General features: G+C 45.2%; 2 protein-coding genes and 2 pseudogenes across 4 annotated transcripts; all 4 read left to right on the top strand.

The window, feature by feature from the left end:
- Positions 1–91539: 91539 nt before the first annotated feature.
- On the top strand, positions 91540–673484 carry CARMIL1 (capping protein regulator and myosin 1 linker 1). Of its 3 annotated transcripts, XM_063923281.1 has the most exons (38): positions 91540–91816; positions 123214–123311; positions 296424–296474; positions 327087–327146; positions 342037–342158; positions 380917–381014; positions 381148–381218; positions 382066–382139; positions 394752–394827; positions 395401–395489; positions 397294–397388; positions 401818–401904; positions 406210–406313; positions 409305–409382; positions 415643–415719; positions 416119–416223; positions 432450–432519; positions 447243–447324; positions 451785–451884; positions 451976–452030; positions 500191–500363; positions 505457–505525; positions 519419–519512; positions 527658–527756; positions 532321–532449; positions 532579–532707; positions 570923–571098; positions 574327–574414; positions 575745–575894; positions 584329–584346; positions 590319–590385; positions 598357–598553; positions 602280–602389; positions 609003–609459; positions 662869–662935; positions 665243–665449; positions 668616–668753; positions 672438–673484. In XM_063923281.1, the coding sequence occupies exons 1-38, from the start codon at positions 91777–91779 to the stop codon at positions 672599–672601; spliced, it is 4164 nt and encodes a 1387-aa protein (XP_063779351.1). In that variant the 5' UTR covers positions 91540–91776; the 3' UTR covers positions 672602–673484. The 3 variants fall into 3 exon arrangements, with proteins under 3 accessions (XP_063779351.1, XP_063779353.1, XP_063779354.1); XM_063923283.1 differs by lacking the exon at positions 584329–584346; XM_063923284.1 differs by lacking the exons at positions 91540–91816; positions 123214–123311 and adding an exon at positions 279249–279444.
- A 64874-nt stretch (positions 673485–738358) lies between these two features.
- On the top strand, positions 738359–939041 carry SCGN (secretagogin, EF-hand calcium binding protein). The gene is made up of 11 exons (XM_063924967.1): positions 738359–738518; positions 739288–739355; positions 822374–822466; positions 844603–844692; positions 845430–845486; positions 877435–877512; positions 877818–877873; positions 883396–883441; positions 918772–918831; positions 919673–919741; positions 938527–939041. The coding sequence occupies exons 1-11, from the start codon at positions 738449–738451 to the stop codon at positions 938653–938655; spliced, it is 816 nt and encodes a 271-aa protein (XP_063781037.1). The 5' UTR covers positions 738359–738448; the 3' UTR covers positions 938656–939041.
- A 91696-nt stretch (positions 939042–1030737) lies between these two features.
- Positions 1030738–1030856, top strand: LOC134929960 (5S ribosomal RNA; annotated as a pseudogene).
- Positions 1030857–1036129: 5273 nt separating this feature from the next.
- On the top strand, positions 1036130–1036248 carry LOC134929961 (5S ribosomal RNA; annotated as a pseudogene).
- Positions 1036249–1153433: the final 117185 nt, after the last annotated feature.

The raw sequence follows: 1153433 nt of genomic DNA on the forward strand, positions 1-1153433 counted from the left end.
GCTTCGGTTATGAAATTCCCGGCTGCTCCGGAATCAAGGAGGGCAATGACGTTCCTGTAACGTTGAGCAATTTGGAGCGAGACTGGGAGATTACAATCATGAGGAGATGGAGAGGAGATCATTACTCCTAGCCGGCCCTCTCCTTGGTGAGCTAGGATTTGGAGTTTCCCGGACGTTTGGGACAGGCATTCATAATGTGAGACGGAGCTGCACAATAGAGACAGAGAGACTCAGAGAGACGTCTTCGGCGCTCAGCGGGAGATAGACGGGAACGGCCAATTTGCATGGGCTCATCCTTGGATGGAGACGGTTGACGAAGAGGAGGAGCAGAAGATTTTGGAGCAGACGATCTTCCTCGCTCGGTTGCTCTCTCTCTGAAACGTAGATCAACCTTCGTGCAAAGAGAAATTAGCTCATCCAACTTAGAGGGCAAGTCTCTGGTAGCTAACTCATCCTTGATGCGTTCTGATAAGCCATGCCAGAATGCAGCATACAGGGCCTCGTCGTTCCATGCCAGTTCGGATGCCAGGATTTTGAACTGTATGAGATACTGTCCCACAGTACGTGTTCCCTGGCGTAAACGGAGAATCTCAGATGAAGCAGAGGTTACCCGGCCTGGCTCGTCGAAGATGCGCCTGAATGTTGCCACAAAGTCCGTATAGGAGGACAGCAGGGGATCAGACTTCTCCCATAAAGGTGATGCCCAGTCAAGGGCTGAGCCGCTGAGAAGGGAAATGATATAGGCAATTTTAGTACGGTCGCTGGGGAAATTGCCAGGCTGAAGCTCAAAGTGGATTTCGCATTGGTTAAGAAATCCCCTGCAGAACCTTGAAGATCCATCAAATTTTGCTGGCGTTGGGAGATGAAGACGTGGAATGGAAATGGGTAAGGTGGGTGGGGTTACAGCTGGTGTCACTGTTGTGGACGCACTGGACGTGCCAGGTCCACGGAGGGTCGTTTGAATCCCGTCCAGCCGCGTAGAGAGATCCTGGAGACAGCAGATGATGTGGCCTTGTGCAGCCTCCTGATGTTCAAGTCGGGCTGCCAGTTCTTGCATCGGCCTGGCCGCTTGATCCTGGTCTCCGGCTGGATTCATATGGTCAGTGCTTACTGTCACAACTGAGGGTTTTGGCTGACAGGAGAAAGCCTCAGTTGTAGGGGCTGAGAGGAACTTAAACCGGGGAGGTTTAATCAGACCCCTGGACATGTAAGTATTAAAAGGAAACCCGAAGGTGTGACAATGACAACCAGGTAAAAGTCAAAATAAAAGTTTATTAACAGACTCCGTGTAAACAAACAGCATTCAAGGTAAATAATGGCAATAATAAATAATATGAATCCTGGAGCACTCTGACCATGAAATGGTTACACAGGACACTGGTAGGTAAGAACAGCTGTTACAGTCCTTAGATGGAATAACCTTACGAGGCCTGGCTGTAGTAGTGAAGATATCCAAGGAACATGCCAGTAGATGGAACAGATGAAGTTGGTAACTTGAATCAGCTGTTGTAATTGCTGGATGGAACCAGCCAGGTGGTAAGACACGGAGTGGATGCGGAATGGAATCAGCCAGATGATAAAGTCACTGAATGAATGCTGGGTGGAACCAGCCAGGTGATGAAACACGGAGTGAATATAGTAAGATGCTAGGGAGCGTGGAAACAGAGGAATTGAAGGATGATTACCAGTGGTAATGGATACTGCTGGAAGCAGATGAAATAGCTGGAAGCTGGAAACTGGATCAGCCACGGAGGACTGCAGAGTCAGGCTGCACCGCAGGATGGTAGGCAGGTGCGGGTCTCTTTGGTGGATGCTGGAGACAGGAGCTGGAACCTGGAAACACAACCACAGGAGAGAGACTGGAACTAGGTATGACAAACAAAACACTAACGATTTCCTGGCCCAGGCACAGGATACTTATACCTGCAGCAATGCAGGCATTGGCTGGGCAATTATGCAGATTTCCAGAGGCAGTGGATTGGAGGAACTGAGACATGTGATTAGATCCAACATGGCTGCGCCCATGTTAGAACTTGGAGGGAAACCTGACTTGGGAAACCATGTGGAAACATAACTGTAATGGCGGCGCCGGCCACAGAGGACAGGAGACGCCAGACTGACAAATGTATGCTGAGACTCGTGGATGACAACGGAGGCCGCGGAAGACATAGAACACCACACTGACAACCTGCACCTATAACACAGGAGCGGCGGCGGAGGCCGCGGAGAACGGGAGACGCCATGCAGGATTCAAACATGGCGCCGCTGTGACAGCATCTCAGCGTGACAGGAGGAATGTGCAGTATGTGGACACAGATGAGATCCGGCCTTGGAACGCTGAGCGAGCCTCAGGAGACATCTGAAAGGCAGATAAAGACGTCCAGATACCCGGATCGTGACAAAAGGCAGCTGACTTTGAGGCCAAATATAAGGAAAATTTGGATGCAGACACGACAGTGGACTGGACTACTAAACTTAATGATCAATTACAGTTGCACAAACGTGAGCTCATCAAATTTAAAGCATTTAAACGGCAGAAAGTTGATGTTGATTACGAACAACATAACGTTTATAAATGGGTGGATGGGCCTGATAAGCGTGACTTCAGGAAACCATTTTTCCGGCGCAGGATGCATAGAACACGGGATCTGGAGTCATCTCGTGAACATACATCCACAACCAGTGATTCAGACTCCACGGTATCCACAACCCGCCAGAACCGCCCTTTAGCAGTGGCCACCAGGGACAAGCTCCCTGGTGTAAGAGACAACGCCGCCATACAAGACGTGGGTATCAATGGCAGAGGAAGGGGCAGAGTAGGCCGACCCCCCAAGAACGCAAAGACAAAGAAAATTTAGTCATTAATCTATCCAGCTATGAGCTTAATGACACAGAACTTTCTGCCCTCTCCAAAGGGTTGTCTTTCATACCCTCTTGTTCACAAGATCAGCTACAATGGAAGGCCGATAAATATCGGTTGCACCGTCAACTTATACTTCGTGAGCATTTCTGTAAAAACCCTACCCCGTCTGCTGTAGCTTCTGACATTCCACCTAAATTAAAGAAGATCTTACCCAAATCTACCTTTGAACCTCAGACGCAAAATGCGTCCATTCGGACATTTATGCGATTATTGGAATCTGAGACAGATCAACAGATCGCCACACTGCCTCAGAGTAGAAATAACCTTACAAAAGCGGAGAGACTAGCCTTGGATCGGTTGTCAGCATGTTCTGACGTCATCTTTAGACCTGCCGACAAGGGGGGTGCTCTTGTATTACAAGATCTGGCTGACTACCGGGCAGAAATTGATAGCCAACTTGCAGATCTGTCCACATATAGTCTACTACAGTCTGATCCTACTTCATTATTTAAAAAAGAATTGTGTGACAGATTGGATGTGGCGGTTGCAGCAGGGATTATTTCTGTAGAATTGCGGAACGCCTTAGTACCTAAATTCCCGGTCATTCCACTACTCTACACCTCTCCTAAAATTCATAAGTGTCTGTCCAAACCACCGGGCAGGCCTATTATTTCTGCTCAAAAATCCCTGTTTCAACCGTCCGCGCTGTTTCTTGACTCTATCTTTCAGCCATGTATTCAATCCCACCCTAGGTTTTTGCTCGATACCAATACTCTTCTGCGTAAATTAGAGAGGTTGGACAGGTTTGATGTTGAAATTACTCTGTGCAGCATTGATGTACAGAGTTTATACACTGTTATCCCTCATGCCTATGGCATGGAGGCGGTGCGTAGTTTTCTTAATGGTCATCCTAATTTTAAAGGCCCAGATTTGCAATTCTGTCTAGACCTACTATATATGACTCTAACAAAAAAAAAAAATTCTTTTGATGGCAAAATCTACCTCCAGCAAACTGGTTGTGCGATGGGTGCCCGGTGGCCCCATCGTACTCGAACATCTTCATGTTCAAAGTTGAACAAGAGGTGTTTTTTGATGATCCTTCTATAGCTGCCGATATCATCACCTACTATCGGTATATAGATGATCTTCTTGTTGTATGGAAGGGCAGTCAGGAACGACTCAAACAAATTATTGACACACATAACAGCCAGAACCATCCTGTGAAATTAACATACTCTATAAGTAATGTATTAGTGAATTACCTAGATGTTAATAAATCCATCCATGATGGACGTATTCATACATCGTTGTTCAGTAAACCTACTGATAGGATTAATATTCTTAATTTCTCTAGTTTCCATCCACCTTCACTAAAACAAGGCTTGCCATTTTCTCAACTATTAAGAATTCGTCGAATTACATCAGATCCAGAAGTGGCAGAGGTACAAATGGAGGCCATGATTAGAAAGTTTATACTTAGAGGTTACCCTGAGCAATTACTTGCACAAGCCAAGGCTAAAGTACTGGCATTGGATCGTGCACAGATCTTACATCAGGCCACTCCAGCTAATGATGGCAGTGATATGATTCCCTGGGTAGGTCAGTTTAGTCCTGCCAGTAGTGTGATAAATCGCACATCTAAAAAACTCTGGAATATTATTTATTATTATTTATTAGCAGTTTCTTGTATAGCGCAGTATATTCCGTTGCGCTTTACAATTAGAACAACAATTATAGAACAAAACTGGGCAAAGACAGACAGGCAGAGGTAGGAAGGCCTTGCTCGCAAGCTTACAATCTATAAAACATATAGTACAATCAGACCAGGATTTAGATCTCCAACGGACCCGCCTTATGTCATGTTACACTAGGCGGTGCAACATTAGAGACAGGTTGATTAAAGCTGATATTTCTCCCAATCCACATCTATTGTTACATAGCAATCCACGTGGTTGCATTAGATGCACCTGCACTACCTGTCAATTTATGATTAGTGGTAGGATTTTCCAGCATCCCCTCACGGGACGGTCTATGACCATTAACTTTACATTAACCTGTTAGTCTAAATTTGTTGTGTACCAGCTGCTGTGCCCAGAGCTGGCCCTAACCGATATGATGCCCTAGGCAAGATTTTGGCTGGTGCCCCCTAGCACCGCCGCTAGTTCTGCAGGAGATGCCTGGTATGAGTCAGCTGGCAGCTCTGCTAACGTCGGGCACCTTTTGTTTATGAAAATGCATCTTATTTGCATTACTATGTGGCTAGGATGCACAAGCAGCTTCTGCTGATTAAAATGATATGCAGTATGCCTATATTCTGTGTGCGACTGCGGCTGTATCTGCATAAGAAATGCTACATTACAGTGATTTCCAGGAATACACTGCAATGTAGCATTTCATATGCAGCTACAGTCGCAGTCACACACAGAATATAGGCATGCCGCATATCATTTTAATCAGCAGAAGCTGCTGGTGCCCCCAGGGCATACCAAATGTCCTAGGCATTTGCCTAGTTTGCCTATGCCTAAGGCCGGCTCTGGAGCCAGGTGCAGTGCAAAGAGGAGCAGCCGTAGCCAGAAGACACAGGAGAAGGTAAGTGTATGCAGGCTGCAGGGGGCTGGATCAGGAGAGACAGAAGGGGGGCTGGCTGGTAAAACAGAAAGAGGGGCTGGCTGGTGAGACAAAATGGGGGGTCCTGCCTATTTTGTCAATTCTGTGTCCCACAATTTCTGATGGTGGTACTGCCCTGCACTGTAAGCCCTGTGTTAGCTCTTCAACAGTGTTGTAATGAGGGTGGGGCAACTGGGGCATGTGCCCTGGGTGCCTGCACGGAGTAAAAGGTCTTCCATTCAGGGATGGACTGGACCTGGTGTGTCTGTAATACATATTATACATGGGCTGACTACCACCTGCCATTGTCCGGTGCACCTCATCTGGCGCTAATCACTGTTTTCTCACAATTATAGTAGAACTTGCTGCACAGTCAGCAGCTGCTTTATTCTGGCTCCCCAGGCAGCAGCGCCCATATGATGTCAGTCAGAGGAGTAGGCAAAAAATATAATGAATAAAGAGGCCCACCTGATCAAGATGCAGCGATTGCAGAAAAAAAATGCAGAATCTACCTATTGGGCACACCAACCACTCCTACATCATCACCCTGCTGCACAAGAAAGCATTTTGCCTGCCCATCGGGAGTGCTATAATTGTAGTAGGAGGGCAATGGGCACGTGCATACTGCAACCGTAAGCAGATCTGCTTGTGATCTGTAAATCCCCTTCCCCTGGTTGCCTGGTATAACCACTAATATTCCCTATCTCATCCACAGGCTCCCGTGCTCCCTCTCTCTCCATCTCCCCATCTTTCTCTCCCTGACACTCTTTCTTGTTTCTCTATCCCTCTCTCTCTCTTTATTCCCCTTCCCCCTCTGTATGCATCACCCACTACTGCCATTACCTATGACAGTTTATCCACGTTGTACTTATTATGGAGCTAATTCAGGTTGGATCGCAGTGTGAGATCCAACCGCAAAAAATTATAAAAATATGTGGGAGCATGGGCATTGCGTGCGCCCGCTAAACTGCGCCAGCAAGAGGCATCCTTAATTTGCAATCGCAATTTCTGCTTATTGAAGTGGGGGGAGGCGGCGGTCAGCATGCTGGGCGGCCTTGCCCTGTGATGGGCTAACTAGCAGAATTTGCACTCCTTACTGAATTAGCCCCTATATTTTTATATCAGCAGTTAATAAAGTAAAAATAATCCACCATCATTTTAAACTGTAGTTTTCAAGGAGCATGAGCCTTAAATCTGCCCTGGGCGCCATTACCCTAGTCATGCCTCTGCTCTTCAGTAATGTCATCTCAGGACTGTCCGCCTATAAGGCCCTAATTGCTGCCCACTACTGTGCTGCTAGTAGAGGGGATGGGAAGTATAGAGGGTGGTATAGGCAGTAAATCAGGCTTTGATACTAGCCAGTGCCTTTCCAGCCATTGACCTCATTGCATGTCACTGCTGTCCAAAGGGGTGTCGTATGTCCAGAGCTAGAGGTACAAATCAACATTATTCAAGCATCTCCAGACCTCAGAGAGGAGGATTTACATCTGGAGCAAGAGTAGCCACACATTCAGGCTGGAACTGATTTAACAGAGGTTGCAACTAGTGATGTGCACCGGACATTTTTCGGGTTTTGTGTTTTGGTTTTGGATTCGGTTCCGCGGCCGTGTTTTGGATTCGGACGCGTTTTGGCAAAACCTCCCCGAAATTTTTTTGTCGGATTCGGGTGTGTTTTGGATTCGGGTGTTTTTTTCAAAAAACCCTAAAAAACAGCTTAAATCATAGAATTTGGGGGTCATTTTGATCCCATAGTATTATTAACCTCAATTACCATAATTTCCACTCATTTCCAGTCTATTCTGAACACCTCACACCTCACAATATTATTTTTAGTCCTACAATTTGCACCGAGGTCGCTGGATGGCTAAGCTAAGCGACACAAGTGGCCGACACAAACACCTGGCCCATCTAGGAGTGGCACTGCAGTGTCAATCAAGACAGGATGGCACTTCCAAAAAATTGTCCCCAAACAGCACATGATGCAAAGAAAAAAAGAGGCGCACCAAGGTGGCTGTTTGACTAAGCTAAGCGACACAAGTGGCCGACACAAACACCTGGCCCATCTAGGAGTGGCACTGCAGTGTCAGGCAGGATGGCACTTCCAAAAAATTGTCCCCAAACAGCACATGATGCAAAGAAAAAAAGAGGCACACCAAGGTGGCTGTTTGACTAAGCTAAGCGACACAAGTGGCCGACACAAACACCTGGCCCATCTAGGAGTGGCACTGCAGTGTCAGGCAGGATGGCACTTCCAAAAAATTGTCCCCAAACAGCACATGATGCAAAGAAAAAAAGAGGCGCACCAAGGTCGCTGTGTGACTAAGCTAAGCGACACAAGTGGCCGACACAAACACCTGGCCCATCTAGGTGTAGCACTGCAGTGTCAATCAAGACAGGATGGCACTTCCAAAAAATTGTCCCCAAACAGCACATGATGCAAAGAAAAAAAGAGGCGCACCAAGGTGGCTGTTTGACTAAGCTAAGCGACACAAGTGGCCGACACAAACACCTGGCCCATCTAGGAGTGGCACTGCAGTGTCAGGCAGGATGGCACTTCCAAAAAATTGTCCCCAAACAGCACATGATGCAAAGAAAAAAAGAGGCGCACCAAGGTCGCTGTGTGACTAAGCTAAGCGACACAAGTGGCCGACACAAACACCTGCCCCATCTAGGAGTGGCACTGCAGTGTCAATCAAGACAGGATGGCACTTCCAAAAAATTGTCCCCAAACAGCACATGATGCAAAGAAAAAAAGTGGCGCACCAAGGTGGCTGTTTGACTAAGCTAAGCGACACAAGTGGCCGACACAAACACCTGGCCCATCTAGGAGTGGCACTGCAGTGTCAGGCAGGATAGCACTTCAAAAAAATTGTCCCCAAACAGCACATGATGCATAGAAAAAAAGAGGCGCACCAAGGTGGCTGTGTGACTAAGCTAAGCGACACAAGCGGCCGACACAAACTCCTGGCCCATCTAGGAGTGGCACTGCAGTGTCAGGCAGAATGGCACTTCAAAAAAATTGTCCCCAAACAGCACATGATGCAAAGAAAAAAAGAGGCGCACCAAGGTGGCTGTGTGACTAAGCTAAGCGACACAAGTGGCCGACACAAACACCTGGCCCATCTAGGAGTGGCACTGCAGTGTCAATCAAGACAGGATGGCACTTCCAAAATATTGTCCCCAAACAGCACATGATGCAAAGAAAAAAAGAGGCGCACCAAGGTGGCTGGATGGCTAAGCTAAGCGACACAAGTGGCCGACACAAACACCTGGCCCATCTAGGAGTGGCACTGCAGTGTCAATCAAGACAGGATGGCACTTCCAAAAAATTGTCCCCAAACAGCACATGATGCAAAGAAAAATGAAAGAAAAAAGAGGTGCAAGATGGAATTGTCCTTGGGCCCTCCCACCCACCCTTATGTTGTATAAACAGGACATGCACACTTTAACGAACCCATCATTTCAGCGACAGGGTCTGCCACACGACACTGACTGAAATGACTGGTTGGTTTGTGCCCCCACCAAAAAAGAAGCAATCAATCTCTCCTTGCACAAACTGGCTCTACAGAGGCAAGATGTCCACCTCATCATCATCCTCCGATTCCTCACCCCTTTCACTGTGTACATCCCCCTCCTCACAGATTATTAATTCGTCCCCACTGGAATCCACCATCTCAGGTCCCCGTGTACTTTCTGGAGGCAATTGCTGCTGGTGAATGTCTCCACGGAGGAATTGATTATAATTCATTTTGATGAACATCATCTTCTCCACATTTTCTGTAAGTAACCTCGTACGCCGATTGCTGACAAGGTGAGCGGCTGCACTAAACACTCTTTCGGAGTACACACTGGAGGGAGGGCAACTTAGGTAGAATAAAGCCAGTTTGTGCAAGGGCCTCCAAATTGCCTCTTTTTCCTGCCAGTATACGTACGAACTGTCTGGCGTGCCTACTTGGATGCGGTCACTCATATAATCCTCTACCATTCTTTCCATGGTGAGAGAATCATATGCAGTGACAGTAGACGACATGTCAGTAATCATTGGCAGGTCCTTCAGTCCGGACCAGATGTCAGCACTCGCTCCAGACTGCCCTGCATCACCGCCAGCGGGTGGGCTAGGAATTCTTAGCCTTTTCCTCGCACCCCCAGTTGCGGGAGAATGTGAAGGAGGAGATGTTGACGGGTCACGTTCCGCTTGACTTGACAATTTTCTCACCAGCAGGTCTTTGAACCTCTGCAGACTTGTGTCTGCCGGAAAGAGAGATACAACGTAGGTTTTAAATCTAGGATTGAGCACGGTGGCCAAAATGTAGTGCTCTGATTTCAACAGATTGACCACCCGTGAATCCTGGTTAAGCGAATTAAGGGCTCCATCCACAAGTCCCACATGCCTAGCTGAATCGCTCTGTTTTAGCTCCTCCTTCAATGTCTCCAGCTTCTTCGCAAAAGCCTGATGAGGGGAACCTTGCACAACGTTGAAATCATTCTCCACTGTGCTTGAGTCAGGTGCATTCCCCCTCCTTTGCCTATATCGTGGGCAGATGTATAGGCTTTAATGGCCTTTTGCTGCTCCTCCATCCTCTGAAGCATATAGAGGGTTGAATTCCACCTCGTTACCACCTCTTGCTTCAGATGATGGCAGGGCAGGTTCAGGAATGTTTGGTGGTGCTCCAGTCTTCTGTACGCGGTGCCTGAATGCCGAAAGTGGCCCGCAATTCTTCGGGCCACCGACAGCATCTCTTGCACGCCCCTGTTGTTTTTTAAATAATTCTGCACCACCAAATTCAATGTATGTGCAAAACATGGGACGTGCTGGAATTTGCCCAGATGTAATGCACGCACAATATTGCTGGCGTTGTCCGATGTCACAAATCCCCAGGAGAGTCCAATTGGGGTAAGCCATTCTGCGATGATCTTCCTCAGTTCCCGTAAGAGGTTGTCAGCTGTGCGCCTCTTATGGAAAGCGGTGATACAAAGCGTAGCCTGCCTAGGAACGACTTGGCGTTTGCGAGATGCTGCTACTGGTGCCGCCGCTGCTGTTCTTGCTGCGGGAGGCAATACATCTACCCAGTGGGCTGTCACAGTCATATAGTCCTGAGTCTGCCCTGCTCCACTTGTCCACATGTCCGTGGTTAAGTGGACATTGGGTACAACTGCATTTTTTAGGACACTGGTGACTCTTTTTCTGAGGTCTGTGTACATTTTCGGTATCGCCTGCCTAGAGAAATGGAACCTAGATGGTATTTGGTACCAGGGACACAGTACCTCAATCAAGTCTATAGTTGCCTCTGAATTAACGATGGATACCGGAACCACGTTTCTCACCGGCCAGTCTGCCAAGGCCTGAGTTATCTGCTTTGCAGCAGGATGACTGCTGTGATATTTCATCTTCCTCGCAAAGGACTGTTGGACAGTCAATTGCTTACTGGAAGTAGTACAAGTGGTCTTCCGACTTCCCCTCTTGGATGACGATCGACTCCCAGCAGCAACAACAGCAGCACCAGCAGCAGTAGGCGTTACACTCAAGGATGCATCGGAGGAATCCCAGGCAGGAGAGGACTCGTCAGACTTGACAGTGACATGGCCTGCAGGACTATTGGCTTTCCTGGGTAAGGAGGAAATTGACACTGAGGGAGTTGGTGGTGTGGTTTGCAGGAGCTAGGTTACAAGAGGAAGGGATTTAGTGGTCAGTGGACTGCTTCCGCTGTCACCCAAAGTTTTTTAACTTGTCACTGACTTATGATGAATGCGCTGCAGGTGACGTATAAGGGAGGATGTTCCGAGGTGGTTAACGTCCTTACCCCTACTTATTACAGCTTGACAAAGGCAACACACGGCTTGACACCTGTTGTCCGCATTTGTGTTGAAATAATTCCACACCGAAGAGCTGATTTTTTTTGTATTTTGACCAGGCATGTCAATGGCCATATTCCTCCCACGGACAACAGGTGTCTCCCTGGGTGCCTGACTTAAACAAACCACCTCACCATCAGAATCCTCCTTGTCAATTTCCTCCCCAGCGCCAGCAACACCCATATCCTCATCCTGGTGTACTTCAACAGTGACATCTTCAATTTGACTATCAGGAACTAAACTGCGGGTGCTCCTTCCAGCACTTGCAGGGGGCGTGCAAATGGTGGAAGGCGCAAGCTCTTCCCGTCCAGTGTTGGGAAGGTCAGGCATCGCAACCGACACAATTGGACTCTCCTTGGGGATTTGTGATTTAGAAGAACGCACAGTTCTTTGCTGTGCTTTTGCCAGCTTAAGTCTTTTCTTTTTTCTAGCGAGAGGATGAGTGCTTCCATCCTCATGTGATGCTGAACCACTAGCCATGAACATAGGCCAGGGCCTCAGCCGTTCCTTGCCACTCCGTGTCGTAAATGGCATATTGGCAAGTTTACGCTTCTCCTCAGACGCTTTTAATTTTGATTTTTGGGTCATTTTACTGAACTTTTGTGTTTTGGATTTTACATACTCTCTACTATGACACTGGGCATCGGCCTTGGCAGACGACGTTGATGGCATTTCATCGTCTCGGCCATGACTAGTGGCAGCAGCTTCAGCACGAGGTGGAAGTGGATCTTGATCTTTCCCTATTTTAACCTCCACATTTTTGTTCTCCATTTTTTAATGTGTGGAATTATATGCCAGTATCAATAGCAATGGCCTACTACTATATTTACTGCGCACAACTGAAATGCACCACAGGTATGGATGGATAGTATACTTGACGACACAGAGGTAGGTACAGCAGTGGCCTACCGTACTGCTATATATAGTATACTGGTGGACACTGTGTCAGCAAACTGCAAAACTAAATTGCACCACAGGTATAGAATGTAGATGGATAGTATACTTAATGGATGACGACACAGAGGTAGGTACAGCAGTGGCCTATCGTACTGCTATATATAGTATACTGGTGGACACTGTGTCAGCAAACTGCAAAACTAAAATGCACCACAGGTATAGAATGTAGATGGATAGTATACTTAATGGATGACGACACAGAGGTAGGTACAGCAGTGGCCTACCGTACTGCTATATATAGTATACTGGTGGTCACTGTGTCAGCAAACTGCAAAACTAAAATGCACCACAGGTATAGAATGTAGATGGATAGTATACTTAATGGATGATGACACAGAGGTAGGTACAGCAGTGGCCTACCGTACTGCTATATATAGTATACTGGTGGACACTGTGTCAGCAAACTGCAAAACTAAAATGCACCACAGGTATAGAATGTAGATGGATAGTATACTTAATGGATGACGACACAGAGGTAGGTACAGCAGTGGCCTACCGTACTGCTATATATAGTATACTGGTGGACACTGTGTCAGCAAACTGCAAAACTAAAATGCACCACAGGTATAGAATGTAGATGGATAGTATACTTAATGGATGACGACACAGAGGTAGGTACAGCAGTGGCCTACCGTACTGCTATATATAGTATACTGGTGGTCACTGTGTCAGCAAACTGCAAAACTAAAATGCACCACAGGTATAGAATGTAGATGGATAGTATACTTAATGGATGACGACACAGAGGTAGGTACAGCAGTGGCCTACCGTACTGCTATATATAGTATACTGGTGGTCACTGTGTCAGCAAACTGCAAAACTAAAATGCACCACAGGTATAGAATGTAGATGATAGTATACTTAATGGATGATGACACAGAGGTAGGTACAGCAGTGGCCTACCGTACTGCTATATATAGTATACTGGTGGACACTGTGTCAGCAAACTGCAAAACTAAAATGCACCACAGGTATAGAATGTAGATGGATAGTATACTTAATGGATGACGACACAGAGGTAGGTACAGCAGTGGCCTACCGTACTGCTATATATAGTATACTGGTGGACACTGTGTCAGCAAACTGCAAAACTAAAATGCACCACAGGTAAAGAATGTAGATGGATAGTATACTTAATGGATGACGACACAGAGGTAGGTACAGCAGTGGCCTACCGTACTGCTATATATAGTATACTGGTGGTCACTGTGTCAGCAAACTGCAAAACTAAAATGCACCACAGGTATAGAATGTAGATGGATAGTATACTTAATGGATGACGACACAGAGGTAGGTACAGCAGTGCACTCTGCACTGTACTCCTCCTATATAATATAAATTATACTGGTGGTCCCCAGTCCCCACAATAAAGCAGCACACTGAGCACAGATATGGAGTGTTTTTCAGGCAGACAACGTATACTGGTGGTCACTGTCAGCAAAACTCTGCACTGTACTCCTGCTATATAATACAGCTGCTCCCCAGTCCCCACAATTAAGCAGTGTGAGCACTCAGCACAGATATATTGTGCAGCACACTGAGCACAGATATGGTATGGAGCGTTTTTTTCAGGCAGAGAACGGATAAAAACTGGTGGTCACTTATCAGCAAAACTCTGCACTGTACTCCTCCTAACAGCTGCTCCCCAGTCCTCCCCACAATTAAGCAATAAACCAATCAACTTCAACAATAAACGGAGAGGACGCCAGCCACGTCCTCTCCCTATCATCTCCAATGCACGAGTGAAAATGGCGGTGACGCATGGCTGCTTATATAGAATCCGAATCTCGCGAGAATCCGACAGCGGGATGATGACGTTCGGGCGCGCTCGGGTTAGCCGAGCAAGGCGGGAAGGTTCGAACCTGCCTCGGACCCGTGTAAAAAGGGTGAAGTTTGGGGGGGTTCGGTTTCCGAGAAACCGAACCCGCTCATCTCTAGTTGCAACCCAGGTAACTGTCTCATACCCATACCTCCCAACATGACCCTCTCCAGGAGGGACAAAATGCTCTGCTACTGAACTTTTCTCTTAATATAGGATTGCTGGCACCTGTGTTGAACAGGATAATGGATAAGAAAGTTGTTTCAGCACAGGTGATGGCGATCATAAATTAAGAGGGAAGTCCAGAAGCAGAGCATTCTGTCCCTCCTGGAGAGGGTCATGTTGGGAGGTATGCACACCCACTGATAAGTCTCTCAACCTTTAGAGAGAGGTCATTTCAGACATTCTTGGCCAAAAATGAGTACCATTTAAAGATTGCAGCCGCAGGTTAGACAATAATTTAAACGTGCAAAACTCTGGCAGTCACATACCTGTACTTCCCATAAGGAAATAAGATGGTTTCTTCGGGATTCGGTCTGAAGATCGACACTGTCTAGGTCGACAATGTTTAGGTCGACCACTATAGGTCAACAGTCACTAAGTCGACAGGGATGGAAGGTCGACAGGGTTTCTAGGTTGACGTGTACTAAGTCGACAGGTCAAAAGGTCGACATGAGGTTTTTCACATTTTTTTTCTTTTTTTTGAGCTTTATCAATCTTAATGATCCACGTGGACTGCGATTGGAACAGTAATCAGTGCCGAGCGAAGCGGTAGCGGAGCAGTCACTAGGTCGACCTTCCATCCCTGTCGACCTAGTGACTGTCGACCTATAGTGGTCGACCTAAACATTGTCGACCTAGATACTGTCGATTTGATGATCCACACCCGGTTTCTTCAGACCTGTGTTAAATGTAAAAGACAGAGGGTCTGATTCAGAGGCTGATATAGAAGCTCACGCAGTGGCAAACACAGTTATATACTCTGAAACTTTATGCAGATGCCTCTACATATTCTTTCCCTGCTGTACACCAGTATGGCCGAATGTGGAAGGACTGAGACACCCACTTTCAGCATCCCTGCATGCAATAATACTAATTGGTGCATCCTTATACTGCAACTACAGGTTAAATATTTGACTACTGCATTTGTTATCCAAGCCTGACCAGCATCATTTCACCCCTGCTATGCTATTCTAACAGAGACTATAGCTACCATTAGCTAATTTGTTTATTTTTTGTGCTATGCTGCCACCGTGGGGTAAACTTCTGCCACTGCATCCTCTTTTTCAATTCAATTGCTACTGTATAAACACAAGCATCTAACCTGCACCTTAGCAGGAATTCGCTGTAGTTGTTTTTCACAATGTGATTATACATTATCTTCTTTAGTGGTGACCACTCTATTTGTTTAAATGCAACTTTACCTTTTTCCATGCTGTGACATCCTTTCCAGTTGAAAACATTTCTGCTTCCATTTTCCATTACACCTACTGGTACCGCAGCAGCATCTACTGTATATGGAAATCCACTGAACCACATACTACAAACAAGACACCTGTCATATGTCTAAAGACTGTGCATCCTTTCTCCGTGGATGGGTAATACCAGCTGCTTGTTTATAATAAAATACATATATACAATATGTATATTCAGGTGCTTGTTAATTTGTGGTTTCTCCTAGCAGCTGCAATATGTGAGGGGTAGTCAATCCCTCTGAGGGGGTTATAAGAAAAATAAAATTATATACAGCGCTTTTTGACACATTTGTAATTTGGCACATAAAATTTAATGTTACACAGTTAAGAATTATACAGTTAAAAGTGAATTCATAGGTACATAGAATAAAACAAATAAAGCAAGTATCATCAATAAAGCAGACCCATCGTGGAAATCAGTGCAATATTCCGATTAATGGATATCACCATTAACTGGTTGGTACATGGACAGCCAATATACACTTGAATCAAGTACTCTTTGTTGATTATCCAGCTAAATATATTTTACCAGTTCTGTATTCCAATGTATAGCGGCTCGTATGGCAACAGCAACCAACGTTAATGGAATCCTGGTTCACAGGTGGAGAGCTGGAGAGCTTTTTAAAGGCAAATGTCCTTCCAGTAGTTGGTATGGGGAATCTGATACTGGTTAGTTATGTACACTGGCTTGGTCTGAAGCATCAGACCCAGCCAGTGGACATCATTTACCAGTGCCGGATTCACCAGATTCTCCACCTGTGAATCAGGATTCCGTTAACATTGGTTGCTGTTGCCATACAAGCCGCAATACCATCCATTGGTACTTTGCAGGTTAATATTGGCAAGTCTAAAGCTCTGTCTGTGTTTTGACAGGCATGATCAGGTTGGTGGGACACCTTCTCTGGTCAATGAGTGCATAACTCTACTCAGTGCTTAAAGTGGTCCTAGAGAGGTGGTTGAACTCACCTCCCCCCCTTCACCCTGGCGCCCATGAAATATAGATATTGCGCGCGCCATATGTGCGTGCCCCCCCAAAAAAGGGGCTTGGTCACACAATAGTAACAGTGCCCATAGTAGTAGCACCCCTAATACACATAATGCCGACAGTAGTAGCACCCAGTAATACACATAATGCCCACAGCAGTAGCGCCCCTTATACAATGCCCACAGTAGTAGTGCTCCTTATGCAATGTCCACTGTACTGGTAGTGCCCACAGTGGTAATGCCCCTTATATAGAGCCCATAGTAGTGATGCCCCTTATGCAATGCCCCCCAGTAGTAGTGCCACTTATGTCCCCAGGAGTGATGCCCCTTATGAAGTACCCCCTTTACAATGCCCTCATTAGTAGTGCCACCATTAGTAATGCCCTTAATGGTAATTCCCCTGTGTAGTATTGTCCCAAGTAGTAATATCGCCTGTAGTAATGACCCCAGTCATTTAGCCCCACTAGTTATGCCCCTGTAAATATGCCCCCAGTAGTTTAGCCTCCAGTGGTAATGCCCCTGCAGTTATTACCCCAGTAGTTTAACCCCCCCCCCCTTTAGTTTATCCTCCCAGTGGTAATGCCTCCAGTAGTTTAGCCCTCATGCAGTTTAGCCCCCCTGTAGTTTAGCCCCCAGTGGTAATGCCCCATGTAGTTTAGCCCTTGCAGTTATGACCCCAGTAGTTTAGCCCCCCAGTAGTAATGCCCCCAGTAGTTTTGGCCCTGTAGTTTAGCCCCCAGTAGTTAGCCCCTGTTAGTAATGCCCCCAGTAGTTTAGCCCCCAAGTAGTAATGCCCCAGTAGTTATGCCCCTGTAGTTATGCCCCCCGTAGTTTAGCCCTTGTAGTTATGCCCTTGCAGTTTATCCCCCTTGTAGTTTAGCCCCCAGTAGTAATGCCCCCATTAGTAATGCCCCTGTAGTTTGCCCCTTTGTAGTTTGCACCCAAGTAGTAATGCCCCCAGTAGTTTAACCCCTGTAATTATGCCCCCAGTAGTTTAGCCCCCTTGTAGTAATACCCCCAGTAGTAATGCACCCCTGTAGTTTTCCCCATGTAGTTTAGCCCCCCTGTAGTTTAGCTCCTAAGTAGTAATGCCCCCAGTAGTTTAGCCAATGTAGTTATGCCCCCAGCTGTTTAGTTCCCCTGTACTTTGCCCCCAGTAGTAATGCCCCTGTAGTTAGGCCCCCAAAACATGGCGGCGGTGCAGCTGTCTTCACAGTTAGGTTGTGCAGATGGGGGGCTACCTTTGTTTTGCGTGGTCATCAATGCGATCGCAATTGAATGCTGAATAAGGTCAAATGATGCTGCTCAATGCATTCCCTATTGGCATGCACGTGCTTTCGCGGGCACTAAATTCATGATCACTTTGTCACAATAAAGCTGAAGCTGCCTACATCTGTATGACTAATGCTTAACTTTAACTTGTTATTCTTATTTTTTATTTCATCTATCTCTGAGTGTACTTTGTATGTTTTAATATGTTTAGTCTATCTACATATTTTCAGATGTAATAGGAATGATGAGCAGTAAAAATTGTATTTATTGAAAGATGTAAAATAAATCATATTAAAGCCTAATAATTTTGTATTATTAATGTTAGAAAGCAGTAAAACATGGTTGATCAAGGTTTCTATTACATAGCAGTGTTTCACAGTATTAATACTGTATAATAAACAGGATTCATGTTTGTTGTTTTTTTAATGAAATCATTAATGCAGAAAAAAATGTGGTTAAATCAAATAAAAACTGTGTTTTTATATTTTTTTTAAAAAGACTGCTTTTTTCCCAGGTGTGGCAGAGACAGCACAGATATGACATGGATTTAGAATTGTAGCATTGTGGCTAATGAGAATCCAGGTCAGGTGTTACTGTTGTTTATGGCTGAGAAGCAGTTGATTACAGGCACCTGTAAAGGCCCATATAGGCGGGAGAGATGTGTGCTGAGCGATGCGGAGGAGGACGGGTGAAATGAGCGGCGTGCTAGATTGAGCCTGCATGCAGGCCAATCTAGTACCGGCGATAGCGATGTGCGGGGCCACGCATCGCTATCGCTGAGAGGGGTACACACGAGTGATCTTTGCTTAAAATCTAAGCAATCTAGTCAGGTTGCTTCGATTTTAAGCATGGATCTGTCCGTGAGTACCCCCCTTAAGAGTGTGTTTAAAGGGTTCCACGCACAAGGGAACAATGCTTGCGAAAATTACTAGCATCCAGAAGGGGGTTTGGGGATGTTAGGGCCACTTGACATGTACAACGGTGAACTTGTACTGCTATGAACTTGTACTGATGTGATCCTGTACTGCCATGCACCTGAACTGATGTAAACCTGCACTGCTATGCTGAATGATCCCTGTGCTGTCCTGCCTAACAAAGAACTAAAGAAACTGGTTAAGTTTATATGGTCTATGTTATTCCTGTCACACAAACCTGCCATCAAACAATACAAAAAGGATTTGTGAACATGAGACAATATAGAAAGCATTACTTTGACTACCATACAATATTGACAGCATTTTAGTGACATTACTGAGAGCATTTTCTGACTACCAGGCATTATGGAGAGCATTTTTGTGACCCTCAAACATATCATCATTATATAACCTTCCTAAAAAATCATTAATTTCATCAGCAACAACCCCATTCAACATAATTCGCCAACAATAATCACTAACTCCCTCATATCCACCATACCCCTACATTATTAATTACATTAACGCAGCTCTATCTGCTCAATGTAATCTAAAGATCCAATTCATAACTTCAATAAAAATATTAAGCCAACCATACACAATTAATCCCTTACCCTATAATAAAACACACATAACTTACCCCTTATGCTTATTAACAGCCACAATATCTCCTCCTGCGTCGCTCAGCCAACCATCTACCCATCTTCCCCATACATTTCTCAGTCACACCACCTCCCCCTGTGTCTCTCAGCCACACCATCTCCCCCGTGTGTCTAAGTCACACCATTTCCCCACTGTGTCTCTCAGCCACACCATCATCTCACCCTGAGTCTCTCAGCCACATCATCTCCCCCGTGCGTCTCTCATCCACACCATCTCCCCCTGTATCTCTCAGCAGAACCATCATCTCCCCTCTGTGTCTCTCAGCTTTCTCCTCATTATGCACTACTGTTCAGCTTCCCACTTACTCAGCATCTCTCAGCCTTTGCCTCACTCTGCATCTCTCAGCCTTCCCCTCACTCTGAGTCTTTCAGCCTCCCACTCACTCTGTCTCTCAGCCTCCCACTCACTCCGCGTCTCTCAGCCTCCCCCTCCCACTATGTCTCTCAGTCTCCCCCTCACTCTCTTTGTCTCTTATTCTCCTCCTAACTCTCTGTGTCTCTCAGCCTCCCCCTTACTCTGTGTATCTCAGCCCCCCCCCTCCCACTGTGTCTCTCAGCATGCATGCATGTAACCCAGGGAGCACAATAACATACATAGAACACACCTGTTGCACACATAGTAACATAGTAACTAAGGTTGAAAAAAGACAATTGTCCATCGAGTTCAACCTATTTGTGGTCTCCTATGCAGTCTTATTATAGGACTAGTTATATTTATGTTAGGACTAGTTATATTAACTATAATGCGTGCCTACGCATCATTACCCTGAATATCTTTATCCAATAGGAATTTATCTAACCCATTCTTAAAGGTGTTCACTGAGTCCGCAGTTACTACTTTCTCAGGCAGGGAATTCCAAACACGTATTGTCCTTACTGTGAAAAAACCTTTTCGCCTCAATGTGCGGAAACTCCTCTCCTCTAACCTAAGCGAGTGACCACGTGTCCTCTGTGCTGATCTTATAGAAAACAGGTCCCTCCCAAGTTCTGTGTATTGACCCCTTATATATTTGTAGATGTTGATCATGTCCCCTCTTTGTCTCCTCTTTTCCAATGTAAACATGCCTAGCCTTCCAAGCCTTTCCTCGTATTCCAGCGTCTCCATGCCCTTCATTAGTTTGGTCGCCCGCCTCTGAACCTTTTCTAGCTCCAGGATATCCTTTTTGTAATATGGTGCCCAAAATTGCACACAGTATTCAAGATGAGGCCTCACTAGTGATTTATATAATGGGAGTATAATACTCTCGTCCCTTGCATCAATTCCCCATTTTATGCATGCTAATATCTTATTAGCCTTCTTTGCTGCACTCCTACTTTGGGTACTGCTGCTTAATTTGTTATCTATGTGAACCCCTAAATCTTTTTCCAGTACAGAATACCCTAATATTACCCCATTTAGTATGTAGGTGTTGTTTTTGGTCTTGCCCCCACAGTGCATTACCTTACACTTGTCTGTGTTGAATCTCATTCTCCATTTTGCTACCCATGTTTCCAATTTAGTTAAGTCATTCTGAAGAGACTCAGCATCCCCCTCCGTATTTATAACCTTACACAATTTGGTATCGTCTGCGAAAATTGATACCATGCTCTCTAGACCTACTGTTAGGTCATTGATGAAAATGTTGAACAAAAGTGGTCCAAGTACAGACCCTTGTGGCACCCCACTTAGTACTTTAGTCCAATTTGAAAATGATCCATTGACCACAACGTGCTGTTCCCTATTATCTAACCAATTACTGACCCAAGTGCATATTGTGCTCCCTAGCCCTATTTCTTGTAGCTTGTAGATAAGACACATGTGTGGTACAGTGTCAAAAGCTTTGGCAAAGTCTAAAAAGATTATATCCACCTCCTTACCCTGATCCAGGTTCGCACTTACTGTTTCATAAAAACCAAGTAAGTTAGTCTGACATGAACTGTCCTTCACAAATCCATGTTGGTTCCTTTTAATGACCTTATTTGCTTCAAGGAACTTTTGAATACTGTCCCTTAGAATACCTTCCAATACTTTCCCCACTATAGATGTAAGACTAACTGGTCTATAATTACCTGGTTCAGCTTTGCTCCCCTTTTTAAATATCGGCACTACCTCCTCTATATGCCAGTCTTTGGGAACCATACCTGATTTAACCGAATCCATGAAGATCAAAAATAGAGGTCTTGCTAGTTCAGCGTGCAGCTCCATAAGAACCCTCGGGTGAATTCCATCGGGACCAGGAGACTTATTAATCTTTAACTTTTTTAATCGGTCACAGACTACCTCCTCACATAAATAAGCATTTAGCAGTGGGACATTATCTTTGTTGAGATTTTGTGACTCCCTGACGAAGACCCACAAGGGTCGATACGCGTAGGAAAACATTATCAAGCAGTCAGTGTGTAATTCATTACCACTTGACAACTCAACAAAACAATCTGACACTCAGCCCAGCTCAAGTGTTGGCGTGCAGCGGCTCTGGAGGGGAGGAGGAATGAGGACCGGAGTCACGTGACCACATGTTCCTCAACCAGGAAGAAGGTTTGAACCAGAAGCTGTAGGATGGAAAGTGAAGCCGAGTGGAGACGGACGCCGGGAAACAACACAGGAGATGCAGGTAAACAGCTCTGTATAGGGGGAAGGACGCAGGGTCTCGAAGTGATTGTCATTTTCCCCACAGAGATAGGACCGCTTCCCATCGATCTCGTCGGCGGACAGTGTCTGTGGACACAGGCGCTTTCCGTTTCTCCAGACGGAGGGAACAAGCGGCCAGTCCGGAGCAAGTAGATACCGATCTCTCTGTAATTTTTCCCCCGTACATCCACCAGGGGTACCCCGTTCACTGCAACACACTGCTGGTATCAATGATCCCCTGAAGGATACCATCACTGCATTAACTTCTCACAACAGACTTTTGAATCAAAGCATTTCTTTTTTCATCAAGCTTGGAGTTGTATGCAAGTCTGGGACTTTGTTGTCAGTTACAGGACTAGACACAGTACTACAAAATTAGTGCAAATTAGGAGGTGGGACGCCACGCTCCATTGCACCAGACTTTTGACTTTCCTGTACACTTTTATCTTTTTCTTTTTCCCTTCTTTTCCCTCATCAATTTGATTTTTCTTTTCCGTTTAATTTCATTTACTTGTATTGTATTCAATATATTTCTCTATACTCCCCAGTGTTTCCACACTCCCCAGTTTTTTGTGTATGCATTTATGCCTAATTAGCAAAATATCCCAAGGCAACTTGGTGATATAATAAATATTCATATTTTACTCCACACGGTCATTTGACATATACTTTCAGACGCAGTTCCAAGAACCCATTTTGTATTGATTGTAATATTTTGAGGTTCGTGGGTTTAGCCTCTTGCAATTTGCTGCCACAGCCTATACCTTTAGGAGTAGAGCGCAGGATACAACAGTTTTTCCATTACAGGTTTTAGAAATGGCTTTACGTAAAGACATACCCCTCCACCCAATTTATTTAGTCTGTCTCTCCTGTACAGCGTGTAACCCTCTAGACTGACTGTCCAATCGTGAGATTCGTCCCACCAAGTTTCAGTAATGCCTATAATATCATATTCCCTGCTTGCTGTGAGGATTTCTAGTTCACCCTTTTTACCTGTAAGGCATCTAGCATTTACATACATACAACTGACATATGTATTTCCCCTTATGGTAGGGACATCATAATTCTTTTGCTGTAAAGATGACCCGTTATCGTTGTTGGATACTGTTATTCTAAAACCCTTTTTAGTTCCCATATTACTACCCTTGCCGTCTGCTCTATTCCTCCTCCCTACTCCTCCTTCATTTTGTTCACTAACGCCACCCCTGCTATTCTTACTGAATGGCCCGTAATTTCTTGCTAAACCCTCCCCCAGGCACATAATTTGTAACTAATGGTGACAGCAAGGTGATTGGTTGGTATGGCATACCAACCATACTGCTATACTTTCACCACTGTTTTTTTGTTGTTAGGAGGACCCCATGGCACCCCCTAGGAGCTGGTGCCCCTAGGTAGCTCCCTAGAGCTGCTTAATGGTAGCGCCGACCCTGAATATGCCATACTGTACCAACTCAATGTTTTTCCTCTTTTTGGTTATTAAGAATTTCAAAACGCAGAGGCTTTTTACTAATTTTCCCTCTAGCAATATCCCATCATCACTAATCTTCACTTGGCCCTTCCCATAAGTCACCTACCTATGCCAATGTCGTAGATATATGTTGTATTCTTACACAGTATTGGCCACACATTATCTAAAGGAGGTGCTATCCAAACTACATCTGCCTGATTTAACTAATACCCTAAGTACCCTTGTTGATAGTGTAACCACTAAACAACCCCCCCCCCCCCCCTTCCCTTCCTGCCCTGGTGAGGTGTAACACCAAATACTTGAATTATAGGAACATTTTAATAATACACCCTCCTATAGGTAGTCTATGGTGAATACACAAGGGTGCAAATGTAAGAACGGTGTGCGTATAAACCACTGGCGCCAAACAATCAAAAATGAAAACTAAAAGGTGGCGCCTACACCTAAACTACCTCCACCCCCTCGGCCTAAGCCAAACCTGCCTGCTATATTTACCGTCAGGTTGCCAACAGTTGGGAGTCTGTCGCAGGTCTCCTGGCCTTTTTGGGTTTCCAACGTCAGCAATTTGATGGCTGTTGGGATTCCGACATTGGTATTCCAACAGCAGGGATCCTGACAGCTGGCATCTAAACCGCATCCCATGTGTAAGTCTAGGTGTAGCTACAGGTATTATGGCGTTCCAGTTGCATTATAGTTCAATATAATTCATGTAGTGTACCAATTGACTATTGCAGAAATGAAAGTTTGTAAAACAGTGCTCCTGTACTGATCTCTGTTTGTTAATGTTCTGCGGCAAAATTGTCCTGTTGTTTGAGACCACAGGGTGTCCAGGTAGATATGAGGGTAGCAGTCCTCTACTGTAGGTGGGTCCCTGTTATCTTACTGGGGTTTGAATGAACAACATTTCCTTTCTGCACTGGGTGACTCTTATAAGGGTAAACTGCTACCAAGCCTTTCTAGCATGTAATTGCTACTTTTACCCAGTAGATGATGCTATAAAACTTGGTAATCAACTTCTATGGCCAGCAACCAGATTATTGTATTAATACAGTAGCCAATATAAATGATCTATTCTATAATCTTTGCTTTCATAAGAGATGTCTGTGAGAGAGATAGACAGACAGACAGACAGATAGATAGATAGATAGATAGATAGATAGATAGATAGATAGATAGATAGATAGATAGATAGATAGATAGATAGATAGATATCATATTTCAGTTATCGGCACTTTAAGCTAAAAAGCTTACTATGCATACTTCCTTCCTAATTGGACAGTACTGTAGATCGAGCATACAATGATAATTTGATTACAAGAAAGACAAAGAATTGTTTATTAACAACACACCCTATTAGACCACTTATGTACACCATACCAAAGATACATAAACATCCAACTAGACCACCAGGGAATCCTATTATATCTGCCAGAGGGTCGATTTTTCACCCCATTTATGTCTACTTGGATGGGTATTTACAAGCTTGTGTGCAGTCTAGACCAACTTTTTAAAAATTCTCTACTAAAGGCTATGTCTGTGTTACCCAGTTTATCATCCGATTGTTTACTTTGCACAGTTGGTGTGTGCAATTTATACACGTGCATACCACACACAATGGGATTGCATGAAGCTTAGTTGTTAATAACCAATAACCTACACTATGAGGGTCCTGACCTAAATGGTGTTAGATTTAGTCCTGACCAGGAATTACTTTTATTGTGAGGGGTCTTATTATTTACAGACATAAGGTTGTGCAATGGGGGCCAATGTGGCCCCACCTTATGCTAACACTTTTATGCTCATGATTGAACATGATATCTTCTTCATTGACAAAAATGTGTATAATAAAATTATGGCATATTAGAGATATATAGATGACCTACTAATTCTGTGGTCAGGAACACAAGATGAATTTAGTACTCTGATTGAGATACATAACAGGACCATTAGTCCAGATAAGTTCACATACCGGGAGGATCAAACTACAGTCAATTTTTTTTAATTAAATAATCACCAAAGTTGATGACAAACTGCACATGTCATTTTATACTAAGCCAATGGACAGAAACAATATGATGTTGGCAGGGAGTGACCATCCAAAATCACTGAAATCTGTGTTACCTTACAGCCAATATGGGTCACTAGTGATATCATGTATCAAAAATTCTTAGTTAGGGGCTATTGTCCAAAAAATTTAAAGAAGCAAAAAGAGAGGGCTTTAGCAATCCCCCCTAACAATTTATTACATTTTACTACCAAGAGAACTAAATGTAAGAAGTTGACGTGGGTGAATTCGTTCACACACCTGTGTCCTTCCATTACTAACAGGGCGAAACAAAATGTGGCCAATCATCAGCACGGACCCTGAGCTTAGAGTGTTAAAACAACCTACATCGTTGCCATGTTATTGCAGGGACCGTAGCTTAAAATATCAACTTGTCCTAACTGATATTACCAACATGGGAGCAATTCCTAAGCAAACCATTTTGGGACAAACTAAACTTGGTTGTTTTAGGTGTCCCAGTTGTGTTCCGTGCTGCTTTATGCAGGTAGGCAGGGCCGAAACTAGGATCACCTGGGGCAAGGCAAGTCATTTAGCGTCCTCCCCACCCCCCAAAGAAATAAAAATAAAATAAACAATTAGTTTGGACACAAATACAAGATCTAGTTTAAATACTGTTCTAACATACTGTGTGTGTGTGTGTGTGTGTGTGTGTGTGTGTGTGTGTGTGTGTGTGTGTGTGTGTGTGTGTGTGTGTGTGTGTGTAGATAGAAATATAGGTATGCACACAAATATATATATATATATATATATATGTTTGTGTGTATATGTAATACCCTGAAGCTATTGCACCATGGAGATCCCCTTGTGATTTTTTGTTTGTTTACATTGTGGAACTACAAGTCCCAGAGTAGATTGTGGGCTGAACTTTATGTGACCCTGTCAGATTGGGACAGGGATTTTGCCGCCAATTCTCTGGTCCTGTCACTTCTTACCCAGCAACATAAAAAGTCTGGGAAACATGTACCCAGCTGATTGGGTCCCCTGGGTTGTAGGGCAGAGTGACCAGGGGGTAGTCTGTTGCTGGGGCCCCGGGAGCCAGTCATCAAAGAGGAGAGGGGAGGTGGAGGAGCACCAGGACCCTTAAAAGAAGCCTCACAGCACAGGAGAGAGAGACCTGGAGGAATGTGAATATGTACCTGGGGAAGTGGAGCCATGTAGTGTCCAGAGCCTGAAGACTGGAGTATGCAGCGCTGGGAGGATCGCTGCCAGAGGAGCCCTGGAGGAATGGGAAGATTACCTGGGGAAGCTGTCGCCATGTAGCCCCAGGAGCCGTCTGCCAGTGTGTGAGGACCGTCTGCGCAGAGAAGAAGCCGAGGGGAGAACCAGCGACCGGAGCACCAGTGCCAGGAGAATGCCGGAGACCCTGCCTGAGGAGAAGAGCTGGCCGCGTCAGTGCCAGCGGGGATGGAGTGCGGAGAAGAGCCGCCGCTGCTGAGAGACTGGAGCGCTGGGCCGGAGGAACCGCAGCCCGTCCAGCAGAGCAGTGATGACATCCGTCCCCTGGATTCCAAGGAGCGGCAGATGAGAAGCGCGCAGGCACCGCGAAGGACGTCCCCGGGAAGAAGACCCCAGCGAGGACCCCTGGCGGCTGGAGTACGGCGAGGACCCGAGAAGACCCCAGCGTAGAGATGACGGCGCGGACCGGAGTCTGCTGCACAAGAGGAGTGAAGACCCGGAGACGGCGCGGCGGCAGCTGAAGAGGAGAAGACCGGAACGGAGACTGAGGAGGGAGACTCCAGACAGCCACGCTGAAGATGCGGAGGATCGGAGGTGGCAGAAGCGCCGCAGCGATGGGTGAGAACTTGCAAACAACCTTTCCGCTGCCAGAAACTCTGCCCCTGTTGAGCCCTTCCGCTGCTTGAACTCTGCCAAAGGGGGGGACATAATATTGTAAAAAGGGGGGGTAGACACCCTTGACTTCCCTGTGCCCCTATCAAAAGCCCTTCCGCTGCATGAACTCTGCATTTGGGGAACATATTTACTAAGTGGGTAGGTTGCCCTTCATGAGTGCCCCGGTGAGACAATTAATAATAAAAGGGGTGGGCTCCCCTCATCACAGTACCCCCGCAAGTTTAGATAATTAAGAGTTGCGCTCCCCTCATTTGTATGTGCCCGGCTTAACCCCTTCTGCTGCAAAGACTCTGTAATCTGGGGGCAATATATTGTATTCCAGGGGAAGAGGCTCCCCACTAGTGCTGTGCCCCGCATATTTGTTTTGGAATGTTGTAAAAGGGGGTAGACTGCCCTTATATATTTGTGAATGTATTTATCTGCTATTAAGGAATGCTGGTACTGATAGTTCTTTTTATGCAAGTTCCGCCCAGCAGTGTGAAAGCTAATGTTAATGCATTTATCTGCTATTAAGGAATGCTGGTACTGATAGTTCTTTTTATGCAAGCTCCGCCCAGCAGTGTGAAAGCTAATGTTAATGCATTTATCTGCTATTAAGGAATGCTGGTACTGATAGTTCTTTTTATGCAAGCTCCGCCCAGCAGTGTGAAAGCTAATGTTAATGCATTTATCTGCTATTAAGGAATGCTGGTACTGATAGTTCTTTTTATGCAAGCTCCGCCCAGCAGTGTGAAAGCTAATGTTAATGCATTTGTCTGCTATTAAGGAATGCTGGTACTGATAGTTCTTTTTATGCAAGCTCCGCCCAGCAGTGTGAAAGCTAATGTTAATGCATTTGTCTGCTATTAAGGAATGCTGGTACTGATAGTTCTTTTTATGCAAGCTCCGCCCAGCAGTGTGAAAGCTAATGTTAATGCATTTATCTGCTATTAAGGAATGCTGGTACTGATAGTTCTTTTTTATTGCAAGTTCCGCCCAGCAGTGTGAAAGCTAATGTTAATGCATTTATCTGCTATTAAGGAATGCTGGTACTGATAGTTCTTTTTATGCAAGCTCCGCCCAGCAGTGTGAAAGCTAATGTTAATGCATTTATCTGCTATTAAGGAATGCTGGTACTGATAGTTCTTTTTATGCAAGCTCCGCCCAGCAGTGTGAAAGCTAATGTTAATGCATTTATCTGCTATTAAGGAATGCTGGTACTGATAGTTCTTTTTATGCAAGCTCCGCCCAGCAGTGTGAAAGCTAATGTTAATGCATTTATCCGCTACTAAGGAACGCTGGTTACCTGAGACTGTTGTTAACAAGCCATAACCAGCCTGCTTTAATTGTGCACAAGTTCCTGCTTACCTACTACCTGTATTGCTGACGCTGGTTACCTGAGACTATTATTTAGAAGCCATAACCAGCCTGCTTTAATTGTGCACAAGTTACCTGCTTACCTGCTACCTGTATTGCTAACGCTGGTTACCTGAGACTGTTATTTAGAAGCCATAACCAGCCTGCTTTAATTGTGCACAAGTTACCTGCTTACCTGCTACCTGTATTGCTAACGCTGGTTACCTGAGACTATTATTTAGTAGCCATAACCAGCCTGCTTCAATTGTGCAACAGTTACCTGTTTACCTGCCACCTGCATTGCCAACGCTGGTTACCTGAGACTATTATTTAGAAGCCATAACCAGCCTGCTTTAATTGTGCACAAGTTACCTGCTACTTGTATTGCTAACGCTGGTTACCTGAGACTGTCGTTTAATAGCCATAACCAGCCTGCTTTAATCGTGCACAAGTTCCTGCTTACCTGCTACCTGTATTGCTGACGCTGGTTACCTGAGACTGTTGTTTAGTAGCCATAACCAGCCTGCTTTAATTGTGCACAAGTTACCTGCTTACCTGCTACTTGTATTGATAACGCTGGTTACCTGAGACTGTCATTTTATAGCCATAACCAGCCTGCTTTAATCGTGCACAAGTTCCTGCTTACCTGCTACCTGTATTGCTGACGCTGGTTACCTGAGACTGTCGTTTAATAGCCATAACCAGCCTGCTTTAATCGTGCACAAGTTCCTGCTTACCTGCTACCTGTATTGCTAACGCTGGTTACCTGAGACTGTCGTTTAATAGCCATAACCAGCCTGCTTTAATCGTGCACAAGTTCCTGCTTACCTGCTACCTGTATTGCTGACGCTGGTTACCTGAGACTGTTGTTTAGTAGCCATAACCAGCCTGCTTTAATTGTGCACAAGTTACCTGCTTACCTGCTATTTGTATTGCTAACGCTGGTTACCTGAGACTGTCGTTTAATAGCCATAACCAGCCTGCTTTAATCGTGCACAAGTTCCTGCTTACCTGCTACCTGTATTGCTGACGCTGGTTACCTGAGACTATTATTTAGAAGCCATAACCAGCCTGCTTCAATTGTGCACCAGTTACTTGCTTACCTGCTACCTGTATTGCTAACGCTGGTTACCTGAGACTGTTATTTAGAAGCCATAACCAGCCTGCTTCAATTGTGCGCCAGTTCCCTATTTACCTGCCTCTTGTAAATTTTGTTAGGATAATAAAATGGAGTTGGATACTATATTATGTTTGTGTTGTCATTGTGTCTGAGAGGTAAAGCAGGTCTGCCGCTCTGATCACCCGAACCTGATTCACACTAGCACCCCACAATTTAGTTTAAGTTTTCGGCACCGTAAATGTTATGTGTTTGTGGGCGTTACATCTCTATATATATATATATATATATATATATATATATATATATATATATGGAAAATAAAAAGTGAGAATAGGCGCCTCCTAGTGTAATATTAAATGTATGATATGACCATCACCCTTAGTCTCACCCTGTAAAGTGGAACTATACCGTATATAGTGGAATTCCAACCACTTTTGAAATAGCATAGGGTCACAATCTGAGCGACGTCATCAGTGGTGTTCTATTGGTGTTCCTTCTTGTTGTTAAGCTCTAGGCGGCAGAGAGACTCCAGGTGATCAGCGCTAACAGGGGGATCAGCGAGTCTGCTTTTATGCTATTTCAAAAGTGGTTGGAATTCCACTATATACGGTATAGTTCCACTTTACAGGGTGAGACTAAGGGTGATGGTCATATCATACATTTAATATTACACTAGGAGGCGCCTATTCTCACTTTTTATTTTCCAGACCTACAATCGGTTGGCTTGAACAGCTAACCACTGGAGAAAAGGGCTGCCACCCCATGAAATAGAATATTGGGGGAGTGTATTCTAGAACACAGAAATTTACCATTACGGAAAGGATAGGTCGTTATAAGAAGGACTCAGCGCCATTTACCACCACCACTACCAATATATATATATATATATATATTTATTTTATTGTTATTTATTTATTTATTTATTTATTTATATATATTTTTCAAATGTCAAAAAGCACAACAATATATTTAGTGGGAAAGTGGAATTATTAATTACCCTCCATCTGGCAGTAATGTGCCTATATATATATATATATATATATATATATACTGTATATACACACATATATACATAAAGCACACTGATGCCAGATGCCGGGTAATTAATAATTCCACCTTCCCACCAGATACATGCCTGCATTTGGATTGTGAGTGCGCAGTCTAATTGAACTTGTACCTGGATGGAGCATCTTTGGAGGCCAATGCTACAACAACTGGGACATGGGCGCACCAGTGCCTCCACTCAGGCCTTCAGGAAAGTCCCAGGGGAAGATCCTGATTGTGGTCAGACAGTGATGACCACTGGCTGCGCTCCCTTTTGACCTGAAGCAGCTCATCTGCTGCTTGGTAGCCCCCAGTGTGAGGGCTGCCTCCTGCCACAGTGTTGCTGCCTTGTCGTTGTGTGCCTGCGGCCAGGGACTGGCGGCCGGGCCTGGCAGAAGGTGACTGGCGGAAGCAGACTGGTGGCTTGGGACTGGCGGAAGCCGACTGACGGCCGGTACAGGTGCAAAATTAGATCGGCGACAGGAGACTGGCTGCCACGGACTGACTGAGACGGTTGTGGCTGCAGCAGCGCAGTCACGCATATCAAGCGCAATGGTCAGGCTATCCCTGTTCTCTAGCGCCCCCTCATTCCGGCGCCCAGGGCGCATGCCCCCTTAGCCCTCCCCTATTTACGGCCATGAGGTAGGCAACATATCTTGCCATCCGTTTATAGGAAAGAAACTTTCAGTCAAACATCATTTAACATGTACCAACAAAGGTATTGTTTATGTTATCACTTGTACATGTTTACTACAGTATATAAGTAAAACTGAACGTCAGTTCAAACAGTGCATGACTCTTCACATATCTATTAAAAACGCAGTTTCAAAAGCTTCTAGTGATTAGCCCCTTGCGCGTCATTTTGCTACAGTTAAACACAGTATCACCTCTATTAAGTATAGAATAATTGATCATGTACCCCCGTTAAAGAGAGGGTGGGACAGGGGCAAAACATTTAAGCAGCTTGAAACCAAGTGGACAGGCTAGGCATTTTGTCACCAAGAGGATTAAATGACACACTGGGGGCTGTGTTCAATAACTGTCAGAAGCTGCCGTCTTGTCGGAAAGACGGCAGCTTCCGACAGAAATAGGTCGGACGGGGTTCCGACCTATTCAATAGGGGCTGATTTTTTCCGACAAGTTGGGAATTCCCGACTTGACGGAAAATGCGTGGATCGGCGGAATAGCCGCCGATCCACGTGCTTCTGTCGGAAATGGGGCCAAATCCGACAGGTTTTGTCCCCCTTTCCGACAAACTCAATCCGACTTGAAAACCAGTCGGATTGAGGTGAGGAGACAAGCGGTGCTGCGGGCCCCGGAGGAGCAGAGATCGGCGGGCGGCGGGGGGAGCTGGCTACAGGGGACATGTCTGCGGTGGCGGGGGGAGGCGTTGCAGGATGAGACCTCTCTCGCCTCACCTCACCGCCGCAGACATGTCCCCCCGCAGCCAGCTCCCCACGCCGGCTGCCGATCTCCGCTGCCCAGCTAACCCCCGCCGCCGTCCTGCTCACGCCCGCCGCCATCTGCACTCCTGGCCGCTGCTGTCGGTGCAGCCGCTGACAGCAGTGGCAGGACAGGACTCTGTGTACTCTGTGTACAGCCAAATCCGGCAGTTGGATTTGGCCGTCCACTGAATAGGGGTTGTCGGATCCATTCCGACAATTGCATGTCGGAATGGATCTGACTCTTAGCGTTACTAATAGAGGCTGACATCCACTGTCTTGTTTTTATGGTGACGGTGCTGTATTGTTGATTTTGTTTCCTAGTTACGGCCCGACCGGAAGTGGCGCTGCAGAGCGCACGTCGCACTCACGCGACGTCACCAGAAGGCGCCGCAGTCAGCACCCACGCTGTTTGCTTCACTTGGTGTATACAAGGTATAAAGGTATGTACAGTTATTAAACTGAAACGTTATGCATGAGGCAAGACACGCCCATATTATCTCAGAGGAATTGTGCAACAGCCTCATACAGGACTTTCCGATAGCTCCAATCCTTTATACAATTCCCAAAATCCACAAAAGCATCACCCACCCTCCTGGCAGGCCCATTATTGCTGCCAGGGATTCTCCGTACTACAAAATCTCACAGTACCTGGACATTTACCTACAACCCATAGTGCAGCAGCAGGAGATGTACCTTAGAGACACAACTATGTTTCTGAATAAAATTCAAGAGTTCTCCGAACTACCTGAGGGGTGCATTCTCTGCACTATGGATGTAGTGTCCTTATATACAAACATCCAGCACGAAGAAGGACTCAATGCTGTTAGGGAATTAATTTCCAGTAGTGACAACTATACGGGTCCAGATGTGGATTTCTTTATGTATTTACTTGAGTTAACTCTCAAGCTAAATTACTTCTTGTTTGATGGCAAATGGTATTTGCAACAAAGGGGCTGTGCGATGGGGTCCTGTGTGGCCCCGGCGTTCGCCAACTCCTTTATGTTCACCAAAAAGCGACATCTGTTGTTTTCCAATCAAGCTTTCTCAGAGGGTATCATCTGGATAACCAGATACATAGATGACCTCTTCCTCATTTGGAGAGGTCAGGAATCACTGCTGATTGATGCCATCAACAGTATTAACAACGTGGATGAGCACATCAAATTCACCTACAATGTCAGTCATGAGTGTGTCAACTTCTTAGACGTCTCAGTTTCCCTGAAAGATTGCCAACTGCATACAGATGTTTACCGCAAAGTAACCGATCGGAATACTTACCTTCATGCGTCCAGCCAGCATCCTCCAGCCTGTGTGAATAGTCTACCACTGTCTCAATTTATTCGGGTATGTCGCATTTCAGATACAGCGGTTAAAGCCTCATGTCACGATCCGGGTATCTGGACGCCATTTCTTACCCATCAGATGCCTCCTAAGGCTGGCTCAGCGCTCCAGGACCGGATCCCATCTGTTATCCTGATGTGTACATTCCTGTATCCTCTCCTGTCACTCTGGGATGCTGTCACAGTAAACGCCATATTACACCTGGCATGGCGTCTCCCGCGGCCTCCGCCGCCGTCCCTGAACTTCTGCATGCAGAGTGTCTGAGTGGCGATTACGTCAGCCGCGGCCTCCGCTGTGTCCGCGTGGTTGGATGTGCATCTGTCAGCCTGGCGCCTCCTGTCTCCGGTGGCCGGCGCCGCCATTACTGTTTTCATTACCACATGGATTACAAACCAAACTTCCCTCCAAGTGTCTGCATGGGCGCAGCCATCTTGGATTCTGTCAGCTGATCATTTCCACCAATCTGTTCTCAGTATTGATAATCTGCATAATTGCCTAGCCAATCCCTTCCTTGCTGCAGGTATAAATACACTGTGCCTGAGCAAGGAAGGCGTCAGTGCTTTGGTTGTCAAACCTAGTTCCTGTTTGTCTCTCTCCTGTGATTGTCTTCCAGGTTCCAGCTCCTGTCTCAAGACTTCCACCATAGAGACCCGTACCAGCATTCCACCTGCGGTGTAGCCTGACTCTCCAATCCATTGTGGATTCATCTGTTTCCAGCTACAACATTACCTGCTTCCAGCTCAGCTTCCAGCAGAGTACAGCTTCCCTTAAAGGGCCGGTGTCCTTTCTACACTTTACCACTCTCCACCGGTATTATTATTTCTCCGCTCTCAAGTTCTACATTTCAGTTCATATTTCATCGCTCCCAAGTTCATTTATTATTTAACTGGTTCCAGCCAGTATCCACAGCAGCTGTTTTATCTTCAGCAACCCAGCTTTTCCTGGAACACCAGCTGGCACAATCCTGGGTTATCTCCATTGCTACAGTCAGGCCTGGTAAGGACTTTCCATCTAGAAGATCATAAGAACTATCTCACACTACCAGTGCCCTGTGGCTCCTGCCATCCTGTAGTACCCAGGAACTGTATTTATTCTTTGCTGACTTTTACGTTTTCTTTTACTGCTGCTGTGTTGCGGAGTTGTCATAATAAACATCATTGACTTTTATCCAAGTTGTCGTGGTCACGCCTTCGGGCAGTTATTATTCATGTTACTTACATGTCCAGGGGTCTGATACAACCTCCCAGGTTCCGGTACATCTCAGCCCCTACAACTGAGGCTGCCTCCCGTCAGCTCAGCCTCTCAGTTGTGACAGTAAGCACTGACCTAATGAATCCAGCCGGAGACCAGGATCAAGCGGCCAGGCCGATGCAAGAACTGGCAGCCCGACTAGAACATCAGGAGGCTGCACAGGGCCACATCATCCGCTGTCTCCAGGATCTCTCTACTCGGCTGGATGGGATTCAGACAACTCTCCGTGGATCAGGCGCGTCTGGTGCGTCAACCACAGTGACTCCAGCTATAACCCCACCCTCCTTACCCATTTCTGCTCCACGTCTTCATCTTCCAACGCCAGCAAAATTTGACGGATCTCCAAGATTCTGCAGGGGATTTCTCAACCAGTGTGAGATTCAGTTTGAGCTACAACCTGGCAATTTTCCCAGTGACCGTACAAAAATTGCCTACATTATTTCTCTTCTCAGTGGCTCAGCCCTTGATTGGGCATCACCGTTATGGGAGAGGTCCGACACCCTGCTATCTTCCTACACTGCCTTCGTGTCAACATTCAGGCGCATCTTCGACGAGCCAGGCCGGGTAACCTCAGCTTCATCCGAGATTCTCCGTTTACGCCAGGGGTCACGTACTGTAGGACAATATCTGATACAGTTCCAGATCCTGGCATCCGAACTGGCATGGAACGACGAGGCCCTGTATGCTGCATTCTGGCATGGCTTATCTGAGCGTATTAAAGATGAGTTAGCTACCAGAGACTTACCTTCTAAGTTAGATGAGCTAATCTCACTCTGCACGAAAGTTGATTTACGTTTCAGAGAGAGAGCAACTGAGCGTGGAAGATCATCTGCTCCAAAATCTTCTGCTCCTCCTCCTCGTCAACTGTCACCATCTAAAGATGAGCCCATGCAACTTGGCCGTTCCCGTTTAACTCCTGCTGAGCGCCGAAGACGTCTCTCCGAGTTTCTCTGTCTCTATTGTGCAGCTCCGTCTCACACCATTAATGCCTGTCCCAAACGTCCGGGAAACTCCAAATCCTAGCTCGCCAAGGAGAGGGCCGGCTAGGAGTAATGATCTCCTCTCCATCTCCTCAAGATTGTAATCTCCCAGTCTCGCTTCAAGTTGCTCAACGTTATCGGAACGTCATTGCCCTCCTTGATTCCGGAGCAGCTGGGAACTTTATTACCGAAGCCTATGTTAAACGGTGGTCCCTACCCACCGAGAGACTTCCTTCGTCCATTTCTTTAACTGCCGTGGATGGCAGCAAAATTTTTGATGCAGTTATTTCTTTAAGGACTCTACCAGTTCGTCTGAGAGTGGGAGTTCTTCATTCCGAACTTATTTCTTTTTTAGTGATTCCAAGAGCCACACATCCTGTGGTCCTGGGCCTTCCATGGCTCCGTCTTCACAATCCTACAATTGATTGGACGACTACGCAAATCCTGGCATGGGGTTCCTCCTGTGCTGAGACATGTTTGTTTAAAGTATTGCCTGTCTGTTCTTCCTCCCCCAGGTCGTCTGATGTTCCACCTCCTCCATATCAAGATTTCACGGATGTGTTCAGTAAAGCTTCTGCTGATATCCTTCCTCCTCATAGAGAATGGGACTGTCCGATTGATCTCGTTCCAGGGAAGGTTCCACCTCGAGGCCGAACTTATCCGTTGTCTCTGCCTGAGACGCATTCTATGGAGGAATATATTAAAGAGAACCTAGCAAAGGGGTTCATTCGACCTTCTTCTTCTCCAGCCGGCGCAGGCTTCTTTTTTGTAAAAAAGAAAGATGGTGGTCTGCGGCCGTGCATCGACTACAGAGGTTTGAACGACATTACCATCAAGAACCGTTATCCTTTACCCCTGATTACTGAGCTCTTTGACAGAGTTAGCGGAGCTACCATCTTTACAAAGCTGGACTTGCGAGGTGCATACAATCTCATCCGGATCCGTGAGGGTGACGAGTGGAAGACCGCCTTTAACACCCGTGACGGACATTATGAGTACCTCGTCATGCCCTTCGGATTGAGCAATGCTCCAGCTGTCTTCCAGCATTTTGTCAATGAGATCTTCAGAGACATTCTATACCGTCATGTCGTGGTCTATCTAGACGATATCCTCATTTTTGCCAACGATTTAGAGGAACATCGTTTTTGGGTTAAAGAGGTTCTGTCCCGTCTCCGTGTCAATCATCTCTATTGCAAATTAGAAAAATGCGTCTTTGAAGTCAAGTCCATTCCGTTTCTAGGGTACATTGTGTCCGGTTCCGGACTAGAGATGGATCCTGAGAAACTACAAGCAATCCAAAATTGGCCGGTACCCTTAACCCTCAAAGGGGTCCAGAGGTTCTTAGGGTTCGCCAACTATTACCGAAAGTTTATACGAGACTTTTCCACCATTGTGGCGCCTATTACTGCTTTCACTAAGAAGGGTGCTAACCCGTCCAAGTGGTCTGAAGAAGCCATGCAAGCATTTCATCTTTTAAAACAAAGGTTCATCTCTGCGCCTGTTCTGAAACAGCCTGACATCGACTCTCCTTTCATCTTAGAGGTGGATGCCTCCTCCGTTGGAGTAGGAGCGGTGTTATCTCAGAGGGCTAAAGATGGCCATTTACACCCTTGCAGTTTCTTCTCCCGGAAGTTCTCCCCAGCTGAGCGCAACTATGCCATTGGCGACCAGGAGTTGCTAGCCATCAAGCTCGCTCTAGAAGAGTGGAGGTATCTGTTGGAGGGAGCTTCTCATTCAATCACCATACTTACAGACCACAAGAACCTTTTATACCTGAAGGGCGCACAATGTCTCAACCCTCGTCAGGCCAGATGGGCACTTTTCTTTTCCAGGTTCGACTTTAAACTCCAGTTCTGTCCGGGCTCTCAGAATCGCAAGGCCGATGCCCTTTCCCGCTCATGGGAGCAAGAAAATGAGTCAGAGTCTTCAGACAAGCATCCTATTATAAATCCGTTGGCATTCTCCACGGTAGGGATGGACTCTACGCCCCCATCAGGGAAAAGTTTTGTGAAGCCGATGCTAAGGAAGAAGCTCATGCATTGGGCCCATGCTTCCCGTTTTGCCGGACATACAGGTATCCAAAAAACCCTGGAGTTTATCTCTAGGTCCTATTGGTGGCCAACTCTGAAAAACGACGTCTTGGAGTTTATTGCATCTTGCCCAAAGTGTGCCCAACATAAAGTATCCCGCCAGTCGCCTGCGGGGCAACTGGTTCCACTATCCGTTCCCCGTCGACCATGGACCCACTTGTCGATGGATTTCATTACAGACTTACCCATGTGCAACAAGTTCAATACCATCTGGGTGGTAGTTGACCGGTTCACCAAGATGGCACACTTCATTCCTCTCACCGGTCTTCCGTCAGCTTCCAAGTTGGCTCAAGTATTCATACAAGAGATCTTCCGACTCCACGGTCTTCCTGAAGAAATTATCTCAGATCGAGGAGTTCAATTCACAGCCAAATTCTGGCGAAGTTTATGTCAAGTCCTCCAAGTCAAGCTAAAGTTTTCCACGGCTTACCATCCTCAGACCAATGGTCAAACCGAGAGGGTGAATCAGGACTTGGAGGCCTTCCTCCGCATCTATGTGTCCTCCTCTCAAGATGACTGGGTTCAATTACTTCCCTGGGCCGAGTTCTGTCATAACAACCAGTATCATTCTTCATCTGCTTCAACACCATTCTTCACTAACTTTGGATTCCACCCTAAAGTCCCTGAGTTCCAACCACTTCCAGCAACTTCTGTTCCCGCAGTGGATATCACCTTGCATCAGTTTGCCAATATCTGGAAGAGCGTACGATCAGCTCTGCTCAAGGCATCGTTCAGGTACAAGAAGTTTGCGGATAAGAAGCGTCGAGCAGTTCCTGCTCTCAAGGTGGGTGATCGGGTATGGTTATCCACGAAGAATTTGAGGTTAAGAGTTCCCAGTATGAAGTTTGCACCTCGCTATATCGGTCCTTTCAAGATTGAACAAGTCATCAATCCTGTTGCTTACAGACTCCAGTTGCCTCCCTTCTTAAAAATACCCAGGACATTCCATGTTTCCCTGTTGAAACCGCTGATCTTGAATCGGTTTCATTCCTCACTTCCTCCAACTCCGAAAGTCCAAACTCAACGAGGCGTTGAGTATGAAGTGGCCAAGATCCTGGACTCACGTCACCGTTACGGTCAACTACAATATCTTATTGACTGGAAGGGTTATGGTCCTGAGGAACGTTCATGGACCAATGCTTCTGATGTCCATGCTCCTGCCTTGGTCCGGAGATTCCATTCCAAGTTTCCTCAAAAGCCAAAGAAGTGTCCTGGGGCCACTCCTAAAGGGGGGGGTGCTGTCACGATCCGGGTATCTGGACGCCATTTCTTACCCATCAGATGCCTCCTAAGGCTGGCTCAGCGCTCCAGGACCGGATCCCATCTGTTATCCTGATGTGTACATTCCTGTATCCTCTCCTGTCACTCTGGGACGCTGTCACAGTAAACGCCATATTACACCTGGCATGGCGTCTCCCGCGGCCTCCGCCGCCCTCCCTGAACTTCTGCATGCAGAGTGTCTGAGTGGCGATTACGTCAGCCGCGGCCTCCGCTGTGTCCGCGTGGTTGGATGTGCATCTGTCAGCCTGGCGCCTCCTGTCTCCAGTGGCCGGCGCCGCCATTACTGTTTTCATTACCACATGGATTACAAACCAAACTTCCCTCCAAGTGTCTGCATGGGCGCAGCCATCTTGGATTCTGTCAGCTGATCATTTCCACCAATCTGTTCTCAGTATTGATAATCTGCATAATTGCCTAGCCAATCCCTTCCTTGCTGCAGGTATAAATACACTGTGCCTGAGCAAGGAAGGCGTCAGTGCTTTGGTTGTCAAACCTAGTTCCTGTTTGTCTCTCTCCTGTGATTGTCTTCCAGGTTCCAGCTCCTGTCTCAAGACTTCCACCATAGAGACCCGCACCAGCATTCCACCTGCGGTGTAGCCTGACTCTCCAATCCTTTGTGGATTCATCTGTTTCCAGCTACAACATTACCTGCTTCCAGCTCAGCTTCCAGCAGAGTACAGCTTCCCTTAAAGGGCCGGTGTCCTTTCTACACTTTACCACTCTCCACCGGTATTATTATTTCTCCGCTCTCAAGTTCTACATTTCAGTTCATATTTCATCGCTCCCAAGTTCATTTATTATTTAACTGGTTCCAGCCAGTATCCACAGCAGCTGTTTTATCTTCAGCAACCCAGCTTTTCCTGGAACACCAGCTGGCACAATCCTGGGTTATCTCCATTGCTACAGTCGGGCCTGGTAAGGACTTTCCATCTAGAAGATCATAAGAACTATCTCACACTACCAGTGCCCTGTGGCTCCTGCCATCCTGTAGTACCCAGGAACTGTATTTATTCTTTGCTGACTTTTACGTTTTCTTTTACTGCTGCTGTGTTGCGGAGTTGTCATAATAAACATCATTGACTTTTATCCAAGTTGTCGTGGTCACGCCTTCGGGCAGTTATTATTCATGTTACTTACATGTCCAGGGGTCTGATACAACCTCCCAGGTTCCGGTACATCTCAGCCCCTACAACTGAGGCTGCCTCCCGTCAGCTCAGCCCCTCAGTTGTGACACCTCATTGGCAATTGATGACCTTATATCACGATTCCTGACTAAGGGTTATCATCATAAAGATCTGATGAAGGCAAAATGTAAGGCTCTAGCAATACCCAGAGAGAAATTGCTGACTCCTGTACCAAAGAAACCCATCAAGGATAAAATGGTGTTTGTTCAACAATACCATTCTAATAGCTCATTCAATGTGAGGAGATCAAAAGAATTATGGCCCATCATCACTAATGACACTGATCTCAGTGGCTTCAGAAATATGTCCATACTACCTAGTTACAAACGAGGACGAAACTTAAAAGATCTATTGGTGGTGAATGATGTTGGAAGATTACTCCCTGCTCCGACTACTACTTTCCTCACACGCAAGCCAGGCTGCTATAAGTGCACAGGCTGCACTACGTGTAGATATATGGAGGCAGGATCTTCTTTTTCTCACCCGCACACAGGAAAACGACTTTCCATCAAGCATGTTCTTACCTGCTCTAGCAAATTTGTTGTTTATTTCATCCGTTGCCCATGCGGGCTCCTTTATGTGGGTAAGACCACTTGTAGCTTCAAAGAAAGGATGGCCACCCACAGGATGTCTATTAGACATGTGCTTGATGGATCGGACTCTGAGCAACCGGTTGCCAGATATTTCAAAATGATGCAACACAGTCTGGCTACCCTTAAATATAAAATCATTGATCAGGTACCCGTGAACATTAGAGGGGGTGACAGATCAAGGAGACTTCTCCAGCTGGAGGCGCGGTGGATTCACTCCCTGGATACTCTGGTACCCAGGGGACTGAATGAACAATTAAATTGGAACTGTTTCCTCTAGTATAACTTATTGGATTTATTAGTTATAGCTAGTGCGGTATTTATCATGTATGCTTTATGGTAGATCATAGTTTGGCAGCTGAGTACTGTCTTGCATAGCATTAATTTGCATGGGTATGTCTATTGCGTTTTTGGATATCCATACAATTAGCGTTACTAATAGAGGCTGACATCCGCTGTCTTGTTGTTATGGTGACGGTGCTGTATTGTTGATTTTGTTTCCTAGTTACGGCCCGACCGGAAGTGGCGCTGCAGAGCGCACGTCGCACTCACGCTACGTCACCGGAAGACGCCGCAGTCAGCACCCATGCTGTTTGCTTCACTTGGTGTATACAAGGTGTAAAGGTATGTACAGTTTACTGATTCTATGTTCTGAAGAAAGTTAATATATTAAACTGAAACGTTAACCTCTGCCAGGCGTCACTCCGCCGTTGATTTACTCTTTTCATACCAAAGACCCGTTGAGTGCCGCTTCTATTGGATTTCTATATTGTCTGCTGCAACACAGATTATTGAAGGCACCAGGGCAAATACAGCACAGTATCCGGAGTGCCAGCTTTGTTTCCTTTTATATATATATATATATATATATACATATATATATATACACACATATATACATAAAGTACACTGATGCCAGATGCCGGGTAATTAATAATTCCACCTTCCCACCAGATACATGCCTGCATTTGGATTGTGAGTGCGCAGTCTAATTGAACTTGTACCTGGATGGAGCATCTTTGGAGGCCAATGCTACAACAACCGGGACATGAGCGCACCAGTGCCTCCACTCAGGCCTTCAGGAAAGTCCCAGGGGAAGATCCTGATTGTGGTCAGACAGTGATGACCACTGGCTGTGCTCCCTTTTGACCTGAAGCAGCTCATCTGCTGCTTGGTAGCCCCCAGTGTGAGGGCTGCCTCCTGCCACAGTGTTGCTGCCTTGTCGTTGTGTGCCTGCGGCCAGGGACTGGCGGCCGGGCCTGGCGGAAGGTGACTGGTGGAAGCAGACTGGTGGCTTGGGACTGGCGGAAGCCGACTGGCGGCCGGGACTGGTGCAAAATTAGATCGGCGACAGGTGACTGGCTGCCGCGGACTGACTGAGACGGTTTTGGCTGCAGCAGCGCAGTCACGCATATCAAGCGCAATGGTTAGGCTATCCCTGTTCTCTAGTGCCCCCTCATTCCGGCGCCCAGGGCGCATGCCCCCTTAGCCCCCCCCTATTTACGGCCATGAGGTAGGCAACATATTTTGCCATCCGTTTACAGGAAAGAAACTTTCAGTCAAACATCATTTAACATGCACCAACAAAGGTATTGTTTATGTTATCACTTGTACATGTTTCCTACAGTATGTAAGTAAAACTGAACGTCAGTTCAAACAGTGCATGACTTTTCACAGATCTATTAAAAATGCAGTTTCAAAAGCTTCTAGTGATTAGCCCCTTGCGCCTCATTTTGCTACAGTTAAACACAGTATCACCTCTATTAAGTATAGAATAATTGATCATATACCCCCGTTAAAGAGAGGGTGGGACAGGGGCAAAACATTTAAGCAGCTTGAAACCAATTGGACAGGCTAGGCATTTTGTCACCAAGAGGATTAAATGACACACTGGGGGCTGTATTCAATAACTGTCAGAAGCTGCCGTCTTGTCGGAAAGACGGCAGCTTCCGACAGAAATAGGTCGGACGGGGGTTCCGACCTATTCAATAGGGGCTGATTTTTTCCGACAAGTTGGGAATTCCCGACTTGACGGAAAACGCGTGGATCGGCGGAATAGCCACCGATCCACGTGCTTCTGTCGGAAATGGGGCCAAATCCGACAGGTTTTGTCCCCCTTTCCGACAAACTCAATCCGACTTGAAAACCAGTCGGATTGAGGTGAGGAGACAAGCGGTGCTGCGGGTCCCGGAGGAGCAGAGATCGGCGGCCGGCGGGGGGAGCTGGCTACAGGGGGACATGTCTGCTGTGGCGGGGGGAGGCGCTGCAGGATGAGACCTCTCTCGCCTCACCTCGCCGCCGCAGACATGTCCCCCCGCAGCCATCTCCCCCAGCCAGCCGCCGATCTCCGCTCCCCCCGCTGCCCAGCTTACCCCCGCCGCCGTCCTGCTCACGCCCGCCGCCATCTGCACTCCTGGCCGCTGCTGTCGGTGCAGCCGCTGACAGCAGTGGCAGGACAGGACTCTGTGTACAGCCAAATCCGACAGTTGGATTTGGCCGTCCACTGAATAGGGGTTGTCGGATCCATTCCGACAATTGCATGTCGGAATGGATCTGACTCTTATTGAATATACCCCCTGGTCTCTATTGGTATTTATGAGACTGAGACTTCTGTCCTGTTAGCAACAGCTAGATCAACCTAGAGCTACAAGTGTTTGATACAGTGCAACATTGTTATAATCCTGTTAAATTGCTATAATAGCACTGAGTGATCAATTTGTTAATTTAACTGTTACATTATATCTTTTCTTCACCTTTTATTATACAGTAGGTACTTGTTTTGCACTGAGTAATCTACACAATATAGTATTTTTACATGTTTGTTATTGTTAATGGGTTTCTTAGGCAACAGTGTTGGGGGGGGGGGAGCAGAACGCCGATGTCACTTCCAGGCGACGACTGGACAGCAGCAGGGTAGGAAGTGACACTGTGCAACAGAATCAAGATGGGGCGTTTAAGCATGAGTGCTGTTATTGTTCTTGTTGTCAGTACACTAATCTTGACAAAAGGCACATTACAGCACTGAAATGTTGATAACCTAACATGTTGCTGTGAATTTATATGTGTGTGTGTGTGTGTGTGTGTGTGTGTGTGTGTGTGTGTGTGTGTGTGTGTGTGTGTGTGTGTGTGTGTGTGAAAACAAGTGAAAACAGGCGCCTCCTAGTGCAATATTATAATACTGGGTAACCTCCACCAATATAAAAAACACCCCAAGAATTGGAAGTGTACCGTTGTAGGTGGTATTCAGACCACCTCAAAGCAGATATTTTCATCCAAAGCACCACGATTCTGGAATTAACTTCTGGAATGTTCAAAACACTCGGATCTCCTTAACCATGACTCGCACAATCACCAGAATGTAAAAGATGAAAGGGCCATAGTGTAGTAAATTTTATACATTTATTAGACATAAAACAGTAAGTAAAAATTTGCCCGTACCATTTAAAAAAAAATTAACAGCTTATCTGAAATACGTAGTAACAATAAAAAGAATATTTAGCGCAAAATGGTCATAGATGAGATGAGATGATCAATAAGCAATCATATTTAATGCATATAAAATCTAAAAACATCCATGGAATTTACACAAGAAAAAAGGTAAAATATAATATACTAAGCAGTAACTGTGTACATATAAATCGTACGATGATGTTGTTCCCTATAAAGGGTATATTGCACAACTCCCAGACTCATTCAGCTGCACTTGTAAATATAAGATAGGACCTGTTCCTATGTAAATAGTCCCCTTCTGTATCCAATAATAGTGATAGGATAGTCCGTTGTTAATAGTTACCACAGGTGATCAAGGATAATTAAGCGGTACAGCACTCCGCAGTATTGCAGTTCCTTGGTGCAGTGGATAAACTGTGAAATTCCTCAATTGAAGAGGTTTTACCTCCAAGCAGAGGTCCAAGAGGTTCCGTGGGGGACTTGGTTCAGGTCCTGTATCTCCAGATTTCCATAGGTCCAGGGAGTTTAGCAGGAGAGCAGCTCACACCAACGCGTTTCGTTGTGATCACACAACTTTTTCAAGGTGCCAAGCTGCAGTGTTGAACCTCCCCTAATCTAGCGCCTTGAGAAAATCACCCTAGGGTGTTTTTTCCTCTATCTGAAATACGTGACTCAGGCCCACGATTTTCCACTCTGGTTAAGGAGAATCCGAGTGTTTTGAACATTCCAGAAGTTAATTCCAGAATCGTGGTGCTTTGGATGAAAATATCTGCTTTGAGGTGGTCTGAATACCACCTACAACGGTACACTTCCAATTCTTAGGGTGTTTTTTATATTGGTGGAGGTTACCCAGTATTATAATATTGCACTAGGAGGCGCCTGTTTTCACTTGTTTTTACAGATTTTATGAAGATCTGTCGGAACAACAGATCGTCTGGAAAAGAGGGCAGCCACCCCGGAAAAAACGCAGGGGGAGTGTTTTTGAACATATTAACGATTCCATATACTCTATACATGAATCAGTGAAGGAAGGTTAATTGCGCCTAATATCACCCTTTATCACTATATATATATATATATATATATATATATATATAATAATTAGGCAGATACATATAGGCAACATCCCTTATAGCTAGTAGGGGTTCTAGTCTCTCTAATACTACTACATGTGAGGTGTACATGCAAATAGACTCTCACCCAGTGATAGGAGCTAGTTCACAGGTCGGCGGTCCGGGATCTGGACGAGGTGAGCACTTAGGAGGGGGAACAGTAGTCTGACTTGAAGATGTCACTGGGAAGATGGAGCTGTGGAGGAGAAGGGACCTGCTTCCCAAATCAAGGGAAGTATACTCAGGGGGTGGATTTGGGGCCTCTGCCAGGCCCCTCCAGCAAACCAGGGCTTCAGTAATTAGTACAGAAAGAGCCGGCCCTCGGCATAGGCAAACTAGGCAAATGCCTAGGGCATTTGGAATGCCATGGGGAACAAGCAGATTCTGCTGATTAAAATGATATGCTGCATGCTTACATTCTGTGTGTGACTGTATCTGCATATGAAATGCTACATTACAATGTATTCTTGGAAATCACTGTAACATAGCATTTTGTATGCAGATACAGTCATAGTGGCACACAGAATATAGGCATGCTACATATCATTTTAATCAGTAGAAGCTGCTTGTACGCTCTAGTCACATAGCAATGAAAATTAGATGCATTTTCTGCAAAAAAAAGGCGCCCAACGTTAGCAGAGCTGGACGGGAGCTGCATGGCATATTGAGGCAAGATGTATGAGGACACATCCGTATCCAAGCAGAGGAAGAGGTCACAGTGTTAGCAGCCATGTGAGTGCTGTGTGTGGGTACAATAGTGTTCGGCATATGTGTAAGAGGCATTATGCATGTCGTGTATAAATGCATTAATAATGTGCAACATATGTATAAGGGGCATTATGTGTGTCGTGTATAAGGACATTAATAAAGGTTGGCATAATGTGTAAGGCGTATTATGTTTATAAGGGCATTAAAAATGTGTGTCATATGTGTAAGGGGCATTACTGTGTGGTATTATGTGTATAAAGGCATTACTAATGTGTGGCATTATGTGTATAAGGTGCTCTACTGTGTGGCGTAATGTATAGAAAAGGCACTACTGTGTGGTCTAATGTGAATAAAGAGCAGTATGGTGTGGCGTAATTTGAATTGTGGGCACTAATGTGTGGCCATGCCCCTTCCCAAAAGAACACGCCCCTATTTAAAATACAGCGGGTAGGGGCACCAAAATGAGGACTGCTATGACTGAGGGGTGATGGAAAAGGGTGTGCAGGGCCAAAGGCGGGACTAGCAGCGGTGCTAGGGGGCACCAGCCAAGCTCTTGCCTTGGGCATCATATTGATTAGGGCCGGCTCTGAGTACAGACTCCCCCACCCTCTCTGTGCCACTGCTTGCTACGATTTTATCAACCTTTCCACTTACTGTTACCATCTAGTATCTACAAGGAGAAAATGTTGGTGTACAAAATAATACATTAAAGCTGTTTCATTCCTTAAAAACGATGCCTGATTGGCTTCTCTCAACACTGTAAATGTCTGAAATGCAAGGCTGCGGAAGCACAAGTATTATATTGTTTTTGTGATTGCCACATATATAAGACACTTTTAGGAAACTCTTGTCCCCTTTGTTAACAACATTCTAAACATTATCTTTTTTTTTTGTACTGCTGAATGGCCAGTTTACTGGCTACATCTGTATTTATTATACACATTTTGGCAAAAATCACCTGAAAAATTGGGATACCCTTAAAATGTAAGTATCCCCTGAAATTATTACAGGGGTTCTGCGCTGTACCCATCTTTTTCCATCTGTGTCATCAGGTAGGTGGTGACATTTAGCAATCTAGGGGTACCAAAATGAAATTATATCTTGCCCCCCCAACCAAAAAGGTTGTGGTGCCCCTGGCTGGGAATTATATATTTACACCCTCCCTTACACCCCTAAGCAGGCTCTTAAACATTGCTTCTAATATATAGTGCAACATGGTACTCCTATCAATTATTAGCTGATCACATCTCTGTTGCTGTTTGATAGTTGTCCCCTTCCCTCCCTACTTTTCCACACTACTAGTCAACCCTTTTCTCTCCCTTTATTTTTTGCTCCTTTTTTGGCCTATGGATCGTCGACCATTGGACTTGGGTAAGTGCTGTTACTTATAATTTTGTTATTGAAGTTTTTTGGCTTGATAATATATTATATTATATTTTACAGTATGTTTCTATAATATCTTGCTCTCTTAGCAAGGCTTTATTAAAAGTGAAAATTGTAAGCCTTTGACACAGTCCTTTGGCCTCATATTGGGGTCTATTCACGAAGCAGTGAAAAGAGTTGAGAAGTGAGCTAGTGGAGAAGTTGCCCATGGCAACCAATCAGCTGCTACATATAATTTTATAGAATACACTTGATAAATGTTACTTCAATGCTCTCTTATTATGCTCCAAAAAGATATTCAGTATGCAAATGATCTTTTCCGTAAATTTAGCTGGCATGGCAAACGACCCAGAATCAGTTTATTGAAACTACAGCATCCTATTGGAGGTAGAAACTTCCCTAATCTTAGCCTCTGTTCTTACGCTCTAATATTGTGATAGACTGCACAGCCAAGACATGTATATTAATGTTTCCTTATAAAGGGAGTTCTTGGATGGAGGCCCTCATCAGCTTCCTGCACTTGCAAGATCAGGCCGTCCCGTCACATCTGAGGGACAATCCGCTAGACTGGAATAGTGTACCAGAAAGATTTGGCTTGTACTTCATCGCAAACATGGGCTTCATGTACATCAGTTCTTGAGGGAGATGTACTAAGCAGTGAAAAGAGTGGAGAAGTGAGCCAGTGTAGAAGTTGCCAATGGCAACCAATCAGAATTGAAGTAACATTTAAACTTAGCATATTATAAAATTATACAGAGCAGCAGATTGGTTGCCATGGGAAACTTCTCCACAGTTTCACTTCTCCACTCTTTTCATTGCTTAGTACATCTACAGTACTCCTATATTTCATCCGTTTATTGCTAACCTTGATTGTTTCTCGAATTGGTCAGGCTGCTTTTCTCTTTATTAACAATAAGTGGATGATCAATGGAATACTTGCCATAGGTAATTTAGTGCATGACATCCTAAAGAGGCCGCTCACATTCCAGGAGGCTTTGGCCAAATATAGAGTTTTAGAGGCTTAACCTATGGCGTACCTTCAAGCCCAACACTATATCAGTACTACTGTCCGGACATTCTAAGAAGTAGATTGGCAAAATCCACTAGACAGTTACAGCACTCACATCTGACTGGAAAGGCAATCTTAATATACTATAGAACAGGTTCTCAAACTCGGTCCTCAGGACCCCATACAGTGCACATTTTGCAGATAACCCAGCAGGTGCACAGGTGTAATCATTACTCACTGACACATTTTAAAAGGTCCACAGGTGGAGTTAATTATTTCACTTGTGATTCTGTGAGGAGACCTGCAAAACATGCACTGTGTGGAGTTCCGAGGACCGAGTTTGAGAACCCTATAGTCATCTTCGAGATGAGCTAGGTTATGCCCTGTCATTGGAGGGATTATACTGCTGGCTTCCAAATTTTCCACATTTATCTCGAAACCAGTTGCTTAAAGCCCATGTTCATACCTGCAAATTGTTACCTTCTATAATGTACACCGAAATGACTTTAAATATCCTACAAAGAACTTTATTATCGCCTCACAGGGGCTTTGTCATTGGTTAATATACTTTGCATACTTATTATAAATGTGCTGAACCAATGGCTGACCTATATCCTTGTCTTTGGCAATGCCACTTGATTCGTAGTTTTTTGTTGCATTTAAGTAATTTGCAGAGGCCTCCTTGGTCAATGTCTTACTGCTCACACAGGGCCGTCTTAACAGCAGTGTGGGCCCCAGGGCACAGCAATGCACTGGGACCCCTACCCATCCTCCAGGGGGATGCTATCAGCAGCAGCTTTGATGTCCTGCAGGCGGTAGGGTGTGTACTATCGTCTGCCCAGCATATAGGACCTGGAGCAGTAATTTCTGCTAATTACTCCTTTACTGCACAGATGGGGTGGAAGGGAGAACACTAAACTGTAGAAGGTGGCATTGGCTGAATGAATGGGCCCCAGTACATGACTTCCAGGGTGGTATGGGGTGTTTAATATGTAAGGGATGGGTCGATAGTGGAGTGGGCTTAATATTCATCATTTTCTGGTGAGAGAGCAGCTTGCATGACTGCAGATATCTCAAGTTCCTGGAAAAAGATTTCTTAGCTTTGAATGAGATAAACAATTAGAGTGTCTCACCTGTCAGGAGGTACTGGGGACTTAGGGATCAGAGTTCAGGAGCCTGAGCAATCCACCAACGAATATATAAAACTGCATATTAGGTGTGTGGAGCTTGAGCAGGGACCAGCTGCTTGAAGGCTGATATATCTGGTTTTGGGCATAGTAGAGACAAGCTGCCAGTGTCCACCGAAAATGGAGAGTCCCAGATTTTAAAATGTACCCTCAGAACAACTCTAAGTCATGCAGAGCCCGAGATATCTGGCTGGGAAGAGCAATTAACAGGCCTGGATGGGGACCACTGCTTTGATGTCGGATATCTCTGGTTCACTATGGCCGATTTTCAAAAGTCTGGTACCTCTGGAAAGAGGGGCCCCTTAGCTATCAGCCTAGGGTCCTTATTCTCCTGGGGCACTTGGTCAAGAGCCCATTGAGCCCATACGAAAAGAGAACCCCGCGCTCACACTGTAATGGGCTATATGTGGGATTATTCCTGCTCATCCCTGCATCGTCCCTGGTGGTAGACTATTGCTGAAGGCAAATGGAGCAGCAGCTCTTAAGGCCGTCCTTCAGTTATGGAAACACCCAACTGCACCTACCCTGTCACTATTTAAGGCCAATTTTTTTTTATAGAATAGTTACATCTCTACCATTTATTGTGTCTGGCCTGCTGCCAGAGATCCTGCTGTTTTGTCTGGCCTGCAGTACCTCTGTGCTATCAGAGATGCTGCTTTCATGTTTCTGGGCTCTAGTATCTCTGTGCTACCAGAGGTGCTGCTATCAGAGCAGTATTGTTTCTTTTTTGTATCTCAGCTGCAGTATATTACTTCCTTGGGTCCTGTGTATGCGTGCAGCATGTCAGCTGCAATATATTCTGTAATCAAGGGAGCTGGGTTGCCTGGCTTGTTGCCACTGGTCCGTACTCTTGATAAGAGGCAACCAGCACTACACAAACCTACCGGTTATATTACTTTCTACCTGTACTACCTATATGGCCTGTTTCCTTAGTCTAAGCTCTGGTTCAGGCTGGAAGCCTGGTTTGCCAGTCCTTGTCCTTCTGCAGCTCCAGTCTTTACCCTGGAAACAGAGCGTTGCCTGCCTCTGCCCCCACCTCCACCCACCCCGCAACCGCCTCCACCTGATTGACAGGCAGAGGCGATCGCATTTTCTGCGGCCCCCCGCAGAAAGTGCAGGTGATTTGCGATCCAACCTGAATTAGCCCCTAAATCTGCTGTTCACGTTGCAAAATTCTATCAAGATTTATAACCTGGACATGGACGCTACAGTTTAATAAAGTCACTGTGAATTTCATCATTTCTGTAGATGGTCATTACTCCTAGCAGAAGATACTGAGTTTTACTTCCGTGCTGCATCCAAGCAGGGCCAGTGCTAGGGTGTTCGGCGCCCCCCTGCAAACTATAAATTTGCGCTATCCCATACTTTACAAAGGGACAGCGCACATTGAAAAATGGATGTGGTCTCACAAGGAAGGGGCATGGCCATACAATTGTACCCCCATTTAAAACACCTCCAGTAGTGGCGCTGCTTACACATAACACCGCAGTTGTAGCACAGCCTACCCATAACGCCCCAGTAGTAGTGCCGCTTACACATAACGCCACAGTAGTAGCGTCGCTTACACATAACAACCCTAGTAGTAGCGCCGCTTACACATAACGCCCCAGTAGTTGCGCCGCTTAAACATAACAACCCCAGTAGTAGCGCCGCTTACACATAATGACCCCAGTAGTAGCGCCGCTTACACATAATGACCCCTGTAGTAGCGCCGCTCACACATAGTAAACCCAGTAATAGCGCAGCTTACACGTAACACCCCAGTAGTAGCGCAGCTTACACATAATGCCCCAGTAGTAGCGTAGCTTTCACGTAACGCGCCAGTACTAGCGCAGCTTACACGTAACTCCCCAGTAGTAGCGCAGCTTACACATAACGCCCCAGTTGTAATGCAGCTTACACATAACGCTCCAGTAGTAGCGCAGCTTACACATGATGCCCCAGTAGTAGCACCGCTTACACATAATGACCCCAGTAGTAGCGCCGCTTACACATAATAAACCCAGTAGTAGCACAGCTTTAACGTAACACCCCAGTAGTAGCGCAGCTTACACATAACGCACCAGTACTAGCGTAGCTTACACATAATGCCCCAGTAGTAGCGCAGCTTACACATAACGCCCCAGTATTAGCGCAGCTTTCATGTAACGCCCCATTAGTAGAGCAGCTTACACGTAACGCCCCAGTAGTAGCGCCGCTTAAACATAACGACCGCAGTAGTAGCGCCGCTTACACATAATGACACCAGTAGTAGTGCCGCTTACACATAATGACCCCAGTAGTAGCACCGCTTACACATAATAAACCCAGTAGTAGCGCAGGTTACACGTAACTCCCCAGTAGTAGCACAGCTTTCATGTAACGCCCCAGTAGTAACGCCCCAGTAGTAGAGCAGCTTACACGTAACGCCCCAGTAGTATCGCAGCTTACACGTAACGCCCCAGTAGTAGCACCGCTTACACGTAATGACCCCAGTAGTAGCGCTGCTTACACATAATAAAACCAGTAGTAGCTCAGCTTATACGTAACTCCCCAGTACTAGCACAGCTTTCATGTAACGCCCCAGTACTAACGCCCCAGTAGTAGAGCAGCTTACTTGTAACGCCCCAGTAGTAGCGCAGCTTACATGTAACGACCCAGTAGTAACGCTCCAGTAGGAGCGCAGCGTACACGTAACACCCCAGTATTAGCGCAACTTGCACGTAACACCCCAGTAGTAGCGCAGCTTACACATAACACCCCAGTAGTAGCACAGCTTTCATATAACGCCCCAGTAGTAACGCCCCAGTAGTAGAGCAGTTTACATGTAATGCCCCAGTAGTAGCGCAGCTTACATGTAACGCCCCAGTAGTAACACCCCAGTAGTAGCGCAGCTTACATGTAACGCCCCAGTAGTAGTGCAGCTTACACGTAATGCTCCAGTAGTAGCGCAGCTTACACGTAATGCCCCAATAGTAGCGCAGCTTACATGTAACGCCCCAGTAGTAGCGCAGCTTACAAGTAACGTCCCAGTAGTAGCGCAGCTTACACGTAACGCCCCAGTAGTAGCGCAGCTTTCATATAACACCCCAATGGTAACGCCCCAGTAGTAGAGCAGCTTACATGTAATGCCCCAGTAGTAGCGCAGCTTACATGTAACGCCCCAGTAGTAGCGCAGCTTACACGTAACGCCCCAGTAGTAGTGCAGCTTACACATAATTCCCCAGTAGTAGCGCAGCTTACACGTAACGCCCCAGTAGTAGCGCAGCTTACACGTAATGCCCCAGTAGTAGCGCAGCTTTCATGTAACGCCCCAGTAGTAGAGCAGTTTACATGTAATGCCCCAATAGTAGCGCAGCTTACATGTAACGCCCCAGTAGTAGCGCAGCTTACACGTAACGTCCCAGTAGTAGCGCAGCTTAAACGTAACGCCCCAGTAGTAGCGCAGCTTTCATATAACACCCCAATGGTAACGCCCCAGTAGTAGAGCAGCTTACATGTAATGCCCCTGTAGTAGCGCAGCTTACATGTAACGCCCCAGTAGTAGTGCAGCTTACACGTAACACCCCAGTAGTAGCGCAGCTTACACGTAATGCCCCAGTAGTAGAGCAGCTTGCACGTAACGCCCCAGTAGTAGCGCAGCTTACACGTAATGCCACAGTAGTAACGCCCCAGTAGTAGAGCAGCTTGCATGTAACGCCCCAATAGTAGTGCAGCTTGCATGTAACGCCCCAGTAGTAGCGCAGCTTACACGTAACGCCCCTGTAGTAGCGCAGCTTACACGTAACACCCCAGTACTAGCGCAGCTTACACGTAACGCCCCAGTAGTAATGCAGCTTACACGTAACGCCCCAGTAGTAGCGCAGCTTACACGTAACGCCCCAGTAGTGATGCAGCTTACATGTAACGCCCCAGTAGTAACGCCCTAGTAGTAATACAGCTTACATGTAACGCCCCAGTAGTAGCGCAGGTTGCACGTAACGCCCCAGTAGTAACGTCCCAGTAGTAATGCAGCTTACATGTAACGTCCCAGTATTAATGCCCCAGTAGTAGAGCAGCTTACATGTAACGCCCCAGTAGTAGCACAGCTTACACGTAACGTCCCAGTAGTAGCGCAGCTTACATGTAACGCCCACAGAAGTGCAGTTTATTCACACACACACACACACACACACACACACACACACACACACACACACACACACACACACACACACACACACACACACTTTCTCACTCTCCCTGGCTGGCAGGATCTGGAGCAGCATGTCCTCCTCTGTGGCACTGCAGTCTGATGGTCCCGTGTAGCCCTGCCCCCTCCGCCCATTTAGCTCCGCACCTCCGTCCATGTAGCTCAGCCCCCTCCATCCGATCTGTCACAGGAGGGGAGGGGGAGAGGAGGCTTTCAGCTGCCACACCGCTGCCTATCATGCAGTGACAGGCACAGCGGCCGGCAGCAGCAGGGGGCCCAGGTGCAGCAGCGGGGATGCAGAGCAGGTACAGTGCCTCTCCTGCCTGGTGCCTACCTGCTCTGCATCCATTTGCTGAGAGGGTAGCGCCGGGATGGCATCCAAGCTCTAGGTACTCTAGGTCTGGGTACTCATTACTTAGCTGCATTCCCCTGTGTTTAAGTATTGTGCTGCACTATTGAACTCTCATTGCTTTTTTGGTATATCTTCACATTGAAAGTCTACACACCATAACTCTGATTCCAGCTACTCCGTGTTCCAGAGTTCTGCACACATCCGGGGGTAATTCAGAGTTGATCGCAGTAGCAAATTTGTTAGCATTTGGGCAAAACCATGGGGGTAATTCTGAGTTGATCGCAGCAGGAACTTTGTTAGCAATTGAGCAAAACCATGTGCACTGCAGGGGAGGCAGATATAACATGTGCAGAGAGTTAGATTTGGCTGGGTTATTTTATTTCTGTGCAGGGTAAATACTGGCTGCTTTATTTTTATACTGCAATTTAGATTTCAGTTTGAACACACCACACCCAAATCTAACTCTCTGCCCCCCCCCCCCCCCCTGCAGTGCACCTGATCGCATGCTAGCTATTTGTTGCAGCGCTGCAATCAGGTCAAAACTCAGCAAAACTGCGCATGCATATGCACCGCATTGCGCAGGCGCGTCGTACGGGTGCAAAGCAGATCAGTGCTGGGTGATGGATTTTACGAATAATCCATTTGCACAGCCAATTGCAAGAAGATTGACAGGAAGAAGGCATTTATGGGTGTCAACTGACCGTTTTCAGGGAGTGGTTGGAAAAACACAGGCGTGTCCAAGCGTTTCCAGGGTGGGTGTCTGACGTCAATTCCGGGAACGGACAGGCTGAAGTGAACGCAGCGGCTGAGTAAGTTCAGACCTACTCAGAAACTGCACAACACTTTTTTGTACCGCTCGGCTGCACAAGCGATTGCACACTTGCAAAGTGAAAATACACTCCCCTATAGATGACGACTATCTGATCACTGCGCTGCAAAAAATAGCTAGCGAGCGATCAACTCGGAATGACCCCCTAGGTTTTGCTCAACTGCTAACAAATTTGCTGCTGCGATCAATTCTGAATTACCCCCCCCCCCCCCCCCAGTATTCTGTGATTACTCTGGTTAACTACTTCCTTGCTAAATTGTCTAACCTGCAGCTACTTCTCCAGATAATAATCCTGTGATCACCTGTCTTATAATAGGCAGGTGAATCGTAACAAGAATAAACTGAGTAGAGGTGGTACTTGCTAACAGGGTCGACAACAGAAATCTTGGGGCCCGGTAAAGTGATATCTCTGGAGTCCCCTTAGATTTTATATACTAGGTACACAGTATAAATAAACAAGTTTCAACAGCAGCACTCAGGAATAAAACACACAACGACAGCCACTTTCAGCCAACATTTTAATGCTACAGCATTTTCGTCAGGGCATACGAAGAAAACAGATGTGAGTTATAAACCGGGGAGAAGCACCACCAGGATTACTGTGATGAAAAGTATCCCTACTATACACTGAAATACGTGGTATTTTGCGATTCAGTTAGGTGGTTGGAATTCCACCATCCAAGGTACACCTTGAATTCACTGGGGTGTTACTAAAGGTGGAGGTCACAATTTATGTGAGATAATGCACTAGGAGGCGCCTATTCTAATTTTTTGTCTTTTTTTTTATATATATATATATATATATATATACTGAATTCTAAATTTGCTGCGTATAAATATGTATATCTTTGCTTCCTCCCCAACACACACCAGTCTGTCTCCCTCTCTCCTTCTTCCCACACACCCCAAAGTCTGTCTCTCTCAATTACTCCATGCTGCATTCACAACTTCCCCACCCCATCCCAAAGCCCTGTATCCCCTCACCAAGCCACACCTACGCTGCACTCTCCAGTATCCAGATTCTCACACCGCATAGCAGGTACCATACGACACTCACACTTCTCCAGAAGAGGCCGGCACAGGGCACAGAAGTCCTGTCAGTGGAGCTTCTGCCATGTCCCGTAAATGCCTGCAACAAAGCTGGACTCGGAAGAGTGGATGCACACTTGTGCCGCACAGTCACTGTGTGTGAGAGGCTCCTGTCACTCTGAGACCGCACCCACATTGCCTACAGCTCGCTGCCTTACTTGGACAAGATGGCTTACATCTCTTCCGAGCACTAAGCTGTGTATTCTTGAGGCCCCTCTGATCCTTGGGGCCCGGTACAGGTGTCCCCTTTGACCCCTTGTCTCCGGCCCTGCTTGCTAAAGAATCTAAGACAGAAAGTTTGTTTGGCACGTGGGAAAGTTAAATAGATATCCTAACACCCAAAAGGAAAAACGAAATTCATAAAGTTTAAGCTATACAGTACCTCTTGGTTTTTGACTTTCGAGGTGGGCGGTTATCCTATTTCATTTTGAACTGGAGATATGACTTAAGCCCCATACACATGGGGCGAGAACACTGGATGATATGATCAATAACTATCTCTTTTGAAATATCTATCAATCATATCGTCCAGTGTGTATGCCTGAACGATGTGCGCACCCACGGGTCATTCACGTTCATCTATAGTCTATCGAACATGCAGCTCAATTTTCACTATATTGCTGAGCTGCATGTTCAGTGAATGCGGGGGATGACGTCACTAAATGATATCATTTATTGATACTGTTCAGTGTGTATGCTCTATACTGTTGACTGATATATCGTTTACCGATATAGCACTCATCGCAAATTAAGCATAGTCGCCCATTGTTTATGAGGCTTCACTGCAAGCACTGGGGGGGGCTCCCCTAACGGGTGATGCAGGAGGGGGGGGACGAGAGATTTTCTTTTTTGTTTGTTTGAATCTAGCTGTATTTATGTATGTTATGATTGTATTTATGTATGTTATGATTGTATTACATAGAGACGTTTTCCTTTTTTACTGTCGGTGAATACTTCCTGCCAGAGTATTCTGTTATATGCACGAATGTCATCGCACTATCTATTGTGTTATTCTTGGACACTCAGGGTTATTCAGAGTTGTTAGTAAACCAAAAAAATTTAGCAGTTGGGCAAAACTCATGTTGCACTGCAGGTAGGGCAGATGTAACATGTACAGAGAGATTTAGATTCATATTGTTTATGTGCAGCATAAATACTAGCTGCCTTATTTTTACACTGCAATTTAGATTTCAGTTTCAACAGACTTCACTTAAATCTAACTCTCTGTGCACATGTTACATCTGCTCCACCTGCAGTGCAACATGGTTTTGCCCATAAGTGTGCTTTTTTGGTTTGCTAACAACTCTGAATAACCCCCACTGTCTCTTATTTATTATATAATATGTAGTACATGTGATGCTTCAATAAAAAATAATAAAAAAAAGTAGAGATGTGCGGGTTCGGTTTTACTCGGATTTACTCGGGGCTCGAAACGGCATCTTATTGGAACACGGATGTCATGCGTTTTGGATAGCCAATAAGCAAAACCCGAAAAACCCGAGTAAAACCGAACCCGCACATCTCTAAAGAAAAGTGACAATTGTTGGCTTTCTTACCAGTCTTGAGACTTCTTATTTGTTTTCGAACAACCATTTCCTTTTGTACTCTTGAGCTTCTCTGTGTGATTATTGTCATGTTATTTTAAGCTGCAATAAAAATATTTTGTTACAAAAAAAGCTTTAAATCCATTTCTAAAACCCCAAAAGTTACCCATGGAAGGCTTGCAACAAGTACTATTTCTACCTCTGCAGAATAGATCTACGATGCCTTCCATTCTATATCAATTTTCCCGGACAAGGGGGGTCATTCTGAGTTGTTCACTCGTTGCCGATTTTCGCAACAGAACGATTAAGGCGAAAAATAAGATTTTACTCACCGGTAAATCTATTTCTCGTAGTCCGTAGTGGATGCTGGGGACTCCGTAAGGACCATGGGGAATAGCGGCTCCGCAGGAGACTGGGCACAGCTAAGAAAGATTTAGGACTACCTGGTGTGCACTGGCTCCTCCCACTATGACCCTCCTCCAGACTTCAGTAAGGATACTGTGCCCGGAAGAGCTGACACAATAAGGAAGGATTTTGAATCCCGGGTAAGACTCATACCAGCCACACCAATCACACCGTATAACTCGTGATAATATACCCAGTTAACAGTATGAACACAACAGAGCCTCTCAAAGGATGGCTCAACAATAACCCTTGTAGTTAACAATAACTATATACAAGTATTGCAGAAAGTCCGCACTTGGGACGGGCGCCCAGCATCCACTACGGACTACGAGAAATAGATTTACCGGTGAGTAAAATCTTATTTTCTCTGACGTCCTAGTGGATGCTGGGGACTCCGTAAGGACCATGGGGATTATACCAAAGCTCCCAAACGGGCGGGAGAGTGCGGATGACTCTGCAGCACCGAATGAGAGAACTCAAGGTCCTCCTCAGCCAGGGTATCAAATTTGTAGAATTTTGCAAACGTGTTTGCCCCTGACCAAGTAGCAGCTCGGCAAAGTTGTAAAGCCGAGACCCCTCGGGTAGCCGCCCAAGAAGAGCCCACTTTCCTCGTGGAATGGGCTTTTACAGATTTAGGCTGCGGCAGGCCAGCCACCGAATGCGCAAGCTGAATTGTGCTACAAATCCAGCGAGCAATAGTCTGCTTTGAAGCAGGAGCACCCATCTTGTTTGGTGCATACAGGATAAATAGCGAGTCAGTCTTCCTGACTCCAGCCGTCCTGGAAACATACATTTTCAAGGCCCTGACTGCGTCCAGTAACTTGGAGTCCTCCAAGTCCCTAGTAGCCACAGGCACCACGATAGGTTGGTTCAAGTGAAAAGCTGATACCACCTTAGGAAGAAACTGGGGAGGAGTCCTCAATTCTGCCCTATCCATATGGAAAATCAAATAGGGGCTTTTACATGACAAAGCCGCCAATTCTGACACACGCCTTGCCGAAGCCAAGGCCAAAAGCATGCCCACTTTCCACGTGAGATATTTTAAATCCACGGTTTTGAGTGGCTCAAACCAATGTGACTTTAGGAAACCCAACACCACGTTGAGGTCCCACGGTGCCACTGGAGGCACAAAAGGAGGCTGAATATGCAGCACTCCCTTGACAAATGTCTGAACTTCAGGCAGTGAAGCCAGTTCTTTTTGGAAGAAAATCGACAGAGCCGAAATCTGGACCTTAATGGAACCCAGTTTTAGGCCCATAGTCACCCCTGACTGTAGGAAGTGCAGAAATCGACCTAGCTGGAATTCCTCCGTTGGGGCCTTCCTGGCCTCACACCACGCAACATATTTTCGCCATATGCGGTGATAATGTTGTGCGGTTACATCTTTTCTAGCTTTAATAAGCGTAGGAATGACTTCCTCCGGAATACCCTTTTCTTTTAGGATCCGGTGTTCAACCGCCATGCCGTTAAACGCAGCCGCGGTAAGTCTTGGAACAGACAGGGCCCCTGCAGCAGCAGGTCCTGTCTGAGCGGCAGAGGCCATGGGTCCTCTGAGATTAATTCTTGAAGTTCCGGGTACCAAGACCTTCTTGGCCAATCTGGAACAATGAGAATAACCGGCTGGGGCTTTGCTTGACTTAGGGCATTGTAAATGGCCCTCAGTTCCAGAACATTTATGTGTAGGGAAGTCTCCTGACTTGACCAAAGTCCTTGGAAGTTTCTTCCCCGTGTGACTGCACCCCAGCCCCCAAGGCTGACATCCGTGGTCACCAGGACCCAGTCCTGTATGCCGAATCTGCGGCCCTCTCTGAGATGAGCACTCTGCAGCCACCACAGCGAGACACCCTGGTCCTTGGAGACAGGGTTATCAACCGATGCATTTGAAGATGCGATCCGGACCATTGGTCCAACAGGTCCCACTGAAAGGTTCTGGCATGGAACCTGCCGAATGGAATCGCTTCGTAGGAAGCTACCATCTTTCCCAGGACTCGCGTGCAATGATGCACCGACACCTGTTTTGGTTTCAGGAGGCCTCTCACTAGAGATGACAGCTCCTTGGCTTTCTCCTCTGGGAGAAACACTTTTTTCTGGACTGTGTCCAGAATCATCCCCAGGAACAGTAGACGTGTCGCCGGAACCAGCTGAGACTTTGGAATATTCAGAATCCAACCGTGCTGGTGTAGCACCTCCAGAGATAATGCTACGCCGACCAACAACTGCTCTCTGGACCTCGCCCTTATCAGGAGATCGTCCAAGTATGGGATAATTAAAACTCCCTTTTTCCGAAGGAGTATCATCATTTCGGCCATTACCTTGGTAAATACCCTCGGTGCCGTGGACAGGCCGAACGGCAACGTCTGGAATTGGTAATGACAATCCTGTACCACAAATCTGAGGTACTCCTGGTGAGGATGGTAAATGGGGAAATGCAGGTAAGCATCCTTGATGTCCAGAGATACCATGTAATCTCCCTCTTCCAGGCTTGCAATAACCGCCCTGAGCGATTCCATCTTGAACTTGAATTTTCTTAAATATGTGTTCAAGGATTTCAAATTTAAAATGGGTCTCACCGAACCGTCCGGTTTCGGTACCACAAACATTGTGGAATAGTAACCCCGTCCTTGTTGAAGTAGGGGCACCTTGACTATCACCTGCTGGGAATACAGCTTGTGAATTGCCTCTAACACAGCCTCCCTTTCTGAAGGAGTCGTTGGTAAGGCAGATTTGAGGAAACGGCGGGGGGGGGGGATGTCTCGAATTCCAGCCTGTACCCCTGAGATACCACTTGAAGGATCCAGGGATCTACCTGTGAGCGAGCCCACTGATTGCTGAAGTTTTTGAGACGGCCCCCCACCGTACCTGGCTCCGCCTGCTGAGCCCCAGCGTCATGCGGCGGACTTAGCAGAAGAAGCGGGGGAGGACTTTTGTTCCTGGGAAGTGGCTGTATGCTGCAGCTTTTTTCCCCTACCTCTGCCTCTGGGCAGAAAGGACGCGCCTCTACCCCGTCTGCTCTTTTGGGGGCGAAAGGACTGCACCTGATAATACGGTGCTCTCTTTGGTTGTGAGGGGACATGTGGCAAAAATGCTGACTTCCCAGCTGTTGCTGTGGACACTAAGTCTGAAAGACCATCCCCAAACAACTCCTCACCCTTATAAGGCAAAACTTTTATGTGCCTTTTAGAATCTGCATCACCTGTCCACTGCCGGGTCCATAACCCTCTCCTGGCACAAATGGACAGTGCACTTATTTTTGATGCCAGCCGGCAAATATCCCTCTGTGCATCTCTTATGTAAAAGACAGCGTCTTTAATATGCTCTACGTTTAGCAATATAGTGTCCCTGTCTAGGGTGTCAATGTTTTCTGACAGGGAGTCTGACCATGCAGCTGCAGCACTGCACATCCATGCTGAGGCAATAGATGGTCTCAGTATAATACCAGTGTGTGTATATATAGCTTTCTGGAGAGCCTCCTGCTTTCTGTCAGCAGGTTCCTTTAGGGCCGCCGTATCCTGGGACGGCAGTGCCACCTTTTTTGATAAGCGCGATAGTGCTTTATCCACCCTAGGGGGTGTTTCCCAACGTGACCTATCCTCTGGCGGGAAAGGGTACGCCATTAGTAATTTTTTTGAAATTACCAATTTTTTATCGGGGGAAGCCCACGCTAGTTCACACACTTCATTTAATTCTTCAGAAGGGGGAAAAACTACTGGTAGTTTTTTCCTCCCCAAACATAATACCCTTTTTTGTGGTACCTGGGGTCACCTCAGAAATGTGTAAAACATTTTTCATTGCCTCAATCATATAACGAGTGGCCCTATTGGACATTACATTAGTCTCTTCGTCGTCGACACTGGTATCAGTATCCGTGTCAACATCTGTGTCTGCCATCTGAGGTAGCGGGCGTTTTAGAGCCCCTGATAACTTTTGAGACGTCTGGGCAGGCACGGGCTGAGAAGCCGGCTGCCCCGCATTTGGCATGTCGTCAAATTTTTTATGTAAGGAGTCGACACTTTCGCGTAATTCCTTCCACAAGTCCATCCACTCCGGTGTCTGCCCCGCAGGAGGTGACAACACATTTATAGGCACCTGCTCCTCCTCCACATAAGTCTCCTCATCAAACATGTCGACACAGCCGTACCGACACACCGCACACACACAGCGAATGCTCTGACAGAAGACAGGACCCCACAAAGCCCTTTGGGGAGATAGAGAGAGAGAGTATGCCAGCACACACCAGAGCGCTATATAAATCAGGGATTAACTAAATTATATCCCCTTATAGCTGCTATATGTATATTGCGCCTAAATTTAGTGCCCCCCCTCTCTTTTTTACCCTTTTCTGTAGTGTAGACTGCAGGGGAGAGCCAGGGAGCTTCCTTCCAGCGGAGCTGTGAGGGAGAAATGGCGCCAGTGTGCTGAGGGAGATAGCTCCGCCCCTTTTTCGGCTGACTTTTCTCCCGCTTTTTTATGGATTCTGGCAGGGGTATTTATCACATATATAGCCTCTGGGGCTATATATTGTGATATATTTGCCAGCCAAGGTGTATTTATTGCTTCTCAGGGCGCCCCCCCCAGCGCCCTGCACCCTCAGTGACCGGAGTGTGAAGTGTGTATGAGGAGCAATGGCGCACAGCTGCAGTGCTGTGCGCTACCTTGGTGAAGACTGATGTCTTCTGCCGCCGATTTTCCGGATTCTTCTTGCTTCTGGCTCTGTAAGGGGGCCGGCGGCGCGGCTCCGGGACCGAACACCAATGGCCGGTTCCATGCGGTCGATCCCTCTGGAGCTAATGGTGTCCAGTAGCCTAAGAAGCCCAAGCTACCACCAGTTAGGTAGGTTTGCTTCTTCTCCCCTTAGTCCCTCGCTGCAGTGAGTCTGTTCCCAGCAGATCTCACTGTAAAATAAAAAACCTAAAATATACTTTCTCTCTAGGAGCTCAGGAGAGCCCCTAGTGTGCATCCAGCTCAGCCGGGCACAGGATTCTAACTGAAGTCTGGAGGAGGGTCATAGTGGGAGGAGCCAGTGCACACCAGGTAGTCCTAAATCTTTCTTAGCTGTGCCCAGTCTCCTGCGGAGCCGCTACTCCCCATGGTCCTTACGGAGTCCCCAGCATCCACTAGGACGTCAGAGAAATGCGCATGCGCATGGTACGCAGTGCGCATGCGCTAAGTATTTTAGCACAAAACTTAGTAGATTTATTCACGTCCGAATGAAGAATTTCCATCGTTGAAGTGATCGGAGTGTGATTGACAGGAAGTGGGTGTTTCTGGGCGGAAACTGACCGTTTTCTGGGAGTGTGCGGAAAAACGCAGGCGTGCCAGGATAGAACGCGGGAGTGTCTGGAGAAACGGGGGGAATGGCTGGCCGAACGCAGGGCGTGTTTGTGACGTCAAACCAGGAACAAAACGGGCTGAGCTGATCGCAGTGTAGGAGTAAGTCTCGAGCTACTCAGAAACTGCTAAGAATTTTCTATTCGCAATTCTGCTAATCTTTCGTTCGCAATTCTGCTAAGCTAAGTTACACTCCCAGAGGGCGGGTGCCTAGCGTGTGCAATGCTGCTAAAATCTGCTAGCGAGCGAACAACTCGGAATGAGGGCCAAGGTTTGGATGGAAAGGTCATCTGTATCAGTGGACAGTAATGGTATTTGACCTCTTCAATGCTGCTTATACCTTCGCAAGGGTAATGAAAGTGGTACTGTCTTATAGCCGTCAAAAACATATTCAGTGTATTGCTTACCTGGATGATTTGCTTTTGACACAAATATCTGCTAAGAGACCTACTCCATGCTCATCTTACATGGTCAGACCACAGCAACAGAACATTCCTGACACTTCAAGAAATGTTATTTTGGAGCATCACGTCCATTCTGTCTCCCAGATTCTCCCCTAGAGATCACAATAACCTCACATGCATGACTCCAAGGCTGGGGAGCTTTCTCACAACAACACAAAACAATATGAGGACTTTGGCCTCATTCAGAAATGTAAGCAACCTGAGAGTTTGCATACATCTATGATTGTTAGAGATTGCCGCACATGAAGGATCTGTACTATGCATGTGCAGGTCTCCTTCTGCAAGATAGCTTGTGTCAGCTCCATTTTGTAGGCATGCTGAGACCAGAGTCTGCATCCAGACAACCTGGGCAGTTCCACAGGTCAATCTGAGTAAGCTGAATGGTCGTGATAATGATCCAATGTGTCAGCATCCGGAGTCTTACCTCCAGTTCTGGTCCCTGCGGCTTTCCTGTTAGGTTAAAAGAACAATTAGATATAGCCAAGCGCTCGATACACACCAATCTATGTGCTGCCGGCAAAATAAGGCTACTCAACCTTATCAGAAGAAAAAATCAGATATAAAACAAAAGTATTGCAGCGCATATAGATTGGGCAAAGATTTATTACTTCATTCCAAAAAATAACAATAACATTTAATAAATCAAACATCCATAACCACCGGCCGGTAATTTAAACACATCAATATATTATTTTAAAATATTATTTTAAAAACATAAAATATGCTCTTTTCTGTCTGGACACTGTTATAAACTATTCCGGAAAAACACTCCCATTTAGTATAGACAGACAAAATAGGCAAAAGCTCATTCAACAATTACCCTCTACAGTGTATGTTAACTGCTATACTAATTTAAACACTCCATTTAACAATGTAGCAGTCCATTCAAATATTTAGAGACACTGTATCACTGTAAAGATTGTGTGGCAGCGTGACACACTGCACGCTGATTAATCCAGCCAACGAGAGTCACTAATAACTGCAATTGTATGTTTCAGTGGCAACAACGTAACAGACCTCCAGAGATGACTGCCCTTAAAGGTTAAAAGCACCAGCAGCCGGGAGGAGTTCACTGTGATCTTAATGCTGGAAGGTAGCGGTGAGCATATATATTCTGTCTGGCCAGACGTTCTAAAGAATTAATTCCTTCAGCTTCAACGGATCCTAATTGCTGAATGGACTATCTGTTACGTTGTTGCGACTGAAACATACAATTGCAGTTATTAGTGACTCTCGTTGGCCACATTTCCTGTTAGGTGGCTGGTGTGGCTGCGGCGGTTAGGAGCTTCGGCAGCAAGGCCCTCCGGTACGGCTGCCAGGCATCTGGAGGCCGGGGTCGGGTCCTGGGGAGCGGAGCATGGCAGCTGGAGGTGTCTGTTTCCAAGTATCCTGTTGCTGGAGTGCAGCGTCTGGGAGGCTGAGGCCTGAGGTAGTGGCTGTGTGCTGGTCCACATGTGTCCTCTGTGCAGGGAGCCGCCATGTTGTAGACCAAGCCAAGCCAATAGGTATCCCAGTTCGCATCCAGCCAATCCGGTGCAGTCTTCCCTTATAAAAAGGGGATGATGCTTAATCATGGTGCCAGTGCTTCAAGTTACTTGCTGCTGTAAGATGCTCAAGCTCTGTGCTCCCAGATTAACCCCTGGTATCCTGGTTCTGTTGGGACTGCCCAGTGGTTAGTTCTGTTATTGTAGTCCTTTGCTACCAGTCCACTTGCTCTTGCAGTTTAACCGCTGGATCCTCTATCTTAGGGGTGGGCAAAATACGTCCCGCGGGCCGGATGCGGCCCGCAAACCGATCCTACCCGGCCCACTGCTTCCCCCCAGTGCGCAATGACAAGCGGCCCGACAGGCTGAGCTGCTTGTCATTGCTCTGCAGTACCTACAAGCCGCCGGCGCCTGTCTCCCCTGCTGCTGCTGCACGGCGCCTGCCACACTGTCTTCTTGCCTTGTAGCCTCCCCTCCCGCCTCCAGTGACAACGGCAGTGTTCATTGTCAGCCAAAAAAGGGGGCGGAGCTATGCGCTGACGAGGGGGCGGGGCTACACGGACCTCAGGGGGCGGAGCTACACGGGACAAGAGCAACTGCTACAGATCCATCCTTCCTGCCACAGCCAGCCAGATAAGTTAATGGAAAAAGTAAGAGAAAGAAAGTGTATTTGTGTGTGTGTATATATATGTGAGAGTGTGTGTGTGTGTGTGTGTGTGTGTGTGTGTGTATATGTTTGTGTGTGCAGGCAGTGGCGTCAGACTGTTTTTAGGTTAGGGGGGAGATCTTTAACGCTCGATGTACCACCCCTACCCCCCCGTGTTCTGTCACTGACTCAACCCCACATGTTCTGTCACCGTGTCACCCCCGTGTTCTGTCACTCTGTCACACCCCGCATGTTCTGTCACCGTGTCACCCCCCGTGTTCTGTCACTGACTCAACCCCACATGTTCTGTCACCGTGTCACCCCAGGGTTCTGTCACCATGTCACACCCCGCGTGTTCTGTCACTGTGTCACACCCCGCGTTCTGTCACTGTGTCACCCCCGCGTTCTGTCACTGACTCAACCCCACATGTTCTGTCACCGTGTCACCCCCGTGTTCTGTCACTGTGTCACACCCCCCGTGTTCTGTCACTGTGTCACCCCCCCGTGTTCTGTCACTGTGTCACACCCCGCGTGTTCTGTCACTGTGTCACCCCCACGTTCTGTCACTGACTCAACTCCACATGTTCTGTCACCGTGTCACCCCAGTGTTCTGTCACTGACTTAACCCCACATGTTCTGTCACCGTGTCACCCCCGTGTTCTGTCACTGTGTCACACCCCCCGTGTTCTGTCACTGTGTCACACCCCGCATGTTCTGTCACCGTGTCACCCCCCGTGTTCTGTCACTGACTCAACCCCACATGTTCTGTCACCGTGTCACCCCTGTGTTCTGTCACCATGTCACACCCCCCGTGTTCTGTCACTGTGTCACACCCCGTGTGTTCTGCCACTGTGTCACCCCCGCGTTCTGTCACTGACTCAACCCCACATGTTCTGTCACCGTGTCACCCCGTGTTCTGTCACCATGTCACCCCCCCCCCCCCCCGTGTTCTGTCACTGTGTCACACCCCGCGTGTTCTGTCATTGTGTCACCCCCGCGTTCTGTCACTGACTCAACTCCACATGTTCTGTCACCGTGTCACCCCCCCGTGTTCTGTCACCGCGTCACACCACCCGTGTTCTGTCACTGTGTCACACCTTTCCCCAGGGGCCATGAGACACTGGATAATTTGCTTGCTGTGCAATGATTATCCCAAATAAAATGTTAATGTGTAAAAGGGGGCTCTACCTTCCGTACTGTGTAAAAAGGGTACTCTATCTTCCATACTGTGTAAAAGAGAGCTCTACCTGCCGTAATGTGTAAAAGGGGACTTTACCTGGCGTAATGTGTGACAGGGGCTCTACCTGGCGTAATGTGTAAAAGGGGACTTTACCTGGCGTAATGTGTGACAGGATCTCTACCTGGTGTAATGTGTGTAAGTGGCGCTACTGTGTGGCATAATTTGAATAATGGAGACTATTGTGCAGCCTAATATGTATCTATATTATTTTTTGGCCACACCCCTTCCCTATGAAGCCACGTCCCTATATTTTTGGCACGTGGGGGAGCTGCTATTTTGTGTGCGGCCCTTGGATACTGACAGGAAAGTGTCAAGTGGCCCTTCAGCTGAAATGATTGCCCACCCCTGCTCTATCTGGTAGAGGGTCTCCAATGCATTTGCTGATGGTCAGTGCCGTTTCTAGCGGCGGGCGAGCCGTGCAATCGCACGGGGCGCCCGCCGTGGCACTTTGTGTGTCCTTATCTCCTCTCCTCCCTCTTCCCGAGCGCTCCTGCTCGGGGGGCAGAGTTTCGCAAAATGACGCGTTTGCGTCGTGACGTCACGACGCAAACGCGTCATTCCGCGAAACCCCGCCCCCCGAGCAGGAGCGCTGGGGAAGAGAGTAGATAAGCCTGGAAGGAGGAGGCGGCCGGCGCGAGGGACATGAGGGTTTTCAAATTTAACTTTCCTTTTCTCATATTTATTTTAATATATATATATATATATATACTGTATATATATATATATATATATATATATATGGTCTTATAGTCAATTGACTATCAAGTGGACTAATGTAACAGTAATTTAACAAAAAAAAGTCCATGGTAAACAATTTCTATAACCTGGAAAAGAGCAATACTCCTAATTAGTGTAGATAGGTGAGTGGGCGAATTCACTTCATCACTCCACAAAGGGTCATAACTTGAGCAGGGGCAATAAAAATATTTTTAGTTATTAGCATTTTATGTTTTAATATTTTGTTAAAATCCAACTGATGCCCCTTTTGTATAAGCTCTGCCCTCCAAGGTCCAGGTTTTTTTTTTTATGTGAGGAATTTTGTTTTATCTGGGATCCAGGTTCGAGATCCACACCCTGCGACTCAACTCGGGGGCCACCCTGTCAGAGGTGTGCTAGGACTTACCACTCTTACCAACTCTTTGTAGTTGTGTGATTTGTCGCACAACTAAAACCCATGCAGAATTAGGCCCATAGATCGGTTCATGTCCTTTTCTCTCATCCATACCTTCCAGCTCAGATATTGTGGCTATTTCATGAAAAATAGCCCCCCACTTAGCGCTAACATTTGCTTCAAGAGGGTTAGAGCTCACCTTAATTGATATTTCTCTTACATCATTCCTTAATGGAATTTGATGCCATCAAAGATGATGAGGAACAAGGTGTGCTGCAGCCACCAAAGTAGCGTCTAAAGGGTTACCACTACAGACTAGCATGCACGCTGGTTATCAGCATACATCTTTACAAGGTGCTACTGGAGACCTAGGAATCAAGACAATATCAGGTTTTCAGAGTAACCATCAGATATGTGGTACTGTATTCTGCCCACTAGCTGTTGCTAGTTGGCAAGTCTCTTAAAGAACAGACTGTAGTTTGCAGTTATCTTTGACCTGCAAACGGTTTGCCTCATTCAGTAGCATTAGTTACTGAGATCTGCTCGCATCTGGGCGATTTTTAGGCAAGTGCATACATGCAGGCCCCGCTGAGCGACACATGGTTGCAGTGCGTCTGCCTCTGCAGCTAGGCTGCACAGGCAGGGGTCTACCCTTGTTTTGCGTGGCCAGCGATGCGATTGCAATTGAATTGCGATCACATCGCTGATGGCCATTTGCATGCTGGGCAGCCTTGTCCTGTGCTGAGCGGCCCCAGCATGCGACTGCTAGCAATTGCAGTTTTGCTAACTGATGCTGAATAGGGTCCTGTATTTATTGTAAGTATTAGGATTTCCACCTAGCTAAAGTGCCCATCCGTCTGACCCTATAGCTATTTTCTTTGTTTTCTGTTAGTGACACTTCGAACCTTGTACTAACTAAATATTTAAATCTTTACATTTATCAGAGATACATTTAGAGGAAGAGTACTCTAATCAATAACTAGTGCCCTCAGGGAGATGGAATAGCTGCTCCCAATCCATGTTTTCCAGATCATGTATGTTTCTAAACTGCCTTGTGTTCCTGCCATAAGGTTTTCCATATGGCATATCCTATCAATTTAATGGAGGTTAAAGGTTCAACACAAGTTCAGATGGATTCAATAAAATTTGTACAACTGTAATTCACATTTTCATACAAACTCTTATCGTAACTATGATGTAATTACAATGGGCCTAATTCACACCTGGTTACTGCAGCAGCGGTGTACACAGGCTGAAGCCCAGTGAAGTGTATGCACGTGCAGCAGACGCACTGTGCGTGCGCACACAGTGAGATGTGATGGCATCATACTTGTGCGATCGTCTCTGCCTGATTGACAGGCAGAGGTGGTCGCGGGGCGTGTCAGCAGCATTTGGGGATGCGGTCTGGACACGCAGGCGTGTCCGGACCATTTGCGAGGCAGGCCGCGGGGCTGCGTGATGTCACACGTAGCCGCTTCGACCCTAAACATGGCAGGTAGCTTCCAGCCTTCACAGTTAGGCTGCGTAGACAGAGAGCTACTTGTCAGGTGCAAAAGCATCGCCGACGTGCAATGCTTTCACATGTCTGCAGGTGGGGGCAGGACCCGGCATGCGGGGCGGACTTGCCCAGTGCTGGGCGTCCCCCCGTATGCCAAAGATTTTGATCGTATGATCAGGTCTGAATTAGGCCCAATATTTTCACTTTAGAGTGCAAAGACAAATAGACGTTATGGTAAGAACTTACCATTGATAACGGAATTTCTCTTATGTCCACAGGTATCCACAGGATAACATTGGGATATGCCGGAGCGACAGCGGAAATGGCACCAACACGGTCACGAGCTTTCTGGCCTCCCAGGATGCATCGGGGCTTCACCATATAATCCCGCCCACTGACTCAGTCAAATCAGTTCTTTCCGCAGTGATTTGGGCAGGAGCATCAGGTAGAAACCTATTTAGGCGATAAGAACACACATGCACACCCTTCCATACAAGAGGGAAGAGGTTTAGTGATTGTCAAGCTTCTCAAATCAGGTCCGTCAAGGTGGGACCCCTGTGGATACCTGTGGACATAAGAGAAATTATGTTATCAACGGTAAGTTCTTACCATAACGTCTATTTCTCTGGCTGGGTCCACAGGATTATCCACAGGATAACATTGGGATTCCCAAAGCCAGTTTTAGTGGTGGGGATGCGCCTAATTACACAGGAGGACCTATAGCCCGAAGTCTGCGTCATGAGAGGCAAAAGTATTCAAGGCATAATGTCTAATGAATGTGTTTATGGAAGACCATGTGGCTGCCTTACAAATCTGTTCTGCTGAAGCACCCTGTTGTGCTGCCCATGAAGGACCTACCTTACGTGTAGAGTGAGCAGAGACATTAGCCGGAGTAGGGAGATCTGCACGAAAATAAGCTTCTGATATTACCATTCGGAGCCATCTTGCGAGCGTCTGTTTACTAGCAGGCCATCCTCTTCTATGAAATCCGTAGAGGATGAAGAGAGAATCTGTTTTCCTGATGGCACTAGTACGATCTATGTAGATTCTTAAAGCTCGGACTACGTCCAGCGACGCTTCTCCCGCAGATAGTCCCGATACCTGAAAAGCTGGGACTACAATCTCTTCATTAAGGTGAAACTTTGAAACCACCTTCGGAAGATAACCATATCTAGTTCTGAGAACTACTCTGTCTGGAAAAAAACGTAGGAAAGGAGACTTACACGATAACGCTACTAAATCTGACACTCTTCTGGCTGACGCCATTGCCAGTAGAAAAAATACTTTAGCCGTTAACCATTTAAGATCTGCTCTCTTAAGTGGTTCGAACGGAGGCGCCTGAAGGAATCTAAGACCTAGATTCAAATCCCAGGGAGCTGCAGGAGGAACAAATGGAGGTTGAATATGTACAACTCCCTGAAAGAAATTACGTACATCCTGTAAATCAGCAATCTTTCGCTGAAACCATACAGTTAACACCGATACTTGAACTCTCAAGGAAGCTACTTTCAAACCTTTATCCAATCCTGCTTAAAGGAAATCCCAAATCCTGTATACTTTAAAAGATCTTGGATTCAAACTTTTTTCAGTACACCAATGAATATAGGCTCTCCATATTCTATGATACACACGAGCTGAAGAAGGCTTTCTTGCTCTGAGCATAGTTTGGATTACTTGTTTTGAAAATCCTCTAGCTTCTAAGATAGAGGTTTCAACAGCCACGCCGTCAAAGACAGACGATCCAGATGACTGTGACAACAAGGACCCTGCATTAGCAGATCTGGACATTGAGGGAGCAGTATCGGTGCTTCCACGGACATTCTCAGTAGATCTGTGTACCAATGCCTTCTTGGCCAAGCTGGAGCTATTAGAATTATTGCTCCCTTTCCTTGCTTTATTTTTCTCACTACTCTGGGTAACAGAGATATCGGAGGGAACAGATACGCCAGATGAAATTTCCATTCTACTGACAGTGCGTCTACAAGGACCGCTCCTGGATCCTTTGTTCTCGATCCGTACCTCGGAACTTTGTTGTTTAGACGAGACGCCATGAGGTCTATCTCTGGTAGACCCCATCTGTTCACTATAGTCTGAAACACTTCTGGGTGTAATGCCCATTTGGTTTCCTGAATGGTATGTCGACTGAGAAAATCCGCTTCCCGGTTCAGTACACCTGGGACAAACACTGCTGACAATGCTGGGAGATGGAGTTCTGCCCATCTTAGAATGGGAGTTACTTCCTCCAACAAACTTTTGCTGCGAGTTCCTCCTTGATGATTGAGGTATGCTACTGCTGTCGCATTGTCTAAGCGAATCTGGACCGGTCTTCCTTGCAGACTGTCCTTTGCCTGAACTAGAGCCATATAAATGGCCCTTATCTCCAACAGATTTATTGGCAGACGACTTTCCCTTACGGTCCATTTTCCCTGGAACCAAAGGCTTCCGAGTACCGAACCCCAGCATTGCAGACTGGCATCTGTTGTCAGGACTTGCCATTCTTTTATCCAAAAGGGTCTCCCCTTGTTTAAATGGTCTGTCTGTAGCCACCACGCTAGAGACCTTTTTACGTTTACTGGAAACTTTTATCATTTGCTTTTTTATCGTCTGATAATTTCCATTCCATTTGGTCAGAATAAGGTGCTGTAGTGGTCTGGAGTGGAATTGCGCATATTCCACCATGTCGAAGGTTGATACCATCAGACCCAACAGTCGCATTGCTGCATGGACTGACATTGTCTGGGCGTGCAACGCTTCCTGCGTCATGACCTGCACCTTGACCATCTTTTTCTCTGGTAAGAGAACTCTCTGTAGGTCTGAATCCAATATGGCCCCCAAATGAACCATCCGCTGTGACGGATTCAGAGACGACTTTTCCTAATTTATGAGCACCCGTGTCTCTGTAAACAAACTATTGTCTGTTGAAGATGGCTCAAAAGTAACTCCTGTGAATGTGCAAGGATTAACAGGTCGTTGAGGTATGGGAATATTCTTATTCCTTGCTTGCGGAGATAAGATGCCATAACCACAATAATCTTGGTAAACACCCTGGGTGCTGTTGCTAGCCCGAAGAGCAAGGCCTGGAACTGAAAATGTTCCTGGAGGATGGCAAACCTGAGGTAGTACTGATGAGATCGTGCTATAGGCACATGTAGGTAAGCATCCTGTACATCCAGAGATACCATGTAATCTCCCGATTCCATAGCCAACATTATGGAGCGTAATGTCTCCATGTGGAACCTTGGGATCCAAATGTATTTGTTTAACATTTTCAGATTAAGAATTGGTCAAAATACCCATTCAGCTTCTGGATCAGAAATAGATTGGAGTAAAACCCCTGTCCCCTTTGTGATGGAGGTACTGGGACAATCACACCTGACTGCAGTAATTTTTGGACTGCTTCTTGCAGGGCATTGGCCTTCGACTCTATACGAGATGGGCTGGTGCAAAATAATCTTTGAGGAGGCTGCCTCCTGAATGGGAATCCATACCCCTGAGATACCACCTTCTGCACCCAAGCATCTGTTGTCGACTGTTGCCATATGTGTGCAAAATGAAGGAGTCGGCCCCCAACCCTGGAATCCTCTAGGCGGAGGCCCGTCTCTTTAGGCTGATGGTTTCTGTTCAGGCTTGGAAGCTGGCTTTCTACTAGCCCACTGCTTCCTACCCCTGGCCGATCTATTGGACTGGGGCTGCTTAGACTCCTCTTTAGCTTTCGCTTTGCCATCTAAATGCGCGAAACTTTGAACCCTTTGACTTAGGGTTATAAGTAGCCAGAAATATGACCTTCTTTGATTCAGCCTCTGATTCTAGGATATCAGATAATCGTTTTCCAAACAATATATTACCAATGAAAGGCAATGCTTCCAATTCTTTCTTGGTTTCCGCATCAACTTTCCAGGTACGTAGCCAAACTGCTCTACGAGCGGCTACTGTCAAGGCTGAAGCTTTAGAAGCAACTGTACCCGTATCAATTGCTGCTTCTTCCAAGTATTGGGCAGATTGTCTTAAACGGCTTAAAAGATACTCTTGCTCCCTATTAGGAGAAGCGAGGCCATTCTCTAGTTCATCTATCCATTCGCCCATTGCCTTTGCTATCCAGGCCGAAGCCATAGCAGGTCTTACCACTGCTCCTACAAGAGAAAATACATTTTTCAAGAAGCTATCTACCCTTCTGTCTGTGACATCATTTAGTGAGGTAGATGACAGTGGTAAAGCAGACTTATGCACAAGTCGCAGTACATGTGCATCTACTTTTGGAGGAACTTCTCTTTTCGACCAATCCGCAGCTGGAAATGGATAATAAGAATCCCATCTTTTCGGAATCTTATACTTTTTACTGGGCGTTGCCCAAGACTCATCCATCATTTCCGTCAGCTCATCTGACGCTGGGAATTCAGTTTTCACTGACTTTGTTCGTTTAAACACAGGTGCTTGAGACTTTAACACTGTCTTGGCTGGCTGTTCCAAAGAGAGAACAGCCTTCACAGCGTAAATAAGTTCAGCTACATCCTCTGAACTAAAACTCTGCGACTGATCATCATACGGAGTATTTGAATATACTGTATCATCATCTGTTGTATCATCTTGTGTAGTCTGCCACATAGACACATCTGTCTTATTCTTACCTGTCCCTTGGTTACTTGTAGAGGCTACTGGAACCAAGCCGTAGGAAGGGAGCTGCATGTATCGGTTAAAAGTGTAACATTACCCTTAAGGTGGTGCTACCGGAGCTAACCTGTCCGCTATTGAAGACAAAATCTTTGCGAACATATTCCATGGTGGCTCTGTTGGTGGTTGAACCAAATCCTGTTTTTTATTTTGCTGCAAAGCAAAATAGTTCGCACACAACCCCTCATAAGTGACCAACTGGTCCATACCAATTAACCCTGTCTTACAAGATAAGCATGTTAGGGATGTAGGAGTGCCTGATAAATTCTCTTCATCACTTTTGCCACTCACAGACATGGTAATATTCTGTTAATGACTACACAATTTGTGACTGATAATCACCTATATATGGATATATAGAAGTGAGATAAATCTGACCACAACCGTGCACCTGATTTGATGGTCAGAACAGGACTGACAACATAAAAAAGTCAGCACGCATACTAGCAGTCAGTCACATGTTAAGGCATTAAACATTGTCATACGAGAATACAACCCCCATAACAACTTACAAGTAAGTAGGAAAATTGTACTTCTGTTATTAACTGGTTCTTTTCAAACATAACATGCAGAAACAACAATTTTTTGTACTGTATACCCTTCCTCCGTAGAGCGGGATACAGGGAGACTCACCATACTTCCATATCCAAACAAATACGCTCGCAAGACGCTGAGTGGATTCAGACGCAACTGGTGTACACTGCCTTTCTGATAACTGATGCAAGACACGGACGCTCACTGACGGACACGGATGCTTAGTGACTTACACGTGTATGCAGACGCTAAGGCCTGCGACTCGGTCTAGGCGGGATCTCTAGTGTACACAAGCGCAGCGTCTAAGCTGCGACCGAGTAACTAATGGTAGCGTCTGAGACGGAAGTGAGGTCATCCAGTTCATGTACGGGAGACGCGCGGAAACTGGTCATGAACTTGGAGGAGGGACGGCCAGGAGAGCGTCTGATTCCCCCCGTTGACTTAAACTTTAAGGATCGCGGCCCCAGCCTAGTCCTGGCGCCTATGATCCCTAGAGCGTAGTGCTGTCGCACTCGAGGTGTTCGGCGCATCAACACACTGTTTGTAGTCTCCAACAATACAGTGTAGCTGTGTCCAGACCCACCTAGTAAGAGGAAATCCATAGACTTACCTTCCCCCCATGCTCCGGCCACAGCCTGGTTACGTCTGCTGGACCTGCTAGAACATCCGACACAGACGCGCGTCGAGACAGTACTGTACCGCGAAGGTAAGCGTTGTTGCGACCCGGTGGGGAGTTGTTGGAGCGACTCTTTCCCGTATGCGTTTAAGATGCTGTTAAAAAAAGTCGCTCAAAAAACATAGTAAGTCTATAAAAATAACATAATAAAAGCTTCAGGCTGCTTTATTCACAGCAGCCCTGTGACCATGGTCCGGCTCCTACCGCACCAAACAAAAAACTGATTTAACAGAGTCAGTGGGCGGGATTATATGGTGAAGCCCCGATGCATCCTGGGAGGCCAGAAAGCTCGTGATCGTTTTGGTGCCATTTCCGCTGTCGCTCCGGCATATCCCAATGTTATCCTGTGGATAATCCTGTGGACCCAGCCAGAGAAAGGGGTCTATTCATGAAGCAGAGAAAAGTCTGGAGAAGCAAGCCAGTGGAGAAGTTGCCCATGGCAACCAATCAGCTGCTACGTATAATTTTATAGAATGCCCTTTATAAATGTTACCACACTAAATGGCTGCCGTGGGCAACTTCTCCACTGGCTCACTTCATCTCTCTTATCACTGCTTAATGAATAGACCCCATAGAATGAACCTGAATCAGCAACAGTTGTGTCACAACAGAAAGATCAAGTACTATGTATAGAAAGGCAAATTAACCACTTCTGATATCGGTGATCTTAATAGTTAATTTGGTGTCTTATATCTTGATGCCACCTCTTTGCTCATGATACACAAATGTACCTCTACTCTCCTGATCGCTCTCCCTTTGTCCTCTCCCATGTCACCTCTTGTCTCTCAGCCATATGCTCATGGATTGCACATCTCTCCTGTTTCTCAAGTCCAATGTCTGGGTATCGCCCATTCTTTTTCCCTAAACATTGAGTCCCTCTCTCAATTCTGCCATTTCCACCTCCACAATATTTCCAGAACATGTCCATTATTCCTTACCCTGGTACCTACTAAAACGCTTATCCACATTTTCACCATTTCTCACTTATATTACTGTCATCTATTCCTCTCTGGCCTTCCAAATTTGCTTTTCCCCACTTCAGTCTATCTTAAACTCTGATGCCCACATCATTTTCCTCTCTACTCACTCTACTTCTGCCTCCCCCCTTTGCCAGTCATTATAGTTGATCCCTCTCCCCTCAAAATCAAATTAAACTTCTCTTCTCCATCTACGAAGCTCTTAATGAAACCAATCATCCATAAATCTCCAGCCATGTTTCCTCACATATTACCTCACTGATGCTCCCCTCCTCCCCGATCACTACTTCCCACTCTAATATTCAGGATTTTTCTAGGATGCTCCTATCCTCTGTAATGCCCATCCACCCATTATACTGTCTTCCAACCTCCCAACCTTCAAACGTGATCTTAAAACTAATTTTAATTCACACTGCTGTAGCATACCTTCCCTCCTCCTGCCTCAGCAGTATCTGACCACTTCTACTCTGCCCCTTCCCGCTATTGTGCCCATTCAGATTCCTTATGGATTGTAATTTTGTGAGAACATTAACCTCCCCCCCTTATCCTATATAATAGCCAACTCTGCTCCTCACCTCTGTTAGCGCAAACTGAAACTGCAGGGAGATGTTACAGCCTTCTAACCTACTGCTGGTAATAGTAATAATACTGATCTGACTGTTTCACACAGTAGGGGCAGATAGGGACTGGGGGATGGAGAGAGGGGTAGGGGCAGATAGGGACTGGGAGAGAAAGAAAGAGGGCAGGAGGCTTGGATCAGATAGGCACTGGGGAGAGAGTGGAGTGGTAGGGGCAGATAGGGACAGTGGAGAAATGCAGATTTTTTCAATATTGTCACCTCTGTGGGACACACACACTCTATGTACAATGCATACTCTTCCATATTCTGCACCCCCCACAATATACTGTCCCTATATACACACTGCACCCGCATACCCCTCCATATTGTGCTCTCTATATACATGGCACCTCCTCCTTCACATACTGCTCCCGCCATATACAGTATACTCTGCACCCCCTCCTCCATATTCTATGCTGCAACCCCAGGTTACTTGCCATCCTGGGACTCTGCAACAAGTAACAGCAGTGACCAGGAAACGGATGCAGGAACCACAGAGCGGAAGCACCGAGGACACGTGTGGACACTTACTGGCAGGGGGAAAAGGTGAATAAGTCTGGCAGGAAGAGGTGAGATCCTATGTGGGGTGAGCAGTGCAGCAACCGGGAGGAGGAGGGGTTGGTGCTGGGACTGCAGATGTTGCGGGTGAGTAGGAGGCACGATAACCGGCTCAGCTGCTTTATATATACTGCGCACCAACGGAGGGGATGGGTTCTGTGCTCACCCCTCCCACACCCTGGACAACCCATGCCCAGACCCCTCCAGACAGCTGCTGGTGGCTACTGGTTTCTTTTACACCTTCCCCCCAGACTTGCCGGGAACTGTGCGGGACTGGTGAGCATACACATGCCAGTACTGGTGTATATAGTGCAGCATCATTAAGCTCCCAGCAACAGGACTTCCTTAAACCCGGCAGCTCCTGTATGAGTAGCGCCTACCCTCCTAATATAATCCAGCCCTGGTGTTCGTCATTTTGACGGGCTTGTAACTAGTTTCTTCATAATTATGCTAATTGTACACTTTATGTATTTATGTGAAATGATCTAGTTTGTATAAGGCCAGGTATACACTGGGAGATATATCAGCCTTTCGAGTAAATGGACTATACATCGCTAGCGGGTTGATGGGAGTATACACCTGATATGTCTGGGAAAATTCAAAATCCCTGCCCAGATGTGACTTGTGGACCAATGTATCAAGTGGCCAAACTGTAAGTGTATTGATAATGTCGATATTATCTTAAACCATAAAGCTATACCTCTAAATACACTTTTACCATGGAGCCGCTGCGGCCGCTAGACTTAATACACACGCTACGCACTTTGTACACTATTTGCGTACAGAGTCCCGTACCTTGTACGGACTTAGCGTACAAACGCTGCGCTGGGGGTACAAAGTACACACAGCGCGCACACACTCTAGATATACTTTAAACCTTATTAGTAATGCAATGCAATGATATTATTACACTCTAAACTGTATGCAGCAAAGCACTGCAATGATGTTACACCTAAAACCTTATGCAGCGCTGACGGTATAAAGTACCCGCAGTGCGTACACACCTTATCAATACACTCTTAAACCTTATACAGTTAGGTAATGTAATACGCTTTAAACCCTAGCAGGGAAAAGAGGACACAACACCGATTTGTAGTTAAACACTGGGCTCCGAAACCTCAGCGTATATATCTGGAAGGGGATAACAATACACTTTATACACTACAAAATACAACAGAGTAAAATAGCTACAGTCAATGTACATACATGAGAATATTCGCTTGCGCAACCTGGTCCAGTCCTCCGCTCATCAGGTAGATAGCGTTAAGAGTCTTCTGACCGGCCAGGCAGCAACAGGCTTTTTATACACTACTTCCATAAACAATACAATGGATACTGTAATCCCTTTGTCCATTGGACACAGAGATGCAGCTTTACATTACAGGAGAGGTCATAGGTTGATTTGAAAAGGTGGGCGATGTCTTTCTCAACTGCTCTTGTGGGTGGTCTCCTCTGGATTCCCGCCGCATACATAATATACAGTAAATACAGTTTATATCTATATTCTCCTTCTGCACATAACTATACGCAGGAACATACGATCTTCCTCTAACCAACACCGGAATGTTACCCTTAAAATACCCTACAGCTGGATACTAGACATCACCTTATAACCTTAGTCTGTCCCTTCCTATCATGCAAAGGCGAATCCCCTTGTCCTGGAATCATTTAAACTGTTGATACTTGCTGATGTGATGCAGGGGAGCTATGTGTACAATGTGCACTATTTGGATTAAATATGTAATGTTTTGATAACCCACTATGTGCTCACAAACTCTGACGTAAATACCCATACCACGCGCAGGACCGCGGGAGCGATCATACGCAAATTGCATATATGTGCACGCACGGCGGAACAAGTGCACGCGCAGCGGGCATGTGTGTGTGGTTAGTACGTGCTGTGTGTACTACAATATTTTTTGACTTTGACAGTCCACCCTTTGGCAGTCAACAATAACTGCCACTATCTAAACATTAAACAGAAAAATATACAATACAATATCTACAGATGATTGGATGGTAGGAGGAGAGGTGTAGGTGAGAAATGTATGACCTAGTGGGATAGTAAAAGCATGTATGTATGAATCCATGTCTGAGGGGCATGTATCATCGTGCCGTATATGTTCTAGACAAGCTTCGAGGTATTGCGAAGTATACATTAAATCCTTCTTATCCCGTATTAAGGGTCTGTAAGTGGGCCAACAAACACTACCGAGCTCTTTTCGGCTTCTTGTTCCAACAAATGGGGTGCACATTTACTTGATGATACATGGAGGGGGAACATATGTGAGTGCTAATATATGTGGATATCACCTGTCGACTATGTGTGTCACTAACTGAAGGTTGTAGAGATGAAGATAAGACACATGTCATACATTCACATAACATTTTCGTAATCATTCTTGGGTGTAGTCGATGTCTTTTCCGGATCGGTGTATCTGGGCAAAGGGGGAGACAAAGGAAAAACGGGTGAAAGAAACGGCCATGGAATTCATTTGCAATCCTTATCATAACATTGTCTCTATGGATGGGTCGTAAATTAAATCTGCTGCTGTAACAATGCCCCCACTCCTTAAACTCATCAAATTTGTGCCGTGCTTGCGCCGCATTAGAATTCGAACACACCTAAATATCAAGCCAATAATTATGACGACTCCCAGGATACAAAGGAGAAACTTTCCTACACTCATAATAACATTTTGAGCCCATTCTCCTAAACCTGAGAACCAATTGCGTGGGTTCAACCATGAGACCCAGCCGGTCAGTTCATTACTCACAGCAGTCATGGTAAGGTTGTGTCTCCTTCGGAACTCCCACTTCAACTGCAAGATATCGTCCACCTTTGATCGATGATCTCGGTTGGGTCATCAGTGCTGTTTGTAATATACGTGCAGCACTTCACACCATATTGAGTTGCCAAAGTGACACAGTACCCACCCGTCACCGCTGTGATATAATTAAGGACCATCCTGTGCTGGATCAGTTCCGTTTTGTAAGCTTGCAACTCCCTACCCGTATATCTGAAGGTGTCGTCATACATCTCAGTGATATTATCTATCAAGTTCGCTAGCGCATGGATGTACCTATAATTTATAATTCCTCTGGCAGTACGGGTGATGTCTAATGCGAGAAGGAATTGAATCCCGGTGGATTCGTGGATCAAATCAGAGGCTACGTGCTCTGTCCTATCTATGATGTGTCTCTTAACGATGTGTTCATAATGAGTATGAGTATAAGGAGCCTGAGCACTGCGGTGAACGTCTTTCATCTTATCATGGGTTATGGTCATGACCTCTGGCAACACTCTTCCAATGTAACACAATCCCTCTGAGTTTGGGGCAAGCCACTTATACGCCTTCCTCCCACGTATGAAATAGGCATCATCGGGGAGAACATATGGGACAGAATATGACATTACCATATTACAAACTTTCCAAGTGAAAAACCCAATCCCTAGTTCTCTCATCTGTTCAGTACAAGTATCAGGCTGTATGATATGAGCACAGTACACTGGTGCTTCCTTGAGTATACCTATACCGAAAATACCTTCCACTGTTGGCTATTTGGCGTACAAGTTCAGTGTCTATGGGTATCCTATCAGCTCTATGCGAAAATGCCATGGTTTGATTATTCCATCTCACCTCCCAATTTCCTGGTTTTCGGGAATTGGAAATGTTGAAACATAACAAAGATCTATCTACATGATACTGGTGGAGCTTCAAACTAGGGGGCCTAGAAATATTAAATTTCTTGTCCACCGGTCTCCCACCCCGTAATTCGAGTACCTCATCTATTGCTAAAGGGTACGGTACTAATCCTGACTTGCTCTGACCTTGAGGTACTTGTGAGCACACCCAGCATTCTGTCTGGTTTAAGACCTTACCCAGTAGTGAGTGGTAATCACTCAATGGATGACGGTCCATGTTGATAATAAGGCTGGACTGACATCTCTGGATGCACCCATCCTCAACTATGTTCTCACAATTTTTACAAATGCAATTTTCCTCAGCCAATAACCCTTCACAGTGCCTCCTAGTTCCCTGACTACCAGATCGTTTTCTGATCCTCGCCTTTGCTCGAGTGATGTGTTGGTCTTAGAATTCTACAAATCCGTCCTCGCCATCAGAACCCATTCCAGATCCTTTCTCGACCTCTCTGGGACCCTCACCGAAACAGACTGTTCTGGTCAACATCAGGGTTAACAGGAAAACCCGGAATGCAGTCTCTTGGGGTAAGTCCATCTTGTTAAGGGGAGAGAAAGGAAACAAGAAGGGGGAGGAAAAGGGAAGGAGAGAAGGAGGGTAGTGGGAGATGGAGAAACTAATAAAAAAGAAAAACTGGTACGACAACCGCCTCTTGGTCTTGTTGTTCTCCGCGCTCAGGTGCCGTGACAACAGTCCTGCCTCTCAACCTTCCCGGAACAGACACTCCAGTGATACGATGTTCTCTCCGGGTCAGCGACCTTTCTGTAGGAAACATAAATCTGTTTAACTGTTGTGTATTATCAGTTGTGTGATCTTTGGGAAGTGAGAAGAGAGGGGAAATAATAAAAATAAAATTTGTCAGATTTGCGTTCACCATCAGGCTGTCACACCATCATGTATATCGGTATCTATGCACAGTCTATCTTTACCAGTATTCCCATTCTCCACCCTTTGTGCATGACCAGGCACACGGATACTGGTGTCCCTATGCTAGTGAGATATACTGGATTTAGGCAGAGCTCTGACAGACCGAGTAGGCCATGTGACGTTTGAACTGTAATCCTGTCAGTGAACGTAACAGGATGAAGAGGAAACTTTGAAGACAAATCACAGAGTTTAGTAATAGATAAGTTTGTAAAAGCAAAGAAGATTTTTACAAAGTTTGACATCTGGATTGGGCACTACGGGGAATGATTATCTAATCAGTCTGTTTCCTTAGAAAAAAAATTCTATGTGTGTTATATCTCTACTGGGACTATCCCAGCCCTCAAGCCAGTGTCGTCCATTCTAAGTTCATAGGGAACCCGGTATTTTTGAGATCATTTCCTCTACCTGTGATGGACATGCTTCTAAAACAGTGAAATGCAACATTAGTCTTCATGGGTATCTTAACATATTTTTGTGCTTCCTGGGTGGGAGCACTCTATATGTATACAATCTCTAACAACACTCCTGTTAAATTACTTAGAGGTCACTTCTGCTAGAGAGAGAGAAGCAGAAGTTTAGAAGCCTCCTCCTAATCTCCGTAAATTCTGTCACAAGGGTAAAGTTGCATTTATTCTGTTCTTCCCATTAACCGAATCTGTGTTTTTCTATACTGTATCGTGATTCCTTACTATATGTCCCTTGATCCCGTCTATGTGTTTAATAACGTGGCTTGTTTTCTTGTCTAGGGGGTCTGAATTTCCGTGTGCTGTTACAATTGCTGGCATAATGCCCTTCCCTTTTACACAGATAACATATTCTCGGTCTTTTGTTACTACTAGGGTTTTGGGGTTTGGGCTGATGAGACTTTGGTGTAAGAGCCTGTATACTTTCAATCCTCAGCCTCTCCTCTTGCAGTTTTCTACGCCTAGCAATACTCCTATGGTGTTCAATTGCGCACTCTCTAAGGCAAGCTACTGTGACCCCTCTCCAATTAGGCAAAGATGTTTGTACTCTGTCCCTCACTGTCTGATCGAGTCCGTCCATTAGCACAGACACAGCCACTTCTCTGTAATTTTTATCGTTCCCTGCATCTAATACCCCCATGTATCTATCCATTTCCTGCAGTGCTCGGTGGAAATATTCAGATGTCATTTCATTTTCCCTCTGTTTTATGGAGAAAATTCTTCTCCACTCAGTGGGGAAACACAACTCTAGTTGCGTATTAATTCGTTCTATATTTTCATGATTGTTTCTGTCAGTCATAGGACTATCCGACTCTAGCCTACAATCAGTGGTAAATTTTTGGGTGTCAATATTAGGGGGTAGGCATGCTCTCAAAAATGTCGGCCAATGTTGGTTTGTCGGTTCATACGCATTACCCAGATCTCTGATAAACTTTTGACATTTGGCTAAATGCTTCCGAGGGTCGGGGAATTCTGAAATGATTGATCGCAGCTCATCTCTGGGCCACGGGCAATACATTGCATTATTCTTGGTGAGGACTACTTCCTGACTATCGGTTCCCCTATTGGGAGTTACTATTTCCAAGACAGGGTGTAATCCTACCATTCCGTTCCTAATCTGTTTACTGTGTGGTGTTGTTGTTTCTGTGCAATGAACTGTCTCATACTTACGGGTAGCTATGACCTCACCAGTTCTTTCATTGGGGAATACTGTTACTGCTCTATCTGGTTGGACAGGTCCCACCGGAGTTTCCTGCAACATGACTGCTTGGAGGAGAGCTGCGATTTGGCTGAATCCTTCATCTCCCTGTGACCTAAAACCTTGGAGAGACTTCAAAACAGGATACATTTTGCAAAAGTTAGGGTTAATACATTGCTCTTTCATATTATATATTGACTGTAGCCTCCTGTTCCCCTTCGACCTGTGTCGACAATGGTGTGTTTGTGTTCTCATTCCCGCTAGGTTTGGAACCTGTTGCATATGTTAATTTCCCTTGCATATCGCCCTCTTGCTGCCATAAGTTTAAACAATCTGTATGTCTAATCCTTTGTTTTCTGGATTTTATTAGACATATCCTACTCCTTAAATTCTGCAATACCTCTGGTTCAAAACTGCCTACCATAGGGAATAGTTCCCTATCTTCCGCAGTCATACGTTCCCATTCATTGCACAAAATTTCTGCGTGTGGTCCATGCTTCTCACACATTATGTACCTCGCCGGCCCCCTGGGCCGCGGAATGTCAACCTGAACCCTGGTTGGACGTCCCTTACTTGAGCAACTGGCCCCCATATTTTGCAGGTATTGCCGTCCCGGCTAATCCTACAAAAAACCAAAATACTCAATATAAGGCAACAGTGAAAGTACTCCGAGTGCTTTCACCCACTCACCGCCACGTTGGCCAATACAACCAAACACTGTCGTTAGCGAAGGTACGTACCCAACCTAGGGCCCCTACGTAACCTCTATTAACTGGAAGTATCTGGGAGTGACTTACCCTTTCCAGTAAATATTGGTTGTTGGATATTTCCTGAGAGAGACCAGCGAAACCTCCCTTAACCTTTATTATACACAAATCACGCTTGCGTATGCTATATCCAGCGCTAATGATCCCGCGATTTTACGCAAAGCTCGTAAAAAGGGTATCACGTTGCGCTAAGTATTGCACCCACGAACGCGCGGTCCAATCGCACAGCGTATAGGTAACTATTACTTATACTGCGAAAACCTCAGCTGGAGCGTATCAATCAAAAACTAAATGGGTATCTTCGCTAACCCCCTGGGCTGCGGTACTCTAAACAAAAACCTCGCTGACCTTTAGTCTGCGGTACTCTAAACCTTCGCTGACCTTCTGGCCTGCGGTACTCTGCTACCTTGCTCCTTTTGTACTTCAATTTATATTAACGTGAGCTCGCTATTCTCACGCCACCAAGTCTCCACTCACCTGGTGTGGTCTCCTACGGGATCCCGAATTCACTGGGTCCACAAAACCTTTATTATGTTTGCACACTCACGCTCGTTCATTCAAATACACTTTGGTTTTTCTGTACAGAAAATTAACTTTCATTCAGATAAACAGCCTTAGTACCAGAGGTAATACAGTAAAAAAGGTTTTATTTAAACTAAATCTTGGAAACTGAGCAATTTGTGCTATTGTCGCGTGGCTACTGTCCCGCGCCTAAACTAAACAATGCTATTGTGTAATTTGTACTTAGCGGCCGTACCCTTACGCACGTTGCGTAAACACGCGACCGTGCGTATGTCTTTACGTTGCGTACACAGTCCCTTACTTTGTCCGAGACAAGTGTACAAAGACCGTACGTCCGCAGTAGTACAAATCCCACGCTTCTATAAATGTAAGCGATATTACCTATAATCGTTTACTTAACATAAAAACAGTATCTCTCTGTATAAACCTGTTTAACTAGGCCAGACTGTATTTGTGTTTTACGTTTACTTCCTTAATATTTAGTCTATGTTTTAACTAAATAGCAACAATTTCTCAGTACAGGTCAAAATGAATATAATAATCAATACTTATGGCAACAATACGAGCAGGTATACAAAGTACAGGTGTATGCTTGTGTTGTGTACGCATTTGGCGCCAAAATACAAATTCACAGACTTTTAAAATAGCTTTGTATATTTACCTTACGGATCCCACCAGCATCCCTACAAACCATGCAGAGCAGACGCCATCTTACCAGCAATGAGATAGGGTTTACCAGTGTATCCACCAACCAGGAGAAGGCTTACGTGGGATACCTGTCCGCCCTTTGCTGACAGATAAAGTCTGCTTTAGGCTGCGGGGATGAGGAAAAACCGGACAATGTCCCCAATTGATAATGTCGATATTATCTTAAACCATAAAGCTATACCTCTAAATACACTTTTACCATGGAGCCGCTGCGGCCGCTAGACTTAATACACACGCTACGCACTTTGTACGCTATTTGCGTACAGAGTCCCGTACCTTGTACGGACTTAGCGTACAAACGCCGCGCTGGGGGTACAAAGTACACACAGCGCGCACACACTCTAGATATACTTTAAACCTTATTCATAATGCAATGCAATGATATTATTACACTCTAAACCGTATGCAGCAACGCACTGCAATGAGGTTACACCTTAAACCTTATGCAGCGCTGACGGTATAAAGTACCCGCAGTGCGTACACACCTTATCAATACACTCTTAAACCTTTTACAGTTAGGTAATGTAATACGCTTTAAACCCTAGCAGGGAAAAGAGGACACAACACCGATTTGTAGTTAAACACTGGGCTCCGAAACCTCAGCGTATATATCTGGAAGGGGATAACAATACACTTTATACACTACAAAATACAACAGAGTAAAATGGCTACAGTCAATGTACATACGTGAGAATATTCGCTTGCGCAACCTGGTCCAGTCCTCCACTCATCAGGTAGATAGCGTTAAGAGTCTTCTGACCGGCCAGGCAGCAACAGGCTTTTTATACACTACTTCCATAAACAATACAATGGATACTGTAATCCCTTTGTCCATTGGACACAGAGATGCATCTTTACATTACAGGAGAGGTCATAGGTTGATTTGAAAAGGTGGGCGATGTCTTTCTCAACTGCTCTTGTGGGTGGTCTCCTCTGGATTCCTGCCGCATACATAATAAACAGTAAATACAGTTTATATCTATATTCTACTTCTGCACATAACTATACGCAGGAACATACGATCTTCCTCTAACCAACACCGGAATGTTACCCTTAAAATACCCTACAGCTGGATACTAGACATCACCTTATAACCTTAGTCTGTCCCTTCCTATCATGCAAAGGCGAATCCCCTTGTCCTGGAATCATTTAAACTGTTGATACTTGCTGATGTGGTGCAGGGGGGCTATGTGTACAATGTGCACTATTTGAATTAAATATGTAATGTTTTGATAACCCTCTATGCGCTCACAAACTCCACCGTAAATACCCATACCACGCGCAGGACCGCGGGAGCGATCATACGCAAATTGCGGATATGTGCACGCACGGCGGAACAAGTGCACGCGCAGCGGGCATGTGTGTGTGGTTAGTACGTGCTGTGTGTACTACAATATTTTTCAACTTTGACAGTATATACTTAATTGAAACGGATGCTCTGTCAGCACGACGGGCAGTCGAAGTCACGTTGCTGTGGTGTGTACTCAGCTTTAGTATATACTTATGTAACGTATTGTCAGAATAAGTTGTATTCCCCTTTTTCGGCACTACAGAACCCTTCTGCAGCCTTATAAATAATAATAATAATAATATTATATATATATATATATATATATAAGAGCTCTCAAGGAACATCAATAATATTTATAGTTAAAATTATAAATGCTACAAATTTCACATTTCTTACTTGCAGTCTAGTTTCTCTGCTCCTCACATAACACATTTACATAATTAAGCATCATACATACTCAATTTTCAGATTTATGATTTTAATTTAATTGCGATTCAAAGACATGGCTCAGTCTCAAACATGGTTTGCAAATAAGACTGTTAACTGGAAAACAAGCTACTGTATACGGTTTTATTTGTTGCATGCACTGTGAATGAGCTTCCATCTGCTGTCTCCCCCACACGTAGAAGCTGAGATATAAACAAACCCATGCAGAGGATGAGATGAGTTCTTGTTGTACCAGCAGATGGCTCCCAGTGACTGCCAGAAAACTGCTATCATGCAACATTGATTTGTACAACTGCAAATGGTATTACAGAACAACCAATAGTTACAGTAGAATATACAGTAAGTATCTGCCAGGTGGCTTATTGTTACTTATCAGTATTAGCAGCCAATTTTCAGGAAGTAGGCTACCAACATCAGTTGGGTACTAAAAATAAAAAAAATAAAAAAAATTCTATCATTTGGACAATCCTAAAATGTCAATGTATTATTTTCATCTCCATTCTCACAATAAATAATTCTACAACCATTTACAAAAATAGCAGCTTCAATAAAGTGTCCATGTTGATGCTCTCTCATTATTTATTTTTAATAAGTGTAATATTGCGAGTTTAGAGGGTGCCAACGTATGCATAGATGACGACTGCTTTCTTTATGCTTGTTCCTGGGCTCTAGAGAATGCTGCATGTGCATTGGCTCTGGAGAGCTCCTGCTTCCACCTAGCATATTTGAGCCCCTGCTTAAGCCTGGGCACTGGCAAGTTCCTGCCTATGCCTGGGAGGGCCTCTGTTTGTGCCTGGGTCCTGGTGATTCAATGCTTGTGCCAGGGCCCTGGACAGCCCCTGCTTGTGCTTGGGCCCTTTCTGCCCTTGGTCCTGGTGAGCCCCTGATGTGCTTGGGGAGCTCTGGCTTGGGTCTTGGACCTCGAAAACCCTTACTTGTGCCTGGGTACTAGATAGTCTCTGCTTGTGACCGAGTCTAGATGGGCAACTGCTCTTCAGCTAGCTTTTGTAGGTCCTCTGCTTTACCTGCGCCTGGAGTTACTGCTTTTGATTGGTTACTGGCAATATCCGGCAGAGTTCCTGCTTATGCCTGGGTCTTGGAGAGCCTCTGCTTGTGCATTGGTCCTAGAGAGTCCCAGGATAGGTCTACATCTTTGGGTCTCAAAACTTGACCTGTGTCCTCTGTTCCCCAAATCCAATGTCTCGGTGTCACTTTGACTCTGTCTTTTCCTTATCCCTCCACATTCAGAGGCAGATGTATTAAGCCTGGAGAAGTGATAAAGCAGTGATAAGTGCAATGTAATAACACACCATCCAATCAGCTCCAATATGTAAATTGACACTTAGGAGCTGATTGGCTGGTGCGTTATCACCTTCCACTTATCATTGCTTTATCACTTCTTTATCCCTTCTCCAGGCTTAATACATCTGCCCCATTGTCCCTCTTCCAATCCTGCCAATTCCACCTCCACAATATTTCCAGAATGATGTACTTCTTGTCATCTATTCTTCTCTGGCCTTCCTAACTCCCCTTGCTCCACTTCAGCTTATCCTAAACTCTGATGGCCACCTCATTTTCCTCTCTACTCGCTCACGCGCCCCCCTCTGCTTCTCACACCACTGGATCCTTACAGCCCTCAAAATCAAATTAAATTTCTCTTCTATAAAGCTCTCCTTCCTACATCTACAGACTAAGGGGGTCATTCCGACCCGTTCGCACGCTATGGTGCGAACGGGTCGTATAATGCACATGTGCGTCGTTGCCCGGCGACGGCTCGAACGGGTCGTATAATGCACATGTGCGTCGTTGCCCATCGACAGCCGTCGCCGGGCAACGACCAGAAGAAAGTGATCGCTAGCGCGATCGCAAGAAGATTGACAGCGGGGAGGCGTTCAAGGGCGGATACTCACCGTTTTTCGGGCATGGAGATCCGAACGCAGGCGTGTCCAGGTGTTTGGAGGGCGGTTGTCTGACGTCAATTCCGGGACCTTCATCGCTGGATCCATCACACAGGGTAAGTAACTGCAGGGCTAGTCTTGTTCTGCACAAAACTTTTTTAGCATAGCAGGGCTGCACAAGCGATCGCAGCCTTGCTATGCTAAAATACACTCCCCCATAGGCGGCGTCTAGTTGATCGCACGAGCAGCAAAAAGTTGCTACGTGCGATCAACTCAGAATGACCCCCTAATTTCCTTATATACTCCTTCACACTTTGCTAATGCCATCTGCTTGTGCTTGGGTCCTGGAGACTCCCTGCTTGTGCCTGAGCAATGGAGAGCCCCTGCATGTGCCTCGGTCCTGGAGAGCCCCTGTTTGTGCCTGAGCAATGGAGAGCCCCTGCATGTGCCTGGGTCCTGGAGAGCCCCTGCTTGTGCCTGAGCAATGGAGAGCCCCTGCATGTGCCTGGGTCCTGAAGAGACCCTGCTTGTTCCTTGGTCCTGGAGAGCTACCTGCTTGTACCTGGGTCCTATAGACACACCTGCTTGTGCCTGGGCAATGGATAGCCCCTGCTTGTGCCTTGGTCCTGGAGAGCTATCTGCTTGTATCTGGGTCTTGTAGAGCCAGCTGCTTGTGCCTGGGCAATAGAGAGCCATCTGCTTGTACCTGAGTCCTGGAGACCCATCTGCTTGTACCGGAGTCCTGGAGACCCACCTGCTTGTGCCTAGGCATTGGAGAGCCCCTGCTTGTGCCTGGGTCCTGTAGAGCCCTTGCTTGTTCCTTGGTCCTGGAGAGCTATCTGCTTGTGCCTGGGCAATGGATAGCTCCTGCTTGTGCCTGGGACCTGGAGAGCCACCTGCTTGTGCCTGGGCAATGAAGAGTCCCTGCTTGTGCCTGGGCAATGGAGAGCCCCTGCTTGTGCCTGGGTCCTGGAGAGCCCCTGCTTGTGCCTGGGTATTGGGGTGCCACTTGTCACTGAACCATGAGTGCTACCTCTTGTACCTTGTGGGAGATGTATCAAGCCTTGCAGAGAGATAAAGTGGAGAAGTTGGCCAAAGCAACCAATCAGCGTCTGTCATTAATCTAGCACAGTTTATCTCTCTCCAAGGCTTGATATATCTCCCCTCCTGTGTTCTGAGGTGCCTCTCCTCAAGCCCTGGCACCCATAAGGCACTAAGTTTAAAGCTTCTTGCCACACTTGATGCCTGTGCCCAAGGTAGACCACACTTGCGCCTGTGTCCTGTGGATCAGTCGTGTGGTACCTGTACCCTGGTGTGCCACTTCTTGTGGCTACTTCTCGCCTCATACTGTATGCCTGCCAGAGCAGAGGGAGGAGGCCGAGGAGGTGAATGTGTTCAGGAAGAGAAAAAGCCTCTGAAATAAAGCTAGAGGGAAAAAGACAGAGAGCTGCTGTTATCAGCCTCCCCTCCTCCTATCTCTCACACTCCCCACCCCCTCCCCCCTGTCTCATTAAGCCTCTCCCCCTTACTAGTCAGTGCTAGGGATTTCTCAGCCGGGATACATTTATTTCCTGTTGTATCGGAGTAACCTGGAGATCTGGGGCATGGAGGGTTGCAGCAGTGGCCATGTACAGTAGCACTGAGCAGGTCGCGCAGTTGGAGTGACAGCAGCACGTTGTTGTGGACATTGTGTGGCTGATTTGTGTGCAGCTCACTGCCTGGTACCATCACAGACAAGAGGGGAAAATGACAGAAGAGATCTCGGAGGTCCCCAAAGAATTACTGGGTGAGAGTTGAAATAATGTGTCCTGTATGGATGGTTGGTGGTGTGGGCGACCGCTGTGTGTGAGCGCCGTGCCCGGGTGTATGTGGCTTGCAGGTGACACAGCGGCGCTTCTGCTGCTACTGCTGGGAGGTATCAGCGTTACACGGGTTAATGGAGTGGGCGTGGCCGTGCATAGTACGCTGGAAGCCTGGATGCTGGGTCTGCTGCTGTGGGCTGGGGCTGCTGCATGTATGGCTGTGTGCACTGACAGCAGTGTACTCTCACAGGCCAGGGGAGGGCACAGAGTTTATTTGGGATCAGGATGGATTTAAATACTCGCTTTACATCCAGCCTCGATAGAGATAACAGGCGATGTGCCCCTAAACAGGGTCATGCTGCAGCTGTATATTACACTAAATATCTGACACCTGCACAGACCTCTATGGGAAAGTTATGTTTGTTTACAACTAATATTAATTCCATAGTGCCTTCTAAAGCCATATTCATATATAAATAGTAATATGCTAAGTCCCTTAAAAATAAATGTCATTTATTTATTGGTGTCAGGGGCATTTCTAGAGGGTGAAGGGGGTATGGCTAGCACTTCGTACAGTGCAGTGTATGTACTATTTAAGACATATACAGGACCAGTGATGACGTAAGCCTTTAGGTGCAACAGTGGGGCAAGCAGGTCAGAGCTGAATGTGGGCACTATTCCACAATCCAAGATCCCTGCTCTGTGATGGGTTTCCGGGTAACTGGATTCTCCCACCCACGACACACACCCTTGCATTTGCCTATGGGTGTATAGATTACGTTATGGTTAGCATGAATCCGGGTTCAGTATGGTATGCCGGCGACCAGCATACCGGCGCCGGGAGCCCGACCGCCGGCTTACCGACAGTGTGGCGAGCGCAAAGGAGCCCCTTGCGGGTTCGCTGCGCTCGCCACGCTATGGGCACGGTGGCGCACCACGCTATTTTATTCTCCCTCCAGGGGGGTCGTGGACCCCCACGAGGGAGAATAAGTGTCGGTATGCCGGCTGTCGGGATTCCGGCGCCGGTATACTGTGCGCCGGGATCCCGTCACTCGGCATACTGAAGACCACCCCATGAATCCTAACTGTGATGACCCCAGGCTTGTTTTTTTTTTTGGAGAGAGATAAAGTGGACGGAGATAAACTGCCAGCCAATCAGCTCCTAACTGTCATGTTACAGGCTGTGAACAGGAGCTGGTTTTCTGGTACTTTATCTCCGTCCGCTTTATCTCTCACCAAGTCTCAGTACATAGACACCAGTGACATGCTGTGAGGTGCGGCACGTGAGAAGATCTATTATAAATACATTCTTTGCATTCTTATTATTTTCATAGTCGGAAGTCTGGAGTAAAAAATATATGGCAGGTGAGGCACCTATCTTTTCCTCACATCTCTGATCAAAGCTCGCCAAATTTCCAGCAGTATACACTGCTGCACCTTTGTATAATGTCCACATGAACCCTTGGGCTTATATAATTGTATGTAAATCTGGCTCTGGTACAGGACACCTCAGTGGAGTCAGGATTCCTGTGTCGGTCACATGACCGTCAGGATGCTGACGGTCATGTGACTGATGCCAGAATCCCGACACCACTCAGGAAACTGGTGCTGGGACACCGACACCCAAAATCCCGGAGGCAAGTATTGGCAGATCATGTTAGGGTCTGGGGAGTGGATTAGGGTAAGGATCTGGGGGGGTAGCAGTATCCGACCACTGGAGGGGTAAGCCCTAGCTGCCCCCCACCCGGAGTGCTAGGGAAGGGTAAAATTGGCCCCCTCCGATGTCTGGATCCTCAGTGTCGGCATGCCGCTGTCGATCATGTGGCTGCCGCTATCCCGACCATTTACATGTCTTAAATGCCGGAACGTGCATCATCATTTTGATTTCATTTATACAGCCTTCAATTTGGGTGTGGTATGGTATGCCGGCGGTCGGGCTCTTGGCGACCAGCATACCGGCGCCGGGAGCCCGACCGCCGGCTTACCGACAGTGTGGCGAGCGCAAATGTGCCCCATGCGGGCTCGCTGCGCTCGCCACGCTGCGGGCACGGTGGTGCGCTACGCGCGCCACGCTATTTTATTCTCCCTCCAGGGGGTCGTGGACCTCCACGAGGGAGAATAAGTGTTGGTATGCCGGCTGTCGGGATTCCGGTCCCGGTATACTGTGCGCCGGGATCCTGACAGCCGGTATACTGAAGACTACCCTTCAATTTATGTGTGTTGCCAGCTAGCCTATAGATATCTAATTTTGTGACCGATGTTGGCTACTGATTGTACAAATAGGATTGTATTTTTTTTAATTTTTTTTACATATCCTTTGGAGAATTCTAAAAACTACTGTTTACTACAAGTAGACGATTTTATCTGATTAACAAAGTCTGTCATTCTATTATTATATTATGCTGTTGTTTTTCAACACATATAGTAATTGGAAACTGGAATTGAGCTGTTGCTTATGTAATCAGTAATGTAATGTGAAAACAGGCCCTTGGTAGATATAAATGGTTGCAGTATTTCCCAAATATACTGCAGACCTGTTAGTAGCTAGATGGAAAATGTTCATGTTGGGCATAAGTCATCCATAGAATGATACAATAATAATACAATGAACTGATAACTATTTAAATAAACAGCACACACTACAAATGTAATATAGAGTGAAGTTGACAACTGTGGTCATTTGCCTGCGTTGTCTTCTAAAGCTACATGTGGCTAAGGCTCATATTTACTTTTTCTTGTTAATTTACAGTGTAGAATTCTTTGCTTTTGTTCAGTTGTGTGGCCTATAAATTATTGTCTTTCATTTTGACTTTTGTGTATATAATCCAGGGAAGAATGGCATATTCTGTATATAGGCCTTATGGCACTGGGTGCCTGAAGGTGTCTTGTGAGAGCTAGGACGCTGTTTATTGCAGTTTGTATAGGGATAAAGATCACAGATTAATATCTGTTTAGGAATGGTGTGATAGATCATCCTGTCGTATGGGATGCTGTCGGTCACATGATGGACCACGGCATCCCGAATCTGAGAATGCCGATGGTTTTGGGAGTTAAGGGGTCTATTTACTAAGCCTTGGATAGTGATAAAGTGGATGGAGAAAAAACACCAGCCAATCACTGTCTAACTGCCATGTCACAGGCTGGGTTTGAAAAATGACAGTTAGGAGCTGATTGGCTGGTACTTTATCTCCATCCACGGCTTAGTAAATAGACCCCTTGTACCCTAACCCTCCTCGGTGGTGCTAGGGCTGAATCTAGGGGGATGGCGGCTAGGGCTAAATTTCGGCTAAGGCGCTACTTCCCTAGTGCCTAACCCTAACCCCCCCCCCCCCCTCCCCGTAGTGCCTAACCTTAACCCTACTTCCCCCCCCCCCCCCCCCCCCCCGCCAACCCTACTACCCACCTCTATACTTGCTGTCGGTGTCCTGGCGCCAGTATACTGACAAGTGTCGGGATTCCGGCATCAGTCACATGACCGATGGCATCCCGACTGTAGGGATGCCAAACACATCCCTTTAGAATCTGTCAGGTGTCAGCTAAAACTGATGATAAATATGGTGGGATAGTGACTGCATCTGATCATGCTCATTAGATTTGTCAGACCCATTTAGTCCACATGTGCATGCACTTGTATGACCAAATCTGACAAACCTTATAGGAGTGTTACAGTATGCCTGCTGTCAATTCACTGACCACCTATTTTGGAAATTTAGGAACCAGCTATCTTCTTCTTTAACGTTAAACTCCTGAAGATATTGCTATGTAATGTCTGTATTTGTTAATCATTTACTTTATCCATTACAACTTTCCATCCTTTTTCAAACCCTTAATGAAACTGTGTACATGAATGCCTCTTTTAAAGTGCCCAAATAACCCAGGTTAATGCAGGGTCAAACCGGGTAGCGAGCAGGTTTGGACCCATGTAACAGGGCAGTATATTCAGGTCCGATGTGCAGCAGGAGGAGATTGGATATCTTGGCGCTTGGAGATGACATCATGGGTGCAGTGTGAATGGCACTGAACTGGGATTAACTCGGGTCTGTGCCGCAGTGTGAAAGGGGTCTGTCCCGGGTCTAACTTGGTTTGGAACAGTGTTCCAAATCACGGGTCAGACCTGGGACTTTGGTTTGACTAATGACTTGTACAAAAGTTATTACTTGTATTTGTTAGTATGCTTGTATACTTTTGCAAGCTATGCCCAGCCATTACCATATCATTATCAATTCTCTAGGCCAGTGATTTTCAACCTTTTTTTACTCGCGGCACACCGAACAATAGGGGTAATTCCAAGTTGATCGCAGCAGGAAATTTTTTAGCAGTTGGGCAAAACCATGTGCACTGCAGGGGGGCAGATCAGATATAACGGGTGGTCTTCTGTATGCCGAATGTCGGGATCCCGGCGCACAGTATACCGCCGCCGGAATCCCGACACCCGGCATACCGACAACTATTCTCCCTTGTGGGGGTCCACGACCCCCCTGGAGGGAGAATAAAATAGTGTGGCGCGCGTAGCGCGCCACCGTGCCCGCAGCGTGGCGAGCGCAGCGAGCCCGCAAGGGGCTCCTTTACGCTCGCCACGCTGTCGGTATGCCGGCGGTCGGGCTCCTGGCGCCGGTATGCTGGTCGCCGGGAGCCCGAGCGCCAGCATACCGTACGACACCCGATATAACATGTGCAGAGAGAGATAGATTTGGGTGTGGTGAGTTCAATCTGCAATATAACTTGCAGTGTAAAAATAAAGCAGCCAGTATTTACCCTGCACAGAAACAAAATAACCCACCCAAATCTAACTCTCTCTGCAAATGTTATATCTGCCCCCCCTGCAGTGCACATGGTTTTGCCCAACTGCTAAAAAATTTCCTGCTGCGATCAACTTGGAATTACCCCCAATATTTTAAAATTCCCAAGGCACACCATCAGTTCCCCACAGAAAAAAACTAAACACACACATTGGCCCTCATAGTAAAAAAATAATAATTCACACATACATTGGCCTACACAGAAAAAATGATCACATTGCTCCCCACATAAATCATATTGCTCCCTACATAAATCCTATTGCTACACATATAAATCAATCACATTTCTCTCCACATAAATCCTATTGCACACCACATGAATTATTCACATTGTTCCCCCCATAAATCCATAAATTCTTATTCTACCCACATAAATCCTATTTTTCCCCATAGGAGAAATAAAATAAAAAATATTATCATCAGTGGCGGGGATTGTTCATAGTGGAGTTCTGCGAATACTGAGCAGCGGGCGGGCCGGCAAGTGTGGATGTGGGTGGGCAAGTAAAGCTGTGTATGCAGGCGGGAACTGGAAGATGTGTATGCAGGCGGGTGGGCTGGCTGGGTGGTGAGACGCGGCGGCCGTGACCTATGATATCACACCGTTTTCAAGGCATAGGTCACGTCCGGAGCACGACTGATCCTCTAAGAAGAGCCTGGGCCAACAGTTCACTCTGAAGGTGCAGGAAGCTGCTCTGGTTGAAAAAGCCTGCTCTAGGCCTATCTACAATATCCTTTTTAGGGTTTCTTTCTATTTCAGATTACACAGTTCACATCTTTTATAATGGTGTATCCACCTCTCCCACTTTTATTAATGGTTTCTTAAGGTTTTATCTAAGGCACCTTTATATTTGATATATCCTACATAGCGCCATAACAGGATGGCAGTGCACCCTACTCCGCACCTGAACCCTAACACTACGCATCACAGCCTGGTCCCCTGATAAATCCATTCAGCTTCCAGCACCACCACTATGCTGTTGACAATAAAATATATCTATTCACTCCTCAGTACATTTCTACCATACTGGCTCTCGTTTAGTATTATTTGTTCCCTTATTTCTATTTAAATGTCCAGTTGCTACCTAAACCTTCTGTCCAAACAGACTTGGTATGATTTCCTCCGTTTAAAAGATTTTTCTGTCCAAAACCCCAAAATGTTATATTAGGTGACCTAAAATAAAATACAAAGCTTTACTTATTTAGTCTAGGTGGATATGGTGATTTGGTGGGTGGCTTGAGGCATCCTAGTGGACCATTCAGAAGGCTGGCCCTTCAGCAGCAGACTTGCAGAATTGTGTCAGTTCCTCCTCTTTGGACTTCTCAGTCATATGAATAGAACGTTCATGGGGGTGGGACTTTAACAGCCCAGCTAAGGCCCACCAAAGCAGTAGAGAGGATCTTCTGGTTTGACTGTTAGACACAAGACATTGCTAGTTCCATAGAGTTAAGCTAGGAACACACTGGAGCGACAGACATTTGTTCTGATATCGGAAAGAATGCCCTTGAGCTCAGATTCTATGTACACACTGGAACGGGCTTTATGAAGGATGGAATGATCATGTCCCGCCCTTCATGAGCATAAACAAGGTCACTAGTGTGTAAATGCTGATTTACTTACAGGACTAAAAGCAATACTTAAAACCACACTTAATACACTTTATTATCGAGCCGCTGCGGCCGCTATATGCAATCCTTAGACTACGTACTTATTACTCAGTTTGCGTACAAAGTCCCGTACCGTGTACGCACTTTGCGTACTAACGCCGTGACGGGCGTACAAAGTACACGCGGTGCATACACACACCACGACACGCCGTGAGCACTATGCAGCTTCACGTGTGTCTGTAATACACTTACAAATCTAGCAGAGAAAGAAACATGACACCAATTGTATTTAGGAAGTTAGAATCCGACCCGCCAATATATAATTGATAAAAGGGGGGTTACAACAAAGATACAATTACAATAACAGAAAAGAGGCTACAGTCAATGGTACATACGTTTGGTTTCGCCTGCGCTTCCCGGTCCGGTCCTCACTCATCAAGGTAGATGACCTTCAGAGATTGAGAGAGTGACCTGATCTGCAGCTGGCTTTTTATACATTTGTCCAAAACCTAACTCAATGGGAACTGTAATCTCTTTGTCCATTGGACACTGGGATGGTCGTTTACAGTACAGGAGAGGTCATAGGTCAGTTTGAATAGGTGGGCGATGTCTGTTCCAGGTGCACTTGCAGATGTTCTCCTCTGGGTTCCCGCCGCATATCAAGAGCACAGTAAATACAGTTAATATTTATATTCTGCTCCTGCGCATAACTATTCGCAGGAACGTGTGATCTTCTGCAAACCAACACCGGAATATTGCTCTTAAAATACCCTACAGCTGGATACCAAACACCACCTTATAATCTAGTTATGTCCCCTCCTATCCTGTAAAGGTGAATCCCTTTGTTCTTTTACCATTTTAACAAGTGTAACTCGCTAGTGTGGTGCAGGGAGACTATGTGTACATTGTGCACTATTTGGATTAAATATGTAATGTGTTTTTATGGCTTATCCATGCGATTACAAACACTACCGTAATTACTCATATCACGCGCTAATACGCAGGACCACGGGAGCGACTATACGCAAATTGCAAATATGCGCACGCACGGCAGAACAACTACGCGCACGGAGGCCATCTATGTGCAGTTTGTACGTGATGTGTGTACTGAAATATTTTCGACTTCGACAGTCCACCCTTTGGCAGTCATCAATAACTGCCACACTCTACTACTAAACAGAAAATATTATCTACACAATATATACAAGTTTGGATGATCGGGGGAGAGCAGTAGGTGGGAAATGTGTAACCTAGTGGGATAGTAAAAAGCATGTATGTATTAATGTCTGAGGGGCATGTATCATTGTGCCGTATATGTTCTAAATAAGCTTTGAGGTATTGTGAGGTATACATTAAATCAGGCATGTCCAAACTGCGGCCCTCCAGCTGTTGTGAAACTACATATCCCAGCATGCTCTGACACAGTTTTACTGTCAGAGGATGCTAAAGCTGTGTCAGGGCATGCTGGGATGTGTAGTTTCTCAACAGCTGGAGGGCCACAGTTTGGACATGCCTGCATTAAATCCTTCTCATCCCGTATTAAGGGTCTGTAAATGGGCAAACAAACACTACCGAGCTGTTTTCTGCTTCTTAGTCCAACAAATGGGGTGCACATTTAGTTGATGATACATGGAGGGAGAACATATGTGAGTGCTAGTATATGTGGCTATCACCTGTCGACTATGTGTACCATTAACTGGAGGTTGCAGAGATGAAGACCAGACACATATATAAAAATACATTCACATAAACATTTTGGGTAGGGTTGACGTCTTTTCCGGTTGGATGTATCTGGGCAGAGGGGGAGACAGAGAAAAACGGGTAAAAGAAACAGGCCATGAAATTCATTTTTACAATCCTTATCATATCACAGTTTCTATTGAGGGGTCATAAATTAAATCTGCTGCTGTAACAGCGCTCTCGCTCCTGTTCTGTGCTTGTGCCGCGTTAGAATTCGAACACACCTGAATATCAGACTAATAATTATGGTGACTCCCAGGATACAAAGGAGAAACTTCCCCACACTCATAATGACATTTTGAGCCCACTCTCCTAACCCTGAGAACCATTTGCGTGGGTTCAACCAAGAGACCCTGCCGGTCAGTTCATTACCCACAGTCGCTAAGGTAAGGTTGTGCTTCCTCCTGAACTCCCACTTCAACTGTAAGATCTCATCCATCTTGTGATCGATGATCTCCGTGGGGTCGTCAGTGCTATTCGTGATATACATACAACACTTCACGCCATATTGAGTTGCTAGGGTAACACAGTACCAACCTGTCACGGCTGTGACGTAATTAAGGACCATCCTGTGCTGGATCAGTTCCTTCTTGTAGGCTTGTAACTCCCTTCCCATATACCTGAAGGTGTTATCATATATCTCGGTGATATTGTCTATCAAGTTCGCTAGCGCATGGATGTACCTATAATTTATAGTTCCTCTGGCAGTACGGGTGATATCTAATGCGAGAAGGAACTGAATCCTGGTGGATTCATGAATCAAATCAGAGGCTGCGTGCTCTGTCCTATCTTTGAGGTGTCTCTTGATGATGTGTTCGTAGTGGGTATGAGTATAAGGAGTCTGAGCACTGTGGTGAACGTCTTTGATTTTGTCGTGGGTTTTGGTCATGACCTCTGGTAGTACCCTTCCAATGTAACACAATCCCTCAGAGCTTGGAGTAAGCCACTTGTACGCTTTCCTCCCACATTTGAAATAGGCATCATCTGGGAGAACAAACTTTCCAGGTAAAGAAACCAATCCCTAGTTCTCTCATTTGTTCAGTACAAGTATCGGGCTGTATGATATGGGCACAATACCCTGACGATACTTTTCCAACCCACATGGTCTTGCTTCCACGTGTATACCTATACCGAAAATGCCTCCCACTGTTGGCTATCTTGCGTACAAGTTCAGAGTCGATAGGAATCCTATCAGCTCTGTGTGAAAAAGTAATTGTCTGGTTATTCCAAGTCACTTCCCAATTTCCTGGTTTTCGGAAAATGGAAATATCAAAACACAACAGGGACCTATCTACGTTGTACTGGTGGAGCTTCAAACTAGGGGGCCTAGATATATTGAATTTCTTGTCCACCGGTTTCCCACCCCGTAATTCCAGTACCTCATCTATTGCTAAAGGGTATGGTACTAATCCTGACTTACTCTGTCCTTGAGGTACCTGTGAGCACACCCAGCATTCTATCTGGTTTAAGACCTTACCCACTAATGAGTGGTAATTACTCAACGGATGTCTGTCCATGTCGATATTAATGTTGGACTGACATCTCTGGATGCACCGTCTTTGACTATGTTCTCACAATTCTTACAAATACAATATTCATCAGACAATAACCCTTCACATTGCCTCCGAGCTCCATGACTACCAGAGCGCTTACTGATACCAGCCTTTACTCGAGTGATGTGCTGCTCCTGAAATCCTACAAATTCGTACTCGCCATCAGAACCCATTCCAGATCCTTGCTCGACCTCTCTGGGACCCTCACCAAAGCAAATTGTCCTGATCAAAAACAATATTACTAGCAGAACCCGAAACGCAGTCTCTTGTGATAGATCCATTTCATTAGGGGAAAGAAGGAAAATAAGGAGGAGAAAAGAAAGGAAAATGCAGGGGGGGTGGTGAAAAAAGAAAATGGTGCGACAACCGTCCTTGATCTTGTTGCTCTCCGCGCTCAGGTGCCGTTCAACAGTCCTGCCTCTCAGCTTTCCCGGAATAGACTCTCTAGTGATATGAGGTTCTCTTCACCTTGCTCTTTGTCACGAGTTTTCTCCAGGTCAGCGACCTTCTTGCAGTGGGACGAGTAGACCCAAGTCTCTCTTTCGGCAACCTTTAATGCTGTAGTGCTGGTTAACAAGACTTGGTATGGTCCTTCCCACCTGTCAATGAGGCAACCTGAGCGTAGAAAATTTTGTATCATCACATAATCCCCAGGCTCAATGTTATGACAATTACTGTTCGGTAGGTCAGCAGTGATCGCGCTGAGCCAAAAAAAAAGTGGGTCCCAGGGACCCCTCACTTTTAAAAATTGGGGTCCTACCAGTCTTTTTCTGGGTCCCATCGAAATGAAGGTTCTTTTTAAACTTTATCTTGTTTGGACACTACAAAAGTGTTGCAAGGTGGGGGGATGGGGTGACAATGCTGCTGGGCTGTGTAGCATGCAGGACACCCTGCACCAGAGGTGTAACTAGACATTTTGGTGCCCTTAGGCAGAAAGTGAATTGGTGTCCCACCTCCCAGACCGCAAAGTATAGGCAATGAGCGCCGAAGGCGCTCCACAAAATTTTAGGGGCATGGCTTCATGGGGAAGGGGCGTGACCACATAATAGTGCCAATTCACATTACACCACACAGTAGTGCCTCTTATACACATTGCACCAGGTAGAACCTCCTATGCACACTGCACCAGGTAGAGCACTTTATACATATTGCGCCAGGTACAGCACGTTATACACTTTGCTCCAGGTACAGCACGTTATACACTTTGCTCCAGGTACAGCACGTTATACACTTTGCTCCAGGTACAGCACGTTATACACTTTGCTCCAGGTACAGCACGTTATACACTTTGCACCAGGTACAGCACGTTATACACTTTGCACCAGGTACAGCACGTTATACACTTTGCTCCAGGTACAGCACGTTATACACTTTGCACCAGGTACAGCACGTTATACACTTTGCACCAGGTACAGCACGTTATACACTTTGCACCAGGTACAGCACGTTATACACTTTGCACCAGGTACAGCACGTTATACACTTTGCACCAGGTACAGCACGTTATACACTTTGCACCAGGTACAGCACGTTATACACTTTGCACCAGGTACAGCACGTTATACAATTTGCACCAGGTACAGCACGTTATACACTTTGCACCAGGTTGAGGACTTATACAAATTTCGCCAGTTAGAGCACGTTATACACATTTCGCCAGTTAGAGCACGTTATACACATTTTGCCAGTTAGAGCGCGTTATACACACTGCGCCAGTTAGAGCGCGTTATACACACTGCGCCAGTTAGAGCGCGTTATACACACTGCGCCAGTTAGAGCGCGTTATACACACTGCGCCAGTTAGAGCGCGTTATACACACTGCGCCAGTTAGAGCGCGTTATACACACTGCGCCAGTTAGAGCGCGTTATACACACTGCGCCCGGTAGAGCAAGTTATACACAATGCGCCCGGTAGAGCAAGTTATACACAATGCGCCCGGTAGAGTACGTTATACACAATGCGCTCGGTAGAGCACTGAGGCACATTGCACCAGGTAAGAGCACTGAGGCACATTGCACCAGGTAAGAGCACTGAGGCACACTGCACCAGGTAAGAGCACTGAGGCACACTACACCAGGTAAGAGCACTGAGGCACACTACACCAGGTAAGAGCACTGAGGCACACTACACCAGGTAAGAGCACTGAGGCACACTGCAGTAATCACCTTGTCCGTCGTCCTCCAGGTCTTAAAAAATGGGTAAAAAACGCGCCATAGCGCGTTTTTGCGATCACTGCACATACATATTTCATTATTAAAGTTTCTGGCTGGCTATCAGGGGGAGATCAGTTGTGGTGTGAATGGATGGGCCCCAAGTGGCTGCTTGAAGCTAAAAAAAAAAAAAAAATTTTTTTTCCCCTGTCTCTATTTTAAAGAGAGGGGGGGGCATGGAGCTGCAGTTCCATCAGCCCCATTGTTAATCCGGCCCTGCCCACTCCGTGTCCCCTCCTCTTACCACTGGCTTGCAGGCTGCAGCTGACGGCGGCTCGGGGAGCGGAGAGCAGACTGCTAGACAAGTCACTCGTTCGAGGTGCGTGACATCACTGATGTGGCGCGTGCACCTATTCTCAGCTAGGCAGCGCGGGCCTCTTCTTGCGATAGTGGCCGCGGTAGTACTAGCTGTAAAAGGGAGAGGGAGGGGCCACCGATGACAGGTGGCCCCACACACTAGTCAGCCCCCCCGGGGAACTCCCCGGTAACTGTAATGGCCAATCCGGCCCTGCACAGGATCCCCGCCACCAGAATGCCGGCTAACAGGGGCTATTCCCACTCGTGGGTGTCCACGACACCCATAGAGTGGGAATAGAACTCGTGGTGAGCTCAGCAAGCCCACAAGGGGCGAAGAAAACAAAGAATTATGCCAAAAGCATTTGGTTGTTATTTAAATATTCTTTTTTTTTAGTTTACAACTAAAATTTAACTTGAACATTTAGGCAATGACCAAAACGACATAACACTGCTACTGCACTGTGTTATATAGCTATTTAGCATAAACAAATTTCAGCAACAAATAAATACATATATGTTAACAGGGCACTTGCAGTAATTGCAGCTGATGGAGGTTAGTGCAGATTAGCTATCCTATCTGTATTTTCTAGTGTGATGGGTAAGCTGTATTAATATAGATGTTGAAGTGACAGTTATTATACAGACCTCTATGCATATTTACTTGCTCTGTTCAACTCACCACTGAATGAACGGCTGCCTGCTTCTGAGATACTCCCTAGGCTCCTCCCCTACTCCGTGCTGATTGGTCAATGGTGAAAGCTCTCCCTGCCCGGCCAGCCTCTGTATGTCATCTGGATCATCTGCCCCATGCATGCACTATGCCGTTTACACTGATGTTCTGCAGGTAGATCCAGCGCTCTCTGTCTTCACCTTACATCAAACACCTCTCTCTCCTCCCCCCTCCCCCCATCCCTCCCTGCCAGTTAAGTTGTGGGTGGCCAGAGCGATAATTGTAAACTTCTTTGTTAGGCACCACAGACCCCTTTATATGCCCCTGGACCTTGGAGTGTCTCTATACCCGCCCTGCTGCTGTGCCTTCTTACCATGCAAGGGGCACAGTCTATAGGTGAGACATGCCGACCAGGACAGTGCAAGGGCACAGAGTATCATGCTGTCTCTGAGCATGGACACAGCACAGCATGGAGCAGTGACTGACTCGAGCGGCACTCACCGTTGCATAGGAGGAGGGCGCTGGTGACACTGCTGGGTGAGCGGGGCCAGTCTCTGCCAGTGCTGCGGCACAGATACATACCAGGTACGTGCTGGCAGCGGAGCCTAGGATCAGCGCGCAGCGGGAGGAGGATTCAAGGGGCCAGTCTCTGCCAGTGCTGCGGCACAGATACATACCAGGTACGTGCTGGCAGCGGAGCCTAGGATCAGCGCGCAGCGGGAGGAGGATTCAAAGCCGCAGCGTGCCGGACTGGCGGCCAATGAGAGGGAGACACAGCAGGCTATGATTCGCTGGAGACTACAGGAGGTGACTGGTTGGGGAAGCAGCCAGTCACCTCTTGTGTGCCGCTGATTGGTTAGGGCGCTGACACACAGATCTAGAATGAGCGCGTCCTGTGGGACCCGCTCATCTTCTAAAAGTGGGTCCCAGGTGACAGTTTCAGGGTAAAATACGCGCTATAACGCGTTTTTGCGATCACTGGGTCAGGAATCACCAGCTTTAGATTTCTTTGTTGATTTCTCAGCTGCTGGCTCATCCTAACCAAATATTTCACAGTTATTTCATTATTGCATTTCAAATCATCCTGGGGGTCTATCATTACATGAGGTTGTCGACCAAAAAGAATTTCAAAGGGTGATAAGTTAAGCGGTGACCTGGGAGTGGTTCTGATGCTGTACAACACTAGTGGCAAAGCTTCTGGCCACAGCAATCCAGTTTCAGCCATCACTTTGCTCAGCTTGTTCTTAATAGTGCTGTTCACTCTCTCTACCTTCGCACTCGCCTGTGGTCGGTACGGAGTATGCAGCTTGCTACTAATTCCCATCAGTCTGCACATGACCTGAAAGACTTCACCTGTAAAATGGGTACCCCTATCACTTTTAATCACTCTAGGGATACCATATCTACACACAAACTCCTGCACAATTTTCTTTGCAGTGAACGTAGCAGTATTTGTGGCAGCAGGGAACGCTCCTACCCAGTTGGAAAACACATCGATACATACTAACACATATTTAAAATTCCTACAGGGTGGTAACTGTATGAAGTCGATTTGTATTACCTGAAAAGGTCCGTCTGTAGGAGGGATATGGGATGGCTCTGTTGGTATTGTCTTACCAATATTCTTCCTCAAGCAAGTAAAACATGTCATCGCTCTCTTACCTACATGAGAAGAGAATCCTGGCGCACACCAGTAGGCTCTTACCAGCTTGCACATACCCTCTTTGCCCAGATGAGTCAGACCGTGTGCCGCCTCAGCTTGACTTGGAAGATATGCTCTGGGGGCCACTGGCTTACCGTGTCCACCTGTCCAAAGTCCTGAGGACTCCTGACCATACCCCTTCGACTTCCAGACCGCCTTTTCCTGTAGGGAACACAAATTTTGCATTTTAATTAGCTATTGTGTGTTGACCGTGCTAAATGTCATCAGTGATGTGATGTTCGTCTGTATGGGGGTGCTTGCTGCTGATTTAGCAGCTTCATCTGCCCGGCTGTTACCAAGTGAGATTGGGTCTTGGTTGTAAGTGTGTGCTTTGCACTTGATAACAGCCACTCTGTCTGGTTCCTGTATTGCTGTCAGAAGCCTTTTGATGTGGGACGCATGTGGTACAGGTGTGCCAGCTGCCGTCATGAAATTTCTGAGGCGCCACAGGGCCCCAAAATCATGCACCACTCCAAAAGCATACCTAGAGTCTGTGTATATATTAGCTGACTTACCTTTGGCCAATTCACATGCTCTGGTTAGGGCGACCAGCTCAGCAACTTGTGCTGAGTGCGGTGGGCCAAGGGGTTCAGCTTCTATGATACCTTTGTCATCTACAACTGCATATCCGGTGCACAAAACTCCCTATTCCGTCTGTCTGTGGCAACTACCGTCAGTGTAGAAGGTAAAGTCTACTCCTTCCAGTGGGTTGTCACTGATGTCAGGTCTCGCAGTGAAAGTTTGGTTCAGGTATTCCATACAATCATGCGTATCAGTGTCTGCACTAAATCCTCCTTCACCATCATTCTCATCCTCCACCCTTTGTGCCTGTCCAGGCACACTTGGCAAGTAGGTTGCAGGATTTAGTGAGCTGCATCTCTTAATGGTGATGTTTACAGGGGCCATCAGTGATAATTCCCACTTTGTAAACCGAACAGATTAGACATGTCTGGTTTATGCGGAGTTCAGCAAGGCTGATACTGCATGAGGTGTATGGATGGTCAAGTCATGTCCTAACACTACGTCCTCGCTTTTACTCACCAGCAAAGCTATCGCTGCAACACTTCGCAAGCAAGTGTGGAGAGACTGCTACAGTGTCCAACTGTTCACTGTAGTAGGCTACCGGTCTGCTGGCATCACCATGTCTCTGTGTTAAGACTCCTGCCGCGCACCCAGCACTTTCAGTACCATACAATTCGAAGGGCTTCTCGTAATCTGGCATACCTAATGCAGGTGCTTGTGATAGACACTGTTTGAGTCTCTCAAATGCCAGTTCGGACTCATCTGTGTGAGAGATCCGTTCCGGTTTGTTCAAATAGACCATTTCTTGCAGAGGTAAAGCCAGTATAGAGAACCCTGGAATCCAGTTTCGACAGTACCCACACATTCCAAGGAAAGTGTGGATCTGTTGCTGAGTTTGTGGCAGAGTCATGTCACGAATCACCTGTATTCTATCAGCGGTGAGGTGTCTAAGTCCTTGTGTCAAGCAGTGTCCCAAGTATTTGACCCTGGTCCGGCACAACTGCAACTTATCCTTTGAAACCTTGTGTCCTGTCTGGGAAAGATGAAACAGAAGCTGTTTCGTATCTTTCAAGGACGATTCGAGTGAGTCAGAACACAACAACAAGTCATCGACATACTGTATTAGCACTGATCCACTGTCAGGTTGAAAGGATTGTAAACAGTCATGCAAGGCCTGGGAGAAAATACTCGGGCTGTCAATGAAACCTTGGGGGAGACGGGTCCAGGTGTACTGTACTCCCCTGTACGTAAAGGCAAAGAGGTATTGGCTGTCAGGGTGAAGAGGGACAGAAAAGACAGCAGAACAGAGGTTAATGACAGTGAAGAATTTTGCAGTAGAGGGAATTTGCATGAGGATGACAGCTGGATTGGGCACTACGGGGAATTGGATCTCAACTATTTTGTTTATCCCCCTTAGATCCTGCACTAGCCTGTAACCCCTCCCCCCACTCTTTTTCACAGGGAAGGTGGGACTATTGGCTGTTCTGGACGTCCTGACTAGGATGCCCTGCTGTAGCAGCCGCTCTATGACGGGGTACACTCCTAATTCTACCTCTGGCTTCAGAGGATATTGAGGGATTTTTGGAGCTATCCTGCCATCTTTTACTTGTACTGCTACTGGAGCTACATTCGCCATCAATCCAGTGTCCTGTCCATCTTTGGTCCAAAGGGAACCCGGTATTTGTGAGATCATTTCCTGTACCTTTGATGGACACGTGCCAATAACAGTAGAATGCGACATTAGCCTATCTAGTATATCTTGCACTTCTTGAGCGTGGTTCTCAGGTATATCCAAGAAGACACCCTCAAGAGTACAGTATATGACACACCGCATTTTACACTATAAGTCTCTGCCGAGTAGATTAGTCGGAGCTGATGCAGCCAACAGAAAAGAATGCTTGGTTTGCAAGGGCCCTATCGTAATCTCTGCAGGTCTACTCAAAGGGTATTGTTGCACCGTTCCTGTTACTCCCATTGCCGAAATCGTTTTACCCGTGGTTTTTATACCTGATGTGGAATTCAACACTGATCTGGCCGCCCCTGTATCTACAAGGAAAGGTAATGGTACACCAGCTACATCAACCATGACCTCAGGTTCACTACCAAGGATAGCAATCAACTTCACTAGCTGCAGACTACAGGTGTGGCCCAACCCCTATTGTGTAGTGGGACCCTCCTGCAGCGCATTGGCAGCTACAATATGTGAGGGGGGTAGCTGTGAGTTTTCGGAGGCCTGCCAGTCCCTCCTTGGTGGGTACCTCCTTGTTTCCCCTCTATGTGGCTCATAATCTCTTCTATATGGTCCTTGATCCCAATTATGTGAATTGTAGTATGGCTCGTATTCAGGTCTAGGGGGTCTGTATACGTTATGTGTCCCTTTATTCCTACAGTCCCTTGCAAAATGTCCTTCCTTATTACAATAGAAGCATACTATTGACCGTGACTTACCATCAGGGGTCTGGGGTTTTGGCTTATGTGGCTTTGCTGTAAGAGCCTGTATACTCACCGTCATCAGTTTATCCCCTTGCGACTCCCTGTGCTTACTGATGTTCCGATCTTGCTCGACAGCGGACTCTCTCAATGCAGCCACCGAGATACCTCTCCAATTAGGTAGAGAGGTTTGCACCCTTGTCCTCAGTGCCTTCTTTAACCCGTCCATTAATACAGAAACAACTACCTCCTTGTGATGTGCATTATCCTTAATATCCTCGATCCCAGTGTATCTAGCTATTTCCTGCAGTGCTCGATGGAAATATTCTGATGCCATTTCACCTTTTTGTCTTATGGAGAACATTTTATTCCATTTAACAACAGTAGGGAAATACACTCCTAATTGCAGGTTGATTTGCCGTACATTCTCCTGATTGTATTCATCAGTGAGAGGTACTTCTGCGTCTAACTTACAATCGGTTATGAATTTCGAGGGTAGACCCACTCGTAGCACTGTTCGCCAATCTTTATTTGTGGGCTTGTGGGCGTTACCTAACTCTTTAATGAACCTCTGGCATCCGACTAGATCTTTTCTGGGATCGGGGAATTCTGACATAATTGACCTTAACTCTGCCCGGGACCAGGGACAATGCATGGCAATGTTCCTGATGGGAGTTACTCCCTGAGTGTCAGTTCTCCCGTTGGGAACTGCAATCACCCGGACAGGATTTAATTCAACTACATCATTCTGGCTTGACTCTATAATGCGGGAAGCTATTGTCTCTGCATAGTGTATGGTGCCGTACTTACCTGTGGACACGACCTCACTTATCCCTCCGCTAGGGGGCCTTGCTACAACTCTTGGTGGTTGGGCCGTGCCCACCTGGGTGTCCTGTATGGTGGCTGTTAGAGAGAGTGCCGATATCGTGCTGGGCTCATCTTCCTGCTCAAAAACCTGAGGAAAATTTAAGATGGGATACAACTGGCAAGGGTTGGGGTTAACACATTTATCTATGACTTTCCTATCTTTTATTGATGCACCATTGCTTGTAGCCAATTTCTCCCCATCAATATATGGTGGTGGTGGTGTGCTCTCTATCGCTTTCCCGCTAGATTTGGAACTTGCAGTGCAAGCCAGTTCCTTCTGCTTCTCCCCCTCTTGCAGCCACAGGTTTAAACAATTTGTATGTCTGACCCTTTGTTTACTGGATTTAATCAGACATACTTTAATCCTTATGTTATGTAACACCTCTGATTCAAAGCTACCCATCTTTGGGAATGGGGCCCTATCTTCCGCAGTCATACGTACCCACTCATTGCAAAAAGCCTCCGTGTGTGAACCATATTTTTCACACCTAATAAACCTTGCTGACCCTCTCGGCCGCAATTCTGACCTTCTCGTTCCCAACTCTTCTGCCTGAACCCTAGCTACCAAACGCCCACTGCTTGTGCAATTGGATCCCATCGCAGACTTTTTGCCTATAAATGCAATCCCCAAATGCACAATACAATAGACTGTGAAAGACACCTAACGCTTTCACTCGCTCCTTCTCCGCTGACGTACCACGACTCACTCCAATAGTGACCACCGCGTACCCAGTGAGGCCCTAACTGGCTTCTATTCACTGGAAGTTTTAGGAATAACTTACTTTTTCCAGTGAATATCCGCCGTTGAAGATTTTCCTGAGATAGACCAGCAAAAACTTCCCTTTTTGACGTACACAAATCACGCTTGCGTATACTCTACACAGCGCTAATGATACTGCGATTTTACGCAAAAGCTCGTAAAGGGGTATCAAGTTGCGCTGTGTATCGCACCCACAAACATGCGGCCCAATCGCACAGCGTATAGGTACTTGTTATCTATCCGCCCTACGACCACTGGAATCGAATACACAAGCTGCGATACCTCAGCCGGAGCGTAATACAAAACCTTTAAACTTCAATTCACAATGCACAATTCTATATCACGCTCCTCTACAAATCACCTCACGATTTGATTATTATCTTAACCTTTATTAACGCGAGTCAGCTTCCTCACGCCACCAAGTCTCCACTCACTTGGTGTACCTCCGGGACCCGAATTTCCGGGGTTCAAATCCTCTCACTCCACTTTCACTCACTCAAATACACCTTGTTTTTCTTTTCTGTACAGAAAATGTTTACTCCCTTTAGGTCGGCCGCTTTACCCCAGAGGTACTTACAGTTTTTAAACTAAATTTTTAAGGTAACCTGTTTTTGAAATCGGATAGTTATGTGCTATTGTATTAAATGTATACTATCCCGCCTTTAATTGAACAAATATTGTGTAATTTGTACTTAGCGCCCGTATTCCTATGCAACCTTGCGTAAACACGCGACCAGCGTGCCTTTTTACGCCACGAGCGCTCTCCTGTACACGTGTACAAATGTGCGTCCGCAATAAAACAAATCACACAATCTCTATAAATGTGAGCAATACAAACTATAATTGCCCACAAACACAACCCACACTTGTTCGGTTTAACCCTTTTACGACTGGGCCAGAAGTGCGTTTTGTGTTTTTATAATTACTCCCTTAAATACATTTATTTCAAATTTATCTATATAGCAAACAAATGTATCCGATTTCACACAGGTTTTGAAATGACTAATAACCTATAGCAACACTATGTGGGGGGAGTATGCAAAATATTGGTACGCTTTATTACGCTTTTGGCGCCAAAAAAAATTACACAGATTTTTAAATAGCATTTTTCCTGTTTACCTACGGGTTTTATCAGCACCTCTGCAGACCAGACAGAGCAGACGCAATCTAACAGCACACAAATAGGGTTTTTAAAACATCCAGCAACCAGGAAAAGGTTTAACGTAGATATCTTTCCACCCTTTGCTGATAGATTAAAGTCTGCTATGACCCGCTAGCCTGTGAGCATGTGAAAACCGGATCGAGCCCCCAATTGTAAATGCTGATTTACTTACAGAACTAAAATCAATACTTAAGTGTGGTTTTAATACACTTTATTATCGAGCCGCTGTGGTCGCTATATGCAATCCTTAGCCTACGTACTTATTACTCAGCTTGCGTACAAAGTCCCGTACCGTGTACGCACTTTGCGTACTAACGTCATGACGGGCGTACAAAGTACACGCAGTGCATACACACACCACGACACGCCGTGAGCACTATGCAGCTTCACGTGTGTCTGTAATACACTTACAAATCTAGCAGAGAAAGAGACATGACACAAATTGTATTTAGGAAGTTGGGATCCGACCCGCCAACATATAATTGATAAAAGGGAAGTTACAACAAAGATACAATTACAATAACAGAAAAGAGGCTACAGTCAATTGTACATATGTTTGGTTTCGCCTGCGCTTCCCGGTCCTGTCCTCAGTCATCAAGGTAGATGACCTTCAGAGATTTAGAGAGTGACCTGGCCTGCAGCTGGCTTTTTATACATTTGTCCAAAACCTAACACAATGGGAACTGTAATCTCTTTGTCCATTGGACACTGGGATGGTCGTTTACAGTACAGGAGAGGTCATAGGTCAGTTTGAATAGGTGGGCGATGTCTGTTCCAGGTGCACTTGCAGATGTTCTCCTCTGGGTTCCCGCTGCAGATCAAGAGCACAGTAATTACAGTTAATATTTATATTCTGCTCCTGCGCATAACTATTCGCAGGAGCGTGTGATCTTCTGCAACCAACACCGGAATATTGCTCTTAAAATACCCTACAGCTGGATACCAAACACCACCTTATAACGTAGTTCTGTCCCCTCCTATCCTGTAAAGGTGAATCCCTTTTGTTCTTATACCATTTAAACAAGTGTAACTCGCTGGTGTGGTGCAGGGAGACTATGTGTACATTGTGCACTATTTGGATTAAATATGTAATGTGTTTTTATGGCTTATCCATGCGCTTACAAACACTACCGTAATTACTCATATCACGCGCTAATACGCAGGACCGCGGGAGCGACCATACGCAAATTGCGAATATGCGCACGTACGGCAGAACAAGTACGCGCACGGAGGCCATCTGTGTGTAGTTTGGACGTGATGTGTGTACTGAAATATTTTCGACTTTGACAAGTGATATTGCCAGATTTGATGTACAGATTGGCCCGACATCACTTCAGTGTGTACCCAGCTTTAGCGCTAGTAAGTAAAACATTTAGTATTTTAGTTTGTTATCCAGTTCCACCCAAGGCAAAAGGTTACATCTTGCAGTGTCAGCCTCTAATTATCTTTTTTTTTTTTTTCTTCCAAATCTGTTTATTACAATTTTTTAGTAAACAGAACAATGAAAAGCAATGGAAAATGTGATTGTAACATAAAAAAACACTAGTTTGCAGGAATCTATGACCTGCAAACTGGATTTGTTCAAGGGAACAGGATTGCCACCTAGCAACAGCAGGTGGGCAAGGCAGCAAGCCTCCCGAAAATGCTGATGGAGAGGAGAGTGAAAGAATTTTCACTCCCTCCCACATCTCCAGGGGCTGGCCGAAGCGTCACGGTCACGTGGGTGCGCGTCCCAGCCTCTGATTAGATTTTTTCGGAAGCTCACTGGTGACAAACCTGTCCCTAAAACATAGGTTATATTACGTAGCTCCAGTGCTTTACTAGCTGTGTATGGATTATTGTGCAAAAAAAGTCACTCTAAGAGTATTGAATACCAAAGTTAGTTTATTTAACATTCAAGTAATAACGTTCCCCTAAATGAAGTGGGGAACGGTAACTGTCTAAACTGTCCACTAGGTTTAGTAGCGGTGAAGAATAATTTGAAACTGGTAGAAATGTCATAACTTTCAGGTGAAAATGTCCAAGGCGGAAAACAGTACTTTTGTTCCTTATTGGCAGCTGCTTGCGGCTTCTTTTGGTCTCTCAGCGCGCCTAAGGAAGCACGAGAGGGCAGAAATTTATCATCTGAATAGTTCTTTAGAGGAAACAACAGCCCTAGCAACATTGAGGGTGGGTTGGGTGGGAGCTGTTGCTAGGTGGCAATCCTGTTCCCTAGAACAAATCCAGTTTGCAGGTCATAGATGCCTGCAAACTAGTGTTTTGTTCTTCGGGAGGCTTGCCACCTAGCAACAGCAGGTGGGCAGACTACCACATACCTGGTGGTTGCTCTGAGGAACTCGATTTTTTGCGAGTCTGTTGGTCTCCAGTAGTGCTTCGCAAAAGTTCTAGCGGAGGACCATCTTGCAGCTAGCATGATGGACTGTAAAGGAATGCCTTTGGCAGCCGCTCTAGTTGCGGCGGCTCTCCGTAGGGAGTGGCTTTTGAAATGATTTGTATCGATACCTGCTTCTTTCATAGAAGCCACTATCCACCCCCTAGTTGTTGAGGGTCTAGCTGGTCGATATGGTTTTCTGCAGGTGATAAAGAGTTGTGTTATGTTATTTCTGAATTGTTCTGTCTGGGATAGATAGGTTGATTAGCAGGAGGCTACGCACAGAGTTGGGTCTTGAGGATCTTGGATAATGTCGAATTCCACTATCGGGCTTTTAAAGGAAGAGGTTTTAGTGTGACCTTTGAGTATGATATGGTATCCCGTGGGTGTGAGTGAAAGCCATGGATCTGAGATGTGTATGAGGGTGAGTTCGGCCCCTCTTGCAGCTATAGCTAAAGCTAGCAACGATGCTAGTTTGCGAGATAATAGGCTGATATTAGTGTCTGTGCTCCAAGAGGACAGAAAAGAGAGAAAAGGCTCTATGTCCCAGGTGTTTGAGTACTTTGGTAGTACGGGTCTAGAGAGGAAAATTCCTCTGAGCAGGCGTAGGTACAATTTGTTGATTGTTAAGTTTGGGATTATGATGGCTAGGGCCGAGCCGTATGACCTTATAGTGGCCGATGCTAGTCCCATTTGGTATTTAGATGCTAGAAAGTCTAGAGCTAAGTGGATTAGTGAGTTTTGGGCGGGAGTTATCTGTTGGGATCGCCATGTTTCAAATTCCTTAATTATTGCGCAATATCTGGCCTTTGTACGAGGTCTTAAGGACGCGTTAATTAGGGCTCTTGTTGGAGAGGCTAATGAGAGGTCGGTTAGCAACCTAGTAATATTGCCATCCACATGCACTGGGGTAGAGTCTCTAGTGTGTCCTGAGTTCCGTGGAAACACTCCTTGGATAATCCCAGGGGAATTTTGGGGCCTTTGCGTAGTTGGCTGATCAAAGGGAACCAAACCTTGGATGACCAGACTGGGTATACTAGTACTATGTGGGGTACCCGGTGTTCCCTGATTTTCTGAAGTACTTTCAGGAGGAGTGCCGGGGGAGGGAAGGCGTATGGGTGAGGTATATTTGTCCACGGAAAGGACATCGCATCCATTCTCCATACTCCTGTTGTCCATATTCTGGACACAAATTGGGGGATCTGAGCGTTTGTGGGACTGGCAAATAGGTCTATTTCTAAGTTCCCGAATGTCTGTATTATTGTTTTGAAAACTTTGTTCTTCAGGGCTACAGAATCTAGAGAGTTTTTCTCTGGACAAGGAGTCTGCTAGCTCGTTTAACTGTCCCGGGACGTAGGACGCAAGGAGGAGTATATTCCTTTGAGTAGCCCAGTTCCAAATTTCCAGAGCTTCTCTGCATAGCGATATTGACTTGGTACCCCCCATTCTGTTTATGTATGACACTGCGGTCATGTTGTCTAAGCATAGGTGAATGGAGGAGTCTTTTATGTGGGCGGGAACTAACGCTTTCAGGGCTAGTTTCGCTCCACGTAGCTCTAGTATGTTGATGTGCAGCTGGGATTCTTCGGTTGACCAAGTGCCCCTGACTGCGTTTTCTCGAGAGAATCCCCCCCAACCTGTCAAAGACGCGTCTGTGGTTATCGTCATGAAGGGTGGGGGGTCTAGGAGAGGGCGAGGAGGATGAAGAGAGAGACTGTTCCAATAAGATATCTCTGTCTTTGCCCTTCTGGAAAGAAAAATTGTGTTTTTCCAGGTATAGTGAGCGTGAATTAGTGTTCTCAAAAGGCCTTGCATTTCCTTGCATAGTAGGGGTACATGCCGAAAACCTAGGGACATTGCAATTACCGTATATACTCGAGTATAAGCCGACTTTTTCAGCACTTTTTTTTGTGCTGAAAAAGCCACCTCGGCTTATACTCGAGTCAGCGTTAGGAGGGACACGGAGAGCACAGCGCGCGGCTCTCCTGTGTCCCTCCTGCATCTCTGGCGGCAGCGGCGTGTGTGTTTTAAAGGAAGTGCACGAACCGGCACTTCCTTTAACACACACCGCTGCCGCCGGAGACGCAGGAGGGACACAGGAGAGCCGCACGCTGCACTCTCCGTGCTCCCTCCTTCAGAAGACAGCGCGGGAGCGACGGATGGTAAGTATCTAGCACTGTGGGGCATATCTGGCACACCTGGCACTGTGGGGCATATCTGGCATATCTGGCACTGTGGGGCATATCTGGCACACCTGGCACTGTGGGGCATATCTGGCACATCTGGCACTGTGGGGCATATCTGGCACATCTGGCACTGTGGGGCATATCTGGCACATCTGGCACTGTGGGGCATATCTGGCACTGTGGGGCATATCTGGCACTGTGGGGCATATCTGGCACTGTGGGGCATATCTGGCACATCTGGCACTGTGGGGCATATCTGGCACTGTGGGGCATATCTGGCACATCTGGCACTGTGGGACATATCTGGCACTGTGGGGCATATCTGGCACTGTGGGGCATATCTGGCACTATAAGGTCTGTGTACGGGTAGAGCTGCATTTCCCACCCTAGGCTTATACTCGAGTCAATAAGTTTTCCTAGGTTTTTGTGGTAAAATTAGGTGCCTCGGCTTATATTCGGGTCGACTTATACTCGAGTATATACGGTATTTTCCCTATGATAGTTGCTAAGTCGCGTAGGGATAATCTGCGTTTTGTGGACGTTTTTTGTATATACGTCTTTGTGTCTAACCATTTCTCCGGCGGCACTGCTAGGGAGAAAGAATGGGTATCCAGGTTCAAACCTAGAAACGTAAGTGTTTTGGTTGGGGTAAGTACCGATTTTTATGTGTTTATAGTGAAACCCAAGTTTCCTAATAAGGAGAGAGTTATTTCTCTGTGTTTGGTAAGTGTGTCTAGGTCTGGGTGTACGAGTAGTATGTCGTCTAGATACACAATGCACAGGATGCTCTGCTGGCGTAGGTGGGCAACGACTGCTTTCATAGCCCGTGTGAATGTATAGGGTGCGCATGATAGGCCAAATACCATGACAATCCACTGGTATAATTTTTGTTTCCAGGAGAATCTGAGGAAACGCCTGTGGTTGGGGTGAACCGATATAGAATGGAAAGCTTCTTTTAGGTCTATTTTTATGCAGAAGCAGTCCTTTGTGAGAATGTATGGAATGTCTGAAATACCCTCCATGCGAAACTTCTTTGCTTTTAAGTATTTGTTTAGCCCTTTGACGTTTAACACTGGTCTTATTGAGCCGTCTTGTTTTAATATTGGGAATAGATGGCTTACCCAGCCCTTTACTGCTGGATCTGCCGGTTCTATCTTTCCCTGTAGTAGTACTTCGTCTAGCTGGGGACTGCAGTTCCTTGAACAAGGAATATAATTTATCTGTTGTGGGAAGCGAATCAGGGGAAGGTTTAGCCCAGCCCGAATTATTTTTAATAACCAATTGTCTGTAGTAATCTTTTGCCATTCTGCGAAAGATTCCTTGAGTGTTTTGTGTGTTATCGGAATGCTTACCGTAATTGCGACCTCTTTTGGAGTTGTTCCAGGCGTTGGAGGTAGACGCTCTGGCAGTGTCGTTGGATCTGTTACCGAAGCCTCCTGTCTTGGCTCTTCTGGTGCCTCGAAATTCTCGGGTCGGACCTGCGGCTCTTGAAGTCCGCCCCCTCTGCGGAAAGGGCCTCTTGAACTGTTCGTTCCCTTTCTTGATGTCAGAGAAGGATTTTTGGGCCTTATGTCTGATTTTAACTTCTTCGATAAACTGGAGCCCAAATGAGTCTGCATTGTCTAAATTGGGGAATTCTAGTGATTTCTGGGCTAGGGCTGCTAGTCCTGCACTAGATAACCATCTGGACCTGCGGGTATTAGTGATGTGATTAAAAGTCTGGCCTATGGTGAGTGGTGCTCTGCTAATAGCCTTAAGGAGAGCAAGCTTAGAAGCCACTAGTGAATCTAGAGAGACGCTGGATTCATCTTCTCTTTCCGCTTTATCCAGTACGTATAGGAGAGGGCCAGCTGCATCTGCTATCTTATACTGTATTTTCTTAAGAGTATGATCAGTGGTGTCGTTATATCTCTTTTCACCCACTATGGAAGTAAGGGCAGGGTCTATGCTAGGAGCAAATAGTGCTGGCACATCTGGCAACCCTGTGTAAGAGCGTAACACTAATTCATCCTCTTTAATGAGTGCTGCTCTAAATGCCAACTGGGCAAATTTCTGCAACTGTGAATCTTGTTTTAGTGCCCAGTGTGAGGTGTAAAGTTTAGGTGGAGGTGTTTTGCCCGCTAAAGCTACTCTAGCCATTTGGATATCACTAAATTCCCTGCGTTGGGAGGAGGCAGAGGATCTTGTCACTTCCTCGGATTCCCAATCCACTGCAGGAGAGTGACTTTTTTCCTCATGGGCAGAGTGTGGCTTTTTTGCTGGTGACCCCATATACTGTGAACGGGTCCCTTCATGTTGCCTGCTCCGGGCAGATATATTATGCCAGCTACGGGCGAGAGATGTGTGCTTGCTTCGAGCACTATTAGGGTGTCTGCTACGGACAATGCCAGGAAATAGGGGAGTATCACTTGAACAGGTCCCCTTTTTATAAGACTTATTTTTATCTGTCTTTTTAAGTTTTTTTCTTGTGTGCAGGGCTCCCTGTGTTAGGAGATAACCCTGTGTTTTGTTGAGGTGATTTGCTTACCTCAATATCAGAAGAGTCAGAGGACAGGAAGTTTCTGACTGAAAAAGTCCTCTTTTTCTTTATATTAATATCCTCTGAGGAGTCAGAGGATGAAGTAGAAGAGTTACTTGCCCTTTTCTGGGCTCTCTTCCCTGTAAAACCGCCAGCCATGGAGGACAGTGAAAGTGTGTCTGTTGCTGAGACAGAGACACAGTCCTCCATGTCAGCGCTGACAGAAAAAATCTAATTAGAGGCTGGGGCGCGCGCCCACGTGACCGTGCGCACGCACGTGACGTAACGTGCGCGCGCCGGCCAGCCCCTGGAGATGTGGGAGGGAGTTAAAATTCTTTCACTCTCCTCTCCATCAGCGTTTTCGGGAGGCTTGTTGCCTTGCCCACCTGCTGTTCTTAGGTGGCAAGCATCTCGAAGAACAAAAGTACAAGTTATTCAGTCATGACCTAATACTAATTAGTATACAGGAACACGAAAATAAAACATGTACATATTATAAGAAGAAAGGAAGAACATTGTCTAATGAAACGAAAATGATAGGAGTACCTCTGCAAAAAGAACAGCTTCATATGTAATTATCAAAAACACGTGGAGTGGGGAGGGATTCGATCTAACAGATCTGAATAGACAAAGAGAAAATGGTACACATCAACTTGAATAGAAGAAACAGGAGCATGACCAGAAGGGAAGAACATGAGGAGGAGAGAGTGGTATAGGTAGGGGAGATTTGGGGAGATGTATGAATTAGTGAAAAGAGTAAAGAAGTGAGGTATTGGAAAAGTTACCCATGGCAACCAATCAGCTGCTATGTATAATTTTATAGAATACACTTGATAAATGTTACCTCATAGCTGATTGGTTGCCATGGGCAACTTCTCCACTGGCTCACGTCTCCACTCTTTCACTACTTCATACATCTCCCCCATTATAATTCAAGAGGCATTTAATACTGTCATACATACCTCTCTAATATCCCTTTTCCACTAGCTTTAAAAACACGGGTAAATGCGCGGGGCGCCCATTTCCCCGTGTTTTTCTCCTAGTGGAAACACCCCCCCTTCCCCCCCCCCCTGCAAACTCCGGGGTATCTTGCCGGGTTGAACACGTGTTCAACCCGGTAAGCTGTGTAGTGTGAACGGAAGCCGCGTCGATGCGACACGGCTCCCGTTCAGAGTGAATGGAAGGACGGTGCTGGGAGATCATGTGATCTCCCAGCGCCGCCCCTGCTGCGTCACTAGCAGCGTCACCAACCCGGCAATATGCCGGGTTGGTGAGCGCTGTGGGAAAGGGAGCTGTAGCACGGGTCACAGCCGTGTTAGGCTCCCAGCTGCGACCTGTGCTACAGGTGAAAAAGGGGTATTAATAGGTCTGCTGCACATCACCAAATGCTTCCCAGTTTTTCAGTAGGTGTTACTGATAAGTTTTAGTCTCCAAGATTACATTCTCCCCTTTATTTTCCTGCCCAGTAATGACTTTCCCTTAGCATATTTTTAACCTAGCAAGTCCCTGCTCCATCCGCCACCATGAAGCACATCTCAATTTAGCACTCTATTGCGTCACTTCATCCTTGGTCATTTTTGCCCCTATCTTTCAGGTCCTTCCTTTAACTGTATATTCTCCAAACTCCCCTCTGAAGTTTCTTTATTACTCCATAGCTCCAGAGACACATTCCCTGGTTTCCCTACCTTTGTTCCGGCTCATCTTTCTATTTCTTTCGTCATGATCTGCTATTATATTTTGGTTCCTGTATTGGGGAACATCCTATGCCAATGCAAATTCTTTGATTTTGTAGTAGGTCGCTAGTCAGGGAATTAATTTGCCCCTTTAACATTTCCGTTATTGAGGCTTATTCAAGTAATATACCATTTCTATGTGGTTAAATCTCCTGGTAGTCTGGGTCCCTGCTTAATTAGCTAACAGCCTAATATTAGTTCATTGGTAAGTCTGCCTTTTTAAGTATTAACTTTCTATTAGCTTTTGTTTTGTTTTTTTAAGTACTGTTATCTGGAAGTATACTGAACCAGTAGTATTAGAAGTTGTGCTAGTCTGCTTGGCTTCTTCTCTAGGTCAAGACACACCAGATTGTAAAAGTAATGTTTTGTTTTTCCTTTTTGTCTTTAACATATCTTTAAGGGACCGATGTACCAAGTCTGACAAGAGATCAAGTACCAGCCAATCAGCTCTTAACTGCCACAGTTAGGAGCTGATTGGTTGGTAGTTTATGGGGTATATTCAATTCAAGTGGAATTTACAGATTTTGTCGGATTAACGGGAGTTTCCGACAATTTAAGGTCGAATCCAGATTTGACCTATTCAATCAAGCTCCCGTTAATCCGACAAGTCAGAAAATTCGACTTGTCGGAAAGCAAGTGGATCGGCGGAATAGCTATGGATTCACATGCTTTTGTCGGAAACGCGGCCAAATCCGACAGGTTTTGGCCCCGTTGTGGACGGGAGAGGAGATGGAGCGGGGACGACTGAGAGGAGGAGACGGGTTGTGACTGAGCAGGTCATCGCAGCGGGGGAGAGCAGGAACTCTGCAGGTGCAGCAGCGTATCAGGAGGATGGGCGGCAGCGTCGGATTGGCATTATTGAATATTGCATTGTCGGATCCTTTCCGACAATGTTTGTCGGAAAGGATGCGACTTGAATTGAATATACCCCTATGTCTTTCCACTTTATCACTATCTAAAGCTTAGTACATCTGCCCCTTAGTTACCAAAGGCATACATTTGCTGGTCTTTTATGGAGTTTATCAATATCTAACTGCTGGAAAAGAAGTGTATTAGTATAAGTTTAGAAAAGTAAATACCCTCCATTTCCTAACTATAAATCTACTGTAATTTTTTGATACTCCAAAAAATAGATGGATTCGGTTATATTTCTACTTTTGCACACCTGTGAACTCCTTGTAACATTTTGTTAATTGATTCATAAAAGACATTGTCTAGGTATCGGGTATTAAGAGCAGATAAATGGCATCTTAAATAAGTTAGCGTTTGAGAGCTGCTAAGGTTTGTTCTCTGTACTAAACTTGCAGCACACTCACTGCAAGCATTCATGGGATGTGTTTACACTCCGTACAGTAGGTCACCATTGATGTGGTGGTCAGCTGGTGCTATGTAGTGAGCTCTCCTTGCAAAGTGGATACTGCTGATAATGCATTTATGGTCCTTGTACAAAAACATAAACAAGCACTGACAGTATAATAAAAACGTATGACTTTCCTAAGAATCTAATAAAGAAGTATATAAAGTACAAAACTAAACTAAACCTGAATGAACCTGTGTGGAATTCATCTTAGCAATGATTGAGAGGGAAACATATTTTTTAACCTAGTGTCACGAGTCAAGATGCACCTATAACTCCGGTTAGATGGCAGTAGATTAAATAGGCTATGGGGGGTTTGCAATTAGCTCTGTTTTTTTTGCCTTGGCGAAAAAACGGAACTTTTCGCTCTTTTTAGGACGAATGGGGATTCACCCTATGCAATAGCATGGCCGGATTTTTGCCTAGGCAAAAAATGCGCCAGTGGCGGAAAACACGTGGAGTGGCGAATCCACATGTTTTCCGTTGAAAACGTGCCATTTTCGCCGGTTTTGAGGCATTTTTAGCCAATGCCTTTTCACTTTAAAAAAAAAAGTGAAAAGTCATTGGCGAAAATGCCTTCAAAGCGGACAAAAAAACGGCACTAATTAAATACTCAGTGGGCCAAATTCATTAGCTCCAAAATGATCAGAGCTAATTGCATACCCCACTATGCCTAGAATGACTACAGTCATTGACAATACTTGCCTTCTTTACACTCTGTTTATCATATATGTCCTGGATAAGAGGTTACTACTGACCACTCTGTGCAATCATTTACAACCCGCTACTGTACTTTTCCTATACCACACAGTTGGTTAAAGTACTCTCTACAACAAATCAATTGAAATTCACGTATTATTTTAAATTATTTGACCTGATCTTGAATTTTTATTTCAGAGAGCATCCGAGATGTTATTGGAAGAAAAATAAAGATTGCAGTGCGAAAGAAGGTGAAACTTGAGATCAAGGGAGACAAGGTTGAAAATAAAGTGCTGGTATGTAATGTGTAAACACTGATGATTTTTATTAGCCTTTTTAAAAGCGTTCTGAAGTACACAAAAGAAACATTTTGAAATATAGTTTGCATAAGTGAATTTTAAGTATCAATCTCCTAAACTATGTTATTTATGAATAATTATTATTATTTATTATTATTATTATTATTATTATTATGGTTTGAGTTATTATTACCCATTAGGTTATTTTCTGTAGAGAACCAACTTGTTCAGGAATGATAAGCCTCATGTTAGGCTTGTTGCACTAGAACAGTACATTTTTTTTGTTCAGTTAGTAATGTTCTGGTTTGTTGGCATAACAAGATGACTGGGGTATACAGCCTTCCACAAGCATGGTGTTACATGTACAGTATGTTTGCACATTTTTTATTTTTTTTGCAAGGCTGAAATTTATTCCCCCGTATTTAGATTGCATTATACTTAATCTGGGTACACACGAGACGATCTGCTCCACGAGCTATATCACCTGTGTTTGCCCTTGAACTCCCGGGCAAATGACCTAGTGCATACGCACTATACGATATCGCTAACGATATCATTCAGTGACGTCATTCTGCACAAAACCTGAACATGCAGTTTCTGACGATGGGGGTCTTTCAGATCTGATCGTAAATGTGGTAAATTTAGCACATCTACGATCATTTACGCTGACATACAGGGGGACGCCAAGGTTATGCCCTGTTGTGACTGGAGTGGGCATGGCAGCATTTCCTCTGTAAATGGGCACCCAATACTTTGTGCCCATCCCCTCAGTGCTCTTGTGAGCAGCAGTTCATATGCAATGACTAGCTGTTACACTAAGGTATACAGTGGGTATAACTTCCCCATGCAGCAACTGATACATGGCTATCTGCAGTAAAAGTACTAAAATCTGAATGCACCAGTCGTGATACTTTGACAGCAGTTCAACATCTCTGTTATTCTTTCCTGGAGTGTAGGAGTTGTAGCACTGATTTGTCTATAATTCTGCAACAGTTTACTGACGTTTCTTAGAGCATGAAGTACTGTAGTAACGCTTCTGCATTTATCTGCATTCATTTTGAATTAATCATTACCTGTATAATGTGGCACAATGACTGCCCTCAGGAAGTCTTAGTCACTGTTCATAAATGTTGTCATTTCTTTTCTTTGCTTTACTGTCTACATTGATATCTTTTTGTTGACTTGTTTAGAGCTATTGATTGATGAAGTCACCTGTAATTACATGAGCATTACTGCTGCAGAGAAGTAGCCACTTTGCTTTATCCCATAATGGTTTTAGTCCTCAGTGCCTCACTAGTATTTGGTTTCTAGATCATTGTAGATCACAGGCAACATGGTGGCTTGTGGTTAGCATTATTGTGTGGAATTTGTATGTTCTCCCTGTATTTGAGTGAGTTTCCGTATACACAGCAATGCGGACTTGTGATGTTTCATCCTTGTCTGGTCAAACTACTGTGCACACATGGAATGACTTTTTGCCGGCAGTGCTAGACTGCCAGTGAAGTAGAGAAAACCCTTGTAGAGATGTGGGGTATTTTTTTTGGGTGTAGTACTGCTGACCGGCGGTCAGGAGACCGCCGGTCAGCTTACCGACGCCGGGTTCCTGGCAGCATACCGGCGCCGGGATCCCGGCGGGGAGGCTTGCGGGCTTGCTGCGCTCGCCACGCTGCGCTCGCCATGCTGCAGGCACGGTGGCGACCTGCGGTCGCCACGGGTTCTATTCCCACTCTATGGGTGTCGTGGACACCCACGAGTGGAAATAGTCCCTGTTGGTCGGCATGCCGACCATCGGGATAGTGAGCCGTCGGGCTGGTGGAGGAGGTCATGTGACTGTCGGTCAGCTGACCGGCGGTCACATGAATACCACCCATTTTTTTGCTGGGTTGCAAAAAGAGCCCTGGATTGGTAATTTAACAGCACTAATAAGATATGTATTGCCGTGATATGCAACAATATATATTTGTAGTTTGCGCACAGAATTAATAAATAGGCCGCTTAAAGTACAAGCTGTGGGCTCCAAAGACAGGGACTGATTTGAAAGACTTATGTTCTCAGCAACGCTCTGCATAATATGTAGGTGCTAGATTAAACAAAGTTTAAAATAAAAAGTTTGGTGTAAAATATTCACATCAAAAGAAAAGTGTTTAAAAATAAGCACACTTAGGTTTTAATATAATCATTATACTTAAACCATAACAGTTTGCTATTTCTTTAAAATCCTATAGGTCAGTTGGAGATCTAACAAAATGGAAGAAGAAAAATATTTCCCAAAAAAAAAAAAAAAAAAAATCTAATTGAAAATGTGTATTATACAAAACTATGTACTACCACTATGCCTATAACTAATGCTTGTAGATAAATAACAAAAGTAGGTGTATATTTATTATTATTATTATTATTATTATTATTATTATTGTTAAGGGGGTCTAAATTTAGCACATCTACGATCATTTACTCTGACATGCGGGGGGCGCCCAGCACAGGGCTAGTCCGCCCCGCATGTCAGGCCCTATCCCTCCACACAGGTACAAAAGCATTGCATGGCGGCAATGCTTTTGTACCTGGCGAGTAGCGGCCTGCCAGCGCAGCTCCTGCACGCTGGCAGGCCGCTACTCGCTGCGTTCCAGGTTTGCATCGGCTGCGTGTGACGTCTCGTAGCCGCCGCGGCTCGCCCACCCCATTGATCCGGACATGCCTCCGTTGCTCGGACCGCGCCCCGCCAACGTCGTTTTAACACCGTTGGCACGCCCCCTCTATGCCCCTCCTACCAGACTCAGTTTAGAAAATGTGCCCTGTCACGTCGCTGGAAGCTCCTGAAGAGTTTTCTGCATTTATTATGTATGTTTTCAGGCAGGTCTGGATGGCACCAGCCAGCCTGCTTCGTCGGACTTGGGGGGGGGGATGGGAAACGGCCCAACGCAGATTTGTCTCCATATCTACAGTGAGCCCCGTCCCCTCGCGGACTTACACTCGCGAATCGCGGCACTATGGGGAAGGGGCGGTGCCTATCACCGGGAAGTGCCCGCCTCCATCAGTGAGCTGATTCTACTGCAGCCTAGGGATGGCCATCGGTAGGTTATCCATCGATGGTCACCATCAATGGTACCATTGATGGATAATCTCAATGGTGTATAACCATTTGTAAAGGAACCCATCGATTACTGCTTTACTGTTAACTACATTGTGGGCCAATCGGAGCCCGGTGGCATAGCTTCGCGGGTGTCAGGGGGTGAGGCTAAGCTCCGTGCCCTGTCACTATGAGAAAAAAAAATTCGGTAGCACTAAACCATTGATGGTGGAAACAGGAGCGGATCTAGGCACGGGCAAGCTAGGCGGGTGCCCGGGGGGCTGCGGGCTCAGCCGCAGTCTGCCCGCAAGCACCCGCATCCTGCACTCCGCCTGCAGCAGGCGCCGTGGGCTGTGTGGGCGCCTGCTGCAGCTGGCGCCATTGTCAGACGCTAGAGGTCCTAATTGACCTCTAGTGTCTGTGCGGCGCTATGATGTCTCTCCCATAGATCCGAGGAGCGGGCGGCCAGAGACTGAGGGCAGCAGCCGTCGGGCAGCAGGAGTGGGGCTGGTGAGTATTGTTTTTGTGTGTGTTTGTAAGCGGCGCTACTAAGGGGCACAATAACATAGGGCAAATCTACAGGGTGCATAACTACTGGGGACAAATCTACAGGGGGCACAGCTACCTTGGGCATAACTGTGGCCACGCCCCTATTATTTTTTTTAGGCACGCTGTTTTACCTGTCCGGAGGGGGGCGCCAAAGGAAACTTTTACCATGGGCGCCACAAGGTCTAAAACCGGACCTGGGTGGGAAACCATCTGTTTCTCCCCCATCGATGGTAAAAGTATTCGACATCTGTCATAGGGGGTCATTCCGACCCGATCGCTCGCTGCAGTTTGTCGCAGCTCAGCGATCGGGTCGGAACTGCGCATGGCAGTCATCGTTGGCTAGCGATCGCCTCTAAGACAGAGGGGCTCGCTGGGCGGGAGGGGGCTGGACGGCGGCGTTAAACCGCCGTTTAGGGGGATCCGTCTGGCCAACGCAGGCGTGGCCGGACCGTTGGGGGGGGGCGGGCAGCGGCGGCTGCGTGACGTCTCACGCAGCCGATGCGGCCAGCGGCAGCGACGAACAGCTCCTGGCCAGCCGCAGGAGCTGCGCTGCCCGGGAGTTACTCCAGAAATACAAAAGCATCGCCACTGTGCGATGCTTTTGTATTTGTGCGGGGGGGGGGGGCGGACTGACATGCGGGGCGTACTAGCCCTGATCTGGGCGTCCCCCCGCATGTCAGGGAAGATTATCGTAGCTGTGCTGAATTTAGCACAGCTACGATCAACTCGGAATGACCCCCATAGACCATTGATGATTTTGATTCATCGATGGTCGATGGCCATCCCTACTGCAGCCCAGCAGGTAGCGTTTCTCCTGCTCTATTCCTCCTTCTTTCTCTCCTTGACGCCCCCTTTCCATCCCTCTCTCTCTTGCACCCCCTCTCGCTGTCTCTCACTCCCTCCCTGACACCCTCTCCTTGCACCCTCTCTCATATTCTCTCTCTCTCTCTCTCTCTCTCTCTCTCTCTCTCTCTCTCCCTCACACCCTCTTTCTCTCGCTTCCCACTTTCTCTCATTCCTCACTTTGTCTCTCCCTTAGTTCTCTCCCTGGCACACTCCCTCTTGCACCCTTCTCTCTCTGTTTCTCTCCCTCCCTGACACACACACACACACACACACACACACACACACACACACACACACACACACACACACACACACACACACTCTCTCTCTCTCTCTCTCTCTCTCTCTCTCTCTCTCTCTCTCTCTCTCTCTCTCTCTCTCTCTCTCTCTCTCTCTCTCTCTCTCTCTCTCTCTCTCTCTCTCTCTCTCTCTCTCTCTCTCCTGTTCACTCTGATTAACATACTGGTGCAGAAAATGTTATTGGTGGGGGCCCCCACACCTTTGTTGCCTGGGGCCCCCACTAGCCTTAATCCGGCCATGCATCTACTCCAATGGAATCAGGATCTACTCCAATACAGATACAAAAATAGCACTTCTGTCACCTGCTTCCAACGCGTTTCATGATAGGTTCCCTTCCTCAAGGCAGTCTATTATTGCTCCATGGTCTAGCTCTGACACTCACCTGTCCATTGAAGGCACTTACAGCAGTGGACACGGGTCAGCTTGGGCACTGTGAATGGTCTGCGGTTGTGCAGCACCAAATGCAGCAAGCTGCAATGCACTGTGTGTACTGACATCTTTCTATAATAGCCAGCATTAACTTTTTTCATCAATTTAGCTACAGTAGCTCTTCTGCGGGTTTGGACCAACCGGGCTAGCCTTAGCTCCCTACACGCATCAATGAGCCTCCGGGGCATCCATAACCCTGTCGTTGGTTCTCCGGTTTTCTTTCCTTGGACCACTTTTGGTAGGTACTAACCACTGCATTCTGGGAACACCCCATAAGACTGGCCTTTGGTTGTTTAACCACCACTATTTGCTCCTTGTAAAAGTCGCTCAGATCCTTACGCTTGTCCATTTTCTATGCTTCCAACACATCATCTTCAAGAACAGACTGTTCAGTTGTTGTCTAATTATCCCTTTCTTCGACAGGTGTCATTGTAATTAATATTATTTATTTATTGCCAGTTATTTATATATCGCACACATATTCCGCAGCACTTTACAGGGAATATTTGGCCATTCACATCAGTCCCTGCCCCAGTGGAGCTTACACTCTATATTCCCTTTCACATGTACATGCACACACATTCATGCTAGGGTTAATTTTATTGGAAGCCAATAAGCCCTGGATTGTGGGAGGAAACCGGAGTACCCGGAGGAAACCCACGCAAGTATGGGGAGAATATACAAACTCCACACAGTTAGGACCATGGTGGGAATTGAACCCATGACCTCAGTGCTGTGATGCTTACCGTTACACCATTTGTACTGCTCCATAATGAGGTAATCCATGTATTATTTTGTGCCCTCAAATCATAAACTAGGTGAAATAATTGTAAGAGAACAAAATATGAACCATAACATTATAGACGTCTGTTGCAGGGATACAATTTGATAACACAGTGTCTGCATCGGTTTCATGAAAGATTGGTCATGCTTAAGAAACCTAATTCATTCTTAAGAGGTGTTGAGTTTCAAACTGGATTTTGGTTGAGCAATTATTTCCATGTATTTTGCAAAAGCTTTCTATACTGTTCAGCATAGCAGTCTGGTACAAAAGTTCTAGCTCTAGAGTATTTTATTGTAGATGGTGTGTAGACTGTAAGGTATTCTTATTTGATGATTACACTAATCAGAAATCTGAGAAGCAGCACTCTTTGCCAGGCAGCGGCTACAAAGGCAGAGAATATCCGGAGATGTATGAAAAGGAGGATAAAAGCATATACGGAAAACCATTGTACAATAAGGAAATTGCTGAGTAAAATAAATGCATATATGGAAACATAATATTAGCATTGTACGACAAGGAAATTGACAAGGAAAATTATAAAGTGATGTTACAAAGAGCAGTTTTGACTATTCAAGGGGTCATCGGCTGCTAATAAAGGAAAGATGTATTTAACCAAGAATGGGTAAGCTGTAGAGTGCTTTGCCGCATGAGCTTGTAAAGGTTAATTCACTAATAGAATGTAAAACATGCATTGGATGCCTTTTAAAAAAAAATAGTGTGTGTGGCTATATTTACAGCAAGTAATTGGAAAGGTGTGACCCCTCTCCAAATCTCCTTCTCTCCCTCTGCCACACTCTCTCTCCCCTTCACCATCTTTCCACACATACAAAGCTATATTAGCAACTATCACACTTGGGGTTTTGTGTTTATAGTCATCTGGATAAACACTGTTTGAGTTTATGAAGGGTTAAAGTCAATCGACAGCTGTCTGTTCAAGTCTTTGTAAGAACCGTTACGGGTATGGGTCATTAGGACGACCACACTTAGGTCGACAGTCATTAAGTCGACCGCTATTGGTCGACACAGTCATTAGGTCGACATGGAAAAGGGTCGACATGAGGTTTTTGGGGTTTTTTTTTTACTTTTTTTTTTGGTGTCGTTTTCTTCGTAAATTGATGGGCAACCCCAATTAGTGCACAGTGTCCCCTCGCATGGCTCTCTTCGCTCACCATGCTTCGGGCAAGGTGCCTCGCTGGGCTCGGCACAGGTTACTATTCCCAATCGTAGTCCACGTGGATCGTAAAGTATGAAAAAGTAAAAAAAATTAAGAAAAAAAAAAATGTGAAAAGCACATGTCAAACTAGCACATGAAACAGTGCCTCTTTTTTATATAGAAAATGCTTCTTTACTAATGGTAAAATAAATAGTAGTAGTAGTAGTGGAATACATAATATTTACTGGCGTGTGGGATGCCGGCTGTCAGTATCCCGACAGCGGCATCCTGCAGCCAGACTGCCGGCAGTGGGGCAAGCGCTAAAGCTGCATTCACACTAGATGACATCGGTTTTTGAGCTGTGAGCGAACTCGTGTAGTGTTGCCCAGTCGGTCGGCAACCGGCCATACATACTGAGCGATATCATCGTTCTTATCGCTCGGTGACGCCACGCCATGTCCGCGCCGTGCATGCAGCTCCTGGACGACAATCCAGATTGGGCATGTACAGTGGGGATCGAAAGTTTGGGCACCCCAGGCAAAAATTCATTTTAATGTGCAAAAAGAAGGCAAGGAAAGATGGAAAAATCTCCAAAAGGCATCAAATTACAGATTAGACATTCTTATAACATGTCAAAAAAAGTTTGATTTTATTTCCATCATTTACACTATCAAAAGAACAGTAAACAAAAAATGGCGTCTGCAAAACTTTGGCCACCCTGCAGAGTTAATACCTTGTACTGCCCCCTTTGGACAGCTGAGACCTGGCAGTGTCATGGATTGTTCTCACTCATCGTCTGGAAAGACCAGGTGATGTCAATCTCAAAGGTTTAAAAGCCCAGACTCATCTGACCTTGCTCCAACAATCAGCACCATGGGTTCCTCTAAGCAGTTGTGTAGAACACTGAAACTGAGAATAGTGGATGCTCACAAAGCAGGAGAAGGCTATAAGAAGATAGCAAAGCGTTATCAGATGCCCATATCCTCTGTTTGGAATGTAATTAAGAAATGGCAGTCATCAGGAACAGTGGAAGTTAAAGCAAGATCTGGAAGACCAAGAAAAATATCAGACAGAACAGCTCGCAGGATTGTGAGAAAAGCAAGTCAAAATCCACATTTGACTGCACGATCCCTCCAGGAAGATCTTGCAGACACTGGAGTTGTGGTACACTATTCCACTATAAAGAGATACTTGTACAAATATGGTCTTCATGGAAGAGTCATCAGAAGAAAACCTCTTCTACGTCCTCACCACAAAAATCTACGTTTGAAGTTTGCAAATGAACATATAGACAAGCCTGATGCATTTTGGAATAAAGTTCTGTGGACTGATGAGGTTAAAATAGAACTTTTTGGCCGGAATGAGCAAAGGTACGTTTGGAGAAGGAAGGGCACAGAATTGAATGAAAAGAACCCCTGTCCAACTGTTAAGCATGGGGGTGGATCAATCATGCTTTGGGGTTGTATTGCAGCCAGTGGCACAGGGAACATTTCACGAGTAGAAGGAAAAATGGATTCAGTAAGATTCCAGCAAATTTTGGACGCTAACTTGATGCCATCTGTGAAAAAGCTGAAGTTAAAGAGAGGCTGGCTTCTACAAATGGATAATGATCCTAAACACACCTCAAAATCCACGGTGGATTACATCAAGAGGCGTAAACTGAAGGTTTTGCCATGGCCTTCACAATCTCCTGACCTCAACATAATTGAAAATCTATGGATAGACCTTTAAAGAGCAGTGCGCCACAGACAGCCCAGGAATCTCAAAGAACTGGAAGACTTTTGTAAGGAAGAATGGGCGAAGATACCTCAAACAAGAATTGAAAGACTCTTGGCTGGCTACAAAAAGCGTTTACAAGCTGTGAAACTTGCCAAAGGGGTATACTTGCCAAAGGTATACTTGCCAAAGGTATTAACTCTGCAGGGTGGCCAAACTTTTGCAGACGCCATATTTTGTTTTCTGTTCTTTTGATAGTGTAAATGATGGAAATAAAATCAAACTTTTTTTTGACATGTTATAAGAATGTCTTAATCTGTAATTTGATGCCTTTTGGAGATTTTTCCATCTTTCCTTGCCTTCTTTTTGCATATTAAAATGAATTTTTGCCTGGGGTGCCCAAACTTTTGATCCCCACTGTATGCATCGCCGACACCGAGGGTCGTTTAACGACCCGCGGTGCCGCGCATCGGTCGTTGTCACCAGCATACACACTTTCCGAGAAAGTGAACGACGTCGCTCAGGAAGGGAGAAAATGAGTGACGTCGTTCATTTTATCAGTAAGTGTGTATGCACCTTAAGAGTCCCCTTGCTGGCTCGCCACGCTGCAGGCACGGTGGCTCGCTGCGCTCACCACAGGATCTATTATCACTTTATGGGTATCGTGGACGCCCACGAGTGGGATTAGCCCCTGTGCGCCGGGTTTAAGGCTGTTGGCTATTGGGATTCTGGAGTTGGTATCCTGACCGCTGGGATCCCGACAGCCGGAAAATTTATTGCATCTTGTAGTAGTCTATAGCCATTTAATGAGCAAGTATCTAAGGGCTTTCTAGATTAGATATTTTAGAGCAATTTAACAGCAATTACATATGCCCCGATCAGTAGGGGATGGAAATGTGAGAAAAGCTCTGTTAAAGATTTATCTACTCTATGTGGTATATTCAATTGAAGTCGAAAGCTGCCGTCTGTCGAAAAGACGGTAGTTTACGACTTTTTAAGGTCGAATCGTGATTCTACCTATTCAATATAACTCAAAATTTTTCGACAAGTCGATGAATTCGACTTGTCGAAAAGCACGTGGATCGGCGGAATAGCTGCTGATCCACGTGCTTGTGTCGAAAACGGGGCGTTTTGGCCCCCTTTTCAACCATCTCAGTCCGACATAAAAAAATGTCGGACTGAGATGTGGGACCCAGAGGAGGAGAGGAGGGAGAGCCTCAGGGAGTCGGGGGGGACAACCGCAGGCATGTTGGGGAGATCAGCGCTACAGTAGCACTGCAGGAGGATGTCACACAGCCGCGCCACTCACGGCAGCTTCCACCCGGCTACAGCAGGTGAGGTCCCGCTTGCTGGAGCCGGGTGGACACTGCCGTGAGGTCGGGCGGCTGTGTGACATCCTCCTGCAGTGCTACTGTAGCGCTGATCTCATCCGTCTGCCGGCGGCTCTCCCCACGATTCCCCCCCCCCCCCCACTCCTTTCTCCTCCCCTGGGTCCCTCATCTCAATTCGGCTTGAAAAAGTCGAATTGAGATGAGATTTGAATAGGGGTTGTCTGATCCATTTGGATCCGACGCTAATTGAATATACTCCTAAATATGCCTAAATTTATGTTTCTCTTAAAAACTCTGATCACAAAACCCGCAGTTGCATGTATAAGCCATAGACACATTTAGCATGGTCATCGATGATCGCTAAGGACCGGTTACCGTGTGCTCTGCTTAATACATGTCTGTAGGGCTTGCAGATCACTGAGCATTCTGTAGCTCAGTATTCATGGCTTCTTATTTAAACAATTTCCCAGCTATTTTTACTTATGGTTGCTACAAGCAACGGTCAGGAAATGAATGTTTGCCTGAAGAGCTTCTACAAAAACTTTTTTATGGTTTGCAGCATTCATTTCCCTCACTAAGATATGCAATGCATACAGTATGTAGTGAAATCCAGCAGGTTTTGCCATAATATTTAGGGATCACTGCCTAGACTAGATGAATAGACACATTGTGCCGTAGGGCCAAATACAGATATTGTGCATGTAAAGATATTGTCATTGTGTTTTCTCCCAACTATTATAAATTATTATTACAGGTAACTATTATATTAGGTTTTATTTCTATGTCTGCATTATACGGTTGTATGATATGTAAAACTCTGAGGATATAGCCTAAGGCAAACACAGCATGTGACTTAAGCCTTTGAGTAAACCATGCATTCAAGTCTCAACAGATTGTAAATTCCACTAGGCTCTTGTAGAGTGGGAAAGGAAGAAGTAAGTCGCTGGCTGCTGGAGTTGGAATGTACAGCTGCGGCCCAACATTTATTGTACAAGCGACCATAACAAATATGTAACCTTTCTTAGCCATTGTTATGCAGTGCTAAAGGGGCTGATTCTGAGTCACACACATTGGGGTAAATTTACTAAGGTGGGAGTTTTTTAGAACTGGTGATGTTGCCTATAACAACCAATCAGATTCTATCTATTATCTTCTAGAAGCAGCTAGATAAGTGTTAAGTAGAATCTAATTGTTTGCTATTAGCAACATCACCAGTTCTAAAAAACTCCCACCTTAGTAAATTTACCCCAAAGTGTCTGTAGTAGCGGGCATCCGTGGAAGCCTCATTCCTACCTTAGGCTAAAGCAAGTACTGTTATTATTACTATTTATCCTTTGTAATTGGTGAACCCTTGTGGCACCATATAAATAGAGTACATAAATAATGAAAACCGGAAAACAGCGACTTAAGGTCCATACACACTTGCTGATAAAATGAGCGACGTCGCTCATTTTCCCCCTCCCTGAGCGACGTCGCTCATTTTATCGGCAAGTGTGTATGCCGCCAGCGACGACTGATGCGCGGCCCCGCGGGTCGGCAACGATCGTCGCTGTCGGTAGGGCATGCATGAAGGATCTGGACTGTCGTCCACGACCTGCATGCAGGGCTGGCGGAGGCGTGACATCACTAAGCGATATGAGCGGTCATATCGCTCAGTGTGTACAGTCGGCCGACGATCGGCCGGCCCGGGAGGGGGAAACATTAGACGACATCGCTCACAGAGCGACATCGTCTAATGTGTATGGACCTTTACAGTTGAAGACAATATAGGACAAGTATTTATTTATTTTATTCATTAACCGTTTCTTATACTGTATAGTGCAGCATATTCCGTTGCGCTTGACAAGTATAGGGTAAATAAACGGGATGTAGTCAGGATCCCGGCGGTCAGAATACCAACACCAGGATCACGACCACCAGAATGCCGGCAGTGCAGCCACACCTATTCCCACTCCTGGGTATCCACGACACGCATGGAGTAGGAATAGATCCTGTGGTGAGCGCAATGAGCTACCGAGTATGTATCGCGGTGAGCGCAGCATATCTGCAAGGAGCTTCATTGCGCTCACCCCCCTTTACCGGTATTCTGGCGATTGGGATCCCGGCGTCTGTATTTTGACCACTGCCCGTACCCAGAGCCGGCCCTAGGCAAACACAAACTAGGAAATGCCTAGGGAATTTGGAATGCCATGGGGCACAAGCAGATACTGCTGATTAAAATGATATGCGGCATGCCTATATTCTGTGTGTAACTGTATCTGCATATGAAATGCTACATTACAGCGTATTCCTGGAAATCACTGTAACGTAGCATTTTGTATGCAGATACAGCCACAGTGGCGAACAGAATATAAGCATGCTACGTATAATTTTAATCAGTAGAAGCTGTTTGTATGTTCTAGTCACTTAGCAATGAAAATTAGATGCATTTTCTGCAAAAAAAAAGGTGCCCAACTTTAGCAGAGCTGGACGCGAGCTGCATGGCATATTGAGGCAAGATGTATGAGGACACATCTGTATCTAAGCAGAGAAAGAGGTCACAGTGTTAGCGGCCATGTGAGTGCTGTGTGTTTGTAGGTTCGTAGGCAGAAAACCGTGGGATTTGGTGCAGTCAGATTATTATAGTAAAAAAAGGATAAGCACATGAGAGAAGAGGGTCCTACTTGTTAGAGTTTACATTCTAAACGGGAGGGGCAGTCAGACAGGGGTGACACAGATGGGGTAGACAGAGCGTGGAACAGAGGGTTAAGATGAGATATGGCTGGGTTTGGTGAAGCGGTGGGTCTTGAGAGTCCGTTTGAAGTTTTGTAGAGAGGTGGAGAGGTAGAGAATTCCAGAGAAAGGGAGCAGCACGTGAAAAATCTTGGAGGTGGGAGGAAGTAATCAGTAGGCAGGAGAGTCTGCGTACATTAGCAGAGCGAAGAGGATGGGAGGTAGTGTAAAGGGAGATAAGGTCAGAGATGTAAATGGGAGAGGAGTTGGTGAGGGCTTTGCAGGCGAGTGTGAGAAGCTTGAATTTGATTCTGAAAGGGAAGGGAAGCCAGTGAAGGGCTTGTAGGAGAGGGGAGGTGGACATAGTGCGTTTTGGTGGGGAAAATGAGCCGGGCTGCAGCATTGAGGATAGATTGGAGTGGAGAGAGGCATTTGTCAGAGATGCCAGTCAGGAGGAGATTACAGTAGTCTAGTCTGGAGATGACCAGTGAGTGGGTAAGGTTCTTAGTAGCATCCTGGAATAGAAAGGGACTGATCCTGGAAATATTTTTTAGATGAAAACGTCATGTTTGTGAGAGGTGCTGAATGTGTGGTTTGAAGGAGATGGCTTCCTCGAAGACAGCGCACTTGGGGGCTAGAGGAGATAGTTGTGCCATCAATAGATACCTAAATTGTGGAGGTGAGGTTGTGTGGGAGGGTGGGAAGATGTTCAGCTCAGTCTTGGACATATTAAGTTTAAGATAACGCTGGGACATCCAAGAAGAGATAGCAGAGAGACAGTTGGAGATATGAGTCTGGAGTGCGAGAGAGAGGTCTGGGGAGGAATGGTAGATTTGTGTTCATCAGCATAGAGATAATGGAAGTCAGAAGAACTAATGAGTTCACCTAAAGAGGATGTATATAGAGAGAAAAGTAGAGGACCAAGAACAGAACTTTGGGGGACACGTACAGTTAGTGGAAGTGGGGGGGGGGGGGGTGGAGACATGAGAGGAGACAGAGAAGGAATGGATAGAGAGGTAGGAAGACAGCCAAGAGAGGGCAGTATCATGCAGACCAATGGAGTGAAGGATTTGCAGAAGGAGAGGGTGGTCCACAGTGTAAAAAACAGCAGAGAGGCCAAGAAGAATAAGTAGAGATTAGTGGCCCTTAGATTTGGCTGCATGGAGGTCATTGCAGACTTTTGTGAGGGCAGTTTCAGTGGAGTGGAGATGACGGAAGCCAGACTGGAATGGGTCAAGTGAGTGTGAGGGAAGAAAGGAACTAAGGCGGTTGTATACAATATGCTCAAGTCGTTTGGAGGCAAAAGGAAGAGAGAGATTGGTCAGTAGTTGGAGAAAGTATTTGGATCAAGGGTAGGTTTTTTTAAGAATAGGAGAGATGAGTACATGCTTGAAGGCAGAGGGGACAGTGCCTGATGAGAGAGACGAGAAGGTGGGCAAGATGGGAACAGGCAGAAGGAGAGAGGTAGCAGAGGAGGCTGGAGGGAATAGGGTCAAGTCGGGAGGTGGTGGGGAACAGATGAGGGCCATGACTTCCTCACCAGATACATGGGAGAAAGATGTCAGAGTTGGTGAGAACGATGGGAGGGGTGGCAAGGGATAGGAGGTGGCTGGTTGCTAATGGTTTGGTGTGATTTGATGTCCTGACGTATGGAGTCAATTTTGAATGTGAAGTAAGTGGCAAAGTCAAGAGCAGAGAGTGAGGAGGGGAGATAAGGTGGAGGTGGGTAGAGGAGTGAGTTGAGAGTGGCAAAGGGCACGGGGGGTTGGAAGAGTGGGAGATGAAGTTCTTGAAGTATGACTGTTTAGCGAGGGAAAGGGCAGCACTGAAGGACGAGAACATAAGTTTGAAATGGAGGAAGTCTGCCTTAGAGCCTGATTTCCTACAGTGTCGCTCAGCAGAACAAAAGCCACACAACCTAGAGAATACATACAAACTTCACAAAGGTAGGGCCTTGGTCAGTAGTCTCTTAACCATAGTTGATTGCCATGTGAAAGATTCTAGACTAATCCTAACCCAATAAATTATAATCAAATTATTTATTTCCATTAAAATTATTTGCAAATTTCAGTACCTATAGATTGCAAACTTGCGTGCATGGGCCTGTTAGCTCTTTATCGGTTAATACCCTGTCTTGTTTTACTACTGCATTCCCAATTGTACAGCGCAACGGAGTATGCTCTTGCTATGTAAATTCTAATAAATGTATTTAATTATATACTGCCTTTTAGAGATTGCAGATGAGTGTTTTCAATAAATCATAAACTTTTCACCTTTTTTCAATTAAAAAAAAAAAGTTCCTAGTGGCACATGGGCCCTCATTCGGGTCTGGTCGTTGCTGCGGCGCATGCCACAAAGTACAGATGTTCCGTTCTGCACATCCAAATGGGTCCTGCGATGTAGGCAGCAGACCGGCGCCAGACTGTCAGTGATTGAAAGTCTGATGCCATTTTGGGGGCAGGTAGAGGGCGGCTACGGCCTTCGTCTGTTAAAACAGAGGTGTGCCGCCGCTGTTTCGGGGAATGGAAGAGGCTAGGTATCCCTGTCGATGGGCGACTTGCCCATCGCCATGGGTGCTGCAAGCCACCTGATGGTTAGTCAGGACACAGGTTGGATCACTACTGCAGCAGAAGACGTCTATATGTAATAGACTCTTCCTGCTACTATACCATACAGAGCTATTGCTACTGCTTCCAAGGAAGCAGTTGCGATATCCACTCTGGCCACATCTGAATCAGGCCCATGATTAGGTATGTTTTGTAAAATTCCCTGGAATAATGAGATTTCAAATGTTACCTCCTATTTATCTTGTAACAGTTATTTTCAAGGTTGGCCATAAAGGGAAGTGCACCCATTTAAGGAAGCTTTATATTATCTTTAACCTTTTTGAAACCTTCAGTAAATCATATCTGCACAAGTTATTATGCAACCTATTTTCCTATATACAGGTTGAGTATCCCTTATCCAAAATGCTTGGGACCAAAGGTATTTTGGATATGGGATTTTTCCGTACTTTGGAATAATTGCATACCATAACGAGATATCATGGTGATGGGACCCAAGTCTAAGCACAGAATGTATTTATGTTTCATATACACCTTATACACACAGACTGAATGTCATTTTAGCCAATATTTTTTATAACTTTGTGCATTAAACAAAGTGTGTGTACATTCACACAATTCATTTATGTTTCTTATACACCTTATGCACACAGCCTGAAGGTCATTTAATACAATATTTTTAATAACTTTGTGTATTAAACAAGGTTTGTGTACATTGAGCCATCAAAAAACAAAAGTTTCACTATCTCACTCTCACTCAAAAAAGTCCGTATTTCGGAATATTCCGTATTTCGGATATTTGGATATGGGATACTCAACCTGTATTATTATTTTTGTCATGCAATGTTGCTGGTTCGATCAAAGTAAGCGATACATCATCCATCATTTGGAACAATCCAGTGTGCTCTTACTGGATACAAATAGAATTGAATGTGACATAATAATGTATTTTAATAAACCGCCTTGCAGATGTGGGAATACCCTAAATATGTTAAATATGTCTCTCTCTCTCTCTCTCTCTCTCTCTCTCTCTCTCTCTCTCTCTCTCTCTCTCTCTCATTTAGTTACACACAACTAATGACTCATTAACTCAAGTTTCATACCGGAAGTGAAAGATTTGTAATAAATAGAGCCATTTGGAACCTTTATATGTTAGGAATTTTATACTGTTTGCGAACTTGAGATTTTAATTCACGTTAATCCTGTGTGTCTAAATTATGTTTCCTGGCCTAATAACACTTCTGTATAATGATTTGTATAATTCTAAATAAATGATAATTGTACCAAGATCCTGGCCTCGTCCTTTCCCCGCAATGGCGGCGACACGCCTCCGTTTTGAGAAACAGAGGCCGTCGCTGCTCCTTCTTCGCTCCCAAACAGTATCAGACTGCCAATCACTGACAGCCTGATGTCAATCTGCACACGTTGTCGTACATGCGCAGAACGGGTCCTGCTCATGCGCAAAGTACCAATAATATGGTATACTTTATACCATTAAGGGACCAATATGGGGTTTATTTACTAAAGGTCGATATTAGTCGACTTTTATTAATTGAAAATCTATCTAAATCAGTGTTGGGTTCCAGGGGTTATAACACACATTTACTAACAGATTTCTTTTTTTTTACATATTACTTTTTACATTTTAGAAAATGTGCGTCTAAAGGGCCCCATACACTAGAACGATAATGCCCGACTTAATCCAATTTCGGGCAATCGGGCCGATATATCGGGTGAAATCGGGCATTTTGGAGGTGTATCGGCTCTCCTAGATCGTTAGTGCTGCACTAGTGATATGTCGGTTCTCGCAGGCATGGCTGGGATCGCATACGTTATATTGCTTGCAAAATGTACCAAAATCGTATGGAAGCTCCCGTGAGAGTTCAAGGGAAATCGCCTCCGACTTCAGCCTCAGGACATATTGTTGTAGTGTATGGGGCCCTTTAGCCCCTGAAAGCCAACATCGATTTACAATAGATTGATTTTCATTGATTTGAAATAGATAAAAATTTTGGAAGCAACCTTTAGTAAATAGACCCCAGTGTTTTGTTTTTTTTCTATATTTTAGATTTATATTTTGTAATTAAGTTACTTTTTATGTCCATCTAGAATACTAATTTCCTCTCCACTATCCGTAACTACCAGCGTTAATGTATCAGTGAGATACAGACATTTTTTAGGAGGAGTACCACGCAAATGTCCCACCAATCTCTTTCAGTTAAGTAAACTTTTGGGTCTGTCTCCCAAAACACTGCTCAGTTCAGCCTTATTTATGTCTTTCATTAATCATAATGGTGAGGGGACATGTGTGATGTGTATGAGAAGCTTTTCATTACATTGCTCACAGTGAGTCTAGAAATTAACTTCTCTGCCATCCTATATTAATGGAACCATTTGCAGGTGCAGTGACTGTAACATAATACATGTCACACTCAGAATTGCTGCATGTAATAAATCAATAAGCATTCGTGTACACTGTACTGTATAATATAAAGGTAAGAGCGTTCAAATGTGGGCAGTGTTTCCTCATTCCAAATCCTCAACTATTGTCTAACTTCCGATATAGCAAGAAGACCATGAGTATGAGGCCCCGTGACATACAATGCAGGCTGATCACTGAAGGGCTAGCTTCCTTTTTTTTTTGACAGGATAGGGGTGGATGACTACCTTACCAGAAGCTATTAGTACCTTGCTGTACTCCATTCCCTTGACTGTACGAGCCGGTGTAATAACAACTTTGATGTTCCAGTATAATGAACATGCTCCTGGCCATTATACCAAGAGGCATGACCATGGCTGCCTTGCGTAATCTCAGACACTGTTCACATTTTGGATTGCCAGGTTCTTTGGGTCCCACTGGGTGTGTGACTGCACTAACTTCTCCCCAGATTGTATGCTTTGGCAAATAAGCATTGGTGGTATTACCATACATTCCAATAAAAATAATGTGTTTATGATGGTGTAAGGGATGGGATCCGGTCTGAAGATCGACAGTATCTAGGTCGACAATGTTTAGGTCGACCACTATAGGTCGACAGTCACTAGGTCGACATGACTGGAAGGTCAACAGGGTTTCTATGTCGACATGTGCTAGGTCGACAGGTCTAAAGGTCGACATGAGTTTTTCACATTTTTCTTTTTTTGAATTTTTTCATACTTAACGATCCATGTGGACTACGATTGGAACGGTAATCCGTGCCGAGCGAAGCGGTAGAGGAGCGAAGGCACCATGCCTGAAGCATGGCGAGCGGGATCCCGGTCACTCTACGTAGAAAACAACGCCAAAAAAACAACAACCTCATGTCGACCTTTAGACCTGTCGACCTAGCACATGTCGACCTAGAAACCCTGTCGACCTTCCATCCATGTCGACCTAGTGACTGTCGACCTATAGTGGTCGACCTAAACATTGTCGACCTAGATACTATCGATTTGATGAACCACACCCGTAAGGGATGGGGCCAAAGCCAGTGCTTGCTCAACCCCTTACCCTCGGAAAATGGATCAATTGGTTTTTTTTACTATTCAGATTATAAAAGATTTTGATTTAATAAAGTAAAATAATAAGCAATGGTTTGGGGGATTATTTTATTTTATTTTAAGGTGTTGTGTGTGTGTTTTTTTTAAATTTGTATTCTTTATTCTTGTCTTTTAATATGCAGTGTTCTTTGGCATCCATTTGCTTTACACTGGGTTACCTTGTTAATTAGTTTTGTCCCACATGTCTGTGGGAGGGGCAGGAACCTCGGGCTGGATTCTAGCATAGCAGAGGGACTCCACACTAATCCCTGTTTATAGTGGAGACTTGCTCTGGGTATATGACACTGAAGACGGTTGAGGACTTATGTATGTTCATGCACATTTACAGAATTCTTTTATTCTAAATAGTGCATTATGCATGGGAACTGTTTTGTCTCATTAAAAGTAAAGGACAAACCCCAATTTACTAGCTTTGAGCTTATACAGAATTCAAGTACTCTTTCTAAGTGGGAATGGCTGAGCATGGCAAGGAATGCCTAATAAAAAGCACCCTCTTTTTCCCATTATCTCATTGCAGCACCAATTGACGCACTTACTCCGTACTTTGGCCTAATTCAGTAAGCATTGCATTTGTGAAGCTCACGCACTAAAAATGCAAATGCAGTAGGAGGTGTTAAACACTTCCTTGCAGCATTTGTGATCAAGTGCTGCGACCACGTCACAGCCTGGGATCAATATCGCAACCCATGGTCGCAATGTTCCTCGCAGACTGCCAGCTGAATAGGCCTCAGCTTACTCTGGCTGGCTGTTGCAGGGGCCCTTGTGAGGCCAAGAAATCTGAAATCTGCGTCTGAGACACAGACATTGGCCTCGCCACTCCCGGAAAACAGGGGCGACAAACCCCTATTTCCGAAAATGGCGGCAGTCTCAACCTGGCGTGGTTTGCGTGACCGGTGGTCAGGAGACAACTGGCCAGCATACCGATGTAATGTTGGCGGGGGATGGCGAGCGCAACAAGCCTGTGATCGCCACGGGTTCTATTCCCACTCTATGGGTGTCGTGGAGACCCACGCGTGGAATAGTCCCTGTTAGTCGGCATGCCGACCGTCGGGATTGTGAGGGAGCGGTATGTTGGTGGAGGTATTGTGACCGGTGGTCTCCTGACCGCCGGTCACATAACTACATCCCTCTCCACACCCCGAACGCCTCTGCCTGTCAATCAGGCAGAGGCTATTGGAAATATGTGAGTTACATGCAGGACCCACTCTAAACATGCGCTGAACGGGGCCTGCGCAGGTTCCTGATAATGAAAATACTGCGTAGGGGATCGCACAAGAGATCCATACTGAATTAGCCCCTTTGCTGGGAATATCATCACTAGGCTTGCCTCCTCCCTTTTCAGCAATGCAGACAAGCCTATATTGTACCACAATACAATACACATGCCACAATTTTTCTTTGACTATTCCCCCTGTTTTACTGTAGAGACTCCCGCTATAGGAAGGTATGAGTACACATATATATGCATCTAGGTGCTTTCGCATAAATCAAGGTGCACGACATTAAACTGTAGAGCCGCCATTTTGCACTTCATAAATAACTTCCAAAGTGATGGTGTTCCCCATAGCAACCAGATTCCAGCTGTCATTTCTCTATTGTATCCTACAAACTGAGACAGACTCGTTCCTATGGGTAACACCACCACTATTTATTTTTGGAAGCTTTAGTAAATCTGTCACCCAGTGTTTTACCTCAAATCAAAGCACCAATATAATAAAACAATATTTAGGTCTATATAATATACTAAATATTATGGTTCAATTATGGTGACCGTTCTCATTTAGGGAGTGGCGTAATTCTGACGTTAGGGGACTCGCTGTCTGTTAAAAAAAAGTCACCTTAGCTCTTTTGAGCAGGAGTTCCCTTTTACAATAACAGGTGTAAATATGCAATGTCAACTGCATTTCCTTTTCTTTTTTTTTCTTTTTTTACATAATAATGCTATTCTAGGAAAAAGTAAGGTTTACTATTTTGTTGTTGTTGTTGAAAACACTATTTTTAAAGAGGATTTACTGTATTGCAATCCCTTTTGCTCGTCTCTTTGCAGCTTGGTCATACTTGTATTCTTGAAAGATTTCTGCTATTCATCGTGAATACCTGGTATTGCTGACCTTTTCTCTTCTCATTTGTGTCTATAGAATGGTAATGCCTTTAAGCCAGTTCTGTTGCTGTGCTAAATAACAGGATGTAAATGACCTTGTTATTTTGTGCTCCTCTCTATTTAACATGTATTTTATGGAGGTTGTATAAAAGTAATATTTTTTTGTATTGTTGAGCATTTCGACTATAATTGTCAGCAGAGGCGAAAAAATAATGTAGACTATAGCAGTCTGTTGGTTAAGTCCTAGGAGCCAACAGTGTAATTGAACAAGCCAGTGAATCTGTGTATACAATGCCACCAATAGAATGACTCCCAGACATCGGGAGTAGGGCACATACCCTGGGTGCCAGGACAGAGGGGGCACCAGGGCCAGGACATGGGACTAGTATAATTGTCCCAGAGCCGGGAGTGAATAGGAGCCCGTTTACCAAAGGGAGGACGCGGTAAAACTAATTGTTATTACCAGCATGGCCATGCTCAACAGAGATTGCTAATTATAATCCCGCAATACAGTTTAAACAATGCATGCATAGTAATTTCATCTGCTTGGCAAATTAGCATCTAGCCACTGGAACACTTGCTATATATTTGGAGATAATCTCTTGAACTTGTAACCATCTGTGCCACAGGAACTAATATTGCAACAGTGATTACTTTATTGCTAAGTGATACATCTAGAATCTTGTGGTATTGAGTGTATCAATATTATTGCATAAATTTGTAAACATATTTTCTCTGCTAAAAAGTACATTATACTAGTGTTGCTAGTGAGGAGAAATTGTTTGCCTATAAAAATATTACAAGGATTTATTAGAACCATTTAGTGCTGTGTTTCAATAAAAGGTTTAGGGACAGTCTTTTATGTATTTTCTATATTTTAATAAAATTAGTTGAATTTTAGTATTGTTCAGTTTGTCAGCGCTTTTCTAGCTTTTTTCTTTTTGTATTGTCTATCTATGGAGGGCATGGGTGTCCCTCTAATTTAGGAGAGCTGCAGACAGATTGTTATTTAAAATACTGAGCATTTAAATTGGCGCCAGGAGGTACTGTGTACCATTCCCTTTTTTCTAAGTATAATTAGTAATGCTCCTGTTAGGCTTGGTCATGCCCTGCTCTTAATTTGGTAACCATGCTGAGCCTGAATGAGATCCTCCAAGGTCACTGTCTTATGACATTATTAAGATGGACGGTGGGGCTTGGCTTGATCTCATGGTAACTGCTTCCATCTGTTCGACTGGCAACTTCAAAACTAACTGCCCATCTTAATGCGTGGCCAGGCCCCAGGCTGGCTTGCCAACCACTTATCATGGGACAAAATAATGTGCATCCTTCCCACAGTGGTAGAAACACCCCTTACCTAAACCTGTCAGGGTTTAGCTGATATCACACGTGGCTCCTGTATATGTGGACACCCTACGGAACAAGCATCCTTCTCTCTACCAGAGCCCACCTGGTTGTTGACCTCTAGTCTGGACTGATTACCATTCTGGTGGATCTGTATTCCTCAAACACAGTTGGCTCTTCTGTAGCCTCACTTGGCCGAACTTCCCACACACTGAGAGTCGCAGCACAGGCTGCAAGATCAGCTGTCTCTTCTCTGCTGAGTTTTCATTCCAACTGAGAGTACCCCACTGGTGTTTTTCAGCCAGCAGAGGCATCCTCACAACCCTCAGGAAACTGTTGCAGACACCTGCATATTTATATGCACAAAGTGGTTAGCATTACTGCCTCACAGCACTGAGGTTGTGAGTTCGATTCCGACCATAGCCCCAACTGTGTGGAGTTTGTATATTCTCCCTGTACTCTTGTGGGTTTCCTCCGTGTACTCCGCCTTCCTTCCACAATCCAAAAAATATACTGGTAGGTTAATTGGGTTCTGACAAAAATTTACCCTAGTGTGTGTACGTGTACAATATGGTAGGGAATATAGATTGTAAACTCCACTTGGGCAGGGACTGATATGAATGGACAAATATTCTCTGTAAAGCGCTACGGAATATGTGTGCGCTATATAAATAACTGGTAATAAATAAATAAATATTGTCCATGTTATCTATTTTGGATGTCACTCCACTCCACAGCTATTGTTTAAATAAAAGTTGTTGCCTGGCTCCCACTTCAAGATTGGGTACCAGGAGTTAGTCAACCTGCCGACCCTGTTGGACTTCTGCCAGATCCACAACCCTGCTGGCGCCAGGTGTGCTGTGTAGTCACTGCGTTTGCTGGTTTTATGTACCTGGCTAGCTGTGGTGATTATTCACTGTTGTATATTGTGCAGGCTTTCGGGGTGTACTGCTGATTAAATTATCACTTTAGCCCCCTGTAGAGCTGAGGCTCAGTCTGGCCCTGAAGTCATAGATTAAATTTTACCGAAGGTGCAGCTGTCCTCCCAGATATAGCTGGAGACCGATTCCTCATTTTATAGGGTGAGCAGCATACAAATCCATCAGGGCATATAGGAGCTACCTGCCAGCAGATTTCCCCATGTCAGAGATTCTTACCCCCACCCCCTTAGGTTCAGTATCGTAGCCCTTTAAAAGAGACTTTCTTAACTGCCTGGAACTTTGTCACTGCAGTTTCCCATCAGTCCTCTGTCTCCCATATCCGTCCAGAGCTGAGTGCTCCTGAGTTTTGTTTGGAGATTCTCTCTGTGCCAGCCATTCTGCGCTGACTTATCTGCCCTTCTCCTCCCTGCACCAGCTTCTATGCCCTTGTCTATGCACCAGCTCCTCTGCCCTTCTCTTGTCTGTGTCAGCCTCTCCGCCAGGGCTGGACTGCCCATCTGGAACATGCCAGAAGGGCTGATGGGCTGGCTGGTGGGCCGTTCCGGTCACACAGAGGCTCTCTGTTTGTCGCCCCCCCCCCCCCCCCTCCACGAGGTGCTGGTTGCTAAGAAATACGGGCACACACCCTTTCAGGGCACGCATGCCCCTTTCACATGCATGCGCGTGTCAGGCCCGCTTTTTGTCCCCAATCCGACCATGCTTGCTGCCAGGGGCTGATTGGGAACAAAAAGCGGCCCTGGAAAAATTTGTACTAGTGGCCCCACACGGGCAGCACCAGAGGCGTACGGTCTAGCCATGGGCCATGGCAGCAGCACCCTCCCCCTAAGACTTTCCAGATAGTGGGCTTGTCCAGCATCAAGGGGGAAGTTAAAAGGAAATAAAATTAAATATTATGAGCACATTATATGATACACCTTCAGAATTTAGGAAACTATATAATTTTTTAGAAAGATATATATTTTCTTTCTTATTACACCAACCATATCCCAATCACTATTCACTCAGTCTTATATGTCAGCCAAGCAGGCAGACAGAGCATACACTAGCTCATCTGCAATCACAGGCTAAGTGGCAAAGTAATTTTCATATACTGTATGCAAATTACTTTGCATCTTATTCATTATGTCTATAAAAAGGACCATATGTCCTCAAACAAAACAGGCCCCATGGGTGCGTCGGCCCACCGGGAATCATCCCTGTAAACCCTATGGCCAATCCGCCTCTGCTCGCTGCCCATCTCCTGTCTGTGCCAACCTCTCTGTCCTTCTTTTGTCTGCATCAACTTCCATGCCCTTCTTCTGTCTGGGCCAATGTCTCTGCCCTTATCTCTACATCAGTCTTTTTTCTTTTCTACCCCTGCCGCAGTATGGTTTTCCCAAGGTGCACAGTTACTTATACCACGTTCACAGTGCCTTGAAAAATCCGGGTTGTTGCACGTGAAAGCGAAGTAATCCGGGTTTATGTGCAGTGTGAACGGGGGTCCTGACAAATTCCCGGGTCGTCTGACCCGGTATTTCAACCCGGGAATAAAGAAGGGTTATTCCTGGGTCAATACCGGGTCAGGCGCAAGTGTGAACGGTGTTAAGTGTTCCCGGGTCGATGCGATCCGGGACACTTCAACACTATTGGCGGTGCTTGTAGATCATCTGATCTTCAAGCGCCGCCCCCGCATGTGACCCGGTGACGTCATCGACATGGCAATATGCCGTGTCGGGGTCGCCAGTCTGAACGGGGTCTCAAGCGGGTTGCACCTGGGAAGGTCTCGTGCACGAGTCCCGGGTGCAACCCGCTAAAGGTCAGTGTGAACATGGTATTACTCTTTTTTTGCTTTACTCCGACCTCAGAATCAGGCCCAATGTTAATACTCCGGGATCTGTGAGCAGTTTACACACGTATTAGGATGTTCATCAGACATAGTACTGAAAACTCAGATAATAACATATGTACACTAAACCCCCAAATATTACATTTTCAGATATCAACTATGAAGGTTTAGCTTTAACTTGCCAGGTTAAATGGCATGATTTTGTGAAATACCAACCTTAGGGATAGGGACATACCTCCTCAACAGCAGCTTTGCAAAATTAGCTGCAACCTGTGACCTAAACTGCAACCTGTAACTAAAGCCGCAGTGGATGCTTACCTGCACCACTGATCATTGACATTAGGACCATGTTGATGTTCTCATGTCTACAGGATGAATGTCAACATTCTAACCATCGACAAATTTACCAAACCCAAACATTGCAATATAATTTTGTACAAGGTATGAATATTTGGTTGTCTATGTATAGTGTTCCTTTGTTAGGAAACAGACTAGTACTAATAATATAATTGTGTGATTTGTTATAACTTTTAATGTTTCTCAAGTATTCAAAGGAGCTATTTAAGTTTGGAAACTACAATACATTTATAAATGTGAGAGTTTCAAAAATGTATTAAGCAGGTAGGCAGCTTGCTAAATGATGGGCTGTCTCAGAAATTAGGGCGACGCCGCGACAGCATTCATTCTCCTGTTAAAGATTACCATTATTGAAAAAGATATGTAGGTACACTATATAGAATGATAAAGACACAGGTACAAATGGTTTAATTACATTCCTGCAATAGATTATCTTCACATCCTCATCATTAATGCAGCATAATAAGATATTTGTTAAAAAAAAAAAATGTAACTTCTATTTTATTGTTTAAGGAAGGAACATTTTACAAATTAATCTCCTAAAATCAACTACTCTCTAATTAAAATCCAGATTAAAGGGTATATTCAATTGCGGTCAAATTTCGGCGTGAATTCGGCCGTTTTTGGATTCGACACAATTCGACAGTCGAAACCCTCCAGCCGGGACCCGAATTCGACATATTCAATAAATAACGTATTCGACAGTCCCGCTGTCGAAAAACTGACTAATTGACGAATAGTGGGCGGCCTGGATTCGACTTCATGGACAGGACAAAAGTGTTAAATAAATCATAAAATTGCGTGGGGTCCCCCCTCCTAAGCATAACCAGCCTCGGGCTCTTTGAACCGATCCTGGTTGTAAAAATACGGGGGGGGGGAATGACAGGGGTTCCCCCGTATTTTAACAACCAGCACCGGGCTCTGCGCCTGGTCCTGGTGCAAAAAATATGGGGGGACAAAAGACGTAGGGGTCCCCCGTATTTTCCACACCAGCACCGGGCTCCATTAGCCAGAGAGATAATGCCACAGCCGGGGGACACTTTTATACCGGTCCCTGTGGCCGTGGCATTAAATCCCCAACTAGTCACCCCTGGCCGGGGTACCCTGGAGGAGTGGGGACCCCTTGAATCAAGGGGTCCCCCCATCCAGCCTCCCAAGGGCCAGGGGTGAACCCGAGGCTGCCCCCCCCCCATCCAAGGGCGACGGATGGGGGGCTGATAGCCTTTTGTGACAAAAAAATAAGATTTTACTTACCGATAAATCTATTTCTCGTAGTCCGTAGTGGATGCTGGGGACTCCGTCAGGACCATGGGGATATAGCGGCTCCGCAGGAGACAGGGCACAATAATAAAAGCTTTAGGATCAGGTGGTGTGCACTGGCTCCTCCCCCTATGACCCTCCTCCAAGCCTCAGTTAGGATACTGTGCCCGGACGAGCGTGCATAATAAGGAAGGATATTGAATCCCGGGTAAGACTCATACCAGCCACACCAATCACACCGTACAACCTGTGATCTGAACCCAGTTAACAGTATGATAACAACGAAGGAGCCTCTGAAAAGATGGCTCACAACAAGAATAACCCGATTTTTGTAACAATAACTATGTACAAGTATTGCAGACAATCCGCACTTGGGATGGGCGCCCAGCATCCACTACGGACTACGAGAAATAGATTTATCGGTAAGTAAAATCTTATTTTCTCTGACGTCCTAGTGGATGCTGGGGACTCCGTCAGGACCATGGGGATTATACCAAAGCTCCCAAACGGGCGGGAGAGTGCGGATGACTCTGCAGCACCGAATGAGAGAACTCCATGTCCTCCTCAGCCAGGGTATCAAATTTGTAGAATTTAGCAAACGTGTTTTCCCCTGACCAAGTAACTGCTCGGCAAAGTTGTAAAGCCGAGACCCCTCGGGCAGTCGCCCAAGATGAGCCCCCTTCCTTTTGGAATGGGCTTTTACCGATTTTGGCTGTGGCAGGCCTGCCACAGAATGTGTAAACTGAATTGTATTACAAATCCAGCGAGCAATCGTCTGCTTAGAAGCAGGAGCACCCATCTTGTTGGGTGCATACAGGCTAAACAGCGAGTCAGATTTTCTGACTCCAGCCTTCCTGGAAACATATTTTTCAGGGCCCTGACAACGTCAAGTAACTTGGAGTCCTCCAAGTCCCTAGTACCCGCAGGTACCACAATAGGTTGGTTCATGTGAAAAACAGAAAACACCTTAAGGAGAAATTGAGGACGAGTCCTCAATTCTGCCCTGTCAGAATGAAAAATTAAGTAAGGGCTTTATATATGATAAAGCCGCCAATTCTGACACACGCCTGGCTGAAGCCAGGGGTAATAGCATCGTCACCTTCCATGTGAGATATTTTAAGTCCACAGTGGTGAGTGGTTCAAACCAATGTGACTTTAGGAAACTCAAAACAACATTGAGATCCCAAGGTGCCACTGGGGCACAAAAGGAGGCTGTATATGCAGTACCCCTTTTACAAACATCTGAACGTCAGGCACTAAAGCCAGTTCTTTCTGGAAGAAATTCGACAGGGCCGAAATTTGAACCTTAATGGACCCTAATTTTAGGCCCATAGACAGTCCTGTTTTCAGGAAATGTAGGAAACGACCCAGTTGGAATTCCTCTGTAGGGGCCTTCTTGGCCTCACACCACGCAACATATCTTCGCCAAATGCGGTGAAAATGTTTTGCGGTTACATCCTTCCTGTCTTCGACCAGGGTAGGGATGACTTCATCTGGAATGCCCTTTCAGGATCCGGCGTTCAACCGCCATGCCGTCAAACGCGGCCGCGGTAAGTCTTGGAACAGACAAGGCCCCTGCTGGAGCAGGTCCTTTCTTAAAGGTAGAGGCCACGGGTCTTCCGTGAACATCTCTTGAAGTTTCGGGTACCAAGTCCTTCTTGGCCAATCCGGAACCACGAGTATCATTCTTACTCATCTCCCTCTTATGATTCTCAGTACTTTTTGTATGAGAGGCATAGGAGGGAACACATACTCTGACTGGTACATCCACAGTGTTACCAGAGCGTCCACCGCTATTGCCTGAGGGTCCCTTGACCTGGCGCAATATCTAGTTTTTTGTTCAGGCGGGACGCCATCATGTCCACCTTTGGTTTTTCACAACGGTTTACAATCATGTGGAAGACTTCCCGATGAAGTCCCCACTCTCCCGGGTGGAGGTCATGCCTGCTGAGGAAGTCTGCTTCCCAGTTTTCCACTCCCGGAATGAACACTGCTGAGAGTGTTATCACATGATTTTTCGCCCAGCGAAGAATCCTTGCAGTTTCTGCCATTTCCATCCTGCTTCTTGTGCCGCCCTGTCTGTTTACGTGGGCGACTGCCGTGATGTTGTCCCACTGGATCAATACCGGCTGACCTTGAAGCAGAGGTCTTGCTAAGCTTAGAGCATTGTAAATTGCCCTTAGCTCCAGTATATTTATGTGGAGAGAAGTCTCCAGACTCGATCACACTCTCTGGAAATTTTTTCCTTGTGTGACTGCTCCCCAGCCACTCAGGCTGGCATCCGTGGTCACCAGGACCCAGTCCTGAATGCCGAATCTGCGGCCCTTTCATAGATGAGCACTCTGCAGCCACCGCAGAAGAAACACCCTTGTCCTTGGAGACAGGGTTATCCGCTGATGCATCTGAAGATGCGATCCGGACCATTTTTCCAGCAGATCCCACGTAAAGGTTCTTGCGTGAAATCTACCGAATGGGATCGCTTTGTAAGAAACCACCATTTTTCACAGGATCCTTGTGCAATGATGCACTGATACTTTTCCTGGTTTTAGGAGGTTCCTGACTAGCTCGGATAACTCCCTGGCTTTCTTCTCCGGGAGAAAACATCCTTTTCTGGACTGTGTCCAGAATCATCCCTAGGAACAGTAGACGTATCGTCGGAAAAAACTGCGATTTTGGAATATTTAGAATCCACTTGTGCTGTCGTAGAACTACTTAAGATAGTGCTACTCCGACCTCCAACTGTTCTCTGGACCTTGCCCTTATCAGGAAAGCGTCCATATTTCTTTTAAGAAGAATCATCATTTCGGCCATTACCTTGGTAAAGACCCGGGGTGCCGTGGACAATCCAAACGGCAGCGTCTGAACTGATAGTGACAGTTCTGTACCACGAACCTGAGGTACCCTTGGTGAGAAGGGCAAATTTGGACATGTAGGTAAGCGTCCCTGATATCCAGTGACACCATATCGTCCCCTTCTTCCTGGTTCGCTATCACTGCTCTGAGTGACTCCATCTTGATTTGAACGCTTGTATGTAAGTGTTCAAATATTTCAGATCTCACCTAGCCGTCTGGCTTCAGTACCACAATATAGTGTGGAATAATACCCCTTCCCTTGTTGTAGAAGGGGTACTTTGATTATCACCTGCTGGGAATACAGCCTGTGAATTGTTCCCAATACTGCCTCCCTGTCGGAGGGAGACGTTGGTAAAGCAGACTTCAGGAACTTGTGAGGGGGAGACGTCTCGAATTTCCAATGTACACCTGGGATACTACGTGTAGGATCCAGGAGTCCACTTGTGAGTGAGCCTCATGCTGCGGACTTGGCAGAAGCTGTGGAGGGCTTCTGTTCCTGGGAATGGGCTGCCTGCTGCAGTCTTCTTCCCTTTCCTCTACCCCTGGGCAGATATGACTGGCCCTTTTGCCCGCCTGCCCTTATGGGGACGAAAGGACTGAGACTGAAAAGACTGTGTCCTTTTCTGCTGAGATGTGACTTGGGGTAACAAAAGGTGGATTTTTCAGCTGTTGCCATGGCCACCAGGTCCGATGGACCGCCCCTTTATACGGCAATACTTCCATGTGCCGTCTGGAATCTGCATCACCTGACCACTGTCGTCTGGCAGATATGGACATCACATTTACTCTTGATGCCAGAATGCAAATATCCCTCTGCGCATCTCGCATATATAGAAATGCATCCTTAAAATGCTCTATAGTCAATAAAATCTTGTCCCTGTCAAGGGTATCAATATTTTCAGTCAGGAAATCCGACCAAGCCCCCTCAGCGCTGCACATCCAGGCTGAGGCGATTGCTGGTCGTAGTATAACACCAGTATATGTGTATATACTTTTAGGATATTTTTTCAGCTTCCTATCAGCTGGCTCCTTGAGGGCTGCCGTATCTGGAGACGGTAACGCCACTTGTTTTTATAAGCGTGTGAGCGCCTTATTCACCCTAAGGTGTGTTTCCCAACTCGCCCTAACTTCTGGCGGGAAAGGGTATACCGCCAATAATTTTCTATCGGAGGAAACCCACGTATCATCACACACTTCATTTAATTTATCTGATTCAGGAAAAACTATAAGTAGTTTATTCACACCCTACATAATACCCTTATTTGTGGTACTTGTAGTATCAGAAATATGTAACACCTCCTTCATTGCCCTTAACATGAAACGTGTGGCCCTAAAGGAAAATACGTTTGTTTCTTCACCGTCGACACTGGAGTCAGTGTCCGTGTCTGTGTCGACCGACTGAGGTAAATGGGCGTTTTTACAAGCCCCTGACGGTGTCTGAGACGCCTGGACAGGTACTAATTTGTTTGCCGGCCGTCTCATGTCGTCAACCGACCTTACAGCGTGTTGACATTATCACGTAATTCCTAAATAAGCCATCCATTCCAGTGTCGACTCCCTAGAGAGTGACATCACCAATACAGGCAATTTGCTCCGCCTCCTCACCAACATCGTCCTCCTACATGTCGACACACACGTACCGACACACAGCACACACACAGGGAATGCTCTGACAGAGGACAGGACCCCACTAGCCCTTTGGGGAGACAGAGGGAGAGTTTGCCAGCACACACCAAAAACGCTATAATTATACAGGGACAACCCCTTATACAAGTGTTTTCCCTTATAGCATTTTTATATATGTAATCATATCGCCAAATAAGTGCCCCCCCTCTCTGTTTTAACCCTGTTTCTGTAGTGCAGTGCAGGGGAGAGCCTGGGAGCCTTCCTCACAGCAGAGCTGAGCAGGAAAATGGCGCCGTGTGCTGAGGAGAATAGGCCCCGCCCCCTTTTCGGCGGGCTCTTCTCCCGGAGTTTGTGAGATCTGGCAGGGGTTAAATACATCCATATAGCCTCAAGGGCTATATGTGATGTATTTTAGCCATAAAAAGGTATTATACATTGCTGCCCAGGGCGCCCCCCCCAGCGCCCTGCACCCTCAGTGACAGTTGGTGACTGTTGGTGAAGTGTGCTGACAACAATGGCGCACAGCTGCAGTGCTGTGCGCTACCTTATGAAGACTGAAAGTCTTCTGCCGCCTGTTTCTGGACCTCTTCAACTTCGGCATCTGCAAGGGGGGTCGGCGGCACGGCTCCGGGACGAACCCCAGGGTGAGACCTGTGTTCCGACTCCCTCTGGAGCTAATGGTGTCCAGTAGCCTAAGAAGCAAATCCATCCTGCACGCAGGTGAGTTTTCTTCTCTCCCCTAAGTCCCTCGTAGCAGTGAGCCTGTTGCCAGCAGGACTCACTGAAAATAAAAAACCTAACTTAAACTTTTATTCTAAGCAGCTCAGGAGAGCCACCTAGATTGCACCCTTCTCGTCGGGCACAAAAATCTAACTGAGGCTTGGAGGAGGGTCATAGGGGGAGGAGCCAGTGCACACCACCTGATCCTAAAGCTTTTATTATTGTGCCCTGTCTCCTGCGGAGCCGCTATATCCCCATGGTCCTGACGGAGTCCCCAGCATCCACTAGGACGTCAGAGAAAAAGAATATTGGTTTTTGTAGTAGAACTACAAGTCCCAGCAAGCCTCCCCCGCAAGCTGGTACTTGGAGAACCACAAGTACCAGCATGCGGGGGAAAAACTGGTCCGCTAGTACCTGTAGTTCTACCACAAAAAAAATACCCCCAAAAAAAACACAAAGCACATACCGTGACAGTATAACTTTATTACATACATGCACACTTACATTCATACATACTTACCTATGTTGACATGAAGAGTCGGTCCACTTCTCCACGTAGAATCCACGGGGTATCTGTAAATAAAATTATACTCACAACAATCCTGTGTAGATCGGTCCTCTTCTTTGTTTGTAATCCATGTACTTGGTAAAAAAACAAAAAACGAAGAACCCGAATCCACGCACTGTTTACACATGGGACCCCTTTCCCCAGTCGGGGAGTGCCACGTCATGGCACTCTCCTGATTGGCTGTGCGCGTCTGAACTGTCAGTCAGGCGGCGCACTCGAGATACAATGTAGCGCATAGGCGCTCCATTGTATCCAATGGTGGGAACTTTGCGGTCTGCGGTAGACCGCGAGGTTTAGTGGGGGCAACCACAAGAGTGACCAATTTTTTTTAATGATTTTTAACCATTTCACACCCCTTCCAACTGAAAAACATGCACTGATCTCTCCATATTATTGTAGTCAGTAAAAAAAAAAAATTTTTTTTTAAAAATCTATTAAATAATACTTGTGGCTCATAAATAGACAAACCAAGTAGATAATCCCTTCATATATAAATAGATATGCTATTAGCAATCAAAAAAGCACCAAAAAAAACATGTTTTAAATTTTTTTTATTAGATCACGACAGAAAAATGAGGTGGAATGAAATTGACGAAATGACTCGAAAAGCACTGTTGTCGAATCGACATTCTTCAATTGAATATACTTTTGTCGAAAAGCCACATTTTTAACATTGCAGACATGTCGAATTGAAAAAAGTCGAAAATGAAACGGCAGGTTTTTTGTCGAAAAGTACTGTATTGAATTGTAAAATCCGATTCGACAGGTTTTTTGTGTTGAAAATGACCCGTTTTTCGACAATTGCGGCAATTCGACTGCAATTGAATATACCTATAAAAGTGTGTTGCTGGAAACTCAGCCACGTAGCCTTGTTCTGCTCATTATCAGACTGTTAGCTGAATGGCTCTGTGTTGGTACATGTGCCCCTATTACTTGTGTTATTGATTTATGTCCGTTTGTTACAACCTGACTTAACTATTAGTCTCTTGAAAAACATCAGCATTGTATGAGAGTTGGATTGAGAGCTCTCATGAATGAAGCATCACCCATCCAATTTACACCCTGCACTCCTTTCATATGTACTGCCTAGAAATTATGACTAGAATAACTCCACTTTAAGTACATTGGTATTCTAGTTCAAGTGAAGTAATTACTGGCTTTTTCACTAGAAGTAAAGGGCCCCATACACTACTGCGACATGTCAGTCTGACATGTCGCAGGCGATCACCCTTGGCAGCCTCCCAGGCGACAGGATGGCACAAGATACATTGTATGCTGTCCTTTGGCATACGATATATCTTGGGCGATCCCAGCCATGCCTGCGGGGTCCGACATATCATGAGTGCAGCACGTTCAATCTGGAGGATCCGATTCGATGCTCACGGGAACGCGCATCGGATCGGATCAGAAACACCTCCACAATGCCCAATTTCACCCAATATATCAGGCCGAATGCATGAAATAGGGCATTATCGCTCTAGTGCATGAGACCCTTAACATGCAAAGTCCATACCCAATTTGACTAATATATTCAATTTATGAATTCAAGTGGATTTTAAAGAAAACATCTATTTTAGATTTTTATGTATATTAAAAATGTGCTAAATAAAAGCTGCTTCAGTAAAAAAAAACACAAAACACATAGGGCCCTACTTAGAGCAGAACGCAAGGTGGCTGAATACAGGTGGAAGTCTGCAGCCATTTCCACACAACGCATTGCATACGGGAAAATGGCTGTGGACTTCCACCTGTATTCACAGTCTCCTGCACCTTTGTGGATGCTGGGCCACCTGTACATCCGCTTGTGATAGCAGCCGCCATCACTATCAGACCTATCCTGGGTGAACGAGATACGTCATAAACTGACGCATCTTTGCGTATGCCCACCTCTCAGTGGCTCGTAATTCTCTCTGCTTGCCCACCACACATTTGTGATCATTGAAAATGCCCCTTTACTCCTCGGTTACACCCACTAAGGCACAAGTAGAGATCCAGATGACAACTGTGCAGCTCTGTCTAGCCACATAGTTCCGTAAAGCGGTGAATGTTCATTTTGCCGGCCTCTGATGTGTGCGTAGTGTGAAACATTGCAGATGAGGATGCCCTGCTTGCAGCTGTGAGTGAGACTTGTAGTCTGTCTTTGGCTGTCATTGTGGGTTGGGGTCATGGTGGGTACTCTTGTATATATTTACATCTAGTATTGTTTACTGATATGTGTTTTCTACACTTATTTTTAATTTTCAAATTGGCTTTTTCACGGTTTTTTATTGTCTATTAAATTGGGAAGATGTTAAAAATGTTTAAGTATTGCAGCAGTAAGATTTTGTTTTTAACTAATGCAAATTGGATACCACATGTGTAATTATAGGCAGGTGAACATGGAACCAAAGAATTATTTTCTGGGAAAACATTTGTAGAAATATAGCCTATAGCATACTTGCCTACTTTCCCTCAAGTTGCAGGAGACTCCCAAATTTTTGTGCACTCCCCTGACCCCACAAATTGTCCGAATCGCCTGCATCCTGTGGACAGGGTGAGGAGATTATACCTGGGATTCACGGCTCCGTATAGAGGAGTGGGGCTAAATGACGCAAAGTTGCATAATTTAGCCCTGTCCCCTCCCTGCGGTCCCGCAAATTGCAGCATTTTGTAGCTACGTGGACAGGGCTTAGTGACAATACAGCCCAGTTCTACCTGCCGAAGTGTCCTGCAGCGTCTTCTTTCCGGGCATCTCCCAGTGACCATAAAAGTAGGTAAATATGGCCTATAGCTTACAAGGACTAACGTGATGTAAAGATGGCGTTGACTACCGGGGCAAACTTTCAAAAGCTAAACTTTTAAAGCTTGGTAAATTGCCCATTTTCACAGTCCACATAGAAAACTATGAGCACTGCTGCTGTGATTGGAAATCACCACAGGTATGTCTGATATCTGCTGATGTACTCCCTTGCAGATAGCCCCCATACCACGAACATCTCTGAAACAAAAGTGTTGGCTGATATATAATTTGATTGTAATGTTTTCTTGATTTTCTCATGTTGATACATGGTGACTGGTTCATCTTTGCACATAATTGTACTGTTCCTGCTGTCTTTACCCTTTAATTTACAGGTTTGCCAATATGCTTTGTTTACATCATTTAATGATATCCAAACATGGTTTCAAGCACTGCTGTATCGCAATTACTATACATAAATTTCAAATTGCTTTGAGTAAAAAATAATAAAAAAAACACATTATGCATCATTCTAACCTCAGAGGTTGTTTCAAGCGAGAAATGGAACAAGAAACATTGATTTAACAATTCAGGCATACAGATACTATTCTAATAATTTGGTTATTAAATCCTATATTTTGTACTTGTACACTATCGACATCTTGACTTTTATATTTCTGTACTAGTCTAAAATACAGCGAGCAGACCACTTGTGTGCTGTCCAAGATAGATCATTTAATAGATGCACTAAGAGTAAAGTATACATTTCCCAACTAAAAAATATTCATTATCGTTATTAATATACATTTAATTACTAAAACTTAAGACATGCATGAAGTCCACTAACTGACACGACCCCTAATGTAAGTACAGGGCAGGGTGTATCTTGTGGAGAGTGGAACGTAAACTCTGTCATATAAAAAAGTGGAAAAATGCCTGTATGGAGAGTATTCACTTAAACCCAGGTGAGTGATGTTAGCGGACTTCATTTCTGAAACACATACTTCACTTATTCTATTACTGTGAGACAGTGTGGCATTGCTCACTTGCTGTTCAATTCTCGGCTGCACACAGCATAAAGCAGCGTTTCTACTTTGAACACACAATGATGCCTTTTCTCTGACTTAAATTTTCTTATCTTCCCCACTATGAAGCTTATAGATCGCCATTAAAGGAACTCTCTTTGTATACCATATCCGTTGTCTAAACCTGTGCTGATGTCATCAAGGTTCAGCCAGATAGGGGTCCAACAGCAGATACTATGGTGGCCAATCCCGGGATCGGGATCGGCAGGATCCCGGGATTTAGGGCCAAAATTGGCTGAGCTTGGAGCTTCCAATCGCGGGGATTTCGGGATTAGCCAGCCCCCCCCCCTTTTTTTTTTTTTTTCAGTGCTGGGCAGTGTTAAGCCTCTTCAGCAGGCTCAGACGCTGCCCGGCTACCGCTGCCCCAGCTGTGCGCACTGTGCAGCATGACGTGATGTTAGAAGTCACTCTGCACAGCCTGACGCCTGCCCACAGCAGGTGGACCCTCCCTCCCACCCATCCAGGGATGGTAAATTGGCTGGGCGAGGGGGACATTGAAAAATTTAAATTTAAATACAACAAACCAATCCCAGGAATACCGGGATTAATCATTTTTCAATCCTGATTCCTGGGATTGAAAAAAGGTCCAGGCTTGGCCTCCCTAGCAGATACCTCCACTCCTTCTCACCTCTAAGATGAAGGTAGGGCACTCGCACTCACTGTTCACTGCAGTTAGCACACAGTAATTCAGAGATGTATGGTATTGCACAGCTGCAGGGAAGCGGTTGTGCAGAACTGTACAACTCATATGCTAATGATAAAGAAGGTGTCTAGGAAAAAGAGGCCCACTGCATGCATTGCAGATCCGAGTGCTGCGTCCAAAGACTCTGCATTGGATCACCATTGCAACCATCTGTCACGATGTTCGCAGCCCTCGCCCATATCAGTAAGTCAAAGCTTACTCAATCTGGCCATCGGAAACTCCAAAGACGCAGAGAACCTGGTCTCGGTACACCTACAAAACAGGGGCAACATGCCTATGTGCATGCGCAGACTCGCAAACATTGGAGATGTGCATAAACCACCAGGTTTCAATACATCTCTGAATCAGGCCCTCTGTACGGAAGTTGCACACCTGACATACTATAAAGGTGTCCATACACTAGAGCGATTTTGCCCAATTTCATCTGATCTCGACATTTCGGGCCGATGAATCTGAAGAAAACAGACAAATAGCATGTGCTTTACCTCCGATCTGAACCGATGCGCGGTCCCGTGAGCATCGGATCGGAGCCCCTAGTACGGAAGTACTGCACTATAGATATGTCGGATCCCACAGGCATGGCTGGGATCGCATGTGATACATTGTATGCAAAAGGACTGCATACCCAGGAAGCTGCTGGGCGGTTCAAGGGAAATCTTATGCGACTTTTCCCTCTGAGAAGTCGCATAAGTGTACGGGCACCTTAAGAGGCTCTCATTCTCTATCCCACTTTTATCATACCGTGATTGGAGTTTCCTGAGAGCTACAAACCTACTGTTGTATTTTTCATGCATCTACCAATTGATACAGTAGGCATCTACCAATTGTTTCGCTGGAGCATGTGAAACTGATATTATTCTATCTTTGTTTATTCTTCCAGGCACAATATATGATATATCCTAATGGGACATGAGAATTGTCAGTTATATAATCAGTTGCTCTAGAAACCTCATGATACTAATCTTGTTTGAATGAACTATATACAGCTAACTTGTGAATACTCTTCTCTAATTTTTCCATCCAACTTAAATGCACTTTGCACTTTGATGGAATAAGTGGTACTATTTGTTTTATAGCATTTTACCTTCATCATGCACTAATTTTTAATGGCAAAAATACTGCAACTACCATTGGGTTAGGGTGTTGGATTTATTGTGGGGATAATTTTATCTTATATTATACCATATGATGCTTTAGTCATCATTTTTTAAAGTGGCAATAATTTAAAAGGCAAATCAACTTGGTTTTTCATTTTAAATTATTGCTGCTTTGAAACTGATACAGGTTGATACAAGATCTATGGTAGTTTCCATACTTTGAACAAGTCTTCAGATGTTTATTTTATTTCTGAAAATATTTCACTGATTTTATCTCATACCTGAAAGCAGTTGTAAAAATCACAAATTCTGATGGTACTGTTGAGAACGATCGGAAAAAAAGCAATGTAGTGATCACAATAATTTATGTCACTAACGTTACAAAGGGTAACATACTGGATGACATCCAAATTTGGTGACATCCCAACTCACAACGTAATGGTTCTTATCACCAAAGTCATCAGAATGTGTAAATCATTTTTGGTAATACCTATTGTCTATCCTTAGTCCATCTATAGTGTATGTTTTCAGGGCAACAAATACATTTTCATCTACATAATTCAAACTATTAAATGTCATTTAAAAAGATGACACTGTTGTAGTTCATCTGCTGTGTTTCTTTGCAGACTTGTACTGTCCTGATCTAGCATGTTCTTGTACTATAGTAGTTTATGAGTAGTGTGGTTTTGTGGTCATGAATAGGCTCATTGGCAGATATTCAAAAGACTAGTTAAACATTGTTTTCTGAATGACAAGATATACTCTTTCTTTTCCTATTGACGTTTTGGTTTATTACAGTTTTCAAAATGTTCCACAGTACAGTACATTTTCATTCATTATCTATAATTAGTGGCCATTCATGTTCTTGTATCTGCAGTTTATTTTGCTTCGTTAAAATGTTTTGCACCTTTTTAATAACAGTGATTTATTTGCTTGTTTCTATCTTGTTCTATCTCCTTTTCCTCCATTTCTGCATGTGCAGGCAAAACTGGCTTTTTTTTTTTGTGATGTTATGCAAGGACACTGCGTAGTACTGACACCTTTTTTCTATGGGAAGGAAATGCTGCACAATAGTACTTAAGTACAGCTACTATGGGGTCTATTCAATTCCGTGCAATGTGGACAGCGCTGGGAAGGAGGTTTCAGAGCTATTTAATTCAGCGTGCTGTTATGTCAGTGAATGCTGGTACTTGTGCTTTAAACAAGTCGTGAGCACAGGTATTCTCCAACTTAAGTTCCCCACCGCTATGCCGTCTGCGCCGCACTGAGGTACATAACAGCATCGTGACACTAGTTTTCTCAGATTTCTGCTTGCACCTCAGGAGGGATGCGAGCATAAATCCTGTAGTCGGACTTAATAGCACACTGAATTGAATAGCTCCAGGAACTCCTTCCCGCACTATTAACAGTGCGCTGGACTATTAACAGTGCGCTGGATTGAATCAACCCCTTTGTATCCTTCCCAAACAGTACTGAATCTTACAGTGCAGCTGCTTCATTTTGGTGCCTCTGTTCTGTAATCCAATGAACGTTCAGTATACGCTACCCTCTGACTTCTAGCACACCGTCTCCCCTATATACTGGAATCTACTTAATTTCTGCCTAGCAGCTGTGCAGTGAGAGCTAAGGGGGGTCCTGCCCACAGTCTCCTCCCACAACTCTCACTGAATGCCTGACTCCTGGACACACCACCTTTCTTCCTGAGGCTGCTTCAATAGTCCATTTTAGTTGAAGGAAGGATACATTTCATACATCTTACATGTAATTAATTGACGGAATGCCCCAATTAATGAAGTGAAAAGTGCAAATTATTATGTTTGTTGGGTCTTGTAATTCACTTCCATTTTTAAGTTATTGAAAAGTATAAAACATTTTACATACATGCTAGGTAGTTCGTGACATTTAATATCTTAATATACTAAAAATAATAAAAATTAATTCTTGAAATGTACGTAGTATGATATACAGTGTATGTAGCATGATCTTGTATATTCTACACGTTCTTGCATGGGTTTTTCCGGGTACTCTGGTTTGCTCTTACACTCCAAATATATACTGGCAGGTTAATTGGCTACTGACAAAAATTAACCCGTGTGTGTGTGTGTGTGTGTGTGTGTGTGTGTGTGTGTGTGTACATGTGGTAGGGAATATAGATTGTAAACTCCAATGGGTCAGGGACTGATGTGAAGGCCAAATATTCCCTGTAAAGCGCTGCAGAATATGTGTGCTATGTAAATAGCTGTTAATAATAAATAATGCTCTTTTCATCCTTAGCTGACATTTTCATTTGTCAGGTTACAATGGGGTGGTGAATAGAGGAGACACAGTGTGTGGAATGAATGGTCAGATATCTGTAGGAAGATCTGTGCTGAAAGAAGTACTGTTTTTTTCTGGCACATAGGATATGTGAAGTTCAAGGTCATGGGAACAAAAGTATATAGTCTGGTTTACACACTTCCTTATGAAAATTATCTCTAGACAGGTCATGCAAACACTTTATCGAGAAGGGGAACCTGTCGCAAAATGGCCACATAGTTTTAATCTGCCATTTTTTTGTGTGATGGTGGGTACACACTATGCAATATGCTCTATGGGCCTAATTCAGAGTTGATCGCAGCAGCAAATTTGCTAGCAGTTGGGCAAAACCATGTGCACTGCAGGGGGGGGGGGGGGTGAGCAGATATAACATGTGCAGAGAGAGTAAGATTTGGGTGGGGTGTGTTCAAACGGAAAATCTAAATTGCAGTGTAAAAATAAAGCAGCCAGTATTTACCCTGCACAGAAGCAAAATAACCCACCCATATCTAACTCTCTCTGCAAATGGTATATCTGCCACACCTGCAGTGCACATGGTTCTGCCCAACTGCTAACAAATTTGCTGCTGCGATCAACTCTGAATTACCCCCTATGAGCGATTTCACATGGGTTTTCCCCTTCTGGGCCAGGATGCTGACATAGTGCATACACAGAAGGGTAAAAATTAGCGATATTGTTTACAAAATCGCCTAGTGTGTACCCACTAGGGAGGCCAATCCCGGCCTGTTTTTTCAATCCCGGGATTCGGGATTGAAAAATGCTCAATCCGGGATTCCCGGGATCCCAGGATTGAACTGTACTTTAATCTACAGCCCCATTGCAAATTCAGGGGGAAAAAAAAGAACATACTCACTATAGTAAGTAAAAGGTTGAGAGGCAGGCAGCAGCAGCGGCACCGTGACAGCAATGCTGCAGAGCCGTTCACCACATACCATTCACAGTTCACCAGCTTTGTATTGATGGCGGGTAGACTCACTGGCGGGCAGGCACGCTGAAGCGCAGATGCGGCGGGCACAGCTGGAGCTGCGCAGTGTGACCTTGCTGACGTCACGCTGCGCACAGCAAGGCAGCCGGGGTCGGCAGCGTCTGAGGCTTAGCCAAGCGCTAGAGCTCAGCGGCGCTGCCCGGCCAAAAAACAGTAATGCGCACCTTAATCCCGGGATTGGAGCCTCCAATCCCGGGATACAAATCCTGGCATTTTTGGCCTCAAATCCTGGGATCCCGACGATTTCAGGATTGGCCTCCCTAGTACCCATCATAAGGATTCACCTTACTGCACATATGTTCAAACAAGATTGTGCTTGCAGAGCTTCTGGTCTGGCAAGATGATTAGCAAAATTCAGTGTAAGAAATCTAATATTACTAATGGATAATGTGCAATAAATTATATTTCACTCCTCACACTTTGGAGGGGTTTCGTGTACTTCCACATTTCACGCACAGATTTAGTTGCTGTTTCACAATATAATATATATTATTATTTTTTTCATGTGTTTCATGTGTTGAGCTTGACTTTATTCAATTCATACACTTCAAACGTTCTTAAACAAGGAAATCAAAGACCTATAAACTATTACAGTAGCTCATCACATCCCAGTGTTGAACGCATGAAAATCAAGTTGCTGCTGCAAGAACAGTCTAAGTGCATGTGCACTGAAATATGTTTCTGAGTAGTCTTAGGAAAGTATTTTATGACCCCGACAGACCTGATGTTTTTACTGTGCCGAACTAACACTGCAGATGTATTGACCTGGAGACGGCATAAGGAAGTGATAAACCAGTGATATGTGCAAGGTGATAAAGGCACAAGCCAATCAGCTCCAATATGCAAATTAACAGTTAGGATCTGATTGGCTGGTGCCCTTATCACCTTGCACATATCACTGGTTTATCACTGCCTTCTCCAGGTTATTACATCTGCCCCATAATACTGATGATTTTGTGTCAGCATTGGGATTTCTCCAGTCAACAGCAACTACTAAATCAGGAGATTAATGGGTAATTTATAGATAATTGTCAAACTTTCACAGAGGCTTCTATGGTAACCTCCATGGTGTATATTATAATCGGCAACGGTTTTGGATGCCGGGAGTCAGTATACAAACAGTGGCATCCCAGCCACCAGTATGTCAGCAGCGGGGCGAGTGCTAGAAAGCCCCTTGCGGGCTCACCACGCTGCGGGCACGGTGGCTCGCTGCGCTCGCCACGTTATATTCTTCCTCTATGGGTGTCATGGACACCGCCAAAGGTAGAATAGCCTGTGGAACCAGTATTCCGGTGGCGGGCTTTCACCGCAGTTAGGATTCCGATGTCGGCATTGTGACCACCGGGATCCCGGCTAGCTGTATTTTAACCGCTTCCCTCTGCAACCATCACAAGTTCATCATGAATTTGGTAGCTGTATTACAGATTAAGTCTCCCATATCTGAAATGCTTGGGACCAGAAATATTTTTTATTTTGGATTTTTCTGTATTTTGGGTTATATAATAATAATAATAATAATAATAAGACATTTATTTATATAGCACTCTTTCTCCAATAGTCCTCAAGGCACTTGCATACCATAATGACATATCCTGGGGATGGGACCCAAGTCAAAACACAAAATGCATTTATGTTTCATAGACACATAGCCATAAGGTAATAAAAGCTGCCACAGATGTATATTCCACTTTATGTACATTTTCTGGGGAATTCAAATCATACATCACGCCCAATTTTCTTTCTAACGCGTTCCCTGTTATCGCACATATAGCGCCCTTAGTAATCAGGTTTAGCTACGTAACAGGTTGGGTGCCCTCGCTACCATGAGGGTAGCGAGCTGAATTGATTATACCACGCCCGTCAGCAGAAACAGAACGGGTGTGGAAGAGGGTGAAAAGAATTGAATACCGGCCATTAAGTCCTTAATCTTTTATTGCGCCCCCTCCCTCTAAAAAAAAATGCATCTCTGCCAAGTGACAGACGAGTGTGAGCTGCAGCATATAAGAGGAAAGTGACGGTTAAGTGGCCATTTTGAGAGTGGTACCAGAGCAGAAGTGATAAAATCCAAGCTCCCAGACCGTTGGAAGAGTCATGAGGGGATCGCAGCAGAGCGGGCTGCGCTGGCCGGGTCTCCTGCCATGTATGACAGATTGGAGATGGCCTTTTAAAGAGACAGTCTGCGCTGTGTGAGCAGAGCCCTGTGTATTCTTGCAGCAGAGGCTGGGCACGCCGTGAGGCGGAACTGCATCCTATAAGGTGGTCCGTGGGCATAAGCATGGGGGACAGACCCACAGAGGGGAGCACTTATAGCAAGAAGGAGCAGCCTCCCTACAGGCGCTGAGGGTATTGTCGGTATCTGGAGAGGTGTTACAGCTCTGCACCTATACGCCACACTAAGACAACCCTTATAGTTTTAATAGAGACTGCCTGTAACCAGTGCACATTCGCTTTCTTCAGCTTCTTAGTTCATCCAGTGATGTCTACGTAGGAACAGACTACATTGTCATGCACTCTCTGCTAAGTAATGCCACGATTATAGAGGATCTGCTACAATTAGAGCCTGGCGCTTTCTGTTACTCCAAGTTTAAAGCAGTCACTGCAGGTACCTTAACCTGAGAGATGGATTGCAATTAAGAGCTCAGTTACAGAAGAAAAGCAATTCTTTACATTTGTTCAATCTCGGGCAACAATCCACAAACTAATAATAATCATCAGCTTCTTATTACTGCTCGCTAGGCTGGACATCAGCTTACCTCAATATAAGTGCACCACCTGTGAAGAATCAGTTGAACTGAACTGAGTATTATTTATTGTATCCATAATAGAAAGTTATATAGATAACAGTTGTATTGATATTTGCAACTACTATTGCACTGTTTCTGTTCTAGTATAGCTATATATGTACTTATATTTTGTATTTTACTTGCATGTTTTGCTTGAGTATATTTATGTTAAAATATTGTGCACAATCTCTGCGTTTGGACCATATTTCTTACCTCTCTGTGGGAGTTAGAAAAACCAATGTTTAATGAGCAAGCAACTAAAACCAGTAAAGGTGTTTAAACAGTGCACCACACCAAACCATCCATTATTACCTTGGTATCACATATTTTCCATAATTGTGTGCTTGAAACAAAGTTTGTGTACATTGAACCCTCGGAAAGCAAAGGTGTCACTATTTCAGTCGCATTCCCCCAAAAATTGGATTTCAACCATGGGAGACTTGGCCTGTGTTATGATGCCCAAATCAGTGTTTCTAAATTGTTATATGTAATAAATAATAAAAATAAATATTGTGGGCAGATGTGATTGCAACATTAGTAGAATCTTCAAGTTCACCCGTTCACTATTTCACCACCGCCATCAGAATTTGTTTCAGCTACTGCAGCCAGGATAGCTCTATCTATTATTGTGAGTTAATGCAGTTATTTATCATGATGACTCTCATATTATTGGATTTTTCCTCTTCCACTACCCAAAACAGACTAGACAGATATACTGTAGATGTATACTTATTTTATACCAGTTCTCCTAGACTGTGCAACGCTCTCATGTGTCCTGACAAGGATAGATAAAATTGAGATTTAATTGTGTAACACCAACTTCTGTCATTACCACATTTGTTTTCTGTGACAAAAAGATTAATCATCAGCAGTCCTCTATTGATTTCAGTGGTGCTGAAAGCTGCTATGGCTTCTGGGAAATTCTCTGTGACAGAATAGTACTTATGCACACCTTGCAGCTTTGATTTTAGTGAGAGAGTAATGACATTTGGGAGCATTATCCATAGACTATAAATGTGATTTTAGAAATACAATGTGGAATGCCATAGTCCAGAATGATGAAACAAAAGGATAACCCAAAGATGGCATTGTGAGAACCCTTCCCCTCTGATAATGACATGTCCCACTGCAAACTTGACTTAATTGTGGTAGTATGGGTTCACACAAGACACAGCCCAATTGTCACTGGTAAATTTTCACTGATTATTTAAATTTACAATACTAGGTGATTCATCGCGCCCTACGGGCGTGCTATATTTTTATTATATGGAGTATTACCTCCAATTATAATTGTGTGAGTGGTTAAATATTGCACGGACAAAGGGTGTGCAATGATTAAGGGGTCGTAGCCGCTTGCAACGGCGTGAACAGCGCACGCAGGGCCTAATGAATCACCTAGTAGGTGCTGTGGTTCGGGGAGTGGCAGGTGCGGGGGAGACGCAGATGGGGGAGGGGGTCCAGGGGTGGCACGGGTGGGGGAGGGGCGGTTGTGGGGGTGCCGCGGGTGGGAGAGGGGCAGGTGGGTGGGTGCAGCGGGTGGGGGAGGGGGTACGGAGCAACCGTGGGTGGGGGAGGAGCGGTTGTGGGGCCTGCGGGTGCGGGAGGGGTGGGTGTGGTGGTGCTGCGGGTGGGGGAGGGGATTCGGAGCCTCTGGGGGTGGTGGAGGGGGACTGGGGGGTGCCGCGGATGGGACCCGGAGGTACTGCGAGTGGGGGAGGGGTGGGTAATGCTTGTCCTGCTACTTCTCCTGGAAGCAGCTAAGCTGCTGTCCTCCCTTTGGCAGTGGCTCTGCCGGAGACTCGCACAGCAGCCACGCAGCCAGTCACTATTGTTAGCTCCGGTGTCCCAACGTGCTGCAGTACAGGGTGGAAAATGCACTTAACAAACTACAGCTCCCAGCAGCCCTTAGCGCCGGAATGCTTCAGCGCTAAGGGCTGCTGGGAGCTGTAGTTTATTTAGTGCGTCTACTTCCCTAAAATGCGGCGCGTTGGGACACCGGCGCTAACAATAGTGACTGGCTGGCAGAACTGACTGACTCGCTGAATCAATGTAAAAGGTGAGAGTGCTGTCACCTTTTACATTGATTCAGCGTCCAGACATTATCCTCCGCGATATCACACACTCTATCCATTACATTAGCCATCTCGGGGCTTGCAGGCCAGCAGCCCAGGTGCTGTGTTGCGGAGTCAGGGCCTCTGGGGATCTGGGCGCGGCTGTGACGTGGAGGCACACACGCAGAGGAGGCTCCGTGGCTCAGAGAGTATGCGGCGCAGGGAGGGCTATGAAAGCCTTCCTCTGCACCACTTTCATACACATCTATGCCGGTGGCCGCGGCTAGGGAGTGGGGATTGTTGATGCCGGAGGGGGCAGGCAGACTGGCAGCAGAACATAGGACGCTGCAGTAAAAAGATTTTTTTCCCCCCTATCTACAGTGCAGAGACTTGCTTCATTCCCTCCAACTGTACCTTCTTGGCAGGTACAGTACCTTTTTTTTATGGTCTGTACCAATTTTTGGCTCTCCAAACTTCCATTGAAAGTATAGGAAAAGGGGCGTGGCCATGGCCCTTTACCGTGGCTACGCCCCCTTTACGAATTTGTACCAATTTTTATTTGTAAATTGTTGGAGGGTATGTTGCTGCAGATGCAGTGGGCTTAGTTTGGGTTGTGGGCCTGGAGCTCCATCAGCCCCATTGTTAATCCTGCTCTGGAAACACACAGCAGCCAAAGGGCAGAGCCTCCCATTGGATGTAACCTTTGTGAACTCGGCAGATGTATTAACCTGGAGAAGGCATAAGGAAGTGGAAAAGAGCAAATGTAGTTCCACTGCACAAAAGTGGAAGCAAGGAAGAAGCAAGTAACTACAGACCAGTAAGCCTTACATCAGTAGTAGGGAAAGTAATGGAAAAACTATTAAAAGAAAGAGTTGTGGAATATCTTAAATCAAACAACTTACAGGATCCAAAACAGCATGGATTTACTGGTGGGAGAGCTTATTGACTTTTTTGACTCTGTGACGAAAATAATAGATCAAGGGGGAGCTGTAGATGTAGCATATCTAGACTTTAGTAAGACATTTGACACTGTCCCACATCGCAGACTGCTAAATAAACTTGAAAGCGTCGGGGTGGATTATAAAACAGTTAAATGGATAAGAACCTGGTTGCAGGATAGGAAACAGACAGTTGTAGTTAATGGAGTGCAATCTATGGAGGGAAATGTTACCAGTGGAGTACCCCAGAGATCTGTACTTGGTCCAGTTCTCTTTAATATCTTTGTTGGTGACATTGCTAATTGTATTGAAGGGAAGGTATGCCTTTTTGCAGATGATACAAAGATATGCAACAGGGGTAGACACACCGGGAGGGGTAAAACAAATGATTGATGACCTAGCTAGGCTTGAGAAATGATCAAGAACGTGGCAACTACAGTTTAATGCTAAAAAATGCAAAATCATGCACTTGGGTTTAAAAAACCAGCCAATCAGCTCCAATATGCAAATTGACAGTTAGGAGCTGACTGGCTGGTGTGTTTATCACCTTGCACTTATCACTGATTTATCACTTCCTTATGCCTTTTCCAGATTAATACATCTGCCCCTGGGTGTGATAGACCTGACGCTAACCCAATGAGAGCTCCTAGCCACGCCCAGCATTATATAATACACACAGTCACAGAGGGGCAGATGTATTAAGCCTGGAGAAGCGATAAAGCAGTGATAAGTGGAAGGTGATAACGCACCAGCCAGTCAGCTCCTAACTGTAAATTTACACATTGGAGCTGATTGGCTGGTGCGTTATCACCTTGCACTTGTCACTGCTTTATCACTTCTCCAGGCTTAATACATCTGCCCCAGAGTCACAGATCTGGGCTATTATATAGGAGATTTGGAGCGAATTTTTAGAGCTCAGTAATATTACACAGTGTTTTCATTAATATTTCTCTGACGTCCTAAGTGGATGCTGGGGACTCCGTCAGGACCATGGGGATTAGCGGCTCCGCAGGAGACAGGGCACAAAAGTAAAAGCTTTAGGACTAGGTGGTGTGCACTGGCTCCTCCCCCTATGACCCTCCTCCAAGCCTCAGTTAGGTTTTTGTGCCCGGCCGAGAAGGGTGCAATCTAGGTAGCTCTCCTGAGCTGCTTAGAATAAAAGTATAGACTTAGGTTTTTTTTATTTTCAGTGAGTCCTGCTGGCAACAGGCTCACTGCATTGAGGGACTAAGGGGAGAAGAAGCGAACTCACCTGCGTGCAGAGTGGATTGGGCTTCTTGGCTACTGGACATTAGCTCCAGAGGGACGATCACAGGCCCAGCCATGGATGGGTCCCGGAGCCGCGCCGCCGGCCCCCTTACAGAGCCAGAAGAGTGAAGAGGTCCAGAAATCGGCGGCAGAAGGCATCTTGTCTTCAAGAAAGGTAGCGCACAGCACTGCAGCTGTGCGCCATTGCTCTCAGCACACTTCACACTCCGGTCACTGAGGGTGCAGGGCGCTGGGCGCCCTGAGACGCAATGAAAACACTATTTATGGTAAAAAATACATCACATATAGCTCCTGGGCTATATGGATGTATTTAACCCCTGCCATTTTACCTCATAAAAAGCGGGAGAAAGGCCGCCGTGAAGGGGGCGGAGCCTATCTCCTCAGCACACAAGCGCCATTTTCCCTCACAGCTCCGCTGAAAGGACGTCTCCCTGACTCTCCCCTGCAGTCCTGCACTACAGAAACAGGGTAAAAAAGAGAGGGGGGGCACTAATTTGGCATATAAAAACATATATAGCAGCTATAAGGGAGAAACACTTATTTATAAGGTTGTCCCTATACATATATAGCGCTCTGGTGTGTGCTGGCAAACTCTCCCTCTGTCTCCCCAAAGGGCTAGTGGGGTCCTGTCCTCTATCAGAGCATTCCCTGTGTGTGTGCTGTGTGTCGGTACGCGTGTGTCGACATGTATGAGGAGGAAAATGGTGTGGAGGTGGAGCAATTGCCTGTATTAGTGATGTCACCCCCTAGGGAGTCGACACCTGACTGGATGGTCTTATTTAAGGAATTACGTGATAGTGTCAGCACTTTACAAAAAACTGTTGACGACATGAGACAGCCGGCAAGTCAGTTAGTGCCTGTCCAGGCGTCTCAAACACCGTCAGGGGCTCTAAAGCGCCCATTACCTCAGTCGGTCGACACAGACACAGACACGGACACTGACTCCAGTGTCGACGGTGAAGAAACAAACGTATTTTCCAGTAGGGCCACACGTTACATGATCACGGCAATGAAGGAGGCTTTGCATATTTCTGATACTACAAGTACCACAAAAAAGGGTATTATGTGGGGTGTGAAAAAACTACCCGTAGTTTTTCCTGAATCAGAAGAATTAAATGAAGTGTGTGATGATGCGTGGGTCTCCCCCGATAAAAAATTGCTGATATCTAAGAAATTATTGGCATTATACCCTTTCCCGCCAGAAGTTAGGGCGCGTTGGGAAACACCCCCTAGGGTGGATAAGGCACTCACACGCTTATCAAAACAAGTGGCGTTACCGTCTCCTGATACGGCCGCCCTCAAGGAGCCAGTTGATAGGAAGCTGGAAAATGTCCTAAAAAGTATATACACACATACTGGTGTTATACTGCGACCAGCGATTGCCTCAGCCTGGATGTGCAGCGCTGGGGTGGCGTGGTCGGAGTCCCTGACTGAAAATATTGATACCCTGGACAGGGACAGTATTTTATTGACTATAGAGCGTTTAAAAGATGCGTTTCTATATATGCGTGATGCACAGAGGGATATTTGCACCCTGGCATCAAGAGTAAGTGCGATGTCCATTTCTGCCAGAAGATGTTTATGGACACGACAGTGGTCAGGTGATGCGGATTCCAAACGGCATATGGAAGTATTGCCGTATAAAGGGGAGGAGTTATTTGGGGTCGGTCTTTCGGACCTGGTGGCCACGGCAACAGCTGGAAAATCCACCTTTTTACCCCAACTCACCTCTCAGCAGAAAAAGACACCGTCTTTTCAGCCTCAGTCCTTTCGTCCCCATAAGGGCAAGCGGGCAAAAGGCCAGTCATATCTGCCCCGGGGTAGAGGAAAGGGAAAAAGACTGCAGCAGACAGCCTCTTCCCAGGAACAGAAGCCCTCCACCGCTTCTGCCAAGTCCTCAGCATGACGCTGGGGCCTTACAAGCGGACTCAGGTGCGGTGGGGGGTCGTCTCAAGAGTTTCAGCGCGCAGTGGGCTCACTCGCAAGTGGACCCCTGGATCCTACAGGTAGTATCCCAGGGGTACAGATTGGAATTCGAGACGTCTCCCCCTCGCAGGTTCCTGAAGTCTGCTTTACCAACGTCTCCCTCCGACAGGGAGGCAGTATTGGAAGCAATTCACAAGCTGTATTCCCAGCAGGTGATAATCAAAGTACCCCTCCTACAACAGGGAAAGGGGTATTATTCCACACTATTTGTGGTACCGAAGCCAGACGGCTCGGTGAGACCTATTCTAAATCTGAAATCTTTGAACACTTACATACAAAGGTTCAAATTCAAGATGGAGTCACTCAGAGCAGTGATAGCGAACCTGGAAGAAGGGGACTATATGGTGTCCCTGGACATCAAGGATGCTTACCTTCATGTCCCAATTTGCCCTTCTCACCAAGGGTACCTCAGGTTCGTAGTACAGAACTGTCATTATCAGTTTCAGACGCTGCCGTTTGGATTGTCCACGGCACCCCGGGTCTTTACCAAGGTAATGGCCGAAATGATGATTCTTCTTCGAAGAAAAGGCGTCTTAATTATCCCTTACTTGGACGATCTCCTGATAAGGGCAAAGTCCAGGGAACAGTTGGAGGTCGGAGTAGCACTATCTCGGGTACTGCTACAACAGCACGGGTGGATTCTAAATATTCCAAAATCGCAGCTGATCCCGACGACACGTCTGCTGTTCCTAGGGATGATTCTGGACACAGTCCAGAAAAAGGTGTTTCTCCCGGAGGAGAAAGCCAGGGAGTTATCCGAGCTAGTCAGGAACCTCCTAAAACCAGGAAAAGTGTCAGTGCATCATTGCACAAGGGTCCTGGGAAAAATGGTGGCTTCTTACGAAGCGATTCCATTCGGCAGATTTCACGCAAGAACTTTTCAGTGGGATCTGCTGGACAAATGGTCCGGATCGCATCTTCAGATGCATCAGCGGATAACCCTGTCTCCGAGGACAAGGGTGTCTCTTCTGTGGTGGCTGCAGAGTGCTCATCTACTAGAGGGCCGCAGATTCGGCATTCAGGATTGGATCCTGGTGACCACGGATGCCAGCCTGAGAGGCTGGGGAGCAGTCACACAGGGAAGAAATTTCCAGGGAACGTGGTCAAGTCTAGAGACTTCTCTCCACATAAATATACTGGAGCTAAGGGCAATTTACAATGCTCTATGCCTAGCAAGACCTCTGCTTCAAGGTCAGCCGGTGCTGATCCAGTCGGACAACATCACGGCAGTCGCCCACGTAAACAGACAGGGCGGCACAAGAAGCAGGAGGGCAATGGCAGAAGCTGCAAGGATTCTTCGCTGGGCGGAAAATCATGTGATAGCACTGTCAGCAGTGTTCATTCCGGGAGTGGACAACTGGGAAGCAGACTTCCTCAGCAGGCACGACCTCCACCCGGGAGAGTGGGGACTTCACACGGAAGTCTTCCACATGATTGTGAACCATTGGGAAAAACCAAAGGTGGACATGATGGCGTCCCGCCTCAACAAAAAACTGGACAGGTATTGCGCCAGGTCAAGGGACCCTCAGGCAATAGCTGTGGACGCTCTGGTAACACCGTGGGTGTACCAGTCAGTGTATGTGTTCCCTCCTCTTCCTCTCATACCCAAGGTACTGAGAATTATAAGACGGAGAGGAGTAAGAACTATACTCGTGGCTCCGGATTGGCCAAGGAGGACTTGGTACCCGGAACTTCAAGAGATGCTCACAGAGGACCCATGGCCTCTGCCGTTAAGAAGGGACTTGCTTCAGCAAGGACCCTGTCTGTTCCAAGACTTACCGCGGCTGCGTTTGACGGCATGGCGGTTGAACGCCGGATCCTAAGGGAAAAAGGCATTCCGGAAGAGGTCATACCTACCCTGGTCAAAGCCAGGAAGGAGGTGACCGCACAACATTATCACCGCATTTGGCGAAAATATGTTGCGTGGTGTGAGGCCAGGAAGGCCCCCACGGAGGAATTTCAACTCGGTCGATTCCTGCATTTCCTGCAAACAGGAGTGTCTATGGGCCTCAAATTGGGGTCCATTAAGGTTCAAATTTCGGCCCTGTCGATTTTCTTCCAGAAAGAATTGGCTTCAGTTCCTGAAGTCCAGACATTCGTCAAGGGAGTACTGCATATACAACCCCCTTTTGTGCCTCCAGTGGCACCGTGGGATCTCAACGTAGTTCTGGGATTCCTCAAATCACATTGGTTTGAACCGCTCAAATCTGTGGATTTGAAATATCTCACATGGAAAGTGACCATGCTGTTGGCCCTGGCCTCGGCCAGGCGAGTGTCAGAATTGGCGGCTTTGTCTCACAAAAGCCCATATCTGATTTTCCATTCGGACAGGGCAGAACTGCGGACTCGTCCCCAGTTTCTCCCTAAGGTGGTGTCAGCGTTTCACCTGAACCAACCTATTGTGGTGCCTGCGGCTACTAGGGACTTGGAGGACTCCAAGTTGCTAGACGTTGTCAGGGCCCTGAAAATATATATTTCCAGGACGGCTGGAGTCAGGAAAACTGACTCGCTGTTTATCCTGTATGCACCCAACAAGCTGGGTGCTCCTGCTTCTAAGCAGACGATTGCTCGTTGGATTTGTAGTACAATTCAGCTTGCACATTCTGTGGCAGGCCTGCCACAGCCAAAATCTGTAAATGCCCATTCCACAAGGAAGGTGGGCTCATCTTGGGCGGCTGCCCGAGGGGTCTCGGCTTTACAACTTTGCCGAGCTGCTACTTGGTCAGGGGCAAACACGTTTGCAAAATTCTACAAATTTGATAACCTGGCTGAGGAGGACCTGGAGTTCTCTCATTCGGTGCTGCAGAGTCATCCGCACTCTCCCGCCCGTTTGGGAGCTTTGGTATAATCCCCATGGTCCTTACGGAGTTCCCAGCATCCACTAGGACGTCAGAGAAAATAAGAATTTACTTACCGATAATTCTATTTCTCGTAGTCCGTAGTGGATGCTGGGCGCCCATCCCAAGTGCGGATTGTCTGCAATACTTGTACATAGTTATTGTTACAAAAATCGGGTTATTATTGTTGTGAGCCATCTTTTCAGAGGCTCCTCTGTTATCATGCTGTTAACTGGGTTCAGATCACAAGTTGTACGGTGTGATTGGTGTGGCTGGTATGAGTCTTACCTGGGATTCAAAATCCTTCCTTATTGTGTACGCTCGTCCGGGCACTGTATCCTAACTGAGGCTTGGAGGAGGGTCATAGGGGGAGGAGCCAGTGCACACCACCTAGTCCTAAAGCTTTTACTTTTGTGCCCTGTCTCCTGCGGAGCCGCTAATCCCCATGGTCCTGACGGAGTCCCCAGCATCCACTACGGACTACGAGAAATAGAATTATCGGTAAGTAAATTCTTATTTTATGTTAGTGGTGAATGTGTGTAGAACTGTTGACCAGAGATTTAACACTATGTCACATCGACATGCCTGAGTTCTTGTGTGTTTGCATAATGCCTGAAATAATGATACTATAATAATAATAATAATAATAATAATAATAATAATGTGTGGTACAGTTCTGCTTAATGGGAAGAGAGATATTTAGCAACGTGGAAGCTGGTTAAGATATTAAGATGCTCTTGTTATACAGCAGTAGAACAGTAAGGTGAGGTAGTGTCAACCTCATTTATAACAAAATAATACATGTTAATATCAAAGAGGCTAAACTGCAAGGAAACGTTCTTGCTGCAAAAGTCTAAAGCTGGGTGCACATTAGATGTTGTGGGTTTTTTTTTTTTTTACAAATTGCCTGATTCCGACAGATAGGAATGACAAATTGTTAAAATCGCCCAGTGTGTACCCACTGTGTCGCTGACAATGAGCGCTCCCGCATGTCGTCAGCGACATTGCCTGTCAGACATGAATGCAGCTCACTCTGGCAACATCACCGGCAAGAGCCGAATGCAGCATGGCCCCCGCTCCACCCCACTTGCCGATGCTGGTACCTCTGCCAGGTCCTATTGCCCGCCATGTTGTGCTGGGTACACGTCGTCTAATGTGTACCCGACTAAAGTTAATGTTTCTGCTTTGTTGGTACTGTATATGTAATGTTGGATATAACCCTGGCAATATCTGTCTGCAATTTATAATAGATAATGCATTAATGCAGCCAGAAAGATTGGGTAATTCACCAGTGGGTTACCACCTCCGACAGCAGTATGGGCAGGCGCAGCTGATGGTGAGTTCAGTATATATCTTATACATTCACAATGTTTACATTCATTATGTAAACAAGAGAATGTCAATATGGTGGTAATGTTGACATTATAGACATGCTCCATGTCGACATTGACTACAGTATGTGTACATTCCACATGTCGACACAGATACTGTATATCGACATTTTTACAATGTCAACATACTGTTGTTATTCTGTTCTTAACCGTTATGCTAACCCTAAGCCTTATGGAAATGTTGACATTCTGATAATATCAACATTTCCGATGTTGACATTTTGCAGCTGTCGACATGTTGAATCTGATATAGCGACTGTCTACCCTGATAATAAAATATAGTAAGATTTAATTTTTCCCTAATTGTTTATCACTGCATAGTGCGTCTCAGTTGTTGGTACAGTATGCATCACTATCTGTCTTGATAATTTACCCCAGAATTCTACTCCATTTTTTCTAATTTTGCTTCTATTGGATAGTAACATTATGAGTACTTTTCCTTCAGAAAGCTGCTGCTATTAAGCTTTCGGTATGTAGTTGAGATACTGGTGTATGGGATCCTGGCGGTCACTAGACCGGCGCCGGAATCCCGACAGCTGTCAGAATGCCAATGCCCGAATCCCGACAGCCGGAATTCCGAAATTATGTATGCTTGTATTCAAGTGTTTTGCGCTCCAGCGGTCACTAGATGGCGCCCACCAGAACTATTTAAGTGTTGCTCCTTTCCGGCCCGCACAGCTGCTGGTACTGTCATTGCTGTTATGCTGTTCCATAATTTTGACGGACTGGTAGCTACTAGTTAATGATAAACAGCAAATAAGGAATTAACTAAAATTGTGAAAACCTTAAGGGGGGTACTCACGGAGCGATCGCTGCTTAAAATCTAAGCAATCTGACTAGATTGCTTAGATTTTAAGCAGCGATCACTCCGTGTGTACCCCTCACAGCGATAGCGATGTACCCCTCACACCCCTCACAGCGATAGCGATGCGCAGCCCCACGCATCGCTATCGCTGGTGCTGGATTGGCCTGCATGCAGGCCAATCTAGCAGGTCGCTCACTTCACCCGCTGGGTGAAATGAGCTGCCCCCCTGTTTCCCCCCGCACGCTCAGCACACATCGCGCTGTGCTGAGCGGGGGGAGAGATGTGTGCTTAGCGGTTCGCTCAGCACACATCTCTCCCCACATCTGCCGGTGAGTACTGGCCTTTAACGTCTCAAATGTACTGGGAGATCTGTTTACCTTCCTACATTTTTTACCTAAGGAAATCAGGAAGAAATTATCCATGTATCTTATTTTTGTTCTGCGCTACAGATTGATCCAAGATACTCCTACGGTTTTCCGTGGCTATTCCCCAGTCTAGTACATTATGCTATGTAGCCTGAGGAAACTAGGTCTGTCCATTAGAACTTGGGAGTAATGGGGGAGGAATTGTGGTTGTTACTACTGTAACTGAAAAAGGTTTAGACTGCCCAATCTACTTATAGTGAACTATTGACTTTTATTTTAAGTGATCTTTTCAGGCTTAAGCTGTACTACCTTAGTTCATAAGCCTGCGTCCTTCTGATTATGCACGCAGTGTAACATTGGCTTCTTTGATTAAAAAAATTATTCTGGGAATCTACCATGTTATGGAGTTTGAAAATGTCTTAGGTATTTCCTATCCACACCCATGCAAGCCTTTCCACACAGCCGCTCATTCATGGCATACTAGTTCTTTCTTAGTAGTTGTCTTTAGGAAAGTTTGATGTTATGTTTAGCGTTACACTATGCATACCTCGCGTACTCCTATTTAGTATTCCACAAACCGTGCTTTCATGCAGCCAGTGATGGATAGCCTGTGCTGGAGTACTGTATTTTACCAAAGAATATGTGTGATTCATGATTCCTGTTATGCATTTTGTAAGGATCCGGATGTCAACATGAACATAAGGTCGATACCCTAAAAAGTTGACATTCAGAAATTTTGACATGGTTAAAATGTCACCATGTTCATATTGTTGACATTTAACATTTTGACACCAGAATGTCAACAGTACATTTTTGTGTTAACTTTAGGGTTACAGCTTTATGCATATTTTAGCCTAACCGTATGTCGATATTCTGGTGTTGATGTATTAAATGTCACCATTGGGCCTGATTCAGAGGCGGATGCAGTAGCACAACTGCAGTGTCTTTGTATGCAATGGCTGTGCCAAAATATGTTTATGCTGCTGGGGCCACAGCATGTCAACCATGGCCAGAAGGCACTGCAACCATCGTCACAGAAACTGGTCTGGACGTGCGTTATATATGTCCTGCGTATGCGCAGATCTGAAACATTGACGATTTATACAAAGAATTGGGTTTGCATACATCTCTGAATCTGTCCCATTATGAATGTCAACATGTTGACATTTATGAATGTCCTGATATTGCTTGTCTACCCAATGTTAATGTCAACATTCTGGTGTCGATTTTTGTGTACTAAGATTTACAGTGAGGAAGTGGCACTTTTATTATTGTAAGTACTTAAATACTCTGTATTAATCCATTATCCAAGATGAGTCTTTTTATGGTTAAAATGTAAACATTACGGAAGCATGTGTTTCCACATTAGTAAAAGAATAACCAGTCTTCCCTGGTGAAAATATGAAGAGGGAGGTCCCAGGGCCGGCCCTAATAAATATGATGCCCTAGGCAAGATTTTGGCTGGTGCCCCGTAGCACCGCTGCTAGTTATGCCTCTGACCCTGCACCCCTTTCCCATCACCCCTCAGTCATAGCAGTCCTAATTTTGGTGCTCCTACCCCCTATATTTTAAATAGGAACAGTGCACACATTCAGCACGCAGGACAACAATGGGCTTGTTCTTTTGGAAAGGGGCATGGTCACACGATAGTGCCCCCAATTCAAATTACCCCACACCATTGCTCTTTATTCACATTAGACCACACAGTAGTGCCTTTTCTATACATTACGCCACACAGTAGAGCACCTTATACACATAATTCCACACATTAGTAATGCCTTTCTACACATAATACCACACAGTAATGCCCCTTACACATGGCACACATTATTAATGTCCTTATAAACATAATACGCCTTACACATTATGTCAACCTTTATTAATGTCCTTCTACACATAATGACACATATAATGCCCCTTACACATATGTCGCACATTATTAATGCATTTATACACATGACACACATAATGCCCCTTACACATATGTCGCACACTATTAATGCATTTATACACATGACACACATAATGCCCCTTACACATATGTCGCACACTATTAATGCATTTATACACATGACACACATAATGCCTCTTACACATATGCCGAACACTATTGCAAAACGAACCTACCCACACACAGCACTCACATGGCCGCTAACACTGTGACCTCTTCCTCTGCTTGGATACAGATGTGTCCTGATACATCTTGCCTCAATATGCCATGCAGCTCCTGTCCAGCTCTGCTAACGTTGGACACCTTTTTTTGCAGAAAACGCATCTAATTTTCATTGCTATGTGACTAGAACGTACAAGCAGCTTCTACTGATTAAAATGATATGTAGCATGCCTATATTCTGTGTGCCACTGTGGCTGTATCTGCATATGAAATGCTACGTTACAGTGATTTCCAGGAATACACTGTAAAGTAGCATTTCATATGCGGCTACAGCCACAGTCACACACAGAATATAGGCATGCCGCATATAATTTTACTCAGCAGAATCTGCTTTTGCCTAGTTTGCCTATGCCTAGGGCCGGCTCTGGCAGAGCCCATGTATAAATCAGTATGCCAGCTGCTGCCCTTTTGGCAGTCAAAAAGTGACCCTAGGGTTTATATAGTTTTATTGGTCTCCAGACTTTAGCAGCGCCCCATAATGTTATGGGGTGTTGCTAAATGTTATGTGGGTTAATGCCCTGTAATACTTCACCTTTGGTCACAGGTTCGAACCCCACTAGGGTTTTAAAATTACATTTTCCTTTTCTCATATTTATTTTAATTAATATATTTATTGCTTTATACCCGAATGGTCTTATAGTCATTTGACTATCAAGTGGACTAATTTAACATTTATTTAACAAACAAAGTCCATGACAAACAATTTCTGTAACCTGGAAAAGAGCAATACTCCTAATTAGTGCAGATAGGTGAGTGGGCGAATTCACTTCGTAACTCCACAAAGGGTCATAACTTGAGCAGGGGCAATAAAAATATTTTAAGTTATTAGCATTTCATGTTTTAATATTTTGTCAAAAGCCAACTGATGTCCCTTTTGTACAAGCTCTGCCCTCCAAGGTCCAGGTTTTTTTGTATGTCAGGAAAAAATATGTATCTGGGATCCAGGTTCGAGATCCACGCCCTGCGACTCAACTCGGGGGACACCCTGTCAGAGGTGTGCTAGGACTTACCACTCTTCCCGGTGTGAGGCATGCTAATGCTTACCACACTCGCAGGTAGGCGTGCCAGGTCTTATCACACTCCTGGGTAGCATTCCGGGCAAAGTGATCGGGGTGGGTCTCTAACCCACAATGCCGGCTTCCCAGACACTGACGCAGACACTACACCACAGTGCCTGCCACTAACTGAGAGTAGTTCTAGGACCCATGAAGCTTAGTTACTATGACACAGTGGCGTCACAAGGCGGGTGCGGGGGGTGCGGCCCGCACCCGGGTGTGACGCCTGGAGGAGGGTGACACCAAATGTCAGCTCCTCTGCACTGACAGGAACCAGGTGCTGCAGTGAGACAGTCTCCTACAGCATCCGGCTCCTGTCACAGAAGAGGAGTCGACAGCGGACGGAGACTGGCTCTGGGGGAAGCCCAGCATCTCCGGAGATGCTGGGCATGCCCCCAGAGCGACGATTCCGGGATCCAGTGAAGCCACGCCCCCTAAGTACAAGGCCACGCCCCCTTTTGCCGTGATCGTGGCAGGAGATCAGGGGCGCGCACCGGGTGTCACCACACCCGGTGACGCCTCTGCTATGACATCATGCTTCTAGGCACTGTGCAACAGCACCACCAGGGCAGGAGAGTCTGTTATAACTGTGACCCTTTTATGTTTCATATCAAAATATATTTGCTGTTTTGCAATAAATTGTTTAGGATTATATAGATTTAAAAAAATAAAATATGAATTTATTATTAATCATTACAATTTAGTAATGTAATAACAGTTTAATTTAAAATATTTATATAGTAGGGAAAAGTGACTATGGACTAAAGGACTCACTGGGAAATATTGAGTGGACACTAATGGTCACCTGAACATTGGGGATGGAGAACTTTCCAGTGGCCTTCGTGCTTATGCTGGTGCCCTGTTAATGCATGCAGGGCAGATGGGAAGGGTGACGTGCACAAGTCTTGACGTTTCTTGGTGATGGGCATTGAACTTTCTAGAGAGCGTTGCTGAGAACTGGGTACATTGGCCAGGGTAATCTCAGTATCCAGGGAAAAAAGCAGCTGTGTCTGTGAGCGCAGGATCTCTGGTTACTCAGAGAGCGGAGCAGCAGTGACAGCCGCTGATACCTGAGCTCTGCCCGCTGCTCGCCTAGCAGACAGCCCATATTGCCTGCCAATCCAAACTGACACACCCCCGCAACTCACACCCGCCGCTGGTTACCGCAGAAAGGGACAGATGTACTAAGCCTCGCAGAGTGATAAGGTGGAGAGAAACTACCAACCAGTCATCTCCTAACTGTCATTTTTCGAATACACAGCCGGTAACATGTCAGTTAAAAGCTGATTGGCTGGCTCTTTATCTCTCTCCACTTTATCACTCTCCAAGGCTTAGTACATCTCCCCCACAGTCTGGGCCCTCTACACAGCCGAATGTCAGTCACTGTAGCTGTCCACCCTTCTTACTGTACCCCTCTCCACCAGCACCTGCAGACAGAACGGGCCTCTTCCCAGCCAGTTGTCAATCACCATCAGCTACCACTCATCAGACTGGACACCATATCTGCTGATGTTTGAAAGCAAGAGCCCTAATAGCCACCAAAAGCCAGGACAGTGCCCAGGGCCAGACAAACAATGAGGTGAATGGAGCTCCAGGCCTCCACATAAAATTAGGCCCATTATCATGACAGTATGATGAAAACAAGCCACCTAGCTGTCCACACGGTTGGCCATAAATCATAAGTCTTACAATTGTATTTCTAGTTTCTCACAAAATTCTGCAATTTTTCTTTTTTTATGTATTTTGTGAGACGGTGCGTCTCATAGTGTAGGGGTGTACACACCCACACAGCACTGACCACACCTACAGAGTACTGACCATACCCACATGGCACTGACCACACCCACACAGAGTCGGGGGAGTGTACAAGGAGCAATAGGCAGATTATTGGTGGAGGATTGCTGAGGTCTGTAAACACTCTCATGCACTGTAGCCGCACACAGACAGAGCAGCAGGAATCATCCACAGCAGTGAGCATAATTCCCATAGACATTGCTGTATAATAGTTCAGAGACACGGAACACCAGTCACCAGATTACACTTCAGGAAGTATAAAGTGTAGACACTGGCACTGGCTAGGTGACCTGTGTGGGGAGTAGGAAGGGTATTCTGTATCTCTCTGGATAATCTGTGATACATGTGAGCAGTCCACGCTTCCAGCAACGTTAGGGTACACTAGGGCATCTAGTGTATCTCATTTATTATAGGAAAGTGTGGTGAAGCAGGGTAATAATAGAGGTGTAGAACTGCCGCTTCCTTCCCCCTCTTGTCAGTCACCAGAGCACATAACTGTGCTAGGCAGCTGCAGCAAAGCCCACATTGTCACGGAGAGTAACTAACCGCTTACCTCAAAGCCCCCTAATAAAATATCCAAACCCATACTATTCACTGGTGTCATACATCCAGGTTGGGCTATGGTTAATCCCATTCCCATAGCTTCTTCCACCTTCCATGATAAGAGCACTGTGCCCTCAGGTTGCAGAGCCCAGAGCTGGCCCTAATCAATATGAGGCCCTAGGCAAGATTTTGGCTGGTGCCCCCCAGCATCGCTGCTAGTTCCGCCTCTGACCTACACCCCTTTCCCATTACCATCACCCCTCAGTCATAGCAGTCCTCATTTTGGTGCTCCCACCCCCTATATTTTAAATAGGAACAGTGCGCACATTCAGCGCACAGCCCAAAAGGCGCGTGTTCTTTTGGGAAGGGGCATGTACACACAATAGTGCCCCCAATTCAAATTCCGCCACACCATATTGCTCTTTATTCACATTAGACCACACAGTAGTGCCTTTTCTATATTTCTCTAACGTCCTAGTGGATGCCTGGGACTCCGTAAGGACCATGGGGAATAGACGGGCTCCGCAGGAGACATGGGCACTTTAAGAAAGAATTTAGATTCTGGTGTGCTCTGGCTCCTCCCTCTATGTCCCTCCTCCAGACCTCAGTTTGAATCTGTGCCCGGACGAGCTGGGTGCTGTTCAATGAGCTCTACTGAGCTTGCTGTAAGAAAGTATTTTGTTAGGTTTTTTATTTTCAGGGAGCTCTGCTGGCAACAGACTCCCTGCATCGTGGGACAGAGGGGAGAGAAGCAGCCCTACTCTCTGAAGATAGGTCCTGCTTCTTAGGCTACTGGACACCATTAGCTCCAGAGGTATCGTACACAGGATCTCACCCTCGTCGTCCGATTCCAGAGCGCTGGGGTGTGTGCTGGCATACTCTCTCTCTGTCTCTCCAAAGGGCCTTGTGGGGGAATTGTCTTCAGATGAGCATTCCCTGAGTGTGTGGTGTGTCGGTACGTGTGTCTCGACATGTCTGAGGTAAAAGGCTCCCCTAAGGAGGAGATGGAGCAAATATGTGTGTGAGGGGTGTCTCCGTCGACAACGCCGACACCTGTTTGGATATGTGTAATTAAGTGCTAAGGTGAATTTATTGCACAAAAGATTAGAGAACAGACAGGGAATCTACCCATGTCTGTCCCTATGTCGCAGAGTCCTTCAGAGTCTCTCAATGCTCACTATCCAAAATAATAAACACTTATATCGACACGGAGTCTGACTCCAGTGTCGACTACGATAATGCAAAGTTACAGCCAAAATCGCAGGAAAGTATTCAATATATGATTATTGTAATAAAAGATGATTTGCATATCACTGATGACTCATCTGTCCCTGACACAAGGGTACACATGTTTAAGGGGAAGAAAGCGGAGGTAAATTTCCCTCCTCTCATGATGAAAAAGAGCAGTCCAGACAAGAGACTGCAGTTTCCCACAAAGAATTCTCAGGGAGTATCCTTCCCCTACTAGGGCCAGGATACGATGGGAATCTTCCCCTAGGGTGTCACGTTTGCCCAAAAGGTAGCCCTGACTTAACAGCTATCCTCAGGGATCCTGCAGATAGCGTGCACATTCTGGTACACTACTCAGACCGGCGATTGTGTCGGCATGGGTTTATAGCGCTGTAGCAGCGTGGACAGGTACCTTATCAGCAGAGATTGAGACCCTAGTATGTATGTGTGTATATATATATATATATATATATATATATATATAGAAGTCATTCGCGGCGGCACTCAGGACTGCATATCCAAATAAAATCACAGACGCATAAGGTAGCTTATCATTATTATTATTGCATTGTATGTATATAGATATATATATTAAAGATGCTGTCTTGAGATATATATATGTAAAACATGCCCAAAAAGGCATTAGTCTACTGGGTTCTAGAGTCAACGCTATGTCGATTTCTGCTTGACGTGTCCTGTAGATATGCAATGGACAGGTGATGCCGACTTAAGAGGCATATGGAAGGCTGAGGATTGTGTGGAGAAGGGCTCTCGGACCTGATCTCCACAGCTATGGCTGGTAATTCTGATCTTTTGCCTTATATTCCTGCACAGCCTAGGAAAGCACGACATTATCAAATGCAGCTTTTCGATCACAAAGAAACAAGAATGTCCGAGGTACGTCCTTTCTTGCCAGAGGCAGGGGCAGAGGAAAGAAGCTGCACAACACAGCTAGTTCCCAGGAACAGAAGTCCTCCCCGGCCTCTGCAAAATCCACCGCATGTCGCTGGGGCTCCACAGGCGGAGCTAGGCCCGGTGGGGGCACGTCTTCGTAATTTCAGCCACAAGTGGGTTCACTCCCTGTTGGATTCCTGGGCAATATTGTGTCTCAGGGATACAAGCTGGACTTTGAGGAGATGCCCCCTCACCGACGGCCCTGCCGGCTTACCCCCACGAGAGGGAAATAGTGTTAACTGCAATTCACAAATTGTATTATTATTATTATTATTATTATTATCCTTTATTTATATGGCGCCACAAGGGTTCCGCAGCGCCCAATTACAGAGTACATGAATAATCAAACAGGAAAACAGCAACTTACAGTTGATGACAGTATAGGACAAGTACAGGGTAAATAAACATAGTTACATCAGCAGATGACACTGGAATAAGTATCAGGTGGCAGAAGACTGCTGGAGTTGATCTTCAAGAGGTGGTGGTCAAGGTTCCACTCCTTCAACAAGGAGGGGGTTATTATTCGACCATGTTGTAGTCCCGAAACCGGACGGTTCGGTCAGACCCATATTGAATTTAAAATCCCTGAACATATACCTGAAAGGGTTCAAGTTCAAGATGGAATCGCTAAGAGCGGTCATAGCAAGCCTGAAAGGGAGAGATTTTATGGTGTCTCTGGACATAAAGGATGCATACCTTCATGTCCCCGTCTATCCACCTCATCAGGCGTACCTCAGATTTGCGGTACAGGATTGTCATTACCAATTTCAGACGTTGCCGTTTGGTCTCTCCACGGCCCAGAGAATCTTCACCAAGGTAATGGCGGAAATGATGGTGCTCCTGCGGAAGCAAGGTGTCACAATTATCCCGTACTGGGACGATCTCCTCATAAAAGCGAGATCAAGAGAGCAGTTGCTGAACAGCGTATCACTTTCTCTGGAAGTGTAACGGCAACACGGCTGGATTCTAAATATTCCAAAGTCGCAGTTGGTTCCTACGGCTCATCTGCCTTTCCTAGGCATGATTCTAGACAAAAGGGTTTATCTCCCGATAGAGAGAGCTCAGGAGCTCATGACACTGGTCAGGAACCTATTAAAACCAAAACAGGTATCAGTGCATCACTGCACTCGAGTCCTGGGAAGGATGGTGGCATCATACGAGGCCATTCCCTTCGGCAGGTTCCATGCAAGGACCTTTCAATGGGACTTACTGGACAAGTGGTCCGGATCACATCTTCAGATGCATCGGTTAATCACCCTATCCCCCAGGACCAGGGTGTCTCTCCTGTGGTGGCTGCAGAGTGCTCATCTTCTCGAGGGCCGCAGATTCGGCATTCAAGACTGGATCCTGGTGACCATGGATGCAAGCCTCCGAGGGTGGGGAGCAGTCACACAGGAAAAAAAAAAAAAGTTCCAAGCTCTGTGGGTAAGTCAGGAGACTTGCCTTCACATCAACATCCTGGAACTAAGGGCCGTATACAACGCCCTACGTCAAGCGGAGACCCTGCTTTGCGACCAACCGGTTCTGATTCAGTCAGAAGCCACCAGAATTCTTCGCTGGGCGGAGAATCACGTAAGCGCACTGTCAGCAGTGTTCATCCCGGGAGTGGACAACTGGGAAGCAGACTTCCTCAGCAGGCACGACCTCCACCCGGGAGAGTGGGGACTTCATCAAGAAGTCTTCACGCAGATTGCAAGTCGGTGGGAACTGCCACAGGTGGATATGATGGCATCCCGCCTCAACAAAAAGCTACAGAGGTATTGCGCCAGGTCATGAGACCCTCAGGCGATAGCTATGGACGCACTGGTGACACCGTGGGTGTTCCAGTCGGTCTATTTATTTCCTCCTCTTCCTCTCATACCCAAGGTGCTGAGGATAATAAGAAAAAGAGGAGTGAGAACAATCCTCATTGTTCCAGATTGGCCACGAAGGACCTGGTATCCAGATCTGCAAGAAATGCTCACAGAGGACCGGTGGCCTCTTCCTCTAAGACAGGACCTGTTGCAACAGGGGCCCTGTCTGTTCCAAGACTTACCGCGGCTGCGTTTGACGGCATGGCGGTTGAACGCCGGATCCTAGCAGAAAAGGGCATTCCGGACGAGGTCATTCCCACGCGGATAAAGGCTAGGTAGGACGTGACAGCTAAACATTATCACCGTATATGGCGAAAATATGTTTCTTGGTATGAGGTCAGGAATGCTCCTACAGAGGAATTCCAGCTGGGCCGTTTCCTTCACTTCCTACAGTCAGGAGTGAATTTGGGCCTAAAATTGGGTTCCATTAAGGTCCAGATTTCGGCCCTATCCATTTTCTTTCGAAAAGAGTTGGCTTCTCTACCAGAAGTTCAGACGTTTGTAAGGGAGTGCTGCATATTCAGCCTCCTTTTCTACCTCCAGTGGCACCTTGGGATCTTAACGTGGTGTTAAGTTTCCTGAAATCACACTGGTTTGAACCACTTAAAATGGTGGAGTTAAAATATCTCACGTGGAAAGTGGTCATGCTATTAGCCTTGGCTTCGGCTAGGCGTGTGTCAGAATTAGCGGCTTTGTCACATAAAAGCCCCTATCTGGTTTTCCATATTGATAGAGCAGAATTGCGGACCCGTCCACAATTTCTGTCAAAAGTGGTGTCATCTTTTCACATGAACCAACCTATTGTGGTGCCTGTGGCTACTCATGACTTGGAGGATTCCGAGTTACTGGATGTGGTCAGGGCTTTGAAGGTTTATGTAGCCAGAATGGCTAGAGTCAGGAAAACGGAGTCACTGTTTATCCTGTATGCATCCAACAAGCTGGGTGCTCCTGCTTCAAAGCAAACTATTGCTCGCTGGATCTGTAACACGATTCAGCAGGCTCATTCTGCGGCTGGATTGCCGCTTCCAAAATCAGTTAAAGCCCATTCCACTAGGAAGGTGGGCTCTTCTTGGGCGGCTGCCCGAGGGGTCTCGGCATTACAACTATGCCGAGCTGCTACTTGGTCAGGTTCAAACACTTTTGCAAAGTTCTACAAGTTTGATACCCTGGCTGAGGAGGACCTATTGTTTGCTCAATCGGTGCTGCAGAGTCATCCGCACTCTCCCGCCCGTTTAGGAGCTTTGGTATAATCCCCATGGTCCTTACGGAGTCCCCAGCATCCACTAGGACGTTAGAGAAAATAAGATTTTACTTACCGGTAAATCTATTTCTCGTAGTCCGTAGTGGAAGCTGGGCGCCCGTCCCAAGTGCGGACTTTTTCTGCAATACTTGTGTATAGTTATTGCTGCAATAAGGGCTATGTTATTGTTGCATCAGGGTTGAACTGATGCTCTGTTGTTGTTCATACTGTTGACTGGGTAAGTTTATCACAAGTTATACGGTGTGATTGGTATGGCTGGTATGAGTCTTGCCCTGGATTTCCAAAATCCTTTCCTTGTACTGTCAGCTCTTCCGGGCACAGTTTCTCTAACTGAGGTCTGGAGGAGGGACATAGAGGGAGGAGCCAGAGCACACCAGAATCTAAATTCTTTCTTAAAGTGCCCATGTCTCCTGCGGAGCCCGTCTATTCCCCATGGTCCTTACGGAGTCCCCAGCATCCACTACGGACTACGAGAAATAGATTTACCGGTAAGTAAAATCGTATTATTACGCCACACTGTAGAGCACTTTATACACGTAATGCCACACATTAGTAATGCTTTTCTACTCATAATACCACACAGTAATGCCCCTTACACATATGACACACATTATTAATGTCCTTATAAACATAATACGCCTTACACATTATGTCAACTTTTATTAATGTCCTTATACATATAATGACATACATAATGCCCCTTACACATTTGTCACACAGTATTAATGCATTTATACACGACACACATAATGCCTCTTACACATATGCCAAACACTGTTGCACAATGAATCTACCCACACACAGCACTAACATGGCCGCTAACACTGCGACCTCTTCCTCTGCTTGGATACAGATGTGTCCTCATACATCTTGCCTCAATATGCCATGCAGCTCCCGTCCAGCTCTGCTAATGTTGGGCGACTATTTTTGCAGAAAATGCATCTAATTTTCATTTCTATGTGACTAGAACTTACAAGCAGCTTCTACTGATTAAAATGATATGTATCATTGCCTATTTTCTGTGTGCCATTGTGGCTGTATCTGCATACAAAATGCTACGTTACGGTGATTTCCAGGAATACGCTGTAATGTAGCATTTCATATGCAGATACAGCCACAGTCACACACAGAATATAGGCATGCCATATATCATTTTAATCAGCAGAATCTGCTTGTGCCCCATGGCATTCCACATGCCCTTGGTATTTGCCTAGTTTGCCTATGCCTAGGGCCGGTTCTGGTCCCAGGGGCCACTGCTTTTCCTGGCACCATGATTTGAGTAATCACAGCCCCGCCCCAACTGCAAAATGTACATCAGGCCCGATATGCCATTTTGTAATGACATATCGCCTACATCGCTCATTGTGAACGCATTATTGCGCTCTCCCGCTGGTCACTAGCAACTGTTGCACTGTCCATGCTGCACATCAAACCTAGCGATATTGCTAGCAATTTTGTGGCTATTGTGTGTGCGCCAAACCAGACGACAAACGATGTGTCGGACTGACTCCCTAGAACGGAGTAGCTTGAAGGTTGTTCTAGTGTGTGCAGAAGCAACGATAAATCGCTAGCGACCAAGTCATGCGATATATCGTTTGGTTGTTAGCAAGGTATGTATGCTCAGTATCGCTCATTCTGGGCTTATGGGAAATCATCAGTGAAGTCAGAACGATTAGTGGACGCTCCAGTGTGTACCCAGCATTTGTGGAAATGCAAAAAAAGAGACAATGTAAGAAAATAGCCAGAATGAATGTTTCACATTTCTGGTATCTGCAAGCCCTTTGTCTATAATTTGTATGACCATAGCCTTTAATAACAAGGAGAACCCTACAACTACTCTGTATGCTGTGTCTAGTTTGTATGAGCCAAATTAAATGTCTCCCCAGTGTGGCTTGTACTGACCTCTGTGCGTCAAACAGCTCTTGCACAAGGACAGTGATACTCAACCATAACGTGAAATATGAACACGCTCAGATTTGTTTTCCTGGTTTATTTTGGCATTCTTCCAAGATGACTAGTGCAGGTGTCTAAATAAGAATTACAAAGGTACTAGCAAGTTGATTTAGCCACCCCCCAAAATTCACCCAGTGTTTTTTTTAATTTAACGATTGTTAGGGTAAACTCTCCTATTATTCTGTTGTGACTTTACCTTCAACATATTGGGACTTATAGGCCCTACACACTCGGCGATGTGCCGCCGAGCTGCCCGACCGCCGATACGGGCGACCCGGCGGCGGGGGGGCAGTGACGGGGGGAGTGAAGTTTCTTCACTCCCCCCGTCACCCGGCTCCGTAGACTTGCAGGCAAATATGGACGATCTCGTCCATATTGGCCTGCATGCACAGCCGACATGGCCCCAGCGATGAACGAGCGCGGGGCCGCGCATAGTTCATCGCTGGAGCCTCCACACTGCACGATATGAACGTTATCTCGTTCATTAATGAACGAGATCGTTCATATCGTGCAGTGATATCGGCCAGTGTGTAGGGCCCATTATGTGGAGCTGAATGGGTTTCAACAACTAGGCTCTTAAACCCTGAACACATATCTACCATATTTCTGCGCATTTACTGAGTCAGAGGCATCTTACAGTGCCGCTATCTCTGCACTAGTAACATATTTGTCAGGTTTACTTAAGTTGTTACACCCAGATTCCCTTACACCCAACCACATCATAAGCACAAGAACAGTATTTTAACATTTGTTATAATACTTAAAAGCTCTTTGAAAAACAAAAAACAAACTCCAAACCCCTCTGTAATAAAATAATCTCCTATCTCCTATGAGAATGAAAGAAGCATAAATTGTATTTGTATCATGTAATGTATGCACAATCAATTAAGGAAACACTATCATTTTCAGAGGCGAGTCCACAATCTACCAATCAGATGGGCAGATTCAGACCTGATCGTTTCTGTGCATTTTCGCTCAGTGGACAGTCAGATAATAACTGTGTATGCGTATGCACCGCATTGCACTCTTGGGTCGGCAAACAACAACAGGCATCGCCGGTCAGCGACAGGCTGGTGCGAAAGTTCTAATCACACAGCTATTCGCATGCTGATTGACAGGAGGAGGCCTTTGTGGGTGTTAATCGACCGTTTTCTGGGACGTCAGGGAAAACTCAGACGTTCCCAAGCGTTTTCAGGGAGGGTGGGTGACGTCAGCTCTGGCCCTGATCAGCCCGTTCTGATTGCGCCGTAGGAGTAAGTCCTGGGCTGTGCAGACTGCACACACAGGGCAATTTATTCACTGGTGAGTAAGCTGTGAACGGATTTGCAGCTGTCCGCTGACTGAGTTTTTTTTTTTTTAGCAGCTCACATGCGTACACATGCGATCGCACACTTACACGGCGAATATACACTCCCCTTGTGCGGCGACTATCTGATCGCAGGACTACAATTTTAGCAGCCCAGCGATCAGGTCTGAATCACCCCCAGAAGCAACTAATTTTTGCTGGTGACTATCCTCATCTGTGTATTTGTACCAGCTCTTGGACACACACAATTGATGTGGCTGCTGATTGGCATACCCACGCCTATATAAGGGTCTGCCTCCGTTCACACTTGCACAGATATGCTGTCAAATACAGCCTTTACTTGTACCTGCATAATGTGTGACAAAGCGGGCGACCAAACTAATCAAGGGCATGGAGACGCTGGAATACGAGGAAAGGCTTGCAAAGCTAGACATGTTTACATTGGAAAAGAGGAGACTAAGAGGGGACATGATCAACATCTATAAATATATGAGGTCAATACACAGAGCTTAGGAGGGACCTGTTTTCTATAAGATCAGCACAGAGGACACGTTGTCACTCGCTTAGGTTAGAGGAGAGGAGTTTCCACACATTGAGGCGAAAAGGTTTTTTCACAGTAATGACAATACGTGTTTGGAATTCGCTGCCTGAGATTGTAGTAACTGCGCACTCAGTCAACACCTTTAAGAATGGATTAGATAAATTCCTGTTGGATAAAGATATTCAGGGTTATGGTGCGTAGGCACGCATTATAGTTAATATAACTAGTCCTAACATAAAAATAACTAGTCATATCATAAGACGGGTGGTCTTCTGTATGCCGAATGTCGGGATCCCGGCGCACAGTATACCGGCGCCGGAATCCCGACAACTATTCTCCCTCGTGGGGGTCCACGACCCCCCTGGAGGGAGAATAAAATAGTGTGGCCACCGTGCCCGCAGCGTGGCGAGCGCAGCGAGCCCGCAAGGGGCACCTTTGCGCTCGCGACGCTGTTGGTATGCCGGCGGTCGGCCTCCCAGCGCCAGTATGCTGGGCGCCGGGAGCCCGATTGCCGGCAGACCGTACGACACCCCATAAGACTGCATAGGAGACCACAAATAGGTTGAACTCGATGGACAATTGTCTTTTTTCAACCTTAGTTACTATGTTACTATGTTACCACAAAACTATCTTGCACATTTCTTTGTTCAAAGCTGCCATCACCAAGATTTGATTTACTTGCTGACTCTTGCAGGAAGTGTTGGATACTACATAATGTTTTTTTTTTCTACAATACAACTAGACTAGAGGTATCGCAAACCAAACAATCCCTTGTATTTAAGTTTATGTAACATTGGCCCGGTCATCCCAACAGTGAATGTATTTCTTAAACTGCAGTAGGTTTTTTTATTTTTTATTGCATGTGATTTAGGGATTGTAATCACTATCCATCATTTGTAATTTATAATTTAAGCATAGTAAATCCAGTGGTTAGAAGGACAAAATCACTGGTGATCTGCAGTGACTATAAACTTGCTGGGTATCAAAATGCACTTTATTAAAATCCCCCTTTGGTCTGTTTAAGTGAAAAAAGTGTTTCATGACAGTGGCCACAGCAAGTTATATGGGTAAAGGGGTTATGTCATTAGGTCGACCACTATTGGTCAACATGCATTAGGTCGACATGATCATTAGGTCGACATGGAAAAGGTCGACATGCATTTTTTTTATTAAAAAAATATTCATTTTTTGAACTTATTCATACTTTACAATCTACGTGGACTAAAATTGGGAACGGTAACCTGTGTTCGATCTTGCGAGGGCACACTGTGCTCTAATTGTGGTTCCCCATCACCTTACAAAGAAAATGACACCCAAAACAGTAAAAAAAAACCTCATGTCGACCTTTTTCAATGTCAGCCTATTGACCATGTCGACCAATAGTGGCCGACCTACTGACTGTTGACCTAAGTGTGGTCGACCTAATGACCCATACCCAGGTAAAGCAGATTACACTGTGAGCATATTTAAAATTAGTAAGGGGACCTGGGTAACCTAACCTGCGTCCCTGTTTTGTCCTGTCCCTCCCCCTCTCTATACACTGCTCCTTCCCCTATCTCTGCTGTACTGTAGGCTCCACACCCGCACTGTCTCGCCCTTGTACCCCTCCTTCGTCCCTTCTTGCCTCCCCATACTCCTTATCAGTCCCATACTTTTCCCATTCCCATATGTTGGGGGAACACTGCACTGCATTACGCTTTGATCCATTCTGTCCATCATAGTTATGGCACTAATTATTACAACATTGCTAATGATCACTGTTACTAGTATTTTGTACTCATCATTCTCGGGGGTGAAAATGTGAAACGCATAAGAAAGTTTAGTGTGTGTCCAACGAATGGCGGCTGTGTACATTGCAAGTCATTGCGCTCCATGGACTCCACCAGCCGGGAATAATGGGTCTAAATAGGGGTTTGTGGGCAAATTATTGGTTGTTAGTGGGGAAGTTAATTGAGTGGCATTGCACAAGTGGGGGACAGCATTCAGCAATATCATTTATTGGTATTGCAGATTGTTAAGAATGTAAGAATATAATTGTTACCTCTCCGTCCTTACTACAATTTGTCTTAACACAACCCATAACCTCCAGAATCAAATTCTCGCTTGCTGATCTTCCAAGAGCTCTCTCAAAAGTCACCTCTAAATGAATGCCCATTTTACCACCACCTGATGTTTTGTCCTGGTACTACTAACGGGTGTGGTATGAGTTGCCGGCGGCCGGGTCCAGCATACCAGCGCCGGGATCCTGACCTCCAGTTTGCCGACAGCGGGGCGAGCGCAAATGAGCCACGCTATCTATTCTCCCTCCAGGGGGGTCATGGACCCTTAAGAGGGAGAAAAGGTGTCGGTATGCCGGTTGTCGGGATTCTGGCGCCGGTATACTGTGCGTCGGGATCCCAACAACCGGTATACTGAATACCACCCCTACTAACTACTGTTCCAGTTTACTGTTCCATCATTTCCATCTCGGCTGTAAACATATCTAGCTTATGTATCATGTCTGCATCTTCTCCATTAACCTTTTTGATGATGATGATGTACTGTAATTAATGTCTTCAGTATTCTTGTGTCTTTCTTAAAAACACGTTAAGGACTGATTTGTCATACAAAATGATGAATGCTTCTGCCTATTTTAACTGCCACATGATCAATCTCATGATGTTTTTTTTATGCTGCTAGTCCCTTAATAATTTCTACTTGCCTGTATGTGGTATCATTTGATCAGTGGTGGCAGTATTTTTATTGCTTGTATTCCATTAGCACTGGAATATGTTCATAGTATATAAATTGACAAAATAGTTGCTTTTGCCTTTCTATTAAGAAATCCCAAATACCCCAAATGTGCAATGATTAAATTAATGATCTGGTCATGCACTGTATATTTCTCTGACGTCCTAAGTGGATGCTGGGGACTCCGTCAGGACCATGGGGAATAGCGGCTCCGCAGGAGACAGGGCACAAAAGTAAAAGCTTTAGGATCAGGTGGTGTGCACTGGCTCCTCCCCCTATGACCCTCCTCCAAGCCTCAGTTAGGTTTTTGTGCCCGGCCGAGAAGGGTGCAATCTAGGTGGCTCTCCTAAAGAGCTGCTTAGAGTAAAAGTTTTGTTAGGTTTTTTATTTTCAGTGAGTCCTGCTGGCAACAGGCTCACTGCAACGAGGGACTTAGGGGAGAAGAAGTGAACTCACCTGCGTGCAGGATGGATTGGCTTCTTAGGCTACTGGACACTAGCTCCAGAGGGACGATCACAGGTACAGCCTGGATGGGTCACCGGAGCCGCGCCGCCGACCCCCTTGCAGATGCTGAAGAGAGAAGAGGTCCAGAAATCGGCGGCTGAAGACTTCTCAGTCTTCATGAGGTAGCGCACAGCACTGCAGCTGTGCGCCATTGCTCTCAGCACACTTCACACCAACGGTCACTGAGGGTGCAGGGCGCTTGGGGGGGCGCCCTGGGCAGCAATGAAAGTACCTATGCTGGCTAAAAATACATCACATATAGCCCCTGGGGCTATATGGATGTATTTAACCCCTGCCAGGTTGTCAGAAAAACGGGAGAAGAAGCCCGCCGAAAAGGGGGCGGGGCCTATTCTCCTCAGCACACAGCGCCATTTTCCTACACAGCTCCGCTGCTAGGAAGGCTCCCAGGCTCTCCCCTGCACTGCACTACAGAAACAGGGTTAAAACAGAGAGGGGGGGCACTTATTTGGCGATATTATTATATATTAAGATGCTATAAGGGAAAACACTTATATAAGGTTGTCCCTGTATAATATAGCGTTTTGGTGTGTGCTGGCAAACTCTCCCTCTGTCTCCCCAAAGGGCTAGTGGGGTCCTGTCCTCTATCAGAGCATTCCCTGTGTGTGTGCTGTGTGTCGGTACGTGTGTGTCGACATGTATGAGGACGATGTTGGTGAGGAGGCGGAGCAATTGCCTGTAATGGTGATGTCACTCTCTAGGGAGTCGACACCGGAATGGATGGCTTATTTAGGGAATTATGTGATAATGTCAACACGCTGCAAGGTCGGTTGACGACATGAGACGGCCGGCAAACCAATTAGTACCTGTCCAGGCGTCTCAAACACCGTCAGGGGCTTTAAAACGCCCATTTACCTCAGTCGGTCGACACAGACACAGACACGGACACTGACTCCAGTGTCGACGGTGAAGAAACAAACGTATTTTCCATTTGGGCCACACGTTACATGTTAAGGGCAATGAAGGAGGTGTTACATATTTCTGATACTACAAGTACCACAAAAGAGGGTATTATGTGGGGTGTGAAAAAACTACCTGTAGTTTTTCCTGAATCAGATAAATTAAATGAAGTGTGTGATGATGCGTGGGTTTCCCCCGATAGAAAATTATTGGCGTTATACCCTTTCCCGCCAGAAGTTAGGGCGCGTTGGGAAACACCCCTTAGGGTGGATAAGGCGCTCACACGCTTATCAAAACAAGTGGCGTTACCGTCTCCAGATACGGCCGCCCTCAAGGAGCCAGCTGATAGGAGGCTGGAAAATATCCTAAAAAGTATATACACACATACTAGTGTTATACTGCGACCAGCGATCGCCTCAGCCTGGATGTGCAGCGCTGGGGTGGCTAGGTCGGATTCCCTGACTGAAAATATTGATACCCTTGACAGGGACAGTATTTTATTGACTATAGAGCATTTAAAGGATGCATTTCTATATATGCGAGATGCACAGAGGGATATTTGCACTCTGGCATCAAGAGTAAGTGCGATGTCCATATCTGCCAGAAGATGTTTATGGACACGACAGTGGTCAGGTGATGCAGATTCCAAACGGCACATGGAAGTATTGCTGTATAAAGGGGAGGAGTTATTTGGGGTCGGTCCATCGGACCTGGTGGCCACGGCAACAGCTGGAAAATCCACTTTTTTTTACCCCAAGTCACATCTCAGCAGAAAAAGACACCATCTTTTCAGCCTCAGTCCTTTCGTCCCCATAAGGGCAAGCAGGCAAAAGGCCAGTCATATCTGCCCAGGGATAGAGGAAAGGGAAGAAGACTGCAGCAGGCAGCCCATTCCCAGGAACAGAAGCCCTCCACCGCTTTTGCCAAGTCCTCAGCATAACGCTGGGGCCGTACAAGCGGACTCAGGTGCGGTGGGGGGTCGTCTCAAGAGTTTCAGCGCGCAGTGGGCCACTCGCAAGTGGACCCCTGGATCCTACAAGTAGTATCCCAGGGGTACAGATTGGAAATTCGAGACGTCTCCCCCTCGCAGGTTCCTGAAGTCTGCTTTACCAACGTCTCCCTCCGACAGGGAGGCAGTATTGGAAACAATTCACAAGCTGTATTCCCAGCAGGTGATAATCAAAGTACCCCTCCTACAACAAGGAAAGGGGTATTATTCCACACTATATTGTGGTACTGAAGCCAGACGGCTCGGTGAGACCTATTCTAAATCTGAAATATTTGAACACTTACATACAAAGGTTCAAATCAAGATGGAGTCACTCAGAGCAGTGATAGCGAACCAGGAAGAAGGGGACTATATGGTGTCCCTGGACATCAAGGATGCTTACCTCCATGTCCCAAATTGCCCTTCTCACCAAGGGTACCTCAGGTTCGTGGTACAAAACTGTCACTATCAGTTTCAGACGCTGCCGTTTGGATTGTCCACGGCACCCCGGGTCTTTACCAAGGTAATGGCCGAAATGATGATTCTTCTTCAAAGAAAAGGCGTCTTAATTATCCCTTACTTGGACGATCTCCTGATAAGGGCAAGGTCCAGAGAACAGTTGGAGGTCGGAGTAGCACTATCTCAAGTAGTTCTACGACAGCACGGGTGGATTCTAAATATTCCAAAATCGCAGCTGTCTCCGACGACACGTCTGCTGTTCCTAGGGATGATTCTGGACACAGTCCAGAAAAAGGTGTTTCTCCCGGAGGAGAAAGCCAGGGAGTTATCCGAGCTAGTCAGGAACCTCCTAAAACCAGGAAAAGTGTCAGTGCATCATTGCACAAGGGTCCTGGGAAAAATGGTGGCTTCTTACGAAGCGATTCCATTCGGCAGATTTCACGCAAGAACTTTTCAGTGGGATCTGCTGGAAAAATGGTCCGGATCGCATCTTCAGATGCATCAGCGGATAACCCTGTCTCCAAGGACAAGGGTGTCTCTTCTGTGGTGGCTGCAGAGTGCTCATCTACTAAAGGGCCACAGATTCGGCATTCAGGACTGGGTCCTGGTGACCACGGATGCCAGCCTGAAAGGCTGGGGAGCAGTCACACAAGGAAAAAATTTCCAGGGAGTGTGATCAAGTCTGGAGACTTCTCTCCACATAAATATACTGGAGCTAAGAGCAATTTACAATGCTCTAAGCTTAGCAAGACCTCTGCTTCAAGGTCAGCCGGTATTGATCCAGTGGGACAACATCACGGCAGTCGCCCACGTAAACAGACAGGGCGGCACAAGAAGCAGGAGGGCAATGGCAGAAACTGCAAGGATTCTTCGCTGGGCGGAAAATCATGTGATAGCACTGTCAGCAGTGTTCATTCCGGGAGTGGACAACTGGGAAGCAGACTTCCTCAGCACGACCTCCACCCGGGAGAGTGGGGACTTCATCGGGAAGTCTTCCACATGATTGTGAACCGTTGGGAAAGACCAAAGGTAGACATGATGGCGTCCCGCCTGAACAAAAAACTGGACAGGTATTGCGCCAGGTCAAGAGACCCTCAGGCAATAGCTGTGGACGTTCTGGTAACACCGTGGGTGTACCAGTCGGTGTATGTGTTCCCTCCTCTGCTTCTCATACCTAAGGTACTGAGAATTACAAGACGTAGAGGAGTAAGAACTATACTCGTGGCTCCGGATTGGCCAAGAAGGACTTGGTACCCGGAACTTCAAGAGATGCTCACAGAGGACTCATGGCCTCTGCCGCTAAGAAGGGACTTGCTTCAGCAAGTACCATGTCTGTTCCAAGACTTACCGCGGCTGCGTTTGACGGCATGGCGGTTGAACGCCGGATCCTAAGGGAAAAAGGCATTCCGGAAGAGGTCATTCCTACCCTGGTCAAAGCCAGGAAGGAGGTGACCGCACAACATTATCACCACATGTGGCGAAAATATGTTGCGTGGTGTGAGGCCAGGAAGGCCCCACGAAGAAATTTCAACTCGGTCGATTCCTGCATTTCCTGCAAACAGGAGTGTCTATGGGCCTCAAATTGGGGTCCATTAAGGTTCAAATTTCGGCCCTGTCGATTTTCTTCCAGAAAGAATTGGCTTCAGTTCCTGAAGTCCAGAAGTTTGTCAAGGGAGTACTGCATATACAACCCCCTTTTGTGCCTCCAGTGGCACTGTGGGATCTCAACGTAGTTCTGGGATTCCTCAAATCACATTGGTTTAAACCGCTCAAATCTGTGGATTTGAAATATCTCACATGGAAAGTGACCATGATGTTGGCCCTGGCCTCGGCCAGGCGAGTGTCAGAATTGGCGGCTTTGTCTCACAAAAGCCCATATCTGATTGTCCATTCGGACAGGGCAGAGCTGCGGACTCGTCCCCAGTTTCTCCCTAAGGTGGTGTCAGCGTTTCACCTGAACCAGCTTATTGTGGTACCTGTGGCTACTAGGGACTTGGAGGACTCCAAGTTGCTAGATGTTGTCAGGGCCCTGAAAATATAGGTTTCCAGGACGGCTGGAGTCAGGAAAACTGACTTGCTGTTATCCTGTATGCACCCAACAAACTGGGTGCTCTTGCTTCTAAGCAGACGATTGCTAGTTGGATGTGTAGTACAATTCAGCTTGCACATTCTGTGGCAGGCCTGCCACAGCCAAAATATGTAAATGCCCATTCCACAAGGAAGGTGGGCTCATCTTGGGCGGCTGCCCGAGGGGTCTCGGCTTTACAACTTTGCCGAGCTGCTACTTGGTCAGGGGCACACCCTGGCTGAGGAGGACCTGGAGTTCTCTCACTCGGTGCTGCAGAGTCATCCGCACTCTACCGCCCGTTTGGGAGCTTTGGTATAATCCCCATGGTCCTGACGGAGTCCCCAGCATCCACTTAGGACGTCAGAGAAAATAAGAATTTACTTACCGATAATTCTATTTCTCGTAGTCCGTAGTGGATGCTGGGCGCCCATCCCAAGTGCGGATTGTCTGCAATACTTAGTACATAGTTATTGTTACAAAAATCGGGTTATTATTGTTGTGAGCCATCTTTTCAGAGGCTCCGCTGTTATCATGCTGTTAACTGGGTTCAGATCACAGGTTGTACAGTGTGATTGGTGTGGCTGGTATGAGTCTTACCCGGGATTCAAAATCCTTCCTTATTGTGTACGCTCGTCCGGGCACCGTATCCTAACTGAGGCTTGGAGGAGGGTCATAGGGGGAGGAGCCAGTGCACACCACCTGATCCTAAAGCTTTTACTTTTGTGCCCTGTCTCCTGCGGAGCCGCTATTCCCCATGGTCCTGACGGAGTCCCCAGCATCCACTACGGACTACGAGAAATAGAATTATCGGTAAGTAAATTCTTATTTTTTTTCAGACGTTCGACAGTTTGATAGTCTTGGCAATTGAATCGGTTTTGAAGTGCCTCCATACAATGAATGATTTCTATAGGTCTGTTGGGGTTTCTACTATGTTTGTATATCATTTGGGAGTGATTCTTGCCCTTCCTTGCAGTTTTGCTTCAGGTTGTACTTGGTGGTTGGATGATACATGTGGTCTGCTCTTCTCAAATAGATTCTCAACATTCCCCTTTTTGTTTTTACATCATCGTCGGTGTTCTGCTGGCCTTGTGCTTGTAATCATTGTTCAGCTGGAAGGTGAACTTTCTCCCTAGTTTAGTGTTCTAGAAGGCAAAAGCAAGTTGTCTTGCAGTAAATCCCTATTTTTATTTATTTATTTATTTTACTTCAAGAATTTTTATTGAGGAAAAACATCAATTTTTATGGGGTACAGAAAAAAGAAAAGGGGAAGAGTAGTACATCATATAACATAGTATATAGGCATACAGTAAAACCGAAATAAAAAGGAGGGGTACAGGAGGGGGGGGGGTGGTAGGGAGCGTCCAGTGAATGTAGAGAGCATGTACTCGGGCTAGAGAGGAAACAGAAGAAACTTCTCAAGAAATAGTGGGACAGAATACACCCTTCAGGCACCGATGGAATAGCATAGATCATAAAACTGTGGTACGCGGAGGGAGAGAGCACCAATAGAGACACATAGGTAAACATAAATTCCAGCACAGAGAAGGGAGGCAGTTAAAGAGAGAGAAAGAGGAGGAAAGTATGGAGGAATGCACAGAGGGCCCATCGATTCCCTAATATGAGAAGGAAGCAGTGTCGGTCTAAAATAATTTGAGGAGTCTCAGTGGGCAGGCACAGCACCTCTTTACACACTGTCCGGTTGTTCTATTAAGTTAGCTTGAGGGGGGTCGCTGGGGGAGGGGTTGCGAAAGTAATGGGAGCCCTCGTCACCTGTAACAAACTGTTGCCACAGAGACCAATTTTTCCTAGGAGAGGGTGTGCTATCGAGGGGAGGGATATATTCAGTTTCCATACGGAAGTGGTGGTTTGTTTTGTGGATTACTTTTAGTAAGGTAGGGGGCGCAGGTTGTTTCCAGAGTTGGGCCAGGTTAGAGTGAGCGGCAATTAAAATGTGTCCTAATACATATCTGCTAGAGGGGGGGGGGACAGAGGAGGGAACAATGTGTAATAACGCGAGGGCAGGGACCGGGGTTAGGTGAGTATCGAGAACTCTATTAATCAGGTCAAAAACTGCAGACCAATATTCAAGAAGGTGTGGACAGGACCAAAATATGTGGAAGATGTGTCCCACAGAGCCGCACAGCCTCCAACATTTATTACTGCAGGAGGGCCAAAATCTGTGCAGTCGGTCGGGGGTCAAATATATTCTGTGTATTAGTTTTATGTGCATCTCGGTGTGGTTCAAGCAACGGGACATGGAGTGGGAGGCTAAGAAGACTTTTCGCCAATCAGTCGGAGATAACGTTCTGCCCAAATCCAATTCCCATTTCAATTGTGCGTTAGATTTGGAGGGGTAAATAGGAGTAATCAGCAGTTTATACCAGAACGTGATATCACCTCTAGATTTATTTAAGGAGAGACGGGAGAAAATCAGTTGTGAGGTCGTGTCCGATGACAACGCGGTATTGGGAATCGATCTCCACCAATGTGCAATTTGCAAGTAGTGGAACAGTTCCGAAGCGGGTAAGGAGAACTTAAGTTGGAGAGCAGGAAAGGACAACAGAGAAAGTCCATCAAGTAGAGCACCTAAACATGAAATACCTGCGTGTTTCCATTTAGAGAGGTTCAGATGTGGTATCATCTTTGTAAGTGTAGTGACAGAGATCTGAGTGAAACAGAAGGTAGGGTTCCGTTGAGTGGCAGGTAGCCTGTCCCAGGACGTTAGCGCAGCTTGTGTGGATGGAAGCAGGTGTGGGAAGGAGGGTCGGAGCGTTTTGGATATGCGGAATAGATCTGCAAGAGGGAGCGGATGGGCTCGAGTCTGCTCAAGGTCCACCCAACCTAAGTGGGTGTTAACATTGAAATAGTGTTTAAGAGAAGCCAGGAGGCAGGCTTCTTGATATAGGGAGATGTTAGGAAAATATAGACCTCCTAGTGCTTTAGGTAGAGCTATTTTAGAATGTGCCAGGGAAGGCGGCTTCGAGGACCAAACATATCTAAGCATTAGAGAGGAGCAGATCCGGAGGGCCTTCTTAGGAAAGTTATATGGGATTGTGCGGAACAAGTACATTAGTTTGGGGAGAAGAGACATTTTAAATGCAGCCATACGGCCTAGCCAGGAGACCTCATAGGAGACCCAGGATTTCGCCAGGGCCTCAAGCGTCTCTATTAGAGGGGAAAGATTGGCAGTGAAAACATCGGGAGTATGGGTCGGGATGTTAATACCAAGGTATTTAATCATATGATTCTGCCAATTATATGGGAAGGATGATTGGAGGGCTGGCAAGGAGTGGGAAAGGTTGATGGGTAAGGAGTCCGTCTTAGTGGTATTGAGCTTATAGTAAGAAGCCTGGCTGTATGCATCTAACGTAGAGTGTAAGAGAGGGAGGGTGTTGACAGGATCAGAAATAAAGAGGAGAACATCATCCGCGAAGAGGCTTAATTTGTGTTGGGAAGATCCAAATTGCAATGCTGGAAAATGGGGATTATTCCGGATTGAGATGGCTAGAGGTTCAATTGATAAGACAAAAATTAGGGGAGAAAGAGGACACCCTTGTCTGCTACCGTTGGTGATTGGAAAGGAGTCGGAAAGGAATCCATTGCTGAGCACCCGGGCCGTGGGGGAACTATATAGCGCCAAAACAGAGGACAAGATACGATCTCAAAAGCCAAAACGAAGAAGAACCTCACGCATATATGTCCAATTCAATCTATCGAAGGCCTTCTCAGCGTCCAGGGACAGCAAGAGAAGGCCCTGGCCATTTGAGAGTGAGTCGATCAAGTTAAAGACTCTGCGCGTATTATCTGACGCTTGTCTCCCAGGTACAAAACCTGTTTGGTCCGGGTGCACCAGCAATGGTCGCAATCAACTTGGCATACAGTTTAATGTCGCAATTGAGCAGTGCTATAGGTCGATAGTTGTGTACGTAGGCCGGATCCTTGCCAGGCTTGGGAATGGTAACTATACGTGCTTCTAAGAGTTCTGGCGGGAGGGTGCCCAGACCCGAGAACGCGTTGAATAGGGCAGTCAAGTGGGGGGTAAGGATGTCCTGTAATGCAATATAAAAGTCAGCAATAAACCCGTCCGGGCCAGGGGCCTTGTTTCGGGGAGAGGTTTTAATAGCATCAGAGATTTCAGCAGGGGACCATGGGGCATTAAGTGCGGACACCTGCTCTTGAGTGAGAGTGGGAAAGGGAAGATCATCCAGGAAAGAAGAGATAGAGAGAGGAGTGGGTTGGGGGGTTGAGGAGTCAGCCAGCAAGTTATAAAGTTTGGCATAGTATTGTGCAAACAGGTTTGTTATATCCTTAGGGTTCAAGACCTTTTTTTGAGGGGGAGTAGAGGAATTTGATTTTGTTTCTAGCCTGCTGGGCTCGTAGTTTGCGGGCTAGCAGTCTACCAGATCTATTCCCAAGGAGATAAAATTTTTGCCTCATCCTATTCAATGCCACTTGGGTACGAGCAAGCAGTAGTTGTTGGAGACGACTACGTACATTAGATATTTCCTTTTTTAAGAAGTCTAGAAGGATTAGCTATATTCTCTGCTTCAAGATCAATCAGTTCACTTTCTAGTTTCGACTGCAATTGGAGGGCTTGTTTTTTGAGGGTGACACCAGCTTGAATAGCCGCGCCACGAGTAACCGCTTTAAAGGCACACCAATGGTTCACAGTAGAGGTGTCTAGAGGGGAATTAGTAGCTAAATAAGAGTGTATGGAGTCAAGGATAAGTTTCTTAGACAGGGGGTTGTTAAGGAGGTAAGGATAAAGGCGCCACTGTTGCAAAGGGTGCTGGGTGTCATGAAGGTTCCATTTCCAGAGGACGGGGGCGTGATCGGACCAGGTGATTGGAAGGATATCTATATCCCTAGTCCTCTGTAGCGACCATTTATCACACAGAATCAGATCTATTCCGGAATAGGAGTTGTGAACTGAGGAATGGAATGTATATTCCCGACCCGTGGGATTACGGGTCCTCCATATATCGTATAGATCAAATTCTGTGAGCAAATTGCGGAAGGCCAGGGAGGGGCCAGATTGAGCAGATGGGATGGGGTGGGAGGGAAAACGAGATTTATCTAATTTCGGGTCTAAAACTAAATTATGATCCCCCAGTATGACCAGAGAACCTTTAAGCGTTTTACGAATTGTGAGGAACAGTTTGCACAAAAATGGTACTTGGTTAGAGTTGGGGGCATATAGGCAAACCAGCGTAGCAGGTTTGTCGTCAAGTAGGCCTTTTAAAATCAGGTATCGGCCACTTTTGTCAGAGATCTGAGAGTGGAGGACAAAGGAAACATGTTTACTAAACAGGATAGCCACCCCATTACGTTTGAACGGGCCGTTTGCAAAGTATCCTACGGGAAAGTTGCCGTTTTTAAAAGGGGGAGGGTTAGCAGAGGTAAAATGAGTTTCTTGTAGCGCAACGACATCAGCTTTTTGTTGTTGGAAGAAAGAGAGTGCTAATCTGCGCTTGTTAGGTGTTATGCACACCAGTGCCTGCAGGAATGTACTGGTGTCTGAACGGAGAGGGATGCAAAACAAATGAACTCACAGACAGACTGGGGAATATGACATTACGTACACAGAGGGTGATAGGGTAACAAAATCAACACAAAGTGAACAGAGAAGCCCAGAGGCTAAGAAACTGGGTGTCTCCCTAGTATTAGGAATGCTCAGATGGAAAGAAGCGAGATGTTGTGTTTTAATACGTAGAGAACCCGAAATGCTGTTGCTAAGGGCAACAGCAAAACCCTAAAGGGTTACCAACGGGTGTGTCAGTAAACTCCTTGGTCAGAGATGGAATAATAGACACAAGGAGAGTCTCAAAAATCCTAGTCCTCTCTTGCAGTGCACTGGTTCAGCTTACTGCCACTAAACTGACACCTGAACACCTTGCACAGTGAGAAAGGATTTTGGCAGGCAAGTCGGAGAATACAGCCGCAAACTTGCTAAGTTCACAGAGTAGCAAAAGAACCCCAGCAAGTTAAACGACTGACTCCAGTCTTACTGCTAGGTCTGGATTGGCAGAGTGTAGTACCAAATCCCAAGGCCTATTTGCAGTAAGCAACAAACAAATACAAAGCTACACAACTTTCAGGAACTGACTAACCAACAAAGATTCAGCAGCATCTGCTTAACCTGAGAAGAGGGTTTATATAGCAGGTGCTGTCCACGCCCCACTCAGACCTCACAGACTGTGAGCACAAAAACCAGCACCGGATCCCCTGCCGTGCACAAAGCCTGTAACCACTGCACAGCAAAAGACCCGAACCGGAGTATCAGCTGCGCTCAGGTTACTCCGCTAGCACTTGTCTCCCAGTTGCCATGACGACGTGGCAGCACAGGGCAGGAGACCCTAACATTAGGTGAGTTCAGTCCCTTAACATTAAGTGAGAGGAGATTGAACATTGGAAATACATGTCAGAAATGAAAAAAGGAAATCTATACAAAGCCTTATAGGAGGAAGTTTGCAAAAAATCGGAGTACCATAGTAAATGATGAGCAGTGAGGAGTCTGGAGCTTGGGAGGGAGAAGGGCAAATGTCTAAACCAGGGATTAGGGAAATAAAAACAAAAAAAGAAAAGAAAAGAGGTCCGGTATATTGGACCTGCATGACTACTGCAGGGGAGGGAGAACAAAAATGTGGGAACTTGCAGTAGTATGGAAAAAGTTGGAGGCGGGCTGTCGGAGCAGACACCGCCACTTCATCAGAACAACTGGAAAAAATTCAAACATGTATAATAAATCATGTGGAAAAACATGCATAATAGCGTAGGGGGCGAGAGCACGAGGCCATCTGGAAACATTACTAAGACATAGTAGCGCCCCTAAGCAAATAAAGCAAATCTGAGTAACAACTAGTACGCCCTTATCTTACACAAGACACTGCAAAAACTCTAATCCATGCACTCATCATCTCCCGCATTGATTATTGTAATAGTCTCCTTACTGGTCTTCCCAAACATAGGCTATCACCACTTCAATCCATTTTAAATGCAGCTGCGAGGCTAATCTTCCTCGCCAGACGTTCTTCATCTGCTGATCCGCTCTGTCAGTCCCTCCATTGGTTACCGGTATTCTACCGTGTCAAATATAAAATACTTTTACTTACATACAAGGCTATTAACCAAACTGCACCATCATACATCTCCTCAGTCATCTCAAAATATCTCCCTACCAGACCTCTCCGCTCTGGACAAGATCTGCGTCTCTCATCCACGTGTATTACCTGTTCCCACTCAAAATTACAGGACTTTATCCGGGCTTCACCCACTCTGTGGAATGCACTCCCACGCACAATAAGACTCTCCTCTAGTCTCCAAACCTTTAAACGTTCTCTGAAAACTCATCTCTTCAGACAAGCCTACCAAATTTCAGACCCACACACATAACCTTCACAGCTTCCCTATCAAGTTACATCCCCTCTGTACAGTCCACATAAACTCACATTTTGTCTTCCAACATTGCTGGGTGATCATATCATATACAACCCATTAAGAACCTAGCAACCTGGGGAACCATTATGTGACAGGTAGCATCTATCCTTGTGTATCAATGCCTATTTCCCTATAGATTGTAAGCTTGCGAGCAGGGCCTTCCTACCTCTGTCTGTCTGTCTTTGCCCAGTTTTGTTCTATAATTGTTGTTCTAATTGTAAAGCGCAACGGAATATGCTGCGCTATATAAGAAACTGCTAATAAATAAAATAAATAAACTAGTAGCATTATAGAATAACCAATGAAAAACAAGAAAGAAAAAAAGAAAAGTGAACCTGTAACACAGAAACCTGGATAAAAAAAGACAAATGAAGTGAGCTGCATCATCAAAGGGCTTCCCATCTCAGTAGAGGGGAAGGGGTCTAAAGCCTCAGAGGGCCAGAGAGCAATTGGAAGAACACAACTATTACATAGCTCAGGTATTAGACCAGTCGTGACGAACAGCAGTAGCACGAGGCGGAGCAGCCGACTTCTGAACGGTAATGTCCTAGTCCGACAACAGTTTAACTCCCGCATCTAGGGAGGATACGATGTAGGTGGAATCTTTGTAGGTGATGATCAATTTAACAGGGAATCCCCAGCGGTACACGATGTCTTGTGATCTGAGGGCGAGAGTGATGGGTGCAAAGGCACGCCTCTTTGCAATGGTGGCAGCAGAGAAGTCCTGAAAAATTTGAAGACCCCCTAAGGTATCTGAATTTTTGGATTCTCTAGCGGCTCTCATAATAACGTACCTTAACGGGAAAGTAATGGACACGGAGGAGGGTATCTTTGGGGAGGTCAGAAGAAACGGTGCATGGTCTGGGAAGGCGGTGGATGCGGTCAATCAGGAGCTCTGCAGAGTCCGCAGCGGGGAGGAGTTTTTTTAATAGAGCTGTGGCATAGGGTTCTAGCTCAGAGTTGGTGACCGAGTCTGGTATGCCCCTGATCTTAATGTTATTTCTTCGCGATCTATCCTCCATATCCGCCAGCTTTGACTTAAACTGGTCCAGCTCCCGTTGCTGAAGATCATGGGAGGAGATTAGGTCATTATGGGATGTGACAAGTTCTTCAACCTTGCGTTCCAGATGGTCGGTTCTGTTCCCTAATGCTACCAGCTCGGTCTTAACCTCACGTACAGCAGAGGTCAGGTCTTTAGAGAGTTCCGACTTGAAAGCAGCCAAAATTTGGTAGAGGGATTTCACTGTCAAGGGAGCATCAGATTCGCAGTCAACTCCTGAAACTGTGAGATTAGGGAGCAGGAGATTCGACATCCCAGGGTCTGGTATGGTAGAAGGAGAGAGGGAGCTTTGTAAGGGGGAAATTTGGAGGGGTTTCTGGGGGGGGGAAGGAAATTTTGGGAGGCACCTGGTCCTTGTTCTTTTTTGTAGGCATTCCTCAACGTCGGGGAGGTATCCAGATATTGAGAAGAGGCGTATCAACAGAACTGGGACCGAACAGAAGATATGTGTGAAACAGGAGCACTCCGTCACATTGGCAGGTAATACATGTTAATTAGGTAATCAGAAGTGGCGGTGGAGGGAGTGTGCCGCACTCACATTATGGAGGGTTTCCCCTTCAGGAGCCCACAAGGTCGCAGGGTGGTTAGCTTGAAAATGTGGTCAAAGACGTAGGTGATTTAGGCCACTTTCCCGTACTGAGCTCTCCGAGGGGCGGCAGGTAATATACAAACTCCGGCTTCCAGTAGAAAGAAGGGCCGTAAGAGGTAGGGGGAAGTATATGGAAATCCTGCGGGAGGTAGAAGTGCAGGCTCTTGCAGCGCTGTGGTGAGCTGTGAAATTCAGCGGGCCCGCTTCCCACCAGGTGCAAGCGGCAGTAGGTAGAGGCAGAGAGTCCCCAATCCCCCGCGCCGGCTATAGGTCTCCGGCGGGTAGGAGCTATAATCGGAGGACGCAGCACTGGAGCTTTGGGAGGCCGCAGGGCAGTTAGGTCGCAGGTTCTGGTCACAACTGCGCAGGGCCTCAGGGGGGAAGTTATGTAGGCACACTGGAGGGGGGAGGTAAGGCAATTGAAGGAGAGGGGGGGGGGGGGGCCGGGCCGTGAGTCAGGGTCTGGTACAGTGGAGATCTCCTATACTCACAGACCAGGGTGTACCAAGATGGCCGCCGCCGGGAGCACAGGCAGGGGATTTCACTCAGCAACTGCGGCCACAGCAAACAGAGAGGGCGCTTCCCCACTTCCAAAGGTACCTGAGGGTCTTATGTAGGCAGGAGACTCTGTGTGGGTGAGTTCAGGCAGGAGGGGGAGCAGCTGCGGGTCCCGATTCGGCCGCGATCCGGTCCCGGAGCGCGTTTCCGGGTAGGATCTAAACTCGAGGCCCCGGCTTCACAGCATGAAGTAGGCCTCAGGCAGAGAACAGCTGGAAAAAGCACCCGGCGGCAGCCCCGAGCACAGGGCAACGTCCACAGCAGTGGGTAAGGCTGGGCTGGTAGATATAGCCACAGGGGCAGGCAGCAATGGGTGATATTAACCCCGTAGTAGACAGAGCTCTGTGTCAGCACATCCACTCAGAGCAGCGTCCAGGCCACGCCCCCCTATCCCTATTTATTTTAATAATGTCCCCAGTCCCTGCCCAGAAAAAGCATCCCCACAACGTGATGACCCTACCCCCATTAGGTATTGGTATTAGACCCTTTAATACCAGTGGAGCATTGTTTAAATGCCACAGTCTACTTGAGTATTTCTCATACTTCCTAGAGGATGCTGGGGTCACATCAAGAAGGATGGGGTATAGACGGGTTCCGCAGGAGACATGGGCACTTTAAGACTTTCAAAGGGGTGTGAACTGGCTCCTCCCTCTATGCCCCTCCTCCAGACTCCAGTTTAGAATCTGTGCCCAGGCAGACTGGATGCACTCTGAGGAGCTTTACTGAGTTTCTCTGAAAAGACTTTATGTTAGGTTTTTATTTTCAGGGAGACTGCTGGCAACAGTTTGATCACTAGGTACGCCTAGGGGCTCATTCCCAGAGCCGGCCGTCACCCCCCTTGCAGAGCCAGAAGTCAGAAGACAGGTGAGTAGTAGAAGAAAAGAAGACTTCAGTGACGGCTTTGAGGTACCGGACAGCGATCGCACGCTGCGCGCCATGCTCCCACTACACAGCGGCACTATAGGGTGCAGGGCGCGGGGGGTAGGCCGCCCTGGGCAGCATATCTAACCTCTATAACTAACTGGCAAGAGCGGACATAGTGCCAGGGCACTGTCCGGACCCCCGCCAGTATAAAAATGTATTTAAAAAGAGCGGGTCTGAAGCGCGCCATTATGGGGGCGGAGCTTAGCCCTCACAGCACACAGCCCGGCGCCATTTCTCTACACATGGCTGCTGAGACGCTGGTCCTTCCTCACACTGCTACATTGGGTGCACGTGTGTCGGCATGTCTGAGGCGGAGGGCTCTTCCCAGGAGGGGACTATGTTAGGGACACAAACGGCTGCGGGAGTGACCCTGTTGGCACCGCCGACATTTGATTGGGTGAATGTTTTGAGTGCTCTGAATGCTAATGTCGCTTTGATAAATAAGAGATTGGATAAATCTGAGTCTCAGAACCAGGCTTGGAAGAAATCCGTAGAGGATGTGTTGTTACAAGTCCAGACCCCCTCGGGCTCACAAAAACGTTCATTTGCCTAGCTGGCAGACACGGATACCGACACGGACACTGACTCAAGTGTCGACTATAGTGATGCCAGATTAGATCCAAAACTGGCAAAGAGCATTCAGTACATGATTGTGGCTATAAAAGACGTATTACATATCACTGAGGACCCTACTGTTCCTGATACTAGGGTCTGTATGTATAAAGGAAAGAAACCTGAGGTAACGTTTCTTCCCTCTCATGAACTGAACACGCTTTGTGAAAAGGTTTGGGAAAATCCTGACAAAAAGTTTCAAATTCCCAAAAGGATTCCAGTGGCGTATCTGTTTCCCTCTGGGGTTAGGGAAAAATGAGAGTCACCCCCCATTGTGGACAAAGCTCTATCACGGCTGTCCAAAAAGGTGGCTCTTCCGTCCCTTGACACGGCATCCCTAAAGGATCGTTCGGATCGTAGGCAGGAAAATACATTGAAATCCATTTATGTCACCACGGGTACGCTACTCAGACCAGCCATTGCATCTGCGTGGGTGAGTAGTGTTATCGAAAATTGGGCAGATAACTTGTCATCTGAAATAGATACCCTGGATAGGGATAGCATTCCTTTGACACTAGGTTATATCAGGGACGCTGCAGTCTACCTAAATGAAGCTGCGAGGGATATTGGCCTCTTGGGATCAAGGGCCAATGCCATGGCGGTCTCAGCTAGGAGAGCATTGTGGATTCATCAATGGAATGCGGATGCTGACTCTAAGAAAGCTATGGAGTCTCTACCGTATAAAGGTGGTGTATTGTTTGGTGACGGCCTCGCTGATTTGGTATCTACGGCTACCGTGGGTAAGTCATCATTTTTACCTTATGTGCCTGCACCACAAAAGAAAGCACACCACTATCAGATGCAGTCCTTTCGGCCCAATAAATACAGAAAAGGCTGAGGGTCTTCCTTCCTTGCTACTAGAGGAAAAGGTAAAGGTAAACGATCACCGGCCGTGGCCGGTTCCCAGGAGCAGAAGACCACCCCGGCTTCAGCCAAATCCACCTCATGACGCTGGGGCTCCTCTGCGGGAGTCCGCACCGGTGGGGGCACGTCTCAAGCTCTTCAGTCAGTTCTGGGCTCGTTCGCCCCTGGACCCATGGGTTTTAGAAATAGTGTCCCAGGGGTACAAACTTGAGTTTCAAGACATTCCCCCTCACCAATTTTTCAAATCGGCCTTACCAGCTTCTCTTCCGGACAGAGAGGTCGTATGCGCCGCAGTACAAAAATTGTGTCACAATCAAGTCATTGTCAGGGTTCCCCCGTCGCAACAGGGAGAAGGCTTTTATTCGAGCCTGTTCGTGGTCCCGAAGCCAGACGGCTCAGTCAGACCAATCCTGAACCTCAAATCCCTCAATTTCTACCTGAAAAAAATTCAAATTCAAGATGGAATCTCTCCGGGCAGTGATCTCCAGTCTGGAGCAGGGGGATTTTATGGTGTCGGTAGACATAAAGGATGCCTACTTACATGTTCCCATTTATCCTCCACATCAGGCTTACCTGAGGTTTGCAGTTCAGGATGGTCATTACCAATTTCAGACGTTGCCGTTTGGTCTGTCCACGGCTATGAGGATTTTCACTAAAGTAATGGCCGAAATGATGGTTCTCCTGCGCAACCAAGGAGTCACAATAATCCCGTACTTGAACGATCTCCTGATAAAGGCGATATCAAGGGAACAATTACTGCAGAACATTATGCTCTCCCTGACAATTCTGCAGCAACATGGTTGGCTCCTAAATTTGCCAAAATCCCAGTTGGTTCTGACGAGACGGCTGTCGTTTTTGGGAAGGATTCTGGACACAGAATTACAGAGAGTTTTTCTTCCAGTGGAAAAGGCTCTGGAAATTCAGAACCTGGTCAAACAAATTCTGAAACCAGCAAGAGTATCGATCCATCAATGCACTCGGTTGCTGGGGAAGATCGTGGCGGCCTACGAGGCCATTCAGTTTGTCAGATTCCATGCCAGAATGTTTCAGTGGGACCTGTTGGACAAGTGGTCTGGGTCCCATCTACACATGCACCGAAGGATAACCCTGTCTTCCGGGACCAGAATCTCACTCCACAGCTCTCACCTCCCAGAGGGACGCAGCTTCGGGATCCAGGAATCGATCTTAGTGACCACGGATGCGAGTCTCCGAGGCTGGGGAGCAGTCACACAGGAGGAAAGCTTCCAGGGAAGATGGTCAAGCCAGGAAATGTGTCTACACATAAATGTTCTGGAGTTAAGGGCCATTCCCAACGGCCTTCTGCATCGGAACATCTTCTTCACAATCGGTCCGTCTTGATTCAGTCGGACAACATAACAGCAGTAGCGTACATAAACCGCCAGGGCGGAACAAAGAGCAGAGCAGCAATGGCAGAGGCCACAAAGGTTCTCCGTTGGACGGAAAGGCATACAAGCGCTCTGTCAGCGATCTTCATTCCAGGAGTGGACAACTGGGAAGTAGACTTCCTCAGCAGACACGATCTCCATCCAGAGTGGGGTCTTCATCAAGAGGTCTTTACAGAAGTGACAAGTCTTTGGGGAATTCCTCAAATAGATATGATGGTGTCTCGCCTCAAGAATAAACTTCAGAGATATTGTTCCAGGTCGAGAGACCCTCAAGCAATAGCATTGGACGCCCTAGTGACACCGTTGGTGTTTCAGTCGGTGTACGTGTTTCCTCCGCTTCCACTCGTTCCAAAAGTGATAAAGATCATAAGAAGAACATAGGTTCAAGCGATCCTCATTGTTCCATACTGGCCAAGGAGGGCTTGGTATCCAGAGCTTCAGGAATTACTCATAGGAGATCCCTGGCCTCTCCCTCTGAGGGAGGATCTGTTACAGCAGGGGACGTGCGTTTCCAAGACTTATCGCGACTACGTTTGATGGCTTGGAGGTTGAACGCCGGATGCTAGCCCGAAAGGGTATTCCCAAGAAAGTCATCCCCACTCTTATTCAGGCCAGGATAGGAGTAACGTCTAAACATTACCACCGTATTTGGAGGAAATACGTGTCTTGGCGTGAATCCAAGAAGGCTCCTACGGAAGAATTTCAGTTAGGACGTTTTCTCCATTTTCTACAAGCCGGTGTGGACGCGGGCCTAAAGTTGGGCTCAATTAAAGTACAAATTTCAGCTTTATCGGTTTTCTTCCAAAGACAATTGGCCTCCCTTCCAGAAGTTCAGACTTTCGTGAAAGGCATGTTGCACATCCAACCTCCCTTTGTGCCCCCTGTGGCACCGTGGGATCTTAACGTGGTGTTGCAATTCCTTTAATCTCATTGGTTTGAACCTTTACAGAAGGTAGAGTTGAAATTCTTCACTCGGAAAGTGGTCATGCTGTTGGCCTTGGTATCCGCAAGGCGGGTGTCTGAATTAGCGGCCTTGTCTCACAAGAGCCCTTATTTGATCTTCCATGAAGATAGAGCAGAGTTGAGGACTCGTCAGCAGTTTCTGCCGAAAGTGGTTTCGTCGTTCCACTTGAACCAACCTATTGTGGTGCCAGTGGCTACTGACGCCTTTCTGGAATCGAAGTTTCTCGATGTAGTAAGAGCTTTGAAAATTTATATCGCCAGAACGGCTCAGTTTAGGAAAACGGAGGCTCTGTTTGTCCTGTATGCTCACAACAAAATTGGGGCTCCTGCTTTCAAGCAGACTATTGGGCGCTGGATCTGTAATACGATTCAGCATGCTCATTCTACAGCTGGATTGCCGTTACCGAAAATGGTGAAGGCCCATTCTACCAGAAAGGTGGGCTTGTCCTGGGCGGCTGCCCGGGGGGTCTCGGCATTACAACTTTGCTGAGCGGCTACTTGGTCGGGTTCAAACACCTTTGCAAAGTTCTACAAGTTTGATACCCTGGCTGATGAGGACCCCATGTTTGGTCAGTCGGTGCTGCAGAGTCGTCCGCACTCTCCCGCCCATTCTAGAGCTTTGGTATAACCCCATGGTTCTTGATGTGACCCCAGCATCCTCTAGGATGTATGAGAAAATAGGATTTCTCTAACGTCCTAGTGGATGCTGGGGACTCCGTAAGGACCATTGGGAATAGACGGGCTCCGCAGGAGACAGGGCACTTTAAGAAAGAATTAGGAATACTGGTGTGCACTGGCTCCTCCCTCTATGTCCCTCCTCCAGACCTCAGTTAGAATCTGTGCCCGGACAGAGCTGGGTGCACTTTAGTGAGCTCTCCTGAGCTTGCTAATAAGAAAGTATTTTGTTAGGTTTTTTATTTTCAGAGAGATCTGCTGGCAACAGACTCTCTGCTACGTGGGACTGAGGGGAGAGGAGCAAACCTACTAACTGCGGATAGGTCGTGCTTCTTAGGCTACTGGACACCATTAGCTCCAAAGGGATCAAACACAGGAACTCACCCTTGGTCGTCCGATCCCGGAGCCGCGCCGCCGTCCCCCTCGCAGAGCCAGAAGGCAAAAACCGGCGAGAGAAGCAAGAAGACTTCAAAATCGGCGGCAGAAGACTCCTGTCTTCATATGAGGTAGCGCACAGCACTGCAGCTGTGCGCCATTGCTCCCACATTACACCCACACACTCCGGTCACTGTAGGGTGCAGGGCGCAGGGGGGGGCGCCCTGGGCAGCAATTAGAGACCTCTTGGCAAAGTGGGCATATATACAGTTGGGCACTGTATATATGCATGAGCCCCCGCCATTATTTTACACAAAATCGCGGGACAGAAGCCCGCCGCTGAGGGGGCGGGGCTTCTTCCTCAGCACTCACCAGCGCCATTTTCTCTCCACAGCTCCGCTGAGAGGAAGCTCCCCAGGCTCTCCCCTGCAGAAGCATGATAGAAAAGGGTGAAAAAGAGAGGGGGGGGGACGACATAAATTTGGCGTAAAAACAATATACAGCAGCTACTGGGTTAACACTACGTTACTGTGTGATTCCTGGGTCATATAGCGCTGGGGTGTGTGCTGGCATACTCTCTCTCTGTCTCTCCAAAGGGCCTTGTGGGGGAACTGTCTTCAAATAGAGCATCCCATGTGTGTGTGGTGTGTCGGTACGTGTGTGTCGACATGTCTGAGGTAAAAGGCTCCCCTAAGGAGGAGATGGAGCTAATATGTGTGTGAGAGGGTGTCTCCGTCGACAACGCCGACACCTGTTTGGATATGTGTAAGTGCTAAGGTGAATTTATTGCACAAAAGATTAGAGAACAGACAGGAAATCTACCCGGGTCTGTCCCTATGGCGCAGAGACCTTCAGAGTCTCACAATCCAAAATAATAGACACTGATATCGACACGGAGTTTGACTCCAGTGTCGACTACGATAATGCAAAGTTACAGCCAAAATGGCAGAAAAGTATTCAATATATGATTATTGTAATAAAGATGATTTGCATATCACTGATGACTCATCTGTCCCTGACACAAGGGTACACATTTTAAGGGGAAGAAAGCTGAGGTAAATTTCCCTCCTCTCATGAGGAAAAAGAGCGGGAATCTCCAGACAAGAGACTGCAGCTTCCCACAAAGAATTCTCAGGCAGTATCCTTTCCCCACTAGGGCCAGGATGTGATGGGAATCTTCCCCCAGGGTGTCACGTTTGCCCAAAAGGTAGCCCTGATTTGACAGCTATCCTCAGGGATCCTGCAGATAGCGTGCACATTTTGGTACACTACTCAGACCGGCGATTGTGTCGGCATGGGTTTATAGCGCTGTGGCAGCGTGGACAGGTACCTTATCAGCAGAAATTGAGACCCTAGTATGTGTGTGTATATATATATATATATATATATATATATATATAATGTATATGTAGAGATATATTTATAGATATATTAAAGATATATATCATAAAACATGCCCAAAGAGACATGAGTATACTGGGTCCTAGAGGCAAAGCTATGTCGATTTCTGCTTGACGTATCCTGTAGAATATGCAATGGACAGATGATGCCAACTTAAGTGGCATATGGAAGGCTGAGGATTGTGTGGAGAAGGGTTCTCGGACCTGGTCTCCACAGCTATAGCTGGTAATTCTGATATTTTGCCTTATATTCCTGCACAGCCTAGGAAAGCACGTCATTATCAACTGCAGCCTTTCGAACAAAGAAACAAGAAAGTCCGAGGTGCGTCCTTTCTTGCCAGAGGCGGGGGCAGAGGAAACCAGCTGCACAACACAGCTAGTTCCCAGGAACAGAAGTCCTCCCCGGCCTCTACGAAAATCCAGGCGGAGCTAGGCCCGGTGGGGGCACGCCTTCGTAAGTTCAACCACAAGTGGGTTCACTCCCTGTTAGATCCCTGGGCAATAGATATTGTGTCTCAGGGATACAAGCTGGACTTTGAGAAGATGCCCCCTCACTGAAGGCCCTGCCGGCTCCCCCCCCCCCCATCCCCCCGAGAGGGAAACAGGGTTAACTGCAATTCACAAATTGTATCTTCCACAGGTGGTGGTCAAGGTTCCCCTCCTTTAACAAGGAGGGGGTTATTATTCAACCATGTTGTAGTCCCGAAACCAGATGGTTCGGTCAGACCCATATTGAATTTAAAATCCCTGAACATATACTTGAAAAGTTCAAGTTCAAGATGGAATCGCTCAGAGCGGTCATCGCAAGGGAGGGGGATTTTATGGTGTCTCTGGACATAAAGGATGCTTACCTTCATGTCCCCGTTTATCCACCTCATCAGGAGTACCTCAGATTTGTGGTACAGGATTGTCATTACCAATTCCAGACGTTGCCGTTTGGTCTGTCCACGGCACCGAGAATATTTACCAAGGTAATGGCAGTAATGATGGTGCTCCTGCGAAAGCAAGGAGTCACAATTATCCCATACTTGGACGATCTCCTCATAAAGGCGAGGTCCAGAGAGCAGTTGCTGATTAGTGTAGCACGCTCTCGGGAAGTGTTACAACACCATGGCTGGATTCTGAATATTCCAAAGTCGCAGCTGATTCCTACGACACGTCTGCCCTTCCTGGGCATGATTCTGGACACAGACCAGAAGAAGGTTTTTCTCCCAACGGAGAAGGCTCAGGAACTCATGACACTGGTCAGAGACCTCTTAAAACCAAAATAGGTGTCGGTGCATCACTGCACGAGAGTCCTGGGAAAGATGGTGGCGTCATACGAGGCCATTCCCTTCGGCAGGTTCCATGCGAGGACCTTTTCAATGGGATCTGTTGGACAAGTGGTCCGGATCGCATCTACAGATGCTTCGGCTGATCACCCTATCCCCCAGGGCCAGGGTGTCTCTTCTGTGGTGGCTGCAGAGTACTCAACTTCTCGAGGGCCGCAGGTTCGGCATTCAGGACTGGGTCCTGGTGACCACGGATGCAAGCCTCCGAGGATGGGGGGCAGTCACTCAGGGAAGAAGTTTCCAAGGGCTATGGTCAAGTCAGGAGACTTGCCTTCACATCAATATCCTGGAACTAAGGGCCATATACAACGCCCTAAGTCAAGCGGAGACCCTGCTTCGCAACCAATCGATGCTGATTCAGTCAGACAATATCACCGCTGTGGCTCATGTAAACCACCAAGGCGGCACAAGGAGCAGGGTGGCGATGGCGGAAGCAACCAGAATTCTTCGATGGGCGGAGAATCACGTATGAGCACTGTCAGCAGTGTTCATTCCGGGAGTGGACAACTGGGAAGCAGACTTCCTCAGCAGGCACGACCTCCACCCGGGAGAGTGGGGACTTCATCAAGAAGTCTTCGCGCAGATTGTAGGTCGGTGGGAACTGCCACAGGTGGACATGATGGCATCCCGCCTCAACAAAAAGCTACAGAGGTATTGCGCCAGGTCAAGAGACCCTCAGGCGATAACTGTAGACGCACTGGTGACACCGTGGATGTTCCAGTCGGTTTATGTGTTTCCTCCTCTTCCTCTCATACCCAAGGTGCTGAGAATCGTAAGGAAAAGAGGAGTGAGAACAATACTCATTGTTCCGGATTAGCCTAGAGGGACTTGGTATCCAGAGCTGCAAGAAATGCTCGCTGAGGACCCATGGCCTCTGCCTCTAAGGCAGGATCTGTTGCAGCAGGGACCTTGTCTGTTCCAAGACTTACCGCGGCTGCGTTTGACGGCAGGGCGGTTGAACGCCGGATCCTAGTAGAAAAAGGGATTCCGGATGAGGTTATTCCTACGCTAATAAAGGCTAGGAAGGACGTGACGGCTAAACATTATCACCGTATACGGCGAAAATATGTTGCTTGGTGTGAGGCCAGGAATGCCCCTACAGAGGAATTCCAGCTGGGCCGTTTCCTTCACTTCCTACAGTCGGGAGTGACTTTGGGCCTGAAATTGGGGTCCATTAAGGTCCGGATTTCGGCTCTATTCATTTTCTTTCAAAAAGAACTAGCTTCTCTACCTGAAGTTCAGACGTCTGTAAAGGGAGTGCTGCATATTCAGCCCCCGTTTGTGCCCCCAGTGGCACCTTGGGATCTTTACGTGGTGTTGAATTTCCTGAAATCACACTGGTTTGAGCCACTTAAAACCGTGGAGTTAAAATATCTCACGTGGAAGGTGGTCATGCTATTAGCCTTGGCTTCGGCTAGGTGTGTGTCAGAATTGGCGGCTTTTTCACATAAAAGCCCCTATTTGGTTTTCCATATGGACAGGGCCAAATTGCAGACTCGTCCGCAATTTCTGCCAAATGTGGTGTCATCTTTTCATATGAACCAACCTATTGTGGTGCCTGTGGCTACTCGTGACTTGGAGGATTCCGAGTTACTGGATGTAGTCAGGGCTTTGAAGGTTTATGTAGCCAGAACGGCTAGAGTCAGGAAAACTGAGTCGCTGTTTATCCTGTATGCATCCAACAAGCTGGGTGCTCCTGCTTCAAAGCAAACTATTGCTCGCTGGATCTGTAACACGATCCAGCAGGCTCATTCTGCGGCTGGATTGCCATTTCCAAAATCGGTAAAAGCCCACTCCACAAGGAGGGTGGGCTCTTCTTGGGCGGCTGCCCGAGGGGTCTCTGCATTACAGCTTTGCCGAGCGGCTACTTGGTCAGGCTCAAACACCTTTGCAAAGTGCTACAAGTTTGATACCCTGGCTGAGGAGGACCTTGTGTTTGCTCATTCGGTGCTGCAGAGTCATCCACACTCTCCCGCCCGTTTGGGAGCTTTGGTATAATCCCCATGGTCCTTACGGAGTCCCCAGCATCCACTAGGACGTTAGAGAAAATAAGATTTTACTTACCGGTAAATCTATTTCTCGTAGTCCGTAGTGGATGCTGGGCGCCCGTCCCAAGTGCGGACTTCTTCTGCAATACTTGTATATAGTTATTGCTTACATAAGGGTTATGTTATGGTTGTATCAGGTTTGTCTGATGCTCTGTTGTTGTTCATACTGTTAACTGGGTAAGTTTATCACGAGTTATACGGTGTGATTGGTGTGGCTGGTACGAGTCTTACCCTGGATTCCAAAATCCTTTCCTTGTACTGTCAGCTCTTCCGGGCACAGTTTCCTTAACTGAGGTCTGGAGGAGGGACATAGAGGGATGAGCCAGTGCACACCAGTATTCCTAATTCTTTCTTAAAATGCCCCGTCTCCTGCGGAGCCCGTCTATTCCCCATGGTCCTTACGGAGTCCCCAGCATCCACTACGGACTACGAGAAATAGATTTACCGGTAAGTAAAATCTTATTTTTAATACCTACCGGTAAATCCTTTTCTCGTAGTCCGTAGAGGATGCTGGGCGCCCGTCCCAGTGCGTACTGTATCTGCAGTTGTTGCGTTTTTAACACAGGTTGTGTTACGTTTAGTCAGCCTGTTGCTGACGTTGTTCATGTCGTTGATTTGCGTTATGTTAAATGCCATGTTGTACGGCGTGCTTGAGGTGTGAGCTGGTATGTATCTCACCTTAGTTTAACAATAAATCCTTTTCCCCGAAATGTCCGTCTCCCTGGGCACAGTTCCTATAACTGGAGTCTGGAGGAGGGGCATAGAGGGAGGAGCCAGTTCACACCCCTTTGAAAGTCTTAAAGTGCCCATGTCTCCTGCGGATCCCGTCTATACCCCATGGTTCTTGATGTGACCCCAGCATCCTCTACGGACTAAGAGAAAAGGATTTACCGGTAGGTATTAAAATCCTATTTTCTCATCCTTTGTTGGTCACAGTCTGTCCTTCTTCCCCTTGCCACCTACAGCAGCAGGATAACATGCCATGTCACACAGCACTTGTCATCTCAAGCTGGTTCCATGGATATTGACAATGAGCTCAGTATACTCCAGTGACCTCCATAGTCCCCAGACCTCGCGCACCTTTGGGATTTTGTGGAAAAGAAAATTCACGGCATGAATGTGCAGCAGAGAAAGCTACGTGATCAGAGCCGGATTAAGGGGGGGGGTCCCGGGGATACGTACCCGGGGCCCCCCTTTCTAAAAGGGGCCCCCAGCCAGTGGCATATCAATGAGTCACACTGACTCATTTACATGCCGCTGCCAGCGCTGTGCCGCCCACCACCAGTACCCCACACTTGGTAATGCTGCGCTGCTATCCATGACATGTCAGCAGCGCAGCGCAGCAGTACGGCCCCGCTGGAGGGGAGGAGGAGACGCTCTCCCTTCTCCTCTTAGCTCCTCCCCTTATCTGCATTTCCCCGGTCCCAGTTTCCTCTCTGTTTCTGGGTCCGACGGGAGAGGGGCAGAGAAGGAAGTAGGAGGAGGGGTGATGCTATTATGCTGTGCCCGCGCTGGCCCTTCTCGTCTGTTCCTGACACCGCGGCCACCGGTTAAAGCTGCAGCCTGCGGCTCAGTCATTGGCTGGGCGCGCAGGCTGCAGGGAGGAGGAAGGAAGACGGATCCCTGGCAGCATGTGGAGCCAGCAGAGGCTGCCTGGAGCAAGTAAGGCTGGCTATATTGCATTTATATATATATATATATATATATATATATATTTATTTCATCTACCTCTTTAGCAAGGGCCCCACAGTCTGAAGTGCCCCGGGCCCCCCATAGCCTTAATCCGGCTCTGTACGTGATGCTATCCTGTCAGCATGGACCAGAATCTTTAAGAAACATTTCCAGCACCTTGCTGAATCCATGCCACAAAGAATTCAGACTGTTGTGGGGATAGAGGTAGTCCTACCCTGTAATTAATGTGTGGTATGGTTACTTATTTACACATTTTTACAGTCTTTCAAATATTTAAAAATCACTGCTCTCAAAATATTATCAACAATGAAAAAGAATTTGCTGTTTCCTCACCTATTTGCATTGTATACCCATTTTCGTCAAACTTGCTTTGAAAAAGAAGACAACCAATGTCTGCCTATTAACAACAAACTTCAATAAAAATCATTGTGTATTCCAGTGCTGTGCCCATGGGGATTATAGTTTGGAACCTTGCTAAGGCACTCTCAGATCCTGTGTGAATCCACCCATTGAGTACAACTTTCAAAACAAGTTTTATTCTGGCCAAGTAGCAAAATAGACATTTCCTGCACATACACAGTGTTTTAGAGAACCAACATGATGAAACCCTGTGTATATTGCCTATTCACAGCTGACTAAACAGCTCTTTTCTCTTGAGTGATGAGATCATGACTTTTTGTTATTTCCAATAACTGTCTTGTTTAGATCAGATATATTCTACTCTTTGTTCCTGCATGTAAAAACCATTCCACATGACAGTGTGCTCAATATAACTCTTCATCTCAATTTTTAGTACAAAAGCACTTACTGTATGTGGTTATACAAGTTTTAAAGAAATATGCCAGTGTTTCTCAGTCAAGGAGACGGGATTACTTGGGTTGAGGTGCCTCCTCCCTTTCCCCATACATACCCAATATTCCTGCATACTATCCCTGCACACTGTCCCCCACAGATCTTGTATTATTATATAGGGAGATTTTTGTTTTTATCATGTTTGATGTTCCTACAAGTAAGAAAAGTTGAGAACCCTTGATCTATATATATTCTTTAATCTAATTCTGGGTATTAAATCGGTATCCGGATGATAGATAGACAGTGTCTAGTTAGACAGTCAATAGATAGACACCATCTGTTAGACAGACATTAGGTCGACAGGGTCAAAAGGTCAACATGAAAATGGTCGACATAAAAAAGGTAGACACAGGGTTTTTTAAATTTTACATGTATTTTGACTTTTTTATTCCTTCTCTATTCATGTCGGCATAGAGTTGATTATTCCAAAATACGTAAAAATCCGATATCCAAAATACTTCTGGTCCCAAGCCTTATGGATATGGGATACTCAACCTGTAATATGTGCCACCTAATTTTTAGCATAATGATTTGTGTAGTTTTATTTACCATATTGGGGGTCATTCCAAGTTGACTGCACGCTGCAACTTTCTGCAGCCCGTGCGATCAACTAGACACCGCCTATGGGGGAGTGTTTTATTGCATAGCAAGGCTGCGATCGCTTGTGCTGTGAAGCCCGGAGAGGAGATGCAAGTAGCCACTCTGGGGGCTGGACCAGGCTCTTCTCATTATTAAGCCTCATCCCCATAGCAGCAAAATGATGTAACTCACAGCCCCCTCTTTATGGACCCATGGTTCCTGGTATTCTCTACCCATCCTGCCTACTTCAGTAGGTAGTGGTCCTGCACCTTCCAGGTGACTAGGTAAGTATGTATCAAATTTAATAAATTAATAATCATTTTAGACCAGATGAAGAAAATATTACTATATATTGTTTTCATAATTGAGGTCCTTAACATGTCTACTTGACTAATTTTAGGTAAGTAATTCAGAGTACTATGGATCTGATGCAGGGTTAGTGTCAAAATTCATACAATAATTTGCTCTAAAAAAAGCCACAATTTAAATTAGCATATTTGGGGCCTGGTTCATACTTGTACGCAATCCTGAAGTTTTTGCAGTTGAGCAGTTATTGGTGGTCTGTGTGTGTGTGTCTGAGTCGCAATGTGTACTGCGCACGGCGGTACAGAGAGGATTTATTTGCTAAGTGATTAACAGTCAGGGACTGTTTGGGGAAGGTAACGGGGGGTGGGGACACACACACACACATGCAGGTGTGTCATGACCGTGTTTGTGGCTTGTCTCAGCCTACATTTGTTAACCCATACTCCATAACAGTAGCTCCAGCATCTCACTTCCTGTGGCCATGCTGCGCAAATCAGAAGCCGATAATAGACTGATCTGCGAGCGACATTGTGTCTTAGTACACAGCCGCTGTGACTGTGCAAAATCATGCATCTGCAATAATTGTTAGTCAGGGAGTGAGGTTCAAACGGTGAAGTTTATAAAGCAGTGATTTGGATAAGAGTTACATGTCTCTGACTATCTCCTATATAATAGCCCAGATCTGTGACTTTGTGCCTGTGTGTACAACGATGGGTGTGGCTAGGAGCTCTCATTGGGTTAGCAGCAGGTCTATCACACCCAGTCCACAGCTGATTGGTTGAGAAACGCCCTCCCACACAGATTACATCCAATGGGAGGCTCTGCCCTTTGGTTGCTGTGTGTTCCCAGAGCAGGATTAACAATGGGGTTGATGGAGCTGCAGCTCCAGGTCCACTGCATCTGCAGCAACATACCCTCCAACAATTTACACACAAAAAGCGGTACAAATGCGAAAAGGGGGCGTGGTCACGGGTAAAGTGACGTGGCCACGCCCCTTTCCTAAACTTTTAATGGAAGTTTGGAGAGCCAAAAATCGGTACAGACCATTAAAAAAAGGTACTGTACCTGCCAAATAGGTACAGCTGGAGGGTATGCCACTGCAGCAAGTCTCTGTGCTGTAGATAGGGGGAAAAAAATCCTTTTACTGCAGCGTCCTATGTCCTGCTGCCAGTCCGCCTGCCCCCTCCGGCATCAACAATCCTCACTCTCTCGCACATGCGGGAAAAAAATAGTATACAATGTGTAGTATTGTTTACGGATAAGACATATGCAAAGTAAATATTTTGTGACTAGTAGTGAGTTGATTGCAGCTCGCGTACCCCACTCACACAATAAAAGGTGAAAATGTGCACGTAAAGGTTTCTTTTAAACTACGTGGAAGCTTCACATAGCTTTCAAACAGACAGACGTAAGATCATAACCGGCTGTTGTAGACAAGCGTACCCGAAACTCACACAGATTGTGTTTAGAACACTCCTATAATGGTATCTTTAATATATGGTCCATATGAACAGGGCGTACCCCAACTCACACTGGAACTGCAGGATCAACTCCTATCAAGGTATCTTTATATTGTTCCGGATATACTGCTGTGAATCTCCTGCAATGCCTTGGTGGTTCACCCGTTCGATAAGTGACTATGGGATTAGCATCTACCGTGATTCCACAGACACTGCAGTAAATATGCAAATGCTCCAAATATGTCAAATGGAGGAGATAACATCCGTAAAAGTAATTTATTCCATCCAAAAACAGGTTCGTAGAAATACAAAAATTTTAAAAGATATAAAAAATATAAAAATACAAAGGTATAACAACAAAGTCTTTTGGTGTATTTTCCTTTCGACAAAAAGTAGAACAGAACAAAATATGGCTACTCACAGTCCAGATAATGTCTTCGCCGCTGCGAAGAAAGCGGTCGCAGCGGTGACCGCAAGAAGTTTGACAGGAGGAAGGCGTTCCGGGGCATCAACTGATGGTTTTCTGGGAGTGGTGCGGCGAACGCATGCATGTCCAGGCGTTTGGAGGGCGGATGTCTGACGTCCATTCTGGGACCTGCATCGCTGGATTCATCGCACAGGGTAAGTAACTCACACCCTGGTCTTGTTCTGCACAAAACTTTTTTGCATAGCAGGGCAGCACAAGCGATTGCAGCCTTGCTTATGCAATAAAACACTCCCCCATAGGCGGTGTCTAGTTGATCGCACGGGCTGCAAAAAGTTGCAGCGTGCACTCAACTTGGAATGACCCCCAATATGGTAAATAAAACTACACAAATCTTTATGCTAAAAATTAGGTGGCACATATTACAGGTTGAGTATCCCATATACAAAATGCTTGGGACCAGAAGTATTTTGGATATCGGATTTTTACGTATTTTGGAATAATTGCATACCATAATGAGATATCATGGCGATGGTACCAAGTCTAAGCACAGAATGCATTTATGTTTCATATACCCCTTATACACACAGCCTGAAGGTCATTGAATACAATATTTGTAATAACTTTGTGTATTAAACAAAGTTCATGTACATTGAGCCATCAGAAAACAAAGGTTTCACTATCGCAGTCTCACTCAAAAAATTCCATATTTCGGAATATTTGGATATGGGATACTCAACCTGTATTAATAAATGAAAAGTGAACAGCGATATTATTAATACATATTGTATGAGTGGGACACAGTTAACAGAGTGTGGGCCTGTGAGGATAGTGTGGAATTGCCTGGCCCATCAAAAAAAGATGGAGAGGTGGGGGCGTTGGGATCAGGACCAGCACCCTGTGTAAGAATTTTTGGAGCTCAACCCCTCCAATCACATACCCCCACAGTAGCACAAAACTCACACTGAGCATGGAATAGAGAACTAAATATAACCTTAGTGAGGAGCAGTGGTTCGAGGCATTTCAATATACCCATGCCAGCTCTTGTTCAATACCTGTGCTGGAAACACAGTACAAAATGTTGTCAATACGATACGCTAGCGATGTAGTGGGTACACAGTATGACGATTTAAACGATTTATGCTAACAACTCATCGTTATCGGGCAAATCGTTCAAATTGCCGGCTAAAGTCTAACCAGCCTAAGAAAGAGCACGTATAGTAACTGTGGGGCAGATGTATTAACCTGGAGAAGGCATAAGGAAGTGATAAACCAGTGATATGTGCAAGGTGATAAAGGCACCAGCCAATCATTTCTAATATGTAAATTAACAGTTCAGATCTGATTGGCTGGTGCCTTTATCACCTTGCAATCTGCCCCTGTGTACCTTGGCCAACAATGTTGCAATGCAAGGGGGGCCAATTCAGATACATTTTTGCATGCATGGTAAACACTGGCTGCTTTTGCATGTAGCCCACACATGGTGGAAAGCTTTATTTCTCCGCCACAATTTAGATCTCAGTTTGTACATACCGCTCTCAAATCAAAATCTCTCTGCACATTTTAAAGCTGCTCCACCTGCAGTGTAACATGGTTTTGCCCAGGTACACAGTTATACTCCTTTTACACCAAGCTGAAAACCCAGGTTATTGCTGGGTCGACCTGGGTCAGCCGTTAGTGTAAATGGTTCCCAAAAAAATAACCCAGGTTGATTTACCTGACCTCCTACCTAAGTTGAATGGGGAACTTGGGTTATCCAACCTGGGACCCGTTTACAGCAATGAGAGAGCCCATACCTCCCAGCCACAGCATCCTGTGGGTGTTTGGGATGTTGGGTGACCGGGCACATGCAGTCTCCTCTGCTGTCTGCGCTGCTATGCAGACAGCAGCGGTGCCGGGGTGAAGGTGAATTTATGCCGTGCTCACGAGTGTGGCGTCCATTCACCGCACAGACGTAGGCTGGGGGCAGTCCAGAGTGTTGGGCTTGCCCCCAGCGTGACGTACAGACGCCCAGGGGTCTAGTATTTCCTTGGTGCTTGGAGATTGCCATCTCCATGCGCCGGCCTTAAAGTGTGCCTTGCAGTGTGAACGGTGCCAACCCGAGTTGGCACTGCATTGTAAACAGTAGAAATCTTGGGTCCGACCCGTATTGGAACCATTTTCCAAACTTTGGGTCGGATCTGGGATCTTGGTGTAAAAAGGGTATTAATGTACTTGCTCTTTCCTACTTTATTCACAAATCAGGATCATGCCCACAGTGTTTGGAGAGTCTGGATGCATCCTAGTATCAGGTATGGTTTAATAGACTGATAAGTTGGGTGCAGTTTTGAGTCATCTTTGTCTTAGCCTTTCACATCTGGTGACCTCATTTTCGCTCACAAAATAAGGAAAAAAACCCTTTTGCTTTACCAGAGTAGTTTTCTGTATTATACATCGCCCATGTAAGCATTTGTATGCATTTTGCTAGTATAAATGATTATGCCCAGACTGGTAAACTCATTGGTACTGAGTAATAGAGTATACTGTGTGCTACAGAAGGTCATGTGTGCTGTTGAGGAGTGTCTCACATGACTTGTGAGTAGATTCAGATAAGGCTGTCAACGCATATAATAAAAATTAAAAAAACCTTTGCATTTCTAAGTACAACTGCCTACCACGCAGCAAATCTACATCTGAGGCTGTTTGTCATGACTATGATTGGCCCAGTAATAAAGTATAAACTCCTGTACCAACTGCTCATAAATATTTGTTTTAGGACCCAGCCAGTACAAATGCTTTTCCTCTCTATAGACACATTGTACTGCTGAAGGAAGTTGCCTTTGCTTGCAGCAGACTGAGTTCTGTCCCTCCTACACAGGAATGTGTGAGTGATCAGCAAATAACTGTGGAAATGTCATACTGCTCTCTTCATTCATTACAGCTACAGATACTTTAAGTGTGCCACTTAGTGCCAGAGTGATGTGTTACTATAATTGAGAACTCATTAATACTGGAATGCAGTGTCCGAAGATCATTTAGAATCTTATTAGTTTATGAATTGCTAGGAGTGCTTTCTATGCATAACAAATTATTATCGTTTGTTGCAATACCTGACGTTTAAACAAAAAAAAATTGTTTTTTTAATTTTAGTTCCAGGGTGTGTTTTTTAAGAGCTTGTAATGGAATACTGTAGTGTATTTGGAGGAAAATAGAAAAATAAGGAAAGGAACATGTCCTTGGCACTTTCCGCACACTCCTCAGTGCTGCAGTTAGCGAGACGCATTACTGTTACTTTGGGTCTGATCCTTTTTGCTGTGAGAGACTTGTTCCTTTTTCCATCCGTTGCACAAGGTGTACAGTGACAGGAAAAATAAATGGCTTGTAAAGTGAAGGATTCTGGGAAGAGATTACCACCAGAATGCAGATTTAGTCCTGATTATGTGCACATCATATACTTGTTTCTACAGCCTGCAGGGCTCATAAATTATATCCATGAAAAAAAGACTGCTTTAAAGCAGAGACAATTCCTTAGAGATGGGTATATGCTGCCTCAGAAATAGTGGGATTTCAGCACTGAGGAAATCAAATCTTGTACTGTATTTCTGAGGGATGTGCACATTGATACAAGTTCTTGTCTAGTCTTGTTATTCTGTATAATCATTTACAAATTGTGTCGTCATGCTAGGAGGGATAATATTGAAATGGACAGGATAAGCACATATATATTAAGGCATAAATAATTTTGTTATACAATAGTAATATAAAACCGTACCACCTGACAAAACACAATTACATATGGGTTTCTTCAGTGACCTAGGGGGACATTTACTAAGCAGTGATAAAAGCGGAGAAGTGAGCCAGTGGAGAAGTTGCCTCATCAACCAATCAGCAGCTCTGTATCATTTTATAGTATGCAAATTATAGATGTTACTTCAGTGCTGATTGTTTGCCATGGGCACTTCTCCACTGGCTCACTTCACCGCTCTTATCACTGCTAAGTGAATGTCCCCCCTAATATTTCTCTTTCAGAGATAAGTGAAATACATACAGATGTCCTCATACACTTAGCCTCAGTGTGCCATGCGGTGCGAGTTAGCTGCACTGAGAGCTGTTGATGTGAATTGCATCTTATTCGCACTGCAATAACAGCGAAACACCACTGTACCAGTTGCAGATGAAACACAACGGATATTGGGGGTCATTCCGACCCGATCGCTCACTGCAGTTTATCGCAGCGATCGGGTCGGAACTGCGCATGTGCCGACGCCGCAGTGCGCCGGCACATTCCGGACAGGCGAAGGCCGTTGTTCCCTAGCGATTGTCTTTGCCTGATTGACAGGCAGAGGAGGTCGCCGGGCGGGAGGGGGCGGCACGGCAGGCATTTGGCTGCTGTTATGTGGGCACGGTCCGGCCAACGCAGCAACGATCCACTCCCGGCCAGCCGCAGGGAGCTGCACTGGCCGGGAGTTACTGCGCGGGGGGGGATGGACAGACATACGGGGTGGACTAGCCCTGTACTGGGTGTACCCCCGCAAGTCTGAGAACATGATCGCAGCTGTGCTAAATTTAGCACACCTACGATCAACTCGGAATGACCCCCATTGTTGTGATAAAAAGCTTCAGCCACTGCACCACAGCACTTTGTGTGTATAGTTTAAGATTCAGTCGCACACAGATGTACAAATGTCGCATTTCAAATTAGTGCAGTCTCATGTAGAGGTTTTGTTGCATCCCATTACTACTAATATGCGCATTTGAGTAGAAAAAGACGCAAAAAGATTCTCTGTGCCAGCTGAGTCACAGGGATCTTGTGTCCAGAGAAGGGCTGTTTGGCGCAACTGCGGCAATCGTATATAAGGCCATATCTGTACTAGGTAATTTATTAATAATACTCTCTGAAACATCCAGAAGGGCAGGCATCAGTGAGAGTTGCTTGCGTCATCGCAACCCCATCTCCTGCTGCTCAATGCCACGATTTGTAACAACCGCAGGCGATGCGACCACAATGAGCCAGTTCCCCTCGAGTCATGTCATAAAGCCCTGGATCGCCCACTTCATTCTCCTGGGAGTATGTGAGAGCTCCCTGAATTTCAGGGGTCTTTCAAACATTCTGGGAGAGAAAGCAACTATGGAGAAATGCTATAAATGTTAAACACTACTGGGCTCATTCATTGTTAATCCTTAATAAAATATAGAAGGTGCAGTTTTGCAAAACCACGTTGTGCTGCAGGGATAGTGGGATTTAGTGGGCAGAGCTGGGAGGGAGCGTGTAATAGCTCACTTCCCAACTGCAGTGTAACAATAAAGCTGCCTCAGTATTTGGGTGTTCCATGCAAAAACATCCAGTATTTTCCCACCACGCATAAAGAAGGAAAATGTGTTTTGCCCCTTGTATCGCAACATGGTTTATCCAGGTGTATATTTGCATCCATTCTCTTGATTTTCCTGTAGCTCTTTGAGGCCCCATATCTCTCATCATTTTTTCTGTGTTTTCTAAAAGGAATAAACAAGACGTCTACAGATTCCTTTCATTCTTCATTAGCCGGCAGTGAGCTTAGCAAGCTGGGACTTGCACTGCAACTGCAGACATGGGGAATTCTGCAAATAAGATATGTCCAGCAATAATAAATGTAATTTGACCTGATGCTTTGCGGTTATTCGTGACTTTAATTAGAGCTGTAGTGTTAGGTAAAAGAGCTGACATAATAGGTAAAATGTAATTAGGACTTGTTTAAATTTCTTTTTCTTTTTAGAAGTAGTCCATTCATTTTGTCTGAAAGGAAAAGCCAAGTGAGCTCCAGTAATTTATATGTTGCTCTTATATTCTGTTTAATTGAAGGGAAATTCATTCCCATTATATATAAACTATTGGAAGCACCATTTTCTCTGCAGATGTTAAGGACTACTTTAGTTTTGTCAGATTCACATAGATTGTATGATATAAAAGTGTTGGAAACCAGTGCATTGCCCTCAGTGGATGAAGTTGCTGGCTTACTGCTGATTCTCCAGGCATACGTGTTATTATAGTCATGGAAAGCAAACATCAGTGGGGTGTTAAATAATGTACCTTTCAGAGGCAAACCGCAGTGATAGGAATGCACTAAGGGTCTGATTCATGTTTGAAAGCAAAGCAAAAAGCAAACAACTGGGCAAAACCATGGTGCACTGCAGGTGGGGCAGATGTAACATATGCTGAGAGATTTAGAGTTGGGTGGGGTGTGTTCACACTTAAATTGCAGTGTAAAAATAAAGCAGCCAGTATTTACCCTGCACAGAAACAATATAACCCACCCAAATCTTACTCTCTCTGCACATGTTATATCTGCCCCACCTGCAGTGCACATGGTTTTGCCGAGTTGTATGCTTTCTTGCTTTGCTAACAAACATGAATCAGGCCCTAAATCCATATATTAGTATGTAGTCCAAGGGCGTCCAGACTTTTTTCTTGTAGTGCTAGATTAAGAAAATAACTTTGGACAGAGTTCCACAAAGTATTTTCTAACAGTTAGCCTCCCAGCAATTAGGTAATAATTAAATATATACAAAACTAATAAAAAATTTAAATATATTGGAATAAATGTATTTTAAATGATTTTAGATTTTCATTGTGCACACTGCGATGTGATGCATGATATGCCACACAGTAATGCTCCCAATTTATATGTCACACAGTAGTCCCATTATTTGATAATATGCCGCATAGCAGTGTTTACCCAATTGATAATATGCCACACATTAATTGCCCCAATTGACAATTTGCCATGTCATAATGTCCACAATTGATAATATGCAACACCGTAATGCACCCATTTACTACACCACACAATAATGCCGCTAACTGGTAATAGTCCCAGCTTCTGAGCCCCCTTTAGTTATGCCGCTGTCCTCTCAGCCCTCTCTTGTCCTTATAAAGTCATGAGGGGAGCTCTGGGCTGGAATATACAGGTGAAACTCAGAAAATTAGAATATTGTGCAAAAGTTCATTGATTTCAGTAATTCAACTTAAAAGGTGAAACTAATATATTATATAGACTCATTACATGCAAAGTGAGATATTTCAAGCCTTTGGGCTATATGCATCATCGCTTAGAGAGTGATAAAATGGAGAGTGAAAAAGTGCCAGCCAATCGGCTCCTAACTTCCATGTCACAGACTGTGTTTGAAAAAATGGCAGTTAGGAGCTGATTGGCTGTTACTTTTTCACTCTCCATTTGTTATAATTTTGATTGTGGCTTAATTCACCTGCATGTGAGCCCAGGACTCCCCCTGCTATACTTTATATGTATATACTTTATATACTTTATATGCCAGCCTAGAGCAACCTTTATGCCAGGCATTCCCAACCGCGGTCCTCAAGGCACACCAACAGTGCAGGTTTTATTGATATCCTGGCTTCAGCACAGATGGTTAAATCACAATAACTGAGGTACTAATTAAGTCACCTGTGCTCAAGCCGGGATATCACTAAAACCAGGACTGTTAGTGTGCCTTGAGGACCGAGGTTGGGAAAGACTGCTTCATGCCCTTATATGCCAGCTAAAAGTCCCCAACATGACCTTATAATCAAGCCCAGAGCCAAACCTGTTGCTTACCTCACTGAAAGCATCCTCCTGCTAGCTGTCTCTGCCTGACTCTAGTAATGCTTGTGGGACTCCAGCCATGCCGCAGATTATGGAAGGGCATGGTGAACTAGAGTTGGAGCTGCAGAGAGGGCCGGCTCGGCATTGACGTTACCGTGCCGCACCTCACAGTGCCAAGCATGTGCATCATCCATAACTGAGCTGTACAGAGGAATCCTGGGGGACATAGTATGGCTGCCCGTGATTTTGTTTAATGCTACATTTCAATTCAACAAAAAATTCTAAAATCACAGATTCAAGGCAAATTCTTGAAGCTAGCTAAACACACTCTAATGCTGATCGTCTAAAAAAATAATAAGAATTCATTTTAAATATTCATTAAGGACTTTGTACAGTATGCTTCAAGGAAGCTTTAAGAAAACAATTTTACATTTTGAAAAATACAAGACTTTGTCAATGCTTTTAGCAGGAGGCGCTCTTTATACAGTGTATATGCCCTAAATGCAGGTAAATTAAAGTTATGTTTTTTTTTTTGTATTGTGGCAACACTGTCAGCAGATGACTTACTGTACTTGTTTACCGTTCATTATAAACATACTGTAGGAATAGAACGCTTGTCGCCATGAACAACCCTGCAGCCATCCTCTATCATAATGGAACATTCCAGTGAGAGTGACTTTGTATCACTCCATAGGATATATTTCACATTGTACTCAACATTTATATCTTTTATGGTGCTTTCAGCCTAATTTCCCTTTAAGATGACACTGGATATACAGCACACTTCCTCTCTGCGGTTATCGCTCATCTCCCAAGTGCTTGCTGTTTTTATTGTATTGTGAAAATGTGATAAGGAAACCAGTGTTAAAAGGACAACATCTCGAAATCTGGACCATCAACACTATAAGGGAGGAAACCTTTTAACCATCACCTTTTTGGTGCCTTTTTTTTTCTAAATTCATAAACATACATGTTACATTGTATGTTACAATTGGGAAGAAAACAATAAAGGAGCGAAAATAAATAACATCATACAAAGATGGAAGCTAGCCCTGCATCTATAGGAAATATATAGGAATTGAGGAATATGATACATGAGTATAATAAGTGCTACATGTTGCAGATTGGTCTAGCCAGATTATAGAGGTTCTTGTATGCTCCTGCTACTGTACACAGCAATGTTGGACTGGAGGCAGCGGTTTATGTGAGTGTACAATATGAACATATATAAAATTGTATGTGGATTATATGGGGGCTATTGAGAGTTGTGTCGCAGATTTTGCTCTTGCAGCGAACACATTGAATGGAGGTCAACCCTTGCCTTTGCAGCCTGGCTGAGTAGGCATGGGCACCACCGCCAAGTTTCCATACGCAGGAAACACAGGCGGCGTCATCGGTCAGCACTGAAAACAGCCATGGCACGCCTGTGTTTCCCACTCTTCCCCCCCCCCCCCCCCCCACCTCATATGCCGAGACGCCCTTCTGGGATGCGATCTCAAGGTGAAGGATTGCGCACATGCACTATGGCCGCTGGATGCGGCTGTGTCCATCTCTGAATAAGGCCCTATAAGGAGGGAAGTCAACCAGATGAAATAGCTTATGGAGGTTATATGGGTGGTTATAAGCTTGCCATATATATATATAGTGTGTGTCTGTGTGTATGTATGTATGTGTGTGTGTATATATATATATATATATATATATATATATGCATGTGTGTGTGTGTATATATATATATATATATATATATATATATGCATGTGTGTGTGTGTGTGTATATATATATATATATATATATATACTATATATATATATATATATAAACTTGTTCATGGACCGGCACTCCTCTCATCCGTGGAAAAATGGCTCCGGTGCCTCCAGAAGAAACGTGTTAATAAACGTGGTAAAAAAGACCTGCGGCACTCAGAGACTTAAGCAGTGAAACCGTGTATTCACATCAGCAAATGAACCAACGTTTCGGGGCTCGCACGCCCCTTTGTCAAGGCTGATCACCTTGACAAAGGGGCGTGCGAGCCCCGAAACGTTGGTTCATTTGCTGATGTGAATACACGGTTTCACTGCTTAAGTCTCTGAGTGCCGCAGGTCTTTTTTACCACGTGTATATATATATATATATATATATACACATGTGATCATGTGTATATATATATATATATATATATATATATATATAATATATATATATATATATATATATATATATATATATATATATACACATACATATATAAGAACAGTAGTTACGCTGATGCGCTCCTTCCTTTATTTATCTATGATGATTGTTCGTAAGGGTAGTTCACTCAGCAATAGCTCAGATAGTGATTTCAACACTTAAACCACAGATTACTTTATGGGTGGCAGCTCAGTTCCTTATATACCACTTGGTATGTGGTTGTTTGGGTAGTCTGTGAAGACAGTGGGGGAGGAAACAAGTGCCTAATAGTGTATTAACTTTGGGTACAATGACAACACACATGTACAATATATATGGCACCCGTACCAGATTCTCCTAATTTCATAAGCCTGTAGTCAGATCATTGATAAAGCAGCTCCCAAGACATGTATCCACTCTCAAAAAGAGAGATAAAAACATAGAATTAAGGCCAGTACTCACCAGCCGATGCGGGAGAGACGTGTGCTGAGCGAACCGCTCAGCACACATCTCTCCCCTCGTTCAGCACAGCGCGATGTGTGCTGCGCTTGCGGAGGAAGACGGGGGGGGACGCTCATTTCACCCAGCGGGTGAAGTGAGCGACCTGCTAGATTGGTCTGCATGCAGGCCAATCTAGCAGCAGCGATAGCGATGCGCGGGGCTGCGCATCGCTATCGCTGTGAGGGGTACACACGGAGCGATCATGCTTAAAATCTAAGCTAGTCAGATTGCTTAGATTTTAAGCAGTGATCGCTCCGTGAGTACCCCCTTTAGTGTAATACAGACGCGGTGAAATGACCAGTAGAGAAAGTGCTTATCTGTGTACCTTAAAACGATTGTAATCTTGAGTATAACAAAATGCAGCCTTATTATTGTGTAGTTCTCTTATATGATGATAATCCCAGCAATGATTCTGGATCTCAAAACAAAGAAGAATTCTGCATAGTGTAATACTGTTGTCCCAAAAGGCACACCACAAAGACCAATTATGCCTGTACCTTTTTATATATATATATATATAGAACAACCTCATATATGAATATTCCTTCAGTTAGTATAGCCTCGGCATGGGTTTTTGCTCTCAAAATAAAAGAGAATACTGCATAATGTAACACCGTCGTCACCAAGGTTATGCCACACAAATAGTTATATGCGTACCTTCAAATATTAAAAAAAAACCGCATATAGGGGTATCTCCTCAAATGATGTACTTTGCAGTCCTTTTTATATCTCAATTCGACCCAGATGGTAACAGGAAGGCAGACTTCATATAAGGTAAAGGATAACCAGAACACCACCTTGTTTTTTTATATAAATAATAGTAGTCCATTTATTCAACATTAAACAAATTAAAATATATATATATATTTTTTTTTAAAGTACTTAGCTTAAAAGAAGAATTTTAAATGTAAGAACTCAACGCGTTTCACCAGTAAATGGCTTCCTTAGGAGTAAAGTTTGTGTGCACAATGCGTCTTTTTATACCCACTAGTATCATGGTAAATTGGTAAAGTAATTATGTAATTACTACTTCCTGTCTGCGCTTAACGCTGGAACTGGAAGTATGATGCTCCGGAAGTCCGCTCCTCCCACTACACACTGCCACCGCCGTACACCCAACTGGAATCTCATAAACTTCATTATGGCCATGAGGGGCCATGGTACCTAATGTAAAAATCCAGAACATTTCTCTTTGGAACAGTCTTTCTCTAACTTCCTAGAGGATGCTGGGACTCTGTAAGGACCATGGGGATAGGCGGGCTCCGCAGGAGACATGGGCACTTTAAGAAAGACTTTGGATCTGGGTGTGCACTGGCTCCTCCCTCTATGCCCCTCCTCCAGACCTCAGTATGATACTGTGCCCAGAGGAGATGGGTGCACTTCAGGGAGCTTTCCTGAGCTTCCTGACAGAAAGTATATTTGTTAGTTTTTTTATTTTCAGGGAGCCTGCTGGCAACAGACTCCCTGCATCGAGGGACTGAGGGGAGAGAAGCAGACCTACTTCTGTGAGTTTTAAGGCTCTGCTTCTTAGGCTACTGGACACCATTAGCTCCAGAGGGAGTCAGAACACAGGTCTCACCCTGGAGTTCGTCCCGGAGCCGCGCCGCCGTCCTCCTCACAGAGCCGGAAGATAGAAGCCGGGTGAGTATGAGAAGAAAAAGAAGACTTCAGAGGCGGCAGAAGACTTCATGATCTTCACTGAGGTAATGCACAGCAGTGCAGCTGTGCGCCATTGCTCCCACACACCTCACACACGGCAGTCACTGTAAGGGTGCAGGGCGCAGGGGGGGCGCCCTGGGCAGCAATATAAACCTCATTTCTGGCAAAAGAGATATATATACAGCTAGGCACTGTATATATAAAGAGCTCCCGCCAGTTTTTATTATATTTAAGCGGGACAGAAGCCCGCCGCCGAGGGGGCGGGGCTTCTCCCTCAGCACTGACCAGCGCCATTTTCTCCACAGCACAGCTGAGAGGTAGCTCCCCGGACTCTCCCCTGCTTATCCACGGTGAAAGGGAGTTTCAGAGAAGAGGGGGGGGGGGGGGGGCACATAATTGGCAGCAAATAATAGTATTACAGCGCTACTGGGTAAACACATTGTGTGATTTTCCTGGGGTATTAGCGCTGGGTGTGTGCTGGCATACTCTCTCTCTGTCTCTCCAAAGGGCCTTGTGGGGGAACTGTCTTCAGATAAGAGGATTCCCTGAGTGTGTGGTGTGTCGGTACGTGTGTGTCGACATGTCTGAGGTAAATGGCTCTTCTAAGGTGGAGATGGAGCAAATGTGTGTGTGTGGTGTCTCCGTCGACAACGCCGACACCTGACTGGATATGTGGAATTAAGTGTTGAGGTAAATTTATTGCACAAAAGATTAGAGAACAGACAGGGAATCTACCCATGTCTGTCCCTATGTCGCAGGGACCTGCAGAGTCTCCATACGCCCACTATCCAAAATAATAGACACTGATACCGACACGGAGTCTGACTCCAGTGTTGACTACGATGATGCAAAGTTACAGCCAAAACTGGCAGAAAAGTATTCAATATGTGATTATTGTAATAAAAGATGTTTTGCATATCACTGATGACCCATCTGTCCCTGACACGAGTGTACACATGTTTAAGGGGAAGAAAGCTGAGATAACATTTCCCCCCTCTCATGAACCAAATGAATTGTGTGAAAAAGAGCGGGAATCTCCAGACAAGAAACTGCAGTTTCCCTAAAGAATTCTCATGGTGTATCCTTTCCCTGCTAGGGCCAGGATACGATGGGAATCCTCCCCTAAGGTGGAAAAGGCGTTGACACGTTTACCCAAAAGGTAGCGCTGACATACCAAGATACAGCTACCCTCAGGGATCCTGCAGATAGCATGCAGAAAAGTACTTTGAAGTCCATTTACACACATTCTGGTACACTACTCAGACCGGCGATTGTGTCGGCAGGGGTTTATAGCGCTGTAGCAGCGTGGACAGATACCTTATCAGCGGAGATTGAAACCCTAGATAAGGATACCATGTTATTGACCCTAGGATATATAAAAGATGCTGTCTTATATATAAGACATGCTCAAGGAGACATTGGTCTACTGGGTTCTAGAGTCAACGCTATGTCGATTTCTGCTAGACGTGTCCTGTGGAACATGCAATGGACAGGTGATGCCGACTAAAAGAGGCATATGGAGGTTTTACCTTACAAGGGTGAGGAATTGTGTGGAGAAGGGCTCTCGGACCTGGTCTCCACAGCTATAGCTGGTAAATCTGATCTTTTGCCTTATATTACCTCACAGCCTAAGAAAGCACGACATTATCAAATGCAGTCCTTTTGGTCGCAGAAAAACAAGAAAGTACGAGGAGCGTCCTTTCTTACCAGAGGACAGGGCACAGCTAGTTCCCAGGAACAGAAGTCCTCCCCGGCCTCTACTAAATCCACCGCATGACGCTGGGGCTCCGCTAAGGGAGTACGTCCCAGTGGGAGCACGTCTTCGACTCTTCAGCCACATCTGAGTTCACTCACAGGTGAATCCCTGGGCAATAGAAATTGTTTCTCAGGGTTACAAGCTGGAATTCGAAGAGGTGCCTCCTTGCCGGTTTTCCTTATTGGCCCTACCGGCTTCTCCCCCAGAAAGGGAGATAATATTAAATACAATTCACACATTGTATCTCCAACAGGTGGTGCTCAAGGTTCCCCTCCTTCAACAAGGAAGGGGATATTACTCAACCTTGGCTGTAGTCCCGAAACCTGACGGTTCGGTCAGACCTATTTTAAAATTAAAATCTCTGAACCTATACTTGAAAAGGTTCAAATTCAAGGTGGAATCGCTCAGAGCGATCATCGCCAGCCTGGTAGGGGGGATTTTATGGGGTATCTAGACATAAAGGCTGCATACCTTTATGTTCCCATTTATCCACCCCATCAGGCGTACCTGAGAATTACGGTACAGTATTGTCATTACCAATTTCAGGGTAATTGGCGGAAATGATGGTGCTCCTACGCAAGCAAGGAGTCACAATTATCCCATACTTGCACGATCTCCTAATAAGGGCGAGATCAAAAGAGCAGTTGTTGAACAGCGTGTCACTTTCACTGAAGGTGTTACAGAAACACGGCTGGATTCTCAATATCCCGAAGTCACAGTTGGTTCCTACGACTCGTCTGACCTTCTTGGGCATGATTCTGGATACAGACCTGGAAAGGGTTTTTCTTCCAATAGAAAAAGCTCAGGAACTCATGACTCTAGTCAAGAACCTGTTGCAGCCAAAACAAGTGTCAGTGCATCATTGCACTCAAGTCCTGGGAAAAATGGTGGCGACGTACGAAGCCATTCCCTTCGGCAGGTTCCATGCAAGGACTTTCCACTGGGACCTATTGGACAAATGGTCCGGGTCACATCTGCAAATGCATCAGCGGATCACCCTGTCCCCCAGGGCCAGGGTATCTCTCCTGTGGTGGCTGCAGAGTGCTCACCTTCTAGAGGGCCGCAGGTTCGGCATTCAGGATCGGATCCTGGTGACCACGGACGAGAGCCTCCGAGGTTGGGGAGCAGTCACACAGGGAAGAAATTTCCAAGGCCTTTGGTCAAGTTAAGAGACTTGTCTTCACATCAACATCCTGGAACTAAGGGCCATATACAACGCCCTACGTCAAGCGGAGACCTTACTTCGCGACCGACCAGTTCTGATCCAGTCAGACAACGTCACCGCAGTAGCTCATGTAAACCGCCAGGGCGGCACAAGGAGCTGAGTGGCGATGGCGGAAGCCACCAGAATTCTTCGCTGGACGGAGAATCATGTAAGCGCACTGTCAGCAGTGTTCATTCCGGGAGTGGACAACTGGGAAGCAGACTTCCTCAGCAGACACGACCTGCATCCGGGAGAGTGGGGACTTCATCAGGAAGTCTTCGCACAGATTGGAAGTCGGTGGGGACTGCCCCAAATAAACATGATGGTGTCCCGTCTCAACAAAAAGCTACAAAGGTATTGCGCCAGGTCAAGAGATCCTCAGGCGGTAGCTGTGGACGCCCTAGTGACACCGTGGGTGTTCCAGTCGGTCTATGTATTCCCTCCTCTTCCTCTCATGCCCAAGGTGTTGAGAATAATAAGAAAAAGAGGAGTGAGAACAATAATCATTGTTCCGGATTGGCCACGAAGGGCCTGGTATCCGGATTTGCAGGAAATGCTCACAGAAGATCCGTGGCCTCTTCTTCTAAGACAGGACCTGTTGCAACAGGGTCCCTGTCTGTTCCAAGACTTACCGCGGCTGCGTTTGATGGCATGGAGGTTGAACGCCGGATCCTAGCGGAAAAAGGTATTCCGGATGAGGTCATTCCTACGCTAATAATGGCTAGGAAGGACGTAACATCTAAACATTATCACCGAATATGGCGAAAATATGTTTCTTGGTGTGAGGCCAGGAATGCTCCTACGGAAGAATTCCATCTAGGCCGTTTTTCTGCACTTCATACAAACTGGAGTGAATTTGGGCCTAAAATTAGGCTCCATTAAAGTTCAGATTTCGGCCTTATCCATTTTCTTTCAAAAGGAATTGGCCTCTCTACCTGAAGTACAGACTTTTGTGAAGGGAGTACTGCATATTCAGCCTCCTTTTGTACCTCCGGTGGCGCTATTGGGACCTTAACGTGGTGTTAAGTTTCCTTAAGTCACATTGGTTTGAACCACTTACAACAGTGGAGTTGAAATATCTCACTTGGAAGGTGGTCATGTTGTTAGCCTTGGCTTCGGCTAGGCGAGTTTCGGAATTGGCGGCTTTATCACATAAAAGCCCCTATCTTGTTTTCCATATGGATAGAGCGGAATTGCGGACCTGTCCTCAATTCCTACCTAAGGTGGTCTCATCCTTTCATATGAACCAACCTATTATCGTGCCTGTGGCTACACGTGACTTGGAGGATTCTGAGTCCCTTGATGTGGTCAGGGCTTTGAAAATTGACGTAGCCAGAACGGCTAGGATCAGGAAAACAGAAGCACTGTTTGTCCTGTATGCAGCCAACAAGGTCGGCGGCCCTGCTTCAAAGCAGACTATTGCTTGCTGGATCTGTAACACGATTCAGCAGATGCATTCTACGGTAGGATTGCCGTTGCCAAAATCGGTTAAAGCCCATTCCACTAGGAAGGTGGGCTCATCTTGGGCGGCTGCCCGAGGGGTCTCGGCACTACAGCTGTGCCGAGCTGCTACTTGGTCGGGGTCAAACACCTTTGCAAAGTTCTATAAGTTTGATACCCTGGCTGAGGAGGACCTCCTGTTTGCTCAATTGGTGCTGCAGAGTCATCCGCACTCTCCCGCCCGTTTGGGAGCTTTGGTATAATCCCCATGGTCCTTACGGAGTCCCAGCATTCTCTAGGACGTTAGAGAAAATAAGATTTTAAACCTACCGGTAAATCTTTTTCTCGTAGTCCGTAGAGGATGCTGGGCGCCCGTCCCAAGTGCGGACTTCTTCTGCAAGACTTGTATATAGTTTTGCTTATATAAGGGTTATGTTATAGCTTTCATCAGTCTTGGACTGATGCTATGTTGTTTTCATACTGTTAACTGGTTAGTATATCACAAGTTATACGGTGTGATTGGTGTGGCTGGTATAAATCTTGCCCTTGGATTAACAAAAATCCTTTCCTCGTACTGTCCATCTCCTCTGGGCACAGTTTCTCTAACTGAGGTCTGGAGGAGGGGCATAGAGGGAGGAGCCAGTGCACACCCAGATCCAAAGTCTTTCTTAAAGTGCCCATGTCTCCTGCGGAGCCCGTCTATCCCCATGGTCCTTACGGAGTCCCAGCATCCTCTATGGACTACGAGAAAAAGATTTACCAGTAGGTTTAAAATCTTTTTTTTTTTTTGTAGGTCCCCTACCCTGGGGCCCATGGTGACTATAGCTGTTCAATAGCTCTGAATGAAAAGGACTCAACCTCGGAGTTGTGGCAAATAGAAAAGTACGTGACGTGTGTACTGCAATATTTCTCTAACGTCCTAGTGGATGCTGGGGACTCCGTATGGACCATGGGGAATAGACGGGCTCCGCAGGAGACATGGGCACTTTAAGAAAGAATTTAGATTCTGGTGTGCTCTGGCTCCTCCCTCTATGTTCCTCCTCCAGACCTCAGTTTGAATCTGTGCCCGGACGAGCTGGGTGCTTTTCAGTGAGCACTCCTGAGCTTGCTGTGAGAAAGTATTTTGTTAGGTTTTTTATTTTCAGGGAGCTCTGCTGGCAACAGACTCCCTGCATCGTGGGACAGAGGGGAGAGAAGCAGCCCTACTCTCTGAAGCTAGGTCCTGCTTCTTAGGCTACTGGACACCATTAGCTCCAGAGGGATCGTACACAGGATCTCACCCTCGTCGTCCGATCCCAGAGCCGCGCCACCGCCCCCCTCGCAGAACCGGAAGACAGAAGCCGGGTGAGTATGAGAAGCAAGAAGACTTCGAAATCGGCGGCAGAAGACTCCGGTCTTCACTGAGGTAACGCACAGCACTGCAGCTGTGCGCCATTGCTCCCACACACCTCACATACTCCGGTCACTGTAAGGGTTCCGGGGCGCCCTGGGCAGCATTTGGACCTCTTTTTGGCAAAAGTGAACATATATACAGTTGGGCACTGTATATATGTATGAGCCCCCGCCAAGAAAATACATATTTAAGCGGGACAGAAGCCCATCGTCGAGGGGGCGGGGCTTCTTCCTCAGCACTCACCAGCGCCATTTGTTCTCCACAGCTCCGCTGAGAGGAAGCTCCCCAGGCTCTCCCCTGCAGATACACGGTAGAAGAGGATAAAAAGAGAGGGGAGGCACATAATTAGGCGCAAAAATCAATATAACAGCAGCTACTGGGTTAACATTAAGTTACTGTTTTATTCCTGGGTTTATAGCGCTGGGGTGTGTGCTGGCATACTCTCTCTCCAAAGGGCCTTGTGGGGGAACTGTCTTCAAAAAGGGCATTCCCTGTGTGTGTGGTGTGTCGGTACGCTTGTGTCGACATGTTTGATGAGGAAGGCTATGTGGAAGCAGAGCGGGAGCAAATGAATGTGGTGTCTCCGCCGAAGGCGCCGACACCTAATTGGATGGATATGTGGAAGGTTTTAAATGATAATGTTAATTCCTTGCATAAAAGGTTGGAAAAAGCTGAAGCCTCAGGACAGTCAGGGTCTCAGCCCGTGCCTGATCCTATGTCGCAGAGGCCGTCAGGGTCTCAGAAGCGCCCACTATCCCAAATTGTTGACACAGATACCGACATGGATTCTGATTCCAGTCTCGATTACAATGATGCAAAGTTACAGCCAAAATTGGCTAAATCCATCCGTTATATGATTATAGCAATTAAGGATGTGTTGCACATCACAGAGGAAACCCCAGTCCCTGACAAGAGGGTTCATATGTATGGGGAAAAGAGGCAGGTGGTGACCTTTCCCCCCTCACACGAGCTAAATGAGTTATGTGAAAAGGCTTGGGAATCTCCAGATAAAAAACTGCAGATTTCCAAACGGATTCTTATGGCGTATCCTTTCCCGCCAACGGACAGGTTACGCTGGGAATCCTCCCCTAGGGTGGACAAAGCTTTAACACGCTTATCCAAGAAGGTAGCCCTGCCGTCACAGGATACGGCTACCCTCAAAGATGCTGCGGATAGAAAGCAGGAGGGTACCCTGAAGTCCATTTATACACATTCAGGTACCTTACTGAGGCCGGCGATCGCGTCGGCCTGGGGGTGTAGTGCTGTAGCAGCATGGACGGATACCCTGTCTGAGGAACTTGATACCTTAGACAAGGATACTATATTATTGACCCTGGGGCATATAAAAGACGCTGTCCTATATATGAGAGATGCTCAAAGAGACATTAGTCTACTGGGTTCTAGAATAAATGCTATGTCGATTTCTGCCAGAAGGGTCCTGTGGACTCGGCAATGGACAGGTGATGCCGACTCAGAAAGGCACATGGAGGTTTTACCTTACAAGGGTGAGGAATTGTTTGGGGAGGGTCTCTCGGACCTGGTCTCCACAGCTACTGCTGGAAAGTAACATTTTTTGCCATATGTTTCCTCACAGCCTAAGAAAGCACCGTATTACCAAATGCAGTCCTTTCGATCACAGAAAAGCAAGAAAGTCCGAGGTGCGTCCTTTCTTGCCAGGGGCAGGGGCAGAGGAAGGAAGCTGCACAACACAGCTAGTTCCCAGGAACAGAAGTCCTCCCCGGCTTCCACAAAATCCACCGCATGACGCTGGGGCTCCACAGGCGGAGCTAGGCCCGGTGGGGGCGCCTCTCTGAAATTTCAGCCACAAGTGGGTTCACTCCCAGTTGGATCCCTGGGCAATAGATATTGTGTCTCAGGGATACAAGCTGGAATTCGAAGAGATGCCCCCTCACCGATACCTCAAATCGGCCCTGCCAGCTTCCCCCCTCGAGAGGGAAATAGTGTTAACTGCAATTCACAAATTGTATCTTCAACAGGTGGTGGTCAAGGTTCCCCTCCTTCAACAAGGAAGGGGTTATTATTCGACCATGTTTGTAGTACCGAAACCGGACGGTTCGGTCAGACCCATATTGAATTTAAAATCCCTGAACATGTACCTGAAAAGGTTCCGGTTCAAGATGGAATCGCTGAGAGCGGTCATCGCAAGCCTGGAAGGGGGGGATTTTATGGTGTCTCTGGACATAAAGGATGCATATCTTCATGTCCCCATTTATCCACCTCATCAGGCGTACCTCAGATTTGTGGTACAGGATTGTCATTACCAATTTCAGATGTTGCCGTTTGGTCTCTCCACGGCTCCGAGAATATTTACCAAGGTAATGGCGGAAATGATGGTACTCCTGCGGAAGCAAGGGGTCACAATTATCCCATACTTGGACGATCTCCTCATAAAAGCGAGGTCAAGAGAGCAGTTGCTGCTCAGCGTAGCACGTTCTTTGGAAGTGTTAAGGCAACACGGCTGGATTCTAAATATTCCAAAGTCGCAGTTGATTCCTACGACTCGTCTGCCTTTCCTGGGCATGATTCTGGACACAGACCAGAAAAGGGTTTATCTCCCGATAGAGAAAGCTCAGGAACTCATGACACTGGTCAGAAACCTATTAAAACCAAAACAGGTGTCGGTGCATCACTGCACTCGAGTCCTGGGAAAGATGGTGGCATTATACGAGGCCATTCCCTTCGGCAGGTTCCATGCGAGGACCTTTCAATGGGACTTACTGGACAAATGGTCCGGATCACATATTCAGATGCATCGGTTAATCACCCTATCCGCCAGGGTGTCTCTCCTGTGGTGGCTGCAGAGTGCTCACCTTCTCGAGGGCCGCAGATTCGGCATTCAGGACTGGGTCCTGGTGACCACGGATGCAAGCCTCCGAGGGTGGGGAGCAGTCACACAGGGAAGAAATTTCCAAGGTCTGTGGTCAAGTCAGGAGACTTGCCTTCACATCAACATCCTGGAACTAAGGGCCATATACAACGCCCTACGTCAAGCAGAGACCCTGCTTCGCGACCAACCGGTTCTGATTCAGTCAGACAACATCACCGCTGCGGCTCATGTAAACCGACAAGGCGGCACAAGGAGCAGGGTGGCAATGGCGGAAGCCACCAGAATTCTTCGCTGGGCGGAGAATCACGTAAGCGCACTGTCAGCAGTGTTCATCCCGGGAGTGGACAACTGGGAAGCAGACTTCCTCAGCAGGCACGACCTCCACCCGGGAGAGTGGGGACTTCATCAAGAAGTCTTCACGCAGATTGCAAGTCGGTGGGAATTGCCACAGGTGGACATGATGGCATCCCGCCTCAACAAAAAGCTACAGAGGTATTGCGCCAGGTCAAGAGACCCTCAGGCGATGGCTGTGGACGCACTGGTGACACCGTGGGTGTTCCAGTCGGTCTATGTATTTCCTCCTCTTCCTCTCATACCCAAGGTGCTGAAAATCATAAGAAAAAGAGGAGTGAAAACAATACATTGTTCCAGATTGGCCAAGAAGGACTTGGTATCCAGATCTGCAAGAAATGCTCACAGAGGACCCTCTAAAACAGGACTTGTTGCAACAGGGGCCCTGTCTGTTCCAAGAGAAAATAAGATTTTACTTACCGGTAAATCTATTTCTCGTAGTCCGTAGTGGATACTGGGCGCCCGTCCTAAGTGCGGACTTCTTCTGCAATACTTGTATATAGTTATTGCTGCAATAAGGGTTATGTTATAGTTGCATCAGGGTTGAACTGATGCTCTGTTGTTGTTCATACTGTTGACTGGGTAAGTTTATCACAAGTTATACGGTGTGATTGGTGTGGCTGGTATGTGTCTTGCCCTGGATTACCAAAATCCTTTCCTTGTACTGTCAGCTCTTCCGGGCACAGTTTCTCTAACTGAGGTCTGGAGGAGGGACATAGAGGGAGGAGCCAGAGCACACCAGAATCTAAATTCTTTCTTAAAGTGCCCATGTCTCCTGCGGAGCCCGTCTATTCTCCATGGTCCTTACAGAGTCCCCAGCATCCACTACGGACTACGAGAAATAGATTTACCGGTAAGTAAAATCTTATTTTTTCGATTTCGACAGTCCACCCTTTGGCAATCATCAATAACTGCCACTAACTAATCAATAAACAGAAAAATATTACCTATACAATATATACAGAAGCTTGGATGATCAAGGGAGAGTTGTAGGTGGGAAAAGTATAACCTAGTGGTTTAGTAAAAAGCATGTATGTATGAATCCATGTCTGAGGGGCATGTATCATTGTGCCGTATATAAATAAGCTTCGAGGTATTGCGAAGTATACATTATATCCTTCTCATCCCGTATTAAGGGTCTGTAAATGGGCAAACAAACACTACCGAGCTCTTTTCGGCTTCTTATTCCAACAAATGGGGAGCACATTTAGTTGATGATACATGGAGGAGGGAACATATGTGAATGCTACTATATGTGTATAACACCTGTCGACTATGTGTGCCATTAACTGGAGGTTGCAGAGATGAATAGAAGACACATATATAAAAATACATTCACATAAACATTTTGCGTAGGGTTGACGTCTTTTCCGGTTGGATGTATCTGGGCAGAGGGGGAAACAGAGAAAAACGGGTGAAAGAAACAGGCCATGAAATTCATTTTTACAATCCTTATCATATCACAGTTTCTATTGCGGGGTCATATGTTAAATCTGCTGCTGTAACAGCGCCCTCGCTCCTTAGACTCATCAAATTTGTGCTATGCTTGCGCCGTGTTAGAATTCGAACACACCTAAATATCAGACCTATAATTATGATGACTCCCAGGATACAAAGGAGAAACTTCCCCACACTCATAATGACATTTTGAGCCCACTCTCCTAACCCTGAGAACCATTTGCGTGGGTTCAACCATGAGACCCAGCCGGTCAGTTCATTACCTACAGTCGCTAAGGTAAGGTTGTGCTTCCTCCTGAACTCCCACTTCAACTGTAAGATCTCGTCCATCTTCTGACCGATGATCTCCGTGGGGTCGTCAGTGTTGTTTGTAATTTATGTACAACACTTCACACCATATTGAGTTGACAGAGTAACACAGTACCCACCTGTCACGGCTGTGACGTAATTAAGGACCATCCTGTGCTGGATCAGTTCCTTCTTGTAGGCTTGTAACTCCCTTCCTGTATACCTGAAGGTGTCATCATACATCTCGGTGATATTGTCTATCAAGTTCGCTAGCACATGGATGTACCTATAATTTATAGTTCCTCTGGCAGTACGGGTGATATCTAATGCGAGAAGGAACTTAATCCCGGTGGATTCATGGATCAAATCAGAGGCTGCGTGCTCTGCCCTATCTATGAGGTGTCTCTTGATGATGTGTTCATAGTGGGTATGAGTATAAGGAGTCTGAGCACTGCGGTGAACGTCTTTCATTTTGTCGTGGGTTATGGTCATGACCTCTGGTAGTACTCTCCCAATATAACACAATCCCTGAGAGCTCGGAGTAAGCCACTTGTAAGCTTTCCTCCCACATATGAAATAGGCATCATCTGGGAGAACATAGGGGACAAAATGTAACATAACCATATTGCAAACTTTCCAGGTAAAGAAACCAATCCCTAGTTCTCTCGTTTGCTCAGTACAAGTATCAGGCTGGATGATATGGGCACAATACCCTGACGATACTTTTCCAACCCACATGGTCTTGCTTCCACATGTATACCTATACCGAAAATACTTCCCACTGTTGGCTGTCTTGCCTACAATTTCAGAGTTGATAGGAATCCTATCAGCTCTGTGTGAAAAAGTCATTGTGTGGTTATTCCAAGTCACTTCCCAATTTCCTGGTTTTCGGAAATTGGAAATATTAAAACACAACAGGGACCTATCTACGTTGTACTGGTGGAGCTTCAAGCTAGGGGGCCTAGAGATATTGAATTTCTTGTCCACCGGTCTCCCACCCCGTAATTCGTGTACCTCATCTATTGCTAAAGGGTATGGTACTAATCCTGACTTACTCTGTCCTTGAGGTACTTGCGAGCACACCCAACATCTGTCTGGTTTAAGACCTTACCCACTAATGAGTGGTAATCACTCAACAGATGTCGGTCCATGTCGATATTAATGTTGGACTGACATCTCTGGATGCACCCGTCTTCGACTATGTTCTCACAATTCCTACAAATACAATATTCATCAGACAATAACCCTTCACATTGCCTCCGAGCTCCATGACTACCAGAGCGCTTACTGATACCAGCCTTTACTCGAGTGATGTGCTGTTCCTGAGATCCTACAAATTCGTACTCGCCATCAGAACCCATTCCAGATCCTTGCTCGACCTCTCTGGGACCCTCACCAAAGCAAATTGTCCTGATCAAAAACAGAATTACTAGCAGAACCCGAAACGCAGTCTCTTGTGATAGATCCATTTCGTTAGGGGAAAAAAGGAAAAACGAGGAGGAGAAAAGAAAGGAAAATGTAGGGGGGGGGAGGAAAGAAAGTGGTGCGACAACCATCCTTGATCTTGTTGCTCTCCGCGCTCAGGTGCCGTTCAACAGTCCTGCCTCTCAACTTTACCGGAACAAACACTCTAGTGATACGAGGTTCTCTTTGCCTTGCTCTTTGAACACACAGTTCACTTGGAACACACAGTTACCATACTACTTTGTCACGAGTTCTCTCCGGGTCAGCGACCTTCTTGCAGTGGAACGAGTGGACCCAAGTCTCTCTTTCGGCGACCTTTAGTGCTGTCGTGCTGGTTAACAAGACTTGGTACGGTCCTTCCCACCTGTCAATGAGGCAACCTGAGCGTAGAAAATTTTGTATCATCACATAATCCCCAGGCTCAGTGTCATGACAATTACTGTTCGGTAGGTCAGGAATCACCAGCTTTAGATTTCTTTGTTGATTTCTCAGCTGCCGGCTCATCCTAACCAAATATTTCACAGTTATTTCATTATTGCATTTCAAATCATCCTGGGGGTCTATCATTACATGAGGTTGTCGACCAAAAAGAATTTCAAAGGGTGATAAGTTAAGCGGTGACCTGGGAGTGGTTCCGATGCTGTACAACACTAGTGGCAAAGCTTCTGGCCACAGCAATCCAGTTTCAGCCATCACTTTGCTCAGCTTGTTCTTAATAGTGCTGTTCACTCTCTCTACCTTCGCACTCGCCTGTGGTCGGTACGGAGTATGTAGCTTGCTATTAATTCCCATCAGTTTGCACATGACCTGAATGACTTCACCTGTAAAATGGGTACCCCTATCACTTTCAATCACTCTAGGGATACCATATCTACACACAAATTCCTGCACAATTTTTTTTGCAGTGAACGTAGCAGTATTTGTGGCAGCAGGGAACGCTTCTACCCAGTTGGAAAACACATCGATACATACTAACACATATTTCAAATTCCTACAGGGTGGTAACTGTATGAAGTCGATTTGTATTACCTGAAAAGGTCCGTCTGTAGGAGGGATATGGGATGGCTCTGTTGGTATTGTCTTACCAATATTCTTCCTCAAGCAAGTAAAACATGTCATTGCTCTCTTACCTGCATGAGAAGAGAATCCTGGCGCACACCAGTAGGCTCTTACCAGCTTGCACATACCCTCTTTGCCCAGATGAGTCAGACCGTGTGCCGCCTCAGCTAGACTTGGAAGATATGCTCTGGGGGCCACTGGCTTACCGTGTCCACCTGTCCAAAGTCCTGAGGACTCCTGACTGTACCCCTTCGACTTCCAGACTTCCTTTTCCTGTAGGGAACACAAATTTAGCATTTCAAATTTACTGTCGTGTGTTATCAGTTGTGTGAAGTAAACCGTCTCTGGATGAGAGAAGAGATGGGAATAATAGTAAAAAAAAAAAAAGAAAATGTCTGGTTTGGCATTCACCAACAGGCTGTCACACCATCATGCATGTCAGTGTCTGTACACAGTCTCCCTTCACCAGTATTCTCATTCTCCACCCTTTGTGCATGACCAGACACACTGCATTAATACTGGTGTCATCATGCTGGTGAGATATACTGGATTTGGGCAAAACTCTGACGGACCGAGTAGGCATGTGGCGTTTGAACTGTAATCGGGTCCATGTATTGTATCCTCCTGTCTGTGAACATAAGATGGAGAGGAAACTTGTGAAGAAAGAAAAATCACATAGAGGTTAGTAACAGATAAGTTTGTAGAGGCAAAGAGGATTTTATAAAATTTTGACAACTGGATTGGGCACTATGGGGAATGACCTTTTCTACTAGGTCTACACCCCTAAAAAAAAATTCTGTGTGTGTCGTATCTCTATTGGGACTATCCCAGCCATCAATCCAGTGTCCTGTCCATCCTAAGTTCATAGGGAACCCGGTATCTGTGAGATAATTTCCTCTACCTGTGATAGACATGAATTTAGAACAGTGAAATGCAACATTAGTCTTTGTGGGTGACTAACATACTTTGTACTTCCTGAGCGGGAGCACATTATATGTATTCCATATCTAACAAAGCTCCTGTTAAGTTAATCAGGGGCCATTTCTGCTAGAGAAAGAAGCAAAAGTTTAGAGGCCCCGTCTTAACCCCAGCAAGTTTTGTCAAAGGGTAAAGTTGCATTTATTCCGTTCTTCCCATTAACCGAATCTGTGTTTTCTATATGGCTCGTGATTCCTTACTATATGTCCCTTGATCCCGTCTATGTGTTTAATAATGTGGCTTGTTTTCTCTGTCTGGGGGTCTATATTAACTATGTGTCCTACTATAACTACAATCTCTGGCAAAAGGTCCTTCCTTTTTACAGTAGAAACATACTATTACATGTTGCTTACCATCAGGGGTCTGGGGTTTGGGCTGATGGGGTTTTCTTGTATGTGCTTGTATACTTACCGTCCTCAACCTCTCCTCCTGTTGTTCTTTGCGCCTAACAATGTTCTTGTGCTGCTCAATGACGCACTCTCTAAGATAAGCTACATTGACCCCTCTCCAATTAGGCAAAGATGTTTGCACCCTGTCCCTTAATGCCTTATTGAGCCCGTCCATTAGCACAGAGACAGCCACCTCCCTGTAATTCGCATCGTTCCCTATATCCGATACCCCAATGTATCTATCCATTATTTGCAGATCCCGATGGAAATATTCAGATGCCATTTCATTTTCTCTCTGTTTTATGGAGAACATTTTTCTCCACTTAACAGTAGTGGGGAAATACAACTCTAGTTGCATGTTAATTCGTTCCACGTTCTCCTGATTGTGTTCGTCAGTCATAGGACCATCTGACTCTAATTTACAATCAGTAATAAATTTTTGGGTGTCAATATTAGGGGGTAGGCACGCTTTCAAAAGTATCCGCCAATCTTTGTTTGCCGGTTCATATGCATTACACAAATCCTTTACATACTTCTGACATCTGGCTAAATGCTTCTGGGGATCGGGGAATTCTGAAATGATTGACTGAAGTTCTGATCTAAACCACGGGCAATACATTGCATTATTCATGGTGAGGATTTCTCCCTGACTATCGGTTTCCCCATTAGGAGTTACTATTTCCAAGACAGGATGTAATCCTCCCATTCTATTCCTAAACTGCTCACTGTGAGGTGTTAATGCCTCTGTGTAATGAACAGTCTCACACTTACCGATGTCTGTGATCACACCAGTCCTTTCAGTGGGGGGTACTGCTACTGCTCTTACTGGTTGTACAGGGCCCACCTGAATTTTCTGTAAGGCAATTGCCTGGAGGAGGGCTGAGAGTGGGATGGATGCATCATTTTCCTCTGACCTGACCTTGGAGAGAGTTCAAAACAGAATACAACTTGCAAGGGTTAAGGTTAACATATTGATTCTGCATTTTTCTATCATTTACAGATATACCATTGACTGTAGACATCTTTTCCCCTTCGACCTGTGTCGGTAATGGTGTGTTCGTGCCCCCATTTCTGCTAGGTTTGGGACTTGCTTTGCAAGTTTGTTTCCTTTGCACCTCCCCCTCTTGTTGCCACAAGTTTAAACAATCTGTATGTCTAATCCTTTGTTTTCTGGATTTTTTCAGACATATCCTAATCCTTATGTTCTGTAATACCTCTGGTTCAAAGCTGCCCACCCTCGGGAATGATACCCTATCTTTGTCAGTCATACGTACCCATTCTTCACAATAAATTTCAGCGTGTGGACCATATTTCCCACACAATATAAAGCTCGCTGACCCCTTGGGCCGCGGCTCTCCAGCCTGAACCCTGGCTACCATACGTCTCTCACTTGAGCAACTGGCTCCCATAATTGTGGGCCTTTTCCCACAAACCCCAAAATACTCAATGCAAGCAGACGTTGAAAGTTCTCTGAGCGCTCTTCACCCGCTCTTGCCCACGTTGGCCAGTACTACGATACACTGTCGATAGTGGATCGCGATGTACCCAACCTAGGGCCCCTAACTGGCTTCTATTTACTGGAAGTTTTTAGGAGTGACTTACCTTTTCCAGTAAATATCTACCGTTGGAGATTTTCCTGAGAGAGACCAGCGAAAACTCCTATGCACTTATACACAAATCACGCTTGCGTATGCGCTACACAGCGCTGATGATACCGCGATTTTACATAAAAGCTCGTAAAGGGGTATCAAGTTGCGCTATGTATCGCACCCACAAACATGCGGTCCAATCGCACAGCGTACAGGTACTTGTTACTTATCCACTCTACGACCACTGGAATCGAATCACAAGCTGCGAAACCTCAGCCAGAGCGTATAAAAAAATACATGGGTCACAATTCACAATTCCCTACCACGCTCCTGTGCAAGTCTCCTCACGACTTGCGTACTTTACTATCTATACTAACGTGAGTCAGCCGCCTCACGCCACCAAGCCTCCACTCACTTGGTGTACCAACGACGGGATCCCGAATTCCCGGGTTCAAATCCTCTCACTCCACTTTCAGCTCACACAAATACACAGCGTTTTTCTGTACAGAAAATTTCCACTCTTTCTGATCTGCAGCTTTTACCCCAGAGGCAGTAATGTTTAAACAAAAGTCTTATACTAATCTGCTTTTGAAACCGATAGTTATGTGCTATTGTATTTAAAGTATACTACCCCACCTTTTAATTGAATGAACTATCGTGAAATTTGTACTTCACGTCCGCACTCTTACGCACTTTGCATAAACACGCGACCGTGCCTTTTACGCTGCATGCGCGGTCCTGTACTTTGTCCAAGCCACGTGTACAAAACGTGCATCCGCAATAAAACAAATCACACAGTCTCTATAAATGTGAGCAATTCTAACTATAATCGCTCACTTAACACAACCCACACTCGTTCCGTTTAACCCTTTTACGACTGGGACAGAACTGCGTTTTGTGTTTATCATTACTCCTTTAAATATATTTACTTCAAATTTATCTATATAGCAAACAAATATATCCGATTTCACACAGATCTATAATGACTGCAATAATCTATAATTTAAACGATATGATTCAGATTGGATAGCTGTCTTGCAGAACATACACTGGTATGAATATACACATAATTATAATAATATTATATATATGTACCATTCACTGGGCTTCTAATGAGACACCTTACCTCTTCACTGCCTCTAATTTGCATATCAAAGATATTTGCTGTTCACTACTAAAAAAAGTTAGTTACACAGGTTAATTTGCATTTCAATGGCTATACTCCCTAATAAGCAGACTCTACAAGTCTTGGAAGAAAAGAAAGAAAAAAAAAACCAACCCAAAACTTTTTTTTTTTTTCACAGACAAGAAGGAGAAAAAAAAATTCACTTATTTCACCATTTTCTCTCACTAGGCCCAATTGAAACTATTTGTAATTGACTATGGCATGGGTTAAATAAATTCATTGGTAACTCATAAATGGTGCTGGATGTGACAAAGGAAACTGATTGTTCTGAGCACACTGAAAATCAGCTATTTAGAAAGTGACCTTCCTAAAATGGCCACTGCTCCTCCCCCTTCCACATCCATGAGGTTTACACAAGATGGTGGACAGGCCATGTGGTTAGTCCAAAATGGAGGACGGACCATGCGGCTTCCTTGTCACAAAGAAATCACACTCCGCACTGGCACCAATGTTACTTTAGGCCTGAGTTTAAAAAAGTATACAAAATTTCTCAACATGCTAACACAGCCATATCATGGATATGCAGCAACTTTTAAATGTACTTTTAAATCTACTTAACAGATAAACAATCCAATCTGAATCAAACACAATATGACTTATTTGAACTTTGTTTTGCAACAATATGTGAAAAGGTATGCAAAGTATAGGAACGCCCTGTGTACATTTTTTTTTTCGTCAAGAAAAATTAGACAGATTTTTTAAAATAGCTTTTTTCCTGTTTACCTACGGGTTCTATCAGCACCTCTGCAGACCAGACAGAGCAGACGCAATCTAACAGCACACAAATAGGATTTTTAGAACATCCACCAACCAGGAAAAGGTTTAACGTAGATATCTTTCCACCCTTTGCTGATAGATAAAAGTCTGCTATGACCTGCTAGCCTGTGAGCATGTGAAAACCGGATCGAGCTCCCAATTGTAAATGTTGATTTACTTACAGGACTAAAAGCAATACTTTAAACACACTTAATACACTTTAAAATCGAGCCGCTGCGGCCGCTGTATTTAACCTTTTACCCTTATATTGGTTACACACCTTACATACACATATTCGTACCGTGTACGCACTCTGCGTACGTACGCCTAAAGGGCGTAGGGACTACACAGTTTGCGTACACAGGCCTACACGCTGTTAGCACAATGCAGCAGCCCGAGTGGCTGTAAATACACTTTAAACCTTAGCAAGGAAATGGGACACGACACCAATTGTAATTCAAAAACTATGTTGAGGTCCAACCCACAACGGTTACAGTGGGGTTTGAAAGTTTGGGCACCCCATGCAAAAATTCATTTTAATGTGCAAAAAGAAGCCAAGGAAAGATGGAAAAATCTCCAAAAGGCATCAAATTACAGATTAGACATTCTTATAACATGTCAAAAAAAAGTTTGATTTTATTTCCATTATTTACACTTTCAAAACAACAGAAAACAAAAAATGGCATCTGCAAAAGTTTGGGCACCCTGCAGAGTTAATACCTTGTACTGCCCCCTTTGGCAAGTATCACAGCTTGTAAATGCTTTTTGTAGCCAGCCAAGAGTCTTTAAATTCTTGTTTGAAGTATCTTCGCCCATTCTTCCTGACAAAAGTCTTCCAGTTCTTTGAGATTCCTGGGCTGTCTGTGACGCACTGCTCTTTTAAGGTCTATCCATAGATTTTCAATTATGTTGAGGTCAGGAGATTGTGAAGGCCATGGCGAAACCTTTAGTTTACGCCTCTTGATGTAATTCACCGTGGATTTTGAGGTGTGTTTAGGATCATTATCCATTTGTAGAAGCCAGCCTCTCTTTAACTTCAGCTTTTTCACAGATGGCATCAAGTTAGCGTCCAAAATTTGCTGGAATCTTATTGAATCCATTTTTCCTTCTACTCGTGAAATGTTCCCTGTGCCACTGGCTGCAATACAACCCCAAAGCATGATTGATCCACCCCCATGCTTAACAGTTGGACAGAGGTTCTTTTCATTAAATTCTGTGCCCTTCCTTCTCCAAACGTACCTTTGCTCATTCCGGCCAAAAAGTTCTATTTTAACCTCATCAGTCCACAGAACTTTATTCCAAAATGCATCAGGCTTGTCTATATGTTCATTTGCAAACTTCAAATGCTGATTTTTGTGGTGAGGATGTAGAGGAGGTTTTCTTCTGATGACTCTTCCATGAAGACCATATTTGTACAAGTATCTCTTTATAGTGGAATAGTGTACCACAACTCCAGTGTCTGCCAGATCTTCCTGGAGGGATCGTGCAGTCAAACGTGGATTTTGACTTGCTTTTCTCACAATCCTGCGAGCTGTTCTGTCTGATATTTTTCTTGGTCTTCCAGATCTTGCTTTAACTTCCACTGTTCCTGATGACTGCCATTTCTAAATTACATTCCGAACAGAGGATATGGGCATCTGATAACGCTTTGCTATCTTCTTATAGCCTTCTCCTGCTTTGTGAGCGTCAACTATTCTCAGTTTCAGTGTTCTACACAACTGCTTAGTGGAACCCATGGTGCTGATTGTTGGAGCAAGGTCAGATGAGTCTGGGCTTTTAAAATCTTTGAGATTGACATCATCTGGTCTTTCCAGACGATGATTGAGAACAATCCATGACACTGCCAGGTCTCAGCTGTCTAAAGGGGGCAGTACAAGGTATTAACTCTGCAGGGTGCCCAAACTTTTGCAGACGCCATTTTTGGTTTTCTGGTCTTTTGATAGTGTAAATGATGGAAATAAAATCAAACTTTTTTTGACATGTTATAAAAATGTCTTAATCTGTAATTTGATGCCTTTTGGAGATTTTTCCATCTTTCCTTGGCTTCTTTTTGCACATTAAAATGAATTTTTGGCTGGGGTGCCCAAACTTTCAAGGTAGATGACCTTCAGAGTCTGTGAGAGTGACCTGGCCTGCAGCTGGCTATTTATACATTTGTCCAAAACCTAACACAATGGAAACTGTAATCTCTTTGTCCATTGGACACAGGGATGGTCATTTACAGTACAGGAGAGGTCATAGGTCAGTTTGAATAGGTGTGCGATGTCTGTTCCGGGTGCAGTTGCAGATGTTCTCCTCTAGGTTCCCGCCGCATATCAAGTGTACAGTAAATACAGTTAATATTTATATTCTGTTCCTGCGCATAACTATTCTCAGGAGCGTCCGATCTTCTGCAAACTAACACCGGAATATTGCTCTTAAAATACCCTACAGCTGGATACCAAACACCACCTTATTACCTAGTTCTGTCCCCTCCTATCCTGTAAAGGTGAATCCCTTTGTTCTTATACCATTTAAACAAGTGTAACTCGCTGGTGTGGTGCAGGGAGACTATGTGTACATTGTGCACTATTTGGATTAAATGTGTAATATGTTTTTATGGCTTTTCCATGCGATTACTAGTGATGTGCACCGGACATTTTTCGGGTTTTGTGTTTTGGTTTTGAATTCGGTTCCGCGGCCGTGTTTTGGATTCAGACGCGTTTTGGCAAAACCTCCCTGAAAATTTTTTGTCGGATTCGCGTGTGTTTTGGATTCGGTTTTTTGTTTTTTTACAAAAAACCCTCAAAAACAGCTTAAATCATAGAATTTGGGGGTCATTTTGATCCCATAGTATTATTAACATCAATAACCATAATTTCCACTCATTTCCAGTCTATTCTGAACACCTAACACCTCACAATATTATTTTTAGTCCTAAAATTTGCACCGAGGTCGCTGGATGACTAAGCTAAGCGACCCAAGTGGCCGACACAAACACCTGGCCCATCTAGGAGTGGCACTGCAGTGTCAGATAGGATGGCACTTAAAAAAAATAGTCCCCAAACAGCACATGATGCAAAGAAAAAAAGAAGCGCAATGAGGTAGCTGTGTGACTAAGCTAAGCGACCCAAGTGGCCGACACAAACACCTGGCCCATCTAGGAGTGGCACTGCAGTTTTCTAGCGAGAGGATGAGTGCTTCCATCCTCATGTGAAGCTGAACCACTAGCCATGAACATAGGCCAGGGCCTCAGCCGTTCCTTGCCACTCCGTGTCGTAAATGGCATATTGGCAAGTTAACGCTTCTCCTCAGACGCTTTTAATTTTGATTTTTGGGTCATTTTACTGAACTTTTGTGTTTTGGATTTTACATGCTCTCTACTATGACATTGGGCATCGGCCTTGGCAGACGACGTTGATGGCATTTCATCGTCTCGGCCATGACTAGTGGCAGCAGCTTCAGCACGAGGTGGAAGTGGATCTTGATCTTTCCCTATTTTACCCTCCACATTTTTGTTCTCCATTTTTTAATGTGTGGACTTATATGCCAGTATCAATAGCAATGGCCTACTACTAGATATACTGCGCACAACTGAAATGCACCACAGGTATGGATGGATAGTATACTTGACGACACAGAGGTAGGTAGAGCAGTGGCCTACTGTACCGTAATGCTATATATTATATACTGGTGGTCAGCAAACTGTGCAAAACTTAAATGCACCACAGGTATGGATGGATAGTATACTTGACGACACAGAGGTAGGTAGAGCAGTGGCCTACTGTACCGTACTGCTATATATTATATACTGGTGGTCAGCAAACTGTGCAAAACTTAAATGCACCACAGGTATGGATGGATAGTATACTTGACGACACAGAGGTAGGTAGAGCAGTGGCCTACTGTACCGTACTGCTATATATTATATACTGGTGGTCAGCAAACTGTGCAAAACTGAAATGCACCACAGGTATGGATGGATAGTATACTTGACGACACAGAGGTAGGTAGAGCAGTGGCCTTCTGTACCGTACTCCTATATATTATATACTGGTGGTCAGTAAAATTATGCACTGTACTCCTACTATATACTACAATGCAGCATAGATATGGAGCGTTTTTCAGGCAGAGAACGTATTATACTGGTGGTCACTGGTCAGCAAAACTCTGCACTGTACTCCTCCTATATAATATACTGGTGGTCCCCAGTCCCCACAATAAAGCAGTGTGAGCACAGATATATGCAGCACACTGAGCACAGATATGAAGCGTTTTTCAGGCAGACAACGTATAATACTGGTGGTCACTGGTCAGCAAAACTCTGCACTGTACTCCTCCTATATAATATACTGGTGGTCCCCAGTACCCACAATAAAGCAGTGTGAGCACAGATATATGCAGCACACTGAGCACAGATATGGAGCGTTTTTCAGGCAGACAACGTATACTGGTGGTCACTGGTCAGCAAAACTCTGCACTTTACTCCTCCTATATAATATACTGGTGGTCCCCAGTACCCACAATAAAGCAGTGTGAGCACAGATATATGCAGCACACTGAGCACAGATTTGGAGCGTTTTTCAGGCAGACAACGTATACTGGTGGTCACTGGTCAGCAAAACTCTGCACTGTACTCCTCCTATATAATACTGCTGGTCCCCAGTCCCCACAATAAAGCAGTGTAAGCACAGATATATGCAGCACACTGAGCACAGATATGGAGCGTTTTTCAGGCAGACAACGTATAATACTGGTGGTCACTGGTCAGCAAAACTCTGCACTGTACTCCACCTATAATACTGCTGGTCCCCAGAATAAAGATATGCAGCCCCCTGAAACAAAGTGAGAGGACGCCAGCCACGTCCTCTCACTATCATTTCCAATGCACGAGAGAAAAATGGCGGCGACGCGCGGCTCCTTATATAGAATCCGAATCTCGCGAGATTCCGACAGCGGGATGATGACGTTCGGGCGCGCTCGGGTTAACCGAGCCATACGGGAGAATCCGAGTATGCCTCGGACCCGTGTAAAATGGGTGAAGTTCGGTGGGGTTTGGTTTCCGAGGAACCGAACCCGCTCATCTCTAGCGATTACAAACATTACAGTAATTACTCATACCACGCGTTAATACGCAGGACCGCGGGAGCGACCATACGCAAATTGCGAATATGCGCATGCACGCCAGAACAAGTACGCGCACGGAGGCCATCTGTGTGTAGTTTGTACATGACGTGTGTACTGCAATATTTTTCGACTTCGACAGCAAGAACCCATGCCGAGAATATACTAACTGAAGGAATATTCATACATGCGGTTGTTTATACATATAAAGGTACAGGCATAATTGGTCTTTGTGGTGTGCCTTTTGGAACAACAGTATTACACTATGCAGTATTCTTTGTTTCTCTATCGTCCTAAGTGGATGCTGGGGTTCCTGAAAGGACCATGGGGAATAGCGGCTCCGCAGGAGACAGGGCACAAAAAAGTAAAGCTTTACTAGGTCAGGTGGTGTGCACTGGCTCCTCCCCCTATGACCCTCCTCCAGACTCCAGTTAGATTTTGTGCCCGAACGAGAAGGGTGCAATCTAGGTGGCTCTCCTAAAGAGCTGCTTAGAGAAAGTTTAGTTTAGGTTTTTTTTTTCTTTACAGTGAGTCCTGCTGGCAACAGGATCACTGCAACGTGGGACTTAGGGGGAAAGTAGTAAACTCACCTGCATGCAGAGTGGATTTGCTGCTTGGCTACTGGACACCATTAGCTCCAGAGGGATCGAACACAGGCCCAGCCGTGGAGTCCGGTCCCGGAGCCGCGCCGCCGACCCCCTTGCAGATGCTGAAGCGTGAAGAGGTCCGGAAACCGGCGGCTGAAGACTCCTCAGTCTTCATAAGGTAGCGCACAGCACTGCAGCTGTGCGCCATTTTCCTCTCAGCACACTTCACTGGGCAGTCACTGAGGGTGCAGAGCGCTGGGGGGGGGCGCTCTGAGAGGCAAATATAAACCTTATACAAGGCTAAAAATACCTCACATATAGCCCATAGGGGCTATATGGAGATATTTAACCCCTGCCTGACTGGAAAAATAGCGGGAGAAGAACCCGCCGAAAAAGGGGCGGGGCCTATCTCCTCAGCACACGGCGCCATTTTCTGTCACAGCTCCGCTGGTCAGAACGGCTCCCAGGTCTCTCCCCTGCACTGCACTACAGAAACAGGGTAAAACAGAGAGGGGGGGCACATTAATGGCTATATATATATATATTAAAGCAGCTATAAGGGAGCACTTAATATAAGGATATCCCTTGTATATATAGCGCTTTGTGGTGTGTGCTGGCAGACTCTCCCTCTGTCTCCCCAAAAGGGCTAGTGGGTCCTGTCTTCATTAGAGCATTCCCTGTGAGTTTGCGGTGTGTGTCGGTACGTGGTGTCGACATGTATGAGGACGATATTGGTGTGGAGGCGGAGCAATTGCCAAATATGCAGATGTCACCCCCCAGGGGGTCGACACCAGAATGGATGCCTTTATTTGTGGAATTACGTGATGGTTTATCTTCCCTTAAACAGTCAGTTGAGGACATGAGGCGGCCGGACAATCAATTAATGCCTGTCCAGGCGCCTCAAACACCGTCAGGGGCTGTAAAACGCCCTTTGCCTCAGTCGGTCGACACAGACCCAGACACGGGCACTGATTCCAGTGACGACGGTAGAAATTCAAACGTATTTTCCAGTAGGGCCACACGTTATATGATTTTGGCAATGAAGGAGACGTTACATTTAGCTGATACTACAGATACCGTAAAACAGGGTATTATGTATGGTGTGAAAAAACTACAAACAGTTTTTCCTGAATCAGAAGAATTAAATGACGTGTGTGATGAAGCGTGGGTTGCTCCTGATAAAAAGTTGATAATTTCAAAAAAGTTATTGGCATTATACCCTTTCCCGCCAGAGGTTAGGGCGCGCTGGGAAACACCCCCTAAGGTGGACAAGGCGCTCACACGCTTATCCAAACAAGTGGCGTTACCCTCTCCTGAGACGGCCGCACTTAAGGATCCATCAGATAGAAAGATGGAAGTTATTCAAAAGAATATATACACACATGCAGGTGTTATACTACGACCAGCTATAGCAACTGCCTGGATGTGCAGTGCTGGAGTAGTTTGGTCAGAATCCCTGATTGAAAATATTGATACCCTAGATAGGGACAATGTTTTACTGTCGTTAGAACAAATAAAGGATGCATTTATCTATATGCGTGATGCACAGAGGGATATTTGCACACTGGCATCTCGGGTGAGTGCTATGTCCATTTCAGCCAGAAGAGCCTTATGGACACGACAGTGGACAGGCGATGCGGATTCAAAACGTCACATGGAGGTTTTGCCGTATAAAGGGGAGGAGTTATTTGGAGTTGGTCTATCAGACTTGGTGGCCACGGCTACTGCCGGGAAATCCACTTTTTTACCTCAAGTCACTCCCCAACAGAGAAAGGCACCGACCTTTCAACCGCAGCCTTTTCGCTCCTACAAAAATAAGAGAGCAAAGGGCTTGTCGTACCTGCCACGAGGCAGAGGAAGAGGGAAGAGACACCAACAGGCAGCTCCTTCCCAGGAACAGAAGCCCTCCCCGGCTCCTGCAAAAACCTCAGCATGACGCTGGGGCCTCTCAAGCGGACTCGGGGACAGTGGGGGGCCGTCTCAAAAATTACAGCGCGCAGTGGGCTCACTCGCAGGTAGACCCCTGGATCCTGCAGATAATATCTCAGGGGTACAGGTTGGAATTAGAGACGGATCCTCCTCATCGTTTCCTGAAGTCTGCCTTACCAACCGTCTCTTCCGAAAGGGAGAGGGTGTTGGAAGCCATTCACAAGCTGTACGCTCAGCAGGTGATAGTCAAAGTACCCCTATTACAACAAGGAAAGGGGTATTATTCCACTCTATTTGTGGTACCGAAGCCGGATGGCTCGGTAAGGCCTATTCTAAATCTGAAGTCCTTGAACCTCTACATAAAAAAGTTCAAGTTCAAGATGGAGTCACTCAGAGCAGTGATAGCGAACCTGGAAGAAGGGGACTTTATGGTATCCTTGGACATCAAGGATGCGTATCTACACGTTCCGATTTACCCCGCACACCAGGGGTACCTCAGGTTCATTGTTCAAAACTGTCACTATCAGTTTCAGACGCTGCCGTTCGGATTGTCCACGGCGCCTCGGGTCTTTACCAAGGTAATGGCCGAGATGATGATTCTTCTTCGAAGAAAAGGCGTATTAGTTATCCCATACTTGGACGATCTCCTAATAAGGGCAAGGTCCAGAGAACAGCTGGAGACAGCTTTAGCACTATCTCAAGAGGTGCTAAGACAACACGGGTGGATTCTGAATATTCCAAAATCCCATTTAATCCCGACAACTCGTCTGCTGTTCCTAGGAATGATTCTGGACACGGTTCAGAAAAAGGTTTTCCTTCCAGAGGAAAAAGCCAAGGAGTTATCCGATCTGGTCAGGAACCTCCTAAAACCAGGAAAAGTGTCAGTACATCAATGCACAAGAGTCCTGGGAAAAATGGTGGCTTCTTACGAAGCAATTCCATTCGGCAGATTCCATGCAAGAATATTCCAAAGGGATCTGTTGGACAAATGGTCAGGGTCGCATCTGCAGATGCACCTGCGAATAACCCTGTCACCAAAGACAAGGGTGTCACTTCTGTGGTGGTTGCAGAAGGCTCACCTATTAGAAGGCCGCAGATTCGGCATTCAGGATTGGATCCTGGTGACCACGGACGCCAGCCTGAGAGGCTGGGGAGCAGTCACACAAGGAAGAAACTTCCAGGGAGTATGGACGAGTCTGGAAAAGTCTCTTCACATAAACATTCTGGAACTAAGAGCAATCTACAATGCTCTAAGCCAGGCGGAACTTCTCCTGCAAGGAAAGCCGGTGTTGATTCAGTCGGACAACATCACGGCGGTCGCCCATGTAAACAGGCAGGGCGGCACAAGAAGCAGGAGTGCAATGGCAGAAGCTGCCAAGATTCTTCGCTGGGCGGAGAATCACGTGATAGCACTGTCAGCAGTGTTCATCCCGGGCGTGGACAACTGGGAAGCAGACTTCCTCAGCAGACACGATCTTCATCCGGGAGAGTGGGGTCTACATCCAGAAGTCTTCAACATGTTAATAGACCGTTGGGAAAGACCAATTGTAGACATGATGGCGTCTCGCCTCAACAAGAAACTGGACAAATATTGCGCCAGGTCAAGAGATCCACAGGCAATAGCTGTGGACGCACTGGTAACTCCTTGGGTGTACCAGTCAGTGTATGTGTTTCCTCCTCTGCCGCTCATACCAAAGGTATTGAAGATCATACGGCAAAGAAGAGTAAGAACAATACTAGTGGTTCCGGATTGGCCGAGAAGGACTTGGTATCCGGAACTTCAAGAGATGCTCACGGACGAACCGTGGCCTCTACCTCTGAGAAGGGACCTGCTACAGCAGGGTCCCTGTCTTTTTCAAGACTTACCGCGGCTGCGTTTGACGGCATGGCGGTTGAACGCCAGATCCTAAAAGGGAAAGGCATTCCAGAAGAAGTCATTCCTACCTTGATTAAGGCACGGAAGGAAGTCACCGTGAAACATTATCACCGCATTTGGCGAAAATATGTAGCGTGGTGCGAGGATCGGAGGGTTCCGACGGAGGAATTCCAACTGGGTCGTTTCCTACATTTCCTGCAATCAGGATTATCTATGGGTCTCAAATTGGGATCCATTAAGGTTCAAATTTCGGCCCTGTCAATATTCTTCCAAAAAGAATTGGCCTCTGTCCCTGAGGTCCAGACTTTTGTCAAGGGAGTACTGCATATACAGCCTCCTGTGGTGCCTCCGGTGGCACCGTGGGATCTAAATGTAGTTTTAGATTTCCTCAAATCCCATTGGTTTGAACCATTGAAAAAGGTGGATTTGAAATATCTCACATTGAAAGTGACTATGTTACTAGCCCTGGCCTCTGCCAGGAGAGTATCTGAATTGGCGGCTTTATCTTATAAAAGTCCTTATCTAATCTTCCATTCGGATAGGGCAGAACTGCGGACTCGTCCGCATTTTCTCCCTAAAGTGGTATCAGCATTTCATCTGAACCAACCTATTGTGGTGCCTGCGGCCACTAGCGACTTGGAGGACTCCAAGTTGTTGGACGTTGTCAGAGCCTTAAAAATATACATTGCAAGGACGGCTGGAGTCAGAAAATCTGACTCGCTGTTTATATTGTATGCACCCAACAAGTTGGGCGCACCTGCTTCTAAGCAGTCGATTGCTCGTTGGATTTGTAACACAATTCAACTTGCACATTCTGTGGCAGGCCTGCCACAGCCTAAAACTGTAAAAGCCCACTCCACAAGGAAGGTGGGCTCATCTTGGGCGGCTGCCCGAGGGGTCTCGGCATTACAACTCTGCCGAGCAGCTACGTGGTCGGGGGAGAACACGTTTGTAAAATTTTACAAATTTGATACCCTGGCAAAGGAGGACCTGGAGTTCTCTCATTCGGTGCTGCAGAGTCATCCGCACTCTCCCGCCCGTTTGGGAGCTTTGGTATAATCCCCATGGTCCTTTCAGGAACCCCAGCATCCACTTAGGACGATAGAGAAAATAAGAATTTACTTACCGATAATTCTATTTCTCGGAGTCCGTAGTGGATGCTGGGCGCCCATCCCAAGTGCGGATTATCTGCAATACTTGTACATAGTTATTGTTAACTAATTCGGGTTATTGTTAAGGAGCCATCTTTAAGAGGCCCTTTCTGTTGTCATACTGTGAACTGGGTTTAGATCACAAGTTGTACGGTGTGATTGGTGTGGCTGGTATGAGTCTTACCCGGGATTCAAAATGCCTCCCTTATTGTGTATGCTCGTCCGGGCACAGTACCTAACTGGAGTCTGGAGGAGGGTCATAGGGGGAGGAGCCAGTGCACACCACCTGACCTAGTAAAGCTTTACTTTTTTGTGCCCTGTCTCCTGCGGAGCCGCTATTCCCCATGGTCCTTTCAGGAACCCCAGCATCCACTACGGACTCCGAGAAATAGAATTATCGGTAAGTAAATTCTTATTTTTGAGACCCAGAATCATTGCTGGGATTATCATCATATAAGAGAACTACACCATAATAAGGCCCCATTTTGTTATACGCAAGATTACAATCGTTTTAAGGTACACAGATAAGCACTTTCTCTACTGCCCATTTTATCGCGACTGTATTACACTATTTCTATGTTTTTGTCTCTTTTTGAGAGTGGATACATGTCTAGGGAGCTGCTTCATCAATGATCTGACTACAGACTTATGAAATTAGGAGAATCGGGTACGAGTACCATCTATATTGTACATGTGTGTTGTCATTGTACCCAAAGTTAATACACTATTAGACGCTTGTTCCCTCCCCCACTGTCTTCATACATGCTATATATATATATATATAACCAGTTCCATGCTCCGGCACTGGGCATTGCCCCGACAATGGGGCTGGCTTGCTCAGGTGCCCTCCTCCAGGTATGAAAACCAGATAGATACCAACAAGGACAAATGAGGCGGCACTCAGAGTCTTCAAACAAACTTAGAAATTGTAATGGTGCATATCAACGTTTCGGGGTCTCCCCCTTCATCAGGATTGAATCCTGATGAAGGGGGAGACCCCGAAACGTTGATATGCACCATTACAATTTCTAAGTTTGTTTGAAGACTCTGAGTGCCGCCTCATTTGTCCTTGTTGGTATATATATATATATATCTATATATATATAAAATGTATGTGTGTATATATATATATATATATATATAAAGTATGTTCAGTATAATATAGGGGCATATGCATCAGGAGTAAATCATCTGGATATTTAGGGGTGCTACAGTTCGTAATTCTCTCGCATCGGCATCTGGTAATCGGTCTGTAGGTGTATGGCCCACATTACACTCATTATGCCCACATACGGAGGAACAACATTGATATAAACCTCTTAGATATTGTGGAATTATTCCTACTATGCACAGTTTATCACTGAACTAAAAAGGTAGTATGTGTTTTTTGCAGCTTGTGTTAGATCTAACAACTGCAGAAAGCCTGTGATATAGGGCTCTACAGTACATTAAACCTGTTGCTAAATCACATCTGCAACAAACTTAATGTGGGGGATGGGATCTGTAATATCCCCTTCCATTCACTTTGATTAAGAGACTATGGGGTATATGCATTTGCGGTCGAATTCCCGAAAATGTCGAAAAACGGGGCATTTTCGACACACAAAAAAAATCGACAATGCAATACAGTACTTTTCGACAAAAAAAAAATGACTTTTCAGATTCTACTTTTTGCAATTCGACATTTTGAAAATTCGACATGTCTGCAGTGGTAAAAATGCGGCAATTCGACAAAAGTATATTCAATTGAAGAATATCGATTCGACTTTAGTGCTTTTTGACAGTAATATCGTCAATTTCCTTCCGCCTCACTTTGCTGGCGGAATCTAATAAAAAAAATTTAAAACATGTTTTTTTTTTGTGTTCTTTTTTTATTGCTAATAGCATATCTATTTATATTAGAAGGGATTATGTACTTGGTTTGTCTATTAGAGGGACACAAGTATTATTTATATATTTTTTTAAAAGAATATATATATTTTTTTTTAACTGACTAAAATAGAGAGAGCATGGTTTTTAGTGGGAAGGGGTGGGAGTGGGTTAAAATCAAGAGAAAAAATATATGCGTGGGGTCCCCCTTCCTAAGCATAACCAGCCTCGGGCTCTTCGAGCCGGTCCTTGGTGTAAAAATACGGGGGGAAAACGGACAGGGGATCCCCCTGTATTTTTAGAACCAGCACCGGGCTCTGCGTCCGGTCCTGGTACAAAAAATACGGGGGACTGACCGCGGGTGACCTCACCGCTGACCGCAAAGTACCCACCATTGAATATAATGGAGGGGCTGTGCGATGCGCTGTCTGCCAGCTCAGACGCGCATAGGCAATCAGGAGAGTGCCACGACGTGGCGCTCCCTGATTGCCTGAAGGGACCCTCAGTGACGGGAGTCACGGGGGTCACAGCATTCGGAAATTCGGGGAAAGGGGTCCCATGTGTAAACATGGGACCCCTTTCAGTCCGTGTGGTTCGGGTATGCGTTTTTTTTGTTTTTTTGCCAAGTACGAGGATTACAAATAATAACAGGACACTGGATTGAGGTGAGTATCATTTTATTTTCAGGTACCCCGGATTCTACTTGAACAAGTGGACAGAGGACGGTGTGTGAACATAGGTAAGTATGTGTGTGTCTGCATGTGTGTAATAAAGTTGTACTTGTCAAGGTGTGCTGTCCTGTTTTTATTTGGGTATTTTTTTTGCATAAGAACTACAGGTACCAGCGGGCCCGTTTCCCCCCGGCATGCTGGTACTTGTGGTTCTCCAAGTACCAGCTTGCGGGGAGGCTTGCTGGGACTTGTAGTTCTTCTGCAAAAACAATATTCTTTCATTTTACTCAAGGCTATCAGCCCCCCATCCGCAGCCCTTGGATGGGGGGGACAGCCTCGGGCTTCACCCCTGGCCCTTGGGTGGCTGGAGGGGGGGACCCCTTGATTTAAGGGGTCCCCACTCCTCCAGGGTACCCCGGCCAGGGGTGACTAGTTGGGGTTTTAATGCCACGGCCGCAGGGACCGGTATAAAAGTGTCCCCAGGCTGTGGCATTATCTCCCCAGCTAGTGGAGCCCGGTGCTGGTACAAAAAATACGGGGGACCCCTATGCTTTTTGTCCCCCGTATTTTTTGCACCAGGACCGGATGCAGAGCCCGGTGCTGGTTATAAAAATACGGGGGATCCCCTGTCCGTTTTCCCCCCGTATTTTTACAACCAGGACCGGCTCGAAGAGCCCGAGGCTGGTTATGCTGTGGAGGGGGGACCGCACGCAATTTTTTTCTGTGTTTTGTAACCATTTTTGCGCCGTCGGAAAAGTCGAATCCAGGACGCACACTATCCGTCAATTTGTCCGTTTTTCGACAGCGGGACTGTCAAATCCGTTTTTTATTGAATATGTCGAATTCCGGCACCCGTCGGCCGGAATTCGACGGTCGAATTGTGTCGAATTTTAAAACTGGCAAAAAAAAGCCACAATTCGCTCGGAATTGCATATACCCCAATAAACCTTGTTCAATTGAAATAAAATGGCTACCCATGGAACATTGGTGCCATGACAATTAGCTCAAGTACATATTAGAATTTCTAACAAGCCATTTGGCTGAATATTGATTACTTAATATATCAGTAGAGCTGCTTTAATATTTACACAGTAGGATATATAAGAGAGTACAGTCAGTGGGATGTTTTTATTAGAATTCCTAAACAATGTGGGCCATACATCTGTGCCACTATTATCCCTGTTCTGACAATCCGATTCGACGATCAACGAAATTTGATGTTCAGAGACACATTAGGCAATCTGGGAAATTCAACATGTTAAAATCCGTAATCACCGATTCCGATCATTTAATGGTTTGAATCAGGAAAACCAAGTTTGTCCAACATGTTGGATTTCGCAAATACCCGACCCTGACGTTGGCAGAACAGGCTCCTTAAGTTTCTATAACCAACAAAGAAATTGGAGGTATAATATTTCCGGCCTAATAGCGAGGCAATAAACCTCATTTTGCTGAAATACAAACATTTATAGTAACATTTGTGCTGTCAAGGTGAGATCAAGTACATCACTAAATTGTAGCACACCCACAAATTTGGGTAACAATAGTTGTCCTATTTGAATTTATGGTGCAACCATGTGTAAAGAATGATATTCAAGAGACATTAACCGGTAGAGTATACATTAACAGGTCCCTCTGTATACAGAACTAAATTACGTCACTTTCATTTTTGAAACACGTAAAAGAACCAAAGTACTAACTGATGATTATGCAAAATTAGTATAGAATTGCCAAAATATTGTTATCTCAAATAGATAAATAAAGCTGGAACACAATCATCACGCTACTTTACAAATTATAATACGGTGTGTTTGCCTAATTAAGATCATTATACTAAGCCCTAGCCTATCTGATTGCCCACAACAAATGATTGACTCGAGATAAGTAATATATTACTGAATAATTTGAGTCCACACTAGAGAGGGATTTTGCGTTGAGCACAGGAATCCTTTCTTCCTTTATCTGTCTTGTTTTTATATGCTGGATTTGAAATGTAAACTACCAATGTGGTTGTTTTTTAAATCTAATCAATAAAAGTTACTTTTTACTTATAAATTAACTAGGCTACTGTGCCCTCAACTAAATTACCTTTTGCTTTCTTGATACTAGGGGAGATCAAGCAAATAGACTATTGCAATAATCGATTCACGGGATAATGAGGGCATGAATTAAGGTTTTTGCATGTTCTTGTTTGATATTTGTTCATATTCTGGATGCCTTTCTTAGAAGTATATTATATGATTTGGATACTGATTGAATCTGGGAAGCAAAGGACAGTTCAGAGTCAAGGTCACACGTAGGCAGCAGGCTTGATGGGTATGTTTTATTGCTCTGTTGACAGAAACAAATTGAGTTTGAGATGGCATCCAAGATGAAATGGCAAAAAGAAATAATGCGGTGAGAGATTTAGAGAAGATAGGTTTATTTGGGTTCATCTGCATACAGTTGCAAGAAAACGTATGTGAACCCATTGGAATTTCCTGGATTTGTGCATAAATTGGTCATAAAATGTGTTCTGATCTTCATGCAAGTCACAACAATAGACAAACAGTCTGCGGAAACTAATACCACACAAACAATTATATGTTCTCATGTTTTTATTGAACACACCATGTAAACATTCACAGTGCAGGGTGGACAAAGTATGTGAAGCCCTAGGCTAATGACTTCTCTAAGAGCTAATTTGAGTCAGGAGTAAGCCAACCTGGAGTCCAATCAATGAGATGAGATTGGAGGTGTTGGTTAAAGCTGCCCTGCCCTGTAAAAAACACAACCAGTTTTGAGTTTGCAATTCTCAAGAAGCATTGCCTGATGTGAACCATGCCTCTCAGAAAAGAGCTCTCAGAAGACCTACGATGAAGAATTGTTGCCTTGCATAAAGCTGGAAAGGGTTACAAAAGTATCTCTAAAAGTCTTGATGTTCATCAGTCCACGGTAAAAAAATTGTCTCTAAATGGAGAAAGTTCAGCACTGTTGCTACTCCCTAGGAGTGGGCATCCTGTAAAGATGACTGCAAGAGCACAGTGCAGAATGCTCAATGAGGTGAAGAAGAATCCTAGAGTGTCAGCTAAAGACTTACAGAAATCTCTGGCACATGCTAACATCTCTGTTGACGAATCTACCATACGTAAAACACTGAACAAGAATGGAGTTTATAGGAGGATACGACTGAGGAAGCCACTGCTGTCCCCCAAAAAAAAACATTACTGCATGTTTGAAGTTTGCAAAAGAGCACCTGAATGTTCCACAGCACTACTGGCAAAATATTCTTTGGACTGATGAAACCAAAGTTGAGTTGTTTGGAAGGAACACACAACACTATGTGTGAAGAAAAAAAGGCACAGCACACCAACATCAAAACCTCATCCCAACTGTGAAGTATGGTGGAGGGGGCATCATGGTTCGGGGCTGCTTTGCTGCCTCAGGGCCTGGACAGATTGCTATCATCGATGGAAAAATGAATTCCCAAGTTTATCAAGACATTTTGCAGGAGATCTTAAGGCCATCTGTCCACCATTTGAAGCTCAACAGAAGATGGGCAATGCAATAGGACAACGACCCAAAGCACAGAAGTAGATCAACAACAGAATGGCTTCAACAGAAGAAAATACGCCTTCTGGAGTGGCCCAGTCAGAGTCCTGACCTCAACCTGATTGAGATGCTGTGGCATGACCTCAAGAGAGGGATTCACACCAGACAACCCAAGAATATTGCTGAACTGAAACAGTTTTGTAAAGAGGAATGGTTCAAAATTCCCCCTGACCGTTGTGCAGGTCTGATATTCAACTATAGGAAACGTTTGGTTAAGGTTATTGCTGCCAAAGGAGGGTCAACCAGTTATTAAATCCAAGGGTTCATATACTTTGTACACCCTGCACTGTGAATGTTTACACGTGTGTTCAATAAATACATGAGAACATATAATTGTTTGTGTGGTATTAGTTTCAGCAGACTGTTTGTCTATTGTTGTGACTTAGATGAAGATCAGAACACATTTTATGACCAATTTATGCACAAATACTGGAAATTCCAAAGGGTTCACATACTTTTTCTTGCAACTGTATATAGTTTTCCAAATAACATGATATACATAGAGAAAAGCAGAGGACCTAGGATTGATCCTTGTAGTATTCACTCTGATAAAAAAAAAAGTGGAGAGGAATTGTAACCAGAAAAACAAGCACTGTAATAGATTTGATACGATGAGAACCAGGAATAGCACAGTGTCCTGAAGAACTAGGTATTATAGCGTTTATATGAGAAGAGAGTGGTCCACAGTGTCAAATGCAGCTGAGAGATCCTGGAGAATTAGAAGTGAGTAATGACCTTTATACTTCAGTGATCAAATCTTTGACCAACTTAGTACAGTCTCTGTGTAGTGCTGGGAGAGCCAGACTGAAGTGGGTATAGGCAGCACCCATCCCCCAGTATTGTAGAGCGGCGATGCTTTTGTACTTGTGGAGTAACTTCCGGCCAGCGCAGCACCTGCGGCTGGCTGGGAGTTGATCGTCCCTACCCCTGGTCGCAGCGGCTGCGTGTGACGTCACGCAGCCGCTGCGGCCCGCCCCCGCATGGTCCGGCCACGCCTGCGTTGGCTGGATCGCGCCCCCATAACGGCGGCCAAACGCCGCCGTGCCGCCCCCTCCCGCCCAGCGACCGCCTCTGCCTGTCAATCAGTTCCGACCCGATCGCTGCGCTGCGATAAACTGCAGCAAGCGATCGGGTTGGAATGACCATCAATACCCCATAATGACAACATGAAAAAAGTGTTTTTGAGATTTTTGCTAATTTATTAAAAATAAAAAAACTAAGAAACGTTTCAGGGCGGTGGTGCCACTTTGTCAAGGTGATACAAAAGTGAAAACATAACACACATACCTTAAATAAGAAGATCCGCCATCGGGAAGTGTCACGGAGTCCGGGGGTGGGAACAGCTTCTGTCCCTGCTCCGGTTGCTTGAGTCATGCCGCAGGCACCGCCGTTAGTCTTAGCAACCAGACGACCCTGGCAACCAGACGCCAGGTGGCGAGTCTGACAAGGTGACCTGTGTGAACAGTGCCTATTAATGAGATGCGTAATATAAACAAAAAAATACATGTGAATAAACATAATTAATCAATCCAGTATACCTGAATCTATGTGTGAAAAGTGCTAAAACCCCTGCTAGATGTTTGTCATGCTATTAACTTTGTGATTTGCATGAATAAAAATAGTGATTGCTTCAAAGGCAGATATCCGCTTCATATACCAAATAAAAAAACCCTGTTTAAGTAGAAAAGCTAATAGTGCAGGCAAGTTGGCACGTGTGGGCATCTAAATGTATTGATATATACTGATAAATATAGTTATACAAGTTTAAATTTAAATGTCAAGTGGAACAATGTGAAACATGCCCAGGATTGCTGAAAAAGTGGCAGTCACAGCAGCTATGTACTATTATTACTACAAAACATAAGGCAGGGGTAATATCTACTGTCCAGGGCCACCTGAGCTCATGATACCAACAGGTCACTCACTCTCTCTCTGTGTGAGTGTGTGTGTGTGTGTGTGTGTGTTAGTGTATATACAGGTTGAGTATCCCTTATCCAAAATGCTTGGGACCAAAGGTATTTTGGATATCGGATTTTTCCGTATTTTGGAATAATTGCATACCATAATGAGATATCATGGTGATGGGACCCAAGTCTAAGCACAGAATGCATTTATGTTACATATACACCTTATACACACAGCCTGAAGGTAGTTTTAGACAATATTTTTTATAACTTTGTGCATTAAACAAAGTGTGTGTACATTCACACAATTCATTTATGTTTCACATACACCTTATACACACAGCCTGAAGGTCATTTAATACAATATTTTTAATAGCTGTGTGTATTAAACAAAGTTTGTGTACATTGTGACATCAGAAAACAAAGATTTCACTATGTCACTCTCACTCAAAAAAGTCCGTATTTCGGAATATTCCGTATTTCGGAATATTTGGATATGGGATACTCAACCTGTGTATATATATATATATATATATAGTATCTGCAAACGGATCGGCACTCACCTAGCTGGTATTACTGTGCTCCGGTGCCATCTGGACATTCATTGTTATCAACCCCTGCATTCCATACAGCGGCACTCGGAGTCTTGAAATAGATGTGTAAAAAGTGCTTTTGAATGTATCATAACATCAATTTGCATCCCAACGTTTCGGGGCATACGCCGCCCCTTTTTCAAACACTTCTTGTTTGCTCACCTTGAAAAAGGGGCGGCGTATGCCCCGAAACGTTGGGATGCAAATTGATGTTATGATACATTAAAAGCACTTTTTACACATCTATTTCAAGACTCCGAGTGCCGCTGTATGGAATGCAGGGGTTGATATATATATATATATATATATATATATATATACACAGACAGCGGCACTCACGGCTCCCCAGCAGGGAATGAACGAGACACAGTCAATGTGCGGTCAACGTTTCAATGTTATTCAAATAAACATTTTCATCAGGACATAAAACAAAGACAAATACAGCACATACCTTTTTACCTGTCCAGGGTCGCCCATGCGCGCCCGCCGTCCAGCAAACTTATGATGGGCTGAGTACCCGTTCTTTGTTAAAGTCCTGAGAGTGCCGCTCAATTCTATTTGTTTATACAGTGGATAACTCTGCAAGAGAAGGCACCAGGTATTATATTCATTTAATCAGGAGTGCCGACCACTTGGACATCTATATATATATATATATATATATATATATATATATATATATATATATATATATATATATAGATTATATATATATATATATTATATATATATACATATATAAATATATATGTATATAGATATACATTAGAGATATATATATATATATATATATATATATCTCTAATGTATCTAATATCTCATACTTGCCTACCTGACCCTCTCCATGAGGATGAGGGAGAAAATGCTCTGTTCCTGGACTTTCCTAGTGATGTATGATTGCCATCACCTGTGGTGAATCACCTTTCTTATCAATTAACTAGCTCACCACAGGTGATGGCAATCTTAAGGGCCCTACACACTGACAGCTGCCTGACGACGGATATGGCCGATGGGCGACCCGGCGGCGGGGGGGGGGGGGGGGGGCAGTGACGGGGGGAGTGAAGTTTCTTTACTTGCCCCGTCACCCAGCTCCATAGCACAGCAGGCAAATATGGACGAGATTGTCCATATTGGCCTGCATGTACAGGCAACGGGGCAGCAGCGATGAACGAGCGCGGGGCCGCGCATCGTTTATCGCTGGTGCCTCCACACTGAAAGATATGAACGGTATCTCGTTCATTAATGAACAAGATCGTTCATATCTATCACTTATGTCGCCCAGTGTGTAGGGCCCAATACATTACCAGGAAAGTCCAGGAACAGAGCATTTTTTTATAAACTATATATATATATATATATATATATATATATATATATATATATATATATATATATATAATATATATATATATGTATATATATATATATATATAATGTTAGTATTCCTTTTTTCCTGTGAATAGAGGTAAATAAAGTATAAGGAGAAAGCAAAATAATATTTGAAAACTTATATGTAACTCCATTATGTTTTTAAACTTGCTATATATATTTCAGTGAAGGTGGCTCATGGTCATTTCATGCTGCTTCTCCTATATGTTTTATTAATGCTGAAACATAAGTCCATACCATATTTTATTTTCTCAAACTCTGCCCTCAGGACCCCACACAGTTCGCATTTTCCAGATCACCCAGCAGGTGCACATGTGTATTCATTACTCACTGATACATTTTAAAAGATCCACAGGTGAAGCCGATTATTTCACTCGCAATTCTGTGAAGAGACCTGGAAAGCGTGAACTGTTCGGAGGACCAAGTTTGAGAACCTGTGTTCTAGAGCAGGCATTCCCAACCTCGGTCCTCAAGGCACACTAACAGTCCAGGTTTTAGTGATATCCATGCCTGAGCATAGGTGGCTTAATTACTACATCAGTGCTTTTGATTTCACCATCTGTGCTGAAGCCTGGATATCACTAAAACCTGGACTGCTAGACTGTGTACACATAAGAACGATGCGATGGGGCCCCAACATCGGCAAGTGCATACACACATGCCGATGTTGGCTGTGGCGGGGGGGGGGGGGGAGGAGCCCCGTAAGCAATATTGCATGTCTGATCTGCATGCAGGAGTGTGCATCGTATCCTGTATGAAGCGTACACACTACAATATCGCAACAAACCGGCCAATATCAGCCATATCGCATGCGATATCGCATAATGTGTGCACAGCCTAAGTGTGCCTTGAGGTCCGAGGTTGGGAATGCCTGTCCTAGAGATTGTGTCACACTAGTATACACTAACTGTCACGTCTGAGGATTCTTGTGGATCTGGATTTGGGGAAGATGATTCTGGTGCACTTGGATCTCTGAATAACAAACGAGCGGGACGGATGAAGGTCTTGCGCCTTTATCACTTGGAGTAGTTTAACAGGGTTCGCCAAGGACAGTTGAATAGAGATACGACTGTAGGTTAGCGGGTGGCTGAGGATACCGGAACCGTGACCCAGTACTTTAAAGGAGGAATTCCGAAGGCTGGTTACTGCGGCGTCCGGAACAGGTAGCTAGGTAGGACACGGGAACAGAGTCGGTAGTCTGCATAAGGCTATATCAGGAGGCTTCGGCAATTTGCTGTAACAAGAACCTGACGCTGCGGGAGCACAGAGAACTAGCTTCACAGATACTGTGAAAGACGTTGCACTGGCAAATTCCCTCCTCCAGGCCTTCTTGTTTTATAGCAGCTGCTCAGAGCTAATTGGCCACAGGTAAGTGATAAATTGGTGAAGTGTGGACAAGACAGGCTTTTTGCCCACATCCAAGATGGCTGCTGGAACACAGCCCAGCCTGAACACAGAAACCCTGGCTCCACAGCAGCACCACTAACCCCTGCCGGAGGGACATGCTGCCAGTCTGCAGAACCGCCAACCAGTGCCTCTGCCTGTCCTCCTAGCGCACCCTGCCTGGCACCAGCAGCCCGCACCTCCGCCAGCTGGACCTCTCCAAAGGGAGCGGACAGGTAAGAGCCGGCTCCCCTGCACAGTCTCCCGCCGTGACACTAACTGAGAGGATCCCAAACTTTGTCCTCAAGACACCCTAATGGTCCAGGTTTTAAGTATGTCCATGTTTTGCCACAGGTGACTTAATTAGTACAGTATCTCTGTCAATTTGATTTAAACATGGATATCTTTAAAACTTGAACTGTAAAGCCCCATACACACTATGTGATTTATTAAAAGATATCGCTCATTTCCCCCTTTTGAGTGATATCGTTAATATCGCCTAGATTGTACAAGGCAGGTCCTCACGGGTCGTTAACGAGGTGGTCTGTTGTCTGTTCATGCAGGTCAGTTTTGACTATGTCATTTGACGATTACATGTTCGGGGCTGGGCCGGGTGACGTCACTGACGATACTGTAGTAAGAAATGTGTACTTTGTTGTTCAGTGGCTCAAATGTACATTATAAGCTAAATCAATTATTTCCCTTAAAACAAAATACAGATTAATGGCACTTTTAAAATTGACATCAAGTGGACATATCACAGTAAACCACAGAAATTGAATCATTGGCACAAACCCCACGTTCCCCTATATTCCCAGGCAAAAGCAACCCCGTATGTATTTTAGTATTCTGCTTTTACTTACAAAGATCTCTCTAGACACCAATTAGTATTGTTGTTAGCAGGCTGATTTTTCTAAGGACAAGAGATTGAAACAAAAGCCTGACTGCATGAATAAGTAATGCCAGTTTACAATGGAGGGTTTGAAATGCAGCCTCACACATTGGTATGGGACGAGTGATTTTGTGATTTGAAACATACAGGGGCAGATGTATTAACCTGGAGAAGGCATAAGGAAGTGATAAACCAGTGATATCATGTGCAAGGTGATACACGCACCAGCCAATCAGCTCCTAACTGTTAATTTACATATTGGAGCTGATTGGCTAGTTCATTTATCACCTTGCACATATCACTGGTTTATCACTTCCTTATGCCTACTCCAGGTTAATACATCTGCCCCACAGTTTTCTATTACATAGTTTTAAAGGCCAGCAAGGTCAATAACCTAAGGCTAGGGCCACACATAGCGGCCAAGCGGATCCAGCTGAACGGGTTCAGTGACACACGGGATTTCATAGAACACAGCACGGCACACTGAAATCCCATCGTCCTGCGGTTGGATCTGACTGTGGCGGGACTGCCGCACATGTGTGGGCGCCTGCATAGTGCAGTCTCCTTCCAGCCAAGCAGGTCCCGCTTGGCCGCTATGTGTGGCCCTTCCCTAAGGAATATGACTGCATTTTTTCTTCAAGGAAATCTCATGAGCAGATTGGTAAGAAATACAGATGTTCTAAATGACAACTATCACTTATGTGGCTTTTTTATTATGAGATTTGGGGTCTATTTACTAAGCCTTGGATGGAGATAAAGTACCAGCCAATTAGTGTCTAACTGCCATGTCACAGGCTGGGTTTGAAAAATAACAGGAGCTGATTGGCTGGTAATTTATCTCTATCCATGGCTTAGTAAATAGGTCGCTTAGTTTGTCTTCTGTTAGAAAATATAAAGGCAATGGGCAAGTTGTACTCGGTTCTCAGCTTCATTAGATATATTTTACTATAGTATTTCTTTATTTTCCGATGATCTGGAACAGTCCACATAAGACACAATGCCACGTGCTTGTCATATGAAAACTATATAACAAAATAAAACAAACATTACTATCCTCACAACCAATGGTGAGGGTGGCCCTAGGCACAGCAGTAATGCCCCCCCCCCTCCCCCTCCATGCCTAATTTTATTATTTGAATTGATTGTTTATACACTCTCATTGTGATGATAGCTAATTTAATAGAAAAATAAAAAAAGCCACTGACATATTTTTTTCATTTTTAATTCATTTATGTATACATATTTAGTAAGTAGGACAGCTTACATATGTATGTGCATGTCCTACCCATTTACACTCCATTCAAGATGGCACATGGTATAGTACAGTGGAAATATTTTGCAGTTACTGGTACATTTCAGGCTAACAGTACAAACACACGCATCCAAGTGTCGTCCCCCAACAAGTGCCGCCCCTAGGCACGTGCCTAATAGAAAATTCACCACTGCTCACAACAACATTACCATGCATATTTAAACCCCATTTTTCTACATCGTTCATACAAGTGAAACCCCTTTTACATTGCACAAATGACCTGGTATCGACCCGGGTCAGTGTGCGGTGTGAAAGGGCCATGTCCGAATTCCCGGGTCGCCTGACCCGGTAATTCAACCTGGGTAATAAGAAGGGTTATTCCCGGTGTGAATACCGGGTCAGGCGCAGTGTGAATGGGCTGCCGGGTCGATGCGACCCGGTACCCATTCACAGCATAGGGAGAGGCGGCGTGGAGATGAGCTTATCTCCCAGTACCGCTTCTGCCCCTGCAGACGTCTCCGCCCCCCCCCCCCCCCCCGCCCCCGCCGCTATAGCAACCGATCCGGAAAATTGCCGGGTCGGGAAGACTGCAAGCAGCCTCCGATGCCGGATCCCACCCGGGAAAGACCCGTTTTCAATTCCCGGGTGGGATCCGGCTTTGGAGATGTGAAAGCGGTATAAGAGAGGTATTTCCTTTATTCATTGTATATGAGTGAGTGTGGTATAATAAATCTACAATGTCTAGGTAGACAGTCATAGGTCGACTACATATGGTCGACATGCATTAGGTCAACAGGTACAAGAGGTCGACAGGTACAAAACATCAACAGGGTGAAAAGGTCAACGTGACACATGGTTTTTGGGTTTTTTTTAGGCCAAATTTTGTATATTCTTATGTGATCATCATGAGTACAAACGTGTACCCTCGCGGGCTTGCTTCACTCGCCACGCATCGGGCAAGGTGGCTTCCTCCGCTTGTCACAGGTTACTATTCTCAATAGATGTCCACTTGGATAGTAAATCAAGCAATTGTTGGGAGTCAGCCTCTCCTCATCTTGGTGTCCTGCCTCTCGATGTAGGGAGTCACAAGGCCCAGCAACTCCTGGAAGGTATCGTCATCCATTTGCAGGTAGTTGCGATAATTTTCAGGGTTATTATCCCTAATCTTGGTCAGGAGCGACATGTGAGAGAGAGTCCCCCTCTTCAGCAGCCACTCCTTGCTCCAAACAGACCTCACCCTCTTCCGTTTCAGGTCCCTGTCACATTTCAGCTTCATATAGCCATAGGCTAACAGAAGTTGATACCTGTAGGAATCCATCACAGGATAGGGTATAGCACTTTGTTGAAACAAAGCAAAGCCCAGTAGCAATGTGGAACGCTCAGAAGGTATAAATAAGCCTCACTATTCACAGAGCAGCAGTGTGCACATGTCTAAAATGGCTGCTGCTATTTATATGCCTATTTGGGCCAGTCCCCCCCCTAGCACCAGGGACATGTAGTCAATGGAGGTAGTGTCTCCCCTGTCATAACGATTGAAGTAATACAAAGAAGATATTTATAACATATGTTCTGTGTCATACTTATCTATTTGCATTTTTCTAATCATATTTGCTGCAGCCAACTATGGGTGGGAGGCAGCTGAGAGCGCTGCCTCCCACTAACAATGATAAAGTGTCTGAGCGGGGGGGCGGGCAGGGGGCGGAGCCAGATTGAGGGCAGGAAAAGCCCATTGAAAACACATGCAGTAGAGGCACCAGCAGATCTGCCTCAGTGACAGGGGTGTGTCTGCATCCCACTTCAGAGCCCGCCCCTGTCAGTGAGGCAGAAATGATTGGTCAGCGGCTCCAGCACTGAGCAGTGACTGTTTCCTGCTGTCAGTGCAGAGTCCGTCTCTCTTCCTCCCTCCCTACTGTGAGAGTGGCGGTGCGGTGTAGTGCCTGCTGCCATGCAGATGTAGACTCACTACTTATCAGGCACCGCACCCTCTCACCTTCAGGTCGTGGAAACTCCGACAGACCTGGAACTCCAAATGGATCCGGACATGACGATCTAGGGGGAAGGAGATGGTTGAATGCCGTTCCTCCTAACTGCGGACCGAAACACCCTCCGAAACTAAGGGAAATAGGGCTTTCGGGCTAGGTGAAAGTCATCCTTGGCACTCTGCCTCAGAACTCGAACTTCACCTATTTGTACTCTTGCACCAGGTGTAAATTCAACCTTGCACCAGCGTGCAAGGTTCACCGTTTGCCCAGAAGAAAGGAGGATAGGTAGGGAACAGACAGACACCGATAGAGACACACAGACAGAGATGTTTCTCACAGTCACAAATCTTGCATGCTGAACTTCTCCTTCCTCACTTACAGGTCCCTGTAAGGCGATAAAATCCACACTACCCTGCAGGGCCTAGCCTAGTGTACACCACTACACTAACTGCAACATCAGAGCCCTCCAACTAACTCTGTGTGTGTGGTGCAACAAACTCTAAACACAACTAGAACGAGCTCCGCCCTGCACGTCACCAACATTCATTAATATATCACAGCACAAGAATATACAACGGTGCTGTCCCTTTAAATGCCCATCTACTAACTGTTATGACTATGTGTGTGGAGCTGGACCGCACCTCCACACAGGGGAAAATAGTATTTTAAATTACTGGGGAGTGGGCGCCGAACAGCCTGCCCACCTCCCCACACTCTTACTTGGGCCTACTGCCCCCCTAAATGCACACAGGCTGAAAGCCTGACTTTACCCATGGGCCTAGCTCCTGCATGGAGTGACCTGGGCCTCGTGCCCAGATCACTCTTATACAATGAGGCTCAGGCTTACAAGCCTTCCTACTGTGGGCTTATTCTTGGTGACCTGGGCCATAACTCCTACTGGGACACACTTCAACTAGGGCCTAATGTCCTCTACTGTGCGACAGGCCTGATGCCTTGGATTAACCACGGGCCTATTGCCCGCCTACCTTGCGCCACAGGCCTGTGGCCTGACTATAGCCACGGGCCTAATACCCGATCCCTGATGGTCTAGAGAGGAGAGGGGGGCGGGGGGTGACAGGCGCTATCACCAAGGGCCTACTTGTCCCGGTGGGAGATGCACCATGGGGGAGCTTCGTTAGCTCTTTTGCTTCCCACCCCTGGTGACCTCTCCGGCACTCCTCTTCACTCTTCTGCCGCTGGCCTATCCTCGCCAGCGGCCCCGCCGCCGCTCTTCTGCGTCCAGCCACCGCTGGACATCTTCTCTGCCGGCTCCCGCATCTTCAGGCCTCTTTCGCGGCCTCAGGAACAGCTTCCGTGGCGTCTTCTGGCACCGCCCGGCTCTTCTGCGCTCTTCCACGCGGCCCCCTTTATCTTCGGCTCCCGCCCGGAGTCTGACGTCGCTCTCCGGGACGGGGCCTATGATGTGGCGAGTGCCGATTGGCTCGCCGCGCCTGCTTCCCATTGGCCGGTGCCCCGTGAGCCGTGATTGGCTCACGGACAGCACCGGATTCAAAATCCTGCCGTCTGCTCTTCCAATTGGCTACCAAAACGGCGCCAAGCTGCTGCTGCACTGCCTGTTGCCGCTTCAGGTCCGGCACCTGCCACTGCTGCTCAACCAACGCTTGCGACAGACAAGCTGCCCCAGCACTGTCTACACTCTGGAACTGCAGGGGACACAACTCTGCTTGGAGCCTGGCGCTGGGAGCGGACACACCGTCCCAGTGCCTGCGCACATCTCCACATTACCTCCCTCTCCAGGTGCTGGTCACATTACAGATGGTGAGGTAAGTAGATGAGGGTGCACAATCCCACACATCTATACCAGCTGCAGGGGTAGCAGTGTTATCAGGGGGCTCTGGTTCCCAACACCTGGCTGTTACAGCCATGTAGAGTCAGGCTGCTGCTGACAGGGTCAGGGCTATGGCAGGAGCAGGCTGCTTGTCAGTGTCTGCTACAGCCTTTAGTTTCGCATCCCTCAGCTACTGCCTGTGCTGATAAGCAGTTACCCGAGTAGGGGGGTCATTCCGAGTTGATCGTAGCTGTGCTAAATTTAGCACAGCTACGATCATGTTTCCAGACATGCGGGGGGATGCCCAGCACAGGGCTAGTCCACCCCGCATGCCAGTGCCGCCCCATCCCCCCCGCACAAGTACAAAAGCATCGCACAGCGGCGATGCTTTTGTACTTGTGGAGTAACTCCCGGCCTGTGGCTGGCAGGGAGTTGATCATCGCTGCCCCTAGTCGCAGCGGCTCCATGTGACGTCACGCAGCTGCTGCGGCCCGCCCCCCGCATGGGGCCGGCCATGCCTGTGTTGCCCCATAACGGCGGCCTGCCGGCCCCATAACGGCGCCACTGAACCGCCCCCTCCTGCCCAGCGACCGCCTCTCAATCAGGCAGAGGCGATCATTAGGAAACGACGGCCTTCGTCCGTCCGGCATGCACCGGCGCACTGCGTCGCCGGTGCATGCGCAGTTCCGACCCGATCGCTGCGATAAACTGCAGCGAGCGATCGGGTCGGAATGACCCCCTATGTCCCTCTCTCACACTCATGCTGCAGCAGCAGCACAACCCTGGCAGGGAGTGGGAGGAAGATGGAGGCTGGGGCTCTTCACTAACTTTGCATTGATTTGTTAGTGTCTGGTTGTTCTGTAGTGCCAGGGATGCTGAGTGATGACACTGAGGTCAGGTCAGGCTCCCTCACTGGGCTTTCACATGCCAGGTTTCTGAGAGGCAGGGGAGGATAGTCACTATGGTATTGCCCTCGGTATTCTCCCAAAATATACTGTACGCCAAAGGAATGCTGGTATCCTTCCTCAGTGATAAACTGAAAGGCCCTACGGACTGGGCGACCCGCCGCCGAGCTGCACGACCGCAGATACGGCAGACGGGCGACCCGGCGGCGGGGGGGGAAGTGAAGTTTCTTCACTCCCCCCGTCACCCGGCTCCATAGCAATGCATGCTAATATGGACAATCTCGTCCATACTGGCCTGCATGCATAAGCGACGGGGCACCAACGATTAACGAGGGTTAGGCACTACCCCCAGAGGGTTAGGTTTAGGCTCCGGGGAGGGAGGGTTAGGGGGCCATGGGGGAAAGGTAAGGTAGGTATATATACTCTCTATATAAATGATCAAGCTGCTGCTGCAGGGACAGGGAGGCGGGAGAGGAGCACTGGAGCCCCCAGGAGGTCACATCTGTTCAGCTGCCATCACATCATACACAGTTTAGATCTGCTCTGGGCTGGCTGCATCAGTGTCCGTGCTGTGAGTTAACCCCCAGCGGCCGCAGACATGGACGACACTGCACTGAAGCTGGATGCGCTGAAGTTCACAAAGCTGTGTTCCACTACAAGGTATGATCCCAGCCCCCGTTGCCTTACCATGTGTAACTGCAGCCAGTGGCGGTTCTTGCCACGGGCAAGCAGTACTTTTGCCCGGGTTGCCGCCTTCCGGAGGGCGCCGCACCAGGGCAAGATCCGCCACTGTGCCCCCCGCAGTGCCCTGCTGTGCCTCCCCCCCCCCCCCCCCCCCCCGCTTTGAAGGGAACCAGACGCGTAGCGTCTAGTTTCCCTTCATTGAGAGGACCTTAGTTGTGCGGTGCGCGATGACGTCATCGCGCACCGCACAGCAAAGGTCCTCTCCATGAAGGGAAACTAGACGCTACGGTCTAGTTTCCCTTCGTGTAGAGGACCTTTGCTGTGCGATGCGCGATGACGTCATCGCGCACCGCACAGCATAGTGGCACAGACACTAGGGGTCATAATTGACCTCTAGTGTCTATGCTGTTCTATGGGAGAGACGTAATAACGTCTCTCCCATAGATAGAAGAGAGGAGAGGAGAAGAGCGGTGCCGCCGGCGGAGGGGGTCTGGATCAGGAACGGGGATGGTAAGGATACTTTTTATTTTTATTTTTTCTTTCAGCGCGTTGACCACGCCCCCAATTGAAGCCACGCCCCCCATATTTTGCCCGGGGCGCCACAAGTCATAGAACCGGCCCTGACTGCAGCGTACACCTGCATTGTGGCAAGTTGCATTACATCACTTACCCATATTGCTGTACACTGTATATAGATCATGGTTGTTGTGTGACCGTAAGCACCTGTCCCCATTCCAACTCCTCTGCACAGTGGAGAAAGTAACTATTTACTCTTCTAGAACAAAGTTGTCATTTTATACAATCCCGGCCCTAATGAGCATAATGTGTAAGGGCCACTGCAACTGCTCTTTTCCCATGAGCGCCAAAGTATATCATCGCTTACCAAAAAATATGCTTCGGGCCAGCCCTGCATGTATCTTAATACTTTACTGCTTGCATAACATCTTTAAATTGAGACTGGTACAACTTTTGGATACAATAGATACTGCTGAACCTTTTGTATAATGCCCACAGAACCACTAGGTTCATACACTGTACGCTGGTGTAAATCCAGTTCTGTTATAAGCCAGTGCCTCCCCAGTCATTGACCTCACCGCACGTCACTGCTTAGCACCCTAATCCAGACCATCAGATATATTTTTTATATTATTATATAATTATGAGAAATGGTCGATTCCCATCCACAGGTAATATAGCAATGTTGTCTTCTAGTTACTGTGTTAGTATCAGTCCTTCTAGCCAAAAGCTTTTGGCCAGAAGGAATCCACCATTTATATATATAAATATATATATATATATATATATATATATATATACATATATATACACACACACACACACACACACACACACGTTACATATAAGGGATGTGCCGGTGGTCAGGTGACTCATGCCGAAATCCCGACATCACTCAAAATCCTGGCGCCGGAATCCCGACTGCTGACATCTCGACGGTAAGTATTGGGATGCCGGATAGGTTTAGGGCCCCTAACCCTACAATGTGATCCATTCCGCACATGCCCATCAGGAAACTATCCAACCTGAATTAGGCCCATTGTGCATTAAACATACCATTAAATCTTTTTCAATAGTATTAAAACTGTCTTTTGTGTTACTTTATTGTAACCTATAAAATAAAAGACAATACCCCATAATATTTCAAATTTTTTTGAAAAATAAGCTAGCTGAATAATCATATCTGTTTTCTGACTGAATAGACCATGAAACAGTAGAATTATGATGTTGTTCTGACCTGATATGCGAAGGCACACTAGCAAGAGAGACAAAGTGGAGGTAATGAAGTTGCCAAACTGAGCTTTATTAGAAGAGACGGGTTACTGATAGAGAACGTATTGTTTCTGCAGCCTAGCTACATTCTGGATTTTGCAGTAGTTTATGAGTTTTGGCTGAAGAGATGATTTTGTGGATTAACTGTGTAATAATAAAGAGTTAAACACATTATTTGGTGAGAAAAATATATACCAGCAGAAATTATTACTTCCAATTATAGGATTTGTTTTATCTTGAGTAGTTACTGTGTACACCAAAGGGTTAAATATGCTGGAATTTCTGTGTGCAATCTATTTATTGCTTGTGAATGTGACCTGCCACATAATGGGTTGTGTACACGTCAATATGACATGATCTTATGAGATGAGCATGATACCTAAATGTTATTTCACCCTTCGGCATTTTACAACTTCAGAAGGACTATGGGGTATATTTACTAAAATTCGTATTTTTCAGAATGAGGTTAAAGTTCAAACACGAATGACATCGAAAGTGTAAATTTGCAACTTTTTGAATTTATTACGACTAATGTACTAAGCGGTCGTATTCTGCATTTTCATGTTTTCCGATGTCGATGTCATTCGTATTTTTTGACAGTGTTTTACGGGAGTGAATAGTAAAACACTGCCGACATTAACACAATGAATCTCGGCCGGATCTGTGAGATCCGTGCAGGGCTTCATTGTGCACCTTTCGTAAAAAAAAAAAAAACATTGTTACAAATCTAAAAAAAAAATGCGTGGGGTCCCCCCCCCTAAGCAAAAACGGAAACCCGACCCCGACTGCCAGGACCCCCCCTGACTCCTGTCAAAGAGGGTCCCTTCAGCCAATCAGGGAGCGCCACGTCGTGGCACTCTCCTGATTGGCTGTGTGCTCCTGTAGTGTCTGTCAGGCAGCACACGGCAGAGATACAATGTAGCGCCTATGCGCTCCATTGTATCCAATGGTGGGAACTTTGCGGTCAGCGGTTGACCGAAAGTAACCTCACCGCTGACCGCAAAGGCTATTAGCCCCCCATCCGCCGCCCTTGGATGGGGGGGGACAGCCTCGGGCTTCACCCCTGGCCCTTGGGTGGCTGGAGGGGGGACCCCTTGATTTAAGGGGTTCCCACTCCTCCAGGGTACACCAGCCAGGGGTGACTAGTTGGGTATGTAATGCCAGGGCCGCCGGGACCAGTATAAAAGTGTCCCCCGGCTTTGGCATTATGTACCTGGCTAGTGGAGCCCGGTGCTGGTTTCAAAAATACGGGGGACCCCTACGCTTTTTGTCCCCCGTATTTTTGGAACCAGGACCAGGCGCAGAGCCCGGTGCTGGTTTATGAAATATGGGGGGACCCCTGTCATTTTTTTCCCCCAGGTCTATTTTAAAACTGCTTTTTTTTTTACGATTTGTATTTATTCACGGCAGTGTTTGGCTATTGCCGGCAGTGTTTGTGAAATACAAATTTTAGTAAATGACCGAGTTCTATCAAATAACAGGCGTATTTGACCGATGGTGTATTCATTCGTATTTTTTTTCTTGGACTTCAAAAAAAAATACGAATGCCCTCATCACTGCCGAGATTTGTGCTTCGTAAATTCCCGAGATGACACTTTGAAGAAAAAACTCAAAATCGGTCAAAATCGGGACCTTAGTAAATATACCCCTATGTCTGTGTGAGAGTAACTTGCATGTCATAATATATTTATATAGGGAAACTCAAATATATCAAAATAATAATTATGTTTTGGGGAATCTTTGTGACAGTCTAGGCCAGTAAACCGTGATCAGTCCATCTAGCTCCATCAAATGTTAGAAGCTCACAGAGCAGGCCTTTTGAGTATATAAAGAAATAATTTCATGTTTCTTATGCAAAGCCTTTTGTAATTACTTCACAGGGACAAGGAATGGGGAGTGTGATCAGAAAAATTATGGGGCAGATGTATTAACCTGGAGAAGGTATAAGGAAGTGATAAACCAGTGATATGTGCAAGGTGATAAATGCACCAGCCAATCGGCTCCTACCTGTTAGTTTACATATTGCAGCTGATTGGCTGGTGTGTTTATCACTTTGCACATATCACTGGTTTATCACTTCCTTATGCCTTCTCCAGGTTAATACATCTGCCCCTGTGTTAGATATCTGATTCTTTCACGGTCGCACTCGGGAATGTGTACACGGGTGCTTCCCGGGTGCGATGCGGCTTGAGACCCCTTAAGACTTGCGGCCCGACCCAACGCTACCAGAGGCTGTGCTTGGAGATAATCCTCTCCAAACACCGCCGCCTCCTATGCAGAGAACGGGTGCCGGGTCGCCTTGACCCGGCATACCCGTTCACACTGCGCTCATCCCGGGACAATCCCGGATTCAACCCTGGTCGAGACCTGGGATGAAATGCTGGGACGCTCGTCCCGGGATATTCTTTCAGTACCCTTTCACACTGAGCAAATTCCCGGGTTGATGCACGTTCATGTGCAATAACCCGGGAAACTTTTGTCAGTCTGAAAGGGGTATGACACACAAGGCCTAGCGCTAATGGCCTAATTATGTAGCAGCTGGACTGCACACAGAAGACATAGGAGCCAGGCTGCAATTACACAGACCCACCAGAGGTGGCTTGTAACAGTTACACGCTTCATACCTCAGTACAGGGAATTGCTTGATGTGCCATACCTATGATCAATTTAAGTGTAGATTGAAACCTTTGACATATACATTTCACTCATGTTCAGCTGTGACAGCTGTTAATTTTGTGAAACGAAGTTCAATGGTTAAAGCTGTTGAGCCTGTAATAATGACTTGCCGGAGACCCAGATTTTTATCCTAGTGGCTGATTCTTGTGGCCATGGACAAGTTAATTTGTCACCAGGGGGCTGATCCTGAGTTGCACGCATTTTTACGTAGTTGACGTTGTGAATACTGAGATGCCCACTTACAGCATCTTGCGGGGGTACAAATCCATCTCCGTGCATCTTAAAATGCACCATTAGACTCACCAACCCTATGGCAGATACAGTTTCTGCATCTAAACATGTACTCCTGTGTAAGCTGTCGGGTATCTTTAGATGCAACAAGGGGAGACTGCTACCCCTGGCCTGTAGCGCCGAAAAAAGATTGCAGAGAGGAGCCAGCCAGCACATATAGACCTACATGTAAATGTGTATATAATATATGTGCTGGCTGCCTTACCCAGGCAGCTAGCACATATATGCGATACCAGCCAATGGGAGAATGTGGGCAGGCTTATTGAAGATAGACAGGCTGACCACTATGTGCCTGTGTCCCATGCGTGCTGCTGATCCTCGGGTAAGGAAGCCAGTACATATGTTACATACAACTTTACATGTATTTTTATAGTTGCTGGCCAGCTTCCCCCTGCAGTCTTAGGTTGGCACAGCAGCCCAGGGGCAGTAGCCGCCGCTAAATATAGCTGCTTACAGTGGCACACCTACATCTACTTAGCTGCTCTCCTGTTACCTCTCAGGAGGGTTGGCATATCCGATCCTGAGTACACATTACAACCATGTATGTCCTTCATTTACCTAGAAATAGATCGCTAGCATCATCACAAGGTTGGCCATGCAGCAGGGCTGACGGGGCGACGTCGCTAGCGACAGCAGGCTCACGCATATTGCGCATATCGCCCTGTATGTCCTTTCCGGACGAATCGGATTGAATATCTGCCCAATATTGCTCCAGTGTGTACACTGGTCCTCTCAAGCTCTCCCAGCTGCTTGTAGAATAGATGATATTAGTCCCATGATGAAATTGCTTTCAGTCACTGATAGGCTGGGGGTGCACTGCGTGGTGACATCATCTCTGTGCAGAGAGGTCCCCGCTGATCATTGACTGAGACCAGCTGCATCACAGATCATAAAAACATAGAAATAGAAAATTTGCCGGCAGATAAGAACCACTTGGCCCATCTAGTCTGCCGTAAACACATTTGCAAATAGGGAGAGTCTGATGGGTACAGAAACAACCTACACTGGTGTCCCTAGGGGGCCTCATGGTGGTAGTTATAGTAGAGGTCGACGTAGCTCAGAGCCTGATTGAGATATATACATTAATTCTATGTTAACACACATCTCCAATGTTTTAAGATCTGCACATGTGCAGAAGCCACACTGTGTATGTGCAGATCTGGGTCTGCTATGTCATTCACAGTGCTCCAGAAGCCACAGCATAATTAATATGCAGATAGCTTTTGGGAACAGTGAAGAGCATTGCTCTAGAAAATGGAGCGGTGTTGGCCCCGTTTTCTGGGTGTGCCGAAGCCAGTGGCTGTATCCTCAGACACGGCTTTACCATACCTCCCAACCTGATTTTCGCGGGACAGTCCCGTTTTTTGGGGTCTGTCCCGCTATCCCACCCGCGGGCCGCAGGGTCCTGCGGTGGGGGGGAGGGGCAGTTGGGAGGCTCCTGCACTCGCTGCTCTGCTTAGAACAGCAGCGGTGAATAGACACTGTGCGTAAATGCACAGCGTCTATTCAGTGGAGACAGAAGGAGAAGGGGCATGCCAGCAGCTCACAGAGTGCTGGGCATGCCCCTTCAGTGACGAAAACGGGGCGAAGCTCACGATCGCAGGCCCTCCAGCAAAGCCACGCCACCTTTTCCATAGGCTATGCCCCTTTTCAGGTGGGCGCGCGCTGGTGTCCCTACTTTTCTGACCTAAAGTTGGGTGGTATGGCTTTACTGGCTCCACAGCGCAAATTCACATGACATCCTGAGTAACTTCAGTAATACTCAGATGACCGGTATTCACGCAGATGATCCGATGCTGCATCGTCGAACGTCGTCTTTTACCTAAGATATCTCCTGCGGTTTTTGTACAAAGATGCGGCGTCTTTGTGAATAGCATCCACCTCCGAATCAGCCACTCTGTACTCATCTGCCCATCTGTGGTCACACTGGAGCTGGATTATGAGCAAGCCAATAGCTTCCTTTTGGCCGGCACATTTACACGTCATTTAGGCCGTGGGTAAACTGTCGGCTTTTCTGAAGCCTATAAGCGCAGCTTGCGGGGAGGGCCCAAGATACAGACTCACCAGGGCCCAAGATTCTTTTCAGTGCCTCAGCCTTGAATAGAGAATGATTGCCTTACTGCCATGATTTCTTCTGCAGTGAGTGAAACGTGTTCTTTAAAAATGTAAATAGAATAGGTAATAGCCTTTATGGTCAGATTTTAATGTCTCAGCCATATCACTTTCTTACTGTCTGCTATTGTGTTCGTTAATGTATTTTCTTCGAGGAAGAATCCTGCAAATTAGCAGCAATTACTGAGTGCATATTTTTTAAACATTTGGTCACGTTTCATGGTTTAACCTCAGAGGTGAAATGCCTGGAGAGTGCTTTCTGAGGTGAGGCTGAGTGTCACCTGATGTTCAATGCAAGCCTCAGTATTTGCAGAAAGCAATTTATTCAGCTGCAGCAGCCACCCTGAGTGAAGTGTAAAGCCAGTGATAAATTGAATTGCCCTTTTAGTATGCGTAAGCCTTTCAATTTGACTGAACCTGATTTTTCATTCTGTTGACTTTTTTTTTTCTCCCTACGGGGCAAAAAATATAATTTTAAGTAAGACATTCAAGATAAGGATGTTGCCTGTCATTACAATACTGATATGTGTCATGGTAAATTTTCCACATTACTGATTGGCTTTGGTTTACTAACAATTACAAATTGGGATTCCTTTGCTTTCTAAAACTGTGTGGTGGAAAAAATGATGCCCATTTTATATCATAGAGGTTACACTGTTTTATTAAACGATGCCCTGTTTATTGTTAGATTTAATCCATTAGTTTTGGAAGGAATACGCTGAAAATAGCCCTTCAAAGCTCTTTCCCAATACAGCAGTCTGCATTATACCAGTAACGTGGGTTCTTTTCAAACTGCTGTCATCGTTATTAAAACCACCCACCCATTAGCATCCCCCATTCAATTAAATAGTAAGCTCATTTCATTTCACACATTCTTTGTAAATGTGATGTAACATGTCCCTGAAAGCACTAAAGTATACCTGCTGTCTAAATACTGTGGAAGTTATTTTCCCCCTTCTGAGCGATATTGACTAAAATGTCGCACAGTGTGTATGCTGCAAACGGCAGCCGATGTGCGCTCCTGGGGGTAGTTTACGACCCCCTCTGTCGCCTGTGCTTGCAGCTCAGTTTTGGCTATGTCGGCCAAAATTGCATGTTAGGGCTGGCAGCAGAGTGACGTCATTGGGCCTAATTCAGAGTTGATCGCAGCAACACTGAGCCATACCGCAAACGATATCGCTCAATGGGGGTAATTCAGAGTTGATCGCAGCAGCAAATTTGTTAGCAGTTGGGCAAAACCATGTGCACTACAGGTGTGGCAGATATAACATGTGCAGAGAGAGTTAGATGTGGGTGGGGTGTGTTCAAATTGAAATCTAAATTGTAGTGTAAAAATAAAGCAGCCAGTATTTACCCTGCACAGAAAAAAATAACCCACCCAAATCTAACAAATTGCCTAATGGTGCGTGAGTTCTCCCATCAACTTTTTAAAATATCTCTCCCTTGCAAATGCATCATCACACCGTTTTGCACCATCTATTTTTATTCTGCTAAAAAGGAAAAAGAGGAAGCGCTGTCCATGAAAGTATCATGCAATTCAGTTTATTATAAATATTTTGCATATATTCTCATATTCACACTATCATATTTAAAAAAAACAAAAAAACAATAAAATATACACTAATATAAAACAATATAAAATGAAACTCTCTAAAGAGCCTCTGAACGGTCTGCAGACCCAGCACTGAGAATTAATCAATTGTATCCTTTAACTGGAGAAGGAACACATTGGGGAGATTCAAATGTTTGAAAAGTCAGTTGGGAGTCTGTTTTTTCCTATCTAATAGACAGGGAAAAAACAGACACCCAACCGACTTTTCAAACATTTGAATCTCCCCCATTATATCCAAATATTGATACTCTCTTTGTTAATTTGTAACAATACTTTGTACAGCATTTTTTTCAGATGCTGTAATTCCACAGGTAGCTGAAATGTATGCAAAGTCTGTTGACTAATAGCTTAATTTGGATTGCTTGTCAGCTGTTTCCCATTGAATTAATAATATGCTCTGTCAGTTAAAAAACATGGCATGCTCCATTATAAATCACCGGTGGGTAACACACCAATATTATTGAGGCTGTAATGGGGTGGCTTAGTGCAAAGCACAATCGTGGTATAAGCTTGAAAATCTTGCTTTCGTCCACTGGCAATCAACAGTCTGTGGATGAGTAGCGCTTACCCCAGCCTCAGTTGTGAGCGGACCGTGCGGTCTTCCCTCCTGACGCCGGATGCCGGCTACCCGGACAGTTCAGAGCGGTGGGTCAGAGCTAACGGGGGATGAGCTGACAGCAGCTTGTAGCCATACCTCCCAACACGACCCTCTCCAGGAGGGACAGAATGCTCTGCTCCTGGACTTCTCTCTTAATGCATGCTTGCCATCACCTGTGGTGAAACACCTTTCTCATCCATTACCTGTTCGCCACAGGTGTCAGCAATCATACACTGAGAGGGAAGTCCAGGAGCAGAGCATTGTGTCCCTCCTGGAGAGGGTCATGTTGGGAGGTATGGCTTATAGCGGCTAAGACTGTGGATGTGTCTGCAGGGCTCAACAAACAGCGATGGTTGGCGGTGCTTGACGCGTTTCTGAGCCGCTGGTATGGGGCTGTTTTCTTTATTCTGCTAACCTATGTCCATCAAGTGGAGGCTTTTGTATTGCACCTACTAACTTTTTCACATTGTAAAAACAATTGCTCATCCTGTGGGTAAGAAATCATATATGTTTGGTCAGCCTTACAACAAGGCTGACCAAACATATATACTAAATCCTATGACTAAAAAGAACATAGAACATTCCTCAAAAGTTTTCTGTTATATATAATGTCTTTGTCATTTATATTTTGCAGGTGCTAGCATCATGTCGAGCCTTTATACTAACAGCAAGAGTCCCAACCAAGGTAGGTTCTACTTTCCTATTTCTGATTCTGCTGTTCCTGATCCCAGTACTATATTTTTTATCCCTCCAGTGACAAGGTAATGCTACTATCCTGTCAAAATGGGTGGCACTCCATATACCGGCTGTTGGGACCCGGGCGCTCAGCATACCGGCGCCGGGATCCCGGCCCTACAGTATACTGACAACTATTCCCCCATTCGTAGTATACCCTGTAAAAATGCCTGCAGGGTTCAGCCAGGCTGCTTAACAGTGTACATTTGTGATCATTTTAAAGGAGTGATATTTTATTTGAAAACCCAAGTTGCAATCATTTTCTGGACTTCATAATAATTACCAATTGGATATAAATCCCATTATTAGAGGTTTCAAACTGTAATCTAGATGGATGCATGTGCATCAAACGATAGGCTCTACAAACCCTCATGTAAATTAGCATATTTACCACCATATGCTGAGTCGGAAACATCTCAAAATGCATTCAGCTCTGCATACAGGTATATGCTTTATGTTTACGTCATTTTGTAGTTACTCTCAGAAACGCATGTTCTCATCCAGGTTTTGATAGGAAAAATACAATTGCTGTCAGGTTTGATTTCTTATAAAATACCCTATACTGTAATACTGTATAGCAGGTATAGTGTTATGTCTCCTGTTCAAATGCAAGTAACAAAAAATGCATTAAAAATACATCAGCAATGGGCGTGGCCACGGCGGCAAGCGGGTAGGAAGCAGGACACAGGAGCTCCCCGGATTATTAATCCTTTTCAACTCCTTGGGCTCCCCTAAACCTGCTTTCTACGGCTCCTAGGCGGCGGGCATTGCTGTGAAACTCCTGCCTGTGTCTCCGGCCGGCGCCGGCCGCCGCCTGGTTCTCAGGCCTAGGCCGCCAGCACATCCCCGGCCTCGATTTGCGGGACACTGCCGCGGGCGCGCACGGACGCGGACCCGCGGCGAAGATTGCCGCTGCCGGCGACGTGGGGTGAGCGGCGCCCTCCCCTTGCACCACCTGAATCCCATACCTGGCTGCTACTGTCCCCTGGAGCCCGAGATCCGTGTGAGGGAGGTGAGGGAGGTGAGGCAGTGGGCCCGGCGGCCATTTTGGAAGTTCCTCCCTGCTTTACCCTTTCTGCACTGCACTGCTCTGGGAACTTGCAGGAGCTGCAGGGCTGGATAGAGGGACACAGGACACGCTGCCCTGTTCTTCTCTCAGCACCCAGCCTATATTATATTATAACACCTCCTCTTGGGTCCCCCTGGTCCCCATCCCCCCTCTGCTCCACTACAAGACGCCTGGGGCTCTGGTGCATTGCTGACACTGCAATCACTGTTCTTTGCTAAACCTCCTGACACTGAATACCTGGGCTTTGCGTGCTGCTTGAACATTGATATTATGGTGAGGGGTGGTCAAAGCGCGGCGGCGGCTAAATTGGAGAGGTTCGCCCGTCAGCCTCCCACCCAGCCGACGCAATCCTCTCCTACCCGACCCGTTCCCCCGGCCGGGGCCGATACGGGTGTGGACATGCAGCCGTCTGCTCCTTCCATTCAACAACTCCTGGAGGCCATAGCGGCCAGCGAACAACGCCTGTCGGATAAAATGGAGAAGGTGCAGTGCGATTTATCACTGTTACGCCAGGATGTCCAGCGCATCCGAGAGAGAGTGGGCAAAACCGAGATGCGGGTCTCCAACCTAGAGGACCTCACTGGCCCCTTGCAGCGGTCTGTGTCGGCTGTCTCCCAGCAAGTTTCGACTATGCAAACTAAACTCCTGGATATGGAGGGACGCCTTCGCAGAAACAACGTGAGATTCGTGGGCTTGCCTGAAAAGGAGGAGGGGGCACATCCCGAGGATTTCCTGGAGTCCTGGCTGAAAGAGGCGTATGGTGCTGAATCCTTTACGCCTCAATTCGTGGTGGAACGGGCGCACCGGGTGCCATTCCGGCCTCTGCCCCCGGGTGCACCTCCGCGAACATTTATTGCCAAGTTTCTGCACTACAAAGACCGGGACTCCGTCCTGCGCCTGGGCCGCGTGAAGGGCCCCCTGCTTCGAAATGGTGTTCGGGTGTCAGCATTTCCAGATTTCGCAGCGGATGTACAGAAGGATCGAGCCCAGTTTCTGCCCATCAAGTGGCGTCTTCGGGACCTGAATCTTCCCTATTCGATGCTGTTCCCCTCCAGGCTGCTCGTGGTGGCGGACGGGGAAACTAAGTACTTCAGTTCTCCGAGGGAGGCGGCGGCCTGGCTGCCTGCCAGATGGCTCCGGACTGACATCCAGTGTCCATTCTATATGGGCCTACAATATGCAAGTATAAGTCCGGGGAGCTTCCTTCTGTACTAGTTGTTCTGGACTTTGCTGGGTAGTGACTCTTACGCATTGGGTTTCGCATTGGGGGGTTTTGTTTGAATCTGTATGCTACGCATAGCACTGCCGTAGGCTTTCAGACCACCAAGGTTAGAGTTCTGTTTAAGATATGTGTATGCCACAGTTCGGGGAGGTATACGGGGAGGGGGGATGTTGTTGGGATGATGTTTGTTTTTCTGTTGTTTTCCTATTTCTTTTTTTTTCAGTTTTTTGTTTTTCATATGACCATTTATCAAACTGCGAGGTGATGTTGTGCTATTTAGAGGGGTTTGGCTCGGGGCCCGGGGCCTGCGGGCGATATGGTCCCAGGGATGGTACTGTGTACGGGCAGATGGAAAATTGGATAATGGTGATGGGGGGGCTCCTTTCTCACTCTGTAGGGTCTCTACACGCTGTGTCTCAGATGGTACAACGGACGACATGTCTGCCTTAAAGATTCTGGCATGGAATGTCCGGGGCATTAATAATAAAGTAAAGCGATCCTTAGTATTTCAAATGATTAAGAAATATAGCCCGGATATTATCTGTCTGAGTGAAACTCATTTGGAGGGGAATAGACTATTGTCGCTCCGCAGGCCTTGGGTTGGCTTGGCGTATCATTCCTATTCCTCTCACTCCTCTTCCAGGGGGGTGTCAGTCATGATAAAGAGAACTGTACAGTTTGAATTAATCACGGTAAACACGGATCCATATGGTAGGTTTGTGTTTCTGGAATGCAAGCTGAACTACCGTAATTTCTTTATTTTGTCTGTTTATGTTCCTCCCCCATTCTCGTATGATGTCCTGCAGAAGGCGGCCTCATTTATTGCTGCCTCTCCACATACTCCTGTTATTTGTATAGGGGATTTTAACAACGTGCTGGATACCTCTCTGGATAGATGGAGGTCTTCTCGTGATTCGGGGGCGGGGGGTGGCCAGTCTATACCACAATCTAAGTTTGCGGATTTTATAGATAGCATGCAGTGGGTGGATGTCTGGAGGGCTCGCTACCCTACGCTTAGGCAGTACTCATGTTTCTCTGGTACACATGGCTCTTTCTCCAGAATCGACCTGGCCCTGGTCTCACCCATGCTCCTACCTAACATAACGGATGTTCATTATGAGGCACGGGGGGTGTCCGACCATTCGCCCCTGTTACTGTCTCTCGATGTGGAGTGCCGGAGGGGACAGTCTTATTGGAAGTTACACCCGTCCTGTCTGACTCAGCTGGGAGAGTGCCCGGATTTACCGCCTAGGTGGGAGGGCTTCTTTGCGGATAATGTGGGCTCGGCCCCGACACCGGTTATATGGGATGCATTCAAAGCTTATTTACGTGGTACGCTGATAGGCAAAATAGCTGCCTGCAAGATAGAGTACAGAGCGACGGAGAGAAGGCTTGAATCAGAATATAGGGATCTAGAGACCCACTACTTGGCTCAGGGAACCTCTGCGCTAAAGGCAAGTTGGCTACTAGCTCAGGAGGCCTGGCTAGCTCACCTCTCTGATAGAAATGCGCGCTCCCTTTTGTTCAGGGCCACCAATATATATATGCAGGCGGACAGGCCGGGTAGTTTATTGGCCCATCTGGTGCACTATGACCGTCCTGGGTCCACGATAGTGCAGATGTCTGACCCTGACGGCTCCATAGTAGATAATACCCCCGACATAGCGCAGATGTTTTTTTCATACTTTAAAGAGGTCTATGATTCTCAGTCGACGTGCTCCACAGAGGACCTAGACCTGTACCTGTCCAACATACCCCTTCCCAAGCTTTCCCCCGAGGCCAGGGATATTCTAGACGCGCCCTTAACTTTGGAGGAGGTGACTGCGGCGGTGGGTATGTCTCCCAGTGGCAAGTCTCCCGGAAGCGATGACATCCCCACTGAGCTGTATAAACAATACATACAGTTCTTTGGTCCCAAGCTGCATGAGATGTATACAGACATATTTACCACTAATCAACTTCCTCCCTCAATGTCCGAGGCTGTAATTGTAGTACTGCCAAAGCCTGGAAAGGACCCCAAACTAGTGGAGTCCTATAGGCCGATCTCCCTTGTCCCTACCGATGCCAAGATCCTGGCAAAAATCCTTGCACTCTGGCTCAACTTGGTCATTACATCTATAATACACCAGGATCAATCTGGCTTCATGCCAGGGAAATCCACGTCCATTAATTTGCGCAGGCTATACACTATTTTGCAGGCTCCCCATGACTTCCCCTCGGACGCGGTTGTGGTTTCCTTAGATGCGGCTAAGGCATTTGACAGTGTTGAATGGCCATATCTGTGGGTGGTCATGACATGTATGGGCTTCGGCCCTAAATTTATACGTTGGATCAAATTGCTATATCAAAGCCCACGCGCCAGGATCTTGGTTAATGGCTATGTTTCTTCCTCCTTTACTCTGACTCGGGGCACCAGACAGGGATGCCCCCTCTCCCCAGCCTTATTTGCCATAGCCATCGAACCCTTGGCCTGTTTGGTCAGATCGCACCCGGACATTGGGGGAGTTGACACGGGCCCATGTACCGACAAAATAGCCCTTTATGCAGACGACCTATTACTCTTTTTACACGACTACAGTGTGGATTCACCTGTAGTGTTGCAGGTCATAGAGACCTTTAGCGGCTTCTCTGGTCTCCGCATCAACTGGTCGAAGTCATTTATAATGCCCATTCTGGGCTCTCCTCCCCGGGTCCCAAAGATTTCCCTACCGCTGAGCTGGACAGGCCAGTTTAAATATCTTGGGATCCAGGTTACTAATGACCCCCTCGGATTTTATACCCTTGAACCTTGACCCACTTGTACAGCTGATTGTACGCAAGTCGGGGGCTTGGAGTAAACTCCCGCTGACAATGACAGGTAGGGTTGGCCTTATTAAGATGATAGTTTTGCCCAAACTACTGTATGTTCTTTCGCAATCCCCTGTATACATATTCCCGGCCTTCTTTAAGAAATTAGATAGTATATTTTCATCTCTGATATGGGCCAATAAAAGGCCTAGAATAAAGTTAAATACCCTCACTAGACAAAAAGTTGATGGCGGCTTGGCCTTGCCTCACTTCCAATTATACTACTATGCGGCCCAGCTGGCACACATCGGTATCTGGTTGCGGGGAGGAGAGGAGGCCGGTCTGTGCTGGGCGTTTCTCCAATGTTACTACCCGGACCTTTCTCCGACACAGATTCTAGTGGGGGGGGAGCGCCTCTCGGCTGTCCCCTCCTATTGTTTTTCAAGCCATGAAGATCTGGATGGCTTTGATACGTATGCTCGGGTATGATAGTATGGACCCGGATACTCCCCTTTGGCACTCTGCATCACTCCATGAACTGGGGTCTCTGGAGGGGGGTGCGGTGTGGGCCCCGTACTCAGCAACTTCCACATTCCAGTTGTACAACAATGGTACAATGAAGTCCTTTCAGCAACTAAAGGAAGAGTTTGGTCTCCCGAACTCTTACTTTTATAGATTTTTACAGCTCAGGCACGCTTTACAATCACAGTTCGGGGATTCCCCCCCGGTGCTTCTCCCCTTCCCTATAAAGACCTTTCTATGCTCATTGGGTCGGGTCAGGGTGATCTCCTACACTTACTCGTACCTTCTAAAAACAATTCACGCTGACCCGCTCTTAAACCTTCGGGAACGCTGGGAGCGTGACGTGGGCCCCATGGATGTGGAGGACTGGGAGATGGCACTGGGGAACCCGAGCCAAGTCACCAAATCACTACGGTTCCAACAAATCCAACTTTTTATATTGCATAGGTCATATATGACTCCGAACAGGCTGGCCAGATTTGGGGCCGGCGGCGCCGCCGCCTGTCCTAAGTGCGGGACCGCTGACGGATCATTCTGGCACCTGGTGTGGGAGTGTCCACCCTTGCAGGCGTTCTGGGCTGGGGTCGGGTCGATTCTGGAACACACGGGGATACCGAGAGGCATGCTGACTCCAGGATTTTGCATTCTGGGAGTAGGGGGAACTGACCCTGGGACTAAGTGGGGGGACTTGTATGCTCGCAGCATATGCGCCCTCGCCAAGGTGTGAATTGCGCGGACATGGATGGCTTCACACTCTCCTAAGATGTCCGCATTTAGAGCCCTTATGAATGACACCGTATTTAAGGATCGGTACATCTATATGAAAAATAATGCCCTTTCTAAACACGAGAAGATATGGTCCTCCTGGATTAACTCTACATACTCCTCCCCTGCCCTTAGAATTTAAAGATTTATAACTTAACTTAAATTGTCGTATGCCTTTTACGGCGGCCCGGCTACTCGGGACCCGCGGGGACGAGCCAGGCTCTTCTCCCGTATTCTACACTGTAGGGATAATGCACCTCATCTCGCACGACTGCAGGAATCTAGGCTTGCTGGTGTTGTTTTGGTCTGTTTTATTTATGGGTCTTGCTTTCCATATTATTTTTTTCTCTGACGTCCTAGTGGATGCTGGGGACTCCGTAAGGACCATGGGGAATAGACGGCTCCGCAGGAGACTGGGCACATCTAAAGAAAGATTTAGGACTATCTGGTGTGCACTGGCTCCTCCCCCTATGACCCTCCTCCAAGCCTCAGTTAGATTTCTGTGCCCGGCTGAGCTGGATGCACACTAGGGGCTCTCCTGAGCTCCTAGGAAGAAAGTGTTTGTTAGGTTTTTTATTTTCAGTGAGACCTGCTGGCAACAGGCTCACTGCATCGAGGGACTAAGGGGAGAAGAAGCGAACCTACCTAAGTGGTGGTAGCTTGGGCTTCTTAGGCTACTGGACACCATTAGCTCCAGAGGGATCGAACACAGGACCCGACCTCGTCGTCCGTTCCCGGAGCCGCGCCGGCGTCCCCCTTACAGAGCCAGAAGCAAGAAGGTGGTCCGGAAAATCGGGGGCTGAAGACTTCGGTCTTCTCCAAGGTAGCGCACAGCACTGCAGCTGTGCGCCATTGCTCCTCATGCACACCTCACACTCCGGTCACTGATGGGTGCAGGGCGCTGGGGGAGGGGCGCCCTGAGCAGCAATACTGACACCTTGGCTGGCAAACTGGCACCATATATAGCCCCAGAGGCTATATAGGTGCTTTTTAACCCCTGCCAGAATCCATAAAAATGCGGGAGAAAGTCCACAAAAAAGGGGCGGAGCTATGTCCTTCAGCACACTGGCGCCATTTTTCCCTCACAGCTCCGTTGGAGGGAAGCTCCCTGGCTCTCCCCTGCAGTCAATACACTACAGAAAGGGTTAAAAAGAGAGGGGGGGCACAATTTAGGCGCAGTATACAATATATATAGGCAGCTATAAGGGAAAACACTCTTTATATGTGATATCCCTGTGATATATAGCGCCCTGGTGTGTGCTGGCATACTCTCCCTCTGTCTCCCCAAAGGGCTTTGTGGGGTCCTGTCCTATGTCAGAGCATTCCCTGTGTGTATGCTGTGTGTCGGTACGGCTGTGTCGACATGTATGAGGAGGATAATGATGTGGAGGCGGAGCGAATGCCTGTAAAATGTGATGTCACCCCCTGCGGGATCGACACCGGTGTGGTTGGACTTATGGAAGGATTACGTGAAAGTGTCAACTCCTTACACAAAAGGTCGACGACACAGAACAGCCGGCTACTCAGCTTGTGCCTGTTCCAGCGTCTCAAATGTCATGGGGGGCTCTAAAAACGCCCGCTACCTCAGATGGCAGAAACAGATGTCGACACGGATACCGACTCCAGTGTCGACGACGATGAGACTAGTGTACCCTCCAAATAGGTCCACCCGTTACATGATTGAGGCAATGAAAAATGTATTACACATTTATGATAATACCCCAGGTACCACATAAAAGGGTATTATGTTTAGTGACAGAAAACTACCAGTAGTTTTTCCTGCATCTGAGAAATTAAATGAGGTGTGTGAGGAAGCGTGGTCTTCCCCCGGTAAGAAATTGATAATTTCGAAACGGTTATTGGCAGCGTACCCTTTCCCGCCAGAGGATAGGTCACGTTGGGAAACACCCCATAGGGTAGATACAGCGCTTACACGCTTATCAGAAAAGGTGGCACTACCGTCTCCGGATACGGCCGCCCTGAAGGAACCTGCTGATAAAAAGCAGGGGGTTACCCTGAGAGATATAGTCACACACTCGGGCATTATATTGCGACCAGCCATTGCTTCGGCATGGATGTGCAGTGCTCCCGCTGCGTGGTCAGATTCCCTGTCGGAAAATAACTATGGATAGGGACAATATTTTGCTGACAATAGAGCATATAAAAGACGTGGTCTTATACATGCGTGATGCACAGAGGGATATTTGCCGGCTGGCATCAAAAATAAGCGCTAGGTCCATTGCCGCCAGACGGGGGTTATGGACTCGGCAATGGTCAGGCGATGCCGACTCGAATCGGCACATGGAAGTTTTGCCCTATAAGGGGGTAAAACTGTTTGGGGATGGTCTTTCAGACCTCGTTTCCACAGCTACTGCTGGGAAATCGACTTTTTTGCCACAGGCTACCCCACAACAAAAGAAAGCACCGTATCATCAAGTACAGTCCTTTCGGCCCCAGAAAAGCATGAGGGCTAGAGGCTCATCCTTTCTGCCGAGAGGCAAAGGTAGAGGAAAAAGCTGCAGCGCACAGCTAGTTCCCAAGAGCAGAAGTCTTTACTGCATCCGGTAAGTCCACAGCATGACGCTGGGGCTGCTCAGGCGAACCCTGGTACGGTGGGGGCCCGTCTCAGAGATTTCAGCGCCCAGTGGGCTCTCTCACATGGATCCCTGGGTCCTTCAAGTAGTATCTCAGGGGTACAGGCTGGAGTTCGAGACGTTCTTCCCCCCGCCGTTTCCTAAAATCTGCCTTACCGGCACCTCCCTCTGCCAGGGAGGCGGTGTTGGTGGCTATTCAACACTATAATCACAACAAGTGATTGTCAAGGTGCCCCTCCTTCAGCAAGGAAGGGGTTACTATTCCACAATGGTTGTGGTACCGAAACAGAACGGTTCGGTGAGACCCATCTTAAAATTAAAATACTTGAACTTTTATATCAGAAGATTCAAGTTCGAGATGGAATCGCTCAGGGTGGTTATTACGAGCCTGGACGAGGGGGATTACAGGGTCTCCCTGGACATCAAGGATGCGTACCTGCATGTCCCCATTTACCCTCCTCACCAGGAGTACCTCAGATGTGTGGTACAGGACTGTCACTATCAGTTCCAGACGCTGCCGTTGGAGTTGTCCACGGCACCGAAGGTCTTTACCAAGGTAACGGCCGAAATGATGATACTCCTTCGCAAGAAGGACGTTTTTATTATCCGTACTTGGACGATCTCCTGATAAAGGCGAGGTCCAAAGAACAGTTGGTAGTAGGGGTAGCACTCTCTCGGGAAGTGCTTCAACAGCACGACTGGATTCTCAATATTCCAAAGTCACAGCTGGTCCCGACGACACGTCTTCTGTTCCTGGGAATGATTCTGGACACAGACCAGAAAAGAGTGTTTCTTCCAGTGGAAGCACACAAGTCCTGGAAAAAATGGTAGCTTCGTATGAAGCATAATTCCATTCAGAAGGTTCCACGCAAGGACGTTCCAGTGGGACCTGTGGGACAAATGGTCCGGGTCCCATCTACAGATACAACAGCGGATAACCCTGTCGGCAAGAAACAGGGTGTCGCTGCTGTGGTGGCTGCAGAGGGCTCATCTACTAGAGGGCCGCAGATTCGGAATACAGGACTGGGTCCTGGTGACCACGGAGGCCAGCCTTCGGGGCTGGGGTGCAGTCACACAGGGAAGAAATTTCCAAGGAGATTTCGCTTCACATAATTATTCTGGAGCTAAGGTCCATTTACAATGCCCTAAGCCAAGCAAGGCCCTGCTTCAGAACCAGCCGGTGCTGATCCATTCAGACAACATCACGGCGGTCGCCCATGTAAACAGACAGGGCGGCACAAGAAGCAGGATGGCGATGGCAGAAGCCACAAGGATTCTCCGATGGGCGACCTACACCTGGGAGAATGGGGACTTCTTCCAGAAGTTTTCCAATTGCGGGTAAACCGTTGGGAATGACCACGGGTGGACATGATGGCGTCCCGCCTCAACAAAAAGTTGAAAAGATATTGCGCCAGGTCAAGGGACCCTCAGGCGATCGCTGTGGACGCTCTAGTGACACCGTGGGTGTACCAGTCGGTTTATGTGTTTCCTCCTCTACCTCTCATACCCAGGGTGCTGAGAATAATAAGACTGAGAGGAGTGAAAACCATACTCATGGTTCCGGATTGGCCAAGAAGAGCTTGGTACCCGGAACTTCAAGAGATGCTGGCAGAGGACCCTTGGCCTCTGCCGCTCAGACAAGACCTGCTGCAGCAGGGACCCTGTCTGTTCCAAGACTTACCGCGGCTGCGTTTGACGGCATGGCGGTTGAACACCGGATCCTAAAGGAAAAGGGTATTCCGGAGGAAGTCATCCCTACCCTGATCAAAGCCAGGAAGGATGTCACCGCAAGACATTATTACCACATTTGGCGGAAATATGTTGCTTGGTGTGAGGCCATGAAGGCCCCGAAGGAGGAATTTCAACTGGGTCGATTCCTACACTTTCTGCAAGCAGGGGTGACGTTGGGCCTCAAATTGGGGTCCATCAAGGTCCAGATTTCGGCTCTGTCGATTTTCTTCCAGAAAGAACTGGCTTCACTGTCTGAAGTTCAGACTTTTGTCAAAGGAGTTCTGCATATTCAGCCTCCTTTTGTGCCCCCAGTGGCACCTTGGGATCTCAATGTGGTTTTGGCATTCCTGAAATCACATTGGTTCGAACCACTTAAGACTGTGGAATTAAAATATCTCACGTGGAAAGTGGTCATACTGTTGGCCCTGGCTTCGGCCAGGCGGGTTTCAGATTTGGCGGCTTTGTCTTGAAAAAGCCCTTATCTGATTTTCCAGATGGATAGGGCAGAATTGAGGACTCGTCCTCAGTTTCTCCCGAAGGTGGTCTCAGCTTTTCACTTGAACCAACCTATTGTGGTGCCTGCGGCTACTAGGGACTTGGAGGATTCCAAGTTGCTGGACGTAGTCAGGGCCCTGAAAATTTATGTTCCAGGACGGCTGGAGTCAGAACAACTGACTCGCTGTTTATCCTGTATGCACCCAACAAGCTGGGTGCTCCTGCTTCTAAGCAGTAGAGATGAGCGGGTTCGGTTTCTTTGAATCCGAACCCGCACGAACTTCACTTTTTTTTTCACGGGTCCGAGCGACTCGGATCTTCCCGCCTTGCTCGGTTAACCCGAGCGCGCCCGAACGTCATCATGACGCTGTCGGATTCTCGCGAGACTCGGATTCTATATAAGGAGCCGCGCGTCGCCGCCATTTTCACACGTGCATTGAGATTGATAGGGAGAGGACGTGGCTGGCGTCCTCTCCATTTAGATTAGATTTAGAAGAGAGAGAGAGAGAGAGATTGCTGTGATACTGTAGATTAGAAGAGAGTGCAGACAGAGTTTAGTGACTGACGACCACAGTGACCAGTGACCACCAGAGACAGTGCAGTTGTTTGTTTTATTTAATATATCCGTTCTCTGCCTGAAAAAAACGATACACAGTCACACAGTGACTCAGTCTGTGTGCACTGCTCAGCCCAGTGTGCTGCACATCAATGTATTGTATATAAAGCTTATAATTGTGGGGGAGACTGGGGAGCACTGCAGGTTGTTATAGCAGGAGCCAGGAGTACATGATAAATAATATTATATTAAAATTAAACAGTGCACACTTTTGCTGCAGGAGTGCCACTGCCAGTGTGACTAGTGGTGACCAGTGCCTGACCACCAGTATATTAGTAGTATTGTATACTATCTCTTTATCAACCAGTCTATATTAGCAGCAGACACAGTACAGTGCGGTAGTTCACGGCTGTGGCTACCTCTGTGTCGGCACTCGGCAGGCAGTCCGTCCATCCATAATTGTATTATAATATATACCACCTAACCGTGGTTTTTTTTTCATTCTTTATACCGTCGTCATACTAGTTGTTGTTACGAGTATACTACTATCTCTTTATCAACCAGTGTACAGTGCGGTAGTTCACGGCTGTGGCTACCTCTGTGTCGGCACTCGGCAGGCAGTCCGTCCAACCATAATTGTATTATATACCACCTAACCGTGGTTTTTTTTTTCATTCTTTATACCGTCGTCATACTAGTTGTTACGAGTATACTACTATCTCTTTATCAACCAGTGTACAGTGCGGTAGTTCACGGCTGTGGCTACCTCTGTGTCGGCACTCGGCAGGCAGTCCGTCCATCCATAATTGTATTATAATATATACCACCTAACCGTGGTTTTTTTTTCATTCTTTATACCGTCGTCATACTAGTTGTTACGAGTATACTACTATCTCTTTATCAACCAGTGTACAGTGCGGTAGTTCACGGCTGTGGCTACCTCTGTGTCGGCACTCGGCAGGCAGTCCGTCCAACCATAATTGTATTATAATATATACCACCTAACCGTGGTTTTTTTTTCATTCTTTATACCGTCGTCATACTAGTTGTTACGAGTATACTACTATCTCTTTATCAACCAGTGTACAGTGCGGTAGTTCACGGCTGTGGCTACCTCTGTGTCGGCACTCGGCAGGCAGTCCGTCCAACCATAATTGTATTATAATATATACCACCTAACCGTGGTTTTTTTTTCATTCTTTATACCGTCGTCATACTAGTTGTTACGAGTATACTACTATCTCTTTATCAACCAGTGTACAGTGCGGTAGTTCACGGCTGTGGCTACCTCTGTGTCGGCACTCGGCAGGCAGTCCGTCCATCCATAATTGTATTATATACCACCTAACCGTGGTTTTTTTATACCACCTAACCGTGGCAGTCCGTCCATAATTGTATACTAGTATCCAATCCATCCATCTCCATTGTTTACCTGAGGTGCCTTTTAGTTCTGCCTATAAAATATGGAGAACAAAAATGTTGAGGTTCCAAAATTAGGGAAAGATCAAGATCCACTTCCACCTCGTGCTGAAGCTGCTGCCACTAGTCATGGCCGAGACGATGAAATGCCAGCAACGTCGTCTGCCAAGGCCGATGCCCAATGTCATAGTACAGAGCATGTCAAATCCAAAACACCAAATATCAGAAAAAAAAAGGACTCCAAAACCTAAAATAAAATTGTCGGAGGAGAAGCGTAAACTTGCCAATATGCCATTTACCACACGGAGTGGCAAGGAACGGCTGAGGCCCTGGCCTATGTTCATGGCTAGTGGTTCAGCTTCACATGAGGATGGAAGCACTCAGCCTCTCGCTAGAAAACTGAAAAGACTCAAGCTGGCAAAAGCACCGCAAAGAACTGTGCGTTCTTTGAAATCCCAAATCCACAAGGAGAGTCCAATTGTGTCGGTTGCGATGCCTGACCTTCCCAACACTGGACGTGAAGAGCATGCGCCTTCCACTATTTGCATGCCCCCTGCAAGTGCTGGAAGGAGCACCCGCAGTCCAGTTCCTGATAGTCAGATTGAAGATGTCAGTGTTGAAGTACACCAGGATGAGGAGGATATGGGTGTTGCTGGCGCTGGGGAGGAAATTGACCAGGAGGATTCTGATGGTGAGGTGGTTTGTTTAAGTCAGGCACCCGGGGAGACACCTGTTGTCCGTGGGAGGAATATGGCCGTTGACATGCCAGGTGAAAATACCAAAAAAATCAGCTCTTCGGTGTGGAGGTATTTCACCAGAAATGCGGACAACAGGTGTCAAGCCGTGTGTTCCCTTTGTCAAGCTGTAATAAGTAGGGGTAAGGACGTTAACCACCTCGGAACATCCTCCCTTATACGTCACCTGCAGCGCATTCATAATAAGTCAGTGACAAGTTCAAAAACTTTGGGTGACAGCGGAAGCAGTCCACTGACCAGTAAATCCCTTCCTCTTGTAACCAAGCTCACGCAAACCACCCCACCAACTCCCTCAGTGTCAATTTCCTCCTTCCCCAGGAATGCCAATAGTCCTGCAGGCCATGTCACTGGCAAGTCTGACGAGTCCTCTCCTGCCTGGGATTCCTCCGATGCATCCTTGCGTGTAACGCCTACTGCTGCTGGCGCTGCTGTTGTTGCCGCTGGGAGTCGATGGTCATCCCAGAGGGGAAGTCGTAAGCCCACTTGTACTACTTCCAGTAAGCAATTGACTGTTCAACAGTCCTTTGCGAGGAAGATGAAATATCACAGCAGTCATCCTACTGCAAAGCGGATAACTGAGTCCTTGACAACTATTTTGGTGTTAGACGTGCGTCCGGTATCCGCCGTTAGTTCACAGGGAACTAGACAATTTATTGAGGCAGTGTGCCCCCGTTACCAAATACCATCTAGGTTCCACTTCTCTAGGCAGGCGATACCGAGAATGTACACGGACGTCAGAAAAAGACTCACCAGTGTCCTAAAAAATGCAGTTGTACCCAATGTCCACTTAACCACGGACATGTGGACAAGTGGAGCAGGGCAGGGTCAGGACTATATGACTGTGACAGCCCACTGGGTAGATGTATGGACTCCCGCCGCAAGAACAGCAGCGGCGGCACCAGTAGCAGCATCTTGCAAACGCCAACTCTTTCCTAGGCAGGCTACGCTTTGTATCACCGCTTTCCAGAATACGCACACAGCTGAAAACCTCTTACGGCAACTGAGGAAGATCATCGCGGAATGGCTTACCCCAATTGGACTCTCCTGTGGATTTGTGGCATCGGACAACGCCAGCAATATTGTGTGTGCATTAAATATGGGCAAATTCCAGCACGTCCCATGTTTTGCACATACCTTGAATTTGGTGGTGCAGAATTTTTTAAAAAACGACAGGGGCGTGCAAGAGATGCTGTCGGTGGCCAGAAAAATTGCGGGACACTTTCGGCGTACAGGCACCACGTACAGAAGACTGGAGCACCACCAAAAACGACTGAACCTGCCCTGCCATCATCTGAAGCAAGAAGTGGTAACGAGGTGGAATTCAACCCTCTATATGCTTCAGAGGTTGGAGGAGCAGCAAAAGGCCATTCAAGCCTATACAATTGAGCACGATATAGGAGATGGAATGCACCTGTCTCAAGTGCAGTGGAGAATGATTTCAACGTTGTGCAAGGTTCTGATGCCCTTTGAACTTGCCACACGTGAAGTCAGTTCAGACACTGCCAGCCTGAGTCAGGTCATTCCCCTCATCAGGCTTTTGCAGAAGAAGCTGGAGGCATTGAAGAAGGAGCTAACACGGAGCGATTCCGCTAGGCATGTGGGACTTGTGGATGCAGCCCTTAATTCGCTTAACAAGGATTCACGGGTGGTCAATCTGTTGAAATCAGAGCACTACATTTTGGCCACCGTGCTCGATCCTAGATTTAAAGCCTACCTTGGATCTCTCTTTCCGGCAGACACAGGTCTGCTGGGGTTGAAAGACCTGCTGGTGACAAAATTGTCAAGTCAAGCGGAACGCGACCTGTCAACATCTCCTCCTTCACATTCTCCCGCAACTGGGGGTGCGAGGAAAAGGCTCAGAATTCCGAGCCCACCCGCTGGCGGTGATGCAGGGCAGTCTGGAGCGACTGCTGATGCTGACATCTGGTCCGGACTGAAGGACCTGACAACGATTACGGACATGTCGTCTACTGTCACTGCATATGATTCTCTCAACATTGATAGAATGGTGGAGGATTATATGAGTGACCGCATCCAAGTAGGCACGTCACACAGTCCGTACTTATACTGGCAGGAAAAAGAGGCAATTTGGAGGCCCTTGCACAAACTGGCTTTATTCTACCTAAGTTGCCCTCCCACAAGTGTGTACTCCGAAAGAGTGTTTAGTGCCGCCGCTCACCTTGTCAGCAATCGGCGTACGAGGTTACATCCAGAAAATGTGGAGAAGATGATGTTCATTAAAATGAATTATAATCAATTCCTCCGCGGAGACATTGACCAGCAGCAATTGCCTCCACAAAGTACACAGGGAGCTGAGATGGTGGATTCCAGTGGGGACGAATTGATAATCTGTGAGGAGGGGGATGTACACGGTGATATATCGGAGGGTGAAGATGAGGTGGACATCTTGCCTCTGTAGAGCCAGTTTGTGCAAGGAGAGATTAATTGCTTCTTTTTTGGGGGGGGTCCAAACCAACCCGTCATATCAGTCACAGTCGTGTGGCAGACCCTGTCACTGAAATGATGGGTTGGTTAAAGTGTGCATGTCCTGTTTTGTTTATACAACATAAGGGTGGGTGGGAGGGCCCAAGGATAATTCCATCTTGCACCTCTTTTTTCTTTTCTTTTTCTTTGCATCATGTGCTGATTGGGGAGGGTTTTTTGGAAGGGACATCCTGCGTGACACTGCAGTGCCACTCCTAGATGGGCCCGGTGTTTGTGTCGGCCACTAGGGTCGCTAATCTTACTCACACAGCTACCTCATTGCGCCTCTTTTTTTCTTTGCGTCATGTGCTGTTTGGGGAGGGTTTTTTGGAAGGGACATCCTGCGTGACACTGCAGTGCCACTCCTAGATGTGCCCGGTGTTTGTGTCGGCCACTAGGGTCGCTAATCTTACTCACACAGCTACCTCATTGCGCCTCTTTTTTTCTTTGCGTCATGTGCTGTTTGGGGAGGGTTTTTTGGAAGGGACATCCTGCGTGACACTGCAGTGCCACTCCTAGATGTGCCCGGTGTTTGTGTCGGCCACTAGGGTCGCTAATCTTACTCACACAGTCAGCTACCTCATTGCGCCTCTTTTTTTCTTTGCGTCATGTGCTGTTTGGGGAGGGTTTTTTGGAAGGGCCATCCTGCGTGACACTGCAGTGCCACTCCTAGATGGGCCCGGTGTTTGTGTCGGCCACTAGGGTCGCTAATCTTACTCACACAGCTACCTCATTGCGCCTCTTTTTTTCTTTGCGTCATGTGCTGTTTGGGGAGGGTTTTTTGGAAGGGACATCCTGCGTGACACTGCAGTGCCACTCCTAGATGTGCCCGGTGTTTGTGTCGGCCACTAGGGTCGCTAATCTTACTCACACAGCTACCTCATTGCGCCTCTTTTTTTCTTTGCGTCATGTGCTGTTTGGGGAGAGTTTTTTGGAAGGGACATCCTGCGTGACACTGCAGTGCCACTCCTAGATGTGCCCGGTGTTTGTGTCGGCCACTAGGGTCGCTAATCTTACTCACACAGTCAGCTACCTCATTGCGCCTCTTTTTTTCTTTGCGTCATGTGCTGTTTGGGGAGGGTTTTTTGGAAGGGCCATCCTGCGTGACACTGCAGTGCCACTCCTAGATGGGCCCGGTGTTTGTGTCGGCCACTAGGGTCGCTAATCTTACTCACACAGCTACCTCATTGCGCCTCTTTTTTTCTTTTTGTCATGTGCTGTTTGGGGAGGGTTTTTTGGAAGGGACATCCTGCGTGACACTGCAGTGCCACTCCTAGATGGGCCCGGTGTTTGTGTCGGCCACTAGGGTCGCTTATCTTACTCACACAGCGACCTCGGTGCAAATTTTAGGACTAAAAATAATATTGTGAGGTGTGAGGTATTCAGAATAGACTGAAAATGAGTGTAAATTATGGTTTTTGAGGTTAATAATACTTTGGGATCAAAATGACCCCCAAATTCTATGATTTAAGCTGTTTTTTAGTGTTTTTGGAAAAAAACACCCGAATCCAAAACACACCCGAATCCGACAAAAATAATTCGGTGAGGTTTTGCCAAAACGCGTTCGAACCCAAAACACGGCCGCGGAACCGAACCCAAAACCAAAACACAAAACCCGAAAAATTTCAGGCGCTCATCTCTACTAAGCAGTCTATTGCGCGCTGGATTTGTAGCACTATTCAGCTGGCGCATTCTGCGGTAGGATTACCGCAGCCTAAATCAATAAAAGCCCATTCCACAAGGAAGGTGGGCTCATCTTGGGCGGCTGCCCGAGGGGTCTCGGCTTTACAACTTTGCCGAGCAGCTACTTGGTCAGGGGCAAACACGTTTGCTAAATTCTACAAATTTGATTCCCTGGCTGAGGAGGACCGGGAGTTCTCTCATTCGGTGCTGCAGAGTCATCCGCACTCTCCCGCCCGTTTGGGAGCTTTGGTATAATCCCCATGGTCCTTACGGAGTCCCCAGCATCCACTAGGACGTCAGAAAAAATACGATTTTACTCACCGGTAAATCTATTTCTCGTAGTCCGTAGTGGATGCTGGGCGCCCATCCCAAGTGCGGATTATCTGCAATACTTGTACATAGTTATTGTTACAAAAATCGGGTTTTGTTGTGAGCCATCTCTTCAGAGGCTCCAATTGTTATCATACTGTTAACCGGGGTTCCTATCTCGTATTATATGGTGTGATTGGTGTGGCTGGTATGAGTCTTACCCGGGATTCAAAATCCTTCCTTATTGTGTCAGCTCTTCCGGGCACAGTTCCTAACTGAGGCTTGGAGGAGGGTCATAGGGGGAGGAGCCAGTGCACACCAGATAGTCCTAAATCTTTCTTTAGATGTGCCCAGTCTCCTGCGGAGCCGTCTATTCCCCATGGTCCTTACGGAGTCCCCAGCATCCACTACGGACTACGAGAAATAGATTTACCGGTGAGTAAAATCTTATTTTTTCTTTTTTCGGGCAGGCTTTATTAGGCCCCATAGTTGGGGGGCTCCAAAAGAGAAAATAAAGGCGCCTCTAAGAGCCTAGGCTGATATGCTGCTCGCTGCTCTCAAAAGTATAGGTATTAGCAAACCTACAAAGACAACAAAAAAAACAAGGGAGTAGAGAGCGCAAGCAGACTGAATTAGCAATATTTAATTAAAACTGCACAAGGAATACAATATATTATATATATATATGTAATTGATAAAACATAAAATTATGAACAAATGGGATCCTCCAGCTTACAGTCCATTTAATGCAATAATGGATTCCAAATTAGACAGTCAAACGCTCCTTCTATTTAGAGCAATGAGTTCATCAATTTGTGTTTAAATAACTTTTTTTGCAAATTATTCACTTCTAAAAAGTTATTTAATCCGGAAAATCACTTATATTGGATTATCAGATAACAGATGTGCTGCTTGTTCCAGCACTTTATATTCCAAAAGGATAGCAGCTTTGTATATAAAAATCCATCTTCCAGTGTGCTTTACAGCGGCTCCGTCTACCGCTCTCCCTAAAGCACACTTATGGAATCTTTCAATAAATAGCCGCTTACCGCATCCGGATGCGTTCAGCTTCACGGCACTGAAAATCACCATGCACCAGACGGCTGTACCGCAAACTCCCGAGTGGAATGGATGACGGCCACGGTCCCCGTTTAGCAAGGCGGACCACTGCAGGTGGCTATGGTGAAAGCGGATCCACTGGTGCGGTGCAGAAATTGTGATGAATATCCAAAGCACAAATGGAGAGTGCCGGGATCCCAAGTCCGAATAAACCCTGACGCGTTTCTCGACCTACATACACTGGTCGTTTCCTCAGAGGGAGAAAGTATCCCTCCCTCTGAGGAAACGACCAGTGTATGTAGGTCGAGAAACGCGTCAGAGTTTATTCGGACTTGGGATCCCGGCACTCTCCATTTGTGCTTTGGATATTCATCACAATTTCTGCACCGCACCAGTGGATCCGCTTTCACCATAGCCACCTGCAGTGGTCCGCCTTGCTAAACGGGGACCGTGGCCGTCATCCATTCCACTCGGGAGTTTGCGGTACAGCCGTCTGGTGCATGGTGATTTTCAGTGCCGTGAAGCTGAACGCATCCGGATGCGGTAAGCGGCTATTTATTGAAAGATTCCATAAGTGTGCTTTAGGGAGAGCGGTAGACGGAGCCGCTGTAAAGCACACTGGAAGATGGATTTTTATATACAAAGCTGCTATCCTTTTGGAATATAAAGTGCTGGAACAAGCAGCACATCTGTTATCTGATAATCCAATATAAGTGATTTTCCGGATTAAATAACTTTTTAGAAGTGAATAATTTGCAAAAAAAGTTATTTAAACACAAATTGATGAACTCATTGCTCTAAATAGAAGGAGCGTTTGACTGTCTAATTTGGAATCCATTATTGCATTAAATGGACTGTAAGCTGGAGGATCCCATTTGTTCATAATTTTATGTTTTATCAATTACACATATATATATATATAATATATTGTATTCCTTGTGCAGTTTTAATTAAATATTGCTAATTCAGTCTGCTTGCGCTCTCTACTCCCTTGTTTTTTTTTCCATAGTTGGGGGGGTTTACCTAAGTATTTTGGGGAGAAAACAAAAAATGCTAGTATGTGTTTTAACCTCGCTTGCAGACTTCAGAGAAGCTGGTATCTGTGGGTAGACATCATATGGATCCGCGACCACTTGTTATACCACGCATATGCACATATTGTTTCAGTAGGATCTATGCATGACTATATTGTATAACAACAATTGAAGTTCCCAGTGTAAACTGAAATGTCTGTATTGAGTTCATTCTTGTTGAATAAAAATACTCTATTCAAAAAAAAAAAATACATCAGTAATATCGATTAATATATGTTTAATCAATGAGAGAGGAATCTAAACAAGCAGAAGTTGTAGATTGTGACTCGGAAGTAGGTAGCTTGTGCTGGCCACAATCTTCATCCGTGTGTATTTGCAGCAGCTTCATGTACCTGCACAGGTCTGCCTTAATTCACTATGACACAAACACAATGTTACTGTGCTTGGTCTGCATTCTCCGCTGTTATGCCTCTCCAATTATAAAGTGGTGCAATTATCAAATCTGCATACGGATGTAGGCGTCTGCCCAGAGCCGGCCCTAATAAATATGATGCCCTAGGCAAGATTTTGGCTGGTGCCCCATAGCACCGCTGCTAGTTTCGCCTCTGATCCTGCACCCCTTTCCCATCACCCCTCAGTCATAGCAGTCCTCATTTTGGTGCTCCTACCCCCTATATTTTAAATAGGAACAGTGCGCACATTCAGCGCTAAGAATGGCAAATTGATTTCTCACAAATATTTAAAATGCCCGCTCTAATATATATTGTAAATGCCTGCATCTCTTATTACCATATCCCATGAATGTGCGCTATACATCGCAAAACACTGCATCCCATAAGAGAAAACAATACACCCACACATTATCTGAGTTCCAAAGCTCATTGATGTATATATTTGTTATTAAAAGGATATGGATTCAATATATATTACAAAGTACAGTATGCCTATAGTTACATGGTTACATTCACACAGTAAGCAGTTAAAACATACAATTACATAGTTACATACAGTTACATACAGTTTCAGTTACAGGCCAGCGATACAATACCATTATCCTTAAGTTATATAAATTCATCTTTCCATATCACTCTCTCTCTCTGTAAAGTAATGCTGGGACTCCATCTTCCTCTGAGACCTTACAGCAACTCTGAGACCAAAACAGGAACTACCTTCCTGTGTGATCAGCAAAATGTGTTAACTAGTTTCTGCGGGAGGGGACTCTCTCTCATTCATGATGAGTCACTAGTTTCTTTGTATATGCTGAACAGGTTCAGCCTTGGGGACGTCCAAAGGGGCTGGCCTGAGTTTCCTGTCCACCACCTGTTTGGAATATCTATTGTTCTAATAAAAGTGATTTTAGCTTTTATACATTTAATCATAATTATCCGCTGCAATGTCCCACAACTTCACAACAAGCATCAAATGAATCTACACATCAATCTGGTTGCTTCAATAGTAAACATGACAGCTCTATCTGGTTCCGTTCAAATAATACACATACATGACACCACTCCATCATATACAATTCTAAATCATCATGATGTCTGGCGCTTGATATTATTATAATTATGTACTGTATGAAATAAGTGTCGAATCCATCTCTGTGGCATGTCCGTGTAAATGCGTGTGTTACCATATATTGCTGTGCTCGCTGCGCGTATTTGCAAGTATAGTGACTTATATGTGTGTAGTTTGTATGTTCTCTTTATGTAATATTTTTTTTGACTTCGACAGCGCGCAGCCCAAAAAGGGGCGTGTTCTTTTGGGAAGGGGCATGGCCCCACAATAGTGTCCCCAATTCAAATTACGCCACACCATATTGCTCTTCATTCATATTAGACCACACAGTAGTGCCTTTTCTATACATTACGCCACCCAGTAGAGCATCTTATACACATAATGCCACACATTAGTAATGCCTTTCTACACATACCACACAGTAATACTCCTTACACATATAACACACACAGTATTAATGTTCTTAAAAACATAATATGCCTTACACATTATGCCAACCTTTATTAATGTCCTTATACACATAATGACACACATAATGCCCCTTACACATATGTTGCACATTATTAATGCATTTATACACATGACACACATAATGCCTCTTACACATATGCCGAACACTATTGCACAACGAACCTACCCACACACAGCACTCACATGGCCGCTAACACTGTGACCTCTTCCTCTGCTTAGATACAGATGTGTCCTCATACATCTTGCCTCAATATGCCATGCAGCTCCCGTCCAGCTCTGCTAATGTTGGGTGCCTTATTTTGCAGAAAATGCTTCTAATTTTCATTGCTATGTGACTAGAACGTACAAGCAGCTTCTACTGATTAAAATGATATGTAGCATGCCTATATTCTGTGTGCCAGTGTGACTGTATCTGCATACGAAATGTTATGTTACAGTGATTTCCAGGAATACACTGTAATGTAGCATTTCATAGGCAGATACAGCCAGTCACATACACAATATAGGCATGCCACATATCATTTTAATCAGCAGAATCCGCTTGTGCCCCATGGCATTCCAAATGCCCTATGCATTTGCCTAGTTTGCCTATGCCTAGGGCCGGCTCTGGCAGAGCCCATGTATAAATCAGTATGCCAGCTGCTGTCCTTTTGGCAGTCGAATAGTGACCCTAGGGTTTATATTGTTTTATTGGTCTCCAGATTTTAGCAGCGCCCCATAATGTTATGGGGCGCTGCTAAATGTTATGTGGGTTAGTGCACTGTAATACTTCACCTTTGGTCACAGGTTCAAACCCTACTAGGGTTTTAAAGTTACATTTTCCCTTTCTCATATTTATTTTAATTACGGTAATATATTTCTCTTACGTCCTAGAGGATGCTAGGAACTCCGTAAGGACATGGGGTATAGACGGGCTCCGCAGGAGACATGGGCACTCTAAAGACTTTAGAATGGGTGTGCACTGGCTCCTCCCTCTATGCCCCTCCTCCAGACCTCAGTTAGATCCAGTGCCCAGAGGAGACTGGATGCCCTGCAGGGGATCTCTTCTGAGTTTCTATGAAAATACTTTTTTGTTAGGTTTTTTATTTTCAGGGAGCACTGCTGGCAACAGGCTCCCTGCATCGTGGGACTGAGGGGAGAGAAGCAGACCTACTTAACTGATAGGCTCTGCTTCTTAGGCTACTGGACACAATTAGCTTCAGAGGGTCGGAAGACAGGTGTCGTCCTCGCTGTTCGTCCCGGAGCTGCGCCGCCGTCCTCCTCACAGAGCCGGAAGATAGAAGCCGGGTGAGTATAAGAAGAAAGAAGACTTCACAGGCGGCAGAAGACTTCAGATCTTCACTGAGGTACCGTGCAGCAGCAACGCTGTGCGCCATTGCTCCCACACATACACACACAGAAGGCACTGTACAGGTGCAGGGCGCAGGGGGGGGGGCTCCCTGGGCAGCAATATTAACCTTAAGGGACACTGGCTAATATATTAGATACTGCGGAGGCAGTATATTGAAAACCCCCCACCAGTATAAAGAATTTGAGCGTCGCGTTGAGGGGGCGGAGCTTGATCCTCCAGCACTAACCAGCACCATTTTTCTCCACAGCAAGCTGCAGAGAAGCTGCTCCCCGGACTCTCCCCTGCGGAGCAAGTACAGAGGGCAAAAAAGAAGGGGGGGGCACATTAATTGGTGCAGTGAGTGTATTACTTATTCTATAAAAGAGCGCTGTACAGTCTGGGATTTTATTCCAGTGTCCAGTGGCGCTGGGTGTGTGCTGGCATACTCTCTCTCTGTCTCTCCAAAGGGCCTTATTGGGGGGCTGTCCCCATAATTGTATATCCCAGTGTGTGTGGGAGTGTCAGTTCGTGTGTGTCGACATGTCTGAAGCGGAAGGCTCATCTAAGGAGGAGGTAGAGCAGATGATTGTGGTGTCTCCGTCGGCGATGCAGACACCTGATTGGTTGGATATGTGGAATGTTTTAAATGCAAATGTGTCTTTATTACATAAAAGATTGGACAAAGTAGAGTCCAGAGAAAAAGCAGGGAGTCAATCCATGGCTTTGACTGTGTCACAAGGCCCTTCGGGCTCATAAACGTCCCCTGTCCCAGGTAGCAGACACTGATACCGACACGGATTCTGACTTCAGTGTCAACTACGATGATGCGAAGTTACACCCAAGGGTGGCCAAAAGTATTCATTATATGATTATTGCAATAAAAGATGTTTTGCATATCACATAGGACCCCTCGGTGCCTGACACGAGGGTATGCATGTTTAAGGAGAAGAAACCTGAGGTAACCTTTCTCCCATCTCATGAGCTGAACGCTTTATTTGAAAAAGCTTGGGAAACTCCGGACAAGAAACTGCAGATTCCCAAGAGAATTCTTATGGCGTATCCTTTTCCCGCACAGGACAGGTTACGGTGGGAATCCTCGCCCAGGATGGACAAGGCTTTGACGCGCTTGTCCAAAAAGGTGGCGCTACCGTCTCCAAACACGGCAGCCCTCAAGGATCCTGCTGATCGCAGACAGGAGACTACCTTAAAATCAATTTATACACATACGGGTGCCTTGCTCAGACCGGCAGTAGGGTCGGCATGGGTATGTAGCGCAATAGCAGCATGGGCAGATAACTTGTCATCTGACATTGACACCCTAGATAAGGATAGCATTTTATTGACCTTGGGTCATATTAAAGACGCAGCGTTATATATAAGAGATGCTGCGAGAGACGTTGGGCTATTGGGTTCAAGAGCCAATGCCATGGCAATTTCTGCTAGGCGAGCCCTGTGGACCCGCCTATGGATGGGTGATGCTGACTCAAAGAGACATATGGAAACTTTGCCTTACAAGGGTGAGGTTTTATTTGGGGAGTGCCTCGCGGACTTGGTTTCCACAGCTACCACGGGTAAATCTTCTTTTTTCCTTATGTTCCCCCACAGCAAAAGAAAACACCTCAATATCAGATGCAGTCCTTTCGGTCGCATAAGTCCAGAAGAGGTCGGGGCTCGTCCTTCCTCGCCAGAGGTAAGGGTAGAGGGAAAAGAATGCCTGCTACGGCTAGTTCCCGGGAACAGAAGTCCTCCCCGGCTTCTACAAAATCCACCGCATGACGCTGGGGCTCCACTGCGGGAGTCCGCGCCGGTGGGGGCACGCCTTCGACTCTTCAGCCAGGTCTGGGTTCTGTCAGATTTGGATCCTTGGGCGATAGAAATTGTATCCCAAGGCTACAAACTGGAATTCGAAGTAGTGCCACCTCGCCGATTTTTCAAGTCGGCTTTGCCAGCTTCTCCCCCAGAGAGGGAAATAGTTTTAGCTGCAATACAAAAGCTGTGTCGACAGCAGGTGATTATCAAGGTTCCCCTAATACAACAGGGGAAAGGGTACTATTCAACCCTATTTGTGGTCCCGAAACCGGATGGCTCGGTCAGACCCATTCTGAATCTAAAATCCCTAAACCTGTGTCTAAAGAGGTTCAAATTCAAGATGGAATCTCTCCGGGCAGTGATCTCCAGCCTGGAAGGGGGGGGGGGGGATTTTATGGTATCACTAGACTTAAAGGATGCATACCTTCATGTCCCCATTTATCCTCCTCATCAGGCGTACCTGCGATACGCTGTACAGGACTGTCATTACCAGTTTCAGACGTTGCCGTTAGGGGCTGTCCACGGCCCCGAGGATTTTCACCAAGGTAATGGCAGAAATGATGGTGCTCCTACGCAGGCAAGGAGTCACAATTATCCCATACTTGGACGATCTCCTGATAAAAGCGAGATCGAGAGATCAGTTGCTGAAAAGCGTGTCACTCTCCCTGAGAGTGCTGCAGCAACACGGCTGGATCCTAAATCTGCCAAAGTCGCAGTTGATTCGAACAACTCGGCTATCATTTTTAGGCATAATTCTGGACACGGAAAAGAAGAAGGTTTTTCTTCCAACGGAAAAAGCCCAGGAACTCCAGAGCATGGTCAGAGACCTGTTAAAGCCAAAAAGAGTGTCAGTTCATCAATGCACTCGAGTACTGGGAAAGATGGTGGCGGCCTACGAGGCCATCCCCTTCGGCAGGTTCCATTCGAGGACATTTCAGTGGGACCTTCTGGACAAGTGGTCGGGGTCCCATCTACAAATACATCAGAAAATAAGCCTGTCCCCCAGGGCCAGGGTGTCTCTCCTGTGGTAGCTGCAGAGTGCTCACCTTCTAGAGGGTCGCAGGTTCGGCATTCAAGACTGGGTTCTGGTAACCACGGACGCGAGCCTCCGAGGATGGGGAGCAGTCACACAAGGAAGACATTTTCAGGGACTGTGGTCAAGCCAGGAGGCTTGTCTACACATCAACGTGCTGGAATTAAGGGCCATATACAACGGCCTACGACAAGCGGAGACTCTTCTTCGCGACCTACCTGTTCTGATTCAATCGGACAACGATACAGCAGTGGCTCATGTAAACCTCCAAGGCGGGACAAGGAGTAGAGTGGCAATGGCGGAAGCCACCAGGATTCTTCGCTGGGTGGAAAATCACGTAAGCGCGCTGTCAGCAGTCTTCATTCCGGGAGTGGACAACTGGGAAGCAGACTTCCTCAGCAGACACGATCTTCATCCAGGAGAGTGGGGTCTGCATCAAGAAGTTTTTGCAGAGATAACAAGTCGTTGGGGGCTTCCTCAAATAGACATGATGGCGTCACGCCTCAACAAGAAACTTCAGAGGTATTGTTCCAGGTCAAGGGACCCTCAGGCTGTAGCGGTAGACGCCCTGGTGACACCGTGGGTGTTTCCGTCGGTCTATGTCTTCCCTCCTCTTCCACTCATCTCAAAAATACTGAGAATCATAAGACGAAAAAGAGTCCAGACAATACTCATTGTTCCGGATTGGCCTCGAAGGGCCTGGTATTCAGATCTTCAGGAGATGCTCACAGAAGATCCGTGGCCTCTTCCTCCCAGGGAGGACCTGTTGCAGCAGGGGCCCTGCGTGTTCCAAGACTTACCGCGGTTACATTTCACGGCATGGCGGTTGAATGCCAAATCCTAGCTAGGAAAGGTATTCCGGGGGAAGTCATCCCTACTCAGATAAAGCTAGGAAGGAGGTGACGGCAAAACATTCTCACCGTATCTGGAGGAAATGTGTATCTTGGTGTGAAGCCAAGAATGCTCCTACGGAAGATTTCCACCTGGGCCATTTTCTCCACTTTCTGCAGACAGGAGTGGATATGGGCCTAAAGTTAGGCTCCATTAAGGTGCAGATTTCGGCCCTGTCAATTTTCTTTCAGAAGGAATTGGTTTCTCTCCCAGAAGTCCAGACTTTTGTAAAGGGAGTGCTGCACATCCAGCCTCCTTTTGTGCCCCCAGTGGCGCCATGGGACCTTAACGTGGTGTTACAGTTCCTTAAGTCACACTGGTTTGAACCTCTTCAAACAGTTGAGTTAAAATTTCTCACTTGGAAAGTGGTCATGTTGTTAGCCTTGGCATCTGCGAGGCGGGTGTCCGAATTGGCGGCTTTGTCTCACAAAAGCCCCTATCTGATTTTCCATGTGGATAGAGCAGAGTTGAGGACTCGTCCTCAATTTCTGCCTAAGGTGGTTTTATCGTTTCATATGAACCAACCTATTGTGGTGCCTGTGGCTACGGGTGACTTGGAGGATTCCAAGTCTCTTGATGTAGTCAGGGCCTTAAAAGTTTATGTAGCCAGGACGGATCGGGTTAGGAAAACAGAGGCACTGTTTGTCCTGTATGCAGCCAACAAGGTTGGCGTTCCTGCTTCTAAGCAGACTATTGCCCGCTGGATCTGTAACACTGTTCAGCAGGCTCATTCTACGGCTGGATTGCTGTTACCAAATTCGGTTAAGGCCCATTCCACTAGGAAGATGGGCTCTTCTTGGGCGGCTGCCCGAGGCGTCTCGGCATTACAACTTTGCCGAGCGGCGACTTGGTCGGGTTCAAACACTTTTGCCAAATTCTACAAGTTTGATACCCTGGCTGATGAGGACCTCATGTTTGCTCAATCAGTGCTGCAGAGTCATCCGCACTCTCCCGCCCGGTCTGAAGCTTTGGTATAAACCCCATGGTCCTTACGGAGTCCCCAGCATCCTCTAGGATGTAAGAGAAAATAAGATTTTAAACCTACCGGTAAATCTTTTTCTCCTAGTCCGTAGAGGATGCTGGGCGCCCGTTCCAGTGCGGACTATCTTCTGCAAGACTTGTATATAGTTTTTGCTTACATAAGGGTTATGTTACAGTTTTGATCAGTCTCGGGCTGATGTTGTTTTGTTTCATACTGTTAACTGGTTCATATATTCCATGTTATACAGTGTGGATGGTGTGGGCTGGTATGAATCTTGCCCTTAGATTAACAAAAATCCTTTCCTCGTACTGTCCGTCTCCTCTGGACACAGTTTCTCTAACTGAGGTCTGGAGGAGGGGCATTAAGGGAGGAGCCAGTGCACACCCATTCTAAAGTTCTTTATAGTGCCCATGTCTCCTGCGGAGCCCTTCTATCCCCATGGGCCTTACGGAGTCCCCAGCATCCTCTACGGACTAGGAGAAAAAGATTTACCGGTAGGTTTAAAATCTTATTTTTTGGCAGATCCTCAATTTAGTAGCTTTTCAAGCGGTTTAGTTCCATTATTATTTGGTTGATCAAAATTGCATTTCTCTTTTGCTTTTTCCCTCCTTTATAGGTTTACAGGATGATAGGTTTGGAATTTGGGTGATTGGTCACTCATACATTTTTTGGTCGGCTAAGTTTATGGCCTCGGACGAGGCTCCGTGGTTTCCATGGTCAGCAGATGTGAGATGGATGGGATTGAAGGGTATGCTATGGCAGGAGCTGAAGGCCAAACTTCTGGAGCAAGCTAGACTTTTTGGTTTGCCTAGGATTTTGGTCATCCACTTAGGTGAGAATTATTTGGGTAAAAGGAAGGCAGTGGATCTGCGTTTGGCTATGCTGAGGGTTTGGCCGTCTTGTAGAGTGGTGTGGTCTTGTATGGTGCCCCGTTTATGTTGGCAAGGAGTGATCGATTATAGAGCAATTGAAGTGGCTAGGAGGAAAGTCAATTCAGTTTTTGGGTTGTGTGTGTATCATACGCGTGTATGTATACATGTGTATATATACATATACACTGTATATGAGTACATATATATGTGTATACTGTATGTGTTTGTGTGTGTTGTGTGTATATAATATGCAGAAGAAGGTCGGCACTCCAATTACTGTCCCCAATACAACTTGCCCAGGTGCCCTCCTCGAATCCAAATGGAATCCATAATATACAAACAGTGGCTAGGCGGCACCCTCTATGGGTGGAATCCAAGTGTTTTGTGCATCGGTGGGCAATATATGACACCAAACAAAGCAATTAAAGTTCTGCTCCATTCGGTGCGCACGGCCGCCGGCGCTTATGTTGTTCCATCATTTTGACGGGCTGGTAATTAGTATATATAGAAAAATATCTCAAAGTAAAGGGTTTTGTTTCTTTTACTTGGATAGATCAGTTTTTGTCTCCCTGAAATTGTTGATTTTTTTAAATAATTATCTAATTATGTTAATAAGGGCTTGCTAACCCTTATTCTGTATGATTGTACCTGTATTAACAAATCTGCATATTTGTTAATACAATGATACTGAATTGGCTTTAAATAGCTATTATTTTCACTATTTTATAATAAAAAAAATTAGGCTCATTTAGGACATTTTTAGAAAAACTATTAGCCAGTTAAGTGGTTAAAAAATATTCACTGTTTTTGATTGTTGTTCTTTATTCTAAAAAATATGGTTTATGTTGGACGGTGGGTTTTTTAACCGTTTGTCCTTTTTCTCATTGTATTGCTTTATCAGTCTGTTCAACCATACAAAAATAAAGAATAAAAAAAAAAAATACTCACTGAAAATAAATGGCTTCTGACATATTCTGCCGTATTTACAGTAAGTAGGTGTTTGCTCTACACACAGCAGGAAACAATAATAAATATTAGCTATGAAATGTAATTGTGCACCCTTCATTAACAAGGGAAATGTTTTCATTACTGTAGTTTATTTTTAATGTAATATGAGTGTGTATTTCCTGCCTTAAAGAAAGTCTATCTCTCTCTTTATTTTTATTTTCTAGCTCGAACTCACTTTCAGTTATTTGGAAATTCAAGGCATGATTTGCAACAAACCAGGTCATGTAAGTATCTCAAATATATAATGATCAATATAAAAAATATTCTTTCAGAACTAAACACAAATATTGAATGAGTATTGCATAAAGATGTAAATGTGTTTTGAACTGGCAGAGCACTGTGCATGATAAATATAGACTGTTCTACTGTATGTAATTGGAGTGGTATATAAGCAGAGCTTCCTGTAAGGACAGGCAGCACCCACACCAGTGTAGTATACATTAGTGTCTCCCTGACAGGAAGTATGTTGAGAAGCTGAGAACATCTGTGGCAGAATGCCATATTATCTCCTTTACCTGTCAAAGCTAAAGTAGTTTCCTGCTTCTGTGCATCTCTTATATGCCACTATTCTCGGATGCTACATGCTCTGGGTAAAAAATATATTATTGAATTATGACAGTATCTAATTAATGTAAATAATAAAAATATTTGACAATAGAGTATGTCAGTGTCAGTCACTTTGTTCTGTCTAACCTTATATCCATCTATTTATGTATATATAGCTGTGACATTTGGGGTTCTGAAAGTGTAATCTCATTTGAATCAGTTTGCAAAGCAAATCCGCTATAATAACTCTGAAACAGGAGACGTGATATTTATACTTCTTCCTAAAAATAAGTATGACTAGAAATCCCACTGCATTTTTTGTTCGGTTACCTGGCAAGCTAAGGAATGGCAATTTTGACATTAGCTTGAAATAATCTAGTATGCTGTAGAGTTCTTTCTGTGACATGTCACTGTTTACAAGAGGGCCTGCTAGCTGCTGCTGACTTTCAATCATACAAAACCTTTGTAGAAACCTTACTTTGCTGCTGTCAAGTGCCCTGCAGTCTTATTGGTGTCTTTAACACCACGCAATGGCCAGGAGTCACTTCACAGTAGGTTTTACAATAGAGCTCAAAGCCAGTGGAAAGCACAGCTGCAGACGCAGTAATATGTTTCCATTCATTGGCTCCGTACCTCACTGAACAAACGTTACTATGGATATGCTGCACAGGTATAAGCACCAGATAAAAATAAGCAGATAAACATAAGGGGCTAGCTGTAATAGCCTGTGAGCTATCGAAAGTGTGGGACTTTGTGCGAGACTGCCTGTATTTTTAAAGCGGCAATCATTTTCAAGGCAAAACCAACCTGGTTTTGCCGTGCAAACGATTGCCGCTTTAAAAATACAGGCAGACTCACACAAAGTGCTGCAGCTCACAGGCTATCACATTTAGCACAAGACCTTTATTGCATGCATATATTTTATTGCCGCTTTATTAAACAGCTGGATGCTTTATCGTTTTTGTTGCAGACATTCTAAACAGAGATGCATTTCCGGCCCCCCATAGCCACGGTAGTCTCCCACTGTGCCACTTCTGGGCATGCCATCCAGCATCTACACCCACTGCCTGGGCCATCTTAACAGCAGTGTAGGCCCCTGGGCAAAGCAATGCACTGGGCCCCTACCCATCCTCCAGCGGTAGGAGCGTCGGGTGCTATCAGCGGCAGCTTTGATGTCCCACGGGTGGTAGAGGGTGTTCTATCTTCCGCTCAGCATGTAGGACCTGGAGCAGTAATTTCTGCTAATTACTCCTTTACATTGGACTGAATGAAGGGGCCCTTGTACATGACTTCCAGGGTGGTAGGGGGTGTTTAATACGTAGGGGAGGGGTAGATAGTGGAGTGTGCTTAATATTTATAATTTTCTGCCCTCCGCAGCTTGCTTAACTGCAGATATCTCCAGTTCCTGGAAATAGATTTCTTAGCAAATAATGGGGTAAAACACTAGAGAGTCTCACCTTTTAGGCGGTACTGAGGACTTTGGGATCAGAGTTCAGGAGCCAGAGCAATCCACCAATGAAAATATGAAACTGCGTATTAGGTGTGTGGAGCTGGAGCAGGGACCAGCTGCTGGAAGACTGATATCTCTGGTTCTGGGCAAAGTACAGACAAGCTGTCAGTGTCCACTGTACAGGGGAGAGTCTCAGAGTTTTTCTGAAAGTATATTCCAAAAGCTAAGTCAGACAGAACCCAAGATATCTGGCTGGGAAGATAAATTAACAGGCCGGATGGGGACCACTGCTTTGAAGTCAGATATCTCTGGTTCCTCAGGGACGATTTTCAAAAACCCGGTACCCCTGGAAAGAGGAGACCCTCAGCTATCAGCCTAGGGGCCCTTATACTCCTGGGGCGCTTGGGCAAGAGCCCATTGAGCCCATACGAAAAGACGGCCCTGCCCACTGCACGTCTGCTGCTCTTATCAGAGCATTGCCTATGAGAGTGCTCATCCTCTGCACCCACACTAGTTCTGCCACTAATACCAGCTCTCGTGGGTTGCACTGTAGGTTGGGCTAGCTCTAGCCATGACCCTTTTTGTAATATAATGTAAAAAATCTTTGAAAAGAAGAATGAGCGAGAGCTCCTGTTTCCTTATTCTGCTATTATACTCAAATTAATATATGTATAAACTCTTGTAAATAATATATGTTTGGTCATTTTGGTTTATTGGTAATTGAATTGTAATGTATCATCAGTTTTTTTTGTTTAATATGAACGTAAAAACCATTAATGAAAACCGAGATCCATAGCAATATGCAATTTAAAAATAATCTACACCAACAGAGAGATATCATCAGTGATGGAGGTAATGGTCCACTCTGGAACATAATGCTAATTGTAAATGAAATGAGCATGAAATCTTTCCCTACAAATACAGAGACAAGGGTTTGACTGCAAGTAATACATGCTACAGTCATCTATTGCATCGTTTTGTGCCTTCAAAATAAGTATACCGGCAGAAAGTAAATATGTGTATGAATTATTATAGTCTAAACACAATGACATTGGAGCTGTGCCTAAAACATATTGTTTAGTGAAAACAAACAATTTTTTAATTAACACACTTACTTACACTGTCCATAACACAAGCTGTCTACTGCAAATGCTGTAAATACTGATGATGATAAATAAGAACCCCACACACTACCAGTCTATTAAGCCCAGTAGTATCCCTGCTGGGAAATCCAGATAGAGATGCTGAAACTTGGTTCAAATGTTTAAGAACCTCAAATGTGAACTAGGAACTGAAATGTGAGTGGTTATCTTCAAAGCATAACATTGAAATGGCTTAAATGTATTCTTATACCTTGTGCCAGCTAAATGTGATTGCATTTTAAACCAAATTGAATTTATCAAATATCTCTGATACCAGCATCCATGCAGGGCCGGCAGCAGGGGGGTGGGGGGTCGAAGGGGACACCTGTACCGGGCCCCAAGACAAAGTGGGGCCCCAAGTATACGACACTTAGTGGCTGGCAGTGATGCGAGCTGTAGGCAGAATTACAGGAGCCTCTCACACACAGTGGCTGTGCGGCGCAAGTGTGCACCCGCCCTTCTGGGTCCAGCTCAGCTACGGGACAGGGTAGCTCCCCTGGCCAGGATTCCCGTGCCCTGCGCCGGCCTCTTCTGGTGGGGTTTTGAGGGCTGCATGGTACCTGCTGTGCGGTATTTGGGTCTAGGTACTGGGGAGTGTAGCGCAGGCGAGTCTTTCACCATGTTAAGAGAGGCTACACCAACAGAGAGACGACATTAGTCTGAGGGGGCCCCAGAGATATTACTGTACCGTGCCCCTAGATTTCTGTTGCCGGCCCTGCATCCATGTGATATCATGTGATAGACTTGTTGGGGTTCTCTAATGACAGGAAGTTACATTACATGAATGCTTGCGCTTTCCCTGTGTATAATTTATACCCCTTTCAGACATAGGACCCGGGAATTTCCCTGCTTCAGACCTGGGATTTTCACCTCTGAAAAATCCCGGGTTTTTGCTGGGACCCCCTTTCACACTTAACCTGAGACCTGGGAAATTCCCGGGTCGCCCCCATTCAGACATAAGCCTGAATTGCCCTGACAGACAGGGCAGAGCCGGCTACTCTCATGTCACACACACACACAGACGTCACACTCGTACATGTTACACACACACACACACACACACACACACACACACACACACACACACACACACACACACACACACACACATACACATGTCGCACTCAAACACACACATACATGTGATATACACACACACATGCCAAATTCATACACACACACATACACACACACACACACACACACACTCTCACCACAACAGGCGCCTCTGTTAGCTGCGCCGGCTGCTTAACTACACTGCAGCGCGGACAACAGCAGCCGGCGCACGCCTCTCCAGACAGCTCCGGCGCTTCCAGTCTAGCGCCAATCAGAGGTGTGTAGGTGCAAGCCGGGAGCAAATTCCCTGGTTGCACCTTTCAGATCTAAGCCGGGTTGTCTTCCCGGGACTGAAGTCCCGGGAAAAACCCTGGTCAATTGCAGGGTCAGCAACCCGGGACTTGTTCCCGGGTTGGGACCTTTCACACATGCCAAATTCCCGGGATGATGCGCGTTCATGTGAAAAATCCCGGGAATTTGGAGCACGTCTGAAAGGGGTATTAGAAGTAACATATGTGGTGTATATTAAAAATGGCATATCTTTCTTATCCTTCAGATCAGGTTGTTGTATGTTACAAAATAGGTTGAAAGACCTTTTCACAGTTTGGGCCTAATTCAGAACTGATCGCAGCAGCAAAATTGTTCTCTAATGGGCAAAACCATGTGCAGTGCAGGTGGGGCAGATATAACATGTCCAGAGAGAGTTAGATTTGGGTGGGGTGTGTTCAAATTGAAATCTAAATTGCAGTGTAAAAATAAAGCAGCCAGTATTTACCCTGCACAGAAACAATATAACCCACCCAAATCTAACTCTCTGCACATGTTATATTTGCCCCACCTGCAGTGCACATGGGTTTGCCCATCAGAGAACAGTTATGCTGCTGCGATCAGGTCTGAATTAGGACCTTTGAACATTCCCTAAAATTACACAGATTTTCTCACATTTATTGTGAAACTCAGCAGCATAGCTTCTTCAATCAATGAGCTGGTACAGATGTGTCTTCAAACATCTTTGCTGCAGACGTATCAAACAGCTCTTCTTTGCACGCCTGATCCCGTGAGTCTACTAGTGTCGGGCTCTTTTTTGGGAGGGTCGAAAATGCGTCTTAGACGCAATGAGATGCATCTAGAACGCACAAGTAGACTGCTTATTAATTAGATTTGTGACGCATATATCTGTGTGCGACTGAGTCTGTGAATCTGCATATGAAGTACTGTGTTGCAGCAACCATGGCTTTTTTCTATGTCGAGTCCCTTTGTGCTTCTTATATAGACTCAGTCGCACACAATTTACAAGTGCTTCATATCAAATCAGCATAGTCTCCTAATATATATGTCCTAGATGCACGGTGTGGCGTATTTTTGGTAAAAAAAAAAAAAGATGCCAGAGTTGCAAGGTACTTGTGAGCTCACTCATTCCATGCATATACCCGCTGTGTGGCGCATTGAGGCAAGATGGATGAGGACTCATCTTTAGTTCAGTACGGGAAAGCAAATCCTCAATGAGATATCCGGCTACTTTTATGGCAATGCCTGTAGAGCGATGATGAGAACCTTATTACTGTCTCGTGAAGCCTTCACCTGTAATAAGCCACCTTTCCCTAAGTCTAGACAAGCTTATCAATACTCTGATACTCCCATGTAATAGTAACTCCAAGTATTAGAGGTTACATATCACAAGGTATTGTCAAGGTTTTAGGATGGACCACACACAGGATGTCCAAATGTCCAAATTCTGACACAGAGGTCATATTGTGGTAGACAGATGCTAGTGGAGAACAGGAATGACAGCAGATTACTATATAAATAATAGTATACTGGATCAGTGCTGGGCAGACACAAAATAAATAATAGGCAATGCTGGGTCAGAGCTGGCGGCAGGCATGCAACAACATAATGCTGGATCAGGGCTGGTGGCAGAAAGGCAGAATCTGTTAGATAGGGATGGGTCAGGGCTGGCGGCAGTCAACTCCCAATACAGGAAGAGGCAAGAGAAGAATCCAAAAGGCAAATTGTATGAGCAGAAGGTAACAAGACGCAGAACAGCAGTTTCAGCTAATGCATTGGAGTGTCTGGGAGGGGGTGGGGGGTCTTTGGGGGGATGCCCTGAAGTGGTTGCATACACAGCCATTCACATACTGAGATGGAAGATCTGCACCTACCAGAGGGCTGGTGCATTATTTGAAAGAGTGACTGATGGTGGCATCTGCACCAAGCGGTATTACAGCTTGCAGCATTTTAAGGCACTCCAATCGGTATTACTACAGTATCTGAAGACGCTCAAGGTGTGCATCTCAGGCCATGCATATATTCATGCGTATATCTCAGTGGAAGGGCATATACTAGCATATAGTTGCAGTCATGTCTATGACTAAGGACGTTTATGTTTTTTTTGTTAGGATGACCACAAACCAGTATCCATCATACAGGTAGTGTTCATACAAATCACTGACAAAGGTCCTCTCAAAAGCGACTAAACAGCCCTAACACTAATAAAGACCTTCTCCCTAGTCATTGCCCAGCTTTTCCAGCATCGGCCATTAAGACAAAGCCCCCAGACGGTCTTTTTATACCTTAGTCTCTTCCTCCCCTTCCCAGATGACAGGTAAAGGGCACTGCCACCTTGCCTTCAAATGGGAGCTCCTCATGGTTGCCCTGTTTGATCAGTCACATACCTTCCGCTACACCAAATTGCAGGGGAGAAATATGCTGAAGTTAATCAAGCAGATGAGACACACGTTTCCTATCTTCCAAAATCGTGGTTTCCCTGGGCTTAACAGCTAAACGTCCCTGGTTCCTTTGTAGCACATTGCCCCTATTGCCACAATATAGACTCCTTTTTTTCAGTTAACACACTTTTAAGAAAACCTATATCTGTTTAAATTAAACACACATTTGAACTAAATGGTAGCCTATAAGACAGTTATAAACCATTCTAGTAAAATAATTATATGCAATTACACAGCCAAAATTGTTTGCCGTTTTGTGATTACTTTCTTTTTAATATAGTAAAATTTTTGTGCATTAAATACGTTTTTTTTAAAGCACTGTACTTCAGAACCTTATACGTTACATACATGTCACACTGCTGTTTGCTGGCAGACCCTCTTGGAAGTCAGAGTAGAAACTTGTCATGTACTGTAGAGGAAAAAGGAGGCTGGCTGTGGCACATGTGGTCTATGGGAATATATGTATAATGAAAATACCTTCAAATAAACTGACATTCTTGACAGCATTATAGCCTAAAAGAAAGGTACATCCCCTATACATTATTCTTTCATTACATCTCTGGGGATGTTCTGTGTGATACATGAGCCAGATTTGAAGTGCTGAGCTCTCCAGAGATGGTCTTTCTCAGTGATCTATGTACTGTATGTCTAATATGTTTTAAAACACTTTGCTATAATGCACAGGATATGTACATCACTAACAGGACAGAAATTGCACTCCCCCGAGAATTACGTGGGAACATCTATTTTATTTATTTTATGTTTTGGCTTTTTATATTTCTCTTACGTCCTAGTGGATACTGGGATGACATTAGTACCATGGGGTATAGATCAGGTCCATTGGAGCCTGGCACTTTAAGAAATCATTAGTGTGTGCTGGCTCCTCACCTCTATGCCCCTCCTACCAGACTCCGTTTACAAAAATGAGCCCAAGGAGCCGGGTGCATTCCTCTGGAGCTCCAGAGAGTTTTCTTCAAATCTTTTATTTAGTTTGTTATTTTCAGGCAGCACTGGTTGGCAACCAGTCTGCCTGCGTTGTGGGACTTAGGGGGGCAACCGAACCAAGTTCCTATAGAGTTAATGGTTTGTATTTCCGCTGACAGGACACTGAGCTCCTGAGGCGCTGTTTCTCATGCTGCCACCCCTAACAGATGCCGAAGAGGCGGTGCAGTGAGTAGAGACACCGGGGTCCCAGTTAGCGGGTCCCCCGTGAAACATGGTGGCACAAGGGTGCGGCTATCACCTGGCTACGAGCTGCGATGCCCTCTGCAGACCCCAGACTGACCCTGAGGTAAAGGGGGTTATTAAACTCCTTATTTTACACAAATTTCATATATACAGCCAGTATAAACTGTGAGGGACTGCGCACCATTGAAGGGGCGGAGCTTCCCAGAGAGCGGGACCAGAGACTGAAAGGCGCCATTTCCTGCTGCTGCTGACCTTCCAGGCTGCATGCAAGCGCTGCACCTCCACAGACCCTGCTAAGTCACCAGTTGTACTGATACAGGGGGTTTTATAGTAAGGGGGGAGCATATAGGTTAAAATACCATAATCTGCCTTACTAAGGCTCTGATTTATACCCAGGAGAGCACTGCCTTGACTTGGTATTGTGTGCTGGCCTCATTCCTCTCTGTCACTCCATTCAGACTGGGGTTTCCGGAGTTATTTCACTGCACTGTGTGTATTTCTGTTGAAACAGAATATCTGGCAATAAAGGCTGTGTGTACCTGATACAACACAATGTTTTCCCCTTCACAGGGGGGATCACTCCTATATATTCAGTGTTCTCTACCTTTACAGGGTAGTAGTGTACAAGTGCCAGAAGTGGTTAGAATCATTTCATGGAATTATTACAAATATTAATACAGAGCTGGTTACTACCAGACAAGTAAGGCAGCCTTCTAGAAAATCTGTGGATGATCTTTTAATCAGGGCTGCTGATCGCAGGCAGGCTTCTCAGCCCCCCCTGGTTGTCTCTCATAAACACACTCTTTAATATTGTGGCCCTCATTCCGAGTTGTTCGCTCGGTATTTTTCATCGCATCGCAGTGAAAATCCGCTTAGTACGCATGCGCAATGTTAGCACTGCGACTGCGCCAAGTAACTTTACTATGAAGAAAGTATTTTTACTCACGGCTTTTTCTTCGCTCCGGCGATCGTAATGTGATTGACAGGAAATGGGTGTTACTGGGCGGAAACACGGCGTTTCAGGGGCGTGTGGCTGAAAACGCTACCGTTTCCGGAAAAAACGCAGGAGTGGCCGGAGAAACGGTGGGAGTGCCTGGGCGAACGCTGGGTGTGTTTGTGACGTCAACCAGGAACGACAAGCACTGAAATGATCGCACAGGCAGAGTAAGTCTGGAGCTACTCTGAAACTGCTAAGTAGTTAGTAATCGCATTATTGCGAATACATCGGTCGCAATTTTAAGAAGCTAAGATACACTCCCAGTAGGCGGCGGCTTAGCGTGTGTAACTCTGCTAAATTCGCCTTGCGACCGATCAACTCTGAATGAGGGCCTGTATGTACTCCAATCTAACTGTGATAATGACATGCCAGATTGGGATGAAGGTGCGGTTGACATGGAGGGGGACAATACTCTGTCTCAAGGTGCGGAGGCCCTAATTTATTCTGTTAGGGAAGTCCTCAGCATACCGGATAAGGAAACAGAGCATGAGGAAGAATTGTTTTTATCGTAAAATCAGAATCTTCTACCACCTTCCCTGTCTCCAAGGAATTAAACTCACTCTTTACAAAGGCGTGGGTAAATAAAAAAAATGAATAAAAAAAAAGAATTTCAAACCCCTAAATGGTTGCTAAATTCTTTCCATTTCCCATTTGAGGATGGAACGGGTTGGGTGACCCCCCATGGGTGGATACCTCAGTGTCCAGGCTGTAACATAAGATTGTGCTACATGTACCTGGTGCTATCTCTCCCAAAGACCCAGTAAACTTGAGACTACACTCAAATCAATTCATACCGCAGTAGACGTAGCACAGAGGCCCACCATGGCTTACGGTTGGATTACATGGGCCATGGTTAAATGGTCTGATAATATAATACAGGGGTTTGACACTCTACCTCAGGTTGAGATCCTGACTCTACTGCATCATGTCCAGGATGCTTCAAGTTTCATGAGAGAGGCGATCACGGGAATAGGCCTCATTAATGCCCGTGCCCCAGCGGTCTCGGCTCGCAGTCCTCTGTGGCTGCGACAATGGTCAGTGGATACTGATTCCAAGTACGGCGTAGAGAATCTTCCTTTTACAGGAGAGGTCTTGTTTGGGGTAGAACTGAACAAGTGGGTTTTCTAGTGTTGGCGGGTAAGTCTACCTATCTGCCGTCTGCTGCGCCTCCTGCTATACGTCCCTATCCTGGGCCCTCTCTGCAGTTTTCGTGTGACCAGATTTAGAGGCAGAGCCAGAGGTGCCTCAAGTGCTGCCAGAGGAAATCGAGGTGAGTCCCGTAAACCAGCGGCTGCTGGATCTCTGGACCAGGTCTCCGGATCTCCCTCCAGTATGCCCTCCGCGTGACGTTTGGCCCCAGTAGCAAGGCGACTTTCAGATAGGTGCTCACCTTCAACACTTCACGGCAAAGTCCTGCAGGGTTCCTTGGGTGAGGGACCTCATATCCCAAGAGGCCCTGTTGGAATTTCAAGCACTGCCTCCTCTCAGGTACTCAAGTCAGGCTTACCTGCTTCACTTGTGGCAAGGGTTACCTTGCATGACGCAAATCGCAAACTGCTTCTAACGGGAGTTATTGTTCCAGTATCTCCTCCACTGCACAACAAGGGATTTTATTCAAGTTTATTTGTTGTTCTGAGGCCGGACGGCTCGGTACGGCCAATCTTGAACCTCAAATCTCTGAACCCGTATCTACATGTGTTAAATTTCAAGATGGAATCTCTAAGGACTGTCATCTCCGGTCTGGAGAAGGGGGAGTTCCTGGTATCCCTGGATATCAAGGACGCATATCTCCATCCCAATATGGCCTCCTCATCAGGCTTACCTCTGGTTCGCTATACTGGACCACCACTACCAGTTTCAGGCCTTACCCTTTGGTCTCTCCACAACTCCAAGGGTGTTCACGATGGTCATGGCGGCAATGACGCTGCAATTACGCATGTTGGGAGTCACCATTGTTCCCTATTTGGATGATCTCCTGATAGAGGTGGTGTTCAGGGAGCGTCTGCCACACAGCATTGACTTAGCTACTCGCCTTCTTATGGAACATGGGTGGATCCTAAAGTTCCAGAAGTCTCACCTGGTCCCGTCACAGAGGATTCAGTTGCTAGGGAAGATACTGGACACCGTGGCTCAGAAGATATTCCTTCCAATGGACAAGGCCTTCACTATCTAGGCTATGGTCCGCTCGTTGCTCAAGCCCTGCAAAATCTCAATTCATCTTTGCATTCGCTTACTGGGCAAGATTGTAGCCTCCTACGAGGCAATCCAGTACGGTAGGTTTCATGCCCGTCTGTTCCAGCTGGATCTGCTGGATAAGTGGTCCGTGTCTCACCTGCACATGCACCAAAGTAAAACTCTGTTGCCAAAAGCATGGATTTCCCTGTTATTGTGGCTACAGGTCTCTCACCTTGTGGAGGGATGGAGTTTCAGTACCCAGTCATGGATCCTACTGACGACAGCTGCCAGCCTCCGAGGTTGGGGTGCTGTGACCCAGGGGGCCCAGTTCCAGGGAAGGTGGTCGAGTCAGGATTCTGCAGTCCTGATAAATGTACTGGAACTCAGGGCAATTTACAATGCTCTTCTGCAGGCCTCCTATCTTCTCCGGAATCAAGCTATCCAGGTACAGTTGGACAATGCCACGGCGGTGGCATACATAAACCGACAGGGAGAAACAAGAAGCAGGGCCGCAATGCGTGAGGTGTCAAGGATACTCCTCTGGGTGGAGGCCAACACAAGGGCCATCTCGGCCATATTCATTCCAGGCGTGGACGATTGGGAAGTGAACTTCCTCAGCAGGCACGACCTCCATCCGGGGGAATGGGGCCTTCACCCTCAGGTGTTTCAACAACTGGTTCACCAGTGGGGATGTCCGCAGATAGACCTGATGGCTTCTCATCTCAACAAGAAGCTTCATCGTTACTGTTCCAGAATGAGAAATCCGCAGGCGGCAGCAGTGGACGCTCTGACGGCACCATGGATTTACCAGTTTGTATACCTGTTTCCTCCAATCCCTCTCATTCCCAGAGTTATAAAAAGACTCTTCACATTCAACCACCATTCATACCTTCCACAGCTCCGTGGGATCTCAATGTGGTCTTGACTTTTGCCCAGTCTGACTGGTTTGAATCCTTGCAAAGGGTGGAATTTAAATATCTAACTTGGAGGACTGTCATGTTGATGGCGTTAGCCTCTGTAAGACGTGTTTCAGAATTTGGGGGCCTTATCCTGTAAGAGCCCATATTTGATATTTCATGAGGATAGGGCGGAGCTCAGGACTCGCCCGCAGTTTTTGCCGAAAGTAGTGTCGGCTTTTCATGTAAATCAACCTATAGTGGTGCCAGTGATGGCTGACACACCCATTGCTCTAAAGTTCTTGGACGTGGTGAGGGCTTTGAAAATTTATGTCAAGAGGACTGCTCGTCACAGAAAATCTGACTTGCCTTTTGTCCTTTATGAAGCGACCAAATTTGGTCGTCCTGCTTCTAAGCAGTCCATCGATCGTTGGCTCAGGTTGACCATTTAACAAGCCTATTCTGCGGCAACATTGCCGCTGCCGAGTTCTATCCAGGCCCACTCCACAAGATCGGTGGGTTCGTCCTGGTCATCTTGGCCTTACAGTTGTGCCGTGCAGCTACTTGGTCTGGTTTGAACACGTTCGTAAAGTTCTACAGGTTCGACATCTTGGCCAGAGACGACCTTCATTTTGGTCAGGCGGTTTTTTAGGGGTCTCGGCACTCTCCCACCTGTTCGAGCTTTGGGACTTCCCCATGGTACTAATGTCATCCCAATATCCACTAGGACGTTAGAGAAAATAGGAATTTCATACCTACCGGTAATTCCTTTTCTCGTAGTCCGTAGTGGATACAGGGTGCCTGCCTCAGTGCTTCGTGGTCCTGCTTACCTGGTTGTAAGTGTTCTGGTTTGGGTCTGCTGTTGCTCTCCCTGTTCCTGTTGGTTAGCGTTGCTTTCCTCTGTTCTGGTTAGCACTGCTATCTTATTATTGTGGTGTGTTGGTTCGTTGCCTCACCACTTCAGTGTTATTCCTTCTCTTAAGATATGTCTGTCTCCTCAAGCACAGTTTTCCTAGACTGAGTCTGCTAGGAAGGGCATAGAGGGGAGGAGCCAGCACACACTAATGATTTCTTAAAGTGCCAGGCTCCAGTGCACCCGATCTATACCCCATGGTACTAATGTCATCCCAGTATCCACTACGGACTACGAGAAAAGGAATTACCGGTAGGTATTAAAATCCTAATTTTTCTAGTGTTTTATTGTGGTAACTCAATGGAAAAAAAAACAACTTCAATTAAACAATAAGTTTGTAGAACTTTCATTAGTGAAATGTTTTAAAAATGTATTCTGCAAAAACAGTAATTCCTGTGTACAAAAGTGGATTGTAGATTTATTTTTTTTGCCAGTTAATAAACTTGTCTCCTTAACCTGTTCATATCACTCCAGTATACTAGTTCTTTGGAGGACCAACCATTTATGCTTTCTTGTTATGTTATACTGTATCAGTAAGCTAGGTACACACTAGATGATCATGGATTGTGGCTGACTGCACAACTGACAGGAAGATATGTCAGTCGACAGTACAAATTGAACAATATATTGTGTGACTGGCCGTGCAATAAATCATCAGCAGATGAGAAGATGCGATAAACGACGCACAGGAGCACACAATAGTGCATACACACTAGGCGATGTGGACGCTTTATTGTTCCAATTCGGGTCAAAACGACAAATCGCCCAATATATCGTCTAACGTGTACCCAGCTTAAGGCCGCAATAAGTAACTTTGTACATTAGATATACGGACGTGGAGGTACTCTATAACTGAGGCTCTCAGTGACCGTATAACGCTCAGTGGTCGTGGCTATATTGGATCAGAGTATAATAAAGGGTTTGCATATTGGAGCATTAATTACATAAATAAGTATCACAGAAATCAGGGTGGTCTGATCTTTCTGACACTAAACGATGTGTATAATCCTCGCTAGCGACGGGATTCATCGGGGTGCCGACATACACACCTGCCGATGTCACCAGCGACACAGCTGCTCCGGGCAGCATGACATCGCTAGCGGCATCCGCGGTTTGAACTGCATGTACAGCTGACTAGGGATGTCGATAGCGACCAGGGGGAGCTCGCATCTCTAACCATCTAGAGGGTACACACTGAATGATCAAACAAATTTGTCATAAAGATTGGTCGTTATCGGTAAATTAGTTTGAAATGCCGTCGAGTGGGTACCCAGCTTTAGGACATACAGTAACCCCCACACCACCACCACATCACCCAACACACGGCACACTGTGTGGGCTCATCATAAGTGATTATATGCTGGACAGTGCCCCAGGCAATATGCTGTTCTTACACTCACTATAATGTTGGCATAGACCGACACTTTGCACTTATTGAACTGCCATTGTTAGATTTAACTTTGTCAATGAATCAGTGGCAAAGCCTATCATAATAAATATTTTTCAGATCTTTTCTAGATAGTTAGATTGACTCAGTGGTGTCACTTGACAAGTAAAAATCAATTCAACCGTTTTACTTTGTTGTATCATTAAAATCAACTGTGACAGTGTTAAGAAATCATTTTTAAACTGAATTATAGTTACATCTATGTGTGAGGTCTATCATTGAGAAATAAGATTGACAAGATAATTTGGTAGGGAGACTGGGACAATAACCATGGCAATCTGTATATTATCAGCTGCACTGCAGCAAAACAATCTAATTATACATTCATCTGTTAAGATTTACTGTACGCAAATACAGAGCGAAAATGCCTGGGTCAATTAAAAAGGAAATTGGAAACTTCTGGAAATGTTTTCTTATTATGTAACAGAAACCTGTAATTTGCTGGGCAGATAGTTAGACCGCTTCTACAACCACTTTCACATGTTTTCTAAAAGTAATATATTGCTTAAGTTTTATCATTGACATTTGTTTACTTATTGCTTTTCCTTATGCATGCTGCTGAATATGTCTTCCAGATGGTAGTTGAAACTGAAAAATGCAACATATCCATGAAGATGGTTTCTTCAGAAGATGTCAATGAGGTGATGGCACATATTGGCACATGTCTCCGAAAGATATTCCCAGGATTGTCTCCTGTGTAGGTACCATGAATTATATGTGTACAAATTGCTGACCACACATTTCTGCAGAATAGTTTTAGTTTATTACATTGCAGAATGGATGCATCATTTGTATAGGTTATTTTTCACATTGACAAACACCTAAAAATGTTATTTCTCTTATGTCCTAGAGGATACTGGGGTCCATTTAGTACCATGGGGTATAGACTGGTCCACTAGGAGCCATGGGCACTTTAAGAATTTGATAGTGTGTGCTAGCTCCTCCCTCTGTGCCCCTCCTACCAGACTCAGTTTAGAAAATGTGCCCAGAGGAGCCGGTCATGCTAAAGGAAGCTCCTGAAGAGTTTTCTACATTTATTTTATATGTTTGTTATTTTCAGGCAGGGCTGGTGGAATGGCCCAACCTCTTGAAGGGTTAATGGTCCCGTTCCCCGCTGACAGGACACTAAGCTGCTGAGGGTCCTATTAGCAAGGCCATCACGGCGAGCGTCTCGCAGCACGCCGCCACCCCTAACAGAGCCAGAAGAATGAAGAGTGGTGAATACTGAGACGACGTCCCGGCTAGCGGGGCGCCGGCCATTATGACGGCTTGAGGGTATGGAGACGCACTTAACGGGGCGGAATGCGTCTCCGGACATAGGGGGTAATTCCAAGTTGATCGCAGCAGGAATTCTGTTAGCAATTGGGCAAAACCATGTGCACTGCATGGTAGGCAGATATAATATGTGCAGAGAGAGTTAGATTTGGGTGTGGTGTGTTCAATCTGCAATCTAATTTTCAGTGTAAAAATAAAGCAGCCAGTATTTACCCAGCACAGAAATAAAATAACCCACCCAAATCTAACTCTCTCTGCAAATGTTATATCTGCTACACCTGCAGTGCACATGGTTTTGCCCAACTGCTAAAAAATTTCCTGCTGCGATCAACTTGGAATTACCCCCCCCAGTACACAACTGTGTCCCCGTACACTGTACACCAGGGCTGGCCAAACCGGTCCTCGAGATCTACCAACAGTTCATGTTTTCCAGGCCTCCTAGAGACCTGTAGAATTGTCAGTTAGGAGTGAATGCAGCACATCTTAATTAGTAATGCCTACACCTGTGCACCAGCTAGGAGGTCTGGAAAATGTGACCTGTTGGTAGATCTCGAGGACTGGTTTGGCCAGCCCTGCTGTACACAGTACCCATACTGACACAACAGCCTTAAAACGGTTCTCTCCATTTTAAGCACCAGATTCCTCAGCCAGTATAAAAAAAGCGGGAAGACCGCGCCCCATTGAAGGGGCGAGGCTTCACTAAGAAAGGATCCAGCAGCTCACCAGCGCCATTTTCCCTCTGACGTGGACACAGACAGGGAAGCGCAGCTCCGTCAGTGTGACTCCAAACTACCTCAGCGGTACCAGGGGGTCATAGCACGGGGGGAGCAATTACTAGTGTACTAAGTCCCCTATCAAGGTGCTTAGTCTGCGACCCGGCTATGCTTGGTATTAGTGATAAGGGCACGGTGGGGGCTGGCTCCAAACATCTCTGTGTCTCCCCGAAGGGCTCTTTGTGGGTTAATTGTGCTTAACCTTTCCTCTGTGTGCGTGTGCTGTCACATTACATTATGTATTCCTCTTCTCCAGGGGGCTCACTACTGGGTACTCAGGGTTCACAGACTGGCGGGGGGATCCAGAATGGGTTAATTCTCTAAAGGGAATGATCTCAACACTTTCTACAAAATTGTCCCGTAATGAGAAAGAGACGCAATACTTAAAACAGACTGTGGATGAGTTTATGAACAGAGACTCTGTCCCCAAGACAGCGTCTCAATCCCCTCCCATTTGTCCGCAAAAGCGATCTCTGGCCCATATCCTGCTGTCTGACGCTGACAGGTCAGGCATGGAGGAGGGGGCGGTGGACTCAGAGGGGGGATGCAGCTCTGTCACAGGGAATAGAGGCTATCAGAGATGTTCTGCATATTCCTGATAAGGTGTCAGAGAAGTGTGAGGAATCTTATTTTAATGTAAAAAAGAAGTCCTCAGTCACTTTTCCTGCGTCAAAGGAATTGAATACCTTGTTTAATGAACCTTGGGTTAATCCTGATAAGAAGTTTCAAATCTCTAAAATGTTGCTCTCATCTTTTCCTTTTCTTCTCGAGGATAGGAAAAAATGGGAAAATCCACCGATAGTGGACGCATCAGTCTCTAGGCTGTCACGTAAAATTGTATTGCTTGTTCCTGGTGCAGCCTACCTGAAAAACACGGTTGATCGTAAAATTGAGACTACACTCAAATCATTGTACACAGCAGCTGGGGTGGCCAAAAGACCCACTATTGCATGTGCATGGATCACTAAAGCGATTGCAAAATGGCAAGTAACCTAATTGAGGGGTTAGATATGGAAGCCATAAAGGAAATAGAAGTGCTTAACGCATGCACCACCGCTATGGCAGTGTCGGCACGCAGAGGCTTGTGGGTACGCCAGTGGACTGCTGACGTGGATTCCAGGAAAGGCGTAGTAGGCCTACCATTCACAGGAGAGGCCTTGTTCAGACAGATGGATCTCCACAGCTACTGCGAGTAAGTCTATGTATCTTCCTTCCGCAGCCCCCCCCCCCCCCCCCCAACCAAGAAGACTTATTCAGCTTCTAAGTTACAGTCCTTTCGGACGGCCAAGTTCAAGGGCAAATCCAGAGGTGCTTCTACGTCCTACAGCGGTGCAAGAGGTAAACCACGCAAACCAGCAACTGCTGGTGCTCAGGAACAGAGCTCAGGCTCTGCTTCCTCAAAGACTTCTGCATGATGGTGGACCGCAATGCTTGGAAGGTTGTCAGGTGGAAGCTCGCCTACAGTTCTTCAGTCAAATCTGGTCAATGTCGTGCCAGGATCCCTGGGTCATAAATCTTGTTTCCCAGGGCTACAGACTGGAGTTCCAAGAGCTCCCACCTCACAGAGTCTTCAAATCAGGCTTGCCAGTTTCACAAGAGGCAAGTATAACTTTACAACATGCCACCCACAAACTGGTACAGACTCATGTCATTGTTCCAGTTCCACCTCATCAGCAAAACAAGGGGTACTATTCCAACTTGTTTGTAGTACCAAAACCGGACGGTACAGTAAGACGAATTTTGAACCTCAAATCGTTGAACCCGTACTTGCGAGTGTTCAAATTCAAGATGGAGTCTCTGAGAGTGGTGATCTCAGGTCTGGAGGAGAGGGAATTCCTAGTATCTCTGGATATCAAGGATGCGTACCTTCACATTCCGATCTGGCCGACTCATCAGGCTTATCTATGGTTTGCACTGCAGGACTGTCACTACCAGTTCCAGGCCCTGCCATTTTTCCTCTCCACGGCACCGAGGGTGTTCACCAAGGTGATGGCAGAGATGATGTTTCTACTCCGCAAACAGGGAGTAAACATAATTCCGTACCTGGACGATCTTCTGATAAAAGCACCGTCCAGGGAAAGGTTGCTGGACAGCATTGCTCTCTCAACCAAACTTCTCCAGGATCATGGGTGGATTCTGAATCTTCAAAAATCTCACCTAGAGCCAACACAGAGGCTCCCATTCCTGTGAATGATACTGGATACGGAGTCGCAGAAGGTGCTCCCTCCGTTGGAAAAGGCATCAATAATCCAGTCGATGGTTCGGAATGTCTTGAAGCCAACCCGGATATTGGTACATCTATGCATTCGCCTTCTGGGGGAAATGGTGGCCTCTTAAGAGTCTCTTCAATACGGAAGGTTTCACGCAAGACCCTTCCAGCTCAATCTGTTGGACAAATGGTCCGGATCGCATCTTCAAATGCACCAGAGGATCGTTCTGTCGCCAAAATCCAGGATCTCCCTCCTGTGGTGGCTACAGACTACTCACCTCGTCGAGGGTCGACGGTTCGGAATTCAGATCTGGACTCTGCTAACCACAGACGCAAGCCTCGAAGGTTGGGGACCAGTTACTCAGGGGGTGCAGTTTCAAGGCAGATGGTCAAGTCAGGAAGTCATTCTTCCAATCAATATTCTGGAGCTCAGGGCCATGTACAATGCCCTTCTGCAGGCCTCACATCTTCTTCAAGATCGGGCCATTCAGGTCCAGTCGGACAATGTGACGGCAGTGACATACATAAACCGACAGGGTGGAATGAAAAGCATTTCATGTAGCATTTCATATGCAGATACAGCCACAGTCACACACACACTATAGGCATGCAGCATATCATCTTAATCAGCAGAATCTGCTTGTGCCCCATGGCATTCCAAATGCCCAAGGCATTTGCCTAGTTTGCCTATGTCTAGGACCGGCTCTGGCAGAGCCCATGTATAAATCAGTATGCCAGCTGCTGCCCTTTTGGCAGTCGAAAATTGACCCTGGGGTTTTTATAGTTTAATTGGTCTCCAGATTTTAGCAGCGCCCCATAATGTTATGGGGCACTGCTAAATGTTATGTGGGTCAATGCACTGTAATACATACCCAATAGAAAATTTTGCTTTTCTCATATTTATTTGAATTAATATATTTATTGCTTTATACCCGAATGGTCTTATAGTCAATTGACTATCAAGTGGACTAATGTAACAGTAATTTAACAAACAGAAGTCCATAATAAATAATTTCTATAACCTAGAAAAGAGCAATACTCCTAATTAGCGCAGATAGATGAGTGGGCGAATTCACTTCATAACTCCACAAAGGGTCATAACTTGAGCAGGGGCAATAAAAATATTTTTAGTTATTAGCATTTCATGTTTTACTATTTTGTCAAAATCCAACTGATGCCCCTTTTGTATAAGCTCTGCCCTCCAAGGTCCAGGTTTTTTTTTTATGTCAGGAAAAAAAATGTATCTGGGATCCAAGTTCGAGATCCACGCCCTGCGACTCAACTTGGGGGCCACCCTTTCAGAGGTGTGCTAAGACTTACCACTCTTCTTGGTCTGAGGCATGCTAATGCTTACCACACACCCGAGTAGGCGTGCCAGGTCTTATCACACTCCCGGGTAGCATTCCGGGCGAAGTGGTTGGGGTGGGTCTCGAACCCACAATGCCGGCTTCCCAGACACTGACGCAGACACTATAGGGGTCATTCCGAGTTGATCGCTAGCTGCCGTTGTTCGCAGCGCACCGATCAGGCTAAAAATCGGCACTTCTGCGCATGCGTATGGTACGCAATGCGCACGCGCGGCGTACTTTCACAACAAACAATGCAGTTTCACACAAGGTCTAGCAACGCTTTTCAGTCGTACTGCTGGCCACAGAGTGATTGACAGGAAGTGGGTGTTTCTGTGTGGTAACTGACCGTTTTCGGGGAGTGTGCTGAAAAACGCAGGCGTTTCAGATACAAACGCAGGCGTGCCTGGGAAAACGCGGGCGTGGCTGGCCGAACGCAGGGCATGTTTGTGACGTCAAAACAGGAACTAAATAGTCTGAAGTGATCGGAAGCTAGGAGTAGGTCTGGAGCTACTCAGAAACTGCTCGAAATTTTTTTGCAGCAAAGCTGCAATCCTTCCGTTCGCACTTCTGCTAAGCTAAGATACACTCCCAGAGGGCGGCGGCTTAGCATTTGCACGGCTGCTAAAAGCGGCTAGCGAGCGATCAACTCGGTATGAGGGCCTATGCCACAGTGCCTGCCAGTAGCTGAGAGTAGTTCTAGGACCCATGAAGCTTAGTTACTATGACATCACGCTTCTATGCACTGTGCAGCAGCACCACCAGGGCAGGAGAGTCTGTTATAACTGTGACTCTTTTATGTTTCATATCAAAATATTTTTGCTGTTTTGTAATAAATTGTTTAGGATTATATAGTTTTGAAAAAATAAAATATGAATTTTTAGTAATTAATGTAATAATAGTTTAATTTAAAGTATATAGTAGGGAAATGTGACTATGGACTAAAGGACTCACTGGGAAATATTGAGAGGACACTAATGGTCACCTGAACATTGGGGGATGGAGAACTTTCCAGTGACCCTCGTGCTTATGCTGGTGCCCTGTTAATGCATTCAGGGCGGATGGCAAGGGTGACGTGCACAAGTCTTGAAGTTTCTTGGTGACGGGCGTTGAAGTTTACAGAGAGCGTTGCTGAGAACTGGGTACATTGGCCAGGAGAATCTGAGTATCCGCGGGAAAAAGAAGCTGTGTCTGTGAGCGCAGGATCTCTGGTTACTCAGAGAGCGGAGCAGCAGTTACAGCCGCTGATACCTGAGCTCTGCCCGCTGCTCGCTCAACGGACAGCCCATATTGCCTGCCAATCCAAACTGACGCCCCTGCAACTCTTACCCGCCGCTGGTTACCATGGAAAGGGACAGATGTACTAAGCCTTGCAGAGTGATAAGGTGGAGAGAAACTACCATCTAGTCAGCTCCTGTCATTTCTCTTACGTCCTAGAGGATACTGGGGTCCACATTAGTACCATGGGGTATAGACGGGTTCACTAGGAGCCTATAAGAAATCAATAGTGTGCACTGGCTCCTCCCTCTATGCCCCTCCTACCAGACTCAGTTTAGAAAATGTGCCCGGAGGAGCCGGTCATGCTTTGGAGAGCTCCTGAACAGGTTTCTGCTTTTATTTTTAATGTTTGTTATTTTCAGTCAGGGCTGTTTAGGCAACAGCCTGACTGCTTCGTGGGACTTAGAGGGGAGAACGACCCAACTTCCTTAGAGTTAATGGTCCCGTTTCTCTGCTGGCATGACACTGAGCTCCTGAGGGAGCTATTCGCAAGCCACACCATGGTGCAGCGTACCCTCCCGCAGCATGCCGCCACCCCCTAACAGAGCCTGAAGTCTGAAGAGTGGTGAGTACAGCGCCGGCGATCCGGTTACCGGGTCACCGGCGGGAATGGCGGCACTGGCGTAGGTGCGCAGCTCTGCATGCAGGCTGCGCTCCAGGGAGGCTCAAACGAACACACGCTGTGGCGAGTCCCGCAGTGAGGGGCACGCTAGGCCACCAAAGATACCCACACTGGCCAACTCATATTAACAAGCGTTTCTACACTGTGTTAAGTAAAAATTACCTCAGGGCCAGTATAAAATAAATGCGGGAAGCCGCACGCCATTTTAGGGGGTGGAGCTTCCCACTGAGCGGATCCAGCGGCTCTCCGGCGCCATTTCCCTCTGCAACTTAGACAAGCACTACACAGGAACGTGCAGCTCCTCTATCTGGACCTCAAGTCTACTCAGCGGTACCAGGGGGTCTTAGGGGGGGGGGAGGCAGTGTACATATTACAAGCACTATTCCGGAGTTTGTTTATTGTGACCCAGCTTAGTTTTGCTATTGCTACAGGGGCGCTGTGTGGCTTGTTCTGAATTCTGTGTCTCTCCAAGACCTTGCCTACATATACTGTGTTTTTGCCTATTGTGTGTGTGTGTGTAGGGTTCCCTTTACAATCATGTCCAGGGACTGTGTTTCTTGTACAGATGAATGTCTCTCATCTCCTGGGGGCTCACTACCCTGTACTCAGGATAGTATTCACTCCCAGTCCAGTGGGGCTGAGCCCCCGTGGTTGGCTTCCATTAAAGGGATGATTTCAAATATTTCTACTAAGTTGTCTAATACAGAAAAAGAGACACAATTCTTGCGGCAGTCTATGGATGACCTGATAAATAAAGATTCAGCTCCCATGCCTGCACCCCAAGCTCTCGCCATTTGCCCACAAAAACGTACTCTGGCACAAATCATGCAGGGTGATACGGATCCTGATACGTCGGATCCAGAGGAGGGTGAAGTGGATGTGAGTGAGGGGGATGCTCTCTTATCACAAGGCATACAGGCCCTGATAGAGGCTATCAGAAATGAACTGCACATTCTGGACAAGACAGCAGAGGTGGATGAGGAATCCTTTTTTTAATGTTAAAAAGTCCTCGGCTACTTTTCCTGCATCAAAGGAATTGAATGCCCTGTTTGAAGAAACTTGGGCTAACCCTGACGACAAAAAAATTTCAGATCCCTGAAAGATTGATTACATCCTTTCCCTTTCCCCTGGAAGGTATAGTGAAATGGGAAAATCCGCTGATTGCTGATGCATCGGTATCCAGGTAGTCACGTAAGATTGTCTTACCTGTGCCCGGGGCTGCGTCCTTAAAGGACACGGCGGACCGGAAAATTGAGAGTACTCTCAAATCACTATACATGTTGGACGTGAGTGGCCCAGAGGACCACTATTGCTTGCGCATGGATCACTAGAGCCACCGCAAAATGGTCAGTTAACCTAATTTTACAATTTGGATTCCTTACCCAGAGGGGAGATAGTTTTACTCCTGTAGCATATCCAGGATCTTCAAACTTTATGGTGGAGGCCTTAAAGGAAATTGGTTTGCTCAACGCACGCACCACTACCATGGCGGTGTCAGTACTTAGGGGTTTGTGGATATGCCAGTGGACTGAAGATGCGATCTCCAGGAAAGGAATGGAAAATCTACCTTACACAGGGGACGTCCTGTTTGGGGATGAATTGGATAAGTTGATATCCAAGGCTACGGCGGGTAAGTCTACATACACATACCTTCCTTCCGCAACACCTCCAGCTAGGAAATCCTACTCTGCTCTAACTCTGCAGTCCTGTCGGACAGCAAAGTTCAAGGACAAATCCAAGGGTTCTTCTACAACCTTCAAAGGTAATAGAGGTAAAACCAGAAAACTAGCAGCTGCAGGTTCTCAGGAACAGGCATCCTGGTCTGCTTCCTCGAAGCCTTCAGCATGACGGTGGTCCGCACTGCCTGGAGGACAGGCAGGTGGGAGCTTGGTTACGTTATTTCAGTCACGTTTGGACATCATCTTGCCAGGATCCCTGGGTCATAGACCTTATCACCCAGGGATACAGACTGGAGTTTCAAGAACTCCCACCTCACAGATTCTTCAAATCAGGCTTACCAGCTTCTCCGGAAAGCAAGTACGACGTTACAGGCAGCAATTAAAAAACTGGTACAGACTCAGGTCATTGTCCCAGTTCCACGTCACCTACAAAACAAAGGTTATTACTCCAACCTGTTTGTGGTACCGAAACCAGACGGTTCGGTAAGACCATTTTAAACCTCAAGTCACTGAACCCGTACTTACGGGTGTTCAAGTTCAAGATGGAGTCTCTGAGAGCGGTGATCTCAGGTGTGGAGGAAGGGGAGTTCCTGGTGTCTCCGGACATCAAGGATGCGTACCTTCACATTCCGATTTGGCCGCCTCATCAGGCTTATCTAAGGTTTGCACTGCAGGACTGTCGCTACCAGTTTCAGGCCCTGACAGCCATTTGGCCTCTCCACGGCACCGAGGGTATTCACCAAGGTGATGGCAGAGATGATGTTTCTCCTCCGCAAGAATGGAGTGAACATAATACCGTATGTGGATGACCTGCTGATAAAAGCGCCTTCCAGGAAGAGGTTGGGAAGTACAAAAGAAATGAAAAACTCGGCGCAAATACCATGAACACAGGACTCACTATATCTGGAAACACATAAGGACATTTCATGTAAGGCTTCATATTGGTATTTGCACCGACTTTTCAATTTCTTTTGTACTTCCCATTTCTTGTGGAATTTTTGTAAGGTTCCTTTATTGTGAAGTTGGCTGCAGTATACCTAGCAGCGCATTTATTCATTTCCCATTTTCTATTCCAGGGAGAGGTTGTTGGACAGCATTGCCCTCTCAACACGATTGCTTCAGGATCACGGATGGATTCTGAACCTACCAAAATTCCACTTGGAACCAACACGGAGGCTTCCATTCCTGGTGATGATACTGGATACGGAGGAACAGAAGGTGTTGTTTCCGTTGGAAAAGGTATTTGTAATCCAGTCGATGGTGCGGGATGTTCTGAAACCAGCCTGGATATCGGTGCATCTATGCATTCGCCTTCTGGGGAAGATGGTCGCCTCCTACGAGGTTCTGCAATACAGAAGGTTTCATGCGAGGCCCTTCCAGCTGGATCTGCTGGACAATTGGTCCGGATCGCATCTTCGCATGCACCAAAGGATACGTCTGTCGCCAAAAGCCAGGATCTTTCTTCTGTGATGACTTCAGGCTTCTCACCTGACCGAAGGTCGGCGGTTCGGGATTCAACGTTTGATTCTGCTAACCACGGAGGCAATCCTCAGAAGTTGGGGAGCAGTCACCCGAGGGGAACAGTTCCAAGGAAAATGGTCAAGTCAGGAAGCCATTCTTCCAATCAACATTCTAGAACTAAGGGCCATATACAACGCCCTTCTACAGGCATTGCATCTTCTTCAAGATCAAGCCATCCAGGTTCAGTCGGACAATGTGACGGCAGTAATATACATAAACCAACAGGGCAGAACGAAGAGCAGAGCAGCAATGTCAGAGGTAACAAAGATTCTCCTCTGGGCAGAGAGATACGCAGTGGCGCTGTCGGCAATCTTCATTCTGGAAATAGACAACTGGGAAGCGGACTTCCTCAGCAGACACGACCTCCACCCAGGAGAGTGGGGCCTTCACCCGCAGGTGTTCGAGTCCTTGACACGTCAGTGGGGAACTCCACAAATAGACATGATGGCCTCTCGGCTCAACAAGAAGCTCAAGAGGTATTGTTCCAGGTCGCGGGACCCGCAAGCAGTGGCGGTGGATGCTCTGGTGATTCCATGGGTCTAAAAGATGGTTTACGTGTTTCCACCTCTTCCGCTGATCCCAAAAATTCTCAATAGAATAAAAAGGGAAAAGGTGCAAGCAATTCTCATTGCTCTAGATTGGCCAAGGAGGGCCTGGTACGCGGATCTACTGGAGATGCTCCCAGAGGACCCGTGGCCTCTACCTCTTCGAGAGGATCTTCTACAACAGGAGCCGTTTGTCTATCAAGACTTACCACGGCTACGTTTGACGGCATGAAAGTTGAGCATCAAATTTTAGCTCAAAAAGGCATTCCGGACAAGATTATTCCAACCCTGATCCAGGCCAGGAAAGGGGTAACATCTAAACATTACCACCGTATTTGGAAAAAATATGTCTCATGGTGTGAAAATAGGAAATTTCCTGCAATAGAATTTCAGCTAGGACGTTTTCTCCTTTTTCTGCAGTCAGGTGTGGATGTGGGCCTCCATCTGGGCTCCTTGAAGGTCCAGATTTCGGCCTTATCCATTTTCTTCTAGAAACAATTGGCTTCCCTCCCTGAGGTTCAGACGTTCTTGAAGGGGGTTCTGCACATCCAACCACCCTTTGTGCCTCCCACGCACCTTGGGATCTTAACATGGTGTTGCAGTTCCTACGATCGGATTGGTTTGAGCCTTTACAAGAGGTTGATGTAAAGTTTCTTACATGGAAGACCGTTACACTGTTGGCCTTGGCTTCTGCAAGGCGTGTGTCGGAACTGGGGGTGTTGTCTCACAAGAACCCCTATTTGATTTTTCATGAAGATAGAGCTGAACTCATAACGCGTCAGTAATTTCTTCCTAAGGTGGTGTCTGCGTTTCATATCAACCAACCTATTGTGGTTCCGGTGTTTACAGACACCTCTGCTACCTCATAATCCTTGGATGTTGTGAGGGCTTTGAAGATCTATGTAAAATGGACAGCCCGTCACAGGAAATCTGACTCGCTGTTTGTTCACTGTGATCACCCAAAAAATTGTGTTTCCTGCTTCCAAGCAGTCTATTGCTCGCTGGATCAGGTGTTCTATCCACCAGGCTTATTCTACGGCAGGATTGCCGGTTCCTAAAGTACAGGCCCAATCAACTAGATCGGTGGATTCTTCCTGGGCGGCTGCCTGGGGTGTCTCGGCTTTACAGCTCTGTCAAGCAGCTGCTTGGTCAGATTCGAACACGTTTGTTAAGTTCTACAAGTTCAATACTTTGGCCTCTGAGGACCTTCAGTTTGGTCAATCAGTTCTGCAGGAACCTCCGCACTATCCCACACGGTTTGGGACATTTGGTACATCCCCATGGTACTAATGTGGACCCCAATATCCTCTAGGGCGTAAGAGAAAAAAGGATTTTAATTACCTACTGGTAAATCCTTTTCTCGTAGTCCGTTTCCTGCACTGTTACTTAGTTAAGTAATGTTGTTGGTTCGGAAGAACTTTTTTGGAATGGGACACCTTTCCCTTTGCGCTCAAAATTAAAAATTAAAAAGAGAGAAAGAGGTCAACTTAACTTAAAAGGATGAGTCCTCTATTTCTGTGTGTAAATCTTCACAGCAGGATACCTTGCATGTGTTATACGTAAAGAACATCCAAGGTACATATATCTAGGAGAGAGAGGAGAAAAACAATCTAGTGCAATATGTTCATCACAATGTACGTCATATGCATGAAAACTGTTTATCACCCAAATAAAATTCAATATATGAATTTAAAAACAAATTGCATTTAATGACAGAAGTTAAAAGTGAAAATGTTCCATTATTTCCACAAATGGATATTTGACATTCAATGATGTTACAATCCAGGATTTTATGAAGGTGGCTTCCTACCAGAAATCGGACAATAGAAGTGCTCTTAAAAAAGCTGTATAGATGTTCCAAATCCCCGGGGAAGAATCAGCTCCTGTAATGGGCACCCCGTCCTTGTCTACGTCTGGTCAGTCTGCCGGTGTTGTTTCCTTCTTGGGCTTCTATTGTCCGATTTCTGGTAGGAAGCCACCTTCATAAAATCCTGGATTGTAACATCATTGAATGTCAAATATCCATTTGTGGAAATAATGGAACATTTTCACTTTTAACTTCTGTCATTAAATGCAATTTGTTTTTAAATTCATATATTGAATTTTATTTGGGTGATAAACAGTTTTCATGCATATGACGTACATTGTGATGAACATATTGCACTAGATTGTTTTTCTCCTCTCTCTCCTAGATATATGTACCTTGGATGTTCTTTACGTATAACACATGCAAGGTATCCTGCTGTGAAGATTTACACACAGAAATAGAGGACTCATCCTTTTAAGTTAAGTTGACCTCTTTCTCTCTTTTTAATTTTTAATTTTGAGCGCAAAGGGAAAGGTGCCCCATACCAAAAAAGTTATTCCGAGTTTATTTGAGGGTGAGGGAACACCCTTTTTTGGGACACCATTCCATTCTTTGCAGCTTGAGTGCGCAATTTGAGATAAGTGCAAAATTTTGTTTTAGTAATGTTGTTGGTTCAGCTGTTGCTGTTCCTGTTCAAGTTTGGTTAGCATGGCTTTCCGCTTTTTTGTGTGTGCTGGTTTGAATCTCTGCTCTGTTACATCCTTCCTCAGGATATGTCTGTCTCCTTGGGCACAGTTTCCAGACTGAGTCTGGTTAGGAGGGGCATAGAGGGAGGATCCAGTGCACACTATTGGTTTCTTAAAGTGCCCAAGGCTCCTAGTGGACCCGTCTATACCCCATGGTGCTAATGTGGACCTCAGTATCCTCTACGGACTACGAGAAAAGGATTTACCGGTAGGTAATTAAAATCCTATTTTTTCAAACACAGCTGGTAACATGTCAGTTAAAAGCTGATTGGCTGCCACTTTATCACTCTTCAAGGCTTAGTAAATCTCCCCCACAGTCCGGGCCCTCTACACAGCCAGATGTCAGTCACTATAGCTTTCCACCCTTCTTACTGTACCCCTCTCCACCAGCACCTGCAGACAGAACAAGCCTCTTTCCAGCTAGCTGTCAATCACCATCAGCTGCCACTTATCAGACTGGACACCATATCTGCTGATGTTTGAAAGCAAGAGCCCTAATAGCCACCAAAAGCCAGGACAGTGCCCAGGGCCAGACAAACAATGGGGTGAATGGAGCTCCAGCTCCAGGCCTCCACATAAAAGCCCATCATCATGACAGTATGATGAAAACAAGCCACCTAGCTGTCCACACGGTCGGCCATAAGTCTTACAATTGTATTTCTAGTTTTCTCACAAAATTCTGCAATTTTTCTTTTTTATGTATTTTGTGAGACAGTGCGTGTGATAGTGTAGCGGTGTACACACCCACACAGCACTGACCACACCTACAGAGCACTGACCACACCTGCACAGCACTGACCACACCCACATGGCACTACCACACCCACACAGAGTCGGGGGAGTGTACAAGGAGCAATAGGCAGATTATTGGTGGAGGATTGCTGAGGTCTGTAAACACTCTCATGCACTGTAGCCGCACACAGACACAGCAGCAGGAATCATCCACAGCAGTGAGCATAATTCCCATAGACATTGCTGTATAATAGTTCAGAGACACGGAACACCAGTCACCAGATTACACTTCAGGAAGTATAAAGTGTAGACACTGGCACTGGCTAGGTGACCTGTGTGGGGAGTAGGAAGGGTATTCTGTATCTCTCTGGATAATCTGTGATACATGTGAGCAGTCCAAGCTTCCAGCAACGTTAGGGTACACTAGGGCTTCTAGTGTATCTCATTTATTATAGGAAAGTGTGGTGAAGCAGGGTAATAATAGAGGTGTAGAACTGCAGCTTCCTTCCCCCTCTTGCCAGTCACCAGAGCACATAACTGTGCTAGGCAGCTGCAGCAAAGCCCACATTGTCACGGAGAGTAACTAACCGCTAACCTCAAAGCCCCCTAATAAAATATCCAAACCCAAACTATTCACTGGTGTCAGAAATCCAGGTTGACCTATGGGTAAATCCCATTCACATACCTTCTTCCACCTTCCATGATAAAAGAACTGTGCCCTCAGGTTGCAGAGCCCAGAGCCGGCCCTAATCAATATGATGCCATAGACGAGATTTTGGCTGGTGCCCCCTAGCACCGCTGCTAGTTCCGCCTCTGACTCTGCACCCCTTTCCCATCACCCCTCAGTCATAGCAGTCCTCATGTTGGTGCTCCCACCCCCTATATTTTAAATAGGAACAGTGCGCACTGACAATGCTAAATTCCTTTGTCGTATAAACAATCCTTTATGAAGTCTAAGAACACTGTACGCTGTTTATTTAAGAAGTACCGTACGGGTACGCTGGTTGCGTAACGATCGCTCCGCCGTAGGCGAGACGCTCAAGCGTCACGTTCGCTCACGGCCCAGCGATCACAGGACAGCACGTTAAGGGCTATGACTAGAGTAATGATTCGCTATGGCGTAGCGGACGCTCGAGACCACGAGGAGATCACCAGCGGCGCTGACGCTCACAACGCTATACCTTTATGTCTAAACCTTATACCAATGAAATACACAGAATACCTTAATGTGAATACAGGGTGTAAGTGCAACCTTGTGTAACCTGACTAACTACAAAGCTGCTTGAGCGTCACCGACGCTCAAGTGAACACTTAACACTATAGGAAATACACAGATACTGGTTTAGGGTCCAAAGCCTATTAACTGTATTATATCTAATATACTTGTAAAAGGGGATAACAGTACAAATGATACACTACAATATAACAGAGACTTCCTAACCAAAATACAATACTATCTAATACAATTCAATACTAGTCTAGGGGAGATGCGAGAGAAAAGAGAAAGGAGAGAGAGAAATGGAGAGAGATGAGAGAAATTGGCTCACAGTAAGACAATGATTACGGAGAGAAACTTACGCACAAAGGGTATGATCGCATGCGCCTCGATATCCAGCTCCCGGTTATCAGCAGAAAACCGTTGATGAGAGAGTGCAGTTGGATATGGTCGGCCTGCCTATTTATGCCCCTCACACAATGCAATCTCATAGTCCCTACAATCCCATTGTCCATTGGACGTCGGAATTCGGCCCTGTATCATAACAAAAGGTCATAGGTTGATTCATACAGGTGGGCTGTGACGATTTCAAACAGCTCAGGTGGGTGGGAAACTAGGTTTCCCGCCGCATACCTGAGTATGAGTAAATAATAGAAATGGACATAAACTTCTTATGTCCATAACTATTCGCACGAGCGATTAATACGCTCCAAACCAACACCGGAATATTGCTAATTAAATACTCTTCCGATGGGTACCAAACACTGCTGCATGACTCTTGTTAGACCCTTCCCACAATACAAAGAGGGATTCCTCAGCTCAGGGACATTCTATATTAACTAAACTTTCAGAAACTATCAAAGGGACCATGATCTACAAACTACATTAATTGTGAAAATATGTAACGATTGGGTCGCACGCTACGACTACATACTCTTTACCGTAAATACGCATACCGATGCGAGCGGGTGCACGCATCAGCGGGTATGCGCTATCACGGGAAAGCGCACGCATGCGCAGCACGGACCAGCATGAGGTGCAAATATGGCAGCGTGTATAGGGATATTTTTCTGACTTTGACAGTCCACCCTTTGGCAGTCAGTAATAACTGCCACCTTCTAAAACATTTCAAAAGGAGAAAAATATATGTCAGGGGTTAATTCATTTCCATGGTTGGGTGAGGGAGGAGAGAGGAGTAGGTGTGAAGAGGGTATGACCTAGTGTGATAGCAGAAGCATGTGTGTATGAGTCCATGTTTGGAGGGTCATGTATCATCGTGCCGTACGTGTTGTAAATCAAGCTTCGAGGTATTGCGAAGTATACATTTGAATTCCTTCTTATCCCGTGGTACGGGTCTGTGGATGGGCTGTCAAACTTTACCGAGCTCATTTCGGCTTTCAGTTGTAACAAAATGGGGATGCACATTTTAGTTGATGATACATGAATGGGGGAGGTATGTGGTTGCTGATATCTGTGCCTGTATTCCCTATCGTCTATGTGTGTCATTACCTGAGGGTTGTAGAGATGAAGATAAAGAACACTTATGGAAAATGCAATGATATTCTATGTCAGGGAAATGTACATCTGTCGTTGAAGTTGTGTTCGGTATCTGTTGAGAGTCGTCTTCTTTGCGCTGTATTGCTCCTTGGGCATGAGCAAATAGCTTTGTCAGTGCCATCAGATTTACAAAAAATGTTGGGCTAGCGTGAGTTTAAAAATACTAGGGAAACTGGGGATCCATGGCAAAGTTCATCAAGTGTCCATATCATAGGTTGTCAAAACTTCATCTTTGGTGCTTGTCTGTTGTCTGTATAGCGTCTCGTCAACTTCCTCGTCCAAGGGGGTCTTTGTATCTTGGAGAAAAGCAGAAAAACAGGTGAAAGAAACGGACCGTATAATCGCATTTTCATCACATTCTGGTTTCTATCATTGGGTCATAAATCAAATCCAGGTTAATTACAGTTTCCTCACTCCTCAAGCTCATCACTTTTGTACTTTGTTTGCACCTCATTAAAGCCTGCCCGCATCTAAATATCAATCCAATCGATATAACGACACCCAAGATACATAGTAGAAACTTTCCAACATCCATTATGACTCCTTGAGCCCAGTCTCCCAAACCGGAGAACCAATTTCGCGGGTTCAACCATGACACCCAACCAGTCAGCTCATTACCTACAGCAGCAAGGGTGAGATTGTGTTTTCGACGAAATTCCCACTTCAATTGGAGAATATCGTCCATCTTTTGGTCTATGACCTCTACCGGATCCTCGGTGCTATTTGTGATATACGTGCAACACTTTATGCCGTACTGTGTTGCCAATGTAACACAATATCCGCCTGTTACTGCTGTAAGATAATTAAGAACCATCCTATGCTGAACTAGTTCTGTTTTATAAGCTTGAAGTTCTCTTCCAGTGTATCTAAACGTGTCATCATACATTTCAGTGATATTATCTAACAAATTGGCGAGTGCGGAAATGTATTTATAGTTCATCACTCCTCGAGCGGTGCGAGTGAAATCTAACGCTACCAGAACCTGAATCCCGGTGGATTCATGGATAAGATCAGAGGCCGGATGCTCTAACCTTTCTGACAGTTGTCTTTTAACTCGGTGCTCGTAATGAGTGTGAGTATAAGGAGCTTGGGCACCACGGTGTATGTCCTTCATTTTGTCATGTGTAACAGTCATCACTTCAGGCAATACTTTTCCAATATAACACAATCCTTCAGAGTTTGGGGCAAGCCACTTGTACGCCTTTCTCCCGCATATGAAATATGCATCATCGGGGAGAACATATGGGACGGAGAAGGACATTACCATGTTACAAACCTTCCAGGTGAAATCTCCTGACCCTAATTCTTCCATCTGCTTAATGCACGTATCAGTTTGTACGATATGTGCACAGTATCCTGGTGATACCTCTCCAACTCTAGTAATCCTATTTCCTAAGGTATATCGATACCGGAAAGATTTTCCTCTACTGGCTATGTGGCGTACAAGCTCTGTATCTGTAGGCATTCTATCTGCTCTGTGTGAAAAGGTCATGGTTAAATTGCTCCACGACACTTCCCAATTTCCCGGTTTTCTGGGATTGGAGATGTTGAAACATAAGAGGGACCTATCCACATGGTATTGGTGGAGCTTCAAACTAGGAGGGCTGGAGATATTAAACCTCCGGTCCACCGGTCTCCCACCACTTAGCTCAAGTACCTCCCCTAACGTTAAAGGAAATGGTACTAGCCCTGATTTGCTATGACCCTGAGGTACTTGAGAGCATACCCAACAATCTGTTTGGTTTAATACGTTACCCACTAAGGAGTGATAGTCACTCAATGGATGCCGGTCTATATGGATATTAAAACTGGATTGGCATTTCTTTATGCATCCATCTTCAACCAGATTATCACAGAGCCTACAGATACAGTTTTCTTCAGCTAACAATCCGTCACAATTTCTTCTATGATCAATGCTATCGGATCGTTTTCTGATACTCGCCTTTGCTTGTTGGTTTGGTTGATCTTGGAAAACTACGCCTCCATCATCATAATCGGAACCCATTCCAGAACCTCTCTCAACCTCTATGGTACTCTCGCCGGAACAGACTGCTCTGGTCAACATCATGGTCAACATCATAATCCGGATCACAGTCTCTTGGGGCAAGTCCATCTTTGAGGAGGAAATGGAGAAGAATGAGAAGGGGGAAAAGAAATTTTAAGGGAGAGGGGATGGGAAGTGGAGAAAAACAATAAAAGGGAGAGGGGGGTCGACAACTGCTTTCGGTCTTCAAGGCTCAGGTGCCGCCTCAGTCCTCCTGGAACAGACACTCCAGTGATACAACCTCTACCGTCTGTTCCTTATCACGGGACTTCTCTGGATCAGCAACCTTTTTGCAGTGGGATGAATGGACCCAAGTCTCTCTCTCAGCAACCTTCAATGCTGTGGTGCTAGTCAATAAGACCTGGTATGGTCCTTCCCATCTATCAATAAGACAACCTGAGCGTAGAAAATTTCGTATCATTACATAATCCCCAGGTTCAATGTCATGACAATTACTATCTGGTAAATCAGGAATCACCAACTTCAGATTATCATTTTGATTCCTTAACTGTTTACTCATGTTAATTAAGTACTTTACAGTTACTTCATTGTTACATTTCAAATCATCCTGAGGGTTAATCATGACATGCGGTTGTCGACCAAACAAGATTTCAAAAGGAGACAGATTAAGAGGGGACCTGGGAGTGGTTCTGATGCTATACAAAACGATGGGTAAAGCTTCTGGCCACGTCAGTCCTGTCTCTGCCATTACTTTACTCAATTTATTTTTAATAGTGCTGTTCACTCTTTCGACCTTCGCACTCGCCTGTGGACGGTACGGAGTGTGCAGCTTGCTATCAATACCCATTAATTTACACATTCCTTGAAAGACATCACCTGTAAAATGGGTACCCCTATCACTTTCAATGATTCTAGGGATACCATATCTACATACAAATTCCTGCACAATTTTCTTAGCTGTAAACATAGCGGTATTTGTAGCTGCTGGAAATGCTTCGACCCAATTCGAGAAAACATCTATACAAACAAGTACATATTTCAAATTTCGACATGGGGGTAATTGAATGAAGTCAATTTGTATTACCTGGAAAGGGCCGCCGGCAGGTGGGATATGGGATGGTTCTGTAGGTATTGCCTTTCCAATATTCTTTCTCAGACAGGTAAGGCATGACATTGCTCTTTTACTCGCATGAGAGGAGAATCCTGGGGCGCACCAGTATGCTCTTACCAATTTGCACATTCCCTCCTTGCCTAGATGAGTCAGCCCGTGAGCTGCTTCAGCCAGACATGGAAGATATGCTCTGGGGGCCACTGGTTTAGCATGTCCATCCGTCCAGAGCCCTGAGGACTCCTGGCCATATCCCTTTGCCTTCCAGATTGCTCTTTCCTGTGTGGAACACAAATTCTGCATCTCACACAACTTTTGTGTGTTGATGGTATGAAATACCATCAGTTGTGTGGTGTCTGTCTGTATGGGGGTAGCAGCTGCAAGCTTTGCGGCTTCGTCTGCTCGGCTGTTACCAAGTGACACTGGGTCTTGACTATATGTATGTGCTTTACATTTGATAACAGCCACTCTGTCGGGTTCCTGTATCGCTGTTAGAAGCCTTTTTATGTGAGCTGCATGCGCTATCGGTGTACCAGCTGCCGTCATGAAATTTCTGAGGCGCCATAGGGCTCCGAAATCATGTACTACCCCGAAGGCGTATCTAGAATCGGTGTAGATATTGGCTGACTTGCCCTTAGCCAATTCACATGCTCTGGTTAGGGCGACCAGTTCAGCAACCTGGGCTGAGTGAGGTGGGCCTAGCGGTTCCGCTTCTATGGTGTCTTGGTCATCTACGACTGCGTATCCAGTACACAAGTCTCCCGAGTCTGACTGTCTATGACAACTACCGTCAGTGTAGAACGTGAGTTCTGCATCTTCCAGTGGATTGTCACTGATGTCAGGCCTTGCGGTAAAATTTTGGGTCAAATATTCCATACAATCATGTGTATCTTCCTTTGCATTAAATCCTCCTTCCCCATCACTCTCACCTTCCACCCTTTGTGTCTGACCAGGCACACCTGGTAGAAATGTTGCAGGATTTAATGCGCTGCATCTCCTTATGGTGATGTTTACTGGGGCCATTAATGCCAATTCCCATCTTGTAAACCTTGCTGATGAGACGTGTCTGGTTTGGGCAGAATTCAATAAGGCAGATACCGCATGTGGTGTATGGATTGTGAGGTTGTGGCCTAGCACGACATCTTCGCTTTTTGTCACTAGCAATGCTATCGCCGCAACGCTACGCAAGCATGTGGGGAGAGATCGCGCTACCGTGTCTAGCTGGGCGCTGTAGTATGCGACTGGCCTGCTGGCGTCACCGTGTTTTTGGGTTAGTACACCTGCTGCGCACCCAGCACTTTCTGTTCCGTATAGTTCAAAGGGTTTCCCATAGTCTGGCATACCTAGTGCTGGTGCCTGCGTTAGGCATTGCTTAAGTCTCTCAAATGCTGCTTCGGATTCGTCTGTATGCGAAATCCGATCAGGTTTGTTTGAAGAGACCATTTCCTGCAAAGGTAGCGCCAATATGGAAAACCCTGGGATCCAATTACGGCAATACCCACACATTCCTAAAAACGTCCTGATCTGTTGCTGGGTTTGTGGCAGTGTCATGTCTCTAATGGCTTGGATTCTATCAGCGGTCAGGTGTCTCAGTCCTTGTGTTAGACAGTGTCCCAAATATTTTACCTTAGTCTGGCATAATTGTAACTTGTCTTTGGAAACCTTGTGACCTGTGTCTGAAAGATGAAACAGGAGCTGTTTCGTATCCTTCAGAGAGGCTTCCAGTGAATCTGAACACAGCAGTAAATCGTCCACGTACTGTATCAATACTGATCCACTCTCCGGTTGGAAAGACTGTAAACAATCATGCAAAGCCTGAGAAAATATACTTGGACTATCTATGAAACCTTGGGGTAACCGAGTCCACGTGTATTGGACTCCTCTGTATGTAAAAGCAAACAAATATTGGCTGTCAGGGTGCAGAGGTACCGAAAAGAATGCGGAGCAGAGGTCAATAACAGTGAAAAATTTGGCAGTGGGAGGAATTTGCATTAGGATGACAGCTGGATTAGGCACTACGGGGAACTGACTCTCAACTATTTTGTTAATCCCCCTTAGATCCTGCACTAGCCTGTAACCCCTCCCCCCACTCTTTTTAACAGGGAAGATGGGACTATTTGCTGTGCTGGACGTTCTTACTAGAATGCCCTGTTGCAGCAAGCGTTCTATTACTGGGAAAACTCCTAACTCCACCTCTGGCTTCAGAGGATACTGTGGGATTTTTGGAGCTATCCTACCATCTTTTACTTGTACAACTACTGGAGCTACGTTTGCCATTAATCCAGTGTCCTGTCCATCTTTTGTCCAAAGTGACTCTGGTATCTGAGATGTCATCTCTTCTACTTGGGATGGATTCCTATTTGTCATAATGGAATGTGACATTAATTTTGATGGGGAGTCTAACATGTCTCGTACCTCCTGAGCGTGATTCTCAGGAATGTCCAAGAATACACCTTCAGGAGTACAATAAATGACGCAACCCATTTTACATAGTAAGTCTCTACCCAGGAGATTAGTTGGTGCCGATGCAGCCAGCAAAAAGGAATGCTTGGTATGCAAAGGCCCTATTGTAATCTCGGCTGGTTTGCTAACAGGGTAGTGCTGGACTACTCCTGTTACTCCCATGGCTGGAATTGTCCTACCAGTGGTTCTCATGCCCACTGTCGAATTTATCACTGACTTGGCCGCCCCTGTGTCTACAAGAAAGTTTAAAGTTTTACCAGCTACATTGATTGCAATCTCTGGTTCGCTTCCAAGACTGGCAATCAACTTAACTGGCTGCAGATTACAGGTATGGCCACACCCCTATTGGGTATGGTGACCTGCCTGTACCCCGCTGGCAGCGACTACTTGTGAGGGAGTTAGCTGGGAACTACCAGAGGCATGCCAGTCTCTGTTCGGGGGATATCTTTTTGTTTCCCCTGTATGTGGCTCAAAACTCCGCCTCTGTGGACCCTGCTCCCAATGTCGTGTGTCGTGTCGTTGTCTAGGGGGTTGAAAAGATCTTTGTTCACTCTTTGTTCTACATTCTCGTGCATAGTGTCCTGGTCTGTTACAGGAATAACAAGTTATTACAGTTGATTTACTTACAGGATTCGATGGTACATACGCAGGCTGCCTTGTGGTCAGCGCCTGTATACTTACTGACATTAACTTATCACTTTGCGACTCCCTGTGTCTAGTGATGTTTCTGTCGTGATCAATAGCAGCCTCTCTCAAAGTGGACACCGACAGACCTCGCCAACATGGTTGCGTGGTCTGTACCCTAGTCTTTAATGTTTCCTTTAAACCATCCATCAGTACAGATACTGCTACGTCTTGATGGTTTGGGTTGGTCTTAATGTCTTCTATTCCAGTGTACTTTGCCATTTCTAATAGTGCCCGGTGAAAATATTCTGATGCCGTCTCGGACTCTTTTTGTCTAATGGAGAATATCTTGTTCCATTTAACAACGGCTGGGAAATACTCCTTTAGCTGTAAATTTATCCTTTTTACATTATCCTTGTTGTACACGTCTGTAAGCGGTACATCTTTATCCAATGCACAGTCAGCTAAAAATTGAGTTGCGTCGACATTGGAAGGTAAACAAGCTCTTAGCAGTATCTGCCAATCCTTGTTGTTGGGTTCTACAGTGTTGCCTAGATCCCTGATGTATTTTTGGCTAGCAACTAAGTCCTTCCTGGGGTCAGGAAATTCGGACACTATTGTTCTTAATTCCATTCGGGAAAATGGAGTGTACATGGCAATGTTCCTTATGGGAGTGGCTCCAGACACATCTGTTTTTCCATTGGGAACTGCTATTACCCTTACAGGAGCAAGTCTAACAACCTCATTCTGTGTAGATTCTACAACTTGTGGTGAAATTGTTTCAGTGTAGTGCATGGTGCCGTACTTACCCGTTGACACGACCTCACCTATCCCTCCGCTAGGGGCTTTCGCTAATCTCGTGGGTGTTGTTGTGCCTACTGTGGTCTCTGCTATGGTGGCCGCGAGAGAGAGAGCTGAAATTGTTGTTGAATCGTCTTCTTGATCACACTCCTGAGGAAGGTTCAAAACAGGGTACATCTTGCACGGGTTAATAATTGCATGAGTTACTTGGTTAACATCATTAACATTTACAGGGTTACTAAGAGTTTGTGTTTTACAACCCAGTGCGTTTCTCTCCGCAATCAACTTCTCTCCTGCAATGTATGGTGGAGGAGGGGCTGTGGCTATCAGCTTCCTGACTGCCCCAGATCCTGCCGCCAGAGCCAAACCTCTCTGTATCTCACCTTCCTGGTGCCATAACTGTAAATAATCATGATGCTGAATTCGTCTCTTTGTTGATTTTAGGAGACATATCCTCCTCCTTAAATTTTGTAACACTTCTGGACTGAAGCTACCTATTCTTGGGAATTTGTCCCTGTCTTGTACAGTCATTCTCTCCCATTCATCACATAAAGATTCTGTGTGACTTCCGTATTTTTCACACATGATGTACCTTGCCGACCCGACGGGTCGGTTCTCTGAATCAACCCGAACCAAGGTTGATCGCCCCCTACCTGAACAATTGGCCCCCATAATCTGCAGGTGTTGCTTACTACTCCTGTGATCTTTATATCACGGTCTTCAGCGAACCCTTACAGCAAACCAAATTGTCCAAAAATAGGCCGGCGGTGGCGGTTTACCGAGTACCCCACTCACTCGCCCACCTCGACCAATACGACCTGATCACACCGATATGGTGCTGGCGTACTCGATACAGGGCCCCTATGGAACCTTCTGTTTACTGGAACATATGAGGGTTACCCGCAGGACACTTACTCTTTCCAGTAAAGGTGGGGTTGTTAGATAGTTCCTGAGTGACCAGCGAACTTCCCTTCCAAAAATAAAAAATTACACAAATCACGTCAGAATGTACAAATAGCGTTTGTGACCACTTTACTCTAATGGTATTAGGTCAGATTACTAACTACTGCACACAATTTACGTGCGGTACAATCGTTCAGTACATAAGCACTACTTGTCATGTACTGAAAGATCAATGGAATCGATGTTTCCGGCCGCGATTCCTTCAGCAAGAGCTTGTATGGCCTATATGGGTTCTGCACCAACACCCCAGGCGTTGTGCCTCTTGTACCTTTATAGCGGACCTCTTTGTCTATTTAACCTGTTACCTTATGACCTCCTGGTCTGTTACCTTATGACCTCCTGGTCTGTTACCTTATGGTCCGCTATACTCTAATGCTCAAATATTATTTAACCAGGGATGCCTCCCTAGCCACCGTATATGTCACTTACACGTATGTCCTTTGACGAGTACCCGACTTTCCTTTTGGTTCAACCTCTAAGTTATATAAACTTATGTGATAAAAACACACTCACTCAACACATGTACACTTTGTTTCTATATCTATTTCTGCGCAGAAATTTTCTTCAGCCCAGCTGTGTTACCAATTAGGAGCAGGATCTGTTAAACTAAATTTCAGATTTTTCCAAAAATAGATTTGCGTTATTTACCGCGTCGCGTTATCTACCGCTGTGCGTTACTTATCGCCTTTGCGTTAATTATCGCTTTGCGCTAATTATCGCTTTGCGCTAAAATCCAACTTTTCGTGACTTGAGCTACGTGGGCGTAACCGGACGCTACGTTGCGTAATGAACGCTGCGTGCGTCTGCCTTTGGATTGCGTACGCTAGTCTTTGTTAGTGACACGTGTACGCAAAACAAAGATCCACCGTAACACAATTTCTACTTTTATCAATGTAGATGATCCCTGATCATCTACCGCACACCACACTGACTGCCTTATCTCCCAGACAAGCCGTGTGTTGGTCTATACTTTAACTATTACCTCTACTATGAAATAACAGCAAATCTCTTTTAGCACTTTCTATCAACTATAAAAATTGGCAAACAGGAATAGTGATATACGAAATTTGAAAAAAAGAAATGCAGATATATATGTATGCGTGCGTGTATATGCAAGACAGAAGAGAAATAAACAGTTTTAAAAGACACAAGCGTTTTGTTCTTACTTCCGGTTCCCGGATTCCTTCAGCACTCTTTGTCTAAGCGAAGCAGACGCTTATCCCGTCAGCACAGCACTGCGAGACAACCTCCCACCCTTTGCTGGGGGGATAATGTCTGCTGATCTACCTAGTGCAGATATGAGAAGGATAGGACGAGTCCCCAATTGACAATGCTAAATTCCTTTGTCGTATAAACAATCCTTTATGAAGTCTAAGAACACTGTACGCTGTTTATTTAAGAAGTACCGTACGGGTACGCTGGTTGCGTAACGATCGCTCCGCCGTAGGCGAGACGCTCAAGCGTCACGTTCGCTCACGGCCCAGCGATCACAGGACAGCACGTTAAGGGCTATGACTAGAGTAATGAGTCGCTATGGCGTAGCGGACGCTCGAGACCACGAGGAGATCACCAGCGGCGCTGACGCTCACAACGCTATACCTTTATGTCTAAACCTTATACCAATGAAATACACAGAATACCTTAATGTGAATACAGGGTGTAAGTGCAACCTTGTGTAACCTGACTAACTACAAAGCTGCTTGAGCGTCACCGACGCTCAAGTGAACACTTAACACTATAGGAAATACACAGATACTGGTTTAGGGTCCAAAGCCTATTAACTGTATTATATCTAATATACTTGTAAAAGGGGATAACAGTACAAATGATACACTACAATATAACAGAGACTTCCTAACCAAAATACAATACTATCTAATACAATTCAATACTAGTCTAGGGGAGATGCGAGAGAAAAGAGAAAGGAGAGAGAGAGAGAGAAATGGAGAGAGATGAGAGAAATTGGCTCACAGTAAGACAATGATTACGGAGAGAAACTTACGCACAAAGGGTATGATCGCATGCGCCTCGATATCCAGCTCCCGGTTATCAGCAGAAAACCGTTGATGAGAGAGTGCAGTTGGATATGGTCGGCCTGCCTATTTATGCCCCTCACACAATGCAATCTCATAGTCCCTACAATCCCATTGTCCATTGGACGTCGGAATTCGGCCCTGTATCATAACAAAAGGTCATAGGTTGATTCATACAGGTGGGCTGTGACGATTTCAAACAGCTCAGGTGGGTGGGAAACTAGGTTTCCCGCCGCATACCTGAGTATGAGTAAATAATAGAAATGGACATAAACTTCTTATGTCCATAACTATTCGCACGAGCGATTAATACGCTCCAAACCAACACCGGAATATTGCTAATTAAATACTCTTCCGATGGGTACCAAACACTGCTGCATGACTCTTGTTAGACCCTTCCCACAATACAAAGAGGGATTCCTCAGCTCAGGGACATTCTATATTAACTAAACTTTCAGAAACTATCAAAGGGACCATGATCTACAAACTACATTAATTGTGAAAATATGTAACGATTGGGTCGCACGCTACGACTACATACTCTTTACCGTAAATACGCATACCGATGCGAGCGGGTGCACGCATCAGCGGGTATGCGCTATCACGGGAAAGCGCACGCATGCGCAGCACGGACCAGCATGAGGTGCAAATATGGCAGCGTGTATAGGGATATTTTTCTGACTTTGACAGCACATTCAGAGCGCAACCCAAAAAGGGCATGTTGTTTTGGGAAGGGGCATGGCCACACAGTAGTGCCCCCAATTCAAGTTACACCACACCATATTGCTCTTTATTCACATTAGACCACACAGTAGTGCCTTTTTTATACATTGCGCCACACAGTAGAGCACCTTATACACATAATTCCACACATTATTAATGCCTTTCTACACATAATACCACACAGTAATGCCCCTTACACATATGACACACATTATTAATGTCCTTACAAACATAATACGTCTTACACATTATGCCAACCTTTATTAATGTCCTTCTACACATAATGACACATATAATGCCCCTTACACATATGTCGCACATTATTAATGCATTTATACACATGACACACATAATGCCCCTTACACATATGTCGCACATTATTAATGCATTTATACACATGACACACATAATGCACCTTACACATATGTCGCACATTATTAATGCACATGACACACATAATGCCTCTTACACATATGCCGAACACTATTGCACAACGAACCTACCCACACACAGCACTCACATGGCCGCTAACACTGCGACCTCTTCCTCTGCTTGGATACAGATGTGTCCTCATACATCTTGCCTCAGTATGCCATGCAGCTCCCATCCAGTTCTGCTAATGTTGGGTTTTTGTAGAAAATGCATCTAATTTTCATTGCTACTGTATGTGACTAGAACGTAAAAGCAGCTTCTACTGATTAAAATGATATGTAGCATGCCTATATTCTGTGTGCCACTGTGGCTGTATCTGCATACGAAATGCTACGTTACAGTGATTTCCAGGAATACACTGTAATGTAGCATTTCATATGCAGACCTAGCCACAGTCACACACAGAATATAGGCATGCCGCATATCATTTTAATCAGCAGAATCTGCGTGTGCTCCATGGCATTCCAAATGCCCTGGGCATTTGCCTATGTCTTGGGCTGGCTCTGCGTCTAGCTGTATGTATTTTCTTTTTTTTTACCCAATCTGTGCTAATTAGAGTGTGTATGCAAATGTGCAGATCACATTGTTTAATGCAAGCAAGCACAGGGTAGTCATCTCCTTTAAACTGAATACATATATCTCGGGGGAAAAGGAAATATGCATTGTCTTGCTATGCGCTGTTCATGCTTTTGAATTGTTAAGGTGGGTACTCATGGAGCGATCACTGTTTAAAATCTAAGCAATCTGACTAGCAGTGATCTCTCCGTGTGTACCCCCACAGCGATAGCAATGCGCGTCCCCGTGCGTCGCTACCGCTGGTGCTAGATTGGCCTGCATGCAGGCTTAATCTAGCAGGTCGCTCATTTCACCCGCTGGGTGAAATGAGCGGCCCCCCAGTCTTCCCCCGCACGCTCAACACACATCGCGCTGTGCTGAGCGGGGGGAGAGATGTGTGCTGAGCGGTTCGCTCAGCACACATCTCTCCCCAAATCGGGCAGTGAATACGGCCCTTCCATTTGACCAGTTCCCTCCCACCCACCATGATTTTAGATGTCAGAACGAGATAGACTCAGCATGTGAGCAAAACGAGCAGTACTAAAAATGTGCCTGTTTCAAAACAATGATATCGATTTGCAAAATAACATTTTGTGTTTCCAAATATTTTATTCATTACGTCCTAAAATTAGGATATTTTTTTAGAGGGGTGGAGGGGGGGTACTTCTAATCTTGGGGTATAGAGGGCACAATGCAGGATTTCACAGTTAGACAGCTACAAATCATTTGTAATGTAGCTCCTTCCCTATACAACCCCCTCCTTAGTTCTTACTTAACAAACTGCTTAGGATAGGACAAATAGTGTAGTGTACCCCAAATGGGTTTAGTGAAAAAGATTATACTGTGTGTACAAAATTCCTCATCTCTCTTCCATCCTCTTTGGAGGACACTACTAACCTCGGGGATGCACCAAAGCTTTGCCTAGGGTAGGATATATTCAGCAAAGTTCTGTGAGACTAAAAAACATTAACCATTGCTAACTACTTCATACATAGACCACCATACAATGTAAAATTTTAGAAGAAGGAATCTGCACACCTGAGGCTCTCTGCTCTATGGGCCTAATTCAGACCTGATCGCTAGGATGCGTTTTTTGCATCCCTGCGATCAGGATGTAGCCGCCTACAGGGGGAGAGGGAAATCGCTGTGCAGGGGTGCGATCGCATGTGCAGGAGAGCTGCACAAACAGAAGTTTATACAGTCTCTGCACAGCCCAGGACATACTCTTTCAGTGCGATGATCGGGGCCGGAGCTGACGTCAGAAACCTTCCCTTCCAACGCCTGGTCCCTCTTGCGTTTCTCTGGACACTCCTTAAAAACGGTCAGTTGCTACCCGAAATGGCTTCTTTCTGTCAGTCACCTTGCGATCGCCCATGCTATCGCTTTTCTCACACCATCCCGTCGCTGCCCGCCAATTACCGTCGCTGAGGACAGACACGCCTGTGCATTGCGGTCCATACGCATGCGCAGTTCAGACCTGATCGCTGGCTGTACGAAAACGCAACCTACCGATCAGGTCTGAATTAGGCCCTATCTCCAGGAATGTCTCGTCAACCTGGAAGATCTGGTCATGGGGCTTTTAAAATGAACAAATATTTAATTATTCAAACACAACCCAAATCTCCCAAGCTATGTTTGAGCAGACTGCAGCAGCCTAATTTGTGGCCATCTTAAGGAACCAGAAGAACAATGACAACAGAAAATAAAAGTCTAACCTGTGGCTCAAATTAGGAGGAGTGTTATACAATGCCGCTTTGCCAGTTGGATCAGAACTAGAAAAATGACAGCCAACTGTTCTGCACCTATTCTGCTAATGCACTCAGAAAAAACTAAGGTGATACTGTACCTCAAAGTTGGTGCCCCCACAGTGGATGTAAGCGGAACATACTTTTTTTTATTGATACAAGGTCTCAAACTGAACTATCTTTTCTAATATAAAGACACATTTTACAAGGTTTTCAGAATGTTTGTTTTAGCTGTCAAGTTTTATGGTTATGCACCTTTACTACCATCTTATGAAAATAATATAGCTTTAAGAGCCACTGCTTAAATACATTTGCTCTCAGTAACCCAATTAGCATACATTGTTTATTTATACTCAGTGTAGACAATACAATAATAATATAATAAGGGTTCAGTTAAACATTCTTATAGGTTTTTAATTACCATCTACAGTTAGGGCTTAAAAAATAGTTTTATTGAAGCATAGATTCATTAAAGAGAGAGAACACCATAGTTTATTAATAAAACATGATATGTCAATCAACATACAGGTATTACACTATATATTCTCTCTCTTTTTTGTATCATTTGTGGATACACAGTTGAGAAGAAAGTAATACCGCATTCAGATCGCAAATGCCGGATCCCACCCGGTAAAAGAAACGTGTCCTTACCGGGTGGGATCCGGCATTTGCTCCCCTCTGCTGGCTTTCCGACCCGGCAATATACCGGGTCGCTTGCCATAGCAGCGGGGGGGGCGCAGCAGCAGCAGGGGCGGGGGTGGAGGCGGCGCTGGGAGATGAGCTCATCTCCTGCGCCGCCTCTCCCTATGCTGTGAATGGGAACCGTGTCGCATCGACGCGGCTCCCATTCACACTGCACCTGACCCGGTATTCAACCCGGGTATAATCCTTCTTTTATACCGGGTTGAATTACCGGGTCAGGCGACCCGCTAATTCCGGCAGAGTGCTTTCACATCGCACACTGACCCGTGTCGACACGGCAATATGCCGTGTCGATACCGGGTTATTTGTGCGATGTGAAAGGGGTATAATAGTATCTTGGATAGATGTTGAAGCCTCATCAAGGAGTTACATTGTGCCACATTATACCTTTATGGACTCATTTAAAAAAAAATAGTTTTGGGGATTTTTGGACAGAGCTTTACGTTGAAGTTCCATTATCTATAACTTTTAGTTGCAATGTATTAGATTTTTTGTTGTTTTGTCTAGTTTCAAAGTGTATGGGTGTTAGTTCTTAAGCTCAGATATGTCTAAAGGTATCAAGATGATAGTTAAAAGTTCAACAAGCAATAGGTCGACACCAAATGATCGACATGTCTATGGTCAAAAGGTCGACAGGTTCAAATGGTTGACATGACAATGGTCTACACGGCATATGGTCGCCATGACTTTTTGGGATTTTTTTTTTTTTTTATAGGACTTTTTCATACTTTACCACCCACGTGGACTACTATTCAGAATGGTAACGAGGCATGTAAAGCAAAGTGAGCCATGCAAGGGGACGCGGTGAACTATTTGGGAATTTTTACACCAAAATATCATTAAAAATGTTTGTCGACTTTTTCATGCATCAGCCATTTACGTCAACCTTTTTTAAACCATGTTGACATTGTGCATGGTGACCATTTGGTGTCAACCTTCTGATTGTCTACCCTTTTAATCAGGGCCTGTTCTAGGGCTTTTTGCGCCCCGGGAAATAGGGGCGTGGTTTCATATAGGGGGCGTGGTTAGTTACGCCCCCTGTACAGTAGTAGCGCCACTGAAATGCTGTGCGGTGCGTGATGACGTCATCGCGCACGGCACAGTAAAGGTCCTCACCACGAAGGGAAACTAGACGCTACGCGTCTAGTTCCCTTCGCAGCGGCAGCGGGACACAGCGGGCAGCGGGGGGCACAGCAGTAGCAGATCTTGCCATGGTGCGGCGCCCTCCGGCGGGCGGCACCCCGGGCAAAAGTCCTGCTTGCCCGTGGCAAGATCCGCTACTGCTTTTAATCCATAACCATGTCTAACAATATATGTGCCCTAACAAATGTAATATTTAAAGTTATGTTTAAACAAGGTATATATTTTTACAGAACTGAAATACAAATAAATACAATAGGATATTGCATAATAGAAATAATTGGTGAGTGAGCAATAAATGACCCCATTATTAAACTCCAAAATTATTATATTGTGACCCATAAAACCAGAGCTATTCAGCAATATTTGTGTCATTGGTTCTCAATCCAGCAAGAACAAAGCCCTACATTCTTCACAAATTTTCATAAATCTCTTATGGGGACAGCTGCTTCCTAGTTTACTGCATTGCATCCAAAAATGTATTGAAATTTAGGTTACTGTTATAGTTGTGTTTTTTTACCTGTTTTTATATTAAGGGCAGTATCCTATTAGCAGCGATACTTTACGGGGCGAGTCTATTAGCCTTGATGCCGGCATTGTTTTTTCCCAGTGCTGGCACTTATCGTGGATTATGCATCTGATGCTGGAGCTGCGATAACACATAGGATTGGGGACTTATCCCTGAACCCGTGTGTTTTCGCGGATCCAATTTCGTCTGATCAAAACGGTCTGTAATTGGATACCACGATAATGACCATCGTTTTGATCAGCTAAAGCGGCATCCGGGCTAATAGGATAGTGCCCTAAGAGTCTGTAGTAACATTGGTGAGTTACTGTCTTTGTTCTGTATCACTATATGTTGCAGCGATACAGCACACAGTGTAACAGCAGTTATTTTTTTCCAGGGCTCCAACTGGAGCTCCGGATTAATAGTCTCCCCCTTACCAGCATCATATCGCTGCCACCGTTTCATTGGTCAAACATGTGCATTGAGATCTGACACAGGGAATCTAGCAAAACTGGTTCCCCATTCCCAAGTATATGTAACACCATGTCAAGATGAAGATACCTTGTGTCATAAAGTTTTTCGCTACGTGATACATTGACTTCCTTCGTAGGCTATGCGGATGGCAGTGAAATGAGAAAAGAGGATGCTGGAGAAATTGGTATTTTCTCTGTGGTTTCCCTCATATTCTGTAGGGAGAAGAGATCACCTCTTTCTCAGTAAAAGGGTTATCACTGCTAGATAAATAGAGCCCATATTGTTGTCATCTTTTCTGTCCTCTAATCTCCTGTTTTCTGTGTCCATAATTTAAATAAGTTACTTGTGCTCATTAACTGGAGTGTTATCTTTCTCTAACATCCTAGTGGATGCTGGGGACTCCGTAAGGACCATGGGGAATAGACGGGCTCCACAGGAGACATGGGCACTTTAAGAAAGAATTTAGATTCTGGTGTTCTCTGGCTCCTCCCTCTATGTCCCTCCTCCAGACCTCAGTTTGAATCTGTGCCCGGACGAGCTGGGTGCTGTTCAGTGAGCTCTCCTGAGCTTGCTGTAAGAAAGTATTTTGTTAGGTTTTTTATTTTCAGGGAGCTCTGCTGGCAACAGACTCCCTGCATCGTGGGACTGAGGGGAGAGAAGCAGCCCTACTCTCTGAAGATATGTCCTGCTTCTTAGGCTACTGGACACCATTAGCTCCAGAGGGATCGTACACAGGATCTCACCCTCGTCGTCCGATCCCAGAGCCGCGCCGCCGTCCCCCTCGCAGAGCCGGAAGACAGAAGCCGGGTGAGCATAAGAAGCAGGAAGACTTCGAAATCGGCGGCAGAAGACTCCAGTCTTCACTGAGGTAGCGCACAGCACTGCAGCTGTGCGCCATTGCTCCCACACACACCTCACATACTGCGGTCACTGTGAGTGTGTGGTGTGTCTGTACGTGTGTGTCGACATGTCTGAGGTAAAAGGCTACCCTAAGGAGGAGATGGAGCAAATGTGTGTGTGAGGAGTGTCTCCGTCGACAACGCCGACACCTGTTTGGATATGTGTAATTAAGTGCTAAGGTGAATTTATTGCACAAAAGATTAGAGAACAGACAGGGAATCTACCCATGTCTGTCCCTATGTCGCAGAGACCTTCAGAGTCTCTCAATGCTCACTATCCAAAATAATAGACACTGATATCGACACAGGGTCTGACTCCAGTGTCGACTACGATAATGCAAAGTTACAGCCAAAAGGGCAGGAAAGTATTCAATACATGATTATTGTAATAAAAGATAATTTGCATATCACTGATGACTCATCTGTTCCTGACACAAGGGTACACATGTTTAAGGGGAAGAAAGCTGAGGTAAATTTCCCACCTCTCATGATGAAAAAGAGCGGGAATCTCCAGACAAGAGACTGCAGTTTCCCACAAAGAATTCTCAGGGAGTATCCTTTCCCTACTAGGGCCAGAATAGCATGGGAATCTTCCCCTAGGGTGTCACGTCTGCCCAAAAGGTAGCCCTGACTTAACAGCTATCCTCAGGGATCCTGCAGATAGCGTGCACATTCTGGTACACTACTCAGACCGGCGATTGTGTCGGCATGGGTTTATAGCGCTGTAGCAGCATGGACAGGTACCTTATCAGCAGAGATTGAGACCCTAGTATGTATATATATATATATATATATATATATGTATATATATATATATATATAGATATATATATTAAAGATGCTGTCTTAAGAGATATATATATATATATATATATATATATATTAAACATGCCCAAAGAGACATTAGTCTACTGGGTTCTAGAGTCAACGCTATGTCGATTTCTGCTTGACGTGTCCTGTAGAATATGCAATGGACAGGTGATGCCGACTTAAGAGGCATATGGAAGTATGAGGATTGTGTGGAGAAGGGATCTCGGACCTGGTCTCCACAGCTATAGCTGGTAATTCTGACCTTTTGCCTTATATTCCTGCACAGCCTAGGAAAGCACGACATTATCAAATGCAGCCTTTCGAACACAAAGAAACAAGAAAGTCCGAGGTGCGTCCTTTCTTGCCAGAGGCAGGGGCAGAGGAAAGAAGCTGCACAACACAGCTAGTTCCCAGAAACAGAAGTCCGCCCCGGCCTCTACAAAATCCACCGCATGTCGCTGGGGCTCCACAGGCGGAGCTAGGCCCGGTGGGGGCACGTCTTCGTAATTTCAGCCACAAGTGGGTTCACTCCCTGTTGGATCCCTGGGCAACAGATATTGTGTCTCAAGGATACAAGCTGGACTTTGAGGAGATGCCCCCTCACCGACGGCCCTGCCGGCTTCCCCCCACGAGAGGGAAATAGTGTTAACTGCAATTCACAAATTGTATCTTCAACAGGTGGTGGTCAAGATTCCCCTCCTTCAACAAGGAGGGGGTTATTTTTCGACCATGTTGTAGTCCCGAAACCGGACGGTTCGGTCAGACCCATATTGAAATTAAAATCCCTGAACATATACCTGAAAAGGTTCAAGTTCAAGATGGAATCGCTAAGAGCAGTCATCGCAGGCCTGAAAGGGGGAGATTTTATGGTGTCTCTGGACATAAAGGATGCATGCCTTCATGTCCCCATTTATCCACCTCATCAGGCGTACCTCAGATTTGCAGTACAGGATTGTCATTACCAATTTCAGACGTTGCCGTTTGGTCTCCCCACAGCCCCGAGAATCTTCACCAAGGTAATGGCGGAAATGATGGTGCTCCTGCGGAAGCAAGGTGTCACAATTATCCCGTACTTGGACGATTTCCTCATAAAAGCGAGATCAAGAGAGCAGTTGCTGAACAGCGTATCACTTTCTCTGGAAGTATAACGGCAACACGGCTGGATTCTATATATTCCAAAGTCGCAGTTGGTTCCTACGGCTCATCTGCCTTTCCTAGGCATGATCCTAGACACAGACCAGAAAAGGGTTTATCTCCCGATAGAGAGAGCTCAGGAGCTCATGACACTGGTCAGGAATCTATTAAAACCAAAACAGGTGTCAGTGCATCACTGCACTCGAGTCCTGGGAAGGATGGTGGCATCATACGAGGCCATTCCCTTCGGCAGGTTCCATGCGAGGACCTTCCAATGGGACTTACTGGACAAGTGGTCCGGATCACATTTCAGATGCATCGGTTAATCACCCTGTCCCCCAGGGCCAGGGTGTCACTCCTGTAGTGGCTGCAGAGTTTTCACCTTCTAGAGGGACGCAGATTCGGAATTCAGGACTGGGTCCTGGTGACCACGGACGCTAGCCTCCGAGGGTGGGGAGCAGTCACACAGGGAAGAAATTTCCAAGGTCTGTGGTCAAGTCAAGAGACTTGCCTTCACATCAACATCCTGGAACTAAGGGCCGTATACAACGCCCTACGTCAAGCGGAGCACTTGCTTCGCGACCAACCGGTTCTGATTCAGTCAGATAACATCACCGCAGTGGCTCAGGTGAACCGCCAAGGCGGCACAAGGAGCAGAGTGGCGATGGCAGAAGCCACCAGAATTCTTCGCTGGGCGGAGAATCACATAAGCGCTCTGTCAGCAGTGTTCATCCCGGGAGTAGACAACTGGGAAGCAGACTTCCTCAGCAGACACGACCTCCACCCGGGAGAGCGGAGACTTCATCAGGAAGTCTTCATACAGATCACATATCGGTGGGAACTGCCACAGGTGGACATGATGGCATCCCGCCTCAACAAAAAACTACAGAGGTATTACGCCAGGTCAAGAGACCCTCAAGCAATAGCGGTAGACGCCCTGGTGACACCGTGGGTGTTCCAGTCGGTCTATGTATTCCCTCCTCTTCCTCTCATTCCCAAGGTGCTGAGGATAATAAGAAAAGGAGGAGTGAGAACAATCCTCATTGTTCCAGATTGGCCACGAAGGACCTGGTGTCCAGATCTGCAAGAAATGCTCACAGAGGACCCGTGGCCTCTTCCTCTAAGACAGGACCTGTTGCAACAGGGGCCCTGTCTGTTCCAAGTCTTACCGCGGCTGCGTTTGACGGCATGGCGGTTGAACGCCGGATCCTAGCAGAAAAGGGCATTCCGGACGAGGTCATTCCTACGCTGATAAAGGCTAGGAAGGACGTGACAGCTAAACATTATCACCGTATATGGCGAAAATATGTTTCTTGGTGTGAGGCCAGGAATGCTCCTACAAAGGAATTCCAGCTGGGCCGTTTCCTTCACTTTCTACAGTCAGGAGTGAATTTGGGCTTAAAATTGGGCTCCATTAAGGTCCAGATTTCGGCCCTATCCATTTTCTTTCAAAAAAGAGTTGGCGTCTCTACCAGAAGTTCAGACGTTTGTAAAGGGAGTGCTGCATATTCAGCCTCCTTTTGTGCCTCCAGTGGCACCTTGGGATCTTAACGTGGTGTTAAGTTTCCTGAAATCACACTGGTTTGAACCACTTAAAACGGTGGAGTTAAAATATCTCACGTGGAAGGTGGTCATGCTATTAGCTTTGGCTTCGGCTAGGCGTGTGTCAGAATTAACGGCCTTGTCACATAAAAGCCCCTATCTGGTTTTCCATATGGATAGAGCAGAATTGCGGACCCGTCCACAATTTCTGCCAAAAGTGGTGTCATCTTTTCATATGAACCAACCTATTGTGGTGCCTGTGGCTACTCGTGACTTGGAGGATTCCGAGTTACTGGATGTGGTCAGGGCTTTGAAGGTTTATGTAGCCAGAATGGCTAGAGTCAAGAAAACGGAGTCGCTGTTTATCCTGTATGCATCCAACAAGCTGGGTGCTCCTGCTTCAAAGCAAACTATTGCTCGCTGGATCTGTAACACGATTCAGCAGGCTCATTCTGCGGCTGGATTGCCGCTGCCAAAATCAGTTAAAGCCCATTCCACTAGGAAGGTGGGCTCTTCTTGGGCGGCTGCCCGAGGGGTCTCGGCATTACAACTTTGCCGAGCTGCTACTTGGTCAGGTTCAAACACTTTTGCAAAGTTCTACAAGTTTGATACCCTGGCTGATGAGGACCTATTGTTTGCTCAATCGGTGCTGCAGAGTCATCCGCACTCTCCCGCCCGTTTGGAAGCTTTGGTATAATCCCCATGGTCCTTACAAAGTCCCCAGCATCCACTAGGACGTTAGAGAAAATAAGATTTTACTTACCGGTAAATCTATTTCTCGTAGTCCGTAGTGGATGCTGGGCGCCCGTCCCAAGTGCGGACTTCTTCTGCAATACTTGTATATAGTTATTACTGCAATAAGGGCTATGTTATTGTTGCATCAGGGTTGAACTGATGCTCTGTTGTTGTTCATACTGTTGACTGGGTAAGTTTATCACAAGTTATACGGTGTGATTGGTGTGGCTGGTATGAGTCTTGCCCTGGATTTCCAAAATCCTTTCCTTGTACTGTCAGCTCTTCCGGGCACAGTTTCTCTAACTGAGGTCTGGAGGAGGGACATAGAGGGAGGAGCCAGAGCACACCAGAATCTAAATTCTTTCTTAAAGTGCCCATGTCTCCTGCGGAGCCCGTCTATTCCCCATGGTCCTTACGGAGTCCCCAGCATCCACTACGGACTACGAGAAATAGATTTACCGGTAAGTAAAATCTTATTTTTGCTCACCTTCTAAAGAGCGGAGAAGTTGCCTATAGTAACCAATCCGCTTCTAACTTATTAATCAAATACATTCTGTGAAATGATAGGTGTAAAAGTAGACCATAGCAACCAAGCATCTGCTAGCTCTCATCTTTAGAAGATTTGCTCTATCTCCCTTAATAATGTATGAGATTGTATACTTTGCTGTTATGGTTTGTGGTGTTTGCACTGTTTGAAAAGTTTATGTTGAGCCTAAAAATATAGCTTATATATTTCTGCAATTCTTTGCACAGAAAAATTATGAAGAAAGTAACCATGGAGCCATCGGACAGACTGGCAAATCTGCAAGCTCTGTGGGATAGCCAGACGGTGACCGAAGTAGGCCCCTGTGGTATGCAACAAGTTCTTACTAAATCACTTACACATTTATGACTTAAACTGACTTAAATAATAATTGATAAATGGGACATCGGTCTTGGCTGTAACAGCATCCTGACTCCTTCATACTGTTATTATTTTTTCAGGTGGGTTTTCTCAGATGTACGCCTGTGTTTGCGACTGGCTTGGAATGCCGTACAGAGAGGATGTACAGTGGGTAGGTATCTGAAGTAGGGGTATATGTAATAGGGTGCACATCCGTGATATGTCAGAAAAGCCCACCCGCTGCCAATCACAGAGAGACCTTCTTGCACCTCTGTACCCACCACTCTGCCCCAAATTTGTCCCGATCACTGCTGGCCACAGTGACCAGGAAGCACTGCACCACCCCTGCCTGGCACTGCACAGAAGCTATGGTGCCGTCCCCAGAAGTAGTTTTGTTTTACATATATATATATATATATATATATATATATATATATATATATATCTATCCTAGTCTGTGTAGCTGACACTCTGTTATTATGGTGTTGTTAAGGTGTTTGTGTGTGTGTAAATTTATTATAGCTAATACCTGTATACAAATACGCAATTTTGGTACCATTTCTTTGAAGAATATTTGCCGATTAAGTGGTTAGTTGCCGAGATCTTGTTCCTGGAGCTCACACCCTATTACAGTTACACGTAAGAATATGCATCCATGAAAAGCACCTATGGTCCTTTGTTTTTCAATGTAAAGTAAGCATTGATTGCAGCTCAGTGCATTGTCATTCATGCAAATGCTGGATGTACTGCTGACAAGGCAGGTACTTTTTTCTTCTTTATTATTGCCATACAAACATTCACACTATGCCAATGGACATCAAGAACACTTGTAGGCATTGTAAGTGATTACGGAGATTAATGATTACTATTCGCTCTTGCTTTTCAATGGAGTGCCGTTGAAATGAACAGACAATGGGTGCATCAGCCTTGTTTATGAGCCCTATTTATAATTAGTTTATTTCACCAGAATATTGGTCATTGTAATTGGGGAAAAATCTTGTTTCTCTTGATCTCTATAGGATGTAGATACAATATACTTAACGCAAGATACAAAGGAGCTGAACTTGCAAGACTTCAGCCACCTGGATCACAGGTAATCAAATGTAACAAATGCCCTCTCATCAGCTTTCTAAAAATGGATAATAACATACAACAATAGTTTGCACACTTCTAAATACATAGCAAGTTTACATATTGTGTGAAATCTATTGCATTTTGTTATGAAACGTAAATATTTGTTTGTGAATGTGAGGAGTTGTCTTTATTTTGTATCTATGTGCTTGTTACACTTATTGGGCCTTTAGATGTTGTCATACAGGGATCTGAGGATTGTAGACATTAATGATAATTTAGACTGTTGTTCTTTGTCTGTTGATGAATTAGCCATCGAGTAGGGAGATCTGAAATGTCATCACTTGCTATATTCCTAGTTGTTGAAGAGAATTGGCCTGACAGAATCTCACACATTGTCTGTGTGTTTCATGTCTTGGTGACAGTAATATCCACATCTCCCATTTCCCTTTGCTGGTTGCCATGAACCGATGACTGATGGCACACACAGTTAGGCACTGCTGAGCGGATGCTGGTCCTGTGTTTTGGCAGAAAATACTGTGCTGGCTGATCGCCAATTTGCAAATCAACCATTGTGCTTATGCTCCAAAGAGTGGGATATTGGCCAATCTAATCCTAGTTTGTTATGCCAGCTAGCTTTCTGTGTTATTAGTTTCCATTGAATTTGGGGTATGCGTGTCCATAAATCTTGATCATTTCAGCATGTTGACAATATTTATGTTTGCAGAGCTCATTGTGAACACTTTTTTGTTCTCTATCAAGCACATAGATTTTCTCCTTTTCATTAACATTTATAAATCAGTGTATACATAAGTACGTTTTCTAGTTATAGACCTACTCTTTAAAGGAGTGGTATTTAGTATGCCGGCTGTTGGGATCCAGGCGCTCAGTATACCGGCGCCGGAATCCCGACACCCGGCATACTGACAGCTATTCTCCCTCTTGTGGGTCCACAACCCCCCTGGAGGGAGAATAAATAGCGTGGACCGCATAGCGTGCCACCGTACCCGCAGCGAGGCCGCAAGGGGATCATTTGCGCTCGCCCAGCTGTCGGTATGCCGGCGGTCGGGATTCCGACGCCGGTATACTGAGCGCCGGGATCCCAACAGCCGGCATACCATACTACACCCCTTTAAAGGTAAGGAATAACTTTGAGGGAATTCGGCCAAGTTTTTCACGGTATGCAGTTGTTAGCTCGACCACACTTAGGTCGACAGTCATTATGTCGAAACAGTTCCAAGATTAGTATTGACAGAAGGTCAGTTTAGGAAAAGTTCGATATGAAGTTTTCAAACTTCACAATCCATGTGGGCTACAATTGGGAATAGTAACCTTGCCCGAAGCACGGCGAGCAAAGCGAATTGGTGCAATAATTGGGGTTCCCGTTGATGTTACGTAGTAGACGTCCTGAAAAAATCTGATGCCGACCTATTTTCTGTGTCAGCCTTTTTCATGTTGACCTTCAGTCCATGTTGACCAAAAGTGGTCGACCTACTGACTGTCACCATTACTGGGGTTATGTATTCGATTATTTCAGCAAGTTTGCTGCTAAATTTAAAAGCGGTAATCCGTTTTAAGGTTTTAAATTTAGCGGTCAACTCAATGAAATCACCCTGGTTCCATAATCTTGGAACATATAACATACTGTAACCCCCATAGTCCTAGTAAGGTGACATACAAGTTTCATCAATGTGCTGATATTGTTTTGTTGCTTTCATTTATATATTGTCATTTCTCCAAACCTAATGTTAATGTTAAACAACAAACCAGTGCCGTACTAGGACAGTTCACCAGGGTAGCAACCACACCATCCCTTCAACCTTGCACCCTGGGTAGCAGCAGCTGAGATTGTATCATCCTCAGTATGGTCCTGCGGAAAAACTTTGATAAATAACACTTACAACACAATGGACTAGATCATGCCTTGAAAAAAATAAATATTTTGGATATTGTTACATTAAACGTCATCCCCAAGCTAGTGAGTGCAATGCTGGTGACTCTATAACAATAACTGTGAGGATGAACAAAATGGAATCCAACAGAAATTTGCATTGCTCGCAATGTTGGGAAATTGCATAATAAGTAGATTTATAATTGTTTATAGCTGTTTATTTAATTGATTAAAATGCCACTAATTCAGTTACAGCATCAATTGCATTTCAGTTTGTGTAACTAAAAACAAATTATTTTCATAATGCTAAAATAGTGAACAATGCTTAATTGCTTATCAGCGACCTTTTAGTTTAAATGAGCATAACATGCAATTAGCAAAAGTACTGTAAACTACGGTACCTGCCCTGCTAGTTTCTCAGAATTACCATTAATAAATATTGTTTTCTAAAGACCAGCATTTAGCTTTAATCTGTCTAATTGGGATACGTTCACCATCCCAATGGATGGGATGCCGGGGTCATATGACCAACACTGGAATCATGACAACACTCGGTAGACTTATTCAGTAATGGTCATCTTAATATCCTTCGTGAAAGGCTGAAAGTTACCTTCAGTCTCAATATACAGTATAAATAGTTAGCCACAGTAAAATACCGCGGATTGGATATCATCCTAATGTGAAAGAAAAAAATATTAAAGGGAGAGTGCACTATTTAGTTCTGCTGAGATATTTTTATAATAATCCATGTACAAATTGCATTATATAGTTACATTGTATTCTATAAGCAGTGTTAAAAAATAGCTAGAATCAGTGTTGCAGGCTTTTGCACAGTAAGGCAATGAGCTGCTTAGTCAGTGCAGTAAGCCTATGTATTGCCGGCTATTTGTGATGGATTAGCCATATATTTATATTATAACCTAATTAGGGTAAACACTCATTTTTCCCCACTTCCTCTGATCCTTGGCTGATGTGTTATACTCTCTTTCTGGAGGATATTGTTATGCGAATGCTGTGCGTGTTCTGATACAGATACTCACACACTGCCACAGCTGATCTATCTGGTGTGAACACATTTAGGATTAGGAGACTCTGCAGGAAATGTTTCAGGTTTTTTTTAATGCGTATTAAATACAAGTCTTGTCTGCCTGAATATTCAATGGCCACATTATGTAATTTATAGCTTTATCACACCCAGGAACTTGGTGATGCCTGAAAGCAATGAGAAACAGATATGCTTTTTTTTCTCAACCTGGCACATTTGTGTTTGAATGTGAAATGTGACTAATTATCTGCAGATTAAAATGCTAAGTATATATTGCTTATCTAATATATTTTCTTACATTATTTAAAATATATATATACATGTAAGTAGAATGCGAGAAAGGGGTGTAAAAATTGTAAAAGTTAGTTTAGAATCCTATGCAAAAGCTGCATTTCTGCGAAAACACATGTAAATATCTGTACTTACGTGTACCATTATACAGTAGCTGTGTTCCCAATATATTCATGGGCAGCATGCTCTGAGCTCATTTGTGACAAATTGGCTTACAGCGACATTTGGCTGTTCACTACCACTCTCCATGCATCTTAGAACTATACTTGCGGGCAGGGCCGAATTAAGCCATGGGGGTGCCCTGGGCACTTAAGACAGTGGAGCCCCGATGGAAGGTGGGGGATGTATATTAAATTGTGCATACTTCCCAACATGTCCTATTCCAGGATGGACAAAATGCGCTGTACCTGGACATCCCACTTCATATAGGATTGGCGTCACTGTGATAAGAAAGGTATTTATTTTCAACACCGGTGATTCTAATCATAAATGAAGAAAGAATTCAGGGTTGAGAGCATTTTGTCCCTCCTGGAATAGGTCATGGTGGGAGATATAGATTGTGTATATTAAATTTAAACCAATGGTGTATATTAGTTTTAACTAATAGTTTAATAATGCCTGGATACTGTTTATAGCTCCACCTAATTAAAAGCCAACTATTTTATAACTTTTTCTTGTAGTGGAACAAAGACAACTTAACCCTAAAATACACATAGAAAAATAAAATCATTTATCTTGTCACATGCAAGAATAGCAGCAGCCTTATGTATTACTTACACACTGGGACAGGACTCAGGAGGACCCTGTGTGTGTTTCTAACTCTAGACCCAAATGTTTTTGTTGCATAACAGTTTAAACTGGACTCAGACACCCAGGCGGGGAGGAGGAGAAGCTGGGATTCCTGTGTCACTTAAGGGGGGTACTCCCGGAGAGATCCATGCTTAAAATCTAAGCAATCTGACTAGATTGCTTAGATTTTAAGCACAGATCACTCGTGTGTAGCCCCCTCAGCGATAGCGATGCGCGGCCCCGCACATCGCTATCGCCGCTGCTAGATTGAGCCTGCATGCAGGCCAATCTAGTGGGTCGCTCACTTCACCCGCTGGGTGAAGTGAGCGGCCCCCGTCCTCCTCCCGCATCGCTCAGCACACATCGCGCTGTGCTGAGCGGCGGGAGAGATGTGTGCTGAGCGGTTCGCTCAGCACACATCTCTCCCGTGTATACCCCCCTTTACATCTCCCGTGTATACCCCCCTATCTCTCCTCTGGTCAAATAGCTCGGTCGGTAGCTCATGAAACATGATATTCCTGTTTCTCTGCCTGCACTGCATACTGTCCTGCTTGCATTCTGGCTGCTGGTTCTGCTGCTGCTTAAGACGGAAAGCTAGTGTTAGTGTGCTCTGGCTGGGGGAGCCACTGACATAGGGGCGCCTGGGGTACAGTATGCCTGCATCCCCCCTTAATCTGGCTATGTTTACGGGTTGATTATTATTTATTAATAGGTCTTTATATAGTGCACACATATTACCCACCACATTACAGAGAATATTTAGTCATTCACATCTGTCTTGAATGGTTTAGTTATTGATTTGGTCATTGTCAAGGCCGACATGAGTTATTCAAATCAGTTGGCTTGGGTATTTAAATATTAGAAATAAATACCCCTTACCTTGGTGCTCAGTATAAATAATGTAGTGATCAGACTTCCTGAGAGATTTTTTTATGTTTGTTTGCTTAAAGTAATTCAGAACTGATTAACATACTCACTGTCATCTTTGTTGCATTGTCAATATACTGTAAGTCTGTGAACATAAGTAAATGTAACTTTTAGCTACAAAATACCTTTTCATTCAGTTGGATCAATCTTGTCATGAATCATATAACCGCTGTAATAATCTAAAAATAATCGTTTTACATGTAACAGAGTTACCACAGAGATTGTTGTAAGACTTAGTATTGTATCTTTCAGCTTGCTCAACTTATTTGTTGGTTACATTTGATTCAGACGTACTCTGTACTGTAAATATGGCTTAAGTGTGTTATATATACTTTGTATATTTAGTTTATTTGTAAGGGTATACGGTTAACATACCACCCGTCGGGATCCCGGCTGTCGCAATAACGACGCCAGGATCCAGACTGGGGTACTATACCGCCACCAGAATATCGGCGAGGTAGGTGATTCCCCCTCTGTGGGTGTCCACGACACCCATAGAGGGAGAATAGAACCTATGGTGAGCGAAGCTTACATCCCGAGCCCACAGGATGGCGAGCGCAGCGAGCCCGCAAGAGGATTCGGTGCGCTCGCCCCCCTGCCGCATACTGGCGCACGGGATACCGATATCGGTATCCTGACATTCAGCATCCTGTGCGGCGGTATCACATACCGATTCCTTTGTAAGTGTAAGTGTATGATTTTGGGTTGACGTTTTTAATGTATAGGAGTTTTAAATAATACATTTCTTTATGTAATACACAAAATAAAAGCAAAAGAAACATTTTAGATATATTTATAAAGTATTTGTAGAGAGGGGTGAAAGACTTTTCTCTCACTTAGCTTTATACTGAGATATTTGTTCCACTTTATGGTTAGCTAAAATGATTTGTGGTTTCTTATATCTAAGTGAGGGGACACCTTGAAAATAGTGATTACCAATTAGAAACTGCTTCCTTGAAGGTCACCTGGGTTATATTTACATAGAAGATGGTATTGCAGTGGTAACTAACCATTTGTACCGCTGCTCACATGCTAATCTTTTCTACGATAACTGTGAAAGGTTAGGCTTTCTCCGGTTAGTAAATTGCCCACACACTGCGATCCCTACTGTATCTTTGTACAAGGACGCGGTAAACTGTGCAGCTGATGGGATCGCAAAGAAATCATTGTTTTCTCTGCAGAACCCCATTTTGTAAATTGACTAGTGTAAGGGGCTATTCCTGCTTTGTAAATATACCCCTAAACTTTTTGTAATGGAACTCAACTAATTATGAAGTTATAAGAACGAAATGTAATCGGCTCAGGGAAGCATTGAACTCCTACAGTACACAGGGAAAATGCACTGCAATAAAAGCACAGAGACCATATGGGGCATTTCAATTAATATTTTAACTAATCGTATGACAACAATATCTCTATGAATGCAAGGCGGCCAGTGCTGATGGATAAGAAAGTATTGACAATGATACAAGGTGTAAATACAAGACCCTTCTTGTCAAGGCTTACAGTGTGTCCCTATGATAGATGGTAAGTGTTGAGGAAACAGAGTTGGTGGCGGTCATGGATGATGATTATGTAGTGCAGAGATTGACATCCAAAGCAGCTTTCATAGTGACACTGTTGTTTTAAATTAAATGCCATTGGGTGTGAGTTTCCATCAACATCATTACATCTACATAATGCAGTGATTGCATTTAAGGTCAGGACAAGCCCGTTGTTAGTGTAAACATGTCAAAGACCTTTGTGAAGAAGCCCAAACGTGGTTTATATTAATTAGCTTGCATGACAGCATAATTACGTGTGTCTTTACTAGTGTCATTACAAACTGGTTTATAAATTAACGCAATGCCTAAAAGGGAATTAACATTGTTTTTCCAAATAAATCATTGAGTGGATAGAGGATCTGCCAGATTATGTTCTGCTGCTCCTTATGTATAATATGTTCCAACCACGAATTTCAATAATAAAGTATTGCACTTTACTGTATAAAAGTAATTCCTGCTGTGAACATGAACTGTAATGGTCCATACACACGGAGCGATATAGCTGAGAGATTTTGACTATATAGTGAAAATCGCTCAGAAAGTTAGTGCATATCGCTCTGTGTATACACAGCCAGCGATAGCGATGCGCGTCCCCGCCAGGTCGCTATCGCTGCTAAAAATAGACTATGCAGGCAAGGCAATTTTGGCTAGGTCGCTGGAAAAGAAAAAGCATCCCCTTGCTTGAATAAGTTAGCCAAAATCGCCCATAGTCAAAATCGCTTGCACACTTAAGTTAAGTTCTGATCAATGTATATTGTTTGTGTGACCCGTGTGAACAACAAGTGGTTGTGTAGTGCCGTATAACTGTACTATCACTTTGCCAGTGACTGTAGTGCTAAACATGTGGTTGAAATGCAGTGATTTACTTATACTGTATTTCATTGTAACTATCTTGAAATAATGAAATATAGACACTAGAACACTTTAGTTAGAGAAATTGTAAATAGCACCCTCTAATACAATTTTTGGACTATATTGCACTGTAATATCTTGTATATATAAAAATGTGTCCTCATTCACCTAGCCTCAATACACCATGCGGCACAAGACACCTGGCGCGAGTGAGCATTGAGCGTCTTTTTCGGAGACTGCACTGATTTATTTGATATGTGACGCTTCTATATCTGTGTGCGTCTGAGTCTGTATATGAAGCACAACAGAACTTGGTGTAGATAAGAACGCCACAGCTGTTGCATCGTAACACTTTGTATACAGCTTCAGATTCAGTAGAACACATACTGTATATACAAGTGTCGCATATCAAATGACTGTAATCCGTGCAGTTTCCTGGTGCTTCATAACAGGGCCATCTTAACAGCAGTGTAGACCCCTGGGCAAAGCAATGCACTGGGGCCCCTACCCACCCTCCAGCAGTTGGGGTGAGGGGTGCTATCAGTGGCAGCTTCGATGTCTCGTGGGTGGTAGGGGTGTTCTATCTTCCGCTCAGCATGTAGGACCTGGAGCAGTAATTTCTGCTAATTACTACTTTACTGCACAGATGGTGGGGGTTGGGAAGGCGAACACTAAACTGTAAAAGGGGGCATTGGGATGAATGAAGGGGCCCCGGTACATAACTTCCAGGTTGGTAGGAGGTGTTTAATACGCAGGGGAGGGGAGTCTTGATATTCATAATTTTCTGGTGGGATTGCAGCTTGCTTGACAACAGATATCTCCAGTTCCAGGAAACAGATTTCTTAGCTTTTAATGGAATAAAAACCTAGAGAGTCCCACCTTTCTGGAGATACTGGATACTTGGGGATCAGAGTTCAGGAGCCAGAGCAATCCACCGACGAAAGTATAAAACTGCGTACCAGACGTGTGGAGCTGGAGCAGGGGCCAGCTACTGGAATGGGCATAGGGGAGACAAGCTGCCAGTGTTCACCGAAAGGGAAGAGTCCCAGCTTTTGGGGTATACCCTCAGAAACACTCAGATATCTAGCTTGGAAGAGCAATTAACAGGCTTGGATGGGGACCACTGCTTTGAAGTCGGATATCTCCGGTTCCCCAGGGCCAATTTTCAAAAATCTGGTACCCCTGGAAAAAGGGGCCTTATACTTCTGGGTCCATTTGAAAAGACGGCCCTGCTTCCATAGGCGTGTGCAGCACATTTTATTAGGGGGTGCACAACTGGAGTGGCGTGCCTAGCACCGCCCAATGGGTTGCCTAGCACCACCCATTGGGTGTGCCTGGCACCGCCTACTGGGTATGCCTAGCACCGCCTACTGGGCATGCCTAGCACCATATATTAGCAAGATGAGGTGGACAAGTATATAACCTGCATACAGATTACAAGACCTGTGAGTGCCGCAGCCTTTCACTGACAAACATATACATATATAAATATAAAAAACTGTAGGTCTGCTCATGCTGTGATCTATCACCAATGGAAGGCCTTTTCTCTACCACGTTGTCCCCCTTACTCAGCCACACAGCTTTTTCTGCTAAGCTCTCTTTTTCTGCTTGCCTCTATCTTTTCTTGCATGTGCTTTTTTTTTTCATTCCTTCATTCCCTTTTCTATTCTCTACTGTACCTTTTCCAGCTTTTTATTTGCTTGACTCCCCTCACCCCATAACTGTTCTTTCCCCCACCCTTAGTCATTTCTGTTTTCCTCTTTAGTCATTCTTCTATCCATCTTCTGCCACAGCTAATTCCCTGCGCTGTCCTCCATTACTGTCTCTCTTCTCCCCTCATCTGATTTTATATCTCCTGCTGCCAGCTAACTGCACAGCAGCAGCAGCTATGATTGGCCCAAACAGCGGTGGTTAGTTCCTGTTCCTACATAAACCAGTGTGCTTATGTAGAAAGTAGATAGAAACATAGAAGTAAAGAACTTGACGGCAGATAGGAACCACTTGGCCCATCTAGTCTGCCCATATAAATATTGTACAGTTCTCTTCAATAGCAAAAGTATATTCTATAGCAGTGACAGGCAGTACATACATCATACACCTGAGTATAAGATGAAATAGGCAGATACAGCAGATGTGGTCTATATATGAGTGTCTGCTGCTGAGGATATGTTATGAAACTGGGGACAGGCAACTACTGTACCACACTACAATCAAGTGATAGCCCCACTACTATCCATTTCATTTCTGTTTCTAAAATACGTGATTGTATATGATGACACATGTACATTATATAGACAACCAAACCAGTATGGTAACAAGTACCATGCACATCAGCCTGGCACACACCGTGATAGCTATAGTGAAAGAAGCCCAGACATCTCATCACAGCCAGACCTTCTCCCTAACTGACGTGTTCATGGATAGAGGATAAGGTATACACCTGACAGTGGAACAATGGTACATGTACAGTACTTACTGCATAGCACAGCCTCCTAACATAGACCAGCGAGTTTCCCAACATTGCTGCGCTGGTCTCAGTCCCAGGAGATACCGGTTATACTGTACTCTGCTAACACCCCCACAGCCTGCTCTCTTCACAGACCGCATCCACATTATGGCAATCATCCGACAGGCGCACTTCCTTACAGTGAAGTGGCTTGAAAGTAGTGTCCACCGCTTCCTATATGATAAGCCGGAGGGGGAGTAGCTCACACTCACAGACACCCCGGGAGTGGGTATCGGCACCCAGGGATATCGGTAGCGGCAGTCACTCAGGCTACTGCATCCATGCATAGACATGAGCCTGTGCCCTGGAGCAAAGTGGGAGTGCGGGGCTGGATAATTTGAGATAGTGACTGCGCTGACTGCATTTTAAATGTTGTGCCGGACCGCGAGCCAACAGGGGCTCGCGGACCGTCAGTCAATCAGGAGCTCCTCCTGCTGCAGCCACTCCTGATTGGCTGACAGTCCACGAGCTCAGCTGTGAGTCTGACCGGCGGAGCAACAGGAAGGGATGACTGTAACAGCCTGGGCTGCGATGCAGGAGGTGATCCAATCATTGCTATCAGTGTACTGCTGTAGTAGCACTGCTACAACAGCAGCACACAGACAGCGATGATTGGATCGCAGACATGACGTGCGGGGGGTTACCGGACATTAGGGGGTGCCTGTGCGCACCAGGCACCCCCTGTGCTCACGCCTATGCCTGCTTCATAGTCTCATTGCGTTGCGACTAACGCACCTTCCTATCACAAAAGATAAGAAAAAGATTGTTGCCATGCTTTGAGAAAAACTGTTTGGCATGACTGCAGCCATAGTGTATGAGGACACATCTATACCACACTGAGCACCTTAATTGACTTCATCCTCTATTGCACTCGTTTTACATTATGTCAGGATAAGTCTCCCACATGTATTTCCTTTAAAAAAAATTTAATCTCTCAAAATTCCTACTGAATCTGGTCTCTCATTGACCAGAATTGCAGGCTAGAATATTTTTTCCATCTTTCATGTTTTTGCTTTCTAAAATGTCAAATTAATCCCAACAACACCAGATACTTATGATGCATTTCTGGCATTATGTAATCCCTTGGTAACCAAACAGTGATTCAGGTCTATTTGTAACTGTGCTGCAGATGTATAAAATCTTATTTATATCCACTTAAGGCTCTCAGTAAGGTTATTTACTAATAATATAATCACCATAAAGATTAGTCTTAATTCTCTAACTAACGTAACAATCGGGCATTTTAAGAGATGAGATGTCCCACCTGCAGCCACCGTTGTGGGCCCCCTCCTCTCTGGCAGTGAGTAGACTTTGGCCACGGCGCCTATTTTTCAAGTGATTTGTGTCTGCAGTGCTGGGTCCCCGTCGCGGGACTCTGGAAGGAGTAAGTATAATATATGGGTGTGCGGTGTGGACCCCCCTGGACCAGGGACCCATGTGCTCCGCACACCTTGCACCCATTATAGAAATGCCTATGGTAACTATAAACCAAAACCACTGCAATTTGGTGAATAATTATATGCTTTTTAATTGATTAGCAGGTGAAGAACGTAACTGTACTTACAGATGTTTCCTCATACATCTAGATTCAGTACGCCATGCAGTGAGAGATGTCTGGTGTGAGTGAGCCATAGTTGCCTACCCTCCCTCATTATCCAGGAGACTCCCTGAACTGGTATCAATCTCCCCCACTCCCTGAATAGGGACCAACAATCTCCCTGATTGCACCTTATCCCCATTATGCAGCTGTTACATTCTTGGGAAGGGAAAAAGAAATCAGAGATACATACATTAATATGGTCTCATCAGTGCCATTTCCCTGCATTGTTATAAGGCACAATGATCCCTATGGCTACATACATTTGAAATAAGGTTTCTCATGGCCACTTACAGTATATGGAACCTCTTGTAAACCACAATACACAAACAAATCCTGAAAAATATCAGTGTTTTTTCTTCAATGTTTTTTCTTCAACAAGTAGATCTAACTAACGCTGGGGCTCATTTACATTTGGATGTAAGTCATGTTACTTTCACACTCTCCCTGAAATGCTTTTTGAAAAGAAGGCAAGAATGGAGTGAGCCACTACTGTAACTTCAGGGTTCTTATTTTGAAGAAAATGCATCTTACTCGCAACCCAAGCGACTAGGACGCACAAGGAGACTGTGCTGATTAATGTGATATGAGACACTTGTATATTATGTGTGATTGGGGTGTGATTGAGTTAGCAAAAAAGTTAGCAATTGGGTAAAACCAAGTTGCATTGCAGGTGGGATCGATGTAACATGTGCAGAGAGATTTAGATCTGCAGCAAAGATGTATGAGGACATATCTGTATGCACTTATCTGTGCTTATATGTTAAACTCCTTAGATTATTTTTTCTATGGTATGTGGGAGTCAGGCAATCATTTTAGATGACACCTATTATAAATAAATCTTCTGGCTCCATCAACTAAAATATAATTGCCTAGGAAATATATATATTAATTTATATATATATATATATATATATATATATATATATATATATATATTTGTGCCTGTATTTATTTTGTAATTCCACATTCATATATTCAAATGTTGTTTCCATTTAAATGAATAAACGTACATTGATGAATGAATGTAGACCGCTATATCTCGCTAATCTTTTATCGATTTTCTTTTTTCTGCACTTTCATTTCCAGTGCCTCATTTCCATTGTATTTGTTTCTTTATTATGCTGTGGAGAGCTCACTGTACAATTTTCTTTTGTTTGCTGAAGTACTGTTTCTGCACTTTGTGTTACAGAGATTTGATACCTATTGTAGCAGCACTAGAGTACAATCAATGGTTTACCAAGTTATCATCAAAGGATCTGAAGTTGGTAAGTACTACGTATATAAAGTTCTTTTCTCATTTCAAGAACTCAACTTTTTCATGTTCAGTAATACCCCTTTTACACTGATAAATATTTCCCGGGTTATTGCACATGAATGCGCGTCAACCCGGGAATTTCCTCAGTGTGAAAGGGTCCTGTAAGAATATCCCGGGTTGAGCGTCCCGGAAATTTCATCCCAGGTCTCGACCTGGGTTGAATCCGGAATCGACCCGGGATACGGTGCAGTGTGAACGGGTAAGCCGGGTCAAGGTGACCCGGCACCCGTTCTCTGCATAGGAGGAGGTGGTGCTTGGAGATGATTATCCCCAAGCACCGCCTGCGGTAGCGTCAGCGGTGACATCACCAACCCGGCAATATGCCGGGTTGGGCCGCAAGTCTGAAGGGGTCTCAAGCCAGGTTGCACCTGGGAAGCACCCGTGTACACATTCCCGGGTGCGACCCGGCTATTGTCAATCCAAAAGGGGTATAAATAAGTCACTTAATTTTAGCTTTGGGAGAAGCTCCGTTTTCAGTGTTTTTATCATCTGACAATTGTATGTACTTTCTTTTTCACTTCAGTCCACTGATGTCTGTGATCAAATCCTGCGTGTGGTGAGCAGATCCAGTCGCTTGGAAGAACTGGTTTTAGAAAATGCTGGACTTAGACTGTAAGTGTGGGTGAGAAAATATAAAATTTCCGATGTAATAGGGCAAGAGTTGTTAATGGTGATATCTATACATATAATAAAACTGTAGGGTTGTGTCTGTACATAGCAATTTTTTTTTTAGAAATATACTTGGAGGGACTGTTTATGAACTAAGGAGATGAACACAAAAATTCTTAATTTTTGTTTGTTCATTCTGGCATCACGCAAAAACTGCAGGATGAATCTTGATCTCGTTTTAACTATGGGATAGCTTAGTGACCTAGAAAGAAACTGAGGTATGTATGATCTCGATGTGACATCAGGGAGAGGAGCAATAAAGGAAAAATGAGTTGCTTGACACTCGGCGCACTAAAAATTGGTTTTCCGATCATGCTTCTGCGGAACTTGACTACACCCAAGTTATGCAACAGAACCCGACTTAAAGTGACTCCCCTGCAAGGAAACTAATTGAGGCAGAGTTATAACGGGATGTAGCGCAGGTGATACAGTGTATATTCCCCTTATCCCCAACAATTTGCCTTTTCAATTCAAGTGCCTGCAGTTTCCTGTAAGTGTCTGCTTTACTATGACGATCAACAAGTCACAGGGGCAGGGCTGCAGGCGTAGATCTCAGGACCAGCTGCTCTGCCCATGGGCAACTTTGCGTAGTTTGCTCACGAGTTAGTAGCCCCAAGCATTTTTTTGTGTGAATTCATGAAGAAAAAAAGCAAATATTGTTTACAAAGAAATGTTGTGATTAATGTGTACAATATAAAATATACATCAATATATTAGATGGCACTACTGTCTTTGTAAAATTAGTTCTGCTGAGCAACAACAGACCTCCACGCAAGGCGAAGCCGCACGCATTCGCTAGTCTTTAAATAAATCTGCTAAGTAAGTCTGGCCTTTTTATTCTCATTGACTAAAAATAACTGTTTGAAAAACTGGAAAACGTGTTGTAAAGAGCAAATGTTGTTGACATTGCTGTATAATATATGAACGGAACCTGCATTTCCCCCCCAAGAAAAATTGGTATGTGATTGTATTTTGAGTATTTTTCACAGCTCAATTGAACAAAAATGACAGAAAATCTTAATCTGCTGTACAACATATGCAGTTTTTCTATTACGAAGATCTAAAAGTAATTTATGGAGGGCAAAGCATCCAATGTCTAGAATGTCATGCATGGGTAAAGGAGGATGACATACTTTGCAGAAGAGAAGACAATTGCAGGAGTTTGGTGTTGGGAGGAGGGATGGTTTCTAGCAAAGCAGTAGTTTTGTGCAGCAGTACAAAAGCAACATTTCTCTTTGCTGAGTGCATTTATTGAAAGTAGATAGAGAGAAGAGAAGGCACGTTTTCATGGCGTTTCTTGATGTGTAGAGCAGAACATAGCTGTTTCCACTAAGCAAAAGGACTTGACGATTGAATCAGCTCGGAGACAGATAAAGTGAAAAAGTTGCCAAAAAATGACAGAATCTCATGGGTGCTTTGGGCATCTTCACTTAATCTCTCTCCTAGGCTTGATACATCTCCCCTCTAGAAGTATTCATTGTTCAACCCATTATTGTAATTGGACACATTATGCACTTTGACAAACAAACCTATTACCAATTTACTGTAATAAAGAGCTTTACACACAAAAATAGTTATCAGTGATATTAAAACTGACCCCATGTTCTTTTACTCTCCGATTAATGCCCTTTGCCCGTTCAGCAGGAATATTTAGAGAATGCAGGAAATTAAAGAAGAATGAGGAACTAACGTTACGTTTAACATGCAAGCCAGTTCCATCATGTTTCTTGTTTTTGTGTCTTTACAGAGATTTTGCACAGAAGTTGTCCAATGCCCTTGCACACAATCCAAACTCAGGACTACATACTATAAACCTTGCAAACAACCCTCTTGAAGACAGAGGTAAAGTAACTGTATTTTTTTATTTTTTTTTCACTTTTGCCATACATGATAAAGGGATTTGTGCTCATTCCCTTGGCTTTTTCCTCTGTAACAAGGTATCCTACTTTAATTATATTGTAAATATATTGTTCACACGTGAGTGATAATTCTCTTTCAATTCACTGTGAGCTCTCCTTATAATTTTCTAGACACTGTAACTTAGAATTAGTTTTCAGTGAGAAGAACGGCTGCCTTTTCATACGGACCTAGTATGGCAGATAGCAAATCCTTGTAAAGAACCTAGGAAGCCATCTTATCCTCTCTGTAAGGCAGTCTGTAGACTAATTTACAGCTGTTTCATATTCATAATTTTTTCATTTGCAGTTAAATTAACTTGATCTTTAGCAATCATATTATATATAAAATTATAGTAACTGGCATGTAATACATCTTAATGTGACTCTTGGAAACTGAAATATGTTGAAAATAAACCTTTATAATGGTCAAAGTGTAATATTGTTACAGACTTGAGGGTCAGATCCAAGTCAGAACACATGGACTGGACTAAGAAGTGATAATGGAATCGTGGTGAGTGTATCACCAGCCCAGGAATTGACCTAGTGCCAGGACCCATGGACTGGACTGAGAAGTGATAATGGAATCGGAGTGAGTGTATCACCAGCACAGGAAGTGACCTAGTGTCGGGATCCATGGACTGGACTCAGAAGTTATAATGGAATTGAGTGAGTGTATCTCCAGCCCAGGAAGTGACCTAGTGTCAGGACCCATGGACTGGACTGAGAAGTGATAATGGAATTGAGTGAGTGTATCACCAGCGCAGGAAAATAAATAAACCTTTATAATGGTCAAAGTGTAATATTGTCACGGACTTGATGGTCAGATCCAAGTCAGAACACATGGACTGGACTGAGAAGTGATAATGGAATTGAGTGAGTGTATCACCAGCCCAGGAAGTGACCTAGTGTCAGAACACATGGACTGGACTAAGAAGTAATAATGGAATTGAGTGAGTGTATCACCAGCCCAGGAATTGACCTAGTGCCAGGACCCATGGACTGGACTGAGAAGTGATAATGGAATCGGAGTGAGTGTATCACCAGCACAGGAAGTGACCTAGTGTCGGGATCCATGGACTGGACTCAGAAGTTATAATGGAATTGAGTGAGTGTATCTCCAGCCCAGGAAGTGACCTAGTGTCAGGACCCATGGACTGGACTGAGAAGTGATAATGGAATTGAGTGAGTGTATCACCAGCGCAGGAAAATAAATAAACCTTTATAATGGTCAAAGTGTAATATTGTCACGGACTTGATGGTCAGATCCAAGTCAGAACACATGGACTGGACTGAGAAGTGATAATGGAATTGAGTGAGTGTATCACTAGCCCAGGAAGTGTCAGGACTCATGGACTGGAATGAGAGTGTATAACCAGGAAGTGACCTAATGTCATCAGAGAGGATGGCAACCACTGAAACCACCAGCTCAATCCTCAATCCTGGGATTGAGGGGATCTCAACCCCAGGCCTAAACCTCAGGACCATAGGGTTGATATCTCAGGAGCAGGGAGTAAAACATTTATTCACTGACCCACCTGGAATCCACTACAAATGGCAAAACCTCGATACCAGAGCTGTGTGCCTGGAGCCTAAACCCTCAGAGAGGGACATAGATGCAGTACCCAGTCCCCAGCACCCAGAGTCAACCACACTAATGGAGACCTTAATGAAAAGGCCCTCAAGACACAACCACTATCTATTGTCGCACTGATGGTTTTGTGAGCAGAGAGTCCCAGAGATAGTCTTGGAGCTGTTATGCTGAGAGAGGTAGTGAAGCAATATATAATTCACTGAGCTGATATACAGACAAAAGTATTGTTTAACAAAAACAGTCCACTTGAACCCTTAAAATAGAAGGCTTGCTTGAAGTCACTTATTGGAAGTAGACTGAAGACTTGGCACTTGGAAGCACTGTAACAGTCGGTGATAAAACAGAATATCTCAGAATACTACAGCAGTGCCTCGCGCTAGAACTGTACTGGAACTGATATATAGGTAGCAGGCTGAACATGACTGAACTCAGAATGGCGTACATTCAGAATACCAAGGGAGCCATTGTGTGTGGGGCTTTGGAGTAACTTAAATCATACCCGAGGATGCCAAGATAAATCGTGACATCTGAAATTGTATTGAAAAATATTTAAGTATATAAGGTAGAACAAAGATTGGTAGAGTTTGAAAAAGGTAAAGGATGATGAAATGTTGTTGTTTTTTTTGTTTTGTTTTACTGGAGAGTGGCTACCAACTTCTTGTAATTTATGAAATGGACAGATCAACCTGCCAATCGGTGACTGCATCTACGAGAAATCCCGACCAATATGATTTCATCACCGGGACAAAACATAGCATATCTAGGATCAACTCTTCAGATGGGAGTGTTCTTGAAAAAGTCCACTAGTATGGCTGAAATGTGTTGAGAAGAACCCACAGCTCCACACATAGAACTCATCTGTTCAAGGAGATATACTGTATAACTATCCCACATGTGTTAGTAGTACTTGTGTGGTGCAGAGTGCTCCGAGTGTTACTTCTGATTCTACACTGCAGCGCGAGGGCGGCGGACCCGGTGCTTCAGTTCAGTCCCAGGTAACCCTTCTGTCACAGGAGTGGGAAGCAGATACAGGTCCCTTGAGTATCCTCGCAGCAAACACTGCAGTGAGTGTCTAGTAAGTCAGGACCCGCGTGCCATTCATTTCCTCTACGCTGTGCAATTACCGCACAGGTCTATTTACTAAACCTTGGATGGAGATAAAAAAAGTACCAGTCAAACCAACTGTCATTTTTCAATCCCAGCCTGTGATGTGGCAGTTAGGAGCTGATTGGCTCGTACTTTATCTCTGTCCACTCTATCTCAATCCAAGGCTTAGTACATCTGCCCCAATGATTATTATGAGTTAAACAGTCTGGAATACCTCTTGAGTTTATCTGAGCTACATCCTGGCTACATGTACCACAGAGCTACCCCCTAGCTACATGTACCACAGCTTGAGAGCCTAGAACAGCATTACCATTAAGATATTACTTTCAATTAGTTGGTAGTGCACAATAGTTTGAAAAAATAATCATAGATTATTAGACAGGAGACTTTTTTTAGGAGTTTTCAGTGTTGATCGTGCTGTATACTCTATGTATATGAAAGACAAAGGTGAATTAATAGCTGTTATTACAGTAAAATGTAAAAATACAGTACAGTGGTACTTCCTGTCCTGCAATTATGTTGTTATGTATGTGACGTGTACCTTTTATCTTCCTGTAAAATTTCTGTAACTATAGTCATTGTGTACTGCACATTCTGCCTCTTTCTTTTCAAGCCTCTTATCCTAGAAAATATATGAATGGGTGAGACAGGGTGTTATTAGCTCCACAATTACAAAAGTTTGGCATTTGCCAGAGGTTTTATTGAGATTTAATTCTTTCCAGTAACTGAATTCAAGAAAAATTTTCATATCAATTTATGTTTATTAAGGTATGGAAGCATTTGCCTATGGCATTGCAGAATAATGCTCCTTAGGGTGTTCAAGATCTGTTCTTCCAAAATACAGTAGTTTTTTGTTTATAATTCAGTGTAGGCTAGTTTTTGTTCTCTCATTTTTGTGCATCCCTAAACTTTGTGATCTGTAGAGTGTGACATAGGCCCTCATTCCGAGTTGTTCGCTCGGTAAAAATCTTCGCATCGCAGCGATTTTCCGCTTAATGCGCATGCGCAATGTCTGCACTGCGACTGCGCCAAGTAAATTTGCTATGCAGTTAGGAATTTTACTCATGGCTTTTTCATCGTTCTGTCGATCGTAATGTGATTGACAGGAAATGGGTGTTACTGGGTGGAAACAGGCCGTTTTATGGGCGTGTGGGAAAAAACGCTACCGTTTCCGGAAAAAACGCAGGAGTGGCCGGAGAAACGGAGGAGTGTCTGGGCGAACGCTGGGTGTGTTTGTGACGTCAAACCAGGAACGACAAGCAGTGAAATGATCGCAGATGCCGAGTAAGTCTGGAGCTACTCAGAAACTGCTACGAGGTGTGTAATCGCAATATTGCGAATACATCGTTCGCAATTTTAAGATGCTAAGATTCACTCCCAGTAGGCGGCGGCTTAGCATGAGCAAATCTGCTAAAATCCGCTTGCGAGCGAACAACTCGGAATGACCTCCATAGTTTTATGTGAACCTAATGTACATTTCAGTCTTTTACAACTCTGAATAATTAATTCTTACTAAAGCAGAATTAATACTGTTCTTGTTTTACAATTATGTTTACTCCTGCCAAGTAATTGTATCCACATTGGTTAATGTAGTCTATTGATTTAAGCATTGATATACTTAAATATCTGCAGAAAAAAAAAATCTATCTTTAAAACTTGACTTATGTTTTTACAGGTGTGTCTTTTTTGAGTATACATTTTGCCAAGCTCCCTAAGGGATTGATGCACTTAAATTTGTCAAAAACCTCAATATCATCAAAAGGTAACCCTCCTATTATGTTGTTCTTTGTGATATTTGCTTTGCAGTTAATTTTTATATTGAATGCCTTACTCTAAGAATCCAAAGCAGAACAAAAACATATTTCAGTAACAACTTTTAGCACATTACAGCGTCAATGGTGTAAAGATTTGTGAAGACTCTGGAACACAAACATTTTTGCATATTGTAGGCACACAGTCTATACCAGTGGTTCCCAATCCTTCTTGAATCACGGCGCTCTAGAGTATCAGCATTTTTTTCATTGCATCACTAGAATAAAACTTTTTTTATTGATACATTTGGGGAAAAAAATATTAAATGAAGTAAATTGTGCGTACTATCACTTTATATCTGTCCTCTGACACCTTGTCCTCTTCCCTATCGCTTTGTATCTGTTCCCATTGAACCTCTGCTCTGCTTAAATTAGGAGTACATAAAAATGGTAATTGTATATATTTGGGTCAGTTTAAGAGGTTCATTATGATATACTGGCGGCCGGGGTGCTGGCCGTCAGTATACTGACAATGGCATCCCAGCCGACAGTATGCCGGCAGCATGGCGAGCGCAAAGAGTCCCCTTGCGGGAACACTGTGCTCACCACTCTGCCGGCTCGGTGGCTCACTGCGCTTGCCACCGCTTCTGTTCCCACTCTACGGATGTCGTGGACACCCACAAGTGGGAATAGCCCCTGTTAGCCGGGATTTCAGCTGGCAGCATTGTCAGGGGTCGGGATTCCGGTGTTGGTATCCTGACCACCGGGATCCCGACTGCTGGAAGTATATCTACATCACAGTTTAAGCCACTTTGAAAAAAATTGCAATAAAAAATTTCAATGATTCCCATCTGCAAGCCTAAAAATACCTGTCCCATTCATAAATCAACCCCATATACTTGGCCCATACCAATTTCCTGCATTTTCCATTTTTTCACCTATAAAACGACATGGCATTATTGGCCAAATAAAAAGAAATAAAACCGTCTAAGTGCCTAATTAGTCATTAAGGGGGGTGTCCCAGTGGTCTGAACCAACTCCCGACATTTTTATCTTCAAATAGGGATTTTCCCCAACTTTACTCCTGCTCAGGACAGCTTTCCTTCTCTCCAAGACCCTTGTCTCCTGTCCAGGAATTCTGTTTCCTGACAGTTTCCCTTCTCTCCAAGACCCTTGTCTCCTGTCCCGGGATTCTGTATCGTGACAACATCCCTTCTCTCCTAGGCCCTTGTGTCCTGTATTGTGATTTTGTATTGTTACACCCTCCCTTATCTCCTATACCCTTGTGTCCTGTCCAGGGATTCTGCATCCTGACACCTTCCCTTCTCTCCTAGACCCTTGTCTCCAGTCCTGGGATTCTGTAACCTGACACTCTCCCTTCTTTCTTAGAACCTTGTCTCCTGTCCTGGGATTCTGTATCCTGACAACCTCCCTTCTCTCCTAGACCCTTGTCTCCTGTTCTGGGATTCTGTAACCTAACACTTTCCCTTCTCTCCTAGATCCTTGTCTTCTGTCCTGGGATTTTATATCCTGACACCTTCCCATCTCTCCAAGACCCTTGTCTCCTGTCCTGGGATTATGTATCCTGACACCTTCCTATCTCTCCAAAACCCACGTCTCCTGTCCTGGGTTCTGTATCCTGACAACCTCCCTTGTCTCTTAGACCCTTGTCTCCTGTCCTGGGATTCTGTATCCTGACACCTTCCCTTGTCTCCTAGACCCTTGTCTCCTGTCCCTGTATTCTGTATTCTGGCAGCTTCCCTTCTCTCTCCAAGACCCTTGTCTCCTGTCCCGGGATTCTGTATCCTAACAGTCTCCCTTCTCTCGTAGACCCTTGTCTTCAGTCTTGTGTCTTGTCCTGGAATTCTGCATCCTGACACCTTCCCTTGTCTCCTGTCCTGGGATTCTGTATCCTGACAACTTCTCTCCTAGACCCTTGTCTTCTGTCTCGGGATTCTGTGTCCTGACACCTTCCCTTCTCTCCTAGACCGTTGTCTTCAGTCCTGGTATTCTGTAACCTGACACCTTCCTAGCTCTCCAAGACCCACATCTCCTGTCCTGGGTTCTGTATCCTGACAACCTCCCTTTTCTCTTAGACCCTTGTCTCCTGTCCTGGAATTCTGTAACTTAACACTTTCCCTTCTCTCCTAGACGCTTGTCTCCTTTCCTGGGATTCTGTATCCTGACACCTTCCCATCTCTCCAAGACCCTTGTCTCCTGTCCCGGGATTCTGTACCCTGACAGCCTCCCGTCTCTCTCCTGGACATTTGTCTCCTGCCTTGTGATTTTGTATGCTTACACCCTCCCTTATCTCCTAGACCCTTGTCATGTCCTGGAATTCTGTATCCTGACACCTTTCTTTGTCTCCTGTCCTGGGATTCTGTATCCTGACAATTTCCCTTCTCTCCAAGACCCTTGTCTCCTGTCCCGGGATTCTGTATCGTGACAACATCCCTTCTCTCCTAGGCCCTTGTGTCCTGTATTGTGATTTTGTATTGTTACACCCTCCCTTATCTCCTATACCCTTGTGTCCTGTCCTGTGATTCTGCATCCTGACACCTTCCCTTCTCTCCTAGACCCTTGTCTCCAGTCCTGGGATTCTGTAACCTGACACTCTCCCTTCTTTCTTAGAACCTTGTCTCCTGTCCTGGGATTCTGTATCCTGACAACCTCCCTTCTCTCCTTGACCCTTGTCTCCTGTTCTGGAATTCTGTAACCTAACACTTTCCCTTCTCTCCTAGATCCTTGTCTTCTGTCCTAGGATTTTATATCCTGACACCTTCCCATCTCTCCAAGACCCTTGTCTCCTGTCCTGGGATTATGTATCCTGACACCTTCCTATCTCTCCAAGACCCACGTCTCCTGTCCTGGGTTCTGTATCCTGACAACCTCCCTTGTCTCTTAGACCCTTGTCTCCTGTCCTGGAATTCTGTAACTTAACACTTTCCCTTCTCTCCTAGACGCTTGTCTCCTTTCCTGGGATTCTGTATCCTGACACCTTCCCATCTCTCCAAGACCCTTGTCTCCTGTCCCGGGATTCTGTACCCTGACAGCCTCCCGTCTCTCTCCTGGACATTTGTCTCCTGCCTTGTGATTTTGTATGCTTACACCCTCCCTTATCTCCTAGACCCTTGTGTCATGTCCTGGAATTCTGTATCCTGACACCTTCCCTTGTCTCCTGTCCTGGGATTCTGTATCCTGACAACTTCCCTTCTCTCCTAGACCCTTGTCTTCTGTCTCGGGATTCTGTGTCCTGACACCTTCTCTTCTATCCTAGACCCTTGTTTCCTGTCCTGGGATTCTGTATCCTGACAACCTCCCGTCTCTCCTGGACCCTTGTCTCCTGCCTTGTGATTTTGTATGCTTACACCCTCCCTTATCTCCTAGACCCTTGTGTCATGTCCTGAAATTCTGTATCCTGACACCTTTCTTTGTCTCCTGTCCTGGGATTCTGTATCCTGACAACTTCCCTTCTCTCCTAGACCCTTGTCTTCTGTCTCGGGATTCTGTGTCCTGACACCTTCCCTTCTATCCTAGACCCTTGTTTCCTGTCCTGGGATTCTGTATCCTGACAACCTCCCATCTCTCCTGGACCCTTGTCTCCTGCCTTGTGATTTTGTATGCTTACACCCTCCCTTATCTCCTAGACCCTTGTGTCATGTCCTGAAATTCTGTATCCTGACACCTTTCTTTGTCTCCTGTCCTGGGATTCTGTATCCTGACAACTTCCCTTCTCTCCTAGACCCTTGTCTTCTGTCTCGGGATTCTGTGTCCTGACACCTTCCCTTCTATCCTAGACCCTTGTTTCCTGTCCTGGGATTCTGTATCCTGACAACCTCCCATCTCTCCTGGACCCTTGTCTCCTGCCTTGTGATTTTGTATGCTTACACCCTCCCTTATCTCCTAGACCCTTGTGTCATGTCCTAGAATTCTGTATCCTGACACCTTCCCTTGTCTCCTGTCCTGGGATTCTGTATCCTGACAACTTCTCTTCTCTCCTAGACCCTTGTCTTCTGTCTCTGGATTCTGTGTCCTGACACCTTCCCTTCTATCCTAGACCCTTGTTTCCTGTCCTGGGATTCTGTATGCTGACACCTTCCCTTCTCTCCTGGAACCATGTCTCCTGTCCCGGCATTCTGTATCCTGACACCAATGTCTTTTTTATTTTTGTTTATGTTAATTAACACTAAATAAACAGTTCTGTCTTTGTGTGAAAAAAGCAGGATTAATAAATACAGAATTTTCCCAAAACAAGCAATGGGAACTGTAATGTGTATCAAATGTGTTTCAGTAATTTATTTTGTTTATGTCCACAGGAGTAAATAGCCTGTCCCAATCGCTGAGTGCAAACCCGTTGATAGCCAGCACCCTTATTCACTTTGACCTCTCAGGGAATATACTCCGTGGTGATGATGTTTCTGTATGTACCTTACTTTTAGCTTACGTTTTGCCTATAAACTGCAAGTGAATAAGTAGTGATGTTATATACATTATATCATAACTATATACATGATCTGCTTAGCCTTTCATGGTCAACAAAACTGATGTTGCTTACAACTTACCTTTTAATTATTAGTGAATGTAACAAGACAAATCACTGACCTTAGGATATTCTATACATAAAATCAGATCTACTGATCTGTTTCACTTGGATAAACCAGTGAAGGCCTAGTTGTCTGTGTAATCTCAAACGGTTGTTCCAGTGAATGTCAGTCATGCACAGTAAGCCTTGCTGCACTGGAAAGAGATGGCAGATAAAATAGATGTATTTATTTTTCTGTATACTGTAAATGTGCTTTTAGTGCGCGGAATTTATCTGTATCCATCTCTGGGTATAAACTACTAAATGTAACCATCTTTAATTATCAGGGATAGAGAGAGAAATTTGTCCCTGGAAATGTCCTTATATTTTGGTAATGACCAACTGCATAATATAATCCGTATTTGGTATATTGTATTGTATACAGTGCTCACTATCTATTCTTACTATGTAGGATTTGCAATTTAATATTTATGAAATAGGATAATTTAAAGATAAAAAGAAAAAGGAGGAGCACAATAGTGAAGCATGTTTAAAATTCCAAATCTTCATCATTATTATTATTATTATTATTATTATTATTATCCTTTTCTCAAAACAATTAGGAACCACTCACATTAAAATTAGTAACTTATACAAATATCGCAAACCGTGCATGGAATGAACAGATCCTTGGTCATCACACAGAAGCCGTCACCAGTGGACCGACGAGGCCACCATGTCTCCATCACCATTAGCCACGCCCAGACGTGTGTCATCCTGATGGACTTTCTCAATGGGTGTCTAACACTAGCCAAGCCAATACTTATATAGCCCATGATTCCATTATACATATATATTATCAACCAATCACGGTGAGTCACATGACTCATTAACACAGTGTTGTACCAAACACAAGAGGGGCAAAATTGAGTTTTTCAGTGTTACAATGGCACCCGTAAGTGTAAAAGATTTTAGTCCTTACATAGTGAACAACAACCAATAGTAAGTCTATTTATTTAGGAGATAGGGCAATTTATATAAAAAATATGTACTTTTTTCTAACATGAAGTGTAAAGCTAATAAGTATTGGTATTGTTATAATCATACTGTGGGGTAAATGTAATAGGGTGCAGGAGTTTGTGTGAGAATGCCCGTATTTATAAAGTGGAAATCATTTACATGGCAAAACAATCACCTTATTACATTTACCCCCATATATTTGTTATGAGGCTAGTCTTTAAAAAAAAATGGCGGCAGCATTACAAATAGATTAGATCGTTAGAATACCTAATATTGCCCCTCTTGTGTTTGGTATAACATATGTATGTTAATGAGTAATGTGACTCGCAGTGATTGGTTTATAAGGTATGTGTACAGTATAATTAAATCATGGGCTATATAAGTATTGGCTTGGTTGATGTTAGACCCACAACTGATGAAGTCCATTTGGACGAAACACGCTATGGCTAGTGGTGACTTTGTTGGTCCAGGGAGTGATTGTGGATTACAGATGGATGCTAAGGAGACAACTTCTTTGTGATGACCAGAGACCTGTTCATTCCATGCGCTGTTTGTAATATTTGTAAATATCACTATAGGGTTCTTGCCAGCATTAAAGCAGGGCAGGGTGCTGTGGTGTCGAAGGGCCTACGCGCACGTGATTGAAAGGGGGTAGCGGCCCTGTCGGAGTCACTCTTGGGGGCGTGCCCAGCACTTACGGACATGCTGGACTGCACCCAAACCTTAGCCTCACTGTTAATAGATGCCGCACTCAGCAGTGATCGGCAACCGCAACCTTTCCCACTTGCGGGACACTGCGGCCCGCAAGCGGGGAAGTTACAGGACAGGCTGTTTTAGCAGGACACTGCCAAAAGGGCAAGGCAGATTTGCAGTTTTTAAATCTGACAGGGCACAGTGGCCTTCTAAAACAGACAGGCGTGAAAACTACTTTTAGTGTTAGTGGCTCTTAATCTTTTGAGAAAAGATTTGGGATTTTAAACGTACTTCACTTTTGTACGTCTCCTTTCTTTTCATCTATACTTAGAAACACTGACCTTTGGGAAGGGGTCTCCTTGGAGTGCTGCACCACAAAGAATGGACAATACCTGGACTTTTATATTATACGTATATAATTTATTGCGGAAAATAGGAAAAGTTTACTTGAATCTATAGCATAATTTAAAATTTGCATTATATTTAGGTTTAGTTGATGCTTGCTTTTTTGAGAATGTAGTGTACCAAGTAGCATGATTTCCTGAATAATAGTGAACCAAAGTAGTCTGATGCGCCGGATAGCAGTGTACCAAGTACTATGATGCACTGGACAACAGTGTACCAAGTAATACAATGCACTGGTCAGTAGTGTACCATGTTGTATGATGCACTGGATAACAGTGTACCAAGTAATACAATGCACTGGTCAGTAGTGTACCATGTAGTATGATGCACTGGATTGTAGAATACCATGATATCAGCATACACATGTAGAATGATGCACTAGATCAGTGATGGCTAACCTTGACACTCCAGCTGTTGTTGAACTACACATCCCAGCATGCCTGCATCAGTTTTAGCATGGCCAAATAGTAAAACTGATGCAGGGCATGCTGGGAATTGTAGTTCAACAACAGCTGGAGTGTCAAGGTTAGCCATCACTGAACTAGATAAAAGTGTACCAAGTAGTGTGATGCACTGGATAATAGAGTACAATGGTATTAGTGGCCCAAGTAATGTAATGCACTAGATAGTAGAGTGCCAAGGTAATAGTATACCCAAGTGGTGTGATGCTCTAAATATCAGTGAATTTTATTTAAAATGCTTGCAATTCTGAAATACTTACTCATTGTTACAGGCTGTTTAGTAATTGTTTCTTATTTTTTCCCCCTCTAGTACTTGTATAATTTTTTGGCCCAGCCAAATGCCATTAAGTATCTGGATTTATCAAACACAGAGTGTTCTGCTGATATGGTAATTCCTTATTTTCTTGATATCCTGACAGTTATTTAAAGAACGGTCTGTGGGTCAAATATAATAACGTGAAGGTTGTGGAAAGTACAGATATTTTGTCAATTTAGCCATGAGATTTAAAGTGGATATACACTGGGTGCGCAATAAGTTTCTGGATGCACAAAAAGTATTATTTTTAGCTTCCAGTGAATCAAAACGAATCCCACGCATCTTGCGCTTGATTTGTGGAACACGAAGAAGCTGCAGGGGACCATGTCTGGACTATACAGCGGGTGACCATGCTCCTGAATGGTATGGTAGCTGCATGACCAGTCTTAGCCATAAAACAGCCACTATCTGCTTGGCCATGATGCATTGACCTCAGAACTTCTGTGGTGGCACAACTGGGGTCCACTGGGCCGACTGTTGTTTAGTCTCGGGGTTAAAACTGGAGATACAAAATTCGTCATCACTGATGATCTCCCCAACAGAGTTTGAATTACCGCTATAAAACTTGACCAGCATGTTGCTGCACTAAGTCACCCGAGCTGCCTCCTGGTCTTGAGTCAGCTGATGGGTCACCCAGCACGCAGACACCTTACTCAGGCCGAGATTCTCGTGGAGTATTAAGCGATGGATTTGGAGGAGATGCCTATCTCTTTCTATAACTGGACCACGGTCACCCTGGCGTCCATCTCAACTATGGCCCGCAGGGCAACATTGTCCTCTGTGATTTTGGACACAGGTTGGCTGCACCTCTCCTGTCTCCCGCAGACCACTCAAACACAGTGGTTTGGGAAGGTGCTTCCTCCCCAAAAGCAGCTCACAGGCTGTCAAAACTCTCCTGCTGTTGCAGACCACTCTTGTAGTCGTAGAAGATCATGGTTCTTCACTGGCCTCTGTTGAGCTCCATAATGAGTTTGTGAAGGAAGGGAACATGCTGACTTCTTCCGTGTGCAGTGATGCTTCTAAATTGCTGTTGTGTTCCTTGACATTTCACAAGAACTTCAGTCAGAGATTACAGTTCACAACAAGACAGTCAGATTGTGTCTACTCTACCTATGCACTGTACATCCGGAAACTTATTGCACACCCCTTGTTTGCATATATTAGTCTAGATGCAGAGCTGTATGCATCTGTGACCCACTGCCGCTACTCATATGCTTTCTTTCATAGCTGTCCTCATAATCCCTTGCACAGCCCTGTACTTTGTGCAAAATATACAGTATGTCTGAAAACAGGTGTATATAAGTGTATGGCCAAATCTGCATAGCCTGCAGTTCCATTGATATGTCCTCCCTGAACTTCCCTACATGCAGATGAACTGTTCCAGCCCAGTTATACATACTCAGGGCCTAATTCAGAGATGTACACAAACTGATGGTGTACCTACATCTCCAATGTTTTATGTACTGTGCATGTGCAGGACCCAGTCTATCCGTTTTGGGAAGAGTTTCCTAAAACAGATGCGTGTCATCTCCATTTTGTTTGAGTGCCGAGGCCAGTGTCTTCCAGTTTTCCTGACCTGAAGTTTACACAGATGTCCGATGTTCTAGTAAATGATTCGATACTGCATCACACAAGCAAGATCACACAAACCTGCAGGGGGCGTCAATTAGCGCAAGACAGCTCTTGCAACATTATTTCACACAGCAGCTGCATCGAAAGACGCAGCTGCTGTGTTTACCCTGTCCATCTCTCAATCAGGCCCTCAGCCCCAAGTAGATATGCGCCTGAGTTGCAACACTGCATCACTTGTAGTTGTGTACGCATGGAGCATGCGCTGTGGGAAAACACACAAGGTACGCTCTGTAAACGAACTTGTGTTGAACTCTATAAGCCCTTGCTTTTCCAACCTTCATATGAGCTTACTCTAAGCCACCTTAAAATCAGCAATTGTTATATTTAGCTTAACTTTATAATTGTCTGTATTCATGATGTCATTAGAGTTCATAAAATGATAGTGGAGGGTTGTGGGAGCTTGTTCATAGTAGCTTATTCTTTGAGGTTCAAAGTAGTAACAGCTTTTATACTGTGATAACTCCTCAAGGGGTTTTACAGCCCCATAATCCCCAGACTGCACCGCTTTCCTCCCCCTTCTTGTAAACTTATTAGTGGTTGCCGAGCATGTTGAAAACTATGGCTCTGTTCATTGGATAAAATCACAGGCTGATCCTGGTTGAATGACCCTGGCACTGATTCCAATTACTGGCCTTCTTTTATTTAGACCAATGAATTGCTAAAGGCTCTGCAGCTGCAATTATTGTACATGTAAGTTCAAGGAATATGTGCTCGCATAACATCTGAGGTCAGAGCTGCACTTAACCCTCCTCATTCCCGGGGAGACTGCTAACCACTGTTCTCCTTGTCACACAGAAGCTACAGGCTGCCACTAAATACTAAGGAGTAAGACGTTGTTACCACAGCTGTGATATCTGGTTCAGGATTTAATAAACAGAGTTAAGAAAACAATTGCTGCCAAAGAGCAAGGGGAAATCTGTACAGCTGATATCACTATGGTTATTCTGCGGTGCACCTCAATGGTCTACCCAAATTATGCACATTAAACTGCATGCTTCTCTTCTAGAGCCAGAAAAAGGTTAAGGCGTTGTGTTGTCCAAAGGAGTAAACGTTGTACACAAGTACAACCTTTCACCTTCTGTTAAACCCTATGTATATTTTTTCTAAAATACCAGCCAGTTTAGCTTTACTTATGGATAAAATAAATTATGAGAGTGAGAGGACAGTAGTGCTTTGGCTACTCAATGTTTTATCTTTGTGTTTGTGTGAAGCTTTTATTCCGGGAGAAGGTCGTTAGGTCGACAGTCATTAGGTCGACCTCTATTGGTCGACATGCAGTAGGTCGACGGGGTTGCTGGGTCGACGTGGTCTATAGGTCAACATGAAAAAAGGTTGACATGAGTTTTTCACAATTTCTTTCATTTTTTCAACTTTTTCATACTTTACGATCCACGTGGACTACAACTGGGAACTGTAACATGTGCTGAGCTCAGTGGTAGCAGAGCGAGGCACCTTGCTCGAAGCATGAAGAACGAAGCGGTGCCTAATTGGGGCTCCCGGTCACTCTACGAAGAAAACAACAAAAAATGAAGAAGAAAAAATCTTGTCTACCTTTTTCATGTCGACCTGTCACATGTCGACCTGTAGACCATGTTGACCTAGCAACCTGTCGACCTACTGCATGTCGACCAATAGTGGTCGACCTAATGACTATGACCTAAGTGTGGTCGACCCAACGACCCATTCCCTTTATTCCATTGCTTGGATTACTTCTCAGCCAATGGATGGCGGGGTTTGGGTGTCATCCTATATTCTTAATAGACCCTGTTCAGTAGAGAAGTACAGTTGCTCACTACGAGTAATGGAATACATCTCACAGAGAAAACTACCTCATGTAATCTAGATGCCATGCACAGTACACTGTTTTAGAAGTAGTGTAATAAAATAATAGACCGGCAGGGAAAGCCATGCTCCGTATACCACGCCATTTCAAAATAACATTAAAGTAGTTAAACCTTCATTCACCACTTTTTTAATTACAGGAAACAATTATTTTCTCCTTTTCTTGATAATTTTTAGACCGAATAAAAAGAAATCCAGGATCATTTCCCATAACCCCCCCCCAAAAAAAAACAAAAAAAACAACAACCCTGCCCACTACCTCTGACCAATACAAACAATGACCATAGCGGAGTCTCCTAGTGGCTCCCCAAAATGTTGCATGAACGCCTATTTGTAATTGGGCAGACTATGAAGAGGGGCTCTGGGCATTGTCTCTGTATTTTGTATGTATTTGCTTTGTGGTTCATGGCACACGTTTTACACTTGCATTTAGTTACGCCTCAAGTGCTAGCTGTATGGCATAGTAGTATAGTTCCAGAGTAGAAACCCTCTGCTGCCTCGAATACAGACAAAGGCCCTATAGGTCTAGTGGGGGAGGACTTGGGGTGACATGGGGACAGCAACCACTGCTCAGCCGCTGTGGACAGCTCTGAAGTAAAAGTGCAGAGTAGTTTTTCAGAGCTGACTGCTGGTAAAACAATCAGAAAGATCAGTTCCATATCCAGAACTTATATTTCAGTCTCATTTTCTGAAAGGATGCTCCAAGATCCATCACGGCTTCATAATGACATGCTGAAGGATCATATCTGCTGCCGTCACTGATGTGTCAGCTATGCTACATTTGTGGGGTATGCTTACTTCACATACAGGAAATTGTTGCTGGATCCTTTCCAAGCCTGTGCTACCTTTTGTAGCACCACACTAGTGCAGTGCAGCGCATTGAAAAATGTGTTTATTCGTTTCCAGTTTTATATATATATATATATATATATACAGGTTGAGTATCCCATATCCAAATATTCGAAATACGGAATATTCCAAAATACGGACTTTTTTGAGTGAGAGTGAGATAGTGAAACTTTTGCTTTCTGATGGCTCAATGTACACAAACTTTGTTTAATACACACAGTTATTAAAAATATTGTATTAAATGACCTTCAGGCTGTGTGTATAAGGTGTATATGAAACATAAATGAATTGTGTGAATGTACACACAGTTTGTTTAATACACAGTTATTACAAATATTGTATTAAATGACCTTCAGGCTGTGTGTATAAAGTGTATATGAAACATAAATGAATTGTGTGAATGTACACACACATTGTTTAATGCAAAAAGTTATAAAAAATATTGGCTAAAATTACCTTCAAGCTGTGTGTATAAGGTGTATATGAAACATAAATGCATTCTGTGCTTAGATTTAGGTCTCATCACCATGATATCTCATTACACTATGCAATTATTCCAAAATACGGAAAAATCCCATATCCAAAATACCTCTGGTCCCAAGCATTTTGGATAAGGGATACTCAACCTGTGTATATATATATATATATATATATATATATATATATATATATAGCACACACATATTCAGCAGCGCTTTACAGAGAATATTTGCCCATTAACATCAGTCCCTGCCCCCAGGGGCAGTTTACAATCTGTATTCCCAACCACATGTACACGTACACACATTCACATTAGTGGATTGGGGGAGAAAAACCGGAGTACCAGGAGAAAACCCACCCAAGCTCGGGGAGAATATACTAACTCCGCACAGTTAGGGCCATGGTGAGAATCAATCCATGACCTCAGTGCTGTGAGGCAGTAATGCTAACCATTACACTGTGAAAGATCATCTCCATATACAGGACTTATCTTGTAGCATATAATAGGAACTATATGCTGTCACTCAGAGCACCTCGTCAGTGATGCAAACTGAAAGGTAATTCCAGATGTGGAACTGATATTTTACAACTTTATACTGGTGGAGTGCTGCAGGTGACATAACATGGAATCAGGGCCAAGGGAAGAGGAGTAGGTAGAGGGCAGTACAACACACCTGGCGCACGGATCGCATTAGTGTGAATTCCTGGCAGCATACTTGACTGATTTATAAAGTTCCAAATGAAGAAAACCCTTAGTGGGGTATCCAGTTAACCGCTGTACTTTACCGCAGCTAATGATCTCCCCTGGGACTATCCTATTAGCCCTTGAACGCCGGCACTTATCAGGGGTTTTGTTCCGCCAAACATCAGACAGGCGAAACCAAATACCTTATAAGTGTTCTTCAAAGATACTTTGCGTGGAACGTATGTGTTTCCTGTGCGTTATAGGATAATTAACCTCACAGTAAAAATGGACTATAATTGGATAGCCGATAATGATCATCGGGCAAACGTCATGTTAAAGCTCATTTTTGCCATGCAGTTAAATTACCATGGATAATAGGATACTTGCCTTAGACGAAAATAAGTTTTGTAATGTTGAGGCCTTAAATATGTTTCACTAAAAATATATGAAGCTTAAGACTTCTGCACAAGCCACTAAAATGTTCACTTTTAGATCTCCGCTATCAAAGAGTGATGGTAACATTGACATAGATTTATCAAAGCTTGGAGAGGTAAAGTGGAGAGAGATAATGTACCAACCAATCAGCTCCTGTTATTTTTCAAGCAGTCTGTAAAATGACAGATGATTGGTTAGTACTTTATCTCTCTCCAAACGTTGATAAATCTACCCCAATGTACCATATTTAGTTTTGGGTAATGGCTTATATATTTAAAAAGTACATACTAATGACTCTTGAACCTGATGTAAAGTTTACCCAATGTCAGCTTGGAATGTATAATGTTTATGTAACTTACCTTTTATGTAGCTACGTCCTACAGTAAGAGTGACTATATTCACATTTCAGGTGTGTGGTGCGCTCTTTCGTGGTGGCCTACAGAACCTTTCTACACTCAACCTGTCCAGGACGTTCTTTACCCACAGGTATAACTCATGATGCTTAATTGTTCTGAATTATAGTGGGAAAGTTTTTGACAAATATCCATTGCAAGTAGACACTTTGTTTAGCTAAATGTTTATGTTCGCTTTCTTTATTTCTAGACTTTTTAGCCGTATTCTCATCAGAGTGTCATTGCAAGTCAATGCACTTATTTATTTTGTGTATTGGTTAGCATTCACATATCAAGATACTTATATGGCCATTCGTCTATACAAAATGAGCACTCACTTTGTTCCTTTTATATCTTTTTATTATTTGCAGGTGTAGTTAACGCCTTATCTTATATTCAGGCTGTGCAACAGATTGTACTGACCTTCATGAGTTATTGCCACTAAGGATAGTAATAGTAGTAGTAGTAATAATGCTTCTCTTTTGATTAACAGGAAAGGAAAAGAAGTCCCGCCGTCTTTTAAACAGTTTTTCAGTAGCTCTTTTGCTCTAACCCACATCAGTCTTTCTGGAACCAAGCTTGCCCCTGAACCCCTGAAGTAAGTTGGTCATCAAATTCAGCCATTAATCACAATTATGGGACTCAATGACTTTTCTGAACATTGCATTGTGAAGCACTATACCTGTTTAACGAAACAAAAGTTTAATAAAAGTTCAATGCGTAAAAAACAAAGTGAAGTTAAACAAAAGAATATAACAATAAATAAGTTTGCCATTCAAGATACTCACATAACCACCTTTCAAATCCATGGGGCAGATGTATTAACCTGGAAAAGGCATAAGGAAGTGATAAAGCAGTGATAAACGCAAGGTGATAAACGCACCAGCCAATCAGCTCCAATATGCAAATTGTCAGGAGCTGACTGGCTGGTGTGTTACCACCTTGCATTTATCACTGCTTTATCACTTCCTTATGCCTTCTCCAGGTTAATACATCTGCCCCCATGTTTGTCACCTTCTAGTTTTCCTTATCCTCCTGACTATGGTACTAGTCTTGAATATGTGATATCTGTCAAGTAATAAATGTTTATAGCTACTGTCCCTACTCATGCAGTGCTGGAACACTTGCTTTTACAGCAAGCTTACATGGTATATAGCGGAAAATAATGCAGTTACAGCTGCCAGCCCAATCCCTCTGTAACCATTTCATTGTGTAGTCTGGTAAACCTCCTTTCTGCACTATTAGGCAGGATGCAGAGCAGTCTCTAACAATCAAATAATAGGACGCTGAACATAACTGGTTTCAGCAAATGTACTTTTCATTTATTACTACCAATATAGTAAAACCTCAGAAACAAATAGTTAGCCAGCAGTGGGGAGAAGAAATATCCTTTTCTGGCCCAACTGTGTATGTGGGGCTAGGGAATACATTTCGTACGATCTAAACATCCTGTAATTGGATACAGCGATAATGTTCATTGAAAAAGGGGGTGTGCTCTCTCTACACATGATAATGATAATGTTCTTTAGTCGCAATAATCGTACGTTTTGATCGGCTGAAATCACATCAGGGCTAATCGGATACCGCCCTTAGGGGGTAATTCAGAGTTTATCGCAGCAGCAAATTTGTTAGCAGTTAGGCAAAACCATGTGCACTGCAGGGGGGGCAGATATAACATGTGTAGAGAGAGTTAGATTTGGGTTGGGTGTGTTCAAACTGAAATCTAAATTGCAGTGTAAAAATAAAGCAGCCAGTATTTACCCTGCACAGAAAGAAAATAACCCACCCAAATCTAACTCTCTCTGCACATGTTATATCTTCCACACCTGCAGTGCACATGGTTTTGCCTAACTGCTAACAAACTTGCTGCTGCGATCAACTCTGAATTACCCCCTTAGTCTCCTGCGAGATTAAGGGGTCTATGTACTAAGCTTTGAAGAGAGATTAAGTGGACGGAGATAACCTGCCAATCAGCTCCTGTCATTTTTCAAACCCAGTCAGCTCGCCAGTCATTTTGATGAGTTTGTTGGCTGAACTATCTAATAATAGACATTTCAAACGTTAGTAAATTGTTGCTTTAAACTTTTAATTGTTAGGTTGCTTTGGAAACATTCAAGTTTCTGCTGCTCAGATTGTATATATTAAAATCAAACTTTAATTGCTTACAGCTAAAGTAAACCAAAATCGCTAACAAGTTCAGAATTGATTAAATGGGTTTCCACTTTAAATAACCCCTGTACTACGGGGGTCATTCCGAGTTGATCGCTAGCTGCATTTGTTCGCAGCGCAGCGATCAGGCTAAAAAACGGCAATTCTGCGCATGCGACGTACGGGCACAACGAACGATGCAGTTTTGCACAGGGTCTAGCAATACATTTCAGTCGCACTGGTTGCCGCAGAGTGATTGACATGAAGTGGGTGTTTCTGGGTGGCAACTGACCGTTTTCAGGGAGTGTTTGGAAAAACGCAGGCATGCCAGGGAAAACGCAGGTGTGGCTGGGCGGGTGTGTGACGTCAAATCCGGAACTGAATAGTCTGAAGTGATTGCAAGCGCTGAGTAGGTTTTGAGCTACTCTGAAACTGCACAGCATTTTTTTGCAGGCACTCTGCGATACAACTGTTCGCACTTCTGCTAAGCTAAAACACACTCCCAGTGGGCGGCGGCATAGCGTTTGCACAGCTGCTAAAAACTGCTAGCGAGCGATCAACTCGGAATGACCCCCTACATCTCTTCCTTTCCCAGATATAGTTATTTAGTGTAATACCCTCTACTGTGATACCCACTGTTTGCTGTTTGAAAGTGTCCTGCCAGTTATTTATAGCAAGCAAAAAATATATAGAAAATTAAGGCGCTCTTAAAACAAACCACTGTTAAAAGGATGTAATGCTGCTCTCAATACAGGAGTATTAGCAAACCCCTAACTATAGATCCAAAAAAAGAAATAGTGGAGAGTGCAAAACAACCTTATTGTTTATAAAAAAAAACAGAATTTATTAAAATTGACCTGGTATACATCTGTTTCAATTCATTACTAAACCAAAACACCATTTACAATGGAACAACCAGCAATGTAGCTTTGTGGTGTAACAATATGTTACATTCACAGTGAGATATTAAACTCAGCACTGGAAAGCCTATTATTGCATAAATCTAAACTAATAATAATTATGTGCTGTTCCTGCTGTATTTAAAAATAAGATGTTTACAAATGCTGGCCAGCATTATAAAACTCCCTTAATAGGGAGATACCATATACATCTCTCAGTGCTTTTAATGGTGCCGCCTATATAGCTGTAGTGTGGCTCTGTCTGTCCTCCGAGTGGTTAGTCACTGTTTAACACAGATGTTCCGTAGAGCCGCTACCTCCGTTAAACGGAAGTCAGGGTAAACGGCTCAGAAAGGATTTTAAAGTTGTATCCAAATTCGTCACTGTCAATGATTAGTGAAGCCGCAGTCTCCGTATAGCAGGAAAGCCAGTGCAGGCGGCTCAGGTGGAGGAGCTGTGAACGCTTCCCGGTATTTTGTGTGACTAAAGTACCGTAGTCTCCGTCTTATATGGCCGGTGCGAGCTGCTCCGGATGGCAGTATGGCCAAGGCAAGTGGCTCGGGTAGACGCGCTGTGACTGCTTTGTGGTGATGGATAATCCTACAGTACAATAGTCTCCATCTTATACGGCCGGTATGGGCGGCTCTAGGATGGATTTAATCAAACCACTCGGTGGTAGCAGGTAGAGCCAAAGAGTGTGGTGACTGAAGGGGGAATTGCGTCCCTGTATCCTGATGCATCTCTCAACCACAAAGCCCGGTCGTTTCTTCAGAGGCATGATACTTTATAGCAAGTGGCCTCTGTCGGTCACCTTTGCACCTTGGTCGCACCTTTTTTTTTTTTAAAGCACCATTCTGCATATCCCATTAGTTGTAAGTGTGTTGATATAAAGACAACCCAAATAGTGTGTGCTAACCTGTCTTAGGTTTCAGTTCTTCTCATCCTGGATGGTCCCTACATGTTTTTCTTTACTTTATTAATTCGATAGCTTGCAATGTATAATCAATTACCAGTCTTGGAAAATGAAGCAGTTACCGTCTCTTTAAGTGTCCCATTCATTTGTCCTTCTGTACTGACTTGCTTTAGGCCTATTATACTGTTGGCATCACAGGATGTGATTTTACTTGATTATAACACTAGTAAAACCATGTAAATGTCAATGAGAATGGAACCCATTGGTTCCAATGGCACTATAACCACAAGCATTTGCACTTGTCGCCCAGTGCGTTTGCAGTGTGGCACTGTGTGCTTATTGTTTTTGTTCCCTTCTGCCACTGACCGGCAGTGCTTATTACCAATGTATGTCAATCATGATGGTATCTGACATAAAGCATCACTGGTGGGTAACGTAACATCAGCTGGTGTTCAGCCTTAGGCAGACCTGTACAAGCTTTCACTGTAGCAGGGGGAAGCTTTAGAGAATGAGAATATACCAGTGAAAAGAGAAAATGAAACGGTATAACTTGTCTATATGTGCATACAGTAGTTACAAGCAGGTCTTATTAGCTACTGGGTATAATAGAAGCAGTAGGTGGGCGTGAATATCTTTTTAATGACATACAGTAGACAGCCTTCCCTATAAAAACATGTTAGAACCATTGAGTAATTTGTGTAAGATTTACAGGAAACTCACCTTGCTATAAGGTTACACTGTCAATCATAAGATTGCTGGAACAGCATTGCCAGCAGGTTTGTGCAGAGAGCGTGGAGATTCCATGATAAATGCAAGGTGTGTGAAGTAAAAACAGGCCCAGCAAGCAGTAGCTGGCAGTTCCCCAGAGCTCAGGCTCCCTGCTTTATTTGCTGTGTGGCTTCAAGGAATGTACGGATATATCAAAGGATTCTCTGGCTCTTCTAATACACTGAGAGCTGCTGAAGGTTAGGCTGGGCAGACCTCAAAAAGGCCTCCAGTATGAAAATGTGCCTTTTAAAACCACTTTGTAACCTCTGTTTCATCATCTTGATTTGTGCACGGGGTACTTTGCAGCTGCATCGATCCCCATTGATAACAGAAATAGAAGTTGTCAGCTTCAGCTGTAGCCTTTGATGTTTATAATATACACTACTGTATTTTCATTATGTACTGTACCATGACAATTTATTTCCAATTTCTATATTCCCACAGAGTAACATTCTGCTCTAAAAAATGTTTTCTATTCAGTTATTTCAGTATACGGGAGCTTAGTTTCTAAGCAGAAGTGAATTTATTTTCTGGCACAACACTCACACTGTACTATGCAAACCATTTACATGCGCACATCACTGCACCAATTAATAAATTAACTTAAGGAAAACAGATGCTGACAAATGCATATGGTTTACAGAGAGCACCTGTTTGATGGGCTACTGAAACAGCCGATGAATGAGGATTGGGTTGCACGTGACAGGGACAGTGAGGGGGAAATTAGAGACGCATAGTAAGTCGCAGACTGTGAATATGATAGTGGAAAGAACTGGTTCTCCTACAGCACAAAGTAGGGCAATGAGCGTATGCAAATTTACTAATTTCACTTACATCTCTACAGAGAAGACATAGCTGAGCTGTAACATGGCGTTCTCACATAGGCAAAGATTAGTGAGCGTGTTGACGGAACCGTGGTTATGCAGTCAGAAATAAGTGTAAATGGTCTTGTTTCCAGGCGTATCATATGCTCCAAATATAGGCTGGTGCAAGTTTAAGGGGCAGAAGCAACTCATCAATGAATATATCTCTGCATATGAGTGAATGCATGGATTTATATGCATGCACACAGTGTGTGGGCATCTACGTTTTTGTTGCGTTAAGCTCCACACCTTGTACTTTATGTGCCAAAGCAAAAAAAAAAAAAAGGTGTTACCTCCCACAAAAGGATTCGTTTCTAAATGTCCTTAAAAAATGTTCATGAGAATGACTGAGCTCTAGACCTGTTTTTGACATTAGACTCCAGTGCATGTTGTATGCATAAAATCTGCCCACATAAATTAAATTGGTGCCTGTGATTTTATAGAACAGTTCTGAAAACTGGACTGTGAGCATGCATCTAAAGTACTTATATGCTAGGTATAATATAATATATAATATAATAGTTGTTTTGCAGACAATGAAATGTGCTGGGTTTCCAGTTCTTACTTGTTTCCCATTGTGTTAATATTATAGCATGACCCAACTGTTGAAACCACATGAAATTGTCTTGCAGAGAAGTTAACAAAAAAAAGCAACTAAGGATTTTCCATCTAGAGAGAAAAACATCTTATTATTTCTTACACAGCCATAATATTGTAGAGACATCTGTTTACTTACTATTTTCAGCTATGCAAAAGAAAGAACAGATGGATTAAGACTATATTTGAAAATCTGGGAAGTCACAAAGTGTTAGTAGACTGTTACACTGAATGTATTGTGGTAAAAAAGGAATACATTGAATTAAGGCACATTGCAGAACCATGGGTTTGTAGAACGTTGCTGAAATCTGTATATTTTGTATATAATACGCTATTTATTACAGTGATTATGTTGATACTTTGTATATTTGGGGGGCATTTACTATAGTTTTGATATACTTGAGGTTTTTTTTTTTGTCCTTTTAGCCAAACTCATTATAACTTCACTTTAAGAGGCATACATAGATTTTTGTCTTCAAATAACCATATGGCACATCTATTCTGCACATTTTTATTCCCAATAAACTAGTCCAAGAATTTCTACCTCTGCCGGGTGGCAGTGTTTTAGTTTTGAAAGAGTCTTTAATGTGTATGAGCCGCACCTGTTCCAGAGCTGATGGTCACATACACTGCTCAACCAACAAAGACATTTTGAGCAGACCGCTATATATTTTACAGACTTTAACCTTTCTTGGTTAGATGTAAACCATGAATGATTGTAGTAGCCTTGTCAGCACAATCTCTAATATATTTGTGTCCATCTTGGGTCATGGTGCCCAATGCAATGTTGGAATTCATCCGGCATACATTGCTTAAAAGAAGCATTCATAGCAAAAATACATCTTTTCACCCATTTCATTCTCTTGTAAATATACTTTCCCTCTCTGTGATCTGTCTTACCTTTCCTCCCATTGTTTTTCTCCACTCACCTTATGTCTAAAAAAAGATGTCTTTGTGTTTTATGACTGTACCATTGTCTCTTCTACCTATGCCTCTCTCTACCTATCCAGTTATGCTACTTTATCTTCATTCTTCTCAGTCTGCTTATATTATCGAAATATATTGCTTCCTACCTCCTTTGAGTGCCGCTTCAGCTTTATTTTCTATGTATTGTTTCTAACCAGCCTAACGTAATGTTCTCATTGTCCTATACTCCATTTGTAGGCTTCAATTTTACCAAAGAATCACCTGAAATCCAACACTTGTGTTTCTGTATGGCATGCGTCATCCCCTGTGTTTAGAAATCACACTGATTGATGGTCACTGGAACCCAGTTCCTTGAGTGAAGCTTTCCGCAAGCAGAATAAAATCTCCCAGAATTATCACCTTTCCTTTCATTGGCATTCTGGCGATGTCCTCCATTAGAACTCTATACAAATTCTCTTTCTGTCCATCAGATCTGTAGGTCACTCCAGCTTGGAAAACTGCATTTCCCTCTGTTCCTAAGGTTACAAATAGTGTCTCTGTTTTCAAGTTTTCTCTCACCAATAACCCACAGTAAAGTACGTTTAACGTTGTTTATGTAAAGAGCCACTGTACCACTTCATCTTTCTAATCTGTCCTACACCAGTGGTTCCCAAACACTGTCCACAAGGCATACCACCAGTCCAGGTTTAAGGTACAGTATATCCATGCTTAAGCACATGTGACTTAATTAGTACCTAAGTCAATTTGGTTATAGCACCTGTGCTTATGCATGGATATACTGTACCTAAAACGTGCACTGTTGTGGTGCCTTGAGAACCGCGTTTGGGAAGCCCTACACTAGTACCAATACATTAGTTCTGGAATGTTATATCCTAAGCTACAAGCATTTATAGAAATAGCTTGAATATTTGACATTAGTGCTAATCATGATACAGATGTGTCCTCTTTTATTGTTGCCAGAGTCATCTTAAACAGGTCTTCTAGCTGTGCCTAGTTGTGAGTGTGTTTAATAAAGCCTGGCATCTTGTTGTGCATTTTTTCCACAAAAATGTGTCTTATTTGCATCACTATGCAAATTAGATTCACAAGCAGACTGTTGATTTAAAATTATATGCTGCATGCCTGCTGTATATTCTGTGTGCAACCATGGCTGTATTTGCATACAAAATGCTACATTACAGTGTTTTTCTGGAAAACACTGTAGCGTAGCATTTCATATGCAGATGCAGTAGCACGGAGAAAATAGGCATGCTACATATCACTTTAATCAAAAGTCTACTTGTGCGTCTTTATTTGCATAGCAATGCGAATAAGTTGCATTTTCGGAACATAAAGACGCCCAACGTTAGCAGAGTTGGGAACTGCCGGCTAATTCACACCAGGCTTCTTGCGTGTATGGCATATTGAGGCTAGATGTATGACGACACACCTGTACTTTATTTATTCCTCTTTTGTCTGTTATTGACCATATTTGTGTTTGCATTCTTCCCTGTTTCCCGGATGTTTTCCCTGCTGTAGAGTCCTATTTGCAGGCTCGGACTGGCCCACAGGGTTACCAGGGAAACCACCGGTAGGCCCCACTGCCTGAGGGCCCACTCCTTCCTCTAGGGATCAGGTTCCAGACTGTGCACTTGTATTATACATGGTAGATATGTTGCATTACACTGCACTGAACTATTGTGTATTTCATGCCTCTGCGGAGGCTGGCCACACCCCCTTTGTAGGCTGGCCACACCCCTAACTATGGTCCCCTATAACTACATTCTCCCGGTGGGCCCTTCATGCCCCAGTCCGACACTGCCTATTTGTAACTTTCTTCGTACCTCATTTTACTGCTTTCCTCACCTAGTTTAAATGCTGCACTTACTAATAAAGCCCTTGAGCTGCTGTTCTAATAAGTTGGCTCCACTCCAAGCTGGTTGCAAGCAGTCTCTTCTGTACAGATCCATAACCTAACCACTATTATATCCTACAAGCTCAAACACTTATTTCTAGAGATGAGAGTTCTGGATCTGGTCAGGATCTAGGCGTTCTTGATCCCGGCAGTCGGAATGCAGACACAAGAATGTCAACACTGCTCAGAATACCGATGCTGGGATCCCGAATGGTGAAATCCCGAACGACCGTCTGCCGGCACTGAACACTGGTAAACCGTATAGGGCGGGTAATTTTAGTTTAGTCTGCGGGGGAGGTTATAGGGGGGAAGGGTTACGGTTAGGCTGCGAGAGGGGAGAATTAGGTTTAGGCTGTGGGGAGGGGGGGTTAGGGTAAGGCTGTTGTGGGGGTTAGGGTCAGGCTGTGGAAAAGGAGGGTTAGAGTTAGGCAGGTTACGTATTAGGACTAGTATACTTACCAAATAAGTGACAGGATCCTGAGCGTCGGGATGCCGCTTTTGGTATTCTGACTGCCGGCATCCCAAGCACCGGAATCCCGATACCATCCCGACCACGCATACGTCTGCACTTTGTAAGTCATCAGAACACCATCGGAAAGCTTGTAGCAGTGGCACATTGCCTCCACAGTGTCGCTCACTTTCTTTTGCAGTCCATAACGGTGCGCAGTGCACAGGAAAATGAGCAGCGTTGCTCTACCGTAATTCCAAATGATGTACAAAGCCACACTTGGGATTGAATCAGCCCCGATAGGTCTGATGCCTGTAACATAAAGTTTTATATATCTCTTTTTTATATCTGCCTTTTCATAAATTTCAATAAGAGCTACATTGAAGTAATTCATGTCAGCTATTTTAAGAGAGCAAGCTCATGCAACAGGACATCTGAGCTTCCTGTGTGCTATTAGGAAGAAATATTCAATGTTGTTACTGAGAATGGGCCTGAGGAGGTCATTTCCTTTCATTGCATTTCTTTCATTATTACTGTATATTAAACGTAAGATTGGAATATTTCTGTGAGAACACCACCAGTACAAATTATAGATGCAAATTTGTACAGTAATTCAGTTTAGCCTGTGATTTTAATACTTGTTATTTATCGCGTGAGCATACATAAGCAGCAATAGCTATGACTTTTGTAGAGATAGCAATACTATCCATATTTAATTCTTGAATTAACATAGGTAATTGTTGCTGCAAAATGCAATAATCTAATAAACTATTTTTCCTGTTGGTTCTAAGCCTAGTAACATAGTGCTAGAAAAACCAATTAGGTACATAGATATTTATAACCTAGTCCAGTGTTAACACATAATTAAATTTGTAGCGGTCTTATTTGCATAGGCATTCTGTCCCAGTGTTAATTACACAGCAAAATTCCCATTTAAATTATGGCGCAGGTAACCTTTAGTGCCCTCAAGAATTTACTTTTACATTTTGTCAAAAGCAGCAGTACCGCTAGACATGGTTCTCTGTAACATCTACCTGGTGTGACCAGCAGGTTCTCTCATATCTTAAGTTTAGTACTATTTGCTTTCTCTATGTTGACGACTACGGCTATCTACTCTTTAGTCCAGCACTCAAATAATTTATTAATTTGTGTATTTAATTACCATAGCTTTCAGCCAGGTCCTACCATAACTATGGGCCTAATTCAGACCTGATCGCTGTTGTGCGAAATCGCACAGCGGACGATTATTGAAAGACTGCGTATGCGTTCGGATCGTAATGCGCAGGCGCGAGGCCAAACTACAAAAAAATCCAGCCTTTTTTAAAACTAGTCAAACGCAGGCTGATTGACAGGATGAAGACGTTTGGGAGTGGTAACTGGCCGTTTTCTGGGAGTGTCTGGAAAAATGCAGGCATTCCAAAACGTTTTCAGAGAGGGTGTGTGATGTCCGTTCTTGGGCTACGCACAGACTGGAAAAATCATTCGATGTTGAGTGAGTTGCGAACAGATTTGCAGATGTCCACTGTCTGGCGAAGTTTTTGCACAAAACTAGGTAAAAACAGATAGACATAGCAGTAGGAAGGCCTTGCTCTCAAGCTTACAATCTATAGGGAAATAGGCATTGATACACAGGGATAGATGCTACCTGTTGCATAATGTTCCACCAGTTTGCAAAGGTCCTTAATGGGCTGTGGGCCCGATTCAGACCTGATTGCTGTTGTGCAAATTTGCAAGGTGGACGATTATCGATCGACTGCACATGCGTATGGATCATAGGCCCTCATTCCGAGTTGATCGGTCGCAAGGCGAATTTAGCAGAGTTACACACGCTAAGCCGCCGCCTACTGGGAGTGAATCTTAGCTTCTTAAAATTGCGACCGATGTATTCGCAATATTGCGATTACTAACTACTTAGCAGTTTCTGAGTAGCTCCAGACTTACTCTGCCTGTGCGATCATTTCAGTGCTTGTCGTTCCTGGTTGACGTCACAAACACACCCAGCGTTCGCCCAGGCACTCCCACCGTTTCTCCGGCCACTCCTGCGTTTTTTCCGGAAACGGTAGCGTTTTCAGCCACACGCCCCTGAAACGCCGTGTTTCCGCCCAGTAACACCCATTTCCTGTCAATCACATTACGATCGCCGGAGCGAAGAAAAAGCCGTGAGTAAAATTACTTTCTTCATAGTAAAGTTACTTGGCGCAGTCGCAGTGCGAACATTGCGCATGCGTACTAAGCGGATTTTCACTGCAATGCGATGAAAAATACCGAGCGAACAACTCGGAATGAGGGCCATAGTGCGCATGTGTGAGGCCAAACTGCAAAAAAAATCTAGTGTCTTTTTGATTGCTAGGTGTATGCAAGTTGATTGACAGAAAGTGGACATTTGGAGGTGGTAACTGGATGTTTTCGACTGAAACCTGTAGCTGTAGCCATGGATCATGCACAAGACGCAACTGCACAATCAGTGAGGTCGTACAAGTGTGGAAGAAGCTGTTATGGGCCCTACACACTGGCTGATTACACTGAAAGATATGAACGATCTCGTTAATTAATGAATGAGAGATCATTCATATCTTTCAGTGTGTAGGCACCAACGATGAAGGATGTGCGGCCCCGCGCTCATTCATCGTTGGTGCCGGCTCGTTTAAACATGCAAGCCAATATGGACAATGTCATCCATATTAGCATGCAGGGCTATGTTGCTGGGTTCTTCACCCTTCCCGTCACCCCTCCCTCCCCCCGTATTGGCCGCCGGGCACTCCAGCAAGTGTGTAGGGCCCTTTACATGATCTTGAAGAGATTGGACACCACATTATTGTAATAATGATGGCAAAGGCAAGAGCTAAAATTACACTCACGGATGCCCACTTCCTGGCTAATCTACTTGATCCTAAGTACAGAGGAAAAAAGCTTAGTCCTGCTGAAATTGAGACTGCTATAGAGTTTGCTCATGTCAATAATCGTCAAATTATGCCGGTCTTCATCAACTTTCGTGCATCCATGAAACCATTTGCACCATACATGTTTGAAGTGGACACTTTACGCCAAGTATCTCCTCTAGCCTGGTGGATGTCCTATGTGGCTAGACTCATCTGTAGTAAATCTTCTGAAGCAGATGTTCACCATAATTTCATCAAGTGCAGGAATTGAAAGGATTTTTTCAACGTACAGTTTTGTACAATCCAAAACACGCAACAGATTGGGAAATGAAAAAGCAGCTAAGCTGGTTGCATGCTACAGAGCCTTTTCTGTTGAGGACAAATGTGAGGACAAAGACATGACATGTTTGACTCAGACTCAAACAACTGATTGAGTTAAAATCAGAGCCTAATTGTACTTCTTGATGCAACTGTTTAGTGTGTATTTGTTCTATTACTGTGTTCATTTTGTTACTGTTCCCACTTACAAACTGTTAATGTATTTTTAAAACAAGGTATAAACATCTAAAATTAAACAGTTTACTTAAAAAAATTAAATAAAAAAATCCTCTTTAAATCTCAAAAATCTGATTTAAATAAGTAAAAACTGATTTAAATCAAATAAATCAGATTATTTTATTTAAATCAGATTTTTATGCAACCCTGGTCAGGAGGATGTGAAAGTGAAGAAAGACAAAATATGTGACGTACCAACCAACTTAACTGCCATTTTTCAAACTCAGCCTGTAAATAACAGCTGATTAATACTTTATCTCTACCTTTAATAAATTTCCCTCTATGGGGGCAATTAAATTACCAGCAATCCATTTTTCGCTAAACAAAATCATGGTGTGTTCCTGTTTTACAGCAATTGTGTTTTGTTGTGGTAATCCAGTAACCACCTGGTTTTATAGCATCCATTATATATGTGATGTAAATTCATTCACCCAGGTCTCCTATGGCACCAACAGATCCCAGCAGAGTATGACTACCATTCTGTGAGTGTGGGGAATGAGAGTTGGTAATGTAAAGACCTGCACAGTAGCTCTGTGTAGGGGGTCCAGGTTCCTTGTGCTGGACATGGCACAAGACCCAGGGAATGAGTCCTGGAAGTTGGTTTGGAATTAAATTCTATTGACTTAATCTCACAGCCTAGATTTATGTAGGAGGCTGAGGCCCAAACTTATCAAGTTTTGGAGAGTGATAAATTAGATGGTGATAAAGTACCAACGAATCAGCTCCTAACTGTCATTTTTCAAACACAGCCTGTAACTTGGCAGTTAGGCTGGTGCTTTATCACAGTGCAATTTATCACTCTCCAAGGCTTGATAAATCTGGGTGTGAGTACCTCCCTGACAGTATTTGGACACATACTCTAGCCACTGAATACAGTGGTAAAAGGAACTGATCCTCTTGACAACCAAGAAATTTAAGGGTCTATTTACTAAGCCTTGGATGGAGATAAAGTGCATGGAGATAAAGTACCAGCCAATGAGCTCCTAACTGTCATTTTTCAAACACAGCCTGTAACGTGGTAGTTAGGAGCTGATTGGCTGGTACTTTATCTCCATGCACTTTATCTCCATCCAAGGCTTAGTAAGTAGACCCCATAGAAACATAGAATTTGACAGCAGATAAGAACCACTTGGCCCCTCTAGTCTTCCCCTTTTTTGTTACCATGGCCCTCATTCCGAGTTGTTCGCTCGGTATTTTTCATCGCATCGCAATGAAAATCCGCTTAGTACGCATGCGCAATGTTCGCACTGCGACTGCGCCAAGTAACTTTGCTATGTAGAAAGTAATTTTACTCACGGCTTTTTCATCGCTCCGGCGATCGTAATGTGATTGACAGGAAATGGGTGTTACTGGGCGGAAACACGGCGTTTCAGGGGCGTGTGGCTGAAAACGCTACCGTTTCCGGAAAAAACGCAGGAGTGGCCGGAGAAACGGTGGGAGTGCCTGGGCGAACGCTGGGTGTGTTTGTGACGTCAACCAGGAACGACAAGCACTGAACTGATCGCACAGGCAGAGTAAGTCTGAAGCTACTCTGAAACTGCTAAGTAGTTAGTAATCGCAATATTGCGAATACATCGGTCGCAATTTTAAGAAGCTAAGATTCACTCCCAGTAGGCGGCGGCTTAGCGTGTGTAACTCTGCTAAATTCGCCTTGCGACCGATCAACTCGGAATGAGGGCCCATATTTTTATCTCAAACCTTTTTTGATCCTTATTTCTTTGTAAGGATATCCTTATGTCTATCGCATGCATGTTTAAATTGCTCTACAGTCTTAGCCTCTACCACCTCTGATGGGAGGCTATTCCACTTGTCCACTACTCTATCTGTGGAGTAATTTTTCCTCAAATTTCCCCTGCACTTACTTCCTCCCTCCAGTCTCAGTGCGTGTCCTGTTTAGGGAGGCCAATCCCGGGCCGTTTTTTCAATCCCGGGATTGCAGTAGGGATCAGTGAAAGTTTAGGGAGCAGCGCTGGAGGGAGGGTGTAGGTAGCGGTGCGAGAGGTAGGGAGTGTGTAGGTAGCGGTGCGGGAGGTAGGGAGGGTGTAGGTAGCGGTGCGGGAGGAAGGAAGAGTGTAGGTAGCGGTGCGGGACTCAGGAGGGAGGGTGTAGGTTGCGGCAGGGAGGGTTGGTAGCGGCGTGGGAGAGAGGAAGGCTGTAGGGAGCACCACTGACTGCACGGAGGGAGAGAGGGTGGGTGTAAGTAACAACTTACTATTAGGCGAGCGGCAACCATGGACACACTGAACGCAGCGGTATTTCAAATGAAGCGCCGGCCGCCAGCCAACCAGAACTGGCGGACCGGCAGCCAATCAGGGAAGCGGCCGCAGCAGTCGCTCCTGATTGGCTGCCGCTGCTTCGGCAGCTTCCCTGATTGGCTGCCGGTCCGCCAGCTCTGATTGGCTGGCGGCCGGCGCTACATTTGAAGTGCCGCCGCGTTCAACTTGTTCATGGCTGCCGCCCGCCTAATATTAGTAAGTAATATTACTTATGGCCACCCTACCGCACATGCGCAGTATAATCCCGTGAATCCCGGGATTGGATGCTCCAATCCCGGGATTCAAATCCTGGCATTTTTGGGCCCAAATCCCGGGATCCCGCCGATCCCGATCCTGGGATTGGCCTCCCTAGTCCTGTTGCTTCTCTTCATTTGAAGAATGTTTCCTTCCTGGACTTTGTTAAAACCTTTGATATATTTGAAAGTTTCTATCATGTTCCCCCTTTCCCTTCTCTGCTCTAAACTATACATACTGTATTGAGATTTATTAGTCTTTCTGGGTATGTTTTGTGATGTAGGCCATGCACCATTTTAGTTGCCTTTCTTTGTATAGTCTCTAATGTATTAATATCCTTTTTAAATATGGCCTTTAGAATTGAAGACAGTATTCTAGAAGAGGCCGTACCAATGACCTATGCAGTGGCATTATTACTTCTTTCTTTTTGCTGCTGATTCCTCTCCCAATGCAGACAAGCATATGACTAGCCTTCCTCATTGCTTACCTGTCTTTAAGTCACCTGAAATAGTGACTCCTTGATCCCTTTCCTCCTCAGTAGTTTCCAGTATAGGAAACTACTGAGGAGAAAAAGGTTCTAGGAGTCACTATTTCAGGTGACTTAAAGGCAGGTAAGCAGTGTAACAAAGCAATGAGGAAGGCTAGTTCATTTGGTATAGGTAAAAGAAGGTATGACTGCCTTACTCCCCTTACAGAATGTTATTGTAAAATAGTATAAAAAGGTGTTAAAACTCTAGAAAAAAATTGTAGTACCATTATATTCAAGTCTTGTCGTTTGTGTAACATGTAGCTGCCTGCTCTCCCGGAATTTGTGGGAATCTCCCAGATTAGAGCTAGAGATTTTATTTCATTTAGATGTAAATAATAATAGTAATAATAATAATAATAATAATAATAATAATAAAAAAATATTCTAGAAAATAAATTTTCATTTTTATTACTTAATTTTACAATGTTACTGTAAGTGCTTGTTAGCTTATTATGCATTTATTGTATAGAGACATACATATTATAAGTAATCACAAAATGCTCATAAAAGGAATCCAGAAATGATGTCTTCATGTTATCTGAAAGTCTGTGTAAAATGTTACATATGGTTTAGTGACATAATGATTTCACAGTTTTAATGCCAGCTTAAATCCACACTAAATAAACAACATATGCTAACACATAGATGTGAGTGCAACCCAGCGTTAGTCTGCGGTCTCTTGCCTGCACAGAATGCAGCACAGTCAGTACTGCACACATCACTATGATACAACGGCATGCGTTTAGCATCCCGATAGACAGGATGTCGGCGGTCATGTGACCTAAGCCGACGCAACATGCTTTTCATTAACTGTTAGGATCTTATCATTGAAATGATATTAAATGTTGATCTCTTCTATTGTTTATATAATCAAAGTTACATTTTATATTTTAGAGCTCTACTACTTGGTTTGGCGTGTAATCCTAACCTAAAGGAGGTGTCCCTAGATCTCAGTAACTGCGAGGTAAGAGGAAATAGGTGTCTGCAGACACACAACCATATGCACTAAATCCATTCACCATTCACATTCAGACTGCATTATAGCGATAATAATTATTGCTATAATTGCCAGTGTTCTCTTCAGTCTTGTGAACCATAAATGTATATTAGGATTCATCAGAACTACTACATGCCACCAGTTGAGTTTTATGTTGCCTGCTAGATAAGCAACGAGTCCCTAATTACCAAATAAAATAAAAAAACAAAATGAATTGTGTTTCTTTTCTTTGAAGAATTAATTTTATCCTGACTATACAATTTTGTGTGCCCCAAGGAATGCATCATGTAATTGCTTACCATGTAATAGTGTGAAATATATTATGTAATTCTGGACTTTCAGCGTACTGTACAGCAAAATATATAATGCTTATCGCAATTACATAAATCACAGTTAGTACTGTATAGCATTTTAATGTATATCCACAGTGTCTTGAAAAGGTATTCAACCCCCTAAAATGTCAACAGCTTTGTCTGATTTACACTTACCCGGATTGTTTCAGACAGCAATTTTATTGGCCACAAGTAGATTTTGTTCTATAAGGAAAAACTGAAAAATGTTACTTGAATAATATTCGACCCTTGCAGACTGGAACAGATGTTGCCTCGTACACCTAGGGGTATACTAAAGTCGATTTTGATCTGTTTGAAACAGTTCCAAAGGCCTGATTCACTACCGTTTGCAAATGTGAGATTGCACGCATTGAGCGATTATCGTCAGACTGCACTTCCGATGCAAGTGTATTGCACGTGCGCGTAGGCCAAAACGCGATCGCTTTGCGTATGCAGCTTAATTGTAAAGAGTATGCATTTTGATTGACAGGAAGTGACCGTTCGTAGGTGGTAACCTGGCATTTGTGGGGAGTGGTTGGGAAAACGCAGACGTGTCATGGCCGTTTTCGGGGAGTGTATCTGACCTTATCTGCGAACGCTGCATTCAAAAACGTGACGCCCGGCGCGACTGTATTCTCATTGAATGCTAAATCAGTGTTATGTTTTAGGAGCTAAAAAGGACATTTGCTGACAGACAATTTTTCTTTTATATAATTTTTTAGATGTTAGTGACTGTGCGTTTTGGCCCCAGAAATACAATTATTTAGATAAATTTTAATTGCTGAAAATTGACCTTGGTAAACAGTGCTCATTCAGTTATCCAAGCACTTTGATATTATTTCATAGTATTTTCCTATCTTGTGTATGTATCTAACATTATCTTTAAGTTTCTTAGAAAAATATTCTTTGATCTTTATTTTCTCAGCTTTTCTTCAGATTCACAGTATGACCAATACTATTTGAAATAGAGTATGTTTTATTCACAGAAGCTGAGCTTTTTTTTTTTTAATGATTTACAGGTAGAGGCTAACTGAAAGCCAATGTTCAGGGCAATATCTTTCATCTATGTATACTTGGAGCTTTGATACCACAGGGGTTGAATACTTATGCAAACGTAATTTTCTCTTTATTTTAAAAAAGAATCTGCAGACAAATAATAAATGATGAGTTTGAAATATGATTTTAAGTGCCTAGTGGTTTACAATAAAAATACGGCCTGGAACCATCTGTGCAAGTGCTGTTTGTAATTCAGACAAATCTGTCGACTTTAGATAGTCATTGAATATTACATAGATACAATGTATAGTACATTTTTATTTTAAAACCAATTCAATTGAAAGGGTTTATAGAAAGGTTATATATACAGAGGGTGGCAATTTATTCCTGAAATATTATCATCGGAATAATACGATTTAACTAATAGAATTTAATGTTATTCTATTCTAGGAAATTGCCTTAATGTTATCTGATTATTATTATTATTATTGTTATTAACAATAATAATAAATAATAATAATATTAATATGTTAAAACTACGCACACAATAAAAACCTGTTAAAACTTCATCAGGAAAACATCTCTTTAATACACTGAAAGTGGTAAATGGGTATATATGCTGTATTATACTGTATATACTGTAGGAGAGCAAGGAGTTGTCAGAGGCAATTGTAATGCTTTTCTTTCATTGTATTTTCAAAAAAGTTACAACTAGAATGTCAGTGACATGGGGTGGTGGGGGCAGAAATCCAGTGGCAAACACATAAGTAATTTGCTAGTGAACAAAGCTCCCATCCAAATATAGGTACTGTAAGACCAATGCTTTAGCCTTTAAAATAGTATTTACTATCTGTGTTATTGTAGAGAAACAATTGGATTTAAAAGCTCAATGTAAACTGCAACGTGTCACGTCTTCTGTTTGGTTAATGGAAATCCACATGTTGGGTACTCCAGTGAGCTGGTCATCATATAAATCTGTATTTCTCTAACGTCCTAGTGGATGCTGGGGACTCCGTAAGTACCATGGGGAATAGACGGGCTCCGCAGGAGACTGGGCACTCTAAAGAAAGATTCAGTACTATCTGGTGTGCACTGGCTCCTCCCTCTATGCCCCTCCTCCAGACCTCAGTTAGAATCTGTGCCCGGCCAGAGCTGGGTGCTCCTAGTGGGCTCTCCTGAGCTTGCTAGAAAAGAAAGTATTTTGTCAGGTTTTTTATTTTCAGAGAGCTTCTGCTGGCAACAGACTCTCTGCTACGTGGGACTGAGGGGAGAGAAGCAAACCTACTCACTGCAGCTAAGTTGCGCTTCTTAGGCTACTGGATACCATTAGCTCGAGAGGGATCGAACACAGGTACCTAACCTTGATCGTCCGTTCCCGGAGCCGCGCCGCCGCCCCCCTCGCAGAGCCAGAAGTACAGAAGCAGCAGAAGCAAGAAGACATCGAAATCGGCGGCAGAAGACTCCTGTCTTCACTTAAGGTAGCGCACAGCACTGCAGCTGTGCGTCATTGCTCCCGCAGCACACCCACACACTCCGGTCACTGTAGGGTGCAGGGCGCAGGGGGTGGGGCGCCCTGGGCAGCAATTAAGATACCTGATGGCAAAAGTATACATATATACAGTCAGGCACTGTATATATGTGCGAGCCCCCGCCATTTTTACACATGAGAAGCGGAACAGAAGCCCGCCGCTGAGGGGGCGGGGCCTTCTTCCTCAGCACACCAGCGCCATTTTCTCTTCACAGCTCCGCTGGAAGGACGCTCCCCAAGCTCTCCCCTGCAGTATACAGGTGCAATAGAGGTAAAAAGAGGGGGGGCACATAAATTTAGGCGCAGAGATATATATATATATATATATAAATATCCCAAATAGGACTGGCACTCTCCTGTCAGGCGTCAAGTACCCCGGTGCCTTCTGTAGTGAAGATGCCTGCCTGGCCACTCATTGCACGACCACATCGGATCACCCATCCATTCTCTGCTTGCCACCCACACGAGCGCATACGTTCCCGGTGGGAACGCGGCGGATGTAGGTTCCATTTAGCTGGAGACACGGCCCACTTACACAGCTGTCTCTGCGGTGCCAGTCTCATATGCAGTCACACCACAGACGCAGCGGGCACAGTCATCAACATTCACTCCCAGGCGAGCCACACCTGTTTTAGTGCCAGTGTGGCACGATCAGTAGCCACCATTCACCGTCGGACCCATTTGTCGATATCCCTCATCAGGTTTCTGGACCTCCCACATCGAATAGACAAGGGGAGTCCAGCATCCACCGGGTTCTGCCACTTCCCACGTAACATCCCGTCCCCCCGCACCCGGGTCACATTATGCCCCACGGAGGTGTTAGTTTCCCCAGGTGCCAAGGTTTCCAGCAACTTGCACTCACACTTTACATTCACCTGACACTGTCACCAGTTAGGTCACCGCTACAGTCAACGGCATTTGGCGTCCCAGTCACTATAGCAACGGGCGCACTCTCCATGACGTCACTCGGTTACGACCGGAAGTTCGGCGGCTGCATCGCGTCTCCGGCCACACACCTGCACACTGATGGACTCCACGGGGATATAAGGTAAGCACATACACCCACACACTGTTATACACCTTGACAAAGGGGCATGTGAGCCCCGAAACGTCGGCTTCTTGTAACTTCTTTTGAATACATTTTGCATTTTTCACTAAACCCTCGAGTGCCGCTGTTTCTTTCTGGAACTCTATATATATATATATATATATATATATATATATATATATATATATATATATATATATATATAAAAACAGCAGCTACTGGGTAAACACTAAGGTACAGTGTAATCCCTGGGTTATATAGCGCTGGGGTGTGTGCTGGCATACTCTCTCTCTGTCTCCCCAAAAGCTTTTGTGGGGTCCTGTCCTCAGTCAGAGCGTTCCCTGTATGTGTGCGGTGTGTCGGTACGCCTGTGTCGACATGTTTGATGAGGAAGGATACGTGGAGGCAGAACAAGTGCAAATAGATGTGGTGTCGCCCCCGACGGGGCCGACACCTGATTGGATGGATATGTGGAAGGTGTTAAATGATAATGTAAGCTCCTTACATAACAGATTGGATAAAGCTGTAGCCTTGGGACAGTCGGGGTCTCAACCCATGCCTGCTCCCACAGCGCAGAGGCCGTCAGGGTCTCACAAGCGCCCAATATCCCAGTTAGTTGACACAGACGTCGACACGGAATCTGATTCCAGTGTCGATGACGATGATGCAAAGTTGCAGCCTAAAATGACTAAAGCCATCCGCTACATGATTGTGGCAATGAAGATGTGTTGCACATTTCTGAGGAAAATCCTGTCCCTGACAAGAGGATTTATATGTGTGGGGAGAAAAAGCAAGAAGTGGCTTTTCCCCTGTCACATGAATTGAATGAATTATGTGAAAAAGCATGGGATTCCCCTGATAGGAAGGTAGTAATTTACAAGAGATTGCTGATGGCGTATCCTTTCCCGCCAACGGACAGGTTACGCTGGGAATCCTCCCCCAGGGTAGACAAGGCGTTGACACGCTTATCTAAGAAGGTGGCCCTGCCGTCTCAGGATACGGCCGCCCTAAAGGATCCTGCGGATAGGAAGCAGGAAGCTATCCTGAAGTCTGTTTACACACATTCTGGTACGCTGCTGAGGCCAGCAATTGCTTCGGCCTGGATGTGTAGTGCGGTAGCTGCATGGACGGATACTCTGTCTGAGGAGTTAGATACCCTGGACAGGGACTCTGTTCTAATGACCCTGGCACATATCAAGGACGCGGTCCTATATATGCGGGATGCCCAGAGGGACATTTGCCTGCTGGGCTCTAGAGTAAACGCAATGTCCATTTCTGCCAGAAGGGTCTTATGGACTCGGCAATGGACAGGGGATACCGACTCTAAAAAACACATGGAGGTTTTACCTTATAAGGGTGAGGAATTGTTTGGGGACGGTCTCTCAGACCTAGTTTCCACAGCTACGGCTGGGAAGTCAAATTTCTTGCCTTATGTCCTGCCACAGCCTAAGAAAGCACCGTATTACCAAATGCAGTCCTTTCGTTCGCAAAAGAGCAAGAAAGTCAGAGGTGCATCCTTTCTTGCCAGAGCCAGGGGTAAGGGAAAGAGGCTGCACCACGCAACTAGTTCCCAGGAACAAAAGTCCTCCCCGGCTTCCACTAAATCCACCGCATGACGCTGGAGCTCCACAGGCGGAGCCAGGAGCCGTGGGGGCGCGTCTCCGATATTTCAGCCACCAGTGGGTTCGCTCACGGGTGGATCCTTGTGCTATACAAGTTGTGTCTCAGGGATACAAACTGGAATTCGAGGTGACGCCCCCTCACCGTTACCTAAAATCGGCCTTGCCAGCTTCCCCCATGGAAAGGGAGGGTAGTGCTGGCAGCAATTCACAAGTTATACCTCCAGCAGGTGGTTGTAAAGGTTCCTCTCCTTCAACAGGGAAGGGGTTACTATTCCACTATGTTTGTAGTACCGAAACCGGACGGTTCGGTCAGACCCATCTTGAATTTAAAATCCCTGAACATTTATCTGAAGAAATTCAAGTTCAAAATGGAATCGCTCAGAGCGGTCATTGCAAGCCTGGAAGAGGGGGATTTTATGGTGTCTCTGGACATCAAGGATGCTTACTTGCATGTCCCCATTTATCCACCTCATCAGGAGTACCTCAGATTTGTGGTACAGGACTGTCATTACCAATTCCAGATGTTGCCGTTTGGGCTCTCCACGGCACCGAGAATATTTACCAAGGTTATGGCGGAAATGATGGTGCTCCTGAGGAAGCAAGGAGTCACAATTATCCCATACTTGGACGATCTCCTCATAAAGGCGAGGTCCAGAGAGCAGTTGCTGATCAGCATAGCACACTCTCAGGAAGTGTTGCAACAGCACGGCTGGATTCTGAATATCCCAAAATCGCAGCTGATTCCTACGACGCGTCTGCCCTTTCTGGGCATGATTCTGGACACAGACCAGAAGAAGGTGTTTCTCCCGGAGGAGAAGGCTCAGGAGCTCGTGACTCTAGTCAGAGACCTCTTAAAACCAAAACAGGTGTCGGTGCATCACTGCACGCGAGTCCTGGGAAAGATGGTGGCATCATACGAAGCCATTCCCTTCGGCAGGTTCCATGCGAGGATCTTTCAGTGGGATCTGTTGGACAAGTGGTCCGGATCGCATCTTAAGATGCATCGGCTGATCACCCTGTCCCCCAGGGCCAGGGTGTCTCTTCTGTGGTGGCTGCAGAGTGCTCACCTTCTCGAGGGCCGCAGGTTCGGCATACAGGACTGGGTCCTGGTGACCACGGATGCGAGCCTCCGAGGATGGGGGGCAGTCACTCAGGGAAGAAACTTCCAAGGGTTGTGGTCAAGTCAGGAGGCTTGTCTGCACATAAATATCCTGGAACTAAGGGCCATATACAACGCCCTGAGTCAAGCGGAGCCTCTGCTTCGCAACCAACCGGTGCTGCTTCAGTCAGACAACATCACCGCAGTGGCTCATGTAAACTGCCAGGGCGGCACAAGAAGCAGAGTGGCGATGGCGGAAGCCACCAGGATTCTTCGTTGGGCGGAGAATCACGTGCATGCACTGTCAGCAGTGTTCATTCCGGGAGTGGACAACTGGGAAGCAGACTTCCTCAGCAGGCACGACCTCCACCCGGGAGAGTGGGGACTTCATCAAGAAGTCTTCACGCAGATTGCAAGTCGGTGGGAACTGCCACAGGTGGATATGATGGCGTCCCGCCTCAACAAAAAGCTAAAAAGGTATTGCGCCAGGTCAAGGGACCCTCAGGCGATAGCTGTGGACGCACTGGTAACACCGTGGGTGTTCCAGTCGGTCTGTGTTTCCTCCTCTTCCTCTCATACCCAAGGTACTGAGAATCGTAAGGAAAAGAAGAGTGAAAACAATACTCATTGTTCCGGACTGGCCAAGAAGGACTTGGTACCCGGAACTGCAAGAAATGCTCACAGAGGAACCATGGCCTCTGCCTCTCAGACAGGACCTGTTGCAACAGGGGCCCTGTCTGTTCCAAGACTTACCGCGGCTGCGTTTGACGGCATGGCGGTTGAACGCCGAATCCTAGCAGAAAAGGGCATTCCGGATGAAGTTATTCCTACGCTGATAAAGGCTAGGAAGGACGTGACAGCAAAGCATTATCACCGTATATGGCGAAAATATGTTGCTTGGTGTGAGGCCAGGAAGGCCCCTACAGAGGAATTCCAGCTGGGTCGATTCCTGCACTTCCTACAGTCAGGTGTGACTATGGGCCTAAAATTAGGGTCCATAAAGGTCCAGATTTCGGCCCTATCCATCTTCTTTCAAAAAGAACTGGCTTCACTGCCTGAGGTTCAGACGTTTGTTAAGGGAGTGCTGCATATTCAGCCCCCTTTTGTGCCACCAGTGGCACCTTGGGATCTTAACGTGGTGTTGGATTTCCTGAAATCCCACTGGTTTGAGCCACTTAAGACCGTGGAACTAAAGTATCTCACGTGGAAAGTGGTTATGCTGTTGGCTTTAGCTTCAGCTAGGCGTGTGTCAGAATTGGCGGCTTTGTCATGTAAAAGCCCCTATCTGGTTTTCCATATGGACAGGGCAGAATTGCGGACTCGTCCGCAGTTTCTGCCAAAGGTGGTGTTATCTTTTCATTTGAACCAACCTATTGTGGTGCCTGCGGCTACTCGTGACTTGGAGGACTCCAAGTTGCTGGACGTAGTCCGGGCTTTGAAGATTTATGTAACCAGAACGGCTGGAGTCAGGAAGACTGACTCGCTGTTTATCCTGTATGCATCCAACAAGCTGGGTGCTCCTGCTTCAAAGCAAACTATTGCTCGCTGGATCTGTAACACGATTCAGCAGGCTCATTCTGCGGCGGGATTGCCGCAGCCGAAATCAGTGAAAGCCCATTCCACAAGGAAAGTGGGCTCTTCTTGGGCGGCTGCCCGAGGGGTCTCGGCATTACAGCTTTGCCGAGCTGCTACTTGGTCGGGTTCAAACACTTTTGCAAAATTCTACAGGTTTGATACCCTGGCTGAGGAGGACCTTGTGTTTGCCCATACGGTGCTGCAGAGTCATCCGCACTCTCCCGCCCGTTTGGGAGCTTTGGTATAATCCCCATGGTCCTTACGGAGTCCCCAGCATCCACTAGGACGTTAGAGAAAATAAGAATTTACTCACCGGTAATTCTATTTCTCGTAGTCCGTAGTGGATGCTGGGCGCCCGTCCCAAGTGCGGACTTTCTGCAATACGTGTATATAGTTATTGCTTAACAAAGGGTTATGGTTATGTAGCATCGGTTGAGTGATGCTCAGTTGTTGTTCATACTGTTAACTGGGTAAGTTTATCACAAGTTGTTCAGTGTGATTGGTGTGGCTGGTATGAGTCTTACCCTGGATTCCAAAATCCTTTCCTTGTAATGTCAGCTCTTCCGGGCACAGTTTCCTTAACTGAGGTCTGGAGGAGGGGCATAGAGGAAGGAGCCAGTGCACTCCAGATAGTACTGAATCTTTCTTTAGAGTGCCCAGTCTCCTGCGGAGCCTGTCTATTCCCCATGGTCCTTACGGAGTCCCCAGCATCCACTACGAGAAATAGAATTACCGGTGAGTAAATTCTTATTTTCCCTTTCATTATTATGCCAGTTATACCCCTTTCACACTGCGCCTCTGCCCCAGGATATTGCTAGTGTGACCCGCTGTGTGAAAGGCTTGATCTGAGTTGTGTGTCCCGGGTCCGCAAACCGAGTCACGACCAGGGTTATTCCAGGGATCAACCCTGGTAGGCTGCAGTGTGAAAGGTGCGATCCGGGTTATTCGACCAAGGTTGCGCTAAAAGGAGCTAGTTGGCTGATTGGAGTTGCTCGCAGATTGCTGTCACCACCCACTTTTTATGAACTAATTTTTGTGTGCAAAAAAAAAAAATCCACTTCTAATGACTGACACATTTAGCTGGGCAGACATGGGTTCAGTGTAAAAGGGGTCGACGTGGGAATAACCCAGGTCCAAGAGCTGTGTGACGGGTTGAAGTAGGTGGACGGTGCAGTAGGTGCAGTATCTCGGGTTGGAACCAGGGTTCCAATGTGAAAGGGGTAGAAGTATAATAGACAAAGGGGGTCATTCCAACCCAATTGCACGCTGCAGTTTATCGCAGCGGTGCGATCGGGTCAGAACTGTGCCGGCGTTTGCCCGGCGTTTCGTGGGCGTGGTCCGCCCAATGCAGGCGTGGCCGGACCGTATGGGGGGCAGCCCGCAGTGGCTGCGTGACTTCACACACAGCCGCTGCGGGCCGGGGAGCGACGAGTAGCTACCGGCCAGCATGCTAAAGCTGCACTGGCCGGGAGCTACTCCTAAAGTGCAAAAGCATCGCCGCTGTGTGATGCTTTTGCACTTCTGCGGGGGATGCCGGCACTGACATGCGGGACGGGATAGCATGTCTATGGTCATGATCGTAGCTCTGCTAAATTTTGCAGGGCTACGATCAACTCAGAATCACCCTTAAAATACGTACTGCCGACATTGGATTGCATTATGTACTGCCTGCAGATGGTTCTCAATAAGCAAACCATAACAGAAAATGAGACGGAAACTCTTTCTGTAGACTTTTCAGCTGAAACTGACAATACAGTAGCTTGTTTTAGCAACAGATGTGAAGTTGAAGTTACAGTACATTGAGGGTATCTCAATTGCTGCATTGTATACATATACTGCAGAGGATTTCTTTTTCTTTTTATTTGTTTTAAGAACTGCTGACCAATATATAAGCAGAGGATTGGAGCATTATTTTGCATCCTTCCAGGTAAAATGACTAATTATAAATAATAATGAACAAAAGAAATACATTAAAGTCAAAATACTGTATGACCTGCTTAGCTGGACCTGGGCAATAAAATCCTGATTGTGCTATGATGTAACCACATAGAATATCCAAATTAGAGATCAGGACATTGTGTTCTTCAAATCTGAACAGCTTCTTTTTCATTAATTTAATTAGTTCATTTTTGAATTAAGATCAAAGACTAATTGCTCACAGGTGCATCTGCAGACTACATAGAATCACAGATGCCCTTTGATTGACACTTTCCATTTGTTTTTATATGTTGATTTGGATTCTATGCACATCACGCATGGTGTGGTCACATAGAACTACACAGCAGCATTGGCTGTAAAATCTGCAGACTCTCAATGCTTTTGTATGTGTGCAAGGCGCAGTTTCGTGGTGCACCCCACTTCTTGGACTCATGCTCCTGTAAAACCAATCTGGGTCTAGTTTTGCAACTCTCTAAAGTCAAGGCAGTAATAAGTGTCCTATCTTAATCCACCCTGCTAACCTTTAGGCCATCCACACAGTTTAAGTCTTCTTCATATCTTACATTATTTATGAGATTAGGAGACATTGGGTCTGTCAGTATTGTATGGGTGACTTGTGTGTGTTTGAAGCTTTTTATTACATTGGTTGTAGTAATAGTAATGTGATTTTCTGCAAAAGTGCATTCAGAGGTTGCAAAGTGTGTTCATTTATAAGTATACAGATCCATTTTCTGGGGATTTATAGTGGTGATTAATTTAGGTCCTTTTGCAGGGATTAAAAAAGGGTACGTGCTCTCCCACTTATGCTGCTTTCACATCGCAAAACCTGCTTTTGAAACGGTTCTTTAAACGGTTCTTAAAACGGGTCTGAGCAGTTAAACCCCCTTCACATCGCATGTTGTAACCAGTATATTACCATTTCATTACTGTTTTGGTACCTTTCACACTGAACCCGTTTCACCCATACAAAACAGTGGTTGTCACAGGAAATGTTTATTTCCTGCTTCTGCCTGGTGAGATCACACATGGAGACAGCCTATCACCTTCTGGGGCTTGCAAATACCGTTTCAGACCCTTTCACACTGCACAATTAAACGGGTCTGAAACGGGTAGGACCCTGCTTTTTTACCGTTTCAAAATACCGGTATTTTGTAAACGGTAAATTGAAGGTGACCCTTTCACATCGCAGCTCGAACCGTTTAGGAAGCCAGTAAAAACGGCAAATTACCGGGTACAAGCTGCGGTGTGAAAGGGGTACAGTAATCCTATAAATCTGTCCACCCCGTTCCCTGCTTGTCTCTCATTACTCCCGTAGTTGCTAATTTACAGTTACCACCAACATTCCACCTCTATCCACCCTGCACCTAGCATAATACAGTTCAAACTTTAGCAACTGCCATTGTGACCCACAAATCATGTACCTCAAGTAAAATAAAGTGCACTTGTTCTAAGTAGGATCTGTTGGTGTCCTGTATCTTACTGATCTGTTTCTCTTTCTTCACTTTGCCAACAATGGCCTAAATTTGCCAAATTTCCCACAATGTTTGGTGCAGATATTTGTGGCGCTGCATATGATACCATCTTGACCTGAAACTCTGTTTTCTTCCCAATAAGGATAGGTGCACAAAAGTAGACCTGTAATGTAAGAAAAGAACATTTTTGCTGTAGGTTTGCAATTTTGCAGTTCATAATGACCTTCATACTAACTACGAAGTGAAATGACAGGGCTTCCACAGCTCCATTGACACGCCATTGTGCAGTGCCATCTCTAGGTCTGACCTGTCTCTCCTTGCTTGGAAACAAAGCCACAACTTCACTTAGCAGTCAGTAGGTGAGGGTAGCATCCTCTGCTCCTTATTGGAAGTGAAGTACTTGGCTGTGACATCATTGCCATGTGCCATACTCCGAGCCTATCACAGACATGGAAGTGCAGCTAGCAGTTTCACAGATAACAAGCTGCTGATTAGTTCTCCTCCAAATCAGCAGCTGTCATTGTACATTGGAAAAGTGACATCCTCTTTCACTCTAGGGAATCCTCTAGGTTCACCATGCGCCAAGCCCCCATTGCATGACATGATGCCCTGGTGCCAAGTCCAATGTAATAGAGAGAGCGCAAACAAGGTTTGTTCATTGTGCAAGTCATCAACGTTTCAGACACAAATGGCCCTTTCTCAAGCTATAGATATATGACAGCACATTCTGCCCTTTCCCTCCAGTAGCTGCATATTCTCCTATCTCCCCATGATGAAGCACATGCACTTTTCTCCAGCAGCACAGTCTCCTCTTTACCTCTGTGACAGCGCATTTTCCACAATGTAGAAGCACATTTTCCCCCTTCCCTCATGTAGCAGCACATCCCCCCCCCCTCATGTAGCAGCACATTTTTCCCTATGTAGCAGCACATTTTCCCCCTCCCTCATGTAGCAACACATTTTCCTATATAGCAACACAGGTTCCCCCTCCCTCATGTAGCAGTACATTTTCCCCCTACCTCATGTAGCAGCACATTTTCCTATGTAGCAGCACATTTTTCCCTATGTAGCAGCACATTTCCCCCCTTCCTCATGTAGCAGCACATTTTCCTATGTAGCAGCACATTTCCCCCCTCCCTCATGTAGCAACACATTTTCCTATGTAGCAGCACATTTTCCCCCTCCCTCATGTAGCAGCACATTTTCCCCATCCCTTATGTAGCAGCACATTTTCCCCCTCCCTCCTGTAGTAGCACATTTTTTCCCCTTCCCTCATGTAGCAGCACATCCCCCCCCCCCCTCATGTAGCAGCACATTTTTCCCTATGTAGCAGCACATTTTCCCCCTCCCTCATGTAACAACACATTTTCCTATATAGCAGCACAGGTTCCCCCTCCTTCATGTAGCAGTACATTTTCCCCCTACCTCATGTAGCAGCACATTTTCCTATGTAGCAGCACATTTTCCCTATGTAGCAGCACATTTTCCCCCTTCCTCATGTAGCAATACATTTTCCTATGTAGCAGCACATTTCACATTTCCCCCCTCCCTCATGTAGCAACACATTTTCCTATGTAGCAGCACATTTTCCCCCTCCCTCATGTAGCAGCATATTTTCCCCATCCCTTCTGTAGCAGCACATTTTCCCCCTCCCACATGTAGCAGCACATTTTTTCCCATCCCTCATGTAGCAGCACATTTTCCCCACACCTTATGTAGCAGCACATTTTTCTCTAACCTCTCCACTCACCCAATAGCAAGACATTCCTCTGTGAATTACTTACCTGTCCTCCCAGGAAGTGAGACTTGGGGGTAAATTTACTAAGGTGGGAGTTTTTTAGAACTGGTGATGTTGCCCATAGCAACCAATCAGATTCTACTTAACATTTGTCTAGCTGCTTACGGAAGATAATAGATACAATCTGATTGGTTGCTATGGGCAACATCACCAGTTGTAAAAATCTCCCACCTTAGTAAATTTACCCCCTGGTTTCTATCAGGCTCAGGAGATCTGTAGGGAGTGAGACTTGGTTTCTCTCAGGTTCAGGAGATCTGTAGGGACAAGTCTGTCAGTATGTCAGTAAATCAGATTGAACTGAAGCTCATTCATTCCGCATACCTGTCGGTATATTATGTGACACAAAATTAGTATCTGGTAGCAGAAAGTTTATGAAATTAGCAGAATGTTTTTTTTCCTATTTATTTCTTTTGTGTTCTCATCTCTCTGCTTTTCCTGTTATGCTTCCTAAGCTTGGTCACTGTGTAAGTACCATCTGTCTTATCTTATCAGTACTATGCATTACTATGTATTTGTCTAGCCCCTCTTACCATCTTCTTACATTACCAATATAATTGTTCTTTATTGTATCATGTTCCACTGCCATTTATTTACTTGCGCAAAACATTTGCATACCACCCAACAATGTTTGTGTGACTGTACCGATTTGAGTGGACGGTTCCACTTTACAGTAATCTGGATATGTATCCTGATGGGGGAAGGGGGCAAATAATTTTTCTGCAATTTCCTTTTTTTTTGCTAAAAACAAAACAAAAACAGCAATAAACAAACCATATCACGGGAGTGGCCATGCCTCTATAACCCAGCTACCCCTCCCCCTGCCCCCACAACCACAACCTCCACCACTCCACCCCATCAGTGTGCTGCGTCCATACTTTAACTCCTGAATTTTGGCAGACCTGCTTTTGTAGCATCATTTATTGTGGCCTTGCTTCTGAGTCTGCCATTGTAGTTCTTTCTTTTTGAAGCTGATCATTGTTTATTATACTTACCACTGCATGGATATTCCCCTCAGAAGTACATGATTTATAAAGCATCTCATATATGTGCTGTATATTATGCATGTGTTAAATTATGGACTATAACATACACCAGGTATAATGCACAATATAAATTTCATTGTTTAAATAAAACACAACACATTTTCCAGTTCAACTTTGAAATAAGATAATTCAATGAAATATTTAGATTTGTTTATCTCTTGCACAGTCTGTCACATACACTGAATATACCATAGTACTGTACTGTCTGAACATTTATTTTTCTTGTCCTTTATGCTTAGTTAAGATCAGGCGGAGCTCAAGTGCTAGAAGGCTGCATAGCCGAGATTCATAATATCACAAGCCTGGATATCTCTGATAATGGTGAGTGTTACTGTGCATATTGCATTCAAGTAGTCTAGAATGTCATGACTGGTTATCACATCAGTTTCTATAATATGACTCCATGTGTCAAATAACATAACGCTGGCCTACTTCAGTGGCTGTAAGTTGTCACTGGAAATCTTCAAGCGGTATGATATGAGGAAATGAGGTAGTGCCGGACTGTTGTGATGTTTGTTTTTTTCAAGTATTCTGAAAATGTGTTTTCTGGTTTTTTTTTGTATGTTTTAAGCATTATATACTCAGTAGTTCTGAATGATTATTTATTTTAAGTAAGTGTTCCCTGAGTTTAAAATGTCAAATTGTAAATACAGATGTGTCTTCCTACATCCTTGCGTTAAACAGCCCTTCAAGTCGCACCTAATTGTAAGCACGTTAACTAACACCGGGCGTCTTTTCGAGCATTTTTTTCACAGGAAAATGTTTTATTCTCATCACTGTGCAAATAAGACACATAAGCAGACTCTGCTGATTAAAATGACATGTGGCATTCCTATATTCTATGTGCGACTGCGGCTGTATGTGCATACAAAAGGTATTTTAGTGGAAAACACTGCAACATAGCATTTCATAGGGATATTCCTAAAACCTGGACTGTTGTGGTTCCTTGAGGACCGAGTTTGGGAACCACTAGACTAAAGTGCTGCAGACAGGGCAACCATCAGGGGGGGACTGTGGGGGACTGGTGTCCCGGGCCCATACAGTGAGGGGGATCCACCCCTGGCTCCTTCCGCCAATACCTGTAGAGCTGCACCAGTCTGTGAATCAACAGCAGGTTGATGTGCAGGGAGGACTTCTTTACACAAGTCTTATCAGTGCATCAGCTCTCTGTGAACAGTTACTGTAGGTCTACAAGACTCCACCTATATGTAACGTCACAATTAGGGAGGCCAATCCCGGGATCGGGATCGGCGGGATCCCGGGATTTGGGCCCAAAAATGCCAGGATTTGAATCCCGGGATTGGAGCATCCAATCCCGGGATTCACGGGATTACACTGCGCATGTGCAGGAGGGTGGGTGTGTAAGTAATACTACTTACAATTAGGCGGGCGGCAGCCATAGATAAACTCTGAACGCGGCAGCACTTCAAATGTGGCGCCGGCCGCCAGCCAATCAGAGCTGGCGGACCGGCAGCCAATCAGGGAAGCTGCCGCAGCAGCGGCAGTCAATCAGGAGCGACTGCTGCGGCCGCTTCCCTGATTGGCTGCCGGTTCGCCAGCTCTGGTTGGCTGGCGGCCGGCGCTTCATTTGAAATGCCGCTGCATTCAGTGTGTCCACCTAATAGTAGGTGGTATTACTTACACCCACCCTCCCTCCGTGCAGTGCTAACAGCCTCTTACACCGCTACCTACATCCTCCCGCCCAGCTACCTACACCCTACCGCACTGCTACCTACATCCTCCCGCCTAGCTACCTACACCCTACCGCACCGCTACCTACATCCTCCCGCCTAGCTACCTACACCCTCCCACACCGCTTCCTACATCCTCCCGCCCAGCTACCTACACCCTCCCGCACCGCTACCTACCCTCCAGCGCTGCTTCCCAAACACCCTTCTTCACTGGTCCCTACTGCAATCCCGGGAATCCCGGGATTGTGCGTTTTTCAATCCCGAATCCCGGGATTGAAAAAACGGCCCGGGATTGGCCTTCCTAGTCACAATGTATGACATTACATAGGGGTGGAGCAGTGCGGCAGAATTTTTTTCTTGGGAGGGAGGGGCCCTGTCTATTTTGTCAGTCCTGAACCCCACAGTTTCTGATGGCAGCCTGGTTGCAGGGAGAAACAAGTACCGGTATTTAGTTTTTGCTTTTACTGCCCATATCATTCTTGATGGCAAATTACAGGCATGCCTCAGACAATCAATGGATCAAAAAACACTTAAAAAAATGCAACATGATTGACATGTGGTTAGCAAAGACTCGATAAATGTCCTAAAGCTGGTAAAGCATTTTTTAATATGGTTTAAAGAGCAGATAACACCACTATTTTAAATTTAATATATGTTAAAAGCTGTATATTATGGAGAGTAATAATTTCAACAAAATAACTAGAGTATTTATTCTAAACTAAGTGCGTTCATAATGCTCTTTCGCTTCTCTACAGTAGATTGATATGTTAGTGTTGATTGACCTCATTCAGGGCCGGTCGCTTCTGCATCTCATGCAGCAAAGTACTGATTATTGGTACTTTGTGTATGCACAGGTCCCATTCTGCGCATGCATAAGCAGGTCCTGCGACAGACGACGCAGAGCGGCAGCAGACTGCCAGCAATAGCCTCCGTTTGTGATAACGGAGATGTGTCACCACCGTTTAGAGGGAGGGAAGAGACATCTGCGACGAGCAGCTTGCACAGCACCATGGGTGCCACAAACCACCACCCGATGGTGGGAGAGAGATACGATGCTATCACTACTGCATCACCATACAGCGCTAACACTGCTGTTTCCAATGAAGCAACAGTGATAGAAACTCCAACCACATCTGAATAATCCCAGATATGGGACTCTGATTGAACAGGCTGGATGTCTTGCAGCTTTGTAGACTTTCTTTTGAGTTGCATCAAATCTCATTAGGAGACTGTCCTAAAGATACTGTATGCAATGAGCTTCATCTGTCTGTAATAGAGTGAGGTGATAATACCTCGGTTTGACAGCGTTACCAGGGTGACAGGATAGTACTGTGCGTTTATGGGTTTTTTGCTCTCATGATTCATATCCAAAAATGCAATTGTCCTTTAATGCATAGAAGCAAAGCAGGTGTTCAGAGCTATCACTTCCTACATTATTGAAGTAGATATGGGGGAAAAAAAGCTTAATATGACAGCAAAACGTATGGCATTCTCTTGTATAGTGCAGTCAAAATAAATTGTATAATCAAAATTAATAAATTATAAATCACCACTGTTGGCCCGTGTGTGCATCCAACAGTTTTTTTCCAATTGGTTCAGATCTGTTAATTATGACCTACCATGTGCAAAATTGGAAAGGATTCTGTTGTGGTCCACAAAATATTTGGTTTCAACTAAAAATGGCTACACAAAACAGGTTTTCTGTGTTTGACCATGGCAAAGATACACCAGTGAGGAGTATATATGCTGTATATGTTAATAGCAGCAAGTAAGAATACAGAACCTTTTTTGTTACTGTAGTCCATCAAATTAGTGGAGGTCAGTCAGCAACTAACTCTAGTCACTGCCTACTGCCCACACATGAATGCCAAGTTAGGATAACAAAGGCAGTGTAGCATCTGTGCTGTCTACTACTTATACACATATACTGTAGTTCCCCACTGTAAGGATTACAGTGAGGAGTACATTTTATATTGTTAGACCTGCCTATTTAGTCAGAAATTCAGGGTAGGGTGATGTGTGAACAATATTCAGTGTGCTTTATCCTATGAATAATAAGCAGGTACAGGAGATTGTTTTGTTATTTTGTGGTGGAGAGATACCACAGGTGTCCAGCAAAGGGGGGGACTGAAGCTGGGTACAAACTGGCCAATATATCAGGGTTCAGCTGAATGGTCGATATATCATGGATGCATCAATAGGTGTGTACCAGCGATATGTCTATAACCAACGTTGTTCAGAGACATATCACGTTGGCTGTGCAGCACGGCCGATATATATCTGCAGATATTTTGGCACATCGTGCTGTGTATATGGGCAGTCAGCAGACTGCCCGTACACTTGCTGCAGAGACTGCCGGTGACTGACATTACAACTGGGCGGGCACATGTAAATGGCAGCCCAATTGTTACACCAGGCAGTACACATTGGTCTGGCGATATGTTAATGTATATGCACTTAACAATCATCAGATGGGTCAGTGGATTAGCCGGACGGCCAATCCATCGCCCCACTGTGTACCCAGCATTAGAATTTCCTTGCAGACCTGTCTTATTGAAGTGGTAGTATTAGATATTGTATTGTTAGTGACCCTGTCCCCTATAAAGGTATCTTATAACTACGTGTGTTTTCCCCTAATAGCATACCAGAAACATTGTTCTCTGACAAATTTCATTTTATTACTGATATATGAAGACTTTTTGAGTATTTACTGTTGGACTACGTCCTATATAGATAATTAAGTTTTAGATTTGTAGTTTACATTAAGACTAAATAATCATTTTGACATTTGCTCTAAACAGATTGTCAATGTAATGATTGTATTCTCAAGGCTTAGACCATGGTTTTCTGTGTAGTAAGCAGGGGTACAGCAGCTTACTATCTCAGTATAGTTATTCACAATAGCTGATAAGTGGATATGCAATTTTCATCAATAAAACTCATTTCACATAAGTGGAAGACTTCTCAGTGGATTCAGCTGGTTGAAAAGCATATTGAAAATAATACAGTTCTATCCAACTGAAATATGGGGACAATTTTATACCTCTCGTACTTGCTGTAATGAACGTCTGTGTTTTTTATTTATTACAGGTTTAGAGTCTGACCTCTCAACTCTTGTAGTCTGGCTCAGTAAAAACAGATCAATAAGACACCTGGCATTGGGGAAGAATTTCAATAACATGAAATCCAAGTAAGGTTTTCTCTTTTTATCCTACCCACAGTACTATTGCATCACATCATTATGTGCCTGAAATGCAGTGTGTCTTTATTTGCCTCTGTAGAAATCTAACCCCTGTCATGGATAACTTGGTACATATGATACAAGATGAAGAATCGGTGAGTAATGTCTCTCATTGACCCTACAGGCCCATAGGCATCAATTCGGCCCACTCATTCAGTGACTAACAGATTGTTCTGTTATGTGTGAAACACTGTAATCTCTGCAGGGAGGCACATTACAGCCACTCTCACCGGGCACCTCCATGCTGAGTGGCAGCACTGACAGATGAAGAATCGTAGCATAGACATTGATTCTGCACATCATGACCAGCTCTTTCAGAAAGTCCTTTCTAAGCAGCCTGATAGATTGTGTTTCTAGACAAATAATACCTGAAGGCCAAGGAGATGCACAGCCAATTTGAAATAGATGGCTAACTTTGTTGTGTACCCAGGGGCTGGCAGGCAGGTTTTAGCCTGGAGGGCAAAACACAACTCTGGCACTTGAGCAGCATCCTTCACTTTAAAAAACTGTTTTAAGTATAAAACATGGGGATTCATTTATGAAAGGGCAAAAAGCCTGGAGAAAACAGCAGTTTGTGCTGACTAAAGGGGGATGCAGTTCATTTGTCGGCAGTCGGGAACCCGGCGATCTGGATACCTACGCCGGAATCCCGAGTGCTGACAATACCGACAGCTGGAATCCCGGCTCACAGGGGCTATTCCCACTTGTGGTTGTCCATAGCAGCCGTAGGGGTATATTCAATTGAAGTCGAAAACTGCCGTCTGTCGAAAAGACGTCAGTTTTCGACTTTTTAAGGTCGAATCCTGATTCGACCTATTCAATATATCCTTAAATTTTTTCGACAAGTCGATGAATTTGACTTGTCGAAAAGCACGTGGATCGGAGGAATAGCTGCCGATCCACGTGCTTGTGTTGAAAACGGAGCCAAAACCGACAGGTTTTGGCCCCCTTTTCAACCACCTCAGTCCGACATCAAAAGATGTCGGACTGAGATGCGGACCCAGAGGAGGAGAGGGGGGAGAGCCGCAGGGAGACGGGTGGACAGCCGGCGGGCATACAGGGGAGATCAGCGCTACAGCACAGCGCTGCAGCAGGATGACACACAGACGCGCCGCTCACGGCAGCGTCCATCCGGCTCCAGCCAGCTTGCTGGAGCCGAGTGGACACTGCCGTGCGGTCGGGCTGCTGTGTGACATCCATCTGTAGCGCTACTGTAGCGCTGATCTCCTCTGGCTGCCGGCGGCAGTCCCCCGCTGGTTTCCCTGCGGCTCTCCCCCCTCTCCTCCTCTGCGTCCCTCATCTCAATTCGACTTGAAAAAGTCGAATTAAGATGAGATTTGAATAGGGGTTGTCGGATCCATTCCGACAAATACATGTCGGAATGGATCCGACTTTAATTGAATATACCCCATAGAGTGGGAATAGAACCTGTGGCGAGCGCAGCCAGCAACTTTGCCCGCAGCGTGGCAAGCACAGTGAGCCCGCAAGGAGACTCTTTGCGCTTGCCCCGCTGCCGGCATACAGACGGCTGTATGCTGATGGCCTGCATCCCGACCTATATTGAACCCGCTAAAGGGGCTTGTTTCACTTTGCCCTACCATAAGGGTATAATGGATGTAGTGAATAATAGGAGCTACGGTCTGCAGCATTAGGGTCTTTTGTCATTTCCTCACAATTTTAAGGAGACATGTGGCTTATAAATAGGGCCCTATATGCAGACATTACAAAAGTGTATCCTTTGCCATATTACAGTACACTATGGGTTTACAGTATGTATCCTCCCTCAGTTCTTGCTGCATGCGTACCCCAATTTTTAAAGACCACTTTTGGATGGATAAAAAATGTGACATTGCAAATATATTTACAATACACCAACATCTGCAGATCCACTAATTGTTAGGATGTTCTAGTATCTGGCTTAATTTCCAACATTAAATATATAGGCTATAATGTGGAATTACAGTATAGCCCAGTGATGGCTAACCTTGACACTCCAGCTGTTGTTGAACTACACATCCCAGCATGCCCTGCATCAGTTTTAGCATGGCCAAATAGCAAAACTGTAGCAGGGCATGCTGGGATGTGTAGTTCAACAACAGCTGGAGTGTCAAGGTTAGCCATCACTGGTATAGCCAATACATTTAAATACAGTATACTACTGTATATTGCTATCAAAAATGTTTTTCCATGTAGATGCTATAGAACCCCTGCCAAACTCCCCCCCCCCCCCCCTCCCCAGCCAAAAATGTAAATAAAATCTGCATAGATCTGATTTTCCTCAGCTGCTAGCACTGTTCACTGTAGTAGACACTGAATCAGGGACTGCTGTTCAATCCCGGAGAGGCTCTCCTCCAAGCTTCTTGACACTCTATGATGTCTCAGTTGTTGCCACCAGGGAGATTGCAAGCTCCTGAGATCCACACCTGGGACCAGACATATGTTCAGAATAAAAGTCAGTGAGCAGAACCAGATAGGCACCAATTGTCCAGCAGGGGGGTTGCTCCTCCATCACTCTTCCCTGTGTACGTCACTAGTGGAGATGTTGGAGGAAGGGGATTTGTCACTGCAGAAGCAACTTCTGTCCTCATCCGCCTCCTGTTCTCCTGCAACAAAGCATTCAGTGAGAGTCCCAGCTCAACCGGTGCCGCTGTCACACTAACGTCAATTGCAACATACCGCCTTCTCAGGTTGGAGCGCCACACAGACTCTCATAACAAAGGGGCGGTTCTTTTGCCGCATTGGAGCCGCCTAGAAAAAAAATTCCTCTCTGATGCTCCTCCGGCCCAGCCCTGCTGGGTGTATGATTGTGGTTCTGCAATAGACTAATAGACTTAGTTATAGGTACAGATGGAGCCACGCTAATCATGGCTCCGTCTGTGCTGCGGCGTGCCCACCGAGGCGCGCCTATTGTAGGGACTGGGACGCGCGTGCGTGTGAGACGCGCATGTGCCCCATTCACTGCAATGGGAGTGTCTCTGGGGCACTCCCGTAGCGTGACTAGGCACCGGAGGGGGTTCAACAATCGCCAGTTACGATCATAGGGGGTAATTCTGAGTTGATCGCAGCAGCAAGTTTGTTAGCAATTGGGCAAAACCATGTGCACTGCAGGGGGGGCAGATATAACATTTGCAGAGAGCGTTAGATTTGGGAGGGTTATTTAGTTTCTGTGTAGGGTAAATACTGGCTGCTTTATTTTTACACTGCAATTAAGATTTCAGTTTGAACACACCCCACCCAAATCTAACGCTCTCTGCACATGTTATATCTATCCCCCCTGCAGTGCACATGGTTTTGCCCAACTGCTAACAAATAAATTTGATGCTGCGATCAACTCAAAATTAGGCCCATAAAGTGATTGATGAATTGGGTTATCCAATATGCTGTATTTCATCAACCAATCGAGGCTGTAGATTGCTACTGTATGGTAACCGTTACTAGTGTTGGGTTGGGTTTGTGTGACTGGTCACATAACCGCATCCCCTAGTATTTTACTAGTAAAATGGTAACTGTCCTAATTTGTAGATCTGCTGCCTTGTAAGTGATTGCCCCTTTAAAGAAATGTCCGAGTTCAGCCAGCATCCCACACCTTCATCCCGCAATTGATCTTTAGATGAAAAATGATCTGCAAATCACTGTAAGTGCATGGAAAGATATTGGTGGATTGGAGAATTGTTATATTGGGGAATTAGTGATTGGTGATTTATGAGCCTCATAAGCCAAAGAGTGACTAAGCAACAGCTTTGCAGATTTTCTATACCCAAATGTACTGTGTAGATTGAATAATGTATTCACAACAGCAGCTCAACAGCTTTCTCAGCTTCTTTACCTGCATCAAATTCCTTCAGGACATGTGATGGGCCAAACATATCTTTAATGGGGTTGGCAGGTAATGTGTTAGATTTTTACTGAATTACGTACTTTACTATTTTAATAATTTAAGATCTGAATTAGTATTGAGTAAAACATACTTAGTACAATTTGCATAGAATGTTTTTTAAGCATTTGAAATTATAACAGTCTGCTTGGTAGTCATTGTACACATTTGTAATACACTTGGAACATGTTTTAGGGGGCATTTGGTAGAAATTGATATACAATAAAGGGATACTTGGTAATGGGTAAAACAATTGTAGAGATCTTTGGCCCCCCTTTTCTAATTTGTTTTTAATTTTACCAATGAACGATCTGGAAACTGTAATTTGAATCTGATGTCAATGGTTTATGTACTTTAACTTGGTTAGGTACATTAAATAAATACAGTATTTTCGCTTTAGAGTCTTCAATGTAAAGTTTTTGTTTCTTTGAGTTGATTCATTTTTTCTATCTTCTGGAAACAATTTAAGAAATCTTGATTGTATTTTTCTTTTAAGATCAAATCTGTATTATTTTGATCCATTGTTTTGGGGCCCATAGGTCGGTACCTACTCTGCCTATTTGGTAATCTGGCACTGGTTCATATCATTGCTACTACACCACCGCTCCATGCACACGTACGCACAAAAGTGATAAAGAGCTAACACTCATGGCCTGGGCAGATGCTGACAAGTAAAATATAGTGGGGTCTGCCTGCAGAAGCCGTACCAGACAGTAAGTCTGTGCCATTCATGCTATAGCAAGTCCAGACTGTTCATCCTCTCTAATGCCCACGCCTTGTTCATGAGGACATCTTCAATGCGCATGCACAAATCACTTGGAAATGGCCTACAGTATGTCTAGAGTGCAGGGCCGCTGCTGTGGAACTCCAGAAGGGTAAGTATAATATATGGGTGCCGGGTGTGCGGTTTGGGACTCCCTGGACCCAGGGGTGTCACGCTTGGCTGAGTTTGAGGATCCGGCAACTGACATTTGCCCAGGGAAGTGATTGCCTGCAGATGAAGAAGACGAGGGGGCTGGATATAGTTCCTTCTCATGGGACACGAGACCAACGAAGAACGTGGGCAGGACTAGAAGGCAGGTATAGTAGTTAACAAAGTTGAAGACGAAGAACTGCGGACTGGTAGGTGGCGGTTCTGAACAAAGAGGCTGAACTGCAGACTTGTGAACTGTGGTTTGAAAGACGAGGCTGAAGAGCACAGATTTGCAAGCTGTGCTTGAGAGACGAGGTTGAAGAACACGGATTTGCAAGCTGTACTTGAGAGACGAGGCTGTGGAGAACAGACTTGTAAACTGTGCTTGAGAGACGAGGCTGAAGAGCACAGATTTACAAACTGTGCTTGAGAGATGAGGCTGAAGAGCATGGATTTGCACGCTGTACTTGAGAGACGAGGCTGTGGAGCACGGACTTGTAAACTGCTTGTGAAACGAGGCTGAAGAGCACGGATCTACAAACTGTGCTTGAGAGACGAGGCTGTGGAGCACGGACTTGTAAACTGTGCTTGAGAGACGAAGCTGTGACCTGAGACTCCTCCTGGGTTGGGATTCCCAGGAACGCTCTCGCAAACGGCAGTAGGTTAGAGACTGCAGGACTGCGGCAACAACTAAATGACGGCAGAGCAAAGCCAGGGAGTAACCAGGACACGGCAGGAATCCTGGGAGCACAGGGCTATAGCACCTACAACATAGTAGTAACTTGAAGCACTGGCGCCCCTGTAATAAACCAGCCCCTTTTTATAAGGAGAGATTTCCCTGGATTGGCTGGATACAACAGGAAACCTGCACCATTGCTCAGAATTGGTCTCCAACATGGCGGCTCCCTGTAATGCAGACCTTCTTGCTGGTGCCTAGACACTCCCTTGTCTCTGGCCTCCCAGCAACTGCTCTGAGTGGGATCCGCTGCAACGGCATCCCACCACCGCGAGCGGACCCACCACAGCCGCCTACCCGCCACAGTAGCCCTCCTCCGCCGCTGCCCACAAGCCGCCCGCACGGCAGACCTCACGGCCTCGGCGTCCCAGTAAGAGACCGGATGATGACAAGGGGACCGTGAGCACCACACGCCTTGCACCCATTATAGAAATGCCTTTGTGAAGAAGCATTTTATATACTATACTGAGCCATATTAAGACATGCATATTTCATAATAAACATGTAAATGCTGTAATTATGAGTGGTACATTTTAAGTGTATATGTCCTAAATTGGGCATAAAAGGTTTTTTTGCTTACATATTGAAGTATGGATTGCAACTGGTTTTGCCTTTAAAATGTGTTGCCTCGGCTAACTAACTGGAATCACGTTGATGGCTGTTACATTTTGGGCTTTGTATTCATGTTTTTTTTATTTATTTTGTAGACTCCTCTTTAAAGATAATATTACAAATCTTTAGGTGTGGTACAGGGTCCAAACAGTTTCTTTTTCTTCCACTAGGGGTCACTGGAGTACTCTTGGGATATGGATGGGACATTAGCAGGGATAGGCATATTTAAATATTTAAATTAGTAACCCACCACCCCCTCCATACTCCCAAGGTACCTCAGTGTTTTTTTCTGTGCCTTGCCAGGAAGGCACACATGGAGGATTTTCCACACTTCTGTTTATTAAAAGATTTTTATTTTTACACTCAATCCCTTCCCATCTTATTAAGAAGCTTGGGTCCGGGATTGTGGAGGCTGCTGACTGCAGCAATTGGCTTGTCGGCGCTCAGGAGAGGAGCACTACCATAGACCACAATCAGCAGAGCTGATTTCAGCCTCAGGCTGCAGAAGGAGCTGGACAGAGCTTGGGAGAGAAGCCCCATCATAGCCTCCACTACTATCAGGTAATGAGCAGCCAGGCAGCTCACACTGCTGCCGCTCACTTGCTCTCACTGCTGCCGCAGTCTGCCAGCAAGAGCTGTGATGCTGCAGCGGGGAGATAGATTTTTCCCGCAGCAGCGCCGCGGGTTATAGAGTCGCACAGAAAAACTAAGCTGTGTTTTAATGCAGCAAGTGCATACCCTGCTATTAGCCTGTGTTACACTTCTGTATCAATGTATATACAAGTATGTTATATATGAACTAATCTGTACTGTGATTAGTCTAACAGGCCAATGTTGTTTTGTTATACATATTTATCTAATTTTAGTGTGTCCCACATGCACTGCACTTCAGGCTTATACACACTTTAGTTACATGTTTACTGAGTCGTGGGACTTGTCTGTCTTTGTCTACTTGTCTGTCTGGGTACATAATGAGTAAAGCTTATGCAAAATCACAAAAGCAGCTTGGCTGCAAGGTCTGTGAGAGTGCGTTACCTGATGGAACTACTACTTACATAGTGTGTCTTGCACATACGAGTACAAATGCGAACATTTACCCTGATCTGCCTTGGGCAATGATGGCAGGTGGGATGACTGGCTTACAATCAGAGTTGGTTGCTGTGTGTAAGGAGCATGAGACGGCTAGATCTGAGGCTAGGTTGATACCGTCTGAGGTGCCGGAGCAGGCTCAGGAGATGTCAAGGACTTTGCAGGGTTTACAGCAGTCTAGGTCTACTTCAAATCCGAAAAGTAGTCATCGGTGATCTCACAACTTACCGGTGTCAGATGCATGATTCAATGCCAGACCTATTCTCTCAAGAGGAACAAGAAGAAGGTGAAGTGGGCTAGGAGTCAGATAGTGAGGTTACTGATAGTCTCATTAGGGCAGTACATCAGGTTTGGAATTGAAGAACCTCTTTCAAATGATAAGGTTTTATTTGCAAAAAAACACAGAGCACCTGTGTGTTTTCCTTATTCAGATTCTATTAATAAGCAGTTAACAGATGCATGAAAGAATCCGTATAAACGGTTTTCTAAGCCTAGATGGTTTCTGTCTAACTACCCGTTCCCAGAGTCTATGACTATGAAAAGGGAAACTCCACCGGCGGTAGATTCCTTGGTGTCAACACTTTCCAAAAAGTTAATCATTCCAGTCCCAGCTGCTACCTCGCTTAAAGACCCGTCAGAGCGGAAGCTGGAAGCTATGCTAAAGTCATTGTATACAGCTGTAAGGGTGTTGCTTCGGCCTGCTTTAGTTGTTGGAGTTTGGGTTAACAAGGCTGTAGTTGCACAGGCAACACAGCTCAAATTGGGCCTGCGACAAGATCTTCCCTTGGATCAGCTTATCCTTCTTGCTGATCATATCGGCGATTCCGCTGACTATTTAGGCATGTCTTCTATGGACGTTGGCCAGGTTAGTTCTTGACTTTCAGCTTCACTAGTTGCGGCCCGACGGGAGATTTGGCTACGTTCTTGGCAGGCGGAGGCAGAGTCAAAACGTGGAACAGAAGCGTTGCCCTACACTGGCGATATGTTGTTTGGTCCTGAATTAGACAAATGGATTTCTCAGGCCACTGGTGGGAAGTCTTTTTTCCTGCCGTTGCCCACACCAGTTCCAAGACGGAAATACGCTGCACCAGCGTTCAAATCCTTTAGAACTCGGTCCTTTCGAGGCCGTGCTAGAGGAACAACCATACAGAGTAGACGTGGTAGAGGACGTGGCTTTCAGCAAACCACTAACCGTCGTCAGGACACAAAGGCTGCTGACAAGCCAGTGGCATAACGAGCTTCCAGCCCATCTCGGATCTTCAGTTGTGGGAGCACGCCTTCAGACGTTTCACTTAACGTGGCTTCAGACATCCACAAATGCGTGGATCCGCAATTTAGTGTTTAAAGGTTACAAAATAGAGTTCGATTGTCTACCACCAATGCGATTTTTCAAGACAGGCCTGCCTGTGTCAGGAGACAAAAAGGCAGTTCTGCAGACCGCGATTAAGTCTCTCGTAGATTCCGCGGTTTTGATTCCAGTTTCAGTTTACCAACAGGGTCAAGATTATTATTCCAATCTTTTTGTAGTACCAAAGCCAGACGGCTCTGTCAGACCGATAGTGAACCTGAAGGGGCTCAATCAGTACGCCACTTACTACAGGTTCAAAATGGAATCCCTGCGGTCGGTGATTGCAGGTTTAGTACAACAGGAATTCATGATTTCGCTGGATCTCAAGGATGCGTACTTACACTTTCCAATTTGGTCACTGCATCAGGTGTACTTAAGGTTTGCGGTACAACAAAACCATTATCAATTTCAGGCACTACCGTTTGGCCTCTCATCAGCGCCTCAGGTATTCACAAAGTTGATGTCTGTAATGATAGCGCATCTCAGATCCCTGGGAGTGATAATAGTTCCGTACTTAGACGATCTTATCATCAAAGCTCTGTCTCAACAAATACTTATTCAACATGCCTTACTAATATACAATGTACTAGTTCAGCACGGTTGGATTATCAACGTCAAGAAATCAAGCCTCATTCCGTCTCAAAGACTTCAATTCCTAGTAATGATTCTCTATACGGTGGATCAACGAATTTACCTGCCTGAACAGAAAGCACAAAGTATTCGTCATCTGGTACAGCTGGTGCTCAAACCACGGACAGTCTCGGTGCATTTGTGCATTTGACTGTTAGGCAAGATGGTGGTGTCTTTTGAAGCACTCCAGTTTGGAAGATTTCACTCACGTCCTTTTCAACTGGATCTTCTCGCTCAGTGGTCAGGCTCGCATCTACAAATGCATCAGTTGGTTGCAGTTGTCTCCAAGGGCCAGAGTATCACTACTCTGGTGGCTCCACATAAACAATCTCACTGCAGGAAAAGGTTTGGAGTCTGGAATTTGATAATTCTGATGACGGACGTAAGTCTCAGAGGTTGGGGAGCAGTGGTCCTAAATTGTCAGCTTCAGGGTCTATGGTCAGACCGAGAAAGATTACTGTCAATAAATGTCCTGGAACTCAGTGCAATTTACGACGCGCTGCGACAGGCAGTGCACATGCTGTCCAGGTTCAGGCAGACAATGCGATGGCAGTCGCATACATCAACAAACAAGGAGGAACTCAAAGTCGCATGGCCATGCGAGAAGTTGCTCGAATCCTGAATTGGGTCGAGAATCACCAAGTGATATTGGGCCTAATTCAGAGTTGATTGCAGCAGCAAATTTGTTAGCAGTTGGGCAAAACCATGTGCACTGCAGGGGTGGCAGATATAACATGTGCAGAGAGAGTTAGATTTGGGTGGGGTGTGTTCAAACTGAAATCTAAATTGCAGTGTAAAAATAAAGCAGCCAGTATTTACCCTGCACAGAAATAAAATAACCCACCCAAATCTAACTCTCTCTGCAAATGTTATATCCTGCCACACCTGCAGTGCACAGATTTTTGCCCAACTGCTAACAAATTTGCTGCTGTGATCAACTCCGAATTACCCCCATTGTCGTCAGTGTTCATTCCAGGAGTGGACAACTGGGAAGCGGATTATCTCAGCCGTCAGGATTTTCATCCAGGAGAATGGGTGTTAAATTCAGAAGTGTTCCAGATGTTGGTCCAGCTGTGGGGTTACCTACAGGTGGATCTAATGGCATCTCGCCAAAATCATCAAACACCCCAGTATGTGTCCAGAATAAGAGATCCAAAGGCAGTGGCAGTGGATGCTCTCACAATCACGTGGCCATTCAGCCTGGTGTGTCTGTTTCCACCATTTCCGCTGCTGCCTTGGTTGCTAAAGCGTATCAAACGAGAGTCTACAACAGTCATACTAGTGGCACATCATTTGCCTCAGAGAGCGTGGTTCTTGGCTCTACGTGGTCTACTCGCAGATGATCCGTGGCTGCTCCCGCTACGTCCAGACCTGCTACAACAGGGTCCGTTCCCTTACCCCGATTTAGCGTGGCTGCGTTTAATGGGGTGGCTGCTGAAACCACTGTTTTAAGACGAGTGGGCATTCCAGAGTCGGCTATACCAACCATGTTATGTGCTAGGAAGCCAGTTACAGCAGCTCATTATCACAGGATTTGGCGAGCTTATATAGGGTGGTGTGATGCTCGGAAGTTTCTGACATCTTTCACGTTATTTTGTCTTTTATTATTTTTACAGATTGGGTTAGATGGAGGACTATGTTTATCTACACTAGAGGTGCAGGTCTCTGCCTTGTCAATTTACTTTCAAAGGCGTTTGGCCCTTTTGTCAACAGTACACACTTTCCTGCAAGGTGTCCACAGAGTTCAACCTCCATTTATACCACCTACAGCTCCATAGGACTTGAATCTGGTTTTAGATTTTTTTGCAATCTTCAATTTTTGAACCCTTACAACATGTGAATTTTTTAAGTTTCTAACTTGGAAAACAGTTTTTCTCCTAGCCTTAGCTTCAGCAAGGCGTGTTTCAGAATTGGGTGCCTTGTCATACAAGCCACCATATTTGGTGTTTCATGATGATAGAGCGGAATTTTGGACGAATCCCACTTTCCTACCTAAGGCGGTATCTTCTTTTCACATCAATCAACCAATCGTAGTTCCTGTGTTATCAGAAGGTGTAGGAACTCCAGCTACTTTGGATGTGGTATGCGCACTCTCCATTTATGTAGCCCGAACATTAACAGTATGTAAAACAGATACATTATTTGTTCTCTATGATGCAGTCAAGATAGGTTGGCCAGCTTCCAAGCAGACCAGATGGATTACGCTGACCATTCGTCAGGCTTACCTTCATGCTAGGCTACAACCACCTACATAAGTGTCGGCTCATTCCACATGTTCAGTGGGAACGTCATGGGTATCAGGTCATGGAGCTTCTACGACGCAACTTTGCCGTGCAGCTACATGGTCATGAGTGCACATGTTTGTGCGCTTTTACAAATTTGATACATTTGCGGCATCAGCAGCTAGCTTTGGCCGTCTAGTGTTACAGGTGCCAAACAGCTCTCCCGCCCAAGAGGGAAACTTTGTTACATCCCAAAAGTACTCCAGTGGCCACTAGTGGATGAAAAAGAAAATAGGATTTTGGTACTTACCAGATAAATCCCTTTTCTTTGAATACATAGGGTTCACTGGACGCCCAGCCAGAGCAGTTTCACCTGGCTTGTGGTAAGTTCAGTAGATCTTATGGTAACACATTCTCACCAACTTGTTCACATGTTAAGGTGATTGTTATCTATTGTTGTGTCAACTTTCTAGTTGTCTGTTGTTATGTGTCAACTTTATTGTTGTCTGTTATGTTATAGTGTTATATTGTAATTCTCTATTGTTCATCCTCTCTATCGCTCCTGTTCGGCTCAGTAAAATTCACTGAGGTACCTTGGGAGTATGGAGGGGGTGGAGGGTTACTAATATAAATATTTAAATGTGCCTATCCCTGCTTATGCCCCATTCATATCCCACGAGTACTCCAGTGACCCCTATGGATTCAAAGAAAAGGATTAATCTTGTAAGTACCAAAATCCTATTTTTTCTTATAGGTACACTTACCCCATCCATCCGGGCAAAGTACAGACCATTCATAGTGGTGTTTATTAAAGAGTAAAAATCAGGACAAAAGATGCCCATGTTAGGTATATATGTCAGTGAATCTAATAGGTATCCTTGTTTGGCATTCTGACTTAAGTCAGAGTCAATAATTCTATCACCCTGAAAGGTACTACTCTAGCATCAGAACTGTGATCTCACAGATCCCTAACTGCCGATCCAGTGAGGGCAGAGCCTAATATAGTTAATATCCTATCACTCTAACCTTTGTACCATACACCTCTTTGCTCTGTCACCACATCTGGAAAATACAAAGGAGCCACAGGTCCCCTAACACTATTACAATTTTGCTGTCTCTGCTGCACAAACTAGCACTCAGTTAGTTGGTCTCCCCCTGCTTCTAGCAATCAATGTAATAGTTAAAGTGTAACCTTAATGATCTAATAGCTTCTTCAAAGACTTAGTTCTGGAACATATATGAAAATAGAATAATAAATTAAACTTTATTACAAAGGAAGTACAATTCTTAGTTGCAGAAATTAGAGAAATAAAAAGGATTACAGATTACATAAAAATATGTGTGGTGTCATTTCAAAATAAAAAGGAAAACTTACACAGAATTACACTCAACTTATTCTGGGCTGGGGGCACAGCAGGAAATGCATATCCAGGCTTCATCTTAGAATTGATCCCCCAAGTGTGACGAAGAGCAAAATGCTCCAGTAGCTTTTATCTGCTCCCCCCTCATAGTGATGTTTGACAGATCCTGTCAAACCAACTTACTTGGCTTTTATGAAACAGTAAGCGCAAACCTAGATCAGGGTAAAGACGTGGATGTAATCATTTTAGACTTTGCCAAAGCGTTCGATACTGTACCACACATGAGACTTATCTACAAGCTACAAGAATCAGGGCTAGGAAGCACAATATGCACTTGGGTCAAAAACTGGTTAGATAACAGGGAGCAGCGCGTTGTGGTTAATGGATCTTTTTCAACTTGGACTGAAGTGCTAAGTGGTGTGCCGCAAGGCTCAGTATTAGGACCGCTATTGTTCAATATTTTCATTAACGACCTAACAGAAGGTCTAGAGAGCATGGTGTCAATTTTTGCAGATGATACCAAATTGTGTAAGGCTATAAATACAGAGGAGGATGCCGAGTCTCTTCAGAACGACTTAGTTAAATTAGAAGCATGGGCAGCCAAATGGAGAATGCGCTTCAACACAGACAAGTGTAAGGTAATGCACTGTGGTAACAAGAACAAAAATTACACCTACCTACTAAATGGGGTAAAATTAGGGGATTCTGTACTGGAAAAGGACTTAGGTGTCCTCATAGATAGCAAGCTAAGCAGTAGTACCCAAAGTAGGACTGCAGCAAAGAAGGCTAATAAGATATTAGCATGCATAAAACGGGGTATTGATGCTAGGGACGAGAGTATTATACTCCCGTTATATAAATCACTAGTGAGGCCACACCTTGAATACTGTGTACAATTCTGGGCACCGTACTACAAAAAGGATATCCTGGAGCTTGAAAAGGTACAGAGGAGGGCGACCAAACTAATTAAGGGCATGGAGACGATGGAATACAAGGAAAGGCTTGAAAGACTAGGCATGTTTACATTGGAAAAGCGGAGACTAAGAGGGGATATGATCAACATCTACAAATATATAAGGGGACAATACACAGAGCTTGCGCGGGACCTGTTTTTGGTTAGATCAACACAGAGGACTCGTGGACACTCGCTCAGGTTAGAGGAGAGGAGATTACGCACAATACGGCGTAAAGGCTTTTTCACGGTAAGGACAAAACGTGTTTGGAATTCCCTGCCCGAGGGAGTTGTAATGGCGGAATCTGTCAACACCTTTAAGAATGGGTTAGATAAATTCCTAATGGATAAGGATATCCAGGGGTATGGTGCATAGTCATGCATTATAGTTACTATAAATAGGGATAAAATGCAACGGCTGACAGCAGCATCAGTCAGAAATTTTAGTCAAATCATCATGCATAGGAGACCACAAATAGGTTGAACTCGATGGACAATTGTCTTTTTTCAACCTCAGATACTATGTTACCCTCTGGTCCCCCTTTGGTTTCCAGAGTGTAATTAACTGCTCTTTATCTGTGTGGGCAGAATTTTAAAAGAACCTCAAAAGAACATAACTTGCAATATACCATAATATGTCAATAATCTCTACAATATACAGTATATAATATTTAATATATACTATTTTAGGTTAGCCTTGTACAAATATTTCACAGTGAGGAATTTACTTTATAAGGAGCTGCGTTTTCTCAGATTGCATTTACTAATGGGGCAGGCAGATAGCATATAAAACGAATAAAAATAAAAACCTTGAATTGAATTAATATTTCAGTCTATTGCAAACACATTTCATCCCAGAACAGAACTGCAGTAAAAGGCAGCTAATTTACTCAACTATTATTGTCATATTTTTGTTTGAAGTCTTGTCTCTACAATACAATATTATTGACCAGTAAACACATAGCATTGACATTTTCCAATCCTGCTCCTTCATTTTAGTATATTATACAGTAGAATTACAACTCTGTCAGGCTGCATTTTCTCATATCACCTGATGTCTTAATAGCAGTGGACAGATGTACTGCAATTCCACACACGTACTGCTGCTGTTCGGTGTCCAAGATAAAATGTACAAGCAGAGGACTGGAAAGCTGTGAGTTATTGCACCATAAAAACTATGTCTGGAAACGGAGCAGTGTTCATAGCAAGGCAGAAATATGACATTTACTGTGTGAGATGTGCTTCTTTCTCCTCTCTATGTAATCCTTCCTTAGTTGGTGTACATACTCTCTTGCATTTTTTAGATGCATTTTGCATGCGCTTTAATGTTGTGAAAATTCAGTTCTAAGCAGTGGCCACAATCTGCCGCCATAACATTCGGGCAAAGCAACTTTGTGGTGCGTAACAGAACTAGTTTTCCCCTCGCAACCCAGAGATGTGCGCAGGAAGATTATCAAAGTTTCTGCACTGTGGGGGTAATTCAGACCTGATCGTAGCAGCAAATTTGTTAGCAGTTGGGTAAAACCATGTGCACTGCAGGTGGGGCAGCTGTAACATGTGCAGAGAGGGTTAGATTTGGGTGGGGTGTGTTCAAACTGAAATCTAAATTGCAGTGTAAAAATAAAGTATTTACTCTGCACAGAAACAAAATAACCCACCCAAATCTAACTCTCTCTGCAGATGTTTTATCTGCCACACAGTGCAGTACACATGGTTTTGCCCAACTGCTAACAAGTTTGCTGCTACGATCTGGTCTGAATTACCCACTGTATTCCAAGTTGATGTGCACATCGCAGCGATTTCATGTTTAAGTCATCTTTTGTGGTATTAGGCTAAACATGTTAGTGTTTTTCCTTACATTGCGGACGGTAACATTTTCTATTATACTACTTTTTTGTATACGTTTGCAACATTCCACTTCATGACTTGACTATACAGTGTTTCTAAAATACTAGTTTGTAGGGCAGTGCATAGCTTCCGAGCATAGGGTCTAATGGTTTGCATACAACTTCGATGGTAGGTAGACTGCGCATTTGCAGGACCCGGGTTGTGTTGAACGGGTCTTGCTTTGTTGCACACAGTACTTCCTAAGCCACAGCCTAATTTGGGGGGAACACCCCCATTTTCTCAGAGTGTGAGGCCAGGGTCTGCATCTTCCAATGTAGATTTCCCGACCCCAGCAGAGGAGTTCCTTAGACTTACTCAGATGGGCCTTGACTGCGACCACTGAGACTGATGATGGAGATCCGATGCTGTGTCTTCAGATGCAGTACTCAGGTCTGCGATGCTGGCAGAAGGTGTTTTATTTTTCCTTTAGACACCTCCTGCAGCATGAACTTATTTTCCCTTTGGAAACAGCAGCGATGCAAATAGCGTCCATCGTTTGCTCTTTGCACTGCAGACTAATAGGAGCGTCAGACATGTTACCCTCCAAACTTGATGGGCCGGATGTAATGCCACCAGAGTTTGGCGGCCGCGCGGGATGCCGGCCGAACTTAGACTTTTTTTTAAAGGGGCAATCACTTACAACACATGGTTTTGCCTTGTACGTTATTGCCCCTTTAAAAAAAACGTCCGAGTTCGGCCGGCTTCCTCTGGTGGCATTACATCGGCCCGATGTTTGAATAGTGCCTACAAGAGTAGTGTCAGTGGTCTGACTTCCATTGATTTGCTTCTCTTTAAGTGAAATTCTCTTACTGCTAGCATATTTCTAAAGTAAATGTAATATGCAAGAATAACCTGCTGGAGAGATGAAACATGCTGAAGAACCAGTGCTGACTTTCCCTGCAGAGAGGTCTGCTCTCAAGTTTACAGCTTCCTCTGCTTTTTCAAAGCTCTTTCTTTCATCTGGTAATATCCTTTTTATTCACGCTCCTAATGTGTAACTTCTTTGTTACTTTCATCACTGAAAAGAGCTGAAAGAACGCCTCTGGCTTACTGTTGCTAGATCCACATTTGTTTTATTTCTGGTTTTATTCTTTTATTTTAGAGGGCAGTAGCATCTTCCCAGCATTTGATGTTTTGCTGTATTTTGTGTTTGTTTGCTTTCTGTAACCTCTCCCAGTGTGAAATGTTATAAATGATATGATAAGATATTCTATATATATCCTGTAAGCAGGTTATTCCTGTTGTGTGTTTTGTCAAATGTCACTTGTTCACATACAAAAAAATTTCACTGCACAAAATAACTAACAAAACGTCATATACAGTAAAAAAAAAAAAAAATACAATAGTGTCATCCAAACACAGGTAATTTTAAAACATCATTAACAATTGATCTACTACACAATGTATAAAATATGAAAATGGCACATGGGCCCGTTCCTCTTTTAATCCGCCCCTGGGTACATGGCACATTTTATATTCAAAATATGGGGTGTACCGCACTTGACCATTGATATTATGCTTTCCAGCATATGAGAACCAAAATATAAACAATTATACAGGATAAATTCCTCTGGATATTCAAATTGGTGGTGCACCCAGAGTCCGTATTGTACTAGATATTTATACATGGAGGAAAAAAAAAAAAGACTCTTTTGTGGGTGCACTCTTAGAATTTAGTCAAAGAAAGACTGTAGTGTTGAAATACTAAAACATGAAGTTTAATACAATATTAAAATACAACAGTTAGTGTATCCTACACAAATATAACAACAACACATGGACAATACAATACAAAAAAATAATAAAGATAAAAAATTCATCACATAAGTGGTCTCTTACTTGATAGTAAATGCATATAGTACCCTAAATCTGTGCCTAACACTGACAGCAGATCCACTATATTTTCTATCCTCCTATTATCAGTGTCATTAGCACTTTTTCCCAATTTGGACACTTATGGTTCACCTAGGATAGGTTTTTTCTATGTATGGAACTGCTTTATCGTGAACTTAGCTTTTCCTGATGCCTACTTCTGAACCTCCAAGAGCAAGAAAACCCATGGGTACATACAATATCTATGAATTCATGGTTGCGGTAACTGGCTGTCAGTAGTAGTACCACACTGTGGTCCCCCTATATAGCGCAGCAAATACAATTGGAAATAACAATGATGTAACAAAACTGGGTAATAACAAACAGTCATAGGAGGTAGAAAGACCCTGCTCGCAAGCTTACAATCTATAGGGTAATAGGCATGGATACACAAGGATAGGTGCTATCTATTGCATAGTTGTCCACCAGATTGCAAAGGTTCTTGATGGGCTGTATGATATGGTCATACAGCAATGATGAACCGGGGTCGAAAGGAAGAGAAAGTGAAGAATGAGAAGACATGTGAGGATATGTGTGGACTGTGCAGAGTGGATGCAATTTAATAGGAAGGTTTATGCAGGTCTGGAATTGGATACGCTTGCCTGAAGAGGTGAGTTTTCAGGGAACGCTTTAATGTTTGGAGACTAGAGAAGAGTCTTATTGTGCGTGGTAGGGCATTCCACAGAGTGGGTACAGTCCGAAGAAAGTCCTGCAATCATGAGTGGGAGCGAATAATGAGTGTGGATGAGAGACGCAGATCTTGTGACGAGCGAAGAGGTCGGGTTGGGAGATATTTTGAGATAAGCAAAGTGATGTATGTTGGTGTAGTTTGGTTAATGGCCTTGTGTGTGAGTAAAAGTATTTTATATTGAATACGGTTGAATACAGGTAACCAATTGAGAGACTGATAGAGTGGATCTGCAGATGATGAACGTCTAGCAAGAAAGATTAGCCTCGTAGCTGCATTCAGAATGGATTGTAGTGGTGAGAGTCTCGTTTTAGGATGACCAGTTAGGAGACTATTGCAATAATCAAAGTGGGAGATATGCATGGATTAGAGTTTTAGCAGTGTCTTGTGTAAGGTATGGTCGTATTTTGGATATGTTTTTTAAATGCATATAGCATGATTTTTAGACAGATTGAATGTGGGAACAAAGGACAAATCAGAGTCAAGGATGGCACCTAGGCAGCGAGCTTGTGGGGTAGGGTAGATTGTTGAGTTTTCAACAGTGATAGAGATATCAGGTTGGTACCTACTATTGGCCGGTGGAAATATAATTAACTCTGTTTTTGAAATATTAAGTTTGAGGGGGCGAGATGTCATCCAGGATGAAATGGCAGAAAGGCATTCAGTGACACGGGCCAGTACAGATAGGGACAAATCAGGGGAGGATAGGTAGATTTGAGTATCATCTGCGTACAGATGATACTGAAATCCAAAAGAGCTGATTAGTTTACCAAGAGATGAGGTATAGCTAGAGAAAAGCAGAGGACCCAAGACTGAGCCTTGTGGTACTCCAACTGAAAGAGGTAGCAAAGAAGAGGTAGATTCAGATACATTGCTGTAAACTAGGCCTCATCCGTTCATACACTGTTCAAAGTAGACTGATGCTAGCTATTAGCTATGTTCCATTCTTGGGTCTTTTGTGGACCTCCATTCTAGGAGATACCAGAAGAGAGATCCATAGACAAATGCAGGAGAAATAATGATGCAATATGCGTAATTATGGCCTGTCCGCTACTGCACAGCAGGTGGTGGGGACATACCATAATTCATGTTGAAATGTGACCCTGTGTAGAGGTATTTGGGAGTTTCATGGACATTACAAGGGAGACTTCACGTATGTTATACAAGTATGACAATATATTTTACATCTCCGAGATATATTCATATTACACATACACTTTGTGTTGCCCGCTCAACATTATGGCTTTATATAGTGGGTGTATACAGATGAGTACTTACGCAGTTTTGCTCATAGTGCAACACATATTTTGCGAGTGTATAATATTTTCTCTGACGTCCTAGTGGATGCTGGGAACTCCGTAAGGACCATGGGGAATAGACGGGCTCCGCAGGAGACTGGGCACTCTAAAGAAAGAATTAGGACTACTGGTGTGCACTGGCTCCTCCCTCTATGCCCCTCCTCCAGACCTCAGTTAGAATCTGTGCCCGGCTCAAGCTGGTTGCACACTAGGGGCTCTCCTGAGCTTCTAGTAAAGAAAGTATTTATTAGGTTTTTTATTTTCAGTGAGATCTGCTGGCAACAGACTCACTGCTACGAGGGACTTAGGGGAGAGAAGCGAACCTACCTGCTTGCAGCTAGCTTGGGCTTCTAGGCTACTGGACACCATTGGCTCCAGAGGGATCGAACACAGGCCCAGCCTCGGTCGTCCGGTCCCGGAGCCGCGCCGCCGTCCCCCTTGCAGAGCCAGAAGACGGAAGATCCGAGGACATAATCGGCGGCTGAAGACTCCGGTCTTCATTAAGGTAGCGCACAGCTGCAGTGCTCCCCATGCACACCACATACTCCGGTCACTGATGGGTGCAGGGCGCTGGGGGGGCGCCCTGGGCTGCAATTAGATTACCTTACAAAATGGCAAAAATACACATAATATAGTCTAATAAACTATATATGTGTAAAAATCCCCTGCCATAATATTAATATAAAGAGCGGGAGAAGCCAGCCGAAAAAGGGGCGGGGCTATCTCCCTCAGCACACTGGCGCCATTTTCTCTTCACAGCTCCGTTGGAAGGACGCTCCCCAGGCTCTCCCCTGCAGTTTCCAGGCTCAATAGGGTAAAAAAGAGAGGGGGGGCACTAAATTTAGGCGCAATACTGTGTATTATAGCTGCTATAGGGAAAAATCACTTTGTGTAGTGTAATATCCCTGTGTTATATAGCGCTGTGGTGTGTGCTGGCATACTCTCTCTCTGTCTCCCCAAAGGGCTTTGTGGGGTCCTGTCCTCAGTCAGAGCATTCCCTGTGTGTGTGCGGTGTGTCGGTACGACTGTGTCGACATGTTTGATGAGGAGGCTTATGTGGAGGCGGAGCAGGTGCCGATAAATGTGATGTCACTCCCTGTAAATGTGATGTCACTCCCTGCGGGGTCGACACCAGAGTGGATGGATATGTGGAAGGTATTAACCGACAGTGTCAACTCCTTACATAAAAGGCTGGATGACGTAACGGCCGTGGGACAGCCGGCTTCTCAGCTAGTGCCTGCCCAGGCGTCTCAAAGGCCATCAGGGGCTCAAAAACGGCCATTATCCTCAGATGGCAGACACAGATGTCGACACGGAGTCTGACTCCAGTGTCGACGAGGATGAGACATATACACAATCCACAAGGGGCATCCGTTGCATGATTACGGCAATAAAAAATGTGTTGCACATTTCTGACATTAACCCAGGTACCACTAAAAAGGGTATTATGTTTGGGGAGAAAAAGCAACCAGTGGTTTTTCCCCCATCTGATGAGTTAAATGAAGTGTGTGAAGAAGCGTGGGCTTCCCCCGATAAGAAACTGGTGATTTCTAAAAAGTTACTGATGGCGTACCCTTTCCCGCCAGAGGACAGGTTACGCTGGGAGACGTCCCCGAGGGTGGATAAAGCGCTCACACGCTTGTCAAAAAAGGTGGCACTGCCGTCTCAGGATACGGCCGCCTTAAAGGAGCCTGCGGATAGAAAGCAGGAGGCTATCCTGAAGTCTGTATATACACACTCAGGTACTATACTGAGACCTGCTATTGCTTCAGCATGGATGTGCAGTGCTGCAGCAGCGTGGTCTGATTCCCTGTCTGATAACATTGATTCCCTTGACAGGGACACTATATTGCTAACCATAGAGCATATTAAAGACGTAGTCTTATCTATGAGAGATGCACAGAGGGATATTTGCCGGCTGGCATCTAGAATAAATGCAATGTCCATCTCTGCCAGGAGAGTATTATGGACTCGGCAGTGGACAGGTGATGCGGATTCTAAAAGGCACATGGAGGTTTTGCCTTACAAGGGTGAGGAATTGTTTGGGGATGGTCTCTCGGACCTCGTTTCCACAGCAACAGCTGGGAAGTCGACATTTTTACCTCAGGTTCCCTCCCAGCCTAAGAAAGCACCGTATTATCAGGTACAGTCCTTTCGGCCCCCGAAAGGCAGGCGGGTTAAAGGCGCGTCCTTTCTGCCCAGAGGCAGGGGTAGAGGGAAAAAGCTGCACCATACAGCCAGTTCCCAAGAACAAAAATCCTCCCCTGTTTCCACTAAATCCTCCGCATGACGCTGGGGCTCCACTGGTGGAGCCAGGTGCGGTGGGGGCCCGTCTCCGGAACTTCAGCGACCGGTGGGTTCGCTCACAGGTGGATCCCTGGGTTCTACAAGTGGTATCTCAGGGATACAAGCTGGAGTTCGAGACGTCTCCCCCTCGCCGTTACCTCAAATCGGCCTTGCCAGCCACTCCCCAGGACAAGGAGGTAGTACTGGCGGCAATTCACAAGCTGTACCTTCAGCAGGTGATAATAAAAGTTCCCCTCCTTCAACAGGGAACTGTTTGTGGTACCGAAACCAGACGGTTCGGTGAGACCCATTCTAAATTTGAAATCCTTGAACACTTATATAAGAAGGTTCAAGTTCAAAATGGAATCGCTCAGGGCGGTTATTGCAAGCCTGGAAGAAGGGGATTACATGGTATCACTGGACATCAAGGATGCCTACCTGCATGTCCCCATTTACCCACCTCACCAGGTGTACCTCCGTTTTGTGGTACAAAACTGCCATTACCAATTCTAGACGTTGCCGTTTGGTCTGTCCACGGCACCGAGGGTATTTACTAAAGTAATGGCCGAAATGATGATACTCCTTCGAAAGAAGGGAGTTATAATTATCCCATACTTGGACGATCTCCTTATAAAGGCGAGGTCCAGGGAGCAGTTGTTGGTCGGAGTAGCACTATCTCAGGAAGTGCTACAACAGCACGGCTGGATTCTGAATATTCCAAAGTCGCAGCTGGTTCCTACGACGCTTCTGCTGTTCCTGGGTATGATTCTGGACACAGAACAGAAGAAGGTGTTTCTCCCGGAGGAGAAGGCCAAGGAGTTGTCATCTCTGGTCAGAGACCTCCTAAAACCAAAACAGGTGTCGGTGCATCACTGCACGCGAGTCCTGGGAAAGATGGTAGCTTCTTACGAGGCAATTCCATTCGGCAGATTCCATGCAAGGATCTTTCAGTGGGATCTGTTAGACAAGTGGTCCGGATCGCATCTTCAGATGCATCGGCTGATCACCCTGTCCCCGAGGGCCAGGGTGTCTCTACTGTGGTGGCTGCAGAGTGCTCATCTTCTAGAGGGCCGCAGATTCGGCATACAGGACTGGGTCCTGGTGACAACGGATGCAAGCCTCCGAGGTTGGGGGGCAGTCACTCAGGGAAGAAACTTCCAAGGACAATGGTCGAGTCAGGAGGCTTCCCTTCATAAATATAATGGAACTAAAGGCCATTTACAATGCCCTAAGTCAGGCAAGGCCCCTGCTTCAAAATCAGCCGGTGCTGATTCAGTCAGACAACATCACGGCGGTCGCCCATGTAAACAGACAGGGCGGCACAAGAAGCAGGATGGCGATGGCAGAAGCCACAAGGATTCTCCGATGGGCGGAAAATCACGTGATAGCACTGTCAGCTGTGTTTATTCCGGGAGTCGACAACTGGGAAGCAGACTTCCTCAGCAGGCAGGACCTCCACCCGGGAGAGTGGGGACTTCATCCAGAAGTCTTCCAACTGATTGTCAACCGTTGGGAAAGGCCACAGGTGGACATGATGGCGTCCCGCCTAAACAAAAAGCTAAAAAGATATTGCGCCAGGTCAAGGGACCCTCAAGCAATAGCTGTGGACGCTCTAGTGACACCGTGGGTGTACCAGTCGGTCTATGTGTTCCCTCCTCTTCCTCTCATACCAAAGGTGCTGAGGATAATAAGAAAGAGAGGAGTAAGAACTATACTCATCGTTCCGGATTGGCCAAGACGGACTTGGTACCCGGAACTGCAAGAAATGATCTCAGAGGACCCTTGGCCTCTGCCTCTCAGACAGGACCTGCTACAGCAGGGGCCCTGTCTGTTCCAAGACTTACCGCGGCTGCATTTGACGGCATGGCGGTTGAACGCCGGATCCTGATGGAAAAGGGCATTCCGGTTGAAGTCATTCCTACGCTGATAAAAGCTAGGAAAGATGTAACAGCAAAGCATTATCACCGCATATGGCGAGAATATGTTGCTTGGTGTGAGGCTATGAAGGCACCCACAGAAGAATTTCAGCTGGGTCGTTTTCTGCACTTCCTACAGTCAGGACTGACTATGGGCCTAAAATTGGGTTCCATTAAAGTCCAGATTTCGGCCCTGTCTATTTTCTTTCAAAAAGAACTGGCTTCACTGCCTGAAGTTCAGACGTTTGTTAAGGGAGTGCTGCACATTCAGCCCCCTTTTGTGCCCCCGGTGGCACCTTGGGATCTCAACGTTGTGTTGGATTTCCTAAAATCGCATTGGTTTGAGCCACTTCAGACCGTGAATTAAAATATCTCACGTGGAAAGTGGTCATGCTTTTGGCCTTGGCTTCGGCTAGGCGGGTGTCAGAATTGGCGGCTTTGTCCTGTAAAAGCCCCTATCTTATCTTCCATATGGACATTGCAGAATTGAGGACGCGTCCCCAATTCCTCCCTAAGGTGGTATCAGCGTTTCATTTGAACCAACCTATTGTGGTGCCTGCGGCTACTGGGGACTTGGAGGTCTCCAAGTTGCTGGATGTAGTCCGGGCCCTGAAAATCTATGTTTCCAGGACGGCTAGAGTCAGAAAGACTGACTCGCTGTTTATCCTGCATGCACCCAACAAGCTGGGTGCTCCTGCTTCTAAGCAGACTATTGCTCGCTGGATCTGCTCCACGATTCAACTTGCACATTCTGCGGCTGGACTGCCGCATCCTAAATCAGTCAAAGCCCATTCCACGAGGAAGGTGGGCTCTTCTTGGGCGGCTGCCCGAGGGGTCTCGGCTTTACAACTTTGCCGAGCTGCTACCTGGTCGGGATCAAACACGTTTGCAAAATTCTACAAGTTTGATACCCTGGCTGAGGAGGACCTTGAGTTTGCTCATTCGGTGCTGCAGAGTCATCCGCACTCTCCCGCCCGTTTGGGAGCTTTGGTATAATCCCCATGGTCCTTATGGAGTTCCCAGCATCCACTAGGACGTCAGAGAAAATAAGAGTTTACTCACCGGTAATTTTATTTCTCGTAGTCCGTAGTGGATGCTGGGCGCCCATTCCAAGTGCGGATTGTCTGCAATACTTGTATATAGTTATTGCCTAACTAAAGGGTTATTGTTATGAGCCATCTGTTCAGTGAGGCTCAGTTGTTATTCATACTGTTAACTGGGTATAGTTATCACGAGTTATACGGTGTGATTGGTGTGGCTGGTATGAGTCTTACCCGGGATTCCAAATCCTTTCCTTATTGTGTCAGCTCTTCCGGGCACAGTTTCCCTAACTGAGGTCTGGAGGAGGGGCATAGAGGGAGGAGCCAGTGCACACCAGTAGTCCTAATTCTTTCTTTAGAGTGCCCAGTCTCCTGCGGAGCCCGTCTATTCCCCATGGTCCTTACGGAGTTCCCAGCATCCACTACGGACTACGAGAAATAGAATTACCGGTGAGTAAATTCTTATTTTCGTATTATACTTATCATACCAAAACTTGTGTTTCCAGTGAGTTTGCTAAGGCAATAGGTTTTAAAGGCAAAACAAGTTTTCTCATACGTCCTAGAGGATGCTGGGGTCACCATTAGAACCATGGGGTATAGACGGGATCCGCAGGAGACATGGGCACTTTAAGACTTTCAAAGGGTGTGAACTGGCTCCTCCCTCTATGCCCCTCCCCCAGACTCCAGTTTTAGAATTGTGCCCAGTGAGACTGGATGCACTACAGGGGAGCTCTACTGAGTTTCTCTGAAAAGACTTATGTTAGGTTTTTTATTTTCAGGGAGGCTGCTGGCAACAGTCTCCCTGCTTCGTGGGACTTAGGGGAGAGAAGTATGACCAACTTCTAGTGAGTACAATGGCTCTGCTTGTGGCTGACAGGACACCATTAGCTCCTGAGGGTGCTGATCGCTGGGTACGCCTAGATGCTCACTCCCGCAGCCGGCCGTCACCCCTTACAGAGCCAGAAGTCAGAAGACAGGTGAGTAGCAAAAGAAAAGAAGACTTCTTCTCCAGTGACGGCTTTATGAGGTACCGGGCAGCAAACGGAACGCTGCGCGCCATGCTCCCACACAAACACAGGCACTGCAGGGTGCAGGGCGCGGGGGGCGCCCTGGGCAGCATTAAATCCTCACAAAATGCTGGCAAAAGCGGACATTAGTGCCTCGGCACTGGCCTTACCCCGCCAGCGTAATTAATTATTTATTTACGAGCGGGACAGAAGCGAGCCATTTACGGCGGCGGGGCTTCTTCCTCACCTCACCAGCACACTGCTCGGTGCCATATTCTCTCCTCAGAGAGACACTGGTCCTTCCTTCACTGCTGACAAGATCAGGGTGCAAAACAGGGGGGGGGGGGCAGCGATATGGGTGCTTGTTATTAATATATAAAGCGCTACAAGTCTGTCACTATAAAGTTGTTATTTCCCAGACTGTGTACTTTTGGCGCTGGGTGGTGAGCTGAAAAGTCCCCTGTGTCCCTCTGACAGATTTACTGTGGGTCTGTCCCCCATAAGCCGGTGTATCTGTGGGTAATTGGTACATGTGTGTCAACATGTCGGTGACTGAATGTTTTTCCCAAGAGGAAACTATATTAGGGACGCAGACATGTATGGGGTGGCCATGTCGGCACCACCAATAACTGACTGGGTGAAAGTTTAAATGATAATGTGATTCATATCAAAATCTATGGAGGATGTGATGTTCATGACTATGCTTCTTTTCCCTCAGGCCCCTCGGGGTTGCAAAAATGTTGTTTTGCCCAGTTACTACACACTGATACCGACACGGATACTGATTCCTATGTCGACCATAATGTTTCCTGATTAGATCCACTATTGGCAAAGAGCATTCAGTACATGATTGTGGATATTAAGGACGTATTAACGTCACTGAGGACCCTGCTGTTCCTGACAAAAGGGTCTATATATGTATGTATATGTATATAGATTTATAATGAAAGCTGAGGTAACGTTCCTCCATCTCATGTGCTGAACGCTCTGTTTGAGACAGTCTGGGTCAGCCCTAACAAGATGGTTGCAAATTCCCAAGAGGATTCCGGTTGTTTATTCCTTCCCGCCGCGGACAGAATAAAGTGGGAGTCACCCCCTGTTCTGCACAGGGCCCTGTCACAAATCCAGCGGATCGTATGCAGGAAGCTACGTTATATTCTAGTTATGTAACCACACGTACGTTACTTAGACATGCCGTTACATGCGCATGGGTGAGTAGCAGTATTCAAAAATGGTCGGATACCTTGTCATCCGATATGGATACCCTGGGGATAGTTGGGATACTCCTTACGTTGGGTCATATCAAGGACACTGCAGCATACTTACGTGAGACTGCAAGGGATATAGGACTCTTGGGTTCACGGGCCAATTCCATGGCGGTCTCGACTAGGAGGGCGTTGTGGATTCACCAATGGAATGCTGGTGCTGACTCCAAGAAGAAATGGAGTCTCTTCCCTATGAAGGTGAAGCCTGGTTGGGTGATGGCCTAGCTGATTTGATCTCGGCAGCTGCCGCAGGTAAGTCAGCCTTCTTTCCCTATGTTCCCTCACAATGGATGAAGACGCATCATTATCGGATGCAGTCATTTCGGCCCAATAGATACACAAGACGTTAGGATTCCCCTTTCTTTGCAGGTAGAGGAAGGAGAAGAGGGAAGAGGTCCGCAGCCTCTTCAAGATCACAGGAGCAGACATCATCCTCTGCTTCTGCCAAATCCACTGCATGACGCTGGGGCTCTCTTGCGGGAGCCTGCACCGGTGGGGCCATGTCTAAAACTCTTAAGTAAGTCCTGGATTTGTTCGGACCTGGACCCGTGGGTTTTACAAATAGTGTCCCAAGGGTACAAACTGGAGTTTCAAGACGTTCCCCCTCACCGATTTTTCAAATCTGCCTTACCAATTCTCCTCCGGACAGGGAGGTAATATGCGACGCAATACAAAAGTTGTGTCAGATTAAGGTCATTGTCCTGGTTCCCCCGTCACAACAGGGAGAAGGCTTTTATTCAAGCCTCTTTGTGGTCCCAAAGCCAGCCGGTCAGACCAATCCTAAATATGAAATCCCTCAATTTCTACCAAGAGAAATTAAAATCCAAGATGGAATCTCTCAGGTCAGTAATCTCCAGTCTGGAGGAAGGAGATTTCATGGTTTCAGTAGACATAAAGGATGCCTACTTACATGTTCCCATTTTCCTCTGCATTAAGCTTACCTGAGGTTTGCAATTCAGGATTGTCATTACCAATTTCAGATGTTGCTGTTTGGTCTGTCCACGGCTCCGAGGATTTTCACAAGGGTGATGGCGAAAATGATGGTTCACAAGGGTGATGGCTGAAATTATGGTTCTCCTTCGCTAGCAAGGAGTCAAAATTATCCCGTACTTGGACGATCTCCTGATAAAGGTGAGATCCAGGGATCAGTTGGTGCAAAACATTGCACTCTCCCTGACAGTTCTTCAACAACATGGTTGGCTCCTGAACTTGGCAAAATCACAGTTGGTCCCAACGACGCGGTTGTCGTTTTTGGGAATGATACTAGACACAGAACTACAGAGAGTTTTTCTTCCAGTGGAAAAGGCTCTGGAGATCCAGAGTCTGGTCAAACAAATTCTGAAACCAGCAAGAGTGTCAATCCATCAATGCATTCGGTTGCTGGGAAAGATGGTTGCGGCCTACGAGGCTATTCAGTTTGGCAGGTTCCCTGCCAGAGTGTTCCAGTGGGACCTGTTGGACAAGTGGTCCGGATCCCACCTACACATGCACCGGAGGATAATCCTGTCCTCCAAGACCAGAATCTCACTCCTGTGGTGGCTGCACAGCTCTCACCTCCTAGAGTGTTGCAGGTTCGGGATCCAGGACTGAGTCCTAGTGACCACGGATGCGAGCCTCCGAGGCTGGGGAGCAGTCACACATGGGGGAAAACTTCCAAGGAAGATGGCCAAGTCAGAAAACTTGTCTCCACATAAACGTTCTGGAATTAAGGGCCATTCACAACGGCTTTCTACAAGCGGAACATCTTCTTCGAGTTCTACCCGTACTGATCCAGTCAGACAATGTAACAGAAGTAGCGTACATAAACCGTCAGGGCGGAAAGAAAAGCAGAGCAGCAATGGCAGAAGCCACAAGGATTTTCTACTGGGACGGAAAAACATACAAGCGCTCTGTCAGCGATCTTCATTCCAAGAGTGGACAACTGGGAAGCAGACTTCCTCAGCAGACACGATCTCCATTCAGGAGAGGGTGGCCTCCTCCAAGTAGTCTTCGAAGAGGTGACATGTCGTTGGGTTTTCCTCAAGTAGACATGATGGCATCTCGTCTCAACAAGAAGCTTCAGAGATATTGTTCCAGGTCAAGGGACCCTCAAGCAATAGCAGTGAATACACTGGTGACACAGTGGGTGTTTTCAGTCGGTATATGTATTCCCTCCGCTTTCTCTCATTCCAAAAGTTATGAGATCATAAAAAGGGCAGAGATTTGAGCGATGCTCAATGTCCCAGACTGGCCAAGGAGGGCTTGGTATCCAGATCACAGGAATTACTCATAGGAGATCCCTGGCCTCTTCCTTTGCGAGAGGACCTGTTGCAGCAGGGGCCGTGCGTGTATTAGGACTTGCCGCGGCTACATTTGATGGCATGGCGGTTGAACGCCAAATCCTAGCCCGTAAGGGTATTCCTAGTAAAGTCATTCCCACACTTATTCAGGCTAAGAAAAGGGGTAACGTCTAAACATTACCACCGTATTTGGAGCAAATATGTTTCTTGGTGTGAATCCAAGAAGGTTCCTATGGAAGAGTTTTCAGCTAGGACGTTTTCTCCATTTTCTACAAGCAGGTGTGGATGCGGGCCTAAAATTGGGCTCAATTAAGGTTCTGATTTCAGCCTTATCGATTTTTTCACAAAAAACAAACAAAAAACAATTGGCCTCCCTTCCAGAAGTTCAGTCTTTTGTGAAAGGCGTGTTACACATCCAACCTCCTTTTGTGCTTCCAGTGGCACCATGGGATCTTAGTATGGTGTTGCAGTTCCTTCAATCACATTGGTTTGAACCTTTACAGAAAGTGGAGTTGAAGTTCCTCACTTGGAAAGTTGTCATCCTGTTGGCCTTGGCATCTGCAAGGCGGGGGTCTGAGTTAGCGGCCTTTTCTCACAAGAGCCCTTATTTTATCTTCCATGAAGATAGAGCAGAATTGAGGACTCGTCAACAATTTCTGCCGAAGGTGGTTTCATCTTTCCACATGAATCAACCTATTGTGGTTCTTGTGGCCACTGACGCCTTCGTTGAGTCAAAGTCTCTGGATGTGGTTAGAGCTTTGAAAATGTATGTCGCCAGAACGGCTCAGTTTAGGAAAACAGAGGCTCTGTTTGTCCTGTATGCTCCCAACAAGATTGGGTATCCTGCTTCCAAGCGCGCTGGATCTGTGGTACGATTCAGCATGCTCGTTCCACGGCAGGGTTGCCGTTACCAAAATAGATGAAGGCCCATTCTACTAGAAAGGTGGGCTCGTCCTGGGCGGCTGCCCGGGGGGGGGGGGGATCTCGGCATTGCTACTTTGCTGAGCAGCTATTTAGCAAACACTTTTGCTAAGTTTGCAAGTTTGATACCTTGGCTGATGATGACCTCAAGTTTGGTCATTCGGTGCTGCAGAGTCGTCCGCACTCTCCCGCCTGTTCTAGAGCTTTGGTATAACCCCATGGTTCTAATGGTGACCCCAGCATCCTCTAGGACGTATGAGAAAATCGGATTTTAATACCTACCGGTAAATCCTTTTCTCTTAGTTCGTAGAGGATGCTGGGCGCCCGTCCCAGTGCGTACTGTATCTGCAGTTATTAATTGTGGTTACACATATGTTGTGTTACGGTTCTGGTCAGCATGTTGCTGAAAATTGTTCATGCCGTTGGCTTGTGTTTTGTTGAATGCCACGTTCTGCGGCATACTGAAGGTGTGAGCTGGTAAGATGCTCACCTGGTATAACAATAAATCCCTGGGCACAGTTCCTATAACTGGAGTCTGGGGGAGGGGCATAGAGGGTGGAGCCAGTTCACACCCTTTGAAAGTCTTAAAGTGCCCATGTCTCCTGCGGATCCCGTCTATACCCCATGGTTCTAATGGTGACCCCAGCATCCTCTACGGACTAAGAGAAAAGGATTTACTGGTAGGTATTAAAATCCTATTATAATCCATAATTTGATATGTAAGCAAAAAAAACCTTTTATGCCCAATAATGGACATATACACTTAAAATGTACCACTCAAAATTACAGCATTTACATGTTATGTGATCTGCATATGTTAATATTGTTCAGTATAGTATGTAAAATGCTTTTTCACATAGGCATTTGTATAATAGTGCAAAATGTGCAGTGCACACGGGCCCCTGGATCCAGGGGGCCAATACCGCACACCCTGCACCCATATAATTATACTTACCTCTCTGGAGCCCAGTGGCGGCCAGCACTGGTGACATATATTACCAGGAAAATGATGTGGTGCCCAATTTACAGTGATTTGCGCATGTGCAGTTGATATGACCCTGGAAATAAGGCGCAAGCACCATTTTCTCAGAGACTTGCTTATGCGCAGTAGATTCTCGTACATTATGATCAGTCTGTGCATTGGGCGCACCTCTGTATCCAATACTGGGAAAAAATAGTAATAAAGTAATTAAAAACATTGTTCGTTAGTTATACTCGTAAATTCATTCCCATGGGCAGCAAACGAAGGAGTAATAATTCCAAACCAATGTGGCTTAACAAAAAGATTAAGGAACTAATGGCCAAAAAGAGGCGCGCATTCCAAAAGTATAAATCGGACGGGAAGGTGGAGACATTCCCGCACTATAAGGATTGTAACAAAATATGTGAAAAAGAAATCAAAGCTTCTAAAATAGAAACAGAAAAGCTAATAGCAAAGGAAAGTAAATCAAACTCCCAAAACTTTTTTTTTAAATACATCAACAGCAAAAGATTAAAGAAAGAGAATAAAGGCCCTTTAAAAGACAAGTTGGGCATCCTAATCAAAGATGACAATGACATAGCGGAAAAATCAAATTAGTTTTTCTTGTCAGTATTCACAAGAGAGAACCAGATGCTGACCACTGGGATCCCGGCGTTGGTATGCTGACCACCGGGATCATAACCGCATCCCGTCCCAGTCCACTGGTAGAGGCCAAGAGAAGAGGTTAGACAGAGTAGATTGAAATCACAAGGAGAATGTGGACTATCAATAGGGATATTGCAATCGCTAATGATGATGGTAGGGATGTCAGAGGATAGGAATTGTGGCAGAAAAAATGTATGAATAAATACTTTAACTACATCAAAATTGTGTGTCCTTTTTGACAGGCTTCCAGGGCTATGGAGTAGTACTGCGCAGAAAAATTGTATTTAGCTGCTCCTATTGAAAAGATAATAGTAATAAAAATAAATTATAGAGAGCGCTTGAATGACTGTGAATATATGGGGTGATAAGTGTAGGGTAAATGTGTATTGCAATACCTGTAAAAGAAAAAGGTTTATTAGGTAAAATGTTTAAGCTCCTTTGGGCATGTATATTGATAGCAGTCCGTGCGGTTAATGACAGCGGCGGGTCCCGGTAATTGCCGGCGGCTGGAGCCGCAAAGGTAGTAGCTGAGTCCAGTACTGACTGTCTGTCCCTAGCTAACTAACCGTTGTTGGTGGGTCTTGTCCTCTCCGGCCGGCTGGTTCCCTTGGTGTTTTGCTGACAAGTGCTTCTCCGTGCGCTGCTCGGAAAACTGCAGCGCTGCGCCGCTGATGTTAAAGGTCACTTTCCTCTGTCTCCACAACGAACACAGCTAGCAGCGCTGCGCCGCTGATGTTAAAGGTCACTTTCCTCTGTCTCCACAACGAACACAGCTAGCAAGCCTTGCTAGCTGTGTTCGTTGTGGAGACAGAGGAAAGTGACCTTTAACATCAGCGGCGCAGCGCTGCAGTTTTCCGAGCAGCGCACGGAGAAGCACTTGTCAGCAAAACACCAAGGGAACCAGCCGGCCGGAGAGGACAAGACCCACCAACAACGGTTAGTTAGCTAGGGACAGACAGTCAGTACTGGACTCAGCTACTACCTTTGCGGCTCCAGCCGCCGGCAATTACCGGGACCCGCCGCTGTCATTAACCGCACGGACTGCTATCAATATACATGCCCAAAGGAGCTTAAACATTTTACCTAATAAACCTTTTTCTTTTACAGGTATTGCAATACACATTTACCCTACACTTATCACCCCATATATTCACAGTCATTCAAGCGCTCTCTATAATTTATTTTTATTAGGCTTCCAGGGCTGTTTCCTATTGTGAACAACACCATGCAAAGTTTTGTTCAATTAAATAATTATATACTGTAGCTAGCACTTACAGTCTTGCACATCAGTCTGTTAGCTGTCTGCTAACTGGACGAGAAAACAAGAGTGAGAGATATCTCTAATCCCTATGACATGACATGAGTGTTTCTCCGTCAGTGTTACACATGCCAAGTGAACATGTTGATAAACCAGCTCTGTCAGTCTGTTTGATTTTAACCGTTTTCAAACGTGAACAAGGAACTATGGTGGACTGTGTTTACTATAGAAATAAATGATTGCTGTTAGTGCTTTTTTCCTCTCTTTTTCTGCAAGTGCTCTGAAGGCAGGTCACGGGCAAGGCGTGTTGGTGTGACTACTGCAGCTGATACAGTGTGTCAGTGTCCAGGTTACCTCACATTAATGCTGCAAAACTGACAAGCACAACAGCTTCAGTCTCTGGGGAGGTCCTCTTTATAAATTCCTAGTCTTCCAGCGTGCAGTAACACTCATGCATTTCAAAGATCTGACACCCAATAAGCTGAGGTAATGGAGGCGCACCAGTCAGTGCATAACTCATCTTGCTTCCTTTTTATGCCTTGATCCTGGCTCTACTCTATATTCATAAAACCCCTACCATTCAGGCATGCAGCAGAGCAATGTTAAAAATGTAGCGCTGCCTTTTTGCCAGACTAGAAGTAGCTGAAACATTTTGAAGTAAAACAATTTTTCTGCTGCGGGGTACACTGGGCTCCACAAGGATAGACATTGGGGTGTAGAGTAGGATCTTGATCCGAGGCACCAACAGGCTCAAAGCTTTGACTGTTCCCAGAATGCACATCGCCGCCTCCTCTATAACCGCGCCTCCCTGCACAAGAGCTCAGTTTTTTAGTTGGTGCTGCAGTAAGCAGGCACATAACAGAGGGGCTGCTCCAGACAGCCCTAAGAAGAGCTTTTTTTGAAGAAAAAAAGTGTAGACTTCAAGGGCAGCAGTGGTGGTAAATGTCAGAAGACATTCACTGCTGCAGCTTCAACTCTCCCCAGCGGCGCTGTACACTCCCGAGCCCTGGTTGCCGGGTAACTACAGCATGAGGCTCCGGTTTTCTTCACGTCAGGCACACACGACGGGGGCTCTCCGGGATCGCGTGGCCGCTCTTCGGGAGGTGGTAAGTGGGTCCCGCTTGCGGGACCTGGTCTTTATCGCGATCCGGCGCGGTCAGTGGGAGGCGAGCCGCGCGTGCTGGCGGTGGACACTGTGGCAGTACAGGCGATCACACTAGATCACCAGGGCATGGGTGCAGGTCAGGTTTTCTCTCTAAACCATTTTTCAGTAGCCCACAGTACCTGGTGGTTTTGCCAGCAGGGGGATAAGGCTTAGACCTGAAGCCCCTCCCCCAGCCCCAGGGCGCCATTTCCCGCAAATGTTCCCGCCCTGGAGCTGCATATCTGTCTCTCCCTCACTCCCTGTCAGTGTCTGGGTGCCATTATCTCTCAGCTTCACTGTTCCTGGGACTGCTTGTGCAAATCCTCCTGTGTAAAGCCGCCTGGTTGTCAGTGCTGTGACTTTACATGACACTTAAGTATTCTACCTGCCATTTTAGACAGTGCTAGTTAAGAAAGAGTGCATTTAGTCAGGGTTTTCTAGTACAATTACCCTGTGATATACATCCAGTTCTTACTGTGTAGTGTTATATCTATTGACTATATAGCTATATATATAGCTATATATATATATATATATATATATATGTATTGTAACACTGTAGGGGTGCAAGGCGCCTTTTCCTGGGGAATATGGCCGCATGCAGCAGCTGAGGAACAACACAAGTCCAGTTTCTGGTACAACTGACCCCGGCCAGTTTTATTGAAACAGAAAATAAAACAAACCCCAAAATAAAAATACCTTGCCTGTCCGGCACTAACTAAACATAAGATATTCCTAACTGTCACTAAACAAAACACAGAGTTCTTCAGTACATACTGTATAGCTTACTTGCATCAGAAAACGTGTCTCTCACACACAGATCCTGCAGCCTTCCCAGGCAGTCTGCCTCTACTAATCAGGTTAGAAGCACTATAACACTCTTACACAGCTGAAACCCTGATTAGCCCTCTGTGAGGCCAAAGACCCGAACTGGGCCCAATGTCTAGAACTCGCCTTATCTCTCTCTCAGAGCCTTTACCCAGCTTTTACAGTAAACTGAAAAGGTTCAGACAAAACAAAAAGCATTTTTCCTAGAAGTTAACATTTTCTAAAACATGTAAGACAAGAACCTGGGACAAATATACCTGCCCTCAAACACTATCCCAGTGTTCTTGTCACATATCCCCCTCCCCTGTTTCGACCTAGGGGCCGGAACACTTGTAGCCCCCAAACAGAAGATGCGAGACAATGCATCTGCGTTGGCCAATTGTGTTCCCGGTCTATGTTCAACAGTAAACTTAAAATCCTGCAACGCTAGAAACCATCTAGTTACCCGAGCATTCTTGCCTCTATTTACATACATCCATTTTAAAGGGGCATGATCCGTCACTAGTCTGAATTGTCTACCCAAGAGGTAATATCTCAAGGTATCTAGTGCCCACTTAATGGCCAAAGCCTCCTTTTCCACAATGGCATACCTTTTTTCATGCTCATTGAGTTTCCTACTCAAATAAATGATAGGGTGTTCGTCCCCATCTCTGGTTTGGGACAGCACAGCACCTATCCCTACCTCTGAGGCATCTGTCTGTACCACAAATTCTTTTGAAAAATCTGGTGTTATCAACACCGGTTGTGAACACAAAGCCACTTTTAACGCTTGGAACGCCTTTTCTGCATCAGGGTTCCATTTCACCACATTTGACTGCTTCCCTTTGGTAAGGTCTGACAACGGCACCGCTGTGGTCGCAAAATTGGGAATAAACCGTCTATAGTACCCAGTAATTCCCAAAAAAGCCCTTACCTGTTTTTTATTCACTGGACGAGGCCAGTTTTGAATAGCATCAACTTTATTCAATTGGGGCCTAATCAGACCTCTGCCTATGGTGAAGCCCAAGTATTTGACCTCCTCCATTTCGAGGCAGCACTTCTTTGGGTTAGCAGTTAACCCTGCCTCTCTGATTGAGTCCAGTACTGCTTGTACTTTAACCAAATGGGACCCCCAGTCTTTACTGTGAATTACCACATCATCCAAATAGGCAGCTGCATATTTTCTATGGGGCCTCAAAATTTTATCCATCGCCCGTTGAAAGGTTGCTGGAGCCCCATGCAACCCAAAGGGTAACATCTTATACTGGTACAGCCCCTCCGGAACCGAAAAGGCTGTTTTTTCTTTGGCGCTATCAGATAAAGGTATTTGCCAGTAACCTTTGGTCAGGTCCAATGTGGTGAGAAACCTGGCTGTTCCCAGCCTTTCTACAAGCTCATCCACACGGGGCATGGGGTATGCGTCAAACTTGGACACCTCATTTAACTTACGAAAGTCATTACAGAAGCGTATGCTACCGTCGGGCTTCGGGATGAGCACTATGGGACTGGACCACTCACTGTTAGACTCCTCTATGACTCCAAGTTCTAACATGGTTTTAACTTCTTTAGAAATAGCTTCTCGCTGAGCTTCAGGAATCCTATATGGCTTTAAATGAACCCTGACCCCTGGTTCTGTGACAATGTCATGTTTTATTATGGTCGTTCGGCCAGGCAGCTCTGAAAATACCTCCCTATTTTGGATGAGAAATTCTTTAACCTGATTGTTCTGATCAGCTGATAATGTCTCTGACACCTTCACTGCGGGAAGCAACCGGGGTGAAGACACCGAAGGGCAAGGCTCCGCTGACAGAGACAACCTATCTTTCCAGGGTTTGATTAAGTTAACATGGTAGATCTGTTCGGGTTTTCTCTTTCCCGGCTGGTATACTTTGTAATTAACCTCATTCACTTTTTCCCTAATCTCAAATGGACCCTGCCATTTAGCTAGGAATTTGCTTTCCACAGTGGGTACCAAAACAAGAACTCTATCTCCAGGAGCAAATTCCCGTATCTTGGCACTCCGGTTATAGACCCTCTGTTGAGCACTTTGGGCCTGTTCCATGTGCTCTCTGACAACAGGTACCACGGCTGCAATCCTATCCTGCATTTGTGTTACATGCTCAATAACGCTTCTATAAGGAGTGGGCTGTCCTTCCCACGTCTCTTTGGCAATATCCAACAGCCCTCTGGGGTGTCTACCATACAACAAATCAAATGGAGAAAACCCCGTAGAGGACTGAGGAACTTCTCTGATGGCCATTAACAAGTAGGGCAACAAACAATCCCAGTTTTTCCCATCTCTCTCAACAACCTTTTTTAACATACTTTTTAATGTTTTATTAAACCTTTCCACCAACCCGTCAGTTTGGGGATGGTAGATGGACGTCCTGAGGTGAGTGACCTTAAATAACTTGCACAATTCTTTCATGATCCTTGACATAAATGGAGTACCTTGGTCAGTCAAAATTTCTTTTGGTATTCCCACTCTACTAAATACCTGCACCAGCTCCCTAGCTATCGCCTTGGTTGTGATAGTGCGTAAAGGGACAGCCTCAGGATATCGAGTGGCATAGTCCATAATTACCAGGATATACTGATGGCCCCGAGCAGACTTTAACAAGGGCCCCACGAGATCCATGGCTATTCTGTCAAACGGGACCTCTATAATAGGCATGGGAACTAGTGGGCTCCTGAAATGGGGTCTAGGGGCATGATACTGGCATTCAGGACAGGAAGAACAATATTCAGACACTTCTTTATAAACCCCTGGCCAAAAGAACCTTTGTAAAACTCTTTCAGTGGTTTTTTCTGCCCCTAAATGTCCTGCGGTAACGTGACTATGAGCTAAATCTAGTACCGTTCTCCGATAAGGCTGGGGAACTACCAACTGTTCCACCACATCCTCACCCCTTTTGACAATGTGGTACAAGAGCTCATTACAGATGGCCATGTGGGGATACGTAACCCTGTCACCTGGTACCACAGGTTCCCCATTAACAATCTTAACATTCTCTCTAGCCTTTATTAAGGTAGGATCCTTTAACTGTTCAGACGCAAACAGATCCTTCTTTACCTCCAGGTCAGGCACGCTTTCCGTTCTAACTACTATGTCTCTGTTCCCAGCAAGAGGGTCCTCACTGGACTCCCCATCTGTCACTTCCCCAGCCAAACTAGCAAAAGGCAAAGGGCCAGAAAGTTCCGAAGACCCACGTACATCCATAAAATCACCGGTATTATCAACTGGCTTTTTACTTCTCACATCTGTAGATAACCGTGATTCCCACAGTTTCCAAAAATGAGGAAAATCCCTCCCTATTATGGCCTCATGCACCAAGGTAGGGACCAGTCCCACTTTAACTATTGCTGACCCACAACAAGTTTCTATATTCACCTCAGCAGTGGCATAATGTTGGGTATCCCCATGTATGCAAGTTACCCCAATAGGTATTTGCTGGACCTTTAAGGGGTTCACTAACCCAGCTTTCACGAGGGTAACTAAACTTCCTGAATCTAGCAAGGCCTCTACCCGGTTACCCTCTAAGAACACATCACACATTTGTTTTTCCAGCTCAGGTGAAGGTACCACAGTACAGGCTAACCTAGCAAAGAAAGACATTCTGCGACATTCAAAGGCAGCATCACATTGCATGGGTTCTTGCGTGACTGGGCAATTGGCAATAACATGACCTGGCATACCACACCTAAAACATTTAATCACACGATTATCAACCCGTTTGGGCAGCATAGACCGTTCTAGCCCCATTGGCCTGTTTCCAGGGCCAGTGTTTACAGTCTCTCCAGCCTTGCGTTCTCTTAACCGCCCAGCAACGTTTTCCCACGGAACAGTCTTACCAGTCTTTACTGAAGGGCGCTGTCGAGGATCTATGGGTTGCTGGGTGGTCATCAGTAGTTCCTCTGCTGCCAAATACCTCTCTACCATGTCCACTAATTGGTCAGCAGTACCCGGGTTTCCATGGCTCACCCACTTGCGCAGGACCATGGGCAAAGATCTCAAGTAGCGGTCCATGACGACTCTTTCCACCATCTGGGGACCAGTTAATGTCTCTGGCTGTAGCCATTTTTTTGTTAGCTGAATAAGGTCGTGCATCTGGGAGCGCGGAGGCTTCTCCATGGCGTACAGCCAACGGTGCACCCGTTGTGCTCGTACTGACAGCGTGACTCCCAGGCGGGTCAGGATCTCAGTCTTTAGTTTATCATAGTCCCGAGCCTCAGCAGGGCTTAAATCAAAGTAAGCTTTTTGGGGCTCACCTGACAGGAAAGGTGCCAGCAGACTGGCCCACTGTGCTTTCGGCCAGTTCTCACGCTCGGCAGTCCTTTCAAACGTGGTCAGATAGGCCTCCACATCATCAGCCTCTGTCATTTTCTGCAGGAAGTGACTGGCCCGTATAGAACTAGAGCTGGTTGGAGCACTGACGGCCACATCTCCAACCCGAGCTGCAAGTCTCTGCACCACTTCTGCTAAGGCCTCTCTATCCTGACGCTGTTGCCTGTAAAGTTCATCAACAACTGCCTGCTGTTGTCTCTTATTTTCCTCCATTGCCACCTGCTGCTGTCTGTTGGCCTCCTGCTGTAGTCTCCAATTTTCCTCCATTGCCACCTGCTGTTGTCTCCTATTTTCCTCCATTGCCACCTGCTGCTGTCGGTTGGCCTCCTGCTGAGCCGCTGTAGCTTGCAGCAAGGCTTTAAGCAGATCCTCCATGTCGACAGATTTTTCAGGCGGCTTTGTAGCTGCTTTCACCCAGGACATATTTCAAACCCTCAGGGGTGAGTCTCAGTAACTTCACACTGGGCTGTATCTGCATAAACCACCGTTTTCTGCAGGCCTCACAAAGCTGCTGCTTTCACTTATGCGCAGAACGGTGTGCTCGCATACTCCACCAAGTTGTAACACTGTAGGGGTGCAAGGCGCCTTTTCCTGGGGAATATGGCCGCATGCAGCAGCTGAGGAACAACACAAGTCCAGTTTCTGGTACAACTGACCCCGGCCAGTTTTATTGAAACAGAAAATAAAACAAACCCCAAAATAAAAATACCTTGCCTGTCCGGCACTAACTAAACATAAGATATTCCTAACTGTCACTAAACAAAACACAGAGTTCTTCAGTACATACTGTATAGCTTACTTGCATCAGAAAACGTGTCTCTCACACACAGATCCTGCAGCCTTCCCAGGCAGTCTGCCTCTACTAATCAGGTTAGAAGCACTATAACACTCTTACACAGCTGAAACCCTGATTAGCCCTCTGTGAGGCCAAAGACCCGAACTGGGCCCAATGTCTAGAACTCGCCTTATCTCTCTCTCAGAGCCTTTACCCAGCTTTTACAGTAAACTGAAAAGGTTCAGACAAAACAAAAAGCATTTTTCCTAGAAGTTAACATTTTCTAAAACATGTAAGACAAGAACCTGGGACAAATATACCTGCCCTCAAACACTATCCCAGTGTTCTTGTCACAATATATATATATATATATAAAAGCTAGTCCAGTGCAGTATTATTGTACAATGCAGAGGTTATTACTATCTGTGTGTGCATTAGATAGCTGAGTGGTGTCCATTTTGTGTCTTTCACTCAATTTGCTATCCCTATATTCTATAACCTGAGGGGGCTTGGTGCGTCAGGTTTTATATTGATTTAGGATTTTCACAAAGATATACTTTAATACGTATTTTTCTCTGTGATTTTAGTCACCATATCTCTCCTTTATCTCTGCTGGTGCTGACTACACTGCGCAGGGGTTTGGGTAAGAGGTATTGTGCTACTGCCAATTGTACTGTGTTACCTGATACTGCAAGTTATATCATGTCTGCTTCTGAGGGTAACAGTTCTGGGGCTGAACACACTGCCGGTGTTGCTGAAGCCACAGATCCCTATGAGGAGAATATAGCAGCTGTGGGCTCTGGTTCTGGGGGCTCCTTGCCCCCCAGTGGGACTGTGGCAACGGGGGTACATAATGACCCACAGTGGGCCGCTTTTTCCACGCTTCTACATATGCTACTTAATAAACTAACACCCCCTATGGGACCCCCTATGCCGGTACAACCGTATGTGGTCCCTGCAGCTAACCCGCCGTGGGCGGATGATTTATCTGCCCAATTGAAGAAGTTGAACCAGTCCCTGACTACTAAAAAGTCTGACCATCGCTCGCCTAAGTCCAAGGGGTCCTCTAAGCAAGTGATTGTCTCCTCACAATCCTCACTGGCACCTTGTCTGATGAAGACGGCACTTACACTGACCCCACAGATTCTGACTCAGATACGGCTGATGGGGAGGGTGGTTCACATGTGGATGTTCCTGATCTTTTGGAGGCTATTAAGTTAATTCTACAGATTACGGCTGATCCCGAGCCATCCGTCCCTCCTAAGAAACCAGATAGGTTCAAGCGTCAGAAGGTGGTTAAACAAGTTTTACCTCACTCTGACCACCTAGTGGATATACGTCAGGAACCCTGGGAAAACCCAGGTACGAAGTTTGTGCCTCAAAAGAAGGTGCTGGCTCGCTATCCCCTTGCACCAGAGCTAAGAATTGGGAAACGCCTCCTCCAGTAGACTCACATGTGGCTAGGATGGTGGTTTCCTCAGCTCTACCTGTCACTACCGTCACGTCTCTAAAGGAGCCTACGGATAAACGTGTGGAGGGTTGTCTGAAAGCGATTTACACCCTCACGGGTGCTGCACAAAGGCCCACTATTGCAGCAACATGGGCTGCAGAGGCTATTGAAGCATGGGCCTTGGAGTTAGAAGCTGAAATCTCTTCTGACCATGCTAGACAATGCTTGTCATATATTGTCACAGCTTCTCGTTATATTAAAAAGGCGGCTTCCGATGCCGGTATCCTAGCAGCCAAGGCCTCTACTACGTCTGTCCTGGCTTGCCGGATATTGTGGCTGAGATCCTGGTCTGTGGATCTGGACTCTAGAAAAACCCTGGAGGTACTCCCTTTCAAGAGAGATATTCTGTTTGGGGAGGACTTAAATAAGATAGTGGCTGACTTGGCTACTGGCAAAACTGCCTGTCTGCCAAGTACCGCTCCTTCTGTGTCGAAGGCGAAAGGTACTTCCTTTCGCCCCTTTCGTCCTTCAGGTAAAGCAAAAGGTCAGGCACATAACAAGCAGGCCCGCACTTCCAAACCTGGTAAGCCAAAGCCCAAAAGAGCCTGGGCAGCCCGTCAGCCAGCTTCCAAGGCCGATAAGCCTGCCGCATGACAGGGCGGGCCTTCCCCTGGGGGATCCCAGGGTGGGGGGCCGGCTTCTTCTGTATACCCAGGAATGGTTGAAGACCACTTCAGATGCCTGGGTACGGGAAGTCGGCACTCGAGGTTACGCCATAGCCTTCAAAAACCGACCCCCTCATCGATTTTGCCAGACAGACGTCCCGTTGGACCAGACAAAGGCAAACACTCTGCATTCGGTGGTACAGACCCTCCTGGATACAAGAGTCGTAGTACAGGTGCCTCTTGCACAGAGGGGCCGTGGGTACTATTCTCCGCTGTTTCTAGTCCCGAAACCGAATGGGTCCTCCCGGCCCATTCTCAACCTCAAGGCATTGAACAGGTTTGTGAAGATTTCCAAGTTCCGTATGGAAAACCTTTGCTCTATAGTTCTGGCCTTGGAACCTGGGGACTACATGTTCTCCCTGGACATACAGGATGCTTACCTGCATATTCCTATAGCAGCGTCACAGCAGCAATATCTGAGGTTTGCTATTGGCAACCTCCATTACCAGTTTCGGGCGTTACCTTTTGGTTTAACAACGGCTCCGCAAGTCTTCACCAAAGTCATGGCGGTGATGACGGTGGTACTCCGCCGTCAAGGGGTCAGGATACTGCCGTATCTGGACGATTTGTTAATCCTGGCAAATTCCCCAGAACTTCTCCTATGCCATCTAGATATGACGGTCCGGTTTCTACAAGCCCACGGGTGGCTCATCAATTGGAAGAAATCCTCCCTGATCCCTGCTCAGAGCATGGTGCATCTGGGAGCGCTATTGGACACTCACAACCAGAGGTTGTTCTTGTGTCAGGAGCAAGTTCTGAAGCTTCAGGACAGGATTCGTTGCTTCCTTTCTCGTCTGCAAGTGTCGATACATTCGGCGATGCAGGTGCTGGGCCTCATGGTATCAGCATTCGACATGGTGGAGTATGCTCAATTCCATTCTCGCCCCCTCCAGAGTCTGATTCTAGCCAAATGGGACGGCCTGCCTCACCGTATCAGGTCTCAAATGATCTCATTGACTCCGCAGGTCCGTCTGTCACTGCTCTGGTGGCTCCAGGACCAACAATTGTGCAGGGGCCGTCCCTTCTGGATATCCAACTGGGTCCTGTTGACGACAGATGCCAGTCTAAGAGGTTGGGGCACGGTGCTGGCGTAACACTCCCTTCTGGGTTGGTGGACCAAGGAGGAGTCCCTCCTCTCAATCAACATTCTGGAATTGCGGGCGGTCTTCAATGCATTGAACCTAGCCCAGAATTTAATTCAGAACCATCCTGTTCAAGTGCAGTCGGACAACGCCACCATAGTGGCTTACATAAATCATCAAGGTGGCACTCGAAACCGTCTGGCAATGAAGGAAGTCTCACGGATTCTACATTGGGCGGAACGCCATCTACCGGCCATATCGCCTATCTTCATTCCAGGAGTCCTGAATTGGGAAGCGGACTTTCTCAGTCGTCAGGACGTACATGCCGGCGAGTGGGGCCTCCATCCAGAAGTGTTTCAACTCCTAGTGGAAAAGTGGGGTCTTCCAGACGTAGATCTGATAGCGTCTCGACACAATCACAAGGTTCCGGTCTTCGGAGCAAGGACAAGGGATCCTCAAACAGCATTCGTGGATGCGCTGGCAGTGCCGTGGAGGTTTCGGCTGCCGTACGTGTTCCCTCCGGTGTCACTCCTGCCCAGGGTAATTCTGAAGTTCAAGCAAGAAAAAGGAATTCTGCTTCTCATAGCTCCAGCGTGGCCCAGACGGCACTGGTTCTCAGACCTCAAAGGCCTATCGTCAGAGCGTCCAATTCTACTTCCACAACACCCAGACCTCCTCGTTCAGGGCCTCTGTGTCTACCAGGACCTAGCCCGGCTGTCTTTGACTGCGTGGCTCTTGAAGCTTCCGTCTTAAGGGCTAAAGGGTTTTCAGAGGCGGTCATTCAAACTATGTTGCGGGCCCGGAAACCGGCTTCTGCTCAGATTTACTTTAGGGTCTGGCATTTTTACTTTGGTGCGCATCTAACGATTATGACGCTTCCAAGTTTAGTATAGCCAAGAATTGGCTTTTCTTCAGCAGGGCCTTGACTTAGCCTGCGTCTGGCCTCCCTCAAGGTTCATATTTCTGCCTTGTCGGTGTGGTTTCAGAGAAAAATTGCGACCTTACCTGATGTGCATACCTTTACTCAGGGTGTGTTGCGTATCCAACCTCCATGTGTCCCGCCTGTGGCTCCTTGGGACTTGGAGGTTTTGGAGGCGTTACAAGAGTCTCCGTTTGAACCTCTTGGTTCAGCTGATCTTAAGTGGCTTTACCTTAAGGTGGGGTTTCTGCTGGCTATTGCTTCAGCTAGAAGAGTGTCGGATTTGGGAGCCTTGTCCTGTAGTTCCCCATATCTGATATTTCACCGTGACCGGGCGGTTCTTAGGACTCGTCCCGGATATTTACCTAAGGTGGTCTCCTCGTTCCACCTCAACCAGGAGATTGTGGTTCCGGCACTTGTTTCTCCTGATCTGACTCCCAAAGAGCGGTCTTTGGATGTGGTACGGGCTCTCCGTATCTATGTGAAGAGAACGGCTTCCATTCGGAAATCTGATTCTCTCTTTCTACTGTTTGGATGTCACAAACGGGGCTGGCCTGCTCACAAGCAGACTTTGGCCAGATGGATTAGTATGGTGATTGCACATGCTTATGTGAGGGCTGGTCGGTCGGCTCCTGCTCACATTACGGCCCATTCTACTCGGTCTGTTGGACCTTCTTGGGCGGCCCGCCGTGGTGCGACCCTTGAACAATTGTGCAAGGCGGCTACGTGGTCCTCAGTGAACACGTTCATAAGGTTCTATGCCTTCGATACTGCCGCTTCCCAGGATGCTTCGTTTGGACGCCGGGTTCTTGTGCCCGCTACAGTGCGTCCCCTCCCATAAGGAACTGCTTTAGGACATCCCCAATGTCTATCCTTGTGGAGCCCAGTGTACCCCGCAGCAGAAAACGAGATTTATGGTAAGAACTTACCTTTGTTAAATCTCTTTCTGCAAGGTACACTGGGCTCCACAAGGCGCCCACCCTGACGCACTTAGCTTATTTGGGTTGATATGGCATTAGCCGCTGACACTTCTCCTGTCGTGAGAGTGTGGTGTATGTGGCTACTAACCGTTGTCGTCTCTTTTCCTGCTACTGCATTGGGCCGGTTAACTAAAAACTGCGTACCTGTGCAGGGAGGCGGGGTTATAGAGGAGGCGGCGCTGTGCATCCTGGGAACAGTCAAAGCTTTGAGACTGTTGGTGCCTCGGATCAAGATCCTACTCTACACCCCAATGTCGATCCTTGTGGAGCCCAGTGTACCTCGCAGAAAGAGATTTAACAAAGGTAAGTTCTTACCATATATCTCGTTTTATGTATTTAGACACTTTCCTGTATGTACAGTAATAAGCCAAATCGTATCTAGATAATAGACAGTGTATTAGTCGACAGTCAAGAGGTCTACATGCATTAGATTGGCAGGCACAAAAGGTCGACAGTGCTTAATGTCCAAATGTTAAAAGGGTCGACATGACAATGGTCGACACACAAATGATCAACACATGTTTTCTGCGGTTTTTTGCAAGTTTTCCCAACATTTGCTTGATTTACTATCCACGTGGACATCTATTGGGAATAGTAACCTTGCCCGAAGCGTGGCAAGCGGAACAAGCCCGTGAGGGTGAGTTTGTACCTATGGTGGTCACATAACATGGAGTATACAATATGTGGCCCAAAAAACTAAAAATACCGGTATCGACCATTGTCTTGTCAACCTTTTTACCCTGTTGACATTAACCACTGTAGACATTTTTGCCTGTCGACCTACTGACTGTCTACCTAGACATTGTAGATCTAATACCACACCCATGTTACCATGACTAGTAGTCAAATCACTAATGAATACTTGTTATTTTCACCTTCAGCAGGCCTTACCAATACATAGTGATCTAACAAACTTAACACAGTTGCAAGACAGTGTGTTACCGGCCTCTCTAGACAAATCTGGGTGGGAGCTCTGACTCCTCATTCTCCCTTGCAGCAAATCCCCCCACTTCCTCACAGAATGGGTCTGCACTCCACTCTTATGATGGCAGAGCCTCAGGGGTAGAGGGGATGTGACTTGGCACTGCCAGGTCCCCTGATCATCAGGCAGAGCAAAACTATTGATGTGCGAGCTTTGCCATCACACAGGGTGCCAGGCTACCCCACAGCACCTGGATGTGGCTTGCAGAGTGCCTGGAATGGAACCTTGCACCCAGTAGACCACTGGCAGAGCCACCCCCAGAGCATCCAATCAGTGATCTTCCCAGAGCAGATGGCTATGTCCCCTATGTGACATAATGATGTCACAGGATTAGGGGGGACTGCACCCCTCTAATTTCACCACTGGCTCCACAATAATTCAGGCACATCACAATTTGCCCATCTAAGCTTTTTGTGCCTTTTTTTTTTGTCAGTGACCAGCCAGAAGCCATTCCAACTTCCTAGGACAGCGGTGGGCAACTAGTGGCTCTTGAGCCGCATGCGGCTCTTTCTTTCTTTAAATGGGGCTCCAAACACTCTAAATCATGTGACCACAACAGATGCAGAAACCACTGCACTCCAGCCAGACACACAGCAGCACTACGGGGACTGAAAACTGAGGGAGCCAGACACTAGAGGTGAGACACCCATGGTAATCAAAGGGCACTTTAGAGGCTGCTGCAATGGCACAAGTTTAAGGGGGAGGGGGGGGGGATGACGTGAGGGTAGGCTGGAGTGACACAGGAGGGTCCTGGCACGAGTGAGACATGGGAGAGCTGGCTGGAGTGACACAGGAGGGTCCTGGCAGGAGTGACACATGGGAGAGCTGGCTGGAGTGACACAGGAGGGTGCTGGCAAGAATGACTCATGGGGAGCTGGCTGGTGTGACATAGAAGGGTGGTAGCAGGGAGACCTGGCTGGAGTGACACGAGGGTGCTGGCAGGAATGACTCCTGTGAAGCTGGCTGGAGTGACACAGCAGGGTCCTGGCAGTAGTGACACATGGGAGAGCTGGCTGGAGTGACACGAGGATGCTGGCAGGAGTGACTCCTGTGAAGCTGGCTGGAGTAACACAGGAGGGTGCTGGCAGGAGTGACTCATGAGGAGCTGAAGTGTATTATGTGAAAGTAGCTTTTTCAATGTATTTTATGTTGGATCTGGCTCTTTCAATGTATTTTATACTTGGGACATGGGCCCTCATTCCGAGTTGTTCGCTCGCAAGGCGATTTTAGCAGTATTGCACACGCTAAGCCGCCGCCTACTGGGAGTGAATCTTAGCATTTTAAAATTGCGAACGATGTATTCGCAATATTGCGATTACACACCTCGTAGCAGTTTCTGAGTAGCTCCAGACTTACTCGGCATCTGCGATCAGTTCAGTGCTTGTCGTACCTGGTTTGACGTCACAAACACACCCAGCGTTCGCCCAGACACTCCTCCGTTTCTCCGGCCACTCCTGCGTTTTTTCCGGAAACGGTAGCGTTTTTTCCCACACGCCCATAAAACGGCCTGTTTCCGCAAAGTAACACCCATTTCCTGTCAATCACATTACGATCGCCTGAGCAAAGAAAAAGCCGTGAGTAAAAATCCAAACTTCATAGCAAATTTACTTGGCGCAGTCGCAGTGCGGACATTGCGCATGCGCACTAAGCGGAAAAACGCTGCGATGCGAATAAATTTTCCGAGCGAACGACTCGGAATGACCTCCATGGTGTAGCAGGCACATGGCCTCATCCCACTTTCAGCTCGATGTCGGCTCTTTGACGTATTTAACAAGGTTTTTGGCTCTTTGGCTCTGGCTGGTTGACTACCCCTGTCCTAGGGTGTCTCTGTAGGGATAAAGCAAGGTTATAACCCTATCATTCTTCTGCTGAATTTTATATTTTCTTTCACATATTATGCTGTACTACAGGTATAGGTAAATGTAAGTATAATGGGTCTGTAATACTGTCATATTCTCTTTGCAGCCTTTGCAGTCATTATCTCTGGCAGACTCTAAGCTAAAGACAGATGTGACCATCATTATAAATGCCCTTGGCAGCAATACATCATTGACCAAAGTAGATATCAGTGGAAATAACATGGGAGATATGGGAGCCAAAATGTTGGCCAAAGCATTGCAAATAAACACCAAGCTCAGGTGAGTGCAGTGGTGACCTCTTTAACTTATGGATACTGCGTGTTAAGCTGGGTACCACCTGATGATTTGTCGATAAATTGTCCACATCGTCCAGTGTGTGTGCGCTCCCATGAGTCGTTCATTGCATCTTTTGATTGCCCCTACTTGTTGCTCAATCTGAGGATGTCCTTAACAATTTTTAGCACGTTGCGCATTGTGTTCGCACTACTTACAAATATACCTGATATATCGTTAAGAACCAAACGACCTAATGATGCACGATATATCGTTTGGACGTTAGCAAGATTGCACAGTGTGTATGCACTGTATCATTTGCTCGTCGTCTAGTGAGTACCCAGCTCCATTTAGTCCATTCAAACATTAACTGTGTACAACATAATGCATAATACATTGCTTTTCTCAAGAAGTGTCAATATTGTATGAATATAAATATATATATATATATATATATATATATATATTCTGCCCTCCTGCTGTGCATGACACCTCATTACCTGGGCACCAGATACCCCTATATCTGTATGCACCAGTGCAGCCCGGAGTTCTCCCTATTCCTGCCGTAATTTCTCACTTACGCCTGGCTGACGCCATCATGTGACAAGTTGTGAGTGACTTGCTCTCCAGAGCACGTCTGCCCTCATATAATTCCCAGCTATTCACGATTCATTCTGGGGGAATGTGACGACGTTGGTCCTGACTGCATGTTTCTCTAATCACATAATGCATACAGGTGTTACCTCCGTGGTACCCAATTGCCTCATGCTGAGGGGTGGTAAAAAGAAGGTCCCACAAGGGGTGGGGAACTCCTCACACAAGGGAACACCCACACATTTCATTGGAACCCCTTCCTCAGCGGACATGATGCAATTTCTCCTCCCTCAGGGCTCCGCTCCCGTTGTTGATGATACTTCCACGCCCTCCACCCCACGCCTTTCTCCTGTCTCGGACTCACCCTCTCGAGTCGAAGATCAAGAAGTGGCCTTGAATATGACGCCAGAGTGACAGGTGTTTCACAAATCCTGCACCTACTCTGTTCCATATCGACAAAGCAAGATTTCGAATGCCTGGAGAGTAGTCTCAGGGAAACAGTTCGCTCGGAGATTGCTGCTGTTCGTTCTGAGGTGTCCACTATTGGATCCTGACTTACTTCACTGGAAGGCTTCTCCTCTGACTCAGTTGTGGCCCATAATGCTCTCAGATTTACAGTCATTAGACAGGCGACTGACATTCAACAACTGCAAGAGCGCTTTGATGACTTGGGCAATCGTGGAAACGTAACAATCTAAGGATCAGAGGGGTCTCGGAGGACATCCCACCTCAAGGACTTTTTGACATGGACCTTCAATGAGCTCCTGGGTCAGGACCCTTCTTCCGTAATTGAATTTGACAGGGCTCACCGGGCCTTAAGGCCCAGGGGGGGTCCCTCCGACCGGCCAAGAGACATTATTTGCTGCTTGCATTACTTCTCACAGAAAGAGGATATTCTTCATAAGGTCCACAGTCTGGATGTTATAGAGATTGACGATCAACGCATCCAGATTTTTCAAGATCTAACTTGGTTGACTCTTCAAAAATGCAGAGCTCTGCAACCGTTAACATTGGAACTCCGCAAGATGGGAATTAAGTACAGATGGGGCTTTCCGTTCAGCCTGCAAATCTCTCATAATGGGAAGTTCCTCACACTTAAAGACTCAGTCGATCTGCCCCCTTTCTGCCGAGCACTTGGTATTCCGGAAGTTTCCCTTCCGGACTGGCAGGAGCCCCTGGTTCGCTCTGTCCCACAGGAACTCTCTCATCCAGACAATGACTGGCACCTTGTCCAGTGTAATCCAAAACCACCTAGGGAACAACGAATCCCTTCGACATCGACATCTAAGTGAAGTCCTCCCGATAGGATCAAGATGGTCTGCTATTTTCCTTATAAATGATTTTACAGTCTTGAGCTGACCTTCATTGGCCTGACAATGTCTCCTTCTGCCATACTGTGCTTCATTATCTTGAGACTTGTTCATGATATTTGCACTACCTAGATTGGTCGGCCTCCCGTCGGCACACTTGGTCTAGATGGGTCTAGTTACCATTACTTGTCCCTGTATCTCCCACCTGTTACGTGTTTGTGAAGTTACTATGGGGGTAATTCCAAGTTGATCGCAGCAGGATTTTTGTTAGCAATTGGGCAAAACCATGTGCATTGCAGGGGAGGCAGATATAACATGTGCAGAGAGAGTTAGATTTGGGTGGGGTGTGTTCAATCTGCAATCTAATTTGCAGTGTAAAAATAAAGCAGCCAGTATTTACCCTGCACAGAAACAAAATAACCCACCCAAATCTTACTCTCTCTACACATGTTATATCTGCCTCCCCTGCAGTGCACATGGTTTTGCCCAATTGCTATCAAAAATCCTGCTGCGATCAACTTGGAATTACCCCCTATGTTCTATTCTAGTTCTACAAAAAAAATTTATATTAGGAATGGTGTAGTCACCATCCCCCAGTTACCCCTCGCAACCCTAGTTTTTCTCGATCTCTGACGTGCTCCACACGTCCGGCCTCCCGAGTGGCGTTTGTGTGCTGTACTTGCTTTCTTTTTGCAGGTTGTTGAGTATTTTGATTAAGATGATAAATTTTTGACTTGTTTTTCTATACTGTTCTTTCTGTCACTTAGCTTTCTCTTCTTCTTTCTTCTCTCCCTCTCCTTCGTGCGGTCCTTCATTTTGGTGGAGTTGCTCCCCTCTTTGACGACCTTCCTCTTGCTCTATACACTGTAGACAATGGCGGCTGATCCTAAGACAACAGTCATAAAATTTGTTTCCCTCAATGCAAAGGGCCTTAATATTCCTGAAAAACGCTCCAGGGTACTCAGAGACCTCTTTGCCTTCAGGGCCGATGTGGCATTTCTTCAGGAGACGCACTTTAAAGCTGGTACCACCCCTACTCTCAAAGACTGCAACTACCCATTTTCTTTCTATAAAAATAATATCAAAAGTAAATCCCTGGGAGTTGCTATCCAAACATTTGCCATTTTCAGATATGACGTCTGTGGTCCTTGATGGGGGCAGAACACTCCTAGTTAAATGTAAACTGTTTGATCAACTGTATACCTTCATTAATCGGTATGTTCCCAATCAATCCCAACCTCAATATCTGTTGAAAGTTTTGAATCGGATTGCCCACTTGGTTGAGGGTGTCCCGATTTTGGGTAGGGACTTGACCGGTCTCTTCAGCCGGAGGTGGATGTCTCTGGTACACCGGTAAGGCCATCACTAGCTTCGCATCAAAAAGTCTGCCGCGCGCTACATGAACACCAGTTGGTCGATACGTGGAGACTTCAGCATTTGGGAGATAGGGACTATACGTTTTACTCCCGGCCACATGATACCTACTCCAGATTGGATTATTTTTTATTGCCTCAACGGTTTTTTACATCTAATCCGGGATACCAACATTGGGTTGATCACCTGGTCAGATCACGCTCCCGTCTCCCTGACTTTGGAGACGTCCTGCCCTCATTTCAAACACTGTACTTGGCGTCTAAATGAGCAATTATTAATGGACTCACAATTTACTCCTCAATTAACTGAGGCCATCAAAGATTACTCTGAGATCAACGAGGGTCCGGACGTCTCCGGAGTCACGGTGTGGGAGGCACACAAATGTGTTCTACGCTGGAAACTCATTCAAATAGGTTTTCTGAGGAAGAAGGAAAAATGGGGGAAAAAATTGCCTTCCTTCAGCGGCTGAAAGTAATGGAGACTGCGCATAAAACGGGATCGTCCCCCCAACTTTTAACTGAACTAAATGAGACGAGATCATCCCTTAACACCTTGCTCTTTGAGGATGTCAGGAAGGATTATAGGATATGCAGAAACCGCTTTTCCCAATGGGGTAACAAACCAGGGAAATTATTGGCTAGAGCGCTGCGTTCACAAAGGGCTACCCTATACATTCAAACGATAGCAGACACGAAGGGGACTCGCCATTCTCTAACAAGAGACATAGCCGACACATTTCACTCCTACTACACTAGCCTGTGTAATCTCCAGGGCCCCAAGTCCCCAGAGTCCTTATTGACTACTAAAGACCTGGTGGATAAATATCTCTGCGATTCAGGCCTTCCAAGGTTGTGTAATGATGACAGTGCTTGGATGGACTCCCCGTTTTCCCTTCCAGGATTAGAACAGGCCCTAAAAAAAAAACGCCCACTGGGAAGAGCCCAGGACCAGATGGCTTCACCATCTCATATGATAAATCATTTAGGGACTCTCTCCTACCCAAAATGCTGTTGGCCTTCAATGAAATCTCTGGGGAGTGTAGGTTCTCGCCCATGCTTTGGAGGCCTTCATCACAGTTATATCTAAAGAGGGAAAAGATCCGTTGCAATGTGCAAGCTACCGTCCAATCTCACTCCTCAAAACAGACAGTTTATCTTACCACTTCCCGAAAACCGCTTCAAACGGTCAGGTGACGCCCCGGAACGCCTTCCCGTTGTCAATCTTCTTGCGGTCGCCGCTGCGACCGCTTTGTTCGCTGTCAGCATCGTTGCCGTCGCCGGGCAATGACGTGCACGTCACGCATGCGCATTCCAGACCCGATCGCACCGCTGCAAAGAAGTGCAGCGTGCGATCGGGTCAGAATGAGTGCCAATATGCAATTTAAAATGGTGCACACTATATCCTATTTCTGTTTTGACATATTTCTACATCTGATGGTCATGTGACCAAAGAAAAAAACGAATGATAAGTTATTGGATCTGATAATCTTGCACTTTATATATGGTGGTAATTCACACAATTGGATCAATTATGCACTAGTAGGCTCTCTATTCACTTTATTTGCTATAAATATATAGATATGTATAAATGTTGTTATGGGTAGGTCCACAAAACCAATGCTTATTGATATGTAGTTACTATTAATCTGTGTTTAATGATAATTGTTGACAGACCTAACCTATTTTATGAAAAATATAATCAACAGCAAAGTAATCTATACAATTCATTATTAAAGATAAAAAGGCTAAGAAACTTTGCGGCACCAAAGATCTAGGCGATGTAAGAATGAAATAATGTATTGTGTCTTTCTGTTTGTGGTAGGACTGTGGTTTTAGACAAGAACAACATCACAGCCCAAGGATTCCAGGACATTGCTGTAGCTCTAGAAAAGTAAGTAGTGCCATTTCAGCATATAAGATTACACCCGTCATCTTGTTTCTGATAACAAACTGCTGTTTTGTAGGCTAGTATATAATCATCCTGTATATACAATCTCAGTACTTGTGAACACCTTCAAAGCATTCACATGTGGAATGGTTTTTTATTATGATCTGCATTGTGTAGGTCCCTAAACCAGGTCTTAGGGATATGTACTGGTAACGTCTGTAGAAGATATAGGACTCAACGTTAAAGGATCACCAAACTAAAACAATTAGAATTTTGATGTAAGAACCATTAAGGTAAAATAAATTATTCAGTGCTATCCTGATCTTGCCGCATAAATAAAAAGTGAAATATTTGCTCCTCTCTCCATTACAGGAGCTTCGCCCCCATACTTAGGGTTTGTACTTACTGAATATTATAGCAGTCATACAGCTGAGATATGTCATTAGCTGTGACATCTCTGCCACTTCCCTTATTTATGACTTATCCACTTAACACAGTGCATTTCTGCAACTTACATCTCCAAGCTGTCGTTTACTATGTTTCCCCACTGTTAGAGAGCGCTTCCCCATATATTCCTTTCCCACTTTCCCCGGTTAGGATGTTTGTCCCAACATGCCGGGTGGGGTTGAGATGTTGCACTCACTGCCACATGCTGTAGAGGCCGCCATCCACAGCATGGAACATAGAAAAGTGTTTTATTTTTAAAAACGTTCACACAGCCAAATACCCCATCCCGCAGCCACGGCCTCCGACGTGGGGAGGCATGGATGGCTTCCATCGGGACATGGCACCCTGCTGCAGAGAATGAAAGAGATCACAATGGACATGTTTATTTAAAACTACGCACTAATGCATGCAATTCAGGTCTGTAATATACAGCATTAGATATATGTTAATGTCAAATAATGGCTGTCCTTTCAAAACAAATGTAACATTTACAGTAAACTAAGACAATTGATGCAGTGTGCATTTTATGCATAATGGCATTTTATCATTTTCACTTGCTTTACAATCTTTAGTACATCTTATTTAGAAGACCAACTGACAAGCTGAATTTATGTTAATGCCTGTCCAATACTTAGGATACCAATAACCTAAATCCTATATCGCCAGGCAACAGCTACAGCTTAGAATTTCATTGAGCCGGGAGGTTTTCCAGGACTCCTGATTGCTATTTAGACACATGGGGAAAGCTGTTTCAGAGACCAATATCCCCATGTGTAATAATAGCACCTAAGGTGGCAGCAGTAATCTCTGGCGACATGATCGGCACATCGTAGCCTATGCTATTGTATGGTAACACTTACTATACAAAACAATGTATCTTGTTAAAAAAAAAAAAAAACCTCTGCGTTAATTTTTTTATTGTTCCACACGCTTATCAAAATGCTGTACAGTAGGTGAAGGCTGAAGAGAATGCAGTATTTCAAAACTATGCATTAGGGATAAAAATATATTTTATTAATAGAGGAAAAAGCGTAGCTTTGTCTTGATTTGTCATGTATGACATGCATGTCTATAGTTTTTTTTTCAAAATTACAATATAATATAACAGGTGTCAAAAAATAAATAAATTTTGAGACAGGTGTGTCACACCATTGAAAAGCTTGGGCAGTAATACTCACTATACCGACAGCGACTTCCCGTCTGCCAGAATCACGGCAGCGAGTACCCTCGCAGGCTCGCTGTGTGCACCACGCATTGGGCATTGGGCTCACTGCGTTTGCCACAGGTTCTATTCAATCTCGGTTGGTAGCGTGGGAATACCTGGTATGTGTCGGGATTCCGGCTGTCCGTTTATAAGCGGGTATCGGGAATCCTGCGTCGGTCTCCTGAACGCAGGGATCCCGACAGCCGGTAAACTGACTGCATCCCTTTCTTTGGGTTGATTACATTTTAACTAATGTATGAACCACAAAAATAGTTTTGTTTTTGTTTTTTGTCACGTGCAAGGTTCAGAAATTAATACATAATTATTTGATTATGATACCAAAATAAAGCCTTTGCCTTTCCATAAAACAGCTTCAAGTTTGGGTTAAGTAGAAAACAGGTACTCCCAACAATAGACACAACATGAAGGTGTTGGCACTGCACTGGCATTTAAACACTAATTGTCAGTAAGTAGAAATTTCAGTTACCAGCAAAAATAAATAAATAAATAAATAAAATATGAATCTGTAAAAGTGTGACTTTCGTCCTTAAAACACTAGAACAAACTCCACTTCAAACTCTGTCTGTTGGCATATGTTTAGTTTGGCCCAAATACAGCAAAATGACAACTCCTGGTTGTAAAGTTGGCTATAAATGTTTATATGTCCTGAAAAATTCTACAATTCGTTATAAAGAATTACTATCCCTCACAAACTTGGTAATAGTAGTGTGTCTCAAGGGTATAGTGTCCTTGAAGTCTTGATAGTATTTGTACTAGACAATTATCATGTCTGGAAAAACAAACTAAAATCCAACTTATGACATTTTGTGTTTTTGGTCAAGGGCTATTCTCGTATAATTCCAACCTACATGTAAAAAAAAGTCAAATCCTAAATTCTGTCTGCTAAATACTATCAACAGAGCAAAGATCATGCCTCGGGTTTTAGCTGTACAATTAACAATAAACTACCAAATGACCCCAACTAAAATTGAAGCATCTATGAAATAAAATAAAAAAAGTTAAAAAAATATGAGGATTATTTTCCCTTGGTAAGCAAGAAGATTTCCATATACAGTACCATTTATTTTTATATGTTGAGACCTGAAAAAAACACGAGTCATAATCAGAATGGCTAAGGTATGTTTTGATAACCTGTATCTGCTGTAAACCTGTGCGGTGAACTATCATTCACATAAATCAGCAAAGAACCATCCTGTGCTAGGCATATATTTAAATCATCCCAGGTAGACTTTATGCCGTTATGACTTATCTCACTAATGCGCAATATGGCATATTAGTAAAAAAAAGCCAACAATTTAACAATACATCAACATACGCTGGCTAATGCTTGTCATGGAATAAGGACATCTTTTAACCCTTGTTGAATGAGGAAAAAGGCTAAGTCCGCCATATGCATATTGACAATAGTAACAGACAAAGCTTCAGTAAAACTTTGTTTTATAAAAAGCCAAAGCAATACAAAAGGTTATTTGCTGTCATAGGATAAATCACCAGCAATACCTACCAGCTCAGTCCATTCAGATCAAACAGATGCAAAACTGCCATGTGCCGGCTGCATTCTCCCTCTGAGTGGAACTTAATATGCGTGAATATGGCATTATAACTATAGTTGGGCATTCTAACAGTGATGGACACTGTCACACCATCAGATGGCAAGGTAAGGTGTAAGCTACTTAGTTAGCAATCCTGGGCACAAGGTAAGTATTGTATACAGTAAGTGATTAAGCTGGAAACCTGAAATAACTACAGTACTGTACATTTGTAACTAACAATATTGGTGCCCATTGCACTTTTTTCTCTAAACATAAATTGAATTTACGCAATTTGTTTTGTGTTAATATTACAAAACCTTTAATTTAGAACTTAATTTTGTATATCCTTTTAAGCCAGAATGTGAAAACTAATGGCATTGATAAAATTACGGACACCCTAGACTTAATATTTGGTAGCTTCATATTTGGGTAATGTAACTGCAATTGACCGCATCCTAAAGCTTTGGTTTAGCTTTTCGCACTCAGATACAAATGCTTCAGGCCCACTCTTCCTGTGTGAACTGCTTTGGTTATTACAGATTTGTAGGGTGTCTTTTTTTATAGGCTGCTGTTTTCAAATTTTTCTGCAGGTTGTTTTTGGGATTTTGACCTAGACTTCTTGCTGGTCACTCCAAAACAGTCTTAAACCATTTTTGGGTGCTGGTTTCATAATCTCCATATTTCATGATGCCATGCACACTATCAAGGCGCCAAGGGGTTCTATTCATGAAATAGTAAAAGAGTGGATAAGTATGCCAGTGGATAATTTGTCTATGGCAACCAGCTGCTATATCTAATTTTATAGACTGTGCTTGATAAATGTTACTTCGATGCTGATTGGTTGACTTGGGCAACTTCATGAATAGACCCTCAAATTCCAGATGCAATACTACTTTTTCAGGTGTGCTTTAGAAAGCTCCATTTGGACTTTTTTTTATGTCTGTCTTGCAGCAATGAGGGTGCTCCTGGGCCTCCTACCATATCACCCCATTAACATGCAACGAATGGTGTAAATACTACAGTACATTGTGTCCGAAGGACAACTTGAATCTGTTTGGCAGTTGTTTGAAGTACTTTATTCACTATTCAAACAATCTTTCCCTGCAATCTTCTAACAATTATTTTTCTCAGGCACAACTGTAATGGGGAACAGTTCAAGGAACATCATATATTTAGTAAGGCTTGATTGATTATTGATGCTTGGGTCCTTGGGACCAATATCCATAGAAATACACACCAATTCCTCAAGAACCTGCTTCATCCTTGTACAGCTGCAAATCTAAATTTGATGAGTTACTATTCTCACCACTGCTTGCACAGTAAGCCTTAGGAGAACCATAGCGTCACCTGGGGAGGGAGTACATCTGACTAAGCATTCTATTATGAGCCTAACAAAACATCTTAGATCTTATACTTGTCCAAGAGTAAATGGTGTTCTGTAGCCTCAGAATTAAAATTTATGACTAAGAATTTTAGCTGTGAGGCAAGACAATGTCATTAGGTGGTAAAAATATAGCGTATTCTACATTAATTTGACAGATTTAATTCATCTTCATCTTTTTTTTTTTTTAATAGAGTATTTTTATTTAACAAGAATGAACTTATTACAGACATTTCAGTTTACACTGAGAGCTTCAAAAATTATTATACAATATAATCATGCACAGATCCTTCTCAAATAATATGTGCATATGCGTGGTGCAACAAGTGGTCGCAGATCCACATAATGTCCACCCACAGATACCAGTTCCTCTGAAGTCGGCAAGCAAGGTCAAAACACATACTAACATTTCTTGTTTTCTCCCCGAAAAACGTCGGTAAACCCCCCCAACTATGGGGCCTAATAAAGCCTGCCCGAGAAGAAAAAAAACAAACAAAAAAAAAATCATAAATAAAACAGACCAAAACAACACTAGCAAGCCTAGATTCCTACAGTTGTGCGTGATGAGGTGCATTATCCCTAGAGTGTAGAATACGGGAGAGGAGCCTGGCTCGTTCCTGCGGGTCCAGAGTAGCCGGGCCGCCGTAAAAGACATACGACAATTCGAGTTAAGTTATAAATCTTTCAATTCTAAGGGCAGGGGAGGAGTATGTAGAGTTGATCCAAAAGGACCATAACTTCTCGTGTTTAGAAAGGGCATTATTTTTCATATAAATGTACCAATCCTTCAATACTGTGTCATTCACAAAGGCTTTAAATGCAGACATCTTAGGGGAGTGTGAGGCCATCCATGTCCGCACAATGCACACCTTGGCGAGGGCGCATATACTGCGAGCACACAAGTCCTCCCACTTAGTCCCAGAGTCAGTTCCTCCCACTCCCAGAATACAAAATACTGGAGTCAGCATGCCTCGCGGTATCCCCGTGTGTTCCAGAATCGACCCGACCCCAGCCCAGAACGCCTGCAAGGATGGACACTCCCACACCAGGTGCCAGAATGATCCGCCAGCGGTCCCACACTTAGGACAGGCGGCGACGCCACCGGCCCCAAATCTGGCCAGCCTGTCCGGAGTCATATATGATCTATGCAATATAAAGAGTTGGATTTGTTGGAACCGTAATTATTTGGTGACTTGGCTGGAGTTCCCCAGTGCCACCTCCCAGTTCTCCACATCCATGAGGCCCACGTCACGCTCCCAGCGCTCCCAAAGGTTCGAGAGCGGGTCAGCGTGAATAGTTTTTAGAAGGTACGAGTAGGTGAAGGAGATCCCCTTGACCCGACCCAATGAGCATAGAAAGTTCTTTATAGGGAAGGGGAGAAGCACCGGGGGGAATCCCCGAATTGTGATTGTAAAGCGTGCCTGAGCTGTAAAAATCTATAAAAGTAAGAGTTCGGGAGACCAAACTCTTCCTTTAGTTGCTGAAAGGACTTCATTGAACCATTGTTGTACAACTGGAATATGGAAGTTACTGAGTACGGGGCCCACACCACCCCCCCACCCCCCTCCAGAGACCCCAGTTCATGGAGTGATGCGGAGTGCCAAAGAGGAGTATCCAGGGCCATACTATCATACCCAAGCATACGTATCAAAGCCATCCAGATCTTCATGGCTTGAAAAACAATAGGAGGGGACAGTCGAGAGGCGCTCCCCCCACTAGAATCTGTGTCGGAGAAAAGTCTGGGTAATAACATTGGAGAAACGCCCAGCACAGACCGGCCCCCTCTCCTCCACGCAACCAGATACCGATGTGTGCCAGCTGGGCCGCATAGTAGTATAATTGGAAGTGAGACAAGGCCAAGCCGCCATCAACTTTTTGTCTAGTGAGGGTGTTTAACTTTATTTTAGGCCTTTTATTGGCCCATATCAGAGATGATAGTATACTGTTTAATTTCTTAAAGAAGGCTGGGAATATGTATACAGGGGATTGCAAAAGAACATACAGTAGTTTGGGCAAAACTATCATCTTAATAAGGCTAACCCTACCTGTCATTGTCAGCGGGAGTTTACACCAAGCCCTCGACTTGCATATAATCAGCTGTACAAGTGGGTCAAGGTTCAAGGGTATAAAATCCGAGGGGTCATTAGTAACTTGGATCCCAAGATATTTAAACTGGCCTGTCCAGCTCAGCGGTAGGGAAATCTTTGGGACCCGGGGAGGAGAGCCCAGAATGGGCATTATAAATGATTTGGGCCAGTTGATGCGGAGACCAGAGAAGCCGCTAAAGGTCTCTATGACCCGCAACACTACAGGCATATCCACACTGTAGTCGTGTAAAAAGAGTAATAGGTCATCTGCATAAAGGGCTATTTTGTCAGTACATGGGCCCGTGTTGACTCCCCCAATGTCCGGGTGCGATCTGACCAAACAGGCCAAGGGTTCGATGGCTATGGCAAATAAGGCTGGGGAGAGGGGGCATCCCTGTCTGGTGCCCCGAGTCAGAGTAAAGGAGGAAGAGACATAGCCATTAACCAAGATCCTGGCGCGTGGCTTTGATATAGCAATTTGATCCATCGTATAAAATTAGGGCCGAAGCCCATACATGTCATGACCCCCCACAGATATGGCCATTCAACACTATCGAATGCCTTAGCCGCATCTAAGGAAACCACAACCGCGTACGAGGGGAAGTCATGGGGAGCCTGCAAAATAGTGTATAGCCTATGCAAATTAATGGACGTGGATTTCCCCAGCATGAAGCCAGATTGATCCTGGTGTATTATAGATGTAATGACCGAGTTGAGCCGGATCGCAAGGATTTTTGCCAGGATCTTGGCATTGGTAGGGATAAGAGAGATCGGCCTATAGGACTCTACTAGTTTGGGGTCCTTACCGGGCTTTGGCAGTACTACAATTACGGCCTCGGACATTGAGGGAGGAAGTTGATTAGTGGCAAATATGTCTGTATACATCTCATGCAGCTTGGGACCAAAGAACTGTATGTATTGTTTATACAGCTCGGTGGGGATGCCATCGCTTCCCGGAGACTTGCCACTGGGAGACATACCCACCGCTGCGGTCACCTCCTCCAAAGTTAAGGGCGCATCTAGAATATCCCTGGCCTCGGGGGAAAGCTTGGAAAGGGGTATATTGGACAGGTACAGGTCTAGGTCCTCCATGGAGCACGTCGACTGAGAGTCATAGACCTCTTTAAAGTATGAAAAAAACATCTGCGCTATGTCGGGGGTATTATCTACTATGGAGCCATCAGGGTCAGACATCTGCACTATCGTGGACCCAGGACGGTCATAGTGCACCAAATGGGCCAATAAGCTACCTGGCCTGTCCGCCGGCATATATATATTGGTGGCCCTGAACAAAAGGGAGCGCTCATTTCTATCTGAGAGGTGAGCTAGCCAGGCCTCCTGAGCTAGTATCCAACTTGCCTTTAGCGCAGAGGTTCCCTGAGCCAAGTAGCGGGTCTCTAGATCCCTATTTTCAGATTCAAGCCGTCTCTCCGTCGCTCTGTACTCTATCTTGCGGGCAGCTATTTTGACAATCAGCGTACCACGTAAATAAGCTTTGAATGCATCCCATATAACCGGTGTCGGGGCCGAGCCCACATTATCCGCAAAGAAACCCTCCCACCTAGGCGGTAAATCCGGGCACTCTCCCAGCTGAATCAGCCAGGACGGGTGTAACTTCCAATAAGACTGTCCCCTCCGGCACTCCACATCGAGGGACAGTAGCAGGGGCGAATGGTCGGACACCCCACGTGCCTCATAATGAACATCCGTTATACTAGGTAGGAGCATGGGCGAGACCAGGGCCAGGTCGGTTCTGGAGAAGGAGCCATGCGTACCGGAGAAACATGAGTACTGCCTAAGCGTAGGGTAGCGAGCCCTCCAGACATCCACCCACTGCATGCGATCTATAAAATCCGCAAACTTAGATTGAGATATAGATTGGCCACCCCCCGCCCCCGAATCCCGAGAAGACCTCCATCTATCCAGAGAGGCATCCAGCACGTTGTTAAAATCCCCTACACAAATAACAGGAGTATGTGGAGAGGCAGCAATAAATGAGGCCGCCTTCTGCAGGACATCATACGAGAATGGGGGAGGAACATAAACAGACAAAATAAAGAAATTACGGGAGTTCAGCTTGCATTCCAGAAACACAAACCTACCATATGGATCCGTGTTTACCGTAATTAATTCAAACTGTACAGTTCTCTTTATCATGACTGACACCCCCCTGGAAGAGGAGGAGTGAGAGGAATGATACACCCAGCCTACCCAAGGCCTGCGGAGCGACAATAGCCTACTGCCCTCCAAATGAGTTTCACTCAGACAGATAATGGCCCTCATTCCGAGTTGATCGCTCGCAAGGCGATTTTAGCAGAGTTACACACGCTAAGCCGCCGCCTACTGGGAGTGAATCTTAGCTTCTTAAAATTGCGACCGATGTATTCGCAATATTGCGATTACTAACTACTTAGCAGTTTCAGAGTAGCTTCAGACTTACTCTGCCTGTGCGATCAGTTCAGTGCTTGTCGTTCCTGTTTTGACGTCACAAACACACCCAGCGTTCGCCCAGGCACTCCCACCGTTTCTCCGGCCACTCCTGCGTTTTTTCCGGAAACGGTAGCGTTTTCAGCCACACGCCCCTGAAACGCCGTGTTTCCGCCCAGTAACACCCATTTCCTGTCAATCACATTACGATCGCCGGAGCGATGAAAAAGCCGTGAGTAAAATTACTTTCTACATAGCAAAGTTACTTGGCGCAGTCGCAGTGCGAACATTGCGCATGCGTACTAAGCGGATTTTCATTGCGATGCGATGAAAAATACCGAGCGAACAACTCGGAATGAGGGCCAATATCCGGGCGATATTTCTTAATCATTTGAAATACTAAGGATCGCTTTACTTTATTATTAATGCCCCGGACATTCCATGCCAGAATCTTTAAGGCAGACAGGTCATCCTTTGTACCATCTGGGACACAGCGTGCAGAGACCCTACAAGGTGAGAAGGGAGCCCCCCCATCACCATTATCCAAGTTTCTATCTGCCCGTACACAGTACCATCCCTGGAACCATATCGCCCGCAGGCCCCGGGCCCCGAGCCAAACCCCTCTAAATAGCACAACATCACCTCGCAGTTTGATAAATGGTCACATGAAAAACAAATAACTGAAAAAAAATAAATAGGAAAACAACAGAAAAACAAACATCATCCCAACAACATCCCCCCTCCCCGTATACCTCCCCGAACTGTGGCATACACATATCCCTAACAGAGCTCTAACCTTGGTGATCCGAAAGCCTACAGCAGTGCTATACGTATCATACAAATTCCAACAAAAACCCCCAATGCAAAACCCAATGCGTAAAAGTCACTACCCAGCACAGTCCAGAACAACTAGTACAAAAGGAAGCTCCCCGGACTTATACTTGCATATTGTAGGCCCATATAGAACGGACACTGGATGTCAGTCCGGAGCCATCTGGCGGACACCCGGAGCGTATCTGTCCAGCCAGGCCGCCGCCTCCCTCGGAGAACTGAAGAACTTAGTTTCCCTGTCCGCCACCACATGCAGCCTGGAGGGAAACAGCATCTAATAGGGAAGATTCAGGTCCCGAAGATGCCGCTTGATGGGCAGAAACTGGGCCCGATCCTTCTGGACATCCGCTGCAAAATCTGGAAATGCCGACACCCGAACGTTATTTCGAAGCAGGGGGCCTGTCACGCGGCCCAGGCGCAGGACGGAGTCCCGGTCTTTGTAGTGCAGAAACTTGGCTATAAATGTTCGCGGAGGTGCACCCGGAGGCAGAGGCCGGAATGGCACTCGGTGCGCCCGCTCCACCGCAAATTGAGGCGTAAAGGATTCAGCGCCATACGCCTCTTTTAGCCAGGACTCCAGGAAATCCTGGGGATGTGCGCCCTCCTCCTTTTCAGGCAGGCCCACGAATCTCACGTTGTTTCTGCGAAGGCGTCCCTCCATATCCAGGAGTTTAGTTTGCATAGCCGAAACTTGCTGGGAGATAGCCGACACAGACCGCTGCTAGGGGCCAGTGAGGTCCTTCAGGTTGGAGACCCGCGTCTCGGTTTCACCCACTCTCTCTCGGACGCGCTGGACTTCCTGGCGTAACAGTGATAAATCGCACTGCACCTTCTCCATTTTGTCTGACAGGCGTTGTTCGCTGGCCGCTATGGCCTCTAAGACTTGTTGAATGGAAGGAGCAGACGGCTGCATGTCCGCACCCGTATCGGCCCCAGCCGGGGGAACGGGTCGGGTAGATGGGGAGGTTTTAGGAGAGGATTGCGTCGGCTGGGTGGGAGGCTGACGGGCGAACTTCTCCAATTTAGCCGCCGCCGCGCTTTGACCACCCCTCACCATAATATCAATGTTCAAGCAGCACTCAAAGCCCAGGTATTCAGTGTCAGGAGGTGCAACAAAGGACAGTAATTGCAGTGTCAGCAATGCACCAGGGCCCCAGGCGTCTTGTAGTGAGACAGAGGGGGGATGAGGGCCAGGGGGACCCAAGAGGAGGTGTTATAATATAATATAAGCTGGGCAATAAAAGAGAAACATGGCAGCGTGTCCTGGGTCACCTCATCCAGCCCCGCAGCTCCTGTAAAGTCCCAGAACAATGCAGTGCAGAATGGTTAATGCAGGGAGGAACTTCCAAAATGGCCGCCGGGCCCACTGCCTCACCTCCCTCACTCAGGCCCACGGATCTCGGGCTCCAGGGGACAGGAGCAGCCAGGTATGGGATCCAGGTGGCGTAAGGGGAAGGCGCCGCTCACCCCACGCCGCCGGCAGCGGCAATCTTCACCGCGGGTCCGCGCGCCCGCGGCAGCGCGGCAGTGTCCCACAAATCGAGGCCGGGGATGTGCTGTCGGCCTAGGCCCGAGAACCGGGTGGCAGCCGGCGCCGTCCGGAGACGCGGGCAGAAGTCTCACTGCAATGCCCGCCGCCTCCCCAGAGAGACTGTGATAGTTAGGAGCCGGGTAGCAGGTTTAGGGAAGCCCAAGGAGTTAATCAGGATTAATAATTCCGTGAGCTCCTGTATCCTGCTTCCTACCTGCTTGCTGCCGTGGCCACGCCCCCTAATTCATCTTCATCTTTTAAGTGAAAGTTTAAAGTCCCTGCAAACCTTGAATACAGTTTTCCTTGCGCAGAATCAGAAATAATGGACTTATTATCTCTCCACCTTGCTGACTGCTGTACTGCCTCAGCATGCTTTGTGGAGACTACTGAATTGATTCCTCAGTAGGCCTCTGGTTTTGATTCTAACAACAATCTTTGCCCATCGCAAGTAACAACTCCACCCCTGACTCAACAATAAGAACAATAACATCTAAAGTCAATAATTTACTCAAGCTAAAGTCGGAATAGACCCATCAAGATTGGTTGCAGAGAATGCAAAGAACCATCATACCCTTTTCCATGCTAATTAATTGACCTGTCTTTGTGGTTTTCACTCTGTAATCATTGTCTTCCTGACTGTAACATTCCCATGTACCATATGTGCTACCCCTAAATCCTACTGTCAAATTTTCTTATATACATGTGACTCCACACAGGGTGCAGCAGACAAGTTGATGGGCATTTTAGGAATCTGTTGTCAGTCCTTAAAAAATAAAGGCTGTTTCATTTAAAACATGTTATGCCACTGTATGATTGTGTTAACTGATTGGATAGTGTAGTACATACATTAAAATGATGCAGCTTGCGTTATTGTTGCGGCTGTTGGGGGGGAAAAAAGTGGAAAAAAAAGCACTTTACACGCTACTTTGACGTATGCAACAAAGCAAAATAACAGTACCCTACAGCGTTATTTAAAGCTTATTAAACCTATAATTTCCTATATTATTTGAACCCATTTTTAAAATTAACACACTGATGTGGTTTCATATGAAGCACTACATTAAGAAAAATGTATATATTGATTGATTGATTGATTGATTGATTGATTGCATGTCATTTTCCATGATATACATCTTTATACTAACCAGCAGAAGGAATTATTGTGTTCAAGCGCAATTAACCTTCCCACTGGGTGAAGGTTAAAATGTACAGTAACAAAGTATCACTTTGAGGCTAAAAGTTCAGTGTTTAAGACTGGATAAAAGATTAAACATATGACATAATATACTGTACAGAAAAGGGGAAATAAGTACTTTCTGTTGTGAGGGCACTCAACACCAGATTCATAAAGGAGATACAATCTAAAATGTATCTTTTATTTCTATATAGAGGTCATAAATTTAAAATGAACTCAAACATAAACTGGCTTAGAATGAATTTATTTATTTTTATTTAACCCCTTCACTGCAGAGGACAAGTGGGACTCGTCCTATGCATAAACCTTAAGACTGTAGGTTGAATGGAGGAATAAAAAAAGGAATGAAAGAATATACAGTACCTTTCCCCACCATTCTTTGCTGTTGTGACTTACCTGTTTATAACAACTGAACATTCAGAAATCACAGTATATATTACTATATATTAGAGTTTTATTTTATTTGCTTCTCTGTAGACACACTCTGGCTGGGACCAGGTACTTTCAAGGGGAGTGGCCTAACCACAAGAGGCGTGACCATGCACCCTTATAAAAAAAAAAATATACAGAACAAATTGTATTTTCAGTGCTTCCCTTGCCACACTGCAGCCTAGCACACAGCAGTGTTTGCTGGGCTGAGGAGAAGAGCTGCTACTGCCAGGTAAGGGAGTGGGGCCGATGACACTGGGCCCCCCCCATTGAGGTGCATAACATCACCAAAAAGGAATTACCAATGCCTTCAGGTCCTATTTGTGAAGCTAATTTACTCTACAGTGCATATGTTTTTCTTATATTTGTGCTGGTGAAATCTATTATATAACTTTCTTTCAAAGGTCATTCATGAACTAAAAAAATGCAGTGCCACCTAGGTTCTACATTCTACATTGGTGGCATGTCTATGGGTATAGTGAGTTGTGCGTGACCAGTTATGTTTAAACAAAGTTTTGACTGAAGTATTTGAACTTTGACATAACTTGACTATGTAGCCCAGTGTTACATTCCGTGGCAGATTGGTCTTTTTTACTTTGTTAGTGACATTCTTTGTTGATTGTACAATGGAGTGAGTGGGTTTTAATCAGAATGTTTACTCCAGTCAGAAATGCCAGCCAGCAGTTTGTCCAATTGTTTCTGAGCTAAATGATGCTGATCGGACCTTTTTTCCACATTTACTGTAGATGTTTAAGGCAATTTGTCTCGTTTGGCATTTTAAATCTATGGGTTTCTGAATTTGGTGTTTTAGGAACTATACTCTGAGATTTATGCCTATACCTATGAATGATGCTTCACAAGCGCTGAAGACTAACCCAGAGAAAACTGAAGAAGCCCTACAAAAGGTAGGGTTACGCTTGTCTGATTTATTTTACAACACAGTAAGGGCATCATTTATTATAAAATATATTTTTGGCATAGAATTATTACTTTTAGAATGATTCAGGTTTTAATTTTTCCTTCTGCATACACTGAACAATTTCCAGTACTTGGTATAGTAGAGTGCACTATCAATACACGCTAATGGAGATACTTTAAATGACTACAAAAAGGACCTGTTGCACTTTGGATTACTCATGATACACACTGTATATTGGATAACATCCCAAAAACAACCAGTGGCATTTGTGGACGCACAACGAAATGTCGGGGTGAATAAAGTGGATGCCCAATATGCTTTTAGTATTTCCAGCTTTACTCTTGCTGAGTTTGTATACATAGAATAGAATATTTTATGTACAAAAATTCACGTAGGATATTTGTTGCATCCAATAGAATACAATGTAAAAATAACTTATTGGCTATTATATTGCATTCAAAGGGTATTGTATATGCGCTCGCTTCTTCGGAAGCAGCAACTTACGGGTCAGTGCAATTGAAGTGCCGGTATGTCATACCACTGCATACCGGCTCACTTTGAGCACTGTATGGGTGTCACTTATGTTAAAAGGTAAGCACGCTTTATGATATTTGTGAGTCCTGATGAAAATGCTGAAATAAATAGTATTGAAATGTTGACCTATATGGAGGCTGTAAACATGTATCTATTCAGTACTTGGAGTGCCGCACACTGAGGTAACATATATAGACTGACATCTTGGGAGTCTGTGTATTTTTGATAGACATCTGAGTGCCACCCTAAGCTACATATATACTGGGATCGTACCTGAGGGTTCGACAACAGGAGGGCACCGGCGCAAATTATACATCTTAACATGGAGTGCCGGCTATATATATATATATATATATATATATATATATATATACCGTTATGGTAAGAACTTACCGTTGATAACGGGATTTCTCCTATGTCCACAGGTATCCACAGGATAACATTGGAATATGCCGGAGCGACAGCAGAAATGGCACCAAACGGTAACAAGCTTTTTGGCCTCCCAGGATGCATCGGGGCTTCTTCAAATAATCCCGCCCACTGACTCAGTCAAATCAGTTATTTCCACAGCAATTTAGGCAGGAGCATCAGGTAGAAACCTATTCAGGCGATAAGAACACACATGTACACCCTTCCATGCAAGAGGGAAGAGGTTTAGTGATTGTAAAGATCCTCAAATCAGGTGCGTCAGGGTGGGACCCCTGTGGATACCTGTGGACATAGGAGAAATCCCGTTATCAACCGTAAGTTCTTACCATAACGTTATATTTCTCCGGCTGGGTCCACAGGTTATCCACAGGATAACATTGGGATTCCCAAAGCCAGTTTTAGTGGTTGGGACGCTCCTGATTAGACAGGAGAACCTTTCGCCTGAATTCAGCGTCATGAGAGGCAAAAGTATCCAAGGCATAATGTCTAATGAATGTGTTAATGGAAGACCATGTGGCTGCCTTACAAATCTGTTCTGCTGAAGCACCATGTTGTGCTGCCCATGAAGGACCTACCTTACGTGTAGAGTGAGCAGAGACATTAGCCAGAGTAGGGAGATCAGCACGAGAATAAGCTTCTGAAATTGTCATTCGGAGCCATCTTGCCAGCGTCTGTTTACTAGCAGGCCATCCTCTTCTATGAAATCCGTAGAGGATGAAGAGAAAATCTGTTTTTCTGATGGCACTAGTACATTCTATGTAGATTCTTAACGCTCGGACCACGTCCAGCGACGCTTCTCCCGCAGAAAGTCCTGATACCTGAAAAGCTGGGACTACAATTTCTTTGTTAAGGTGAAACTTTGAAACCACCTTCGGAAGATAACCAGGCCTAGTTCTGAGAACTGCCTTATCTGGAAAAAAACTTAGAAAAGGAGACTTACACGACAGTGCTCCTAAATCTGACACTCTTCTAGCTGACGCCATTGCCAGTAGAAGGAGTACCTTAGCCGTCAACCATTTAAGATCTGCTCTCTTAAGTGGTTCAAACGGAGGTCCCTGAAGGATTTTAAGAACCAGATTCAAATCCCAGGGAGCTGCAGGAGGAACAAATGGAGGTTGAATGTGTACATCTCCCTGAAAGAAAGTACGCACATCCTGTAAGTCAGCAATCTTTCTCTGAAACCATACAGTTAATGCTGATACTTGAACCCTCAAGGAAGCTACTTTCAACCCCTTATTCAATCCTGCTTGAAGAAAATCCAAAATCCTGGATACTTTAAAAGGTCTTGGATTCAAACTTTTTTCACTACACCAATGAATATAGGCTTGCCATATTAGATGATAAATACGAGCTGAAGAAGGTTTTCTTGCTCTAAGCATAGTTTGAATTACTTGTTTTGAAAATCCTCTAGCTTCTAGGATAGAGGTTTCAACAGCCACGCCGTCAAAGACAGACGATCCAGATGGCTGTGATAACAAGGACCCTGCATTAGCTGATCTGGACGTTGAGGGAGCAGTATTGGTGCTTCCATGGACATACTTAGTAGATCTGTGTACCAATGCCTTCTGGGCCAAGCTGGAGCTATTAGAATTATGACTCCCTTTGCTTGCTTTATTTTCATTACTACTCTGGGTAACCGAGAGATTGGAGGAAACAGATATCCCTGATGAAATTTCCATTTTACTGACGGTGCGTCTACAAGGATCACTCCGGGATCCTTTGTTCTTGCTCCGTACATCGGAACTTTGTTGTTCAGACTAGACGCCATGAGATCTATCTCTGGCAGACCCCATCTGTTCACTATAGTCTGAAATACTTCTGGGTGTAATGCCCATTCGGTTTCCTGAATGGTGTGTCGACTGAGAAAATCCGCTTCCCAGTTCAGTACACCTGGAACAAACACTGCTGACAATGCTGGAAGATGGAGCTCTGCCCACCTTAGTATGTGAGTTACTTCCGCCATCAATCTTTTGCTGTGAGTTCCTCCCTGATGATTGAGGTGCGCTACCGCTGTTGCATTGTCTGAGCGGATCTGGACTGGTCTTCCTTGCAGACTGTCCTTTGCCTGAACTAGAGCCATATAAATGGCCCTTATTTCCAACAGATTTATTGGCAGGTGACTTTCCCTTATGGACCACTTTCCCTGGAACCAAAGGCTTTAGAGCACCGCTCCCCAGCCCTGAAGACTGGCATCTATTGTCAGGACTTGCCATTCCTTTATCCAAAAGGGTCTCCCCTTGTTTAAATGGTCCCTCTGTAGCCACCAAGCTAGAGACCTTCTTACATTTACCGGAAACTTTATCATCTATCTTTTTATTGTCTGAGGATTTCCGTTCCATTTGGTCAGAATAAGGTGCTGTAGAGGTCTGGAGTGGAATTGTGCATATTACACCATGTCAAAGGTTGACACCATCAGACCCAACAGTCGCATTGCTGCATGGACTGAGTGTGCAACGACTCCTGAATCATGACCTACACCTTGGCTATTGCTCTGGTAAGAAAATTCTCTGTAGACCTGAATCCAATATGGCCCCCAAATGAACCATCCGTTGTGACGGATTCTGAGATGACTTTTCCCAGTTGATGAGCCACCCGTGTCTTTGTAGACAAACTACTGTCTGTTGAAGATGGCTCAAAAGTAATTCCTGCGAATGTGCTAGGATTAAAAGGTCGTTGAGGTATGGAAATATTCTTATCACCTGCTTGCGGAGATAAGCTGCCATAACCACCATAATTTTGGTAAATACCCTGGGTGCTGTTGCTAGCCCGAAGGGCAAGGCTTGGAACTGAAAATGTTGCTGGAGGATGGCAAACCTGAGGTAACATTGATGAGACCGTGGTATAGGCACATGTAGGTAAGCATCCTGTATATCCAGAGATCCCATGTAATCTCCCGGTTCCATAGCCAACACTGTAGAGCGTAACGTCTCCATGTGGAACCTTGGAATTCAAATGTATTTGTTTAACATTTTGAGATTGAGAATTGGTCGGAATCAAAAATAGATTGGAGTAAAAACCCTGTCCCCGTTGTGATGGGGGTACCGGGATAATCACACCAGACTGAAGCAATTTCTGAACTGCTTCTTGCAGGGCATTGGCCTTCGACTCTATATGTGATGGGCTGGTGCAAAAAAAACTTTGAGGAGGCTGCCTCCTGAATTGGAACCCATAACCGAGAGATACCACCTTCTGCACCCAAGCATCTGTCGTCGATGTTGCCATATTTGTGCAAAATGAAGGAGTCGGCCCCCAACCCTGGAATCCTCCAAGCGGAGGCCCGTCTCCTCAGGCTGATGGATTCTGTTCAGGCTTGGAAGCTGGCTTTCTACTAGCCCATTGCTTCCTACCCCTGGCTGATCTATTGAACTGGGATTGCTTAGACTCCTCTTTAGCTTTTGCTTTGCCTTGCCATCGAAATGGCCGAAATTTTGAACCCCTAGTCTTAGGGTTATAACTAGCCGGAAATCTGACTTTTTTGGATTCAGCTTCCGATTTTAGAATATCTGGAAATTGTTTCCCAAACAATATATTACCAATGAAAGGCAATGCTTCCAGAGCTTTCTTGGATTCTGCATCTGCTTTCCAAGTTCGTAGCCAAATTGCTCTTACGAGCGGCTACTGCCAAAGCAGATGCTTTAGATGCAATCGTACCCATATCAATTGCTGCTTCTTCCAAATGTTGGGCAGCTTGTCTTATACGGCCTAGATGATACTCCTGCTCCCTATTAGGAGGGGAGAGGCCATTCTCTAGTTCCTCCACGCATTCTCCCATTGCCTTTGCCATCCAGGCTGAAGCCATAGCAGGCCTTGCCACCGCTCCTGAGAGAGAAAATATATTTTTCAAGAAGCTATCTACCCTTCTGTCTGTGACATCATTTAGTGATGTAGATGACAATGGCAAAGCAAATTTATGCACAAGTTGCAGTACATGTGCATCTACTTTAGGAGGAACTTCTCTTTTTGAACAATCCGCAGCCGGAAATGGATAATAAGAATCCCATTTTTTCAGAATTTTATATTTTTTACTGGGCGTAACCCAGGGTTCTTCCATCATTTTCCGTCAGATCCTCTGACCCTGGGAATTCAGTTTTAACTGTTTTTGTTTGTTTAAACACAGGTGCTTTAGATTTTGACACTGTTTTGGCTGATTCTTCCAAAGAGAGAATAGCCTTAATTGCGTCAATAAGTTCAGCTACATCCTCTGAGCTGAAACTCTGCGACTGATCATCATACAGAGTATTTGAATATACTGTATCATCATCTGTTGTATCATTTTGTGTAGTCTGCAACATAGACGTATCTCTATTAGTCTTACCTGTACCTTGGTTAATAGCCTGGTTACTTATAGAAGCTACTGGAACCAAACCATAAGGAGGGAGCTGCATGTATGGGTTAATAGTGTAACCTATTCCCTGGGGTGGAACTGCAGGAGTTAATCTGTCCGCTATTGAAGACAAAGTCTGCGCGACCATACTCCATAGTGGCTCTGCTGGTTGTTGAACCAAATCCTGCTTTTTACTTTGCCGATAAGCAAAACAGTTTGCACATAACCCCTCATAAGTGACCAACTGGCCTATTCCAATTAACCCTGTTTTACAAGATAAACATGTTAAGGATGTAGGAGTGCCTGATAAGTTCTCATTGTCACTTTTGCCGCTCACAGACATAGTAATATTCTGTTATTATAACTACACAATTTGTGACTGAAAATCACCTATATATAAATATATATAGAAGTGAGATCAATCTGACCACAACCGTGCACCTGAATTGAGGTTCAGAATAGAACTGACAACATATAAAAGTCAGCACACATACTAGCAGTCAGTCACATGTTAAAATATTAGACGTTGTCATATGAGAATACAATCAACTATAAAAATTACTTACAAGTAAATGGGACAATTGTATTTCTGTTTTAACCAGTTTTTTCAAACATATCATGCAGAAAACAACAGTAATGTACAGGCCTCATATGCAATATGTACCAAAAAATAACAATTCATACTAACAAGTAGAGAGAATTTTTAGTACTGTATAACCCTTTCTCCGTAGAGTGGGATACAGGGAGACTCACCACACTTCCATCTCCATCAATACGCTCGCAAGACGCTGAGTGGATTCAGACGCTACTAGTGTACACTGCCGCTCTTGATGACTGATGAGAGACACAGATGCTCTTTAATGGACACAGACGCTCATTGAACGATAAGTGTATGCAGACGCTCCTGTCTGCGACCGGGTCTAGGCGGAAAGTCTAGTGTACACCATCACAGCGTCTAAGCTGCGACCAAGTACCCTCCCGGTAGCGTCTGAGATGGAAGTTAGATCATTAGTTCATGGACGGGAGACGCACGGAAACTGGTCATAAACTTGGGGGAGGGGCGGCCAGGAGAGCGTCTAACTCCCTCCGTTAAACTAAGGATTGCGGCCTCACCTAGTCCTGGTGCCAAAGATCCCTAAAGCATAGCGCTGTTGCACTTAAGAGTGGCGGCGCATCAACCACTGTTTGTAGTCTCCTCCAATACAGTGAAGCTGTGTCCGAACCCCCTGGTAAGAAAAAAAGATTGACTGACCTTCTCCCCATGCTCCGTCCACAGCCTGGTTACGTCTGCTGGACCTGCTAGAATCATCCGACACAGACGCACGTCGAGACAGCACTATATTGCGAAGGTAAGCATTGTTGCGACCCGGTGGAGAGTTGTTGGAGCGACTCTTTCTAATATGCGTTTAAGACGCTGTTAAGAAAAGTCACTAAAAAAAAATCATAGTAAGACTATAAAAATAAAAGAATAAAAGCTTCAGGCTGCTATTTAATCGCAGCCCTGTGACCATGGTCCGGCTCCTGCTGCACCAAACAAAAAACTGATTTGACTGAGTGATTGGGCGGGATTATATGGCGAAGCCCCGATGCATCCTGGGAGGCCAGAAAGCTCGTGACCGTTTGGTGCCATTTCCGCTGTCGCTCCGGCGTATCCCAATGTTATCCTGTGGATAACCTGTGGACCCAGCCGGAGAAATATATATATATATATATATATATATATATATATATGTGTATATGTCCCAAATTAGCAGGCACTCCCAATCTCCTTGAAAATCAATGCAGCCGCGGTGCACAACTCTTGGTAATAGAAAACTGAGTGTCGTGTTTTTTCTTCACAAGTCCGCTGGGTGTGCCACTATTTCTGCAGATATATATATATATATATATATAGAAAGAGAGAGATCATTTGAAAAAATGTTATACAGCAGTTTGCATTATTTATTTTAAAAACTGATTTGACTGAGTGATTGGGCGGGATTATATGGCGAAGCCCCGATGCATCCTGGGAGGCCAGAAAGCTCGTGACCGTTTGGTGCCATTTCCGCTGTCGCTCCGGCGTATCCCAATGTTATCCTGTGGATAACCTGTGGACCCAGCCGGAGAAATATATATATATATATATATATATATATATATATATATATATGTGTATATGTCCCAAATTAGCAGGCACTCCCAATCTCCTTGAAAATCAATGCAGCCGCGGTGCACAACTCTTGGTAATAGAAAACTGAGTGTCGTGTTTTTTCTTCACAAGTCCGCTGGGTGTGCCACTATTTCTGCAGATATATATATATATATATATATATATAGAAAGAGAGAGATCATTTGAAAAAATGTTATACAGCAGTTTGCATTATTTAGTGTAACTGCAGGTAAGAAGCTTTTACTCTTGTGCCTTTTATCTCTATGTATTATTCTGCTTTTGTTATTTGCTTTATAGATATTGCGTAGAGATGTCGACAACATGAATAAACGTTGCTTCCTTAATTATTGAATGTAATCTCAATGTTCCATAGTAAACTAGTGAATAGTTTTAATGTGCAGTGTGTGCTTGGTATAAATACTTGAACATTTTATTATTGTATGCAATAATATTTGCAAGCGCTTTTTCGAATGTAGAAATCATCTATTAATAAAGAAATCAATGAAAAGTCATTAGCTGCTGTGTAAGTGGCCCTCTAGACTAACAAACCTTTTTATTTCTCTCATAAACAATGAAGTCCCTCCTAATGAAGTTCAGATTCAGAGTAACGTGATGTGTTTCTTGTCAGCATATATTTTGTGTCTGCTGTGGTAATAACAGGTTATTTTGATGCCACTTCTGTTTCTCTTTCTAAGATTGAAAACTATTTGCTGAGAAACCATGAGACACGAAAGTACCTTCAAGAGCAGGCCTACAGACTGCAGCAGAGCATTGTAACCAGCACCACACAGCAGGTGAATGCTTACATTTATATTCTCAATGACGATTTGAAGCAAATGGAGCGTGTAATCTTCTTTCCATGATATAAAAGTAGCAGGCTTGAAAATTGCAAAAAGAGTCACAAAATGCACAAGTTCTAGCACCCCTGGGGCCTTATTCAGACCTGATCAAAGCACCAAATGTGTTAGCAGATGGGCAAAACCATGTGCACTGCAGGGGGCAGATATAACATTTGCAGAGAGAGTTATATTTGGGTGGGTTATATTGTTTCTGTGCAGGGTAAATACCAGCTATTTTATTTTTACACCGCAATTTAGATTACAGTTTGATCACACCCCACCCAAATCTATCCCTCTCTGCACATGTTATATCTGCCCCCCCCCCCCGCCCCCTCCCCCTGCAGTGCACATGGTTTTGCCCATCTGCTAACAAATTTGCTGCTACGATCAGGTCTGAATTAGGCCCCTGGTCAGATTTGCATGTTTCACTACAATTTCTGCAGGGTTCAAACTTAAACATGACATACAGTATTTCTGCAGAGTTGCTACTGTATCCATGAGAAAGCCAAGTATCAAGGATGTTCTGTAATTGGGATGAAAACCAAGGGGGCTGGAAATGATGGTGATGCAGAGTTGAAGGGGAAAGAACAGCCAAATGGGGTGAATTTCTAAATAATGTCCGGAAGGATCCCCTTTCTCTTCCGGCCACCTGCCACGCTTGCATTCCACCGCTCACCGGAAGTACACCTTCTTCCGGGTCACCCAGCTCCTTTATCTACAAGCTGCCTTCTAACATTTCAAAATGTAAAAATTATTCCCACACTCTCCTGACCAATAGCAATAATACCAATTAAAAACATAAACACTTAGATATAACATACAAAGGGTTCCACATAAAAAAAAAAATGTAATAACCCCAAGTATTCTTCCAAATCAGAGAGAGGCTAAAATGTATACATACAAATCTCACTGGGTACTTATAAAAACCACTTTATTTCGAAGTCCATATTGAGCCCTTTGGGGTTTAATGTACCTATGTCATAAATGAGTTTCATTTCTGTTTGAGCTAAAGATTCCTCAATATTGTTCCTCCGCCAGTGGCTATGTACAGATTTTATTCCCATTACTTTTACCAGGCCCTCACATTTGCTATTGTGTGTCTCCTTAAAATGACTGGAGACAGAATGTGACAGTAGCCCCTTTTCTATATTCCGGACATGTTCTGCCCATCTCACTTTTAATGGACGTGATGTCCTCCCAATATACTGCAGGCCACGCTTACATTCTAATAAATAGAATTTTTAGTATCACACGTAATAAAATCTTTAATATTATAGGTTTCCCTGTAGCAGTGGATTTAAAATTTTAAATTTTACTAGGCTTTGATGTATGACTCATACATATTTTGCAAAGACCACAGCTATGAAGGGTGGTCTTCTGTATGCCGGCGGTCGGGCACCCGGCGCTCAGTATACCGGCGCCGGGAGCCCGACAGCCGGCATACCGACACTTATTTTCCCTCGTGGGGGTCCACGACCCCCATAGAGGGAGAATAAAATAGTGTGGCGCGCGTAGCCACCGTGCCCGCAAGGGGCTCATTTGCGCTCCCCACACTGTCGGTAAGCCGGCGGTCGGCCTCCCGGCGCCGGTATGCTGGTCGCCGGGAGCCCGACCGCCGGCCAGCCGTAGTGAACCCCCTATGAAAGCCTCTAGTTTTAATTCTGTTCGATTTTTTTCGGGGGAATTGCACTTTTTTACCACTTTTTGCCTGAGATTAGGAGCTCTGCGGTAAACAAACTTAGGTTCTGATGGAATAACTGACTTTAATACAGGGTCCCTCGAAAAGGAGGTGCAGTGTTTTCTTATTATTTTTTCCATACCCTTATATTGACTATTGAAAGAAGTGATAAAAGGTAAAACTAGTTCTTCGGACTTATTGTTAACATTAGATTCTAAAATATTCTCTCTATAGGCACTCAGTAATTCTTTGATACACTGATCCATTAGTCCCTCTTTATATCCTTTTGCTATAAATTTATTTTTCAATTCTCCCGCTTGTTCATTAAATATCTCAACCTCAGTGCAGTTTCTTCTCATCCCTCTTAGTTGACCTCTTGGTATATTTCTAATCCAATTCGGATGATGATTGCTGACAGATGTTATATAAGAATTACTGTCTGTGGATTTAAAAAAAGATTTTGTGTGTAGATGTCCTTCCTTTACATATATCATAAGATCAAGGAAGTTAATCTCTGCTTGACTGATATTAAAAACTAAGTTAATATTAAAATTGTTCTTATTAAGTATATTATAATAGCGTTTTAAAAGGTCCTCATCACCTTCCCAAATAAAAACATCATCTATAAAACAATACCATAAGTTAATATTCTTTAAAAATTCATTACCCCAGACATAAACATCCTCCCATAGGCCCATGAAAAGATTAGCATACGAAGGAGCAAATCATTTGCCCACTGCGGTCCCTCATACCTTTTAGAAATATTTACCATTGTGCCAAAAGAAATTATTATTCAAAATAAATTCTATACTTTCCAACAGGAAGGGGATTTTTTTCCTTGATGGCCTCGTTATTAACTAAATGGTACTCTACTGCTTGTACACCTTTTACATGACCAATTACTGTATATAAGCTACTGATGTCAGCTGTACCTAAAATAAAATTTTCCTTCCACTCTATTCCATTTAGTTAATGTAAAATGTCTGTGGTATCCTTAATATAAGATCTTATTTTAAGGACCTTGGGCTGAAGGTGATAATCAATAAAGTGCGATAAGTTTGCCGTGATGAAATTAATACTTGCGACAATAGGTCTCCCCGGGGGGTTTTCTTGATCCTTATGGATTTTAGGTAAAACATAATATACAGGGAGACTAGGATCTTTCACTGTAATATACTTCTCTTCCTTCTCTGTTATACTATTGTTACCTCTATATTTCAGTAATAATTTGCTTAGATTATTTTCTATTTTCTCACTCAGATTACCTCTTAATGGTAGATAAGTCTCTCTGTCCTCTAATTGTCTTTTGATTTCATTTTCATATTTCTCTACATCCATAATGACCGTGGCCCCCCCTTCGTCCGCTGGTTTAATTATTATACTGGTATTTTGACTAAAGCTCTCAGTCGCTTCTCTTTCTGCTTTTGTGATGTTCTGATTATTTTCCGGTTTTAATGCTATCTCTTCCAAATCTGCAATCACGGCTTTATTAAAACTATCTATAAAGCAACCGCGGTTGAAAGTGGGGTTAAAAGTAGATTTTGGTCTGAGTGGATCTTTAGCTAATGTTGTTTTACCTTTTTGAGAGAGAAAATATGTTTTTTAGGGACACTTTCCTCACAAAATTTTGAACATCCAAATAGACTTCGAATTTGTTGTTTGGGGCAAAATTTATACCTTTTTCATCTTTCGTGAGTTCGTCATTACTCAGATTAAAAATCTTTATTTTTCCCCTTTCCCTACTTTCCACTTTCTTTTTCTCATTCAACCCTTTCCCTCTTTTGCCTCTTTTCTTTTTCTCTCTCCTAAAGACTAGAATCTTTTGGATCTCTGCCTGTTCCCTCCTAAAAAAGCTTCATCATTGAATGCCCTATACCTGTTCTCTGTTCTTAGGGGTTGATAGTCTCTTGTTTCTTGACTTCTCCTCCATTCGTTCTTCACATAGAAAGTATTACTATAGGGTGGATCTCTCATATGAGTGTTTCTATTGAGTGGATTTCTCCTATAAGATTTTTCTGGTCTATATCAGTATTTTTCTATGATTAGATCTCCTCTTCTATAGTATCTTTCCCTCTGTGATACATGATTTCTCTTCCACTGAAATCCCTGTTGAAAATTCCTCCTTATGTATCTCTGAGGAGAGAGTTTTTTAGGAAAGAGACTCTATTCACAATCACAGGGAGTTTCTTCCCTGTGTTCCCTATTTTCTTCTGTTGTGTCTCGATACCTCCGGTCCCTCAGGATACTTTTCTCCTTTTTCTCTTAATTTATCACGGGCGAATTTTCTCTTTTTACGGAGTATAATTTCCTTTTCTTTTCTTACTATCCTTCTTCCCATCTCACCCTCTATCTTAATATATTCATCTAGCTCCCTATACGGTGTTAATATATGTGAGGAGACATGGTGCACCAATTGGGGTTCCCGGTCACTCTACGAAGAAAACGACGCCCAAAAACCTCATGTCGACCTTTTTCATGTCGACCTAATGGACGTTTCGACCTATTTCCTGTGTCTACCTACTCACTGTCGGCCAATAGGTGTTGACCCAATGTGTGTCGACCCTGAGTCCCATACCCGATAAGATAATAGACACACATGACAGAGTTAATATTTCAACAGGTAGAGGCATTCGTAGTGAGAGTCGTTATGTCCAGGGGAGGTTATGGCAATAGTCAATAGAGGGTGGAAGTCCTTAGAGCAAATTGTATATAGTAGCCTGTCTTTGCAAACCAATATGTATAATTGGTGGACATAACACAGCTGGCTTTGAATGTATTTGCTTCATTCTTTACCAGTGATGTAAGGTAGTGTCCACAACTCTGTTTCTTTGTGCTTTACAGATGATTGACAGAATTTGTGTCAAAGTTCAAGATCATTTAAACTCCCTGAGAAACTGTGGCATTGATTTTGTACTAGAAGATGTTAAGTCTGCAGAGAGACTCATGCGGGATGCTAAGAATTCAAAAACTGTAAGTGCTGCTAGTGATTGCATTATGTTGACTATAGAGGTCAATTTTTTATTTTATAAAAATTTCTTTAAAAAAGCAAATTTTTCTGTAATTTTTTTTTTTTTAACATGTATCTATTTCATGTTGCAGCTTTTGCCAAATCTATATCACCTTGGAGGTGCATCATGGGCTGGAGCCAATAGTTTGCCAAGCCCAATTCAAGAGACATTGGAAGCAATGGCGGGTGAAGTTACTAGAGTTGTAGATGAGCAGTTAAAGGTATGGATACTTGTTAAAGTAGAAATTATTGCTTGTGTGGATTGCTCCAAACATCATCCTGTTTTTTTTTCTTTTCATAAACCTAAACGTTCATTCCAATTTGTTGAATGTGCATAGGGCAGAATGAGGGTATAAGGTTGTAGGTAATCTGGTTAAGCATTGTCCTTTTTCTCTGATGGTACAACTAATAGAACTCATGTGTGGAACTTAATGTACTTGGATTCAATGGAACTATAGTAATGTACGTAATAATGCTCAAAATACTTTGGTAAATAAACAAGTCAAATCAAATAAATCAACTATTGATTACTATTACAAAACCTTTCTGTTAATTGAATGATGTCAACATTGGAGTAAAATAAGAAGGCTGGTAATACGGGATGCGGTTACAATACCGCTAGTCAGGATCCTAGACTTCAAAATGCCAACGCCTGAATCAGGACTAGCTGTGAAATACCGCCCCGGAATTCCGGCGCCACAGCCTTTTCTCCCTCTATGGGTGTCCACGACACCCATAGAGGGAGAATATAACCTGTGACGCTCGCAGCGAGCCACCGTGCCTGCAGCGTGGTGAGCGCAGCGAGCCCGTAAGGGGCTTTCTATCGCTCGCCCTGCTGCCGGCATACCAGTGGCTGGGATCCCGCTGTTGTTATACTAGCAGGATCCCGGCCTCCAGTTTTTCGTACTGATTCCAGTAATACAAATATCTCAAGGGCTGATGCATAGTAGAGTTGAGTGCACCGTAAAATATGACCAAAAAGATGCAGCTTGCAGAGATTAATGCATTTCAAGAGATGGTGTGCTCTGCAGGATTAAAATATGTAACAGTTTTACATAGGTGAAATTAGTAGTATATGTTGGTGGTTGATGATAGCATATGCACCTAGCTTAGGCATACATGCTGACATTCAGGCACGTGAGGGGTCAGAAAAGTTGGCACTGCAGGAGGGGGGAGGTACGACATGAGGGGGCATAGCTGGGCATGTGATGCTGAATAGGGGCGGGATTGGGGGGCATGATGGCATGACCATGTGATCGTGGCCTCTCCCCGCTTCACAATGTCAGGATTACCTGTGCTGTGAGGCAGGGATCGGGGCCACCATGACGCGATTCAGCGTTAATCGTGTCATCAGACCCGTCCCGGACAGCAACAACTGTTGGGGTTCGGCTGGGAGACTTTTCCACTTTTCCTGGAGGCCAGGAGCGCCACACTATTTTCAGGAGCCTCTTGGCCGTTCCGGGAGAGTAGGCAAGTTAGGAGATAGGGCTTGACAGTGTTAGTGGTAAATGTTAACATTACAGTACACAATATGCAGTTTTACATACACATCAGCCAGTCTGCCTGTGTCTAGGCAGTGTTAGTAATATGGTACATAGTAAAGACACAATTCCTATGTAAAATACAATTAAATACATATGTAAAAAAAAAAAGTACAAAATAAGTTAAAATAAATACAAACATCTGTTGTTGTCGCCTTTAAAAATGATGTGGTAAATCTGCTGTTCCACCAAAGTGGAGTACTTTGTGGAACAATTTGGTGGCATTTGCAGTTTGAGGCATTGGCAGTGGACTAAAAGATTGCACTAGCTGATGGGAGCAATTGGGCAAAGCATACACATATACACACTTGTTCTGCTAGTTTTGCAGAGCAGTGCGAAAACAAGATTTCATTTAACAAAGCAATTGTAGTAGAGAGTGGTGTTCCTCGCTTCTCATACGCCTGCAACCATTTTCATTCTGCAAAACTTTAGTTTTACACAACGTCACAGTGAATGGATATTTATTTATATGTAACATGTGCAGAGAGAGTTAGATTTCGGTGGGGTGTGTTCAAACTGAAATATAAATTGCAGTGTAAAAATAAAGCAGCCAGTGCACAGAAACAATATAGCACACCCAAATCTAACTCTCTCTGCACGTTACATCTGCCCCACCTGCAGTGCAACATGGTTTTGCCCATTCGTGTGCTTTTTTGGTTTGCTAACAAACCTGAATAACCCCCTAGAGTATGTGCCTTATAACATGAACACAGTAGGCAGGGGCATAGCCAGAATTTTGTGGGCCCCGTAGCAACATATTGAAGGGACCCCTGTCTTCTAGAGAGACACCTCTCTGCAGCAGTTGTTAATTTTATGACCTTTAATAGTGCACTAGTTCATTTTCTGAATCATACTGTAGTAGACCCTAATGAGGCCCGTACACTTATATGATACGGCATACAATCATGCGATTTCGATGGCATCTGTGCGATCAATCGGGTGATTGTATGCACATATTGTGCACCATGCAACGCGATGTGCGGGCACGCCGGTCAGCCATCGCGTTGCACGGTCTTATGTGCTGCACTTAATATTTATCACATCGCAGTGCGATCGCATGTGTTTTTGTTAACACATGCGATATATCGCACTGCGATGGAAACCCGCCGGGGGCGGACAGAGACAGCTCCCGCTCAGCGGTGACATACCTATCACGTGATTATCGCATGGTAATCACTTTGGCAGTTCATGTGCGATGCCCCGCGGTGTCGCGTTGCGGGGCATCGCACAAGTGTAGGGGGGGCATTAGTTCTAGAGAGACACCTCTTTGCAGCAGTTGTTAATTTTATGCCCTGTAGTAGTGCCCTAGTTTATTTTCTGAACCTTAGTAGTGCCTTACAGTAGTTAACATTATGTCACATTGTAGGGCTGTCGGTACACATTATGCAACAAAGTACCCTCAATTCATATTTTGACATACAGCGTCTGTAACATTATAATGCCCTACCGTTCATTTCATGTCACATTAAAATGAGCAGGTCCAGGGTCATAACTACATTGTTTCTGCCCAAAGGCAAAAGTTTGGTTTCACAATGGTGAAAAATGTATATAATGCATGTAGGTTTTACAGGAAAGGTGCTCTGGGCCCTATAGCAGCTGCACTCCCTGCACCTATGGTAGCTGCGCCCTTGACAGTAGGGTACACATTCTTTTGCACATAAAGCCTTTTCTCATTTATAGACCTCTTTTGAAACCTATGCACACTTCTAGCAGAGGCATCTCCAAGCAACGATAAGTAGTTGTACTTCGAAGTATACAGGCGGACCACCTAGGTGCATTGGTGCAAATTCAAAGCGATTTCTAATGCACATCCAGCATGCTTCATAAAAGAAGTCTTATATTATTGTTACTGAAAATCTATACATGGGCAGACTAGATGGGCCAAATGGTTCTTATCTGCCGTCAAACTTTGTGTTTTTATGTTTCTATGTATAATGTTATTTGTGACTTGTATGGTACATTTGTTGTAGAACGCATTAATACATTTTGTACTGGGAATCGGACAGGCTACAAGTGAGATGCTATGGTGAGGTGTTTTTTTTAGTTGTTTCTTTTTTTTATTGGGTCCGTACAGTCAGTATAACTATTAGTCGTGTTCCTAGAGTATGGAGTGGATGATGACATCATTGTGTGAAATGTCACCATATACACTAATTGCCAGTTTTCAATGCATTAGAAGCTGCCAAACCAGCATGGGATTATCTGTAAAATGCCTAATGACCTCATTAGTATGGATGCAATTGAGTGGTGATATCTGCATATATAATTCCAGCCTAGAGAAATTAACAAGCCTTGCCTATTGAGTGCATGAATCCTACACTTGTCTGTGAATGATACAGGTCCTTTCATCAATTGCTTGTTAATATTCTAGAGCCACACATTATTTATTTATGGATACTTCAGACACTTTCCTTCTAGGGTAAATGCTCTTCTCATATTGTAATATTGTGTTATCTGAGAGATGAAATATGCAGTTTGCTGCAGCAGCTAAAAAATATAACAATAAAAAAAAATCATACAGTATATGTGGGGGTGTTAAGTATTATGAGGTTCAGATATTACATTTTTTAGATGTTTTTGTTAAAGGAAAATATGATTGTGATCATGATAAATAAGAGAATGTTGCATTTTAAAGAATATGCTTTTGCTTTTCACAACAGAATGGTGCTGGTCATGATACTTGGCAGAATGATGTTGGTCATGTTACATATCAGTATGGTGCTGGTCATGTTAAATAGCAGTATGGTGCTGGACCCGGTCATGTTACATATCAGTATGGTGCTGGTCATGTTATATAGCAGAATGATACTGTTCATGTTTTGTTACATATCAGTATGGCGCTGGTCATGTTACATATCAGTATGGCGCTGGTCATGTTACATGTATGGTGTGGTCATTTTACATAGCAGAACAATACTGATCATGAAACATAGCAGAATGATACTGGTAGTGTTACATAGCAGAATGGTGCTGATCATGCTATAGTATTATTATTTATATTATTTATTACCAGTTATTTATATAGCGCACACATATTCCAAAGCGATTACATCAGAGAATATTTGCCCAATCATATCACTCCCTACCCTAGTGGAGCTTACAATCTATATTCCCTACCACATGTATACACACACGCCCATTCACGCTGGGGTTAATTTTTGTTGGGAGCCAAATAACTTACCACTATATTTTTGAATTGTGGGAGGACGTGGAAGAAAGCCCATGCGAACATGGAAAGAATATACAAACTCCACACACATGTACGGCCATAGCAGGAATTTAACCCATGACCACAGTGCTGTGAGGCAGTAATGCTTACCATTACATTGTCTGTGCTGCCCACAGTACAGTATATAGCAGAATAATATTTGTAAGGATACACAGCAGAATGGTGCTGGTCATGATACACAGCAACAAGATACTAGTAATGATACATAGCAGATCAATTCTGATCACAATACATAGCAGGCAGGTAATTAGAGTCGTAACCAGACATTTTGGTGCCCTGTGCCAGAAAGGAAATTGGTGCTCCCTCTTACCCCTATATTCAAAACAGGACAGGGCGCGCCATAGGGAAGTGGCTACATAGTAGTGCCCGTTATTCACATTACACCACACAGTAGTACCCCTTATACATGTTACGCCATGGTAGAACCCCTTAGACACATTATGCCAGGTAGAGCCTCTTATACACATTATGCCAGATAGAGCCCCTTATACACATTACACCAGGTAGAGCCCCTTATACACATTACGCCAGGTAGTGAGTGAGTGTGTGCCCTCCCCAGAGCCCATACCCACAGCATGAAGTTCTCACTCACATTTTCCTCCACACAAGCGCTGCAGCACTCTGCAACCCACTCCAGGACCTTCTCGAATGGCAGCAGGTAGAGGGGGGCAGACCACACAGAGTTTCACAGTCTCACTACCCGCCCAAAACTGCCACCTGTTATATAACACAGTGGATAGCTCTACAGCTCTCACCGGCAGTGTATGCAGGGCCAGACAATCAAGGTACATGCAGATGGTGCACCCGCACTACCCTAGTTACAGCCCTGCAGGTAGTTATCATGGCACATAAACAAAATGTTATAATCCGCCAACCTATCTGACAATTGGTAAGTGCATACACACTTACCAATCATCGGCCCGATGTGTCGTGCCTGACATCACAACTAGGCGGGCATTTACATATGCCAATCCAGCTGTGATGTTAGTCACCGGCAGCCTCTGCAGCCAACCGCCTGTACACACAGCATGATGTGCCAATATATGCGCATGCCCTTAGACCGTGCTGTACAGCCGGTTCAATGTGTCTGTGAACGGCGCCATTCACAGACACATCGCTGGTGCACACCTGCCGATGCGACCCCGATATACCAGCCGTTCAGTTGAAGGGTCGATATATCGGCCAGTATGTACTCAGCTTTACTCTGTTGGAAATCTTTTCAGATCCAACCAAAAGAAAGCCAGTAATGTTAGCAATGATACTAATAGCTTGACTTTAGTCTTCTGGTGAAGAGCTTATGCCTGAACTGCTATAATGTTGTAAGCATATCTAAGAATGGTGATGTACGGCAATAATTCTGTCTTTGTGGCAAAGCATGGCAGCGAGACAGTGTAAGGTTTCCTACAGTATGTATTGTACATGGCTATTGATTAGCAGTGTGAAATTGTGCAGCAGCCAGACAGATATTTGATCCCATTGTCTGTCTTGCACGTAAGGTCAATCAATGTTAATTTATGATTGGCTACATTTTCATTGGACTTTGTAAAAAAAAAAAAAAAAAAAAGCAACATGTAAATAATATGCTGCAAGCGACAAGCTGTTTTAAATGAGTGATGTCATTTGTGTAAAATTGCCACCTTATCAACGTTACTAATATAATTAGAGATAGGCAAGAGACTGCAATTAGAATCAAATTCCAATTTATTTTTGTTTTGCAAAAACATAATTAGTACATAGAGGCACTATTACATTATACTAAGCGTACAGAATAATGACTCAGGGTTAATCAGTATTTACATTTTAAATGCCAGAAAACATGTCTCCCATTTGTGAGCAACATCAATGATTTCACTGCACAGTGGGTTTGGTGTACTTGAAACACTTCTTTTACCACATGAGGAACTTTGCATTCCAATTAAATCAAACAACTTCAATACAAATTATAAGCTGCATTAAAATTATGTTCATTTGTTTTGCCCAGACTTCAAGAATACCAACTATATGTTTACTCTGCAAGGCAAGAGCAAATATCTTTGTACTTCTTTTATTGTGATATTGTTTCCTAAATAAAAAAAAGAATAACTAATGGTAAAATGTAATATAGCATTATTCAGAAAAGCAGTTTTCTATTTCTATTTTCAGTTTTTAATTTTAATTATAGCAATATTCATCTTCTGTATGTATTTGACAAACATGTTACATAGCTAATCATATACAAAATGCATGTAGTTAAATTAGATGCTGAAATACACATGACCGCTACAGCAGAGTGGTCAGAAGGGGCATTTGACCAGGTAACTAATACAGGCTTCTTGAACAAGGTTTCACCCGTATTTTATATTGGTATAACTATAGATCAAATGAGGGTTACTTTGCTAATTTGAAGATGATGTCAACAAAGTTATTGAATCTTACAGCTTTCTGTATATTCTTAAAACTTGAAACTTATTTTCTTCAGGCGGCAAGGAGAACACAGAAGCAGTATAGTTTGCAGATAACCTCATTTCTAATGGATGATGAGCTTTTAAACTGAATGTTTGGGATCCCAGTTTATACGCCCACCTCACCTTTCTGACCTCTATTATTTTCAGGTATATAATAATAATTAAAAAAAAAATAATAATAGACAGCTTCCACTTCAAGTAATAGATGGCCTAATCCTGTGAGGTAACATATTTGAAAATTGTTTAAAGAACAATATCTCAATTCTACCCCTTTGGCCACCTTATCTGTAAAAGTCCCACCAACTATTGATTCTTACCTATTTTTGTGCCATACTATATAATCAGAGTAATCTCTAGCTTCCCAGAAAAACAAAAAACACGAGCGTTGTTCATACATGCTGATACAGTGCTTAGTCTGTATACTGCAAATTAAAATACAGGTAAAAGCTAGCAGCACTATAAAGAAGGTGACATATTGTGGAGTTAATATATGTAATGTACTTTTGTGCATGACACGTGGTGAGTGATATAGAGGGAGCAGTGTATTTAAAAAAAAAAAACTTTACTGATCCAGTTGGCATACTTAACACAGTTTTGTTTATGTGCCTATGCAGATCTGCAGAGACTGTATCCTCTTATGAATACTAAGCAGGTTTAGTTCACGTTGAGTCCACTCACTTTGATATTTTTTATGGGTAGTCTGACCTGATTTTGACCGAGATGCCGTTTTTTCATCAAAGTGTCATCTCGGTAATTTACTAAGCAATAATCACGGCAGTGATGAGGGCATTCGTAATTTTTGGAAGTAGTTGTGAAAAATTACGAATGAATACACCATCGGTCAAAATACGCCTGTTTAGATATGAATCTCGGTCATTTACTAACCATTCGTAATTGTAATGTCTGCCGTGAAAATGCATTTGCGGCCGTGAAAAACTACAAATCGTAAAAAAGTCCTAAAAAAAAACGCACCTGCTTTTGAAAAGCGTGTTTACATGTGTACTCAATTATCCATTACTCACACCTGAATGTTTGGCCCTATAAAAGTGTTCCAGGCACATTTTGAAATTCTCTCACTCTGAAATGGCTGCTGTGGTGTGTGCCAATGACTTTCTGTTTGCTGTGGGATACCTTAGACTGCTCCATGAGGCTTCCAGAAATCAGGGCCAGGTAAGTGAACATGGTCAGCAGGTTGTCCAGGTGCCGCGGAGGCTGCGCCAGCCACGTTTTTTTAGGGGTCGTTTAAACTTAAACGCATTGTCCGATGATAGGGTCATACAGATGTTCCGCCTAAATAGAACCAACATTTTCCGCCTGTATGACCTTGTCAAACTGGGACTAGACCCTGAGACAGCACGCTCTCGCTCTGTCTTAGGCTTGCACAAACTCCTGGCTGTGTTACACTTTATGGCTACTGGGAGCTTCCAGGCTGTGGCAGGCGACATTATTGGTATCTCACAGCCAACCTTTTCAAAATATTTGAATCAGGTGAGTCAAAAAATACATAGCTGGTTATGTCTAAGTGTTGCTTCTGTAAGCTCTTACAACACAGTATTGTATAGAATACCTAACATGACACTCACCTTAGATTGTTTAATGTCCACTCAGGTTTTGGATGTCTTGGATCCACATATTAATGCCTCAATCTGCTTCCCTACCCAGGAGTCGGAGTGGCGTGCTGTCAGGGTAGCTTTCTATGAGCTTGCTCGCATGCCCAATGTGCTGGGGGCCATAGATTGCACACACGTTCAGCTGAGATCACCTAGGGGCCGTCAATATATATATACTAATAGACATATGGCTCAATCCACTAATGTCCAGGTGGTCTGTGATGCTAAATTAAAAATTATGAGTGTTGTTGCAGGTTACCCTGGTGGCTGCCATGACTCCTTCATCCTCAGTCAGTCATCGCTCTTCGATAAATTTGAGGACGGACAAATGCCTGATGGCTGGCTGCTGGGTATGTTTAAAATGTGTTGTGTGTATGTCTTTTAACAACAAACTCTATTTTTGACTAGGGTAATGAATAATCTTACACATGTACTAATGTTGACTATATCTGTTTTTCAGGTGATGGTGGTTACGGCTGCTACTCTTGGCTCCTTACTCCATTGTCCCAACCTGATTCTCCTGCTGAACACAGTTACAATCATGCACATAAGGCTACGCGGAATGTGATAGAAAGATGTTTTGGTCTGCTGAAATCACGGTTTCGGTGTCTGGATAAATCTGCAGGCCTTTTGTTGTATAGTCCCTCAAAGGTGACTAGAATTGTGTTCTGCTGCTGTTTTCTCCATAATCTGTGTTTAAGTCAACATCTGGCACATGATGAGGGAGAAAGCAGTCAGCAAGCAGAGGAGTTAGAAACATCTGGTGACAGTGTGAGTACATATGTAGGGAGGCAGGTACGGCAAGAAGTGATTCATCAGTATTTTTCGGGTAAGTTTTTGTTGGATGTAATTATCCTTGACTAAACACTTTGCAATACAAACAATTGTGTGTTTTGTTACTTACTGTTTGTTGTTTATAGTGGTGTGTACATTGTAGTTAGTTTATGTTATCAATACATTGTCATTCATTACCCCATAAAAACATACATACATATATAGCAGCTTCTACAATGTTTGAGACGGACACAGGAAGTTGTGTGTTTGTCAAAACAAATTTTTTATTGCGTTACTCAAAAGTTTGTGATGTATTATTTTTTGCGCTTGTGTGTGCTGGGTGCTGTGCTTTGTGCTGGCTCACTGGCACGTGCTCGGGAGGATCGCCGAACAGGGGAGGTTACTGGCGTTTGGCTAGGGGTCGTGGTTCCAGAGCTGGAGGTCACTTGTTGTGCTGCCATCAATGTAATGTTGTTGCTCAAATTATTTATGCTGGCATTCAGTTGTGTGTTGGTTGCAGTGTGGCTGGCTACAATCCGGGATAAAGATTCATTCACAACCTGGTTGTGCTGTATTAGTTGTATGAGTGTTTGGTGCTGGCGCTGTTGCTCATCAATGATGCGCGTTAAATGAGCCAGCATTTGGTTGTTGTCTGCCCGTATTTGCTCCATCGATGTTGCGATTCGGCCTACTTGGACAATCAGTCTGCCCGAGTTGCGACTAATGCGCGGTAGATGATGGGGCAGACTGGCAAGGTGTTGGGTATGTGCGGTCAGGCTGGCATTGCTTTGGGTCTGTTGGCTTGTCCAACTGGACCAAAAGTCATCTGGAATTTGTGGCTGGGGTGGAGCTTGTACCAGTTGTGGACTCATGGAGGCTTGGGGGATATCCTGCGGCTGTATTGGCTGGCTCGGGTCAACAGGTGTTAGTTGCAGTGTGAATGTTGCCTGTTGGTCTTGTCCCTGCTGGTCCACGTCGGGCATCAAGCTTGGCTCTGTATGGGGTGGACAACATGCACTGTTTACTTTACAAATAATATTTTTGCTAGTTCTAAACATTTCTACATTCATAATACTCCATTATTTTTGTATTTTGAGTTGTGTTTTTAAACTTATAATTTATTTGGTTTACAAACACATATATACCATCACAGGCGTGCACATAGACTGACTTGCGGAATCCTCACCTAACTACCTCCCCTCCACAGCATTACAGTGTTCTGTCACCTCCCCTGTCCAGGATATAGACTGCTTACCTGGATATTCCCGAGGAGCGGAGCAAGTAAGCAGTCTACATACAGGACAGGTGAGGTGTGTGAACACTATAATGGTGTGGAGGGGGTGTTGTTTTTTTATTTTAAGCCAGTAATGTGTTGTTATTTTTATGTGCACGTGTGTGGCCTAAATTTTTACAAATGTCTGTTCATTTTTAAATTTGATGTTGGCGATAGCAACCACTAAGATATTGATAAATTCTGCATTTGCACCTTTAAAAATTTAAGACGTAACATCACATTGTTTGTTATGGCAAACATGTAATCTCAACTACAACTCACATCATAGTAACTGTACTGTGTAGATGATTTGCTATGTGTTTAGTTTATGTTTTGACTCACCAGATAACTGAGGTGATCTGGGCTCATCACTCTGTGGACTCGCCAATAGTGCCTGTGGTGGCTGGGGTGAGACTGCAGAAATGCGCCGCCTGGGTGGGGAAGATGGAGCCGCAGATTCAGAGACAAGACGCCGTGTCTTACTTGGCCTCCTGGGTAAGTGCCCCGAGCCCTGTGATGGGCGCCTTAGAGGAGGGCGGCTTACAGAAGCAGAACCTATGAGAATATATAAACATTAATATTTTGTACTTCTATGTGTTTGCAGAATATGTGACTACAGTGAATTCTTACCTGCAATCCCAGCATCATCCTGAGTTGTCTGTGGCCTGTCTGGCCGGCTGGTCTGTCGGACTGTTGAAAAAGTTGTAAAAACATTATGACCATACTTTGTAAAAAAATGCTAACTGCAAAGCCTTAGTGTACTGTAACCATCTTGTACGTATTGTAAATTAAACTAATTTCTGCTTAAGATCTCCGTGATTCCTTAATTTGTTATGTATATAAAAATGTACATGGTGTTGCACAAAAAAAAAATGTTACATTGATGAATTATGTGTCAGATATTGCATAGATTGATTACTTGCAACTTGAGCCAAAATGTAAATTAAAAGTTTATTTAAAAATTGATTTAAAAAAAAAACATCAGAACAAGCTGCTATTAGATACAACAGCTATGTCCAAGCAATATCTCATATTAATTATTGCAACTACACATACCAGCATGCACTGCACCTGATTTTGCATTATAAATTTTAAAAAATACAGCCAAGGCAAGATGGGAAATGCAGTTTAAAAACACAAAAACAGCATAAGGGTGCATAGGCCTGCAATACATGACCAACAATGTATGCATACTTTTTAAAAAATAATTTCTCCACCATTATCATTTTGCACACTTTAAAATATAATTTCGATTTATCAAACTCACCATCCTGCGTGGGTCGGTCCGAATCCCGGACATGAGTTGCAGACACCACTTCTGCTGGAATCAGTGCCCGCACAGGCTCCTCCCACTCCCGATAGGTTGCCCGGAAAGGGGGGCCACCCCCGGTTTTGCGTGCTGATTTAGCCTCTTTGGCCATCTTGGCCTTGACATGGCGCTTTATGTCATAGAACCTCTTGCGACACGTGTCCTCAGTCCGCCTCACCACACCCTCACTATTTACGGCAACTATTACTTTCCCCCACAGGACAGACTTCCTGCGGGAGGACACCTTGGCAGCATCCTGCCCAAACAATTGCCGATGGTGCTTCATCAGCTCACGCACCAACGCCATGTTTTCAGCATAGCTGAACTTAATATTCCTGCCAGTCTTGGTAGTGGTGCGTGGCTGCGGAGCCACAGCACCATCACTCTCACTGGAGAATGCAGCAACAGGCACCCCCTCCTCCTCCTCCTCCTCCTCACTAACCTCCTCCCTCTCACTAACCCCCTCCACCTCACTCACCTCCTCCACCTCACTAACAGCCTCCACCTCACTAACCGCCTCCCTCTCACTAACCTCCTCCACCACACTGACCTCTGAGTCAGACATGAGGACAAACAACACAAAACACAGAAAAATCAATACAGAAAACACACTCCTCCACTACTACTACTACTACACACCACACAGCCAACACACACGCTCACTCACTCACTCACAAACAATGACAAAAGACTATAAAAAAAAAAACAAGGACAAAAAAGTTTACAAACTGTGAAAAAACAATACTACAAATATGACAAGACTACTTACATACACAGTACAGCACTCAACAATCACAAAACTCCGCAACAAATCCACCAAAAACTCCACCAAACTCACCAACTCCAAATACACCTTCCTCTCTCCTCTCCACTAGCTAAACCCACGAGGTGCGGTGTGTTTGGGGCGGTTTTATAGTAATGTGCACAGACACTCCTCCATCACGAATACAACCAATCACGGACGCGTGACAAAAACAAAACTTAGGACTAAAAACGCGGACGCAACATCAATATCACTGCCGTAACAGACATGTGACGCAGTCGTAAAATAAACTAAAAACACGGCCGCAAAACAACCAAATCGGCCGCATTCTACACCAGAAAACCACGAATGACATCGACATCGGACAAAACAAAAAATACGAATACGACAGCTTAGTAAATCCGTCGTAACAAATTCAAAAAGTTGCAGTTTTACACTTTCGATGTCATTCGTGATTATTCTCCCACCAAATCGGGAGAATTACGAATCTTAGTAAATTTACCCCCATGTATCTGCAAATGTAGCTTAATCATCTCTACAGCCACCAAATCCGTCCATTTTGTTTTGGTTTTACCTTGTATTTTATTTTATTTTTTTAAAGGTTTTTCATTTCTGCAGTACCGTTATAATGCACAAACAATATAGAACAAGCAAAAAATGCTAATTTTGGTTCTAATTTATATTCTACTATGCAGTAATCCTATAAATGTATCCAAATAGAATATCACTTTGAATTATTAATGCTCTACATGCCTCCGATGTTCTGTAATGTACTACTACTGTATCTAGTTTGCTAGTAGCCAACAATTTAGGCCCTGATTGATTGTGATGAGATTATACAAATTTGTTGAAATAAATATATATATAGTAAACTACTGTCAGGTCCAAGTACCCTGCTCTCTGGCACGTACCACTTCGCTGGTCCGCATGCCACTTCAGGGGTTCTGCTGCCTCTTTCCTGTTCCATGCAGTGCCTGCGGCCACGCTGCATGTGGACGTCACTGGGCACCACCTGCTTTGGGAAGTGTCACCTGACTGTCTCTCAGCCAATTGTGAGTCTAGTTCTAGTCCCATGACCCCAACTCCCAATCACTGCTCAGCAATTTCTATAATTGAAGTCCTGGAAAGTTGCCAGTGCACCATCGCTATACCCCAGCGTGTCTTGCCTCCTGGTCTTCCTGTTCAGTTTCTTGTCTCTGTGAATCTGCCTTCCAGTTCTAGTCTGGTTATTACAGCTTACCGCTGTGACCTGCTTTGCGGCATCACAGCTCCCAGCAGTTCCACTCTAGTCTGGTTAATGCAGCTACCAGCTTTGATCTGTTCTGCAGTACTACTATTCCCAGCAATTCTCGTTCTAGTCTGACTAATAAAGTTACCTGCTTTGACCTGTTCTGCAGCAGCACTGCTCCCCTCAATTCTAGTTCCAGTCTGGTTAATAGAGCTTCCAGTTCTAATCCATTCTGCAGTGCTTGAGCTTCCAGCAATACCAGTTCCAGTGTTGCTAATTTAGTAGTCATTTCTAATCCACTCAGCATTATTTCCCTGCTCCAGAAAATCTGTTTACAGAACTAGTAATCAGCATAGCTGGTCCCAGCCTAGTAATCAGCATAGCCGGTCCCAGCCTAGCATCCAATCTAACCAGTTCCAGTGCGGTATTTGGTATCACCGGTACCTGTCCGGCACTCAACTCTCTTAATTATGTTTGAATTGATTGATTGATTAATTAAGTGCAGTCTAGCAAGGAGAATGATTGACTCAATGAAACTTGACCTTTTTTATAGTGAAAAATATTTTATAAAACAGTTAATGACACAAAACAAAGTAAATAAGACAAACAATACATATATATATATATATATATATATATATATAGCAGTATAAAAACCGGAGGTATTTCACCTCTTGCAAGTGTAAATAGAAACACTGTATCTAACTTTTATAAACGTGCTGTTTAAACAGCATACACTGTATCTAAAATGCAGATCGGATATCTTAAGTGAAAGAGGCTCTATACAAAGAGCAACAATCGATTCTAACACTGGCGTCCCAGTGTGGAATCAAATAAAATGTCCACAGATGGCTCCACAATAAAATTATTAGAAGCAAAGCAAGTAATAATAGTTACCCTCGTGCTGATTCCTGAGATGTAATGCAGAGTCCTGTATGCATTTGCACGGGGAGAATGTAAAGATTGGTAGTTGCTGCCACAATGGTAATTAAAAGACAGACTTGTTGGAATATTTATTCTCCGTAATAATAGCCGTCAGTTGACCGTCAGATGATGACATGTAGGGAGTTTCCCAGCAAGGGACCTGATCCGTATGGCTATCGGTAACAGCATGGAACGGCAAAACCGCTGATGGCTGGCGCCGCACTGGTGTCACAGCGGAGATCCGTCTATATCCAGCTTGTCGCAGCGGGATTCTGATGTAGAAGTGCCGTTAGCAGCTGGACTCCCTTTAACCTCACTGCGGAGGTATAATTACTGTAGGTCACTTGGCTTAGATGTGGACGGAACCGGAATAGCAGGACCGAGATGGTAGGCGCCCCTTTCTACGAGTGCAGTGCAGTGGATATCAGTTACTCCACAGACGGGCTCCTACCATCTCGGTCCTGCTATTCCGGTTCCGTCCACATCTAAGCCAAGTGACCTACAGTAATTATACCTCCGCAGTGAGGTTAAAGGGAGTCCAGCTGCTAACGGCACTTCTACATCAGAATCCCGCTGCGACAAGCTGGATATAGACGGATCTCCGCTGTGACACCAGTGCGGCGCCAGCCATCAGCGGTTTTGCCGTTCCATGCTGTTACCGATAGCCATACGGATCAGGTCCCTTGCTGGGAAACTCCCTACATGTCATCATCTGACGGTCAACTGACGGCTATTATTACGGAGAATAAATATTCCAACAAGTCTGTCTTTTAATTACCATTGTGGCAGCAACTACCAATCTTTACATTCTCCCCGTGCAAATGCATACAGGACTCTGCATTACATCTCAGGAATCAGCACGAGGGTAACTATTATTACTTGCTTTGCTTCTAATAATTTTATTGTGGAGCCATCTGTGGACATTTTATTTGATTCCACACTGGGACGCCAGTGTTAGAATCGATTGTTGCTCTTTGTATAGAGCCTCTTTCACTTAAGATATCCGATCTGCATTTTAGATACAGTGTATGCTGTTTAAACAGCACGTTTATAAAAGTTAGATACAGTGTTTCTATTTACACTTGCAAGAGGTGAAATACCTCCGGTTTTTATACTGCTATATATATATATATATATATGTATTGTTTGTCTTATTTACTTTGTTTTGTGTCATTAACTGTTTTATAAAATATTTTTCACTATAAAAAAGGTCAAGTTTCATTGAGTCAATCATTCTCCTTGCTAGACTGCACTTAATTAATCAATCAATCAATTCAAAGTGATTTTTGGTGCGCAGAGCATTTCTTTCTCCTTTGTATTTCAATTAGTTGTTCAGCCTAACCAGCTGTTTTTGCTCAGCAGCCCTAGAGATCACAATTTTCACTGATTACCATCTGGTAAATTACTACCATACATTATTTTAGCGCCAGATATATATACAGTTTGAGATTTATCTCTAGCTGTAGGTATATATAAGTTTTCTCTTAATTATGTGTCCACTCTTTGACTATCCTTTCATGTGTAGGAACTTCATTAAGCCACAAAGTTTCAGTTCAAGTCCGGGAACACAAGCCTCTCCGATTCTGACAACTACTTAGTTGTGCTACGTAGTAGGGTTTCTCTGTTTTTCATTACAAAACTGAAAAAGAGACATAGGGGGTTATTCAGAGATGAACGCAGCCGCTCGCGGTGGCCGCGTCTATCTGGTCTGCCCACGCACACTGACCGCAGTGCACGTGGGCGACCTTACATATTGCTGCCGCATCGAGGAAGGTTGATTGACAGTGGCAGCCATCAGGGGGGCATCGTCAAAACGTTGGGGAGACGGGGTGTACCGAACAGGAGGCGCGTTGGGACCGTTTTTGGGGCGGTTACGTATGCAGCCATCTGCGTTCATCTCTAAATAACCCCCTTAGTATGGTTTAAAAAAACATATCCATCATGTAAACATTCCTAAATTTTTACTGGGTTAGCACTGAAATGATACTAATATGATATAGTTTAGATAACTTGACCATGTTGGAAAGATTCCATTTACCAGTTCCAACTCAAAAAAACCCTCTAGATTAGTGACTCTGGGATGTTTAACATGCTCTTTTATGCCGATTGGAATCATGGCTCAGGTGGGTGTGGTATAGAGGGTCGACCACACCCACCCTTTGAGGGTCAAAAGGTCAGAATTAGTTTTTTTAAATTGTTTTGGTGTCGTTTTCTCCATACAGTGACCGGGAACCCCAATTAGTGCACTATGTCCCCTCACATATTCCCAATCGTAGTCCACGTGGATCGTTAAGTATGAAAAAGTTTTTAAAAAAAGAACAAATTGTGAAAAACTCGTGTCGACCTTTTGAACTGTTGACCTAGAAACCATGTCGACCTAGTTACTGTCGACCAATAGTGGTCGACTTAGACATTGTCGACCTAAGTGTGGTTGACCTAGAGACAGGATACCGATCAGGTTTATGACCCGTGTAAGTTAAACAGCAATATTATGGCCCGTCAAACTGTTTGGATTTTTTGATACAACAATCTGGATCCCTTTACTAAGTGTGCAGAACTATGATACTTATAACTAATTCTTATAACTAACAGACCCGGGTTCTTGTAATGTTGATGCCCTAAAGGCTGGATCACACTAGTATGATATTACAGTCATTGTGTAGCATAAACTTTTCATCTCCTGGTTCTTCAACTGGCTCTATGCTATAGGATCAACTTTCTTAGCTATTACGGCATGTGACTGCCAGACAAAGATTCAGTGGGTTGCACAACATACTATTTGGTATAGCCTGTTCCATAGGAGTCAGCAGTTGCATAAACAGGAGGCAGGTAGCTACCAATAATACACAGCGGTTGTCTTCTACACCCCTATACACACTGCAGCTAGTATAGCATACTAGCACTAAGACTAATTCCCCACACCATGAGAATGGCTAGTTGTAAATGTAAGTTCTGTGAGCTTCCATACTTCCTCAGTGATGGTGTTGCACATGGGTGCAGTGAAGTGGAGGAAATAATTACAATCCATTGTGCTCTTCCCTCTGTTTGCGATGACACCTCATGCTAATCAAGATATGAAAGTAGTAACTGCAAAAATGGTAGCAGTGTAGAGTGAGTTAAGAAGAGTATGTGATGTTAGATTTGTACTTGCCCTTTTCTGGCCTGAAATGGATGAAGCAGGAGGTGGTATATAAGCATTCTTGTTACAATGTATCTTTAGCATATTCTACCATCCTTGCCTAGTAGAGAATTTCTGTTTATTGCAGACAACTACAAGAGTACACTTTCATACTGTACGTATTCTTAGGGGAGAGGAGTCACCAATTCCTAATGTCAAACTGGCTTTCACCAATCACCACAACCCTTTCATGTGTTGAATAGAGAATAAGGACTTGGAAGACTGTAAAAGTCACAATACTTTCTCATGGGGTATTTCATCTGACTCAGTGAAGCCCCAGGAATTATGTATCTGGTGCCCAAGGCAGGGTTTAGCAGACAGTGTTTAGAAGCGTCTAAAATATTTCCCACTAATTTCTTCATTTCTCACATCCATACAGTAGCTTGTTACTTGTACAGTAAGCTTGGGAAAATGCCGGGTAAATAAGTCCTTTCAAACACTTTTGTGTCATGTGGTGGCCACCAACATTATTCTATTCATCAGTCTACATCTTGAATTGATGGTATCAAGTTGGATCAAAACAAATTTCTGGCAATTGATTAATGATTTTTATATCACTGTCCATAATTCATGAGGATCAGTTATTATTATCTGGTTCTGTGTGATAATGGTGGTTGTTTAAAACTAACAAGTAACATTTAGATACCTTCTCTCTTAAGAATGATTTCAGGTTAGTTATAGATAGAAGTAATGTCCCTGTGACTTCCAGTATTAAGTATGTAAAAGACACATCAGGTGACCGATCTCACTGCTTGTAGTGCACCAGGTGATATATAGCTTTCCTGATTAGCTGCCTTATCACGTAATAAATTACAGCAAGGGCATTTTTATACATTTTCACTTCACACAACAAAGATCGGTCTGTATGAATTATACCTAATTTCAGTAATCACTAGGGAAATCTATCAACTGGAAAATTGTACATTCGTGTCACATACATTCTGACCCTTACTGTTCTTCCAGGCATTCTTGGAGAGGATCCTCTTCAAAGCAATGCAAATAGTCTGTTTCTTGTATCAAAGAAAATTTGAGATTTTAATTATTTTGGTGCTTGGAAAATAACCTCATCCCTACAGAACCTGTAGTGATTCCAGGGATCGTGAAGTAGGAGACTGTGTCGTTTCACTTGCAGGAGACATGAACAGACTGTAAACTAGATACTGATTTGCATGTCTTGTAGTGTAACAATGTCATTTGTACTGCGGCAGCTTATTTAATGTTACTAGAGCATAACTGTTGCTGATCTGATATTGATTATTAAAGGTTGTATTAGACATGTGCATTATTCACTCATTTCTGTTTGTATGTGCCGCAAGCCTGAGGCTAAAAATAGCATCTTTTATCTGTTTCAGACCCGCATTATATAGTAAGGTAGCTGCAAGCAGTTAGTATTTCATCTCAGTCTATGGTTTTATTCCATACTAACTACAGAATTAATATTTTGAGGGTTACTATGATGTATAGATAAATATATATCCAGTCATAATGAATAATCATCTAGTCCTCCCCAAGTACTAAAATTTGCTAACCCTAGCATCATATATCACAAATAAGCCATAACAGATTTTACATTTGTCACTATTCAGAAAAAAAGCCAGCATGAAGAAACCATGTGTGGAAAAAGTAAACCACTCTGCTTCCATATCTGCAAAGAAGGTCATTTCAGCCAGGTTCTGCAAAGTGCACACCATTAAATCATCCACCTGTATGCGAGACCTGCACATTTGCCAAATCATTGAGGGGTGTTCAGGTTTGTGTTAGCGTCTTGTCAAGTAGAAGAGATTTCTGTTGTGATCTCAGGGAACTGTTGCTGATCACATCTCTGGAGCTATACAGGGTGATATATTATTTACAAAAGTGGATGACATAATCAGGCATCGGTGAACCAGCAAATTTACATAAGATTAGACTGCAATGATGGAAAATGGCCGAAACCCGAAAGCTACATCCAACAATCTACTGGACTTTGTTAACACTGTAAATTGACCATTGGAAAGAAACTGATCATGTACTGTATGGAAGGAAGAAAGCTCTCCTCTACCCATAAAATTGCACTAGGGGTTAGGTTTGCAAAGTTGCATCTAAATGAAACACAAAACGTCTGGAATAATGTCCTCTGGAGAGGTTGGACCAAAATGTGGTTTTACTGCTCAACACCATGTTTGGCAAATTCAAATGCAATTGAAACAGAGTTATTAATTTGCACTCTTACAGACACATTTGATTACAGGCAGCCCATAACGGTTCTCTGGCAAGCTTTGTTACCATGGAATTTAATATGTAACTCCATGGGGAATGGACTGGAATTGTTATTGACCATGATTCGTTTATTTGGTACAATTGTAACTTTGGAGAACTACTAGAACTCAGGAAAGTTAGCCATGGCATGTTTATGGAATCACATGGATTGGACAGGTTTATTTGAATAATTGCCTGAAGTCATTTGAACAACTATGTGAGAAGCTTGCGATCCCTAATAGAGTATTCTACAGTTATTTACAGGTAAGACTTGTCCTTACATACATAAATCTGGTCAAGATAAGCTACTTCACAGTATGAGTTGCAGTTATTGTGTGATAGCCTAGGTGAGACCTCTTGCTATTTATCATAGTTTACTGTCTATCTTGACATCCTGATGGCTATATTGTATATAATAACATAGTTTTTGAGGTTGAAAAAAGACAAATTGTCCTTCGAGTTCAACCTGTTAGTCTTAAAAATATTACAGTAGGGGATCACTAATTTTAACTTTGGTGAATGTTTAACCATTATGTCGATTCCTCTTATTTTATTTTTTTAATTTTATTATTATTTTATTAGTGTAGTGCCTGATTTACCCACCATAATCCTGTATATCCTTATCCATTAGGAATTTATCTAGCCCATTATTAAAAGTAATGACCGAGTCCGCCATTACTACTGTCTCAGGCAGGGAATTCCAAGTACGTATTGTCCTTACCGTGAAGAAACCTCTCCTTCTCTGTGTGCAAAATCTGTTCTCCTCTAACCTAAGCGGGTGTCCACGTGTCCTTTGTGGCAATCTTAACAAAAACAAATCCCCAGCTAGCTTTGAATTGACCCCTTATATATTTGTAAATGTTAATCATGTCCCCTCTTAATCTTCTTTTTTTCCAGTGTAAACATGCCTAGCCTATCAAACCTTTCCTCGTATTCTAGCGTCTCCATCCCCTTAAGCAATTTGGTCGCCCATCTTTGAACCTTTTCTAGTTCCAGAATATCCTTTTTGTAGTAGGGTGCCTATAGCTGTGCACAGTATTCGAGATGTGACCTCATCAGTGATTTATACAATGGGAGTATAACACTCGCATCCCTTGCATCCATTCCCCACTTTATGCATGCTAATACCTTGTTTGCCTTTTTTGCTTCATTCATACTTTGGTTACTACTGCTAAGTTTGTTATCTATGTGAACACCTAAATCTTTTTCAGTGCAGAATCCCCTAGTTTCTCCCCATTTAGTATGTAGGTTGTATTTCTGTTCTTGCTACCAAAGTGCATTACCTTACATTTGTCTATGTTGAATTGCATTCTCCATTTAGCTGCCCATGTTTCCAATCTAAATAAGTCATTCTGTAGAGATTTAGCATCCCCCTCCGAATTTATAACCTTACACAGCTTGGTGTCATCTGCAAAAATTGACATTGTACTCTCTAGACCTACTTCTAGATCGTTTATGAAAATGTTAAACAATACTGGTCCAAGTACAGATCCTTGTGGCACACCACTTGGTACTTAAGTCCAATTTGAAAACGTTCCATTTACCACCACTCGCTGCTCCCTTTTATCCAACCAATTTCTAACCCTAGTGCATATTGTGCTCCCTATCCGAAGTTCCCTTAATTTGTATATAAGTCTTATGTGAGGTACTGTATCGAAAGCTTTGGCAAAGTCTAAAAAGATTGCATCCACCTCTTTACCCTGATCTAGGTTTGCACTAACCATTTCATAAAACCCTATTAAGTTAGTTTGACATGATCTTTCCTTCACAAATCAGTGTTAGTTTCTATTAATAACCTTATTGGTTTCGAGGAATTTCTGTATACTATCCCTTAAAATACCTTCCAGTACTTTCCCCACTATAGATGTAAGACTTACTGGTCTATAATTACCCGGTTCATATTTACTTCCCTTTTGAAATATCGGCACTACTTCTGCTATACGCCAGTCTTTAGGGACCATGCTTGATGTAAGTGAGTCATTGAAAATCAAGTATAGGGGTCTTGCTAATTCGGAGTGCAGCACCATGAGGACCCTTGGGTGAATTGCGTCGGGACCAGGTGATTTATTAATCTTAATTATTTTTTAAATGGTCACTGGCGTCAATCCCGCCATTTGGTCCTCTCTTGTGAATACTGATGAGAAAAACTTGTTTATTTTTTCCTCTCTCATTGTCATCTTTGATTAGGATGCCCAAATTGCCTTTTAAAGGGCCTATACTCTCTCTCTTTAATGTTTTGCTGTTGATGTATTTAAAAAAACTTTTTGGGGTTTGATTTACTTTCCTTTGCTATAAGCTTTTCCGTTTCTATTTTAGACAGTCTGATTTCTTTTTTGCATATTTTGTTACAATCCTTATAGTACTGGAATGACTCCGCCTTCCCATCCGATTTATACTTTTTGAAAGCTTGCCTCTTTTTGGTCATTAATTCCTTAATCTTTTTATTAAGCCACATTGTTTTGGAATTATTACTCCTTCTTTTGCTGCCCATGGGAATGAATTTACGAGTATAACTAGCAAGCAACGTTTTTAATACATCCCATTTCTCTGTAGTATTCTTGCCTTGAAACAAAATTTCCCAATCTCTGTCACTTAAAGCTTCTCTCATTATGTCAAAGTTGGCTTTGCTAAAGTTTAGCGTCTTAGTTGGGCCTGTATAGGGCTGCTTTTGAAAACTGATATTGAATGTGACCATATTGTGGTCGCTGTTTCCCATTGGTTCCCCTACTATAATATTTGATATCAAATCCCCATTGTTTGTTAATACCAGAGCTAAGATTGCATTGTACCTAGTTGGTTCCTCGATTAATTGAAGTAAGTAGCGATCATTTAGTGTGTTTTAAAACCTAATACCCCTAGCAGTATCACATGAATCATTTGTCCAATTAATCTCTGGATAGTTAAAATCTCCCAACACTATTACATCTCCTAATTCTGCCGCTTTTTCAATTTGCTTCAGTAACAATTCCTTATCAGACACGTTAATATCAGGCGGCTTGTAGCATATCCCTATAAGTATCTTTTTCGGTAGCTTTCCCCCGCATGCAATTTCTACCCATAAAGTCTCCCCAGTATTTACGGTCCCATTGTGAATGTATTCCTTTATATCAGGTTTTAAAAAAGGCTTTACATAAAGACATACCCCCTCCACCCCTTTTATTTCATCTGTCTCTCCTGAATAGCATATACTGTAACTGTCCAATCATGAGATTCGCCCCAAGTTTCAGTAATACCTATAATATCATACTGTTTGTTTGCTGCAAGGACTTCTAGTTCCCCCATTTTCCCTGTAAGGCTTCTAGCGTTTACATACATACAACTAACTACCGCTAGGAACTTTATTTTCTGTGTGCATAATCAGTGATCCGTGTTTATTGTTAAATTGTGTTTTGGCAGTATCCTTGGTAATACCCTTGCGCTTATGTACCAGATTATTACTTTAGAGTCCGTTCTCTTGGCTGTTTAAGATTGCATTGCGGTGTAGTTTGGACAGTCTTTACGTCTGATTAAATTTAATTCTTTTGTTGTATACCTTGTTGCACTATTGTATAGTACCTATACCTTCACATTATCACATGACTCTGTTCATACTACCTTGGGTTTAGATACTTACTTACCACTAGGTGATTCATCGCGCCCTACGGGCGCTCTTCACACCGTCGGAAGGGGCTACGCCCCCGTAACCCCTGCACGTAGTTGTGTGAGTGTGTAAATAGTGCACGACGAAAGTGCGTTTGATGGTGAAGGGGGCGTAGGCCCTTTAGTGGGTGTGAACAGTGGCTGCAGGGCATGATGTACAGAATGTAGCGGGTGCAGGGGTGACCGCGTATGGAAGAGGGTGTCTGTGGGTGGAGGAGGGGCGGATGCCGGGAGTGTGTGCGGATAGGAGAGGGGGGCGGGAGGTGGTGTGGGTGGGGGAGGAGCAGGGGACTGGGGGTGGTGGATGGGGTCTGGATGCGATGTGGGTGGGGTAGCATTGGAGGGGGTGGGGGAGGGGTCGGTGCAAGGCTCTCATGGATGTGGGAGGGGTTCTGGAAGCGTTGTGGGTGGGTAAGGGGTAGGTGTGCTTGCGGGTGGTGTTGGGGGTCCGGTGGTGGCAGGTGAGGGGCTGGGGTTCATTGGGTAGGGGAGGTGTAGGTGTAGGGGGTGCAGTGGATGGTCGAGGGGGTCCGTAGGTGTGGTGTAGGGGCAGCCGTGGGTTTGCTGTGAGTGGGATGGAGGTAGGTATCTCCTATATATTAGGACAGATCTGTGACTTTGTGACTCATTGCTAAAGCTGGGTGGAGTCACAATGCTGGGCGGAGTCAAGTTACAGATCTGGCCAAATATATAGGAGAAGCATAGGAGAAAATAGGAGAGCACACTGGCCAAATATATAGGAGAGAATAGGAGAACACACTGGCCAAATATATAGGAGAGAATAGGAGTACACACTGGCCAAATATATAGGAGAGTATAGGAGAACACATAACAGTACATTGTAATAAGAGTACATACATAGTGAGCGCAGGAAAGGCAGCAGCAGCAGCATGTTAACGCGACATACAAGCACCGCCTCCAGGCGCCAGCCATTGGACACATGCTGAAGGGTGCGCTGTGATTGGCCACCCGTGGGTGTGATGGGATGTAGCTACTACTGCTGCCCCCGTGGTACAGAGCATCCCCAGCTCCCTACATATAGCGGGGATGCGGGGTGCGAGCGGGTACGAAGCGGGGCTCACTGCCAGGGGATGGAGCGCACAGGCATCTTACTGCACTCTCCGGTGCCTGGCACTGTAGTGTCTGCCAGCGTCTCCCTGTGTGAGCGGGGACCCAGGTGCTAGTTGCATTGGCGGCCAATCACAGCGCACTCCTCAGCCATGTGTCCAATAGCTGGTGGCTGGGGGCGGTGCTTGTATGGAGCTTTAACATGTGTCCAATAGCTGGCGGCTGGCGGCGGTGCTTGTACGGAGCTTTAACATGTTTCCAATAGCTGACGGCTGGGGGTGGTGCTTATACGGAGCTTTAACCTGCTGCTGCTGTCTCTCCTGCGCTCACTATGTATGTACTGTTATCACCATGTACTGTTAAATGTTCTCCTATTTTCTCCTATATATTTGGCCAGTGTGTACTCCTATTCTCTCCTATATATTTGGGCAGATCTGTGACTTGACTCCGCCCAGCATTGTGACTCCGCCCAGCGTTAGCAAATGAATCACAAAGTCACAGATCTGGGCACATATATAGGAGATTGTAACTATGCTTGGCATTTTGTTAGTATATTTGTGTTGTAAATTACTAAATACATCTATTATTATTTTTTAAACAACAACCTGATTTAAAGGTGATGATTTGAGGTGGTATTGCAGCCACAGGATGTGGGCTTCTTGTAATAATTCAGTCCATTCTGATTTTTACTTTACAGTATATCACAGTATTCTGTAGAACTTGTGAGGTGATCTGTTAGAAAACTGAAGCTTGGTTGAAATTGGTTGATGTAACAGAACAATTAGTCCAAACATTAAATAGTAAATCGACAACTAGAAGACTGAAAATAAAGAATTAAGCGTATGGAATGACTAATGCAAAGTTCACACCTCAGAACCATTGATGCTATAGCAAGAATTTAAGGGAAGGGTTTATAAATGATTGCCCTGTAACATCAATAAATTCAACGAGTGTCGTAATGAGGAGACTGATAAACTCATCCAGAAAATCATTACTTCAAGTTGTTACTGCTAATAGTTGTTCTGCAAACTGTTGACTCATGGGGTGTACTTACTTTTTCTCATATGATTTCTTTATGTTAATAGAAAAATCGATTCTGTTTCATTTCTCACATAAGATTATTGTCCACGGGGGCGTGGCCTGGAGGCTGAGGTGGAAGGCAGCTCGCACACAGAGCTCTGACAAAAAAAGGAAATAAAACCTTTTATTTCTCCCTCTGCCCCGCTAAAACCCTCTAAATTCAACCCCCCTGTCAGTGGGAACAAACCGCTGTGGTGACGCAGAGCCGCGGAATCGGGGAGCCGGTCTACTGGCTCCCGCGGATTGCGGCCTACTCGACACCACAAAGCCGGGGCCTAGATTTATGACACCGACGCCGCGGACCGGACGGAGCAACGGGCCGGAGGGCGCCCTCGGAGCACACATGCTTGTGCCGCCTGAATCCGGACTCACCTCCCTACCTCCATACCCCCCTACTCCCTGAACCGCCGCGCCAGCCAACGCCAAGGGAGAGGAGAGGAAAGACCAAAAGAGCGGCCCTGGGATCCGGAGGCGGCGGCCATCTTGAGTCTCGGGACCCACAGAGTGGAGTGGAAAGGAGACACATCAGAAGTGCAGCCCAGCAGCTCCGTGCAGCTACAAAGGTGAGCCGTCCCCCTGAATCACCCACCCCCCGGCAAATAACACCTGCACCGCTCATCAGCGGGCGGACGCGACCGGAGGCCCGGCTCTAGACACCTGGGTAAACGAAGCAGCACTGCGGACCCTGCCCTGCGGCTGATCCTTGTAACCCCTTTGGGTCAGAACAGCAGGGGTAAACCCCTGGGAACCCGCTCACCTCCACCTCCTTCACTCCTTCACCCACCGCTAGCTGGGATCAAATCGGGTTAATACAGTCACCGGGCGCACTCTGTTGACAGCTAACCGCAGAACCATACCGCACAAGAGTGTACCGCACCACAACAGGCACCTATCCTCCCAACACTAAGAGGCGTACCTCACATCATCGACCCCCGGGCAGGGGCGAGATCCGACACTTGAGCACATGCACCTGAACTAACCACCTGGTGCAGAATTGTGACCTGCTCACCCACCCCCCATCACCTCCCCCACTATAACGCACACAAACAAGTGTGCAAATAAATGACGGCGGCCATTTTGGGTCTCAAAGAAAGTGTTGACCCGGCTGCTTGAGGGATCCCTAGCATCCTACAACAACGTGCTGTTGTTACCTGCTAACCCCCCTGGATCCCACGCTATCCCTATCCCCCAACCCAACCCAGCACAACACAACTGAGTGCATAAAAATACATCCTACTAACACAGAAACAGAAGTTCCTTGCTTCATAATTCGAGAGACATATTCTCCACCATGGAAAAATACGTGGCCAAAACACCACGCACGAATAAAAATTCTCAAAACAAAAACAAGACAACAGCTAAGGAAAGAGAATCCAGCCTTATCCCTCAAGGATCCCCTTATTCACCAAACAGGCGAGCTACTGACGACACGATACCCATCAACACCCAAGCTAGCCCATCCTCAATACAAAGGGCCAGAGAAATATCAGACATTATATCTCCTTTGCTGGACGCAAAATTAGCACCACTAATGGAAGCTATCACATCAGCAGCAGCACAACTGACCCAGCACACACAACGCCTGGCTGAAGCCGAAGATCGAATATCTACATTGGAAGACGACTATCAAACAATTCATTCCCAACAACAAAAACATGATAACACCCTAGTGGCCATGGCCGACAAGATCGAAGATTTAGAAAATCGAAATCGCCGGAATAACCTACGCCTGATTGGACTTCCAGAAACCGTCAGACAAACAGACCTAATGGACTTGGTCACACATTGGCTCCCCTCAGCTCTTAACCTACCATCATCCCCCACCTCCTACATGGTGGAAAGAGTTCACCGCATCGGTCCTGACAAACAATCTTCACAAACCTCTTCACCACGCCCCAGGCCAGTCATTTTCAGGCTACTAAATTACCTCGACAAAGTCAAAATCATGGAAGCCTACCGCAAATGCACTGACCTAAGATACAAGGAATCCAAACTTCTCTTGTTCCAGGACTTCTCCTTTCAAGTCTCGACACAACGGCGGGAGTTCTCCCCAATATGCAAAGAACTTCATGCCAAAAATATCAGATTCGCCCTTCTGTATCCAGCAAAACTGAGAGTCCATCATGACGGCAAACCTTACTTCCTTGACAATCCAGATGCAGCTCGGATCTTCCTTAAATCACTATCATCATCACAACCTGATCCTCGAATGGACGATGCGGACTGACTCTCCCAGACCCAAATATACCCCTCCGTTGTTACATCTTTTTTCCTTATCCAATGGATAGCACATGGTTGTTAGTTGTTTTGTGGTTATCACCACCCCTCTCCTTCCCCTCCCCTACTAACCAACCTAAAGTTTCTGTTACAGATGGACGGTTATTACAACTGTCTTCCTGGGATCAAAAAATTGCAAAATGTTATGACTGGTGGCCTATACTATATCGACCACTATTTTCTTTCTGCATTGCATTGTTCAGTTATCTTATATCTACCCTAACTCCGTTAGTTTGCCCTACACAATATCTTAGTCCTCCCCATGCGAGCTGGGACAGGGGAAAGGACTGCCGACTATGGCTACTCCTTCTACGCTCCACTAGAATGGGAATTGGATAATGACGACCCCTAGAGACAATGGGGCCACCATAGACGGCTCTAAGACGTCCCTTAAGTTAGTATCATGGAACGTAGAGGGTCTAAATACACCGATAAAGAGAAAAAAGGTATTAACCCATCGTAAAAAATTTCGCCCTGATATAGTGTTCCTACAGGAAACACACTGGCGTCTTAATTACCCCAATACACTTAGAGACGCTTGGGTGGAAGACTTCAGGAGCGCCTCTTATACTACTAAAACAAGGGGAGTACTTCTTCTATTCCGTAGATCTTTACACTATAAGATCAAAGACGACTGGATAGATCCCGAGGGCAGGTTTTTGTTCCTGAAGATAGAGATAGAGGGTGAACTTTTCACGCTGGCATGTATTTACGCCCCTACAGGGCCAAACACCGCCTTCTTCTCAGACATCTATGTTAAACTGCAGGACTGGACGGACGGAGTCTTAATCATAGGGGGAGACTTTAATATCGTGCTAGACCCATTACTGGATGCATCAGGCGGCCCCAGACAACTGAATTACAGTAGATCTACGCCACCATCCCTGTCACTACTACAAGACTCCCTACAACTGCTAGACTCATGGAGATTCCTCCACCCTGATTCTAGGGAATACTCCTTCTTTTCGCACCCACACAAAACATTCTCAAGACTAGATTATTGGCTAGTACCGGCCTCTACAATACATAGAATCCTAGATTCCACCATAGCCGCTATACTCATATCAGATCATGCTCCCATTACCCTAACAATTAAACTAACTACTACCCGACAACACTCCTACACCTGGCGATTTCCTGAATACCTTGCTCACTCTGAAGACTTCAAACTATTCCTGACACAATCATATCTCAACTATACACAAGATAACACAGAACATATCAATGACCCAAACCTTTTCTGGCAGGCTTCCAAACCTGTACTTAGAGGACAGATCATTTCTTATGTGGCAGCCAGGAAAAGACAGCTTCGGGAGAGGTTGACAGAGACGTCCCTCCAGGTAGCCTCGACCTATTCCCAACTACTAGCTGACCCATCCGAAACTAACAGGAAATTATATAAGGACACCAAATCAGTATATGATACTCTATGTACTGAACGAGCCAAACTATTCCTCTCCTTCCAGTCCAATAAATACTTTCGCTGGGGTAACCGTCCAGGGAAGCTATTAGCTAACATGGTAAAAACTCACACAACACCTAAGTACATCCCTACAATTAGAGACACAGACAGACCCCTCTCAACGACGCAAGAACAGATTAGTGACACTTTTCTAACTTTCTTTGAGAAATTATACACCGCACCACCTGATAACCCTACAGCGGGCATGACATTTTTGACACAGGCAAATCTCCCTACACTATCAGTGAATGATAGAGATCTACTCACCAGTCCCATTACCGCAATAGAATTGGAATCAACCATCAAATCCCTTACAAATGGGAAATCCCCAGGACCTGACGGTATGTCAGCGTCCTATTACAAATTACTCCTCCCAAATTTAAGCGAACACCTCAGACGATTGTATAATGCGCTTTTGGAAGGACACCCAGCCCCAACAGATTTTAACACGGCCCGAGTTATAGTCCTTCCTAAACCCAATAAGGATCACACCTTGGTATCATCCTATCGCCCAATCTCCCTACTGAACCAAGATTTTAAAATATTCACAAAGATTCTTGCCACCCGTCTCCAAACAGTCCTACCAAAACTACTACATCCTGCGCAAACAGGATTCATGCGACACAAACACTCAGTGCACAATGTTCGCTCATTGCTGGCAGCTATGTACAAAACCCACAACTCATCAGAGCTAGACAATATGGTACTAAGCTGTGATGCAGACAAAGCCTTTGACCGAGTGTCATGGGCCCACATTGACAGATTACTCAAACTTCAGAACTTTGGCACTGCTTTTGTTAAGGTGTTTCATATTATCTACCAAACGCCACAAGCCTTTCTGACGGTGAATGGACACAATTCAAGACTATTCTCCCTATACCGTGGCACCAGACAAGGTTGCCCCCTATCCCCCCTATTATTCAACTTAGCCTTAGACCCCCTCCTTCGCCACTTCTGCAGAGAAAATAGATGGCACGGCATAAAACTGGCCAATCACGAAATCAAATTTTCAGCATTCGCAGATGACATCCTACTTTATTTTAGCAATCCCCGAATAGCAATGCCATATCTACTCAACATTCTAGATTCATTTGAACTAGTTTCTGGCTTTAAGATCAATCCCTCCAAAACAGAAGCCTTAGCTTTCTTTCCTTCAATAAAGACAGGATGGGGGGACACGTTCCCATTCCACTGGGCCACAAACAACTGCATTACATACCTAGGCATTAAATTCCCTGATCATCCATCCAAACTCTACTCGCTTAATCTCCCCCCACTATTGACCAGGACATATACGGACTTCGCCAGATGGTCACATCTCCCCCTTACGTACACTGGCAGGAGCCACCTGTACAAAATGATTAGTTTCCCCCGCTTCCTTTATATACTACAGATGCTCCCACTGATTCCATCCAAACACGAACTAGCTCGACTAGACAAAGCACTGTCTAAATTCATTTGGGCGGATAAACATCCTAGATTTTCATTATTTAAATTACGCCAACCCCGTTCTCTTGGAGGCCTTAATCTACCATGCCTCTACTCCTATGCCTTAGCAGCCAACTACAGGATAGCTTTGGACTGGATTGGTGGACGCGATATATATGCTAACATACAGTTGGAACAGTCTTTTGTCCCATCCCAGGCTCTAGTGTCCCTACTACACACCTCACCCGCCTCCATTCCACATAATGTATCAGACAACATACTTATTTCCACTACCTGCGCTGCATGGAGACAGACCCGCTCACGATTGAAATTATCACAACATACATCATTATTTCTACCTCTCTGGAATAACCCAAAATTCAAACCTCACAACACCTCCCCCATATTTCAGACCTGGCACGATGGTGGGCTGAAATTCATTCATCATTTTCTACATGCAGAAACTCTAACCTTACTTACACACTCTCAACTCATAACACGTTTCCCATCCTTACCAATCCCCTTTTTCCCTTTCCTTCAAGCATGCAGCTATGTACAAAAGATCATATCTTTATTATCCATACAGGATAGATCCCATGCCCTGGACAACACATTACGACGCACCCGAGATGGTAACTTTCCCACAGCACTCATATATACTCACTCCCGCATTCTACTAGATGTAGATACCGGCTCAATAGGCCTCCTGAAATGGAGACGGGAATTCCCAGAACTTACAATGAATCAGATCTTAGAGGCCAACACCTACTTAGATAAAACACTAGGCTCAGTCACATACTCAGAGATGCATCAAAAAATTCTACATAGAGCTTATATCACCCCCAAACTACGACACCTTATCGGAGCAGCCCCATCCTCTCACTGCTTTAAATGCAAGGCTCCAGAGGCTGACCTCGTACACTGCCTATGGTCATGCCCCAAGGTATATACACTCTGGCAGGCACTTCAATCATACATCACAACAGACCTACAACTACAATTTACCATCACCAAGATATGGGCGTTCTGGGGCATATTCCAGAAACAACATCACCCCGACTTGTCCAAGGGTCAACGTATTCTTTTAACTAAACTAGCAGCAGCCACAAAAAAAACGATCCTATCTCAATGGATATCCACTGACCCAACCCCCGTCTCCCTGCTACATCCTAGGATCTCTCATCTATTCCATCTAGATTGGACCAATACCACATTACAAAAAGACAAACTGACCGAGAAATTCTTTCAGACGTGGCTACCCTATGTCCAGGGTCTCCTCCAGGTTACAAGGGAAGCCTTGCGAAACTGTTTAAAAGACACGAAATGGTACTTGCAGGAGACATTAGACTCCACACCGCCTCCTTTCTAAACCCCTGTTCTATACTACTCAAAATCACATATGCTCAATGCCTAAATCTCCCACAGTTCAGTGGCTAACATACACTCTCCACAGTTTCAGTTTCGTTTCCTATACTATTAATATGTGGGACCGACACGGCTTATACGGCCTATACGGAGTATACTAACATACATCGATAATACTTGTTTGCAATGTATTGTTCATATAATGCATACTGTTAATCCTGTTGTACTAGTATTTCACTGGTCAATAAAAACACTTTAAAAAAAAAAAAAAAAAAAGATTATTGTCCACCAGAGTGGATAAAAAAAGTACAGTTAGGGACATATATATTTGGCACTGACACAATTTTCATAATTCTTTCTTTGTATGCCACAACAATGAATATGAAATTAAATAACGAGATGCAGCTGAAGTGCAGACTTTCAGCTTTAATTCAAGGGATTGGAAAAAAATATTGTATGAAAAGTTTTAGAATTGCAACTATTTTTATTCACAATCCCCTTTTTTCAGGGGCTCAAATGTAATTGGACAAATTAACATTAATGTTGTGCGCCCTACCTCTGGAATTCTCTACCTCTCCTTATCAGACTCGCCACCTCTCTACAAAACTTTAAACAGGCTGTCAAGACCCGCTTCCTCATCAAACTCCGTCATCTCTCATCCTAACCCTCTGTTACATGCTCACTTCTATCCGATCTGTGTAACACCTGTCAGTCTGCCCCCCCTTCAGAATGTAAGCTCTCACAAGCAGGGCCCTATCCCCTCATGTGTGTTTCCCTCTATTAGACTTTTGTAGTGCCACATAAATAAATGATAATAATAATGATTATGAAATGTTCATTTTTAATACTTTGTTGAGAATCCTTTGCAGGCAATGACTGCCTAAAGTCTGGAACATCGATAAATGATGGGTTTCCTCCTCTGTTATGCTTTGCCAGACCTTTACTGCAGCTGTCTTCAGTGGTTTTGTGTGTTATACTACCGTTAGTTTTGTCTTCAGCAAGTGAACTGCATGCTTGGTCAGGTGACTGACTCGGCCATTGCAGAATATTCCACTTCTTTGCCTTAAAAACTACTGGGTTGTCTTCGCAGTTTTTTGTCATTATCCGTCTGTATTGTGAAGCACTGTTCAATCTACTTGGCTAAATTTGTCTAAATCTGAGCAAACAGTCCTGCATATCTCTATACATTTCAGAATTTATCCGTCTCCTTCTGTCTTCTGTCACATCATCAATAAACACTAGTTTCCCAGTGCCATTGGAACCATGCATGCCCATGCCTCCACCATGTTTTGCAGGAGATGTGGTATGCTTTGGACTATAAGCCATTCCAAGCCTTCTACGTACTTTTTTTCCCATCATTCTGGTACAGGTTGATCTTATTTTTCTTTTGTCCAAAGAATGCTGTTTCAGAACTGGACTGGCTTTTTAGATGATTTTTGGTAACGTCTAATCTGTCCTATCTATTCTTGATTATGAACAAACCCAAAATACCAACTGCGCTCACATGAAAAAATTCACAGTTTTATAATTGTTTTAAAATTAATACATGAATACACATTAAAACGATCTGGTACAAATCATGCCAATAAGAACATATTAATACTGAGCCTTAATAAGCCAATCTCTGACTCGCAGTTAATCACTTCAGGGCAGTCTTTGTGCAAAATGCCGGCATATGCAATTATTGCTGAAAGATGAAAAGTCTTGCAAGGCATACGTATGCATACATTAAATGATGTCCAGGTTTGAGGAGTATAGTTACCAAGTCCCTAGTGGTATGTCAGCCAGGTATTCCACCTAGCGGGGTTCTGGAGTGCTCTCACTATCCCACGCAGTGATAATGGTGGTTCTCCCTTTATTAATCTCCACAGATAAGGGACTTGAAATTTCCTGATGTGCAAATAGCCTGTGCACCGTCCTGTAGGAATCCTTAGCAGCGCCCTGGTCAGAGATTTGGCCCCCTAACGCGTTTCACTGTCACTTGGCAGCTTTATCAAAGGTGTCTTAGAGAAGTAGTACACAGTATATTCTTACAGGGTGCAATCCATGACTGATCTATTATATCTTTTACAAGTCTGTTAATTAATGAGCAGTGCTAACAAGGACTTTATATTGCTGCTTATTTTAAAAATAATTATTTTTTGTTAATCTGCTGTCACCATCCAAAAATAGGCATAGCGATAAGTGGATTGTGGCAATACCACTGTTTTTTAAACAGGCTACTCATATTGGGGTATATTCAATTATAGTCGGATCCGTTCCGACATGTATTTGTCGGAATGGATCCGACAACCCCTCTTCAATCCCATCTTAATTCGACTTTTTCAAGTCGAATTGAGATGGGACGCAGAGGAGGAGAAGGGGTGCGAGCCGCGGGGAGACCAGCGGGGGGACAGCCGGCGGGCATACAGGGGAGATCAGCGCTACAGTAGCGCTGCAGCTGGATGTCACTCAGCCGCCCGACCTCACGGCAGCTTCCACCCGGCTCCAGCAGCATGCTGGAGCCGGGTGGAAGCTGCCGTGAGGTCGGGCGGCTGAGTGACATGCAGCTGCAGCGCTACTGTAGCGCTGATCTCCCCTGTATGCCCGCCGGCTGTCTCCCTGCGGCTCCCCCCCCCCCCCCCTCCTCCTCTGGGTCCGCATCTCAGTCCGACATCTTTTTGATGTCGGACTGAGATGGTCAAAAAGGGGGCCAAAACCTGCCGGTTTTGGCCATGTTTTCGACACAAGCACGTGGATCGGCAACTATTCTGCCGATCCACGTGCTTTTCGACAAGTCGAATTCATCGACTTGTCGAAAAATTTAGGGATATATTGAATAGGTCGAATCAGGATTCGACCTTAAAAAGTCGAAAACTGCCGTCTTTTCGACAGACGGCAGTTTTTCGACTTCAATTGAATATACCCCTTTGCCGGAAAAACCATCTGGTAGTTTCTCCAGCTGAAGCTATAACTGCCAGTAACCATTTAGTAGATAAGGAGAAACCCTAACTCCAGAAGAAGTCTTATCTCCCTTTACTAAATACACTGCTCAAAAAAATTAAGGGAACACTAAAATAACACATCCTAGATCTGAATGAATGAAATATTCTTATTAAATACTTTGTTCTTTACATAGTTGAATGTGCTGACAACAAAATCACACAAAAATTATCAATGGAAATCAAATTTATTAACCCATGGAGGTCTGGATTTGTAGTCACACTCAAAATGAAAGTGGAAAAAATACACTACAGGCTGATCCAACTTTGATGTAATGTCCTTAAAACAAGTCAAAATGAGGCTCAGTAGTGTGTGTGGCCTCCACATGCCTGTATGACCTCCCTACAACGCCTGGGCATGCTCCTGATGAGGTGGCGGATGGTCTCCTGAGGGATCTCCTCCCAGACCTGGACTAAAGCATCCGTCAACTCCTGGACAGTCTGTGCTGCAACGTGGCGTTGGTGGATGAAGCGAGACATGATGTCCCAGATGTGCTCAATTGGATTCAGGTCTGTGAAACAGGCGGGCCAGTCCATAGCATCAATGCCTTCATCTTTCAGGAACTGCTGACACACTCCAGCCACATGAGGTCTAGCATTGTCTTGCATTAGGAGGAACCCAGGGCCAACCGCACCAGCATATGGTCTCACAAGGGGTCTGAGGATCTCATCTCGGTACCTAATGGCAGTCAGGCTACCTCTGGCGAGCACATGGAGGGCTGTGTGGCCACCCCAAAGAAATGCCACCCTACACCATTACTGACCCACTGCCAAACCAGTCATGCTGGAGGATGTTGCAGGCAGCAGAACGTTCTCCTTGGCGTCTCTGGACTCTCACGTCTGTCACATGTGCTCAGTGAGAACCTGCTTTCATCTGTGAAGAGCACAGGGCGCCAGTGGCGAATTTGCCAATCTTGGTGTTCTCTGGCAAATGCCAAACGTCCTGCACGGTGTTGGGCTGTAAGCACAACCCCCACCTGTGGACGTCGGGCCCTCATACCACCCTCATGGAGTCTGTTTCTGATCGTTTGAGTAGACACATGCACATTTGTGGCTTGCTGGAGGTCATTTTGCAGGGCTCTGGCAGTGCTCCTCCTGTTCCTCCTTGCACAAAGGCGGAGGTAGCGGTCCTGCTGCTGGGTTGTTTCCCTCCTACGGCCTCCTCCACGTCTCCTAATGTGCTGGCCTGTCTCCTGGTAGCGCCTCCATGCTCTGGACACTACGCTGACAGACACAGCAAACCTTCTTGCCACAGCTCGCATTGATGTGCCATCCTGGATGAGCTGCACTACCTAAGCCACTTGTGTGGGTTATAGGGAGGTCATACAGGCACGTGGAGGCCACACACACTACTGAGCCTCATTTTGACTTGTTTTAAGGACATTACATCAAAGCTGGATCAGCCTGTAGTGTGTTTTTCCTCTTTAATTTTGAGTGTGACTACAAATCCAGACCTCCATGGGTTAATAAATTTGATTTCCATTGATAATTTTTGTGTGATTTTGTTGTCAGCACATTCAACTATGTAAAGAACAAAGTATTTAATAAGAATATTTCATTCATTCAGATCTAGGATGTGTTATTTTAGTATTCCCTTTATTTTTTTGAGCAGTGTAGTTCAGTTTATTTGAGTTCTTCAGTTTTGTGAATTAGGTACTGTACATGTTTCTTTTCCATCTATTACATGTGTTAATACGACTGGCAGCTTATTTAAAGGTTAGGAAGGAGACAGATTCAACAGCATTCTGGTAAACTTTAATATTGCTACTATGCCATAGAAAGAGAGTAAGAAGGTAATTACAATAATTTGCTTTTATTTTAAAAAAAGTATAGGAAAACTCTTGCATGTGAGATTTGAATTCTCAGATTTCAATCTGAAAGTTTCAAACCTGATTAGGCCAATGAAGGAGTAAAGGCCCATACACACTGGGCGATTTTGAGCTGAAAGTAGCTCACTTTTAGTGTGTTGAACTGCTTTCAGCTCAAAGCCGCCCAGTGTGTATGCCTTAGCGATGAGCGATGATGCGCGCCCCCGCTTCATCGCCAGCGGCAGCCGTTCATCTGCTGGTATCATCAGCAGATGAACGGCGGGGTGAACGGCTTTCCATAGCGTCCGGCTATGGAAAGTTATTCACCCCCGCTGACATCGCTGGGCACGGGGGAAAATAGCTCAGTGTGTATGCATTGAGCGATTTTCAGCCCAGCGATGTCAGCGATCATCGCTGTGCATACACGCTGGGCAAAAAATGCTCAGTGTGTATGCAGCTTTAGAGATATTTTATGAACGTTGTACCCAAGAAAAATGGATTGTAACCATAACATCCATGTGCTTTCCTTTTCTAATCTGAATTAGATGAATGCAGAATCTGATTGGTCTCCGTGGATTAGATCACTTTTGTTATAACACTTTTTATTATTTTTTATAGATTAAATATACGTTTGGTTGAAGTTACATTCATTATCTAATACCATTGCTTACTTTTTGTTAGATCCTTGTGCCTTTTAAGTGAATGTAATAATTATTTGTATAACTTAGAGAACAATGCAGGAAGATATCTGTAACATACATATTCTGGTTTATAGACTGTAGCCACATACATTTGATCTGCTTTTTTTTCCCCATAGCATCTTCTTGAATCTATGGTTGATGCAGCTGAGAACCTTTGTCCGAATGTGATGAAAAAAGCTAATATTCGTCAAGATCTCATTGAAGCCAGCACTGAGAAGATCTCCATCCCTCGCCACTTTGTAAAAAATGTTTTGCTTGAGCAGTCTGGAATAGATATTCTGAACAAAATAAGGTAAGAAGTGACTTCAATAATGAGTAAGCACTTTCTCAGCAGGCAACACTTTCACAATAGGTAACCCGGGGGCTTACTTTCTTTTTTTTATGACTAGAACTCTTTTTATTTTTAATTATTAACATGAATGGAATCCTTACTGCTTGTTTGGCTGATGTACTTAGAAGGAAATGCCAACTTTCGCCAACACGCAGAGTCTGTATTCATAAGAGTGCAGCCAATCAAGTCATTGAAACCAGCGACATCACTGAGACACTTTGCGGCACTTAAAACATTTTAGGCATGTAGCTGGTTCTTCTATATAGTGTCATGACCACAACATGGCTTTTTCAGTGGAGATAATTTACAAATTGCATGGGTTTGAGGAAATATATGGTTGCATTTAAAGAGGTCTATACCAAGCAAGGGAAGGCTTTGAACTGGGTGAGCTCAATCCTAGAGAAGAACTAAATAGACCGCATTTATGTCAGTGGGGTCCATTATTTGCTTATAACTTGTTCTTCTGTGAAGCGTTTTTGAGTGTACTGTGAGCAGAGTAATGAAAAAGCTTTGCACATAAGAATTGCTACATACAATTAATGGTCCAAATTTCTTCCCATTCTCTTAATAAGTCTAAAAACCGGAAAGTTTTTAAGAGGAAAACTGAAAATCTTTTTTGGATGAAAGGGTGGAATTAAAGTAGCAAGCGGCGGCAAATTCACGTGATGTTTATATGTTTGTGTATACCTGTTCATGTTTTCCTGCATCATCACACATTAAGGCTCAGCATAGACGTGGCAATTGATTTGAGCTGAACCGTCCATCCAGGGTCACCAGTGAAAAGCCGTAGTGTTTCTAGTGTGCAGTAAGCGTGCTTTCTAAATGAGGCCTACTACATGTAGCTCTGGAAGGGCTGGCACATTTTGTCCATAGTGCAAACACAAGCAAGTGCCCAGACTCTTCTATCAACAGGAAAAAAAATCATACATCTGTTTTATATAGCCAATTAAATATATGAACACATTTTCATTTCAAAGTGCTATAATACAGTACAATACAGCCTTGTCTGATCAGTATTCACTGCAGATATTAATCTAGTGACTCATATACAGCAGAATACTGGCAACATTTATATAAAACATAGGGATTATTCTAGGCAGTGATTCTGTCATACCTAATAAGTGGGTGCGCAATTCATGGTGGAACCTGAGAGCGAGATAGAAGTTGCACCCATGTCAATTCCCATTCAGAGGAAATCATTTCCCCCCAGCTAGTCTGATTCAGGGCAGTTATCCAAGCACAATAGATGCCTTTTTATCATGGAAAGGCAGATGGTCAGAAGCATAGAAATCAGCCGTGTGATACTGGAACAGAGGTAAATTTGCTTTTGCCTGTTCTATATAATTTTGGAAACGGATACCATTAATTTGTGCAGTAATTTATTACCACCGTAAGCAATTAAACATGTTCCCTACTTTGAAATCTAACACTAAACATAGTCTAAGTAATACAATTACAATAATGTTTATGTCTGATCTAAGAAAAGCAAACTGATAATTCTTTCAATTCCTTGTGCATTTGTAGTTTTCCGGACAGCTTTTAGCTGGTGATGCTAAACTTCTATGGCATCTCTCCAGTATTCATTGTTAAATGTAAATGTCAGTGGATAGTTGGAAATAAATAAAAAAAAGTTGTTGTTTTTTTTTCCTTTTTAAGGTATTAGGCAGCTTTTACAGTGGCTGGACGAACAATGGTTATGAATATTTCATGGGTCTTAAAGTGTCACATCAAACCTAATAAGATAAGATGGGTGGCTTTTCCTGTGTCTCTTGCAGAGCTGTCTTAGATGATAATGTGCAACTTATGGACCCTTTGCTACTGATTAAAGGTTCAATCCATAACAACTGACCTGAAATCCCAGTACATAATCAATGCCATCGTAACCTAGATTTTATAAACCTATTTCAGTGAGGATTTAGATGCTGTTTGTTTTATTTCATGTAACCATGATTTGATTTATCCTGAGTGTTCAAGATAGTGGGGAAATGCCAATGTGTCTTATCTTCTTAGCATCATCTCCCTGTCGATCTTCCAGGAAAGTGAAACCTCCTCTCCACTTGATGTGGTTATACAGTGACTTGGAAATATCCAGCATTTAAATATTTTGCTGTATTAGCGCAGTAGGGCCTTACAATGGACTACATATGTTACTCCAGAGTTTGAAAACAGGGATTGTAGAGTGGCTTGGATGTCCCAAGATGCGCACCTGCTGCTCGCTCTTGGGAAATTCTTCTGTAAACTAGACCAGCGCACTAGTGTGTGGGGAAGCAGAACAACGTGAACAGGAGTGGTCAGTCCTCGGGCCCTTTAGAACCACCCATTTCATTAAAATATATGGTTTCCTCCAAAACTACTGCTTGATGTTGACTTATATGTGTTGTAAATGAATCATGAAAGTGAGGAGACATCATGTTGTGTGTCTGAGGTTTCGTTTTACATTTGCAAATTGTCTACAAATGCTCCTTCATCAAACTCTCAGAAATCCTACCAATAAAGGTATAAAATAAGGCTGTGTCTGCAGCAGCTCATACCCGGGACAGTGTACTTTCTCTACCCTTGATGTCATTGCAGTAATCCTTATCCACAAAATGAAATCTTGCTTTTGCAGTTAGTAAAATTAAGGATCCCAGGGCACCTACTCTATGCCCAACATTTCCCATTAGCCAGTACAGAAATTGCACTATAAACAGTCATGCCTGCCTTTACCACTATATGACTATGGCACTACCAAAGGGTATATTGCACTGTGCCTTGACAGTTTTGCATCATAAATGACGTCCTGATTTGTCTCTTTACTTATACAAAGAAGTTAAACAGGATGGAGTTTCTAAATCTGCAAGCATGGTATATGATCCTATCTGTGTAAGTTTGATGCTGTAGTATGTTAAGTTAGCCCACATGGCGACCAGAATAAACTGCTGTCAGTTATACCACGTTGTCTTATGTTATTGTACCGTTCCGTTCATGTATCACATAATGTTCACCATAAGAAATTGTTGTCTAGCTGAATAACATATTCTCTGATTGGTTTGCTGTCATGGTAACATTGTGACAAACCTATGCATGCTTCCCTGTTATCCTGGATCTCATAACAAGGTATTGTTTGTGCCACAATATAGTTCTTAAAATGGAATTAATATAAAATGGTCATAAATTGATCCTAAGAGTAATTTTTTATTTTCTTCACAGTGAAGTTAAACTTACTGTAGCTTCTTTCTTATCCGACCGCATTGTTGATGAAATCTTAGATGCACTTTCGAGCAGCCATCATAAGCTGGTAAGTCATGTCTCTGATTCAGTTTCTACATTCTGTGTGTTTTTCAGTAAAATAATGATATTTCAAACATTTTTGTTGGGTAAATAAACACCTTAAACACAAGTCTTTGTCTTACATATGAAAGTGGGGAATGTGCTTGATTCATTCCTGGATCTGCACAGGAGAAGGCTCTCTTACATGCTGGAGGGGAGGGGGCGGCTTTGGGAAGGGCTAGCTGTGGTACTTGTACAATGAAAGGTATTTGAGATAACTCCAGTAGTACTCTATGGTTAACAAGCCAAGCATATTTCCATATATACAGTATTTGGTATTTTCCAAATACTGTATGTGTGACTCCAGAGGTCTGTAACATATGGCTGTGTTATATTTCAGTGACTACCACACACAAGTGTTGTAGTTTGCCAAGTTAGGTATTGATAAAGTGAAATTTTTCATTTCAGTGAGCTATTGCTAATGAAAGAAAATAAGGAATGCCTGATATGTGCTAAAGGCAGGCAATAATACCTAATATGTGCAAGGATCTGTTCAGAACAGTACTTGAAATGTAAGATTTTTGAAAGCATTACACATACTGTAGTTCATCATTTCATGCTGCCTGTGTGATACAGAAATATTGAAATGTAGAGTTTCTGGGGATGATTTTTTAAATTAGGACAATTAGGATTACACCAGCCAGTGGGGTTTAGAGTTTGAGTGCTCCTAAATGGTTCCTTATAGAGAAGAAAGGTATAGATTATTTACATGGACTGTTGAATAGAAAATACATTAGTTCCTTTTTAGCTTTTATAGTCTGTTTATTCGTTAACTGGCTGAGTAGGATCAAAACTAATTTAGATGTAATTAATGATGAGTAATGTGTTTAGACCAGTAAGGTTTTAGCGCAATGTGTGTCATTTTCTTCTTACCTTTGGAAAACAGTCAACAAATATAATGCAGTATATGAATTAGAAGCTTTTTTAATCTAAACTGCATAAAGTCTATTGAATGCTGGTGCATCTAATAAGGGATTTGCACTATACCACTTTTCTTATGTGGTGTGCACTTGTTTTGAAATTTGTTCACTATGCTCTTTGGATGTTCAGGTTATGTTTACTGTAATGCTTTATATCTGTTTAACGTGCATTACTGTACTATGGTTAAAAGAAAACCTGCCCAAACTCGACCTATTGGTTTGCAAATGGTTTGATATAATTAATATGTATGTAAAAACTGGCCATCCACCAATGCTGACTTTCCAGAGTTAATTTGTTTTGAGGGCTTGTTCTTCATGCACAATTTAAATAAGCATAGTATGACAGTACAGCACTCAACATTGTGCACTTACATCTAGGCGGATCATCTCACCAAGCGTGGGAAGTCACTTCCTCGTCAGGAATCTGTGGAAATAGATTCTATAGAGGAGAGGCCTGCCAAGCGTTCTACACTCACCATTGAAGACTTGACAGAGATGGAGCGCCTGGAGGATTTAGACACATGCATGGTGAGTGACGCAGGTGATCTTCTGGAATGTTTTGTGTGACGCAGTGCTGTACTGTTGGTGTTTATACAGCATTGAGTTTATGTCAACATATTGTGCAACTTTGTTTTGTGTACCATCCATATCAGTGTTTCCCAACCATGGTCCTCAAGGCAAACTAACGGTCCTGATTTTAAGGCAAGCCATACTTAAATACAGGTGACTTAATTAGTACCTCAGTTATTTTGAGTTAACCATCTAAGCTCATGCATGGATATCACAAAAACTGGACCATTAGTGTTCCTTGAAGTGCAAGGTTTGGAAACTCTGATCTATATTATGATTTTTTATTTGTTTCATAGCTTTGATTCATTTGAATGTTTAAGTTATGAAGCTTATATCTTATCCAGGTTAGGGAGAGATTCAGTTCTCAGCTATGGACAAATATGCATCCTGCAATGGTAGGACGAAGGCACTTTGTGGTACATAACATTTCTATTTTCCCCTTGCACCCCATAGGGGTGCATGGGGATATTATCAATATGTGGCGATGGGTTCAGTATGATTTGCCGATGGACGGGATGCCGGCTGTCAGTAAGTATACAGCCCCCCATTAAGCTCCCGAACCCTCACCTTTTCCCTACCCTATCCCTCCCTTATGGGTGCCTAACCCTCCCCGGTGGTGCTTAACCTTCCCCGCTTGGTGCCGAACCCTAACCCTCCCTTCCCTGCTGCCTAACCCTCCCCGCTAGGTGCCTAACCCTAACCTCCCCTGCTAAGTGCCTAACCCTCCCTTCCCGGTACCTAACCCTAACCTTCCCATCCCTAACCCCCCTTCTCGCGTCCCGCTGAAAGAAGGATCAGGATTCCGGACGTCGGTATTTACAGTATTTAGAGTCCTGTCTGGATTTCAACGCCAGTGTTCCTGCTGCGGATGGGATTCCAGTGTCTGTATTTCGAGCACCGGGATCCCGACCGCCGGTATCCTGACTGCATCCGGTGGCGATATGTGCTTCCAAACATCAATATGGCACATTGCAGAGTATGGAATACAGGTTGAGTATCCCTTATCCAAAATGCTTGGGACAAGAGGTATTTTGGATATGGGATTTTTCCGTAGTTTGGAATAATTGCATACCATAATGAGATATCATGGTGATGGGACCTAAGTCTAAGCACAGAATGCTTTTATGGTACATATACACCTTATACACACAGCCTGAAGGTAATTTTAGCCAATATTTTTTATAACTTTGTGCATTAAACAAAGTGTGTCTACATTCACACAATTCATTTATGTTTCATATACACCTTATATACACAGTCTGAAGGTCATTTAATACAATATTTTTAATAACTTTGTGTATTAAACAAAGTTTGTGTACATTGTGCCATCAGAAAACAAAAGTTTCACTATCTCAATCAAAAAATTCCGTATTTTGGAATATTTGGATATGGGATACTCAACCTGTATCCCCTTTATTATTGGTCTGACTGATCATGGACTTTGGACAGACTAGTTCCTTTGATTACAGCCTTTGCTATAATTCACTATAGTGTACTAGAACTGCCTTTTACTATTCATGTAGTTGCTGATCTGCCAGCCTGGCATGACATTCCTAAAGTCACATACTAGATGCATCACATTTCCAGTGGCATTAAATAGTTTTTCCGTCTAGACCAGTGTCTGTAATAATGCTATTTTACAGGAACATTGCTGAAGCATACCTTGGTGGTGGTGTGTTATTACACCTTTTATACAGTAAACACTTAGGGGTCTATTTACTAAGCCTCAGGTGGAGATAAAGTGGACGGAGATAGAGTACCAGCCAATCGGCTCCTAACTGTCATTTTTCAAACCAAGCCTGTGGCATGGCAGTTAGGAGCTGATTGGCTGGAACTTTATCTCCGGCCACTTTATCTCCATCCAAGTTTTAGTAAATAGACCGCTTAGACTCATATTCTCCTGCATGTTACTAAAATGCCTCCATTATGTGACACAAGAGGGAACATGGCAGCCCTTTATGCACTTGGATGACCAGCTTTTTAGGAAAAGGGGGGATGTCCTGCTACTTGTAACATAAGGAAATGGAAAAAAAATGAAAGATTGGCTATACTACTACAAAACATGATTGATCACTGAGAAAAAACACAATTACAGGTTGAGTATCCCTTATCCAAAATGCTTGGGACCAGAAGTATTTTGGATATGGGATTTTTCCGTATTTTGGAATAATTGCATACCATAATGAGATATCATGGAGATGGGACCCAAGTCTAAGCACAGAATGCATTAATGTTACATATACACCTTACACACACAGCCTGAAGGTCATTTAATACAATATTTTTAATAACTTTGTGTATTAAACAAAGTTTTTGTACATTGAGCCATCAAAAAACAAAGGTTTCACTATTTCACTCTCACTCAAAAAAGTCCGTATTTCGGAATATTCCGTATTTCGGAATATTTGGATATGGGATACTCAACCTGTAATTAGATGTCGGTGAACCTGTGCGTAGTCATTGCAATATTTAGTTTCTCTTCTGTTCAGGAGGATATTTAGTATTATGTAAACATACCTGTCACCGCAAATCTAAAGGCCCGTACACACTGGTCGATATATCGGCCGTTCTCTTGAACGGCCGATATATCGCGGGACCGTCGGCCAGTGTGTACGGCCGATAAGTCTGTGAACTCCGTCGTTCACAGACGTATCGCGTCGGCCGCGCAGCACAGCCGACGGCCAATATATCTACCGATATATTGGTGCGTCGCTGTGTGTGTACAGGGCGGTCGGCCGACCGCCCGTACACATGCTGCGGCGGCCGGCGGTGATTGACAGGTGAACTGGGCGGGCGTGTGTACATGCCCGCCCAGTTCATGACGTCAGTCCCCGACGGATCGAGCAGTGTGTATGCTGAACACACTGCTCGATCCGTCCATAGATATATCTGCAGATCAATTGATCTGCAGATATATCGGTTAGTGTGTACCCACCTTAATGCTGAGTATAAATCTGTATCGTAAAGAAAAAAATAAACAGTCATTTTAGATTTAGAAGCCAGAAATATATCGCTGTTGTTAAACTGATGACACACAGACATATAAATGAATGACTTGCGTTGTGTAGTAGACTTTGCAGGCAGACGCCGGTAATTTGTCTTGCTGTCAGTGGCCCCAGGAAAATTCTTAACTGCTAAAAGCGATAAAAGGTGCAAAAATATAACACTCTCATTTCACTTAAATATATAATGAAAAGATTTATTTTGCTCTTCACACACTTGCCCTGTTGAATGAACTATAAAGCAGATTTTTTTTTTTCTTTCATTTTAAACAGGTTAGATTAAATAATTGGATTTTGGAAGCCATACAGTGATATTGTGAGCAGTCAGTTGGTAGTGTACTGCATTTGTAATGGGGGAAAAAAGAAATGATATCACACTAGTAGAAAAGAATTGAAAATAAGTACAAAAATAAAATGTTTTATAATTATTAAGTCAAAAACCTTTCAGAGGTGTTCACCATTTCAACAAGCAACATACAGTTCATCGCAAACTAGAAGAAACAGCAAATTAGTTTCATTGATAATCTTTTAGGATTGATTTTTGTTTCTACAGCATCTTTACCGGTGTATTAATGACTACTGTATCATGCTGATAGAATGAATGCAAATACAGGATTTCTAAATGAATTCCTCAATCTGTATCTCTGTGGAACATTGGAGCAAGTGTGGGAGTCTGGGGGAGCTACAGAAGAAGCTAGTACTGACCCTAGACGTGTATGTACATACTGGTCTTTTTATACACGGGATAGTGTGTGTAATACAGTATTAATAATTAACACTAACGATGGTATATAGTATAGGCTGTATCAAACATATTTAACACATATAAATAACGTACAGTGGTCAGGAAAAGGTTAAACATCCCATAATAAATAAATAATGCATAAACATAATAGAGCCAGTAGGAACTAGAACTGTACTTTCTAAGCAGGGGCGTCTTGAGCGAGGAGGGGGCCCATGTGCAGACTCCGGGTGGGCCCCCTCCTCTCCATGGCGCTGTAGGCTCCAACACTGCGCCGGAGCCTACTGCGCATGCGCAGGTCTCCGGAAACATGGCGCCCACCATGTTCCGGAGACCACATTTAAAGTGTGCATGCGCGGCGGCCATTTTGGAGTCGATTTTGTGCTGGACGGAGGCGGCTGCAGCGTCCGACGCTGGACTCCGGAGAGGTGAGTACTAAAATATGGGTGCAATGTGTGCGGTGTGGGGTCCCCCCTGGACCCAGGGGCCCGTGTGCAATGCACACCTTGCACCCATTATAGGAACGCCAATGTTTCTAAGCACACATACTCCCACCTCATGGTAAGGCACCTGTCTCTTCTTGGCAGCTACTCTCTGGTACAGCTCACTGATTGAGTGCCCTGATCCAACTGCAAACCCCCTTTGTGTTTGCCTATGTAAGCCCTAATTAAATGTACCATGAACACTTAGGGCGGTATCCAATTAGCGGCGATATTTACAGCTGCTAATTGTTTTGCCGGGACTATCCAATTAGCCCCGATAAACCGGAGTTTATCCCCGATGCTGGCATTTATTGGGGATTATGCGGAAGCATAATTCGTAATAAGTGCCTCTTAGACCCGTGATAAGTGGATTTAATTGGATAGGGTGAGAAATGAACGAAAAAACACCAGTTTATCGTGCCTGCGGCACTATTGGGTAATTAGATACCCTCCTTAAAATGTGCTGCCTTAAGCGTAGATAAATAACAACAAAACTGTTATTGAAAATAATAAATACTAAAAACATACTGTATGCTATTATTTTATATAAAAATACAGACACACACAGCTAGAAGTATATATATATATATATATATATATATATATATATGTGTGTGTCTGTGTGTGACATTTAGACAAGAACTCCTCCCACAACTACAGATGTGTCCTCATACACTCGGCGTCTTTATGCCATACAGCACGACTGAGACGCTCTGAAAGGAGTAGTGTACTGTATTTGCATTTTGTTAGGCACATGGCATGCAAAGCGAAGAGCCACTTACAGTGTACTAGAGATGCTAGGCTGCGACTTTAACTGCAAAGAAACTGGTTTTACACTTGTACAAAGTTACAGATGAAGCACAACGGAATTTGGCGTTCGGAAAAGCTGCATTTGCTCACATTGGTGCACTTTGTAAAATGACTTGAACTCAGTCGCACACAGATGTGCAAATGTCACAAGACCCAGTGGTGTGTGTACTCTAGCAATGCTGTTTTGTTACTTCCCGTTTATTTGTGCGAATAAGACGCATATTTTGAGTAAAAAAGACGCTCAGACCTGTTGCCCAGGACCTGGCTCGAGAGGGGCTATTTGGTGCGACTGAAGACACAGTGTAAAAAGACATAATTGTAAATTCAGCTCATCCAGCAAAACTGCAGGGATGATTTTCTATGCTCTGTGCAATTGTGAGATGCTGGACCTCATCATCTGATTAGTGGTCAGTTCTGATTCTGAAAATAAAAGTTCACAACTTTGATATGAGTTCTCAGAGATCTTGAACTATAAATTTCTTGTGTTTCTTTTGCTTCCTCTGGCAGGATAATTGACATTCTGAACAGCAGACCTATGTGGTTTTTCTAGGGGGTGGATAGTTCGGATGAGAGGTTGGGGTTCTTCTTTAACTCATTGTACAAGCGACACTTATTCCACAGTGCACCACAATCACAATATATTAATTGTGTGGAGCAAATACATTGCATCTTCTCCACACCATTATGAGTTGCTATCTTACATAAGTAAGCCCCATCTGTATAGTCTTTAGGAGCTGCTGCTGTTCCAGACATAAGACCTGTATATCGTCTCTTCCATGGAGTGCCCCACATCAGTCTAGATTACTAAACCTGTCTTGTTGTGTCAGAAAATAAAATATTTCACAGTACTTTATTAGCAAGTGGGTTCATAATATGCTTATTTACTAACTGGATTCTGTCATCATGCACAGCTTAGGGTAAGGGAACCTGGGTCTGTCTTCTAGCTTTTTAAGTTCATGAAAGATTATCATAGAACCTTTTGCAGAGCCTCAGGGTTCATGAGCTTATTCACTTCATTAAGCTGTCAGATCAGCAATTCCCTTGGTGCATATGTCATTGAGCAGACAGCTCACCAGAAATACATCACATTTTTTTAATCTTTAGGGACAAAGACACCATGTTAAAAGTAGACTGATAACAGAGGAGAGGACCAACTTGGCTGATAAATTGGAGGGTTTTCTAAGGAGGAAACTGTACTCTCTAGTTTCCAGCAGTGTTGATGGTAATTTATACTTACTGTTGTACTGAAGGACTGACTGATGCAAATCTGTGGCAGTTGCTACATTTTCATATTTACATATTCTGTAAACTGTATGTAGTACAGGACAAAAAAGGTTATTCCGTAAAAGCAACGTTTATAGCGATTATAGGGGCAATGGTAAGAAATAGGATTTCCTCATAGAATTGCACGAAACTTAGTATATTGAGCATTTCATTTCAGAGATGGGTTAATGCATTGACATTAGTAATAGAGAAATATTAGGTAATAAAAACCTGATTAGATTAATGCAACTTCCAAAAATGTCTTGTAGAACAGCTAATTAATAACACACTACTTGGATAGGACATCACTTAATGGTCTACTTTAATATATGTTGAAAAACTTACAAGTAGTTTATATTTAATTGCAGTCTGTTGCAGTCTAATGGATATCGCTGTCAGATTGTGGTAGAGAAATCCAGTATTTACTAAACATCAGATTTAATTCTCGGTAGGATTCAAATAATCAAGTCCGTCGTATAATTTCTGTCTATAACTCCGTCAGAAACACCCCTTTCTGATAGAATCCCCCATTAATCTGCAGCGGATGTAAAACAGTGCACAGACCACCATGATGGGTGTATGCTTCATTAAGGCAAGTACTAAACAAATGTTAAAAAAAAAAGTAATAGCCAGCCTTGAATCTCTCAGCCTTGGCTGGTATTAGAAAATAGGAGTGGAATACAGCATTGGGTTCTCTGTATTTTTTTAAAAAGTAGTGCCAGACTGAACCAGTCGGGTGGGGGGAGGGGGGATACTCTATAGCAGAGAAACACACAGAGTGAAGTCCCACTGCCATACTGTTAACCAGTCCAAATTAGTGAGCCCATTGCTGTATTCCCACAGGAAGTTGAGAAAACACCCCCCGCACTCCCCTGCAAAAAAAAGGGTCCTCCCTCCTAAGGGACTGCACCTCCTAGGCTTTGGATACTGTTGAAATAAGAAAATAGTTAAATCATATTGTCCTTACAGGCAGCATACAAGTCCCAATAAGTCTGCTCTGGCATGATGGCACTTGCCAACCTACAAGACGGGACACACACATTGTATATATTTCTGAAATAACCACTCCCCACACATCCCTTCTTCTCCAATGTAATACTGACAGGATCCTGAGATGTGGTCCTCTTCAGCCCATGTAGGCATGTACAGATCTTGGCAAAATAACAAACCAACTAACTACCCTTTGCATAGCAGCGACAAATAGGCCACTAAAGTGCAAATTACTAAAATGCACATATCATTACTTTTCTGCTGTAACACATTGCTCCATAAGATTAGCACAATCATTTTTAAGTTTCCTTTTTAACAAATGTGAAATGATTATTGAAATAATTCAAGTAAAGCATGCCATACTGTGAATGCCTATTCCAGAGAAGGGATATATTTATCACTGTTATTCTTATTGCACATTTTACTGTTTTATTTTATATTGCTTTTCATACTATACTATGTGATAGTTTAGCTCTCTCTTAGCTTTTTCATTTTCTTGTTTCTGACTTTATAAAGAGCTTATCTAACCATATTGTATTATCTGTTGTAGACCTATATTCTCTATCTATATCTATGTCCCATGAGATAGATATATATATATATATATATATATATATATATATATATATATATATAGCCTTTCTTTATTGTAATATTTATAATGGCTAAACATAGGGTCATTTTTGGATTGTACAAAAATATGCGGATTATTACATATTGTTATGCAGTATTATTGTGCCAGTTTAAGATGTTGCAGTGAACATTGTTGCACAAACTACTGTAGCTGACAATAGGGATTAGTGATTTATTTGACTAAACTTTTGGAAATTTCTTTGGTTCAATGTCACACTATATGATTTAGTGTCAGATGCTATTCACCAGCCTCATATCCGTCACCAGAGAATATGATTATTTAATTGACTCATAAGCAGAAGAGATTGAAGTATATTTACTGTCTCTTTCCCCTTTTTCCCTGTAACTGAATGTGTTCTTTCTATTATTTTGTTTTAAGCTTTTCTTTACTTTCTCTGCTTTTTGAAAACTGTGCTTGCTTCCCTTTCTATTTTATTCACATCCTTTCTCTTTCTTTTTGCTGCTTGGAGACTCTCTGCTGTAGAAGTGTAAGTAATTTTGTTTTCTGTCGCTTTCCCTGTGTCTTTTACTTCCATGCTTCATTTATCTCTCTGCTAAATGTCTGGTTCCTGGATGATGGCTAACACAGTTATTGAACTAACAAGGGTGCCGATTCAGACCTGATTGCTGCTATGCGTTTTCGCACAGCGGGCGATCAGGTCTGAACTGCGCATGCATATGCACCAGAATGGGCAGGCGCGAAGGTTCTCAGCAACGGGATGGTGCGAAAAATCCCATCGCACCGGTGAACGCAAGGAAATTGACAGGGAGAGGGCATTTGTGGGTGGCAACTGACCGTTTTTGAGAAGTGTCCAGATAAACGCAGGAGGGACCAGGCGTTTGGAGGGAGGGTGTCTGACGTCAGCTCCGGCCCCGATCATCGCACTGGAAGAGTAAGTCCTGGGCTGCACAGAGACTGCACAAAATTCGTTTGTGCAGTCTCTCCAACACATCCGAACGCACACATACACAGCGATTTCCCCCTCCCCCTGTAGGTGGCGGCTACCTGATCACAGGGATGCAAAAAACGCACCCTAGCGATCAGGTCTGAATTACCCTCAATATACTGTAGTAGGATGCAAGCAAGAAATATAAATGCTGCACAGTAAGGTGTATATTTACTAAAGTGCAGGTTTATAGAAGTATAGATGTTGCCCATTGCAACCAATCAAATTCTACTTATCATTTATATAGCACCTTCTAGAAGATAATAGTTAGAATCTGATTGGTTGCTCTGGTCAACATCTCCACTTCTGTAAACCCACACTTTAGTACATACACTCCTAGGGATTATTTTTGAACTAGAAAAGTTGAGGTGATACAGCCCTAAAGATGTTTCTATTCTTTCTGTAATGTCCTATGGATGACTTTGCAGGTACACATAAAGGTTTCAGTGCCAGGGGAGGAAATTCTGCCTATGATGATTGCTAACGAAGATTTTGTTTTATTTGACCCATATAACTATTCCTTCCACAGTTGAGTCTCAGATGGCAACATATTAGGCACAGCAGAGACCAAGTTTTTCTGGTCCCTAAAATACTCCGCAGTCACCTCCTCAAGCTTTCTGCTCACTGACAAATATACAGTTTTTCACTGCAAAAAATGTGCATGGAGACAGGAGTCCTGATATCACAGTGATACAATGACTGGGAATGTGAGCTGTATGGACCTACAGTAACTCTCTCCATGTCAGTCCCCAATCTCACACTTTCAGTGACCTGAGGGTGGTATGGCAGAAAGAAGCTTCAGTTGGTGCACAGTCTACGTTTTAGAGGTTGATGCTGTGTTACTAGGTGTCCATAGACTATTTGTTGTCATTAATTTCTTTCACACCTGAATGAAGACCTCAAGCATGCAAGATGTAGGTGAAAGTATCTGCAGTGCAAAAAAAAAACCCAGAAGGCAAATTGGGGGCGTTCTTCATGCACCTGAAAGGATGTGTTGTGAATACTCGTGTCTTCTACTTTATAAATGTATCCTGTCAACATGCATTGCTTACCTACAGATGTGTCCTCTTACACTGTTGCTGTAGTCGCGCCACACATCCCTTCCAGTCGCACCAGTACCTGTGCAAGCCCGATTGCAACTGTTTTTTTTTCCCCTAATGTGCATCTTAATCACATTGTGATACAACAAAATCGACTGAGCTTGAATCTGTATGCAAAGTGTTACGATGCGGTGGCAGAATTTTCATGCCAAGTTCTGTTGTACATCGTATACATATTCATATCGTATACTCCATTACACACAAATAAACAAGTGTCACATGTCAAGAGAACCAGTGCAGTCTTAAGCCCGAAACATAGGCCCTCATTCCGAGTTGTTCGCTCGCAAGCTGCTTTTAGCAGCTTTACACACGCTAAGCCGCCGCCTACTGGGAGTGAGTCTTAGCTTCTTAAAATTGAGAACGAAAGATTCTCAAAATTGCAATTACACACCTCTTAGCAGTTTCTGAGTAGCTTCAAACTTACTCGGCATCTGCGATCAGTTCAGTGCTTGTCGTTCCTGGTTTGACGTCACAAACACACCCAGCATTCGCCCAGACACTCCTCCGTTTCTCCAGCCACTCCCGCGTTTTTCCCAGAAACGGTAGCGTTTTTTCACACACACCCATAAAACGGCCAGTTTCCGCCCAGAAACACCCACTTCCTGTCAATCACATTACGATCACCAGAACGAAGAAAAAACCGTGAGTAAAATTCCTAACTGCATAGCAAATTTACTTGGCGCAGTCGCACTGCGGACATTGCGCATGCGCATTCGCGACTAATCGCTCCGTTGCGAAAAAAAATAACGAGCGAACAACTCGGAATGACCCCCATAGCTACTACTGTTGTGTGTTGCTTTAAGTAAAACTGGTGAGATACTATAATCATCTCATCTGAACTGATGACTGTGTTTTCTCTTCTCCTACAGTATGTCAATAATTAATGCTGTGATGTCTTGGGATTTTTGTACTTTAGATAGTATTTTCCCTGTTCATAGCATTTCATATTATACAAAAAGGCTTGCACACCGTAAAACACCATATGGACTTGACACAGAATTATTTATCCGGCACTAAAGTTAATTTAATTGAAATCTGATTTCACTAAGAGCTCTTATTTCTCTGAAACAGACCTTTATTTTTATTACAGTGTACTGTAATAGAAGAAGAAGGTATTAGGCCTTGTTGTATAGAGCGTTATCTTTCATCATTGCTCACTGAAATATTCTAGACTTCTGCAGTACAAAAATGACTTATTTTAGTAGACTGATTTTACTGATTTGTAGCTGGCTTACCCTCCTGGCACTGGACTAGGTAAATATCTTCAGAACAAGAATTATTCTCCAAATGGCTATTTCACTTTTATCAAGAGATGTAACTACACTGCAAACATAATCATAGCACAAGCAGAACAGAGATAGCAATACAGCCCCAAGTACTTATCAGACACACTCATGCTAAAAACATTTTTCATAGTGGCAGTCTACTCTTTACTCACTCCTCTTGAAGGGCAGTGACCAAGCCCAATGTTATCCTTCCTTTGGCAGGCACACAACAGTCTTTTACTAGACGTGATCCACGTTTATAGCAAGACTGTTCCTGGTAAACCCAATAAGAGCAAAACCAAGTGTATACTTTTGCACAAAGCCCATGGTTCGCGCTCCAGTTCCACCTTTAGTTGTGTTTTCAGGCACAGTTCAGTTCCAGACTGACCAGCACAGCCGAATCAGGCATATACACTCTGGAGGACACCGCAAATGTGTACGGATTGATTGCACAACTCTTCCCCTGAAATGGGCGTTTCTGGACGGTAATTGAGTAGTGATCATGAGGATACACTGAACTGTTTTGTGTAGTGGGAGTGTCGTAGGCGCATTGGCGTATGTTTAATGGGTGCAGTGCTCACGGGCCCCTGGGTCCAGATGGCAGGGCCGGCAAGAGCGTTTTTTCTGGGGTAAGCAAATAAATGTTGTCGCCCCTTGATGGGATACATTTTTTAAAGGGTATCACAAGAAAGGGGCGTAGCCACACAATTGTACCCCCAAGGGTACTGAGAGATAGTGGGTGACAGGGAAGATAGTGGATGACTGGCCAGGAAGTGGGGTGATAGGGAGATAGTGGGTGACTAGTGAGGCAGGGATGACAGGGAGATAGTGGGTGACTGGGGAAGCAAGAGTGACAGGTAGACAGTGGGTGACTTGTGAGGCAGGGGTGACAGAAAAAATGTAGGTAACTGGGGAGGCAGGGGTTACAGGTAGATAGTGGATGATTAAGTCATAGTGGTTGACTGAAGCAGGGGTGACAGGGAGATAGTGGGTGACTGAGGCAGGGGTGACCGGGAGTTACTGGGGGAATGAGGCAGGGGTGACCGGAAGATAGTGGGCGACCCAGTGCCACTTAGCAGCATTAAACCCATACTCTGCAGGTGTCCAGTCCAATCATGTTATCAAGCCCTCCTCCCTCAACTGTATCAGCCGCTCCACATAGGCAAAATAGTGTGGCCTGAGATGCATGCGGTGTAACCCCAATTGCAAGCATCGAGTCCTCACCTCAATGGATTCCTCCCAGCTAACGGATACTGCGCTGAGGTTGGTCCTCCTACAGTGTTCTTCAGCCCTGGATGCGGGGAGTGCCCAGTGTCCACCCTGCCAGAGGTGTCCTGGGAGTGTGGTCCCTGGCGCCCAGTGGTGTCCTAGGAGCGGGGTTGCCAATGCCTGCCGATGGTGTTTTGGGAGCAGTGTTGCCGACAGTGTCCTAGGAGCGGGAAGCAGCCGCGGAGCCCTCCACAATACTTACCTCTCTGGCAATAAAAGTGACTGAGTACTAGGTGGTGCGCAAGTCTCCAGGAAAATGGCTTGGTTGCATTTTCTCTGCATTTTGTGGACACACAGTAGGGGAAATGTCTGCCGTGCCATTTTCTAGGACAAACCTGTGCACCACCTAGTGCTCAGAGTCATTGCCTAGTGCCTCCTACTATCTTAATAAGCCCCTGTGTAGGTGCGGAAGATAGTGGGCGACCCAGTGCCACTTAGCAGCATTAAACCCATACTCTGCAGGTGTCCAGTCCAATCATGTTATCAAGCCCTCCTCCCTCAACTGTATCAGCCGCTCCACATAGGCAAAATAGTGTGGCCTGAGATGCATGCGGTGTAACCCCAATTGCAAGCATCGAGTCCTCACCTCAATGGATTCCTCCCAGCTAACGGATACTGCGCTGAGGTTGGTCCTCCTACAGTGTTCTTCAGCCCTGGATGCGGGGAGTGCCCAGTGTCCACCCTGCCAGAGGTGTCCTGGGAGTGTGGTCCCTGGCGCCCAGTGGTGTCCTAGGAGCGGGGTTGCCAATGCCTGCCGATGGTGTTTTGGGAGCAGTGTTGCCGACAGTGTCCTAGGAGCGGGAAGCAGCCGCGGAGCCCTCCACAATACTTACCTCTCTGGCAATAAAAGTGACTGAGTACTAGGTGGTGCGCAAGTCTCCAGGAAAATGGCTTGGTTGCATTTTCTCTGCATTTTGTGGACACACAGTAGGGGAAATGTCTGCCGTGCCATTTTCTAGGACAAACCTGTGCACCACCTAGTGCTCAGAGTCATTGCCTAGTGCCTCCTACTATCTTAATAAGCCCCTGTGTAGGTGTGTAAGTCAACTTCAATAGCGTGCACATGCAGATTGTTTCAGACAGATCTTTTACACCCACTATTGAGTGGGGACACCTACAGAGACTAATGATGATGTTGCATCTGCTGGTGAAAAAACATTGGGTGGAACGGGATTCCAAATGGAGACGCATGTATGCCATGTGGGTAGCGCTGTAAAAGGGCAGCAGGGCATCCTGTATTACCTCCGTCCCCGAACATGTGATATCATGACTCCACACCTTTAGGGGAGCCACAAACCCTGTGAAGTAGAGAACTTTCCGAAGCATAGTAAGGATGCTCCAGGCAGCTCCATAGGCTGCAGGATGCCTGTCCAGAGTATCCCTTGGCTCTGCATAAGCACTGCAGGGTGCCATTCTGCAGATGTGTGTGTGACTCAGCCCCATGTATACTGTGACCCTTTAGGCAGATTACACTAACATCAACAGATTGCTTATAGCTGATATCTGATAATGATAACTTATGCCTATGCGTACATCTAGATTTCATTTTCTTTAATTTGCATATTTGTCAGTAATACTTTAAATTCTACACATTTGTTAGTGTTTTATGCACAGAAATATTTTCAGTAATTATAACCAGCTGACCTTTTAAGTAAGCCGACCTTTGTCAGCTTAGTGTGACATTTCCTATGTTGTTGTGCGTTTCCATGCGAGATAGGAATGTCGTGAAGCTTACTATGTATTTCTGTTGTTCTTGTAAAATATAATATTATAGTAACGCTATGTATTCTTTTTTACAATAATATTTTCTAGCTTGAAGTCTGTTAACTACAAAATGATTTCTGGATTTTAAGGGAAATGGTATATGTTTGTATTACAGATGACTCCCAAGTCCAAGAGAAAGAGCATTCACAGCAGGATGCTGCGGCCGGTGTCCAGAGCTTTTGGTGAGTACTGTACAGTATGTGAATAAATGTCTGCTTCAGTTATTCAGGAGTAGGCTTGCTGCAGTATGATGGGTGAGGACAGAATACAACATCCACCATACAAAACGCATGGGTCTCATTTATAGTTAGGAATAAATCCAGCTAGAATGTGACCTTTTGCCTCTTACATTTGTGGATAAGTCTAAAATGTGTAGACAGATTTAGGGGGGAATTCAGTTAGCGGCAGGGTGCTAACTGCCGCTGCCGGACCTATTCAATTAGCGGGGAATACCCAGTGCATGAGTCCCCACAGACGGACTGAACTTCGCAACTCATGGAGCTGCGAGGTAAAGTCCATGTAAAAAAGCACAAAATTGGGTCATGTGCGGGTAAAAAAATGCATTGATTCCGCAGTTTACGTAGGTTTCCGCACTTGAATCCCGATTTTTCAGCACGGCAGAAAGGCTGTTCAATTGAATCACCTTTTCTTGCGCCCCGGGGATTTTTGCTGCTAATCAGTTGTGGGGTTAACCCCGCAGCGAATTAAATACCTCCCTTAGAGTTGCTGTTTCCAAGCTTATCTCTAATTTACAGTTGTCATACAGAGCTCTCATAGGTTATTATCCTGCATTGACTGTCAGAGAGCATACACAGCGTTATCCAGAAAAAAAAAGTACTTACTGAGCTGTCATTTCCTCAAACTACCCTTTTCCATTACCGTGGGCATGTGAAGATATTTTGACATCTATGGAAAGATTTATCAGAAGACACTAATGGAGTATTTTATCCCCCCGGTTCACATGAGGGGTACAGGCCTTTTTAAAGAATAATTCACCATCATATATCTGTTAGGTAACATAATAAAAATGTTACAAAGGGAACAGAACTAGTCTAAATGCATACATTGGAAAAAAATTGGGAAAAAAATGCATTTGCACCCTTTACATTGCAGCGCTGCTTTCTAACGTGCAGATCTGTGGCCTTTAGCTTGGATTGTCTCTCATTTAGGTTTAGTTTTTCTAGCTTTTTAATATGAAGGCAAAAAGTTCCAAATTGCTTTGGTTTATTTTAAAAGAATTATATGTTTCTCTCACGTCCTAGAGGATGCTGGGGACTCCGTAAGGACCATGGGGTAAAGACGGGCTCCGCAGGAGACATGGGCACTATAAAGAACTTTAGAATGGGTGTGCACTGGCTCCTCCCTCTATGCCCCTCCTCCACACCTCAGTTAGATTCTGTGCCCAGAGGAGATAGGGTGCATTACAGGGGAGCTCTCCTGAGTTTCTCTGAAAAATAATTTTGTTAGGTTTTTTATTTTCAGGGAGCACTGCTGGCAACAGGCTCCCTGCATCGTGAGACTGAGGAGAGAGAAGCAGACCTACTTAAGTGATAGGCTCTGCTTCTTAGGCTACTGGACACCATTAGCTCCAGAGGGAGTCGGAACGCGGGTCTCCCCCCGCCGTTCGTCCCAAAGCTGCACCGCCGTCCTCCTCGCAGAGCCGAAAGATAGAAGCCGGGTGAGTATAAGAAGAAAAAAAGACTTCAAGGCGGCAGAACCCTTCGGATCTTCACTGAGGTAAGCGCGCAACGGTAACGCTGCGCTCCATTGCTACTACACACACTAGCGGGCACTGATGGGTGCAGGGCGCAGGGGGGGCGCCCTGGGCAGCAATGAAACCTTTGTATCTGGCATAGACACTGCGGAGGCAGTAATTCTTTATATCCCCCGCCAGTCTGAAATATTTTGAGCGGGACCGAAGCCCGCCGCCGGAGGGGGCGGAGCTTGGTCCCTCAGCACTAACCAGCGCCATTTTCTCCACAGAGATCTGCAGAGAGGCTGGCTCCCCGGCCTCTCCCCTGCTGAACACTGTGACACAGGGCTGAAAAGAGGAGGGGGGGCACTTGTAAGGCGCAGTGAGTGTATTACACAGTAATCTAATATAAAAGCGCTGTTATCTGGGACATTATTTTCCAACGTCAGTTGGCACTGGGTGTGTGCTGGCATACTCTCTCTCTGTCTCTCCAAAGGGCATTGTTGGGGAACTGTCTCCTTATAACTATATCCCTGTGTGTGTGGGGGTGTCGGTACGAGTGTGTCGGCATGTCTGAAGCAGAAGGCTCAGCTAAGGAGGAGGTGGAGCAGATGATTGTGGTGTCGCCGTCGGCAACGCCGACTCATGATTGGATGGACATGTGGAATGTTTTAAATGCAAATGTGACCTTATTACATAAGAGATTGGACAAAGCAGAGTCCAGAGAAAGAGCAGGGAGTCAATCCACGGCTTCGGCTGGGTCACTGGGCCCTTCTGGGTCTCAGAAACGTCCCCTATCCCAGATAGCAGACACTGATACCGAAACGGACTTTGACTCCAGTGTCGACTACAATGAAGTGAGGTTGCACCCGAGGGTGGCAAAAAGTATTCATTATATGATTATTGCAATAAAAGAGGTTTTGCATATCACAGATGACCCCTCGGTCCCTGACACGAGGGTGCACATGTATAAGGAAAAGAAACCTGAGGTAACCTTTCCCCCATCCCATGAACTTAACGAGTTATTTGAAAAAGCTTGGGAAACTCCTGATAAACAACTGCAGATTCCCAAGAGGATTCTTATGGCATATCCTTTCCCTGCACGGGACAGGGTACGTTGGGAATCCTCACCTAGGGTGGACAAGGCTTTAACACGCCTGTCCAAGAAAGTGGCGCTACCGTCTCCGGACACGGCAGCCCTCAAAGATCCTGCTGATCTCAGGCAGGAAACTAATTTAAAGTCTATTTGTGCGCATACAGGTGCTTTGCTCAGACCGGCAATAGCATCGGCATGGGTGTGTAGTGCAGTTGCAGCTTGGACAGATAACTTGTCAGCTGACCTTGATACCCTAGATAGGGATACCATTTTATTAACCTTAGGCCACATTAAAGACGCAGTCTTATTTATGCTGTGGGGTACACTGGGCTCCACAAGTCTGGACAATGGGGTGTAGAGTAGGATCTTGATCCGAAGCACCAACAGGCTCAAGGCTTTGACTGTTTCCAAAATGCTCAGCGCTGCCCCCTATATCACCCCGCCTCCCAGCACAGGAGCTCAGTTTGTCAGTTGGTGCTGCAGTAAGCAGGCACTTAACAGAGGGGCTGCTCCAAGCAGCCCTGAGAAAAGCTTTTTATGAGATAAAAAGTGAAGACTTCAAGGGCAGCAGCGGTGGTAAATGTCTTGTGACACATCCAGCTTCTCCCCCAGAGAGGGAAGTAGTGTTCGCTGCAATTCAAAAGCTGTATCAACAGCAAGTGATTGTCAAGGTTCCCCTAGTCCAGTGTTTCCCAACCGCGGTCCTCAAGGCACACTAACAGTCCTGGTTTTAGTGATATCCAGGCTTGAACACAGGTGACTTAATTAGTACCTCAGTTATTTTGATTTAACCATCTGTGCTGAAGCCTGGATATCACTAAAACCTGCACGGTTGGTGTGCCTTGAGGACCGCGGTTGGGAATACCTGCCCTAGTCCAACAGGGGAAAGGGTACTATTCGACCCTGTTCGTGGTCCCGAAGCCGGATGGTTCGGTCAGACCCATTTTAAATCTAAAATCCCTAAACCTGTACTTGAGAAAGTTCAAATTCAAGATGGAATCGCTCCGGGCTGTGATCTCCAGTCTGGAAGGGGGGGGATTTTATGGTGTCACTCGAGATAAAGGATACATACCTTCATGTCCCCATATATCCTCCTCATCAGGCGTACCTCAGATTCGCTGTACAGGACTGTCATTACCAGTTTCAGACGTTACCGTTTGGGCTTTCCACGGCCCGAGGATTTTCACCAAGGTGATGGCGGAGATGATGGTGCTCCTGCGCAGGCAGGAAGTCACAATTATCCCATACTTGGACGATCTCCTGATAAAAGCAAGATCGAGAGATCAATTGCAGAAGAGCGTGTCGCTCTCCCGGAGAGTGCTACAACAACACGGTTGGATTCTCAATCTGTCAAAGTCACAATTTATTCCAACGACTCGACTATCATTCCTAGGCATGATTCTGGACACGAAACAGAAGAGGGTTTTTCTCCCTATGGAAAAAGCCCAGGACCTCCAGAATATGGTCAGAGACTTGCTAAAACCAAAAAGAGTGTCTGTTCATCAATGCACTCGAGTTCTGGGGAAAATGGTGGCAGGCCATCCCCTTCGGCAGGTTTCATGCAAGGACGTTTCAGTGGGACCTCCTGGACAAGTGGTCCGGGTCCCATCTACTAATACATCAGAAGATAAGCCTGTCCCCCCGGGCCAGGGTGTCTCTCCTGTGGTGGCTGCAAAGTGCTCACCTTCTAGAGCAGGGGTGGGCAATTATATCAGCTGGGGGGCCGCTTAACACTTCCACTGAATAGTCGAGGGCCACACACAAAATATCTTGTAAATCGGGTCTGAACTGCACCGCAATGTGTAGGCGCGTCGGTCCGCAGCGACGGGATGGTACGAACAAAGCGATCGCACGGGCGATCGCAAGGTGATTGAGAGGAAGAGCACGTTTGTGGGTGGCAATTGACCATTTTAGAGGAGTGTCCGGAAAAACGCAGGCGGGACCTGGCGTTTGAAGGGAAGGTTTCTGACGTCCGCTCCAGTCTCGATCATCGCACTGTAAGAGTAAGTCCTGGGCTGTGCAGAAACTGCACAAACTTTTGTTTGTGCAGCTCTCCGCAGATGCGATCACACCCCTGCACAGCGATTACCCCCTCCCCTGTAGGCGGCGACTACCTGATCGCAGCAGTGCAAAAATCGCCTGCTAGCGATCAGGTCTGAATTAGGCCCATAGTTATGTATATAACAATAAAAACATAGTGTATATATATATATATATATATATATATATATAAAACACTATAAAAACATACACCACAATATACATTAAATACGTAGTTTTTTACGGGCAAAATACAAAATGTCTAAAAAAAAGTAATCCAGTAATAAAAAATAAATAAAAAAAACAAAACAGTGCTGAAAACAAACAGCATTCTGTGTAATGCTGGTATTCACAGCTCCTGTCTCTCCCTGGGCACAGTTACTGGCTCCCCCCCCCCCCCCCCCATCCTCCCCTGGAGCCATATAGCAGTCTCTACCCCCCTCCCCGCTGGACCTATATAGCAGTCTCTATCCTCCCCTAAACCCATATAGCAGTCCCTCCCCTCCTAACCAACCCTCCCCTCCCCTGAACCTATATAGCAGCTTTTAAAGTTAAGCATAGATCCCTTTACCTTTTTTCACAGTGGCAGATCCGCTGCCCGCTGCCTGATGCCCGCTGTGCCGCATGGAGTCGCTGCTGCTGCTGCCCGCTCCTGCCGTGGCCCCACCCTCCGTGCCGCCCAGCGCCTGACCTCACAGTGGAAATCCCGGTCAGCAGACCCAGTGACGTGACCGGGATTTCCTCTGCGGCGCCACTTCTGGGAGCTAGGTAGCGCAATGACGAGCGGCTCAGCCAGTCGGGCCGCTTGTCATTGCACACTGGTGTGGGACAGCGGGGCCGGACAGGATCGGTTCGCGGGCTGCATCCTGCCCGCGGGCCGCATCCTGCCCGTGGGCCGCACGTTGCCCACCCCTATTCTAGGGGGTCACAGGTTCGGCATTCTGGACTGGGTTCTGGTGACCACGGACGCGAGCCTCCGAGGATGGGGAGCAGTCACACAAGGAAGAAATTTTCAGGGGCTATGGTCAAGCCAGGAGGCTTGTCTACACATCAACGTACTGGAATTGAGGACCATATACAACGGCCTACGACAAGAGGAGGATCTTCTTCGCAACCTACCGGTTCTGATTCAATCAGACAACGTCACAGCCGTGGCTCATGTAAAACACCAAGGCGGGACAAGGAGCAGAGTGGCAATGGCGGAAGCCACCAGGATTCTTCGCTGGGCGGAAAATCACGTAAGCACTCTGTCAGCGGTCTTCATTCCGGGAGTGGACAACTGGGAAGCAGACTTCCTCAGCAGACACGATCTCCATCCAGGAGAGCGGGGACTTCATCAAGAAGTTTTTACAGAGATAACAAGTCTTTGGGGAATTCCTCACATAGACATGATGGCGTCACGCCTCAACAAGAAGCTTCGGAGGTATTGTGCCAGGTCAAGGGACCCTCAGGCAGTAGCGGTGGACGCCTTGGTGACACCTTGGGTGTTTCAGTCGGTCTATGTGTACCCCCCTCTTCCTCTCATCTCAAAAATATTGAGAATCATAAGACAAAAAAGGGTGAAAACAATACTCATTGTTCCAGATTGGCCTCGAAGGGCCTGGTATTCAGATCTTCAGGAGATGCTCACAGAAGATCCATGGCCTCTTCCTCTCAGGGAGGACCTGTTACAACAGGGGCCCTGCGTGTTCCAAGACTTACCGCGGTTATGTTTGACGGCATGGCGGTTGAACGCCGAATCCTAGCTGGGAAAGGTATTCCGGAGGAAGTCAGCCCTACTCTGATAAAGGCTAGGAAGGAGGTGACGGCAAAACATTATCACCGTATCTGGAGGAAGTATGTTTCTTGGTGTGAAGCCACGAATGCTCCTACGGAAGATTTCCATCTGGGCCGTTTTCTCCACTTTCTACAGACAGGAGTGGATATGGGCCTAAAATTAGGCTCCATTAAGGTACAGATTTCGGCCCTATCTATTTTCTTTCAGAAGGAATTGGCTTCTCTCCCAGAAGCCCAGACTTTTGTAAAGGGAGTACTGCACATCCAGCCTCCTTTTGTGCCCCCAGTGGCATCTTGGGACCTTAACGTGGTGTTACGGTTCCTGAAGTCTCACTGGTTTGAACCTCTTCAAACGGTTGAATTGAAATTTCTCACTTGGAAGGTGGTCATGTTGTTGGCCTTGGCATCTGCAAGGCGGGTGTCCGAATTGGCGGCCTTGTCTCACAAGAGCCCCTATTTGACCTTCCATGTGGATAGAGCAGAGTTGAGGATTCGTCCTCAATTTTTGCCTAAGGTGGTTTCTTCATTTCATATGAACCAACCTATTGTGGTGCCTGTGGCTACGAGTGACTTGGAGGATTCCAAGTTCCTGGATGTAGTCAGGGCCTTAAAAATCTATGTAGCCAGGACGGCTCGAGTTAGGAAAACAGAGGCACTGTTTATCCTGTATGCAGCCAACAAAGTTGGCTCTCCTGCTTCGAAGCAGACTATTGCTCGCTGGATCTGTAACACGATTCAGCAGGCTCATTCTACGGCAGGATCGCCGTTAACTAATTCGGTAAAGGCCCATTCCACTAGGAAGGTGGCCTCTTCTTGGGCGGCTGCCCGAGGTGTCTCGGCTTTACAGCTTTGCCGAGCAGCTACCTGGTCAGGTTCAAACACTTTTGCAAAGTTCTATAAGTTTGATACCCTGGCTGATGTGGACCTTGCGTTTGCTCAGTCGGTGCTGCAGAGTCGTCCGCACTCTCCCGTCCGGTCTGGAGCTTTGGTATAAACCCCATGGTCCTTACGGAGTCCCCAGCGTCCTCTAGGACGTAAGAGAAAATAAGATTTTAACCCTACCGGTAAATCTTTTTCTCCTAGTCCGTAGAGGATGCTGGGCGCCCGTCCCAGTGCGGACAAAATCTGCAAGGCTTGTATATAGTTGTTGCTTATATGTATATAGTTGTTGCTTATATAAGGGTTATGTTACAGTTGAGATCAGTCTTTAGCTGATACTGTTTTGTGTTCATACTGTTAACTGGTTGCGTTTATTCCAGTTTATACGGTGTGGATGGTGTGGGCTGGTATGAATCTTGCCCTTAGATTAACAAAATCCTTTCCTCGTATTGTCCATCTCCTCTGGGCACAGTTTCTCTAACTGAGGTTTGGAGGAGGGGCATAGAGGGAGGAGCCAGTGCACACCCATTCTAAAATTCTTTATAGTGCCCATGTCTCCTGCGGAGCCCGTCTATACCCCATGGTCCTTACGGAGTCCCCAGCATCCTCTACGGACTAGGAGAAAAAGATTTACCGGTAGGTTTAAAATCATATTTTTCGCTTTACAAGAAATGGAGTTTGACCTGGACAAGGCACTTGAAGATGTCCCTATACACATTGAGGACCCCCCATACACCTCCCACAAGCAGGATAAGCGATCGTCGAGTGTCATTGCAGAACTGCCATCAGAAGAAGCAAAGAAGCTAGAACACTTCACTAAATTACGACCAAAGAGGATGAAGAAACAGCAGCCCAGCAAAGCCAATGTTAGTATAGATCTTTTTATTATTTATAAAAGGTGCATGAAACAATAAGCACCATGCCATTTACTGTAGGTGTATATGCAAAGGAAACAGTCTACACTTGCTTGACCTGATTATCTATGACCCTTGAATATGCCTGTTAAAATGCAAACCTTGTAATGTTTTCATCGCCTTTACCTACCAAGGTTTGTGCCCCTGTTTAACTGAATTTTTACTCACAGTGTCCCTATCTGTATATTGTCAGATCAAGTCAAGTGCCTGTGGATGAATCCGCAAAGTGTGTGTGTGTGTGTGTGTGTGTGTGTGTGTGTGTGTGTGTGTGTGTGTGTGATGTAAGTGAAAAGAAAGCAGAATATTTTTGTTCTATATAAAATGATCAGTGCTGAAATACCTTTTATACATAGATAATGGTTAGCATTACTGCCTCACTGCACAAAGGTCTGGTATTTGATTCCTACCACAGCCCTAACAGTGTGGAGTTTGTGTATTCTCCCCGTGCTTGAGTGGGTTTTCTCTGGGTAAAAAAATATAGATTGTAAGCTCCACTTGGGCAGGGACTTACGAGAATTAATTGTTCTCTGTAAAGTGCTGTGGAATAAGGGGGTTATTCAGGTTTGTTAGCAAACCAAAAAAGCAAGCAACTGGGCAAAACCATGTTACATCTGCTTCACCTGCAGTGCAACATGTGTAGAGAGGTTTATTTATTTTATTTATTTATTAACAGTTTCTTATATAGCGCAGCATATTCCGTTGCGCTTTACAATTAGAACAACAGTAATAGAACAAAACTGGGTAACAACAGTCAGACATAGAGGTAGGAAGGCCCTGCTCGCAAGCTTACAATCTATAGGGAAATAGGCATTGATACACAAGGATAGATGCTACCTATTGCACAATGGTCCACCAGATTGCTAGGTTCTTAATGGGATGTATGATGATATCCCGCAATGTTGGCCAAGTGTCAGGAGGGTGTAAGAGTAAAGAAAGACAAGATATGTGATGTTATGTGTACTGTACAGAGAGGATGTAATTAGATAGGGAAGCACTGAAGGTTATGTGGGTGGGTCTGGAATTTGTTAGGCTTGTCTGAAGAGGTGAGTTTTCAGGGAACGTTTAAAGGTTTGGAGACTAGAGGCGAGTCTTATTGTGCATGGGAGGGCATTCCACAGAGTGGGTGAAGCCCGGATAAAGTCCTGTAATTTTGGGTGTGAAGTAATGCCTGTGGATGAGAGACGTAGATCTTGTGCAGAGCAGAGAGGTCGGGTAGGGAGATATTTTGAGATGAGTCAAGAAATGTATGTTGGTGCAGTTTGGTTAATAGCCTTGTATGTCAGTAAAAGTATTTTATATTTAATACGATAGAATACCGGTAACCAATGGAGGGACTGATAGAGCGGATCTGCAGACGATGAACGTCTAGCAAGGAAGATTAGCCTCGCAGCTGCATTCAAAATGGATTGTAGTGGTGAGAGCCTATGTTTGGGAAGACCGGTCAGGATAGGTTTAGATTTGGGTGGGTTATATTGTTTCTGTGCAGGGTAAATACTGCCTGCTTTATTGTTACACTGCAATTTAGTTTTCATTTTGAACACACCACATCCAAATCTAAAGCTTTCTGTACATGTTACCCTGCATTCATGTAAACGTGCTGATTGGCTGTTCATTGTGTGCCTTGATGATGCCAGCAGCCTGAGTCCTGCTACACAGGAGAGAACAGGGAGCATTAGAGCTATTAAGAATTAGGGGTGAGGCAGAGATTGCTAGGCAGCTTACTGCATACCTCCCATCTTATTAAAAGTACAAAGAGGGACCTTGGCATGCGCTAAGTGCGCCCAAAAAGGGTGTGTGACCTATATGAAAGGGGCGTGGCCTCATGGCAGAGCCTCAATCGCGTTTCACGCCCCCTTGTACCGTCAATGAGGTGGCATGACCAGCGCTCTCTGAGCTGCTGGCATGCCCCTTCTCCCTCTGTCACCTATGCGTACGCACAGAGTCTATTCACCGCTGCTCTGCTAAGCAGAGCAGCAGTGACAGGAGCCTCCCAACTACCCCCCCCCCCCACACACCCCACCCCGGGACACTGCAGCCCAAGGTGGGACAGCGGGACAGTCCCCTAAAAAACAGGACTATCCCGCAAAAATCGGGACAGTTGGGAGGTAAGTTACTGGAACAGTTAAAGATGCAATTGTGTATAAAAACATAGCTCTGTCAGCCATGATTCCTGCAATACTGTGAGCTGTCCTGACCCTCTCCTTTTGTCCCCTTCTGACACTTCATCTTTCTGAGCCAAAAAAGTCCATTTAAAATGACATCCATGGTGTTTTAATTGCTGACCCGGGTTGAGTTAAATGGAGCCAACCCTGCAATAACCCGGGTTGAAAGTGTAGTGTGAAAGGTCGGACCCAGGTTCAAAATACTGGGTTGGACCCGGGTTTGCGGTGTGAAAAGGGTATAACAAACAGGAATAAGTCCCTATGTGTGAGCTATATAAATAACTGGTAATAATAAATAAATATGTATGACTGTTGTGGTTTGTTATGTTGGTGGTCAGACCACTTCAGTACACATGTACTGCTTACTTCTCCTTTTCCAACCTCACTTTTTAGTAATCACTCTCTTTTTTTATAACTGAATGTAGTAGACCAGTACGTGAGACGGGAAGACTATATATTTCTTAATTTAAAAATCACATCTTTTACATTGGATTGAATTAATTGGTGTTTGCAGGCATCATTTGTGTGTTTGTGAGGTCTGTGCGTGAACATTTGTTTTTTCAATGGCTGGATTTCAAAGAGCAACAGTAATACTGTATATACAAAAAATCAGTCTTTTCTATGTATTACTGTTGTCCTTTTAAACCCAGCCCTCAAATTCACAGATAGTTGGCAGATTTGAGAAACTGATCTTTAGTAAATAATATCCATTGGAGTCTGATGCTGAAGTCGCTTCATCAAATAAAAGCATACCTTTATCATTTTGATTATGTCTTTGCAATGGTGTCTATCCTTGTTTTACATAAGAAGTGAGTGAACACAGTGGGGTAAATTTACTTAGGTGGGAGTATTTTTTAGAACTGGAGATGTTGCTTATAGCAACCAATCAGATTCTACTTTACATTTATTTAACTGCTTATAAAAGATAATAGATATGATCTGATTAGCTGCTATAGGCAACATCACCAGTTCTAAAAAATACCCCACCTTGGTAAATTGACACCAGAATTCTGTAGTACTTACCTCTACACTTGGATAAACTTGGCAACATGTTATATGTCCAATTCCCTCTTAAAGGCTGCCAAGAAAGGACTGTCTAATTTGAGGCATGTTATTTACTATGGTGCAATGTTACAAATGTGCTACCGAAAAATGATGCTAACATACAGTGTGTGCTCTGTGTGGTTGTTATTGGTTACAGCACATCTAAGCACGCTATCAGATTATAGAGCAGGACTGCAGGACTGTTCTTTACAAATCAGGAAAACAAACACACATTTAGGTTTCATATGTGTTTCATAAATATGTATTGTTCATGTGTGGTCTATAGGCAACATACCTACATGTTATGACCTTGCTATTGATCTCTCTGTATGTGAACACAGCATCATTTACTCTGCTCTGAGCCCTGCTGCTGAATAAGTAATAAATAAATAATGTCTTGCTTGATGAATGTTGACTGTGAAGTACTTCTATAGATACTCACTAAATGTGACCTTTTCTTGTTGTGTTACAGCAACTTGGAGCTGAAGCTGCGCCAGAAGGAGAGCAGAATGGCCTGACGTCTAGAGTAGACGAAGGTGTGGATGAGTTTTTCAGCAAGAAAGTGACAAGACTTGACTCAAAGTAAGTTAGACCAACAAAATGCAGGTAGATGGTGCTGAAAGGATCAATCCTCAACATAGAAGATAAGGTTTTCAAAATGACACACAGAGCAGTGTTTTAGTTATATACAGTAACAGTGGCTTCCAATTAAACTATATACATTAAATTTAAACTAGATGTATACTTGACAAACTATTCTAATATGCTATATACTGTAGGAGATTTATCTGTTATTCTGTAAATGCAGAACAGCACTGCTCTTCGAGAAACGCATCCAGGTTTGCAGTGATCACTGACATATTTCTCTTAAAGTCTATCCACTAGTCATTTACTTGAAACAATACATTATATGCTGTTAGCAGTTCTAGAACTCTGACATGTTTTGCTGTTTGTACATACAACACAATACTGTACAACCTACTTTGAGTGTAGGGTTACCTCCTCTTTATATACAGATTCCCAGATGGGGACGTACCTGGGGGTGTAGCCAAACTGCAGTGGGTAACAACCATTTTATTTCTCAGATTTTAGACTGTTTTTACCACTTTAATAAAAACGTATATCTATTGCATAATATTATCTTCGTGACAATTTATTTGGTAATCAGAGCCCCCTCATACCGCTACTCCTAGTTTAAACAAACTAGCTAGGGCCAGTACATGGCAGGGGATCAGAATGTGATCCCGCCAGACAGGATGCCGGCGGTCAGAATACCAACGCCGGTATCACGATGTTCACGATCCCGACTGGGGTGAGGTAAGTATTCTACCCCCCTCTACTCCTAACCCTCTCCTACTTCAGCCTAACACTAACCTCCCACCTTTAGTGCCAAAACCTAACGCCTCCTTTCAGCAGACTTACCCTAACCCTCCCCACTTAGTGCCTAAACCTAACCCTGCACCCCACCCCCATGGTGTCTAACCCTAACTCCCCACCCACAGCCAAACCCTAACACCCCCCAGCATGGCGCCTAAACCTAAATCTACACCCCATCGCAGCCAAATCCTAACCCTCCTATCTATACTTACTCTCTGGATTTGAGCATTGCGATTCTGGCAGCTGTCAGGATTACGGCATCAGTATTTCGACTGCCAGGATCCCAACAGCTAGGATCCTCAACGTATACCCGTGTGGTTAAAATAGTGGCAGTGCAGGGCAGACATGGGTATATAGTGGATATAGTCAGTAGCGGATCTTGCCACGGGCAAGCAGGACTTTTGCCCGGGGCGCCGCCTTCCGGAGGGCGCCGCACCATGGCAAGATCCGCTACTGTGCCCCCCGCTGGTCCCCCGCAGTGAAGGGAACTAGACGCTATGCGTCTAGTTTCCCTTCCTGGAGAGGACCTTTGCTGTGCGGTGCGCGATGACGTCATCGCGCACCGCACAGCATTGTGGGACTGACAGAAGCTAGGGGTCATATTTGACCTGTAGTGTCTGTGTATGCTGTACTATGGGAGAGATGTCATGTCGTCTCTCCCATAGATCCGAGGAGAGGAGCGGCGCCGGCGGAGGTCTGCAGCGATCAGGAGCGGGGATTGTAAGTATTATTATTATTATTATTTTTTGTGTGTGTGTGCAAGCGGCGCTACGCTACAGGGGGCACAAATGGGGGCACAACTCTACAGGGGGCGTAACTGACCACGCCCCCTGTATGAAGCCATGCCCCTATTCTCCGCCCGGGGTGTCAAAATACCTAGAACCGGCCCTGCATATAGTGACACTGGTCTGTGGGTCTGGGTCCCTGGATTCCTGCATGTCCTCAGCTGCTGATGTCTTTCTTAGGTCATATTCAGGGATATAGGGTTCTATTTACTAAGCCTTGGATCGAGATATAGTCGCTGGAGATAAAGTACCAGTCAATCAGCTCCTAACTGTCATTTTTCAAACACAGCTTGTGACATATCAGTTAGGATCCGATTGGCTGGTGCTTTATCTCCAGCGACTTTATCTCCATCCAAGGCATAGTAAATAGACCCCATAGTCAGAGCCACATCTGGTGGCCCACTTTGGTGCATACACTGGCCAGATGCTATCCTCCAGCAGATACATTGGCCACTCCTGCCCCTCTTTCATTGGCTGTTATCTTGGATGTCTGCAATAGTGACTACAGATTGGCTGAGAGCAGTTCATGATTGCAATGGGAGAGGGGACAGGTCAGATTTCAAAACACTGCCTGTCTGGGATTTACTGCAGATAAAGTTTAGCTGTGCTGGAGTGCCATCATTCACAGAAGACAATTCTCAGCATTCTGGTGAATAGTTTTAGGCATTTATCCATTGCTATGTTGGTGACTCCCAACACTCTGATTGATGAATGTCAAGTGCTATAAACCATTTAGTATTGTTGGAGCCATCAACTGCGTAAGAAACAAGCCATCATCGTACTCAGTAATTATAGACTGCACTATTCATGGCCGTGCCTGGTGATCTATATGCAAGTGTAAGATGCTCCCTGGCCTCTGTTTACTGACACATATATCTGAATGTTTTTTTTTTCTGCGTTAGCCAGATGTTCTACAACAGGCATGTCAAACTCATGGTCATCCAGCTGTTGTGAAACTACAAGTCCCAGCATGCTTTACCAGCTGATCAGTGGAAGGAATGCAGGCAAAGCATGCTGGGACTTGTAGTTTCACAACAGCTGGAGGGCCACGAGTTTGACATGCCTGTTCTACACAATCTAAGCATCCTCCATTATTGGCCTAATGAATATTATTGAACTTTTTTGTATTGTGGCCTCTGTAGACTTTATATTTTCTCTTAAGATCTTTTAGAAGATGTGTTTCCCTTATGTTGCTTAGATCTGTTGAAAATCATTCACATCAGTCCCTCCTCACATCATTCAGGCCATATTGTAAGTTCTAGTCAGGGCCATATATTTGTGGAGTTTATATGTACTACGCCTGTTTGCATGTGTTTCATCCAGGTTCTCTGGTTTCCTCATACACTCATGGACTGTATGCTAAAAATCAATGCCGTGCTCCTCCTTTCTTTTGTGTGGTGGGAAAAAAGATTGTAAGCTCCACTGAGGCAGAGTGTGAAGGATTAAATATGATCTGTGAAGCTCTGCATAATATATGGATTCTGTATAAATAATAATTAATAACATACACACTACCCACAGATAGTGGCCCTAGCTCTGCAAGGTAGCAATGCAAACCACTGTGCCAGCGTGACGTCCTAATAAATTATACAGTCATATAAAATGTAGCAAAGCAAAACCACAGCTTTTGAAATGAAAAGGGCAAAACACTTAATTGATACTTCAATACATGGCTGCAGCACACTGTGAAATCCCTTTAAAAGTGTCTCTTTTCACACTGTTTGAGCAGACAGCAAGTGGATATTGAATACAATGGAAAATGCACTTCTGCGTGCTTATTGAAAGTATTCCTCAGGTTATGTTACCAAGAGACTTGCTACATGAGTGAATATCCAGCTGTGGAGTAAATGTTTCATAATTAACGAGAAATGCTTTTTTGGTTATTTTTGTGTTTAGGATTTAATATTTTTAATCTTGTAGATTGTGGAGTATTTTCATGAAAAGGCACCAGCTCTGCGGGGGCTCGATCTCTTCACACTCTTTCCCTACTGGAGGTTTGGACAGATAACACTTCATGGATACCGGTCTGAGGCCACCTGCAAAAAAAACAAAATAATTTTGTAGATACACTGGAACTGGAAAATCTTAAAAAATAAAAAAATAACATTCACCTCCTTAACTACACATGGAATAGATGCAGCCAATTATGCACAAGAATTACTGTAGTCCTGCTAGTGCCCCAGAACACGGGTTATAGAAGCGTATGGGTCATCCAATCAGGATTCAGTACATGTCCCTCCGACACCTTGTGCCCAGTCACATGAGAGGTAATGCCAAGTTTCACGAAGTTGAACGATTTTCTGCTACTGCATGTGTGCAAGTTACCCTAAAATCTCTTAAAGCACATGCGTTACACTGTGTGAACACACAAAGTTGCGATTAAGACGCATGGTAGCATTTCTTGACGATGAGTGCAAGGTGGCTTTTCAGACGCATGGAGTTGGTCCTTTTTATGGATGAAAGAACTGCACCGACTATAAGGTTGATGAAGGTTTTGCATATGTAGACCAAAGGTGGTGTCTAAAGATACACCAAACTGTATTACAGTATCTGAAGGCGCTCAAAGTGGGCAACTCAGGCCTTGCATGTTGTACACTAGGGGAAGGTCTGATACTGGTATTAGTATATAGTCACAGACGTGACTACGGCAAAAGATGCTAATGGGCTCACAGCGATGTGCAACTCAGAATCAGGCCCTGTTTCCTTAAAACAGGCAGCATCAAGATATGCCCTTGTTCCGGACTCTGGACCTACTGTAATTCACTATGGATCGCTATTGAGGCTGAGATAGCGATTTTCACATGGGAAGAGCTGTCCAGAAAGGAAAATCTGCGTAGGCATTAGCAGAATCACAGTGCATATGCAAAAAATGAGCACCATCGACATTTGCGGCTGACCCCAGCATACTCAAATCAGAATGCAGTCGCACCGGGCGCCATGTTTTTGAACACAGCATTCGCAGATGACATCAGATACACTCCCCGAAAATGGCCATGACACGCCTGCGTTTTCATAACCACTCCCCAAAAACACCATGTTACCACCCACAAACGGTCACTTCCTGTCAATCAAAATGTGTTCTCTTTACAGTTAGGCTGCATATGCAGCGCGATCGCATTTTACCCTACGCACATGTGCAATGCATTCACAGCACATGTGCAGTCTGCCAATAATCGCTTACTACGTGCAATCTCACATATACAAACGGTAGAGAATCAGGCCTCTTGTCCTCTTTCTGGGGCCTAAGAAGGATCCGTCTTGTGAGCTTCTCATCTGGGACGGGGGGAGGGGTGTTTATACTTTCCTGAAGCGGTAAAGATTAACTGACAGCTTTTCCAAGTCATTCTCTGACACTGGCGGGAACCACTCATGGTAGGAGTCACCCATTGGTCACACTCCTGGGAGCTAAATTCCAGCCTCCATTCATTTGGGTAGGCTTTCTGCTAGATTTTGGAATTTGACTGTGTGGCTTTGCATGTATTCATCCCAAAGGTGCTCAGTGGTATTGAGGTCGGGCTCTGTGCCCGCCAATCAAATCAGCAAATAATTTTTGTGCACAGGGTGTTCAAGTCAAATTACTTTCTAACAAATATTTCAAATGCCAGCTCTAATATATACTGTGGACGCCTGCGCATCTTATTACCATGTGCTATGAATGTGCACTATACATCGCAAAACACTGCATCCCATTAAGAGAAAACAATACACCCACACATTATCTGAGTTCCAAAGCTCATTGATGTATATATTTGTTATTAAAAGGATATGTATTCAATATATCACAATGTACAATATATATATATATATATATATAGTTACATGGTTACAATTTACACAGTAAGCAGTTATTACAAACTAATTCAAATACATACACGGCCAGCAATACATCACCATCTCCCTCAATGCACTTTATAATAGCTCCAGTTCCTCCATCTTTAGCTGTGCCTCAACACCAGCTAACATCAGCAAAATATCACCAACACTCCATCTCGCTCAGGACCCAGGGGGAAACAGAAATTTCTGTGTGTGTATTCAGCAATACACCGAGTCTGTTGGGCGTATACAGATCTCTTGTTATTAGTCTAGGGGAGGGAACTTTCTCATTCATGATGAGTCATTGGTCAGTTCATATGCAAGCCTTGAAGACATCAAAAGGGCTGGCCTGAGTTTCCTGTCCACATGCTTTAAATGGAATGTCCTTATTTGTCAGTTGAATTGTGGCTTCATATTCATACATTCAATCATATCTACTCATGGCAATGTGCTACAACCTAATCACAGGCACCAAATGAATCTACACATTAATCTGGTTACTTTGACACCAAACACGACATGTCCATCTTGCTCCGCTCCAATAATACACATACATGACGTTACTCCATTATATAATTTAAAACCTTATGATGTCTGGTGCTTGATATGTTTAAATTTATGTGCTGTATGAAATATGTGTTGAATCTATCTCTGTGGCGTGTCTGTGTAAATGCGTATGTTACCATATATTGCTGTGCTCGCTGCGCGTATTTGCAAGCATAGTGACTCATAATGTGTGGAGTCTGTATGTTCTCTCTATGTAATATTTTTGACTTCGACAAAGGCATCAAGGAGGGTGGGGGAGAGGGATGACACTGCACTGCCGGTCCACCCTCCTTAGGCTCCCCGTTCTGTTCTTCCGCTCATGCTCGGAGCTATTCCATATGCATGGTAAAACCCGGATTTGCTCCAAACCCAGCTCATGTTCTGATGTACAAAGCGCGGGTCACATTGCCATGCACTCCCCAAAATTTCACTGTTGCTGTTCTCTGATGCAGACACATTTTACTGTAATGAAGTCTTAGATCTCATAAGAACGTCTCAAGTCTTTTTTAAAGAATGCAGATACAGAAACATGGAATACTTTTAACATTTTATAATAATGGTGCGTGGAAGACATTTATTCATTGATGATGCTTCGATCATGTATGTTGTTGATGTTGCTAAATAGAAGTAGAAAAGTAATAGAAGCTAAAACACTGTTTTCTCTTTTGTCACAGAAAATATTCCTTCAAAGGAGGAGAATTTCAAGACTCTAATGAGGGTGAGGAAAAAAAGAGGCGAGAGTCAAGAAAAAGTGGCTTTCTAAATTTGATTAAATCTAGATCCAAGTCAGAACGTCCACAGACTGTTATAGTGACCGAAGAGCCTCCATCTCCTAGGCCTTCTGTTAAAAGTCCTGCTCCAGACCTAGGCAAGAAAGACAAAGTGACTGATACCAATGGAGCTGTGAGTTCCAGTGCCAGTGTTGGGAGCAGTGGACCTAGCAGTAGTACAGAGAGATCAGAGGAGGTAAAAACACCAGACTCTTTGGAAGAGATTCTACAGCTTGATGATGGTGTGAAGACTGACAGCAAAAGTAGTCCACAAAGTAGTAGGAGATATGGTGTTCAAGTGATGGGGAGTGGATTGCTAGCAGAGATGAAAGCTAAGCAGGAAAGGAGAGCAGCAAATAAGGTATGTGCCTTACTATTGTATCAATTTTTACTATGCATCCTGTAATTTAGAAGTCTTGGACATTCATGGGATACCTTCAGGAATATATGGGTGACAGTTATAGTAAAACAGAGGATTGGGTGCACCACCAGGGAATACACAAGCATGATCTTTCTAGTACAAGGACACTCAATGGGGGCAATTCAGTTTTTGTGGGATGTGCTGCCAAACATTGCAGCAATGCTCTACTGTTCACATATCCACCAAGTATGGTTCCTGCAACTTCTGTGGGTTGTGAGGAAAAACTTGCAGTTGATGCCCATGATGGACCATTCCAGAACAGCACTTTGTGGCCATCGTGTTTTATTGAATTGTCTCCAACCTGTTGAAAACATGATGTGTGCAGTGCAATGTATATATAATCTAAATCATAAAGTGTGCAAAAACAGTTTTGTTAGTACAGAAAAGTGGCCAAATAAATCATTGTACATTAGACAAAAAGGGATAATTTGAAACACAATGAAAATAAATATACATTTAAAAAAATAAACACCAATGAAAGAATTACTGAAAAAGCAAATAACTATCTCGGCGAGCCAACAAGCTGATGTACATTAATAATGGTATCCTATGCCCATTTAATGTTACATATAAAGGGGGTATTTATCAAAGCTTGGAGAGAGATAAAATTGTGAGAGATAATGTACTAACCAGTTGATTTATAATTTACATTATACAGGCTGTGTTTAAAAAATGACAGGAGCTGATTGGTTGGTACTTTATCTCTCACAATTTTATATCTTGCCAAGCAGTGATAAATACCCCCCTAAATCTTATTTAAGTGGTGATCTATACCACAAGCTATAAAATATGGGTGAATACATTGAAATGGAGAGTAAGTAGGGCATCACCTGAGTTTACTGTGGATTAATCAGTGCCAGATTAAGGTCCACATGGGCCTGGAGCTGAAATTTATGAAGGGCCTATTGTGTTCCTTGGTAGGAGGTGTGACAAGTGCTGTGGTGGGCGTGGTTTAAAAAGGCGGTGTGGCCTGTGCGCTGGGTGTGGCATGGAGGTCATAGCTAGTGCCTACCTTCAACCACTTAACAGTGCTCGTCAAAATGGGAATTTTGCAGTGAGGGTATGGGAAATGAAATGGAAGTACAGGTGGGATCCCAGTGGCGAGCACAGCACTTTACCTTGTGGGCTTGATGTGCTTCGGGCCCGGTGGCAAGCTTTTCTCGCCTTACTAATTTATTCTCCATTGGGGGGTGGTGTGGACCACCCTGAGTGGGGATTCCGGGCTGCGGTCGGGATTCCTAACGCCTGGTTTCCCTTCGCTGTTGGGATTCCGGCACCAGTATCCTGTCCGCCGGGAAACTAACTGCTTCCCATATATATATATATATATATATATATTCTCTAACGTCCTAGTGGATGCTGGGGACTCCGTAAGGACCATGGGGAATAGCGGGCTCCGCAGGAGACTGGGCACTCTAAAAAAAGATTTAGTACTATCTGGTGTGCACTGGCTCCTCCCTCTATGCCCCTCCTCCAGACCTCAGTTAGAATCTGTGCCCGGCCGAGCTGGGTGCTCCTAGTGGGCTCTCCTGAGCTTGCTAGAAAAGAAAGTATTTTGTTAGGTTTTTTTGTTTTCAGAGAGCTTCTGCTGGCAACAGACTCTCTGCTACGAGGGACTGAGGGGATAGAAGCAAACCTACTCCCGGCAGCTAGGTAGCGCTTCTTAGGCTACTGGACACCATTAGCTCCAGAGGGATCGAACACAGGTACCTAACCTTGATCGTCCGTTCCCGGAGCCGCGCCACCGTCCCCCTCACAGAGCCAGAAGAACAGAAGCAGCAGAAGCATGAAGACATCGAAATCGGCGGCTGAAGACTCCTGTCTTCACTTAAGGTAGCGCACAGCACTGCAGCTGTGCGCCATTGCTCCCACAGCACACCGCACACTCCGGTCACTGTAGGGTGCAGGGCGCAGGGGGGGGGGGCGCCCTGGGCAGCAATTAAGTACCTTTTTGGCAAAAAGAGACATATATACAGTCTGGGACTGTATATATGCCCGAGCCCCCGCCATTTTTTACACATTAAAGCGGGACAGAAGCCCGCCGCTGAGGGGGCGGGGCCTTCTTCCTCAGCACACCAGCGCCATTTTCTCTCCACAGCTCCGCTGGAAGGACTCTCCCCTGCAGTATACAGGTGCATTAAAGGGTAAAAAAGAGAGGGGGGGCACATAAATTTAGGCGCAGTATATATATATTATCAGCAGCTACAGGGTAAACACTAAGGTACAGTGTAATCCCTGGGTTATATAGCGCTGGGGTGTGTGCTGGTATACTCTCTCTCTGTCTCCCCAAAAGCCTTTGTGGGGTCCTGTCCTCAGTCAGAGCATTCCCTGTGTGTGTGCTGTGTGTCGGTACGCCTGTGTCGACATGTTTGATGAGGAAGGATACGTGGAGGCAGAACAAGTGCAGCTGAGTGTGGTGTCGCCGCCGACGGTGCCGACACCTGATTGGATGGATATGTGGAAGGTGTTAAATGATAATGTAAACTCCTTGCATAACATATTGGATAAAACTGTAACCGGGGGACAGTCAGGGTCTCAACCCATGCCTGATCCTACAGCGCAGAGGCCGACGGGGTCTCAAAAGCGCACACTATCCCAGATAGTTGACACAGATGTCGACACGGAATCTGACTCCAGTGTCGATGATGATGAGGCAAAGTTGCAGCCTAAAATGACTAAAGCCATCCGCTACATGATTGTGGCTATGAAGGATGTATTACACATTTCTGAGGAAAATCCTGTCCCTGACAAGAGGATTTATATGTATGGGGAGAAAAAGCATGAAGTGACTTTTCCCCCTTCACATGAATTAAATGAATTATGTGAAAAAGCGTGGGATTCCCCTGACAGGAAGGTGATAGTTTCCAAGAGATTACTTATGGCGTTTCCTTTCCCGCCAACGGACAGGTTACACTGGGAATCCTCCCCTAGAGTAGACAAGGCGTGACATGCTTGTCTAAGAAGGTGGCCCTGCCGTCTCCGGATACGGCCGCCCTAAAGGATCCTGCGGATAGAAAGCAGGAAGCTATCCTGAAGTCTGTTTATACACATTCTGGCACACTGCTGAGGCCAGCAATTGCTTCGGCCTGGATGTGTAGTGCGGTAGCTGCATGGACGGATTCTCTGTCTGAGGAGTTAGATAACCTGGCCAGGGACACTATTCTACTGACCCTGGCACATATCAAGGACGCGGTCCTATATATGCGGGATGCCCAGAGGGACATTTGCCTGCTGGGCTCTAGAGTTAACGCAATGTCCATTTCTGCCAGAAGGGTCTTATGGACTCGGCAATGGACAGGGGATACCGACTCTAAAAAACACATGGAGGTTTTACCTTATAAGGGTGAGGAATTATTTGGGGACGGTCTCTCGGAGCTAGTTTCCACAGCTACGGCTGGGAAGTCAAATTTCTTGCCTTATGTCCCTCCACAACCTAAGAAAGCACCGTATTACCAAATGCAGTCCTTTCGTTCTCAGAGGAGCAAGAAGGTCAGAGGTGCGTCCTTTCTTGCTAGAGGCAGGGGTAGAGGAAAAAAGCTGCACCATGCAGCTAGTTCCCAGGAACAAAAGTCTTCCCCGGCTTCCACTAAATCCACCGCATGACGCTGGGGCTCCACAGGAGGAGCCAGGAGCTGTGGGGGCGCGTCTCCGACATTTCAGCCACCAGTGGGTTTGCTCACAGGTGGATCCTTGGGCTATACAAATTGTGTCTCAGGGTTACAAGCTGGAATTCGAGGTGATGCCCCCTCACCGTTACCTAAAATCGGCCTTACCAACTTCCCCCATGGAAAGGGAGATAGTGTTGGAGGCAATTCACAAACTTTTTCTCCAGAAAGTGGTGGTAGAGGTCCCCCCCTTCAACGGGGAAGGGGCTACTATTCCACTATAGACGGACGGTTCGGTCAGACCCATTTTAAATTTAAAATCCCTGAACATTTATCTGAAGAAATTCAAGTTCAAAATGGAATCGCTCAGAGCGGTCATTGCAAGCTTGGATGAAGGGGATTTTATTGTGTCTCTGGACATCAAGGATGCTTACTTGCATGTCCCCATTTATCCGCCTCATCAGGAGTACCTCAGGTTTGTGGTACGGGATTGTCATTACCAATTCCAGACGTTGCCGTTTGGCCTGTCCACGGCACCAAGAGTTTTTACCAAGGTGATGGCGGAAATGATGGTGCTCCTTCGGAAGCAAGGGGTTACAATTATCCCATACTTGGACGATCTCCTCATAAAGGCGAGGTCCAGGGAGCAGTTGCTGATCAGCGTAGCACACTCTCAGGAAGTGTTGCGTCAGCACGGCTGGATTCTGAACATTCCAAAGTCGCAGCTGATTCCTGCGACGCGTCTGCCCTTCCTGGGCATGATTCTGGACACAGACCAGAAGAAGGTGTTTCTCCCGGAGGAGAAGGCTCAGGTGCTCGTGACTCTGGTCAGAGACCTCCTAAAGCCAAAACAGGTGTCGGTGCATCGCTGCACGCGAGTCCTGGGAAAGATGGTGGCGTCATACGAAGCCATTCCCTACGGCAGGTTCCATGCGAGGATCTTTCAGTGGGATCTGCTGGACAAGTGGTCCGGATCGCATCTTCAGATGCATCGGATGATCACCCTGTCCCCCAGGGCCAGGGTGTCTCTTCTGTGGTGGCTACAAGGTGCTCACCTCCTCAAGGGCCGCAGATTCGGCATACAGGACTGGGTCCTGGTGACCATGGATGCAAGCCTCCAAGGGTGGGGGGCAGTCACTCAAGGAAGAAACTTCCAAGGGTTGTGGTCAAGTCAGGAGACTTGTCTGCACATCAATATCCTGGAACTAAGGGCCATATACAACGCCCTGAGTCAAGCGGAGCCTCTGCTTCGAAACCAACCAGTGCTGATTCAGTCAGACAACATCACGGCAGTGGCCCATGTAAACCGCCAGGGCGGCACAAGAAGCAGGGTGGCAATGGCAGAAGCCACCAGGATTCTTCGGTGGGCGGAGAATCACGTACTAGCACTGTCAGCAGTGTTCATTCCGGGAGTGGACAACTGGGAAGCAGACTTCCTCAGCAGCCACGACCTCCACCCGGGAGAGTGGGGACTTCATCAAGAAGTCTTCACACAGATTGCAAATCGATGGGAACTGCCACGGGTGGACATGATGGCGTCCCGTCTCAACAAAAAGCTAAAAAGATATTGCGCCAGGTCAAGGGACCCTCAGGCGATAGCTGTGGACGCACTAGTAACACCGTGGGTGTTCCAGTCGGTCTATGTGTTTCCTCCTCTTCCTCTCATACCAAAGGTGCTGAGAATTGTAAGGAAAAGAGGAGTGAGAATAATACTCATTGTTCCGGATTGGCCAAGAAGGACTTGGTACCCGGAATTGCAAGAAATGCTCACAGAGGACCCGTGGCCTCTGCCTCTCAGACAGGACCTGTTACAACAAGGGCCCTGTCTGTTCCAAGACTTACAGCGGCTGCGTTTAACGGCATGGCGGTTGAACACCGGATCCTAGCAGAAAAGGGCATTCCGGAAGCAGTTATTCCTACGCTGATAAAGGCTAGGAAGGACGTGACAGCAAAACATTATCACCGTATATGGCGAAAATATGTTGCTTGGTGTGAGGCCAGGAAGGCCCCTACAGAGGAATTCCAACTGGGTCGATTCCTGCACTTCCTACAGTCGGGTGTGGCTATGGGCCTAAAATTAGGGTCCATAAAGGTCCAGATTTCGGCCCTATCCATTTTCTTTCAAAAGGAACTGGCTTCACTGCCTGAGGTTCAGACGTTTGTTAAGGGAGTGCTGCATATTCAGCCTCCATTTGTGCCACCAGTGGCACCTTGGGATCTTAACGTGGTATTGGCTTTCCTGAAATCCCACTGGTTTGAGCCACTTAAGACGGTGGAGCTAAAGTATCTCACGTGGAAAGTGGTCATGCTGTTGGCCCTAGCCTCAGGTAGGCGTGTGTCAGAATTGTCATGTAAAAGCCCCTATCTGGTTTTCCATATGGACAGGGCAGAATTGCGAACTCGTCCGCAGTTTCTGCCAAAGGTGGTGTCATCTTTTCATCTGAACCAACCCATTGTGGTGCCTGCGGCTACTCGTGACTTGGAGGATTCCAAGTTGCTTGATGTAGTCAGGGCTTTGAAGATCTATGTTGCCAGGACGGCTGGAGTCAGGAAGACTGACTCGCTGTTTATCCTGTATGCATCCAACAAGCTGGGTGCTTCTGCTTCAAAGCAAACCATTGTTCGCTGGATCTGTAACACGATTCAGCAGGCTCATTCTGCGGCTGGATTGCCGCATCCAAAATCAGTAAAAGCCCATTTCACAAGGAAGGTGGGCTCTTCTTAGGCGGCTGCCCGAGGGGTCTCGGCATTACAGCTTTGCCGATCTGCTACTTGGTCGGGTTCAAACACATTTGCAAAGTTCTACAAGTTTGATACCCTGGCTGAGGAGGACCTGGTGTTTGCCCATTCGGTGCTGCAGAGTCATCCGCACTCTCCCGCCCGTTTGGGAGCTTTGGTATAATCCCCATGGTCCTTACAGAGTCCCCAGCATCCACTAGGACGTTGGAGAAAATAAGAATTTACTCACCGGTAATTCTATTTCTCGTAGTCCGTAGTGGATGCTGGGCGCCCGTCCCAAGTGCGGACTTTCTGCAATACGTGTATATAGTTATTGCTTAATAAAGGGTTATGTTATGTTGGCATCCATTGGTTGATGCTCTGTTGTTTGTTCATACTGTTAACTGGGTAAGTTTATCACAAGTTATACGGTGTGATTGGTGTGGCTGGTATGAGTCTTACCCTGGATTCCAAAATCCTTTCCTTGTAATGTCAGCTCTTCCGGGCACAGTTTCCTTAACTGAGGTCTGGAGGAGGGGCATAGAGGGAGGAGCCAGTGCACACCAGATAGTACTAAATCTTTCTTTAGAGTGCCCAGTCTCCTGCGGAGCCCGCTATTCCCCATGGTCCTTACGGAGTCCCCAGCATCCACTACGGACTACGAGAAATAGAATTACCGGTGAGTAAATTCTTATTTTACATAGAGAAATGGTGGCACTCGCGGGACTTCACTCCAATAAATAATGGACACAGCGGGCACAAGTCGAATATGATATTCGACTTGTGACCGCTGTGTCCATTATTTATTGGAGTGAAGTCCCGCGAGTGCCACCATTTCTCTATGTGTATTTGGTTGTGAGACCTGCTTTGGGAGGCACCGGGGCATAGTACAGTGAGAGGAGCGAGTGCCGGCTGCTATTTGGATATATATATATATATATATATATATGTCTCCTTCATTTATATCTTTCAAGATGCTCACTCAAAAACGTCAACACAGTCCAAGTGCAGCCGCAGATGGTTAGGTACGAGGGAGGGAAAGTTGGGTTTAGGCAATAAGAAGGGGGGAGGTTAGGGTTTGGCACTAAGCGGGGAGAGGAGGGCTAGGGTTAGGCACCAGCGGGAAGGGTTAGGTTATGCACCAAGTGGGGAGGGGAGGGAGGGTTATGCACCAGCGGGGAGGGTTAGGGTTATGGGAGGGGCTAGGGGAGGGTTACAGTACTTTCTGAGGGGCTGATAGCATTCTGATGGTTGAAAAAAAATGACAACTTCAAAATAAACAACAAATATTACATAAATAACAAGCTACTTGGTCAGGATTCACATAAAATCTCACAGAAAGCATCTATAATTAATGTTCACGTTTAACCCCCTTGGAGCGATAGTTTGTAATGTGAAAATATATATATGTGGAGGGGTTGGGTTCAAAATGCCGGGGGTCAGTATACCGACCACGGCATTCCGATGGTGAGAATCCTGACAGGGGCAAGGTAATTATACTGACCTTCCCCCAATGCCAGAGCCGTAACTAGGTGTGCGCGAAGTGTGCCTTTCACACAGCGCACTTGTGGAGGAAGCGCACTGCTGTGCTGCGAGGTCAGCTGGGAACCAGCACACTGAATGGAGGAATAAGCAAGCAGGACAACTCCGGTGCTGTCCCCTTGCCTGCCTGAGCAGCCCCGCCTCCCACTTAACACTCCCAGTCCTAATGCACCTGGCATCATCTAGTTAGCCCTCTCCGGAATGTCCCGCCTTCCCAGAATGCCGGTGCGGGCGCGAGGTCTTTGCGCACGGCATTCTGGGAGCGGACGCGGTGGTGGAAGCTACGGCGCGTGGTGTACCCGCCTACAAGCACCAGCCAGGGCCCCGTCTGCGGCCTGCCTGAGCCCCCGCCGCCACTGAGAAGTCCTGCCAGCTGCCGCCCATGCAGTCCGCAACCCCAGCAGCAGCACAGCACTCGGCCAGCCTCAGCACTGGAGGGAGAGTGCTGACCCCCTTTCCCGGTGAATGCAGATGTATCTGTCTACTCTCTTCTTTCTCTTTTTGTAAAAAGGGTTCTCTGCCAGCCTAAAGTGTACAAAGGGGTCTCTGCCAGCGTAAAGTGTACAAAGGGTTCTCTGCCAGCGTAAAGTGTACAAAGGGGTCTCTACCAGCCTAAAGTGTACAAAGGGGTCTCTGCCAGCCTAAAGTGTACAAAGGGGTCTCTGCCAGCGTAAAGTGTACAAAGGGGTCTCTACCAGCCTAAAGTGTACAAAGGGGTCTCTGCCAGCCTAAAGTGTACAAAGGGGTCTCTGCCAGCGTAAAGTGTACAAAAGGGTCTCTACCAGCCTTAAAGTGTACAAAGGGGTCTCTGCCAGCCTAAAGTGTACAAAGGGGTCTCTGCCAGCGTAAAGTGTACAAAGGGTTCTCTGCCAGTGTAAAGTGTACAAAGGGGTCTCTACCAGCCTAAAGTGTACAAAGGGGTCTCTGCCAGCCTAAAGTGTACAAAGGGTTCTCTGCCAGCCTGAAGTGTAAAAAGGGTTCTCTGCCAGCCTTAAATGTAAAAAGGGTTCTCTGCCAGCCTAAAGTGTACAAAGGGGTCTCTGTCAGCCTAATGTGTAAAAGGGGCTCTACCTGGTGTAATGAGTGTAAGTGGTGCTACTGTGCGGCGTAATTTGAATAATGGAGACTACTGTACAGCATAATATGAATTTGTATTATTTTGTGGCCGCGCCCCTTCCCCATGAAGCTACGCCTTTATATTTTTGACGCACACCTACGGTGCGCACTGGCCCTGTTTTGTATATATTGGGGGGGGGCGCCGATGCGGTTATATACTTAACCGCCTTTTCCGCAGCCTAAACCTAACCCCGCCCTTTCTGGAGCCTAAACCTAACACTCCCCATACAGTCTAAACCTAACCTCCCCAACAATCCCCCCAAATGCCCCCACCACCACCACCTTTCCACAGTCTGGCAGTCAGTCATTCGGGATCCCGGCTGTCGGGATGCTGGCGTCGGGGTTGTGATCACAGTTGGTGTCGGTATTTCGACTGTTGGGTTCCCGACCAATCCCAGGGGGGTTGAACAACAGAGTGTGGGATGGGATGGAGTGGGAGAGGAAAGGATTTCAGATTTGTTACATTCATAATAAACAGATTCATTTTTTCTTGTAACCTTTATCTCCCCCCAAAATCCACCTGCCTGGTTTCTACACCTTATAGAAGCAGCCAGGATCACATAATGGAGGGAAAAGAAGTCAGGACTCACTGGGCTGGCACAAAATAGGGAGGAGGCTGGAGTATGGGAGGCAGGATAGGAGGGACCAGCCTGGAAAGGAGCTCAGAGCATTGGTGGCTGGTCCCAGGGGAGTGGCCAGCTATTGTGCAGTATTGGCTGTCCATGTAATCCTGGAGAACAGCAGCAGCAGTGAGAGGCTACAGTACGGCATAATCACCATACACACACACTCACAGTTTACACCATCCAGACACAGCTGCAGCCTCTGTACAGCCCTAATGCCACCAGCAGCTGTACTGGCATGAGCATAGGGCAATATACGTAACTGCTGCCTGTGATCGGAGGCTCAGCCCCTGACCTAAACACCGCCCCCTGTGGCCACGCTGCTGTGTGTCTCTTCAGAGCGGCCGGGAGCACACTCTGTATGTCCCCTGGCTGCAAGCTATACGCACAGTGCCTGCAGCTCTACACTGCGTCTTTTCTACAGGCACGGGGGGCAGCTTGGCATCCTGCATCCCCAGGCCAGCCCGTTGGGATGCCCATACGGTGCCGACTCCTTGAGCCCCAGCAGGAAAGGGGAGGAGCTGAGAGAGGCCCCTCCTCCCTATCTGGCCGGGCCTTGCTTATCAGCGGCACTAAGCCTGGCTGGGCATCACTAAGCACAGCAGCGTCGCTACTAGTCTAGGGGGAGAAGGCCGGGCGCTCCAGAGGAGAGTGGCCCCTCCAACTGCAGCCGGGATTTCAGTTCAGTATATGTGGGTCACTGTCTCTGGTGGCGGGCCTGGTTAAGTGCTGGCGGCGAATGCGGCATACAATGAGTCATTGTGACTCATTGTAATGCCGACGGTTATGTGGTTTCACTGCTGCGGGCTGTGGGCCTATATTCAATGGGGGGCCTGGAGCTGCAGCTCCATCCGCCCCATTGTTAATCCGGCCCTGGGATTAATGTAATGTTCAAATATTGTCAGGAAGCATAAGGAGCCCTATGTCGAATCCAAGCCCAACGTTCATTCCAGCATTAACAGTATTGATGGGACAAAACAATTCACTATGCAAAGGAAGGAAGCCATTCCTTCCCAGTAATTCCCACTTATCCATGTTCTAATAAGAATGCTGATGGAGTACCATCTGACTACCATCTTTTCCATAAAATTATGTAGAAACTGAAGTTTCTGCATCATTTTATGGTTTGTGGCTATGTACAGATGGAGCCAAGCTAATCGTGGGTCCATCTGTGCATGGGCGATCCCGTCTAGGCGCGCCCACCGCAGCGTCTGGCCCGCACGTGCTTACTGACTCATGAGAATTGCATGAGAGAGCAGAATAACAGTGCTGCTGCAGAAGCACCTACACACCCAGTAGAAGATGTAGCACAGCAGTATGCTCAGGACCCAGTACTAGAACAGCAGCAAGTGTTTGGACATCTGTGCTAATAGGACAGAGATTGTATCACAGAAAGGTGAGCAGCATGACCACACATTCTCACTCACAGACTTTGGCTAGGCAGCGCAGATGCTAATGTTTTTATTAGATCTGTATTGCTGGGCTGTGTTGTACTTTCAACTTTCCTTTTACACATTGGTGCAAGTAGAAAAAATGTCTTACGGGTACTGTGTGCATGCGCCCAAAAATGGATGTGGCCAAATGCTGCATGGGGCGTGGCCAATGAAAATGGGGGCGTGATACACATATGGGGGGAGGGGCAGATACACATATGACCCCAATAGTGCCAGATACACGTTGCCCCACAGTACCAGATATATATTGCCCCACAGTACCAGATATATATTGCCCCACAGTGCCAGATATACATTGCCCCACAGTGCCAGATATACATTGCCCCACAGTGCCAGATATACATTGCCCCACAGTGCCAGATATACATTGCCCCACAGGGCCAGATATACATTGCCTCACTGTGCCACATACACAAATGCCCCCAGAGTGCCAGATACACATTGCCCCACAGTGCCAAATACACATTGCCCCACAGTGCCAAATACACATTGCCCCACAGTGCCAGATACACATTGCCCCACAGTGCCAGATACACATTGCCCCACAGTGCCAGATACACATTGCCCCACAGTGCCAGATACACAAATGCCCCACAGTGCCAGATACACAAATGCCCCCACTGTGTCAGATATACATTGCCCCCCAGTGCCAGATATACATTGCCCCCCAGTGCCAGATACAGAAATGCACCCACAGTGCCAGACATGCCCCCAGTGCCAGATACAGAAATGCCCCCAGTGCCAGATACAAATGCCCCACAGTGCCAGATATCCCCCAGTGCCAGATACACATGTCCCCCATTGCCAGATATGCCCCCAGTGCCAGATATCCCCCAGTGCCAGATATACATGCCCCCCCCCCCCGTGCCAGATACACATATTCCCGCAGTGCCACATATGCCCCCAGTGCCAGATACACATGTCCCCGCAGTGCCACATATGCCCCCAGTGCCAGATACACATGTCCCGCAGTGCCACATATGCCCCCAGTGCCATATACACATGTCCCCCCTTTGCCAGATATGCCCCCAGTGCCAGATACACATGTCCCATAGTGCCAGATATGCCCCCAGTGCCTGGTATACATGCCCCCAGTGCCAGGTATACATGAAGCTCCCCCCCCCTGCTGCTCACCGCTGCTGCTGCTGCCGCTGCTGTCTTGTGTGTGTGAGGGGAGGAGAGCGCAGCCTCTCCTGCCCCTCAGTGTCCGGCGGGTGCGGGTGGCTCAGTTCAGTTCAGCGCCGATCCGTGAGCCAATCAAAGCTCGCAGTCCGGCAACCTTGGCTGCCGGTCCGCAAGCTCTGATTGGCTCACGGGCGGCGCTGAATTAAACAAAGATACTGAGGGGCAGGAGAGGCGCAGGCTGCGCTCCCCCCCCTCACATCAGCGGCGGTGAGCAGCAGAGGGAGGGAGGGAAGGACGGGGAACGGCGAGGTGCGGTGGCCCGTCGGTGAGGGTTACACACACATTACTGCCCCACATATATATATATTTATATACACTGCCCCAGGCCGCTGACTGTTTTAATAGTATATATACATATACTAGACTAGTACAGACAGTACACTGTCTTTACTAGTCTAGTATATATGTATATATAGTATTAAAACAGTATATACATATACACACTTACACACTGTGTATATCCAGCTCCACACCAAACTGCGCTGCGCCTAATGGCTCCCCCGCCCTGAGTGTGTCTCTAACTCGCCGCCAGCGCCGCTGCTCTAGCCTCCTCAGTCCCGCCGCGCCCATCCAGCCCCCAGCCGTGGGAGTGTGATGACGTCATGATCACACTTCCAGCAGGCTGAGAAGGGGAGGCGGCGATGCGGAGGCGCACAGCGGCAGCAGCGGGACCTGGGGAGTGCATCATAGTCCAGTGAGCGGCGCGGCCCGGCGGAGTGGGTACGGCATACCCACTGCAAAATTCTTACGGGTACGCCGTACCCGTCCGTACTCGCCCACTTGCAGGGCTGCTTTTACAGCATCAGATTCAGAAAGTAAAAATCAAGTGAGTGAGGCAGTGAGTAGCCTAATGCAGCTGCTGGCTCTATTCTGTCTGTAACTAACTCCTCCCACCTGCTTTACTTCCTGATGAACTAATCTTTGCCAGAGCTGTGAACTGAATGATCTAGTTCACTTTGAAGATTAGTTCATTTTGAACTGATCAGTCATGAACTACCCATCACTCTATTGCTATGCACTTATTAATGTTGACTTGGACCAATGCACTTCTTAAATTACCTTCAAGCAATACCCACTGTTTTTATCTGATATACAGTAATTAATTATTTTTATCATTAATGCAAATTGGAAACCAGGTTATTGTGCTGTGAAATGTAATGTAATGCAGTCAATTTCTGTATTTCCCGTCACTAGTGACACCATAACAGTGATGGCTCCTTAGTATTAGGAGCTATAAAAGTGCAAGGAAAGGTAGGAGACAGGGAAGAGTTCAACATTACTGTGGTGGCCTTGGGAACCTTTGTCTTTATGATTATGGTGAGCTCCTAAGACTTGATATTAGATCTGTGTGCAGTAAAACTCTAGCACTTAGCCTTAACATTTTCAAATTTATAGTGAATACAGAAGCTAGGATGACATGGTTGCAGATGAAGCAGCGTCTGGTACAGCTGCTGGGTGCAGTGGCAGTAAAATATATCTGGTTCTTCATGCTGAATATTTTCAGTCCTCTACCTCCATCTAGTGTTCTGTTAGGTAACTGACACTGTGGTAACTGACGCTTGTAGCTAATCACAATCAGGCAGAGAATCGCAAATTATTACAGTAAAATAGGGATTATACAGCTCAGATATATAGGGCTCATTTAGGAGTTTATACATTTGCGCTCAGAGCATACATAGAGTGATAGAGACATGGAAAATGAGATCAGTCAGAAGTATCTTGAGAAGCATCCAGCTGTAACGTAGTAAATAATGTTTCTACCTGGCATGCAGCAGGGTATGCAACAAATGTGTATAGTTATGCCCATCATAGGGGATCATTCCGACCCGTTCATACGCTGCAATTTCTCGCAGCCATGCAAACGGGTCTGATCTGCACATGCGCGCTGGCGGCAATGCGCAGGCGCGTCGGTTGCTGGCGACGCCCATCGCCACGGAGCGACGGACCTTACGAAGAAGCCGCTCGCAGCACCGAACGCAAGAAGATTGACAGGCAGAAGGCGGACCTGGGCGACAACTCACCATTTTCGAGGAGTGTCCGGAAAAACGCAGGCGTGCCCAGCCGTTGAAGAGGAGGGTTCCTGACGTCAACTCCAAGCCGGATCATTGCAGCGGGTGAGTAAGTCCTGAGCTGTGCAGAGACTGCACAAACTTTTTGTTTGTGCAACTCTATGCACAAATGATTACAGCCCTAACCCCCTCCCCTGTAGGCGGCGATTACCTGGTCGCAGCAGTGCAAAAAATAGCCTGCTTGCGACCAGGTCGGAATGAACCCCATAGTGCAGATATCATGGAAAAAGTGTAGACATACATATAACAATATGAAGTGTCATATACAGGGATTGACTGGGTCTTTTAATCAGTCCGGGCAGTGTGCTGTGCGCGCGAAAAGGGGCTTGGTCACAGCTTAAGGGGGCGTGTTTTGAGACAAAGGGATCTAACCTGGCAGCACACCCTCCCCCCATGTCTCTGTATGCAGACGGTCAAGCCAAGTACCGATAGGCTACACAGCTCAGCCAGCCCAGGTTTTTCTATGTGTCCCTGTATGTGGGTAGTCAGTTTGCTGGGAGGCTACGCTGCTCAGCCAGCCAATGTTTCTGTGTGTGGTCGGACCAGCCCATCAAACCTTCAGTCTTTCTTGCAATTGCCAGAAGAGCTAAATGGGCAGTTCGGGCCTTGTTATATACATAAAAGAGAATGTTGATTGGCAGTTAGTAATCATTGCGCGGGAGTGGCGCTCTCCACCAATCAGCGCTTCCTCGATTTCAGTGGAGAGTGACTTTCAGTTCAGAAATGGATGTCCTTTTTTTGAGGGGGGTGGGGGGGTTGGTACTGATGTTCTGAAAAATTAGAGCACTGGGCTGTCGTGTTTGGGGCTGCTTAACAGTATGTCAGGGGGACCCCAAAATGTTTGTCTCCCTGTTATAGCATTACCTCCCTGGCTGGTTTTGCCTGGTGCTGGTTTTTGGAAAATAGGGGCGACCCCATGCCATTTTTGCTCTCTCTTTCCAATACCAGCTCAGTCTCAGAGGTCCAGGGCTGTTAATGGATTTGGGGTGGGACACCACACAATTTTTATTTTTTTTAAATGTAGGCATTTAACCAGTTGTAAACATAAAAAAGCCTGCACAGATCATAGTGTCCTGACCAGTGCTTGAAATCCACTGCAGATTGACGGCAGATTCTAGTGGAGGTAAGGGGTATATCCAACAGGGTTTCAGACAGAAAAAATACGCTGACATTGCTGTCGGACCTAGAGACACTCATATATGATGGTTAGTAAATACTATATTTTTAGAAAGCAGTACGATGGCGATGTCCATCAGATGTTACACCAGGCTGGGCTTTACCTGACATGGTCACATCTGATGCAATCAGTCAGAAACACCCATTCGGCGGCTCCTAGAAGCTAATATTCCAGCAGACGCCAAAGTCAGTGGGACCTCCCAGCCCCACTGGACCTGCGACTGCGCCCCCAGTCCCCCCCCCCCCCCCATCGCTGCTGGCCACAGTGATCGGGCAGACCACCTGACCCCCGTCCTGCTGACATCAGAGAAGCTGTCACAACTGAGGGCCTGAGCTGACGGGAGGCAGCCTCAGTTGTAGGGGCTGAGATGTACCGGAACCTGGGAGGTTGTATCAGACCCCTGGACATGTAAGTAACATGAATAATAACTGCCCGAAGGCGTGACCACGACAACTTGGATAAAAGTCAATGATGTTTATTATGACAACTCCGCAACACAGCAGCAGTAAAAGAAAACGTAAAAAGTCAGCAAAGAATAAATACAGTTCCTGGGTACTACAGGATGGCAGGAGCCACAGGGCACTGGTAGTGTGAGATAGTTCTTATGATCTTCTAGATGGAAAGTCCTTACCAGGCCCGACTGTAGCAATGGAGATAACCCAGGATTGTGCCAGCTGGTGTTCCAGGAAAAGCTGGGTTGCTGAAGATAAAACAGCTGCTGTGGATACTGGCTGGAACCAGACTGTTGTTAGCACGGAGTGGATACTGGCTGGAACCAGTTAAATAATAAATGAACTTGGGAGCGATGAAATATGAACTGAAATGTAGAACTTGAGAGCGGAGAAATAATAATACCGGTGGAGAGTGGTAAAGTGTAGAAAGGACACCGGCCCTTTAAGGGAAGCTGTACTCTGCTGGAAGCTGAGCTGGAAGCAGGTAAAGTTGTAGCTGGAAACAGATGAATCCAGAATGGATTGGAGAGTCAGGCTACACCGCAGGTGGAATGCTGGTGCGGGTCTCTATGGTGGAAGTCTTGAGACAGGAGCTGGAACCTGGAAGACAATCACAGGAGAGAGACAAACAGGAACTAGGTTTGACAACCAAAGCACTGACGCCTTCCTTGCTCAGGCACAGTGTATTTATACCTGCAGCAAGGAAGGGATTGGCTAGGCAATTATGCAGATTATCAATACTGAGAACAGATTGGTGGAAATGATCAGCTGACAGAATCCAAGATGGCTGCGCCCATGCAGACACTTGGAGGGAAGTTTGGTTTGTAATCCATGTGGTAATGAAAACAGTAATGGCGGCGCCGGCCACCGGAGACAGGAGGCGCCAGGCTGACAGATGCACATCCAACCACGCGGACACAGCGGAGGCCGCGGCTGACGTAATCGCCACTCAGACACTCTGCATGCAGAAGTTCAGGGACGGCGGCGGAGGCCGCGGGAGACGCCATGCCCGGTGTAATATGGCGTTTACTGTGACAGCGTCCCAGAGTGACAGGAGAGGATACAGGAATGTACACATCAGGATAACAGATGGGATCCGGTCCTGGAGCGCTGAGCCAGCCTTAGGAGGCATCTGATGGGTAAGAAATGGCGTCCAGATACCCGGATCGTGACAGAAGCATGATAGCCGCAGCTCTGCCTTTCCCCCATCTGTCTCGATCACTGCGGCCAGCATGCCCTCTCCTGCTGGCATCACTGGAGGAGTATAATGTAGCTGTGGCTCTGTCTCCTTGTCTGTCCCGTATGCGCCTAGCAGTGATTGGGCAGCCCATCTGCACTTTCTCCTGCTGCCATCATTGAAGGATGTGACTGCGGCTCTGCCTCCCCCATCCCCCCCCGTCCCCAGTTTGTCCCGAACACTGTGGCCAGCAGTGATCGGCCAGTCTAGCGGCACCAACCTTCTCCTGGGACATCACGGCAGCTGCGGCTCCCAGTGTGTCCCAATCACTGCTGGCCACAGTGATCGGGCAGTGAAGTGTCACTCCTCGTCTAGGCATCACCTCAGCAGTGATGGGTGATCCTCAGGAACGCCCACCCATTGCTGCTGTTCTCTTGCAGGTCTCTGAAGTCCTGCAAGCATTAGTTTTAGAATAAATAAAAAAGTAAAAACAAAAAGAAATTACATTTCATATAGAAACTAGTTAAAAACCCATCAAAATGACACCAGGGCCGGATTATATTTGGAGGGTGGTCGTAACTCACAAAGGAGCTGCCTGGTTTCTGGAAGTCCTGCTGCTGGGAGACAGTGCTCTGTCATGCTGAGTGTGTATTTGTGTGTGTGTAGTGTTAACCTTTTATAAATATAGATGCTGTATATCTGTAATGGGCAGACTATAATGATGCTGCACTATATACACTAGTACTGGAATGTGTAAGTTTACCTGTCCCCGCACAGCTCTGAGCCAGTCTGTGTGGTAGAGGACACCAGTAGCCACCAGCAGCTGGCCTGAGGGGTCTGGGCATCGCCTGTACGGGGTGTGGGAGGAGCGAGCACAGGACCTTGTCCCTCTGTCTGCGCACAGTACATATAAAGTAACTGAGCCAGTTATCTGCCTCCTACTCACCTGCATCATCTGCAGCCCCAGCACCGACCCCTCCACCTCCTGGTCACTGCACTGCTCACCAGAGACATGGGCTCACCTCTTCCTGCTAGACTGATTCACCTGCCGGTAAGTGGCCACGCATGTCCCCAATGCCTCTGCTCTGAGCACTGCAGGACTATCTAGTGTTTCCTGCATCCATTTCCTGGTCACTGCTGCTACTTGTTGTCGAGTACCGGGATGGCAAGTAACCTGGGGTTGCAGCATAATATATGGAGGAAGGGGTGCAGAGTATGCGGTATATGATGGGGGGAGCAGTATATGGAGCACGGGGTGCCCTGTATATAGGAGCACTATATGGAGGGCTATGGGGGGTGCAGTGTGTTTATAGGGGCAGTATTTGGTTGGGGGGGTTGCAGTGTATATAGGGACAGTACATAGTGGTGGGTGCAGTGTACAGTACATAGGGAGTGTGTATGTGTGTCCAAGTCACACAGAGGTGACTATATTGAAAAGATCTGCATTTCTCTCTCCACTGTACCTATCTGCCAGTACCACTGTACTCTCTCCCCAGTCCCTGTTTAACCCAACACCCTGCCCTCTTTTTTTTCTCCCCTAGTCCTTATCTACCCCTACCCCCACTCTCTGTCCCCAGTCCCCTCTCTTTGTAAGCAGCAAGTGTGAAACAGTCAGATCAGTATTATTAATATTAGCAGCAGTAGGGTAGGTGGCTGTAACATCTCCCTACAGTATTAGTTACACTTTGAGCTGTGTCAGCTTCCAGCACACAAAAGAATCATTTGGTCCTTGCGGCGGCCTCTAGTGGCCGGCAGCGCACATAACAGAGGTGAGGAGCAGACTTGGCTTTTATTTTATTTATATATATATATATATATATATAGTGGATAAACTCCGGCACTCTAGTCCTCCCCCTCAGGGTGTACCTTGCTCAGGTGCCTTCCCCAGGGAACCAGTCCCTGACATGTGCAACTTGAAGAAATAAGAGGCGGCACTCAGAGGCTTTGAAATCAGTGAAAAAGCTTATATTCGTGAGGTCAACGTTTCGGGGACCACCTCCCCGTCTTCAGGACAAATACACAGTGCAACAGTGAAACTTAAATACACACTTACCCCCTCCTCCTTTTGGTCTCCCCGCCAGCACCCGCCGCGGCCACGCTAGCCGCACTTCCTGTCCGGCATACTGCATACCTCCCTCGGGCGGAAGTGACGTCGCGGTATCTTGCTGGCCGCGTGACCATGGCAACGCTGGGGGGGGGAAAGAAACAAGTGCACACATGAATTTCCGTATTCCATACTATTGGAAAGCCCACATCTATTTCCCACACAATAAAAATATGTCATAAAAACAACAAATTGAAACACAATAAATACATCCTAAAAACCTGTGACAATACATATGGGTAGCTTCTGTAAAAACTCCTATCCATGTGTTCACATTATCCCCCTCCTACCACATGGATAGGAGTTTTTACAGAAGCTACCCATATGTATTGTCACAGGTTTTTAGGATGTATTTATTGTGTTTCAATTTGTTGTTTTTATGACATATTTTTATTGTGTGGGAAATAGATGTGGGCTTTCCAATAGTATGGAATACGGAAATTCATGTGTGCACTTGTTTCTTTCCCCCCCCCCCCCCCCCCCAGCGTTGCCATGGTCACGCGGCCAGCAAGATACCGCAACGTCACTTCCGCCCGAGGGAGGTATGCAGTATGCCGGACAGGAAGTGCGGCTGGCGTGGCCGCGGGGCGCTGGCGGGGAGACCGAAAGGAGGAGGGGGGTAAGTGTGTATTTAAGTTTCACTGTTGCACTGTGTATTTGTCCTGAAGACGGGGAGGTGGTCCCCGAAACGTTGACCTCACGAATATAAGCTTTTTCACTGATTTCAAAGCCTCTGAGTGCCGCCTCTTATTTCTTCAAGTTGTATATATATATATATATTTTATATGCACGTATATTTCTTTCTTTTTTTAAATATGACATTTTTATTGACACAAAATGTACAGAAAGTAATCATACATACAGCCATGAAGCATCGTAGCATCAAAAATGAAGAATGCACAAATGTTCAAATCAATAGCCATATACATGAGATCTCAAATACTCTAAAAATAAAGTATATTCAAGAGAAGCATAAGAGGGAGAACAAAAGAAACAGAACCACAGAGACACAATAGGGTAAATTGGTAGACAAGAGAAGACACTCTGCATATGCCTGGGGGGACAGCTGACATAATAAAGCATAAATACTTAAGGAGCGATTTCAGAATTTGGTGAACACAAAATTGACTAATCCATAGGATCACTGTAAATTGTAGAATGCCCCAGTCCTTCTCAATATTCGCTCCACTTAAGCTTTCTCATATGAGTTGAGGAAGCCGAAGAAGAGTATTCGTTACCGGACGTCTCAAATACAAAATGTTTGAGTTTTAATAATAATGGCTTGTATGCAAGATACTGACTGTGATTTCCACAGTTGCCCTATTGCAGCTTTAGTAGAGATCAAAATATGACCAAGAATGTTACTGTCACAACTTAGTAGACGATGCTTAGTGTGATGGAGTAAAGCAACAACTGGATCGTCTGGGAGGTTCATTCCCAGTACATCACTTATAAGAGAGAACACCTCAGTCCACAACGGCCTCAAAACCGGGAACTCCCAGGAAATGTGAAAGATGGTACCAACGCATCCACAATTCCTCCAACATAGTTGGGATGTCGAAGGCCAGATAAGATGCTGCCGCTGTGGGGTGAAGTACACTCTATTACATAATTTGTAAAACATTTCAGAATGTTGTGAACATTTAGAAATTTTAAAACACGATAAAGAAATCGAGTCCCACTCCGCATATAGGAATTCTCTTGATAAATCTCTTTCCCACTTAATTTGAGAGAGTAATTTACCAGTCTTATTCAGTAAGACAATATATTGATACCATCTAGAAATACCGCCTCTATGGCCAGGAGACAATAATCTAACCAACAAAACTACAGGCAGAAGAGAGGGAGTGAACGATTTATCCGTATAGGTATACAGCCAATGACGCAACTGCAAATATTTAAAAAAAAATCATGTGTCGGAATATTAAATTGTGATTGCAGCTGGGAAAAGGAAATTAAACTGTTTGCACTAAAAATAACCTTAACCTCAATATTCCCGCTGCAACCCAGGAATCTAGTATAAAGTTCTAGACAGAGCTGGCTATAGTCGTAATGGAAAGATCAGCTACTGGTAGTGAGACTGTATTATCAGCCAAAATTACTGTATGCCAAATATGTAACATGGATCTAATCGCAGCGCCTGGACCAGTCCACAAGGGCGTAGCCTGCGCAGTAAACAAAAACAGATCAGTGAGCAAATGTGTTCCCAGAAAAGACCGTTCCATAATGACCCAAGGTTTAGGGGACTGTACAGCGAACCAGTCTTGGGCTTGGCTAAGGAGACAAGCAGAGTTATAGACATCTAAATCAGGATATTCAACGCCTCCAGAACGTTTAGGTAAAATCAAGACACGCCTGGGTCCTAGAACCTTTCCAAATAAATTGAGATTTTTTTTTTCCTCTTACGTCCTAGAGGATGCTGGGGACTCCATAAGGACCATGGGGATAGACGGGCTCCGCAGGAGACATGGGAACTAAAAAAGAACTTTAGGTATGGGTGTGCACTGGCTCCTCCCTATATGCCCCTCCTCCAGACCTCAGTTTATTACTGTGCCCAGAGGAGACTGGGTGCATTACGGGGAGCTCTCCTGAGTTTCCTGAAAATAAAGTATTTTGTTAGGTTTTTTATTTTCAGGGAGCCTGCTGGCAACAGACTCCGTGCATCGAGGGACTGAGGGGAGAGAAACAGACCTACTTTAATGTTAGGCTCTGTTTCTTAGGCTACTGGACACCATTAGCTCCAGAGGGAACGGAACGCATGTCTCACCCTCGCCGTTCGTCCCAGAGCCGCGCCGCCGTCCTCCTCGCAGAGCCGGAAGATAGAAGCCGGGTGAGTATGTGAAGAAAGAAGACTTCAGAGGCGGCAGAAGACTTCAGATCTTCATAGAGGTAACGCTGTGCGCCATTGCTCCCACACAGCACACACACGGCAGTCACTGTAAGGGTGCAGGGCGCAGGGGGGGTGCCCTGGGCAGCAATAAGGACCTCCAAATCTGGCTTAAATAGTGATATACAGGCTAGGCACTGTATATATGAGACCCCGCCAGTTTTTTAAAAATTTTCAGCGGGACCGAAGCCCGCCGCTGAGGGGGCGGAGCTTGTTCCTCAGCACTCACCGGTGCTATTTTCTCCACAGCACACCGCTGAGAGGAAGCTCCCCGGACTTTCCCCTGCTTACCACGGTGAAAGAAGGTTTTTAAGAAGGGGGGGGGGGCACATAATTTGGCGCAAAATAGTTGATAACAGCGCTATCTGGGTAAACATGTTGTGTTTTTTCCCTGGGTCATTAGCGCTGGGTGTGTTCTGGCATACTCTCTCTCTGTCTCTGCAAAGGGCCTTAAGGGGGAACTGTCTTCAGATAAGAGGATTCCCTGAGTGTGTGGTGTGTCGGTACGCGTGTGTCGACATGTCTGAGGTAGAAGGCTCTCCTAGGGAGGAGGTGGAGCAAATGACTGTGGTGTCTCCGTCGGCAACACCGACACCTGACTGGATATGTGGAATGTTTTAAGTGCTAATGTGAATTTATTGCACAAAAGGTTAGACAAAGCTGAGTCCAAGGGATGTACAGGGTGTCAAGCCCTGCCTGCCCCTATGTCACAGGGACCTTCGGGGTCTCAAAAGCGCCCACTATCCCAAATAGTAGACACGGATACCGACACGGATTCTGACTCCAGTGTCGACTACGATGATGGAAAGTTACAGCCAAAATTGGCTAAAAGTATTCAATATATGATTATTGCAATAAAAGATGTTTCTCTAACATCCTAGAGGATGCTGGGACTCCGTAAGGACCATGGGGAATAGACGGGCTCCGCAGGAGATAGGGCACTTTAAGAAAGCTTTGGATTCTGGGTGTGCACTAGCTCCTCCCTCTATGCCCCTCCTCCAGACCTCAGTTTTACACTGTGCCCAGAGCGAGATGGGTGCACTGCAGGGAGCTCCCCTGAGTTCTCTGCCTAGAAAGCATTTTTGTTTGGATTTTTTCTCTATTTTTTACAGGGAGCACTGCTGGCAACAGGCTCCCTGCATCGAGGGACTGAGGAGAGAGGGGCAGACCTACTTAAATGATAGGCTCGGCTACTGGACACCATTAGCTCCAGAGGGGGTGAACACAGGTTCGTCCTGGGCGTTCACTCCCAGAGCCGCGCCGCCGTTCTCCTCACAGAGCCAGAAGAAAAGAAGTCAGAAGACGTCTCAGGCGGCAGAAGCCTTCAGAGCTTCACTGAGGTAACGCACAGCATTGCAGCTGTGCGTCATTGCTCCACACACCTCACACACTCCGGTCACTGTAAGGGTGCAGGGCGTAGGGGGGGCGCCCTGGGCAGCAATATAAACACCTCTCTGATGGCAAAAGACTATATACATGTACAGGTGGGCACTGTACATGTATATAAAAGAGCCCCCGCCATTTTTTAATAACTTTGAGCGGGACAGAAGCACGCCGCCGAGGGGCGGTGCTTCTCCCTCAGCACTCACCAGTGCCATTTTCTCTCCACAGCACCGCTGAGAGGAAGCTCCCCGGACTCTCCCCTGCTTTACACACGGTGAAAGGGGGTTTTGAAGGAGAGGGGGGGGCACATAATTGGCGTTTTATTACTACACAGCGCTACTGGGGAAAAGCATTCTGTGTTTCTTTCCAGGGGTATAGCGCTGGGGTGTGTGCTGGCATACTCTCTCTCTCTGTCTCTCCAAAGCGCCTTAAAGGGGACACTGTCTTCAGAAAAAGCGTTTCCCTGTGTGGGTGAAGTGTGTCGGTACTCGTGTGTCGACATGTTTGACGAGGAAGGCTCGCTTAATGTGGAGGGGGAGTGCTTGAATGTCAGGTCGCCGTCGGCAACGCCGACACCGGACTTGGTGGATATGCTGAATGTCTTAAATGCAAATGTAAATTTACTGCATAAAAAGTTAGTCAAGGCTGAAGCTAGGGATCAGTCAGGTAGCCAGACCATGCCTATCCCTGTGGCGCCAGGACCTTCGGGGTCTCAAAAGCGCACCATATCCCAGGTCGATGACACAGATACCGACACAGATACTGACTCTAGTGTCGACTATGAAGATGCAAAATTACAGCCGAAGGTGGCAAAGGGTATTCGTTACATGATTATTGCCATTAAAGAGGTTTTGCATATCACTGAGGAACCCCCTGTACCTGACACGAGGGTACACATGTATAAAGGGAAAAAGCCTGAGGTCACTTTTCCGTCCTCATTTGAGCTAAGCGAATTGTGCGAAAAGGCTTGGGAATCTCCAGATAGGAGACTACAAGTTCCCAAAAGGATTCTTATGGCGTATCCCTTTCCACAAAAGGATAGGATACGATGGGAATCTTCGCCTAAAGTAGACAAGGCGCTGACACGCTTATCCAAGAAGGTGGCACTACCTTCTCAGGATACAGCTTCCCTCAAGGATCCTGCTGATCGCAAGCAGGAAATTACCATGAAGCACATTTACACACATTCAGGTACTATTGTTAGACCGGCTATGGCGTCGGCCTGGGTTTGTAGTGCTGTCGTGGCATGGGCAGATTCCTTATCTACGGAGCTTGACACCTTAGATAGGGATGCCATTTTAATGACCATAGAGCATATCAGAGATGCTGCCTTGTATATGAGAGATGCTCAAAGAGACATTTGTTTACTAAGTTCCAGAATAAACGCTATGTCTATTTCTGCTAGGCGACTCTTGTGGACCCGACAGTGGACGCCGACTCAAAGTGGCATATGGAGTCATTGCTATCAGATGCAGTCCTTTCGTTCCAATAAGAGCAAGAAGGTACGGGGATCGTCCTTTTTTGCCAGAGGTAAAGGCAAGGGAAAAAAGCTACACGCAGCTAGTCCCCAGGAGCAGAAGTCCTCCCCTGCATCTGCAAAGTCCACCGCATGACGCTGGGGCTTCTCGGGGGGAGGCAGATCAAGTGTGGGCACGTCTTCGATTTTTCAGCCACGTCTGGGTTCACTCGCAGGTGGATCCCTGGGCATTAGAGATTGTTTCTCAGGGATACAGACTGGAATTCGAAGACATGCCTCCTCGCCGGTTTTTTAAATCGGCTCTGCCGACTTCCCCGTCAGAGAGGGAGCTAGTGTTAGCTGCAATCCAAAAATTGTATATTCAACAGGTGATAGTCAAAGTTCCTCATCTCCAACAAGGAGAGGGATATTACTCAACCCTGTTTGTGGTCCCGAAACCGGACGGTTCGGTCAGACCCATTTTAAATCTAAAATCCCTGAACCTGTACTTGAAGAGATTCAAGTTCAAAATGGAATCACTCAGGGCGGTCATCGCCAGCCTGGAGGGGGGGGATTGGATGGTGTCCCTGGACATAAAGAATGCATACCTTCATGTTCTGATTTTCCCCCCTCACCAGGCGTTCCTGAGATTTGCAGTACAGGACTGTCACTACCAATTTCAGACGTTGCCGTTTGGGCTTTCCACGGCCCCGAGAATTTTCACCAAGGTTGGCGGAAATGATGGTGCTCCTGCGCAAGCAGGGTGTCACAATTATCCCATACTGTTAGGGTCTCCTGCTCTGTGCTGCCACGTCGTCATGGCAACCGGGAGACAAGTGCTAGCGGAGTAACCTGAGCGTAGCTGATACTCCGGTTCGGGTCTTTTGCTGTGCAGTGGTTACAGGCTCTGTGCACGGCAGGGGATCCGGTGCTGGTTTTTGTGCTCACAGTCTGTGAGGTCTGAGTGGGGCGTGGACAGCACCTGCTATATAAACCCTCTTCTCAGGTTAGGCAGATGCTGCTGAATCTTTGTTGGTTAGTCAGTTCCTGAAAGCTAGCTAGTACTGTGTAAACTTTGTATTTGTTTGTTGCTTACTGCAAATAGGCCTTGGGATTTGGTATTACACTCTGCCAATCTAGACCTAGCAGTAAGACTGGAGTCAGTCGTTTAACCTGCTGGGGTTCTTTTGTTACTCTGTGAACCTTGCAAGTTTGCGGCTGTATTCTCAGACTTGCCTGCCAAAATCCTTTCTCACTGTGCAAGGTGTTCAGGTGTCAGTTTAGTGGCAGTAAGCTGAACCAGTGCACTGCAAGTGAGGACTAGGATTGTGGAGACTCTCCTTGTGTCTATTATTCCATCTCTGACCAAGGAGTTTACTGCCACACCCGTTGGTAACCCTTTAGGGTTTTGCTGTTGCCCTTAGCAACAGCATTTCGGGTTCTCTACGTATTAAATCACTACATCTCGCTTCTTTCCATCTGAGCATTCCTAATACTAGGGAGACACCCAGTTTCTTAGCCTTTGGGCTTCTCTGTTCACTTTGTGTTTATTTTGTTACCCTATCACCTTCTGTGTATGTAATGTCATATTCCCCAGTCTGTCTGTGAGTTCATTTGTTTTGCATCCCTCACCGTTCAGACACCAGTACATTCCTGCTGGCACTGGTGTGCATAACACATACTTGGACGATCTCCTCATAAAGGCGAGATCTCGGGAGAAGTTGCTGGACAGAGTGTCTCTGTCCATGAAGACGTTGCAAATGCACGGCTGGATTCTCAATATACCGAAGTCCCAGCTAGTCCCTGCAACGCGTCTGACCTTTTTGGGCCTGATTCTAGACACAGACCAGAAGAGGGTTTTTCTTCCGATGGAAAAGGTTCAGGAGCTCATAGCCCTGGTCAGGAACCTATTGAAGCCAAAAAAGGTTTCAGTGCATCATTGCACACGGGTTCTGGGGAAGATGGTGGCTTCATACGAGGCCATCCCCTTCGGCAGGTTCCATGCGAGGACCTTTCAATGGGACCTATTGGACAAATGGTCCGGGTCCCATTTACAAATGCATCAAAGGATAACCCTGTCTCCCAGGACCAGGGTATCTCTCCTGTGGTGGCTGCACAGTGCTCACGTACTAGAGGGTCGCAGGTTCGGCATTCAGGACTGGGTCCTGGTGACCACGGACGCAAGCCTCCGAGGCTGGGGAGCGGTCACGCTAGGAAGAAATTTCCAAGGTCTCTGGTCAAATCTAGAGACTTGTCTCCACATCAACGTCCTGGAGTTGAGGGCCATATACAACGCCCTACGTCAGGCGGAGGAATTGCTTCAGGACAAACCGGTTCTGATTCAGTCGGACAATGTCACGGCAATGGCTCATGTAAACCGCCAAGGCGGAACAAGGAGCAGAGTGGCAATGGCTGAAGCGAACAGGATTCTACGCTGGGCGGAAGGCCATGTAAGCGCACTATCAGCACTGTTCATCCCGGGGGTGGACAACTGGGAGGTGGACTTCCTCAGCAGGCACGACCTGCATCCGGGAGAGTGGGGACTTCATCAAGAAGTCTTCGCACAGATCACGGGTCGGTGGGGACTGCCTCAGATAGACATGATGGCATCCGTCTCAACAAAAAGCTAAAGCGGTATTGCGCCAGGTCAAGAGACCCTCAGGCGGTAGCGGTAGACACTCTGGTGACACCTTGGGTGTTCAGATCGGTCTATGTGTTTCCTCCTCTACCTCTCATACCCAAGGTGTTGAGAATAATAAGAATAAGCAGGGTCAAGAGACGACGTGTCGCCACACACCTTAAACGCCTGAATCCAGATGTGGTATTCCTACAGGAGACTCACTGGATGACCGGCGAGAATAACACACTGAGGGCTGCGTGGATTGGCTCCTGCTTATCCACTCCTTTCCATAGGAAAAAAAGGGGAGTAGCTATATTATTCCGTAGAGATCTTCCAGTCACAGTCATGGATGAAATTATCGATCCTAATGGGCGGTATATCATTCTTGACGTTGAAATCTTCCACACCAAGTATACATTAGTGAACATATATGCCCCTAATGTCAACACTCACTTGTTTCTTCAGGATTTCGGGCACACGCTACAGGGTAGAACAAACTACACCCTAATAATCGGGGGCGATTTTAATATGGTAGAAGATCCCATGATTGACAGGTCGCCAGCCACACCCAGAAATACCGATTTTCAAAGTCGTTTTTTATCCTCTTTTAGACACTCCTTGGATCTTTCGGATCCGTGGAGACTGCTCAATCCTAGAGATAGAACGCACACTCACTTATCCATGGCTCATAATTAATTATCTCGCATAGATAGCATCCTCATAACTGACGAACTAATGTCCCACGTTTGTCATGTAGATATACATGATATTTTAATATCAGACCATGCCCCTATCTCCTTAGCTCTCACCCACCCCTCTATGCATCCGTCAGATCGAATATGGCGCTTCCCACATTATCTAGCTAACTCAGAAGACTTTAAATCCCATCTTACTTACCACTGGACGAACTTTGTCGATGAGAATCTAGATTATTGGGATAGGCCTGAAATTTTCTGGAACGCCTCAAAGGCGGTGATGAGGGGACATATCATAAGCTATGTGGCTAGAAAGAAAAAGGAATCCAAGGCAGAATATGTTGCACTTAAAGCAGTAATGTCAGATGCATTTCAGGCATATGTTTCGGCCCCATCAGATAACACATTGACCACATACAGACAAGCGCGACAATTACTGGAAACTTATTTAGCAACACAAGCGAAACATTCCCTGGATTACACTAAAAATAAATATTACAGGTGGGGGAACAAGGCGGGTAGGCTGCTTGCTGTCATGTCCCGCCCCCCTAGGCACCGCCACACAATTACCGCTTTGAAACATCCTGTAAATGGCACCATTATAACCAAATCCAAGGAAATTGTATCTCACTTTCAAGAGTACTTTATGAATTTATTCAATTCCTCTCCAGTTGATAAGGATATCCAGACTCATTTTTTTTACAAACTCCGTGTTACCACCACTGACTCCTGAACAGCGGGAAGCATTGGCGGGCACAATTTCAATGGAGGAGATCAATCACACTATCTCACATCTCCCTCATGGCAAATCCCCAGGCCCAGATGGTCTCTCGGGTGATTATTATAGCATACTACAACCACATATTGCCCCATCATTATTGGAACTGTTCCAGGCCATACATGAAAGACATTGCCCCTCTCCCTTTTTTAATGAAGCGTATATAACCCTTATACCGAAGCCGGACAAGGACACAACACTTCTCTCTTCATATAGGCCTATCAGTCTCCTAAATGTTGATTATAAGATTTTGGCAAAGATTATGGCAACGAGGCTCCAAGTGATTCTCCCAGACATTCTTACTGACACTCAAATGGGGTTTGTACAGGGCCGCCACGCAGTCAAGGCTATCCGCACAGCACTAGCAGCGGTAGTTTCATCCCACCATTTCCACGGTGACTCGACAATGCTTTTAAGTTTAGATGCCAACAAAGCATTTGATATGGTGCTGTGGCCTCATTTATATGCAGTCTTGGAAAAAAGGGGCTTTGAATCAACTTTCCTTGACTATATCCGGTATATATACAATAAACCCTCTGCTTCTCTCCTTATTAATGGAATTAGAGGGCCGCACTTTTTCCTAGAAAGGGGCACCCGCCAGGGCTGTCCCCTATCTCCCCTTTTGTTTAATTTGTCACTTGATCCTTTATTGCGTACACTCCAAGATGGGACAATATCAGTGGCGTGCGGTGAGGTCAGTGGCTGGTGAGGCACTGCAGCCATAATGTCAGCCAGATCCTGCTGATTACCCCTACCGCCGCCGAGCCAATGCCCACTACTGCCTCTGAGCCAATGTCTGGTGCCACCGCCAATGGCTTACAAACTTGCCTACCATCAACTGACCCAGCCCTCCGCCACTAATTTGCATCTCAGTCCGATGCCGCCAATGCCCGCTGCCTGCCTGCTCATCATACTTGTGATATATTGTACATTTTTATAGAAAAATAAATAAAAATTAGTGTTTGGGAAGGGAGTGGGAGGAGGACATGAATTCAATTTTGTTGTCCAGGGCTTCCATTAACTTAATGGAGAAGGGTCTGAATGGGTTAAAAAATGTAAAATAAAAATGTGTGAGGTCCCCCCTCCTAAGCATAACCAGCCTCGGGCTCTTTGAGCCGGTCTTGGTTGTTTAAATACTGGGAAAAAATTGGACAGGGGTTCCCCGTATTTAGACAACCAGCACCGGGCTCTTAGACCGGTCCTGGTTCCAAAAATACGGGGGACAGAAGATGTAGGGGTCCCCCGTATTTTTAAAACCAGCACCGGGCTCCACTAGCCAGGGACATAATGCCACAGCCGGGGGACACATTTATGTAGGTCCCTGTGGCCGTGGCATTACCCCCCCCAACTAGTCACCCCTGGCCGGGGTTCCCTGGAGGAGTGGGGACCCCTTAAATCAAGGGGTCTCCCCCCCTCCAGGCACCCAAGGGCTAGGGGGGAAGCCCGAGGCTGTCCCCAGCACCCCTGGGCGGTGGGTGCCGGGCTGATAGCCATAAGTGTGTAAAAAAAAGAATATTGTTTTTTGTTGTGGAGCTACAAGGCCCAGCAAGCCTCCCCCGCTTGCTGGTACTTGGAGAACCTCAAGTACCAGCATGTGGGGAAATAACGGGCCCGCTGGTACCTGTAGTTCTACAACAAAAAAAATACCCAAATAAAAACACAACACACACCGTGAAAGTAAAAATTTATTAAAACACACTTACACACTCACACATACTTACCTACATCCCACGCCGGTCACGTCCACTTGTCCAGTAGAATCCAATAGGTGGTTCCTGTAAAAATGAGAGAGAGATTGCTTACCTACATCCCACGCCGGTCACGTCCACTTGTCCAGTAGAATCCAATAGGGGTACCTGTAAAAATGAAAATTATACTTACAAACGAAGTAATCCAAAGGAGGAGAGAGAGAGAGAGAGAGAGAGAGAGAGAAATGAATGATTATTATGTACTCGCTGACGCGAGAAGACGTTAGCACAGACAGGGGAGAGTGCTGCTACCGGCTGGCCTGTAGCTTTGCCCCCAGTAGCTGTGCCCCTTGTGGCTGTGCCCCCAGTTGCTGTGCCCCCTGTAGCTGTGCCCCTTGTAGCAGTGCCCCCTGTAGTTGTGCCCCCAGTAGCATTGCCCCCAGTAGTTGTGCCCCCTGTAATTGTGCCCCTTGTAGCTGTGCCCCCAGTTGCTGTGCCCCTTGTTGTTGTGCCCGCAGTTGCTGTGCCCCTTGTAGCTGTGTCCCCAGTTGCTGTGCCACCTGTAGCTGCGCCCCCGTAGCTGCACCCCTGGTAGTTGTGCCCCCGTAGCTGCGCCCCTTGTAGTTGTGCCCCCGTAGCTGCGCCCCTTGTAGTTGTGCCCCCGTAGCTGCGCCCCTTGTAGTTGTGCCCCCGTAGCTGCGCCCCTTGTAGTTGTGCCCCCGTTGCTGCGCCCCTTGTAGTTGTGCCCCCGTAGCTGCGCCCCTGGTAGTTGTGCCCCTTGTAGTTGTGCCCCCGTAGCTGCGCCCCATAGCTGCGCCCCTGGTAGTTGTGCCCCCGTTGCTGCGCCCCTGGTAGTTGTGCCCCCGTAGCTGCGCCCCTGGTAGTTGTGCCCCCGTAGCTGCGCACCTTGTAGTTGTGCCCCCGTAGCTGCGCCCCTGGTAGTTGTGCCCCCGTAGCTGCGCACCTTGTAGTTGTGCCCCCGTAGCTGCGCCCCTGGTAGTTGTGCCCCCGTAGCTGCACCCCTGGTAGTTATGCCCCCGTAGCTGCGCCCCTTGTAGCTGCGCCCCCGTAGCTGCGCCCCTTGTAGTTGTGCCCCTGGTAGTTGTGCCCCCGTAGCTGCGCCCCTGGTAGTTGTGCCCCCGTAGCTGCGCCCCTGGTAGTTGTGCCCCCGTTGCTGCGCCCCTGGTAATTGTGCCCCCATAGCTGCGCCCCTGGTAGTTGTGCCCCCGTAGCTGCGCCCCTGGTAGTTGTGCCCCCGTTGCTGCGCCCCTGGTAATTGTGCCCCCATAGCTGCGCCCCTGGTAGTTGTGCCCCCGTTGCTGCGCCCCTGGTAATTGTGCCCCCATAGCTGCGCCCCTGGTAGTTGTGCCCCCGTAGCTGCGCCCCTGGTAGTTGTGCCCCCGTTGCTGCGCCCCTGGTAATTGTGCCCCCATAGCTGCGCCCCTGGTAGTTGTGCCCCCGTTGCTGCGCCCCTGGTAATTGTGCCCCCATAGCTGCGCCCCTGGTAGTTGTGCCCCCGTTGCTGCGGCCCTGGTAATTGTGCCCCCATAGCTGCGCCCCTTGTAGCTGTGCCCCCAGTTGCTGTGCCCCTTGTTGTTGTGCCCGCAGTTGCTGTGCCCCTTGTAGCTGTGTCCCCAGTTGCTGTGCCACCTGTAGCTGCGCCCCCGTAGCTGCACCCCTGGTAGTTGTGCCCCCGTAGCTGCGCCCCTTGTAGTTGTGCCCCCGTAGTTGTGCCCCTGGTAGTTGTGCCCCCGTAGCTGCGCCCCTGGTAATTGTGCCCCCGTAGCTGCGCCCCTGGTAGTTGTGCCCCCGTTGCTGCGCCCCTGGTAATTGTGCCCCCATAGCTGCGCCCCTGGTAGTTGTGCCCCCGTAGCTGCGCCCCTGGTAGTTGTGCCCCCGTTGCTGCGCCCCTGGTAATTGTGCCCCCATAGCTGCGCCCCTGGTAGTTGTGCCCCCGTTGCTGCGCCCCTGGTAATTGTGCCCCCATAGCTGCGCCCCTGGTAGTTGTGCCCCCGTTGCTGCGGCCCTGGTAATTGTGCCCCCATAGCTGCGCCTCAATCACACACATATATAAAAAAACAAAAAAACATACTTACAGCTCCTGCAGTGCCGTCATGCGTCTCCGGCCACCGGCTCGTCTCTGCTGTACTATGGGAGAGACGTCATGACTCATGACGTCTCTCCCACTGTAGCGCCGCTCAGACACTAGGGGTCAATTATGACCCCTGTTGTCAGTCAGTCAGCGGCGCCGGCTGCAGCGGGCGCCCACACAGCCCACGGCGCCTGCTGCAGCCGGGAAGGGGGCTCGCTATTGATTGGACAGCGGATCCAGCACTGGATCCGCTGGGCCAATCACATCTGGGGCAGTGACAGGGGCGTGCATTCGTTGGGGCTGAATGCACGCCCCTGTCATTGCGGCACCAGTATAGGTGCCGCTTCCCTATACTTTCTCAATGGGCTTTCACAGCCCATTGCAGCGCCCCGCCCCCTGCTCACCTCCCGCTGCCCGGACTTTAATGTTAGGTGCGGGAGGCACCTCTCCCGCTGCCTCCCAGCCCAACATTTTCACGGGGGGGAGAGATTATGAAAATAATAAAAGTAGATATTTATCACAGACTCTGTTATAAATATCTTCTTTTTATTATTTTAATTATTATGACAGGGGAGGCACTGCCTCCCCTGACTGCACGTCCCTGGACAATATATCGGGGAATCAGAATTGGTGTACAGGAAATTAAATTATCGGCTTTTGCTGATGATATACTCCTCTATATCACTGATCCAGAGCGGGCCCTTCCCCAAATACTTGATAAAATGCAGATGTTCGGCTCAATTTCAGGGTTTAGCATAAATGTTGATAAATCTAGGGCATTACTACTACGTAGTACTACCACTGGCACCAGGTGGACTACCCAATATCCTTTTCATTGGGCCGAAGCATATATTCTATATCTGGGAATACTGATACCAAAAAACATAGATGCTTTATACAGACTAAATGTTAGTAAAGCCATATCTACCTTATCTTCTGATATAAAGGGTTGGGACCGGCTCTCATTATCCTATTTAGATAGGGCCAACTTACTTAAAATGGTAGCCATTCCCCGTTTACTTTACCCCCTACAAACACTCCCAGTTCTGCTTACGAAATCTGACATTCAATCCATCAACAAGCTTATCAGGGGATTTATCTGGAGGGGTGGAAGAGCCAGAATAGCGATGCGGAAGCTGGCACAGCCCAAGTCAAACGGAGGGATCAATTTCCCTGACATTGAGGTGTACAACCACGCTGCCCTCCTACGTCATTTAAGGGATTGGATACAAAAAAGTTCAATCTATACAAACACATCAATCGAACAGAATTTTATACAGGGCATTGACTTGACATGTCTTCTCCATCAGCGTGACCAGGAGGTCCCGGATTATGTTAAATCTAACCCACTCCTGTGGACCACTAGAAAACTATGGCACATTCTGCGCCATCATGCTAATTTAAATCATTATCATTCCCTGCATCTGCCCTTGCTTCAAAACCCTTAGTTTCTGGACGGTATGGCTGCTCGCCCCTTTACTGAGTGGGGGTCGGCTGGGTTACATTCTATTAGATCCTTGGTTTCCGTGGAGGGTCGGAGGGTGCTGACCTTTTCTGAGGTTTCCTCGAAGTTTGCCATGGTCAACCCATATCCCCTGGCATTTGTACAATTGCAGTCCTATATAAATTATGTCCTCAGGCACCTTACACCTGCGGATTGGAACAACTCCCTCGACAGTCTTTTGTCCCACCCAGTCCCACAACGCAAAGCTATTTCATCCCACTATACTTTCTTGAGAAAAATCTTAGACCATGCGACTGTTACGGGAGGCATGTCTACATGGATAAACCATTTCCCTAGGTTAACGGTACCTCTAATGGAAAGGGCCCTACTGTTCTCCCGCAAAGTTCTCCCTGCCAGCATATATACAGAGTTATTTTTAAATATATACCACAATACGTATTTATCCCCACTGCGACGCTTTCATATGGATTCCCATACCTGCCCGAAATGCCGTCAATCTGAAGCTGACACTTTCCACTGCCTATGGGCATGCCCGATTATACAATACTTCTGGCATCTCGTCAGGCGATATGCTGAAGCCAAATTAATTACCCATGTCCCTTTTACACCAGAATGGGCAATTCTAGGCATTATTGATCCAAACCTTAGGATGCCAATGGAATGCAAAAAACTACTTATAGCTCTTAGTGCGGCAGGGAAAAAGACAATTCTTCAGGGATGGATCAATCCTGCACCCCCGCAAATACCATTATTCTTATCTAAAATATATTATTTGTTCCGAATGGATTGGGTGGAGGCAATAGTGGACAAGGGTAAACAGGTGGATCGCTTCTTTACATTGTGGGAATCATATATCTCTGCCCTCCCGCTCCCCACGCGGCACCAAATACACCATAGTTTAAAAAATACCACATGGTATTTAACGAGATTGGCGGCGCAAGATCCACCTGTTTCCCTGTGCTGATGCTGGGGGTCTGTCGGTGGCTCCCCCTCGAGGCTACTCTAATGTTTATGTTGATGTAACGCAATTATTGGTGAAATGAATGGGCATCGTTACCACAACATAATTACTCATAGTCACTGTTTTCCTTTTGTCACTGTATGTTTTATTGTGCGACTCAAACTCTGTTTACGATAATTGATACAGGTATGCAAATGTTCATTTGTCTATTCCTGATGACTCAATAAAGAAATGTTAAAAAAAAAAAAAAGAATAAGCAGGGTCAGAACAATCCTCATTGTTCCAGATTGGCCACGGAGGACTTGGTATCCGGAGCTGCAAGAGTTGCTCACAGAAGATCCGTGGCCTCTTCCTCTAAGGCAGGACCTGCTGCAGCAGGGGCCCTGTCTGTTCCAAGACTTACCGCGGCTGCGTTTGACGGCATGGCGGTTGAACGCCGGATCCTAGCGGAAAAAGGGATTTCGGAAGAGGTCATTCCTACCCTGATCAAGGCTAGGAAGGACGTGACATCGAAACATTATCACCATATATGGCGAAAATATGTTTCTTGGTGTGAGGCCAGAGCTGCTCCTACGGAGGAGTTCCATTTGGGCCGTCTACTTCACTTCCTTCAAACAGGAGTGAATTTGGGCCTTAAACCAGGGTCCATAAAGGTCCAAATTTTGGCCTTATCCATTTTCTTTCAAAGAGAATTGGCCTCTCTTCCTGAAGTACAGACTTTTGTTAAGGGGGTGCTGCATATTCAGCCTCCTTTTGTACCTCCGGTGGCCCCTTGGGATCTTAACGTGGTATTACGTTTCCTCAAGTCCCCTTGGTTTGAACCACTCAAGTGGAGTTGAAATACTTCACTTGGAAAGTGGTCATGTTGTTGGCATTAGCTTCGGCAAGGCGTGTTTCAGAATTGGCGGCTTTATCACATAAAAGCCCATGCCGGGTTTTTCACGTGGATAGGGCAGAGTTGAGGACTCGTCCTCAATTTCTGCCAAAAGTGGTCTCATCTTTTCATATCAACCAACCTATTGTCGTGCCTGTGGCTTCACAGGACTTGGAGGATTCTGAGTCCCTGGATGTGGTCAGGGCTTTGAAGATTTATGTGACCAGAACAGCTAGGATCAGGAAGACTGAGGCTCTGTTTGTTCTGTATGCGGCCAACAAGGTTGGCGCTCCTGCTTCAAAGCAGACTATTGCTCGCTGGATCTGTAACACAATTCAGCAGGCGCATTCTACGGCAGGATTGCCATTGCCTAAATCGGTTAAGGCCCATTCCACTAGGAAGGTGGGCTCTTCTTGGGCGGCTGCCCGAGGGGTCTCTGCATTACAGTTGTGCCGAGCAGCTACTTGGTCGGGGTCAAACACCTTTGCGAAGTTCTATAAGTTTGACACCCTGGCTGAGGAGGACCTCCTGTTTGCTCAATCGGTGCTGCAGAGTCATCCGCACTCTCCCGCCCGTTTGGGAGCTTTGGTAAAATTCCCATGGTCCGTACGGAGTCCCAGCATCCTCTAGGACGTTAGAGAAAATAGGATTTTACTTACCGGTAAATCTATTTCTCGTAGTCTGTAGAGGATGCTGGGCGCCCGTCCCAAGTGCGGACTTCTTCTGCATGACTTGTATATAGTTATGGCTTACATAAGGGCTATGTTGTAGTTTTATCGGTTGGACCGAGGCTATGTTGTTGTTCATACTGTTAACTGGGTAGTTTATCACAAGTTATACGGTGTGATTGGTGTGGCTGGTTTGAATCTCGCCCTTAGATTTACAAAAATCCTTCCTCGTACTGTCCATCTCCTATGGGCACAGTTTCCCTAACTGAGGTCTGGAGGAGGGGCATAGAGGGAGGAGCCAGTGCACACCCAGAATCCAAAGCTTTCTTAAAGTGCCCTATCTCCTGCGGAGCCCGTCTATTTCCCCATGGTCCTTACGGAGTCCCAGCATCCTCTACGGACTACGAGAAATAGATTTACCGGTAAGTAAAATTCTATTTTTGCATATCACAGAGGACCCCCCTGTCCCTGACACGAGGGTTCACATGTATAAGGAAAAGAAACCTGAGGTAACCTTTCCCCCGTCTCATGAGCTGAACGAGTTATTTGAAAAGGCTTGGGAATCTCCAGACAAAAAACTGCAGATTCCCAAAAGGATTCTTATGGCGCATCCTTTCCCGAATAAGGACAGGATACGGTGGGAATCCGCCCCAAGGGTGGACAAACCGTTGACACACTTGTCCAAGAAGGTAGCGCTGCCATCCCAAGATACGGCTACCCTCAGGGATCCTGCTGATCGCAAGCAGGAGACTACCTTGAAGTCCATTTACACACATTCTGGTACCTTACTCAGACCGGCGATAGCGTCGGCTTGGGTTTGTAGCACTGTAATAGCGTGGACAGATACCTTATCGGCGGAAATTGATACCCTGGATAAGGATACCATGTTATTGACCCTGGGTCATATTAAAGATGCTGTCTTATATATGAGAGATGCTCAAAGAGACATTGGCCTACTGGGTTCTAGAGTCAACGCTATGGCGATTTCTGCTAGACGAGTCCTATGGACCCGGCAATGGACAGGTGATGCCGACTCAAAGAGGCATATGGAGGTTTTACCTTACAGGGGTGAGGAATTGTTTGGGAAAGGTCTCTCGGACCTGGTTTCCACAGCTACGGCAGGTAAATCAAATTTTTTGCCTTATATTCCCTCACAGCCTAAGAAAGTGCCACATTATCAGATCCAGTCCTTTCGGTCAAATAGAAACAAGAGAGTACGAGGATCGTCCTTTCTTGCCAGAGGTAAGGGCAGAGGGGAAAAGCTGCCTACCACAGCTAGTTCCCAGGTGCAGAAGTCCTCCCTGGCCTCTACAAAATACACCGCATGACGCTGGGGCTCCGCTGAGGGAGTCCGCCCCAGTGGGGGCACGTCTTCGACTTTTCAGCCACATCTGGGTTCACTCACAGGTGGATCCCTGGGCAATAGAAATTGTTTCCCAGGGGTACAAGCTGGAATTCGAAGAGGTGCCTCCTCGCCGGTTTTTCAAATCGGCCCTGCCAGCTTCTCCCCCAGAAAGGGAGATAGTTTTAAATGCGATTCACAAATTGTGTCTTCAACAGGTGGTGGTCAAAGTTCCCCTGCTTCAACAAGGGAAGGGGTATTACTTAACCCTGTTTGTAGTCCCGAAACCGGACGGTTCGGTCAGACCCATTCTAAATTTAAAATCCTTGAACCTATACTTGAAAAGGTTCAAGTTCAAGATGGAATCGCTCAGAGCGATCATCGCCAGCCTAGAAGGGGGGGGATTTTATGGTATCACTGGACATAAAGGATGCATACCTTCATGTTTCCATTTATCCACCTCATCAGGCGTACCTGAGATTTGCGGTACAGGAGTGTCATTACCAATTTCAGACGTTGTCGTTTTGGCTTTCCATGGCCCCGAGGATTTTCACCAAGGTAATGGCGGAGATGATGGTGCTTCTGCGCAAGCAGGGTGTCACAATTATCCCGTACTTGGACGATCACCTCATAAAAGCGAGATCACGAGAGCAGTTGTTGAACAGTGTGTCACTTTCAATGAAGGTGTTGCAGCAACACGGCTGGATTCTCAATATCCCAAAGTCACAGTTGGTTCCTACGACTCGTTTGACCTTCTTAGGCATGATTCTGGATACGGACCAGAAAAGGGTTTATCTTCCGATAGAAAAGGCCCAGGAACTCATGACTCTGGTCAGGGACCTATTGAAGCCAAAACAGGTGTCAGTGCATCACTGCACCCGAGTCCTGGGAAAGATGGTGGCGTCTTACGAGGCCATTCCCTTCGGCAGGTTCCATGCAAGGACTTTCCAATGGGACCTACTGGACAAGTGGTCCGGGTCACATCTACAGATTCATCAGTTGATCACCCTGTCCCCCAGGGCCAGGGTATCTCTCCTGTGGTGGCTGCAGAGTGCTCACCTTCTAGAGGGTCGCAGGTTCGGCATTCAGGATTGGATTCTGGTAACCACGGACGCGAGCCTCCGAGGTTGGGGAGCAGTCACACAGGGAAGAAACTTCCAAGGTCTTTGGTCAAGCTAGGAGACTTGTCTTCACATCAACGTCCTGGAGCTGAGGGCCATATACAATGCCCTTCGTCAAGCGGAGACTTTGCTTCGCGATCTACCGGTTCTGATTCAGTCAGACAACATCACCGCAGTGGCTCATGTAAACCGCCAAGGTGGCACAAGGAGCAGAGTGGCAATGACGGAAGCCACCAGGATTCTTCGCTGGGCGGAAAATCATGTCAGCGCACTGTCAGCAGTGTTCATTCCGGGGGTGGACAACTGGGAAGCAGACTTCCTCAGCAGACACGATCTACATCCAGGAGAGTGGGGACTTCATCAGGAAGTCTTCGCACAGAGTGCAAGTCGGTGGGGACTGCCCCAAATAGACATGATGGCGTCCCGCCTCAACAAAAAACTACAGAGGTATTGCGCCAGGTCAAGAGACCCTCAGGCGGTGGCAGTGGACGCCCTGGTGACACCGTGGGTGTTCCAGTTGGTCTATGTGTTTCCTCCTCTTCCTCTCATCCCCAAGGTGTTGAGAATCATAAGAAAAAGAGGAGTACAGACAATTCTCATTGTTCCAGACTGGCCGCGAAGGGCCTGGTATCCGGATCTGCAGGAAATGCTCACAGAAGATCCGTGGCCCCTTTCACTAAGACAGGACCTGTTGCAACAGGGGCCCTGTCTGTTCCAAGACTTACGGCGGCTGCGTTTGATGGCATGGCGGTTGAACGCCGGATCCTAGCGGAAAAGGGTATTCCGGATGAGGTAATTCCTACTCTGATAAAGGCTAGGAAGGACGTGACAGCTAAACATTATCACCGTATATGGCAGAAGTATGTTTCTTGGTGTGAGGCCAGGAAGGCTCCTACGGAAGAATTCCATCTGGGCCGTTTCCTTCACTTCCTACAAACTGGAGTGAATTTGGGCCTAAAATTAGGCTCCATTAAGGTTCAGATTTCGATCCTATCCATTTTCTTTCAGAAGGAATTAGCTTCTCTCCCAGAAGTACAGACTTTTGTGAAGGGAGTGCTGCATATTCAGCCTCCTTTTGTACCTCCGGTGGCGCCTTGGGACCTTAACGTGGTGTTGAGTTTCCTTAAGTCCCACTGGTTTGAACCACTTAAAACGGTGGAATTAAAGTATCTAACTTGGAAAGTGGTCATGTTGTTAGCCTTGGCTTCGGCTAGGCGAGTGTCGGAGTTGGCGGCTTTGTCTCACAAAAGCCCCTATCTGGTTTTCCATGTGGATAGAGCAGAATTGCGGACTCGTCCTCAGTTCTTGCCAAAAGTGGTTTCATCTTTTCATATGAACCAACCTATTGTGGTGCCTGTGGCTACGCGAGACTTGGAGGATTCCGAGTCCCTTGATGTAGTCAGGGCTTTGAAAATTTACGTGGCCAGCACGGCTCGGGTCAGAAAAACAGAGGCACTGTTTGTCCTGTATGCAGCCAACAAGGTTGGCGCTCCTGCTTCTAAGCAGACTATTGCTCGCTGGATCTGTAACACAATTCAGCAGGCTCATTCTACGGCTGGATTGCCGTTACCAAAATCGGTTAAGGCCCATTCCACTAGTAAGGTGGGCTCTTCTTGGGCGGCTGCCCGAGGCTTCTCGGCATTACAGTTGTGCCGAGCAGCTACCTGGTCGGGTTCAAACACCTTTGCAAAGTTTTACAAGTTTGATACCCTGGCTGAGGAGGACCTCATGTTTGCTCAATCGGTGTTGCAGAGTCATCCGCACTCTCCCGCCCGTTTGGGAGCTTTGGTATAATCCCCATGGTCCTTACGGAGTCCCCAGCATCCTCTAGGACGTAAGAGAAAATAAGATTTTAAACCTACCGGTAAATCTTTTTCTCCTAGTCCGTAGAGGATGCTGGGCGCCCGTCCCAGTGTGGACTGCTTCTGCAAGACTTGTATATAGTTATTGCTTACATAAGGGTTATGTTACAGTTTTGCTCAGTCTCTGACTGAGGCTGTGTTGTTTCATGCTGTTAACTGGTTCGTATTACCCGAGTTATACGGTGTGAATGGTGTGGGCTGGTATGAATCTTGCCCTTGGATTAACAAAAATCCTTTCCTCGTACTGTCCGTCTCCTCTGGGCACAGTTTCTCTAACTGAGGTCTGGAGGAGGGGCATAGAGGGAGGAGCCAGTGCACACCCATACCTAAAGTTATTTTTTAGTGCCCATGTCTCCTGCGGAGCCCGTCTATCCCCATGGTCCTTACGGAGTCCCCAGCATCCTCTACGGACTAGGAGAAAAAGATTTACCGGTAGGTTTAAAATCTTATTATTAGCTCTGGTACTGAAGGATGTAGGGAAATTATGAGGAATGGCAAGAAAAAGGTACATGAGTTTTAGTAATAACACCATCTTAACCGCAGCGATACGCCCCAACCAAGAAATTTCGTGAAGCAACCACTCTTTAATCAATCTCTTGAAAGAGCTCAGGAAGAATGTAAAGTTACAGTCAAAGAGGTCAGAATCCTGAGCTAGATTCACCCCGAAATATTTGATGGATCTCGTCTGCCATTCATATCTATACCTGTCTTTAAGTAAGGCAAGTGACATCGTTGAAATATGTAGCAGAAGGGCTTCAGTCTTAGAGGTGTTCAATTTATAGGAAGAAACTTTTGTGTATGTATCTAAAATTGTATGAAGCCCAGGAAGGGAGGTTTCAGAGTGAAGAAAGCAAAGCAAGATATCATCAGCAAAGAGGCTGATCTTGTGGTTAAGCCCACCTATCTCAGGTCCCTCTACATCCGTAGCGATTCTAATAAAAGTCTCTGCCAGGGGCTCGATAGCCAAAGCAAAGATAAGGTACGACAAAGGGCACCCCTGCCTGGTGCCATTTGAAATATCGAACCCTAGGGAGAGACATCCATACACAAAAACCCTTGCAGAAGGGACAGAGTACAGGGCCACAATAGAATCCAAAAATCTACCTCGAAAGCCAAATTTAAGTTGGACAGAGTTTAGGTATCCCCAATCCAGTCTGTCGAACGCCTTTTCAGCATCTAATGACAAGACTAATAGAGGAAATTTATAAAAGTTTCAATATAAAATAATATTAAGGACTCTCCGAGTATTGTCTGGGGCCTTCTTGCCCGGCACAAAACAAATCTGATCTGCGGCTATCAGGGAAGGTAGAAGGGTACACAGGCTTTTAGCTATCAACTTAGCATAAAGCTTAACGTCTGAGTTTAACAACGCTATCGGGCGATAATTTTGAACTGAAGTGGAGGTTTTACCCGATTTAGGGATGGCAACGATTTGTGCTTCCAACATCTCCTTCGGGAAGCTCCCAACACTATATGCCTCATTGAAAACTTTTAATAAAACCAGAGCTAATTCCGCCTTATAACTTTTGTAGAAACTCGACGGAAATCCATCAGGACCTGGGGCTTTGTCGCGCAGCAAAGAATCTATAGCAGCTTCAAGTTCCGAAATAGACCAGGGGGAGCACAGGACCAGGCAGGCCCCAGAATCCAACTCGGGGATGGACAGTTTTCCCAGGAAGGATTGGATTTCAGCTTCGATGGGTTGGGGAGTATCAGGACTAGATTGCAAATTATACAGTTGGGAATAATAATCTGCAAAAGCGTTTGCGATGTCGTGTGGATCAGAGACCTTGGAGCCCAAGGAGGTATAAATATGGTGAATTTGAGCCATAGCACGACGGCCCCTTAACTTTCGGGCCAAAAGCTGACCAGCTTTATTTCCAAAGACATAAAATATCTGATTCAAACTAGCTATATTGCGTTGTACTTCCCGGAGAGTAAAGGTATTCAATCGTTCCCTCGCAGAAAGCAGAAGTCTAAAAATTGACTTATTTAGGGTATCTGCTTTGTGCGCTGCCTCAAGTCTAGCTATTTCATTTTCAGCTAACAGAAAATTACATTTATGAGCCCTCTTGAGCCTAGCCGCTGCTTGAATGTCTGACCCCCATAAAACTGCTTTAATGGAGCACCAACGAATAAAAACTGAGGTGTCCTCAGGTCTATTGATATCTAGATACACCTTTATGGACTGGTGAATAGATTAGAACGCCTCTTGGTGGGATAGTAAGTAATTCCCTAATCTCCAGGGACCTGGGGCAGTTTTACGAGTGCCTAAATCCCAAACAACCAATAAGGGGTCCGACCAAGTCATGGGGAGTATGTCAGTTTTACTAATGGATGGGAGACTCCACTTATCCGTCAAAACTAGGTCAATTCTAGAATAAGAAGAATGGACATGGGAATAGAAGGAATAATCTAGAGGGGAGAGTTTTGGTCGGACGGGACCTATCAATAGAGGGATCAATTACCATATTGAAATCGCCAAGCATCATTATGGCACCTTTTGCGTGTTTATGCACCAGCGCACAAAGTTTCCTGGAAAATGGAAGTTGTTTAGAGTTAGGAGCATAACATTTAACCAGGGTGACTTCTACCTCGTCTAGACGTCCTACTAATATCAAAAATCGTTCTTCTGGGTCAACATACTGTATTTTAAATCTAGTATAAAAGGGCAGTGAAGTGAAACAAGAATAGCTACACCTGCTTTTTTAGTGGGGCCGTTCGCCTTATAACAGGTAGGGAAACGACTATCAGAAAAACGCGGAGGATCACATTTACTAAAATGTGTTTCTTGAATAGCAACTATGTTCTCTTTCATTTTATGAAAGAAAGTTAAGGCTAGCCTACGCTTTTTAGGGGAGTTCAATCCGTTAACATTCAAAGATACAATATTAACCATAGAGGGTACATGAAAGTCAGATATTGATAAGTTGGTATATAAACTCGAAGAAACCACACAAGGGGGAGACAAAAGGAAGACAACACATAAGGGGAAAACAGTCTTAGGGGGTAATTCAGCAAATTTGTTAGCAGTTGGGCAAAACCATGGGGGTCATTCCGAGTTGTTCGCTCTTTGCCGATTTTCGCTATACTGCGATTAGTCGCTTACTGCGCATACGCAAGGTTCGCAGAGCGCATGCGCTTAGTTATTTTACACAAAATTTAGGTATTTTACTCACGGCGTAACAAAGTTTTTTCATTGTTCTGGTGATCGGAGTGTGATTGACAGGAAGTGGGTGTTTCTGGGCGGAAAATTACCGTTTCTGGGAGTGTGCGGAAAAACGCGGGAGTGGCTGGAGAAACGGGAGAGTGTCTGGGCAAACGCTGGGTGTGTTTGTGACGTCAAACCAGGAACGAAACTGACTGAACTGATCGCAATGTAGGAGTAAGTCTCGAGCTACTCAGAAACTGCTAAGAATTTTCTATTCGCAATTCTGCTAATCTTTCGTTCGCAATTCTGCTATGCTAAGATACACTCCCAGAGGGCGGCGGCTTAGCATGTGCAATGCTGCTTTAAGCAGCTAGCGAGCTAAACTCTTGGAATGAGGGCCCATGTGCAGTGCTGGGGGGGCAGATATAACATCTGCAGAGAGAGTTAGATTTGGGTGGGGTGTGTTCAAACGGAAATCTAAATTGCAGTGTAAAAATAAAGCAGCCAGTATAAACAAAATAACCCACCGAAATCTAACTCTCTCTCTCTGCAAATGTTATATCTGCAACACCTGCAGTGCACACGGTTTTGCCCAACTGCTAACAAATTTGCTGCTACGATCAGGTCCGAATTACCCCCTTAGTAAGGTGCCAAAAGAGCAACGTCTCATCCATCAAATCAGAGGGGGTAGTGACCAACCACCCCGCAATCACCTAGCGAGCAGGCATAATCATAAACATATAGCATAAAAGGTAAATAAATACTAGTAAAGCAGAAACTCAAAGCACATGGCACAGATCTCTAGACCCAACAAGCAACAGGTCCGTTAAAGTCGTTTAGGCAAACACACGGAGCAAGTTAAAAGGAAGAAAAAAGAAATCAATTAGGACCAGAGGCCTGTGCTTGTATTTGTGGCCTTCAAATGAGTAACGACAACAATAAAAGATACATTTATTACATTTGCTTCTGTTTCCTCCCACACTTCAAAAGGGTATCCGGACTATAGGTTGACAGTCAGTGGGTCTTCATGGCCAAATGGTCGACATTTAAAAGGTAGATAGTACAAAAGGTCGATAGGTACAAATGGTCAACATGACTATGGTCGACACCATTTTTTTTTTTTCATACTTTACCATCATGTGGACTACGATTGGGTATAGTAACCTGTGCCGGGCGCAGCGGTAGTGGAGCAGGGCACCATGCCGCCGAAGCATGGCAAGCGAAGCGGTACACTAATGGGGGGGTTTTGTGGCAGAAAAGTGACACTCAAAATAACTTGTGTCGGCCTATTTTTTTCATGTCAGCCATTTTCATGTTGACCTTTTGACCCTGCTGACCTTTTCCATTGTCTGCCTATTCCAAGTCAACCTTTCACCCCGTTGACCTTTTGCATGTCAACCATTTGGGTTCGACCTAATGACTGTAGACCTTTTTAGTGTAGACCTAATGATCCATAGCCATCTAAAACAGGGGTAGGGAACCTTTTTTTGCCATGAAATCCTTCGGGGACCATACAAAAATTATCAACTTAAAAATTAGCCTGCTATTTTTGCTAAAAAATGAATGAACCTTACCCCTAATGTGGAGGCTGTGTCCTGTTCACTTGTGTTTGTGTTTAGTGAGGAATGGTCTGCAGGTGAGTGGCTTTCTTGGGTATTTCTCTTTTTACATATTTCACACTTTCACTGTGAAGCCAAAGTCTGGATGATATAATTGTAATAGTCAGTCCCAGCGTGTGGGGTAAGGAAGTGTGTGTGGACCTGAGTGCACTGTCTATCCAGGTCTACACTATCTCACCACCACCTCCTCTGATTATCAGTAGCCTCCAGTGAATGGGTGTGTTGTGCAGAGAATGCAGGCACTGGAGTCTCAGCGGGGATCCTTGTAAGACACATGGGGAGGCCACACACAGCCACACTCCGTGCCAAGCGCCCACGGTATGCACGCAACCCACGTCCTCCTCTGTTGGCTGCCTTGGCCGAGGTAACCCATGTCCTCCTCCGTCGGATGCCACGTCACGCCCCCTCATAGTCCCGTCTGCGGTTGCCTTGCCTGGGCCAGGCGAAATGACTCCGCGGGCTGGATGTTCCCCACCCCTGATCTAAAAGCATATTTGTAGGTAATTTGGCTTCTGAAAAAACAGCTGACACGGTTTGATGTAAATGGATGTACTTATTGCAGCAAAAAGGAGATTATTTAGCATATTTATATTATAAGAAAATTCTACTTTTATTGCTATATTAGAGACTACAAATAAATGGATTTATATGTGCGGAGCACATTGCCAACCATACATTGCACTGGGAAACCCTAATCTCCAGCTACATTACCCAGAGGCATATCCAACTACCAGTCATATTGTACAGTGATTCATCCACGGCCAGTCATGTTTTGCACAGGAATACACCATATTAACAGGCAGATATTAAACAGAGGATCAACCACACAAAATCATATATTGCACACCATGTTGCTGATTTTCCAGTCCCCCCACCCCCCTCCCTCCTTTTCTGGCCAACCTCTGGTCGTAGTGATAAGTAATCTCCAGAATGAAGAAGTGAATTCAGACGTAATAGTACCGAAACCTTTGCATTGACTGTCACTTGAGTGACCAGTGCTAGTGAGGTTTTTGTGGATATAAACCCCTCAAAACCTACAGGAACATCTTAAAACCTCAGTGTAGACTTATTTCATGCTTAATATAATCCGATAATCTTGAGACTGAATATAATACAAATTCACTTCTTAATCTACACCCAAACCTAGTACAGTAGTAAATCGCTTCATGTCATTTAAGGTTATGTGGGTTTATGAATGATACATTGCAGTGACTTCTATCTTTGCATTGTATAAGTGCTTACCCTTACTACAGATGTGTCCTCTTACATCTTTGCGCCTTGCGCTACAAGTCGTATTGCACATAACGCGTGAGTGCCATGTGACTTCGTAGAGCTGAGCATCTTTTTTTGCTTTTTTCGAGAAAATACATTAGATGCAAAGTAATGTAATAGGACGCACGAGCAGCTTCTGCTGATTAAAATGATATGTAGCATGCCTATATTCTGTGTGTGACTGCGACTGTATTTGCATACAAAATGCTATGCTATAGTGGAAAACATGTAACATGGCATTTCGGATGCAGATAGAGCCACAATTACACACACAATATAGGCCGCATATTATTTTAATTAGCAGAAGCTGCTCATGCTCCCTTTTACATTAGTTTATGTCTAAGACGCATTTTCACGGGGGGAAAAAAGAAGACGCTCAGCACTACCAAGACCCACCACGGCATTGCACAATTTCAATGACTGTTTAGCGTGATTGCAGCAAGGATGTAAGAGGACACATCTGTACTTTTGGAGTCAGAAAAAAAAAGAAAACTCTATTTGCTTGGTAACTCTTTACAGTCGTCAAAATTTAGGGTTATATTTACTAAAAGGTCGATTTTGTGTTTAAGGGTCTAAATCACACATTTACTAACAGATAATTTTTGACATTGTTTAAAAAAAATGTCAAAAATCATCTGTTAGTAAATGCGGAATTTAGACCATGAAATACAGAATCGACCAAAAATCATCTAATATCGATTTTTAGTAAATATATCCCTAAATACCACTTTTACGCACATATGATTTTTTAAAATTTTTAAAAAGGATTTAAAAAATCATCTGTTAGCAAATGTGTGATTTAGACCCTGAAACATAAAATCGATCAAAAAGCAACCCAACATCATCCAAAAATCGATCATCATCGACCAAAATCGACTTTTAGTAAATACACCCCTTAGCTTTTAATTATAAGGGACTCACAAATAAGCATACAAGTAATAAACGGTGGTTCTTATTAAATTATATTGGAACCATCCATAAACTGCAAAGTCTATTATTTATTTATTAACAGTTTCTTATATAGCACAGCAAATTCTGTTGCGCTTTACAATTGGCAACAACAGTGATAAAACAAAACTGTACAGACAGTGCGGATGGTGTAATGAATCGTGGTGAGCCTGCAAGGGAACCATTTTCTACTCTTGTTGGCCAGATAACAGATAAAAAACCTAGATTCGGATCAAAACAGAGCATTGAGGCCAAGGAACCACCCTCCCGCCCTCACTCATCATCACGGCATTAATTGAAGGGGTATAGACACAACCTCCAAAGCATTCCCCACCTTCAATAACCACTACAGCACATCCCTGCCAATGTACACTTCACAGCACTACCCATGCCCACCTCTCACAGTATTCCCTCCTCTTCGAAATACACCTCTTACAACACTTCCCCCTTTAATGCCCTCTTGAAGCAAACCCCCTCTTCAAAGTTCACCTATCGCAGGACCCCCGCCTCTTCAGTGCCCACCTTTTGCATTATCCCCCCCCTTCAAGGTCCACCTCAAACCCTCACCCCCCCCTTCATTAACCACCGCAGAGCACCCCCCTTCAACAACCACTTCAGAGCACACACAGTCTCTCTACCCCCGACCTTCGGCACCTTTAATTATTACCCCACAGCACTCCATTCGGCCCCTTAAATGTCCACCTCTTTCATCCCAACCTGACAGCGCAAGCAAGCTTACCGACTTTACTATGGTCAATGCGCATGTATGGTTGCACCTCCATTTCCTGTGGAGTCAGTCTGACACAGAAAGCAGCTTTCAGAGGTGGAGCTACCCAGCTGCTCTCATTGTGTATAAGCACAGAGCTGCCGAGGAGCTTACTCAATGTCTGCCTCCTGCAGTGTAAATACAGTGTGCTGCTGCTGGCGGCCATGATGCACAGAATTAGGGTCAGAATTTAAGTTAGGGTCAGAATTTTAATTATATCAGAATGGGAGCAATTACTGCATGCTTCAACAGTGAAGGAGATATACCAGTAGAGAGAGAGAGAGAGAGCGATGATATATTTTAGTTAAGTTTGGGATGAGTATAGGAGACAGAGATTCACCTATTTGTGAGTGTATAGGTTCAAGAGGGGAGGTAGAAGAATAAGAGGATAACAATAGTGTTGATATTCATATGTGGTATCATAAATAAAAGGTGCCAGAGGTTTCAGGTAGGTAATTGAGTAGGTCACAGGCTGAGGAACAGCATACCATTTCATTTTGGATCTTCTAAATCTTGTCCCTGAAGTAGGAAGCAAGATCTTGCGCATTGATAGTTGCTGGTGGGTTGAATGAGGGAGGGTTGAGAAGTGATTTAAATGTATTAAAAATGTATTTGGTGTTAGAGTCGACAGGGACAGGGGTTAGGTGAGAGTTTGGAAATATTTTTGTTTGGCAATGTCCAGGGCATTATATTAGTAGTGGGTGATAGTCTTAATTTAGAGTGCCATGGTTGACATCTAGGTCTACATGGCATGTGATGAGTAGCTTGAGCCATTTCAAGGGCTGTTTCTAGAGTCTGGATTAGGTGTTATACAGCCATCTCAGGAGAAATGAATACAGAAATAGGTGAGATCAGTTGTTGCAGAGAGGTAGGAAGTTCTTGAAAATAGCATTAATATTTCTGCAGGTTTGAGGAGGATTGGAGGACTTCAGTGACATTGAGTTTGAAGTAATGGAGGAGAGAATGCAGGTGATAAAACTGTGATTTGAGAGAGGGAAAGGCATGTTAATTATTTCAGAAACTGAGCACAGGGCCTAATTCTGGGTTGATCGCAGCAGCAATTTTGTTAGCAGTTGGGCAAAACCATGTGCACTGCAGGAGGGGCAGATATAACATGTGCAGAGAGAGTTATATTTGGGTGGGGTGTGTTCAAACTGAAATCTAAATTGCAGTATAAAAATAAAGCAGCCAGTATTTACCCTGCACAGAAACAAAATAACCCACCCAAATCTAACTCTCTCTGAACATGTTATATCTGCCCCTCCTGCAGTGCACATGGGTTTGCCCAACTGCTAACAAAATTTCTGCTGCGATCAACTCTGAATTACCCCCATAGTCTGGTGAATACAAGATCAAGACATTGGCCTTACCGATGAGTAGAGGAGTTAGTCCATTGAGAGACGCTGAGAGAGGAGGTTAGAAAGAGTAGTTTGGAGGCATAAGCAGCAGAGTTCGGACTATCAGTAGTAATATTGAAATCACCCATGATGCTGGTGGAGATGTCAGAAGATAGGAAGTAAGGCCAGGCAGTAAAATCTTTCAGAAATTTTGTTTACCAGGTGGGCGATAGATAGCTGCAACATGCAGAGAGAAAGGAGTGTAAATCCTGATACAATGTATGTGAGTGGTGGAACCTGTGGTAGAACTGTGTTTGTGAACGAATGGAATAGTAATATTCCAACCTCACCTCCTTTACTGTTACCAGGCCTAGAGGTGTGTGTGGAGACCACCATGTGACAGTGCTGCAGGGGAGGCTGTGTCTGATTGTGTGAGCCATGTTTCTGTTATAACAGCAGATTGAAATTGTTAGATATGAAGAGGTCATGTATGGATGTTAATTTGTTACAAACAGAGCGTGTATTCCATAAGGCACATTTTGGTGATTTGAAGGGTTCAGTGGACATGTGATGTTTATAAGGTTAGCTGGATTTATATATTGCTGCAAATCAGGTAAATATTAGTGGGGGAAGTGGTTGGGGCACAGATTTGGTGAAATGTCACTAGTTAATAGAACAGAGAGAGATATACATATAGGATGTTTGTGATTTTTTTATGGTGACAGGTTGTGGGTGTTATTGTCAGTGTATAAACAGAAGTAAAAAGCTCATGAGTGTTAATAAGTGGGGAGTGGATAATTGAGTGGGCAATTTGTACATAGGGGTGAGTTGCAGTGAGAATTAAGGATGTAATTGCTTTGGAGAACATACAATGGCATGAAATGAAGAAAAGCAATTTGTGGTACATGGTGGGTTTGAAATAAAACTACAGTTATTTAGGCTTAGAGAGTAATGAAGTTGCAGTTGTTAAAGTTAAAGGTTCAGATACCTGTTTACTGATGTTGTTTAGTGGTTTATTTTCAAACACAGTGTTATAAAAAATTTGTGTATGTGAACACACATTGACCAGCACAGCTGACCCTAGATTGCATCTAAAAGAATACTATGACTACTTAATACTGGCTACCACTGAGGCAAATGTTTAGGTGATGATAGGTGATAAATTACACTGCTTTGACTATGTAAATACCAGTCCAGTATGCCTCACTGACCAATATTTGAAGTACAAGTATTTATAATTGCATCAAAATCATGATATTACAAATGTTGCTAAGCAGAAATTGGTTGCATAGTGTTCAGAGTGAGGTTTGCAGGGTGATAGATATGTGCATAAATTTAAAGTTGCAAATAAGTTAGTCTTTAGTTTTATTAGTTGTTAGATGTTTATCTTTCAGTTTTCATCTAGTTTAAGTCGGGCTAAATCCAGTTTTCAAATAATTTCATGCCCAATCTCCTTTCTAAAGTGATTCCTGTTATTGCATATATCACGCCCATAGCAATCAGGTTTAGCTGCTTAAAGGGTTAGGGTGCCTCGCTACCCTGGGAGGAGTGAGCTAAAATGATAATATCACACCTGTCGGCAGAACAGAATGGGTGTGGAAGAGGCTGGAAAGAATTGAATACCACCCATAGAATTCTTCACACTTGCTATATCAGCCTATGGCTGCTTCATCCTCCTATCCCGTAATAAGTACGTGTGTTTGCAGATTCACTGATAGAGACCCCACCTCAATGCCCAACACCCAAGGGAGGTGAGCAGTAAAAAACTAAAACAAACAAATGGTGAGAGGGGAAGATACCATCACAGATTCACAAAAAAATCCTTATGTAAATCGGCTTAAGGCTGCTTATAAAAATAATTGCACATTACCTAAGGAATGCAGTTATGTCATTCAAAGCTTTGCTTATTAAGACATATGCATTAGTGTCTGTTGGGAGCAGTAGTTCCACATTAAATACAGAATGCTTACTTAACACAACGTTATTCAAACAACGTAAACTTTATCTGAAATCTAAATACAGTAGAGATAAGGTGAAATGTTACTTTAAAGTATCAGAAATAGTCACATGGTGCAGAATTTAATTGTGCTGCCGGCAGCCAGTAGATGATGCCCAATGGATGATGCTATTCAATTGTTGCTTCGTTCGGGCGCAATCACGTGCCGGCACCAGCTTTTCAGCTCTCACCCCCAGGGGTGGCAAGCTAAAATGTGCGAAAAGTGACCTGTTTTGGCATCCAAATGTGTCTTTGCGTTGCTACCATTACTTTGGTCAGGTGTAGTTGCTTTAGTTGCTAAACCCGACCATCTCTAGGCGCGATGTGCGCAATAAAAAAAAATCACAATTGAATATTGCACTCCCGTCACTTTAGACAGGAGATTGGGCACAATAAACAATTGAATTCCGCCCACAGTATGTATGTGATAATGCTAGAAAAAATTTAACATCCTGTTTCCAGCAGGTTGCACATAAGTAAATACAGTCTGCATCCCGAACAGATGTTCTATTCATGACAGTCTGCAATTATTCTGTAGTATTCTGTCACATCAATAATGCAGATGTTAATCATATGTCCATTTTTTTCGTTACAATGAATCACCTTATATGTACAGGTATTGGTATCACCATTCAGGATAATGAAATTTGTTGTAGGAAGGAAGCAGACATGTAGTGGGTAGCAGGCTTCTATTATAGTCCGTTGCGGAATCAGTGAGCGCACCCTGTAGGTACACAGATATATGCAAAAAGTAGCTGTGTATCTCTCTATCTGCTTTTTACCCAGATGATTCCCCCCCCCCCCAATTAATGATAGTACAAGTATAATATGAGTACTTCTGCAGCAGTTTCAGTACATACAAATTAAAAGGGGGGGGGGGGGGGGGGCGCTGTGAAGTATTAAAATCACCACCAGTCCTACCTAAATATGAAAATATATATGTGTACATTTAAGCCTTTAGGATTTATTTGATGCTAGCTGGCTACACCTTTAAATTCTGGATATTAGCACCAGTGCACCTACGTGATTACTTTTGGAGTCTGTAATACATGTTTTATTCAGGTTTCAGCTTTTAAAAAAATACTAACTTAATCTGGCAACAAAAGAGAACATTTTATATTTTTTGTTTTGTTATTTATTTTACAGAAATTTGGTAGCGATGTTTCCAGCAAGGAATCACTAGATGGAGAGAAACTAGATGGAAGTGGAGCAGGTTTGTCATTTTATTTAACATACAGTATGCTGTGGACTTGCCCAAAGTGCAGTTGTCTTCCTCCTGAGAGTTTGTGTATGGGGCTGCACGGGATAATAATATTTTACTTCACATAAATGACCTTATTTTTCCAATATGCAAACAATGGTTTATATCCATCAGTAGATAAGAGTTTATCTTAGACCTTTTGTGTCACTAGCTAGAGTTGCAGGGCCCCACCTCCCCCTCCCTCCCATTCTCTTAAGGGGGGTACTCACGGAGCGATCGCTGCTTAAAATCTAAGCAATCTGACTAGATTGCTTAGATTTTAAGCAGCGATATCTCCGTGTGTACCCCTCACAGCGATAGCGGTGCGCAGCCCCGCGCATCGCTATCGCTGGTGCTAGATTGGCCTGAGCGGGGGGAGAGATGTGTGCTGAGCGGTTCGCTCAGCACACATCTCTCCCTATACCATTTACACCACATTTCCATATTACCTCTTTGTTTCTCCCCCTGGCCATTCTCCTGCACCACCCCCAACCCCCACACAACACGCCACTCTTGCTACAGTATTTCTCTTACCCCACCCTGTTCTCTCCCTCTTTTACCACTCCCCTTTCTCTTGCTCTTTCTCTTCCCCTACACTGATTGTATCTTTCCCCTCCTACATTTTCTCTACACCCCCCCCCCCCCCCATCCCTCTGTTACAGTATATTTGTGAATATATGCATATACACATGTATTCTGTAGTCTAGTGGCTAGTCCCCTCTCCCTTCAGGATTCACAGATAGAGGATTGTCAAATAGATATTTGTATATACTGTACATAAACTCACAACAGTACCTTGCTGCGGGCACGGTGGCGCGCTACGCCCGCCATGCTATTTATTCTCCCACCAGGGGGGTCGTGGACCCCCACGAGGGAGAATGTCTGTCGGTATGCCGGCTGTCGGGATTCCGGCGCCCGTATACTGGGGGTAATTCTGAGTTGATCGCAGCAGGATTTTTGTTAGCAGTTGGGCAAAACCATGTGCACTGCAGGGGGGGGCAGATATAACATGTGCAGAGAGAGTTAGATTTGGGTGGGTTATTTTGTTTCTGTGCAGGGTAAATACTGGCTGCTTTATTTTACACTGCAATTTAGATTGCAGATTGAACACACCACACCCAAATCTAACTATCTCTGCACATGTTATATCTGCCTCCCCTGCAGTGCACATGGTTTGCCCAACTGCTAACAAAAATCCTGCTGTGATCAACTCAGAATTACCCCCCCTGTGCGCCGGGATCCCGACAGTCGGCAACCTGAAGACCACCCAGAAATTAGTGGGCCCCGTAGCAACATTTTGAAAGGACACTGTCCCAATATTTCTAAAACAGTGTTTCTTAACCTCGGTCCTCTAGGCACACTAACAGTCCAGGTTTTTGTGCTATCCATGCTTGATGATTAAATCCAAAATAACTGAGGTACTAATTAAGTCACCTGTGCTTAAGTAGGGCTATTCCTAAAACATTGACTGTTAGTGTGCCTTGAGGACCATGATGGAGAATTCCTATACTAGAGAGACACCACACTGCAGCATCTGTTTCTCTTATGCCTCATAATAGTTTATTTTATAAACCATAGTAGTGCCATGGGGCCGCAAAAAATGCGATCGCCTCTGCCTGTCAATGAGGGGGGTGAGAGCGGCAATGCTCCGATTCCAAGGCGGAGACAGATCGTTGCAGGGGCGCGGCATCAAAACGGGGGCGGCTGCGTGATATCATACGCAGCTGCTGCGATCACAAAAATGGCAGCGGGCCTCCTGTGGCCCCATTTTTCACCATATCGCTGAAATTGCGGTGCGATTAAAATTTCAAGGGGGTGGGGGTGCGGCGGGTAGCATGCTGGGCGGCCTTGCCTTGCGATGGGCAGACCCCAGCATGCGATCCAAAGAAATGCAAATTCCGCTACTTTACAATCCTTACTGAATGAGGCATATAGTTCACATTATGGTGGGTTTTAATTACTTGGCCAATACAAACTGGTCGGTATTACTGGTATATAATATTAATTTATATGTGATGCAAACAATAAATTATCATTATTGTTTTATCATGTTATTTGTTTAGTCCATAAACAAGAAAAGCTACTAATTTGGGTATTTTAATGTCTTTAACTCACAAAACCCACATGTTTTATTATCAGAAAGCATTCTTGTCTTTTAGCAATGGAGACTAATTAAGACTGTAACCCTTGAGCAGTGTCAGTTTGTAGAATGAATGGGATTGGTAATTTAGAAATGAATTAATTAAGAATATAATTTACAAATTTGTTGTTACATTTCAGTTAGTAAATTTCCTATGACAAGAGGGGATTCCACTAACTCTTCTCCAGAAAAAAATCTCAAATGTGATGTCAAGTCCGAGACAAGTGTACGATCCAAGAGTTCATCTAGCACACCTACTAGTCCAAAACCACCTCTGCAGTCATCCAAACCTGTTCCAACAGCACGTCCTACTGTGCCTCAGAAGCCCAGAAGTAGTTCCCGCACTGGTAAACACATTTTCCTTACTTGGTAACAAACATCTGTGTAGTTCTAGATCACTATACTGGATCAGGTAGGGCTACCTGTGCTTGTCTTGAGGGTCGATATAATTCATTGTGAGATCATTGCTTTCACAATAAGGAGATACAGTAGTTATATAAATAGTTATATAGTAGTTATATAAATCACTTGTGAGGCCACATCTTGAATACTGTGTACAATTCTGGGCACCTTACTACAAAAAGGATATCCTGGAGCTAGAAAAGGTTCAAAGGCTGGCGACCAAACTAATTAAGGGTATGGAGACGCTGGAATACGAGGAAAGGCTTGCAAGACTAGGCATGTTTACACTGGAAAAGAGGAGATTAAGAGGGGACATGATCAACATTTACAAATATATAAGAGGACAATATACAGATCTTGTGCAGGACCTGTTTTTGGTTAGATCAACACAGAGAACTCGTGGACACTCGCTCAGGTTAGAGGAGAGGAGATTCCACACAATACGGCGTAAAGGCTTTTTTACGGTAAGGACGATACGTGTTTGGAATTCCCTGCCTGAGAGAGTTGTAATGGTCAACTCAGTCAACACCTTTAAGAATGGGTTAGATAGATTCCTAATGGATAAGGATATCCAGGGTTACGGGGCATAGTCACGCACTATGGTTATTATAAAAAAGAGGGGTTAATCGGAACGGCAGTCAGCAACTTCAGTCAAAATTTTATACAAAATAATCGTGCATAGGAGACCACAAATAGGTTGAACCGGTGGACAATTGTCTTTTTTCAACCTTAGATACTATGTTACTATGTTACTAGTTGCTTATAGGAAAAACAGACAAGGCTACAAATAGGAAGCTATTGTGTTTTTAGTTTGGGGAGATCAAAACGGGTAGAACCTGGGGGGTGGACTACTGGAAGGGTCTACTACATTTAGAGCAACTGCTGGCACTTAAATGAGCCACTATTAATTGTTATTAACCAATTGTACTAAAGCTTTTGGAATGTTATCTGACAGAATACATTGACTGCACTAATTGCATCAGTGAAGTATTAGACTTCTGAGTTTTGGAACACTGGATGAATTTACCAAGACTCCTTTGCTGTTGGTTCCATTTTCACAAAGACTTAGCTTGTACAAAAGTTGATATCAGAAAACATTTGCAAACCCCTCTCCAAAAAGTAATTGCTGGGGCTATGTAAACCTGGCAGATTTTTTGCTTTTATTTTTGCAAGATTTAGCAACCACATTATTAACTGAAGTCCAAACTGATTGAGAACCACTGGGAATCCCCATTTCACAAAACACCATATTACACATCACCATCTAATGTTTTCTAAATAAAAATAATCCAAATAAAAAATGAAGCTGCGTTTTCATAAACCACAGAAAAATTTGGCAGAAATATAGCCAGGAGAAAATAGGTGGTTATGACAGACAAGATCGCAGGCAGTTTGCTCTACCTTGTCAGTCAGCTTCCCTCCTCTTCATTAATTGGCTGTGCTACTTTAAATCTATCCCAGTCTCCTAGGGGGTTTGTTTGGGACTTCATACCTAGGGATGCCTGTCCCAATACAAAGTAGTATTGTGTCCTTCTGGTACCCTTAGCTGGTGGAAACCATGGAAATAAAACAGACAACACTGCATCTATTTGAATAATGAACGGTGGGCCTTATTCAGGTTTGTTAGCAAGACACAAAAGTAAGCAATTGGGCAAAACCATGTTGCACTGCAGGTGGGACAGATGTAACATGTGCAGAGAGAGTGGGTGTGGTGTGTCCAAACTGAAATCTAAATTGCAGTGTACAAATTAAGCAGCCACTATTTACCATGCACAGAAACAGTATAACCCACCCAAATCTAAATCTCTCTGCACATGTTACATCCCCCCACCCTTGCAGTGAACATACAGTAGTTTTGTCCAATTGCTTACTTTTGTGGTTTGCTAACATACCTATATAACCTCCTGTGCCCCATATCCTTTAGAATAGTAGTACAATTATATCTTTTAGAATACTTAATAGTGTCCATCCGTATAGTTATTTATAAATTACATTGCCCTCTTTAAAGATACTAATAAATAATAGTGCCCCATATAGTTATTTATAAATAATAGTGCCCCCATACACATTATATCTTTTAAATATTAGGGCCTCCTTAGTTAAAGGAAGATATACATTTGTTGGGCACAATATATATATATATATATATATATATATATATACACAAGTCGAGAGTACCGGCTCTCCCATAAGCAAATTGCAGCTGTGCGCCGGGTGCCCGTGCAAATGGACGTATGCAAGTAGAAGGTGGCACGGCACTCCAAGGCGACTTTTTAAATAATCACTCAGACGGCAGGAGTTCAGCAACGTTTCAATGTATTCAACATTGTCCTCAGGCTGAGGACAATGTTGAATACATTGAAACGTTGCTGAACTCCTGCCGTCTGAGTGATTATTTAAAAAGTCGCCTTGGAGTGCCGTGCCACCTTCTACTTGTATATATATATATATATATATATAATATACACATATAAATTATTATTATTCATTTTTTTTGTATTATTGTTCTTTTATAGTATTGTAATATAGTGGTTTTGTTGAAAACTTACCTCCTATCTTCTTATTTTCTTGATCCTCCATTGCTATGCGGGGGCCTGACCTGTTGATATAATTGGAAGTTTTAATGGAATACCTTTTATCGACAGCGGGATCCCGGCCACCAGTATGCCAGCAGCGGGTAAGCCCATGCTGTGGGCATGGTGACTCGCTAGGCTCGCCACAGGATCTAGTCTTCTTCTATGGGTGTCGTGGACACCCACAGAGGGAGAAGAGCCTGTGTCGCCGGTATTGCGGCGGCGGAATTCCAGCATCGGCATTGTGACCGCCAGGTGGTCCCGTGATTGCCTCCCATTTTCATTACACTCTTCAAAATGCTGCATAGTACCTTTGACAGCTTGGAGGCAAAAATACAGTGATTTCTAAACCGTGAAAAAAAGTGAAACTTTAGCTAATCAAAACATTCCTTGTTACATTCTGATGTGTTTTGAATTTCTTGGTAAATATGTGGAGATTGGATTCAAAGTATTCCACTTTAAAAAAGCACATTATAATACTGAATCTAAGATTTGACTTAACATTAATATATCTTTGTTGTACTTGCGTGCACAACAGATGAGATCCCTGAATCTCCTTCTGGGACCTGTTCCCCCAAAACGATTCTCCCATCAGTGCTGAAGCGAGTCCCATCAGAGAAGGATAAAGATGGACAGAGCAGCCTGCTGTCTTCTTCCCGGCCTCTTGCAGATGAAGGTATAATGAGATGTGCAAAATTAGCATGAGGTTTTTACGTTGCTCACATAAAAAGTCTTTATTCTAACTGAAACTTGGTTTTGAATGCAACATTGACTGTTCTTTCACCCGCAGCTATGAAGGAACATCAAACAGATGCTAAATATGAGTGAGATAAACAGCTTTAGTGTTTGAATATTATATTTAGTTTCTAGCTGCTATTTGCTGTGCATATTAATCCTAGCTGACATGAATATGGTATGTGACACATTTGCATACCTTTTCCCTTTAGTATAGACCTCTAAAGACAAAAGGTTGTTGGCCTTTGTTACAGTATATACTCACCATATTCTTTATGACCACTTACATTTAGATGGATACATTGATTGTGTCTAGATTCCACTTCTGAAATTATGTATGCTGTCCAAATACTATATGGGGCGGGATGTAATGCCACCCAAGTTCGGCCGACGTGCGGGATTCCAGCCGAACTCTGAGTTTTTTTTGAAAGAGACAATCACTTACAAGGCAAACCCATGCCTTTTATGTGATTGCCCCTTTAAAAAAAAGTCAGAGTTCGGCTGGAAACCCGCACGTCAGCGAATTTGGGTGGCATTACATCCCGCCCACAGTGTGTTTAGCCCAATAGGCTACCAAAAAAAAATGTGAGTTGTCCTGAAAAACAGTAAAAACCTAAAATTGTCAGATTATGTACCATTATACACAATTAATCATTAGGATATAATGTTAAGTGATTGTATTATGGGCTAGTACCAGGAAATTAGAAATACTGGCATATGAAGCTTTCTGTAGGGTTATACATAAACTACAGCATAAAAGCAACAGAAAATGACTTCTTATACTCATACCTAATGTCAGGATGTACAACTTCCTATACAGATCGAACGACATACGAATATCTTTGTACTATAGTCACAATGGCATACACAAACTCTGATAAATAGACAAAAAATTTGCTCAATACTTACGAGCCTATCCACACTATTATGTACTACATGTTAAACTTTCATATAAAGAAAACACGGGATCCGGTCTCTAGGTCGACAGTAACTAGGTCGACCACTATTGGTCGACAGTAACTAGATCGACAGGGTCTCTAGGTCGACATGTTCTAGGTCTAAAGGTCGACACGAGTTTTTCACATTTTTTTTTTCTTTTTGACCTTTTTCATACTTAACGATCCACGCGGACTACGATTTCGAATAGTAACCTGTGCCAAGCGCAGCAGTAGCGGAGATTCTGTCGACCTAGTTACTGTCAACCAGTAGTGGTCGACCTAGTTACTGTCTAACTTGGAGACCACACCCAGAAAACACACAGGTGTATTTGGAGAGGAAGTAGTCAGGATCCCAGCTGTTGGTATCCCGGCAGCCAGATTACTGACGGCGGAATACCGACCCTAATCTGAATGCCGACACTGGCATCCAGAAGGGTATACACCATCCCGGTGCCTGAATACTGACAACCGGGATCATGAACGAAGAGAGACCGCACTACAAGGCAGGTAACCCTGGGGGGGGGGAAGGGGGGGGGTTAGGTTTACGCTACGGGGGGGTGTAGGGATAGGCACCCCCCTCGGAGTGTTAGGGTTAGGCTGCGGGGGTTGATGGTTAGGTTTAGGCAGCGGGAATAGGGGGTTAGTTTTAGCCACCTGGGTGGTTAGGGTTAGGCACCAAGGGGGGAGGTTAGGGTTAGGATGCAGGGAGGGAGGGTTAGGGGTTTGGGAGAGGGGGGAACACCCGATAGTCACCCTGTCGGCTTCTTACAAATCGGGATCCCGGCGTCAGTATGACGAGCGCCGGGATCCCATGCACCAGCAAATCCTACTGCTCCTATTTGGAGCTATACAAATAAACAATATGAAAGATAATATATACTCTGGAATACACAACGCAAAACACACAGGGGGTTTTACATTTATTGTATCTTTTTCCATAACAGTATCACACTGCTCATTTTTACTATAGTCTGATATTTCAGAAAGCACATGTGCATTCTCGTATCCTCAAAGCTCCTAATAGTAGTAATGGTCAGATTCATATTTCTGTAAGTTTGTATTTTCAGTATATTTACTTTCTTACACTTAGGGGTAAATTATTTAGCCCCCGTGAGTTAGTGTGGCTACGTGCCATACTTATGTTAAATCCGGACTTGCTAAGGTTAATTTGCAGCCCCACAGGACTGCATATAACAATCAGTCCAGAATGAGATGATGATTCATTGCCGTGTTTCCATGCCGATGCATTGGCAACTCGTCCCCCTCACAGCCACTTGAATTTACTCCATAGGGGGGTATTCAACTAAGGCCATTTTAATGCTTAGGCAAAAAAACCCAAAAAACTTTTCACTATTTTTTAGGGCAAATGAGGATTCGCCCTATTAATAGCAGGGTTGTTTTTTTGCCTAGGTGAAAAATTCTTCAGGAGCAAAAAAAACATGTGGATTGGTGAATCCACAAGGTTTTGCGCCGGCAAAAATACGGACAGTTTTTGTTGATTTTGAGGCATTTTTTGGCAAATGCCTTTTCATAAAAAAAAAAAAGAAGTGAAAAGGTATTGGCAAAATGCCTTCGAAACGGCCAATAACGGCCCTTAATTGAATACGCGGGGGGGAGGGCTGCAGATATAACATGTGCAGAGAGATTTCGATTTGGGTGGGTTATATTGTTTCTGTGCACGTTAAATACTGGCTGCTTAATTTCTACACTGCAATTTAGATTTCAGTTTGAACACACCCCACACAAATCTAAAAATCTAAAACTCTGCACATGTTACATCTGCCACACCTGCAGTGCAACATGGTTTTGCCCAATTGCTAACTTTTTTGGTTTGCTAATAAACCTGAATTGGGCCCTAGGTTTCAATCGCTTTACTTTTCAATTCCTTTTTAGCTTGATTTAATAATTTTAGACACATGGTGGCGCTCTAGACACATCATTTTGGCTTCAGCTTACATCTGTGTAAAACATATTTGCAGATCAGCATAATGTTCATTAAGCATTTTTATATTAATTTAAATCTGTGCAACTTGATTTGCATACACTTATTTGTGATTTATGAGCAATATTACATGGCATGGATTACATACAGTATTGCCTCTTCATCCTCCAGTTTGTGTAATAATATCACTTAATAAAAAAGTGTGACTTAACTAAAACTCTAGAGTAAAGATGATCTCTATCCTACTGATGTTTCTCACTAGTAGAGCTTTGTGGCATAACAGGTGATTTTGCAGAGGTATGACGTTCCACTTTTGAGCCACCATTCACCGGAGTGCAGTGCTACTCTGTATTTGTTACCGCTCCCTTTACAGACTTCATAGCCTAGGAATAGAGCTGGGTCATTGCCAAGCAATTAGCTGTACACTGTGCTTAGTGTACAATGAACAGCATACACTTAAGTAACAATTACACCAGTGGAACATGCTACGTTTTGGCAGCCTAATGTAGAAGATGGTGAGTATATCAATGAGCAGGTCTTGCTCATCTGTGCTTATGAAACCAGACATTTTTTTAAAATAATTTTATGTCCAATTTAGCAATGGAGAATTGAATGAGTTACTAATTAATTATTTTTTTGTATAGTTTCTTATTCTTTTAATGTAATGAAGTTGTTTGATTCATATGATTCAATGAGTCAATGAAAGTACTGTTACTTTACTGAAATTTTTTTTTTGTTCTAATAGCGCATCCAGTGACTCCATCTGATTCGTCGCTGAAAAAGAATCTTGGCCTTTCCACAGCAGATGGACAAGAGCTAAAATCAGGGTCATTAAGCAAAGACCCTCATCAGCGAAGCAAATCCAGTGACTCTGGAGAGGAGGCTGATAAGGAGTTTGTTTTTATTTAAACTTCTGTCAACACGACTGTCTCTCTACCTGAAATTCATTTTTATTTTTAATTTCAATGCTAATTTAGTGTCATTTGTTTCATGAATAATCCTGTGCACCTTTCAGTCATCTATGTATGTATATGTCCTTAAATTTGTGACACAGCTGTAGCAGATGCCTCACACTCCATAGAGCAATGGTGTACTTGACTTTATCTGTAAGATGTCTCATGTACCTGTAGACCAAGGAGATGCGAATACTGCCACCCTCACATCTCCTTTGTACCATTCTGTTTCCTTATGTAAGCACTTGCACATTGTAATTAACAGAGCACACTAATGACAAATTATTTGTATAAATGGTAAATATATAAACAAATATGACTCTATGTATGTGTGTGTGAATATATATATATATATATATATATATTACACACACACACGCATGCATTATATATATATATATATATATATATATATATATATATATAATGATATATATATGTAATGATGGAATTGCATTTTTACATCCTCTGGTAGGACTCTTTCTTCTCCTTGTGCTTGTACATATGGTAACCCTTCATGCACTTGGCCTATAAGCACAAGCATTGAAGTCCCCTTTGTGACACAATAGATACAAATGAGTAATAATGTAATAGAGTGATTGACACAGAGTATGATTGGTTTCAATGATGGGAATATGATACACCGTCCTCCGTTTTAACACTTGCATTTTGCTTCCATTATACCATTTTTGAAAATAAGGTGTTTAACATCTGTAAATAAAGACTGGGAAAAACTTTTTGATGATACAGTAATATAGATATTCACTAATATTACAGGTTATGGAAGTTTTATTCATATGTATATTTGTATCAATAAAAAAAAACATTTTACAACTTTATTCTACTTTCTGTTTAACTATATTTTGTACATTCCAAGTCAGTAATATTAATTTTATGTAATGCCTCATACTAAATATATTAGAGGTACAATTTTGTGTAAAAGAAAACGCTGAAATCTTAGATTTTAGCCATATATTGCAATTTATAGTATGTGTATGTTCCCAAAAAATTGCAAGAATTACAAAATAAAGTACTTATATCATCATCAATGAAAAACATAATGCAGAAGGTGAAAGAGAAAAGGAAAAATACACTTTCTTGCTAGACATATAAAGGAGATGCCTTACTAGAAGCACACCATGACTAGGAGTCACAGACCGGAGGCGTGACGTCATGCTTGGTTACCTAGCAAACACCTTTAGCATCTGGGCACTCCATGCTCAACCACCTGCAGCATCTGGGCCCTCCATGCTCAACCACCTGCAACATCTGGGCCCTCCATGCTCCACTGTCCCGGCAATGCTGGAAAGAAGAGAATAAGCAGACTGTAAATACTGGTAATCACCAAACCTGTGAACACAAACAATATTAAAACAAAGAATATGTCAGCACTACAGGCAAGGGTAGGGAGAGAGAAAGCAATATAGGAGGAATAAAGACCATCAGGAATACACGGAGGAGAACACACAAAAATACAGTTATGCAGGGTATGAAAATTTAATTAGCAGATAAACCTGACAATTCCAAAAGGTGCATATATAAAACCAAAAAACTCTAATAAAAAAGCAGAAGCAGAATTCCACTGAAGTATTCCACCCTTTTCCCAGGACAGGAAAGGATGGAGAGGCAGCTCCCTCACTGGCTGAGGCCTGGTAACCACCGCCGCTACTGCATACAGCACTCCCATCAGCTTCTGACCCCCACCTTCCTAACCTATCTGCCAGTGCAGTGGCCCTATGGCATCTTTATCACTCCTGGCTGCCGGACTGGATTGCATTGCACCTTCGGTAAGTTTGGGCATACTCTTCTCATAGGGGAGCTGCTATAGTATATTTGCCACCATTTTGCCGCATGCTGGCCCACTCCCCACCATCAGTGCCTCTACCACTGGTCCCCCTAGAAATGCACCGTAGAAGAGAACCGGTCAGGCCGCCAACCTGCCACTTATTCCCTGGTTTATCATTTTCCTTTCTCAGCACTTATTCCCTGGTTTATAATTTTCCTTTCTCAGCTGGAGTTTGAAAATTTTTAGTTGGGGATGATTTGCTGGGGATGTAGGCATCACGGCACGAACCAGGATAGCCAGTTACAACACTTATGAATTTAAGTTTCATTATATAATCCGACAAACGTGTCAGATATTGGCCCTCATTCCGAGTTGCTCGCTCGCTAGCTGCTTTTAGCAGCATTGCACACGCTAGGCCACCGCCCTCTGGGAGTGTATCTTCGCTTAGCAGAATTGCGAACGAAAGAGTAGCAGAATTGCGAATAAATAATTCTTAGCAGTTTCTGAGCAGCTCGAGACTTACTCCTACACTGCGATCAGCTCAGCCCTTTTCGTTCCTGGTTTGACGTCACAAACACGCCCTGCGTTCGGCCAGCCACTCCCCCTTTTCTCCAGCCACTCCTGCGATTTATCCTGGCACGCCTGCGTTTTTCCGCACACTCCCAGAAAACGGTCAGTTTCCGCCCAGAAACACCCACTTCCTGTCAATCACACTCCGATCACTTCAACGATGAAAATTCTTAGTTCGGACGTGAGTAAATCTACTAAGTTTTGTGCTAAATTACTTAGCGCATGCGCACTGCGTACCATGCGCATGCGCATTTTTGCCTTTAGTCGCTCCGTTGCGAAAATCGTCAACGAGCGAACAACTCGGAATGACCCCCATTGTGCTATGCTGCTATTACACATTCATGGACTAGGTATGATGCGTGATTGGTTGAGCAACTTCTCTATTTCTGCAGCGGGGTACACTGGGGTTCCACAGGGAATAACATCGGGGTGTAGAGTTGGATCTTGATCCGAGGCATCAACAGGCTAAAAGCTTTGACTGTTCCCAAGATGCTCAGCGCCGCCTCCTCTATAACCCCGCCTCCATGCACAGGATCTCAGTTTGTAAGTTGGTGCCTGCAGTGCAGGACACTAACAGGCAGGGCTGCTCCAGCATCCCCGAAAAGAGCTTTTTAAATGAAGATAGAAGAAGACTTCAGCAGAGGCATTCTTAGTGCTAGATGTCATTCTGACATTTCCTGCTGCAGCTCCATCACCTCTCCCGGCGGCGCTGTATACTCCCACGCCCTGGTTGCCGGGTACTTACAGCGGAGGGCTCAGGTTCTTCAGGCAGGCACACACATTCACCGCGGAAACCGGGAACACGTGGCCGCATCTAGGGAGGAGGTGAGAGGGTCCCCCAGGCTGGACCCGCTGTAAATCGCGATTCGGCGCAGCCATTAGGAGGCGGGCCGCGCGCGCTGGTGTGGACACTGTGTTGGTACAGGGACTCCATTAGACCACCAGGGCAGGGGCACAGGTCGGTTTTCTGTAAAACCGTTTTATTATGGCCCACAGTACCGGTGGTGATGCCCAGCAAGGGGATAAGGCTCTGACTTGTAGCCCCTCCCCCAGCCCCAGGGCGCCATTTACAGTAAATGTTCCCGCTTTGGAGCTGCATCTCTCTGTCTCCCACACTCCCTGTCAGCGTTTGGGTGCCATTACACACATGTAATGCTGATTCTGGGACTGCTGAGCAATGTCTCCTCTGTAAAGCCACCTGCATCATCAGCACTGTGCATTTACAGGACACTTAAGTATTCTACATGTCGTTTAGACAGTGTTAGTTAAGAACAAGTGCTTTACTATAGGGATATTTAGTACAAGTATCCTGTGGTATACATCCAGTCTTTACTGTGCATTGTTATATCTATATGCCTATATAGCTTTACTTAGTGGTACAGATGGTACTTAGTATTGCTAGTCCAGTGCAGTTTTATTGTTAGTAATAATTTCTGCATTGTATATGTGACTGAGTGTGTGCCAATAGCTGCTGTGTGATCTCTATTTCATATATCCCACACATATTGCTATCCCTATATTCTGTACCCTGAGGGGGGCTAAGTGCGTCAGGGTCCTCCTAAATATAGTGTTTCACAGGATATACTACTTTAGTATTTTTCTCTGTGTTTTACAGTCACCACATACTGTACCTTTTAAATCCTTTATTTGTGCTCTGCTTTGCAGTCACAATATACAGGGGGTTTTTGTCAGGTCATTTGCTTATATTGTACTGTTACACCCTAAGGTTACGCTTACATATAATGTCCGCTAAACAGGGTGGTCGATCCATGGCTGATCCTGCACCATGCAGTGCTGATGCCTCGGATTATTCGGAGGAAAACATAGCAGCTGAGGGTTAAGGTACTGGGGGTTCTATACCCCCTGGTCAGTTTGCAGCAACGGGGGCAAATTAAGACCATCCTTGGGCTGCTTTATCTTATTTACTGACTATGCTAGTAACTACGGGACCTCCTGTGCTATTACAGCCACATATTGTCCCTACAGTTAATCCGCCATGGGCAGATGCTCTGTCTTCTCAGTTACAGCAGTTAAATCAGTCTTTGACTAAGCAAAAGCCTGACTCTCGCCCGTCTAAGACCAAGGGGTCATCTAAACGGGCCATTACTACCTCACAATCCACACAGATTTCGGATACCTCATCCGATGTAGATGGCGCTTACACTGACCCTTCAGACACTGATGCAGATGCTTCTGATGGGAAATCTCTGACTCAAGTGGATGTTCCTGATCCCTTGGAGGCTATCAGGCTGATTCTTCAAATCAGTGATGGCGATGAGCCTCCAGCTACCTCTAAGAAACCAGATAAGTTTAAACGTCAGAAGGTTATTTAATTACTTTTATCTCATTCTGACCTCTTGGTTGACATTTGTCAGGAATCCTGGGAAAATCCAGGAAAAACATTTGCTCTGTCTAAAAAGATGCTAGCGCGTTATCCCCTTGCAGAGTTAGGTAAATATTGGGAAACACCTCCGCCGGTGGATTCACAAGTCGCACTTCTGGTGGTGTTCTCTGCTCTGCCTGTCACTACCGTCACCTCACTGAAGGAACTGACGGATAAGCGTGTGGAGGGTTGCATGACGTTCATTTACACTCTTGCTGGAGCTGTACATAGACACACTATGGCGGCCTCTTGGGCTGCTAAGGCTATAGAGGCCTGGGTTCAGGAAGTGAAAGTGTAACTACCGTCTGATTTTCCTGATAATGCTAGACCATGTCTTTCATACATTATTGCAGCCTCTCATTATTTCAGGAGGTGGCATCTGATACGGTATCCTGGCGGCCAAAGCGTCTTCTATGTCTATTCTGGCTCGCCGGATCTTCTGGTTGCATCCTGGTCCATAGTTTTGGACTCTAAAAAGACCTTGATTTAAGGGAAACATTCTTTTTGGGGTAAGACTGCATGTCTGCCTAGTACTTCTTCTTCGGCTCCGAAGACTAAGTGTACTTCCTCTCATTCCTTTTGACCTCCGGGTAACGCAAAGGGTCAGGCGTACCCGACACAGGCTCGCACTTTCAAAACCTCTAAGCCCAAACCTAAACGTGCCTGGGCTGCCCGTTAGCCTGCTTCCAAAACAGACAAGCCTGCTACATGACGGGGCAGGCCTCCCCCAGGGGGATTGCAGGGTGGGAGGCCGACTTCTACGGTTTGATCAGGCGTGGTTACTGACCACATCGGATGCCTGGGTAAGGGAAGTTGTCACTCCCGGATACGCCATCTCTTTCAAGTGTTGGGGCTGTTCCTAGTACCAAAACCGAATGGTTCCTCCCGGCCCATTCTCAACCTCAAGTCCTTGAACAAATTTGTGAGGGTCTCCAAGTTCCGCTTTGGAGCCCGGGGACTATATGGTCTCCCTGGACATACAGGATGCTTACCTGTATTTTCCTATTGCCATGTTGCATCAGCAATACATGCGGTCTGCTATTGGCAACCTCCATTATCAATTTCCGGCCTTACCTTTTGGATTGACCACGGCTCCGCGAGTATTCACAAAGGTCATGGCGGTAATGACGGCCCTACTCCGCCGTCAAGGTGTCAGGATCCTACCGTATCTGGACGACTTGCTGATCCTGGTGAATTCCCCAGAAATTCTCCTCCGTCATCTGGATCTGACGGTCCAGTTTCTGCAAGCCCACGGGTGGCTCATCAACTGGAAGAAATCTTCCCTGGTCCCTGCTCAGAGCATGGTGCACCTGGGGGCATTGTTGGACACCCACAACCAGCAGTTGTTCTTGTCTCAGGAGAAGGTCCTGAACCTTCAGGACAGGATTCAATGCTTCTTCTCTTGCCCGCGAGTGTCGATACACTCGGCGATGCAAGTACTAGGCCTCATGGTGTTGGCTATCGACATGGTAGAGTACGCTCAATTTCATTCCCGCCCTCTACAGAAGCTGATTCTTGCCAAGTGGGATGGCCTGCCTCCCCGGATCAGGTCTCAAATGATCTCATTGTCTCCGGAGGTTCGTCTGTCACTGAGCTGGTGGCTACAGGACCATCGATTGAGCAGGGGTCGTCCCTTCTGGATCTCCAACTGGGTCCTTCTGAGGACGGATGCCAGTCTGTGGGGTTGGGGCGCGGTGTTGGAGCTACACTCTCTTCAGGGTCGGTGGATCAGGGAGAGGAGTGTCTCCTCCCGATAAACATTCTGGAATTGCGGGCAGTGTTCAATGCTCTAAACCTGGCCCAGCATCTCATCAAGTACAGTTGGACAACGTCACCACCGTACATAAATCATCAAGGCGGCACTTGAAGCCGCATGGCAACGATGGAAGTGTCCAGGATTCTTCAGTGGGTGGAACGCCATCTCCCGGCCATATCGGCCGTGTTCATTCCGGGGGTCCTCAACTTGGCAGCAGACACCCTCAGTCGTCAGGACATACATGCCGGAGAGCGGAGCCTCCATCCAGAAGTATTTCAACTCCTAGTGGACAAGTGGGGCCTACCAGGTGTAGACCTGATGGCGTCTCGACACAATCACAATGTTCCGGTCTTCGGAGCAAGGACAAGGGATCCTCAAGCAGCGTTCGTGGATGCACTGGCAATTCCATGGAACTTTCGTCTGCCGTACGTGTTCCCTCCGGTTTCACTTCTTCCCAGGGTAATAAGGAAGTTCAAGCAAGAAGGAGGAATCCTACTTCTGATCGCTCCAGCGTGGCCCAGACGGCATTGGTTCTCAGACCTACAGGGTTTCTCAATAGAGCGTCCTCTTCTACTTCCGCAACGCCCAGACCTCCTCGTTCAGGGCCCTTGTGTATACCAGGATTTGGCCCGGCTGACTTTGACGACGTGGCTCTTGAAGCTTCAGTTCTGAGGGCCAAAGGATTTTCTGAGGCGGTCATTCAAACCATGTTGAAGGCCCGTAAGCCGGCTTCAGCTCGGATTTATCATAGGGTCTGGAATTCTTACTTTGCTTGGTGCGCATCTAACAATCATGACACTTTCAAGTTTAGTACGGCCAAACTTTTGGCCTTCCTGCAATGGGGCCTGGACTTAGGCCTTCATCTGGCCTCCATCAAGGTTCATATTTCTGCCTTGTCGGTATGGTTTCAGAGAAAAATTGCGACTTTGCCTGATGTTCATACATTCACTCAGGGTGTGTTGCGGATTCAACCTTCCTATGTCCCGCCTGTGGCTCCTTGGGATTTGTTGGTGGTTCTGGAGGCCTTGCAAGAGTCTCCGTTTGAACAACTTGAGTCTGCGGACCTTAAGTGGCTTACTCTTAAGGTTTTGTTTCTTCTGGCTATTGCCTCTGTTAGACAGGTTTCAGATTTGGGTGCCTTATCCTGTCGGTCACCTTTGTCTGATTTTTCACGTGACCGGGCGGTTCTTCGGACACGCCCTGGTAATCTACCTAAGGTGGTGTCTTCTTTCCACCTTAACCAAGAGATTGTGGTTCCGGCCTTTATCTCTTCTGATTTTTCCTCCAAAGAGCGGTCTTTGGATGTGGTATGGGCTCTCCGTATCTATGTGAAGAGGACAGCCTCCATTAGGAAGTCTGATTCTCTCTTTGTACTTTTTGGTTTTCACAAACCTGGCTGGCCTGCTACTATGCAGGCCCTGGCCAGATGGATTAGAATGGTGATTGCACAAGTTTATGTACAGGCTCTGCTTCCAGCTACTGATACCATCAAAGCCCATTCTAATCGGTCTGTTGGACCTTCTTGGGCGGCCCGTCATGGTGTGACCCTTGGCAATTGTGCAAGGCAGCTACGTGGTCCTCTGTAGACACATTCATAAGGTTATATGCCTTCGATACATCCGCCTCCCAGGATGCTTCCTCTGGACGCCAGGTTATTGTGCCCGATACAGTGCATCCCCTCCCATGAAGAACTGCTTTAGGACATCCCCGATGTTATTCCCTGTGGAACCCCAGTGTACCCCGCTGCAGAAAAGGAGAATTATGGTAAGAACTTACCTTTGTTAAATCTCTTTCTGCAAGGTACACTGGGTTCCACAGGGCGCCCACCCTGACGCACTTAGCTTCTTTGGGTTTGTATGGCATTAGCCGCTGACACCTGCTCCTGTCGTGAGAATGTGGTGTATGTGGCTACTAACGGTTGTCATCTCTTTTACCTGCTACTGCAGGCATTTCCAACCACGGTCCTCAAGGCACACTAACGGTGCAGGTTTTAGTGATATCCAGGCTTCAGCACAGGTGACTTAATAAGTAGCTCAGTTATTTTGATTTAACCATCTGTGCTGCAGCCTGGATATCACTAAAACCTGCACTGTTGGTGTGCCTTGAGGACCGTGGTTGGGAATGCCTGTGCTACTGCATTGGACTGGTTAACAAAACTGAGCTCCTGTGCACGGAGGCGGGGTTATAGAGGAGGCGGCACTGAGCATCTTGGGAACAGTCAAAGCTTTTAGCCTGTTGGTGCCTCGGATCAAGATCCAACTCTACACCCCGATGTTATTCCCTGTGGAACCCAGTGTACCTCGCAGAAAGAGATTTAACAAAGGTAAGTTCTTACCATAAATTTCCTTTTTACAGTATCTCTCTCCAATATTTGATAAATCTCCCCCTTAATCATTAGTACTGTTTTTCATGTTTGATGTATCAAACCTTCTAAAGAGGACAGGTGGAAAAAGTTGTTGTAACCAATAAGGTTCTACCTATCATTTTGTAGAAAGGTCTTTATATTAAATAAAAGTTGCTATGGGCAATTTTCTTTAAAAGATGTGATATATCTAACTTATAATCATCTAAAGATAAAGATCCTAAAACAGTATTTTGGGGCATAAAACAAACTAGAGTGGGAACAATACATAGAATTGGTGAGAGCCAGACCAAGGAACAGGAGTTGTGAAGATGTTCTACAGTAGGTATTGGCTGATTTTACTATAGTGCCAGAGCACAAGCTGTGACAACTTATCTGTACTTATCACCCTCTATACCAGTGATTTTCAACCTTTTTTTACTCGCGGCACACCAAACAATATTTTAAAATTGCCAAGGCACACCATCCGTTCCCCACAGAAAAAAAAACAAAAAACACACATTGGGCTTCACAGTAATAAAAAATGCACACATGCATTGGCCTACACAGAAAAAACAATCACATTGCTCCCCACATAAATCCTATTGCTCCCCTCATAAATCAATCACATTGCTTCCCACATACTGTAAATCATGTTGCTCACACCTAAATCAATCACATTTCTCCCCACATAAATCCTATTGCTCCCCACATGAATTATTCACATTGTTCCCCCCATAAATCCTACTGCTCCCCACAGGAGAAGTAACATAACAAATATTAGCCCCTACCGGTCAGGTGTCCTCCTCCCTGTTCCTCAGTGGCGGGGACTGTTCATAGTGGAGTGCTGTGAATACTGAGCAGCAGGCGGTCGGGCAGGTGTGGATGTGGGTGGGCAAGGAAAGCTGTGGACGCAGGTGGGAACTGGAAGATGTATATGCAGGCGGGTGGGCTGGCTGGGTGGTAAGATGCGGCGGCTGTGTCCTATGATATCACACCGCCGCGTCATCAAGGCACAGGTCACAGCCGGAGTATGAATGATCCTCTAAGAAGAGCCCAGGACAACAGTTCACTCTGAAGGTGCAGGAAGCTGCTCTGGCTCCGCGGCACACCTTGCAACTGGTCGCGGCACACTAGTGTGCCACGGCACACTGGTTGAAAAAGCCTGCTCTATACCAATAAACATGAATGAATGCAATAGAAGAATGTATTGTAATATTTTTTTCTTATCTTAATGCATTTTGTTAATATTTCTTAATAATCAACATGTTCTATATTTTTTTAAATCTATAATTGATAGTAGCCATATTACAGTAAAAACATGCACTGGTGATGCTTCTTAATTAACACGTACTGCCTTTAAAAAACAAATTTTTAATCTGAAACAAATGCTTTGTGCAATGTAAAAAAGCTACCACCAAAAAAATAAGGGTTGGAATTGTGTGTTTGTTTGATTCACACTTTGTTACATAAACCAGCTTCAAACTGTGCCGCTGCCATTTGCTTTTCTTATGCTCCGTAATTAAAAACTCACAGGAAAGTTCCAGGAAAGGGAAGTAAACATGTCCTAATGAGGCAAAGTAAAATCCAGGAGCATTATACCTTGCCTCCTGAAGTTTATGAACAAAAGAGAATGTCAGGCTTGATAAACCATTAGTTGGCCTGGTAAATGGGGCGGGGGGGGGGGGGGGGGGGGGGCTCTTGCACATTATGGTTTTACTCAAGGCAGTGATAAGTACCGTGATCAGTCACTACTCACTGAATGAAGGTTTATTATTCTCTGCCAGGATCAAATCACATGCTGTTGCTTAGAGGGTTTCATTTATTTATGGATTTTACACCTTTTATTTACACACTTCCTGTTTATTTTATGCTGAATTGTATGGAGTTTGCTCATTTGGTATGTTTATGGAAAAATACACATAGTGCAGGGTACAATTTAGAAGATATACTCTAATGCCTCTTAGCTTTTGCCATTTATTTGCATTTAAAAATGCTAGTAAAAAAACAAATAACAAATATGTTTGAGATGTATTAGTTCCAGCATTTGGAAGAAGACGAGTGAGTGTAAGCTCCGCAGTGCAAGTTACCCACAGTAAATACAAAAACATATGCAAACGGAACTGAAGCATGAGGGCAATTGGTATGGTGACGCAAGCAGGGCCATGACAAGCGGTGTATGAGCATTGCCATTGCACAGGGTGCAGAGCCCTGGGGGCGGCACAATCGCTGCCCCATGGCACCCTGCAGCCAGTAGTGGTATTGCAAAGCCACCCAGAAGCGTCCTTAGGCAGAGCTTTACTTCCCAGAGACAGTGGCCCTATCTGTGTTATATCAGTCTTGTCACTGGTTTAGGGAGCGGGGCTGGCACAGGGTGCATTGCCGAACTGTTGTGCCGGCACAAGAAATAATGGTTCCAAGTACCAGACCTATTTACATGAGAAAAATTAGGTAAAAAAACAAAAAAAAAAGTAGAGATGAGTGGGTTCGGTTTTACTCGGATTTACCCGAACCGCCTTATTGGCTCACGGACGTCACGTGTTTTGGTTAACCAATAAGAAAAATCCAGAAAAAAAGAACTTGGATAATTCTGGCATTAAGAACAGAGTAAATCCGAACCCATTCATCTCTGGAAAAAAAAAAAAAAAAAAGGAGCTACATAATTGAGGTCTTCAAGTTAACACATAAGTCAAAAGGAGAGTTAAGTCCTAAAATTCCAGTATATTCAACATATAGTATCTACACTTAATGATAACTACTTAGTCCAACTAATTGAGGAACCAACTAGGTACAATGCAATCTTAGACCTGGTATTAACAAACAATGGGGATTTGGTATCAGGTATTATAGTAGGGGAACCCATAGGAAACAGCGACCACAATATGGTCACATTCAATATCAGTTTCAATAAACAGCCCTATACTGGCTCAACTAGGACTTTAAACTTTAGCAAAGCAAATTTTGAAAAGATGAGGGTATTTTTCAGGGATATTGAATGGGAAGGTTTGTCTTTAAGAAAAAATACTACGGAGAAATGGGAGGTACTAAAATTCCTGCTAGCTAAAAATACACTCAAATGTATTCCTATGAGTAGCAAAAAAAGGAATAAAAATCATAAACCGATGTGGCTTAACAAAAAGATTAAGGAACTTATGGGCAAGAAAAGGCGAGCATTTAAAAAATACAAATCTGACGGGGAAGCAGAGTCATTTCAGCACTATAAGGAATGTAACAACATTTGCAAAAAGGAAATAAGTAGAAACTGAAAAACTAGTAGCAAAGGAAAGCAAAGCGAATCCCAAAAAATTCTTTAAATACGTTAATAGCAAGAGATTAAAGAAGGAGAGTATTGGCCCTTTAAAAGACAAGTTGGGAGTCTTAAGCAAAAATGATAATGACATAGCGGACACACTAAATGAGTTTTTTTCAACAGTATTCACTCGTGAGGACCCAATTCAGGGACTAATGCACAATCTCAATAATGAGAATATCACACTGATAGGTACTTATTTAAGGGAGGAAGTAGTCTGTGACCGATTAAAACATTTAAAGATTAATAAATCACCAGGGCCTGATGGTATTCATCCAAGGGTTCTAATGGAGCTTCACTCTGAACTGGCAAAACCGCTATCTTTGATCTTTAAGGATTCAGGTATATCAGGTATGGTTCCCAAAGACTGGCGTATAGCGGTAGTAGTGCCTATATTCAAAAAGGGAAGTAAAGCTGAACTAGGTAATTATAGACCAGTTAGTCTTACATCTATAGTGGGGAAAGTATTGGAAGGTATTCTAAGAGATAGTATTCAGAAGTTCCTTGAAACCAATAAGGTCATTAAAAGGAATCAACATGGGTTTATGAAGGACAGATCCTGTCAAACCAACTTACTTGGCTTTTATGAAACAGTAAGCGCAAACCTAGATCAGGGTAAAGACGTGGGTGTAATCTTTTTAGACTTTGCCAAAGCGTTCGATACTGTACCACACATGAGACTTATCTACAAGCTACAAGAATCAGGGCTAGGAAGCACAATATGCACTTGGGTCAAAAACTGGTTAGATAATAGGAAGCAGCGCGTTGTGGTTAATGGATCTTTTTCAATTTGGACTGAAGTGCTAAGTGGTGTGCCGCAAGGCTCAGTATTAGGACCGCTATTGTTCAATATTTTCATTAACGACCTAACAGAAGGTCTAGAGAGCATGGTGTCAATTTTTGCAGATGATACCAAATTGTGTAAGGCTATAAATACAGAGGAGGATGCCGAGTCTCTTCAGAACGACTTAGTTAAATTAGAAGCATGGGCAGCCAAATGGAGAATGCGCTTCAACACAGACAAGTGTAAGGTAATGCACTGTGGTAACAAGAACATAAGTTACACCTACCTACTAAATGGGGTAAAATTAGGGGATTCTGTACTGGAAAAGGACTTAGGTGTCCTCATAGATAGCAAGCTAAGCAGTAGTACCCAAAGTAGGACTGCAGCAAAGAAGGCTAATAAGATATTAGCATGCATAAAACGGGGTATTGATGCTAGGGACGAGAGTATTATACTCCCGTTATATAAATCACTAGTGAGGCCACACCTTGAATACTGTGTACAATTCTGGGCACCGTACTACAAAAAGGATATCCTGGAGCTTGAAAAGGTACAGAGGAGGGCGACCAAACTAATTAAGGGCATGGAGACGATGGAATACAAGGAAAGGCTTGAAAGACTAGGCATGTTTACATTGGAAAAGCAGAGACTAAGAGGGGATATGATCAACATCTACAAATATATAAGGGGACAATACACAGAGCTTGCGCGGGACCTGTTTTTGGTTAGATCAACACAGAGGACTCGTGGACACTCGCTCAGGTTAGAGGAGAGGAGATTCCGCACAATACGGCGTAAAGGCTTTTTCACGGTAAGGACAATACATGTTTGGAATTCCCTGCCCGAGGGAGTTGTAATGGCGGAATCTGTCAACACCTTTAAGAATGGGTTAGATAAATTCCTAATGGATAAGGATATCCAGGGGTATGGTGCATAGTCATGCATTATAGTTACTATAAATAGGGATAAAATGTAATGGCTGACAGCAGCATCAGTCAGAAATTTTAATCAAATCATCATGCATAGGAGACCACAAATAGGTTGAACTCGATGGACAATTGTCTTTTTTCAACCTCAGATACTATGTTACTATGTTACAGTACTGTAGATCTGAATTGTTCAAAGGCAGAAGACTGTAGGTTAGTCTTTACTTGGAATGATACAGCTAAGGTTTTGATGCTATCAGTTAGTATTAGCACAATTAGAGATAAGGGTACGGAGTCTAAGACACCAGTGGCTTTTCACCATGGAACCCCCACAAGGAGGTATTGACAGTGCTCGGTACACAGGTCCCTGTACTCTGCTCTGGTTACTAGTGAAACAAATAATAGCTAATAAATCACTAAAATATGACAAGAAGATAAAGTCTGGTACACTTCAGGTATCGTATAAGCCACAGAGGTGAATCAAGAAGAATTATGAATGAAACCAGAGTTGGTAAACTAGGAGGTCACAGATAAACCACAGGGATTAGGCCAGTGGTTTCCAAACTTTTTTGAATCATGGCGCCCTAGAATATCAGAATTTTTTTCACGGCACCCCTAGGCCAAAAATTTCTTATTGAGAAATTTAGAAAGAAATATTCCATTAAGTAGATTGCATTTATATGTCATCCTTAGGGTCAGTTGTGTGGGGAGGGACAAGATTTGCTTCTGTTTGGCCACATATTTTATGACTGGCAGCCACCAGCACTGGTTTTGCCTATTATATTGACCATGAATAATTTGAATTGGTCCTGGACCACCAACCCAGGGCACCCTTTCAAGTGTCCCGAGGCACCCCAGGGAGCCACGGCACACAGTTTGGGAACCTCTGGATTAGGCAAAGAAGAGTCGGGAAGGAAACCAAGACCAAGATGCCATGTACAGGCCAGGATCAAACAGATAGGAAGTCTCAGTATGCTGGAGCTAGGTAGTGAGCTCAACCATCAGCCTTTAGAAAGGGAAGCCAGGTTTGATCAGCCTGAATCCAGTGAAGGCAGTGATTATGTGACCATAGTAGTAATCTCTAGGAAGTGCCGCGCATCCCCTCTATAGCAGAAGGAAATTATGGCAGCCTGAGCCGGCGTGAAGCATGCTGAATCTGCGGAAGGGTCTACTACACTCAGAACAGGTAGACACAAGTATTACACCAAGTACGCCATTTGTTACAGATACACATACTTGTATATACTGTACATCTTACATTGTTTTGAGTGTTTTTCTTTTTTTTAATCTATTAATTTATAAAGGTAGTAGGCATTGAAAAGTCTGTTACACACAGTAGAACAGTTGTAGTAAAATAATCCAACTATACTTCAAAGCATCGAGTCATAAGATCTATATGCAAAAAGAGCAGTTAATATAATGACATGAAATGATGATAATAACAGGACATGCAGTACTACAATTCAAAGTGGAAGTTACTGAACTTCCGTTTTTTATTGTTTTTTTATTTTTTGTTTAATACAAGTCTGTCCATTGGGTATACTAAACTTTGTCCATTACCAAAGAAAGTTTCTTTACTCATCCAGTCAAGTCTGAGTTTCTAAGAATAAACATATCATTAGTCGTTAGATGACTTTGACAGTATGCCACATAAACCTGTTTTGTTTTATTATTGGGTTTGCTTAAACCAAACCTACTTGTTTTTCAGTGTTGTAGAAATTGGCATGACACTGGCCTGGTGATGATAACACGGGGGCTCTACTTAGATGAAGTCACAATGCCGGCTTTGTATGTGGAAGTAATTATTGCTATTGTAAGTAGGGAGTATTTCTATCATACTGTGCACATAACACTTGTAAGTGAATGTTTTTAAAATGTGTTAATAAAATATAAACAATCTATAATAGCTTATTTGTTAAAAATAAATAGTAGCGGGTTAATAAATGTAATCAGATTCAAAACTATATACGGTATGTAAGTTGTGATAGCTAATATGTGTCATTTATAATTATAATATAGCTCATATATCATCTCCATTACATTTTTTTTTACATATTTTTCCAGTTAGCTATAAACTATTGTAACACATCTATGCTAATGTTACCAACCAATAATAATACGGAATGAAACTTAGATATCAAGATTCTTTCACCAGTAACTTGAGCAACAATAGGACTCTCAAAACCTGTGTCTGTGTTTGTAAATAAAACAGACCAAGAACGTAGGATGGTATGTGCCCAAGGGATCCACCAGGATGCTGTCGTTGGGATTCTGTGTGATTGCCGTAATACCCCCTTTCCTGGTCTCTTTCCTAGCTCACCATTCTGTCTCATGTATACAGTGCACTGGTCCAGTTATGGCTTTTCTCTTCCAATGTTTGAGTTTCTCCACATTCTGTGAGCACTCCACATGGATTGGATTGACAAGCACTTCCAGTCATGCTGATCCTGTTTCACTATTACAGCTGAACAATCATCTGTAGAATATTGTATCCTTCACATAGTCTGTATTATTTGTGTCCATTCACTGATCTTTTATAAGGAATTTGGGGGTAGATTTATTAATCTCGGGGAAGTGATAAAGTGGAAGGTGATAAAGGACCAGCCAATCAGATCCTTACTGCCATGTCACAGGCTGGGTTTGAAAAATGACAGGAGCTGACTGGATGGTCCTTTATCACCTTCCACTTTATCACTTCACCGAGATTAATAAATCTACCCCCAAATTCCTTATAAAAGATCAGTGAATGGACACAAATAATACAGACTATGTGATTGTTCAGCTGTAATAGTGAAACAGGATCAGCATGACTGGAAGTGCTTGTCAATCCAATCCATGCGGAGTGCTCACAGAATGTGGAGAAACTCAAACATTGGAAGAGAGAAGCCATAACTGGACCAGTGCACTGTATACATGAGACAGAATGGTGAGCTAGGAAAGAGATCAGGAAAGGGGGTATTACGGCAATCACACAGAATCCCAACGACAGCATCCTGGTGGATCCCAACGGATTATGTGCGCCAGGATATCTATACCGACCTGTAGGGCAAACACAGTCAGGAATAGAAAGCAGGGTCTGAGAGCAGAACATTATTTTGTGGCTTGGCAGGATCATTGCAATCAAAATAAATATCCTCCGGAAACTGTTGTACTGTATTCAAACCATTTCAGCTGCTGTTCCCTATTTGCTCAAGTGCCAAAGGATTCTGCAAATGTGTGTAGAATTGGAGAACGCCAAGGATTGAATGAGTGAATCTGAAAACAAAAATCCATAAAAGCAGGAGGGTAGAGGCTTCCCCTACTATAAATGTTGCTCTTGTTCTTCTTGTCAAGCCCTGATTGTGGCTACCTTTGTCTAAACAAATATTCTGCCTGTGTGGGTACTGAAGCCAAAGATTTGACCTTTTCATCGGTCTGGCATCTTCCCACTCCTGATACGCATATAGGGGGTCATTCCGACCTGATCGCACGCTAGGATTTTTCACTGCGCTGCGATCAGGTCAGAACTGCACATGCGTATGCACCGCAATGTGCAGGCGCGTCGTACGGGTACAAAGTGGATCGTTGCTGATCGATGGATTTTACGAAGAATCCATTTGCACAGCCGATCGCAAGGAGTTGACAGGAAGAAGGCGTTTGTGGGTATCAACTGACCGTTTTCTGGGAGTGGTTGGAAAAACGCAGGCGTGTTGAAGCGTTTGCAGGGCGGTTGTCTGACATCAATTCCGGGCCAGAACAGGCTGAAGTGATCGCAGCGGCTGAGTAAGTTCTGAGCTACTCAGAAACTGCACAAAACTTTTTTGTATTGGTCGGCTGCACATGCGATCGCACACTTGCAAAGCAAAAATACACTCCTCTATAGGTGGCGACTATCTGATCGCAGTGCAGCATAAAACAGCTAGCAAGCGATCAACTTGGAATAACCCACATAGATCTAACATTGCTGCCTTCAGGTAAATTTACATAAACCTCACCTCTGACCCCACTTTGTGACAATCCTGCATTTACTTTGAGTTTCTCCAATGGGCCTCTTCAATTCTTACCTCTGAGGAAGTCAGCAGTAATGCGTACCTAATTGACAATGTCTTGGGGAAGACTATGATTTCCTCTTCTTATAACCTGCTCTTGGACTATACTTTTAGATTACACAGGAGACATGAGCAGAATAAGAGGTTGACCTTGGTCTTCTACTGGAGGATGAATTTTGGGGTAAGATTATAGAAGATACTCCTGACATACTGGTAATAATGTACCCACCTCTGACCCAGCCTGCCTGGAGGCTTTGTGGCCAGATGGTAACATTCTTCCATATCTGGTGTACTTTGCTCTAGGGTGAGATCAACAGACTTTGATTGAAGCCCAGTGGCCTACTTTTTTTTTTCTCGCTTAATTGCATTTCTACACAACTTGTTTGCCCCCTACTCCCTCCCCTCATTGCCCACGTCACTTTGTTTTATTCAATGCAAATTTCTGTGTGTTATTTGTGTCTGTTTAAATAAAGAGTTTGAGCTTACATCCTAATTCCAAGATAGTGATTTGTTAACAGCCACAAACTGAGTACAGAATGAAAGAATCTGATCTCTCCAGGTGAAAATGAATTACCTTCTAACGACAACTTAAGAAGACCAAAAGGCCCAGTACATCTTAGTTGTCATCATCTACGCTCATGGTACGTTTACCATCTCACAGGGTCCATCATTAAATGTTCTAGCAGTCAAGACAGAAAAGCTATTCCGTAATTACTTTATAAGCCCTTAGGTGTCCCATGAAGACAAAAGACCATTTGTATCAAATACAAGAGGCTCCTGTTTCTTTACTTGCCTTGCCCAGTTGATATTACAATTTTGAACCTTGCCCAAAGTCTAATCCTCATTTTAAGTAAGCCTACTCAAGATCTAAAACACTCTCATCTCACATTGCTTTTAAAAATTCTACGAATAGGTGGAAAACATAGTAAATTTGTTAATGCCATGATCTGATGTCTACTGTACACAAAGTAATCTTTTGTGGCATGATTTTTATATAACATATTGTTAGAACCTGGGCTTAGACTGTAATCAGCCATAAATTGTGCAGGCATTTAAGGTGTATCAGGACTCTGGGTCGACACCCATTAGGTTTACACCCATTGGTCGACAGTCAGTAGGTCGACAAAGCGCGCCATTCAAGGGGATATGGTGCACTAATTGGGGTTCCTGTTCACTTTATAAGAAAACGACACCTAAAAAAATATGAAAAACTCATGTCTACCTTTTTTCATGTCAACCTTGTTCATGTCGACCTAATGCCCGTGTCAACCTATTTCTAGTGTCGACCTAGCCACTGGTCGACCAATAGGTGTCGACCTAGACATTGTCGACCCTGAGTCCCATACCCCATTTAAGGTGTATAATTATGTGCTGGTAATGACAGATTCATTAAATCCATCCGCTGTTCCTCACTTTTAGCATCAATATCCATTGTATATTTATCATATCACTTCATTATGATCATATTTCAGTTTTTTATTTTAATAATCCTTTTATACAGTATGGATTACTTTAATTCTGTAATTCAGGTGATAAATAATAAGGCTATTAATTAGCATTTGTTAGTATGTTACACATCCAAAGCTTTAATTATCTCCCCAGGGATTTTGTAATGAGCACAATCCAAGGTAAATGAACTATCCTATTGTATGCTAATTGTGCACCTTTCATTATATGTTATGTTTTAACAGTCCCCTCAACTGTAAATATGCCATTAATTACAGTTTTTACATTTAACTGTAATATGTAATTTCTGTAGTCTAGCTGTAAATAAAATTACAGTGATAATTGCTACTGCTCATTAATGGGCAAATATATGAGCACGGAGGCTTCTGGGAAAAGTATTTGAGATCTGAGGAGTTAAACCCCAATTTAAGAGCAAGTGCCATATTTTTCAGTTTAGCTGGAGACGCAGAGTTCCCCTCACATATGATCACCTCTATTCAGGCAATAATGTGAATTTCCTATTTCACTAATCCTTACTGTTGGGGTACTATTTACAATTACAGTAGCATCTGTCCGCTATTATTCCACCTACATTCAGGCCGAACACAGACAAGCTGCTCATACCCTCATTTTAGCAACAACATTGAGTGACAGACCCATTTATACTACTTTGGCTAAACTTATACCTATTTCAGACTGCCAGCTTGTATCCCAGGTTATTGCACATGAGCATGCATAACCTGGGTTGCTGTGTGGTCTGAAAGGACCCAGGGGAAATATCCCAGATCGAGTGACCCAGTATTTCAACCCTGGTAGCAACCAGAGTCGAACAATGTTTCAACCCTGGTTGCTGTGTGGTGTGATCGGGTTAGCAAGTCGATGCGACCCATTTCCCGTTCACACTGTATGGATGGGCGGCGCTTGGAGATCATCTAATCTTCAAGTGCCACCCCACGCGTATCACCACTGATGTCACCAACCCGGCAGTATACCGGGCTGGGGACAGCACTGTGAAAGGGGCTCGGGCGGGTCGCACCCAGGAAGCACCCGCCTGTTGCGTTCTGAAAGGGGTATTATTAAGCTGGTGGGTTTCACCTTAAAATGTAAAACATAAATCATAGTAAATGCAAAACATACCTAGTTTTATCAGAATGGTTTAATCATGCAACCAACAATGTCAGGAAACATACATAAATACTAAACGTAGCATTCCTTTTAGTTTACTAGGCTGGTGTTCTACTTTAAAAATGCTAATGGCAAAGAATTGGTCATCTATAGACGTGTACGGTCTATCCAGTGATGCATAAAAAGTCTTCCAAGTTTGCCATGAGGTCTGACCGAACAGATGTTCACTGTTTAAACCTGAAGGGTTTTAAAAAGATTAGAGTTGGGATTTGAAGTACTGCACTGTCAATTCAATATGCTGCACATTAATAATGTATTATTGTGGGATGATAGTAGAAGCAGATGATTATGAAAAGACTGAATACGTTTTTGTCATGTTAAATATTTTATCTGAACACAAATACAAATATTTTATTTTTAATGCAAGAAAACTTTGCAGAAAAGTTTAGTGTTTATATAACCATGATCCGATATGTATTATTTTGGGGTATGAGCACGGAAACATCAAACTTTCTTGTGCTTTTTTTGGGAATGGGTGTACCGTCTTATTATGTGATTGTGAATTAATTAACAAATTAGCAAAACGAGAAATAGACAGAGCTCAATGGTCTTTTTTCAACCTCATAAACTATGTTACTATGACTGTCCTCTCTCTTATTAGCGTAGAATGGAGGAAGGATTCACCCCTCGACGAGAGTGTCTGATGCTGTAGAAAAAAAAATTAATCACAGCTAATTTTGCCCATTTATAATTCTAACTATAGTTCATATATTGGGGCATATTTAACAGGGACCGAGTTTACCTGAAGTGCAGGGTGCCGGCCAAGGTTTTAAAAGTGGCAATCGGGGGCGTGGCTTGGCTGGCTGAGGGAGAAGCTGCATTTTACATGGGCTCAAGCCTACAAGCTTGCAGATAGCCCGATATATCTTCCATCTGTGCCCTGTTCCCCACACTTTTACACCCCTGCCTCTCACCTAGCGTTCCTGACCCGGGGGGAGCGTGCTGCGGAGTCGGGAGGCAGCTCCGGCTGTCTTTGCGGATTGCGGCCCTCCCCCGCATGTGAAGCCTGGACCTCGATTTTGGAGCCGCTCCGGAAACGGAGACGGAGCTGCACACGGGCGCCGGACGTCATCCCTCACTCCCGCCGGAACACCTACTGAAGCCTGCCGCCCCATCCCTCCGCGCTGCCCATCACTTTGCCTGGCGGCTGGAAGCGGCAGACGCCGCACTACTATCCTCCTCTGACGGTGAGTGTCAGACGCTGGCGGCCATCTTTTCTCCCCACACTGCTCCACCAACAACGTGCCCGGACAGTGCCCTGCAGACAGCCCCGTGCGGGACACTTAGGGACACCCATCCACCACCTTCTATCACCACCACTGCTTACTAACTGGCTAGAATACCCTGGGGAGGGGCCGCGGAATCAGGGAGTACTTCTAAGCGCTCCCGCTGGTTGCGGCCCTCTCCCCAGACTGAAGCCAGGGACTAGAGTGACCACGGAGCCTAGCCTGAACTCCAAGAGCCGCGCCGGCACCCAGATCCGCCTGTAGAGGCTTCCGGAATCCTGCGCAGGGTAGGTGAAGCACTCGCCACCATCAGGCAACCCCTTTACACACCCAGCGGCCCGGGAAGCTGGCTCCCGGAACCCCGAGTAGCGAGGTCCCACGAGGAGGGCGGCCATCATCTTGCCGCAGCTTTCCCTGAGGCCCCAGACGAGCGGCCCGGAACACCTGCCAGCGGCCTGCAGCACCCGAGGCTGATACCCTCTCCCCCGCAGCTGCGACACCCAGTGTCTGATCACCAGCAGCAACTTACTGACGAGACGGGACGGGGACTGGCCATACTTCCCGAGGCTGGGGGGCTGTGAGTGCGCTGCGCTCCAGACCGCGGCGCCCTGGCTTTCCTGCAGTCCTCCCTCATATCATATCATACCTTATTGGAATGCTTTTCTACCCCTCTGAGATAACCCAGCAGCCAAGTGCAAGAGCTTTGTGCTATGCCGGACTACCGCTGCCACTGATGCCCTAATGATCTGCTGATGCCAACCCATAGGGAGCTACACCGCTGAAGGCATCCTCATGTGAGCTATGCAACCTTCTTTCACCTTGTTACCTTGACCTTAAGGAAACTAAACTTCTCGATGCTGATTGAGTGATGCCCAGGAACAAGAAATCTTCTCAGAAGTCCGGCACATCAACTCCGCGGGGGAACATGTCGCAGTCCGCTATGAGATCATTTTTACAATCCGCCTCGCCCGCTTTAACAGAAAACCCTTCTGCTACAAAACCCCCCCTCTCCCGCATGCCTCCCACCCACCCTCTCCAAGCGTGGATGCACCACAAGCCTGCCCCCCAGGGGGTAGGGATCTACAAGATATCTTAACCTACATGAAAAACCTACCCACTAAACAGGATCTGCAGGACACAGTGAGACGTGAATTGGCCACCATGAGACACGACATCTCCCACATCTCTGACCGGTTGACGAGCGTGGAAGATTACCAGGTCTCTTCCGACACATATCTGAAGTCATTGACGAATGTCATTGAAGCCCAGTCGGCAGAAATCTGCTCCCTCCAAATACGGTTAACGGATTTGGACAACAGAGGGAGGAGAAACAACATCCGTGTGCGGGGTTTGCCAGAAGACGTCCCTCAAACAGGCCTGATTGACGCTCTTATGAAAATCTTCAACAAAATATTAGGTAACGACCCCAACGATACTATCACCTTTGACAGGGCCCATCGTCCCCTGAAACCAAGAGGTCTCTCCGCAGACAGACCACGCGATGTCATCTGCAGATTGCATTATTTCACCCAGAAGGATGACATCATGCACAAGGTACGCCAACTCGATGGAGTCGATTTCAACGGTTCACTGCTTCATATTTACCAAGACTTGTCCTGGCACACCCTCCAACAACGGAAGGCCCTCAAGCCCCTAACGGACGAGCTCCATAAACGCCAATTGAAATATCGTTGGGGCTTTCCCTTTAACCTCCAAGTCTCCGCATCGGGGAAAACCCACACCCTCAACTCCTACCCGGATCTCCCTGTGTTCTGTAAAGTTCTTGGCATACCGAAACCTGACTTACGCGACTGGGACTTCCCTACTCCAACGTTGCCACCTCTCCAACTCCCGAGTACAGGAACCCCCTGGCGGGAGGTGCGGAGGGTCGGGAGGAAAGGCTCCAACGAATCCCCCTCTGACAAAGACTCAAATGCCACCTGATTGATAACCTGAGATCTTTTGTTTGTCCTTGTCCTCCCTAACCTATCTTTCTAGGTTACAGCGTGACACCATTTCTCACCACTGATGAACCTTCATCCAATATTTCGCTGTCACTGGGGCTATGCCCCTCCCATTATATATTGGGCCGTTGATTGTTAGCTCCTGTTTCCTGACTATGAGATTTCTTACATCCTACCACTCAAAGATTTCTTCATGTTAACGAGGTTTACAGTTTACAGTTTACAATTCGTTAAAACTAAGCATGTATAATGATTACTGCATTATTTTTTCCCATTTTCAATATGCCTTTGGCGGTGGCTCCCTCATCTGCCCCTCACCTGCTCCTGGCTGTTTTTCCTCTTGGGTTCCCGATCCTCAGATGCATCGGCTACCCCATTGCGGGTTTTTTGATTGTTATTGTTGTTTTTTCTTCATGCTCTGTCCCTTTCTTTTTCCCTCCTATTCCTTCCTCTTTCCTCTCGTTGACCACCCTGGGCCCACCGCCTTCTGTCATGACCTATGTCTCCTATGACATCCCCTGGTAGAGTTAAAGTAACATCGATCAACGCGAAGGGCCTTAACGTGCCGGAGAAAAGAGCCTCCCTTTTACGGTCTCTTTGGGCTGATAGAGTAGATGTTGCGCTGGTCCAAGAGTCGAATTTTAAAATCTCAGCTAAGAACCCCTCCTTGACAAACTACCGTTTCCCTCAGGCCTTTTATAATAATAACCCAGACTCTAAATCAAAAGGTGTAGCGATATTATTCTCTAGGACCCTTCAGCTGTCAGACATATCAGTTCATAAGCTGATCCCGGGTCGTCTCCTGATAGTGCGTTGTAAAATATGTTTGTGCCCATACACATTTGTTGCACTTTCTGCCCCAAATAAGGACCAGGTCCCATTTTTTCGCTCCGCCCTTTCCCAAATGGAACCACTTCTTTCAGGGGTTGTTGTTTTGGGGGGTGACCTGAATTGGATAATGGATCCATCCTTAGACTCATCCTCTAACGCCCCCCGGACCTCCCAATGTCAATACCGACAGGTTAGACGACTGTTCCATGACCTCCAGCTGGCTGACTCCTGGAGGGTTCTTCATCCCTCTGAAAGAGATTACTCCTTCTACTCACCCCTACACAAAGCCTACTCCCATCTTGATTATCTATTTCTTAGCCACAGACATCTCCCTTTACTAATAGACTCCTCCATTGGCTCGATGACCTGGTCTGACCATGCCCCAGTATATATGACTCTTTCAACCCCCCAGGCTACCCCGGGTCAATGGACCTGGCGTCTTAATGAGTCATTGCTACAGGACCAATATTGCAGGGGGGAAATAAAAAAGGCTTTGACTGAATTCTTCTCCATGAATGATACCGACGATGTCTCTAAGATTATCCTGTGGGAAGCGCATAAATGCACCATAAGGGGTAAACTTATACAGTTGGGAACATTTATGAAGAAACAGAGGTCAGCACTAATCACCAAACTATTGCAACGACTCCACCATCTTGAGTCCTCGCACAAAACGTCTCTATCAGAGACTGACTACCTAGAACTACTTGACACGCGGGCTCAACTAAAGAAAACCCTTACTGATAGTATCCAGCTATCAGTCCGTAAATGCAACTCCAAATACTACCAGTGGGGTAATAAACCTGGTCGCCTCCTGGCCCATGCTCTTAAGGCCCAACGCTCCTCTTTGTTTATTAATAACGTGAAGGACCCTGGGGATGCTCTCCGTTTCAAAACCCCTGAAATAGCTGCATGCTTCAAACAGTATTACTCCCTTTTATATAACCTGGAGAACCGATCCGATGGCACCACCTCCCCTTACGACTTTCTACAGGCGAAGGCATATTTAGAAAAAGTGTTCTACCCCGTCCTATCACCTTCAGATAGGGAAGCATTGGAACTACCTTTTACCCAGCAAGAACTGGAAAACGCTCTGACCTCGACACCCTCTGGCAAGAGTCCAGGGCCGGACGGCTTCACGCTTACCTACTATAAACAATTTAAAGATCTCCTCTCCTCCTATCTCCTCCAGGCCTTTAATTCTATCTCCGCAGATACCCATTTCTCAAACCAGTCCTTAGAAGCCCACATTTCCGTTCTACCTAAACCAGGTAAAGACCCCTCGATGTGCTCCAGTTATAGGCCCATATCTCTTCTAAATGTCGATGTCAAGCTTTTCGCAAAACTAATGGCAAACAGACTGAATGTATTCCTGCCTTCTCTAATTCATAACGACCAGGTGGGCTTCGTCCCGAACCGCGAGGCTAAGGACAATACCACCAAGGTATTGAGCCTAATTCACATAGCATCCCAGGGTATCTCTCCTACTGTGCTGCTATCCACTGATGCCGAAAAGGCTTTTGATAGAGTCAGTTGGGGTTTTATGAGGTCTGTACTGGGGCACATTGGATTGGGCCCGCTAGCACTTGGCAGAATTATGGGACTTTATAGATCACCCACAGCTCGGGTCCGAGTCAACGGATCCTTATCCGACCCCTTTTCCATAGGTAACGGGACACGACAGGGCTGCCCACTATCCCCTTTACTCTTTGTCCTCTGTATCGAAGCTTTTGCTAGAGCTATCAGGGCCAATGATCGCATTACTGGCCTGAAGGTTGGTGATACAGAGCACAAACTTTCCCTGTTTGCTGATGATTTATTAGCTACAATAACGCACCCGGTTTCCTCCCTCCCTCATCTCATGCAGGAGCTGTCCCATTTCGGGTCACTTTCCAACTTTAAGATCAACATGTCCAAATCCTGCGCCCTGAACATCTCCACCCCCACCCCCCCGACACAGTGGCTAAACTTAAACAATCCTTCCCCTTTACTTGGAATACCTCCCATCTATCCTACTTGAGAATACAACTGCCGAGCGATCTGTCCTGTTTGTTCACATTGAATTTTGTGCCCCTTCTCCGAACACTCAGGGCTGATTATAGCAGATGGTACCTCAAACCACTCTCTCGGCTGGGGAGGGTGAATGTTGTGAAGATGAATACTCTCCCTAAGCTACTCTACAAACTTCAGGCTCTTCCCATACGGATCCCAGGCTCCTGGTTCAAGTCCATCCAACTCTTGATACAATAATTTATCTGGTCTCAGAAATGGCCTAGAATTAGCCGGTCCACTGTGATTCGCCCCACCCGATGTGGTGGTTTCCAGTTACCTGATATCAGAGGCTATTATTGGGCAATTTTGCTTTATAGGGTTCTGGATTGGACGAGGAGTCGAGACACAAAGCAGTGGGTAGCTCTGGAAAGGCTTTACATGCAACAATTCCCAGGGATTTTCCCTTGGCTCCCTTCCCTCCCCAAGCCTCCCTCCCCTCAGCCAACTGTCACCGCGTCCCTCTCCTTCTGGAAAAAAGCTCGCCGCTGGCCCTTCCTCTCTTCCGATTTCGGCCCGTTGACCTCTTTTCTAGCCAACCCCGACTTTCTACCCGGCTTAACACCCTCCCACTTTCGTGATTGGGCCCTTGAAGGTCTCTTTAGGGTAGGCCAGCTGGCGACTTCCTCAGGAGTTAGACAGTTTTCGGAAGTGCGATCTAAATGGGAAATCCCACAACATGATTTCTGGAAATATTTACAGCTTAGACATTTTCTGCATTCCAAACACAGATATCTTGAAGCCTCTAGGGAATTAACACAGTTTGAGAGGTTGTGCGTCTCTACATGCACCCCCCAGCACACTGTTTCCACACTTTACAAATTATTACAGAGCCCCGGTGCTCAGACGCCCCCACCCTTCCAGTTAGCTTGGGAGAGGGATCTCGGGATTCAACTAACAGACAAAGACTGGCGGATGATATTCCTCAAATCCCATAAAAGTTCAGTCTGTATACAAGTTAGGGAAACCCAATATAAACTTTTAATGAGATGATACAGACACCCCTCTCTCCTCCACTTCATGTATCTTGGAGTGACAGACAGGTGCTGGAGATGTCTTAATGCCACTGGTTCCCTAATGCATATCTGGTGGAACTGTCCCCTACTCCGACCATTATGGGTTGATGTCATCTCCATTTCCCAAGACATACTCCATACCCCTATCCCTACTGACCCGGCCTTTTGGTTGCTTTCCCACTCTTCAATATCACTGGCTCAGCACAAAACATCATTACTCCGCCACCTGTCTAATGCAGCACGGGCAGTTATCCCCACTCTATGGAGATCTCCATCTCCGCCCACGAGGAAAATATGGTTCACTAGAATCAATTATTATATGAATATGGAGAACATCCTCCTGGTTTCCAGAGATAAACTCCTAGAGTTCATGACCACTTGGTTACCTTGGATAGAATATACGTCCTCCAAAGACTACAAAGACTACATTTGTGCCACCAAATGATTTAGCTCCGCAGTTGATCGATTAAAGAGACTGCATTACACCTCCCCCTCAGTTCGAGGGCCCCCAGGCTTGGTTACACTATGGCCCTCATTCCGAGTTGATCGGTCGCAGGGCGAATTTAGCAGAGTTACACACGCTAAGCCTACGCCTACTGGGAGTGTATCTTAGCTTCTTAAAATTGCGAACGATGTATTCGCAATATTGCGATTACTAACTACTTAGCAGTTTCAGAGTAGCTTCAGACTTACTCTGCCTGTGCGATCAGTTCAGTGCTTGTCGTTCCTGGTTTGACGTCACAAACACACCCAGCGTTCGCCCAGACACTCCTCCGTTTCTCCAGCCACTCCTGCGTTTTTTCCGGAAACGGTAGCGTTTTCATCCACACGCCCATAAAACGCCGTGTTTCCGCCCAGTAACACCCATTTCCTGTCAATCACATTACGATCGCCGGAGCGAAGAAAAAGCCGTGAGTAAAAATACTATCTTCATTGTTAAATTACTTGGCGCAGTCGCAGTGCGAATATTGCGCATGCGTACTAAGCGGATTTTCATTGCGATGCGATGAAAAATACTGACCGATCAACTCGGAATGAGGGCCTATGTTTTTCTTCTTTCCTCTCCTTCATTTCATACTTCGCTCTTTTCTATAACTTTTCTATTATGTTACCTATGTTATCACGATTGCACTCACTGTATAGACAGATAACGAGTGGGTACCACGTTGGCACTATAGAACACCCTACTATTGCCTGTATTTACACCGACCCCCAGTGTCTAGGGTGGTACGCTACCCTGCTCCTTATGGCTATACTGCAATTGACTTTAATTATATGTTTTGAAGCTCTTTTGTCTAAATGTGATGTAATCTTCATATTTTCCTAAATAAAAACAGATTATACAAAAAATAAAAGTGGCAATCATTTACAAGCTAAACTCATGCTTTGTAAATGATTGCCGCTTTAAAAAGAAACATCCGAGACTGGCCGGCATCCTGCACCTTCGGCAAATTTGGACCTTATTACATATGCTCCCATTATCTCTGTTGTGTGTATTCAAAACATATTTAGAGTTCTGTTTCTGTAATTCCTGAATTCCTAACCTGAAAACCAGCCTAGTATTACAGTACCACACATAAATATTGTATGTCCTGACAGGTTGGGCATCATTACTTCCCTTTTTTCTGTCAACATTGCTTTGTTAAGACAAATCTCTACTAAAAAAATAAAATAAAAACGAATGGAGTCTTGAAAAATAAAAACAATAAAAATGAAAAGTTTTAAATTTATTTCCCATACTAGTCTTTTCTTGCGGCTTCGCTCATGTGGATGTCTGTAATTGCTCAGTGGAACTAATTTTACAAAGACAGAAGTGGCATCTAATATTGTGATGTATAGACATTGATCACAAAATGTATGTAAACAATATTTGCAGTTTTACCTTCAGTGATTAACACAAACAGATGCTTGGGGCTACTAACTCATGAGCAGGCCACGTAAAGCTCATCACAGGAGAAGCAGCAGGTCCTGAGATATGCGCCTGCTGCCCTGAGCGCTTGTCCCTGTGAAAGTAAACTGATAAGCAATAATCCAACCGATAAGCAAAAATCCAATTCAAGGCTCAATCAATCTCACAGTCCAGTCTAAATTAACTTTTGTCGAACAAATATTATCTTGTACATCCTAAATCCGTTGCTACTTAACCTACAGTAACACTGAAAGGTTGCAAGTAACATGACCAGCGACTCTATGATATGTAGTAATTGTCTTTGTGCGCCATCTACTGGATTGACATGTACGAGGGGGTACCCAAAAGAAACAGAAATTAATGATTTATTGATTATTTATTTGTACATTTTTAAACTTTAGTTACCCTCAATGTACTCTGCACTTGAATCAATACATTTGTCCAAACATTTTTTTCCATTGCTCAAAACATCTTATTTGATGCCTTTTAGTACTTTTACCGTTTTGTGTTTTACCTCTTCAATATCAGCAAAACATTTTCCTTCAAGGTCTCTTTTCATCCGAGTGAATAAAAAAAAAAAAGTTGCACAGGGCAAGATCAGGTGAATACAGTCGGTGAGCAAAGGTGTCATGTCGTTGCAGGATAAAAATTTCATTACACTTAGATCTGTGTGGGCAGGTGCTATGTCATGATGGAAGAACCAGTCACCTGTTCGCTACAAATCGGGATATTCTTTCCTCAAATCATGACGCAACCTTTTCAAAACTTTCAAATAAAAGCTTTGCTTGACAGTTTGACCCTGGGGAACAAATTCTGAGTGCACAATCCTTCTCACATCAAAGAAACAAATGAGCATTGTTTTCACATTATACAAAAAAAATTATCACTGCGCTTGGTGTTGGTTTCTATAGTTCCAATTAAAACTTCTGTCATTGCCTGCTTTCTGTAAATGAATAGGAAGTTTGTACTAAACAGTTTTTACATGTATTAAGGTTAATTACCCATAAAAACACAAAGTATTAATATTTACATATTCGTAAATGACAAACACAAATAAAACAAAGTAACCTAAATAGTACAGTATAGGATAGAAAATAGTTGCAATTCTAATGGAAAAGCCACAGTCCCATAGCCAGCTCAGATTCGGTTAATATACTGGCAACACATTTGTTACTTTAGTTAATGATAAATGCGGCTTGTAACAATCTACAGTATACAGCAAGGTGAGTAAGCCAGAGAATACCAGTCATAGGGAGGTATAATATTAGCCTGGATGCAGCTTTGGCTGATCAAAACAGATGGATATCGTGGTGTATGACCGATGGTCATTATCGCTGTATCCAACTAGAGGCCGTTTTGATCGCACAAAAACACATGGGATCGAGGATAAGTCCCCGATGCCATGTGTTTTCATAGCTCCGAGTTTTTCTACCAAATGGTGAAAAGGAATCAGGCGCTACTGGATGTTGCGTTTCTAATGCTGCTGCTAAAAAATTGGGGTAGTCAAACCCAAAACCACATACATACAAATAAACAAATACAATAGCAGCGCTAACGGAATAATTGATTAATAAATAAGAAGGATTGAGTGAGAAAAAAAACTGATCACAATTTAATTAGACATATTGTTAAAAGACATTTAAAAACCATAGCATGGCCACTCATTCAATATGAACAATTAATCAAAAAGCTGCGTATCTAGGGGGTCATTCCGAGTTGTTCGCTCGTTATTTTTTTCTCGCAACGGATCGATTAGTCGCTAATGCACATGCGCAATGTCCGCAGTGCGACTGCGCCAAGTAAATTTGCTATGCAGTTAGGAATTTTACTCACGGCATTACGAGGTTTTTTCTTCGTTCTGGTGATCGTAATGTGATTGACAGGAAGTGGGTGTTTCTGGGCGGAAACTGGCCGTTTTATGGGTGTGTGCGAAAAAACGCTACCGTTTCTGGGAAAAACGCGGGAGTGGCTGGAGAAACGGAGGAACGAAACTGTCTAAATATTTCTAAAATACACAGCGCTTTATGATAATATCACCAAGAAATCTGTTAATTACTACCCATAATTGATTAAAAAAACACACCTAAAACACACCTAATCTCTACTGCTCCCTACTGTTCCACCAATTACCAAAAACCACAAAATATATTTAAACAAGGGAGCGCTAAGAACAGGGTCAGTTTAAATCACACATTTATTACAATCCACATGTAAACAGCAAATAAAATCAAGGATAATATCCGGATATTAAAAACAATATAGTGCACTCTTTATTTAGTCCCATGCCCTGAGCTCGAATTAGTAATTGTCTATTCACACAGATAGATCCTTACAATCTCCACTGGTACGCATTAATTGTGTCCAATTGTAACCATGCTGTCTTGATAATTAATTGGCTTTAAACAAGGCAACCTTCTTATTATTTGTATCCAGCAAAAATATATCAGTCACTGGAAGGCTCCTTAATAGATAGCAGTAGGGGGAGAGCACTGTGTAGTAAATGGATGCACAGCGGTATGCTACGACCCCTACGTCCCAGCCGCAGCACGTCTTTTGAAAGGTTACTCATAGCCGCCTCTGCTTCCCTCGGGGTGCAGACCGTTTTGCACTCAGTCCTGCTGTTGCTTTATCCCCGGTCAGGTTTCCATTGCGCTGCGTGCGGTAGTGGGATCCGTTCGTGAAAGAGCTCCGGGCACCGGAATCCAAGTAGTGAACGCCCCTCTTACGCGTTTCTCCGCCCACGGGGCCAGCGGTTTCCTCAGAGAGTTATCCCAGCAGTATAACCAGTCCCTTTTTATGCTGGGATAAGCCAATCATTATACTGATTGATTAAATTACACTCTGCTGTTATAAATACATGGAACTTACTTAATATAATTGTTTAAAAGCATTTAAATCATATATAAAAAGTGTCAACAGTTTCTTATGGTGGTACAAACATCATTCAACAATTATATATGCATATGTTCGATTTAAACAAAACGAATCATTTTGATTTAACCTAATTGAACCCAATTATCTAAAACTGACCAGGAGAAAGTCAAATAAATGTTGGAAGCTCATTCTCAAGTGAACTGCTCTCGTGGCTCAGAGGGAACTTCACCAGCTCATAGATTACACAGCCTCCAAAACCACAGGATCAATTCCATCATATACCTAATTTTCTATCAGAATCATATTTCGGATATTTATAGCTTAATTAATTTTTATTATTAGGTTTTCACACCTCCATCATCCACTACAAATACCTCTTCAATGATTCAATAGATACCTGATGATATTTGTATCTCATCATTCCATTGTTATAATGTTAAGAGATTATTCACCCTTTTTTTAAAAAGTTATAATTAGGGAATTATTGAATCAAGGTAAAACAGAAATATAATTATCACTATCTGCAAACTAAAGTACATTTTAGTATACATTTTTCTCCTAATTGCAGAGATTTTAACCATAAAGGAGCCGGAGTCTATTGGAACGGAAGAAGGAAAGAGAGGGGAAAAAAGGGAAGGAGAGGAAAAAAAATAATAATAATAATAACAATACCCCCAAAAATTTTTATGCATGGAGTCTAACAGCCTCCAATGTTATTCAATTTGATATTCTCGTTGAGGCCATCTGGGGTGAGGGTCCCCAACGAGAAAATCCAGAACGCCTCTCTTGTGCACAGGCGATTAAATCTATCACCTCCTCTTGGGGTAGGTGCTATAAATTCAATGCCCTGAACCTTAAGTACATTAACGTCCCCAGCATGACAACATACTACATGTTTTGAGAGGCTGTGCTTGTAATTTTTCTTTATTACATTTCTTCTATGTTCAAGGAACCTTGTGTTCAAGCTCCTAGTGGTCCTTCCCACATATTGCTTACCACAGGTACAGCTAATCAAATATATGACAAATGTCTGTTGACAATTAATGATTGTTTCTATCTCAAACTTCTGTCCTGAAGTGAAAGACTCAAAAGATGCATTTCTGTTAACAACATGTGGGCAGGTCAAACAATTCTTTCTACCACATTTATAACAACCTCTTAGTGTTGTCAACCAATTATCAGAAAGGGACGTAGCTTTTCTCTGTCCTTGGTAGAAACTTGGCGAGATAAAATTCTTAACATTCTTCGCTTTCAGAAAAACTACTTTTATTGACTCCCCTAGGCATGGGCACAGTGTGGCATCTAGTTTAAGGATTTCAAAGTTCTTGGTTAACACATTCTTAATTTCCTTAGAGCAGGTATTATATTTAGTTATAAATGGAAGTATCTTATCATCATTAACAAATACATCAGCGGGTTTAGTCCTAACATCCTTAGTGTTGGACGAAAGAGAACCCCTGTCTCTAAATGCCGCTTTCTCTAGTGACCTCTCCAGTAATCCCACCGGGTAATCTTGATCTAAAAAGGCATTAGTTAATATAGCAGCATGTTCTTGGAAACCACTCAGTTCAGTACAATTCCTCCTCATCCTTAGATATTGTCCAGCTGGTATATTATCTTTCCATTTCTGACTGTGACAGCTATTATAATTCAAATAGCCGTTACAATCAACATCCTTCCTATAAGTATTAGTTTCTAACCTACCTTCCCTGACCGAGAGGGCGATATCCAGATAATTTATGTGTGTAGGGTGACAAGAATGTGTAAATTTAAGTCCAAAAGTGTTAGAATTAATATAAGACATAAAAGCAGAAACACTAGAGACCCCATCCCAAATAATAAAAAGATCATCTAGGAACGAAACTGACTGAACTGATCGCAGATGCCGAGTAAGTCTGGAGCTACTCAGAAACTGCTAAGAAGTGTCTATTCGCAATTCTGCTAATCTTTCGTTCGCAATTTTGATAAGCTAAGATTCACTCCCAGTAGGTGGCGGCTTAGCGTGTGCAAAGCTGCTAAAAGCAGCTTGCGAGCGAACAACTCGGAATGACCCCCCTAGTGTAGTCCATTCCTATTTAAAGTGGACTGGTAGGGAATTGGGTGAAAAAGACTGGAGGTGGACCAAAGATGCAGTCCCACATGGGTTATTACCACAATAAGCCGCTGGAGGTGTAGTCCCTTGAGAGTGTCTCTTTGTTGAACTCAAACCCACGCAAGGTATTGTAGGGGTCCTCACTGCAATGCGGTATCCTCCTGTTGTGGAGAAGATTGATGGTATTCCAGATAATTTAATTCACCTCAATTTTTCTGCAAGGTTTAGAATCCAGTCCTGTTCCGGACACACAAAGGCAGCAGTAGTACCAAGAGATAGTGGCCAGGCAAGCCTCCTGACACGTTTCGCTGCAGGCACTGCAGCTTTTTCAAAGGTTTTCATAGCTCCGACAGCCGCTAAACATGGATTATGCTTTGGATGCCAGAGGACCCAGTGCCGGCATCAGGGCTAATAGGATAGCACACTGTGTTCCTATTAGCAGCGGGAAAGCACCGCTGCTAATAGGATACCGCCCATAGTGTTTATATTGCAGAGTTAATATGCCAAGCAAGCAGTCAATTAGTGGGCAATAGAGAACAATAAAATAGTGTACTGGCATCAGGGGCGTCTCTAGAGAGGAGGGGACCTGTGTGCAGACTCTGTGTGTGGGCCCACTCCTCTCCCGTAGCCGTCACGCTGCTGCTAGCGCTCTGAGCGCTGTAGACTTTGGTACAGTGCCAGAGTCTACAGCGCATGCGCAGGACTCCGAAAAATGTCCGCCGCACAATATTTGCGGAGTTCTGCGCATGCGCTGTAGACTCTAGTACTGTGCCAGAGTCTCTAGTGGTCAGTGCCACAGGAGAGGAGGGGGCCCACAAATGGTCAGCAATGGACTCCGGAAAGGTAAGTATAGGAGAAATGGGTGCAGTGTGTGTGGTGTGGGCCCCCTGGGATTCAGGGGCCTGTGCGCCCGCACACACTGCACCCATTATAGAAACGCCAATGACTGGCATCCCAGTTACACATGTGGTGTCCAGCTCTTTTTTTGCTTTCTCTCCTGTTTTGCAGGTATGATTAAATTGATAGCCAGCACTCATAATGCTGTTTATATTTACCCTCGCCTAGGTTGCAGCTTGGCCGTGCTGTACAGGGTATGGGCTGGCAATGTTTTCTTTATGAGTCACAGTCACCGAGACAGTGTAGTTGCCAGTGCGGATGTCCGACGGTTTGTGACGAAGCATATAGTCGGGGAGACCTGAGTGGCACAAGGGGTCTCTGTGCTTGGCGTCTCTATGTTTCACAGGTAGCCGGACAGTGGAATGTGCTGGGGTGTGTGGCTACTGACTTGTTGTGCTTTTTGTGCTGAGAAGTGGGAGTTTCCCATTGTCTGGATTGCTGTTTTGTTTCTGGATCATAACCGTAGCACAAAGATTCATCTCCTGTTATGATTTTGGAAAAAAAATCATGGTCTGCTTCCAAGTGTTCCTTCAAAGCACGGCATGCACCCAGGCGATTCTCTCTCTGGTCAGCGGTGAGAACGCAAGGCACAAATTTTGCTGCAAATCTTTTCATGCCCAAGTCCTTGGTTAAGATTCGCTGACAGGAACTCCATTAAATCCCAGTCAACTCCATGAGTTCATCAATGGTCCAACAGTGATCTTCCAGAATGGCTTGATGAATTTCCTCACATTTTCCTCAGTTCAGGCAGATAGAGGACGTCTGGAACAAGGTTGATCCTCAATTGACATTTCATATTGATTGAAACAGGAGAACCATTCGTAAATTTGTGTTTTACTCATGGGAGCTTCCTTGTAAGCTGTTTGTAGCATAACAACCATTTCCACCGCATTTTTCCCCAAAAGGAAATGAAAACTTCACAGCAGCACATTGTTTGTGTGAATTAGCCATCATAAAAATAGGAAAAAAAGTGAATAACTCTACTGCAAATACAATCCCTGTTGCTCTGGAAACATATCAATAGGGAACCAAAAAGTAACACCAGCTGGTAACGCTTTGGTTCCCTATTGATATGTTTCCCGAGCAACTGGGATTGTATTTGCAGTAGAGCGCTCTGTGGGCGCTTCTAGCGGCACTTCCTGATGGAGGAACGCACTTGCGGTTTACTTCCGGTCAGGTGGAACGCAGATCAGATTTTCAGCGGCGCTGATCGAGTTAAGTTTTTTTATGGTCAGGCACTGCCAGGTACAGTTATTGAGTGATACTGTGCATATTAGGAGCTGCATTTATGGTGATTGTAGAATAATTAGTCTGACATACAGTATTTAGCCCCAGTGGCATTTATAAAAATACAAACTATCCATTTCAGTACCTTTCTAAGTGTGCCATGCAGAAGTGCACAGTCACATTCTGATTTCTTGTTCTGTTTTTTTTTTTTCTTAAATAATCTCATATAATTGCACTAGCATGTCCAGCTGGAAATGTCCGTACTGGACATGCTAAAATTGTCACTTCATTGTCAAGTCTTCTCACGCCCTTCATTAAACTATAGATGTGCGGTTCGGTTGTACAGAAATCCAAATCCACACAAATTTTGTGGATCTGAAAGTAACCCAAACCCGGTCCAGATCTCCCAAGGAGATCCAATCCAAGCTGAGTCCCGGTTTGGATCTTCCTGTGGTTCGGAATTCAAATTTTATATCGAATTTTTGGGTTTTGGATTGCAAAAATTACATGATTTTAGCTGCTTTTATTGATTTTTATTATTCATTAGCGATTTTTTTTAAATCAATTTTTAACCAAATCAAAAACCAAATCCGAACCAAAACACTTGAGGGTGGTTTTGTAAAAACAAAAACACAATGATGAATTAGAACCAAAATTAAAACAAGGGTGTACTCAGACATCTCTACATTAAACTAAACATTTGTCCTAAACATATCTTATTACAGAGTAATTTGTGTCTTAAATTAATAATTCAGTGTTTATTGCATACAGTATGCCCCTTTGTGTGTTTTAATACTGCACATAAATACATCCATTGTGTCAGGATGGTAAAAAGAGCACGACAGGAGCACCTTTTTATTGTGTGGTTACCATTAAGTCAAGGACACCGCTAAAAGGGAAGTGATCATGTTACCGGCGGTCGGGATCCCGCCAGTCAGTATACCGACCCCAGGATCCCGACCACTGGAAATCCCGACAGTCGGCATGCCAACTAACATAGAGTTTGAATAGAACCTGCGGCTAGCGCAGTGAGCCATTGAGCCAGCTGCGTGGTGAGCAGGGACTTCATTGCGCCCCCCGCCGGCAATCTGGTGGCCAAGGTTCTGGCGTCGGGGTGCACACCGCAGGGACCCTGACCGCCGGTGACCTGATCCCAACCCCTCTCTACATAACATGCCCTCTGCTGTATGCTCAGAACAGCCCACCTGGGTATTTGTGAAATACTACAGTAAGAGAGCAGAGATAATGAACTACAATTGTAGTTGTGAAAACCCCCTGGAGATGAGGTCTATTTATATGTGCATGCTCTCCTGCTTACCAGTGTTTCTCATACATGATCCCTGTCCAGCAGCTTTTCTCAAAAATACCCCACATACTGTATGAACCATTGCCCATCAGGTTTTGTCACACATATCCCCATTATTATTAGCTTACCACACACATCGCCCTGGAGACCACCAGTCACAATACCAACGCCGGGATCCTGAAGCCTGAATAGCCTACTGGTCGGCATGCCTACCAACAAGGACTATTCCCACTCGTGGTACTGTACTGTACTGTGGCATGTACTGTAGCGCAAAGTACCAATGTCTGGAACTGTGCACATTCGCCAGACCCGTACTACGCATGTTCAATTCAAGTCTTGTGTTATTGGATGCACTATGGCTGCAGCAGTTTGGAGGCGGGGAGGGGACGACGACATGCTGCATTTCCCAAAAAATATGGGGAAATAGCATAATAATAATAATTGAATAATTTCTGGTTGAAACATATTTATTTGTAAAATACATTAAAAATAGTTTTATAGCCGTGTCCTCATACTATACATCATTGCTGCAGTCGTGCCAGCCCCTCTTGGGCTGGTCCCGTGAGACTCTGCTAGCATCTGGCATCTTTTTTAACACAACGTGATGTGGCTATGACGCGCCCGGATACTGTGCTGATTAATTTGATATGCAACACTTGTATATCTGTGTGTGACTAAGTCTCTGAATCTATATAGGAAGCAGTGGCGTGCAGTCAGGGAAGGTAGGGCCTCACCTGTCATACTCCAGTTTACTCCAGTGGTTTGACTATAAAAATTATTAGCATAACATAAAGAAGATATATAACCTATATCCTCTTTGTATTACTCATATCATTTTATAGTCAAACCTCACCACCAAATCATATACAGTATGTGTGCGTAAATCTGACTCTGATACTTTCCAGTGCCTCAGCAGCCACTGACCTCACCGAACTTTACTGATCAAAGTGCTAGCAGCCACAGCTTTTCTCCAATACAAGTTCTGTTGTGCTTCATGTACAGACTTAGTCGCACACAGATATACAAGTGTCTTTTATCAAATGAATCAATCTCCTGGTGCGTCCTATTTACACTGCATTGTGACCAAGATGCATTTTCATCAAAAAAGATGCCCCGTGGCTAGTAGAGTTGCACGGGACCTTGCGGCTCACTCGCACTGCGTGGCGTTTTTAGGTTACATGTCTGAGGACACATCTGTATGCACTTTTACTAGTTGTTATACTGCCTTTTCCTTTTCCCCTCAAAGGCACCTATTATAATGGGATACGGCCGATGGGTCAACACAACTTAGGTCGATAGTCAATAGGTCGACATGGGCATTAGGTCAACATGCACTAGGTCGACATGGGCATTAGGTCGACAGGGCAAAATGTCGACATAAGTTGTTGTTTTTGGGGACTTTTTCATACTTTACGATCCACGTTGACCACAATTGGGATCGGTAACCTGTGCCGAGTGCATCGGTAGCGGAGCGAGGCACCTTGCCATTGCTCGCCATGCGAGGGTACAAGGTGCACTAATTGGGGTTCCCTGTCACTTTACGAAGAAAACGACACCAAAAAAATCCAAAAACTCATGTCGACTTTTTCACCAGTCAACCTAGTACATGTCGACCTAATGCCCATGTTGACCTTCAGTGGTCAATCTGACTGTCGTCCCATACCCATTATAATCACTGAATAGCTAGTCCCACCCTCCCCCTATTTACCCCTCTTTGCTCCTCATTATCAAATGATAAAAAAAAAAAAATCAAAGTGCCATAAAGAAATTTTGTTTTAAAGCCAAATACAGTAATTCTGGAAATACTGACAAATTTGAGTTTGCAAAATAATGGTATGTGATGGGACTTTATGAAAACCTTTAAAAATCAGCTATTTGTTTTCAGACAATTTTTCCATTGCATGCCTGCGTTATTGGAGGATCTGTAACCACTGCTGAGTATTGTACACAATGCTGCTGGTGGGCATCTGAATACATTTACAAGTGGCTACAGCTGCATACGGGATCACAGCTGTGAATGCATTAGCTTTCGTCTTTGAATCAGGCCCCTATATTATATGGTTTGGGGACTTAGAGCATTCCAGTAGGGTATACCAGGTTATACCTGTTGGAGTGCTGTGAACTTCTGTAGGACCCCTTACATGGGAGATGTTAGCTTATTTCTAGCAAGCACTATACTGTGATTGTTTGGATTCTACAACACTGGCTATATGTCCACGTTTACTTCACTTTGGGGATGTTTCAGAGCTTATGCCTTTTCCACCAATTGTCACCAGGGGATTGATTTCATGTTTTGAAGGTGTTACACTACTGCATCCCCTTTTGTTCATTTACTTACATGATCATCTGGAGAATGCTGAACCCCGGACACTGCATTTCCACCTGAAGAGACCAGGGTCAGAGTACCTCTATATATTTTCAGGGTTTCATTGAGGTTACAAGATGCAGAAGAGTCCACATATACCTATCCTCAAATCACACCAAATAGCCCCATTTGGCATATTACACCATGCATTCTGTCGCTCAGTAATTTTACTGAATTTGTAACTATTTCGCACTGCTATTGTAACAAAAGTATTGTACGTGTACCATGAACGCCACTGGTAGATTTGTGTACTATATGAATGCAACAAGGATGCAGATCTGAAAAAAAGGCAAGAGACCCGGTACAGATATAACTGAGCTGTGCCATGCCACGCAACACTGTGCGAATGCAAGAAAAGTGAAAGCCAGGGTCGGATTTAGACCTCATGGGACCCTAGGCAAGATACCGCTTTGAGGCACCCCTTCTTCAAACAATGTGCAGTCTACCAATATTCTTTCAGTTGCATGAACATCTGTATGTACAAATCTGAATCAGGCCCTAGGTCTTTTGGAAGCAGACTTGAAACCTGTGTCACATTTAAAGTAAACCAACCGTCCATATGGGTCTGGGACTGAGGGTCGACAGCACAAAGGTCAACACACCTTAGGTCGACACCAATTGGTCGACACACCTTAGGTCGACCTGGACAAAAGGTCGACAGGAACAAGGTCGACATGGAAAAAGGTCGACGTGAGTTTTTTATGTTTTTTTGTGTCGTTTTCTTCGTAGAGTGACCGGGAACCCCAATTAGTGCACCGCGTCCCCTCGCATGGCTCGCTTCGCTCACCATGCTTCGGGCATGGTGCCTTCGCTCCGCTACCGCATCGCTCGGCACACTTTACCGTTCCAATCATAGTCCACGTGGATCGTTAAGTATGAAAAGGTTCAAAAAAAGAAAAAAATCGTGAAAAACTCATGTCGACCTTTTTCCATGTCGACCTTGTTCCTGTCGACCTTTTGTCCATGTCGACCTAAGGTGTGTCGACCAATTGGCGTCGACCTAAGGTGTGTCGACATTTGTGCTGTCGACCTGGAGTCCGGATACCGTCCATATACAGTGGATGAAACCATTTTGTGTCTCCAAATATTTCTCATCCTATCAAAGAACATCTCTTAACAAAATTGTCACTAGTCCTTTTAAGTCGATAGGCTGCATTCTCAGGATTATTGGTTCAGAACCTTGTATTTCTTAAACTGGACAGGATCTAGGTGTATGGATGACAAGGTAGACACTGACTACACAAGTAAATAACCCTGCAATTGATAGATGTTGAGATAAGCATACAGGTAGACAGCTCCCCCCACACACACACACACACACACACACACACACACACACACACACACACCTACCTTTTTATTTTCTCAACTACACTATAAGATTTATTTTTTATGGTAGGTGGGAAGTGGACAGGACTGCCTTATATTACATGTATATTACAAGTGTGTACTATGCACAGTGCAGATAACGGGACTCTGGGGGTACGGGCGAGTCTGCGTGATGTCATGATGTCCTGCGGTAGTCGCACAGTGCTACTTTGGGAACTTTTGGACAGGCTGGATTTCTTTGTGGGGCCCGTTCAAGGGCCCCTTGGCAACCATGGGGCTCTAGGTTACCTTGTAAGTAATCCGGGTCTGCTCTAAGTCATCAGTACATTATGATCCTATTTCTGTGTTGCTATACTACAAATAAAACACTATGCAAAATTCCAAAATGAACTATCCATTGTGTGACATCCCTGTGGAGGCCAACCATGCAATAAATCATATGGGGCAAAGGGCATGGAAGCCTGTGGTGTATCTCAACTAGCAAACATCAAATATGGCAAGGCATGCTCCTAATCTTTAGCATCCTTAGCTATCACTTTTGTAAGCATACTTTTTAATATTTAGGCCAAAGTGAGCTATAGTGTGTAGCAATGTATCCACTTGGCCTCTAATTGCAACTGAGCGTTTGCTATGTTATCACACAGTATAGCGGTAGTATACAATCATTTTGTCATGTAAAGTGACTAAGCCATGTCTTTACTTTTTAAAATGGTGTGTCATTGCCTGATTGTAGTCTTTAGCTTCTGAGGCTTGCCTGATGGTCAGTATTCCACGAGGCAAAATACAAATCATAATTTCTGGTGTATGTTAGAGAATATCTTATCAGATGTCTTTTACCTGAATGGGGATCTACGAAAGTGTTACCTATCTCCAGGTAGCGAGGAGTGGTGCAATTGATGCACCAATAACATCCTGACTTATGGAGAAGGAGCTGTAGATTTAAAGTTTGAAATATGTGAATGTACTGTACTAGCCAGTCTTTTATGTTTCTACACGTTTATTTTAAGACATTAGGTAGGTATCCTTCAAAGTAAGTAAGTCCGAACCTGAGTTGATTAATGGCCACCAAGGACCTGGCAATGTAACTATACATTTTTGCAACCTTATTGAGTCAAGATATTTTGTTTTTAATGGCAGATTTTAACATGTCTAGGCATAGCAGCTGCTAAAGGTTGTATCATTATCCAATTATCTTTTTAATCATACTAGTACTGTTCATCTGGACATGGGTCATTAAAAGATTGTCTGAAATTCTATGGATGCAGAGTAAAAGTACATGAGTACATGAGGGAAACAGTTAATATCCATAAGTGAAAAGGCTGCCTTTATATTCCATGAATAGAAGAATGTGTTTATCTACGTCAGGTGAACCAAAGAATATATTCTTTTTAAGCAGAACATAAAAACATTAGGGCCCATCTCTGTATTACCAATTGTACCAATGGGGTAAAGGTAGTTCAATAAAATAAAAGATGAGGTGGCTCCCTCTAGTGTAATATATTCTTATAACCACATATGCTCACTTATATAGTGTTAGAAAATGGTGGCTCCCTATCCATTATAATTTCAATAAAAGATTATCTGCATTTGATTTTGTGACAAAACCAGAGATAACCACACAGTGTAGTATTTTCAATACAAATAAATCTTGTATAATACAGTAATGCATGTATAAGAAATCCAATTAAAAACAGTTTTCCTGAAATGTCCAGGGAGCTTAATCAACCAAGTACTGTATGTCTCAAGCAACCAAAAGATTTGTTTTTACAAAGGAGTCCAAGTGGCTGAATAAATGATTTTGCAGGCAATGATGGCAACCTTTGCAGGGGATGCAGAATCTAACATCTTATATAATTGTTACCCTTGCAGGCTAGCTATATACTCACATGATTTTGGGCATGATTCAGAGCTGGATGGAAGTTCAATGCCGCATGCAAGCATCATTGAATTTCTGTCAGAACTCTAAGAGAGCCATGCAGGAGATGTCCAGTAGAAGAGACCTCCTGCATTTAGGTACGATCCCAGCACTGTGACCAATGCCACAAGCTGGGATTCGACATTGCGTCAATCAGTCGAGATGTTCCATGTAATGAGCCAGCTGAGTAAGCTTAATTTTCCGCAGCTGGCCAATCGAAGTGGGGGTTATGAGGCCAGGAAGTCTGCTTGGTGACAAGCAGACCCTGGACTCTCCCCTCCCAGAAAATGGGGGTGACACGACCCCATTTTCAGGACCACAGCCCTCCCTTAGTACCCTGCTCACCCCCTCAAAGCTGCTGCTTGTCAGCCAGGCAGCTGAAGAGTGGAACTACGAGCATTATCACAAGGCCCGTCATATGTAGAACAGCCTTGTGAAGGACCCGCATTGGGTGCCAAATATGCTAGTTATGCCTCTGCGGTATGTTCTGTATATTTGCATTTATACAATCCTACAAAAGCAGTAACAAACTCCATTTTAGAGGACTGATCTCATTTGAACTAACAGAAGCACTCTGCATATCCATATCTATTGTACTTTGGTAAATGATAATTAGGCTGTTAAATATAATTAATGGGTGTTGGCTAGCACTCAGTATGTAAGTGATTTATTTAGGTTCTAAATGTCAAATTAAAATATTCTAAATGTGTACGTTGCACTGAATTTAACATAAAATAATATTATGATCTGGCATTATTTTCATAATTTACCGTGCATCCAGAAAGTTGAGGAAGGTAGATGGGCAAGCATTAGTGTGATTCTGCAATAAAGCCAATGTCACTCCATTTTGTTATATCCAATAGATTATAAGCTTACTTTAGCATTAATATATGATATGCTTAAATATGCTGGGGTGAAGGAAAAGTATAGAATGATGAAATGTTCAGTTGGCAAAAAGAAGAACTTGTGGGAAAGCCATTTCTGAGAAACGAAGCAAAAAGAAGAACCTGTGGGAAAGCCATTTCTGAGAAATGGAGCAAAACAAAGAACAAGCAGGCGTTATCAGGAATAAGACGCAATCCTGAGTTTAAGGTAATAGTTAGTGACAGTTTTTAGAACAAGTATAAATATGTGTATGTAAGAAACAATAAAGCAGAACTCTATTGACTACACCAGGTCCTGTGTGTGATCATTTGATTTCTCCAGCTAGCTGCACGGCACTTAAAATTCTATCCACAGGTGGTTCTGAATACAAAGGACAGGCTGTTGTTGGAGTCCTCTCAGAGAAGGCTGAGGCTAAAGGAGGTCTACCTCCAACATTTTCATGGTGCCAAAATCCGGGAAGCCAAGAAGTTGAATAGAGGAGCAACAAGTCACCTGACTCTAGACGTTGGAACCGTTTAAACCACGTAAAGTAACAAATTGATTGCGATTTTTCGCCAATTGTTGCTTTACGTGTTTTAACGTCTGTGTCAGAAGTGTCAGTTTTCTCTGTTCAACTCAAGCGCTACCTAGTAAAAGCCTTGCCTCTTTTGTATCAGAACAAGCAATGTAAATATATGTCTGAAATTGAAGAATGTATTGATTTTGAAAGCTCATATGGTTGTGGGTGTTGTACTGTTAGTTTAAAGTGGTTTGTGCAAGGTCCTCATGGGTCAGTAAATATTACATTTGTTGCACGCACTGAAAAAGATATATCAGGTTTTAAAAGGTGTAGGGGACATCAAGAAGGGGTTTATGGTAAAACTGTGGGTTATATGAAAGGTATATTAACAACAGGATGTCATGGTTTTGTTAATCTAAGGGAAGGCAAGGACTTGCGCCAGATACTGAAAGAACCAGAACCTGAAAGATTCTTTTGTCCCTATTCTGTCAGACCCACCAGATTGAGATATACCTTGATAATGGAAGATTGTGAGTCCACCCATAAGGAAACTGAATGATTACAGGTGTATGTAATCAGTAGGACTGAGGTAAACCTGTGGTGCTCAGGAAACCCATCTATCCAATAATCAACACAGAGTACTTGAATTAAGTAACTCATATCGGAAGGACAGTGTCGATAAGTTGGCAGAAGGCAGGATGGGAACCTCTAATAGCAAGGGTGAATTGACCCCTGTGGAAATAGTTAAACAGGAGGTGGGACCACATGCAGTCAAAGATATAGCCAAGGTATTTAAAAAGGGAGGATTTCCTCCAGATGGGTAATTTAACACTGACAAATGGAGAAAATTCAGAATCTGTAATAGGGAATGGATAGAAAAACGCAAGAAAGGGGATCAGGTTTATATTTGGCTAACAGAAAGTGAGAAATGGGAGCAGGAGGAGGAAAGGAAGAAGAAAGAGAGGGGAGATGACCAGCATATGACGGTCTGTTTAGCAACTACAGGAACGAACCAGGGCCATAATGTGCCAGTTATTCCCAATCCGCCCCCTTCTCCACCTGTAATACCAGTCTCAGTACCTACACTAGTCACAGATCCACCCCCTTACCCCGCAAATCTGGGAACCCCAGGGCAACCTCCTATAGTATGGAACCAGTACCCTGATTTAATTAAATGTCCCCAATGCGCATCTTTGTTGGAACCACACAGGATGACCTGTCCCAACTGTACACCCCAGATAGGAACAGGCCACAGTACTCCATTAATGATAAATAGACTGAAACCGTACAACCTACCCGGTCAAGGGGAGATGCATTCAGGATCCCCATTGTCTCATAAAGACAAAAGGAAACTGAGAAAGGGGAGACTGGGAACAAGAAATGTATTTTACACTGAAGCAGAAAATGGAACTCTACAGATGCATGAAATTGAGGAAGAAGATGAATCAAAAAACTTAAATGTTCCTGCTTGTTACCCAGTACGTACCTTTGCCTATGTCAATCCAGGAGGAGGACAGCCTATATTAGCGGATGAGGAGGGATATGTTCAAGGACAAAATAATTTTAGACCACAATTTTTTACAAGAGAACAGCATACCCCTTTTTCAGTAATGGAAGTTACAGCCATAATAAAAGATAGCCCAGATCCCTACAAACAGCCTGGACGGTTTGGGTTATATATGGAGACTATGTGTAATTTACATTCCGCAGCATGAGTAGATGTGGAACAAATATGTAAAAATAAATTAGCAGAGGGTGATCTAAGACAGATTAAGGATATGGCAGCTCATCAAGCCACTGATTATCACGAACAGATAGAAGATGTACTAGAAGCACAAAGGAAAACTATAGCCAGTGGACCACAATTTGTGGCACGCCTAAGGAGATGGTGTTATTTAAGAAATCAAAGGTATCCAGAAGCCGTTGGACCACAAGGAGATCAACCGCTTAGAAGTTACCTCTGTAAAATTAAGGATATGGTCCGAAATGAAGGTTTGGACCCTGAAGCAGAAGCAGGAGCAGGAGAAAGGATGGTCAGATACCGAGTATTGGAAGGTTTAAGACCAAGTCTAAAACAGAAATTAATTACTAGTACTCCTGCATATAGGTCTACACCTATGGATCAAATTCTGGATACGGTAGAGGCCTTAGAAGATCTGGAAAAGGAAGAAAAGGAGAAAAAGGCAGCCAAACCCAAAACTGTCTACCTGGTCACAGGAGAAGGCTCAAAGAAAAAATTAGGAGGGGAAGGAAGAGCCATGATCAAGCCCGAATCGGGAAAATGCTTCTGGTGCAAGAAACCAGGACACTTCAAAAGAGACTGTCGCACATATAAGAGTTGGATAGAGAAAAGGGGCAATCAAGCCCCCAAGGATAAGTCAGATTGAAATCCCGGCACCCCAGTACCAGTGATACTTCCGATGAACCCCCCCCCCCCCCCCCGACAGAATGGAAGATGGGTTTATTAAAGTCAAACTGCCAATGGGAGAAAATGTTTCCTGCCTGCTTGATACTGGGGCAAGCCAATCAGTTATAAGACAGGTAGAAGTACCAACACACCTCATTACAGGAAAGCCAGTGACAGCAAAGGGATTAAGTGGAGAAAAGATCCAGCTGAGGAAAACTAGGATCCTCAATGTACAAGTACAAGGACATCTACATGAAATCCCAGTAGAGTTCCTAGTATCTCCCACCTGTCCAGTCAACTTGTTGGCAGCAGATTTGCTGCAGAAACTACAAGCAAGTATTCTGTACAGAGGGAACAAGGTGATATTCAAGACAGCACTATCACCCACAGACTATGATCAAGAGCCAGCCGCTGTACAGATATTTCTAGCAACCACCACAGAAGAGGACGAAGAAGAAACCCCAAAACAAATTAAAACCTGGCAAGGATGGGGAGTTCCAGACAAGGTATGGGCAAAAGGAAAAAGAGATGTGGGAACCATGAAGGTCCAACCTGTGAAGCTATCGATCAAACCAGGAACTGTACCAGTAACTATAAAACAGTACCCCTTAAACAAGAAACAGACAGCAGCCATAGGGGTACAGATAAAAGATATGCTGGAATTAGGTATCATAAAGAAGTGCAAGTCTCCCTATAATACACCTCTGTTCCCTGTGAAAAAGAAGGCCACTCCGGAAGATAAAGGAATAGCAAACTACAGGATGGTGCATGATTTAAGAGAGATTAACAAGAGACTGATCATTCCAACTCCAATGGTACCTAATCCACACACTTTATTGAACACAATAAGTCCAGAAGCCCGATGGTTCTCGGTACTGGACTTAGCAAATGCATTTTTCTCAGTTCCCATTACAGAAGACTCACAGCTGTTATTGGCCTTTTCACATGATGGACAACAATACTGCTGGACAAGACTACCTCAAGGAGGGACAACTAGCCCATCTGAATTTACAGAAGCCATGGTAACATTTTTGAAGAAATGGGGACCCAGGTATCCAGACACTCAACTACTGCAATATGTAGATGACCTGCTGCTAGCAACTGCCACTAAACAGCAGTGTGAAGAAGAAACAATATCATTGCTGAAGTTTCTCGCAGATGAAGACTGTAGAGTGACACAAGCCAAGTTGCAGTTTGCCCAGAAGAAGGTAATATTCCTAGGTCACTGCATCTCCCAGGGAATGTGCCATCTTACAACAGAAAGAATAAAAGTCATACTGGACGCCCCAAATCCACAGACTTTAACACAGAAAAGGGCTTTACTGGGGCTAGTGTCTTATGTCAGGGACTGGATACCAGGAGCCTCAGCCCTTATGCAACCACTATATAATGCTACCAAGAAGACTGCTACAGATTCTCAAGAAGAACAAGAAGCACAGTGGGTGGCTGTTAAACAGATCAAGGAAGCCATATGTTCAGCTCCAGTCCTGGGACTCCCAGACTATACAAAGACCTTTACCTAGTTCTGCCATGAACACAGAGGACATTCTACAGGAGTCCTGACACAGGACCATAGACACAAGCAGCGTCCTGTGGCTTACTACTCAGTAGCACTGGATGGAGTGATGCAAGGATCACCAACCTGCATAAGGTCAGTAGCAGCTGCAGCCATCCTAAAGGACAAATGTGCAGATGTTGTGTTAGATCACTCACTTACCATACAAGTTCCACATGCAGTCACAGAAATACTGCAACAGGCATCTACAAGACATCTCAGCACAGCAAGGCTGACAAAATATGAAGTAGCCCTTCTATCAGCAAGCAACCTTACTATTAAGAGATGTACCACTCTCAACCCTACAACTTTACTACCTCTTAAAGATGAACCTGACGGTTCAAAAGGAGGGAAAGATGAAGAAGTACAGCCAGAGGAAAGAACAGAACCATACCCGGAACAAGAACATGACTGTATAGCCCTCATGGAGGAAGAAATACTGCCAGATTGGAAGATTGATGACAAACCAATACATAATCCAACATTTTTATTTTTCACTGATGGTTCTATTTATTATGTTCAAGGATACAGGGTGGCGGGGTATGCAATTGTTTCCCCCCATGAAGTTATAGAAGCTGAACCTCTGACACCTGGGACGTCTGCACAGCAAGCAGAATTAATGGCAGTTATCAGAACTTTGGAACTAGCAGAAGATGAAACTGTCAATATTTACACAGATTCACGCTATGCGTGGGGAGTGGCGCATGATTATGCATCCATCTGGAAGAACAGAAACTTCCTTACAGCAGCAGGTAAGCCTATCAAGAATGGGTATCTAACACAAAGACTGACAAGAGCATTGAAGCTGCCTAGACAGATGGCTGTTATAAAGACCAAAGCACATATTAAGGAAGAAACAGAAGAAAGCAAGGGTAATGCATATGCAGATGCAGAAGCAAGGAAAGCAGCCCTGAAGAGCAAGCATGAACCAGCAATTTATGTCCAAGAAGAAGCAGATGAAGTAAACATAAAGACTCTCATCAAGCTGCAAGAACAAGCTAAAACAGAACACAAGGCATGGGAAAAGATGGGAGCCAAGGCAACCTGCTTAGGGTTATGGAAGAAAGAAGACAAATGGTACTTACCAAGAGCACTTTACCCACATATGCTACATGTATCCCATGGATCAGATCACAAGGGAAAAGAACAAATGACTAGACTGGTACAGAACCATTGGGTAGCACCAGGATTTTATGTGTCAGCAAAGAACTTTACAGACCAATGCTGGATATGTGCAGAGAACAATCCAGGAAGAAGAACAAGGACAAGCCTTGGACAGACTCCACAAGCTTATTTCCCTTTTCAGAGACTTCAAATTGATTATATACACATGCCAAAGCATGGAACATATGAATATGCCCTAACATGTACTGACATTTTTAGCAGATGGCCTGAGGCGTGGCCAGTGGCCAAAGCAAATGCCATCTCTACTGCAAAGAAAATAATAGCAGAAATAGTATGCAGATTTGGGGTTCCAGAAGTAATAGAGTCAGATAGGGGTTCACACTTTACAGGAGAAGTTATGAGGCACATAATGGAAGATGTAGGGGTACAACAAGCCTTTCACACTCCTTATAGGCCTCAGGCCAGTGGTCGAATTGAATGCCTTAATGGGACCCTAAAACTTAAAATACAGAAAGCCATGAAAGAAACAGGGAAAGCGTGGGTAGAATGTTTACCTTTATCATTGTTTGCAGTTAGAACCACACCAGGCAAGGAGACAGGGTACTCACCTTATGAGATTTTGTTTGGGACAAAACCTAAGACAGGATGTTATTTGCCCCAGGAACTGCAGCATAAACATGGAAATATGACAGGATATATAAAACAGTTGAATGAACACTTAACTGAAATACATTCTCAAGTTTTATCCTCAGGACCTGAAAGAGCTGATCTTGGACCACACAGCAACCTGATTGGCGATTGGGTCTACCTAAAAAGACACGTGAGAGGAGCACTTGAGCCCAGATATGATGGTCCTTTCCAAGTGTTGCTAGTGACCCCCACCTCGGTGAAACTCGAGGGTCGAGACGCATGGGTACATGCATCGCACTGCAAAAAGACCAAGATCACTATTAAACCCCCAGGAAAGTAATAACTATGAATTTACTTGGACCTAAGCCTGACAGGTCCCTGTGGGGGGTTATTTTGGGATCCGCAATGTTGGCTGTTACAATTGTATTTACTGTACATTTGGTAAACACATCTGTAAGTCAAGGCCCAACTCCAGCCCCGGCCCCTGAGATAAATACAGAGGAATACCCTGTAACCATGAATAAATATCCCCGAATTGTCAGAAAAAGGCATGCAGTGTGGCCAATACCACCGTGTGCAAAAATGAAAGGCAGGGATAAATGTTTGTGTGAGTGTGGGCAGGAACCAATGAGAAAAATAATGGAATGTCAGAAACAATGTAAATTCAATTATAGTACATGGGGAAAATACTTTGCAAGGGTACAGACATGTTGGAAGTGTTGCCCAGAAAACAGTTTGAAATGGTCATGTATGATGGGATGTTGGACAAGGCCCTCCCTGCATAAGAGTAACGAATGGGCATGGCGGTTAGAAGCCAGGCATAAGAGAGGCAGGAGGGCAGTAAAGGAAATTAAAGCTAATGAAGATTGTACTCAGTTACCCTGGGTACTAAAATGTATCTGTGAGTACTGTGGGACCCCCCCCTCCCCGAGGAAAGATGTGAGGAATGGTGTAAAAGCCCTGAAACAGAGAATGATAATTTAATATTGAAATTACACTCAAGGGTAGCAAAAACGGTTGCTGGGAAGGAGGACTATTGGGTCTGTTCCCATGCCCCGAAAATGGGGAAGGGTATGGGCTTTACGTTTTTTCCAGCCACCATGGAAGAATTAATAGAGGTTGGGTGGAATTCAACAAAGGATAAAAAAGAACAATTTATCTTACGACCTCCCCAATTTTTGATATCCAGGGTGTGGGGAAACGTTGATTTCTGTGTACAATTAAGGGAAAGCCGCCATGTGTACACTGTGGGATATGATTCTCCGGTTAATCAAACCATTAAAGAAAAAGGGAAAGGGAGAGTGATGTATCAGGACATAGGTAAGGGAGGAATGGTTTATCCCACCCACATGCTGTTAGGTGACTTACAATGCCAACATGTGGATGTGCGGTTTGGAGAGCGATCAGTAGAAGGAAAATATGTTAGAACTATAAACCTGAAGGAAGGAGAAGCAGTACCCCCTGTCAGAGTATATAACCATAAGGGGACCTTCCAAGTCATACATCTGGGGGCATGGGTAAGAAATGGGTCCACACCCTCATGGGCAGTAATACAGGATCAGCCCAATAATCAAACCTTAACATGTAAAGATGTAACTTGTACTAGAATTATGTCTGAACTACGCAAACAGTGGATAGGAATACCAGAAATGTTAGGGGAAAACTGGTACTGGTATTGTGGAAAGTATGCTTACAAATGGTTACCATGGGGGGGAGTGGGAAGCTGCACTATTGGACGAATGTTTCCTAGTATACGTGTATTAACACACCAGGAATTAAGAAATGAACTCCAACATCCTCACAAGCACAAAGCAAAGGGTCTAGTTAGACACAGAAGGAAAGAAACCAAAGAAAAGCTTACCATTTTAAAAGTAGGTGGCAGTCTGCAGCTAAGTGATGCAGAATTCGGCGGATTACTAGTAGCAAACTTCTTTTCAGCTGGGGGGCCCTATCAGGAAGAAACTATTGGGCGATAAATCAGCTCTGTAAATTAGTGGACAATATCACAGCTGAGGTAGAATCTACTTTCCTGTATGTAGGGAAACAGATGCAAGAGATCCAGAAGGAGGTAATGCAACATAGGATGGTTCTCGACTACCTTACAGCTTAGACTGGGGGCTATTGTACAACTCTACAGACAGTGGGGGTAATTCCAAGTTGATCGCAGCAGGACATTTTTTAGCAGTTGGGCAAAACCATGTGCACTGCAGGGGGGCAGATATAACATGTGCAGAGAGAGATAGATTTGGGTGTGGTGAGTTCAATCTGCAATTGCAGTGTAAAAGTAAAGCAGCCAGTATTTACCCTGCACAGAAACAATATAACCCACCCAAATCTAACTCTCTCTGCACATGTTACATCTGCCTCCCCTGCAGTGCACATGGTTTTGTCCAACTGCTAAAAAATTTCCTGCTGCGATCAACTTGGAATTACCCCCAGTGTCAGGAGAAACGTGCTGCACATATTCAACAAACAGTACAAACCCCCTGACAGTAATAGAAGGAAAAATGCAGGAAATAGAAGATATAAAACAGCAGTTTGTAAAAAAGGTAGAGGAATCATCATGGACGTGGGGAAAGTAGGATTTTGGTTGGTTGAACCCAGCAAACTGGTTTTAAGGTATAGGGGGATGGCTGATGGGAATTGTGGTACTGATAGCTAAAGGAGGTCTACCTCCAACAAAGTATTCACAGCACTTCACTTTTTCCACATTTTGTTATGTTACAGCCTAATTCCAAAATGGAATAAATTAATTTTTTCCCTCAAAATTCTTCACACAATATCCCATAATGACAATGTGAAAAAAGGTTTTTTTTTGTGATTTTTGCAAATGTATTAAAAATAAAAAAACTAGGGGGGCATGGCCATGGCAGCAATGGAGTAGGCAGCAGGTTCCGAGGGCTCTCCACTCACCCATCCTGAATACATTTCCTGTGACCCGGAGCGCAGTATTTTGGTACTGATTCTGACTGCAGACACTGTTCGGGTGCTCAGGCGGTGACTTCCATTCCTCCTCCGGAGCCTCCAATTGGTGTTTGGCCTGCTGGTTAACCGCCCACGTGGTCCACTGTAGCTTCTGTGTGGGGACTCCCTGGCCGCAGCTTCTCTCTACGGGCGGCTCCAACTGCAGACACTCGGGGACTGCTGCTGACCTGTTTGGGTGCCCCGGCGGTGACATTCTTTCCTTCTCTGGAGTTTCCCCTTGGTGCTTGGCCCGCTGGTCTCCCGCTCATGTGGTCCACCGGAGACTCCCTGGCAGTGGCTCCTCTCTACAGGCGGCAGTTAAGGCTGTGGGGGCTCATACCACCTTACTTATAGACAGTGATAGTTCCTGTCCCAAAGTGGCGGCAGGGGAATCCCTTGTTGGACAGAAGTTGTAAACTCCATAAGTTCGTAGCACGTGGCCCGCTGGTGCTGGAGTCATCAGTGTGCCTTCAGTCTGCAGAGCTATACTATACTAACAGGCACTTAAACTGGCTTGCTGCGTCCTTTTTCCTTCTCCTCTGTAGTACTATCTTCCTAGGAGGTACTCTGGGTATTTCAGAAACATTAGTTCATATACACTACTGTTTATGATACTGTATTTACCTATATTATATTGATTACTAGGAGATTCATACACTGCATCATCTGGGACTTGGTCTGAGACTCTTTGCATTAGCTTTGCAACAATATTATACTGCTTATGTACTGAGCTATCCTCCCTCATATCTCCTATTTGATACTCCTATATTATACTACTATGGTTAAACATGGTGCTGCGGCCGCGGTGGACTGGCTGAAGAAGTTTGCTAGGACCTCCAAAACATCCTCCTCAGCATCCTCTTCCATGTCCCCTGATAATAGTAATTCCTCAGAGCACTCTTAGAAAAATGGTTGATTGAAACCGACGGTCGTGATTCTTTCACCCCACATTTTGTGGTCGAACGTGCCCACCAGATACCGACCCGTCCTTTGCCTCCGGGAGCACCCCCTCGAACCTTCATTGCCAAGATGTTACACTACAAGGACCGGGATACAATCTTGCAACTTGCCAATGTTAAAGGTCCTCTGGTACGTAATAGAATGAACATCAATGTGTTCCCGGACTTTGCGGTCGAAGTGCAAACAGACAGGGCCAAATACCTTCCTGTTAAATGTCGACTCTGCAATTTGAACCTCCAGTACGCTATGATCTTGCCTTCTAAGCTGCGAGTGATAGTAGATGGTACTACAAAATTCTTTGCAACCCCTAAAGAAGCAGCAGCCTGGTTGCATCTCCATATGCCGGGATGCAGACAGCTTGACCTAGATTGATCATCTGACTATATGGGGTTGTTTAATCCTGCAGTATTTCTTCTGATACATTCGAATAATCTTAAATGCAGTTGTTTTGGTTAATTTTAACTATATGTTACTACTGTTCGAGAGTCAGCAAAAATCCTTAACCTTTATCATTATTATTGCTCTTCTTATTGGAAAGCAATGGATATGTCGATTTATGCTAGCATGAAATGACCTAGCTTTCTGGGTTTTAGTTTATATTGGAGAGCCTCATTGCATTGGTGGCTACTATTCGCATTTGCCCTGTTTGAATCCTGAAGGATTCTGAGGTTGTTTTGTTATGGGGCTAAGTATACCTTGTTTGGGGGGGTTTACAGGGTGGGGGGCAGTGGGGTATGTGTTGAAATTGTTATGTTTTTGTCCTTTCTTGTCCCTTCTTTTCTTTTTCTTTTTTTTTGCATCAACTGCTTTTCTGGTCTATCCTTCAGATATTTGCTATGCCTGAAAAATTATCAAATTTATAACCTGGAATATTAGGGGTATTAATGACCACCTAAAACGGTCTCTAGTATTAAAGCTGCTTAAACAGAACAGACCTGACATATCTTGTTTAACTAAAACACATCTAGTGGGAGGTAAAACCCTAGAGCTTAAATGCCCGTGGGTGGGCTGAGCCTACCACTCAGAATATACTCAATCCTCAAGGGGAGTGTCTATATTAATAAATAAATCTGTCCAATTTGTACTGCAATCATTACAAACTGATCCTTATGATCGCTTCATATTTCTTGAATGCACTATTCCTTGTGCCCCATTTGTATTTTGGCAGTATACATTCCCCTGTGATTTAATTTTGATGTTCTTAGGATTGCTGCTGCCTTTATTGTTAGGTCCTCCGACACTCCGGTACTTTGCTTGGGAGACTTCAATGCCATGATGGATCAAGCTATTGATAGGTGGCAGGTCTCTCCAGGTGTATTTGACCAGGGTATATCTAGATTTTCTAATTTTATAAAGGAATTGGGCTGGATAGATGCTTGGAGGAAGACATATCCTACTGTTTCTCATCTGTGCATAGATCATTTTCTCATATAGACTTGGCATTTATTTCACCTATTTTGATCCCTAAAGTTCTACATATAGAGTATAAGTCACGAGGTGTTTCTGATCATTCTCCCCTAGCTCTGCAAATCGACCTATGCGGGTTTAAAGATGTGGAAACTTCATCCTTCCTGGCTTAGTTAGATGGGAGCAGGGTCAGAATTGGAGACACTTTGGGATGGCTACTTTGGGGATAATATTGGTAGTGCCCCTATGGTTACCATGTGGGATGCTTTTAAGGCTTTTCTCTAAGTAACTTTCATACGGAGAGTAGTGGAGCTTGAAGTATTTTATAGGAAGGTAGAGACTGCACTAGAAACTGACTGTAGGCATCTTGAGTTAAAATACCAGACAGCTAAATCGGACTCTTCTCGCATCCAGTGGTTGGTGGCTCAGGAAACCTGGTGTGCTCACCTTTTGGATAAAATAAGTTGGAAATTACTTTTCCAGTCCCATAGACTGTATATGCATGCAGATAGGGCTGGGAGCCTAATGGCACATTTGGTCCTTTTACAAATCTCTTTATTCTACTCGTCTCTCCGGTGACCCCTCGGCTATACAGGCTTATGTAGCGTCAGCTAACATTTCTCAACTTTCTATAGAGGATAGCATTTATCTAGATTCCTACTTGACACTGGAGGAGGTGGAAGCAGCCATAGCTTTGTTTCCTGGTGGCAAGGCTCCGTGAGCTGATGGAATACCAGTTGAGGTATAAAAAAAACATGCTAAGCTTTTTATTCTGGGGGGTTAGAATTATATAATGCAATCTTTGAAGAAAGCAGTTTTCCTTCCTCCATGTCTGAGGCAATAATCATTGTGCTACCTAAACCAGGGAAAAATCCCAAATACCCCGAGTCATATCGCCCAATCTCCCTTATCCCTACCGATGCAAAAAATTTGGCTAAGATTCTTTCTGTTCGACTCAATAAAGTAATAAAATCAGTGGTCCATCCGGACCAGGCTGATTTCATGCCTGATATGTTGACGGCCCTTAATGTTCGTTGATTGTACACACATTTGCAGATCTCCCACAGGGAGTAGTCCTCCTCAGTCATAGTATCCCTGGACGCAGCTAAAGCATTTGACTCGGTGGAGTGGCCCTACCTGTGGGAGGTCATGCATCAATTTGGTTTTGGTCCCAATTTGTGGGTGTAGCTACTATATGACAGGCCATGTGCTAGACTGTCCATGAATGGCTATCTGTCCCCTTCCTTTCCCTTAGCACGGGGCACACGTCAGGGGTGTCCCTTGTCCCCATTCCTATTCACCCTGGTTGTGGAACCTCTTGCGTGTTTTTTTAGTTCACATCCAGACATAGTGGGGCTGCGGGTATATCATAGAGAGGACAGATTGGCTTTATATGCTGACAATTTACTGCTATTTATAGCAGATTATGTCACGGCTTTACCTGTGGTGTTTCAGGTTGTGGAATTATTTGGAGACTATTCCAGTCTCTGAATTAATTGGGACAAATCTCACATCATACCTCTTAGAGGCAGCTGTCCAACAACCCTCTCCCACCACAATGAGTTGACCAAATTAAATATTTAGGAGTTTTGATTTCTAACTCATCAACAGACTTTGCCGCTCTTAACTTAGATCCTGTTTTAGGATATATTAAAGATAAAATAATGGTATGGGATAAACTCCCACTTTCAGTGTCTGGAAGGATTAATTTAATTAAGATGGTTATGCAACTGAAATTTGCATATTTATTTCAACATTCCCCTACCTTCCTTCCTATCTCTTTTTCCTAAATTAAACAGCTTTCTCTCCTCTGTGGTCTGGGGACATCGCTGCCTTCACATTAGTATACGAACCCTAACTAGGACACATTCAACAGGTGGGCTGGCACATCCTCATTTCCAGTACTATTATTATGCAGCCCACATGGTCCACTTAAGGGGAGTGGCTTCAGGATACATCTATTAATGCCCTACATCAGGGGTGGCCAACTAGTCCGAGTCAAAGAGCCCAGAATTGTCTCCAAGAAAGCTGAAGAGCCAGTATCATGCACGCGCACGCATAAATGGGCGTGGCCTAGTAAAATGGGTGTGGTCTAGCTGGCACAAGCTCACGTCCCATCCCCAGCTCTCAGAAAACTCCTCTCTCCTCTCCTTCACCCCAGTTCTCAGACAGCACCTCTCTCCTCCCCCCACCCCCAGCTCTCAGACAGCACCTCTCTCCTCTCCCCCCAGCTCTCAGACAGCACATCTCTCCTCTCCCCTCAGCTCTCCGACAGCACATATCTCTCACCGCCATCCCCAGTTCTCACACAGCACCTCTCTCCTCTCCCCCCCAGCTTTCAGACAGCACATCTCTCTTCCCCCCATCCCCAGCTCTCACACAGCACCTCTCTCCCCTCCCCCCCCAGCTCTCAGACAGCACCTCCCCCCCTCCACTCTTAGACAGCGCCTCTGTCCTACCCCCGCTCTTAAACTGTTCCTCTGTCCTCCTCTCCCCGCTCTTAGACAGCGCCTCGGTCCTCTCCTCCCCTCCTTGCGGCTCCACCTCTCAAGTGCTGTGCGGCTGTGACATCATGAAGTCACTTTGCATGCACAGAGCGGAGCGGAGATGAGCTGAGATACACATGAAGCCTCTTCTGAACTGCTGAACGTCAGTCAGAGGAGGCTTCATGTGTGTAATGGTGAGCAGTGGCAGCCAGGGAGCCGGGAGCCGCATTAACACAAAGAAAGAGCCGAATGCGGCTCGAGAGCCACGGGTTGGCCACCCCTGCCCTACTTTATCACTTAGTAAATTTGATAGGAGACCCGGGCCTGGATCCAGAAATAGCTTTAAATAGCACTTTAATATTGCCTGAGTTAACAGCATTACATCCTTGACTGCTTTGGCGCCCTGTAGGCATCTACAGTATTGGGCAACTATATAAATATTCAATTATTTATTCATTGAACAGCTTAAACACACATACTCTGTGCTGTTGGCATATTTTTACTGATACTTACAACTCAGACATGCCTTACAATCCCAATTTCCAAATACACTGCCTGTACTGGGGGTCTCACCTCTATAAAAAAATGTTGCAGTCCCTTGGACCTCGTTAGTCTCTTTCCATTTCTTATTCTATTTTGTTATCTTTTTACCATAGAGATAATTTTCACAGCCTTAAAAATTCATGGGAAACAGATCTAGGCCATATTACTGACGACGACTGGGAAGTGGTATTAGAGTCTCCTAAACTTTCCTCAGTGACTTTTAGAGTGCAGCAAATACAATTATTTACCCAACATAGGGGTATATTTACTAAGCTCCCGATTTTGACCGAGATGCCGTTTTTTCTTCAAAGTGTCATCTCGGTTAATCTCGGTCATTTACTAAACACTAATCACGGCAGTGATGAGGGCATTCGTAATTTTTTGCAAGTTCAGGTAAAAAATTACGAATGAATACACCATCGGTCAAAACGCGGCTGTTTAAGTATGAATCTCGGTCATTTACTAAGAAGTGCAAAGCCAAAAAAGAACAAACACTGCCGTGAAAAATTTCAACTCGTAAAAAAGTGCTAAAAAAAAACAGACCTTTTTTTTTTATTCGTGATTGGATAGGCATGCACGGATCCATGAGATCCGTGCATGTATATCAGTGGGAAGGGGTGGGAAAGTGCTTATTTTTAAAAAAAAAATTGCGTGGGGTCCCCCCTCCTAAGCATAACCAGCCTCGGGCTCTTTGAGCCGATCCTGGTTGCAGAAATATGGTGAAAAAAATGACAGGGGTTCCCCCATATTTAAGCAACCAGCATCGGGCTCTGCGCCTGGTCCTGGTCCCAAAAATACGGGGGACAAAAAGAGTAGGGGTCCCCCGTATTTTTAAAACCAGCACCGGGCTCCACTAGCTGGACAGATAATGCCACAGCCGGGGGTCACTTTTATACAGCGCCCTGCGGCCGTGGCATCAAAAATCCAACTAGTCACCCCTGGCCGGGGTACCCTGGGGGAGTGGGAACCCCTTCAATCAAGGGGTCCCCCCCCCCCAGCCACCCAAGGGCCAGGGGTGAAGCCCGAGGCTGTCCCCCCCCCATCCAATGGGCTGCGGATGGGAGGGCTGATAGCCTTTGTTGTAAAATAAAAGATATTGTTTTTAGTAGCAGTACTACAAGTCCCAGCAAGCCTCCCCCGCATGCTGGTACTTGGAGAACCACAAGTACCAGCATGCGGCGGAAAAACGGGCCCGCTGGTACCTGTAGTACTACCACTAAAAAAATACCCAAAAAAACACAAGACACACACACCGTGAAAGTATAATTTTATTACATACATACACACATACATACATACTTACCTTATGTTCCCACGCAGGTCGGTCCTCTTCTCCAGTAGAATCCAAGGGGTACCTGTTGAATAAATTCTACTCACGAGATCCAGGGGTCCAGGCTCCTCGGCAAATCCAGGGATAATCCACGTACTTGAATAAAACAAAAAAACGGTTGCCCGACCACGAACTGAAAGGTGACCCATGTTTGCACATGGGTCACCTTCCCACGAATGCCAGAAACCCACTTTGCCTTCTGGCTAAGTGGGTTTCTTCAGCCAATCAGGGAGTGCCACGTTGTAGCACTCTCCTGATCAGCTGTGTGCTGCTGTCCTCACTGACAGGCAGCACGCGGCAGTGTTACAATGTAGCGCCTATGCGCTACATTGTAACCAATGATGGGAACTTTCTGCTCAGCGGTGACGTCACTTTAGGTCAACCGCAGGGCAGAAAGTTCCCATCATTGGTTACAATGTAGCGCATAGGCGCTACATTGTAACACTGCCGTGTGCCGCCTGTCAGTGAGGACAGCAGCACACAGCTGATCAGGAGAGTGCTACAACGTGGCACTCCCTGATTGGCTGAAGAAACCCACTTAGCCAGAAGGCAAAGTGGGTTTCTGGCATTCGTGGGAAGGTGACCCATGTGCAAACATGGGTCACCTTTCAGTTCGTGGTCGGGCAACCGTTTTTTTGTTTTATTCAAGTACGTGGATTATCCCTGGATTTGCCGAGGAGCCTGGACCCCTGGATCTCGTGAGTAGAATTTATTCAACAGGTACCCCTTGGATTCTACTGGAGAAGAGGACCGACCTGCGTGGGAACATAAGGTAAGTATGTATGTATGTGTGTATGTATGTAATAAAATTATACTTTCACGGTGTGTGTGTCTTGTGTTTTTTTGGGTATTTTTTTAGTGGTAGTACTACAGGTACCAGCGGGCCCGTTTTTCCGCCGCATGCTGGTACTTGTGGTTCTCCAAGTACCAGCATGCGGGGGAGGCTTGCTGGGACTTGTAGTACTGCTACTAAAAACAATATCTTTTATTTTACAACAAAGGCTATCAGCCCTCCCATCCGCAGCCCATTGGATGGGGGGGGACAGCCTCGGGCTTCACCCCTGGCCCTTGGGTGGCTGGGGGGGGGGGACCCCTTGATTGAAGGGGTTCCCACTCCCCCAGGGTACCCCGGCCAGGGGTGACTAGTTGGATTTTTGATGCCACGGCCGCAGGGCGCTGTATAAAAGTGACCCCCGGCTGTGGCATTATCTGTCCAGCTAGTGGAGCCCGGTGCTGGTTTTAAAAATACGGGGGACCCCTACTCTTTTTGTCCCCCGTATTTTTGGGACCAGGACCAGGCGCAGAGCCCGATGCTGGTTGCTTAAATATGGGGGAACCCCTGTCATTTTTTTCCCCATATTTCTGCAACCAGGATCGGCTCAAAGAGCCCGAGGCTGGTTATGCTTAGGAGGGGGGACCCCACGCATTTTTTTGGGGGATTTTACATTGTTTAATTAAAAATAAAAAATAAAAAGAACCCCAGCACGGATCACACAGATCCGGCCGAGATTGATTGTAAAAAAAAACGGCAGTGTTTTGCTAATCACTGCCGTAAAATTAGGTAAAAAAAACCGAATGACATCGACATCGGAAGAAAAGAAAAACACGAATACGACAGCTTAGTAAATCCATCGTAATAAATTCAAAAAGTTGCAGTTTTACACTGTCGATGTCATTCGTGATTGAACTTTGACCTATTTTCGGAAATTACGAATGTTAGTAAATGTACCCCATAGAGTGTATCTCACACCCGTCAGATTATGCAGATTTGGGAGACAATATTCTAATATATGTCCAAAATGTAAAGCTGGGGTAGGCTCATTCTGGAATTTATTGTGGGATTGTACTCTGGTAGCACAATTTTGGGATAAAGTCAAGTCAGTCTTAGCTGAGCTGGGAATTCCCAGATCTATACTTAGCCCAATGGGATGCTGTCTGGGAGTAGTTGTTGATGATGCAATTGATAAATATGCTAAATTGTTCACTATTTATATTTGAGCTCCGGCTAAGGTTTCTGTCGCTAGGTCATGGATGGCTCCTGAGGGACTGGAAGTGGCAGCTTGGCTGTCACTGGTTTGCTTTACCATCCAGCACGAAAAATATGTTCATATTGTTCGAGCAGCAGAACCTAAATTTAATAATATATAGAGTCGTTGGCTCGAGTCTAGGTACGCAAGGCCACCAGCTTGGGGGAACAGTTCACCGGTTATGGACCCAATCTAGTGATGTATCAACAATTATGGCTGTCTGCTAAGGTAGAATGTAGAATAATAAAGCCTCTTTCCTCTTCTTGTTTTCTCTTTCTGATCAGTCGATGCAACCCCCCCCCCCCCCCCTTTTTTCCCCCCTCTCTCTACTGTCTCTTTCTCTGGTTCTATTTTGAAAGGTTGTATTTTAATTAATAGGCATAACTGATATATCATAACGATTCTTTTGTGTTGATGACTGTGTCATTGACTATTGTCAATTGCTGACACCTACTAGCATTTAACAGTTATCGCCTTGACCTGTTATATTTGTTGTTTTCTTTGCCTGGTATGTTATTTTATTAATACTATTGCAAAATTCAATAAAAATGACTCAATTCAAAAAATAAAAGACTAAGAAATCACATTTATATAAGTATTCACAGCCTTTGCCATGAAGCTCAAAATTGAGCTCAGGTGCATCCTGTTTCCACTGATCATCCTTAAGATGTTTCTACAGCTTAATCCAAGTCCACCTGTGGTAAATTCAGTTAATTGGACATGATTTGGAAAGGCACACACCTGCCTATATAAGGTCCCACACTTGACAGTGCATGTCTGAGCACAAACCAAGCATGAAGTCAAAGGAATTGTCTGTAGACCTCTGAGAGAGGATTGTCTCAAGGCACACATCTGGGAAGGGTACAGAAAAATATCTGCTGCTTTGAAGGTCCCAATAAGCACAGTGGCCTCCATCATCCATAAATGGAAGAAGTTCAGAACCACTAGGACTCTTCCTAAAGCTGACCGGCCGTCTAAACTGAGCGATCAGGGGAGAAGGGCCATAGTCAGAGAGGTGACCAAGAACCCAATGTCATTCTGTCAGAGCTACAGTATTCCTCTGTGGAGAGAGGAGAACCTTCCAGAAGGACAACCATCTCTGCAGCAATCCACCAACCAGGCCTGTGTGGTAAAGTGGCCAGACGGAAACCACTCCTCAGTAAAAAGCACATGACAGCCCACCTGGAGTTTGCCAAAATGCACCTGAAGGACTCTGGTGAGACAAAGATTGAACTCTTTTGCGTAAATGCCATTTGTCATATTTGGAGGAAACCAGGCACCGCTCATCACCAGGCCAATACCATCCCTACAGTGAAGCATGGAGGTGGCAACATCATGCTGTGGGGATGTTTTTCAGTGGCAGGAACTGGGAAACTAGTCAGGATAGAGGGAAAGATGAATGCAGCAATGTACACAGACATCCTGGATGAAAACTTGCTCCAGAGTGCTCTTGACCTCAGACTGGGGCAATGGTTCATCTTTCAGCAGGACAACGACCCTAAGCACACAGCCAAGGGAGTGGCTTCAGGACAACTCTGTGAATTCCCTTGAGTGGTCCAACATGAGCCCAGACTTGAATAAGATTGAACATCTCTGGAGAAATCTGAAAATGGCTGTGCACCAACGCTTCCCATCCAACCTGATGGAGCTTGAGAGGTGCTGCAAAGAGGAATAGGTGAAACTGCCCAAAGATACTGTAGGTGTGCCAAGCTTGTGGCATCATATTCAAAAAGACTTAAGGCTGTAATTGCTGCCAAAGGTAAATTAACAACGTATTGAGTAAAGGCTGTGAATACTTATGTACATGTGATTTCTTAGTTTTTTATTTTTAATAAATTAGCAAAAATCACAAAAAAAAACTTTTTTCATGTTGTCATTATTGGTATTGTGTGTAGAATTTTTAGGGAAAAAATTAATTTATTCCATTTTGGAATAAGTCTGTAACATAAAATGTGGAAAAAGTGAAGTGCTGTGAATACTTTCCGGATGCACTGTATAGTGATCAGGTGGCAGTCAAATGGTATAAGATGCAATACTGCACTGAGACTTTATTTAACAATTAAGCTTATTAGCATAAGCCTAGAAAAGCACTGGTCATGGTAATTAAACAAATAATTTTATGATAAAATGATTTGTCTCCTTTGGTTTTTTACTACGACGCTACCAGCCATTTACTGTATTTATTCCAATAAAATACTAAGTGTGCAAAAGGGTATAGGCTGGTTACCCCTCTTGGGTGGAGGTTCACGCCACCACCCGAAGGGGAATAGAACCCTGTGGCGGGCCGGAAGCGTAGCGAGCGCAGCGAGCCCACGAGGGGACACGCTGCGCCTGCCGCCTGTCGGGCTCACAGCATCGGTCTTCTGACCGCCGGGATCCCGACCGCCAGAATCTCATACTGATCCCATTCAAAAATACCCTCTGCTTCTTTTTTTTCCAGTCCATCCTTTTCGCCACTCTCCTTTAATTGACAGCACCTATTAATGCTATATTTACTTTATGTTTATTGTGTAACTTGTTTTATAGTGTTTCTTGTGTATACGGATTTATTTCCTCTATCTTCGAATATTAAGTTTTAATGATAAAAATACTTTTATAAAAAAATTTTTATTGGACATATTTTAATTATAGTTTTCATTCCACAGAACAGCAATGCTAGGAATCCACTTTCCTCTCAAACTACTATTAGCTGAAAGTGTCCCTTACCTGTCCTTGGCAGTCTGTTCACTTTGGGAACAGACTGCCACTTGTAAAGAGGAATAAAACAGATCAAAATGGCACATAAAAAAGCAACTACCAAGATACTCTATATGTTTTTTTTCTATTTACTGCATAGAAAAGGTCACTTCACAGTCACAGTTACACAAGCATTATAATATAAATATAAAAAGTGTTTTTACAAAATATCTTACTGAAATCTGCAAGTCATAACACATTTACTGTTTATACCATGTATAGAGACTCCTTTTCAGCAGTAACTTTATTTCTAAAGAATAATAATAATAATAATAATAATAATAATAATAATAATAATAATAATGCTACTACAAGGCATAACACCTACACATCTGTAGCATTGGCATTTGTTGCTAAAAGTCTGTTTTGGAGAGAGTCAAAGTACTATTTGTGTACTGTACATATCTGCTCTGCTGAGAGCAGACACACTTTACCTGCTGTACTTGTACATGCAACTCAACAATCTGTGATGTTAGACATATGACAGTGACGCAGAGCATCTAGCCTACACTATGATCCTGATAAGGCTCGCTGGACTTTACTCTTTAGCAGATGCGATAGATCCCTGCTTCAGCTGCAAGCCTGCCTCCTGTAAGCAGAGCAACAAGTGTTTTATGGGAGGAGATAACGAGGAACTATAAATAGAGCGCAAGGCTGGAGTGGAAAGAGAAGGTTCAGCTGCGCTTCTGGCTCACACTTGCTGGTTCTTTCAGCACTGAATCTGCTTCAGCACCATGGACAGCTCCTTTCTAAAGCTGGATGCTGCGGAGTTCCTGGAAATTTGGCTGCGCTTTGATTCTGATGGTGAGAGAATGACTGACCTGCACAGTGGTTTTAAATGCATGGTATCAGGAAAAATAAAACTTTATGTCTAAATAGAATAGATGGTGAGAGGATGACCCGCAGAGTGGTTTTAAATGCATGGTATCAGGAAAAATAAAACTTTATGTCTAAATAGACATACACATTAAATCTAATTTAGTAGAAGAAAGTACACTTTTGACACACAATTTTAAACCTATGCGACACAGTCACCAATTTGTACTTTACTGTATTTTAATACAATACTGTTGTACTGTACTTGGTATTTGTCGGGCAAGAATCCTCCGGAAAATTAATTAAACTCATTTGTACAAACTAATGTAAGTCATTTAAGGACATAACATCACTAAACAGATTATATTACATGTGTTCCATTTACGAGGAAATTGGTTTTATACTTTATTGAGGAAGAGATTTAGGAAACTCGGAAATATTACTGAACACAAGACCTACAGTAGTATAACCCAGAATTATTGACGTTTTCTACTTGAGCAAGTCTATATTTTAGGCAGAATGCCATCATATAATCTATATAGTAAATAAGTTGGACATACATTATTCAGAGAGTGTGTGTGTGTGTGTGTGTGTGTGTGTGTGTGTGTGTGTGTGTGTGTGTGTGTGTGTGTGTGTATTTTCTCTTTTGGAGCATGCAGTTATTGAAAGGGATAAATTATTAACACCATCATAGGTGAGATTAATTTTTAACCCCTGGTTGCTAACCAAACCAAACATACATTTTCTTTGCATGTAGACAATGGTTACATTGAGGGAAAAGAACTTGATGACTTCTTTTGCCATCTACTTAAGAAACTGGGCACAGTAAGTAACTACATGTTTTCTATTACAATTTATTTCATTTAATATATATATATATATGTGTGTAAAACCCATATTTGGTAAAATATCTATGATAGCTGTATTTGATATATATATATATATATATATATAAAAAATATACGTGTATATATATATATTGATATAATATATGTGTATATATATATATATATATATATACACGTAGCTTCATATGTCCAATACAATATTTGTTTGGCACTGCTGAAGACACATGAACGCAGTTATGATATCTATATACAGCTATCTATCTATTTATCCTGTACTGTGTATATATATATATATATATATATATATATTATCAACTAGTTCTAAATTGTACAATGCTGAGTGTGTATACTTCAGGGTAAATTTACTAAAGGTTCTAAAAATGAAAAGTGGTGATTCTGGCTATCATTTTCTAGGATGCAATAGAGAAATGATAGACAGAATCTGAATAGCTGCTATGGGCAACATCATCACTTTTCTTTTTTAGAACCTTTAGTAAATTTACCCCTTGGGGTCTATTCAATTGGTGTCGGATCCTCTCTGATGGAGAGGATCCCACACTGCACTATTCAATTTCCGGCATTTCTGACAGATTTAGCCTGTTTCTGACAAGGCTGATTCGACTTTTTTTAAAAGTCGGATCGGCATTGTCAAAAACGGGCCAAAAACCTGTCGGAAATGCCCGCAAATTCAACAATATATGTGGATCCGCTGCTAATCCATCGATCCACATGTATTCCGGCAAGTCAGAAGAATGGCAAATTACTTGAATAGGTCGAATCCAGATTTGACCTAAAAAAAAAGTCAGAAAAAAGCAGTTTTTCCGACTTGTCAGATCAATTGAATAGACCCCTTAGCGTTCTTTGAATTGAATTCATTTGAAAGACATGTTCTTCTGTAGTCTATGAATTCTCCAAAAATACACACATACTGTACCATGATGGTCCTGAAAAAACAATATATGTTAATATTACACAATGTAAATATGCAATGTTTATTTATAGAGGTCTTATTTATGTTTGATCTAGCATGCTGTATATATGTAGTTTATTTCCATATGCAGGTCACCTTTCAGTAAGGTACAGGATGAATTTGTATAAAAACACCCATTTGTCTTAGATCATTAAAAACCAATTAATAAAAGCCACATACAAAGATGCAAAACCATACAGTCCAAGTTGGTCATTTACAGACACATGGATAGGAATTTTAACCAAATTATACATTCAAATGTTCACGTAGACAACATGTTGCAGGCTTGTGCTTCAGAAAAAAGTCCAAAACATTAGCCTGAAATTACTGGTTGCTATCACAAGCATGAACTTAATTTAAACATTTTGGAGGCAGCGGCTCATTTGTGTTCGAAACATCTCAGTTAGGAGACTTAAAGCACAACTAAAATGGCACTATTTGCAACTGAAGTACCGTATGTTTAAGAAATATCATAAGAACAATTAAGTATCAAGAAAAACAATAAAATACATTATAAAGCACAATGTATAACATTAATAACAATTTTAATTTTACAACAGACGAATGTATAAATATAAACATAATCAATAAAATCTGTGTAATGACAAGTACTCTAAAATAAGTTTCACAATGATCAAACTACTGATTGATTGATTGATTGATTGATTGATTAAAAATATTCTGATTTACCAACTGATTAATAACATGCTCTCAAAAATTCTATGCCCTTTAGCAGTGCCATACCTAGACATTTTAGCACTGTGTGCAAGAAACAGCATCTGCGCCTTCCCCCCCATATACAAATAAGGGCCAGTGTGCGCCAGAGGGGGTGCACTTTCATGGGGAAGGGGCGTGGCCACAGAGCTCCCTTTTATATATTATGGCAGTCAGAGCCCCCTTTTACACATTACGGCCAGGCAGAGCTCACTTTTACACATTAGGCAGGTAGAGTTCACAATTACTCATTATGTCAGGCACAGCTCACTTTTACTCATTACGGCAGGCACAGCTCACTTTTACTCATTACGTCAGGCATAGCTCCATTTTACACATTACGGCAGGCAGAGTCCCCCCCCCTTTTTTTTACACATTAAAAAGGCAGAGTTTCCCTTTTTACACATTACAGCAGGCAGTCCCCTTTAAAAAAAAAATATGGCAGGCAGTCCCCCTATTTACACATCCTGGCAGGCAGTCCCCATTTTTTTTAAACATTATGGCAGGCAGTAACCCTATTTAAACATTATGGAAGGCAGTCCCCATTTAAAAAAAAAAAAAAAACATTATGGCAGGCAGTCCACCTATTTACACATAATGGCAGGCAGTCCCCACTTAAAAAACAAACAAAAAACACATTACGGCAGACAAATTATGGCAGTCCCCATTTTTTTTATTTTTTATTACACATTATGGAAGGCAGTCCACCTTTTATGGGAGGGAGAGAGAGAGAAAGAGGGGGGGGGGTAGAGGGGGAGAGAGAGACACACACACACTCACCTGTGAACTGCGATCCGGCATCCATCTGCTGTGGTTATTCGGCAGGCTAGGTATCAAGGCAGGCTGCAGAGAGGCAGAGACCCGGGAGCTGGCTGCAGCACTCCCACGACCCCTGCAGAGGCGGCGGCAGTGGGAGGCAGGTGCCAGCGGGACTCGGAGCCGGGCACTCAGCGACCCTTCAGAGGCAGCGGCTCCGGAGGGAGGAGGGAGACAGGCGGGCGCTGCAGAAGTGCGGGGGGAGAATGCGGCGCTGAAAGTCCTACAGAGGCGGTGCGGTGGTGGCGGAAGACAGGTGGCAGCGCTGGACTCTATAGTAGTGAGTACAGTGGCTGGGACCATGCCGGGGGGGGGGGGGGGTGAGGGGGCGTTGAGTGCTGCCAATGGTGCGCTTCAGTGCATGTGCGCTGTGGGCAAGGCACCATCGGCACACACCTAGTTACGGCACTGCCCTTTAGGACATTCTGAGTCCCCAAAATCCCTTAGGCTTCCTAGCTTTTAATGGTGCACCTAGATTCAGCAGCTGAAAGTCCGCAGTCTCCATTAATCAACACTGAATCCCAAAAGTAGGATGGTAATTAAATTCTCAGAAGGATGATGGCCATCTTAAACCTAGTTTTAATAAAACATTGGGCATAATTCATATTTGTATGCAAGCCCGTTGGTTAAGTACAAATACAAAGATTGAGGGCCTGTGCAGGTGCAATACCTATTCTAAACATGTGCAGAATGGATCTTGTGTAACCGCTTGCAGCCCTCTGTCAGCCAAAGCATAATTGACATACTGCAGCATTCGGGGGGCGTTCTTTAAAGTGAGGGCGTGTTGTCCTTGTTTTGAAGGCATGACGGGTCCAGTGTCTGCATCGTCAGATGCAGATTTACTGGACTTGGGTGTCCAGATGCGAATGCCAGCCTGAGTAGGCTTCAGCTTCTATCTCCTACAGTCACACCCTGCTGCATTAGAATTTTAATGACACAGAATGGAAGTGGCTGTGCAGTTCCATCCAAACATGAATTAGGACCATAGTCCTCCTAGACGGCAAATAATTTCAGATCAGAGCCCCTGCATGTTAACTATGCAGTTCTGAATGGCTATAAATCTGATCAGAACCCCTGCATGTTAATTAGGCGGTTCTGAATGACTATAATTCCGATCAGAGCCCCTGCAGGTTAACTATGCAGGTCTGAATGACTATAACTCCGTAACACAGCTCGCCAGTATGGGAACACATTTTGTCCATTTGCAGAGTTTTTCAAAACATGAAAAGAATATAAAACAGCTCATGTGCTGCATGTCTGCAATTGTTTTGGTTTGTAAATGCAGATGTGTCCTCATACATGTGACCTTAATATGCTATATAGCATGAGATGCCTGGCATGACTTTTTCTTTAACATTTTGTGTCTTATCCGCATTCTACAGTAGATGTAGCAAAACATCACTCAAAGTGTACTAGAGACACTGGGCTGTGACGTACACTGTCAGGAATTAGTTTTAAACTTGTACAGTGTCACAGATGAAGTACAACTGAACTTGGCATTAGAGAAAGCCGCGGCTGCTCAGCCCTTCTTACAGACTTATTCACACACAGACATACAAATGTTGCACCTCAAGTTGATCAGTGTAATCCAGCAGAGTAGTTTTGTCACTTCCAGTTGTTTTATGTATGTGAATAAGTTGCACAATTTGAAATGAAAAGATCATACTTGTCAGCACATCCGAGTCGCCTGGGACCTGGTGTGCTTAGAGGGTCTATTTGGCACGACTGAAGCCAATGGATATGAGCACACATCTGTAACTGTTACAGTATATTTACAAATAAATGTGCAATAAATCCTTCCCCTACTTACATTGCCTAGTAATTACTGTAGCTCGCCACATAATGGGCTTGATTCTGAGTCGGCAACACATGCGGCATCTTTCGCCTATGGCTGCCTACTAACTCGTTTATTCTAATGCAAGAATCCACCTTTAATACTGAAAATCCATGCGACTGCATGTCAAAGCCTATCCCACCCACTGCTCTTGCCTCCGCAGCCCCAGCCATTAATATTGGGGTTTACAGCAGCCCCAATGTGGGTGCAAACAATTCAGTTAAAACAGACGCCCCATGATGGAGCAAGGAAGTAGGCTTACATGCCTATGACACTCCCTTGACACTACCTAGAAACAGAGTTCAGTGTAATCACAAGCTCCCTGTCCAGTTACCGCCCATAATGCTCATTTCACACAAAGTGTGGTTTGTCAATGGACAGATCAATCCATATGCATTAGCTATCTCTGTCTGTGTGTGGATACCTGATACTGTCATGTGCAGAAGATGTTTTCTGCAAGATCCACTTGTGTGCACCTCAGACTCATCCCCAGTATGAAGAATATGATGCAGGTGCTGCCCAGCTGTACCTGTTGATTGAAATGCTCCATTCAGTTAGCTTCCCTATACTTTCGGGTTAAATACTCCCACCAGATAATTGACAGCCATATTTATTTAGCCAACAATGAGGAAACAGTAGGAGGGAGAAGCTTTCATTGTATTTCACAGTGGGTGAGACTAATATACTGTACAATGAAAGGTACATTTAAAAAAATACTATTAAAATATATCAACATTTTATTAATGGTAAACATATTCAATAATTTTGGGCAGGATGGTTTTACCCCTAAAAGTGCATCATAAAACTCAAGCCAATGAACATAACACAATATTGTAGATATGGTATGGACTAAAGAGAAACAAGGGGTGACATGTAATAGGATGAGATTTTTAGTAAGATTCCGAAATCGCCCCCTATCGCATGTTTTGAAATCGTAAATTTTTTGATGAAATCGCAAATGTAATAGGATGCAAATTCGGGACTGAAACATGTGATGTCATGCGATTTAACGCAATATTATGACCCGGTAATGTGCGCTGTTCTGACCAACCAGAATGCAGCAAGCCTGGACGAGCATCACTACTTTGGGTGGTTGATAAAGTAGTGTACCTGATGACCAGTCCAAACACCAGAAACTACTTTTCAGCACCCCAAAAGTGCTTTCCACAACATTGCTGGTAGCAATGTGTGCATCGTTGTATTGGTGCTGTGAAGGGCCTTGTGGATTACGCAGAGGTGTCATGAGCCACGGTATACACCCATACCCTGAATCCCCTGCAAAACATAAGTTGTGGTTGTGAATGATTAATTACAGTTGTTTTCAGGTATTTGTTACACACTAAGGTATAGTTAATTACCAGACCCTAACAGTCAGTTATTACTACACATAAGCACACTCATTAGAGTAATGTAAGTTGACATAATGGCACAAATAAGTGTGTTACTGACCAAATAAGCACACCATTATGGGTCATGCTGCATTGTTAGGCAGTAAAACAGTACTTTTTAAAGGACATATTATGAAACACATTAAAAGATAACTTGAATGTACCTACCAAGTGGCCATCACTCAGGCATGGTGTACTGCTGGAAGCGTTCCCAAAGGGATGAGTGACGCAGGATATAGGCATCATGGCAAGACCCTGGGTAACCTGCGACTACACTGAGAATTCTAAGGTTAGTGTCACACACCACCTGCACATTGAGGGAGTGATGCCCACGTTGATTGACAAAGACATACCCCCTCACGTGTGGTGCCCGAATCCCAATGTGGGTGCAGTCTATGGCCCCCACACATTAGGAAATGCTGAGAGCCGATAGAATGCCCCCTTCAGGTCCTGCCACTCGGACTCAGAACTTGGGAATGTGATATCTTCTTCAAGTGAAAGCTTCTTCAAGGCATATAACACTTGAGTGAAATGCCTTGAGAAAGTGGCTTGTGTAACCCCCAGCGACCAAGAGCCCACAGACTGAGTGGTGCCTGTTGCTAAAAAGTGCAGGGTACACATTCATTTTTGCAGCCCAGAAACTGCATAGTTGGCAGAGCCATATGGCTCCAAATCATGTCTCACCTGCTCATATAAGCTCAAGAGGTTTGTGCAGTTCAGCCGAAACATCTCCACCACCTCGTGATCTGAGAAGGAATCCAGGACACCCTCGCATGGTACCTACGTGAAGCACTAAGAGGACTGGGGACCTGGATCTGGTGCGCAGCCTGCGCCCTTCTCCTGCGCAGCTCCTCCAAATGTGCAATATCACATACACACAGCTCAACTCCTGACTGCAAAAACTCCATTGCTCAATCTCTCACAGGTGCCCTGTATGATGTAGGGGTATTTGTATGGGTGTTTCTGATGAAAGTGGATCACCTGTGCAAAAGGTAACCCTTTTTTTTTTGGGATGGTGGAAGTACTCCAAATCGCCTAGCTCTACCTGCTCTGTTTTGTGTGCGGTTTTTAGTAAATTTTTAAGTGTGATTTCTAAAATCACATACTATTACCTTTGCGATTTGTATACTTTTGAATGGGAAAACATCTGGATGCGATTTTAAGTGCAAAATAAAAACGACAGGTGAAAATGTGCGATTTTCTCTGGGAAAAATGTGAATTAGTGTGCAATTCACATCCTATTACATTTGCGAATTACTCAAAACAGGCGATTTCGGTAGTTTTTTGACTAAAAGTCTTAAAAGTCTAAAAATCACATCCTATTACATGTCACCTGAAGAATCACACATAGGGGGTCATTACGAGTTGATCGTAGCTGTGCTAAATTTATCACAGCTACGATCGTAAACTCAGACATGCGGGAGGACGCCCAGCACAGGGCTAGTCCGCCCCGCATGTCAGTGCCGCCCCCGCACCCAGGCCCGGCGACAGGGGGGGTCAAAGGGGACACCCGTACCGGGCCCCAGCATTGTGAGGGGCCCCAAGGTTCTGGGCAGTAAGCATGGCTGCGGGCTGTTACAGTGCGGCTGATAGTATTGGTGCATAAGTAGTGGATTTACCGGCCCTGCGGCTCTTTGATTAATAAATTTTTACTTCCTGGCCCGGCAAACAGTCAGCGATTGGATTCCGGACAGCTGCCGGGTGCCACTCTGTCTGTCTCCTCCTCTTGCTCACCGTTCTGTTTTGTGCAGCGCTGCCTGCATGTGATGTGTGACACATCACACGCAGGCACAGGCAGCGCTGCACAAAACAGAGCGGGGAGCAAGAGGAGGAGACAGACAGAGTGGCGGCTACACGCTCAGCCTCAGAGAGAGGAGCCGACTAGAATGATGAAGGCGTGCAGGCTGCAGCCAGTGACCTGAAGAATAGAAGATGAGCTGCTCCCGCGGAGGGGAAGTGGGGTAGGTTGTTGTTGCAGCAGCTGAGGTTCTGGATGGTGGTAGCAGCAGCAGAAGGCCCAATACAGCTTCCAGCAGCTCTCCCATCTGTCCTGCTCCCTGACTACAGCAGTACAGTAGCCTGTACTTGCCAGTAACTCCTATTCTAATACAAAGCTAGTGCAGTATACAAAATTGACAATGTGCGATTTGTCCCAGATGAAGACATATCAAACACTACACTTGTACATGTGAATTTGTATGTATATGTAGATATATGTATAGTGGTGTATCTGTATGTGTAATGGTGTATCTCTATGTGTATATGTATATTGGTGTATCTCTGTGTGTATATGTATATTGGTGTATCTCTGTGTATTGGTGTATTTTTATATGTATAAGAACATGTGTATTGATGTATCTGTATGTGCAGTTGACAGGTGAACCTCTATAAGTGGCAGCGGAAGCCGATGGTCGGGGAGAGGGGAGGATGGTCGGAGGTCTGGTTGTGGTTGTAGCGGCTGATGTTCTAGGTGTTGCTAGCGGCGGACCAAGGCCGGGGGGGGGGGGGGGGCAGAGATATTACTGTACCGGGCCCCAAGATTTCTGTTGCCGGCCGTGCCCGCACCTACTAAACCGCACCTACTAAACGGCGGCTTAATGCCGCCGTTCAGCCCCCTTCTGCCCAGCGACCGCCTCTGTCTCAGAGGCGATCGCTGGGCACCGACGACTGCCTGTGACAAACTGCAGCGAGCGATTGGGTCGGAATGACCCCCATGGTGTCTTATCATCCTGTACATTTACTGTAAACATAGGCAATCTGTGTACTAACAATGGTCCCGATTCAGTAAGGATTGCAAATTCTGCTAAGTAGCGTGATTGCTAAAAATAGGGTAGCCGCCTGCCCGTCACCATTTTTGTGATCACAGCGGCTGCATGTGACGTCATGCAGCCACCCCAATCACGCCCTCACCATGCCCCCCATTCGCATCACCATGCCTCCGTTGCACAGTCACCACCCCCGCAACGCTCCGTCTCCACCTAGGAAACGGAGCGTTGCCACCCACCACGCCTCGCGAACGCCTCTACCTTATTGACAGGCATTTGCATTTTCTGCAGGGCGCCTGCAGAAAATGCGGGTGCACAGATGAACTAGAGGTAAAAAGAAGAATTACATTTAGAAAACATGATGCCATAGCAACACATACAGTATATGCTATTGTGGCAAACCCTTGTTTCCTGTTAATCAGGCACCGTGGCATTGAAGCCTTAGAATAAAAGATACATTAAAATTAAAGCTTGACATATTCACATGTACATCAACCCACTTTATCAGAAGTACTGCATATATAATTTCATAGCTGATATAAGGGAACCACTGGCAACAGTTCCATGATGTCAGTGTACACTGGAGACCATTGCAAACACCACACATTATCTGACTGAGCATTTAAATGACACCAATAACATACAGTACTGTCATCATTTATTATTCCAATCCAAAAACAATACTTTGGTTTAAAAAAAAAATGAATGGATCTAAGATGATCTTAATGGACCATAAACAATTATTTATGGTTAATCTGGTTTGTTCACAAGATTAAAAAAAATACTTATTCTGATAGCAAGAAACATTTCATCATTTTCACTTTTTTATCACTAAATACAGTAGTCCCATTGTCATACCTGTGTGCAAAAATATATAGCATGTTTCGGCCAACAAAAGCGGCTTTCTGATATTTTTCACAATAACCTGTTGCCTGGAAACACTGATGGGTGATAGGTTATGTCATTGAGAACACTAGGTACAGAGTATACAGAGTATACTATAGTTCTATGTTTTACTGGACACTCAACGAATAATAAAGTGAAAACAATGCCAGCTATTTCTGTGTCTTATTGTTTAGACTAATATACTGAAGGTCATGTTTCTGCAAATGAATATTGTTTATTGTTAGGTTATTATTATAGCTAACAATAAACGAGAGAGAGAGAGAGAGAGAGAGAGAGAGAGAGAGAGAGGGGGGGGGGGGCTGCAGTGTATGGTATGCATTATAGTATAAGTTAATGGGTAGGGTTTTATAAGTTGAACATGATAAAAAGGCAGAATGTTGATGGCTGTAAAGAAAAAACAGCAGAAAAGAAAATTGTATACCCTTAAGGCAAAAATCTTCCTTGTGTGATGGCCGGATGTCAATCAGATTAGGAATGAAGATGTGTGATACTTTTTTCCATGTTAATAATTAATCCATGATAAACTCATTCTACCTGACTGGTAGAGATGAGCGCCTGAAATTTTTCGGGTTTTGTGTTTTGGTTTTGGGTTCGGTTCCGCGGCCGTGTTTTGGGTTCGAACGCGTTTTGGCAAAACCTCACCGAATTTTTTTTGTCGGATTCGGGTGTGTTTTGGATTCGGGTGTTTTTTTCAAAAAACACTAAAAAACAGCTTAAATCATAGAATTTGGGGGTCATTTTGATCCCAAAGTATTATTAACCTCAAAAACCATAATTTACACTCATTTTCAGTCTATTCTGAATACCTCACACCTCACAATATTATTTTTAGTCCTAAAATTTGCACCGAGGTCGCTGTGTGAGTAAGATAAGCGACCCTAGTGGCCGACACAAACACCGGGCCCATCTAGGAGTGGCACTGCAGTGTCACGCAGGATGTCCCTTCCAAAAAACCCTCCCCAAACAGCACATGACGCAAAGAAAAAAAGAGGCGCAATGAGGTAGCTGTGTGAGTAAGATTAGCGACCCTAGTGGCCGACACAAACACCGGGCCCATCTAGGAGTGGCACTGCAGTGTCACGCAGGATGGCCCTTCCAAAAAACCCTCCCCAAACAGCACATGACGCAAAGAAAAAAAGAGGCGCAATGAGGTAGCTGTGTGAGTAAGATTAGCGACCCTAGTGGCCGACACAAACACCGGGCCCATCTAGGAGTGGCACTGCAGTGTCACGCAGGATGTCCCTTCCAAAAAACCCTCCCCAAACAGCACATGACGCAAAGAAAAAAAGAGGCGCAATGAGGTAGCTGTGTGAGTAAGATTAGCGACCCTAGTGGCCGACACAAACACCGGGCCCATCTAGGAGTGGCACTGCAGTGTCACGCAGGATGTCCCTTCCAAAAAACCCTCCCCAAACAGCACATGACGCAAAGAAAAAAAGAGGCGCAATGAGGTAGCTGACTGTGTGAGTAAGATTAGCGACCCTAGTGGCCGACACAAACACCGGGCCCATCTAGGAGTGGCACTGCAGTGTCACGCAGGATGTCCCTTCCAAAAAACCCTCCCCAATCAGCACATGATGCAAAGAAAAAGAAAAGAAAAAAGAGGTGCAAGATGGAATTGTCCTTGGGCCCTCCCACCCACCCTTATGTTGTATAAACAAAACAGGACATGCACACTTTAACCAACCCATCATTTCAGTGACAGGGTCTGCCACACGACTGTGACTGATATGACGGGTTGGTTTGGACCCCCCCCAAAAAAGAAGCAATTAATCTCTCCTTGCACAAACTGGCTCTACAGAGGCAAGATGTCCACCTCATCTTCACCCTCCGATATATCACCGTGTACATCCCCCTCCTCACAGATTATCAATTCGTCCCCACTGGAATCCACCATCTCAGCTCCCTGTGTACTTTGTGGAGGCAATTGCTGCTGGTCAATGTCTCCGCGGAGGAATTGATTATAATTCATTTTAATGAACATCATCTTCTCCACATTTTCTGGATGTAACCTCGTACGCCGATTGCTGACAAGGTGAGCGGCGGCACTAAACACTCTTTCGGAGTACACACTTGTGGGAGGGCAACTTAGGTAGAATAAAGCCAGTTTGTGCAAGGGCCTCCAAATTGCCTCTTTTTCCTGCCAGTATAAGTACGGACTGTGTGACGTGCCTACTTGGATGCGGTCACTCATATAATCCTCCACCATTCTATCAATGTTGAGAGAATCATATGCAGTGACAGTAGACGACATGTCCGTAATCGTTGTCAGGTCCTTCAGTCCGGACCAGATGTCAGCATCAGCAGTCGCTCCAGACTGCCCTGCATCACCGCCAGCGGGTGGGCTCGGAATTCTGAGCCTTTTCCTCGCACCCCCAGTTGCGGGAGAATGTGAAGGAGGAGATGTTGACAGGTCGCGTTCCGCTTGACTTGACAATTTTGTCACCAGCAGGTCTTTCAACCCCAGCAGACCTGTGTCTGCCGGAAAGAGAGATCCAAGGTAGGCTTTAAATCTAGGATCGAGCACGGTGGCCAAAATGTAGTGCTCTGATTTCAACAGATTGACCACCCGTGAATCCTTGTTAAGCGAATTAAGGGCTGCATCCACAAGTCCCACATGCCTAGCGGAATCGCTCCCTTTTAGCTCCTTCTTCAATGCCTCCAGCATCTTCTGCAAAAGCCTGATGAGGGGAATGACCTGACTCAGGCTGGCAGTGTCTGAACTGACTTCACGTGTGGCAAGTTCAAAGGGCATCAGAACCTTGCACAACGTTGAAATCATTCTCCACTGCACTTGAGACAGGTGCATTCCACCTACTATATCGTGCTCAATTGTATAGGCTTGAATGGCCTTTTGCTGCTCCTCCAACCTCTGAAGCATATAGAGGGTTGAATTCCACCTCGTTACCACTTCTTGCTTCAGATGATGGCAGGGCAGGTTCAGTAGTTTTTGGTGGTGCTCCAGTCTTCTGTACGTGGTGCCTGTACGCCGAAAGTGTCCCGCAATTTTTCTGGCCACCGACAGCATCTCTTGCACGCCCCTGTCGTTTTTTAAAAAATTCTGCACCACCAAATTCAAGGTATGTGCAAAACATGGGACGTGCTGGAATTTGCCCATATTTAATGCACACACAATATTGCTGGCGTTGTCCGATGCCACAAATCCACAGGAGAGTCCAATTGGGGTAAGCCATTCCGCGATGATCTTCCTCAGTTGCCGTAAGAGGTTTTCAGCTGTGTGCGTATTCTGGAAAGCGGTGATACAAAGCGTAGCCTGCCTAGGAAAGAGTTGGCGTTTGCGAGATGCTGCTACTGGTGCCGCCGCTGCTGTTCTTGCGGCGGGAGTCCATACATCTACCCAGTGGGCTGTCACAGTCATATAGTCCTGACCCTGCCTTGCTCCACTTGTCCACATGTCCGTGGTTAAGTGGACATTGGGTACAACTGCATTTTTTAGGACACTGGTGAGTCTTTTTCTGACGTCCGTGTACATTCTCGGTATCGCCTGCCTAGAGAAGTGGAACCTAGATGGTATTTGGTAACGGGGGCACACTGCCTCAATAAATTGTCTAGTTCCCTGTGAACTAACGGCGGATACCGGACGCACGTCTAACACCAACATAGTTGTCAAGGACTCAGTTATCCGCTTTGCAGTAGGATGACTGCTGTGATATTTCATCTTCCTCGCAAAGGACTGTTGAACAGTCAATTGCTTACTGGAAGTAGTACAAGTGGGCTTACGACTTCCCCTCTGGGATGACCATCGACTCCCAGCGGCAATAACAGCAGCGCCAGCAGCAGTAGGCGTTACACGCAAGGATGCATCGGAGGAATCCCAGGCAGGAGAGGACTCGTCAGAATTGCCAGTGACATGGCCTGCAGGACTATTGGCATTCCTGGGGAAGGAGGAAATTGACACTGAGGGAGTTGGTGGGGTGGTTTGCGTGAGCTTGGTTACAAGAGGAAGGGATTTACTGGTCAGTGGACTGCTTCCGCTGTCACCCAAAGTTTTTGAACTTGTCACTGACTTATTATGAATGCGCTGCAGGTGACGTATAAGGGAGGATGTTCCGAGGTGGTTAACGTCCTTACCCCTACTTATTACAGCTTGACAAAGGGAACACACGGCTTGACACCTGTTGTCCGCATTTCTGGTGAAATACCTCCACACCGAAGAGCTGATTTTTTTGGTATTTTCACCTGGCATGTCAACGGCCATATTCCTCCCACGGACAACAGGTGTCTCCCCGGGTGCCTGACTTAAACAAACCACCTCACCATCAGAATCCTCCTGGTCAATTTCCTCCCCAGCGCCAGCAACACCCATATCCTCCTCATCCTGGTGTACTTCAACACTGACATCTTCAATCTGACTATCAGGAACTGGACTGCAGGTGCTCCTTCCAGCACTTGCAGGGGGCGTGCAAATGGTGGAAGGTGCATGCTCTTCACGTCCAGTGTTGGGAAGGTCAGGCATCGCAACCGACACAATTGGACTCTCCTTGTGGATTTGGGATTTCGAAGAATGCACAGTTCTTTGCTGTGCTGCTTTTGCCAGCTTGAGTCTTTTCATTTTTCTAGCGAGAGGCTGAGTGCTTCCATCCTCATGTGAAGCTGAACCACTAGCCATGAACATAGGCCAGGGCCTCAGCCGTTCCTTGCCACTCCGTGTGGTAAATGGCATATTGGCAAGTTTACGCTTCTCCTCCGACAATTTTATTTTAGGTTTTGGAGTCCTTTTTTTACTGATATTTGGTGTTTTGGATTTGACATGCTCTGTACTATGACATTGGGCATCGGCCTTGGCAGACGACGTTGCTGGCATTTCATCGTCTCGGCCATGACTAGTGGCAGCAGCTTCAGCACGAGGTGGAAGTGGATCTTGATCTTTCCCTAATTTTGGAACCTCAACATTTTTGTTCTCCATATTTTAATAGGCACAACTAAAAGGCACCTCAGGTAAACAATGGAGATGGATGGATTGGATACTAGTATACAATTATGGACGGGCTGCCGAGTGCCGACACAGAGGTAGCCACAGCCGTGAACTACCGCACTGTACTGTGTCTGCTGCTAATATATAGACTGGTTGATAAAGAGATAGTATACTCGTAACTAGTATGTATGTATAAAGAAAGAAAAAAAAACCACGGTTAGGTGGTATATACAATTATGGACGGGCTGCCGAGTGCCGACACAGAGGTAGCCACAGCCGTGAACTACCGCACTGTACTGTGTCTGCTGCTAATATATAGACTGGTTGATAAAGAGATAGTATACTCATAACTAGTATGTATGTATAAAGAAAGAAAAAAAAACCACGGTTAGGTGGTATATACAATTATGGACGGGCTGCCGAGTGCCGACACAGAGGTAGCAACAGCCGTGAACTACCGCACTGTACTGTGTCTGCTGCTAATATAGACTGGTTGATAAAGAGATAGTATACTCGTAACTAGTATGTATGTATAAAGAAAGAAAAAAAAACCACGGTTAGGTGGTATATACAATTATGGACGGGCTGCCGAGTGCCGACACAGAGGTAGCCACAGCCGTGAACTACCGCACTGTACTGTGTCTGCTGCTAATATATAGACTGGTTGATAAAGAGATAGTATACTCGTAACTAGTATGTATGTATAAAGAAAGAAAAAAAAAACACGGTTAGGTGGTATATACAATTATGGACGGGCTGCCGAGTGCCGACACAGAGGTAGCCACAGCCGTGAACTACCGCACTGTACTGTGTCTGCTGCTAATATATAGACTGGTTGATAAAGAGATAGTATACTCGTAACTAGTATGTATGTATAAAGAAAGAAAAAAAAACCACGGTTAGGTGGTATATACAATTATGGACGGGCTGCCGAGTGCCGACACAGAGGTAGCCACAGCCGTGAACTACCGCACTGTACTGTGTCTGCTGCTAATATATAGACTGGTTGATAAAGAGATAGTATACTCGTAACTAGTATGTATGTATAAAGAAAGAAAAAAAAACCACGGTTAGGTGGTATATACAATTATGGACGGGCTGCCGAGTGCCGACACAGAGGTAGCCACAGCCGTGAACTACCGCACTGTACTGTGTCTGCTGCTAATATAGACTGGTTGATAAAGAGATAGTATACTACTAATATTATATATACTGGTGGTCAGGTCACTGGTCACTAGTCACACTGGCAGTGGCACTCCTGCAGCAAAAGTGTGCACTGTTTAATTTTAATATAATATTATGTACTCCTGGCTCCTGCTATAACCTATAACTGGCACTGCAGTAGTGCTCCCCAGTCTCCCCCACAATTATAAGCTGTGTGAGCTGAGCAGTCAGACAGATATATAATATATATAGATGATGCAGCACACTGGCCTGAGCCTGAGCAGTGCACACAGATATGGTATGTGACTGACTGAGTCACCGTGTGTATCGCTTTTTTCAGGCAGAGAACGGATATATTAAATAAACTGCACTGTGTGTCTGGTGGTCACTCACTATATAATATATTATGTACTCCTGGCTCCTGCTATAACCTATAACTGGCACTGCAGTAGTGCTCCCCAGTCTCCCCCACAACTATAAGCTGTGTGAGCTGAGCAGTCAGACAGATATATATAATATTATTTATATATAGATAATAGATGATGCAGCACACTGGCCTGAGCCTGAGCAGTGCACACAGATATGGTATGTGACTGAGTCACTGTGTGCTGTGTATCGCTTTTTTCAGGCAGAGAACGGATTATAAATAAAACTGGTGGTCACTGGTCACTATCAGCAAAACTCTGCACTGTACTGAGTACTCCTAATGCTCCCCAAAATTAGTAAATCAAGTGTCTCTCTAATCTATTCTAAACGGAGAGGACGCCAGCCACGTCCTCTCCCTATCAATCTCAATGCACGTGTGAAAATGGCGGCGACGCGCGGCTCCTTATATAGAATCCGAGTCTTGCGATAGAATCCGAGCCTCGCGAGAATCCGACAGCGTCATGATGACGTTCGGGCGCGCTCGGGTTAACCGAGCAAGGCGGGAAGATCCGAGTCGCTCGGACCCGTGAAAAAAACCATGAAGTTCTGGCGGGTTCGGATTCAGAGAAACCGAACCCGCTCATCTCTACTGACTGGGCCCTAATACATTTTGTGAATAGACTATGACATTGTAGACCTGCTGCTTTTTTACATCTCCATGCCTTACAGCTTGAAGGATATTATCACCTGACAATACAGTATAACTGTCTAAAGGGCTGCTAAATACAGCTGGATTAACTCTGAACACGTTTCCTGCAGGCTCTTGCATGATTTTCCCCATATTGTAAATACTATACATACAATCAGGCCCAGATATCAGGAAAAGCAATATACAGATGTGTAGTCACGCCAAACAGCCCTTCTCGGTTGCACCAGGTCCAGAGACTGTTTCCTTTGAATGTGTGTCTTAGTTGCACAAATATAACAATCAGATGTGACAAAATCACTTTGTGAGACTGCACTGTTAATTTAATATTCATCACTTGTATGTCTGTGTGCAAATGAGTCTGAGGGGGAGATGTACTAAGCAGTGATAAAAGTGGAGAAGTTGCCCATGGCAACCAATCAGCATTGACATAACATTTATAATTTGCATACTTTAAAAGTAAACAGAGCAGCTGATTGGTTACCATGGGCAACTTCTCCACTGGCTCACTTGTCCACCTTTATCAATGCTTGGTACATATGAAGGGCAATGATTTTTTTCACTCCAAGTTCCATCGTGCTTCAGCTGTCTCTCTCTCTCTCTCTCTCTCTCTCTCTCTTTATATATATATATATATTTAAAAACTAAATTCCTGTGCTATTAAAGTCGCAGTCCGGCATCTTTTGTACAGATTGAGTTATGTTTCGTTGTGTCTGTGATGTGAATAAAACTAAAATGTAAAGAAAAGGTCACTATGCTACACTGCTCGGCTCACTTGCGCTGCATGCAGTATTGAAGCTAATTATATGAGGATGCATTTTTCGGCTTAGAATGGGGCAGCGGAACTGCAGGACTGGTATTCCTATACTTAAGCTCCCACTAGCAGTTTGGGTTCCAATATCAATAAATGTTGTTTGTACCTGAGCTGGGTTTGGAAAGGTAAATGTTTTGGAGCTAGAAAAATCTGCTGCCAAGGGACATCAAGTAAGTGCCTTATACAGAGTGCATTATTTATAGCTCACACATAACACCCAAAAGACTTCAAGCAGGTCACAATCTATCATAATGTTGGTCTGGTTGCATGAAAATAGGGACATGGCTGGGTAAAATATAGACATGGAAATTTTGATTATCTTGTTACGCCATTTGGCTTATCAAATACAAATACACCTGTAATTTTCCATTTCTTTGTTAATGACAGCAGTAGCGGATCTTGCCATGGGCAAGCAGGACTTTTGTCCGGGGCGCCGCCCTCCGGAGGGCGCCGGCACCATCCGGAGGGCGCCGGCACCATCCGGAGGGTGCCGCACCATGGCAAGATCTGCTACTGCTGTGCCCCCCCGCTGCCTGCTGTGTCCCACTGCCGCTGCACGCTGCAAAGGGAACTAGACGCGTAGCGTCTAGTTTCCCTTAGTGGAGAGGACCTTTACTGTGCGGTGCGCGATGACGTCATCGCGCACCGCACAGCATTTCAGCGGTGCTACTACTGTACAGGGGGCGTAACTGACCACGCGCCCTGTATGAAGCCACACCCCTCTTTCCCGCCCGGGATGCAAAAAGCCCTAGAACCGGCCCTGAATGACAGGTTACATTCTTGTTAACTTTGTTGTAATTTACTGTACTTTGATGATATTTTAATCTTATCCTAGTATCCTTCAGAACATCTAAAGGCCCATACACACTGGGCGATTTTGAGCTCAAAGTAGCTCACTTTTGGCATTTTGAGCTACTTTGAGCTGAAACTCGGCCAGTGTGTATGGGTGGGCGATGAGCGGTGAGCGCTGATGCTTTTCAAATATGAGAGTCTTATCTTTATGAGCCCCCCCATTGCTTTAATAGGCAGCCTCCACCACCACTAATCCTTCCCTCTGTGAGACTTGTGATTTCACAGACTGCGTGTACTGCTTAGTAATACCCCTTTTCCACCTGAGCATGGGTCGCAGCCTGGATCCTGACACGGGTGCTACCCGGCTGTGACCCGTGCTAAGCCCCCTTTCCCACAGTGCTCACCAACCCGGCATATTGCTGGATTGGTGACGCTGCTAGTGACGCGGCAGAGGTGGCACTGGGAGATCACATGATCTCCCAGCGCCGCCCTTCCATACAGTATGAACGGGAGCTGTGTCGCATCGACACGACTTCCGTTTACACTACACAGCTTACTAGGTTGAACACGTGTTCAACCCGGCAAGCTACCCGGGTAGGATTCCCGGATCACTTGATTCGGGAATTTGCAGGGGGGACCTTTTCCACTAGAAAAAAACGCGGGGGCGCACATTTACCCGTGTTTTTAGAGCTAGTGGAAAAGGGGTATACAGTAAATGACAAACACAAGACGGCTGGTACACTACTGTATGTAAATGAATGGCTCCTGCTGGCTTTTAGTTAGAGGAAGGGAACACAGAAGGTACGTTAATTTGTAAGGCATATTAGCATTGTGCATGCACCAAGAGATTGACAGATGCCTGGTGTGAGTGAGCCGTCAGTTGCCAGACAGCTCTGCTAATGTAGGGCATCTTTTTTCTTACATAAATGCATGTTATATGCATCGATATTCGAATAGGATGCAAAAGCAGCTTCTGTTGATTAAAATGATATGCAGCATGCCTATGGGGGTAATGCAGACCTGATCGTAGCAGCAAATTTGTTAGCAGTTGGGCAAAACCAAGGGTCTAATTCAGCCCTGATCGTAGATGTGCTAAATTTAGCACATCTACGATCAGATTCCCTGACATGCGGGGGGACGCCCAGCACAGGGCTAGTCCGCCCCACATGTCAGGCCCTGCCCGGCTGCACAAGTACAAAAGCATCACACAGCGGCGATGCTTTTGTGCTCCCTGCCAGTGCAGCTCCTGTGCACTGGCAGGAGCTATTCGTCACTGCCCGGGTCACAGCGGCTGCGTGTGACGTCACGCAGCCGCCGCGGCCCACCCGTCCAAACGGTCCTGCACGTCTGCATTGCCCGGACCGCGTCCCCCTAAACGGCGGCCAAACGCCACCGGCCTGCCCAGCTAACGCCTCTGCCTGTCAATCAGGCAGAGGCGATTGCAGTGCTGAGATAGTCATCGGCTCTCTGGCATGCGTCAGCGCAGAATTAGATTTGGGTGGGGTGTGTTCAAACTGAAATCTGAAATGTAGTGTAAAAATAAAGCAGCCAGTATTTACTCTGCACAGAAACAATATAACCCACCCAAATCTAACTCTCTCTGCACATGTTATATCTGCCTCCCCTGCAGTGCACATGGGGGGTCATTCCGAGTTGTTCGCTCGTTATTTTTTTCTCGCAACGGAGCGATTAGTCGCTAATGCGCATGCGCAATGTCCGCAGTGCGACTGCACCAAGTAAATTTGCTATGCAGTTAGGTATTTTACTCACAGCATTATGAGGTTTTTTCTTCGTTCTGGTAATCGTAATGTGATTGACAGGAAGTGGGTGTTTCTGGGCGGAAACAGGCCGTTTTATGGGTGTGTGCGAAAAAACGCTACCGTTTCTGGGAAAAACGCGGGAGTGGCTGGAGAAACGGAGGAGTGTCTGGGTGAACGCTGGGTGTGTTTGTGACGTCAAACCAGGAACGACACTGACTGAACTGATCGCAGATGCCGAGTAAGTCTGGAGCTACTCAGAAACTGCTAAGAAGTGTCTGTTCGCAATTCTGCTAATCTTTCGTTCGCAATTTTGATAAGCTAAGATTCACTCCCAGTAGGCGGCGGCTTAGCGTGTGCAAAGCTGCTAAAAGCAGCTTGCGAGGGAACAACTCGGAATGACCCCCATGGTTTTGCCCAACTGCTAACAAAGTTCCTGCTGCGATCAACTCAGAATTACCCCCAATATGAGTAGCAAGGTGCAATACACGTCAGTTCTGGGAGTTACGTGTATTACAGAACTGGTCTGCACGTAATACAGTGTCTGTAAAATGCACATTATGTACAAGTGTGAAGCTTGGTACAATCACGTCTTTCAAACAAGATAGAGCTGGGGAGGAGTTTAAGGTTTAAAAAGCTGTTTGCTGTGGATTGGACTGGAGAAGCTGGCCAATCAAAAAGAAGAATGCTCTGTGGTAGTTAGTGCTAGGCATCACTATGGGGAAATGGATGTTTATTAGAATAATAATTCCAGAATTATTTTGTTAATGTCATCTTAGAGATATCAGCACTCAGAGTCTGATTATCAGCTAGGGCAGGATTTAAGTATTGGCCCCACCATAAAAGCAGATTCTAGTAATCCCCCAGTAATAGAATACAAACCATAAAAAGAGGTTACTAAAATCCAGGCTCCTCAGTCCCCACTGGCAGTCACCTGCCTAAGACGTTATGCAAATGCCACTACAAAGCCCTTTCCTGGTGTACATCCGTGTATCCGAATGAGCAAGGACTGGGACAGCCCATAGAAAGGTGCACCATCCCTCTGCCAGGTGCAGGTTCTCTGTCTGAGTATGGCCTCCTGTGTGACTGGTTGAGATCAGGGTGTGCTACAACTTTTACAAACACGACACATAAAACGGACGCCATAAGATGGACAATCTCCGTGCGTGCACTAAGCTATCTCCCAACTACTGACTGCCCAGGAACGCCCATCACTTTTACGAGACACGTCTAATTGTATATCTCGAGTACAACAATGAATTTGTGCACATGCACCTTAGGAGTTATCAGGAATTTCTGACCACGAGCAGCAGCCACAAATTGCTAAAGTGTGTAACCATCAGCGATATGTGCGGCTCTAATTCAGGACACTCGGTGTACATGGTGGTGTGGTTTAAAACATTCACCTGAATTTATTTCTTAAGCTGGGTACACACACTAGGCGATATGTCGCCTGATCCCGCAGATTGGAGCAACATATCGGGTACATCATCTGGCGTGTACCCATGATATGTGCGCTCCTGCAGGTCGCTAGCAACATTCCCCAGTCAGCCCTGCAGTAAGGCCGACGGGGGTGGGGGAGGTGGAGTGTCGCTAGCGATGACCTGCTGCAAAATGCATTTTGTGTCGCTCCCATTGTTGGACCCGCCATCGGCACGTGTGTATGCACTTACTGCATGCCAGGTCCCGTCACCCGTCGGATCAGCTGGGTACACACATTGCGTAGTGTGTACCCAGCTTTACATAATCTTTCAGAGCTGCTAACCATTTGGTAGCATAGGGTGAAGCCATGTTTCTTTATCTTCTTATTCTTGTGCATGTGCAGTATTTTGTGCGCACAGTATTTATAGGTAAACATTTTCTTACAGTGCTGGGAAGTGTTTATAGAATGACAGGCAGACAGCAGGTGGTGTGGAGCAGAGGCAGCTTGTCTGTGGCATTTCAGTTTCTTTAGCATCATCATCACTATATCCAGCTCTATTCTGTTTGCTGCATTTTGTCTATTCACCCACATTTCTGGGTAACTGGGTATATTGCATCTAGTACATTATTTTGTTCCAATTGGTTCAAAAGAGCACAATATATTTAGTTCATACATCTCGGGATTGGAAACATGCTCTTATTAATAATGTAATTCAGCTGAATATAAGCAAGATGGTTTCGGGAGAGACTAAAGTCATCATCTAATGCTTTTGTGTTCAGAAATACATCACGTTTATGTAATTCAGCGCCTCTCTGATGGGAAAAGTTGTGATACATACAGTACAATGTTATTTGACATTGGTATCAAAGTTATGCCTTTGCTGTCATCTTGCTAGGGGAATAATGAAGGGATAACACTGTCTTAGCCTTCAACCTGAATATGCTCTAGGTAGGTGTAATATAGGTGTAATATACTTGACATTTGGGGAATGTCAAATCAGTATCACCAATTGCACATTAGGGCAGATGTATTAATCTGGAGAAGGCATAAGGAAGTGATAAACCAGTGACAAGTGCAAGGTGATAAACACACCAGCCAATCAGCTCCAATATGTAAATTAACAGTTAGGAGCTGGCTGGCTGGTGTGTATATCGCCTTGCACTTATCACTGGTTTATCACTTGCGTATGCCGTCTCCAGGTTTAATACATCTGCCCCAGTGTGACTACTATAAGCATTTCCTGCTGAGACCCCTTTACTCTTGGCAATCTTAAAATAAAGTCACTGGTGGTACTTTACAGTATGTGGAGTCTGTGATCCTTGTCACACTATGTGACTAGAAATTTATATGTACATCATGTTTTTCAATCTCAAGACCAGATAAATATTACCATGTAGATACATTTTTCAAGGTAATCACTTTATACGTTAGTATTTTAGTATCTGGACCAAGATAAGTTACAACTATTAAAAACATTGTATATATTATAGGATTGCATCACAATAATTTTATATCTGCTAAGACTTCACCTGTTTTATTTGAGTCCATATTCACATGTACAACTGCCCATTTCCAAATGGCAGAGCCTGCACATAAATGATGCAGCCATTCCGGTTAGTATTGATCGTTCCATGCCACCTACGGCACAGCCCCCAAACCTATGTTTCAGTTTTGTAACACATGACACATCTCTTCTAGATGATCCTTTGTGGTCCTAAGATTCACTTCCACCTGATTGAAACTGAATATGAGCACTCATTTTCTTTCTGTGATCTGCATTTAAAGACGCTGCCTGCAATCTAATGTCTGCTGTAACAGTCATGTGGTTAGCCAGTGGAACTAGGAAGACTAGTGTAGATTCATCTGCATTGCATGAAGCTGGCCTGGCCTTTGCTCAGCACAATTATGCACCAGAATAGTTGCTGAGTCAATAACAAAATGTAATTTTTATGTTCACTTGGTTAGCCACCAGTGCAGTGAAACATTTACTAATGTAAATTCTAAACCAAGGACCTAGTCACCCACTTTGTTGACAAACATAATTTTTTTTAGAATGTGGTATCATTTTTTTCCCTTGAAAAAAATGTTCTAATTAAATATAGGTACGGGATCTCCTTTACCTCTGGAATTTGCTTCCATACTACATATAAACACATGCTAGAGGCCTCTGATTGGAGAAGGAATCTGCAAATGAGGTCAGCAACCTGCAAAACAAGGGAATTAATAAGGCGAGAAAAGAAGACAACGAGGCGAGAAAAGAGCAACATCTGTCAGCTCTGATTAAACTAGCCAGACTATTTCTCTATAATAAATTAGAGTTATGGCTTAAGTGGCATTGTGATGTTTGAATCTTCTATATTGCCTGACTAGCCCCTCAAAAATGCAGTATTTTACATTGTAGCATGGGCCACTGATTTGCAGCTAGCTCATCTCTTTGTAGTTTGTTCTGACCCTGACTTACTACATGGCCCAGGTATTTGGCCTCTGTCATGGTAAAATGCATACTAAGGGGGTTATTCATGCTAGTGATAAAATCACATGCTGGTGCAGCCCAGCGCAGGACAATGCTGACCAGCATGTGTAGCGCTGCCATACGATGCAATCGCAATTCACTTGTGATCGCATTGCAGAAATCATGAAATATAGGAAAAGCATTTCCGTTGCAGGAGATGCAGGCGATGTGATCCAGGCTTACCTACTGTGACACTCCTGCATTTCCTGCACCACTCTCCACCAACGCTGTGCCACCGCCTCTGACCGCATGCCGCCTGTCAATCATATTGCAATCGCATCCTTCTGGAATGCAATCCACGATGCATACTCAGCGAATGCTCAAATGGATGAAAATTGCCCATTTGCGATTTCGCAAAACGATAATTGACTCTGAATAACCCCCTAAGTTATTTGTATCTGCAGTCATCCCAGCAGTTCTTAGGGCATCCCATGCAGCCTCTACTTTCAGTATAGGAGACTCCTTATCTGCAAAATATACAGTATTTCTACATTGTCCCGTAATCAATATGGAGCTTTAAAACTCAGTTCATGAGCGTTTCAAATATAGCTTGCACCCTATTTACATTTTCTAGAAGCAGCCTACCTAATACTACAATAGGCTAAAATTATTGTCAAATAATATCTTTGTTTTAGCTAAATCAAGGTTGGGTACTTGCCAGTAGCCCATTGTCAGGTCTAACATTGTTAAATACTGATTTATTCTGATATACTGATGCTTTATCATTGACCCTTTGCATGGAATAAGCATTAAAACATTACAGGCTGTTCACATGTTTGAAGTCATTGAAGAACTGAATGGATCTGTCTAGTTCTGAGACGGACATTGGACTCATAAGGGCAAATGTAGAGTTGGATATTACACTTTGTTCTATAATATATTCACTTCTGCATTGTGCATGCATACAAGAAGTATACACTTAAACAGGGGGGGGGGGGGGGGATTACAAATTACCCGGGCCCAGTTGGGGCTCAGGTGTGTCCCCCCCCCCCCCCCTTACCTGGTAGCAGCAGCTGCAGGTTTTCCATTCAGCCCAGCACACGCTGCTGTGTGCTGGGCTCTAGTGTGCTGGTCTGCTGTGTGCTGGGCTACAGTGTGGCCAGGGTGGCGCTTAAAATAAAAAAAATCTGTATTTTTTTCTAAGGGTGCATGGTCATGCCTCCTATTGTTAGGCCATACACCCTGAAAAGTACCTGGGCCCAGCCAGGCCCTCTACTGCCTTGAACATGACCCCAAAGAGGTGCAGTCACAACCCCAAAGTGCTGTGGCCACACCCCCTCCAAGGGGCCCCACAGAAAGTTGCTGTACTGGGGCCCAGGATTTCTCTTGGCAGCCCTGCACTTTAGTCTGTACTCAGATCTTTGTGAATTTTAGATGTATGATTCTTTACTCCTGAAATGGTGATAAAGGAGAGTTAATGCAAAGGCAAGCATACAGATGTGTACTCACTTACTGACTGTCTTTACGTCAGATAGTGCGAGATGCCCGGAGCAAGTGAGACGATCCGAGAGGAGTAGCATACCATATTTTTCTTTCAATTTTGCAGCAGCACATAGGCAGTGAAAAGTCACTCACAGTATACTAGACACACTGGGCTGCAACGCTCATCACTGCAGAGTTTTATGGGACCTGGCGCACTAAGAGGGCTATTTGGAGTAACAGTAGCAACAATAAGAAAGGACACATCTGCAGACTAAGTACACCATGTGGGTGTAATAGGGTTTGAGAATCAAAAAGGGAGAGATTTTAAGAGATTTCTCCTGTTTTTTTAAAGTGTCAATCATGCACATGGCAAAATCAACCTGGTTTTGCCATGTAAATGATTGCCACTTTAAAAAAAACAGGAGAAATCTCCCAAAATCTCTCACTTTATGATTCTCACACCCCATTAACCCCCCCCATGTGTGTGCTCATATAATTGTGTCTCAGTCACATGTGGACACAGGCACAAATACGCCTGCCAGGAGGTATTTCTCTTGCAGGTGCTGGAAGCTTGGGCAATAAAGCACAGAGATGATGTTGACTGTCTGCAGTACTAATAAAGTTACTTCTTATTGGCTGATTGCAGATTCATCACACCAGTATAAAAATGCAATTAACATAGGGCCTAATTCAGACCTGATCACTAGGCTGCGTTTTCGTACAGCGGGCGATCAGGTCTAAACTGCACATGCATATGCACCACAATGCGCAGGTGCGTCGCACGAGCACAAAGCGGATCGCCGCTCAGCGATGGGTTTGTGCGAAGGATCCATTTGCATGAGCGTTCACAAGGATATTGACAGGAAGATGGCGTTTATGGGTGTTTTCTGGGAGTGTTTGGAAAAACGCAGGCATGTCCATGCGTTTGCAAGGAGGGTTCCTTACATCAATTCCGGTCCCAGACAGGCTGAAGTGTTCACAGCGGCTGAGTAAGTCCTGGGCTACTCAGAGACTGCACAAGATCTGTTTGTACATCTCTGCTACACATGCGTTCGCACACTTACAAAGCAAAAATACACTCCCCTATGAGCGGCGACTATGTGAACGCAGGACTGCAAAAAAACCCTAGCAAGCAAACAGGTTTGACTTAGCCCCAAAATTACTTACTGTCAATACACTCTTCTCACTTGTGAATATTAAATTCAGTGTTAGTAGTACATACAGTATTAAAGTTGCAGTAGGATGAATCACTAATAACCAGTGACGTCACAAGGGGGTGTAAGGGGGTGTATGGTTCACCCCCGGGTGTCCCCCACAGAGGGGTGATACCAAAATGCAGGCTCCTGCTCAGTGACAGGAGCCGGGTGCTGCACTATAACACTACTTGCAGCAACCCGGCTCCTATCACCATGTAGAAGCCAGCACTGCAAACAAGACCGTCCGGGTGCAGCATGTACCGCCCGGGCCTCCAGAGTGACAAAAACGGGGGCCGGATGCGTCGCCACGCCCCATTCAATAAGCCACACCCCCTTTTGAGTACGCCGTCGCTGCGGGTGTCGATCAGGTGAGAGACGCTTCTGCTAATAACATTATCAATCCACATCTGTATGCTATATCTATACTATTATGTGATGTTAATTTACACACTTGTATATCTTACATGCATCTGGGGCTAATGCTATTGTTTGACAGCATTTTGCATCATTAAATGTATAGGACTGATCTCATGCAGGTGCTGCACATTTCCATGTGTCTTTTCCTTCTACATTTGGCGGATAAATGCATCTAACTCTACATGAGCCACATAGACTCCTCGATTACACTCATCTCTGGCACCTTATATGTTTTGTTTTTTTAATGACTACCTGCCTAGCCTCAAGTAATCAGCAACACATCTGGTTTACGATCACACCCACAAGGGCAAAAATGTCATATTTAATTAAGTTATAGTATGTTGGAGGCTGGAGGGGAGGAGATGCACAAACTACAATGCCTGGCACCTGTCCATGCCAGAGTACATAATAAGGAATTTGATATGATATGTTGTTCCCTCTTTCTCTGACATGACTGTCATTTATTGGACCAATGATGTCCTAAGCTACTTGTCAGTAAGGGATGCAGTTAAGTTGCTGACGTTCGGGATCCCGGCGGTCAGGATACCAACGCCGGAATCCTGACCGCTGACAATGCCGACAATTGGAATCCCTAACAGGGTCTTTTCCCACTTGTGGGTGTCCAGGACACCCATAGAGTGGGAAAAGAACCTGTGGCGAATGCAGCGAGCCACCGAACTTGCAGCGAGTCCGCCAGGGTACTATTTGCGCACGCCTGGCTGCTGGCATACTAACAGTCGGGATGCCATTGTCGATATACTGATGGCCGGGATGAGGCCCGCTGGTATATCATACTGATCCTGTCAGTAAACTTAAAGCATTTTCTCTATTTGGGCACTAGATGTGTTCTGTTTGCAAAGGCCTTACTATGACCTTCATATTATAGTTCTGTTTTTGGTTTGATCCTTTAAATGTTATTAGCCTATTGGTTCCATTTAAGGTGACCTCACTTGAACCTGTGTTACAAATATATTAAATTTGGTAATCAACATATCTGTTGCTGCCAGCCTGCCACCCTTTCTCCAGCAAAATCTATCAGCTCTCTTGACTACCTCCCGTCATCAATTCAAAACTGCCAAACCTTCTAAGCGACATGACCATGTGATATAATGATATACAGCAGTGATGGGGAACCTAGGCACTCCAGCTGTTGTTAAACTACACATCCCAGCATGCCCTGCTACAGTTTTGCTATTTGGCCATGCTAAAACTGTAGCATGGCATGCTGGGATGTGTAGTTCAACAACAGCTGGAGTGCCAAAGGTTCCACATCACTGATTTATACAGTATAGCATCATCATACATACTGCGTGATCCGCCGTACGACGACACAAAATATAATTATATGTTTAATGTAACTACGCAGCATCATCTGTCACAGTATCCCGTCTGATGTACATCAGATGGGATAATGAGACCACCAATTATGAATTGGGTGTATTTGGGGGTACACAATATATCAGTGGTTCCCAAACTGGGTGAACCAGGGCACTTGCAGAGGTGTCATGGGTTGGGAGTCCAGTACTAATTCAAATCATTTATGGTCAATGTAATAGGCAAAACCAGTGCTGGTGGCTGCCAACCATAACATTTCTTGACAAACAGAAGCGCAACATTGTCCACTACCACATAAGCGAGCCTAAGAATGACAGTTACTTTTAATTTTTACTGAATTTCTCAATAAGAAACTTAGGGCTAGGGGTACCCTGAAAAAAGTGCACTATAGGCAGAGGTGTAGCTACTGTAGGTGCCATGGTGCCTGGGGCAAGAGTATGTTTCGGCGCCCCCTCACATGTACTGAATTGGGTGCACGGTACATTTAAAAAATATATATATAAAAAAATCCTAAATTGGTGACAGGGCCGGTTCTAGACCTTGTGGAGCTCAGGGACAAAGTTACCTTTAAGCTCTCCCCTGTTTAAAATAGGGACAGTGCGCGCCTAAAGCGTGCAACAAAATACAGTGGCGTGGCTTCATTGGTAAGGGGCATGGCCACAGAATAGTACCAATTCAGATTACACCGCACAGTATTGTCTGTTATTCACATTACACAGCACAGTAGTGTCCGTTATTCACATTACGCCACACAGTAGTGTCAGTTATTCACATTACACCACACAGTAGTGTCAGTTATTCACATTACACCACACAGAAGTGTCAGTTATTCACATTACACCACACAGTAGTGTCAGTTATTCACATTACACCACACAGTAATGTCAGTTATTCTCATTACACCACACAGTAGTGTCCGTTATTCATATTACACCACACAGTAGTGTCCGTTATTCACATTACACCACACAGTAGTGTTAGTTATTCTCATTACACCACACAGTAGTGTCCGTTATACACATTACACCTCACAGTAGTGTCCGTTATTCACATTACACCACACAGTAGTGTCAGTTACTCACATTACACCACACAGTAGTGTCCGTTTTTCACATTACACCACACAGTAGTGTCAGTTATTCACATTACACCACACAGTAGTGTCCGTTATTCACATTACACCACAGAGTAGTGTCCATTATTCACATTACAGAGCACAGTAGTGTCCATTATTCACATTACATCGCACAGTAGTGTCCGTTATTCACATTACACCGCACAGTAGTGTCCGTTATTCACATTTCACCACACAGTAGTACCCCTTATACACTTTATGCCACACAGTAGAGCACCATGGTAGAGACCCTTATATATGTTACACCACAGTAGAGCCCCTTATACACGTTACACCACAGCAGAGCCTCTTATACACGTTACACAACACAGGAGAGCCACTTATATACGTTACACCACAGTATAGACCCTTATACACATTATGCTACAGTACAGCCGCCTATACATGTTACTCTACAGCTTCTAATGCAGAGAGAGGTGCTGCAGCATTAGCAGCTGGGGCAGAGAGAGGTACTGCAGCATCAATGTAGAGAGAGGTGCTGTAGCAGCTGGGGAAGAGAGAGGTGCTACAGCAGTCGAGGCAGAAAGAGGTGCTGCAGTAGATGGGGCAGAGAGAGGTGCTGCAGCAGACGGGGCAGAGAGAGTGTTGTAGTATGACAGAAGTAACCCTGCTGCACAGCTACAGTACAAGCAAACAGTGAGACCTATAAAAAGGGCGGCAGAGCTCCGGCATGTGCTGGCTGTCAGTGTCTGCTGCTGTCACCTCTGGCTAGCCCTGTTCCCTACCTAGTCTCCGAGTCAGAGTCAGTGAGCCCCCTCTGCTTCTCCTGCTCTGCGGCTGCCTGTACTGTGGCCCGTGATATAGCAGGCAGGTGGCTGCGCACACTCTAACTTTTCCGTCACCCGGAGCACGCACTCCACCGGAACCACCCTCACTGTAGGGTGCTGTGAATCAAGAAAGTTTAGGAATCACTGCACTATATGATGGTCACTGTAATCCTTCATGCATTGCAAATTTGGTCAATATATTGTTTAGTGTGCACCCAGCTTTAGAATTAACTCTTTAACCGCTATATGTGAAGCCATGTTCTTCAATGACACAGCCTCTGGATAACTAATGGAATATTTTAAGACAACCAGAACATTAGGCCTAATTCAGACCTGATCGCTGCTGTGCGTTTTCGCACAGCAGCGATCAGGTCTGAACTGTGCATGTGCCGGTGCCACAGTGCGTCAGCGCATGCCAGACAGCCGACAACTGTCTCAGCCCTGTGATCGCCTCTGCCTGATTGACAGGCAGAGGCGGTCGCTGGGTGGGAGTTGGCGGGCCAGGCGGCGTTTGAAATTACGGTATATTGCAGAGTCATTACCTATTATTACACACTGGAATGTTTAAAGATAAAATATGGACTGTTGTGCTGGCTTATATGTAAAAAATAAATAACCACTCTTATTTCAAGAATAAAGCTTAGAAATAGTTTTAATAAAAATATGATAGTTTAATAGTTTAGTATATATATTATATTTCACACATTATCAGTTTAAATTACCTTCGTATTAAGATATCATCAATTAAAATATTAGCTGGATACAATTCATATAATTGGTAGTATAATATGGAGTAAGCGGTCTAACTGATATATTAGTGCCCAGATTAGGTGATTAGTGAAACTACAATTTGGCTAGTGATAGTCATTAGGAATTTTTGCACTGGGGTAGTTTCCTCGATGGAGAGCAAGGGATACTTATAAACTTTACTAACCTGAGTGATCTTAACATATATTAGTGGGCTGGACTTTGAAGTTACGTTACTGTTACACCATGCACATTTCTAGCTGGAATTTAATTCTGCAAAAGTGTGTATAGGGGTATATATAATAGTTTTAGTTTTGTGAAATAGTTGGTTAGGACTTATTGTGTTTCTCCTTATGTTGCTGTAGGCAAATGGAGAACTTTCTTCTATTGGGTAATTCATTCATGGAAAATCATCTTTCACAATGATCTCTTTGGTGGCATGTCTTCCCAGTTGGTAAAGGAGACATGGCTTTTTTTATTCTTGTGCTCCTGTGGCACACTGTCCCTTCTTTAGTTTGTCACAATAAAACTTAGTTTACAGTAGAAGTTGAATATTAGGCATTGAGGTAACATGGCATGTCTTAGTAGATCATTTGTGGAAATTATGGCAACCCTTCAAAATACTGTACTACAATTAGTACAATTGTCTGATTAAACAAAACTCCTGGGTATCTACAGATTGGTCCTCCGTTACCTTGGCTGGCTGAGGCGTTAGTCGCAATCGGGCATACGCAGCGTACCGGGGCGCAGGTAGGCGCGCCTAGTCGCAGAGAGCGTTTGTCATACCTTTAAGTGTAATACCTGCGATCATCCACCAGATGTCGCCTTTTACAATCACCACTGCGCATGCGTGTGGTCTCCCGTAAAATACAATACTGAAATACATAGTAAGAACTACTTTACTAGTGCGACTCATTACGCCACATTATTTCATACAGTATATAACAGTATATACAGTACAGATGCAAATAGTACAGCATATGCAGATGCAAACAAATGTGATAAAGCCACAGTATGGTCCATTTATAGTACTTTAGGAATATGTGACCATCCAAGTCAGGTAAATCAACGTAAAACCAGTAGTGTACACAGACGCAAACAGATGTGTTACATGCACATTGTTGCCTATTGATGTTAGGGATAGTGTATGTTAGCGTCCTAATCCCGTAGCCATTACGGCATAATCAAAACCAATGGACTTATTCATCTGTTGGCCGCGAAGTGTCCGAGTGGTGAAGTGTTCCGCTACCTATGCTTAGAGTCCCGGGTTCGATTCCTAAATTACGAATGCATGTTAGTTTCTTCCACACACTTTTTTTTTTTTTTTTATATCTATCATACTGTAGTATACTTTCACATTCAATACAAGTGTGCACACAAGTTTTACATAAAGCAGGGCAAAGCTGCAGGAGTGTTTCTACTGTTAAGGTTCTCTGCACCATATGGTACACATACTGTACAATTCTGTAGCAGGGCAGACTCAATTAAAATGGCTACCGCCTGTGACTCCTTGCCCCATGGAGGCACTTGGTGATGGAGCAAGTAACAGCACAGGTTTTGCAGGCTATGGGCCGATGCTGAAAGAACGTCACAATCCCCTAGCTAAAATACAGTACACAGGGGCGATAGGGATAAGCGAGGTCTATGCACATAACGATACACCAGACTCGATCGCATCACAAAGTGACAAAATGTCCGAGGCACTTGAACCCTCGCCTTGTGGCAGCACTCAGCTATGGAGCGGGTGAAGGCATAGGTTTTGCAGGCTATGGTCCAATGCTGAGGGAGCGTCACAATCCCCTAGCTAAAATACACAGGCAATGAGGTCCCGTAGAATGATCAATTAATAAATACTGTATAGTGTACAGTATACAGATGCAAAACAAGGAGATTAAGCAACAGTGCAGTCTGTTGAAGTCAGGGATACAGTACAGTACAGTAAGTGAGCGGCCAAGTCCCCTAGCCATTAGGGCTTAATCTAAAACCAACACAGATTCTCACAACACAGATTTTCTAACGCCGACGATCTACAGTATTGTGCTGCTCGAACACTTAGTTGCATCAGAATACACTAATTTATATTTACTGGTACTTTATGTCTATGGGTGTTCATTACCGCTGTGTATTGTATATAGCGGAATGAGTTGCTCCTGCAGATTTACTCTGATTTATGTGAAACCTGTGTGTTCCCTTCCATTGAATGTATTACAATAAAAAATATAAAAAAAGTGAATGTCGTGGGAACACACACAAAAACAAAGTTGTCACTTTGGGACTCAAACCCGGGACTCTCAGCGTGGCAGGCAGGAGCCTTCATCGCTAGCCCATGACACTTCATGGGAGATTAACAAGTTCATGTGTAAAAGTACTGCAAAGAGCAATTCCTTCCCATTGGTGTTGGTTTATGCCTTAAGGGATTCGGACACTCATACCGTACATATATTTCAAAAGCACAGTATTTTTCACCGCCTCCCCCAACCCCCATCGCCCTTCCCCCCTAGGAGCCTGCACAGGTCATGCAGTAGACAGGGAGGGAGTTCAGGTCAGGTATAATACACAAATGCAGACGATCTACAGTACTGTGTTGCTCAGTTAGTTGCGTCAGAAAACACTAATTTATACTCATTACCGCTGTGTTTTGTATATAGCGGAATGAGTCGCTCCTGCAGATTTACTCTGATTTATGTGAAACCTGTGTGCACCCTTCCATTGAATGTATAACAAAGAAAAAAAATAATAATAAAGTAAATGTCACGGGAACACAAAAAATAATAAAAAAAAAGGTTGGCACTTCCTTCCCATTGGTGTTGGTTTATGCCTTAGGGGACTCAGACGCTCATACCTGTATTTCAAAAGTACAATATTTTCCACCGTCTTCCCCTACCCCATCACCATTTTACCCTGGGAGCCTGCACAGTTCATGCAGTAGACAGGGAGGGAGTTCAGGTCATGTACAATACACAAACGCCGATGATCTACAGTACTGTGTTGCTCCATTACCGCTGTGTATTGTATATAGTGGAATGAGTCGCTCCTGCAGATTTAATCTGTTTTATGTGAAACCTGTGTGCACCCTTCCATTGAATGTATAACAAAAGAAATAATAATAAAGTGAATGTCACGAGAACACATAAAAAAAAAAAGTGGGCACTTTGGAAATTGAACCCGGGACTCGCAGCATGGGAGGCCTTCATCGCTAGCCCACGACGCTTCATAGAAGATTCACAAGTTCATGTGTAAAAGTACTGCAAAGAGCGATTCCTTCCCATTGGTGTTGGTTTATGCCTTAGGGGACTCGGACGCTCATACATGTATTTCAAAAGCACGGTACATACTTTAAAGTCAATGAGCTACATTATTCCTTTCACACATTAGTTGCGTCTGCATACACAATCTTGCATCTGCATACACAAGTGTTTTAACATGTTCGTTTGTGTCTGTAATAAACTATTTATTTTTTTAACTCTCTCCGTTTGACCATTGGTCACCATCTATTAACATTACAGTCATCACTGACCATTTGCCAGAGCTTGTAGATCAATCCGCCGCTATTCGATCTAAAGTACTGGATTAGTGGAGCATTAGCCACCCAGTGGTGGAGATGTGTATTGCATGCTGAGTATCTAGTCACGCCTCAATGCGCCTGTCCGTGATTAAACTCAGCAACCTAAGCTATCACCTAGGTGTGACTAAACCTCCATCTAGGCGCAGAAACAGTCAAGATAACGGAGGACCCATCAGTATCTTACAGTATGCAGTTTCCCAGCTGGGCAGCCTGGTGATATACAAATTGATGTTTTTGCCCAAACTCAGGTATATAGCACCTGTAACAACCTGTGCAGCTCCTCTTTCCTACCTGGGGTGCCGCTCTCTGCTCTGGTAATTCTGGAACACTCTGGTCTGTTACTCAGCATTTTTGCACTCGCCCCGCTGCCGGTATACCGTGGTCGGGATCCTTGCGCCGGTATACTAGGTGCCGGGATCCCGAGTGCCGGCATACCATAGTAGACCCGTATGCGTGTGTTTCTGTGTGTATCCGGCCTGGAGGGGTAAGCAGGAGTATGTGTGTGTTTGTGTGCGTGTTGTAGCCTGGAGGAGTAAGCAGGAGTGTAAGCGAGTTTGTGTGTGTGTCCAGCCTGCAAGGGTAAGCAGGAGTATGCGTGTGTTTCTGTGTGCATGTGTGTCCGGTGCTGGAGGGGTAAGCAGAAGTGTGTGGGTAAGATTGACGTATGTCAGCGAGTGTGAGGTAAAACATTTCTGTTTAGCTACACTTCTATTTTATATTTGCAGAAACACTCTTGGGTATTCCCAGGGAGTTTATCTGTGCTTACATAGGCTTACATGCTACAAAATACTTTTGGGGTCATTCCGACCTGTTCGCACGCTGCCGATCAGGTCACTACTGCGCACGCATATGCACCGCAGTGTGCAAGCGCGTCGTACTGGTACAAAGCAGATCGTTGCTGAGCGATGGATTTAACAAAGAATCCATTCGAACAGCCAATCGCAAGGAGATTGACAGGAAGAAGGCGTTTGTGGGTGTCAACTGACCATTTTTTGGGAGTGTTTGGGAAAATGCAGGCGTGTCCAAGCGTTTGCAGGGCGGGTGCCTGCTGTCAGTTCCGGGACCAGACAGGCTGAAGTGATCGCAAGGGCTGAGTAAGTTCAGACCTACTCAGAAACTGCACAAAATGTTTTTGCACAGCTCGGCTGCACAGGCGTTCGCACACTTCAAAAGCAAAAAAACACTCCCCTATAGGTGGCGACTATCTGATCGCAGCGCTGCAAAAAGTAGCTAGCGAGCGATCAACTCAGAATGACCCCCTTTGTCTTCGGCTGTAGGCTGCAGTCTTGCAATTATATTCAGCTTAATATTACATTGTTGCCAATACTGTGGCTGTACTGCTGGCTATAGAGTATCAATTGTGTTCATTTGAAAACTGTCTGCGGGACCAGACAATTCTAATACCTCTATGTACTGTGTTGTTTTTTAGTTTAATGTATGCTGACATTTAATATGTATACTTCTTGAATGTCTAAATAACTGTATAATAGTCACAATCATGCAGTTTATTTAGTCTGTCTATGTGGGATACGGTCGTTAGGTCGACATAGCTTAGGTCGACAGTTATTAGGTTGACCACTGAAGGTTGACATGCATTAGGTCGACATGGTCAATAGGTCGACATGGTCATTAGGTTGACGTGTACTAGGTCGACAGGTCAAAATGTCGACATGAATTTTTCACATTTTTTTAATTTTGGGGATTTTTCCATACTTGACGATCCACGTGGACTATGATTGAAACGGAAACTAGTGCCGAGCGAAGCGGTAGCGGAGCGAGTCACCTTGCCCGAAGCATGCGAGGGGACATGGCACACTAATTGGGGTTCCCTGTCACTTTACAAAGAAAACAACACCAAAAAAGTCCAAAAACTCATGTCGACCTTTTCACCTGTCGACCTAGTACATGTCTACCTATTTCCCATGTCAACCTAATGCCCATGTCGACATTCAGTGGTCAACCTAATGACTGTCGACTTAATTTGAGTTGACCCAACGACCCATACCTGTCTATGTATGGTGAGCTTCATTTCTATTTATAATGCATACAGCAATGGTTCCCAAACTTTTCTGACTCACAGCGCCCCAGAGGAACATATCTTACATGTTTTTTGGATATTCCTGCTAATTCAACTCTTCTGGTTGGACATTTTCACACTCATTACTAAGGTCCTGAATTGTAACCTTACTCCAACACCAGATACTGGATTGTTTTACCTTTATCCCACTGTAATGTGCTAAGCATCATAAGTATGTGTTGAGCCATGATCTACTAGCTCAGAAATGGAGAGACCCTCTCTTTCATTCTATGGCTAAAATTGTATCCAAAATTCAATTGCACTTTGAAATGGAGACTGTTTGTGTTCCATATTCCATATCCGTCCACTGCTTCCACTCCAGTCATGAAAGGATGTCACAAATACACCACAAATGGGGAAGGTTTCTCAAGCCTCCTTTCTAAATATCCTTTAGCTTGAATGAGACCCCACAATTGTGATACCTTCTTTGTTTACTTATTTTTTGTTGCAACTGTAATCAGGGCCGGTGCAAGGTCTCTCTGCACCCTAGGCAAAGCTTCAACCTGGTGCCCCCTAACCTGCAACTCTCCTGCAGGAGGTGCGTCAGGGCTATGAGGAGCCGCCATGGGGGCGCCCCTTGGGAGCCATAATTACATCCGCCCCCTATGTGCCTTCACGTGACTTGATGTTACACGTGTCAGCATGGAGGAAGCGCTGAGGCACTATGTGGTACAGCCTGATAGTGGTGGCTGCACCTGATTAGACCCGCAGCAGGCAGCACAGTGTAAAAAGAGAAGGACGCATGCAGAGCTATCCTTCAGTTTTTTGCTAGATCAATTCAGTGGCGCCCTCCAGGGGCTGGCGCCCCTAGGCAGCCGCCTAAAGCTGCCTAATGGTAGAGCCGGCCCTGACTGTAATGTTTGACATACTTTTTATTGTATTATCTGTATAATGTATTTATTACTTCCTACTGAATGTCCATACCCCTGCATCTCCCCTTTCACTCTTAAGCTAGCTACACACTGTAAGATCTATTGTCCAATATATCGTCTAGAGGTGGATCAGACCTACCGTCTTATAGTGTGTACACCCAATCTGTCAGTTTTACTCAGGGGCGGATTGGCCCACCAGAACAGATTCCGATGGGCTGGTCCCATATCCCCCTCAGCCAGGCCGATTCACACTCAGGCTGGGCTGGCTCACACTACTTCCAGTACTTGTGGTTCATTGGAATGCAATCCGGAAGGTAGGCTAGCAGGCACTTCCAGGTGCCGCTAGCTGTGAAAAGTGGTGAAGCTGTTCTACCAATGGGGGACCTTGAGAAAGTTAACCAGCCCAGCAGCATCCTCTCCCTGGCCCCGGCCAAAGGTCTCTTCAACGAGGAGCAGCAGCAAAGCGAGGGTCGGAGCCAGGTTCACTACACCCGCTGCCACCCCAGCTCCTGCACTCTCACTGAACTGGCCAGAGCGTCGACTGAGCACTGAAGGGGACCCGGTAGAGAGGTTATTTTTAATTACATTATTTGCATTATCATGTTAGTATAAAGGTTAGGGCGTCCCCGGTACAGTGTATGGTTTGGGGACTGGACAGGAGCAGGATGTACCAGGCAGCACTCACAGCCAGCCCTGGGACAATCTCTAATGCAACGTCCTTCAACCATATAGCTGTCCAATGTCTGTCCATGATGATGGGCCTATTTATGCGGTGTCTACGTATGCCATGCGGTGGCTACGTATGTAATGCGGTGGCTATGTATGTAATGTGGTGCTAGTCATATAATGCGGTGCTGTACGTGTAGTGCGGTGCTATACCTGTACTGTTGTGCTATTCGTGTTATGTAGCGCTATTTGTGTAATGCAGTGCTATACGTGTAGTGCTATACATGTAATGCGGTGCTATACGTGTAATGTGGTGCTATTTGCATAATGTGGTGCTATTACTGTAATAATGTGGTGGCTATGTATGTAATATGGTGGCTATGTATGTAATCAGGGGCGGATGGGCCACTGGGACAGATTCTGATGCGCTGGTCCCCCGTGTCTGTGTTTCACTACTTGTGTGTGGTCCTTCCCTGTACTGTGCTGTATGTAGTGTGTGCTCCTCCTCCCTGTACTGTGCTGTATGTAGTGTGTGCTCCCTCTCCCTGTACTGTGCTGTATGTAGTGTGTGCTCCCTCCCTGTACTGTGCTGTATGTAGCGTGTGCTCCTCCTCCCTGTACTGTGCTGTATGTAGTGTGTGCTCCCTCCCTGTACTGTGCTGTATGTAGTGTGTGCTCCCTCCCTGTACTGTGCTGTATGTAGTGTGTGCTCCTCCTCCCTGTACTGTGCTGTATGTAATGTGTGCTCCCTCTCCCTGTACTGTGCTGTATGTAGTGTGTGCTCCTCCTCCCTGTACTGTGCTGTATGTAGTGTGTGCTGCCTCCCTGTACTGTGCTGTATGTAGTGTGTGCTCCCTCCCTGTACTGTGATGTATGTAGTGTGTGCTCCCTCCCTGTACTGTGCTGCATGTAGTGTGTGCTCCCTCCCTGTACTGTGCTGTATGTAGTGTGTCCTCCCTCCCTGTACTGTGCTGTATGTAGTGTGTGCTTCCTCCCTGTACTGTGCTGTATGTAGTGTGTGCTCCCCCCTGTACTGTGCTGTATGTAGTGTGTGCTCCCCCTCCCTGTACTATGCTGTAAGTAGTGTGTGCTCCCTCCCTGTACTGTGCTGTATGTAGTGTGTGCTCCCTCTCCCTGTACTGTGCTGTATGTAGTGTGTGCTCCCTCCCTGTACTGTGCTGTATGTAGCGTGTGCTCCTCCTCCCTGTACTGTGCTGTATGTAGTGTGTGCTCCCTCCCTGTACTGTGCTGTATGTAGTGTGTGCTCCCTCCCTGTACTGTGCTGTATGTAGTGTGTGCTCCTCCTCCCTGTACTGTGCTGTATGTAATGTGTGCTCCCTCTCCCTGTACTGTGCTGTATGTAGTGTGTGCTCCTCCTCCCTGTACTGTGCTGTATGTAGTGTGTGCTGCCTCCCTGTACTGTGCTGTATGTAGTGTGTGCTCCCTCCCTGTACTGTGATGTATGTAGTGTGTGCTCCCTCCCTGTACTGTGCTGCATGTAGTGTGTGCTCCCTCCCTGTACTGTGCTGTATGTAGTGTGTCCTCCCTCCCTGTACTGTGCTGTATGTAGTGTGTGCTTCCTCCCTGTACTGTGCTGTATGTAGTGTGTGCTCCCCCCTGTACTGTGCTGTATGTAGTGTGTGCTCCCCCTCCCTGTACTATGCTGTAAGTAGTGTGTGCTCCCTCCCTGTACTGTGCTGTATGTAGTGTGTGCTCCCACCCTGTACTGTGCTGTATGTAGTGTGTGCTCCCCCTCCCTGTACTGTGCTGTATGTAGTGTGTGCTCCCTCCCTGTACTGTGCTGTATGTAGTGTGTCCTCCCTCCCTGTACTGTGCTGTATGTAGTGTGTGCTCCCCCTCCCTGTACTGTGCTGTATGTAGTGTGTGCTCCCTCCCTGTAGTGTGCTGTATGTAGTGTGTGCTCCCTCCCTGTACTGTGCTGTATGTAGTGTGTGCTCCCTCCCTGTACTGTGCTGTATGTAGTGTGTGTTCCCTCCCTGTACTGTGCTGTATGTAGTGTGTGCTCCCTCCCTGTACTGTGCTGTATGTAGTGTGTGCTCCCTCCCTGTACTGTGCTGTATGTAGTGTGTGTTCCCTCCCTGTACTGTGCTGTATGTAGTGTGTGCTCCCTCCCTGTACTGTACTGTGCTGTATGTAGTGTGTGCTCCCTCGCTGTACTCTGCTGTAAGTAGTGTGTGCTCCTCCTCCCTGTACTGTGCTGTATGTAGTGTGTGTGCTCCCTCCCTGTACTGTGCTGTATGTAGTGTGTGCTCCTCCTCCCTGTACTGTGCTGTATGTAGTGTGTGTTCCCTCCCTGTACTGTGCTGTATGTAGTGTGTGCTCCCCCTCCCTGTACTGTGCTGTATGTAGTGTGTGCTCCCTCCCTGTACTGTGCTGTATGTAGTGTGTGCTCCCCCTCCCTGTACTGTGCTGTATGTAGTGTGTGCTCCCTTCCTGTACTGTGCTGTATGTAGTGTGTGTTCCCTCCCTGTACTGTGCCGTATGTAGTGTGTGCTCCCTCCCTGTACTGTGCTGTATGTAGTGTGTGCTCCCTCCCTGTACTGTGCTGTATGTAGTGTGTGCTCCTCCTCCCTGTACTGTGCTGTATGTAGTGTGTGCTCCCTCCCTGTACTGTGCTGTATGTAGTGTGTGCTCCCTCCCTGTACTGTGCTGTATGTAGTGTGTGCTCCCCCTCCCTGTACTGTGCTGTATGTAGTGTGTGCTCCCTCCCTGTACTGTGCTGTATGTAGTGTGTGTTCCCACCCTGTACTGTGCTGTATGTAGTGTGTGCTCCCTCCCTGTACTGTGCTGTATGTAGTGTGTGCTCCCTCCCTGTACTGTGCTGTATGTAGTGTGTGCTCCTCCTCCCTGTACTGTGCTGTATGTAGTGTGTGCTCCCTCCCTGTACTGTGCTGTATGTAGTGTGTGCTCCCTCCCAGTACTGTGCTGTATGTAGTGTGTGCTCCCTCCCTGTACTGTGCTGTATGTAGTGTGTGCTCCTCCTCCCTGTACTGTGCTGTATGTAGTGTGTGCTCCCTCCCTGTACTGTGCTGTATGTAGTGTGTGCTCCCTCCCTGTACTGTGCTGTATGTAGTGTGTGCTCCCTCCCTGTACTGTGCTGTATGTAGTGTGTGCTCCCTCCCTACCTGTACTGTGCTGTATGTAGTGTGTGCTCCCTCCCTGTACTGTGCTGTATGTAGTGTGTGCTCCTCCTCCCTGTACTGTGCTGTATGTAGTGTGTGCTCCCTCCCTGTACTGTGCTGTATGTAGTGTGTGCTCCCTCCCTGTACTGTGCTGTATGTAGTGTGTGCTCCCTCCCTCTACTGTGCTGTATGTAGTGTGTGCTCCTCCTCCCTGTACTGTGCTGTATGTAGTGTGTGCTCCTCCTCCCTGTACTGTGCTGTATGTAGTGTGTGCTCCCTCCCTGTACTGTGCTGTATGTACTGTGTGCTCCCTCCCTGTACTGTGCTGTATGTAGTGTGTGCTCCCCCTCCCTGTACTGTGCTGTATGTAGTGTGTGCTCCCTCCCTGTACTGTGCTGTATGTAGTGTGTGCTCCCTCCCTGTACTGTGCTGTATGTAGTAGTGATGAGCGGGTTTGGTTCCTCGGAAACCAAACCCCCCGAACTTCACCCATTTTCCACGGGTCCGAGGCATACTAGGATTCTCCCGTATGGCTCGGTTAATCCGAGCGCGCCCGAATGTCATCATCCCGCTGTCAGATTCTCGCGAGATTCGGATTCTATATAAGCAGCCGCGCGTCGCCGCCATTTTCACTCGTGCATTGGAAATGTTAGGGAGAGGACGTGGCTGGCGTCCTCTCTGTTTATTAATAATATTTGTGCTGCTTATTGCTTAATTGTGGGGACTGGGGAGCAGCTGTATTATATAGGAGGAGTACAGTGCAGAGTTTTGCTGACCAGTGACCACCAGTATACGTTGTCTGCCTGAAAAACACTCCATATCTGTGCTCAGTGTGCTGCATATATCTGTGCTCACACTGCTTAATTGTGGGGACTGGGGAGCAGCTGTATTATATAGGAGGAGTACAGTGCAGAGTTTTGCTAACCAGTGACCACCAGTATATGTTGTCTGCCTGAAAAACACTCCATATCTGTGCTCAGTGTGCTGCATATATCTGTGCTCACACTGCTTAATTGTGGGGACTGGGGAGCAGCTGTATTATATAGGAGGAGTACAGTGCAGAGTTTTGCTGACCAGTGACCACCAGTATACGTTGTCTGCCTGAAAAACACTCCATATCTGTGCTCAGTGTGCTGCATATATCTGTGCTCACACTGCTTAATTGTGGGGACTGGGGAGCAGCTGTATTATATAGGAGGAGTACAGTGCAGAGTTTTGCTGACCAGTGACCACCAGTATACGTTGTCTGCCTGAAAAACACTCATTATCTGTGCTCAGTGTGCTGCATATATATGTGCTCACACTGCTTAAGTGTGGGCACTGGGGAGCAGCTGTATTATATAGGAGGAGTACAGTGCAGAGTTTTGCTGACCAGTGACCTTCAGTATACGTTGTCTGCCTGAAAAACACTCCATATCTGTGCTCAGTGTGCTGCATATATCTGTGCTCATACTGCTTAATTGTGGAGACTGGGGAGCAGCTGTATTATATAGGAGGAGTACAGTGCAGAGTTTTGCTGACCAGTGACCACCAGTATACGTTGTCTGCCTGAAAAACACTCCATATCTGTGCTCAGTGTGCTGCATATATCTGTGCTCACACTGCTTAATTGTGGGGACAGGGGAGCAGCTGTATTATATAGGAGTACAGTGCAGAGTTTTGCTGACCAGTGACCACCAGTATACGTTGTCTGCCTGAAAAGCACTCCATATCTGTGCTCAGTGTGCTGCATATATCTGTGCTCACACTGCTTAATTGTGGGGACTGGGGAGCAGCTGTATTATATAGGAGGAGTACAGTGCAGAGTTTTACTGACCAGTGACCACCAGTATACGTTGTCTGCCTGAAAAACACTCCATATCTGTGCTCAGTGTGCTGCATATATCTGTGCTCACACTGCTTAATTGTGGGGACTGGGGAGCAGCTGTATTATATAGGAGGAGTACAGTGCAGAGTTTTGCTAACCAGAGACCACCAGTATACGTTGTCTGCCTGAAAAACACTCCATATCTGTGCTCAGTGTGCTGCATATATCTGTGCTCACACTGCTTAATTGTGGGGACTGGGGAGCAGCTGTATTATATAGGAGGAATACAGTGCAGAGTTTTGCTGACCAGTGACCACCAGTATACGTTGTCTGCCTGAAAAACACTCCATATCTGTGCTCAGTGTGCTGCATATATATGTGCTCACACTGCTTAATTGTGGGCACTGGGGAGCAGCTGTATTATATAGGAGGAGTACAGTGCAGAGTTCTGCTGACCAGTGACCACCAGTATATGTTGTCTGCCTGAAATACACTCCATATCTGTGCTCAGTGTGTTGCATATATCTGTGCTCACACTGCTTAATTGTGGGGACTGGGGAGCAGCTGTATTATATAGGAGGAGTACAGTGCAGAGTTTTGCTGACCAGTGACCACCAGTATACGTTGTCTGCCTGAGAAACACTCCATATCTGTGCTCAGTGTGCTGCTTATATCTGTGCTCACACTGCTTAATTGTGGGGACTGGGGAGCAGCTGTATTATATAGGAGTACAGTGCAGAGTTTTGCTGACCAGTGACCACCAGTATACGTTGTCTGCCTGAAAAACACTCCATATCTGTGCTCAGTGTGCTGCATATATCTGTGCTCATACTGCTTAATTGTGGGGACTGGGGAGCAGCTGTATTATATAGGAGGAGTACAGTGCAGAGTTTTGCTGACCAGTGACCACCAGTATACGTTGTCTGCCTGAAAAACACTCCATATCTGTGCTCAGTGTGCTGCATATATCTGTGCTCACACTGCTTAATTGTGGGGACTGGGGAGCAGCTGTATTATATAGGAGGAGTACAGTGCAGAGTTTTGCTGACCAGTGACCACCAGTATACGTTGTCTGCCTGAAAAACACTCATTATCTGTGCTCAGTGTGCTGCATATATATGTGCTCACACTGCTTAAGTGTGGGCACTGGGGAGCAGCTGTATTATATAGGAGGAGTACAGTGCAGAGTTTTGCTGACCAGTGACCACCAGTATACGTTGTCTGCCTGAAAAACACTCCATATCTGTGCTCAGTGTGCTGCATATATCTGTGCTCATACTGCTTAATTGTGGAGACTGGGGAGCAGCTGTATTATATAGGAGGAGTACAGTGCAGAGTTTTGCTGACCAGTGACCACCAGTATACGTTGTCTGCCTGAAAAACACTCCATATCTGTGCTCAGTGTGCTGCATATATCTGTGCTCACACTGCTTAATTGTGGGGACTGGGGAGCAGCTGTATTATATAGGAGTACAGTGCAGAGTTTTGCTGACCAGTGACCACCAGTATACGTTGTCTGCCTGAAAAACACTCCATATCTGTGCTCAGTGTGCTGCATATATCTGTGCTCACACTGCTTAATTGTGGGGACTGGGGAGCAGCTGTATTATATAGGAGGAGTACAGTGCAGAGTTTTACTGACCAGTGACCACCAGTATACGTTGTCTGCCTGAAAAACACTCCATATCTGTGCTCAGTGTGCTGCATATATCTGTGCTCACACTGCTTAATTGTGGGGACTGGGGAGCAGCTGTATTATATAGGAGGAGTACAGTGCAGAGTTTTGCTAACCAGTGACCACCAGTATACGTTGTCTGCCTGAAAAACACTCCATATCTGTGCTCAGTGTGCTGCATATATCTGTGCTCATACTGCTTAATTGTGGAGACTGGGGAGCAGCTGTATTATATAGGAGGAGTACAGTGCAGAGTTTTGCTGACCAGTGACCACCAGTATACGTTGTCTGCCTGAAAAACACTCCATATCTGTGCTCAGTGTGCTGCATATATCTGTGCTCACACTGCTTAATTGTGGGGACTGGGGAGCAGCTGTATTATATAGGAGTACAGTGCAGAGTTTTGCTGACCAGTGACCACCAGTATACGTTGTCTGCCTGAAAAACACTCCATATCTGTGCTCAGTGTGCTGCATATATCTGTGCTCACACTGCTTAATTGTGGGGACTGGGGAGCAGCTGTATTATATAGGAGGAGTACAGTGCAGAGTTTTGCTGACCAGTGACCACCAGTATACGTTGTCTGCCTGAAAAACACTCCATATCTGTGCTCAGTGTGCTGCATATATATGTGCTCACACTGCTTAATTGTGGGCACTGGGGAGCAGCTGTATTATATAGGAGGAGTACAGTGCAGAGTTCTGCTGACCAGTGACCACCAGTATATGTTGTCTGCCTGAAATACACTCCATATCTGTGCTCAGTGTGTTGCATATATCTGTGCTCACACTGCTTAATTGTGGGGACTGGGGAGCAGCTGTATTATATAGGAGGAGTACAGTGCAGAGTTTTGCTGACCAGTGACCACCAGTATATGTTGTCTGCCTGAAATACACTCCATATCTGTGCTCAGTGTGTTGCATATATCTGTGCTCACACTGCTTAATTGTGGGGACTGGGGAGCAGCTGTATTATATAGGAGTACAGTGCAGAGTTTTGCTGACCAGTGACCACCAGTATACGTTGTCTGCCTGAGAAACACTCCATATCTGTGCTCAGTGTGCTGCATATATCTGTGCTCACACTGCTTAATTGTGGGGACTGGGGAGCAGCTGTATTATATAGGAGTACAGTGCAGAGTTTTGCTGACCAGTGACCACCAGTATACGTTGTCTGCCTGAAAAACACTCCATATCTGTGCTCAGTGTGCTGCATATATCTGTGCTCATACTGCTTAATTGTGGGGACTGGGGAGCAGCTGTATTATATAGGAGGAGTACAGTGCAGAGTTTTGCTGACCAGTGACCACCAGTATACGTTGTCTGCCTGAAAAACACTCCATATCTGTGCTCAGTGTGCTGCATATATCTGTGCTCACACTGCTTAATTGTGGGGACTGGGGAGCAGCTGTATTATATAGGAGTACAGTGCAGAGTTTTGCTGACCAGTGACCACCAGTATACGTTGTCTGCCTGAAAAACACTCCATATCTGTGCTCAGTGTGCTGCATATATCTGTGCTCACACTGCTTAATTGTGGGGACTGGGGAGCAGCTGTATTATATAGGAGGAGTACAGTGCAGAGTTTTACTGACCAGTGACCACCAGTATACGTTGTCTGCCTGAAAAACACTCCATATCTGTGCTCAGTGTGATGCATATATCTGTGCTCACACTGCTTAATTGTGGGGACTGGGGAGCAGCTGTATTATATAGGAGGAGTACAGTGCAGAGTTTTGCTAACCAGTGACCACCAGTATACGTTGTCTGCCTGAAAAACACTCCATATCTGTGCTCAGTGTGCTGCATATATCTGTGCTCACACTGCTTAATTGTGGGGACTGGGGAGCAGCTGTATTATATAGGAGGAATACAGTGCAGAGTTTTGCTGACCAGTGACCACCAGTATACGTTGTCTGCCTGAAAAACACTCCATATCTGTGCTCAGTGTGCTGCATATATATGTGCTCACACTGCTTAATTGTGGGCACTGGGGAGCAGCTGTATTATATAGGAGGAGTACAGTGCAGAGTTCTGCTGACCAGTGACCACCAGTATATGTTGTCTGCCTGAAATACACTCCATATCTGTGCTCAGTGTGTTGCATATATCTGTGCTCACACTGCTTAATTGTGGGGACTGGGGAGCAGCTGTATTATATAGGAGGAGTACAGTGCAGAGTTTTGCTGACCAGTGACCACCAGTATACGTTGTCTGCCTGAAAAACACTCCATATCTGTGCTCAGTGTGCTGCATATATCTGTGCTCACACTGCTTAATTGTGGGGACTGGGGAGCAGCTGTATTATATAGGAGTACAGTGCAGAGTTTTGCTGACCAGTGACCACCAGTATACGTTGTCTGCCTGAAAAACACTCCATATCTGTGCTCCGTGTGCTGCATATATCTGTGCTCATACTGCTTAATTGTGGGGACTGGGGAGCAGCTGTATTATATAGGAGGAGTACAGTGCAGAGTTTTGCTGACCAGTGACCACCAGTATACGTTGTCTGCCTGAAAAACACTCCATATCTGTGCTCAGTGTGCTGCATATATCTGTGCTCACACTGCTTTATTGTGGGCACTGGGGACCACCAGTATATTATATAGAAGGAGTACAGTGCAGTGTTTTGCTGACAGTGACCACCAGTATATATAGCAGTACGGTACGGAAGGCCACTGCTCTACCTACCTCTGTGTCGTCAAGTATACTATCCATCCATACCTGTGGTGCATTTCAGTTGTGCGCAGTATATATATATAGTAGTAGGCCATTGCTATTGATACTGGCATATAATTCCACACATTAAAAAATGAAGAACAAAAATGTGGAGGTTAAAATAGGGAAAGATCAAGATCCACTTCCACCTCGTGCTGAAGCTGCTGCCACTAGTCATGGCTGAGACAATGAAATGCCATCAACGTCGTCTGCCAAGGCCGATGCCCAATGTCATAGTAGAGAGCATGTAAAATCCATAAAACAAAAGTTCAGTTAAATGACCCAAAAATCAAAATTGAAAGCATCTGATGAGAAGCGTAAACTTGCCAATATGCCATTTACGACACGGAGTGGCAAGGAACGGCTGAGGCCCTGGCCTATGTTCATGGCTAGTGGTTCAGATTCACATGAGGATGGAAGCACTCATCCTCTCGCTAGAAAAATGAAAAGACTTAAGCTGGCAAAAGCACAGCAAAGAACTTTGCGTTCTTCTAAATCATAAATCCCCAAGGAGAGTCCAATTGTGTCGGTTGCGATGCCTGACCTTCCCAACACTGGACGGGAAGAGCTTGCGCCTTCCACCATTTGCACGCCCCCTGCAAGTGCTGGAAGGAGCACCCGCAGTCCTGTTCCTGATAGTCAAATTGAAGATGTCACTGTTGAAGTACACCAGGATGAGGATATGGGTGTTGCTGGCGCTGGGGAGGAAATTGACAAGGAGGATTCTGATGGTGAGGTGGTTTGTTTAAGTCAGGCACCCGGGGAGACACCTGTTGTCCGTGGGACGAATATGGCCATTGACATGCCTGGTCAAAATACAAAAAAATTCACCTCTTCGGTGTGGAATTATTTCAACACAAATGCGGACAACAGGTGTCAAGCCGTGTGTTGCCTTTGTCAAGCTTTAATAAGTAGGGGTAAGGACGTTAACCACCTAGGAACATCCTCCCTTATACGTCACCTGGACCGCATTCATCAGAAGTCAGTGACAAGTTCAAAAACTTTGGATGACAGCGGAAGCAGTCCACTGACCACTAAATCCCTTCCTCTTGTAACCAAGCTCCTGCAAACCACACCACCAACTCCCTCAGTGTCAATTTCCACCTTACACAGGAAAGCCAATAGTCCTGCAGGCCATGTCACTGGCAAGTCTGACGAGTCCTCTCCTGCCTGGGATTCCTCCGATGCATCCTTGACTGTAACGCCTACTGCTGCTGGCGCTGCTGTTGTTGCTGCTGGGAGTCGATCGGCATCCCACAGGGGAAGTCGGAAGACCACTTGTACTACTTCCAGTAAGCAATTGACTGTCCAACAGTCCTTTGCGAGGAAGATGAAATATCACAGCAGTCATCCTGCTGCAAAGCGTATAACTCAGGTCTTGTCAGCCTGGGTGGTGAGAAACGTGGTTCCGGTATCCACCGTTAATTCACAGGCAACTAGAGACTTGATTGAGGTACTGTGTCCCCGGTACCAAATACCATCTAGGTTCCATTTCTCTAGGCAGGTGATACCGAAAATGTACACAGACCTCAGAAAAAGAGTCACCAGTGTCCTAAAAAATGCAGTTGTACCCAATGTCCACTTAACCACGGACATGTGGACAAGTGGAGCAGGGCAGACTCAGGACTATATGACTGTGACAGCCCACTGGGTAGATGTATTGCCTCCCGCAGCAAGAACAGCAGCGGCGGCACCAGTAGCAGCATCTCGCAAATGCCAACTTGTTCCTAGGCAGGCTACGCTTTGTATCACCGCTTTCTATAAGAGGCACACAGCTGACAACCTCTTACGGAAACTGAGGAACATCATCGCAGAATGGCTTACCCCAATTGGACTCTCCTGGGGATTTGTGATATCGGACAACGCCAGCAATATTGTGCGTGCATTACATCTGGGCACATTCCAGCACGTCCCATGTTTTGCACATACATTGAATTTGGTGGTGCAGAATTATTTAAAAAACGACAGGGGCGTGCAAGAGATGCTGTTGGTGGCCCGAAGAATTGCGGGCCACTTTCGGCATTCAGCCACCGCGTGCCGAAGACTGGAGCACCACCAAACACTCCTGAACCTGCCCTGCCATCATCTGAAGCAAGAGGTGGTAACGAGGTGGAATTCAACCCTCTATATGCTTCAGAGGATGGAGGAGCAGCAAAAGGCCATTCAAGCCTATACATCTGCCCACGATATAGGCAAAGGAGGGGGAATACACCTGACTCAAGCGCAGTGGAGAATGATTTCAACGTTGTGCAAGGTTCTGCAACCCTTTGAACTTGCCACACGTGAAGTCAGTTCAGACACTGCCAGCCTGAGTCAGGTCATTCCCCTCATCAGGTTTTTGCAGAAGAAGCTGGAGACATTGAAGGAGGAGCTAAAACAGAGCGATTCCGCTAGGCATGTGGGACTTGTGGATGGAGCCCTTAATTCGCTTAACCAGGATTCACGGGTGGTCAATCTGTTGAAATCAGAGCACTACATTTTGGCCACCGTGCTCGATCCTAGATTTAAAACCTACGTTGTATCTCTCTTTCCGGCAGACACAAATCTGCAGAGGTTCAAAGACCTGCTGGTGAGAAAATTGTCAAGTCAAGCGGAACGTGACCCATCAACAGCTCCTCCTTCACATTCTCCCGCAACTGGGGGTGCGAGGAAAAGGCTAAGAATTCCGAGCCCACCCGCTGGCAGTGATGCAGAGCAGTCTGGAGCGAGTGCTGACATCTGGTCCGGACTGAAGGACCTGCCAATGATTACTGACATGTCGTCTACTGTCACTGCATATGATTCTGTCACCATTGAAAGAATGGTGGAGGATTATATGAGTGACCGCATCCAAGTAGGCACGTCAGACAGTCCGTATGTATACTGGTAGGAAAAAGAGGCAATTTGGAGGCCCTTGCAGAAACTGGCTTTATTTTACATAAGTTGCCCCCCCTCCAGTGTGTACTCCGAAAGAGTGTTTAGTGCAGCCGCTCACCTTGTCAGCAATCGGCGTACGAAGTTACTTCCACAAAATGTGGAGAAGATGATGTTCATCAAAATTAATTATAATCAATTCCTCCGTGGAGACATTCACCAGCAATTGCCTCCAGAAAGTACACAGGGACCTGAGATGGTGTATTCCAGTGGGGACGAATTAATAATCTGTGAGGAGGGGGATGTACACAGTGAAAGGGGTGAGGAATCGGAGGATGATGATGAGGTGGACATCTTGCCTCTGTAGAGCCAGTTTGTGCAAGGAGAGATTGATTGCTTCTTTTTTGGTGGGGGCCCACACCAACCAGTCATTTCAGTCACAGTTGTGTGGCAGACCCTGTCGCTGAAATGATGAGTTCGTTAAAGTGTGCATGTCCTGTTTATACAACATAAGGGTGGGTGGGCCCAGGGTGGGTGGGCCCAGGGTGGGTGGGCCCAAGGACAATTCCATCTTGCACCTCTTTTTTCTTTCATTTTTCTTTGCATCATGTGCTGTTTGGGGACAATTTTTTTGAAGTGCCATCCTGCCTGACACTGCAGTGCCACTCCTAGATGGGCCAGGTGTTTGTGTCGGCCACTTGTGTCGCTTAGCTTAGTCACACAGCGACCTTGGGGCGCCTCTTTTTTTCTTTGCATCATGTGCTGTTTGGGGACAATTTTTTTGAAGTGCCATCCTGCCTGACACTGCAGTGCCACTCCTAGATGGGCCAGGTGTTTGTGTCGGCCACTTGTATCGCTTAGCTTAGTCACACAGCGACCTTGGTGCACCTCTTTTTTTCTTTGCATCATGTGCTGTTTGGGGACAATTTTTTTGAAGTGCCATCCTGCCTGACACTGCAGTGCCACTCCTAGATGGGCCAGGTGTTTGTGTCGGCCACTTGTGTCGCTTAGCTTAGTCACACAGCGACCTTGGTGCGCCTCTTTTTTATTTTGCATCATGTGCTGTTTGGGGACAATTTTTTTGAAGTGCCATTCTGTCTGACACTGCAGTGCCACTCCTAGATGGGCCAGGTGTTTGTGTCGGCCACTTGTGTCGCTTAGCTTAGTCACACAGCGACCTTGGTGCACCTCTTTTTTTCTTTGCATCATGTGCTGTTTGGGGACAATTTTTTTGAAGTGCCATCTTGTCTGACACTGCAGTGCCACTCCTAGATGGGCCAGGTGTTTGTGTCGGCCACTTGTGTCGCTTAGTTTAGCCATCCAGCGACCTCGGTGCAAATTTTAGGACTAAAAATAATATTGTGAGGTGTGAGGTGTTCAGAATAGACTGAAAATGAGTGGAAATTATGGTTATTGAGGTTAATAATACTATGGGATCAAAATGAGCCCCAAATTCTATGATTTAAGCTGTTTTTGAGGGTTTTTTGTAAAAAAACACCCGAATCCAAAACACACCCGAATCCGACAAAAAATTTTCAGGGAGGTTTTGCCAAAACGCGTCCGAATCCAAAACACGGCAGCGGACCCGAATCCAAAACCAAAACACAAAACCCGAAAAATTTCCGGTGCACATCACTAGTATGTAGTGTGTGCTCCCTCCCTGTACTGTGCTGTATGTAGTGTGTGCTCCTCCTCCCTGTACTTTGAAACATATAAGGTTAAAAAAAGGGGTTTGTAGAATGAAAAATCAATAAAATCAGAAGTAGATTAAAAGCATGACTGCAGTGTCAGTAAACACTGAAAGTGGGCATATCAGTCCTTGTATATTCAGACGTACAGATGTGCATCAGGGAAGGATATTGTAGCAGCATATGCATAAAGGGGGTCATTCTGAGTTGATCGCTCGATGCCGATTTTCGCAGCACTGTGATCAGGTAAAAAAATGGCAAAACTGCGCATACGTGGCCCTCATTCCGAGTCGTTCGCTCGGTAATTTTCATCGCATCGCAGTGAAATTCCGCTTAGTACGCATGCGCAATATTCGCACTGCGACTGCGCCAAGTAATTTAACAATGAAGATAGTATTTTTACTCACGGCTTTTTCTTCGCTCCGGCGATCGTAGTGTGATTGACTGGAAATGGGTGTTACTGGGCGGAAACACGGCGTTTTATGGGCGTGTGGATAAAAACGCTACCGTTTCCAGAAAAAACGCAGGAGTGGCCGGAGAAACGGGGGAGTGTCTGGGCGAACGCTGGGTGTGTTTGTGACGTCAAACCAGGAACGACAAGCACTGAACTGATCGCAGATGCCGAGTAAGTCTGAAGCTACTCTGAAACTGCTAAGTAGTTTGTAATCGCAATATTGCGATTACATCGTTCGCAATTTTAAGAAGCTAAGATTCACTCCCAGTAGGCGGCGGCTTAGCGTGTGTAACTCTGCTAAAATCGCCTTGCGAGTGATCAACTCGGAATGAGGGCCACGTATGCGCCACAATGTGCACGCGCATCATACAGGTACAAAGAGCATCGTTGTTATGCAATGCTTTTAGCGTCAAATCCATTCTCACAGCCAATTGTAAGGAGATTGACAGGAAGAGCGCGTTTGTGGGTGGCAACCGGGACCTCCGTCGCTAGAATCATCGCACAGGATAAGTAACTACAGGCAGGTCTTGTTTTGCACAAAATGTGTTCGTGTTGCTCGCCTGCACATGCGATCACACACTTGCAAAACGAAAATACACTCCCACGTGGGTGGCGACAATGCGTTTGCATGGCTGCTAAAAGTAGCTAGCGAGCTATCAACTCGGAATGAGGGCCACAGTCACAGGTAAACAATAGCATAACGTAAAGCAAAGGAGGCCCCAACTGTGTCTATCTCAGAATCAGGACCTCTGAGGAGTGACCCCACCCTCTTGACAAGCCCCTCCTACTCAACAGACTCCACCCCCATTAGGGCTGCTTCCATAAATTTCCCGTGCTGGTGTTCGATCCCAATCCGCCCCTGGCAGCTACTATGGGGCCCAGAGCTGAGAGAGGCCACCTTCCCTGTCACAGTTACATGTGTTATATATAGGGGTGTAGCTACCATAGGTACTGCGACTGCCTACCAGGGCAATGCCTCACCTACCGGTGTGATCTCCACCTCCTGTGACAAGAGCCTCCTGCTGGTGCTGTGACTGCCTACCAGTGCAATGCCTCACCTACCGGTGTGATCTCCATCTCCTGTGACAAGAGCCTCCTGCTGGTGCTGTGACTGCCTACCAGTGCAATGCCCCACTTACTGGTGTGATCTCCACCTCATGTGACACATTCCTCCTGCTGGTGCTGTGACTGCCTACCAGTGCAATACCTCAGCTACTGGTGTGATCTCCACCTCATGTGACATGATTCTCCTGCCGGTGATGTGACTGCCTACCAGTACAATACCTCCCCCACGGGTATGATCTCCACCTCCTGTGACACGATCCTACTGCTGGTGCTGTGATTGCCTACCATGCTGCATTAGCCTTGCTTATTACCACTGTGGGTAATGCTAACAATTTCCTTAAGCCCAATTTGTGTTGGGCCACGCATATAGCTGACTTACTCCAACCTACATGAGGCCACTTTTCATATATTTCCAGGGCCACTTTACGTTCCCAATCTGCCCCTGTCTGGCATGGAAGAAATGAGAATGATAAATCAATGTAAATGTACCAGGAGGTATTGACAAGCTTTTATAACAATATCTTATACTGTGAATTTCTTACCCTGTTTCCAAGACAATTAATTAATTTAACTTGTTAATTAAGTGAAAGGAAGACATTATATTTTCTGGGAGATGTATCAAGCCGTGGAGAGAGATAAAGTTGAGTATTTGCCCAAATCAAATGAAGCATCTAACTACAGGTATCATTTCATGTACTGTGCTAGATAAGTGACAGAAGATGATTAGATGGTTTGGACATCTCTCCAAGGATTGATACATCTCTCCAAGAGTGCTGGGGATCAGTACTAAATGCCGCCGGCCGGAATCCCGGCGGTCAAAATACCGACGCCGGAATCCCGACCACACAATCCCGACAGGGGTGGCGAGCGGAATGCAGCCCCTTGCGGGCTCGCTTCGCTCGCCACACTATTATATTCTCCCTCTATGGGTGTCGTGGACACCCACGGAGGGAGAATATGTCGGGATTGTGGCGGTCGGGATTGTGGCGGTCGGGATTCCGGCGTCTGTATTTCGACCGCCGGGATTCCGGCCGGCGACATCTTGACCGCATCCCGAGTGCTGTATATTAAATATATGTCTGGCTGCTATACAGCAGGCCAGGAGCACCAGCAGGACAGTAGAGTAACAGTCATATCAGTAATAATTTGCGGACCCTGTGAAATTAGCATTCAGTAAAGACGGGAGACTTCAATGAATACATAAAACAGTTTTTAGTTTATGTTAAAATATAGAAAGTTTATTAAGTGGAATATTTAATAAATAATATTTGCGAGACATCTCCAAAAACAGTCGGTTTTGGGGGCTGCCCACAAATATTAACCAGTCCCTGAATGTATGTATTGGGGAATGCAATGGATATTTGAGATATCTATTGTGTTCCTCCTATTTTGAACACAGAAGCAGACAACAAAAGTTTCTACGGCAGATGGTAAACTGTGAAACTCACCAAGCACCAGATTGCAAAGCATTTCTGAGCTTGGCCCGGCAGCTAATGCCATTTCTAAATGGCTTTTGTAGCCTGTGGGCTACATTATGCAGTAATTCCCAGGAAAAGGATCCTTGGGATCCCTCTGCATTACTGTCTGCTCTCACGTATGCAGTCTGACGATTGCACATGTGAACTAGCGCAGCCGGGGTCTAAACTCAGAAGTAAAGTGATCGCATTAGCAATTATTTTACTTCTTATACATTGCAGGGATGGGCATGAGATTGGTACTCATTATGGGATAAAAGCTACACCTCTGGACTCACGAAGAGTCATCCTTCAGCACTCAGGAGAGGAAAAACCCCCTTGGGGGGAAACCTCTGGGGAACCATGGCCTCAGGATCGCACTTCCCTCTGGGCATTAAAAGGTGTACTAATAGAGGGGTCAGTATGCTATCCCAGCGCATGGGATCCCGGTGGTTGTCATACCGATGTCGGGATCCCAGTACAGAAAAGACCGACAGGGGTGAGTAAGGGGTGTTCTCCCCTCTCCCCACCCCCTAACCCTGCCTGTCTGCAGTCTAACCTATCCTCCCCCCTTTGTGCCTAACCCTCCCACGGAGGTGCATAATTCTAATCTCCGTCCCTGTTGCCTAAACCTAACCCTCCCTCTCCCGCAGCCTAACCACCACCCCTCCGTCCCTGCTTCCTAAACCTATCCCTATCTCCCTCACAGCCTAAACACTCCCTACCTACAGCCTAACCCTAACTTCCCTCACCCGCAGCCCAACCCTATCCTCCCCCCACTCGCAGCCTAATCCTAACCCCCATCTGATTCCTAAACCTAACCCCCCATCTGATTCCTAAACCTAACCCCCCACCTGATGCCTAAACCTAACCCTCCCTTCTCCGCAGCCTAACCACTCCCGGGGGTGCCTAACCCACCCTACCCGCAGCCTAACCCTAACTTCCCCCCACCCGCATCCTAACCCACCCTACCCTAGCCCTAACCCGCCCTACCCACAGCCTAATGCTAACCTCCCCCCACACGCAGCCTAAACCTAACCCAGCGCCTGATGCCTAAACCTAACCCCCTGCCTGATGCCTAAACCTAACCCTCCCTTCCCCACAGCCTAACCACACCCAGGGGTGCCTAAACCTAACCCAAACTACCCACAGCCTAACCCCCACCCACAGCCTAAACTTAACCCTCCTACCTGATGCTTAAACCTAATCCCCCAGCCGAAACCTAACCCTCCCTCCCCCGCAGCCTAACCACCCCTGGGGGTGCCTAACCCTAAGCTCCCCCCACCCGCAGCCTAAACTTAACCCCCCCGCCTAACGCCTAAACCTAACCCTCCTCCTCCAGCCTGATGCTTAAACCTAACCCTCCCTCCCACTCGACCTCACCACCCCCGGGGTGCCTAACCCACCCTATCCGCAGCCTAACCCTAACCTTCCCCCACCTACAGCCTAACCCTAACCCCCCGCCTGACGCCTAAACCTATCCCCCCTTCCTGACACGTTAACCTAACCCTCCCTCCCCCATAGCCTAACCACCTCCCCCCGTGCCTGATGCCTAACCCACCTTGCCCAGCCCTAAACCTATGATCGTGGGGATACGGGCGTTGGTATCCTTGCCCATTTGGAGTTCCAACGTCGGGATTTTGAAGAGTGTCGGGATCCCAGTGTCAGTATTCTGACTGCCGTAAATCCGACAGCCGGCATCTTTACTGCATCTCCTAATAGGTAATGCATATGTCCCAACATTTGGAGCATGTGTCCGCAGCTCTTCTCCCAGGGCAGCTATTCAGGGATCACTCACTGTGTGTAGACGAAGAGGAAGAGATGAAAAATCATTGTCAGTGGATGAACTAGCAGAGAGACAAACTGCAAACAGTGGTGTGGTTGGGCAGAGAGAAAAATGTCTCTATGTAAATATGTTACTCTCTAAGGACAAGGAAAATGCCTAAAATAAGGACAATTATCCCAAAGGGCCCATTGTTTTTATACAATACACACATTGTGGGGATAAGTTCTCTCTTATAGTAATTAGTGGGTACCTTCAGAAAATAAATTTGACCAGTAAATAATAAAAGCTATAAATTGTTAACATTTAGGGGTCAATCCAATTAGTTACGAGTTACCATTGCTGCAATGTTTCAACAGGATCCAAACTCACACCCTTCGTGGCCAGATTGAGCCTATGGGGCTCCCGGAAAGTGCAGCTGTTGTAAGACAAACTCATACTTAATTAACCTGACCCCTTAGTTGTTAAATGTGATAAAATACTAAAATATAATGGTGTAATTGTGGGCCTGATTCAGTTGTGGTTGTTGAACCTATCACTGCTGCAATCTTGCCTTTCAAAATTGCATCGGGAGTCTGAGCAGTCGTAGGCTGAGCAAGTCTGTACCATTTCATAATTTGGTTATTCTATGGGGGAGATGTATTAAACCCTGCAGAGGGATAAAGTGGAGAGAGATAAAGTACCAGCCAATCAGCTCCTAACTGCCATGTTACAGGCTGTGTTTGAAAAAGGACAACTAGGAGCGGATTGGTTGTTAGTTTATCTCTCTCCACTTTATCACTCTCCCAAGCTTTGTACACCTGCCCCCAGTTCATTGATATACTGTAAATGTCAGCCATTTCACTATCTCCCCCGATCTGTATTGTTCTTCCCCCGATCTGTACGTTCTGTATCATGCTCTCCTCACCCTTCCTGTTTTTCTGTATTACAGTATGTTCTACATCTCGCAACCCCCAAAAGTGCATGTCCTTCCTCTATATGTCCTATAGAGTACGCCACAATTTCTATGTTTTTGTTTTGTGCCCCCACACCATCTGTATGTGCTTTACCAAGTTGCCCCCTTCTACATGTTTTGTATTGTCCGCTCTCACCCACCATAGACCCTATGTTTTGTACTGTGCTCTCAATACCCTCCACCACACACACAATTACACAAGTATGGTAACTTACCTCCTGCATGCTATTCTCCAGTCACTAATTCCTCTGTGACTCCTCCCGACGTCTTCAACTGACACTTTGCAGATCTCTTTGCCGGTCACCCGACACTCTGCAAATCTCTTTGCCAGAACTTTGCCAAATGAAGATCTAAAAAACAGAATTTCCTGGTCAGACATACTATGTATATAACTATGTTACTACATTTTGTTACGTACTTTCATTTTTATTCAATTGAAATTTATCTATTTTATTGACTTTTTATCCAAACCCAAGATCCTTTCTCATAGAGACCCAAGTTATCTGCTCCAGGTTTTATCTTCCCTAGTGCTAGGATCATGGTGGTCATTCCGAGTTGATCGCTCGCTAGCAGTTTTTAGCAGCCGTGCAAACGCTATGCCGCCGCCCACTGGGAGTGTATTTTAGCTTAGCAGAAGTGCGAACGAAGGGATCGCAGAGCGCCTACAAAATATTTTTGTGCAGTTTCAGAGTAGCTTCAAACCTACTCAGCGCTTGCGATCACTTCAGACCATTCAGTTCCTGATTTGATGTCACAAACACGTCCTGCATTCGCCCAGCCATGCCTGCGTTTTTCCTGGCACGCCTGCATTTTTACGGACACTCCCTGAAAACGGTCAGTTGTCACCCAGAAACGTCCACTTCCTGTCAATCACTCTGCAGCTGCCTGTTCGACTGAAAAGCATCGCTAGACCCTGTGTAAAACGACATTGTTCGTTGTAATAGTACGCCGCTCACGCGTATTGCGACGCATACGCATGCGCAGAAGTGACTTTTTTTGCCTCATCGCTGCACAGCGAACGAATGCAGCTAGCTATCAACTCAGAATGACCCCCAATGTTAGTATCATACACTGGGTCTAATTCAGAACTGATCGCAGCAGCAAATTTGTTCTCCATGTTCATTGCAGGTGGGACAGATGTAACATGTGCATAGAGAGTCTGGTAACTTACCATGTTAAACTCCAGATGTTGCTACCTCTGCGACCCCTCCCGTCGTCTTCAACTGACATTTTGCAAATCTCTTTGCCGGTCACCCGGCACTCTGCAAATCTCTTTGCCAGATGATCTAAAAAACACAAAAGACTATCATTAAGCATAGTACTAGTTTAAGTACGATAAAATGTCCATGAGTCAACCAGTTTCCCAATTTTCCTTGAACCAAACAAGATACTTTCAAAGTTATCAATATCCCATTTATCTATTTTATTAACTTTGTCATCCCAAAGCCACGATCCTGCCTCATAGAGACCCAGGTTATCTGCATCCCCTGTATGTGTGCTTATCCTCCATACTGCCCTCTTTATTCCTGTAACGCTACATTTTTATTCCTAAATATGTCATTCCTTCCTGCGCTTCTCCTATTTATGTGTCCTTGTACCTGTATTTCCTGTTCTGTCTATCTTGTCTTGCCTTTCAGCTGACTATACTGCACTCTGTCTTCCTTACCCCCCTCCATGATACCCTGCTATGTAGGACTCACCTCCTCCTACCTGTCTTCCTGCATGGAAACTGGAAATGTCAGCAGCTGTAGATAGAATGTTACAGTAAGAAACATTGTGATGTCACAGGCTAGTGATGTCACAGGCTAGGTGTGATGTCACAGTAACCAGCAGCAAAGCTATAGAGTTACAGCTATCTTAAATATACATTTTCTACATAAATTACAACGGGATATACATGAGTTTCTAGTTTTAAAAAAATGAGACTAGTGTAGAAAATGAAGTATAAGGCAATGTTGTACAGAGTGCCTCAAAATATATAGGTAAAGGGAAAACAGGAATTTCTAGACTAAATCACTGCTTATATTTTATAAGGAAATAAAGCTCTTTATCTAAGAGGCTGAATTAATCATTTTCCGTTATGTGTGCAGCGGCGGATTGGGACGCCGGGACCCCGGATTGGATCCTTGGGACCTGGGTCCCCTGCTCCCCGCGTAGGCCGTTCTCCACCCACGCACTGCCACCGCAATCTGAGCTTCCGCAGACGAGCAGAAGCTCACTGAAGCCGAAGCCGCAGTAGGGTCCTTTGTGCACTGGCCGCTCTAAGCATTCATTCATTGCTGTAATCGGCTCCAGTCCTCTTAGCTCCGCCTCCCGCACCCCAGCTTCCACGCTGTACTTCTCCTCAGCTTGTCCGTGCTGCTGCTGAGTGCCACTGCTGGGCTTCGAGTGGGGAATTTTGCTGGTGAGTTTACGAGGGAGGGGGGAGAGAGCCTATGGGTGAGCACAACGGTCGTGTGTTTGGGGAGGTGGTGGTGGGGGTAAGAATCTGCTGGGTGAGTGCTTTGGGGGGTGGGGGTGGGGGGGCATTATAGCAGTGAGTTTATTCTTATAGTATCAATGGGTACTCTTATGGGCCCTACACACTGATAGATCCGCCGCCGAGCTGCCTGACAGCGGATACGGCCGACGGGCAACCCGGCGGTGGTGGTGCAGTGACAAGGGAAGTGAAGTTTCTTCACTCCCCCCATCACCCAGCTCTATAGAAGTGCAGGCAAATATGGACGATCTCGTCCATATTGGCCTGCATGCACAAGCAATGGGGCACCAGCGATGAACGAGGGAGGGGCTGCACATCGTTCATCGCTGGTGCCTCCACACTCAAAGATATGAACGGTATCTCATTCATTAATGAACGAGATTGTTCATATCTTTCAGTATTATCTGCCAGTGTGTAGGGCCCATTAATGTAGCAGGAGATGAACAACAGAGTATTTTTTTCCCCCACCAGGATGAATAAATTATAGTAATATATTGTGTTAATATATTACAATAATTTATCCTGTGTCTTTATTTAAATAAGATGATGGTAAACTAGAAGTAATTATGTTTCTTGGTTACCTCCTGCTGTAGTACATTAATAGTACGTTGTCCTTACTGGTATATAGACATAGACGTGTGCATGGGGAGGGGGGGGGGGTGCCTAGTGCACACATGTATCCCCTAATGTCCAGCACCCCCCACACGCCACTCCTGCTACAGACGACACCGAGACCGTTTTCGATGTGGCTGTGACATCACACGCAGCCACTCCGAGAGACCTGGAGTAATGTGTAAAAGGGGGCTCTGCCTGAAATAATGCATTACTAGGGCTCTACCTGGAGTAATGTTTTAAAGGGGCCTCTTATTGACGTGATGTATATAAGGAGCTCTACCTGGTGCAATGTGTATAATGTGCTTTACCTGGTGCAATGTGTATAATGTGTTTTACCTGGTGCAATGTGTATAATGTGTTTTACCTGGTGCAATGTGTATAACGTGCTGTGCCTGGTGCAATATGTATAATGTGCTTTACCTGGTGTAATGTGTATAATGTGCTTTACCTGGTGCAATGTGTATAATGTGTTTTACCTGGTGCAATGTGTATAATGTGTTTTACCTGGTGCAATGTGTATAACGTGCTGTGCCTGGTGCAATATGTATAATGTGCTTTACCTGGTGTAATGTGTATAATGTGTTTTACCTGGTGCAATGTGTATAATGTGCTCTGCCTGGCGCAAAGTGTATACCGTGCCCTACTTGGCACAAAGTGTAGAACGTGCTCTACCTGGCGCAGTGTGTATAGGAGGTTCTACCTGGTGCAGGGTGTATAGGAGGTTCTACCTGGTGCAACGTGTATAAGCGGCACCACTGTGTGGTGTAATGTAAATTGGCACTATTATGTGGCCACGCCCCTTTCATGTGAAGACACACCCCTAAAATTTTGCGGCGCGCACTTTCTATTGCTGCATGTAATTATGCCTTCTGCGCAGTAATCCTGTGCACTTGATAGACTCAACCCCCATAAATTTTCCCAGCTGGTTTTTGATCCCAATCCGCCCCTGGTTTTACTAGTCATTCATTGCATCCTCCCATCTGATGTGCTGCATGTCATATAAGAAAATGGAATAAGGGATGTGACGCGTATCATGTAGTGTACATACAACCGCTCATACTGTACAGGAGAAACAATTAATTGGATACAATCCTTGGACATTGTATATTGTGCTGTTGTTCGGAAGATTGCATAGTGTGTACGCTCTATATTTATATATCGCTCTATATACACTGCTCAAAAAAATAAAGGGAACACTTAAACAACACAATGTACCTCCAAATCAATCACAATTCTGTGAAATCAAACTGTCCACTTAGGAAGCAACACTGATTGACAATCAATTTCACATGCTGTTGTGCAAATGGAATAGACAACAGGTGGGAATTATAGGCAATTAGCAATACACCCCCAATAAAGTTGTTCTGCAGGTGGTGACCACAGACCACTTCTCAGCTCCTATGCTTTCTGGCTGATGTTTTGGTCACTTTTGAAAGCTGGCGGTGCTTTCACTCTAGTGGTAGCATGAGATGGAGTCTACAACCCAAACAAGTTGTTTAGGTAGTGCAGCTCATCCAGGATGTCACATCAATGCGACCTGTGGCAAGAAGGTTTGCTGTGTCTGTCAGCGTAGTGTCCAGAGCATGGAAGCGCTACTAGGAGACAGGCCAGTACATCAGGAGACGTGGAGGAGGCCGTAGGAGGGCAACAACCCAGCAGCAGGACTGCTACCTCCGCCTTTCTGCAAAGATGAACAGGAGGAGTACTGCCAGAGCCCTGCAAAATTACCTCCAGCAAGCCACAAATGTGCATATGTCTACTCAAACGATCAGAAACAGACTCCATGAGGGTGGTATGAGGGCCCGAAGTCCACATGTGGGGGTTGTGCTTACAGCCCAACACCGTGCAGGACGTTTGGCATTTGCCAGAGAACACCAAGATTGGCAAATTCGCCACTGGCGCCCTGTGCTCTTCACAGATGAAAGCAGGTTCTCACTGAGCACATGTGACAGACGTGACAGAGTCTGGAGACGCCAAGGAGAATGTTCTGCTGCCTGCAACATCCTCCAGCATGACCGGTTTGGCAGTGGGTCAGTAATGGTGTGGGGTGGCATTTCTTTGGGGGGCTGCACAGCCCTCTATGTGCTCTCCAGAGGTAGCCTGACTGCCATTAGGTAAGCCTGACTGCCATTAGGTACCGAGATGAGATCCTCAGATCCCTTGTGAGACCATATGCTGGTGCGGTTGGCCCTGGGTTCCTCCTAATGCAAGACAATGCTAGACCTCATGTGGCTGGAGTGTTGCAAGACGAAGGCATTGATGCTATGGACTGGTCCGCCCGTTCCCCAGACCTGAATCCAATTGAGCACATCTGGGACATCATGTCTCGCTCCATCCACCAACAGACTGTCCAGGAGTTGGCGGATGCTTTAGTCCAGGTCTGGGAGGAGATCCCTCAGGAGACCATCCGCCACCTCATCAGGAGCATGCTCAGGCGTTGTAGGGAGGTCATACAGGCACGTGGAGGCCACACACACTACTGGGCCTCATTTTGACTTGTTTTAAGGACATAACATCAAAGTTGGATCAGCCTGTAGTGTGTTTTTCCATTTTAATTTTGAGTGTGACTCCAAATCCAGACCTCCATGGGTTCATAAATTTGATTTCCATTGATAATTTTTGTGTGATTTTGTTGTCAGCACATTCAACTATGTAAAGAACAAAGTATTTAATAAGAATATTTCATTCATTCAGATCTAGGATGTGTTATTTTAGTGTTCCCTTTATTTTTTTGAGCAGTGTATATTGCGCTGTTGTTCAGAAGATTGCATAGTGTGTACGCTCTATATTTATATATAGCGCTGTTGTTTGGAGGATTGCATAGTGTGTATGTTCTATATTTATATATTGCGCTGTTGTTCAGAAGATTGCATAGTGTGTACGCTCTATATTAATATATTGCGCTGTTGTTCGGAAGATTGTATCGTGTGCATGCTCTATATTTAAATATTGCGCTGTTGTTCAGAAGATTGCATAGTATGTATGTTCTATATTTATATATTGCGCTGTTGTTCAGAAGATTGTATAGTGTGTACGCTCTATATTTATATATTGCACTGTTCGGAAGATTGCACAGTGTGTATGCTCTATATATATATATATATATATATATAACGCTGTTGTTCGGAAGATTGCATAGTGTATATACTCTATATTTACATATATTGTGCTGTTAACAAAAGAAAAAATGGTGAACCAGGTACCACTGGCGCTTAATCCGTAAAGATGTATATATAATAGACCCTGGCATGGGCTACCACAAGCACAATAGTAGGGGATACTACCCCTTGCTGGGGGTTAGTACCCTGGATAGATGTGCAAACCAACAGAATAAAAACTGGGTATAAAATCACAAATAAACATTTATTGATTAAAACATACAATACATATTGGCTGCCAGTGCAATGGGACTCCAAAGGTGACTAGTGCAATTATAATGTCGACAAAGAAGCTCTCACCCTCTTTCTGTATTGCGGTGGGCTAGCTCAAACAAGAGCTGGTGTGGTCCTGGGCTGATATAGCCAAGCACCACCGCAAAAAACTTATCAGCAATAGGTCACCTCCAGTCCAAAAGTGTAGATCCTCAATCCAAAGCAACGCGTTTCGGTTCTCAGGGAACCTTTCTCAAGAAATGGATGAGGGTTCTTGTTCTGAAGTCGCCTTTATACCCAGTAAATGAGACTCAATTGATTGATCATGTTGTCACTTCCGGTTTCTGAGACCGGAAGTGACATGAATGCATTCTAATCTTAAAACGTTCACTCTTGCTCAGAGCTTATAAATTGCCCACTCTCTTTTCCTGATGTGCAACCTTTGTGCCTATCGCGTCCTGGATCCGAAAGCACCTTATCCTCCGCTATCCGCCAGCCGGAAGTTGCGTGTGCGGAGTCCCGTGTCTACTTCCGGTAGTGTGTATGTTTGCGTTCCACCTGTTCGTCCGCCCGGAAGTGACAACGCTGTGTTCCACATGCTTTGCATTCCATACATATCGTAGGACTTCCATACTGCAGACGCTTTATTCATGGAGTGTGGTCTCTTCAGCCATTTTTCTTCAGGGCAAAAGTGCTAAAGTGCCATAACAGGAGACAGCCAGGAATACCCACTGGTTACCTTCCTTTGTGGTACTTCGTATTCCCAGCCAGTCCATCCCTATTACCCCAGTGGGATCCCACACTGTCTCCATATATTCCATAGACGTGGAAATACATGTAAAAGAAATAGAAATGAAGGGGATGGTTAAAACTTTTTAAGTACATGGTTAGGAATATACAATTAAAACAGAAGCATGGTAATGCGTGAAGAAAGCAAGAATAAAACAAATATAAAATATAAAATAGGGGACTCCAGGGAATATAAATATCTGGATTGACTTAAGATGTTTTTTAATCTAAAAACCATTTAAGTTCAAAGTCTACGTTATGCCCCTTAGGTTTTAAAGTGTCTAGATTAAAAATCCACTTCATTTCGCATTGTGCGAGTCGTTTTCCAGGTTTTTGTTTTTCCAATTGGCTTTGATTTGTTGTAATCCTATGAACCTTTTAAGATGTCCTTCACATTTGTTGTGTATGGTCCTGAAATGATCAGATAGAGGGTGGGTCTCCAAACCCTTTCGAATATTGTATATATGCTCAGAAGCCCTCGTCTTCAGAGGGCGAGATGTTTTCCCTATATAGATTAGTCCACATTGGCACTCTAATAGGTATACAATATTCCTAGAGTGACAGGTTATAAAATCATTGATTCTATGTTTGACACCATTAACTTCAAATTCAGTGATCTTGCGTGGTGTGTCTTTCTTGTATGTGGTACGGCACATTAAACATGCCCCACACCTATGAAATCCCTTGTTACAACTTCTGATCACCGTGTTTTCTTTAAGACTACTCTGGACCAAATGATCCTTCAAAGATTTGGCCTTTTTGTAGATGAACACCGGTTTGGGGGGTAGGTGTTCCCCAAGCACCGGGTCATCTTTCAGTATACGCCAATTATCCTTGAATACATTTTCAATCCTCTTATGATATCCTCCATATCTCGTGATGAAGGCCCATTGATATGGATTCTCTCCCTGTTGGATTTTTTCTTTTTCTTTTTCTTTCAGGAGGTCCTTTCTGTCTATTTGATTCACCTTCTCTTTAGCTTTTTCCAAAAGTACATCTTTATAACCTTTCTCCCGAAATCGATTGGTCATTTCATCCATCTGTGTATCTAAAGTGGCCTTGTCCGTGCAGTTTCTTTTTAATCTTTTGTACTGGCCTACTGGTATGTTTTCCAGCCATCTGTAGTGATGCTCACTGTTGATATGTAGGTAAGCATTCGAATCGGTTGGTTTACGGTGGGTTTTCGTGCAGATGTGGTTGTTCTCTATGTAGATACTCAAATCCAAAAAGGACAGTTCTTCATTGCTCACAGTGTAGGTGAGGTTGATATTGAATTGGTTGCAGTTTAACCTAGTTTGGAATTCCTGAAGGGATGCCTCACCACCTTTCCAGACCACGAAGATGTCATCTATGAACCGCCACCAGCACACCAGGCCACACTGGCAGCCAATATGTATTGTATGTTTTAATCAATAAATGTTTATTTGTGATTTTATACCCAGTTTTTATTCTGTTGGTTTGCACATCTATCCAGGGTACTAACCCCCAGCAAGGGGCAGTATCCCCTACTATTGTGCTTGTGGTAGCCCATGCCAGGGTCTATTATATATACATCTTTACGGATTAAGCGCCAGTGGTACCTGGTTCACCATTTTTTCTTTTGTTTACATTTGTTGGGAATTGGTGTTTTTTCCCCCAATTTGAACCTAGTATCTGGGCAGCTGTATTTGTTTTACTGCGCAATTCTGAGACTGTATATCTCTTCCCCATTTGATCAATTGCACTTTAAACACCTATACACATCAGTCTGCAGCAGGGATGTTTTCTTTTAGGGAAACAAGGAGGAATATATCTAAAGGGTTCTTCGATGAACCTACTACAGATTCCAATATAGAGGATGAGGATCTTACTACTATATTGAATAAATTGGAGAAACTGATGATTAAGGAAAATAGGATCTGGTGGGAGGTAACCACGTTAGAACATTACCTGACACACCACTTAATTCCTAAAGGCCTGAAAATCATCAAAAAATCCTCTTTTACTAATGAAAATGAGGTGTTCATTTCAGAATGGGAGAAAATCTTGGCCCATTGCAGTTTCTCTTTGATGGAACTGATAATAAAAGAAAGGAAGAATAATTTGGTAGAAGTAAATAAGGATATTGAATCCCTAAAAACTTTAGTGGATCCAGTTTTGGATTCAGAAGAGGTCAAGGAAAAGGAAAAATCAATAGTACAAAAACTTGAAAGGGAAACTAAGGAACTTAAATTAAGAAAGAGAAGAAAATTAGTGAGAGATTCGGAAGAATCCCAAGAAATACCAGAACCCCAACCCCCAGCCTACAATGTCAAAAAGTTTGGCCCATCTAAAAACGGGGGAGGAGGTAAATCCACTCCCACATGGCGAAAAAGACCAATTAAACCCCATTGGGGGGAAATGGGGAGGGGTAGATATGAAGAAAGGAGATATATCCAGGAAAGAACTGGGAACCAACCCAAGTTCCAGGATAGAGAGAATATAGAAAGATCAAAACGGGGTAAAATAGAGCAATATGGGAAGACCCCAAAGACAAGATATGGAGACAGACCTGAAGCCTCATCTTGGGAAAATGGAAGGAACCATCCTGATAGGTTTGAAACCATTCCCCAGAGAGGCTATGACTCACATATTGGCTCCGGATACATGCAAAGAGACAGAGATATGGGGAGGGTAAGATCAGGCCATGTTTCCACTCCAAAATCCAACCGTTCTTTTTTAGAGAGAGGACAGTGGATACCGAGAAGGGAGTAACCCAAGTACCTAGCACACACACCAAACGGGGCAAAAGAGGTGGGAAGAAAAAACCCAAACCCAAACACACCAAACCAATCCAAGGGGTTTCTGAGTCTGACCCCACGGAGAATAGTGGTACATCAAGTTGTGATAATATGAAGAGTAAAATATTCAACCTGAGTACCCATGTCCTTACCTTGGAGGAACAGAGTGTTTTACTTAAGGGATTAAAGTTTGCTCCGTCAAGTGATCCCAACCCTTTTGAGTTATTTGTAGATCTGCAGAAATACATCCGCAAAATCTCCCTAAAGAAATTTTTCTTGGGTAAAGGAACCAATAATGATGATGATGATTCCATAGAACGTCCAAAGTTTAGGAAAAAGTCACATTTTTACCCCAAGCATGTAAAAGGAGGAAGCATTGATTGTTTTAATTCGATTGTAACGAAAGAACTAAGAAAAATACCCCGGACCAAGAAGAAAAATCTATCTAGAAAAGAATACCTTGCAGTACAAAATCTGCAGAAAAATAAGGACATTGTAGTAAAACCTGCAGATAAGGGGGGGGGGGGAGTAGTAATTATGAATAAAGAAAACTACGTGAATGAAATAGAGAGACAACTGAGGGACAGCAACACGTATAAGAAGTTGAAATCAGATCCCCTTCCTGAAATCACCAAGAAATTGGAGGTCTTACTGCAAAGGGCAATTAATCAGGGGAGTATTACTGAGGATGAAAAGAACTTCATCACTATTGATGAGTCATCCACGCCCACGATTTACGTGTTGCCCAAGGTCCACAAGGATATCTCTAACCCCCCCGGACGCCCGATCATTACGGGAACAAATAGTGTCACATCCAATTTGTCTGCTGTGGTGGATTCCTTTCTACAGCCCTTGGTCGGTAACACGCTGGCGTTCCTGAAGGACACAGGAGATGTGCTCAGGAAGCTAGAACAAGTTGAATGGGGAACAGATTGCACTTTAATGAGTGCGGATGTGAGCTCATTATATACAATTATTGATTGGGATAAAGGAAAAAGAGCAGTTGAATTTTTTCTAGAAAAAAGTTCCTATAATAATTCCACTAAGGAATTCATATTGGAGTCAATTGACTTCATTTTGAAAAATAACTATTTCTACTTTCAGGGAGCCTACTACCTGCAGATCAGGGGAACCGCCATGGGCACCAGGTTCGCCCCTAGTTACGCCAACCTCTACATGGCCTACTGGGAAGCCTCCACGGTGGACCCTCTGAGAGGGCAGGGGGCGGGCCTGGTGTGCTGGTGGCGGTTCATAGATGACATCTTCGTGGTCTGGAAAGGTGGTGAGGCATCCCTTCAGGAATTCCAAACTAGGTTAAACTGCAACCAATTCAATATCAACCTCACCTACACTGTGAGCAATGAAGAACTGTCCTTTTTAGATTTGAGTATCTACATAGAGAACAACCACATCTGCACGAAAACCCACCGTAAACCAACCGATTCGAATGCTTACCTACATATCAACAGTGAGCATCACTACAGATGGCTGGAAAACATACCAGTAGGCCAGTACAAAAGATTAAAAAGAAACTGCACGGACAAGGCCACTTTAGATACACAGATGGATGAAATGACCAATCGATTTCGGGAGAAAGGTTATAAAGATGTACTTTTGGAAAAAGCTAAAGAGAAGGTGAATCAAATAGACAGAAAGGACCTCCTGAAAGAAAAAGAAAAAGAAAAAATCCAACAGGGAGAGAATCCATATCAATGGGCCTTCATCACGAGATATGGAGGATATCATAAGAGGATTGAAAATGTATTCAAGGATAATTGGCATATACTGAAAGATGACCCGGTGCTTGGGGAACACCTACCCCCCAAACCGGTGTTCATCTACAAAAAGGCCAAATCTTTGAAGGATCATTTGGTCCAGAGTAGTCTTAAAGAAAACACGGTGATCAGAAGTTGTAACAAGGGATTTCATAGGTGTGGGGCATGTTTAATGTGCCGTACCACATACAAGAAAGACACACCACGCAAGATCACTGAATTTGAAGTTAATGGTGTCAAACATAGAATCAATGATTTTATAACCTGTCACTCTAGGAATATTGTATACCTATTAGAGTGCCAATGTGGACTAATCTATATAGGGAAAACATCTCGCCCTCTGAAGACGAGGGCTTCTGAGCATATATACAATATTCGAAAGGGTTTGGAGACCCACCCTCTATCTGATCATTTCAGGACCATACACAACAAATGTGAAGGACATCTTAAAAGGTTCATAGGATTACAACAAATCAAAGCCAATTGGAAAAACAAAAACCTGGAAAAACGACTCGCACAATGCGAAATGAAGTGGATTTTTAATCTAGACACTTTAAAACCTAAGGGGCATAACGTAGACTTTGAACTTAAATGGTTTTTAGATTAAAAAACATCTTAAGTCAATCCAGATATTTATATTCCCTGGAGTCCCCTATTTTATATTTTATATTTGTTTTATTCTTGCTTTCTTCACGCATTACCATGCTTCTGTTTTAATTGTATATTCCTAACCATGTACTTAAAAAGTTTTAACCATCCCCTTCATTTCTATTTCTTTTACATGTATTTCCACGTCTATGGAATATATGGAGACAGTGTGGGATCCCACTGGGGTAATAGGGATGGACTGGCTGGGAATACGAAGTACCACAAAGGAAGGTAACCAGTGGGTATTCCCGGCTGTCTCCTGTTATGGCACTTTAGCACTTTTGCCCTGAAGAAAAATGGCTGAAGAGACCACACTCCATGAATAAAGCGTCTGCAGTATGGAAGTCCTACGATATGTATGGAATGCAAAGCATGTGGAACACAGCGTTGTCACTTCCGGGCGGACGAACAGGTGGAACGCAAACATACACACTACCGGAAGTAGACACGGGACTCCGCACACGCAACTTCCGGCTGGCGGATAGCGGAGGATAAGGTGCTTTCGGATCCAGGACGCGATAGGCACAAAGGTTGCACATCAGGAAAAGAGAGTGGGCAATTTATAAGCTCTGAGCAAGAGTGAACGTTTTAAGATTAGAATGCATTCATGTCACTTCCGGTCTCAGAAACCGGAAGTGACAACATGATCAATCAATTGAGTCTCATTTACTGGGTATAAAGGCGACTTCAGAACAAGAACCCTCATCCATTTCTTGAGAAAGGTTCCCTGAGAACCGAAACGCGTTGCTTTGGATTGAGGATCTACACTTTTGGACTGGAGGTGACCTATTGCTGATAAGTTTTTTGCGGTGGTGCTTGGCTATATCAGCCCAGGACCACACCAGCTCTTGTTTGAGCTAGCCCACCGCAATACAGAAAGAGGGTGAGAGCTTCTTTGTCGACATTATAATTGCACTAGTCACCTTTGGAGTCCCATTGCACTGGCAGCCAATATGTATTGTAGGTTTTAATCAATAAATGTTTATTTGTGATTTTATACCCAGTTTTTATTCTGTTGGTTTGCACATCTATCCAGGGTACTAACCCCCAGCAAGGGGTAGTATCCCCTACTATTGTGCTTGTGGTAGCCCATGCCAGGGTCTATTATATATACATCTTTACGGATTAAGCGCCAGTGGTACCTGGTTCACCATTTTTTCTTTTGTTTACATTTGTTGGGAATTGGTGTTTTTTCCCCCAATTTGAACCTAGTATCTGGGCAGCTGTATTTGTTTTACTGCGCAATTCTGAGACTGTATATCTCTTCCCCATTTGATATATTGTGCTGTTGTTCAGAAGATTGCATAGTGTGTATGCTCTATATTTATATATCTCGCTTTTGTTCAGAAGATTGCATAGTGTGCACACTCTATATATATTGTGCTGTTGTTCTAAATATTGCATAGTGTGTTCTCTCCATAGGAGTCATTCCGAGTTGAACGCTAGCTGCCGTTGTTCGCAGCGCAGCGATCAGGCAAAGAAACGGCAATTCTGCGCATGCGTATGGGGCGCACTGCGCACGTGCGTCGTACTTTCACAAAAGCCGATGTAGTTTTACACAAGGTCTAGCGACGCTTTTCAGTCACACTGCTGATCGTTGAGTGATTGACAGGAAGTGGGTGTTTCTGGGTGGTAACTGACCGTTTTCGGGGAGTGTGCTGAAAAACGCAGGCGTGCCAGATCAAAACGCAGGAGTGGCTGGAGAAACGGGGGAGTGGCTGGCCGAACACAGGGCGTGTTTGTGACGTCAAAACAGGAACTAAATAGTCTGAAGTGATCGCAAGCTAGGAGTAGGTCTGGAGCTACTCTGAAACTGCACCATTTTTTTTTTGTAGCAGCGCTGCGATCCTTTCGTTCACACTTCTGCTAAGCTAAGATACAGTCCCAGAGGGTGGCAGCTTAGCATTTGTACTGCTGCTAAAAGTAGCTAGCGAGCGAACAACTCGGAATGAGGGCCAATATCGTGTATTCTGGGATTTAGTGAAATTGGAACGATTGTCGTATATAGTGTGTGCCCAACTTTATTCTCACTCTGTTTTTTGTTTACCTTCCTCTTAAAAAGCTGTTTCAATAAACATTTTGATGATTTTGATGAAGAAAATACTGGCCACCAATACATTTAGGCCCTCATTCCGAGTTGTTTGCTCGCTAGCTGCTTTTAGCAGCATTGCACACGCTAGGCCACCGCCCTCTGGGAGTGTATCTTAGCTTAGCAGAATAGCGAACGAAAGATTAGCAGAACTGCTAATAAAGATTTTCAAGCAGTTTCTGAGTAGCTCCAGACCTACTCCTAAATTGCGATCAGCTCAGTCCGTTTAGTTCCTGGTTTGACGTCACAAACACACCCTGCGTTCGGCCAGCCACTCCCCCGTTTCTCCAGACACTCCCGCGTTTTTCCCTGACACGCCTGCGTTTTTTAGCACACTCCCGGAAAACGCTCAGTTACCACCCAGAAACACCCACTTCCTGTCAATCATTCACCGATCAGCAGTGCGACTGAAAAGCACCGCAGGATCCACAGCAAATCTACTAAGTTTTTAGTTAAATAACTAAGCGCATGCGCCCTGCGTGCCTTGCGCATGCGCAATTAGCAACAAATCGCAGCATAGCGAAAATCGGCAACGAGCGAACAACTCAGAATGACCACCTTAGACTAATCGTTTATTCATTTTTATTTTTCTCCTAAAAACTATCTGCTTTACTTTAAGTTGCGTGATACTAAGGGCTAATTTAGGTTGTTTTTACTGAATTCTAAGTGTAAGAAATTGTCCTTTTACATTTTTTTTTCTTACAATTGTTTTTTGACACATATATAGACTGTAATCTAAAATGGTAGTTGCTCAATCAATACAGTAATACTTCTCAGGTACATGAAAGGGATGGTGTTATTCTAAACAAGAATAAAAATGTTTTTCCACAGCCCACTAAAAGCACTAATCAGCAATAAGATTTAAATACTACATAATAGAAAATTTAGCATGCATTTAGCATGCAGGATGTCACCAGGCCCTGTCTGCCAGTCCCTAATGATACATGATAATAGCACCCACTCTGGTGCAATGTAATTGCATATTGTCATGTTGCATGATAATGGCACACAGAAGACTACTGAATATTTCTAAAGTGAGAGTCAACTCACCTGGAGTCACCCCTAGATCCTCATACTGGCACTACATGCTGGTCTCATCCATTCCTCTCAGAACAGCAATATAAAATGGTGGCTGCTCAATCAATTTACTAATATTTCTCAGCGGCATGATAGGGAGGAGTAATACTAAACAAGAAAAAAAATAGGATTTTAATTACCTACCAGTAAATACTTTTCTCGTAGTCCGTAGAGGATGCTGGGGTCCACATTAGTACCATGGGGTATAGACGGGTCCACTAGGAGCCACTGGCACTTTAAGAGTTTGAGAGTGTGGGCTGGCTCCTCCTTCTATGCCCCTCCTACCAGACTCAGTCTACAAACTGTGCCCGAGGAGACGGACAACTTCGAGAGAAGGATTTTACACAGATAGTGGCGAGACTCGCACCAGCTCACATATACAAGGCAAACCAAGCTAACCAGCTTGAAACACCAGCAACGGCTGAACAATATTACTTAACCAAGTAACAAAACAGTACTTAATCAAGAACTAAGCAGTACTGAACTAAGTAATCACTGCAGGATCACGAAGCGCTGGGCGGGCGCCCAGCATCCTCTACGGACTACGAGAAAAGGATTTACCGGTAGGTAATTAAAATCCTATTTTCTCGAATGTCCTAGAGGATGCTGGGGTCCACATTAGTACCATGGGGATGTATCAAAGCTCCCAGAATGGGAGGGAGAGCGCAGAGGCTCCTGCAGAACTGATTGCCCAAACTTCAGGTCCTCAGCAGCCAAGGTATCAAACTTGTAGAACCTTGCAAACGTGTTCGACCCCGACCAAGTAGCCGCTCGGCAAAGCTGTAAAGCCGAGACACCCCGGGCAGCCGCCCAGGAAGAACCCACCTTACGAGTAGAGTGGGCCTTAACTGACGTAGGGCACGGCAATCCTGCCGTAGAATACGCATGCTGGATAGTGAACCTGATCCAGCGAGAGATCGTCTGCTTAGCAGCAGGACACCCAAGTTTCTTGCGATCATACAGGACAAACAGAGAGTCCGATTTTCTGTGACAAGCAGTCCTCTTCACATAGATTTTAAGAGCCCTTACAACATCCAAGGACTTTGAGGAAATTGAGGAGTCAGTAGCAACTGGCACCACAATAGGTTGGTTGATATGAAATGCCGACACAACCTTCGGAAGGAACTGCTGACGTGTCCGGAGCTCAGCTCTATCTTCATGGTAGATCAAGTAGGGGCTTTTACAAGACAAAGCCCCCAACTCTGACACACGTCTAGCAGACGCTAAGGCCAACAACGTGACAGCCTTCCACGTGAGATATTTGACCTCAACCTCCGGTAGAGGCTCGAACCAATCCGATTGGAGGAACTGTAACACCACATTAAGATCCCAGGGCGCCGTAGGCGGCACAAAGGGAGGCTGGATGTGCAGAACCCCTTTCAGAAAAGTCTGAACCTCAGGGAGGGAAGCCAATTGTTTCTTGAAGAAAATGGAGAGGGACGAAATCTGGATCTTTACGGATCCCAACCTCAGGCCCATATCCACACCTGCTTGCAGGAAGAGGAGAAACCGTCCCAGTTGAAACTCCACCGTAGGAAACTTCTTGGACTCACACCAAGATACATATTTTTTCCAAATCCGATGGTAATGTTTAGACGTTACTCCTTTCCTAGCCTGTATCAGGGTAGGAATAACCTTGTTCGGAATGCCCTTCCGAGCTAATATCTGGCGTTCAACCTCCATGCCATCAAACATAGCTGTGGTAAGCCTTGATATGCGAACAGCCCCTGCTGCAGCAGGTCCTCCCGAAGAGGAAGAGGCCTCGGCTCTTCTATCAGTAGATCCAGAAATTCCGTGTACCAAGCCCTTCTTGGCCAGTCCGGAGCAATGAGGATCGCCTGAACTCTTGTTCACCTTATGAGATTTAGAACTCTTGGAATGAGTGGAAGTGGAGGAAACACGTACACCGACTGGAACACCCACGGAGTCACTAGGGCGTCCACTGCCACGGCTTGTGGGTACCTCGACCTGGAACAATAACGCCGAAGCTTCTTGTTGAGACGAGAGGCCATCATGTCTATTTGAGGTACACCCCAAAGATCTGTTACCTCTGTGAACACCTCTGGATGGAGTCCCCACTCCCCTGGATGGAGATCGTGTCTGCTGAGGAACCCCCCTTTCCAGATTTCTACTCACGGAATGAAGATTGCTGACAGCGCCAACGCGTGTTTTTCCACCCAGAGGATGATTCTTGTTACCTCTGACATTGCAGCTCTGCTCTTCGTACCGCCCTGTCAGTTTATGTAAGCCACTGTCGTTACATTGTCTGACTGCAATTGAATGGCTCGATCTTGCAGGAGATGGGCCGCTTGGAGAAGACCATTGTAGATGGCTCTTAGTTCCAGAATGTTTATTGGAAGGCCGGATTCCAGACTTGACCACCTTCCTTGGAAGGTTTCCCCCTGAGAGATTGCGCCCCAGCCCCGGAGACTTGCATCCGTGGTTAGAAGGATGAAGTCCTGAATCCCGAACCTGCGGCCCTCCAGAAGGCGAGGTAGTTGTAGCCACCAGAGGAGTGAAATCCTGACTTTCGGTGACAGACGTATTCTCTGGTGCATGTGCAGATGAGATCGTGACCACTTGTCCAGGAGATCCAGTTGGAAGGGCCGAGCGTGAAACCTCCTGTACTGCAGAGCCTCGTAAGAGGCCACCCTCTTCCCCAGAAGGCGAATGCACTGATGGACCGAAACCCGGGCCGGCTTCAGGACATCCCGGACCATTGTTTGAATCACCAACGCTTTCTCCTCCAGAAGAAACACCCTGTGCACTTCTGTGTCGAGGATCATTCCCAGAAAAGACAACCTCCTGGTCGGCTCCAAATGTGACTTTGGAAGATTCAGGATCCATCCATGTTCCCTGAGCAGATGAGTCATGAGAATAATGGACTGCAACAGCTTCTCTTTGGACGATGCCTTTAATAGTAGATCGTCCAGATATGGGATTATATTCACCTCCTGTCTGCGGAGGAGAACCATCATCTCCGCCATCACCTTCGTGAACACCCTCTGTGCCGTGGAGAGGCCGAATGGCAGTGCCTGTAACTGAAAATGACTGTCTAACAGTGCGAATCGGATAAAAACCTGATGCGGCGGCCAAATCGGAACGTGGAGGTACGCATCCTTGATATCTAGGGATACCAGGAATTCCCCCTCTTCCAGACCTGATATCACCGCCCTCAGGGACTCCATTTTGAACTTGAATTCCCTCAGAAAGGGGTTTAGGGATTTTAAGTTCGGAATGGGCCTGACCAAACCATCCGGTTTTGGTACCACGAAAAGGTTCAAATAGTAACCTTTGTTTTGCAGATGAGGTGGAACTGGTACAATGACATGTGACTCTTCCAACTTTTGAATGGCTTCCTGTAGGACAGCCCTGTCTGCCAGCAAAACTGGCAAGCCTGATTTGAAGAATCGGTGAGGTGGGAGATCTTGAAACTCCAGTCTGTATCCCTGGGACACAATATCCTGTACCCATGGATCCATGCCGGACAACACCCAGACGTGTCTGAATCGCCTGAGCCTCGTCCCCACCGGCCCTACCTCCAGGCCGCGCGGTCCACCATCATGCTGAGGACTTTGACGTACGTGAAGCAGGCTTCTGTTCCTGGGAACCTTTAGCAGCAGGTTTCTTGGATTTTGCCCGACCTCCTCTAAAGAAGGTGTTAGACGGCTTGGTCTTTCCTGATTTAGCGCCCGAAAGGACTGTGACGTAGCTGTAGAAAAAGGTTTCTTCGTAGCAGGCGCAGCTGAGGGAAGAAAAGGTGACTTACCCATGGTTGCCGTGGAAATGCACGCATCCAACGCTTCCCCAAAGAGAGCCTGACCTGTGTAGGGTAGGTTCTCCACACTTCTCCTGGATTCTGCGTCGGCATACCACTGACGCAGCCAAAGTCCTCTGCGAGCCGAGACAGACATGGAAGATATCCCTGCAGCCATCGAACCCAGGTCTTTCATGGATTCCACCATAAATCCTGCAGAATCCTGAATGTTACGTAAAAATAATTCAACGTCACTTTTATCCAATGTATTCTAATCTTCAAGTAACATTTCTGACCACTTTACTATAGCTTTAGAAATCCACGCACAGGCAATAGTAGAACGTAATATCGCCCCTGAAGCCGTGTATATGGATTTGAGCCAGTGAGCGTAGTGTAAATTTTGCTATCAGCCGGTTCTTTTAACGTGGTAGAGCCTGTAACGGGTAAAACCACCTCTTTAGACAGTCTGGAGACAGACGCGTCAACAATGGGCGGGTTTTCGCATTTTTTCCTATCCTCCTCAGGAAAGGGAAAAGCAACCAGAACCTTTGTAAGGATCTGAAGTTTTTTCTCCGGGTTTGCCCAGGATTTCTCAAATATAGCGTTTAATTCCTTTGACGCAGGGAAGGTTAGCAAGGTTTTCTTATTGTCAGTGAAGAAAGCCTCTTCAACCTGCTCAGGTGGTGTATCAGCAATATTCAACACATCTCTAATGGCCTCAATCATCAACTGCACCCCTTTTGCAAGAGATGCCGCCCCCCGCAGTACATCTCCATCACCGTCTGCCATGTCAGAATCGGTATCCGTGTCATACTGCATAATCTGGGCAAGAGCACGTTTTTGATAGTGTACGCTAGGGGGCGCTGAGGGAGCAGAACCGAATCAAACTGCCATAGAGTTCTGTAAGACCTGAGTTGCAGTTTCATTTTGTGCAACCCTAGTAGAAATCTGAGAAATCATACTTTTAATAGAGGTTAACCACTCAGGCTTCCTTGCAGGAATCTGCGCTAAAACAGTAGAATCCTGATTACATGGAATGGGCTCATCCTGAGAGGAATTATCTCTGCAGCATAAGACACAGAGTCCCTGGACATAGTTTTATAGAGACAACAAACACTCCTCACACACACAGGGACGGGGCAGACAGAGTTTTACCCCTAAGAATGCCAAGAGAGACACAGAGATTGGAGCCAACCCACACCACACAGTGCTTCAGGATATAGGGAAACCCCTATCCAGTGCTTTCTGTGCACCTTAATAGGTTACACAGTATAGATATACAGCCTCCCCCCCTTCTACAACCCCTGGTACTGTACAAGGCAGCTGGAGTTGATCTGGAGGGACAGCTCTCCTCCCTGTCAGTGCTTCTGCAGGCAGGAATATGGCGCTGAACGCTGCTGGGTCCGCTCTGAGGAGAAGCCCCGCCCACTTTCATGGCGCTACTGCCCGCTCTTCTGAAGATTATACTGTCCTGAGGAAATGTGCTGGCAACGATCCTGGGACCCTGACAGGCTTGCTGGACAGTGTAGGGTGTAGGCACTGGCTCAGGGCGCCCCTCACAGCGCCGCACCATGTACCGCTGAGCCCAGAAGCGCAGTTAGTACTGCGCTCCTTACCCTGTTGCCGCCATCTTCACACCGGCTCCCCGCGGTGACTAACTCGCCACTGATCTTCTGGCTCTGTAAGGGGGTGGCGGCATGCTGCTGGGGTGAGCGATCCCCTATGGCGGCGAACGTTCGATCCCCTCAGGAGCTCAGTGTCCTGTCAGTGGAGATAGTGGCTCAGACCCCGCAGGGCAGACACTACTCCCCCCCTTAGTCCCTCGAAGCAGGGAGATTGTTGCCACCCGTGAGTGGGAATAGTCCCTGCTAGTCGGCATGCCGACTGTCGGGATTATAAGTGGTCGGGATGTAGGGGAGGTATTGTGACCAGCGGTCTCCTGACTACCGGTCACATAACTACATCCCACCCATTCTGTGCATTTGTGCACATAATCAGATACGTTATCTCCTGTAGTCTAAATGAAACCCCACAATCCACCCATTTCTGGCATGTCATAAATGAAATATCCCAAAAGAATGTTACTTAACATTTACTACATTACCAACAGATTATATAAGTAGTGTACATAAATTACATTTGCATCTAAACACATACTATACTGTAATGCTCTTATTTCTTTTTTGATTTGTTATAGGCCAAAAACGTGTTACAGTTATTAGCATATCAAATAAAATAACATTTGGTAGTTTTCGCACATGGGGGGTCATTCCGAGTTGTTCGCTCGCTAGCTGATTTTAGCAGCATTGCACACGCTAGGCCACCGCTCTCTGGGAGTATATCTTAGCATAGCAGAATTGCGAATGAAAGATTAGCAGAATTGCGAATAGAAAATTTTTAGCAGTTTCTGAGTAGCTCGAGACTTACTCCTACACTGCGATCAGCTCAGCCCATTTCGTTCCTGGTTTGACGTCACAAACGCCCTACGTTCGGCCAGCCACTCCCCCGTTTCTCCAGACACTCCCGCGTTTTTCCCTGACACGCCTGCGTTTTTTAGCCAACGCCGGGAAAACGCTAAGTTGCCGCCCAGAAACGCCCCTTTCCTGTCAATCATTTACCGAACACCAGTGCGACTGAAAAGCGCCACAGACGCTACAGCAAAACAGCTAATTTTATAGTAAAATAACTAAGCGCATGCGCTCTGCGTACCATGCGCATGCGCAGTAAGCGACTAATCGCAGTATAGCGAAAATCGGCAACGAGCGAACAACTCGGAATGACCCCCATGCTGTAGTGCACCAACATAAATCTGCTTAAAAAAAACAGTTTAAAATGCAACATTGATTAAGGCAGGCCTGGACAACCTGTGGCTCTCCAGCTGTTGTAAAACTACACATCCCAGCATGCTGTGCAGGCCCGGCGCTACCCGCTCAGCAAGGTCTGCAAAGCAGGGAGGCGCTGGGCTACAGAGGCGCTCTCCCTGCTCCGCAACCATACTGACGAGCAACGCCTGCCTCACTGTAACTGTAACATGCTGCTGCGCCGCCGGCCGTACAGAGGATCTTCATCTCGGATGATGGATCTCCTCCTGCAATAGGGCCCTCCCCCCTTCCTGCTCACTCCTCCCTGAAGACACAGCACAGCAATCTCCAGCATGCCCGCTCCCTCCCCTCCCTCTCCATCACGTGATACACACTGACCTCAGGAGGAAGCAGCGTGAGGAGAGGAGCAGCACTCACAGCCAGCCACACGAGGAGCAGTGGCTCAGGTTAGTGCAGCTGCTGCAGATAAACAAAGGGGGGAGACTGTCCTTTTACTGTGTGCTGGGAGGGGGAGGGAGGTCCTATTACTGTGTGCTGGGAGGGGGAGGGGGGTCCTTTTACTGTGTGCTGGGAGGGGGAGGGAGGTCCTATTACTGTGTGCTGGGAGGGGGAGGGAGGTCCTATTACTGTGTGCTGGGAGGGGGAGGGGGGTCCTTTTACTGTGTGCTGGGAGGGGGAGGGGGGTCCTATTACAGTGTGCTGGGGAGGGGGGGTCCTATCACTGTGTGCTGGAGAGGGGGGGGGTCCTATTTCTGTGTGCTGGGAGGGGGGAGGGTCCTATTACTGTGTTCTGGGAGGGGGGGGGTTCTATTACTGTGTGCTGAGAGGGGGAGGGGGCTCCTATTATTGTGTGCTGGGAGGGGGGGGTTCTATTACTGTGTGCTGGGAGGGGGAGGGGGGTCCTATTACTGTGTGTGGGAGGGGGAGTGGGGTCCTATTACTGTGTGCTGGGAGGGGGGGGGGGGGTCCTATTACTGTGTGCTGGGAGGGGGAGGGGGGTCCTATTACTGTGTGCTGGGAGGGGGAGTGGGGTCCTATTACTGTGTGCTGGGAGGGGGAGGGGGGAGTCCTGTTACTGTGTGCTGTGGAGGGTGAGGAAGTCCTAATACTGTGTGCTGGGGGCGTCCAATTAATGTATGCTTGGCGAGGGGGGTCATTAATCTACTTGTGGAGGGGGGTCCTATTACTCTGCGCTTGGGGAGGGGTGTCTAATTAATCTGTGCTTGGGGGGATCCTATTAATGTGGGAGGGGGAGGGGTGCCCTATTCTGTGCTTGAGGAGGGGGGTCATACTAATGTGTGCTGGGGGAGGGGTGTGTGTCCTATTAATGTGTGCTTGGGGTGAGGGTTCATATTAATGTGTGCGGGGAGGCGGATGCAGGGTAGCGGCGATGTAGTATGTGGGGAGTGTGGTTCAGGGTAGCAGCTGCAGTGTAGTATGCGTGGAAGGGGGCAGGGATAGTACCAGGGCCGGCGCTACCCGCTCAGCAAGGTCTGCAATGCAGGGAAGCGCTGTGCTGGATAACGGCCAGCAACTATGTCAGCGTCTTGTAATGAGTTAAATGAACTCATTACAAGCCGCCTGTGCTGTGTGCGCCACCGGAGGAGAAGAGGAGCAGCGTCAGGGGAGGTCCCGGAGGAGAAGGAGGGAGGGGGACTGGAGCCACAGCAGCGCTATGTAATTGGTAGTGGCGCCGCTGCAGCTGTCCCTCTCCTTCCGCATTGGCTGGCTGGTGCTGCTGTGAATGCTAGGATGCGCTTCCCTCATCCCAGCATTCACAGCGGCGGCGGCCAGCCAATGCGGAAGGAGAGGGGACTGCTGCAGCGGCGCCACTACCAATTACACTGCACTGTTGCAGCTCACTCCTACCCCTCCCTCCTCCTCCTTCTCCCATGCCCGGGATCTGCCAGCACGAGGAACCTGTCTGCATGAGCCAGCGCGGAGAGATGGTAAGTATCATCTATTCTGTCTGTCTCTCTATCTATCTCTGTGTATCTATCTATCTATCTATCTATCTATCTATCTATCTATTCTGTCTGCCGTAATGTGTAAAAAGGGGACGCTGTCTGCCGTAATGTGTAAAAAGGGAGATGCTGTCTGCCGTAATGTGTAAAAAGGGGCTGTCACACAAAGTTGCATTCAGGCATTGCCCCTGGACGCACCTGTGTGGTTTGTGGGTCCACCTGAAAATGGTGGAAAGAATGAAAAACAAATCTGACTTATTCTCACTTTGGGACCTCTTCTTTAGCTGTTAACATTCGGTTGAACTCGATATTGAGAGTTGGGTACATCATGATGTGTTTGCATTGGTGCAGGTGTGCGCAGAAATCTGCTTATCAAGTGCAATTGGAAAGTGCAGTATACATCCAGTTACTAGTATGGTGATAGCGCCTCTGCCACCTCAAGGGATCAGAGCATTTGTGCAAATACTAGCGCTCAGTTTGGTCGTAAATGACCTTTATTAACTCAGCAATTCATTTTATTGTATAAGTAACACTGTGTAATGTGACTGATGGACACTTTATTGTGCGTTGTAATGTGAATTGGTACTATTCTGTGGTCGAGCCCCTTCCCCATTAAGCCACGCCCCTAAATTTTTGGTGCGTGCCTTAGGCGCGCATCTGTCCCTTTTACGTGTGTGAGGAAGGGCGCAAATTCATTTTTTGCAGGAGGGCGCCGAACACCCTAGCATCGGCCCTGATGCTGTGCCACAGTTTTAGCATTCCCTAATAGCTAAGGTGCTGGTTTATTGAAGTGGAGATGTTGCCCATAGCAACTGATCAGATTTTAGCTGTTATCTTCTAGAAGGTGCTAGATAAATAAGTAGAATCTCAGTTGCTGTCGGCAATTTCTCCACTTCTATAATCCTGCACCTCAGTAAATATACCACTAATAATCTGGAGACTACATTTTGGGGACCAGCTAGCAGGTGGGGTACAACTGTTATATTGCATTAGACGCTGAGGTTGTATGTTTAATTCATACTGAGAAGCAAAATAATATCTGTAAATTGGTTAATTTAGTAACATTCATTTTATACTATTATACTTTTAACATTAACTGTAAGAAAAGAAAAAGTTATAGCAATCTAACTACAATATGGCAAGAAAAGGAAAATGTTCCATTAAGTCATTAACAATATATTTGTTGAATCCTAGAATGCAATAACTGAAGAGAAAGTCCAAAGAGTGAAGGATCGATTTATGTCTGCTTATGATGTTACTTCAGATGGACGTCTGCAAATACAAGAGGTATGTACACCAAAGCTGTGCAAACCTAAAATAATATAATGATATACATGTACAGCAGGCATATCAAACTCAAAATCCCAACTGGGCAGAATAATCAAGGTCTAAGTCTTGTGTGGGCCGCAAGAAAGAGTCTTACAGTATATGCAATTTTCAAAGGGTTATTAGAAAAACACTTACTTTAATGTTTTCTTCCTGATACTTGACATCTCTTTGCTGTCACCAACTTTCCAATTTCAGGAGAAATCTTATTGGATGTTATAACTTTTACAATTGAACCAAGATGAAGGTCTGTCAATCTGGACCTAGCAGGAGGCTTATTTCCTTCCTCCTTGACAGCTTACAATTACTTTTCAATGCAGAATCTGCATCGCAGATGACTCCTCCTGCTCTTCAAGGTCAGACGGGCACACAGTGAGGGTAACTCTCCTCTATATAATAATAACAATACCACATATGTGTGAGCTGACAGCTGTGCTATACCCCTTCATATATAACTGTGTGCTCCCCTCTCCCCTATGTAGTAATAATAATAATAATAATAATAATAATAATACTACCATATACATGTTGAGTATCCCTTATCCAAAATGATTGAGACAAGAGGTATTTTGGATATGGGATTTTTCTGTATTTTGGAATAATTGCATACCATAATGAGATATTATGGTGATGGGACCTAAATCTAAGCACAGAATGCATTTATGTTTCATATACACCTTATACACACAGCCTGAAGGTAAATTTTAGCCAATATTTTTTATAACTTTGTACATTAAACAAAGTGTGTCTACATTCACACAATTCATTTATGTTTCATATACACCTTATACACACAGCCTGAAGGTCATTTAATACAATATTTTCAATAACTTTGTGTATTAAACAAAGTTTGTGTACATTGAGTAATCAAAAAACAAAGGTTTCACTATCGCAGTCTCACTCAAAAAAGTCCGTATTTCGGAATATTCCGTATTTTGGAATATTTGGATATGGGATACTCAACCTGTATCAGTGTGTGCCACGGGCTGTTATTCCCGCTTATACAGTATATCACCACCGGCAGTGCCTGATACACATAATTGCCCCCACGGTGCCAAATAACACACATCCCCCCACAGTGCCAGATAACACATATGCCCCCTCGGTGCATTTTATATATGAGGGTGAATAGCAGCTCCTGGCACACACAGAAACTACTATCTTTCTGAGTGTGCCAGGAGCTGTTATTCCCCTCATATATAAAAATGCTGGCCTCTCTCCCCTATTTAATAATAATAATAATATATAAGCAGTATTATTACTATATAGGGGAGAGAGGACTGCATTTTATATATGAGGGTGAATAACAGCTCCTAGCACACACAGAAACTACTATACTATTTATATTACTTGTTATTGGCCATATATATTTAGCCCCCAGCAGTGTGCACACGCTGTTTATTCAGCGCTGCCGCTCTGGTAGAGCAGTGCCGCCTCCTCCGAACATGCTGCGCCTGGCCGCTGGTGTCAGTCAGACACCGAGTGTCTCCCTGTCTCCTCCGGCGCGGCCCTGTGAACGAAATCAGGTGCCGTTTCATGAGCCAATGAAAGCTCGCGGTCCGGCAGCCAATCAAGAGCCGCAGCTGCCGGTCTGCGAGCTCTGATTGGCTCAGGAACCGGCACTTTAATTAAAATATCAAAAGTCCGCTGTAGTTCTTCTCAGGTTAGAGCACAACCCGCGGGCCGCAAAAGTACAGCATATGGCAGTGAGACAAACATGGTTAGCAATTTGCAGAAGTTTGGATATCACATACAGTAGAGCATGGGTTAGCAAATCCAAATGCATTGGACACGGGTGTAGTATGGTATGCCGGCGGCCGGGCTCCCGGCAACCAGCATACCGGCGCCGGGAGCCCGACCGTCGGCATGCCGACAGCGCGGCGAGCGCAAAGGAGTCCCTTGCGGGCTCGCTGCGCATGCCACGCTGCGCTCGCCACGCTGCAGGCACGGTGGCGTGCTACACGCGCCACGCTATTTTTTCTCCCTCCAGGGGGGTCGTGGACCCCCACGAGTGAGAAAATCTGTCGGTATACCGGCTGTCGGGATTCTGGCGCCGGTGTACTGTGCGCCGGGATCCTGACAGTCGGCAACCTGAAGACCACCCTTGGACACTACTTAATCTAGTTTCCATGTAGTTATCCTGCAGTGGAGTGCAGGACTAGTACTCATATGCAGAGGTGCCGAGAGAGGGAGGAGCAGGTACTAACTACTGGAGTAACCCGGCGAGGGACTTGGTCTGCCTCCCCTCCTCCCTTCCTCATGAGTCAGCTGGCAGCAGCCTTGCTCCCTCCCCAGCGGCCAGCACATGCTGCTATTTGCTGGGCTGCATGGGTTTGGGCAGGTTGCTGTGCCCTGTTAATCATGCATTATATCATGGCGGTATTACTTATCATGGTAGTACATTTATATGAAGCAAAGTATCATAAAGTGTACATTGGCGAAAATATTATTTAAGACAGATTGTAACAATATGAAGACATATATTGTACATCCCAGTAACTAATACCCATTTTCAGATCAAAATCCCAGGATGCGACCCGGCTCAGACCTCTTTCATATTGGTAGCTTATTCCCAGGTCCAGCCGTTCACACTTGACCCGGGTCTTCCGTGACCCGGGTTTATCCAACTTTACAGTGGACGCTTGGAGATGATGTTATCTCCAAGCGCTTTTTCGAAATGGATAGTGCTGTAGAGGAAACGTGGATAGTGCTGTAGAGGAAACGTGGATAGTGCTGTAGAGGAAACGTGGATAGAGCTGTAGAGGAAACGAGGATAGTGCTGTAGAGGAAACGTGGATAGTGCTGTAGAGGAAACGTGGATAGTGCTGGTACCGGTTGCATGTGATATTTTCTGTCTGGGATGCTATAAATAAGGACAGTTATTTTTAAGCAACTTTCAGAATATGAGAAGTTACCCTGATATGCCCAGATTTGGCATATCTGCCCAGCAGTCCCGTGATTTAATATTATATGAATTTGTTCAAATGAATTCATCTTGAGAAAACCCCCCTGTATATTACAAAGTCATACTTGTTATATTGCTATATTTTATTTTTACTTTTTTGTTAACTGTATTGTCCTTTTCCACTGGTGAATGATTCCATAATGAGTGTGCTTCTGTGTATAATTAGATTATGCAAATGGTACTTAGTTTAATACTCTGACTGGTATGAATAGGTGATTATGGCTTGGATTTTTATTTTAGTAGCACTGTAACCTCACATTTCTAACATCACAATGTCCTATCTTTTTGATTATCACTGCATATGGATGATACAGTGCTCCTGTTATTCGCTGTCCATAAATATCTCTCTGGCGATCCACCAGTGAGAAGCATGCCCTGTATTTGGTCAGTGAGTCTGCAGCTTTGAAATTGTGATAGAATTGACAATGTTAAATATAGACTGGGACATAAATTAAATTTGCCTTTATTTGTAATAGGCATGTGCTCTTTTCTACCTCTTCTGACTCCGTGACAGTCTAGAATAAAAGAATCATGGACGTCACATCATGGATCTGTCAAAAAGTGACTAATGCAGAACAGATTTAGCTGTGAGTTTGACAAGGGAGAGACAACACACGTGTCCCCTATCCACCAGACCATCTACAGCAGCTGTACTGTAGGTGCATTCACTTAATATGTGAAATACTCATGAGGATGAACATGCCCAACTGCTGACATAAAAGGAACATTAACTTGAGCACAGAATACATTTTTAATTCCCAGGACACCCTCTACCTGGTTTTGAAGGATATTCACTACATATATTGTCTAGCAATGCAATATTTTGCACAAGCAGTAAACATAATATTGAATGTGTTTATTGTGTAATCCGAATAGCAAAATGTTTAGATGATGTGAGTAATCATGAACATCTAAGCAAAAATGAACATATAAATCCATCTTGTAAAATGTAAGATATTATGATCATTACAGGGAATATGTGAATAAATAATGGGGGTAATTCCAAGTTGATCGCAGCAGAAAACTTTTTAGCAGTTGGGCAAAACCATGTGCACTGCAGGGGAGGCAGATATAACATGTGCAGAGAGAGTTAGATTTGGGTGTGGTGTGTTCAATCTGCAATCTAAATTGCAGTGTAAAAATAAAGCAGCCAGTATTTACCCTGCACAGAAACGAAATAACCCATCCAAATCTAACTCTTTCTGCAAATGTTATGTCTGCCCCCCCTGCAGTGTACATGGTTTTGCCCAATTGCTAACATACTTTCTGCTGCAATCAACTCAGAATTACCCCCAATATTTTAAACCTGTTAGTTCCAAAATCTAGCTTAAAAATATTTTATTTAATATTTTTAATTATGTTCGAAAACTTCCATTTTCTTCTTTGTGCTCTATTGATAAGCAGTAATAGCACACTGCCTGTGGTCAATTATTTTACACCTTTGAATGGTGACCCTACATTCTTAATGAGATCCTACATATAACGCAGTGACGTGCCGTGGGGTGAGGCAGAGCCTTTCCTGTCATACTTATGTTTGTGCCAGAGTTTTGACTGTATAAAGTATATGAAAAATACAAAGAATGTGTTTGAAATATCTTCTTTGCATTATTCTAATGATTTTTATAGACAAAACTCTGTGGGTAAAAAGTCTATGACAGGTGAGGCAGTGCCTCACCTGGCTAACTTTTCCGCACATCTCTGATCAAACCTCACCAAATTTCCAGGAGTTTATACTGCTGCACATGTGTATAATGCCCCCATGTACCCCCATTTACCCTTTGGCTCCTATATTGGGTGTAAATCTGGCTCTGGTGCTAGCCAGTGCCTCCTGAGCCATTTTGCTCACCGCACGTCCCTGATATAATGTGTTTCTGTTATAACAGGGGTGCCCAACCACGGTCCTCACCAGGGCCGGATTCAGACAGGTGGGGGCTCCGGGCAACAAATGTATGGGGGCCCCCACTACTAAAATTGCTGGCAAAGACACCCTTCCTGTGCATAAACACACACAAATTGCTGCAAAAGATACTCTCCCCCCACCAGTGCATAAACACACACACGCACACGCACCAATTGCTGTCAAAGATATCCCCCAGCGCAAACACACGCACACACAGCTTACTGCCAAAGACACCCCCCCTCATGCGCGTACATACACACACATACTCACTCACTCACTCACTCACCCTGGACGCATGGAGCAGCATCAGCTTTGCCGGTGACAGCAGCACATGATGGCGGCTCAGTCAGTGTCTCGCGGAATAGTGAAGGGAAATCCCTGAGATACTAACTGAGCCGCCGGCGTGTGCTGTTGACTGTATACGGGGCTCCCTGGTGGCTGTGGGAAACTGCTCTAATTTAAAAGGCAGGGGTCTGTGTTGCCTCTCCCATAATCTGGCTCTGGTCCTCATGGCAAACTAAGGGTGGGTACACACTAGCATGAGGATTTTCCTTATCAGCACGACTAATCGTCTACATTGTGCAGTGTGTACCCACTATTGCGTGCACCTACGGGTCACATGCAACATCTTCTGGTTGGCCCCGCTGTTTGGCCAACCGGAAGATATTGCTTGCGACCCCGGTGCATATTAATGAAGTGCAGAACAGTGATCATTATGTTGTTCATGAAATCTTCCTGGTGTGTATTTGCAATCAAGCATTGTCCAAATCGAAGGGACTTCGGCATGACCATCGCCCCGATTGCCCATCGTCCAGGTGTATACCCACCCTAACAGTCCATGTTTTAAGGATATCCATACTTGAGCACAGGTGACTTACAGTAATACAGTAAGTAGTACCTCAGTTATTTTAACTTAACCATCTGAAGAATGAATATCGCTAAAACCTGGACTATTATTGTGCGTTGAGGACTGAGGCTGGGAAACACTGTGTTTATAATAAACTTGTGTACAACATTTTTCTGCTTGTACATCAAAGTCATAAAAAAAAATAAAAACGCAGTCACAAGTTCCTCAAACTACACATGGACGGGTGTGGATCATAGGGTCGACCCTACTTAGTTTGACATGAGTTTTTAAATTTTTTGGGTGTCGTTTTCTCCGTAGTCCTCAGTCCTAACTGGTTCCCTAACCCCAGCAACAGACCACCCCAGGTGCCTTCTGCCCTGCAACCTGGGGGGCCCAATCAGTAAGCAACTATGGGGTAGATGTATTAACCTGGAGAAGGCATAAGGAAGTGATAAACCAGTGATATGTGCAAGGTGATAAAGGCACCAGCCAATCAGCTCCAATATGTAAATTAACAATTAAGATCTGATTGGCTGGTGCCTTTATCACCTTGCACATATCACTGGTTATCACTTCCTTATGCCTTCTCCAGGTTAATACATCTGCCCCATTATTCCCGGGCTTGGCTGTTGCTGGCCAGAGGGGGAAAAATCACACAGTGGTGCCAAAATCTCCCTAGCAGGGCTGCCTGGGTAGTAAAAGTACAGTCACAGTCTACTCTGGGCTTTGTAGTACCTTTGCCTTTGTAAGGGTAATTTGACAAAGGGGAACCCCTTGATAAAAAAAAAAGAAAGTACAGTATGTGTGGGGTATTACATCATTGCTCACTGATACATTTTAAAAGATCCACAGGAGGAGCTAATTACTTCAATTGTGATTCTGTGAGGAGACCTGGAAAACATGAACTGTTTGGAGTCCTGAGTACCGAGTTCGAGAAACTATGGCCTAGAATTTAGGTTATTTTCTCAAATGCTAGCCATCATTAAATCTAGGGACAGAACCGGCTCTATCCAATATGATTCACTAGGCAAGATTTTGGCTGGTGCCCCCTAGCACCGCTGCTAGTTCCACCTCTGACCTAGCACCCCTCTCCCAGCACAGTACCTATCACCTAGCAGCACAGATCACAGCAGCCCCAGCAACAACCATCACCCCTCACCCATAGCAATCTTCATCAACAGAGCCCTAACTAAACATTTTGGTGCTCTGTGCCAGCAAGAGCATTGGCGCCCACCCCCCATATTTTAAATAGGACCAGTGCACGTCAAAGGCATGGTTTTGCTAGGTGGGAGTGTGGTCACACTGAGACCAGGCTGCATTTAGCAGAGATCGTGTTTCCAGTAGGAATCCACTCCATGGCTGATCGACAGCCATAGCTAGCTTCTATGGGATGCAGCCAATACAGTCCACAGAAGCTGGAGTCTTTTGCCTGCCAGATCCATTGCGCAGGTCCCATCTGTCTCTTCACCGCATCTCCGGACATGGGTAGCAGCAGTCCCCCACCCAAAACGAACCGCTGCTTATAACATTTTAATTTGTTTTTATTGGGTAGATGAGATACAATACATATATAGACGTAAACTAGGTATAACAGAGAACTTACATGGTCGTCTGAATGCAATAAACATCCCACTCGGGGAGATCCTTAACCAAAACGAGCAAGTTCCGGAGAGCTTATAGTCTCTTCAAAATACAACTTAGACTCATCAATTTTCAAAATATTATGAGATATTATAGATAGACAGAAGAAGAAGAAAACGAGAGGGGGCAAGAAAGAAGATAGGTAAGTAGGAAACATAGTTCTAGAAGAGGGGGGAGTAAAAGGAAAGCAACAAAATAAGATGATTCTGTGGAGGGGGTTGGGGAAGACTCGACCGGTCCCGTTCTGGGAATACGAGGCTGCGGATATCGTTTAAAACTAGCGGAATAACTGGGCCCTGTTAAAGGAAGGGAGGAGACACCTTAAAAAAGGACGTCCACGGCTCCCAAGTCTTAAGAAAGGTCTCAGAAGATCCCTTTAGGATGCTAGTGATGTGTTCCATAGTATATATGTGCCATATTTTCCCGATAATTTCTCCCATGGCAGGGACCTCTGAGGATTTCCAATACGTTGCAATGGCACATCTAGATGCAAGAACCATGTGCGTGAACAGTTTATTCTGACATCGCGATGCCCCAGGCAGTGACACAGAGAGAAGGAAGTGCTTGGGTAACAGGGGAATGGGGATCCCAAGGATTGTGGAAAACAGGGAACCCAGTTCCCTCCAGAGGGGGAGTAATCTAGGGCATTCCCACCAGATATGCAAGAACGCTCCATCCATTGTCTTGCATCTCCAACAGAGAGGAGACAAGTCTGGGAACATCTTGGCAAGACGGGTGGGAACATAATACCATCTATAGAAAAGCTTATATGCGTTTTCCTTTGCACGAACACATATGGAACTAGATGCTAGGCTAGCGTATATGTCAGTCCAGTCTTCAGAATCAAATGTTTCTCCCAGGTCAGATTCCCATGCCATCTCGTGTGGCTCCCTGTCTACTTGTGAGGGGGGCCCCAATAACTTATAAACGGTAGAGATAAGTCCTTTAGCCGATTCCGTACGCAGTGCAAGAACTTCCAGAGAAGTCGGTGGTCTATGATTGAGTTGCGTCAGTAGTGTGGAATGGAAGTGTCGGATCTGTAGGTATTGGAAGAAGAGGGAGCGCGGCAACGTAAATTTAGCTTGGAGCTCTGTAAAAGATGGGAACATGGAATCTGCAGCTATGTCGTTTAATAGTTTAACCCCCTCTTCCCGCCAATGTGGTAGGGCATTGGGGTGTCGGCCTGGTTGGAACAGGGGGTTGTCAAATAGCGGGATTAAGGGGCTAGGGGGCGGCGCTAGGTGGAATTTACGGTTAGCCGTGTCCCAGATGTCTAAGGAGTGGGAGATTACAGGATGGGATTTAATTGAACGGGGGCGTGTCAAACAGGGGAGCCATAGCAAAGAGGAGATATAGTTCAACTTAATAGAGTCGGTTTCTATTGCGACCCAAACTCTCTCCGTTTTTGGCGTGTTCCATTGAATACATTGTGCGAGTTTGGACGCTATGTAGTAGGCTTTGAAATCCGGGACCCCCAGACCGCCCTCCGATGTGTGTTTCTGTAAAGTTATACGCTTCACTCTAGGTTTCTTTTTGGACCAGATAAATTGGGACGTGGCGTGTTGGAGGTTTTTGAAGACGTAAGGTGGTACCCGAACCGGGAGGGTTTGGAACAAATAGAGGAGTCTGGGCAAAAGGTTCATTTTGACGGCGTTGATACGGCCGATCCAAGAGATATAGTGGGTTCCCCATTTTTCAAGATCTCTTTGAAGTTGGGAGAGCAACTTGGGGAAATTTGCCTGAAAAAGTTGGGAATAATTTTTAGTTATAGCAACTCCCAAGTACGTAAGTTGCTTTGTGTTCCATCGAAAATTGAAGCTATTGGCCAACATATTTTTTGTGGCTTGCGGAATGTAAAAGTCCAAGACCTCAGTTTTGTCCGGGTTAATTTTATAGCCAGAATGTGTACCAAACTCCTCTATCTCTCGAAAAAGGTGGGGTAGTGAGTGTATAGGGTCGGAAATTGTAAGTAACACGTCATCTGCATATAACGCAATTTTGTGTTCAGTAGCACCCACTTTCACTCCTTTAATTAATGGATTGGCTCGAATCCTAGCAGCGAGGGGTTCTATAGAGAGGGCGAATATTAGTGGGGATAGCGGACAATCCTGATGCGTGCCGTTAGCGATTTGGAAAGTCGGGGACATCACCCCATTGGCAAGTACAGCCGCCCTAGGATTGTCATATAGAGCTGATACACCTTGAGAGAATTGTCCTGTAATCCCTGCTTGTTGAAGCGTGTGGAACATGAAAGGCCATTTAATCCGGTCGAATGCCTTTTCAGCGTCCAGACCTAGCACCAGTGCCGGCTTTTTTTGTGTGTGAATCTCGTGTATCAGGTCCACCGTTCTGCGCGTGTTATCAAGAGCTTGACGACCCGGAATGAAACCGACCTGGTCTGGATGTACCAATTGGGGGAGAAGAGGCCCCAGTCTATTGGCCAATAATTTTGCATATATTTTGATATCGACATTTAAGAGCGATATAGGTCTATAGTTAGTGACCAGCTCTGGGTCCCGACTGGGTTTTGGTATAACAACTATACTTGCCAATGAGGTCAAAGCGTCAAAAGATGCACCGTGCAGTATATCGTTAAAAAAACTTGTTAGGAAAGGAGTGAGTACCGCCGCACATTTTTTATAATATTGGGGGGAAAAGCCATCCGGGCCCGGAGCAGCTGATGCCTTAAGATTTTTAATGGCATTAAGGATTTCTATATCCGTGAAATCGGTATTTAAATCTGAGAGTTGTTGGGCCGATATACGGGGAAGTATAATATCAGTAAAAAAAGCAGGTAGGGAGGGAATGTCCTCTGGTTCACGTTGGGGGGTGGCATTGTGTAGATTATAGAGTGTTTCATAGTAGGTTTGAAATTCCCGAACAATTGCCTCCGGGTCATACGTGACGTTCCCCTTGGTGGGGGACCGTACTCTGTTAATCAAGTTTGAGGCCTTTTTATCCCGAAGCTTATTAGCTAGAACAGAATCGGCCTTGTCAGCCTTATCGTAATATTTCTGCTGGAGCCGTCGTAAGATAAAGGCCGACCTACGTGACAGTATAGTGTTGAGCCTGCCTCTAAGCGTATTAATTTGAGAGAGCAAGGCAGGGGTGGGACGCAATTGATGTTCAGTTAGTAGCGACGCTATTTCAGTTTCTAAGGCCGCGATTTCATGTTGAGTTTGCTTCCGACGGTGCGATGCCACACTAATGAGCTTACCTCTAATCGTGGCTTTATGAGCCTCCCAGATAATACTACTAGCGATCTCATCAGAGACGTTGATCTCAAAGTATTCCGAGATTGCTGACCGAACGTCCCGGAGAGTGGAGGGATCCAAAAGAAGGCTATCGTCCAATCTCCAGGACCCGGTCCTACCATTGAAACCCCCAAGATCAAACAAGAGGACAGTTCCCGAGTGGTCAGTCCACGAAATTGGTTTTATACCCGCGTAGGTGACTTTTGACGCCATGGAGCGGGAGACAAGTATCATATCTATTCTAGCATACACTTGGTAGGGAGCAGAATAATGGGTGTATTCTTGAGCCGAAGAATTCTTAAGGCGCCAGGAATCTAACAGCATCAGCCTATTCATACCCTCACCCAGGACCTGTGACGTTCGCAGTATCTCAGGGGAATGTTTGATCCGTGTGGCAGCCTTTTTATCGAGAGTCGGATCTAAAACCGCATTAAAGTCACCACCAATCAATACATGACCCCGAGAGAACCTTTAGATTTGTCTGAATATACTGCGAAAGAAACGTCCCTGGCCAGTATTCGGAGCATATAGGTTAACCAGGGTTATTGTCTCCGCTCCAATGGCGCCAGTAACATAAGAAATCTACCCTCCGGATCCGCTAAGGATGAAGTTAGAGTAAAAGGGACCTTATTAGATATCAGGATTGCAACGCCTCTTTTCTTACAGGGGGCAGAAGCGAAATAGGATTGGGGAAAGCACCTACCTCGTAATAGCGAATGGGAACCCGTCATGTGAGTCTCTTGTAACATCACGATGTCAGCCCTTTCACGTCTACAAGCATCTAGGACCAACGTACGTCGTTTGGGGGAGTTGAGACCATTAACGTTCAAGGAGAAGACCTTCAGACCCATGGGGGAGGCCAATCATAAGGATCTCTTGAGTTCCGCTGGAAGAGCTTAGGAAAATTGAACAGGACCGGACGAGCCAGGGAAAGAGAAGAGGAAGGGTGGAGAGAGGGAAGGAAGAAAAGGAACGAAGAGGTGGAGAATAGAGGAACCAGAAAAGAAATAGAGGGCCTCAAGAGGCCAGAACCCCTTGCATAGTGGACCCCAACTATGGGGCTAATCATAATGATGATATTTAGGAATGCACTGGAATTAAAAGGGGAAACAAACATGGTAAACAAGAATTACAAAAATGACCTCCGCTAGAGGAGGAGAGAAAGTTTGGGGCTGGCGAGACACCATGGGCCCCCAAACCAGTAAACAGACCTCCCCGGTGGGGAGGAGTCAGAGTGGTGGATCCGTATTATACAAAGTGAAATTTACGGTAATCAATAACATCTAGAACAGATATAATAGGTTAACTAAGGAGAGAGACAGAGTATCAAAAATTGCAACCATCGGCGTGGCCTGGAGGCAAAATCGAAAGGCAGCATATATTAAGAGCTCTGCAGAAACTGAGGTGATTTGCCCTCAAAAACCACTCTCTGCCTCAGAAGACCCCTCCAAACTTGTTCCCCTTGACGGAGGGAACACTCATCGGTGGTGGGATAGTGCTGCGGAATCGGGGAGCCGGTTTACCGGCTCCTGCGGGTTGCGGCCTACCCACCACTCCGAAGCCGGGGCCTAAATTTTGGATGGTCCAGCGGCGGGCCGTACGGAACCTCAGCCTCATCCCTACAGTGTTCTCCAGCGCCCTGGCGTGGACCCCCTGGGAGCTGACACACGCTTCCCCAGACTGACGCTGCATCAGAGGTGGCAGAGGAGAGGGGGAATCGGCCGGAGCGCAGACGCCGGGGATCCGGAGCTCCGGGAGCGGCGGCCATTTTGGTTTTCAGACCCTGAGGCGGAGCGGCGGACCCGAGACCCGGCGGCCTTCATTACACCCTGAGGTGAGCTGCTCCCCCAACATACCATCTCCCCCACCGCTGCCCGCGCTCGACGCCAGCTAGAGGCTGCTGCGGGACACTCCGTGCTGAACGCCGGAGGGGAACGCGGCAACGCAGCACCACAGCACCTACACCTGCTGCCTCGTCATTAGCGCTTGGCGTGGGGGCCCCTACAACCCTCGACCCTCCTCCGGTCTGGCCTGCCGGGTGGCCCTCGACCCGTGGACCCCACCTGGTCGCTGGGGTGCCCCATTCATCTATCCTCACGGATGCTGGCGTCTGCCCTCCCCCCCCCTGCTTTTGGGCACAACTGGGCTAAACAGGATGCCATCTTCTCGCACCACAGGGGCTCTATATATGCTCTAACGCCCCCCCAGTATTAAACTTTCATATAACCTGCTGAAGTTTTCTGATATTACCCCACTGTGCTGGATTTCTCTGTATTACAATCTACAATGCCCGAGGGCGCCATCTCCTGGCCTCTGTCGGCGATTACATCTGCATTACACTCCAGTCTTCTATGATGCCATCTAGCAGGGAAATGTGCTGCTGAATGCCTGTGGGAACGACCCTGGGGGTCTTCTTCTTGTGAATTCTCAACTTCTGCTTCATGATGGATCGCTAACTATTTATGCTATTACTCAGCTCGGCCCCGTGACCTCTCTTAGTTTCGGGACTGTCACACACCATGCCTAAGTCCAAATCCAAGTCCAAGAAAACGACGTCTTCTGCGGAAATTTCCTCATTTATTTCTAAGATGAAGTCTAGTTCCACTAAATTACCGGCCATCCCTACTCCCGCCCCGGTTTCAGAATCTGAGGAAGACTCATCTGCCTCAGACCCATCCATGAAAGATTGCATTTCTTCCATACTGGCGGAGATGAAATCGCTGAAACAGGCTTTTCACTCGGAGATCCATAAAGCCATCTCCGGGCTCAAGGCGGAGATATCTGATCTTGGGGCCCGCACTAATGACGTTGAACAGAAAATTGACGAAGTCATCTCCTTCCAGCAGGAACTGGAACACTCAGTCCACGTTATGCAGGAAGATATCTACCTGCTCCAAGACCAACAGGAAGACGCAGATAATCGCGCACGACGTAATAACTTGCGTATTAAATACATTCCGGAATCGGTGGAACCAACACAATTGGAAGATTTCCTCCTCAGATTCTTCCAACACCTCCTCCCGGACGTCCCACGTGAGCAGTTCCTCCTGGACAGGGCTCACCGGTCTTTGCGCCAAAAACCCTCAACTTCGTCTCCCCCAAGAGACGTAGTTCTACGGTGTCACTACTTCAAAACCAAAGAAAAAATTCTAACAGCGGCCCGGAATAGAGACCTGTGTCTGTTCGATTCGCATAAGCTAATGGTGTTTCAGGACTTATCCCCTACCACTCTTAAGAGACGCTTCGACCTGCGGGAGTACACCCAAATCCTCAGGGACAACCAAATCCGCTACAGATGGGGTTACCCTTTTGCCCTCATCGTACAATTAGATGGGAAGAGACTGCTAGCACGCTCTAAGGAGGAGGCTCACCGGCTTCTTTTGAAACTTAACCTTTCTCCCCCGGAGTCTGATAAACCTGATCCCCTGCGGGATGCACCAGCTCTTCAACGCACACCAGTCTCATCCCTCCCGCAGCGAGCACCTCGACACCTGTGGCTGACAGTCCCGGCAAAAACCTCTGCGAGAAATGACCCTCCGTGAGCATTTCTTCACAGCTGCACGGACGGGTTATTACATGTCATTTATATTGTTATGCATATTAGTTTATAGGTTTACGGGTTCCTTTTTTCTACTGTGTTCATTTCACTGATTATATGCTCTTTTTGCTCATAAGATTCAAAAATGGTTCACTACGGCTATCTGATGTTATGTCCCCCTGGGTCGCCCCCCCCCCCCCACTTGATTGCTTGGTGGGCCCCTTGATACTCAGAGCCATGCCCCCCACCGAGCCATTATAGTCAGTTTTGAGCATAGGGGAGAAGTCCTCTCCCTTAATACCCCATACGGGAGCTCAAACATTCGGACCCGTACGATGCGTACAATGGGTCATTGGCTCGGTACGTTATACATGTTCATTTTATTTCATTTTACATTATTCTTTATGTTTCTATCCTTCTTTTTTCCTTTTCTTTCTCTCTTTCTCACTCTTCTTCTTCCCCTCGTTCCCCAGGGAGATCATCTATGGGCTCTTAGGGCCATTGGAGTTTTACTTCCACCTGTACTGTCATGTCTGTTAACGTAATATCCTATAATGTGAAGGGTCTCAATAGTCCCCAAAAGAGGACCAAATTATTTCTTTTTTTGAAACAGGTGGGGGGAGATCTGGTATTCCTCCAGGAGACGCATTTCAAAGGTACTTCCCACCCTGAACTACGTTCTAGACGCCATCCTGTCGCCATACATGCCTGTGATCGCTCCCAGAAGAAAAGAGGGGTGGCCATATTGATCCCCGCCCATTTACACTTAGAATCAGAAAAAATCGTTAGGGACAAACGCGGAAGATTTCTCATAATAGTAGGCAAGCTTAATAATGTCCCCATCACCTTGGTCAATATTTATGCCCCTAATGTTAATCAAGCCTCTTTTTTCGCCTCTTTAGACTCCAAAATTGCTCAGTATAGGAAAGGCGATATTTTAATGGCAGGAGATTTCAATACTATACTCCATCATAGTCTTGATCGTTCTAGCTCCCTACCAACATCCCAGTCCAATACACATACTCGCAACTCCAGAGCCCTGCAGTCCCTACTTAAAAATCACTTACTATTCGATTCCTGGAGGGTTGTTGACCCTTTAGTTAAAGATTACACATTCTTCTCCCCAGTACATAATCCATACACTAGAATTGATATGATTATGGTGGGTAGAGACCTCACCTCTCGAATCCAGAAGTGCTGTATTCATCCAATTACGTGGTCCGACCACGCCCCGATTTCCTTATCCCTGTCTGGGCTGGCTCGCACTCTTTCTCCCCCCTCTTGGTCCCTTAATGATGCCCTTCTTCAACAGTCCGATGTGCCGCAGCAAATTACTCAGGCATTAAATGATTATTTTAATGAGAACCAAACCCCTGGTATATCGGACATGACCTTGTGGGAGGCGCATAAAGCGGTCCTTAGAGGCCATTTTATTCAGATCACGGCCAGGCTCACCAAACAACGCTCCCAAAAGATCTTGGAGTTGACTGATCAACTCCACCATCTGGAGGAGGTTCACAAATCTTCTCTAAACCCGGCCGACTTAGACAAGCTAATTAAAATTAGGGGTGAACTCAATATGCTGTTATCTCATAAGACTGAACAATGTCTTAGACGCCTTAATCAGATTTATTATGAAAAAGGGGATAAAGCAGATAAAATTTTGGCTAGGAAATTGAGGGCTCAAATCTCCTCAAAAAATATCTTATCTATTCGCACCAAACAGGGAACACTAACTCATGACCCTGATCGCATTCTGGGTGAATTTGAGGAATTTTATAAGCTATTGTATAACTCGGAAACGGTCCCTTCATCTTCTTCACTGAGATTTAATGAGGGGATCGAATCCCTTTTAGATAAGTGTAACCTACCATCACTGAGCAATGCGACAGTCTCTCAGTTAGGCTCAGAGATAACTGTAGAGGAATTAGATAATGCACTCAAAACTCAGAAATCTGGTAAAGCCCCTGGCCCTGACGGGATGTCAATTATGTATTACAAGAAATTTAAAGGGATCCTATTACCCCATCTCTGTAGGCTCTTTAATGGTTTTCTTAGAGGTAGCCCACTGTCATCCCGGGCACTAGAGGCTCGGATAGTTTTAATTCATAAACCTGGGAAGGATCCCAACTCCTGTGCTAGTTACCGCCCCATCTCATTACTAAATAACGACATTAAAATCTTTGCCAAAATTCTTGCCTTGAGACTAAATTCAGTTCTCCCGCGCTTGATTCATGCTGACCAGGTGGGCTTCGTCCCAGGCCGACAAGCTAGGGACAACACCCGCAGAACCATTGATCTGGTCCATCTGATCAACAAAGCTAAATTGCCCTCTGTCCTTCTCTCGCTTGATGCAGAGAAGGCTTTTGATAAAATACTTTGGCCCTTCATGTTCGCCACTTTGCGTAGGTTCGGCCTGGGAGGAAGCCTACTCCAGGGTATTCAGGCACTCTACTCCAACCCCTCTGCCAGGGTTCGGGTTAATGGTAAAGACTCACACCTCTTCCACATCAATAACGGTACACGTCAGGGGTGTCCTTTGTCTCCGTTAATTTTTGCTATGACCATCGAACCCCTGGCGTGTATGGTTAGGGCTAATCCTGATATTAAGGGTATCACTGTCGGCGACGAGGAGTTCAAATTGTCATTATTTGCAGACGATGTTCTATTAACTCTGTCTTCCCCCAACATTTCTATCCCCAACCTATTTAAAACCCTATCGTCATACTCTCATTATTCAGGATATCGTATTAATTATTCCAAATCGGAGGCCCTCCCCTTGCATCTTAGTGAGGATACCAGATCTCTCCTAGCTGTTAACTTTAATTTTGCTTGGCGCTCCAAGAAAATTAAATACTTAGGCGTGTTCATCACGAACTCCTACGACTCTCTATACTCTGAGAATTTTCCAGCCTTATTTAAGTGCATAGAGTCGGACCTCCAGGCATGGAACAAGCAGATTATAGCCTGGTTTGGACGGATAGTCTCAGTAAAGATGAACATCCTACCCAGGCTCTTATATCTGATCCAAACAATTCCAGTACGCATCCCCGCTGAGGCTCTTTGCCGAATGCAGAGACTCTTCTTAAAATTTATATGGTCTGGTAAACCTCCTAGAATTAGGACCTCTACTCTGGTACGTGACCCACTAGCTGGAGGCAGAGGTTTGCCGGACATTCGTAAATACTACCATGCAACTCACCTGAGCCAGGCAGTCGCCTGGTTTTCCCCAACGCCCCACCTACCCTGGATTCGTATTGAACGTTTAGCGGCTGGGGTCTCCACTTTGGTTTCCCTACTTACGCCGACCAAATCAATACGGTCAATGCAAGCGTGTCCCCCTTCCACTAAATTCACCTGTTCCCTGTGGTGTTTCTGCATTCGGCATTATGGTTTATCCTCTTTCCCTTCGCCCATCACCTCCATTTGGGATAACCAGGATTTCCCCCCTGGTTCCACCTTACGGTCCCATCCGTGGTTCCACCTGAGCCCGCGCCCGGGACTGGTGTTTGATTTCATAGAAGGTTCCTCCTGGCGCTCCCTTCATTCTCTACGAGACAAATATGATATCCCTCAACCTGTATTTTATGAGTACTTACAAATTCGTTCTTTTTTGAGCTCCCTTCCAAAATCCCAAGTCATACGTCAACTCACCCCCCTGGAACGTTTGTGTATTTATTCTCCCATGCGGCAGGGTATTATCTCCATACTCTATGGTCTACTACGTTCTCTGAAGGCAGCGAACATACTTCCCCATGAGCGTAAATGGGAGCAGGACCTTGGCCCACCCCCTGCAGAGGACTCATGGGAAATCATCAGGCAAAATGTAGCCCAGTCCTCAATTTCCTCCTTAGTGAAGGAAAATTCCTATAAAGTCTATACTAGATGGTATCGGGTCCCTGCAACACTGCATAAGATTTTTCCCGGGTCGTCCCCATTGTGTTGGCGCGGGTGCGGCCAGACTGGAGACTTTAAGCACATCTGGTGGTCCTGCCCCAAAATATGCACGTTCTGGGCCCAGGTGGAAACCCTCATTGGCTCCATTTTCCACTCGCAAGTCGCATTGGGCCCTTGGTCGGCCCTCCTGGGCCTACCTTTGTCCAACTTAGACACCCAGGCGAGCAGTCTGGTACTCCAAATTCTACAAGCCGCCAGATGTGTGATAGCTAAAAATTGGAAAAAAAACACTCCCCCTCCTAGGAGCATGTTGATAGCTAAAATATGGCATATTTCCATGATGGAGAAAATCACGGCCTCCTTACGGGACAGGTCAGAGAAATATAGGAGGATATGGGATCCTTGGTTCACCTATACTATGCCCTCTACTGCCGGAGTGTGATACCCTCCGTCAAATGGGTCTCAATAAGCAAACGAGGTATTATACTGTCCACAGTTGTAAAGTTGGTAAAGATTGCAGTTAGGGGGTGCTACCTCCCACGACATGACTCTACCTTGTATGTTGCTATGATGATCCCCCACTCTCCCATCCCCCCTTCCCCTTTCTTCCTCTCTCTCTTATTCTCTTCTTCTTTGATTCTCTCCTTCTATCCTTCTCTTTACTTTTCGTTCAAACATAGAAAAATTGTTGTCGATATATATATATGGTATTGATGATGTATTTCCCTGTTGATGTTACATTTGGTTATTCCCCATGGGATAACATGTATGTGATTTTGAATATTTCATTTGGAGTCATCATCTCCTGTTTGTCTTGTACCAGCATATTCGACTTCTCTTCAATAAAAATATTAAATAAAAAAAAAAATTGCAACCATCGGTATCTATAGTTAACGACAGGTGATGTGGTGGCCGCGATCCGGGCCCTAATGGTGGGTAGTTAAAACATCATTCAACTATAAGAACATATCGTTAAACAATCCTCGTTACAACTCAGCGCTAAGGAGGCTGAGCATAAGGAGGCAAACCATTAATAACGAACACCTGGGAGTAATTAAACCGCCACGTTTCCGCCTCCAAGTGGGACATCAGACAAATCGCTTGCGAGTTCCAAGTCAAGGCGGGGCAGAGTCATTTTTCGGACCACGGCGCGCCTGTTGCCATGTCGCTTGAGGGGGACGGGTTCGCTGTGGTCTAGGAGAGCCCGGTGGAACAGAACCGGAATTAGCTTCAGGCAGGATATCTAAGTCCTCCAGCAATTTTTTACCTTGTTCTACCGTCTTGGCTGTGCGAACAGTGTTATCCGCTAGAACTTGGAGTTGGAAGGGAAAATTCCATCTATATTTAATGTTATGCTGGCGCAGAATTCTGGTAATGGGTTGAAGATCTCGCCTTTTCTGTATGGTAGAAGGTGCTAGATCCTGGTACAGTTGGACTTGTGCGTCCCTAAATGTGATGGACGGTGTATTCCTGGTCGCAACAACGATCTTTTCTTTTGTCTGATAATAGTGCAGGCTGGTGATAATATCCCGAGGCTGTTGGTCCGGTGGGGGCCTGGCTCTGAGTGCCCGGTGCGCCCTATCAAGAAGAAGTTCGTTATCTTGAAGGCCGGGGAGAATATGCCGGAAAAGATCTTTAAGGAATGCGGGTATAGATGGAGCCGATATAGTCTCAGGAACACCCCGGATCCGCAGGTTATTCCTGCGCGATCTGTTCTCCATATCCTCTTGTTTCTCCTTGAGGTCGGCAATTTCAGATCTGAGGAGAGATAGCTCCTTTTCCACTGAGCCTTGATAGCGGCATATGTCGTCTGTTTTGGACTCCAATGCGTCTGTTCTCGTACCAAGAGAAGTCAGTTCAGATTTAAAGTCATCCACTGCCCGCTTGAGCTCCTGTTGAAAGGTCAGCTTTATTCCGTCAACCTGGGTAGTAAGGACAGAGTGTATGGACGGGTCTATGTCCAGTTCCAGCGGGGAGTCGGGGGGAGATGATCCCGCACGATATGTATTCTGCGGCGGGGCTTTAGATTTGGGCGTGAATATAGAGGGAGTACTCGCAGCCGACGCTTTCTTGTTCTTGTTAGACATATTAACAGCTGGCACGAGTTGACTTAGGAACACAAAGTATGCACGGATCCACAAAAGGAATTAAAAAAAACACTGGGAATGGGGGCCACACGGGGGCAGCATCAGTCCATCATCAGTGAAGCCAGGGAGCAGGTTCTTTTCAAGCTTTGTAACCGTGCTTCCAATTCGTGGGGCTTGTGTAGCCCAGGCCGGGGACGGTGGGGATGCTATGAGGGCTTAGAAGCTCACCGCCAGGTTCGTAGGAGAGGTGTGGAATCTCTGCCTGCCAGGATGCGACCAGTCAGGGCAGTGCGCCCGCACCGCGGCGGATATTTATGAAGACCAGGAGAGTAGACCGGTGAGGGCTATGGATTAGCCCAGAGATCTCTTTTGTGGCTGTCTAGGCTGGCAGGGATCATAGAAGAGGGGGCAGCACTACTGATGGTCACCGCTGCTATCTCGACGCAGGCCGCAACCCGCACGGGCACCTAAGTTGTCCGCCGGCTCCGCAGCGAGCACCAGGCAGCAGTTGACAGGAACGGGCCGCACAGGGGTGGCTTTTAACGGTGTTAGGGGTTGCTCAGGCAGGGCAAAGCCAGGATATAGCTATAATGAGTTTAGTCCAGTACAGGAGGGTAAACAGCTGAGCTCCTTTCTCTGTGCAGCTTGTATACTGTGACTTGGCAGCCAAGATGGCCGCCGCTGCTGTGACAGGCTGAGGTGTGCGGATTTGTGTGTGGAGCCTGCGGGCTTTAGAGGGGTTTCCCCTTTATATTAAAGTACCTGAGGGTCCAGGGGAGGTCTCCAGGCAATCAGGGGGGCTCCAGGGGTGTCCGCAGGGCGCCGTCCGGGTCCCGCTACGGCCGCGCACCAGTCCGGAGCTTCCCGCCGGGCCGTCTTCAAACTCAAGGCCCCGGCTTCAGTGGGCGGCGTAGGCCTCACCGCCGTAGCAGCTTGCGGTGGTTCGTCGCCGCCCGGGGTCGCACAGCAAGGCACTCTCTGGCACAAATACAGCACTTGGGGGTGTTCAGGTCCAAGTGTGGTCACGGAGATGAAAGTTTAGTGGCTATATTCCCAGGAGCCCTGTTGCAGCACGTCTGCTCCGGGATATAGCCAGGCCACGCCCCCTGCTTATAACATTTTAATATTGTTCACTGTGTGAATATTAACATCGAGTCTCTCCTCATTCACAAACTGCCTTTTCCAACAAGCTGTGCCGCATCCCCCACCTTATCTGTGGCCCATACACCTTTTAACACTAATTTTCTGGAGATTCTTAACAACAGTACTAATTAAAAAGTGTGAACACAATTGTCCACAGTCACCGTACACCCGGATGGACTTCTGAAAATATCAATCACCTTTACGTTGCTTTGGTAGAGGGGACAATGTTTTGTATATGTGTGAGTGGTGTGCTACGCATGTGTATGCAATGTGTGTGTGGTGCGGTAAGTATATGTGTGCAATATGGAACCCCCTCCCAGTAAATGCCGCATTTGCACCTGGCACCCGCCGCAAATGCGTTTGCCTGGGGCTGGCTCTGTCTGAGGAAGATATGCATGCTGGTTCTCATTGTTCAGCATATACAAGTTTTAAAAGATTACAAAATACTAATGTTGTTTCAGACAGAGGGGTTTATTCAGAGTTGTTAGCAAACCAAAAAATGTAGCAGTTGGGCAGACCATGCTGCACTGCAGGTAGGGCAGATGTAGCATGTGCAGAGAGAGTTAGATTTGGGTGGGTTAGATTGTTTCTGTGCATGGTAAATACTGGCTGCTTTAATTATACACTACAATTTAGATATCAGTTTGAACACACCGCACCCAGATCTAATCTCTCTGTGCACCTGTTACATCTGCCCCACCTGCAGTTCACATGGTTTTGCCCATTAATGTGCTTTTTTGGTTTGCTAACAACTCTAAATAAAGCCCAGAAATAGGAAATTGGATACTATAATGCCAACTAATCATTTTATATTTTTTTCCCCAGCTTGCAAACATGATTTTGCCAGAGGATGAAAACTTTCTGTTACTTTTTCGTAGAGAGACCCCTTTGGATAACAGCGTGGAGTTCATGCGGGTACGTGGCACGGTTGCACTGACTGGTACAGGTTTATGCTCCTTGCTCATGCCATAATTAGAATAAAAAAAACATTATAACCTACATTGTAAATGTATTAACTGCCAATAATTCATTTAAAGACCCTAACTGACATTATACTGTATACCATGTAAGTCAGCAAGATGGATATTGTCATACTGCTGTTAATTACATATTTTGCAAGGTAAACGTTATGCTATAATGAGGTCAGTAATATAATATGTATCACAGGGGATGTAGTTACTATCCCGACGGTCAGGATCCCGATGGTCAGAGTACCGATGCCGGGATCCCGGCCACCGAGAATGCCGACAGCGGCTATTCCCACTTGTGGCGAGCGCAGAGACCCTGCAAGAGGCTTTCCGCTGCCGGATTTCATACCCAACTCTATGACAGGGTCCAGGTGTCAGTGAAGTCAGTGGCATTCATTATGTGGTGTATGATAAACTGAAGTTAATTACAGTGCATGGATTGCAAAGGGTATATTCTACATTAGAATCCATGTCTCACAATGGGGAGCATTTGAAGGTGTTTCAGACTCTAACAGTAAATATTTTGTACTTTAATATGTATTGCATTTGTGCTACTATTTCTTATATATAATGTGTTTCATCACTTTTTCATCTAGTATAATTGTTGCTGTCAGAATCACTGTTACTATACAGTATATCTATTTTTCCGAAATAGTGTTACATTAAAGAGTCACTTTTTTTCAGATTTGGCGGAAATACGATGAAGACAGCAGTGGGTTTATTTCGGCAGTGGAGCTCAGGGTAATTACTGAATTTGCCATTTATCACACTTCTCTCTCTGCCCAAAGATGGTCTTTCCAACCATCACTTGCATTGGTTAAGATCTATCTATCTACAGATGAGTCCTAGTTCATCCTACCAGCGACTACGGACATGTGGGGGCATTGTGTATGCACCTGCAATCCATAGAAATACATGGTGCGCATTGTCCCATGAACAAGTTGCATGCGGACACAGCGTGTGACCTGTTCCTGGGTAAGATGAATGTAGACACATCTGTATCCTCCTACATCAGTATGCCACGCAGCAGGAGATACCTGACATGAATGAGCTGACAGGTTCTGTTAACTCCGTTAACATTGGGCATCTTTTTTTTTCTATTACCAAAAATGCATCTTATTCGCATCGCTATGCTGCTTATTGTGGTTCTGCCATAGACTTAAAATCCATGCATGCACCATTGACCAGGGAGCTAGTTTGAGGATGGAGTCTACTATGGGCACAGTGGTGGGCAATGGCAGTGAACTGCCATGATCTGTACCAGCAGGGAAGCTGTTAAAACCAGGGAGTCTATTTAGTAAGCAAAAAGTCATTTACATCAAATGGAAACTAAAGTTTCTGCATAATTTAAGTATCACAGCTATGTAGAAAAGAGATAACGGAGAAGATAACGCAAATATCTTCTCTGTTAATGCCTCCTGGACTCCTACAACATCACATTGCAGAATGCAAGTCGTTGCTTTCGACAACGCTTAAAATACTCAAAGGCTTGTATAAGTTTGAGAGGCTGTAAGCACTGTGTTTTTTATTTTAACAATACTGGTTACAGGTGGTTTTCTGTTGATATTTTGTGAGTGGTTATTTGAGTTGTATATCAAAGTTGGTAGCAAATTAGATGGTCTGATGGCAGACTTTGTTACCTTTTATTAAGGCTGCATGAGGAGTCAGCTTCCTCTTTCCAATTTGTGATCCCTCCCACCCACCTGACATGTTTGGTTAGCTTGCATTATCTTTATTGATGGAATGTGATTTTTCTTCCAACAGGAGACTGGCAGAAAGCAGTGCTCCTTGGTTGCTCCTTAGGGGAGGACCAGGTCTCCGTCTTAGAGAGGGACAAGCACTGTGCTAGATAAGGGAAGGTGGTACTGCATACCTCCCATCTTTAAAGTCTGGAGCCAGCCACGGGACAGTTCTGCACGGCAAAGCCGCTCCTGTCCAATAAGGGGCATAGCCTCTATAAAAGGGGGCCTGCCACGTCTACCATTATTGTCACAGTGCTGGCATGCCCCGAATCCCTCTTGTCACCTGTGAAGAAACACTGTGCGCATGTGCACAGCATCTATTTAACGCTGCTCTACTAAGAGCAGAGTGACAGGAGACCCCCCAACTGCCCTCCCTCAACTGCGGGACACTGCGGCCCACGGGTGGGACAGTCTCAAAAAACGGGACTGTCCTGTGAAAATCGGAACAGTTGTGAGGTATGGTACTAGTTATCCCAGGCAGTGGAAACTCTGTCTCCACTTGTACCCCTTTAACACTGAAATTACCGGGTGAAGCAGTTCTACCTGGTAATTTCACAAAAAACACGGGTCCTTTTTCTGTGTGAAAAGATCAACAAGTTCAAGTTTCAACAAGCTGAAATTCCTGGGACATTGACCCAGGAATTTACCAGGACTGGAGACACATGAATTTTTGACTTGGGTTGTCCCTTCCACACAGACAAAATACCCTTGTTGATCCGCAAATTACTTGACCCAGTTATTTGCTTCTCTGTGTGGTTTTTTTTTATTATGGGCTAGGCCACGGTAGCACTGCTTTTTTGCCACCATGCTTAATTCAACAATTACAAATAGATTTAAAAAATTTAGCAGTGATCTCTTTTTCCAATCTGCTGTATGCAGTTGTCTGGCGGCAGCCATTTTAGAAGGGCCATTTAGCAGATTGACATGTGGATGGCTAGTCCACATAGGAATCTGCACTTAAACAGTGGCGGGGCCTCCTATCCTCCGCAGTTGCTGCGGGGTCTGTAGTTATGCCACTGTGACCACACTTTGCCTTCAAAACAGCATCAGTTCTTCTAGGTACAAATGCACATAGTTTTTAAAGGAATTCTGCATGGAGGTTCTTCCAAACATCTTTGAGAGCTAACCATAGATCTGTGGATGTAGACTTGCTCAAATCCTTCTGTCGCTTCCAGGACTCCTTCTTTACACTAAAAAAAGTTCTTAATGATATTGGCTGTATGTTTGGGGCCTTGTCCTGCTGCAGAATAAAGTATCAGCATTGAAGCACAAAGAAACGGGCAACGTTGAGGATCGTAGATACAGTGGTCAACCAAGGAAACTTAGCTCATCAGATGAAAGACACATCATGCTTACTTCCCTTCGAAATCGGAAGATGTCCAGCAGTGCTATCTGTGATGTTAGTGTATTAGAATGCTTAATATTTGTAGACACTCTCTTACTAACATGTGTAAGCTGAATCTTCAGTGATGGCCCCTAGGACCAGGGGAATGCTGGGAAGTGGGTGGTCCACTGTGCAGTGTGTCTGGAGTTGGTGATGGAATAAAAAGCACAGCAGTGAACTCACATGTCTCTGTGTCCTGATGACTGGATTTACAAACATATGAACAAAACATGGTGTTGAATAAGTTTAACTTGGACTGCTAGTGCTCTCAGAGTGTGAAACAATCCTGCAGAAGTCTGTAAGGCTGTGATACTCAGTGTCTGCAAAACCTGCCGTGTGCTCCTCTCTTCATACAGTGAGTAACCATGGATAAACTGGCTCCTCCAACCGGCATGCTGATGACTGGTAACTTGTCTGAAAACTGGAAAAGATTTAAGCAAAGGTTTAATATATATCTAATATTTAATATATATCTTGCTGCATGTGGAGCTGATACAGAGGCTGACAAAAGGAAGGCATCCATTTTCCTCCATGTGATAGGAGAGGATGTGCTGGACATTTATAATAGTTTTTAGTTTGCTGAGGGGCAGAATATGGTGCTATCTTCTATAATGCAAAAGTTTGAAGATTACTATGTGCCAAGGAAAAATGTGACATATGAAAGATATAAGTTTTTCACATGTGATCAGAAGTCTGTAGATGGATTTGATCAGTATGTTACAGAGCTGCAATCACCCAGTAAAACCTGAGTTTGGTGATTTAAAGGATTCACTGATTAGAGATTGTATTGTCTGTGGAATAGCTGATAATGGACTCAGAGAGAGACTGCTGAGAGAGCAAGACCTAACACTAGACAAGGCAGTGACTATGTGTAGATCTGCAGAAATAACTAGATTTCAAGCCAAAAAGTTACACAAGGAAGTTGATGCTGCTTTCCATGTAGTGCAGAACACAGAGCTAAGCAAACCTCCATTCTCAAGAATGAAGCAGTCTAAGTCACAGTCTAATAAGGAAATGTGTAGTAGATGTGGAAATGCTCACAATCCTAAAATGTGCCCGGCTTATGGTAAAACCTGCATGAAATGTGGTAGACTTAATCACTTTGCCAAATGCTGTAAAATTAAAAGTGAAACAACCAATGTGCATGCTATTAAACAAACAGAGTAATTATTTGTGGATTGCATTGAACTTTGCAGTGCAGATAAGAAAGAATGGATTGTCCCTTTAACTGTGAACGAGATTGTCATTCCCTTTAAGCTTGATACTGGCGCGCAGGTGAATTTAATATCATTTCAAGACTATAAGACTTTTAGAGTAAAACCTAAAATTCATCCAGCAAAAGTGAAAGTTACAGGGTACACTGGGGAGGAAATTCCTGTGAAAGGTACATGCTTAGTGACACTGAAATATAAGGGACAACAGTTTAAAACATCTCTACTGATTGTGGATAAAAATGTGCAACCGATTCTAGGATTAAGTTCCTGTGAGAAACTAAACTTGCTAAAGAAAGTTTTTATGGTGACCTCACAAGAAGAAAATCACTGCAAATCGATGTTTACAGAATACAGAGACTTGTTTGAAGGTCTAGGTTGTTTGCCTGGAGGGCATACAATAAATATAGACACACAAGTTTCTTCAGTGATACACCCCTGTAGAAAAGTGCCGTTTGCGCTGAGAGAAAAACTGAAACAAGAGTTAAATCGCATGGAAGCCTTGGGTGTGATACAGAAAGTTGATGAGCCTACTGAATGGGTAAGCTCCTTAGTAATTGTTGAAAAGAAAAATGGACAACTCAGAATATGTCTAGACCCCAGAGATTTAAACAAAGCTATTAAACGAGAACATTTCAAACTACCAACCAGAGATGAAATCATGTCGCAATTTGCGGGAGCAAAATGGTTCAGTAAATTGGATGCATCTTCAGGATTCTGGCAAATGAAGCTAGATGAGGCCAGCTCAAAGCTTTGTACATTTAATACACCAGAAGGTTGATACAGATTTCTTCGACTACCATATGGAATATTGTCTGCTCCAGAAGTATATCACAAAAAGATACACATGATTTTTTAACATATTCCAGGTGTTGAAACAATGATGGATGACATTATTGTCTGGGGATCTACAAAGGAAGAACATGATTCTAGATTGAGACAAGTAATGGAACTTGTCAAGAAAGTGAATCTAAAGCTAAACAAGGACAAATGTGAATTTGGCGTGAATACACTTACCTTTATGGGCGACATGGTCTCGGATCAAGGTTTAAAACCAGACCCAAGGAAAATATCAGCCATAGTGAACATGGAACGTCCTAACAACAAAGACGACGTCAGAAGATTCCTAGGAATGATTACTTACTTAGGAAAGTTTATTTCTCAACTCTCTAAACGAACAGCCTCTCTTAGATGGTTGTTGGACAAAGATAATGAGTGGAAGTGGTCACATGAACAAGAAGAAAGTTGGCAAACAGATCATTACAGAGCTACCAGTGCTAACAATCTTTGAGTGCAAGAAACGAAATTACCAAGGTAATTTGTCCGGCGCTGTCAAGAAGATATGCTTGACCTTTAAGCTGCTGTTTAAAGGGATAGTTAGTCCCTGGATGAACAATAGAATAAGAGTATATACAGCGCTGTATATACTCTTATTCTATCTAACAATCTTTGATCCTGTGAAAAGAATAAGAATTTCAGCAGATGCTTCGCAATTTGGCCTAGGCTCAGTGCTGTTACAAGAACATGAGGATACATGGCAACCAGTAATCTATGCATCAAGAGCACTGACAAGTGCTGAAACAAGGTATGCTCAGATAGAAAAAGAACTTCTAGCGATCACATATGCATGTGAGCGATTTCATCAGTTTGTGTATGGTCAAACATTTACAGTGGAAACTGACCACAAGCCATTGGTAGCTATCATGACTAAATCATTACATGACTGTCCCATGAGAATTCAACAAATGCTTATCAGACTACAGAAATATGATGTACACTTGCTGTACTGTCCCGGCAAATACATGTACATTGCTGATACACTTTCTCGTGCTGTGGACAAAAGTGAAGGTTCCAAAAGTCTGATAGATGAAGAGATAGAAGCCTATGTTAATTTGATCGTAGCTTCTCTACCAGTGTCTCTTGCAAGACAAGAACAGATTAGGAAAGAAACTGAGACAGATGACACAATGAAAGTGTTGAAAGATATCAATCTGAAAGGTTGGACAGCAGAAAAACATGCGTGCCCGCTGTCTATTCATGATTATTGGATGTACCGCAGTGACCTTACAGTTGTCGATGGTATTATTTACAAAGGCAATAGGTTTGTCATACCTGTACGACTAAGAAAAACTATGCTGTGCAAGATACATGAAGGCCACATAGGAGAAGAAAAATGTAAGCGGAGAGCGCGTGAAGTTATGTATTGGCCAAGAATGAACCAAGACATAGCACAGACTACAGCTACATGTGAATTATGTCTTACGTATAGACCAAAACAACAAGTCGAGCCACTGAGTCCTCACGCAGTGCCAGAGAGACCGTACCAGAAAGTTGGCGCAGATTTGTTTGATTGTAATGGGAAAATGTACATTGTTGTGACTGATTATTACTCTAACTACCCTGAGGTGAAGACACTACATACAACTACTAGTAAAGCCGTAATCAATTGCATGAAGTCAATCTTTGCAAGGCATGGTGTTCCTATGGAAGTGTTCACTGACAATGGTCCTCAGTTTTCCAGTGCTGAATTTAGACAATTTGCTGATGACTGGGAATTTGTTCATACTACGTCAAGTCCCCACTATCCACGCTCAAATGGGTTGGTGGAAAGTTCAGTGAAAACTGTAAAGAGTCTCATGAAAAAAGCTCAAGAAGGTAAAGAAGATTTCTACAAAAGTCTTTTAATCTACCGCAGTACACCTTTACAGAATGGACTTTCTCCTGCACAAATGCTGATGGGAAGGAGGATTAGAGCAAATCTCCCGATACATGATGAACTGCTTAATACACATAACTCAGCATTGGTCAGACTGAGTAAGGAACGTCAACAGGCGAAACAGAAACTGTTCCATGACAGACGAACAAAACGCTTATCTGATCTAAAATCGGGTGACCAAGTCCGTCTCAAAGATCACGAGAAAGGTATTTGGGTGCAGAAAGGTATTGTGCAAGCACAAGTAGCACCAAGATCTTATACTATATGTACAGAGCATGGAACGGAAGTAAGAAGAAATCGGGTGGATTTAAGATCTCAACCTAACCATAATGAAGACAACATGACTGAAGAATACCCTTCATCTGACATGTATGATGATCCTCATAATGGTGAACAACCCACGATTCTAGAAAGGTCCAACATGGTCGATGAAACACAGACTGTGTATGAAAGACCCAAAAGGGAAATACGCAGACCTGAGAGACTCATTGAAACGTGTTAGATGATGTTCTTAATATGACGTTGTTAATTGTTGCATTGAAGCGTACAGGGCTTATCTTTAAAGAAAATAGGATGTGGTGTTAGTGTATTAGAATGCTTAATATTTGTAGACACTCCCTTACTAACATGTGTAAGCCTGAATCTTCAGTGTTGGCCCCTAGGACCAGGGGAATGCTGGGAAGTGGGTGGTCCAGTGTGCAGTGTGCCTGGAGTTGGTGATGGAATAAAAAGCACAGCAGTGAACTCACATGTCTCTGTGTCCTGATGACTGGATTTACAAACATATGAACAAAACACTATCAGCTCAGAACTGGCAGAAACCAGTGGGACACAGGTACACCCATCTACTGTTTGGAGAAGTCTGAACAGAAGTGGTCATCAAGGAGGAAATGCGACCAAAAAGCCATACCTTTGACATGGAAACAAGGTCAAGCAACTCAACTATGCACAAAAACATAGGAACTGGGGTGCAGAAAAATGACTGCAGGTGCGCTGGACCTATAAGTCAAAATTAAAATTATTTGGCTGTAACAGAAGGCAGTTTGTTCACCAGAGGGCTGGAGAGTGGTACAATAATTAGTGTTTGCAGGCAGCAGTCAAGGGATGCAGTTAAAATACTATCTGTTGGGATCCCGGCGTTCAGGAGGCCGATGCAGGAACCCCGTAACAGCCGGTGAAATACCGCCAGCTGGGATCCCAACAACCGCACGTTATTCTCGGTTGGTGGGTCCACGAGTGGGAACATAACCTGTGGTGAGTGAGCCCGCGAAGCCCAAGGGGATTTGCTTCCTTGCTGCTGGGATTCCACAGATGGGATGCTGCTGTCAGTATACTGACAGCCGGCATCCCGTCTGCCGGTAACACCTACCAATCCAGCAGTGAAGCATGGTGGAGGTTCCTTGCAAGTTTGAGGCTGCATTTCAGCAAATGGAGTTGGGAATTTGGTCAGAATTAATGGTGTCCTCAATGCTGGGAAATACAGGCAGGTACTTATCCATCATGCAAGATCATCAGTGAGGCATCTGATTGGCTCCAGATTTATTTTACAGCAGGACAATGACCCCAAACATACAGCCAATGTCATTAGAAACTATCTTAAGCGTAAAGAAGAACAAGGAGTCCTGGAAGTGATGATATGGCCCCAATATTGCTCTGATCTCAATATCATTGAATGTGTTTGGGATTACATGAAGAAAAAGAAAGAGGAAAAGAATGTCAATTTGTTGGCGCACATAAAATAATTAAAATATAACCTTTATTGTAATAATTAAAAGGTGTCCAACCACGAAATAAAGACAATACAATACGACAAACATACAAATATCATATACAGTGAATGAAGTGCTAATAAAGTTTAAAGGATTACATGAAGAGACAGAATGAATTGAGCAATCCTGCATCCACAGAAGATCTGTGGTTAGTTCTCCAAGATGTTTAGAACAACCTCCCTGCTAAGTTCCTTCAAAAACTGGGGGTCATTCCGAGTTGATCGTAGCTGTGCTAAGTTTAGCACAGCTACGATCGTTAACTCAGACATGCGGGGGGACGGCCAGCACAGGGCTAGTCCATCCCGCATGTCAGTGCCGGCTCCCCCGCACAAATACAAAAGCATCTTTACAGAGGCGATGCCTTTGTATTTGAGGAGTAACTCCCGGCCAGCGCAGCTCCTGCGGCTGGCCGGGAGTTGCTCGTCGCTCCCGCTGGCTGCAGCGGCTGCGTGACGCATCACGCAGCTGCTGCGGCCCGCCCCCCCAACGGTCCAGCCACGCCTGCTTTGGCCGGACCGCTCCCCCTAAACGGCGGCATAATGCCGCCATTCAGCCCCCTCCCGCCTCTGTCTAAGAGGCGATCGCTAGGTAACGAAAGCTGCATTGCGCCGGCGCACTGCGGCACCGGTGCATGCGCAGTTCCGACCTGAACGCTGCGACAAAGTGCAGCGAGCGATCGGGTCGGAATGACCCCCAGTGTGCACAAGTGTACCTGGAAGAATTGATGCTGTTCTGAAGGCAAAGAGTGGTCACACCAATATTTACTTAATTTAGATTTCTCTTCTGTTCACTCAGTTTGCTAATTGATAAAAATAAACTGTTAACACTTCTGTTTTTTAAAGCATTCTCACTTTGCAGCATTTTTTCCACACCTGCCTAAAACTTTTGCACAGTACTGTTTTATATATATATATATATATATATATTTATATATTTATACCTCACCGCAGATCAGGCCTGAGGTGTGTGGTCGTTGGGACATAGTGCATGGTCATGTGATCTAATGTGTCCAATGATGTTGGTGAATTTTTTTCTCAATATACCACACAATTTTACATATAATTCACAAAATTTACGGACCGGTAGCCAATCAAGAGTGGCCGTGACAGATGCTCCTGATTGGCAGCCAGTCTGCGAGCTCCAATTGTCTCATGGTCGGCATCAGGTTTGAAGTGCCACAGTGCCCAGAGCTGTCTTTCCAAGTTCGCGGCTGCCTGCCGGTGCATCAGCTACATCTAGCTGGTGTCATGAAGCTAAGTCTCACAGCTGCCAGTCTGGCTTTCTTCTCTATCCAGGCCCGGGACATCAGTCCCGACAGTCGCCCCTTGATGGTAGCCCTGGACACTGACTAGCAGCCGGATGATAACTAGGGCTGGTGGGGCATAGCTAGTGTTAGGGAGCTATCTCATGTGTACAAAAGTGCTTTTATAACATTTGTGATGAGTAAAGAAGCCATCTGAATAAGTCAACCGGTATGAAGAGTCATTCATTTGTAAGCAGATTCTTACAAAGTGGTGTCATTCGTAGGATGCTTCTGCCAGCCGCGTTCTGCAAGGCAGAGATCAGGTACTGCCTTACGTAGCCACTGAGTGTGTTAACCATCCCGTAAAATCAGTTTATTTGCACATATGGAAAAGTTTTGCAAAGAGCAAATGTGTAAAGTCTATGCTGTGTCCTTGAAGAGACATGAGTGTTTACACAGTGTGAATATTTACAAACAAAAGCTACTGTTTTTGAATTTGTTGCAGCAGAGATAGGGTTATTTTAAAAAAAAGGTGGTGGGGGGGGTTCCCTTTCCTCTCTCTCTCTCTCTTTGCCTTTGTTAAATCTCGGTATTGTGCAGTTACCTGTGCACAAGACAGTTAAGCTGAAGTCTTTTTGTGTGTAAATCCAGTTTAAGAGGATTTTATTGTTGTTTGTTATTACTCTCTATGAGGTAATATGCAGCAGCCACTGGCAGCTAAGACTCTACAAGTGTCAGGAATGTGCTTGTTAGTGTATGTTAACTGAGTCCCAATTCTGCTGTCCTATTGCCTCAGATAGCAAGATGGAGGAAATCCTCTGGGCCTTAACTAATGTGCGCAGCAGGCTCAACAAGCCTAAATGCTAGCCGTCGCTGATACCCAGGGAGCAACAAATTGTTGTGGGCAGAGCTCAGATCGGCCTGGGTGAACATTGGCCTGCCGTGATGCAGAAAATGACACCCTCAGATGCTGCTGAGGTCTTCCTGTTGTACTTTAAGATGATGACAAATCAGCTAAATGGCCAATAGAGAAGTGGGTGGCAAAATTGGTTCCTTACATGATGGGCAAAGACCAAGCATCGAATAATCAGCAGCTAAAAGCCATGATTCTGGCATGGATAGGAGTGACAGGACCTGGGTCCACAACGTGTGCTCAGCTGGCCTACATGGCGAAGTTAACAAAGCTGGTTAGAGCCCGACCAAAATCTGCCAGTTAGAATCTTGGAAATTCTTGCAATCGACCATTGAGTGTAAACCTAAACTGAGAGCTGCAAAGATGGGTTCTGCAGAGCGATCCGCAGTCATTTGAAGAACTTGTGATAGTCACTGATCGATGTTACACCCTGGGATATATATGGCCCAGACAGCAAAGAAGGTTGTCAGGCCATAACCAGCAGAAGATCTTGGCGCAGACTGCAGGATGATTTGAGTATGGCAAACCAGGGCACTTTTGGAGGAATTGTCCAAATTCACAAGAACCGATGGATTGTTTGGTGGCGCCTAGGTCCCGTGTTCCCTGTTTCTTGACCTCATTCAGGGGTAGCCAAATGCTGATTCGATAAAGACTATGTGGCAAATGTCTCGCCTGAGGATTGGGTCTGGCTGGGTAAGGCGTGGGGGCTGGAGCAGGTTTGGAGGGAAAATGGAGGAAGCTGGGTAGTCTGATCCAGCACTTGCTTATGGAGCAGTGATGACTGGAAGAAGGAGCTAGAAAAACAATATGATAGGATGTTCAGAGTAATGAAGGTGTTAATTAGTGATAGTTAGCCTGAAGGTGTGGACAGGAGTAATAGAATTAGAATAAACCTTATTCTACTGGAACAGAGTTCACGAGGGGTGATAATAGTAGCAGCAAATGAATTAGGCTGACTTGTTTAGAGTTGAAGGTAACTGGTACTGGCTTGGAAACTGAACTGGAGTCAGAGACAGTTGAAACCAGCTGAGCAACAGGACTGAAGTTGGCGATAACTGAAACCAGCTTGGCAACTGGATTGGAGTTGGAGATAACTGGATCCGGCTTGGCAACAGGTCTGGAGTTGGTGATAACTGGGACCAGTTTGGCAAATGTACTGAAGCTGAAAATAACTGGTACTGGCTTGGTGACCAGACTGGAACCCGGTAGATGGGCGGACTAAAATAGGTAAGGTGACCGGACTGGAACCGGATAGGTGAAGTGGAACTGGATAGGTGACCAGACTGGAACTGGATAGATGAATAGAACAGTACCTAAAAGGTAACCAACGCAGGTGTGTATGGACCATTGCTGGGGTGGCTCACGATAACTACGTGATGTCACACGCAGCCGCTGCGTCCAAAAACATGGCGGGTAGCCGCCTGCCTCCACAGCTAGGCTGCATAGGCAGGGAGCTACTCACTAGGTGCAAAAGCATTGCCGCTGTGCGATGCTTTCACACCTCTGTGGGGGAGGGGGAGGAGGTCCTGGCATGCGGGGCGGACTAACCCTGTGCTGGGCGTACCCTCGCATGTCAGAGATTTTGATCGTAGATGTGCGTTTTTTTTCGCACATCCATGATCAGCTCTGAATTTAAACCTAAGTCAACCAGTGTGAAGAGTCATTCATTTGTAAGCAGATCCTTACTATATACATTAAATATATAATATAGGGATGTATGTACATATATATTTATATATATATATATATATATATATATATATGTACACATATGACTTACAATCTGAAAAAAAAAACACTGTGGGGGCAAGACACCTCTAGCACCCCTAGGGGTGGGGGTGGGAAGGGGGTGACATGTAAAAATCCATAGTTATTGGGGTCGCTGAGATGAATAGTGACACTCTCGATGCCGTTTCAGTTCAAGTTCAGCCCCCATCAGCATGGGGGGTGAAAAGGGATAGTGAACTCAAACTTGAAGATGGGAACAATGAAAATAGTCTTATTGCATTAAGATTTCCATGCGGGTGAAGCCGCAGTGTAAAGGGTACCAACAGCTCTCACCCAATGACCTTAAGTGTTGTGCAAAAATCTTTACCTTTTTACCTCAAAGGAGGAGCCCTAAGGAGAGTGAGAAGCTAAGCAAAGAGACCTAGAGCCCTTTGAAATAGAGTCAGCCTGCAACCCTTACATATTTAACATACAGCGGCCGGAGCTTGCCCTCGCGACCCAGCATTTACAGCACTCAGCAGTGCAGCATCAGAGGCGGGACGGGCAGAGAAGGAGGCGGATTATTCTCAGCACAGCATTTTGACAGCATCAATCCGGGGAAGCCCAGAGGTGCGGCCTGACAAAGATGCCATTATTCTTTAAATTCCGTAGCGAAGCACGGGTATTCAGCTAGTGTGTGTATAGTGTGTATATATATATATATATATATATATATATATATACACTGCTCAAAAAAATAAAGGGAACACTAAAATAACACATCCTAGATCTGAATGAATGAAATATTCTTATTAAATACTTTACATAGTTGAATGTGCTGACAACAAAATCACACAAAAATTATCAATGGAAATCAAATTTATTAACCCATGGAGGTCTGGATTTGGAGTCACACTCAAAATTAAAGTGGAAAAACACACTACAGGCTGATCCAACTTTGATGTAATGTCCTTAAAACAAGTCAAAATGAGGCTCAGTAGTGTGTGTGGCCTCCACGTGCCTGTATGACCTCCCTACAACACCTGGGCATGCTCCTGATGAGGTGGCGGATGGTCTCCTGAGGGATCTCCTCCCAGACCTGGACTAAAGCATCCGCCAACTCCTGGACAGTCTGTGGTGCAACATGGCGTTGGTGGATGGAGCGAGACATGATGTCCCAGATGTGCTCAATTGGATTCAGGTCTGGGGAACGGGCGGGCCAGTCCATAGCATCAATGCCTTCGCCTTGCAGGAACTGCTGACACACTCCAGCCACATGAGGTCTAGCATTGTCTTGCATTAGGAGGAACCCAGGGCCAACAGCACCAGCATATGGTCTCACAAGGGGTCTGAAAATCTCATCTCGGTACCTAATGGCAGTCAGGCTACCTCTGGCAAGCACATGGAGGGCTGTGCGGCCCCCCTAAAGAAATGCCACCCCACACCATAACTGACCCACTTCCAAACCGGTCATGCTGGAGGATGTTGCAGGCAGCAGAACGTTCTCCTTGGCGTCTCCAGACTCTGTCACGTCTGTCACATGTGCTCAGTGAGAACCTGCTTTCATCTGTGAAGAGCACAGGGCGCCAGTGGCGAATTTGCCAATCTTGGTGTTCTCTGGCAAATGCCAAACGTCCTGCATGGTGTTGGGCTGTAAGCACAACCCCCACCTGTGGACGTCAGGCCCTCATACCACCCTCATGGAGTCTGTTTCTGATCGTTTGAGTAGACACATGCACATTTGTGGCTTGCTGGAGGTCATTTTACAGGGCTCTGGCAGTGCTCCTCCTGTTCTTCCTTGCACAAAGGCGGAGGTAGCGGTCCTGCTGCTGGGTTGTTGCTCTCCTACGGCCTCCTCCACGTCTCCTGATGTACTGGCCTGTCTCCTGGTAGCGCCTCCATGTTCTGGACACTACGCTGACAGACACAGCAAACCTTCTTGCCACAGGTCGCATTGATGTGCCATCCTGGATGAGCTGCACTACCTAAGCCACTTGTGTGGGTTGTAGACTACGTCTCATGCTACCACTAGAGTGAATGCACCGCCGGCTTTCAAAAGTGACCAAAACATCAGCCAGAAAGCATAGGAGCTGAGAAGTGGTCTGTGGTCACCACCTGCAGAACAACTCCTTTATTGGGGGTGTCTTGCTAATTGCCTATAATTTCCACCTGTTGTCTATTCCATTTGCACAACAGCATGTGAAATTGATTGTCAATCAGTGTTGCTTCCTAAGTGGACAGTTTTATTTCACAGAAGTGTGATTGACTTGGAGTTACATTGTGTTGTTTAAGTGTTCCCTTTATTTTTTTGAGCAGTGTATATATATATATATATATATATATATATATATATAGGGTTGCACCTGATGAAAAGGCCAATGGGCCTCGAAATGTTGTTTGATTACAAGCACAGCTTAGTTTTCTTCAAGACTGGAGGAGTGCCGCCTGTTTTTGCATTTGGGAGACACCTGTGCTGCATCTGTTGTATTCTATTAGGAAGGCACCCCAGCATCTTTATTCAATATCCCAGAGTGGCCTTTCACGTTGTATATGTCAGTATAACATACCGCCACTTCATTTTTGCCATAGTAGCGCTGGAATAGAATATGGGATCCCAGTGCTGGAACAACAACGGTGGAGCCAGAAGCATCAGGTCCTGATCGGCAGCTTCTCGTTGGCTGGTGGTCCACAATTGGCTCATCGGCGCCAGATGCAAAAAGCAGACCATTCCTTTGCTTGGCAGCCGGCCTGAGAACCAGGATTGGCTGGCAACCAGTGCCAACTTTAAACTGCAGTGCAGCCGGGACCCGATGCTCCCAGCTCCGCCTCCGCCCCAGTTCAGATAGATGGAGAGGACAGGGTAAGAGACGGAACCAGAAAGAGCGGCAAGGGGTGACTGAGGGAATCGGTTTGCGAGAGAAGGAAGCATGCAGTAAGAAGTGTGGGGGGTGAGAGGAGAATAAGTGGTGCAGGGGGTGAAATAGGGGAGTGAGAGGCGTAGGGGTGAGATAGGGGAGGGAAAAGACTGTTGGGGAGTGAAGTATTACTTCACTTAGGAGCAATATTTCAAATATCGCCAAGTAAATATTAGTGATGTGCACCGGCAATTTTTCGGGTTTTGTGTTTTGGTTTTGGGTTCGGTTCCGCGGCAGTGTTTTGGGTTCGAACGCGTTTTGGCAAAATCTCACCGAAATTTTTTTGTCGGATTCGGGTGTGTTTTGGATTCGGGTGTTTTTTTCAAAAAACCCTAAAGAACAGCTTAAATCATATAATTTGGGGGTCATTTTGATCCCATAGTATTATTAACCTCAATAACCATAATTTCCACTCATTTTCAGTCTATTCTGAACACCTCACAATATTATTTTTAGTCCTAAAATCTGCACCGAGGTCGCTGGATGACTAAGCTAAGCGACCCAAGTGGCCGACACAAACACCTGGCCCATCTAGGAGTGGCACTGCAGTGTCACGCAGGATGGCCCTTCAAAAAAATACTCCCCAAACAGCACATGACGCAAAGAAAAAAAGAGGCGCAATGAGGTAGCTGTGTGACTAAGATAAGCGACCCAAGTGGCCGACACAAACACCTGGCCCATCTAGGAGTGGCACTGCAGTGTCACGCAGGATGGCCCTTCAAAAAAATACTCCCCAAACAGCACATGACGCAAAGAAAAAAAGAGGCGCAATGAGGTAGCTGTGTGACTAAGCTAAGCGACCCTAGTGGCCGACACAAACACCTGGCCCATCTAGGAGTGGCACTGCAGTGTCACGCAGGATGGCCCTTCAAAAAAATACTCCCCAAACAGCACATGACGCAAAGAAAAAAAAAAGAGCAATGAGGTAGCTGTGTGACTAAGCTAAGCGACCCTAGTGGCCGACACAAACACCTGGCCCATCTAGGAGTGGCACTGCAGTGTCACGCAGGATGGCCCTTCAAAAAAATACTCCCCAAACAGCACATGACGCAAAGAAAAAAAGAGGCGCAATGAGGTAGCTGTGTGACTAAGCTAAGCGACCCTAGTGGCCGACACAAACACCTGGCCCATCTAGGAGTGGCACTGCAGTGTCACGCAGGATGGCCCTTCAAAAAAATACTCCCCAAACAGCACATGACGCAAAGAAAAATGAAAGAAAAAAGAGGTGCAAGATGGAATTGTCCTTGGGCCCTCCCACCCACCCTTATGTTGTATAAACAGGACATGCACACTTTAACTAACCCATCATTTCAGCGACAGGGTCTGCCACACGACTGTGACTGAAATGACTGTTTGGTTTGGGCCCCCACCAAAAAAGAAGCAATCAATCTCTCCTTGCACAAACTGGCTCTACGGAGGCAAGATGTCCACCTCATCATCATCGTCCGATTCATCACCCCTTTCACTGTGTACATCCCCCTCCTCACAGATTATTAATTCATCCCCACTGGAATCCACCATCTCAGGTCCCCGTGTACTTTCTGGAGGCAATTGCTGCTGGTGAATGTCTCCACGGAGGAATTGATTATAATTCATTTTAATGAACATCATCTTCTCCACATTTTCTGGAAGTAACCTCGTACGTCGATTGCTGACAAGGTGAGCGGCGGCACTAAACACTCTTTCGGAGTACACACTGGAGGGAGGGCAACTTAGGTAGAATAAAGCCAGTTTGTGCAAGGGCCTCCAAATTGCCTCTTTTTCCTGCCAGTATACGTACGGACTGTCTGACGTGCCTACTTGGATGCGGTCACTCATATAATCCTCCACCATTCTTTCAATGGTGACAGAATCATATGCAGTGACAGTAGACGACATGTCAGTAATCGTTGGCAGGTCCTTCAGTCCGGACCAGATGTCAGTACTCGCTCCAGACTGCCCTGCATCACCGCCAGCGGGTGGGCTCGGAATTCTTAGCCTTTTCCTCGCACCCCCAGTTGCGGGAGAATGTGAAGGAGGAGCTGTTGACGGGTCACGTTCCGCTTGACTTGACAATTTTCTCACCAGCAGGTCTTTGAACCTCTGCAGACTTGTGTCTGCCGGAAAGAGAGATACAACATAGGTTTTAAATCTAGGATCGAGCACGGTGGCCAAAATGTAGTGCTCTGATTTCAACAGATTGACCACCCATGAATCCTGGTTAAGCGAATGAAGGGCTCCATCCACAAGTCCCACATGCCTAGCGGAATCGCTCTGTTTTAGCTCCTCCTTCAATGCCTCCAGCTTCTTCTGCAAAAGCCTGATGAGGAAAATTACCTAACTCAGGCTGGCAGTGTCTGAACTGACTTCACGTGTGGCAAGTTCAAAAGGTTGCAGAACCTTGCACAACGTTGAAATCATTCTCCACTGCGCTTGAGACAGGTGCATTCCACCTCCTTTGCCTATATCGTGGGCAGATGTATAGGCTTGAATGGCCTTTTGCTGCTCCTCCATCCTCTGAAGCATATAGAGGGTTGAATTCCACCTCGTTACCACCTCTTGCTTCAGATGATGGCAGGGCAGGTTCAGGTGTTTTTGGTGGTGCTCCAGTCTTCTGTACGCGGTGCCTGTACGCCGAAAGTGGCCCGCAATTCTTCTGGCCACCGACAGCATCTCTTGCACGCCCCTGTCGTTTTTTAAATAATTCTGCACCACCAAATTCAAGGTATGTGCAAAACATGGCACGTGCTGGAATTTGCCCAGATGTAATGCACGCACAATATTGCTGGCGTTGTCCGATGCCACAAATCCCCAGGAGAGTCCAATTGGGGTAAGCCATTCTGCGATGATCTTTCTCAGTTGCCGTAAGAGGTTTTCAGCTGTGTGCGTATTCTGGAAAGCGGTGATACAAAGTGTAGCCTGCCTAGGAACGAGTTGGCGTTTGCGAGATGCTGCTACTGGTGCCGCCGCTGCTGTTCTTGCTGCGGGAGGCAATACATCTACCCAGTGGGCTGTCACAGTCATGTAGTCCTGAGTCTGCCCTGCTCCACTTGTCCACATGTCCGTGGTTAAGTGGACATTGGGTACAACTGCATTTTTTAGGACACTGGTGACTCTTTTTCTGACATCTGTGTACATTCTCGGTATCGCCTGCCTAGAGAAATGGAACCTAGATGGTATTTGGTACCGGGGACACAGTACCTCAATCAAGTCTATAGTTGGCTCTGAAGTAACGATGGATACCGGAACCACGTTTCTCACCGCCCAGGCTGCCAAGGCCTCAGTTATCCGCTTTGCAGCAGGATGACTGCTGTGATATTTCATCTTCCTCGCAAAGGACTGTTGGACAGTCAATTGCTTACTGGAAGTAGTACAAGTGGTCTTCCGACTTCCCCTCTGGGATGACCATCGACTCCCAGCAGCAACAACAGCAGCGCCAGCAGCAGTAGACGTTACACTCAAGGATGCATCGGAGGAATCCCAGGCAGGAGAGGACTTGTCAGACTTGCCAATGACATGGCCTGCAGGACTATTGGCTTTCCTGGGTAAGGAGGCAATTGACACTGAGGGAGTTGGTGGTGTGGTTTGCGTGAGCTTGGTTACAAGAGGAAGGGATTTACTGGTCAGTGGACTGCTTCCGCTGTCGCCCAAAGTTTTTGAACTTGTCACTGACTTATGATGAATGCGCTGCAGGTGACGTATAAGGGAGGATGTTCCGAGGTGGTTAACGTCCTTACCCCTACTTATTACAGCTTGACAAAGGCAACACACGGCTTGACACCTGTTGTCCGCATTTGTGTTGAAATAATTCCACACCGAAGAGCTGATTTTTTTTGTATTTTGACCAGGCATGTCAATGGCCATATTCCTCCCACGGACAACAGGTGTCTCCCCGGGTGCCTTACTTAAACAAACCACCTCACCATCAGAATCCTCCTTGTCAATTTCCTCCCCAGCGCCAGCAACACCCATATCCTCATCCTGGTGTACTTCAACAGTGACATCTCCAATTTGACTATCAGGAACTGGACTGCGGGTGCTCCTTCCAGCACTTGCAGGGGGCGTGCAAATGATGGAAGGCGCAAGCTCTTCCTGTCCAGTGTTGGGAAGGTCAGGCATTGCAACCGACACAATTGGACTCTCCTTGGGGATTTGTGATTTCGAAGAACGCACAGTTCTTTGCTGTGCTTTTGCCAGCTTAAGTCTTTTCATTTTTCTAGCGAGAGGCTGAGTGCTTCCATCCTCATGTGAAGCTGAACCACTAGCCATGAACATAGGCCACGGCCTCAGCCGTTCCTTGCCACTCCGTGTCGTAAATGGCATATTGGCAAGTTTACGCTTCTCCTCAGACGCTTTTAATTTTGATTTTTGGGTCATTTTTTTACTGATCTTTTGTGTTTTGGATTTTACATGCTCTGTACTATGACATTGGGCATCGGCCTTGGCAGACGACGTTGATGGCATTTAATCGTCTCGGCCATGACTAGTGGCAGCAGCTTCAGCACGATGTGGAAGTGGATCTTGATCTTTCCCTATTTTTTTAACCTCCACATTTTTGTTCTCCATTTTTTTAATGCGCACAACTAAAAGACACCACAGGTATACAATGTAGATGGATGGATATACTACTAGTATACTTTATGTATGACGACGAGTGACGACACAGAGGTAGGTACAGCAGTGGCCTACCGTACTGCTATATACAGTATAATGGACCTGGTGGACACTGTCAGCAGACTGCGTTTATAGTATAAAGAAAAAAAGACACTACAGGTATACAATGTAGATGGATGGATATACTACTAGTATACTTTATGTATGACGACGAGTGACGACACAGAGGTAGGTACAGCAGTGGCCTACCGTACTGCTATATACAGTATAATGGACCTGGTGGACACTGTCAGCAGACTGCGTTTATAGTATAAAGAAAAAAAGACACCACAGGTATACAATGTAGATGGATGGATATACTACTAGTATACTTTATGTATGACGACGAGTGACGACACAGAGGTAGGTACAGCAGTGGCCTACCGTACTGCTATATACAGTATTATGGACCTGGTGGACACTGTCAGCAGACTGCGTTTATAGTATAAAGAAAAAAAGACACCACAGGTATACAATGTAGATGGATGGATATACTACTAGTATACTTTATGTATGACGACGAGTGACGACACAGAGGTAGGTACAGCAGTGGCCTACCGTACTGCTATATACAGTATAATGGACCTGGTGGACACTGTCAGCAGACTGCGTTTATAGTATTAAAAAAAAAAAGACACCACAGGTATACAATGTAGATGGATGGATATACTACTAGTATACTTTATGTATGACGACGAGTGACGACACAGAGGTAGGTACAGCAGTGGCCTACCGTACTGCTATATACAGTATAATGGACCTGGTGGACACTGTCAGCAGACTGCGTTTATAGTATAAAGAAAAAAAGACACCACAGGTATACAATGTAGATGGATGGATATACTACTAGTATACTTTATGTATGACGACGAGTGACGACAGAGAGGTAGGTACAGCAGTGGCCTACCGTACTGCTATATACAGTATAATGGACCTGGTGGACACTGTCAGCAGACTGCGTTTATAGTATTAAAAAAAAAGACACCACAGGTATACAATGTAGATGGATGGATATACTACTAGTATACTTTATGTATGACGACGAGTGACGACACAGAGGTAGGTACAGCAGTGGCCTACCGTACTGCTATATACAGTATAATGGACCTGGTGGACACTGTCAGCAGACTGCGTTTATAGTATAAAGAAAAAAAGACACCACAGGAGTGTTTTTCAGGCAGACAAACGTATACTGGTGGTTACTGTCAGCAAAACTCTGCACTGTACTCCTGCTATAGCTGCTCCCCAGTCTCCCCCACAATTAAGCAGTGTGAGCACTCAGCACAGTCAGATATATCATGCAGCACACTAAGGCTGAGCACAGATATGGTATGGAGCGTTTTTTTCAGGCAGAGAACGGATTTAAAAAAAATAGCAAAACTCTGCACTGTACTCCTCCTGTCCTAACAGCTGCTCCCCAATCCTCCCCACAATAAGCTAAGCAGTAGCAATCAATCAGATCAACTAACTCTAAGGCTCTATAACTAAACGGAGAGGACGCCAGCCACATCCTCTCCCTATCAATCTCAATGCACGTGTGAAAATGGCGGCGACGCGCGGCTGCTTATATAGAATCCGAATCTCGCGAGAATCCGACAGCGGGATGATGACGTTCGGGCGCGCTCGGGTTAGCCGAGCAAGGCGGGAGGATCCGAGTCTGCTCGGACCCGTGTAAAAAGAGTGAAGTTCGGGGGGGTTCGGTTTCCGAGAAACCGAACCCGCTCATCACTAGTAAATATATGTCTCAAAAACTTGATTACAAATAATTCCATAAAAAATATGAAATAGGAAAGAATAAAAAAAAATTATATATATATATATATATATATATATATATATATATATAGTGCACATTCATGATGTGTAATGTAATTTGGTTATCTTGTTCAATTTAACAGATCCATAGTAGGATAAAACCACTTACATTTTTCATCTGCTCTCTTAGATTTCATCAAGGGTAGACCAGATAAAATGTGTATTGCTGTTTTATTCGAGCACTAGTAGATGCTTTTATCCATTCACTTTGTCACATTTTCACACGTATGCAGACCACCATAGCTGATCCACTTTGGATTGAGCTGATACTCTGTGATATAGGCTAGTGCTGTATTTTGAACAACAGTATATGGTTATAGGGAAGTGAATACCTGCACATTGTAATATAAATTATATATTTCTTAAGGTACACCAGTGCCAGGTTAAGATCCACATGGGTCTGGAGCTGAAATTTATGAAGGGCCTGTTGTGTGCCACAGCAGGAAGTGTGACCAGTGTGGTGTGGGTGTGGTCTAACTAGGTTGTGTGTCCTGTGCCATGGGTGTGGCTATCTCCGTGGAGGTCATAGCTAATGGTTGAGGCTAGATCCAAGTGGCCTAAGGGACCTTTTCTGTCAGGGGGAGGAGCCACGACACAAGGGGGAGGAGCTAGGCCAGCGGGACAGTTGCTCTACTATCCCCGCCACCAACTATTACCTTTAGTAATTAGGTGGCGAGTGAAGCGAGCCACCGAGCCCGAAGCGTGGCGAGCGAAGCGAGCCCGAAGCGTGGCGAGCGAAGCGAGCCCGCGAGGGTACTTTTCGGGTACCCTGTTCGGCCGTAGCTCCTCCCACTGGTGACGTGTCTCCTCCCCTAGGTACGTCACAAGGTCCCTTCTCCCACTCCGATATAGAACCAACCCATAGCTAATGGCTAGCTTCAACCACTTAATAGTGGAGCTAAGAACAAATTTGTAACCACCATATAATACAGAGCATCAGTGACCACCATATTATACAGAGAGTGTCGCAGTGACCACCATTTGATAAAGAGAGCATCACTATGACCGCCATATGATACAGAGCTGTATCAACATTCAAAGAATGTGAAAAGGGGATCAACAATGGGGCAAAACAGAGCAGATTTGGAAAGATTCAAAAATATGGGGGCAATACAGAGCAGATGGGGAAAGGGTAGCAGAGATGGGGCAAAACAGCAGACAGGGAAAGGAGACAGATACAGAGGCATAAGCAGAGATGGGGCAAAACAGAGCAGACAGGGAACTGAGGGCTTCTGGGACACAATGACACAGACACCACTTACTGACACAGATACTGACACAGACACCTCTTACTGACAGACAGCTCTTACAGACATAGACACCTCTTGCAAACAGACACCACTTACTGACACAGACACCTCTTACGGACACACTTACTGACACAGATGCCCTTGACACAGACACTTACAGCACCTACACAGACACCTCTTACTGACACAGACACCCCTTACTGACAGATACCACTTACTAACAGATACCACATACTGACATAGATTCCACTTACTGACACAAACACACACTGTTATAGACACACTTACTGACACACCTTACTTACACAAACACTTATTGACACAGACACACACCCCTAGCTGACACAAATTTCACATACTGACACAAACACACTGACAGTCACACTTACAGACACATTTACTTACACAGACACCACTTACTGACAGATACCCCTTACTGAAACAGACACAACTTATTGGCACATACATACCGACTGACAGATACACCTAACTGACACATATTGCGCTTACTGACACAAATACACTGATACATATGCTTGACACAGACATCGCTTATTGGTACATACTGTATTTAGTGACAGACACCCCTTACTGACACAGATACCCCTTACTGACATGCACATATGTACACACACAGCACAGACCCAACTTACTTATACAAACACACTGACATAGATACCACTTAATGATCAATGACCCTTACTGACACTAGAGATGAGCGGGTTCGGTTCCTCGAGATCCGACCCCCCCCCCCCGAACTTCACCCATTTTACATGGTTCCGAGGCAGCCTCGGATCTTCCCTGTCTGCTCCTTTCCCTGTCTGCTGTTTTGCTGCAAAACAGCAGACAGGGAAAGGAGACAGATACAGAGGCATAAGCAGAGATGGGGCAAAACAGAGCAGACAGGGAACTGAGGGCTTCTGGGACACAATGACACAGACACCACTTACTGACACAGATACTGACACAGACACCTCTTACTGACAGACAGCTCTTACTGACATAGACACCTCTTGCAAACAGACACCACTTACTGACACAGACACCTCTTACAGACACACTTACTGACACAGATGCTCTTGACACAGACACTTACAGCACCTACACAGACACCTCTTACTGACGCAGACACCCCTTACTGACAGATACCACTTACTAACAGATACCACATACTGACATAGATTCCACTTACTGACACAAACACACACTGTTATAGACACACTTACTGACACACCTTACTTACACAAACACTTATTGACACAGACACACACCCCTAGCTGACACAAATTTCACATACTGACACAAACACACTGACAGTCACACTTACAGACACATTTACTTACACAGACACCACTTACTGACAGATACCCCTTACTGAAACAGACACAACTTATTCGCACATACATACCGACTGACAGATACACCTAATTGACACATATTGCGCTTACTGACACAAATACACTGATACATATGCTTGACACAGACATCGCTCATTGGTACATACTGTATTTAGTGACAGACACCCCTTACTGACACAGATACCCCTTACTGACATGCACATATGTACACACACAGCACAGACCCAACTTACTTATTCAAACACACTGACATAGATACCACTTATTGATCAATGACCCTTACTGACACTAGAGATGAGCGGGTTCGGTTCCTCGAGATCCGAACCCCCCCCCCCCCCCCGAACTTCACCCATTTTACATGGTTCCGAGGCAGCCTCGGATCTTCCCGCCTTGCTCGGTTAACCAGAACGCGCCCGAACATCATCATCTTGCTGTCGGATTCTCGCGAGATCCGTATTCTATATAAGGAGCCGTGCGTCGCCGCCATTTTCACTCGTGCTTTGGAGATTGAACGGAGAAGACGTGGCTGCGTTCTCTCCCTGAAAAGCTCCGTAATCTGTGCTCAGTGTGCTGCAAATATCTGTGCTCAGTGTGCTGAAAATATCTACGTTCTCTGAATGAAAACGCTCCATATCTGTGCTCAGTGTGCTGCAAATATCTGATCAGTGTGCTGCATTGTGGGGACTGGGGAACACCAGTATATAATAATTATAGTAGTACAGTACAGTAGGCCATTGCTGTATCTTGCAGCTCTGTGTCACTGCACGTATACATTCCATATCTGTGCAGCATTTTTGTGAGCAGTATATATAGTATTACAGTGCAGCATTTTGGTGACCCAACAGTATATAGTTGTGTACAGTAGGCCATTGCTGTATCTTGCAGCTCTGTGTCACTGCACGTATCCATTCCATATCTGTGCAGCATTTTTGTGAGCAGTATATATAGTATTACAGTGCAGCATTTTGGTGACCAACAGTATACATATATAGTACAGTACAGTAGGCCATTGCTATTGATATATTACTGGCATATAATTCCACACATTAAAAAAATGGAGAACAAAAATGTGGAGGGTAAAATAGGGAAAGATCAAGATCCACTTCCACCTCGTGCTGAAGCTGCTGCCACTAGTCATGGGCGAGACGATGAAATGCCATCAACGTCATCTGCCAAGGCCGATGCCCAATGTCATAGTAGAGAGCATGTAAAATACAAAAAACAAAAGTTCAGTAAAATGACCCAAAAATCTAAATTAAAAGCGTCTGAGGAGAAGCGTAAACTTGCCAACATGCCATTTACAACACAGAGTGGCAAGGAACGGCTGAGGCCCTGGCCTATGTTCATTGCTAGTGGTTCAGCTTCACATGAGGATGGAAGCACTCATCCTCCCGCTAGAAAAATGAAAAGATTTAAGCTGGCAAAAGCACAGCAAAGAACTGTGCGTTCTTCTAAATCACAAATCCCCAAGGAGAGTCCAATTGTGTCGGTTGCGATGCCTGACCTTCCGAACACTGGACGGGAAGAGGTGGCGCCTTCCACCATTTGCACGCCCCCTGCAAGTGCTGGAAGGAGCACCTGCAGTCCATTTCCTGTTAGTCAAATTGAAGATGTCACTGTTGAAGTACACCAGGATGAGGATATGGGTGTTGCTGGCGCTGAGGAGGAAATTCTCAAGGAGGATTCTGATGGTGAGGTGGTTTGTATAAGTCAGGCACCCGGGGAGACACCTGTTGTCCGTGGGACGAATATGGCCATTGACATGCCTGGTCAAATTACAAAAAAAAATCACCTCTTTGGTGTGGAATTATTTTAACAGAAATGCGGACAACAGGTGTCAAGCCGTGTGTTGCCTTTGTCAAGCTATAATCAGTAGGGGTAAGGACGTTAACCACCTAGGAACATTCTCCCTTATACGTCACCTGGAGTGCATTCATCAGAAGTCATTGACAAGTTCAAAAACTTTGGGTGACAGCTGAAGCAGTCCACTGACAACTAAATCCCTTCCTCTTGTAACCAAGCTCTTGCAAACCACACTACCAACTCCCTCAGTGCCAATCTCCTCATTAGACAGGAAAACCAATAGTCCTGCAGGCCATGTCACTGGCAAGTCTGACGAGTCCTCTCCTGCCTGGGATTCCTCCGATGCTTCCTTGAGTGTAATGTCTACTGCTGCTGGTGCTGCTGTTGCTGCTGAGAGTCGATCGTCATCCCAGAGGGGAAGTCGGAAGACCACTTGTACTACTTCCAGTAAGCAGTTGACTGTCCAACAGTCCTTTGCGAGGAAGATGAAATATCACGGTGGTCATCCTGCTGCAAAGCGGATAACTCAGGTCTTGGCAGCTGCGTTGGTGTTAAACGTCTGGTATCCACCGTTAATTCACAGGGAATTAGAGAATTGTTTGAGGTACTGTGTCCCTGGTACCAAATACCATCTAGGTTCCATTTCTCTAGGCAGGCGATACTGAGAATGTACACAGACTTCAGAAAAAGACTCACCAGTGTCCTAAAAAATGCAGTTCCAGTACCCAATGTCCACTTAACCACGGACATGTGGACAAGTGGAGCAGGGCAGACTCAGGACTATATGACTGTGACAGTCCACTGTGTAGATGTATTGCCTCCCGCAGCAAGAACAGCAGCGGCGGCACCAGTAGCAGCATCTCGCAAACGCCAAATCATTCTTAGGCAGGCTACGCTTTGTATCACCGCTTTTCATAAGAGGTATACAGCTGACAACCTCTTACAGAAACTGAGGAACATCATCGCAGAATGGCTTACCCCAATTGGACTCTCCTGGGGATTTGTGACATCGGACAACGCCACCAATATTGTGCGTGCATTACATGTGGGCAAATTCCAGCATGTCCCATGTTTTGCACATACATTGAATTTGGTTCTGCAGAATTTTTTTTAAAAACGACAGGGGCGTGCAAGAGATGCTGTCGGTGGTCCGAAGAATTGCGGGCCACTTTCGGCATTAAGCCACCGCGTGCCGAAGACTGGAGCACCAGCAAACACTCCTGAACCTGCCCCGCCATCAGCTGAAGCAAGAGGTGGAATTCAACTCTCTATATGCTTCAGAGGATGGAGGAGCAGCAAAAGGCCATTCAAGCCTATACATCTGCCTACGATATAGGCAAAGGAGGGGGAATGCACCTGACTCAAGCGCAGTGGAGAATGATTTCAACGTTGTGCAAGGTTCTGCAACCCTTTGAACTTGCCACACGTGAAGTCAGTTCAGACACTGCCAGCCTGAGTCAGGTCATTCCCCTCATCAGGCTTTTGGAGAAGAAGCTGGAGACATTGAAGGAGGAGCTAAAACAGAGCGATTCCGCTAGGCATGTGGGACTTGTGGATGGAGCCCTTAATTCGCTTAACCAGGATTCACGGGTGGTCAATCTGTTGAAATCAGAGCACTACATTTTGGCCACCGTGCTCGATCATAGGTTTAAAGCCTATGTTGTATCTCTCTTTCCGGCAGACACAAGTCTGCAGATATTCAAAGACCTGCTGGTGAGACACTTGTCAACTCAAGCGGAACGTGGCCCGTCAACAGCTCCTTCTTCACATTCTCCCGCAACTGGGGCTGCGAGGAAAAGGCTAAGAATTCCGAGCCCACCCGCTGGCGGTGATGCAGGGCAGTCTGGAGCGAGTGATGACATCTGGTCCGGACTGAAGGACCTGCCAACGATTACTGACATGTCGTCTACTGTCACTGCATATGATTCTGTCACCATTGAAAGAATGGTGGAGGATTATATGAGTGACCGCATCCAAGTAGGCACGTCAGACAGTCTGTACGTATACTGGCAGGAAAAAGAGGCAATTTGGAGGCCCTTGCACAAACTGGCTTTATTTTACCTAAGTTGCTCCCCCCTTCCAGTGTGCAGCCGGTCACCTTGTCAGCAATCGGCGTACGAGGTTACTTCCAGAAAATGTGGAGAAGATGATGTTCATCAAAATGAATTATAATCAATTCCTCCGTGGAGACATTCACCATCAATTGCCTCCAGAAAGTACACAGGGACCTGAGATGGTGGATTCCAGTGGGGACGAATTAATAATCTGTGAGGAGGGGGATGTATACAGTGAAAGGGGTGAGGAATCGGACGATGAGGAGGAGGTGGACATCTTGCCTCTGTAGAGCCAGTTTGTGCAAGGAGAGATTGATTGCTTCTTTTTTGGTGGGGGCCCAAACCAACCAGTCATTTCAGCCACAGACGTGTGGCAGACCCTGTCACTGAAATGATGGGTTTGTTAAAGTGTGCATGTCCTGTTTATACAACATAAGGGTGGGTGTGAGGGCCCAAGGACAATTCCATCTTGCACCTCTTTTTTCTTTAATTTATCTTTGCATCATGTGATGTTTGGGGCCAATTTTTTTAAGTGCCATCCTGTCTGACACTGCAGTGCCACTCCTAGATGGGCCAGGTGTTTGTGCCGGCCACTTGGGTCGCTTAGCTTAGTCATCCAGTGACCTCGGTGCAAATTTTAGGACTAAAAATAATATTGTGAGGTGTTCAGAATAGACTGGAAATGAGTGGAAATTATGGTTATTGAGATTAATAATACTATGGGATCAAAATTACCCCCAAATTCTATGATTTAAGCTGTTTTTTAGGGTTTTTTGAAAAAAACACCCGAATCCAAAACACACCCGAATCCGACAAAAAAATTTCAGGGAGGTTTTGCCAAAACGCGTCCGAATCCAAAACACGGCCGCGGAACCGAATCCAAAACCAAAACACAAAACCCGAAAAATGTCAGATGTAAAACTCTAACTGACACACACACTTACTGACTCAGACACCATTTACTAGTTATTGATACACACAACACAGATACACTTTCTGACACAGACACCACTTTCTGCCCCAATCACAATGACAGTCACACTGACACAGACACTGCTTATTGAAACACACAAAACACATATAAACTTAGTAAAACAGATTTCACTTGCTGACACAAACACACTGAAAGTCACAATTATTAACACAAACACTTATTGACACAAACACTCTTACAGCTCTTATTGACAGACACCCCTTACTGACACAGATTTCACTTACTGACAAAAACACCCTGACAGTCATGTCAAACATACTGACACAGACACACTTACTGACACAGATACCACTTACTGAGAGATACCCCTTACTCATACAGACCCAACTTATTGGCACATACATACTTAATGACAGACACCTCTTACTGAAACAGATACCACTTACTGAAACAAACACACTGACACAGACACTTAACACAGACACCAATTACTGAGGAATACCCCTTGCTGACACAGACGGGTGTGGTTCGTTTTATCGACAGTGTCTAGGTCGACAATGTTTAGGTCGACCACTATAGGTCGACAGTCACTAGGTCGACATGGATGGAAGGTCGACAGGGTTTCTAGGTCGACATGTGCTAGGTCGACAGGTCTAAAGGTCGACATGAGGAATTTTTTTTTTTGTGTCGTTTTCTTCGTAGAGTGACTGGGATCCCAAATTAGTGCACCGCGTCCGCTCGCCATGCTTCGGGCATGGTGCCTTCGCTCCGCTACCGCTTCGCTCGGCACACTTTACCGTTCCAATTGTAGTCCACGTGGACCGTTAAGTATGAAAAAATCCCCCCAAAAAATGTTTTTTTGAAAAACTCATGTCGACCTTTAGACCTGTCGGCCTAGCACATGTCGATCTAGATACCCTGTCGACCTTCCATCCATGTCGACCTAGTGACTGTCGACCTATAGTGGTCGACCTAAACATTGTCGACCTAGACACTGTCGATCTTCAGACCGGATCCCGACACAGACACCTCTTATTACACACACTGACAGACACCCCTTACTGACACATATACAGCTTACTGACACAGACACTACTTACTTATACAAACAAACTTACTGACATAGACACCACTCAATGACCGATACCCCTTACTGACGTACACGCTTACTGACTCAGACACACAGCACAGATGAACTTTCTGATACAGACCCCACTTACTGAAATAAGGGGAGAGAAGACCCCCGGGTCTCTATATTTGTTAAGGTACACTATTAGAACTGGCGCTGTGATCATCTCTTACTCTACATATATATATATATATATATATGTATATATGCAGAGCCGGCCATAGGTATAGGCAAACTAGGCAATTGCCTAGGGCATTTGATATGCCTAGGGGCATCAGCAGCTTCTGCTGATTAAAATGATATGCGGCATGCCTATATTCTGTGTGTAGCATTTCATATGCAGATACAGCCACAGTCACACACTGTATATAGGCATGCTGCATATCATTTTAGCTGCTTGTGCATCCTAGCCACATAGCAATGCAAATAAGATGCATTTTGATTAAAAAAAAGGTGCCAGACATTAACATTGAAAGTAACAGTGTTAGTGGCAGTGTGAGTGCTGTGTGCATGTGAGTGGGTTGGTTGGTTGTGCAGTAGTGTTCGGAATATGTGTAAGGGGCACTATGCATGTCATTATGTGTATAAGGGCATTACTAATGTGCGGCATATGTGTAAAAGAGTACTACTGTATGTGTGTCATATGTGTGTCATTATGTGTATAAGGGCACTAATAATGTGCAGCAAATGTGTAACAGGGTACTACTGTATGTGTGTCATTATGTGTATAGGGTCACTAATAATGTGCAGCAAATGTGTAGGGGGCACTATGTGTGTCATTATGTGTATAAGGGCATTAATAATGTGCGGCATATATGTAAGGGACATTATGTGTAAAAGGGCATTAATAAAGGTTGTCATAATGTGTAAGGCGCATTATGTTTATAAGGACATTAATAATGTGTGTCATATGTGTAAGGGGCATTACTGTGTGGAATTATGTGTATAAATGCATTACTAATGTGTGGCATTATGTGTATAAGGTGCGCTACTTTGCGGCGTTGCATATAGAAAAGGCACTACTGTGTCGTCTAATGTGAATAAAGAGCAATAGTGTGTGGTGTAATGTGAATAAGGAGCAAATCGGTGTGATGTATTATGAATAAGGGGCTCTACTGTGAGGAGTAACGTTTATAAGGTAAAGTGATACTACTGTGGGATGTAATATGAATTATGGACACTATCGCAATATAAAATGTGAATAAAGTTGCAGTACTGTGTGGCGTAATTGGAATTGGGGTTACTATTGTGTGGCCATTCCCCTTGCCAGCAAAAACACATCCCTTTTTGGGCTGTGCGCGAAATGTGCAAACTGTTCCTATTTAAAATATAGGGGGTACAAACACCAAAATAAGGACTGCTATGGGTGAGGGGTGATGGTGCTGGGAAAGAGGTGCAAGGTCAGAGGCGGAACCAGTGGTGGTGCTAGGGGGCACCAGCCAAAATCTTGCCTAGGGCATCATATTGCTTAGGGCCGGCTCTGTATATATGTATATACATATATGTATGTACAGTATATATACTATATATGCTGTACAGAGATGAGGCTTGAGTGGTACTAGACAGAGCAAGAAAGTCTCTTCGGACAATCGAAAAGACTGCCTGTAGGGAATTTGCCGGGACAACATGTTAACACAACCACTGTCATTCCTGCGTGAAAGGGAAAAATAATGTCAAATGTGTCACAAATGCAACAATATCGGCTGCAAATACTCAAGACAGTATCGCAATTATTACTAATTAGACTCCCAAGACACATGTTCCTGGTAAGAGCAGTGCAGCCACAGAGAGTGCCCAAGATTCACAAAACACAGTCCTTGGAAGTTCTGGCAGTGTGAAGGACTCCACTGCACAGTCTGTAAAGGCACCACACTTGTGACACTGACCACTCGTATCAGTCACTGTTGCTAGGATAGTGATCGAGCTGTTGGCACAATTTTGGGAGGGAGATGGATGGAGAACAGAACAGGCAGAAGCTGGTACACAAATCTCTGTTGGTCTGTTTATCTCCTTCCTAGAATTTATGAATCATCTCAAGCAGTAAGAGACATTTACTGTATAATGCATTATAGTAAAACATACTGAAAGTTTTGTTTTTATATTTGTAAAACCAGAATTTCCTGCAAGATCTCTTCTCACAACATAAGAAAATGATCACTGGTGATAAACTGGATGAATATACAGATACTATGGTAAGTGGTGTTATATGTAGTGTCATAGGCTCTCTATACAATTTTCTTTCCTTTCTTTTTTTATTGTTTTTACTTGAATACTACAGATCAGTATAAGCTCCATCTATCACTTACCCACTCTGTAAGTGGCAGCTCATATCAGCTGTACTCTCCCCTAATACCAAAAACATTTTCTGCCAGATAACTGTTGCCATGGAATCTAATAAAGTACAGAAGACACAGACATCAAACATAACAGAACTGAGGTTTGTGTCTTTTTTGTCCTATGTTTAAATGCATTGACCCGCAATATTTTTTCTTTTTAGATGAAACTCTTTGACAAGAATAAAGATGGTCGCTTGGATCTGAATGACTTGGCAAAGTAAGTGTCTCACAATGAATGTATGTTCTTACTAAATGTGCTGCAGATGTGCCCTTTCTGTACAGATACTGTATTCTAGTAGACAGTGACGCACGGTGAGGTGAGGCAGCAGTGACGTGCGGTGGGGTGAGGTAGAGCCTTTCCTGTCATACTAACATATAAGCCACAGTTTTGACTATGGGGGTCATTCCGAGTTGTTCGCTCGGTAAATGTCTTCGCATCGCAGCGATTTTCCGCTTAGTGCGCATGCGCAATGTTCGCACTGCGACGGCGCCAAGTAAATTTGCTATGCAGTTAGGTATTTTACTCACAGCTTTTTCTTCGTTCAGGCGATTGGAGTGTGATTGACAGGAAGTGGGTGTTTCTGGGCGGAAACAGGCCGTTTTATGGGCGTGTGGGAAAAAACGCTACCGTTTCTGGGAAAAACGCGGGAGTGGCTGGAGAAACGGGGGAGTGTCTGGGCGAACGCTGGGTGTGTTTGTGACGTCAAACCAGGAACGACAAGCACTGAACTGATCGCAGATGCCGAGTAAGTCTCGAGCTACTCAGAAACTGCACAGAGATGTCTTTTCGCAATATTGCGAATCTTTCGTTCGCAATTTTACTATGCTAAGATTCACTCCCAGTAGGCGGCGGCTTAGCGTGTGCAAAGCTGCTAAAAGCTGCTTGCGAGCGAACAACTCGGAATGAGGGCCTATATAAAGTATATGAAAAATACAAAGATTATGTTAGAAATATCTTCTTTGTATTATTCTAATCATTTTTATAGTCAAAACTTTGGAGTAAAAAGTCTGACAGGTGCGGCAGTGCCCTCCCTGCCTATTTTTTCCGCACATCTCTGATCAAAACTCACCAAATTTCCAGCAGTATATACTGCTGCACCTGTGTATAATGCCTGCATGAGTAGAAATTTACTAAGCTCCCGAATCCATTCTAGTTTGCTCTTTTTTATTTTTTGCTAAACACAAATATCGGCAGTGTTGGGGCAATTTGTATTGAGATACAAAGCCGTCCACAAAAAAACGAATCAATAGACAATCTGTCAAACACTGCTGTTATTTTATACAACACAGGAATTTACTAAGAATTTGTATTCTCAATCACTGCCGACAATAGTCAAACACTGCCGGGAAAGCATAGAATTCGTACAAAAATTTAACTTTCAAAAAGACCAGCTTCTGGCTGACATGTTTAGATAGTCATGCACAGATCATTGAGATCCGTGCATGCTTCTCTGTGTAAAAGTGTTAAAATGAAAAACAAAACAAATTGCGTGGGGTCCCCCCTCCTAAGCATAACCAGCCCCGGGCTCTTTGAGCCGGTCCTGGTTGTTAAAATACAGGGGGAAAAATGTGTAGGGGTTCCCCAGTATTTATACAACCAGCACCGGGCTCTTGGGCCGGTCCTGGTTCCAAAAATACGGTGGACAAAAGTCATAGGGGTCCCCCGTATTTTTTAAGCCAGCACAGGGCTCCTCTAGCCAGGGACAAAATGCCACAGGCAGGGGACACATTTATGTAGGTCCCTGCTGTCATGGCATTAGCCCCCCAACTAGTCACCCCTGGCCGGGGTTCGCTGGGGGAGTTGGGACCCCTTAAATCCAGGGGTTCCCTCCCTCCTGACACCCAAGGGCCATGGGTAAAGCCTGAGGCTGCCCCCCCCCCCCCCTCATCTCTGGGTAGTGGATGGAAGGCTGATAGACATTAAAAATGTGTAAAAAAAAAAAAAGGAATATTGTCTTTTGCTGTGGAACCAGAGGTAGAACTCTGGGAGGCAACGGAGTCAGCTGCCGCCGGGCTCCTGCTTTGAAGGGGGGCACCTCTCCTTCTGTTCTGTGTTTTCAGCGACATTAATCAATTAAGTTAATTGACAGCAGCCAATAACTCTTCCGTAGCCGACTTCCCCACTAGCCACTACACCTTACAAATCACACCCTCTTTATTATAGATATACTGGAAGGAGACACCTTACTGATATTTGCTCCTATAAAGGAAGCATGAGAATTCTAACTATATGACGTTGTTTCCCTGACAATTACAAGTAACTTCATGTAGTTAGAATTCTCATACTTCCTATGCAACAGCAGATATCTCCGTCAGTAAGGTGCCTGCTTCCAGTGTAATAGGTTGTGGGTTCTAATCCTGGATATGACACTTGCAAACTAATTGTCAGCGAAATAATCAGCATTGTGAGGGACTGAGCAGATCTACCTGTACGTAGTGTGTGGCTGGACCCCTACATAGGTGCAATGGTTTTGTAGTAGCTTCATGCAGTTAGAATATATATATATATATATATATATATATATATATATATATATATATATATATGGGGTATTCACATATTTGTGAATTTGAACATACTTCTGAACGCTTTGGTGAAAGAATCGATATTCGATTTAAGTGTAGAGATCTCCAAACGGAACTCGTCAGATATATGTCAGTCTGTATTGTTCACCTATGGTATAAAGCTACCTATTTGTTTTATTGATGTTTTATATGTAATATTGCAGTATTTACTGTCAAAATTTTTTATGAATAAATACATTTTTATGTGATTTCTGAGGTGGTTGAGCTCCCATGAGAATTCCCCTTTTTTGTTATATATATATATATATATATATATATACACACACACACACATATATGGGGGGGGAACCAATATATTTCTTGCCTCCGGGCAACTGGGACAAACTTACGCCACTGTGTGGAACTACAAGTCTCAGCAAGCCTCCTCCACTTGCTGGTACTTGGAGATCCACAAGTACCACCATGCAGGGAAATAAAGGGCCCGCTAGTACCTGTAGTTCCACAACAACAGTAATACCCCAAAAAAACCACAAGACACCCTGAAAGTGCAAGTTTATTAAAAAACACTTACACACTCATACATACTTACCTACATCCCATGCCGCCATTCACGTCCCCTTCTCCAGTAGAAACCAATAGGGTACATGTATAAAAAAAAGAAGAAAAAAGAAAATATATATATATATATAGATATATATATATATCCAAAACGATGTATCAGATGGCGCTAATAATCACTTATTTATTCAACCAGCCATACGATTGACCACATCAATAAATAAATAATATCAATTTATTAAAAGCATATAATGCAAAAAGAGATAACCCTTTCATAGATACATAGCATTGATGAATGTTAGATGAAATAATGAAGGGTATATATTTTCTCTTCCACCCAGGGTGGAAGAGAAAATATATACCCTTCATTATTTCATCTAACATTCATCAATGCTATGCATCTATGAAAGGGTTATCTCTTTTTGCATTATATGCTTTTAATAAATTGATATTATTTATTTATTTATTGATGTGGTCAATCGTATGGCTGGTTGAATAAATAAGTGATTATTAGCGCCATCTAATACATCGTTTTGGAGGTTGTCTGGTCGGGTCCTAGCTAACAGTAGGACCGTTTCAGAAGGCAGCAATTTTACAGCGCAGGATAAGGGTGTTTCTGGTTTTCATATATATATATATATATATATACTTACAAAAATCCAGTGTAGACCGGTCCTCTTCTTCCCCTGTAGGCATCCCAGGGGTTAAAAAAAACCTGAAACACCCTAACCAATGAACTCAAGGGGATCCATGTTTACACATGTATCCCCTTTCCCCGAATGTTGGGACCTCCCATGACTCCTGTCACTAGAGGACCCGGCAGCCAATCAGGGAACACCACGTCATAGCGCTCTCCTGATTGGCTGTGCACTCCTGTCCTGTCAATCAGGCGGAGCACTCCGGCTATAATGGAGGATCGCAGCCCTCCATTATAGTCAATGATGGGAAAATTGCGGTCTGCGGCTAACCGAGAGGTTAATTGAGTTCACTCACAAGAGTGACCTCAATTAACCTCACAGTTAGCCGCAGACCGCAATTTTCCCATCATCGACTATAAAGGAGGACCGCGATCCTCCATTATACCCAGAGCGCTCTGCCTGAATGACAGGCCAGGAGTGCACAGCCAATCAGGAGAGCGCTATGACATGGCGCTCCCTGATTGGCTGCCGGGTCCTCTAGTGACAGGAGTCAGGGAGAAAGGGGTATTTCTTTTGTTGTGGAACTATAAGTACCAGTGGGCCTGTTATTTCCCTGTATGCTGGTACTTCTGGTTCTCCAAGTACCAGCAAGTGAGGGAACCTTGCTGGGACTTGTAGTTCCACAGTAAAAGATAATATTTTTTTTCACATTTTTAAAGGCTATCAGCCCTCCATCCACTGCCCAGTGATGGGGGGGGGGGGCAGCCTCGGGCTTCACCCCTTGCCCGTGGGTGCCTGGAGGGGGGGGGGCTTGATTTAAGGGGTCCCCACTCCCCCAGCGAACCCCGGCCAGGGGTGACTAGTTGGGGATGGGGGGTAATGCCACGGCCGCAGGGACCTACATAAATGTGTCCCCCGGCTGTGGCATTATGTCCCTGGCTAGTGGAGCCCGGTGCTGGTTTAAATAATATGGGGGAACCCTATGTCCTTTGTCCCCCATATTTTTGGAACCAGGACCACTGCTGGTTGAATAAATACTGGGGAACCACTACACATTTTCCCCCTGTATTTTAACAACCAGGATCGACTCAAAGAGCCCGGGATGGTTATGCTTAGGAGGGGGAACCCCACGCAATTTTTGTTTTTTCACTTTAACACTTTAACACAGAGAAGCATGCACGGATCTCACTGATCCATGCATGACTATCTAAACATGTTAATATTTTTAACTAATTCCCATACTGTACACAATGAAGCCCTGCACAGATCTCACTGATCCGGCCGGGCTTCATTGTGTTAAATCCGGCAGTGTTTTACTATTCTCTCTCGTAAAACACTGCCGGCAATACGAATTACACCGACATCTGTGAATTTGAATTGATAAAACACTGTAGTTTTGTAAATTACCGTGTTTTTTCTCAAAAAGTTGCAATCTCACACTGCCGATGTCAGCCGAGATTGATCTCGACTGAAATCAGCAGAAATGAGAATCTTAGTAAATATACCCCATGGACCCTTTGGCTCATATAATGTGTGTTAATCTGGCTCTGGTACTAGCCAGTGTCTCCTCAGTCATTTACCTCACCGCACGTCCCTGCTACTAGATGAATATTATTAGACTAATAATAAATGATTCATCCATCTGCATTTTTAGTGCTAGAGATTCAGGCTAAATGCATGATGGGAAATAACGTAACTAACAACAGATGCTTTTCACCTGGGCAACCTCGTTTCTTTTATGTGTTCTTAATGTGCAGAAGAGAGTTTATAAATATACTATTATTAAATACACTATCAGCTAAGTTTACATTAAGTTTGTCCTTGGTCTATGTACAAATACGCAAGCAGAACTGATAGTTGATTAATTCATTTCAGTATATTATATATTTAATAAAAGATAGAGAATTCATTTATGTAAGAGACATCTTCAAAACTAGTATTGGAAACAAAACTGGATATACTGTATCAAATTATTTTACTATGTTATTGAGTTATTTGTTTTTTGTTTTGTTTTAAGAATACTGGCACTTCAAGAAAATTTCCTTCTTCAGTTTAAAATGGATGTAAGTATTGCTAATGACATCATAAATGACATAATATCGGAGTAGCACCTGTGCTTTTAAAAATAATTGAGAATGCTAAGAAATCTTGGTGGAGGTGTATCAAGCTTCCTAAAGAGTGTAGACGTGGACAAATTAAGTTTCTCATAGAAAGCAGCCAGCTTCTGCTCATCATTTTTCAGAACGTACTCTATAAAACTCTGTAGGCGGTTTGATACATCACCCCCCTAACTATATGTTTGGTGTCCAGGATGTATTGTAGAAATTGGAATGTGTAAAGTCTCTGCTATTTGGTTGGTTGATCTTAAAAATAAGTGCCAAAATTCCATTTTAGACTATGTACTAGGTCAGTAGTGTCGATGGAACCCATTTAGATACTTACTGAAAATTACTGTAAATCACTATTCTGTTTGGGACTCAAAGCTCCAAGCATCAAAACCTTTTCAGGGATAGTCCCATGTGTATTTATGTTTAGTCATCATCAGACAATTGTTATATGCACATTCATTGATTGGGCCTAAGACCTGATCAAAGAAAACCCAGAACTGTGAAATTTGGTCACATACTTGGATGCCCAGTAAAGTTACAGACAAGGGGCAAAATGTAATAGGGGGTGAGTTAAATTGACGGATCAAAGTCACACCTTCTCACACGGTTTGAAGGTGTGAGTTTGTCCCACAACTCACAAATGTAATAGCCTGCAAATTTGAGAGTTTGAGGTTATTACGATGGCGAGTCCATGCAAGTGTTTTTGTGGTTAAACTTGCACCTTGTAATGGGAGTTTCAGTACAAGGTGTGAGTTTGACAGAAGCATGCACAGATCAGTGAGCTCCGTGCATGCTTCTGTGTTTAAAAGTTAGAAAAATAGTTAAAAAACAGAAAAAAAAACCAATGGAGGGGTCCCCCGTCCCCAAAAGCATAACCAGCCCCATGGTCTTTGAGTCAGCCCTGGTTCTAAAAATACATGGAAGAAATGTGTGAGGTTCCCCTGTATTTTAAGAACCAACACTGGGCTCCTGGGCCAGCCTGTTTCTAAAAATATTGGTCTCAAAGCAAGTACTGGTCCACAAAATTTTTAGAACCAGCACCGGGCTCCACTACCAGGGTCGTAATGCCACAGCCAGGGAACACACTTGATGAGGTTCCGTGAATGAAGCAATAACCATAATGGTTTCCTGGAAAGTGTGGGTCTCCCCCCAATAAAGGGGTCTCCCTATCCAGGGCACCAAAAGCCTGGGCTGAAGTCCAGGGCTATCCCTTACACCCCTGGGCTGTGGGTGCTGAGCTGATAGCATTCAGATTGAGCATTTGTAAATAATATTATTTTTTACATTAGGATTACAGGTCCCAGCAAGCCACCCCCGCATGCTGGTACTTGGAGAACCACAAGTAAAAGGCATTGAAGAACCTATAGTCCCCCTGTAAAAAATAATTCAAATAAAAGGACACACACACCATGAGAGTAGAAGTTTAATTCACACACTCGCACATACTCAACTATGCCTGGTGTAGATCAGGTCCTCTTCAATCCATGTAGGCATCCAAGGGGTTAAAAAACAAAGCAAAACCCTATACCATGCCAGACTGTATACACATAGTGCTTATTTAACCGAATTAAGGGACCCACGTGAGTCCTGTCATTATGAGAGTCAATCAGCAGCCAATTCCATTGATGCAGCCCACTGATTGGCTGGGAGCGGACTGTCAATCAACGCTTCAATTGTGGGAATTGCTAGGCTGACTCCTAATAACCCAGAGGTTCCCACCATTGACTTCAATGGTGAGATCTGCTAGGTTGACCACTAATAACATAGCGGTTCCCACCATTGCGAGTTTAGAACTTGCACCCTATTATATTGGCTGAGTTGTATGTTTTCTATATGGAAACATTTGGATGCGAGTTCTGGCCATTTGAGTTGTGGGTATGTGAGAAACATGCAAATGTGCATGTTCTCACACTCTATTACATGTGCAAGTTGAAAAAGAGTGTGAGTTTAGCGAGAAACTCATACTTTTTTTAAACTTGAACCCTATTACCTCCAGCCCAAGATCTGAAAGTGTGGGAGGTAAGCTTATTTGCTAGTGGCTGGCCAGCAGTAGTAAACGGCACATGATCATGTGATAGTGAAGATAGCATGGGCTGATTTAGAGTTGAACACAAGTCCGTTTTCTGCAACTACAGGTGATGCAGAGTGGCAAACATATCAGTCACACATTCACTGAGTAGGTGTGGCTAGGTGGCAACTTCTCATGTAGGCCAAGTGTTCTGAGGATATGTCATGGACAGAAGACTATTTAGAGGTGAGAGTACGCAGGAATCCATTTGATTTCATAAAAATCTCTTGCACCAAGAATAGGACTGAAACTTCTGATGTCTAGCTTTACAAGTGATTGGGGCAGTGCAGTTGCATAATTGCAGTCGTCTCTGAATATAGGTGAAGATCAACATTCATTTATGAGCACACAGTGTGAGTAACCAATTCTTCAAATCTGAATCAGAACCATTAGCCTTAGTAATGGAGTTGGTAGATTAGTATGTGGGGTGGATTTAAATCATTTATGTGGGGTGGGTTTAGATAATTAAAAGTAGATTAGGTTTACCTTAACGGTAAATGAGTATCAGTTTCAACTATGGGTTAGCGCTTTAGTGGATAGGTTAGGACACAAGGTATTTTACACTTGATTTTGCTTTTACTTCGGTGTACATAATAAGTACAAGGTAATGCTGCTTTAATAACTAATCAGTCAGTTCTACACAACCTCATAATGACAACACCATTATGTTTCTGAGTTTTCAACAAGCAATTTCAGGCAAAAATCCGATTTCAAATATATAGTTGTATATTTATAATAAGGAATATAGGGCCTAATTCAGAGTTGATCACAGCAGCACATTTGTTAGCAGATGGGCAAAACCATGTGCACTGCAGGTGGGACAGATATAACATTTGCAGAGAGAATTAGATTTGGGTGGTTTATTTTGTTTCTGTGCAGGGTAAATACTGGCTGCTTTATTTTTACACTGCACTTTAGATTTTCAGTTTGAACACACCCCACCCAAATATCACTCTCTGCACATGTTATATCTGCCCCCCTGCAGTGCACATGGTTTTGCCCAACTGCTAACAAATTTGCTGCTGCGATCAACTAGGCTCATAATACTCTGCATGTGAGATGAGGACATAAGGATTAAACTAGGTACACCAATTGGACAAAAGTATTTGGCCACATCTGTTAATTATTGAATTCAGGTGTTTCACTCAGACCCGATGCCACAGGTATATAAAATCAAGCTCCTAACCATGCAGTCTCCATTTGCAAACATTTATGATACAGAATAGGTCGTTCTGAAGAGTTCAGTGACTTCAAGCGTGGTACTGTGATCGGATGCCACCTTTGTGATATGATGGTTAGTAAAATTCACCCCTGCTGGATATTCTACAGCCAACTGTAAGTGATATTAGAAAGTGAAAGTGAGTCAATGATTGCTAAGGCGCATGATGCGTAAAAGTTGCCAACGCTCTGCTGATTCCATAGCTGAAGAGTTCTGAACTTCCGTTGGCATTAATGTAAGCACAAAAACTATGCGCTGGGAGCTTAATGGAATGTGTTTTCATGGTCGCCACTGCATGCAAGCCTCACATCACCAAGCCCAATGCCAGTCGTCAGATGGAGTGGTGTAAAGCACACTGACACTGGACTGTGGAGCAATGGAAACATGTTCTGTGGAGTGACAAATCACTATTCTCTGTTTGACAGTCGGATGGGCGAGTCCGCCAGGAGAATGTTACCTGCCTGACTGCATTATGCCACCTGTGAAGTTTGGTGGAGGAGGGATAATGGTATGGGGATGTTTTTCAGGGTTGTCGCTAGGCCCCTTATCCACAGTGAAGGGCAATCTTAACGCTTCAGCATACCAAGACATTTTGGATAATGCTATGCTTCCAAATTTGTGGCAATAGTTTGGAGAGGGCCCTTTTCTAGTCCAACATGACTGTGCCCCAGTGTACAAAGCACAGAATATAAAGACATGGTTTGATAAGTTTGGTGTGGAATAACTTGACTGGCCTGCACAAAGCCCTGACCTCACCCCATTAAGCACCTTTGGGATGAACAGGAACGGAGATTGAGAGCTAGACCAACTTGTCCAACATCGGTGACTGACCTCATAAATGCTCCACAGAATGAATGGACCCAGATGCTCAATCGCTCATTCTGGAGGCTATACTCACATGTAAAATCTGCACCTGCCATAGGTCTAAAGACGCACCAGGTGATAGTACAGCATCTACAGATGCTACAAGTGGGTGTCTCTGTCCTTATACAGTCATACGCCCGGACGTACACCAGGAAAGGGCTTTGTACCGGCATTTGCATAAAGTCGCTGTTGTGGCTATGTCTGTGTCCACCTCTAAATCAGACCCACACTGTACATTGATTGTGAGGTTATTATATTTATTGTCAGATAGATCATATTTACCAGCTGTGTAAGTAAGCATGTGCCAGAGCTCTGTTACCACTGTAGAGGTTTTGCTGTAAGTTACTGTTCACAATACAATAAAGACAAATAATTGCAAGTTTCAACATATAGCGAAAGGTCCAGACACATGGCCATACAGTAATGGAAGCTGTCGTTCAACATAAATAAAGTTCTACTCTTGTGGGCATTAAGCAACATAATGGGGGGAATTCAATTACCTTTCAGTGACTGTGGGTAATTGTTACACCCGGGGCTATATAAATTTCCCAGATAATCCACTGCGAGCCCCGGTTTATTAGGGATTATGGGGGTCATTCCGAGTTGATCGCTCGCAAGCAGTTTTAGCAGCCGTGCAAACGCTATGCCGCCGCCCACTGGGGAGTGTATTTTAGCTTAGCAGAAGTTCGAACGCTTGTGCAGCCGAGCTCTGCAAAAACAGTTTGTGCAGTTTCAAAGTAGCTCTGAACCTACTCAGCGTTTGCGATCACTTCAGCCTATTCGTGTCTAGATTTGACATCATACACCCGCCCAGCGAACGCCCAGCCACGCCTGCATTTTTTCAGACACGCCTGCGTTTTTGCAAACACTCCCTGAAAACGGTCAATTGACAACCAGAAACGCCCCCTTCCTGTCAATCTCCTTGCGGCCGTCAGTGCGACTGAAAACTTCGCTACAACCTGTGCCCAACCACAACGGGCTTTGTACTCGTACGACGCTCGTGCGCTTTGCGGCTCATGCGCATGCACAGAAATGCCCATTTTTAGCCTGATCGCTGCGCTGTGAACAACGGCAGCTAGCGATCAACTCGGAATGACCCCCAATGTTTCTTCTGCCTCAGACAGTAGAAACAAACTCCCAAAAGTATACCCATTTTCATCCAAAAACGGAGCTGTTTCACTCGAAAACGCACAGGTTTCACTGAACCTGCCTGTTTTTGGTAGAAAAGTGTTTTTTTTTTTCATGCTGCCAAATTGGATTGTCCAAAAAGAAATACAGGCGAAACATTAGGAAACGATGTTTCTCCTCCTTTAATTGAATTCCCCCCATAGGGGTGGTCTTCAGTATGCCGACTGATGGGATCCCGGCGCACAGTATACCGGTGCCGGAATCCCGACAGCTGGCATACCGACACTTATTCTCCCTCGTGGGGGTCCACGACCCCCCTGGAGGGAGAATAAAATAGCGTGACGCGCATAGCGCGCCACCGTGCCCGTAGCGTGGCGAGCACAGCAAGCCCGCAAGGGGCTCATTTGCGCTCGAAACACTGTCGGTAAGCCGGCGGTCGGGCTCCCGGCGCCGGTATGCTGGTCGCCGGGAGCCCGACCGCCGGCATACCATACTGAACCCCCCCCCCCTCCCATAGAATAGGTAATAACTTGACAAAAGGATTCACCATTATGGATTTGTGAAAGATGTATTGCAAAAACACATATATAAAATCACAATAAAAGCCTAACTGTATATAACACAATATTAAAAGTAGAGATGTGCAACGGAAATTTTTCGGGTTTTATGTTTTGGTTTTGGATTCGGTTCCGCGGCCGTGTTTTGGATTCGGACGCATTTTGGCAAAACCTCCCTGACAATTTTTTTGTTGGATTCGGGTGTGTTTTGGATTTGGGTGTTTTTTTTTCAAAAAACCCTCAAAAACAGCTTAAATCATAGAATTTGGGGGTAATTTTGATCCTATAGTATTATTGACCTCAATAACCACAATTTCCACTCATTTCCAGTCTATTCTGAACACCTCACACCTCACAATACTATTTTTAGTCCTAAAATTTGCACCGAGGTTGCTGGATGACTAAGCAAAGCGACCCAAGAGGGTGGCACAAACCCCTGGCCCATCTAGGAGTGGCACTGCAGTGTCAGACAGGATGGCACTTCAAAAAATTGGCCCCAAACAGAACATAATGCAAAGAAAAGAGAAAAAGAGGTGCACTGTGGTCGCTGGACGGCTAAGCTAAGCGACACAAACACCTCAATATCACAAGAATTATTTGTTCTAATCAATGGTATTATTGGTCCAAATCACTGGAAGAAAATGACAAAATCACTGGAATTATTCGTTCTAATCAATGGTATTATTGGTCCAAATCACTGGAAGAAAATGACAAAATCACTGGAATTATTCGTTCTAATCAACTGTATTATTGGTCCAAATCACTGGAAGAAAATGACAAAATCACTGGAATTAAATGGCAGTAATGTCGGGAATTATATCAAATGGCAGTACCACTGAACATATACGGAAGTGTCAGACAGGATGGCACTTAAAAAAATTGGCCCCAAACAGCACATGATGCAAAGAAAAGAGAAAAAGAGGTGCACTGTGGTCGCTGGACGGCTAAGCTAAGCGACACAAACACCTCAATATCACAAGAATTATTTGTTCTAATCAATGGTATTATTGGTCCAAATCACTGGAAGAAAATGACAAAATCACTGGAATTATTCGTTCTAATCAATGGTATTATTGGTCCAAATCACTGGAAGAAAATGACAAAATCACTGGAATTATTCGTTCTAATCAATGGTATTATTGGTCCAAATCACTGGAAGAAAATGACAAAATCACTGGAATTATTCGTAAACATTTGTAGAAAGTCGCTGCTTTCTGATTACAGAAATGCTCAGATATTCCTGCGAATCCACAATCCCTTCCCAGAGGAAAAAGAAATTGAGAAACCGTTGTTTGAAAACGTTTGTTCTCTTTCCCTTACAAAGGAACAAACCACTTTCCAAGAAGACTGACGTTTTTGGGATTATGGAGACAATGTTTTTGAATATAAATCCAAAAGCAGGTGGTGTATTAGAGCAAAAGAGTGCAAGAGACCAGCCATGCAGTTTCTGAAATATTATGACAAAATGTTACTGTATTTCATAAGCACTCATTCCTAACTCTGCTAAGTACTGTTTGGTATACTATATCTGGCTTCCATGAGGTAGTTGTCCATTATTTCAGCTTCCATTGACCTTTTTGAAAGCGGTAGAAGTTATTGATTCTTTTTTTTTATTTTTATATTCCCCTATTTTTAATTTTCTCCTGCATAACCCAGTAAAATGTTGCAGTGTTAAGTATTGACTTGTGCCTTCTGGGGGTCCACTTCTTCACCAAACCCAGCCAAATCTCATCCTAACCCTCTGTTCCACGTTCTCTATGTACCCCATCTGTGTCACCCGTGTCTGTCTACCCTTCCCCTTTAGATTGTAAGCTCTCATGAGCAGGGCCCTCTTCCCTCATGTGCTTATCCTTTGTCTTACTTAAATAATCTTCAACTGTACCACATCCAGCAGTCTTCTGCCACCTGATACTTATTCCAGTGTCATCTGCTGATGTAACTATGTGTATTTACCCTGTACTTGTCCTATACTGTCATCAACTGTAATTTGCTGTTTTCCTGTTTGATTATTTATGTACTCTGTAATTGGGAGCTGCAGAACCCTTGTGGTGCCATATAAATAAAGGATAATAATAATAATAATAATAATAATAATATAGGGTGTATAATCCCCAGGTTTATCTCACACATCACACAGTACAGTATATAGGGTGTATAATCCCCAGGTGTATCTCACACATCGCTCAGTACAGTATACATAATGGTCACAACAATGCAGCAGATATAGAGCACTGATCAGGATACTAGAAGTGACACAGAGCTACAAGATACAGCAATGGCCTACTGTACTGTACAACTATATACTGTTGGTCACCAAAATGCTGCACTGTAATACTATATATACTGCTCACAAAAATGTAGCACAGATATGGAATGGATACTTGCAGTGACACAGAGCTGCAAGATACAGCAATGGCCTACTGTACTCTACAACTATATACTGTTGGTCACCAAAATGCTGTACTGTCCTACTATATACTGCTCACAATAATGCAGCACAGATATGGAATGGATACTTGCAGTGACACAGAGCTGCAAGATACAGCAATGGCCTACTGTACTGTACAACTATATACTGTTGGTCATCAAAATGCATCACTGTAATACTATATATACTGCTCACAAAAATGCAGCACAGATATGGAATGGATACTTGCAGTGACACAGAGCTGCAAGATACAGCAATGGCCTACTGTACTGTACTATATATGTATACTGCTGTTCACCAAAATGCTGCACTGTCCTACTATATACTGCTCACAATAATGCAGCACAGATATGAAATGGATACTTGCAGTGACACAGAGCTGCAAGATACTACAGCAATGGCCTACTGTACTGTACAACTATATACTGTTGGTCACCAAAATGCTGCACTGTCCTACTATATACTGCTCACAATAATGCAGCACATGTATGGAATGGATACTTGCAGTGACACAGAGCTGCAAAATACAGCAATGGCCTACTGTACTGTTCAACTATATACTGTTGGTCACCAAAATGCTTCACTGTACTACTATATATACTGCTCACAAAAATGCAGCACAGATATGGAATGGATACTTGCAGTGACACAGAGCTGCAATATACAGCAATGGCCTACTGTACTGTACTATATATTTATACTGCTGTTCACCAAAATGCTGCACTCTCCTACTATATACTGCTCACAATAATGCAGCACAGATATGAAATGGATACTTGCAGTGACACAGAGCTGCAAGATACTACAGCAATGGCCTAATGTACTGTACATCTATATACTGTTGGTCACCAAAATGCTGCACTGTAATACTATATATACTGCTCACAAAAATGCAGCACAGATATGGAATGGATACTTGCAGTGACACAGAGCTGCAAGATACAGCAATGGCCTACTATCCTGTACTACTATTATACTGGTGGTCCCCAGTCCCCACAATAAAGCACACTGAGCACAGATATTTGCAGCACACTGAGCACAGATATGGAGCGTTTTCAGGCAGAGAACGTAGATATTTTCAGCACACTGAGCACAGATATTTGCAGCACACTGAGCACAGATATTTGCAGCACACTGAGCACAGATTACAGAGCTTTTCAGGGAGAGAACGCAGCCACGTCCTCTCAGTTCAATCTCCAATGCACGAGTGAAAATAGCGGCGATGCGCGACTCTTTATATAGAATACGAATCTCGCGAGAATCCGACAGCGGGATGATGACGTTCGGGCGCGTTTGGGTTAACCGAGCAAGGTGGGAAGATCCGAGGCTGTCTCGGAATCGTGTAAAATAGGTGAAGTTCGGGGTGTTCGGATCTCGAGGAACCGAACCCGCTCATCTCTAATTAAAAGCACATACAGTAAAACTTTCCTTAACCAAAAAAATATTAATTTACTTGACCTTCCAGTATCCCATGAAGCCTAAAAAAGCCTGGATTATATTGTTTCTGTGCAGGGTAAATACTGGCTGCTTTATTTTTACACTGCAATTTAGATTTCAGTTTGAACACACCCCACCCAAATCTAACTTTCTCTGCACATGTTACATCAGCCCCCCCTGCAGTTCTACATGGTTTTACCTATTAGAGAAATATTATGCTTTTGCGATCAACCCTGAATTAGTCCCATAATGCTGAAAATGCATCTGTCTCCTCTGTAAAATAAATCATACATTAGTTCACTCAATTTATTAAACTGTAATTTATTATTAAAAGAAAAAGCAGGTTTCATAAACAGTATTAAAAGACATTAAAAACATTCACTTATTTAGGTATATTTTCTCATTGGGGAAAAGAAACAGGAGTTGGTATATCCATGTACAGTATCTAAATGCACTGATATGGTATGTATAAATAAATAAATAAATAAATAAATAAAGCACTGTCCAACTTTTATTTGCATTATAATTATCCCAAATTCTGCATATTCTGTAGATAAAAATGAATGTATATGTTTTAGCTGATTTCTTCTGTAAGGATACAGAAGACACAGCGGGGTATATTTACTAAGGTCCCGATTTTGACCAAGATGGTGTTTTTTCTTCAAAGTGTCATCTCGGGAATTTACTAAACTCAAATCACGGCAGTGATGAGGGCATTCGTATTTTTTTGGAAGTCCAAGAAAAAAAATACGAATGAATACACCATCGGTCAAATACGCCTGTATTTTGGTAGAACTCGGTCATTTACTAAAAAGTGTAATTCACAAACACTGCTGACAATAGCCAAACACTGCCGTGAAAAAATACCAATCGTGAAAAAGTGCTAAAATAAAACAGACCTGCTTTTTTTTTTACCGTGTTCTGATAGGCATGCACGGAGATCCGTACATGTTTATCAGTGGGAAGGGGTGGGAAAGTGTTAAATTTGCCAAAAAAAAAAAATGCGTAGGGTCCCCCCTCCTAAGCAAAACCAGCCCCGGGCTCATTGAGCCGGTCCTGGTTGAAAAAATATGGGAAAAAATTGACCGGGGTTCCCCCATATTTAATCAACCAGCACCGGGCTCTGCGCCTGGTCCTGGTTCCAAAAATACGGGGGACAAAAAGCGTAGGGGTCCCCCGTATTTCTGAAACCAGCACCGGGCTCCACTAGCCAGATACATAATGCCACAGCCGGGGGACACTTTTATATTGGTCCCTGCGGCCCTGGCATTACATACCCAACTAGTCACCCCTTGCCGGGGTACCCTGGAGGAGTTGGGGCCCCTTCAATCAAGGGGTCCCCCCCCCTCCAGCCACCCAAGGGCCAGGGGTGAAGCCCGAGGCTGTCCCCCCCATCCAAGGGCGGCGGATGGGGGGCTGATAGCCTTTTTGACAAAATTTGAATATTGTTTTTAGTAGCAGTACTACAAGTCCCAGCAAGCCTCCCCCGCAAGCTGGTACTTGGAGAACCACAAGTACCAGCATGCGGTGGAAAACCGGGCCCGCTGGTACCTGTAGTACTACTACTAAAAAAATACCCCAATAAAAACAGAAGACACACACCTTGAAAGTAAAAGTTTAATTCATACATCCACACCTCCAAACCGAAAGTAACCGAAAGTAACCTCACCGCTGACCACAAAGTTCCCACCATTGGTTACAATGGAGCGCATAGGCGCTACATTGTATCACTGCCGTGTGCTGCCTGACATGCACTACAGGAGCACACAGCCAATCAGGAGGGTGCCACGACGTGGCGCTCCCTGATTGGCTGAAGGAACCCTCTTAGACAGAAGTCAGGGGGGGTTCCTGGCAGTCGGGGAAAGGGGTCCCATGTGAAAACATGGGGCCCCTTTCAGTGCGTGGTCGGGTGTCCGTTTTTTTTATTTTGCAAAGTACGTGGATTACAAATAGAACAGAAGAGGACCGATCTACACTGGATTATGTGAGTATAATTTTTCCAACAGGTACCCCATGGATTCTACATGGAGAAGAGGACCGACCCTCGTGTGAACATAGGTAAGTATGTATGTTTGGAGGTGTGGATGTATGAATTAAACTTTTACTTTCAAGGTGTGTGTCTTCTGTTTTTATTGGGGTATTTTTTTAGTAGTAGTACTACAGGTACCAGCGGGCTCGGTTTTCCACCGCATGCTGGTACTTGTGGTTCTCCAAGTACCAGCTTGCGGGGGAGGCTTGCTGGTACTTGTAGTACTGCTACTAAAAACAATATTCAAATTTTGTCAAAAAGGCCATCAGTCCCCCATCCGCCGCCCTTGGATGGGGGGGACAGCCTCTTGCTTCACCCCTGGCCCTTGGGTGGCTGGAGGGGGTACCCCTTGATTGAAGGGGCCCCCACTCCTCCAGGGTACCACGGCCAGGGGTGACTAGTTGGGTATGTAATGCCAGGGCCGCAAAGACCAATATAAAAGTGTCCCCCGGCTGTGGCATTATGTATCTGGCTAGTGGAGCCCGGTGCTGGTTTCAGAAATACGGGGGACCCCTACGCTTTTTGTCCCCCGTATTTTTGGAACCAGGACCAGGCGCAGAGCCCGGTGCTGGTTGATTAAATATGGGGGAACCCCGGTCAATTTTTTACCCATATTTTTTCAACCAGGACCGGCTCAAAGAGCCCGAGGCTGGTTTTGCTTAGGAGGGGGGACCCCACGCATTTTTTTTTTAATTTTAACAATGTTTTATTTTTTACGAAAGGTGCACAATGAAGGCCAGCACGGATCTCACAGATCCGGCCGAGATTCATTGTGTTAAAGTCGGCAGTGTTTTACAATTCACTCCCGTAAAACACTGCCAAAAAATACGAATGACATCGACATCGGTAAATACGAAAATGCAGAATACGACAGCTTAGTAAATTAGTCGTAATAAATTCAAAAAGTTGCAATTTTACACTTTCAATGTCATTCATGATTGAACTTTAACCTCATTCGGAAAAATACGAATTTTAGTAAATATACCCCAGCGTGTTGTAATAATAATGGAGCAGAGAGCAGGGATGAAACTAGGATTTTGTCACCCGGAGCAAGGAAGCAATTTGGTGCTCCCCCTTCTCTGTCACACTGGCCCCCAGCAGCATGTTCTACTACATGCCCTCTGTATGTCCGCATACGTTGCACTATATCACTGCACCACATCACTACACTACATCTCCCTATACAGTGCACTTCATCACTACACTACATCCCCCTATACACTGCATTACATTACTACACCATGGGGGTCATTCCGAGTTGATCGCTTGCTATCAGTTTTTAGCAGCCGTGGAAACGCATAGTCGCCGCCCACGGGGGAGTGTATTTTCGCTTTGCAGGAGTGCGAACGCCTGTGCAGCAGAGTGATTGCAAACACATTTTGTGCAAAACAAGACCAGCCCTGTAGTTACTTATCCTGTGCAATGATTGCTGCGACGAGTGACACGGTAATGACGTCAGATACCCGCCCAGTAAACGCCCAACCACGGCTGCAGTTTTCCAAACACTCCCAGAAAACGGTCAGTTGACACCCATAAACGCCCTCTTCCTGTCAGTCTCCTTGCGTTCGGCTGTGCGTTTGGAATCGTCGCTAGAACTAGTGCAAAACCACAAAGGACTTCGTACACGTACGACGCGCATGTACATTGCGGTGCATACGCATGCCAGATTAGCCTTTTTTTGATGATCGCTACGCAGCGAACAACGGCACCTAGCGATCAACTTGGAATGACCCCCTATATGACCTCTATACGCTGCACAACATTACTATACTACATCCCCTACACACTGCACTAAACCACTTTACTGCATACCCCTATACCCCTACACTATATGCCCCTATACACTTCACTACACCACTACATTATCCTATATGCTACACTTCATCACTACACTACACCACCTATACACTGCACTACATTACTACACTATATCCCCTCTATACACTGCACAACATCACTACACTACATCCCCTACATGCTGCCCTACACCACTATACTATATGTACCTATGCAATGCACTACACTACATGCCTTATATGCTAAACTACATCGCTACACCATACCCCCCTTGCTCCTCCCACCTGCTGCATCTGTGAGGAAAGCTGTTAGGACCCAGTGGAGTTCAGCAGCTCATGTGGGAAATATTCGGCTACTCATCTCAACATTTTAAATATAAAATGCTTATATACTGATCATTGGAGAGTGTTTAGGTGCCGGTGTGAGGCAGTGCTGTGGGAAAGCCCTCTGTGACAGTTGCTGTGTGAACCCCTAGGCAGCTCAGTGTGTGCAGGGCACCTGGGAGAGGTGGAGCCAGAGGCGGACACAGGGAGGACTGTGCACTAAATGCTGGCCTCAACTTTGTGCCTGTCTAGGAGGAAGGCATGACCTGAAGGCGCGGTTAAGATGGGGCACATGGCCAGGTTCTTACAGTGTGGGTGCAGAGAGGAGCACTACAGTCCAGCCCCTGAGTCAGCCCTGGGAACAGCAGCAAATGCCGTGAATCATCCATGTACGTCACAGCAGCCGAGGGATGGCCCAGAGGTGAAGCAGAGGCACGGCTCTCAGTACCCCGTTGAAAACCAGTGCCCAGGTCGCATGCCCCCCGCGCCCCCCCATTCACACACACACACACACACACACACACACACACACCAGTTGCGGCTCTACAGAGAGTGCCTGTTGGTTTTAAGAGGTGATGTCCTGTCTCTGCTGTAGCTTTAGAAACAGCCGGCACACAATATATTACCTAAGAAAGTGCTCAATTGGGATCATTGCCGTATATAAACAGCACAGGCCACCGTGGAAACGGCAGGTAGCGTCTCTGTAGCAGCAGCTGCACTTCCCACAGAGGGTAGAGCCGAGACTCTGCTCATTTGAAGGATTTGTCAGTTTAGTGAGGCTTTACAGTCACCTAGCTGGTGCTGTAACACAGTGATTCTAGCAGTAAGTTACATGACCACATAGACACATCTACCTAGTAGTCAGTTTAAGAACGTTTCCCTCATCACAACCTTGGGATGGCCAAATAACTAACATGCTTTGTAATTAAGCTGTGTGGCTGCCACCAACATGGAATGAATTAGGTCTTAATTTTATTTCCCAGTTACCATCTGTGTGGTGCCCTGCTCCACAAGTCCTAGTGCCATAGGTCACGTGAACTCCAGCGCACAAACCCAAAAAATAGTATTTTGGTTACCTACCGGTAAATCCTTTTCTCGTAGTCCGTAGGGGATGCTGGGAACCACATTAGTACCATGGGGTATAGATGGGTCCACCAGGAGCAATTGGCACTTTAAGAGTTTGAGAGTGTGGGCTGGCTCCTTCCTCTATGCCCCTCCTACCAGACTCAGTCTAGAAACTGTGCCTGAGGAGACGGACATCTTCGAGAGAAGGATTTAACACAGATAGTGGCGAGATTCATACCAGCTCACACATACCAGGCACATCAAGCTAACTTAGCTTGAAAACTCAGCAACCGCTGAAACATTACATACCAAGTAACAATGCAGTACTCAACTAAAATGAAGTTGTACTGAACTAAATAACGATAGCAGGAAGATGAAGCGCTGGGCGGGCGCCCAGCATCCTCTACGGACTACGAGAAAAGGATTTACTGGTAGGTAACCAAAATCCTATTTTCTCTTCGTCCCAGAGGATGCTGGGGTCCACATTAGTACCATGGGGATGTACCAAAGCTCCCAGAACGGGAGGGAGAGCGCAGAGGCTTCTGCAGAACTGATTGACTGAACTTCAGATCATCGGAGGCCAAAGTATCGAACTTGTAGTACTTTGCAAACGTGTTCGACCCAGACCAAGTTGCAGCTCGGCAAAGTTGTAAAGCCGAGACACCCCAGGCAGCCGCCCAGGAAGAACCCACCTTAAGAGTAGAGTGGGCCTTAACAGACGTAGGACACGGCAATCCTGCCGTAGAATACGCATGCTGGATAGTGAACCTGATCCAGCAAGAGATAGTCTGCTTAGAAGCAGGACGCCCAAGTTTTTTGGGATCATACAGGACAAAGAGTCCGATTTTCTGTGATGAGCAGTCCTCTTCACAAAGATTTTAAGAGCCCTTACAACATCCAAGGACTTTGATGAAACTGAGGAGTCAGTAGCCACTGGCACCACAATAGGTTGGTTGATATGAAATGCCGACACAACCTTCGGAAAAAAGAACTGCTGACGTGTCCGGAGCTCAGCTCTATCTTCATGGAAGATCAAGTATGGGCTTTTACATGACAAAGCCCCCAACTCCGACACACGTCTAGCAGAAGCTAAGGCCAACAAAGTGACAGCCTTCCACGTGAGAAACTTGACCTCAACCTCCTGTAGAGGCTCAAACCAGTCCAACTGGAGGAACTAAAACACCACGTTAAGATCCCAGGGCGCCGTAGGCGGTACAAAGGGAGGTTGGATGTGCAGAACTCCCTTCAAAAAAGTCTGAACCTCAGGGAGGGCAGCCAACTGTTTCTGGAAGAAAATGGATAGTGCCGAAATCTGGATCTTTACAGATACCAACTTGAGGACCATATCCACACCTGCTTGCAGGAAGAGGAGAAAACGTCCCAGTTAAAATCCACCGTAGGAAACTTCTTGGACTCACACCAAGATACATATTTTTTCCAAATCCGATTATAATGTTTAGACGTTACTCCTTTCCTAGCCTGTATCAGGGTAGGAATAACCTTGTTCGGAATGCCCTTTCGAGCTAGTATCAGGCGTTCAACCTCCATGCCGTCAAACGTAGCCGTGGTAAGACTTGATAGGTGAACGGCCCCTGCTGCAGCAGGTCCTCCCGAAGAGGAAGAGGCCTCGGCTCTTCTCTTCTCGCAGTAGATCCAGAAGATCCGCGTACCAAGCCATTCTTGGCCAGTTTGGAGCAATGAGGATCGCTTGAACCCTTGTTCTCCTTATGAGCTTTAGAACTCTTCGGATGAGTGGAAGTGGAGGAAACACGTACACTGACTGGAACCCCCACAGAGTCACTAGGGCGTCCACCGCCACTGCTTGCAGGTCCCTCGACCTGGAACAATACCTCAAAGCTTCTTGTTGAGACGAGAGGCCATCATGTCTATCTGGGGTACGCCCCAAAGATCTGTTATCTCCTTGAACACCTCCGGATCGAGACCCCACTCCCCTGGAGATCGTGTCTGCTGAGGAAGTCCGCTTCCCAGTTGTCTACTCCCGGAATGAAGATTGCTGACAGCGCCAACACGTGTATTTCTGCCCAGAGAATGATTCTTGTTACCTCTGACATTGCAGCTCTGTTCTTCGTTCCACCCTGTCGGTTTATGTAAGCCACCATTGTCACATTGTCCGACTGCACTTGAACGGCCCGATTTCTTAGAAGATGGGCCACTTGAAGAAGACCATTGTAGACGGCTCCTAGTTCCAGAATGTTTATTGGCAGGCCGGCTTCCAGATTTGACTACCTTCCTTGGAAGACATCCCCTTGAGTGAATGCGCCCCATCCCCGGAGACTTGCATCCGTGGTTAGAAGGATCCAGTCCTGAATCCCAAACCTGCGGCCCTCCAGAAGGTAAGGTAGTTGCAACCACCAGAGGAGTGAAATCCTGGCCTTTGGTGACAGACGTATCCTCTGGTGCATATGTAGATGGGATCCCGACCACTTGTCAAGGAGATCCAGTTGGAAGGACCGCGCATGAAACCTCCCGTACTGTAGAGCCTTGTAAGAGGCCACCATCTTTCCCAGAAGGCGAATGCACTGATGAACCGACACCCGGGCTGGCTTCAGGACACCCCGGACCATTGTTTTTATCACCAACGCTTTTTCCTCTGGAAGAAACACCCTCTGCACTTCCGTGTCGAGGATCATTCCCAGAAAGGACAACCTCCTGGTTGGTTCCAAATTTGACTTTGGAAGATTCAGGATCCAACCGTGTTCCCTGAGCAGGTGGGTCGTGACAAGGATGGACTGTAACAGCTTCTCCTTGGATGATGCCTTTATCAGCAGATCGTCCAGATACAGAATTATGTTCACCCCCTGTCTGCGGAGGAGAACCATAATTTCCGCCATCACCTTGGTAAATACCCTCGGTGCTGTGGAGAGGCCAAATGGCAGAGCCTGGAACTGATAGTGACAGTCCAACAGTGAGAATCGGAGATAAGCCTGATGCGGCGGCCAAATCGGAATGTGGAGGTACACATCCTTGATATCCAGGGATACCAGAAATTCCCCCTCTTCCAGACCTGATATCACTGCCCTTAGAGACTCCATTTTGAACTTGAACTTCTTCAGAAAGGGATTTAGTGATTTTAGGTTCAGAATGAGCCTGACCGAACCATCCGGTTTCGGTACCACGAAAAGGTTCGAATAGTTACCTTTGTTTTGCAAATGAGGAGGGACCAGTACAATAACCTGTGCCTCCACCAACTTCTGGATGGCTGCCTGCAGGACAGCCCTGTCTGCCAGCAAAGCTGGCAAGTCTGATTTAAAGAATCGGTGAGGAGGGCAGACATGACAGAAATGCCTGAGTCTCGCTCCCACCGGCCCCACCTCCGGGGCGCGCAGTCCACTGTCATGCAGAGGACTTCGGCGTACCTAAACCAGGTTTCTGTTCCTGGGAACCCGCAGCAGCAGGTTTCTTGGATTTGGGCCGACCTCCCCTAAAGATGGTGTTGGACGGTCTGGCCTTTCGTGGCTTGGCAGCCCGAAAGGGCTGTGATGCAGTTGAAGAAAAGGGTTTCTTCATGGCAGGTGCAGCTGAGGGAAGAAAAGGTGACTTACCCGCTATAGCCGTGGAGATCCACGCATCTAGCGCCTCCCCAAAGAGAGCCTGACTTGTGTAGGGTAGGGTCTCCACACATCTCCTGGATTCCGCGTCGGCAGACCACTGGCGCAGCCACAGTCCTTGACGAGCTGAGACAGACATGGAAGAAATTCCTGCAGCCATGGAACCCAGGTCTTTCATGGATTCTACCAGAAATCCTGCTGAATCCTGAATGTTACGCAAAAACAATTCAACATCAGATTTATCCATAGTATCCAAATCTTCAAGTAATGTGCCTGACAACTTTACTATAGCTTTGGCAATCCAAGCACTGGCAATAGTGGGACGCAGTATAGCCCCTGAAGCCGTGTACATGTATTTGCGCGTATTAGCAATTTTACGATCAGCCGGCTCTTTCAAGGTGGTGGATCCTGGAACAGGTAAAACCACCTTTTTTGAGAGTCTGGATACAGACGCGTCAACAATGGGCGGGTTTTCCAATTTTTTCCTATCCTCCACAGGGAAAGGAAATGCCACCTGGACCCTTTTAGGGATCTGACATTTTTTTCTCAGGGTTTTCCCAAGCTTTTTCAAAAATAGCATTTCATTCTTTTGACACAGGGAAGGTTAGCGAGGCTTTCTTATTTTCAGTGAAGCAAGCCTCCTCAACCTGCTCAGGTGTTGTATCAGCAATATTCAACACATCCCTAATGGCCTCTATCATCAACTGCACCCCTTTTGCAAGAGATGCTGCCCCCCTCAACAAATCCCCATCACCGTCCTCAGTGTCAGAATCGGTATCCGTGTCATCTTGCATAATCTGGGCAAGAGCACGTTTTTGGGAATATACAGCGGGGAGCCCAGAGGTACCAGAACTGGGCCAGACTGTCATAGAGTTCTGTAAAGCCTGAGTGGCAGATTCATTTTGTGCAACCCTATTTGGAATCTGAGAAATCATAGATTTAAATGAGTATAACCACTCAGGCTACCTTGCTGGTATCTGTGCTAAACCAGTGCAATCCTGATTACATGGAATGGGATCATCCTGAGAGGACATATCTTCTGCAGCATATGACACAGAGTCCCTGGACATTGCTTAATGGAGACCACAGACACTCCACGCACACACAAGGGAGGACAGACAGAGTTTCACCCCAAAGAATGGCAAGAGAGACACAGAGATTGGAGCCAACTCACACACAGCGCTTTTAATGTAAAGGGAGACCCCTGCTAGCGCTGACTGTGCACCTTAATAGGTTACACTGTCTTAATGCAGCCTCCCCCCCTTCTACAACTCCCTGGTACCGTGAGATAGCTGGAGTTGCTGTGGAGGGACTTGCTCTTCCTGTACAGCGCTGTGCAGGCAGGAAAATGGCGCTGAAACGCTGCTGGGTCCACTCTGAGGAGAAGCTCCGCCCCCAAAATGGCGCTGTCTTCCCGCTCTTCACAAGGATTATACTGGCCTGAGGTAAAGTGCTGGCTGAGATCCACGGACCCCAACAGGCTTGCTGACCAGTGTAGGGTGTAGGCGCTGGCTCAGGGCGCCCCTCACAGCGCCGCACTAAGTACCGATGAGCCTCCGGAGCGCAGTTAGCACTGTGCTCCTACCCTGTTGCTGCCATCTTCACACACCCGCCCCCCGCTTGTTAGGGGGCTCGGTGACTCACTCGCCACTGATCTTCAGCTCTGTAAGGGGGTGGCGGCATGCTGCTGGGGTGAGCGATCCCTTGTGGCGGGGAATGATCTATCCCCTCAAGAGCTCAGTGTCCTGTCAGCAGAGATAGTGGCGGACACTACTCCCTCCCTTAGTCCCCCCGAAGCAGGGAGGCTGTTGCCAGCAGCCTCCCTTTAAAATAATAACCTCTAAAAACAAAATTTACTAAAGAAGCTCTGTAGAGCTCCCCTAGCTGTGACCGGCTCCTCCGGACACATTTTCTAAACTGAGTCCGGTAGGAGGGGCATAGAGGGAGGAGCCAGACCACACTCTCAAACTCTTAAAGTGCCAATGGCTCCTGGTGGACCCGTCTATACCCCATGGTATTAATGTGGACTCCAGCATCCTCTGGGACTACTTTCACACTGTGAATGTAACTGCTTACGGTGACCAGGTAATCAGGACAATCGGTGGGACCATGCTGCAATCCACAAATTTCCCACTGCAGTTGCATATAGTGGACAGTGTTATTAATCCACTCCTAGGTTTTCCAGACAGCATACAACTGGTGTTATTAACTCAATGATGTGCATGTTATTCAACAAGAAGTTCCAGAGTTAAAAGACTTTGCTGATCTGTTCAATTGTAATACCATTGGGAATCTCCCAGCACCTACAGTACAACATGTGTTTGGAGTCTGTTTCTCCCACAGAATGTGCTTTGAGATGTGTGCCTCTGCCCAAAGTTATAGCAGAGTTAAATTGTATGACAGCATTGGCCATCATTGCACCAATAGTAGAAGCAACACCGTGTGTATCAGCTATGGTTGCTGCAGTAAAAAACAGTTGATTTGGTATGCATCTGCATTGACCTAGTGCATCCAGGGTAGGAATGGCCCACAGGGGTGTAGGGGAAGCCCCCAGTAGCACCCGATTGCTGAGGGTCCACCCCCTGCTCTAGGGATCAGGTTGCAGACTGTGTTCTTGAATTATAACATACTTGCCTACCCTCCCGGAATGACCGGGAGGCTTCCAAAAATCAAGTGGCCCTCCCAGCCCCTCGGAAAGGTGGGCAAGTCTCCAGCTTTCGCTGGCAGTCCACCGCACCCCACCTCGGCAGAGAACAAGTGGGCCGTCCAAGGGGGATACGATGATGCGATGCAGGCTGAATCAAGTAATCGTAGCTCCACTCCCCACTATACAATGCCTGTTTTATCGGCACTGTCTGCTGAACAGAGGGAGACACACACAGCAAGAGTGATTTAGTCTGTTTTTACCAGTTGGAATTATTTTGTATTTATGGTTGTTGATCCCAGGAAGATCTAGCCATCCTATTAGAACATATTTGGGGATCCTACCTGTTCTGAGATTACTAATCTTCGTTGAGAGTATTTTTACAGACCATTATGAACCATACCCCTGATGAAGTCCTGAAGGGACGAAACGCATAGGGTTGTTCTCGGATCTATTGTATAATCACCTGTATCATCAAAAGCGGATTTCACCTAAAGAGCTCACACCCATAGGGTTGAGGTGATAGCTAAACAACGCACCCTTTTCATACCGAACAGGTTATGAATGTTACTATGTATGTGGAATGACATGCATTGCTTGTACTATGGCCCTCATTCCGAGTTGATCGGTCGCAAGGCGAATTTAGCAGAGTTACACACGCTTAGTCTACGCCTACTGGGAGTGTATCTTAGCATCTTAAAAGTGCGAACGAAGTTTACGCAATATTGCGAACAAAAAAAACTTAGCAGTTTTAGAGTAGCTCCAGACTTACTCTGCCTGTGCGATCAGTTCAGTGCTTGTCGTTCCTGGTTTGACGTCACAAACACTCCCAGCGTTCGCCCAGACACTCCCCCGTTTCTCCGGCCACTCCTGCGTTTTTTCCGGAAACGGTAGCGTTTTCAGCCACACGCCCATAAAACGCTGTGTTTCCGCCCAGTAACACCCATTTCCTGTCAATCACACTACGTTCGCCGGTGCGAACAAAAAGCCGTGAGTAAAAATCCTTTCTTCATAGCAGAATTACTTAGCGCAGTCGCAGTGCGAACATTGCGCATGCGCTCTAAGCTGATTTTCACTGCGATGCGAAAAAAAGAACGAGCGAACAACTCGGAATGAGGGCCTATGTTTTTTTTTAAAAAACTACAAAAAAACATATTTTTTACCTCTGTTTTTATACCAGAAATAAATTTGATGCTAATTTTTCAATTATTTGTTGTATAATATTGTAACATTGAGTGACCATTTATAAAAGGTGTATTAATAACCGTATACACTGATAAAATATATATCAGTGCATCTAAAGGTACCCATTTTTATCTATTTGTTAACCTAACCTCCATTAGCAGGGGGTTACCTTAAAGGTGCAGTTTAAATATTGGACGTTAGCGTGGCCAAAAGGGAATCTTTATATATATATATATATATATATATATATATATATATATATATATATATATATGTAGTAGCGTGGCCAAAATGGAATCTTATATATATATATATATATATATATATATATATATATGTAGCTTGCTAATCCTAATAACACTACAATGCATACAAAGGACACGCAATATTTTTCTGTCACTTCCTATACATTCTGATTCTGATAATGTTATAGCATTTCCACTGAGATACATGTGAATATTCAATGCTACAGCTGAAGCTATAATACTATATTTTCAGTTTAGTATGAATGGCAGAGAGAACATCACTATATTCATTGTTAGCTTGTGGTAAATGAACTGAGCAAAATGCTTACAAAGCTTACAGTAGTTTGCTTACAAAGCAAAGCTGCAAAGCTTTTACACTCTTGAATCTAGTACTGTAATGGAAAAGTTGTTTGCTAAAGCCGGTCGATATGCTATCTGTAATCCTTCTTTAATACACAACATATGTGTTTCCCAGAGACAGAAGCTCCAAGGGGAATTCTAAGTATTTCCATGTATTGTTTTTTTTAAAGAAACATTTTGTTTCTGTTGCAAAAATAAATGTATTCAGCATTACACAAATAAAACCTTACAAGGGTGTATAATAAAAAATTCAGTATATAGTAAATCAAATTTATAAACACAACACTGTCAATACCATTATGAATGGAAAACCAATACTATTTTTGTAAGTTTTCTTGATATTTAATGCAGGCTAGAACAACAAAGATATTTACTAAGTGGAATTTTTACCTTTCATCACATACTAGATTTAATGGGCAATTTGAAATATTGCAGCCAAAGAGGGCTACGCAGAGGTGGATGCACTGTCATAAAACAGCAAATGGGTGTGTGTCGGCCATCTGCGCATGCTCATTGGCGGCATTGCGCATGTCAAACTTACACTTTGCGATCGCATCTCTGCGATTTTATCCGTAGCATTTGCTACTATTGTAGCAAAAACTGCTACGGATTCTGAATAACCCCCAAAGTTCCAAATTTGTGGAAAATGAATAAAATCTATAATTTGTGGCATTAACAAAAACACTTCATAAAGTGTGTTCATTATTAATCATGATTGTATTATTGTAGGCATACCGATTGCAAAACTATAAGACGGTAATGGATAATAGTTGACCCTAAGGCCACATGTGGTCACTGTCAGACTGGGGCATGAAGGGCCCACCCGGGGAATTCAGTGGTAGGGGCCCATGTGTAAGGGTGTGGCCAGTCTCCAGAGCCATCCATCACATTGGATTGCCTGACAAGTAGATGGTCTGGGCCCCTTGATAAGCGTTTCCAGTTTAATAACATTATTGAGGACATATACAATGGTCTCTAATACTCAGCACAGATGTGTCCAATGATTGTACCTGGTCTGAGTCAGCATTACAACCTCTCTGTGAGACCAACCTTTGTTTGTGTTTATCTGCTAACTTCAACTTCATTTTTCTACTGAAAAATCCAAGGAAGTAAAGGGACACAGCAATAATATGTCACTTGCAATCCTTTACTGGCATTGCTGTTATTGGAGGTTTATTATTGTGCACCATAAAACTCCTTGGTTTTGGACCTGGGTACCTGCATTGTCCTTCTAATGCATTTTAAGGTGACATGCCAGCTCTTTATGGGATACCAGCAGTCAGGATGCCGACAATCAGAATACCAACACCGGTATCCCAACTGTTTGAAATCTCAACAGGGGCACAGGGGCAGCAACTGTAATCCTGTCCTTCCCCCTAACCCTCCTTCCCCGCAGCCTAATCCTAACCTCCCCTGCCCGCACCCTGACCCTCCCTCCCCGCAGCCTATTCTTAACCTCCCCTGGCCGCAGCCTGGCCCTAACACTCCCTTCTTGCAGCTTAAACCTAACCCTTCCTCCTGGAGCCTAATCATACCCCTCCTCCCACATCCTAACCCTAACCTCCCAGGGATACTTACGCTTGGGATTGTGGCTATCAGGATGCTAGTGTCAGCATTCTAACAGGTGTCGGGATTCCAGTTTCAGCATTCTGACTGCTCGGATCCCAAGCACTGGGATCCCAACTACATCCCCAGCAGACTGTGCTGAAGATGGAGCTATGTTAAAGTGCCCACTCTCCAGAAGTGTAAAGGCCACATCAATAGGCCAATCTCCTACCGCTTTGCAAAGAACCTCTTCGACCTCTTACTGCTTTAAAAACACCTCTTCAATTATATTAAATTACCAGTTTCTTCTTTTAGGAAACCTTTCATTTTAACCTGTTATACCTTTTAATTAATATACAGTACCTTATGCACCCCTTTATGTAGTTACAAAAATGTGCATCAGTGGTCATAATTCATACTCTTCTAGTGGACCTTTCGTGTGTGTGTGTGTGTGTGTGTGTGTGTGTGTGTGTGTGTGTGTGTAAGGGGCCCTACACATTTGACGATGCACCGCCGAGGTGACCGACGGCCGAAACGACCGACGAGCGACCCGGCGGCGGGGGGGCAGTGACAGGGGGAGTGAAGTTTCTTCACTCCCCCCGTCACGCGGCTGCATTGAAGTGCAGGCAAATATGGACGAGATCGTCCATATTGGCCTGCATGCACAGCCGACGGGAGACCAGCGATGAACGAGCGCGGGGCCGCGCATCGTTCATCGCTGGAGTCTCCACACTGAAAGATATAAACGAGTTATCGTTCATTTATGAAGGAGATCGTTCATATTTTTCAGAAAATTGGCCAGTGTGTAGGGCCTATAATTCATACTCTTCTAGTGGACCTTTCACTCAACCAACTACGTGTGTGTGTGTGTGTGTGTGTGTGTGTGTGTGTGTGTGTGTGTGTGTGTGTGTGTGTGTGTGTGTACTTCTGCTACTTTGCAAGTGCCAGACCGTCACAATCCATGCAGTTCCTTCTCCCTATCACTGGTGTCACTCTCTGCTATGGTGCATTACCACATTCCACTCTGGCTAATTCTCTGGTCCGTCTGTGATCCTGCAGCCTCTTATTACCTAATAAAGCAGCTGTGGGCTGCACCTGGGGACTAGCTATTTAAGTAGCCAGTGCCAGATCATCAAGTCGGCCTTTGTGGCTGCACTCCAGGTTACCTTGCCAGTTCGTGCAAGGATATTCTCTGTCCACTGCTTCTGGATCCTGGCTTCCTGCAACCTGTTTCCCTTGTGCCTTCCTTGATTTGCAAGATTCAGTATCCATGTATGCCAGGCATGTCCAAACTGCGGCCCCCCAGCTGTTGAGAAACTACACATCCCAGCATGCCCTGACACCGCTTTCGCATTCTCTGACAGCAAAACTGTGTCAGGGCAGGCTGGGATATGTAGTTTCACAACAGCTAGAGGGCTGCAGTTTGGACATGCCTGATGTATGCTGTACATTTCAACCTTTGGACTTTTGCATTACATGGATTGCCGAGTCCGGATCCATCCAATCCAGCCTGCATAACTTCTATCTGTGTTCAAGCACTGCTGTGTGTATCCAATCTGGTTCCATCTGGTCCATCTGGTCCAAAAATCTAACTCTCTCTGCAAATGTTATATCTGCCCCCCCCTGAAGTGCACATGGTTTTGCCCAACTGCTAAAAAAATTTCTGCTGCGATCAACTTGGAATTACCCCCTTAGTGCATAGCCATAAACTATAACATTATGCAGAAACTTCAGTTTCTACATCATTTTGTGGATTTTTTTTTTTTTTTGGGATACATACAGTAGGCCACTTACTGATATTTTTTTTCTGGTTATTCTTCCAGACATCAAATGTGTGACAATACTGAAATTAAATTGCATAATGTGTTATAAAAAATGTATCAATCTCCTATATAATAGCCCAGATCTGTGACTCTGTGCCTTTGTGGATAACGCTGGGCGTGGCTACGAGCTCTCATTGGGTTAGCAGCATGTCTATCACACCCAATCCACAGCTGATTGGATGAGAAACGCCCGCCCACACATCCAATGGGAGGCTCTGCCCTTTGGCTGCTGTGTTCCCAGAGCAGAATTAACAGCAGCTCCAGGCCCACACCCCAAAATAGGCCCACTGCATCTGCAGCAACATACCCTCCAACAATTTACACATAAAAATAGCTACACATTTTTGCAGGGGGCGTGGCCACGGGTAAAGGGTGTAGCCACGCCCCATTCCCTATAGACCATAAAAAAGGTACTGTACCTGCCAAAAAGGTACAGCTGAAGGTTATACCACTGCATCTACAGCAAGTCTCTGTGCTGTAGATAGAGGGGAAAAAATCCTTTTACTGCAGCGTCCTATGGGGTTCATTCCGACCTGATTGCATGCTGCTGTTTTTCACTACTGCGCATGCATATGCACCGCAATGCGCAGGCGCGTTGTACGGGTACAAAGCGGATCATTGCTGTGCGATGGAAGAATCCATTCGCATGGGAGATCGCAAGGAGATTGTCAGGAAGAAGGCATTTGTGGGTGTCAAATGACCGTTTTCTGGGAGTGTTTGGAAAAATGCAGGCGTGTCCAAGCGCTTGCAGGGCGAGTGTCTGACGTCAATTCCGGGACTGGACAGGCTGAAGTGATCGCAGAGGCCGAGTAAGTTCTGAGCTACTCAGAAACTGCACAAACTATTTTTGTATTGCTCGGCTGCACATGCGATCGCACCCTTGCACAGCAAATATACACTCCCGAGTGGGCGATGCTGAATCAATGTAAAAGGCAACAATGCTGTGGAGTGCAGTCGGTGTGCAGTGTGACTCTCACCTTTTACATTAATTCAGTGAGTGATATATAAATACAGTTGGAGAATAATCTCAAACTGTATATGTCTGGCGCTATATATAATATAATAAATTTGCCGGCTGGTAATCAGTATGAAAATCGTGATATTGGAGCTGCTGAGCAAAACAGCTGGCTAGGCTGAAAAACAGATTGAGACACAAATAAAGAAAAATGCTCTGCGCTCCAGAAATCACTTAAAATTGATTAACTGATCAATTCAATGCAGTCTAGCAAGGAGAATGATTGACTCAATGAAGCTTGACTTTTTGAAAAGAAAATATTTTATCAGACAATTAATAATGCACAAGGACACATAAGACAGACAATAAATATATGTAACAGTTTAAAAAGTCAGAGGTTTCTACCTCTTGCATATGTAAACAGAAACACTGTATCTATATTTGTAAACGTGCTGTTTAAAACAGCGTACAATGTATCTAAAGTGCAGAATAGATATCTTGAGAGAGAAGCTCTCTACAGGGAGTGTCAATTGATTCTAACACTGGCGTCCCAGTGTGATATCATATGAGATGTCCACAGAAGGCTCCACAATAACTGATATAAAATTAATAGAGGCAAAACAAACAATAATAATTACCCCCGTGCTGGTTCCTGGAATTTACTACAGGGTCCTGTATGCAATTGCACGAGGTGGATATAGAGATTTTGGTTGATGCCTCAGTAATAGTTGAAAAGCAAACTCGCTGATGTGTTAGAACCTCCGTCCGAGCAGCCGTCAATTGACCATAAGATGGTAACGTATTAGGAACTTCCCAGCAAAGAACGTGATCTATTTAGCTGGCGGTGGCAATCTGGAACGGCAAAGCCGCTGATGGCTGGTGCTGTAATGGTCTCACGGCGGAGATCCGTTCGTGTCCGGCTAGCCGCGGCGGTATCCAGGTGTAAAGCTGCCGTAAATAGCTGGAGTACCTTTACCTCACAGCAGAGGTATGGTTCCTGGAGATCAATTGGCTGCAGTGTGGACAAAGGACGGAGTGCCGAGACCGAGATGGTAGGGAGCCTGTCTGTGAAGTAACAAATGTCCACTGAACTGAACTCGTAGAAAGGGGCGTCAACGCATTTCGTCTCCTAGCAACGGAGACTTCCTCAAGACGAATTCATTGAGTCAATCATTCTCCTTGCTAGACTGCATTGAATTGATCAATTAATCAATTTTAAGTGATTTCTGGAGCGCAGAGCATTTTTCTTTATTTGTGTCTCAATTCAGTGAGTGAGTCAGTTCTACCAGCCAGTCACTGTTGTCAGCGCCGGTGTCCCAACGCGACGCAATACAGGGAAGTAGATGCACTAAATAAACTACAGCTCCCAGCAGCCCTTAGCGCCGAAGCATTCCGGTGCTAAGGGCTGCTGGGAGCTGTAGTTTATTGTGTGCATCTTCTTACCTGTAATGCAGCGTGTTGGGACATCGGTGCTAACAATAGGGACTGGCTGCTTAGCTGCTGTGCGAGTCTCCGAGAGAGCCACTGCCAGAGGGAGGACAGCAGCTTAGCTGCTTCCAGGAAGAAGCATTACCCACCCCTCCCCCACTTGCAGTACCTCCTGGCCCCATCCATTGCACCCCCACAGCCCCTCCTCCACCACCCGCGGTGGCTCCGGACCCCTCCCCCACCCGCCTCACCACCGCACCTGCCCCTCTCCCACCCGCGGCACCCCCGCAACCGCTCCTCCCCCACCCACTGTGGCTCAGGACCCCCACCCGCGGCACCCTCCCCCACCCGCGGCACCACAGCACCAGCCCCTCCCCACAGCACCCCCGCAACCACCCCTCCCCACCTGTGGCACCCCGGACCCCCCATACACATCTCCCCCGTAGCCGTCACTCCCCCAACCACAGCAACTACTAGGTGATTCATCAGGCCCTGCGTGCGCTGTTCGCGCCATTGTCCATGCAATATTTAACCACTCACACAATTATGATTGGAGATAATACTCCATATAATAAAATTATTGCATGCCACAAGGGCGTGCAAGGGTTAAGGGGGCATAGCCCCTTACGAAGGTGTGAAGAGCGCCCGTAGGGCACGATGAATCACCTAGTAACACTATATTTAGTGTTGATTTGGTATATAAGACTTGTAAAACAATATTATTTCCTGTGCACTTCTTCCAGTTAGCCGGATCACCCTATTACTATAATCGTCCAAACCACTAAAAGCCTTTTAAGCTACAGGAGGGAGCGCAATTACTAAACATAAACTGGATGCAATGGCAAATGATGAGGCTATATATCTTTTTATGGATTATCCAGACTATTACCATTAGCACAAAGGATCAAGGATTAGAGGAAATGATACCAGGACAATAAAACCAGACGGTTGTTAATTGATAACCTAAGTGTATCTAAAGGCTGGTCTTTCATGTCACCTGTGTACTGATTTTTCTATACAGACAATTGAGCGAGACCTTCCATCTTAGGCCCTCATTCCGAGTTGTTCGCTCTGTAAATTTCATCGCATCGCAGCGATTTTCCGCTTAGTGCGCATGCGCAATGTCCGCACTGCGACTGCGCCAAGTAAATTTGCTATGAAGATAGGATTTTTACTCACGGCTTTTTCTTCGCTCCGGTGATCGTAGTGTGATTGACAGGAAATGGGTGTTACTGGGCGGAAACAGGCCGTTTTATGGGCGTGTGGGAAAAAACGCTACCGTTTCCGGAAAAAACGCAGGAGTGGCCGGAGGAACGGAGGAGTGTCTGGGCGAACGGTGGGTGTGTTTGTGACGTCAAACCAGGAACGACAAGCACTGAACTGATCGCAGATGCCGAGTAAGTCTGAAGCTACTCTGAAACTGCTACGAGGTGTGTAATCGCAATATTGCGAATACATCGTTCGCAATTTTAAGAAGCTAAGATTCACTCCCAGTAGGCGGCGGCTTAGCGTGTGCAATACTGCTAAAATCGCCTTGCGAGCGAACAACTCGGAATGAGGGCCTTAATACAATACTTTGCTTACTGAAACAATGTAAAAATAAAGTGAATGTTATTTAAAAGAGATGCTCAGGAGATCAGTGCCAGATCAGCGACAGCCAACATCCCGAAGTTGAGTATTGGGGTTAGGGCCTGGGGAAGGGAGAAAAGTTAGGGATAGGCACTGAGGGGGGGGGAGGTATGGTTAGGCATAGGGTAGGTTTAGCCATAACCGCCAACCACCAAGGTTTAGGCTTATGGTTATGGTAGGGGAGGGTAAAAATAATTACCCCATCTGCTGTTGGGATCTTCACTGTCAGGATACTGCTGTTGGTCATGAGATCCCGACCGCCGATATTTCGTATGTATTCCATTGTAAAAAAAACCCTATGCATAAAAGAAATTAAAAATATATTGAACTTCCCTACATTTTCCTCCTGTGAAACTTTGGTGTCAGTTTCAAATTGGCTTCAAATTAAACAAAGCTAAAAATACTCATAGCGCATTATCAAATCAATGACATAGAAGAGCTAACAGAGGGCTCAGACAGATCCGTTACTCTCACAGTAGTAACAAGTAGATTCTCAGAACTGTATGGAATTATTAGAATGTTATAGAACAAATGTTTCAGAGACTTCTAGCAGCAGCTAAATAATCTAAATTTTCTTACATGTGGCTGAATGTACTATTACCCTTTTACTGTTCTTTGGAATGCAGATGATTGTCACAGAACCTCCCATTTGTACAGTTATGGCAGCTGCAATCCAAATAGAAGAACAAACTTCAACTGTCATTTCAGGAATAGAATCTTGTTTTAAAGTTTGCAAGACATTATACAATTATCTACAGCAAAAACGTAACAGAATTAATGTTTAGCATGATGGAAATGCTTCATTCTTTACTAATGTTAATTTATCTGCCACAATTTCTTGATTACTCTAGCATTATACACTTACAGTATCAGCAAATGCCCTATGCGTCACATGCACCTCCAGCGTGTTCAACTACATGCTCCTCTGTGTGACCCCATACATTGCACTATGGGGGTCATTCAGAGTTGATCACTCGCTAGCTGTTTTTTGCAGTCCTGCGATCGCACAGTCGCCGCCCATAGGGGAGTGTATTTTAGCTGTGCAAGTGTGCGATCGCATGTGCAGCCGAGCTGTACTAAAAAAAATTGAGCAGTTTCTGAGTAGCCCAGAACTTACTCAGTGCTGCGATCACTTCAGCCTGTCCAGGGCTGGAATTGATGTCAGACACCCGCCCTGCAAACGCATGGACATGCCTGCGTTTCTCAAAACACTCCCAGAAAACTGTCAGTTGCCACCCACAAACGCCTTCTTCCTGTCAATCACCTTGCGATCGGCCATGCAAATGGATTCTTCACATAAACCCATCGCAGAGCAACGAACCGCTTTGTACCCCTGTGACGCGCCTGTGCATTGTTGTGCATACGCATGCGCAGTTCTGACCTGATCGTAGCGCAGCAAAAAATGCTAGCGAGCGATCAGGTCTGTAAGACCCCCTATATCATAACACTTTATCACTGCACTACATGCCGCTATCCACTGCACTACATCACTATACTACATCCCCTATACGCTGAAGTACATCGAGACACTACATGCCCCTATGTACTGCACTACATACCCTATATGCTACACTACATCACTACACTACATCCATCCCCTTATGTTACACCACATTAATGCACTACATGCCCCTATATACTGCAATACATTACTACACTACATACCCTATATGGTACACTACATCACTGCACTACACCCCCTTTTAAGCTACACCAAATCCCCCTATCTGGGAGGCAAAGCGGAGGTTGATACTGCTAACTGGGAGCACAGTGCGCTTCTGTAGCTTGCATGGTGCACCGCACGCTAGTCACAGCACTGCATGTCAAAGAAGACAGTTTAAGACAGTAGCCGACATAGGAGAGATCCCAGGTAATGGATCTCACTCGCACAGCGTCGGAGCCAGCTGCGGGCAGACAGGTGGCTCAGATACATTGCCCTTGGAGCTGTCTGCTGTCTCAATGGAGCAGCACAGAACTGACGCTAAAAAACCCCCACAAACAAACCCTGCTCCTCTGTAACTCCTTGGCGCCCCCTCAAATCCTGCACCCGGGGGCGCATGCCCCCTTAGGGCCCCCCCCCCCTAGTTACGGCCCTGATTGTGGATCACTTGAGGTAGGCATGTCTAAATGAAGAAACAATCTGGTCTTGTCCCTCACATAAGCCCTAATAGAATTTAGGCCCCCGGGCCCCCAATACACTGGCCCTTGGGTTTGAACTGGTATTTTTCTTTTTAACATGGTGTTAGGAATAAGGTGCAGAATTCATGCAGTAATTTAGAAATTTATAGATATTACAACAAACCATTGGAAAAGTTATTTGTCAATAGCTACAGTTATACTAAAATGGTGTCAGTAAGTCTAAATTAGGCACAGTCAGCTATGTTCCAAGGTTATTAATTCAGACGAAGGTTACTGGTGAATTGACATAAGAAATACCACTTCGATGTACTGCCTACCACCACTTTTAGGCTACCCTCTTAATTACAACATTTTCTGCAAAACACTACTTACTACATTTTTGCTTTAGTAAGTTCTGACAATAATGGGACATTTGTTCACAAATGTATTATTTATTTCTAGGGCACACAGCGCTTTACACAGAGCAAATCACTAGGCCCAGATTTATCAAGCCTTGGAGAGTGATAAATAGCACGGTGTGAATGTACCAGTCAACCAGCTCCTAAAACAGTACAGTACAATACAATACAGTAGACAACTAACATATAGCACTGCAACTCTTAACACAGCCACTTATGCCAGGGGTGCTATGGAAAGATTCAGCATGCCTATTAGCATGGGCTAATCTAGATCTACCTGGTGTATGTCATCTGAAGACACATAAAATAATGAAGGAGTGGAGTCCAAGGCAGGAGGTGTAGAGACTGGGGGGCAAGAGGAATAGGTAATAAGAACAGGAGGGAGGGGGCCCTGCTCATGGAGTTTACAGCTTATAGTCTAAAGCAGGCCTTTTCAACCAGTGTGCGTGCCGCGACCAGTTGCAAGGTGTGCCGCGGAGCCAGAGCCGCTTCCTGCACCTTCAGAGTGAACTGTTGGCTTGGGCTCTTTTTAGAGGATCAGTCGTGCTCCGGCCGTGACCTATGCCTTGAAGACACGGCTGTGTGATATCATAGGTCACGGCCGCCGTGTCTCACCACCCAGCCAGCCCACTCGCCTGTATACACATATTCCAGTTCCCGCCTGCATCCACAGCTTTCCTTGCCCACCCACACCCACACCTGCCCGACCGCCCCCTGCTCAGTATTTGCAGCACTCCACTATGAACAACCCCCACCACTGAGGGACAGGGGAGATGACAGCTGACCGGTAGGGGCTAATATCTGTTGTTTTATTTCTCCTGTGCGGAGCAATAGGATTTATGTGGGGAGAATAAGGATTTATGGGGGGGGGGGGGGGGGGCACGACAATGTGAATAATTCATTTGGGGAGCAATAGGATTTATGTGGGGAGCAATGTGATTGATTTATGTGGGGAGCAATGTGATTGGCCTACACAGAAAAAAACAATGTATGTGTGAATTATTATTTTTTTTACTGTGAGGGCCAATGTGTGTTTTTTGTTTTGTATTTTTTCTGTGGGGAACTGATGGTGTGCCTTGGCAATTTAAAAATATTGTTCCATGTGCCGCGAGTAAAAAAAAGGTTGAAAATCACTGGTCTAAAGGATTATACAATATATTGTATGTAGATACAGTTTATAGTTCTACATAGAGAGTCAAAAACATTTTCTAAGAACAACATGTACAGAACATTCATCTGTTCAGAAACATTTATATGAGAAAATGCATAGTTGGAAAATCCCAGGAGGAGACTCTGATTTTAGCTACACATTAAGTGTTGTTGTGTGATGAATTATTTTTTTTTTAATTTGCAGCTACAATTAGATGATACACAATGTTCTCAGAGCTCATTATCACTTTTTCAATAATTTAGTCACAGTATTGTAACTCAATTGTATTTACCAATGTGATGCAGACAGTCACATCTTCCTCTCCTTCAGAACACAGTAGAGATTGCACGCAACTAGGGATGGCCATCGACCATCGATGATTCGAAGTCATCGATGGTCTATGACTGATGGTAACTACTTTTACCATTGATGGGGAGAACCAAATGTTTTCCCACCAACGATGATAAACGGCTATTTAAATTCAAATATTTTTTTATTTTTTTCTCCAGGGTGACAGGGACACTGAGCATAGCTCCGCCCCCTGACACCCACAAAGCCATGCCCCCAGGCCATGATTGGCCCGTGGCTAGCTCAATACTAAAGTAATGGTGACCATCGATGGTCAAAACCATTGATGGTTCCCTTACAGCTGGTTTCCCACCATCGAGGTTATCCACTGATCATACCATCGATGGTAACCATCAATGGATAACCCACCGATGGCCATCCCTACACGCAACTATGATTGACCCTAGTCCAGAGGTGTCGGAATGGGGGGGGGGGGAGGCAAGGGGGCAGCCTGAACCCCCCCAAACATGATGGAGGCGCTGGTGCAGGGAAGCACTTACTTCTGCATCCCCGTGAGCCGCTTCAACTTTAAAAGTAGTGTGGGTGCGGTATCCCTTCTATACTAGGCTAGCTGGCTGTCTCTCCACTGGTGATGCATTACTAGGAGGAGGCGTGGCTGTGGCCCTGTAAAGCCACGCCTCCTCCCAGTAATACATCACCAGTGAAGAGACAGCTGGATAGTACAGAAGGGACACCGCACCCTTTTAAAGTTGAAGCCGCTCACAGGGATGCAGAAGTTAGCGCTCCCCTGCACTGATGGGGGGAGGGGGTAGAAGGAGAGGAGACCGGCACCACAGAAGGGGCGCCAAAATGAGATTCTAACTTGGCCCCTCCCCCAGCGGTGAAATCATTCTGGTGCCCCTGGCCCTAACCTTAGATATCTTCAACTTCTTAATATCTTCAGCTTCTTAAAACTTGAACAAGTAGTAGCAAAATCTTTTGTTTTCTTTAGGCAAGCAGTCAAGATGAAAGAAAAAGCGACTTTGAAACAATTTTTGCACATTATGATGTTGTGAGTATGATTTCTTATTATTGTACAGATATGAATTCTTTGATATTTTCTTTTAATCTGACAAAATGTTAAACTAAAGTAAAATACAACATGTAGTAAATCATCTTCTAGATCAGTGTTTCCCAAACTCGGCCCTCACGGACCCCTAACATTCCACGTTTTCCGGGTCACCCAGCAGGTGCACAGGTGTATCACCAACTGTCACGTTTTAAAAATCCACAGATGAACTGTTAGGAGTCCTTGAGGACTGAGTTTAGGAAGCACTTCTCTAGACTTTACCATAGCAGTGGAAACAATGCACTGGTAAATGTAAAAATGAGTAGACTATGCACAGAATAAAGCTGTCTAGGGTCAGCATAAGTGGTGTTGGCTCCTTAGCTGCCATTTCTTCTTTCTGGGAGCTGGGGTGGGGAGACAGATTCCCACAGACCAAACCAACCCTGCTTAAAGGCCCCCAGAATTGTGGAGCCCTTGGGCTGCTGCATTCTGAATTAGTGGGTTATGTCACCCTACCTACGACTTAATGCAGCTTATATTATTATATCACATGATTGGGTGGCTTGGTAAACTAGTTACATTTTTATTATAATTTATAACCTGTACATAACATGCGTGCTGCACTTGGGGGTTGTGAGTCCGCACTGGAGTGTGATAACAGTAATTCGTATTTACCAGCAATATGTACGTTTTGTCTGTTGGGCGTCTTCCCTTTTATTGTTTAGTGCTGATGGTGCTCCCCACGAGTTTTTGAACATTTAGGAGCAAAACCTGTACATAACATGCATGGACAACTATAGAAATGTGTATTCATTACCAAATTATAATTTGTGATCTTTTTCAGAGTAAAACTGGAGCCCTGGAAGGTCCTGAAGTAGATGGATTTGTCAAAGACATGATGGAGCTAGTAAAGGTGAGTTTAATTCACAAGTGTACAGTGGAACCCAAGCAGATGTGCTCAGAATTAGTCATAAACTTTTAAGTACATTATCTTTAAATGAATCAATATAACAATTTTAAAATAATAAAAAAAAAGACCATCACTTTATTTTGCCATGTGTTCTCTCCTATGAAGTGTTACACTCCCCTGTGGCAGTAGGCAGAGTGATACAGTGCTCTGAGTGGGATCTATCATTGAAGAAAGGAGCAGTGTCAGTGGCGTAACTACTGCCCCCGCAGCCCTCGCGGTGGCTTGGGGGCGAGGGGCTGCGGGGGCGCCACTGATTTACAGCAGACTGACATGCGGACGAGCGTCCGCATGTCAGTCTGCGGTCTCCTTCCCTCCGCCGCTTGTTGGAGGGACACGGAGGGCACAGCGCGCCTCCCTGTGTCCCTCCTGCATCATCTCCGGCGGCCGCGGGTCTAATAGGGGGAAGTGCCGTCCGTGAGCTCTAATTGGCTCACGAACCGGCACTTCCCCCTATTAGACCCGCGGCCGCCGGAGATGATGCAGCAGGAGGGACACAGGAGAGGCGAGCTGTGCCCTCCGTGTCCCTCCAAAAAGCAGCAGCAGCGGCGCGGGGGCGGGGGGGGGGGATATCTGGCACTGGGGCATATATGGCACTGGGGGGGGAATATCTGGCACTGGGGGCATATATGGCACTGGGGGGGAATATCTGGCACTGGGGGAATATCTGGCACTGGGGGGGGAATATCTGGCACTGGGGGCATATATGGCTCTGGGGGGGAATATCTGGCACTGGGGCATATATGGCACTGGGGGGGGGGGATATCTGGCACTGGGGGCATATATGGCACTGGGGGGGAATATATGGCACTGGGGGCATATGTGGCACTGGGGGGAGGATATCTGGCACTGGGGGCATATATGGCACTGGGGGGGAATATCTGGCACTGGGGGAATATCTGGCACTGGGGGGGGGGGGGGATATCTGGCACTGGGGGGGGAATATCTGGCACTGGGGGCATATATGGCACTGGGGGGGAATATCTGGCACTGGGGCATATATGGCACTGGGGGGGGGGAATATCTGGCACTGGGGGCATATATGGCACTGGGGGAAATATCTGGCACTGGGGGAATATCTGGCACTGGGGGGGAATATATGGCACTGGGGGGTATATGTGTACCTGGCACATGGGGGGGGCTATATTTGGCACTGGGGCATGTGAGTACCTGGCACCGTGGGGGAATATCTGGCACTGGGGACATATGTGGCACTGGGAGCACAGCCCTAGCAACAAGGACTACCTCCTAGCAACGAGCATGACACCCAGTGCATGAAACACCTGGCAACGAGCATGACACCCAGTGCATGAAACACCTGGCAACGAGCATGACACCCAGTGCATGAAACCCCTGGCAACGAGCATGACACCCTGAGCATGAAAACCCCTGGCACCGTGCATGGAACCAAGAGCATGAAACCCCTGGCAACGAGCATGACACCCAGTGCATGAAACCCCTGACAACGAGCAGGTAATTGAAAAGTAATTAGAAGCCTTACTGTAGGACTTAATGTGTAATGGGCATTACGGTGTGTGGCATAATGTATCACGGACATTGCGGTGTGTGTCATAATGTGTCACAGGCATTACGGTGTATGGTATACTATATCGCGGGCATTGTGATATGTGGTATAATGTCTCGGGGTCATTGCAGTGTGTGGCATAATGTATCACGGACATTGCGGTGTGTGTCATAATGTGTCAGGCATTTCGGTGTGTGGTATACTATATCACGGGCATTGTGGTATGTGGTATAATGTCTCCGGGTCATTGCAGTGTGGCATAATACATAACTGGCATTGCGGTGTGTGGCATAGGGTATAACGGGCAGGACATTGCGGTATGTGTCACAGGCATTACGGTGTATGGTATACTATATCATGGGCATTGTGGTATAATGTCTCAAGGTCATTGCAGTGTGTGGCATAATGTGTCACAGGCATTGTATGTGCTATAATGTATCGGGCATTGCAGTGTGTGGCATAATGTATCACGGACATTGCGGTGTGTGTCATAATGTGTCACAGACATTGTATGTGCTATAATGTATCAGGGGCATTGCAGTGTGTAGCATAATGTATAACGGGCATTGCGATTCCTGTCATAATGTGTCACAGGCATTACGGTGTGTGGCATAATGTGTCACAGGCATTACGGTGTGTGGCATAATGTGTCGGGGGCATTACAGTGTGTGCATATTGTGTCATGTGCATTATTGTGTGCGGCATAATGTCTAAGGGCCATTGCAGTATGTGGCATAATGTATACTGGGCATTACTATAAGGAGGAAAAATGACAAATAATGTAAGGGGCATGAATCAGGATTATTTTTCTTTCCTGTGGTGGCCAACGTATGGGCGTGCAGGTTGCAAAACTGGGGTATAAGGTAGTCTTTTCCTGCAATGCCAGGCCCCTTTATGCAAAACCACGCCCATTCCAACGAAACCACACCCCTTTTTTGCCACGCGCGCCTTCGGCGCGCGCATATTTATCCCTTTCTTGCTCCCAATTATGGAGCATGAGGGGGGGCACCGAAGAATTTTTTGGCTTGGGGGAGAAAAATTTCTAGTTACGCCACTGAGCAGTGTCATACAGCTCTGTGTGACTTGTCCTCTGTGAGTAAGAGGGATGGAGTGATAGAGCTCCGTGGGATTTGTCCTGTAAGAGAAAGAAAGATGGAGTGAAATGTAGAGATGTGCACCGGACATTTTTCGGGTTTTGTGTTTTGGTTTTGGATTCGGTTCCGCGGCCGTGTTTTGGGTTCGAACGCGTTTTGGCAAAACCTCACCGAATTTTTTTTGTCGGATTCGGGTGTGTTTTGGATTCGGGTGTTTTTTTCAAAAAAACCTAAAAAACAGCTTAAATCATTGAATTTGGGGGTCATTTTGATCCCATAGTATTATCAACTTCAATAACCATAATTTACACTTATTTACAGTCTATTCTGAATACCTCACACCTCACAATATTATTTTTAGTCCTAAAATTTGCACCGAGGTCGCTGGATGACTAAGCTCAGCGACCCAAGTGGCCGACACAAACACCTGGCCCATCTATGAGTGGCACTGCAGTGTTACGCAGGATGGCCCTTCCAAAAAACACTCCCCAAACAGCACATGACGCAAAGAAAAAAAGAGGCGCAATGAGGTAGCTGTGTGACTAAGCTCAGCGACCCAAGTGGCCGACACAAACACCTGGCCCATCTAGGAGTGGCACTGCAGTGTCACGCAGGCTGGCCCTTCAAAAAACTACTCCCCAAACAGCACATGACGCAAAGAAAAAAAGAGGCGCAATGAGGTAGCTGTGTGAGTAAGCTAAGCGACCCTAGTGGCCGACACAAACACCTGGCCCATCTAGGAGTGGCACTGCAGTGTCACGCAGGATGGCCCTTCAAAAAACTACTCCCCAAACAGCACATGACGCAAAGAAAAAAAGAGGCGCAATGAGGTAGCTGTGTGAGTAAGCTAAGCGACCCTAGTGGCCGACACAAACACCTGGCCCATCTAGGAGTGGCACTGCAGTGTCACGCAGGCTGGCCCTTCAAAAAACTACTCCCCAAACAGCACATGACGCAAAGAAAAATTAAAGAAAAAAGAGGTGCAAGATGGAATTGTCCTTGGGCCCTCCCACCCACCCTTATGTTGTATAAACAGGACATGCACACTTTAACCAACCCATCATTTCAGTGACAGGGTCTGCCACACGACTGTGACTGAAATGACGGGTTGGTTTGGACCCCCACCAAAAAAGAAGCAATTAATCTCTCCTTGCACAAACTGGCTCTACAGAGGCAAGATATCCACCTCATCATCATCCTCCGATTCATCACCGTGTACATCCCCCTCCTCACAGATTATCAATTCGTCCCCACTGGAATCCACCATCTCAGCTCCCTGTGTACTTTGTGGAGGCAATTGCTGCTGGTCAATGTCTCCACGGAGGAATTTATTATAATTCATTTTAATGAACATCATCTTCTCCACATTTTCTGGAAGTAACCTCGTACGCCGATTGCTGACAAGGTGAGCGGCGGCACTAAACACTCTTTCGGAATACACACTTGTGGGAGGGCAACTTAGGTAGAATAAAGCCAGTTTGTGCAAGGGCCTCCAAATTGCCTCTTTTTCCTGCCAGTATACGTACGGACTGTCTGACGTGCCTACTTGGATGCGGTCACTCAAATAATCCTCCACCATTCTTTCAATGGTGAGAGAATCATATGCAGTGACAGTAGACGACATGTCCGTAATCGTTGTCAGGTCCTTCAGTCCGGACCAGATGTCAGCATCAGCAGTCGCTCCAGACTGCCCTGCATCACCGCCAGCGGGTGGGCTCGGAATTCTGAGCCTTTTCCTCGCACCCCCAATTGCGGGAGAATGTGAAGGAGGAGCTGTTGACCGATCAAGTTCCACTTGACTTGATAATTTTCTCACCAGCAGGTCTTTGAACCCCTGCAGACTTGTGTCTGCCGGAAAGAGAGATACAACGTAGGTTTTAAATCTAGGATCGAGCACGGTGGCCAAAATGTAGTGCTCTGATTTCAACAGATTGACCACCCGTGAATCCTGGTTAAGCGAATGAAGGGCTCCATCCACAAGTCCCACATGCCTAGCGGAATCGCTCTTTCTTAGCTCCTCCTTCAATGTCTCCAGCTTCTTCTGCAAAAGCCTGATGAGGGGAATGACCTGACTCAGGCTGGCAGTGTCTGAACTGACTTCACGTGTGGCAAGTTCAAAAGGTTGCAGAACCTTGCACAACGTTGAAATCATTCTCCACTGCGCTTGAGACAGGTGCATTCCACCTCCTTTGCCTATATCGTGGCCAGATGTATAGGCTTGAATGGCCTTTTGCTGCTCCTCCAACCTCTGAAGCATATAGAGGGTTGAATTCCACCTCGTTACCACTTCTTGCTTCAGATGATGGCAGGGCAGGTTCAGGCGTTTTTGGTGTTGCTCCAGTCTTCTGTACGTGGTGCCTGTACGCCGAAAGTGTCCCGCAATTCTTCTGGCCACCGACAGCATCTCTTGCACGCCCCTCTCGTTTTTTAAATAATTCTGCACCACCAAATTCAAGGTATGTGCAAAACATGGGACGTGCTGGAATTTGCCCAGATATAATGCACGCACAATATTGCTGGCGTTGTCCGATGCCACAAATCCACAGGAGAGTCCAATTGGGGTAAGCCATTCTGCGATGATCTTCCTCAGTTGCCGTAAGAGGTTTTCAGCTGTGTGCGTATTCTGGAAAGCGGTGATACAAAGCGTAGCCTGCCTAGGAAAGAGTTGGCGTTTGCGAGATGCTGCTACTGGTGCCGCCGCTGCTGTTCTTGCGGCGGGAGTCAATACATCTACCCAGTGGGCTGTCACAGTCATATAGTCCTGAGTCTGCCCTGCTCCACTTGTCCACATGTCCGTGGTTAAGTGGACATTGGGTACAACTGCATTTTTTAGGACACTGGTGAGTCTTTTTCTGAGGTCTGTGTACATTTTCGGTATCGCCTGCCTAGAGAAATGGAACCTAGATGGTATTTGGTACCGGGGACACAGTACCTCAAACAAGTCTATAGTTGGCTCTGCAGTAATGATGGATACCGGAACCACGTTTCTCACCGCCCAGGATGCCAAGGCCTCAGTTATCCGCTTTGCAGCAGGATGACTGCTGTGATATTTCATCTTCCTCGCAAAGGACTGTTGGACAGTCAATTGCTTGGTGGAAGTAGTAAAAGTGGTCTTACGACTTCCCCTCTGGGATGACCATCGACTCCCAGCAGCAACAACAGCAGCGCCAGCAGCAGTAGGCGTTACACTCAAGGATGCATCGGAGGAATCCCAGGCAGGAGAGGACTCGTCAGAATTGCCAGTGACATGGCCTGCAGGACTATTGGCATTCCTGGGGAAGGAGGAAATTGACACTGAGGGAGTTGGTGGGATGGTTTGCGTGAGCTTGGTTACAAGAGGAAGGGATTTACTGGTCAGTGGACTGCTTCCGCTGTCGCCCAAAGTTTTTGAACTTGTCACTGACTTATGATGAATGCGCTGCAGGTGACGTATAAGGGAGGATGTTCCGAGGTGGTTAACGTCCTTACCCCTACTTATTACAGCTTGACAAAGGCAACACACGGCTTGACACCTGTTGTCCGCATTTCTGTTGAAATACTTCCACACCGAAGAGCTGATTTTTTTGGTATTTTCACCAGGCATGTCAATGGCCATATTCCTCCCACGGACAACAGGTGTCTCCCCGGGTGCCTGACTTAAACAAACCACCTCACCATCAGAATCCTCCTTGTCAATTTCCTCCCCAGCGCCAGCAACACCCATATCCTCCTCATCCTGGTGTACTTCAACACTGACATCTTCAATCTGACTATCAGGAACTGGACTGCGGGTGCTCCTTCCAGCACTTGCAGGGGGCGTGCAAATGGTGGAAGGCGCATGCTCTTCACGTCCAGTGTTGGGAAGGTCAGGCATCGCAACCGACACAATTGGACTCTCCTTGTGGATTTGTGATTTCGAAGAACGCACAGTTCTTTGCTGTGCTTTTGCCAGCTTAAGTCTTTTCATTTTTCTAGCGAGAGGCTGAGTGCTTCCATCCTCATGTGAAGCTGAACCACTAGCCATGAACATAGGCCAGGGCCTCAGCCGTTCCTTGCCACTCCGTGTGGTAAATGGCATATTGGCAAGTTTACGCTTCTCCTCCGACGATTTTATTTTAGATTTTTGAGTCCTTTTTTTACTGATATTTTGTGTTTTGGATTTTACATGCTCTGTACTATGACATTGGGCATCGGCCTTGGCAGACGACGTTGATGGAATTTCATCGTCTCGGCCATGACTAGTGGCAGCAGCTTCAGCACGAGGTGGAAGTGGATCTTGATCTTTCCCTATTTTTGGAACCTCAACATTTTTGTTCTCCATATTTTAATAGGCACAACTAAAAGGCACCTCAGGTAAACAATGGAGATGGATGGATACTAGTATACTTATGGATGACGAGTGACTGACGACACAGAGGTAGCTACAGCCGTGGACTACCGTACTGCGTCTGCTAGTATAGAGATGATAATGATATAAAAAATATATATATATCACTACTGCAGGTATATATATATATATAATATATAATGACGGACCTGCTGGACGCTGTCAGCAGACTGCTGAACTACTAGTATGAAGAAGATAGGAAAAAAAAAACCCACCACAGGTAGGTATACAATTATGGACGAGCACTGACGACACAGAGGTAGCCACAGCCGTGGACTACCGTACTGCGTCTGCTAGTATAGAGATGATAATGATATAAAAAATATATATATATCACTACTGCAGGTATATATATATAATATATAATGACGGACCTGCTGGACGCTGTCAGCAGACTGCTGAACTACTAGTATGAAGAAGATAGAAAAAAAAAACCCCCACCACAGGTAGGTATACAATTATGGACGAGCACTGATGACACAGAGGTAGCCACAGCCGTGGACTACCGTACTGCGTCTGCTAATATAGAGATGATAATGATATAAAAAATATATATATATCACTACTGCAGGTATATATAATATATAATGACGGACCTGCTGGACGCTGTCAGCAGACTGCTGAACTACTAGTATGAAGAAGATAGAAAAAAAAAACCCCACCACAGGTAGGTATACAATTATGGACGAGCACTGACGACACAGAGGTAGCCACAGCCGTGCACAACCATACTGCGTCTGCTAATATAGAGATGATAATGATATAAAAAATATATATATATCACTACTGCAGGTATATATAATATATAATGACGGACCTGCTGGACGCTGTCAGCAGACTGCTGAACTAGTAGTATGAAGAAGATAGAAAAAAAAAAACCCCACCACAGGTAGGTATACAATTATGGACGAGCACTGACGACACAGAGGTAGCCACAGCCGTGGACTACCATACTGCGTCTGCTAATATAGAGATGATAATGATATAAAAAATATATATATATCACTACTGCAGGTATATATAATATATAATGACGGACCTGCTGGACGCTGTCAGCAGACTGCTGAACTACTAGTATGAAGAAGATAGAAAAAAAAAAAACCCACCACAGGTAGGTATACAATTATGGACGAGCACTGACGACACAGAGGTAGCCACAGCCGTGGACTACCGTACTGCGTCTGCTAATATAGAGATGATAATGATATAAAAAATATATATATATCACTACTGCAGGTATATATATATAATATATAATGACGGACCTGCTGGACGCTGTCAGCAGACTGCTGAACTACTAGTATGAAGAAGATAGAAAAAAAAACCCCACCACAGGTAGGTATACAATTATGGACGAGCACTGATGACACAGAGGTAGCCACAGCCGTGGACTACCGTACTGCGTCTGCTAATATAGAGATGATAATGATATAAAAAATATATATATATCACTACTGCAGGTATATATATATAATATATAATGACGGACCTGCTGGACGCTGTCAGCAGACTGCTGAACTACTAGTATGAAGAAGATAGAAAAAAAAAACCCCACCACAGGTAGGTATACAATTATGGACTAGCACTGATGACACAGAGGTAGCCACAGCCGTGGACTACCGTACTGCGTCTGCTAGTATAGAGATGATAATGATATAAAAAAATATATATATATCACTACTGCAGGTATATATAATATATAATGACGGACCTGCTGGACGCTGTCAGCAGACTGCTGAACTACTAGTATGAAGAAGATAGAAAAAAAAAACCCCACCACAGGTAGGTATACAATTATGGACGAGCACTGACGACACAGAGGTAGCCACAGCCGTGGACTACCGTACTGCGTCTGCTAATATAGAGATGATAATGATATAAAAAATATATATATATCACTACTGCAGGTATATATAATATATAATGACAGACCTGCTGGACGCTGTCAGCAGACTGCTGAACTACTAGTATGAAGAAGATAGAAAAAGAAAACCCCCACCACAGGTAGGTATACAATTATGGACGAGCACTGACGACACAGAGGTAGCTACAGCCGTGGACTACCGTACTGCGTCTGCTAATATAGAGATGATAATGATATAAAAAATATATATATATCACTACTGCAGGTATATATAATATATAATGACAGACCTGCTGGACGCTGTCAGCAGACTGCTGAACTACTAGTATGAAGAAGATAGAAAAAGAAAACCCCCACCACAGGTAGGTATACAATTATGGACGAGCACTGACGACACAGAGGTAGCTACAGCCGTGGACTACCGTACTGCGTCTGCTAATATAGAGATGATAAAGATGATAGAGATGAACAAAAAAAATATAACACTACTGCAGGTAAATATTTATATAATATAATGAATGACGGACCTGCTGGACACTGTCAGCAGAATGCGTTTATAGAATAAAAATAAAAAACACCACAGGAGTGTTTGTTTAACTTTTTCAGGCAGACAATATACTGGTGGTCAGTGGTCACACTGGCAGCAAAAGTGTGCACTGTACTCCTGCTATAACTGCTCCCCAGTCTCCCCCACAATTAAGCTGTGTGAGCAGCACTGGCAGTGAGCACTCAGCACAGTCAGATATAATACATACATAGATGATATATTATCATTATCATATTATCATGCAGCACACTGAGGCTGAGCACAGATATGGTATATGACTGTGTATCGTTTTTTTTCAGGCAGAGAACCGATTAAAATTAAACTGGTGGTCACACTATCAGCAAAACTCTGCTGCACTGTACTGAGTACTCCTCCTAATGCTCCCCAAATTAGTAAATCAACTCAAGTGTCTCTGACGCTCTAATCTAATCTAAACGGAGAGGACGCCAGCCACGTCCTCTCCCTATCAATCTCAATGCACGTGTGAAAATGGCGGCGACGCGCGGCTCCTTATATAGAATCCGAGTCTCGCGAGAATCCGACAGCGGGATGATGACGTTCGGGCGCTCTCGGGTTAACCGAGCAAGGCGGGAGGATCCGAGTCTGCTCGGACCCGTGCAAAAAAGGCTGAAGTTCGGGGGGGTTCGGATTCCGAGGAACCGAACCCGCTCATCTCTAGTGAAATGCAGAGCTGTGGTAAATAGAGAGATGCAGAGGTGTAATAAAGAGAAGCAGAGCTGTAATACATATAGAAATGCAGAGCTGTGATAAAAATACAGAGCTGTAATAAATATAGAGATACAGAGATGTAATAAATATAGAGATGCAGAGCTGTGATCAGTGGCAGCACTGGTGTCGGTGACAACAAGTGCGATCAAGAGCCACCATGTGCGCCAAAAGGGTGTACGGCCAAAAAGGGAGTATGGCTTCATGGGCAGGGGTGTGGCCCCCCAAAAACCCTGTTTCATCACCACTATGGGGCGTAGCCTCTCGGGAAGCTGCCCACCCTTTTACGCCCCCCCCCCATCTCGATTACATCAGTCTGTGGGCATGCCTCACTGGTAGCCTTTATTAATTTGCCAAGTATTCCTTTAGATGCAATCTAGGGTCAGCTGTGCTGGTGAATTTGCGCTAACATACACACATTTTTCATAATACTAAGTGTTTGTAAATGAACAGCTGAACAACACCAGTAAACAGGTATTTGAATGTTTAAATTTAAATATTGCAACTTCTTTACACTCCAAGTCTAAAGAACTGTACTTTTATCTCAAACGAACCATGGGGGTAATTCAGAGTTGATCGCAGCAGCAAATTTGTTAGCAGTTGGGCAAAACCATGGTGGTCATTCCGAGTTGTTCGCTAGCAGTTTTAGTTCGCAGCGCAGCGTTTAGGCAAAAAAGCTGCACTTCTGTGCATGCGTATGCTGCGCAATGCGCATGCGCGACTTACTTTCACAAAAGCCGAAGTAGTTTTACACAAGGTCTAGTGACGCTTTTCAGTCGCACTGCTCGCCGCAGAGTGATTGACATGAAGTGGGCGTTTTTGGGAGGTAACTGACCATTTTCGGGGAGTGTGTGGGAAAATGCAGGCGTGTCAGATACAAATGCAGGCGTGCCAGGGGAAACGCAGGCCTGGCTGGCCGAACACAGGGCGTGTTCGTGACATCAAAACAGGAACTAAATAGTCTGAAGTGATCGCAAGATAGGAGTAGGTCTGGAGCTGCTCAGAAACTACACAATCTTTTTTTTTAGCCGCGCTGCGATCCTTTTGGTCGCACTTCTGCTAAACTAAGATACACTCCCAGAGGGCGGCAGCTTAGCGTTTGCACGGCTGCTAAAAGCAGCTAGCGAGCGAACAACTCGGAATGAGGGCTCATGTGTACTGCAGGTGTTTCAGTTATAACGTGCAGAGAGAGTTAGATTTGGGTGGGTTATTTTGTTTCTGTGCAGGGTAAATACTTGCTGTTTAATTTTTACACTGCAATTTAGATTTCAGTTTGAACACACCACACCCAAATCTAATTCTCTCTGCACATTTTATCTGCCCCCCCTGCAGTGCACATGGTTTTGCCCAACTGCTAACAAATTTGCTGCTGCCATCAACTCTGAATTAGGCCCCATGTACCACAAATTGACTTTCTTTATTGCACTCCATAGTTTTTTCTCTAAAACAATAACATCCTTCATTCTCCCTGCTACTCACCCCTCTGTACACATTGCCGCCTCAATTATTCACTACCCTATTATTAACACTCATGAGATTTTTACTTATCTTTCTATTTTGACAATAACATCCACAACCGGTCACCATAAAAACATTCACAAACCTCCAACTGTATTTATCTCTCTCTCCTGCTTCTATTAGCTGGTGACATTTCACTGAATCCGAGACCCAACCACTTGCCCCACTCACATCCACCTGATTCGCAGCAATATAGAGAACCAGCCAATCTCATAAACATCAGATGTCTCCCTGCACCCTCAAAATCACTAAAATGTGCCTTATGGAATGCACGTTCTGTTTGTAACAAATTAACATCCATACATGACCTCTTCATATCTAACAACTTCAATCTGCTGGCTATAACAGAAACATGGCTCACACAGTCAGACACGGCCTCCCCTGCAGCACTGTCAAATGGTGTTCTCCACTTCACACACACCTCCAGGCCCAGTAACAGTAAAGGAGGTGGGGATGGATTATTACTTTCCCAGTTTTTTGCGTACACAGTTCTACCACAGGTTCCATCACTCACATTCACATCATTTGTAGTACATTCCATCTGGATTTATACTCCTTTATCTCTGCCTGTTGCAGCTATCTATCACCTACTTGGGCAACCCAAACAATTTCTGGAAGATGTTTGTTCCTAACTCCCTCACTTCCTATCCTCTGACCTCTCCACCATCATCATAGTTGAATTCAATATTGCATTTGATAGTCCACAATCTGCTGCTCATGCCTCCAAACTACTCTTTCTAACCTCATCCGTCGGCCTTTCCCAGTGGACTGACTCCTCTACTAAGAATGTCCACTGCCTTGATTTAGTGTTCACCAGATTATGCTCAGTTTCTAAATTCACTAACACTCCTTTCCCTCTCAGATCACAACCTTGTCACTTTCTGCTCTCCACCATTACTTCAAATTCAGAGTCATTTAAGTCCTCCAACCCTCCTCAAACCCACAGAAATATTAACACAATTAATTTTCAAGAACTGTCCACATTTCTGCAACAACTTCTCTCACCTATTTCTGCATTTACTTCTCCTGTGGCTGATGTATCACACCTGTGCCAGACTCTGGCCCTTGACCAAGTGGCTCCAGCTACCCATCACACTCCACGTAGGCTTAGATTTAGACCGTGGCACTCTAAATTAACAACACACTTACAAAATCTCTCACAAAAAGTTGAACATCAGTGGCGTAAATCTCATATTCAAAGCGACTTCCTAACATATAAGACTGTCTACCACTCTTATCGTAATGCCATGGACACTGCCAAACAAACATATTTCCAAACTCAGCTCAAGCCTGTAACCCCAAACAACTTTTTAATACATTTAAATCACATCTGAACCCTCCCTCACCCAACCCCCCAGCCACTATCAAGGCGCAAGATCTTGCTTCCTACTTCAAGGACAAGATTGATGAGATCTGAGATGCAATGGTTTGCTCTTTCTCAGCCAGTGACCTGCTCAATTCTATACCTGAACCCTCTGGCACTCTCACAAATGATCCCACAAATGAAGACAATGTGTCAACACTCTTCTCATCCTACTACTCTACTACTTCTCCTCTTGAGCCTATACCCTCACAAGTAAGTAAATCTCTGTCTCCTGTGCTCATCCCAACCTTAACTAACATCTGTAATCTCTCTCTCTACTAGTATCTTTCCTTCACTGTTCAAGCATGCAGTGATTACTTCCATTCTGAAAGAACAAAATTCTGACCCTAACTCTCTCTCAAACTGCCATCCCATCTCTCAGCTCCCATGCCTCTCCAAGCTACTTGAGAGACTTGCCTAAACTCTCCTCACACACTTTCTTAATTCACTCAACTTATTGGACCCACTTCAGTCAGGCTTTCATTCTTAACACTCCACAGAGACAGCACTGACTAAAGTAGTGAATGATCTAGTCACTACGAAGTCCAAATGCCATGACTCACTTCTTATTCTTCTAGATCTCTCTGCTGCTTTTGACACTGTTGACCATTCTCTTCTCATACATACACTACAATCTTCAAGACACGCCCCTTTTTTGTTCCTATACTACCTATCTAATCGCTCCCTCTGTGTTCGCTTCTCTGAATCCACCTCCCCTTCGCTACATCTTTCAGTTGGTGTACTGTAAGGCTCGGTCTTAGGTCCTCTGCTTTTCTTAATCTATACCTCATCTCTTGGTAAACGAATCAACTCTTTTGGAGTTCAGTACCATCTGTACGCAGATGATACTCAAAAATCTATCCTCCCCAGATTTGTCACAATCTGTATTGGTCCGGGTCACTGAATGCCTTTCAGCCGTTTCATCTTGGATGTCATTTCGCCACCTCAAACTTAATTTTTCCAAAACAATTATATTTCCACCGGCCAGTAGCAGTTACCAACATGATATCTCTATCACTGTTGAGAACTCAACAATCAATCCTACCCCACCAGCTCGCTGCCTAGATGTCATTCTTGACTCAGTACTGTCCTTTGCTCCCTACATTCAATCTGTCTCAAAAAGTTTTGTTTTATCATTGTGTCCAGTTGTAAAGCGCAATGGAATTTGCTGCGCTATATAAGAAACTGTTAATAAAGAAAGAAATCCCTGCAGATGTTGGCCTGCCCCAGAGACAAGTGTCTGCACTGCCGCCTCCTTCTCAGTGACAGGAGCCAAGTGCTGCAGTATAATGTCATACTGACGCACCCGGCACCTGCCATTGCGGAGGAGCCAGCATTTTGGTGTCACAGCCTCTATGCGTAACACGCGGCTGTGGCCCGCACCTCCCTTGTGAAGTCCTGGCTGTGATAAAGCGATAATAAGTAACAGGTGTAAGAAACAGCACATTGAGGGCTTGATTCTGAGGTGGGAGCAAAGCATAAATGAGCAAGTAACTTTGCCTCTGGGTAAAACCATGTTGCACTGCAGGTTGAATAGATTTATAATGTACAAAAAATATTAAGATTTGGATGGGGGGTATCCAAAATCAAATCTAAAATGCACTGTTAAAATAAAGCTGTACAGCATTTGCAGGCTACATGCTAAAGCAGCCAGTATTTATCCTGCATGCAAAAATGATATAAATATATATTTGCACCACTTGCATTGCAACATGGTTTACCCAGGTCAGGGCCACCATCAAGGGGGTACTGTGGGGACAACTGTCCGGCCACTCTAACTGAGAGGGGAGGGCTTGGGCCACTCATCCCGCCAGCCGATATTTCCACCACCATTGCCCTGCTGTAACCTGATGGTGGGCCCCTGTTCACCTGCCGCCCATGATGTAGCAAAGTAGAAAACTACAAATGATGTCAGGGACTTAATATGGTGTCAGGGGCATTACTGTGGAGGCTTAATATGGTGCATGGGGCATTACTTTGTGGTGCATTATATGGTGTTGCCCAGAGTATGTGCACAGGAATTATATATATATATATATATATATATATACACTGCTCAAAAAAGGGAACACTTAAACAACACAATGTAACTCCGAGTCAATCACACTTCTGTGAAATCAAACTGTCCACTTAGGAAGCAACACTGATTGACAATCAATTTCACATGCTGTTGTGCAAATGGAATAGACAACAGGTGGAAATTATAGGCAATTAGCAAGACACCCCCAATAAAGGAGTTGTTCTGCAGGTGGTGACCACAGACCACTTCTCAGCTCCTATGCTTTCTGGCTGATGTTTTGGTCACTTTTGAAAGCTGGCGGTGCTTTCACTCTAGTGGTAGCATGAGACGGAGTCTACAACCCACACAAGTGGTTCAGGTAGTGCAGCTCATCCAGGATGGCACATCAATGCGAGCTGTGGCAAGAAGGTTTGCTGTGTCTGTCAGCGTAGTGTCCAGAGCATGGAGGTGCTACCAGGAGACAGGCCAGTACATCAGGAGACGTGGAGGAGACCGTAGGAGGGCAACAACCCAGCAGCAGGACCGCTACCTCCGCCTTTGTGCAAGGAGTAACAGGAGGAGCACTGCCAGAGCCCTGCGAAATGACCTCCAGCAAGCCACAAATGTGCATGTGTCTACTCAAACGATCAGAAACAGACTCCATGAGGGTGGTATGAGGGCCCGATGTCCACAGGTGGGGGTTGTGCTTACAGCCCAACACCATGCAGGACGTTTGGCATTTGCCAGAGAACACCAAGATTGGCAAATTTGCCACTGGCACCCTGTGCTCTTCACAGAGGAAAGCAGGTTCTCACTGAGCACATGTGACATACGTGACAGAGTCTGGAGACGCCAAGGAGAACATTCTGCTGCCTGCAACATCCTCCAGCATGACCGGTTTGGCAGTGGGTCAGTAATGGTTTGGGGTGGCATTTCTTTGGGGGGCCACACAGCCCTCCAAGTGCTCGCCAGAGGTAGCCTGACTGCCATTAGGTACCGAGATGAGATCCTCAGACCCCTTGTGAGACCATATGCTGGAGCGGTTGGCCCTGAGTTCCTCCTAATGCAAGACAATGTTAGACTTCATGTGGCTGGAGTGTGTCAGCAGTTCCTGCAAGATGAAGGCATTGATGCTATGGACTGGCCCGCCCGTTCCCCAGACCTGAATCCAATTGAGCACATCTGGGACATCATGTCTCGCTCCATTCACCAATGCCACGTTGCACCACAGACTGTCCAGGAGTTGGCGGATGCTTTAGTCCAGGTCTGGGAGGAGATCCCTCAGGAGACCATCCGTCACCTCATCAGGAGCATGCCCAGGTGTTGTAGGGAGGTCATACAGGCACGTGGAGGCCACACACACTACTGAACCTCATTTTGACTTGTTTTAAGGACATTATATCAAAGTTGGATCAGCCTGTAGTGTGTTTTTCCACTTTAATTTTGAGTGTGACTCCAAATCCAGATGTCCATGGGTTTATAAATTTGATTTCCAGTGATAATTTTTGTGTGATTTTGTTGTCAGCACATTCAACTATGTAAAGAACAAAGTATTTAATAAGAATATTTCATTCATTCAGATCTAGGATGTGTTATTTTAGTGTTCCCTTTATTTTTTTGAGCAGTATATATATATATATATATGTACACACACACAGTTGTGCTCATAAGTTTACATACCCTAGCAGAATTTGTGATTTTTCTGGCCAATTGTCAGAGAATATGAATGATAACTCACAAACTTTTCTTTCACTCATGGTTAGTGGTTGGGTGAAGCCATTTATTGTCAAACAACTGTGTTTACTCTTTTTAAATCATAATGACAACAGAAACTACCCAAATGACCCTGATGAAAAGTTTACACACCCCAATTCATAATCCCAAATCTGCGATTGCATTGATGCTGGGCCATCACAGATTTTTTCTTCTAGAAGGTTCCACAGCTATGTGAACTAGCGAGGATTATTTCTACCTTTTCTGAATTATACACCTTTAGTTAATTTATAAGGTTCGTTATTTATGAGCTTGTGGAGTCCTTGTGTCCATTTCAATATCTCTAACATGGGAGCGTTTTTTACATGAGGATTGGATCCATTAGGTTGGATTGTTATCACTACAGTAGCCATTAGTGATGTTGGAATTCTCCTTTCAAATATTCCCGATTGATTACTTGGGCCCATTCTAGTCTGTTGATTTTAATTGGCCACAATCAGAGATACGCCCCTGATGAAGTCTTGGTGCAAGACGAAACGCATTGGGTTATCATTCTGTTGTATCTGACGTCACTCCCAAGTTCTTTGATAAAGAATAAGAACAGTAGAGATCTAATTATACTTTTCTCTGTCTTCGATAAACTGATCAATGTGGGAGATTCGTATTATACTATTGATGATATGTTATGGACATTAATCTTGCTAACGTATTGTTTTAAATAAATTTTTATGAAGGAACAGTTGACCATTATGTTTTAAACTTGTTGACACGTAATTGTGAAACCTTAAAAGGGGTTTTCTCTAACTTCTGGGGTCAATGTAATCCCAGGGCGCCAATTCCTCTATTTTTATCATATATATACACACACACACACACACACACACACACACACACACACACACACACACACACACACACAGTACTGTGTAACAGTTTTAGGCAGGTGTGGATAAACTGCTGCAAAGTAAGAATGCTTTCAAAAATAGATGTACTAATATTTTATTTTTATAAATTAACAAAATGCAAAGTGAATGAACAGAAGAGAAATCTAAATCAAATCAATATTTGGTGTGACCACCATTTGCCATCAAAACAGCATCAATTTTATCAGTACACTTGCATACAGTTTGTGAAGGAACTAGGCAGGGAGGTTGTTCCAAACATCTTGAGGAGCTAACCACAGATCTTCTGTGGATGTAAGCTTGCTCAAATCCTTCTGTCTCTTCATGTAATCCCAAACAGACGTGATGATGTTGAGATCAGGGCTCTGTTGGGGCCATATCATCTCTTCCAGGACTCCATGTTCTTCTTTACGCTGAAGATAGTTTATAATGACATTGGCTGTATGTTTGGGGTTGTTGTCCTGCTGTAGAATAAATTTGGAGCAAATCAGACACCTCCCTAATGGTATTGCATGATGAATAAGAACCTGCCTGTATTTCTTAGCTTTGAGGACATCATTAATCATCATTAGTCTCTCTGGGATTATATGAAGAGACAGAAGGATTTAAACAAGTCTACATCCACAGAAGATCTGTGGTTAGTTCTCCAAGATGTTTGGAACAACCTCCCTGCTAAGTTCCTTTAAAAACTGTGTGCACATCAGGATGTAGTTATGTAACGGGCGGTCAGGAGGCTGCCGGTCACAATACCGGCACCTACATCCTGCCCCTCACAATACTAACAGGGACTATTCCCCAGACGGTCCCAAAGTGTGGGAATAGAACCTGTGGCGAGCGCTGCTCCGAGCCCGCCGCCGGGCATCTTAATGCCGGGATCCCGGCGTCTGTATGGGGAGACCGCAGTTCACACGATACCGTCTCATGCAAATGTATCTAGAAGAATTGATGCTGTTTTGAAGACAAAGGGTGGTCACACCAAACATTGATTTTATGTATATTTCTCTTCTGTTCATTCACTTTGCATTTACTTATATGTGTATGTATGTGTGAATACTTGCTGTGACCCCACTTGATCATTTTAATGCCAATATCATTTTATATCTTTTGTTGACAGCCAAGTATCAGCGGTGTGGACCTTGATAAGTTCCGTCAAATTCTACTAAATCATTGTGATGTCAACAGGGATGGAAAAATACAGAAGTCTGAGCTGGCATTGTGTCTTGGTCTGAAAGTAAACCCATGAAGTCATGCAGAATCTGCCTTCTTGTGCCTCTTCTTTTGTCAGAACCTGCTGGTTTATTGGTAACCATGTTCTGCTACAAATCCTTGTCACACTGGTGATTGTGGAACGTAGGAGCATTTACAAGTAATGCATGAGCAGCGCAGACACAATTTGAATGCATGGCAGGCTTTTGGTGAATCAAAATATGTTTCTAATTAAATTTCTTTTACTTCTCTAAATTCCATTAAAGTATAATTTTTATTAATGACAATCTACTGAAAGAAATAAATGAATTAATTAATTATTCATTCATTCATATCATGTAATCTTTGTAACTTGTTTGAAATCCGTTAGTTGTATTTATCACTGTTGTGGAACAATAAAGTCTTATGTTTTTTTTTTCAAAATACCAGCATCTTTTTTATGAGGTTTTACTTAAAGAGGCCCGTTCACTAAAAATAAGGCCAGTCAATATATTACATACTACTGAGCAGTTCGTTAGTGTGACATTTATTAAAAATCACTTTAGGAAAACCTTTTAGCAATTCAGTAAGTGGCACTTTCTGGCAGCACTATATTTACTCATGAATTATATGTCATTATAGTACCATGAATCTATTTTGTGTAAATTGTGTTATCAGCTGCTCCACACTGCCTTGATGGAAAACACCGCCGCATATCCCATGTTTCCTCTGCCGGCTCTATCCAGACTGAAGCTGCATTCAAACTTAATTTAGTAAAGGGAAAGACTGTGGACCTGATCCATGCGTGCTAAATGCAGAGACAGACATACAGTACACCACATTATGGGGGAGATTCAAATGTTTGAAAAGTCGGTTGGGTGTCTGTTTTTTCCCGTCTATTAGATAGGAAAAAACAGACTCCCAACTGACTTTTCAAACATTTGAATCTCCCCCTATGTATGTATAGTACACAAACATACGTATACACACAAATACATGTATAACACACTTTTTATTTCAAATTACTGTAGCTCATTGCATTTTTTGGTTAATGATCCTTAACGGAGATGGGGAAGGTTTTCAAAAAATGAAACATTTTGGCTTATGTATGAGTTACAGTTGCAGCAAAAAGGTGTTGTTCAAACATACTTTCTATCTCTAGAAATTTTTAGTAAATACCCTATGACAATCAAATTATATGACATCTCTTGATGAACCTGCAAAAATGTCCTTAATGGATATATGATCTTCAAGACAGTGGCATACTATACAGAGGCGATGAATCAAACCATTACAGAAAATGATTATTTATTAAGATGCCCTCTGTCATGCAGGTATTCATTGTGTTGTACAAAGGCCATTAAATGTTTTCAGTATTATACATTGTTTATTAATACCGCTTTCAGATCGCAATGCCGGGTCCCACCCGGGAATTGGAAACGGGTCCTTCCCGGGTGGGTCCCGACATTGAACCCTACACACCGCAATCCCGACCTGGCAATATGCCGTGTCGGATTCCCATCCCGGGGCGGGGACGGAGCCGGCATTGGGGGGCGGGGACGGAGGCGGCGGTGCGAGATGACATCATCTCCACACCGCCTTTCCCTATGCAGTGAATGGGTACCATGTCGCATCGACCCGGGTAACCCGTTCACACTGCACCTGACCTGGTAATTACTCAGGAACAAACCTTCTTATAACCCAGGTTGAATTACTGGGTCAGGTGACCCGGGAATTCGTCCATGACCCCTTTCACACCGCACAGCGACCTGTGTCGACCTGGCAATATACCGGGTCGAAACCGAGGTATTTGTGCGGTGTGAAAGGGGTATCTTTATATTGTATATGTTATTATGGTGTTCTCTCTATTGGACAAAGTGTATTAGAATTTTTTTCTGCATTCTTTCACGTTCAACAGAATGATGTATGTAACGGTGTTGGGTATGGGATGCCGGCGTCCGGGATCCCGGTGGTCAGTATACTGACGCTGGGATCCCGGCCCTAGAATGCCGGCAGGGGAGCGAGCGCAATGAAGCACAATGCGGGCTCGCTGTGCTCTCCATGCTGCATGCTCGGTGGCTCGATGCACTCGCCACAGGTTCTATTCCAACTGTATGGGTGTCGTGGGCACCCACGAGTGGGAATAGCCCGTTAGCTGGGATTCCGGCTGTCAGCATTGTCAGTCATTGGGATTCCAGCGTCTGTTTCCTGACCGCCGGGATCCCAATTGCCGGCAATGTAACTACATCATATGTAACGTATAGAGGTTTCTAGAATGCAGTCTGTACTGTGCCAGAGTTCTAAGCATTCTCTCTCTCTCTTATATAGAGGTCACAAGAATGTTTACTCTATAGTATGTTATTTGTTAAGATGCTCCCTGTATTGTATATTAGTCAGTAGAATGCTGTCTGAATTGTGTCACTAGGGTTGGTATCACCCGGTATGGTAACTCATGGTGTCACCCCCATGGACCTTCTTCTGTATCACATCACACGGAACCCTTAGTGTTTGTGTACAAGTTTTAGCGCACTTGTGTACGATATCATTAGTCCAGGACTGCCGGGGAGCTTCTGGGGAGTTCAAGGGAAATCGCAAGCGATGATTATATGTGATTCATCTTTCTGATGTATGGCCACCTTCAGGGATGCACATTCATGCCGAAATCTGTTTGATTACCAAAAAATGCATTTGCAGACTCGCACTCACAGATGTGTCCTCTAATACTCTTGCTGCGGGAGGCAGATTGTACTGGTGCTGCCGTATCGCAGAATGCCATAGCCTCCCGCAGCTAACAAAGGGCCTAATTCGGAATCGGAGCTGATCGTAACAGCTATTTTTTCCTCTAATGGGCAAAACCATGTGCAGTGCAGGTGAGGCAGATGTAACATGTGCAGAGAGAGTTAGATTTGGGTGCGGTGTGTTCAAACTGAAATCTAAATTGCTGTGTAAAAATAAAGCAGCCAGTATTTACCCTGCACAGAAACAATATAACCCACCCAAATCTAACTCTCTCTGCACATGTTATATCTACCCCACCTGCAGTGCAGCATGGTTTTGCTCATTAGGGAAAGATTTTCCTTTTGCGATCAGGTCTTAATTAAGCCCGAAATCCATTGATATGCTAATAGTCACAGGTATGTATATGCATGCACCCGCTAGCGGCCTGAACATTACTGCAATAACTATGGGTATCAGGAGCATTACTTCCCCCCCAGTGGTGCAAGTAGAAAAAACGACTTAGTGGTACTGTGCTCGCACGCCGTTGGCGCGAGATGAAAAAATGGGCATGGCTATGTGCCACAAAGGGGCATGGCCCCCCCTTCGTGCAGTCTCTCTCAGCCTGCGCCCCCCCCCTTCATGCAGTGTCTCTCAGCCTACGTCCCCCCTTCATGCAGTCTCTCTCAGCATGCGTTCATCCGTCTCTTCATGCAGTCTCAGCCTGCGTCCCCCCACTTCATGCAGTCTCAGCCTGCGTCCCCCCATTTCATTCAGTCTCTCTCAGCCCGCGTCCGTACGCCCCTCATGCAGTCTCTCTCAGCCTGCGTCCCCCCCCTTCATGCAGTCTCATTCAGCCTGCGCCCCCCAGCTTCATGCAGTCTCTCTCAGCCTGCGTCCCCCCCTTCATGCAGTCTCTCTCAGCATGCGTCTGCCCCCCCCTTCATGCAGTCTCTCTCAGCATGCATCTGCCCCCCCTTCATGCAGTCTCTCTCAGCCTGCGTCCGTACCCCACCTTCATGCAGTCTCTCTCAGCCTGCATCCACCCCCCGCTTCATGCAGTCTCTCTCAGCTTGCGTCCGTACCCCACCTTCATGCAGCCTCAGCCTGCATCCGCCCCCCGCTTCATGCAGTCTCTCTCAGCCTGTGTCCCCCCCCCCACATGCAGTCTCTCTCAGCCTGCGCCCGTCCGTCCCCCATCATGCAGTCTCTCTGAGCCTGCATCCGTCCGTCCCCCATAGTGCAGTCTCTCTCAGCCTGCGTCCGTCCCCCATCATGCAGTCTCTCTCAGCCTGCATCCATTCCCCCCCATCATGTAGTCTCTCTCAGCCTGCGTCCGTCCCCCCTTCATGCAGTCTTTTTCAGCCTGTGTCCCCCCCTTCGTGCAGTCTCTCTCAGCCTGCGCCCCCACCCCTTCGTGCAGTCTCTCTCAGCCTGCGTCTGTCCCCCCCTTCATGAAGTTTCTCTCAGCATGCGTCCCCCTCCTACATGCAGTCTCTCTCAGCCTGCGCCTCCCCCCCCCCCACGCATTCAACGAGTTGTGCGGGCGGGTATGTAGCCGGCTCATGGTTGGCGGGAGTGCGGCGTGGTTTCCGTGGAGGAGCGGGTGTGGCTGCCCGCCGCGTACTTGTCTCTGCCAGGTCAGAGGATAGGATGGGAGTGCGGGTGTGAATGCGTGGCTCTATCTGGTGTCACCCCACGGAAGAGTGACACCATGACGCCACTGTCAGACATTATGATTCTATCTGTTGTATTTCTATCATTAGAATGCAGTCTGTGTTGTATATACTGTAGTTTAGAAGAATAGTCTCTGCATTGAAGAGTCATTAGATGGGCAGTTTTTTTGTTTTTGTTTTTTAATTATACCTTTTCAACCTAATAACGTCACATATTTTATTGGTTAATTTGCCCACATTAGACACCTGCACTTTTCCATCATACCCATTTTATATTGCTATAGGTTGGTAGAAGAACCTGAACTACTAAGTTGTGTTTGCCCCAGGTTAGGTAAAGTCCTGCTGAAGTTATTAGCATTGGGGAATGTCAGTTAGATGTTAAGTGTATTGGGGGTGGGATGTATTAAAATACATCACCGCCCCTCACCACCCTACTGCAGCGATGTTGATCGCATATGTACTAACATATGCGATCAACATCGCAATGCGGTGACGGAGGTCCCCCGCAATACCTGTGAGGTGGTCTGCGGGGGGTCTCCTTTACCTCCCAGGGGTCTCCACACTGCCCACATGCCGGGAAGCAGCAGCAGGCTGCCCCCGGAAGGACCCCCGGATACGTTCCTAGGGGGAGGAGGAAATTACCTTACGGGACCAGGGCTGCCTGGAGGAAGGTATGCCGGGGAAAAGGAGGGGGGGATCGCCATCCAGAGATGGCGATACCCTGGGCGGCGAAAAACCAGCGGTGGGGTCTTCGTACATTTGAAAATGTGTTAAAACCCCCGAAAACGGGGTTTTACCACATTTTTCCCTTAGTACATCTCACCCGGTAGAGAAATAAATTAGCAGTAGGGATAATGGTGGTTGTGAACCTATATAGGCATACAGTACAGCCAACAATTGGTAATTCAACATCAGGATCCCGCATGCACTTAAAAAGCCATATCCACATTAAAAAAGAAACAGAAAAAAAAGCCAGACCCACATCTTACCTCCAGGTCCCTCACAGTCAGGCAGGTGGTAGCTTGGCAGTGTTGGTTGGGTGAGGCAGAGCCCCTCTCACAGTTCCAGCTTGAGATCACTGGCAAACAATCCCACTACAATAAGAAGGCGCCTCCAAGATAACTGAACATATCTCATCACTCCAGAAGCACAGTGGCATCTGTGAAAAAGCTGAGAGAGAACATATCAACCTGAAAAAAGACCATGGCAGAAACTTCAAGAACTTCAGGTTTCCTCTTAATTTGCTATCTATACTGTATGGTAAGCGTTTGGTATAGCACCAGATCTTAAGGACTATTCTTTTTGCAAGAAACACATCTGGATTATTTATGACATTTTTACCAGAAGTGTAGTGCAAAGCGAAGCATTATGCCATATAAACCTCTACTGCAATAGGCCTATTGTTGTGTCTGTGTAAGTGCTCATTGACACAAACAGACATGGGGACCAGGAGCTGAGATCAGCGTGGTGCTTCCAACTTTACTTGACTGCAAACAAACATAAAGCAACAGACTTTTGTAGCAAACTGCACAATAGCACTGAACAACAGACAGTGGTGAAACATGGAACTGCAGGTGTAAAAACAGAAATGCAAAGCAATGTGCAATCTGACATAGTCAGATCCAATATGTAACAGTTCCCTCCCCATGTAGATAAATGCCTCTTAACCCATCTTACAAGTCCAGTATTTGTGGCGCATGTCTTACACGAGAAGGATAGCAGTGGTCCTCATGAATGACCTGTGAACGTTGAGCAGGATCACTTAAGATTTCTGTGGACTTCTGTTCACTTCAACATTATCATTGGGCTGGAACAATTGTGCAACTCCGGACAGGTCATCTGAACAATCCACTGTGTTTACTGGTGCGGGTATTGACACCGGAGCTTCTGTAAGAGGTTTTTCTCCATCAAGCGTAGGAGATCCATTATGGTCACATAGTTGATCCAGGTGTCTGTGCCACAGTACCCCCGGCTCAATTTCCACTATATATGACAGTGGGGCTTTACATTGTTTAACTGTTGAAATTACCCTCTTCTGTTCCCCACGATAGTTGCGGGCCCACACAGTCTGGCCTACAGACAAAACTCGCATTTTGGTACCACCTGAACTTAGAGACTGCTTCAGTTGCTGATCACGAATCCGTCCACGAATATCCGGCATGATCAAATCCAGTCAAGACCTGAGGTTCCTGGCCAGGAACAACATAGGTGGAGTTTAATTCATTGTGGCATGAACCGAATTCCTGTAGGTAAACAAGAAGAAATTGGAGAGCTTGTGTTGTAAAGTGCACCTGTCTGTGCGCATGTCACAGCATCTTGTTTTAAAGTTTGTATGAATCATTCAGCCAGTCCATTTGTAGCCGGGTGATATGGGGCAGAGGTAATATGATAAATTCAGATTTTCTTCAGGAAAGTCTGGAACTCTTCAGCGGTAAACTGAGGGCCATTGTCACTGACCAACTACTCTGGTACCTCTGTTCTGGCAAAAAGATTCCTCAACACTTTCACCGTGTGTGCAGCTGTAGTAGAAGTAACTGTAAAAACTTCAGGCCATTTGGAACCGGGCATCCACCATCACCAGGAACATGGACCCTAGAAATGGTCCTGCAAAGTCCACATGTATCCGCTGCCATGGAGTGGATGGCCTCTCCCATGGATGCAATGGTGCTGGAGCAGACATATTTTGAACAGATTGGTACCCGGAACATTCTCTGGCCAGATCCTCCAACTGTTGATCCAAGCCTGACCACCATACAAAACTGGCAAGTGCCTTCATTTTGACCACGCCCAAATGACCCACATGGAGCTCCTCTAAAACTTTTGCACGCAGCTTGACAGGCACGATGATTTGCAACCCCAAGAGGAGGCAGCCAGTATCAACTTTCAACTCATGCCTCCGATGAAAGTAAGGGGCCAGCTGCCGATGCACAGGCACAACCCACCCTTTTTGAGTGGCTGTGAGTATTTGAGCCAGGATAGGGTCCCGAGCAGTCTCACATCTGATCATACTGGCAGTTATGGGATAACATTCCACTTGTGTCATTGTGAAAACATTCCACGAATCTTCGGTTGCCTGTGGCAATGGGGCAGTCTGTAAAGGCAGTTGCGACAACCCGTCTGCATTGGCATGTTGTGAAGTTCACTTGAATTCTATAGTATAGCAATGTCCACCTAAGTGGTAATAGTTAGTTAACCCTAAGAAGGAGCGAAGCTGGGACACGCCTTTTGGTGGGGGAACCGTTAGCACAGCTTCCACTTTTTCTTGACATTTGTGTAGTCCATTTGCATCAATTGTGTGCCCACAGTATGTGACAGAGGCCATGAAGAACTCACACTTGTCTCTTTTGACTCTGAGCCCATATTGTTCAAGTCGCTGCAACACCAGTTTAAGATTTTGGAGGTGTTCTGCATCAGACGAACCTGTCACAATAATGTCATCCAGATAGCACTGGGTACCAGGAACCCCTTGTAACACTTGGTACATGGCTCATTGCCAAAGGGCAGTGGCAGAAGCAATGCCAAATATCATTCGATTGTACATGTAAAGTCCTTTGTGTGTGTTAATGGTGAGGAACACCTTTGAATCATCCTCTATCTCCATTTGTAGATACGTATCAGGTAGGTCTATCTTGCTAAACTTCTGTCCTCCAGCCAGATTTGCAAAGATATCTTAAATTTTTGGTAACAGGTAGTGATCTGTTTGCAATACTGGATTTATGGTGACCTTAAAATCCCTGCACAGCCATCATGTGCCATTTTGTTTTTTATAATTGGAACTTCTGGAGTTGCCCAAGGGCTCTAATCCACCTTGGATATGATTTGCTAATTTTCCAGCTGGTCTAACTCCAGCTCCACCTTTTGTCTGATAGCGTACGGTACTGGCTGCGCTTTATGGAACCTGGGAACAGCTCCATCTTTGAGAACTAGCTTCCCTTTTATGTGTTGCAAAGTTCCAATGCCTGGTTGAAAAACAGCTGTAGCTTGGTTAAGGACTGTTTTAAGGGACAAAGGCAGGGTGTGTGTGACGCTCAGGCTTTTGATGACTGACCAGTCTAATTTAATTTTTCGTAGCCATTCCCGACCCCACAATGCTGGGCCACCTTTTTGAACAATGTATAAGTCCAGAGTCTCCTGATGGACATTATACTGCCCAAGTACAGGCAACACCCTGCATGGAATCATTTTCTCCCCAGTATCAAAGGTTTGTTTGATTTAACATTTTTAAAATGACGTTTGTACTCTTGTTGTGACATTACAGAGACTGTTGATCCTGTGTCCAGTTCCATTTTAATCAGGTGGCCATTGATTTGTGGAGTGACCCAAATTGCTTGCTTGTCACCCCCTTTCACTGCAAACACTTCCAAACTGCCCAGATCATTGCTGCTGTCTGAGTCCACCTCGTGGTCTTTCAAAATATATGCATCCCTTAATCTACTGCAAATCTTTTTCCCACCAGTGGCCTCAGCCTGATATGCCTGCGACTGGCAAACACGTTTAATATGCTCCTTTTTGTTACATTTCCTACACAGTTCATGTTTGAACCTACAGTCCCTGGATGAATGTGTATCTGTGCCACAGCGGTAGCATACTTCTAATGGGGGACCATGGGGGTAAATCAGAATTGATCGCAGCAGCAAATTTGTTAGCAGTTGGGCAAAACCATGTGCACTGCAGGGGGGGGCAGATATAACTTGTGCAGAGAGAGTTATGGGCCCTATACACTGCGGGATCCGCTGCCGAGTTGCCCGACGGCAGATATGGCCGACGGTCGACCCGGTGGCAGGGGGGCAGTGACAGGGGTAGTGAAGTTTCTTCACTCCCCCGTCATCCTGGCTCCATAGCAGTGCAGGCAAATATGGATGAGATCGTCCATATTGGCCTGCATGCACAAGCGACGGGGCACCAGCCATGAACGAGCGCGGGGCCGCGCATCGTTCATCGCTGGTGCCTCCACACTGAAAGATATGAAGGATATCTTGTTCATTAATGAATGAGATCGTTCATATCTTTCACTCATTTCGCCCGGTGTGTTGGGCCTAATAGATTTGTGTGGGGTGTGTTCAAACTGAAATCTAAATTGCAGTGTAAAAATAAAGTAGGCAGTATTTACCCTGCACAGAAACAAAATAACCCACCCAAATCTAACTCTCTCTGCAAATGATATATCTGCCCCCCCTGCAGTGCACATGGTTTTGCCCAACTGTTAACAAATTTTCTGCTGCGATCAACTCTGAATTAGGCCCCATGTGCATGCAAGGGTGTTGTGTTTGTTGTCACCATTTTGTGAACTTGTGATGCAGACTTGCTAGCTATTTGGAGCTCCATCACATCCTTACCTTAGCTGCAGTTTCCATTGATGGTGCCACTTGTACTGCACATGTAAACGTGAGGTCTGTCTCTGTTAGTAAACGTTTTTGCACACTCTCACTTAAAATCCCACACACCAGACGGTCTCTCAGGGCATCATTCAGGCCATCTCCAAACTGACAGTGCTCTGACAGTCTTTTTAATGCTGCCAAATATGCAGCCACTGATTCCTCCTGTTCTTGGTTTCGTTTATGAAATCTGAACCGTTCTATCAGGAGAGGCTTAGAAGACAGGTGTTCTTGTAAAATCTTAACAAATATCTGCAGAAGACTTAGTAGCAGGTTTCACAGGGGATGTTAAATTGCAGAGCAGACCATAGGCTTTTCCTCCCATTGCACTTAATAGTACTGGTACTTGTTTGTCTACAGCAATGTTATTTGCCAGAAAATACTGTTCCAGCCTTTCAGTATAGAGGAGCCAGCCATCTTTTTCCATGTCAAAGTCACTTAAGGTGCCTATATGTAGAGCCATGGCAGTGTGTCCTTACCACTGCTTGCAGCTGAACAGATTGCACAGTGATTCCTTCACAAACACTGCCACTTCTTTCTGGTCTAGCAGCAGCAGCATGCTTGTATTAGGGTGTACAGTCCAGGCCCCCCTTTTTTCCTAGCAGCATACTTGCCTACTCTCCCGGAATGGCCGGGAGGCTCCTGAAAATCTGGTGACCCTCCCGGCCCCACGGAAGAGCAGGCAAGTCTCCCAATTTGCGAGGTCCCACCCTGCCCGTCTGCCCACTTAGTGTGTAAAGTGGGCGGTCCGGGCAGTCGATGACGCGATTCTTGCAGAATCGCGTCATCATAGCCACGCCCCCTGCAGTGTAATGCCGGTGATCGCGGCATTAGAGCAGGGGCGTTGCTTAAAGGAGGCGTCATCGTGACCCCACCCTTGCTCCGCCCCCACCCACCCTTGCTCCGCCCCTGGCCCGCCTCCGGTCCACCCCCTCCTCTTCGTCACAGCTTCCCTGCCCACCCTCTGAGCCGACCTGGCTGCTCTCTCCCGCAGAGAGCAGCCAGAATGTCGGTAACTATGTCTAGCAGATGTGGCCTGGGTTCAGAAGCCACTCGTTGCCTATTGTTGTGTCTGTGTAAGTGCTCATTGACACAAACAGACATTGAGACCAGGAGCTGAGATCAGCATGGTGCTTCCAACTTTACTTGACTTGTGCCCTCATTCCGAGTTGTTCGCTCGCTAGCTGCTTTTAGCAGCCATGCAAATGCTAAGCAGCCGCCCTCTGGGAGTGCGTTTTAGCTTAGCAGAAGTGCGAACGAAAGGATCACAGAGTGGCTACAAAATAATTTTGTGCAGTTTCAGAGTAGCTTCAGACCTACTAAGCGCTTGCGATCACTTCAGACTGTTCAGTTCCTGTTTTGACGTCACGTACACGCCCTGCGTTCGGACAGCCACGCCTACGTTTCCCCAGCCATGCCTGCGTTTTTATCTGGCACGCCTGCGTTTTTCCGCTCACTCCCTGAAAACGGTCAGTTGACACCCAGAAACGCCCACTTCCTGTCAATCACTCTGCGGCCAGCAGTGCGACTGAAAAGCTTCACTAGACCTTGTGTGAAACTACATTGTTCGTTGTAATAGTATGATGCGCATTGCACCGCATACACGGAACTGATGATTTTTTTGCCTGATCGCTGCGCTGCGAAAGAAAGCAGCTAGCGAACAACTCGGAATGACCACCTGCAAACGAACATAAAGCAACAGACTTTTGCAGCAAACTGCACAATAGCACTGAACAACAGACAGTGGTGAAACATGGAACTGCAGGTGTAAAAAAGAAATGCACAGCAATGTGAATCTGACATAGCCAGATTCCAATATCTAACACCTATATTAGATATTGCCAGCTGGCGTGTCACCCATAGACTGTAGCATAATTTCCACACTAGCAGAAAATGACATTAATAGGTGTTTAATGTTTTTTTTTTTTTTTTTGTATTGTCAGAAATTCAGAATATACAAGTATTAGGTGTTATATGAATTTCAGTTTTTATTATATTTTATGCTGGAATATTTGCTTATATAATAAACTTCTCTTAGGTCTAGCAAGTGACTTGTAGTAATAAGCACAGTCTTATCCCTCTATTTTCTTACTGATTGTCCTTAACAATCCTTTGTGTGTGGTAATCACTCTCTCCTTTTTTTTAAGTAATTTGATTTGGAAGGGAGGGTGGACAATTTCATGGGACTTCTCCTCTAGGCGTCGGTGCTCTAGTAATATAACTAGAGATGAGCGGGTTCGGTTTCTCTGAATCCGAACCCGCCAGAACTTCATGTTTTTTTTCACGGGTCCGAGCGACTCGGATCTTCCCGCCTTGCTCGGTTAACCCGAGCGCGCCCGAACGTCATCATGACGCTGTCGGATTCTCGCGAGGCTCGGATTCTATCGCGAGACTCGGATTCTATATAAGGAGCCGCGCGTCGCCGCCATTTTCACACGTGCATTGAGATTGATAGGGAGAGGACGTGGCTGGCGTCCTCTCCGTTTAGAATAGATTAGAGAGACACTTGATTTACTAATTTTGGGGAGCATTAGGAGTACTCAGTACAGTGCAGAGTTTTGCTGATAGTGACCACCAGTTTTATTTATAATCCGTTCTCTGCCTGAAAAAAGCGATACACAGCACACAGTGACTCAGTCACATACCATATCTGTGTGCACTGCTCAGGCTCAGGCCAGTGTGCTGCATCATCTATTATCTATATATAATATTATATATATCTGTCTGACTGCTCAGCTCACACAGCTTATAATTGTGGGGGAGACTGGGGAGCACTACTGCAGTGCCAGTTATAGGTTATAGCAGGAGCCAGGAGTACATAATATATTATATAGTGAGTGACCACCAGACACACAGTGCAGTTTATTTAATATATCCGTTCTCTGCCTGAAAAAAGCGATACACACAGTGACTCAGTCAGTCACATACCATATCTGTGTGCACTGCTCAGGCTCAGGCCAGTGTGCTGCATCATCTATATATATTATATATCTGTCTGACTGCTCAGCTCACACAGCTTATAATTGTGGGGGAGACTGGGGAGCACTACTGCAGTGCCAGTTATAGGTTATAGCAGGAGCCAGGAGTACATAATATTATATTAAAATTAAACAGTGCACACTTTTGCTGCAGGAGTGCCACTGCCAGTGTGACTAGTGACCAGTGACCTGACCACCAGTATATATAATATTAGTAGTATACTATCTCTTTATCAACCAGTCTATATTAGCAGCAGACACAGTACAGTGCGGTAGTTCACGGCTGTGGCTACCTCTGTGTCGGCACTCGGCAGCCCGTCCATAATTGTATATACCACCTAACCGTGGTTTTTTTTTCTTTCTTTATACATACATACTAGTTACGAGTATACTATCTCTTTATCAACCAGTCTATATTAGCAGCAGACACAGTACAGTGCGGTAGTTCACGGCTGTGGCTACCTCTGTGTCGGCACTCGGCAGCCCGTCCATAATTGTATATACCACCTAACCGTGGTTTTTTTTTCTTTCTTTATACATACATACTAGTTACGAGTATACTATCTCTTTATCAACCAGTCTATATATTAGCAGCAGACACAGTACAGTGCGGTAGTTCACGGCTGTGGCTACCTCTGTGTCGGCACTCGGCAGCCCGTCCATAATTGTATATACCACCTAACCGTGGTTTTTTTTTCTTTCTTTATACATACATACTAGTTACGAGTATACTATCTCTTTATCAACCAGTCTATATATTAGCAGCAGACACAGTACAGTGCGGTAGTTCACGGCTGTGGCTACCTCTGTGTCGGCACTCGGCAGCCCGTCCATAATTGTATATACCACCTAACCGTGGTTTTTTTTTCTTTCTTTATACATACATACTAGTTACGAGTATACTATCTCTTTATCAACCAGTCTATATATTAGCAGCAGACACAGTACAGTGCGGTAGTTCACGGCTGTGGCTACCTCTGTGTCGGCACTCGGCAGCCCGTCCATAATTGTATATACCACCTAACCGTGTTTTTTTTTTCTTTCTTTATACATACATACTAGTTACGAGTATACTATCTCTTTATCAACCAGTCTATATATTAGCAGCAGACACAGTACAGTGCGGTAGTTCACGGCTGTGGCTACCTCTGTGTCGGCACTCGGCAGCCCGTCCATAATTGTATATACCACCTAACCGTGGTTTTTTTTTCTTTCTTTATACATACATACTAGTTACGAGTATACTATCTCTTTATCAACCAGTCTATATATTAGCAGCAGACACAGTACAGTGCGGTAGTTCACGGCTGTGGCTACCTCTGTGTCGGCACTCGGCAGCCCGTCCATAATTGTATATACCACCTAACCGTGGTTTTTTTTTCTTTCTTTATTCATACATACTAGTTACGAGTATACTATCTCTTTATCAACCAGTCTATATTAGCAGCAGACACAGTACAGTGCGGTAGTTCACGGCTGTGGCTACCTCTGTGTCGGCACTCGGCAGCCCGTCCATAATTGTATATACCACCTAACCGTGGTTTTTTTTTCTTTCTTTATACATACATACTAGTTACGAGTATACTATCTCTTTATCAACCAGTCTATATATTAGCAGCAGACACAGTACAGTGCGGTAGTTCACGGCTGTGGCTACCTCTGTGTCGGCACTCGGCAGCCCGTCCATAATTGTATATACCACCTAACCGTGGTTTTTTTTTCTTTCTTTATTCATACATACTAGTTACGAGTATACTATCTCTTTATCAACCAGTCTATATTAGCAGCAGACACAGTACAGTGCGGTAGTTCACGGCTGTGGCTACCTCTGTGTCGGCACTCGGCAGCCCGTCCATAATTGTATATACCACCTAACCGTGGTTTTTTTTTCTTTCTTTATACATACATACTAGTTACGAGTATACTATCTCTTTATCAACCAGTCTATATATTAGCAGCAGACACAGTACAGTGCGGTAGTTCACGGCTGTGGCTACCTCTGTGTCGGCACTCGGCAGCCCGTCCATAATTGTATATACCACCTAACCGTGGTTTTTTTTTCTTTCTTTATACATACATACTAGTTACGAGTATACTATCTCTTTATCAACCAGTCTATATATTAGCAGCAGACACAGTACAGTGCGGTAGTTCACGGCTGTGGCTACCTCTGTGTCGGCACTCGGCAGCCCGTCCATAATTGTATATACCACCTAACCGTGGTTTTTTTTTCTTTCTTTATACATACATACTAGTTACGAGTATACTATCTCTTTATCAACCAGTCTATATATTAGCAGCAGACACAGTACAGTGCGGTAGTTCACGGCTGTGGCTACCTCTGTGTCGGCACTCGGCAGCCCGTCCATAATTGTACATACCACCTAACCGTGGTTTTTTTTTCTTTCTTTATACATACATACTAGTTACGAGTATACTATCTCTTTATCAACCAGTCTATATTAGCAGCAGACACAGTACAGTGCGGTAGTTCACGGCTGTGGCTACCTCTGTGTCGGCACTCGGCAGCCCGTCCATAATTGTATATACCACCTAACCGTGGTTTTTTTTTCTTTCTTTATACATACATACTAGTTACGAGTATACTATCTCTTTATCAACCAGTCTATATTAGCAGCAGACACAGTACAGTGCAGTAGTTCACGGCTGTGGCTACCTCTGTGTCGGCACTCGGCAGCCCGTCCATAATTGTATATACCACCTAACCGTGGTTTTTTTTTTCTTTCTTTATACATACATACTAGTTACGAGTATACTATCTCTTTATCAACCAGTCTATATATTAGCAGCAGACACAGTACAGTGCGGTAGTTCACGGCTGTGGCTACCTCTGTGTCGGCACTCGGCAGCCCGTCCATAATTGTATATACCACCTAACCGTGGTTTTTTTTTCTTTCTTTATACATACATACTAGTTACGAGTATACTATCTCTTTATCAACCAGTCTATATATTAGCAGCAGACACAGTACAGTGCGGTAGTTCACGGCTGTGGCTACCTCTGTGTCGGCACTCGGCAGCCCGTCCATAATTGTATATACCACCTAACCGTGGTTTTTTTTTCTTTCTTTATTCATACATACTAGTTACGAGTATACTATCTCTTTATCAACCAGTCTATATTAGCAGCAGACACAGTACAGTGCGGTAGTTCACGGCTGTGGCTACCTCTGTGTCGGCACTCGGCAGCCCGTCCATAATTGTATATACCACCTAACCGTGGTTTTTTTTTCTTTCTTTATACATACATACTAGTTACGAGTATACTATCTCTTTATCAACCAGTCTATATATTAGCAGCAGACACAGTACAGTGCGGTAGTTCACGGCTGTGGCTACCTCTGTGTCGGCACTCGGCAGCCCGTCCATAATTGTATATACCACCTAACCGTGGTTTTTTTTTCTTTCTTTATACATACATACTAGTTACGAGTATACTATCTCTTTATCAACCAGTCTATATATTAGCAGCAGACACAGTACAGTGCGGTAGTTCACGGCTGTGGCTACCTCTGTGTCGGCACTCGGCAGCCCGTCCATAATTGTATACTAGTATCCAATCCATCCATCTCCATTGTTTACCTGAGGTGCCTTTTAGTTGTGCCTATTAAAATATGGAGAACAAAAATGTTGAGGTTCCAAAATTAGGGAAAGATCAAGATCCACTTCCACCTCGTGCTGAAGCTGCTGCCACTAGTCATGGCCGAGACGATGAAATGCCAGCAACGTCGTCTGCCAAGGCCGATGCCCAATGTCATAGTACAGAGCATGTCAAATCCAAAACACCAAATATCAGTAAAAAAAGGACTCCAAAACCTAAAATAAAATTGTCGGAGGAGAAGCGTAAACTTGCCAATATGCCATTTACCACACGGAGTGGCAAGGAACGGCTGAGGCCCTGGCCTATGTTCATGGCTAGTGGTTCAGCTTCACATGAGGATGGAAGCACTCAGCCTCTCGCTAGAAAAATGAAAAGACTCAAGCTGGCAAAAGCAGCACAGCAAAGAACTGTGCATTCTTCGAAATCCCAAATCCACAAGGAGAGTCCAATTGTGTCGGTTGCGATGCCTGACCTTCCCAACACTGGACGTGAAGAGCATGCGCCTTCCACCATTTGCACGCCCCCTGCAAGTGCTGGAAGGAGCACCCGCAGTCCAGTTCCTGATAGTCAGATTGAAGATGTCAGTGTTGAAGTACACCAGGATGAGGAGGATATGGGTGTTGCTGGCGCTGGGGAGGAAATTGACCAGGAGGATTCTGATGGTGAGGTGGTTTGTTTAAGTCAGGCACCCGGGGAGACACCTGTTGTCCGTGGGAGGAATATGGCCGTTGACATGCCAGGTGAAAATACCAAAAAAATCAGCTCTTCGGTGTGGAGGTATTTCACCAGAAATGCGGACAACAGGTGTCAAGCCGTGTGTTCCCTTTGTCAAGCTGTAATAAGTAGGGGTAAGGACGTTAACCACCTCGGAACATCCTCCCTTATACGTCACCTGCAGCGCATTCATAATAAGTCAGTGACAAGTTCAAAAACTTTGGGTGACAGCGGAAGCAGTCCACTGACCAGTAAATCCCTTCCTCTTGTAACCAAGCTCACGCAAACCACCCCACCAACTCCCTCAGTGTCAATTTCCTCCTTCCCCAGGAATGCCAATAGTCCTGCAGGCCATGTCACTGGCAATTCTGACGAGTCCTCTCCTGCCTGGGATTCCTCCGATGCATCCTTGCGTGTAACGCCTACTGCTGCTGGCGCTGCTGTTGTTGCCGCTGGGAGTCGATGGTCATCCCAGAGGGGAAGTCGTAAGCCCACTTGTACTACTTCCAGTAAGCAATTGACTGTTCAACAGTCCTTTGCGAGGAAGATGAAATATCACAGCAGTCATCCTACTGCAAAGCGGATAACTGAGGCCTTGGCATCCTGGGTGGTGAGAAACGTGGTTCCGGTATCCATCATTACTGCAGAGCCAACTAGAGACTTGTTGGAGGTACTGTGTCCCCGGTACCAAATACCATCTAGGTTCCATTTCTCTAGGCAGGCGATACCGAAAATGTACACAGACCTCAGAAAAAGAGTCACCAGTGTCCTAAAAAATGCAGCTGTACCCAATGTCCACTTAACCACGGACATGTGGACAAGTGGAGCAGGGCAGGGTCAGGACTATATGACTGTGACAGCCCACTGGGTAGATGTATGGACTCCCGCCGCAAGAACAGCAGCGGCGGCACCAGTAGCAGCATCTCGCAAACGCCAACTCTTTCCTAGGCAGGCTACGCTTTGTATCACCGCTTTCCAGAATACGCACACAGCTGAAAACCTCTTACGGCAACTGAGGAAGATCATCGCGGAATGGCTTACCCCAATTGGACTCTCCTGTGGATTTGTGGCATCGGACAACGCCAGCAATATTGTGTGTGCATTAAATATGGGCAAATTCCAGCACGTCCCATGTTTTGCACATACCTTGAATTTGGTGGTGCAGAATTTTTTAAAAAACGACAGGGGCGTGCAAGAGATGCTGTCGGTGGCCAGAAAAATTGTGGGACACTTTCGGCGTACAGGCACCACGTACAGAAGACTGGAGCACCACCAAAAACTACTGAACCTGCCCTGCCATCATCTGAAGCAAGAAGTGGTAACGAGGTGGAATTCAACCCTCTATATGCTTCAGAGGTTGGAGGAGCAGCAAAAGGCCATTCAAGCCTATACAATTGAGCACGATATAGTAGGTGGAATGCACCTGTCTCAAGTGCAGTGGAGAATGATTTCAACGTTGTGCAAGGTTCTGATGCCCTTTGAACTTGCCACACGTGAAGTCAGTTCAGACACTGCCAGCCTGAGTCAGGTCATTCCCCTCATCAGGCTTTTGCAGAAGAAGCTGGAGGCATTGAAGAAGGAGCTAAAAGGGAGCGATTCCGCTAGGCATGTGGGACTTGTGGATGCAGCCCTTAATTCGCTTAACAAGGATTCACGGGTGGTCAATCTGTTGAAATCAGAGCACTACATTTTGGCCACCGTGCTCGATCCTAGATTTAAAGCCTACCTTGGATCTCTCTTTCCGGCAGACACAGGTCTGCTGGGGTTGAAAGACCTGCTGGTGACAAAATTGTCAAGTCAAGCGGAACGCGACCTGTCAACATCTCCTCCTTCACATTCTCCCGCAACTGGGGGTGCGAGGAAAAGGCTCAGAATTCCGAGCCCACCCGCTGGCGGTGATGCAGGGCAGTCTGGAGCGACTGCTGATGCTGACATCTGGTCCGGACTGAAGGACCTGACAACGATTACGGACATGTCGTCTACTGTCACTGCATATGATTCTCTCAACATTGATAGAATGGTGGAGGATTATATGAGTGACCGCATCCAAGTAGGCACGTCACACAGTCCGTACTTATACTGGCAGGAAAAAGAGGCAATTTGGAGGCCCTTGCACAAACTGGCTTTATTCTACCTAAGTTGCCCTCCCACAAGTGTGTACTCCGAAAGAGTGTTTAGTGCCGCCGCTCACCTTGTCAGCAATCGGCGTACGAGGTTACATCCAGAAAATGTGGAGAAGATGATGTTCATTAAAATTAATTATAATCAATTCCTCCGCGGAGACATTGACCAGCAGCAATTGCCTCCACAAAGTACACAGGGAGCTGAGATGGTGGATTCCAGTGGGGACGAATTGATAATCTGTGAGGAGGGGGATGTACACGGTGATATATCGGAGGGTGAAGATGAGGTGGACATCTTGCCTCTGTAGAGCCAGTTTGTGCAAGGAGAGATTAATTGCTTCTTTTTTGGGGGGGGTCCAAACCAACCCGTCATATCAGTCACAGTCGTGTGGCAGACCCTGTCACTGAAATGATGGGTTGGTTAAAGTGTGCATGTCCTGTTTTGTTTATACAACATAAGGGTGGGTGGGAGGGCCCAAGGACAATTCCATCTTGCACCTCTTTTTTCTTTTCTTTTTCTTTGCATCATGTGCTGATTGGGGAGGGTTTTTTGGAAGGGACATCCTGCGTGACACTGCAGTGCCACTCCTAGATGGGCCCGGTGTTTGTGTCGGCCACTAGGGTCGCTAATCTTACTCACACAGTCAGCTACCTCATTGCGCCTCTTTTTTTCTTTGCGTCATGTGCTGTTTGGGGAGGGTTTTTTGGAAGGGACATCCTGCGTGACACTGCAGTGCCACTCCTAGATGGGCCCGGTGTTTGTGTCAGCCACTAGGGTCGCTAATCTTACTCACACAGCTACCTCATTGCGCCTCTTTTTTTCTTTGCGTCATGTGCTGTTTGGGGAGGGTTTTTTGGAAGGGACATCCTGCGTGACACTGCAGTGCCACTCCTAGATGGGCCCGGTGTTTGTGTCGGCCACTAGGGTCGCTTATCTTACTCACACAGCGACCTCGGTGCAAATTTTAGGACTAAAAATAATATTGTGAGGTGTGAGGTATTCAGAATAGACTGAAAATGAGTGTAAATTATGGTTTTTGAGGTTTATAATACTTTGGGATCAAAATGACCCCCAAATTCTATGATTTAAGCTGTTTTTTTGTGTTTTTTGAAAAAAACACCCGAATCCAAAACACACCCGAATCCGACAAAAAAAATTCGGTGAGGTTTTGCCAAAACGCGTTCGAACCCAAAACACGGCCGCGGAACCGAACCCAAAACCAAAACACAAAACCCGAAAAATTTCAGGCGCTCATCTCTAAATATAACCTGATTTCTTAGTCATTGTCTGGTATAGCATGTATGTGACTAGGGGCCTAATTCAGACTGGATCGCTGCAGTGGCAGCGATCACAGTCTAAAGCCCTTTGGGGAGTGCACACGTGTGCACCCCAGGAGGGCCAGTGAGATGCTAAAAGCAACTCAGGGCTGCGATCGCCTCTGCCTGATTGACAAGCAGAGGCGGTCGCGGGGCGGGTGGGGGTGTTCCAATGGCGTTAGAATGCCAGTGGTGGGGCACGGTTCGGACAACGCAGGCATGTCCGGACCATTGCGGGGGCAGGCCGCGGAGGCTGCGTGGTACGGCCGCTGCGAACCGGGACGCGTCGGGTAGCCGTCTGGCAGCGAATCTCGGTTGCGCAGGCAGGGAGCTACTTGGGTGGTGCAAAAGTATTGCCGCCGTGCAATGCTTTTGCACCCATGTGGGGGAGGCAGGGCCTGACATGTGGGGCGGACTGTGCTGGGCATCCCCCTGCATGTCTGAGTAACTGATCGTAGATGTGCTTAATTTAGCACATCTACGATCAGATCTGAATCACCCCCTAGGTCACTTACTGTGAGCTCTAGGCTTTAGCACCGCAAATAATATGCGGTCTTTATAACAAGACCTTACTCCTGACAGAAACTCTGGTCCGAACAGGTCTGCATGTGAGAGACTAGAATAGTCCAGAGGCTTCGGTTTTAGTTCTGATAAGCAGCTCTAGTGAGCCATCCAGCTCTTCTAACATTTGTAAACTAGTTAAATGCTTGACCCACAGTGCCGTTTCTAGGGGCGGGCGAGCCGTGCAACTGCACGGGGCGCCCGCCGCGGCACTTAGTTACTCCTTCTTGCCTCTCCCGAGCGCTCCTGCTTGGGGGGCGGAGTTTCGCGGAATGACGCGTTGCGTCGTGACGTCACGACGCAAACGCGTCATTCCGCAAAGCCCCGCCCCCCGAGCAGGAGCGCTCGGGAGAGGCGAGAAGGAGAAGCAAGAAGGAGGAGGCGGCCGGCGCGGGACGTGAGGCGGCGGGACCGAAGAGCGGGAAGACGTAAGTATTCTCTCTCCCCCTTCCTTCTCCTCAGCTTGAAACCTGCCTGCCGCTGCCGCACTGTGTAAAATGGGGGCACCTGCCTATGGGGATACCTGCCTGCCACACTGTGTAATATGGGGGCACCTGCCTATGGGGATACCTGCCTGCCACACTGTGTAATATGGGGGCACCTGCCTATGGGGATACCTGCCTGCCACACTGTGTAATATGGGGGCACCTGCCTATGGGGATACCTGCCTGCCACACTGTGTAATATGGGGGCACCTGCCTATGGGGATACCTGCCTGCCACACTGTGTAATATGGGGGCACCTGCCTATGGGGATACCTGCCTGCCACACTGTGTAATATGGGGGCACCTGCCTATGGGGATACCTGCCTGCCACACTGTGTAATATGGGGGCACCTGCCTGCGTATTGTGTAATATGGGGGCACCTGCCTGCGTACTGTGTAATATGGGGGAACCTGCCTGCGTACTGTGTAATATGGGGGCGCCTGCGTACTGTGTAATATGGGGGCACCTGCCTGCGTACTGTGTAATATGGGGGCATCTGCCTGCGTACTGTGTAATATGGGGGCATCTGCCTGCGTACTGTGTAATATGGGGGCACCTACCTGCGTACTGTGTAATATGGGGGCATCTGCCTGCGTACTGTGTAATATGGGGGCATCTGCCTGCGTACTGTGTAAAATGGGGATATCTGCCTGCTGTGCTGTGTAAAATGGGGATATCTGCCTGCTGTGCTGTGTAAAATGGGGATATCTGCCTGCCGCGCTGTGTAAAATGGGGATACCTGCCTGCTGCACTTTGTAAAATGGGGATACCTGCCTGCGTACTGTGTAAAATGGGGGCACCTGCCTGCGTACTGTGTAAAATGGGGATACCAGCCTTCCGTGCTGTGTAAAATGGGGACACCTGCCTGCCGCGCTGTGTAAAATGGGGACACCTGCCTGCCGCGCTGTGTAATATGGGGACACTTGCCTGCTGTAATGTGTAAAAAGGGGACATTTTTATTTTTTTCCGTACTGTGGTGGGTGTGATGATATCAGATGAGGCCATGCCCACTTTAATGAGACCACGCCCATTTTAATCAGGCCACACACCCTTGTCGGGAGCGCGCGCGCCTACGGCGCGCGCATGCTTTTTCTTTTTATGGCTATATGGGGAGGCACACTTTTTTTTTTTTTTTAGAGCAATAGGGGGGGGGGGGGGCGCATTTTGAAATCTCGCACTGGGAGCCAAATTGTCTAGAAACGGCCCTGTTGACCCACAATATAGTATCCGTGCTGATAGACTTTACAAGGGTGCATTATAAGGTGAGAAAGTCTATAAAGGGAGTAGGAAGAGGTATCTATGGAAAAAGGAGACAGCTTATTGCATTGTGATGCATTAAGAGCTGGGTTAATATCTGGGTGAATAGAGTTGGCACATTTGTCAGACATATGAGACTCCAGAGCACAATAATTGATTTATTAAGCATATTTTATTGACATTTTCAATTGTACACTTGGATAAAAATAAAAACAAATCAAAGCAGAAAACAAAACATACATGGGGGAATATCTATATAACAAAACATAGAAAATGGAAGAACTCATAACAAATGTGAGTCACTTACTCTTCATATCATTCACCTTTTGATTGTTGAATCTGATTAAATAGCACGGAACTACCTTATTTGGACATTTCAAAAACCAACCATTTTACCAACAAATGCTTTTATCTGTATTTTTGTAAGTTTTTATGCACAGCTGCACCAATGCAATTTTACCTACAAACACTTAAAAGTCCTTTCTGAATTACCATTGCTTTTTAACCATCACTCACAATCTTCTCATTTCTTACAGTCCAAATACATTTCTGCACTCACTTTATCTATGCTTTGATTCACTTCAAACAAAATCTACACCGATTGAGCTTACACTGCTTTTCTCACCTGCATTTCTACAATTCTTATGCTCTGATTCCCTTACAGCAGGGCTGGCCAAACCGGTCCTCGAGATCTACCAACACTTCACATTTTCCAGACCACCTAACTGGTGCACAGGTGTAGTCATCATTACTAATTAAGATGTGCTGCATTCATTCCAAACTGACAATTCTACAGATCTCCAGGAGGCCTGGAAAACATGAACTGTTGGTAGATCTCGAGGACTGGTTTGGCCAGCCCTGCCTTACAGCCTCCACTCCTAGTTCCAGTTTCCCTCAACCTATATTTACCTAATTCACACTGTCAATGTTTTCTTCTACTCCCCACATCACTCATTGTCTTCCCCCCCAGTCTCCTACACCTCCTCCTCACTCCCCTCCTCTGTCTTCCCTCCATCCCTCTGTTTCCTTTCTCCTCCTTTCCTGTTACCCCACTTTCATTCACCTCTGCCACATGGTCCTACTACCCTATGACTCAGCCCTGCTCCCTCCCTTCTTCCCTGTCATCGGCCCACACCCCATCCACATCACACTGAATTCCCTACCTGCCCACCTCCAGCAGTCTCCCTTCCTAGCTCAGGCTCCCACACCATCACTACTCTCTCATCATCCCTGCCCTCAAAGTTAATCTCCCCTCATCGTTAAAGCAACCCTGATAATCTCATTCACATCTCTCCCACAAACTCATACTCTCTATCCTGTGCCCTCTGGAATGCCAGATCTGTTTGTAACAAACTGGTTCCCACTCATGACCATTTCATTTCCAACTTCCTGCACCTACAAGCCATTACTGAAAACTGGATTACTCCCTCTGATACTATTTCTGCTGCGGGGTACACTGGGCTCCACAAGGATAGACATAGGGGGTGTAGAGTAGGATCTTGATCCGAGGCACCAACAGGCTAAAAAGCTTTGACTGTTCCCAGAATGCATAGCGCTGCCTCCTCTATAACCCCGCCTCCCTGCACAGGAGCTCCGTTTTGTAGTTGGTGCCGCAGATAGCAGGCACATAACAGAGGGGCTGCTTTGGGCAGCTCTGAGAAGAGCTTTTTAGAAGAAAAGTGAAGACTTCAAGGGCAGCAGCAGTGTGTATATGTCTTTTGACATTCACTGCTGCAGCTCCATCTCTCCCCAGCGGCACTGTACACTCCCGAGACCTGGTTGCCGGGTAACTACAGCAGGAGGCTCCGGTTTTCTTCCATGGTCAGGCACACACGACAGGAGCTCTCCGGGATCGTGTGGCTGCGCTTCGTGAGGTGGTGAGTGGGCGCCGCTTGCAGGACCCATACTTTATAGCGGTCCGGCACGGTCAGTGGGAGGCGGGCCGTGCGCGCTGGCGGTGGACACTGTGGCAGTACAGGCGATCCCACTAGATCACCAGGGCATGGGTGCAGGTCAGGTTTTCCCTTAAAACCATTTTAACAGTAACCCACAGTACCCGGTGGCTTTGCCAGCAGGGGGATAAGGCTTAGGCCTGGAGCCCCTCCCCCAGCCCCAGGGCGCCATTTACGCAAATGTTCCCGCCCTGGAGCTGCATATCTGTCTCTTCCTCACTCCCTGTCAGTGTCTGGGCGCCATTTCTCTCAGCTACACTGTTCCTGGGACTGCTTGGGCAAATCCTCCTGTGTAAAGCCGCCTGGTTGTCAGCGCTGTGACTTTACTTGACACTTAAGTATTCTACCTGCCTATTAGACAGTGTTAGTTATGAAAGAGTGCATTTAGTCAGGGTTTCTTCTAGTACAATTACCCTGTGATATACATCCAGTTCTTACTGTGCAGTGTTATATCTATTGACTACATAGCTATACAAGCTGGTCCAGTGCAGTATTATTGTTAGTAATAACCTCTGCATTGTACAACTGTGACTATATGTGTGTGCATTAGCTTGCTGAGTGATTTCCATTTCGTGTCTCTCACTCAACTTGCTATCCCTATATTCTATAACCTGAGGGGGCTTGGTGCGTCAGGTTTTATATTTATATAGGATTTCACAAGATATACTTTAATACGTATTTTTCTCTGTGATTTTAGTCACCATATCTCCCTTATATCTCTGCTTGTGCTGACTACACTGCGCAGGGGTTTGGGTAAGAGGTATTGTGCTGCTGCCAATTGTACTGTGTTATCTAATACTGCAAACTATATCATGTCTGCTTCTGAAGGTAACGGTTCTGGGGCGGAACACACTGCTGGTGTTGCTGAAGCCACAGATCTATATGAGGAGAATATAGTAGCTGTGGGCTCTGGTTCTGGGGGCTCCTTGCCCCCCAGTGGGCCTGTGGCAACGGAGGTCCATAATGACCCACCGTGGGCTGCTTTTTCCACACTTCTGCATACGCTAGTTAATAAATTAACACCCCCTATGGGACCCCCTATGCTGGTGCAACTGTTTGTGGCTAACCCGCCGTGGGCGGACAATTTATCTGCTCAATTGAAGAAGTTGAAACAGTCCCTGTCTACTAAAAAGTCTGACCCTCGCTCGCCTAAGACCAAGGGGTCCTCTAAGCGAGCTATTATCTCCTCACAACCCACTGCTGTCACTGACACCTAGTCTGATGAAGATGGCACTTACACTGACCCCACAGATTTTGACACAGACACCGCTGATGGGGAGGGTAGTTCACATGTGGATGTTCCTGATCTTTTGGAGGCTTTTAAGTTGATTTTACAGATTACGGATGATCCCGAGCTATCCGTCCCTCCTAAGAAACCAGATAGGTTGAAGCGTCAGAAGGTGGTTAAACAAGTTTTACCTCACTCTGACCACCTAGTAGATATACGTCAGGAACCCTGGGAAAACCCGGGTAAGAAGTTTGTGCCTCAAAAGAAGATGCTGGCCCGCTATCCCCTCGCACCAGAGCTGTCTAAAAATTCGGGAACGCCTCCTCCAGTAGACTCGCATGTGGCTAGGATGGTGGTTTCCTCAGCTCTACCTGTCACTACCGTCACGTCTCTAAAAGAGCCTATGGATAAACGTGTGGAGGGTTGTCTGAAAGTGATTTACACCCTCACGGGTGCTGCACAAAGGCCCACTATAGCAGCGACATGGGCTGCAGAGGCTATTGAAGCATTGGCCTTGGAGTTAGAAGCTGAAATCTCTTCTGACCATGCTAGACAATGCTTGTCTTATATTGTCACAGCTTCTTGCTATATTAAAGAGGCGGCTTCTGATGCCGGTATCCTAGCAGCCAAGGCCTCTACTACATCAGTCCTGGCTCGCCGGATTCTGTGGCTGAGATCCTGGTCTGTGGATCTGGACTCTAGAAAAACCCTGGAGGTACTCCCTTTCAAGGGAGATATTCTGTTTGGGGAGTACTTAAATAAGATTGTGGCTGACTTGGCTACTGCCAAAACTGCCTGTCTGCCAAGTACCACTCCTTCTGTGTCGAAGGCTAAAGGTACTTCCTTTCGCCCCTTTCGTCCTTCAGGTAAAGCAAAAGGTCAGGTGTACAACAAGCAGACCTGCACTTCCAAACCTGGTAAGCCAAAGCCCAAAAAAGCCTGGGCAGCCCGTCAGCCAGCTTCCAAGACCGATAAGCCTGCCGCATGACGGGGCGGGCCTCCCTCTGGAGGATCCAAGGGTGGGGGGCCGGCTTCTAGGGTATACCCAGGAATGGTTGAAGACCACTTCAGTTGCCTGGGTATGGGAAGTCATCACTCGAGGTTACGCCATAGCCTTCAAAAACCGACCCCCTCATCGATTTTGCCGGACAGACGTCCCGTTGGACCAGACAAAGGCAAACCCTCTAAATTCGGTGGTACAGACCCTCCTGGATACAGGAGTCGTAGTACAGGTGCCTCTTGCGCAGAGGGGCCGGGGGTACTATTCTCTGCTGTTTCTAGTCCCGAAACCGAATGGGTCATCCCGGCCCATTCTCAACCTCAAGGCATTGAACAAGTTTGTGAGGGTTTCCAAGTTCCGGATAGCAACCCTTTGCTCTATAGTTCTGGCCTTGGAACCTGGGGACTATATGGTCTCCCTGAACATACAGGATGCTTACCTGCATATTCCTATAGCAGTGTCACATCAGCAATACCTGAGGTTTGCGATTGGCAAACTCAATTACCAGTTTCAGGCGTTACCTTTTGGTTTAACTATGGCTCCGCGAGTCTTCACCAAAGTTATGGCAGTAGTGATGGTGGTACTCCGCCGTCAAGGGGTCAGGATACTGCCGTATCTGGACGACTTGTTAATCCTGGCAAATTTCCCAGAACTTCTCCTACGTCATCTGGATATGACTGTCCAGTTTCTACAGGCCCACGGGTGGCTCATCAACTGGAAGAAATCCTCCCTGGTCCCTGCTCAGAGCATGGTGCACCTGGGAGCGCTATTGGACAGTGACACTCACAACCAAAGGTTGTTCTTGTCTCAGGAGAAAGTCCTGAAGCTTCAGGACAGGATTCGCTGCTTCCTTTCTCGTCCGCAAGTGTCAATACATTCGGCGATGCAGGTGCTGGGCCTCATGGTGTCAGCATTCGACATGGTGAAGTATGCTCAATTCCATTCTCGCTCCCTCCAGAAGCTGATTCTAGCCAAGAGGGATGGCCTGCCTCACCGGATCTGGTCTCACGTGATCTCATTGACTCCGGAGGTCCGTCTGTCGCTGCTCTGGTGGCTCCAGGACTAACAATTGGGCAAGGGCCGTCCATTCTGGATATCCAACTGGGTCCTGTTGACGACAGATGCCAGTCTAAGAGGTTGGAGCACGGTGCTGGAGCAACACTCCCTGCAGGGTCGGTGGACCAAGGAGGAATCCCTCCTATCGATCAACATTCTGGAATTGCGGGCGGTCTTCAATGCGTTGAACCTGGCCCAGCATTTAATCCAGAACCGTCCTGTTCAAGTACAGTCGGACAACGCCACCACAGTGGCTTACATAAATCATCTAGTTGGCACTCGGAGCCGATTGGCAATGAAGGAAGTCTCACGGATTCTACATTGGGCGGAACGCCATCTACCGGCCATATCGGCAATATTCATTCCGGGAGTCCTGAATTGGGAAGCGGACTTTCTCAGTCGTCAGGACGTACATGCCGAAGAGTGGGGCCTCCATCCAGAAGTGTTTCAACTACTAGTGGAAAAGTGGGGCCTTCCAGACGTAGATCTGATGGCGTCTCGACACAATCACAAGGTTCCGGTCTTCGGAGCAAGGACAAGGGATCCTCAAGCAGCATTCGTGGATGCGCTGGCGGTGCCGTGGAGGTTTCGGCTGCCGTACATGTTCCCTCCAGTGTCACTCCTGCCCAGGGTAATTCGGAAGTTCAAGCAAGAAAAAGGAAATCTGCTTCTCATAGCTCCAGCGTGGCCCAGACGGCACTGGTTCTCAGACCTGCAAGGCCTATCGTCAGAGCGTCCAATTTTACTTCCACAACGCCCAGACCTCCTCGTTCAGGGCCCCTGTGTCTACCAGGACCTAGCCCAGCTGTCTTTGACGGCGTGGCTCTTGAAGCTTCCGTCTTAAGGGCTAAAGGGTTTTCTGAGGCGGTCATTCAAACAATGTTGCTGGCCCGGAAACCGGCTTCGGCTCGGATTTACTATAGGGTCTGGCATTCTTACTTTGTTTGGGACGCATCTAACGATTATGACGCTTCCAAGTTTAGTATGGACAAGTTGTTGGCTTTTCTTCAGCAGGGCCTGGACTTAGGCCTGCGTCTGGCCTCCCTCAAGGTTCAAATATCTGCCTTGTCAGTGTGGTTTCAGAGAAAAAATTGTGACCTTACCTGATGTGCATACCTTTACTCAGGGTGTGTTGCGTTACTTGCGTATCCAACCTCCCTATGTCCCGCCTGTGGCTCCTTGGGACTCGTCGGTGGTTTTGGAGGCGTTACAAGAGTCTCCGTTTGAACCTCTTGGTTCAGCTTATCTTAAGTGGCTTTCCCTTAAGGTGGTGTTTCTGCTGGCTATTGCTTCAGCTAGAAGAGTGTCGGATTTGGGTGCCTTGTCCTGTAGTTCCCCATATCTGATATTTCACCGTGACCGGGCGGTTCTTAGGACTCGTCCTGGATTTTTTCCTAAGGTGGTTTCTTCATTCCACCTTAACCAGGAGATTGTGGTTCCGGCACTTGTTTCTCCTGATCTGTCTCCCAAAGAGCGGTCTTTGGATGTGGTACGGGCTCTCCGTATCTATGTGAAGAGAACTGCTTCTATTAGAAAATCTGATTCTCTCTTTGTGCTGTTTGGATTTCACAAACGGGGCTTGCCTGCTCATAAGCAAACTTTGGCCAGATGGATTAGAATGGTGATTGCACATGCTTATGTGAGGGCTGGTCTATCAGCTCCTGCTCACATTACGGCCCATTCTACTCGGTCTGTTGGACCTTCTTGGGCGGCCAGCCGTGGTGCGATCCTTGAACAATTGTGCAAGGTGGCTACGTGGTCCTCAGTGAACACGTTCATAAGGTTCTATGCCTTCGATACTGCCTTTGGACGCAGGGTTCTTGTGCCCGCTACAGTGCGTCCCCTCCCATAAGGAACTGCTTTAGGACATCCCCTATGTCTATCCTTGTGGAGCCCAGTGTACCCCGCAGCAGAAAACGAGTTTTATGGTAAGAACTTACCTTTGTTAAAACTCTTTCTTCGAAGTACACTGGGCTCCACAAGGCGCCCATCCTGATGCACTTAGCTTCTTTGGGTTGGTATGGCATTAGCCGCTGACACTTCTCCTGTCGTGAGACTGTGGTGTATGTGGCTTCTAACCGTTGTCGTCTCTTTTCCTGCTACTGCATTGGGCTGGGTAACTATAAACTGAGCTCCTGTGCAGGGAGGCGGGGTTATAGAGGAGGCGGCGCTATGCATTCTGGGAACAGTCAAAGCTTTTCAGCCTGTTGGTGCCTCGGATCAAGATCCTACTCTACACTCCCTACGTCTATCCTTGTAGAGCCCAGTGTACCTCGCAGAAAGAGTTTTAACAAAGGTAAGTTCTTACCATAAAACTCGTTTTCTGCTGCGGGGTACACTGGTCTCCACAAGAATAGACATAGGGGATGTCCTAAAGCAGTTCCTTATTTCTGATTTCTCCAACTCCCCATTTCCCCTCTCTGACTGCCACCTGCTCTCCTTTAACCTATCTCTCTCTGCTTCCCCATCTCTACCTCTTCAGGCTACCATCACTAAGCGTAACATTGAGGCTATTACCACCACATTCCTTTCCTCCATTTGACTCACTTCTCTCTTCAATTCTCTCTCTCTCATGCCCTGAACAAGCCACTTCCATATAAAATGCATCCCTCACTTCTGCTCTTGACTCTGTCGCTCCACCAACCACTATTCACCCTCGCAAATTAACACCTCAACCCTGGCACACCAAATGCACCAGATATCTGCAAAAATGCTCATGTACTGCTGAGTGACATTGGAGGAAATCATGCTCTAAGGCAGACTTCCTCCATTTCAAACTTATCTCTTCATCCTTCAGTGCTGCCATTTCTCTTGCTAAACAGTCATACTTCAAGAACCTCATCTCCTCCCAGTCTTCCAACCCCTGGTGCCTCTTTTCCACTCTCAACTCACTCCTCTGCCCACCTCCACCTCGTCTCCCCTCCTCACTCTCTGCTCTTGACTTTGCCACTTACTTCACATCCAAAATTGACTCCATATGTCAGGACATCAAATCACACCAGACCATCAACAACTAGCCCTCCCGATACTTCTCACCAACTCTGACATCTTTCTCCCATGCATCTGGTGAGGAAGTCATGGCCCTCATTCATTCCTCTCCAGCTCACCACTTTCACACCTGGCAATATCCCCTCCTGCCTCCACCGCTGCCTGTTCCCATCTTTCCCACCTTCCCAATCTCTCCCTCTCATCAGGCACTGTACCCTCTGCCTTCAAGCATGCACTCATCTCTCCTATTCTTAAAAACCTAACCTTGATCCAAACACTCTCTCCAACTACTGACCCATCTCTCATCTCCCTTTTGCCTCCAAACTCCTTGAACGTATTGTCTACAACTGCCTTACTTCATTCCTTTCCTCACACTCACTGCTTGACCCATTCCAGTCTGGCTTCTGTCCTCTCCGCTCCACTGAAACTGCCCTTACAAATGTCTGCTATGACCTCCATGCTGACAAATCTAAGGGCCACTACTCTTTACTTATTCTTCTTTGACACTGTGGACCACTCTCTCATACGGCAAATCCTTCATTCCATTGGTCTGCGTGATACTGCCCTCTCTTTGCTGTCTTCCTACCTCTCTGACCATTAATTCTCTGTCTCCTCTCATGACTCCACCTTCCCCTCACTTCCACTAACTGTAGGTGTACCACAAGGTTCTGTTCTTGGTCCTCTTCTTTTCTCTCTCTATACGTCCTCACTAGGTAAGCTCATTAGTTCTTTTGATTTCCAATATCATCTCTATGCTGATGACACTCAAATTTATCTTTCCTCTCCGGACCTCTCACCTGCTCTCCTCACTCGTATCTCCAACTGTCTCTCTGCTATCTCTGTTTGGATGTCCCAGCGTTTTCTTAAACTTAACATGTCTAAGACCAAGCTGATCATCTTCCCTCCCTCCCGCATAACCTCACCTCCCACAATCTATTGATGGCACTACTATCTCCTCTAGCCCCCAAGTGCGCTGTCTTGGAGTAATCCTTGATTCCTCCCTCTCCTTCAAACCAGACGTTCAGCACCTCTCACAAACCTGCCGTTTTCATAAAAAAAATATTTCCAGGATCAGACCCTTTCTGAACCAAGATGCTACTAAGACAATTATCTACTAACTAGTCATCTCCAGGCTGGACTACTGTAATCTCCTCTTGACTGGCATTCCTGACAAATACCTCTCTCCACTCCAATCTATCCTCAATGCTGCTGCCCGGCTCATTTTCCTCACCAAATGCACTATGTCCACCTCTCCTCTCTTTACAAGACCTTCACTGGATCCCGTTCCCTTTCAGAATCCATTTCACACATCTCACACTCACTTACAAAGCCCTCAACCACTCCTCTCCCACTTACATCTCTGACCTTTTCTCCCTTTACACTCCCACCCATCCTCTTCACTCTGCTAATGCACGCCAACTCTCCTGCATACTGATTACTTCCTCCCACTCCTACCTCCAAGATTTTTCACGTGTTGCTCCCTTTCTCTGGAATTCCCTACCTCTCCCCCTCAGACTCTCCACCTCTCTACAAAACTTCAAACGGGCTCTCAAGACCCACTTCTTCACCAAACCCAGCCAAATCTCATCCTAATCCTCTCTTCCAAGCTCTCTATGTACCCCATCTGTGTTACCCCTGTCTGTCTACTCATCCTCTTTAGAATGTAAGCTCTCACGAGTAGGGCCCTCTTCCCTCATGTGCTTATCCTTTGTCTTACTTTAATAATCTTCAACTGCACCAAATCCAGCAGTCTTCTGCCACCTGATACTTATTTCAGTGTCATCTGCTGATGTAGCTATGTTTCTCATACGTCCTAGAGGATGCTGGGGTCCACTTCAGTACCATGGGGTATAGATGGTTCCGCATGAGCCATGGGTACTTTAAGACTTTTTCAGAGTGTGAACTGGCTCCCCCCTCTATTCCCCTCTTCCAGACCTCAGTTTAGAAAATGTGCCCAGGAAGACTGGTCGCACTCTAGTGGAGCTCTACAGAGTTCTGCTAAAATACTTTTTTTTAGGTTTTCTATTTTACAGGGAGACTGCTGGTAACAGCCTTCCTGCTTCGTGGGACTTAGGGGGAAGAAGTAGGAACCAACTTCCTAGATAGTTTCATGGCTCTGCTTCTGCGGACAGGACACCATTAGCTCCTGAAGGGTACTGAACACTAGCTGCGGCTATGCGCTCACTCCCACAGCACGCTGTCACCCCCCTAACAGAGCCAGAAGTCAGAAGACTGGTGAGTAGTTTTACCGGAGATCTGCAGAGAGGGACCTCTGGTCATCGTGACGGCATAAGGTACCACGCAGCGAGCGGGAACGCTGCGCGAGCATGCTCTCCGTTTACACAGATCCCAGCAGGGTGCAGGGTGTGTGTGTTGGGGGGGGGGGGGGGGGCGCACTGAGCAGCATGAATCTTACTCTCACTGGCAAAAGTAGCATACGTTGTTTTACTCACTGTCCTACAGCCCTGCCAGTATAAATATAGATTATATAGCCTGAGGGGAAGCGCGCCATTACAGGGGGCGGAGCTTCTTCCTCAGGCAGCCAGCACACTTCTCAGCGCCATTTCCTCCCACCAGCAGCAGGGGAAGACACGCTGATCCTCCTCTCCACGTCTTAACAAGTATCAGGGTGCAAAAAGGAAGGGGGGAGTGTATTATTTAGATGCTAAAACCTATTATTGGCAATAAGCGCTTGAAAGGCCTCTGTGTATGAAAAACGATACACAGGGATTTGTTATTTTGGCGCTGAGTTGTGGACTGGCAATTCCTTTTCTGTGTCCCTCTGACAGATTTTACTGTGGGTCTGTCTCCTGTAGCCCCGGAGTGTCTGTGGTGTGATTTTGCATGGTGTAGCATGTCTGAGGCAGGGAGCTCTTCCCCTGAGGAAGCCATTTTAGGGACACAGGGATGTAATGTGGTGGCGCTGCCGTTACACCACGAGCCTGAATGTGCGAAGAATTACGTGATAGTGTGAATCATATTCGCAAGAGATTGGATAAATCTGAGTCTCATGCAGAAAACTGGAGAAAATCCGTGGAAGATGTGATTTTTAATAATTCTGCCTTGTCATCCATAAGGGACCCCTCTGGTTCACAAAAAAGGTCTTTTGCACAAGTAGTACAAAACGATACCGTACCGACACGGACTCTGATTCCTGTGTCGACACTAGTGATTCCAGGGGAATTTATCTAAAATTAGCAAAAAGCATTTAATACATGATTGTTGCTATCAGGGAGGTGTTAGAGGTTACAGAGACCCCTCCTTTACCACATGAGAAGGCTCACTTTAATAAGGAAAAGAAACCTGAGGTAACTTTACCTCCATCTTATGAACTAAACAGACTCTTTGAAGGAGTCTGGACAAAACCTGAAAAGAAATCCAGATTCCTAAAAGAATTCAGGCAGCTTACCCCTTTCCTGCAGAGGATAGGTAGTGCCCTGTCAAGGATAACAAAAAAGGTGATTCTCCCTGCGCCTGGGACGGCTTCACTAAAGGAGCAGGCAGATCGCAAGTTAGAGACTACGTTGAAATCTATTTGTGACCAATGGGACACTACTCAGGCCTACCATTGCCTGTGCATGGGTGAGTAGTGCTATAGAAAAGTGGTCAGAAAACTTGTCATCAGACATTGACACGATAGATAGAGACGAGATACTCCTAACGTTAGGTCATATCAAGGACGCTGATGCGTACATGCTGGATGCCATGAAAGATATTGGTTTCTTGGGCTCAAGAGCCGCTACCATGGCGATTTCAGCACGTAGGGCATTGTGGATTTGCCAATGGAATGCAGACGCAGATTCCAAAAGAAATACGGAGGCTCTCCCGTACAAGGGCGAGGTGTTGTTTGGAGATGGGCTGGATGCCTTAGTTTCTGCGGCTACTGCAGGTAAGTCGACATTTCTGCCTAATGCTCCAGCGCCCGCAAAAAAGACACATCACTCCCAGATGCAGTCCTTTTGACCCAATAAGTACAAGAAAGGCAAAGGTTCCCCTTTCTTTGCAGGTAAAGGAAGGGGAAAAGGTAAAAAGTCCACAGCGTCTCCAGGATTACAGGAGCAGAAATCAACCTCTGCTTCTGCAAAATCTTCAGCATGATGCTGGAGCTCCCTTGCGGGAGTCCGCTCAGGTGGGGGCACGTCTGAAACTCTTCAGTCACCTTTGGGTTCAATCGGACCTGGTTCCCTGGATCTTACAAATAGTGTCCCAGGGGTACAAGTTGGAGTTTCAAGACATTTCCCCATGCCGATTTTTCAAATCGGCCTTACCAGCTTTTGTTCCAGACAGAGAAGTGGTATCAGAAGCGATACAAAAATTGTGTCAGGATCAAGTGATTGTCCTGGTTCCCTTGTCACAACAAGGAGAAGGGTTTTATTCAATCCTTTTTGTAGTACCGAAGCCGGACGGCTCGGTCAGACCGATTCTAAACCTGAAAACACTGAATCTCTACCTGAAAAAGTTCAAATTCAAGATGGAATCTCTAAGGGCAGTGATTTCCAGTCTGGAGGAGAAGGACTTCATGGTGTCAGTGGACATAAAATATGCCTACTTACATGTTCCTATCTATCCTCCACATCAAGCTTATCTGAGATTCGCAGTGCAGGATTGTCATTACCAATTTCAAACTTTACCATTTGGGCTCTCCACGGCACCGAGGGTATTTACCAAGGTGATGGCGGAGATGATGGTCCTCCTTCGCAAACAAGGAGTCAACATAATTCCTTACCTGGACGATCTCCTGATAAAGGCGAGGTCCAAAGACAAGTTGGCGCAGAGCATTGCACTCTCCCTGACAGTACTTCGACAACACGGTTGGATCATAAATTTTCCGAAGTCACAATTGGAACCGACGAAAAGGTTATAATTTCTGGGAATGATACTGGACACAGAAGTACAGAGGGTATTTCTTCCAGTAGAAAAGGCTCTGGAAATCCAGAGGATGGTCAAACAAATTCTAAAACCAACAAAGGTGTTGATTCATCAATGCATACGTTTGTTGGGAAAGATGGTAGCGGCCTACGAGGCTCTACAGTTCAGCTGATTCCATGCCAGAGTATTCCAGTGGGACCTATTGGACAAGAGTATTCCAGTGGGACCTATTGGACAAGCGGTCTGGATCCCATCTACACATGCATCAGTGGATAATCCTGTCATCCAAAGCCAGAATTTCGCTCCTGTGGTGGCTGCAAAGTTCTCACCTCCTAGAGGGACGCAGGTTCGGTATTCAGGACTGGGTCCTAGTAATCACAGATGCAAGTCTCCGAGGCTGGGGAGCAGTTACACAAGGGGAAAGCTTCCAAGGAAGATGGTCAAGTCAAGAAACCTGTCTTCACATAAACGTTCTGGAGTTGAGAGCCATTTACAACAGCCTTCTACAAGCGGTGCATCTTCTTCAAGATCAACCCATACAGATCCAGTCAGACAATGTAACAGCGGTGGCATACATAAACCATCAGGGCGGAACGAAAAGCAGAGCGGCAATGGCATAGGTGACAAAGATACTCCTCTGGGCAGAAAGACATGCAAGAGCTCTGTCGGCAATTTTCATTCCGGGAGTGGACAACTGGGAAGCGGACTTCCTCAGCAGACACGATCTCCACCAAGGAGAATGGGGCCTCCACCAAGAAGTCTTCCAAGAGGTGACAGGTCATTGGGGAGTTCCTCAAGTGGATATGATGGCATCTCATCTTAACAAGAAGCATCAGAGATATTGTTACAGGTCGAGAGACCCACAAGCAATAGCAGTGGATGCACTAGTGACCCAGTGGGTGTTTCAGTTGGTGTATGTGTTCCCCCCACTTCCACTTATACCAAAAATTCTCAAGATCATAAGAACAAGGGTTCGAGCGATCCTCATTGTCCCAGACTGGCCAAGGAGGGCTTGGTTTCCAGATCTTCAGGAGTTGCTCATAGAAGATCCGTGGCCTCTTCCTCTTCGCAAGGACCTGCTTCGGCAGGGGCCGTGCATGTGTATCAAGACTTACCGCGGCTACGTTTGACAGCATGGCTGTTGAACGCCGGATCCTAGCCCGAAAGAAGTCCTCCCCACACTTATTCAGGCCAGGAAAGGAGTAACGTCTAGACATTACCACCGTATTTGGAGAAAGTATGTGTCTTGGTGTGAAACCAAGAAGGCTCCAACGGAAGAATTTCAGTTAGGACGTTTTCTCCATTTTCTTCAGGCGGGTGTGGATGCAGGCTTAAGATTGGGTTAAATCAAGGTCCAAATTTCGGCTTTGTCCATTTTCTTTCAGAAACAATTGGCCTCCCTTCCGGAAGTTCAGACGTTTGTGAAGGGGGTTCTGCACATCCAACCTCCTTTTGTGCCTACTACGGCACCATGGGATCTTAACTTGGTGTTGCAGTTCCTTCAATGAGATTGGTTTGAACCTCTCCAGGAGGTGGAGTTAAAGTTTCTAACTTGGAAAGTGGTCATGCGGTTGGCCTTTGCATCCGCAAGGAGGGTGTCTGAGTTAGGGGCCTTGTCTCACAAGAGCCCTTATTTGATCTTCCATGAAGATAGGGCTGAACTAAGAACTCGTCAGCAATTTCTTCCTAAGGTGGTCTCTTCTTTCCATGTGAACCAATCTATTGTGGTGCCAGTGGCTACTGACACCTTCGCTGCTTCAAAGTCTCTGGATGTGGTCAGAGCTTTGAGGATTTATGTCACAAGAACAGCTCAGATAAGGAAAACAGAGGCTCTGTTTGTCCTGTATGCTCCCAACAAGATTGGGTGCCCTGCTTCTAAGCAGACAATTCCGCGCTGGATCAGAGGTACGATTCAGCACGCTCATTCCACAGCAGGATTGCCGATACCGAATACGGTGGAGGCCCATTCTACAAGAAAGGTGGGCTCATCCTGGGGTCTCTGCATTACAGCTTTGCCGAGCAGCTACTTGGTCGGGGACAAACACGTTTGCTAAGTTTTACAAGTTTGACACCTTGGCCGCTGATGACCTAAAGTTTGGTCGATCAGTTCTGCAGGGACATCCGCACTCTTCCGCCCGTACTGGAGCTTTGGTATAACCCCATGGTACTGAAGTGGACCCCAGCATCCTCTAGGACGTATGAGAAAACAGGATTTTAATACCTACCGGTAAATCCTTGTCTTAAAGTGCCCATGGCTCCTGCGGATCCGTCTATACCCCATGGTACTGAAGTGGACCCCAGCATCCCCTACGGACTAGGAGAAAAGGATTTACTGGTAGGTATTAAAATCCTGTTTTATTTATCCTGTACTTGTCCTATATTGTCTTCAACTGTAAGTTGCTGTTTTCCTGTTTTGATTATTTGTTTATGCACTCTGTAATTGGGTGCTGCGGATCCCTTGTGGCTCCATATAAATAAAGAATAATAATATGTAATTGGATCCGAGTTTGCCGGAGGTGCAGGATGCCAGCCGATCCCGGGACGTTTTTTTAATCCCAGAAGTCTATATACTGATAAACTCTCAATACAGGATTCCGGGATATGGTCACTGTTGTGCCGCAGTCCTTAAGTGGGCACAGGAGAAGGGCGGGCACGTGGCTGTGAAGCGTGACCTACTGTACATTTTGTTGCGAACAACCACACAGGAGCACAGGTGGTGGGCAGCTGCAGGTGAAGGGGCGGACTGGTGTGTGGCTGTGCAGAATGACTTATATCACATGAAACTGCATCCTCCAACGTTCAGCTCAAAAAAATCTGATTCAGGGGAAATGTATCAATGCTTGGAGAGAGATAAAGTGGGGAGATACAGTATAGTATTCTGCATGCCGTGTTTGAAAAATGACAGGAGCTGATTTGTTGGTACTTTATCTCTCTCCACTTTATCACTCTTCAAGCTTTGATAAATCTTTTCCTTATACTCCTTTCACACTGCAGCCCTGTGTCTGACCCGGGATACTAAACATGGGTCGGAGTCGGTACCCACGTTTTCGTCGCTCACACAGTACACTTGGGTATGATGTCATCTCCAAGCGCTCCTGAACCAGCCAATCGGCTGCCTTTTAGGCATGACCCAGGTCATCAATCACCCGGGTCTGCTTTTCACACTGCAACCGACCCAGGTCACAACTGACAAGAACCCTGATTGTGTCCTGGGTCACTCCCCGCAGCCTAAGCCTAACCTCCCAGTTGTGCCTTACCCTAACCACATGTCAACATTTCAGTGACACTTTAGATGTCGTCATTCTGAAGATGTTGGCATGGTGCGTATTGACATGTTGATTCATGTCAACATCCTAATGTTGTCATATAGTGAGAGGGTATCCGGATTATAGGGTATATATCTGTAATTTAATATGTCTGTAATAAGTGAGCAATAAATAGTATTACATTTTTAGTATAATTCCTGATAACTCTTTTTTTAGTACTGTATATCTTTTTAAGATTGATTTTAAAATAAATGTGAACAAGGGATAGGGTGCACCTATGGTATGCTGGTTCCTTTTCTTACTTTTAATTTTGACTTTGTGGTGTCGACACTCATAACTAGAGATGAGTGGGTTTATGCTCTGAGAACTGAGCCTACCCAAACTTCTGTGATCCGAGGGAATCTGAGCCCTGGTTTGGGTTTTCCTACCAGGCCCGGATACCAAATTGAGGAAAAATGTCATCATCCTGGTGTCAGATCTCACAAGTTTTGGATTCGATGTCAGTCTCTCCTGTGGTGATTAGGATGCCATTTCACACAGGATGCCAGATAGAGAGTACACACTAGACTGTCAAGGCAGAAATGAATTAGTATATCAGTCCTGTATTATAATGGTGCACAGCTCAGAGCTCCTAAGCACCCACTAGACTGCCAGGGCAGAAATTAATATATCAATCCTGTATTATAATGGTGTACAGCTCAGAGCTCCTAAGCACACACTAGACTGCCAGGGCAGAAATTAATATATCAATCCTGTATTATACTGGTGCACAGCCCAGAGCTCCTAAGGGCATCTTTAACCAACATTAACCCTTTATTTGTGCACAGCACACTGTTGGTGTATTTTTTGCCCTCATTGTACAGGGGCAGTATTGACCCTTAGCACACACACACTGGCATATTTTTTGTCACTGCAGAGCTCCTTTTACAGGGCAGCATTAACCCTGTTTTGGTGCATAGTTCCCATAAAAGTTTTGGTCGTCATTTTGTACAACTTGTGGTTTATTTACTAAAGTTCCGAGTTTGTCCGATTTTAGTTTTTTTTTCTAAGTGGCAACATGGTAATTTACTAAGCACAAATCTTGGCAGTGTTTGGGCTATTCGTAATGGTTTTGACATCAAAGTTCAGAAATATGAATGAATAGACCATCGGTCAAATGCGGCTGTTTGGTCATACAACACGGGAATTTACTATTCATTCATATTTGGGTGTTAGTCTCTGAATGCTCAATTGCGGTTGTATTTTTTTGCGATTCGTTTAAAAAAGCAGCAAAAAAAGAGACCTTCTTTTTCCTGGCGAGTTTGGATAATCATGCACGGATCAGTGAGATCTGTGCATAGTTATCTATGGGAAAGGGTCTGTTTACCGTAAAAATGTTTAAAAAAAATTCCCGTGGGGTCCCCCCTCTTATGCGTAACCAGCCTCGGGCTCTCTGAGTCAGTGCTGGTTGTAAAAATGCAGGGAAAAAACTGAATGGGGTTCCCCTATATTTAAACAGCCAGCACCGGGCTCTGCGCCTGGTCCTGGTGCAAAAAATACGGGGGACAAAATACGTAGGGGTCCCCCGTATTTTTACCATCAGCACCGGGCTCCACTAGTCAGCGAGATAATGCCACAGCCGGGGGACACTTTTATATTGGTCCCTGCGGCCCTGGCATTAAATCCCCAACTAGTCACCCCTGGCCAGGGTACCCTGGAGGAGTGGGGACCCCTTAAATCAAGGGTTTCCCCCCCTCCAGCCACCCAAGGACCAGGGGTGAAGCCCGAGGCTGTTCCCCCCCCCCCCTCCATCCGTGGGCAGTGGATGATAGGCTGATAGCCTTTTGTGTAAAAAAAATATTGTTTTTTGTAGCAGAACTACAAGTACCAGCAAGCCTCCCCTGCAAGCTGGTACTTGGAGCTTGTGTGGGAAAAACGGGCCCGCTGGTACCTGTTGTTCTACTACCAAAAAAATACCCAAATAAAAATAAAACACAGACACCGTGACAGTAAAACTTTAATGTACATACATGCACACTTACATACATACATACTTACCTATGTTGACCCGAAGCACTCGGTCCCCTTGTCCAGTAGAATCCAGGGGTACCTGTAGATAAAATTATACTTACAAAGAATCCGGTGTAGATTTGTCCTCTTCTTAAAAGTAATAATCCACGTAGTTGGCAAAACAACAAACCGCTCAACCGACCCACAAACTGAAAGGGGATCCATGTTTACACATGGATCCCCTTTCCCCGAATGTCGGGACCCCCCGTGACTCCTGTCAAAGAGGGACCCTTCAGCCAATCAGGGAACGCCACATCATGGCACTCTTCTGATTGGCTGTGCGCGCCTGCACTGTCAGTCAAACGGTGCACTGTGGATATAGGTGGTCATTCCGAGTTGTTCGCTAGCTGTTTTCGGTCACTGCGCAGCGATCAGGCAAAAAGCGTCACTTCTGCGCATGCGTTTGCGGCGCAATGTGCACGCGCGGCGTACTTTCACAACGGCCGATGCAGTTTTACACAAGGTCAAACAAAGCATTTCAGTTGCACTGTGATTTACAGGAAGAGGGCGTTTCTGGGTGTGTACTTACCGTTTTCAGGGAGTGTTCGAAAAACGCAGGCGTGGCTGGGAAAAAGCAGGGTGTTTTCGTGACTTCAAAACAGGAACTGAACAGTCTGAAGTGATCGCAACCGCTGAATAGGTTTTGAGCTACTCTGAAAGTGAAACTGCACAAAAAAATTTTGTAGCCGCTCTGCGATCCTTTCGTTCGCACTTCTGCTAAGCTAAAATACACTCCCAGTGGGAGGCGGCATAGCGTTTGCACGGCTGCTAAAAACTAGAGATGAGCGGGTTCGGTTTCTTTGAATCCGAACCCGCACGAACTTCACTTTTTTTTTCACGGGTCCGAGCGACTCGGATCTTCCCGCCTTGCTCGGTTAACCCGAGCGCGCCCGGACGTCATCATGACGCTGTCGGATTCTCGCGAGACTCGGATTCTATATAAGGAGCCGTGCGTCGCCGCCATTTTCACACGTGCATTGAGATTGATAGGGAGAGGACGTGGCTGGCGTCCTCTCCATTTAGATTAGATTTAGAAGAGAGAGAGAGAGAGAGATTGCTGTGATACTGTAGATTAGAAGAGAGTGCAGAGTGCAGACAGAGTTTAGTGACTGACGACCACAGTGACCAGTGACCACCAGAGACAGTGCAGTTGTTTGTTTTATTTAATATATCCGTTCTCTGCCTGAAAAAAACGATACACAGTCACACAGTGACTCAGTCTGTGTGCACTGCTCAGCCCAGTGTGCTGCACATCAATGTATTGTATATAAAGCTTATAATTGTGGGGGAGACTGGGGAGCACTGCAGGTTGTTATAGCAGGAGCCAGGAGTACATGATAAATAATATTATATTAAAATTAAACAGTGCACACTTTTGCTGCAGGAGTGCCACTGCCAGTGTGACTAGTGGTGACCAGTGCCTGACCACCAGTATATTAGTAGTATTGTATACTATCTCTTTATCAACCAGTCTATATTAGCAGCAGACACAGTACAGTGCGGTAGTTCACGGCTGTGGCTACCTCTGTGTCGGCACTCGGCAGGCAGTCCGTCCATCCATAATTGTATTATATACCACCTAACCGTGGTTTTTTTTTTCTTTCTTTATACCGTCGTCATAGTCATACTAGTTGTTACGAGTATACTACTATCTCTTTATCAACCAGTGTACAGTGCGGTAGTTCACGGCTGTGGCTACCTCTGTGTCGGAACTCGGCAGGCAGTCCGTCCATCCATAATTGTATTATAATATATACCACCTAACCGTGGTTTTTTTTTCGTTCTTTATACCGTCGTCATACTAGTTGTTACGAGTATACTACTATCTCTTTATCAACCAGTGTACAGTGCGGTAGTTCACGGCTGTGGCTACCTCTGTGTCGGAACTCGGCAGGCAGTCCGTCCATCCATAATTGTATTATAATATATACCACCTAACCGTGGTTTTTTTTTCGTTCTTTATACAGTCGTCATACTAGTTGTTACGAGTATACTACTATCTCTTTATCAACCAGTGTACAGTGCGGTAGTTCACGGCTGTGGCTACCTCTGTGTCGGCACTCGGCAGGCAGTCCGTCCAACCATAATTGTATTATATACCACCTAACCGTGGTTTTTTTTTCATTCTTTATACCGTCGTCATACTAGTTGTTACGAGTATACTACTATCTCTTTATCAACCAGTGTACAGTGCGGTAGTTCACGGCTGTGGCTACCTCTGTGTCGGCACTCGGCAGGCAGTCCGTCCAACCATAATTGTATTATATACCACCTAACCGTGGTTTTTTTTTCATTCTTTATACCGTCGTCATACTAGTTGTTACGAGTATACTACTATCTCTTTATCAACCAGTGTACAGTGCGGTAGTTCACGGCTGTGGCTACCTCTGTGTCGGCACTCGGCAGCCCGTCCATAATTGTATATACCAGTGACCTAACCGTGGTTTTTTTTTCTTTCTTTATACATACATACTAGTTACGAGTATACTATCTCTTTATCAACCAGTCTATATATTAGCAGCAGACACAGTACAGTGCGGTAGTTCACGGCTGTGGCTACCTCTGTGTCGGCACTCGGCAGCCCGTCCATAATTGTATATACCACCTAACCGTGGTTTTTTTTTCTTTCTTTATACATACATACTAGTTACGAGTATACTATCTCTTTATCAACCAGTCTATATATTAGCAGCAGACACAGTACAGTGCGGTAGTTCACGGCTGTGGCTACCTCTGTGTCGGCACTCCGCAGCCCGTCCATAATTGTATATACCAGTGACCTAACCGTGGTTTTTTTTTCTTTCTTTATACATACATACTAGTTACGAGTATACTATCTCTTTATCAACCAGTCTATATATTAGCAGCAGACACAGTACAGTGCGGTAGTTCACGGCTGTGGCTACCTCTGTGTCGGCACTCGGCAGCCCGTCCATAATTGTATATACCAGTGACCTAACCGTGGTTTTTTTTTCTTTCTTTATACATACATACTAGTTACGAGTATACTATCTCTTTATCAACCAGTCTATATATTAGCAGCAGACACAGTACAGTGCGGTAGTTCACGGCTGTGGCTACCTCTGTGTCGGCACTCGGCAGCCCGTCCATAATTGTATACTAGTATCCAATCCATCCATCTGCATTGTTTACCTGAGGTGCCTTTTAGTTGTGCCTATTAAAATATGGAGAACAAAAATGTTGAGGTTCCAAAATAAGGGAAAGATCAAGATCCACTTCCACCTCGTGCTGAAGCTGCTGCCACTAGTCATGGCCGAGACGATGAAATGCCAGCAACGTCGTCTGCCAAGGCCGATGCCCAATGGCATAGTACAGAGCATGTCAAAACCAAAACACCAAATATCAGTAAAAAAAGGACTCCAAAACCTAAAATAAAATTGTCGGAGGAGAAGCGTAAACTTGCCAATATGCCATTTACCACACGGAGTGGCAAGGAACGGCTGAGGCCCTGGCCTATGTTCATGGCTAGTGGTTCAGCTTCACATGAGGATGGAAGCACTCAGCCTCTCGCTAGAAAACTGAAAAGACTCAAGCTGGCAAAAGCACCGCAAAGAACTGTGCGTTCTTTGAAATCCCAAATCCACAAGGAGAGTCCAATTGTGTCGGTTGCGATGCCTGACCTTCCCAACACTGGACGTGAAGAGCATGCGCCTTCCACCATTTGCACGCCCCCTGCAAGTGCTGGAAGGAGCACCCGCAGTCCAGTTCCTGATAGTCAGATTGAAGATGTCAGTGTTGAAGTACACCAGGATGAGGAGGATATGGGTGTTGCTGGCGCTGGGGAGGAAATTGACCAGGAGGATTCTGATGGTGAGGTGGTTTGTTTAAGTCAGGCACCCGGGGAGACACCTGTTGTCCGTGGGAGGAATATGGCCGTTGACATGCCAGGTGAAAATACCAAAAAAATCAGCTCTTCGGTGTGGAGGTATTTCACCAGAAATGCGGACAACAGGTGTCAAGCCGTGTGTTCCCTTTGTCAAGCTGTAATAAGTAGGGGTAAGGACGTTAACCACCTCGGAACATCCTCCCTTATACGTCACCTGCAGCGCATTCATAATAAGTCAGTGACAAGTTCAAAAACTTTGGGTGACAGCGGAAGCAGTCCACTGACCAGTAAATCCCTTCCTCTTGTAACCAAGCTCACGCAAACCACCCCACCAACTCCCTCAGTGTCAATTTCCTCCTTCCCCAGGAATGCCAATAGTCCTGCAGGCCATGTCACTGGCAAGTCTGACGAGTCCTCTCCTGCCTGGGATTCCTCCGATGCATCCTTGCGTGTAACGCCTACTGCTGCTGGCGCTGCTGTTGTTGCCGCTGGGAGTCGATGGTCATCCCAGAGGGGAAGTCGTAAGCCCACTTGTACTACTTCCAGTAAGCAATTGACTGTTCAACAGTCCTTTGCGAGGAAGATGAAATATCACAGCAGTCATCCTACTGCAAAGCGGATAACTGAGTCCTTGACAACTATGTTGGTGTTAGACGTGCGTCCGGTATCCGCCGTTAGTTCACAGGGAACTAGACAATTTATTGAGGCAGTGTGCCCCCGTTACCAAATACCATCTAGGTTCCACTTCTCTAGGCAGGCGATACCGAGAATGTACACGGACGTCAGAAAAAGACTCACCAGTCTCCTAAAAAATGCAGTTGTACCCAATGTCCACTTAACCACGGACATGTGGACAAGTGGAGCAGGGCAGGGTCAGGACTATATGACTGTGACAGCCCACTGGGTAGATGTATGGACTCCCGCCGCAAGAACAGCAGCAGCGGCACCAGTAGCAGCATCTCGCAAACGCCAACTCTTTCCTAGGCAGGCTACGCTTTGTATCACCGCTTTCCAGAATACGCACACAGCTGAAAACCTCTTACGGCAACTGAGGAAGATCATCGCGGAATGGCTTACCCCAATTGGACTCTCCTGTGGATTTGTGGCATCGGACAACGCCAGCAATATTGTGTGTGCATTAAATATGGGCAAATTCCAGCACGTCCCATGTTTTGCACATACCTTGAATTTGGTGGTGCAGAATTTTTTAAAAAACGACAGGGGCGTGCAAGAGATGCTGTCGGTGGCCAGAAAAATTGCGGGACACTTTCGGCGTACAGGCACCACGTACAGAAGACTGGAGCACCACCAAAAACTACTGAACCTGCCCTGCCATCATCTGAAGCAAGAAGTGGTAACGAGGTGGAATTCAACCCTCTATATGCTTCAGAGGTTGGAGGAGCAGCAAAAGGCCATTCAAGCCTATACAATTGAGCACGATATAGGAGATGGAATGCACCTGTCTCAAGTGCAGTGGAGAATGATTTCAACGTTGTGCAAGGTTCTGATGCCCTTTGAACTTGCCACACGTGAAGTCAGTTCAGACACTGCCAGCCTGAGTCAGGTCATTCCCCTCATCAGGCTTTTGCAGAAGAAGCTGGAGGCATTGAAGAAGGAGCTAAAAGGGAGCGATTCCGCTAGGCATGTGGGACTTGTGGATGCAGCCCTTAATTCGCTTAACAAGGATTCACGGGTGGTCAATCTGTTGAAATCAGAGCACTACATTTTGGCCACCGTGCTCGATCCTAGATTTAAAGCCTACCTTGGATCTCTCTTTCCGGCAGACACAGGTCTGCTGGGGTTGAAAGACCTGCTGGTGACAAAATTGTCAAGTCAAGCGGAACGCGACCTGTCAACATCTCCTCCTTCACATTCTCCCGCAACTGGGGGTGCGAGGAAAAGGCTCAGAATTCCGAGCCCACCCGCTGGCGGTGATGCAGGGCAGTCTGGAGCGACTGCTGATGCTGACATCTGGTCCGGACTGAAGGACCTGACAACGATTACGGACATGTCGTCTACTGTCACTGCATATGATTCTCTCAACATTGATAGAATGGTGGAGGATTATATGAGTGACCGCATCCAAGTAGGCACGTCACACAGTCCGTACTTATACTGGCAGGAAAAAGAGGCAATTTGGAGGCCCTTGCACAAACTGGCTTTATTCTACCTAAGTTGCCCTCCCACAAGTGTGTACTCCGAAAGAGTGTTTAGTGCCGCCGCTCACCTTGTCAGCAATCGGCGTACGAGGTTACATCCAGAAAATGTGGAGAAGATGATGTTCATTAAAATGAATTATAATCAATTCCTCCGCGGAGACATTGACCAGCAGCAATTGCCTCCACAAAGTACACAGGGAGCTGAGATGGTGGATTCCAGTGGGGACGAATTGATAATCTGTGAGGAGGGGGATGTACACGGTGATATATCGGAGGGTGAAGATGAGGTGGACATCTTGCCTCTGTAGAGCCAGTTTGTGCAAGGAGAGATTAATTGCTTCTTTTTTGGGGGGGGTCCAAACCAACCCGTCATATCAGTCACAGTCGTGTGGCAGACCCTGTCACTGAAATGATGGGTTGGTTAAAGTGTGCATGTCCTGTTTTGTTTATACAACATAAGGGTGGGTGGGAGGGCCCAAGGATAATTCCATCTTGCACCTCTTTTTTCTTTTCTTTTTCTTTGCATCATGTGCTGATTGGGGAGGGTTTTTTGGAAGGGACATCCTGCGTGACACTGCAGTGCCACTCCTAAATGGGCCCGGTGTTTGTGTCGGCCACTAGGGTCGCTAATCTTACTCACACAGTCAGCTACCTCATTGCGCCTCTTTTTTTCTTTGCGTCATGTGCTGTTTGGGGAGGGTTTTTTGGAAGGGACATCCTGCGTGACACTGCAGTGCCACTCCTAGATGGGCCCGGTGTTTGTGTCGGCCACTAGGGTCGCTAATCTTACTCACACAGCTACCTCATTGCGCCTCTTTTTTTCTTTGCGTCATGTGCTGTTTGGGGAGGGTTTTTTGGAAGGGACATCCTGCGTGACACTGCAGTGCCACTCCTAGATGGGCCCGGTGTTTGTGTCGGCCACTAGGGTCGCTAATCTTACTCACACAGTCAGCTACCTCATTGCGCCTCTTTTTTTCTTTGCGTCATGTGCTGTTTGGGGAGGGTTTTTTGGAAGGGCCATCCTGCGTGACACTGCAGTGCCACTCCTAGATGGGCCCGGTGTTTGTGTCGGCCACTAGGGTCGCTAATCTTACTCACACAGTCAGCTACCTCATTGCGCCTCTTTTTTTCTTTGCGTCATGTGCTGTTTGGGGAGGGTTTTTTGGAAGGGCCATCCTGCGTGACACTGCAGTGCCACTCCTAGATGGGCCCGGTGTTTGTGTCGGCCACTAGGGTCGCTAATCTTACTCACACAGCTACCTCATTGCGCCTCTTTTTTTCTTTGCGTCATGTGCTGTTTGGGGAGGGTTTTTTGGAAGGGACATCCTGCGTGACACTGCAGTGCCACTCCTAGATGGGCCCGGTGTTTGTGTCGGCCACTAGGGTCGCTTATCTTACTCACACAGCGACCTCGGTGCAAATTTTAGGACTAAAAATAATATTGTGAGGTGTGAGGTATTCAGAATAGACTGAAAATGAGTGTAAATTATGGTTTTTGAGGTTAATAATACTTTGGGATCAAAATGACCCCCAAATTCTATGATTTAAGCTGTTTTTTTGTGTTTTTGGAAAAAAACACCCGAATCCAAAACACACCCGAATCCGACAAAAATAATTCGGTGAGGTTTTGCCAAAACGCGTTCGAACCCAAAACACGGCCGCGGAACCGAACCCAAAACCAAAACACAAAACCCGAAAAATTTCAGGCGCTCATCTCTACTAAAAACTGCTAGCGAGCGAACAACTCGGAATGAGTGCCATAATGTAGCGTAGCGCACCTACATTATATCCAATGATGGGAACTTTGCGGTCTGCGGTATGCCGCAAGCTTAAGTGGGGTCACTCTTGTGGGTGGCCCCACTTAACCTCGTGGTCTACCACAGACCGCAAAGTTCTCACCATTGGATACAATGTAGCAGTGCTAAGCTATATTATATCCACAGTGCACCGCCTGACTGACAGTGCAGGCGCGCACAGCCAATCAGGAGAGTGCCATGACGTGGCGCTCCCTGATTGGCTGAAGGGACCCTCTTTGACAGGAGTCACGGGGAAACATGGATCCCCTTTCAGTTTGTGGGTCGGGTGAGCGGTTTGTTGTTTTGCCAAGTCCCTGGATTATAACTTTTAAGAAGAAGACCGATCTACACCGGATTCTTTGTAAGTATAATTTTATTTACAGGTACCCCTGGATTCTACTGGACAAGGGGACCGAGTGCTTCGGGTCAACATAGGTAAGTATGTATGTATAACAAACATTTTTTTGTTGAGTCTTTCCTCAGCTGCGCACTGCTAATCATATAATATGGTACAATAAGTGTGGGGTGAATATTGTCATACACTGATAGTTATAGAATATACATACAATAGTATTAATTATACCAAATGGATCTTCCCAGAGTCCCTTAGGTGTTATCCTTCAGGCCTCTCACGGTGATTTTTTTCGCCCTTTTTAAATCTCCGTGGGTTCAGATATGAAAAACAAGAAGAAGAAAACCAAAAAAAAACAAGCTTAGTTCCTCATGTCTATCGAGTATCCTGATGCTATTGTTGGAAAAAAGGAGTCATATTCCTTTTACCCTATGGGAGGTGGTTACTTTAGGACCATTACTTCTATAGGTTCACCCTTGTGATAGGTAGGAGAATCATGCTCACATTATCACAAAAAACAGATGTAAGAAGTACTTATAAAGGTTTCTTTTGACTTCTATAACCAAAGGTGCTCACATGTATGTTTTCATGGGGAGAGATGTGGTTATACACATAAAGGTATCTTTTCTGGTCCCTGTAGGAGGCTCGCACTTCCCCTCTTCGTATGTGAGTTGGAGTGGTAAAAAGCAGGAAAGAATAAATAAATATTAATTTCCAATGTGTGATTTTCTATGTTGTCTCCTGGATGTTAACCCTCGAATTATGGGTACGTGAGATTGGAACAAATATAGGATCACCCAACAGTGACCACAGTGCCGGAGGAACTCACATGTATGCTTACACATGAATATGTTGTGCAGTACACATAAAGGTTTTTTTTGCCGGTCCCAATTGTGGAAGCCTCAAACCAGCATGAAAACCAATGCTCACTTGTATGCTTACTTTAACAGGATGTTCTTACTCCTATAAATGTATCTTTCTCTTCACTTAGGATAACGATGCTTGAATGTATACACCATGGATCCAAATGAATAAACCAATTTCTTTACATTTATTGTAAAAACGTCCAAAAATGTAAAACAAAAAGGACCTCTGAACTGTAGGACAGGAAGTCTACATTACAGGAAGTTCCTTGATAGTGGGCGGAGTTACCGCCCATAAATAGGGTATGAAATAACATATTAAAATATACATGTGTATATAACCTTACATCTATTAGTAATACTTAAAATCATAATCCTTTAATCACTTTAATAACATGTTTAAAAGAGGGAAAAAGACGTTGTGCGTTCCACCTATAGTCCGTGGAACGCACAACTTCCGGCGGAAATAGAGGTTTAATTGATGTGACAGTACACCGCGCTGTATAGCGCCTTCAAGTATTTAGGGCTTCTGGCAGAAGTGGTGGATCCTTTTCCTTAGTTGTCCGACTGCGTTCCACCAGCCTGCGGTGGAACGCATGGACTTCCGGAAGTGACGTCCCTTTTTGTACGGAAAAGCATTATGTGGTGGTATAGCAGGTACACTGCATCTTCTATTTCTATCTTACAACCTGAAGGACCCGGGGAAAATATAATTAAATCTCAAGGACCCATATTCTATATATACATATAAACATATAAACATGAGGGGCCTCCCACTTATGGATACTTCCAGCGGAATTGACTATCCAAGGCGGTACGGAGTGCGTCCCATTTGTCTGTAATGGAACGCATGAACTCCGGAAGTGGGGTCTCTCTTCTGTTAAGAATACTGATGCGCTCCCCCTGGTGTATTGGAGCACATCTAACAAAACCTGACAATGCGTTCCACATTATTGTGTTGAAAGCATCTGATGACCTCTGTACCTATAATATCAGAGGGACAAATATAATGAATATAATAAGAAAATATAATAAAAATTATTTTAAATAAAACACATAGTGATGGTGCAATACTACCCAAATGGAAATCTAAATAAAGTAGGGAAAGAGAGGAAAAGGCCATTTTGAAATATTTATGTGGATATTAAAAAATAATGAATAGTAAGTGATGAATGACTGAATAATCCAAGGATGTTTTGAAAAAAACACATCTGTGGGATTTCACTCACAAGATGACATGTATACTTTTGAGAGGGTAATCTTCACTGGGAAATGGTCTAAACGGTGACCAGTCGTTAAAGGGTTGTAGAGGTCATAGGAAACCTACTAAGGACGCAATTCACACAATTATATAGTGGGAATGAATGGTATGAAATCTTAGAGGAACCATTTGATTTCAAAGTCAATATTCATTCCCTTCGGTTGTAAGGTTCCTAATTCGAAAATGGTCCTCATTTCTGATCTTGCTAGCCTCTCCTCGACATTATTCTTTCTCCAATTCATAGGAGCTAACTTTATTCCACGGACCAGTGAACATCTGAGAAATATTAAAAAAGTTCTTCAAGAAGGAACACACGTGCAAACCCGCTGACATTTCCTTATTCCGTGGAATAAAGTTAGTATGTATGTATGTAAGTGTGCATGTATGTACATTAAAGTTTTACTGTCACGGTGTCTGTGTTTTGTTTTTATTTGGTTATTTTTTTGTAGTAGAACTACAGGTACCACTACAGGTACCAGCGGGCCCATTTCCCCCCCCCCCCCCACATACTGGTACTTGTGGTTCTCCAAGTACCAGCTTGCGGGGGAGGCTTGCTGGGACTTGTAGTTCTGCTACAAAAAAACAATATTCTTTTTTTACACAAAAGGCTATCAGCCTCCCATCCACCGCCCACGGATGGGGGGACAGCCCCTGGTCCTTGGGTGGCTTGCGGGGGGGAAACCCTTGATTTAAGGGGTCCCCACTCCTCCAGGGTACCCCGGCCAGGGGTGACTAGCTGGGGATTTAATGCCAGGGCCGCAGGGACCAATATAAAAGTGTCCCCCGGCTGTGGCATTATCTCGCTGACTAGTGGAGCCCGGTGCTGGTGGTAAAAATACGGGGGACCCCTACATTTTTTGTCCCCCGTATTTTTTGCACCAGGACCAGGCGCAGAGCCCGCTGCTGGTTGTTTAAATATGGGGAAACCCAGTCAGTTTTTTGCCTGCATTTTTACAACCAGGACTGGCTCAAAGAGCCCGAGGCTGGTTTTGCTTATTTATTTATTTTTTTAACCCATTCTGCACTTCTCAGAATGCACACAATGAAGCCATGCACGGATCTCACAGATCCGGCCGGGATTCCTTGTGTTTTGTCAAGCAGTGTTTTACTAATTACTCCCGTAAAACACTGCCCGACATTACGAATCACATTGACATCTGAAAATACAAATGTTGAAAACTCGGCAGCTTAGTAAATTACCGTATCAGGATTCGAAAAGTTGCAGGAAAATACACCCGATACCACTCAAGATCAAACTCCCTTAAAAACATCACAAACACAAATATTAGTAAATAAACCCTCTTGTGTGTGCTATAGGTGACATACCCTACTACGTTCATAGATATGAGCACTGTAACTCTGTTGCATGAGTAATCATTTTTGGGAAAAAATTGGTACATGTGTGTGCTGTAGGTGCCATACCCCACTGCTCTCATAAATATACGCACTGTGATTCCACAGTATGAGTTGTCATTTGTGAAAAAAGTTAAACAAAAAAGTTGTATTCATGTTTTTTGTACAACTTGTGTGTTCAGTAAAGCTCAGTACGTGCTGCATTCATAAATGTAAGCACTGTAACGCCATAGTGTGATTTATTTGTGAAAAAAACAAAACTTATTTTCTTGTACAACTTGTGGGTTCAATTAAGCTCAATAGGTGTTGTGCTGCACTACATTCATAAATATAAGTCAATATGGTTCATGATCAGTCGATGGAAGAGCAGAAGCAGCAACCAAGACTAGTGCTGTCGCTGCTGAAAGTCGTGATGATTGTGATTTTGCTCAAGGATATAAAGGGTTTAAAAAGGGCACCTGAAATCAAAACAATACTTTACAATGTTATAAAATATATATCACCTCTAATACAGGGAAAGCTTACCACCGAAAAACATAAAATTGGCAACATTCCATTCACCACACGCAGTGGCAAGGAAAGGCTCAGGCTTTGACCTTTGTATATGATTGGTGGTTTTGCAACTGTCAGTGAGGCATCTTCTTCTGCATCATATGACTATGCAAGACCGTCTCACTCAGAGTCTAGAAGATGTGTCAAATAAATGAAAATAAATGCTGAAAAACACAGTATACAGTAGAACAAACTGTGTGTTCAGAAACGTCACAAATCCCTGAGAAGAGTCTAAGTGTGTCCAAGAATGCTATGTGTGAGCCTGACCTTTCTGATACTGTACTTATAGAGAAGCCTCTTTCCATCATTTCCGTACCCTCTGCAAATGTGGGGATGAGCAGCAAAAGTCAACATGCTGACATAGAAATTGAGGATGCTACTGTGGAAGTTAAATAGGATGAGGGGGATATTTGTGTAGCTGACACTGGTCCTAATGAGGATTTTAATAATTATGATGTTATTTATGTAAGTCAGGCACCAGTGGAAGCAGCTCTTGCTTGTGATAAAAATATTAAAAAATCCACCTCTTATGTGTGGGATTATTTCTACCCAAATCCTGACAACAATGGTCAAGCCATCTGTAGCATTTGTATAGTCCCAGTAAGGAGAGGTAGGGACGTTAACTATCTAGGAACCTCCTCCCTGTTACATAATTTGCAACGGGTTCATGAAAAGTTTTTTTGGCAAAATCAGAAAATTATGCTAAAAAAATAACAAGCAGCAAAGCATCAGCTAGCTCCCTTCTCTCTGCTAAATCCCAGCACCTGCAATCTCCACCACAAACACCTTCATCATCAATAGCCTCACTTATGATTGGAGATAGTCCTGCATTCTCTATCCAAGATTCCATAGATGAATCCTTGAGCACTAGGCCTGCTGCTGCTGCTGCTGCTGCTGCTGGATCTTCATCCCAGAAGGAGGTCAAGAAGAAAATTACAGTAGTATTTTTTTTTAATTACTGTTAAACAGTCCTTTTCAAGAGGAAGCAAGTATAACAGCTGTCACCCACAGCCGATAACTTATGCCATGATGGCTATACTAGCTTTAGACATACATCAAATATCTGACATTAATGCAGTGAGATTTAAACAGTTAATTGAAGTCCTCAGTCCCCGCTACCAAATTCCATCTTGGTTCCATTGAACCTGAAAAGCAATTTCTCATCTGTACCAAGAAGTTAAAAAAAAAACCTAATCATTTGCCTAAAAAATGCCATTGTGCCCAGTGGCGTAAGTTCGTCCTAGTCGCCCGGAGGCATGATACATTTTGGTGCCCCCCTACACATACACACACATACCATATGTAGCTATCCGGCACCCAGGGTGAACAGTAGCAGCGTGCTCAGGTACCTTTCCCAATAGTAATATAGATACACATAGAAAGTGGACGCACTCCAAGTCAGTCATTACAATAAAACAGACACCAGCATACCATTATAGTACACCTACAGTGCTCCCTCACCCGCCAGGTCTCCATGGAGATGCTTTGGCGCAGCGGTGTGCCAATATAATTAGTGTTCACTGTGGTATTTTTTTTTAGGGCAGGGTGCTGATCACGGGGAGGGCACATTTTTCATTCGGGAGGGCACATTTTTAAGTTAGATGGGCAAACTTAGGTACATACTATAATGCTTGGTGCTCCCATTCCTATGGCCAAAACATGGACAGTGCGCACCGAAGGTGCGCAGCAAAAATCTAGGGGCGTTGTTTCGTGGGGAAGGTAGTGCCCCTAATACACATTGCACCAGTTAGAACCTCCTATACACACTGCGCCAGGTAGAGCACGTTATACATATTGCGCCAGATAGAGCACATTATACACATTGCGTCAGATAGAGCACATTATACACATTGCGTCAGGTAGGGAGCACTGAGGCACATTGCACCAGGTAGAGAGCACTGAGACACATTGCACCAGGTAAAGAGCACTGAGGCACAATGCACCAGGTAGAGAGCACTGAGATACATTGCACCAGGTAGAGAGCACTGAGGCACACTGCACCAGGTAGAGAGCACTGAGGCACACTGCACCAGGTAAAGAGCACTGAGGCACACTGCACCAGGTAGAGAGCACTGAGGCACACTGCACCAGGTAGAGAGCACTGAGGCACACTGCACCAGGTAGAGAGCACTGAGGCACACTGCACCAGGTAGAGAGCACTGAGGCACACTGCACCAGGTAGAGAGCACTGAGGCACACTGCACCAGGCAGAGAGCACTGAGGCACACTGCACCAGGTAAAGAGCACTGAGGCACACTGCACCAGGTAGAGAGCACTGAGGCACACTGCACCAGGTAGAGAGCACTGAGGCACACTGCACCAGGTAGAGAGCACTGAGGCACACTGCACCAGGTAGAGAGCACTCAGGCACACTGCACCAGGTAGGGAGCACTGAGGCACACTGCACCAGGTAGGGAGCACTGAGGCACACTGCACCAGGTAGGGAGCACTGAGGCACACTGCACCAGGTAGAGAGCACTGAGGCACACTGCACCAGGTAGAGAGCACTGAGGCACACTACACCAGGTAGAGAGCACTGAGGCACACTGCACCAGGTAGAGAGCACTCAGGCACACTGCACCAGGTACGGAGCACTGAGGCACACTGCACCAGGTAGGGAGCACTGAGGCACACTGCACCAGGTAGAGAGCACTGAGGCACACTGCACCAGGTAGAGAGCACTGAGGCACACTACACCAGGTAGAGAGCACTCAGGAACACTGCACCAGGTAGGGAGCACTGAGGCACACTGCACCAGGTAGAGAGCACTGAGGCACACTGCACCAGGTAGAGAGCACTGAGATACATTGCACCAGGTAGAGAGCACTGAGATTAATGTTTACAGCTGCAAAATACTTACAAGGTTAATTTAGCCCAGGGGGACTCTCATGTACGTACCGGGTCTGGCGGCGCACGGCTGGCCGACGTGGAGGGGTCCGGCAGGCAGCAAACGGCGGGGCGGCAGGGCGCACAAAAACGGGCAGGGCGGGATTCAGCTGTCTAAAAAAGGGGCAGACACCTAGCGTGAACACTAGATATATATTAAAAAAAACACAAACGCCTCATTCACTTAAACACTCACACACGTCTCACTTAAACACACACGCCTCTCACTTACATACACATGCCTCTCACTTACACACACCTCTCACACACGTGCCTCTCACTTACACACACCTCTCACACAAGTGCCTCTCACATACACGTGCCTCTCATATACACATGCCTCTCACTTACATACACATGCCTCTCACTTATAGGCCCTACACACATAGCGATTTCACTGCACGATATGAACGATCTTGTTCATTAATGAACGAGATATCGTTCATATCGTGCAGTGTGGAGTCCCCAGCGATGAACGATGTGCGGCCCCGCGCTCGTTCATCGCTGGGGCCATGTCGGCTGTGCATGCAGGCCAATATGGACGAGATCGTCCATATTTGCCTGCAAGTCTACGGAGCCGAGTGACGGAGGGAGTGAAGAAACTTCACTCCCCCCGTCACTGCCCCCCCGCCGCCGGGTCGCTCGTCGGCCGTATCGGCCGTCGGGCACCTTGGTGGCGCATCGCCTAGTGTGTAAGGCCCCTTACATACACATGCCTCTCACACACACACACACACACACACACATGCCTCTCACTTACATACACATGCCTCCCACTTACATACACATGCCTCACACACACACACACACACACACACACACACACACACACACACATATGCCTCTCACTTACATACACATACATGCCTCTCACACACATGCCACTCTCACACACACATCACACATGCCTCTTTTACTTGAATGTACAACTTTCCTTAAAAACACACACACCTCACTTAAAAACAAGCACACACAAAACACAGTACTTCCCCCCCAAATACACCTCTCCCCCACCCCCCACACAGTGCCTACCTTTGGCTATCATCCAGAGCATGGAGGAGCAGAGAGTTCTGAGCTTCCCTCGGCTGGCTTACTAAGGGCCCGGGAGGAGCTGTGCTCTGGAGCTCCCCCTAGCTGCAGCCAGTGCCATCTCTCTCTACAGGAGGCAGCTTCCGTGTCACTGACACAGCTCCTCCATCTGCAATAGCAGCGCAGTTCTCAGGCTGCGGGAGACAGTGGAGGAGATGCGCCCCCTTGTGGCCAGGAGCCCGGCGGCAGCCGACTCCACTGCCTCCCACAGTTCCGCCCCTGATTGTGCCCACTGTCCACTTAACCACAGATATGTGGGCATGCAGAACTGAGCAGACTAAATATTACAGAACTGTGACAGCCCACTGGATGGGTGAATCACCTTTAGCAGCAGAAACACCAGCAGAACCTAACAAACAATGCCAGCTCATTCAGAGGCAGGCAACTCTCAGAGGCATCACTAAGAGACATACCACTGAAAACCTCTTAGAAAGGGATGTCATAGCAAAATGGCTTACTCAGCTAGGACTCTCCTTAGTATTTGTGATTTCTGATAACGCCACAAATATTGTGAGAGCATTACAGCTGGGTGAATAATAGGATTTTAATTACCTGCCGGTAAATCCTTTTCTCGTAGTCCGTAGAGGATGCTGGGGTCCATTTTAGTACCATGGGGTATAGACGGTTCCGCAGGAGCCTTTGGCACTTTAAGACTTTTCAACAGTGTGAACTGGCTCCTCCCTCTATGCCCCTCCTCCAGACCTCAGTATAGGAACTGTGCCCGAGGAGAAGGACATTCTCGAGAGAGGAATTACTATTAAACTTGTGGCGAGATTCACACCAGCTCACACCATCCATAAACAACATGTCGGCTAACATGGCCTTTAACATAAGTCATGCCAACCAGCATGCATAACGCAACAGCAACAGCTGTTAACAACTGAACACATGAAAAAATGAGCAAAAAGATAAACGTAATCAGCAGGAAAAATGAGCACTGGGCGGGCGCCCAGCATCCTCTACGGACTACGAGAAAAGGATTTACCGACAGATAATTAAAATCCTATTTTCTCTTACGTGCTAGAGGATGCTGGGGTCCATTTTAGTACCCTGGAGATGTACCAAAGCTCCCAGTACGGGCGGGAAAGTGCTAATGTTCCTGCAGAACTGACTGACCAAACCTTAGGTCGTCAGAAGACTAGGTGTCAAACTTAAAAAACTTAGCAAACGTGTTTGCACCTGACAAAGTAGCAGCTCGGCAGATTTTTAAAGCCGAGACACCCCGGGCAGCCGCCCAGGATGAACCCACTTTCCTTGTAGAGTGGGCTTTTACCAAAGTTGGTAACGGCAATCCTGCCGTGGAATGAGCGTGCTGAATGGTACCCCTGATCCAGCGTGCAATAGTCTGCTTAGAAGCAGGACCCCCAATCTTGTTGGGGTCATAGAGGACATACAAAGATTCTGTTTTCCTTATCCTAGCCATTCTTGCAACATAAATCCTCAACACTCTGACGACATCCAAGGATTTTGAGACGGCTGAGGTGTCAGAAGCCACTGGCACCACCACTGGTTGGTTGATATCAATAGAAGACACAACCTTCGTAAGAAAATGGTGATGTGTTCTTAGTTCAGCCCTATCTTCATGAAATATTAAGTAAGGACTCTTGTGTGAGAGAGCTCCTAACTCAGACACCCGTCTGCCTGAGGTCAAGGCCAATAGCATGACCACTTTCCAAGTGAGAAACTTCAACTCTACGTCTTGTAGAGGTTCAAACCGGTCCGATTTAAGGAACGGCAACACCACATTAAGATCCCATGGCGCCGCAGGAGGCACAAAGGGAGGTTGGATGCGCAGAACCCCCTTTACGAACGTCTGGACCTCAGGAAGAGAAGCCAATTGTTTCTGAAAGAAAAGTGACAAGGCCGAAATCTGAACCTTGATAGATCCTAATCTCAATCCAGCATCCACACCCGCCTGTAGATATAGGAGAAGACGTCCTAATTGAAACTCCACCGCAGGAGACTTCTTGGATTCACACCAAGATACATATTTTCTCCAAATACGATGGTAATGTTTGGACGTTACCCCTTTCCTGGCCAGAATAAGTGTGGGAATGACTTCATTGGGAATACCCTTACGGGCTAGGATCTGGCACTCAACAGCCATGCCGTCAAACGCAGCCGCGGTAAGTCCTGATAAACTAACGGCCCATGCTGAAGCAGGTCCTCGCAAAGAGGAAGAGGCCAAGGATCTTTCAGTAATAACTCCTAAAGATCTGGATACCAGGCCCTCCTTGGCCAGTCTGGAGCAATGAGAATTGCTCGAACTCTTGTTCTTATGATGATCTAGAGAACCTTTGGAACAAGTGGAAGTGGAGGGAACAGATACACTGACTGAAACACCCACTGGGTCACCAGTGCATCCACTGCTATTGCTTGTGGGTCTCTCGACCTGGAACAATATGTCGGAAGCTTCTTGTTGAGACGAGATGCCCTCATGTCCACTTGAGGAATGCCCCAATGACTTGTTACCTCCACAAAGACTTCTGGGTGGAGGCCCCATTCTCCTGGATGGAGATCATGTCTGCTGAGGAAGTCTGCTTCCCAGTTGTCCACTCCCGGAATGAAAATTGCCGACAGAGCTTTTGCATGTCTTTCTGCCCAGAGGAGTATCTTTGTCACCTCTGCCATTGCCGCCCTGCTTTTTGTTCCACCTTGACGGTTTATGTAAGCTACTGCCGTTACATTGTCTGACTGGATCTGTATGGGACGACCTTGAAGAAGGTGTGCCGCTTGATGAAGGCTGTTGTACACAGCTCTCAACTCCAAAATGTTTATGTGAAGACGAGTTTCTTGACTTGACCATCTTCCTTGGAAGCTTTCTCCTTGCGTGACTGCTCCCCATCCTCGGAGACTTGCATCCGTGGTCACCAGGATCCAGGCCTGAATCCCGAACCTACGTCCCTCCAGGAGGTGAGAAATTTGTAGCCACCACAGGAGCGAAATTCTGGCTTTCGCCTACAAGATTATCCTTTGATGCATGTGGACATGCGACCCTGACCACTTGTCCAGTAGGTCCCACAGGAAGACCCTGGCATGGAAATGGCCATATTGTAGCACCTCGTAAGCCGCTACCAGGCGAATGCACTGATGAATTGATACTGTTCTTGGTCTCAAAAGTTGTTTGACCATGCTCTGGATCTTCTGAGCCTTTTCCACCAGTAGAAATTTTCTCTGTACCTTGGTGTCCAGTATCATTCCCAAAATTGATAATCTCATTGTCGGTTCCAACTGGGATTTTGGAAAGTTGATGATCCAACCGTGCTGTTGAAGCACCTTCAGGGATAATGCTATGTTCTGGAGTAGCTTGTCCCTGGATCTCGCTTTTATGAGGAGATCGTCCAAGTATGGAATTATGTTGACTCCTTGTTTGCGAAGAAGAACCATCATCTCCGCCATCACCTTGGTGAATATTCTCGGAGCCGTGGAGAGCCTGAACGGTAATGTCTGGAATTGGTAGTGGCAATCCTGAACCGCAAACCTCAGGTATGCTTGATGTGGCGGGTAAATGGGGACATGCAAGTAAGCATCCTTAATGTCCACTGACACCAGAAATTCCTTTTCTTCCAAGCTGGAAATCACAAGGATTCCATCTTGAATTTGAATCTTTTCAAATAGAGATTCAGAGATTTTAAGTTTAAAATCGGTCTGACCGAGCCATCCGGCTTCGGTACCACAAACAGGCTTGAATAAAATCCTTGGTTCCTTTGTTCGGCAGGAACCAAGGCAATTACTTTGTCTTGACACAATTTGTGTATTGCGTTCAGAACATTTGTGCTGTCTTGAGCGGAAACTGGCAAGGCTGATTTGAAAAATCGGCATGGGGAAGGTCTTGAAATTCCATCTTGTAACCTTGGGATATTATCTGTAAAATCCAAGGATCCAGGTCTGAGCGAAGCCAGACCTGGCTGAAAAATAGTAGACGTGCCCCCACCCGATCGCACTCCCACAGAGGAGCCCCAGCGTCATGCTGTGGCTTTTGCAGAAGTAGTTGCTGACTTCTGCTCTTGGGAGCCTGACGGTGTTGTAGGTTTTCTACCTTTTCCTCTCCCCTTTCCTGTGAAAAAAGGGGTAGTTTTAGCCTTTTTGTACTTGTTGGGCCGAAAGGACTGCATAGTATGAGAATTATATACTTTTTTAGCTGGTGCAGCTGCCGACGACAGAAATGCTGACTTGCCAGATGTAGTAGTTGGTATCATGGCATCTAGTTTCTCTCCAAAGAGGGCCTCACCATTGTAAGGGAGCGCCTCAATATTTCTTTTGGATTCTGCGTCAGCATTCCATTGACGGATCCAGAGCGCCCTGCGGGCCGAAATCGCCATAGCAGAGGCCCGTGAGCCCAGTAAGCCTACGTCCTTCATAGCCTCAACCAAGTAACCTGCAGAGTCTTTGATATGACCTAGAATTTGCAGCATGTCATCTTTATCGACCGTGTCAATATTAACAATCAAGTTATCTGCCCACTTTTCAACTGCGTTACCTACCCACGCAGAAGCAATTGTGGGCCTGAGTAATGTACCCGTAGCAACATAGATGGACTTTAAAGTCATCTCTAATTTGCGGTCAGCAGGTTCTTTTAATGAAGCTGACCCCGGGGCAGGTAAAATTATTTTCTTTGACAACCTAGAGACTGAGGTGTCTATCACTGGGGGTGACTCCCACTTACGCCTATCCTCTTTGGGGAAAGGCTATGCTACCCGCAACCTTTTAGGGATAGCAAATTTATTTTCCGGGTTAGCCCAGGATTCCTCAAAAAAGGCATTTAAGTCCTTAGACGGAGGAAAAGTCACCACCTGTTTTTTATTTTATTTAAAATAATCTTTTTCCTCAGGTGGAGGTGTTTTGTCAGGAAATTCCAACACCTCTTTTATAGCGACTATCATACATTGAATGCTCTTAGCCAGTTTGGGATCTATCCCCCTCAAATCCCCAGTGTCGACGTCAGTGTCGGAATCTGTATCAGTGTCCCTTTGCATAATTTGGGCCAGGGAACTTTTCTGGGAACTGGAGTGGACGTTGTAGGTAAATCAGCAAATAAAGCATCTTCCACAGACTGTCTCCAATGCTTTGTCTGTTCTTCAGACTCAGAGTATTTCCTTGCTAGTTTAGCCATATTACTCTGCAGCTTTCTCACCCACACAGGCTCAGAACACTCTTGTGCCTCCAAAATGGGTTCCTCTGGGGAACTACTTTCTATAGACATGATACACGCGTGTACAGTCACACCACTCACACACACACGGGAGCTAATGGGGACAGACCTACACTAATGTCTGTCAGAGGGACCTAGAGGGAATTGCCAGTCCACACCACGTGCCCTATACAGAGCCGGCGCCACCACTAGGCAGCTTTAGGCAGCTGCCTATGGGCGGCGGCCACTGGAGGGCGGCAGGTCACGCTTACTCTTACTCAGCTCCTCCTCTTAAGAGGAGGAATATTTCAAGCGTTACCGGAGAGACGCGGAGAGGAGCAGAAGAACTGTACGTACGGTACCACTAGCCGGCAGCACGCCCCGTAAGCAGAGTGTGTTCTTGTGGTGCGGGGCGGGAATATGTCGGCGTGGAGAGGAGCAGAAGAACTGTTACAATAGCCGGCAGCACGCTGCATACTCTATGTGCATAGAGTATTAGAGCCGCTGCCGATGGGTTACACTCACACTGACAGCGCTGGCGGGCGGCTGATAACAGTTGGGCGGTCGCGGCATCCCTGCAGCGCTGTCAGTGTGAGTGTAACCCATCGGCAGCGGCTCTAATACTCTATGCACATAGAGTATGCAGCGTGCTGCCGGCTATTGTAACAGTTCTTCTGCTCCTCTCCGCGCCGACATATTCCCGCACCGCACCACAAGAACACACTCTGTATATGGGACGAGTCCTGCAGGGATAATTATGTTGTGCTAAGTGAGGGACTGGTGCTACACTGCGGAGCAGACTGCGGGCGGCTCCCCTGCTGCTGTTCCCTGTCTTCTGCAGCCTGCAATGTAGTCGCCTCGGATTGGTCCCTATTATACATTTTTATGGGCAGAAGTCTTTGCTTTACTGGGGCTCCTTGTCAGTGCTCCATTCCTCTACTGGTGTGTGTGTGATATATATATATATATATAATATATATATATATATATATATATATATATATATATATATACTGCATTGCATTGAATGTATAAATCTTCATTTCGGCCGCACTCAGGAGTAATCTATCCTACGGTGTCCAGACACATTGTAGCCTGTCTGGGGGTCCCCGCAAAATGTCACACATAGTGGCTTTTTAAAATATAATTTTTAGAGGCTGTGTGAGGGGTTTTTTTTTTTTTTTTTGGGGGGGGGGGGTGCAGCAGGCATATGTTTTGCCTAGGGTGCCGAAGAACCTTGCACCGGCCCTGGCCCTATATGTATTACATACAATGAATATACATATATACCAAAACAGCGCTTTTATATCCAATGTGAAGCCCGCAGACTTCAATAATTTATGTGCTCCCCTCCCCTTCTATAACACCCTGGTACTTGTATCATCAATGTGTGACGAGAAGCAGCCTGTAGGATCAGCGCTCTGGTGTCTCTGTGAGGAGAAAATGGCGCCAAATGAGTGTTACAAGCAATTAATGTGAAGCCCCGCCCCCTGTAATGGTGCGGTTCAGCCAAAGTAATATTTATACTGGCGGGGGTAGTGTGCATCAGCGGCTCACATGTATGTACATTTTGCCAGTGAGAGTAAGGATTTATCACCCCCCCACCCCGCGCGCCCTGCACCCTGTGCTGAGAGACATGTTGCTGCGCAGCGTCCCGCACTGCACTGGTACCTTTATGCCGCCATGATGACCAGAGGGCCCCTCTCTGCAGGTCTCCGGTTAATACTCACCAGCCTTCTGACTTCTGGCTCTGTTAGGGGGTGGCTGCAGTTCTGTGGGAGTGAGCAGCAGCCAGGCAAGGGCTGTGTTCAGTACCCATCAGGAGCCATAAAACTAACAGAGAAGTTGGTTCCTACTTCCCCTCCTAAGTCCCACGAAGCAGGGAAACTGTTGCCAGCAGCTTCCCTGTAAAATAAAAAACCTAACATAGGGGGTAATTCCAAGTTGATCGCAGCAGGAAATTTTTTAGCAGTTGGGCAAAACCATGTGCACTGCAGGTGTGGCAGATATAACATTTGCAGAGAGAGTTAGATTTGGGTGGGTTATTTTATTTCTGTGCAGGGTAAATACTGGCTGCTTTATTTTTACACTGCAAATTAGATTGCAGATTGAACACACCCCACCCAAATCTAACTCTCTCTGCACATCTTATATCTGCCTCCCCGCAGTGCACATGGTTTTGACCAATTGCTAACAGAATTCCTTCTGCGATCAACTTGGAATTACCCCCATAGTCTTTTTCAGCAAAACTCAGTAGAGCTTCACTGATGTGCAGCCAGTCTCCCGGGCATATTTTCTAAACTGAGGTCTGGAGGAGGGGCATAGAGGGAGGAGCCAGTTCACACTGTTGAAAAGTCTTAAAGTGCCGAAGGCTCCTGCAGAACTGTCTATACCCCATGGTACTAAAATGGACCCCAGCATCCTCTAGCACGTAAGAGAAAAGAACATGTCCATGTTTTGTTCACACAATCAACTTTGTGGTGCATTTTTTTTTTTTTAAATGACAGGGGCATGCAGGAGATGCTGTCTGTGGCCCGAAAGATTTCAGAACATTTTCAGCATTCAGCAGCTGCAGCAAGAACAGTTCAATTTGCACTGAAGCAAGAGATAGTAACAAGGTAGAATTCTATGCTTCAACAAGGAACAGCAAAATACATCCAAAACTACACACCACTTTCCGTGTTGTGCAACGTGCTGAAACCATTTGAAGTAGTCAGCTATCAAGAGAGTTCAGCACTGCCCGCTTGAGTCAGTTGATACCCCTAATTAGACTTTTGGAAAATCAGCTTGAGAAATTGAAGGAGATGAAACAAAGTGATTCTGCTAAGTATGTCGGACTTGTAGATCAAGTCCTTTATTCGCTTTGCCAGGATCCAAGGGTTGTCAATATCTTGAAATTGGATCACTACATTTTGGTGACTCTGCTTGATCACAGGTTTAAGTCAATTGTTGTGTCTTTCTTTCCAACTGACCCAGATCTTAAGAGTAGAAAGAGCTCCTGGTGAGCAAGTTGTCAGCTCAAGTGGTACATGTGGTCATCATCTCACAAATGGCTCATAATGATAGGCCATACATAAACTCAGGTAACGAGTTTAACAGGTCCGCTTCCAGAAACTGTTTATGCCAATTGGTAAAAAGAATACCTCACAGACCCATCCTGTGATCTGCAAGATCACAACACAATTCTGACCAGCCTTTTAGTGGAATAAAGTGTTACTCAAGAAAATCACATTTGAGGGATTCTTTTCACAAATTGGCATAAACAGTCTGATGTACAGAGGAAAAAAGGTGTAGGTGCATTATCTCACACTAGCTCAACCCATAATAACCAAAGGCATTTAGCATAATCCTGGCCAGGGCTATGAGCTTACCCACCGTAGCCTCTCGTTGGGTAAGTCCCTAACATTAACTACAGGGGTTCAGGTCCAGGGGGGGGGGGCAGGACACTCCAAAGCCACCCAGCCAGACAACGCCAGGGCACCGCATGAGTGATACAAGTAAAGCGTTAAATAGGTAGGAGCAGCTACTGCTGCATGTGTGAGTAATGTGAAGAGTGAAAAAGAATGGTGAGAAGGTGTTACACATTAAAACAAACTATAAGTGCCATAGTGTATTAAAATAAATGTTAGTGTCACCTTTGGACTGGGAGGCTTTGGAACAACCCTTCACCCAACAAGAACTGGAGACTGCCCTGGCCTCGACCCCGCCCGGTAAGAGTCCAGGACCAGACGGCTACACCCTCACCTATTATAAACAATTTAAGGACCTCACATCCCCTTATCTCCTCCAGGCCTTTAATTCAATATCCGCAAGCACCCATTTCTCCAACCAATCCTTAGAGGCGCACATCTCCGTGTTGCCTAAGCCCGGCAAAGATCCCTCGGTATGCTCCAGCTATAGACCCATATCTCTCCTAAACGTCGATGTCAAGCTCTTTGCAAAATTAATGGCAAACAGACTGAACGCATTCCTGCCTTCCCTGATCCATAACGACCAAGTGGGGTTTGTTCCGGGCCGTGAGGCCAAAGATAATACCACTAAGGTACTGAGCCTGATTCATATCGCGTCCCGGGGCGGCCCACCCACAGTGCTATTATCCACTGATGCCGAAAAGGCTTTTGACCGGGTTGGTTGGGGCTTTATGAGGTCTGTGCTGGAGCATATCGGATTGGGTCCCCGGATGCTTAATAGGATAATGGGCCTTTATAGATCTCCCACAGCACGGGTCCACGTAAATGGATCCTTATCTGATTCCTTCCCCATAGGTAATGGGACACGACAAGGCTGTCCACTATCCCCTCTACTATTTGTCCTCTGTATCGAAGCTTTCGCTAGAGCCATTAGAGCCAATGATGGCATAACGGGCTTGATGATTGGCGATACGGAACACAAACTTTCCCTGTTCGCGGATGACCTGCTAGCCACAATAACACACCCGATCTCCTCCCTCCCCCACTTTATGCGAGAGCTATCCCACTTCGGTTCACTCTCCAATTTTAAAATCAACATGTCCAAATCATGCGCCTTAAACATTTCCTCTCCCCCCGACACCGTAGCTAAACTTAAACGATCCTTCCCCTTTAATTGGAACACTTCTCATCTGTCTTACCTAGGAATACAGTTGCCAAACGATCTATCTCATCTATATGCCTTAAACTTTACCCCCCTCCTTCGAACACTCAGAGCTGACTATAGCAGATGGTACCTCAAACCACTCTCTTGGCTGGGAAGGGTTAACGTCGTAAAGATGAATACCCTCCCCAAACTACTCTACAAACTACAGACCCTTCCCATACAGATCCCAGACTCCTGGTTCAGGTCCATCCAACTGTTAATACAACAGTTTATCTGGTCTCGGAGACGGCCAAGAATAAGCCAATCCATTATGATCCGCTCCACCCGAAATGGCGGCTTCCAATTGCCTGACATCAGAGGCTACTATTGGGCAATAATGCTCAATCGGGTTCTGGACTGGACGAGGAGTCGAGAAACAAAGCAATGGGTGGATATAGAGGGGCTATATATGCAACAATTCCCAGAGATCTTTCCCTGGCTCCCCTCCCTGCCTAAACCCCCTTCGCCCCACCCAACTATTACGGCGACTCTATCGTTTTGGAAAAAGGCGCGCCGCTGGCCCTTTCTCTCTTCCGATTTTGGCCCATTGACCTCCTTCTTAGCAAACCCCGACTTTCAGCCCGGTTTGACTCCCTCCCACTTCCGTGAATGGGCCCTCGAAGGCCTCTTTAGAGTAGGCCAGATGACAACCTCCACAGGTGTTAAACAATTTTCAGAAATACGGTTAAAATGGGAAGTCCCGCAACGCGACTTTTGGAAGTACCTACAGCTTAGACACTTTTTACTTTCAGAGCATAGGTACCCCCGAGCCTCACTCGAGTTAACACAGTTTGAGAGGATGTGTGTCGCCACATGCCCCCCCCAGCACACTATTTCCTCACTTTATAAACTACTACAGTCCCCAAACGCCCAGATGCCCACACCCTTCAAGCTGGCCTGGGAAAGAGATCTCGGGATCTCCCTGACAGATAAAGACTGGCAGACGATATTTCTCAAATCCCACAAGAGCTCAGTCTGCATACAAGTCAGGGAAACCCAATATAAGCTCTTAATGAGATGGTACAGACATCCCTCTCTCCTCCACTTCATGTATCCTGGAGTGACGGACAGATGCTGGCGATGTCTCGGTGCTACAGGCTCCCTGATGCATATCTGGTGGAACTGCCCCCTACTAAAACCATTCTGGAAGGATGTTATATCCACTTCTCAAGATATACTTCACACACCCGTCCCCACAGACCCAGCATTCTGGTTACTTTCCCATTCCCCAATCTCACTGGCTCAATATAACACGTCGTTACTTCGACACCTGTCTAATGCAGCGAGGGCAGTCATCCCCACACTATGGAGATCACAACTCCCACCCACTAGGAAACTATGGTTTAACAGAATTAATCATTATATGAATATGGAAAACATTCTCCTGGTCTCCAGAGATAAACTCTCTGAGTTTATGACCATGTGGATGCCCTGGTTAGAGTATGTGTCCTCTGAAGATTACAAGGACTATGTCTATGCTGCCAAATGATCTCAACGCACAATCGATCAAATGGATAGATTGTACCACATTCCCTCCCCAATTCAACTGTTTCCCCACTAGTTTGGTCACATTATGTTTTCTCTCTACTATTCCCCTCATTTCTTTCCTCTCTTCTTTCTACAGCTTCTATACAATGCCATTTAAGATTGCAATTACACCATAACATGGATAGCTGGCGAAGGGATACCAGATAAATGTTATAGAAACACCTACTTACGCTAATGCCTACATTAACCCCCCAGCAATGGGGATGATGCGCCTTCCTACTTTTCAAGGCTATGATGTATTAGACCTTCATTTGTGTCCTGACGACTTTCTTCCTCATCTGTTGAAATGTGATGCAATCTTTGTACTGCTATGCTGTTCTAAATAAAAACAGATTATACAAAAAAAATAAATGTTAGATTGTGTTGCCCTGAGGGTGTCCAGCAATGCAAGATCACTGAAACGCCATTATAACACTGCGAGGTCTTGCAATAATCCTATACAGCCCTTACATTGTACAATTAGTAAGGAGAAAACGTTTACAAAATAAAGGAAAAGAACCCTTTACAACAAATGCACATATTGTAAATAATCCTAAAATGTGGAACATTAATAAATCAAAATAAAGGTTGACTAATTGGAGCCATTCATTTGAGTCCCTAACATGAAATAATTGAGAAGATCCTCTCTCTAATGCTGGGTACACAGTGCACACTAGAAGATATATCTACTAGAGATGAGTGGGTTCAGACAAGGCACCCCTGGAATTATATGGCAGACATATAGACATAGGTGTGTTTGGAAAATCTAGTTTTCTCTGGCAGTTGCCAGAGAAAATGAAGTAGGAGCTGTTGCCATTTCACGTTACGCTGGATTATGATTCTTTTTCTTCTGACTGACTTTGGCCACAAATGTGGTCTTTCCTCATTTTGTACTCAGAGTTGTATGTTTATTGGAATACACTTCGACAAAGTTGGAATTTCCATTTCCACCTTTGCGGCTATATGTTTTCACAAATCTGATTGTGATGTTGAAGTTTGTTTCATAATCTTCTCTAGGTTTTAGTTTAAACCTAGGGTCAAGTACAGCAGCACCCCTGGAATTATACGGCAGCGCCTCTGGATTTATACAGCAGATAGGCAACACCCCGTGATTTATACAGCATAGGCAGCACCCCTGGAGAATTACACAGCAGACAGGCAGCAGCACCCCTGTACTTAAATGGCAGTGGGCCAGCACCCCTGGACTGATAGGGCAGAGGGACAGCACCCCTGTACAGCACCCCTAACAGCACAGGACAGCACCCAAAGACAGCACAGGACTGCAGCACCCAAAGACAGCACAGGACAGCACCTCTGTACAGCACCCCTAACAGCAAAGGACAGCATCCCTTTATTTTTACAGCACACAGGACAGCCTCCCATTATTTTTACAGCACACAGGACAGCCCCTTTATTTTTACAGCACGCAGGACAGGGCCACAGCGCCCCTTTATTTTTACAGCACACAGGACAGTGCTACAGTGCCCCTTTATTTTTACAGCACACAGGACAGTGCCCCTTTATTTTTACAGCACACAGGACAGCGCCACAGTGCCCCTTTATTTTTACAGCACACAGGACAGTGCCCCTTTATTTTTACAGCACACAGGACAGTGCCCCTTTATTTTTGCAGCACACTGAACAGGGCCACAGCTTTCCTTTATTTTTCCTGCACACAGGACAGCCCCCCCTTTATTTTTATAGCACACAGGACAGTGCCCATTTATTTTTACAGCACACAGGACAGTGCCCCTTTATTTTTGCAGCACACTGGACAGGGCCACAGCTTTCCTTTATTTTTCCTGCACACAGGACAGCCCCCCCATTATTTTTACAGCATGCAGGACAGCCCCTTTATTTTTACAGCACACAGGACAGGGCCACAGCACCCCTTTATTTTTACAGGACACAGGACAGCGCCACAGTGCTCCTTTATTTTTACAGCACACAGGACAGTGCTCCTTTATTTTTACAGCACACAGGACAGTGCCACAGTGCCCCTTTATTTTTACAGCACACAGGATAGTGCTCCTTTATTATTGCAGCACACCGGACAGTTTAATCGATTTAAAATCAATGAAAATCAATAAAACTCAAACTTAACCATTGTTGGATTTAACTTATACCCCTTTCACATCGCACAAATAACCCGTTATCGACACAGCATATTGCTGTGTCGACACAGGTCAGTGTACGATGTGAAAGCACTTTGCCTGAATTAGCGGGTCGCCTGACCCGGTAATTCAACACGGTATATAAGAAGGGTTATTCCCGGGTTGAATACCGGGTCAGGCGCAGTGTGAATGGGCTCCCATTCACAGCATAGAGAGAGGCGGCGCAGGAGATGAGCTCATCTCCCAGCACCACCCCCACCCCTGCTGCTGCTGCGCCCCCCCCCCCCCCTCACTGCTATGGAAACTGACCCGGTATATTGCCGGGTCGGAAAGCCAGCAAAGCAGAGCAAATGCCAGATCCCACCCTGGTAAGTACACATTTCTCTTCCCGGATGGGATCTGGCATTTGCGATCTGAAAGCGGTATTAGGAACTAAAACACACATTTGCTAACAGGTGATTACATTTTTATATTACTTTTTAAATATTAATAAAGGATTGTTTTGGCCATAGAAGTACAACATTGATTTTGAGCGATTTATAAACAATCAAGATCGATCTAAAATTACCTTTAGAAAATGTCCCCCTTGCTGTAGTAACTTTGTGAATGGCCAGCTACTGATATTGAGCTCCAGAGATTAGTTGAAAGAAAGTAGTCTGGTTATGACATTGCACATATTTCTAGCTACAGTAGAAGGGGGTGTGAACTAACTTGTTATAACATTATCTTCTTTTTTCCATATAGAACATTGAGTAACAATCAAAAGTTAATGTTAATTTGTTTTTCGAGAATACACTTTAATTCTACCTAAATGCCTGAGTGCTCTTGGCATGAATAACGGATTCTGCATCTAACACCATGTTTTGATCGGAGTAATTTTTGTTGCCACCATTATCCATGATAAAGTAAATATTAGTGCACCATCTGCCACCATATGAAAGCACTGTTTTCTTTAATGTAAGTGCTAAGAATTATTCAGTGTTCATTAACAACTTGTTGCGCTCCACTGATCTGAATCTGAAGCGGTAAGTTCCTCATATAAGCTCTTAACACACGCTAAATGGGACTTTGCTATGTAATTATATGCTTTACAAGAGTGCAGCTATAAAAAGACTTTTTACATAGATTGTGCCAACTTTTAGTCAAACACTATAATTTTTGAAGTCTTCCACTGCACCTGCTTTTTCTACATTTTCATGCAGCATTATAAGCCTCAGCAAGGAACCTGACCTCTTTTGTACACATAGTAGAGTTAGCAATGAAACAAACAGGACACATAAAAATAGCACAATAGGAGAAATATCTAACCACAGTCCTGTACGTGCCAGTGCTATGTAATTGGAGCAAATGTATTATTTTCTTGGAGAAAAAAAAGTTTGTTATTTTAATGTCAAACTAAACCCTATAGGCTCTTAAAACTGAGTGGTGTAAAAGAAATGAATTCCATGCATGCAGCAAACACCATGGAACATTTAGATTTCATAGCTAAGGCAAAGTCCAAGTTTTAGGAAATTCTATGCAATTAGCAGAAAGGGACTCTTTACAACAGAGCTTTTCATTATTCATACCAGCATATTCTGTTACAATGTGTCATGTAAAAAATGTTCCATAACTGTAGAATACTGTACTGATCACACTGAACTAAAAGTCTATTGTCTTTGAGGTATATAAATATTCATGACTCCGATTGTTATATATTTATCATTTGTCTTGGCTAGATCAACACTACGTTTAGTATAGTTTATAATATATGTTATAATATAATCAGGTAAGCACATCCAATGCTACAACATTTTACCAAAGAATCAGATTCTGTAATGCTGGGTACACACCACAGCTGTCCACCGTGCCGACGAAACGACCAATTCAAGTATACACTTACATATCAGCTGCTTGATATGTAGGTACTCATGTCACAGCTGGGCGGGCATTTGAATTTGCCCATACACTAGCTACAGTCCCTGGGTGGTTAGCGGACCACCCATACACAGCCAGATAGATATAACAGCCATCAACTGTGCTACAGGGCCGATGTGATATGTATGTGAATGACATCATGCACAGACACAGGGGTTAAATACACCTGCCGCCCCGCTAGCAGTATACTGCCCATTCGAACGGATGATACTGTATATTGGTGGTCATTCCGAGTTGTTCGCTCGCTGCCGATTTTCGCAGTGCAGCGATTAAGTGAAAAAATGGCAAAAATGCGCATGGTACGCAACGTGTATGCGCTAAGTAATTTAACACAAAACTTTGGAGATTTACACAAGCTCGAGCAATGTTTTTTCAACGCACGAGTGATCGTAGTGTGATTGACAGGAAGTGGGTGTTTCTGGGCGGAAATTGGACGTTTTCAGGGAGTGTGCTAAAAAACGCAGGCGTGCCAGATAAAAACGCAGGAGTGGCTGGAAAAATGAGGGAGTGGCTGGCCGAACGCAGGGCGTTTGTGACGTCAAACCAGGAATTTAATGGACTGAGGAGATTGCAGTCTAGGAGTAGGTCTGGAGCTACTCAGGAACTGCAGAGAATTATTTAGTAGCAGTTTTGCTAATCTTTCGTTCGCTATTCTGCTAAACTAAGATACACTCCCAGAGGACGGCGGCCTAGCGTTCGGAATGAGGGCCATTGCCCAGTATGTACCCTGCTTAAGTTTATTGAAAGCAACATAATTTAAAACTATTTTCTTTTTTACATTATACTAGTTCATCTTATATGCTTACAAGCATTTGACAAACCGTTGCTTTAAAGAAAAAGTAAATTTTCGCTTAGTGCATAATTGTATTTAATTACTAGTAAATTAACTTGTACACCTGTACACCTATGCTGGCTCTATAGCATACTAGTTCTGTGTCATGAAAGCAAGGCTTCTAAACGCCATTTGTCAGTTGCCTGGTTTATATAGTGATAAAAAAGCTGTTTAGTGGATCCACACACTGACTCTGGACTTCTCCACTACGGCTTTATTTTGTCAGGATGACTGCAGACCAGGAACCATCACCCAGTAAATGTTCATGTCACTGAGATCTACTCCTTAATCACCAGCCAGCTAGCTTTCCCAGCATCAGTCATCATCATAAATCCCCCCAACCCGGCAACCTTATATACCTTAGACTCTTCCTCCCCTTTCCAGACTGACAGGCAAACAACACTCACACCTTGCCTTTAAAAGGGAGTTCTTCACGGCTGCTCTGGTTGAATAATCACATGCTTCCAGCTTCACCAGGCTGAAGAGGAGAACTGCACTGAAATTAATCAAGCGGGTAAGACACACATTTCCTATACTCCAAATGCATGGCTTTCCTGGGCTTAACAGATAAACACCCCTGGTTCCTTTGTAGCATACTGCTCCTATTGCCACAATATGTACTGCCACTTTTACCCCCAATAGCACTAAATAAAACCAAAATGAATAAGCTTATACTAAATTATTATAAAGTTTCCGTAAATATTAATAATTTCAAGGTTTCAATTCTTCAGTATTAAGTAATTTTGTTGAACCTTCTGGCATGAATGTAAATTTCCCCGGTGTTCAGTATGTTCTTGAAAAACAGAAAACAAGGTATAGTGTAGAAATAATTTCTGTTTACTACCCTTGTAATTAAGGAGTTGGTTAATTAAGTTGTAAGTTGTTATGTGATAAATTCACCCAAATTTGCATTGTGATATTTGAATACATCACAAGAATGTATCAAACATTGCACACTGGGACAGAGCTTGCGAGACAGCTCTGTCCCTGCGAATCTCACTCCCACACTTCTCAAGGTATTTTTTGCAAAAAATACCAAGTTAGTGTGTCTGTGTTTGCGCTGCCGGGTACCCAACCCCCCGAACCCTCCTCCCCTGCTAAGCTAACACTTACCTCAGGTGATCCGTGAGCTGCTTGATCCGATCTGCTGATCGCTGTGATCCTGTTCTGTGATCCTGATCATTTTATTGGTGCTGTAAACTGAGATGTCGACCGGGACTTCACAGCATCTCAGTTCTCAGCAGATCAGATGGCCGGGGTTACAGAAGGAGCACAGCTGTCTGCTGACTGGCTGCGCGTCACCAGATCACCATCACTGAATGGAGGTAAGTTTTTTTTTATTTATTTTTTTGAACTACTGTTAGAGGCCAATATAGTATGAGCTTTTATATAAAACAGACAGAGAGCCAACCTGCATGTGCAGGAAACCGTCTCTGCCCTCCGGTTCTATCTGGAGCCCCAAGCCAGAGCTGTGCTTAAAGGATTCAACCAGCAGCCGGGAGCATCCTAATAAGGAGAGGTATATAGCACTTATGGACACTGCAAGATAAAGAGCCTTTACTATCACTATGCTGTGAGATTTCCAGCTAGAACATTCTCTCTGTGCTCAGAGTTATAAAACTGCAGCGCTGTAGTCGCAAGTGAACCATCATAATCAGCATTAAAGTGATTAATAGTTGCTGCTACAGTATATGGACAAATCCTTAAATAAGCCTCCTGGAGAGTGGTGTTTTATATAAAAGCTCATACGATATTGCACTTTATATGTTGTGGGTTCTAAATATGTTTTCTGTCCAGTTGACTGTGGGGTATATACAGGGCTTAAAGTGGTCCTGGAGAGGTAAACCCCAAACCCCCACCTTAAGCGGGGCTAGGGCCACTGCTAGTGTTTTCAGCACCCCCTGCAAACTATAAATTAGTGTCCTACTTCCCGTACTTTACAAAGGGACATTGACCTCACAAAGAAGCAGTGTGGTCATACAATAGTACTTCCAATTCAAATTACACCACACAGTAGCACAATCTTATTTACATTACATCACTACACAATGGTACCCTTTATACATGTTATGCCACACAATAGTGTCCCTTATACACGATTCCCACAGTAGTAGTGCCCCTTACATATAATGCCCACAGTAACATAGTAACATAGTAACATAGTATCTGAGGTTGAAAAAAGACAATTGTCCATCGAGTTCAACCTATTTGTGGTCTCCTATGCATGATGATTTGACTAAAATTTCTGACTGATGCTGCTGTCAGCCGTTGCATTTTATCCCTATTTATAGTAACTATAATGCATGACTATGCACCATACCCCTGGATATCCTTATCCATTAGGAATTTATCTAACCCATTCTTAAAGGTGTTGACAGATTCCGCCATTACAACTCCCTCGGGCAGGGAATTCCAAACAAGTATTGTCCTTACCGTGAAAAAGCCTTTACGCCGTATTGTGCGGAATCACCTCTCCTCTAACCTGAGCGAGTGTCCACGAGTCCTCTGTGTTGATCTAACCAAAAACAGGTCCCGCGCAAGCTCTGTGTATTGTCCCCTTATATATTTGTAGATGTTGATCATATCCCCTCTTAGTCTCCGCTTTTCCAATGTAAACATGCCTAGTCTTTCAAGCCTTTCCTTGTATTCCATCGTCTCCATGCCCTTAATTAGTTTGGTCGCCCTCCTCTGTACCTTTTCAAGCTCCAGGATATCCTTTTTGTAGTACGGTGCCCAGAATTGTACACAGTATTCAAGGTGTGGCCTCACTAGTGATTTATATAACGGGAGTATAATACTCTCGTCCCTAGCATCAATAACCCATTTTATGCATGCTAATATCTTATTAGCCTTCTTTGCTGCAGTCCTACTTTGGGTACTACTGCTTAGCTTGCTATCTATGAGGACACCCAAGTCCTTTTCCAGTACAGAATCCCCTAATTTTACCCCATTTAGTAGGTAGGTGTAATTTTTGTTCTTGTTACCACAGTGCATTACCTTACACTTGTCTGTGTTGAAGCGCATTCTCCATTTGGCTGCCCATGCTTCTAATTTAACTAAGTCGTTCTGAAGAGACTCGGCATCCTCCTCTGTATTTATAGCCTTACACAATTTGGTATCATCTGCAAAAATTGACACCATGCTCTCTAGACCTTCTGTTAGGTCGTTAATGAAAATATTGAACAATAGCGGTCCTAATACTGAGCCTTGCGGCACACCACTTAGCACTTCAGTCCAAGTTGAAAAAGATCCATTAACCACAACGCGCTGCTCCCTATTATCTAACCAGTTTTTGACCCAAGTGCATATTGTGCTTCCTAGCCCTGATTCTTGTAGCTTGTAGGTAAGTCTCATGTGTGGTACAGTATCGAACGCTTTGGCAAAGTCTAAAAAGATTACATCCACGTCTTTACCCTGATCTAGGTTTGCGCTTACTGTTTCATAAAAGCCAAGTAAGTTGGTTCGACAGGATCTGTCCTTCATAAACCCATGTTGATTCCTTTTAATGACCTTATTGACTTCAAGGAACTTCTGAATACTATCTCTTAGAATACCTTCCAATACTTTCCCCACTATAGATGTAAGACTAACTGGTCTATAATTACCTGGTTCAGCTTTACTTCCCTTTTTGAATATAGGCACTACTTCCGCTATACGCCAGTCTTTGGGAACCATACCTGATATAACTGAATCCTTAAAGATCAAAGATAGCGGTTTTGCCAGTTCAGAGTGAAGCTCCATTAGAACCCTTGGGTGAATACCATCGGGCCCTGGTGATTTATTAATCTTTAAATGTTTTAATCGGTCACAGACTACTTCCTCGCTTAAATAAGTACCTATCAGTGGGATATTCTCATTATTGAGATTGTGTGTCAGTCCCTGAAATGGGTCCTCTCTAGTGAATACTGTTGAAAAAAACTCATTTAGTGTGTCCGCTATGTCATTATCATTTTTGCTTAAGACTCCCAACTTGTCTTTTAAAGGGCCTATACTCTCCTTCTTTAATCTCTTGCTATTAATGTATTTAAAGAATTTTTTGGGATTCGCTTTGCTTTCCTTTGCTACTAGTTTTTCAGTTTCTACTTTAGCCGCTCTTATTTCCTTTTTGCAAATTTGTTACATTCCTTATAGTGCTGAAATGACTCTGCTTCCCCGTCAGATTTGTATTTTTTAAATGCTCGCCTTTTCTTGCCCACTTATACACATAGGGGGTAATTCAGAGTTGATTGCAGCACTAAATGTGTTAGCAGTTGGGCAAAACCATGTGCACTGGAGGAAGGGCAGATATAACATGTGCAGAGAGATTTAGATTTGGGTGGGGTGTGTTCAATCTGAAATCTAAATTGCAGTGTAAAAATAAAGTAGCCAGTATTTACCCTGCACAGAAACAATATAACCTACTCAAATATAACTCTCTCTGAACATTATATTTGCTCCACCTGCAGTGCACATGGTTTTGTCCATCTGCTAACAAATTTGCTGCTGCGATCAACTCTGAATTACCCTCATAATGCCCACAGAAGTACCGCTTATATACAGAATGCCCACAGAAGTAGTGCCACTTACACTTAACGCTCACAGAAGTGCCCCTTATACACATCTCTACCTTTGTCACTCCAGCAGCTCACCATCTGTGTCCCTCCAGCAGCTCTGTGCCCTGTTTCGCTCCAGCAGCTTCCCCACCTCTCTTGTCCCTTCAGTCCCTTTTCATCTTGTCTTCAAGATGCACAGAGCCTGCTCCTCTTCATGGCTCTTCTTCACTTCAGCAGCGGTGACAGCATGACATCACATATGCCGTGCCAAAAAAGGAAGCCATTGAGACCTGAGGAGGGGATGAATGCTGTCCAACAGACACAGCGTGTTTGAGTATCGAGAGGTGTGCTGTAGATGGAGGAGGACCATGGAGCCACCAGGCCCTGAGTAAGGGGGAGGTGGCTGCAGCTAATCATTAACACTACCACAGCCTGCATCATCGATTGACGTAGGTGATTGTGTGGGCTTTTCTGTTGGAATTGCTGTGCAGGGCAATGGAGGAGGTGGAACTAGTTCCCCCTACCATTATAGGTAATGGAACTCAGTTCCCCCTTGTCCCCCCGCCCCCCCCCCCACCCCCCACACACACACACACACACTTTAACCCCTGGGTATATGATATTGTTTTTTTTGTGTGGAGATCATCAGTTGGTGGAAATTACGATCGTGGAAGCGGAAGTGACGATTGCGGCCATACATGCCGGATGAGCAGGAGCAAGGTGCCGGGCAGAAGGAGACGGGCAGCGGGCGCAAGGTGCCGGGCAAGGTGCCGGGAGCGGAGTTGAACAAGTGCAGGAGCGCCACTTGTAGGAGCAGGTGCAGCCAGGAGCTGAGTGATCAAGTGCAGGAGCCGTGCCAAGAACGGGAGTAATTGATCTGGGATCTGTGACCAGTGAGCGGGTGCTGCTGCAAGAGGACCAGGCACTCTCCGGATATGCAAGTATCATCACTGTCACACTTTCCACACACTCCACTGTTACACACCGTTACACATTCCTTTGATTGTACTGATTGTATTTTCAATTACTGTTCTGTTGTGATTGTTATTGTCTCTCTCCATTGTCACACATTGTTTTGAGTTATTTCTTTCGATTGTAGTTCCAATTAAAGTACTGTACTGTTGTTGTACATTGTTTCTCTCTACAGCTAGGCTCGTAGTACCGTATTGTATTACATAGTTTGTATTGTTTTTCTAAAGGTAATAGGGAGTTAGGTTTTAAAAACAAAATGTGTGGGGCCGTGATTGAGAATCTCACTCATTTCATGTCGTGCAACATGTATGCGCACCTGGAGCAACCGTCCCAGTGTGCATAAATCTGCGTGAGGTGTGTGTGAACGGTTGCCCTGGAAGCCCAGGTAACTGATATAGAGCAAACTGTCACACGTCTGAGGGAGATTCACAGTCTCGAGCAAGGCAAGGACAGAACGGTGGAGGAGTTGCAGGAGGGGTCACCGGTAGATGAGGATGACCAGGTAGCCAGCTGGGTCACAGTTAGGAGGAAGAAAAAGAGGGGGATGCACGACATCTCTGAACTACCAAACCCCAACAAGTTCGCCCGATTGGACGTAGATTTGGTGGAAGGTAGTAAGGAAATGACGGTGCTGGAAGAGACTGTTCCCTCTAGCAACCAGAGGAGCAGTCCCTCTGGCACCGTTGGGATAAAACATAGTGAGGTACCTAGTCAGATTGTAGTGGTAGGGGAGTCTATTATCAGAAAGACAGATAGGGCAATCTGCTACCAGGGCCGTGATCGCCGTTCAGTCTGTTGTCTCCTGGGTGCTCGGGTGTGGCGCATCGTGGACCAGGGAGATAGATTGTTGGGAGGGGCTGGGAACAACCCGACGGTCTTGGTGCATGTTGGCACCAATGACAAAATTAGTGGTAGGTGGGATGTCCTTAAGAAAGATTATAGGGACTTAGGCAAGAAACTTAAGGCAAGGACATCTAAGGTAATATTCTCTGAAATATTACCCATGGCACGCGCTAGCCCAGGAAGGCAGAGGGAGATTAGGGATGCAAATGTATGGCTTAGGGACTGGTGTAGGAAAGAGGAGTTTGTGTTCCTGGAACACTGGGTGGACTTCTCAGTCAGGCGCCATCTTTTTTGTCGTGATGTATTGCACCGGAACGAGGAGGGGGCAACGGTGCTGGGGGGAAGGATGGTTAGAAGGTTGGAGGAGATTTTAAACTAGGTGCCTGGGGAGGGTTTAGTTAAAAACTACTGGTCAAGCAGTGAGAACAGTAACGGTGGTAGTGAACCAAATGGGGGTGGAGATGGGGGGAGGGAAAGAGCAGACTTCACGGCCATTAATATGGGTACTAATAAGGGTATTACCAAGGGTATTGCCAAATCACTGACTAGTGACGTTTATGGGTCACTGTTACTACATACAGAAAATTATGTCCCTAGCACAAGGAGTAATACTTAACTTAATTGTATGTATGTAAATGCTAGAAGCCTAACAGGTAAAAAGGGGGAACTAGAAATCCTTGCCACAAGCAATCAGTACGATATTATAGGCATTACTAAAACCTGGTGGGACAAATATCATGACTGGTCAGTCAATATGGAGGGCTATACGTTGTTCAGGAGATACAGATCAAACAAACGGGGTGGAGGGGTTTGTCTTTACGTAAAGTCGTTTTTAAAACCCAATGTACGGGAGGATATTCATGAGGAAACTATAAACACTGTTGAGACGTTATGGGTTGAAATTACATGCGGGGAAAGGGAAAGAATAAGATAGTATTGGTGCTATGCTACAAGCCTCCTGGTATTAATATATCTGACGAGGAAATGTTGCTGAAGCAAATTGATAAAGCAGCTGGAGCAGGCGGTATAATAGTGATGGGAGATTTTAACTATCCGGAGATAAATTGGACAAACGATTCATGCGATACTGCTAGGGGTAATATGTTTTTAAACCGACTAAATGATAACTACTTACTTCAACTAATCGAGGAACCAACTAGGCACAACGCAATCTTAGACCTGTTATTGACAAACAATGGGGAATTGAGATCAAATATTATAGTAGGGGAGCCCATAGGAAACAGCGACCACAATATGGTCACATTCATTATCAATTTTCATAAGCAGTCCTATATAGGTTCAACTAGGACTCTGAACTTCAGCAAAGCCAACTTTAACATGATGAGAGAAGCTTTAAGAGACACTGAATAGGAAATCTTGTTTCAAAGAAAAAACACTACGGAGAAATGGGAGGTGTCAAAATTGCTGCTCAATGAGATTACTCATAAATGTATTCCTATGGGCAGCAAACAAAGGACTAAAAACTCCAAACCAATGTGGCTTAATAAAAATATTAAGGAATTAATGGGCAGAAAATGGCGAGCATTCAGAAAATAAAAATCAGACGGGAAGGAGGAGTCATTCCAGTACTATAAGGTTTGCAACAAATTATGCAAAAAAGAAATATGAACTGCTAAAGTAGAAACTGAAGAAAAGGGGGGGTGTTGTAGGTGCACTGGGGTAAATTTACTAAGATTCGTAATTTTCCGTTTGAGGTCAAAGTTCAATCACGAATGACATCGAAAGTGTAAATATGCAACTTTTTGAATTTAGTACGACTAATTTACTAAGCTGCCGTATTCTGCATTTTCGGTTTTACCGATGTCGATGTCATTCGTTTTTTTAGGCAGTGTTTTACGTGAGTGACTTGTAAAACACTGCCGACTTTAATACAATGAATCTCGGCCGGATCTGAGAGATCCGTGCTGGGCTTCATTGTGCACTTTAAAAAAAAAAAAAAATCAGTGTTAAAATATTTAAAAAAAAAATGCGTGGGGTCCCCCCTCCTAAGCAAAACCAGCCTCGGGCTCTTTGAGCCGGTCCTGGTTGCAAAAATATGTAGGGGAAAATGATAGAGGTTCCCCCATATTTAAACAACCAGCACCGGGCTCTGCGCCTGGTCCTGGTTCCAAAAATACGGGGGACAAAAAGCGTAGGGGTCCCCCGTATTTCTGAAACCAGCACCGGGCTCCACTAGCCAGATACATAATGCCACAGCCGGGGGACACTTTTATATAGCTCCCGGCGGCCCTGGCATTACATAACCAACTAGTCACCCCTGGCCGGGGTACCCTGGAGGAGTGGGGACCCCTTCAATCAAGGGGTCCCCCCCCTCCAGCCACCCAAGGACCAGGGGTGAAGCCCGAGGCTGTCCCCCCCATCCAAGGGCTGCGGATGGGAGGCTGATAGCCGTTGTGTAAAAAAATGAATATTGTTTTTAGTAGCAGTACTACAAGTCCCAGCAAGCCTCCCCCGCAAGCTGGTACTTGGAGAACCACAAGTACCAGCATGCGGAGGAAAACCGGGCCGGCTGGTACCTGTAGTACTACTACTAAAAAAATACCCCAATAAAAACATAAGACACACACCTTGAAAGTATAACTTTAATGCATACATACACACCTCCATATACACATACTTACCTTATGTTCACACGAGGGTCGGTCCTCTTCTCCATGTAGAATCCATGGTGTACCTGTGGAAAAAATTATACTCACAAAATCCAGGGTAGATGCCTCTTCTTCTTGTAATCCATTTGTAATCCACGTACTTGTCAAAATAAAAAAACGGATACCCGACCTCGCACTGAAAGGGGCCCCATGTTTTCACATGGGACCCCTTTCCCCGAATGCCAGAAACCCCCTCTGACTTATGTCTAAGAGGGTTTCTTCAGCCAATCAGGGAGCGCCACGTTGTGGCACCCTCCTGATCGGCTGTGTGCTCCTGTACTGTATGACAGGCGGCACACGGCAGTGTTACAATGTAGCGCCTATGCGCTCCATTATAACCAATGGTGGGAACTTTGTGGTCAGCGGGTGACCGAAAGTAACCTCACTGCTGACCACAAAGTTCCCACCATTGGTTACAATGGAGCGCATAGGCGCTACATTGTAACACTGCCGTGTGCCGCCTGTCATACAGTACAGGAGCACACAGCCAATCAGGAGGGTGCCACAACGTGGCGCTCCCTGATTGGCTGAAGAAACCCTCTTAGACATAAGTCAGAGGGGGTTTCTGGCATTCGGGGAAAGGGGTCCCATGTGAAAACATGGGGCCCCTTTCAGTGCGAGGTCGGGTGTCCGTTTTTTTATTTTGACAAGTACGTGGATTACAAATGGATTACAAGAAGAGCCTTCTACACTGGAGTATGTGAGTATAATTTTTCCACAGGTACACCATGGATTCTACATGGAGAAGAGGACCGACCCTCGTGTGAACATAAGGTAAGTATGTGTATATGGAGGTGTGTATGTATGTATTAAAGTTATACTTTCAAGGTGTGTGTATTATGTTTTTATTGGGGTATTTTTTTAGTAGTAGTACTACAGGTACCAGCGGGCCCGGTTTTCCTCCACAAGCTGGTACTTGTGGTTCTTCAAGTACCAGCTTGCGGGGGAGGCTTGCTGGGACTTGTAGTACTGCTACTAAAAACAATATTAATTTTTTTACACAATGGCTATCAGCCTCCCATCCGCAGCCCTTGGATGGGGGGGACAGCCTCGGGCTTCACCCCTGGTCCTTGGTTGGCTGGAGGGGGGGACCCCTTGATTGAAGGGGTCCCCACTCCTCCAGGGTACCCCGGCCAGGGGTGACTAGTTGGTTATGTAATGCCAGGGCCGCCGGGAGCTATATAAAAGTGTCCCCCGGCTGTGGCATTATGTATCTGGCTAGTGGAGCCCGGTGCTGGTTTCAGAAATACGGGGGACCCCTACACATTTTGTCCCCCGTATTTTTGGAACCAGGACCAGGCGCAGAGCCCGGTGCTGGTTGTTGAAATATGGGGGAACCTCTATCATTTTTCCCCCCATATTTTTGCAACCAGGACCGGCTCAAAGAGCCCGAGGCTGGTTTTGCTTAGGAGGGGGGACCCCACGCAATTTTTTTTCAAAAAATACACACTTTCCCATCCCCTTCCCACTGATAAACATGCACGGATCTCATGGATCCCTGCATGCCTATCCAAACACGGGATAAAAAAGCAGGTCTGTTTTTTTTTAGCACTTTTTCACGAATTGTATTTCTGCACGGCAGTGTTTGGCTATTGTCGGCAGTGTTTGTGATTTGCACTTTTTAGTAAATTACCGATTTCTACCAAATTGCAGGCGTATTTGACCGATGGTGTATTGATTCGTGATTTTTTCCTAGGACTTCCAAAATATTACGAATGCCCTCATCACTGCCGAGATTTTTGCTTAGTAAATTACTGAAATGACACTTTGAAGAAAAAACGGCATCTCGGTCAAAATCGGGACCTTAGTAAATATACCCCACTGTCTCTAGCATTACTGATATCATACAGCTTAGCATATAATAAATAGTGGAGTTTAGTTATGAATTGATCAATGCATGAAGCTGCAGCCCCGCGGCAAGGGACTCCACTCTGCTGCAGTACCTAGCACTATAGGGGTTCAAACCTAGGGCACGGGACCCCCCCAAAAAACCACAGCCAAGCAACCCCAGGGCATCGCAGGGAATAATTATGTGTAGTGAGAAGGATTAAGGGATAGGTGAGAAAAAAAGGGTGTTATGGAGTGAATTAATATAAGTGAAAAAAATGTGTAACATGTATAATAAACAAATGGTGAAAGTGCCAAATTAAATGTAATGCTGCGATGCCCTGTTGTCGCCCAGCCACGGCAGTCCAGGAGGCCCCGTACCCCAGGAGCCACCCCATTTCTGACCTCGTGTTCTGAATAATTGGACTTACCTAGAATTGTGCCATATTCCCAAGTGCAGTCATGCTAGGTACCCTAGTTAAAATAAATGAGGGTCAGGTGCGGGTGGGTGCAAGTCTAAGAATGAAGGTGTCTCACTCCTTCAGGTGTGTCTATACAAAACACTTTTAGTTTGCTAGGGAGGGGCCTTAGACTGCACACCTATAGCTGCCAGTAATGTGAGGTGCTACCTACTGAGACTTGTAGTTCTACAGAAGAAAAGGGGGGGGGGGGGGGTTGTAGGTGCACTTTCTCTAGCATTACTGATATCATACAGCTTAGCATATAATAAATAGTGGAGTTTAGTTATGAATTGATCAATGCATGAAGCTGCAGCCCCGCGGCAAGGGACTCCACTCTGCTGCAGTACCTAGCACTATAGGGGTTCAAACCTAGGGCACGGAACCCCCCCAAAAAAAACTACAGCCAAGCAACCCCAGGGCATCGCAGGGAATAATTATGTGTAGTGAGAAGGATTAAGGGATAGGTGAGAAAAAAAGGGTGTTATGGGGTGAATTAATATAAGTGAAAAAAATGTGTAACATGTATAATAAACAAACGGTGAAAGTGCCAAATTAAATGTAATGCTGCGATGCCCTGTTGTCGCCCAGCCACGGCAGTCCAGGAGGCCCCGTACCCCTGGAGCCACCCCATTTCTGACCTAGTGTTCTGAATAATTGGACTTACCTAGAATTGTGCCATATTCACAAGTGCAGTCATGCTAGGTACCCTAGTTAAAATAAATGAGGGTCAGGTGCGGGTGGGTGCAAGTCTAAGAATGAAGGTGTCTCACTCCTTCAGGTGTGTCTATACAAAACACTTTTAGTTTGCTAGGGAGGGGCCTTAGACTGCACACCTATAGCTGCCAGTAATGTGAGGTGCTACCTACTGAGACTTGTAGTTCTACAGAAGAAAAGGGGGGGGGGTTGTAGGTGCACTTTCTCTAGCATTACTGATATCATACAGCTTAGCATATAATAAATAGTGGAGTTTAGTTATGAATTGATCAATGCAGGTGTGCAGTCTAAGGCCCCTCCCTAGCAAACTAAAAGTGTTTTGTATAGACACACCTGAAGGAGTGAGACACCTTCATTCTACGCCCTCCCTAGTAAAGTAGAAACTGAAAAGCTAGTAGCAAAGAAAAGTAAATCAAACCTCAATTTTTTTTTAAATACTGTATATCAACAGCAAAAGATAGGTATATCCTGTTTTAGTATAGGTCCCTTAAAGGACAAACTGGGAGGCTTAATAAAAAATGATAATGACATAGCGGATACATTAAACAAGTTTTTCTCATCGGTATTTACAATAGAGGACCAGATGCATGAACTAACACCCAACCCCAATAAGGATAATGTCCCACTGCTTAGTGCTTATTTAAGTGAGGAGGAAGCCTGTGACCGATTGAAGAAAATTAAGATTAATAAGTAACCTGGTTCAGACGGTATTCATCCAAGGGTTCTCATATAACTACACTCCAAATAAGCAAGACCTCTTTTTTTAATCACAATGATTCACTTACATCAGGCATGGTTCCCAAAGACTGGTGTATAGCAGAAGTAGTGCCAATCTTCAAAAAGGGAAGTATAGCTGAACCGGGCAATTATAGACCAGTTAGTCTAACATCTATAGTGGGAAAAGTCCTAGAAAGCATTCTGAGGGATAATGTACAGAAGATCCTTGAAGCCAAAAAGATTATTATTAGGAACAAACACGGATTTGTGAAGGGTAGATTATGTGCCTCTCACAACAGACATATATATTGGTAGATGCTCAATTAGCTTAGTGATATCATTCAGGTGCTCGAAATACTAATTTAATAACACTATAGTTTTTTCACTGGTATGCTATGCTGGGCTTTCTGGCTTATGTTGGTGTTTTGGGGTGCCACACCCTGCACCTAGATATAGCGCTAGGGACCCCAAATATACAGAGACGCCTTGATGCGGCTTTGGGGCTTAACCACACATTTACGCAAATATTTGTAACGAAGATCTCTGAATTCTATTATTATGTGGGATTTATATCTGGTTACTGTTACCATTCAGGGTGCTGGGGGAAACCAATTGCCTTGTTTTCTTGCTCAGAAATACCCCTCCCTTTCGAGCACCTGAATGATATCACTAAGCTAATTGAGCATCTACCAATATATATGTCTGTTGTGAGAGGCAGAGAGGTTCCTGCATTAGGAGGAGGAGGTGCACGCCCTGACATGCCACATGGAGCATTATGGGGTTGCTCCAAGGTAGGTAGCTCTTAGCTTAGACATATTGTAGTAAGGAGCCATTATCATGTGGCTCCTTGCTGGTTAATATTAGACCCAGATTGGGGTAATGGAGGTGTGAGGTGTGGTGCCTCTGGCTGGCTGAGCTGGATGGCTTTAGTGTGGCATACCTTTACATTCTATTAACACTTTTCACTTATTAATTTTTTAACACTATTTCTCTATTTTAATTACATTTCATGTTTGTATCACCCTCTCTATAGCTTCGGCTTCCTAAATACTAATTTATTAACACTATAGTTTTTTCACTGGTATGCTACGCTGGGCTTTCTGGTTTATGCTGGTGTTTTGGGGTGCCACACCCTGCACCTAGATATAGCGCTAGGGACCCCAAATATGCAGAGACGCCTTGATGCGGCTTTGGGGCTTAACCACACATTTGCGCAAATATGTGTAACGAAGATCTCTGAATTCTATTATTATGTGGGATTTATATCTGGTTACTGTTATCATTGAGGGTGCTGGGGGAAACCAATTGCCTCCCTTTCGAGCACCTGAATGATATCACTAAGCTAATTGAGCATCTACCAATATATATATCTTGTTTGGGTAGTCCCTGATTGATTAAGTATCACGGAGCCAGCTGCTGAAGTGGGAGCCGCACACATCGATCAAAACCCGAGGACGCTCGGGTCAACTATCTCCTCAAACTGCAAATGGATCCCGGCATTTAAAGGGGTTAGAGTGAGTAACGCAGGCTCTGAAACGGGACTTTATTTAATATATGTGCATTTATCCACACTTTGATTTATATCTTCATTTGGAGAAGTTATAACTCCCTTGAACAGTGACATTTATATACCTCTAAATATAGTCAACCAATACCACCTTGAATATATGACTATTCTGTGCATGACAGCTATTTTGAACAGGGTTGATACAGAGTTTCATATTGGACTTGAACTGCAACATATTTTGTTACATGAGTAACTACAAGTGTTGTTACTTTTAATATACACTCAATATATCCTGTTAGAAATCTGTCCAGTACAAGTCATTTGCTATATATGTTTTTAAGTGATTAATAACTCTGTTTTAATTAGAACTACCGGCATTCCTTCCATCTATTTGTATTGATTCTTTAGCGCCGCTCTATTCTTTTATCCTACTGATTTACTAATAAGTTTATTATACTCTATCAATGGTAATTTCTAAGTGAATTATCCACTTCTCTGCAGCTCACATAAAATACATTGACATTACAGTATTCCTAACTTCACTACAACTTAGTATAAACCGTAACATATATATTTACTTCTTCAGTATACGGCATGCATTACAAATGAGCACACAGTAGAAAATAAAATACTGTAGCTATTGCATTTCACAGACTGTAAATCTAATATAATAATTATCTAGCTAAATTCAGAATAAAGTTGTTAGTAAGGGTGTGCACCAGGCCATTTATTTTGGTTTTGGATCTAGATCTCCTACAGTACGTGTTTTGGATATGGATTGGTTTTGCCAAAACTACCCTTGCAGGTTTTGGTTTTGGATATGTATTTTTTTTTTTTTTAAATAATCAAAACAGCTAATATAATAGAATTTGAGGGTGTTTTTGTTCCTACAATATTATTAACCTCAATAAAATTAATTTCCACTCATTTCCAGTCTATTTTGAACACTTCACAGCTCACAATATTTGTTTTTAGGCCAAAAGGATGCAAGGAGGTAAGCGGGTGACTAAGCTAAGCATCACTATTGGGCGGCACAAACACGTGGCACATCTAGGAGTGGTACTCAGTGGCGTAACTACTGCCCCTGCAGACCCCATCATGGCATGTGGGCGCTGCCACTCCTGCGTTTCAGTGACAAGCTTGGCTTGGCTGACAGATAGATTTGCTGGCCAATTAGATTGAGGTGAGGGTGGAGCTTCTGGTGAGTTGCATCTTATGTATATGTGTGAGGGAGGGTGGGTACACCCCTGGCACGTGGCACGGCGCGGAGACCGAAAGAGGACAGACTGAGGCTGTTTGTGCAGGGTCCCGCAACTCCAGCCATCTGGCCCCGCCGCCCAGGAAGAAATTGCCACTCTTGGTAAGTGAGAGACAGAGCAGAAGCTGTCAGGGCAGGGTGAGCTGTGGTGCAGTCCTGTCCCGCGACTCCCGCCGGTCACCCCGGGAAGACATTGACGCCGGCCCACCGCTACCGTGCTTGGTGAGTTAGAGATGGTGCGGAGGCTGTCAGGGGGCACTGAATATGTGCAAGATAATCAATCAATCAATTAAATGTACTTGTATACATCCCTGTATTAATCTTTCAATCAGGCACATATAATCCTCTTTGAATTCTTCACAGAAGGGAGTATCTTCTTATCAGGATATCATTCAATAAAAACATGTAGTAAAAAAGCACATGCGTCACAAATAGGTCTTATTGCTGAATCAAGCTGGTGCAATTGTGAATATCGGTTAGGATTTAGTCTAAAGGGCTAATACAATACAATTCAAACCGATTACCATTTTTGCTAAACAACACAGACTGACTCTCACTCTTTGTCAGTCTGTGTGTAATATGCAGAAACCCCTGGCAATGAGCAGGTAATTTAAAAGTAACTAGAAGCCTTACTGTAGGGCTTAATGTGTAATGGGCATTGCGGTGTGTGCAGGGCCGGTGCAAGGTTTCTCAGCACCCTAAGCAAATAGTCAGTGCCCCCCCCCCCCCCCCCCCCCCCTTGCCAAGATACCGAGCCATCAGGTAAAATTTAGGGATAGGATATTAGGGTTGTTTTAGCAGTTTGGGTTAAGGTAGAGGTTCCCAAACGCAGTCTTCAAGGAACCCCAACAGTCCAGGTTTTAGGTATATCCATGGCTCAGCGCAGATGGTTAAATCAAATTGACTAGGGTGCTAATTAAGTCACCTGTGGCCAAGCATGGATACATTTAAAACGTACGTGTGTGTGTGTGTGTGTGTGTGTGTGTGTGTGTGTGTGTGTGTGTATATATATATACAGTATATATTATATTATAATATATATATATATATATATACACACATATACATACATATATACACACACACTGGTCGAAGTGGAAATTTTGAAGTGGGGGTATGGAAAAGTGAAGGTTGTAATTACGCGCCCGCTGCTCCGAAAAAGGTAGTAGTTTGCTACCCCTTATACACATTTTGCACCACAATAGTAGGACCCCTTATACGTTCTATTACTGGTGCCCCTTTCACATTATACCACACAGTTTGAGCCGAAAATCACATTATAGCACACGGTATGAGGCAAAATTCACATTATAGCACACGGTATGAGCCGAAATTCACATTATACCACACAGTTTGAGCCGAAAATCACATTATACCAAACGGTATAAGCCGAAAATCACATTATAGCACACGGTATGAGGCGAAATTCACATTATAGCACACGGTATGAGCCGAAATTCACATTATAGCACATAGAATGAGCTGAAATTCACATTATAGCACATGGAATGAGGCGAAATTCACATTATAGCACACGGTATGAGCCGAAATTCACATTATAGCACATAGAATGAGCCGAAACTCACACTATAGCACATGGTATGAGCTGAAATTCACATTATACCACACGGCATGAGCCGAAAATCACATTTATAGCACACGGTATGAGCTGATATTCACATAAGAGCACATTGTATGAGCCGAAATTCACATTAGAGCACACGGAATAAGCTTAAATTCACATTATGCCACACACATAGCCACATATTTACACACTCACAGGCAACATACAGTATACACACATGCATATATATATATTTACACACACAGACACATTTACACACACACACACACACTGTCCCCACCCTGACACTCTCCTCCATCAGTTCCCCTCTACTCACCAGTTGCTGGGTAGCCGGGGGTATCAGCATACGGGAGCTGGAGCCGGGCAGCTGTGCTGTGCAGCGGGAGCCAGCCACCCGAGTTATCAGAAGAAAGCCAGTGCTGGGCAGCGGAGCTGTCAGGGGGGCAGGAGTCGGAACCTTGGCGTAATCATACTGCAAGTGGGAACCGAACCTTGCAGCCGCACTTGTCAGGGCTCAGGGACGGGTGCCGGGCACTGTACTATTTTAAATCTGCCGCGGACCGGCAGCCAATCAGGAGCTGCTGCTACTGATTGGCTGCCGGTCTGCGGCAGATTTTAAATAGTAGCGCAGCGGTCAGCCTGATGCGGTGGTGGATCGGCGGGAGACAGTACTCGAAGAAGTGCCGGTATACTATACCGTTGTATACCGGTCCACTTCAGGCACTGTAACATATATATATATATATATATATATAAAACACCAGATATGACCGGCACTCCTACAGCAGATAATAAATACCAGGGTGCCTTCCCGTGGCACTACAAGGCCCAGCAAACAGAAAAAATGTAAAGGGCGGCACTCCAATGGATTTTGAAAAATAAATAGCTCACCAAGCCAGCTTCATTTCATTCATTTTGAAATGAAGCTGGCTTGGTGAGCTATTTATTTTTCAAAATCCATTGGAGTGCCGCCCTTTACATTTTTTCTATATATATATATATATATTGGTGTGGGGGGATGAGGTACTTGCAAGCGACCAAGGTGTCCAATCAATAATGAAAAAACCAGGTACTAAAAAATAGTATGATTTAATTTTAGAGATACACAGCACTAAAAAAGGGGTAACAAATAAAACAATGATATTAAAATGCAGCCTAATCAATAAATATTAGACGAAAAAAAGGGGGCTAGGCTAAAAACATCAAAAGGCACACGTGTCCAAATACATAAAATAGTACTCTTTGGGCCGACCTTGGAAAAGGGTCAGTAACTCGAACAGATCAGTACCTGGACGGGGGACCTCCAGGGAATATCAGTCGCGTGTTGGTCAATATTGCACATGATAGGGCACTAATACGTTTTAACTCATGTATTTTCTCTCACTAGCAGCTCTCATACCTCATAGTCCATTTTTTTCAGATTCTTCCTTTATTGCATCTTTCTTGGTCCTTTGCATCTTTCTTTGTCTGTGATATTTCCTATTATCATCCATTGAAATGAGAGGACCCGTCTCCAAACCCAGCCCTAAACATTACAACCATACCTCCTTGGGGACGCCCAACACCGTCCGATCTTGGAAGCTAAGCAAGGTTGGGCCCGGTCAGTACAAGGATGGGAGACCTCCTTGGGAGACCGGGTGTTGTAAATACAGAGGCGTAAAGGGAACTAATGGTACTTCTCAGTAAAGTATGGATGTTGTCTGGTCCTTAGTACACAGGACCCACTTCACGATGTTTACATAAGCACCACCCACCTTTCTCACGGAATTCTCGCAAGACATATTCCACCCAGTTCCACCCAGCTCTATTTATCTATTTTTCATATAACCTCTGCATTGTATTCCCATAGTGGGAGTATCCATCTAATCATCAGTTTACACCTCCTTTCTACATTTATTTGTATGTGCAGTTTCATTCCCCCTGTATATATTTTCTATATTTTTTTATTTTTTTATTTTAATTTTATTTTTTTTTATTTTATTTTTATATTTATTTTTATTTTCATCTATTTATTATTATTTTTATTTTATTTTATTTTTTTTATTTATTATTATTATTATTTTTATTTTTATTTTTTTATTTTTTTTTATTATTATTATTTTCATTTTTATTTTTATTTTTATTCTTAATTAATTTCATCCTCATTCTCTTACCTATAGGTTCATTTCCACTTCCATTGCTATTGTAGTACCATTTTTTATTTATTTATTTCCAGTACTCTCTGTTGTTATGCAACCATTTTGACTCATTATCCCCATCTATTTTCATTTTCCATATACCTCTCGGCGAGCCGCAACACCTGTATACTAATGACCTATGAGACAAGTGGACGCATCCCCAACCTTCGAATTATAACATAGACCGCAGCACATGAACTTCCTCTGCGGCAGAACTATGTTTGATCATATGCTTAGACAACCAAAAAGATGGCCGCCGCTATATGAAGACGACAACACATGGACATCCTCACAGCATTTTGCCCACACGGCGCATGCGCAGAACTGTTTTGAAGCCGCCGGAAGCGGGGCGGAAGTGGGGCGGATGTCATGAGCCACACAGCCCGGACCGGAAATAGACGGACGGACCCGGTTTTTATGTTTTTTAGCAATAGTATGCCTCGTTTTGAGTAAGGAACACACTAGTAGTGTTCTCCATTGTACCTTCCTTGCAAGTATCTGTTTATATATGCACTTTGAATATATGTTAACATTGCACTAATTAACCTAACAGGAAGTGATGCCAGCAACACTTCCCCCAGTAATGAGGTATAAATATGTTCTGTCTCTAGCCTTACACTACCCCTTGATGAAGTCCATGAGGGACGAAACGCGTTGGGTGCTATTCTGATTTTACCTCAAACCTCTTAAGATAAGCTACCTCATCTCCTCTTTTTCTATGTTTTATCCTATGCATTTTTATACCCGTTTTTTTCTGTGCTTTTATGTACTATTTTATGTATTTGGACACGTGTGCCTTTTGATGTTTTTAGCCTAGCCCCCTTTTTTTCGTCTAATATTTATTGATTAGGCTGCATTTTAATATCATTGTTTTATTTGTTACCCCTTTTTTAGTGCTGTGTATCTCTAAAATTAAATCATACTATTTTTTAGTACCTGGTTTTTTCATTATTGATTGGACACCTTGGTCGCTTGCAAGTACCTCATCCCCCCACACCACTTTATAACCAGTAGGCATATATACCAGTGCCTATATATATTTTTGAGGTCTCTGAGCTGACGCCCTAATATTTCTAAGGGAGTGTCCACCAGGTTATGTTCTGTTAATTACTACGGAACGTATCTTTCCCTTACTGTTGTTTATACCAAAATACTACATTTGTGGCGCTGCCAGCTTCTTCAGTACGTATCTTTGTCTTTGGTATCATTGCTTCCAGCTGCCTGGAGTGAAACAGTATTGAACACAGTATGTTTGGAATAAACGAACGCACTAATAAAAGGAGTAATCTCTGCCAAAAGATTTTCAATGAGACTATTATCCCTGAAACTACACCCACCTCCAACGATCTGGATAGCATGTTCTGGAATATCGAGAGACTGCTAACCAAGGAAGTTAAAGCATGGTGGGATATAAGGGGTTTGGAACATTATGTCAGCGTCAATAGAGTCCCGAGGGGCCTAAGGATCACGAAACAGCCCACTTTTGGAAAGGACAATCAAGAATTTGTACAAGAATGGGACAAGACCTTACATAACTGCTCAATAAATCTCATGAAATTATTAATCACGGAGAAAAAACGCATCATCTCAGACCTAGAAGCTGACATCAAAGAGGCTGAGAAGAAAATGGAAGTACATAAAGACAAAGAGGACTTCAGGATTAACGAAAAAGTCTTGAATAAAAAACTTGATCGTATAGAAGATGAGGTCATCAGAAACAAAGAAAGGAAATTCGCAAGAGACAGACACGACTATGAAAACAACATGGTAAAGAACTGGAACCGCTTCTCTGGAGGAAGCCAGTCGGCTCCCAAAGGAAGAAGAGAGTATTGGAAAACGGTCCCCAGAAAACCCAGAGGCCCTAGGAACACTACCAAGGAGACCCAGGAATCTCACAATTCCGAGACCATTAACAGATTCACAGCATTACAGAGACTTGACTCTAATGTTGAGGAGTCTTTTTTATCAACAGGTACGAACCACCACCCCCGAGACACTACAAAGACACCTGCAAGAACAAAAAACACATCACCTCGCAAAAGAAGATTGGAAGACGAAGAGGATGCCGTGGGGGTAGGAGAGAAAAGATTATACAAAAGACGAAATTTCGTCTAGAACCCCCTACACCTAAGGGCATCTTTAATCTTTCCAGTCACACCTTGACAAACCACGAGACTACACTTCTCAACAAAGGCCTTTCATTCGCACCTACAAAGGGTATGAACAAGTTCGATGTTTTCATCGATCTGAATAAATTCATAAGGAAAATCACTCTCAAACGTCACTTCCTGAAAAAAGAAGATGCGGTGATACAGAATTACGAACAATCAAAATCTGGCTTGAAACCCACTTCTAAATTTTACCTTTTGGAATCAAAGGGTCACAATGTGGGTCTTTTCTATGAGTTAGTTAAGAAGGATTTGTGTGATGCTAATATTCCATCTATAAAGGAGAAGAACCTCTCCAACAGGGAGACGGAAGCAATAAAACAGCTACAAGAAAATCGTAACATAGTTATAAAACCTGCTGATAAAGGGGGGGGGGGGTTGGTCATCATGGACAGAGACGCCTATGTCACAGAAGCACTCAGACTACTAGGCGATCGGTCATCATATGTGCCATTGCCCTGTGATCCCAAAGAACCATTTGTGGAAGATCTGAGACAGATGATTCTGAAGGCCTTCAGAAAGGAGATACTCACGAAGGACGAATACCAGTATCTCCTCAATTCCAACCCCACTACCCCCATTTTTTACTTTCTCCCAAAAGTACACAAGTCTATGGACAATCCCCCTGGTAGGCCTATAGTGGCTGGCATTGATTCTCTGACCTCACACCTGTCAGAATATGTGGACATATTCCTGAGGAAGTATGTAATGGAACTACCGGCTTTCCTTAAAGATACCACATCGGTCCTGAACTTCTTGGAACCACTACAATGGAAAGACACTTATAGGTGGGCCACTATTGACGTGCAATCCTTATATACCTGTATAGAGCACGAGAAAGGTATTGAGGCATGCAACAACTTTCTCTCTTCGGACCCTCAAATTACAGAAGATCATAGACTGTTTTTATGTGAGCTTATGAATTTTATACTCAAACACAATTATTTTACATTTTTAGATGTGTTTATCTTCAAATATGTGGAACAGCCATGGGCACAATTTTCGCACCTAGTTTTGCCAATTTATTCATGGGACAATGGGAAAAGGAATATATTTTTAGCAACCACCAATACCAACAAAACATCATTTTCTATAAACGCTATATAGATGATATTATATTGGTATGGGAAGGAGACCAGCTGTGTTTTAAAGAATTTTTAACATACATTTCGGGTAATACCATGAACCTCAAGTTTACGGCCAATGAGGATACAGATCGGATTGAATTCCTGGACCTTGTTCTAACACACTCAGGGGAGGAAATCATCACAAGCAACTACATAAAGAAGGTGGATATGAACAGTTACGTTCACTACAAGAGCAACCACCGGCAACAATGGAAGGATAATACCCCTCTTTCCCAATTCACTAGAATAGCACGGAATTGCAAGAAGACAGAGGACAGAGATCAACAACTTGAAGTATATAAAGGAAGATTCAAGGAAAAGGGTTACCCGACCCGACTCCTGGAAGAAGCCACCATTAAGGCTAAAGCTATAGAAAGAAGGGATCTTCTCAAGTACAAACCCAAGAACACTAAGGAGGACACAGTCAAATTCATCACTACGTACAGCAGACACGAGAACCTCATTAAGAATGTCCTAAAGAAACATTGGAACATACTCCTTATGGACCCTATACTGAAGAACTACCTCACCAAGGAGCCAGAAATGGTCTTTCGCAAATCACGGAGTCTAAAAGACATAATAGCACCAAGTATGTTGAAAAATCCAGAAGCCATAAGCATTATGCCCAAATGCAAAGGAAGCTTCAAATGCGGTCGGTGTAACGTATGTAGATACCTCCATCCAAACAGGAAGTCTTTCCAGAATACTGAAACTCAAAAGGAATATCGGATAAAACAATTTATTAATTGCAATACCTCATCGGTGATATACCTTCTGGAGTGTCCATGTAAATTGAAGTACATCGGGAAAACCAAAAGACCCCTCAAAATACGCATCCAGGAACACGTTAGGAATATCAAGAACAAAGTCCTCACCCATGCAGTTTCCAAACACTTCCATCTTTTCCACAACTCCGATCCAGAGACACTAACATACAAAGGCATTGAATTAGTAGCGCTGGGAGCCAGAGGAGGAGACCTTTCGAATCTTCTTTCCAGGAGAGAGATGTATTGGATATACGAACTTAACACTCTCCATCCGGATGGCTTCAACGAAGGATATGAGATAGCACCCTTCCTATGATGTAAGCTATTTCTACCTCCACATTTTATTCCTGCCTCCCTCTACCTCTCGATTCGCACAAACATCACCTCTTTACTCTTTGGGCCGACCTTGGAAAATGGTCAGTAACTCGAACAGATCAGTACCTGGACGGGGGACCTCCAGGGAATATCAGTCGCGTGTTGGTCAATATTGCACACGATAGGGCACTAATACGTTTTAACTCATGTATTCTCTCTCACTAGCAGCTCTCATACCTCATAGTCCATTTTTTTCAGATTCTTCCTTTATTGCATCTTTCTTGGTCCTTTGCATCTTTCTTTGTCTGTGATATTTCCTATTATCATCCATTGAAATGAGAGGACCCGTCTCCAAACCCAGCCCTAAACATTACAACCATACCTCCTTGGGGACGCCCAACACCGTCCGATCTTGGAAGCTAAGCAAGGTTGGGCCCGGTCAGTACAAGGATGGGAGACCTCCTTGGGAGACCGGGTGTTGTAAATACAGAGGCGTAAAGGGAACTAATGGTACTTCTCAGTAAAGTATGGATGTTGTCTGGTCCTTAGTACACAGGACCCACTTCACGATGTTTACATAAGCACCACCCACCTTTCTCACGGAATTCTCGCAAGACATATTCCACCCAGATCCACCCAGCTCTATTTATCTATTTTTCATATAACCTCTGCATTGTATTCCCATAGTGGGAGTATCCATCTAATCATCAGTTTACACCTCCTTTCTACATTTATTTGTATGTGCAGTTTCATTCCCCCTGTATATATTTTCTATATTTTTTTTTTTTTTTTAATTTTATTTTATTTTATTTTTTTTTATATTTATTTTTATTTTCATCTATTTATTATTATTTTTATTTTATTTTATTTTTTTTATTTATTATTATTATTATTTTTATTTTTATTTTTTTATTTTTTTTATTATTATTATTTTCATTTTTATTTTTATTTTTATTCTTAATTAATTTCATCCTCATTCTCTTACCTATAGGTTCATTTCCACTTCCATTGCTATTGTAGTACCATTTTTTATTTATTTATTTCCAGTACTCTCTGTTGTTATGCAACCATTTTGACTCATTATCCCCATCTATTTTCATTTTCCATATACCTCTCGGCGAGCCGCAACACCTGTATACTAATGACCTATGAGACAAGTGGACGCATCCCCAACCTTCGAATTATAACATAGACCGCAGCACATGAACTTCCTCTGCGGCAGAACTATGTTTGATCATATGCTTAGACAACCAAAAAGATGGCCGCCGCTATATGAAGACGACAACACATGGACATCCTCACAGCATTTTGCCCACACGGCGCATGCGCAGAACTGTTTTGAAGCCGCCGGAAGTGGGGCGGACGTGGGGCGGATGTCATGAGCCACACAGCCCGGACCGGAAATAGACGGACGGACCCGGTTTTTATGTTTTTTAGCAATAGTATGCCTCGTTTTGAGTAAGGAACACACTAGTAGTGTTCTCCATTGTACCTTCCTTGCAAGTATCTGTTTATATATGCACTTTGAATATATGTTAACATTGCACTAATTAACCTAACAGGAAGTGATGCCAGCAACACTTCCCCCAGTAATGAGGTATAAATATGTTCTGTCTCTAGCCTTACACTACCCCTTGATGAAGTCCATGAGGGACGAAACGCGTTGGGTGCTATTCTGATTTTACCTCAAACCTCTTAAGATAAGCTACCTCATCTCCTCTTTTTCTATGTTTTATCCTATGCATTTTTATACCCGTTTTTTTCTGTGCTTTTATGTACTATTTTATGTATTTGGACACGTGTGCCTTTTGATGTTTTTAGCCTAGCCCCCTTTTTTCCGTCTAATATTTATTGATTAGGCTGCATTTTAATATCATTGTTTTATTTGTTACCCCTTTTTTAGTGCTGTGTATCTCTAAAATTAAATCATACTATTTTTTAGTACCTGGTTTTTTCATTATTGATTGGACACCTTGGTCGCTTGCAAGTACCTCATCCCCCCACACCACTTTATAACCAGTAGGCATATATACCAGTGCCTATATATATTTTTGAGGTCTCTGAGCTGACGCCCTAATATTTCTAAGGGAGTGTCCACCAGGTTATGTTCTGTTAATTACTACGGAACGTATCTTTCCCTTACTGTTGTTTATACCAAAATACTACATTTGTGGCGCTGCCAGCTTCTTCAGTACGTATATATATATATATATATATATATATATGTATGTATGTATGCGTGGTAGGGTTTGGGGGGGGGGGGGGTTGGGGATCAGGGTTAGCTTACTTAATTAGTAAGTGTCAGGATTTTTTCCTGCAGCGTAAACATAGCCCTCCTCCCCCCCCCCCCCCCCCAGCCTAACCCTCCCCAGGTGTGCCTAACCCTCCCCCCCACAACCTACACCTAACCTAAGCGTCCCACACGGAGGTCATGGTGTAGTAGGATGTGTCTCAATGTCGGCTGCATGGAGCACACAGATGCAGGCCTTGGAGAGCAGACGCCGGACGCTGCCAGGGAGCAATGTATGGCGCGGCGCCTGCACGTCCCTGCGCTGCAACTCACCTCTCGGCACTGCAGGATGAGGATGAGTTGCGAGGTGTGCGGAGGCGGAGGTGGGGCGGGGGACAGCCCGAGCTCCCGGTGAAGACAACCACGACTTTCCCCGAACTGTCAGTTAAAGAAAAGTGTCATAAACGGTAGGGGGAATCCACCAGTGGTTGGGGAATCCCTCTCCTCGTCGGGTGAAAGTCCCGCCCTCCGCCTCCTCCACGGGCTCCAGCAGATTTGTTGCCTCCTTAGCTGGTTTGTGGACTCGGCGCCGGGAGCAGATCATCTTATACATGGTCATCAGGTCGGGAGGGTGGGGGGAAGTGAGTGACACAAGAGGGGGATGTGGAAATAGCTTATCTGACACCGGGTTAGGGGGTAGCGGACGTGGTTGCCTGACATCCCAAATGGCGAGCGCAGAGCAGTCACTTCCTTTTTTTTTTTTGCTGCACTCAGTGCCGCCGTTCAGCTGCTGCCGCCCATAGGCAGCTGCCTAAAGCTGCCTAATGGTGGCGCCGGCCCTGGGTGTGTGGCATAATGTAACATGGACATTGATGTGTGTTTCATAATGTGTCACAGGCATTACGGTGTGTAGTATACTATATCACGGCAGAGCTGGATTAAGGCTTCGGGGGGCCCCGAGGTACTTAAGACAGTGGGGCCCTAAAATCTCAAATTAAAATCCTAACGTCTTCAATTACTACAAAGAAAATTACAATTTGGTGGTAAATTGGAAAGAATCTTCCAGATAGGGAGCACACGCATGTATATATAATATATATGTGTGTGTGTATATTCACATTATAGCACACAGTATGAGCCGAAATTCACATTATAGCACATAGTATGAGCCGAAATTCACATTATAGCACACGGTATGAGCCGAAATTCACATTATAGCACACGGTATGAGCCAAAATTCACATTACAACACACAGTATGAGCCGAAATTCACATTGTAGCACACAGTATGAGCCGTAATTCACATTATAGCACATGGTATGAGCCAAAATTCACATTACAGCACACGGTATGAGCCGAAATTCACATTATAGAACACATAATGAGCCAAAATTCACATTATGCCACATGGAATGAGGCAAAATTCAGGGAGAGTGACAGCAGGGACAGGGAGAGTGACAGAGGGACAGGAAAAGTGACAGCAGGGACATAGGGACAGGGAGACTGACAGCAGGGACAGGGAGGGTGACAGAGGGACAGGGAAAGTGACAGCAGGAACCCAGGGACAGGGAGAGTGACAGAGGGACAGGGAAAGTGACAGCAGGCGCATAGGGACAGGGAGAGTGACAGAGAGCGGGACAGCAAGGGCATACAGTAGGGACTAGGGAGAGAGAAAGGCAGCAGGGTAAGATTACCAACAGTATTTAGCAGCGGCGGTGCTGAGGATGCTGTGGTCTGCGGTGCAGTGGATGCGGAGGCTGTGGCCGGCACAGTGCGGAGGAGGCGGCTGTGTGGAGAAGGATTGAGGGTGGTGGCGGGGCAGCACGGGAAGCCCTGAAATGTTGTTGTATAAGTTGACATATACTGTTGACATATACTGTGTGTGTATATGTATATGTATATATACACACAACTATTGCTCTGATGCTGGTAGGTCTAGTGTATAGTGGTGCTGGCTGGGCGCAGGAAGGCTCCACATGCGCTGCCCTCCCTGTTCCCTGCAGCCTGCGTGCCCAGCCAATGGCTGAACCACTGGCTGCTGCTGCTGCACAGATTAATGGACAGCTGAGCCGTCGCTCAGCTGTCCTTCCTGGACACACTACACAGTCCCTACGTGCGGCTGCGGTGCCACCGCCAGGGAAGTTGGGACAGCCATAACTCAGCTGCCCTGCATGTGGAGCTGCCGCGCCAGCTCCCGGGAGCCGGGAGTGCAGCACCGCAGATCGGATCAGAGATCCGATCTGTGGCGGCTGCTGGGGGGCCCTTTTAAAAAGGGGTACTTATCCCCGGGGCCCCCCTCTTAATCCAGCTCTGTATCACGAGCATTGTGGTATGTGGTATAATGTCTCAGGGGCATTGCAGTGTGTGGCATAATGTATAACGGGCATTGCGGTGTGTGTCATAATGTGTCACAGGCAAGATGGTGTGTGGTATAATGTGTCACAGGCATTACGGTGTGTGGTATACTATATCATGGGTACTGTGGTATGTAGTAAAATGTCTCAGGGGCATTGCAGTGTGTGGCATCATTTGTAAGGGGCATTGCAGTTTGTGGCATAATGTGTCACAGGCATTACGTTGTGTTTGGCATAATGTGTCAGGGGCATTACGGTGTGGCATATTGTGTAATGGGCATTATGGTGTGTGGCATAATGTCTAAGGGCCATTGCAGTGTGTGGCATAATGTGCAAGGGGCATTACTATAAGGAGGAAAAATGACAAATAATGTTAGGGGCATAAATCAGGATTTATTTTTTTTCCTCTGGTGGCCAATGTCTCAGAGTACAGGTTGCAAAACTGGGGTATAAGGTAGTCTTTTCCTGCAATACCACACCCCTTTCAGTGAAGCCACACCCATTTAGTGAGGCCACGCCCCCGTTTACCACCAGTTAGGCCACTGGTGGTACTGCAGTGGCAGACAGGATGGCAGTTTTATAAATTATGCCCCAAAAATGCTCCAAAGAGCACATAATGCAAAGAAAAGAGGTGCAAGATGGAATTGTCCCACCCACCCTTATGATGTATATATTAAACAGGACATGCATTGTTTAACAAACCAATCATTTCAGTGACAGGTACAGGTCTTTACATTGCAGCCAAAGCCTCAGCGTCAGACTGCTCATTCTTTGGTCTCTCAACTGCCACTCGGTCACTGGCCATGGTAGCCTCCAGTCCCCTACTGCTGACCATGCAAATACTCCCTGGCTGGCAGTAAATACAGTTAAAGGTTACCAGCCTTCTCTCTGCTGTCTGTTCTGTGTGTGAGGGGTGTGCTGAGACTTTCTCTGTGGCTGCCGGCTGTCATCTCTGGCTCCACCCACTTTTTATGCTGGCTCTGCCTACTTTATTGCAGCAAGTCAGGTCTCTGCCTGATGCCTATGCCTACAGGTAAACAGCCACGGCACGCAGCCCCTGCACCAGTACCCGGAGCCCTCTCGGGCATCACCCCCCGCCCCCCTGTGCCTGGCAGCATGTCTACAGCCCAATGTTTACAGATAGGCCAGCCAGGTCACAGTGGGGAGAGTGACCACAGGAGGGAGGGAACACCAGTTTGACTGTCAGCTGTAACTGACAGCTCTTTTATACCCTTTAGTGAGGTAAGGCCCCGCCCACTGGCAATCACCCCCATCTCACTTTGGGTGATAGACCTGAGTGATAGGCCCCTCCCACTGGCAATTACCCTACTGGCTGATTGACAGCTAGGAGAGAGAGGAGTTGCTAGAATGTTCCCTCAGTAACTAGCTACCAATGCATACCCTCCAACATTTTACACACAAAAATCGGTACAAATTAGAAAAGGGGGCGTGACCTTGGGTAAAAGGGGCGTGGTCACGCCCCATTTCCTATACTTTCAATGTAAGTTTGGAGAGACAGACCCAAAAAAAAAGGTACTGTACCTGCCAAAAAGGTACAGTTGGAGGGTATGCCAATGTGTACATACATTCTAATTACATTTTAATGGTACAAAGCAGTTAAGTGTAACTAAATAAAGTATTGATATGACAATTGTAATAAATATATATATATATTTGTAATCCTCTGAGGTGTAAATACATTAAATTAACCATTTATAAATATATATGACACATTTGTTTCTCTCAGTATAGAGATATAACGTTGATTACAACAACTTTTACATCACATATAACACCATAACCCCTAATCAGGGTAAAACTACTATTAGACTTCTTGTTATGAATACTAACACCATTTACAGTATAATGATATTCATACTCTAGGATAACATTTATCTTTAAAATAGTAACTTTGAAAATGGATGTAATGCCCTTTAATTCTAATGATGTAATGCTCTTAATGTTCTAGAAAAAAAAATGTAACCTAACATATTAACATGATATTAACTCCTTTGGGGCATATGGGTACTGCACTTCTCATTAGTTTACCCTTTTTATAAAAAAAAATTGTGGTTTGAGGGAAATTATATCATCTTCAGTAATATTTGGTCCTTGGAAATAATGTGACAATCGTTTCTAATGATTTCCTCTATTTCTTTATATTGTCCATTAAAATTAACAATAATGATTTTCTGTCACTTACCGCTTTGCTGCATAGACACACTGTGTCCGGTGGATGGCTACTCATGGCTCCAGAGCTTGTCTCCTGGGGTGCTGCCATCTTGGTTTCCAGGCCATGTGCCTTCGACAGCCAATAAACAATCTTCCAAGTGACTGGCATTCTATAGAAACCTCCTGAGTTGCTGCTTCATTGTCAGATCCATGTGTCTCTCACCATGGAAACACTCCCTGACCCCATAGCTGCTCCTTGTTCCTGCCAAGCTTTTCTTTAGTTTTTTTCTGTGAATTTCTTCCTCTAATCAATCAGGATTTTCCAAGTGACTCTATCCTCAGCTACATCTGCTTTCCCCTACACAGTGGGTCCACATATTCCGAGCCAATCCTCTGTCTGCAGCACCATCATATTCCCTCTGTAGTATGTCCACATATAAAGTTGGACTGGGGCATGAAGGGCCCACCAGGAAGAATGTAGTAGCAGGGGTCATGTTTAAGGGGTGTGCCTATCCACCACAGGGGTTGTGGCCAGTCACCAAAGAGGTTTCATCAACCACTGGAATGGACATAGGGGGTAATTCAGAGTTGATCGCAGCAGCAAATTTGTTAGCAGTTGGGCAAAACCATGTGCACTGCAGGGGGGGCAGATATAACATTTGCAGAGAGAGTTAGATTTGGGTGGGTTATATTGTTTCTGTGCAGGATAAATACTGGCTGCTTTATTTTTACACTGCAATTTAGATTTCAGTTTCAACACACCCCACCCAAATCTAACTCTCTCTGCACATATTGTATCTGCCCCCCTGCAGTGCACATGGTTTTGCCCAACTGCTAAGAAATTTTCTGCTGCAATCAACTCTGAATTACCCCCATAGCCTGTAAACAACATGGCTACTTCAATGCAAATTTAAATATACTGTATATTGGGGGTCATTCCGAGTTGTTCGCTCGGTAAAAATCTTCGCATCGATTTTCCGCTTAATGCGCATGCGCAATGTCCGCACTGCGACTGCGCCAAGTAAATTTGCTATGCAGTTAGGATTTTTACTCACGGCTTTTTCATCGTTCTGGCGATCGTAATGTGATTGACAGGAAATGGGTGTTACTGGGCGGAAACAGGCCGTTTTATGGGCGTGTGGGAAAAAACGCTACCGTTTCCGGAAAAAACGCAGGAGTGGCCGAAGAAACGGGGGAGTGTCTGGGCGAACGCTGGGTGTGTTTGTGACGTCAAACCAGGAACGACAAGCACTGAACTGATCGCAGATGCCGAGTAAGTCTGAAGCTACTCAGAAACTGCTACGAGGTGTGTAATCGCAATATTGCGAATACATCGTTCGCAATTTTAAGATGCTAAGATTCACTCCCAGTAGGCGGCGGCTTAGCATGAGCAAATCTGCTAAAATCCGCTTGCGAGCGAACAACTCGGAATGACCCCCATAGTAAATACTAGAGATGTGCGCCGGCCCAATTCTCAGGTTTTGGGTTCTTGTTTTGGATCTGTATTTGTTTTGCCTCTTACTTCCTTGCGAGTTTTGGATCTGTAATTATGTTCAGAGCCGGCCCTAACCAATATGATGCCCTAGGCAAGATTTTGGCTGGTGCCCCTTAGCACCACCGCTAGTTCTGCGTCTGACTCTGCACCCCTTTCCCAGCACCATCACCCCCCACCCATAGTAGTCCTTTTTTTCCCTACCCAATGTAATTTAAATAAGAACAGTGTGCACATTTGGCGCACAGCCCAAAAAGATATGTGTTTTTGCTGGCAAGGGGCATGGCCACACAATAGTACCCCCAATTCAAATTATGCCTCACAGTAGTGCAACTTTATTCACAATTTATCATGTGATAGTGTCCCTTATTTACATTACATCACACAGTAGTACCAATTTACTTTATATACGTTACTTCACACAGTAGTGCCCCTAATTCACATAACATCATACTGAATTGCTCCTTATTCACATTACACCACACCATATTGCTCTTTATTCACATTACACCACACCATATTGCTCTTAATTCACATTAGACCACACAGTAGTGCCCTTTCTATACGTTACGCCACACAGTAGAGCACCTTATACACATAATGCCACACACTGGTAATGCATTTATACACATAATACCACACAGTAATGCCCCTTACACATATGACACACATTATTAATGTCCTTATAAACATAGTGCGCCTTACACATTATGCCAACCCTTACTAATGCCATTATACACATAATTTCCCTTACACATATGCCGCACATTGTTAATGCCCATATACACATAATGACACACATAATGTCCCTTACACATATGCCGCACATTATTAGTGCCCTTATACACATAATGACACACATAGTGCCCCTTACACATATGTTACACATTATTAATGCCCTTATACAAATAATGACACATATAGTTCCTGGCGTGAGTCAACTGGCAGCTCTGCTAACGTCGGGTGCCTATTTTTTATGAAAATGCATCTTATTTGCATTGATATGTGGCTAGGATGCACACGCAGCTTCTGCTGATTAAAATGATATGCAGCATGCCTATATATTGTGTGCGACTGTGGCTGTATCTGCATACGAAATGCTGCACACAGAATATAGGCATGCCGCATATCATTTTAATCAGCAGAAGCTGCTTGTGCCCCTAGGTATACCAGATGCCCTAGGCAATTGCCTAGTTTGCCTATGCCTAAGGCCGGCTCTGATTATGTTGGCTCTATAATATTTTTTTTAAATCATAAAAACAGCTAAAATCACATAATGTGGGCCTGTTTTTGCTCCTACTGTATTATTAACCTCAATAACATTCATTTCCACTAATTTCCAGTCAATTTTGGCCACCTCACAGCTCACAATATTGTTTTCATCCAGTTTAGGCCAAAAGATTGCACCAAGGTAGCTGGATGACTAAGCTAAGCGACAGCAATGGGCGGCACAAACATGTGGCACTTAAACTTCCAACATGGCACATCTCGGAAACAGAATGGCACTGCAGTGGTAGACAGGGTGGCAGTTTAATAAACTATAAAAATGTTTGTCATCTACACAAGAAGACGAAATAATAATAATATACTGTCACAGTACTTTTTCTTTTTTTATATATTTATAGTTTTAGGCTCTTTGTTTCTAGCTTTTATCATTTTACAATGGGGTGGAGTCCCTGGATGGACGGACAGATCACCCCTTTCAGATACAGCATACAGAGCACTCCTGGACAGATACAGCAGACAGAGCACCCCTGGACAGATACAGCAGACAGAGCACCATGCCTGGACTGATACAGCAGACAGTGCACCCCTGGACTGATACAGCAGACAGAGCACCCCTGGACTGATACAGCAGACAGAGCACCCCTGGACTGATACAGCAGACAGGGCACCCCTGGACTGATACAACTGACAGGGCACCCCATGACTCATACAGCAGACAGAGCACCCCTGGACTCATACAGCACACTTAAGACCCCTGTACTGATACAGTAGACAGAGCACCCCTGGACTGATGCAGCAGGCAGGACATTACTGGACTGATACAGCAGATAGAGCTCCCCTGGACTGATACAGCAGACAGACACCCGCCCCATGCCAGACAACACAGTACTGAGACAGACACGTCCATCCAGTACGCTCTCCACAGCCAGAGTGAAGATGGCACCGATCACCGGGGACCTTCATAGAATACAAAACCTGTGAGAATCTGACAGTGGGATGATGACGTTCCTCCTCGATTTGGGATCCAGGTAAGGTGGTAAACCCTGTGCCAGACTCGGATACTGCCTCGGATTCCAACGTTCGTGGGTCCGGTTCTCCGAGAACTGCACCCGTTCATCTCTAGGGTCCATAAGTGCACTGCATTACAAAAGTTGTATCACAGAGTAGTCTGTTTGATTCTGGTATACCCACGTGACTTTCTCAAAGGTAGAGAGACTTCCCATAGTGCCAGCTTAATATAACCAGTCATAGCTGCCAGCTGGATAAAATGATCCAAAGCTGATGGATAAGCAATTCAGATGTTCCAAACAGAACTTAAGGTGGGTACACACTGGCAGATATATTGGCCGATCAATTGATCGGCCAATTTATCGTTAACTGATCGGCGGGTGTGTACAAACAATATGTCTGTGAACGACGTCGTTCACAGACATATCGCGTCGGCCCTGCAGCACAGCCGATGACCAATATATCTGCAGATATATTGGTACATCGCTATGTGTGTATGGCCTACCCGCAATACTGTAGGTCAGCCTTTCTACCTATCATGACTCAGCCAGGTCGTAGTATTGCGATGTACACTGCTGGCAGGGAGCGGAGCGCTCTTGCTGCTGGCCGGGTTACCTGGGGGATGCCCTGGTCACCGCTCCAAGCACTGTTGAGAGACAAGCTGGAGTCCTCTTCCAGTTCCTTTGGCGCCGCAGGTCCCATTCAGGTCCACCGGGCACGCAGTTCCCTTCCAGGTCCGCCAATACCGCACCACCGCAGGGGTCGCAGTTCCTCTTCGGTTCCGCCTGGTCAGCAGTTCCCTTTAAGGTCCGCCGGGTTCACAGTTCCCCTTCAGGTCTGCAGCTCCCTTGAGGAGGTTTCGCCAGGCGCGTAGTCCCCTTCCTGGTCCACAGGGAGCGGGGAAAGGGGGGCGCGGTTGTGACCCCCAGGGCCAGGGGTGTGCGGCCACTGGTGAGGTGAACGCGGGGGGGGGGCATACAGATGCTGCTGCTGTGTGACCATCAGTGGCGGTGAGGGTGGTGGTGCGGGCTCTGTGACCATCAGGAGCCCTGGCCAGCAAGAGACATTGGCAGTGTGTATTTATTAAGACAAATTACACACATACATAAAATCATACACATTCAACTTGAAGCAACAATCAATGATGCAATGTGGCAGTGTCAAGTGTAGTAACTGGATTGTTGTAAAAAACTATATATATTAGCTTGTATCATATAACTCTCAGCCTGCTCAATTGCAAGTAAAAGATAAAGAAATAAATCTGGATGTATCGAGTGCGTAATATATACACCTGGTAGATAGATAAATTGTATTGGTGTGTAGGAGCATAGATCTCAGGTCAAATGTATGCACCTGTGTACATATACAATAATTTGTGGCTCTATGTCCATAAGCTTTTATTCCACAGTGGGAGACAATGACTGAAATTGGGAGCCTCTACTAGCGGGAGCCATGATCTGCGGGAGCCCGACCAGCAAGAGCAGTCACCTGTGGGTGCCAACATATGCCCTGAGGGGTTTTATGGAGTCAGTTCCACGCACTAGTTATATTTTATTTATATATTGTCTCCTCAGAAACAGTAAGGATTGCAGGAGACCGAGGGATTGAGACAGTGGGAGACGGAAGGAGTGAGAGAGAGAGAGAGAGAGAGAAGAGAGAGAGACAGTGTGAATCAGATGGAGCAAGACAGTGGGAGATGGAGGGAGTGAGAAACAGTGGGAGACGGAGGGAGTGAGAGAGAGAGAGACGGATGGTACGAGAGAGATAGAGTGGGAGAGAATTGGAGAATAAAAAAGGCCTCTTTCCTTTACCTGTGTACCCTTTAGAAAGCCAGCCCATTATGTAAATTGCAGGAATATTTGGCTCATTTCATGACAACAATCTGCCAGTGTGTACAGAGGAAAGATTAATTGGCCAATGTCCTCTGCAACAGATATATCTGCAGATGGCAGTGGTGATTGGTCAGTGTGTACCATCTACAGATAGGTCTGCAGATCGATTGAACTGCAGATATATCTGCCAGTGTGTACCCAGCTTTAGACATGGGACATACTGTACATATTTTCTAAAGCACTGGAGCCTGTTAACAAAACATAAAAATATTTAATTAAAAACGGAATCATGTCATATATGATACATTGCTTGGGTCCCAGTGTATACATAGTCTTTTTCTCTGTTACTGACTAGGGGACGAGACAGCTGTCTCCAGACTCTCCATACCCAAGTGCTGGCCAGATCAAAGGGCATGAAGAAGGAGCTGTAGTAAAAACGTGCACCCCTAATTCTACAAATGTTGACAAGGGGGTCATTATATAAAGCATATGGTTTGATATTATTTGAATATTGTACTTAATCATTTAAGTCAAATAACAATTTTTGCAATATTTTCTACTATAAACACAAAGCAGCAATTCATTGTGTTGTATAAATTAACATTTGGCAAACATAAAACAACAACCTGGATCCTTGTTATTAAATGCTGGCATCACTTTACTCCCCAGGCAACACCAGTTTTCCGGGAAATCTGAGATCACTTAAAAGGAAAGACAAAGACAGACGCTCGGGAATAGACTGACTTTTAAGTGCAAGACAAATGAAATAGAAAAAACTGTTCAAGTTACTGCTCTGTGTGCCAAAGATAAAGATGAGAACTATTTGGCACAAGGTTGGTTCTCATTACTGAGGTTTTAAATAAATGCAGCAAACTGTTGTTAATGATTTATGATCTGTAAAACCTTTTGTGTGAAACACAATTTTAAAGTTTAAGTCCACTCAAAAATGATGTTGTCTCATTAAAATCATTACTGTATAATGGACACTTCAACTTAGTGGAATAAATAGCGATACTTCAAATATGGGTTTCTGAAGCCCCCTATCGAAAATTGAGAAACATACTGTCGTTGACTAGGTAACTCTGGAACAACTGAGCTTTCTCAGCAAGAACTGTAACCATTAAAACTGATTGCGGTTACAAATCATTTCTCCATGGCTAAGGAGGGTCAATTATTCACAATCAATCCATCAAATGATAGAAATGACATGGTCCTTGGTTTGCAACAGGCAATATCGAACTCAATTCCTATTTTAAACAGCAGGATTCCAGAAATTTGTGGTACACACCATAGGACTGAAACAGAATTGTACACAAGTCAGTTTGCATAGTGTATCTTGCGTGTTTTCGCACTGTGCATGCTAATGCGTACATATCTACAGCTGTTGCAAAGTCATACGAATCTTAGGCACATGTCTATTTGCAAGTGAGTAGGCATAACTGGACTGTAACTGGACATTCTCATGTAGCCTAAGTTCAGATAGGGTGTGTCAATGGAATACTGTAGCAATCTATGTAGAGTTGTGTGCAGAGCAGCCATCGAGGGGGATATTTTGGGACTGGGCTCCCGGGCCCATCCAGAGAGGGGGGCCCACCCCTGACTCCTACCGCCAATACCTGTAGAGCTGCACCAGTGTGTGAATCAGTGGCAGGCTAATGCGCAGGGAGGACTTCTTAAAACAAGCCTTCCCTGCACATCAGATCTCTGTAAACCGTTCCTGCATATCTGCAACACTCCACCTATATGTAATGGTCACAATGTATAATATCACATAGGGGTGAATCAGTGCGGCAGGTGGAGGGAAGGGCCCTGTCTATTTTGTCAGTCCCGGTCCCCACAATTTCTGATGGCAGCCGTGGTTGTGTGTAACAATGAGGAACTGGTTCATGTAACAGGAGTTGACTAAAGAAATGCTACAGTAAAGACTTAAACTACAATAGGTAGTGTATATATTATTGGCCCAAACAGCACAGAGGATTCTTCTGAAGCATATTGTATAAGGGCAAGTTTAAGAACAAGTTCAAGTAATAGGTTTTACTGTAGGTACGGTTGCCTCTGAACGGCAGATGTGAAATTATCTCAGACCTTTCCTAACACAGTTCTTCTTTTGGCGATCAAAAGAATGTGGGTGTAATTCAGAGATGGACACTTCCACAGCAAGATCTGCGTCCATCTATTAACATGCTGGGGGTTGCCCAGCACAGGGCAAGGCTGTCCAGCATGTGTGTGGCGTCACCCTGTGATGCGTTTGCAATTTAATTTCTATTAGTCAGTTGGACTGTGGGAAATGAGAACTTCTGGTGACATATTAGATGTCCCATTCACTGGTTAATGTTTGGAACTCAACACTCATGGACTGCATGGCACTGTCAGTAAGTAGCTTGCATGGTATGCAATGTGCATAAAAGTGTCTTTCATTTTGTTGATGACTGCGGCACCTTTCACTTTGGGAAGATAATCTATCTTAAACAAACCAGGATATGAATTTTGCGGCAGAGACAGGCAGGCAGAGACAGTCGGTTCAATGTCAGCAGCCATAGATGACCATAAAAAGGCATCCTTAGCCCTCTGTATGGTGGTCTTATGCCAGGGATGCCCCTGGTGGGCTTGCTGAGCATAGGAACCTTGAAAGGCATAGATATCACAAAATACTGAATACGCAGGAGGATGCCTTCTGAGAGAGTGAAATCATCAATGAAAATGAAGAAAGACTTGCGGTCACGAGACAGATCACTGGAGGAAGAAGGCTAGTTATGCAGGCCAACATAAGAAAACCATTGGCAGTGGTCTTCCCTGAGTGTCGCATCATGGAGGTCCTCCATGCACCTGGAGTAGAAGACATCAAATTCTATGGTATCATGTCATCATTAGAATCAGGGACACCTGAGTCTGGGATGTGAGCACATGAAAATTGCAACATAGAGGTCCTTTTCACATTTGTAAACTACATCCAGATGGTACCTTTGGAGCCTAGGCATGAAACATTTACGTTGTGCTGAGACAGTATGCAGCGGTTTGCGGAGAATGGTAATCAAGGGTTAGTGGTCTGTCTCAACCAACACTGGAATCCCATATATGAACTCATGAAACTTTTGACAAGCAAAGACTGGAGCTAACAGTGCCTTTACAATAATTATTATTATTACCAGTTATTTATATAGCGCACACATATTCCGCAGCGCTTTACAGAGACTATTTTTCCCATTCACATCAGTCCCTGCCCCAGTGGAGCTTACACTCTATATTCCCTATCACATGTACACACATTTATGCTAGTGTTAATTTTGTTGGGAGCCAGTTAACTTACCAGTATATTTTTGGATTGTGGGAGGAAACCGGAGTACCCGGAGGAAACCCACGCAAGTACGGGGAGAATATACAAACTCCGCACAGTTAGGGATATGGTGGGAATCGAACCCATGCCCTCAGCGCTGTGAGGCACTAATGCTAACCATTACACCGTCTGTGCTGCTGCCCATAATCACACCATATGCTAATGCACCATAATCACATTTCTCTGCTAGTAATTTCAGTCTGGCAGCATATGACTGGTTACTTAGAGTGAATACATAGAGTGGGTCTACATAGCAGTGTTAAAAGCATGTCTGTTCTTTATAATTCCACAATGGTATTATTCAAAACCAGTGGATCTATGCGTCTGAGACCTTGAGGAAATGTACTAGAGGTCAGATTTGAATTTAGAGTCATTTTGCCATCAGTTTTTGAAAACCGACCATTTACTAAAGTCAAACCTGACGGCAAAATGCAGAAACCTGACTTTAGAAAACTTTAGAACATGGACCAAATGCTAAAATAACCACAAGACCCACACACAGCATGTGGTAATATTTAATTAAAAAAAAAAAACCCTGACATACAGTATTACAAAACCCCCATTTCACACTTACCAAATCATTGGATGGGCTCTTCATCATTCCAAGTACGCATCCACAGGGTCTTGGTAAAATAATAAACCCGCATACCTCCATACTTTAATGAAGGATGAAGCGGGACTCCTGCGCGGCATAGCCGTGCCCGCCGGATAAGGGGACATGGCTTCAGAGGAAAGGAGCGTGGCTTCACGGCAATACCGCGATCGTGAGCCACGCCCCCAATTTCCATCACTGTCAGGGCATAGCCAGCGGTCTGTAAGCTGTTGATATGCCCACAGACCCTTTGTCTCCATGGATAGACGCTGTGTGTGCATGCGCACAGCATCTATTCACCGCTGCTCTATAGCAGAACAGTGAGGGACAGGAGCCTCCCAACTGCCCCCCCCCCCCCCCTTCCCACGGGACACTGCGGCCTGCGGGCGGGACAGTCCCAAAAAAAGGGACTGTCCTGCAAGGACACATGGGAGGTATGAACCAGGCGGAACCCACAGGACAGGTATTGTTGTACACCACGTACAGTGCCAATGCAAAATGACAGGCCACTTGCAAACACTGCCATTGAAATGAATGGGGAAGCACCGATTGGCTGGGAACGGACCCTGCCATAGCAACCGTTGCTACATAAAGCAGATCTTTTGTGAGGAATACAAGTTAACACTGACATTGTATCACTTAAAAATAAGAAAAACTTTTTTTATTCTATTTATCATAGTAATCATTCTTCACAATACAATATAAATATGTCTCTAATGCAGTAGCCAAATGGCATCTTGTGTCAAAGGTGTATAACTTACAGTGGCAAATAAAATGATAGTAATCCATGCAAGTTGTTTAATACATCTAATAATGTTGCTATACATAGTGATTAGCCAGGAACTGTGTTTTCTCTGCTATATCAGAGATACTGGCATTGTGTTTGCGAAGTTTAAGCAGATAATTAGCGAGGCTGTTCTTACCCAGAGAATGGGAGCCATCAGGAAAAAGAACAGCCTAGACAGCATACAATCAAATGAAGTATTTACAGTACATACAAGACTGTAAGACGATTGTTCTCCATGTTTGCAATTGTCTGACAGATCCTTGAACAAACCATTTCCACAGAACAAATATTTATTAATGTTTCCAAATTAATACTAATATTAAAAAACCCTATTAGAAGTACTTTCCAAGCCCAAAGTATTTGTAAAAAATGGTCACTTTTTATATATATCACCCAATGGGTAATATGAAAATCTGCAATTATCTTCAGCATTAAATAGCAATTTCCTAATTAGTTTTAAAGTTCTAATATAAATAACAAAGCTGGCTAAGAGACTTTTTATTATAGCCAATTACTGTAGTCCACATTATGGATGCAATATCAAAAAGGAACAATGATGGTATTTGCCAATGTATACGTCAATGTATATGTTTGAAATATCAAAATATTCAAGGGCGTAGCTACCAGTAACGTGCGGTGGGGCGAGGCAGGTGAGGCAGAGCCTTTCCTGTCATATTAACGTTTGCTCCAGAGTTTTGACTGTATAAAGTATATGAAAAATACAAAGAATACATTAGAAATATCTCCTTTGTGTTATTCTAATCATTTTTATAGTCAAAACTCTGGAGTAAAAAGTCTATGGCAGGTGAGGCAGTGCCTCACCTGCTTATCTTTTCCGCACATCTCTGATCAAAACTCAACAAATTCCCATGAGTTTATACAGATGCACCTGTGTGTAATGCTCACATGCACCCTTTGGCTTATATATTGTGTGTAAATTTGGCTCTGGTATTAGCCAGTGCCTCCTAAGCCATTTAGCTCACCGCACATCCCTGGTAGCTACCATAGATGCGGGCAGTGCAGCTGCTATGCGGCCAAGAGCTGAGAGGGGGCCACCTTCCCTGTCAAAGTTACATGTGACCTATATATTTTTCACCATTGGAGATACATAGTGTATTTACAAACGTTTGCCTTGGGGCCTACCGATATCTTCTTTTGGCCCCTGGACCTTCTCTTTGTAAAGTGGTTCAAAATGAACTGGAGGGCACTGTGTTGTGCAAAATATGAACTTGGTCACTCTAATGTGGCATAATATGAACTAGGGACACTGTATGTCATAATGTGACTTGGGGGTACTGTGTGGCATAATGTATACTGGCAGCACTACAGTGTAGCATAATGTGAATTAGGGCACTTCTATGGCTCATAAAATAATTAGGGCACTACTATGGTGCATAACATTAACTAAAGCACTACTATGGTCCAGAATATATACTAGGGCATTACTTTGGGGCATAAAATTAACACCTACTATGGAGAGGTGTTTCTCTAGAAGCATTTGGACAGGGGCACCTACAAAATGTTGCTATGGGGCCCACAAAGTTCTGACTACGCCCATGGAAATATTATCATCAGTGGCACCAAATAATTGGATGTCAAATATTTATGGCATTACCATTAATATAACATTGGAAAAGAGAGAATGGAGAAATGTAATAGCCTACGAGATGCAAGCATTGGCACTACTTAGGCAAGACTGGCTGATGTTTTAAAGTGGCAATAATTTAAATTGCAAACCAAGCAGGTCGTTCATTTTATTTTTAAATGATTGCTGCTTTAAAACACTGGGCATACTCACTAGAATAGCTCCAGTATCTGTATCCTGCTGGCTACTACATTTAAAAAAAATCTCTACTGCAAGGGCATCGCAAAGGTACCTTGGCGTGTGTGCAGTGCAATTGCAGCACATGCGCAGTCGGCCGATAGACGTTCAGTTGCATGAACTGTGTTCAAATCGGAATCAGGCCGTGTATAGGGTAGGTTAGGGGAAAGTAATGACCACTGGAACAAAAACATTAATGGTAATTAAGAATTACAATGGCAAAACCATTGAACATCTGAACCAAAACATTAAAAGTCCCATCCATAGTTTACATGAGGTGGTAAGATTTTATAATGGTTTTTAACATAGTTTCACTTTAAATGGGAATTTATTAAATATATTTTTGTGTTTCATGCTTCGACTTTTTCGGCAGTGCCTTGTAATAAGTAATAAGCATTATTAACTTCACCTTGGGGATGATTCTGCTGTATTCACACAAATGGTCAATGTTTTCCAACTATGTATGAGTCTAATTCACTAAAAAGCCACACAGCGCATGTATCTCGCAGTGTGTAGGTACAGAGGTGTGTTAACGATTGAGACACACATTTTCAGGAACGTGCTGGCCATCTCTGGACGGTGACTATTCAGACACACAAAGTTGTTATGTCTTTAGGGGCGTGCTATGGGAGCGCTGCAGATGTGTTACTGAAATGGATATGAACAAAGTCGCATAATCGCTCGCATTGGAGGACATACTCTGATGGAGAATCTGAAACTAGCAAAGATCTGGTGCAAATTTCAATGGTGACACACTTGTTGCATCCAAAGATGCACTGAGCGGTATTTCAGCAGCTAAAGATGCTCAATGTGGGAATCTCAGTCCTCGCACATTCAGACTCATGGCCGGCCTTCTAGCAGTATTAGCATAAAGATGCACCAAGGAGAATGCAACGTCAGACTCAGAATCATGCCCCTTACCTGAGGTCTGCATAGGATTCACTGAGCTCTAGACAGCAATGATAGCAGATCAGTGATAACATCAAACTATTATTTGTCATTGTACTAAAACATAACTAGATATACAGATATGTCCTCATACAGTACATTTCTGCTGCAGTCACGCCTAACTGCCCCTTTTGGACACCATGTGGAAAATGCATCTTAGACGCAAAAGGTGTACCCAGGATCAGGGCTGGTGCAAGGTTTCCCGACACCCTAGGCAAAACTTCAGCCTGCAGCCCCCCCCAAACCACACACTGGTACCCACTTTCAAGCTCCTCAAGGGAAAATGTGGAGGTAGCATCTTAGAAGTTCATAGAAGTTCAGCAGTTGCCATATGTATTAAGTTTAACAACGATGCATCTTTCAGAGCTATCCTTCACTTTGTGATAAGCAGGCTCAGTATTTTAAATATTCTTTTTATTTTGGTCAGCGCTTAATGCCAATGATGTAGACAAAAGTATATAGAACAATTTATTAGACAAAACTAAAAAACACATAACAATTAAAAATTATAATCCCACAGCATAACAATCATATAAAACTGAGGTATCTATTACCTCTGAAATAAACAATAGTATATACTAATTGTAAACAGTAGAAGGCAGTCGCAAAACTCTGCCTCTTGAAGAAGCCGCCTGGCGTGCGGAGAAATGCGTTGAAGGTACAGAGAGAAGGGGTCGCCAATACTCTTATTGCCCACAAGAACAAGGTTTTGTCCTCATAGCAGCTGATCACAGCATTTGCCGGCAATTGCTTATCTCTAACGAGACTGCACCACATACTTTTCTCCACTGCACTGGGAACGCCTTACACCCTGCCCTGCCAAGCACTACTCCAACTGTGCTGAGGGTGTTGAACGGCGGACTGGTGCATCTACATTGTGCCGGACGGTGGAGAGCGGCTCCCTGCTTGATTGTGCCGCTGACGGATGGTGCCCCTAATGGATTGTGCCGCTGACGGATGTCTCACCCGTGCATAGGGTGATATAGAGCGGCTTTATACAACACATGAGGTGCAGCAAGGACAATTCCTACACACTGTGAGTAGCAGTCACTATACAACTTTATATTTCTGCACCGTTTATACATCCAGTGGACCTTTAAGTTGATGAACATTTTTCAGCTGTGATTAAACCTGTATTAACTGAGGACAACTATATGCACGGCCGTGTAAGATTCATCTGTGCTTATACTGTGGGCAATTATTCAAACACGGATAAAATCAAACTGAGGGTCATTCCCATATAAGGTTTTGCGACTTCCTTCTACTGTTTACAATTAGTGTATACTATTGTTTATTCCAGAGGTAATAGATACCTCAGTTTTATATGATTGTTATGCTGTGGTCTTATCATTTTTAATTGTTATATGTTCTTTTAGTTTTGTCTAATAAATTGTTTTATATACTTTTGTCTACATCATTGGCATTAAGCGCTGACCTGGTAATTTTCTGCATTTGTTTTGTTGTTTGAGGAGGCTGGCTACCTCCTCACCAGGTGGCAGCTAATCCCAGGGTGTAAACATACACAGTTCTGCTCAGCGCCAAAAAAAACTTTTTTTCTTTTGATTCTTTTTTTTTGTACTTGATACTGTGATTAAAAAAAATTGCAAATTATTTGAGGAGAATTGGAATAACTGCACCAGTGTCATAGATCATCCCACGGATTGGGAACTAGTAACCTCTAAAGCAGCGGTGATCAACCCGCGGCTCTTGAGCCGCATGCGGCGCTTTCTTCCTCCACATGCGGCTCGGTCGGCTCCCGCGGCCCGCCTCCCACTGCCCGACAGCCCGACACACTTCTGTTTCTAACGGCGCCGGCTCCTGAGCCAATGCAGACCGGCAGCTAAGGCTCCTGTTTGGCTGTCTGTTCACAAGCTTTGATTGGCTCACGGATCGGTGACAAATTGGAGATAGAGTGACACCACCACCGGAGACTGAGGGGCAGAAGAGGCACATGCTGCACTCTCCTCCCCACCCTCACAAACAGCAGCAGTGCTGTGAGCAGCACTTGGGGGGGGGGAGGCACTGTGAGGACATGTGTATCTGGCACTGGGGGCATATCTGGCAATGTGGATACATGTGTATCTGGCACTGGAGGCATATCTGGCACTGTGGGGGCATGTGTATCTGGCACTGTGGGGCCATGTGTATCTGGCACTGGGGGCATATATGTATCTGGCACTGTGAGGACATGTGTATCTGGCACTGGGGGCATATCTGGCAGTGTGGGTACATGTGTATCTGGCACTGGAGGCATATCTCGCACTGTTGGGGCATGTGTATCTGGCACTGTGGGGCCATGTGTATCTGGCACTGGGGGCATATATGTATCTGGCACTGTGAGGACATGTGTATCTGGAACTGAGGGCATATCTGGCACTGTGGGAACATGTGTATCTGGCACTGGGGGCATATATGTATCTGGCACTGTGGGGACATGTGTGTCTGGCACTGGGGGCAGATATGTATCTGGCACTGTGGGGACATGTGTATCTGGCACTGGGTGCATATATGTATCTGGCACTGTGGGGCATATGTGTACCTGGCACTGTGGGGCTTATATGTATTTGGCACTGTGGGGAATATATGTAACTGGCACTGTGGAGACATGTGTATCTGGCACTATGGGGACATGTGTATTTGGAACTGTGTATGTGGAGGCATTTGTATCTGGCACTGTGGAGGCATGTGTATCTGGCACTGTGGAGGCATGTATATCTGGCACTGTGGAGGCATCAATGTTTGGGCATTTTTATATGTATGTGTATTGTACTGGGGCATTATATGTATGTGGCACTGTACTGGGGCATTATATGTATGGGGCATTATATGTACAACATGACTAAAAACTGAGTTATGACACAAGAGCATACTCCTACAAATGTTATATTGAAAAGTATGCGCAGAAAAATAGGGTGTGGCTTTGTGACAACTAGGCCATGCCCCCATTTTTGCACGTGTGCCTTTGGCGCGCGCATGATAGTGGCTCTTGCCCTTGACTACAGATCTTTTCTGGCTCTTTGTCTCTGACTGGTTGGCCACCCCTGCTCTAAAGCTATTCAGATTGAAATGTAAATTAACTGTACTAATCGGTGGATTTGAATATTTTAAACCAGCTTGAACTCACCATGACTGACAAAAGTACTAGAGAGACAAAAGTGAGATATAGATTGAGATCAGGTGACTGGATCGCCCATTGCAAAATATTCGGCATCTTTGCTTTAACAACTCTTTGGTTGCTTTCACAGTATGTTTTTTGCCATTGTCCATGCACATTGTGAAGCGCTGTCCAATCAAATTTGCTGAATGTGGCTGAATCTGAGCAGACCATATATCCCTATACGCTTCAGAATTCATCCAGCTGCTTCTGTCTTCTGTCACATCATCAATAAACTAGAGATGAGCGCCGGAAATTTTTCGGGTTTTGTGTTTTGGTTTTGGGTTCGGTTCCGCGGCCGTGTTTTGGGTTCGACCGCGTTTTGGCAAAACCTCACCGAATTTTTTTCGGGTGTGTTTTGGATTCGGGTGTTTTTTTCAAAAAACCCTAAAAAACAGCTTAAATCATAGAATTTGGGGGTCATTTTGATCCCAAAGTATTATTAACCTCAAAAACCATAATTTACACTCATTTTCAGTCTATTCTGAATACCTCACACCTCACAATATTATTTTTAGTCCTAAAATTTGCACCGAGGTCGCTGTGTGAGTAAGATAAGCGACCCTAGTGGCCGACACAAACACCGGGCCCATCTAGGAGTGGCACTGCAGTGTCACGCAGGATGTCCCTTCCAAAAAACCCTCCCCAAACAGCACATGACGCAAAGAAAAAAAGAGGCGCAATGAGGTAGCTGTTTGAGTAAGATAAGCGACCCTAGTGGCCGACACAAACACCGGGCCCATCTAGGAGTGGCACTGCAGTGTCACGCAGGATGTCCCTTCCAAAAAACCTCCCCAAACAGCACATGACGCAAAGAAAAAAAGAGGCGCAATGAGGTAGCTGACTGTGTGAGTAAGATAAGCGACCCTAGTGGCCGACACAAACACCGGGCCCATCTAGGAGTGGCACTGCAGTGTCATGCAGGATGGCCCTTCCAAAAAACCCTCCCCAAACAGCACATGACGCAAAGAAAAAAAGAGGCGCAATGAGGTAGCTGACTGTGTGAGTAAGATAAGCGACCCTAGTGGCCGACACAAACACCGGGCCCATCTAGGAGTGGCACTGCAGTGTCACGCAGGATGGCCCTTCCAAAAAACCCTCCCCAAACAGCACATGACGCAAAGAAAAAAAGAGGCGCAATGAGGTAGCTGACTGTGTGAGTAAGATAAGCGACCCTAGTGGCCGACACAAACACCGGGCCCATCTAGGAGTGGCACTGCAGTGTCACGCAGGATGGCCCTTCCAAAAAACCCTCCCCAAACAGCACATGACGCAAAGAAAAATAAAAGAAAAAAGAGGTGCAAGATGGAATTGTCCTTGGGCCCTCCCACCCACCCTTATGTTGTATAAACAGGAAATGCACACTTTAACCAACCCATCATTTCAGTGACAGGGTCTGCCACACGACTGTGACTGATATGACGGGTTGGTTTGGACCCCCCCCAAAAAGAAGCAATTAATCTCTCCTTGCACAAACTGGCTCTACAGAGGGAAGATGTCCACCTCATCATCATCCTCCGATATATCACCGTGTACATCCCCCTCCTCACAGATTATCAATTCGTCCCCACTGGAATCCACCATCTCAGCTCCCTGTGTACTTTGTGGAGGCAATTGCTGCTGGTCAATGTCTCCGCGGAGGAATTGATTATAATTCATTTTAATGAACATCATCTTCTCCACATTTTCTGGATGTAACCTCGTACGCCGATTGCTGACAAGGTGAGCGGCGGCACTAAACACTCTTTCGGAGTACACACTTGTGGGAGGGCAACTTAGGTAGAATAAAGCCAGTTTGTGCAAGGGCCTCCAAATTGCCTCTTTTTCCTGCCAGTATAAGTACGGACTGTGTGACGTGCCTACTTGGATGCGGTCACTCATATAATCCTCCACCATTCTTTCAATGTTGAGAGAATCATATGCAGTGACAGTAGACGACATGTCCGTAATCGTTGTCAGGTCCTTCAGTCCGGACCAGATGTCAGCATCAGCAGTCGCTCCAGACTGCCCTGCATCACCGCCAGCGGGTGGGCTCGGAATTCTGAGCCTTTTCCTCGCACCCCCAGTTGCGTGAGAATGTGAAGGAGGAGATGTTGACAGGTCGCATTCCGCTTGACTTGACAATTTTCTCACCAGCAGGTCTTTCAACCCCAGCAGACTTGTGTCTGCCGGAAAGAGAGATCCAAGGTAGGTTTTAAATCTAGGATCGAGCACGGTGGCCAAAATGTAGTGCTCTGATTTCAACAGATTGACCACCCGTGAATCCTTGTTAAGCGAATTAAGGGCTCCATCCACAAGTCCCACATGCCTAGCGGAATCGCTCCGTGTTAGCTCCTCCTTCAATGTCTCCAGCTTCTTCTGCAAAAGCCTGATGAGGGGAATGACCTGACTCAGGCTGGCAGTGTCTGAACTGACTTCACGTGTGGCAAGTTCAAAGGGCATCAGAACCTTGCACAACGTTGAAATCATTCTCCACTGCACTTGAGACAGGTGCATTCCACCTCCTATATCGTGCTCAATTGTATAGGCTTGAATGGCCTTTTGCTGCTCCTCCAACCTCTGAAGCATATAGAGGGTTGAATTCCACCTCGTTACCACTTCTTGCTTCAGATGATGGCAGGGCAGGTTCAGTAGTTTTTGGTGGTGCTCCAGTCTTCTGTACGTGGTGCCTGTACGCCGAAAGTGTCCCGCAATTCTTCTGGCCACCGACAGCATCTCTTGCATGCCCCTGTCGTTTTTTAAAAAATTCTGCACCACCAAATTCAAGGTATGTGCAAAACATGGGACGTGCTGGAATTTGCCCATATTTAATGCACACACAATATTGCTGGCGTTGTCCGATGCCACAAATCCACAGGAGAGTCCAATTGGGGTAAGCCATTCTGCGATGATCTTCCTCAGTTGCCGTAAGAGGTTTTTAGCTGTGTGCGTATTCTGGAAAGCGGTGATACAAAGCGTAGCCTGCCTAGGAAAGAGTTGGCGTTTGCGAGATGCTGCTACTGGTGCCGCCGCTGCTGTTCTTGCGGCGGGAGTCCATACATCTACCCAGTGGGCTGTCACAGTCATATAGTCCTGACCCTGCCCTGCTCCACTTGTCCACATGTCCGTGGTTAAGTGGACATTGGGTACAACTGCATTTTTTAGGACACTGGTGAGTCTTTTTCTGACGTCCGTGTACATTCTCGGTATCGCCTGCCTACAGAAGTGGAACCTAGATGGTATTTGGTAACGGGGGCACACTGCCTCAATAAATTGTCTAGTTCCCTGTGAACTAACGGCGGATACCGGACGCACGTCTAACACCAACATAGTTGTCAAGGCCTCAGTTATCCGCTTTGCAGCAGGATGACTGCTGTGATATTTCATCTTCCTCGCAAAGGACTGTTGGACAGTCAATTGCTTACTGGAAGTAGTACAAGTGGGCTTACGACTTCCCCTCTGGGATGACCATCGACTCCCAGCAGCAACAACAGCAGCGCCAGCAGCAGTAGGCGTTACACGCAAGGATGCATCGGAGGAATCCCAGGCAGGAGAGGACTCGTCAGAATTGCCAGTGACATGGCCTGCAGGACTATTGGCATTCCTGGGGAAGGAGGAAATTGACACTGAGGGAGTTGGTGGGGTGGTTTGCGTGAGCTTGGTTACAAGAGGAAGGGATTTACTGGTCAGTGGACTGCTTCCGCTGTCGCCCAAAGTTTTTGAACTTGTCACTGACTTATTATGAATGCGCTGCAGGTGACGTATAAGGGAGGATGTTCCGAGGTGGTTAACGTCCTTACCCCTACTTATTACAGCTTGACAAAGGGAACACACGGCTTGACAAATGTTGTCCGCATTTCTGGTGAAATACTTCCACACCGAAGAGCTGATTTTTTTGGTATTTTCACCAGGCATGTCAACGGCCATATTCCTCCCACGGACAACAGGTGTCTCCCCGGGTGCCTGACTTAAACAAACCACCTCACCATCAGAATCCTCCTGGTCAATTTCCTCCCCAGCGCCAGCAACACCCATATCCTCCTCATCCTGGTGTACTTCAACACTGACATCTTCAATCTGACTATCAGGAACTGGACTGCGGGTGCTCCTTCCAGCACTTGCAGGGGGCGTGCAAATGGTGGAAGGCGCATGCTCTTCACGTCCAGTGTTAGGAAGGTCAGGCATCGCAACCGACACAATTGGACTCTCCTTGTGGATTTGGGATTTCGAAGAACGCACAGTTCTTTGCGGTGCTTTTGCCAGCTTGAGTCTTTTCAGTTTTCTAGCGAGAGGCTGAGTGCTTCCATCCTCATGTGAAGCTGAACCACTAGCCATGAACATAGGCCAGGGCCTCAGCCGTTCCTTGCCACTCCGTGTGGTAAATGGCATATTGGCAAGTTTACGCTTCTCCTCCGACAATTTTATTTTAGGTTTTGGAGTCCTTTTTTTACTGATATTTGGTGTTTTGGATTTGACATGCTCTGTACTATGACATTGGGCATCGGCCTTGGCAGACGACGTTGCTGGCATTTCATCGTCTCGGCCATGACTAGTGGCAGCAGCTTCAGCACGAGGTGGAAGTGGATCTTGATCTTTCCCTAATTTTGGAACCTCAACATTTTTGTTCTCCATATTTTAATAGGCACAACTAAAATGCACCTCAGGTAAACAATGGAGATGGATGGATACTAGTATACAATTATGGATGGACTGCCGAGTGCCGACACAGAGGTAGCTACAGCCGTGGACTATTGTACTGTACTGTGTCTGCTGCTAATATAGACTGGATGATAATGAGATGCAGTATGTATGTATAAAGAAGAAAGAAAAAAAATCCACGGGTAGGTGGTATACAATTATGGATGGACTGCCGAGTGCCGACACAGAGGTAGCTACAGCCGTGGACTACTGTACTGTGTCTGCTGCTAATATAGACTGGTTGATAAAGAGATGTAGTATGTATGTATAAAGAAGAAAGAAAAAAAAACCACGGGTAGGTGGTATACAATTATGGATGGACTGCCGAGTGCCGACACAGAGGTAGCTACAGCCGTGGACTACCGTACTGTGTCTGCTGCTAATATAGACTGGTTGATAATGAGATGTAGTATGTATAAAGAAGAAAGAAAAAAAAAACCACGGGTAGGTGGTATACAATTATGGACGGACTGCCGAGTGCCGACACAGAGGTAGCTACAGCCGTGGACTACCGTACTGTACTGTGTCTGCTGCTAATATAGACTGGATGATAATGAGATGTAGTATGTATAAAGAAGAAAGAAAAAAAAACCACGGGTAGGTGGTATACAATTATGGATGGACTGCCGAGTGCCGACACAGAGGTAGCTACAGCCGTGGACTACCGTACTGTGTCTGCTGCTAATATAGACTGGTTGATAATGAGATGTAGTATGTATAAAGAAGAAAGAAAAAAAAACCACGGGTAGGTGGTATACAATTATGGACGGACTGCCGAGTGCCGACACAGAGGTAGCTACAGCCGTGGACTACCGTACTGTGTCTGCTGCTAATATAGACTGGTTGATAATGAGATGTAGTATGTATAAAGAAGAAAGAAAAAAAAAACACGGGTAGGTGGTATACAATTATGGATGGACTGCCGAGTGCCGACACAGAGGTAGCTACAGCCGTGGACTACTGTACTGTGTCTGCTGCTAATATAGACTGGTTGATAAAGAGATGTAGTATGTATGTATAAAGAAGAAAGAAAAAAAAACCACGGGTAGGTGGTATACAATTATGGACGGACTGCCGAGTGCCGACACAGAGGTAGCTACAGCCGTGGACTACCGTACTGTACTGTGTCTGCTGCTAATATAGACTGGTTGATAAAGAGATGTAGTATGTATGTATAAAGAAGAAAGAAAAAAAAACCACGGGTAGGTGGTATACAATTATGGATGGACTGCCGAGTGCCGACACAGAGGTAGCTACAGCCGTGGACTACTGTACTGTGTCTGCTGCTAATATAGACTGGTTGATAAAGAGATGTAGTATGTATGTATAAAGAAGAAAGAAAAAAAAACCACGGGTAGGTGGTATACAATTATGGACGGACTGCCGAGTGCCGACACAGAGGTAGCTACAGCCGTGGACTACCGTACTGTACTGTGTCTGCTGCTAATATAGACTGGTTGATAAAGAGATGTAGTATGTATGTATAAAGAAGAAAGAAAAAAAAACCACGGGTAGGTGGTATACAATTATGGATGGACTGCCGAGTGCCGACACAGAGGTAGCTACAGCCGTGGACTACTGTACTGTGTCTGCTGCTAATATAGACTGGTTGATAAAGAGATGTAGTATGTATGTATAAAGAAGAAAGAAAAAAAAACCACGGGTAGGTGGTATACAATTATGGACGGACTGCCGAGTGCCGACACAGAGGTAGCTACAGCCGTGGACTACCGTACTGTACTGTGTCTGCTGCTAATATAGACTGGTTGATAAAGAGATGTAGTATGTATGTATAAAGAAGAAAGAAAAAAAACCACGGGTAGGTGGTATACAATTATGGATGGACTGCCGAGTGCCGACACAGAGGTAGCTACAGCCGTGAACTACCGTACTGTGTCTGCTGCGACTGGATGATAAATAATGATATAAAAAATATATATATATCACTACTGCAGCCGGACAGGTATATATTATATAATGACGGACCTGCTGGACACTGTCTGTCAGCAGAATGAGTTTTTTATAGAATAAAAAAAAAAACACCACACAAGTCACACGACGAGTGTTTAACTTTTTCAGGCAATCACAATATAGTATACTACTAACTATACTGGTGGTCAGTGTGGTCAGGTCACTGGTCAGTCACACTGGCAGTGGCACTCCTGCAGCAAAAGTGTGCACTGTTTAATTTTAATAATATGTACTCCTGGCTCCTGCTATAACCTATAACTGGCACTGCTCCACAGTCTCCCCCACAATTATAAGCTGTGTGAGCACAGTCAGATATATACATAGATGATGCAGCACACTGGGCTGAGCAGTGCACACAGATATGGTATGTGACTGAGTCACTGTGTATCGTTTTTTTCAGGCAGAGAACGGATTATATTAAATAAAACTGCACTGTCTGGTGGTCACTGTGGTCAGTCACTACTAAACTCTGCACTCTCTACAGTACTCCTAAGCTCCAGTAAATCAAGTGTCTCTGTCTCAAATCAATCTCACTCTCTCTCTTCTAATCTAAATGGAGAGGACGCCAGCCACGTCCTCTCCCTATCAATCTCAATGCACGTGTGAAAATGGCGGCGACGCGCGGCTACTTATATAGAATCCGAGTCTCGCGAGAATCCGACAGCGTCATGATGACGTTCGGGCGCGCTCGGGTTAACCGAGCAAGGCGGGAAGATCCGAGTCGCTCGGACCCGTGAAAAAAAACATGAAGTTCGGGCGGGTTCGGATTCCGAGGAACCGAACCCGCTCATCTCTACAATAAACACTAGAGATGTGCACCGGAAATTTTTCGGGTTTTGCTTTTGGATTCGGTTCCGCGGCCGTGTTTTGGATTCGGACGCATTTTGCCAAAACCTTCCTGAAAATTTTTTGTCGGATTCAGGTGTATTTTGGATTCGGGTGCTTATTTTTTTTAAAAACTCAAAAATAGCTTAAATCATAGAATTTGGGGGTAATTTTGATCCCATAGTATTATTAACCTCAATAACTGTAAGGATTTAACCCTTTTTGTGCCCCCTCGATATGATGACCTCTTTGGTACCAGTGAGAGTAAGACTTAACGTGATATGGAATACACGAGTCAATGGTTAAGAATTACTCTGGTTTATTATAAGGTTAACAGTAGAATATAAAGACGACGTACATGGGTGTAACTGACATGTGTTACACTCTTATTGGCTCGTTAGTAGTTACTAGGCAGAAGACAGAGATAGTACATCAGGCGGATTTCCATATATGGGTTTTCTGCAAACGTCTCAAACCTCTAAGAAAGTTGGTAACACAGGATATTTGGTAACACACAGAAGAAGAAATAACAGGTTTGATCTGGTATGGAACTGTCCTTGAAGATAGAGACACAAACAAGCCTTGTAATGTATGAACAGATAAGGGTATCCTGTAGAGAGTGCGTACGTGTCTATTCAAGCACATAACAGTTCATATAGCATGTTTAACCCTTCAATCCCCTCTTAGAATCATATATTTATATAACATGATTCTTTACATGGAGCTTTTTATTTCTATATTCAGTTAGGTATTGCTTATAGGCTGCAGGGGAGTTAGGAGGGATTGTAAGGACGGCTTCATACATAAGCGAGTTTTCAATACCTTTTGTGGCGACTTTTCTGCAGCAGGGTATAATGCAAAAGAAAACAACACAAAAAATTGCTATCACAATCAATATGTAGATTCCTAGTTGAACAAGACCCTGTTTCCAATTTTCAAACCAACCAAAGTATTGGCTCCATGGGTTATCAATACCTGAATTCTTTTTTAGCTCTATGGATAAATCATCTAGTTTTTTATGGCTAGGGTAACTTTACCATTTGGCCCTGTGTTGTCAGGGATAAAGGTACAACATCCTTCTACCTGTTTTATATAGACACAAACTCCACCCTTTTCAGCCAGTATCATGTCTAAGGCCATACGGTTTTGGAATGTCATTTGGGAGGTGGCTTCTAATTGTTCAGCTATGCCTTTGAGTGCAACTTTGGTATCATTAATGAATCTCTGTTGGTTATAGTAGATATAATTGATCCATGCAACATTTTTATTGACAGTTATTATAGGGATTAAGGATTCAAATCCTGCAGCTACTTCATCTCTAGCTTTGAATTCGTCTGGCACCCCTCTTGGGACCCCAATTGTGTCAATATAAACATGTGGATCGAAGCTACCTATTGGAGCTTCCCTTTTTCTTCTATGTGTGGGAGCAGTGTTTGAGGTAGGGGAACCTTCATTAGTTGGGAGTATGTGTAATGGCATAATTATTTTGGCTAAGGCACATTGACCTTTCCATGGGATATCTAATCTAGTTCTGAGTTTTAAATCTCCACAGATATAATAAATGTCCCCTAGGGACTTGGTTTGATTAGCTAGGATGGTGTTACGTGTTTCTGAGCAGTATCCAGGAGGAAAATTTTTAAAATCCTTACCAGAGTGGCTAGTGGAGTTGTAGCAGGTGTAGTTACCTGGGTATATGGTTATTGTGTTACCAGGGTTGGGGTTTTTTGAGAGTATGGGGTATTCCTTTTTCCACATTTCACATTGGCTGTCATTGGTTTTTGGTGCCGTTGTAAAGGCTGAAAAAACAACTTTCCTGCTCTAGGGGTATATTAAGGGGCACTGTGCCTAGGTGAGGCCTAGATCTGCCACAAACATAGCAGTTACTTTTATTATGTTTATTGGCGCTATATTTCATCCATTCTAACCAGAAATTGATGTCAGAGAAACCAGTTTCAATAGCTAGGATGTCTTCAAAGGTGGGATTGTTAATGGCTATCATATCCTTGAAGGTAGCTATATGAGGCCTTAGGGGTTTACCTTGGGGGATAGCCTTAGACTGATACGCTGGATTGTTAAACATGTCCCATAAATGAAAGCTTTGCCTTTCGCTATAGTACCCTGTTCCCCACCATATTCCAACTACATAGGTACCATTATCTGCTCTGCTGGGGCGTTCTATGTTTAATCTGAACCTATATGCACTTAGGCCCTCGTCCATCTTAAAGATAGACATTCTAGAGAGTAGAGGTATTCCATCAGGTTGGTTCCATCTATTTAAGGCATCTGATGGTCTGTACCCCCAGTCAATTCCTGTGTTCCACCCCACAGATCCCCAGGAATCACAGTTGTATCCCCACCATGAATCAGTAACACAAATATAAACTGTCTCAGATATTCCTGATTTTCTTTTTTTGTGTATAGAGTGTTTTGCTTCAGCAAGCTTGGAGAACATAAAGTAATCTAAGACATAGGTGGCTACGTGTGTGTTGGAGGAGTTATACCATAAGGTGGTCACCCCTTCCTTTTGTGAGATGTTAACCTCAGTTCTTACAGGGAAGTGTTAGGACTGTGATGAGGGTTAGGATAACACATGCCCAGCGGGGTCCGTGGTTCACAATCATCTTCTCCATGTGTGAGGTCATCTTGGTTGGAGGTCAGGGCTGTCTGCCCCCGTTAGTACCTCTCCTCGTTGGAGGTCAGGGCTGTCTGCCCCCGTTAGTACCTCTCCTGGACTTGCTTTGCGGTTTGGGCTGGGTATCTTCTTTACTCGGGATGCATGTATCCACGTGGGCCCCTCTTCAGTAAGGACAGCCGTCCTGGTCACTGCCACGACTTCCGTCTCTGGACCATAGGTGAAATCTCCTGGACCTTTATTCCTCGGGAGCACCTTCACAACGACTCTGTCTCCGACCTGGAAAGGGTGTGTTGATTCCTGTGGGTTAGAAGGATTTTTACAAACAACCTTGTGTTCAATTTCATCTAGTTTCGTTATAAGGGACCTGACGTATTCTTCCCTTATGAGCTCTAAGTCTCCTTCCTGTACTACTAATGGTTTCTTAGCCCAAGGTGTGGGAAAGGGTCTTCCCATGAAAATTTCAAAGGGTGAATAACCTAGGGTCTTTTGAGGAGTCATTCTGATTTCAGCTAGGATGATAGGGAGGGCTTGCTTGAGGTATACATGGTTTCCCCTCTTTGCAGATTAATCCTGTTTTAGGATTCTTCTGCATTATTGGAAACAACCAATCAGCTAAATTTTTGGGGGAGGCAGAAACTTGGAGTTCAGTAAATAGATACTGATCATCTATCATGGGTGGGGTTATGACGGCCATGGCTTGGTATGTGGAGTCATTTGGTCTAGCACAAGAGCCGTCAACAGAAACATGGTCAGAGCCAGGAACAGGTATGGGGGACATGTCCAGTCTGGGAGATGTCTCAGTCTCTATGGTCAGACAGCAGTCATGGTCGTCGGGCAAGTCATCTTGGGGACCTTTGAGACCAAGAAGAGCGTTTAGAATAGGGGCAGGACCTGAAGTTGTATTAGCATACTTGATGGTGAGGGAGGGATTTCCCAGCAATTGTACTTCATAGCCACTAAGGCGTTGGGCAGACATGTGTTGTGTATGTAATCCTTTAAGAATGGCCAAAACATCATGGGTTGTGTGAAGTACAGTGGTGTGTCCTAGGGTGAGTGTAGTTGCCATTTCAGCTACCATTGCACAGGCCGCTAGTGCCCGAAGACAGGCAGGCATACCTTGGACCGACACAGGCATTACTTTGGAAAAGAATGCCACGGGGCGCAGCTTGCCTCCATGAAATTGAGTCAGTACCCCCGCCATGGTTTTACAGTTGTCCCTTGCATATAAATGAAACGGCAGTACATAGTTTGGGAGGCCCAGTGCCGGACTTTTTACCAACATACATTTTAGACTTTCATATGCAGTTAACATTTCTTGTGACCATTGAATCTGTTTAGGTTTGTCATTGAGAGTGGCTTGTCTCAAGATATTGTCATAGTAGGAACAATCAGATATCCACTGTCTGCAATAATTAATCATGCCCAGAAAGGATAGCATTTCCTTCTGAGTGGTTGGGGTGACCAGGCCCAGTACAGACTGAATGCGTTGTGGACTGATTTTCCTTTCTCCCTTTGTAAGTACAAAACCTAGATAATCAACATGCTTTTTACACCATTGCATTTTTGTTTTAGACACATTCACAGAGCCAGTTTAACAGTGATATACCATCCTCTCGGCAGGCCTCCTCCGTTTGACTACAGAGAAGCAGATCATCTGCATACTGTAGCAGGACAGAACCATAGGGGGGGTGCCAGGGAACTGCTTGCCCTCAAAAGAAAAAGCAAAAAGTAATTGTGTCTGAGGGTCCACTGGTATGCTGAAAATGCATTTTTTTAAATCAATTACTGAGAAAAATGCAGCGTGTACAGGGATGGCTGAAATGAGTGAGTTTACATCAGGTACAATAGGTGCAATAGGAACAATTAGCTGATTAATTGCTCTAAGATCTTGCACAAACCTTATAGTCCCATCTGATTTAGCTACAGGGTTAACTGGTGTGCAGTATGGGGATACTACATGTTTGAGAATTCCTTGCTTTAGGAATTGTTGTACCATGGGTCTAAGACCCTCTATCTTTTCTTGTGACAAAGGGTACTGTTTGTGGTACACTGGCTGTGAGTCTGGTTTTGAGTGTGGCCTTGTATGGTGTGCAAGATATCAGTCCTGTGTCAAAGGGACCTTCTGCCCACACAAGGGGGTCTATTGTATCTAGTTCAGTGGTCTCAGTGAGCACGGGGAAGTGTGGTGAGGTTATGTCCATACCCCTACCAGTAGGGGTGATGGTTATCTGTAGTTCAGTAAGGAGGTCTCCTCCCAGCAAGTTAACTGGACAGTCAGGTATGACAGTGAATGAGTGAGTCCCTATGTAATGTCCCCGTGGTGTGTCAATAGGGATAGGTACAGTGGAGTAAGCTTTTGTGGGTATCCCATTGATTCTCATTGAAGGAGCGGACTTTCTCAGGGGCCCATGGTACTCTCGCGAGAATCCGACAGCGTCATGATGACGTTCGGGCGCGCTCGGGTTAACCGAGCAAGGCGGGAAGATCCGAGTCGCTCGGACCCGTGAAAAAAAACATGAAGTTCGGGCGGGTTTGGATTCCGAGGAACCGAACCCGCTCATCTCTACAATAAACACTAGAGATGTGCACCGGAAATTTTTCGGGTTTTGCTTTTGGATTCGGTTCCGCGGCCGTGTTTTGGATTCGGACGCATTTTGCCAAAACCTTCCTGAAAATTTTTTGTCGGATTCAGGTGTGTTTTGGATTCGGGTGCTTATTTTTTTTAAAAACTCAAAAATAGCTTAAATCATAGAATTTGGGGGTAATTTTGATCCCATAGTATTATTAACCTCAATAACCATAATTTCCACTCATTTCCAGTCTATTCTGAACACCTCACAATATTATTTTTAGTCCTAAAATTTGCACCGAGGTCTCTGGATGACTAAACTAAGCGACCCTAAGTGGGCGGCACAAACACCTGGCCCATCTAGGAGTGGCACTGCAGTGTCAGACAGGATGGCACTTAAAAAAATTAGCCCCAAACATCACATGATGCAGAGATAAATAAAATAAAAAAGAGGTGCAAGATGGAATTGTCCTTGGGCCCTCCCACCCACCCTTATGTTGTATAAACAGAACATGCACACTTTAACAAACCCATCAATACAGCCACAGGGTCTGCCACACGACTGTGACTGAAATGACTGGTTGGTTTGGGCCCCCACCAAAAAAAAGCAATCAATCTCTCCTTGCACAAACTGGCTCTACAGAGGGAAGATGTCCACCTCCTCCTCATCGTCCGATTCATCACCCCTTTCACTGTGTACATCCTCCTCCTCACAGAGTATTAATTCGTCCCCTCTGGAATCCACCATCTCAGGTCCCTGTGTACTTTCTGGAGGCAATTGCTGGTGAATGTCTCCACGGAGGAATTGATTATAATTCATTTTGATGAATATCATCTTCTCCACATTTTCTGGAAGTAACCTCGTACGCCGATTGCTGACAAGGTGACCGGCTGCACTAAACACTCTTTCGGAGTACACACTGGAGGGGGGCAACTTAGGTAAAATAAAGCCAGTTTGTGCAAGGGCCTCCAAATTGCCTCTTTTTCCTGCCAGTATACGTACAGACTGTCTGACGTGCCTACTTGGATGCTGTCACTCATATAATCCTCCACCAATCTTTCAGTGGTGACAGAATCATATGCAGTGACAGTAGACGACATGTCAGTAATCGTTGACAGGTCCTTCAGTCCGGACCAGATGTCAGCACTCGCTCCAGACTGCCCTGCATCACCGCCAGCGAGTGGGCTCGGAACTCTTAGCCTTTTCCTTGCAGCCCCAGTTGCGGGAGAATGTGAAGGAGGAGCTGTTGATGGGTCACGTTCCGCTTGACTTGACAAGTGTCTCACCAGCAGGTCTTTGAACATGTGCAGACTTGTGTCTGCCGGAAAGAGAGATACAACGTAGGCTTTAAACCTAGGATCGAGCACGGTGGCCAAAATGTAGTTCTCTGATTTCAACAGATTGACCACCCGTGAATCCTGGATAAGCGAATGAAGGGCTCCATCCACAAGTACCACATGCCTAGCGGAATCGCACCATTTTAGCTCCTCCTTCAATCTCTCCAGCTGCTTTTGCAAAAGCCTGATGAGGGGAATGACCTGACTCAGGCTGGCAGTGTCTAAACTGACTTCACATGTGGCAAGTTCAAAGGGTTGCAGAACCTTGCACAACGTTGAAATCATTCTCCACTGTGCTTGAGTCAGGTGCATTCCCCCTCCTTTGCCTATATCATAGGCAGATGTATAGGCTTGAATGGCCTTTTGCTGCTTTTCCATCCTCTGAAGCATATAAAGGGTTGAATTCCACCTCGTTACCACCTCTAGCTTCAGATGATGGCGGGGCAGGTTCAGGACTGTTTGCTGGTGCTCCAGTCTTCGGCACGCGGTGGCTGAATGCCAAAAGTGGCCCGCAATTCTTCGGGCAACCGACAGCATCTCTTGCACGTCCCTGTCGTTTTTTAAATAATTCTGCACCACCAAATTCAATGTATGTGCAAAACATGGGACGTGCTGGAATGTGCCCACATGTAATGCACACACAATATTGGTGGCATTGTCCAATGTCACAAATCCACAGGAGAGTCCAATTGGGGTAAGCCATTCTGCGATGATGTTCCTCAGTTTCCGTAAGAGGTTGTCAGCTGTGTACCTCTTATGGAAAGCGGTGATACAAAGCGTAGCCTGCCTAGGAACGAGTTGGCTTTTGCGAGATGCTGCTACTGGTGCCGCCGCTGCTGTTCTTGCTGCGGGAGGCAATACCTCTACCCAGTGTGCTGTCACAGTCATATAGTCCTGAGTCTGCCCTGCTCCACTTGTCCGCATGTCCGTGGTTAAGTGGACATTTTTTAGGACACTGGTGACTCTTTTTCTGACGTCTGTGTACATTCTCGGTATCGCCTGCCTAGAGAAGTGGAACCTAGATGGTATTTGGTACCGTGGACACACTACCTCAAGTAATTCTCTAATTCCCTGTGAATTAACGGTGGATACCGGAACCACGTTTAACACCAACACAGCTGCCAAGGCCTGAGTTATCCGCTTTGCAGCAGGATGACTGCTGTGATATTTCATCTTCCTCGCAAAGGACTGTTGGACAGTCAGTTGCTTACTGGAAGTAGTACAAGTGATCTTCCGACTTCCCCTCTGGGATGACAATCGACTCCCAGCAGCAACAACAGCAGCACCAGCAGCAGTAGGCGTTACACTCAAGGATCCATCGGAGGAATCACAGGAGAGGACTCGTCAGACTTGCCAGTGACATAGCCTGCAGGACTATTGGCGTTCCTGTGTAAGGAGGAAATTGACACTGAGGGAGTTGGTGGTGTGGTTTGCAGGAGCTTGGGTACAAGAGGAAGGGATTTAGTTATCAGTGGACTGCTTCCGCTGTCACCCAAAGTTTTTGGACTTGTCAATGACTTCTGATGAATGCACTCCAGGTGATGTATAAGGGAGTATGTTCCTAGGTGGTAAACGTCCTTACCCCTAATTATTACAGCTTGACAGAGGCAACACACGGCTTGACACCTGTTGTCCGCATTTCTGTTAAAATAATTCCACACCGAAGAGGTGATTTTCTTTTTGTAATTTTACCAGGCATGTCAATGGCCAAATTCATCCCACGGACAACAGGTGTCTCCCCGGGTGCCTGACTTAAACAAACCACCCCGCCATCAGAATCCTCCTAATCAATTTCCTCTTCAGCGCCAGCAACATCCATATCCTCATCCTGGTGTACTTCAAGAGTGACATCTTCAATTTGACTATCAGGAACTGGACTGTGGGTGCTCCTTCCAGCACTTGCAAGGGGCGTGCAAATGGTGGAAGGCGCCACCTCTTGCCGTCCAGTGTTGGGAAGGTCAGGCATCGCAACCGACACAATTGGACTCTCCTTGGGGATTTGTGATTTAGAAGAACGCACAGTTCTTTGCTGTGCTTTTGCCATCTCAACTCTTTTCAGTTTTTTAGCGGGAGGATGAGTGCTTCCATCCTCATGTGAAGCTGAACCACTAGCCATGAACATAGGCCAGGGCCTCAGCCGTTCCTTGCGACTCCGTGTCGTAAATGGCATATTGGCAAGTTTACGCTTCTCCGCAGACGCTTTTAGTTTAGATTTTTGGGTCATTTTACTGAACTTTAGTTTTTTGGATTTTACATGCTCTCTACTATGACATTGGGCATCGGCCTTGGCAGACGACGTTGATGGCATTTCATCGTCTCGGCCATGACTAGTGGCAGCAGCTTCAGCACGAGGTGGAAGTGGATCTTGATCTTTCCCTATTTTACCCTCCACATTTTTGTTCTCCATTTTTTAATGTGTGGAATTATATGCCAGTAATATATCAATAGCAATGGCCTACTGTACTGTACTATATGTATACTGCTGGTCACCAAAATGCTGCACTGTCCTACTATATACTGCTCACAATAATGCAGCACAGAGATAGTATACTTGACACAGAGCTGCAAGATACAGCAATGGCCTACTGTACTGTACAATATGTATACTGCTGGTCACCAAAATGCTGCACTGTCCTACTATATACTGCCAGGGCCGGATTAACAATGGGGCGGATGGAGCTGCAGCTCCAAGCCCCCCACTGAAAATAGGCCCACAGAGTTCCCTGCAGTTCAGATAGTGCTAACAGGAAAAAAAAAACCTTTTCTCCTGTCATCACAGTATTCTCCCATTGATCTCCTGTCACGGAGACCCAAAGCTCCATCTATCTCCTCCCAAGAGACCCAACCGCCCCCCTGCTGTCCGAAGTTTATAGCCAGGTTTGAAATAAGCTCCACCCCAAATCAAGATTAGCTCCGCCTCCTGATCCATTTGTAGCTGTGCTCCCGATTACCAGTTCCTCTCATATGCCATCCATGCTGTGTGTCACTGGGCCACTATAAGCTCCCTTACCCTGAGTCTTCCACAGTTGAGCCCCCTGCTGCCCTAAGCTCCACCCCCGGGCCGTTCTAAGCTCCGCCCACTGTATAGAACACTGCAGTGGTCACCGTCCGGGTCTATTGTGAATGTGAAGGTTTTCTACAGCTGCTGGTTGAGGTAAAAAAGAGCACTACGCTACGCTGTGTATCCCTATGCCCAGGATAGAACACCAAGCATTCTCACACTGCTCCTCTGTGTTACCACATGAAACCCCAACATTGAAAGTTTTGTCTGTATGCTCTCTAACCTTATTAGCATAGTGTTTTAAATATTGCTCAGTGTGTGTGTGTGTGTGTGTGTGTGTGTGTGTGTGTGTGTGTGTGTGTGTGTGTGTGTGTATATATATATTTAATAAAGTGTAAACAAGTGCACTTGCACTGGTACGTCCTTAGGTTAGTTCTGGCCTGGGTGTATGCAAGTCCATCATTAAATCAGGTGTCTTTTTTTTTTCAGAAGTGCCACTTACCATACCTTTTCCCTACCATTTGTTTTTAAGTCTGTCCTTGTTTGTCACGGTTTCATATTTCAGCTTGCACGGTGGTGGCGAGCTGACATGCAAGAGGAGTGCCCTGTTTGTGCATCCAAACGGCACTTTTCACAATTGCGTCCAGCACTTTGATTGGGTTAAGCTGCTTTACGCAGCTAAAACCCAACCTCTATGGATGCGATCAGCGTGAAAAAGTACTGTGATTGACTATCGCCCGATCTCCCATCACTTTAGCTGGGACATCGGGTGCGGTAATCAATTGAATACCGCCCAATGTGTATAACAGACACTACTGTGTGGTGGTGTAATGTGTATAACGGACACTACTGTGTTGTGGTGTAATGTGTATAACAGACACTACTGTGTGGTGGTGTAATGTGTATAACTGACACTACTGTGCGGTGGTGTAATGTGTATATCTGACACTACTGTGCGGTGTAATGTGACTAACAGACACTACTGTGTGGTGGTGTAATGTATATAACGGACACTACTGTGTGGTGGTGTAATGTGTATAATGGACACTACTGTGTGGTGGTGTAATGTATATAATGGACACTACTGTGTGGTGGTGTAATGTGTATAATGGACACTGCTGTGTGGTGGTGTAATTTGTATAATGGACACTACAGTGCGGTGTAATGTGACTAACAGACACTACTGTGTGGTGGTGTGATGTGACTAACAGACATTACTGTGTGGTGGTGTAATGTGTATAATGGACACTACTGTGTGGTGGTGTAATGTGACTAACAGACACTACTGTGTGGTGGTGTAATGTGTATAAAGGCCCTACTGTGTGGTGGGGTAATGTGTATAATGGACACTACTGTGTGGTGGTGTAATGTGTATAACGGACACTACTGTGTGGTGGTGTCATTTGTATAATGGCTGCTACTCTGCGGTATAATGTGACTAACGGACGCTACTGTGCGGTGTAATGTGTCTAACTGACACTACTGCATATCCTCCAACATGACCTGTTCCATTAGGTTCATAATGCTCTGTTCCTGGATTTCCGTGGCAGTTGCAGAGGTGGGGCTGCAGTGCAGTCCAAAATTCAGACGGGAGCCACACCAACTGCCAATAAGTCCTGGCAGGCAACGCTTGGCAGTTTGGGGTGGCAGTTGGTGTGGCTCCCCTATCTTAATTTTGGACTATGCTGCAGCCACACCTCTGGAGCCTCCATTGGAAAGGAAGTCCAGGAACAGAGCAATTTGTACCTAATGAGATGGGTTATGTTGAGGGTACGTGACTGTGTGATGTAATGGGAGTAACGGATGCTACTATGTGGTGTAATATAAGTAACAGCTGCTACTTTGTAATGTGAATTGGTACTAATCTGTGACCACGTCCCTTCCCCACAAAGTCACATCCCTATATGAAATTTGGAGGGTGGCACCAATGATCTTTCTGGCACTGGCACCAAAATGTCTAGTTATGGCTCTGGTGGTCACTGATGCTCTCTAATATACGGTGGTCACTGATGCTTTCTGTAGTATATGGGGGGTCACTGATGCTCTCTGTAATATTTGGTGGTCACTGATGCTCTCTAATATACGGTGGTCACTGATGCTTTCTGTAGTATATGGGGGTCACTGATGCTCTCTGTAATGTTTGGTGGTCACTGATGCTCTCTAATATACAGTGGTCACTGATGCTTTCTGTAATATTTGGTGGTCACTGATGCTCTCTGTAATATATGGTGGTCACTGATGCTATTTGTGGTCAATTGGGGTCACTGATGCTCTCTGTAATATATGGTGGTCACTGATGCTTTCTGTATTATATGGAGGCGTCCTTTTCACATCGTTCTGACACATTTTAATGGAAAAAGTTGCATGTAAAAACGTTAGGTGCCACAGAGTCACGCCACAGCATGATGTGACTAGAAGGGCTGCTTAACGTGCAGGGATGTAAGATGCAAGTGGACACATCTGTGTGGTGGTCACTGATGCTCTCTGTAATTTATAATTTAACTAGTAGAGTAGTGGTAGTTGCACCACCATGTTACCTGTTCTGTTAGCGCCATCTAAGTTTAAAATAGTTTTTTCTCTGACGTCCTAAGTGGATGCTGGGGACTCCGTCAGGACCATGGGGATAGCGGCTCCGCAGGAGACAGGGCACAAAATTAAAAGTTTGACCACTAGGTGGTGTGCACTGGCTCCTCCCCCTATGACCCTCCTCCAAGCCTTAGTTAGGTTTTTGTGCCCGGCCGAGAAGGGTGCAATCTAGGTGGCTCTCCTAAAGAGCTGCTTAGAATAAAAGTTTGTTAGGTTTTTTATTTTCAGTGAGTCCTGCTGGCAACAGGCTCACTGCAACGTGGGACTAAGGGGAGAAGAAGCGAACTCACCTGCGTGCAGGATGGATTGGCTTCTTAGGCTACTGGACACTAGCTCCAGAGGGACGATCACAGGTACAGCCTGGATGGGTCACCGGAGCCGCGCCGCCGGCCCTCTTACAGATGCTGAAGAGAGAAGAGGTCCAGAAATCGGCGGCTGAAGACGTCCCAGTCTTCTTAAGGTAGCGCACAGCACTGCAGCTGTGCGCCATTGCTCTCAGCACACTTCACACCGCGGTCACTGAGGGTGCAGGGCGCTGGGGGGGGGCGCCCTGGGCAGCAATGTAATTACCTTTACTGGCTAAAAATACATCACATATAGCCCCTGGGCTATATGGATGTATTTAACCCCTGCCAGGATTACAGAAAAAACCGGGAGAAGAGCCTGCCGTGAAGGGGGCGGGGCCTATCTCCTCAGCACACAGCGCCATTTTTCCCACACAGATCCGCTGGTGGGAAGGCTCCCAGGCTCTCCCCTGCACTGCACTACAGAAACAGGGTTAAAACAGAGAGGGGGGGCATATTTTGGCGATATTAATATATATTAAGCTGCTATAAGGGAAAACACTTACTATAAGGTTGTCCCTGTATAATTATAGCGCCTTGGTGTGTGCTGGCAAACTCTCCCTCTGTCTCCCCAAAGGGCTAGTGGGGTCCTGTCCTCTATCAGAGCATTCCCTGTGTGTGTGCTGTGTGTCGGTACGTGTGTGTCAACAGGTATGAGGACGATGTTAGTGGAGGCGGAGCAATTGCCTGTAATGGGATGTCACCCCCTAGGGAGTCGACACCGGAATGGATGGCTTTATTTATGGAATTACGTGATAGTGTCAACACGCTACAAGGTCGGTTGACGATATGAGACGGCCGGCAAACCAATTAGTACCTGTCCAGGCGTCTCAAACACCGTCAGGGGCTTTAAAACGCCCATTACCTCAGTCGGTCGACAGACACAGACACGGACACTGACTCCAGTGTCGACGGTGAAGAAACAAACGTATTTTCCAGTACGGCCACACGTTACATAATCACGGCAATGAAGGAGGCGTTACATATTTCTGATACTACAAGTACCACAAAAATGGGTATTATGTGGGGTGTGAAAAAACTACCTGTAGTTTTTCCTGAATCAGATGAATTGATTGAAGTGTGTGATGAAGCGTGGGTTACCCCCGATAGGAAGTTGCTAATTTCAGAGAAGTTATTGGCATTATGCCCTTTCCCGCCAGAGGTTAGGGCGCGCTGGGAAACACCCTCTAGGGTAGATAAGGCGCTCACACGCTTATCAAAACAAGTGGCGTTACGTCTCCTGATACGGCCGCCCTCAAAGATCCAGCTGATAGGAGGCTGGAAAATACTCTAAAAAGTATATACACACATACTGATGTTATACTGCGACCAGCAATCGCCCCAGCATGGATGTGCAGTGCTGGGGGGGTTGGGTCGGAATCTCTGACTGGAAATATTGATACCCTGAATAGCGACAATATTTTATTGACTATAGAGCATTTAAAGGATGCATTTTCTTTATATGCGAGATGCACAGAGGGATATTTGCACTCTGGCATCAAGGGTAAGTGCGCTGTCCATTTCTGCCAGAAGAAGTTTATGGACGCGACAGTGGTCAGGTGATGCGGATTCCAAGCGGCATATGGAAGTTTGCCGTATAAAGGGGAGGAATTATTTGGGGTCGGTCTATCGGACTTGGTGGCCACGGCAACAGCCGGAAAATCCACCTTTTTTACCTCAGGTCACCTCCCAACAGAAAAAGACACCGTCTTTTCAGCCTCAGTCCTTTCGTTCTCATAAGAACAAGCGGGCAAAAGGCCATTCATATCTGCCTGAGGCAAAGGAAAGGGTAAGAGACTGCAGCAAGCAGCTCTTTCCCAGGAGCAGAAGCACTCCCCCGCTTCTGAAAAGTCTTCAGCATGTCGCTGGGGCCTTACAAGCGGACTCAGGTCCGGTGGGGGGGTCGTCTCAAGAATTTCAGCGCGCAGTGGGCTCACTCGCAAGTCGACCCCTGGATCCTGCAGGTAGTATCACAGGGGTACAGATTGGAATTCGAGACGTCTCTTCCTCGCAGATTCCTGAAGTCTGCTTTACCAACAGGGAGACAGTGTTGGAAGCTATTCACAAGCTGTATTCCCAGCAAGTAATAGTCAAGGTACCCCTACTACAACAAGGAAAGGGGTATTATTCCACGCTGTTTGTGGTACCGAAGCCGGACGGCTCGGTGAGACCTATTCTAAGTCTGAAATCTTTTGAACACTTACATACAAAGGTTCAAGTTCAAGATGAAATCACTCAGAGCAGTGATAGCGAATCTGGAAGAAGGGGACTTTATGGTGTCCTTGGACATCAAGGATGCTTACCTCCATGTCCCAATTTGCCCTTCAAACCAAGGGTACCTCAGGTTCGTGGTACAAAACTGTCACTATCAGTTTCAGACGTTGCCGTTTGGATTGTCCACGGCACCCCGGGTTTTTACCAAGGTAATGGCCGAAATGATGATTCTTCTTCGAAGAAAAGGCGTATTAATTATCCCTTACTTGGACGATCTCCTGATAAGGGCAAGATCCAGAGAACAGTTAGAGGCCGGTGTAGCACTAACCCAAGTAGTGCTGCAACAGCACGGGTGGATTCTAAATTTTCCAAAATCCCAGCTGAGCCCGACGACACGTCTGCTGTTCCTAGGGATGATTCTGGACACAGTTCAGAAAAAGGTTTTTCTCCCGGAGGAGAAAGCCAGGGAGTTATCCGAGCTAGTCAGGAACCTCCTAAAACCAGGAAAAGTGTCAGTGCATCAATGCACAAGAGTCCTGGGTAAATGGTGGCTTCTTACGAAGCGATTCCATTCGGCAGATTCCACGCAAGAACCTTTCAGTGGGATCTGCTGGACAAATGGTCCGGATCGCATCTTCAGATGCATCAGCGGATAGCCCCGTCTCCAAGGACAAGGGGGTCTCTTCTGTGGTGGTTGCAGAGTGCTCACCTTTTTGGAGGGCCGCAGATTCGGCATTCAGGACTGGGTCCTGGTGACCACGAATGCCAGCCTGAGAGGCTGGGGAGCAGTCACACAGGGAAGAAATTTCCAGGGAGTGTGGTCAAGCCTGGAGACTTCACTTCACATAAATATACTGGAGCTAAGGGCAATTTACAATGCTCTAAGCCTGGCAAGACCTCTGCTTCAGGGTCAGCCGGTGTTGATCCAGTAGGGCAACACCACGGCAGTCGCCCACGTAAACAGACAGGGCGACACAAGAAGCAGGAGGGCAATGGCAGAAGCTGCAAGGATTTTTCACTGGGCAGAAAATCATGTGATAGCACTGTCAGCAGTGTTCATTCCGGGAGTGGACAACTGGGAAGCAGACTTCCTCAGCAGACACGATCACCACCCGGGAGAGTGGGGACTTCATCCAGAAGTCTTCCACATGATTGTGAACCGTTGGGAAAAACCAAAGGTGGACATGATGGCGTCCCGCCTCAACAAAAAACTGGACAGGTATTGCGCCAGGTCAAGAGACCCTCAGGCAATAGCTGTGGACGCGTTGGTAACACCATGGGTGTACCAGTCAATGTATGTGTACCCCCCTCTGCCTCTCATACCCAAGGTACTGAGAATTATAAGGCGAAGGGGAGTAAGAACGATACTCGTGGCTCCGGATTTGCCAAGAAAGACTTGGTACCCGGAACTTCAAGAGATGCGCACGGAGGATCCGTGCACTCTACCTCTAGACTTACCGCGGCTGCGTTTGACGGCATGGCGGTTGAACGCCGGATCCTGAAGGAGAGGGCTCCGACGGAGGAATTTCAACTGGGTCGATTCCTACATTTCCTGCAAACAGGATTGTCTATGGGCCTCAAATTGGGGTCCATTAAGGTTCAAATTTCGGCCCTGTCGATTTTCTTCCAGAAAGAATTGGCTTCAGTTCCTGAAGTCCAAGCTTTTGTCAAAGGAGTACTACATATACAGCCCCGGTTGTGCCTCCAGTGGCACTGTGGGATCTCAATGTAGTTTTGGGATTCCTCAAATCCCATTGGTTTGAGCCACTCAAATCGGTGGATTTGAAATATCTTACATGGAAAGTGACCATGCTACTGGCCCTGGCTTCGGCCAGGAGAGTGTCAGAATTGGCGGCTTTTTCGTACAAAAGCCATATCTGATTTTCCATTGGGACAGGGCAGAACTGCGGACGCGTCCTCAGTTTCTCCCTAAGGTGGTATCAGCGTTTCACCTGAACCAACCTATTGTGGTGCCTGCGGCTTCTAGCGACTTGGAGGACTCCAAGTTGTTCGACGTTGTCAGAGCCTTAAAAATATATATATATATTTCAAGGACGGCTGGAGTCAGAAAGTCTGACTCGCTGTTTATACTGTATGCACCCAACAAGCTGGGTGTTCCTGCGTCTAAGCAGACGATTGCTCGTTGGATTTGTAGCACAATTCAACTTGCGCATTCTGTGGCAGGCCTGCCACAGCCAAAATCTGTAAATGCCCACTCCACAAGGAAGGTGGGCTCACCTTGGGCGGCTGCCCGAGGGGTCTCGGCATTACAACGCTGCCGAGCAGCTACGTGGTCAGGGGAGAACACGTTTGTAAAATTCTACAAATTTGATACCCTGGCTAAGGAGGACCTGGAGTTCTCTCATTCGGTGCTGCAGAGTCATCCGCACTCTCCCGCCCGTTTGGGAGCTTTGGTATAATCCCCATGGTCCTGACGGAGTCCCCAGCATCCACTTAGGACGTCAGAGAAAATAAGAATTTACTTACCGATAATTCTATTTCTCGTAGTCCGTAGTGGATGCTGGGCGCCCATCGGAAAGTGCGGATTGTCTGCAATACTTGTACATAGTTATTGTTACAAAAATCGGGTTATTATTGTTGGAAGCCATCTTTTCAGAGGCTCCTCTGTTATCATGCTGTTAACTGGGTTCAGATCTCAAGTTGTACAGTGTGATTGGTGTGGCTGGTATGAGTCTTACCCGGGATTCAAAATCCTTCCTTATTGTGTACGCTCGTCCGGGCACAGTATCCTAACTGAGGCTTGGAGGAGGGTCATAGGGGGAGGAGCCAGTGCACACCACCTAGTGGTCAAACTTTTAATTTTGTGCCCTGTCTCCTGCGGAGCCGCTATCCCCATGGTCCTGACGGAGTCCCCAGCATCCACTACGGACTACGAGAAATAGAATCATCGGTAAGTAAATTCTTATTTTTTTGTTGATGTATTTTTATATGTAAAGACTTTTTTTTTATTATATTTTTTTATCAGCTTAAATATATATATATTTTAAATGTGTTTGTATTTTTTAATTAAAAAGTAAAACTCAAACTGACTCATGCATTAACATCTGCAATGCAGTAAGTTAACACTCACTGCCCTGGTGCAGTATTGCCATTGCAGCTACAATATTTTAGAGATGTGCACTTGAAATTTTTCGGGTTTTGTGTTTTGGTTTTGGGTTCGGTTCCGCGGCCGTGTTTTGGGTTCGACCGCGTTTTGGCAAAACCTCACCGAATTTTTTTTGTCGGATTCGGGTGTGTTTTGGATTCGGGTGTTTTTTTCAAAAAACACTAAAAAACAGCTTAAATCATAGAATTTGGGGGTCATTTTGATCCCAAAGTATTATTAACCTCAAAAACCATAATTTCCACTCATTTTCAGTCTATTCTGAATACCTCACACCTCACAATATTATTTTTAGTCCTAAAATTTGCACCGAGGTCGCTGGATGACTAAGCTAAGCGACCCTAGTGGCCGACACAAACACCTGGCCCATCTAGGAGTGGCACTGCAGTGTCACGCAGGATGGCCCTTCCAAAAAACACTCCCCAAACAGCACATGACGCAAAGAAAAAAAGAGGCGCAATGAGGTAGCTGTGTGAGTAAGCTAAGCGACCCTAGTGGCCGACACAAACACCTGGCCCATCTAGGAGTGGCACTGCAGTGTCACGCAGGATGGCCCTTCCAAAAAACACTCCCCAAACAGCACATGACGCAAAGAAAAAAAGAGGCGCAATGAGGTAGCTGTGTGAGTAAGCTAAGCGACCCTAGTGGCCGACACAAACACCTGGCCCATCTAGGAGTGGCACTGCAGTGTCACGCAGGATGGCCCTTCCAAAAAACACTCCCCAAACAGCACATGACGCAAAGAAAAAAAGAGGCGCAATGAGGTAGCTGTGTGAGTAAGATAAGCGACCCTAGTGGCCGACACAAACACCTGGCCCATCTAGGAGTGGCACGCACTGCAGTGTCACGCAGGATGGCCCTTCCAAAAAACACTCCCCAAACAGCACATGACGCAAAGAAAAAAAGAGGCGCAATGAGGTAGCTGTGTGAGTAAGATAAGCGACCCTAGTGGCCGACACAAACACCTGGCCCATCTAGGAGTGGCACTGCAGTGTCACGCAGGATGGCCCTTCCAAAAAACACTCCCCAAACAGCACATGACGCAAAGAAAAAAAGAGGCGCAATGAGGTAGCTGTGTGAGTAAGCTAAGCGACCCTAGTGGCCGACACAAACACCTGGCCCATCTAGGAGTGGCACTGCAGTGTCACGCAGGATGGCCCTTCCAAAAAACACTCCCCAAACAGCACATGACGCAAAGAAAAAAAGAGGCGCAATGAGGTAGCTGTGTGAGTAAGATAAGCGACCCTAGTGGCCGACACAAACACCTGGCCCATCTAGGAGTGGCACTGCAGTGTCACGCAGGATGGCCCTTCCAAAAAACACTCCCCAAACAGCACATGACGCAAAGAAAAATTAAAGAAAAAAGAGGTGCAAGATGGAATTGTCCTTGGGCCCTCCCACCCACCCTTATGTTGTATAAACAGGACATGCACACTTTAACCAACCCATCATTTCAGTGACAGGGTCTGCCACACGACTGTGACTGAAATGACGGGTTGGTTTGGACCCCCACCAAAAAAGAAGCAATTAATCTCTCCTTGCACAAACTGGCTCTACAGAGGCAAGATGTCCACCTCATCATCATCCTCCGATATATCACCGTGTACATCCCCCTCCTCACAGATTATCAATTCGTCCCCACTGGAATCCACCATCTCAGCTCCCTGTGTACTTTGTGGAGGCAATTGCTGCTGGTCAATGTCTCCACGGAGGAATTGATTATAATTCATTTTAATGAACATCATCTTCTCCACATTTTCTGGAAGTAACCTCGTACGCCGATTGCTGACAAGGTGAGCGGCGGCACTAAACACTCTTTCGGAGTACACACTTGTGGGAGGGCAACTTAGGTAGAATAAAGCCAGTTTGTGCAAGGGCCTCCAAATTGCCTCTTTTTCCTGCCAGTATAAGTACGGACTGTCTGACGTGCCTACTTGGATGCGGTCACTCATATAATCCTCCACCATTCTTTCAATGGGGAGAGAATCATATGCAGTGACAGTAGACGACATGTCCGTAATCGTTGTCAGGTCCTTCAGTCCGGACCAGATGTCAGCATCAGCAGTCGCTCCAGACTGCCCTGCATCACCGCCAGCGGGTGGGCTCGGAATTCTGAGCCTTTTCCTCGCACCCCCAGTTGCGGAAGAATGTGAAGGAGGAGATGTTGACAGGTCGCGTTCCGCTTGACTTGACAATTTTCTCACCAGCAGGTCTTTGAACCCCAGCAGACTTGTGTCTGCCGGAAAGAGAGATCCAAGGTAGGTTTTAAATCTAGGATCGAGCACGGTGGCCAAAATGTAGTGATCTGATTTCAACAGATTGACCACCCGTGAATCCTTGTTAAGCGAATTAAGGGCTCCATCCACAAGTCCCACATGCCTAGCGGAATCGCTCCGTGTTAGCTCCTTCTTCAATGTCTCCAGCTTCTTCTGCAAAAGCCTGATGAGGGGAATGACCTGACTCAGGCTGGCAGTGTCTGAACTGACTTCACGTGTGGCAAGTTCAAAGGGCAGCAGAACCTTGCACAACGTTGAAATCATTCTCCACTGCGCTTGAGACAGGTGCATTCCACCTCCTATATCGTGCTGAATTGTATAGGCTTGAATGGCCTTTTGCTGCTCCTCCAACCTCTGAAGCATATAGAGGGTTGAATTCCACCTCGTTACCACTTCTTGCTTCAGATGATGGCAGGGCAGGTTCAGGCGTTTTTGGTGTTGCTCCAGTCTTCTGTACGTGGTGCCTGTACGCCGAAAGTGTCCCGCAATTCTTCTGGCCACCAACAGCATCTCTTGCACGCCCCTGTCGTTTTTTAAAAAATTCTGCACCACCAAATTCAAGGTATGTGCAAAACATGGGACGTGCTGGAATTTGCCCATATTTAATGCACACACAATATTGCTGGCGTTGTCCGATGCCACAAATCCACAGGAGAGTCCAATTGGGGTAAGCCATTCCGCGATGATCTTCCTCAGTTGCCGTAAGAGGTTTTCAGCTGTGTGCGTATTCTGGAAACCGGTGATACAAAGCGTAGCCTGCCTAGGAAAGAGTTGGCGTTTGCGAGATGCTGCTACTGGTGCCGCCGCTGCTGTTCTTGCGGCGGGAGTCCATACATCTACCCAGTGGGCTGTCACAGTCATATAGTCCTGACCCTGCCCTGCTCCACTTGTCCACATGTCCGTGGTTAAGTGGACATTGGGTACAACTGCATTTTTTAGGACACTGGTGAGTCTTTTTCTGACGTCCGTGTACATTCTCGGTATCGCCTGCCTAGAGAAGTGGAACCTAGATGGTATTTGGTAACGGGGGCACACTACCTCATGAAATTGTCTAGTTCCCTGTGAACTAACGGCGGATACCGGACGCACGTCTAACACCAACATAGTTGTCAAGGCCTCAGTTATCCGCTTTGCAACAGGATGACTGCTGTGATATTTCATCTTCCTCGCAAAGGACTGTTGGACAGTCAATTGCTTGGTGGAAGTAGTAAAAGTGGGCTTACGACTTCCCCTCTGGGATGACCATCGACTCCCAGCAGCAACAACAGCAGCGCCAGCAGCAGTAGGCGTTACACGCAAGGATGCATCGGAGGAATCCCAGGCAGGAGAGGACTCGTCAGAATTGCCAGTGACATGGCCTGCAGGACTATTGGCATTCCTGGGGAAGGAGGAAATTGACACTGAGGGAGTTGGTGGGGTGGTTTGCGTGAGCTTGGTTACAAGAGGAAGGAATTTACTGGTCAGTGGACTGCTTCCGCTGTCGCCCAAAGTTTTTGAACTTGTCACTGACTTATTATGAATGCGCTGCAGGTGACGTATAAGGGAGGATGTTCCGAGGTGGTTAACGTCCTTACCCCTACTTATTACAGCTTGACAAAGGCAACACACGGCTTGACAAATGTTGTCCGCATTTCTGTTGAAATACTTCCACACCGAAGAGCTGATTTTTTGGGTATTTTCACCAGGCATGTCAACGGCCATATTCCTCCCACGGACAACAGGTGTCTCCCCGGGTGCCTGACTTAAACAAACCACCTCACCATCAGAATCCTCCTTGTCAATTTCCTCCCCAGCGCCAGCAACACCCATATCCTCCTCATCCTGGTGTACTTCAACACTGACATCTTCAATCTGACTATCAGGAACTGGACTGCGGGTGCTCCTTCCAGCACTTGCAGGGGGCGTGCAAATGGTGGAAGGCGCATGCTCTTCACGTCCAGTGTTGGGAAGGTCAGGCATCGCAACCGGCACAATTGGACTCTCCTTGTGGATTTGTGATTTCGAAGAACGCACAGTTCTTTGCGGTGCTTTTGCCAGCTTGAGTCTTTTCATTTTTCTAGCGAGAGGCTGAGTGCTTCCATCCTCATGTGAAGCTGAACCACTAGCCATGAACATAGGCCAGGGCCTCAGCCGTTCCTTGCCACTCCGTGTGGTAAATGGCATATTGGCAAGTTTACGCTTCTCCTCCGACAATTTTATTTTAGATTTTTGAGTCCTTTTTTTACTGATATTTGGTGTTTTGGATTTTACATGCTCTGTACTATGACATTGGGCATCGGCCTTGGCAGACGACGTTGCTGGCATTTCATCGTCTCGGCCATGACTAGTGGCAGCAGCTTCAGCACGAGGTGGAAGTCGATCTTGATCTTTCCCTAATTTTGGAACCTCAACATTTTTGTTCTCCATATTTTAATAGGCACAACTAAAAGGCACCTCAGGTAAACAATGGAGATGGATGGATACTAGTATACTTATGGATGGACGAGCGACTGCCGACACAGAGGTAGCTACAGCCGTGGACTACCGTACTGTGTCTGCTGCTAATATAGACTGGATGATAATGAGATAAAATTAATATATATATATATATATATATATCACACTAGTACTGCAGCCGGACAGGTATATATTATGTAATGACGGACCTGCTGGACAATGTCTGTCAGCACTGCAGACTCCTAAAGTAAGCTACTAGTATCAAGAAGATAGAAAAAATAAATAAACCACGGGTAGGTGGTATACAATTATGGATGGACGAGCGACTGCCGACACAGAGGTAGCTACAGCCGTGGACTACCGTACTGTGTCTACTGCTAATATAGACTGGATGATAATGAGATAAAATTAAAATATATATATATATATATATATCACACTAGTACTGCAGCCGGACAGGTATATATTATGTAATGACGGACCTGCTTGACACTGTCTGTCAGCACTGCAGACTCCTAAAGTAAGCTACTAGTATCAAGAAGATAGAAAAAAAAAATAAACCACGGGTAGGTGGTATACAATTATGGATGGACGAGCGACTGCCGACACAGAGGTAGCTACAGCCGTGGACTACCGTACTGTGTCTGCTGCTAATATAGACTGGATGATAATGAGATAAAATTAAAATATATATATATATATATATATATCACACTAGTACTGCAGCCGGACAGGTATATATTATGTAATGACGGACCTGCTGGACACTGTCAGCACTGCAGACTCCTAAAGTAAGCTACTAGTATCAAGAAGATAGAAAAAATAAATAAACCACGGGTAGGTGGTATACAATTATGGATGGACGAGCGACTGCCGACACAGAGGTAGCTACAGCCGTGGACTACCGTACTGTGTCTGCTGCTAATATAGACTGGATGATAATGAGATAAAATTAAAATATATATATATATCACACTAGTACTGCAGCCGGACAGGTATATATTATGTAATGACGGACCTGCTGGACACTGTCTGTCAGACTCAGCACTGCAGACTCCTAAAGTAAGCTACTAGTATCAAGAAGATAGAAAAAAAAAATAAACCACGGGTAGGTGGTATACAATTATGGATGGACGAGCGACTGCCGACACAGAGGTAGCTACAGCCGTGGACTACCGTACTGTGTCTGCTGCTAATATAGACTGGATGATAATGAGATAAAATTAAAATATATATATATATATCACACTAGTACTGCAGCCGGACAGGTATATATTATGTAATGACGGACCTGCTGGACACTGTCTGTCAGCACTGCAGACTCCTAAAGTAAGCTACTAGTATCAAGAAGATAAAAAAAAAATAAACCACGGGTAGGTGGTATACAATTATGGATGGACGAGCGACTGCCGACACAGAGGTAGCTACAGCCGTGGACTACCGTACTGTGTCTGCTGCTAATATAGACTGGATGATAATGAGATTAAATTAAAATATATATATATATATATATCACACTAGTACTGCAGCCGGACAGGTATATATTATGTAATGACGGACCTGCTGGACACTGTCTGCAGAACGCGTTTATAAAAACACCACACGACGAGTGTTTAACTTTTTCAGGCAGACAATCACAATATACTGGTGGTCAGCAGACAATCACAATACTGGTGGTCAGTGGTCACTGGTCAGTCACACTGGCCGTGGCACTCTGGCAGCAAAAGTGTGCACTGTACTTAAAATATGTACTCCTGCTATAACTGCTCCCCAGTCTCCCCCACAATTAAGCTGTGTGAGCAGTGAGCACTCAGCAGTCAGATAATGATATACAGTATATGATGCAGCACACTGGGCTGAGCACAGATATGGTATGTGTGACTGTGTCACACTGTGTATCGTTTTTTTTCAGGCAGAGAACGGATTCATTAAACTGGTGGCACTGGTCACTGCCACTGGTCACACTATCAGCAGCAAGTGTAGTACTCCTCCTATATTATGCTCCCCAAAATTTGTGTCTCTCTCTCTCTAGTACTATTAGTCACTCTAAACGGAGAGGACGCCAGCCACGTCCTCTCCCTATCAATCTCAATGCACGTGTGAAAAATGGCGGCGACGCGCGGCTCCTTATATAGAATCCGAGTCTCGCGATTGAATCCGAGCCTCGCGAGAATCCGACAGCGGGATGATGACGTTCGGGCGCGCTCGGGTTAACCGAGCAAGGCGGGAGGATCCGAGCCTGCTCGGCCCCGTGTAAAAAAAGCTGAAGTTCGGCGGGTTCGGATTCAGAGAAACCGAACCCGCTCATCTCTACAATATTTATTTTGTAAACAGACAACAGCAAAGAAGGCTGTTCATTTTGTGGGATGAACACTTAAATAAATATGGGGGGTGATTCCGAGTTGTTCGCTCGCTAGCTGCTTTTAGCAGCATTGCACACGCTAGGCCGCCGCCCTCTGGGAGTGTATCGTCGCTTAGCAGAATTGCGAACGAAAGAGTAGCAGAATTGCGAATAGAAATTTCTTAGCAGTTTCTGAGTAGCTCGAGACTTACTCCTACACTGCGATCAGCTCAGCCCGTTTCGTTCCTGGTTTGACGTCACAAACACGCCCTGCGTTCGGCCAGCCACTCCCCCGTTTCTCCAGACACTCCCGCGTTTTATCCTGGCACGCCTGCGTTTTTCCGCACACTCCCAGGAAACAGTCAGTTTCCGCCCAGAAACACCCACTTCCTGTCAATCACACTCCGATCACTTCAACGATGAAAATTCTTCGTTCGGACCTGAGTAAATCTACTAAGTTTTGAGCTAAAATACTCAGCGCATGCGCACTGCGTACCATGCGCATGCGCATTTTCGCCTTAATCGCTCCGTTGCGAAAATCGGCAACGAGCGAACAACTCGGAATGACCCCCGAGGTAATAATTACTGAACAATTTTGTATTTTTTTATTTAAACTATTTTAGCACCCAAGGAAAGGCAAACAGTTCTCACCCTTTCACACACAAAAAAAAACCTAACACTTTTCTCTTGTTATGTGACGGTTCTGCTCACTTATACAGCAGGAAAGCGCAGGATATCCTTTTCTTGTCCTTCTATGTGATGCCTCCTCTAATGGCAAATGTAAATCAGCGCCCACCGCTGATGTGAGCTGGCCATGTTGGGTACTCAGCTTCAAGGTGTATGGTGGGAGTATTAGAGGTGACAACTGAACACATGTGGACGGGGCGCTCCCACAGCTGACCTTCTTCATTAAAAAAATATATATATACATGCAATCGGCCGGTGGTTGATGGCAGGCATGGACGCCTGGGATAATATATCCCTTGCTCCCCCCTCCTTTATCCGGATCTGCTGCAGCGGCACACAATAGGCCTTTAATAAATTTCAGCTCCAGGCCCATGTGGACATTAATCTGGCACTGTATACTGCTCACAATAATGCAGCACAGAGATGGTATACTTGACAAAGAGCTGCAAGATACAGCAATGGCCTACTGTACTGTACTACTATAATTATATACTGGTGGTCCCCAGTCCCCACAATGCAGCACACTGAGGACAGATATTTGAAGCACACTGAGCACAGATATGGAGCGTTTTCAGGCAGAGAACGTAGATATTTTCAGCACACTGAGCACAGATATTTGCAGCACACTGAGCACAGATATTTGCAGCACACTGAACACATATACGGAGCTTTTCAGGGAGAGAACGCAGCAACGTCCTCTCCGTTCAATCTCCAATGAACGAGTGAAAATGGCAGCGACGCGCGGCTCTTTATATAGAATACGAATCTCGCGAGAATCCGACAGCGGGATGATGACGTTCGGCCACGTTCAGGTTAACCGAGCAAGGCGGGAAGATCCGAGGCTGCCTCGGAACCATGTAAAATAGGTGAAGTTCGGGGGGGTTTGGATCTCGGAGAACCGAACCCGCTCATCTCTAATAAATACTAGTGACCCAATGCCATTGGAAGTCATGCCGTAACATGCCATCACACTGCCTCCACCTTGTTTCACGCAAGATGAAGTAAACTTTGGATCATGAGCCGTTCCAAGCATTCCGCACACTTTTTTCTTCCCATCATTCTGGTACAGGTTGATCTTAGTTTCATTTGTCAAAAGAATGCTGTTCCAGAACTGGGCTGGCTATTTTAAGATGTTTTTGGCAAAATCTAATCTGTCTTTTGTATTCTTGAGGTTTATAAATGGTTTGCACCCAGTGTCAGACTGGGGTATACTGGGAGATGCAGTGGTCAGGGCCCATGTTTAGGGATGTGGCCACTCTCCAGAGGGGTAGGTGTGTGTGGCTAGCTGGGCCCCTTGATATATTTATATATTAAATACTGCTAGTGCATGCATGATAATGTACCAGCTTAATAACAGCAATGCAGAATAGAAAATACGTACACTATAGTCCTGTGCAGTATAAGGTAACATATGTATAATGTATAATTCAAGTGCACAGTCTAGAACCTGATCCCTAGAGGAGAAGGTGGGGGCCCAGGCAGTGGGGCCCACCGGGGGGGTTCCCCTGGACCCCTGTGGGCCAGTCCAACACTGATTGCACCTTGTGGTGAACAATCTGTATTTGCTCTCATGAAGTCTTTTCTTTATAGTAGACCTAAATAATGACATGCCTACCTCCTGGAAAGTGTTCTTCACTTGGCTTGATGCTGTAGAGGGTTTTTTATTTTACTATGGAAAGGATCCTGCGATAATCTACTAATCTACTATACCACTATTGTCTTCTGTGGATGTCCAGTTCTTTTTGTGTTGCTGAACTCAACGTTACGGGGGGGGGGGGGGGGGGGGGGTCATAGTATGTATCAAACTGTAGATTTGTCTATGCCTAAGGTTCCTTCCTACTATCTCTTAATTTTTTTTTATTTTTTTTTTGCAGCCTAACATTGGCCTGTTTTACTTGCACTGAGAGGTCCTTTTACTGCAAGTTGTAGGTTCACAGCAACAGCTTCCAAATGCAAATGCCGCATTAGGAATCACTTACAGACTTTTCTTCCTGCTTAATTGATGATGATATAACGAAGGAATAGTCCAGACCTGTCCATGAACCAGCTTTTGAGTCAATTGTCCATTTACTTTTTGCCCCAGTGAAAAAGATGGGGGGCTCAGTGGCGTAACTACAATTTTTTCTCCCCCAAGCCAAAACATTCTCTGGTGCCCCCCCCCCCCCATAATTGCCACTAGTAAAGTGATGAATCCGCAAAAAAAGAAAAGAGAGTGTGGCCTTTCTGAAATGGGTGTGGCCTTGCTTAAAGGGGCGTGGCATTGCAGGAAAAGACTACCTTATACCCCGAGCTTTGTAAATTGCACGCCCAGACGTTGGCCACCACAGGAAGAATAATAATCCTGATTCATACTCCTTACATTATTTGTCATTTTTCCTCCTTCTAGTAATGCCCAGTATACATTATGCCACATACTGCAATGGCCCTTAGACATTATGTCACACAGAATAATGCCCATTACACAATATGCCACACACCGTAATGCCACTGACACATTATGCCACACATTGTAATGCCTGTGACCAGAGCCGTCTTAACAGCAGTGTAGGCCCCTGGGCACAGCAATGCACTGGGGCCCCTACCCACCCATCAACGGTAGGGGTGGGGGGTGCTATCAGCGGAAGCTTTGATGTCCCTCCGGAGGTAGGGGGGTTCTATCTTTCGCTCAGCATGTAGGACCTGGAGAAATAATTTTTGCTAATTACTCCTTTATTGCACAAATGAGTCGGGAAGGAGAATGCTAAACTGTAGAAGGGGACATTGTGCTGAATGAAGGGGCCCTAGTATATGACTTCCAGGGTGGTAGGGGGTGTTTAATACACAGGGGAAGGGTGGATAGTGGAGTGGGCTTAATATTCATTATTTTTCGGGGGTCAGGGCAGCTTGCTTTACCGCAGGTATCTCCAGTTTCTGGAAATAGATTTCTTAGCTTTAATGGGTTAAAAAAACTAGAGAGTCCCAACTTTCAGGAGGTACTGGGAACTTGGGGATCAGACTTTAGGAGCCAGAGCAATCCACCAACAAAAATATAAAACTGCATATTAGGCGTGTGGAGCTGTAGCCGGGACCAGCTGCTTGAAGGCTGATATCTCTGGTTCTGGGCATAGTAGAGACAAGCTGCCAATGTCCACTGAAAGGGGAGAGTCTCAGATTTTAGAGGGTACCCTCAGAAAAACTCTACGTCAGACAGAACTCGAGATATCTGGCTGGGAAGAACAATTAACAGGCTTGGATGGGGACCACTGCTTTGAAGTCTGATATCTCTGGTTCCCCAGGGCCGATTTTCAAATATCTGGTACCCCTGGAAAGAGGGGACCCTCAGCTAACAGCCTAGGGCCCTTTTACTCCTGGGGCCCTTGGGCAAGAGCCCATACGAAAAGACGGCCCTGCCTGTGACACATTATGCCACGCATCACAATGCCCGTTATACTTTATGCTACACACTGCAATGCCCCTGAGACATTATACCACATACCACAATGCCCGTGATATAGTATACCACACACCGCAATGCCTGTGACACATTATGCCACACACCACAATGTCCGTGATACATTATGCCACACACCGCAATGTCCGTGACATATTATGCCACAAACCACAATGTCCGTGATACATTATGCCACACACCGCAATGCCCATTACACATTAAGCCCTACAGTAAGGCTTTTAATTACTTTTAAATTACCTGCTCGTTGCCAGGGGTTTCATGACCTTGGTTCCATGCACAGTGCCAGGGGTTTTCATGCTCAGGGTGTCATGCTCGGTGCCTGGGGTTTCATGCGCTAGATGTTATGCTTGTTGCTAGGGGTATCATGTGCTGGGTGTCAAGCTCATTGCCAGGGGGTAATATTCATTGCCAGGGGTTTCATGCACTGGGTGGCATGCTTGGTTGCTAGGGGGTAATGCTTGTTGCCAGGGATTTCATGAGCTGGGTGTTGTGCTTCTTACCAGGGGGTAATGCTTGTTGCTAGGGCTGTGCTCCCAGTGCCACATATGCCCCCAGTGCCAGATATTCCCCAACAGAGCCAGATAAAAATATACCTCCATAGTGCTAGAAACACATATGCCCCCAGTGACACATATGCCCCCAGTGCCAAATATGCCCCCCTGTGCCAGATACACATATGCCCCCAGTGCCCCATATGCCCCCCCCAAGTGCCAAATATGCCCCCCCAGTGCCAGGTACACACCCACCCCCCACTGCTGTGCGGAAAGGAGGGTACAGTCTGTGAGTCCGGGAAGGAGCCGGAGGGCACAGCGCGCGCCACTCCTGTGTCCGTCCTGTGTCTCCAGTGGCGTGTCTGTCAAATGAAGTGCTGGTTCGTGAGCCAATTAGAGCTCGCGGACCGGCAGCTGCGGCTCCTGATTGGCTGCCAGTCTGTGAGCTCTGATTGGCTCACAAACCGGCACTTCATTTGACAGGCACGCCGCCGCCAGAGACATAGGAGGGACACAGGAGAGGCGCGCGCTTGGGCCCCCTCCTCTCAGCGCTGGACAGTCTGGGCACTAGAGGGCTCAGACTTTACTGCGCATGCGCATATCACCAGGAAAATGGTGTGGTGGACATTTTCCCAGTGATTTCTTTACTGCACGTACACAGAACACCATGAAAATGGCCGCTGTGACATTTTTACGGTGATTCCATAGCGCTGCTGGCATTGGCGCGGGACTCCGGAGGAGTAAGTATTCAAAAAATGGGTGCAGTGATTGCGGTGGGGACCCCCTCTGGACTCAGGGGCCCGTGTGCACCACACACACTGCACCAATTATAGATACGCCAGAGATATCATGTATCTCGTCAAATGTCCAGGTGCCCTGTCCAAACACTGATCCACTGTGAATGTTACAGCAAGGTAGAAATGGATGATGCTCAGGGGATGCAATCAATTTGCCAGCTGTCGGGATCCTGGTGGTCAGGATACCAATGCCGGAATCCCAACAGCCGACAATGCTGCCAGCCTTCCTGCGCACAGGTACTATGTCCACTCATGGGTGTCCACAACACTCATAGAGTGAGAATAGAACCTTGGGAAAGCGCAGCAAGGCACCGAGCATGCAGCGTGGTGAGCACAGCAAGCCCGCAAGGGGACTCTTAGCGCTCGCCCCGCTACCAGCATTCTGGCGGGCAGGATGCAGCTGTCGGGATCTTGACAGCTGGTGCTTTTAATATCATATATAATATAATATATACTGTATATATATTTTCTATAACGGTTAGCCAGGCCTCTGTGGTTGCTGGCAACATTTACCCCGGAGCATGGGCCCCACCATTTCCAGTGGGCTCTTCATGCCTTAGTCCGTCATCACTACTACAGTCAACAAACACTTCTGTTATTTTCCAAACATAGGGGCAGATTTATCATGATGCAGGTAAAATGCTGGCTGTTGGGATCCTGGCGTTCAGGATACCGATGTCGGAATCCCGTCAACCGACATTATACTGGTGGCCAGAATCCTGACACCCGCCGCAAATTCCCACTCGGTGGGTGGGTCCACGCCACCAACCGAGTGGGAATAGGACCTGTGGCGAGTGAAGCCCGCAAGGGGATTTGTGGCCTCGCTGATGGGATTCCAGCAAACGGGATGCCGCTGTCGCTATACTGCCAGCCAGCATCCCGTCTGCAGGGATTTCATACCGGATCCGATTTATCAATGAGTGATATTCTTGTTATCACTCATTACAAATGATAAATGGTACTCCAGTCAATCAGCTCCTAACTATCATGTGTTTGAAAAATAACAGTTAGGAGCTAACTGGCTTGAATCCCGGGATTGGAAGCTCCAGTCACGGGGATTTCAGAAAATAGCCAGCCCCCTTGTTTTTCAATTCCAGGCAGCATTGAGCATCCTCGGGAGGCTCAGACGCTGCCCGTCTTCCTGCTCAACTCTCCCTGCCCCAGGCTGTGTGCGCTGCGCAGCATGACGTGAAGCCAGAGGTCACACAGCGTAGCCAGCAGCCCACCGCGTGGACCTCACCATCCGCAATGCCTTGCACCTCACGGCCCCGCAGGAAATGGACCCACCTTCCCATCCGACCAGACAATGGTGAGTTGTGTCGACTGGGCTGGGTGGGGCAGGGGGGGGGGGGGGGACACACATTTAAAACAAACCAATCCTGGGATTGATCATTTTTCAACCCCGATTCCCGGGACTGAAAAAAAATGGCCTGGAATTGGCAACCCTAATCAAAACTCTGAAGTAAAAAGTCTATGGCAGGTGAGGCAGTGCCTCCCTTGGCTACCTTTTCTGCACATCACTTACCAAATTTCCAGCAATATATTTATTATTTATTACCAGTTATTTATATAGTGCACACATATTCCACAGCGCTTTACAGAGAATATTTGCCCAGTCACATCAGTGGATCCCCTTATGGCCATTAGTTCGGGTTAATGCGGTTTGTTTGTTCTTTTAATCCCTGGATGCATGCATAGACCCATGAGGACCGATCTAAGCCAGGTATACAGTAGATGAGTATTTTTTTTAACAGATACCCTATGGATTTCTACTGAACAAAGCGACGTGAATGGCTACGTGGGATGTAGGTAAGTATATGTACATGTGAGTGTGCAAGTATGTTTTATTAAAGCTATACTTTGTAAGGTGTGCGTGTCTTGTCTTTATTGTAATATTTCTTTTACAGGTGGAACTACAGGTACCAGCAGGCCCTTTAATGCCCCGCATGCTGGTACTTGTGGGCTTGCTGGGACCTATAGTTCCACAGGTAAAAGACAATATATATATTCTTAATTTTACACTTGGGCTATCAGCCCGGCATTCACAGCCCAGGAATGCTAGAGACAGCCCTGGGTTTAGCCTTGGCCTTTGGGTGTCTGGAGGTAGGGGCCCCAGTCCCTCAGGACACACTGGCCAGGGCTAACTAGTTGGGGGTAATGCCACAGCCGCAGGAACCTGTGTAAATGTGTCCCCAGCTGTGTTATTATCTCCTTGACTAGTGGAGCCTGGTGCTGGTTCCAAAAATATGGGGCCCCCTACATCTTTTTGGAACTAGGAACGGTCCAAGAGCCTGGTGTGGTTGTTGAAATATTGGGGACCCCTGATAATTATTTTCCCTGTATGTATTTATTCTGAGTTAAACTGCACATTTTCTGACCTTGTGAGAAGCATTGAAGATATTAATTTTGGAACAAATAGTTTCTTTTCTTTGCTGTGAGCAGATGTCACTTATTTTACTCTGTGTCCTTTTGACTAGTTTTATTTCTCCTATTTTTTTCACCCATATTTCGCTTTCTTTCACAAATCTCTTATAGTGTCAGAATACTCTGACCTTAGAGAATCTTATTGATTTTATTATTTGAGGGTAATTAGCCCAGGGTTAAACTGGGAACATTGTCATTATATGAATTTATGATATTTCAATTCCTTCTCCTCTTTGTCATAAATGTAGCATAGGTCTCCTTCACCTCTGTGCTGTGAATCCGACTGTATGATAACATGGCACATGCACAACCCTGCACACGCCACTGTGCTGAGTGTCACATTACTCCTCACCATATACTGCTGTATTTACCTGCAGTACCGCTATTATAGCCACCAGTATTACTTCTGTTACCACTGACAGTGTACCGCTGTTACTGTTGTTACCAATTAACCTAAAAGCCTAGTTAAGGACATCTGTGGGCAGTGTCGGACTGGTAAATGAAGGGCCCACCATGAGAATGCAGTGGTAGGGGTCAATGTTTAGGGGTGTGACTAGCCTCCAGAGGGGGTGTGGCTAACCAATAGAGAATGCATAGTCTGGGCCGCTTGATAAATATATAGTAAATACTGATAGCACATGCAATGTACCTGATTAATAACAACAATGCACTGTAGAAAATACCAATACTTCTTTGCAGTCTACGGTAACATGGCATACAAAGTAGCAATTCCGTGTGTGGACCCAGTATCAAAGACTGTTCGTTACAGTGTTACACACTGCATAATCAGGACTTCAGCATTTATTCTTATAAAGTGTTGCCAATGCAGCTATTTAAATAATTATACATATTTTATGCCAATCAGGGATTATTCCCTTATTCAAGTTACAAATAATACATGCATGCTCGTATAGGTGACTAATATTTTAGATTTGAGATGTTTGTTTTTATGTATATGTAATAAATGTTATTTGAGATATTTGCGGACGTCTCCCGATCTCATCACTGATTCATACAGAGCCAATTTTCTACAGTATATATCTCTTCCTATATTTATATTTATTTTTATATATATAATTTATTACTGCTTATATTTATTAAAGTTAAAAAAAAAACAGTAACACACAGTGCGATGTTTTAAATATCTATGTATGTACTCTCCTTGAGCGGCTGGGAGGCTCCTGAAATTCGGGTGGCACTCCTGGCCTCCCGGAAGTGTGGGCAAGTCTCCCTGCCAGGCATCCACTTGCACCACCCCCACAGCCCACCGCATTTGCCAGCACAGCATACCCTTCGCAAGTTATTGCGGTCCGGGGGGTTCCAATGAGGCGATTAACATCATTGTGGCCCTGCCCCCCACATTGTAATGCCAGTAACCTCTGCATTATGAAGCGAGGATGGGGCCATAATGATGTTGCCACGCTTCCCCACCCACAGTTCAGCCACTATTCGGCATCATATAGTCCGCCATGCCCCCCGCTGTAGTGACCTGGCAGACCCCTCCCGGAGGGGCAGCCAGAATGTCGGCATGTATGCATTACACAGCACAGTAGTGCCCATCATGCACATTACAACGCGCAGTAGCACCCTTCAGTCACGTTACTGCACAGTAGCACCCATCAGTCACATTACACCGCGCTGTAGCATCCATCAGTCACATTACACAGCAGCGTCTGTCATACACATTACCCTGCACAGCAGCGTCTGTTATACACATTACCCTGCACAGTAGCGTCAGTCATCTTATACAATTTACGCCATAGAAGAGCCCTTTATACACATTAAGCTAGCTAGGTAGAGGGGAGAGTGTGTGTATATGTGTGGAAAGAGGGTGTGTGTGTGTGTGTGTGTGTGTGTGTGTGTGTGTGTGTGTGTGTGTGTGTGTGTGTGTGTGTGTGTGTGTGTGTGTGTGAGTGTGTGTGTGTGTGTGTGTAAAGAGAGAAAGTGAGTATTGTACTATTTACTTATCCATTCAACTGCCGGCTTCTGTCCCGCATAAGTCCCTCTCCACACACTGCAAAAAGGGTGGCGTGGGGGGCAGGCAGAGCACATGCCTGCTGCTGTAATCTACATACAGCAGATAGACATGAGGGAGCACGAGGGACTGAGTGGCCACTGACGGTGATAGGAGAAACTGCCGCCAGAGAAGGGGATCCGGGAGGTGGTGGACAGCTGCAGCGCTGGTGGTCGTGGCAATTGCGAGAGAAGAGGCAGGGCATACCTCACCACTGCCAATGCTGCAGCTAGCGGTGGTGGTCACGGCCCCATGGGTTCTGCTGGTGATCCTGTGCCCATAGTTCTTTTGCACTGTGTGCCAGGTACCACTGGCCCATAGGTAGTTAAGGCCCTGCATTTGCCCCACCTGCAGTTCAGCATGGTTTTGAACAGTTGATTGCTTTTTTGCTTTACTTACAATCATGAATCAAGCCAAATGTTCGTTCCAATTAACAAACTGTGGTTTTTACAATATACTTCACCAGTCAGGATGTCCATTTCATCTGCACACTGTTTCCCGCACAAACCTTATCCCACCAACCTGTGTGATCCATGCTGGATCCACATTGGCGGTAATTCAGACCTGATCGTAGCAGCACATTTGTTAGCTAATGGACAAAACCATGTGCACTGCACGGGGGGCAGATATAACATGTGCAGAGAGAGTTAGATTTGGGTGGGTTATTTGGTTTCTGTGCAGAGTAAATACTGGCTGCTTTTTTATTACATTGCAATTTAGATTGCAGATTGACCACACCCCACCCAAATCTAACTCTGCACATGTTATATCTGCCTCCCCTGCAGTGCACATGGGGGGTCATTCCGACCCGTTCGCACGCTGCTGTTCATCGCAGCGGTACGAACGGGTTGGAACTGCGCATGCACGGCAGCCACATTGCGCAGGCACGTTGTTGCAAGAAGATTGACAGGCGGAAGGCGTTCTGGGGCGTCAACTCACCATTTTCCGAAAGTGGAGATCCAAACGCAGGCGTGTCCAGGCATTTGGAGGGCAGATGTCTGACTTAATTCCGGGACCTTCATCGCTGGATCCATCGCACAGGGTAAGTAACTGCAGGGCTAGTCTTGTTTTACACAAAACCTTTTTAGCATAGCAGGGATGCACAAGCGATCGCAGCCCTGCTATGCTAAAATACACTCCCCCATAGGCGGCGTCTAGTTGATCGCATGAGCAGCAAAAAGATGCTACGTGCGATCAACTCGGAATGACCCCCAAGGTTTTGCCCAAATGCCAACAAATTTGCAGCAGCGATCAGGTCTGAATTAGGCCCATTGATCCTGGCTGCAGGGGTGATTCCACACCGGTGTACTATAGGTGATGTCACAAGGCATTAACTGGTACTAGTGCTAGTCTATCTTTTATAAATAAAACTTTTATGCACTATGGAAAGCCCCCTTTTCATATATATATATATATATATATATATATATATATATATATATTTGGAGGTGTAAGTACTGTATTTGGAAGTGGATTGTGAAAATATATATTGCTATACATTGATAATGTATTATTTGTGCTGGGTGCATAGTGGAATGCTCTCTACAACTTTGTGTACATTTTGCACAACTTACAAATGAGCAGTGTCAACTCACAGCAAATATATTATATTATTGTGACTCTTATATGGTCGGTTGCATTTAAGTGTAACACAATGGTAGTTTAATAGATCTAAGTGACCTAATGTCGAACGTAAAACAATAAATCTGCCAGTGATCATGTAACAAATGAGATATTGATCTTTTAGCCACAGATCGAAATGTCTGCTTAGACTCTGAAATATGCTCTTTTTCATTCTAGCTTTCAATTAGTCTGTAATTAATTTTACTCATTAACTGTACCTCTCATAAATGTCAATTAAATGATTTTTGTTTCATCCAATATTATACAGTATGTAAGCCTTGTGAGTGTTTTTTTTTACTATTTAAGAACTTAAGAATAATTAATTGCTCTTTGTCCTCACATCGCCTTACGTTATGGAAGGACAATCTGCATCTATGGGGGTAATTCAGACCTGATCATAGATGTGCCCATCCACTTCCCTATATACTCTATTTTGTGTATTATGTACACTTGAAGGTTTGAGAGCCCTTCAGCCTTGATCAACACCTCTCCCCCACCTCTCACTGATTGATCTTAAGTAAGGAACCTAGCATTATCTGACTGCACATTTTGAACAAGGCACATTGTAGTTATGTGACCGGCGGTCAGGAGACCGATGGTCACATAACCTTCCCCTACATCCCGCCCCCTCACAAACCCAACAGGGACTATTCCCACACGACACCCATAGAGAAGGAATAGAACCCATGGTGACCATAGGTCGCCACGAGCCCGCAGCGTGGCAAGCACAGCCTGGTGAGCACAGCGAGCCCGCAAGGGGTTTGCTGCACTCACCACCCCCACCGATATTCCGCTGCCAGTCACTCATACTACACCCCAAATAAGGTAAGACCTAAAAGTTTATATCTCACCCCACAACTCCTATCAGTTTTGGGGTGAGTTTTGAGGCATGGGTCCCCCTTAGCTGCTTTGGTGCTTTGGCTGGGCTACTCCAGGGCATCACAATATAATACTTACTTTAGCACCCTATATCAGTTTTTATATATATATATATATATATATATATATATATATATATCCAAGGAAGTCCTGCACTCACATCCGTGTGCAATCAACTGTGGGGTGCACCCAGTAGAATCCACACAATCATGGTGGGTCTACACATGTAGTCGTAGTTCCAGTTTCCTGGGGGGCACTCTCCTTCAAAAATCGAGTCCAATCGTATTCTCTTAGATTATAATCGGCTTTATTGGGTCGACGTTTTGGCTTAACAAGCAGAGCCTTTATCAAGACAAGCCTTGCATATTTTCATATTGCCAAACAGTCATAACTAGGATGAAATAACTCAACAGTATAACACTGTAATAGGACAGACGACCAAGTCGGCATATAAGCCTTCACACATAATTCCAGAAAAGTAATCCATTCAAGGACACATCAGTCAATAAGCCCTCACTGGAGGCTAAAGGTGAACGTCCATTCAGTGTGACTTTTACCATTATAATCATGGGAAATGCGATCTGGTTAATAAAAAAAGTGAATTAAAGGGTTTGAAAAAAACCTGCTACAAAAGCCCTTTAATACAGTCAGGTGATACTAAAATAATGTGAAAAGGGTGTGAAAACACCTTTTTTAACATTTATTTTAGTAACATAAATGTTACTAAGGCCCTAAATCTGCCCCAATATCTTTGGGATTTATTGACGAACTTATAGGACAAGATGTAATGACACCCAAAATCGTCGGAGATGCGGAATGCCGCTCGATCTAGGACTTTTTTTTTTAAAGGGGCAATCAGAGGTTACAGTGAGCCGGAACGGGGCGGAACTGTGTTCCGTCAGTTCTATTTGGAAACAGAACCAGTTCCACCTCCTCCGGCTCACCTAACCCAGAATGTGACACCGGAGCAGCAGGGAAATGCTGGGTAGAAATGCAAAAAAGAAGAAGAATTTACCAATTGGTAATTCTAGCCAGGCGCTGATTGGGGAGGTTCAACACAGCAGCTATATATGAGGTTGGTCAGACCTCGCATACAATAGGCAATAAAAATAGATAGCGCTAGTAGGTCATAGATGAGATAAGTATATCAAACAATATATTTAATACATAATAAAACCAATGTAACATCCATATGGAGTAGTAATATATGATAAATAAAACATTAAAAAACCTTAATGAAAAAGGATTTAGGAAAAAACTCCCATGTGCACTGAAAAAGCAGTTGTGGAGATAATAGGACCTGTTCCTATAAAGTAGTCCCCTTCTAAAAGTCCATAGACCCACTTAGTGGTCGAGTGCCGACACCGGTGTGAGCTGCCTTTCTGCATCAATCCCTGGACCTGCACTGTTTGGAGATTGGACGACCTGAACCAAGTTCCCCCCACTTCACTGGGACCCAAAGACCCCAACTAGAGGTATACCAATTGAACTGTGGACATTGCTAAACCATCTACCTCACCGAGGAATTGCAATACTGCGGACTGCCAAGCCGCTTAAAATTATCCTTGGACATACCTGTGGTAACTATTAATGTCGGCACTCGACCACTAAGTGGGTCTATGGACTTTTAGAAGGGGACTACTTTATAGGAACAGGTCCTATTATCTCCACAACTGCTTTTTCAGTGCACATGGGAGTTTTTTCCTAAATCCTTTTTCATTAAGGTTTTTTAATGTTTTATTTATCATATATTACTACTCCATATGGATGTTACATTGGTTTTATTATGTATTAAATATATTGTTTGATATACTTATCTCATCTATGACCTACTAGGGAAATGCTGGGTGCCCGCTGAGGTTTTGTTACCAGCAGGAGCCGGCTCCTTCCCCTCAGTGGCAGCCGGAGGCAGGAACTCACTCCTGAGTACTGGCTTCTGGCTCAGGCAGTGTGCGGCTATGTGGCACTATAGGAGAGACGTCATGATGTCTCTCCCATAGATCCGAGGAGCGGACGGCCAGGCAGAGGGCAGCGGTCCAGAAGCAGGAGCGGGGCTGGTGAGTATTGTGGGTTTTTTTTAGAGGTTTTTTTTGTGTGTGTGTGTGTGTGTGTGTGTGTGTGTGTGTGTGTGTGCAAGCGGCGCTACTACGGGGGGAATTACCAGAGGGGGCATATCTACAGGGGCCCGATCTAAAGGAGCCATATCTACTAGGGGCATATCTACTAGGGGCATATCTACAGGGGGCATATCTACAGGGGCCATATCTACTGACTGTGAGCATAACTACTGACTGGGCGCATAACTACAGGGAGCATAACTACTGACTGGGGGTATATCTACTGGGGGCATAACTACAGGGGGCATAACTACTGGGGACATATCTACTGGGGGCATAACTACTGGGGGCATTGCATATGGGGCACTTAATAAGGAGCATCACTCCTGAGGACATAAGGGGCACTGTATAAGAGCCACCAATACTATGGGCTCTACATAAGAGGCACTACAACTGTGGGCACTACCACCACAGTGGGCACTGCATAAGGGCACTATTACTGAGCACGTTGAATAAAGGGCACTACTGCTGTGGGCATTATGTGTATTTGGGGTGCTACTACTGTGGGATTTGTGTATAAGGGGCACTACTGTGTGTCATAACATGAATAAGGGACACTACTATGTGGTGTAAAGTGAACAAGATTGTGCTACTGTGTGGTGTAATTTGAATTGGGGATACTATTGGGTGAACACGCCCCTTTCTTCTCGAGGTCACGCACCTTTATTTGTGGTGTGTGCCTGCGGCGCATGCAATCCCTTTATTGCACAGGCGTGTATGTGGCTGGCATGGGCTGGTGGCTGGCAACTTACAGCCTGGGGGGCAGACTCAAGCAAGCGGCCTAGTTTTTCTAAGGGAATCTGCAGTCATGTGGCCCTGGAATACCTAAATTGCACTGGCCCTGGGGGCAGATGGCACCCTGCCCCCCTGCCCAGCCAGCCCCTGGTGGGTGGGGTGAGTTCCACCACCTCTCTAGTACCACTTTAAGCACAGGGGGCAATCACTTACAAGGTAAACCCATTGCTTGTAATGGGTTTGCCCCTTTAAAAAAAGTCTGAGATCTTCTGGCATCCCGCACCTCCGGTGATCTTGGGCATCATTACATCAAGTGCCGTAGATGGAGCATAAATGTACGGGGGAAATTAGAAAGTGAAACCAATTCAAGCATAAATACAGTTTGGGGTCTATTCATAATCACTTAATTAATACCAAGGCAGGTGAAAATTAACATTTTCACCTGCTTTTGTTTTGCTGGTGGTGTCAGCAGTGTGGGGGTGACGGCGATATCAGCAGTGTGGAGGTGCTGACTGTGTCCTCAATGCGGGTATGCTGGTGGTGTGGGCAGTGTAGGGGTGCTGGTGGTGTCTGCAGTGTGGGGGTGCTGGCAGTGTCAGCAGTGAGGGGGTGGCCGACATCTTCTATTCGCTCTGCCCTGCTGTGCCCATTGAAATCTATGGGGAAGTGCTTATTGGCTGAGAAGAGATGGCACTCTCAGACAATCAACAGTCAGTCCATTGATATCAATGGGACTTTGAAGTTGGCGCAAAATACAAAACCCGCAGTATCTGACAGCAGGAGGATGATGTTTTGGCTCGTTTTGGGATCCGAGGCAGACAGGCAGGTACAAACTCCACCTTTGGATCTTCTCAGATCCCGGAAGTTCCGATGGGCTTGGTTCTCTGAGAACCAGGCCGCTCATTTCTTTTTTTTCTTTCCAAAATATTTTTATTGAGGTCAAAAAGGCATGTTGAATCATAACAGATGATGACATATAATGACATATAATTCAACTGTACCTGGGGCCACATTAGCCACCCGGGACAGTTGTGTGTGAAAAGAAAGAGAAAATAGAATCCAAAGCCTAGAACAGAGAACCTCACATTTTCACTTTTTACATCGATACATTTAGATATATGTTATATCATAGTATTGTGTAACCAAATAGCAAAGTTAGTAAACATAAAATATGATGGAACAGTTAATGTGTTCCTGCTAATTAGCAGATTCTTTGCCTAGCAGTAAAGCATATTAATGCGTCTCCCCCTTTGGGGATCGCTAAATCCTAAAACAATAAAAACATTAACAGTATTAACAACATTATTAACATTATTAATCGTACCTGCCAGAACCCGGGGGCCGCCGACCCATCCACGGAGACATCAACAGTGTGATAAGAAGAGATAGACGATAGATATCCAGTGTTAGGGAGTAGGAGGAGGTAGATGTAAGAACTTAAGGGTCAGGTGCGGCAATCAGAGTTGAGACGATGAGAGGGAATAGAAAGCAAGAAAACAAGAGAAGAGTAGAAGGTAGGGAAGCGGAGAGGGGGCTAGGGTGTAGTTATGGAAGAGCGATGGGGGGGTCATCTGCTAGAATTTGGAGCCCGTACCAGGTGGTGCAGTGAAAGCTTTGTTTAATGGCTGTTTTTGTCGGAATAGGTAGTGTGTTGATAAATCGTCGCCAGCAGTGAAACAAGGTGGGGGTTAATATTTCTTTGTTAAGGGAAGTCTCCAGCCAGTCCATTGTGAATAGGAATAGTAGTCTGGCGGTAGCTAGAGGTAGTGTGGGGGGGGTATTGGATATCCATTGTTGTAATATGGCCTTCCTGCCTACCGCTGAGAGGATCATAATTAGTTTCGTGTCTCGAGAGGGAATATCGTTTTGGTCACGGACATACCCGAATAGCGCCCAAGAGGCAGTACATCGGAAGCGCAAGCCCAACTCGGCAGTTCCGTAGGTGTGTAGTTCTGTCCAAAATTTTTGGATGTGGCTGCAGTGCCAGAAGCAGTGCATAAGATCTGCTATTAATGAAGAGCATTTTAAGCATTTAGCCGAGTCGGACAAGCCCATCAAATGGCCCCTCCTTGGTGATATGTAGGCTCTGTGTAGTATTTTGTATGCCATTTCTTGATAGAGGCTGGCAGGGATAAGTTTGAGGGAGCTCGCAAAGCTATCCACTATGTTCTCCGGGGACATTGACGGGATTTGGGTGGACCATGTTTGTATTTGTGTGAGGTCTGTAGTAGGTATGTGTTCCGTGCGTATGCGGGTATATATTGCTGAGATGGAGCAAGTCCCTGAGCGCAGAAGTGCGTCCAGAGAGTTAACCAGGTCTGTGGCAGTAAGATGTGAGAGGGTCGATCGTATGTAGTGTGATATTTGGTAGAAATAAAAGCGATGGCGGGGGCTAACTCCATATTTGGTTGACACCTCCGTGAAGGTGAGTATTCTTTTGTTGGAGTCGAGGAGGTTTCCTATACATGTGATACCTGAGGCGTGCCAATTGGTAAAGGGGGTGTGGGCCTGACCATTTTGGAATTGTGTATTTCCTACCAAAGGGAGAAAGAGTGAGTAGGTGTGGTGTAGCTTAAGAGATCTGCGGGAGAGTCTCCACGCTACAATAGTAGAGGTTAATAGAGGGTTATCCAAATGAAGGTTAGATATTTCCGATTTGTTTGCATGGAGGATGTAGCTGAGGGATAGGGGGGCACAGAATTGGGAGTCGACTAATGAGTCGGTAAAAGTAGACGTTCCGTGGATCCAGTCCATGGCGAATCGGAGGAGACAAGCATGGTTGTATTGCTCCACGCTCGGCAGATTCACCCCTCCATTTTGTATTGTTTGGGTTAACTTAAAAAGACTTATCCTGGGTCGTTTATTGGCCCAGATAAATTTCGAGATCGAGGAATTGAGATGAGTTACATCAACTTTTGAGAGTATGATGGGCAACATCTGCAGAACGTAGAGCAGTCTGGGGAAACTAACCATCTTGACTAGATTACAGCGCCCCAAGAGATTTAAGGGTAGTGTTTGCCATAGCGTGAGTTCTGTCTGGATCTTAATGAGAATTGGGTGGATGTTGTCGGTGTATAGACGGGTGGGGTCAGCGGGTAGTATGATGCCTAGATATGTAATGTGGGTGCTAGCCCATCGGAATGGGAAGGGGGTATCCCAGCCTTTAGTAATCTGGGGAAATATGGCCAATGCTTCCGACTTGTCGAAATTGACGGTGAAGCCTGCAAAAGAGGAAAAGCGGTCAATAGCTTCTTGTAGTGCTGTTATCGACTGTCGTGGGTTGGAGGTAAGTATAAGGATGTCGTCTGCAAACGCCATAAGTTTAATTTCCCTGTTGCCAATTTTTATACCACGAAAGGTGGGTAAGTTGGTGATATATCGTATAAGGGGTTCTAGGGCGATGTTGAAGAGGAGGGGGGAAAGGGGGCAACCCTGTCTAGTTCCTCTCTCTAGGAGAAAGGGTGGGGAGGGGGTATTGTTAACTATCACCTGCGCAGATGGATTAATGTAGAGAGAGTCAACCAGTCCCCGAAACGTCTCGCCAAATCGCTGGTAGAGTAGAACTCTTGTTAAGTGAGGCCAGGCGATCTTGTCGAAAGCTTTTTCAGCGTCCAGGTTGATTAGGATGTTGTCTGTGATATTATTGGTGTGGGAGTGAGTAATGGCTGCCAGCGCCACTCTGATGCCTCGCACTGATTGTCTATGTTTAAGAAATCCCATCTGCGCTGGCGATATAATACGGGAAAGGCATAGCTGTAGTCGATTGGCCATCAGTTTGGTGAGGACCTTAAAGTCTTGATTAAGGAGTGAGATCGGTCTGTAGGACCCAGGCAGGGAGGGGTCTTTGCCTGGTTTTGGTATGACAATAATTGTGGCTTCGTTAAACCTAATGGGGATCTGTTTAGAGGTGAGAATATGGTTATAGAGTGATGTGAGGGTAGGGGCGAGTTCGTCTCTTAATATTTTGTAAAATTCCGCTCCGTATCCATCTGGGCCGGGGCTTTTGTTGTTTGGTAGGGTCTTGATGACCTCCACCACCTCCTCCACTGTTATCGGTTTATCTAGGGAGTCCCTCTCCTCTTGGGTCAAAATGGGGAGGTCTGCTTCCTTCAAAAATGATTGGTTGGCAGCAGGATCATCAGGGCCTTTAGTATATAAAGATTGGTAGAAATTTCTAAATTCTGAACAAATGAGGTCAGGAGTGGTGGTCAGTTTGTCCGCATGCATGATCGCGTTGACCCAGTTACGAGATTTGGGTCCTTTGATTAAATTTGCTAATAATTTGCCTGATTTGTTACCCCATCTGTGGAGTCTATTCCGCTGATAGTCATAGGAAAGCTGAGCCCGTTCCGTGAGAAATGTATCATATACAAGCTTGGCTGAGAGGTACGCCTCTTTGTGGGCGGGGGTGTCGTGTTGTGTGTAGCTGCGGTATGTTGAGGTGAGAGTGGAGCTCAGGGCGTGTAGTTGGGAGGAAAATTTTTTCCGTTTGGCGTGTGTATAGGACATAATGTGTCCCCTAAGGACGGCCTTTGCCGCCCCCCAAAAGATTGGTGAATCTAATTGTTGATCGCTATTGTCTGAGGTGTAGTTATGCCAGGACTGTTTGAGGTGAAGCATAAAATCAGTAGACTGGCGGAGGTAGGCTGGAAATCGCCATCTCAAGGCGGTGCGTTGTGGTAATCCTAGTTGGAGATGGAGAGATATAGGGGCATGGTCCGAGATGATAATATTCTCGATAGATGTATAGGTGATTTTGGGTAGGAGATTGGTGCCGGTAAAGATGTAGTCGATTCTGGAGTGGGATGAATGGGGGTGGGAATAAAAGGAATAGTCTTTTTGGGTGGGGTGGAGTATTCTCCACGGGTCTAGGAGGTTTAGTTGGGTACAGAAGGAGGAGAGCAAGTGGGTGTGGGGAGTAGAGGTAGTAGCACTTACCCTGGATCTGTCCATGGATGGGTCGACGACCGTGTTAAAATCTCCGCCAACTATCAAGTTTTGGCCTCCCCAGGTTATAAGGGTCGATAGCAGATCTGCAAAAAAAGAATCTGGTGAGGTATTTGGTGCATATACGTTAAGGAGAGTGTATGTCGTGTTTTGTATGTTTATATCTAATAATAAAAATCTGCCCTCTGGGTCAAGCTGTTTTCTGAGGATTGAGTGTTGTAGGTTGGCATGGATTAAAATCGCCACACCCCTAGATTTCGTGTGATAGGGAGAAGATATGCAACTCCCTATCCACGGGGCACGGAGGGTGTGTCTAGGATCATCCAACCAGTGTGTCTCTTGTAAAAATACAATCTGGGGAGACAAACGTTTCAAATGAGCCAGCACTTTTTTCCGTTTGACCGGGTGATTAAGGCCCTCTACGTTCCAAGATACCATGTGGAGTAATGTGGCCACTGGATCTACGTCTATGGGAGTTTGTGAGTGGGAGTCGGAGGGCATATTATCCCACTCCCATCGGGAAAAATATCATTAGAAAGGTTGGAAGGATAAGATGGGGTCCCACCCCGACCCAGCGAACGGGGGGGGAGTTTCCCAGTGGGGGGAGGGGGCTCCCACTTAGGCAGGCACAACTGACAAAACATAAAAATAATAACATAAGTAGTTTCCAACTATGGAAACCTAAACAACAGAGAATATACATGAGTGCGGGATATTCGCACTCCTTATATTCTGCATTTGAGACCCGAAAAGAAGGTTCGGATAGTGTTTAGCCATAATCAAAAAGAGTCACATGGTGATCAAGTGGAAGGAAGGGCGAAGTGTAGCCTAGCTTCGTCTGGATCTTCAAAGAACTTCGGACGTCCGTCTTCAAAGACTCTGAGGCGCGCTGGGTATAGTAGTGCGAATTTGATCTTTGCCTCAAAGAGGTGTCTGCATATGGGGGCAAACTCTTTGCGTTTCGCCGCCACTGCAGCTGAGAAGTCCTGAAAGATGAGAAGGCGTTCTCCGTTGATCGTCAGATTGGCTGTTTTTCGGTATTGGTCTAGGAGTCTCGTTTTATCTGCGTAATTTAAGATCCTCATGATGACCGGACGTGGGCGGCCTGATGTGTTTTTCCGTTCCGGGCCTAATCTGTGTGCTCTTTCAATGATCAGGGGGGATCCCTTGAGGTTCATGGACAGTTGTTCTGGGATGGCTAGCGAGAGGAGATCTAAGAGCTCGTGGCCTTTTACGGATTCGGGGATACCGATGACTCGTAGGTTATTTCTTCTGCTACGATTTTCCAAGTCATCGAGCTTATCTGAGAGATCCGCGACTTCGAGTTGTTTCGCCTGTAAGGATCTTTGAGCTTCAGTCAGATCATCCTCTAGGGCCGAGATCCTTTGCTCTGCCTCATCCAGGCGAGTGGAGTGTTGGGTTAATAGAGTTGATGATGATTCGATAGCTTCCTTTATGCCCGCTAGTTTTTCGTCGAGGAGAGGGCCTAGTACCGCCAGTAGGTCTTTGTGCTTCATCTTGGGTTGTTTGGCAGGCGGTTTAGATTTGCGGGAGCTTCTGGAAAGTGAGCGTGTAGTAGAGTGATCAGAGTCCGATGAGTCTATTTCCGGGGTGTCCTCTCGGGTTTGTTGATCAGTCCCTGCGGGCATTACGGATAGAGGTATCAAAAAATTTTCCATGCAGGGTCGCCCAGATGGGGAGGTTAAGGCTAGAAACACTAGGTGTTTAGGTAGTAAATGATGTAGTGGGTCTCATGTGCTAGGTGGTTATTTATTGCTGGTCTTCATTTAGTGCGTTGCAGGTGCTCATCAAATATGGCATCTATCTCACTAAAGCAGAGATCAGGTTGAGGGGGTATGGGTATCTTCTTGACCGATGTTGAGGAGGTTGTCAGAAGTATAGATAAGAGTTGCAATAGGCTTGATTTTCGCTATCAGCAGCCGCCGCTCCGATTCCGCAGTTCGGGTCTGGTGAGAGCGGGGTGTTGAGGGAGATCTGACAGGGAGGCAGGCGTCGGCTGAGTCCTCAGGCTTCCGGCGCAATAGCCGCCGAAATTGAGGCCCCGGTTTTTGCTCTGTGACTGGGCCGCAATCTGCGGGAGCGTCCACGTTGCTCCCCGACTCCGCGGTCCGGGTCTGATGAGAGCGGGGTGTTGAGGGGAGCGTTAGTGAGTGGGGGTAATGAATAGGAGCGGGTTTTGACGGTCCTGGAGGGGATTTTTGATGTTTTAAAGCAGGAGCTCCTCCAGTCTGCGACTGCTCTTCTCCTGTGCCAGGCCACGCCCCCCAGGCCTCACTTCTTATATCTGTAGGGTACACCTGTCGGTTTCACAAACCTCACCAGCTGTTGCAGGTCTCTGTTATACAGGAGACTATACCCCAGGTCGTCAGGGAGCAGTGTGATTAATATAAAATTTGATCCCAAGGCAGGTCTGCTGCCAAGCCATGCCCCTCCGTATCGGTCATTTCAAGATGATATACAATGATGCTGATGATTCCCCTCCGGTTGTCAGAGAGGAGACCTGTGGGCAGGCAATATTATAGGGATAAATGTGTAGCAGCTGTAGTACCAGAAGCAACCACCAGAGGGAGCTCCTATTGCAGCCTATCTCCAGCTATGAAGCAGGATGGGTGTTTCGCCAACCTCAAGATGGCCGCCGCCAGTTGATGAGGCCAAGTCCCTCCGGAGCTCTCCCGGTCGCCATCCACCGTCAGCGGGGTGGGGGGGCTGTCAAGCGGGGGTATGTGAGGCGGGGGGCGGGTGTCAGGCGTCTGTGGTGGCCGGGGGATCGGCGAGGCAGCGCAGGTGAAGAGGTTTTGGTCAGTGCCAACCACAAGATGGCCGCCGGCCGTCCGTTCCGTGTGTCCCGGCCACTGTCTCCCGCAGGCCGCCCATTCCCTGGTCCTCTCTGGGTCTTTGGGGGTTTGCTGGGCAGGGTGTCTGACCTCCAGAGAGCTGCTTAGGTGGAGGGGAAAGTCCGTGTAGCCGCCGCTCCGGGCCCGGCGGTCCTCCGTCCTCAACCCAAAATCGAGGCCCCGGCTTCAGGGACAGAGGTAGGCCGCAATCCGCAGGGGGCAGCGCAGGGCCCCCCCGATTCCGCAGCCTCGACCTCTGGATGCAGGGTGGTTCAGCAGGGCTTAGGGGCTGTGTATTTATACAGAAGCCCTCAGATTTGGGCCAGGGGGTCCCTTTTAAAAAGCTGCTGACAGGAGCTCTCCACAATCCTGACCTCCCTCGATGCCAGCCAGGCCACGCCCAGCAGGCCGCTCATTTCTTTTTGTTGCCGTTTACAATAGCAGCTTCTTAGTAGCTTCATAGCTAAATTGCCAATGAAGAGCATCTCCACAATGGTGGTCATTCCGAGTAGTTCGCTACCAGATTTTGTTTGCAGCGCAGCGATCTGGAAAAAAAACGTCCCTTCTGCGCATGCGTATGCGGCGCAATGCGCACGCGCGTCGTACTATTACAACGAATGTTGTAGTTTCACACAAGGTCTAGCTAAGCTTTTCAGTCGCACTGCTGCCCGCAGAGTGATTGACATGAAGTGGGCGTTTCTGGGTGTCAACTGACCGTTTTCAGGGAGTGTTTGAAAAAACGCAGGCGTGGCTGGCCGAACGCAGGGCGTGTTCGTGATGTCAAAACAGGAACTGAACAGTCTGAAGTGATCGCAAGCGCTGAGTAGGTCTGAAGCTACTTTGAAACTGCATAGCGTTTGCACGGCTGCTAAAAACTGCAGGCGAGTGAACAACTCGGAATGACCACCTATATTAGGTACTAATAGAGTACTAAACAATTTGTGTGTGATAATAATATTACTGGAGGTTTATTATAGCTATTACAAAGACATATACATACAGATGTGTTCTTTTTCACTGTGACTTCAGGTGTGACAGGTGCTCAAAATGTGCATCTTATTCGTATGAACAGAAGTACTGGAAATCGACATAACTGCATTGTCAGTGTACACAGGGCCTAATTCAGACCTGATTACAAAAGCAAAATATCTTTCTCTAATGGGCAAAACCATGTGCACTGCAGGTGGGGCAGATGTAACATGTGCAGAGACAGAGATTTGGGTGGGTTATATACTGTTTCTGTGCAGGGTAAATACTGTCAGCTTTATTTTTACACTGCAATTTAGATTTCAGATTGAACACACCCAATTCTAACTCTCTCTGCACGTTATATCTGCCCCCCACTTCCCGCACTACACATGGTTTTGCCCATTACAGAAAAAGTTTGCTGTTGCGATCAGGTCTGAAGTAGGCCCACAGTACAGATTGCAGATTCTCCTAGAAAGCAGAGTATGCAATCCCTTCTTTCGCATGCTGGGGGCCACCCATCACAGGGCAAGGCCGCCCAGCATCCAGAATGGCCTACCCAGCAGCTGCGACAGCAATTAAAACATAACATAGAAACATAGAATTTGACGGCAGATAAGAACCACTTGGCCCATCTAGTCTGCCCCTTTTTTCATCCTTTAGGCCATGGGTGGGGAACCTCCGGCCCGCGGGCCATATAAGGCCCGCGAAGCCGTTTGGTCCGGCCCACCAGCTTGTGTCAGTGAGACACGTTGCCGCTCAGTCCGGCGGCTGCATGTCTCAGCTGTCAGAACAGGGAGGAGAGCGCGGCGTGTATGACTTGAAACCAGCTGCCGGTTCGTGAGCCAATCAGAGCTCGCGGACCGGCAGCCAATCAGAAGCCGTGGCTGCCGGTCCGCGAGCTCTGATTGGCTCTCGAACCGGCGGCTGGTTTCAAGTCCTACATGCCGCCGCCGCCCAACATAGCCGCGCTCTCCGCCGTGTCCCGCCGAAAGCAGCACGGTAAGCAGCACGGAGGGGAGGGGGGGGAAGGGGGGGGGCAGGGCAGGGCATCTGTATACCTGGCTCTGTGGGGGGCATCTGTACACCTGGCACTGTGGGGGGCATCTGTATACCTGGCACTGTGGGGACATCTGTATACCTGGCACTATGAGGGGCATCTGTATACCTGGTGTCAAAGTCAAAAATATTACATAGAGAGAACATACAAACTGCACACATTTAAGTCGCTATACTTGCAAATATGCGCAGCGAGCACAGCAATATATGTTAACACACGCATTTACACAGACATGGCACAGAGATGGATTCGACACTTATTTCATACAGTACATAATTATAATAATATCAAGCACCAGACATCATGGAGATTTAAAATTACCTAATGAATTAATGTCATGAATGTGTATTATTTGAACAGAACCAGATACACCCGTCATGTTTACTATTGAAACAAGCAGATTGGTGTGTAGATTAATTTGATACTTGTTGTGAAGTTGTGGGACATTGCTGCAGATAGTTATGATTATATGTATAAAAGCTAAAATCACTTTGTTAGAACAATTAATGATACAGTGAACAGGGAACTGAAGCCAACCCTTTTTAGCAGTTTTCAGGGCTGGACCTGATCAGCATATACAAAGAGAATAGTAACTGAATCGTGCAGGAGAGACCCCTCCCCCAGGAACTAGTCACACAGGAAAGTAGTTCCTGGCTAGAGAAGAGGTCAGTGTTCAGTTGCTTGTGGTTTCAGAGGACAGATGTACTGTAGCTACACACAGCTACAAAGCTCTCAAAAGCATGGCTGGTTCATCACCAGGACTGAACACCTTACGAAGGCTAAAGGGTATATGCAATTGCGGTCGAATTCGCGGCAATTATCGCCGTTTTTTAATTCGACCAAATTCGCCAGGTGAATCCCGGCAGGTGCCTGCCGGGATTCACCATATTCAATGAAAAATGGATTCGCCAGAATCGCGGGCGAAAATCGGCCGATTTGGCGGATTTTGCCGCGATTTTAAAAAACGTGAAAAAAACGTGAAAAACCAGAAAAAAAAATGGCGTGGGGTCCCCCCTCCAAAGCATAACCAGCCTCGGGCTCTTTGAGCTGGTCCTGGTTCTAAAAATGCAGGGGAAAAATTGGCCAGGGATCCCCCGTATTTTTAAAACCAGCACCGGGCTCTGCGCCTGATGCTGGTGCCAAAAATACGGGGGACAAAAAGAGTAGGGGTCCCCCGTATTTTTAACACCAGCATCGGGCTCCACTAGCTGGACAGATAATGCCACAGCCGGGGGTCACTTTTATGCCGTGCCCTGCGGCCGTGGCATCAAATATCCAACTAGTCACCCCTGGCCGGGGTACCCTGGGGGAGTGGGGACCCCTTCAATCAAGGGGTCCCCCCCCCAGCCACCCAAGGGCCAGGGGTGAAGCCCGAGGCTGTCCCCCCCCCCCATCCAATGGGCTGCGGATGGGGGGGCTGATAGCCTTTGTGATAATAAAAAGATATTGTTTTTTCCATTAGTACTACAAGTCCCAGCAAGCCTCCCCCGCAAGCTGGTACTTGGAGAACCACAAGTACCAGCATGCGGGAGAAAAACGGGCCCGCTGGTACATGTAGTACTACTGGAAAAAAAATACCCAAATAAAAACAGGACACAGACACCGTGACTTGTACAACTTTATTACATACTGCCGACACACACATACTTACCTATGTTGACACGCCGACTGCCACGGTCGCCGACGATCCGAGGGTACCTGTGAAAAAATTATACTCACCTTCCAGCGTCCAGAGGTACATCCACGTCCAGAGGTAAATCCACGTTCTTGGCAAAAAAACAAACCGAACACCGATCCATACCGGACTAGAAAGGGGTCCAATGTTTTCACATCAGACCCCTTTCTCCCGAATGCCGGGACATCACGTGACTCCTGTCACTGACGTCCCTTCAGCCAATCAGGAAGCGCTACTTCCGTGGCGCTCACCTGATTGGCTGTCCGCTGTCTGTACTGTGACAGCGCATCGCAAAGCCGCTCCATTACTTTCAATGGTGGGAACTTTGCGGGTAGCGGTGGGGTCACCCGCCGGTCAGCCGCTGACCGGCGGGTGACCTCACCGCTAGCCGCTAAGTTCCCACCATTGAATATAATGGAGGGAGCTGTGCGATGCGCTGTCACAGTGCAGACAGCGCTCAGCCAATCAGGTGAGCGCAACGAAGTTGCGCTTCCTGATTGGCTTAGAGACCTGTCAGTGACAGCTGTCACTGACAGGTCTCATTCGTGGAAAGGTGTCCCATGTGTCAGCATGGGACCCCTTTCAGTCCGTTTTTGGTGCGGGTATTTGCGTTTTCTTATTTTGCCAAGTCCGTGGATTTATCTCTGGACCATGGTTGAGGTGAGTATTTTGAACTTTTCTTTACAGGTATCCGTGGATTCTACATGGAGAAGAGGACCGATGTCGGCGTGTGAACATAGGTAAGTATGTGTGTGTCGACGTATGAAATAAAGTTTTACTGTCGACGGTGTGTGTGTCCTGTTTTTATTTGGGTATTTTTTTCCCAGTAGTACTACAGGTACCAGCGGGCCCGTTTTTCTCCCGCATGCTGGTACTTGTGGTTCTCCAAGTACCAGCTTGCGGGGGAGGCTTGCTGGGACTTGTAGTACTATTGGAAAAAACAATATCTTTTTATTATCACAAAGGCTATCAGCCCCCCCATCCGCAGCCCATTGGATGGGGGGGGACAGCCTCGGGCTTCACCCCTGGCCCTTGGGTGGCTGGGGGGGGGGACCCCTTGATTGAAGGGGTCCCCACTCCCCCAGGGTACCCCGGCCAGGGGTGACTAGTTGGATATTTGATGCCACGGCCGCAGGGCACGGCATAAAAGTGACCCCCGGCTGTGGCATTATCTGTCCAGCTAGTGGAGCCCGATGCTGGTGTTAAAAATACGGGGGACCCCTACTCTTTTTGTCCCCCGTATTTTTGGCACCAGCACCAGGCGCAGAGCCCGGTGCTGGTTTTAAAAATACGGGGGATCCCCTGTCAATTTTTTCCCCGCATTTTTAGAACCAGGACCAGCTCAATGAGCCCGAGGCTGGTTATGCTTTGGAGGGGGGACCCCACGCCATTTTTTTTTATGATTTTACCCTTCCAGCATAAAAAAAAAAAAAATAATATTTTAAAAAATATATAAATAATATTTGTGCCTCCCAAAAAAAAAAAAAAGTACCTAATCCCTTCTAATATAAATAGATCTGCTATTCCCAAAAAAAAAAACCACCAAAAAAAACATGTTTAAAATTTTTTTATTTGTTTTCACCCTCCAAAGTGTGGCGGATTGAAAATGACGAATTTGCTGTCTAAAAGCACTGCTGTCGAATTTCCAAACTTGAATTGAATATGCTTTGGTCGAATTGCAGCACTTGTATCATTGCAGAAAAGTCGAATTTGCAAAAAGTCGAATTTCAAAAAGTCGAATTTTGAAAGTCCGTTTTTTGGTCGGAAAGCACTGGATTGCATAGGGGAATTTTTTTTTTTGGTCGAAAATGACCCGAAATTCGACAATTTCGGGAATTCGACCACAATTGCATATACCCCTAAGTATTGAATCCACATGGCTTAATGGCATAGAATAGTTTAAATATGTGTTTGAGGTAAAGTAGTTGTGAAATGATTGGTATAGCATAGTTGGTTTGGAGATACAAATGGCTTAAGGTTAATGATGCTTGTGCAGTTGTGTGATTGTTGGGTGTTTGTGTTGATACTCTATGAAATCTATAATGAATTGGAACAGTAGACAATCTGTAGCATAGCATTTCCTGGTATACATTTATGGATGGTGATTTATAACAGATTATAGTAGTTTTACATGATGCATCTTGCTGAAGGTTTGAAGTCAAAACATACTTCCTTTTGTTACTGTAGTCATGTGCTTGTAGCAATGGCAGGCTGATACTTGTGGTTACCTGGTGATCTGGTGTTGTGATGGTTCATATAACATGGACTGTATGCAATAAACTGAGTTTGTTTGGTATGTGAAATTGAATAAGATGGTTCTAGGAAGTTGGATTGGAATGTGGAATATAATTAGTTGGATTGGAATGTGGAATATAATTAGTTGGTTTGTAGAAGATGGCTGCTGCTGGGTGTTTTCTCCTCCCCCTTTGAACCATGTGTTGCAGTCTTTAGAATCATGGGAGTTTTTCCCAAAATGGAGTCTAGCTTCTGTCTCATGCGGTATTGTAGGGACCATTGTGTTGTTGCTGGGTGTTGTGTATATAGGGACAGCCAGCCTGGGTAAGAACAAGTATTCTCTCCACAAAGATTCTCGGCATTGACTAACTGCGCAGCGATTATTTCTCACATGTGTAAGTTTCTCTGCAACCATATTGTCTTTATTGTTATTGCAAGCCACTCTCTCTCTCTCTCTCTCTCTCCCTCTCCTTCCCCTTAAAAGTACTTGTGTTTTTATTGTATTTTATGTGTAGTAACTTGGTTAGGAATTCTATGTTATGATGGTAGTGTATAACTTGTAATGTATATTCTTTTGCAATAGAACGTTCATTTAAGGTGTTAGAACCTGAGACCAGTATCTGTGTGTGTTCATTATATTTCTAAGTATTCTCAGAGCGTCACATACGCTCATACAGCTTTTAAGCTAACAAGGTTACACTGCATTACATCTACACATTATCACTGCACAAAGGTTTACATTATAAGTACATTCCTTAAGGTATAGTTATTCTAGTTTAATTCTGTAAGTATCTGCAACGCCTGTGTTCACACCCTGTGCACAGCGTCTGCTACGCTAAGGGCGTACCCTTGCGGTACTTTTTGCACCAATTGCGTACTGTGTCTCCTAATCTTTTAGAGTGTTTTAAATAGGATAAATATATAGGCTTTATCAATTGGGAGCTCGTCCTCCGGTCTTCACATATCTGCACTAGGTAATTTTAGCAGACATTATCGGTCAGCAAAGGGCGGAAAAGGTAGTATCCCTCGTTAAACCGTTTGGAGGTCGGGGATACTGCAGTGCTGACCAGTTAATTGTCTGCTTCACTTGGTAAGGAGTGCTGAGGGAATTCGGGAACTGGAAGGTAGGAACAGTACGTTATTGTCTTTGTAAATCTGGTTTTTATTTCTATTTGGTGCCAACTACACACGCAGATTGGATGGTTTGTCTGTTTAAATAGGTTTAAAAAAAAATATTTTTAATCGCTCTGCATAGCGTGATAACTAAAAGGAGCTGGCATGATGACTTTCTTTGTGACAAGAAGCAGCATGGTCTGTCCACCATTTTGTGTGGCCCTCATGGAGGTGAAAGGGGGGGGGGCAGCGGCCATTTTGGGAAGGTCACATTTTTATTTTATTTTTTTCCCCTAAGCGGCTGATTTTCAGTTGACTCAGGAAATAATCAGCCATCCACTGTCAAAAATAAATCATAATTTAATGAGGTTTTTTTATGCATTTGTTTAGTCCATATCATAGTCAATCATAAGTAGTTCAGATAGAGTTTAATAACAGTTAATAATAAATTAAATATTTGATTTAAGAAATACACAAATAAAACAAAGTTTTTTTTTGGTCACTGTCTCTCTTCAAGAACCGGTTTTAACTCTGCTACTTGTAGGATGGCCATTGAAATGCAAATGACCTGTGGGACTGGTTTGTTGTTTTTTTTTCTCTCTCCCAGCAGTGAAAGAAATCGCACATTCATATGCAAATTAGAAGCACTGAATAGGGTCTCATATATGTAATATCTATATGCGTGTGCTTACATCAATGTATGTTATTAGATTAATTTAGAATTGCATGTTCATTTGTGTAATTTTCACATCTCACCTTCCTGTTTGCCATTTGCATTGATAACGTGCTAAGAAAGATTTGTTGCTATTGGTAGTTAAAAAGATAAAAAGTAATATTTAAGGGTATAATTGTAAAAAGCACGCACACAGTCTCGCCTAAGAATACAAGGGAGATTTGGGTGGTGTATAGTGAATGATTACAGTTAAAGATCATTCACATTGATAAACGTGTTAATTGTATTTCGGTGGACATATCTGGCTAGCGTATACGTGTCTCTAACAAAAGGGTGAGACAAGCGTACGCAAAACAAAGGCCGACGCACGCAGCGTATATTACGCAACGGAGCGTCTGGGTACGCCCACGTAACTCAAATCACACGATAGTATTATTTTAACAGGCGAAAAGGAGGCAACGCGATAAATAGCGCAAGTCAATTTTAGTGTCCAAAATTTTAAGCTAATAGATCCTTCTCCAATTTGCGACTCATCTGGTCTAGACTGTTACTGAATGAAAGGAATTTCTGCGCAGAAATAACAATTAAAGTGTACATGTGGTGAGTGAGTGTATATATATAAGTTTCTACAATTTTTGGGTTGAACCACAAGAAGTCGAGTTCTCGTGAGGTACATACATGTAAGTGACGTGCATGGTGGCTTGGGAGGCATCCCTTGTTAAACATAAATTTGAGCATTAGAGTATAGCAGACCAGGAGGTCTACTGTAGCACAGACCAGGAGGTCCGGAACAGACCAGGAGGTCTAGGTACAGCAGACTAAGAAGTCCGCTATAGAGAAAAGTAGCACAACACCAGGAAGGGTTGGTGCGGAACCCATATAGGCCATTAAAGCTCTGGCTGAAGGAATTCGCAGCCGCAATTTTCGATTCCACTGGTCGCTCCGCACATAAGATTAGTTGCTTATGTGCAGAACGATTGTACCGCACGTAATTGTGTGCATTAGTTAGTAACCTGACCAGTACCATTTGCGTACGAAAGGGGTCATAAACGCTATTTGTACACTCTAACGTGATTTGTGTCATTTTTTTTATTTTAAGGGAGGTTCGCTGGTCACTCGGGAACTATCCAACAACCGATACTTGCTGGGGACTGGTAGGTCCAACACGCCCCAGTAAGTAAAGGTTCATAGGGGCCCTAGGTTGGGTACAGCAGCTCTGAATCAGTGATTGCAGTACTGGCCAACGTGGGCGAGGAGTGAGTGGAGTACTCGGTAAACTGCCACCGTCGGCCTACCCCGAACATCTTGGTTTTGTAAGGGTTCGCTGAAGACCCTGATTTGAAGGTCAGAGGTAGTGAAAGCAACACCTGCAAGTATGGGGGCCAGTTGTTCAGGTAGGGGGCGATCAACCTCGGTTCGGGTTGATTCAGTAAACCGGCCAATCGGGTCGGCAAGGTATGTAATGTGTGAAAAATACGGTTCACACACAGAGGTTTTATGTGATGAATGGGAAAGAATGACTGTGCATGACGGGGAGAAGTTTCCCCGGGTAGGTAGCTTTAGCCCAGATGTGTTACAAAATCTTAGGAAAAGGATATGTCTCATTAAATCAGCAAAGAGACGGATCAAACATTATGACTATTTAAAATTGTGGCAACAGGAAAGTGAAATACAAAGAAATTTAACTTACATATCAAACTCTCATCTTGGGAAGAGAGACATGGCAATGGAGAGGAGTATGGTTGCAGATAATGGCGATGGTGTACGATAAAAATGCACTTAGTAACTATATTAAGAATGAAAGTAACAAATGTAATAATGTTTTATAAAAATGAAAAGTGTAAAAATTACAGATGTTAACCTGTGCAAGTCGCACCCCATGTTAAACTCCCCTCAGGATTACCAGCGAGAAGGTGAAACCAACACGATGTCAACACTCTACCCAGCAGTCATCATACGAGACACCCAGAGGGACACGGCCAAGTTGGTAAAGGCAATAGCAGAACCCCCTAACGGAGGGTCAGGTGAGGTCGTGTCAACAGGTAAGTACGGTATTGTATGTTACTCACAGACAAATGCATCTTACACCAAAGAGTTAACACAAAATAGCATAATGGAACAAAATCCTGTCAGGGTGAACAATATATATTAAAACAAATGTACACTACAGGAAAGTAGCAGTTTATGTGTTAATAAATGGTTTAAAGGAAGTATTAAGAACGAGTATACAAGCCTCTCTACCTAACTGGAGAAATAACTCAGTAACTGCATTAAGGAACTCCGCTGTTGGGCATGAGCAAAACATCATCAAGCACAGGGAAACAAAGAAGCCCCAGATCCCTGTGGGTAAGTCAAAGGTGAAAAGGTGTTATAATTGCCAGAAGGAAGGTCATTTTGCAAGAGATTGTAGATCAAGAAGTAGACCAAATTCATATAAACCCCCTAGACATGAAAATGAGCAAAAGTTATGACACACCAAATTGTAATCAGAGATCACATAGGAAGGAGTTTGGGCCGCACCTGTAACATGCAATCAGGAAAGGTGATCATTAGGACTGATAGTAAGCCTGGGGTTACAGTTAATGAAATGGGAGGTCAGTTCCTTGCAGGCACAAGGACGGCCGGGTAGACGTTGTAATTTATCTGTAAATGTTCTTTTCCCCATCTCTGACGTTCACCACAACCGCTCCAACATCACCTGACTACTTGGTCTTTGCAGAAGTCTACCAAACCCCAGCATGACCTACCCGCATCAATGTATCCTGGCCAGATACAAAGGGTGGAGTATGGAGGTGCTGGTGGGAGGGACTGCGCAAGGATACCATTGGACATGTAGATATGACAGCCTGATGATGAACGGCAGATCTGACAATGTTTTTTTTCTCTCCTGAAAAAAAAAAAATGTTTGAAAAATGTTTTTTTTCCTGTTGTTGTTTATTGTTGGTTTATGTAATATATATGTATATGAATTGTTCTCTCTCTCTCTCTTTGTTTTTTTTTTTTCCTCTCTCTCTTCTCACTCATGTTTTCATGTTTTAAAGATGGTATGTCACACATCAGTTAGACAAATGGTAATGCAAGATTTTTGCTCCTTACAGAGAGATCGCTGATTTGGAAGAAATATTGTATCACCAGAATGTTTAGAAGACTGAGAGACAGCACCTTTGAGATGACAGCAGAACAAGAAGAACAACAAGACTAGAGAACTAATTATCGTAACAAGTTTCTCTCCCCCTCAAACTGTTTTCCTGTACCCCCATTACAAATTTCTCCTTTTCTCCTCCTGTAAGATGGACTCGCCTCAAGAGACTGTGATCCGTGTTTTCATGTTGACCCTGATGTTGACCAGAGCAGTCTGTTTCGGTGAGAGTACCAGTGAGGTCGAGAAAGGATCCAGAATGGGTTTCTGATGACTGAGACTGAGGTGTAAATTTCCAATAGCAACACAAGCACCAAGCAAAGGCGAGTACCGGAAACGATCTAGCAGCCATGTTATTTGTAAACATTGTGAAGGATTGTTAGCTGAAAAGAGAACTGTATCTGTAGACTCTGTGACAGTGTAGTAGAGGATGGGTGCATCAAGAAATATCAGTCCAGTTTTAACATTAACATGGACCGGCTCCCATTGAGTGACTATCACTCCTTAGTGGGTAAAGTGTTAAATCAGACAGATTGTTGGGTATGCTCTCAAGTACCTCAAGGCCACAGCAAGCCAGGACTAGTACCATTCCCTTTAACGGTAGGGGAGGCACTTGAGTTAAGTGGTGGGAGACCGGTGGACAAGAGGTTTAATATCTCTAGTCCTCCTAGTTTGAAGCTCCACCAATATCATGTGGATAGATCCCTAGTATGTTTTAACATTTCCAATCCCCGAAAGCCGGGAAATTGGGAAGTGTCATGGAGTAACCAAACCATGACCTTTTCATATAGAGCAGATAGAATGCCTACAGATACAGAGCTTATACGCCACATAGCCGGTATTGGAAGATCCTTTCGATATAGGTATACCCTAGGAAATAGGATCATGAGAGTTGGAGAGGTATCACCAGGATACTGTGCACATATCATACAAACAGATACGTGTACTAAACAGATGGGAGAATTAGGGTTAGGAGATTTCATATGGAAAATGTGTAATATGGTTATGTCCTACTCGGTCCCATATGTCCTCCCCGATGATGCATATTTCATATGCGGGAGGAAGGCGTATAAGTGGCTTGCCCCAAACTCTGAAGGATTGTGTTATATTGGAAAAGTACTGCCTGAGGTAATGACTGTATCGCATACCAAAATGAAAGATATTCACCGTGGTGCCCAAGCTCCTTATACTCACACTCATTACGAGCACGTAGTTAAAAGGCAACTGACAGTAAGGGCAGAGCATCCGGCCTCTGACCTGATCCATGAATCCACCGGGATTCAGGTTCTACTCGCGTTAGACATCACTCGCACTGCCAGAGGAGTGTTGAATTATAGATATATATCAGCGCTTGCAAATTTATTAGATAATATCACTGGAATGTATGACGACACTTTTAGATATACCGGAAGGGAGCTCCAAGCTTATAAAACAGAACTGGTTCAGCATAGGATGGTTCTTAATTATCTCACGGCAGTAACAGGTGGATATTGTGTCACACTGGCAACGCAGTACGGCGTAAAATGCTGCACTTATATTACGAATAGCACCGAGGACCCGGTCGAGGTCATAGACCAAAAGATGGACGACATTCTCCAATTAAAGTGGGAATTCCGCAGGAGACACAATCTCACCCTTGCGGCTGTGGGTAATGAGCTGACCAGTTGGGTGTCATGGTTGAACCCGCGAAATTGGTTCTCTGGTTTAGGAGAATGGGCTCAAGGAATTATAATGGATGTAGGGAAATTTCTTTTGTGTATCTTGGGTGTTGTCATATCGATTGGCTTGATATTTAGATGCGTTCAGGCTTTAACGAAGTGTAAACAAAGTACTAAGGTGATGAGCCTAAGGAGTGAGGACATTATAATTCCAATGGATTTGATTTACGACCCAACGATAGAGACACTGCTGTGATGTAAAGGTGATTCCACGGTCCGTTTCTTTCACCTGTTTCTCCTTTGCTTTTCTCCAAGGTAAAAAGACCCGCTTGGAAGAGGAATTTGACGACCTTGTATACAGACAACAGATAGACTAAAGAAGAATTTGACAACCTTGTACGCAGACAACAGATGGACTATGCCATAGACCCCCTTATCCCTAGTAACGTTAATTTTACGCTAGCCCAACACTTTTTGTAAGTCTATGGACATTGACAAAGCTTTTGCTCGCACTTTTGACAAAAGCCCAAGGAGACTACAGTCAACATGTACATCAAGACAAGACAAGACCTCAATCAACAAATGTTTATTAACCTCACATAGAGTATGACTGCATTTTCCATAATTGTTTCTTATCTTCATCTCTACAACCTTCAGGTAATGACACACATAGTCGATAGGGAATACAGGCACAGATATCAGCACTCACATATCCCCCCATTCATGTATCATCAACTAAAATGTGCTCCCCCATTTTGTTGCAACCAAAAGCCGAAAAGAGCTCGGTAAAGTTTGACAGCCCATCCACAGACCCTTAATACGGGATAAGAAGGAATTCAAATGTATACTTTGCAATACCTCGAAGCTTGATTTAAAACACGTACGGCACGATGATACATGACCCCCCAAACATGGATTCATACACACATGCTTCTGCTATCTCACTAGGTCATACCCTTTTCCCACCTTCTTCTCTCCTCCCTTACCCAATCATAGATATGTATTTACATATGACATATATTTTTCTCTTTTTGAAATGTTTTAGGAAGTGGCAGTTATTGGTGACTGCCAAAGGGTGGACTGTCAAAGTCAAAAATATTACATAGAGAGAACATACAAACTGCACACATTTAAGTCGCTATACTTGCAAATATGCGCAGCGAGCACAGCAATATATGTTATCACACGCATTTACACGGACATGGCACAGAGATGGATTCGACACTTATTTCATACAGTACATAATTATAATAATATCAAGCACCAGACATCATGGAGATTTAAAATTACCTAATGAATTAATGTCATGAATGTGTATTATTTGAACAGAACCAGATACACCCGTCATGTTTACTATTGAAACAAGCAGATTGGTGTGTAGATTAATTTGATACTTGTTGTGAAGTTGTGGGACATTGCTGCGGATAGTTATGATTATATGTATAAAAGCTAAAATCACTTTGTTAGAACAATTAATGATACAGTGAACAGGGAACTGAAGCCAACCCTTTTTAGCAGTTTTCAGGGCTGGACCTGATCAGCATATACAAAGAGAATAGTAACTGAATCGTGCAGGAGAGACCCCTCCCCCAGGAACTAGTCACACAGGAAAGTAGTTCCTGGCTAGAGAAGAGGTCAGTGTTCAGTTGCTTGTGGTTTCAGAGGACAGATGTACTGTAGCTACACACAGCTACAAAGCTCTCAAAAGCATGGCTGGTTCATCACCAGGACTGAACACCTTACGAAGGCTAAGTATTGAATCCACATGGCTTAATGGCATAGAATAGTTTAAATATGTGTTTGAGGTAAAGTAGTTGTGAAATGATTGGTTTAGCATAGTTGGTTTGGAGATACAAATGGCTTAAGGTTAATGATGCTTGTGCAGTTGTGTGATTGTTGGGTGTTTGTGTTGATACTCTATGAAATCTGTAATGAATTGGAACAGTAGACAATCTGTAGCATAGCATTTCCTGGTATACATTTATGGATGGTGATTTATAACAGATTATAGTAGTTTTACATGATGCATCTTGCTGAAGGTTTGAAGTCAAAACATACTTCCTTTTGTTACTGTAGTCATGTGCTTGTAGCAATGGCAGGCTGATACTTGTGGTTACCTGGTGATCTGGTGTTGTGATGGTTCATATAACATGGACTGTATGCAATAAACTGAGTTTGTTTGGTATGTGAAATTGAATAAGATGGTTCTAGGAAGTTGGATTGGAATGTGGAATATAATTAGTTGGATTGGAATGTGGAATATAATTAGTTGGTTTGCAGAAGATGGCTGCTGCTGGGTGTTTTCTCCTCCCCCTTTGAACCATGTGTTGCAGTCTTTGGAATCATGGGAGTTTTTCCCAAAATGGAGTCTAGCTTCTGTCCCATGCGGTATTGTAGGGACCATTGTGTTGTTGCTGGGTGTTGTGTATATAGGGACAGCCAGCCTGGGTAAGAACAAGTATTCTCTCCACAAAGATTCTCAGCATTGACTAACTGCGCAGCGATTGTTTCTCACATGTGTAAGTTTCTCTGCAACCATATTGTCTTTATTGTTATTGCAAGCCACTCTCTCTCTCTCTCTCTCTCTCTCTCTCCCTCTCCTTCCCCTTAAAAGTACTTGTGTTTTTATTGTATTTTATGTGTAGTAACTTGGTTAGGAATTCTATGTTATGATGGTAGTGTATAACTTGTAATGTATATTCTTTTGCAATAGAACGTTCATTTAAGGTGTTAGAACCTGAGACCAGTATCTGTGTGTGTTCATTATATTTCTAAGTATTCTCAGAGCGTCACATACGCTCATACAGCTTTTAAGCTAACAAGGTTACACTGCATTACATCTACACATTATCACTGCACAAAGGTTTACATTATAAGTACATTCCTTAAGGTATAGTTATTCTAGTTTAATTCTGTAAGTATCTGCAACGCCTGTGTTCACACCCTGTGCACAGCGTCTGCTACGCTAAGGGCGTACCCTTGCGGTACTTTTTGCGCCAATTGCGTACTGTGTCTCCTAATCTTTTAGAGTGTTTTAAATAGGATAAATATATAGGCTTTATCACTGGCACTGTGGGGGCATCTGTATACCTGGCAATGTGAGGGGCATTTTTATACCTGGCACTGTGGGGGCATCTGTATAACTGGCACTGTGGGGACATCTGTATACCTGGCACTGTGGGGACATCTGTATACCTGGCACTGTGGGGTAATCTGTATACCTGGCACTGTGGGGACATCTCTATACCTGGCACTGTGGGGGCATCTGTATACCTGGCACTGTGGGGGCATCTGTATACCTGGCACTGTGGGGGCATCTGTATACCTGGCACTGTGAGGGGCATTTGTATACCTGGCACTGTGGGGACATCTGTATACCTGGCACTGTGGGGACATCTGTATACCTGGCACTGTGGGGACATCTGTATACCTGGCACTGTGAGGGGCATTTGTATACCTGGCACTGTGAGGGGCATTTGTATACCTGGCACTGTGGGGGCATCTGTATACCTGGCACTGTGGGGGCAATTGTGGATCTGGCACCGCACTATTGGGGGCATATGTGTATCACGTCCCATTTTAACTGGCCACACCCATTTTTTGGTGCGCGCGCCTGTACCTCTAAGGGGCAGACTTACTGGGGGGCAGGGTCATTTTTAAAGTTGAGAATTTTTGTATGGCCCCCGAAAGATTTTATAAATATCCAAATGGCCCTCGGTAGAAAAAAGTTTCCCCACCCCTGCTTTAGGCAATCTCAACCCTTTTTGAACCTTAATTCTTTGTAAGGATATTCATATGCCTATCCCAAGCATGTTTAAATTGCTCTACAGTCTTAGCCTCTACCACCTCTGATGGGAGGCTATTCCACTTATCCACTACCCTTTCTGTGAAGTAATTTTTCCTTAAATTTCCCCTGAACCCCCCTCCCCTCCAGTCTCAGTGTATTTCCTCGAGTTCTAATACTTCTCTTCCTTTGAAGAATGTTTCCCTCCTGAACTTTGTTAAGACCCTTGATATATTTGAAAGTTTCTATCATGTCCCCCCTTTCCCTTCTCTCCTCCAAACTATACATGTTAAGATCTTTTAGCCTTTACGGGTAAGTTTTGTGATGTAGGCCATGCACCATTTTAGTTGCCCTTCTTTGTACACTCTCTAATATATTTATATCCTTCTGGAGATATGGTCTCCAGAACTGGACACAGTATTCCAGATGGGGCTGTACCAATGACCTATACAGTGGCATTATCACTTCTTTTTTCCTGCTACTGAGTCCTCTCCCTATGTAACCAAGCATCTGACTTGCCTTTATCATTGCTTTGTTGCATTGCTTTGCTGCCTTCAAGTCACTTGAAATAGTGACTCCTAAATCCCTTTCCTCCTCAATAGTTTCCATTATAGTACCCTTGATACTATATTTAGCCTTTGGGTTTTTGAGACCCAAGTGCATGATTTTGCATTTTTTTTTGCATTAAACTGTAGTTGCCTCGTTCTTGACCATTTCTCAAGCCTACCTAGGTCATCAATCATTTGTTTTATACCTCCCGGAGTGTCTACCCGGTTGCATATCTTTGTATCATCTGCAAAAAGGCATACTTTCCCTTCAATACAATTTGCAATGTCACTAACAAAGATATTAAAGAGAACTGGTCCAAGTACAGATCCCTGGGTTACTCCACTGGTAACATTTCCCTCCATAGATTGCACTCCATTTATTACAACTGTCTGTTTCCTATCCTGCAAACAGGTTCTTATCCATTTAATTGTTTTATAATCCAACCCCACGCTTTCAAGCTTATTTAGCAGTCTGCGATTTGAGACAGTGTCAAATGCCTTACTAAAGTCTAGATATGCTACATCTACAGCTCCCCCTTGATTATTTTCGTCGCAGAGTCAAAAAAGTCAATAAGATTTGTTTGGCTTGATCTCCCACCAGTAAATCCATGCTGTTTTGGATCCTGTAAGTTGTTTGATTTAAGATATTCCATAACGCTTTCTCTTAATAGTTTTTCCATTACTTTCCCTACTACTGATGTAAGGCTTACTGGTCTGTAGTTACTTGCTTCTTCCTTGCTTCCACTTTTGTGCAGTGGAACTACATTTGCTCTTTTCCAGTACTATGGAATGGCATCTGTATTTAGTGACTGGTTAAATAATTCTGTTAAAGGTGTAGCCAGCACATCTTTTAGCTCTTTGAGTATTCTTGGGTTTATCCCATCTGGCCCCATTGATTTATCTACTTTTAGTTTTGAAAGTTCCGTTAGGACCTTCTCCTGTGTAAATGTACTTTCATCTACCTTATTTTTATGAATGTCCTTGCAACATAACTGTGGCCTCATCCCTTCTCCTTCTGTAGTAAATACTGAGCAAAAATAATTATTTAGGTGATCTGCTATTGCCTTGTCTCCCTCCGCCAAATGCACACTCTCTGTCTTAAGTCTTATTATTCCTCCATTTGATTTTCTCCTTTCACTTATATACTTAAAAAAAGTTTTGCCCCCTTTATCTACTGACTGGTCCATTTTCTCCTCAGCTTCTGCCTTTGCACCTCTGATCACTTTCTTAGCTTCCTTCCGTCTGTCAAGATACACCTCTTTGTCATTATTATTTTGAATCTGTATTTCCTAAAAGCCATCTTTTTTGCTTTCACAATAGTTGATACTTCTTTTGTGAACCACAGTGACTTCCTTTTCCTGGTGCTTTTCCTAACCCTTTTGATACAAAGGTCTGTTGCCTTTAGTATTGCACTTTTCAGTTTTTCCCACCTCTCCTGCACTCCTTCCAAGTTCCTCCAGTCCACCAATGAATCACTTAAACATCTCCCCATTTTTGCAAAGTCAACCTTTTCTAAAATCAAACACCTTTTTTTTGGGTGACAGGAGTTGGATCCTGTCTTTATCCTAAACCATACTGCTTGATGATCACTCGATCCCAGGTGCTCACCCACATATGTTGGATATCCTGTCACCATTTGTAAGAATTAAATCTAATATTGAGTCTTTGCGAGTGGGCTCCCTCACCAATTGCTTGAGAGATGCTCCCTGTAAGGAATGTAGAAATTTGCCACTTGTAGCTGAACTTGCAAAAGACTCCTCCCAATTTACATAGGGTAAATTAAAGTCTTCCATGGTTATGACTTCTCCCTTTAAAGCCATTTTAGTGATGTTCAACAATAGGTTCCTGTCCAAATCCTGCCCCTGGCCTGGTGGTCTATAGATCACCCCAATGCAAATAATGTCCTTCTCCCCGGTTTCTATGGTGACCCAAAGGGCCTCAGTTTTATCTTCAATATTTTGTATTAAAGTAGCATTTATGCTTTTTTCACATATATTGCTAACCCTATTCTTCCCATTCTATCCTTCCTAAATAACTTGTATCCTGGTATAGCTATGTCCCAGCCATGATTCTCATTGCACCATGACTCTGTAATTGCCCCAATATCCAGGTTATCCCTTGTCATTACCGCAATTAGCTCTAGAATTTTGTCTCCTAAGCTCCTAGCTTTTGTACACATAGCTTTAAGAATTTTGTCTGTGCATCTGTTATTAGTAGCCATGTCCACACAGTACAAAATAAATGACAAGTTTAAAGTTGAAATTACCTGTTTGATGATGTTGCTCAGTGTTTGGTATTATTATTATTATTATTTTTACTAGTCAGGAATCACACTCTGTCCTTTAACCATGACTACATCTCACTAAATGTAAAGATATAATACACCTGACCACAAATGGCCAAATGATCAAAAGAGGTAAACACCAGACAGCATACAATAATAAACTATGTTTCACTGAGCAACTTTCCCACACATGCAATGCCAATTACAAGCCAATCATTACATCAAAAAACATACATGAGTTTGAATAAGAGAGAACTGTAGTGAGCAGATTGGGGATGTCTTTTCATAGTTTACAAAGACAGATAACATTGGTACCTGTGAGAATTCAGATGTTTTTGGTAAGCTACAGACATAAATTTGAGTAGTTGCGGATGAAGTGGAAAGGTCTTGCAGCATTCCTAACAGATTAAGTTATAAGTGTCTGGGTTACTCAGACTGGAGTAGTTTGATGTGTAGAGGAATTGGACTCACATCTGTTTGAAAGCTGTCCTTCAGTGGTCCAGATTGTGGGTTGATTGTTGTCCTTCTGTTTACCTTCAGTTTAACGTCGGTGTAACGTTGAAATTATGTTTAAAATTGTAGTTATCCTTTGAATAATGGTGGTCATTCCGAGTTGATCGCTCGCTAGCTGTTTTTAGCAGCCATGCAAACGCTATGCCGCCTCCCACTGGGAGTGTATTTTAGCTTAGCAGAAGTGCAAACGAAAGGAAAGCAGAGCGGCGACAAAGTTTTTTTGTGCAGTTTTAGAGTAGCTCAATACCTACTCAGCGCTTGCGAACACTTCAGACTGTTCAGTTCCTGTTTTGATGTCACAAACACGCCCTGCGTTCGCCCAGCCACACCTGCGTTTTTCAGGGCACACCTGCGTTTTTTCGAACACTCCCTGAAAACGGTCAGTTGACACCCAGAAACACCCACTTCATGTCAATCATTCTGCGGCAGCCAGTGCGACTGAAAAGCTTCGCTAGACCTTGTGTGAAACTACATCGTTCGTTGTAGTAGTACATCGCGCATGCGCATTGCACCGTATACGCATGCGCAGAAGTGCCTTTTTTTGCCTCTTCACTACACAGCGAATGAATGCAGCTAGCGATCAACTCGGAATGACCACCAATGTCCTTTGAATTAATGGACATAAGCTTTCCTGATGCTCTTTAAGTAATGGGCCAAGCATGTGAACAGACTGATTACACCCAAACTCCAATGAACCATCCCCCAGCAATGGCTAGTCATAAAACAGTTTAAAGAAAACAAGCTAACATGCCAACCAACTGAGATTTATCAGAGTCATGCCCTCATTCTATACTCAGGAGATAATAGTCCAATTTATCAATAGCAACCCATTATGTGCAAAAGCAATCTAATATAAAAGCAGATGCCTTATGCCTATAGCAATGCTATAATTCTTAGCACCCAACTAACTAATTAGTATTTCAGTGCAATCAGTAGTGATAATCTGCAACTCTCATTTTCAATATACCTAGACAAGTATATATTCACAAGCAGTCATTTGAGTGAAATGTTCTGCAGGAGGGTAGTAGATGGAATTACCTAGACAAGTATATATTCAAAAGCAGTCATTTGGATGAAATGTTCTGTAGGAGGGTAGTAGATGGAATTACCTAGACAAGTATATATTCACAAGCAGTCATTTGAGTGAAATGTTCTGCAGGAGGGTAGTAGATGGAATTACCTAGACAGGTATATATTCACAAGCAGTCATTTGGGTGAAATGATCTGCAGGAGGATAGTAGATGGAATTACCTAGACAAGTATATATTCAAAAGCAGTCATTTGGGTGAAATGTTCTGCAGGAGGGTAGTAGATGGAATTACCTAGGCAAGTATATATTCACAAGCAGTCATTTGGGTGAAATGTTCTGCAGGAGGGTAGTAGATGGAATTATCTGTTGAAGAGAAGGAAGAAGGAGGAGTCACTTCACAATCAATATCAGTTGAAGATGTGACCAATATACCTAATAACGTCGGTGTAACGTCGAAATTATGTTTAAAATTGTAGTTATCTTTGAATAATGTCCTTTAAATTAATGGACACAAGACTTACGGCACTTCTCGCCCATTAAAGGTACGAGTAGGGGAACATATTAGAAATGTGAAAAAGGGTTTAGAAACCCATGCTTTATCTAACCATTTTAATTTATACCACAACAGTGATCCAAAACAGATTTTAAGGTTTGTCGGTTTAAAACGAGAAGAATGTAATCACCGCCAAAGAAATTTGTCCAAGCTCTTGGAAAAAACAGAGATGGAATTAATTTATAAATATAACGCTTTAACACCAAGTGGCATTAATTTAGACTTTGAATTGAAGTGTTTTTTGTGATTTTTTAGAATTTTACTTGTATATGACTTTGGTTGATAAAAATTCTTTCTATTTATGATTTTTTTATTTGTTTTATGATAGGATATCCACTTATTCTAAAAATCCATATGTCTGGTTTATCATGAACATTTATAAAGGAAGTTGACCATCGTCTATAAGGAAGGCTGAAGTACCTAACCTTAATGACTGTTGTCTACTATAGTGACTATAAACTATGAGACTGCTTTATAACGGGACATAGAGACACTACCGATCAGCAACACGATACCAGAAGTGATGTGTCGCCACATTTATTTTACATGTTTGGGACTTTATTATTTTATTGTATTTTATCGATTATTTATTGATATATGAATGTTTTTTCAGGGTTTATTACTGTTAAGGTCAGTTAGACAGACCCGGAAGTAACGCGGCGGCATGTACACAAGTCCCGTGTTTTGTTTGTTCAGTTACCTAGCGACAGGATAGTTGCCGTGTTACTAAGACACGGAAGTCATAAGATGGCTTTCATAAGAAGCTCTCTGTGGTTTGTTATTCTGGTTACCTAGTGACGGTACTCTACGGTTGTGACTGGCGCCCAAGATGGCTGCCTCACCTTTTGTATGCTCCTGATCATCTCCATAAAACAGCTTAAATTCACCACAACTGACCTATGAATCATCATAAATATCCAAGGACTTTCCTTTAACTTGTACTACTCTACGCGGACATTTCATCAAAACCAACGGATTGCATTCCTGCGCTGAGATACACACTGGATTGAATCCTGGACTGAATTCTCTGCATATCTCCACTGAGAAATCCTTCAGTTTAGCAGCTGCTGTACTCTGCATTGGACATTACCCAGATAAGGTACTGTGGATTACAACCTATCTTTGGCTACATCCAGCCCCTCACTTAGACATCATCCACCTCTGTTCTCTGAGCAACAAATAACTGACTTATTGCATTAATCTACTAATATCAGTATATTCAGGCTCTGAATTGCTGAAGGCTCACTGTTTAAAATTCAGGATCCATTTCCAGGACACGTTATCACTACCCCCACAAAAAAAAAATCTACTTCAAAGGCCTCTCACACTGAGACTTTTCACACCTACACAGTAGGAATTGGCTTCTAACACCTTTCCAAAAGACTGCCTATCCTAGGATAATTGACTAAATCAGCAGTTATTTTATTTATTACTTGCTTCAAATATACCCAATAGGTTATAGCAATAACTTTGTTCATAATCCCATTATAATTTTGGATCACATACCGAATTGGGGGAAAACAAAACACAAAAAGGAAAAAAAAAAAAAAAACACTGCTTTCTCTCCCTCTCTCATCATCATATGCAGCTCAAACTTATAGTAATCTGTCATTGATGACCAAATGTATACGTATTGCTCCAGCTTCATTCTTTCACTCCGCCCACCACGTTCTGCAGTTCCTATCACACCATCACAGGCTTCGATTCTCCAATCCCTTGGCATTTTAAAAAGAAAACACAGGCGCATTCGTGGGAAGCGAGCAGGCCGGAAATGTATTTCCCCCGGTAACCATCTAAGTCCTTTGCCCACTTGCTCACCCCCATACTCAAAGAACAATCAAATAGAAGTGATACCCAAAAGACGGCCCTGTGTTTGGAAGGACAGAATTGTCAACTCTCACTTTGTGACCCCCATACCCAGAGCTCCTGCACTTAACATAAAGAAAACTGAAGGCCCTCTGGTATGCCCAATCAGGTCAGTCCTTTGTAATGCCAGATCTATAAGAAACAAGACTGCAACAATTGCTGACCTTATTGAATCTGCAGATCTAGCCTGTATTACAGAGACCTGGCTAGATGAAAATGCAGCACCTATATTGGAGGCTGCAGTACCAACAAACTACTCTGTCATCCACAACCAAAGACTGGACTGCATGGGTGGCGGAGTGGCTATCTGCTTCAAAAAAGAACTTAAACTTAGGGTCCACCCTATTGAAACTACTCGCTCATTCGAGTGCATTGCTGCCTGGAGTTCGACAGGATTAGGTTTCAGAGTACTTCTCATTTACCGGTCACCTGGAGATGGAAAGATATTTCTACAAGAAATTGCAGACACTGTTGCTGGCCTGGTTCTGGAACATCAAAGATGGCTCATCCTCGGGGATTTCAATGCATGGGTGGACGATGAGCTCTCACGCCTTGGCCAAGACCTCCTGTGCACAATGAATGGTCTGGGCTTCACACAGGTCATTCCCTCTGCCACACATAAAAGTGGTCACACTCTCGACCTTGTCTTACAGATTGGATTAGAAGTCACTGACCTAAATATAAACCCAGTCATCTGGTCAGACCACTACTCCCTCTGGTTCTCAGTTGCAACCCCTCAAATAAGATCTCTGCCCGTGGAGTTGACCAGGTATCGTCCAAGGAGGGCTATGACTCCCCAGGCTCTTGCAGCAAATCTGGATCTCTCTGCTATACTGGGTGCCTGTGAAGATCCCTGTTCCCTAGTCCATTATTATAATAGGGATGTTATGGCTGCAATTGATATTATCGCCCCTGTGCGTTTAAGACAGGGATGGGGAACCTTCGGCCCTCCAGCTGCTGTTGAACTACACATACCAGCATGCCTTGTTACAGTTTTGCTATTTGGCCATGCAAAAACTGTTGCAAGGCATGCTGGGATGTGTAGTTCAACAACAGCTGGAGGGCCGAAGGTTCCCCATCCCTGGTTTAAGACCTCGTAAACCACAACGTCAAGCTCCATGGTTCGACAACAGTGTTAGTAAGCTCAAGAAAAGGGGGCGTAGACTGGAAAGACGATGGAGGAAGACTAACCTAGTGGATGACAAAATAAAACTAATAAAGCATAACAAAGAATATCAATCGACAATCACTCGTAAGAAAGCACAGTTCCTTTCAAATGAGATCACAGCAGCAAACAATAGGCCAGCTCAACTTTTCCGCACAGTGGAGAAGCTTTGCAAGCCAGCATGCCTCCAGACTGATTAGACCCTCTCCCCGGCAAGATGCAACGAGTTTGCAAACTTCTTTGCAGATAAAATATCCACCATCCGGGCTGGAATCTCCACAGTGCCATCAGAGGAGTGCCAAACTACAAAGCCTGCCAATATAAGCTACCTGCCTTCATGGACCAGCTTTGACCCAGTGGATGTAAAGGACACTGCTGAAATTGCTCGGATTTTGCGTCCCACCACCTGTGATCTGGACCCAGCCTCAACCAAGCTTCTAATAGGTTGTATGGATATAATTGGTCCTGTCTTTACAAAAATTGTTCAATGCTCTTTGCAGACAGGCATTTTTCCTGGACCCCTAAAGGAAGCAATTGTTAGACCGCTTCTTAAAAAACCTAATTTAGATCCTGACTGCATGACCAACTACAGACCGGTATCAAACCTTCCTTTCCTAGGAAAGGTTATTGAGAAAGTTGTTGCAAATCAACTGGAAACCCGCCTGACAACCGATGATATTTATGATCCATTTCAATCAGGATTCAGGAGAAGATATAGCACTGAAACAGCCCTGGTGTGTGTGTTAAATGATCTTCTGATGGCAAAAGACAGAGGTGACTGTTCAATATTAATCCTTCTGGATCTCTCGGCAGCATTTGATACCGTGGACCATGGGCTTCTGATTGAGCGACTGATACATTTCTGTGGTCTGGATGGCACATTCCTAAGCTGGTTCAAATCATTTCTCACAGGCAGGTCACAGAGAGTATCATCTGGATTATACTCATCACCACCAGTGCCATTGCCATGTGGTGTCCCACAAGGTTCTATACTATCCCCCATGCTTTTTGCAGTATACATGCTCCCATTGGGCAAAATAATCAGGCGCCATGGCCTGGTCTACCACTGCTATGCAAATGATACACAACTGTACTTGTCCTTTGCTCTGGGCACTGATAACCCAATAGCAACCCTAAATGGCTGTCTAGCTGAACTACAGGAGTGGATGAGCGCCAGTTGGCTGTGACTGAACCCGGATAAAACAGAGGTCCTTATGATACGACCGCAACATCAAAGGACAAGACTGCAGCATAGCCAACCAACTGGACTTACACTCGGGGATTCAGAATTACAGACCAGTGATCATGTGCGGAATCTTGGCGTTGTCCTGGATGGTGGCTTGACACTTAAACATCAGATATCAGCCACAATCAAATCCTCATTCTTTCACCTGAGGAACATAGCCAGAATCAAGCACTTAATTCCCTCAGATGATATGCCAAAAGTCATACATGCATTTGTATCCTCTCGTTTAGACTACTGTAATGCCCTCTACCTTGGTCTACCAGCAAAAGAATTGCACCGCTTACAGCTGGTGCAAAACACAGCTGCCAGGCTATTAACCAACCAGCCCCGTTCTAGCCACATAACACCCATCCTCTACTCCCTTCACTGGCTGCCTGTAAGATGGTAAATCATCTTCAAGATTGGCTTACTGAGTTTCAAAGCATTACATGACCAAGGCCCAAGGTACCTGAAACAGCTTCTGACCCCATACTGCCCCACTCGATTACTGCGATCTGTAGATGAAGGACTTTTAGCAGTACCTAGAATCTACCGTAATTCATCTGGGGGTCGAGCTTTTAGTCATGCGGCTCCGACTCTATGGAACTCACTTCCCCGAACAGTGCGAGAGGCCCCAACTATAGAATCCTTCAAAAGTAGACTCAAGACTTTTCTGTTTACTCAAGCATTTCCATAATGTCCCTTTAGTATCTTCATGCTTCTGTATTTTATGAAAATGTACTTCATTATTTTCTGTACTATATTATGCTATGTATCTGTTAAGCTCCTTGAGTCCTATTGGAGAAAGAGCGCTATATAAATAAAATTATTATTATTATTATTAAGTGACGTTACGTGCACACGTAACTTCCGGTGACGTATGTCCCCATATGCGAGAGATCTGTTTTATTACTCCATTGAAAATAGGAGGAAATTAGTACTTATTAAGGATTGGAAGTTTGGTTTCAATTGATAGAAAACAAAATAATTCTTTGTTTCTATGTAAACTCTTCGTTTCTATACGAGATTAGTCTTCTCCATAGCAACTAGAGTAAACACATGAGGGCAGCCATGTTTTCACAGGTGCTTTGTATTTGTAATCAGGGATAGGATTGGAGGTGTGACGCTTAAAAGGATTGTTAGACGGAAGTACTAGCACACATACCTTGAAAAAGAACCCAGGAAGGGTTTGAAACGCGTTGGTGCAGCGGGGGTGCTATCCGCAGTGGTGATCAGAGGAACTGAATACCTGTATCCAGAGTATCGCTTACCCGGGAGCCTTCCTGGAATTGATAACATCTACTTGAGAACTTATATGGTTCTCAGACTAGCCGGTAATTATTTCATTTTCACCATTTAAGGATATCACCGAATGCTGAGTGTGCTTTTTATACGAAAGTTCCAGTCTAAGGACTTTGTTTTATGTGATTTTTATGTGATTTTTATGGAGTTTTTGTCCTACATGTTATGTGTTAATAAATGAACGTATTACACGAGAATCCAATACTTTTATATTTTTTATGATCATCGTGACTGAGGTGCTGGGAACAGGGAAGAGTCCTAGAAGATAGAACTACCCAAAGAGAGGAGATACATGCTGGAATACTCTTTAACTACAAGAACGTAACTACCACTCTGTGACATCTATCCAGTTATTTATGTTAAACTTATATTTAGAGAGCACCTTCTTGTGATTTTTGCATACTCTTTCTTTGACAAGCCTTACGACACAAGCCTTCCTGATGCTCTTTAAGCAATTTAATTGCAGTCGCAGCAATTGTGGACGATGCCCTGCAGCCACAGCTAGGCTGCATATGCAGGATGTCCGCCGCCATGTTTTAGATTGGAGCGGCTGCGTGTTACATCACGCAGTCGCCCTGCAGACGCCACCGCCCAGCCCCCGTTTTACCTGCGCCACCTTCAGCTTGTCAATCAGGCAGAGGCTCTGCACCCACTGCATCCCAAATGCATTTGCACTGCTGCCGCTGCCGGGATAGTTGTGGTCGCATTGCTGAATAACCCCCTCAGACAACTGAGGTTTGCGACATTTGTACATCTGTGTGAAAGTGACTCTGAATCTGTGTAAGAAGGGCTCTGATGTTAACAGCCACAGCTTTTTCTTACGCCAAGTTCTGTTGTGCGTCATCTGTGACTTTGCACCATTGGCATATTTATAATGGGCGCAGTGCACACCCTGCACCAATTATTTTTAATACTTTACCTCCAGAGTCCTGCGGCGCAGCAGCAGCGCTGAAGAAATAACTGGGAAAATGGAGAAGCGCAATTTTGCCATTGTTTCGTGCATGCGCAGTAGTGACCCTAGTGCCCAGAGCTACAGCGCTGTTGGCTAGAGAGGAGGGGGACCAGACGGAGCCTAGACATGTGCCTCCTCCTCTCTAGATACACCCCTGCTTTGCACACGTGTAAAACCAATTACTGTGCAGTTAAAGTTGCAGCCCAATGTTTGTAGTACACTGTGAGGGATTTTAGCTGCATCTGTGATGCAACTGAGACACACCATATAAAGAAAAGTACAGTATGCTACTCCTCTCGGAGCATCTCAGTTATGGGCGTCTTGTGACATGTGGCATAAAGACGCTCAATGTATGAGCACATATCTGTACCAGGTGATTTACTTTGTAGATTGATTACTAACAGTACAGATGTAGCCATGCTCATCCATCCCGCGATGGGCGTGATTAGTGTGCCCTGGCCTATGATGCGCATGTGCACACCATAGGCTTTAATAGTGCGCACAACGGCTGAAACAAGTCGCAGCATGGCATATCAGGCAGCATGCCACAATATGTATGCCCATGCATACACATCACGGCAATGATGAGCGGAGATACATCTGTATATTGGACAGATAATTACCTGACTATGCTGCCCCCTGATTTCTTTGCTATAGTTCTCAATTACAAAGCATCAGGGTCAGACAGTTCTCCTATACAAGCAGATTGGATCCTTTTTTATTCTCAAGTATCTTGATAATTTTGTCCAATTAGTGTCTGGGGAGATATCACTCCCTTCCATGACAGAAGCATTCATTATTGTAATTCTGAAAACTGGCAGACATACAATACCCGGAATCGTACCAGTCTATCTCCCCACTAACTACAGATGTTAAAAAATTGACAAAGGTCTTGTCACCAGCATAGGTGCTGAAATGGAAAGAGGGGGGGGGGGGGCAAGGGGGCAGCTTGCCACCCTCAATCATTTTAGAGGCACCAGTCAATACTGTTGGCAGAGCGGTGCTCTGCACTGTCTCCGTCACATAGTACAGAGCCAGCTGACACTAGGACCAGCCGGGGCTCTCACAGGAGGTCCGTTCTCCAGCAGACCCTACTGTGCACGTGCAGCCATGCCATGGTTCTCTCTCCTCCGGCTTACACTAGTAATGGATGCACCCCATAATGCCCGGACACTGCTGCACCTTTTCTGGCTCCAGATAGATCCCCTAGTGCCTACGCAACATCCTTAAATGCAATGATTAGCACCACATCAAAGCTGGAGATGGGCTCACTTGAAAACACTTTGAAGTGAAACCAAGCAGCTGTACCTGCAGCATTGATGAACTACAGTAGGTGATCTATCTTTACTACAGAAGAAAGGGCAATGCATCCACAGTGCAGAAAGTCTGAAGCATTTGAGCAATCATTCATTTATCCTACCACTGCTATATACAGTATACCATATATACCACCATCACATAGATGCCCAAGCACCCTACTGTCCTGAGTCTAGAGCCTGATGCTGAATTCTACACCAGACACACTACAATGCTCAGTAAACCCCATACACTCCAGGCTGCCTCTGTAAAGCTCCTGCTGGTGAGTTCCATGAATTTCTACTGTTTAACCCCTGCCTCACTGAGGGGGCAATCTTCAGTGATTTAGGGGATCCCAGAGAGAGAGAGAGAGAGAGAGAGAGAGAGACAGCTTGTGCAGTCAGTGGTAGTTGCAGCCATCTTCAGGGACAGTTGGCAGCTGGGCAGCAGCCATCTTAGAAGGACACAGAGCAGCAACTTGGAGCAGAGGCAGCTGGTTGTGTATGATGGGAGTGCTGCATAGCTTATGGAGAGCCAGCTTTTATTCCCGGTGACCGGAGATCATCATTGTAGCAGCCAATTGGTAATACCATCCTACTGTGGGGATTCCACTGCTTCCGGTGGCATTTGCTGACAGTCATCTAACAGGGCAGAACAGTGATGGGCTCTACTGACTGTGTGTTTTGGAACTAGTCCACGCAGCCTACCCTCCCTTTTGAAATACAGCCCTGGAGGTGGCCCTGCTTGGAGTAACAGACACTAGGAGGAACAGAGACAGTATCTTGCTGCAGCTGCAGACAGAGGTCAGCTCACAGTTGTTAACTGAGGCTAACCTAACCCTTGTAACACAGGTCAGTAACACTGCTGCACTAGCCACATATCACAAGCTTCCTCAGGGACAAAATACAGTTTAGCTGCTTACATGGCATCTTAGCTCAAATGCTACAGACAAGCATAGTTTTGGGACATAAAGCTGCATACTGTAAGTACTTTATAAATGCAATTCCAATCAGCAGCTCCTTTCATCCAAGGACACCACTAATTGACCACTACAGTTGTTAATCTACAGTTAAAGGAGCATCAGCATTGCAGGGAGCAAAGCGATACAGTACTCGGCTCTCTAGAGACCTGCAATTTATAGATGTCACTATTCCTCAGCTATACAGGGAAACTGTTGGCTAATGACAGAAGTTATACGGTGGCAGTTACAGGGTAGCAAGGCTGTCTGACTGAGCTGAAGACAGTGATATATTTCAATATAATAAAACTAGACCCTGCTCTTTGTATTTTAGTCAGTCTAGTTCTGCAAGACCTACATGTGGCTGAAGAACACTGAAGAATGAAGACTGTAGAATGATTACGTGGTAGACGTGACTGTAGAATGCTGAAGACTGCAGACTAAAGACTGAAGAATGATTGCTTGGCAGATGTGACTGAAGAGCACAGCTCAGAATCCAGGAGTCCCTCTTCAACCGTTGGACACCTGAGGTCTCCGCACAATGATCGGCCTGGCTGCGAATGGCGGGACTGGAGCGACAATGGCAGCTACAAAGCAGAAGACTATGGGGTGTCTAAATGGCAGGACGAGGAACCTCTGAAGTAGCAAAACCACAGGAGAAAGCCTGAGCTGGAGTACCTGCACAAGGCAGCAACATAAAGCACTGGCAGCATTTGGACCAGAACTGATCCTTTTTAAAAGGGTGCTTGTTCAGAATTGGCTGACTGCACAGGAAACCCAGACCATTGGTCACAAGGAATTGGTCTCCAAAATGGCGGCTCGCAGTAACGCGGACAAGTGAACACTGCCTCACCTGCTTGGCTCCGCACCTTCTGCACACCAGAAACCATGCCAGACACCACCGCCAGACCTGCCAGTCCTAACCATGAATCGCCCCTGCCCTCCACCGCCGCAGCACCGACAGACTGTTAAAGGGCAGACCCCGGGATCTGCCAGCGGAGGTAAGACCCCGGACCCTGACAGGAGACTTGTAGGAGAGTATTATTATGTGTGTGGATTCCAGTTTTTGCAGTATCTTGTAAATATGACTGTATTTTAGGTATGTTTACATTTTTAGATGTAATTTAATCTTTGACAGACTGCACTGTAACATGATCTTGAGTCGAAACATAATGAATATGGGGAAAAAAAGGACAGTTCAGAGAGTCAAGGATGACACCACCAAGACAGCAATCTTGTGGGGTTTATTGTAGAGAGTTAATAACAGTTCAGATCGGGCATTCAGTGACACGGACCAATATAGATAGTGATAATACATCTGGGGAAGAACATTTGTCCACCTAGACTGATTATAAAGTGATTCAATCAATAGTCTGTACCAATAATATAAGACACTTTTTTAATCCTCCAGATTCTGGAGACTGTCGCTGTACAGATTAAAACAGGCAGGGGAAAAGCGAAACAACAGACTCTACTGAATGTGATTACTTTGGCTTCCAAGTACCATCCAGATCAGATGCAAAAGAACAACAAGCTAAAGAAAGAGCTCTAGTCTGTGGTTAGGTCGTAGTGGACAATGGAGGACAAAGACTTCATTCACAGGATGTTGGTGGTTGACATTGACAGGACACTGACCATCCCTAAGAAAAACAAAATTAAGAATTTAATTGATAGTATTTATAAGTATGAAAAAAGAAATGTAAAGATAGAGTAGCCAATGCATGGAAAATAACAATTGGTCTAAATATTTGGACAACCAAGGGATTTACTGCTTCCTACCTTGCTATAAGTGCATGTTACTTTTGCACTTTGCAGAATCAACCTGAACACAAATTACTCAGTCTCGAAGCGATCTCTCATCCACATACTGCTCATTCCAGCAAAGCTTGTGTTGATCAGTGCACTGAAATGTTGGGAATACCAGAAAACAAGATTCTTACAGTCATCACAGATAATGGGAGCAACATGGTTGCTGCAATCAGACTGGAAGAAGAGGAAATAAGCTCTGCAGATTCAGAAGAGGAAAAGGAAAGTGAGGGAGAACATGAAAGAGAGGAGGCAAGGTAATACTGTTAAATTTATTACATTTCAAATAAAAATTCATAAAAAAACAAAAAACATTTTCAATAAAATAATAATTAAGTCCTTTGTTTGTCCTCGGTCTGTTTCTCAGGTATGGAGGCATTATGGAGCGGACACCCTGTTTTGTTTACACATTACAGTTGGTAATCACCATGGTCCACAAAGAAGTCTCTGTTGCACGTCTCTTGGAAAAGGTGACAGCAGTTGTCAAACAGTTTTCCAGGTCTTCAGTTGCAATGGAGAAACTTTGCCAGCTCTGTGGACTTACTCTAATTAAACATTGTGACAAGATGGTCCAGCACCTTTCAGATGGTTTCACACCTTCTTCAGGTTGAGGATTCTATGGTCCAAGTTGCAGATAAGATGGGTTGGGATTGTCTCCTGCCAAGTGGGTGGATGAAGCTAACTGCTGTATGAGATCTCTTGCTGCCCTTTGCTGGCCATACAAAGAAAACACTTCAAAGGGATACAATGGGGGGAATTCAATTCTTTGAAAAGTCGATTGGGTGTCTGTATTTTCCTGTATGTTAGATAGGAAAAATCAGACACTCAACTGACTTTTCAAACAATTGAATACCCCTCCCCCAATGTCTCTGTCTTTAACATATTTAAAGAAAAATAGTGTTCTTGATATTTGCAGAAAATAAATTGACCTGCTGTGAAATAAATATCATTGTATATTGCACTTGTTTGTTCTAACAAACTTAAGGCATTAATTTGTAAATGATATATGGGAGTACTACAGTACAGCCTACTGAGACTTGTTGACTAAACACATAGTTAAAGTATACAAACTTCTCAAGGGAATTATAGAGAAATTTTCTTCAGCAAAATCCATTACAGTGTCATTAAACGGTTAAGTTATGACTAAAACATTGACTAAAATGTTAACTGAGATCCACTAACCAAGGGGTCTATTTACTAAGCCTTGGATGGAGATAAAGTACCAGCCAATTAGCTCCTAACTACTATGTCACAGGCTGGGTTTGAAAAATGACAGTTAGGAGCTGGTTGGTTGGGACTTTGGGGGATTTGTACTAAGCAGTGATAAAAGTGCAGAAGTGAGCCAGTGGAGAAGTTGCCCACCGCAACCAATCAGCTGCTCTGTATACTTTTACAATATGCAAATTATAAATGTTACATCAATGCTGGTTGGTTGCCATAGGCAACTTCTACACTGGCTCACTTCTCCACTTTTATCATTGCTTAGTACATCTCCCCCTTTATCTCCGTCCGCTTTATCTCCATTCAAGGCTTAGTAAATAGACTAAAACAAAGCAAAACAAAAAGACTAAATGTGACTGTAAATTTAGTCCAATTTTAAGAAAGCGACTAAGACTAACTCTAAATTGAAAATCCTTGCCAAAATTAACACTGGACCCATGGTATCTTAATTCTGCTTAAATCTGTTGTGTCACCTGCACCAATCGTGCCGTCTGTGGCCAGCATAATAAACCCTACTGGGCAGAAAAGCAATGAAGAACACCACTTCATTCATTATATAACTGTGTTAGAGGCAATCTCCAGCATTATTTTTCATATTTGGCTTATATTGCAATTATTCCCTGGAATCCAAACCACTCTGAACTTATGGAGTCCGAGTCTATCTGCACCACGGTTCGGGTGTTCTCACCAGACTCGGATTCCAGATCGAGGCCTAACATCATCTTCCTGGCGTTGGATACTCACAGGTTTTGGATTCCATATAAGGAACTGCAGCAGGGACTTGGCGTCATTTCATTGCAGTCATGCTGCTGTATTCTGCTCTCTGCTCTGTGTTATCCTTCCAAGTGGCTGCACAAGTGCTGTCACTGTGTCCATAAGGGGCTGTATTGCTGTCACTGTATTCATCTAAGGGCTGTGCTGCTGTCACTGTGTCCATCTAAAGGGTTATGCTGCTGTCAGTGTCCATCACTCTGAAAATCATTTGTACAAAAGTTCTTTAAAAAGACACTAAAGGGGGCATTCAATTACTCCCCTGTAAATTACTGCGGAAGGGTTAAAGTTGACAGTAGATTAAAGAAAGTACTTATAGATCTGTTCTTGTTCATCTTACAATCTATTCCCAGCAAACGCGACTCATTTACCACAAATAGAGTGTCCTCATGTGTGTATGTGCACCGTCGATCTATAGGATCGCATGATGTGCACGCTCCCGCAAGCAGGCTGCAGCTTGCTGCGGCTAGTCGCAATTGAAATGTGGCTACTCGCAGGACCCATTTGCGGGTAAGATCGCCCCAGGCACATCTGTATATGAATTTTACATTTTAGTTTTAGATATATTGATCATATGGTAAGATATCCCACTGCACAATCGGATACATCGGGGCAACCATCAGGACACAATCGGGTACATCAGTACAATCATGGACAACAAATACTTAAAATAAAAGCGTTAACATGTATCTGCTATGGCGGAAACTTAATTGCTATTAGCCGACAGTTTATTACATTTAAATGTAGGACAAACTTTTACATGTCCTTTCTGTTATTCATGCAAAAGTAAGACGATTCTGCTTCACTATATCAGCAAATAAGTTTCTTATTTTTCCATCAATATTACGAGCGTCTACTGTCAGAAATCCATCACATTTTTGGAGCTATTAATAAAAGGAACGGTAATCAAGGTAATCTATATATATGACATTTGTAGCCATACATTCATGCTATATAAATATGGCTAAGAGGACACAGCAGGTGAATAACTAATAACTTACTGCTGCTGCAGGATTTCTGTGAACAGCAAGACCCACTTATACTGCTCTAAATTTAATGAAAGGTCACTACACTCATCAACGTATAAATAATTCAAAGGTCTGCAATTCAGTAACATACCACGTATGGGATTGTATAGAAGACTTCTTCCTAATTGTACAAGCTTGCTACAACAGAGATATACTTTGTTTTTTTAATTACAGCAATTAAACTTTCTTTGGGAACAAATAACTCTATAATATTTTTAGCTTTATGTTCTATATCATGGGGATTTGGCCTTTTGGGTAGATGTTTATAGTATATTTGGGCTTGTCTTTTAAATGGATTGGCCATGCTACTGAATAGGTTAAACTGTAGGGTAGAGGATTATGACAGCATTACTGAAAACATCAATGCACCCTTACATTAGCATGTCAAAGTAAGACACAATTTGGGCAGTCCACAAATGTCACCAACAAGCATTCTCTTATCCTGCACATCAGGGGAGACATAATAAAGTACCCTAATAAGCCAAGGCTCCCTACAGAGAGGGGAGTGTGACACACATTGAGTGCACACTGTTTCTGATCATCTGTTCCTTTTTTTGGCTATTAGAAAGTTAGCTGTACACAAGGCTACATTCAGTCAGCAATTATAACAGCATATGGAAGTTTCAAGCCAGCTGTGTGTTCAAGGACTTGTTCATTCTCTTTCTCCAGATTTTATGACAGTAGATTGTTGAAAACAGACATTAAGAAGAAGCCCCCTCTTATTCAGAGAATCTATGACACCGACTCCATTGCAGATGTCCCCAACCTACTGACATGTAGTCGGTCAATTTACTGAGCAGGGTCTCCGTAGGAGTCATTGCAATGGCCTGCAGCTAAATAGCTACACATTAATATATGAGACAGCAGTGGGATGCAGATCTCTCAATGGAGAGCTATGGCACTCTGAGCAGGACAACACATGACCTTAAGTGCCAGAGAAGGGATTGGTCAAGTTGGCAATATATACTTTGAGGCAGAGCTTTGTCTGAGTCAACCAGATAATTGATGATGATGATCTAAGGTCTGAAAGAAATAAAGAAAGGCAGAAGGGAATGAGTTAGAACTATAAGTTCTCCTAATCAGGTCCTGTGTGTGACATAAATGCAATTGAACAAGGAGGTTAAAAAGTTTAGACTCCCTCCCCCCTGAAATAAAATGGCGCTGACGTATATACATAAAATCACAAAGACTCTAGAACCATGCCAGAGTCTGCTCATGAATACAGCGCCAGAAATATGGCACTGATAAAATCACCAGTATAAAGGTGTGGGAGGTTGGCAGGATTGGCAGCTATGTAAATGCAATGGATGCAGGGTGTGCAGTGTACACCTCCCTTAATTGTGAACACACAATCAGATCGGCCAGGCAACATTCTCTACCTGCTTCCAAACCTGCAGCCAGACAGTGAATGGCTGTCAGCATGGTGATTGGTGGGTAGTTGAAACTATCCATCAATCAGAGTGCTGACGGCCATTCACTGTTTGGAAGCATATGGAAAGAAGGTGCGGGACCGCAGGAGGGGTAAATTATTATTTTTTAATTTGGGGTCTGATTTTGGGCATGAGGATTGTCAGATCTGGGGTCTGCTTTTATTAATTTTGGAGGCCTTTTGTGCATCCAATCTGGGTTCTGCTTTTTATTAATTGGGGACAGGGGGTAGTGGGTGTCTGCTCTAGTGTATGATTGTGTGTGTGTGTGTGTGTGTGTGTGTGTGTGTGTGTGTGTGTGTGTGTGTGTGTGTGTGTGTGGTGGGTGTCAGAGGGTGTCTGATCTGTGGTTTGATTTTATAAATGGAGGGGAGGGGTAGCAGGTAGCTGATCCTAGGGGCCCCAGTACATTGCTTTGCCCAGGGCCTACAATGCTGCTAAGATGGTCCTGGAGGGAGGGGTCTTGGCAGGGGTTCCACGTCAGTTTCACTACTTACTTATAACAGTTACAATTATTTCACATACAGTAATGTAAAAGGACTCATTAGTCCTCAGAAGAGGCATCATCTATATACTGCTCTGGAATTCTCTAAAGGAGATTTGCTATTTTTACAAAAAAACACACTTCACAATGCCTCTACCCTAAGCTTAGCTCTCTGGCGTATCCACATACATTCCATGAACATGATGCTCGACAAAAGAAGCAAGGAGTTGCGATTTATTTTTTCCATATTACCTTTGAACTACTGGTGTCCCAACAGTATAAGGAAGGTAGATTTTTACCTAGAGGTAATTTGAACAAAACCATCTCCACATTAATAAATATATTGGCACCAAATCAAAACCAAGATATTTTTTGGATTAGAGTTAGTAACATACTTTCCAATGTCCGTAGAGGTGAAATTATTATGGCATAGGACTTCAATATTGTTTTAAAAAGTGCATTGGATTGATCTTGCCCTGTGGATGGTGTTGACTCTTGAAAAGCAAAAGCACTGGCAGACTTTATTAAACTCAATCTTCTATGATACCTGGAGAGTCAAGAAACCTTCAACAAGGAATAAACAATGGGGTTTTTTTGAGCGTTCATAAGTCTTATTCAATGTTCGGTATACTCACGTTCAGCCATGCCTTTGCTCTATAACAGGTTTACCCCATGACCGACATGGTCTGATCATGATTAAATCTCAACAGACATTACTGATCTAACATCCTGCTATTTCATTTCTACTTAGAGGCATAATGACACACTACATCATGGCACTGCCCATCATATGCAAATTCAGTCTCTTCTTGCTGACTAATTTCACCTTAATGATTCCTCTATAACCTCTCCTAAGGTTGTAACACATTCACATGCTATTTTGTAATTGCCTCTTTTACTCCTGTACCCATCCTCTCCTCTCCTCTCTTCTGATCATTCCTGTATAAATTTGGAGATTTGCTATGATATGGTATTGTGAATACATTGTTCTTCCCTCTACTGTTTATTGTGTTTCATGTGTTTTAAATATTGTACGCAATGTGTAGGAATTGCAACCATTTTAACACACAGGCCCGTATTTATCATGCCTTGGAGAGGGATAAATTGCACAGTGATAAAGTACCAACCAATCAGCTCCTAAGTGCATGTTACAGGCTGTGTTTGAAAAAATAAGATTTTACTCACCGGTAAATCTATTTCTCGTAGTCCGTAGTGGATGCTGGGAACTACGTAAGGACCATGGGGAATAGCGGCTCCGCAGGAGACTGGGCACAACTAAAAGAAAGCTTTTAGACTACCTGGTGTGCACTGGCTCCTCCCACTATGACCCTCCTCCGAACCTCAGTTAGGATACTGTGCCCGGAAGAGCTGACACAATAAGGAAGGATTTTGAATCCCGGGTAAGACTCATACCAGCCACACCAATCACACCGTATAACTTGTGATACTATACCCAGTTAACAGTATGAAATATAACTGAGCCTCTCAACAGATGGCTCAACAATAACCCTTAGTTAGGCAATAACTACATACAAGTATTGCAGACAATCCGCACTTGGGATGGGCGCCCAGCATCCACTACGACTACGAGAAATAGATTTACCGGTGAGTAAAATCTTATTTTCTCTGACGTCCTAGTGGATGCTGGGAACTCCGTAAGGACCATGGGGATTATACCAAAGCTCCCAAACGGGCGGGAGAGTGTGGATGACTCTGCAGCACCGAATGAGAGAACTCAAGGTCCTCCTCAGCCAGGGTATCAAATTTGTAGAATTTTGCAAACGTGTTTGCCCCTGACCAAGTTGCAGCTCGGCAAAGTTGTAAAGCCGAGACCCTTCGGGCAGCCGCCCAAGATGAGCCCACTTTCCTCGTGGAATGGGCTTTTACTGATTTAGGATGCGGCAATCCAGCCGCCGAATGCTCCAGCTGAATTGTGCTACAAATTCAGCGAGCAATAGTCTGCTTAGAAGCAGGAGCACCTATTTTGTTGGGTGCCTACAGGATAAAAAGCGAGTCAGTTTTCCTGACTCCAGCCGTCCTGGAAATATAAATTTTTAAGGCCCTGACTACGTCCAGTAACTTGGAATCTTCCAAGTCCCTAGTAGCCGCAGGCACTACAATAGGTTGGTTTAAGTGAAAAGCTGATACCACCTTAGGGAGAAACTGGGGACGAGTCCTCAATTCTGCCCTATCCATATGGAAAATCAGATAAGGGCTTTTACATGACAAAGCCACCAATTCTGACACACGCCTGGCCGAAGCCAAGGCCAATAACATGACCACTTTCCACGTGAGATATTTCAAATCCACAGTTTTAAGTGGCTCAAACCAATGTGATTTTAGAAAACTCAACACCACGTTGAGATCCCAAGGTGCCACAGGAGGCACAAAAGGGGGCTGAATATGTAGCACTCCCTTTACAAATGTCTGAACTCCAGGCAGTGAAGCCAGTTCTCTCTGGAAGAAAATCGACAGAGCCGAAATCTGGACCTTAATGGAACCCAAGTTTAGGCCCATAGTCACTCCTGACTGTAGGAAGTGCAGAAAACGACCCAGCTGAAATTCCTCTGTTGGGGCCTTCCTGGCCTCACACCACGCAACATATTTTCGCCAAATACGGTGATAATGGTT

Source organism: Pseudophryne corroboree, chromosome 5 (assembly GCF_028390025.1).
Source record: "Pseudophryne corroboree isolate aPseCor3 chromosome 5, aPseCor3.hap2, whole genome shotgun sequence".
In the NCBI taxonomy this organism is placed as follows: Eukaryota; Metazoa; Chordata; class Amphibia; order Anura; family Myobatrachidae; genus Pseudophryne; species Pseudophryne corroboree.

Coding starts and splice junctions, on each gene's coding strand:
- CARMIL1 (XM_063923281.1), top strand. CDS start 91,777: ATGACAGAAGAGATCTCGGAGGTCCCCAAAGAATTACTGG. Junction 505,526..519,418: donor ATTGCTGTAGCTCTAGAAAA/GTAAGTAGTGCC, acceptor TTGGTGTTTTAG/GAACTATACTCTGAGATTTA. Junction 574,415..575,744: donor CGAGCAGCCATCATAAGCTG/GTAAGTCATGTC, acceptor ACTTACATCTAG/GCGGATCATCTCACCAAGCG.
- SCGN (XM_063924967.1), top strand. CDS start 738,449: ATGGACAGCTCCTTTCTAAAGCTGGATGCTGCGGAGTTCCTGGAAATT. Junction 738,519..739,287: donor GCTGCGCTTTGATTCTGATG/GTGAGAGAATGA, acceptor CTTTGCATGTAG/ACAATGGTTACATTGAGGGA. Junction 877,513..877,817: donor ATGAATATACAGATACTATG/GTAAGTGGTGTT, acceptor TTTTCTTTTTAG/ATGAAACTCTTTGACAAGAA.